This window comes from Bacillus rossius, chromosome 18, assembly GCF_032445375.1.
Source record: "Bacillus rossius redtenbacheri isolate Brsri chromosome 18, Brsri_v3, whole genome shotgun sequence".
Classification (NCBI taxonomy): domain Eukaryota; kingdom Metazoa; phylum Arthropoda; class Insecta; order Phasmatodea; family Bacillidae; genus Bacillus; species Bacillus rossius.
The window spans coordinates 11,725,371-12,878,803 of record NC_086345.1 but is presented as its reverse complement, the minus strand read 5'-3'; the positions used below and the strand labels follow the sequence as shown (position 1 = coordinate 12,878,803).

Below are 1,153,433 nucleotides of genomic sequence, written 5' to 3'. Positions count from 1 at the left end.
ACAGTTTCAGAGAGATTTTTAACTTTAATATCACTGTACCAAATTCTTCTATGGCAGAAAAGTAACATTGCATTGAATTTTCTGAACATTATGAACAATTAAAACTAGATATCTTAATGTATGTGGAAAACGCAGTAAAAATATAAAATTTGTTTTATTAACATTTACGTACACACAGAAATTGTTTGAATAAAATATATTTCTAAAATATTGTGTGGCCCAAACTTACCAGTTTAATTGTTGGTTATAATTTGGTAATAATTATAATACTTGTTACCTAGTCGTTGGAAATTAGAATGGCAACAAGAGCTTAAGGAAACACAGAGCAATGTATAACACATATTTAGTACGGCATGTACAGAGATTTATTCACACATTATATAAACACATATAATCCTCTTACATTAATATAAATTTTCTTATTATGTTGGCTGTTACACATTACTGCTACAATTCATGTTCCAGCGATTACCAACAAAACACCTGAAATAAATTTATACAAAATTACGTACCATTCACTACTTTTTAAACATTTTCTCATAACCACACGAATTATTCCTCAATAAATAATTCTAACTGGACCCTTTTCTTTTAGTTATAATTACAAATTCCTTTTTTAATACAAAATACTTAAACCTTCACTTACAGATCAAAATTAGACATTGTTTTAACAGTACCAGAGACTTAGGAACGAGATATTTCTAACACAATTTACATTTCAACACTTCTCCCCAAATAAAATTGTCTAAAATCTTCAGTGTCGTTTAAGTGATAGCGGCGAGTGTTTTTTTTTATTTCCATTGATCCTTGACCTGATCACCCCAGTCGGACCGGAAACATCGACGGAGCGAATGTCTTTATTCTACCTCTGCCGCCGTGCTGATTCCCTGATACTTGCACATTTTCGCCGGCTCTTAATTCACACTATTTGGTAATAAAACGAACACTATACTAGTGCAGAGAATTGGAGACAAATCACCTAACATGCTGTTGCTTGAAATTATTTTAAAACAGTTTGTCATTAAAAATTTACCTCCTTGTTTATGTTCATAAGTAGTCTTAAACGCCACGACTGATAGTCCCGCTAATGCCACTGCACTACGCCCTTAACGTTTTAATCAAGTAGTAGCACCTTTTATTTTCACCGTATTAATAGAACGAGAAAATATATTTTTTTCTTTTAAAGTATTGCTGAGCAGAACTCTGTTATGCTCCTAGTCGCAAACCACTTCATGACCCTCGGCGGAATTTTCTATGTTCCCCTTGGTCATTTTACTGCAAAGTCCGACACATACTTTTTACTTCCGAAGTCCCGTGCCAACTTGCAAATTGTTACTGGGCTACCACTGAATTATTACCAAGTCCGTAACTGACTTGTATAATTTGCGGCCTCTCTTACCGCCCTTTTCGGCATCCGTGCGCAGCTTGAAGACCTCAGCGGGCAGCCTTTCGGCGTCGATGATCGAAGGTGCGGGTCGTGGTCACCGCATTATTCACGCAGCCGGTTGAGAGAAGACTCTGTGGAACTCGTGCTAGCAGCCTGCTTATATACTTGCTGCGCTCCATACTAAAACAGCGAGGAATATTCTGGACATCCTGAATCGGAAACGCGGCTCGGAAACTTCCGACCACGTCCACGTGCTCCGATCAAAGGCGATTCGGCACGAGTGGACCCGAGGATCTGCTATCCAACGCGCATCAATTGAAATTCGCGCGCCGAGTCCGTGCAGTGTATGGCGGGTGGTATCCCACTAGCCCACAGGGGCGAGTTTCCTTGTTACGCAGTACCAACCTGCGTAACATACTAACAATTAAATACTTTATAGAATCCGACTATGTATTAAAAACAATATTTTTTTCATTACCTTTAAGTTTGAGTGGGAGTTTCGTCACTTTTTTCAAATACAAAATGTAAACTGCCATTTTTAAAAGTAATTTTGATTTATTTTACAATATATTGTACACTCTTATAATATTAGAGCTTTCCATCTTTGGTGGTGGAAATGTTTTTAAAAGTAGTGTACATATATTTTTCACTTACAGTTGTAGTAAATGTCATTTCCTTAGTTACAATTTAAAAACAAATTGTTGCGTGAAAAAAAGTATATATTTTAATCATGTAATAACAGAAAGTTATTTTTTTTATTAAAAATATTCTATTTTTGAAGGACCATTTCTTTAGTGAAATGTTTTTTTTTAAACATAGATAGTCCTTCTTTATGGGGTATAAATACAAAATATAACCATCATTATTTCTTTATAATATTGTTACGAACGTGAGCAAGGCCACGTCACGCGCAGGTGCAAAGCTAGCTGGGCTGACATCACATGCCGCCGTAACATGAGACATGCCGTGCGCACCTGGGTCGCCGCTTCCCCTCCCTCCAGCCCTCCGCTCCCCGTGCGGCGCTGATACACACCTGACACCTGACAGCTGCGGAGTTACGCGAGCCGCCGACACGTGTTTCGAGAGATTTCTGCCGTCGGGTCGGCGCGGAATGACGCGACTGGCCCCAGCCGCGCTCGTGATTTCTGGAAAGCGTCTGGACTGATATTTAAGACGAGGACGCCGGCCTCAGACTCAGTCAGAGAGTTCAGGCGGGATATTTCCCGCGGCGGAGTTTCCGGGGCGATAGTTCCGCGGGTGCGGCAGAGCGTCGAAGTCCTTGGACGCAGGTTCCAGGGCAGGAGTGTAGTGGAGTCGGGAGTTTTCCCGCGGTGGAGTTTCCGGGCGATATAGCGGCGAAGTCCCTGGACGAAAGTTCCAGGGCGAAGATTTAAGTTCCGGGCGATAGTGTCGCGGGCGCGGCGGAGTTCCGAGCGAGGCGTCGAGTAGGATCTCGGCGAAGGGGAAGTGCGACGGCGGCGGCGGAGTGCAGCGACGGAGGACCACGAGGGGTGCTGCGGCGAGAGTTGCGCCAGAGGTGCGGCCCAGCGAGGTGTGCGGTGTGTGGATACAAGTGACTGTGGAGGCAACATTTTTTTAAAGTGCAATTGATTATTTGCCATTTTAGAAGATTAATTGTGACAGAAGTAGTGGCCATCAATAAAACTGTGTAGTGTAATAAAATATTTAATTGGGCTATCATTTTACGAACTCCGCGATTCGTAACAATATTTATTCATCTCTTAAGGCTGATGTTGCAGTACCCATTCCAATAACGGCGTATTTTTTTGCTTTAATTAAGAATCTTAGTTCCAAGCAGTTTTTTTTAATATAAGGTTTATACAAATGTAGTTTATTATGTATTCCCATATTACTTCGATTTACTTGTAACCTACTGACCACCAAGACTGCTAATTTTTTACAGACCCCGTGAGTAGCAAAGGAGGACTAAAAAATGTGTGAGATAATTTATTTTATCTTGACTAATTAAAAGTAACGGGAAAAGGCGATAAAATGCATAAAACTGATTCATTCAATAACATTAACTTATTTACAAAAATAGTATGTTGCAGGTTAAAGTTTGAGGTGTTGAAGTGTCAGCCACCATCTTGGTGTCGAAATTTCCACAAAAATCCCCAAAAACAATTAAAAATCCTCAAAATGAATAAAATGTCCTAATTATTGGGAAATATTTATATTTTGTGGGAAAATTTACCTGTTTTATTTCTCAAAAAATTTCAGAAACTGAAATATCTCAGAAGTTGCTTAATTTCACCCCCCTCCCAAGATTTTTATAAATATTAACTTTAAGCCACTTGGTTGAACCATTGACTCTCATGAACGCGTGGAATTTTACACCATAATTCCAATTTTGATTGAAAAAAAATTTAAAAGTATAAAACATGTACATTTAAATTAAAAATAATTACGTCATAGATTTTAGAGTTCTGGGTTCGATTACCGATGTCAAATAAAAATATTTAACAGTAGGTATTTACCAATATTCACCAGACAACTGACCTCCACTATCACTAAAAAGGCTTGCACAGACAGGTCAAAAGATATAATTACAGATCCATAATTATTTCAAAAATTTTCGAAAATTCTCGGAAATTGTTATTTGTAAATATCACAAATTAATATGTTATACTATTTAAATTTTTTTAAGTAGCCAAATTCAAATATAAAATCTTTAACGTAATATTTAGTAACAATTTAGCAAAACAGGAAATAAAATACGGCTAGGATTAAGAGTGCGCTTGACCTCCGGGATAGTTCGCTCGCTTCCCGCTAGATCACGGGCCAAGCCAGCGCTCCGCCCATAGTTGAGGTCGCTGGTCACAGATGGCGCGCGGGCTCGTAGTTCCATCGGCGCGCCACAGGTGGCAGCACGAAGTTCGTTTGTGCTGCCAGTTGCACACGCTCTCCATACATCAACACAAATGGGAAGCCTTCATTTCACAGACGAGAGAGCCACACCCGAATTTCCCCGAAGTTCATGCTCGCTTTTTTTTCCCCCGTTCTATATCATTGTATAAACCGGTGTGACATTAAATTTTGCGGTCGATTAGAATAGGTTAGCTACATTATAAATACTTTAAAACACTGTGGATGGTTGGTTGTATTAGGTAAGTATAGCTACATTAAAAATACTGTAATATAATTTTATGGTTGCTTAGCAAATGACTTTTTAATATGTTGCTATCCAGCGCTAGGAAACCGTTTACATGATTTCACAGTATCTTTAATGTAGCTATCCTAACCAAATCAACCGTCCACAATTTTTTTAAAGTATTTTTAATGTAGCTAACCTAACCTTTTACAATTAAAAAAAAATTGAAGATGCTCGATCGGGCGTTTTGGCTTTCTCGTCTGTGAAAAGAAGGGTTACCTACACAAATACTACTGTCCTTAGCTCAGGCATGACAAAACAAGCTGTTTGGCATGAACGTCAACCATACTTATATATATATATTTTTTGTGTTTTATCAATTAATTTTGTCTCATCTCGGAAACAGTATTAATGGACCTAAAATAATTTACTGCATCTGAGGTTTATGCTTGTAGACTGTCCGCCATATGTCACATGCGTAAACATTAAATTATTGCAAACATATGGAATCTAATCTTCCTTCACAATTCGCTATCTTTACAACGTAGATTTCATTCAAAAAAAGCTTAGGTTGAAACAATTAACTAAGGATAAATATAACAGTTTGTTAAACCACTTATCAATATAAAATACATAATAGTTGATCGTAGAAAGGGCTGAAAATTATAAGGTGGGCTGGAAATATGTGTTTATCTTTATAAAAAAGAGACTTGGTCTGTTCAGTAAAATATATATATGCACTCACAACTATGTAAGTAAAAATTTGTAGGTGCACTGCATCCATATTAACACTTTATATCTCTAACATTTTAGAAGAATATCTCCATGTCTTTCTAGTAGAGAAAAAATTGCATTTCAAGTATCAACCTGTTCATTATATCGCTATCAAATTCTAACTGTGAAATATGCATGTGTTTTTAAAAGGCTCTTTTCGTTATGAATGTCTGATAGTATGATGTAACACTCATAGATTAGATGTTATTTTCTAAGGAATTATGTAGATCAATTTTTTTTAAGTCCGAAATTTAAAATACTTTAGTTTTCTTTAAAATGATTTGTGCTGTTTTTCGATGATGTATTTACCGAAATAAGACTAGTTCATGTTACAAATATTTACCTTTTTTCGTCACATGTGCACTAAACTTTTAACCATAAAATAAAAATCACAGTTTATTACATTGACATGTTAGAAGTTGTAATACTGTGAAGCTGATTCGATGTTCACTTACACCATGCTGATAAATAGGCAGTAGAGTTACTGTTAACGACATACAGATTCTTGCTAGTTAACATCACGGATAGTAGCTACATTTTAGACATCACCCTATGCACGACTATGATTTTATTAAGTTTTAAACTAAGAAGTTTCTTACAAAAACAAAGCTGATAATTTAACGTGTTAAAAATTTGGTTATATAACAACAGTTAAGAAAAATTCCTTAGTTTTAATCATCTCGAGCACATGATGGTTAATTGAAAAAACAAAAGAAAAAAATCTATTTTTTACATGTTTACAAAATTAACTAAAATTTTTTTTTTGTCCAGGCATTAAGTTAAGATAAGATAACGAACCAGACAACTAATCTTCTATGTCTAAGCATTTTCATTACCTTAAAAAATCTGTTAAGTGATCCAGTGACAATTATTCGCTGTCACCCGATACCACTAGGATTTACCAATAGAATAATTTGTATAGGCAACGCAGTACGCAAATTACAAGGGAAATTACAAGCAAATAAGCATAAAAAAGTTTCAGGTCTATCGCTGAACCATTAATGGTTTATGGTAATATATGATTCAAGTGTCTCCGAAGTACATGGCGTACTATGCAAAATGACCTGACAAGCTCAATACAAGCATAGGATCTTACATTCTCCAAACTAATATGCCTTCGGCGGCCATAATAGTATTCCTTACGCCACAATTGATTGTATTGACCCCAGCTTCACCAAACTGCCAGAAGATCTTTGTCAATACTTGGTATAGCTTGCACCTTACTATGTCCGGATCAACCATCATAAGCATATATGACAAGAGTCTATGGAATAATTGAATGTACTTAAAAATACTTCTAGGTGTATATAAAAATATCACGTAAATTCTAGGAATCAAACGGCGAGTAATGCATAAATAGTTATAAATATTCACTAATTATAAAACGAACAAAGTGTTTTACAGAGATCATAAACGCTGTCCGCTTGCTACAGGACTGAGTTCCATAGTCAGAGTAATGAAGTAAGCGTAAAACTTGTTGGCTGTGATTGCTGAAGAACATGATTAGTGTATAATCATAATATTGTCTTCAGTGATGGTCCTGTGATTCGTAATATTTGCCCAAAAAGCTTTTAATACATCTTAAATTTACTTAAGTACACCACGGTTTGCCCATACTGTAGGCCTAGCAGTTCAGACACTCTCTTCCTGCATGCTTCTTATTGGTCCTTACTTGGTTGTAAGCCATACCAAGCACATAGAAATAAGGGGTTGCAGTTCGGAGACGCTATGCTCATATGCGACATAATACATACTAATATGTCCACGTAGTCACGGGGAAAAAAATATTATAACAACACAGACGAACACAGCTGGCTAACGACGAAGAGACAGATTAAATGCAGGCAGACAACAAACCTGGACAACGCAGCAAACATACAAACACAGCGATGAAGATAAACAAGTACTGTGAACAAACACAACGACGATAGCACTGACGATCACAGAAGGTTTTCAGTGACAACAGTTGCGACGTTTCGGGAACTGACATTTGTTCCCGTCAACAGGCACAGATTGATACTGGACACTAGAAAACCATGGGTTTATATAAACACAACGATGACAAATGTGGACAAAGACTTGATGTAAGCTTTTGGACATACGCCATTGCTAAGCACATGCACGTATGTAGAAGAAAACTACAAAAAAACCAAAAGACAAAAAACACAAATTAAGCAAAAATTGCTGTTGTAAACAGGATATATACACCAAATAATATTCCATAACAGGAATATGGTCAACAAACAAAGGAAAACAAAGAAAAATGGACTAAGAGAACGAAAAAAACTCCCACAAATGATGAATTTAACCCCAAAAAAATTCAGCACAACAGTTGAAACGAGACAAATACACAACAAAACGAAAAGACGAAACAAACAAAATAGTTATCCAAAACAGAAACAAGCCAGCACAGAAGTTGAAACGAGACAAAAACACAACAAAACGAAAAGACGAAACAAACACAATAGTCTTTCAAAGATAAATGTGGACAAAAAAACGACAATAGCACTGACGAACACAGAAGATTTCCAGTGACAACAGTACAAAAATGCTATGGCGTATGTCCAAAAAAACTACATTAAATCAAAATTCCCCATTGCATGACTCATTTAAAGAACGTATTCCACCCCCCCTTTTTTTTCTCGCTCTCAGCAACGCAATATGCGACACCGAAGCTTATTTCTGACGAGCAGTAACAGAGGAACGTTGCTAATATATTTTTTTTACCCCCATCCATCCCCCCCTCACGCACACGACCTTCGTCGCGTCTCGCAAGCCAATCAGAGCTATTCGGGGGAAGGTGATCGATAGCTGATCTGGAATTGTAATCCGACGGGCCGCGGCGATCAAATAACGCGTCGTGACTCGTGGCACGTGCTCCGCCGCTCGCCAGAATCGATTACTCGAACTCTTCGACTGCCCGGCGAGTCGCGTCCGGATGTTGGTGTTCCGGTGAAAATGTTCGCTGAAGACCGATTCAGAACAGCTTCATGATTGTCTTCGCCCCAGTCTAATATACGTGCAGTATTAACATTGTGTTTGTCAAATAAACACGGTAAAAATCATAATGATAAAAAAAAATTGGTTGTCTGTAAAGTCGGTTTACGGACGATAGTTTAACGTGACAACATCATAACAAAACATTGATGAAATGATAGTTTAGTTAAAGTACTAAATTTAAAAGCTACTTTTGAAAAGCCCGCCTTAACCTATCTAATATATAAAATTCTCGTGTCACAGTTTTCGTTGCCATACTCCTCCGAAACGGCTTGACCGATTTTTATCAAATTTTGTATGCATATTCAGTAGGTCTGAGAATCGGCTATTATCTATTTTTCATACCCCTAAGTGATAAGGGGTGTCCACCCCTAACATTTGTTTTTTAATTTTTGGACAAATTTATATATTTTTTTATTTTTATAATGCAGCATTAAAAAATACATACAATCCTAAATTTTCACCCTTCTATCACCAACCCCTAATTTTTAATAGAATTTTATATTTTTCAACTCCGATCGATAGCTGATCAATTAACACTTGATCAACTTTCCCCGCCTACGGCGAGCTCATTACCTGGATTAACACATAGACCACATATTAATATGAAATTCCATCCCTAAGGAAGTGAAAAAGTGATAATTTCATTTTATAACAGAAAAAATCATAGGTCATAGTCATACAAATAGTGAGTGAGTGTCATTTCTCTATGTCTGCCACACGATCATACACATAGTAACGTCTTGCAAATTCATATTTTTCTCTTTGGTGAGACCAGCCCGCTTAGTGGAGCTCGCAGCGGCTAGCAAAATAAAGGCGCTCATAACAGTTTTGTTCTTAACTTCGTCAATAGATAGAGTTAGTTGCCTATAATTTTAAACGCACCATAGTTTGATGCGTTTGTCATGTCTTTAATTTTCGTTTGTTTGTGCCGTATGCGTTCCTATACCATTCATCCGATTGCGATGAAATTTTGGTGAGTTGTTGCATGCCCGTGAAGGTTTCTGAGACGGTATAACTATTTTGCAATCGTTGGAGCACAAATCGTTTCAAAAAATGTGTTTATTTCATATTATATAGCGGCACTTCGTCTGTTTTTGTTGTATAAGTGCGCACGCATGACACAATTTATTTAAATATAAAAGAGAGACAGAGATAGAGTGATATATATATAGAGTGAGGTAGAGAGAGACAGAAAGATAAGTTGAGATAGAGCGAGGTATAGAGAATGAAATGGGTTAGTTAAAGAGATATATAGATGTATAGAGCTATAAAGAGATTTATATATAGAAGAGATAGAGATAGTGGGAGTTATATATGTAGGTAAAGAGATAAATAGAGATAGAGAGATACAAACATAGATATATATAGATGTAGATAGAGATAAATATATATTTAGAGAGATGGATAGATGATTTGTATATGTGTAACTACTTCAAACATATTAAAAAACAAAACTGAATGAGGCATTGCAATGCATGCCGAGCATTAGCTAGATAATGGAATCTTTTTAATATTAGTAATCTCTTATTTTTAAGCTTTTTTCTATAGTGCTTTATAGAGTCTAGACTACATACAGACCACCAATTTTTATATGTATACAGGTAAATAACTATACACTGGCAGAACAACGTCTGTCGGGATCTGAAAGTGATATAAATTATTTTGCACACTTGACATTCAAAATAAGAAGACAATTACTAACTACGTCTGATTTAGAAAAAGGTCACCTTCACCCTGTGTTCAGCCCGGGCAACGCCGGGTACTGCAGCTAGTTAAATATAATAGTAGATTCATTGGCCAATCCAGTGGAAATGAGATAGATGCGGCGCAAGCGTACAATGAGCGTAACGGGACACAGCGTAACGGGACAATGTGCGTAACTGAACACTTTTTCGTGCATGCAGCCAGCGTTCACCGATTTATTAGACGTTGTCACGTCAAATATTATTTTCCTTTACCTAAAGCTTTTTAATCTCTTGAAAATTACTGTATCAAGTGTTATGCCCCCCTAGAGTCTTAAGAGTCTTGTCAGATACTGCGCTAGGAACGACTCGAGGAAATAGCTGAACAAAGATTAAGTGTGAGGGCACAGTGAGCGGAGCAAGTTTAAATTCAAGCTGTAAAATCACTATTAAGATGATAGTTCAACATATAAGTTTAAAACTGTGCCGAAAAATCATTATTGGCGCTACACACGTGGTGTCGCGACAAGGGCTTCGCCAGGAATAGGTGGGGGGTAAGGGGGGGGGGGGTCAGTTCCTTAGAGCCCTAGAAATTCAAAAAAAGTGTAGCCAAATGCAAAAAAAAAAACATACTTTTCCCACAACTTATCCCCCCCCCCCCAGGCCATCGGCTGGCGACGCCCTTGTGTCGCGACGTGTCTTGTGTGGCTGAGGTTCCCAATCGTTCCACGGCGAAGTGACTCATGGAGCTGTGGCGTATAAGGCCCGTTCCACAATGGTCACGCAAGCGGAGGCGTATAACGTAAACGGAGACGGATCACTTAAACGGAGACGGATCACGTAAGCGGATAAGGATCACGTAAGTGGAGACGGATCACGTAAGCGGAGACGGATCACGTGAGCGGATACGAATCACGTGAGCGGAGACGGATCACGTGAGCGGAGACGGATCACGTGAGCGGAGACGGATCACGTAAGTGGAGACGGATCACGTAAGTGGAGACGGACCTCACGGAACATTTCACCATTGGCCTCTACTGGTCCACAAGGTACGGTAGCGTAACAAATGGCAACCAATGAGATTTAGTTTCCAGGTTACGAAATATTTATTTAATTAAAAAAAAAAACTATTTCTCAAAAATATAACACGGTCAGAATTTACACATATAATAAAAATAAACGATGAAGTAGTAATTGAGCACTGGATACTATTGTACTTAAAACCAATTTTTGGATATTTAGAACAGAAACAAAAATTGCGGTATTCCAAGGCAGCGAATAAGGTTTTGTCTTGTTGGGATACAATCCTTAACATAACTCACGGGCCGTATTCCAGAACGTGTTGCTAACTGAATCCCAGTGAGGAATCAGATCGGCAGCCATTTTAATAAACGAGGTTATAAACTGGTTCCAAACAGAGATTAGAGAAGGTTACAGATGGAGTATAAACACAGTTTGTAGGTATCTCTGCTGAAGCCAGGGGACGTAAGGGGGAAGCAGGTCGCCGCCATATTGTTCCGTGAAGAAAATTGCATTTTCTCATAAGTGATGGTGGTGGAAAAGTGCATTAATATTAAACAAATAAAGACTGTTGACTCGAGAAAAATGATTGTGTACAAGAGTATGTAGTAAACTGCATTTATATATACTATATAAACAAATGGCCGCCATCTTCTTGCGTGAACAAACTGGCTACAGTGCTCAGAGCTTATGCTCCATCTGTAACTTTCCCTAATATCTGGTTCCTAAGCATTCTAGTGGACGCTCGGCAACCGTCGATCCAATTGTTACGGAAAAAAAATCCTACAGATAGCAACACTATCGCACGAATTAAATGGTGTTATTCTAACTTTCTCAAGTACTTTATAGGTGGCGATTATTTCTTGTTGTGACCATTAAAGTAAACATAATGTATTCCATAAATAGCTACCATAAAGTTTCATTTGACACACCAACACGCTTGGTATGCCCCTCAATGCCCACGAGATTTAAATATTTACGAACTAATGGCGCCAGACGAGGGTCCGCCCCCCGGATAAAATCAACGAAAAAAAAAAATGAGCTGTGTGTATGCGCGGTAATTGGGCCGCAGACAGGTCACGGATAGGACACCGAAATCCGTTCCCTAAAAATAAGGCCGTGTCCTATCGTTAGGGACTGGAAAAATTCGCGGATTCAATGACCTCCAGGATAGACTTCGCGATCCTGTGCATACTCGGGCAAACTTCACCTGTTCATTGGCTACTGACTTGTGAGGCGTCTCAATTGGGGGACTCGTGATTCGATATTGCTTTGACTGGAGGGTCTATAATTGGCCCACAGTCCTCCATGTTAACAGTGAACCAATAGGAGAAGTTGCATAAAAATATATTTATTTGCATTTTAGCATATCGCGAAATGAATCCGCGAATTTTTCCGGTCTCTACTTCACACTTTGCGCCGAAAAAAACACATGATTTTCGTGCTGATTGGTGACGGATGCATTTGTGTTGTTAACCAGTGGGATTTGGTCGTGTAGCATAGCAACTAAGAAAGAACAATTAAGAAAGCTGAGGATATTATTAGAAATGGATTCAATACATACAAAGATTATTATGCGGGGAAAAAAATTACACATTAGCAAGTTTTGGGAGGAAAATGAAGTATTTCTTGTAAGCAAATAATATATTTAAATAAATTTATATATTTCATGACTAATCCAATTGTATCTTAAACACTCATCTTTAGGTAATCCATGTATATTTTCAGAACATTGTTCATGTAGTAAGAGAAAATTGATATAGAATTATAAATATTTCAATAAACTATGTTTTAGTTAAAAAAAGTTTAAAGACGCGGAGAAAAATATTTTGTTGTCTTGTATTAGTTCTTAAATACAAATAAATTATAGTTGTGTGTTAAATTAATTTTTGAAGTTCCTTTACTTTGATATTTAAATGTATAAATAAGAATTAAAAATAACATAAAATGTAAGTAAATATTTATTTTGCAAAATATATTTTTATTTCATGTTAGACATTAATGTGTAGGGATGGTTTTACAATTAAAATAAATAAATCGTTATCAGCTTAAAAAATATTAATGTTTTCTGTTCATAAAAAAGCTTATTCACGAAATGCTTGAAATCATAAAATAAAGAATGTCGTGATAATATCTCAAAAAAATAAAAATAAAATAATGATCCATGGTTTTTATAAAAACTTATAACATATAACAGTTACTAACATTTTCTATAGCTAGTGTGGTATATGCTTAGAATATTATTTACTTATTAACAATTCATAATGGTCTACCTAATACTAATATTTTTAAAAAAGCTATCAAACCCGAAGAAGATAAACTACATCATATAAAAAACTTAAAATTTCTATCATCATTGATTTTACTAATCTTACCAGTGCTTATCATAGTTTGTGTATAGAAGAAGCAGACAAACAAATAAAAGGTAACTTAATAATTGTTAAGGGAATATTCCGACAAAAAATATAAAATACATTTAAATACATATTATATAATTAAAACACTATTATAGAAAATTGTTTATCTAAACAAGAACATGAAAAAGGTTAAGTATATAATAAATAATTAATTAATACACGATTTTCACATATACTACTTGCAGTGCAATAAAACTTATAGTTTGTTACAACTATGATTTTTTCTTACATACGCAGATAAAAAAATGATATATTTAGATAAAACGTTTAAAGCTGAAGAAAATCGCATAAATTGCACACAGTTCTGAATGAAATGGTGTTAATCAAATGAGGTAGTACACACACACACACACACACATATATATATATGCACTGGTAAGATTAGTAAAATCAATGATGATAGAAATTTGAAGTTTTTTATATGATGTAGTTTGTCTTCTTCAGATTTGATAGCTTTTTTAAAAATATTAGTATTAGGTATACCATTATGAATTGTTAATAAGTAAATAATATATATATATATATATGTATATATATATTGATTTTCACAGTAGTAAACTAAAAGTTTTATACTGACTTCAGCACTGTAGACCAAATTAATCCCTTCTTTTGGGGCATTATTTGCCAATTTTTCTACAAACTATATAAATATAATAACATGTAATGCGTAAATATTATTGGAAGTAACTCGTACAGTTTTCTTGCAGAAATCTTTTAAAAGATTAAGAGTTAAAAGGTTAAGAGTTTCGATGTTTTTTTTAATGGTTCATTTGAAGACACATAAACCACCATTAAGATAAACTTAAAAACTGACATATCATTAATGGCGAAAACAATTATGTCAGTAACCAATTTTAGTGTTAAATTATTACTTTCCGTATGTAAAATTGAAAAAAATAATAATTTAAACATTTGTTTGTTAAAGTAATTTAGGAATTTTTTTTTTGTGTAAAATTTTAAATCATTCATTTTAAAAATCAGAATCAAAATCTACGCTCCTCTGAAGAAAGAAAAAAAAAATACCGAGACCTCCCTTTCGTTCTCTTTCGTAAAGGAGATCACGTTAAATATTAACATGGGAAATCTCGGTGAGTTGTAGGGGAAAAAAAAGGGAAAGAGAGAGAAAAGTTAAGGCTTCTCTCAGGGAGTTTGTGTGAGCACGTGAACTTGCCACGACCCAGAACTACTTCTGCTGTAGCGGCTGCAGACTCTACGAACGTGGTTCAAAGTATGACGGGCGAAAAAACATAAATAAATAAATAAATGTGATATTTTTATCCGAGCAGAGATAAATATGTTTTACTGCAGAAGAAAACAGCAATGCACTGCCTGATATCACTGCAAGGCCGATACTTATGCATGTTAAATCGTAAATGCGCTTGCAGTTCTTCACTATGATGGTTGATCCGTTACTGAGATAAGATAAAAAATGACCTAAATACTAAAGAAAGAAGAAAATGTTATTTTTAACCATGCTAAAATATTGTAATGTTTAAAATTCTGAGACATTATAAGTTTTCATTTTACGACGACTTACATATTATTATTTTTTAGTGCTTATGAAGCTATCTATGCATTCTTTTACATAATATTCTAGTTATATAGCATAATATTTCAGTTTGTATGGATTAATGAGCGAGAGTGAGTGAGTGAGTGATTGAGAGTGTCGCTTGTGGGGCTGTATTATGTATTTTCATGGTTGATTAATTTTATTTTATAACTTAAACAGTATAAAACTGGAGAAATTAATTTTGGAAAGCCCATTTGCACATAAAACTGCCCTAAGTGTGTCAAATTAGATTATTCTACCTCCCAAATAAGTATGGAAAAATAATTTATTTATATGTCTTTTATTGATATTTTCATGCACATCACATAACTATCATTGCCCCTGATTGTAAATGAGTGTTTTGAGTGTGACGTATCAAAGTATTTCGTTCGAAATTTTTAGTTTTTGGCGAAAATGGTGGGGTTTAGGGTTTAGGGTAGTACAACAAGGTGACCATTTCCGTTACTTTTGACCTTCGGATTAATAACCAGCATTTAAAAAAAATATGGGAAATAAGGGTGTTACATTAAAATATTTCCTTTAAATAATTTTACTTTAGAAACAAGATTTGCAGTATTTAAGAAGTTTGTTCAATTACACATAACCAAGCGCTTGGCTTTTATAATAAATAATTTCTTGATTATCTTCAAAAAAAAAGTACCGGTTCAAATGCAATATCAAAGGCGTATACCATTCTTGGGGAGCACTATCGTAAATATGTTTTGAATTCATTTTTATGTCATGAACTTACAACAAAATTTAGTCGGCCGAGTTCAGGCTCATATTTTGTAGTAACTTCCATCGGATTAAATACTTTTCATATTAAGTGTGTTAAGTATAAACTGTTTTTTTTACTTCCCTTTTCTTTCCTTCCTCTTCGATTTGGCCAATTCATTGACTATAAATATATTTACTATATTCATAGTTCTTATATCAGTCTGGAAGTAATTCGTGAAATGTAACGACACCAATCGTGTTTTATTTAAGTGGTGTATGAATAATAAATTCTCGTTTGACTCTGTTTTTTAAGCCTTCAGACCACGAAAAAAAATGATTAGGTAGAAATTTTTTGGAAGTCGTACCCTGGAAACGACTGCAATAGTCATCCTTCATTAAAATCTACCAAAAAAAATTTACCTTCTATCGAAACTTTATTTTAAATTTGAGTTTGATTTACTGGTATCCCAACTCTTTAATGTGTTGTGTTATTTCAAAAATCAAACCACAAACTTATTACAGATCTGTACTACTCCGCTTAAAACAATAAGACTGCAGTTCTGAAATGACCCACAATCACAACCAATAAAATAAGCTGTACATTTATGTTTGTGGATAAAATACTTATCTGTATGAAATACGATTTGACAGAATGTTATAGGAACAAAAAAAAACATATTTCTTTCATACAGATTTTAGGCTACAAAATGTTTATATCGTTGATTTTAAAAATCTGGCTTCTTCAATGGATTTTAGTAAAATACATGAAGTTTAACGTGACAGGCTGTTAGAATTGTTGACCTCCCTGAAGTCATTGTCTTGAAGTATTGAATTTATTTCGACGTGAAAACGTCTATTCTCTCGTTAAAAGGATAGTCGGTGCACTGAGAAAAAGGTTTGTTTGAATCAAACAAATATTTGTTTATATATGGCGAAACAAATATTTACTTGGTGGAACAAAATATGTTCTTAGCTTAACCAAACTCGGTAAGAAACAAAAATTATTTGTTACACCTAACCAAATATACATTTGAGTTAACAACATCATTTTGTTGGGTCGACAGAATCTTACCTACTACAAAATATTTGTTTCAATTAACAAAATATATTTATTTCGCCACATACAAACACATATTTTGTTGAGGCAAACAAAACTTTCTCTCAGTGTGGAACTTTCTTGCGTGAGGAAATACCCATCAGATTTGAAACCTACGACACTGACCCTAACTACGCCTTAATTTATGGGAATGATAACAACTGTAAACTTAATACTGTAATTAAACTTTACTGGTGGTCTTTGAAAATATCTTGATGTGTGATGCAAAAAAAAAAAAACAACTGAATTTTCACGTCAACCAACTTAAACTGGAAGATCGTTGTTAATGAATTAAACTCCCTGGCCGGAATGCTTGATCCTTTTGGTGCAATTTTTACTCATTTGCAGCTTTCCTTTCTTGATAAAGATTTAAGGGTTGGGTGTTAAGACATCCCACGCCCTTCGCCGGGTTTTTGCTGTGGGGGGGGGGGGGGGGGGGAGGTAGCAGCACAGAGACAGCGGAGGACAGATTGCTGCAAACAAGTACAAACGGCTCCATTAACGTGAGTGTAAAAGCCCTTGTGTAGCTACTTCCCAGACCTCTAGGCTCAGTCTCAACTACCATGTTGAATTTTTCATTTTTATTTTGCTTCATTGCCATTATTAGTTAAGGACTATTTGTGTACATTTAACACGATGCCTCTTTTGTATTTGTTTTGCCTGTCCGAAACATTAAAAAAAATATATATATTTACCAAGTGTAACATAATTGATGTCAAAAGTCGACCCTATTTTATTACACTCATTGAAAATCTTCCCTAGAAAAGCGACTTTTTTCTTTTTCTTTTTCGACCATACCCATCGTAATTTTTTTTTGTCAAACGAAACAGAAATATTCATGTAAAATTGCACATTTACATAAAAACCACTCTATCGCTACAAAATATTGCTCGCAGTAATATTGTGTTCAGATTCTCGCCCGGGCCTTTATGCTTTTTGTTGTCCCAGTCAAGAGTTAAAGTTATTTGCAAACCGTTCCATTAATAGCTTTCCAGTATTAATAGAGCTTTTATTAAGCGTGATACTACAAAATATAGGAACATTATTTAAAATGCGATTCTTTTTTTTTAATGATTTAAAAATATTTGCCTGAAAGTAACATAAAAAATATAAAATTACGCTATAATTTTTGTACGAAACACTCTGTATTATCTTGAAAAACTTTTTTCATTCATACAAAAATAACCATAGCTACGTGTCTGTACAAATTTACAATATCTTTCTTGTAGTGTTAAAAACAATTTCTTGGCAACTGGTTTCCAAAAGGAATCTTTCGTGAAAGTATAGATATTTTATTTTCTTTGCACCCTTTCACCGTGCATGCAACACTACACGACCTCTGCTTGTGGCCGCTTCGTGACCGGCCGATGTTTGTGGGACGCCCGAAACACTGGACTAAGTGCGTTGTGGAAAAAAAATCGTTTTGAAAGGACTGTATTTTAGTGCAGGAACTGGGTTAGCTACAGATTACTTTTTTTTTGACGTGACGTCTAATAAATTGATGAACGCCGGCTGCACGAACAAAAAAGTGTCCCGTTACTCACATTGTCCCGTCACACCGTGTCCCGTTACGCACATTGTACGCTTGCGCCGCATCTATCTCTCTTTCATTCGATTGGAACAACCATCGATTTGACTTTTTCGAGGCACATTAAACTTGAAGCACTCACATTCGTTTCCTACTTTTCCTATCATCGTCCTATCCTTAACAGAATAACACAGATTGGAAGCAGTTAAATAGCAAACATGTTTAAAAGTTATAGTTAAAATAATCTCTTCGTTAAAGTAATAAACATATTTGAATTAATGAGTGCAAATAAAAGTAAATATATCAATTAAATTGTAGATTTCATTTCACTCCTTCTTTGTATCCATACAAAAGAGTGATAATTCAATAAAAATGATTCAATTTTATTCATAAAAGTATGCAATCATTTCATTAATGTTTTGTTGTGACGTTGTCACGTTAAACTATCGTCCGTAAACCGACTTTACAGACAACCAAATTCTTTTTTTTTTTTTTTACGGACATACTGTACTGCAGACAAGAAGTTGAAATAACCAGCTCGGCACATGAAGAGACAGAGCTTGGGTTCTCAAAACGTAGTCGCGAGGTTTACGGCGGGGATCGGCGGTCGAATGGTCCGTTGTTCTTCGAAAACACGGGCGCTTTTAACATCCTCGGCGTAAAGCGCGCGCGACTCGAGACGCTAATGGCGGACATCGGGCGAGACTCTAAAGCCTTGACCCAGGTGTACTGAGGCTGGCCGTCCAATGACCAAGCACATTTCCCCACCCGCTCACCATCCTCTTTCTACTACCCCATTATACCCCACCCATGAGAGCACAGAAGCCGTTACCACTGTCCATTCGACCCCGGTCAGTACCCGAACACATACCTTACCATGTTGTCGACTCCCTTTCTGCAACTTGGCTGTCAGGGGAAAAAAAAAATGCGAGCGGGGCTTTCAGTAAGAAGCCTAAGATGTACATCAAGTTCTGTCCCTGCCCGAACACGCCCGAATATTAACCTCGGCCAACCTCGGATATTTGTTTTATTTTTGCGCAGGAAAAATGAATTCAAATATTAAAAGTGGTCGGTTAGGTTAGCTACATTAAAACACTTTAGAACACTATGGACGGCTAGTTAGGTTAGTATAGCTGCATTAAAATAAACATAGAAATATAAATATACTTATATAAATAAACCCGAGGTCGGTCGAAGGTGAATATTCGGGCGTGTTTGGGCAGGTACAGAACTTGATGTACATCTTAGGCTTCCCGCTTTCAGAACTCTCGCCAGATATGTTTAAACCTCGAACCACGGTAAAAGAGAAAAAAAATTCACGTGTTCTCGTGTGCCAAATACACTTCCAATACGAAAATCGGACACACGAAATTTTAACGTAGAATATTTGAAAACGATGGAAAGTGTTTTCAATTGATTGCACTTCTGGACGCGAATCACACGTAGTTTCCGCACCCGCCGCTAGAAACCGCTGCCGGAGCAGCTACGTCGACTATCGAATCATTCCACTTGCAGTCCAGTTGCAGTTGCAGACCTATATAATGAAACTGCTCCGATAAAATCGAAAAAGGAATTTGAAAATTTTTTTTTTTCTCGTTTTGAAAATATACTTCAAAGCGAAACTTTGACACGAAATTTAACGTAGGATTTTTAAAAATAATAAAAAAAAATTACCTCAACTCTTTCGTTCACGTCGCTCCATGCAACCATTAGAATCCGATCACTTGGATGCGGTGGTAGCCATAATTATTCATGTTTAAAAATTTATGAAAAATTATTACAAGTACAAGCATATCTAGTGTTCTATTTTTTACTTTCGATATATTTTATTTACACGTAAATACTAACCGTATTATGTACTTGGAGCTCCAAAAAAAATGTTTTAAAATTATTTTAATATATATTAACCGTGAAATTCATTCACACTGGTTCCCATTCGTTACGTTCTTACGTGAACCGTCTCCGTTTCCGTGTCATGATGGAAAGGGCCTTACACATACATGTGTTTTTTTTACAAAGAACAGACATTGTTTAGTAATTATTGTTTATAGACAAAATTTGCAATTAAACATATTATTAAAGGAAATTATAGTAAATCACTCATAAAATCGTCCTTAATCGAAACAAATGATACGGTAAGCCTAATCATTCAAGAATAGTTACGTTCTGTGTACAGGTAACACAAAACTTGAGACTGAACATCATTGATAACTTTCACAAAATGATTTGATATTAAATCATGGTATGCGAATGTTTCCTAAAATATTACTGAGGCATTTAACTGTGTAACTTTAAAATCACTTTTTATACTTTAACTGCTAGGTAACCGAAGGTTTGCGTCCTCTATTTCGATAGCACGATTTCCAAACAAACGTACGGAAAGCCCATTCGTTGCAACGCGAGATGGTGTTCCGTTTTAGCCAACTCCTACGCCTGCACAGCTTTAGACTTTCCCATGCATATCTAGTCTCGAACTTGAAAGTTCTAAAAAAAAAAAAGGGGGGGGGGGGGTTGTCTGTAAAGTCGGTTTACAGACAATAATTTTACGTGATAACGTCATAAAAAAACATGATGAAAAATTGCATACTTTTTTAATTTTCAAATATTATTTACAGTTTTTGCAAATTTAATTTAAATATAATCACGAACAATTAGTTAAAAAGCCCGCCTTAACCTGTTTGATATTATAGAAGATTTTCTCGCACGGTGGTTGGCCGGTTCTTCCACGCTCTGCTCAGGTGGAACGTGACAATTTTTCGTGCGTGCAGCCGGCGTTCATCGATTTATAAGACGTTATCACTTCAAAAAGTAGTGCCAGAAGCGCCCATTTAACAACTGCCGCTTGCGAGGCGACACATAACGTTTGTTCACGAACACGTGAAGCTGTCAACAATCTCTGTACACTCAACAGCAGTGGCGGAACAACTAACGTGTTTGAGCCAAGCTATCGGATACTGATTAATATATCAATCCTGGTTCCTGTTGCAGACAATTAGTCAAACGAGGTCATTAAGGTGTGTACGCCGAGTGTGAGCACAAGATCCAGACATCTAAGGGAAAGTTTCAGAGAGGTTCTGTGAAAAATTCCTGGTAAGCAATAACGTACGAATTTGGCTTTGGGGGTTAAGAAATTCCCACATTTATGTTCGCTTGTAAGTAACTCAAAACTTAAAGTAACATTTAATATGTTTCACTTAATAATATTTAACCCACTGAAGGAATGTTTTTAATATAATTTATTTCAAAGTGATGGAATCAATAATTAATTTTAAAACAATTACGCATATATATGCATATATACATACATAAATAAGTGGAGCAAAAACTTTGTACCCCTTTTTAAGCAAATTGCGCGCATTGAGGAATGTGAGTTTTTTCATAGTTAAATTTCATAAGGAGCAGAAGTGCAGAAAGATAAAATTAATGTATATTTTTTGTTACAAATACATTTAATTAAATAATACAAATACATGTATTTATTTGCACTGTGGCTGCTTTAGTCGTATCCATGGAAACCGACATATTTTTATTTTTTATTTTTCACATAGTCGTGTTAATCCAGTTTATCTATTTATCTATGGAATTTCATTGTTTACATTGCATGTCAGTCACACTGTTGATTTTTTTTAAATATGGTTGCTTTATATATTAGAGGAATATAGCTTGCTCAATAAAAATATATTGTAAAAAAGAAAAGAAAATATGTAGAAAAATGGGTACCATAAATGTTAATTCATTCTCGCCTATTCATTATTTCATTAAATATGAAATGCAGCTTGATCACTACTCATATGTTGTATAGCAGCAATGCGAATTGACTATCGCTTTTTTAAGTAAATAAAGTACATTACTAAGTAATTCTAATAATTTTAATGACCTTTCTACACGTTTTTTATTAATTTATTTTTTCGCATCTACTTACATTATGCCTCGACATAGGATATTGACGGGTCTGAGTAAAATAAAAAGAAGAAGGGAGACATCTATATATTAATACGTGAAGCAAAAACTTTGTATCCTTTTTTTAAGCAAAGCGAAATTTCAACTGGAACCGCGCGCAATAAGATAATTTTTATACCACGTATAAATTTAGCATGTACCGGTACTATTATACCATTTAACTTTCGAAGAACTCAATTCCCAATTATACCTTCATTTGCGATGACAATAAATACATCTGAAAGACAAAAATTCGAAAAAAATTAGAATTTTTTTGAGGCAGCCAGTTTTCACACATGGGCAGTTGTACGTCGCAGCAAGTAGAGTTCAATCTTTCGATGGTTTGAGATTTTATATTTCTGAATATAACGGTCAAGGGCATTAAAAAAACGATGAAAGAGGTTTTTACAAAAAAAATCGTCTACATAGAAATTTTTAATCATTAAATTCCTTTTCAAACTAGTTTAAGTTCATTGGACAACATTTACTTACGTCCATTTTATATATTTATCTAATGAATTTAAACATATTTCATTATTTACACTGCATGTCTGTAGTCAAAAGTCACACTGTTTTTTACATTGTAATATTTGTAAAAAAAATTTATTTGTGTATATATCAGTGAAATACAGTTTGCTCTAAATAAAAATGTTTTTAAAAATATATTTCTGGTCGAATTTCGACCATTGGACGATCTATAGTAACTATTTAATACGTAATGAATATAAATAAATAATACAAAACCTGTAGCTTTATTTTACATAACTATTTGTTATGTTTTAACATATAAACCCATAAAATGAGTAGATAATTTTCAGTCGTAAGGAAGCGTCAATTTTTATTGTTGATTTTGGTTACGATTTAGTCCAACGCTATTAATGAATATGGCAATTATAAACAAGTCTTATTTCAGATGTTATATTTAATAAAATCTACTTTAATTCGTGATCCATGATATAAATTGTAAATAATATGCACCTAATGTAAGTTGTTGTTATACTAGTCACAATTTGCTTCGAGTGAGGGGAATAGGTTTTCCCTTTTCAGGAACTGTGACTCGTACAAAACAAATAGATGTGGGGAAACGAACAATGTTTTTTTCTACGTCGTCTTCTGTTTCGCCATTGGTCGAGCGATAAATCCTCCTGAAACCAAATAGTGCAGGGAAAGGGACGAGTAAAGAAGGATTAAGTAGTTTTATGGTCGTGTGATCTATCAAACGGAGGTGATATCGGGCTCGTAAATCGTACTGTTTGGTTAGGGGAAGGGGAAGAAAGAAACCATGCAGCTTTTAAACAACCGCGTCATTAGATGCGCAAGCCTGGATAAAAATCGGCCATTTCTGTGGCAGTTTGTTTTCGTACTTGTCAACTCCCATGTTATCTTATGGGGAAAAAAGTACGCGATATATATAGGTGCGTTAGAAGTTATAATGCTCTTTGATTAAAGACACGGAACTATTTTGAAAATGATTGTAACAAAAATATAAAAATTAAATAAAAATTTCAGTAGCCAATATTAATATAAACACGAGTATAACATTTATTATTAAATTTAGAAAAAAATATCGAGATATATTTTAATTAATAATTTACAATGCAAATAAATTATACATGCGGAAACATAACCTCACTTACATAAATAAACTTGAAAAAGTTACAAACACAATTGTTATCACAAATATTCACAATAAATAAATATATTTTTTTAATTATATGGATTAGTGTTAAATAAAAATTACAAAATTTATGAACGCGACTCACATTTAGTTCCGCATCCTCCGCTAGAATTCGCTGCCGGAGCAGCTACGTCGACTATCTAATCATTCGATTTGCAGAGCGAAAGTTTAAACTTTATAATGAAACGTCTCCATTAAAAACAAAACAAGACTTGAAAAAAATACTAAACCCCAGCTTCGACCAATTTCATGACAGGGAATTTTAGTAAAATATTGCCCACCTTGTCAAAATTCACTAAAACGTTAATACTTTAAAGATTTTGCACACGTTAGATGACACTAAATTAATTAATATAAAAGGATAGATGTACAATAATAAAGTTTTAATTTTATTAACTAAGCGAATCGATGGAAATTCATTTAATAAATAAGTGGAGTTACATCCCACAAAATTGAAAAAAAATATTTTCTTGGCAATCTCATAAAACAATATTTAGTTTGGTGAAAGTATTAAAAACATTATATTTTTAATGATCCTGTTGTATAAAGAATTTTTAATTATATCCTTGGTGGTAAAACAACAAAGCATAATTCATTAAATGTTCTGAAACTTAAACATTTGCTATATGTAAAAATACAGTTGTTTAGTTAAGAATGTTATCGGTTCTAGAACTTTTGGTAATTAGTAAGATTTTATAGCCCTGATGAAAAGGAGGTTATATTAGACTTGATGTAAGTTTTTGGACGTACGCCATTGCTAGGAAGTATTGGCGTACGTCCAAAAACTTACATCAAGTCATGCACTCCCATTGCACAAATCTTTTAAAGATAACAGGTTATATTAGCTTCAGGTATACAGCTTATCATACAGTAAGAAGATGATTTATTTTGGATTATAGCAAGAACTTATTGTATACTTTTTAAGGAGGTATTTAAATCCATACTTCGTATAAAGTAACATATATATATATATAAATAACTTCAAGAATCTACTAAAGAGACGTAATAATATCTCGAAACGTACGGCGAGCTGATGATGAAGATTAGTTACGTGACCTACATATTCTAAGTGTGTTCCGTTTCTACATGGACTGCATTCGCCGATACAACTGGTTTCTGAAATGACATTCTCTTTGTGTGTTCTGATCCTGCATGAAGGGAAGCCTTCATTTCACAGACGAGAGAACCACACCCGAAGTTCCCCGAAGTTCATGCTCGCTTTTTTTCTTCCGTTCTATCTCATTGTATAAACCTGTGTGGCATTAAATTTTGCGGTCGATTAGGATAGGTTAGCTACATTATAAATACTGTAAAACATTGTGGATGGTTGGTTATATTAAGTAAGTATAGCTACATTAAAAATACTGTGAAATCTTTTATGGTTGCTTAGCAAATAACTTTTTAATATGTAGCTATCCAGGGATAGGAAACCGTTTACATGATTTCACAGTATCTTTAATGTAGCTATCCGAACCAAATCAACCGTCCACAATGTTTTAAAGTATTTATAATGTAGCTAACCTAACCTAATTGACCATTAGTTATAATGAGTTACAATGAACAAAAAAAAAAAACCGAAGATGCACGATCGGGAGTTTGGCTCTCTCGTCTGTGAAAAGAAGGCTTCCCCTGCATGAACTGTTGCTGAAGAAAGCTGACTACAAAACATCGGTTTACACGTGTGTTCCGACACTACGTGACCTACTACTTTCGACGAGAAACCACTTCATAGACTTTATGCCGTTCGGCGCGGCTATAGAGTTCTACAAGCATCGTAGAGACCATTCTACAATTATTTATTGGTGTAGAACTGAGGTTCCATAATATTTATTTTTAAATAGTTAATGAGGATAAGCACCTGGACTAACGTGGATTGTAACGTAGATTGAAGGTATTGTGTAATTGCGTTTGTAAATTGTTCTTATTTGCATTATCATTACAATTAAAAATTGCCATAGCCTACATAATTTTTCTAAACGTAACTTATTTCTTAAAATTCATTATTCATTGCATATTATTTACGAAAGACTACAATATTTGTTTCTGTGTGTATCAATACACCTATTAGAGTAACAATTGGAGATAAGTATTTCATACACTGTTCTGCTGCAAACTAGCCAACTTAGTTTGTTTTTGCATATTAGTAATAAATAATATTTAAATTAATAATTTATGTGAGATTCAATGGTTGCCTTAGATAAAAAATTAAAATACTGTAATTAGATTGGAATGGTAATGTCATTAGCTGAAAATTCTAAACTCCTTATTACGTTAGTGAGATAAACATTGTATTCTTTTTTGAGGGAAACTTCCATAATTATCGATGTCGCACCCATACAATGTAAATGACCATTTTTTTTTAGCACAATACAGGCTATTGACTTGCTTCCGCGTGAATAACTATTTCTTTTCAGTTTAATTCTCGGAGAAAATTTGAAGATTGCAGGTAAACACGTTAGAATCTCATATTGACACCCTAGTTTGTTTTTATTATTAACTGGAATTATAGTTTTTAGTAAACCATGCGGGAAATGTTAAATAGAAAACCTCTTTAATAAAGTTATTAATTTTATATTACCTTAAGTAAAAATAGAGGCATAGAGGCCTACCTAGTATGAAATTATTAAAAATGGACAGAGCTATGCATTAAATGATATAGCATTACGATAAACAAAATGAGTTCATACACATATTCTTAAAGCAAAATCTAGTAAACTGTAATTTTTCTTAAAAAAAATGTAAAGTTTTCCCATGACGAGTTTTGATCCGCGTTTCTTTAACTTATTAAACGAGCACTATAATCACTGTGCTAATAAGCCTGAGAGATGGGTGTTAGAAAATATGTGTTATAATTGTTGTAAAACTAGTAGGTATTATTAGGTTTTTTTAAAACTTTAAATTACACTTTACTATGACTTTTTTAGTTCATCAAATATATTCCAGGGTTGTTCCACTATAATAAAGTTTCATTTGGCACACTACTACGTTAGCTATGTCTCCTAATTTTTTGTGACAGTGACTAATTGTAATTATGGATTTATGTTCATACACGTGGGTCAACCATCATCCTGTGAAAATTTCGTTACGTTGTGCGTGCGCATCAAAAATTCCACTCTCATTACTTTTCTATTATGCACCTAAGTAAGTATAATTTCAAAAACCTCAAGGAAATAAACAAAAAAAAACTAAACGTGTTGATTTTCACTATACTCTGGATGCGCGTCATCCAACTCTGCAAATATCATTATGTATCTTTACAGCACAGGCTGAGTTTGAAACCGACAGACAAATTTCGGTTGCAGTTTCGTAAAGAAAATAACAATTTGAATAAAAAATTTACTACTTATGGCGAAAATTGTTTGCCTTTTAAGTTTGGAGATTCTAGACAGGTTTATTTAAGATGATGGAGTACTTACTTGGTTAACCATGCGTCTGGATATTGACGAGATGAATCAAGTTCTACAACCACTTTCAAAACTTATCTTTGTCGCAAATTGATTTCATTGAAATCCTTATTCCCGTGACGTGGATACTTCTAAGGCGTATATAAGTCGTGGTAAGCACGTTTATACCAATTCTTTTATTATGTTTTTGTAATGATGAATTTCCAGCCGAATTTCTTGTTTCACCACGAGGACAGATAAAAGATTTATTTTTTCTTCCACGAAAAATGCCTTGAAAATCAGTTGCCAAGGAAGATATTGTAATTCTACAAGAAACATTTTGTAATTTTCTACAACACATGGCGATAGTTAGTTTTGCTTGTACGAAATTCTTTTTCGAGACAACACAAAAATATTTATTAGGAAAATTTGCGTACAATTTTAGATTATAATTGATAATTCATTTAAGAATACCTAATGTATTTTTTTTAACAAAGAGAGAAGATAATCTAATGTTTAATAACTGGAATTTATTTTTGTTTTATTATGATTACTAGCTGCAGTACCCGGCGTTGCCCGGGCTGAACACTGGGTGAAGGGGACCTTTTTCGAAATCAGATGTAGTTAGTAATTGTCTTCTTAATTTGAATGTCAAGTGTGCAAAATAATTCATATCACTTTCAGATCCCGACAGACGTTGTTTTGCCAATGTATAGTTATTTACCTGTATATATTTACCAACAAGTAGTCTGTATGTAATCTACACTCTATAAAGCACCATAGAAAAAAGCTGAAAAATAAGAGATTACTAACATTTAAAAGATTTCATTATCTAGCTAATGCTCGGCATGCATTGCAATGCCTCATTGTTTTGTTTTGTAATATGTTTGAAGTAGTTGCACATATACAAATCATCTATCCATCTCTCTAAATATATATTTATCTCTATCTACATCAATATATATCTATGTATCTCTCTATCTCTATTTATATATTTATCTCTTTATATCTACATATATACTTCCCACTAGCTATATATAAATCTCTATATAGCTCTATACATCTATATATATATATATCTTTTTCTAACCCATTTCATTCTCTATACCTCGCTCTATCTCAACTTATCTCTCTGTCTCTCTCTATCTCACTCTCAATATATATCACTCTATATCTGTCTCTTTTTTATATTTAAATAAATTGTGTCATGCGTGCGCACTTATACAACAAAAACAGACGATGTGCCGCTATATAATATGAAATAAACATATTTTTTAAACGATTCGTGCTCCAACTATTGCAAAATAGTTATACAAGTTATATCTTCACGGGCATGCGCATAACTCCTCACCAAAATTTCATCGCAATCGGATGAATGGTATAGGAACGCATACGGCACAAACAAATGAAAATTAAAGATATGACGAACGCATCAAACGACGGTGCGTTTAAAATTCAAGGCAACTCTATCTATTGACGAAGTTAAGAATAAAACTGTTATTAGCGCCTTTATTCTGCTAGCCACTGCGAGCTCCACTAAGCGGGCTGGTCTCACCAAGGAGAAAAATATGAATTTGCCAGACCTTACTATGTTTATGATCGTGTGGCAGACATAGGGCAATGACACTCACTCACTATTTGTAAGTCTATGACCTATGATTTTTCTGCTATAAAATGAAATGATCACTTTTTCACTCCCTTAGGGATGGAATTTCATATTTATATGTGTATATGTGTTAATCCAGGTTATGAGCTCGCTGTAGGTCAAAAGTCATCCAGATCCGTTCAGCCGTTCTGACGTGATTGAGTAACAAACATCCATCCATCCAAACTTTCGCATTTATAATATTAGTGGAATAACGTTAGTCAACACTGGAAAGCTGTTCAGGGATAAGGCTTAAAAATAACTTCAACTACTGAAGGTACTGGGACAACAACACAAATTATAAATGCCCGGGTAAGAATCCTAACCCAGTATCACTGCAAGCACTATTTTTGTAGTGACATCCATTGTTTTCGTGCGAATGTACAAATAACTGTATTTTAGAAAAAAAAAAAAAACAATTTGTTCCATTTAAAAAAAAAAAAGGGGTGTGGCTGTGTCATGGACACGGCCGTGTGTTGTACGTGAATACGTGTACGTAACAGCTAATATTTTCTATACGAAATATAATATACGTTTTTTTTTATATTTTAACACCATATATATTCACTGTAACTATTTTACACTAATGTTTTATAAATGCAATCGATAGATTTTGACGAGAGCTGACGATTGAAACTGAAAACGAACGTTGTAGCTTCTCCGAGTCAAAAGTTACACCAAATTGAAATCTCGAAACGCAGCCGAAATGACCTCAAGATGGCGGTGCTTCCCCCTCCACCGTGCGCGATGCTTCACAGTCCTCACTTAGCGTGACGAATTATTTGATCCTTTAGCTACCCAGTGGTGTAATTAATTTTTGGACGGAGATGATAGATATGTAGCTGCAACAGCAAACTGTATCCCCCCGATTTTATCATTTTTTTTTTGACTTGACAACGTCTAATAAATCGATTAATGCCTGCTGCACGCACGAAAAAGTGACCCGTTACGCACATTGTCCCGTTACGCTCATTGTACGCTTGCGCCGCATCTATCTCTCTTCCACTCGATTGGAACAACCATCGATTTGACTTTTTCGAGGCACATTAAACTTGAAACAATCCCATTCGTTTCCTACTTTTCCTATCACCATCCTATCCTTAACAGAATAACACAGATTGGAAGAAGTTAAATAGCAAACATGTATAAAAGTTATAGGTAGTTAAAATAATCTGTGCGTTAAAGTAATAAACATATTTGAATTATTGAGTGCAAATAAAAGTAAATTTATTAATTAAATTGTAGATTTAATTTCACTCCTTCTTTGTATCCATACAAAATAGTGATAATTCGATGAAAATGATTCAATTTTATTCATAAAAGTATGCAATCATTTCATCAATGTTGTGTTATGACGTTGTCACGTTAAACTATCGTCCGTAAACCGACTTTACAGACAACCAAATTTTTTTTAATTGCCTCCCACTATGGAAGCAATTATAAAGACGTGTTCAGGACAATAAACAGAGATGTGAGCAGGCCCTGACTGGCTCTAAGTGACTCGGATTGACACGTCAGACCCGCTAATGAGAGAAGCGATCTCCCGAGACAGCGCGGCACACGGCGCCTCTAATGATTGTAATCGAGACCCTTTGGAGTGTGTCAGCCTGGCTGTACCACCCCTCCTTCCCCCTTCCCCCTCCCCAACAAACCCAGTACACCCGATCAGCTTATTAGCACGTTCGGTTCCCGTAGCGCGCGTTCCGAAACGCTAATTAACGCGCGCTTGTTTGGCGCGACCGGGATAATAGCAAACCTACGGCAGACGTAAACAATAGTAAGCAACTCTGGAACAATACCGCTACATATTGCTATCAACAAAGCGACAACACATACGAGCGGCGACACGTGATACTATCGTTGAATTCACCCATGCCAACCTATATATTACAAAGGAACAGTGGAGAATAATTGTTTGTTCGTTTCAAAAAAAAAAAAAGTCCACTTTTTAGTTTAAAAACACGTCTACAGTTTGCAAGAACAAGTATTAAGAGTAAGACCGAATATGACATCTTCGGCTGCAAGATCACCATAAATAAAAAATGTTGAAAATGCATACATGTTGTATGATATAAAATGTATCCAAATGCTGAAAATACGCATGGAAACTACTGGAGACAAACAGCTTGGTTATAATAAATAATGTAAAATGAATTTTAAAAAGAACAAAAATTTTATATAAAAATAACATATCAAAAACCATTCTTGTTTTTGTTTTTACATGAAAATATAAAAAATCAATAAAGTATTCAATGAAATTTTAAAAATTATAAATGAAACAGAAATATTCATGTAAAATCACAGATATTAGTTAATTTGTACATTTACGTGACCACTACTGTATTCTTACAAAAACAATTCTTCGCAGTAATACTGAGTTCGGATCTTAACCGGGAATTTTTGCTTTGTGTTGTCCCAGTATCTCCAGTAGTTAAAGTTATAGTTTCCTGCACACATTATTAAGCATAGTGAAACAAAACGAAGTGAAATTATTAAATAACCGTTCAATCGTTTCCATGGTTAAAAAAAATAATTATTTTTGATCGATACACAAATTGAAGTATAAAATTATGCGTCAATTTTCGTAATAAATACTGAGAATTTTTTCGAAAAAACGTATTTCATATGTGCAAAAATTACCATGCAAATTAAAAGAAATATTTCTCGTAGTATTAAAAAATATTTCTAGGCGACGAGTTTCTTTTGTAACAATACAGAAAATTGTTATCTGTGTACAGAAAAATAACTTAAATTTTCCAGATCAATAATACTCCTGTAACACATTTTTTATTGGCTCAGAGTCCTCCGTGTGTTAACAGTTAGGAAATATTTGAAGTGGCTCATTACAAAAGAATGGCTTGAATTTCTCTTTTTTCGTCAAATGATACCAAAATTATTTGGGCCTGTGTCTATAGGTATAGGTCTTGTATTTTTTTGGAAAATTTTTGGCTGCTTGTAACATTTTTACACGCTATACCAATGCTGGGAACAACTTTATTTTTAAAATTCTTTCTTGTAGTATAACAAACAATTTTTGGCAACTGGTTTTTCAAAGGAATCAATTGTAAAAGTACAGAGAATTTTTTTTTATGCGTGCGTGACATGGGGATCAAATCGTGATTTGCGGTGAATTTTGTCGGATTACTAGAGACTTCATATGTCTCTCTCTGTCTGCCTCTCTCTCTCTCTCTCTCTCTCTCTCTCTCTCTCTCTTCTAAGTGGATTCAGGTAGGACGATCCTGAAAAGTGTTAGTCAGCAGTGCGCTGACACATCACACACTTGTGTGGATATGTGTGTTAGCTGTGACGCAAATTATCATCACCGTCGGCCAAAAGAATAGATAACACTTCGTGACAGCTGAATACAATTTATCGTTCCTGACTCCAGCAGATATGAAATGTAGCTGAGACCAAGTGGTTACTACAGTCAGCAGTTTAGGTTTTCTAATTTTTTTTCCTCCGGCTGTTCTTCCTTCAACAGCATAAATGTTTATAATTGTTTCTTTGCAAATTACATAAGTGAATATTTCAGATTTTCCATAATTTTTCATGACACTGTTTTTATCATAAAAGTGAATTATTGGTACATAAAGCTTTTTTGGCTTGTACACACTTTTACTTACAAATAAAAAATATCATTGGCTACATTACAATAACAAAGATAAAAAAAGTCCAGAAATTAAGATTACATGTTCTATACAAATGTAATTTAATAATTTTTAGACAATGTTTTTAATAAGTGTTGCATGATTAACTTGTTCGAAAAAAAAACTTAATTTTATGTACGCATAAAAGCTACTTAATGTGTTCTCGAAAAGTTTTGACACTTGAACGGTTAGCACTCAAACAGTTAGACAGTAAAACAGCCGTTTCTTAAACAGTTCGAAATTCAAACAGTTGGGTTTTTTTTGAACATTTTTACACTATAAAAGTGTTTGTACAATCAAACAGTTGAATTCTTGACCAGTTGGATATTCAAAACAAGTGGGTTCGAGAATAATCACTTGAAGAGCTTTGATACTCGAAACAGTTGGGTTTTCGAACAATTGGGTTCTCGAAAAATTTGACATTTAACTGTTACGTTCTTTGAAAATTAGATCATAGACTTAATACAGAGTTTTTTTTGGATATACACCATTGTCCAAAAAAAACTCAATTAAATCAAAATTCCCCATTGCATGAAACATTTAAAGATCGTAGATCATGGATAGAGACCGGAAAAATTCGCGGGTTCAATGACCTTTGGGATAGACTCCAATATCCTTTACACACTCGGGAAAATGCCAACTGTTTTTTAGCTGCTGACTTATGAGTTGTCTCGACTGGGTGGCCTGTGATTCGACACTTCTATGAGTGAGGGTCTCTAATTGGCCCTCAGTCCTCCAGATTAACAGTGGACCAATGGCAGAAGCAGCACTAAGGTATAATTATTTGAATTTTAGCATAGCACGTAATGAACCCGCGAATTTTTTAGGTCTCTAATCATGGGGCTTTAGGAAGTGGTCCCTGATTACTAACCAATGGAGGAGTGAAAATGAGGGATTTATAAGTGTTGCAGGCACTGAAACATGTCCCTACGCACTCGACAATATTCACAGTAGCGTACTTCCAGCTGCGTCGGGACATAAGAGACTGAGTTAGAAAGAAGGAGGGTGAGGGATAATGTCGTATGCTGTGCACTGATGATGTTCCGTCTCGGGTTTCGGTATTACGCAGGAATGCCCGACGCAGCGACACGTCCGAAGAGCGGCGTCTGTGGACAATGGAGAGAACATACTTTCCCCTCCCTCTACCACCACCTCCCCCCACCACCCCCCCAAACTTCTGTTCGCGAGGAAGAATACAAACGAAGGCAGTTGCTGCACAAGCCCGCCAGCTCGGAGCCGCAGCGCAAGAATCTGGCAGACCTCTCCGTAGTAACGACTAGGCGAGGCCGACTGAATCTCCAACTGTTCAAGAAACAACCGTTCTGCTGTCCAGTTCTTTGAGTGCCACACAAAGTGTCAAACTATCATCATCATTATTAGAGACATGCAAAATTCGCGGATTTATTTCGCGATAGGCTATAGCATCAAAACTAACTATACCTTCGTACCGCTTCTGAGATTGGCACACACATTTTATCCGGGGAACTGTGAGCCGATGGGAAACACTAAACCAAGGAAGTGCCGAATTACGGACAGCCTAGTTGAGACGTCTCACGCGTCAGTAGCCAATGAACAGGTGTCATTTCCGCGAGTATTTAAATGACTGTGGAGTCTATCCTAGAGGTCAATGAATCCACGAATTTTGCAGGTCTCTAATCATTATTAACTGACTTATTTTAAGTGGTGAAGTTAAGGCGCACCATCTTGTCTTACACTTAAAACACACGCATCTTTGAAGTAGCTTGGCTTCTAGGTTGATAGCCGTGTGTCCTTGGCGAATAATTCACCGAGTTTTCGGTTGACATTGCCGTCGCCTGTCATCAGGGAGCAAGTTGCCTAGTTACCAGTTACCGGTAGGTAACTTTTCCCCCGATGATGGCGACTGCATTGTCGACCAAAACGTCGGTGAATTATTCGCCAAGGACACGGCTATCAACCCAGAAGCCAAGCTACTTCAGACAATGGCCGTGAAAGCCTGCGAACATCACATACATCTTTACTAACTAGGTACATGCAAAATAAACCTGATTGTCACAAATACATTGAAATAAAAACTGAATTAACACATCAGTGCAAATATGAAAATAACAAAAAAAGGCATATAAGACACACATGACCTACCTAAAGTATAATATATTAAAGGCATATTTATAAAAAAAACTTTTTTTTTTTCAAAATCTATCTAATGCTAAAGCTATAAAGGTTTAAAGATATTTAATGACTTAAACTGTTCGAGAACGCAACCATTTTAGTCTCCAACTAATTATTTCCTCGTTATTTGATTATTAGACGAATTTTTGATTCTTACTGATGAATCGAACCACTGATCGAGTGTCCAAAATTTTATTTTTCTGTGGTAAAAAATAAGTCAAAGCCTTAGAAAAGCAATCATTCTCACTCCCTCATTGCACTAAATTTGTAAATATCTCAATTCCATCTAAACTCTCTGCCAGTTAAAAAAATGAGATGGAAAGTAATTCAAGCCAAAGATCGACTAGAACATTTTTGACATTCGTACTGTCATAGATGGGGCAAAGCAAAATTTGAACAACCCGCGCCCGTAGCGAATTCCTTAAGGCGTTCTTGGACAAGGCAAAACCATTTAACAAGTCACAAATTATGATTCCTTCTTGTACAGAAACGATAATGTACGTCTATATTTCAGTCATACTCCCATTCGATTAAACATTTATATCAAAAGTAATCCAAGGAGATGTTAGTTGATACATTGGTTTTCTTTTTCAAAATTGAAGACAATCTGGTTGTATTTAATGGTAAGCAAAACAAACGGAAACTACAGAATTGTAAAAAAAATATATCGCATCGTTAATTAACACAAATATATTAAACACACATCAAACAGGATATATATTTAAAAATATATTAATAACCAAACATATTTGACGTTTTCCAGATGACTTTAATTGTAATTCCTAACTATTATACCTGCATGCAGCAATCACTGTAAGTGAAATTAATTCTGGATTAGGAAGGAATATATGCCTACATCATGTTACAAAAGAAGTACCAACTGTTACTTGAAAGTCAACAACACGATATGTTTGTTTACGAGCACTAACAACAACATGAAAATCTTTAAGAAATTTTTTAACGAAAAAAACAGTGCCCGAAGGATACTTATAATACTGTTAATACGAAAATTTCGGCATTCGAACAGTTTAACACTAATATTTTTCGTTAATGAATAGTTGAGCTCCAGAAAAGTGGGATGTACTGAATGTTTGTCACTCAAACATTTGGGTTCTAAAACAGTTGGCCACTTAAAATTTGGAGTCTATAACAGTTGGAGACCCAAACTTTATGATTCTCGAACAGTTTTACGCTGCAAATTTTCTTTCTCTAACAGTTGGGCACTCAAATGTTTGAATTCTTGAAAATTGGGGCGCTTAAAAATTTAGTTCTTTGAACAGTTTATACCCTGAATCACTGGGTTTCTCGAACAGTTGGGCACTTCAAAACTTAGATTCTCGAATAGTTGGACCCTCAAACATGACACTCAGACATTTGTGTTTTTTTGGAACACTGGTAGTTTTTGCACGAGACTTCATCAAGCTGAAACAGTATTAATGTTTATAATTATAAAGATTTCTCATTAATAGGTTTTTCCATAAATGCGTATTATGTATACCTATACATTGTGTAAGTATTTGCAATTGGTAAGAGAATGATTTTTTGCATAAAGAGACACACATATATACATTTCTCTAGAAGCTACATAATTAAAACATGCATTTTTAGTTTAAGGTTCTAGGAAAAAAAAACCATATGTAAGTGTACTCATTTAATGTGATATTACTGATACCATTAAATTGTATAAATCTCAACTTTCTCTTAGTGCGCATTAAAGGAGAAAAATAGATTTACTGAAAGAACATAACACACCTATGACTAAAATAAATAAAATACCACTGTTTTTAAAATCACAGTTTTTAAATTACATCATTTCTTCTGAATTATCTTATTTTAACCTGCTTTAGATAAAAAAAAAACTCAAATTGTATTAGTATAAAGCTAAATTTTTGAAGTAAAAAAAATGTGTTTTCAAAGTACCTAATGAAAATTATTTTATGCTAAGAGAGATTGTGAGAGAAATAGAGAGATAGTGTGTATGTTTACAGGTGTGAACCACTCAAAAAAATTACCACAATAAGCGTTACTTTTTTCCTCCGTAATTTAAACAAAATATAAAAATGTTAAAAAAAATTACTTTTACACACTTGTGTCTATGGACTATACAAAAACATTAATAGGGGCTTTATACTTACAGAAAATGCAGGTACTTTACCTTATTGATATCCTGAGCAGTTATTTTGAACATTTATTTTTATTTATACTTGTTTTTTTCCCCATCATGTTTGGGCTTCTCTGATAAGTGATAACCAGAGTTTCAAGCCGTAGACGAAAGCGATATTTTTTTGTGATTTGCGTGTTTTTTTAATAAACTGACGTGGGTTTCCTTGCGTTTTTGTTGCGTCTCGAGTCCTTGCTAAGTTTATAAACCAAACTATAACATATGTTCGTGAAATTCCTCGCGAAGTTAGTTTTCGACGTGACAACGTGTAATAAATCGATGAACGCCGGCTGCACGCACGAAAAAGTGTCCCGTCACGCACATCGTCCCGTTAAGCTTTGTCCCGTTACGCTCATTGCACGCTTGCGCCGCATCTATCTCTCATCCACTCGATTGGTACAACCATATATTTGACTTTTTCGAGGCACATTAAACTTGAAACACTCCCATTCGTTTCCTACTTTTCCTATCATCGTCCTATCCTTAACAGAATAACACAGATTGGAAGAAGTTAAATAGCAAACATGTATAAAAGTTATAGTTAAAATAATCTCTTCGTTAAAGTAATAAACATATTTGAATTAATGAATTATTTTAATTTATCAATTAAATTGTAGATTTAATTTCACTCCTTTGTATCCATACAAAATAGTGACGATTCGATAGAAATGATTCAATTTTATTCATGAAAGTATTCAATCATTTCATCAATTGTTTTTTTTATGACGTTGTCACGTTAAACTATCGTCCGTAAACCGACTTTACAGACAACCAATTTTTTTCTTCTTCTCCCCTGGCACGGAGTGCTGGCGCGCGGACTACGCCACGTGGGAGATGAAGATGGGCGTGTCCCATCGACGTGAGTGGTCGGGACGTGAAGTGTGTGCCTAAGGGGAGGGGGGGGGGGAAGCTCGCGTTACGCTCTCCTTCACGCCGCCGCGCGGCGACACCGGACACCTCCAGTGCGGCAGAAACACCCGACGGAAACTACTCATCCCACCCGAAAAAAAAATTATCGTGTGTTTAATCATCCACGCGAGTTAAAATTTGTACTTCCTCGGCCTAATACAAAAAAAAACAATTTTCATATACTAATAATAATTAATATAAATAATACCAATACTGTCGGTAAAGTAGAAATTCAATCCCAATTTTTTTTTTAAATTAATTTCTCAGTATTCAGCATTAATATTAACACGTATATAAACTTAATATTTAATTTGGTAAAATATTCATTATATATTAAAATTATAATGAATATCAAATAAATTTGGTGATGTTTATTCTATAACTTTTAATGAAAATAAATAGTACATACGGAAACACTGTCTGAGGTAATCCAATACACCTAAAATTACAGTTGGTAAATTTTATAAACAGAATTTCCATTATACATAGTCACAATAAAAAAATGTTTTAATGTTATGGACCAGTATTCAATATCAGTAACTTAAGTACCTATATGATTAAAAGCACATATATAAATTTTATTTCAAGGTATCCTTTTTTCAGGCTATATATATATATATCGTTTTTCATCCTGTAAAATTTCTTTTTTTATGCTGCGCGCAAATTGTAAAAAAATTCACTCCTATAGTTTTTCCATAACGCGCCTTAAGGAGTATTACTTCAAAAATTCTGTTCCTTAAAAAATGATTCCTTTGTATATCAGTTACCAAGTAATATTTTGTAACACCACTATAAATATACATATATTGTAACTTTGTACAATACATAGCTGTGGTTATTTTTGCACGTATGAAATACTGAAAATTTCTACGGAAATCGGAATTTTTTTTTAATATTTGAACTGATTGTTCATTCAAGCATAGTTTTTATTAAACCATGGAAATGATAATCAAAATTCAATAATTGAATTTTTATTTCGTTTTAGTGTGGTTATTTATGTGTGCAGTTAATACTGGATAGGTATTTAGGAAACGGTTTACCAATACCTTTAACTATCGAAGGCACTGGGACAACACAAAGCATACATGCCCGGGTAAGAATCCGAACTCAGTATTACTGCGAACATTATTTTGTAGTGATAAATTTGTTTTCATATATATAAACATAATTTAGAAATATATATAGGCCTATGTAATTTGACCAGAATATTTCTGTTTCATTTACAAACAAAATTTACTGTGTGGAGGTTGAAGTCCAAGGAGTAGATGTAGGTTTTTATGTTGAAGCCACTCCGGTAGACAACTAGTTAGTAAAACCAACCGTAGCTGTTTAAAAGCTAATATGTTAGACGTATGTTTGAAATTTGAAAGAAGAATCGTTACCAAAAAAGGTCATCATGAATGAAGTATTTTCATACAACAGGTGTAAACAACACATCCGAAAGGAATTAGCGCTATGATTCATAAAACAAAAAGAAATAAAATAATTGTTTTGCTTTCCACACGGGAAAGAGTATTTAGGGTTAACTTTCTTCGTGATTTTGTTATTTCAGTGGCAAAGATAGTTCACACCGACTCCTTGATTTCTTACATCCAAGTGAGCGAGAATAACAGATACCAATGTACATTCTTTCAACATTTTTTTTCCTGAAAAAATTAATTTATGTTGAATTTTTTTTGTCATTGTTTGAAATCTGCGATATGCGCATGATTATTTGTAAAGAGGCTGGAATACATAGCATTCTTACACTCGAACTGATTTCTCATTGGACCATGGGTAACTTTCACATGCCCCGAAGAAAGAGAAGCCAGTAACATTATCACAACATTCAAACGAACCAACCACAAGCGATTCGGCAGGAAGGTGGAATGCGGCAGTAGCCAATGGTGATGTAGGCACTAGCTCATTGAGTTATGTGGAGTTCATCATGCGCAACACACACACAAAAAAATTAAAATTTTAAAATACCCTATTGAATTAATGAATACATGATTAAGGCGTTACCATCGTGTTGAACGTGGGGTGTTTCGAGTCTGCTAATTAAAAATGAGATGAGAACGGTGCAGTGACATTGCAAACGGGAGCACCAGGAGAAAAATCAAGACCTTTATAGTGGAAAGATCCGCGTGTTCCACCTGCGAGGAATATAAGTACTTTTGATACCAGCCGGCGATTCGAGCCCGTAGACTGGTGCTACGATCGCTTGGAGCAGGCTCCAAGGGTTCCCTAGCCCGATGCAGAGTCGACGTGGTGAGCGACGACATACCTCCTGTTACTAGCCTGGACGGCTAGGCCTCCACCGGACCACGGGTTCACTGGGTCCCAGTGTGATGTAGGCGCCAGCAGTGCTGAGAAAGACTTAGGGCTCAGGACACAGTCAACTGTCCGGTCAGCTAAGTGAGGTGGGGGGTTAAGGCGATGACTATGCTGGGTTCCCTAGTCTCCTCTTGCCGAGGCTCTTAACAACTTCCTGATCAAAAGGGGGGGAGCAATCCCTTGACAGCTATGTCTTAATTGTACTTGCTCTGGGATGTTTAACTTATCTGTAAGCCGACCACCAATCTATAGAGACCGGAAAAATTCGCGAATCCTTTTCGCGATAGGCTAAAATACAAATCGTTATACCTCTGTGCTGCCTCTGCTATTGGTTCACAACTCACCTGCCTGACTCTGGGCCAATGAGAAACATCCAACCAAAGAATTATCGAATCACAGGCTGCTACGCTGGAACGTCTCACAAGACAGCAGCCAATTAGTGGGTGGCATTTGACCGAGTGTACGTAGAACTATGGAGTTCCTCCTACAGGTCATTGAACCCGCGAATTTTTCCGGTCCCTACCAATATACCCTTAAAGTGCGCATATTTGGGAGGACAGGTTGAGGGCGCCGAACTTCAGGTTGGAACACAGATACGCCGGCAATATTCCAGCTCGTCGACTGATCTGACCAATCAGACACAGTGACTGCTATTCCAGGCAATCTTCAACCTGTTGTGGATCGACTACTGACAGTCGCTCCTAGCCAACTACCGCTCAGAGTTGTAACCTGACAGGTAGGCCGTCCTACAGGAAAACATACAAGAACATGTGATCTCACTTTTTAATTAATATATTCATACACGAATAAAACAATTGTTAGTATTCGTTTTAGGCAAAAACGTTGCAATATTTCATTTTGAAAGCACTAAGTTTTCTTTTCGAAATTTGTCGTAATTACTTCCTAATCATACCAAAAATTACTTTTTTTAATCTACCAGCCATATCCATCATTTTGTTGTTTTTTTCAACAATGTCAAATGGCCAAATAAAGAGCTACTGAAAACCGTTTATCACTTTAGTTCATTATGTATGTATAACCATTAAAAGATAAAAAACTTTGAAGAAATTTATGTTTTATTTTTAATTTTAATCAAATAATATATTCACAGAAACATAAGGATAATATTTTTGTTCAAAAATTTAATTTTGCTATCGTTACTTTTTGTTGAATTTGGATGGGGAAATTATACATAAATTCAACACCATACTTCGTAATTTTTTTTTTTTTTTTTTTTTTTTAGCTAGATGCGGTCTTGAAAACACACAAACAAATTTATATATAAAATTAGAAAATCGAAAAAAATTATATATGTAGTTATATTTATTTTAATAAACATTTTGGGAGCAGGGAGTTTTTACACTTTATATTAGCTTCACCTGTATGTTTGTTTGTATGTTTGTAACCGACTCCTTCGGGTGCGATTTTGACCCACTTTAAACGGTCAGACTTCATTCAAACTTTGTAGATTTATCGAGGACCAATGACAATACACTAATTTGATAAGATTATTCCATTATTCAATTTGCCAAATAATATTTTTGTCAGTTTATGTTATTTCACAATTTTAGGTAGGCTTTGTTTATATCGCGCCAAAGACAAACTGAAATAAAAGAGTTCGCACATTGTAAAGAAAACCATTTCGCTCATGTACGAACTCTTTTCTTTCAGTTTGTCTTTGGCGCGATATAAACAAAGCCTACTAAATATTGTGGCATTTAATTAAATGATAAGTGAGAGTGGGTTATGATTATTTTTGTATTTTTTTTACATTATAAAATATCATTGTTTGAGTTTTTTTTTCAAACAGTTAAAAGTTGTGTATTTTCCAATGTTAGTAACACCAAAGGAAGTAAATAAACGAAGCCGGGACCGAGAATTTGTTGTTTGTTTGTTTTCACGGTCCTGAGAACACCATAAAGTGAAAAAAAACCGCGTGATGTTTACTCTGACACGAACCCTCCGGCTGACTGAACGCCACGGAGGTTAAACGGAGGCAGATTGGAAAAAACGTTGCCACAGAGAGAAAAAAAGAAGATCGTTTTAGCTGTTCGGTAACGCAGAGGGATGGGGAAGCTGAAGCAGCACTCTTCAAACATTTGGGTTTTATTCAAGGCTTGTATTCTTCCTGGACCCGGCGAGGAGAATTCATCGTTTCCGAAGCTATTACAAAAATTACAATCGTTGTACATAGAAAAAAATTCTGTACAAAATATTCTTTTGGAAACAAATTGCCAAGAAATAGTTTGTAATACTACGAGAAATATATTGTTACTTTTTACAACACGCGACAATGGTTATTTTTGCACACACGAAAAAAAAATTATTACAAAAATTGGCATTTTATTTAACATTTTTATTAATGTTTCATTACGCATTATTTTTTTTAAACCATGGGAAATAAAATCGAACATTCAATAACTGTACTTTATAATTCTGTGCTTGTTGCGTAAAAGGGGTTAAGTCCAAAATCATAGGTTTGAGAAAATCGCGATTGGAAATTATCAGGTTTCTTGAAGTCAGTTTATTTTTCTTCATTAACTGCTTTAGACCTTTGGAAACTCATTAATTTTTTTTAAAATAATGTCTCTAATCTTCCTTATCAATTTCGCAAACTTGCCTGTGATAATAACTCGTTTTTAACAATTTGTGACTTAACCCCCTTTACGCAACAAGCATAGAATAGTTTTATTATGCTTATCCATGTACTCAGTTAATACTGGAAAATTATTCAGGGAAAGGTTTACGAATAACTTTAACTATTTGAGGTACTGGTATATCAAAAATAAATTCCCTGATAAGAATCCGAACTCAATATACTGCGATCACTACGTATTTTGTCGTGATACTTTTTTTCATGTTAATAATGTAAACATTTACCAATATATGTCATTTTACATAAATGTTTCTGTTCCATTTACAAAACAAATTACAGATTTATGATATGTTAATTAATATTATATTTGAAAACAGGCCAAATTCTGATAATTATTTAGAGAGAGGTCTATCATTATGCAATTTGGCTTGTGCTGAAGTTCACAAACTGAACAAAGTTGTTTTCTTAATTTTTTTTAATTTTCAAATATAATATTTTAGTACTATGAAAATATCATGTTCCCTATTAATATTTTTTAAGGCTCACCAACTTCCTACATAATGCATTTTTTCGTTAGGTCTCTAATTGCTGAAATCCACGAAGAAATATTTCGAAAGAAAAACTAAATAACTAATTGCGTACGTGCGCAAATCCAAGGAAAAAAAACTTCCAGCTAAAGTCCCAATACATTTGGTTCAGGAAAACATTTTAATTATAATTATTTTTTGTTCGACTTTCATGAAAGGAATAATACAGTAAGACTACATACAGTGACCAAATACGCTACAGAAATCAAAATCGAATGCTTGTATAGTGGAAAATCCAGAGAAACTGTACTACACAAGAAACACAAATTGAGTTATAAGAATAAATAAGCTTGTATAAGAATATATGCAAGTGTGAGAGTGAGCAAAGTATGCGAATGTGTAATATGCACGTGTTCTTCAATAAAATGATGCCATTCAGCACTCCTTCCTAAAGATTTCTCACCTTCTCTGTCATCGATCACCCCACTCCTGATCATTGAGATTTTTTTTTGCCCTCTAATCGATACACTTCCTACGTTCTAACGAACTCATCGCCTCCGCATACCTTATAGCGTAAAGCAAGAGCGTACGTAGAATTTCAATTTGGTGGGGCTAGAAAAAATTTCAAATTCTTTTCCCGTGTTGGGAATAACTATAATTTTTTTAGGATAGGGGATGGGGATTTTCTCACAACCCCCCCCCCTCCCCCTTCCCGAGTTAGCCACTGGTATGAAGATGGACTTAACCCCCACTGGGGGCCAGGTCGAGGGATAACCTACACTGCACAGGGAAGAAAGACATAAGTTTCCCGAAGTTTGCCGAGGTAAAAGGTAAGGTAAGGTTAGGTTAGGTTAGGTACGTCCAGTATAATAAATAATGGGTTTTTCTATTTTTTTTTTCGGGAGGGTAGCTTAGGTTATGTTGGGTTATCGTAACTAAAATGAAAGTTTGGTTATGTAGGGTTAGCGTCATTTAAAACTCTGTACGACCACAAGATATATAAATCCTTGAAATTTAATTTTTCTCTCGATAAAATTAAAAAAAAATAATTGGTTGTCTGTAAAGTCGGTTTACCGACGATAGTTTAACGTGACGTCATAACAAAACATTGATGAAATGATTGCATACTTTTATGAATAAAATTGAATCAATTTTATTGAATTATAACTATTTTCTATGGATACAAAGAAGGAGTGAAATGAAATCCAGAATTTAAATGATAAATTTACTTTTATTTGCACTCATTAATTCAAATATATTTATTACTTTAACAAACAGATTATTTTAACTATAACTTTTATACATGTTTGCTATCTAACTTCTTCCAATCTGTGTTATTCTGTTAAGGATAGGACGATGATAGGAAAAGTTGGAAACGAATGGGAGTGTTTCAAGTTTAATGTGTCTCGAAAAAGTGAAATCGATGGTTGTTCCAATCGAGTGGAAGAGAGATAGATGCGGCGCAAGCGTACAATGAGCGTAACGGGACACTGCGTAATGGGACAATGTGCGTTACGGGACACTTTTTCGTGGCGTGCAGCTGGCGTTCATCGATTTATTAGACGTTGTCACGTCAAAAAATGGGGAGAACTTCGGGGGTGTTCGGGGTGTGGTTTTCTTGCCTTTGAGCCGTGGGGCATCCCAAAAGGTTCAGGGAGAAAGACGGTGAGCGTGGAAGTTCCTGCAAACGACGTGCGAGCGTGAAGAGGAGAAGATAAAGAAGATAAAGAAAAGAAAGAAAAGAAAAAGAGCAGCACATGTGAGGGTTGTTAAGGGGCGAAGAAGTGTGGGTGTGTCCTGTTGACGTCTTGGTTGTCGCAGGGGGGGGGGGGGGGGGGGAAGAAAAACCACTCCAATCAGTCTACGCGCATCGATGGTTGTGCGAGGCGAGATGTCTTCGCGAGAAATAAGGGCCGCTTGCGGAGTCAGGTGAGTCAAGTCCGGAAAAAAAACTTGGCAGGTTAATCAAATGGATGAATACTACGCTTAGTCTCAAGTTAACGACTGTGCAAGCCGGCCTAATTGTCGAGTTCCTACAGCCCCCCCTATAGTGTTTGTGGGATGTCGAGGCGCTGACAGCACTATCGTTCACTTTTGCCGCAAAGTTTTGACTTCAGAAACGTTAAAATAAAAATTCTAAACTGAGAGGGATTCGATTATGCCATACAACATTTAAGCCAAGTTCCTGAGATTTTTAAAAAAAATGTATACTATAATATAATTCTAGTTTGTCTGATTGTTTATTCGAGAATGAAGCACAAGCTACTGGACTGATGATAAAACCTTTTCGTGTTTGAAAGTAAATGATTTTACTTAAAAAACCGACGTGTGTTTTATCTCGCTACGATGACGGGGACCGGACACATAAAAATAAAAACAGCAATTTATTAATTTTTTTTTCACAAACAAAGTGCAACCAAAATAAGGTGAGCCCCCATTCCAAAGTTCATTCATATTAAAGGGGAGGGGGTCAGGTTTGAGTGACTCTTGCACTGCATGCCAGGTGGGCGGGGCTGATTAGCAAAATTATTTGATGAAATTTCGCCATTTCTTTGATGATGCTTTCTTCGTGTAAATTGCAACGGCCTTCTGCAACGACAGCTGACACACCTACAAGGAAGGGCATGTATAACGAACAGTTCGAGTGTGTCTGCCTGCAGACTGCCATAGCGAAGCGCGGGGACTACGGATGTCCACAAAAAGAAAGTCCTAGTTTCATTGGTGTATCATAACAGTTAAATTCTGACTAAGTTAAACAAATAAATCATCAAATCGAAGGTAGCCTAACCTAGTTTATCCTTCAAAATGTCCAATATGTTATAATGTAGTTGTATACGAAACACAGCCAAACGAAAGTCCGGATTCTTCCCACACTTTTGATTAACACTTCCGTAGCAATGGAAAGTCAATGTGTCTCCAACTCTGGCAAGTCATTAGGTAGACACGATCTTTTCTGACTTATTTTGGTAGATTAATTATCGGTGGTTGACAACTAGTTGTAATCAGTTGAAACTGATTATTGAGCAGAAACTACCGGTTGTAACCAGTTCAAGCTGATTATTCTGAGGAGACAACCAGTTGTAACCAGTTCAAGCTGATTCTTCAGAGGAGTTGCCGGTGGGTGACAACTAGTTGATTACAGTTCTAACTGATTATTCAGAGGGGGACAACCGATTATAACCAGTTCTTCAGAGAAGTTGTCGGTGGGTGACAAATAGGTAGTTGTAACCATCAGTTCAAGCTGATTATTCAGAGGAAATTACCGGTTGTAACCAGTTCAAGATTGATTCTTCAGAGGTGTTGTCGGTAGGTGACAGATAGTTGTAACCATCAGTTCAAGCTGATTATTCAGAGGAAATTACCGGTTGTAACCAGTTCAAGATTGATTCTTCAGAGGTGTTGTCGGTAGGTGACAGATAGTTGTAACCATCAGTTCAAGCTGATTATTCAGAGGAAATTACCGGTTGTAACCAGTTCAAGATTGATTCTTCAGAGGTGTTGTCGGTAGGTGACAAATAGTTGTAACCAGTTCAAGCTGATTATTCAGAGGAAATTACCGGTTGTAACCGGTTCAGTTTGTTTCTTCAGAGGTGTTGTCGGTAGGTGACAGATAGTTGTAACCAGTTCAAGCTGATTATTCAGAGGAAATTACCGGTTGTAACCAGTTCAAGATTGATTCTTCAGAGGTGTTGTCGGTAGGTGACAAATAGTTGTAACCATCAGTTCAAGCTGATTATTCAGAGGAAATTACCGGTTGTAACCAGTTCAAGATTGATTCTTCAGAGGTGTTGTCGGTAGGTGACAGATAGTTGTAACCATCAGTTCAAGCTGATTATTCAGAGGAAATTACCGGTTGTAACCAGTTCAAGATTGATTCTTCAGAGGTGTTGTCGGTAGGTGACAAATAGTTGTAACCAGTTCAAGCTGATTATTCAGAGGAAATTACCGGTTGTAACCGGTTCAGTTTGTTTCTTCAGAGGTGTTGTCGGTAGGTGACAGATAGTTGTAACCAGTTCAAGCTGATTATTCAGAGGAAATTACCGGTTGTAACCAGTTCAAGATTGATTCTTCAGAGGTGTTGTCGGTAGGTGACAAATAGTTGTAACCATCAGTTCAAGCTGATTATTCAGAGGAAATTACCGGTTGTAACCAGTTCAAGATTGATTCTTCAGAGGTGTTGTCGGTAGGTGACAGATAGTTGTAACCATCAGTTCAAGCTGATTATTCAGAGGAAATTACCGGTTGTAACCAGTTCAAGATTGATTCTTCAGAGGTGTTGTCGGTAGGTGACAAATAGTTGTAACCAGTTCAAGCTGTTTATTCAGAGGAAATTACCGGTTGTAACCGGTTCAGTTTGTTTCTTCAGAGGTGTCGTGCCGGACGGGGGAGGCAGGTGTCGGTAGACTCGGACGCAAGGAGGGGGGACGTCGCGGCTGCCAGAGTTCCGCCGGGAGACGCAGGGGCGAAGGACGCGTCCACGAGGCGTCGCCGTCGACGCAAAAAAAAAAAGAAAATAAAAGAGGCCCGAGCTACCGCAACGGTTGCATCGCGGTCCTTGGCGGTGCTCCAGCGACAAGACGTGACGACCAGGGCCCCCCGCGCATGTGGGTCGAGTCGCGCGTCGTCGTCGCATGATCGCTGCACGACAAGCGACTCCGTCGTCGACACCGCGCGAACAGGCGCGAACAGGCGCGAACAGGCGCGAACAGGCGCGAACAGGCGCGCACGGGGACGCACCACAACGCCGAACGTACAATAACGCCGAAAACCATAACGCCGAATGCCAAATTGACTACAACGCCGACAGCTAGAAAACTGCTGTGTACCACAACGCCGAACTACCACAACGCCGAAATACATTAACGCCGAAAAATGTCATTTTGCAGGACTGCCACAAATGTTAGGTTAGGCGAGGTTAGCACACAAATTCATTCAGTTGTTTTTCATTCAGCTCCTGTGGCCCCCCCCCCCCTCCCCCCAGGCAACATTTTTCGGCGTTACTGTATTTCGGCGTTGTGGCACACAGCAGTTTTCTAGCTGTCGGCGTTGCGGTCAATTTGGCATTCGGCGTTATGGTATTCGGCGTTATTGTACGTTCGGCGTTGTGGTAACGACGACATTGTGCGCACGACCGCCCTACGAAGTCTGGGAGGGTCACACCTATCTCCTTTTCTGCAGTGTACATAAAGGCTGAGTCGTAATTCGACTGAAAAAAACTTCCCGTCTGCATGTTCACTGTGACAAATTTAAAGTTGAACACATCTACATGACCTACAAGTGCTTCTAAAAAATTGGTATATGTTTTCATTTTTGGAGCTGAAAAAAAAAACAGTTTTATCGTAAATATTAGAGAAAGCATTTGGGATGGAATACTGAGCCTCTGAATTAAGTTTAATTTATTAAAAGTTCTACAACCACCACGTATTTGGTCGCGGTAGAATAGAAATTAAGTATTTAATATATATTTATATATTTTAATTTTTAGAGGAGTGTTAAGCTGGTTTTGTTTTACAACTTATTCAGATAATTTAAATGATAATATCTTCATTAGAAAAATTATTTTTTGGTCCTGTAAAACACAAGAAATATAAATGACCAAATTTTTGTTCTTGATAGAACGGAATCATACTTTTCATTTAAAAATACATTATTTATTTATAGGGACCGGAAAAATTAGCGGATTCAATGGCCTGCAGGATGAATTCCACAGTTATACGTACACTCGGTCAAATGTAACCCACTCATTGGCTGCTGTATTGTGAGACGTCCCAACGTAGCAGCAGCCTGTGATTCGATAAAGCTTTCGTTGGGTGTTTCTCATTGGCCCAGAGTCATCCAGGTGAGTTGTGAGCCAATAGTAGAGGCAGGACTGAGGTATAACTAGGGATAGGAAAAATTCGCGGGTTCAATGAGCTGCAGGTTGAACTCCATAGTTCTACGTACACTCGGTAAAATGCCACCCACCCATTGGCTGCCGTCTTGTGAGACGTCGGAACGTAGCAGCCTGTGATTCGATAAAGCTTTGGTCAGGCGTTTCTAATTGGCCCAGAGTCATCCAGGTGAGTTGTGTACCAATAGCAGAGGCAGCACTGAGGTGTAACTAAATGTATTTTAGCCTGTCGCGAATTGAACCCGCGAATTTTTCCTATCCCGAGGTATAACTATTTGTTTTTTTAGCCTATCGCGAAATGAATTCGCAAATTTTTCCGGTCTCTATTTATTTATTTTTCTAGGTTTAAACCATTGTTGTTTTAATCAGCCCAACCCTGTTGAATTACTTACTTCTTCTCGGGTTACGGGTACTGGCCACTTACGTGCAAACGTTGGCGAGCCGCGAAGTGTTGGGCAGCCTGATTGCAACCTCCTTCAAGGGCGACGAACAACTGAAGGCCAGGTGCCGGCACACATTGTTTACGTAGGGCCTTTCACAATCAAGCTGTGATTGGTCGCCGTGGCTAACAAACAGCCGAGGCCGCTGTACGCACCTAGCACACTCACGCTGATTGATCGGACTCTCCTCCAATCACGACCGCTCACAATTACCAATCGCAGGTCGGCTGTGAATGGCCAGCAACTTAGCCCGAGGGGTAGGGGAAGATCTGTCGGTTCCGGACGCCTCTATTCCAAGATTTAAAAAAAAAATAGTCAAGACAATAGCAACCTAGCTACATATGGTTACAGAGATATTATTTTGGAAGGATTTTTTGACGTGACAACGTCTAATAAATCGATGAACGCCGGCTGCACGCACTAAAAAGTGTCCCGTTACGCACATTGTCCCCGTTACGCTCATTGTACGCTTGCGCCGCATCTATCTCTCTTCCACTCGATTGGAACAACCATCGATTTGACTTTTTGGAGGAACATTAGACTTGAAACACTCCCATTCGTTTCCTACTTTTCCTATCATCGTCCTATCCTAAACATATTTGAATTAATGAGTGCAAATAAAAGTAAATTTATCAATTAAATTGTAGATTTCATTTCACTCATCCTTTGTATCCATACAAAATAGTGATAATTCAATAAAAATGATTCAATTTTATTCATAAAAGTATGCAATCATTTCATCAATGTTTTGTTATGACGTTGTCACGTTAAACTATCGTCCGTAAACTGACATTACAGACAAACAATTTTTTTTGTAACTCCTTAGTGGATTACAATAAAGTATATCCACCCCCATTATATAGGTACTGGCATGCCTCGCACCCACGAAAGCTGTATGGAGTGTGCTTCCAAGTAGACTGTATTTAACTAGGAGGTTGTCAGACGCCCAAGGCACCCGTTGAAAAATGATAAATATAAACAAACACTAATATTTAATAGAAACTAAATTTTTAATAAAAAATCAATTTATTTTAATATTTTGCACACGAAAATTATTTCTGTTATATGTATATGAAATGATATAAAATTATTTGACTATATATATATATATATATATATATATTAAGTGCATTTGTGCTATTTATGTATAATTTTAGCAGCAAGAAATAAGTGACCACAAAAAAAGAAATCATATAAAAATTCGAAAGGACGTAAAAAAATCTTCCCAAATAAACATTTGGGCATACAAACATACATTGGATCCAAAAAATACAAAAATAACAACTGGAAATTAATAAAATTATAATCCAATGATATGAGCACATTAAAAAAATTAAAACAAAGATTTTCGAAAAGGCACAAGTACAAAATTAAAAATATTATCAAAGGATTCATAGCTACGCAAACTTAGATTTCCATAAAGGAAAACACTTTCTGAGATATAAGCCTTTATTTTGTTTTTACATTCATAGTTATTCGTAAGGCGCCTCAGACACCAATTGAAAAATGATGAATATAACAAAAAATAATAATTTAATTATTAAGGCGCGTTCCAGTCATGTAGCGGTATTTCAAATGTTACTCTATTGTTACACTTCCATTTTATATTTTATACACATCTCTATGGAGTAGGCTAATAGTTATGCTTCACGATACGCTGTCTCCAAGGTATACATCTCTCTTGGGCGTTATAGAGTCAGTGATGAGTGTAAATTTTATGGGAAGGAAAGAACGTTCAAACATCCAATTCCTTAAATCATTTAAACTCAGAACCCCATAAGGAAAGATCATTAAAGAAAAGAGCGACATAAGGGAATAAAATGGGCATAAATAAGGTAAGATCAAAAGCATCTAATCCTCGAAAAATACTGTGTGGCTATGAACATTTTTATGTTAAATAATTCACTTCGTTCTCAAAATTATAATAAACATTTTTATATTCATTCTGAAAATTGTTCTACTAATATTTTTAAATAAATTCTACACACTTAGCAATTCGTAGTTCGTGACATTTTAGGATACATATGCTTCAAAATTATTACAAAAGTAATTATTTTTTCATTTAAATTTTAACACTTGATTAACCACTCTATTTAATCGATTAATTTTCCTTGTTTACTATTGACTATAATTTTCTTTTTCACACAGCCCCATTTAAAACTATACCGTGATTCTAGATCCAAACTAAATAATAATAATAGAAAAACAACATTATCATTACCTAAATGCCTTTTTACTAACAGGCTACTTTAAAGAAAAGTCGAGAAACGAAAGCATCTAATGGAATATACTATAAATAAACGAAAAGCTTTATTCACTCCAGCGGCAAGATAAAATCTGGGAAAACATTTTTTAAAAGAGGTTGGTGAGAAAAAAAATTTTGACAGGCACTATGTATACGACCATTAAAAATATTTAGATAAAAAATATTTAGAAAGAAAACTAGATGGTTGGCAACACTGAATAAGTGGTTTGATTCCTTAAAGCTATGAAAAAACCAGTGAAGCCGTTGAAATAAATACTATTTAGAAGACATTGGATGGAATAAGGAAAGTTTTCTTCCAAACAGACGCTTAATTATAAAATAAAAAAAAATAATTAGCTGTTTCCATATATATTTTTAATTCAGAGAAACTTCGTGATTAAAAATGCTAAAAAAAATTAGGACACGTTTCACCATCGTTTCTTTAACTCATAATGCTCATAATTATAAAATAATCTAACTTTGGGGAAATTTTTGAATGATTATATCAACGTTTATTATATTAAAATAAATAGTAAATTTCTCTGAAAATTGTAAACTTTGTTTGGTATAATAGTCAATTACTTTCTAATAATTATCTTAAAATAATAATTATTATTTTTGTTTACTTGAGTGCAATATCATATAAAACATTTTGTTGGGATATTTTTTTCAAATTGGTTGCTTACTTTTTGTACAAGATATTTAAGCATTAATTATAATGCAGAAGAATACATATGTGTCTTATTTTTCCATAATGAAGAGTGATTCAAAATCACAGAATTCAGACAAATATGAACTAATATATGTTATGCTTGTAAATTCGTCTTGTATGTAGTAGGTCTGGTGCATGTAAGTATGACTTCTTAAGGCCTAATGGTTCAAAAATATAGAAAATAAAAAGGTGCTCGTAAATAAAATTTAACGTATAAATGTATAAAAATAGAAAATTTACCAATGGTTTTTTAATTATGCCTTAGTCTTTACATCGATTATTAATTTTAATAAAGTTGAAATTATTTGGTGATAAAGACTTAAATATTTGTTTTGTGCAGTTTTTATATTGTGTGCTGGAAAATAAAGTATTGTGTGAGTTAAATGTATCAAAAAATTTAGAAGTGTCTTATAGAAATAGAGCGAAATACATATAAATGCTAAATAAATCGAAAATATATGCACGATATTCTTATTTCTTGGAATCGTTTCAGACATAAAGCATGTAAAATAATTAAGTTAAGTTTCATTAAATATGAATATTCCGGAACAAATAAAACGAGGGGTGGAACATTTAATGTGAATAATAAACATGTAAAAATAAAAACTAATTTTAACCGTTTTCTCAAATGATTTCTAAGCAGAGAGTGTAACAAAAATAATAGATTTATAAATAATAGTTTGTGTTTGTTTTTAATTAAAATTTACATTTTTTTCTAAGTACGATAGAATTGCACACTTGACGTCTATAAAATAAGATGAATAAAAGTGACAACATTTAATTAGGAAAAAACTACTTCCTGACCGTGCATTTTACAGCGTAAATCCTGGGCCGGCGCACAGGGTTCTTCAGCGAGTATGGTATATATATTGACATCCCCAAATTTTTTGAAGTGAAACTTCTTTGTGCGCGATGAAAGTAAAATTTCAAGGCCGAATCTTAATGTTACGTTTTCGTGAAACATTGTGATTTTCCCCCCCCCTAACCTAACTAATAACTAAGTGTATTTGGGAGGGGTATGGGTTAGGGATAGACTCTAAATGCGTCTTAGGTCGAAGACCTATACGCTCTAATCATGCAGGTTATTAGCCATGCAGGAGGGGTAGCATGCTAAATGGACAGAGAATGGTTGCGGACGGTGCAGAGAACTGGGCGGGCCGCAGGCTCCACGTGGCGGAGTGCGGCTCAGGTTGAACCCCGCCATGCTGCAGGGATACGCGGGTCTGCGCCTGACTTGCTGGCGTCTAGTAAGGCAGTATTTGGACAGAGGGCAACACAACGGGGTTTGAGCTTATTGTTGTGCACCTTGCCACGGGTCATTTTCGCAAGAAAATGGTAGGCCTATTATTTCAAGTACGTATTATTTTAATTACTTGTGTGAATCAGTATTATTAAACAGTGTTGTATGAGTATATATATATATTTTTTTAGCTGTGTAACTAAATATTTTTTGAAGTAAAACACCTTTGGGCACGATGAGAGTAAAATTTTAATGACAGTGCCAAGGCCGAATTTTTAATGCAAAGTTTCCGTGCAACATTGTTCAGAAACGTTTATGACGCTGAATATCTATAAAGAGAGTAGAGGTTTGAATTGCCAAAGTAGTTTCACTTCTATCACGTGTACTAAGTTATGCGCTCTCTCTCTCTCTTTCTGTACATTTTTTTTTTTCTATATTTGTAAAATAGGTTTACGTTGATAATCTCTTCCACTAAAGTTTATACACATTGAAGACGCCAAGGAGACGCGCATTATCTTAGACGCGACGCTTTTCAAGATCCAGGGAGTTTTGCAGTTTCCGTAGCGGTGCCAATTTTCCGAGAGGTGGAAAAAAAAAAAAAAAAAAAAAGAACGCCGCGTGCTGCATGCCGGGGGCGGATGTGAAGCAGGGCGGAGTGAAGTGGAGTGAAGTGGAGTGAAGGGGAGTGAAGGGGAGTGAAGTGGAGTGAAGTGGAGTGACGAGGTGCTCGCGTCTCTCTTCGCCAGTGCGGTGCGTCGCTTTGCTGCGTCGCGTCGGCGGAGTTGTAACGTCGTTACCGCTGCGACGCGGCGCGGGGCCCAGCGCTGCCAACCGCGAGCGAGCATTCGGCAGACCAGTGGCGGACAGAGCTTTCAGTTACAGGGAGGGTTTTTATTTTATTTTTTGGCGGTGTGGAATATGTGACGCCCGGTCAAAGGGAAAGGTCGGCAAGCAATTTCTAAAAAAAAAAAAATAAATAATAATAACACTTTTTTTATTATTAAGCTTCAAAAAATTTCAGACCTCTTGATAACTCATGACTAGAGACCTGTAAAATTCGCGATTTCAAATCCCTAAAGGATAGACTCCATGATCCTCTATGTACTCGTGCAAATTACATCTGCTGATTGGTTACCGACTCGTAACTGGAATGATCGTGATTCGCTAATTCTTCTGTTAAAGATTTTTCATTGAATCAGAGTCCTTCCGATAAACTGTGGCCCAATCACTGAAGAAAAATAATGTCAAAAGTATTTGGACTCTATCCTATCGTGAAATGAATCCGCGAATTTTACAGGTCTCTACTCATGAAAAAAAAAACTATGGTTTCATCTGAGTTTTAAGATTACTTTAGTTAAAATATTTACATACAGTAGAGCACCACTGAAAACTGTAAAAATAATACGCATATTGTGTTTTCCAAACTACATTTCCGGACGCGAATCACACGTATTTTCCACATCCGCCGCTAGAATATGTTACCTGAGCAATTGTTCGACTATTGGCTCCGATGAAAGAGAAAAAGACATGAAAAATAAATATAGTTTAAAAAACTAAAGAAACATGCTTTTAAAGATTATCAAACTAAAAAGGAAAAAATAATTTTAAAATTTAATTTATGACAATAGTATATAAGCAATACTAGTATAAATGAGAAAAAAGCTTGAGGCGCTTTGTGCCATATTTTTTGTATATTAAGCGCCCCATGCTTTTTTCTCATTTATACTAGTATTGCTTATATACTATTGTCATAAATTAAATTTTAAAATTATTTTTTCCTTTTTAGTTTGATAATCTTTAAAAGCATGTTTCTTTAGTTTTTTAAACTATATTTATTTTTAACTTTTTAGTTTGATATTCTTTAAAAGCATGTTTTTTTTAGTTTTTTAAACTATATTTATTTTTAACTTTTTAGTTTGATATTCTTTAAAAGCATGGTTTTTTTTAGTTTTTTAAACTATATTTATGTATAATTATCATAGGGAAATGAGTTACCGACACTACCTATTACCATCTGAGATAACTATTTGGAGTTGCAACGTCACAAAGAAATAGTAAAGTCTCTCCGAAACATTTACAGTTAGATGTATGGATATAATCTTAGAATTTACCGAAAAAAAAAAAAATCTTTTTTTTTTTTTCGGCGTGGCCGGGAGTAGAGCCCACGATCACTGAATCCGAAAGCTGACTCCACAGAAATCGCGCGCCTTGGACCACTCTGCTAACGAACGTAATGAAATTGGTGGGACACTTTACAGTGATGGGCCACTCACTCTTAGTCGAAAGAGTTACAGACGGACAGACAAACAACATACAGGTGAAGCTAATATAAAGCATGTAACATGTAACATGTAAAAATAGTTAAGCAAGCTGAAAGGCTAGCACAGAGGAAGGAACAATTGAAACTGGTAAAAGTATGTGCTTTGCAAGAAAAGAAAACTTAGTCGAAAGAGTTACAGACGGACAGACAAACATACAGGTGAAGCTAATATAAAGCATGTAAAAACGACTAAAACCCGGCTTTGGGTCTGATTAAAAAAAAGATATTTTATTAAACTACTGCACATCTTGTTTAAATTCATCAAACAGTTTACTCTTTAACGTTCAATGTACATGTAATGACCACGTACCTATAAACACCAAACACGCAATGGTCACTCCAAACACACTATTACAGACACTGGGCACGCAATGTAAACGCAATCACACACTCTGGACACACAATGTACACACATTAACACGTAATACACACACCGAACACGCCGTGTATACACAGGACACACATTTAACGAAAAGGACGCACATTCGGACGAAAATTCTACAAAAAGGAAGCACATTCAACGAATAGGACGTATATGTGCAAACATTCAAATCAGTAGGATACAACAGTCATCGACTCAAACTGCAATTTTGGCTCCAACGGTCTTAGGCTCCAAAAGTCAATTTGACTCCTGAAGTCGTTGTCTCCATCAGTCATTGGATCTAGCAGTCTTTTGGCTCCAATAGTCATTGGCTGCAATAGCCATTGGCTCCAATAGCCATTGGCTTCAACAGGCATAGGCTCAAACAGTCATTGGTTCCATCAGTAACTGTCTCCAACAGTCATTGACTCCAGTGGTCATTGGCTCCAATATTCATTGGCTCGAACGGTAATTGGCTCCAACGGTCATTTGATCCATCAGTCATTGGCTCCATCAGTCTTTAGGTGTGTTTATGACGCAATACAAAACTTAAGATTACGGAAACAACCATACATTTTACGAATATTCATTTACGTGAAATTATGAATAACTATCTGTGTACTTGAGCTACTTTCTTCGTTGACGAATCCGTAAATTTACTGTGCTTTCTAAACAGCGTGTAGAGTTTCGTTCTTCGTTTGACCATTGTTGATCAGTGACTTCAGTACAGCCCTTTAGTCCGTCAACCAGAGCGGTAGGTAGCATTATTCGGAGCCGCGTGACCCGCCCACTAAACGACAACCACGGAAGATTCACCCCTCGGACCAACGGGAAGCCTAAATGCCCGTCTACAATAGCAATGTCCTAAACTGTGTCCGAAAGACACTCGTCGCTGATTGGTCCACGTGACCCTCTGACGTCATGCGTCAAGTGGGCGAAGGTCCGAACCTACCTGGTCCGAAGACATTAGTCGATTTGAACTTTTTTGTCCCAACCTGTGTACTTCGGACACAGAAAAAGAACAGAACACTCACGATATTTGAATTTCCGGTTCCCGTTTGAAAACGTGGTGTTTGTTTTTGTTATTGAAGTCAATGGAAGGTGTTGTTAGTCACTTATAACTTACATAACTTTCATAAGTTCAATCTCAAACTACAAATCATCAAAACAATAAACAAAAAACATTTGGTTTGGCACATTTACTGGGCTCTGGTGACAACTTTAGAAATCAATACATTCGGACATCGGACATCGCAATTATGGACAGGGCAGTTTTCCGTGTGACAATGTGACGTCACTCACATTCGGATAAGGACACGGACCACGCACAGGTTCGGACTATTGTAGACGGGCTCTAAGATGTAGGTACATCAAGCTCTGTCCCTGCCCGAACACGCCCGAATATTCACCTTCGGCCAACCTCGGGTTTATTTATATATATTTTTTTATTTCTCTGTTTATTTTAATGTAGCTGTACTAACCTAACTAACCGTCCACAGTGTTTTAAAGTGTTTTAATGTAGCTAACCTAACCGACCACTTTTAGTATTTGAATTCATTTTTCCTGCGCAAAAAAAATAAAACAAATCCCGAGGTTGGCCGAAAATGAATATTCGGACGTGTTCGGGCAGGGACAGAACTTGATGTACCTACATCTTGGGCTTCTCCTCGGACCAACACGGAACCCGAGGTCGCGTGACACCTGGAAACGTGACGACACGAATCGAAATGGGTCGGGCCACGATCGATCGAGTCCGCACCTGTCGAGTGTCCTGTGCTTGATGATTAAAAAAAAGCTCTTGCATACGTCAGTGTTTCATCAATTTTTAAAGTAGCGTTCCGTGGGGCCGGCACCTCTGCCGAAGCCAGCACGGTATATTTTTTTGACGTGAATACGTCTTTAAAACTGCTTCCGTAGTGGGAGGCAATTAAAAAAAAAAAAACAACGAATGATAACAAAATCGAGGGGATACAGTTTGGTGTTGCAGCTACATGTCTATCATCCCCATCCGAAATTTAATTACACCACTGGATAACTGAAGGATAAAAGAATTTGTTACGCTAAGTGAGGACTGTGACGCATCGCGCGCGGTGGAGGGGGAAGCGCCGCCATCTTGAGGTCATTTTGCTGCGTTTCCAGATTTCCATTTAGTATAACTTTTGACTCGGAGAAGCTACGACGTTCTTTTAATTTTCAATGGTCAGCTCTGGTAAAAACATATCGATTACATATGTAAAACATTAGTGTAAAATAGTTACAGTGAATATACATGGGTTTAAAATAAAAAAATAGCGTATTTTATATTTTGTATATAAAATATTACCTGTTACGTACACGTATTCACGTACAACACACGGCCGTGTCCATGACACAGCCACACCCCATTTATTTTTTGTAAATTGAACATGGTTTTTGCTTTGTGTTGTCCCCAGAACCTCCAATAGTTAAAATTTATTTGTAAACCGTTCTATGAATAGTTTTTCAGCATTAACAAATATTAATAAGATAAATAATGGCCAATAATTAAATACTAGATTTTATTTCCCATGGTTTAAAAAAAATTATGCTTGAATGAAACATAAATTAAATTTAAAAATTATGCATTAAATTACGTTAGAAATACTCAGTATTACTTCAAAAAACCTATTTCTACTTCAAAAAAACTTATTTCATATATGCAAAAATAACCGTAGCAATGTGTTGTACAAAGCTACAATATATTTCTTGTAGTATTACAAACTATTTCTTGGCAACTGGTTTCCAGATTAATCTTGCGATACTTGGATATTTTGATACTTATCAGCACCAACCAAAGTGGAACATGAAATATAGTGTTATATAATGTAAAATAACTGGTTCATAGTGTAATGTTTAGTTTAAGTAATTCTATCTTGTAATACAACAAGAAACCAAAAAAAATTGATCTAAGCTCACAAAACTATTATGAAAGTTTTTAAAATTTTTTTCTTTCAGTGTTAATACAAAAACTAAAGTGTAAATATGTGTGTAGTCCATGAATCAAAACAAATTACGGGAAAAAGAGCACAGAGTGCTGGTGTGCCGAGATAACATGTATAAAACCTGTAAAGAGTGCAAATAGGTACAGTAAAGACCCGTGTGACTGACAGTACAAGACAACACTGACACCAGAATCACGGCGCTAACACGTGATATTGTTAAAGTGGTGTTTCACGACTGAACTGCTTCCATTTGAATCACCGTTTTGGGATCGTGTCCCAAGGGTTTCTGATATATTTATTTTAAAAGCCATCACATAATTTGGTCGATTGCCAACACAGTCACTCGAGAACGGCCTTTCTTGTTTTGTTGCCGGTTTAATGTATTTGAATCTTTTCCTTGTACAGGCGTGATCCTGTTTTTCTCGCCACGAAGGGAGGAATAAAAAAAAAACATGTCACTGCGTGTAGCTAAGAACACGCTAATAATAATGCCTCAAGAGTTCTTGTTCTGATACTCGGCGACAAACGGGTCTTTGCCTCGAAGCGAAATTCGGGCGCCACCGTGAAACTCACGTTAATTACCTCTCCAGCCCCAACTTCCTTATTGGCTAATACTGACCTCCTTTATGTCCTGATTAAAACGGAGAAACTAATTTCGCGGCGCTTTGCACCAGATACTCACGCCGATAACGTTACGATAACGTAAACTTTATCCTGGAACGCTGTACAGCGCTGGACAGAAACACGTTGCACCCGAGTACAGCCCCGTAAAGAATTGCTCTTTTTTTTTTTTTTTTTTTTTTAAACGGGGATTCTGTTTCAACTGTGCGCGCATCGTGACGTCGATCCAATGCAATAAAAGAAATTACAGAAAATTAACGGGATTTTTTAACGAAGTATTTAACACGAATAAAGAAAGAGTTCTTCGTAATTTGAAATAACTGAATCTTCGTAAAAAAAAAAACGCCGTATTTCGATTTCCGGGTTGCTGTGAACAAAGTTAAACACACATTTGGACAAAAGAAGTGTTCTTGTTGTAAACTTAACCATTTTTTTAAATGTTTTGTTGTATATACCAAGAATATTATTTTGGATCAATGTACAATGTTAGTGAACTCAATGTCCGTAATTTTCCGAAGATAACAGTAAATTAAGAAGATCCTTGGATAACTTGAAACCGTCGTACTTCGTAAATTTAAGGTGAAATGTTTTTACAATGCCGAGAGACAACCAATGAACTGACCGCTGCCCAAACACGTTGATATTTTGGAAATAAAATTTGTCTAAATATTAATTTTAAAAACTTGGCTTCGTTTAAGCTTAGGCCTAATATTTAAGTAAGAAGATAGCCTGAATTTAAAATTTACTGGCTGCTATAATTTTCTTTATGGAATCATAAGCGATTAGTATTGAATTAATTTTTTAAAAATAACTACAACTGAAATAAATGAATTGTCATTACCATTGAAAATTTCTTAAAATGTGATATATGTCTCAATTAAATCATATTTTCAAAACAAAAACGTATACAATTGTTATGCCAATAATTTTTTTTGAAACCATAATGGTTTCTTCCATTTTCTCTCTCTCCTCATGTTAATACGCATGCGTTTTGTTAATTATTATTAACAAAAACCATCACGAATTTAATATTTATGGAACCCAAAATTGTCCATTGTGTTCACTCAATACTTAAGAATATAATTAAACAATTACACATGATACCAGAGCATCACAACATTGATAAAAAAAAGTCAAATGATAAAAAGAAAATTTGGTATATATTACTTATGGAACTACTGGATTACATCCACTTTCGTTTCTTACGTTTATACTTTTTTTAATGTTTATATCTTGCAACGAGATTAAACCAATTTATTGAGAGTACGTTTTTTGTAACAGTTTCATACATTATTAAATTTTTTATTTCGATTTTACGAAATAAAGTTATATTTTACTAAACAAATTTAAATATTTCTAATTTACAATAACAATAATTAAAATAGGTTAGAATCGAGGATAATGGCACTCTATCCAATACAAAAATATTTCATATAAACAACAACAGAAATAGTGCTTGAACGTCTATGTTAAAAGTTTCCCTCTGAACAAAAATAAATTAAGGCAGTTTTTTTTTGGTTGTCGCTTTGGACATGATAATTAAAACAAACAGTTTTTGTAACAATTATGAAATAACATAATTTACTTGTAAAATTGTAAGGATCAGCAAAATAATTTCTATCCTCTACCTTTAGTTTTGTAAAGGCATACTGCCTAGTTACAGGCTGAATGAAATTAAATGTTATTATTCTTGAAACATTTGGAATATTTATTAATGCAGATTCAGACAATATAAAGTCCAAGCAAAGTGGCGGTATTAAAGTAAAGTTTCTAGTGGCAAATAGTTAAAATTTAGTTTTTAAAAAGTTTTTTATATGATAAAAGCAAATAATTAAATATAAATCGATAGGTTTAAAAACACTTTGAACGAAACAGTTCACTTTTCTTAAAAATCACATTTTACGAAGGCTAAAAAAATTCAATTAAAAATCATAACGATAATTGTACAATAAATATAAAGCTTTAAATTTATTCAGCAGTAGACGAAAAAGGACTAATTAAAAAAATTAAATTTAACGTAAGTTCTTTTAAAATCACTCTTTCCTTCTAAATTCATCCACCAGAGGGCCGATGTGAACGGAGATAATGAAGTGTATGTTATATTCAGTACGCTGTGAGTGATGAATGCCCATGATTGATCAAAGCGTGGCTGTAATCTGATAACGTCCCGCGTGTCATTTTAAGCGGCTAATCATTAGTCATTTTGATGGTCAAATGATCACCGACCACAAGTGCTGAGAGATTATTCTGTTCTGCGGTTCGTAAAAGAAATCTTGATTTTACCACGAAAATTAGGATTCCATGTTTACTAACCGTATGTGTTTATAATTTTTTTTTTTAAATTTCACAAATTTGAAGAAAAAAACTTTGGAGAGCTTGTGAAGTAAAAAAAAAAGTAATATTTTGTGGTAAACATTTCGCTTTGAATGTATTTTTGTAAAATGACTCCTCTGACGTAAGGTATTTTACCTGAGAAAGAACGCAAGAGTTTTTAGGTACTGGTTACATGCTAAAAAAAAAAAACTTACACGCCATATCCTTAGTTAAAAAAAATATTATTTTAAATAAATAACTATACGTAATATGCTGGCTCCATTGAAAACGGCGCTACCGATTTCGTTCGAATTTACAAAATATCTGCAACAATGGTCCATCTTATAAAAAAAATGTTTCAGATAGAAGTTTAAGATTAAAATTACTATAAGATTTACAGACAGGTTGAGTGGAAGGGAATTATGATTTTTTTTTTAGTCTGATCAAAAATTATTTCAGACAAAAGTTTTAGATAAAAGTTGATAAGATGAATACAAAATTTTCACGAATTTGACGTTGTTTACTATGAAGAGAGTTATAATTTTTTTTTGTCCTCCAACCCTTGTTTTTTCTAACCCTTGAAGTTATGGCTGCTTATACTTATCAGAAACTTATTCGGACAAATGATTTTGGTAGGTATTACTCATACGAGTTATAGTACGTTAAAACTGATGTGATATTTTACATATTATCGGAGTTCAATGATTTTTCTGTTTTATTTTTTTTTCCAAATAAAACCTAACCCATTTCTATCCCTTTGGTTGGATATTGCCCATTTACAAAACTCGGTCGAGATTTTCCAGTACTGGATTTTATGTTTCAGCACGGTTTGTTACCATGGTAACTAGACAACAAGAATCCCCAAGAGTTAACAAAACTGATGCGTCAGCAACACCAGATGCTGAAAATTATACGAGGTTGTACGTCAAAGATATGACTCCCTGTGTAAGGCGCAACAACTTAGGACGAGGACAAACGTAATAGCTCTTTTTCAGCTCCCCGTCATATGGCGACTGTGATAACTTAAAGGCTTAGTAGTTGTGAAAGACACCTTAGGGTAAAAGATCCGTAATAGACCTGCAGGCAGGCGCCTGTTATGGCCCGTCTACAAGAGCAATGTCCTAAACTGTGTCCGAAGGACACTCATCGCTGATTGGTCCACTTGACCCACTGACGTCATGCGTCAAATGGGCGAAGGTCCAAACCTACCTGGTCCGAAGACATCCGTCAATTTGAACTTTTTGTCCCAACCTGTGTACTTCGGACACAGAAAAAGAACAGAACACTCACGATATTTGAATTTCCGGTTCCCGTTTGAAAACATTATGTTTGTTTTTGTTAAATATATGAATAAATATATAATATAGAACTCCCACAACTTTCATAAGTTCAATCTCAAACTACAAAGCATCAAAACAATAAACAAAACATTTGGTTTCGCACATTTACTGCACTCTGGTGACAACTTTAGAAATCAATACATTCGGACATCGGACATCGCAATTGTGGAAAGGGAAGTTTTCGGTGAGACAATGTGACGTCACTCACATTCGGATGTCACGGACCACGCACAGGTTCGGACTATTGTAGACGGGCTCTAAGAGGGTTGTCCGAAAAGTTTCGGATCTCAACATGAAGACGGCAGCACTCGTCAACAGAAATTGGGGAATGTGTTTGCGCATGCTTTGGAATCTACTCTCTTGGAATTCCAGCCACTTTCGAAGCGTTTTTTTTTAACAATCGTTTTCCTGAGTCTTTGCAAAATAGTTGTTTAAGAAAGTGATGACATCATTCGACACAAATCTATGTCCTCGGAGCGTAACATTTAGTCTACGGAACAAAAATAAAAAAAAAGTCAGTTGGGTTTAGATCTGGTGAGTAAGAAGGGTGATGATCAAGCAGTTCAAACCGAAATTCGAATATTTTCGTCAAGGCAACCGCTGAGGTGTGAGCTGGTGCATTGTTTTTTTGGTGAAACAAAAATTTTTGTCTCTGCAAATGTGACCTTTTCAGCTTGTCAAGTAATGATGCGTAGTGTGCTAATTTCATGTATTTTTTATTTTATTTTCAAGTCACCACCACTTACCCGGCCAATTCAACAGTATTTGCCTTTTTTGGAGCTGGTTCCATCTTCTCAGTTTGTGGTGTCGCTAAGGTTTATCGTCACCCAAGCTGGTACGGATATGTTTGGATTCAGGTGCCCAAATATCACTGTGGTAAATGATAGTGCAGAGTCACAGCACACAGTGTTCAACTAGTCTTTAATTTGTATGGGCGCATTGCCTTTCAAAAAAATAATTCAATGACAGCTCGATACCCAATATTTCATTTACACAAAAACATGCGCATCGACTTACTCAAACGATTGTTAAAAAAAAAGAACATAAAAATGGCTGAAATCTCAGAAAGTACACTCCAAAGCATGAGCAAAAACATTCCCCATTTTTTGTTGACGAGTGCGGCCATCTTCATGTTGAGGTCGGAAACATTTCAGACAACCCTCGTGGGAAATGAATTTTTTTTGTCATTGTAACAGAAATATAATTTTTTGGTAAAATTACAGATATTTGTAAATCTAAACATTTACATGAAAACAACTGTATCACTACCAAATAGTGTTCCCAGTAATAGTACTGGGTTCAGATTCTAACCCGGTAATTTATTATTTGTGTTTTCCTAGTACAATGAATATTTAAAGTTTATTTGTTGACTGTTTCCTTAATATCTCTCCATTATGAACTGCCCATATTAATAAGCACAGTAAAACAAAATAAATTACAATGTTTAAAAACTTGATAATATTTCACGTGGTTTTTATAAATATAAGCTTGAATGAAACACCAAATTTAAAAAAAAAAACATTTTTCGCCCGTTTTTGTACAAAAAAAAATACTCAAGAGTTATCTCGAAAAAATCTTATGCAAAAATAACCATAGCCGTGTGTTGTGCAAAGTTAAAATATATTATTTGTAGGATTATAAACTGTTTCTAAGCCATTGGTTTCACAAGGAATCTTAGGTAAAAGTTAAGAAAATTTTTTTTATGTGTGGGCCCACGTGCACAGAAAGCGCGATGTCGCTTAGGCCGACGATGACTCGCGTTTCACACGCCAATTCGCCTCTACGTTTGTACGCGCCAGGCACCGAACTGGCACGCAGTTTTCTCGTCGGTAACGCACTCACGTGTGACTTGAAGTGGTGACTCTTTCATGTAATTGTGCAATGCTGAAGATAAGCGCTACCCGCACGTGTCGATCCCGATTACAACAATGTTTACGAAATGGTTTATACCTAAAAAAAAAATACCAATGAAAAACAACCATATAAGCGATCTTCGTTTAACAACAACAAAAAAAGTGTTTTTAAAACGAAACCATGAACAGAAACTAACAAATAAGAAAGCAAGGGCCGTTAAAGATTATAATTCCTGTCTAAAACATTTTGAGCAGTTGTAAATTGTTGTACACATCCGAAGATCTGGGCGCCGTATAGGCAACCTATCCATATGCGGCCAAGCTTTAAAGGAGCGCTTAAATGGGTAGAGTAATCGGGATAGCGACTAGGGCATGTAATCTGTTTGAATAAACGGGTAGAGTAAACGTAATAAAACTAGGGAAAGTAATATGTTTGATTACATGGGTAGAGTAAACGTGAAAGCAACTAGGGCAATTAACATGATCGATAATATGGGTGGAGTAAATGAGATAGAAACTATGGCAATTAACATGAACGATAATATGGGTGGAGTAAATGAGATAGAAACTAGGGCAAGTAATATGATAGATAATATGGATAGAGAAAACGGGATAGCAATTAGGGCAAGTATCATGATCGATAATATGGGTAGAAAAAACAGGATAGCAAGTAGCAGTATCATGATAGATAATATGGGTAGAGTAAACAGGATAGCAACTAGCAGTATCATGCTAGATAATATGGGTAGAGTAAACAGGATAGCAACTAGCAGTATCATGATCGATAATATGGGTAGAGTAAACAGGATAGCAGCTAGCAGTATCATGATCGATAATATGGGTAGAGTAAACAGGATAGCAGCTAGCAGTATCATGATCGATAATATGGGTAGAGTAAACAGGATAGCAGCTAGCAGTATCATGATCGATAATATAGGTAGAGTAAACAGGATAGCAGCTAGCAGTATCATGATCGATAATATGGGTAGAGTAAACAGGATAGCAACTAGCAGTATCATGATCGATAATATGGGTAGAGTAAACAGGATAGCAGCTAGCAGTATCATGATCGATAATATGGGTAGAGTAAACAGGATAGCAGCTAGCAGTATCATGATCGATAATATGGGCAGAGTAAACAGGTTAGCAACTAGCAGTATCATGATAGATAATATGGGTAGAGTAAACAGGATAGCAACTAGCAGTTTCATGATCGATAATATGGGTAGAGTAAACAGGATAGCAACTAGCAGTATCATGATCGATAATATGGGTAGAGTAAACAGGATAGCAGCTAGCAGTATCATGATCGATAATATGGGTAGAGTAAACAGGATAGCAACTAGCAGTATCATGATAGATAATATGGGTAGAGTAAACAGGATAGCAACTAGCAGTATCATGATCGATAATATGGGTAGAGTAAACAGGATAGCAGCTAGCAGTATCATGATCGATAATATGGGTAGAGTAAACAGGATAGCAGCTAGCAGTATCATGATCGATAATATGGGCAGAGTAAACAGGATAGCAACTAGCAGTATCATGATAGATAATATGGGTAGAGTAAACAGGATAGCAACTAGCAGTATCATGATCGATAATATGGGCAGAGTAAACAGGATAGCAACTAGCAGTATCATGATAGATAATATGGGTAGAGTAAACAGGATAGCAACTAGCAGTATCATGATCGATAATATGGGTAGAGTAAACAGGATAGCAGCTAGCAGTATCATGATCGATAATATGGGTAGAGTAAACAGGATAGCAGCTAGCAGTATCATGATAGATAATATGGGTAGAGTAAACAGGATAGCAGCTAGCAGTATCATGATAGATACTATGGGTAGAGTAAACCGCATAGCAGCTAGCAGTATCATGATAGATAATATGGGCAGAGTAAACAGGATAGCAGCTAGCAGTATCATGATCGATAATATGGGTAGAGTAAACAGGATAGCAGCTAGCAGTATCATGATCGATAATATGGGCAGAGTAAACAGGATAGCAGCTAGCAGTATCATGATCGATAATATGGGCAGAGTAAACAGGATAGCAACTTGCAGTATCATGATAGATAATATGGGTAGAGTAAACAGGATAGCAACTAGCAGTATCATGATCGATAATATGGGTAGAGTAAACAGGATAGCAGCTAGCAGTATCATGATCGATAATATGGGCAGAGTAAACAGGATAGCAGCTAGCAGTATCATGATAGATACTATGGTTAGAGTAAACCGCATAGCAGCTAGCAGTATCATGATAGATAATATGGGTAGAGTAAACAGGATAGCAGCTAGCAGTATCATGATAGATAATATGGGTAGAGTAAACAGGATAGCAGCTAGCAGTATCATGATCGATAATATGGGCAGAGTAAACAGGATAGCAACTAGCAGTATCATGATAGATAATATGGGTAGAGTAAACAGGATAGCAGCTAGCAGTATCATGATAGATAATATGGGTAGAGTAAACAGGATAGCAGTTAGCAGTATCATGATCGATAATATGGGCAGAGTAAACAGGATAGCAACTAGCAGTATCATGATCGATAATATGGGTAGAGTAAATGGGATAGCAACTAGGGCAAGTTACATGGTCGATTATACGGGTAGATTAAATGGGATAGCAACAAGGATGCGATCCTGTTTACTTTACTCATGTAATCGATCCTGTTACTTTTCCTAGTTGCTATCCAATTTACCCTGGCTTTGTCTCAAAACGCCATGCTTATTCTTTAATTTTTTTTCCGACTACACTTTTATTCAAGGGCTATTTATACAATTCTAAACTCGATGCATCGCTTTCATTTGTGGTTTCTAATTTTTAACAGACATTCACCTATCTCGTTTGTAAAAAGTCGCGCCGTTTTTACACCCGTTGTATTAAACCGAGTGAAATTTTTTGTTGAAAATATTAAGTGACAGATAGTAAAATGCAAGCGAGGTATCGAGTTAAAATTTTATAAATAGTCACTGAGTTGAAGTTATTACGGGAATTGCACGTGAGAGCGAGACTTAAGAGCCGTGCTGCTGGGGAGGAAAAGAAGGAACTCTTGCTTCCCCTCCTTTCCCGTGCCTCTGCTCTCCTCCTCCGCGTTTCATCCCCTCCCTCCCTCTCTCACTTCCTCCCCCCCTCCTCGCCCTGCTGTCAGTCGGGGCACACGTGGGTCCCCGCCGGTAGTCCGTTCAGTGCTGCGCGACACCCCGTCGCGACCGGCGCTACTCGGGTCGCGGGTCGCGGTAGCGCGTGTGCGGCGCTGGGTAGTAGCTCCGCGACACGTGGTTCGGCGACCAGACCTCTCCTTTCCACCCCCCTCTCTCCTACCTCCGACCAACCGTCGCGAGAGACAACACAGTGTCATGCAAGGTAAGATGCGGCTACGCGCTCTCAAGGCTGTGTCACACACCCCGGAGCTAGTTATAGTAATTTTGTTCGTCACTACCATCAATTAGCGGGTGATTTTTTTTCTTTCTTCCCTGTAAAATCCATCCACCATGGCGCTCACGGATTTTTAGTCGGGAAGGAAAATTTATTTCTAAACAGTGAAAATAAAAACGTTTATTTTTTGTATTTTTTTTTTGAGCACTTGATAACAATCAACAAACAACTTCAATGGTTTGCCTGCTGTTAAGACAACATTTTGTGATTATATTTTCATGAAATTTGAGATGAACTATCGTGAAAGCACCTAAATGGTGGTAATGACAAGAAAATGAAGAAAAAAAAAAACCAACATGCCAAGTTATTTTGCTAATTTTAATATTTTTTTTTAATAAAATTAGGTAAATATGTGCTAACCAGTTACGTAAAAACACCCTTAATGAGTGACCATGACGAAATTAATCAAGCAATAAAAATATTGTTATGAATATTTTTCCAGACTTTTTTTTTTTTACAAATAGCAGATAGGATGTGGCGCATATCTTGGCAACAAATATTTGCTGAAAAACATAATATGAAATTCTTGTAGCTAGATAAAAATTAATTTCTAGAAACGAAAGTAACCTATCATGGGATGAGACATACCGAGCCTTAACTCTTTAACATGTTACTTTAATCAAAATAATGTGTTTATCCAAATATTTAAACAAAAATAATGGTTCTACATATGAAAATGTGGATTAAACATTTTGGTGCCAATTTTGTTAATATTGCATCGTATCCATGGACTCGTAACATATTCTTGCAGAATAATTACCCAGATGTGTAAAAATTTTTAAGACAGCCGAAGAATCTGCATGACCCACTGGGCATAACAATGTTTTGTTTATTGTCTCATCAACTTCGGTGGACCAACAAATGTACCAGCAAACTTTGAGTGTTTCAGAGAGGTTCTGCTGTTTAAAATTCAGAATGTAGCGTGTTAAGGTTTGGGCATTAGCAGCATTGCGCAGTTTGCTTTTGGCTATCGGCACTTTGAATGCAGCAGTTAAATTGCGTTCACAATTTTGCAGCCATTTGTAGATAGTTTTTTTAATAAACCTAAAAAAATACCTTTAAAAATGACACCCTTTTTTTAAATTAAAATTTTTATTTGTGTAAAAATTATTGTGTTGAGTAGTTACATAATCACCAAACCTATTTTTTTTTAGCATTTTTTGAATTGGTTTGTTAAATTTTTTTTCACCGAAAAATGTTACAAAATTATAATCTGGTTATATGTTGCTGTCAATAAAGTTAATTTTTTTTTCTGTTAAACTCCCGTTTCAACATACCAAAAATATATGTCATTTTATATATTAGGAGGTTAAAAGGTGCCTAAGGCACCCGTTGGAAAATGATGAGTATAACGAACCGTTTAATTTAATATAACAGAATTTTTTTTATTAAAAATACAATTTCTTTTCATATTATGCAAATCAAAAACATTTTCTCATATTTTAAATGATAAAAAAATATTTGAAATTATCTTTACTTACATAATGTGCATCTGTACTATCTACATATCATTATAACAGCAAGAAATTAAGTGACCACAAAATAAGAAAATAATGTAAAAATTCAAAAGGGCTTAGCTACAAAAAAAATTGTAAAAAAAAACTTTAGGGCATACAAACATATATTATATACATAAAAACAAATAATACCAACGGTTTTTAATAAAAAATATAATCTTAAAAAATATAAGCATATTAAAAAATGAAAGGTTTTTCGAAAGGCCATAAGTACAAATTTTAAAATATCATCAAAAGATGCCCAGTGACGCACACTTAGATTTTCAAAAATGGAAAATTTCTAACCATTTTTTCTTAAGAGCTAAACTTTCTGAGATATAAGGGTTTTTAGTAATTATAAGCATAGTTGGTTGTAAGGTACCTAAGACGGTGTTATATATATATATATATATTACATTTAGATTTAATAACTAAGGCGTGTTCCACTTATGTAGCTGTATTTCATATGTTACTCTACTGTTATTCATTCATTTTATATTTTAAACACATCTCTATGGAGTAGGCTTATACTTTTTCTTCATGATACGCTTGTCTCCAAGGTATACATATATCTTTGGCGTTACGCGATCATTAAGTCAGTGATGAGAGTACCTATGTGTAGGAAGATTACACCACCTGGTGTCCAGAAAACTGCCTGTTTAATATATTCCGGAAGTGGGCAGTCGTAAAATCGCAGATTACTTCTGCCTGTTGCTGTTACGGAATATCTCCTTAAAGGACCGTCAAACCTGAAGTTTTTTTTAAAAAAAGTTCATTATAAACGATGTCAGCCATTGTCGACGTTCCGAATTGTTAAAAGGATCCTTACTGAATTACCGATGCAGTATTTTGTTAAAGGACGAAAAGGAGCTCGTCTTTTCGTTTATTCTTATAGCCTTTGAGTGGTTTGTGGTGCTATCTATTCATTAGAAATGTAACTGTAAATTTTGTTTGGCCCGACACTTGCTGTCTTAACCTTAAAATCTTTATGAATTTAGATCAAATTATTAACTTGAAAGGCAAAAAAAAATAATTGAAAATTTGCACTAAAAAGTGAGTGTAAAAATATTTACACATACAACGTATCAATAGGAGAAAAGGAGTTAATTTGTTGACATGTTTTTTGAGCACCAAAAGATTTCGAATATCCTTTACCTAGCTTTGAAATAAAATTTGAACCTTGGTGCAGTCAGAAACTCCATCCCCCGAATGCTCGGACTCGGATTGACAACTGCCAAAGGCCGACTGCCAAAGGCTGACTGCCAAAGGCCGACTGCGCAATCTGCATGCATCCTTATGTGCATGAAGTGATGCTTTCTCCATTGTGTAGTGTTCTTTAAGCAGTTTTAAAAATCACCCACAGAAACATAAAAAACTACATTATGCAAAACCTTTAACGTAGGATTAAGTTTGCTCTATAACATATTTGAATACCTTCAGTTTCATTTCAAAACAGAATTTCTTTAACATAAAATATTTTGAATGTATAATTCAGTTTGATGATATAACACAGATTGAGTGAAATGCAATGGTTTTAAATAAAGTTTGTTGAGAGTTAAATAATGAAACCACATGTGTGTAGTGACATGAATTTATATATTTAAAAACATCATGAATAAAATATAAAAATATAAACGTAATACATAATGACAATTAAGATATTATTTAATAAAGTACGTGTAGGCTTAACTAATGATTTGTGTTAGGTGCTAGACGTTAAGGTATAACACTCGATATAAAATAATTTTTAAGAACTATTAGCGTGGCTATACTTATTTTACATATACTTTTAGTCAAAATTATGTATAATTAACTGACAAAAACGTCAAAATCAAGAATTTATTTACAAGCGTGGCACACCCTGAAATAATAGATAATATTTAAAAAAAATGAGCTAAAGTTTGGTTATTGTTCTTCAAATAGCGTTCAGTATTATAAATTGCACTAACATACCATCAGTCTGCACTATTTTACTTTTTATTTACCTAAAACACTTTTAATACAATTTTATAAATTTTTTAATGTTGCTAACCTTAACCAAAATTTTGCACTATTTTGCGATAATTTTAATGTAGCTAACCAAAACAACAATTTACACGATTTAACGTTATTTAAAATTAAACCAACCTTACTCAATTAACAGTTTAAACTATAAAGTATCGGTATATTCCTTGAAATATTGCTGTGACCTTTCGCAGGAGGATTATAAATTATCACAAGGTAATAAAGAAATTAGATTGTTTTAATTTACTTTCATTTTTTTTCAGTGTGCTCTACTAGTAATAAATTACCAAATAATGCAACAATAATCATCTCAATGACATAGCAAGTAGAAAACACGACAGAGCAGACGTTAAAAAAAGGAAAACATCTGAATTTATTGTAACCTCATGAGAACAAGATGGTGTTAAAATGTTTCAAAGAATCTGCATGTTGCATCTTCAGTTTAGCGATGCAATCGATGAAGCCCAAGAAATAATTTAGACCACAATTATTTTTTAATGATCATGTTTAAAGAGAAGGTATGATGAACGGTTAAAGCGTTCATGCTGAATATATGATTGAGTTCAAACCCCTTTTGTAGCAGTGAAGACAGCTGTGTGTATTATTGACTGACGTTCGGTTGACGTGGATGGATTTCCGATAACGCAAAGCAGAGTATTTTACATTTTCCTTTACATCTTTGTCGGCCAGCTACGTTACCATAGCAACCGTGGTCGGCGTCATCAGGAATTAGACTATGGAAACGGTATTTGTTATTAAGAGGCCACTCCAGTGTTTCAGGGGCACTACGCAACCCGCGTTAACCTCATAAGATTCAATGCTATTTTCATTTTGCTTATAACTAATTAACTAATATAGATTTCGAAATTATGCTTGCTTGATATGTAAGACGATGCTCTTATCAAAGCCCCTTTCTTAAAAAACGTGCATTAATTATGGTTTTATTCTAATGTTTACTAATATGCATAAGTGTATTGTCTAGGTTTAAACCATAATTTATGCACGTTTTTGAAGAAAGGGGCTTTGATAAGAGCATGGTTGTCTTACATATCAAGCAAGCATCATTTCAAAATCTATATTAGTTAATAAGTTATGAGCAAAATGAAAATAGCATTGAATCTTATGAGGTTAACGCAGGTTGCGTAGTGCCCCTGAAACACTGGAGTGGCCTCTTAAGTTGAAATCACGCTACTTAGCTATTAATTAGCAAGTACATCGCTGTATAAAGGCTATTGCTAAAACATTTTTGACGTGATAACGTCTCATAAATCGATGAACGCCGGCTGCACGCACGAAAAAGCATGACTCATTGTCACGTTCCGCCTGAGCCGATCGTGCAAGCGAGAGCGCGGAACAAGCGATAGAGAGGCATGATCGGCCTAAGCGTTCGGCTTGTGACGCATCTGTCTCTCTTCCACTCACGTTATCACGTAAAATTATCGTCCGTAAACCGAATTTACAGACAACCCTCTATTTTTAATAGCTTGTAAAAAAATTGCTACGAGGTATCGTAAAAATGCTATCATCTTAAAAAAATTCGAGTTCTTTACCGTTTACTTCAAAATTCTTTTTAAATGATAATGGTTAAGGATAGTTTACGATTGAGTAATAAGAATTAACAGCAAGTCTCATGCATGTTCTTTAAATAAAGCTCTGTTTACGCAAGTTTAATGGTGGTATTTTTGCCGTCACAAAACTCACAGACCATTTACACTCGTAATCATAGTAATTTTAAGGACATAACTGAATCTTATTGATAATTTGTATGTAGTTATTCTTAAAATAGCTTTTAGTTGCAAGGAATATTTAAAGATGTTCACAGAATTTTTATCTGCATGATCGGCTAAAATCACACACCAGGTATATTTAATATTGCAAGCCTGTGTAGAGACAAAATAAATTATGGCAAGAGTAAAACTATTTAAGAAATTATATCAGATATATTTTTGATTCCGTTTGGAAAAAAAGTCAGCGTCAAAACTTTTACAATTTGTGTAACATTTAAATTTTTTATTTATTTACATCCTAATATATAAATCAACGTAGATACATACCAACTATTATCCATGAAAAAAAAAATTATTGCTACGAAACCCAAATGCAGATATGAGTTACAAATTTGAGTATAAATTTGTTATATTTACATTACCAGGTGTCTCAAACCTATGATGGCAATTAACAACAGATTATAACAAAAATTACTACAATAACTAAAAAAAAAAAGAATGGTAAAGGTTTATTTGTGGGAAATGTTTGTTTATAAGTTTTAACACATTGAGAATGATAATGTTCGCAGGTTTTCACGGCCATTGTCTGAAGTAGCTTGGCTTCTGGGTTGTAGCCGTAGGTAACTGCTCCCTGATGATGGCGTTTGCAATGTCGACTGAAACGTCAGTGAATTATTTGCTACAACCCTGAAGCCAAGCTACTTCACATTGAGAATGGTAAATAAAAACAATCAAAAATATGATCCAACATTCAGTAAATACTCCGGCAGTAATTCTAAGCTTTAAAAAACCTTCGATTGAGAGAAGGGCAGGGCCGCTTTAAATTCAATAAAGTGTGACGCGGGCTGCGATTGACACAAATTTCGTGGTTTACTTTTTAACTGCAGACATGACGCGCGTAAATAAAATAAACGTGAAGCTTTTCAAAAACTTAATTACAATGGTGAAATTAAAACTCGCTTCAACAGTCACAGAGGTAAATTATAAACGGTTAAAACGCGTGGAATTCACTTTTCTGATCCGAACTGATTTCCAATAAACAATGACATTTTAAAAGAAACAACTTTTCAACAACACTCTTTCCGAAAACTATGCAAATGTTCGTATTTTCAGTCTGTCATCACAAAGTTAGTATTTTTTTTTATTTTTTTTTTTGGAGAATTACAAACGTGAAAGCCATGAATGTTTTTTTTTTTCCATTTGATATTGTGCCGAAATATAAAACATGAAAGTGACCTAAATAATCCGTCAAAATAGGGTTTTATTAAAACAAAACACTGTAGATTTTTCGAAACACAGTCTAAATATAATGAAACAAACCACTCAAGAGATATGAGATATAAGATCGGGCAATATTATACAGCAGTTTAGTAATTTTTTAATAGGATTCGTATGGTTTTAAAACATATTTAATAATTCTTAATTTCGGATATGAAAATGCAAGAGCTCTTGAAAGCGCCTTTTCTACTGAAGTAGAAAGTAGTTTCTACGTTTATTTTCCACTAAGGTCCTCAAAGTCTTTAACTTTTATTAACATTCGCTTTTAAGAAGAGAATGGTGGCTTGTTGCCAAAGTACTTAAAACAATAGAAGGCACATTTCGAGACAAACATTGCTGTATCAGAACCATAATATAGAGTACTTCATTAAAACAAATTATGATTTTCAATAAACATTGGGTTGTTCATCAGCATAATGCGATTATACAGGCAATTGTAGAATATATTCACCAGTTGCGTAAAATAAAATAAAATTAATGAACTCTTATGCAAGAGCGAAAAGGAAATCCAATATTTTCAGTGTTCAGTGATGTTTTTAATAGTCTTACAATTATCATAAGGCACACCGGCTTCCTTTTACAATTTCTAAAACGTTGTCTTTTCCTTCGTTGTCGACATAATGCAAAGCTGGAAGGAGAAAAAGTAATACATTACAAAATCTAGAATAATTCAAGGCATCATTAAGAAAATTTGACTCTAAACATTTAAAATTTAAGCATTCCTTTTTGCATAATCATATATTATTACCTGGGGATGAAAACCTGTGATTTATTTTTTTTCCCTTTGTAAATTTCTAATTTCTTTTAACCGTAACTAGTAAATTTTGCTTGTTTCCATTTCAAAAAAGTATTTGACCCTTTAATGCATCATATTATCAAGATAAACCTTAAACGTATAATAAAAAAAAATACATTTTTTTCTGTCCAATATTTTATTTATGTTTTCGTTATTTTAGGTTTGCCCGCATAAAATAAACGCCCACGTATGACAAATTTAAACATAAGACAGACATATGTAAACAATATTTTGTTTAACAAAGGATAGCCTTCATGTGAAATTGTAAGGCAGCAGCTAATATCACTGCACCTCTTGGAGAAAAGAGTCACCAATCTACATGCCCACAAAACATGATGGGAGGGATAAAAGGAAGTCAGCCCTTTTAATCGTACAGTCTGTTTAACATAACACGTGCTTCAGTAAATATTAAAGGTTTTCCAGTTGAATATTTTGACGTAATAAACCAAGCATATAATGCTTTATGTAGCATAAAACAAGCTTACCATGTATGTTTATTATTATTTTTTATTTAGTATCAATCTAACGTCTGAATTGTCGTTTGAGCTCATGTCAATTAAGTAATAAGTTTTTTTTTTAATTTGAGCGTGTATGAAAGTATAGGAATGGAAAACTAAAGCACTATATTGGTTTTAAAAGTTTTCTAAACGATGAAAATTATTCAAACAGTAATATAAATGTCGCCACATGTTACTTGCAGGTAAATAATATTTAGTTCTTTTAAATTTAATATAAATTTTTTTATTTGTTCAAGGCACATTTAAGAGATTTTTCAAGGACAACAACGTAATATTTGGCAGTCTTATTACAGTTGTAGTCGTTCCCAAATAATAATGCAACTTTAAATATTAATCACTTTACAGAAGAAACAAATGCTGTATTTGGATCTACCTCCTTAGAGTACCATTCCGCCTAAAGGAGGCTCGAGTATTGAGTCTTAAAATATGTCAGATATTTTTGTTAACCTTCTGAATAGTTACAAGGATCGTTGCTGAATCGCTTATGGAGCCTTTTGTGAAAGAAACTAGCAGTTCCCAACCTTCCATGCATCATTTTGGCCTTCAAGTGTCATGCGGTTATAACTTTTATTTCAAATTGTTATTATAGTCATTTTCTCATGGCCAGCTCTTCGATCTGCGATTCAATGATCACAGCCCAATAATTGTCTGATCATCATCCCTTTAAACTTTGCACCAACACACACTGAGACTACACGATCTTCATTCCTGTGAAATACATACAGCTCACACATTTACAATTCGCGACAACAGGCGGCAGCAGTGTCGCAGAAATATTCGGTGCATTTCTTTTGGCGGACTGTATCGATATGAAGTCACTACAATCAATTGTGACTCGGCGAGAAAATAGTTTATGTGATTGTTACTATATAGCATTATAGTTGGAGTCTTGTCTTTTTTTTAATCTTAATAACAACTGGAAACACATATCTTTTTTGTATTAGTACATAACGAAGGCGTCTACAATATGAATAGGTTTTGACTGCAAAAACAAAAACGCTTCTATTTAATATGTAAAGTAATCATTACAAAAAAATTAAAATAACAAGCGTTTTTAACAATTAAAATATTGGTGTTTTTCGCAAGAAGTGAATATATCACCAGAATAAGTAAACTATGTGATCTGAAGTTTGGGAATAATATTCTAATGTTTACGTCGTGCAGTGTCAAATCCGAGATCATTGTTATGAACCGATCCAAGGGGCAGTTCACTTCGAAGTTCCCCATGATATTCGTTCAGCGCTCACAAAACAATGGTGCAACGCAAATTGTAGTCGAACGATGATCACACCAGTTTATGACTCGAGATCACACATGGACTCTAATGGCGTACCTTGTAATTAGACACGTAACTGCAGTCCACACCCTTTTAAGATCATCTAATGATCTAAAATTATTTAAATTAACGTAAGAAAATTTAAATTAGTCTGAAAATAGGATACGAAAAATTATCACACATAAAAAAAAATGTCTGACGAATATGTAAGTCCATGTTAATTAACTAGGTTGTTTTAGCGTCGAAATAATTCGTATGCACTTTTACAGCTGGTTTATCCTTGAATGCAGCCTTGAAAAAAAATCCTTTCGTTACGGCTGCGTGGAAAAAGAAAACGTTACTACTTTTGTTAAACAGCGCTTATTGCTGCAGCTAGCCGCTATTAACGTCCGGTATAATATTATATTATATTACTTTCTGTGATTCAACGAAAATAAAGGACTCTTATTTGTCGTAGTATTAAACAGTTAAAACCAAGATGGCGTATTTTAGTTCCTACCTTTCTCCCTTGAATACTTTTGATTTTTGCCGGAAAAAAGCATGTAAAACGTTGAATTCTTTAGATTAGAACTGAATGTCGGACATCATAAAAATATATTAAAAAAGGAAAATTTCACAAAAGAGTTTTTTTTCTCTCGCTAAAATTGTAATTGAAAAAGAGTGCCGCTAAGTGAAAATTAAATTTCATTTTACGGGCCTATTAAAGCTTATACTTTTAGAACTCCGAGCTGCCGTATGTTAAGAGACAAAGCTTTTAACATAACTTAATTTCTTACTTATTGCCTGCTTTCTTCCTAAGAGTTCGATTTTTTTCACGTCAAATATTCGCGACAAATTAATTACATAAGATAATGCTTCCTCACATAATTTTTTCTTCTTCAAAATTTCAGCTACATATATTTTTTTTAATATTTAAATAACACAAAAATATTTAACGGAAAATTTTCCGAACGGATCCACAGAATAAAATTACAACATTTTAAATTATTTTTTTCAAAAGGTAAAGTCCCCACAGCAAGGTTAATACCAGAACTTACAAAAAAAAAATCCATAAGTACATGTAATATTCAAAAAAGGAATTTAATTTTATGTTTTTTTTTTCTGTGTAAAAGCAGTTTGAGCACTGCAATCATGTGTAATTTATAGTTCGCTTACGCCAAAGTAATATAAAAGCGGAAGATATTCTAAATTTTATTTATTTTTGCATAAAAAATCCTTAGGAATGTTATGACCACAGAGTCAAGCACTCACAAATATGTTGAATGCATATTATACCCAGTGCAACATAATATTTTGTGATATAAAATTTCGTTTGATTTGAAGTATTTCACGAATACTTATACTAAAATTTCTTAGAGTTATTGAATGGTTGACCACTTATATTAATCATAACATTTTCAGAACAAACATGGAATATGGACACTTGCAAGAGTCGTGTAATTTTCTGTTATTATACTTAAGTTAATTGCTTGCTGCCACATTTAAACTTCTGTTCGGATTGGATCTGGCTTACGTGAAATGCGAGCTTGTTTTTCTTACTGAGTTATTGTTCTTCATAGGGTGTTAAACTTCCGTGTTTCCATTAAAAATTACACTTCAATGTAAAATAGCACGCTTAGTGGCCTGTCTTCAGTGGCCATTCCAGGTTTTGTTGTCTGTCTGCATTTACTGCTGTTGTTGAGACTGTCTCGTTGTTGTTAGCTAACTGTGTTCGTGTATGCTGTTATTATTTTTTTGATAACTTAATTCCTTCCACGTAATTATTGTGCTGCCTGATATTTAAATCTGAATGTGTTCATCTGTGCTGTCGTATTCTTGTTATCTATTATATCTGTTTGAGATAAGCCGATTTAGGCTTGTTTTCTGTTGGTTTTTGTTCGCAATTTTTACTTCTTATTTTGCGTTTATGAACTCTTCCCGTGACAAACAGTGCAAAACTGCAATGGCGTGTGTCCAAGAAACTGTATTAAATCAATGAATGTTTATTAACGCATGAATTTATTTTAAAGCAAACGCCTGGCCTCGTGAACCCCTGCGGTAAAGGCAACCCGCATGCCTCCGCCGCTCAACCGAAACCCAGACCGCAGTGCGAGGCGAGCTTTAGCCCGAGCCAGCCTCGTACTTTACCAAACGCGAGCCGGATCCATTCGCTTTATGATTCATGACCACCTGTCAAAGAGGTTTCGGAACTTAAAACTCTTTGAAATTTATTCGCCAACTGAATTTGGACATTTCATATCTTAAATAGCTAATGCCCGGCCTGCGTTTCAATGCCTCATTCGTTTTGTAATCTGTTTGATGTAGGTACATACATACGACGCATTTCTCTATCTCTCGCCCATCCTCTATCTCTCTATCACTCTATATACGTATAGCTCTCTATATAACTCTATATATCTCCAAATACATCTTTAAAAATTTTTATCTCTATATTTTCATCTCTATTCATCGCTTTCTATCCCTCTAGATATCTATCTATCTCTATATCTCCCACTGTTTATATCTTTCTCCTCTATATAACTTTAACTAAGTATATATATCAAAATACATCCCTACATACCTATACATATTTTTATGTACTCAATCTCATTCTCTATATATCTCTCTGACTCCCTATAGCTCTAAATATCTATTAATCTCACTCTTTCCCTCTATATAACTTTATATCTCTCTAGTTATCTCTATCTCTTGATCGTATATAATTAAATTCTATTCTGTCATGCGTGCGCACTCATACACCGAAAACACGCGATAATTAGAGCTAAAGATTATTGCAAAATAAAAATTATAGTTTAGTCACAATAAAAAAAATGTCTTATGGAAATGAAAAAGTTTGACTGAAGGCCAGACACATCATATTAGATTATTTTAACATACCTTCACACATGCCCATTACTTTTTCACATATTGACATTAGATTTATTGCGTGAACTTTCATTTACTAATAAAATGTAACCAATATGGATACATGTCACTGAAATCGTTACAAAACTAAATAAAATAATTTTTAATAATTTTATTCACGTTCCTATCAAAATGTTTTCTTGTGTGTGAAAATATTGTATTTTAAGGTGACATAATACATTTATGAATATTGTTTCTTATAACCATTTATAAGTTATGTTAAAATAAATTTATTAAAATTTTTAATGCAAGTTTTTCTAGTGGCAAACATAAAATTTTAATGTAAACTTAGAAACATCTATCATTACTGTGGCAATATTTAAAACTGCTTGAAGGCTTAGCGTGTTTTATAAAATATCATAAAATATATTTATTAACACTTCTTTATTTTGTGTGCTGTGTACTAGCCGAAATGCTAATTTGTAATTTAGAGATATAAGTCCTTTATTTCCATAGGTATATGTAGTATTAATCTACGAAATTCTTTTTACCGCAATCAATATATGTATATTATTTATAATTAAAAAAATTGTGACGTTATTTTATTTGAGATGTTTTTATAACGACATAAAAATGATTCTTATCACCTAAAACAATAATGGAATTGCTTACCAATGTAGGTTTTATGTATAGTTATGGATATGAGTATATACGTATACATTGGTAGCACACTAGAATATATAAGTTTCGATATGTGTTTTCAGGAATATATATGAGTAAATATTGATTTCTTTGAACATTCCCAAAAAAACATACATGTGTATTTTAATAGATATCCCACTACCACAATTTATTCTATGCACTTTATTGCTAAAAGTAAAATTGTAGCCTTACCACTGCGCTTAAATAAATTAGTTTCAGTCTTCCTTAAACCACCAGCATCCTCCAAGTTAAGTTAATTTTCGAGATAGGAAGTGCTATAAACATAATCACGATCAATACAAGGATAATTATTCGTATCATGCAGCACACACTACCTTAGTGTGGTGGCTTTATCGATGTCCTCTATCTCGTAAGTGGGCTTGGCTTTACAAGTTCTGCCGTGTATTTTTAAGCTATAAATTCGTGTAAACAACCTCCATCAGAACAGAAAAACTGAGATCGAGGTTGTGACGTCATCCAATATGGCTGATTCCAGCAGACGACAACAAGCTGGCGGACATTACATCAGAATCGAAAAAAACCGACTGTGTTGTCAGATCCAAGATGATGGCCTTGTCATTAGAATTCAATATAGAGATCGTAACGAAAAATGCAAATTTTGGGATTGGGATGCTTGATGTTAATATGGTGGCCGTGCAACGTAGCTACAGGGAGAGGGACGTTCAATATCAGGATGGTTTGATTCAAGATGGCGACTGAGGTCTAAGTTCAAGGTCATGGTCAAGGTCAATTTCAAAATTACAGGTCAAGGTCAAAGGTGTAGGTAAAGGTCATTCAGTATGGCCGCCGTGACTTCAGAATCCAAAACAGCGTTTGACTACTCTGGCTCCTTTCCGGAGACTCAGGGCCAGATCCGGCTATTATATTCAACTGGCTTAATCCTGTTTCCAAATAAAGTTTACAGGTTCAGCCTCTACTAACTGGGGAAAGAGCATATTCTTTGACGCAGCAAGTTATAAAACAACGACGCTATTATCTAAAACTGTTCGAGTTACTCTTTTGTGCCGGAAATTAGGAATTTCGACACGTTTTTTTTAAATTGTTATTATAATTTTAAATTATTTTTTGAAATTTTATTTTTCTTCATAATTCGGTAACAAAATGATGATTTACTCTTTGTTAGGCTGGTGTACTCTACGTAGTTAAACTTTGCGCCAGTGGACCGAGGCACCTTTTCTCAACGATCAATCTGATATTTTGCTAGTCTAATGTGGACGTTAGCAGCCCGTATGACATTTCTCTCGCCTGCAGTCACGCCCGGGGTTTGTAATATTATTTCCCTACATGACCAAAACTGCATACAGCAGCTCTGGACGAGTCGTTACCACTTCTCAGAGACGAGCTTACCGTAGCCTTTCCCGTCACGAATACGTCTTAGGTTCACTCCTCGAAAGTCACGTCATGAACGCTCGTTCCCAACCTGGTTGCGTTTTCTCCCCCCCCCCCTTACTCCACCTACACCCCCCCCCCTTGATTCTAAGAATTTAGCCCAAGATCATTGCCCTGACGTGAACCCCGCCAAGGCAGTGGCCTACTCCAAGGACATTCTCCCTTGCCCTACAGAGCCCTCCACGACACCTAGTGACAGAAAAAGTAACTTTGGCCCTGGTTGCTGCTCGTGACACCTGGTCAGTTCACCGCCTCCATTAGTTCCCCTTTACGCCGCTAGAGAGCAGCTCCGCGGCGCCATATGCCGCTATGCTTTCAAATCGCGACCTGTAGAAGTCGATTGTTTGTTGCTTTCTGTGCCCGCCGGTAAAGAGAGCGGCAGTCGCTCTTCAGCACAAGCAACTGAAGTCGTGCTTACGACCGCTCGGTCACCTCCGGATGTCTTCGGCCTAGAACCGAACCTTAACCCTCTTTTTCCCTAGGGCCGACCGCCCGTTTTAGTTAGGAGCTTTGTCCGCCACCGCGGCACTCAGTACTCTGACTTCGGCTACTTACCGCGCCATCTCGGCGTCCTCTGTGTTAAGAGGCTATTCGCGGCAACGGCGAAATCGTGTGAATAAGATATGTAGTCAGCTGTCTTAAGGGATGTGATCCCAGCTAAAAATTCAGTAGCCAGTCAGTAGTGACAATTAGAAAATAAGTCATGTCGTAGTTTAAATTTTATTAATTGTTTTTTTTTTCTTTTCCCTTTTTCTAAATGACGATTTCGGTCGCGTCATCCGCGCTATTCTCGGTCCGCGCCATTTGGATGTCGGCGCGAGACATCCCCTGAGCCCTGGAGCTACACCCTGTTTGGTGAGTCACTTCGATCTTTTTCCTCCCCGAATTCCCGTTTGTTGGCCTTCGCGCCGACTGTGTTCGACTCTGGAAGCAGGTCTAATTCGTTTGGAATTTGGCTTGTGTTTCAGACAGGGTCCAACAGTTGGGTGCCGAAATTACACCCATCATGTTGTGCAGGACCTCCAGCTGCTTTTCCCCCTAAGAAGAGCTTTCCCCCCGGCCAGATGTCCAACTTCAAGTCCCGGGTGATATTTAAAATATAACTTCTCCCTGCCGCCAACGAAACAAATTATATACCAGCGAGCAGTGACATAAATAACTTAACCAATAAGAATATATGAAGTTGTAATAATAACTATAATATGCCAGGAGAGATACTTCAAATTTCTGTTTCTGTGATTTTTTTTTGTTTTCAAAAGTATTGTATAACTTATTTTAATAATATCGGGCCGGCCCCCTTTAATAACTTTAATGTATTGTGTATACCATGTTATTGTTAAACCAAAACAAAAGATTCATTTAATTCTTTTTAAATAAAACAGGGAACCTATAGACCAAGCTACTTATGTAGTGTTTATTTATTTATCATATACCTTATTCTATTTCAACGATCCATTAGCTCCCAAGTTGCTTGTGTGCAGGGAGTATAAATTTGTCTTGTTCACCACCTCGTGTCCCCTCTGGTAATACTTGTATTTTTCTTTATTATTTTGCTCAGCTGTTTCCTAGGCCTTTTTTTTATTAAATCTAAATAATATAATTTTAGGGAACGAGGGGCGTATCACTTTAATCGTGACCTTGAAACAACGCTTCAATGCTTATAAATATTAGTATTAAATTTTACAACTGTGATATTCTTTTATAGACATACTGTACTTTTTCATCCACCGCTGTTACTCACTTAAAAATTACTGGCTTCAAAAAAATAATATACACTGATCTGCTCTCTTTAAATAGTGAACATTGCACATATGAAAAAAAAGTGAGATTTAGCTTTACTTAAATTGAGTTTACAATGTGTGCAACTTAGTAGAAATGACTTGTTTCTAGTAACCTCACGCGCAAATATCCATTGGGCCACGGAATTCCCTTCCTCCTTCTCTCACCCTGTCGTCTTGAATAATCCATTTTCACGCTCCTGCACCCTATAGTGTATGTGCCACTAATTCGGAAACATCCTCAACGAACAGGCTTGCGTGCGAGCCACGCTTCGTGATTGGCGGTCCATAGGCACGAGTGTGGCAAGACCGTAGTTCAAGGTTCGAGACTCCTAGATCATTGGATGAGGATTCTCGCGTCGCACTACTTCATGCACGCGAAATAAAAGCAAATATATATCTTCGTTTGTACGTGTGTATATTTGCATGTTAGTAAGTTTGAATGTAACTTTTTCTAACGATGACTTTGGACCAGTTGATTGTATTTCATGAAAATTTTCTGTAGAATTTTTTGTATTTTTTGAGCGAAAACGGCGTAGGTATTCTTGAGATATTTAATTAATACACACGTAAGTTTCAAAACCAAAGACTTTCATTTATTTTATCGGGCTTGGAACCCAAAATGGAATGTGTCCATACAGATCATGATTCTGCATGTCTTGAAATGAACTAAAGAAAATAACAAGCATTTCTGTAAAACGTTATTCGTTGCGTTAAATTTTAAAGAAAAAATTGGCCCGTTTTATAAGTTTAGTATTATTTATTGTGAGTTGGTCGATGAAATCGCCAATATGAGATATTAGATACAGGATTAAAATTTACGAAGTCACTAATGATGAACCATTGTAAGGTATCACTTCGGCGCCAACTACTAGTTATTATAACAGTTTTATTTCCTCTCGATGTTTACAGGCTGGAGTCTGTTAGTAAGGTACAAAATCTTGTGATAATATTATTTCATCATGCCAAAATTTTGCGTGAATAACTGGAAACGTAATCCAAGCAAAACAATTGAAAACTCCAAGATGGTTGCGAATGATTTACAAACCCCTCCCCCCCGTGAACAAGCAAAGCCTTTGTACGATTGCCACCATATGGATAAAGTCCATGAGGTAATAAAATTTTTGTTTTTCATTTCCTACAGTAGAATGTATTTCATTTTATTTTTACTAAATAATTTATATACATTTAGGCCTAAATAAATGAATGAAAATATACAAAATTAACTATATGAATGAAATTTTATACATGAAGTCCCCTAATAATTTACGATTTGAGTATATTTGAGTTTAATGAAGCCATAAAAAATAGGAAAACCCTGGTTTGGACATATCTAATTAATTTAATTAAGATATGAATAAATAAAGTATTAAAACTAAAACACTCTTCGGTTTCATTAAAACATTTTAAAGTAATAAAGATATTTTTATAATATAAAAATCAATATGAATTAAAGTAACATCAATATTTTCATTAATGAATTTAAAATTATATCATTTTAATAATTTTTAAAAAGCTTTCTCTGGTGAAAATAATAAGACAAAATATAGTAAGTTCAATTGTTGTTTCTCATCTCATATTTTGCTTGTCAGTGGTGTCTTAAAATGGTTTCATACATAACAATTTTATTTCAGAAGAAATTGGGTCAGTATAATCCGATCTCCTTTATGATGAGTTCGCAAGACGTTATGGTTCCAAGTGGACATTTGATTTCAAGAGGAATATTATTTCATGTGTGCTTTTGTAGCTGCATTTCTCAAATAGTGTCCATATATACGTGAACCTTTATTATTCGTCGCGAAAGGATTTTACGTCCGAAAATTATTTGAAGCATAATAAAAACGGTGAGAAGAGAAACGTTATGTTTGCTCTGCATCATTTGGACGTTGTTATTCACTGTCATAGAATACGTAATATATTTCCCAAAAAGATACCTGCAGTCTTTTATTCATCATTCGGTTTTGTAGCAGTGAGCTGCGACTGGTTGGGGTAGTAAGGTTGGAGCATTTCAATATATGCGCTACGCAATAAAACGAGAACTTAATTCAGTTGGAGATATTATTTATAACTTAAACGAATTCTAAACGAATCAGGATAACATTTTTTTTATTATGGTTCATTTACCATTGACATTTGAGGGAAGAGTAATATGAAATGCGAAGAATAGACGATAAAAGTAAACTTATTAACATAAGTGTGCAATGTATTTCAGTTTTATATTTCAGTTACGAGAAGCAGTTACAGTAGCATGCATTACACAATAAACATTTTTTAGTTATATATATGTGTAGAAAAAAAGTTGAATTATTTAGCGATAGGTTAGAATCCAAACTTGTTTACCTTCACGTAGCTTCAGCTCACAAGCATTTCACTTATCAGGTTTCGCAAGTCAGTAACTAAAGGGCAGATGTAATTGGCCCAAATACAAAGAGGATCGTTTAGTCTAAGTCTATCCTAGGAGGACATTCAAGTCACGAATATTCCCAGTCTCTAGTTATCTATACTAATAATAAAACTGATCGATGCAAAAAGTCTGTACATTGGATGAAATGACGAAAAGCTTTTTGCGAATAACTATTTACATTATAGAGAACTCAAAAATATAGTTTTTAAATTTGTTGTCTGTTTATCTGTTTGTTCGAACATCAATCGAAAACTACTGGACGGATTTGATATTTTTTTATTAGAAAGCTTTTGGCTAACCTAAAAACGAGGCTATATATAATTACAGAAATCCACCGCTAAAGAGTAAAAATGTGTATATATAATTTTAAGATAATTAATTATATCTTTAAAACTAATACACCATAGTAAAATATAGTAAGTACTAATAATAAAAATAGGAAGTATACCCAATAACATTTTTTCTATTTTGCGAAATTCAACCCCTAAGAGGTGAAAAAGGGGTAGTATATTATTAAGATTAATAATTATATTTCCGAATTTAGTTAAGCGTAATAAAATATTTTGGGTATAAATAAACACAGGAAAACATTTAACCAACATTTTATATTTTGCGAAATTTAACCTGTAGGGTAAAACAAGGGAAAATAGCTTTAAAGATTAATAATTATATCTCCGAATTTAATGAATGGTTTTGGGTACCAATAATAAAAATACGAGAAAATACCCACCATTTTTTAATTTGGCGAAATGCAACCCCTAATGGGTGAAAAGGGGTAAGTATGGTTTTAAGATAAATAATTGTATCTCTGAATTAAATTTAGCACAGAAAACTACCAACCACAATTTCACTATGTTGAAAAATTTCAGTCCTAAGTGGTGAAAAAGAAGTTAAAATTCTGTGAATTGTTTTTATGTCGTGCATTTCTACCCCTGACTTGCATTAGTTAATAATTAATTTTCCTTATGGTTAAAATTATTGTTATTTTATGTGACGGTGATTTAGATGTACTAGTTTTATACCAAACTTAATTCTTTAGTGTTTCATAAGCAGTTTATGGTAATAATAACACTTTTAAGTAGGTAATTATAGTTCGTTCTGGGACAGTCGCTGGTGGCAGGGGATCCGGGGATCCGCGGCGGCCATCTTGGAATACGTCACTTCCGGCGGCCATATTGTATTACGTCACGTCCTGTGGCCATCTTGGATTCCGCCATTTTGTTTTCTAGAAAATTCTGCCATTTTGTTTTCTAGAGCATTCCAACAAATAATGACGTCACATCCACCATCTTGAAAATCCTCAATTATTAACTTAGAAAATAGGAAAAAAAAATTATAAAAATATTTAAAAAAATTTAATTTAAAAACTTGATGACTTCATAGAGCTCCTCACTCCTGTGCGTTGCACTTTTCGTTACGATGCCATCATCATCAAGCTTCCCACTCCTACCCATGCATTACAGTCTGCTGGAGGCAGCCATCTTGTTTAGTGGAGACCGCCATCTTGATTTCATTAATATTTTTTATAAATGTTTTTCCCGATTTTCTAAGTTTGTATTTGAGGATTTTCAAGATGGTGGATGTGATGTCATAAGTCGGTGGAATGTTCTAAAAAACAAAATGGCAGAATTTTCTAGGAAACAAAATGGCGGAATCCAAGATGGCCGCCGGAAGTGACGTATTCCAAGATGGCCGCCGCGCATCCCCGGATCCCCCGCCACCAACCACTGTCCCAGTACGAACTATAATTACCTACTCTTTTATTTTTTAATTAATTTTACACTAAATGATAATGATTTTTACCATATCTATTCAAATACATACGTCAATTAATACAATAATAAATGAATTTTATATTCTTTGCACCGTAGACGTGTAAATGTGGCTTTTATCAATGAAACCTTACGGTTGTTAGGTCGAGTTATGGTTCGGTAAAATGGTTCAACATAGTTAGTTTGTAAGTTGTTTCCTGGAAAGGCTAGTTTCATTAGGTTAAAACACTAAGGGGAGAAAAAGTAAGAAAATGGTGCAACCTAGTTAGATTATTAGCCCTAAGAAGTTTATTTATTTTAAAGAATTTTCTTGAATGGGTACATCTGTAACAGTAATGTCAATATTTTTTAAACAGTATCTGATACCACGTATAACTGAACACTTAATAGAAAACTGTGCTTAACAAATATTTCGCGTGAAATTTATTTGGTGGCAATTTAACTATACGGATATCTGTAGCTAGTAAGGATGATAAACACAATGTAGTTCGATTATCTTTTCCGTGGTTAAACAATTATCCTTGAATGAAACACAAATTAAAATATAATATTATGCGCATTTTTTGTATGAAATACAGAAACACTCAGTATTATTTCGGAAAACGTATATAATGTATGCAAAAATAACCATAGGAATGTGTTGTACAAACTTACAAACAGTCTGTTGACAAATGGGTTTCCAAAGCAGTCTATTGTAATAGTACAGGTAAAGTTTTATCATATACAATTTTACACCCGTTATATAATATGCTTCACCTGTATGTTTGTTTGTATGTTTGTAACTGACTCCTTTGCACTCGATTTTGACCCACTTTAAACGGAAAGATTTAATCTAAACTTCGTACACTTATCGAGGACCGGTTACAATACATTAATTTAATAAGTTTATCTCATTATCCTGATTAGGATCGACAGGATTAAATAATTTCCTCACCCAGCCTCTGTGTGAGGGCAAGTGAGACAATCGTGCAGTAGGCGCATGCGTACCGTCTACCTACTTTCCAGCTCGAGCACTCGCGGTATTAGTATTATTACAATACATCCTCGACAGTTGATATGTTGTCCGAGCGGATTAGGCGCGGGTCTTCGATGACGTTAACCCACAGATTCACCGGTCCTGGGTTCTAATCCTGTCCACCGCTGAAAACAATTATTTCATCACATACCAGCGTGGTATCTAACCATATTTATCTCCCCCTCGTACCTAACTTAATCTAAAGTGTAATATATTCAAGATGGGTCCGGATAAATGGGTCCGGATAAAGGAGAGACCTAAGTGCGTCTCAGGACTAAGCCTAGTGGCCTCATCATTTTTGGTACACTGTTAGAAAATACAGTAAATCAACGAATAACTTACTTGAAATAAACGTAGAGTTATTCAATATTTCAAATATCTGAATCTTCAAAATATCTACCTCAGATTCCGAATTCCGAGTTATGTGTTTATTTGTTAACATGACAATTAGAAAGGAAGAGTGTTCTTGCTGTTAATTTAACGAATTTTTGACGTGACAACGTCTAATAAATCGATGAACGCAGGCTTCACGCACGAAAAAGTGTCCCGTTACGGACATTGTCCCGTTACGCTGTGTCACGTTACGCTTATTGTACACATGCGCCGCATATATCGCTCTTCCACTCGATTGGAACAACCATCGATTTGACTTTTTCGAGGCACATTAAACTTGAAACACTCCCATTCGTTTCCTACTTTTCCTATCATCGTCCTATCCTTAACAGAATAACACAGATTGGAAGAAGTTATATAGCAAACATGTATAAAAGTTATAGTTAAAATAATCTCTTCGTTAAAGTAATAAACATATTTCAATTAATGAGTGCAAATAAAAGACAATTTATCAATTAAATTGTAGATTTCATTTCACTCCTTCTTTGTATCCATACAAAATAGTGATAATTCAATAAAAATGATTCAATTTTATTCATAAAAGTATGCAATCATTTCATGAATGTTTTGTTATGACGTTGTCACGTTAAACTATCGTCCGTAAACCGACTTTACAGACAACCAATTTTTTAATTATTATTTTGGTATACTAATTAAAGTCTTGTGGCCTCATACTCAATGTTAGTGAAAAAGGTACCCGTTGTTTTACGAAGATAACCGTAAATGGACGAAAATCCGTGCATTATTTTTAATCAGCGCTTTTCGTTAAGGTGAACATTTTTAGCAGTTTATCAACCACGGTGGAAGGGTCGCATTCATACAACCGAGTGCTTTTTTTTTTTAGCGATTAGCCAAAGATAGCCACTGTTAATATTTTCAACATAATTTTTCAAATAACGCAGGTTACAAATTACCTAGAGATCTTCGTTAACTTAAGGTTATTTTCGTAAATTTATGGGATAGTGATTTCACTTACATCGACTCACGAAGTCATAGACAAAAAACATCAAATATATAATAACCGAACCTTATTCTGTTTGATTATGCTAATTAATGTGCGTCATTAATACTGGTAAACTATTCAAGTAACGGTTTAAAAATAACTATTGTAGGTTCTGGGCAACACAAATGCCAGATTTACTGAAAACACTATTTTGCAGCAATACAGTTGTTTTCACGTAAATGTTCAAAATTTTACAAATATCTGTAATTTAACATGAATATTTTTGTTCCAATTTTCTAAAAGAAAAAAAAAATATTACAGGGTGGTCTCTCAGCACAATTGTGATACCAGCTTCGTTCGGTGTCCTGTAATGTCGCAGGGTTTCAGAGACCACGCGAACTAATTAATATTCTCCCAAAACAAACATCTTCCGAGATAGAGAAGGAGGGTAGGGTTAATTAAAATGGAAAGGGTCTAGAGATCCCAAGGTGCTATAATCCCCCCCCCCTCAAAAAAAAAAGCCAGCAAGGATTTCGTCAGTTTTAACCCTTGAACAAATAGTTGTTTTAATTAAAATTACTATGAAATATTTAGTTAATTTTTTTTGTGTGTTTATTTTTTTTAAAATAACACAATGCGAAAATTCTTAGTGTAGCTGATGAAACTTAAATAAATACGCGTTTATTAATGTTCGGCATATTTACGTGCAAATATTGCGTATTGTTCAGTTTGAAATAAGGTATAGTATAATATTCCAAGGGGACTCCGTAAAGAAAAGGCTTCTTCACCTGTGATATTTAACACTGGAAGTTGGATAAAAATGTAGCACGGATGAAGTACCGTACATTGGCAGACCTTTGCCACGCCAAAAACTTGCGTGGTTTTTGCCTATACGGTTGAAATCATATTGTTTTCCATTGTATGTGGGGAATAAACGTAATATTCACTGAACTTCGATCAATCCCGAACATATCCGAAGATGCAACCCACTCTTGCAACATCGCTGTAAAGTAAATATATAAAAAAAAATATTTGCAATATTTTTTGACGTGACGTCTAATAAATTGATAAACGCCAGCTGTACGCACGAAAAAGTGTCCCGTTACGCACATAGTTCCGTTACGATGTGTCCCGTTACGCTCATTGTTCCGTTAAGATGTGTCCCGTTACGTTCAGTGTTCCGTTACGCTGTGTTCCGTTACGCTGTCGGCGAGTGCAGTAATAATAGGATATGTTACAATTGACTAAAAAATTATGGGGATTCGTATAATTGATGATAGATATTTGATTATAGTTTATTTATGTGAAAACCTGTTCATAATTATATTTAAACTTTATAGCTAAACGTCAGTTTTTAAAATTAATTACATGTCATCTACACGTGAACTGTTTTGTCAACTGTTTATAAAGTGAAGTGAAAAGTTAATGTGGTTTTCATTGCTTATTACAACAACAGTTTCTGCAATAAAGATTAAATATTCTTGAATTTTAAAAATCTTATTAATAGTATAATTTCAAGTATTTATTCTTATATTATTAAAATAAAAATGATTCAATTTTATTCATAAAAGTATGCAATCATTTCACCAATGTTTTGTTATGACGTTGTCACGTTAAACTATCGTCCGTAAACCGACTTTACAGACAATAATTTTTTTTTTACGTTTTCACGATATAAATTTTTTTTTAATGTCGTCGAGTCAACCAAACCAAATGTTTATTTAGCGTAAGGTCACCAAGACGCGCGAGGAACCGGCCTTAACATTGTAATTTTAATACTTAAACAAAGATTCAACGTATTATTTATGCAACTCACCTAACATATGTCACAGACATAGATAACATACCTTTTATGATATAAAAATATTAAATAAATATTATTCTGGCGTCGGACTTAACGTTAGTAAATAATAGTTATTTTTGGGGTGAGAATCGCCGAGTATAGCACCAGATTCTTAAGTTAGACCTTTAGTGTGTTTATTTATGCACTATTTTTTTTTATCTGGATCAGTGATGAACAGCTTATGCACTTAAAAGAAAAAAAACAAGCGTGGTGAGACATGAACATAGGGAAGGCAGGACATGAACAGAGGGAAGGGAGGACATGAACAGAGGGAATGGAGGACATAAAACAGAGGGAAGGGAGGACATGAACAGAGGGAAGGCAGGACATGAACAGAGGGAAGGGAGGACATGAACAGAGGGAAGGCAGGACATGAACAGAGGGAAGGGAGGACATGAACAGAGGGAAGGGAGGACATGAACAGAGGGAAGGGAGGACATGAACAGAGGGAAGGCAGGACATGAACAGAGGGAAGGGAGGACATGAACAGAGGGAAGGCAGGACATGAACAGAGGGAAGGCAGGACATGAACAGAGGGAAGGGAGGACATGAACAGAGGGAAGGGAGGACATGAACAGAGGGAAGGCAGGACATGAACAGAGGGAAGGGAGGACATGAACAGAGGGAAGGCAGGACATGAACAGAGGGAAGGCAGGACATGAACAGAGGGAAGGCAGGACATGAACAGAGGGAAGGGAGGACATGAACAGAGGCAAGGGAGGACATGAACAGAGGGAAGGCAGGACATGAACAGAGGGAAGGCAGGACATGAACAGAGGGAAGGGAGGACATGAACAGAGGGAAGGGAGGACATAAACAGAGGGAAGGGAGGACATGAACACAGGGAAGGGAGGACATGAACAGAGGGAAGGGAGGACATGAACAGAGGGAATGGAGGACATAAAACAGAGGGAAGGGAGGACATGAACAGAGGGAAGGCAGGACATGAACAGAGGGAAGGCAGGACATGAAGAGAGGGAAGGGAGGACATGAACAGAGAGAAGGGAGGATATGTCCGGGAGGTGGGGTATCATCTGAACCCCCCCCCCCCCCCCCGGCTAGGACTTTCTTATTCCTCATTTTTAATATTATACCAAGAATATTATTACAGTTTCTTTCATTACCAAAGTATACCAATAAAAGTTTTCTATCTCCGAAAAATTTTCACCGATTGCTTTATAATTTTAACACAAGTTGCATTCGCATACGCACTTCTTTTGCATACCTATGTCACACATGCGACAGTTAAAAAGATAGATCGAAATATAAATATTTGAATATTTATGTGTGTTTGTGTGATCGTCTTCTCTTTTGTAAAGATATAGGTATATATAGACATAGCGAAATAGTGAGAGCTATAGAGAGGTATAGAGAGATACTTAGAGAGAGTGAGATGTATAGATGTATATAGAGATATATAAAGATATAGCGATGGATATGTAGATATAGAGAGATGTATAGAGCCTTGAATAGGGAGATAGATTGAGATATAGATATAAACATAGATACGTAGATATATAGACAATGATATGGAGAAATGAAAAAAAAAAAACAATCTCCCTATAAACATATAGATGCATAGAGATTTATGTGTGCGTTCTCTTTTTTTTTCTTTTCCATTTAACCAAACTGCCCTAGCAACGCGTGGCCTCAACAGCTAGTAAATAATAATAAAAAAAAACAAGCGCCAATGACTTCATAAAGTAAAAGTTTGGAAGAAGCAAATATTTCACAATTAAAATCCATTAAATTACATATTATATGGTATAGCCACGCTAAATTTTAAATATTTATAAAGAAAATATTTTTATAGCTTTAAAAATTTTGAAACCATGATGATGTCTTTCAGTTCCTGTTTCTCATCTTTAAAAAAACTTATTTTTTTATATTTTCTATTTTTATGTATAACATATTTGTCTCGGTATACGGCATTTAGTAGGAATAATTACATGAATAGAACCGGAATCGAAACAACGGAAATGTGTAACCACGGTGCTGCCATCTGTAGTGAATGGCGGGAACCAAAGTTCACAAAGCCAAAGAGAAACTTTACATCATTAACGGTTTAGAGAATTCTAAAATGAAAGACATTATTTTAATAAAATGCCCTGTCAAAAATCAGCTCAAAAAACAGGGTTCAGTATTTTTTTTTCACGAGCCGTTCCACCATAAAGTTTAAAACTTTGGTCTGCAAACGGAATGATTTACAAGTCGACGTAGGTGCTCCGGTGGTGAATTCTAGCGGCGGCTGCGGAAACTACGAGCGATTCGCGTCCAGAATTGCAGTTGAAAACACAATATTATACGTGTATAGGCCTATTCATCACGCTCGGCCATATTTTAAAGAATCGACGTTAAATTTCTGGTCCGAGTTAAGTGTATTTGCAACGCAAGAACACGTGAATTGTTTCGTTACCGTGGTCACTGGTAAGTACTGAATTAATCACTTTTTGACGTGACAACGTCTAATAAATCGATGAAAGCCGGCTGCAAGCACGAAAAAGTGTTCCGTAACGCACATTGTCCCGTTACGATGTGTCCCGTTACGCTCATTGTACGCTTGTGCCGCATCTATCTCTCTTCCACTCGATTGGAACAACCATCGATTTGACTTTTTCGAGGCACATTAAACTTTAAACACTCCCTTTCGTTTCCTACTTATCCTATCATTGTCCTATGCTTAACAGAATAACACAGATTGGAAGAAGTTAAATAGCAAACATGTATAAAAGTTATAGTTAAAATAACCTCTTCGTTAAAGTAATAAACATATTTGAATTAATGAGTGCAAATAAAATTAAATTTATCAATTAAATTGTAGATTTCATTTCACTCCTTCTTTGTATCCATACAAAATAGTGATAATTCAATAAAAATGATTCAATTTTATTCATAAAAGTATGTAATCATTTCATAAATGTTTTGTTATGACGTTGTCACGTTAGACTATCGTCCGTAAACCGACTTTACAGACAACCAATTATTTTTTTTTTTGTAATATCGGCTATTGTCATTTCGTCAAGTTTTTATGCTTCTTGTGACATGGAAATCCATTCTTGTCTTGAAGAAGGTCGCCTACTGCGTCCACTCCATCGCTGTTACCGATCTGTGCGCCGGCAACTCCCATGATGCTTGCCCTGGCCGTAAACCATTCCCATCCATGGCCGTCATCTGAAGTTTACGACGAGCGGTAGCGCTCACAGTCATTTATACGTCGATACGCGATATATACGTGCCCAGTGACGCCAAGCCGTTCTTTTTTTTTTTCCTCCAGGTCACTGGAAATTTATCGAGGAAATGTTATCCCCCCCCCCCCTCCCGCCCTCACTTTTTTCGGGCTGATAAGCTTCATGCCGTTTCAAGGGCGGTGTTTAAACTTTCGTCGATGGCGCCTTACATTATTTGACTTGGGATTGTTTCCGCGTAGGTTAGCGATTTTTTTTCTCTCTCTCTCTCGCAAGTCTTTAAAACTTGGAAATGTAAATATATAAATCCATTTCATCTGTTTACAATATAATACCCAACTTGCTGACCAAACCGGCCCAAAAATACCAGGAGCTTACGCCGAATTTTATTTCGTGGTCGGGAGAGGGGTTTGATAGAATCACTTTGCCATCTGTTTGCTTTTAAATTACTTCCTTTTTTTATGGAGAATATAAATTTGTATTTTTTAAGGATTTTTTTTTGGGGGGGGGGGGAGGGTTTTGTATATATTCCCAACCCCCTGCCTTCGCCCCTGATTATAACCTACCTGAAAAACTGAGAGGCGAAAAAAGACAAAATACCTGAAAACAATAGACCACACGAAAAAAACCTTAAAATGTTTCACTGTTAAATATAAAATTCTGATCCAAAGATTCTTCGTCAAAACTTCCAGGTTGGTAAACACCTAAAGGTTGATTGGGTGCGAAGTTACTTGACGAGAAAAGATTTATGTTGTTAGTAACACACTAGCTAATTAGCTTATGGCTTCATTTAAATTATTTAAATTAGCCTTCGCAAATAAAACCACAGGAACACAACATTAACATGTTTTTTTTTTCAATTATCTAGGGCTTGGCTTCATTTTGAAAACATTTAAATCTAGTTTACATGATGAGGGGTCGTTGAAATGACTCTTGATCAGTGACGAAGTCAATGAGTTTGGGGGAAGAAAAACAACATTGATAAAACTTACCCGCTCACAGAAATTTCTGTAACGTTTCCCACTTGTGGAAAATCCTGACTGTGATCCCCACCGGAGACATAGCATAAACTAGAGAGCTACTTCTTAAAAAAAACTGCGGGATACTTAATCAAATTCGTCAGTACATATGCATTGGCAAATTCTGTAGACTTACAGAAAGACTGCTCGCCAGTATTACCGTCTTGCACATGAAGGCGATACTTCATTGGAATCAACATGAAAAGTCGCCTTTATCTCTCTTCCTTACACCCACAGAGGCAGATATACACAGGCACACAAAAAACACTCAAGTGCAGATATTTAAAAATAAAGATCCCAGTGTACCGAAGGTTTATTGTCTGGAATGTCGAAGAAACAACTTTAGGTTAAAGTGAATGTCATTAAAATTACATATGTTTTTATTGAACTTTGGAAAGTTAACTATAGGTCTAGTGGCTCTCAGCCAACTGGCGTTTGCAATAGTTAAAAACATTTCCTAGCATAATATGTTTTCGTATGTGTTCATTAAACATACTGTTATTCAAACGACTATCTGTTTAATTATATTAAGGCTAAAAGACGTTCGGCAAAACACTTATGACTAGAGACCCGGAAAATTCGCGGGTTCATTTCGTGTTATGGTAAATTTAAAATAATTATACTTTAGTGCTGCTTCTTTCATTGGTTCACTGTTAAATCAGGAGGACTGGGGGCCAATTAGAGACCCTCACTCATAGAAGTGTCGAATCACAGGCCACCCAGTCGAGACGACTCACAAGTCAGCAGCCAATGAACAGTTGGCATTTGCCCGAGTGTGTAGAGGATATTGGAGTCCATCCTGGTGGTCATTGAACCCACGAATTTTCCGGGTCTCTACTTATGACCTACTGCCTGTCAGTAAAATGACTTTCGGCCAACTGCCTGTCAAACGACTTTTGGTCTCCTGCATGTCTGTTAAGCGATTTCCGGTCTACTGCCTTGCCCACACATATTTATTACATACGCACATGCAAATAAACAAATGATCCTTTTCCATCCAGCGGAAGTTTTTAACATGTTCAAATTCTAGTACACTTATTTTTTTTTTGTAAATGGAAAATAAATATTTAGTGAAAACACAAATATTTCTAAATGTTTCCCCTTCCTTTTTAAACAACTGTATCAATACAAAACAGTGTTTGCAGTAATACTGGGTTCAGACTTTAAGCCCAAGCATTCATGCTTTATGTTGTACCAATACCTTCAATAGTCAAAGTTATATGTAATCCGTTGCCTGAATAGCTTTACAGTATTATCTGTGCAAATAATTGTGCATGATTAAAAACATAAATTCAAATTGTACAACAGTCGATATTTTTTGCCATGGTCTAAAAAAAATATGTTTGAATGAATCATCAATTTAAATCTATATTTATGGGCAAATTTAGAAATAATACTCAGAATTATCTCAAAAAAGGTATATCATATACGCAAAAGAAACCATAGCCATGTTTTGTAGAATATTACAATATATTTCTTGCAGTATTACAAACTATTTCTTGGCAACTGGTTTCCAAAGGATTTTTTTTCTATGACTTAGGGAAATTATTTTTGAAGACGACTCGGTTGGGAAGCTATCTTTTCAAAAAAGAAAGTTGCAAGGGGACAAAGCATCTCTGAGTCCATCGAACGCAAATAGAACATCGGAAATTAACTGCCGTGGCTGACACGTGGTATATACGTTTCCTTTCCTGACGCCGGGAATAGATTCAACCTCAGGATAAAGTAAGTAATATATTTTTTTTCTTGTTCTCCTGCGCCTTTGTGGTCCGGAACTACTTTCTTACTCATCTCTCCTTCTTCTTTTTCCGAACTTAAAGCACATGTCCTTCGCCGATGCTGCTTCATAAAAAAAATTAAATTTAGTACTAAGGTTGTATTCGGTGAGAAAAATAAAGCCATAAAATTATGTCTGAATTAATTAGACGGTAAAAAAATTAAATCTTTTTCAGCAGGTATTTATTTGCATTTTTTTAAATGATTAAGAATCAATTTTCATCAAATTGTCTATTTTTACTCATTTAATATATATTTATTAGACAGTTACAGATTAACACAATAGGATGTAGACAGCATATGGCTGGCTCGGCATCAGGCCATAATTACGTGTTTGTTAAATGTGGCGCCACAAACTATTGGAAGACCACATGGACTCATGCAGAGACCAGCGCTAATACTCCTTTTTACGAAAACCAACATCGGCGATTCTATAAATACCTTTGCATTTATTTGGAAGGTTACCAAAAAAAAGGCTGAGAACATTTCAGGTGTATAGTTCAAGGATTCTCAGGGATAAATGGTACCTTAAGATGAATTAGGCTCCGCCATCTTGGATTTTTCCATCGTTACGCTATAATTGTAATTCTCAACTATCATCCTATATTTTGACATGTCAAGACCTAAATTACATCTCCCATACTATCTATACCTTGTTTCAACCACGTATCTACTAACAGGCTCTAGTCTGTATGCGCAGCGAGGAAATATACTTATTATTTCTCGCGGGCGAAAACAACTATCGTGTAAATCACACCCGTTCACAAGTGTCGACTTTGACAATTAGCCAGTGCTAAGTCCTATGCCATGTGAAACCAAAAACGTTAGCATTGCAGCTTTATTGGAAGCGGTATCAAATTTTTGGTAATAGCTAACGACCGGCATGCGTTGCAATGCGTCAATCCATTTTTTTTGTAATTATTTTAAATTAGTTAAACATATACGAAGCATCTTCCTAACTCTCTTTATATCTCACTATTTATATCTCTATATCTCCCTAAATCTCTATCTACGTATTTGTTTAACTTTATCTCTCTTTTTCTCTCTATATATAGCTATATATTTCCCTCTATATCTTCTTTCTCTATATATATACTTATATCATTATATATCTATATATGTCACTCTACAGCACTGAAAGTATAATCATCTATATTTTTAACTATATATATTTTAATTTTTTTTATGTGTCATTGGTGTAACATATGTATATAAAAACACGTGCATGCAACGTTGTGTCAACATTTCAAAGCAATCGGTGAAGAACTTTCGGAGATGTGAGATTTAGAACGGAACGGACATTTACGTTTTTTTTATTTTTTATAGATTTGCAAAATGTGGGAGGCGTTATCCCCCTTAGGGACGTATTCGGATAGAGCCATTTGAGTTTCGCGGTGTAAACATGGGCACATGGGCACATGGGAAAAAACAGTTCACTGCTACTGAATCATGGGTAATGAGCGGTCAGGTCACTTGCCCCCCCCCCCCAAACTGAGGCTGTTCGGGTTCGATTCCCGGCGGGGTTAAACCTGGATCATTTGCACGTGAGGAACGTGGAATAAGTTGCTGTGAGCGGATTGGCTTTCTAGAGGAGCTCCCCCCTTTTCCACACAATCCGTCATCAACGCTCTTTTATTATCTCATTAGATACCACAGCATCTGATGAATTATGTTTTTAAAAAACTTTAAGCTTTAATTATTCTTGCCTACATTAAATATGTGGGATTGAAGAATTTCTTAGAAATGAAATCATATACTAGATAAAATATTTTTTGAACTAGATAATGCCCGGCATAAGTTGAAATACCTTAATAAGTTTTTTTTTGTAATTTATTTTAAATAGGTACACTTTTAAAAAGCATCTCTCTATCTCTCTAAGTATATCTATATCTCTTTCTCTCTATATCTGCATATGCATCCACCTCTCTCTACCTTTGGTTATCTGTCTATCTCCCTAAATAAATATATAACTTTTATATGTGTCACTCTATAGCAATGAAAATATTAAAAACGCAATGTTTTATTCTATCTTTAATTTTAATCTAGTTTTTTATCTTTCACAAATGCGACATAACGGATATAAAAACACGCGCGTATATGAATGCATAGTTGTGTAAGTCGGTAGAGAAATTTTGAAGTTTGATTTATAACGAATGGATATTCAAATTTTTATTTACTAAGATAACTTTTAGCTAACGGTTAGTAACTAAAAAAAATAAACTACCCAGAGAGAACGAACTGTGTTGCGAAATATTTTAATTTATATCTAAAAAATACATATCAAAACTCAAAAGTTTCACTAAGTTTACTTTTGAATCGAATGGCTTTTTCTTATGTTTTAACCAAATTAAATCATACCCATCCCATTTTTTAAAATATATGAATTACAAATTTTTTATAAAAACTAATATTTAAATTGAAATTAAATTTATTTTGCCAATAATTATTTTGTGAATTCCATATATTTTTTAAAAAATAATATAAATTTTTAAAAAATCTTAATATATTTCGGAGAGCGTTGAATAAGAGAAGGTAGTTTAGGGTATCTTAATTAATAATTGGAAAAATCTTAAATTAAGATTGAATTGATCTGAAGTAATTATTTAATTTTTTAAAACCACATTCACAATTTTTCATCTCTTAAGAAGTAGAATTTCAAGAAGTAGTGTAAATTGGTTGGTCAATTATGCATATTTATAACTCATGCCGCGTAGCTTACATCCCGCTTTATTAACTTCAAATATCTTTATTTTATAATAAAACCAAAATAACACTTTATTCGCCCCTTTTACGGTTGAATGTAGAAAAATGATAAAGGTAAGACACATGCTGTGAAATTATATAATAAACGATATTCTGCCTAGTTTCATAACCCCAACCTAATTAACATCGTTATATGTATATTTTATTATTATAAAAACTAAAGTATCCCCGTTTCACTGCAATTGGGGTCGAATTTGAAAAATGGTAAAAGCACTTTAGGTATGTAATTATTAATTTAAAATTTTCATGTTAATTTCCCAACATCCAGCTTTATTTGTCATGGAGATGTGATGATTTATGATAAAACAAAATTTACCAATTTTTCAACCCCTTAAAATTCAAATTCCAGAAAATTAAAATAAATTCGTAATCTATAAATCATTATTTTTGTTAATGACTAATCTCTTACCCTTATATATGGTAAATTCAAAAGAATGCATATTTTCTTAAATTAAACTTACCCCTTTTCCACCCCTTAGGATCGTAACCTCATAAATTAATAAAATGTATTGTTTGTATTTTATTATTATAATGATAAAATGACCATCTTACTTAATTCGTTTTCGAAATTTTTTTTTGTATAATATCAAAACCCACTGCATTTACACATTTTTAAAAGACGGATTTCAATAAATTATAAATTATATATATATATAATATAACTCTACTAACCCTTCTACCCCCCTCAGGGATTTAATTTCATAATTGGTAAAATTGTGGTTGGGAGTATTCGTTGGTTTATTATTGGCGCCTAGTGTTATGCATGATTAGATAAGGACACATAATGATTTATTAAAAAAATATATTATCACGTTTTCTTATCTTATAAATGGAATGTTGTTATTGTACGAAAGCTATTATTTAAGTAAGCCAAAAAACTTACTTATGAAACAATTTATACAAAACCAATCAAGCAGTTATCAATTGATGCTGGAACAAAGAGACAAAGGAACAAACACACAAATAGCCAAAATTAAAAAATATATATATTTTTTGTTCCTAATAATTTAAATTAAAGGTAAATTTATGAAGTTCAATGGATAATTTCTGACATAAGTTCTTCGTAAATTGGAGGTGAAATTATTTTTACAGTGTGATTGCCCCTCGCCACCACCTACACTGTTAAAACTTTTCACCTTCGATTTTCTACGAACGCTTGTTACTAATTTCCCATGGATATTCGTACATTTACGGCCTTTTTTCGTAAATTTACGGACACTACGATCACTTACTTTAAAACAAATCCAAAAAAAATATCATTGTAATACAAGGAACATTAAAAAAAAATGGTTAAGTGCATTTAGAACACGCTTATTTAGTCAAAGAGTGTGTTTACCTTTGTATAGAACGAATCATACAACTCGGAAGTCGATATAAAGCATGGTTTATACGAAGATTCAGTTATTTGAAATTACGAAAAAAACTCTTCGTTTATTCAAGCTATTCACAGGAATGAGAGCCACATCCGAACAGTCCCGAAGTTCTCCGAAGTTAGCCGATCGCTCGTGATTTAAATAAAAAAAGTATTAAGGAATGATATATATATATATTAATGTCATGGAGTGTTTGAAATAACGCTTACTTAACTTAACCAACGTATTGTTCGAGTTAAAAATAAATTACAGATATTGAAGTTATACTTCTAATGCGACTTCCAACAAGGTTGCGTTAAACGTTTAAAGCTACCATGGAGAATAACGCTACCATGGAGAATTATTTGCATGCAATTAAAAACTATTTTTTTTAATGATGCCAAAGAAGTATAACTTCTCACGCGCGTACCTAAGTACACGCACCCATTTTTTTTTTATTACGCTTGTTTAACCAAACATAACCTTTAAAATTTTGCTTCGGTGAAGTTCGGAACTGTTCGGGTTGTGGTGTCGAGGCTTTCGTCGCTGTGGACCGTAGGGGGCTGTCTCCGGCGATAGCAGGCTACTCTCGGCTGTGGTTGGTGGACTTCAGGCGGAGCGAAGCCACCATTCCACGAGACCAGGAAGGGGGGGGGGGGGGTGGCGGGGTAACTAAGTCCTTCACGGCCAATGTGTGCCGAGGGGATATCCACTTTCTGATCGTCCTTTAATTAACTGCGGGGAGAGCGATGCTTCCCCCCCGGGAAAGGGGGGGGGGGTAGGGATGGTCGCGTTTGGAAAGGCAGGAGATTGAGAAGGTGGTGGTGGGGGGGAAGGGTGAGTTTTACGAGTTCGGCCGGCACAAGTTTGATTCATTACCGTCACTGGACCTCCTTCATCAGCCGCTACAAACCTGGCATTAATTCTCTCTCCCTTTCTCCTTTCCCCCCTCCCAAACCCCATCGACCGCAAAAAAGACCTCCCCTGTCACAAAACCCATCGTCCGAGCCTCCCAGTCTGACCTACATCCCGAGTTGCCGAAGGAATCATCAACATGAAGCCGTTTGACTGATACACCGTAATATAGCTGTGGAGGAGATGATGGATTAGAGAGGGAATTAAAGGCCTATTCATCTTGAAGTAAAGGTGTTTTGGTTAACCTTTCATCCGGGCTATTTTTATGAGGTCTTTGATGAGCCGACCTTCTTTTATGAATGCCGGGTCACAAGCTCAAGGGTGCTTGGTTCGAGTCCCGGTTAAGGTAACGGGTGACAAAAAAAAAATTGTTTCAGCGTCAAAACAAAAAGTTGAAACTGACAAAATCAAACAACGAGATAGACATGCAAATACGCGTGAGATGATGGCGACTGCAATGTCGACCCGAAAAAGTCGGTGATATATTCGCCGTTGACGCGGCTGCATCCCGGAAGCCAAGCAACTTCCTGTAAAGATAGATTTTAAATGTAATATTTCGTATTATCTTTGAAAGATTTGTGCAATGGGAGTGCATGACTTTATGTAAGCTTTTGGACATACGCCATTGCTAAAGCACATGTATGTCTGTAGAAGAAAACTACAAAAAACACAAAAGACAAAAACACAAATTAAGCAAACAATTGCTGTTGTCAACATGATATAAACACCACATAATATTCCATAACAAGAATATGGTCAAACAACAAAGAAAAATGGACTAACAGAACGAAAAAAAAACCCACAAATGACGACAGAACAAAAATATTGAACCCAAAAAAATTCAGCACAACAGTTGAAACGAGACAAAAACACAGCAAAACGAAAAGACGAAACAAACACAATAGTTTTCCAAAAAACAGAATAGAACGAAAAAAACCCACAAATGATGACAGCACAAAAATATTGAACCCAAAAAAATTTAGCACAACAGTCGAAACGAGACAAAAACACGACAAAACGAAAATAAGAAACAAACACAATAGTTTTCAAAAACATATTCCTGTTATGGAATATTATGTGATTTTTATATCCTGTTGACAACAGCAATGTTTTGCTTAATTTGTTTTTTTTTTTTGTAGTTTTCTTCTACAGACATACATGTGCTTTAGCAATGGCGAATGTCAAAAAGCTTACATCAAGCCGTAATATTTCGTCTTTATATGAGCATATTTTTTTTAAAGTGAAATTTCTTTTCAGCCGGTAGCGCTAGTCGACATCAGAGTGTAACGAAAACTAAAAATGCAATGCTCTGGAGTGGGTCGGTGGATAAGTGACATGTCAGAGAGGGATGGGAACATCAATAAATGAGAGATTCAAGACTAATAAAAACATTTTTTGCAGCTTTTTTCAAGGTCACGTTCTCGTCACAATTGTGAATCTCCGGTGTAAATCGTAACTGTTCAGATACTTACTTATATTGAAGGCTAATTCACCATCACATACTTGCCGAAAACTCAAATTGCAGCAGCAGCGTTTGAGTGCATCGTTTCACTACAGCACACTTGCATGCCGTTGCTTTTTCTTTCACTTGCAAATTTTGTGCACTTGAGCCTTTGCATACGTGCGCGCTATTATACTTGCGCAATTTTTATACACTCATGTATTCGTAAAATCACATGTACGCTTGTGTCCTTCCTTACATGCTGTACGCTTGTTTGAAATATCCCAGCCTTCTGTCTGGTAGCTTTCGCTTCTAAAGAGTTTGTTGGCCACACCAGCTATCGTCATTTATGATAAAAATATATAAAATTTTCAAATCAACTGTAGTAATAATACGTTTAAATATATGGCAGCGTAAACAAAAACAGAAAAACACGTGTAATAGGTAAAGGATATAAATATACTAAAATATCACTAAGCAAACATTATTATACAAGTGCATATGCAGGAATCCTTGTTGGAATATAAATATGAAATATGTATTTCACTTTTTTTTTTACAGATTAGATAATGCGAACAATGTTTTTCTAAAGTAGCACGAGGTAGCTTCAGAAATTTTAATTTTAAAATCGGTTTTGACGTCAAGAGTTTATTCTGAGGTGAAATTTTACTATGTGTAACATCTTATCTCTCGGTAAACAGCACTTTATGGGAGTAATTTCGTGAATGGAACGGAAGTCGCACGGAACGGAAATGTGTAATCACGGTGCGGCCATACGTGGCAGATGGCGAGAGCTAAAGTTCATCAGCCGAATGGAAACTTTACAGTATTAACTATTCAGTAATTCTAACAAGACGGGTAGTATTAAAAAAATTTTTATTTTTAGGGAATATCAGTTCATAATTTTTGAAAATTCTCATTCGCTTGTATCGGAGCCGTTTTGATTTTATTGTTAACAATTTTCGCTCTGGAAATCGAATGACTCAGTAATCGACGTAGCTGCTCAAGCAGCGAATTCTAGCGGCTGTCACGGAAACTACGTGTGATTCGCGTCCAGAAATGTAGAAAAAAACATAATAATCATGTATATACATACATACATATATATCACTCGACATTATTCCAAAGAACTTTACGTTGAATTTCCGTGTCCGTGTTTTCGTATCACAAGTGGTGCTATTTACTGCGATGATAATACGTTTTAATCGCTCGTCACCGAGAAATGGACGTCAGCACATTATCCGGCGAGCGCTGAAACACCCGCTGGTATTTCTCGTCACCCAGATCCCCTCTCGAGCTCAGGTCAGCTCGGTATTAGAGGCGGGAAAAACAAAAAACACGCGCCTTTCATCATAATTTTTTTTGGTCTTTCTTTTGTTTTGTTATTTTCGAATGTTTTCGATCTCTGTTCGGAGAAGATGTGGCCCTGAAAACCCCCGAAAGGGAAAGCTAGCTGGTGCTTCTGCTCCCGGGAGCGGGAGAGAGTGGGTGGCTTTGCTTTGCGCCCTTCGTGGGCGTCGGTCGCCATTGTTCAGCGGAGAAGCCACTCACTCCCACGGGAACGACTCACGTCGTCGCCCGAGATTTAAGTGACGGTCCGCCTACGAGTCGGGCACAGGGAACCGGGTTTAAGGGTGTTCCGCACCCACGCATCAGCCAAACGTTCTTTGATACCGAGTTCACGAAAAATTTTTTTTTCCAGCACTTGAAGTTGAGCAGATTTCAGGCAGACAGAAATAGACCGCTAACAATTTTTTTTTGAAGTGAAACTTCTAAAGCTGGGTTTACGATTGATTTCCTTAAGAATTACAACTTAAGATCGAGCACAAGATTAAGTCAAAACTACATTTTCCAGTTTACGATTGACACAGAAGTCGTCAATTCTAACCAACCACAGCACAAAAACACATGGTCGGCCATTGTTCGAAACGGAGAAGCAGGTTTGAAATAGGTTATTGACGAATGGGATATCTATTTTTCGAAATGGATGGTGATTACAAATGACAATTATACGAATTCTAACCCAAAATACTGCCTCGCTCGGTCCAATAATAAGACATAAACTTCCGGTTGAAAGGTTCCGCCGGTTTGTTGTGATTGGTCGCTTCCCTTAAGTCTTAACGAAAAATATAAAATATAACCATTTCTGTTAAGTCTTAAGTCATCATATGGTTCGCACACGACCCGTCAAAATTCACACACGACAATCATAAACCATTCCACTAGTTTACATAGAGTCATATGGTAAGTACACGACTAAGTCTTAAGTCTTAATTCTTAATTTTCAATCGTAAACCCACCTTAATGCGACTTGCAACAAGGTTGCGTTAAACGTTTAACGCTACCATGGAGAAAGCACTGTTGCGTTAAACGTTCAACGCTCCTGGGGAGGGGGAATAGAAAGAGACAGAGCGAGAGTGAATGCGTGGCACACGAACGCATGCGCGTAGTATACCTTTTACAGGCCAGCGCGAGCGTTAGCAACGAGTAGCGTCCAATATTCCAACGCAAGAGGGAGAGAGAGAAAGAAAGATACACAGAGGTAGAAAGTAGGATAGAGAGAAAGAGTGTGAGTCGGTAGATTCCAAGCACATGCGCGCGGTATTCTTGCTATGCAGCGAAGTAAACAGTGAAGTTTCACTTCTTCCGCGCGGATGGACTCCACGCACTATTTTTTTTTACATATACCAACCATTAAAAATGAAAGTGTACCACGTGAATTCCTGTGCAAACCACCTGTGACCGACAGTTAAAGACAATATTAACATTCCAAGACGCCAAATAGCACATCTCTGTACGAACCCAACCAAAACGAAGCCAGAAATTGGATGTCGTATTTATGACGCAGGGAGAATGCGTAACTGAGAGAGAGGAGATTTTTTTTTGTAAAGAGTATTAAAAATATGTGTGAACAATGATTTACTAATGGACATTATTTTCGTGAAAAATTATTTTTGGCTTATTAATAATGCAGGACATGAAATTATTTTTGTTGCAAACAACTTTTTTTGTCTTAAAATTGTAAATAAGTATTATTGTGGCATACAAAAAAAAACTAAACGTATTATAAAAATTAAAACACTTTGGGCGTATATTGAGATTCTACAGACGAGTGGGTTATCTATATTAATAATAAAACTGTTCAAAATAAAATGTTAATTACATTGGATAAAATAAAACACTATTGTAGGCCTTAATGGCCACTTACAATGTTAAAAATCAGATATACATATTTTATAGAAATTTTGTCTTTCTTTTTGTTTATTTTCTTGTTTGTCTCTCTGTTCCGGCTTCACTAGAAAACTACTCGACGGATTTTGGTGAATATTTTTATTAGTAATGCCTTTGGCTAACTTAAACACTAGGCTTTGTATATTTGAAGAATTCCAGTCATAAAGAGGTGAAAAAAAGTTAAATATGGTTCTAAGATAATTCATTAGTAGTATGTTTTGGGGGCTCCGGGCACAGGCGCCAGGTGGTGGTGGTGGTGTTTTCCACCATCTTGGATTGTGACGTCACGGCGGCCATCTTGGATGACCGTGACCTTGACCTTGACATTTGACCTTCAAAATTTGCGAAAAGTTGCCCAAATTCATCAAAATTCGCCAAAATTTCCATTTTTTTTTAATATTATGGAGCTTAAAAGAAGCACGTAAATATGGCTTAAAGACTATTATTTATATTTCCGAAGCTAACCAAGCAAAATAAAATTAATTGGATACTAATAATAAACGTACACAAACAATCAAAACACAATATTACAATTTGCGAAATTTAACCCTAAGGTATGACAAAGAAGAAAATTAGTTTTTTAAATAAATAATTTTATCTCCGTATCTAATCACATAAGAAAATATATTGAGAACCAATTATAAACATACTAAAAAAATAAACAACAATTTTACTACTTTTCGAATTTAAACAACTAGGAGGGTGACAAAAGGGATGAATAATGTTTTCAGATAAATTCTTTTTTGAAACACAATTTAAGTTATTAAATGCCAATAATGAATATAAAAACTACCAACCACAAGATCATAATTTTAAAACTAAAAATTAACACTTCTGATTCAATTAAAACTAGAGGTTATAAACTAAGACAGAACAACTTGCATGTCGAGTTAAGTATTGTAAGTTTTTTCATTTATCGAAATTCGTTTTTTAAGTTGGTGAAAACGGTTACGTTTTGTTTTATTTTTAGAAATTATAGCTCCATGAATTTAGTAAGTCATTATTTGGTACGAATAGTAAAAATCATAAACTACAATTTTTTTTTTTTTTGGCATTTTGCAAGATAACGTCTCTAAGATTGTAAAAAGGCAAGTTAAGAAAAAATTCCTACATCTAGTAGATTTGCTAGATCTAAGAGTACGAATTTATGAAATAGCAACAATCATATAGAGTTACGTTTTATATATATATAATTTTTCAGGAATTCGTAATTTAAGGGTTGAAATTGAAGTAACTTTTGATTTATCATAATAATTATCTCTATTGTAAATAAATCTGCATGTAAGAAACTCTTGGGGGTAAGTGGACACTTAAAATACACTGCCAATAGTAACTTCATTAAAACATTTTGACCTGCCTCAGAATTATTTGTTATAATTTAATTAGTTGCTTGGTAACCTAAGTTACGTAAATATTTTTTTTCTGTTACATTGAGACATCAATACAAACCTTGTTGCAAAAATTGATGTACCTATGCCTAATCGAAACTGGTGTTAAATGACCGAAATAATTTCCGGTTAACAGATTTAAAATTTTACCTACGTAATGATGTTTTTAAAATAATCCGAGGAAAGAGATCCGTACATGACTAATTGTATTTTTTTTTTTGCTGAGTGATATTGCTTTTGGTTCCCAAGTTGCTGAAATGTACATCTGTCTAATATTAAATGACTATGTGAAATGAGTTATCGTGAGTGAGCACGCTCAAAACAACCAACTCACTTCTCTCTCTATCTTCAAGCACTCGTGATTCAACCAAATAATCTATATTCTTTCTCTTTCTCTCTCTCTCTCTCTCTCTCTCTCTCTCTCTCTCCCCACCCTTCTTCTTGCCATTCGCTCACAGTCTTCTGCACCCCGCACAAACAAAACATAATCTACTTTCAAAGCACTCGCTTTTCCCCGAGCGAGGTTTAATACCCGAGCTACCCACAGAAGGTATATTGAACGTTGTGCAAAATACGTACTACGGCCTGGGTTTCATTTCCACTTAAAGCTACTCAACAACGTCGCTTGATTTACCGTACAACGTAATATTATTTCTCAGCCAGCGGTATATCGGATAAAAAATCATGCGTTGCTCATTTTGTTAAAGTAATATTTTGATATTAACTACAAGGCACTATTCATCCGTTGGAAAAAAAAATAACACTGTTACTTAAGGAGTTTCCATTCAATTACATCCGTAGCAATAACGCAAGGTGACACACGCCATAAAAATTTTTATGAATTGGTTGTAGCCTCCTAAGTTAAGAGTTTCAAGAAACAGTTCGTTTGCTTTATTGTAAAGTTTCAAATGCTTGTAAAAATTTACATATGTATATGCTTTTTAGTATTCAGGACACAATGAGTGCGGTCAAAATGTTTTGCGTACCGGGCACCGTGTTTCAATGGGAACGCATAGCCAAAATGTTGAGGGAGCTGTTGAAAGAATTCGAAGTAGTGCCTCACTTATTTACTCAAGTATTTTCTACCCAAAAATAGGCGAAATTTTGACATATCTTAGAACTCAATATTATGCGCCAATAGAAGTTACGTCAAACGGTGGTCGAGTTTATGGTTAAATATGCATTTTGCCAAAAAGTGGACCTAGAGTCTTGTGTCTCCGAGGTAAAGATATATATATATATATATATATATATATATATTTCAGTCGCACCTGTGTTTCCGTACCATGTGCGTCTCTGCCTGAGGACGGGAGCAGATAGCAGTTCCCGAAACGTCGCTTGTTTCTGTTTTAGAAAACTGTTGTGTTTGTTTCGTCTTTTCGTTTGGTCGTGTTTTTGTCTCGTTTTGACTGTTGTGCTGAATTTTTTTGGGTTCAATATTTTTCTGTTGGCATCATTTGTGTTTTTTTTTGTTTCTCTTTTTTTTTTGTTTTTGGAAAACTATTGTGTTTGTTTCGTCTTTTCGTTTTGCTGTTTTTTTGTCTCGTTTCAACTGTTGTGCTGAATTTTTCGGGTTCCGTATTTTTGTGCTGTCATCATTCGTGTTTTTTTTTTTCGTTATGTTAGTCCATTTTTCTTTTTTTTTCTTTGTTTGTTGACCATATTCCTGTTGTGGAGTATTGTGTGGCGTTAAATCCTGACTACAGCCATTTTTTGCTTAATTTGTGTTTTTGTCTTTTAAGTTTTTTTGTAGTTTTCTTCTACAGACATACATGTGCTAAGCAATGGCGTGTGTCCAAAAGCTTACATAAAGTTATAATTTTTTGTGGCCTAATGGATTTATACTAAACCATTATACATCCAATCTCTACACTTCTGAGACACAAGCCAAGAACCCCCTTCGCCTCGAAATTCACCTCACATCAACTGCTTTACGGAGAAAAGACATGACATCCCAAGCAACTCAATTCAACCATCTGGCACGGATACTGATGAGACATTGACTGATGTCGATGAAGGATATTGGGCGGCGGGGGAAGGGGGGGGGGTTGTGGAGAAGGGATGTGAAATCAGGGAGTGAAAAGACTTCAAAAATAAGTTACATTTGACAAGAGTAGTTGCGAACTCCCTTCTGCTTTTCCTTAGCGAAAAAAAGAAGGCAAGAGAAAATTAAGAAACGAAGACGGATCGGGGATCAAAAAAGAAGCCAATCTGCAACGTTATTAAATATAACACGGAATGAAATCCGTCAATGTCTGCCGGATACACCGTTAATCAAGTAAAGCTAGGTGACATTGAACTTTCTACTGATTTATGATCCTAATTAGGTACTTATTTTTTATCACGAAGTAATGTACAAGACTCACTGTTAATTTTGTTTATTATTTGAGTTTTGAAATTATACTTCCTTGGGCGTGTTAGGAACAAAATGAGAATGAATTACTGATCGAGCGCACCATGCAAAGAAATTTTCACAAGGAAAAAAAGCTATAAACAAATAAAATATATACGTGTGATTTTAAATCTTTTACTTTTGTGATTTATACTGAATACTGGTCCTTATCATTAAAAAATATTTAATTATTGTTAACATGAGTGATATGAATGGTATTTTTAAACATTGTCAATTGTATTTACATAAGTGAGTTTACGTTCACGTATGTATAATTTATTTACATTATAATTTTTTATATTTTTTTTATAAATCAATAAAATATAAATTTAAAATGAACACTCCGCATTGATTTTCATTAATGAATAAAATAAATCTTGATTATTTTAATGAAATAATTAAAATTTACACATGATTTTATTACATTAAATACTAAGTATTTATTAATTTTTTCTTTTAATTAAAGTTATACTTTACTGACCATTATTATACTATCACGCCAGTCCTTTTATTAATTTATTTCTATTAATTATTTTCATGCAAAGTTCTTTAAACAGTAAGAACCCATTTGCTTAAGCTATTCGTCGTAATAATTACTTTGTTTAAAACTAAATACATCGATATCCTTGAAATAGCTCCTCACACATATTCTACTGTCTTAAATGTATTTTTATTCAAGTTTCAAAAAAATAGTTTCATCATTATTTCAAAATATCAGGTTACATTCAACACTCAAAAAGGAAACTCTAATATCCATTAAGCCAACTGCCACAAGAAAACTTGATAAACAAACACTTAGCTCAAATAAAACTACTATTCAAGTTAAACTCAAATAAACGATTAAAAAGCAACAGAAAAGCGTAGTTATCCGAAAAATTATGAAAAAAAAAGTTATTAGCTTAATAGTAGTCCCAGTTCATTAAAACCACTTAGTTACGAAAAACTAAACGACAAATCAAATAATTTGGTGAACACATACTCTTGACTCCAGTTTCAAGGACGAAACTAGCATTCGATTTCGTATTAAAAAATTAAATCAGCAGGCTTAATGTTAACAAGTTAATTGACTTAAAAACTAAGTCAGTCACAACTAGTCAGTCAGCATAGCAAGTTAATATTTCAGGTATCACCTCTGGGATACAGTGAATAACAGTAAAGAAGTTAACGTTAAGATATGATTTCAAATATTTTTTTAAAAATTTACGTAAAGATTTCATTCGAAGGCGCAATCATCAAAGTTAAACTGACTATTAATCCGAAAAATAGAATGCTAGTTACATAATATCATCTAACACGACATTTACCCTGAGAAAAATTGGTTGTCTGTAAAGTCGGTTTACGGACGATAGTTTAACGTGACAACGTCATAACAAAACATTGATGAAATGATTGCATACTTTTATGAATAAAATTGAATCATTTTTATTTTAATAATAAAAGAATAAATACTTGAAATTATACTAGTAATCAGATTTTTAAAATGCAAAAATAATTAACCTTTATTGCCAAAATTGTTATTGCAATAAGCAATGAAAACCACATTAACTATTCACTTCACTTTATAACCAGTCGACGAAACAGTTCACGTGTAGATGTAAGTTGTGTGCTGCCGCTGTCTTTCTTCTCCTCGGACGCATAGGCCAATCGAGTGGAAGAGAGATAGATGCGGCGCAAGCGTACAATGAGCGTAACGGGACACAGCGTAACGGAACAATTTGCGTAACGGGACACTTTTTCGTGCGTGCAGCCGGCGTTCATCGATTTATTAGACGTTGTCTCGTCAAAAATGACAAGTTTTAAATACCATGGACCATACTTTATTATGCCACAAAACAATGGGAGTTTGGTGGAGAGTTAAACTGTCGGAACTAGTTACGACCTGCTGAATCGCGGTAGCGGTGGATGTTCAACGAGGCGTGCTCACAAAGCTGAAGGTGATGTGGAGCGGTGATTCGCTGCAGTCACCCAGACATCTCTCGAAGGAACCGTCGAAGAATCCATAACACTCGGATGGATCGTTCGTGGTCTTCCTTTTTTGAAGTCACAACGTCTAATAAATCGATGAACGCCGGCTGCACGCACGAAAAAGTGTCCCGTTACGCACATTGTCCCGTTACGCTGTGTCCCGTTACGCTCCTTGTACGCTTGCGCCCCATCTATCTCTCTTCCACTCGATTGGAACAACCATCGATTTGACTTTTTCGATGCACATTAAACTTGAAACACTCCCATTCGTTTCCTTCTTTTCCTATCATCGTCCTATCCTTAACAGAATAACACAGATTTGAAGAAGTTAAATAGCAAACATGTATAAAAGTTATAGTTAAAATAATCTGTTCGTTAAAGTAAAAAACATATTTGAATTAATGAGTGCAAATAAAAGTAAATTTATTAATAAATTGTAGATTTCATTTCACTCCTTTGTATTCATACAAAATAGTGATAATTCAATAAAAATGATTCAATTTTATTTATAAAAGTATGCATTCATTTCATCAATGTTTTGTTATGACGTTGTCACGTTAAACTATCGTCCGTAAACCGATTTTACAGACAACCAATTTTCCCCCCAAAATATCGTAATTCAAGGGTAGCTTGACAACGTAACTCTTTGACTGGATTATCCACATGCCACGTAACAACAGATTGATGGAGTCTATAAATTGACTAAATCTAAAACTCAGTATCGGCCAACCTCACTCGAGAATTGGGTATACCAATAATGACAGTTCTTCTTAAAGTGAATCTTCGTGCTGCTTATTTGTAATTGCTCGCACAAACCATTTGCATAAATATTTAAACTCTTTATGAATAAAATAATAAGTAGTTACTACTTTTTCAACCAGAAGTAAGTATTACCACTCAAAAATTCCTAATAGAGATGTTTCCTAGCATACAGTTTTTTTTAAGTAAAATAATTAAAGGTGAAATTTAACAAGACAAAATGGTAAAGGGGCCAATAAATTTCAATATAACGAGCAATGTTAAATACTGTTTCCACAGAGAAATTATATATATATATATATATATATATATATATTTCCAATTGAAATACATTTTAACGGGATACAAATTTGGTGTCAGTTTGAAAAATCCTACTTTGATGTCATAATTAAAATATAAATTTGAATTTTTAGGGGTTCCAGGCAACAATGCTATCAATTTATTTATTTTTTTCCAATTATATGTATTTATATTTTGAAATAGATAATTGTATGGTTGGAAATTTAAATAACTATGCTTTTAAAATATAAAACCATATAAAATAATAGTCACTATTCAGCTAAAGTGAAAATAAAAACTGGATTTTTCCTTAAACATAGACGGCCTGTACAAATAATATATAAAAAATTATTTACCTTTTGTTTTATCTGCTAACAAAATTGTTTAAAACACAGGGAAACATTTATTTAAAATAAATTACATGAATTATCAAACGTTTTATTAAAAATGCTGTTTATAACTGTGAAAATTTAAGAATCATTTATAAAAATATAAAATATTTTGAATTATTGTTTTTATTACGTTTCGGCAGTGGTTCATGATGTTAGTTGAACTTCCGTCAACACTATAGATTTGAGTTTTTTTTTAAATGAAAAAATATATATAAAGAACGTGAGTCATGAATCAACAGAGCTAACTAAATTATAACACTTTGCCGCGGATTCAAAACTGAATTGGTGAACCGCGGAAAGAGGTAAGCGTTTGCAAATGTCGCAGAACACCTACTACAAAGTTGTATTTCTCACACTGAAATTTCGAGCCTGAAATTTTTGTTATTGATTAGTGCTTATTTAGGTAAATATAGTTTTAAGAAAACAGAATTTTTGCTACATTAAATAAAATCTTACACATATGTATCAAACTTGTTGTAAAGTAAGACCATTTGGAGATGTAAATTATCGGGAATCGTTTCTGCGTCACGATAAAGTGCTGAATTTGTGTGTGGTATACGGCCAAATTTTCATATTTTTGCTATGTCAGTAAAAGAAGGTATAATATTTTTTAAAAGATGCAAATTATTGTCTCCAGTTGGCCATCAACTATGGAAAAAATAAATAAATTGCGAGAATCGTTTGTGTGACAGGAATGAAGGATAATCTGTCCTTGAATAGAAAAATTTCCTTTTGACGTGACGTCCAATAAATCGATAAACGCCGGCAGCACGCACAAATAATTGTCTCGTTACGCTCTTTGTACGCTTGCGCCGCATCTATCTCTCTTCCACTAGATTGGATAACCATCGATTTGACTTTTTCGAGGCACATTAAACTTAAAAAAACACTCCCATTCGTTTCCTACTTGTCCTATCATCGTCCTATCCTTAACAGAACAACACAGATTGGAAATGTATAAAAATTATAGTTAAAATAACCTCTTCGTTAAAGTAATAAACATATTTGAATTAATGAGTACAAATAAAAGTAAATTTGTCAATTATATTGTAGATTTCATTTCACTCCTTCTTTGTATCCATACAAAATAGTGATAATTCAATAAAAATGATTCAATTTTATTCATAAAAGTATGAAATCATTTCATCAATGTTTTGTTATGACGTTTTCACTTTAAACTATCGTCCGTAAACTGACTTTACAGACAACCATTTTTTTTATTAGAATTTTATCTGTGAATACAGACCAAGAGTATATGAGTTCCAACATTTCATTATTTTAGCCCCACATTGAAGTTTATTAGAATTTTTAAAAGTGAGTGAATGAGAAAGTGTTTCGTACATAGGATTGTTATAGTTATATTCTTTTACTTACCTAAATTGCTTGGTAAACCCACACGAGGCTTCGACGCACACTATAGTGGTATGCAAAATGCGCTCCAGAGCCGAGCAGAGAAATAAAAAAGGACGTGAAGAGACGGAGAGGGTGTCCTTCTTTAATTAGCGCCGGGACACAAAAGAACCACCCCCCCCCCCCCCCCCCCGTCCGTATGAGAGCCCGTCTACTAGAGGCATGTGCTTGAGACGTGAGGCGTCTCGCTATGTGCATCCCCTCCACACACCCTCCCTCAACACTTCGTTAACTCGCTTCTGCGTCTGAGCCCTGGAGGACGTTCTGCAGTTTCCAAACAAGTCCCAAAATAAACAACCGAGAAACGCATATCGTCGCCAGGGCCTTGCTCCAGTACCTGCGTCCCTACGAAGCTGATGATGACGATGGTGAATGGTTTAAAATATTAAATAAAATTGGTTGTCTGTAAAGTCGGTTTACGGACGATGGTTTAACGTGACGTCATAAAATATTGATGAAATTATTGCATACTTTTATGAATAAAATTGAATCATTTTTATTGAAATATCACTTTTTTTTGTATGGATACAAAGGAGTGAAATGAAATCTACAATTTAATTGATAAATTTACTTTTATTTGCACTCATTAATTCAAATAAGTTTATTACTTTAACGAAGAGATTATTTTAACTATAACTTTTATACATGTTTGGTATTTAACTTCTTCCAATCTGTGTTATTATGTTAAGGATAGGACGATGATAGGAAATATAGGAAACGAATGGGAGTGTTTCAAGTTTAATGTGCCTCGAAAAAGTCAAATCGATGGTTTTTCCAATCGAGTGGAAGAGAGATAGATGCGGCGCAAGCGTACAATGAGCGAAACGTCACACAGCGTAACGGGACAATGTGCGTAACGTGCGTGCAGCCGGCGTTCATCGATTTATTAGACGTCACGTCAAAAAAAAAGATGATGTGCAGCTGAAGATGATTAATTTATGTACTATGATAGGCATATCCACTTGAAATAAAATATTTTTCAATCGATTTTGTTATGAAAACAATCTTTAATGCTCCTGAAAAATTTATTGTAAATTTTTTTTTTTAGTAAAAAAAGGTTGGAATTAATAACATACATTTCTTTCAATGGTAAGATTTCAGCTACTGTGAAACTGCATGAGTGAACCTGCGGTTTTTTTAAACTATATATATATATATATATATATATATATATATATATATATATATATATATATATTCATTCACACGGTACCGTCATCCATGCGAGATTTCTAAAACTTCCACAGATGGCAGACACATGTGTTTACACATTTCCGTTTCAATCGACTGTTCCGTTCCTTTTAGAAAATTACTCCTACCAAAATGCAATGCCGTATAGCGAGAGCTAGATTGTTGCACATAAAATTATGACACAATAACGTGTAATCGATCGTTACATCACAACTCTTTGTAGTTGTAAATGAGAGTTTGATGTGACTGGCATACGATAGTCTGAGTTGCGTGTAGTGTACATATTGTTCTATCACAATCAAAATTATATATCCTGAAGAGAAAATGAAAGGGAAGTCCGAGATTGTTTGTTGATACTGGAAAAACCATATGAGATAAAATAATTTTTTGAGGAAGTTGACATTTTAAACAGTACCACAAAAGTAGCGTCCTTCAGACATTCCCAGCCTAGCAAACCTGAATATCTACTTGGCTGGAAGTCCAGATCAGACGTTTCTGTAAGCGTACGTCAAAGAAACATTCAGCGTTCTTTTAAGTACGCGGTGGACGCCATTTAAAAAGTAACTGAAAGTTAAACGTAGTCGTAACATGAGCGGTTACATGAAGAAGCTTTTTTTTTCTTTCCTTCCTCGCCAGAAGAAATTAGATTATAACATTTGTTTCTATTTGATACTTTTTAACAAAAAAAAAGTATTTTTTTTTTCTTTTCGTTCACTGAGTTCAGCGGCCGGAAATTAAGTTCGCAAAAGTTCTACGAGACTCTGATTCAATTTATGAAGAGAGAAACCGGGTGACTTTTGTTTTTTTCAAATCTAATTTTCCCCGTTGTGCGGGGGAAATACACTAGCGGTTCTTTGTGGCACGCATTTATCTTCCGGTTCCTGTTCGTTACAAACTGTTTACCAGAGCTTTGAGTCCTATCGGGTGCGACATGCGTTGCCACGCATGCAGTTCGACATAGACACTGTGAGAAGCCATTTTTTTGAAGTGAAAACTTCTATAGGAAGGTTTGGATAGGGAGTAAATTCATGTAAGTCGTCAATCGACATGGTCACGTGACGTGCTAATTTTTTTATATTTGAAGGATAAAACCTAACTTATTCTATTTTTAAAAGTACAAGTTTTTAATTTTTTCTTTATTTTCCAAGGAAATTTTAACGTTATTGCGTGGTACATATTCCGAGTATTGGATATTTTTTTAGTAGGTAGTTAAGTTGAGGTTATTTAAGGACGAGGTTTAACTGTACTTGCATCAGGAGCTGGTATTTAAGGACGAGGTTTATCTGTACCTGCATCAGGAGGTGGTATTTAAGGACGAGGTATATCTGTACTTGCATCAGGAGGTTGTATTTAAGGACGAGGTTTATCTGTACTTGCATCAGGAGCTGGTATTTAAGGACGAGGTTTATCTTTACTTGCATCAGGATGTGGTATTTAAGGACGAGGTTTATCTGTACTTTCATCAGGAGGTGGTATTAAGGACGAGGTTTATCTTTACTTGCATCAGGATGTGGTATTTAAGGACGAGGTTTAACTGTACTTTCACCAGCCAAGTGGTGGTGCCGAGGCATCTTCGAGGTTGCGCCTGTGTGTGACCCGTGTTCAGCCGCGGAAACTCTGGTTTCCTACTTGCTGACCGTCACCAGGCACAGTCCAGCACCGTTTCCAAACTGTTTTTTGAGTGTGGAAACAACATGGCGGCGGGCGTTTGTAAGAAGTGACTTCAACCACGTTGCAGTGCGCTGTCTCCTGACGATTCCCCAAACTTCTCTCGCCAAAGGAGTGGAGGGGGGGGTGTGTGTTGAAGTCTAACCTGGCGAAGAGACGAAAAATATGTCGTACGGGAGAAACTTTCTACTGTCTCAAGAGCTTTTTTTTTTACTACGAAAGGGGAGGAGGGGGAGAAACAGAAAAATCCCGAAAAAATGCCTTGGTTTTTCGGGGTCACCACCTCGATTGTCTTCCTAACTTTCCTTTCATCCCGTTGTTTGCCAAATTCTTCCACTCGACGACAAAATATAAATATCTCACAGCTCCCTCGAGATAGAGACTGAAAAGGAGAGCAAGTGGCCCTCTTTTTTTTTCCGCCCCAAACCTACGCCCCCTCCCCAACCATTAAAACACTACCGTTGCAGCAGCAGTCTTCTTTCCCCCGTTTATTCCCTACGGCCTCGACGCTTTTCATCGCTCTTCGTTTTCTCCCCGGGAACATCCCGTTGAAGCAAAGACAGGCGAAAGGTGAGATTGACTACTTTCTCTGTTTTGTAATTCTACTCGAGGACTGCACCTACTAACTGTGATATAACGCGATGCATTATCTTCTGTAAATTGAGTGTCTTTTCCCCTCCCAATATAACTGTCAAGAGATCCACTGATGTAAGATGTTTGCAAATGAACGCCAGCCGATAAGAACTCTTGAAAAGGCTACGAATAATCAAATAATGTTTTAGTGAAACAAAATTGAAACTGTATCATAAAGTTGCTAGTACTGTTGCCTTCAGTTTCAAAAAATTATAAGTTTTGTACATAATATTTTCTACTTATCGCTATTGTACGGATGTGTTAAATATAACTTTGGCATATAATTTTGCTTATATAAAAATGTATTTTACTATTATGAAAACAAGCCCACGCAAAGATTCTTTATCAATAACAGTGTTCAATGAATATAAAATATGGACCTGGGATTGAAAAGTACTCCCAAAAATACATACACAACATGTTTAAAAAAATGTTTTCGATGTAACCAAAAATAAATAAATAACAGGGTTTGAAGTTTCAAAAAAATAAAACATCTTAATGTGACTTTAAACATTTGTCCAAAATAATTTTAATACGAACACGTATTAGTGCAAGGGTTGAACAATAGATTTTGAAAATAAAAAAAATAACTGCATAAACTACCTTAGTAGGCATAATATGAAATTCGTTAAGACATTCAATGCTGCATGCATTAAGTTAAAAACGTTCAAAATATTTTCGCTGTACGGAATATGAGAAAATGTTAAATCGATCTTTTCTGGATATTGGCAAACATATATGATGTTATGTAGGCCACATTAAGTTCTTAAAACGTTCCAGGAGTCTTTAGAAGTTACCAGAATATTCTCAATAAGATATAGGTACTTCGAAATCTACCCACGCTTGTAGGCTGTGCCGAAAGGGATTTTTTGGATTTTAATTTCCTCCTGCATTTAGTGTTTCTACTTTAAAAGTCAATACGAAATCAAAATGAAAGTAATTTGGCAAAGGTGATTGCTCTTTCTTAGAGTTTACCACGTACACTGGTATTATAGGAACTGGTAAAAGTTTTATACCCGAATAGTATTGTTGTTTTGAATATTTCAGTACTGTATACTTGCATTAAATTTTGCTTCTACATACAACATTGTTAAAATATAAATAAACTTTCAAAGGATCACAAAATATTGCTCAATAATACAAAAATATTAAGATTCATTTTTTAAAATGTAATATTCTCTGTATTAAATATTTTATTTTTCTATTAATATATACCAATTAGAAACAAGTAGTTTTAAAGTTTATAGTTATTAACACACTACTTTGTAGTTAACTGATCTTAATGGCTCTCGTAAATCCACTTGGTACACTAATAAATCTCATCACGTTTTGACATTATCATAAAATTTGTTAAAAAAAATAATAAAAATAATAAATACTTTAAATGGTAACTTTAACAACGGTTAACTGATATGAAATAACCTCGAAAATGATAAATAACATACAAACAGTATTACAGATGCATCGAGTCATTTCAAGTGTTCTAAAAAGAAAAAAGAAAAAAACTTTTCTGGTTTTTAAATGATTAATTTTAGTTGCATCACATGAAATATCACACTGTTTTTTTCCGTTGAATTTTACTTGTCTGTGAATTTTTATGACGTGACATGGAATATTTCACTGCCACTGAAATTAAAAAAATCATGGCAGACAGTCCGATAAATATTTTTTTTACAAACCAGTGTTAGAAGATTTTCAGTATAAATTCACCAGAATTAACCCCAGATGATCATATATCTGACTGTTTTGATTTTCTGCTACTTATCTCTCGTGTTATAATTCTTATTTGTTGATTTTGATGTACGCGTACAGCAACAAATTTCGATTTCCTAAAAAAAAAAATCGATTACCCAGTCAGGGGTAGTTCCCCTCAACCCCCCCCCCTCCCCTCTCACGAGAGAAGCACACGCCCGTATTTCTCATGTCTTCTGTTTTCTTTTCCCAGCCTTTTTCCGTTTTCACGCGGTGCGGCCAGCGCTCAGACGTCACAAGCCAAACGGTAAAGTTCAGAAAGGGGCAGTGCGAGGGAAGAAGCGGACGAAACAAGGGAAACCTTCTTTTCACAGACGAGAGAGCCAAACGCCCGATCGTGCATCTTCGGTTTTTTTTGTTCATTGTAAATGGGTTGATAAAAGGATACTAATGGTCAGTTAGGTTAGGTTAGCTACATTATAAATACTTGAAAACATTGTGGACGGTTGATTTGGTTAGGATAGCTACATTGAAGATAAGGGGGAAAAAAAAAGCGAGCATTAACTTCGGGCAACTTCGGGTTTTGGCTCTCTCGTATGTGAAAAGAAGGCTTCCCACGAAACAAGCGTCGCGAAACGATTGCTCCTCCAGCCTCAGGAAGGAAGGAGGGAGGGGGGGGGGGTGAAAGGGGGGGGGGTTGGGGTGAAATGGTGAAGGGGAAAAAAAGGGGGAAGGTGGGATTCTTTATCACGTTACGGGCCGTCGCACGCGGTGGGCGTGGTTATCGGGTCAACAACAAGGGGCGTAAATCTCGCGGAGCAGCGCAGGTGGCGTGCCACTTCCTTCCCGCCCGGGATCAGCCGGAGAAATGGCGCCCAACGCTGGGGCATCCGCACACTGAGAAGAAAAAAAAAAACACTTCATGACAAGAGGTAAGTTTATATGGTGAATAGCGGTAAAAACAGTAACGACAGAGAAACTGAAGTCAATACACCGCCGAACACAGAAATGCAGCGAACGTACCTCATTTCGTCTATTAAAATATAGAATTAATTAAATAATTAATTGAAATTTATTAATTAACGGGTTATTTATTAATAATTATTAAATTTATAAATTAATTAATTTTTTGGTCCTAATTTAAAAACTTAAAATATTAACTACTATTTAAATAATATATATTTAGTCCTAATGTATAGTTTTTATGAAGTAAAATCCCAGTCCATATCTACATAAATGGCTGAAGTCACTGGAAAGTGAATAATTATAATGATTTTGAGTTTTTAACTTTGCACATAGATTTTTAATGTACACTAATTGTACACTAAGCATAAACACAAAAGAATATTGAATGTTATAGTTGCAGTCTTTTCGTTGTTATTAATCTTATCGATATATGAAATATTGTTTTGTGTACACATTTTAAGTGTCTTACAACGAATTGTTAGACCAGATCAAATTTATTGTTCTTGATATGTACTAAGTTTAAAATGTGATTTAAATTTTAGTGACGATACAGACGAAATCCTCAATATTTTAATGACTAAACTTGCTTTTTTACAACACCATAAAATCTTGACTAATCATGGTATCAATAACCAATTTTTTCCCCCCAACCAAATAGGAAGTAAAATAAACTACAATACGCTATCTTGGATTCCACGGATTTAAAATCATAATGATATTTATTGTTGAATTGTCAAAATTGACCTTCGTTGGAATAATAATAAAAAAATTAACTTCCCGACCATGTACCCTACCGAATACATCTTTTTTTTATGTTTATAAATATTGGCTAACACTACTGTTAATTTTTTTTATCTAAACAACCATCAATGCATCAAGGTCTGAAAGTAAAAAATAAAGATAATTAATTTTTAAAAATAGTATTACTGTCAAATTTTTTTTAAATTTATTCTATGAACACTAAACTTTATCTAAACTTTGGCTGAAACAGTGAAATTAAAACAAAATTCAAAAATCTTAGCATCATCTCGTCTGAGTTTATTTTAAACCTTCTTAATATTATCTTAAATCCTGGTACAAATACATTTTTATACGACCATGTTATTAGTGCAAGGGATGAAAATAGTATTTGAAGGTCAAAAGATTAAATAACTACCCTAGTTGGCATATATTATGAAATTCGTTCTAAGCTATTCAATGCTGCGTTGTAAAATACTTAATGCCGTATACATTGAGTTAAAAATATTCGTAATAAATCCACTTGTATGGAAAATGGGCAAATATTTAAAAATAATTTTGAAATATTGGATAACATAAATAACTTATGTACATCGAGTTCTTAAAATGATCCAGAAAGAAATTTCAAAAATATTTCCATAATAATAAGGTACTTGTAAATATAACAACGCCTGTAGGATGTGCCACAAATTATTTTTAAAATTCCACCCCGTATTTTTTGAACCCCTTGCCACAATGGTTCGTTTAATCAAAAATTGTTTCAGACAAAATTTGTGGTAAAAAATTATAAGTTTAATACATAATTTGTACAAATTCGATGTTATGCCTACGAACAGATTCATGATTTGTTTTTGTCCACCAACCCTTGTTTTTTCAACCCTTTGCAGTTACGGTTGGTCGTATCAAACAATTATTCAGGAAAATATTTTTGTATTGTAAAACGCTTAAACAAACGGATGTGATACTCGTATTTTCCATATTACGGGAGTTAGAACGAATTTTTTGTTTTTAAAAAACCCTACCCTTTTTGTTGGATATTGCTCATTAACGAAATCGACCGAGATTTTCGACTACTAGGTTTCGTGTATCAGTCAAGAAGTGATTTGAGAAAAATAGCGACAATTTACATGTCCACAATATTTTGTTATGACGATGGTTTTGGGGTCAGTGGGTCATGAAACGAAAAACTGTATAATTTTTTTTCCAGAAGTGGCACCATGGTAACGGCTAAAAAAAGTATTTATCTGAAATTTACCTAAAAGTTTGAGCCCTAAGGTGTACTCATAAGGCAAAGAAATGTACCACCAGTGTATTAAAAAAAGCTTTATCTTTTGAAATATTATCTGCAATTCATTCAAATCACGACCTTCCGAATTTGAAACGCAATGGTGCTGCTTTTTATTTTATTTTCTCTGTCTTCCTCCATAAATTGGGCATTTAAACCCGTATTTACCCTTTGTGAAGCCGGCTGGCATGCTTCGACGTCGACCAGGGTGAAAAAGTTCCGCGACTTTAAAAGACTAATTAATTTATGTGTGCGCCCGCGGGGGTGGGGTGAGGTATCGATCTCTATCGAGTATACCTTAATTGTCTGCTGCGCTCGCATTTCACCACCCGTTCGCTTCGGAAAGCCTAAGATGTACAAGCTCTGTCCCTGCCCGAACACGCCCGAATATTCACCTTCGGCCAACCTCGGGTTTTATTTATACATATATTTATAGTTCTCTGTTCATTTTAATGTAGCTGCACTAACCTAACTAACCGTCCATTGTGTTTTAAAGCGTTTTAATGTAGCTAACCTAACCGACCACTTTTTAATGTTTGAATTCAATTTTTCCTGCGCAAAAAATAAAACAAATCCCGAGGTTGGCCGAAGGTGAATGTTCGGACGTGTTCGGGCAGGGGCAGAACTTGATGTACATCTTAGGGCTTCTCGTTCGCCTTCCTCCTGCCGGGGAACCGATAGCTTGGAGCAGACTCCAAGGGTTCTCTAGCCCGATGCGGCCGTATACGGCCACTGCACGCTCCTTGTTCGTCCGTATACGGCCGAAGACGGCTTGCTCAAGCCCCGACCCAATGGAGTTGGGATTTTTTGGACCCATTAGGCCGAACAGTACAACTATGCTTAGGGACCGGAAAAATTCGCGGGCTCAATGACCTGTAGGAAGAACTCCATAGTTAGAGATGTGCAAAACTCGCGGATTCAATGACCTCTAGGATAGACTCCACAGTCCTTTAAATACTCGCGGAAATGGCACCTGTTCATTGGCTACTGACGCGTGAGACGTCTCAACTAGGCTGTCCGTAATTCGGCACTTTCTCGGTTTAGTGTTTCCCATTGGCTCACAGTTCCAACGGATAAAATGTGGGCCAATCGCAGAAGCGGTACGAAGGTATAGTTGTTTTGATGCTAGCCTATCGCGAAATGAACCCGCGAATTTTGCATGTCTCTATCCATAGTTCTACGTACACTCGGTCAAATGCCACCCACTCATTGGCTGCTGTCTTGTGAGACGTTCCAGCGTAGCAGCCTATGATTCGATTCAATAAAGCTTTGGTTGGGTGTTTCTCATTGGCCCAGAGTCATCCAGGTGAATTGTGAACCAATAGCAGAGTCAGCACTGAGGTATAACGATTTGTATTTCAGCCTATCGTGAAATGAATTCGCAAATTTTTCCGGTCTCTAACTATGCTTCAATACTCAATTATTTATAGTCATCTAGAGAGACCGGAAAAATTCGCGGATTCATTTCGTGATAGGCTAAAATTCAAACTTGTGAACAATACTGCTGGTTCTACTATTGGCTCGCAGTTTAACTGGAGCTCTCTGGGCCATTGGCAGACTATTTACCAAAGAAGCGTCGAATCACAAGCCACCCAGTGGAGACGCCTCACAAGTCAGCACCCAATGAACACGCGTGTTTGCTTGAGAAATGCAGAGGATAATGGAAGCTATACTAGAGGTCATTGAATCCGCGAATTTTTCAGGCCTATTAGTCATCTAACATGTGCGGAAACTATACGGCTTTAATTTATAAATGCATTTTAAAAAAAGGATTTTAAATGAAATTATGTTTAGTATTTTTTAAAGTCTTATTCGCTTTTATCGCAGACGTTTCAATATATAGTTTAATCTTTCGCTCTGCAAATCGAATGATTCTATAGTCGACGTAGCTGTTTCGGCAGCGAATTCTAACGGAGGATGCGGAACTACGCGTGAGTCGCGTCCAGAAATTTAGTGAATGACACTAAATACTGGTCCATATAATTAAAAACGTTCAATTATTGTCAATATAAATTATATAAATGTATTTATAAACATTTTAAAATTTATATAATCCCTACTAATATTACGAATGTGAATGTAAGTTTGTTTGTTACGCTTTCACGCGAAAACTATTTAACCGATCATCATGTAACTTTGTACACATTTTCTTGGAGGTATAAGAAGTAACATAGGATACTTTTTATTGAAAAAAAAAAAACCATTTTTTTTCCGAAGGGCAAAAAAAATTTATATTTGTATGTATGATCGTATGACTGCGAGTTTGAGTACTTTGAATGACATTTAACGCCATCTGGTGTTTCGATAAGTAAATTAAATAATTCGCTAATTTAATAATATAATACCAGCGGTCAATTTACTATTCAATTTTATTTTTCTGTCACCGCCAAGCAATACTAAAACATTTTAAATTTTTGAGGTTAGGTGTCTATTTTATTCTGTTATTGTTTTTTGGACATTGATGCTGAAGGTTATATTTTACTTTCAAGAGAATTTTGTAATTTAGTGAAAATGATGTGGATCTAATTACTCAAGCTTTCCCGGACTTGCAGCAAAATTTGAATAGTGATCGGTGGTTGTACGCAAGAGCAATATTGGCGCCAAAAAATTTATATCATTAATAAAATCTACACTTATATTTTAAAAGAGGTGCAAGGGGAAATGGAGTATTTGTCAATAGATACAATCATGGATTCAGAACAAAGCACTTCATATCCTTCGGAGTTTTAAATTCACTTTAACTTTTGGGTGTACCCTCACATAAACTTCAAGTGAAACTAAATGAAGGCCTACAAGTTACGCTTATACGAAATCTAGATGCTCCTCGACTATGTAATGGAACGAGGCTTCGGATCACACAATTGGGGCAAAATATTAATTAATTTATTTTTTATTCTACGTTGATTCTTTGAACTTTTTAAAATGTTAGGATTAAAAATTATTTTTTTTTTTAATAGTGAAACATATTTCGATAAAGCATGTTTTCAGTTTTTTAAGCTAATTCAGATGTTAGAATTTTTAAATACTGATGATTCCGGTCACGCATTAAAAAAAATCAATTACCATATTATTTAATTTTCTTTGCAAAGATCTTTGATACTTAAGGACATAACGCGAGCGAAGCCTCAGGTAAAAGCTAGTGAAGTTATATTCCTTATGTATACATTTGTGCATTATTAATAATTAATTATTATATTGTTATTTAATAAATAAAATTAATACATTTTAGTCAATAATTAGGGTATTTATTGATTTTCATGTTGATTATAATTTATCTCAAATATCTTTATAAATTAAATAATTTGTTTTATATAAATGTTTTTATAAATATTTATTATTATTTTTTCCTGTATATTTCAAATTCGTTTATAGTCTTAAATCTTTCAAATAAAAAAAAGACGTATAACTTATAACGCACGTACTTAAGAACTCACACTTTTTTTTTTAAATATGTTTTAACCTAGTCAGTGGCACGAATATACACAACTGGCAACTGACGGCTGAACATTGTATTGGCAGCAGTGGTTGCTCGTTCGGCTTCTCTGCCGGTCTCCTGTTTGTTCGGTCTGGAGCACGGCCGGAGCCTTCATGGTTCCAGTGGACGGCCGTCCTAAAGGTTATTGTGAAAGGTTATTGCCGTTGTGAGGATTTTGACATTACAAAGTTACGCGTGCGATAAAATGTTGTTACCGCGAATTTGAAATGAATTTTTGACGTGACAAAGTCTAATAAATCGATGAACGCCGGCTGCACGCACGAAAAAGTGTCCCGTTACGCTCATTGTCCCGTTACGCTGTGTCCCGTTACGCTCATTGTACACTTGCGCCGCATCTATCTCTCTTCCGCTCGATTGGTACAACGATAGATTTGACTTTTTCGAGGCACATTAAACTTGAAACACTCCCATTCGTTTCCTACTTTTACTATCATCGTCCTATCCTTAACAGAATAACACAGATTCAAAGAAGTTAAATAGCAAACATGTATAAACGTTATAGTTAAAATAATCTCTTCGTTAAAGTAATTAACATATTTGAATAAATGAGTGCAAAATAAAAGTAAATTTATCAATTAAATGGTAGATTACGTTTCACTCCTTTGTATTCATACAAAATAGTGATAATTCAATAAAAATGATTTAATTTTATTCATAAAAGTATGCAGAGGTAGATTTTATCATACAAAAGATAGAAAAAATTAAAAAAAATTCTTCCTCATAGAATATAATATTTTTAATGCCTAAATGGTTTGGTTGCAAAAACCTATTACGGCTCAGTCTCAGGCCGAATATATTTCCTTTTCTTCTGGATCAATCATTTCATAAATTTTTTGTTATGACGTTGTCACGTTAAACTATCGTCCGTAAACTGACTTTACATACACCTGTTTGAAATTATATTTCGACATCACGGTGTCAGGTACAAGGTTTACAGTGTTTGCGTAAATAATTTTTTTATTTTTCTCGCAAAAAAATAAATCATTACCAGAAATAAATCACATAAAATATAATATAATCATCTGGTGCGATTGTGGGTTCATTAATGAAGAGATATTGCGTGGAATAAAAAAAAAATCTTACATGTGTTCGAAGGACTTCGTAAATGATGATTAAAAACGAAGCTGAATTATTAAAAACTGGAGCTGAAATACGTCTGAAAATTGGAATTCGAAAACCTGCAGAAACTTTGGAAAGTTTTGCACCGAGCAGACAGAGTTTAAAAAAAGGGGGGATAATTGTATGTTATATCGTTATTAATTCCAAAGATTATTTAAAAACTGAAGAAACACGCCATTTTAGGCAAAGCATTTCAAATCTTGTTTAAAAAATCGTTTGTTTGAAATTTTAAGGAAAGTAATAAACATTTTTTTGCCTAAAAAAGGACAATTTTATGTTTTTAAGATAAGAAAGAACTCAAAAATTAAATTTAAAAACAAATAAAACAAACCAAAAACCTACTTCTTAATTTCAGATCCGCGTGCACAAAATTATTTCGATTTAATTTTTTCATTTAGTCAAATTGGCTTCTTCATTAAAGCTTTGCAAATATTTGTTACGTCACTGAAAAAAAAATGAATTTTCAAGTATAAATAGAACAATGTTTTCAGTCACAGCCTGTTAACTCCTGTACTCAGGAGGAAATTTTCCACAAGTTAAGAACTCCCTACTCTGCAGGGAATCGAACACGTGATAGCCTGTTCACAATACAAGAGCTAGAATCACTGATAAAAACTGTCGTAAAATGCAAATCAAATATGTTAACATTTGATTAACAGTACTTCATCACAATTTTATTTACTAAATCTATCTAAATAAAAATGCAAATGTTCGTTCAAAATCTTAAAACTCCGAAAGTTCTTCACTGATTTTTCCCCCCTCAAAATTTGGGCACAACTTTGCATTCGAACACGCTCGTGATTTTTTATATACCTACTAGCTTCAGTTCTGGTATTTCCCGGGCTGAACACAGGGTGAAGGGGACCTTTTTTTCGAAATCAGATGTAAACAGTGTCTTCTTAATTTGAATGTCAAGTGTGCAGAATAGTTTCTATCACTGGCAGAACAGTTTTTTTTTTAATTCAAAAGAAAATTAACGATATTTAACACACACATGTATACTGATTATGGAAAATACTTGGTTGTCTGTAAAGTCGGTTTACAGACGATAGTTTAACGTGACGTCATAACAAAACATTGATGAAATGATTGCATAGTTTTATGAATAAATTTGAATCATTTTTATTGAATTATCACTATTTTGTATTGATACAAAGAAGAAGTGAAATAAAATCTACTATTTAATTGATAAATTTACTTTTATTTGCACTCATTAATTCAAATATATTTACTACTTTAACGAAGATATTATTTTAACTATAACTTTTATACATGTTTGCTATTTAACTTCTTCCAATCTGTGTTATTCTGTTAAGTTATAGGACGATGATAGGAAAAGTAGGAAACGAATGGGAGTGTTTCAAGTTTAATGTGCCTCGAAACAGTCAAATCGATGGTTGTTCCAATCGAGTGGATGAGAGATAGATGTGGCGCAAGCGTACAATGAGCGAAACGGGACACAGCGTAACGGGACAATGTGCGTAACGGGACAATGTGCGTAACGGGAAACTTTTTCGTGCGTGCAGCCGGCGTTCATCGATGTATTAGACGTCACGTCAAAAACAAGTGTTAAACAGTTTTTACGGCACCACGACCCAGTGAAACTAGCAGGGCTGCTATGGCAACGGGGCCCATGGGTCTAGGGGGCCTGCGAAGGAAAGAAAAAAAAACTTAAAACAAAAAAAGTAGACAATTTTAAATAAATCATAGAAAACAATGAAACAGTAAGGCCTAAATTTAGTTACCGATTAAATATTACACCAGAGTAATATTATTCGGAATATGCTGTGCGTACAGAACGTGTCTGAATCTACCAACTGTGAGTAACAAAAACCACCACTAATTGACGTGACAACCATGTTGAAAGTGCAGAACACTTACACTCATTTATTTGACATTATTCAAAATTCATTTACGTTGACAATCGAAACACTGACTTAAAACTAGTATTAATGAGTTTTAAAAATAATTGTGCAAAGGTTAAAAAAAATTATATAACTAAAACAATATACATAAAGAAAAAAAAACATTTTTTTATCTCTGTTAAAAAAAGGGGAGGGGAGCATCATGACTTCTAGCAACGGGGCCCACAGAATGATGTGGGGGGGGGGGGGGGGTGTCTGGAAACGAGAGTCGAGTTAGCAGCCGCATGATCGAGTACTACGTACCGAGGCGAAGGCGCTGCTAGCCGCCTGCCTCAATCTGATTGGCTGGAAGCCATCAGCGCCTCAAAGCGCGGCCTGTTTCGAATCTCAATTCTTCTGAAGACGGGCGCGCTCCTTGTACAGATAGTTACTGGCACAGAGTGAGGTGCGTCTACCAAGAAGTCAGAGAGACCGGTGGAGTAAACCTTACGGGAATATTGCTCCAAAGCCAAGACAAAATAAATACTAGAAAAAAACCCAGCAGACGTTGCCTTGCCATGGTTCATTTATTTACTTCTGTACATATCAAATGGATGGCTTGTTTGTAATCTAGAATCTATGTAGCGTTTGAAAATGATACTCCATTTTAAACTTTCTCACCGAAACACGATCACTTTTTTTTGTGGTTATTGGTAGATACCGGAAAAATTCGTGGTTTCGATGACCTCTAGGATAGACTCCACGATCCACTATGTACGCGGGAAAATTACACCAGCTCATTGGTTACTGACTGGTGACACCTGCTAACTGGGATGCTTGTGATTCGATACTTCTTACGTTCAGGGTCATTCATTGGCTCACAGTCCTTCAGGCAAACTGTGTTCCAATCACTGAAGCGGCAAAAAGTTACACGCACTTGGATTCTAGCCTATCGCGAAATGAAACCGCGAATTTTTCCGGTCCCTACCTACGGATTAAGGATAGTGAAAATCACAATACACCAACATCCATAGCTGTAGTACCCGGCGTTTCCCGGGCTGAACAAAAGGTGATATATTGTCCGCGAGTTAAAGCAAAACGGACAGAGCTATAAGACGAGTGTGGTAAAGATGAGGAAAAAGACACACAATCGCTGTTTGTATGTCTGTGACCTATGATTTGTTCTTTTTACCCATGCTGATCGGTTGAACGGTTTAGTAGTTGATGCGTTGCAGCGCCATCTAGCGGCGAGTTGCAACAAAATGGATATCGCAAAAAAAAAATTCTCCGTGTTCAAATATCTATGATCACCAGTTTTCACGTCGATTGGTTAAACGGTTTAGAAGTTGTTGCGCTGCAGCGCCATCTAGTGGAGAGTTGCAAAAAAAATTGGATAGCATGAAAACCTCCATGAAAATCACTTCAATGTGCACACATTCATAGAAATATGCCAAACGGTGTCGGAGTTTCACAGCGTTATACATACACACCAAATTCCTATTTTATATGTATAAATTATATTGTTTGAATTCCCCTAAACTATTTCAGAATAATACCTTATACTGCGCCACTCTTTGAGGGGTGGTTGTTTTGAACTAGCAGCATCTGTATAATTTTTATTTTGGCCGCGAGTTGGGTGGGCAAGTTGGCATAGGGCCATCTGCTCATTATATTTGGAAGCCGCCGGTATGGAAACGCAGGGCGATGATGATCTATAAATGCTTAAATTAAAGTTTGATTGGTCACATAAAGGCCGGAGAAATTTCTGGGAATGTTTGTGGATGGTGAGCCTTTGCCCTACCCATGGGAGTGGGTGTCATGCATAGAAAAGACTTTATTAGTGGACAATATTTATATAATCCCTAAGTGAAGGAAAGGGAAGCTCGATGAGATAGTAAATTATTTTACTGAAGTTGAAAAAATACGCGTTTTGCAGCTTTTTCACAATGATGTTTGGATTACTGAATTGTTTGGTGGGAAAATACGAATGCTTAGCGCGTTCGACTGTGGTACAATGTATTTTAAAAAAAAGTAAACTGGGGTGAAACTAAGGAAAGGCTTTAGACAGCGGGGAACTACAACCAGGAAGCTGTGAAGATGTGTATATCACACCTGCTAGCACTGAAACACTAACAGGTGTGGCCACAATATAACACTGAATTTTTTTCCATGCAACCTTTAGTTTGAAAAAAATAATTATAAGATAGCTAGTGTTCGCAATATAAACCGTAACCAAAAATAAATCAATTATTTTCGACTCCATTGTTTTTCCAACACCATTTCCTTGTCCTATAAATTATAAGTACTTTTAAATTTACTATAATATATTTTTTTATTAGTAATGATTAAAAATTTTGTATTCCAGGATAGTTTCTGCTTTCATAAAGTTTCATTTAGTTCACCAATACGTAGGGGCATGTGTTTTTCGCGAAATAATCTGGTAACTCGTTAGACTGCAACAAGGTATGCCATTTCCCCCTTGTGATTGGCTGCCATTTGCGAGAGAAGCCATCGCTCTGTCTGGCCGGGCCATTCAGAACGTGTTTGCTTCCGCACTGGACGGCTGTGATTGGTGCGCGAACAGTAGACATGCACCTGGAATAAACCCAGCCAACCACGAGACACAGACAGTGCTACAGAGTTTTAACACACAGCTGGTCTGGAAATTTTTTTTCGCGAAAACTACATGGCCCTACCAATTCGTTTATATTCACGGAAGCTAATATATAAGGGTGCATGATGCCACACGCAGGTGTATCATCGTGACGTCTATACGGCTCGTTGGTGCAGTGGTAACGCGCATACTTACTGGTCCTCAACCTGTTAATCTCTGTTGCTTGGTGCGCGCTCATTTCGTTGCGTACTAAAACATAACCTTAAAACGCCGTCTAAACAATGGCTGCATCCGAATACTGGCCTAATGGATCCCTTAGCTAAGGGATCCACTAAAAGTGCCTTGTGGTAGACGCGGCCATCTTTGTGCTGTTGAATCCGAACTATCACAAGGGATGCCGATGCATCCCTTCACGCATCCACTAATTCTAGATTTCTAGGGATGCAACACTCGCATCCACTAACGCGTCCCTACATCCATTAGCTTCGGAATCGGGTTTTATTTTGTTTGTGTATAATATTACGTCAGATTTTCAGCATAAGATTTGTTTAAAACATTATAAGCGAAAGTGATAACTTAAACAGAGACAAATGAAGACGTTAATAAATATAATCAAAATACGAACTTAAACTTAAAGGATAATTCAAAACTCATAAGTATTTTTAAAGTTTACAATTTATAAAATGTATTTTATTTGGATCGTTAACATGTACAACATACAAGTTACATTATTTTTTAATTGGTAGGTATGTATTATTTGCGTTTTGCTGAATATTCGTAGATATCCCTACACAAAATGGCTGCGTGAACATTAGTACGACTGACAGTCAACAGGTGATACTAGCAGTAAAAGTATTCGGATACTATCCATCCATTAGAAATGCGTCCTTGCCACCATTATGCATAGATAGCAGCATCGCTCTGATTAAAAGATTGAAATAAAACTACCTAACACCGTCTTTGGACCTGAATTTTGACAAATAATTTTATTAAAATACTGCATATCTTGTTAAAAAAAAACACTAAACTCTTAATACTTTAAAGTTTCCGCTCACGTTTAAAGTTATACTTCAAATGGCATTAATAAAATGTTAAATTGAAATATTTTTAAAAACATATTTAGCACTCAGTATATAATTGTATATTTGTTTTTTCTGGGACGTCTGTAAATACTTCCTTTAAAGAAACATTAAACTTATTGAGTTTATTTAACATTATTATATAATAATATTATTAAAAAAGTTAAAAAAAAATGACGATATTCAAACCACGCCCCTTAATTTTTCCAGGTGCGTTCTTTCCCCGTTGTGCTACTAGGGCTCTTGGGGATTTTGAAACAATGTTTTTTTAATCCTTGTCATTCCATTTTCATTAGGTATTTTGAAACTTGCATTTACTTTTTACCATTACTATTTTAGCTCACCAAATATATTCCATGGTAGTTTCACTACCATGCAGTTTCATTTGGCACATGAATACAAAGTAATTAAAGCAAAAAATACGTTGGTGTGACAATTCTAATAAGACTTTAAAGGACGACAATTAAGTCCGTGCTAAAATTAACGGGTTGGAAGCGGTAAGGAAGTGTAATGAACAACTGGAGAGACATGTGTGACTCTTCGCCAATGTACGGCTTCTGCCCTCCTCTACTTGATGTTTCATTCCAGTCCCAAGGGAGGAAAGCACGCGACGTATGTGAGTTACCTCAGCAGGAAACAAAGTGCTTTTGGGGAAGCCTAATTTTACAGACGAGAGAGCCAAACGCCCGATCGTGCATCTTCGGTTTTTTTTGTTCATTGTAAATAAATATGGCGGTGTTGATAAAAGGATACTAATGGTCAATTAGGTTAGGTTAGCTACATTATAAATACTTTAAAACATTGTGGACGGTTGATTTGGTTAGGATGGCTACATTAAAGATACGGGAAAAAAGCATGAACTTCGGGGAACGGCGGGTTTTGGCTCTCTCGTCTGTGAAAAGAAGGCTTCCCGTGCTTTTGACGTGTAACATCTTAGCTCTCGGCATACGGCATTAGATAGGAGTACTTTCGTGAATGGAACAGAAATGTGAAAATACATTGCTGCCATCTGTGGCGGATAGTTCAAAAAGCCAACGGTAAACTTTAAAGTAATAAATGGTTAATGATTTTTTTTAAAAAAAAAAGGGCAGTATTTTAATAAAATTCGTAGTAGGAAATCAGTACAATTTGGTGATAGTATTTATTTAAAGTCTTTTTCGCTTTTATCGGAGATATTTAATTATATAATAAAAAATGTCTGTCTGCTTATTTAACTATTCAATCTACGACGTAGCTGCTCCGGCAGCGAATTCTAGCGGCGGGTGCGGAAACTACGTGTTATTCGCGTCAAGAAATGCGGTTGAAAACACATTCTGCTTGAATTGGTCAAGTTTGGCTTCATTTACCGAGGTAAGATGTTACACATCTTTGGCAAGTACTGAAATAATTGCTACCATTTATTTTGTATAGGTACCGGGTAACGAGCGATATTCGTTTCAACAGTCAGTGCTAGCATTTGTGGTATTTTTAATTCTGACCAAACTATTATGCAGTTACCAAATCCTTCCTTAAAGGACTCTCTAGCCTCATGGATCCTTGAAAATCTCTTTTTTAAAAGGATGTGAGCCATTTTGGTTGTCCTTCCGATTAGTTGCCAGGATCCTTAAGTAAATCGCCAAACGAGACTTCGGTGAAAGGATAAGTCCCTTGTGTCATTTTGTACATACTCGTTGTCATTGAGAGAGATGTTTACGGCGCTATATTTTATTGAAAACTAGCAGACCCGGCCACGCGTTGCTGTAACTGAGTGATTTAGAAAGGATTTAAAAGACAAAATTTAACACAGATTAACATAACGTTTTCAATTCTATTTTATTATTAAATACTCTGATTACCTTTACTTATAATAAATCACAGTTAATTTTATTAATAAATACTCTGATTAGTTCTAACTATAATATAAGATAGATATAAATAATTGTAACACGTGAGAATAAAATCAAAAATAATACAAAAAAGCGAGGTTACGTAGTACATTGATCAACGAAAATGTGTACAACATGTAGAAAAATAAAATTTGAATTGAAACGTAGCGCCATCTATGAGATATTTACGTCAGACAGTCTGTAAAAAAACTGATTTAAGGCGCTATCTGTTTGAGACTTATGAAACTTACGATTAATAACACCAATCAACATTTATAATCAGTTTATTATTAATTATAAATTATTAAGACCATTTCCTAAGATATCAACAAATGTATTACTATAAAATCGTTTTAGAAGTAATACTGGGTTCGGAGTTTTAACCGGGCTTTTATGCTATGTGTTGTCCCAGTGACTCAAGTAATTAAAGTTATTTGTAAACCGTTCACTGAATATAGCTTTCCAGTATTAACTTCGCACATTAGTAGGCATAATGAAACAAAATCTGCGTGCAGTCAAAAAATAATAATTCTTGACTAAAAACTGCTGAATTCAAGATGTCCCCACATTTTCGTGAAACAAAATTTTACCTTTTCCCTGAATATATTTCAACATAGTTAATAGAACGGCATTAATTATTTAAGGATATGTTACGAGTCTCTTCACCCAAAGCCAACCACTCTTTAAACTTGGCAAGAAGTAGGTAGCCTAGCTCTTGATGTCTTGCATGTTTTCAAGACACATTTACATAAGAGGATTGTCTTCATCTGGGGCTTAGCGTCTGGAGCTTAACGAAAGTTCTCGAACTCGAACTCCTGCACCTTCAACAAATACCCTTAATGAGCTGTGAGCGATCTCGCGACGGCAGTGCGTGATGTCCATGAACCATTTAATGTCAGGTGGGATTACGGCATGGGGATACAAACAGCAGCGCCCTCAACGTGATTGATGGAACAACTTGTCTCAAGCCACCAGTGGCGCACCCAGGGGGGGGGGGGAGTTTAAACCCCCTCCGAAAATGTGAAGAAAAAATCTAGAATGGAAAAAAAGTAAAAACATTCCCAGTCCCAGCAAAATAGGCACGTTGGTCTATGGGCAGCGCTCAATCTACCAAACTTTGTGAGATGTTTTCACGTCAGTGTATACATTATGGTGTTAGTATTACATTTGTAATCTGTTACCGTGAATAACTTTAACTTTTTTACAAATTAGATTGTGTTATATAAAAGCTAAGAATTGTTTGTGCACTACGTTTATCTCAATTTTTGCATAATTTTGGACTGTATTTCTGCAGTTTTAACTAGACATTATATGTGTGAATTTTATACCCTTTGCTTTTACTCGTAGAGTGAACTTAATTTGTGTGTGTGAATGTAGAAAAAAGCAAACCATCATTGTCAGTGATTTAAGTTGCACAAAATGTGGACTTTAATGCATACTATGATTCTCATGGTGTTAAAATAATACTGATTTTGAGCGGACGAGACCCTGGGTTTGATAATGGTATCTTTGTTTGATTCTTGTCTAAAACAAAATTTAGTACCGTACTAAAAATTATTCTTTTTTCTACCAGCAGTATATTCAATAATTAGATACAAAAACTTCTTAAATAGCACAAATTTTCACCTAGAAATCCAAATTTTCCCGGGAGAGGACCCCCAGACCCCCCTCTTTATTTTTGAAACCGGTGTTCCTTCATAAAAAAAACAAACTTCAACCCCCCTCCCCCCAAAAAAAAAAATTAAAATTCCTGGGTGCGCCTCTGCAAGCCAGACATAAAAAGCTTTGCAAAACCACGAGGGTCAATCAAATATAAACTGGAATTTGGTGCAATTTGACTCAAGTAGTGGCGTGACGCGGTATTAAGTAAATACAAATAAATGATTTAACTCTCCAAGTTTGCACGCGTGTTCAGTGCAGTTCGACGGAGCCTCCAATTGTTGCCCTACACACATCGGAGCGATATTCTACTTCTTACAACACACGGTTAAGGACGTCTGGTGTAAGCAGAAGTGAATAACGTCTGTGATTCTCCGTTTTAAATTAACGATGTCGCTGATACGTTCACTGTACGCATGTTGCTTCACATGACCCCACAGGTGAAGGTCTAATGGCGTCAGGTCCGGAGATCTTGGTGACCATTATGCCTTGACAGCACCATTGCATATCCACCGCTGGGGGAACTTTGCATCCAGAAACTCACTAACAATGTTGTCGTAGTGTGGATGAGCACCTTCTGGAAGTTGTGGCACTGCAGACAATCACAACATGTCAATGAAGCTGTTTGACGTCGCGGTCTGCTCTAAAAAGGAAAATGGATATATACCACACGTTTACCTTGGAGGCGTTACGTTCGTATTTGGACACGTTATGGAGACGAACTCGTCCGCAGACATGGAATGTGGCCTCATCGCCAAACACAAATCTTCCTTCAGAAACCGTTTATCCTGGTCGATCTCATAAAAGCATATCTGTGCGGGTCTATCCACCGGTTCGATAGCGTGCAACGAATGGACATCGTAACCCATAAAAATGGAGACATTTCTTTGAAACCTCATGAATTGTAGTCCGGGTCAGGCCTGATCCTCGCGCACACGTGAGAAGCTACCTGAGGCCAAGAAAATGTAGAAGTATTTAGGCACTTCCTAGTTATTGTGTTGTTTATCGCAGTTTCTGATCGCGTGTGACGTCTTATTTAGTACACTTGACTACGGGCAGTACAGCAACGCGTTGTTCACACTGCAGACCTCCGGAGTGATGGACTGCGGTCACTCTCACGTGGCCTTGGGGGAAACCTTCATTTCACAGACAAGAGAGCGACACCCGAAGTTCCCCGAAGTTCATGCTAGGAAACCGTTTACATGATTTCACAGTATCGTTAATGTAGCTATCCTAACCAGATCAACCGTCCACAATGTTTTAAAGTATTTATAATGTAGCTAACCTAACCTAATTGACCATTTGTTATCATTAGAGACCTGAAAAACTCGCGGATTCATTTCAAATAAGTATAGATAACGTAGTGCTGCTTCTGCCATTGGTTCCCTGTTAATATGGAGGACTGAGGGCCAATTAGAGACACATCACTCATAGCAGCGTCGAATCACAGGCCACCACAATCGAGACGACTCGCAAGTCAGCAGCCAATGAACAGTTGGCATTTGCCCGAGTGTGTAAATGATATTGGAGTCTATCCTGGAGGTCATTGAACCCGCGATTTTTTCCGGTCTCTAGTTATCATGAGTTAGGTACAATGAACAAAAAAAAAAAAAACCGAAGATGCACGATCGGGCATTTGGCTCTCTCGTCTGTGAAAAGAAGGCTTCCCCTGGCCTTGATGCTGTCTGGTAGCTCTCCCGTGTAGCCTCTGCGCATTCGTCCACGTGCAGATGAACTACCGGAACGGGTGCTTGTCCGACGAACTGCCGGTGTCCTTTGAGCAGCTTATCCCGAAGAGTTGATGTTTCTCCCATGTGGTGGCTCTTCGTTTGCACGCAAGCGACGACATTTGCGCTTGAACTTCGGCCCGCGGATTCGAATCCGGCGAGCCACAGGACGCTCTGGACCTTTTTGACGTGACAACGTCTAATAAATCGATGAACGCCGGCTGCACGCACGAAAAAGGATGACTCATTGTCCCGTTACGCTCGTTGTACGCTTGCGTCGCATCTATCTCTCTTCCACTCGAGTGGAACAACCATCGATTTGACTTTTTTTCGAGGCAAATTAAACTTGAAACACTCCCATTCGTTTCCTACTTTTCCTATCATCGTCCTATCCTTAACAGAATAACACAGATTGGAAGAAGTTAAATAGCAAACATGTATAAAAGTTATAGTTAAAATAATCTGTTCGTTGAAGTAATAAACATATTTGAATTAATGAGTGCAAATAAAAGTAAATTTATCAATTAAATTGTAGATTTCATTTCACTCCTTTATTGTATCCATTAAAAAAATAGTGATAATTCAATAAAAATGATTCAATTTTATTCATAAAAGTATGCAATCATTTCATGAATGTTTTGTTATGACGTTGTCACATTAAACTATCGCCAGTAAACCGACTTTACAGATAACCAATTTTTTTTTCCCTCCGCGCCTTTTCCACATCTCGGCCGACGTGGCCCGATCATCCGCTGTTGCCACGTCGTCATCGCGCGGTGTTGTTCGCGGTGTTGCGTCATCACCTGCGCGCGCGAGCATGCACATTCGCATGTCACACTGCGCAAACTCTTTGCCATACTGTCCAACGAAGCGCCGGGTTTCAAGCTTTCGTCTCGTTCCTGTGGGCCATACCAATGACGGATCCAAAGGGGGGGGGGGGGGGACGACACCAGGGGCAAGTGCCCCCCCCCCCCCCCCCGAAAAACCATGTCTGCTACATTAATATTGCCGACAAAAATGATTGTTTCTGAAACCAATAAAATATTTTAATATAATTAATGAATTTCTTGTAGAATCATACAATCTGGTGGTTGGATGTTATGTGTAGTGTAAGTAGATTAAATACAAATTTAGTTTTTTTAAGACATTTTTTTCTCTGGCTATACTGAAATCCTAGAGTGCCCCCTCCGAGGTGAACCTCTGGATCCGCCACTGGGCCCACAACAAGCGTGATATAGAGAGATGGAACGAGTTATACGTAAAGATGTTAAGATAAATTAGGGAAAAATATTGAGAAATAAAGAGAAACATAGATACATAGAGAGATATAGAGAGATAGAGATATATAGAGATTTATATATGGAGAGAAATACAGTGTGATTTATAGAGGGTCATATATATATATATATAGAGAAAGAGAGAGAGAAAGAGAGAGAGAGTTAGAGAGATAGAGAGATATACTTTCTATATGTGTACATACTTAAGACAAATTGAAAGAGATATAAAACGCAATCCAAAGATTAGTTAGCATTAAGTGACCTTACGGACACATAGTTTTTTTTTGTTGTAACGATGCGAGACAAAACTTTAAATATAAAAGAGCTACTTTAACGAATTGACAGGAAATTATAGAAATGATGATATATTGAAAATAACTTTATTTGCAATTCAGACCGAGCTTTTTAACACTTAGCTACAAAGGTAAACTCAAAAAAAGAATTAATGGTAAACTACGCTTGGAAAAAAACTATTCGTTTGAGAACACTTGCTTTTTCATGTCTGGGCGTTTCTCAACCCTCTTTTATTTTTTATTTTTTTAAATTCAAATCACTTTTGCTATTTGATAAATGCAGAATATCATACCGCACTAAAGCTGCAAAACAGGTGCGTTTCTGAAAAACAGTGAAATCATATTAGAATATAAAATACAAGAATAATTTTAAAATTATCTTGATATCAAGATGTACGCGAATTCGACTACAAAAGTTTTAAAAATAAATTGTAATTTTTTTAAACATTATTTCAAAAGCGAAGCCATTTTTTCGGTACTCAATTTTGGGATTCCCCACGTGTGCTCTGGAAAATAATGAGTGATTAAAGTTAATTGTTTACTTTGCTTAAGAGGCTTAGTTGCAGCGCGGCGGAAGGTTATAGGAGTTTCTGGAAGTTTCTGGAAGTTTCTGGAAGTTTCTAGAGGCCGCGGAGAGAAATACGGAGCAGCCCAGAGGGAAGGAAAATAAACGAAACGGCGCTATACGCTCCAAATACTCTAACCCAAATACACAAGTAAAAAACGAACCTTTTAACATGTTAAAATTCGTAACATTTTATTTTCCTTAATTATTTCTGAGAACGTTTTAAATACGTTTTATTTTTAAAACCCTAACATAAACGGTTTTGACTCTATGTCTTTCTATTAATGTCTATGTATGGTAAACTACGCTTGAAAAAAAAAACTATTAGTTTGAGAACCCTTGCTTTTCATGTCTGGACGTTTCTCAACCCTCTTTTATTTTTTTTAAATTAAAATCACTTTTGCTATTTGATTAATGCAGAATATCATACGGCACTAAAGCTGCAAAAAAGGCATGTATGTTGTCTTCAAAAGTACACAGTACACAAGGTTTAGAAGTATGTCAAGTATTATATGCATGAAATAACTTTTAGTCTGGAAGTCTCACTGAATCTTTGTGATGATAAGTTTTAATGAAAATAAAATATGAAGACGTACGGAAAATAATTTGGGTACGTGTAGAGAAAGCAGTTAGTAAGCCCGGAGGTAAATTACTGGAGAATACAGTTGACCATAGTCTAAGAGTTAACGTTTGGTGGTAAGTTTCGGGATGTGGGTTACAGAGTCGTATGTAGCTTATCAAGGGGAATACGAAGCTTGCATTGGTGTGTGTGTGTGTGTGTGTGGGGGGGGGGGTGTTTATGAGAGTCGGCATATGGCAATGAGGGACGGGCAAGAATAATGAGGGAAATGTCGAGTGAAAAAAAAATGGAAATTTTTGGGGGACATTCCAGAGAAATGAGTTAAATTTACAAGAAATTAGGGAAAAGTAGGGGAATTTCATAACGTCTGAGGTCAAAGGTCACAAACCCGAATACGATGCCATCAGCTACTTACTGTCCCAGAATAGGCCATATCATACTACTTTATTAGTCAATCAGACATGGCAGCTTACACAGCGTCGAGGGTGGGAAAGCGGCGAGATAGTGGCCCATGACGACTTTGTTTGGACTTACCAGGTCACGTGGCCTGTATAAATATTAAAATCAAAAATTCGACACAAAAAATACACCCCTATAAATTAATAAAATTATGTTATTTTTAATACTTCCAAGTAATTAAGGATAATTAAATAATACTAATCCAAATATAAATAAATTATTTAAATATTTAATAACTAGAATCACAAGTTCTCTAATGTTCTTATTTGAAATTTCAAAAGTATATATATTGTTTGTATTTTACATGATTTTATTTTAGATCTTAATCACTTTCAACGTATTTCCACGCGAAAACGTACTTTCAATTTTTATTAGATATTTTTTTATACGAAAGTTAAATAAAAGTAACACAAAAATCATCTTCGTTATTAAAACGAATTAATCAGTTGGCTGACCATGAATAAAAAGGTACTATGAACAGTCTTCCAATAACTGCAACCTTATTAAAGCTTAAATTTTTCTTTACAAGATTTATGTAAGGAAGTCACTGTTGTTAAAAGTGCAAAGAATATTAAATTTTTTACACAGTATGTTGTCTACAAAAGTACACAGTTCACAAGGTTTGGAAGTATGTTAAGTATTATGCATGTAATAACTTTTAGTCTGGAAGTCTCACTGAATCTTTGTGATGATATGTTTTAGTGAAAATAAAATATGAATGTTCTCTTTCAGATGCCAACTCAAGCCTTCTACAGGAAAGAAAATAAACGCACTGAGAAAGAAGAAACATGCTTTAGCCCGAAAATGAAACTTTTGAAGAGACATGAACTGCGTTGTGACACTACGAATTTGATAGTTGTATAAAAATATTAAAAAAAGTTTTTTCACGGCCTGTTTTTTTAACATAAGAGAATAGATTATTTTTACTACTCCACTTTTCAGAAACAAGTAGACGTAACGAAGAATACAAAATTATATTTTTTTAAATGTTGCTCTTATAGAAATTTTTTACGCTGCATTTTATTCAGTCTTTACCGATGACCAAAAAATAATAATTCTGTGCCGGATGATACCTCTTTAATAATTCATATAGTGGTTTGTATCATTCTGTAGGATATTTTTCAACCTTGCTGGTACAAGTGATTTTTTTCCTTCTTCCTGAACGCAGTGTTTGAAGACGACCTAGTCCCTGGAATTTCCGGGTGATAAAGACAGTTATTTGAACCGCAACAGCAGAAAGGAACAAGGTATAGTGCACCTGGAGTCTCTGTGTGTGTGTGTTTGTGGACGGATTCGGTGTTTTATTTTGGTGTTGTGCTTCGGTGTCGGTAACTCGCCGCGTAGGGCAAAAGGTGTGCCAACATAACATAACCAAACCTTCACCCCCGGTGTACACTTTATTGGCATTAGACGCTAGTTCGTGTCGCGTCGCTAAGTTGGCAGTCTTGCCGTGAGCGTTGCGTGCCTATTTCCTCATTCCTCTTCGAGATTAATTTTTTTCTCCCTGTGTTGTACAGAAACAAAAATACATATTTACACACATATAGACTTCTTCTGTCTGTTATGGTGTCTGCCTGTGCCCAGCTGAATTTTAGAGCTCGAAACATGTGTAAGTAGACGTGCATTTTTTTGTGAAAGATATAATTTTTTGTGACTGATCTGATAGTTCTTTCACGGCATGACTGTGCATGGCTTAGCTGTGTCTTAGAAGTAGTTAAATTGGTGTAAGCTGACAGCACAATTTTTTAGTTAATTAAGAATTTTGCTCTCTTGGAAATGAATAAGTTCTAATGTTGGTACATATTTCACCTCTGCTATAGACTAAGCTGTGAAACTATATCTCATAATCGCTCGATTAAAATTTGATTTATGAAACAAGGTTTTATAAAAGATTTAAAATTTCACACAGACGTATTTGTATGATCTGATCTTTTTTCTGTGAAAATAAAGCAAATGGTATTAAAACACAAAGAATTGGTCGATTGAAACTTAAAGGGTAAAAGTATTCTCCAGTGTAATATGAGGTATAGTTGATATGTAGTCTTTTTCCATTTTTTTTAATTCTGAGAAGGTAAATATATATATATATTTTTTGGCGTGACAACGTCCAATAAATAGATGAACGCCGGCAACACGCACGAAAAAGGATGACACGTTGTCCCGTTACGCACATTGTCCCGTTACGCTTTGTCCTGTTACGCTCATTGTACACTTACGCCGCATCTATCTCTCTTCCACTCGATTGTAACAACCATCGATTTTACTTTTTCGAGGCACATTAAACTTCAAACACTCCCATTCGTTTCCTACTTTTCCTATCATCGTCCTATCCTTAACAGAAGAAAACAGATTGGAAGAAGTTAAATAGCAAACATGTATAAAAGTTATAGTTAAAATAATCTCTTCGTTAAAGTAATAAACATATTTGAATTAGAGTGCAAATAAAAGTAAATTTATCAATTAAATTGTAGATTTAATTTCACTGCTTCTTTGTATCCATACAAAATAGTGATAATTCAATAAAAATGATTCAATTTTATTCATAAAAGTATGCAATCATTTCATCAATGTTTTGTTATGACGTTGTCACGTTAAATTATCGTCCGTAAACCAACTTTACAGACAACCAATTTTTTTTTAATATCTGGAGCATTGTTGTTTACACGTCTCAAGCTTAGTTGGCTTTCAAATGAACTCGTGAATTTCTGTGAGTTAATATGCACGGGGGTGAAAAAAAAATTGTTTTATTTCCTTGTTTCCTACGTGAAGGATGGTGGGAGGTGTGCATGATGCGTATTTAATTAAAATGTTTATGCATGCCCGTGTACGAGTGTGTTCGAACCGTAACGGTCGCGCCGCCCTGGTGCCAAACGGAACGGACTACAGCGAGGAATAAATTAGCACGCCGACCGCACACGCGTGTCCAGACAAAATTTCTATATCGTTGATTATACTGCCCGACCATGGCCGTCGCGTCCCGCGGCGTTCCACACAAACGTGCTCCCGCGAGAGCGCGGCTCATACGGTGCTTCGTAACTCTTAAGGCCGGTCCTCACGCAACGTTTCTGCGCAGGTTACATCGTTGTAGACAAGACGTAGCGTGCAGACAGGAAAACTGCGCAGTTTTGTGAACTGCGCGGTGACGGAACACGGAGAAGGAAAACTGTGGGCCAAGGGCATTTATTGTCCGCGCAGTTTAGTCGACCTGCACAGACTTGTCGCAGCGTGTGGACACTTCATCCGTCTTCTCCGCACACGGGGCTCAGTTCTCCCTCAGTATTTGTGCCGGAACAGTGTATGTAATATGTTCAACGATGACCGATTTGCGACAGTGTTCACGTGAATTTCTAACAGAGTTCATTGGTCTGTACAAGTCCTTTCCGTGTTTGCGGCGGGTCAAATCAAAAGAATATAGCAATATGGACAAAAAGAGTCAAGCGTATGAAGCACTTGTGCAAAAATACAAAGAGGTTGACATCGCGGCTAACAGAGATAAAATCACAACAGAAAAAAAACAAACAATAATTCTTTGAGGTCGGTATACCGGAAAGAATTGGCCAAAGTAAGGAATTCTCGCAACCGATAGGTTGAGACCGGAAAAATTCGCGGATTCATTTCGCGATATGCTAAAATGCAAATAATTATACTTTTATGCAATTTCTGCTATTGGTTCACTGTTAATATGGAGGGCTGTGGGCAAATTATAGACCCTTAGTCAAATCAATATAGAATCACGAGTCCCCCAATTGAGACGCCTCACGAGTCAGTAGCCAATGAACAGGTGAAGTTTGCCCGAGTATGCACAGGATCGTGTAGTCTATCCTGGAGGTCATTAATTCCGCGAATTTTTCCAGTCCCTATACTGATAGGATAAAACTTGGCTGCAAACTGTGTTGTGTGGACACGGCTTTACTGCAACCTTTTGTTTGCACAGTTTTGCCTGCGCAGTCAAAACTGTGTACAAAACGTTGCGTGTGGACCGGCCTTTACACACGGCGCGAACAGCACACCGTTATTGCACCCCCCCTCCCCCCCCCCGGTCCACCTGGACACACGTAGCATATGCAGAGCTTCGGGGGGGGGGAGGGGGGGGGGAGGAAGAAGGGGTGTGGCTGTGTCATGGATTCGGCCGTGTGTTGTACGTGAATACGTGTACGTAACAGGTAATATTTTCTAAACAAAACAAAACATAAAATACGCTATTTTATGTATGTTATTATCATGTTTGAACACTAAAAACCGCGTATAGACCGACATTATAATATTTTTGATTATATATTTTTTTTTTAATTATAACATCATATATATTCACTGTAGCTATTTTACAAGAATGTTTTATACATGCAATCGATAGATTTTGACGAGAGCTGACGATCGAAACTGAAACGAACGTCGTAGCTTCTCCGAGTCAAAGGTTATACTGAATGGAAATATCGAAACTCAGCAAAATGACCTCAAAATGGCGGCGCTTCCCCCTCCCACAGGCGCGCGATTCGTCACAGTCCTCGCTTAGCTTAACGAGTTCTTTTATCCTTTAGCTATCCAGTGGTGTAATTAAATTTTGGATGGAGATGATAGATATGTAGCTGCAACACCAAACTGTATCCCCCGATTTTGCTATCATTCGTTTTTTGAATCGCCTCCCACTATGGAAGAAATTTGAAAGAAGTCTTCATGTCAAAAAAGAAAAACCATGCGGGAGAGTTATTCGGTATTCGCCAGAGGGCCTGTAACGCAGGTAAAAAGCCAATTAATTTTTTTTCTCAGGTGCACATACACTTAATAGTACGAAACTCGGGCAGGGGAAGTTAACGTGGAATTCTTTTTAAATGATGCCATTCCTTATATATAAGGACCGGAAAAATTCGCGGGTTCAATGACCTGTAGGATGAACTCCATAGTTCTGCGTACACTCGGTCAAATGCCACCCACTCATTGGCTGCTGTCTTGTGAGACGCCCCAACGTAGCAGCCTGTGATTCGATAAAGCTTTGGTCGGGCGTTTCTCATTGGCCCAGAGTCTTCTAGGTGAGTCTTGAGCCAATGGCGTAGGCAGCACTGATGTATAACTATTTGTATTTTAGCCTATCGCGAAATAAATTCGCGAATTTTTCCGGTCTCTACTTATAAATATACGGATACTAGCTGCAGTACCCGGCTTTGCCCGGGCTGAACACCGGGTGATATATTGCCCGCGAGTTACAGCAAAATGGATAGCGATATGTCCAGTGTGGTGGACATTAAGAAATGACACATAATTACTGTTTGTGTATCTGTGACCTATGGTTATCTGTTTACCCATGGCGATCGGTTGAAAGGTTTAGAAGTTGTTGCGCTACAGCGCCATCTAGCGGCGAGTTACAAAAAAAATGGATAGCATAAAAACCTTCTCCATGATAAAAACACTTCGCTGTGCCAACTTTCATGGCGATCGGTCAAACAGTGTAAGAGTTTATAGAAGTCATACATACAAACTTCCAAATATATATATTCTTATATTTCGAAATTTTGGGGCTTTCACTTTTGCGGAAAGTGGATGTTCAGGACCTCGAATGGTTTGGAACACTCCATCTCGAATGAATAGATATTTTAAGTTCCTGAAATTGTCGAAATTTTGAGATTTGTTCCCAGAGGGGGGCGAGAGGTTCGAATACCCTGAATGACTCGAAAACACTTAAAATGGAAAGAGATAAATTTTTAAAAAATGTTAAACTTTCGAAATTTTGGGGCTTTAACCACCTGGGGACCCCGAATGGCTCGGAAACACTCCAAATCGAAAGAGATATAAAGGATTTTAAGAATGTAGGCATTTACTGTATACTCCTATCTACCATAATAACAATATTGACAAAAAGAAAGCTTATTACCTAACTATGAATAATTATCTAAATAAATTAATAAATAACTGTATGTTTAAGAATTTACGTACGTACATAATATTAAACTTCAAACTACACACACTAAAAAAAACTAAGGATGTTTGTGAAACTATTTTTTATTTGTCATAATGTTTAAAACATTTGTAGGATTTGTTTATATGTAAAACTGTGGTGGCAATAATTATTCCGCTTATCCAAAGGAGTATAGAAACTAATAGAGATATCACTCCCTGTACACACCACAAATCTTTGAATTAAGTAATAAAAAAAACATAGTCCAAAATGAAACAAAAAGTATAAATAACAACTTATTTGACAAAAAAAAAATATACAACTGGAATGACAATGTTAACATCCGCCTGAAATTTAATAGAAGTAGTTAGGTAAGAATTATATAAGAAATTAAATGAAATTAAAACATACATAAATAAAATTATCTCACACTCAACCAAACATAATGTTTAATATGAAATAAAGGAAGATGGCAATTACACGTAACTATTCTAATTAATAAAAAAATCAACTTTCCTGAAATAGTAAAATTCAAATTTTTCAACAATATATTACATAATTGATAAATATTTCTGGTCTTCTGTTTCAGTAGCCCTAAGACTCTTGACGCTCAGCAAATAAATTAAAAACACTAAACCAAACTCCTTGCAAATAAGTAGGTACTGTAAAAAAATAACAATATTAACAAATAAAAAATATTATTAGGCCCTACAAACCTATGTTAAATTTCGAAGAAATTTATACGTAAGTTTAAGAATTTATGTAGGGTACCAGCATAATATTAAACTTGAAACTATCTACACAATAAAAACCTAAGAATGTTAGTGAAACTAATTTTTTTTTTAATCATAATACCTAAAATACGTATGTTTCCAAAATGAAACAAAGTATAAATAATGACCAATTTGACAAAAAAAATGGTACAACTCGAATGACATGGAAAACATAAACGTGAAACTTAAAAGAATTATGAGTGCCCTAGGTAGGGAGAAAAAATATATATAGAAGAAATTAAATAAAAGAATGGGTGCGTGTACTTAGGTACGCGCATGAGAAGTTATATTTCTTTGGCATCAAAAAAAAAATAGTTTTTAATTGCATGCAAAAATATTGCGTGGAGTCCCTCCGCGTGGAAGAAGTGAAACTTCGTAATGTGGAAATGAAAATAGGAAGGGGTAGAAATTCATTTTTAGTGAAATCATATTGTATCAAATCAAACTTAAAAATTAAAGGAAATAAATTTGTAACGATTCATAGATTGATCTTCAGAGAGAGACAGAGAGACACCTATTGAATGTCTATAAAACTAACTTTTTTATGAGAGCAGATTTTCATGAAATAAATCATGAAATCATTCAACGATAAAAGCTGTTTATTTAATCAAGCGGACGGGTTCGCCCCAAGGAGAAAATTGACGCGGCGAGACCTCGTGGACATAGAGAAATGACACACACTCACTATTTGTGTGTTTATGAAACATGATTTTTTTCTGCAATTTAAATTGTAATATACAAAAACTGTATTTAAAATTGAAACAAATATGGCGACACTACAAACTGTCAAGATCTTTATTTTTTTCTTACTCTCTTCTTAGTTCCTTACAATACAAAACGTAACGTAATGGCTTGAAAGCTATTGCTCGGCAGACATAGAGGAATGACACTAACAGTTTGTATATCTATGACACACATTACATAAAATTAAGATATATTTTTTTAACCTGTTTAAAATTTATTTTTTTAGACAAAAGATAGCCTATGTCCATCCCCAGGATATAATCTATCTCCTTGCCAAATTTCATTACGATCCGTTCAGCCGTTCAGCCGGGAAAAGGTAACAAACAAACAAACACACAAACAGACAGACAGACAGACAGACAGACAGACAGAGTTACTTTCGCATTTATAATATTAGTAAGGATTGTGCTTTAATCGACATTTCTGGACGTGAACCAATCTTAGTTTCCGCACCCGCCGCTAGAATTCGCTGCTGGAGCAACTACTACGTCGTCTTTATAATCATTTGATTAGCAAAATGATATATTTTTAAAACTATTCAACGAACCGGCTTCAACAAAAAAGAAGAAGACCAAAAAAAACAACACAGGCTTTGGACCGGATTTTGCTAAGGAATTTTACTAAAATACTGCCTGTCTTTGAAAATTCATTAAAACAATTATTAATTTAAAGTTTCTTTTTGGCCGCAGATGGCAGCACCGTTGTTTTACATTTCCGTTCCATTCGACTTTCCTTACATTCACGAAATTACTCCTACAAAATTCCTTTTACTCAGGGCTAAGATGTTAGACATCAAAAACACAAGTTTTAAAAATTGATCAAGATATCCAAGTGGGGTTTATATCTGAAAAACATTTAATAATACGCTGAGGATGGTTGAGTATAGTTCTGTTTTCATAATTATTCGTTTTAAAATTGTATTTTTAGTAGAGAGAGAATGTTGCGTTTTCAGATTTATTGACGTGACAACGTCTAATAAATCGATGAACGCCGGCTGCACGCACGAAAAAGTGTCCCGTTACGCACGTTGTCCCGTTACATTGTGTCCCGTTACGCTCATTGTACGCTTGGGCCGCATCTATCTATCTTCCACTCGATTGGAACGACCATCGATTTGACTTTTTGAGGCACATTAAACTTGAAACACTCCCATTAGTTTCCTACTTTTCCTATCATCGTCCTATCCGTAACAGAATAACACAGATTGGAAGAAGTTAAATAGCAAACATGTATAAAAGTTATAGTTAAAATAATCTCTTCGTTGAAGTAATAAACATATTTGAATTAGTGAGTGCAAATAAAAGTAAATTTATCAATTAAATTGTAGATTTCATTTCACTCCTTCTTTGTATCCATACAAAAGAGTGATAATTCAATAAAAATGATTCATTTTTATTCATAAAAGTATGCAATCATGTAATCAATGTTTTGTTATGACGTTGTCACGTTAAACTATCGTCCTTAAACCGACTTTACAGACAACCAATTTTTTTTTTTTTTTTTAAGGTTTTTCGGTATTCTTGAAAGCACTCAAGAGACTTTTGTTCAGAACGCCGCTAAAATCTCCCTGTTGCCTACGTACGACGAGAATATTGCGCACCAGTTCTCAGCCGTGTGTTTAGAGGCGATACCGTGCTAGATACATCAAAGAACGTCGCACTTATCATCCCGCCTCACCAACACAAATACACCCCTATTGTGTGCAGAACTCCGGAAGAACAGAAGGGATTTAAAGAAAATTGTTTTAGGATATCCGACTGTTCTCAGTTCCCGTATAGCATTTAACAATATGTTGAGGTTGGAGTGGTAGTACTGTTTCCGCGTTTAGATTTTGAAGGTTTTATTTGGAGAATGATGATGGTTCAAAATAATATTTAGGTTTAAAACTCTTGCTAGAGATTATTTATCTTCTTTTCTTCAAGTGTGCTAGTGTCACTTAGAGTATGTTGCCGCTATATCAGTTAAATTATTAGCATCTTCAGTGCTGTAGTATTCCGTAGCAACCGCCATATTTTCGGCCATCTTGACCGCCATCTTAAAATTCTGTAATTTTTAAAATTCTAAATTAAGAATAATTTCTAAAAAACATCTAAGCATCAATTGTTAAAATAATGTGTAATTAGATTGATTACTGACCTCACTTCAATTCTTTACTGTTGCGAAAGAGATAATTTAATTAGAAATACCAGAAATACAAAGAGGTTAAAAAAAAACTTACAAAATTCTACAGGTAGGAAAAAAATGCAAATTACATGCGTTTCTCGATGTCTACATTTTTTTTAAAGCCAAAGCGAGTCCTAGAATATATTTTCAGGCCACTTCTACACGACAGTCGGTTTAACCAGACACGTAAAATCAGCGGCCAGCATAATCAGTCGGTGATCAACCACGTCCTGTTAGTTGACCTGTAATGTCCACGTTCAATCAGTTTGTAGCCAGGCGCATCCAGTAGGAAAGCCTAATATGAACATAAAGTTCTGCCATTTCCGATCACAACCGAACAATTCACCTTCGGCCAACTTCGGGTTTATTTATACATATTTATATTTCTCTGTTTATTTTAATGTAGCTATGCTAACCTAACTAACCGTCCATAGTGTTTTAAAGTGTTTTAAAGTGTTTTAATGTAGCTAACCTAACCGACCACTTTTAATATTTGAATTCATTTTTCCTGCTCAATCATAAAACAAATCCCGAAGTTGGCAGAAGGTGAATTGTTTGGGTGTAATCGGGAAATGGCAGAACTTTATGTGCATCTTAGGTCTCCCCATCCAGTAGGTGGTCAGGCACATCCAGTCAGTAGCCAAGACGTGTTATTCGACCATGTTTTAAACAGGTACCTAATGTACAATTTTGAATATTCGATTATTTTTTCCATGGTCAAAAAAAATATGGTTTAATGAAACAAGAATTAAAATATAATATAATGTGCCAATTTCCGTAAGAAATACTCAATATTATCTCTAATAAGCAAAAAATAACCGTGGCGTTCTGTAAAAATTTACAATATCTTCTTTGTGATGTTACAAACCATTTCTTGGCAACTGGTTTTCATAGGGAAATTTTTTTTTGTAAAGGTACGTGTGTGTGATGCTTCGCAAGCGACGGTCGGGAAATGGTGGGACGCAACTGGGACCACTGTCGAGAACTGTCCAATCCTAGACGGGTTGAATGGCGCGGACTGCGCGTGTGGAGAGTTTTCGCCATCGCATCGGCCACTGGAGATCGGCCTTTCAGATCGTCTGGCCGAACACGCAGTGTCAGCTCGCGATATGGAAGAACTGTCACTCCCAGGCAACTTCACCGCCCCCCCTCCCCCCTGGCGCGATCGATTCCCACCCTTCTTCCGGGTGTGAAAATATTATTATTTTTTTTATTTGAAAAAACTTCTTTGCTGAGGTGGCTACAATTTTCGACGAGCGTCACAGAAATTCCGATCGCATTAAGGGGAAATATTACGTGGTGGAGGAACCGATTAGAGAAGGAGCGGGCAGGGGGAGAAGTAGAAATGTCGCAGCATACTTGCACACTTGCACACTTGCACGCTTGCACACTTGCACACTTGCACACTTGCACACTTGCACACTTGCATACTTGCATACTTGCATACCTACTTGAATACTTGCATACTTGAACACTTGCATACTTGAATACTTGCATACTTGCACACTTGCACTCTTGCATTCTTGTGGAATATCATAATTTAGTCCTGGCATACTTGCATATAGTATAAGTTTTTTTTATCTACGACCTCGGCCAAACAGAATTATGTTTCCTATACCTAACCATGTAATAAGCAAGGAGTTTCACGTATGTCGCTCGTGGACTCCATGCACACACTTTTTAAATTTTTTATTTTTTCTTCATTTTCGTAATGCGTTTCCATTACTACGAAATAATGTCACTTGCAAAGAGCACGAACTTAGTTTTTTTTTAAGCTATTGAACTTATTATTATAGTCTGGCCTGAACACAGATGTTGTGTGAAGGATGTTTTAATTATTAAAGCTTCGCTTAGTCCAGTCTTAAACGACGTCGTATAACTAATTGCGATTGCTGGGTAGCAGTCACTGTCTAAAATAATTTGACCAAAAAATGTTTAGTGTAAAAATATTCACTTGAAAATCAGCCGCCGATCTAAAACCAAGACTTTGAACACGTGTTTTAAATCATCTAGCCTTAAATAATGAGCTTAAACCACTCCAACCTTATTTTTCACTGAAACGGTTAATCTTGAGAAATAAACCAAATCATGTATCCACTTGAAATATTAATTTCAATATCGATAACAATTTTGCTATCGTGTATTCTTGATTAAAAAAATGGCATATTTCGTTTTACAAAAAACTACTAATAGCCTATACTAGAATATAAATGTGGAGCTATTTTTTGTTCCTTACTCAATCACGTCTCTACTGGTGAACTCATTTCTAACAAATTTTGAAACAGAGAAAGCCTGTAAATTTTATGTATATAAGCATATCCTACATACACAATTTTATTTTTTTCCCCTTTTTTTTTCAAATCCCTCACGGAAAAAATTTCCTGCGTCCGCTACTATACACTAACGTAAAGCATTAAGGTGGTTAAGAAGGGGTAAATTAGTTTTTTTTTTAAATTAGGGATGTGAGATATAATAAAGTTACTTTTCAGTATGTTCACCAAGCAAAATATGTGACCATGAAGGTAGCCACTGTCGCTCAGAAAGCATGCAATATGGTCCTTATAACTACAAGAGTTTGGATTCCCAAACGATTACTTGATGAAATAGGGTGACATAAAAATTTTTACCTTAGAAGGACTATACGAATAATGATTATTGAATTTTGTTTTCAATTCACGTACAGTCCAATGGCAAATCTACAATGTAAGATAGTCGACAGATTGTATCATCGTAATGGTCTAAAAACCTTTTTAAACAGAGTATATTAACTTTTCTCTCTGAAGCTAATCGAGTGTTTAGTAAGATATTGTTAGAGACCGGAAAAATTCGCGGGTTCAATGACCTCCAGGATATACTCCAATATCCTCTACACACTCGGGCAAATGCCAACTGTTCATTGGCTGTTGACTTGTGAGTCGTCTCGACTGGGTGGCCTGTGATTCGACAATTCTACGAGTGAGGGTCTCTAATTGGCCCTCAGTCCTCCAGATTAACAGTGGACCAATGACAGAAGAAGCACTAAGGTATAATTATTTGAATTTTAGCATAACACGTAATGAACCCGCGAATTTTTCAGGTCTCTAGATATTGTATAAACTGGATTAACACGTCCTACTACAATGTTGAAGATTAAATGCCTGAATTTTTGTTACAGCCATTCACGTCTTTACGTATTTATCAATATTAAAAACTTTTGTTAACAGCAACAGCGCATACGTTTTTTTATTAAACATAGGGTATTTACATTACGTAAAATGCGTAATTCATAAGGGAAAATGTGTTAAAATAAATTTACTGAGATAATGTGTTGTGACAAGGTCCGTAATAGCGATAGCAGTAGGAAAATATTATCCTAAAACTGGTGTTGAAAATATCAGGAAACAAATATGTTGTGTTTATTTTTGACGTAACAACATCTAATAAATCGATAAACGCCGGTTGCACGCACGAAAAAGGATGACTCACTGTCCCGTTACGCACATTGTCCCGTTACGCTCATTGTAGGCTTGCGCCGCATCTATCTCTCTTCCACTCGATTGGAACACCATCGATTTGACTTTTTCGAGGCACATTAAACTTGAAATACTCCCATTCGTTCCCTACTCTTCCTATCATCGTCCTATCCTTAACAGAATAACACAGATTGGAAGAAGTTAAATAGCAAACATGTATAAAAGTTATAGTTTAGATAATCTGTTCGTTAAAGTAATAAACATATTTGAATTAATGAGTGCAAATAAAAGTAAATTTATCAATTAAATTGTAGATTTAATTTCACTCCTTCTTTGTATCCATACAAAATAGTGATAATTCAATAAAAATGATTCAATTTTATTCATAAAAGTATGCAATCATTTCATCAATGTTTTGTTATGACGTTGTCACGATAAACTATCGTCCGTAAACCGACTTTACAGACGACCAATTTTTTTGTTTTAAATTAATAATAATACATAAAAAAATTAAAACAAACTTTCGTATCGTCGACATACATAATGATGGTACTGCAATTATCACTTCTTATTCATAGCGGTATATGTTAATACGGAACTTGTTGTTGTAGCATGAAGGTACTGCGATGAAACAAACAAATATAACCCGTAAACAAAGAAAGACACAGCTAGTAAGAAAATCCAGCAATCAAATAATAAATTAAATTGGAAGTGCAAGTCAGTGATTTTAAAAATATTACTTATTTAATGTTTATCCACTTAGAAAATTAAATACCTCAACCAAACATAACGAAAAAAAATCTCCTCTCTGTCTGTACGAAAACTCTACCTTAATTTCACTATTTAATAATTTATTATTGATTTTGTTGTAATATATATATAAAATTAAAAAAAAAAAACATTGTAATAATTATCTAACAAAATTGGTCTCCATAAACATTGCAATGCAGGGTTATAAATTAACGGGATATAATTTATTTATATGCCTAGTTTTTGTTAATAAACGCATGTAATTTTAACATTTACTTTCATAAGAAACATACTATTATGTTACACAATAAACTACGGAAAAAAAAATTACATTATACATTTCTGTAGCAAATACGAAATCATAATTTCGTGACTGGATATATTTTGCTAGGTGGACATTAAGTAAGTACGTTTGTTTGGAAATTTCATGTATTGGGTCATAGTGGATTATTTTAGTAGTTCGTATGGAAATAAAATTATCTCAGTGTTTTCTGACCTGTTTGAGATATTCTGCGCTCAGCTGGTGGGTGCTATTTTGAGTTACTCCGTTTTCGGTTTTCGGCTGCCACGTGAAAGTTTGTTAATTTTGAGAGGGGAAAATCTGTTTCCCCGACTCCGATCGTGCGACTTGTGCATCTGGCCATGTCAGGTGAGGGAGGGTGAGGGAGGGTGAGGGAGGGTGAGGGAGGGTGAGGGAGGGTGAGGGAGGGTGAGGGAGGGTGAGGGAGGGTGAGGGAGGGGGAGGGAGGGTGAGGGATGGTGAGGGAGGGTGAGGGAGGGTGAGGGAGGGTGAGGGAGGGGGAGGGAGGGTGAGGGAGGGTGAGGGAGGGTGAGGGAGGGTGAGGGAGGGTGAGGGAGGGTGAGGGAGGGTGAGGGAGGGGGAGGGAGGGGGAGGGAGGGTGAGGGAGGGTGAGGGAGGGTGAGGGAGGGTGAGGGAGGGTGAGGGAGGGTGAGGGAGGGTGAGGGAGGGTGAGGGAGGGTGAGGGAGGGTGAGGGAGGGGGAGGGAGGGTGAGGGAGGGGGAGGGAGGGGGAGGGAGGGTGAGGGAGGGTGAGGGAGGGGGAGGGTGAGGGAGGTTGAGGGAGGGTGAGGGAGGGTGAGGGAGGGTGAGGGAGGGTGAGGGAGGGTGAGGGAGGGTGAGGGAGGGGGAGGGAGGGGGAGGGAGGGTGAGGGAGGGTGAGGGAGGGTGAGGGAGGGTGAGGGAGGGTGAGGGAGGGTGAGGGAGGGTGAGGGAGGGTGAGGGAGGGGGAGGGAGGGTGAGGGAGGGTGAGGGAGGGTGAGGGAGGGTGAGGGAGGGTGAGGGAGGGTGAGGGAGGGTGAGGGAGGGGGAAGGAAGGTTGAGGGAGGGGGAGGGAGGGTGAGGGAGGGTGAGGGAGGGGGAAGGAGGGGTAGGGAGGGGTAGGGAGGGGGAGGGAGGGGGAGGGAGGAGGAGGAAGGGGGAGGGAGGGGGAGGGAGGGTGAGGGAGGGTGAGGGAGGGTGAGGGAGGGTGAGGGAGGGTGAGTGAGGGTGAGTGAGGGTGAGGGAGGGTGAGTGAGGGTGAGGGAGGGTGAGGGAGGGTGAGGGAGGGGGAGGGAGGGGGAGGGAGGGGGAGGGAGGGGGAGGGAGGGTGAGGGAGGGTGAGGGAGGGTGAGGGAGGGTGAGGGAGGGTGAGGGAGGGTGAGGGAGGGTGAGGGAGGGTGAGGGAGGGTGAGGGAGGGTGAGGGAGGGTGAGGGTGGGTGAGGGAGGGTGAGGGAGGGTGAGGGTGGGTGAGGGAGGGACCGGCTTCGGAGAGAAATTTCCCTCCCCCTTTACGCCCCGAAAATAACCGCGGGGCAGGGGGGAAATTTCCGGGATCAGAAATGAAACATTAACGTGGGCCCCGTGGTATCGGCATTGTTGGGGGAAAACTTTCACCATTCTGCTACATGATGCACGACACTGAATGGCTGCCGAACAAAGTCATGCTCCGATCAGTTTGGCTTTTTTTTTATCTTGGCAGGTCTAAATTATAATTCATACGTTATCTAACCTTGTTTTAATTTGATGCGAGCAAAAGAAAAAAAAAACAATTCTGTAAAGCTAACAATTTTTGCATGTACGACATTTAAGGGCGTTTTAGTTTAAGGATACAAATACCTGTAATTTTTTTTTCACGCATGTTTGGAACTTAAAAAAACTCTAAAACTATTCAGAACTTGGACACACCTTCGGTCATGTTAAAAATTTTTTTTTAAATCTTCTAAATTTTAAGAGCAATTTAAAAACCTGCAATCACAAATGGATTTCAACATACGGATTTGAGTGCAAAAATAAAACCCACTAAAACGTTGCCTACGAGATTATTATACGAATGCATGTGCATCAACGAACAACGAACTAGAGGAGTTCCTTACGTCACCGTTAGAAGCACGCATATACTCTTTGAAATAAATTTGCGTCTAATGGAAAAGTCAATAAAAGTTTTAATTTGGTTAAATTCCCAATGTATTTTACTGTTCAAATACGTGAGTTGTAATAATCTTGTGAATTCATTGCCTATATAAATAACATATTCTCTAAACTAAACAAGTTTTATACTGCTTACCAAAACCTTTTTTTGAGCAATTGCTTTTATAATTTTTACAACATAATACACAGTGATTTCTAGAAGAAATATTTATAAACATATATTAACAATGAAGTATTTTTTACACTTCACTTATGAGATTTTTTCTACACATTGAATGGAATTTTCTTATTATCTCGACTTGGCAAAGTAAGAAAAATTTAATTTCTTTAATATATTGAACCTGTTTACTTAAATAACTTTTCAAAGTCTTAGAACGTGCCTTTTTTCGAAAGGAGTTCATTTATTTTTACTAAGTTGCATATTATTTTGCTAAAATATGCTGATTCAAAACATACAGGATAATTATTTCTTGAAATATTTTCTGTATATTTTAAAAATAAATTTATTTAAAAAATTTGAACTCTGAAATACAAAGCTTTGTTAAGCGAAATTCAAGAGAAGAAACCCTTCAAATTTTAGGTAGGCATTTAATCTGTAAAATAATTTACGCAATAAAGTTAAAAATTCTAAAAAATAATTTTTAAATGTATTTGAAAGTGTCTAGTTGAAAATAGTTATGTATAAATCTTACGTTATTGTAACTAATGTTAAATTGTATTAATAGTTACTAGTCATTCCAACTTCATAGGGTTGCAAAGCAACTCTCATTTGTTATATCAGGTGCGGATTGTAAAAAAGTGAAAGCAGCAAATAATGATGTTTCATTTAAATTATCATTTTCAATGACGATCAACAAATAACATGGTCGAACATTCACCGTTGCGCGTTTAAACCTGATCATCGTCAGCTATACGTAGCCCTTTCTCGTGTCACTACAAAAATTAAATTTATTCGTATTGTGTAAAGATAAGTAAGCTATTAACATTACATATAAATGCATTCTATAATAACTGGCAGTAACTATAACATTTATTCTGGTCTGGAAGAAGTAAAAAGGGAGACAGAAAGAAACAGACAGCGACTTTTTTTAATACTATATAGAGACTAGAGAAGAGATTTTCATTTGTGACATACTTATAACCATTTAAATAAATAAATTATTAAATATTATACGTTTCTTCCCAATAAATATTTGTCTCATTTTTTTTTATTAGTGCGAAGCCAGGGTAGGTCACTAGTAAATTTTAACAAAAGCATATAGTTTCACTATTATAAAGTTTAGTTTGGCACACCTATACGCTTAATAAATCCCCCCCCCCCTCCCCGAGAACTCAAGGTCGTCGACGAGCTATCGACCTGGTAAAAGTCGATACCGCGTCACTAAGTACTTACTTCTCGTGGAACTTCGGGTTTTGTGGCATGGCCTTTTGTTGTGGCTGTACCTTCGGGTGTGTGTGATCGGGAGTTGTTCTTCACGACCATTATCGGGTACCTTAAGTTTTCTTATCCAGCCAGAAGACTTGACTGCGTCTCAGACCGAAGCATGTGACGCCTTTGCCGTGCAGGAAAAGTAGCATGCGTCATGTGATTTTAATCGGGGATTGGTGCTATGACTACCTCCCCTGAACTCTAGACCGTAACTAGTCAAGGTGGGCCCCGGGAAAAACCGCTTGATAAATCACGAAAGTTAATATTACACGGCTGGATCACGTGGGACCGCCATCATTTTAGAGATTTCTGAGGATTCCACAGGGGGATCAGCACCGTTTTCAGGACACATTTCCTTTCCAGTCGACTTCAGTTCCATTCACGAAATCACTCCTACCAAATGCCGTATACCGAGAGCTAAAATGTTTACACATAAAAAAAAAAAAATTGTTGTCTGTAAAGTCGGTTTACGGACGATAGTTTAACGTGACAGCGTCATAACAAAACATTGATGAAATTATTGCATACTTTTATGAATAAAATTGAATAATTTTTATTTTAATAATAAAAGAATAAATACTTGAAATTATACTAGTAATCTAGTAATCAGATTTTTAAAAATGCAAGAATAATTAACCTTTATTGCCGAAATTGTTGTTGTAATAAGCAATGAAAACCACATTAACTTTTCACTTCACTTTATAAACAGTCGACGAAACAGTTCACGTGTAGATGACTTGTAATTGATTTTAAAAACTGGCGTTTATATATAAAGTTTAAATATAATTATGAACAATTTTTCATATAAATAAACTGTAATCAAATATCTATCATCAATTATATGAATCACCATAATTTTTTAGTCAATTGTAACATAACCTATTATTACTGCACTCGCCGAAGGCGTAACGGGACACAGCGTAACGGAACAATGAGCGTAACTGGACACAGCGTAACGGAACAATGTGCGTAACGGGACACTTTTTCGTCCGTGCAGCCGGCGTTCATCGATTTATTAGACGTTGTCACGTCAATAACTATTTATAAAGAATACAAACAGATTTAATGGAAACCTAATACATCCAAATAGTTAAGTGCACGTGAACAGATGTGGTCAAGCTTAGACAGCTTAGAAAAGACTGACATTGATAAACTTTTCGGTCGAGATTTGAAGACATCACTATTTCAGAAGTGCAGATGTGAGGGATAGGTTTTTGCTGTAAGTTTGGTATTGGTTTAATACAATTTCTTGGACATACGCCATTGCAGTTTGGTACTGTTAGACATGTAAACAATTCATGAACGCAAATAAAAAAAAACACAACCTCAAAGAGAACAAACAAGCCTAAATCAGCTATGTCAAAACAGATAAACCCAACGATGTACCTGTTGTATGTTTGTTCTCTGAAAGTTTATGTTTCATTTTTAATTTTTTTTTTTAATTTGCGTTCTTGTATGTTTTCCATGACAAAACGGTACAAAACTTCAATGCAGTACGTCCAAGAAGCGGTATTAATTCAAAATTCCCCATTTCTAGAGACCAGCAAAATTAGCTGTTTCGATGGCCTTCAGGATAGACTGCACATACCCCCTGTACACTCGGGCAAATAACGCAAGTTCATTGGCTGCCGACTTGTAAGTCGTCTCAGCTGGTTTGTCTGTGATTCGATCCTTCTTTGGTTGAGGGTTTATAACTGGTTGAGATTCGTCCAGATGAACAGTAAGCCAATAGCAAAATTATCTAAGAGGTATATGTGTTTGAATTCAAGCCTATCACCGAATGAATCCGCGAATTTTGCAGGTCTCTACCCATTGCATGAATCCTTTAAGGGGCCCGCCTCGTCAGGGGTGTATGTGTGTCGGCGAGGCGGGATGATAAGCGCGACGCTCGCTGGTGCTTCTAGCGCGGTGTCTCCTCTGGACTGGCGCGCAGTCTTCTCGTCGTGCACATGAGCGGCGACCGTGACATTACATGGCGGAGAAATGAAGATAAAGGTGTAATGCAAGTCCCTTAAGTGCTTTAAAGAATCTGTACCGGTTGTTTTACGCCTAAAAATTACTCTGAAAACATGCGTTTAAGCAATTTTAACTCTTCTAGAAATACAGTTTAAAAACTTAATCCAAAATCAAAAGTACTTTTCGGCCCTCAGCGAACCCTTAAATTCTTTTCGTAAGCAGACCCCCACTCGGATATCATGAGTAGTTTTGAAATCGCGTTGTTTTTCCTGAAGCTCTGCGCACCGTGTGTGTGTCCGGGTAGGCGGGGCCCGTAAGGAACGGAAGGTCGGTACTGCGCTGGTCAATGTTTTATTCCACCGCCTCTGTTCTCCCAGTGTTTCGCTCAGCTATGCAGGTCAGAGAGGTGTTGCCAAGCGGTTTGCCAGCTGTTCGCGGAAGTCCTTGAAACACTACAGGATCGATATTTGCCAATCGATTTCAGACGCGTGCGAGAAACTCAGGCGATGACTGGCTGCGAACGGCACGCCAACGCTCTATCGCCGCAGGAAATATTTATGAGGGGAAAACTATTGTGTTTGGTTCGTCTTTTCGTTTCGCTGTGGTTTTTGTCTCGTTTCAACTGTTGTGCTGAATTTTTTGGGTTCCGTATTTTTGTGCTGTCATCATTTGTGTTTTTTTTTATTCTGTTAGTCCATTTTTCTTTGTTTTTCTTTGTTTGTTGACCATATTCCTATTGTGGAGTATTGTGTGGTGTTTATATCCTGACAACAGCAATTTTTTGCTTAATTTGTGTTTTTGTCATTTGTGCTTTTTGTAGTTTTCTTCTACAGACATACATGAGCATAGCAATGGCGTATGTCCAAAAGTTTACATCAAGTCAGGCTCATTTAAAGTTATTTTTTTAATTTTTGCAATATATTTATTACCTAATTGATGTACCAGTAGTTCTAATATCTTTTCTTAGTGCTGCTATATGAACTTCCATATACCAATATTCTTACGGTATCTGTCTATGTCGTTTGTATTTGCGGTTACATTTTAATGAGTGAATGGGGATTCAAATTTTTTTTTGTAATCCTATATAATGAGGTTTGGAGCCATATTTTCGTTAGAAACGTATTCTTTTGTAAACATGTTTTTAAACAGAATTTTCATGAAAGAATTCGTTTATCAATTTTTCCCAAACAATTTTGAAAATGAGAGATAGCAGTGTTTCGGCCTCAGTAGAAACTTTAAATAAATAAATAAATATATATATATATATATATATATATATAGCTACTGTATACAGTATATATATTCAAAGGTAGAAATAAAAAAACATATATAAAAAAACAGTTATATGTTGAATAAAGAAAAAAATTATTTGTTAGTGCAACTCGAGAACCTAAGGTGAATACATTTACAAATATTCCAGCTCTATATATTTTTTAGTTTAAAAATAAGATAAATGGGAATACGTGTTGTAGACTTGGATCCGTTTGACAAAATTCAAAAGTAGAACTTTTAAACTTCTTTTTTAGTGCAACTCTAGGGCACAAGTTGAACCCATGCACTAAATTTTAACACTGCGATTCTTTTGAATGTGTAGATTTCGAGGTCCGCCATTGAGTGGAATATGGTTATTTAGAAAACAATAGGTACATTGTTTTATACACGATAAGCATAAAGGTAGTTTTCAAGATAGTTGAATAGTTAACTGTTGTTTAGTGTAGAATTATTATTGTTATTCTTTGAATAGTTTGACTGACCAGCTCGTCGACAGCGGGTGATTAGAGAAGAACTTATGCAACAAAACCAATGCGCGGAAATCAGGGAAGATATACACTTGCAGCGAATGCGGGAAAAGCACGTAAAAATCGGGATCAAGTTGACTGGACTGGAATTTGAATCTGAGACTTGATATATAAAATATGATCAGTGCACAAAATCTCTTGGTGTCACGTTTATGAAAACCAGTAGTTCATTAACAATTTTGATAAATCTTGATACCTATTAACTTTAACACATAACGTAAATTAATAGCTTTTTTCGTGAAATGCATTAATTTCTTTTACAAATCAAATTGAAAATTCATAAATATCACATTATTCCAATATGCCAATATTATTCATCTATCTTTCAGACTACTTAATATTAGTAACCTGTATTTAAACATATAAAATTTTACGTATGTAATAGGATAGTGATTAACAAAACTGTAATATTAACCGATTTTTTTCTTTTGAAAACATGATCTGTATTATTTGCTTCGTCGGTTCAGAAAGTCCGTAATGGTTTTAAGAAATTTCTAAAACTACGGATAACATTATTCTTGCTTCCTGCCCCCCCCTCTCCCCCCCCCCCAAAAAAAAGGTTTATTTGCATTGATTACTTTACAATAAAATTGAAATACTGGCACGAGAGGAGAAACTCTAGCAGAGGAAAATCGACAGGTTTCATGATCTATCATTTTATTCAAGGTGGTGAATTTATTTTCATGGCAATTATTTGATATGAACGAAATGGCAGAAGCGATGGTGCAGAACAGGGATTCTTTCGGCAAGGCGAGTGCTAGAGAGTGTTTGACGGATAATAAAGGGTATAGCGCTCGTGACAACGTGACTATAGCAGCCACGTGTGAAACTGATGCGTTGGACTGGAACATCCTGATAAGGAAGTTCGTTAAAAAAATATATGTATCAAGTTATTTGTAATATAAAAAATTCAGCTACATTTCGATTGTTACATTCAAAAATAATACATTTTTCGTTGTTTTTTTTTGTTGCAAAATACGCATAATTCTACAAATTATAATATTTTACCACGCACCTTTGATTGATTATATTACCATTGTCGTAAACATTTTTCTTTATTTCCTGTCATTTTTATCGAGAAAATCTTATTCCTTTGCAAACTCAGAATAAACAAAACTGCCTCATAAAATTCAAGTGAAAACAAATGACAGAAATACTAGAATGATTACAGAAATTCATAATTACTGAAGTTATAATTTATTCCACTCTCCCAGATAAATTTATTAAAATAATGGGTAGGCTGCTAAATAATTCGAATAATTTCGTTGAAACAACTGCACTAGTTATGGAAATAATAATCACAAGAAAATTAAAAACCCCTTCCAAAAAAATATAAATTTCGTCGTCTCCAAACAATAAAACCAATAGTAAAATAGGTAATAGACATTTTGAGCGTAAAAATGATACTCTCGATAAAATGTTACAATGTATTTGAATTGCTGTACGATATTTTCCAACACTGACCGTTCTATGATATGCTTAGACAAAAAATAATAATTTCCCTTATTAAATAGAAAAAAATTAACATAAGTTAATATTTGATGCACAAACATCGTAAAAAGCACGGTTAAAGACGTATGTTTCCAACCCAGTGATCCGAGCCGTGATGTTTCGAACCACAGCGCTTCAAATGTATTTTGTATAAAACATTAAATTTCATTCATGTCTATAAGGACCATTACTTTGGCATGTAATGGAACATCGACCTTATATGCATGAGACAGAGCGATGCTGGCGCTCTCTAGGAAAAAAAAAACACCAAAGACAAAGATGATGGAATCCAAGATGGCGACCTCAAGAAAAATAGGAAAAAAAAAAAATATGACTGCCATGACATCATCGAAGATAGCAACCTTTAGTAGACAAAAAAAAGATGCCGGACATGAAGTCGGAATCGATAAAAAAAAAAATGGTTGTGATGTCAGATTCAAGGTAGCGGACTTGACATTAGGAATCAAGATGTTGACCGTAACGAAAAATGCAACGTTCTAGAATACAATGTGGCGACCGTAACGAAAAAAGCAACGATGACTTCAGACAGATCAAAGATGGAGGGTGTAACGAAAAGACCAACATTAGTGAGTGGGGCGCTCGATTTAAAGATGGTGGAATCCAAGATGGCGGCCGGGGTTAAGGTCAAATGTCAAGGTAAATGTTAAGGTAAATGGTCAAGATAAAATTTTCAAGGTCTTCCATGATGGCCGCCGTGACGTCACAATTCAAGATGGTTGACACCGCCGCCACCACCACACGCAGAAACCAGGGCCAGTACTTACATAAATTTACATACATACCACGTACGGCCAAATTTATTTGATGGAGAAAAATTGGAAGCGATTTTCCGTCCGATGCTACCCTTCCAACTCTATATTGTAAAATATATGAAGTTATGCAGAGACAAAGTGTGGCAGAGCCTTAATGGCACCAATGCCATTCAGGTTCAACATTGCTGATGCTAAAGTGAGCTAGGTCTTTCACGCATGAACGAAGAACGTGTTTTTGCGTTTTCAGTTCGGAGGATTAACGACCTGTGCAAAATACTCGCGAGTGTATCACTCCAGTGAGAAGGGGGGGGGGGGGAGAGAGAGCTTTCAGGGCTTCGACATTCTGTATCGCCTCGTCGCAGGTTCGATGAGATTGGGAAAAGAAGGCAAGTTAGGCCGCACAAACACAAACACAAGCTCAGACGCAATTGTTCCGCTATTTCCTGAATTCGCGGCGCGGAAGATTTTATTGCCTCCTCGAGTACGAAGGAATATAACAAAGCCGCAACTGAGGGAGAATGAAAGACATATGAAACGTCTTCAAGGGCTTTTTAGAAAAACTTCACTTCTCAACAAAGCAGCCGCCAAATTACGTCATAAGAAAGGTTTTCTTTTTTCTTTTTAGCCAAGTTAACATTTTTTAAACTTGATTGTTTTAGATTTTAAACAAAATTGTAGGGATCTAATGTTAATTAAAACTTCAATTGTAATATATTTAATTTAAAATATTACAAAACATCTTATATAACTGATACAAAAACGCAAAAGAGATTTGTGGCCCTGAAAGAATTTGTATTTTAAGGAATCATCATAAAGACTCCATGAGTGTTTTTCGTTCTATAAATTATTAATTTTAAGAAACAAAATACCCGAATAGGACACAAATTTTATGGACACAGAAAAAGTATTACGCAAATTTAAGACAATAAGAAAATCGTAATTTTCCAAAGAAACAAGTAAACTTATGACTTTTTATAATAATAGTTTTTATTTAGGTACTTTATATTTATTTGGGATAGTACTACAAATAGGTAAGTACAGATAAAATGTTTAGAGAAAAATGCAAAATTAAGTTTTGTCATGATTTGATGGAGTGTAAGGACTTATGTATTTTTTACAAGCATTTCTGAGTTTTAAGTGATTAGAGTTATTGATGTCGTATTTAGAACTAAATACCCAAAATAAATTTAAAAAAAAATTGTGAGATTTTGGGAAAATTCTTACAAAATCCCAGTTAGATTTTATTACACAATGAGTATTTCCGAAATTGAGCATGCAGTGTGTAGATGGCCAATGATGAAAGCTCATAGCTCTGATTTGTCAACAATTTACAACTTCAGCTTTAGGCAGAATTTTTTTATTTATTTTTATTTTATTGAGAAAATAAATGAAAAAGTTTTGCCATTTTAAAAACAAAGTCCACTAGATAAAAAATAAATTACATTAAAAATTCGATGAAAATTATGTCATGTTTTTGACGTGTTCTCGGTATACGGCATTTGGAAGGAGTAATTTCCTGAAATTTCATTGAACTCAAATATGACACAAAGATGGCGGAACCACGTGGAGGAACATGAACAGGTATATAGTCACTTTCGTAAACATTAGGGTACATACCAAAAGTATTGGTGTGCCAAATGAAACTTCATGGTAGCGAAACAATCCTGGGATACTTTTTGTACACTTTATAGATCACAAGAAGAAATAATCGCAACTTAAAAAGTACTTGAGAAAATTAGAAAGGCGGTTCGAATTTTTTTTTTTCAGATGGTGCTGCTTACTTTAGGATTTTTGCATTGACAATTGTATCAGTGGTTGCGAAAATGTCCGTAGGAATGCGTTGGAACTAGATGCTAGCCTCGCGCAGGGCACCTTTTATGAAAACTACTGTCGATCTGTTGCCTTACAGGGATTCGGTTTGGACAAGTTTTGGAATACGGGCCCGCAAGTGAGGTTACGGTCGTATCCCGACAAGGCAGTGCTTATTCGCTACCTCACCCCTGAACGTCTTGGAATACCGCCCTGGAACACGAAGACAAAGGCCCCTCTCACCAAAAGCTGAGTGCTTCCAAATATGCACCACGCAGACAGGCACCCGTGATCCGAATACAGAAATGTTAATTGAAGCCTATGAATTTTTGGCCCATTTAAAGACATTTATAACTAAATAAGTGTTCTTTAATAGAAACGAATTACAAACGATTAAATGCATGACTTGTAACGAAATAAATAAAAGGAAAGGTCTGAAATTGTGGAAATCTTATCTATTTGAACATAATAATGTGAAATAACCAAAATATTCTTAAACGATTTAAATGGAACTGAAATAAATCTACATAGGAACTACAGGTCCAACCAAAATTTTAATACAATTAGAAGATAAACTTAATAATATTTTTTTTAAAATAATTAACTGGTATAAATTACTAATTTATTTTAATACTTTTATAATATATAAATAAAAAATAATCATTTTAATCGTAAATATTTAAATTTAAATTTAAATAAAACTTTTTAATCGGGAGATGATTTCTACAAACCAAATGTAACACTTATTTGAAAGATTTAACACGGAAAAAAAAGGAAAAACGGATTTTGATTTTTTGTATGTAAATTTCTATAAAAACTCTTTGTCTAGTAATAAAAAAAAATACATTTTGCAACAAAACTTCGATTGGTTTTGAAACTAGTTTTTATTGAAAACATTTGTGTTAAACGAATTGCAGTTAAAGAAAAAAAAATATTGTATTAATTTTAAATATTTTCATAATTTTCTCGCTGTACGTTAACTTCCATTGCATAGTATTATTTTTAAGTTTTTTTTTTCAATTAAAGATGTTTTTTTCTTGAATATTTTCATCTTCGATATACTTTGGCGAGACGTGTGGACTGTGTTGACGTAAAGAGCAGCCTATGTTTCTGGGGAAGCCTTCTTTTCACAGACGAGAGAGCCAAACTCCCGATCGTGCATCTTCGGTTTTTTTTGTTCATTGTAAAAGGTTAAGTTAGCTACATTATAAATACTTTAAAACATTGTGGACGGTTGATTTGGTTAGGATAGCTACATTAAAGATACTGTGAAATCATGTAAACGGTTTCCTAGCGCTGGATAGCAACCGTAAAATGATTTTACAGTATTTTTAATGTAGCTATACTTACCTAATATAACCAACCATCCACAGTGTTTTGAAGTATTGATAATGTAGCTAACCTATCCTAATCGACCGCAAAATTTAATGCCACACCGGTTTATACAACGAGATAGAACGGCAAAAAAAAAGCGAGCGTGAACTTCAGGGAACTTCGGGTGTGGCTCTCTCGTATCTGTGAATTGAAGGCTTCCCTATTAGCCCAGGAAACAAAGGTTTCAACCTGTGAAAAATTTATCCAAAGCTGAATTTTTGCACAGTGGTAGAGTCGACTATGCTTAATAACATACCGAAAGTTTACCGCTGTAGACCTTGTGCGTATCACTGAAAATTTGCAGTTAAGTCCTGGATGACAGCGACTTGCAGCAGTTCATTAAAATGCTTCCCATTTTCGCACTTTTTACCGCAGACTCTTGATAGCTATATGAAAATAATCTTAAAGCACTACTACTCACATTTATAATGAATAAAGTTCTAAAAGTTAATATTAAAGGTATGAAAAAAATGTTAAATTAATGAAATAGGTTTTTTACATCAGTCAAGGCAATAAAAAGACAATTCACTTAGAAATAAAGGGTCTTACGCAAATATTTCTTTTACAAATGTTGTTGTATAGTTCTTAAGCTTTACAGGGACATATCTCTCAAAAGTCTAGCTTAATTTATAGGATCACTAGAGTCTCCCGAGCTTATCAATGTCGTCTACGCACTGCGACAGAGCCACAGCCGCAAGCGCTGTGGCCACTCTCACTCCCACGAAATCGAAGATTTTTAATCTTTGTAAAATTTGCTCCAAACTGAAATTTAAAACAGTGGTAACGTTAAAGTTTTCTAGCAACATTTGAAATGTTTACCTCCGCAAACCTTGCGCGGAACACCGAAAAAGGAGAAGTTAAGTCCTAAATAATACTTTATTGACCACTCAACAATATGGCACTATAACGTAATTACTACAGTATACTTTCAGAATTGCAAATCAAAACTTACTCAAAAATTTTCTCAATGATGAAATTTAAAAATCTTTCACTACGTTTGACTAAATATGATATTTATTCAATAATATTAGAAGAGAGGTGTTCTGAAAAAAAGAAAAGGCACAAATGAAAATACGTATTACAAAAACACGTAGAGCCCGATGTGAAAACATTAAATAAAAGTAGTTGCAAAGTTCTTAAACTTTAAATTAGTTTATTTGTTGAGAGCTTGGTACAATGTGTCTGACCGCTAAAGCGATCCGAGCCGCGTAGTGTATACTACTGCGAGGTTGTCGAAGTAGGCTCGGGTCGGGACGAATTTCGCTGTAAAGAAACAAAGGTTTTTAATACATGGAAAATTATCCCAAAGAAAAAACTTTGTACAATTGCAGAATGAACGTTTCTTAAAAACATATCAAAAGTTTACCGATGCAAACCTTGTGCGTCACACCAAAAACGAGCAGTTAAGCCCAAAATGTCAATTTTTTAAACGATCCACAATAATGGATATTGAAAATGCAGTTTATGGAGTAGACTGACAGTATGGAACCCACAATAATCTAGAAACATTGCCCTATCTGAGGATAGTGATAAAAAGTACCAAAATTAAACATCTTTCTATAAAATAGACAATTTAAATCATTAAAGTTAACGAATTCACTTTCATTCAATTTTTAGGAAATATAAATACATTTTACATAAACTTAAAGAGCCCAACATGGAAATCGCTTAGAGTAAACGTTGTTGCATATTTATTCATCTTTAAATTGTTATATTTTTTAAGTGTCTCATACAATTAGTCTGACCGCTGAAGCGATCCGAGCCGCGTAGTGTATACTACTGCGAGGTTGTCGAAGTAGGCTCGGGTCGGGACGAATTTCGCTGTAAAGAAACAAAGGTTTTTAATACATGGAAAATTATCCCAAAGAAGAAACTTTGTACAGTTGTAGAGTGAACGTTTCTTAGTAACATATCAAAAGTTTACCGATGCAAACCTTGTGCGTTACGCCCAAAACGAGCAGCTAAGCCCAAAATGTCAATTTTTTGCAACGATCCACAATAATGGATATTGCAAATGCAGTTTATGGAGTAGACTGACAGTATGGAACCCAAATAATCTAGAAACATTGTCCTATCTGAGGATAGTAATAAAAAATACACAGTTTTAACATCTTTATATAAAATAGACAATTTAAATCATTAAAGATGAGAAATTAATTTTTATTCAAATTTACGGAAAAGTTAATACATCTTACATAAATATAAAGAGCCCTACGTGAAAATCGCTTTCAATAAACGTTGTTGCATATTTATTCTTCTTTAAATGAGTATATTTGTTAAGGGTCTCATACAATTTGTTTAATCCCTGAAGCTATCCGAGCCGTGTAGTGTGTACTACTATGAGGTAGCCGAAGTCGGCTTGGAGTTGGGACGAATTTCGTTGTTAAGAAACATGGAAAATTATCCCAAAGCAGAAACTTTGTACAGTTGTAGAATAAACGTTTCTTAGTAACATGTCAAAAGTTTACCGATGATCCCTTGTGATCACACCAATAACGAGCAGTTAAGTCCTAAATGATAATTTCCCAAACGATCCACAAAATTGTGTTTCGTAAATAATTTAATAACTCTATAAATACTTTTTTTAAGTAGGCTCCCAGTATACAGCAAACTTGGTTTGTCCTCAAACGCCATACTACTACGGTAATATGAATATGAAATCACTACAGACAAGATTTTGTTCCGTTTACTATGGTGAAACCAGAGCTAACCGAGAAATGACCGAACGTCCCGGAAAGTTGTGATATTTGACGATATTGCGCGAGTAGCACACCCGTACGTGACTGCAGAGAATGGATAGTTTCCTTAACCGTTAGGATTTCTGGTACGAACACCCTCTCACAGCTAGGGTCATAAAATACGGTCAAACTCTTGCAAAAACATCCACCACCGCTCTTTGCCACTAGCAATCCAACGACGTCAGCTAGGCGCAGCACTCAAATACATTAACTTATTAAAAAAAAAAACTGAATATGTAATGCTACCTATACGTTTTACAACACAACTCGTGTTTTATTTATTTTCTGGAAAAAACCCCTATTATTATAGGAATTATGTTGTAAAAGTGAAAAAAAAAACTCAGAGTACATTTACGATCTATCGTTTTATTCAATTTTTATGTAGTAAACTGATATTAAAAAAGTAAATATATAATTTTTCATTTTGTCGAATACAGGCTACATTAAAATTTTGCATTGTTCTGATCAAAAATAAAAAGATGTATCAGAAATAAAAAAAAATTTGTTGCTAAAAAAATAATTTTTAATAATAAAATTTTTGAAACAGAATAAATCCATGCAGATATAAAACCAGAGGTCCTCTAGAGTTTTTCATTTACAAGTTCCAAGCAGAAATCGTTTATTGTTAATTTTATTGTATCAAAAACATTCATATAAGAAAAAAAAAATGCATATCTCATTACATGTAACATACGCCCTCTCATATGAATTAGATATGTTTTAAGTAATCCCTAAATAAGATCCAGTTGAATGAGTGTCGCAGTACGCAGTGTGTCGCAGTGCCGCGCTGGAACGGCGGTGGCCGTGAGAGATCAGTACGGCCGCAGTACACTGCAACGCTCGGGCCGCTTTAATGAGCCAACTAATTACGTTAGACTCTTTATAAATATACTGTCTTAAAGCTAAAGGTATAACCAAAAACATTTATTTGGACATTTTTCGCATTGGACTCTTCAAATTGGTGTAAATAGTATTTTTATCTGAGTGACAAAGATAAAAATAATATGTCATGAATTAATCGCTTAATATCAAATCTTTAATATTAACAATTTATGCTTTTTACAACATTAATGGCTGTATTAGAGTCTCAAGATTATTTTGGTGGTTTTATGGACAGTCTAAATTAAAAACTGTACAAATGGGTAGCATTTTAATGGACTGATGTAAGTCGCTGTCATCTAGGACTTAAATGCAAATTTTCGGTGATACGCACAAGGTCTACAGCGGTAAACTTTCGGTATGTTATTAAGCATAGTCAAATCTACAACTGTGCAAAAATTCAGCTTTGGACAAATTTTTCACAGGTTTGTGCCTTTTTAAGTCTTGGTTTCCTGGACTATATGTTTCTGTAGTGCCGCCTCCAGAATATATCAGGTAAAGATGTCCTCGGAGGAGGGGAATGTCCTTTGTGAGCGTCGCCGGAGGTCCTTCACAGAAGGAGCGCTAATAATAACCCCCTCGGGCTGGGAATCCCTTTCCAGTTCTCCGCATCTTCTCTACAGCGACGCAATCAGGCGGGAGTGAAACTGCCTTCAGGATATACCGAGCGAGAGATTGTCTGAAGAAGGGTGTTTTCTAAACGGGTCTTCCACCGCGCGCGCGTCTCTGAGATTTGGATTTCCAGCACACCCCTACTCTAGGTCCTGGGCAGCGAACATGGGAAGCCTTCTTTTCACAGACGAGAGAGCCAAACGCCCGATCGTGCATCTTCGATTCTTTATTTTTATTTTGGACAACTCATGATAACTAATGGTCAATTAGGTTAGGTTAGCTACATTATAAATACTTTAAAACATTGTGGACGGTTGATTTGGTTAGAATAGCTACATTAAAGGTACTGTGAAATCATGTAAACGGTTTCCTAGCCCTGGATAGCTACATATTAAAAAAGTTATTTGCTAAGCAACCTTCGGGGAACTTCGGGTGTGGCTCTCTCGTCTGTGGAATGATGGCTTTCCAGCGAACATAGTCCGTTCACGTTTTTTCCCCCTCTGCTTTTGAATTCTCAGCTAATTTTCTTTTAGAAGTGAAAACCTCTATAGGAAAGTTTGGATAGGGAGTAAATTCATGTAAGTCGTCATCGACATGATCACGTGACGTGTTAAATTTTTTTTTACATTTCAAGGATGAAACTCAATTTGTTCTATTTTTAAAGATACAAGGTTTTTAATTTCATCTTTATTTTCCAAGGAAATTTTAACGTTATTGTGTGTGTACATATTGCGAGTATTGGATATTTTTTAGAAGGTAGTTAAGTTGAGGTTATGTTTTTTTTCTTTTGTTTATTTATTTACTATGTGAATTTCTTCAAATGTCAGGTTATTGATTTATTAAAGATAATTTTTATTATTTGTAGATTTAAGTTAATAATTTTTTATTCTTTCAATGAAAAAACTACATTTCTTCTAGTTTTAAAGTTATTTTTGGTGGGGGAAAAACTTATGGGTTCGCGTCACCGACATGCTAGTGACGTGTTGCGCCAGACTGACGACGCGCAGCGGTCTGTGTACATGTATACGCATATATACACTCATACATTGCATGTACTCGAATGTATCATGTGCGTGTTGGGTGAAATCTTGTGAGTTCGCGTCACCGACATGCTGTAGTAGCAGTAAGCAAAGTTAAATTGACCGCGTGAAAAAGTTTGATTTATCTATACTGGACATTGCCCTGTGAACACGTGACCTAGGTCTGACATCACTGGTAAGTCATGGCTAGATAATTAATTTTTAAGTAATTTTGACATACCAATGACATCTGTTGTGACTAAAAAATGATGTAAGGATAAATTATATCGTGCTGACATACTGATATAATACCAAAATCATTTTCTTACGTACACTGACGTAGAAATGTTGTAATATTACACAATTAAAAAAACAAAACAAAGTTTTAAGTTCTCACATCTGTCGACAGTCCCCATGACTGCATTATTATTATATTTTTTTTGGCCCAGTACTTGGATCGTGGGAGGTGTTTGAGTTGGCATTGTTTTCTGCGTGGAATAAAATAGGTAAATATATATATATATATATATTTATATATGTGTGTGTTTTAAATTTTGTTCAGTAGTTTGTTAAGACCATCCACCGAATGTCGAGAACGTCACTTTTATTGTTTAGGAAAGGCAAGGAAAGTTGCAGTAACCACGTTACTGAGTACGTGCAAGTCTCAGACATCTGGAAAATATGGCGTATGTACCCCCGTGATTCAGTCGTGTGAGTTAAAAATAGCGGAATTATAGTAAGCACGTACGTTTTAACGCAAGAAAAATGACGAGTTAGTAAGAAATAATTAATAAATACACGCAAGTTATTGTCAGAGTTTAAAATAAAAATAAAAAAAATTTACTCGGGACAAAAATAGAATAAAGGAGGATAAGTTTGAATCCAGTTACCTAGTAAACATTGATAATATACACAAAAACAGCATCGTTGGTAAAACCACACGAGATAAAACCACTCATCACGAAATAAATAATTAATCGCGACACATGAAAACAATAAACACGCATGATTCCAATAGTGTGGGGATATACACACACACAAACACATGAATTAATCACACAGGTCCGCCATCTTTTCCAGGTGTCTGAGACTTCCTCTTTGACACAGCACCATGGTAACTGCAACGGTCCTTGTCTTTCCTAAACAAGAACAGTGACGTCCCTGGCATTCTGTGGACGGTCTTAACAAACTACTGACAAAAATTAGAAAAAAAATTATTTGCTTATTTTATTCCGCGCAGAAAAAAAAATGCCGACCCAAGCACCTCCCACGGGCCAATTAAAAAAGGATTAGCAGAGAATTCAAAAGCAGGGGAAAAAGCATGAACGGACTATGTTCACTACCCAACACCTTAAGTAGGGGTGCGCTTAAAATACACATAATTTACGAAGGCATATTTAACTGTCTTTAAAAAAACTTACAATCGTTTACAAATGACCTGATAAGCTATCTGGATGTAAAGAATTTTCGCGCAAACTTGTACTACTTATTAAAAATACGATGTATATAGATAAAAATATACAGTAAAATATACAGTCCATCAAAAAATATATACCCTACCCACCCACCCCCTGTTCCCAATTAAAATACATCCAATGGCTATCATAAACTTTATCACTGCGCAGTGTATAACCTAACCAGAATCATACTACAAAACCAAATGTCTTTAAAGTTTATATTAGCCTTCAGAGGGGAAGCCCGTCGTTTTGACTTAAATCAACAGCCAGACATTCTAATCAAAATTTTAGTGAGAACAAGACATAGAAGCTATAATTTGTAAGAATTTCTTGATGATTAATATTAAGTATTAGATATATATTTTTGTATGAATAGTTCATTGAAAACAGCTTTGTATTGATGTGTAAATATCCTTAGCTCTAGGTAAAAAAAAAGGGGGGGGGGTTGTCTGTAAAGTCGGTTTACGAACGATAATTTTACGTGATAACGTCATAAGAAAACATTGATGAAAAATTTCATACTTTTTAATTTTCAAATATCATTTGCAGTTTTTTGCAAATTTAATTTAAATAATTTGTTTAAATATAATCACGAACAATTAGTTAAAAAGCCTGCTTTAACCTGTTTGATATTATTGAAGATTTTCTCGCACGGTGGTTGGCCGGTTCTTGCACGCTCGGCTATGGCGGAACGTGACAATTTTTCGTGCGTGAAGCCGGCGTTCATCGATTTATAAGACGTTATCACGTAAAAAAAAAAGAAGCTTTTCTATGACCGAATTGCGACACTTCCTAAGGATCGTGACATGGTACTTGGAAGGCAGGAGGAACCATGACTATGCTCATAGAGTAGAATGTCTGCAGCACGACAAGGACACACACTGCGAAAAGAGTTAAATGGGCGCAGAAGCGCGTAGCACTTGGGCGCAACGTTCTTCTGACACGTATTTTTTTTCTCACTACAAACGTATTGGATAATATTCACATCCCAACAAAAATCGCGTGGTATAGCTTTCACCAAATCACTAGTGACTGGAAAAATTCGCGGTTTCAATGACCTCTAGGATAGACTCCACGATCCCATACATACTCGGGCAAATACCACACGCTCATTGGCTACTGGCTTGTGAGACTTGATGCTTCCCATTCGATACTCCTTGGTTGAAGGTTTTTCATTGGCTAAAATTCCTTTATGTAAAATCTGAGCCAATAACAGTATCAATAGGGAAGTATATGTGTTTGGATTCTAGCACAACACGAAATGAATCCGCGAATTTTTCCGGTCTCTACAAATCACGCCTTCAAATAAAACGCGATTAAGAACAAATCTCCGGTAACATAAATCATAATCCATCATGTTATCGTATAAACTTTATTGCCGGCTGTATTTCACGGGGCCTGTCCAAAAAAAATAATAGAGCCGTTCATTACCAGAGAGTTATCTGAACACCAAATCAAGGTAAAACAATAATATACGTAAATAAACTAAATCAGCTAAGTATTCTATATATATATTTTTTTTTTTTTCTGTCAGAACCACTCGTACGCATGACAAGGTTAAATTCAAGCACAGTTGTGATCGTTGTGGCCAGTGTCAGGTCTTAACTGGTAAATGGCGTTGCATCTCGTTATCGTTACCTTGTGCTGCGTTATTAGGGGCCTCCGCTGTGCTGCCCAGCGCACCGCTCGTGACGTCATGCCTCGTCTTCCGCCAATCACAGCCCGGTTGTGTCTATCTTATCTCTGTGTCGAGTCACCGCAGCACAGTTGCGTGTGACGTCACTAACCTTGGCTGTGGCGCTCCCAAGTGGCAGTTGCACGCAACGACGGACGTAAGGAAGTAAAATATATTTAAAAAAAAATACGTTAACAAAATAATTAAAGACGGGATAAGCTTTTGCAAATCTGACTACCAAAAATAATTTTCTCACAAAATGGCCGCATGGCATCATTACGCATATACGTTCATTTTACTTTCCATTCTAAATGATACCTGTTAATTTTTTTTTTTTTTTTTACCGAAAGCTAAGTTTATTTACACATCAATACAAATCTGTTGTCAATGAACTATTATTCCAAAAATATATATCTAATACTTAATATTAATCATCAAGAAATTCTTACAAATTATAGCTTCTATGTTTTGTTCTCACTAAACTTTTGAATAGAATGTCTAGCTGTTTATTTAAGTCAAAACGACGGGATCATTCTCTGAAGGCTAATCGCAAACTCCTCCTTGAAAACAGCAATTAGTCGCCGATATGGTGAGAGTGTACACTCGCTGGCCAATCACAGCCCTAGGTACTTACTATAATTATCCTAAGGCAATGCAAAACCAAAATAACGCTTTTTTAACATATCGTAACAGAAATAAAATGTTTTGTAATCAAACTGGTACTATTGTGAAGGTTGACTTGCGAAAAACTGTCCATATTTTATAAAATTCTTCATTTATGTTTTTATGCTCAAAAGAAACGAGACTTCCTATTGGTCTCCTAGTGAAACCGCCAATTCTTTATAAGCAAAGAGAAACCTGAAGTTAAAATAAGTTATACCAAGCGTAAAAAGTAGGTGAATCAGAAATGACAAACCATTTAAAGTTAATAAAATGCTTCAAAGATAAAACAAACCTATTAATTTGTTAAAATAAATAAAGTTTCTGTGATACAGCTATTTTTATAATTTACAGTACATAGGATGAAAAGAGATTTCTCACTAAATAAACTGTTACGAACGCAGACAGGACCGCGACGCGCGCCAGGTTCGGATCTGGCTGGCGGCTCTGCAAGGCAACTGACGTCACGCGCCGTCCACTGACGTAAGGCATGCCACACGTACCTTTCCAAATTACAAGGGTATAGCTAACCCCCTCCCTCCTCCGCGACCTACCCATCGTCCTGCCTCGGCACCGTTATCTATCGCTGAGCGGCCTTGGGAATTCCGCGAGCCGGCGCTCGGAGTGGCGTGAACAAGCGACGCTATTCTTGATGTTTCGGGCGTCGGGTCGGCCCCTTGATGATGCGACACTCGTCACTGCTGCTCTCGTGGGTTCTGGAAAGACGACCGACTAGCACTAAAGCAGCGACTCCGGCCTCCGTGGGAGTTCCGAGAGTTCGGAGAGTTCCGCGAGTGTGTAGGGAAGTGAGACATCGGCGGAGAGAGTGAGAGACCTTCCCCTCCAACCCCCTCGAGAGTGGCGTGACGTGGAGTTCCGACTGGATCGCGAGAGTGCGGCGACTTGAGCGGGGTGAGTCTCCTGTAAAGTTGTCAAAAGTGACTAAGGCTCATTTAGGGTTTGACTTGGAGAGTTTTTAACGCGAGTTCCCCCTACCTACGCTGCGTGTAGATTTGTGAATCCACCTTCACTTCGATCTCGAGGAGGAAGGTTTAAAAGAGTACAAGAAGACTGGAGAAAATGGGAGATAGAGACGAAGAGAGAGGGGATTATGGTCCTTGGCATCTTCGTGCGTGCCACGGCGGAAGAAAAAAAAAATGGGAGAGAACAAATTACCGACGAACAGCTCCCAAGCAGACGAGCTGCGGAGTTAAGGAAGTAATGATCTCTACAGACCCGCTTTCCGAAAGAAGAAGGAAAAAATTTCGTTTCTGACACGACACGCTTTAACAATGTGATTAAAGGGGGTGGTTTCCAAATGTCATCGTAAAATTATATATAAGTTCAGCTTTAATCTGTTAAAGTGGAAAATTATTCCATTGCATGGCTTTTTTTATTAATACCTTCTTTTATCCACAAATTCCTTCATAAGTTTTATATTTTGCGAGATATTATACTCATTAAAAATTACTGATAGCTAACGTGCCTTGCTTTTGTAGAAAAGAAGGTTCTACTTTATTAGAATGGTAGTAAAATAATAGTAGCAATAATCAAACCATGGCGGTAGGAAAGATGTAGATGTGCAATCTTTGCTATGTTAGTAATGGTGTTCTAAATGAGTACCTACCATTCCCAGTAATCCTTTTCCAACAGGTTATCAAAACTTTTGTTTGATATCATACATTTTACGGGTATTTCCCTTGGTGATTATTAGTTTATGTGTATACTTTTAATAAACAAATTTCATTTCATGACGAGGTTTTAACGATACTCCTTAACGAATTTATTCCAAGTGATTTAAATTTATAACATTAGCCTTTATACAAACGCGTTTTTTTTACGCTAACCAATTGCTAGCCAGACTTTCAAAAACTTCATATAATAGAAGGGATTTTTTTAAAAGTTCTATAAAATTTGGAAAAAAACAAAGAAACAATGAAAACTAATGATTTATTTTTGATAGCTTTCAGCGATAAATAATGCATAAAAATGGAATTTTCAGTGGCTTTGCATTTGTATAATGTTATGGTGCGAAAACAAATTTGTATTAATAATTTGAGTAATATTTTTATTGGATTTCTGTCTTGTAAACGTAAAATCGTATGTCTGTTCTAAAAATATATACTTTGGAAATCATGCTTTAATTTAAAAAAATTGGTTGTCTGTAAAGTCGGTTTACGGACGATAGTTTAACGTGACGTCATAACATAACATTGATGAAATGATTGCATACTTTTATGAATAAAATTGAATCATTTTTATTTTAATAATAAAAGAATAAATACTTGAAATTATACTATTCTCCGTTCACTCTTAACTGAGTTCTGAAATAAACAAAACACCGCCGTATCACTGCTACGCGTCAGCAAGTGATAGGCTGAATTCATCTTGCGCTCCAAGCACTAGTTGCAACACACACACTTCAGTACAGTCGGTGCTAATAAAATAACGGAGACGTAATATAACAGGAAGCACCGTAGCACTTTGTTCAGCGTAGGTGGTTCCTTTGCGAAGAAAAAACTATGCACTTTACGCCTAATAACCGTCTTCACAAAATCATCAAAAGTTTTTAAAACAGGATACTCAAGTTTCCTTTTCTTCCCGGAAGATGTTAATGTCCCGGTGTCCTGTAATTCTTTCCTTGCACGAAGCACACTGCTCTGCGAAATACCCGTTTATACCGCAGTTAAACTCGCGATATCGTGCATACAACAATCCGGATATGTGTCTGAAAATGTTTTAAAAACATTCAACACAATAGTTTTCTGTGCACTTTTCAAAGGCTTTCCCGTTCACATAATTGTAAGTAAATACTTGCTGCCACATTAAACTGTATTGGAAATTAATGGTGAAACGCTATAATGCTATATATAAACAATTTTTATAAAAAAAGGCATTGTAAAAATACTTACAAATGGAACTATTTCTTGCGCACAAATAATGTGCGCGGCGGCCGGAAGCCAATGAGAATGTTTGTTTACAAGAGGCTTTGTTTATTCCAAAACTCAGGTAAGAGCGAACGGAGAATAGTAATCATATTTTTAAAATGCAAGAATAATTAACCTATATTGCCGAAATTGTTGTTGTAATAAGCAATGAAGACCACATTAACTTTTCACTTCCCTTTATAAACAGTCGAGTGGAAGAGAGATAGATGCGGCGCAAGCGTACAATGAGCGTAACGGAACAACGGAACAATGTGCGTAACGGGACACTTTTTCGTGCGTGCAGCCGGAGTTTATCGATTTATTAGACGTTGTTTCTCAAGGCTAGAGACAGAGGCTGCCCGGGCGAGATATGTCTAAGGGCACCTGCAAATGAACAGTCACCCCTAGCAAGAAACTTGCAGGCATGCAGAAGAAGTGTAGGGTGGCGTTCCAGTTGCTAGCTCGAGAATGTGGACGCAATGCTGTCCTGCCATCTCGCTAACAGTAAAAAATAGTTGTTTAAATCATAACCAAGTAAGTAGAGAGGGGTAAAAGTGCGCGGCGGGTAAAAGTACGCAGTGCTAGTATATTTGTTCCCACTAATATTATATTGGCAAACCTGAGTTGGTGTTAAAGGTGTCATGGTGGAGCATCGTTACACGTAAGAATGGCTGGCGTGAATGAACGGCATCAAAACCATGAGGTAAACATTGTATTTCATGATACTGATGTAATATTTAGATTTCTTGGAACTAGTTTATCATGAAAGGAGTTAGTGCACGAAAATAATACGCTAAGCTGTTTGATAAAGTGGTTTACCCCGAGTATCGTAAAGTATCAGATAGTTCGCATTGCATACCACAGATAGCAGCACTTCCTGGAACTGGAAGAGAAGTATTGTGGGGGCAAAAGTACGCAAGTATGTTCCAGTTGCTAGTTCGAGAAACGGAATGCAATGCTGTTCTGCCATCTCGCTAACAGTAAAAAAATAGTTGTTGAAATCATAATGTACATGAAAGGTACTTGTTGGAATGTCTTCAAAGTACGAAAAACGGAACGAAGAGTAGAACGCTAGCTTACCAAAGTAACATTTTCGCCATGAAAATATTTTTGTAGTGCATATACGAGAGTCAAACCCTGACCATATGCCACAAAAGAAAAGACATCGTCACGAATTAAGATTTTTTTTTTCAAATCAAGATCAGTGAATCACAAAAAGAATACAAATCAACTTCCTTCAGCTTGTGAACTTCTCCTTTGTTAAGACAAGGAAAGAGTTCTAGCGCAAGCCAGAATTATTTTTCGGGGTTTCCTGATCTTGATTTTTCAAAACTATTGTTGGATTCCTCCATGTGATTCTGATTATTCCTGCCAATATTTTGATGTTTCTTTTCTCCGTTTGCTTCTGTTTATTCCTGTCAATATTTTGTTGGTTTTCTCCGTGTGCTCCTGATTATTCGTAGCAAGACTTCTGTTGGTTTACTCCATGTGTTCCTGGTTATTCCTGGCGAGATTTTTGTGAGTGTTTCTGGTTATTCCTGAGAAAACAGTCTCTATTTTTCGTAATGAGGCAAGCAATTTTATTTAGAGTTTCACTTACTTATTGCATTTCTGTTACTAAATAAGCACTTACAATATTTTAATAAGGTAAAATTCATTACTTAGTCGAATACTATGTCTTAAAACATCTGAGAAACACTATCATGCAAGAGAAACGTCTAGTGAAGCGCTCCTTCTTTTGAGATCGTTGGTGAGCATCCCACATTCCTAACGAAAAATAAATAATATTTACCTCCACGCAACATGTGGCAACATGTGGCAACATTTGTTGTTGAAAAGCAGTACTAATTGGTTATGGGTCTTCCAAAACTATAAATTAACTCTAGCTGATGGATTACGGAAATTCCTATTTAAGTATCTGTTTCACAAACTCAGTGTGTATCTGGTATTAGTCTCAGAATTAACATGGATCCTGGTTCGTTGCCTGCAGCTGTATTGGAATGTGACCACTGTAGATAATGCAGCAAGGAATTTGTCCGGAGAAAGAATGCTAGACAAAACGAGAAGAATGACTGTGTTAAAAATCCACTACGTAAAATGATAAGTTGTAGCAAGTCGTTTACGCGAAGAGATAGATTAAAAATACATGGCAGAACTTGTAAAGTTTAGCTCACTTAAAGATAGAAGACAAAGATTGAGCTACTATTCTAAAGAAGAGTGTGTTGAATGATGTCAATAATTTTCCTTGTCTTGAATTTGATTATGAACATGGCTCTCCTAAACTCGGCCAAGAACTTAAATTGAAGGAAGTTGATGATTTAAGAATTTCACTAACATGAAAAGTGAGAATACGTTTAAGCCGAATTCAAACAGATATACCCAACTTTATAAAAATGATGGACACTTAAAAAGGAAGCTTGAAGATGACGAAGATGCTTTGACATCAACGATTTCGAATTCTTACTGTAATCTGGGTAAAGACGCTGATTTATACGATGATGGCGACAGAGTTTTTGAGGCTGACGATAAAACAGAAAACTTCAAATAACCAAAAGAATATAAATAATAAACGTTTTGGGAAGATAATGGCAGCATAAGAGATTGATTACACATTATGGAACAATCCTTATATTGGTTGATCGCCTGTGACTGCTACTGACATAAATTAGCGAAAAGACTCGGAAAAAATTTTAAACTCCGGCTTTGGATCGGATTTCCGACAAGAAATTTTATAAAAATTTGTAAAAATCTTGTAAAAATGCATTGAACCGTTAATACTTTAAAGTTTGGTTATGGCTTTGTGAGATTTTTCTCGCGCCATTCGCCACAGGTGGCAGCACCGTGGTTACACATTTCCGTTCCATGCCACTTCCGTTCCATTCACGAAATTACGTAAATGCCGTACACCGAGCGCTGAGATGTTACACATAAAGAAAATGAGACGAACATAAAAACACTTTAAATTACAATGGATATTGAGCGGAAAAGCAGTAAAAATTTAAATAAAACTAAAAAAATAAAATACATGATAACGCATTTGTTTCAACATTATGGGTAAAGTTGAGCATTTAGCCCTGTAGACAGATGGTCTTGTCATTTTTGCTAAAGCGTTTTGAGGCTTGATTCATTAGAGGGTGTTTTCAACCCTGATTGCAGTCCGTCCTGCCACACAAATCATTGAGGGGCCTACGTGATGAATGGTACTGGTGTCGTGTGGTTTTCAAAACACCATGATTAAGAGCTTCCCCTTTAGACCGAGCATATCTGCGTTTTTGATATCTGATATTTTTGATATTAACTTTAAACACTGTTCCTCTACATTTTTGTCATATCTACCGTATTACACTTTAATGACTTAAATTCAATATGGAATGTAAATATTATATCTAACGGAAAAAATAATATCATTTAAAATTGTAGTATTCTTAAATTTTTTTTCGCTTCCATAATTTTTGAATCACGCACGACAGTTTACACGTGGTTCAATAAATTACAAACTCGTTTATTGAAATATTTCTTTAACATATATGACGACATATATTTTAATCCAAATATAAATTGACAGCATGATATCTTATGGTCCTTCAGTTACAAATAAACCGTAGTATCTTTTGTCGTAAAACGACTTGAAAAATATTATTCATCTTATATAGGAATGGAATTTCCTTAAACCATGAAAATTTGAGTTCATTAAGGAAATAACATTATCGATTAAAAAAATAATATAATGTAAGTACAAACTTTACAACAAAAAGCTTCATATAACGAATCCTTAAAATTTATGTACTACATAGTTTATGTTTTTTGTTCATTGTAGGTTCCTCAATACCATTCGGTAAAAACTTATTAAATTTTTAAATGATTTAAAACCTACAAATGTGTTATTTTATGTATTTTTAAAATATATTAAACCAAAATACAAAATTGATTAGTTAAAATAATTAAGATCACCACCCCCTGCGGTTGGATTTGGAATCACGTCTTTAAAACGAATTTAAATATCCAGTTAGGGCAGTACAATGAGCTATGTTAACTATTTTTCTCATAACAAAACTGACTGACGTTGCGTTAACAATCAGAACTTTTTTTCTGCAGATAAGATATTTACTCTATATAGTCTACGTATTCTATTCTATAGTCTATATATTCTATGTATTTTGTTGATATTTTTTGTTGAAACTCATGAGTATTCGATAATGAAAACATCTCTCCTCCGAACCACAAGGTAATCGAAGACGATGCGAAGCCAATTCATTGTGGTCTGGATACCTTTACATACGACGAGATGTGAACATATAATCGCCACAGACTGCTGGTGGCTTGTACGTTCGAGCAATGTCTTCTTGTTTCCCCACGCGAAATGAGAAAAACTGCACTGACTGCGTCTTGCCATTAAATGCAAGCGGCACCACAGACTCAATTGGAAGCGTTAGAAGCCACTATAAAAGCATATACCGTGGTTACTAGGGACTTAGAACCACTTCAATGGGACTTAAAATTACTTCAATGGAAGTATGTTCATCTAAACAACCGCTTTCGTGTATTCAAAACATCTTGCAACCGGAATTATATTCAATTCAATTTTAACCACGTTTTCTGAGAACTTTAGATCGATGCATCTCCCATGCTTTCTGGTGATTGATTGGTTAAAAATTCAACCAACCACATATAACAAAATGGCTGATCACGGGTCGTCCAGCAGAATAAAATTAAACAGGTAAATAAAATACATAAACTAAATCTTTTAAAGAAAGAGAATAGCAAAACACAATATTTTTGTTGTGATATAACTTTGAGTTGGATATGAAAGACCAATCTTAAAGCACCGAAACATAAAATGCGAACTGTAAACATTCGATTTCTGTGTAACCTGACAAACGATTTTTTTTTCAATGAAGTGAATATTTTGAAAAGTGACAAATTTAAAAATTCGTTTGAACCTGTTTAGCTGTACTGTGAATTCACGCTCTAAATTTCACGAACTTTTACGAACGTAAATTCTTGATTCGAGGGTCAAACAAATTTTAATTATAAAAAAATTTGTGCGTTAGTCCTGCACTTCAAAAAACCGACTATTTTTTTTGTAGTTTACAAAATATTTTAAATGGTGAAACATTTTACAACTATTTTCAATTAAAGTTCAAGAAAAATCATTCAACAGAAATTTGTGCAACCAACCTACACGTTAATTCCAGGCTCCCAAAGTTTCCAGATCAGGAATTTCTTCGCAGAGCATGCCAGTCATCTGAAAGAAGCATTTTATACTTTTCGGAATTTTTTTTTTTGATTACCGCATTGCAGTTATTTTTCCCCCGTAACTTTGTTTTTTTTTTTTCGGCCGAAACGGTCTGCCGCAGCATGTTGCATGCTTTAAACCGCAAGGCAATCATTACGTTCTGACGATGCAGCAAGGGCAACTTTATCAACTTTGTCGTACTACGTACCTCCGCTCAAATCACGCGGGCATACTAACTAATTAACGTATAAAAGTCAGACACGGGAACAACAACTTAGTCTCACTGCCAATCGATAAAACATGCACCCCGCAGACTGTACGACCCAAATACATGAAAGCCACCAGTTCGTCATATAATATATAAAATACAATCCAGCACCATTATCTTAATCTTTTTCTTAATATAGATAAATCCAGTGTCCTGATGTTTGTTTCCAGTGAACTCTTCACCAAGTCAACCGATTTCGATGAAAATTGGCATTTGTGTGTAATGTTTTCCAACTTGAGAGATAGGATAGTTTTTATTTCGATTAATGGTCTTAATAATTTATAATTAATAATAAACTGATTATCAATGTCGATTGGTGTTTAAGCCCGGGAAACAATGGGTACTTCGTCTCCATGACAACGTTGCGTGCTCGAGAGTCGGGAAACCATCGGTGCTATTCGTTTTTTCTTCGGTACATTACAAAGCATTGTATTAAGTTTTTGTCAAAATTAATTAATTTTCATTTTATTTCATTTATTATAACTGTAAATAAGAGAGTTGGTCTCATTTTTTTCCCCATTAATACAACCGTGCGAAGCCGGGTCGGGCAGCTGGTGTTATTATAAACTCACTGTTGTAAGCGGCTTCGCATGGGTAGATAAATAGTCTTAACAGAGCAAATAATTACTATAACGTAATTAATTATAGATGATTGCATGAATTTTTTTCGTCTGTAAACTTAAAAATAAATAAAAAAATAATTTAACCCAGGTATTACATTTCACAGCAAAGAAAATTACAGAAAGACTGGCTAAATGTCGGAACTTACGAGGTACATTTTAAGTTATTATAACACAGCACAACATGATGACGAAATGTCGAAAAACATGCCTGCCATGACGTCTCACTTGTTGTAGTAATAGTTGCATTTGATGTTGTAGTGGGGGTCATTCTGCTTTATTTTTTTTTTTTTTACGGCATCGAGGAACGATGTGTTGACTAGTTTTGCAAGCAAGCAAACTTGGGTGGCTTTTTGCAAGTGATATTTTGAGGTTCGGGTACCACCGGTGCACCAATATCGAGCGAGGCCAAATATCAAACACAAGTTACGTGCATGGACCAAGAGCGTTTTGTTCACTTGTTCACTGCGGGAAAGCCAATTTAAACTTGTCCATTCCCCCGTCGCGAGTCGGTCACCTGCGTGGACTAACGACGAACGACGGGCCAGTAGACTAGACCGCTAGCTTCAGTCGAGCGCGGTAAATCAGGCACTCGCCGGCCAAACAAATTAATTCCCCCCCCCCCTTTTCCACCCCCACGGGAGAGTGAATAAGCGTATGTTCACTGCAGACTGCGTCAAACAACTACAACGTCGCTCCGTCCATTGTGAAGTGGAGGCGGTGTCCGAGCCACTGAATAGACGTAACTTTGCGAGGTCTAATTTCGGGGTCAATCACTAGTTTAAAATGCCATAAACGCAAGCAGAATTAATACGGGTAGGCTCTGTTTTGGAATACAGCCGCCAGGGGATTTTCGTCGCACTGAACGAGAATTTTTTGTGTATTAGATAAATAAAACAAATTTAAAAAAAAAATGACGTTGCTTTTATTTTTTGACATGAATTCGATGAACGTCTTGACGGGCAACGCCGAACCGCGACAAACCCGGTCCATGGTTCACGACCACCGGCTCAGCCGACTCCACGCCAGCATCAGAACCACCAGAGAGCACATCCGCGTCCATCACCAGACACGTGTCTGCATTCCCCGTCGCTTCTCGCGAGTAGACGGCTGAGGCTCGCTTGAATCTCGTTCGGGGGCTCGTTTTGCCCCTATTGACTCATTTATCTCGGCTACTTCTTGCCTCATTCGATACCTTCCACACTTCTCTGCATTTTTGATTGCTTCTTCTCGGGGCGATTTCGCTTGTTTTCTTTCTTTTCCTCTGACATAACGTGTTTTCGCTTAGGCATTTTGCGATTAATGGCTCCAAAACCAAAGTTAGTCACTTTATAGTTATTCCACTCAACCAGCACCACTCAGTGCTCACTCGCGAGAAACTCAAAGTTCAAATCACGCACATCGGTCCATTACTCTCGCAGTCACAGCTCTCGCTGACTTCGGTTCGACGCTCCCCCACCAACGCTCATTGCGTCATCGCTGCAAAATGTTAACCGGGTGTGAGTCGTACGTAACGACCACCAGCGAAGTCTGCTCTGCGAAGATGTATTTGCTTCAGTTCGGTAGCTTTCACAGTTCACGAGTTTCTCGAGAGGAGTCGAATCCCACAGCTGAAGCGACTCCCGACCCGAGATAATAATAATAATAATAATAATAATAATAATTATTATTATTATTATTTCCGGTCAACATTGCTGTCGCCATCATCAGGGAGCAGTTACCTTTTAAGTTTCTGAACAATTATCCTGCCTCTATATACTCTCGCCTAAGAGGAAGGTGCTTCCTGATTGGCTGCAGCTGTGAGCCAATCAGAGCCTTCCTTTCTTCTGGTTGGCTGGGCTGTTCTGCCGATCAGGGGCGATCCTCAAAACATATTATCTTTGAAAGATTTTGGGTTCGATATTTTTGTGCTGTCATCATTTTTGGTTTTTTTTTTTCGTTCTCTTCTGTTTTGGAAAACTATTTTGTTTGTTTCGTCTTTTCGTTTTGTCGTGTTTTTGTCTCGTTTCAACTGTTGTGCTGAATTTATTTTTTGGGTTCAATATTTTTGTGCTGTCATCATTTGTGAGGGTTTTTTCGTTCTGTTAGTCCACTTTTCTTTGTTTTTCTTTGTTTGTTGACCATATTCCTGTTGTGGAATATTATGTAGTGTTTATATCCTGTTGACAACAGCAATTTTTTGCTTGATTTGTGTTTTTGTCTTTTTGGTTTCTTGTAGTTTTCTTCTACAGGCATACATGTGCTTAGCAATGGCGTATGTCCAAAAGCTTACATCAACCTCAAAACATAGCTCCACATCCAACTTCAGACAGATCGCCCCTTAGTTTCCGTGCCCGCCGCTAGAATTCGCTGCCGAAGCAGCTACGTCGACTATCGGATCATTCGATTTTCAGAACAAAAGTTCAAACTATATAATGAAACTGCAACGATAAAAGTGAAAAATAATTAAAATAAACTTATAGTTGAAAAAAATGCTTTTATTGTTGAATGAAATAAAATTTAAAATAAATGTTTAACTTAAGTTTTTTGTCCAACGACCAAAAAGTGCACCATAACTCTGTATAACTGAAAGCGTGGAGTACTATTCTTTTATTTTCGTAATGACTATATCCTAAAAATTTTGTAATGACTTTATCCTTAAAAATTAGTGATATAAAATTTAAGATAAACTATCAAGCACCCCATGAATATTTTTAAGTTCTATTATTATTAATTTAATATATCCATTTTCGTTATGAATACATCCTAAAAATAGTGGTAGAAAATTGAAGACAAATGAAATTTAACACCCCAGCCTTTTGTTATACAGAGCTGTAGTTCATCCAACGATAAAAGCGTTTTTTTTTAGTATTTCAAACCAACCGTTTATTTTATTCTTTTTAGTCTCAATTTGTTTTTATTCTGATAAGATGTGTTTTCAGTAACAAATCACAATAACTGTAATTGAAGTAAAAATAAAAAAAACTTTCGGCACAGCCTACAGGAGTAGCTATATTTCGAAGCACCCATTTCTTTGGCAATATTTTGGAAACTTCTAAAAACGCCTGGAACATTTTGAAGTGTGCAGTGACCTCCTATCAGCGTTATATATAGCAAATAAAAAAAGTTAAATAATTAGTTCTAATTGCAGAGCAGAACTGTAATGCCCCGTAATGATACGGGATTAAGCCAGATTAGTGTGTCCACAAATAAAATTATGATGCAAAAATTCTAAAAGATACATTAATGATTTTCTCAAACAAGAAATAAGCAGATAATATCTAATATCCAAGCATCACATTAACTTTTAATTTCAATAGTAATTATTCTCATTTGCGAGGTACAGCAAAATTAATATAATATACACAACCCTGGGATTATAATTGAACTACACAACATTAATATTTAAATATGTTTAAACTCTTTAGAGAAAAATACTGAAACGATTTAAACGTTAATTTTAAAGAAAAACGTCAGGGACAACAAACAACCTCAAAAGCACGAGTTGTTAATCGCGCAATAAATATCCATGAAGCACGATTCACAAGAATACAAATCTCACGACTCAAAAAAAAAAATTGCTTGAATGTAAAGTCGGTTTACAGACGATAGTTTAAAGTAACAACGTCATAACAAAACATTGATGAAATGATTGCATACTTTTATGAATAAAATTGAATCATTTTTATTGCATTATCACTATTTTGTATGGATACAAAGAAAGATTGAAATGAAATATACAATTTAATTGATAAATTTACTTTTATTTGCACTCATTAATTCAAATATGTTTATTACTTTAACGAACAGATTATTAAAACCATAACGTTTTTACATGTTTGCTATTTAACTTCTTCAAATCTGTGTTATTCTGTTAAGGATAGGACGATGATAGGAAAAGTAGGAAACGAATGGGAGTGTCTCAAGTTTAATGTGCCTCGAAAAAGTCAAATCCACGTTTGTTCCAATTGAGTGATAGAGAGATAGATGCGGCGCAAGCGTACAATTAGCGTAACGGGACACATCGTAACGGGACAATGTGCGTAACGGGACACTTTTTCGTGCGTGCAGCCGGCGTTCGTTGATTTATTAAACGTTGTCACGTCAAAAAAGAATACATATTTACATGTTACAAAAATAATTAAGCCCAAAAATAAATACGCAGGAATACCTATCACAAACCATTTTTGAGGAGAGTTCGGAAACACGGACTGCGATCCCTATGATACAAAATGAAAATAGTAACCAGAATAACATTACTGGACACGTTCGCATCCTCCTACAATACAACATCATTTTCCTTCCCAGAGTACGTGAATACCTGTGGCGATGATAATCACCCCCCCCCCCCCCAAAAAATTTACTTAATCCTGCCGAGTTTAAAGTAGAAACAGCTCGTACTCTACACGAGAGTACCAGTAGAACTTATTTTAACAATCGATCAATCTTATGAGAGGTAATGCAAATAATTTATTTATTTATCAATTATTATTATTTGAGTGCCTACCAACAGTCAAAGCCTTTAAAAGATGGGCACTTAACAAATATTACATAAAAAATAACAATAACATGCACAAAACACAATGAAAAACACAACAATAAAAATGGGACAACACAAACATAAACACAAGACAAAAGTCACTTAAAATATTATAATAACTAAATTGTCAATTTTAAATTAATTCGTATCAATGAAATAACAATAATACATTATTTACATATAAGAATAATAAATATTAATAATAAGTAATTTAAGTAAGTAATTTAAACGAGCAACGTGAAAGAAAAAGATAACAAGCTAGCTCACGTCAGACGGGACGGCATGGCGTGTACCACCAAAGCAAGTCGAGCAAACAAACAGGGCAAGATAAACTAAGACCAAGAAGTGTAAGTTACAGTGGCTAAGCGCGCCAAAACCTTAATGTAGCAAAAAAAAAAAAAAAAAAAAAAAAAAAAAAAAAAAAAAAAAAAAAAAAGACAGAACCAAATCACAGTTATACATACCTGTGCATGCCTCGTCGATTGTTCATGTAGCACATTTAAATAGCTAAAGGTACATACATGATCGTCCGACCACCGCAAATAAACATTAGCATTACGAGAAGGCGAAAGACTGGGTGAAACTAAAATAGGTGGTCAGGTGCTACCACATAATCAAACGATGCTCTAACGAGAAGGTTCAAGCCCTCTGCAATGGCATTTAGAAGCAGAGAAGGAGCACAAAGCGCATGCGCAAAGGGGAAAAGAGGGGAAGCCAAGAGACATAGGAGTGGAGGGACCAGACGCTAAAGGGAGTGGGAAAGAGATTTGGAAATGGGGGGAGGGGAAGGAGGAGGTCCGTGATGCGCCAATACAAAACGCCGTTACGGCGAACTTGTTCAACTCCCCTGCCCTTATCTGTCCGTACCTGCCAGTGGAAGGTTAATGGTCCGCAAACATTCAGGCCCAAACAAGAAGAAAGTTTTACAGTCCCTAGCCCCCTGAAGAAACACACCGAACAACCACAGAAAAATACGTTGATTTAGCCAATTTCCCAGCGCTGGAAATAGTAAGGTTATACATAGGGGCATGCAGATTTCGCGAAATTATTTCGAGACTAGATGAGAGTTAAAACACTATAGCATCGTCTGTGTTTCGTGATTGGGTGAGTTTCTCCCAGGTACATATCGATTGAAACAACACCAATCACAGTGATTCGGTGTGGAAGTAAACGCGTCCTGAGCGGCTCGGTCAAATAAGGCAACGACTTCTCTCTCGCAGACGGCCGCCAATCACAAGGAAGAAACCACAGGTGCAGGTATACCTTGTTGCAGTCTAATAGGCGTTCAGACGTTTTCGCGAAAAATGCCTGCCCCTAGTTTTACAACAAAAAAAATATATCTTCACAGGCAGGCAGACGGCAGGCAGAAGAAAGAACAGCCGTTCGCTGGTCATTTCGCGTCTGCCACAGGCCGTTGCGTCCGCCACGGTGTTAGACCGTGTTACACGACGCAAGATCTCAAAGCAGGGCAATGCAAGTCATAGATCCAACAGGGGACCAAAAATAAAATACCGAGAGCGTGTAACTAAGTACACGTGATAGATTTGAAACTTCTGCGGCAATTCAAACCCCGACTCGTAATTACATCTTATGGTTTATAACTGCAGAGAGGGAGAGAGAGAGAGAGAGAGAGAGAAAGGGTGAGTGAAAGAAGACAATTTTCTAAAAAAACACATGAATTAACAAAATTATTACTCACTTTAAATTCAACTGAGCAGCATATAAATAATTATTGATCAATCAATAATGATTTACAAACAATAAAAATTACGCACTAATAAATAAACCACACCACACAGACAAACTGTGCGTGTTACTGTTTCTTCAAACAATTCTGCTATTTGTAACAAGCAAAATCTTGTGAATGAAGTATGAAATTCGTAACAGGTAGCGCTATCTAAGCCGCAGAAAATGCAGGGAATTTCTCAACAACGCACTCTACGCTGCTGGTTGAACAAGGAGGAATGCGAGCGCGTTGGTAGTAAAATATAAAATTCAAGGCACTCACAGCTGACTGTATAGAATACCTATATATATTTTCTGAAACAAGCACATGCGCACACTCTCTGTCTTTATCCTTCCATTATTCTATCTCTCTCTAGGTTCTATTTTTTTTTTGGCGGGGAAGGAATCATTGCACAACGAGGAGAACGAAAACAAGCTCAGCAATGTTTATAGCATAGTTATTTCTTTATACCTATTGCAAAATAAGAAATAATAATATGAAAGCTTAACCCACAGAAAAAAATGGTTGTCTGTAAAGTCGGTTTACGGACGATAGTTTAACGTGACAACGTCATAACAAAACATTGATGAAATGATTGCATACTTTTATGAATAAAATTGAATCATTTTTATTGAATTATCACTATTTTGTATGGATACAAAGAAGGAGTGAAATTAAATCTAAAATTTAATTGATATTTTTACTTTTATTTGCACTCATTAATTCAAATATGTTTATTACTTTAACTATAACTTTTATACATGTTTGCTATTTAACTTCTTCCAATCTGTGTTATTCTGTTAAGGATAGGACGATGATAGGAAAAGTAGGAAGCGAATGGGAGTGTTTCAAGTTTAATGTGCCTTGAAAAAGTCAAATCGATGGTTATTCCAATCGAGCGTAAGAGAGATAGATGCGGCGCAAGCGTACAATGAGCGTTACGGGACACCTCGTAACGGGACAATGTGCGTTACGGGACTCTTTTTCGTGCGTGCAGCCGGCGTTCATCTATTTATTAGACGTTGCCGCGTCAAAAAAAAAAACAGCTAGATAAACCCAACGTGAACCTAAACCAGTATTATGGATAACACAACGACGACAGCATGGACGAAAACATTAAAACTTAAATATCAGACACCAAGCGCAAGAAGATTCACTGAACTCGAGTCTCCCGGGTCGGTTGCGTGTTCGATTAACTCTTCAATTCAGATTATTTTTAACGTCTCGAGAAGAATCTTAATCGGTTTCATTGCGTGCCTTTATTTATGAAAGTGTTTAAGCTAAGCCAAATAATGAGCAAAGTAAAAAAAAATTATTATTACGTTCGAACATTCCAAATTAATTATATTTTTCTCGAGGAAACATACAATTAATAAAACGCGTCCGGCTCATTTATTTACCAAGTTATAAAAAAATTGATGAAATATCTAAACAAAATAATGTTATTTCTTCTCAGATGATTTTAATTGTAATGTAAAATGATTAAAAAACAAATCAATTTAATAACAGTGTTTCTCAATTTTGGGTAAAAGACCGAATAAAGAAAATTGGTTGTCTGTAAAGTCGGTTTACGGACGATAGTTTAACGTGACAACGTCATAACAAAACATTGATGAAATGATTGCATACTTTTATGAATAAAATTGAATCATTTTTATTGAATTATCACTATTTTGTATGGATACAAAGAAGGAGTGAATGAAATGTAGGTACAAATTAATTGATAAATTTACTTTTATTTGCACTCATTAATTCAAATATGTTTATTACTTTAACTATAACTTTTATACATGCTTGCTATTTAACTTCTTCCAATCTGTGTTATTATGTTAAGGATAGGACGATGATAGGAAAAGTAGGAAACGAATGGGAGTGTTTCAAGTTTAATGTGCCTCAAAAAGTCAAATCGATGGTCGTTCCAATCGAGTGGAAGATAGATAGATGCGGCGCAAGCGTACAATGAGCGTAACGGGACAATGTGCGTAACGGGACAATGTGCGTAACGTGCGTGCAGCCGGCGTTCATCGATTTATTAGACGTTGTCACGTCAAAAAAACACGTTATAAAACAAATTCTTGGGATTCATAGCTGCAAAAAAAAAAAGCTGGCGTTTGCAAATCTTGCACCGTAAGGGCATTTGCCAAACCCTTTCCTTGTCAAATGACTTTCGGTTATCCTGGATATTGAAGGGCGAAGGGTGTTGAAGATGCGCACGCTTCATGAACTCCTGTGGGACCCGGTGGTGCTTCGTTACCGACTAACGATGTTTGCCTGCCTGATGGAAGTGGCAACTCCTTCCCTGTACTTCCAGCCCCCTCCCCTCGTACACTCACTCTCTCTCTCAGACTCTCTCTATCTCTCGCATAACACATGTCCTATTGCCACCCCGTCTTTGAGATACGTATATCGGTATTTCAATAATTAAGGATTATTTTTTCCAAACTGTAAAACGATTGTGCCATATATTATTGGCGGAGACCTGAAAAATTCGCGGGTTTATTACGTGATATGCTAAAATTCAAATAATTATACCTTAGTGCTGCTTCTGCCATTGGTCCACTGTCAATCTGGAGGACTGAGGGCCAATTAGAGACCATCACTCCTAGAAGTGTCGAATCACAGGCCACCCAGTCGTGACGACTCACAAGTCAGCAGCCAATGAACAGTGTGCGTATATTTTTTATGGTTTCGTTTGTATATTTTTTAAAAATATATTCTTATTCATTTGTAACTAACATAATATTACATTCGTAAATTGAATTTGGTGTAGATATATTTTTTAAAGCGAAAAGTTATTTTGTGACTTTCCTATTGCTAAATAGCCAAGTTTTGAATTTGACAGTGAATAAATAAATACAATAAATGTTGCTAAAGGCCATAGTTTTCAAAACGTACATCAATTATCAGGATTTTATGTTTGAGAATTCGTTATGCACTAATAAACTTTTCCGAAAAAAATAAATGAAATTAGTTAAATGAAAATTTAATAGTCCTGACATCCTTTTTACAAATATGTTGTTACTGTTAAAAATAATTTCTGTAGATTAGCGATATATATCACCCCACATTTAAGATATTTCTTAAGAACGAAATATCACACCGATATCTATATGGCTTCCGCCTTCTCTGTTTTTAAGATCTCTATCTCTCTGTCTCTTTCTGTCTCTATCTCTCTGAATTTCTCTCTGATCTCTACTTTATACCCTACTCTCTTCTCCCTAGGAAAATATATCCTTTTCCGACTCATGTACTCTGATCATCATTAATTTGCCTTGTGTAGAAAAATGTAACCTTATCTCTTCCAAGCAAGATAATTTTACATATAATTACGCACATAGTTATACCCATTTTAATTTACAATACAGGATGACCGTAAAAGAATTTCCCAGTTTCAATGGTATATTAAAACAGTTTGTTCAGAGTGTTGTGTCATATTGAAGGACACCATATTTTAATGCGTAACGTCACCCACGCTATCTCTGATTACCTAAATCGTTGACATTGCGCTTCAAAACATTATCATAATATTCTAAATTTGTCCCAAATGTAAATCAAAGTTATTATATATGAAGGAAAAAATTCTCACCTAGAAAAAAATATTTCCTACAAAATATTTTTAAAATATCAAAATTATTCGAAATTCCTAATTCTTTAAAGATATTGAGTTTCCTTATCGCACTTTAGTTGTACTTCAGGTAAATTAATTTTCTCATCACTAGTCACAAACGTTATCTGGGTCACCATTTAAAATTTAAATATTTATAAAAAATACAAATAATTAAAAAAATTAAAAATTATCGCGGTAACCACTGTTATAACCCAACAAGGTAAATTTAATTACAAATTATTTAAAAAATTCTCAAAAATTTCAAAAGTTTTTAGTATTCCATGAAAATTATAAAATATAGTAAAAGAAAACCTCCTTTTGCCACTGTGTTCGTAGTTCCCAGTTAAAATCTGCCGAGGTCACTGTAAGAAGATATTAAGTTTGATTCTGTCTCAATGACGGTTTCAAAATTTGATTTTTTTTTTAATATGTTTTTTACCTGGGTATTGCGAACTCAATATTGCAAATTAATTGTTGCTACTTTTTTTGTTGTAATTTTACAGAATTATTTAGTTGATTTTCCGAATATCGGTATATTTTAAATTAAAAAGCTTTTGTTGGTTTTGCATCGGGGATTTTATAAAATTAGTGTATTATTTTCATTAATGCATATTATCTTAAATATATAAACGGGGAGAGACGGGAAATTAAAAACGTCATCTTTATCACAACTGTTTTTTGTTTTGCCATTATAATTTCCCCTATTTCTATTTTTGTTATTTGGCTTTTTTAAAGCATACAAAAATTGTATGGAATGTATGTGGTTAATAATTTCCTGCTGATACAAATAGTTCCCTTTATAAAGTCATGGGGATGATCGAAAACTGTAAAAATTCTGTCAGTGGACACTATTTTTTTTTTTTTGTGATTGTAAGTCTATACTAAGTTACAGTTACCACCGCCTTAATGATTTTAAATATTGAATAATATTGTAACAAATATTGTTGTTTGCTTTAAATAAAAGTGAAATGCTAAGTGAATATCTAATTCATACCACACACAGAAAAAAAATTCTGTATTTTACCAAATATTTATTTGGAAATCAGTTGCCAAGAAATAGTTTGTAATTCTACAAGAAATTCCACAAGGAAATTTATACAACGCATGGCTATCGTTATTTCTGGAGACATGATAGTTTTTTTGAGATAATACCGAGTATTTATTACGAAAATTGGAACATTATTTTATATTTTATTAGATATTTCATTCCTGCACATTTTTTTTTGCAAACCATGGAAAAGATAATTGAAAATTAACTATTGGACTGTATTTTATTATGCTTATTAATGTGCTCAGTTATTTCTGGAAAGATTTTCAGGGAACGGTTTACAAAAAACTTTAACTACTGGATGTACTGGGACAACACAAAGCATAAAGGCCCGGCTGATAATTCGAACCCAGTATTACTGCGAACAATATTTTGTAGTGATGCAGCCTTTTTTTAAATGTAAATAAAACAATACAAAAAAAATACAAAAAATATTTTTTGTTCAATTTACAAAAAATTATAGGATAACTAGGTCATTGTTCGTTAGTCGCTTCTTCCTCCTCAAAGGAAATTACTTGACGCATCATCCAGAGCTGATTGGATTTTCCGAAAGAGAGAATAAAAGGCGCGGACACAGCGCAGCTCCCAGAGGAAATGTCACAGCAGAGATCAACTCCCGTGAAATATCGCGGACCGCTCGAATGGTCCGAGCTGGCCGAGTCAAGGAACGGGCTCGGGCGTATAGTAAGTAGTATATATTGGCCGGTCCGGGGACAGGCTTCTGGCTGAGGATTGAGGGTGGGGTCAATGACCGACCAACTCTGAATCGCGGCAGCCATCTTGGATGACCTTGACCATTGACTTGGACCTTTTCAATTTTGCCCGAAATTCGCCGAAATCTGCTATAATTTCCAGTTTTTTTGGAAAAACATTCCACCAAATATTTTCAAAAATCTGAAATATTAAAAAATTCCCTATATTTAGGTAAATATCCCCGTTTATGGGGAATTTTTTTTTCGTTTTATTCCTAAAAATTAAAAAATTCGAAATTCCAAAAAAAATGAAAAGTCTTTTTCCTTATAAAGAACCAGATCCGCATCCACCCGCCGCCATAATCCACCTAGAGCATGAACTTGACCTTAACCAAATTTAAAAAATCTTAATTTTTGACCAAAAAATTCTAAACAAATATATAAAAAATTGCTTTCTTCAAATGTTTGGTCACATTATCGATTTAGCTCCTTAGTTTGATTCCCGGCGTGAGTAAACATGTCATTTGGTTATAAAAATTAAAATAATCCTAATTACAATATTCAAAAATTAATAAAATTGCATAAGTCACATCCGCCATCTTGAATTCTAAAAACGTTTCACTTTTCATTACGCAGGCCATCTTGAAAATCCGTACTTATTATACAAGAAAATTGGGATGAAAATGTATGAATTAAAACTATAGTTAATTAAAAAAATAATAACATGCCGCCATCTTGGATTATGACGTCAAAACCGCCATATAGAAAAATTTAAAATATCGTAAAAATTGGGACAAATTTTTTAATTTATAAAAAATATTTAATATAATTTTAATAAAATATAAATTTTAAACGCAATTACGCCATGGAGTCTCCGGTTCAAACCCAGCGAGAGGGAAAAAATTGGCGCTGGATACTTACTCCACTGAAGCCACCAATAGACTGAACAAAAACTCCCACCACTAATGCCAAGGAAGATGTTACCAGCTAGTATGACTTCACGTCCGCCATATTTTTTTCGTCTGATGGAGGCTGCCATATTGTTTTCGTCTGCTACGGTGCGCTACCGACATATTAGATTAATTTTCAGCCGCTAGAGTGCTGTAATCATTTATTACTGAAGCGCCCCGCCATCTTGTCAGCCGTCTCGGCCACCATCTTGGAAATCTGTATTTATTAAGCTAGAAATTCGAAGTGATTTTCAAAAATTAATTTAAAAAAGTCTGCAATCATAATATTGACTGATTAGATCAGTTACTGTCCTTGGTAAGATACGTTATTGATGCAAAAAAAATTAATTATATGTAAATATTTTAATTCAACAAAAGCAGCTAAGGTTCCTAGTCTACCAGCCTCCAGTAAACCGATAATGACATATTGACACTCTTCTTTAGAATAGTTGCTCCATCGTTGTCCTCTATCTTGTAAACAGGTTTGGCGTTACTAGTTCTGTTGTATCTTCTTAAGCTCTTTCTTCGCGCAAGTGACTAGCTGCAATAAACGCAACTTATAATTTTGCGTAGCGGATTTCTAACACACATTCATTCTTCTCATGTTGCCTACCATTCTTTCGCAAGATAAATTCCTTGCTGCAGAACTTACACCTGTGTCCTTTCGATACCGCTGACGACATCGAACATGTATCCATATTAGTTATTGAGACTGATTTTAGATTTTTACTGAGAGTTTTAAATTGGAACCATTACTTAAATAGATTTTTTTTTAATATTTCGTCAGTGAGAGTTAATTTATCTCATGCAAGAATCTTGCATGACGTGACGTCATGCTAACAGGCATTAGTGGTGGGAGTTCAGTCTATCGGTGGCTTCCGTGGAGAAAGGATCCGTCGCCATTTTTTTTTTTTTGCTCTTGCTGGGTTCTAACAGAAGACTCGAAAACATAAGTTTTTAGTTAAAATGTTATTAAAATTATGTTAAATATATTTAAATTAAAAAATTCCAATTTTTATTATACTTACAACATTTTAATGTGGCAGTCGTGACGTTAGAATCCAAGATGGCGGAATTTTATTAATTTTTTTTTCTATCTGTCCCGATTTTTTTTAGTAAAATATGGATTTTCAAGACGGTGGACAAAAAGAAAAGAGCTAAGTTTCTAAAATAAAAGATGGTGTGTGTGACGTAAACTATTTTATTAATTTTTAAAAACTGTACTTAATTTTTTTTAAGTTTTAATCATAAATTACATGTTTAACCTTGACGGCAATCGAACCTAGGACTGAAATCGACTATGTAACTAAAAAATTTAATAAAGCATATTTTTTTTCTATTTTTTGGCACTTTTGGTCAAAACTAAAGATTTCTAAGTTTATGGTCAAGGTCATGACCTCAGCGGCTTATGGCTGCAGATATATGCGGACTTTAAGCCGTTTTGTGGACTTTTGGTTCTTTCTAATGCAAAACTCTTTCGAGGTTTCTTGAATTTATATATTTTTTTTAATTTTTGAGGAATAAAAAGAGAAAACTTCCCCTAAAAACGGGAATTTTTACCTCAAAATAGGGGAATTTTTTTAAAAAGATTTTTTGAGTTATTTGGAGGAATTTCTTCCAAAACAAACTGGAAATTATGGTGGAATTTTGGTTAATTTTGGGCAAATTTTTGAGCAATTTTGAGCAGTTTTTGGCAAATCTTAAAGGTTAGAGTCAAAGGTCAAGATGGCCGCCGAGAATCCTCAGCCAGAAGCCAGTCCCCGGATCGGCCACTATATACTACTTCGGGCGGTAAGAATGTTTCAAGTGAAGAACGACGGGCGCGTGAAACACTGGAACAGAAACGAACTTTCGTTCGTATCAGAGAAAGATCTTTGGGAAAGTTACAAGACAGGAATTTTAAGCGTTTCGTTAATCTCTTGAAGTCGTTCCTCGCCTCGCATTTGCGCGTTCCTCCGTTCCTCTTTGACTGTTAATTTCCTGGTGGGGGTAAAGTACAAAAGGCGATGAAAGTCTAATAAATTTTAATTAAGTTTTTAATCCACTTTACTTCTCAGAATTACCCACAGTATAATATAACCCTGAAATAACTTAAATGAAATCTATATTTAAGCAATGCTAATAGGTCACGTCTACAACGCTGGGAACAGACAGGTGTCATTTCTCAAAGATGTGATGATATCGCATTCATTGAAGGCTTTTAAATGTTTTGCTTACCATGCCAAATTACAACACAACTAAGAGCTCATAATAATTTAAGAATTGAATTCATTTTCAATTTATTTTCAATTTATTTTCAAGCCATGCTACACAGTTTTCTTGTAAATGTTCCAAACCTAATCATTAATATATTTACGCTTTCATTAAAAAAATGTAATAAAAAATTTAAATATTTAAATTGAATATTAATATATTAACGCTTTCATTCAAAAATTTAAATTGAACTTAAAATACAATTTGGGATGTATCATATACATTTGTTTTAGTATTTAACACTTGGTTATTTACCAAAATGAAATCAGTTATATCAATGTAATATTTTGTTAGTTTTTTAGTAATAATTCATATAGTTTTTTTAAAATAAAAAATACGCAAAAACACCATCCTTGTATTATTTCAGAATATACATATCTAATTTTTTTTATATAAAAAATTAAAGAATAAAAATAATACCAACTTAATTTAACACAGACAAAATTTCAGATTGTAACTAAATGTTATTACGAAAATGCGCGTTTAACTCAGTACATGAGATAGAAGTGAAACTTCCTTGACAAATCAAACCTCAACTCGAAAGTATATCGTAAGGGGTTAAACCGTAGTGTGAGAGAGAGGGAAAAAGAAAGAAGAAAAATTTCTAAACAAACATGAATTAACAAAATTAACTCTCTTAAATACAACTATTATTGATATCAATAAATATTGTTCAATTAATAATGATCAGTTAATAATAAACTCTACTTACTGTTGAAAAAAATCACACCATAAAATGTTATATTATCAGTACCCCTTACTGTAGCGTGAAAACAATTCTAAAAAAAAATTATACACGTTTTAAAAAGTAAATAAACTTCGATAAATTTTATTCTCAACCACATTTATAATATTCCTTAGTATTTCTCAGCAAAACCAATTATACATTTTAATAACAAGATAAAACATAGTGGGTTTTTTCGGCTTTCATTTTTTCCCCAGTATTTAAGAATTCTAACTTTTTTGTATTTATTAGAAATTTGACTAAAATAAAAATAAATAAATTAACTAACAATTACTTACTCACTCGGAAATAACAGCTCAGGATATCAATAATTATTGATCATTCAGCATTGATCTATTAACAATAAATATTACTCTGTTGAAATACTCACACCATAAAACAAATTTGTTTAGTAAATATAAAGCTAGTACTAAGTAAACAAGTTTTTAATTTAATTTTATAATATGTATAGGTTAGATGTGATCGAGTATTCCAATAGACTGATCTTGTAGTTCTTCAAATATCACCTCACCGAGTTATAGTGCAACAGATTCTTCCAATAGGCTACATATACATACTGCAAGGCATTCAATTTTGAAGAGCGACAGCTCAGACAAGATAAGAAAAAGAAAACAAAATTCTTTCAATCTGAGAAGCAGAAGGAATATCAATGACAAGATTTTCACAATGGCCGAAAGATGATATGGAAGAATTTTAACATGGCGAGCATCAATGTCGGAACAAGCATTCAACTCGTGAGAATTGTCATTGAATGTAGAATGAGGACAACCACAATGAATAGAAAGAGAGAGAGAGAGAGAGAGAGAGAGAGAGAGAGGAGACCCATAGAAGGAAAAATCCCAGCGATGACAGCTGATGGTGATAGAGCAGTTTGCTTCTCAGGACTTCAACTTGCGAACAGCCGAAAAGATGAGCGATCTTCAAAACAGGCAGGATCTTCTGAACGGCGTTGGTTACGTCTAGGTAGCCTCGGGGGCGTGGCGAACAGCATTCAAGGACAAGCCCTTCTACCGCGAGGAGGGGATGAATAGGGGCAGGCATTTTTCGCGAAAATATCTGCACACCTATTAGACTGCAACAAGGTATACCCGCACCTGCGGTTTCTTCCTTGTGATCGGCGTCCGTCTGCCGAGAGAAGTCGTTGCCTTATTTGGCCGAGCCATTCAAGACGCGTTTGCTTCCGCACTGAATTACTGCGATTGGTGTTGTTACAGTCGACATGTACCTTGGAAGAAACTCACCCAATCACGAAACACAAGACGATGCTACAGTTTTTTAACTTTCAGCTGGTCTCAAAATCTTTTCGCGAAATCTGCACGGCCCTAGGGAATGAACCTTTCCCCGCACTGGAGGCTAACGGCGATGCCCAAAAACTTCGAAGCTTGTGCGAGACGGGATTTTCTCAACATCCCGTGGAGCACAGACGCGCAGTTGTATGGGGTGTCTCAAACGAAGAGCGTGACAGAGGTGTCGCTCTGGTGGAACCCCGAAGATTCAAGCAGCAGTAGCTACTGTCAGGAGCCTCTTCTGTTCTTCCTGGTGTTGTTCTGTCCTGTGCGCGCCAGAGCGTCCCTCTTTATCACTCGTCGGCGAAGGGCGGTCGTGCCGTAGAGCGTCTCGACCAATCAGAAATGCGGATTTGAAAATGCCCTCATTGTAGATATTTGCGAGCGGGCTGCCTGCTCCATCGGGGATGCGTTGTTAACTCACACACTGCTCCAAGTAGGCCAAAACCAGCAGGGAAGTAATCACGCAAGTTATTCAGGCGCCTGTATTCGGGCAAGGGGAAATTCCTCTCGTGTGACACGCACTAAATTACAATTTCATTAAGGCCATGTCGCACTGTCGAAAGATTCGCTTCCAACTCCTCCCAATATGTTGTGTCAAATATAGTTGGAGGGTCATGGCGTCACCGAAAACGTCACTAGGGTGGCCATGTTTGTTTTACAAGTTTCCATCAAATATTTTACACATAAGGACAGGTTTGAAAATATGTTGGATTTGGAGGCAATCAGCCAATCAAAATCGTGCCCACCGAAAACGGAAATACGTTCATTTCCGTCTAAACTAATCTTCGAAATAGCGAAAAACACATAAGCAATTAAAATTTAATTAATGTGAAATCTCTTAAGTATTATTAATATGATTGTCGTTTACAAAATAATTTTTATATTTAATTAGAAAATTATGTTTCTATAAATTCAAAAAAAAATGACTGATAATTATTTTACGAAATAGGGATTATTGTGGGTTAAGTTTATGGATATTTAAAAAATTTTTAAATCCTCAATACAAATAACAGGTTAAATAATTTCATCCAGCACTGTGATGAATTTAATTAATCTCAAAATTACATCAAATTTTCAAAAGTTTTGTGACATTATTCAAAACGTAATTTATTCGATGTAGAATTATGGAAAGCTTTTTTTTCCCGTCCAAATACTAACCCTCTTAATTTCTGTGGTCGAAAATTTTTTTCAATACAAATGTTTGACGGTGTGGAAGGGCCTTAAGGGATCCAAGGCCGCCTGAACTTCGTGTCTCCCTGGCCTTTTTGTTGCCGAGAGAAAGTCGCAAAAGGGGAAAAAAAACGGTAGGAGCGTCGCGTCGCTTGGTAATTCCTGTGTCTTCGCGCACGCCAATAGGGAACTACGTCAGAGCCGCTCTCTGACGGGCCGTGGTTCCCAGCCGTCTTATTGGCGTCTGCCCGAACCCCCCCCCCCCCCCCCCCCCTCCGGCTGTCTTGATGAGAACTCGCGAAGTCTCTCGCCTCGACAGAAGTCCTAGCGGTAACCATCTCAGCGCTACCCTAGGACTTGCGCTCCTTCTCTCGCTGCGTCTGGAGAAACTTCATTATCGAGGATCTCTCAAAATCTTCACTTAACTCCTCGGCGTTTCCCCTCCTCCTCCCTCTTTTCTTTCTCCATCTCTCTCTCTACACACACACACACACACACACACTATCAACTCTCTCAAGAGTGGCCCCCACGGATACCACCATTTGTCTCCCCTCACGACCCACTTCAGAACCCCAGCAACTCAAGCACGACTTTTCAGTTCCATGCCTTTTTGGGCGAGTGCCAGATGTGCTTTTACTTGTCTGAAACTCTTTTTGAGCCACCGTGAAGTATGTATGTCTCGGAATAAAATACAACAAAATTTAATACCATAGAAGGGATATAAAAATAACGGCGGCTAGTTAGTCAAAATCTTATTTCGTTAAGGGGTACAGGGATAAGAAAGTTACTAACAGAAGCGTGTTCGTTCTTAAAATTATTCATATAATGGAGAATTTTGATTAAATACAATCTCTTGGACATATGCCATCACAATTTTGCACTGTTTGTAATGGGGAAAATTCATAAAAGCAAAATAAAAATTAAAAATGAAAACAAGCCTAAACGGGCTGATGTCAAACAGATAAACTGAAGGATGAACATAAACCTGTATCATGGAAAAAAACAACGATGACAGTAGAGACGAACATATTCAATCTTAAATACCAGACAGCACAAGAATTGCGTGGAAGGAATTATGTCATGAAAAATTTAATAACAACACAGACGAACAAAATGGGCCAACAACGACGAGACATTTTGCAACAATAACAGTAGAAGCAGACAGACAACAAAAACTTGAACAAAGCAGATAATGGGGTCGTTACCACAACGCCGAAATACCATAACGCCGAATGTCAAAATTGACCACAACGCCGACAGCTGTGTACCACAACGCCGAAATAACAACTGAATGAATTTGTGTGTGTTTCTTAAATGTACCTTAACGCCGAAATGCCACAATCAAACCTAACCTAACCTAGCGTAATATAACCAAAGCTAACTTAACCTAGTCTAACCTAACCTAACCTTTGTGGCAGTCCTGCAATGACATTTTTCGGCGTTAGTGTATTTCGGCGTTGTGGTAATTCGGCGTTGTGGTACACAGCAGTTTTCTAGCTGTCGGCGTTGTGGTCAATTTGGCATTTCGGCGTTGTGGTATTTCGGCGTTGTGGTGCGTCCCCCAGAAAATGTAGTAAACACAACTATGAAGATTAACAGATACAAATGGACAATACAACGACGACAACACCAACGTACACAGCAGGTTTCCTATGACAAAACAGTTGCTAAGTTTTTTAATTGGCATCTGACGCCGTCATCGACACAAATTCGGACACGGAATTCTTGTGTTGTCTGATATTTAAGTTTGAATGTTTTCATTTGTGCTGTTGTCATTGTGTTGACAATAATAAATGTTTAGGTTCGTTGTTGGGTTTATATGTGAGTTATCACATTTGATTTTGGCTTGTTTTCTGGGGGTTTATGTTTTCATTTTCATTTATTATTATTTTTTCATGCGAAAACAGTGCAAAACTACAATGGCGTATGTCCAATAGATTGTATTAATAAATAACAGAAGCAGGTTGTCTAAAATTAGACAATATTTTAAATTAAATTAAAAATATTTTTTGTTTGTTTCAGAAACATCTTTAAAGGATATTTAGTGCACTTCCTGATTTCTCCTGAATACAAAACCTTCATTTTTACAAAACCTAAGGTTTCAGTAACTAGACTTTCAAACTCTTTCCAATAACACTACAATTTTATATAATGCTGGATTTTCGCTTTATAAATGAGATAATGTTAATTTACCCAAAATACTTTGCAAAAACTAGATTTGAGTATGAGAATGACTTTCAAGTAAAGTATTCTTCCATTTAATGTTTAAGTTTGATTTCCAATGGAGCAATGTCCTGAGTCTATGCAATATAATACCAATTTATATCAAAATGCAGAGAGAAGGGTTAGTTAAAATGAAGTTCCTGCTTGCTGGCCAAACGTATATTGAGGTTTATGGAAAAAGACAGGATCATTGCATGAGCAGTTATGTATTCTGTGAAGTTTCAAAATTGTGACTTAGGCTCGTTTGGTTTATGGGAACGGATGGTTTATGGCTACAGATGTTGTGTGGGTACAGATGTTTTATGGGTGCAGGTATTTTTTTGTGACGATGGTTAATGGTTACAAATGGTTTATGGAAAAGATAGGATCATTGCTTGAGCATTTTTATTTATTCTCCTGTGAAGTTACAAAATTGTGACTTAGGGTAAAGATGGTTAATTGGTTCAGATGGTTTATGGCTACAGATGGTTTATGGGTACAGATTGTTTATGAGTACAGATAATAGGTCAAAGTTTGGGCCTTATACCATCTACTCGAATGCCAACTCTGCGAATAGGGTGGCCGGCTTTTTTTGTTTAAGCTTCACACCTTCGATAGCTCGTAACTTGAAACGCGACGATTCACTTTGCAGATTGGTACATCGTTTGACAGCGATCGATATTGTGTCTCTCTTTCACTCCTACAAATCGTTTAGTTAAAAAGATTTTTGCGCAAATATTCCCTGCAAACATCCGTTCTGACTGATTGTACCGACGCTTTATTCAAGAAAATGAGGTAACGTTACAATTTTTCAATAATGTGTTTGAATATTTTATATTGCACGTGCCTTGCATGCTTTGGGTTTTGCATGGGAATGATTAAAATAGCTTAGTATGTTTTGTGTGATGATAAAGTTACGTTCTATGTTATAGAGCTTCAAAAATGTTTGCTTGTTTGCACGCTTTTTACTCTCATATAATATTCTATTAGAAAGATAATGACATCCTGAAATAAGAAGTGAATTTCGTTAATCAGCGTTCTGCATGATCATTACCTTAAGTAAGTCTAAATATTACTTCTTACTTATCAGGATATCATAAATGTAGAATGCTAGATAGTTTTACTGGTTTTAATTACTGAAGATACCGTCTGCATCGTATATGCCATAATATTTTAAAAGTATAACATACAAGACCTCGACCATTAAGAGTTAAACGGAAAAATTTGAATATATTTTTCTCACAATAATATTTAAAATACATTATTGATTATTAAAAATAAAATACCATATCTCATTGATAAATAATCTAACGGCTGAATTGGAAAGAATGCATTCTTTATAAATGGATGAATAAAGTGGCGAAAATTGGCTCCACGTATAATTTTCTTAATTTATTGAACTCTTGTTTGAGGACCTTAACATTTCTAAAAAAATCAAATTTCCTAAGAGGTAGTTTGTTTAATTTTTTAGTTTCTTTATTCTTAGATAAATGTTATATGTTTTATACACACAGTTACATATTAACACTATTTTAGCTGTTAAAATAATTTAAAAAAAAATTAAGAACATTCTTATTGTAAAAGTCGTTGTAAACAATGTAATTTTCCAAACGTGATAGGTGTGTTGTACCCAGCACGGGCTTAACAAAACTTTAATCATACAAATGACCTAATGAAATAAGATGAATCATAATAGAAATGTGCGTCTTACTATGTTTGAAAATGTAAAAAGTTGACATCAGAGGGTGTTTCAGATCTAGGCTAAAAATGCCACGTGAATTTTTCAAACAAACAGTTAAACATTGACTCAATGCTAGTAGCATCATTCAGGTACAACAGTTTTAAATCCCACGGTAAATACAGCCATGTAGAATACGCAAGCAGCCTTACATTCAGTTATGTAGACGTCATAAAATACAACAAAACTACCATCTAAGCAAACAGAATTTAAAAAGATATATATTATTAAATACGTTAACAAGTAGAGAATGTCAACGCGTATGTCAACTATGATTACAATTACAGTGCGGTGAATACAACCAACTGCCATACCTAATAAATAGTTTAGTGTGCACAGGGAAAAGCAGGTATGAAGACGGTGCATGTTATATTTGCATTTATTTTAATGAATTTAATCTGTTTTCCGCATCTGGATTGAAAAATAAATATATATTTTATTAATTAGTGATTAGTTTTTAAACGCTTGATCCTTGCGAATGTGTTGAAATCATCTTCGTTATACAATACTTTTCTGGAGATGACATTTTTACAACAATTCGTAGCGTGTTACTTTTCAGCTTTCAGACAGACTTCTAGGTGTCCAGATGGACCTGAGCTCGTGAAAAGAGAACCCCTGCATGGAATGAAACCTCAGTGGTAGCGAGTGTTGTGATGGGCCACCAGGAGGAGAACGCAAGTCCCGGCAGGCGCGTGCGAGCCGACGGTATCTCCGGCACAAACGCGCGGTGGAGTGGGAGCGCCAGGGACTCACGGGTCGTTACCACGACGCCGAAACACCATAACGCCGAATGTCAAAATTGACCACAATGCCGACTATACCACAACGCCGAATTACCACAACGCCGAAATACCATAACGCCGAATGTCAAAATTGACCATAACACCGACAGCTAGAAAACTGCCGTGTACCACAACGCCGAGATAACAACTGAATGAATTTGTGTGTGTTTCTTAAATGTACCTTAACACCGAAATACCACAATCAAACCTAACCTTACCTAACCTAGCACAAACTAGCATAATAAAACCTAACTTAACCTAGCCTATCCTAGACTAGCCTTGTCTAACCTAACCTAACCTTTGTGGCAGTCCTGCAATGAAATTTTTCGGCATTAGTGTATTTCGGCGTTGTGGTAATTCGCCGTTGTGGTACACAGAAGTTTTCTAGCTGCCGGCGTTGTGGTCAATTTGGCATTTCAGCGTTGTGGCATTTCGGCGTTGTGGTGCGTCCCCGGGTATCACCAGCTCGTTGGGGAGGGAGGGGTGGTGATTGCCCGTGTGCCCGCAGGATGTCCGTGTTCTTCTTCCGGCTGCACAACCTGCGGCGCGAGGAGGAGTCCAAGCGGCGCCGGCGCCGCGGAGGACTGGCCATGCGGCGCGGCGGCCGCTACTCGAACGCGCTCACGCTCGCGCCCAGCCGGCTGTTCGAGAAGCCGCCCTTGCAGCCGTCCGACAGCCTGGACGAGATCGCGCTGCAGATACCCAGGTGAACCCCCTCCCCCCCACCCCCCGCAGCGCTCGCTCGGGACATCCTGGCACACCTGGGGACTCCCTGGCCTGTCCGCAGACCTGGTACGCCCAAGGGCATTCTGGTATACCCAGGGATCTCTTGGCATGTCCAGATATATCCTGATACGCCCAGGGACCACTTGGCATGTTCAGGGATCTCTCGACAGGTGCACAGACATCATGGTACGCCCAAGGATGTTCCGGTATATCCAGGGATCTCTTGGCATCTCTAGAGACATCCTGGTACACACACAAGGACATCCTGGGATGTCCAGGAATCTCTTAGCATGTGTAGAGTTGTACTAGTACGCCCAGGGACCTTTGGTGATTCCAGGGATATCTTGGCATGTTCAGAGACATACTGGTACACCCAGACCTGGTATGTCCAGGGAGTTCTTGGCACATCCAGAGACATGCGGCCAGGGACCAAATGGTAAGTCCAGGGACCTCTTCGCATGTTCACAACCATCCTGGTATGCCTATAAACCTCCTGGTAAAACCAGGGACTTCTCGGCATGTTCAGAGGCATATTGGTATATTAAGGGATATCTTCGTAAGTCCAATGACCAGAGACATCCTGTTACGGTGAACATCCTCCGCGCTTGTACATACACATCCTTGTAGTTGCAGGGATCTTCTGGTGTGTAATTCCGGAAAGCTTATGCCATGATGTAACGTTAGACAGTCATCTGTGAAGTCTTGCAACGCCATGGAAATTGCTTCATTACTAGAGTCTGGTTTAAAAGTGTTTGCTTTGTCACCCTAAAGTGACCAATGTGCAAATCATGTCGAAGAATGTGAAGAGGCTCCAATTTTTAATTGTTTCCACTAAAAGACGACATTGTAACCTGTCAATAAACATGTCTTACCAAAAATAAAACCACATGTTGCAGTCCCCTACAAACTGAACGGATATTGTATGAATATTTTTTGGATGATTTATTAAACAATACTTTGTGTAGATTTTGTAGAAATATCATTTATTCTAGTTAAAATTTGTTTGGACTTTTATATAATTTTTTTCAATTTTCCAATTTGCAGCTAAAACTTTTAATCATATATCGATGTATCTATCATTGTATATAAATAAAATAATAAACAGTCGCTATCCATGTCTGTCTGTTTGTTCGCTTACTTCTTCTTAACTACACAATGGAGTTTGATGCAGTTTTAAACATCATATAGAGAATTTCTTCCGGAAGGATTGTGTGTGTAAAACATACATATTAATTTAAAGATAAAAGAGAAATTTTGATGTTTTGTAATCAATTCCAAAAAAAAATTATTTTCAACACTTACATTTCTTACGTGTTCAAAAGGGCTACAGAAAATTCCGCAATACCATATGTCCATCTTTTAAGAATGACCCACAGTTAAAATGTTATCTTTTAAAATTTTGTGAAAAATTATGAGTTATTTGCGAAGTTATTTCAACTATATTCCTTATCCAATAAAATGTTTTTGTTACTTTATGCTCTTTGGATAAAAATTGATATTTTCACACCATATAATTTAAATGATTTCATTATAATATAAAATATTAACGGATCACTTGCCTTTGAGACTTGCAAAGCTGTTTGGTAGATACAGTATTAATTTTTATCCACTTAAACATATTAGTTACATCAGGAAATAAGTTATATAAAATTTTTCTGTACGCCATATAATTGAAATTAATATATAAGAAGATATCAAAATATCTAAATGATGATATGTATTACAAAGTTGATTTGCCAAAATAATCTGTGAGATTTTGTAAGCTGTATATTCTGTAATGAATAGTATATCTATCTTTGCTCTTACTTAATACTAATTTCTTTTTCTTTATTCCATAAGATATTAAATTCTTGATGAAACTAGTTTTCTAGCTAGAAAACAGTTGAAGCAAAATCGAAACAGCAAAACGATTACGTTTAGGAAACAAATTATTATCACAGTTGTACTATCAATAATTCTGTAATTTCAACAAATAATGTAACTTGTTGTTTCACTGAACATATCAAGTATAGACATTATCATTAAAACATTCGTCAAACATTTGTGTGCGATAGTTAAAATGGTATTTTCGAAAGTATATGTTATATTCACAAACGATAATAGCATCCAGCTTAAAAGTGGAAATCATCCATTCTTAACAGACATTTAACTTGAGGCAAGAAAAAAATATTTAAAGTAGCTATTCGTTCCATACCGCCCAATTGAAAACTCTCATCTGAAACAGCTATCCTCTGGGATAATTATAAATAATAGTTACAATAGACGTTGCAGATTTAAAATTGGTAACATTAATTTAATAAAGATAAGTTCAACGGAAGTTAATTTTATTATATGCCTAGGAACACCTGTATTTTGCGATTTCATTTCATGTCAAGGTATTTCACAAAACACTGTAGCTTTTTCTAAGAGTCATGGCAAATTGTGAGGGTGCAGCAGTACGGTGACCACATTCTCATTGGCCCCGTCAAGAGCCGGACGACACCTCTCACCGACCTCAGCCAATAACCACAGGAGAAAAGCTACAGTATTTTGGTGAAATACCTTGACACGAAATGTATTCGCGAAATACAGGTGACCCTAAATATATCATATCAAGTATCTGAGCGGGGTACCTGAAAGTGGATGCTAATATTCTGTACGCAACGCAAAAAAAGTTTTTACGAGTTAACTTCTCTACAGACCAGCCGTTGTATTAGCATCAGTTCTCATACCGCGAGGTAACACAGCGGGAGTCCATTCCAAAAAAATTATCTGTTTGGGAGGCGAGGATCCTTCTAAAGTTAATTCCACTCAGCTGCACATTGTAGACGTCACTGATTTCCATGAAACAGAAGGCGCCGATGATCACAGGATGTCTCAAATTACTCCGCACCACTTGAGACTATAACAGGTTAAACAGTTTAGCCATCTCGAGCATTTACGCAAATATGGAGCAAGGTGCTGTGGTTAGAATTTTTGCAGTTAACTAATCGTCACAAATTTTTATTTAAAAAAATATGTTTTTGAAACTGTTTATTTCTGTATGACACCACTGACCCTCCTCCCCAAAACATAGTTGAATTCCGAAAACATTTTTTTTTTTTCATTTTCAATTCTGAGCTGGATGCACTATTAGATATTGGGTAAGGCATGGTCCATGACCTTATAAAAGGTAACATCACATCAAATTCTTAATTTTATTTAGGGGAGACATTGTAATATCGATAATCAAGTAGACAGGAACAGAATTCAAATCAGGGTCCAGCTGTTTTAACCACTGAGCCAACATGCTCCATATCTGGTTCCTCTTGAAGTGGACGAATTTCTCAATAAATCCTACCAAGGATGAGACGACTCGCTGTCATGTGACTAGTTGTCATTGGTTTTTCTTGGCCGCCAGAAACGGCAGTGAAGAAAATGTCATATTTCAACCTATCAGATAACAAAACAAAAATCACCCGAAAAGTCAAATAACACGTTTCCCTTCCCTAATTCTCTTTGTCATTGCCTTTTCTCGGACTAAAATGCCTCTTCTTGCTGGAAAATAAAACTAATGATATTAAATATAAGGTTTATTTTTGGGTACAATGTTACATTTGTTCAAGAAAGTTTCCCCGTATATTTCACGAAAAAACATTTAAGCGAACCCCCCCCCCCCTTTTTTTTTTCGTGACTAATTTGGCCTACAGACGCAGGTTGTTATATAATTAATATTTTATTTATGGCCAATCCGAAAAGTTCTGAAAAATAAATATTTTTAATATTCTGTATTAATTAAAACATAAATTTTCTTTAATAATTCAAAAATCGATCAAACATTTCGCATATTCAATGCATCAGAAATAGGCCTATTTGTATAAATTACGTATGAAATTCTGTCCCAATTAATACCATTAAAATAATTAATTATACAAATTAAACTCTATGTTAAATTCAATAAAAATAACACTACGCAGAATGCAATAGTAACGCATCATTTGGAAAAATAAAATTATAAGCAAATACTGATGCAAATAAAATCATGTTTTGAGGTATCAATAAAATATTTTGACATAAATATACTAACAAATATTTGTGTAAGCAATAAAATGGCAACATAAAATAGTTACGTGTATTATGGTATTAGCAATAAAATATTTTGTTGATGTTATAATTTTATTTTGCAGACACAACATATTTTTAAAGTATCTTTATTCAGGAAAAAAAACTTGCAGCCGTCAAAATATATATTTATATCTTTTAGTGTATTCTTTTTCGACATGCTTCAAGATTTTTTTTTTTTTTTGGATTGGCGAAGTAGTTTGTCTCCCTCGGGAAAAAAAAAAATACTTCGATGCGTTGTCATTCAAATATTCTAAAAGACATCGAAATTTCCGGAGGAAAAAAAAAAGGGATGCCAGATAATTCACGTGTTCACGGGGTCTTTGTTGGACGAAGCCTTTGTGTTTCCCGTCCGCCAACTCATGCAAGAACAACTCTACTTCGGCATCGGGGCGGACTGAACTTCTGAAAGTCGCTTACATATTTCAGTGCAAGCTATCCCTGGCAGGCATGACTCACCACTCGCGCGCTAACTCGCGTGACCATAGAGTAGATAAATAAAGCGGCACAGAGCATAGAGTGGACAGTGGACACTGAACTTCGCATTTGCTTGGTAGAAGTCGCTGTACAAAGTGGGAAAAAAAAAAAAACGAACATAACATTGCCATGTTTATTTTCTCGTACATTTAATACGTTTTTTTTTTCAACAGTGCTGATTATTTCTTGTCGCGCTTACAAAAACTTACGCACAATTTTAAATTTAGTTTAATTTTTTTTATACAAGCATGCATTTTCAGAAGAAAGAAAAAAATTTTTTTTGCAGTTTGCCACCTGCGCTTGTCTCAGCCAAAAGGGAGAGTAGTAATTATCCAGGCAGGCGGAAACCGTTCAATCTTGACTGTCTGAGCGCGCAGTCTGCATTGTCGTCGACTGTCGAGTGTTCCGCGAATCTGCGCCCGGCGGTACATTTGAGGAGGTTGCTGCAGTAAAGGCCCATGCTCCAAAACAATGTCCTGAGACATCAAGGTGCAAAGTTTCCTTGGTGGCACACATGAAGTCGGAGCACAGTTACTCCAATCAACACAAACGTAATAAGTTACTGAATAATATTCTGTAACTTACTAAATAAATGTTTTCCTAATCTTTCACAAATTAATACACAAACACATAAAAATAGTAGGTGATCTATTTATCTGATAAACTTTCAACCATTAAAATGGTTCTCTTCAAAAAGGGCTCAAAACATCATCACTAGGGGCAGGCATTTTTCGCGAGAAAATCTGAACGCCTATTAGACTGCAAAAAGGTGTACCCGCACCAGAGGTTTCTTCCTTGCGATTGGCGGCCGTCTGCGAGTGAAGTGGTTGCCTTAGTTGGCCGCATTTGCTTCCGCACTGAGTTACTGTGATTGGTGTTGTAACAACCGAAATTGTCCTGAAAGAAACTCACCCAATCACGAAACACAGAAGAGGCTACAGTGTTTTTAGCTCTCAGCTAATCTCGGAATCTTTTCGCGAAATATGCATGCCCCTAATAATCACACAAAACATTTCATACCAACAAAACAAATTAAAATTACTGGATAATATTTGGTGACCACAGGGATTAATATATGCAGAATTCATTCTTGTATTCTCCCCAAAAAGGACCCATGGTCTCATAGGCCCTTATTGCAGCAAACTCTTCATTTGTCTCCGGTGTGTTGCCACACCTGGAGTCCCACTCACGCAAGCCTCTTATTGGGTGTCGCTGAATAATCACAGCCATTACCTCCTCGTTTGTTAATTTCCCAGTCATATTTCCATTGCACAGCAGTTTTTGATGTGTAACATCTCAGCGCTTGGTGTACGGAATTCGATGGGAGAAATTGTGTGAATGGAGCGGAAGTCGCATGGAACGGAAATGTGTAACCATGGTGATTCCCTCTGTGGCGGAAGGCGCGAACCACAAGTTCACAAAGTCAAAGGAAAAATTTAAAGTATTAACAGCTTAATAATAATTTAAAAAAAAGAGCAATATTTTAATAATATTTTTCGTCAAAAATCAGTTTCGAAACCAGGATTTAGTCATTTTTAAAGTCTTTTTCTCCGTTTTTATAGGAGCCGTTTCATTAAATAGTTTCAAATTTCAGTCTACTAAATACATGATCCGGTAGTCGATGTAGCTGTTGTGTAAGATAGACATGTTACGTATTACAAAAATGAACTTAGTTAACTGATGTTTAAAGAATATACATATAACTAAATTAGATTTATGTGTACTTCAATTCTTTTGCAAAACGAAAATTAATATAAATCCACATAAAAAAAAACACACTTTAACTTGGTCTTGATGTTCTTTTGCCCTTTAAAGATTCTGTACCTAGGTTACTTTCCTTTGGTGCTTGGAGTAATAACTGGAGTCATATATGACCAGCATCGAAAGTTTTACATTACGGTTTAAAAAAAATTAAAGAACTATTAAATTGTAAATCCACCATAAACGGAGAGCATTAATTCATGTAATTCAAAATTAGTAGACTGATGTAATAGGTAGATTTTTTTTAAATTTTACATATAAGTCTTTAAATGTCGGTTTACCAAACACCTAAAAAAATAGTTTATACACATAATTTTGGCGAAACATAAGTTTCAACATTTATACACGAATACCTTAAAACAATTTTAACTACAAAGCAATTATACAAACGGTCAAATAAGTTAAAAATAGAAAAGCAGATAAACGTTGTTACGATGGATGGAGTAACGCCCTGGCAGCTCTTCAATCTGGGGAAATCCCCCTGCGACCCAGGTAAAGACCGTACCTCTCACTTACCCTCTAACAGCGCTTTCACAAATAGTTTTGACACCTTAACTGTCTCATCTGGTACTTTATGCGCGTACCGGAGAGCACCTTCACCGTAATTGGCGTAACTAGGACGCGATTGTTCTGGGAGCTTCGGGCGTCAGGTCGATCCTGTCCGAGGCGACCCTTTTAAAAGGCTGCTATAAAATTCCAGAATGGGGGCTGAGGGGTGTGGAAACTGTGACGCAAGCCTCCAAGAGAGAGAGAGAAGTCAAGCGAAGAAGGACTAATCTCTGGCCGACCGATAATCGGACGTAAATCGACTGGCCTCGTGTGCGGGGACTGGTGCATCGGGACTGTTCTGTGTGGCACAGTGTGTCTGGACAGAGGTGAGAAGTAGAGAGACGAGCAGTAGGGAAAGCTCCATTGGAAAGCTCTATAGTCGAGCTCTATTGGAGAGAGTAAACTGTGGAATAAATGAAAAACTGATTAATTTGTGGACATACTTTTTTTTTTTTTTAAATTTAGTAATGTAATAAATAGTATAAACTGTAGTCAAAAATTAATTGGACTATCCTTTTCGACTTTTTTTTCCCCTGTAGTGAAAATATTTGTATGAATCCAGTTAATGCCAGGATTGAAGTATTTATCATGTATATATATTTAAATTTTAGGGAAAATTTCTTATAAAATTAATAAAATAATTTATTTACGTTAGCAGATAGTTGAATAAATTAAATTTTGTTTGTGAATCATGAGCCGAACACAGAAAATCGAAAGCCAAATAATAAAGGGTATTCCACCCTTAACATGTTGGTTGTAATTTATAGAGTTTTTATTCTCTTTTCCCTGACCGCTAGGTCTCTGCGAAAAAATTTTTTTTTTTTGTTTTGGTTTTGCGCGTTTGCTGTTCACGAGTTGGGATGGGGTTTTAATTACGTCACCAATCTCCGCCCTCCACGCTGATGATAGACGTCTCTGGTGTCAGCGATGTCACGATTCTCCCCCTCCCCCCCCCCCTCCAAACAAAATAAATCCATCCACGTCGTGGCCCCTAAGAGCATGTCACCACCGCCACAGGCTGTGGCGCGACAACGGCGCAGTCGTTCCGAAATTAGCCCCGGGTTCAGCCCCTAATGCAGGAATCGCCGGTCGTACGTAAACACTACGCACCCAGAATTAAAGCTAATTAAAAAAAACACGTATTTAAATTGTAAGTCCTAATCTTATTTGAACAATTTTATCTTGCTTATAACTTTATGTTACTTTCATAATTTTTTTTGCGTCAAATACCAGCTGACACAACTGTAAGGTCATTTTTTGTATTATTCTGAACTTAATGTATGCATACAGACACTGTCGTAAATCTTTTTCCACGGTTTTTATTAATAATATAAAAATTCATTTTACCAAAACCCCTAAAAATATTTAAATGTTTTGGCTGTTTGAAATAAAAATACGTTTTTATTTATTTACAAAATATAAAGAGTTTCAAAATAAATATTGACTACAAACTATATAGTAAATTCATTTTAATACACTATTCCGTGCTAAATTTTTATGCTTAGATTTTTAATGTAGGCCTATATTGGTAAATATTTTTTTTTTTTTGGAACCACAAAATTGTTGTTTATTTACTTGATGAATCCTTTTACAAGCGAAAACTCATTATTTTATTTTCAATTTAATTAAAATAAGAAAAAAATAAGTTTGTAAACCATATGTTATGTCAATATTTAATAAATAATTTTGAAAGCGTGCTTTTACAAAAATATGTTATTTTACATTAATTTAAAGAATAAATCACTGATAGGGGAGACGTAAAATTTATTTTACTTTTATTAAAAGTTACATTGTAGTTTTTTAAACTTTTTTTTCGTAACTTAAAACTGTTGACTTGAGCAGCAAAGAAAGTATTCAGCCACCTGGTTCGACATAAACGTGTGAAGTGGCGAATAGAGGAAGCCACCCCGAGCGGTGGAGGGAAAAATAAATGAAGTTGGAAGAAAGAAAATTGTTTTAATTTCCACGTAATTTTCTGGAGAGTGGGCAGCAACAGTATTTCGGTTTGCCAGCCACGGTGTGGGTGTTGGGGGAAAAAAATAGAGAGGGAGAGTGGGAAAATTAGGTCCGGCGCCATCTTGCTAATGAGTGCGGCTACGTCATCAGTCACGAAGGGGCGTGGCTTGTGGCGCCGGAAGTGGGTGACTGCGCTTTTGTTTCCAAGTTCCGAGTAAAAAAAGTTCTTCCGGTTCAGGATTCCGCGCGGTAGTTTCTACGACCGAAAGGATCTGTGTTGATTCCTAGCTTTGCGTCCGAAACTTCATGTCAGCCGTGATTTCGAGAAATCTATGCTATGCAAATTTATTTAGTCATTTATTTAATCATATAAATATTTTTTTGCCAATTTTATTATAAATTATAAAACATATATTGTGTTAATTTCTTAAAATATTATCCTTTCGGTTAAATATTTCACGTGTGAACTTAAAGTTAATGGGTTTCATAAATATATTACTTCCGTCGAACTAATGATGCAGAACAATCAGTAGTTTTTAAAATCTGTTTACAATACATAATTAAATCTTCTTAAGAAAATCCGCTTAAAATTCAATGACATATTTTAATGGCTTATTCGATTTAATATTCCCTTAAAAAAATTCCAATAATGAAAATATATATACCCGATTTGCATGTTTTTATTTTGAAACATTCAACACTGACAACAATTTTAATAATTTTAAAACTTAGGGAGTAGTGTCAATATTTAATAATCAATGTTGAAAGTGTGCTTTTACAAAAATATATTAGTTTACATTAATTTAAAGAATAAATTACTGATGGGGGGGACGTAAAATTGATTCTACTTTTATTAAAAGTTACTTTCAAAACATATTTCTGTAAAACAATAAACTTTTTAAGGTATAAAATGCTTAAATCTTTGATTAAATGATAGATAAAAAATAATTGTACGTCATAAAGCCAATTATTAAAAAAAATTGGTTTCACTTCTAGTAGAATTTTATCAGTTTTTAAGGCTGTTGTTTGAATTAATACATATCTTGCATAATGTAAAGTGGTGTGTGCTATTGTAAATTGTATTTAGATTAATTATTAAAGTTAAACGTAATAAAACTTTTCTGTAAACAACATAAAAAATAATCTAGTATAAACAATTTTGTAACCTACTTCCTTTTTCAGAAAACACACTTATATAATATGTTCGTAATAAGCAAACGCAAAAAATTAATGGACCAAGTTCAAAAATTTTTCACTGTTTCGAAGGTACATTATTCCAGGTGAACATAGGCTATGTGTATCTAAAAAATATATTTTAAATAATAACAATAGCTTTTAATCAACAAATGTTGATTTAAAAATGAACAAAATTGACTGCCTATTTAAATGCAGGGAAACACGTGTTGCGATAGAGATAAATAAGAAACAGTCTAGGACCTATGTTTAAAGTAGTAATTAGTATTTCATTTGCATTATTTTATAACCAAAATATTATTGTAAAAGGTATAAATCTTGTACGTTTTGTTTTTTCCGAACTATGTTAGCGATGGTATTATCAAACTAAGTTATTTAGCTGTGACTTCGATGAATACAGAGCTGAGTTAATTACAATTCCTTGAGACAAAACATAAATCTAAGCTGTGAACGCATAATACCACATATTGTTTCTTTACATATTAAGTAAAAACTTTGGCTCTTTCAACAGTAACGTGTTTTAGTACTCAAAGAATCATCATTGTTGTTAAAATAGATTTTTCTATTGTTTCTAGTGTTATGACTCAGTGGTCAGTAAAACTTAAGACACAGCAAAATTAGTTTAAGGCAAATATATTTTACAAATCATATAAACGTTATTTATATAAATGAGATAGTTGAAAGATTATTTCAATGGTGAAGATCGTTTTAACGTTATATAATTGGCATTCGTCATTTTTTGTTTCCACCGGTTGTCACCGAATAACTTCATAAATTGACAACAAACATGAATGCATTAACATACAAAGAGTAAGCCAATATCAGAACACATCAGTTGTATGCTTCGAGAGCAAAGAGAATTTATTCAGAGAAAACGACAGCATAAACGGTCAGAATATGCTGACAACGAGAAGACAGTTTAACAACAACATTAAATACAGAAGAAAAACTCCGGATTAAAGTGACGCACAGGAGTTTTTTTCTCTGTATTTACTCTTAGTAAATAAATAAGTTACTTACGCAGAAGTCTGTTTTTTTTTTAAAGAATAAATCATTTGACTTCAGCAGATATTGGCTTTTCCTGATGGTTTTTTTCTATGACATCCATCGTAAAACATCAATGGCCAACATCTTATGTATTTTCTATACAAATAAAAATGTAAATATTAGTTTGTTCAAAATCTTAAATCTCCAAAAGTTTCATCACAAATTGCTTGAAATTTTGAGACAAATTTTCTTCGGAATATACGTGTTTTTTTTATATACCTATGTCATACCTGATACAGGTAAGAAGACAGCTGAAATTATAAATATGTAAAAATATAATTTTAATATTTTCATTACTATAGAGTGATATATATATACATAGTGATATGTATAGATATTAGTATATACACAAAAAATATAAATATATAAAGTATATATATACATAGAGTTATAGATATGGTGTGAGAGAATCAGAGAGAGAGAGAGAGAGAGACAGAGAGAGAGAGAGAGAGATGTTTTGTATGTGTGTACCAACTTCAAACAAATTACATTTTTAAAAAAAATGTTTGAGGCATTACAATTCATGCCGGGAATTGTTTTGTGTCAAATAACTTTACATAAATTTTTACGAAAGAAATGTGCCCTTTGTAATGTTACAGTTTGGTAACCTGACAAGGGTTTGTGTCCCCGCGTTGGAATATATATTGTTGTAAGAAAATTCTTTTTTCTCAAGCAGAGTGTAGCCTGCACTAGAGGCGAGGGAAAAACTCATTAATTCTCGTCCATGCCTTCAGCGCCCACTCGCGGCGCTGCCTGCTTCAGGGGAGAGCCCTTAACGACGCTTCGTTGGCAACACTGCGACGTTGTGTCGTATTCTCATGGTCGTGTAGGTAAATGGAATAGCTATAATTTGTTTTAAAATTAGCTCATAAAAATTTTTTCTTAAAGGCCGCAACGCGATTTAGAAACGAAACTTTACACTTCCGTCACCAACTTGACAGATAAAAACCAGATTTTCATTTATTCAATTAAAGTATAAAAATTAACAATAAATTACAAAAATAGAGATTCACACTCTCTCTCTCACAAACCATTGAGCGCCCCATTCCTGGGCGTTGCCTTTTAGTCATGCTGTGACGACTCATCGCTAGGGACTGGAAAAATTCGCGGATTCAGTGACCTCCAGGATAGACTCCACGATCCTGTGCATACTCGGGCAAACTTCACCTGTTCATTGGCTACTGACTTGTGAGGCGTCTCAATTGGGGGACTCGTGATTCGATATTGCTTTGACTGAGGGTCTATAATTGGCCCACAGTCCTCCATATTAACAGTGAACAAATAGCATAAGTTGCATAAAAATATAATTATTTGCATTTTAGCATATCGCGAAATTAATACGCGAATTTTTCCGGTCTCTAGTTCCTTCCCATTTTGTGATTGGTTCTAAGTGGCCCCAACTCTCTATATTCTTCAAGGCAGTAAAAACTTACGTCTCTATTAATAGCCGTTCGATGTTGTTACACACGTATGTCAAAATATATATATAAAAAATTGATATTATATTTGAAATATGTATGCCAAATACACTTGATATGTTGATATTGTATACAAAAATTCTATGTTAAGTCCGAGCTTCGTATTATAAGCGTATTTTCAAAATGAGATAACACGAATTTATTCGTTACCGAGGTTATGTGTTTCACATCTCTGGCGAGAACTGAAAAACTCGCTCACATTTTTTTTGACGTGACAACGTCTAATAAATCGATTAACGCCAGCTGCACGCACGAAAGTGTCCCGTTACGCACATTGACCCGTTACGCGGTGTCCCGTTACGCTCATTGTACCCTTGCGCCGCATCTATCTATCTTCCGCTCGATTGGAACAGCCATCGATTTGACTTTTTCGAGGCACATTAAACTTGAAACACTCGCATTCGTTTCCTACTTTTCCTATCATCGTCCTATCCTTAACAGAATAACACAGATTGGAAGAAGTTAAATAGCAAACATGTATAAAAGTTATAGTTTAAATAATCTCTTCGTTAAAGTAATAAACATATTTGAATTAATGAGTGCAAATAAAAGTACATTGTAGATTTAATTTCACTCGTTCTTTGTATCCATACAAAATAGTGATAACTCAATAAAAATTATCCAGTTTTATTCATAAAAGTATGCAATAATTTCATCAATGTTTTGTTATGACGTTGTCACGTTAAACTATCGTCCGTAAACCGACTTTACAGACAACCAATATTTTATCGCGGTATGAGTCTCCGAAAATAAACCAGCATTTCGAGCTGTACATGAACTGCGTTTTTTTTTTTTTTTTTTTCATTTTAAAATGTGTTCCAAAAATTTTTACTTCTATCAGAGACCTCTGACAATCATCGAGATAATTGCAATCGCTTTGCGTGCGGGATTGAACAAGGGAACAAACGTTGAGCGAAGAACATTTGAAATAATGGCAAATTTCACATCAGGAGTCGTTCAATAATCTGCCTCAAGAAATCATATTTCCATTTCATTACAGCCAAGCGAGTGGTGGTCATTTTATGCAAGCGTCCATTACTGCAGAACACTTCATTAAACATTTAATTGGATATGTCAACCGCTCTCTTTAAAACTGCGAGGAATAATTAAATTTTCAATTAGAGGTGTTGCTCTTTCATGTTGCTGGACTTGTAGAGTACGCAAATTAAGTTCCGTGATTCTGAGCTAGCGGTGTGCTTTTGTTATTCAGGGAGCGAAGTCATCAACGCGTGCTTTTAAATTTATTTTTTTCTACCTCAAACAAAATTGTGCTTACTTTTACATAGACTGACGTTTTTGAAAGTGAAATTCATCAAAACAGCGCAATTCTGTTTGTAAAGTAGGATAATAAATTATGTTAATGAACAAATTAAAAAATTATATATATTATGATAATTTTATTGGAACCAAATTACGACAGTTCATTTTCGCGAGTTTAGGAAATTAATATTTTTTATATTCCAATTATTTAAAAATTGATTTCGTTGAAGCAGAATCGGTGTATAATAATGTGGAATGCCGTAGGTGTTTCGTGACTTGCTGCTACTAAATGTTTCTTCTGTAGAGTTATTGTTATTAATAATTAATTCATTGTGGGTAGTGACTATCACTGTAATAATACCTACTGTCCAAACCTGTATTGTCGGCTTAAAAATCAATTCATTTTCAAACGTTGTCCTAATGAGCCAAATTTTTACTCCTACCTAATTAAATATTATGGCATCAAACTGTTGAAACCAATCTGGCGTAACTTGACAGGTATCCCTCTCCCTCAAAGAGATGCACGCAGCTTAACCAGTAAGCAAAATAAAAATATAAGTTAATTAATTAACCAGTAAAATAAAAAATTATTAAAACATATATTTGTCTTTCTGCTCCCCATATCGCTATCATTCTTTCCCAGTTTATGCCTTTATTTTATATTTTTTTTTGTTATAATATCTAAGATTTTCCTAGATCCCAGTCTACATTTTAAATTTTTCACGTGGTTATACATTCCATTAATTATTTCCTTTAAAATATTGTAGAATTTTCTTATCTGTGAAATACTTCTTACTTACCTTTCTAATGTTTGTGAGCATGATTTAAGACTTTTGCCCAAATTATTTTTCACCTCTTTACGAAAAACGAAAGTTTTACTTCAACACAAAGATAGGAATAATAATCAACTGTATAATAAGGTCTGTCCCTGGTTCAGAGGATGTAATCAAATTATGATTATATAATGAAAGCCCGAACTCTTTTCGAGAATGAGGTAATTAGGGAAGTTAGCACTCAATAACTTAGTACAAGAATACTTTCAAAGAAATAGGCCATTGGCTTATTCATTATGAAACTATTCCAGTGTTTTCCTGGAGTGAATACAGTGAAACCATTGAAAACCGAAATCAGTGCTTGATTGTAAGTCTGGCGACTCTACTCTGCCAGATTGCTCTTTTGCTGAGAAATGTATTTGGTAAAAGATACTTAGGATTGGTTGGGGACGGATTTGTATAAGGTGAGTATATGATATAATTGGTGAAGTAACTATACTTAAAAATAGGCTAGCAAAACAAATATTAACAACAATAGAAATAATGCTAAAAATTAGTTTAAAAGCTTGAAAGGTACTGTTTGGTAATAATCGTAAAAATTACATAAAATATAGCCAGTGCTGTAAAAAAAAATATGTCAACAAGAAATAAGCTCGTAATTAGCGTTAAGATCCATTATGCAACATAAAGAGGTGGAGGTATTCATATTTTAACATCAAATTATAACTTTTAAATAAACATAATTATTATTAATAATTTTTTTGATGTCTAAACATGTTTTAAATAGTTTTTAAAATATTTTGATATAATTGACTGATAAATAGTAAATTTAAGAAAGCATTGATTAAATATAACATGTAACAAACTAATGGGACAGTTTAAACTTTTGCCTCAAATTTCTCTTTTTTGCTAAGTAAAGATTCTACGTAACATAAAGAAATAACGCTCACACCTATACCCCTTACTTTGATTGGTGAACAGTAAGCAGTTACATTTACTACATCCAGACCTATTTTGTGGTCTATTAAAAAAATATATAAATGTGAAATTTAAAAAAAAATCCCTTTCGGCACAGCCTACAGGTGTAGGTATATTTCGAAGTATTTCTTCTGGATATATTTTGGAAACTTCTATAAACTTATGGAACATTTTAAGAACTGAACGTAGCTTATATATAATATATGTTTACCAATATTCAAAAATGAAATATTTAACATTTTCTCATATTCCATGCAACGAAAATATGTAAACTATTTTTAATTTAATGCATCCAGCATTGAAAATCTTAAAGAATTTCATATGCCTACTAAGGTAGTTATACAATCATTATTGACCACCAAACCCTAGTTTTCATTCCTTGTATTAATACGTGGTCGCTAAATTTTTTTTAGACAAAGGTTTAAGGTAATATTAAGATCGTCATTAATAAATTCTGACGAATTTGATACTAAGAAAGTTGTAATTTTTATATTTTACGGTAATACTTCGTTTCATTAAAAGTTATTTCCGTCAAATGTTTTAAATACAGTTAAGGAGTTTAGTAATGAAATGAATTATGATGTATTTGATAGTAAATATATTTAAAAAGTAATGACATTTTATCTTTCTACACTTGTTACTTCCACCCCTTATATCAATAATTTGTGATATAAAATTCACTTTTATAAAGTTTTCAAAAATTTTTAAAAAGTTAAACCCAATTGAAAATTAATTCGATAGGGATAATAGTATGGGAGTTTTTTTATTTTCTTATTTCAAACCTAGGTTTTCTCAACGCTTGTAGTAAAAGTTTGTATTGAAAAAAATTGTTTCAGACAAAAGTTTTAGGAAATAATTATAATATTTACAAGCAATTCTGATGAATTTTATGTTGGCCTACGAAAGGAGATATGTTTTTTTTTTTTTGTCATTCAATCTCTGTTTATTCCACCCCCTGCAGTAATACTACCTATTGTAGATGTTACCATGTTACGACTTTCGGAAAGTTTTATATTTTTTTTTGTTTCATGGTATATATATATATATATATATATATATATATATCATAATATTGTGGACACGCTAACCGTCGCAAATTTTTACTAATCATTTTTAAACTGATACATAAAATAAAGTATTGGAAAATCTTGTTCGAGTTCGTTAATGGGCAATATCCGACCAAAGGGGTAGAAATGGAGAAGTTTTTTTTTAAAGAGAAATATCGCTGCAGTAATGGTTCGTCGTGTAAAAAAATTATTTTAGGCGAATATTATTTGCTACCAGCACGCTCCCATTCCTCCTTGTTCAACCAGCAGCGTAGATAGCGCTGTTGAGACAGTCCCTGAATTTCCCGGCATAGATATCGCTACTTTACATGAATAATTTTGTCAGTTCATGTTTATTAATTTATTTATACTTTAATCAAATATTTTATACAATCAAAAAAGGCTAGGATTCTTAAATACTTGCTGTAACTCCCACAATATGGAAAATACTTTACTCCTGAACAGTTACTTTAAAGTAAGTAATAATTCCAGGAATTCACAACTAATTGTTTAAGATACCTGTATCTATTTTCTGAAAAAGTTCATGAGCACACTCTCTGACATGTTCTTTCTTTCATGTATCTCTCTCGGTGCACAAAGATGAGAACGAAAATGAGCCCGGCAACGTATATAGCATAGTGCTCTATTTATATCTCTTTGTCAAACTCCTTATTTAATCTCTTTCCTTATTATTTTTTTACGTCAAAAACTTTTCACAACAATGCTTCACGAGTACGTTGCATTGAAATCCGGCCTTGAAATTTTTACTCTCATCGCGCTCAAAGAAGTTTCACTTCAAAGATTTTTTGAAAAAAACAACTGCAAGATCTGTTTCCTGAAATTTATGACAGTTTAAATACTATCACCCAATCCATAACTTGTTACCTCCATACGTTGTGGGAAGCGGGATAGGTTTGCCCAATTTGACACGCCGCGTCATTGGCGGAGCGAAACTGCGATTGGCGGGTGACGCAGCGCCGAACCCCATTTGACTGGGCACTAATGAGCTCGCAGGGGTGGGCGCCGTAGACTGGTGGGGGGTGGGGGGTGGGGTGGGGGCTGATTGGCACCCAAAGGGGGGCGAACAAAGAAGACCGCGTTCGGAATAGGTCGATTGCATCGATCTGCGCGACAAGTCAGGAAGGCTTTGGAGCGCGTGTGACGTCATTCATCCGCACAGCTGGGCGAAAGTTCAGACACAGCGGAATAATTCTTAGGGCTTTCCAGTGTTTAGAACACATTGATTTTTTCCGGGACATCAAAAATTAATATAGTTATTCTGGTGTCCAAGAAAGGACGAAAATATTAATTTTATTGTTAAATTTACACTTTCTTCCTTAGATATTTATCCTTTTATTATCTATTTGTCATTAAACTTTTCTTACATTTGACAGTTCTTAAAGCAGAACAAATTGTCCAAGTATCCTATGCCACTGTTGTTCTTTTTACACTGTTTGTAAAAATCGCCATGTGTTTGTCGGTGTTCGTGAAGAAACACCAAGTGATGCTTTGTAAGTGACAGTAGGTAAGTGTGTTAACTACTGGCACTAATTTGAGAACCGTCAAATTCGAGAGAAGCTACGTGGCATAGACACTTTTATCGTGCTTTCTCATACTGTCACGCTTTAGTTTTTTTTATTCTGTATAAATATAACAGAAATATTCATGGTAACTTACAGATGTTTTTACATTTGTACTTTCACATTAAAAAAACTGTATATCATTACTATTTCGTAGTAATACTGGTTTCAGATTCTTACCCTGGCATTCGTGCTTTGTGTTGTCCCAGTACCTCCAATATTTAAAGTTTTTTGCTAACCATTCCCTGAATAGCTTTCAAGTATTTATTTCCCAATTTATTTAAGCATAAAAAAGTCTAAATATTGAATACTCCATTATTTTTTCCCATTTTTTAAACAGCAATTTTCTTGAATGAAACATCAAAAATATAAACTCAAGCACCAATTTTCGTACGAAATACCAAGTATTTTTCGAAAAACATATTTCATATTTGCAAAATTTACCTTAGACATTCAATATCTTTCTTGTATCAAATTTAGGTGTCCATAAAAGTATCCCAGATTCAATGGTACATATATTAAAACAGTTTAATTTAGACTATTGACAACAAACCACGCATAAAATTAAATGTAAACTAACTTAATTTTTCTTACAAATGTTCAATATGTGCACCTTTACTTATACGGCACTCATCCAATATAAAGTCCAATTCATCCGACACTTTGGTTAATACTCCTTGAGTGATGGAAGCAAAAGTATCTTTAATTCTGTGTCTCAACTCTGGCAAATCATTAGGTAGTGGCGGAACGTAGACACTATCTTTAATGAACCCCAAAAGGAAAAAAAAATCACATGGCGTGATGTCAGGTGAACGTGGAGGCCAGTGAAAAAGAGCACTGTCGTCTCGACCATTACGACCAATCCAACGGTCAGGGACTTCGAAGTTCAGTCACTCTCATACAAGGAGATTCCCATGGGGAGAGATGATATTACAGATTCACTCTTAGCAAATTGCAGAACACAAAACGCCATTTTGCGTAGGTGGCGCTGCAAGCGGGAAAACAATAAAGTAGTACTCGCACATGCGCTTATCTAAAATTCTTTTATTTACCTACTCTTCAATATTCTAAAAATAACACATCGTGTGGTCTTTTGGATTTCAATTACTTTTGCAAGTATTTAAGGATCCTAGCCTTTTTTTGTGTTAATGAAACATTTAATAAAATAAAAACAATTTATTAAACGTGAATTAACAAAATTATTACTTACTTAAAAATAACTGTTCAGGATCTCAATGGTTATTAATCAATCAAAAATGAATAATTAACCACATATATTGCTCACCATTGAAAAAAAAAATTGTGCGTGTTACCTTTTCTTCAAACAATTCTGCCATTTGGAACACGCCAAATATTTGGACGAAACATAATGTTCAACGAAAGGTACCGCTATCTACGTTGAACAAAAAAACTTTACAATGATTATAGTTGATACTATTAAAAATTTTTAACTGCACATTTATTATGGACGTACTGTATTTCTTGGCAACTTCGCTGCCTGAGTATTGGAGTGTTCTATGTCCACTTTTTAGGTTTTTTATGCTATGCACACGAAATTAATATTAGTATTCATTTGTACTATATCCACACACGTATACGCACATAAAAATGTTTGTTCTTAGTTTAAGACCAACATTATTTTGTTCTATGTCATGATATTCATAGTTGTTTGAACTTTCAAATGCTTATATCTCAGTTCCGACTTCAATGGACATAGAACACTCCAATTCTCAGGTGACGACTTGTTTCCAGTAGAAAATTTTTCTCAAAGAACAGAAAATTAATTTTCTGTGTGGAATCAAAACATTAAACCCGTAGAGGGGTTTCATCTCAGGTCGCGTCGCCAGCGCTATCCCCTTAATTCCAACCCCGAACCCCTGAGACCAAACAGGCTGAAGCTGCGCCCCTTCCCCCCCCCCCCCCTTCTCCTGCTGTTTGCTGTCAGGGAGTCACCCCACAGGTCACAGTGCCCCTTAATTGCAAGCTTGTCGGGATTCAGGGAGGGGGTTGATGAAGGGGGGGGGGGGTGGCAGCAGAGGGAAGGACGCCTCGCGTCTCTCGGCGTCCCGGCGCCTGCCGGGGCACAGACGCGGGGGGGGGGGGGGGGGTGAGTTGCGACGCACCCCTTTCAACCCCTATGTATACACCCCGACCCTCCTTTGCCGTCTCGCGGCTACAGCTATTGAACCAGAGAAATGGCCTTTCCCTTCAATATGCACGCACTGGGGCGTGTTTCCCTCTTTGGGATTTTCGAGAAGTAGGACGTAACTTTCATGTAAACATATTTCAGGTCAGTTCTATGACACCTGGGCGGAGACAACTCACTAAAGGTAACAGTTTTCCGTAATAAAAAAATATATCCACCCGTCTTATAAGTAGGGGGAGAGAGAGAGTTCTGTGACAACGTCTACTACAGTGAGGGGGGAGCGGGGTAAAGATCAGCGTTGATAAACATTGCCCACAGAAGAGGGGGAACTCGTGTACTTCGTACTTAACGAGAATCGGCCTAATTTAGCTTCACCTATCATAGATTTTATTTGTTTACAGCTTTATTAAGAACTCGAACGGCCAATTTCGGCTGTGGTTTTATCACGAAAATTATCTCGTTCATAATTGAGGTTTTTTTCCGCGACATCTAATATACACCAGCAAATGACAAACCCAGGAATGTAATTCAATACATGTCACTTGTCACAAAATTAACTCGCATTTAAATAAAGGTAGCAATGGACATGTTTTGGATTTGTTTATCGTCAAACATGATTCAGAATTTCTAAATTTTGCCAAATATGTCAAGCTCTGAGTACTGTTAATCAACTGCAACTTTTTCTGAAGCTAATGACTTCGAAATTTGGAAACACCTTTCGCTACTTGGTCGAATGTGGAAAGTGTGAAAAATTGATAACTGTAGTACCTGGTAGTTAGTGCCTCATATTCTTGAATTTCGTAGATGATCAAAGTATTGAATTCAAATACTCGAAAAATTGAGGGCCATTCAAGATACATTGAATGCTACAGTTTCACACTTGGCAACGAAAACAGATCTTGTCACCATTTATGTTTTCTGGATTAAAGTGCTTCTAAATGATTGTACATGCCTTTGAAGTTGGGGCTGAACAATGTTTTTGAGTTGAAAATATCGAGAAAATGTTCAAGATGGAGTATTCAGCATTTAGATAAAATAATTGTATATAGATATACAACTACCGCAAGGCTTGTCTCGAAAAAACGAATTGAATAAAGTAATTGGACGCAACATCTTTAGTTGCCATACTTTTGTCTGACTTATTGTTATCCTCCCATTAACTCAAACAAATAATTATTTCACAAACATTGTTTTTGTTGCGGAAATTGTTTCAGTCAAATATCATCTAGATGTTTATTGTTTCATCTCACACTTTCTCTATTGTTTCTAATTAATCAGTTTTTCAGCTCCAGTTGCAAAGGTGTATATATATAACAGCCTAGGATAGCACTTTAGACAGTAATTAATAATTTGGTTTTATTTTTTTATTTTCATTAATCTACAGCAGGTATTTGTCACCCAAATTCAATTCTGCCCCAGAAGTGTTTACTAACGTCCCTTTTCTTTCTCACGTCAATATAAGTCTGCTCTTCCATTATAATGGTGAGAGAAATTTTAGAGTTACTCATCAGAAAATGGGATACCTATGATTTTACTAATTAAAAAAAAATTAAAAAAACCCATTTTGTACAGAATATCTTGCATTTTTTCTGGCGCTTTATGGCTTGGTCTCATACAACATTTTTTTATGAATAACATAAACTAAGGTTTAAGGACAATTCCCGTAGATTTTGCCTGAGTTAAGTCACAAATTTTGTAACAAAATGTTTAATAAAATGTGATGCAAGTGTTCATTATTATGAACATTCTACCATTATTTTAGAGCAATTTATAAATATCTAGTGAAAAAAATGGTATAATAATAAATAAAATGATCAATTAACATAAGTAACATTTAAATAATAGCCATGGCAAGAAAATAAATTGACAAACATGGTGGGTCAAATAGAAACCTTTACAATATTAAAATAACATTACTATTGGTTTCTGGTTGTTGCTGTGCCATTGTGTATAACTGTCTCTAATGAAATCGCTTTCGATGATAAGTTGGAATAGCTGCCTGGCTGGCCCACCAAATGGACATTCCCAATCACTTATGGTTTTCTTACAGGTGTCTAATAACTAGGGACAAGATTATACTTATGGCGAATTGTGATAAAACCTAAATAACACCGAAAAGGATATCAATACACATAACAATAAAATGTAACTGATATCATGAAATTAATCAGTATTTATAATCAGAGCATTATTCTTATCACAATAATCTAATATTCTAACAAATATAAATAAATGACTGTAATTTATTCAGCATTTAGTTGGTACCGAAATATATGTACTAAACATATTGTGAAATAAGTTTCCCTTTTTTTATGTTGTAAAGGTTATTTGTAACCCAACTTTCGTTATTACTTTGGTATATGTTTTAAACACACAATAATGTAAATTAATACTTATTATTCGAAGTAGTTCTGTCCAAGATATTCTTATAACAAATTATTATATTGTTCAAGTGCATTGTATGTTATTAAACATGACACTGTACTGGTTAAATAAGTATTATGGAACATTTAAGTGTACTATTTTGTTATATAATATGCTATATTTTTAAACAAACAGACTTTATAAAAGTTAAAAATAATAACATCGAAAGCTCCTGTTTTTTTTTTAAAAAAAACTAAATTTGTTTAAAATAGATAAAATCTTATCCCTTCTAATAAAAAATAGCAACTAAGAGCCACTGAAACTCCCAAATATGTTTGTTGGTTTGTTGGTTTGATGGTTTGTATTTTAGTATGTATTTTTGAATAGTAGAAAAATATATAACCGATTTTTCAAGAACATATTTTTCGGTATTAAAATTTTATAATCCAGAAATGCCTTAATCTTTATTATTTCACCCCATTATGACATTGTCACTGCTACAAGAATCATAGACGCATCTTACTGTCCAGAGGACTGCACACCAGTTTTGTGCCTGGTGTGTGATACATGAGCCATTGCCGCCCTTAAGCACCCAGCCAAGCGACAGACAATTATTTACAACCAGCTAAGGTAACCAGCCCGGCTAAACACATCATAATATATGAAACATCATTACCGAGTTTCAAGTCTTTAGGACATACACTTGAGAAATGGGAAATTTTGATTTTAAAGTTCCATTGATCGGTACTGGAACTCCAATCTTCAGCTCCATTTCGTTGGAAGGCACGTAACCCCTAGGCAAGATGTGATGGATTCATCAAACGATAGCGCTTTACGAATTCAAGGCAACACCAACTATTGACGAAGTTCTAAACACAACTGCTATTAGAGCCTTTAGTTTGCTAGCAGCAGCGAGCTTCACTAAGCTGATGGGTTTGCCAGAACTTATTATGTGACCATGAGATGAAATTATAGTCATAATCATTTCTAGCCAAAGTCACTCACCGGTTCATAGTCTTATCTATATGCAAAAAAAAATTATGTCGAACCATTGCTCTGTTTCTGCGTGAAATAAGGACACACAAACACACTTCTATTTTTTATAATATTAGTAGGGATAATGTACTTAATCGCATGGCAAATGAGTAGAGACCTGCAAAATTCGCGGATTCATCCGGTGATAGGCTAGAATTCAAACACATATACCTCTTATATAATTTTTCTATTGGCTTACTGTTCATCTGGACGAATCCCAACCAGTTATAAACCCTCAACCAGAGGAGGATCGAATCACAGACAAACCAGCTGAGACGACTTACAAGTCGGCAGCCAATGAACTTGCATGTTATTTGCCCGAGTGTAGGGTACAGGGGTATGTGCAGTCTATCCTGAAGGCCGTCGAAACCGCGAATTTCGCAGGTCTCTACAAATGAGTTCCAAGACCTTCTTCAGATCGAAGATGACATGGCCGTAGCACCCAACAGGTCAAAGTCCTTCGAGGGGCATCGACTGACTTGCATCGTTACCGCGAAAAAGAACGACGGGGGGCGGGAGCATCCGCAACTCAGGAGCTTCAGGAAATGGAGGGGGGGGTGATGGTGAGAGTTGAGTGATCGTGAGGGACGGTATCCGTGTAATTGCCTGTCAGGTGGGCGAGCTCCCCCCGGGTCACCCAAAGTGAGTGATCGCGGTCGAGGCTCATTAGGCTCATAAGACACGTCAAGAGGCTATCATTAGATAGGGTTTACATCATGCTTATCGTACACTAAAGTATTCGTCTGTATTTACATGAGAACGTCATTTACATTAGCAGCTAAATTTAAGTATTTTTTAATAATGTGAAATTGTGAACAAACTTTTAATGTTATTTCTAATATTATCTTGACTTGAACAACATGTTAATGATGACAAAACTATTTAACTGTTTTTGTTATGTCATCAATGTTTACATAGCGTTCGCCAGAGATTGTTGTATTTTGCACATGCATGACTCCTGTATTAAAAATAATAATAGGATGCATAACATTAGTACGTATTGGCTGGTACTGGCGCAGGAGTTGGAGTGAGTTGCTGATGCTGTTGTGGTAGGGTCAATGGTCGAAAGACCCTCTGATATCATGGTGGCCATCTTGGATGAACTTGACCTTGACTCTGGTGGGCATTTGGATCTGCCATTTTGTTTTCCACCTTTCAGTTTTCATCATTTTGTTATCCATTTTGTTTTATCACTATCTAACTCCCCACACGCTAATGTTGAACTTTTCGTTATGGCTGCCATCTTGAGTATGTGTAATTATTATCCGATTTTAATGAGAAAAAAAATTTAAATTACTAAAAAAATATTAATACAATTTTAATAAAAAGCACTTCCGCTGTGTTGAAAATCTCCCGCCATTTTTTAATTCCTTCTTTTTAAGCTAAAAATTCAGGAAAAGTTTTTAAATTCATAAAAAATTCATTTGATAAAATTTTAATGAAAAATGCACTTTCACCATGAAGTCCTCGAGGCGAGGTCAATCGATTAAAAATGGCAACAGATCGTTCCTCTATGGAAGCCAGGCCGACTGACCTCCCACCACTAATGCCAAGGCATTCGGTATGACATCATGGTGGCCAAGATGCTTGTGACTGCTTAAGGTCACTGCCGACACATTGTTTTCGTCTGCTAGAAGATGCTGCCACCATTTTAATTTAATTTTTACCCACGAGAATGCAGAAGTATGCCATGGCATCCATAATATCATCTGCTTTCTTGGCAGCCATCTTGCAAATCTGTAACTTTTAAGCTAGAAATTCGGAAAAATTTCTAAAATTCATCAAAATTAATCATTATTGATTCGATCACCTTGTTCTGATCTCTGACCGATGAAAAAATGTTAACTCGATGAAAATTATCAAAACATGATTCATTCGAGAAATAAAACAAAATTACAAATAAAAAAAATATTACATAATTTCTACTCTACTACAGGAAATCTAAGGGGAAAAAAACAATCTAATAAACATTTAGTTCTGTATTGGCTTTAACTGACTGATTCTCAGCTCCAATCAGTTTACTGAAGACAGAATCAAGCCATATCCTTTACTGACATTGTCTTCCTCTTCCTGACAAAGTTTCTCGATGCCATGTTTAACAGACTTCTTTTCATCGTCAAACGTGTAAATTGTAGCAGCCAATGTTTTGAAAGAGCATTTCTTCTCTCGATCGGATATGGTTTACCATATAAACAGTTCAGCCAAAAGTTATATTTTAAAGGTCTGTACATTGCTACTTCATCAGCAAGCTAATTGATAATGTTGAGCTTGATATCGTCAAGAAAAGTACCAATGTCTTTCAACTTACTAAGTGTATTTTTATAATAGTGGTCTTCCAATATTCTACGAAATGCAAATTTCGCCAAGAGGAATCCATTATCATTCATCTGTAATACATCAAGTACTGTATTGGGTTTAGTTTCATGTCCAGGTATCATTGCAATCGGTTGCTGCCCATCTGCTTGTGTGCTTTCATTCATCCGAGTATCGAACCGAAACTGAGAAATTGCAAATGTCTGCAAGTAGTTCCACAGGAGGCACGTGGCCTTCACCTTTACAGTTTTTTACGCGTAGTCCCAAATTGTCAATATGAGTAAACCAAACATGGCAGTTATCGCAACGAAACTTCATAAATGATGGGTAGAGACCTGTAAAATTCTCGGATTCATTTCGCGATAGGATAGAGTCCAAATACTTTTGACATTGTTTTGCTTCAGTGATTGGGCCACAGTTTATCTGAAGGACTCTGGTCCAATGAAAAAATCTTTAACATAAGAATTAGCGAATAACGATCATTCCAGTCAACAGGTGTTACGAGTCGGTAACCAATCAGCAGATGTAATTTGCTCTAGTGCATAGAGGATCATGGAGTCTATCCTTTAGGGATTTGAAATCGCGAATTTTACAGGTCTCTAATGATGGGTTCTTCATACAATTACTTCTCCCACATCTTCTTGCACCATGGACAAATGCAAACGACATATATCGCAATAGCCGCAATGATGTCTGATCGACGATGGCGAACATTTTAGACCTGCATCCAGATACTGATGTTGCTGCAGTTATACCAATTCCCAGTTTACTGTTATGGACATCGATGCATCGTTGTTGCGGCGAGACATTTACTTCCTGCCGAACAGCAGCACCTTTGAATATCATCAATTATCTTTTCAACTCATCTTTTCTTGTATATTTCTTGCGACACTTTTTAAAGATAAACATTATGCGTGAAAGATTATTATCACATTCTCTCTTCTCATGTCGACGAGAATTACTGTTGTTCGAGAAAATATTGTCACAGTAACGGCATCGATGATTGGAAGTTGCTGATGCACCTTCAGTGTTCATAATATATGCAACTGGTACTGCAGTCATTGAAGCAGGTATCCATCGACGACATAATGCCATTCATCGAGATTTCCTCTTCTGCAGCCAACACTGCAGGAATTAAAGTCTCTTCCGCGGCGGTCACCACAGACACGGTTTCAAGCCTGCAGCTCTGATGGTGGACCGCTGTTTTGTGCAGTTTTTTTTGGTATGTGAGTAATTAATTAACATTTTCCTTCTAATCAGCGGTGTTCCGTCATTTTAATCTATTTTCGTCTTGTTTCTCACCATTCAATAACGCAGCACGTACTGCCCTCTAGCGCTTAATCGGTTGTATTCAAACAATTTTTGTGTGGTGTGTTTTACTTTTCTAGTTGTGTTCTATTACATCCTGACGTATTTTGAAACCATCCTGTAGTAGTTTAATGTAGTGGTTAAAAGTTTTGCTGTTGTAGTACAGTATGTCCACAGAAAAATGTCACAGTTTCAATGGTATATTATAAACATTTAATTTAAACTATTTACAACAAATCATACATCAAACTAAAGGGAAAATAACCTAGTTTTACTTACAAATGTTCAATTTGTGCATCTTTAACTATACGGCACACATCCAACCTAAAGTTCAATTCTTAACCAAATTTTGGTTAACACGTCCGGAGTAATGGAAGCAATGGCCTCTTCAATTCCGTGTCTCAACTCTGGCAAATCATTAGATAGCGGCGAAATGTAGACACGTTATTTTATAAAGCCCCAACGCATGGTGTTATGTCTGGTTAACTTGGAGGCCAGCAGTAAAGAGCACTAGCATCGCGACCATCGGCGGATGTGTTTGCCAAATGGGGGATCACCAGTAAACTTTGAACGAAACCCACGTTGAACTGAAATTACCGATCAACTCTTAAAAAATCGCATAACACAATAAGCTTCTACGCTCAACAGTCGCCGTTTTGCGTGATATTCGCTGCCAGCGAGAAAACAACAAATAGTACACGCGCATGCTCTTATCTAAAACTGTTTTGAGTTATTCTTTAGTTGTGACCGTGAGACCAATAATCTATAACTTTTATAATTGATACTATTAAATTTTAAAACTTGGACGTTATTATATGGATATATAGGTACATTATAATAAAACTGGAAGAAAGGAAAGGTAACAACTTTTTTTTTCTGACACCATTCGTGATGGTGATTTTAAGACGGCGATGAAGTTACGAAACTTTTCTTTTACGTAAACAGAATTTACCCTTTTATCATTCCTGGCCGTATTTGGATGAAGACTAACTAGTGCCTCATTACTCTTAAAATTCTCTGGGGCTCTTCAATAGCTAGGCAAACAACGGAAATACAAACCCCTCCCAAATTGCTTTAACCGTTAGGTTGATTTTTTTTTAATTAAAAAGTTTGCGGAAGCTGTTTTAAGTCATCAGTTCTGACCCGGCGCCGCTCGGGTTCGGCAAATATGTGACCTGGCCAATTAGCGTCGAGTGCTAAGAGTTACGCAAGAGAGCGCGTTTGACTAATAAAATCTAAAAATTACTGCAGCTGAACGAGCCCATTTCACTCCATTATATTACCGCGAACCGCGTGAACTTAGGTGTTCTTCCTCCTAGCCTTAAAGAGGAGAGGTATAAAGAGAATGACGATTTTATTTAGGCAAAGGTAATACTTTGATATATTTTAGAATACCATACCATTGAGTCCACTGACAGTGTGGCTACTGTTTCAGTCTTTCCTAAAATTGAATTTTAATACTTACGAGTGTACGTCACGTTCCAAATCGTTATTTTATTTTTTTCGTTTAACACGGTTAAACTTGTAGACATTTCGAGTGGCTGAACTTTAACGAAAGGAAATATATATTTATATATGTATACATATAAGGAGCTTCTTTTCTGTATAATTATCTGGCAAGGTTAAAAGATAAACATTTTTTGACGTGACAACGTCTAATAAATCGATGAACGCGCGGCTGCACGCACGAAAAAAAAGTCCCGTTAAGCACATTGTCCCGTTACGTTGTGTCCCGTTACGCTCATTGTACGCTCGCGCCGCATCTATCTCTCTTCCGCTCGTTTGGAAAACTCATCGATTTGACTTTTTCGAGGCACATTAAACTTGAAACACTCCCATTCGTTTCCTACTTTTCCTATCATCGTCCTATCCTTAACAGAATAACACAGATTGGAAGAAGTTATGTATAAAAGTTATAGTTAAAATAATCTCTTCGTTTGAGTAATAAACATATTTGAATTAATGAGTGCAAATAAAAGTAAATTTATCAATTAAATTGTAGATTTAATTTCACTCCTTCTTTGTATCCATACAAAATAGTGATAATTCAATAAAAATGATTCAATTTTATTCATAAACGTATGCAATCATTTCATCAATGTTTTGTTATGACGTTGTCACGTTAAATTATCGTCCGTGAACCGTCTTTACAGACAACCAGTTTTTTTTGGTGAAGTATGGAAAATGCGATACAAATGGAATAAGTAACTGAAACATTTTTGGGTTTAAATACAAACTCTGAAGACATAAAAAGGCTGTCATTTTAATTTATTTTTAAAATAAAATAAACCATTATTCTTATTAGCCAGTAAAATTGACTTTAAGGCTAAAATTTACAGTTTTTTTTCCATTTTATTCTTCATATCCATACTGTACGAAAACGGTAAACATGCACCTTTACCAGTTAATAATGCAAAATGTATGTTATATATAATTCATTTTTTGAATGTTCAGCGAATTAAAAAGTCAGAAGTTTTAACCGTGTGCGGCGTGAATATAAAACAATGATCTGAAATGGGACACACAAAGATTAAAAATCAAAAGATAAAACATTGTTATGGCCTAAAAACTGTTGAACTCAAGATCGCGTCTTCTGGTACCTGTCCCTTCCCAGCAAGGCTTGTCCTCAACTATAATGTCGGAAAAAAAAAAAACTTAGTTTGTTTCAGTTGAATGTCCCTGGTCCAAGTGTTTTGTAATTCAACCTCCGGTGCCCGACGGTGTACGGCGAGTTGTTGCTGTGTTGTTGCTGTGTTGTTCGGTGTCCCGAAGCCGCGATGCGCTCCCTGTGGGGCCACGAGAGCCCTTGAAGCGCAGTCAAGAACTCGCTTGCTTCAAGCCTCGTGTTGCCAGGCGGAGGCCCGTGACGTATTACGTCGTAGCAGGCGCTCCTACAATTTGCCGCTTCACGCTGTCTGCCCTCCCGGAAGGGTGGAGTTGGGGGGGGGGGTGAGTAGGAGGGGGTGAGGGTTGGCACCCCCGCAACATCGCCAAACGAGCCCCCAAGGCACGTTCGCCAGCAACTAGAAGCGGTGAGAGGAGGGGGGGAAGGGGCCGTCGCCGAAAGGTCAAGGGTCGTGGATGCTCTTGCAGAAGGGACGGAGGGGGGGTAGGAGGGTAGAAGGGTAGCGATCCAGTAGCCCGGCGCCGCCACGCCGGTTTGAGAGCGGACACGTCTGATTGGCTACCCGCAGCGAACGCGGCTTTTCAGCCCAGGCTTGTGATAAACAAGGCTTCCTTTTCTCTCTGCGACGCCGACGCCTCGCGTAAAAGGAGAGACGCAGTTTCTTCAACGGCACGCATAGACGGGAGACGGACCCCCGTAGGTACGGATTAGCTCGGCGATGATTAACCTCCTCTGTTTACGTCGCTCCGTGCGATCAATAGAAGATTGCGATTGTTCGGACTTTTGTGACTTTACGTCCTTGTTGTGTGAAGTGATACTCGTGCCCCTTTTTGCGTGTCGTATAAACAGCTCGGGAAAGATGGCGGGCCGCGTGCATACTGTTCGTTTGGTTTGTACATGGCTATCGTATCGTTGTCATAGTTGTATTCACTAAATCAGACTCTCGTATCGTTGTCATAGTTGTATTCACTAAATCAGATTCTCGTATCGTTGTCATAGTTGTATTCACTAAATCGGACTCTCGTATCGTTGTCATATTTGTATTCACTAAATCAGACTCTCGTATCGTTGTCATATTTGTATTCACTAAATCAGATTCTCGTATCGTTGTCATAGTTGTATTCACTAAATCAGACTCTTATTATATTTATGGTCCTCCGGAAGAAATTAGTTGAAACAAAGAACAGCGATGGGAGCCATGTTTGTCTATGTTATAAACATATTTAAAAAAAAATTTCAAGTACAAGAATATCTAGTGTTTTGATATTACTTTATCGTTCATCCCCGATTATATATATATATATATATATATATATATATATATATATATAATTTGATGTTGGATGCTGGTATGTGTGTATGTATGTATGACGTAGATAAACTCTTGACACCGTTTGACCGATAGACATGTAAGTTAGCACACGTAAGATATTTTTTTTTCATGGAGAAGGTTGTTATGCTATCATTTTTTTGTAACCCACCGCTAGATGTCGCTGAAATTCTTTAATTTCTTAACCGTTCGACCGATCGTCATGGGTAAACAGAAAATCATATGTCATAGACTTGCAAACAGCAATTGTGTGTCATTTCTCTATGTTCACCACACTGTCATATAGAGCTATCCATTTTACTTTAACTTGCGGACAATATATCAACCTATGTTCAGCCCGGGCAACGCCAGATACTGCAACTTGTAATAATATAAATGCGGAAGTGTGTTTGTCTGTTTGTCCTTTCACGCAGCTACGGAACAACGGATGGACATGATTTTTTGTATATGGATAGTTCATGGGCCAGATAGTGACATAGACGAAATATAATTATGAAATTCCATCCATAAAAGTAAATTAAGTTTTATAATGGAAAATAATAGGAGGTAGGTTACAGAGTCACAAACAGTGATTTTGTGTCATTTCTCTATGTCCGCCACACGGTCATATAGTAAGGTCTGGCCACTTCCTATCCTTCTTGGAGAAACCCATTCGCTTAGTGAAGCTCGCGGCTGCTAGCGAAATCAAGGTGCTAGTAAAATTTATGTTTAGAACTACATCAATAGATAGATTTGCCTTGAATTTGTAATGTGATATATTTTGGTGCGTCCATCACGTCTTGCCTAGGGGATTACCTGACTTCCCTCAAAATAAAAGCTGAATACTGGAGTCCCAGTTTTGCTGATGCGTAGTCTTGATGCACCGAGATTGTGCAATGAATAGGACTTTAAATAAACATATCTGCGTTCTTCAAGAGTATGTCGTACATACTTTAAACTCGGTAGCGATGTTCCTCATGTAATGATGTGTTTAGTCCGGCAAACACCAGGCACTTCAGCTAGTAATATTATACTTTAAACTAAATCTAGCTCGTAAAATTTAAGTCACTTTTTTTTTGCTTCTGGGTTGAGGTTTATGTCTTTGGAAATGTGGGTTGCCCGACTTTTTGGGATACTTTGCTGCAGCCATCCTTGAAAGCGATAAAAAAAAAAAGACTGTCTTTCTGACGCAGTGTTTCTATTATTAAATTCACAACTAAACTGTGATTGATCCTTGAGGGCCGTCGTGATTGGAGGAGAGTCTACACAATCCAGGTGTTGTAGGTGCAGCGACACTAGCTCTGGCTCACACGTCTGCAAACTGAAATTTTTTCGGTATGCAAAACACTTTTTCGGTTGGCACAACACTTTTTCGGTATCCACGACACTTTTTAGGTTGGAACAAAACCCTTTATCGGTTGAAACAACACTTTTTCGGCTGGAACAACACTTTTTCGGCTGGAACAACACTTTTTCGGCAGGCACGACACTTTTTAGGTGGGCATTAGTTTTCCGATAGGCACGCTAAAAATAAAAGTTAGTGTCTTAGAAGACGATAACGGTGGTTGCATCCGCTGCCTTTGTGAACGGCTTCATTAACTACAAAATGTTCGGAGTTGGCCCTTCCCGTACATTGGCAACTTCGAGGCAAACAGTAACGAAGGAGAAAGATAAGTCCCAGTCCAAAAATTTTTAAGAACAGCCCTGAGGATCGGTAAAAAAAAATACATATTTAGTTTAAATAACCATTGCACACTTATGCAGTACACAGAAAAAAGTGTCTGTACTTTTACAAAACATTCCTTTTGGAAACCAGTTGCCAAGAAATATTTTGTAACACAAGAAAGCTATTGTAACTTTCTACAACTCATGGCTATGGTTCTTTTTTTGTACGTATGAAATACGTTTTACGAGATGATACTTAGTATTTATTAAAAAAAATTTCAAATTATTTTATATGTGAAGTGATTTTTCGTTCAAGCAAAGTTTTTTTTTAAAACATGGAAAATATAACTAAATATTCAATAATTGGACTTTATTTTCTTTTATTAGGCTTATTATGTGCGCAGTTAACACTGGAAAGATACTAACTGATAAGCTTACAAATAACTTGATCTACTGGAAGTACTGGGACAGGTAAGAATCTGAACCAAGTGTTACTGCGAACACTAGTTAGTGGTCATTTTGTTGTTTTCATGTAAATGTACAAATTCACAATTACCTGTATTTTTGCATGAATATTTTTGTTCAATGTACAAAAAGAAATTTACAGTGTAGAAACAACTGAATTTTGGAGCCTTTGTACCTGCCTGACCCTAGGTAATCTGATAAAGACAATTTTGTGAGGAATAGCAATTTTACGCACGTAAGCCAAAACAGGTGTCAACGACCACAAAACATAACAAAAAAAATTATTTTGTGAAATAATAAAAAATATATAAACACCGTTAGAACACACAAAGGTGTCCTTTTTTTACGTGGTTATTGACTGGCAATATACAGTTCGTAAACGTTAGCTAGTATTTTTTTTTAAATGCCAGTGGTGGTGAAAATGCCGGCGGGTTTTTCTTTTCCGAAATCGCGCCTAACTACTGACAGGGCTGGAACCTACGACTTTTTGGTACTATTCGTGGAGGTACGACTTCAAAATATTAGCAGGCGCAAAAAGATTTAATTACTTAAAAATAACAGTCACAAAATTTAATTTTGTTTTTGTGACGCCACATATTTAGTACTTGACTCCACAATCAAGTGTCGGTCTCACACTACCCTCTCCCCCTCCCCCGCCACAATGATGGCTATTCTTTTTCTCGTCATTTAAATTTTTCAAGGGCTATTCCAGTAAAATTATTACGATAACGCCCCTGCGTATTTTCTCAAGAGAAATTTACCATATTTAAAAAAAAAAATTGCGGGGAAAAGTAATTCTTCTGTTGGTAGTGATGATCGCAAGTTTTTATAATATGCGTTTTATTTGGTTTTTGTCATTAAAATTAAAAATACTTTAGACGAACTATTGCAGCAAGGGGTTGGAAAAATAATGGTTAAAATTAAAAATATATATATAACTTACTTAGTAGATACACAGTCAAATTTGTTTACATTGTTTGTAAATCTTATAATTTTTACCTAAAAATTTTGTCTATAACAATTTTTGATAAGATAAACCATTGTTACAGGGGGTTGAAATAATAAAGGGTAGAATGAAAAAAAAATCATAATTTACATTCCATGTACAATTTTAAATCCATTCTGTATTAATGTAAAACCTTAAATTATTAACTACAACTTTTTTGTGAATATTTTTATACGACCAACCATAACTGCAAGGTATTTAAAAACAAGGATTAGCGGACAAAAAAAATATTTCTCTTGGTAGGCAAAAAATATAAATCGTACAAATTGTTTATTAATCTTAAAACTTTTATTTAATTTTTTTTATCTGAAACAATTTTTGATTAGACGAATTATTGCAGCAAGGGAACCAAAAAATAGGGGCAAAATTTTAAAAAATCTTAACTCCCTCATAGGTACGCAATTAAATCCGTTCAAACAACAGGGGTTAAAATTAAAAAAAAACTTTTTAATATCAAATTCATCGGAATTTTTTAATATTTATATTGATATTTCCTTAAACCTTTGTCCAAAAAAATTGTACGACCACGAACCAGTGATAGGGATGAAAAATTGGTTTTGAAGATAAAAAATAATTGCATGACTACCTTACTAGGCACATTATGAAATTCGTTGACAATCAATGCTGGATGCATTAAGTTTAAAAAATATTAAAAATATTTTAACTGCATGGAATATAAGAAAATTGTATGTAATGTCGGCTACATTAAGTTCATAAAAGGTACCAAGAGTTTATAGAAGTTTCCAAAATATTTTCAAAGAAATTGCTACTTCGAAATCTACCTACTCCTGTAGGCTGTGCCGTAAGGGATTTTTTTTGTAAAGCTTTAAAAAAATGTAATAAATTATTTGTGTAATATTTAACATTATTTTTTTTGTGTCGTATTATAACACATATTGCCAATATATGTATATTTTAAAGTGTGATTTTTTTATGTTGTATATGTTATATTTTTTTTTTCATTCTGTAATGACCTTTATAAAACCAAACTAAATCTATAAATACAATTTACAGGTAGAAAATAACTTCAAGCAGATATACAGTGGAAAAAATAATTGTTATTCAATTTAAAAGAATTATCGCAAGAAGATCTACTGTATTAACTTAACAGGAAATTTCCACAATTAATACTAACGAATTAGAAAATGAGATAACAGAAATTGTCCCGAGAGACCCAACCTTGTGATGTGAACGACCGTATTAAAATTCGCGTGATGTGGAATTGGACCAATAGACATTCAACCCTGCGTCAGAAAGAGCCAGGAGGGGGGGGGGGGGAATAAAAAATTCGTTTTTCTTCAGGGGTGGATCCCCTAGGGTTTCAGGCCTTTCAGCGCCTGTCTGCAAGGGCGAGGATAAAAAATAAAAGATTTCTTGAACGACGTGAATAAATGGCGCAGTAAGGGCTTCTTCCACGTGGGGAAAAGACCGTTTCTCGTCCGACTCACCCCCCCCCCCCCCCCCTCAACCCAACCGCTCCTCCAGCAGTTTTTTTTTTATTCTTGCCGGAATGAAATCGTTAAAATGGATCCAGGTCTTCGGGGGATTGCCCATAGAGGCGTCTCGACTGGGCGTGAGCTGGTTTGCATGCTCCTTATGGGTCGGCTACGAGCGTCTGCTTGGGGGAAAGAAAGAAAGAAGAAAAAGAAAAAAAAAGAAAAAAAACTATAATTATTTCCACGGGTGTGAAGTTCAAGGTGAACGCGCGCTCCAAGTGTTTTGTGCCATACGTAACAATAATTATAGGCTGACGGGAGAAACGATCACAGGTAAAATTTTCACTCGTACTCTTTTTCCCCATGCAGATTTGAGAAATCAAAATTTGTTTAATATAAAACTAGGAATGGGCCAATCAAAAACCTCAAATACCGTCCAATACTTAGTATTCGAAGGATAAGATATTCCAGGAAAAATATTCTAAAAAAATAATAATGAAAATAATAAATTAAAAACAAAAAAAAGTATGTAAAATTACACAAACAGATTCTGTAAGCTTGTGAACTTCTCCGTTGTTTAGCAACGATAGAGTTCTAGAACATGCCAGAATTTTTTGTAATGTTTCATTCATTTTTTTATTATTATTATTTTCTGTGATTTTCTGATATTAAGGATAACGTGCGTCAGTTTTCTCCGTGTGCTCCTGATAATTCCTGTGGATTCTCAAAGTGTTTCTGGTCATACCTGTAGTTTCTCCACGTGCTTCTAGTTATTTCTGAGGAATCGATATCTGCGTGAAAATTTTTTTACTTAATGCTTCACGCAATTTTATTTTGAGTTACATTAAAATTATGAATTTCTGCTTCCAAATATTCACTCGTACTCTTTTTTTCCCCACGTGGACTTGAGAAATCAAAATTTATTTAATAAAAACTAGGAATGGGTGAATCAAAAACCTCTAATACCGTCCAATACTTAGTATTCGAAGGATAAAATATTCCAGGAAAAAGATTCGAATAAAATATTGGAGGAGATAAAGTAAACTAAATATTTCAACACTTATAAAATCTCCGAAATTCTCTAGGTCAATTTTTTTTATACATACCTGTCCTGTTTGCATTCTCCCGATATATTATACTTGTAACATTTAATAGTACTAATATTATAAATGCGAAAGATTGTATGGTTTTTACTCTATGACGCTCGAACCGCTAAACGGATTTGGATGAGGTTTGACACAGCTAGCTCGTAACACATGGGCCACACAATTACTATGAAATTCCATCACTAATGGAGTGAAAAAGAGGTGAATTAAGTTTTATAACAGAAAATAATAGATCATAGACATACAAACAGTGAGTGTGTGTCATTTCTCTATGTCCGCCACACGGTCATATAGTAAGGACTGGCAACTTACTATCCTTCTCCTTGGCGAGACCCGTCCGCTTAGTGGAGCTCGCGGATACTTACTTCCTGTAACTTTTTACGTCCGTAACTACACTCTAAACTTTTTTTTGTAACTGGAACAGAAATAATCATGTAAAATTACAGATCTTTGTAAATTTTTACATTTAAAAGGAAAAAAAACTGTTTATCTACAAAATTGTGTTCGCAGTAATACTGGGTACGGATTCATACCTGGGCATTAATGCCTCTAATAGCTGAATAGCTTTTCAGTATTAACTGCGCACACACAGCATAATAAAATCAAATAATGTACAATTTTTGAATCTTCATTTAAATTTTCTATGGTTTGAAAAAAAAAAGTCCGCTACAATGAAACATCAATTTAAATAGAAAATTATTGCGCACAGTTTTCGAAATAAATACGCAAAAGTAAGCATAGCCATATGTATTACAAAATTATGATAGCTTTGCTGTAGTTTTAAAAAAATTTTTCTTGGCAAACTATTTTCCAAATGAATCTTTTGTAATAGTGCAGAATTTTTTTGACGTGACAACGTCTAATAAATCGACGAACGCCGGCTGCACGGACGAAAAGTGTCCCGTTACGCATATTGTCCCGTTACGCTGTGTCCCGTTACGCTCATTGTACGCTTGCGCCGCATCTATCTCTCTTCCACTCGATTGTAACAACTACTTTTCCTATCATCGTCCTATCCTTAAAAGAATAACACAGATTGGATGAAGTTAAATAGCAAACATGTATAAAAGTTATAGTTGAAATAATCTCTTCGTTAAAGTAATTAACCATATTTGAATTAATGAGTGCAAATAAAAGTAAATTTATCAATTAAATTGTAGATTTCATTTCACTCCTCCTTTGTATCCATACAAAATAGTGATAATTCAATAAAACTGGTTCAATTTTATTCATAACAGTATGCAATCATTTCATCAATATTTTGTTATGACGTTGTTACGTTAAACTATCGTACGTAAACCGACTTTACAGACAACCAATTTTTTTTTCTGTGTATCTAAGTCTGTGTGTTTTTTTTTTTGTTCTTTTACTTAAGAGGTGCTTTCGTCACATATATGTACACACGTTTTTCGAGTGCTCTAGACAGCGTGGTAGCTCATCACTGCGTCACTCTCGACCTTGCTGCCACTTTCACTCTGATTCACAGCATGGACGAAAAATGTTGCTATGCGCCGTTTGATTTACGAGTTTGATAAATGACCAGCATCTCCTGGCAGCATCGTTCTTTGCTCGCTACGGAGAGAGGGGGAAAAAAAAAAAAAGAAATACGAAGGGCAGGAAAAGGCTTTGCACTGAACACCCATTTTACTAAAAAGGGTTTCCAAACCATTTGCTCCAACAACTAAAACGACACATTTGTTTCGAAGTTTCATTGGCAAATAAGTTTTTTCACTGTCGATTAAAATCTTTTCTACTGAACATAATTGCACGACCGGTCTGTGTATCCATACATTATTAGTCCATGCCTTTAAACATAAAACAAATTCAGTCTTTTATTTGAAGGGGAAAAAAACTTTCCTTTTCCGTCTCGTTGACAGCGAATTTATTTTTTATTTATATGTATTTTTTAAATTTAAATTGTCACCGTACTTGGGTGGTACCAAAGATTAAACCACGTGTTAGATGATGACTTTTTTTTTAAAGACGTGATGTAATGGTTTGAAGGGAATTTTATTTTTTAAGTGTTTATAGACTCCCAAAAAATTAAAACCCTCAGGTCACCCGATTATTCTCCTCCATATATATATATATATATATATATATATATATATATATATATATATATATATAACTCAATGGCTTAGTTGGCCACCCGTGTATCGATTTCAGCGCCTCGGACACATGGCCACCTCGGTCTTGTAGGCGAAGTCAAGAGAGCGAAATTGAGAGAATGCCCACTCGGCCAATCGCCGACTCTCACTCTGTGATTTCCCATGAGGCAACGCGCGCGGATGGTGAACGTACAGTCGGTGTCTATCTTGCGGGGTTTTTTTTGGACTGCTTTTCCCCATGCTACCATGCATATTTTGTCGTGGACTGCAGAAAGAGAGACAATGACCATATGGTATTGCAGAAAGTGTGTGGAAAAGAGTTTTTTGTTTGTATATATCGTTGTGTTTCTCGGCTTCACCGCCATGTGTTATATCTTTCATTAATAAACGAATTTATGAAAACAAAACAGTGTCTCTGTCCGAGCAACACGGTCAAAAACCCGAAACATTTGAAAACACTGCAGTAAAAAAAAAATAATGGGTGACTCCGAGTCGGCTGCCCATTGTAAAAAAAATATTTAAAATAAATAAAAATATTACAGTCATGAGACGAGATAACGTCATCCGAGCGTAACAAAAATCAAAGGCATCAATTTTCTTCACGCAAACACAGAAGGCAGCAACTTAATGAGCCAAATCGACTACGAGAATAATTAGATTTTCAGGCAATTGCAACAAGGGAACTTATTGATTCATGATTTTTTACAAAGATTTTAATGAAAAAAACTCTCAATCTTGGTAAATCGCTACCATGAGATTTTACATCAAGATTAAACTGGCATAAATTAATGTAAAACATACAATCGATCACGAAATAGCGAAATATTTAACTTAACGCAATACTCGAAAAAATAAACAAAAAAAAAACATGGTTATATTAAAAAAAGTTAAAATTTTAGGTTTTTTTATCTTCTTTATCGAGAACTATGATGCAGGGAAAAACACGAGATATTTTATTTAGTTTAAGCTTTCAAGAAAGGTATAGTATATTTATTTGCCTTTTGAGCACATTATTAAGGAGTAAAGTTTTCACTTTACCACGCGGGGCAGCCATGCACATATTTGCTATAAAAAATATAAAAATTAAATTAAATTTTTTGAAGTTTATCTGGTAATCGGGGTGTCCAATTTCACTAAAGGTTTAAAATTTCATTAGAGGTGTAGTATTTCGAGATGCAAGTCAAGTTTTAGGTCACCTAAATACAAGATGGCGGTCGGTATCTCACACAGATTTTAGGAAAGGATACAAATGGAGCATTAGCCATCAGACGTGAAGCCGGATTTGTTACCCCTCTGTCAAGTAAGAAGTTCATAGAATTCACGTCAAATTTGTTTAATTATTTTATTTATTTCATACACAAAATTCCCGTGGAGCGCGATGGAAATTCGTAAAAAACACTCCAGGCGGCTGTAGTCCAAAATACAGCCAACACAGGAATTTTTTTTCGTATCACGGGTGAGGATTTGCCCGGATCCTATTAGTAGAGACCGGAAAAAATCGCGCGTTCAATGACATTCAGGATAGACTCCAATATCGTCTACACACTCTGGCAAATGCCAACTGTTCATTGGCTGCTGACTTGTGAGTCGTCTCGATTGTGTGGCCTGTGATTCGACGCTTCTATGAGTAAACAGGACCACTCCGAGAAAACACCCCCGGCTAACGGAAACTTCTGTCGCGTTCCAGTTTCTCTTAAAAAAATTGGGTGTGGCTGTGTTATGGACACGGTCGTGTGTTTTACGTGAATACGTGTACGTAACAGGTAATATTTTCTATAAAAAATATAAAATACGCTATTTTATTATTTTAACACCACATATAATCACTGTAACTATTTTACACTAATGTTTGTATAAGCAATCGATAGTTTTTCACGAGAGCTGACGATTGAAAGGTAAACGAACGTCGTAGCTTCTCCGAGTCAAAAGTTATACTAAATGGAAATCTCGAAACGCAGCAAAATGACCTCAAAATTGCGGCGCTTCCCCCTCCACCGCGCGCGATGCGTCACAGTCCTCACTTAGCGTAACGAATTCTTTGATCCTTTAGCTATCCAGTGGTGTAATTAAATTTTTGGATGGAGATGATAGATATGTAGCTGCAACACCAAACTGTATCCACCGATTTTGTTATCATTTGTTTTTTTGAATTGTCTCCTACTATGGAAGCAATTTTAAAGACGTATTCACGTCAAAAAAATCTCCCTCCCTGTCTACGACTGATAAAAAGCATTTTTATAACTTATAAAAAATTATTTACGTTTAAAGTTTTTTTGATTTTTGATGGATACGCACAGTCTCAAATACATGTGACCTAAAATATTATAGTAAGATATAAACCACATTATTTCCTTCTTAGTAACTACAGTCGTGGGAGTTTTAGTATTTGTAGTGTGTGTATCTGTTATTAAGTTTAGCAAAACTAATTAAAGCTATGTCAAATCTAATACATGAATTTCATTAAAAATTCTTGAAAGTAATTCGTTAGGATGAACACCGCAAAAGCTAACATGAAGGAGTCCGTGATCTCAACAAATAATTATGTTAACACAGCAAGGGAATCAGGTTTAACATCAAGATAGCAAACAGATGTTTTGCTTCCTGGATGGTAGAGATTTAAGGGTGGGTTCGTTCTCATTATGACATTTTGATTATTAAAATGACAAAAGTTTGCTCATACCGCCTCACTGACTTCTTGCCACCATAGACACACGGGAGTGACGTTATAGCAACTTCTGTCACGGAAAATTCTTAATTTAAAGGATAACAAAAAATAATTTTATCTATTACCAGGAAAATATTTAGAGAATTGTTTTCATTTATCTCAAGGATGAAGTGGATTATGAAGGTAATTTATCAAATAAAATATAATAAATCGTAAAATATTAAAAATCGTAAAATTATTTTCGAAAAGGCTGAGGAGACAAAATTAAATCTTTAAGAAAGGAAGTATTTTCTGGTTATTTACATCACTTGTACTTACCATGATAAGTTGAATGTCAGTGAACAAATTCTGGAGTACATGAAAGTTTCATTAATTATGTATGCCCTATATTTTACTTTCCCCCCGCCCCCCAGATATCAGGGTTCGATACCCAGTAGAATCATAACTGGAGTTTTTACAACTGGGTAGCGTTGCGGACGTTGCCATGAGCAGTGGATTTTCTCTGGATACTTCCGTCTCATTCCACCTTTCATTCCACAGTTTCTCCATTACAACTTCGTAAGGACACGTCAGAATCATCCAAGAAGCAACCACCAGCTACTGTTGCCTCCTGTCCTAGGATTGGATACGAGATTTTTCGTTATAGACGTAACTTTCGCGATAGTCCCCGTCGAACTGTGTGTGTCGAGCACTCCACAAAGTCGATATACATTCAATTTCCTCCCCCCCCCCCCCCCCCGCCGCTGACTGTCACTTGTTGCTGACTCCAATAACTTTTCTCGACAGTAAACGTATACAGACTTCGTGACGACCTCAGATATCTGTCTATAACATGATGTTTGGCATCCCTGCTAAACCATAACTTTCAAATAGTTTTCCAGAGGAACGGGTGATTTATTGTTCCAGAAAGAAATACATATTTTTTTTCGAAATATCATTCCTATCTATAGTGGCACGAGATAATCTCTAGAAAACGGGATACGAATTGTTTTCAGCGGAATAATTTTTGAAGGCTTCGCATGAAAAAAAAATTTTTTTTTTGAACATTAACCAGAACAAATTATTAGTGTTATAATTATTTTTTTCGTTTGCGATAAGCCTATTTTTTTTTAAACGCTAAGCTGTAATAGCTTAAAAATGATGAATATCATACCACGAAAAAAAATTTTAAACCTGAAAATAACTTCACCAAAATAAACTTATTTTAAGGTATTTTTTTTGGTGAATCGCAAGTCATGATAAGTTATCTATGTCATTGGTTAAAATACAAATTTCAGTTTTAATGCTTCGTAAATATGTTATTGATTTCAATGTTTTTCATAAAAATAAATAAGAGTTTAAAAAAACTAAAAAAACACGCTTTTATAGAAAATCCAACTAAAAAATAGAAAATAAATTTTAATAAATTTAATTTAAAAATAGTGTGAAATAAAAAATGTATTTTATTTAAAAAAACCATGGGGTGCATGGTGTCAATAGTTATAATTATTTTACTGACAGATATGAGTAGAAGGATTATCATTTTGATAATATCTTAAAAAGCACCCCACGCTTTATTTTAAATAACATACATTTTTTATTTTACACTATTTTAAAATTTAATTTATTAAAATTTATTTTCTATTTTTTAGTTGGATTTTCTATAAAAGAGTGTTTTTTTTAGTTTTTTAAACTCTTATTTATTTTTTATTTTTTAGTTTTGTTTATTTATAAAAACGTTATTTTTTTAAAAAATTTAAACTGTTATTTTTTCTAATCTACTATTAATTCCGTGATAACTAAAAGTAACTGTAATTATTTTACAAATTATTAATGTGTACAGCTGTATTGATAGTCAAATTTCTATTTTAGAAGCCATTCAAACATTTTAACGTTATCAATATATACAGTGAGACTTAATGGTATAAGGTTATTGACGAACAAATGATATCGACCAGTCTTACATACTGTACGAAATTAATGCTGTGAAGCAGGAAAGGATGGGATTTACGGATTAATTATTACGTGAAGCGTTCCACATATACGTAACAGGAATTTTGGGAAGGATAAGGATTGAGAAAGGATGAGGAAAGGACCTGCTCAATGAGAGTGTATACAATATGTGAGAAAAATTCGGATAGACCGGACTGGGATTCGAACCCAGAGCCTTCCGATGACATGTCGGCTGCTCTACCATCGGGCGATCGATGTACGATAAATATTATACGAAGCGCCTCACGCTTTTTTTCACAATAATACTAGTATTTTTCATTCATTATTGTTTTAAGCTTATTTTAAAAATTATTTCCTCAATTTCTTCCAGATAAAAATCCTTAAACTGTAAGTTTTGCTCTCTATCCAAATATGTTTTTGATATATCATCTGTCAAACTTATCAATATTTTCCGTGTTTGATTTCTTTTATTTAATGAGTTACTGACCTTGGCATAGTTTGGAGTATTTGTAACTGCTTGGTGTAGATTTGCAGGTTGGTGTTCGAGTGGAATTTCAAAAATCTGCCCATCAGGTGTAGCTATTGAGGTTATGCATATGGTGTTTGATTTCCCATCTGCTGTTGGTTTCACAGCAAAATCAAACTTCAATTTTTCCATGTTTCGTGAAATATTTGCATAAAATGTTTTTTTTATAACAATGTTTCACTCTTGGTTAATTGGTAAAATGAAACAAAGACGTAGTTGTGTTTCTCTATTTAACGAAAGAAACAACATTTAAAGCCCTATTTCAGGTTTTTCTTCAAATTTTTACAAATATAGATAATATTCTCTTCAAAAAAGTATATTGTTCACAATAATCATAACCCACTCTCACTTTTCATTTAATTAAATGTCACAATATTTAGTAGGCTTAGTTTATATCGCGCCAAAGACAAACTGAAAGAAAAGAGTTCGCACATGAGCGAAATGGTTTTCTTTACATATATATCTTTGTTTCATTTTACCAATAAATTGACAAAAATCTTATTTTGCAAATTGATTAATGGAATAATCTTATCAAATTAGTGTATTGTCATCGGTCCTCGATAAATCTACAAAGTTTGAATGAAATCTGGCCGTTTAAAGTGGGTAAAAATCGCACCCAAAGGAGTCGGTTACAAACATACATACATACAAACAAACATACAGGTGAAGCTAATATAAAGCGTGTAATAAACCATTTACAAATAATTTTAACGTATTCGATAGTGTGCTTACTATGGGAGTTTTGATTCTTTTGTCCTCCAAACCTTGTTTGTTCCGCTCCTTGCAGTTTTGGTTGGTCGTATCAAAAATGTATTTGGACAAAAGTTTTTGTTACTACCCTTACAAGTTATAACGCGTTCAAACGGATGTGATATTTTCCATATTATGAAAGTAACAGCGATATTTCTATTTTCACAAAACCTCAATTTCTACGCCTTTGATCGGATATTGCCCATTAACGACCTCGACCTAGATTTTCTTTGATTTTATTTTATGTATCAGTTTGGAAGTTATTTGTGAAAAATTATGGCTGTTATCGTGTTCCAAAAAATGCTGTATATATTCATGCGCGCATCCACGCTGATTACTTTTCCTCCGTACGTGTATGCGCCGATGGTAATGAAATTTATTTTATTTTATCGGTTGGTTGGTTATTGGCTTCCGTCCACAACTTGCACTAAACGTCCTTTTACTTAGTCGAAGACTTTTATTATAATATCGTCAATCGAATATCAGTACGCAGATTGACAAGCATGCCTTATCCGGGACTCGAACCCGGAACCCCTCGCACCGTAAGCCGGTGTGCATCCGACTGGGGATGCACCACAAAGCCGAAATACACTAACGCCGAAAAACGTCATTGCAGGACTGCCACAAAGGTTAGGTTAGGTTAGACTAGGTTAGGTTAGACTAGGTTAGGTTAGAGTAGGTTAGGTTAGGCTAGGTTAGGTTAGAGTAGGTTAGGTTAGGCTAGGTTAGGTTAGGTTAAGCTAGGCTAGGATAGGCTAGGTTAGGTTAAGTTAGGTAAGGTTATATTACGCTAGGTTAGGTTAGGTAAGGTTAGGTTTGATTGTGGTATTTCGGCGTTAAGGTACATTTAAGAAACACACACAAATTCATTCATTTGTTATTTCGGCTTGATTTGATGTAAGTTTTTGGACATACGCCATTGCTAAGAATTTCGGCGTTGTGGTACACAGCAGTTTTCTAGCTGTCGGAGTTGCGGTCAATTTTGACATTCGGCGTTATGGTATTTCGGCGTCGTGTTAACGACCCCATCCGACTACGCCACGGAGGTCTGCCGACGGTAATGAATTCTCTCTTTTCCCTTCCCGGGAAGCCTAAGATGTACATCAAGTTCTGTCCCTGCCCGAACACGCCCGAATATTCACCTTCAGCCAACCTCGGGTTTATTTATATATATATATATTTCTCTGTTTATTTTAATGTAGCTATACTAACCTAACTAACCGTCCATAGTGTTTTAAAGTGTTTTAATGCAGCTAACCTAACCGACCACTTTAAATATTTGAATTCATTTTCTTGCGTAAAAATAAAACAAATCCCGAGGTTGGCCGAAGGTGAATACTCGGGCGTGTTCGGGCAGGGTAAGAACTTGATGGACATCTTAGGCTTCTCTCCCTTCCCTCCATCAGCCAGAAGACAACTTCGGTCGGTGCGGGCGAACGAAACGCGCGCTATCTGGACGGCAGCTGTCACAAACCCGTCGACACGTTAGTTCCGCGTCTTTCCGCAGCGCGGCGCACCGGACGCTTGATCGCCCGCTTTCGTTCGATCGCTCCGCCTCGGGGCTGCGGACCACACTGGCGCGGCAAACGCGACGTGACTGCAAAATATCGCGTTGTTTTCGATCACGCGGTCCTTAACCGCAGAAAAAATTGAAATAATCAACTAGATATAATTTTTTTTTTGACGTGACAACGTCTAATAAATCGATGAACGCCGGTTGCACGCACGAAAAAGTGTCCCGTTACGCACATTCTTCCGTTACGCTGTGTCCCGTTACGCTCATTGTACGCTTGCGCCGCATCTATCTCTCTTCCACTCGACTGTTTATAAAGTGAAGTGAAACGTTAATGTGGTTTTCATTGCTTATTACAACAACAATTTCGGCAATAAAGGTTAATTATTCTTGCATTTTAAAAATCTGATTACTAGTATAATTTCAAGTATTTATTCTTTTATTATTAAAATAAAAATGATTCAATTCTATTCATAAAAGTATGCAATCATTTCATCAATGTTTTGTTATGACGTTGTCACGTTAAACTATCGTCCGTAAACCGACTTTACAGGCAAACAATTTTTTTCTTGCCATTTAAACAGGCACTCTTATACGAGAGCCATCAATGAAGGATCTGTTCGAGAAATAGTTGTTTTTCTAATCCAATTTGGAAAAATATCTGTATTAATTAAAAACAAATACAATGATCGAAGTTGTAGTTAAAATATTAAAGTGAAACTAACGTTAACAAAAAAAAAACTTTTTTTTGGCACCAATTTTTTATATTTTTCGTTCACGCGACTTGTAAGATTCGAAAAGCTTTATAATCTCGAAGTCCGTCGTGTCCGCCATTTCGGACGCACTGGCGTCAGAGGTGCGTCTTGCCCGTTCTGCAACGTCACGAATCTCACGGAACATCTCAGCAAAGCGTCTGATGCTTGCACAGCGCACGTTTACGTAACAAATGGCATCCGACGAGATCGCCTTTTAAGGTTACGAAATATTAATTTTAATTAAAAACGGTATGCTTTGAAATCATTGCACGGACGGAATTTACATATACATACATAGAGGCTGGAAAAATTCGCGAATTAATTTCGCGATAGGCTAAAATACAAATAGTTATACCTCAGTGCTGCCTCTGCCATTGGCTCACAACTCACCTGGATGACTTTGGGCCAATGGGAAACACCCAAACAAATCGTTATCGAATCACAGGCTGCCACGTTGGGACGTCTCACAAGACAACAGCCAATGAGTGGGTGGCATTTGACCGAGTGTACGTAGAACTATGGATTTCGTCCTAGAGGTCATTGAACCCGCGAATTTTTCCTGTCCCTTCATATAAGTACAATAAAAATTAACTACAGAGTAATAATTGAACACTAGATATTCTTAGATATTCTTGAATTTGAAACAATTGTTAACGTATTTAGAAAGTGAACAAACATGGATTCCACCGCAGCCAAGTACTCGGCTTCTATTGGTCGCACGGATATACGTAAACGGAAGAGCTGAGCACTGCCGAGCTAATCCGTACGGGTCCGTCTTCGTCTGTGTGTTCTTTAGAAACTATGTTCCCAGAGATCCGTTATCTTTTACGTAGGGACTGGAAAAATTCGCGGATTCAATGACCTCCAGGATAAACTCCACGATCCTGTGCATACTCGGGCAAACTTCACCTGTTCATTGGCTGCTGACTTGTGAGGCGTCTCAATTTGGGGACTCGTGATTCGATATTGCTTTGACTGAGGGTCTATAATTGGCCCACAGTCCTCCATATTAACAGTGAACCAATAGCAGAAGTTGCATAAAAGTATAATTATTTGCATTTTAGCATATCGCGAAATGAATCCACGAATTTTTCCGGTCTCTACTTTTACGTGATCCGTATCCGTTTCCGTGTCATTATAGAAAGGGCTTAAACTTGATTAATTGAAAAAATAACTTATTTATTCGCATTTCGTTATGTGCCTCGCGCGGCTCACCCTATTGTGAGTCTTTCCAAAGCTGGAGAACGTGTCTAGGTTTTAAAGCGTGACTCATAAACATTGTTTGAGTAAGGTTTCAGAGGGGAAGTTATGTTTTCGTTGTGCCGAGCTTATAGTAAATAAATCTTGGTCTAACATGTTCGTAAATTTAGTTGATACATTTACTTATTTGGCAGGTAAAACCAGTACATTTGTAAAACTAATATGTTCAGTAATATAATAATAAATGCCATACTACTTCGATTTTCAAACACTTGAATAGAATGCATTGCAAATTAGACATGTTTAATTTAATCTAGTTATGAAGTAGTACTTTTTGTGTGGTTTCGATTAATAGTATTCTTAATACAATAGTAAATTTCATAGAAGTGTTTGTTAAAGAGACATCGATACTCTTGAGTGTTATGTTTGTGCCTATACTGTAACTATTTGTATTGACATATCTGTAGCAGCACATAAAGTGTATTTTTAACCATCTCCTCTATCTTATATAATTTTGCTTATTTCCCCTTCTTGTATCATTAATTCTGGATATTTTTTACAATTTTGAATCGATTATCAAGCACGCCGTGCAAAACTGTATTATCTCCACACAGAATCTGTACGTGTATAAATATTAAAACTTGCACACGTTTTTAACACTTTAATGCTCAGACATAATCAACATAAATAATCCAATATTACATTTACAAGTGATTCTCTTGTGACATGACATTTTCTTCCGCAATGTGGCAGTCCTGAACCGGAAATGAAATGATCCCACAATCAAAAAATCACAATTGAGCATCGAACTAGCGTACTTTACTTAATTGTGTGCTAATAATTATGTTGAGCATTTTAGTATTTTTTTTTGTTAAAATTAATATTTAAAAAAAATCGCCAACCGAAACTTACAACATTTGGCCAAATGAAACATACCATCTTCGAATATAAATAAGCATTTAAAACTTATAATAGCTTTAATAAAAGACTGAAATTGCAAAATATTGTATAAAGTATTTAATGTTATAATATTTTTATATCAATTAAAATCTCGTTAAACAAGGAAATAATTTATCAAATCATCCCGTTAAGTAGCGAGCAATATTTTCGTCGGTAAAAATAATTTATAGTTCTCTCAATAGGGTCCTGGTAATGTTGCCATGTGATATTACAGAAAAAGATGCGTAAAAACCAAATCAAATTTTCACAATTTTTTTCTTATTAATAAACGGATTTAAGCCTTTTTACACTGGCCAAATAATAATAATAATAAACGAAACTTTTGTAGATTGACATCACGGCACGTAAACTTTAACCTGTCATGTGCTGTTAGAAAGTGCAGTGAATTTACGTATGTTTAATGATCAATCGATTTAAAATAAACGAAGGGTACTTTGACTGCTACACACAACTGCAATTTCGTAGGAACTATGCCTAATTTGTAGGGGTAGGCATTTTTCGCGAATAAATCTTAACACCTATTAGACTGCAACAAGGTATACCCGCACGAGCGGTTTCTTCCTTGTGATTGGCGGCCGTCTGCGAGAGAAGTCGTTGCCTTTCTTGACCGAGCCACTCAGGATGCGTTTGCTTTCGCACTGAATTATCTGATTGGTGTTGTATTAATCAACATGCTGGCTTAAGGGTCTTGTGCCCCATGGGTAGAGACCCGGAAAATTCGCGGGTTCATTTCGTGTTATGCTAAAATTCAAATAATTATACCTTAGTGCTGCTTCTGTCATTGGTTCACTGTTAATCTGGAGTAATGAGGGCCAATTAGAGACCCTCACTCATAGAAGTGTCGAATCACAGGCCGCACCCAGTCGAGACGACTCACAAGTCGGCAGCCAATGAACAGTTGGCATTTGCCCGAGTGTGTAGAGAATATTGGAGTCTATCCTGGAGGTGATTGAACCCGCGAATTTTCCGGGTCTCTACCCATGGGTTACCCGTCAACCTTGTGGGATGAAGAGCGGACCAATGAAGTGTCGGAGTTGTAGTCGGCTCTAGTATCTGAGTGAAGCTCTCTGCAAGACCCAAAAAGGGCGTGTGATGCGAATATATAGCCTCTCCCGCTTACGGCAACCCATAGCCTTCTCGTGGCGCCAGTGTTTAAACAAATATGGGCGATGCCGGGGGTGCCCACTCCTCAGACTTCCTCGGTATGCCGGAACGGGAATTCTGGTGGATTAGTAAGATGGGGGTAGGTGACTACGACTTGCCTCTGCAGAAGGTCCACTGGGGGGTTTTGGACCCCCAAACCCTAGGTGGTGTCTCAAAGCATCGGATTCAAAGTGAAGAATCCAGTATGCATATGGAACAGCGAAGGGCGGCAGCGTGGCGGGGTTTCGCTCCCTGTCCGGGCACCCGGGCTCTGGCAAAGCTGTAACCTTCGAGCGGGGGATATGCTGATATTGAAGTACCCAAGGACATCCAAGTCCGGATTAGGGGGTGCTCTCCCGCTATGAGGCTGCCTGGGAAAGCACTATTCCTGAAGATGAAGGGTGCCGTGGGACTGATCCTTTACTGTGATAGTTCCCTGCTGAGATTTCCTCTAATGGCTCAGGATCAGGATTGGAGTAGGAAAACGTGGTGGTAATGGTCCTCCTATGCTTGGAGAACACTCCGAGGGGTCCCCGTCCTGCTTACGAGTGGAAGTGTTGATCTACTTAAGCTCGGGTACTAGCCTGCTGAGCTAGTAGAGGTTGGATAGGCCTCAGCTGGACCACGAGTAACTGGGTGACCGAGGGGTCCCAGGGATGTGAGAGGTATGGTTCCGTGTCGTTGCTGCTCAGATCCCTCAGAGGGGGCTGGCTCTGTTGGTGGTCAGGGGGTGGACGGCGGAGCTGGGGGTGTTTCGGTGGGGCCGAAGTTGGAAATGGGTCTCCTCAACCTCTCGACCTAGCTGGGCACTCCCCAGTAACATGCCGCGATCGAAAATGGCGTATCTATTTCTCGGTTCTAGGAACCCATGTCAGACTCTGGAAACAGTGTCTGGCATGTAAAATATCCATCTTTCTCCTAACCGGGATCAAGCCCTAACGGGATTATCTGCCTGGGGGAGTTATGATGCAATTTTGAGATGTGAATCTTTGAATCTGTATTAATCAACATGTACCTGAAAGAAATTCACCCAATCACGAACACAGACGGTGATACAGTGTTTTAACTTATAACTAGTCTCTGAATCTTTTCGCGAAATATGCATGGCCCTACTAATTTGAAATTCAGAGTGTTTATTTGTAAACAATGTTAAGACGCACATTTAAGGTATGAGTATGTTCGTTCTGCAGACTTAACAATATTTTTTAAGTGTATGTTAAAACTAAAAATTATTTTTCGGTTTTTAACTATATAGTTACCTAAATTAAGTTACCGTAAATTTACAAAAATATTTTGAAAAACACAAAGGTACTGAGATAATTTGTTATAAGTGGTGTTTGTTAAATAAAATTTGAAAACATGTATGAATAAAACTTTTAATTTTATCACTCACTTACATTTTGACCAAGGACCGGTTTTCAAAAAATACGTGAGACACTTATATTTTAAAAAAAAATTATAAAAATAAAAATAATTTTAAAAGTAATATTGAAAATCTTAAACAAATTGTGGAAGGGAACAGATGTCAGTTCCCGAAACATCGCAACTGTTCTCATTGGAAACCTTCCGTGTTCATCAGTGCTATCGTCGTTGTGTTGTTCACAGTACTTGTTTATATTCATCGTTGTGTTTATATGTTTGATGCGTTGCCAGGTTTGTTGTCTGCATGAATTTAATCTGTCTCGTAATTGTTGGACCACTGTGTTCGTCTGTGTTGCTACATTATTTTTCATGACTAAGTTCCTTCAACGGAATTATTGTGCTGTCTGGTATTTTTCTGCCCTTGCTGTCGTCGCGTCGTTGTGTTTTCCATAATACTTGTTTGATTTCATCGTTGGTTCAGTTTGTTCACTATCAGCTGATTCAGTCTTGTTTTTGGTTAATTTTTAATCTTCATATTTTTTATTTTAGGAATTTTTCTATGACGAACAGTGCAAAACTGAAAAAACAAAAACTGCATTAAATGCATCAAAATGGTTAGCTTTGTTTAAATTTACATGGCACTTCTGGAACAATATTCTTAATGGAATATTTCTAAGACTTAAATTTTGTCAAGTCATCTCACCGTTTGCTGGCTTCGTGCGTAAAAGTATTTTATGAAGAAAAAAAAGTACTTCTATGTGTTCAGGTGACAATCTAATAGTTTCACAAATCTCTTAAATCCCTGAGGATTCTCAAGTACTTCTATGTGTTCAGGTGTCAATATATTAGTTTCACAAATCTCTTAAATCCCTGAGGATTCTCTAGCCATTTAGCAGGGAAGCCTTCGTGGGTGAATATAAGAGTCGTAGGGAATCTGCTAGATTTTCAGGTGTCTTAAGTAGATTTTACTTTCATGTGTGTGTTTTAGGACCCTTGTTGGGAGTGATCGCTGACATAGGCAGCTCACGTGACAAGCATCACATCTTTGGTTGCAGATCTCCACCATCACTCAAAAATACGAGCGCCGAAGTTGATAGGAAGTTTGGACCCTTAATAATATTCGGAGAATTCTGTCCTATAAGGCTTCACGTAAAAAAATCTTTAAATTATTTCAAGTAATTATTTTAAAATTTCTCAGCCTGTCCTCGCTACGAAACAACAAAAAAACAAGTATAAGCCGGTCTAGACTGCAGCCCTTACGCAGAGCGTACAACCCCTATTAGGGGTTGGCCAACACTCCAATAGTGTAGAATTATTGAAATTCTAAGTGCAATTATATCTGCCCAATTATATATGTTATGGTTTTTTTAAGCATAGGCAGCCAACACTTTTCCATCTACACTTCTTTCTACCTAACTTAATGCCCTTGTGGTGAACATATGTAAAGAAATTACATCTTTTATATATACGTATATAAGAAAATATGTATTATTGACAAATTAAAGTGTTTAAAATTGTGTTTAAATGTTTACGTTAATTTTAATTAGCATTAGAATTGCAAACTTTTTAAAATAATATGTTTATGCATTCTTATTTGTCCATGGAATCTATGTGGTTTTTACCTTAAGCAGTCAATATTTAATGTTCTTGTTTGGTTCATTTTTACTAAAGTAGTTACCGGCGTTTCCACTGAAATTCCTGAACTCTTTGTATCATGAGCTGCTCCGCAATTTCCCAGAGGCACTTCAGTTCCCGAAAAACAGGAACAAAGGGGGGAAATTCACGTTCTGTCCGCGACAGAATTTCGCCTTTTTTTAATCCCGCCCCGAAAACGGATTTTTTTTTTTGTTTGCTGTGACGTTTGGCAAATAAAAAAAAATAGGACGAGAGATATTTCTTTGAAGTTGTGCCCCGGCGAAAGAAGGGTAAATATTGGCTCAAAATATAAACATGAAGTGTGTGTGTGTGTGTGCGCGTATTTCGATATATGTGTAGTATATTTCACTGAATATTTTTCGGCCAAACAGTCACACGCCCCCTACCCAGTAACTCAGGGATTTTTTTAAATTTTTTTTTTTCGCAGCGGAATTTCCATCAGTTGTGCGTGCGCACGTGAGAACATATTATGCAGTCATTTTTCCCATATTTTTTTTTTTTTTTGTTTTTCTATCGCTACCGAGCCGTTTGTGTTTCCAGAAGTGCTCTCGGCCGACAGGGAAGCCCAAGATGCACATAAAGTTCTGCCATTCCCGATTACACCCGAACAGTTCACCTTCGGCCAACCTCTGGTTTATATATATATATTTATATTACTCTGTTTATTTTAATGTAGCTATACTAACCGAACTAACCGTCCATAGTGTTTTAGTGTTTCAATGTAGCTAACCTAACCAACCACTTTTAATATTTGAATTCATTTTTTCCTGCGCAAAAATTAAACAGATCCCGAAGTTGGCCGAAGGTGAATTGTTCGGGTGTAATCGGGAATGGCATGAACTTTATGTGCATCTTAGGTCTCCCCTCGGCCGACAGGGAAGAGCGTGTTGATTATTTACTAGTCTGGGTCAGGCGGTCGGCGGCGAGAAGAATCCACAAATACCAGCGCTCACGCTGTCGGCCAGTGTGTGCGTGTGTGTGTGTGTGTGTGTGTGTGTGTTTGTGAACCATGGAGTGTGACAGGGGAGGGGGGGGGAGGAAGTGGGAAATGGGGAAGTGGGAAGGGTGAAACGTGCAAACCACGGGCCCAGGTTACGAATTCACGAGCTCTGTACGTTGCAGGGCTTTCTAGAAGGGCACTAAGATTCTATCTATCTATCTGTCTCTCTCTTGACACATACCTACCCCTCCCCCCCCCCAACTCAAAACCCTTCCTTGAGTGCCGCACCAAATCGCAGCATTTGCAAACCTTTCATCAGGGCTATTTTGATGAGGGCAAGCTAAGATACGTGTTTGTTGCAAGGACTTTCAAAATTTCACTTGAATGACAAAAGAGAGTGAGAGAAACATCTGCGACAAATATCCCAGTTTACGGACGATAGTTTAACGTGACAACGTCGTAACAAAACATTAATGAAATGATTGCATACTTTTGTGAATAAATTTGAATCATTTTAATTTTAATAATAAAAGAATAAATACTTGAAATTATACTAGTAGGTAATCAGATTTTCAAAATGCAAGAATAATTAACCTTTATTGCCGAAATTGTTGTTGTAATAAGCAATGAAAACCACATTAACTTTTCACTTCACTTTATAAACAGTCGACAAAACAGTTCACGTGTCGTGGATAGATAGCGCGATTCGTTCGGTTCGCGTCCGTCACCGCAGATTGTAGCACTGTAGGGGAATATAATTATTTATGTTTTTATAATACGATTTTATAACAAATACGCATCCCAAATACACCAAACTTATTTATAATGTGTTACAATTTTTATTAAAACATTGTGCAAAAGATCCCGGGTTTAATTTGAATTATTATGTGTAACTGTAAAACACCATTGTTTGTTAAAAACGTATTTGAATATTCAACATTTCTTTTAAATAACCGTACCGATTGTGCTGAAAATCGGTGGACGATCGTTAAATTACATAATATTAATAATTCAAACGACGAAAATATGATTGAAAAGTCAAATCGATGGTTGTTCCAATCGAGTGGAAGAGAGATGCCACGCAGGCGTACAATGAGCATAACAGGACACATCCGTAGTGGGACATCCGTAATGGGACAATGTGTGTTACGGGACACTTTTTCGTGCGTGCAGCCGGCGTTCATCGATTTGTTAGACGTTGTCACGTCAAAAACTTTCCCCTGTACAAATGCGATCACTTGTTTATTTTTCATTGGAAGGATTGACACTTTCACTTTACATTATAATGCCGAAAAGAAATTTATATATTATTGACTTCATCAAAAAAAGGGCAAGCATATCAATGGGACGTTTAAATTTAGTTAACTTCCCGCTATTGGTTGGATACAAAGTAATGTGCACTCAAGAACTACATATACAAAGGAATCCTTAAGAAAGCTACATATTTTATAATAAGGGAGTAATAATAAATTTATTACGTTTTTATGAAAGTTTTAAATTTTTTAAAGATTTTGTCTTGTTTCGCTTATAAATAAACTGAACAAATATTTTTCATTTCTATATTTTATTAATTGGTCTCAAAATCACTTGTGTAAAATTATGGCTGTTACCGATTGCAAAAATAAAACAATTGTGTCAAGGTTCATAAACACTTTTGGGTTTACGCAGGTTATGGATTATAGGGATCATCAAACGAAATCAGGGTAAATATTTTCCGGAAGTAACATGATGTTAAGAACTTCACAACTAATTTTCTTTTTCAGAGCTTCTGAGAAAACTTATCGTAAGTATAAATGGTTCCAGTGTATGTTAAATAATTTTAATCTCATCTACCATCGCAAAACACTTAAGGAATGTTGTGTCTACAAGCCCTATTCAAGGCTTAAAATTATTCTGTTTACTGAAGGTTTACCACAAAAGCGAGCCACAGTATTACTGATTCATCTCTTAAATTTTGCGACAGCTCAAATGTATTAATGTGACCCGGGTGAAAAAAGAAACCTCTCTTTGTGCATACTTGAGGAATGTGCATATGTAGCAACGTCATTGGTATGGCACTGTGAGCAGGTGTTCATTAGGTATTCAGGAGCGATGCTGTGTTTCTGCTGACTCGTCCGCTACATCGGTTGAAAGTGAACGCTGTCAAAAAAAAACATCCCTGAAAATACTGAGTTCCGGTATCACGCACATAAAAAAAATTGGTTGTCTGTAAAGTCGGTTTACGGACGATAGTTTAACGTGACGTCATAACAAAACATTGATGAAATGATTGCATATTTTTATAAATAAAATTTAATCATTTTTATTGAATTATCACTATTGTGTATGTATAGGAGTGAAATGAAATTTTAAAATTTAATTGATAAATTTACTTTTATTTGCACTCATTAATTCAAATATATTTATTACTTTAATGAAGATATTATTTTAACTATAACTTTAATACATGTTTGCTATTTAACGTCTTCCAATCTGTGTTATTTTGTTAAGGATAGGACGATAATAGGAAAAGTAGGAAACGAATGGGAGTGTTTCATGTTTAATGTGCCTTGAAAAAGTCAAATCGATGGTTGTTCCAATCGAGTGGAAGAGAGATAGATGCGGCGCAAGCGTACAATGAGCGCAACAGGACACAGCGTAACGGGACAATGTGCGTAACGGGACACTTTTTCGTGCGTTTTTCGATTTATTAGACGTCACGTCAAAAACATATCCTGTAATTTTATGAACGATTTCTTTTTGAAACCAGTTACCAAGAAATAGTTCCTAACACTACAATAAAGATATTAAAATTTTTTTTTCAAGACTATGACTGTGGTTATTTTTGCACATTTGGAATACTTCTTCGAGATAATATTGATAATTTCTTACGAAAATTGGCGCGTAATTTTCTATTTTAATTGATGTTTCATTCAAGCATAATATTTTCAAACAAAATTTTACAGTGTTTATTAATATGCGCAGTTAACACTTTAAATATATTCATAGAAGAGTTTACAAAAAAAAACTTTAGAAGGTACATACTGGACATTAAAAAGCACAAAATCCCGGGTAAGAATCCGAACCACGTATAACTGCGAACACTATTTTGTAGTGATACAGTTTTTTTTCGTGAAAATATAAAAATTTACGTATATCCGTAATTTTCCATGAATATTTCAGATTAATTTACTAAACAAAATATATACAACTTGTTAGGACACGTTACGCTTGATCGCACAGTGCTAGACGCAACCAACAACTCTTGCAGTAGTTCCATGGGATTTCTTATTTGTAGTAAAACCACGATAAAGCAATATATTATTTTTAAAAAAAACTGCATAATAGTATGTTTATCAGAAGTACTCCTTTCATACTGAATAATTTTTTTGATGTTATGAACTCTTCAGTTCGGTTAAGAAATACCTATTACCTTGGTTTCGTTTCCATATTTTGTTTTGTGGCTCATTTCTCTGTTCCTTAAACTGCAGCCAGAAAAATCTAGCCCTTGTTTTGAGTACTGTTTGAAAAAATTACGCAGAGAAAATAATGATTGGGAAGAAGAGAGCCTGACAAGTGTGGGCGTCTTGTTCATTAAAGGTGTTGCATGGGCTGGTAGTGTGGTTACTGCTAACCAACTTTCTCAACACAGACACTAGCTATCTGGTTACTTTGCTTCACTCTCTCATTATTTCTTCGTGGAATTTGTATCATTGTTACAAACAAATTTCGTGACATCAACCCAGAAGCTAAACAAAATTGGTTGTCTGTAAAGTCTGTTTAAGGACGATACTTTAACGTGACAACGTCATAACAAAACATTGATGAAATGATTGCATACTTTAGTAGTATATGATAGCCGGTCCGGAAACAGGCTGCAGGCTGTGGATTGATGATTGTCGGTCCGCCATATTGGATTGTGATGTCACGGCGGCCATCATGGATGCAGCGTAACGGAACATAACGTAACGGGACATAAAATAATGGGACACAGCGTAACGGGACACATCGTAACGGGACAAGAAGATCACGGCAGCCATCTTGGATCCGCCATCTTGGATCCACCATTTTGGATGACGCCATTTTGTTTTCTAGAAAATTCCGGCATTGTGTTGTCCGCCATATTGGATGATGACGTCACCATTGCAATTATCGTTATGGTCGCCATCTTGAAATTTAGATGCCATCTTGAAAATCCGCAATTTTTATGTTAGAAAATCGGGAAAAAATTTAAAAATCATTAAAAAAATTATTTAATCAAATAAATAATAATAATCTTAAAAACCACTGTTGCAGTTATCGTTACGGTCGCCATCTTCGATTATATAAATGTTGCATATTTCGTTACACCCGCCATCTTGGTTGAGTACTATACCATCGTTACACTTTATGTTACGACCACCATATTGGATCCTATTAATGTTGCAATTATCGTTATGGTCGCCATCTTGAAATTTAGACGCCATCTTGAAAATCCGTAATTTTAATGCTAGAGATTCGGGAAAAAATTTAAAAATCATTAAAAAAATTAACTAATCGAATTAAATAATAAAAAACCCTTAAAACCACCGTTGCACTTTTTCGTGACGGCCGCCATCTTGAAATCACCCGATGGAGGTCACCATCTCGTTTTCGTCCGCTAGAGTGTGCTGATACCATGTTGGTATAATTATCTGGTCACCATACCTTTTTCCTCAACTGTTGACAATGAACTTTGACCTTGACCTTGAACTTTACCTTGACCTTGAACTTTGACCTTGACCTTGACCTTGAACTTTGACCTTGACCTTGACCTTGAAATTTGACCTTGACTTTGAAATTTGACCTTGACTTTGAAATTTGACCTTGACCTTGAAATATTACCTTGACCTTGAAATTTGACCTTGACCTTGAAATTTTACTTTGTCCTTGAAATTTGACTTTGTCCTTGTCGGCCATCATGGATCCGACATTTTATGTTCAGTACATGCTACCAGGAGATACCACCTGCTGGAGTACACCATCTTGTGTGTGTATTCGTATTATAGAGTACATTTCCATCTGGATGATTTTATTCTAACCCGCTACAGTGCAGTAATCATTTATTACCGAGGTGCCCCCGCCATCTTGAAATTCGACCGCCATATTTTAATCATGTAATAATGTAGCTAGAAAAGCGGGAAAAAATCCAAAATTCATTAAATAAATCACTCATTAACTTACATTTTGATTCGATTCGCTCCAGTCCTTGGTTCGATCCCTGAATGATGCATAACATTTAATTTTATATAAAAAATAATGATTTCAATAATCCATGTTCAAAATTCTTAAACAGACTTTAAATCCTCTACTACCATCATCCTATCAGACATCAAGACCACCATATTGGAAATTCGTAATTGTAATGCTAGAGATTCGGGAAAAAGTTCAAAATTCATTAAATAAATTTGTAATCTATATACTGATTGATTATATCGACTAAGGTCCTAGGTTCGATCCCTGGCCGATACAAAACAACTTTAATTTTAAAAAAGTACCAGAAAAGTGTAAGGTTCGAGAAATAAAACACATCAAAGTCTTTTACAAACATAATATTTATTACACAATTTCTATCCTACTACAGAATCACTTGCGAAAGCCAGCAATCTTATAAACATTTAGCCTTGCATAGACGTGCAACGACTACTTCTTAGCTCCAAATGGCTCCAAATGCTCCAAACGGCCTTCAAATGGCTCCAACAGCTCCAACAACCTCCAAATGCTTGACAGCTCCAAATGCTTAACACAGCTCCAAAAGGCTCCAAATGCTTAACACAGCTCCAATGGCTCCAAATGCTCCAAACGGGCTCCAAATGGCTCCAACTGCCTCCAAATGCTTAACACAGCTCCAAATGGCTCCAAATGCTCCAAACGGCCTCCAAATGCTTGACAGCCTCCAAATGCTTGACAGCTCCAAATGGCTCCTAATGCTCCAAACGGCTCCAAATGATCCAAATGTCTCAAAATGGCTCCAAATGCTCCAAACGGCTCCAAATGCTCCAAATGTCTCCAAAAGGCTCCAAATGCTTTATAAGGCTCCAAATGCTCCAACAGCTCCAAAAAAGGCTCCAAATGCTTGACAGCTCCAAATGGCTCCAAATGCTCCAAACGGCTCCAAATGCTCCAAATGTCTCCAAAAGTCTCCAAAAGGCTCCAAATGCTTCAAAAGGCTCCAAATGCTCCAAACGGCCTCCAAATGGCTCCAAATGCTCCAAACGGCCTCCAAATGGCTCCAACAGCCTCCAAATGCTTAACACAGCTCCAAATGGCTCCAAATGCTCCAAATGGCTCCAACAGCTCCAAAAGGCTCGAAATTCTTCAAAAGGCTCCAATTGTTCCAATAGCTCCATCTTCAATTGGTTCCAACTGATTCCAATTACTTTTCTTATCGAACTTGGCATGATTACTAACATGTCTTTATTAGTATACATTTTGACTGGCAGTGGTAACGTATTTTGCACCTTTAAGTTATAAGTTTTATTTAGAAATCAGATTTCGATAAATGGTAGATACCATTTGGAAAGAAAATATATTAATTTATCTTCAAGTTTATACACATACATTTAATTTAAGCCATTATTGTATGTAGCCAGCTTCCCTCAGTTCTTTGAGTATGAAAGATATTTCTTTAATGTTCGAATAGTTTCCTGCACAAAGCGATCCATGTAGTAGTCGTAGCCTGTCAACCAATATGTTAGGATCTTCCCATGAGGTATAATCAATCTCTTCTGCTGCGTTCATCATCCTTGCATGTTTATAATAAATATTATTATTTTTGGTGTCTTTCGTTTTAACACCAACCTCAAGGTCACTTTCGTCATCGTGCCAGTGATTATCACAAGCTTGATCAGGATAATTTATTTTATTACGACGTTTCCATCGTTTTGGTCTCAAACCACCATCACAGTCTTCGCTCTTGCATGCTTTTGGTGCTTCAGCACAGTACTCAATCATGTCAGCCTTAGATGTGTCAGCACAGTCTTCGTTCATGCCAGCTTCTGATGTGTCACCACAGTCTTCAATCATGTCAGCACCACAAACTTGATCAGGATAATTTATTTTATTACGTCGTTTCCATCGTTTCGGTCTCAGACCGCCATCACAATCTTCGATCTTGCCTGCTTTAGGTGCTTCAGTACAGTACTCAATCATGTCAGCCTCAGATGTGTCACCACAATCTTCAATCATGCCCGCTTCAGATGATTCATCAAAGTCTTCGACCTTGTAAGCTTCAGATGGTTCTCCATCTTTCTCATTTTCATGGAGACGACTAGATATTGGAGTAAATATATTTTCATTTCTAATGTGGTTACAACTTCCTTCGTTTGTTTTAAATTTTAAATTATTATCTTGATCTAGATCAGTAATTTTAGAATTAGCTTTTTTCGCCTTCGTTCCGCTTCCGCGATGTTGTAGCCCAGTCTTCGTTATCTTTATTCATCTTAATTGTACAGGTCTTGTAATGTCTATCCAAGTAATATCTTCTACCAAAGGATTTCTGACACTGACTGCAATGAAATGGTTTTTGACAAGGACCCAAATTACACTCGCTTCTCTCATGTCGTTTAGCATTCTTTCTCAAGGTAAACACCTTGCTACAGTATCTACCGTGATGACGTTTCGATACAGCAACAAATCCCGTTTCAGGATTCATATTAGTTACTGAGACTAATGTCAGATACAAACTAAGAGTTTTAAATTAGATATATTACTTAAATAGAATTTTTTAATTATTTCATCAGCGAGAATTAATTTATCTCATTCAAAGGTACTTGTTGCAAGTAGTTCTGCTTTTTAACAACAGATGTCGCCACATGTTACTTGCAGATAAATAATATTTAGTTCTTTTATGCGGGATGCGGGATGCTCACTAACGATCGCAATAGAACGATGGCTTCGCTAGACTCCAAGGAGAAGGAAGTTCGTCCATCCTGTTAGTGCTTCTTAGATTTCTCAGAGATAATTTGACTGAGTAATGATATATATTTTTTTTAAATTTCCACCTGATAAAAATATTACAAGTGTTGATTAAGTAGCAGAATTCACTAATTATATGCAACCTTGAATAAAAAATGACATGCTTCATTAAGTAAAAAAATCCTTCATGCAGAGATAAATTGCTCATCAGTAACCAGAAGCACTCGGAGAAAACCATCAGATGTCTAGTCAGGAATAATCAGAAGCACCCAGAGAAAACCATCAAAATATTGTCAAGAATAATCAGAAGCACACGGAGAAAACCGCCATAATATTGACAAGAATAATCGGAAGCACACGGAGAAAACCGCCACAAGTTTTCTTTGATATCATAAAATTTCAGGAAAAAATAATAATAAAAAATAAAAATAAATTAATAAAAAATTTAAAAAATAAAATAAAATAATATATAAACAGATTCTGCTAGCTTGTAAACTTCTCATTGTTGGAGCTGTAGGAGCCATTTGGAGCATTTGGAGCCATTTGGAGCTGTGTTAAGCATTTGGAGGCTGTTGGTGCAATTTGGAGGCCGTTTGGAGCATTTGGAGCCATTTGGAGCTGTGTTAAGCATTTGGAGCCTTTTTTTGGAGCTGTTGTAGCATTTGGAGCCATTTGGAGCATTTGGAGCCATTTGTAGACATTTGGAGCATTTGGAGCCGTTTGGAGCATTTGGAGCCATTTTGAGCTGTCAAGCATTTGGAACCTTTTTTTGGAACTGTTGGAGCATTTGGAGCCTTATGAAGCATTTGGAGCCTTTTGGAGACATTTGGAGCATTTGGAGCCGTTTGGAGCATTTGGAGCCATTTGGAGACATTTGGATCATTTGGAGCCGTTTGGAGCATTTGGAGCCATTTGGAGCTGTGTTAAGCATTTGGAGGCAGTTGGAGCCATTAGGAGGCAGTTTGGAGCATTTCGAGCCATTTGGAGCTGTGTTAAGCATTTGGAGGCTGTTGGAGCCATTTGTAGGCCGTTTGGAGCATTTGGAGCCATTTGGAGCTGTGTTAAGCATTAGGAGCCTTTTTTTGGAGCTGTTGTAGCATTTGGAGCCTTTTGAAGCATTTGGAGCCTTTTGGAGACATTTGGAGCATTTGGAGCCGTTTGGAGCAATTGAAGCCATTTGGAGACATTTGGAGCATTTGGAGCCGTTTGGAGCATTTGGAGCCATTTGGAGCTGTCAAGCATTTGGAGCCTTTTTTGGAGCTGTTGGAGCATTTGGAACCTTATGAAGCATTTGGAGCCTTTTGAAGACATTTGGAGCATTTAGAGCCATTTGGAGCCGTTTGGAGCATTTGGAGATATTTGGAGACATTTGGATCATTTGGAGCCGTTTGGAGCATTTGGAGCCATTTGGAGCTGTGTTAAGCATTTGAAGGCAGTTGGAGCCATTTGGAGCCCGTTTGGAGCATTTGGAGCCATTTGGAGCATTTAGAGCCATTTGGAGCTGTGTTAAGCATTTGGAGCTGTCAAGCATTTGGAGGTTGTTGGAGCTGTTGGAGCCATTTGAAGGCCGTTTGGAGCATTTGGAGCCATTTGGAGCTAAGAAGTAGTCGTTGCACGTCTATGCAGGGCTAAATGTTTATAAGATTGCTGGCTTTCGCAAGTGATTCTGTAGTAGGATAGAAATTGTGTAATAAATATTATGTTTGTAAAAGACTTTGATGTGTTTTATTTCTCGAACCTTACAATTTTCTGGTACTTTTTTAAAATTAAAATTGTTTTGTATCGGCCAGGGATCGAACCAAGGACCTTAGTCGATCTAATCAATCAGTATATAGATTACAAATTTATTTAATGAATTTTGAACTTTTTCCCGAATCTCTAGCATTACAATTACGAATTTCCAATATGGTGGTCTTGATGTCTGATAGGATGATTGTAGTAGAGGATTTAAAGTCTGTTTAAGATTTTGAACATGAATTATTGAAATTATTATTTTTTATATAAAATTAAATGTTATGCATCATTCAGGGATCGCACCAAGGACTGGAGCGAATCGAATCAATATGTTAAATAATGAGTGATTTATTTAATGAATTTTGGATTTTTCCCCGCTTTTCTAGCTACATTATTACATGATTTCAAGATGGCAGTCGAATTTCAAGATGGCGGGGGCACCTCGGTAATAAATGATTACTGCACTGTAGCGGGTTAGAATAAAATCATCCAGATGGAAATGTACTCTATAATACGAGTACACACACAAGATGGTGTACTCCAGCAGGTGGTATATCCTGGTAGCATGTACTGAACATAAAATGTCGGATCCATGATGGTCGACAAGGACAAAGTCAAATTTCAAGGACAAAGTAAAATTTCAATGTCAAGGTCAAATTTCAAGGTCAAGGTCAAATTTCAAGGTCAAGGTCAAAGTTCAAGGTCAAGGTCAAATTTCAAGGTCAAGGTCAAAGTTCAAGGTCAAGGTCAAAGTTCAAGTACAAGGTCAACGTTCAATGTCAACAGTTGAGGACAAAGGTATGGTGACCAGATAATTATACCAACATGGTATCAGCACACTCTAGCGGACGAACACGAGATGGTGACCTCCATCGGGTGATTTCAAGATGGCGGCCGTCACGAAAAAGTGCAACGGTGGCTTTAAGGATTTTTTATTATTTAATTAGATAAGTTAATTTTTTTATGATTTTTAAATTTTTTCCCGAATCTCTAGCATTAAAATTACGGATTTTCAAGATGGCGTCTAAATTTTAAGATGGCGACCATAACGATAATTGCAACATTAATAGGATCCAATATGGTGGTCGTAACATAAAGTGTAACGATGGTATAGTACTCAACCAAGATGGCGGGTGTAACGAAATATGCAACATTTATATAATTCAAGATGGCGACCGTAACGAAAACTGCAACAGTGGTTTTTAAGATTATTATTATTTATTCGATTAAATAAATTTTTAAATGATTTTTAAAATTTTTCCCGATTTTCTAACATAAAAATTGCGGATTTTCAAGATGGCGTCTAAATTTCAAGATGGCGACCATAACGATAATTGCAATGGTGACGTCATCATCCAATATGGCGGACAACACAATGCCGGAATTATCTAGAAAACATAATGACGTCATCCAAAATGGTGGATCCAAGATGGCGGATCCAAGATGGCTGCCGTGATCTACTTGTCCCGTTACGCTATGTCCCGTTACGCTATGTCCCGTTACGCTGCATCCAAGATGGCCGCCGTGACATCACAATCCAATATGGCGGACCGACAATCATCAATCCACAGCCTGCAGCCTGTTTCCGGACCGGCTATCATATACTACTTACTTTTATGAATAAAATTTTATCATTTTTATTGAATTATTACTATTTTGTATGGATACAAAGAAGGAGTGAAATGAAATCTACATTTTAATTGATAATTTTACTTTTATTTGCACTCAATAATTCAAATATGTTTATTACTTTAACGAACAGATTATTTTAACTATAACTTTTATACATGTTTGCTATTTAACTTCTTCCAATCTGTGTTATTCTGTTAAGGATAGGACGATGATAGGAACATTAGGAAACGAATGGGAGTGTTTCAAGTTTAATGTGCCTCGAAAAAGTCAAATCGATGGTTGTTCCAATCGAGTGGAAGAGAGATAGATGCGGCGCAAGCGTACAATGAGCGTAACGGGACATTGTGCGTTACGGGCAATGAGTCATCCTTTTTCGTGCGTGCAGCCGGCGTTCATCGATTTATTAGATGTCACGTCAAAAACCTTTTTTAACTTGGTGTGACTTGGACAATCTAATTTTAACCTGACAATATGCTCCAAGAATGCATCGAAAACATTGCTACTTGGTTTGTCCTGAAAGTATTTGGATTGATACTGGCGAATACGATTTTTATACAGACATGACTGACATTTGAAAAAAAATCTTCGAAGTTGGACCCTTGTGAAGTGACACAGCGTGGCCAAAGTTATTCCCATTACCTGTACGCATCTGTCCTGAGACTGCAGACAGCTGGATCTTCCACCATGACAACTTGTCGAGCCACACCGCTTTGTCGACCATAGAGTATCTGTGCAAAGAACAAACATTCCAACCTTTCCACAGCCTGCGTACAGCCCAGACTTGTCTCCATTAGACGTCCTTCTGTTCCCCCGGCTGAAGAGGGTCATAAAAGGACGTCGTTTTCAGACCACTCCAATCATTCAAGATGCCACGACGAGGTACCTTCACAGCATCCCAAGAGAACTGTATTCCAAGAGGATGTGCGAGCAGCGGAAACAAAATTGGCCATGCTGTGTGTCTTCAAAATTTTCCGATTTTGAAGATTTTTTAAATGTAACTCGTGTTATCTGTAACCAAATTGTCTTTGCCAGTATCAATACCATTACTTTCAGGACAAACCCCGTAGTATATTGTATACTATAGTTACTGCAATTTAACTTACTTCTCCCAGACACTAGCTTTTTTTATTCCTTTGCTTCTTTTTTATTTTTTTATTTTCAGAAATTAGTATATTTTTATGAAACAAAACTCTGTGGTCTCAATGTGGTTATGATAGGCTTAACAAGTTTTCACCTTAAAGCCAGGTTGTGTTAGTATATTCTGGTTCAGAGAGCGCATCACAAATATTGGTGGAGGCGCCGGGTAAAATTCGAGAAAATCCTCGCCTGCCTCCGGCGCCAGATCCAGTGTGCGGGCAGAGAGCATTCTAAAAGAGAGAGAAAATGAGTGTGTGTGTGTGTGGGTGGGGGGAATAAGGGAGTGTTTCGTGTGTGTGTATGTGTGTGACTTGTTGCTAGGAGCGCGCGCTTCGGGTAATGTGGTTACCGCTTACTTACCCCTCTTCATCCATGCTTCAGCTTTCTGATTCCCCATCCCTCCCCTCTGCAAAAACCCTTTCTTTCTCTGTACCAGTTTCGTTGCCAAAAACGATTTCAGGCTTGGGGAGGGAAAAAAATACACACTGCGGTAACTGGGAGGGCTTCTCGCAGTTCGATATTCACAGAAAAAGCTCAGGAAAAGCTCTGCAGCATGGGTGACTGCCAGGAATGCATTATTTCAAAGAATTAAACCAACTGGCAAAAAAGTTGTTTGAAAAAAATCTGTTGGGTCACTGACGTTAGGAAAACATTACCTGAAATATGAACCTTTTTTTGTCACTGTTTGAAACGAACCAACGTTATCCTGTGTAATTTAAAATAAAACTCATTAATGTCTTTATTCGGAAGGAAAAATTTATAAATAATAAAAATAAAATATTAATGATTGTAACAGCTCTTTACTTAAAAAATAAAACAATTTATATTTTTAAACTGAGTATTTAACATAGTTTAATGAAAAATTTGGTAAGGATACTGTTACATAATAATGGTATTTTTTTATCTGTGCGATGGTTCCATGCCATAGTAGGATAAACGTTTCTCATTTTTGTACAAAAAACTTAAGAAATTGTGATTCACAAGACTGTAGTTGGCTCCCAGCCATTTGCATTCAGCAGAGCTGCTCGCTGGTGATGTATGCCAGGAGTTGGTTTTTAGCCAAAGGCCATTATGCTGGAATCACAAAAGCACAATGGAGGCGATGTAAATAAAATAATTTCCTAGTCACTCATGTTCTATTGATTGGTGACATCAGAGCAAAAACAAAATTCGCGGGTGCGACAGATTTTCCGAATAAAAAGATAAATTTTTTTATGCCCATCTCATGACTCTCACCACGTAACTGAAATGAACGATGGTATTTAGTTTTCGATAAATGGTTTGACTTGTGCGATGCTAATTTATCATTAGTTTTTTTTTAATTATTTGTTTACTAAATTATCTTTGAAATCATAACGTTATATGAAATACGGAATAACTATATTTGTCTAAAACAAATAGATTAATTATATTTTATCTTCGATGGGAATGTATGTGTGGTTTACTTATATTTAATAGCAATGAACATATTATTCAGAATTTTGTTTTTGTTCAGCGCGGGTGAAAACCGTTATGTTCACAATAACGTGATATTTTGCAGTTGCATATCGTTTTTTTCTCATCGCTTCTGTCGTGCTATTGTATTTCTAGCAGATGTCACAGCAAAGTTTCTGGCTCAATTAAGCCTGTCAAATGTAGTCTACGCTAGCAGAAGCAATCATAACATGAGTGATTCTTTACTTATTCACAGCTTTCTTGTTAATTCATAAATAAGATAAAAAAGACTAGATTATGTTTTTAGATATTTAATAAGTAAAAGGTTTCTTTTAAAAATATATAATTACTAACATTTAAAATAATTGAGTTTAAAAGCTGAGAGGACACAGTTATACCATTAGTTTGATAATTTTAACCTGACGGTATGCTCCAAGAATGTAGCAAGACGTATAGCAAGACGGCTTGCCACAGAAATCACACGACATGGTATGTATAAGTTTTTCAAATCTCAATTTACAGTGTGAAAATGAAAATTGGTTCTATAGTTCTGAGGTTATTCATTAAAAATTTGTTTTAGTAGTACGATAAGAAATCATACTTACATAAACTATATTATAAAAGGAAGTTATGTGAAAACTCTCCTTGAAAAAAACAAATGTTGCATCATGGTTTAACGATGGAAAATGTTAACCACGCCACTATCTGCTGCATTTTTCACTCGCAAGTTATTTTCACGCCAATTTTCTGCTCAGAACGAGCCGTTTCTGTTAAAATGTTTCTTTAAAAACCAATAAACAATCTTCATAGTTATAACACAAGATTTATCTCTGGAAATAAAACGTTAAAACAAACTAACGAACGAATTGTTGCAAAATGCGTTTGCCATCTCTCGTCAAACAAAAATATTCGATTTTATTTTTTTATTTGCAAAAATCATTCAATTACCTAGGCAATTAATACCTAATTCAATCAGTGAAAGATAAGTCGTTCACTAACGGGCAGGCAAAATATAAAGTTTTCCAAAAATATATACTATCCAACCATTTTCTTATTTACTGTTTGTAAATAACACATTTTTAAAGTAAAAAAAACACATTAGTTTTCCGTAGTTTTGTTTCTAACACAAATAACATTTTATTCGCCTGTGCAATCTCCAACAACGGGAAAGTTCCTCGCTAAGTTGACGGTAAAGTCAAAGAGAGGGTAACATTATTGTAGCTTAGCAACGGAGCACGCCTCAAACTACGCAGCCAAGTCGTTCAAGGCTGAGCTCAACTCACAATGTTGGCTTCCTGCATTTACATTCCATTTTTTTTTCTTAAGAGACAATTTATGCTAAAGCGTTTTGAGTTTTGTTGGAAATTTTGGCCAGTTTGGTACTACGCGATTCAAGCTGTTTCTAAAAAAGTCAGGCAAAAATTCGTGAATTTTTGCTTTAAATAGTTGTGCTGTGGTCACTGCCCGGAAGTCAAATAAATATTTACTACAGCTGGGAAAAGCCAGCAAAATTTACTTCCATAGCACCAGTGTCGAAAGAAAAAAAAATGTGTTCATAAAAATTTGGGACTGTCAAATAATACGATGGTGGGTGAGGCAGAGACCTAATATTTCATCTTGTTTGAACTTGATGATGGGAGTCACAATTGCGCGTCAGGCGCGATTCCAAGGACTAGAAGCGACAGAAAAAATATCGTGTTGTTTGGATCACGGGGTTGTCTCCTGCGATAAAATCAAAATTAAACTCTCATTTACAAAATGTTTTCTAATAATACATACGCAAATAACATTTTCCAGCCACAATTGTTTTATTTTAATTTTTTCCAACCGAAAAGCCACAATGACAAATGTTAAACACAAGTTAATAATATTTACTTCAAAAAATAATTTCTAGTGAAAGAAAAGACATTTTAAATAAATAACTATAAAAAGCCCAAAAAAAAATTACACAGAAAATAAATGTAATACCAATACACCAGTACAAAAGTCTTAAGAGAAAAAATAATTCTAATGCTCGTTTCAGTATAGCCTTGACCACAACGCGATGAAAATAAAGAAAAACCCGTTCTTAAATGAAATTCTAATGCGTTCGCCATTTCTGTCGCCGACGTTACAGATTTGTGGATCATGATTGGTTACAGAGAAAAAATTGAGCGTGTGTTTTAGTACTGTTCAGTGATTTGTAAAAATCTAACCTCAGGAACAAACAAATTAATGTGTTCTTATGTTGAAAATAAACTTATAATACGAAACTCGGACACGGAATTTAATGTAGAATTCTTAAAAAAATTATCCCTATATTATCTATAATTTATTAGCCACGAAAATCGTGTTAAAACGAGAATGGTGTCCAAATATAAGTTGTAGTATAATAAATATGTTAAAACTTTAATCAACAAAACTTATTAAAAACACATATTATAACACTAAGTATGATGTATGTAAACATTTTTTTTACTCAAACGACCTTATTAAGTTTGTAAATATTTCCTACAAATGAACCTTAACAATATTGTGCTTATTCAACATTTAATATTTAACCGTAAGTATTTAATTATCATATTCTTTTATTCAACATGGCGTCAAATGAGTATGTAGGCAAAAAACTTGTTATGTCTTACAGTATAATGATTGCTGTGGTATCTATAGATTTGAATGTTAACTAAGGGTTGTTAAAATTAAAATTCCAGAATTTTAAATATTTTTTATTTGTCATTATTTACTTTATTACTATAAATAACTAAACATGAAGTATTAAAGGATAGTTGTGTTATTATAATGTTTAATTTTTAATACCCATGCCAGATTTGCAGAAGTAAAATATTAGGATGAATCACGTCATCAATCAATCATCAATCTTTCAGAAATGTCTGTGCCATGCGCCACATATGGCAGCACCGCGTATTTCGTAATTCCGTTCCAATCGTCTTCCGATCCATTCGCGAAAAATTACTCCCACAAAATGCCGGATACCGTGAGTTTAAATGTTTCACACGTAAAAAAAAAAAAGAATTATTCGCGTCGAGTTCATCGCATAGGTAGCGCCCGTCTCGCTATTACATCATCTATGGAAAATCTTGCGTTTGTATATTTGGAGAGGAGCCAGACTTTTCGTCGCGGTCGTAGATGTAAAATGGAAGTTGTCAAGAAAATGAAATATATAAGTACGTATATGTATGTATGTATATATCATAATAGCGTCGCGGCTCGTACGAGGTCAAGGCCGGAACAGGAAACAAAGGAACCACGGTGGATGTTGAACTGCGGATTTCGTTTGTAATTCCCTTCCTCGCTTTGAATGCCTCAAGTGTTCGCGGGAATAACAGCCACACCCGGAACATTTCCGAAAGTTCTCCGAAGTTGGCCGATCGCACGTTAGCTAAACACCATATTGCGTAGGATTAATTTATTTCAGAGTCACAGCGTATTTTTAATACCACTTGCAATACCTAACGAAACTTCCTATTTAGTTACGATCACCCAAACTTTACCTAACCTCCCAGAAAAAATTATACATACACACACACACACACACACACACACACATATATATATATATATATATATATATATATATATATATATATATATATATATATATATATATATATATATATATATATATGAGCTAGTCTTTCATTACTCGGCAGAGACGTGTAACATGTAACTTCAGTAGCGAAAAATTTTAATGTTTTCTCATGTTGTAACTACACTGACAATACTAAACTCGGGACAGGAAATTTAACTTAGAATTCTTCAAAATAATGCGTGATAAAAATAAGAAAACTGTGTGTTCAGCTACATTTCTTGACGCCAATCACACGCAAGAATTCACTGCCGGAGCAGCTAACGTCGAATATAGAATCATTCGAATTGCAGAGCGAAAAATTTAAATTATATAATGAAATAGCTCCGATGAAAGTGAAAAAAAAAAAATAAAAAAATTGAAAAATACTGCCAAAGAGGTTAAAAAAAATCATGAAACAGTGGATACTAACAGGTTCGGAGCTGGCTGGCGGCCAAGCTCGGCCACTGACGTCACGCGCCGTCTATTGGCTTAAGGCATGCCACGCGTGCCTGGCCGGATAACAAGGGTCCTCGCTTACCCCCTCCGCCCCTGCTCCTCCAGCAATGACCCATCTCAAGCTATTATCACCTTTAGCGGCCTGGGAATTCCGGACACTCATAGGTCGCTGCGTGGAATGGCGTGAATAAGTTTCACCATTCTTGATGTTTCGGGAGTCGGGTCGGCCCGGGATGACATGACTCGTCACTGCTGCTCTCGTCGGTTCGAGAAGGGCGCCACATGTACTTAAGCAGCGACTATAGTCTCCGTGGTTGTTCCGAGAGAGTTCCGCGAGTTCTGAGAGTTCCCGCGAGTGAAGGGAAGTGGGACATCGGCGAAGAGGGTGAGAGACCCCCTCGAGAGTGGCGCGACGCAGATGCGACGGGACCGAGAGAGTGCGACTGAGTGGCGCGAGACTGTGTGTGTGTGGACAGGCGCGAGGTGAGGGGGCGAACCACTGTCGAGCCTAGCTCCAGTGAGGAGTGCGAACTGCGGAACTTGACAGACATTTAGAGACTTGCAAATTAACATTTTTAAGACCAGTTATTGGAAAGCGGACATTAAGTACAATTATTCATTAGTAATGTAAATATTATTTATTAATAAAACGGTAATAAAACTTAATTAGGATATCCCTAATGAACCCAGTTCTCCCCACATACGTCGTAACAATACTATAAAGTTTAACTTTTGCTTCGTGAACTTTGATTCGCACCATCCGCCACGGTTGGCAGCAACTTGGTTACACATTTCCGTTCCGTGCGACTTCCGTTACAATCGCAAAATGTAGTATAGCGAATAGCTAATACGGTGCACATCAAAAACTGTTTGAAAAAAAAAAATGAGCCGTGTGTGCAATCTCTCAGTTGGGTTGGTCGTTCATTTTACTCTTCCAATCATGATTCAGGTATGCTGACGGATGAACAACCAAGCCAGTCTTGCGCACTGAAGAAGGAATCTCGCAATTTTTATTAATCGTATAAAAATTTCTTGACCTTTCAAAGCCGGCCCTGAACATTGGGGGGGGGGGGGGGATTTCGTCCTGAGCGTGCGTAACCCACAGTTTCGGGACGGCTTCATAACGGGCCCCATTTAACCCCGCACACGAGTCCTTTGCCCGGCGCCAACACTGGGGAGGGTGTGAGGGGGGGGGGGGGCGGGGTAGGTACTCGCGTGCAGCGCGTAAACTTGGTTATTGCGGTTTTCGCCGGAACTTTCGGTCGCGGGGGAAATGAGGCGTAAGCACTTCCCCCGCCCCCCTCTCACTCTCTCTCTCTCTTTCCCCCCTCCCCCCCGGTTCAAATGAGTAATCTCGCCGCGCGCGGACGTTGAAAGAGAATTTCTGATGACGACATCGACGATGCTGCGGGGAGGAATTAGCCTTCCTCCGCCCCTCCCCCCCCACCCACCCACCACTGGGACAGAGAGTCACACAGGACTGCTAGCGCCAGCCACAAAGCCCAACGTAGGGATAAGCTCCATTCGGCCAGCGCGCTTCGCCCTTTCCATTTCCCCGAGCTTCAACCAATCACGTTTGGTCGTCTGTAAACGTGGTTCGGTCAACGGAGCGTTTTTTGGTGATTTTACCCAACGTTGTGTGGCCAATCCCGTTGGTTATTTATTTATTTATTTATTTTTAGCGAAATCCGAACACGACTGGTGATTTTTGACCACGTGTAAAAATTTTCTAAACATTTTTGGTTGACCAAGCGTTTTTTGTTCACGTTCGAACGTATCCAGTAAAAAGAAGATGTTCGGTCATTTCCGAGCGTGTCTGGTCATTTCCGATAATTTTTGGTAATTTATAAATGTTTTTGGTTCACCAAGCATTATTGATAATTTCTGGTCCTAGGCGTGTTTGATCTTTTCCACAAGTGGTGGGTAATTTATAAAGGTGTTTGGTTCACCAAGAATTATTGATGATTACTAAACGTGTTTTGGCAAACGAGCGGGTTTGGTCTTCTCCGAAAGTGTTTGGTAATTTGTAAAGATGTTTGGTTCACCAAACATTATTGATGATTTTTTAACGTGTTTTGGCAAACTAGTGTGTTTGTTCTTCTCCAAAAGTGTTTGGTTAGTTCCGATAGAATCATCAAGCGTTTTTGAAGTAGTTTTATTCTAACAATAATGGCTTCACTCGTGCAAATTTCAGGGTATTTCTGATATCTCACCATTGAAAGTCAAGTATGTGATTATATCAAACGTTTTACTAAAGTAATAGACACAATAAATTGGCAGGTATGTTAAAGATTTAATTCATAACAAAAACGTTTGATAATGATATTTTGTAAAGTGGCTATACATAGGCGTTTTCCATTTTTTAGTATGGATAAATTATCTAATTTTATAACGCCTACTTTAATGTGTTCGAGGATGTATTTCACCTTGATGGAATCCCAATTACCTCCTTTTAATGTCATGATTTAAAAACATCAAAAAATAATGAACACGTGCTTATTTCAATTATATCATTAGATTTATGCCATAGGATATGAAAGCTGGACAATATTAAATAATACTATGTAAATTAAATCAAGTTCAATTTAAGAATTAAGAATTACTTTCAACTTAATTGTTTTACTTTCAGGAGAAAGCACAAACAAAATGGAATCACAAATCCAGAACATGCTGAAAATCGAGATCATGGCCAAAACAGCTTTTTCTCAACTCAGCTAACTATTTTGGGTCAGTTTGAACTTGAAATTTATTTATTTTCTTTGAATATATATATATATATATATTACCTGGAAATTATATCTTTATTGTCTAAAATGAGTATTTTTCTTTATGTGATGGAATCATTCACATGCATGATAGTTCTCCATTCGCACATCCATAAAAATGAAATTTGTGCTATATTTATTTTGTAATCCGGAAACCCTATCGTTATTTAATTAAACATGTAAAGGTGCCTTTGAGTATATAAGAAAAACCATAGGACGGTACTCGAATTTTGAAATTTTAACTTAGATGAGCAAAATTATAACTCTGGGTTGTAAAGCTTTGCGGAAGTAAAATTTAGGTAAATAACAATGAACATAATACTTGAGGCGTTCAAGATATCACAAAAGAATATTAACCTTATTAATTCTTTTTAAAAAAGTATTTGAATTTTATTTAATAGCATCAAAATATTTTTTGTTTAACTATTTCCTACAGACAAACAGACCAAAAATTAAAGTAATATTTGTTTATATGTATCAAATCTCCTAACATGAAAAATAACTAGTGTGTATTAATTCAAAAGTCACAGAGAAAACCATTTTATATATTTGTCTTGATTTGCGGGCAATGTTTATTTACCTAAGCAGTTTTATATCTTTATATATATATTTCTTGTGTGCGTGTGTATGTCACTGAACTCCTCCTAGACGGCTGGACCGATTTTAATGAAATTTTTTGTGTGAGTTCACGGGGATTCGAGGATGGTTTAGATTCACAATTGGATATTTTATCTCGATTTTGAGTTAAGAAAAAAACTAAAAAAAAAAACACGCTTTAAGAGCAAAAAAACTAAAAATTGTTGATAATTAGCCTCCATGGCAACGGGCTTTTGCATTGTTGTTGCCTTCTGCGTAACCATGGGAAAGGTTTTTGGTAACGGCAGTGGCGTGCCCAAGAGGAGGGGTTTGTATAATGAGAAGATACAAAATGTCCAGCGTAGAAATACTTACCGCCATATCCATATCTCACAAATAGTACATTTGGCAGGACAATGTCTGTCGGGTCCGCTAGAAAGATATATAGAGATATATATGTAGAAAGATATATAGAGAGATAGAGATATAAATAGAAAGATAGAGAGAGTTATAGAAATATACATAGAGAGATAGAGAATTAGAGAGATAAAGAGAGATGCTTAGTATGAGTTTAAAAAAATTACAAAAAAAAATTGATTGAGGCATTGCAACGCATGCCGGGCATTATCATATATATATATATATATATATATATATATATATAATTTCTCCAACTCTTTAACGTTCAGAAAATGTTTGGATGAGTGGCGTCAGATTTTAACATACTAGATTCACGTTGCATTTTGAGCATGTTTGCGCATTTAATTATTTCAGGTCGAATTTTTGTTTTTTGGTATTTTCGTGACATAAACTTGAATTTACTGTTGTGGCAGTTTTCAGTTTAAGAATAAAATTAAGTATAATTAACATGGACTATAATTTGAACGAAAATCATTTGCCGGCGCAATGTTTTTTTTATCTGCATTTTTTTTTTTCCCCGAATGATTAGCTTCCGCAATTTCACTCGTCCACCGGATATCCGGAAGGACGCTCCTGAAATTACATCGAGTAGTAGAACGCTGTTTTGATAATTTCCATCTGTCATACGAGGCAACCGTAGTGTGAGAGAGAACACTACCCTAAAAGTTACATGTGGCCAAAAAAAATATCACCAACTCATGCACAGTAGAAAGAGAGATTAAAATAGAAAGTTTAGTGTGTCCTTCAAAAATAGTTGTATTCTAAAAATATATAAATTTATATTTAATACAATTTATTAAACATAACTGCATTTCAGTTTTGCACTGTTCGTCATTGAAAAAAATTCAAGAATTGAAACTGAGAAACAAAATTGTAAACATGAACCCACAGAGAACAAAGCCTGAATCAGATGGTGTCGAACAGATGGATCCAACGATGAAAATAAACAGGTATAAATGGCAACACAACGACGACAGCATAGGCAAACACAATCAAACTTTTAATATCACACAGCACAAGAAATTCCGCTGAATGCATTCTGCCATTAAAAATAAACAGCATAGGCTTAGACAGTGGACTAACAACGACCAAACAGTTTCAGCGAGAATTTTAAGTGAAGACAGACAACAAACCTGGACATCGTAGCAAACATACACAACGATGATAATAAACTGGTAATAAGGACAACACAATGACTGCAGCAACGATGAACACAGTAAGTTTCTTATGACAAAACAGTTTCAACAATTCGCGGAATTTTTTGCGAAGGGGAGGGGGGGTTGTTCTGTATATATATGTAGGGGGTTTCCATTCTTGAATTTTTTCCATGACAAACAGTGAGAAACTGCACTGCCTTATGTATAAAAAATTTGTATTAATTAAAAAAAACTTATTTTATGAATCATTTATAGTAACTAAATTTAGACTAACTGTGGATTTATCTAACAAGTAAACAAAAATTCAATAACAGCTAGGCGTTACACGCTAATTAGGCTTATAAATTGTTTGTCAATAATAATAATTAAGACATTTTATTTCTTTAATTTAGACAAATGATACTCTCGAATTTTGGTTGTTTGACAAATTTTCTTTCTGGACAATCATGGACAACACATTTTGTGTCTTTTTATCGATATAAGATCATATTTAGCAATAATATCTGTTAAGGAATTTTAAGGACAAACTTTAAATGTAAGTGCGCTAACGTTATACATTTAGAGGATATGTATTTAAATAATTGTAAATATAAAATTATTTATTTAAAGCGTGGTGTAATACCAAGTCTTAATGGAATTCCTATATATTGCATGAAAATTTACTATATGAATGCAATTATTTGTTACCAAAAAAAGAGTGATGCCGTGTATTCTTGGGAAATATAATTGTATTTTTGAAACGAAAATAAATTGTTGTAGTCAATCTCCGAAAGGTTTTGTCAATACGCAATTTATTTTAGTGTTGCTTAATTGCTTATACATATTGGCTCTTCTGTCCTACACTTATCACTTACGGAAATCTCTCTTATTGCCATGAATATTTCTTATCATACACACTAGTAACCAATACCATAACGCTCTACACTATTATCAAATACACTAGTAACAAATACTAGACCGCTCTACACTATTATCAAATGCATTAGCAACCAATAACAGACCGCTCTAGTCACCAATACCAAATTGCTCTACGCGATTATCAAATACACTAGTAACCAATACACGACCGCTCTACACGATTATTAAATACACTTAAAACCAATACCAAACCGCTATCATCAAAGATGAACGCGCGACAAACAACCTAGTGAAATAGTGTGATACTAGAAAATTTTCTTTATTATTTATTTTTTCCTATTGAATTTTATATTATGGCATCAAATATTTTTCTTTCAAATGTACCATTTAAAGCACTAAAAGTTCATTTTTACAAAAAAAATTGCATAACGACAAATAAGAAATTTTTCTAACAGAGAAGAATTTTTTTACTAGGATAATCATAATTATTTTAAAGCAATGTCATGTTAATACTGCACATAATATAATCTTGCCATATATTAGACTCGTCTGACAAAGACAGTTGATTCATAACTCAAAAATAATGAAATTTTCCCCTATTGGCATCAAGTGTGTTTTTTAAATTTTTAGTGAACTTTTAATCCTCTTAAAAGTTATTTTTCTTCATCATTACATTTCTTGAAACAGAACGCAATGTTTCAATTTCTTGAATCTTCACGATCCTTTCCTCTTGCTAACAAGGCTGCTGGTTATATGAATTTCCCTGAGGTTCTGTGCTTCAGACCAAGACTGAGAATTTGGTTAGTTGGAGAAGTTTTTTTTACTAACTGCTGTATTATATACACGGTTCTCTACCATAATCATAAACTTATAATTTATTACTTAGCTTTATACCTAAGTCAAATGTAACGTATATGAGGAGATAAGGCCTATAAGGTTTAACTGTGTCAAAGTCTAATAAGATTGTATGTTGCATTTCGGTCGAATTTTGCAGTAACCTTCTTCAGTATGAGTAGTTCTTGTCTGCATGCAGCCATGCTTGAAAAGGTGATTGGGTAGAGCTTTAAGTCAAATAAAGGCCACTTTTCTCCTTAACTGACGGGGTGGTTTGGCCAATTAGAGGCACACGATCGCTTTCATTAAATGGGTGATCTGACCAACCATGAACGAGTTTTAGATCAGTTAAAGCTGTTGAAAAAAAGATTGTGCTATTCTTCGGTTTGGCTGAGTGTTCTGTTCAAAACGAGAAATTATTTTTAAGGGTGGTGGCATTTATTGATTAAATTTGTATCTGTCTTCTCTGTTAGTGTTCCACGGATTTATGAAGTTTTATGTTGCACTATCTGGGGAATCCACGCTTTGCTACGGCGGTCTACAGACAGAAGATACTCACGCAGCCCATTATACACGTCCCTCCTCTTGGGTACGCCACTGTCGCTGCCAAAACCCTTGGCATGGACACCCAGAAGCCATCAACAATGCAATTGCCCGCAGCCAAGGAAACGAAGAAAGCATCATCGATTAAACGGAGAAATTTCGTGAAATCTTGCTAATCCTTTTTATGGCATGTTGCAGTTCCGTCTTCGTGGCATCCGGTGCAAAGGCCACTCAAAATGAACTACCCTTATGTTGGTTGCACTTGGTTTGCGAAATACTGTGGTATTGTTTTTATGTATCTCCGGACCCCCGTCATCGTAAGGATATAAAATATACATTAAGATTTTTACATATAATCTTAATGTACAAAACACACAATTTTTAATCAAAAGCAGTCTAGTTGAATTTGCAAGTTGCTCAAACTAACCAGCAAACAAACAAACAAACATTCCGTGGTTTTATTGGTATATATTTCCGACTCACGTCATATTAGGGATATATATATGTATATATATATACCGGGTTTTAAGTCAGATCATAAGCTTCTAAACAAGAAATGTTTCATAAAAATCGGTCCAGTGGTTTTTTGTATCAACCTCAAAAAATAAAGGCTTATAATGGCATATGAATGTATAGGCCTAAATTTCAACAGATGAACGGAAATCATCTCGACCTGTCCCCGCCTGTCCACACAGTGATCACATATGGCCATCTCACTGGTTTCCCATTTTCTGTGCAAGCTGGGAACTTGGTGAAGTGGCCGTCAACCAATGGGGTAGAGACCTGCAAAATTCGCTATTTCAAATCCCTAAAGGATAGACTCCATGATCCTCTACGCACTCGTGCCAAATTACATCTGCTGATCGGTTGCCCACTCGTAACACCTGTTGACTGGAATGATCGTGATTCGCTAATTCTTCTGTTAAAAATTTTTAATTGGCCCAGAGTCCTTCAGATAAACTGTGGCCCAATCACTGAAGCAAAATAACGTGAAAAGTATTTGGACTCTGTCCAATCGCGAAATGAATCCGCGAATTTTACAGGTCTCTTACCAACGGGTTTTCTCGGGACATTCACGTTTACCTCAACCTGTGCGTTTCCTCAATGCCACGTTCTCATCCAATCAACAGCGCCGCCTCCAATATCATCGCTGTAGACAAATTTTTTTTTTGCTCTTAACTCTACGATCTATATCTGTACAAATAACATTGTAAATTTTCCTTCAAAAACATTATATCACCGAAAGTTCTTCACAGATTTTTACTGATATTTGACACAGCGTTGCATTCGAATACGAGCGTGTTTTTATATGCCTGTGTCACACCTGTGACAGGTAAAAACATAAAAATAAATATATAGATAGGTAAATTATAGATATATTTTCCTTGCTATAGAGTGACAAATATAAGGATATAGAGAGATACATAGGTGTATAGAGGAGAGTGATAAACATATAGAGGGAGAACATATATTGAGATATATAGAGAGATAGAGACTGATAAAAAGAGCTAGAGAGAGTTCTTATATATATATATATATATATATATATATATATGTAGATAGATATATAGAGAGGACAAAATAGTTATAGATTTATACATAGATGGAGAGATAGATAACTAGAGAGGAGAGATTGAAAACTAGAGAGAAAGAGAGATGGTTTGTATATGTTTATAAACATATACAAACCATCTCTCTTTCTCTCTAGTTTTCAATCTCTATAAACTATAAACAAATTACAAAAAAAAAAAATTGAGACATTGCAACACCTGCTGGACATTAGTTAGTTTATATTATAAAGCGATGATGTAACTTATATTGTTTGCAAAAAGCAAACACTAAAACTACTGTAGATATTTAAAAAATATTTATATTTGCATTTTTATGAAGTTACGTTATTCGGATGGACATAAGCTATGTTTCATTTTTAAAACATATTTTTATTTCCGTAAGATGTAGCAATATATTTGTAACTAAAACAACTGAATAAAAATCAAATTTAACTATGTAATAAATTACAAGTTTCGTAAGTGTAATAATTCTCCAAAGCAACGTACGCCACGTCTCCCCATCCCAGCTGCGTGCAATACCGGTTTATATCCAGACTGTCCAATGGCAGCGGCCTGTATCACATTGCTAAGAGCAGCGATACATACCGTGGATACGCGAACCATCTAGCCGAGTCTTGACTGGCCGAAAAAACTAGACATTCATCAAGACATCGGTTTTATTGTTAATTCTCAAAATAAATCTTGCTGTATCATTTCTTTTTTATCTGCCTGTGCTTAACTAATGCAACAGCAAGCCTAAAAATTTAGTGTAGATCACAAAATGTCGATGCAAAAAAAAAACCTCGGCTACATTAAAATAATCAAGGTTCATAATTCGGGAAAAGATTTCCTTTTTTTTTTTTGTTGTTTTTTTTTTCCTTTGCCTCCTAACCAATATTCCTCCTCTCCTCATGCTTCGTAAATTATTCATGAAGTCGCTCTCTCCCAAACACGGTGTCCCCGCCGATGTTTTTAGAGATGGTAACGACCAATTTACTGCGGCGCGGTTCGAAAAAAAAAAAAACACCTTCACAGCACTTACGTTCGTCAACGTTCAGGACCGCACGGTTCTGAAAAGATACATCCTTGAAAGAGAGTTAATTAAATAGCGAATCCCTGTCGTGATATCACAAATGCAAAAAAAGTATGCTTGTCTGCTTGTCCTTTCTCGCAGCAACGGAGCCACGGATAGTCATGATTGTTTTGTGTTTTTGCACATAGATCGTTCATGGGCCGGAAAGTGACACAGACTACTGCACAGTTTTAAGAACAATGTGACTTGTCCCGGGCTTCTGAGAGGGGCACAGGGAGGAGCGGGAGCGGTCCCCGAGCAGGGGTCGCTGCCCAAGAGCAGGGAGTGGTAGGAGCGGTCCCCCAGAGAGGTCGCTGCCTACCAGAGAAGGAAGGAAGGAGGAGGAGCGGTCCTGCAGAGAGGTCGCTGCCTACCAGAGAAGGAAGGAAGGAGGAGGAGCGGTCCTGCAGAGAGGTCGCTGCCTACCAGAGAAGGAAGGAAGGAAGGAGGAGGAGCGGTCCTGCAGAGAGGTTGCTGCCTACCAGAGGAAGGAAGGGGGAGGAGCGGTCCTGCAGAGAGGTCGCTGCCTACCAGAGAAGGAAGGAAGGAGGAGGAGCGGTCCTGCAGAGAGGTCGCTGCCTACCAGAGAAGGAAGGAAGGAAGGAGGAGGAGCGGTCCTGCAGAGAGGTCGCTGCCTACCAGAGGAGGAAGGAAGGAAGGAGGAGGAGCGGTCCTGCAGAGAGGTCGCTGCCTACCAGAGGAAGGAAGGGGGAGGAGCGGTCCTGCAGAGAGGTCGCTGCCTACCAGAGAAGGAAGGAAGGAGGAGGAGCGGTCCTGCAGAGAGGTCGCTGCCTACCAGAGAAGGAAGGAAGGAAGGAGGAGGAGCGGTCCTGCAGAGAGGTCGCTGCCTACCAGAGAAGGAAGGAAGGAGGAGGAGCGGTCCTGCAGAGAGGTCGCTGCCTACCAGAGAAGGAAGGAAGGAAGGAGGAGGAGCGGTCCTGCAGAGAGGTCGCTGCCTACCAGAGGAGGGGGGAAGGAGGAGGAGCGGTCCTGCAGAGAGGTCGCTGCCTACCAGAGAAGGAAGGAAGGAGGAGGAGCGGTCCTGCAGAGAGGTCGCTGCCTACCAGAGAAGGAAGGAAGGAAGGAGGAGGAGCGGTCCTGCAGAGAGGTCGCTGCCTACCAGAGGAAGGAAGGGGGAGGAGCGGTCCTGCAGAGAGGTCGCTGCCTACCAGAGAAGGAAGGAAGGAAGGAGGAGGAGCGGTCCTGCAGAGAGGTCGCTGCCTACCAGAGGAGGGGGGAAGGAGGAGGAGCGGTCCTGCAGAGAGGTCGCTGCCTACCAGAGGAGGGGGGAAGGAGGAGGAGCGGTCCTGCAGAGAGGTCGCTGCCTACCAGAGAAGGAAGGAAGGAGGAGGAGCGGTCCTGCAGAGAGGTCGCTGCCTACCAGAGAAGGAAGGAAGGAGGAGGAGCGGTCCTGCAGAGAGGTCGCTGCCTACCAGAGAAGGAAGGAAGGAAGGAGGAGGAGCGGTCCTGCAGAGAGGTCGCTGCCTACCAGAGGAAGGAAGGGGGAGGAGCGGTCCTGCAGAGAGGTCGCTGCCTACCAGAGAAGGAAGGAAGGAAGGAGGAGGAGCGGTCCTGCAGAGAGGTCGCTGCCTACCAGAGGAGGGGGGAAGGAGGAGGAGCGGTCCTGCAGAGAGGTCGCTGCCTACCAGAGGAGGGGGGAAGGAGGAGGAGCGGTCCTGCAGAGAGGTCGCTGCCTACCAGAGAAGGAAGGAAGGAGGAGGAGCGGTCCTGCAGAGAGGTTGCTGCCTACCAGAGGAGGGAAGGGGGAGGAGCGGTCCTCCAGAGAGGTCGCTGCCTGAAACAATACTGCTCAAGTATTCAGTCACTTTTATTGGCCCAGAAATACTAGGAAGAGCTTTCTGCCTGGCTTAGCTCAGCCAGGGTAAATATACAAAATATGTACATATTCAGTAGGGAGGGCACATCTGTACCCTTCCTGTGCATACATATTCGACTTACAAAACTCTTTACATTCACTTGTATCATTAACAGTTTCTTGTCACAACACCATATATTTACATATTTGCCCTGAGTTTAGACGGGGCAGGTAGACAAAGTCACCTTACTTTACATTCCCCTTTGTCTGCCATCTAGGGGCGGGTGGCGAACTAAATGTCCTGCCCATAGAGTGTGTAGGAGGGGTGGCGCACCTGGGGCTTGTGCTATTATACCAGCCGAGGCCAAAATGGTGGACATGACAATTCGCCCCCCTCCCTCTGTGGCCTTGACTGGGATCGTTGCACATGCCAGGAGTCAGCACGCTGGGCTTCAGTCCCAGGCTGGCTCCTCTACACTGGCCACTACACTTCGCGGAGGTTAGACGGTAGCGGGCTGGTCTGCCCAGCTGTTCCCATGGTCGTAGGGTCCTGGAGGTAGTTGTCCTGGTGAAGAGGGTCTAGTAGGTTCCTGGGGTTCGGGGTTTTTGGACAGATCTGTTTTCCGTCTCCATGGCTGCAGGTGAATCCTGTTCTGGGGAAACCATATTCCTCGGTCTGGAAAAGGCTCTTTCTTCCAGTGGCATCTTGCCTTTGAGAGGGCGCCGCTCAGCGGCTGTCTCCATGACTGCATGGTCGATTTCCCCTTTGGGGTTCCCCCTTTCTGGCACCACTGAAAACCACTGCCCGAGTTATTTTGGCTTAGCTTGGTGGTGGCAGAGCGAAGGGAAGGAGTTTCTTGAAGTCTCTGGTCCCCTTGCGTCAACACAACCATAGGTTGGTCTCTGTGTTGTTCAGTGCAGATTCTAGGATTAGGGTTACCACCACTTTGATTAGGGGCATTCAGGTCACCCATTCCTTTGGTGCCCCAGTCAAGAGTCCGGCGGGACGTTCGTCCGAAGTGTATAGTCTGATCTTCAAAGTCAAATATCGCCTGCTGCTGCGTGAGCCAATCTTGGCCCAGCACAAGTTCTTCTCGAAGGTCCTTTGCGACTAAACATGGGATCTCCATCTCCATATCGGCTATGCAGCATTGTACCACAGCATTGCCCAGTAAGGTCATGGTGGATCCCTGGGTGGCAAGCTGTGCCCTTTGGGGTTGGGAATTAATAGGGGTCCCTATTATCTGCACCACACTCTCGCGCACATAATTAGTGGTGGCGGCTGAGTCGATAAGAGCCTGAATGGGCTGTGAGTCCAGTTGCACCTTGACTCTTGGCAGTTATTGTTGTGGGTGGTGCTGTACGCACATAAGGCTCGGGGTCGGTCTACCTTCGAGCCGAGCTTGGGAGTTGAGGTCTTCTACCTTCGGTGTAGGGGTAGGGCTCGTTGGCACCACTCTTTCCCTCCAGGGGTCTACTGTGTTGAGGCTGTTCCTTTCAGACTGTTTGCAGCGGAGCACTGGGCAGTCTTGGTGAAAGTGTTGTTCAGGGCAGTGCCAACACTTCGGCAACCTTTTGTTGGGGGTAGCATATTCTTGTACCAGGGTTGGTGGTGAACAAGGTTTACTTGTTACAGTGCCCCTAGTTTTGAGACAGTCTCGCTGCACGGCAGTGGCTCGAACTATAAGTTCGGATAAATTCTTGGGAGGCGGATGCCGTAGAAATGGCCGTAGGTTGGGCCGCACCAGCTCCAACAAGGTAGGAAGAAATTCATTTGGGTCTCTCCCTGGGTGTAGCCTCTTATAAAGTTTCCTTTTCTGTAGTAAGAAACTTTCGACATCCTCTCCTTCCTTTTGTTTGGTACCATATAATTGGGCAGTAAGCGTTGCCAGTCTTGATTGGCTTCCAAACTGGTTCAGGAAGCCCCCTGTGAACTCTTCCCAGGTGTCATACAGTCCTTCATGGTTATTCCACCATCTAGAGGCTTCCTCAAGTAGTAATGGACCTATCTGGTCCACCCATTCGGTGGGGTGGATTGCATGTGCCCGTAGGGCTTGCTCCCATTGGTGGACAGATTGCACAGGGTCCTCATGATCCTGCCCTCTAAAGGGCCGAGGTACACTTGCAGATCCTGTACTTGAAGGTAAAGTGGGACTCACTCTACACTGGGCGCAGGTAAACGACATCCCAGCAAGGTCCAGTGGTGTATCTTCCCAGCCTAGACAGGCGAGATGGTAGTCGCGATGGCAGGCCTGGCAGGTGACGAGGACTATGGCTGTCGCAGGGCAGTTTGGCGCGAAGCAGCGCCGGGGAGCTGGAACTGTTGGCTTCTTCTCTACCAGAAGTTGTCTGCAGGGCTGGCATATGTGGATATATGCCTGTTCACTGACTTGTTCCACGATACCAAGGCATTGTAGGTGAAACTGGGCATTGCAGCATACACAGGGAATGCTGGGTCCATCCGGTGCACTGCAGCGAGGTGCGGCACAGGATCCAGAAGACATCCTTCAGTTGGGTTGGGCGCCACCAGGTGTTTTCTGCACTCCTGGAAGTGGATGTGGCTCTGGCCGTGCTGATAGCTCTCGTAGAGGCAGGGCGTGGTCCTCAGGTTATCCAAGCTGACTGGCCCCACGTTGGGCGCCAAATTGACTTGTCCCGGGCTTCTGAGAGGGGCACAGGGAGGAGCGGGAGCGGTCCCCGAGCAGGGGTCGCTGCCCAAGAGCAGGGAGTGGTAGGAGCGGTCCCCCAGAGAGGTCGCTGCCTACCAGAGGAGGGGGGAAGGAGGAGGAGCGGTCCTGCAGAGAGGTCGCTGCCTACCAGAGAAGGAAGGAAGGAGGAGGAGCGGTCCTGCAGAGAGGTCGCTGCCTACCAGAGAAGGAAGGAAGGAGGAGGAGCGGTCCTGCAGAGAGGTCGCTGCCTACCAGGGGAAGGAAGGGGGAGGAGCGGTCCTCCAGAGAGGTCGCTGCCTAAAACAATACTGCTCAAGTATTCAGTCACTATTATTGGCCCAGAAATACTAGGAAGAGCTTTCTGCCTGGCTTAGCTCAGCCAGGGTAAATATACAAAATATGTACATATTCAGTAGGGAGGGCACATCTGTACCCTTCCTGTGCATACATATTCGACTTACAAAACTCTTTACATTCACTTGTATCATTAACAGTTTCTTGTCACAACACCATATATTTACATATTTGCCCTGAGTTTAGACGGGGCAGGTAGACAAAGTCACCTTACTTTACATTCCCCTTTGTCTGCCATCTAGGGGCGGGTGGCGAACTAAATGTCCTGCCCATAGAGTGTGTAGGAGGGGTGGCGCACCTGGGGCTTGTGCTATTATACCAGCCGAGGCCAAAATGGTGGACATGACAAATGATATGTGATTTGAATGGGAAGCCTACGATGTACAATCTGTATTGCACAGACCCAAACAAGCCCGAATATCTACCTTCGGCCAACTACGGGATAATTTTTTTCTGTAGACTCAAAATATTAACACGAGGAGGATTCAAGGTTGAAGGCATAGTTTGAATTTATGGATACGTAAACAAACTGATTATTGAGGTTGAATGGGTAATTATCTCGACTAGTCCCTCTTCCTTAAAAAAAAAAGAAAAAAAAATCGGCAATACTTGTATTTCGTGCTACAAAATGTCCTCTATTTAACAAATTTTGTGGAGAAAGAGGTTAATTAGGTTAGTATAGCTACATTAAAAAAATTGGGAGATTGTGTGAATGGTATGTTAGGTCACGATAGCTACATATTAAATTATAAATTCCTAAACAACCATTAAAATGATTTGACAGTATTTTTGATGTAGCTATACTAACCGAACATAACCAATCATCCATAGTTTTGTAAAGTAGCCTAATAAACAGAAAAAAATTACGAAGTTGGCCGAAGGTAGATATTCGGGCTTGTTCGGGTCTGTGCAATACAGAATGTACATCGTAGGCTTCCCGATTTTAATTAGCTTTGTCCATAGAGTAATATCATTTCCATCGACAAAATTTATGTTATTCCATGACTATATGCTTTCTCTATGATTTTATGTTAATAATTTCACAACACTAATTTGTCTTGACTTGAATTCGTTTTAAGAAGTGAAATAATTATTATTTATAAAAAAATTGTAATTTGTTAAAATATATACATATTTTGTTTCATTTTAAGAAGATTTTCAGTACGCTTTCTACCATCATCTGAAACAGATGTGATTATTTAATCTTCTATTATTTATAGTAGAAATATCGTCGATAGCACCCATTAAATGAGGAATGATTATTTATACCAATGTCTTGAGTTTTGATTTTAAATAATTATTGTGCAGATGAACGTCGAAGTGAAAGATTACTATCAGAGTGCTGTGCTGGAGGATCCTTCGTATTGAAATTATTTTCAATTTACCGACGGACTTGAACTGGTTTAAATTAAGATATCGATCAATGCTTTATCGACAAGAACTATTTTCTAAATATAGTGTTTTATACATGTATACATATACATTACCAATTATATCAAGAGCCACTAAAAACACTACGTGAATTTAGTTGTGTTGTGGAATACAGGTAGAATATTTTTGATTATTGTACTACGCCTTTTCGTCACGTCGGCTCTGAAAACTACGCCTACACCAACTACTGCGTTTATGGAACCATCTTACAGAGAACAATTGCAAGTCAAGTTCACATTTGTATGGGAAACAGATGAACACGGACTACTAAAGGTTTATGTAGGTTTAATACACCACGATCCATAAACAAAATACTATGTAAAAAATAATTCATTTATGATAATTTGCATATATTTGTCAATTATTAGCATCCTGACTTCAAATTCTTATAGTAAATGTGATAATTGTGATTATTACATTTGATTTATATTTTTCCACTATTTTACACACAACTTTGAGCTACAATCTCAGTATACACCTAGGGGATACCATAGTAGATAGGAGCCTAATTATTTTGTTTTCTATTCGATCTGACCAACCTGAGATATTTGTGACCTTACTGACTCCAGAAAATTCATGTGTTGTAAATATTGTGCTATAATCAATAATATATAATTATATAGTAAAGACAGGTACAAAAGAAATTAATATGTTTGAACTGCTTTTGTTAGTAAACTTATATATCATTGCAAAGGATATTGTCATTTTGTTTTGAATTGGACCAAGTTAGTTGTTGTGTATAGTGTTATTTTCTATGTTCCCAATTGTTAATCGTAATTTACAGGTAATTACAGGATTTCAAAATGGTTTAGTTTAGGCAATAGTTTATTTCAAAATTTAAATAATTTTTACTCCGCTCTATCAAAATACTCCGATTTTAAAACTGGCACCAGCGAATATTATTAAAGAACTTAATACGTGTCTTTTTGAGTTAGTTAATGAAGTTTAGAAATTATAATAATTTAATAATTAATTTCATAATTATTTATATTGTTACGATTTACCGCGGGTTCGTAAAGGATAGCCCAATTAAAGATTTTTATATCACACACAGTTTTATTTATTACCACTACTTGTCACTTACGAATAATCTTATAAATTGGCAGATAATTAATTACACGTAAAGAAATGTCTATTCTCCAGTCACTCGTTCCACACACCTCGCTGGGCCGCACCTCTGGCGCAACTCTGACCGCAGCACCCCTCGTGGGTCTCCGCCGCAGGACTCCGTCGCCGTACTCCGCCGCCGCCGTCACACCCTTCGCCGAGATCCCACACGACGCCTCACTCGGAACTTCACTGACTCCGCCGCGCCCGCGACTCTATCGCCCGGAAACTCCGCCGCGGGAAAACTCCCGACTCCACTGAACTCACTCACTCCCTGCCCTGGAACCTTCGTCCAAGAACTTCGCCACTCTGCCGCACCCGCGGCACTATCGCCCCGGATCTCCGCCGCGGGAGAACTCCCGACTGAACACTCCGAACTCACTCAGTCTCAGACTCTGATTCTGACTGACTCCTCTCACGACGTCCTCGGGCATATATATAGGCCCCGGCGCAATTCCAGAACTCACGAGAGCGGCCAGGGCTGTCGCGTCATCGCGAGCCGTCCCGACGGCAGAAATCTCTCGAAAACACTTGTCGGCGGCTCGCGCAACTCCCAGCTGTCCAGTGTCAGCTACGTATCAAAGGCAGGGCGCCGCGCGGGGAGCGGTTGGGAAGGAGGGGGGGGGGAAAGTGACAATCCTTGTAATCTTCCAGGCGCGCGCGGCGCATATCATGTTGCGGCAGTCGCCAGCCAAATCTGCACCTGCACGTGTCCCGGCCAATGTCACGTTCGTAACAATATGATGTTAGAACAAGGTCTCATTACATTATTCATACTACATATAATTATGTAGCTCCATCCCTAAGGGAGTGAAAAAAATGGGGTGAATTCAGTTTTTTAATAGGAAATCATAGGAGGCAGGTCATAGACACACAAACAGTGAGTTTGAATAATTTCTCTATGTCCGCCACATGATCATATAGTTTCTCCTTGGCGCAACCCATCCGCTTAGTGAAGTTCGCGACAACTAGTGAACTGAAGGCGCTAATAACAGTTCAGTTTAGAACTTCGTCAACAGATGGCGTTGACTTGAATTTGTAACCCGCTATCGTTTGGTGTGTCTGTCACGTCTTGCCTAGGGGTAACCTGCCTTCCCACAAAATGAAATTCGGTAGTGATTTTCCTAATATGATGATTCCAGTAAGAGTTCTTGTCGATATCACAATTGAAACCAATTCAAGGCCGTCGGTAAATTGATAATTGATTTTGAAGATTAATAACAGGTCTCAGTGTGTGTGTGTCTAGGTTTGAGTTCAAGAGTGTACCGAAATAACTGTAGAATGATTTTTCTTGTATTTACTCGATAAAAGTTTTTACGATGACAAAAATAAATTATACTTATGACAAAATAATTTACAGGTATAAAAAAAAGTCCAAATTACATCTTTTGTCGGCAATCAAACACGAAACATTAACAAAAAATGTGTTTTTTCCTTATATAATTTCGCATGGAAAGTTTTGAATGTGTTTGTAAACCAATGTTTACAAAATTTCGTATTTTATTAATAGAAACAATTTTGAAAAATAAAATAAAATTTCCTAAAGTAATTTATAACTGCCACCGAACGGGCTGAATGCAAACTTTTCCGTGCCCGCACGAGAAGTGAGATAACGCTGATTATGCATTCTCTCCCTTCCCGAAAAGCTCGTAATCAATTCATCATATAAATTCTGCTTTTGACGCCCACGTTCCAAAACGATTTTAGACCGTCAAACGAATGGAAGAGAGGGGAATAATTATTTTCCCCCTTATCACATTCTTCACTGGGCTCTTAATCATTGTACGAAAATTTATTCTTCATCCGAAGACGCCCACATTATTTTTGGCCTCAAAAACCTTCAGCACCTTACGTTTAGTAATTTATTTTAACTATCAAGGCAAGTATTACTAGCATTTGTTTTCCGTTTTTACATCGTGACAGTTAAAGGGAGAAGATATACGTTTGAGTTCCAGTTAAACTTAAATTCGTCCTGAATATCGACAGTTTTTCAAAGTATTCAGTAAACTGTCAAAGTGCAAAATGTATATCAAAGAGTGAGACGTTTTTGAAGTAAAATCTTCTTGCAGTAGTGTAAGTTGAGTGAGAACGTCATAAAAAGGGCAACAGATGTGAGTAGATAACGGAATTAACTGAGATCACTCGATAGAGCATGGTATTAATATTGGAAAAGTAAAAGTAAAAATAAATTATAACGAATTAGTGTATAGAGCAAGTCAAATGTAAAATTTTTGCATGACTTTCTTCATGATTTTCGTGCATTTATAGTTTCTATTTTCAAGTGAATAATTGAATATTTTGAAGTGAAACTTCTTTAAAGCCTGTCAAACAGATTCAAATATTTGTATGGATTAAAGTTGCTACAGGGCCGGCGCGTCCATATAGGCGAACTAGGCAACCGCCTAGGGCAGGGGTCGGCAACCTTTTGAGTCGAAAGAGCCAAAAATTACAATTTACAAAATTTCAAAGTTTTTTAAGAGCCACAAAAATTTTTCTTGCCAACAATAAATAGTACTTGCATAATAAAGATTTTCGATAAAAAAATAATCTATTTTTTTATTCATAAGAAAAATATATTCATATATATAAGAAGTGTTTTTTCACAAAAAAATTGATAATATAAATGGTCTTATTAGATAATCACTTATTATATTAGTAAAAAATTAAAACAATTAAACACTTACACCACAGCCCGTAAGTACTAGTAAAACGAAAACCTCGGGCGGATGGATAGCTTTAAATGGATAATTTAACTGGTTGTTGACATATTGTTTAGTAAAATATAACAAGCGTGGAAAAAAAACCAGACTTACTACTGGTTTGTAATAAAAAAGTATTTTCCGTATAAATGACCTGGTGATGCAGTATTTCTGGTACGGAACTAAAGAGCCGCAGCTTCACATCCAAAGAGCCGCGTGTGGCTCGCGAGCCGCAGGTTGCCGACCCCTGTACTAGGGTGCCAAGTAGCTGGGGGCGGCTCAGCACGACACATAACAGCTGATGCAATATGTTTAACGATTATTGAAACTATATGAAAATATATTTTTGTAACAGTTTGGAATGTTTATGTTGGTATAAGTAACTATTTAAAGTCCACGGTGACCTGTTTATGATTTGTAATAAGTAAAAAGAAAAAAAACACAAGCCTGCTTACATTTGATTGTTGACAAAATCTTAGGCTTACGTGATGTATTTTGAGGCAAGGGAAAATTTTTTTGGGGTGTCCAGCCCGGGGGGGGGGGGGGGCATTAAAGTTTTTCGCCTAGGGTGCCAATTTACCCTGCACCGGCACTGAGTAGCTAGACAAAATGTTTTATGTGTATACAACTTAGCTATCGGTAAACGACATTTAAAATGATTAATTTCGTGAAAATGGAACAAAATTCGATGAACGTAAATGTGACACAAAGATGGTGTACCCACTTGTAACAACAGAAAACCCGCATACAGTAACTTTCGTAAACACTAGGAAACATAAAATGTATTGATGAGCCAAATGAAACTTTATGAATGTGAAAGTACCCCAAAATATATTTGGTAAACTAAAAGAGTCATATTAAAATTAATCCCAAGTTTTAAAATACATAATAAATATGGTTTTACAATATGTAATTATAATACATATTCTGCTTGCAATATGTCAGCCTACTTGATATCCCAGCGTTAGAGCGCGCGATGTTGATCTCAAGGGACGTAGTTTGAATCTCCTCACTATAATCTATTTTTAATTTCTTAATAACAATACAATATACTATCACAATATTAAAATATCGAATTAAATCAATAAGGTTAAGGTTTTTTTCTTGTTATTATTTACAGACTGGTTTCAGTTGTTTTAGCAAAAACAAATATACAAACATATACTAAATGTTATAATATGTTTTAAAAATTTTCAGGTTAATATATTTTTTTAAAATTCCGCGGAAGTATAACTTTATACATTGTATACACTGTGAATCAACTGTTTTATTAATTTTAGATAAATAAACCAAACATTAATTAAAAATTCATTTTCGAAAATCAGGCCCAAATACAGGGTTTAGGATTTTTTTTTTGAAAGGAAGGGCGGGTGGGTTCGCTTTTATCTGAGCTGTTTCTAATAGTCAAATATTTTCTTTCTTTTCATGCTGCCATCTGCGGGTGATGGTGACAAGCAAAGTTTAAGATTCAGGCAGCGAATTCTGGCGGCGCGCACAAAAATTGTGTGGTTCGCGTCTAAACATTTGGTATGTCCTTGAAAAGCGAACATTTTATTGATCAGTATATATTTATCATGCTGAGAATTATTTTTAAGAATCCAACTTGAATTTAGTGTCCAATTTTGGCATTGTTTAGTTTATTTGCAACACGTAGAACAAGAAAAACACGTGAATTTGCTGTCTCCCTAAAATGTTATCCGGGATTTATTTCCGGATTTTTTTTACAAGAGCAAAAAATGTCGGAAGGTACGCGAGCCGGTAGGTTTTCTCCGGACTATCCCTCTCCCCCGCCCCCCCCCCCCAAAAAAAACACTATTTTCATTTAGAAGGGTCACAGCACAACTATCCGTGTCGTGAGCCGTGGGTACTGATTTTTTAAACATTATTATTCTGCCTCCGTCAAAACTGGGATTCAATACGCGATATTCATATTTTTAATGGATTATCTCGATTAGAATAGATATAATAAACTAAGTTTGTAACTAAATTATTTAATGTTCTATAAAACTTATATATTAAATTTCAACTATAATTAACCCGTTATTGCGTCTCTAAGAATAAACATTAGTAAATAAAGGTATATTTTTAACACATCATTACATGTGTTTCAATTTTTGTGTTACTGAATGCAAGAAATCAATAATATATATATATATATATTTAATTTTAATCAATATTATTTTTACTGCCACATATATATAAGTCAATTTAGTGGTGCAAATTTATTTTATTATATTTACTTGCAAGGCACGTGTGGATAGCATTTCCGAGAGAATATGAATGTGTTGTTTAGAAAGTAACCTGCGACTCCAGCCGCATTCGATAACAATGTTACAAACATGATTTAAGTTTTTTTTTTTGGACATGCGCCAGTCCTAATTACAATGTATGTCACAATAAAACTAAATAACGGACAAAAATACGAATGTACACACACAGCTAAAATCAGCCGATGTAAAAAAGTTAAAGAAACATAGCAAAGAAAAATCCGTGAAAATAATTGTAAAAATAATTGTTGTCTGTAAAGTCGGTTTACGGACGATAATTAAACGTGACAACGTCATAACAAAACATTGATGAAATGATTGCATACTTTTATGAATAAAATTGAATCATTTTTATTGAATTATCACTATTTGTATGGATACAAAGAAGGAGTGAAATGAAATCTACAATTTATTTGATAAATTTACTTTTATTTGCACTCATTAATTCAAATATGTTTATTACTTTAACGAACAGATTATTTTAACAATAACTTTTATACATGTTTGCTATTTAACTTCTTCGAATCTGTGTTATTCTGTTAAGAAGGATAGGGACGATGATAGGAAAAGTAGGAAACGAATGGGAGTGTTTCAAGTTTAATGTGACTCGAAAAAGTCAAATCGATGGTTGTTCCAATCGAGTGGAAGAGAGATAGATGCGGCGCAAGCCGTACAATGACCGTGACGGGACATAGCGTAACGGGATATGTGCGTAACGGGACACTTTTTTTCGTGCGTGCAGCCGGCGTTCATCGATTTATTAGACGTTTTCACGTCAAGAATTACAGCACACACGGGCGCAGTGGGCTAACAACGAAGTTACCACAAGAACATTAAATAAAAACAAAAAGATACTTTGGACAAATTGACGAAATAAACGATAATGCTAAACAGATATTATGGACAAGACAACGACGAAAACACAGAATAACACAACAGACTTTCTAAGAAAACGGTGGCGACGTTTCGAGAAATTATATCTGTACCCGACCTCAGACACAATTAATTGTCCCCAATCAAGAACCACTCGGAAAACATTTCAGTGCATAATATAAATACTGTGTAATGTATTATCCCTCCTATTCCTGTTGATAAATTACTTCTTTGATGTGAATCTGGGACGTCGAGGCTTAGTTGCAACGGGCCAAAAACTAGTTCACTACGTCCGTGTTCAGAAGATTAATCAAAATTTATCTCCGTGGCTGTGAACGACAAAGAAAAAAGAAGTTTCCTTTTAAAAAAAACCCATTGGCTCTATTGAGGCACAATCGAGGTTAACACACAGTTCTTAATTGCATAGCCTTTGCGAAATGGTTCAATGAGAACTTAATTTTCATTGCAGCTGTAAGCAAAGGTTTTTATCCATTTAACAGTCATCGGTTTTTATCTCAAAACTCTTTTCTAAACGACGAGATAAGTTTTCAATGTCCTTCAAATAATCGTTCAAGTGGCATACGACCGAAAGTAACATTTAATTAGCAAGTAATCAAGAAAATTGAATTTTTATTTGTTCCGTTCTATACACCCCATGTGTAGCCGAATAATACAGGATAAAGAACACGTAACATTTTTACAATATTGATTACACAATAAAGGCGGTATAGTGTACACAGTTTCGGAGCTCAATGGCTATGGAAGTAGAGAGGACATGGAAATCCTGCCATCCAGATCCTGGCTTAGTGCATCTCATCAGTGGTGCGTTTAAAAATGTCAAGTGGTATTTGTCCTGTCACGATGTCATTTGGGCTGGAATCAGTGCGTTATGATTACAGCGCTTAGTACGATAGACCAGCCTGCAGAAAAATAAAAAAAATACACACAACTCATAAAAACCAATTATCACAATTATTTACATAACCAAAAATACAATGTATGAATAAATGAAAAAAAAAATCAACAAAACGGTACATAGAACCTATTACTGAATACATTGTTTCTTACAATAGTATTGTTAAGTATGCAGTATGTATTAATGTATGCATTAATTATCGTACAAATTTTCTTAGAAACATTTTAAACTATATGTAATACATTTGAAATGATTACTTTAGATTCCTAGTAATGTAGATTTTTATACAGTTATACTTCTCCTTACGGTTTAAGATTGAAGAATTCATTCAGAATTGTAGAGAATCTGGTACAAAGAGTGGGTTGGAATTTTTGACAATACTTTCTTTTAAAGTAATTTTTATTTTAAATATACCGCTTACAGTTGTCATGTTATGTATACACGACTAGTTCAACAAGCCTACCTCCTGCATCATAGTACACACGCTTAAACCATGTCTTTTTTTTGTGTCAAGAAGTGTAGCTTAAGACCACACTCTCATTATCTTTCGCAAGACTGTACCATAAAACAGGCTGTCGAAAGTGACATAAACGGGGAGATTAAAACAGTATATTATACTAGTGATGTGAACATCAAGTTAGAGTAAAAGCAATTTATATAAATACAGGGTAAGCCTGAATTCGGTAAACAAACTTGGGATACAGGTTATGCACGACAAAAGTAACTTAAAAACCTCTATCAACTTTTGGTCTAAAGTGATTCACGAGACTGTTATACGTCTTTGAAGTTAGGGCTGAAATGATTTTTATTTTATATATATATATAATTATTTTTATCTTAAGTATATATGTGTATATATATATATATATGTCTGATTCTTTGTTCGTTGGTCCTGTGTGCGTTTCTAACCTATTCAACCGATTGAATTGAGACTTTGTACACTTAACCTTCAAAACACGGGGAAAGTCACTGTCTATATGAGATTCGAAAAACCACATTATACCCGTTCCCACGCCTTAAACCAGAATTTCAGCACAACTTAATGAGATTTTTTTTGCAATCAAAATAAAGATAAAAATACGGTTTATAGTTGATTTCTAAAAAAAAAGAGGGGGGGGGGGGTCACCGTTTAAATTACATTTGGAAAAAAAATCATTATTTATCTTCTCTCACCCAATAAAACAAAGAATTTAATACTTTTTTTTAATGAAATTCTTCACATATTACGTTTAAATTATCGTGGAAATAACTGCCTATGTTCGATTTAAATAAGATTTTCCCATCCCGCTTTCTAGATGAGATTTCGAAAAACCAACCATAATTTTATGGTAGGCTATTTCTTCATAAAATTTTGCAAACTCGACGTTCAAGTAAATGTAAAACTAATTGTCTACAGTTAATTAAAATTTACCACCATTAAATTATCTATATGAAATTTCAAAAAACCACATGTCTACCTTTTACACTACTTAAAGCTCTGTACTGATATAACTTGGTAATATAATTGCACACTTCATGTTAAAAAGAGAAGGAAAAATAACGTCAATTTTTTTTCGTAAAAATAAGTTTATTGACTAAATGATATTTCTAAATAAAATACACCATCCCCCTTTCCAAACCCATTTTGGAGAATATTATGAAATTTTGCACACTTGTGTTAAAAATAAAAAATTAAGCTGTGAAACTTATCCTTTTTTTCTGACTACATAAATTATATGAATAACTACCCCCGTTCCAGTTTCTACCATTTTAAACTTAATTGTTTGCATTTATCATTGGCATTTATTTAAAACATTTCATCTTCAAATCCAATTGTAAAAAAATAAGTTAACTGGAAACTTGATGTCACGAAAATAAACCCCCATTTCTCTTTGCTACTACTTAAAGCAGTATTTTGGCACCCCTAGTATAATTATTTGCAGACTTGACGTTAAAAATAAGAACAGTACATACTATCTACATAATTTTTTTCGCAAAACTTAAATTAAATACAAGAGATTTAAAAAAAAACTGAGTTCATTCAGCTGTCCCTTCCCCCCCCCCCCCCTTTTTGGGCTAATCGCCCTTTTATACCCCTCAAATCATAATGTGGGTCACTAAGTGAAAGTGAAATTTTGCTCACTCGGCGTTAAAATGAAAAAGACAATTGCTGTTTACAACCAATTTTGAGGGAAAAATAATCTTCTTAAGCCAGTGTTCAACCCGGAAACGATGGGCTTTTTCAGTTAAAATGTATGGTTAACATATATTTTCTTAAACATGCCATTGAGACCAAGGATAAATATTATTATTTTTTGCTTATAATCGAGTTTACATACTCTAATGGTTTAGAATATATGTTCTACAAATTGTGGGAGAAAAATTTTTTTTAAACTATTATTTTGTTTTTGTTTTGTTTATTATTTTGTTTTTATAGGGGAAAAACGTCGACCTTAAAAAATTTATTGGCATGAATTTTCAAAAAAAAAAATTGAATTTGAAATATCGATAACTCGGACATATCTATACATCGCAGACAGCCCTACGTGCTCCAAGCTTTGGCGTACGACCCGCTGCTGTAGTCGGCAGGTGAACGAGGAGCGGAGCGGGTTGCATACCACCGACCAGATACAAGGGTGTCGTGCGGGAGGCGGGTCTGTCAGGCGCCAGGCGGGCAACCGTGTGTTTTAAGGAAGAAGCAGCCTTGTTTCCACGCGGCGTGTCAGTCAACGCCGGGTCTTAAGGTCACCGTGCATAGCGCTGAAGTGTACAGTTCATATTCGAACGATACACAAGAGTTTGAGATATTGTGTGCTTGATAGTCGTCACCATAATTTAAGGTTGAGAGAAAAATTAGACTTTTTTAAAAAAATTGCATTATTAAAATGTTATTATTGTTAAATTGTAGAAATATTTTAAAAATAGTGTATTTAAATAAAAAAAATTATTAAATTGTTAGTTTAGAAATCGACTAATTGTTACTGAAAGTATTATTACTGGTAATTGCACGAGAATTATCGGGCGTACGAGATTTTTCCCCCCCCGAAAGGTCGGTGAATACTTGCACTCGGAACGCTTGTGATATCGACAGATGAAAAGGCTCGGCGTATCTTTACTCTAACGGCGCGACGCGTGGCTTTGAAAAAAAATCCTTCGAAGAGTCGACGCACAAGCCTTTTCGGTGCCCCAATTCTTCAGCGACATCGCGGGGGGGAAGTGTAGAGTCAGCCCGATCCACCTCGAGCAGCAAAGAGCATTTTCTAATAGGCAAACTACAGAAATCAGTCTGTAAGTACTTCATACAAACCAAACATTGCTTTATGAAGATGATTTAAAATTTGAAAGTCAAAATTTCATTAAGAAATATTTTTTTTTCATGGTGTCAAATATATGTAGTCTAACAGTTTTTTTTGTGTCCCTACAATATTTTTTTTTTCATTTAAATGTAAACTAAGGTTTCTCAAAATTCTAACTTATTTTTTTAAGTTGTAATTATTTATTTTTATGTCCATTTGCTAATACCTAATATTCGCAGGCTTTCACGGCCATTGTCCGAAGTAGCTTGGCTTCTGGGTTGTAGCCGCGTCCTTGGCGAACAAATTCACCCGACGTTTCGGTCGACATTGCAGTCGCCATCATCAGGAAGCAGTTCACCTACAGTTGCCTACTGGGTAGTTATGCTCCCTGACGATGGCGACTGGCAATGTCGACCGAAAACGTCGGGTGAATTATTCGCCAAGGACACGGCCACAACTCAGAAGCCAAGCTACTTCAAGGAGTATTTTGCGTTACCCAGGATCGCCAAGCCACGTGCCGTGGGTACAAGGCTCAACATTCTAGTCCTCGATTCACTGGCAGTCCCGCCGTTTCACCGATGGAAAGTTTTGACGTGACAACTTCTAATAAATCTATGAACGCCGGCTGCCTGCCCGAACACGCCCGAATATTCACCTTCGGCCAACCTCGGGTTTATTTATATATATTTAAATTTCTCTGTTTATTTTAATGTAGCTATAGATACTAACCTAACTATCCGTCCATAGTGTTTTAAAGCGTTTTAATGTAGCTAAACTAACAGACCATTTTTTATATTTAAATTCATTTTACCTGCGCAAAAATAAAACAAATCCCGAGGTTGTTCCGAAGGTGAATATTCGGGCGTGTTCGGGCAGGGACAGAGCTTGATGTAGGGGCCTACATCTTAGGCTTCTCAAATTGACATCCTCAACGCTTCTGAAAGAAGAACGACGTGAAGAAGCTACTACTCGTGACGGGGAGTGAAGCCGACCTCGAACTTGCCTGGAATGCATCTCATGTCGCTATCCGCGGGCAACCGGCGAGACCGACAATGCCCGGTGAATGCGGTGGAGTCAGTGGATGAGAAAGCAGCATTTCACCCGCTGATCGGAAAAGACAAAGAGTTCCCATTTCCTTCTTTTCCCCAATCGTACTTCCCGCCGACTTACCCTCGGAGCTTCCTGTTTCCATTCTTTCCCTTCTCTATCTCTCTCTATCTCTCTCTCCCACACCGCCAATTCCCTCTTCCTTTCTGCGCGCAGTTTTCAACGTCGTGTGAAAGTTTAGAGTGGTTTGATCGAAGAAATGCTTTTCGGCCTTCTATTGTTAACCATTTTAAAAACTGTCATATCCTGTCACTGTCCCCCGATGGGAAAACAGACAGTGACCGTCCCCACGTCTTACGAGGAGCAGTCTTATTTATCCGCGGAGGCTCAAACGTCATAAAAGAGAGTCATCAAAAAATATATTCTCAACTCAACTCCGCACATATATACACTGCCACCCATAATTTAAGATCGTGAGCCTCAAACAACAGAAGCAGCAAATTTAAGAAGGACCTAGCAATAATACCTAATAGCTGAAATGACACAAATAAAAATGTTAAAAGTATGATTCATTGCTGCGTTTGCGTTTTTTTCGCTTCGGCATACAAAAAGAAAATACCGCCTAACATGGGCATTCAAGTTCTCAACCTATCTGTATTAATAAATACAACATTTGAAATTACAAGCAATTGCTTGACGGCCCACAGACATCGTGGTCATTAGAGACTATGTATGTATGCGTTAGGATAACGGGAGTACCCTGAGAAAACCACTCCGTCTCACGGCAGCTCCCGCTGTGTCAACTCTGCTGGGAATCGAAAGCCCAGCGAGGCGATTCACTCCGCCATACTCGGCTCGTTCATCGCATCACTCGGTGACGCGAAATACCGTGCACACGTCACATGAGGCACGACACGACTCTTGCGTGACCTTTTGCCTGATAAACCAGTTTACTTCCGCAGGATCGGACGCGGTACGACGCCGCAAAATTTACCGCGATCAGACTCGAGGCGACAACGTCGAATGACTGCTCCAAATTCGTTTCGAGCAGACTGTCTGTTGGCTTCAGCGTTCTGCGCATGCGCTGGGTATGCAAATGCGCTCAAAAAAGGCCTGTCTTAAAGTGTTTACAGCTGACTATGTTTGAAGACTATATTAACACTTCGTTCAAAATCTTAAATCTCCAAAAAAAATTTCTCCACCGATTGCTTTAAAATATCGACGTAACGTTTCATTCGAATGCGCGTGTGTGTTTCTACACACCTATGTCAAACATGTGACAGATAAAAAGATATAAAAATATACAGATAGGTAAAAACATTGATTTTTAAAATTTTCATTCCTTACCCTAGGGCCAATCGTTATAATTGTGAGGTTTAGATCTAGACAGGAATTTCTTCTCAAATGTACAATTTAATGTTACGTGTTCTAGAGTGGGCAAACCAGACAATCTATATAGCTATCTACAAAGACAATTTTCCTACAAAAAAAAAATTCTGTGTACCTAAAATAGTTGTGAAACTAAACATACTATAAATGTGCTTTCTCTTTTCTTTCTTTTTTCTATTTAACCAGAATGATTCCAGCTACGCTTGGCTGGATAAAGCTAGTGTCAAATATTTTAATAAATATTGTCTTCAGTATGGTACCGTATTATTATATTAGTATGTTTTGTACAGGAAATACCTAATTTTTTAATCCATGTTTGAAGGAATGTCACAAATAGAACTTTTTTTTTAAATGTGGGAAGAAATAACTTAACGAAAATTAAGTGTTAAGCTGTCGCAAGACATCGTTTAGTGTCGCGTCTTGCCTGATTCTGTGTGCGTCCCGCCTCATGCCATTATTTTCTTACGGGATGGATGTTTCAATTAGTTATAGTTTACCCTCAAAGCACATTCCCGGATAGATCTGTCCCCTTGAAAGCTTCATCGCTGCCATGACGTCAATGTTGCCGCTGTCCCAGTCCAGCCTTCGACCAGTAAGAACTCATCACGTCTCTTCTCGGTCCCAAAACATCCCCCACCCCCCAAATCATCAACCCCCTTTTTTTAATGCATTTCAACAAAAACATTTAACGTGGCTAGACATTAAGGCACGGAAAGTCAATTATTTTTATGTCATTTCTTTGCTTTAAGGCTTTCTGCTATATTTGTTCTGTCACAAAAATTTTCAAAGTATTTTCATTACGTAATAAAATCGGTTCCAAACTCGTGTGCAAATGTTCGTAAATATTATCATTTGCGTGACGATTTACACACATTATATTACAACCATTTAATATCTGTTGAAAAATATTTATGACAGAACGCCAGATAAAAAAGAGAGGTATTATGTTCAAAGTTTATAAATTACCGTTGAGTAATTTAATGACAAGAAGAGAAAAATTAACAAGGCGTGTGAGATTGAACCTTGAGCACATGCTAAAATTAATTAGTGTTTTAATAGCAAAAATTGGATATAGAATATTTTTGACTCATTTTAGGGCGTTGTAAATGACTTAACAAGAATTATCTAAGTTCATAAATATGTTAATAACTAACTTAGTTTTTTAAAGATAATATTATAAGCGAAGAAAACAAATGCGGGTTTTTTGCTATAACTATTTTCGAAACATCATGAATAGACAAAATCAAAACCGAATGGACATGGGTATACATTAAAATATGCTCATTTTAAAACAAAGACGTCTTAAAACAGTTGCCCCATTTTACAGGCTCCGTAGCAAACTGACAAAATGTTATGATTTCACTGGAAAATTAAAACTTTTCGTGACAACCACACAGTACGTTGTAATTATTCTTCCTCATGTTTTGAGGATATTAAGTTTTATTTTTTATTTTTGGTTACATGAAGTAAATTATTGTTTAATAATATTTTTGACGTGATAACGTCTTATAAATCGATGAGCGCCGGCCGCACGCACGAAAAAGCATGACTCATTGTCACGTTCCGCCTGAGCCAAGCGTGCAAGAACCAGCCAATCACCGTGTGAGAAAATCTTCTATAATATCAAACAGGTTAAGGCGGGCTTTTTAAAAGCAGCAATTTAATTTTTTTAATTTATTTGTCCAATTTGGTATTTAAAATTAACAAGTTATTGACATTGGTTTGATTTCAGTTGATTTCTATTACTAATTGTTCGTGATTATATTTAAACTAATTATTTCAATTAAATTTTTGCAAAAACTGTAAACAATGTTTGAAAACTAAAAAGTATTTAATTTTTCATCAATTTTTCTTATGACGTTATCACGTTAAATTATCGTCCGTAAACCGACTTTACAGACAACGCCCTTTTTTTTATTAACTTACAGTCTAATTGAATTCTTAAAAGATTAATAAATTGGTACCTGACAAACATTTGTATTTATAACAATAAAAGAGATATTTTTTTTTTTTTTTTTTTTTTTACCTCCCGGACACGACTTCATCCTTAAATGCCTCCCACCAGTTCTGATGAAATGGTGTATCATACGAGTTATAAATTCTATTTTTTTTTATTTTGAATTTTTCCAAGAACATTCCTTTGTGGTGGTACTTTGGTCATTTTCTACGAAGTATTCGCGTGGTAATATAAAAAAAAAAGGGGGGCAAAACAAAACGTTGAGGCAGAGGGATAGCTGTGTATAGTTGCGTGGGGTGGGATAAAAAAATAAAAAAATAAGGGTGGGTGTATCATAATAGCTTGATATCGACGTGAAAACGGCGCTGGATGAGTTGCGTGCGGTCTACCTTCGCAGGGGCATCGGCGACCGCCGCGTCAAGGAGGGAAGGAAGGACGGGAGGGGGGGAAGGAAGGAAGGGGAGGAAGCCGGGTCGGCAGGGGAGGGGGTAGGATAGCGGAGCGGAGGGAGGGGGCACGCTTCGCCGCGGCGTGTAGCACGCTGCCGCCCAGTCGGAACTGGCGCCTGCGAGCGCCGCAACACGCAACGCACGCCGCTCCGAGTGTACGGGTTACGCACACTCTTAAACACGAACTGGAACTGCATCCGGGCGCGCAAGACCACCACAGCTTCTCAACACGTTTGTTTTTCGTGGCAAAGACCGGGAACTCTGGAACGGACAGCAAACCGAACCTTGAAGATAACATTTCTGATTCTTTAAAAAAAGTTTATATTGGTCAATTGCTTTTTTTTTTGCATTTAATCGCTGTAGTTGCAACCATAAAAAAAAAATTTTCAGCAGATTTAGGTCGAGTCAAAGCAAGCGTGCCGACACATTGTTTTTTTTACCACCGCTGTGTTTGTGTCGTGCGTGTGTGTGTGTTCCGATATGTGACTGTGACACCATGGGAAGTTCGAGTCGCTACAGTTCCTACAACTGTCTCACCAGCTGGGACAGCTATGACCGCATACCGAGGTAACAACGTTCTTCACGTAGAGTAATGGGAACAGTAGAACAGTATTTTAAATAACAATATGAACTCCAATTTTTACACTGAAATTCAATCATGTTGGGATTTATAATAAGAAATGTTTTTGAAAAACTGCTTGAACTTAAATTTATATTTGATAACATAAAAAAACACATAAATTCTCTAACTTTTTCGCAAAACAAATTCTAGTTTACATAACGGTACTTATTTTACAGTTGTTGTTGAACATGTATCGTCTAAAATGATAAATAATCATGTATATTTTTACGAATGGAAAACATATATGTAACGTATTGTATACAGGTTTGAATTAGATTGCAGTCATAACAAATTGGTAAAACGACATTCATTCCGTAGAAAGAGAAATAAATCACTTCAACTAAATTTTAAATACAAATAGTATTTTGTTCTTTAATAATTTCCCCTATAACCATACTTATCAAATAGTTTGTCGATTTTCTTCTTGAATGTTATTAAATATTAGCAAATGCCCAGACGTTTCCTGCTAGAATAAATGGCGCTGTAATTTTTTTTTAGCATCATTCATTTTTTTTTTTCATTGGCTGCCATATTCGATAAAAAAAGACATTCGAGTCTTCGACGACCTGAATGTTATACGACCAAGCTGTTCGTTATTTATTGGTTTATACTTTCTCGCGGCGTGAAAAAAAAAATACAAATAAAACCATTAGAAGGCGTCAAAGAAACATACGAGTCTTCTGAGTTCCACTTGTCTTTCAATGAAACAGTGGAATTTCAGGTTCTCTAAGTATTAACTACGACATTAATTTTCAAAATGAGATACCTATACGTATAAATGCTTTAAGATCTTAAATAAAAAAAAAACAATTGCCATATTTTATGTAAAAATGAATATGATATGCTTCGTCAAAATAAAGTACTTAAAATTAGTAAATATTTATATTTCTTAGTAATATAAACAAATTATTAATGTCTTCAGTTTTAAATATATTTTTTTATATTACAATTTTTTGAAGAATAATCCGATTAACTGAAAATATTTTTTTTTATGATTTATTTGTTTTTGGTAATTCATGTAGGCCAACCTTAAATACAATTTAAAATAATATTTTTTGATTAAATATTCAAAATTAATTCGAAATTTTTAGATCCGTTTTAGTATATTTATGTGTCATAAGTAGCTATGTACTACACCTTGAGTAACACAATTTTAGACAAATCTAAATTTCTTTAAACGGTTTTCTTTTTACATTCCAAGCGATACGTTGTACTGTATCACGTCAACCGTATACGAGAACACCTCATATGTCCACACATCGAGCGCGAGTGGCAAGGGCCCTGGGTTCGACCCCAAAGCACGGGCGTGACTCAAGCATTTCGAGTTCGGAGTCCACTCCGTATGACAGGATTGGCTGAAAGGAAATAATATGCGTCGAAGCGCGAAAGTATGGACACGTTTCCTCCTATAGTGTTTACTTTAGCTGGAGAACCCGGAGTTTCCCGGTCCAAAAACAACCATAGGGAGCTGATTTACGGAGAAACCCCGTTCTCAGTTGGTAATATGCTATGTATGGAACATCGCTTGGAATGAAAAAAAAAATCACAGTATGTACAAAATCACATTTGTCTAAAATTGTGTGACTTGACATGTAGTGCGTACTTGACTCAACAAAATATTAAAACAGATCTAAATTTAGAATTAATTTTGAATATTTAATCAAAAAATAAAATTTTAAATTGTATTTAAAGTTGTCCTACATGAATTACCAAAAACAAATAAATCATAAAAATTAATAAATATTTTGAGTGATTCGGATTTTCCTTAAAAAATATTTTATCATAAATATTTTTTTTTTCAAATCTGAGACATTAATATTTGGTTTAATTACTTAAAAATCTAAATATATACTAATTTTAAGTTGATTATTTTGACGAAGCATATATTATTCTTTTTCACATAAAATATGTTCTTTTTTATTTAGTATATATTCATTTAGTATATATATATATGTGTGTGTGTGTGTGTGTGTGTGCGTGTGCGTGTGTGTGTGCGTGTGTGTGTGTGTGTATTCAAGTTTGCGGGAAAATTATTTGGAAAAAGGGAAATTTTCATCCTTAATGGTGGCGCGGAATTTTAAAGGAGAAGAAGAATGCATCAACAACGTAATAGCCGTTGCCATGGAGACGAAGGAAGCATCAACAATGCAATATTTGTTGCTATGGGGATTTTCAAACAAAAACAAAAAAAGTTTTATCACTAACGACCCCTCCCCCCAAAAAATATGAACTTTCAAAAATATTGCAGTACGTGTTATTTTTTTTTAAATATACATTTCATGATCGTAACTGAAAGAAAAAAAATCTTCATAAAAACTTTACTACACCTTTTCGCCCCTTTTGGGATAGAATTTAAAAAAAACCGCTATTTATTGCACCCCTAGGGGTACTCATGGAAAATTTTCTCCTATTTTAAAACTCTAGGTCCACCCGTTTAGGCTTTGCGTTGTCTATCAGTCATTCAGAAACGGTACTGTTTTAAAGGTATACACAAACAACGTAATACATTTTATAATCGTTTGACATCTTCTGAATGCGCATGGCACGAAATATTCTTACCAAATAAAGAGCTTATTTTTTAATTGTAACCTTAAATTCTAAGATTAGCACGTAGTAGTTTAAAAGGTTTAGTTTATGGCCTAATGAAGTTGTGTAAACCAACACACGAATTCATTTTAATTTTAAATTTATTTCACTTTACTTAACATAAATAAGCTTTACAAACTACAGCGTGTCAAGCGCAGTGTTGAATTTTAAGTTATAATTAGAGACCCGTGAATTTCGCGGATTCATTTCGTGTTATGCTAAAATTCAAATAATTATACCTTAGTGCTGCTTCTGTCATTGGGTCTTTGTTAATCTGGAGGACTGAGGGCCAATTAGAGACCCTCACTCATAGAAGTGTCGAATCACAGGCCACCCTGTCGAGACGACTCGCAAGTCAACAGCCAATGAACAGTTGGCATTTGCCCGAGTGTGTAGAAGATATTGGAGTCTATCCTGGAGGTCATTGAATCTGCGAAATTCACGGGTCTCTAGTTATAATATAACCTAAGTTATAACATAATGTTTAAATGTAACCAAATTTTTACTCAATCGGGAATGAAAAGAAAATAACTCTATCTTCTGCATATCCGGATGTTCTTTAAGCCTATAAATAAATAAGCTAACTTATAACTCCACGCTTTTGACTAAAGAACTCAGTACAGTTAGCACAAATGTACTGTGATAACTGCCATTAGTTTTGTAATAATAAACCCTATCTCACGTCTTAGCTCGTGCTTAAATCTTCCAGTAATTTATATAACATTATTAATTCAGTCATAATATAACTTCCCGTGTTTTTAGGAACACATGGAAAGGTTATTCAAGCGGTGTACCACGCGCCAAATTAAATAAAAACGATGGAAATATTTTGTTATAATAAGAGAAACGGTTTCACCATAATGTAATTAAAACTCTTCTGTTTCATTATAACTGAAGATAATGCTGAAACCCCTTCCAAAATAAACTTCATTACTGTGATATTGACGCAGGTTATTAAATTTTTTTTTAAATTTTTTCTTAATAAACCAGATACTCAGGATTTTCCTCGCACAAATATTTTTTTTTAACTTACTGTAATGAACTTGCGGATAACGCAATTTTAAGAATTTTTTTTTATCTTTACAAGTTTAACTCTTGAATAGGCTTACAGAAAATAATTAATTTTTTTGTGTATGTTTGGGAATCATGATAAAATTTGCAAAGACAAAAGATTGACACCTACAAAATTCGCTTTATTTTATTTTCGAAGTCATACCAGACTCCACATATGTATGCGTAGTCAATAAGATGCCACATTTCACTTTTTCTCCAAATTGCAGGTGATTTTCGGTGAAATGTTATGTATTTGTCATTGTCCTAATACCATTCAGGTCGTGCCAAAGAACCCGTGTTATAATTAAGAGGGTCATGGTAATGTAAACACATTTGTAATATTGACTTTCACCAACAATAATACGAAATATGAAGGTTCCCAGCATTGAGGAACAAAAAATAATATTAAAAAAAAATTATTGGAATAAAAACAAATTTCTCGTGCTAAAGTATTAAAATGGAATGTTTTACAACTTTTAGAAATATGTTTACATTAAAAATAATAGTGATAATTATGGCCTAGATGTATTAGAAAGTTTATATAATGTTATTTTGACCAGTTAAATAACATTTATGTGTCAAAGTATAAATTCTTTATGTGTTTATGGTAGCAGTTTGACTATGTTAGCACCTGTAAAGAGACTACATTTGAAGTTTATTTTTCATCTGCACAGATAACAATACAATAATGGGCCGTCATTTCCGTAGCAAAACCTAGTGGTCATAATTTAAATTACAACACCGAACATACTTCAAATCTGACAGTGCATTTTATAAGTGGTTCAGATTAAATTACATACAGAGGTTCTTACTCTTGAAACAGCATTATTGTATACTGTTTTCAACTAATAAAAATATATTTTAATAGAAATACGCTAACAGAACAATTAAATTTCGTAAAACCTATCAATAAGACTTACAAGTTTTGAAGTAGTATATAAATTGCATTGCCTATTCCAAAAATATGTTTATTTTACTATATTAAGACGTTATGAAACTATTTTACGTGGATTTTTTTTAAAAAAATAATGAAACATTTTTAAAATTTTATTCTGGAATAGAAATGAATAATACCGAGATTTCCAAAACAAACAGCGATTATATTTATTAAAAATAGTAAGGTACAGTTACCAGTAGTATTTATATCTAAATTTATAAATCCGATAGCATACCGATATCTAAAATCGTACCTATGGTTGGTGGTCTTTACAGCTAAAGTTGGAATAATTGGGAAATATTATGCCTCACATGCAGTGTCTAGCGTCTTTGACCTTTGAACCGATAATGGTTGAATCGCTGGAATTGCCGGAGAGCACAAACTCAATTAAACCATTCTCTTTGAACACTAATATGGGTGCATGGAATCTAATGTCAGGTGTGTTCGAGCTTCAGGTGGCTGCAAAACGCCACAGAACCAAACATTGGCCGCCAACATCCATTTCCTCCAAGTGCCACAGTAGTAAGTAACTGCCTTTAACTCAGGTTTACAATGTAGTAAATATTTTCAGTGTTAGTTTATGCAGCACAAATGTCGTATCGGGACTGGGCCAGTGACTTACTTGATGGTGCGCCGGGCGGTGCATCGACGATCGACGCAGTAGCTCGTAAAAACTGCGTCCCGCAGACTTTACTGGAAGGCGTGCCAAAGGTTCAGCCTTACCTGAAACATGCAAGTACGTGTATGGTAGCTGAAGTGCAGAGCCGACGGGTTGACGACGCACAGATCCAGAAAAAACAACCGAATTGCGAAACACCGAATCCCTCATTATTATATTTTTGACGTGACAACGTCTAATAAATCGATGAACGCCGGGTGCACGCACGAAAAAGTGTTCCGTTACGCACATTGTTCCGTTACGATGTGTCCCGTTACGCTCATTGTTCCGTTACGCTGTCGGCGAGTGCAGTAATAATAGGTTATGTTACAATTGACTAAAAAGTTATGGTGATTAATATAATTGATGATAGATATTTGATTACAGTTTATTTTTATGAAAACTTGTTCATATTTATATTTAAACTTTATAGTTAAACGCCAGTTTTTAAAATAAATTACAAGTCATCTACACGTGAACTGTTTCGTCGACTGTTTATAAAGTGAAGTGAAAAGTTAATGTGGTATTCATTGCTTATTACAACAACAATTTAGGCAATAAAGGTTAATTATTCTTGCATTTTAAAAATATGATTACTAGTATAATTTCAAGTATTTATTCTTTAATTATTAAAATAAAAATGATTTAATTTTATTCATAAAAGTATGCAATCATTTCATCAATGTTTTGTTATGACGTTGTCACGTTAAGGGGACTGGGAATTATGAAAATGTTTAAAAAAAATCATTTTTTATGTTTTTGTTTATTATTCTTCTCAGAATGTAAGCTTTAAAATGATTTATTACACTAAGGGTAAATACTAATATAATTTAGTTAAAAATAATAATTTAAAAGTTGTGATTTTAAGGGAAAAAAACTTCAAAGTACGAAAACAATTCCAAAATTCAATGTTCAATAACTTTTTATTTTAAAATGCTATTATATTGGGACTTTTATTGTTAGAGAGATATTTTTTCTCTCTTTCGATGTTGGTATTGGAAACCAGGTTGAGGCTGTTGTTTGTTTGTTCATAGCAGCTAATACACACTAGTGTTTTCAAGTAAAATTTTGAACTGTTTTAGGTGTTTTTACACTTTGTATATTTTCAGAGTCCTTCTTTAGGGTTTAAAATGACTTAAAGTAAGAAACTCTTCAAAAAGAGGACAAATGTAGGCAAACCAAAGCCTATAGTAGTGTGTGTGCCACATGGTGTTGAGGTTATGAATGAACCAGTTGAGGTTAGTTCGAACAATGAAGTGCTTCAGTGTTCATCTGAGAAGAAACAACACATTTGAAAATAACTGTGACTCAAATGAAATTATTAATTTATCTGTTTTACAAGAAGCTATTCAGAAGCTGGTTGTCTGTAAAAGTTGCAGTGGCATTGTTTCTCTATGTTCAAAGAGAGGTGTTGGTCTTGCTTGTGAAATGGTTTTGCATTGTAGTTTGTGTGAGGAGAAACTAGAGTTTTCTAATAGTAAGAAATATCATTATTCTACAGAAAATAAACAAGTAAGTTATGATGAAATTAATTTGAGACTGGTTTATGGGTTACGTACTCTGTCCTAAGGGTTCAGAAAGTTGGTGTAAATATCAGCGTGCAAAGAGTAAAGGAGAATGTTATAAACATGCTGATCACTTTCACCTTCCTCGTGTCGTGTTTGAAGAAATGAGACCCATATTTAGAGACCTAAGTGAGCCCGAGTTGCTGAAGAAATGTTTACATGGAAGGACACAAAATCCAAATGAGAGTGTAAACAGTGTTATCTGGAACAGACTTCCCAAAACTACATTTGTTAGTTTCCGTACCTTGCATTTTGGAGTGTGGGATGCTGTTGCATCATTCAATGATGGAAATTTGGTGGTGTGTCATGTGTATCAAAGATTGGGTTTCCCTCCTGGTAAAAATTGTGTGGAAGCAATGAAGAGACTAGACACCTACAGAATAGACGAAGCAAAGCGTGTGGTGAAAAATATTGAAATGAAAGCCAGGCAGAAGAGGAATGCAGCAAAACGGAAGTTAGAGGATCTGTATGAGCAGCAAGAAGACCCGGATGAGCCATCATATGGAGCTGGAATGTATTAGAATGTTAATTGATATATATTGTATACAGTATTTACTTTAAATGCATTTTTCTCAAAATAAAGATTTTCTCTACAAATACCCCTTTTTCTCAGGAACTATTCGAGATAGAATAATGAAACTTGGAACATAAATTGCTAGTATGATTATGCAACTTTTAACACAAGATTATTTTTCTAAATTAATTAAGAAAAATGTCATTGCAAAAAATTTTGATAAAATTTTGTAAAAAATTTTTAAAATGCTAAATATTCCCCCCCCCCCCCCCCACCAAATTATACCACAACACAGTACAATTTCCTTATGTCTATTCCATAATTAAGGCTTCATGAATACGTAAAAAAAATTTCAACATGCTGTGACAAAAGGTTCCTGAGAAAATGGGACATTAATATGCTAATGTTAACACTGTCAAGATAGGGCATTTCCGGTCCCCTAAAACTATCGTCCGTAAACCGACTTTACAGACAACCATTTTTTTTAAATTAGCACCCGATCGTCACACCTCTCGTGCATCCCTGAAATTTTCTTTGGATTCTTGACGTGCAGCACTTTCGGACACTTAAAAAAAAAAAAAAAAAAAACATGCTCAGCTCTTCCGCGCCCGGTGAAAATCACACCTAGCTCCAATCCGCCCGGCGACTCAATAACGTCTCGACTCACGGTTCAGCCGCCACACAGCGCTGTATTCGTGCGCGGCAGAAAGTAGTCACCGTCTTGCATTCTCCAACCACACACCCGCGTGTTATCAGGCATGCCCATTAAGTATGTTTTACGTTGCTCATTAAAAAAATAAATAAATAAATAAGTTTGTTGTAAAATCGGTTTACGGACGATAGTTTAACGTGACAACGTCATAACAAAACATTGATGAAATTATTGCATACTTTTATAAATAAAATTGAATCACTTTTACTGAATTATTAATCACTTTTTTGTATGGATACAAAGAAGTAGTGAAATGAAATCTACAATTTAATTGATAAATTTACTTTTATTTGCACTTATTAATTCAAATATGTTTATTACTTTAACGAATATATTATTGTAACTGTAACTTTTATACGTGTTTGCTATTTAACTTCTTCCAATCTGTGTTATTCTGTTAAGGATAGGACGATGATAGGAAAAGTAGGAAACGAATGGGAGTGTTTCAAGTTTAATGTGCCTCGAAAAAGTCAAATCGATGGTTGTTCCAAATCGAGTGGAAGAGAGATAGATGCGGCGCAAGCGTTCAATAAGCGTAACGGGACACAGTGCAACGGGGCAATGTGCGTAACGGGACACTTTTTCGTGCGTGCAGCTGGTGTTCATCGATTTATTAGACGTTGTCATGTCAAAAATACCTAAAAATAACACAATAAAAAAACTTAAAATGATTTGAAATTATAAATTTGCTTTCTCACAGTCTTGAGAATGATCTGGTAATTTTTTTTAAGATCACAATATTTGGCATCGAATTAGTTATTGTTTTTTTTTTTCATAATTTTTGTAAATTTTGGAATTGCTTTGTACATATTGTGTATAGGACCCACATTTAAATGAGAGTTTTTGCTCCAAGTTGTGTAAGGTAAAACCCCTATGAGTTACAGCCTTGGTCTTTTCTCAGGAATCACACTATTTATACACATACACACACCTACACACATATATATTTGCAAGCACTTCTTCATGGAAAGGCTACTTCCGTTTGTTATCCATCATTGCCTAAACCTAGCTGTTAATGATATCGGTATGTTACGCGCCACTTGCGTTAGAAGTGATACTTTGGACTTCATTAGTCCACTCGAACAATAAAATTAAACAATATAGTATCCAAAGGACTAAAACATCTTGATTGTTATCAAAAAATATATATTTCAAGAGAGGAGACACTCTGTTAGCAATAACATCTAAACCACTTAGAAATTACGTTGTCAGATTTGAAATATAATTCTGTGTTGTACTTTATACAATGTCCACTAGGTTTTTACATTCAATATGACGCCCCATTATTGTATTGTTTCCTCTGCAGATTCCCATTTGCAATCTAGACTTTCATACAAATAATAAAGTGAATTTTTAAGGTTCCCATCATTGGACACAAAATAATATATGTATATACATTTCAAAAATATTTGCAAAGAATTTAGATGGGAAGTTTTACAAATATATCACCTATTTTAACAATTACAATAATAGTCATTATTTCTAGCCTTTAGTTTTTAGAAAGTTTAAATGAGGCTATTTTGACCAGCTAAAACATATTTATTTGCCAAAATATTTATTCTTTTTGTGTTTACGGCAGCGAAGTTTAACAACCATGTCGGCACCTGTAAAGAGACCAGATTTTAAGTTTCTTTTTCATTCTGCAACCTCCAACTTTTCACCATCGAAAGCCCCACTCCCGATTGTCTTTTTTTTTTAAGGCTCTAAGGTGTCATGGGGCTCGATTTACCCCACCGGCTGTTAAGGAAGTTGCGCTTCAAAAAAAAAATTCCTCTTTGGCACGTGACTAATTAAAAAGATCACAATATCACTGGAGTGCCGTCTAATTAGTTTTGCCTGCTTGAGAACCTCTACACGTCCACACTTCTCCATAGGAAGTCTCTGGCAACAAAAATGGCGTCCCTCTTACTGAAAACGCCGTGGATTTTTAATTACGCGTACGGAACATTATTTTATTTTAACCTTAAACGCGGTTAAACGTGTAGACTTTTTTTTTTTTGCGGCAGAGCTCAAAAAGTTTATGTTTTCACACTTATATTTTTGCATCATGGATAGGGAGAACAAAATTGAATAGATATCTGAAAACTGTTGGGTATAAAGAAAATTCTTGTGGTTACACCATGGTGTAACTAAAAATTATTTTATTTAGACTTTTTAAATCTAAAAAATTATGATGATTTTTAAAGACCAGGTATTTTTCAAAAAAAAATGTTTTACTGAAAGAAATCAAACCATGTCTATAACTCAGCAAAAAGTAAAATTAAATTCAAACATACAGAGTTACAGTTTTATAGTCCATTGCATTTTCCTTGTCCATACTTTATAAAAAACGTTTAAAATGCAAAATTGTCAGCTAATTATGCAACAAGTTGGCCACATTTTTTTTTTAATTCGCCATCTCAAAATTTCTGCTTAAACGTGTGGAACGTAAATATAAAATAATGACGAACGGGACATAAGCCCTTAAGCTTTCACTCGTGACTCACTTAGCTGAATAACGTAAAGATAAGCTAAGGATTTCAGGGTATTTTACCATATTAGCAACAGTCAAATATATATATATATATATATATATTAATGGGAGGGTAAAAACTGGTAGTTAAGGGAGAAAATTAATGACCGAAGGATTCAGTGTTTGTTTCAAAATTTCACTGGCCAAAACAATTTTTGTTGTTCGTTATTGACAATCAGCCATCATGAGGTCTGATCTAACGTTTTATGAAAATTTTGAAGACTATAACATATAACGTTTGACAGTTTTATAAACATGATATCAATACTTAAAAACAATGACTCAAAGCAGCTTACTCAAGTCATTCCATTTAATTATATACTAAGCTTTAAAGAAGTAATATTTCCAAAATCAAATAACTAAAAAAATTTTCTAGACGTGAAACGGACATGAGAGTTGGTATTTATTCCCCTCAGTTTAGTAAAAACCATAAACAAGTTTATTTTTATTTGCAGTAAACAAAGTTTAAATATTTGTAGTTTGAATTGCAGTTTGTGCTTCCTTATTTCAGAAATCAGTTGTCCCTTTTCGCCTCTCCGTCGAACACTTGTACAAACATTTTGAAGCTGGTACTCAAAATGGTTAACACAAATGAACGTGATTTACAGGGTGGCCCATAATTATGTATATGATGTTTGACTGACTGTGGTATTTGTGATTCTGTGCAAAAAGGTCTCGCCGTGGCAACACTGCCTAGCCTGATAGTGGGGATGACGGTCACTGGACCTGGAACCGTTAGTGTATGGCAGAAAAGATGGCGGAGTGGTTTCCTCTTTTGAACAGCGTCTGCGTTGTGTGCGTTTATGTCCTGCAACAAAAAAAAATTAAGCGCGAGGTGAGACGGAATATGGCATTAAGAGTTCGGAGGAAATTGCCCCTCTGTGTTAACAATCCCAGGAATAAAAATCAAATTTGACGCTACTAGTTTGGCATGCGAAGGGAGCGGATAGGCCCCGAAGTAGGAATAATACCGATGATAACAGAGCTCGTTCCCTGGAAAGTCGATATGTACGTAGAGTCGAACATATCATTTCACAACACTGCAGAGAACAATGAAGGATCTGAAATTAAAGCCATATCATCCTCGTTTTTTTATAAACGATCTCAACGACTGCGATCCGCATGGACGCTTGGAGTTTGCAGGAAAAAATGGCCGGGAATGCTGAAGGAAGATCTCCAGATTTGGAAATAAATTGGTTGTCTGTAAAGTCGGTTTACGGACTATAGTTTAACGTATAACGTCATAACAAAACATTGATGAAATTATTGCATACTTTTATGAATAAAATTGAATCATTTTTATTGAATTATCACTATTTTGTATGGATACAAAGAAGGAGTGAAATGAAATCTGCAATTTAATTGATAAATTTACTTTTATTTGGACTCATTAATTCAAATATGTTTATTACTTTAACGAAGAGATTATTTTAACTTTAACTTATATACATGTTTGCTATTTAACTTCTTTCAATCTGTGTTATTCTGTTAAGGATAGGACGATGATGGGAAAAGTAGGAAACGAATGGGAGTGTTTCAAGTTTAATGTGCCTCGAAAAAGTCAAATCGATGGTTTTTCCAATCGAGTGGAAGAGAGATAGATGCGGCGCAAGCGTACAATGAGCGTAACGGGACACCGCGTAAGGGGACAATGTGCGTAACGGGACACTTTTTCGTGCGTGCAGGCGGCGTTCATCGATTTATTAGACGTTGTCACGTCAAAAAACAGGCCAAAATCTCGTGTTTCGTGAAGTGCTGACCGACACAATCGTGTTGTACCTGGAGGGAAGATGACCCTAACGTAAACATCAGCATGCGTGACAAGAAGTCTTGGTGTCATGGTTACGGGGTGGTAATTAATTCTTATGATGGGTTGATTGGCCCATTTCGTTTTTTTTTCTATGATAACGTTACTGGAAGACGTTACCTTAAATCTCTTACAGCCACTGTGTATACTTTAATGTCTGAACGACCGGACATTCATGACCTGTGATGGTGGCCTCAAGATGGAGCAAAGTCGTGCTATGCCATACCAGTGCGAGAGTGGCTGAAAGAAACATTCCCGAACATCTGAACGGTCTAAGTGGGTCTGTGGAGTGGCCAGCTCGATAACCCTATTTGACACCACTTGAAATTTTCTTATGTGGTGTATTGTCACACTACCCTCCCCTCCTCCTCCGGCCATAACCACCCCCCAATTATCATTATTAACTTATTCCAATGAAGTTTCACTTTAAAAAAACAAATTGTTGTAGTTTTTACTATAGTTATGAGTTTTTTTAGTTATCAAACTAATCTCGTGAGTTTTAATAAAATCAACTAATTTTCCTTCAGTCGATAGTATACGAAGAATTAGTTAAAGTCCGCTGGTGTGAAAAAATTTATTTAAACGTTTAACTTTGTGTTAGACATACAAAATTCTCTGATGTGTTGCGGTGCAATATGAATAAATTTTTATTTCTTTCATACTTTAATGCTCGTACTTGTAGTAAAACAATTGTAATCGTTACACTGAAGATTATAAAAGAAAATTATTTCTCAGGAAAGTTAAAAATGACGCTGAGTGGTATTTAAAGTGCCAGTTTTGATTCAAACGGAATTTTGTGACGTATAAAAATATGCATCTCTAGTTAAACCGTTAAAAACATTAATTATTCTGCAATTCATTGATTTGAATATTCTGTGCCTGAAATTCAATGTATAAAATACTTCAAAAATTTATATTTGTAAATAAATGTATTTCAGGCAGTCAATTCGTTTTACCACTACTTGGATTAAATCTTACAATTATGCTAAGTAAACTTAAGAGGTATATCAGTTATACATTTCCAAGTCTTTAGAGAGGTTTCAGTTGAAATATACTTTATTTTTATATGTTTTCAAATGTTATATTACTTTGAATAATACAATAATGGCTTACTGTTAATATAGCCACGGTATATTTCCTTTTCATTTGATGCTAGTAATTATATCGAAACTCCCTTTACATTTCAAAGCGTCTCGACTTCTGCATGGAAAAGTCACAAAGGAACTTTTCAGTAGTATCGACTGGTATACCTCATGCATAAAGATAGAGGGGCCTGCAAACTTGCGCGCGTGATGTTAATGGAGTTCCGGCAGAAGTGCGATGAATTAATTATTTCAAATTAGATGAAGTTGGTGCACTGGAGTTAACAGCCCACCATTAATTCAATACCCAGTTGTTAGTGGTTGTTCGTCAGTCCAGTTATTTAACTTGTCTGAAATGTCTAGATTATTTTTTTTACAACACGTGTAATTTAGAACACCGCATTTTAGGTTGACTTAAAGATTGATATTTATAGGTTTTCTTTGAGTAAATAGTACTTCGTCAAAATTTTTTTTTTTTAATTCTAAAGGTGGTTTAGGTTCAGACGCTTTCTACCAAATTTATATAAAAAAATTTAACCATTCTGTAATGCTTCTTTAACATTTATTCATTTAACTAGAAGAATGCCTAGAAACTATTCTCTGAACAAGATTTGTATACTAGAATATCTCGAAAAATGTTTCTGAAATACTAAAAACACCAGACCAAATTACAAAAAAAAAAAATTGGTAGGCTGTGTTTTGGACTACAGCTACCAGGTGTTTGTTTTGTAAATTCCCAACGCACTGAACTGGAATGTTGTGTATAAAATAAATAAAAATAACTGAAGTTGCTTATTTGTTTACGTGAATTCGAAGAACGTCTTACTTGATGTTCGCACGGCCACGCCAGAAAAATCGAGACACCAAAAACATGTCCTTTGCAGAGGCTATAATTCAAAAACTATAAACTGTAGGCAAATAAATAAAATTGTATTATATAAATTATTAGGTCTTCTAATAATAAATATGCACTTATATTATTGACATAAATAAATAATAATTTACGTTTGCCAGACATTTGAAGTTTTATTTTATGCCTTTTGAATGTTACTTCAGTTATCATTGACCTTATTCATAAGTTATTAATAGGGGCAGGCATTTTTTCGCGAAAAGATATGAACACTTATTAGACTGCAACAAGGTATACCCGCACCTGTGGTTTCTTCCTTGTGATTGGCGGCCGTCTGCGAGAAAAGTCGTTGCCTTGTTTGACCGAGCCATTCAAGGACGCGTTTACTTCCGCAAATGAATCACTGTGATTGGTGTTGTTCCAATCGATGTGTACCTGGGAGAAACTCACCCAATCACGGAACACAGACGGTGCAGCGGTGTTTTAAACTTTCATCTAGTCTCGAAATCTTTTCGCGAAATCTGCATGCCCCTAGTTATAAATATGCAATATATAGAGACCGGAAAAATTCGCGGATTCGTTTTGCGATATGCTAAAATGCAAATAATTGTATTTTCGTGCAACTACTGCCATTGGTTCACTGTTAACCTGGAGGACTGCGGGCCAATTATAGACCCTCAGTCAAAGCAGTATCGAATCACGAGTCTCCCAATTGAGACGCCTCACAAGTCAGCAGCCAATGAACAGGCGACGTTTGCCCGAGTATGCACAGAATCGTGGAGTCTATCCTGGAGGTCATTGAATACGCGAATTTTTCCAGTCCCTAGCAATATACAAAATAAGATAAGTTTTTAGATAATTGTTTTATTTATTTCAGAAACAGAAAAAAATAAAAAATTCATGTCAGAAAATTGCGACACCGAACCGTGACAATCCCGGCCCATGGTTCACGGCCACCGGCTCAGCTGACTCCACGCCAACATCAGAACCACCAGAGAGCACATCCGCGTCCATCACCAGACACGTGTCTGCATTCCCCGTCGCTTCTCGCGAGTAGACTGAGGCTCGCTCCAGCGACAATACCGCGCCTCGTTCGAGGGTGCCTTACTCCCACTGGCTCATTTCTCTCCGCTACTTTCTGCCCCATTCGATACCTACCACACTTCCCTGCACTTTTAATTGCTTCTGCTGGGGCGATTTCGCTTGCTTTCTTTATTTTCTCCAACATAACCCGTTTTCGCTTGGACATTATACGATTAATGGCTTCAAAACCAAATATACTATGTATAGGGCCTGGAAAAATTCGCGTATCCAATTACCTCCAGGATAGACTCCACGATTCTGTGCAAACTCGGGAAAATGTCGCCTGATCATTGGCTGCTGACTTGTGAGGCGTCTCAATTGGGGGGACTCGTGATTCGATACTGCTTTGACTGAGGGTCTATAATTGGCCCACAGTCCTCCATATAAACAGTGAACCAATAGCAGAAGTTGCATAAAATACAATTATTTCCATTTTAACATGTCGTTAAATGAATCCACGAATTTTTCCGGTCTCTAACTATGTAACTTTATAGTTATTCAACTCAACTAGCATCACTCAGTGCTCACTCACGAGCAACTCAAAGTTTAAATCGCACGCAAATCAGTTTATTACTCTCTAAGTCACAGCTCTCACTGACTTCAGTTCGACGCTCCCTATCAACGCTCATTGCGTCATCACTGCAAATGTTAACCGGGCGAAAATACGTAACGACCACGAGCAAAGTCTTCTCTACTAAGATATATTTACTTAAACTCTGTAGCTATCATAGATCACGAGTTTTAAGCTGTGTCGTATCCTCAGCCGAATTTACACCCAACCCAAGATTAAAAACATTCGTATTAATGTCGAAAATTCAAGTAAAAAATTGGTTGTCTGTAAAGTCGGTTAACGGACGATAGTTTTACGTGACAACGTCAAAACAAAACATTGATGAAATTATTGCTTACATTTATGAATAAAATTGAATACTTTTTATTGAATTATCAATATTTTGTATGGATACAAAGGAGTGAAACTAAATCTACAATTTAATTGATAACTTTACTATTATTTACACTCATTAATTAAAATATGTTTATAACTTTGAGGAACAGATTATTTTAACAATAACGTTCATACATGTTTGCTTTTTAACATTTCCTCCAATCTGTGTTATTCTGTTAAGGATAGGACGATGATAGGAAAAGTAGGAAACGAATGGGAGTGTTTCAAATTTAATGTGCCTCGAAAAAGTCAAATCGATGGTTGTTCCAATCGAGTGGAAGAGAGATAAATGCGGCGCAAGCGTACAATGAGCGTAACGGGACAAAGCGTAACGGGACAATGTGCGTAACGGGACAATGAGTTATGCTTTTTCGTGTGTGCAGCCGGCGTTCATCGATTCATTAGACGTTGTCACGTCAAAAATATTCAAAATAAAATTGCGTTGCAACATGGTTTTACGACACTAGATCTCGTTCCTAACTTGGCGTAAAATAGTTTTAAAATATGTTAAGTGCTACGAACCCTTTTAAGACGTACCCCCAAAGACTTTAAAATTAAATAATACGCAGATTTCAATCTCTATTATTTCCATAATATAATATATTTCCATATTCCATTGAGAAAAAAGAAACATGAATTATATTTGAAAAAGTGTTATGCTCTAAAAGTGGGTCATCTGTAAAAAAATTAAATAAAAGAACCACTTGAAATTTAAATTAAAGTTTTGAATGGATAGTATTAAAATCAAATTTTCAGAATGTAAATTACAACTCTTTGAAATAAAGAGACTGTAATTTTAACTTATTCACATTGAAGTGTATAGAGATAAAAGAGGCAGGAAACATTTTTTTGCTTTAAATTATAGCTCTGAATGGTGTTGGGTGTCCACCAATTGTAACAGAACTCGTAAATCAATTTATAAAAAAATTACTCTACTACACATTTATCTACTATTTATATTATTCACTTGAACGTTTATTGTGTCAAACCATTTCAATATGTTCGAAAAGTAATATATTTTTGTTATAATTAGTGCAATTTATTATTTTTGTATAACCTAAATACATTATATTAAATAATTTCAGGGTTCTTCTGAAGATAATCAGACTTTAATTTTGTTCGGTGTAAACAATGTTAAATAAAATGTAGATAAAACGGTTTTCGAATCCGTGGGTTCTCAAAACTATGACGTTTACCGTCAAGTAAGAAAAATTCACAATATGCTACGCAATAATTTTTTGATATTGAGGTTATTAGACAAACATGTACAGGACCGTTTGCACAATAAGGTGCACCTTGCAGAATAATCATATGAAGGAATACTTCTTTGTCTTAAGTCACGACGTACCAGCTGTGGATAATCTGTGTCATGTTATTTGTCTCCGATTTGACGCTTCTCTACAGTACAGTTTCTCAAAAAAAAAGTCCCAGTTATCATATTTAATAACTAGAGACCTGTAAAATTCGCGATTTCAAATCCCTAAAGGATAGACTCCATGATCCTCTACGCACTCGTGCAAATTACATCTGCTGATTGGTTACCGACTCGTAACACCTGTTGGCTGGAATGATCGTGATTCGCTAATTCTTCTGTTAAAGATTTTTCATTGGCCCAGAGTCCTTCAGATAAACTGTGGCCCAATCACTGAAGCAAAATAATGTCAAAAGTATTTGGACTCTATCCTATAGCGAAATTAATCCGCGAATTGTACAGGTTCTATTAATAACATCAACTATAAGGGTTATAGAGTTTAGGTTAAATGTCACAATTAAAGAGGAACTTAAACAGTTTTACATAAGCGTGTAACCCCTGCGGTGAGTAGAAACAAGTAAAAAAATATGCAGAATAGCAAAAATCAGAAATATTAAAAAATATATATATTCTGAAAACACTGCTGGGGTTACGTTTGAAAAGGTAATAGGGAGCGACGTTAATTAGGCTTTCATAAATGAGTACCGTGGCTTCGTTCTGTTTCCACATCACACAGAATTACATTTGGCAAAGCGCAGCAGTAGTGAAACGAAATTCTCGAGTTAAATGCGCGCAGCATAAATGCAAATGGCTCAGACTTAAAATAAATGTCTGGAGTTGTGTAAACGTATGTTCACTTTGTTTGGGCTGTGGGGAGTAACATAAGAGTCTTAATGAAATAATTATTGTGCCTCGCGAACTCGTCGCAAATTAACCGAAGTTGAGCGTTGCAGAGCAAGCGCAGCATTATACAAAACACGTCCGGGGCTCCTATCCTCTACTGGAGATTTTCTGGGCATTGACAGCAAATGGCATAGTTCCCCCGCAGTTTAAGAAAATTAAGTGAATGTCCGTCATTTGGAAACTACACATAATTTAGATACTCACAACTTAGAGCAGTCATAACTTAGAAACCTCGAAAAAAAATACGCGTAACTTAGAACTGCCATAAGTTAGAACGATCAGAACTTAGAAACACGTAACTAAGAATACGCAACGCAGAATCACACAACTTAGAAACGTCGTAACTTAGAAAGTCATAACTTAGAACAGGCATAGATTAGAAGATACTATCTTTTGTGTTTCTAAATTATGTGTTTCTAAGTTGTGGGTTTCTAAGTTGTGTGTTTCTAAGTTGAAAGTAGCACCCCCGTCATGTGCAGGAGCGTAAAAAAATTGAATTGTTTCAAATTTACGGTCAATGTTAAGGTCATAATCTCAGCGGCTTAGGGTGTCATGCTTTTAGGACTTTTAAGCCGCTTTTAAGAATTTGGGTTCTTTTAAAGGCAAACGTCTTTTGAGGCATTCCGAATTTTGAATTTTTTAATTATTTGAGAAGAAAAATGAAAAAATTTTCCCTGAAAACAGGAAATTATTCGTGCGAAGTGCACTCGCGTATGAGCGTAAGTCTGTGGAAATGACGACTGCAAATTTTAACGGTTATTTTCTGACGTCACAAACCAAAAATTTCACGTCCCCAGCTAAGCGTGTCGGCCGAGTCCCAGTTACACTAGCAATGCTTCGAGAGGCGCTATTACACTGCGCGAGTACACTGGTTAAAAGTCCATACGAGACGTCATGAATTTCACAAACGATAGCCCGTCTCACCAGCAGTTGGCAAGGTTTTTGCCTCAAAAGTTAAAAAAAAAAAATTGTTTGTCTGTAAAGTCGGTTTACGGACGATAGTTTAACGTGACAACGTCATAACAAAACATTGATGAAATTATTGCATACTTTTATGGATAAAATTGAATCATTTTTAATGAATTATCACTATTCTGTATGGATACAAAGAAGGAGTAAAATTAAATCTACAATTTAATTCATAAATTTACTTTTATTTGCACTCATTAAATAAAATATGTTTATTACTTTAAATAAGAGATTATTTTAACTATAACTCTTATACATGTTGGCTATTTAACTTCTTCCAATCTGTGTTATTCTGTTAAGGATAGGACGATGATAGGAAAAGTAGGAAACGAATGGGAATGTTTCAAGTTTAATGTGCCTCGAAAAGGTCAAATCGATGGTTGTTCCAATCGAGTGGAAGAGAGATATATGCGGCGCAAGCGTACAATGAGCGTAACGTGACAAAGCGTAACGGGACAATGTTCGTAACAGGACAATGAGTAATTCTTTTTCGTGCTTGCAGCGGGCGTTCATCGATTTATTAGACGTTGTCACGTCAAAAGAAGTTGAATTAATGTAGTCACTGCGAACAGTAGAGAAAATAAATAACGAACAAAGTCTTCACGCTGAAGTGTCTGTTCACTGGACCAAAAATTGAAGGAGTGTTACGTTTACGTAGCTTTTCTGTGGCGAACTATAAGGTCCTCCCTGCGGGCAAACTCGCATAAAGTTCACAGACGTAAGAATTACGTCGGCGCCGGCCAACACACCGCAATTGTCGCATTAGTTCCAAAGTTGTGGAACAACTGTCGCCAAAGTTAAGGTAGTCTCCCCAACCATCAAACCACAAAATTATGGTACTCCCCTGGTACGTGAACATTAAATAAAACTTACATACATAAATACTTGAATGTTAACACATTATACACACACAAACTGAACCAGCGCTAAATAAGATAAGTAAAAAAAATATGCTAAATGAAAACTATAAAATACTAAAGTGTAGAATTAACTTAATATATAAATTCAAGCCACTCTTCCACTATCGCATAGTGTATATGAACAATAGCAGTGCACCAAAAATAATTAATTATGTAAGCTAAAAACTGTCTCGAGGCGGAGCACGCCTCAAGCACATTCTGAGAACCACTTCTGGAATTTTCTCGCTTGCAGCACGTAAAAAATGGCTCTTTCCCCAATTAGTAGAGGGTGAACCTGTAAAATTTATTTGACAATAGTACGGAAGTAGTGTAGGTTGGCCGGTCCGGCGCCAGGCGCAGGCGCGTGGGGGTGGTGGGGTCAATGACCGACCGACCTCTGACGTCACGGCGGCCATTTTGGAATCAAAAATTCCTCAAAAATGACTCAAAATGACTCAAAAATTCCTGTTTTGAGGAAATATTTCTCATTTTATTCTTCATAAATTCAAAAATTAGGATTTCGAAAAACCTGAAAATACTTTTGCCTTAGAAAGAACACTATGTCCATATAGAGGCCTAAGCATACATGTCTACAGCCTCCGATAAGCCTCTGACGTCTTCATGGATAATGTCATCACGGCATATGACGTCACCGTTGCAATTTCCGTTATGACCGCCATCTTGAAAATCTTTAAAAATCCAACTTTAATGAGAAAAAATTTAAAATTTATAAAAAATTCAATTAATAAAATTTTAATAAATATATTTAAAAACATACATTTACAACATGGAGCTCAAAGTCCTCCGTTCAAACCCGGTGAGGGCAAAAAAAATGGCAACCAAACCTTCCTCCAAGGAAGCCGCTGGTAGACTGACTCCCCCCACCACTTATGTTAAAGTATAATGTATATATCGTCACCTAGTATGACGTAATATCCGCTATCTTGAAAATCCGTAATTTTAATGCTAGAAAATCGGGAATTTTTTTAAAAACATATTTAAAAAATTATTTAAAATCTAATAAATAATATTTAAAACTATCGTTGCACTTTTCGTTACGTCTGCCATCTTGGAAAATCGTAATTATTTAGCTAGAAATTCGGGAAAAAATCCAAAATTCATCAAAAAATTCACTCATTAAAGTAATGATTGGTTATATCGATTCCTGTTCTTGGTTAGATCCCTGGACCATGCAAAAAAAATTTAATTATATTACAGTATTATAGTAAAGGTTTCTTGATTTGACTAGCGTATTATTCTATCGGGTACATGTATATAAGCATGTCCTTGACAGCAGGGCGCTCAGTTTGTTACTGTCGTTGACGGTGTAAGGATCACCTAGTTTGTTTCTTCTGGTGCATAAGTCGCGAAATTACCGGTTCTTGTGAACTCGATGGCATCTTTAACGTCTATAACGGCGAACTTGATGGACGTTGTACCATCATCTACGGGAACCCTGACATCAGCGGCGACGAAGAAGGAGCAGATCCCGTTGGCAACGACGACGTCAACATTGGAGGAGACTTCAACAGTCGCGGTACCACCAGCAGAAGAGACTTTAATGTCGGTAGTGCTGGCTGCACAGGAAAACTCGGCGAATTTCGTTTCGCCCTCGATGGAGACTTCAATGTGTGGTGATTCGACAACTAACGAACAACGGTGCCGTAACTGCGACAAGATTTTCTCAAACAACAGCAATGCTCGTCGACACGAGAAGATAGAATGTGCCAAGAATCTTTATCGAAAAATGTTTGGCTGTAAGAAATGTCGCAAGCAATTTACAAGAAATGCTAATTTGCAGCAACACTTGGAGACATGCAAAGGACCTGTTGCGCGGCAGAAAGTAAAGGTTTCTATACAACAGCGAATGATTGATGTGCATAAGAGTATGCCTGGAAATGGTACAACTGCGGAAACGTCAGTATCTGAATCGGGTCTGAAAGGCTCGTCTTCATCACCCCGGTATCCTTGCAGCTACTGCGATATGAAGTTTGCATTTGCTCATGATGTACGGAGACATTAGAGGAGTAAATGTACGAAGAATCCTTCTCGTATGAAGTTTCGCTGTGATGAGTGCCTTAAATGGTTTACTCGAACTGATAATTTGCGACGACATGCGAAAAACTGTAAAGGTGAAGTCCATGCGCCTACTGCTGAGCTATCTGCAGAAATTTCGACTCCTCGCTTTAGATTGGAGACTCGAAAGCGTACAAGCAAAAAAACAGATTTGCAGCAACCGATTGCTATGGCATCTGGACATGGAACTAAACCTAAGACTGTGATCGATGCTCTATAGGTGAATGATAATGGCTTCTACTAGGCGCAGTCTGCATTTCGAGGAACATTGAAAGACTACTATTATCTAAATACGCTTAGTGAGACGAAAGACATTTGTAATTTTCTTGATGATATCAGACAGAACATAATCAATCAGCTTACTGATGACGTAGCAACAAACGTACCTTTGAAATATAACTTGTGGTTGGACTGTATATAAGGAAAGCCATATCCGTTCGATGACAAAGTGAAGAAGTGTGCATTAAAGACATCGGATGCAGTAATTTACAGTTCTGACGATGTGAAGAAAACTGTTAAACACGGTATCCAGAAACTCTGTCAAGAAGAGGAGGACTATGTCAGTAAAGGTTATGGTTGGTCTCTGTCTAGTATAAACCGATTGGAGCTAAGAATTAGTCATTTCATGTCCATGCAGGGCTAAATGTTCATAATTTTGCTGGCTTTCGCAAGTGATCCTGTAGTAGAATAGAAATTATGTAATAAATATTCTGCTTGTAAAAGAACTTGCGGTGTTTTATTCCTCGAACCTGACACTTTTCTGGTATTTAAATTAAATCTATTTTTAGCTTCGTCCATATATCGAACCAAGTATCGATTCAATTAGTAAAGTAATGTGTGATTTTGTCGGTGAATTTTGGAATTTTTCTCGAATTTATAATTAGAGTCATTTTGAGGAATTTTGAGGAATTTTAATTCCAAGATGGCCGCCAAGACGTCATATGTCGGTCGGTCATTGACCCTACCACCACCACGCGCCTGCGCCTGGCGCCGGACCCACCAAACTACACTTCTTACGGAGCCCCTCCCCATTGGAATCTCTTTGTACGAGAGTGGTTGAACGTCGAAGTCCCTGACCGTTGGATTGGTCGTAATGGTCGAGACGACAGAGCTCTTTTTCGCTGGCATCCACGTTCACCTGAAAAAACGCCATGCCATTTTTGACGTAATAACGTCTTATAAATCGTTGAACGCTGGCTTCACGCACGAAAAATTGTCACGTTCCGCCTGAGCCGAGTGTGCAAGAACCTGCCAACCACCGTGCGAGAAAATCATCTATAATATCAAACAGGTTAACGCGGGCTTTTGAACTAATTGTTAGTGATTATATTTAAACAAATTATTTAAATTAAATTTGCGAAAACTGTAAATAATATTTGAAAATTAAAAAGTTTGCAATTTTTCATCAATGTTTTCTTATGGCGTTATCACGTAAAATTATCGGCCGTAAACCGACTTTACAGACAACCCCCTTTATTTTATTTTGGGACTTCATAAATGATCGTGTCTACGTTCCGCCGCTGCCTAATGATTTTCCGGAGGTGAGATACAGAATTGAAGAAGCTATTTCTTCCATAACTCCGGACTTGTTAACCAAAGTGTGGGAAGAATTGGACTTTAGGTTGGACGTGTGCACAAATTGAACATTTGTAAAAAAAAACTAGGTTGGTTTATGATTTGTTGTAAATAGTGTAAATTAAACTGTTACAATATACCATTGAATCTGGGACTTTTCGTTCATGAACAACCTGCATTACGAATGGTCACTTTGCGATCAACACATGATTATTTACGAACCCTGACAATAGCTCGCAGTTGTTCACAAAAAAAAAATGCATCGGCGGAATTCCGTTTGGATCATCAAAATTCGAGGCAAGTTTACGTGTGGCTGGCTGTGTTTCGAGCGCGAATCTTCGCCCGGGCAAAGGACAAAGTCATTGCCACCCGTCTTGGTTATAGGGAGGAACAGTGTTGACGGATCTCGTGAGATGTTTTCACGATCCAAGAGCTTGCAGTTCGCCTCTCTTCGTTCCTCTCCCTCTCGTGTCTCGGGCTCCATTGTTCGTTGGTCCTTCGCCGGCTGAAGTGTCACAAAGAGAGAGAGAGAATGAGAGACAGGCTTTGGGAAGGGGGGGGGGGGAGGTAGTTGGAGAGATCTCATCCCCACGAAGGGCGATTGTTATTTTTAGAAGCACTCCTCGTCTGCTGCGCGACTAGCGGAGGATAACACGTCACCGACACACGCCTGGGAGATTTCGCCGAGCGAGATTCGAGTTGGTGTGCGGTGACGAACGAAGGAGGTCGGAAGGGAGTGTGAGAGGTAATTGAAGTGGAATGAGCGCGCCACAGAGGTTGGGAGCATTGGGAAGCACGAAAGGGCGACGACACTGTTTAACGGAGCGAGACAGGAAATGAAAGACACCATATTGGATTCAACCGTCTCCGAATCATCATTTATTTTTATATTTATTGTTTATAATTTATCGAAGTGACTAAAAACTTAATTTAACTTGCTGTAAAAAACAGTTTCACCTGCATAGTTATTGGAATTTTGTTTTGAATTTATTTGCGGGAGTGACAAAAACCATAAAACTACTGTCATTTGCCTGTGAAAATCTGTGTGTGTAATATTTGACACAACAGAGGTGAATTTCAATTATCACAACGTACAAATTTGTTAAAATCATAAATCATAATGGTATATTTTGGTTTGGTATAACTCTTAAGAGTATTCTCTTGTCTCATACTGAGCTTGCTAACACATGTTTTTATTCTTATTTTAATTCCTTGGTCATTTTGCATGTATTATAGCGAAATTTCTGCAAAGAAAAATCCATCTTTTTTTTCTTTTTACTAAAATGATGCTCAACGTTTATTTTAGTTAGATGGAAAATAAATATTTGAGAAATAAAATCTTAAATTAGTACGCAAGTTTTATAAACAAAAAACATGTCAAAAACAGTTTTGATTACGGAAAAGATTATTTGTTTTCAGTCCACAGAATATATTGGTATGGTTTGTAAGGGGGGGAAATACGATTTAGGCTCAGAGCACCTTGAACTTGAAACCTATTACCATCTCCGTTTCTGGGCCAGTATTAATAATTAATAAATTAATGTTAAACACTGTTAAACTTACAGTGGTTTTAATTTCACAAAATTAAAATGTATATATATTTGTTGGATACCTTTCGCATGAATAACTGCCAAAATATTTTTAACTCAGTTTGAGGTATGCTGATAAGGAGAATACCCTAGATTTAATATTGAATTTTAACAGTCTAAAGTAAATTTTATTATTTAATGCATGATATAATTGTAATTTATTTCCGGTAAAATTACTATTTTACTTGGTTTTTCAAAAGCGTCACAAATTTGGTGATACACCAAGGTAAAATCTAATATTTATTTTAATGATTCTAAACCGATATCTTGAATTTTCCAGCGCCATTACCTTCAGACCTAAAATGTTTTTGTTCTAGTGCATTTTATTATTATTATTATTATTATTATTATTATAGGAATGTATGTCCGGGTGGAGGTGGAGGTGGGGTCAGTTACCGATCGCTCTGAATTCACGGTGGCCATCTTGGATTACCTTGACATTCAAAATTCCTCAAACATGACTCGAAATTCCTCCAAATTACTAGAAATTTCTCTATTTCGGGAGGAAAATTCCTGTTTTCAGGAAAAATTTCTCATTTTTTCTCTCAAATAATTCAAAAATTCAAAATTCGGAATGCCTCAAAAGACGTTTGCCTTTAAAAGAACCCAAATTCCTAAAAGCGGCTTAAGAGTCCTAAAAGCAAGACACCCTAAGCCACTGAGATTATGACCTTAACATTGACCGTAAACTTAAAACATTTCAATTATTTTTCCAAAAAGAAAATTCCAAACAAATAGGTATTAAAGAAGTCATAATTCAAAACCATCGCAAGCGGTGGAGGGGGAAGTGCAGCCATTTTGAGGTCATTTTGCTGCGTTTCGAGATTTCCATTTAGCATAACTTTTGACTCGGAGAAGCTACGACGTTCGTTTGAGTTTCAGCCTTCAGATCTCGTCAAAATACATATATCGATTGCATACATAAAACATTAGTGTAAAATAGTTACAATGAATATATATATAGGACTTCTTAGTGTTCAAACATGATTATAACATACATAAAAAAGCGTATTTAATATTTTGTATATAAAATATTACCTGTTACGTACACGTATTCACGTACAACACACGGCCGTGTCCATGACACAGCCACGCCTCATTTTTTTTTGACGTGACAACGTCTAATAAATCGATGAACGCCGGCTGCACGCACGAAAAAGTGTCCCGTTACGCACATTGTTCCATTACGCTGTATCCCGTTACGCTTATTGTTCAGTTACGCTGTATCCCGTTACGTTCATTGTCCCGTTACACTCATTGTTCCGTTACGCTGTCGGCGAGTGCAGTAATAATAGGTTATGTTACAATTGACTAAAAAATTATGGTGATTAATATAATTGATGATAGATATTTGATTACAGTTTATTTATATGAAAGCTTGTTCATATTTATATTTAAACTTTATAGCTAAACGCCAGTTTTTAAAATTAATTACAAGTCATCTACACGTGAACTGTTTCGTCGACTGTTTATAAAGTGAAGTGAAAAGTTAATGTGGGTTTCACTGCTTATTACAACAACAATTTCGGCAATAAAGGTTAATTATTCTTGCATTTTAAAAATATGATTAGTAGTATAATTTCAAGTATTTATTCTTTTATTTTTAAAATAAAAATGATTCTATTTTATTCATAAAAGTATGCAATCTTTTCATCAATGTTTTGTTATGACGTTGTCACGTTAAACTATCGTCCGTAAATCGACTTTACAGACAACCAATTTTTTTTTTAATTTCTGAATCAAAAAACGTTTGGATAATCTCGGTGACAGACACCAGGAAAAACGTTAAAATTCTTCCGGGTTACGTTGGAAAGCACGAGGAAAAGGCAGTGCGCATGGTGAATAAACAATGAGAGCAGAATCGAGGGTAGTTTATTTAAGGCCCGTGATCGATTGCGGACGGAAGTTTCTCGGGCTTTCAAATCAAGCCTTCTAGCGTCATCGGCGTACACCATCGTCTGTTCCAAGTCGATTACTATGTTTAACTCGCCATACCGTGATGAAAGATCCGTATCAAACAAAACAGTACAAGCGCGACAGAAGTGGAACATCTTGCTCATTATGTTATTAGGTACAGAAAAAGATCATTCTCCTTGACTGAAGTCGCATATAAAAAAACACATATGCAAGCATAAGAGCGCTAAATTAAGCTATTGCGCAAGAATGAAATTGCGGAAGGTATGCAAGTGTGCAAGTGTACAAGAGTAAAATTTGCTAGTGTGCAAGTATGCTGCGTCATTTCTACCTCTCCCCTGTCGTACCTAACGATTCCCCTCATGCGATCGGAATTTTCGTAACGATCGGAAATTGTCGCCCCCTCAGCCAAATAAGTTTCACTTAAAAAAACTTCCCCTTTCAGCTCAGTCTTACTACCGCATATAGATTTCGAAGTTCATATTTGTTTTGAAACTTTCAGGAAACTTTATATACAAAGCACCACATATGTTCACTTATATTACAAACGGATCGATTAAACATTTTTTTGCCCATTTCACGTAACCTAAATGTTAAGAAATTTTTTAATATATTTTTTACACTCAGCATTTTCGTAGTGATTCTAGTATATTCTCGAAAGATGGTTAAAGTTATCTGTAAATCTTTCGTGAATGGCTTCCCAGTGTTAACTGAGCTCATTAATAAGCATGACAAATTAAATTAAGTAAATTTATGAAATATTAAATTATATATTTTAATTGTTTAAAATATTATGCTTTATGAAACACTCAATTGAAAAATAAAATTATGCGCCAATTTTTGTAACAAATACTCAGAAATATCTCAAAAAAAAATTAATATACGCAAAATAACCATAGTCATTCTTCTTGTAAAATTAAACACTAATTTAATGACAATTGGTTTCCAAAGAAATCTTTTGTAAAAGTACAGAAATGTTTTTTTTTAATGTAGGTTCTTTGCTCTATTGCTGGTGATCTCTCCAATAAAAATAAATATATATTCACTCCAACGGTTAAACGCTAAACCATTTCATATCCTTGTTACACTTAACTATATAGTTATCAAAAAAAGTTTTTGCAATATTTATTTGATATAAATTCATTTCCAACGTACACCTATATTGTATCAGCTGAGGGAATAATGAATTTTTTTCTGTGATCTAATTTTTTTTTTTTCCTTTTTGCACTTATGATTGGTTAAATCAGAAATTATTTGAGACAAAAGTTTAAGACATTGTTTAGAAGGTAACTTGGAACAGATTCGATATTGTGTTTAACATGGTAGTCTATAAATAGAGACAGGAAAAATTCGCGGGTTCATTTCGTGATATGCTAAAATTCAAATAATTATACCGTTGCGCTGCTTCTGCCATTGGTTCGTTGTTAATATGTCGGACTCTTGGCCAATTAGAGACCATCAGTCAAAAAAGTATCCAATCACAAGTTACCCACATGAGACGCCCACAAAATTCAGCACCCAATGAACAGGCGCCGTTTGCCCAAGTAGGCAGAGGATCGTGGAGTCTATCCTGGAGGTCATTGAACACGCGAATTTTTCCAGTCTCTATCTATAAATTATCTTCTTTAATTGCAGTTTAATCTTTTTCCTATTGTTGGATCACGCAGTAGATTATTTGCTAATATTCTAAAATATCAGACCAAGTTTTCGTTACAACCTTGTGATGTGTTCGTAAGAAGTACATTTCTGCGGTGTTGCGAATTTGTGGATCCAGCGACATTGATCGAATCACTCAATTAAATGGGATGATATATTAACGAAGGATCATCGGTCTTGCGTGACGTCAAGTACATACTTGAACCATTTTTGGCAGAGTTTATTCTATTCCTGTCTGTGCCATTTGAACAGGTCGTTGCCTTCGTCTCCTAGTTTCGTCTTCCTTAATCAGCTTCATCATTATTTGTATCGTAACGCCTGGCTTTGCTGCATTTTTTATGTTGCTGGGTGGGATACAGAAACAAAATTACTTTTTTGCTTTAAAAATTTTCCTGTTTCATTGGAAATAAAAGTCTTAACGTTTTATTTCAAAAGAGGGACTAAATTTCCAAACATAATTTCATAATGTATTCATTATTTTACTCCAAATACTAAGAATTTTATGAAACTTTATATTATATTTAATAATACAGTAATGTTTCCCAAGATTTATTAAAAAAAATTGTAAATTGAAAAAAAAAATGTTTGATCTATTTACACGAGATCAATAATTTTTTTTTTTTTTTTTTTTACGTCAGGTAGGCATTTGTGTACGCTTGGATCTGAACCAGTGCCATTAATTTTGACAAATATGAATCCTTTTTTACTTGATATAGTGATCTGGTTTTAAACATTACGTGAAGTATTTATTTTATCTAAACAAAAATTAATATAGTTTCCAGAATATATGATGAGAAATCTTCACTTTCCAAAATTTTTCTTTTAACGAAAAATAATTTTAATTATTCGTTAAGGTGGCCGACAAGCTGGTTGCTAATGTATCAAAATTGTAATAGTTGTGTCAAGGAGCGAAACAAGGCAACAACAATGTTATGAAAGTCACCAGGAAAGATTTAATGCGTCAACAATTTAATAAATGTTTGCCAGGTGAGGAATAAGGCATTAACAATATACTAGCTGTTGCCAGGAGAGGATTACACATAAAAAATATTTTTAAAAGCTGTTAACAGGGTAGGAATACAAACATGTAATAGCTCTTGCCAGCGGAGGAATAAGTCATCAACAATGTAATAGATGTTGCCAGAAGAGTAATTTAACAACAATATAATAGCTCTTGCCAGGGGAGGAATATAAAAACAATGTAGTAGCTCTTGCCAGAGGAGGAATAAGTAGAGACCTGCAAAATTCGCGGTTTTGATGGCCTTCAGGATAGACTGCACATACCCATGTACACTCGGGCAAATAACGCAAGTTCATTGGCTGCCGACTTGTAAGTCGTCTCAGCTGGTTTGTCTGCGATTCGATCCTCCTTTGGTTGGGGTTTTATAACTGGTTGAGATTCGTCCAGATGGACAGTAAGCCAATAGCAAAATTATCTAAGAGGTATGTGTGTTTTAATTCTATCCTATCACCGAATGAATCCGCGAATTTTGCAGGTCTCTAGGAATAAGTCATCAATATGTCATAGCTGCTCCAGTATAGAGAAATAGGGCATCAAGAAAGGGATTTTTGTTAATTAACATATCCTATCTTATAAAACTTACGGGAACTTATTTTACTTACTTTGTTTATGAGCTCACGAGAGCTAACATAATCTAAAACGAGCTAAGTATACCAGAAAAAAAAATACACGTCTTCGTTCCGTGTGTAGCCTGTTCATAGTGGAGAACATAACTAGTAAGTTAGAAACGAGTGGATAAATATTCTGTAAATAATATACTGTATAATTTTGAACAGCTAGACGTTAAATGGCAATGATGATTTTTTTTTTACTTATAGAAACATTCAAATTAAAGTTTAACAATTCCTTGGATGAATCATAAAATGTAAATAAACTACAAGACAAGATAATTTTTAACAAAAATGCACATTGCAACACAAAAACAATGACAAATATATATCTAAATTATAAATTCGGGGTCAAACATCCATCAAAGATATAGTTTTTTAAATGGTTTTGAAGGTTTTAGCCACGTTTGTCGCCCTACGATTCATAATTTTTTTCTTGCTGGCAATTAAAAAAACGTAATTTCAATGCATATTTCAGATGAATTAATGCCCGTGTCACGCCACTTCACCGGGCATGCATGCCTGGCAGGCCAGAGCATCGTAAATTCTTTCTCCCAGACACAGCAAGCTTTCCGCCAATACGACAACACAGAAAAAAATAATATTCCAATGGCGTAAAAGCCAGGGAATTTGAAAGGTAAGGCAGCAGGTGGTAGTTTCAAGCTTCACGCGTTGCTAACCTAACGTCGATAGCAAGGCTGGTGGCCATACGTCACACATAAATGTATTTACAGTTGTCACGCGAAGGACAGTATAAAAACTCCCCCGTCTTATTTATGGCAATCTGGGTTTTATGTTTACTATGCCCCTCTAGAACTAATAAAAAACTTAATTTAAATCAAATTTCATAAAAACGTTTTACACAATTAAATTATTTGTAGTGAATTATATCCCATAAAATAAAAAAATTATGTAAATAATTTATTTTTTATTAAATAAAATAATCTAACATCAAACAATAGTTATATTTTTAATACTTTGATAATTTTGCTTTTTTTCCGCGTTAGTAAAACTTAAAAATATTGTTTTTGTGTGTAGTATTACATAAATACCGTTGAAGGAAGCATTTTGCACAAAGTTTAAATTTTTTAACTAATTTTTTTAATATTGAATATTTTTACTGTGATAAAATACACATTTAAGAACTCTGTTGCTTCACAGTACAGAAGAAATATTTTTTGTAATCAATCAGAAACATATTTATGGTCACTACCAATAAATTTGCTACTTCACATTAAACATATGTTGCTTGATAGATACTGATAGATTTTAAAACTTAAAAATATGATTTCATTCTTTTACAGGCACGCTTTTAAACCTCGTTCGAGTGCCAAAATGCTTATTTCAATTTATTTTTATTTCTATTATGTCAGGTCTTTTTCTGTAAATTTATCTTGCTAGCATTTTTCATTTTACGTTTTGTGTCAAATTTCCTTAACAAATATATACTCCACATTATATAATCGTGCTATAAATTTAACAGAATTATTTACGATTGTGATTACTAGAGACCGAAAAAATTCGCGAATTCATTTCGCGATAGGCTAAAATACAAATAGTTATACCTCAGTGCTGCCTCTGCTATTGGCTCACAACTCATCTGGATGACTCTGGGCCAATGAGGAACACCCGACCAAAGCTTTATCGAATCACAGGCTGCTACGTTGGGACGTCTCACAAGACAGCAGCCAATGAGTATGTGACATTTGACCGAGTGTACGTAGAACTATGAAGTTCATCCTGCAGGTCATTGAACAACCCGCGAATTTTTCCGGTTCCTAGTGATTACTGGCGTGACATTTTACAGCTCGTAAACAAAGTTTATTAGATAAATATCTGGCAAATAAAAAATATTTGACCGACAAACCAAATTAAGAGATCTTTTAAAATAAATTTACAGAAACGTTTCTAGATTCATAGTAATGAAAACGAAACAACAAAATTGGTAGAGACCGGAAAAATTCGCAGGGTTTATTTCACGACAGGCTAGACTCCAAACTCGTACACATTTATGCTGAGTCAGCGTTTGGACCACCGTTTATCTGAAGGACTCCAAAGCCAATGAAAAAACCTTCAACAAAAGACGTATCAAATCACAAGCATCCCAGTTGACGCGTGTCACGAGTCAGTATCCGATGAGTAGAGACCTGCAAAATTCGCGGATACATTCGGTGATAGGCTAGAATTCAATCACATATACCTCTTAGATAATTTTGCTATTGGCTCACTGTTCATCTGGACGAATCCCAACGAGTTATAAACCCCTCAACCGAAGAAGGATCGAATCACAGACAAACCAGCTGAGACGACTTACAAGTCGGCAGCCGATGAACTTGCGTTATTTTCCCGAGCGAACAGGGGTATGTGCAGTCCTACCCTGAAGACCATCGAAACCACGAATTTTGGCAGGTCTCTACCGATGAGCAGGTTCAATTTGTCCCAGTACATAGAGAATCGTGGAGTCTATCCTAGAGGTCTCTAAAAATTGGCAGAGACCGGAAAAATTCGCGGGTTCAATGACCTCCAGGATGGACTCCACTATCCTCTACACACTCTGGGGCAAATGCAAACTGTTCATTGGCCGTTGACTTGTGAGTCGTTTCGACTGGGCAGGCTGTGATTCGACACTTCTATGAGTGAGGGTCTCTAATTAATTGGCCCTCATTACTCCAGATTAACAGTGAACCAACGGCAGAAGCAGCACTGAGGTATAATTATTTGAATTGTAGCATTTCGCGGAATTGAAACCCGCGAATTTTTTCAGGTCTCTAAAAAAAATTGGGGGGGGGGGGGTTCGAGACCTGCTGTTGTAGGGGAAGCAGAGGAGAGGGGAGTAGTTCATGCTTCGACCCAGCGCGCGGGTACACGTGGCATGTCCACGTGCAAAGGAGTCTCGGCTGCTATTTTTAGCCGCGCGACCGCCCGAAATAGCACCCGGTCGCGTCACGTGACTTTGCGTGAGAGCTGCAGGTACACGTGGAGCGGTCTCTGCGTGACGCCGTGGCGCAGTTGGTGACGCACTGCCCTGACGTCACTGCGTCCTGACCCTCCCTGCTTCCCCCACCACTCTCCTCCACTCAGGAGGTCGACGAACTCTTGGGTGCTGCAACCGAAATTTTCTCTTCCCCCCCCCTCCCTTTCTTACAAATTTTCAACCGCAGTCACCGAGACACGTGCGCCGCAGGTAAGCCATCCTTCGGCTGTTAAAAAAAAAAGTGGTTTGTCTGTAAAAGTCGGTTTACGGACGATGGTTTAACGTGACAACGTCATAACAAAACATTGATGGAAATGATTTGCATACTCTCATGAATAAAATTGAATCATTTTTTATTGAACTATCACTATTCTGTATGGATACAAAGAAGGAGTGAATTGGAATCTACAATTTAATTGATAAATTTACTTTCATTTGCACTCATTAATTCAAATATGTTTATTACTTTAAAGAAGAGATTATTTTAACTACAACTTTTATACATGTTTGCTATTTAACTTCTTCCAATCTGTGTTGTTCTGTTAAGAATAGGACGATGATAGGAAAAGTAGGAAAGGAATAGGAGTGTTTCAATTTTAATGTGCCTCAAAAATGTCAAATCGATGGTTGTTCCAATCGAGTGGGAGAGAGATAGATGCGGTGCAAGCGTACAATGAGCGTAACGGGACAATGTGCGTAACGGGACAATGAGTCATCCTTTTTTTTGCGTGCAGCCGGCATTCATCGATTTATTAGACGTTTTCACGTCAAAAACCTTATTTAAATTTCAATATTTTCCACGATAATATGACGTCTCAATTTTTTAAGTGAAAACTTCTATAGGAAGTTTTGGATAGGGAGTAAATTCATGTAAGTCGTCATCGACATGTTCACGTGACATGTTAACGATAACACTATATCTGTTCCTATTAGTATAACTTATAGAAGTAACTATTAATAATACAATTAAGAAAATGCAAATATAATTTGAATAAGAGATACTAACTTTGTAAAATATAATTGTGTAACATAAGATAATATTTTTTTTATAAAAATTAGAGACTTTTTTGCAATTTTTACAAAAAAATATTATCACATAAGAAATTTGTTTTTATCACGTTAGTAAAATAACTCCTAAATTAATATAAAAAAACGCATTGCATAGTAATTGTAGGTATTAAAAAAATTATTTTCTTAGTTTTTAGGTTATATTGCTACAAAGACTCCGTTTTCTTCGTTATTCAAACTATATATCTATAAGTGAATATTAATATATTTTATACTCACTTTTTACTGCACAGTAATCGTATACTTAAGGTTTAAAAGCGCAATAAGTTATACTAATAGGAACAGATATAGTGTTATCGTTAACATGTCACGTGAACATGTCGATGACGACTTACATGAATTTACTCCCTATCCAAACAATCTCATGGAAGTATTCACTTCAAAAAATCTTTTATAAATTTAAACTATTTTTAATTGATGATATATGTATGTGTGACCTTGACACGATTTCACCATAAAACATACAGTTAACAACAAAAATAATTTCTTGTGGATACTGAAAATTAAAAATTATTTTTTGGGAGCGTTATATATAGCTTGTCTCCTACGAGAAAAAAGAAGTTATTTTAAGGCACCGGATTATACTTCCAAAATTTTTGCGTAATTATGTGAGATCCAGGTTTATATTTGTTGCTTGCTGTTATATGTAGTTCACTTTCTCTCCGATCGCACTTGATGTGATAAAGCGATTTCGTGTTGGTTCGAATCAAATTACTTCAAATTGCACCAAAATAAGCTGTTGTAAAATCAAAAAGAGCCAATCTTGAGAAAAAAAAATTCGATTCTCGACAGTTACCATTTAATAACTCCAAATTGGGAAGTCACTTTAATTATTTCAATTTTTGGAATTTAAAACCGCAATTGATCAGAGTTTCCTGCCATCCAAAAAATACAACACACGATGCGAGAATATCTTGGTTTCGTTTGAATTTATTCTCAAAGCCTGATCTCACACCCATTTTTCTTATTTAATTTTCTGTTCACCTCTATCAATTTGTGGATTATTCTGTGAATCCATTCTTATAGATCTCTTGCATTGTAACGTTACATTAAAGCTGTTAAAACGTTACATTAATGCTGTTAAAGTTCACGTAAGTGATTACAAGCATGAATACATGCATGATTTTTTTTTATCTATGAAAGAATATCTCAGTTATAAAATTTAACAGTATACCAACTGTAGGCGTTGTAGAGTGTCAGTTAAAGATCAATATTGAAATGTAACTCAATCACTTTTAGATAAGCTCATACGCGATTACTGCCTTGTAGTTTTCTCGCTTGCAGCGCGAAAGAAAGGCTATTTCCCCAATTAGTAGAGGGTGGACATGTAGACTTTATTTGGAAACAGGATAGAATCCCTCCCCATTGGAATCTCTTTGCACGAGAGTGGTCGAACGTTGGGGTTTCTGACCTTTGGATTGGTCATAATGGTCGAGACGACAGAGCTCTTTTTCGCTGGCCTCCACGTTCACCTGACCTAACGCCATGCGATTATTTTTCCTTCGGAGCTTTATAAAAAATCGCGTCTACGTTCCGCCGCTACCTAATGTTTTGCCAGAGTTGAGACACAAAACTGAAGAGGCTATTGCTTCCATTACTCCGGACTTGTTAACCAAAGTGTGGGAAGAATTGGACTTCAGGTTTGATGTGTGCCGTATAACTAAAGGTGCACATATTGAACATATGTAAAAAAAAATGAAAGTTTAGTTGAACTCCTATTTGATGTTTATATATTGTATTTAAATGTATTAATTATATTGTTATAATATTTATATTGAAAATTTAACATTCTTCTATGGACACACTTTACCTATTCTCACTTCTTCTAACTTGTAATGGCGTAATCACTCAACTTAACCTTATCGGCTGTAAAGAAAATTTAATTTACAAAAATATTAACTTATTTTTACAACAGTTTTATTTGTGTAAAACACCATTACATAAGAAACAAACCTTCAAGCAGCATTCGTGTTCAGTTGTTAAGTGAATGTGCTTATTTTATTTGAAAATTACGGTATGATCTACGTTCATTGAATGTGACGCCACTAGGCAGGTTTCTAAGCAAGTATGGGATTTATTTATTCTGTTTAGTGAGAGTTATTTAAGACTGAATTATTTTTTATCATTTCTTAATTGGTAATGGAAATTATTGTTTAATGCTTTCATTTATTTTATATTGTACAGTGGTTACATAGTAAGATAAGTCAATTTTTTCTAGTTGTAACTAAGTTTTTATTTTTTTTATTTCCGTTTATTTAGGAGGTAGCTTTTCGGAACTATTTTTGTTCTTAGACTAACCTACATAACTTTTGTATTTTTGCTTTTATAAACGTATGACATAAAACAATAGTTTCACTTTCAAAAAATTATTGTAATGCCTTATTTCTGTAATACCATCTTATGTAACATTAACAATAATATATTTTTATTTACTCTATTATTAAATTTAAGCTAATTATTATGTTAGCAAACTTGTAATGTATTTCCTTACAATCATGTCATATTTTTTGTGAATTTTTCTAGATAATTATAAAATAACAAAGTTGAAAAAATAACTCTAAATTTTCTTTGTAAAGAAGATTAAATCTTTTTTAAGCTTAAAGTGTTAACAATTTGGTTTGGTGGACCTTTAAAAAAATAAAAGTTAGTTAAAACCAAATTGATCGGTTATACAGACGTGAAAATACTAGAAAATCTTGCAAACAAGTGTAATAAATAAAATCTCAAATAAACGCAATTAAATACTCTCTAATCAGAACAAGAGTATGGCCTTCATTCGACATAAAAGTCCCTTAAGATTTTAGAAACTTCGTGCCAGTTACGCTAAGAAATAAAATAAAAAAAAATTATAATCTAAAAGACTTTCACAAAGACTTGAAAATTTTGTCGCGCTGACGTCACACGTGTGGCGAACACGATTTGCGTCGTAGCCGTAGCGCTGTAGTACAAAGGTTGAACTTGGAAACTTTATAGAACAAGATGGAGGAACAAAATTAATGTGTTATATTTTATAATTTCACTTCAGTGTACGTGTCTTTCTTTCTCTATGAACCATAAGTTAATAATTTTTCAGGTATATATTTTAGTATTAAACTTATTTGCTCAAGTAATTATATATTTTGTTAAACCAATAAGAATTGTATTTTCAAGTTTCATGCTTAACATTATATAACTAAATTTTGTAAAACACTCTGGTATTGGACGAAGACGGTAGAACAAAAACTATTGCTAGAAAATAAAAGTTTTGTTTGGAATTTTGACGGAGAAAACGAAAACGGGAATGGATATTCGAACCTTTGTAGAAGCACGGCGTTTAATTGCATTACAGAAGAAATGGAAATTTATGGCATTTTAATTATTTAGAAGAATTGCATAAAATAATGGGAGAAATTTATACTACTGATAATTTGGAAATATTTATTAATTTGAAGATAAATGACAACTTATACGAAGAATTTCAAGAAATATTGAGGCGTTCCCAGGACGAAGAAATAGAAATCTACTGAATAATCTTCAGTTCGAGTCCATCCAGAACCACCGAGAGGAGTTCCCAGGACGAAGACGCGGAACTGCTGTGCTGGTGTTTCAAGGATGAAGATGCGGATTATTCGATGATGAGTTCCAGTATTAAGAAGTCAGAAACCGTATTATATAGTTATATTACACTGAACTATTACTACAGGTCGGTCGTATCTTCCTTAAGGAATCTCGCATAATTTACTAACTTTGCAGAACTAACACTCCGGAATATTTAAAATCCTTAAAATCAGTTTAAATACAATTTTTTACTAGTACCAGAATGTTTACGTCTATCATAACTTGGGTTACTATTTAAATGTTGTTATTTCATATAATCTAGAAATCTAGCGAACATCACCACGACATACCCTGGACTACCTACTGAACAGTTAGGATAATGGAAATTACTTCATTCTGTATATAATACATTCAATAATTGAAGACATGCAATAAAATAGGTTCAATGAGCTTGACGATATTTTACTGGTATAAAGCAAACCATGTATATCAGGTGGTATTAATTGAACCACACTGAAAAGTAATAACCTTTGTTTTCAGTTCACGATACTAATATTGTGGCATTCATATTTAAGTCAACTCATTCACACACTTTTATTGTTTAATTCTAATTCATATAAATATTCATTTCTTTGAAGTTGTTGGTGCCCATAAATTAACATTAATTGATTCGTTCTTTTGCTTTTATTTTATAAATTCATTAGAATGGGTCTAAGTATACACGAGTTATTTGAAGTCAAATCACTTTATAGTAATCGATAAATATTTTGACGGAGGTAACCAGTTTAGTAGCGATTCAAGCAACACAGCGTTGCTGCGGCCGCAATGCAGCCTTTACCCTCGCCGCAACAGGACAAGGAGTGTATGCAGACCCGCCAAACACAACTGCATTGCAGGAACTCTAGCCTCTCAAAGAAAATAAAAATAGAACTGAGAGTACTGGGGGAAAAAATAATTGTGATTATTTCGGCTAAATTTCCAATATAATTTCTCTCTCTCTCTCTCTCTCTCGCTCTCTCTCTCTCTCCCCCTCTCAATCAGGTTTTTTAGAAAAATCATATAAGTTTCGGAAAAATTCACTTTGGAGCAATAGTGATAGTTTATTTTACGTCTTACTGAAATTATAAACACCCACTTTTGCGCTTTAGCAACCACGGAATTTTTTACGGCAATTTTTTCACCGTTTTCATCTATGATTGTAAATATATATTTTCAAGTATCGATTATAATTTGGTGCTATGCAATATAGCTCAGTTGGTAATATTTACTTTTTAGCTAGTAATTTCGTTAAAAGTAACCTATTATTTACTTTTTAAAATCTTTCCACGAAAATAAAAGTTAAAACTCATTTGTTAGTCGCAATTACTAAGACAAATTGAATGTCAACTTATGTAAATAGTTTTTTTTTAATTGTAGCCATATTTATATGTAACAGTTTATGATAAGTAACCGAATGTGTTTAGGTGCCCTGCCATATGTTATAGTTAAATAAGTAATTTTCATTTCATGGGTAGTATACAATATTTAAAATATTCTTTCTAGAGTTAGTTCTAAAGTCAGCTGTATCTTTTAAAGACTTCTCAACTTAAATGTTAAAAACTTCACTTAAAACAATTATGAATTTTAATGAATTACTAGGGACCGGAAAAATTCGCGGATTCAATGACCTCTAGGATAGCCTCCATTATCCTCTGCACATCTCAAGTAAACACGCGTGTTCATTGGGTACTAAATTGTGAGGCGTCTCCACTGGGTAGCTTGTGATTCGACGCTTCTTTGGTCGATAGTCTCTCATTGGCCCAGAGAGCTCCAGTTAAACTGCGAGCATAACCAGCAGAATTGTACACATGTTTCAATTTCAGCCTATCACGAAATGAATCCGCGAATTTTTCCGGTCTCTATGTATTACTAATTTTAGACTTATAAAACAGAAGAGTATTAAAATAACAATTCAGATGACATTTTGTATGCGATTCTCAGTTACAAGAATAAATTTTATAACCTTAAAGAGAAATTCAGGCAAACATTTTAACTTTATATATCCTCTTTATTTATTTTTACAATAAGCATTTAGACTAAAACAATATATTTTGAGTGAAAAAACTTTGCTACAAAAAAAAATAAAAGCCGTCTTTTTTTCTCCTTTTTTTTTGTTCAGTAGAACGTACGTATAAATTGCCGTATGTAAAATAAAACGGGGGTGTAAAATGAAAGAACCCAAACATGTCAGGCGAATACGAAACTTTAAAAACATTCTGAATAGAGATAACGCTTCCGAAGCTTTTATCTATGAAACTAACCCTAATAGAATGGATATTAACCAATGGCCGATGTGCAATGAACCAGAGGGAGGTGCTACTGAAAGACAATTGCTCAAAACTTTGTGCGCTCAACATGACACTTGATGTTTCCAGGAAATGCTCTGAAAACTAAAAATAAAATAAAAAATCAAAGTATTTACTTTTATTATTTTTAATGCTACCACAGTGCACAGATAATAAATAGTTTTATGAGTCACGCCGTTGATTACATGACATTAATTTTCTTTTAAGGAACAAATGCAAGGGGCTGAAGAGAGAGACGGTTGTACTGTTGATTATGAGTAGATGTATATAGTTCATATGAGGACACCGGTGGGTGGTGGGGGATCCGGGGATCCGATCCAGACACCTTACGGCTTTGCTACATCACCCATGTTGGATTACGTCACTTCCGCCGGCCATACACGCACGAAAAAGGGTCCCGTTACGTTCATCAGCCATGTACGCACGAAAAAATGTCCCGTTACAGTAGTTGGAAATAGGGGGTTCAAGAACAGGCGGAGGAGCCAGGAGCCGGCCATCTTGGATGACGTCATCGGCGGCCATCTTGGATGACGTCATCGGCGGCCATCTTGGATGACGTCATCATGACCTTTGACCTTGACCTTTGACCTTGCTCATCTATGCTAATCTATGCCAATCTATGCCAATCTACGCTAATCTATGCTAATCTATGCCAATCTATGCCAATCTATGCCAATCCGTATGCTAATCTATGCCAATCTATGCTAATCTATGCCAATATATGCTAATCTGTATGCTAATCCATGCTAATCTGTACGCCAATCCATCCGCCATTTTGTATTTCTAGAAATTTCCACCAACTTCGAATCGTGACGTCACCGTTGCACTTTGTGTCACGGCCGCCATCTTGGATTTGAATTTTTTTTATCTTGGATTTGAATTTTTTTTTCGAACTTTGAAATTCGATGTAAACATCAACCGCCATCTTGTTTTCGTCTGCTGGTGGCCGCCATCTTGTTTTCGTCTGCTGGTGGCCGCCATCTTGTTTCGTCTGCTGCAGGCCGCCATCTTGTTTCCGTCTGCTGGAGGCAGCCATCTTGCGACGTCATATAGTTCTGTTGGTCGCCACCAGTTAGCAGCAGGGATTATTTTATTTTTTTTCTTTAACTAAAATAATTTCAGTGCCGAGGCTGGGATTCGATCCATGGGACGTGAAAACGTCCAGGATGTCGTGGTTACGAGGCGGACACCTTGACCACTAGACCACGAGACCAATTGGGATATGGTGGAATAAATAATCTATATATGCCACGTACTGACGTCAAGATTTATGATAAAAGGGAGGAGGGTGTCTTTGCCTTCCCAAATGCATGAAATTCAAATTATTATTATACCATCGCCATCTTTAATTCCAGCACAGACTACCAGATGGCGCCAAATTCAAATATTAGTTAGGGAGTCGGCAGGCAGGTGTCGCATGCCGCCATATTGGTTCTCAAGTTGGCTGGTAGATGTCGCTAGTATCGCGCGCCAAATTCAAAAATTAGTTGCCAGAGGCGCCGCCATCTTGGTTCTCAAGTTGGCTGGTAGATGTCGCTAGTATCGCGCGCCAAATTCAAAAATTAGTTGCCAGAGGCGCCGCCATCTTGGTTCTCAAGTTGGCTGGTAGATGGCACCACCGTCGCCATATTTTAGTTAATATAATCGAAACCAGATGACACAACCGTCGCCATCTTTAGTTCCTAGTGTTGCTACCAGAGTGTGCCACCGTCGCCATCTTTAATTCTTAAAGTTACCGCCGGAGCGCGCCACCGTCGGCATCTTTAATTCATAAAGTCGCTACCGGATGGCACCACTGTCGGCCATCTTTAATTCAAGGTATTGTCGCCGGATGGTGCCATGTTTGAATTTAAAAACCTACAAGTGTTATGCAATTTGTAACCAGTCGAGATAAGTTTGGAACCTGTAGCCATATTATTATTATTATTATTATTTATTAATGTATGTTTATTAAATATGATAGAGTATTTATAAAATATTGGTGTTGTGTAGAGTCTCTCTCTCTCTTCTTCTCGTAGTGGCAGACAGTTGTAGCAATTGTAGTCAGTTTGGAACCACTATACTACATCTCGACACTACTTAGAAATTATGCCTCCACTATTTTACCCGGACTTGGCACCGGGCAAGCATGGAACCAGAAGAGTAATGCAAGGGAATGGCTTTTCATTTGTTTGTAACAAACAAACCATCCATCCGATTACATTATCCCAAGTGCCATGCCTGGATGTGTTACCCCCCCCCCCCCCCCCCGAAGCTGAAAAATGAAAACAATTCCCATAAGAACACAAGGGGAGGGTAAATATGTGCAAACATTGAGGGAAAAATAACCATCGCTGAAACATACTTCCCAGCATTAATTACAACAACAAAAGATGACAGCAAAGAGGTTGGAAGGAAGATAATAATTACTCCTCCACTTCAAAATCTCTCGTCATCCGTTCATCGTCTATCTCCGCAAACAAATTTTGCAAATAAGCACCCCACTCATCTTCCGTATAATTATCCATGTCTACATAATCACCTTCATCATCATCATCAAAATCTTCGTCATCATCGCCATCATCGCCATCATCATCATCTTGATCATCATTGTCATCATCATCATAATCATCATCATCATCATCATCATCACTACCACTGCTGAGTAGCAGAATGGCAGTTCGAGCGGCATCATTTTCAGCCTCTCTGTCCAGGGAAGAAAGTGTCCTTCGATGCAGAGGGCTGCGGGATCGCTCCCTACTATCATCCATTTCGCTGTCGCTGGATGAAGCCATGATGATGAGAGCGTGGTTAGAAGCAGACTACCACGTTAGCGGAGCGATGCTGTGAGGCCCCAGAACTCGCTCGAAATATCCTGCACAACACATTCCAAAAACATGACGTAGCCTATGGTTGACGGCACAAACACCCTGAGTGGCTCTGCGTGTTTCATCCTGCCCGAACACGCGCTGCTGTGAAAGCCTCTTCCCAAGCACAGACGTCACTCCCGCAGCAGACAAAACAGGCGTATGCTACAGGAGCTAGAACAATTGAATAACCAAATATATTTAGACTACCCAACTTCATAAATGACATGAGACAATTCCTGTGCGATAATCATACTTTAAATGTTGTAATGTATGGAAATAAATACTCTCCACTCATTTTTCAAAAATCGACACTTAATTCGACATTCATATTCAAAATCAACACTCAATTAAACACTCATTCTCCATCTGCACCCGATACAGAACTAAGTTACAAAAATTAAGATACACCTCTTAATATCAACTGTTTAAATTTTATTAAATCATAAAATACAATTTATAAATATTCTTCATCCAACTAAACATTATTTTATTCTATATAACATCTACATCTTAGAGCATTAAGTATACTGTACATGTTTCTTTGATAACAGACAAATATTTAATTTAATGATTGCATTTAATTTTTACAGTTAAATAATTTTTTGAAAATTAAATGTTGACAAATTAATAACATGTCCAGCGGCCATATTGAAATTTTGTACTGTGATATAAATTTGAGGACAACGATCCTGAAGAAGCTAGTTGAATCATAGATCTCATCCAGTACCCGTGTACTGTGGTCAAAATGTATTTTATATTTTATTTTCCATTACCTTTCGTGGAATTTATTAATCATTCACTCTACGAAAAACAACTCAAGACAATATACCTGACCATCGAATTAAATACAGTACCGCTATGCCTTACATGAAAGTCTAATTATTCGGTAATCTGAATAACCTATAAATCGTTCATGTACAAAGCCACACATAGACGTGATAACGTCTATAAATCGATGAACGCCGGCTGCACGCACTAATAAGTGTCCCGTTACGCACATTGTTCCGTTACGCTGTGTCCCGTTACGCACATTGTTCCGTTACGCCGTGTCCCGTTACGCTCATTGTACGCTTGCACCGCATCTTCCACTCGACTGTTTATAAAGTGAAGTGAAATGTTAATATGGTTTTCATTGCTTATTACAACAACAATTTCGGCAATAAAGGTTAATTATTCTTGCATTTTAAATATCTGATTACTAGTATAATTTCAAGTATTTATTCTTTTATTATTAAAATAAAAATGATTCAATTTTATTCATAAAGTATGCAATCATTTCATCAATTGTTTTGTTATGACGTTGTCACGTTAAACTATCGTCCGTAAACCAACTTTACAAACAGCCAATTTTTTTAAATATAATTATACGGGTTATTCGCGTCAAGAGATGCAGTTAAAAACGCAATTCGCGAATATTCATCAGACTCGGCATTATTCAAAACAATTACACGTTGAATTTTCGTGTACGAGTTTCGTATTATACATGTGTTTTCTTTGCAGCACGAGAACACGTGAATTTTGTTCGTTACAATGGTCAGATTTTGCACATCACTGGCGAGTGGTGGAAGACTCGCTTCCTTCCTTTTTTAGATTTTTTGGTTCTAAAAATAAAACTGTTGACGGTCTTGAGCCACGTGGCAGGCAGAGGAAATAAAATAAGAAAACCGTCCGCTCCACTTACGGTCTCTTAGTGGCATTTTCACGAGCGCGGTTTCTGCTCTCTGATAGGGTGCGAGAGAGTTAACCCTGGGAAGGGGTGTGGGGGGGGGATTTAAGGGTGGTTCCAACAACCGGAAACAACCCCCTTGCCAAACACGCACGGTACCCTTGCATTCCAACCCGCAAGAACCCTCCATTCACAGAACCCGACTCAGGCGCCAGAACTGCCAGCGTCCACGCATTTTCAGAACTAATTTTGTTGATTGCAGACTTTAAAGCGTCATTAGGTTTTGCGTGCTGTATAATTTAAACTCTCGCGAAATATCGTTATTTAAATATTTTTTCCCTCCGGGAGGGCAGGTGATAGTAACGAAATGAAAAAAATGTTGTTTAAGTAAAGTCAGTGATGTTTAAAGCCCTCTTTTATGACGAAAATTTACTAAATAAATCAAAATAATGTTCGTTTTTTGAAGTTATACTTAATAAGGCGCGTTATGAAAAAAAAACATAGATTGAATTTTTACGATGCGCACACGCCATGCAACGAAATTTTCACAGGAAGATGGCGGATCTATGTGTATTAAAAAAAGCCATATATAGTAACTTTCATAAAAGTTTAGGAGACATACCAAATATATGATTGTGCCAAATGAAACTCAATGATAGTGAAACTACCCTGGCATTTATATGGTCAACTAAAATAGTGGTAGCAAAAAGTAATTTCAAATTATATAAAACCTTAGGATTCTGATATTATAACTCTCCTTATACTCTTCTGTCAGATATCTTAGCGTAGTAGTTATAGTGCGTCGTTAGTAAGCTAAATGACTGTTGTACAAAACTCAGTAATATAATTTTTTAACTATAGATTACTGGTATTGCTACATTATTATTAAACTACATAGCTCATTCACTTGGATAGATTACTTCCAACTACGTAGACCTTTATCGTATTTTTTATTTTATTTTAATCGGGAAGCTTAAACGTGTGAGTTGTGATCTTGTACCGAGACTGATCGTAGGTTAGTGAATCTTAAACTTACAAATTCACCCTTCTTCCTCCACCCCCTCGCTGGCTTCCTGCTAACCCTAGTAACCACCCCACCACGGGCCTTACTAAGGACGTGAATGCGGGGACTGTGCGTGGCGATATCTTGACTAAAAATACCTGCGGCTGATAGCACCACTCAACGCAAAGCAAAAAAAAAAAAAATACAATATGAAAATTGACAGTTAATCGACTTATTTACATTTTAATGCGGTCGTAACATCCTGAAAAATCATTAAATAATTTTTTGTACTTTTAAAAATTGTATCAATATTTTCAACTTACTTTACTGAATAAAGTTAAATTTGAAACATAAAAATAAAAACTAATTTTTGTATACTGTAAAGAAGGAAAAATTTAATTATTCACAATATGAGACCCAAGAGAGTGAAATTAATAATGTCAAGAAATTTTGTTTTTGAAATAAAAAACTATATAACTATATTTAATATGAAAACCGAGGGGGGAAAATGATTTTTTTTTACGTTATTATCGTTTACGTTAAGTGAATATTGTAACGAATAAAATATTAATATTTCGAAGTGATTGTAAAATGGTAAAGTTTGTACACAAGTGTTTGTTTACTAATCGATAGCTTATTCGACTGGTGGTGTGAGCACAACGCTATAAGGCCTGGCACACACGGTTTAAGGCACGACACATGTCAGAACGCGACATTTTGTCTGATAGTGATTGACCTCCATGTATTAATCGAACGACTGCTTCAACTCCGTCACGAGAAGACCGTCTTGATGGCTGCAGCGTTCTGCGCATGCGCGAGATTTAAAAAAAAAAATTGTCAAAAAAAGGCGTGATATAGTGTGTTAAAAACTGACTAGTTTAATACTGTTTTTTTGTCGTTACTTTAATTTGATTTAAACATTCACTTATAAAGTATTGGAAATAGATGCAGGTCGATCAGTGCAACAAGTGCAAGAAAAAACTGTTCCTTCTTAATACTATAAATGCAAACGCGTGTTTGACTGTTTGTCCTTTCACTCAGCAACGAATCAACGGATCTACATTATTATTTTTGCTTACATGTGTGTCGTTTATGAGTCGGAGAGTGACGTCAACTACACATAATTATGAAATTACATCCACAAGGGAGTGAAAAAGGATTAAATTCAGTTTTGAAATAGAAAATCGCAAGAGTAAGGTCATAGATACACAAACAGTGAGACTGTGTCAATTTTCTATGTTCGCCACACGGTCATATAGTAAGGTCTGGCAAATTACCATCCTTCGCCTTGACGGAGACCATCCGCTCAGTGAAGTGCGTGGCTGCTAGCGAACTCGCTAACAACAGTTTGATTTGTAACCTCATCAATAGATGACGTTGCCTAGAATTCGTAACGCGCTTTCGTTTGGTGCGTCCGTCGCGTCTTGCCTAGAGGATTACCTGCCTTCCCACAAAATGTTCTTTATATTGTTACGTGTTTAGCCCAGGGTTACGCTGGGAACGTCAGCTAGATATCATTTTAATTTTTGAAGGATTATCGCAGCATCGCAGCAAAAGTTAAAATTTTCAAGAACGCCAGTTGATAAACGAGGAAACGGAAATGCATGTTTTAAACCGTCGCGAAAAGACAATGTTGCGTTTGTCGTGCGTTGGTCGTGCGTTGGTCGTGCGTTGGTCGTGCGGTGCCGTGCGTTGTCGCATCACGTCCCGTCTGGTTCCGTCTGGTTCCGTCTGGTTGCGTCTGGTTGCGTCTGGTTCCATCTGGTTCCGTCTGGTTCCGTCTTTTGGTTCCGTCTTTTGGTTCCGTCTGGTTCCATATTCTGGTTCCGTCTGGTTCCGTCTGGTTCCGTCTTCTGGTTCCGTCTTCTGGTTCCGTCTTCTGGTTCCGTCTTCTGGTTCCGTCTTCTGGTTCCGTCTTCTGGTTCCGTCTTCTGGTTCCGTCTTCTGGTTCCGTCTTCTGGTTCCGTCTTCTGGTTCCGTCTTCTGGTTCCGTCTGGATCCGTCTGGTTCCGTCTGGTTCCGTCTGGTTCCGTCTGGATCCGTCTGGATCCGTCTGGTTCCGTCTGGTTCCGTCTGGATCCGTCTGGATCCGTCTGGTTCCGTCTGGTTCCGTCTGGTTCCGTCTGGTTCCGTCTGGTTCCGTCTGGTTCCGTCTGATTGCGTCTGGTTGCGTCTGGTTCCGTCCGGTTCCGTGCGCGCGAACCCAGCCTGGCCTCGCTCGATGGAGGCCGCGGGTCGTCTGAGCGGCGACGCGCGCAGGTCGCCGGTGGCGCCGCCACGCGGGAGAAGGTGAAAACACGCCACCGCGAGCGACACGGCGCCCGTCCAGCGCCGCTGAATCATTCAGCGGGTGCGGCGGCGGAAGGGGGAATGGGAAGGCAGGTTCGAACCTGCGCGTGCGCTGTGACCCCCTTTCCCCCTTCGACCGTCAGCATCGACGACAGACCCTCGCCGTTACGTTTCGAATGTTATTTTGCTTGTTTAAACTCTTAATACGACGTTCAGTTATGCACAGAAACTTTTAAAACAATAAACCTTCAAAACTACTGAAAAATTATGAAACTTTACTCGTAATCCGTCAAAAATCCTCCGAAAAAAAATTGAAATGGGTTAATTTCATAGTTTTTTTCATTCACAGTACTTGTCAGAATTTCGTTTCTTAAGTGTCCTTAAGTTTGTATACAATCGCGTGTGTAAACATTCACATCAAGCTACATAAGTTTTTATTGACAATTCAATTGGGAAAACCGGAGTCAATGATGTTACCTCCTGCAGAACAAAAAAAAAACTTAAATGTAATACAGTTTTTTGGACATACGTCATTTCAGTTTTGCACGGTTTGTCATGGAAATATTCCGAAAATCCAAAAATAAATAACAATTATGAAGATATTTTTTTCTCGTAATTTTCGCTTCTGCCAATTGCAGCTGAGCTATTATCGTCAATCTTACTTTTTCCTTGAAACACAAAAATATAAATTTTTTTGCCCAGACCACGTGCGACAAAAGAGACACTTTCTGTACATCTCTATGTATATTGCTCTTTAAAATAATGAAGAATTCAATGTAGATACAGATAACTAGATCTTCAGAGAAACCACAGCGTAGTTTTGATTTTCGAGCTCTTTGATCTGTCTCAAACGGTAATGTAGTTTTAAAAATATTTTAAAGTGTTTTTAGTACCTGTAAATGATGTGTGTGAATTAATTAGTGAGTTACCTCGGTATTTTTTAAAGTAACGACGATATCCGAAACTAGAAGATTATCTTTGGATAATTTGTTACCAGTGGTTTTTTATAAATTTAAGGGTGATTAACAAATTATGGCCATTCGTAGCCGGGTTGTAATTGATCCATTTGGCAGCCTTGATTGCAGGAGGTTTTTGGCTAATCAGAGAGCTTAGTATTATCTCGAAAATCGTATTTAATACATGCACAAATAACTTTAGCTGATGTGTTATACAAATTGACCATTAACATTTTTTTTTTTTCAGCATTGCAACCTATTTCTGAGCAACTGGTTTCCAAAGGTATATTTTGTGAAGACAGTACTTTCTCTCTCTCTATCTCTGACTCTCTCTCTCTCTCTGTCTCTCTCTCTCTGTAGGGGAAAGGTTACTTTGGAATATGTGCTGGTGCCGGCAAAATCCTTTTCGGACAGGAGAGAAAATCCTGATTGCGAACGAAAGGGAGGTGGGGCAGGAAAGGGAAAACACCATTAAATTTCGATGTGCGCTGGTCCATAGATAGCATCGCCCTGGCTAATGAGGTTATCAGCGTTTACCATCCGCCTCCCCTTTCGCAGTTCGCTAATTCGGATTGTCAACGCGCGCCCGGATCGGAGCGGCCAGAATTATCGCTCGAACACAGACTACATTCGAACAGTAACACCAATGGGTGGATCCATTGGTTCGTTGTCTTCAAACACAGTTCAAGAGCACGCCAACTCTAAATTTTTACGTTACAATAAAACGTGTCTTTACTTACCGACAGTCATTCATTTTTCGAAAGTTTCGTATGAAAATTATTAGTAGGGACCGGAAAAATTCGCGGGTTCAATGACCTGTCAGTATGAACTCCATAGTTCTACGTACACTCGGTCAAATGCCACCCACTCATTGGCTGCTGTCTTGTGAGACGTCCCAACGTAGCAGCCTGTGATTCGATAAAGCTTTGGTTGGGTGTTTCTCATTGGCCCAGTGATCCAGGTGAGTTGTGAGCCAATAGCAGAGGCAGCACTGAGGTATAACTATTTGTATTTTAGCCTATCGCGAAATTAATTCGCGAAATTTACCGGTCTCTATTAGTAATTTTTTTTATGAACGATAGATAACTTAGTTACCAAAACGAATAAATAAATGTTTTTTATCTGTTTTATACAAAGGATTTTAATCAGATATTTTTTTGACCCAATAGAAAAGTGAGGATATCGAACCATCCAAATTTTCTCAAGCAACAGGAATATACCTATTTAGGGACTCTTCTTTACATCAATCGAGTTCTATAGCAGTCGATTTATGATTCTACGATTTGACGATAAACGTTGTTTGAAATTTTGGGAACAACCAAACGAAAAGGATTATTATGTGAAAACGGGATGAGCAGAATAAAACCAAATACTTAATCTCCTTAACCATAAGTTCTTTTTTTTCTTCAAAAAAAACTGTTGTCCGTATAAAATTTTTGTTCCAATTTTATAAATCTTTTGTTGTTTATATCGGAGCTTGTAATTTTTTTTTCCCCATTGTTATGAGTAACTTACACCACTGTGTATTATACGACTTCCGCCCGTCAGCTGACTTGCAGGATTGGAACGGGCGACTGTCAGCTGTCTCGCGGCGAGTGAGCGCGCGACACGACAAAGCTCTCACGGGCCAACAGACACGTCTGTCGTCTGTCAATTCCGGGAAGCCTTCTTTTCACAGACGAGAGAGCCAAACGCCCGATCGTGCATCTTCGGTTTTTTTTTTCCGTTCATTGTAAAAGGTTACGTAAGCTACATTATAAATACTTTAAAACATTGTATACGGTTGATTAGGTTAGGATAGCTACATTAAAGATACTGTGAAATCAATGTAAACGGTTTCCTAGCCCTGGATAAGCTACATATTTAAAAAAGTTATTTGCTGAGCAACCATTAAAATGATTTTACAGTTTTTTTTAATGAAGCTATACTTACCTAATATAACCAACCATCCACAATGTTTTGAAGTACTTATAATGTAGCTAACCTATCCTAATCGACCGCAGAATTTAATGCCACACCGGTTTATACAATGAGATAGAACGGGGGGGAAAAAAAGCGAGCATGAACTTCGGGGAACTTCGGGTTTTGGCTCTCTCTCGTCTGTGAAAAGAAGGCTGCCCAATCGGTAGACCTGTGAGGAGACGCCTTCAATTCACTGACACGGGAGCACGTGTCAAAATAATCCTCGTGCGTACATCTTGGGACATAGTTTTTTTTTATGTTTTAAAAATAAAAGATTGATTAGGTTAGGTGTGTCACATAATTTAAATTTTTATAAATAATCAGTTTTCAATGAAGTTTTATCATTTTGGGCGCATTCAAGATGAAACTTTAGCAAGCAGCGGAAATTTAACTTACTGCAGCCGCACCATGATAAAGTATCATACGAATGCGTGTAGTCTGGAAGCTGGGTATTGAACCGGAAAATCATCAAGAGTTTTGAGAAAATAAAAATTTTTATGTCATGAGAAGAGTAATTTTTATTGGAGACTGATGATATCTCAAATACTTAATTTTTTTAAAACTGTTACAATTAAATCTTACAAATTATTTAATCGCAAAATATTATACATTTTTCTTCGTTCAAAATTAGTTTATTATTAAATAAAATGCCTGGAATTTAATTGTGTTGGTTACAAATATTTCCCCATGAATATTTTTTTTTTCGGAGCTGACTACAACTGGTATGATACTGTCAATTGACAACATGTAATGGTTTTTGAAATATTTTTATTGTGTTATCTGTGACTTAACGATGGAAAAATGTTCAATACTAAACGATTAAACCTTGGTATGACTAGAGACCGGAAAAATTCGCGGGTACAATGGCCTCCAGGATAGAGTCCAATATCCTCTACACACTCGGGCAAATGCCAACTGTTCATTGGCTGCTGACTTGTGAGTCGTCTCGACTGGGTGGCCTGTGATTCGACACTTCTATGAGTGAGGGTCTCTAATTGGCCCCTCAGTCCTCCAGATTAACAGTGAACCAATGACAGAAGCAGCACTAAGGTATAATTATTTGAATTTTAGCATAACACGAAATGAACCCGCGAATTTTTCAGGTCCCTAGGTATGACCTACACATTCGTTCAAGACATGATGGCGGCTTTCAGTCCCCGGCTATCCCCATCAGTGGCGGTGGCGGAGTATTGGAGTAAAGTTCTTCGGCGTACGTCGAACTCATTAAACTCTCTCTCGCCCTTCGTAGCGGACCATAAGCACATTAATCACCATCTGAGCACCGCTGGAAGGGTCGGACCTTTGCACCTCCCTCAGCCAATCACCGACGAGGATACAAGCTAATATCTCCAGCCGTGCGGGGAGGATGGGCTGGCATGGCAACGCCGATCCATCATATTGCCATCCGGGGCAATAAGCGTGGGCGAGGCCAGAAACCGAAGTTTCTATAACTCGCTGAGTGCATAGTAATTCAGGTGCACCCCACACTGGTGAAGAATCATTTGAATTGACGGCGGGGGTAGCATGTCTTGCGGGATAGGTCTGGCACACACGGGCCTGTGTGTGCGCTGGTAGGTTGTGTAATGCTAGAAAAGTTACGTGTACCTAATTCGGCGGGGGAGAGAAGCTCCCCACCAGTTAGATCGGCTAACTGGCGTGATGTAGTGTCGTGTTGGTGGGCATGGCAACGAATTCCGAAGCTCAGCTAATGAGAAAAGGTGGTGCTGCGAAGCAAATGTATATTTTTTGACGTGATTACGTCTTTAAAATTGCGTCCATAGTGGGAGGCAATTAAAAAAAACTAATGAAAACAAAATCGGGGGATACAGTTTGGTGTTACAGCTACAACCCTATATATCATCTCCATCCAAAATTTAATTACACCACTGGGTAGCTAAAGGTTCAAATAATTCGTTACGCTAAGTGAGGACTGTGACGCATTGCGCGCAGTGAAGGGTCATTTTGCTGCGTTTCGAGATTTCCATTTAGTATAACTGTTGACTCGGAGAAGCTACGACGTTCGTTTGGGTTTCAAATCGTTAGCTCTCGTCAAAATCTATTGATTGCATACATAAAAAATTAGTGCGAAATAGTTACAGTGAGTATATATGGTGGACTTCTTAGTGTTCAAACATGATCATAACAAACTTAAAATAGCGTATTTTATATTTTGTATAAAAAATATTACCTGTTACGTACACGTAATCACGTACAACACACAGCCGTTTCCATGACACAGCCACACCCTATTTTTTTTATTGGAACAGAAAATTTTATATAAAATTTTAGTTATCTGTAAATTTTTACATTTACTTGAAAAAAAACTGTATTACTACAGAATTTTGTTTTCAGTGATACCTACTGGTTTCGGATTCTTACCCAGGCATGTATGCTTTGTGTTGTCCCAGTACCTAAATAAAATAGTTAAAAGTTATTTGGAAACCGGTTCCTGAATAGCTTCCCAGTATTAACTGCGATAATTAATAAGCTTGATAAAACCAAAATAAAGTCTAATTATTATTAAATAAATTATCATTTCCCTGGTTTTAAAAAGTTAGGGCTTGAATATAACATAAATTTAAATGTAAAATTATACGCCAATTTTCGTAAGAAATACTCAGTAGTATGTCGAAAAACGTATTTCATATATGCAAAAATAACTATATGTGTAGGAACTGGAAAAATTCTAGGATTCAATGACCTCCAGGATAGACTCCACGATCCTGTGCATACTCGGGCAAACTACACATGTTCATTGGCTACTGACTTGTGAGGCGTCTCAATTTGGGGGACTCGTGATTCGATATTGCTTTCGACTGAGGGTCTATAATTGGCCTACAGTCCTCCCTATTAACAGTGAACCAATAGCAGAAGTTGCATGAAAGTATAATTATTTTCATTTTAGCACATCGCGAAATGAATCCGCGAATTTTTTTTCCGGTCTCTAGGCATTACAAACTATTTCTTGGCCACTGGTTTCCGAAGGAATGTTATTATGTAAGTATGGAAAATTTTTCTTTACTGTGCCTAGCGCTTGAGCGAATCCCTTGTTCCAACCAAGATCCGTAAATTCTGTTTCCCCGCGGCTTCCCTGAGGCTATCCGGTCGAGTTCTATTGTAGTCCTCGCTGTACGACATGACCGACACCTTCCCCGTCTCATATTACCTCTTCTCGCTTCAGACGTAACGCCAAATATCCTTCTGCCTACTCCTGTCAGAATTTTCAGCAAATATTACTGGCTTCCCATCGAAGAGTTCACCTGTAGTAGTTCCCGTTAACTGAACATCGAGACACGACAGAGCTCTTTTTGACGTGACAACGCCCAATAAAAAACGATGAACGCCGGCTGCACGCACGAAAAAGTGTCCCGTTACGCACATTGTCCCGTTACGCACATTGTCCCGTTACGCTCATTGTACGCTTGCGCCGCATCTATCTCTCTTCCACTCGATTGGAACAACCATCGATTCGACTTTTTCGAGGCACATTAAACTTGAAACACTCCCATTCGTTTCCTACTTTTCCTATCATCGTCCTATCCTTAACAGAATAACACAGATTAGAAGACGTTAAATAGCAAACATGTATGAAAGTTATAGTTAAAATAATCTGTTCCTTAAAATAATAAAAATATTTGAATTAATGACTGCAAATAAAAGTTAATTTATCAATTAAATTGTATATTCAATTTCACTCCTTCTTTGTATCCATACAAAATAGTGATAATTCAATAAAAATGATTCAATTTTATTCATAAAACTATGCAATCAGTTCATCAATGTTTTGTTATGACGTTGTCACGTTAAACTATCGTCCGTAAACCGACTTTACAGACAACCAATTTTTTTCCTTTGGGGCTTTATAAAAGATTGTGTGCACGTTCCGCCGGTACCTAAAAATTTGCCACAGTTCAGACACACAATTGATGAGGCTTTCATTTGGACTTTAGGTTGTATGTGTTGGCGTACAACTAAATGTGCACATATTGGACACATTTGTAAGAGGAAAACAAGTTTAATTTATAATCAATTTTATGTACGTTTGTTGTAAATAGCCTTGATTAAAAACTGCTGTAATATACATACCATTGGAACTGGGACATTCTTTCATGCGCACCCTGTATCCTTGCGCACCGAGTAGTGTTTGTGTTCCGCAGGCTTCCCGAGAGAGAGAGAAAGCGACTTGGCGAGAGATAGAGGGGCGGCGAGAAGATAAACGGGTTACTCAACCGCCCCATGCTGCTCCCCAGACCGCAGGCTTAGACGCGAGGTTTGTCTCCCCGGCCTCGCGCGACGGGGGTCTGACGTGGGGGCGCACCTCCCTCCCCGCAGACAGCAGCGGCGCGAGGCGAGCAATTACGCCCGCCGTCTCTCGTCCTCTCGTCTCCCGCACGCTGAGGCCGCAGCGAGTCTGGCGGCCTGGCGCGGAGAAGGGAGATGTTTCCCGCGTGGCGAAATCAGCGTGGCGGAAATCGATCAGCATCCTCCCCCCCCCCCCCCCACATCGGTTAAAACTTCTCTCTCTCTCTCAATCCGTCTATCTCAATACATCTATATCAATCTATCTCAAACTCTCTCTCAATCTCTCTCAATCTCCCTCACAATATCTCTCTCACAATATCTCTCTCACAATATCTCTCTCACAATATCTCTCACAATATCTCTCTCAAAATCACTCTCTCAAAATCTCTCTCTCACAATCTCTCTCTCAAAATCTCTCTCTCAAAATCTCTCTCTCAAAATCTCTCTCACAATCTCTCTCTCACAATCTCTCTTTCACAATCTCTCTCTCAAAAACTCTCTCTCAAAATCTCTCTCACAATCTCTCTCACAATCTCTCAAAATCTCTCACACAATCATTATCTCAAAATCTATCTCTCTCGATCTCGCTCACCCTCACAGCCTTCCGGCTGGGCCGGCAAACCGCGGAGGTAAAAAGTAAGGGAGGAGTTCGTCCAAGCTTCGGCATGCTGATAATTTAAGTCAGAACAATAACAACCAATCATCGTCCTTTCCTATCTGGATACCACAAGATTTCTTTGTTTTGTTATAATTAATTTGCATCTATAACTGCTTTTCTTTGTTTGATTATATGCATATTAGACTTTATACAGCTACAGTCTGTTTAGCTTATCGGACACCCACTCCAGTGTGTTAATGTGATATTTACCATCTGCTTCAAATATTATTAAAAGTGTCTAATTACAAATTACACTTAACAGCAATTGCACTCACCATAATTCCTTTGTTTTACACATAGACTATTTTTACATCGAAAAATAAATTATTAAACCAATGTTTTCATGGTCTTCTTTAGGTATGATGCATTTGGTAACATATTTCTGTAAGTAGGATTGGTACGTACTGGTGTTGAGACTTCATATTGCGTGGCATATCTTAGTTCAAAACAGTCTTTATATGCGTTAGTAGATATGAATACATTTTCCACATTAGTTCCTGTTCCCTTCTCTATTGTTTGAATACAGTGGAGTGTTAATGACTTTTCCATTTTACTTTAATAACTTTAAAACCATTAGGTACTTTGATTGAATTCTGCAATTGTCCGACGTAATTTTCCTAATCACCTGCTTTCATAAATTACTGTCATGAATACATTTACTGAATTATTTTTTCATATGTTCTTCATTATTATCTTTCTACCGTATCGTCAAATTAAGGGGCGTTGTTTAGTTATCACAATTAAGACTAGAGTGTGAATAAAAAACTTTTTTTATATTTAACTTGTGACAATATATCTAACAGTAAACTTATTTCAAAATTTTATTACTTCATAAACTTATTTTTTCTTAACTTATTTTAGATAATATCTGGGGTGGCGGATGTTAGAAAATAGTTTTAACAATATTTAAATATGGAAGTCTAAACAAGCAGTTGCTGTTTCACAATTCAAAATTGGTTTATAAATGTTTAAGCATTGAATTCCGCAAATATTTTTTATGAACAACGTACTAGATGATATACATTATGTTTGATCTTAAAAGTTGAATTATAATTTAAAGGTTGCTCTCGTTTAATTAATGTAATTACACTATATATTATATTTACTATATTAAACACTTAACACTCTTATTTATAAAAAACTTGAATTAATTTGATTTTGTTATAAATTACAGTAAATAACGGAGGGTTGATTTTTTAATGTTGTCAGCTCACTATCACACAGTCATTAGTTTAGTTATGTTAGTATTATGAATTAAACTTGTTGTAAAACTGTAACTATTTATATTTATGTTTAGATATACGTTTTTATGAAATAATCTTTGGTTTCAGGAATAACAATATTCTGATGTACATAATAGTTGATATTCTAGTAAACGCTAAGCATGATTTTCAGGTTATAATGTTGGTAAATATATTTTTATATAGTCTATAACATATTTTGTTATGTTTTATTAATAAATATTTTATATTACACTGTCAATTATTTTTAAACCTAGTTTTTTTTTATGTTGGGATACTGCAATTTTATACAAATATTGTCCCCTCTATCATTTGCTTAGTAATATATTTTTACTATATAAGCATTGCGGTTTGGAATTTGAAGCAAGTGTTTTGACCAGATATGTGCTACACATTTTTTTTTTTGTGAAAAGTCTAGAATATATGCATATTTAACAACTTTTGTCTGACGATTGCAGTTTGGAATTTGAAGCAAATTTTGTGACCATAAATGTTCTACACATTAAAATATTTTTGTGACAAGTCTAGAATATATGCATATTTAACAACTTTTGTCTGACAATTGCGTCGAAGTCACTCATTATAAGTATTTTTCAAGTGTTTTGGAAAATGCCTAAAATTTTAATTCTGTGATTTTACTGTCGAAAATTTTCCGCAAAACAATTGGTTATTGGTCAGAAACTAAAAAAAAACATGATGGTGAGTATTACGGAGTTATTAACCAAGATTTCACATTTCCCGTATTTATACAAAAGTTCTGAATCATCAAATGCTTTTTTTATGTTTTGGCCTGCCCGAGATTTACTGGTTTTATATTTTGACCAATTAATTTTTTTAATTTTAAGGACTTGGTTATTATTTTTATTTTATTTATATTTTAATAATGTAAACTATGAATTTTTTTTATTTTTTTCGACTCAAGTACGGAATTTGCTTAAACGTTTTCCATATATATGTTTACTTAGCGCCTGTACTTAGGCTACACGCATGGCGCATTCAAAATCCATTATGCCTATAGTTAAGGCGTCGGGTTTTATTTCCAAGACGGTGAACTCAGGTCCAAGAGGGGTTGAAGAAACTGGTGCAGCGTTAAGAAAAGTGTTCAAAACTGAGCGGTGTCTATGTAAAAATGTGAAGTAGATATGTTGTAAACCAAAACTGTCAATAAAACCATTTTTCTCGCGAGATTATATATATACACATTTTTTGACGTGACAACGTCTAATAAATCTATGAACGCCGGCTGACGCACGAAAAAGTGTCCCGTTACGCACATTTTTCCGTTACGCTGTGTCCCGTTACGCTCATTGTACGCTTGCGCCGCATCTATCTCTCTTCCACTCGACTGTTTATAAAGTGAAGTGAAAAGTTAATTGGTTTTCATTGCTTATTACAACATCAATTTCGGCAATAAAGGTTAATTAATCTTGCATTTTAAAAATCTGATTACTTGTATAATTTCAAGTATTTATTCTTTTATTATTAAAATAAAAATGATTCAATTTTATTCATAAAAGTATGCAATCATTTTATCAATGTTTTGTTATGACGTTGTCACTTTAAACTATCGTCCGTAAACCGACTTTACAGACAACCAATTTTTTTTAATGACCAAACGGAGCTTACTTTAAGAATATACCTAGCGACACAGTTTCATGCTTGCTCATCCGCATCCTTTCACACACTCTTCATAATTATTGTTATGCTCGTGTCTATGAAGTTTCACGTGTAACTAACTGGCTCGGTGGCGACTCCCCGTGTGTTGTTTCCTGGTGCTGCCGTGTGCGGGAAAACTACGATTCACTCGTCCTTCAGGACATACCCGAATACTCACGTTCGTGCAACTTCGTGATGAGTGGGAAGCCTTTATTTTTACAGACGAGAGAGCCAAACGCCATTATAACTAATGGTAAATTAGGTTAGGTTAGCTACATTATATACTTTAAAACATTGTAGACGGTTGATTTGGTTAGGACAGCTACATTAAAGATACTGTGAAATCATGTAAACGGTTTCCTAGCGCTGGATAGCTACATATTAAAAAGTTATTTGCTAAGCAACCATCCACAATAATTTAAAGTATTTATAATGTAGCTAACCTATCCTAATCGAACGCAAAATTTAATGCCACACCGGTTTATACAATGAGATAGAACAGCGTATGACGTATGAGTAAGCTACATCCCAAATAAATACACCTGTTGTGGTACGGAAAAAAATAAACCGAACTTCGGGGAACTTCGGGTGTGGCTCTCTCGTCTGTGAAATGAAGGCTTCCCATTCGGGTATGTCCAGAAGGACGAGTGAATCGTAGGCTTCCCACCGTGTGCTGCCTTGCCGCGCGCAATGCGCCTTCGCGAATATTCTCATCTTCCTTGACATTCGCATCCGCAAAAAAAAAAAATCATGCGAATATTTTGCGAATATGAATATCAAGAAAAAAAAATCATATATTTTTAAATTAGAAAATTATATTAAATGAGACCCAAACAAAAAGAAGGAAATTCTTAGCATTTTTATTAGAAAAATATGTTTCTTATTCCTTGTTTTTTTTAAAAACATAACTGAATGGTATTTTTTTTCTCACTAAGGTGCCGTAACAATTATGTTTTTTTTATCAGCCTTTAATTAACATTAGGTAATAGGTAAAAAAAAAAGTTTGTAATAACTGGTGTTTGTCACGTGACCAGCAACACGCTACGCCACGCAGCTCGATTGTGTGCGCAGGGCGTAACGGAACAGAGTGTCACGCAATGACGTGCGGTCCGTGCAGCCTGTGTGTGTGAGTGTGTGTGTGTGTGTGTGTGTGACGACAGACTGCGGGAATGCCAAAGGTTCCCCGGGTCTCGAGATGACGTATTCCTCCGCAAATACCAAAGCTTTTTAATTCACGTGGGCCCAACCTTTTGCAAACTTCAGCCGACGGCGGACTCCATCCGTCATTGCAAAGAAACGGGAAAACATAGCTGTCAGGACATTTTGAAAAAAAGAATGAACGCACACGAATCTATAAATGCTCCGTTATACGCCTTACGTCAATAGAATGGCCGACGGTCTACTTCTCCGAATGACGTCTTCAGAATGAACTTTTGAATTACCATCACCACGACCCTGAACTTTTTTTTCTTCTTTATTTCTGGCTATTTTGACTCGTGTTCCAGAAAATACGCCCGTAGAGGTTTCCGGTGACGCCAGTACTTTTCTAAAGAAATAGTCCCTTTCGGTTTCCTTGTTTGAGGTAAATTTAGATGTTTACCTTATTTTACACTGATTGTAAGGCCAGGCAGTATGTGCTTAGGTGCAAAACCTAAAATACCTTAATTTCACATTATACCGTTCAAAAAAAATTACGCCATACACAGAAAAGAGACGCAAACACCACCCAAACTTAACTTCTTGCGTTGCGGCTTGCGATTCAAAATTCTATATTTTGAGTGAAGTGTTTCCTGAAAGTTTTAATGATGCGGACTTCATTGGTTTTTTTAAAAAATTCGTCAGACTAATGTTTTACTTTTATTCCGTGCATAAGTTTTTCAACATGTCAAACTTTGCGTAGTGAAATTTAGTAACTTTTTGAAAGAAATATTTTTATAACTTTACTTATTTCTATAATAAATATTAATTACTCAAAGAATTATAGCGGGGAAAATATTTTTTTTTTCTGTTTCAAAATTTTTGTTTTGTTGTTTTGGCAACGTATTGTTACTATCTTTAAAAGATTTGTGCAATGGGAGTGCATGACTTGGCTGAGCAAGATGTAGCCCTTTCTCTGATAAATACCCTCATTTTCCAGCCCCTTCTCAGTCGCACCTGTGTTTCCGTACCATGTGCGTCTCTGCCTGAGGACGGGAGCAGATAGCAGTTCCCGAAACGTCGCTTGTTTCTGTTTAGGTAAAACTATTGTATTTGTTTGTCTTTTCGTTTTGTCATGTTTTTTGTCTCGCATCAACTGTTGTGCTGAATTATTTTGGGTTTCAATATTTTTGTGTTGTCATCATTTGTGAGGATTTTTTCGTTCTCTTAGTACATTTTTCTTTGTTTTTCTTTGTTTGCTGACCATATTCCTGTTTCGGAATATTTTGTGGTGTTCATATCCTTGTTGACAACAGCAATTGTTTGCTTAGTTTTGTGTGTTTTTTGTCTTTTTTTGAGTATTTTTATTTATTTATTTTATTTATTAGTTTTTCTTCAACAGAAAAAGTTCTTAGCAATGGCGTATGTCCAAAAACTTACATCAAGTATTGTTACTACTTTCTTCTTGTTATTATAAACGACCGTTTCTTTTGTTAGTTGCTGTTTTCTCCCTTCTCTCTCGCGCGTGTTTTGCGGAGTTTATAAACCTTGCCTATCAGCGGTTCACATTAATGCTGGAATCGCAATAGCGTTATAAACGTGACGTGAGAGACAAGACGCGACACTAAATATCGCATTAATATCGTTACTGCGCTGCGTGACACACAGAAATAAACAATTATCAATAACCTGTTTTATTTCCATTACACACTTAAACCACACACAAATACCAAAATTATTGTACAAGTCTGTTTGCACTGAATTGTTCATTACAAGATTCATTGCAATATATGTTCTTTATGATTTTTTTAAAAAAAATAAAACTTAAAAATACAGAAATATTTTTTTTTTGTAAAAATACTTCAGTTAAACAAAAGTCAACAATTAAATTCTCATCTGTATTTCAGTATCACCGCACCCGTGAAGCAATGGAAGTAGAAAAACGTTCTAATTAGGAAGTCGATCAATTTAGCCATTTTTGTCATCCTAGCGTCACAAGTGTGTCGAACTATATTGATTTGAAAGAAAAAAATAATTTTATTTACTGTTTGTCTTTCGCAGTACATCCATTTCGCATTTGTCATTCCAGCATAAAAAGGCAACAGTAATGTCAGGTTCAATACTGCAGTGTATATTCCGTCATCTCATATATTTTGAAGACTAAAAACTTCCAAAGCATAGTGTTTTTCATGCACTACTACTTCATCTTAAGGTTTTTTTTACTATATATTTTTATTTGAATACAATTCTCAATCATCTGGAAATGTTGGCAAAATTTCTGATAGGAAAATTAATTTTCTTTAAAATTTTGTTTGTTAATGTATTACGCTAGTGTGTTTAATAACATTAGTTTAAACACAATTATTAAATAAGAAATATCTCTGAAAAATAAAGCACAGAAAGGATGACACAACAATTATGTGACACTTCTGTAAGGTAGCTGCAAAAACAAACTATATTATTATATATACGGTCAGCCTGAATCGGACTGAAGAAATTCGACTATAGATGTATAGTGTGATCGGTAACAACCTTCTAAGTTCACGTTAAAAAAAATTAGTTTACTGTAAATAATGAAGTATTTTATGTGGAACGTTGAGCACGTGAATTATTGTTTTTTTAATCAATAAATTTGTACAAACGACACAAAATTGATCGCTGTCGTTCAGTGATTTCAATGAATAAGTTGGGGTTGACATCCTTATTTACCATAATTATTGTGGCCTGCAAACTAAAAGGATATAATGACTGGACTGTAAAATGAAGTTAAATCAAAAATATAGTATATATGTTTCCAAAATTTTTGCAACTATTCCAGTTGCTGTAGAAAAGACCTGTGATTTTAATGTTAAATTCCTTTTGTTGATTGTACGATATAAACATAAATCAGTTGGTTTGTAACAGTATAATAACTAAATTTTGGCTTCTGGGTTTGAGGCTACGTTTGTGTAACCAATGGTTTGCCCGATAGTTTCAGCCTACTTTGTTGCAAATAAACGCCTGACTTTCTAAAGCATTAATTAAATGGAGCAATTTACAGCTGAGATGTCGTATGAAATATAAACAAAAAAATTTAAAATATATTTTATAATTTTAACACACAGTGACTGGTTAAGTATTTTTGAAGTGAAAACTTCTTTAGCCGCGTTGAGCGATTTTTGGTAAGGGCAAAAGTTGTGTGTTCTCGTCACCGCCATGCCATAGTGACGTATTGCGCCAGACTGGCGATTCGCAGCGGCCTGTGTACATGTACACGCATATGTACACCAATGCATTGTATATACTCGACTGTATCATGTGCGTGTTGGACTCTTTTTTGAACGGGTAAAATCTTGTGACATGCTGTAGTAGCAGTAAGTGAAGTTAGATAATTTGACCACGTGAATACATGACCTAGGTCTGACATTACTGGTACGTAATTTTTTACATACCACTGACATCTGTTGTGACTAAAAAACGATGTAAGGATAAATGATATCATGCTGAAATCGTACTGATATAATACCAAAATCATTTTCTTACGTACATTTGACGTAGAAATGATGTTATTACACATTTAAAAAACAATGTTTTAAGTTTTCACTTCTGTTGGCAGTCCCCATAACTGCCTATTTTTTATAATTCTTTTAAAGGTCAATATCGAATAAGCCTGCTTTACGTGACCAGCGTATGCTTTCTTGCTGGTCAGACCTCACGTAGCACTTAATGGCCCGGATGGCAGAGTGATGGATAGGACCAAGCAGTAAGTTGTTAACTGCCCTTGACGATGCTTCTGAAAACGCGCGCTGAAACGTAGGGTCAACAATCGATTATTATCGATTATACGGTCTTAGCCTCGGCTCAGAAGCCAGAGAAGTAGTAAGTGACTGGTCACGAAAACTCGTGATCTGCACTCAGTAAAACTATATTATATTTGGAATTCTGCATCCACACAGAAAAAAAAAACCTTCTGCACGTTTAAAAAAGATTATTTTGGAAAACAGTAGTCATGAAATAGTTTATAATACCAAAATAAATATACTGTAACTTTGAACAATACATGGCTATGGTTATTTTTGCAAATATGAAATACGTTCTTAGAGATATCATTGACAATTTCTCACGAAAACGGGTGCGTAATTTTATATTTTAATTGATGTTTCATTAAAGGATAATTTTTTTTAACAATGGAAAAGTTAATGTAATACTCCATAATTTGACTATATTTAGTTTTATTATCTTATATCTTTAAACGAGCAATTATTGTGTGTGTGTTGGTATATATATATATATATATATATATATATATATATATATTTATAATATCTGAATCTCGGAAACTGCTCCAAAGATTTTCATGAAATTTAGTACGCAGGGGGTTTCGGGGGCGATAAATCGATCCAGCTAGGATTCATTTTTAGAAAATGTCGTTTTATCCGTGTTTTAAATAATCAACTTTATCGATAATAAATTTAAACATAAATGATTCTTCCTGACATCTATTGGCGAGTAGTAATACTATTTTCTTTTAATTGGGAGCTACTAACTTCATTAACGACACAACAACACTAGAGCTACTCCAGTAGGTGGCGTTGTTAAGCAAGACTATGCCAATGAGTGTTTGGTTTGAGGTTATACCAAGAAAATAAATTGTTTACTAATATTATGTGTCTTTTTAACTCATGTGTTCACTTAAAAATTCCTAAATGATCTTTAAAAAAACGCTTATTATTATGTCGGTAAGATCGAAAAATATTATTCATATTTCATCATTTCAACAGTATGTAATTCGTATTTAAATATAATTTTTAAGAAACACAATTTACAAAAAAAAACGAGCAAAGCTCTGTCATCCAGGTAAGTACTGCTTATTAATGTGCGCTATTAATTAATACTGAAAAGCCATTCAAGAAACGTTATTCAAATAAATTAAACTATTGGAGGTATTGGGCCAACACAACGCATAAATTTCCGTGTAAGAATCAAAACTCAGTATTACTGCGAACACTATTTTGTTGTGATACAGTTCTTTTATCGTGTAAATGTACATATTTACACATATCTGTTATTTAACATGAATTTTTCAGTTCCATTTACAAAAAAAAAAATACAGTGAATGTTTAAGCTGACGAGTGTCTGATTAAAGAAAGTAATTCATTGGAAAATATGTGAAAAAATTATTATTAATTATTAATTTAGTCATACCACCAATTGTATTTATTCACTGATTTATGTGGAGCAGTTGAAGCAAATTTGCTGTAATATTTCAACGATTAGGAGAAGATTAAACTACTTAAGAGTGTAGACTTTAAGTAATTATTATAAATGTATCGTCTTTTTAACGGGAATGCAACTCATATACGCGAAGGTTTTATCGCAGTTTCAGTCGAATGGGTCTTCGTAGAAACTACACTGGATGAAGACTTCCAACTGTTTTTTCCGTTACCAACAGGATAAACACGCACGCAGTAAGAAGAGTGTGTTTCGTGTAGTTATATAAATAGTTTAAGTTTTCCATGGTTTTGTCTATACTTCAAATTTATTCTAGACATATTATATTAAATGTATTAGTAAAATAATAACATCTTTAATTTAAATAAGTATAAGGTGAAAACTTATAATAGTATTATTTAATTATTTTTTAATAAAAAATGCTGTAAAATTAAAATGTATTTTTTTTATTCCCAAAATATCGTGAAAAAGGTTAATTAGCTTTGTATATGACGTATATAATATTGATAAGCTTTACTTTATGATTTTTGTCGCTGCTATTGAAATTTTTTCCTGAACCTGGTCCATGCCATCGACGTTATTGTGAAGCCAAGGAGACGCGAGAACTCGAATGGAACACTCGCCCCTCCGACAAGCGCAGCGACCTGCGAGCGGTCGATCGATACGAAAGAACGAGATATCGAATTACCCACTCGTTGAGATGTCGGGGAATCAACTTTGTGGGTCCGGGCCCTTCTTCCCCTTCGTCGATGTAGTCACGCGACTGTCGGACTTGTTTGCGTTTCGCTGCGACCATTTTCCTCGTCGAAGCTTCTTACTCCTTCCTTCGCTTGGATCCTCTCACTCCCTCTATTTCTTTCTCTCTCTCTCTCTCTCTTTCTTTCTCTCGCTGAGATTTCGAAGCCGTAATCAGTAGCAAAAAATATAGGAGCGCGTGTAACTTAGTACACGTTATAACCGTGAAACGTATTTGGCAATTCAAACATCGATTCGTAAGTGCTCTCTTTGTGTGTGTGTGTATATATATATAGTTTCACGAAAACGTTGCATCATTGTGTAGCAGAGAACACTTAAATATAACACTTAAATATAAATATATATATAATGTTCGTTTGTACAAAATAGCTAATCGCCGAATGTACTTCACAGATTGCTTTGAAATTTTAACACAATGTTGTATTCGCATACGCGTGCGTTTTTAAATTATTTTAAAACTACTAAAATAATAATTTAAAAATTATTTTAAAATAAATGAGCGCATGTAACTCCGTACACGTGATAGAAGAGAAACTTATTTGGCAATTACAAAAAAAATTGTGCTTTCTCTTTTTTTTTCAATTCAAACAAACTGAGCCACAGAAACGCGTGGCTTGTACAGCTAGTATGTGTGTGTATATATGTGTGTGTATATATGTGTGTATATATATATGTATATATATAAACTTCTTCACGTTGGTTATAAGACCACAATGCTCTAGAACCTGACCTTGATGACCTTGAACCAGATACAAACAACTATACGAATGGCCATCCAATCATGCGTGGCCAGATAAAATATAAGACCTTATTATTGACCAACGAGAGCACTCTTAAAAAAAAACCTCGATAATGTGCACTCAATATTGGTTTGTCCTTTGTTTGAAAATAAACTCTTGATAGTAGTGGCTTCAGACATGGGCTGGGGCCACATTTTTTAACTTTATTTCGGGATGCGTGTGATAGGGCCATTTAAAATTTGTAAAATTATTGGTTTCCTGTCGTACTTAAGGGAGTGCCAATACTACCTGTGGTCTGAGCGACATCCCAGGTCAAGTGTTTAAATGTATACATTACAAATTTTATCTAAAAACAAACGTTAATATTAAAGATCTGTATAATAAATGTGAGTACATTTACAAAATATTTTGGTGGTGTCCACAAATTTTTGACGTGACAACGTCTAATAAATCGATTAACGCCGGCTGCACGCACGAAAAAGTGTCCCGTTAAGCACATTGTCCCGTTTCGCTGTGTCCTGTTACGCTCATTTAATATTGCTCTTTGCTAACCTGAACCTCCTAGCATTGCGACCGAGTCCATGGCGTAGTTCTGTTTTCATGCATTCCAATATAACATTTTCATTGCTCTTTGCTAACCCGTTCCTCCTATAATTGCTGCAGAGTCCGTGGCACAAATATATTATTTTTGACTGCATATTGGTGTTGGGTAAGCCATTTTCCTTCACATCATCCTTGAAACACTCCCATTCGTTTCCTACTTTTCCTATCATCGTCCTATCCTTAACAAAATAACACAGATTGGAACTAGTTTAATAGCAAACATGTATAAAAGTTATAGTTAAAATAATCTCTTCGTTAAAGTAATAAACATATTTGAAATAATGAGTGCAAATAAAAGTAAATTCATCAATTAAATTGTAGATTTCATTTCACTCCTTCTTTGTATCCATACAAATTCAATAAAAATGATTTAATTTTATTCGTAAAAGTATGCAATCATTTCATCAATGTGGTGTTATGACTTTGTCGCGTTAAACTATCGTCCGTAAACCGACTTTACAGACAACCAATTTTTTAAATTGTTTTTTATTAGGTATTATTTTGCTGAACTATCTGTGGTGACGAACAATGAACACGTTAACCTGTAGTAGCTTGGCTTCTGGAGGTTAACTGCTCCCTGATGATGGTGACTGCGATGTCGACCGAAACGTTCGTGAATTACCTATTCGCCAAGGACGCGGCTACAACCCAGAAGCCAAGCTACTTCAGACAATGGGCCGTGAAAAGCCTGCGAACATCATTAACGTTGACCTGTGGTGAAATATTTTCAAATGCCTGCGTTATAAATTCTCTCCTTTCTTTTCACGTGTCGTTAGATTTCAAAAAACTTGTTTTTCATGCGATGCCTGTATGTTCCAGGGTTCGAGTGGAATACTATGTCAACGAGAACACGTTCAAAGAAAGACTGCAACTGTACTTCATCAAGAACCAGCGGTCCAGTGAGTATTGAATTTGCCTTCTATTTCTAAATAATTAATATAAGAAAACGATTAAACCACAAAACAATTAAAACGTTCACAATTATTCCATCAAAATATTCCAAGCACTATAGCAGTATAAAGTAGCCCGGTCTTAAACCTGGAGTCGGAGTGTGGATTGTGGATTTTGTCCGCCATCTTGGGTTGTGACGTCACGGCGGCCATCTTGGATGAACATAACCTTGACATTGACTCCGGCGGCCATGTTTTATCCGGCAAATTTGTTTATTCCACCATTTTGAATTCTAGAATTTTCGACCACCTTGTATTCAATCATTTTTAATTATGACATAATCGTTGCACTTTTCGTTATGGCCGCCATCTTGAAATTCCGTAATTAAAATCCCACTTTGATAGAAAAAACATATTACATTTATAAATAAATTAACGAAATTTTAATAAAACCTTTTCGGCATCTTGAAATCGAATCACAACTCCCTAAATTTGTAATTTTCGTTACGATTGCCATCTTGAAAATCCGTAATTTTAATCCAAAAAATTAGGTAAAATTTATAAAAACTATTTACTTAATAAAAGCTTTTACGTCAAGGTGCTCGGAGTCCTCGGTCCAAACCAGGTGACAGCAAAATAAAAACCGTTACGGAACATTCCACCACGGAAGCCACCGGCAGACTGACCTCCCATTACTGATACCAATGTAAATATTACGGCAGATAGTATGACGTCATGGCGGTCATATTGTTTACGTCTGCTGGAGGCCGCCATCTTGGATCCAACATGTTGTTTTCATCTGCTAGAGTGCACCACCATTATATAAGTTTAATTTTTCTCGCTATAGTGCAGTAATCATTTAATGCCAGGAATCCCACCATCTTGAAATCTGTCTGCCATTTTGTAAATCTGTACTTTTTAAGCTAGAATTACGGGAAAAATTACAAAAATCATAAAAAATTTAGCTTGTTATAAAAATTATTGATTCGATCACTTGAGTTGGATTCTCGCCCAGTGATAAGAGTAACAAAAGCTTAAAATTAAATTAAATTATGTTTCCCATTACATTTCATGGAGTTTATTAATCATTCTATCTACGAAAAAGACTCTATACAATATATCTGTCCGACGAAATAAATATGCTGTCGCTGTGCCTACCACGGAAGTATAATTGTTCGATACATGGAATACCTTCGAACCAGTTCATGTACAATGCTACACTACAGGCCAAGCGTCTCCGCATCACGAGGCCTATCATGACCTGACTACAGTCTTGACTACGTAAATTTAACGAAACGACACCAATTCAACAAAAGAAAAGAACACACGATACACACACAGAATATGCAATACACACACATGTCACACAGTGAACATGCGATTCACACAAATGACACCCATACACTGAATACAAAATGTACACACATTGGACATACATTCACGAAATTTTTTTGGACTCCCAATTCACACAGTGAAACCGTTCTCGTAGATAGATGTCTTTCTGCTTGGAGATTCACACAATGTCACCGACGTTAGCTTTTAGTCTTTCGTAGATATTTTCTTCTTCGTGTTGGAAAACACTTTCGAAGGAATTTATCAACCTTCACATCTTCAGGCTTCATTATCGTGGTAGGATGCACCGTGGAATTGTATTCGCTTATTAGTGCACCCATTCCTGAATCTCTGGCTTGGGGATTGAACACTCTAAACGCACGCGTAGACCACCCACCAGCTGTTATATATTCCCATTTTTTACTTCATTAGTGGTTGACGGTTGTGAGAAGAGAAAAAATTTTTTTTTTCCCCTTTCACCTTTCAGAACACTCGTTTGCATAGCTGAAGTGTAAAACAAACAAAAAAAAACAATGAAAAATATTCGGTAGCAGAGGCGAAAGACCTTTTTTTTTCTACCCTCTTTCATTATTCATCGCAACGTTCGGTCGACTAGAGAATGTAGGCCTTCTCCACCAAACATTTTTTTTTTTCATACGCTTAAAATTCTTCAAAAATCTCCACGCACTGTAAATTTTCCCCCATTGTCTGAGAAGAAGAAGCTCTGCAAATTTTCGTATTTGTTTGTTTCATATATATGTATATATTTTAAATATATATATTTCTTTTGATGGACTGCGTGTGACCTAGTTCTACACAATGCTGGTTGTTGGAATGTTATTGCAGACATTTTCCAGGGGTTCAACGTCTTTGTGTATGCTAGAATTTTGCAGTCATGTTTCGGCTTGTATTTTTCCTAACCGGAATGTACATGCACATATATTATTCATGAAATGAATTATTACCGTAAAAATTTAAAAATATATTTATTTCCTTACTATAAAATGCGTTCGAATTTATTTTAAAATATCTTATTATTATCTTTAATTTAGGTGTAAAGCAAATATTTAAGGTCAAAAATTATGTAATACTTACCTTTTTTGGCATAATATGTAATTCGTTCTAAGCAATTCTATGCTGGAGGCATTTATTTTAAAACATTTATAATATTTTCGTTGCAAGGAAAATAAGAAAATATTTTATCCATAATTTTGTAATATTGGAGAACGTTAATACGTTATTAAAATTATTTAGTATATTATAAAAGTTTCCAAAAGATTTCGAGAAGAATATTTCCTATGTCTGTAGGCTGTGCCGAAAGGTATTTATTTATTTTACGGTAGTGATACCAAGAGCCATGTATTTTTGCGAAAATATTTCAAGACTATCTGAGAGTCAAAACACTGCAGCAGCATCTGTGCTTCGTGATTGGTAGAGACCGGAAAAATTGCGGGTTCAACGACCTCCAGGATAGACTCCACTATACTCTACACACTCGGGCAAATGTTAACTGCTCAATTGGCTGTTGACTTGTGAGTCGTCTCGACTGGGCGGCCTGTGATTTGACACTTCTACGAGTGAGGGTCTCTAATTGGCCCTCAGTCCTCCAGATTAACAGTGAACCAACGGCAGAAGCAGCACTCAGGTATAATTATTTGAAGTGTAGCCTTTCACGAAATGAATCCGCGAATTTTTCAGGTCTCTAGTGATTGGTCGAGTTTTTTTTTCAGGTACCTGTCGAAACTGTCAGCACACAAATTCACAATAATTCCTCGCGGAAGCAAACGCGTCCTGAATGGCCCGATGAAACAAGGCAACGGCTTCTCTCGCATACACGGCAGCCAATCACAAGGAAGAGACCGCATTACGCGGGCTTGCCACATTGCAGAATAATGAGCTTTGATGGTTTTTTTTTTTTTCGCGAAAACATATTACCTGCTTGCCATTTTCTATCCTTTAGGTTAAAAAAAATTAATTACCAAAAAAAGTAGCTGGCTTCTGGGTCCTTGGCGAATAACTCACCGACGTTTCGGTCGACATTGCAGTTGCCATCATCAGGGAGCTGTTACCTACCAGTTACCAGTATAGGTAACTGCTCCCTGATGATGGCGACTGCAATATCGACCGAAAAGTCGGTGAAATATTCTCCAAGGACGCGGCTACAACCCAGAAGCTAAGCTACTTCAGACCATGGGCCGTGAAAGCCTGCGAACAGAATTACCAAAAAGCCAATCATTTTTGTAACACAAAATAAAGTGGTCAGATAAGTCACATCCTGTCCAGGCGATGCGTGTTGCATACGAGGAGAAGGTAAACTTTAATTTTTTTGTAGTTGGGAAACGTGGCGTATGTTACCAAACCCGGTGAGGTTTATCCGAGAGATCTTCCTTATCCGAGCGCATTCACTCCGTCAACATCCATCGTCTCTAGTGAAATGGGCGTTGAAGAGATGTTCCGCCACATCTTTTTTTCATTTTTCCAGTTCATATTCTTCCACGCAGTCAACAAAAAAAAAAATCTTTTTTATTTTATTTCAGTGATCTCTGGTTATACTTTTGAAATTTCATAAATCCTTTCAATATGAACACCAGGAACCACCCTTCATTACATCCAAGCAAATTGCTACGACTTTTACCACGAAAAGTTCCTAGTATCACCGATTCGTTTTTATTTTTTAATGCTTTATTACTTATCTGTGTGCGTTCATCTCTGAAGACCTCGCTGTCAAACGAGACGTACTCTTAAATAAACTTGGAACAGTGGAAAAGTATACCAATCACGGTAGTATGGTACAAGCAGTGATATATTCAGTGTTTTTTTTTTTTTTAAGTTTGCTTCCAAAATGTTTTGATCACGCGTGCTTTAAAGCTGGGTACATAGCGGGCCTTGCACATGACTGTACAAGAGACCTGCGCGAATTCACTTCACAGTTGAAATCGTACCGTTAATTTTTGGTCAGCGAAATTTCGCGATGTACGCGACATCGGTTGGCAGTTTTGAGCATTATTTATATACATATATATATATATATATATATATTAAAAGCAGGGATCACCTGAGCGTTGTAATTTAATAACTTGACAATAGTTGACACAATATAATTTATAATTTATTAATACTAGGGACTGGAAAAATTCGCGGATTCAATGACCTCCAGGATAGACTCCACGATCCTGTGCATACTCGGGCAAACTTCACCTGTTCATTGGCTACTGACTTGTGAGGCGTCTCAATTGGGTGACTCGTTATTCGATATTTCTTTGACTGAGGGTCTATAATTGGCCCACAGTCCTCCATATTAACAGTGAACCAATAGCAGAAGTTGCATAAAAAGTATATAATATTTGCATTTTAGCATATCGCGAAATGAATTCGCGAATTTTTCCGGTCTCTAATTATTACAAACAGTTTTTTGGTCCCGTTAAAATTGCTTCCTACTCTACACTCATTGGTCGTCGCGCCATGCGTCCGTAACCAAAAAAGATCTCTCTCCCATGAACAACATCGATTTTTTTTTTTTTTGCGATATTGTGAATGAGTAGGTTCGAAAAAAGCGTGGTGGTCAAATATTGTGAACACGACCTACTGTTTACTGTTACCGTTGTTTTTTTTTTTTTCTTCTTTAATCCGAGCACCCAGCTTAACGCACAACAATGCAACCCGCATATCACTTGTTTCAACCCATCCCCCGAGGGGATAGAGAATGGAATCTCCTGTTTCACACATAAACCGTCACCTACATTCCGGGATCGATATGACTGATCCCCTTCCCCCCCCCCCCCCCTTCCACTACTCTCGGCCCTTCGGAGACCACTTTACCCGGCAGGTCGATGACAAACAAGCAAGTAAGCACAGTCAGACCTGCAGAAATCCGCGCGAACCCAGACCTACCGCGCTGGGGAAAAGAAACAAACGAACACACACTTTCTTCTTGACGTGAACACGTCTTTCAAATTGCTTCCATAATGGGAGAAAGTTAAAAAAAAAAGAATGATAACAAAAAAATCGGGGGGATACAGTTCGGTGTTGCAGCTACACATCTATCATCTCCGTCCGAAATTTAATCACACCACTGGATAGCTTAAGGATCAAAGAAATTCGTTACGCCAAGTGAGGACTGTGACGCATCGCGCGCGGTGGAGGGGGAAAAGCCGCCATTTTGAGGTCATTTTGGCTGCGTTTCGAGATTTACATTTAGTATAACTTTTGACTCGGAGAAGCTACGACGTTCGTTTGGGTTTCAATCGTCAGCTCTCGTTAAAATCTATCGATTACAAATATAAAACGTTAACCTTAAAAAAGTTACCGAAAAATATATATAGTGTTATAATAAAATAAAAAAAAACATTATTATAACATAAATAAAATAGCGTAGTTTATATTTTGTACAGAAAATATTACCTGTTACGTACACGTATTCACGTACAACACACGGCCGTGTCCATGACACAGCCACATGCCATTTTTTTTGGTTGAGAGAAACAAAAGGAAAAACCATAGTTGTGTTGCCGCCACTAGCGTTTCAGGTGAAACTTCACTCACTGGTGTTGAAGCGTGGCGTTAGCTTCACTAACGGCACCGTTCCTACAGTTTGTGTTTTCAGCAGGCAACTTGCTAACTGCTTTCCGGAGGGGGGAAAATAAACGGAATCTTTTTTATCATGATGGGAATATTTTCCTTGCTTTAAGGTTATTTTGGGGTTTAAATTGAGGACTTGCAACTCAGTTTTGAGGACTTTTGAGGATTTTCGATGGTTGAGGACAGGGAAATTGGAGAATATCGAGCTCAAATCATTGACATGTAACGCGCGCCACAACTGCCGCACTAACCTACAGTGTAAACATTTTTTTTGTAATAAGAACAATAAAGATATTTATTTAAAATTTGTACATTTGCTTGAAAGGAACTGTACAACTATAAAATTGGTTATCTGTAAAGTCGGTTTAGGGACGATAGTTTAACGTGACAACGTCATAACAAAACATTGATGAAATGATTGCATACTTTTATGAATAAAATTGAATCATTTTTATTGATTTATCACTATTTTGTATGGATACAAAGAAGGAGTGAAATGAAATCTACAATTTAATTGATAAATTTACTTTTATTTGCACTCATTAATTCAAATATGTTTATTACTTTAACTAAGATATTACTTTATACATGTTTGCTATTTAACTTCTTACAATCTGTGTTATTCTGTTAACGATAGGACGATGATAGGTAAAAGTAGGAAACGAATGGGAGTGTATCAAGTTTAATGTGCCTCGAAAAAAAGTCAAATCGATTGTTGTTCCAATCGAGTGGAAGAGAGATAGATGCGGCGCAAGCGTACAACGAGCGTAAAGAGACACAGCGTAACGGGACAATGTGTGTAATGGGACACTTTTTCGTGCGTGCAGCCGGCGTTCATCTATTTATTAGATGTTGTCATGTTAAAAAAATCGCAGTAATATTGTGTTCGGATTCTTACCGGTGCTTGTACGCATTGGGTTGTCCCAGGATCTGCATTAGTTAAGTTATTTGTAAACCGTTCCCTCAATAACATTCTAGTATTAACAGCACACATCAGTGAGCATAGTAACGCAAAAAAAAAATCCTTTTCGGCACAGCCTACAGGCGTGTGTATATTTTGAATAACCTATTTCTTCTAAAAAATATTTTGGAACCTCTATAAAATTCAGGAACATTTTTAGTACATTTTTATGTTCTCCAATATAATAAAATGAGCGATCAAAAATATTTTTTCACTTTCCATGCAACAAAAATATTATGAGTTTTTTTAACTCGTGCATCCTGCATTGATTAGCTAAGAACGAATTACATATTATGCCAACCAAGGTAATTATTCAAATTTTTTAATTTAAAAAATTATTCTTAATCACTCGTATTAATAACATGGTCGTATAAAAATTTGCTACGAACCAACGTTTAAGATAGTAATAACATATTTTAAAATACATTTGAGCTGATTTGATATTAATAGAGACCGGAAAAAATCGCGGGTTCAATGACCTCCAGGATAGACTCCAATATCCTCTACACACTCGGGCAAATGCCAACTGTTCATTGGCTGCTGACTTGCGAGTCGTCTCGATTGTGTGGCCTGTGATTCGACGCTTCTATGAGTGATGGGTCTCTAATTGGCCCTCAGTCCTCCAGATTAACAGTGAACCAATGGCAGAAGCAGCACTAAAGTATAATTATTTGAATTTTAGCATAACCCGAAATGAATCCGCGAATTTTTCAGGTCTCTAGATATTAAGGAAGTTTTGAATTTTTTAAAATATTAAACCCTATTTTTATGGTAATAATTAGTTTCATGAAAAAAATTTTAAGCAAAATTTTAGATAAAGTTCAAGATTTATACAATACATTATAACGGATTTGATAGTATACTATCAAACCTTTGTTATTTCCACCCCTTACTGTAATGGTCGGTTATATAAATTATATAAAAATTTATTTGAAAAAGTTTTATACAATATTTAAAAAGTTAAATAAAAATAAGAATGGATTTGATAGCGTACACTGTAGTAAAGTTTTGGTTATTTTCTTATTCCGACCCCAGGTTTTTTAATCCCTGGCAATAATTATTTGTTGTATCAAAATTGTTTCAGACAAAAGTCTTATATAAAATTAATGAGATTTTCAATCAATTTGAATGAATTTGATGGTGTGTTTACTAAGGGAGGTTTGAATTTATTTTCGTATTTTAAACCCTTTTTATTCACCCTTTGCAGTGGCTGTTTGTACCAGAAAATGTTTCAGACATGTTCTAGGTAATATGTGTAGGGTATTCAGACAATTTGAGAGGATTTTATCATGTAAAAAAAAGAAGTTATTAATTTAATTTTCTCCTTCAACCACTGTTATTTTCCACCCCTTGCAGTAGTAGTTGGTAGTATAACGAAAGTTGTAAATAATAATTTATTGTTTTACAATAAATTAGAATTTATTTAATAGTGTACATGGTACGGAATTTATAAATCTCTTTAAAATCCTTCCCTTGTTTTTTTATTCAAGTTTTTACGCATTTCACACTTTAAAAATATTATTTTTAAATGGTTTTGCTCTAAATTAAATAGTTTATACGCCTGATAGTTTATTTTTTGTCTATTTCTTTAGTCACAATTTTTTTCGAAATAATTACATATTTTTTCTAAAAACGGAGTAATATCAGCAATACCCTGAAATTGTACGAGCCAAACCACTGGGTTTACATATTTTTGATTTGACGATGGTTTTTGGGTCGAGGTACCGTGAAACGAAAAACTAGTACGAAATATATGTTATGGATAGAGACCTGCAAAATTCGCGGTTTCGATGGCCTTCAGGATAGACTGTACATACTCCTGTACACTCGGGCAAATAACGCAAGTTCATTGGCTGCCGACTTGTAAGTCATCTCACCTGGTTTGTCTGTGATTCGATCCTTCTTTGGTTAAGGGTTTACAACTGGTTGAGATTCGTCCAGATGAACAGTAAGCCAATATAAAAAATTATCTAAGAGGTAGGTATGTGGGTTTGAATTCTAGCCTATCACCGAATGAATCCGTGAATTTTGCAGGTCTCTAGTTATGGAGTAACGACTGCAAAGGGTAATTTTTTTTTTCCGTCGAAATATACTTCAAACCTGTTGAAGGGTTGCGTAAATCAGATGAGATATGATTTTCTGTGTTTCGACTGTAAGGTTATTTTCATCCATCTCGAGTTCACTAGGGTTTCACTTAGTTACCCCCCCCCCCTTCATAACCACACCACCACAAAGCCGCCTAGAGGCTTTGGCCAATCACAACAGGATCAGCCAGCCGTAAGAACATAAAGTGCATAGCGCTTACCCACCCCACTGCGTTATGTGGGGTTCGCCGCGTCTACGGCATTCTCGTAAAGACTCCCTCATAACCGAGGTAATTTACGAGAACCTTAAGGCCCCGTCATACACGCCATGTTGGACATTCCATTTTTTTATTGTCATCACAAATGTTTAAGGCCTATTGCTGCACTTTATCTCGTCACCTCCCTTTATTTAACGTTCTGTATAAAATTTTTCTCAACGTGTACTTACTATGTGTTATCTAAACTGCAGTTGAAGGATCACGCAAATGGTTGCGGTTAAAAACACATGCATCGCATTATACAGTTCCAAACTTATGTATTGTAAACATCTGACGGAATAAATTAACATAATAGTAATACATGATGCTAATATAAATAATGTCCAAGTTTCAACAACAATTATAACAGATAGATTCAGACTATTAACAAAAAAAATCATACATCGAATCTAAGGTAAGCATACCTACTTAATTCTCACAAATGTTCAATATGCGCACCTTTAGTTATGCGGAACATGTCCAACCTAAAGTCACACGTCCGGAGTAATGGAAGCAATAGCCTCTAATTCTGTGTTTCAACTTTGGCAAATAATTACGTAGTGACAGAACGTAGACATGATCTTCTATACATAGAGACCGGAAAAATTCGCGGATTCATTTCGTGATAGGCTGAAATTCAAACTTGTGTACATTTCTGCTGGTTCTGCTATTGGCTCGCAGTTTAACTGGAACTCTCTGGGCCAATGACAGACTATCGACCAAAGAAGCGTCGAATCACAAGCCACCCAGTGGAGACGCCTCACAATGTAGTACCCAATGAACACGCGTGTTTACTTGAGAAATGCAGAGGATAATGGAGGCTATCCTAGAGGTCATTGAATCCGCGAATTTTTTCCGGTACCTATCTATAAAGCCCCAAATGCAATAAATCGCATGTCGTTATGTCTGGTGAACGCGGAGGCCAGCGAAAAATAGCTCTATCGTATCGACCATTACGGCCAATCCAACGGTCAGGTGACTTCGACGTTCAACCACTCTCGTCCAAAGAGATTCCAATGGGGGATCACAATCAAACTTCAAACGAAACGAACGTTGAACTGAAATTACAGATTCACTCTTAGCAAATTGCTGAACACGAATAGCTTTGTGTTAAGGAGTCGCCCTTTTGCGTAGGTGGGGCTGCAAGCGAGAAAACAACAAAGCAGTACTAGGGCATGCGCTTGTCTAAAACTGTTGGAGTTACTCTTTAATTATGTTGACCTTGCCGAAAACCTACAACGCATAGTCCTACAGTTGATACTGTTAGAATTTGTACCTGGAACATTATTTTATGGACATTTTTTTTGACGTGACAACGTCTAATAAATCGATGAACGCCGGCTGCACGCACCAAAAAGTGTCCCGTTGCGCACATTGTTCCGTTACGCTGTGTCCCGTTACGATCATTGTACACTTGCGCCACGTCTATCTCTCTTCCACTCGACCGTTTATAAAGTGAAGTGAAAAGTTAATGTGGTTTTCATTGCTTATTACAACAACTATTTCGGCAATAAAGGTTAATTATTCTTGCATTTTAAAAATCTTATTACTAGTATAATTTCAAGTATTTATTCTTTTATTATTCAAATAAAAATGATTCAATTTCATTCATAAAGTATGCAATCATTTCATCAATGTTTTGCTATGACGTCACGTTGAACTATCGTCCGTAAACCGACTTTACAGACAACCAATATTTTTTATTTATTTTACATGGCGTAGTTTTTTAAGGGACCTAGTATGTGTTTACTCATTAGTCTTGTTAAGTACGAAAAAAATTCTGGTAAGAGCGAATAAGAAAAGACACGTTGCCTACTTGGACTTACTGTATGGAACCCGATGAAACAGTCACATTTTCCCACGGTTAATCAGCATATCTCTCAATAGCTTAAAATGGCAGGTGAGACCTAGCCTTAAGGAGGCAATCAGAGGTTGAGAAATAGCAATCCTCCTGCCATTCTGTCGAAACCGCCAGTGTAGCAGCAACGAACGGATTGCAGAACTTCAGGTGTAAAAGCGCCATCTACAAAAGGCTCAAAATTTCTTGAAAATTTCCCGGTAAATTGTAGCGTTTGGAATACTTTGCACTTGCCCGTATAAGTATTAGTTTAATTTTTTCGTCTTAAAATGGATTTTGTATGGACATTGATAATGGCTTAAAAAAAAAAAAAAAAGTGATTTCACGTTAATACTAGATACTAACAAAATTTTAACACAGTATTACAAGTGATACAGTAAAATGACAGCGTCAACGATATTTGTACATTTTGAACACTTCGAACATAACTGTAGCACTACAAAACAATGTTCGCAGTGATACTGGCTTCGGATTCTTACACGGACATTTTGTGCTGTTTTTATTTTTTCCAGTACCTACGATAGTTAAAGTTATTTTCAAACCGTTCCCTGAAATTAATTCTAGTATTAACTGCGCACAGTAAGATACAAGTTATATATATATATATATATATATATATATAATGATTGAATGAAACATTAATTGAAATATAAAATTTATGCGCCAATTTTCGTAAGAAATACTCTGTATTACCTCGAAAAAGTAATTAATGTAAGAGAAAATAACCATAGCCATGCAAAGATACAATTTTTGTGTAGTATTAGAACCTATTAATTGGCTAATAGTTTCCAAATGAATTTTTGAAGTGAAAACTTCTATAGGAAGGTTTGGACAGGGAGTAAATTCATGTAAGTCGTCATCGACATGGTCACGTGACGTCAGCTGTGAATGCATGTGTATATATATATATATATATATATATATATATATATATATATATATATATACACACTCAGTGGTGCGCGCGCAGCCAGTACACATAACACAGGTTGACAAGTAATGCACACGACATATACCAATACATATCTTATTAATATGCTTCAGTCCCTGTAAATCAGTGCTGTGCATATGTGAATCGAATGTGTGTATGCAGTAAAAAGTGAGTATCAAATATATTTATATTCTCATATAGATACATAGTTTGAATAACGACGAAAACGGAGTCTTTGTAGCAATATAACCTGAAAATTAAGAACATCATTATTTATTTTTTTAATACCTACAATTACTATGCAATGCATATTTTATAGTAATTTAGGAGTTATTTTACTAACGTGATAAAACGAATTTGTTGTGTGATAATATTTTTTTCGTAAAAATTGCGAAAAGGTCTATCATTTTTATCAAAAATTAATTTGGATATCCAAAAATGACAATGGGAGTGACTTACGTCAAGTTATTTTCACATTGTTTCGATCTTGGCGGATGTTACGTTGTGCTGTTGGATATTTAAGGCACTCCCGTTTTTTTTTATTTCCTTAACCAAGAATTCAATCCCGTCTTAATTTTAAATCAGCATGCCATGCAACTTTCGTGCAAACTTTCAGGCGGAATGTCATAGCCTTAGTTTAAGAAGCACGTCTAGTTCTATAGATATGTATTACAAGAGGGGGCGCATATTTTGTTTTGCTTAATTCTCTGCAATAGGTACCATTCCAAATGTTCCTTCCCCTTATTGGCAATCTACTGCACAAAAAAAACCGGGCAATTCAGGTCGCGTTTCCCTCCACGTGGAATTGCAAAGATTTTCGTGCTCACGGAATATTCGTACCCAAGAGAAACTCAACCAATAACAAAAAAAAAATTGGTTGTCTGTAAAGTCTGTTTACGGACGATAGTTTAACGTGACAACGTCATAACAAAACATTGATTAAATTATTGCATACTTTTATGAATTAAATTAAATCATTTTTATTGAATTATCACTATTTTGTATGGATACAAAGAAGGAGTGAAATGAAATCTACTATTTAATTGATAAATTTACTTTTATTTGCACTCATTAATTCAAATATGTTTATTACTTTAACGAAGAGATTATTTTAACTATAACTTTTATACATGTTTGCTATTTAACTTCTTCCAATCTGTGTTATTCTGTTAAGGATAGGACGATGATAGGAAAAGTATGAAATGAATGGGAGTGTTTCAAGTTTAATGTGCCAAGAAAAAGTCAAATCGATGGTTGTTCCAATCGAGTGGAAGAGAGATAGATGCGGCGCAAGCGTACAATGAGCGTAACGGGACACGGCGTAATGGTACAATGTGCGTTACGGGACACTTTTTCATGCGTGAAGCCGGCATTCATCTATTTATTAGACGTTGTCAAGTCAAAAAAAATAATGCTTTAACAAACGGCTAGTTTCGAAATATTTTCGCAAAAAAAAATGCATACCTTATACACCCAATATACAGCCAATAATACAAGGCCATGGATTCACCCTTCCTCTCCTCATTGATTCAATAACTTTGATTGGCTCATCAGGTGACCCACATTCACTCGTGGCTAATCATCACAGAATAAATAATTATATACCCGCTTTGCTGACTTCAGCAGACACGCGTTGATTTTAAAACAGTAACTGAAAACGTGGAAACAAAATCTCATCTTTTGTTCCTCTTTCATAATTTGGCGGTAATTACCAGCTGCCGAAACAATTTCAACTTCATCCTGGCGCCGAGGTTTTTTTGCGGCCGGCGTATTTACGGAAACATCAAAAACTGCATCGGCAACCTTTCAAAGTTAATTAGTTTGCTTGCGAAGCCTAGAGCGGAATGATTAATTTAGTTGATATTGGATACTTTTGTGTTTAAATTTGGAGAACAAAGTTTTTAAAAGAGGTAGTGTAATTCGAACTGGAAAAAGTCTGTAACACAAGCGATAACGTTAATCTTAAAAAAAAAAAAAAAAATGTTTAGACAACCCATCTTTGAGTTACGTTGTGTTAAAACAGCTTCATCTTTGATGTTTCTCCAAACAGGGATATTTATTTTATTTTTTTAGTTGTACGCCTATATAAGCAGTGTAGATATTGTTTATAAATATGTTTTATAACTAAACTTATTCATTCTTACAAAACGATTTTTGTACATGATTAAATAGAGAGTTTTAGTCTGTCAATGGGCACATTTACGTAAACACTAGGAAATTTCCCGTTTTAATCATTAGAAAGGCTCTCTCACATATTTTATTTGTAAGAACGTCTTCACGGGAACACGGGTAGTTTAGACACTGCATATATGAAAGGAAACCACAAATATGATAACAAAAGTCCACAAATTCCGACCTTGTACAATCGAAATAAAAGGTTTTAACTTCTTCGTTTGTAAGTATATCCAGAATTTCAGCAGCTGTACTCGACACCGCTGAAGCCAGGTCTTAAACTCACACACGTTGTCACGATGTTACGAAAAAAAAATCTTCTCGCAGGTCGGACGACAACTGAATGCACGTACTGTTCCACACTTCCGTACGTTCAGGAACCACGCAGGTCCAGACAAGTCTCGAAAACAGTTGAACTCCGCGTCGTACCACTCTCGCTTGGTTTGGGGGGGGGAAGGGTGCTCTCACCCTTTTCGCCGATGTCGCACTTACCTTCACTCGCGGAAGTCTCGGAACTCCGGAACAGTCGCGGGACTCCCGCAGGGGCCGGCGTCACTGCTTAAATACCTGTGGCGCCCTTCTCGAACCGACGAGAGCGGCCGTGACGAGTCTCGTCATCCCGGGCCAACCCCTCGACGCCCGAAACATCAAGAAAGGCGGTGTTCATTCGCGCCACTCCGCGCGGCGGTCCCTAGATTCCCCAAAGGCCTCTCAGCGATAGATAACAGTGCCGAGTAAGGATGATGCGCGAGGAGCAGAGGGAGGAGGGTGTAGCGACGACCCTTGTAATCCGGCCAGGCACGCGTGACTTGCCTGACGTCTGTGGATGGCACGTGACATGACACGTGACATCAGTGGCCGTGCAGGGCCGCCAGCCAGCTCCGAACCAGGCATCGCGGTCTGGTCTCTCGCGTTCGTATCAATACCATTGAAACTAGGAAATTCGTTTATGTACATCCCGTAACACTTCAGATATCTCCATCTCTACTCAACAACATTAAGCACATGTTAAACAATACGTAAATAAATACTAAAATACACACAGAAATAACTGCTGCAAGTTAAGGCGTATTCCGTTCGTATGTATATGTATTCAAATCTTTACCCTATTGTTACGGATTATTAAAACGAATAAAATAATCTTCGTGCGAAAACTACTTGGTTCGTAAATAGAAAGCCCAATTAAATATTTCACTACACAGATTTATTGATTGCCAATATTTACATCACTAACAAATAAGCTTCTAAAAATGCTTAATAATGAATTACACTTAAAAATGTTTATTCCCCAGTCACTCGGTTCTTACACACCGCACACCACGCTTGGCCGCACCTCTGGCACAACTCTCGCCGCAGCACCCTTCGTGGACCTCCGTCGTTGCACTCCACCGCCGCCGTCGCACTTCCCTTCGCCGAGGATTCACTCGACGCCTCGCTCGGAACTTCGCTCGGGACTCTCGCCGCACCCGCGGCACTTTCACCCAAACTGTCGCACCGGAACTACTGGATTCTCGGAGGCAGGCGTCCTGGCTTATATAGGCCCAGGCGCCACTTCTAGAAGTTGCGAGAGCGGCCGGGGCCAGTCGCGTCATTCCGCGCCAACCCGGCGTCAGAATCATCGAGAAAGGCGTCGGCAGCTCGCGTGGCGACCCGAGGAACTCTCCAGCTGCCAGGTGTCAGATAACGGCGCCGAGACAGAGCGCCGCGCGGGGATTTGAGGGGGGGGGGGAATGCGACGACCCTTGTAATCCACCAGGCGCGCGCGGCACGTCTCACGTTGCGGCGACCACGTGACGTCAGTGGCTGTGCGGGGCCGCCAGCCAGCTCCGAACCTGCGCGCGCCGCGGCCCTGCTCACGTTCGTAACACTATTATAGTTAACGTGAAACCCGCCATATATCCACAATTTTCTCATCTATGATAAACAAATTTCAGGAGATTAATATCTGTACTTCCTGAACATACGTGTCATTATGAAATATATATATATATATATTTGGTGTAATTATTTACTTCTGTTTTGGGACATAGCTTGATGAAGTTATCGCGCTTGTGAACAGTTATTTTGCAAATTTAAAATAAATCGTCAGAGCCACATTAGAGAAGCCAACACGCAGAATAATTGCAGCAATTCCCTAAAGTAGGCGCTCATAAATATAAATTCAAAAATAACGATTTTGAATACCGAAAAAAGATATTAACAATGTTTTATGTAGCTTGCCTAACCTAACCAAGTGTTCAAACAGTAAACTAGCAATAAAGAATTTTGAAAAATCGCAATTTCGCTGTAGAGAATCATCAAATGTAGTGAGAGTAAATCCAACATATCAGTTTCAGAATATCATGTTAAATTTTTTTTTCAGATGAGCCCCTGCTCGAGAAAATTACTGAATGGCTCGTTTAATAGTTAAAAAATAACGTGGTATCAGCCTTGGTGCTAGAAGATAATACGTATTTTGGCCAATATCTCCATCACATAGCAGATGGCAATGTGTCCCTGGCTGACGCGCCGTGGTTCGTCGCTCCCAGCTCACGGTCAAATGGGCCAAGCAGATCAATCATGCCAGGCAGAAATAACACGTGCTCATAACCCGGCGCGTTTCCGGCTATTCGTTCCCGTGATCCATAGCGTGGTGCTCACGCAATTAATAACAAAAAAAAATTAATGTTTGGAATGATTTATGCCTACTTTTAAGTCTTCGAGGAATGTCAAGCTTTCATGAAAAACAAAAATTCATTTTAAACACGGTTTTGGTTCAAGAATATCGAAACATATTATTTTTTTTTAAATCCAATATTGCAGTTATGTCTGCTCAATACATTTTTAATTATTTTTTTGGTTATTACTGATATTCTTTACGTGTTACTCTTTTATTATTAGTGAATTCAGGTTATTTTGCTGGGTTTTTTCTATCCATATTTGTAGCTTTAATTACATTATTTAAAGTATCACAGCTCAAACTTACTGGATAAAAACTTAAAAATTAAAAAAAAAAATACTTATTTAAAACATGTTTATTAAAATACGTCTATAGTCGCAGTTCTTACTGTTATTGGCTTGATAAAGGGCAAACATATAAAACAGCAATTAAAATTGATAAAACATTATACTTTCATATTTCGTCTAGATAAAACGTTTTAGCTAACATTAAAAAACAGCGTATTTACTCTCTTATATAATATCCCCCTTGTAAATTTTTTTTTTATATTATGTCAGACACAAATTTTATTCAATCTTTTCTCTTACAAATTTATGAAGCGACGTAGATTTTTTTTCGCTAGTTTACTTTAAAGATAGTAATTTAAAAATACGAGACATTTTCTCTTCAAGTTTAAATATATTTTATAGGTTTGTATTTAGCTTGCAACGAAATATTTTTAAACATTGTCCAGCCATATATAAAATAATTTGTCGAATGGTCAACTAATGAGTAAATTAAACGATGATAAAATATCATTGTTTGGGTAAAACTTTTGTTTGCTTCCTAGCCGAAATAAAGAGGGAAAACTGGGTATCATTTTAACATACGCACTTAATGATACAACTGTTGTTAAATTCCAATACTGCAGAAAAACAATTTTTATACATATATTTTTTTGTATTGATGTTCAGTGAGATGAAAACTACAGCGCTTTACATATATGTGTGTTTTGCAGCAGTCGTCCAATAGTTTTTAATAATTTTGGCCTACTCTGTACTTCTGTGTAATTTTTAAGAGACACAACACCCCCCCCCCCTCCCTAATTTTTTACGGCAGTTGTTAGGAATCAAAAGCTATAAGTGAAGTTCAAGCTTAAAATGCTCTCAGGACGTCGCTAGCCAAAAATGCCTGCTTTGCTTCACAAGAGAGTGGTTTCGGTGGAGAGTGGAAACGAAGGGTTGTAAAGGGTTAGATTAATATTCTCGGCCACTTAGAGGTCACAAAACACCGCAGTAGTGCCCATAAACTGACTCGGTCGCTTTATGGCGACTAAAGCAAACAACCCCTCTTGATATCGTGACCCACTTGAAAATAAGTCGTCGCTACACTGTTGAAAAATGTTACTTTGAAATCTTTAACAACACTGAACACAATGAACCCAATGATCTTCGTAATTTCACAGAAGCTCAGTTCACTTGGTTTTAAATAGAAGTAACAATAATCGCCTTGTAGTATTAAAATATCTTAAAAGATTGTGACCTACATTCGGACAAAACAAAATGTCGGACATGAAATAAGAATCGGAGAAAAGTATAGTTGTAACGTCAGAATCGAATATGGCAGCCATGGTGTCAGAATCCAAAAGTATTTAAGGTCCTGCCGGAAACGAAAACGATAATGTATGCGAGTGGGACACTCGATTACAAGACAGGTGGTCGGGCGTGATGTAATAATTCAAGATGGCGGAATTCCAAAATGGCGGAAGAGATCAAAGTCATAGGGCAATGTCAAAGGTCAATGCAAAACGTAAAAAATAAAGATCATAGGCCAGGTTCAAAGTCAACGGTAGAGTTCAAAGTCATCCAAGATGGCGGCCGTGACGTCACAATCCAAGATGGTGACCAACTCCACGCCACACACTCTTACACCTGCGTTCGGAGCCCCTGTACTATACTGCTGTCTAATAACACCCGCCAAACTACATGACAACTCATTAAAACATCGGTATAGAATTTTAGAGCCAATAATTCCAATGCGCATTTGACAGGACACCCCCATGCGAAACCACAAATTTTTCTTTTCCGTAAGAACAGAAGAAAAACCACATAAACGCTAGACATTTCGCGTCTTGTAAACAATAATTCGAGACCCCCTTAATAAAGCCGTAAATGAGAACTATTCACACTCCTTTAAATTTATAACTTCCGAATTATTACAGTCTAGAGATTTTTATCCAAGCAGTCTGAACAATGATACGTCAACTAAGAAGGATTACTTGTTTCATTATTCCTTTAAGTACGCGCCTCTTAGTTTAGTTTTCAATTGAGGAAAACTATCAAACAGCACTGTAAGAATATTAGACTGTAAATGATGTGACACAACAGTTTTGTAGTAAGTTTGCAAGGAAACAGGCACCAAATTTCGTTACCAGCAACAAAATGGTTGTAATTATAACTCATACACTTCATCACATTTAAGACTTTTTTCCCTACTAATTGTTTTTTTTAGAGGTTAAAGAAGCTTGTTCAGCATTTATCTCCACCACTGAAGAAGCACCGCACTACAGCTACGTTACGCGACCTACTTTCTTTCCAATCATAACAGTAAAATACATAACCTGCTGTGGTTTTCATTAGATTTTTTAAACAAAATAGTTTAACCATTTAAACAATGATCAATCAACAGAAAGTTCTATGTCACTGTTCACAACAGTTTCATGAGTTTCGGAAACAGTTACGTGATGGTACTCTTTTACCCAGCTTATTGCTGTCTCTGTGTTAAGTACTACTTACCATACAACCATTACCATAAGTTTACAACGTTGTTAAAATTTTCCCATTGAAACTCAATGCGTGCGGATGGTACATAAACAGTATCCCACGTAATTTCTATTGCCTTCCTGCAGACAACAGAACACCAGGTAGACACACAGAATGCCTCCAGTATCTGGGGCGCATGTCTGCTCCAAATCGCGAAGATTTTTTTTTTTCCAGTCACGCTCAAAAACACTGACAGCCCGTGACGTGATGTCACGTCTGCTTTCTAGAGATAGTGTTGCTTTCCAAGGGAAATGTCGTCTGTCGCGGTGACCTACTTGCGGAACGGCTACACTGAAAATTTATTTTTGTGAATTGAACTTAAAAATTCATGAAAATAAAAAGGTGTTTGTAAGTTTGTACATAAGCATAAACTTTCTCACTACAAAATAATATTTGCAGTAATATTGAGTTCAAATTTTTAACTATGCTTTGTGTTGTTCCAGTACTTCCAATAGTTTTTTCAACGGAGCGAAAATTGTTTGTAAACCGTTCCCAGAATAACTTCCCAGTATTAAAAGCGAGCAATGATAAGCATAATAAAACCGAATAAAGTTCAATTGTTGAATATTTGAATATCTCTTCCATGGTTTAAAAAGGTATGCTTGAATAAATATATAAACTTACGTGCCAATTTTCGTAAGAAATACTCAGTAATGTCTCGAAAAATGTATCTCATATATAATGAAGGAATAACCAGTCATGTCTTATACCTACACAATTAAAATATGTTTAATAAAGTACTTAAAACTATTTCTTTGCACTTTTATGAAGCACAGAAAATTATTTTCTGTGCACGAATAGAATAAAATTGCGAATCACGACTGGAAGTGACAAAAAATTTATACCTACATGTACACCTGTGATGAGGCATGGTTAAATTTTTGGGGCCTTAGCATGTCGTCAGAAAGATATCAAAGATATAAATTTGCAAAGCTAAAAGTGTTCTATGATTTTACAACTTTATTTAAACACTAGCTGCAGTACCCGGCGTTGCCCGGGCTGAACACTGGGTGAAGGGGACCTTTTTCGAAAGCAGATGTAGTTAGTAATTGTCTTCTTAATTTGAATGTCAAGTGTGCAAAATAATTTACATTACTTTCAGATCCCGACAGACGTTGTTCTGCAAGTGTATAGTTATTTACCTGTATACATCTAAAAATTGGTGGTCTGTATGTAATCTAGACTCTATAAAGCACTATAGAAAAAAAGCTGAAAAATAAGGGATTACTAATATTGAAAATATTCCATTATCTAGCTAATGCTCGGCATGCATTGCAATGCCTCATTCAGTTTTGTTTTGTAATATATTTGAAGTAGTGACACATATACAAATCATCTATCCATCTCTCTAAATATATATTTATCTCTATATACATATATATACATATATGTATCTCTCTAGCTCTATTTATCTCTTTGTACATATATACAAAAATACTTCCCACTATCTCAATCTCTTCTATATATAAATCTCTATATAGCTCTATACATCTATATATCTCTTTATCTAACCAATTTCATTCTCTATACCTCACTCTATCTCAACTTATCTCTCTGTCTCACTCTATCTCACTATATATATATATATATCACTCTTATCTATATCTCTCTTTTATATTTAAATAAATTGTGTCATGCGTGCGCACTTATACAACAAAAACAGACGAAGTGCCACTATATAATATGAAATAAACACATTTTTGAAACAATTCGTGCTTCAACTATTGCAAAATAATTATACCGTCTCAGAAACCTTCACGGGCATGCGCATAACATCTCACCATAATCGAATGAATGGTATAGGAACGCATACGGCACAAACAAACGAAAATTAAAGACATGACAAACGCATCAAATGATGGTGCGTTTAAAATTCAAGGCAACTCTATCTACTGACGAAGTTAAGAACAAAACTGTTATTAGCGCCTTTATTTTGCTAGCCACTGCGAGCTCCACTAAGCGGACTGGTCTCACCAAGGAGAAAAATATTAATTTGCCAGACCTTACTATGTGTATGATCGTGTGTCAGACATTGAGAATTGACACTCACTCACTATTGGCATGTCTGTAACCTATGATTTTTTCTGTTATAAAATTAAATTATCACTTTTTCACTCCCTTAGGGATGGACTTTTATATTAATATGTGGTTTATGTGTTAATCCAGGTTATGAGCTCGCTGTAGGCCAAATTTCATCCAGATCCGTTCAGCCGTTCTGGCGTGATTGAGTTACAAACATCCATCCATCCATCCATCCATCCAAACTTTCACATTTATAATATTAGTGGTATTTCCATAGCACTTCAGGTTCTATCTTGAATACTTACTCTTTTATTCGCAATAATCGAGTTAATAAGTACTTTTTTTCGCGATGAGCCTGCGCCAACGTTTTTTGACGTGACAACGTCTAATAAATAGATGAACTCCGGCTGCACGCACGAAAAAGTGTCCCGTTACGCTGTGTCATGTTACACTCATTGTACGCTTGCGCCGCATCTATCTCTCTTCCACTCGATTGGAACAACCATCGATTTTACTTTTTAGAGGCACATTAAACTTGAAACACTCCCATTCGTTTACTACTTTCCCTATCATCTTCCTATCCTTAAAAGAATAACAGAGATTGGAAGAAGTTAAATAGCAAACATGTATAAAAGTTATAGTTAAAATATTCTCTCCGTTAAAGTAATAAACATATTTGAATTAATGAGTGCAAATAAAAGTAAATTTATCAATTAAATTGTAAATTTAATTTCACTCCTTCTTTGTATCCATACAAAATAGTGATAATTCAATAAAAATGATTCAATTTTATTCATAAAAGTATGCAATAATTTCACCAATGTTTTGTTATGACGTTGTCACGTTAAACTATCGTCCGTAAACCGACTTTACAGACAACCAATTTTTTGGTAGAATTCAGGCTCATACTAAAGTAGCACTTCAATCTCCCTTCTCTTCTCTCACTTCTCCATACGATCTGGTGAAGCTTGAAGCATTGTTACGCAAACTAAACCTAGCCGTGTCTCACGTCACGAGTGAAAAACAAGAAGGTTGTGACGTTCCGACCACCGCAGGACTCTAAATGTCCTGATATTCTCTGACGAGGAGCAGCTACTGGGTTGTGTTTACGTGGTAGCCTTGGAGAGGAAAAAAAACATAAGCTGAGATATAAACCACTTGTCCCTGGAACCAGGAGTAGCGATAAGTAGGGACCGGAAAAATTCGTGGTTTGAATAGCCTTCAGGATAGACTGCACATTCCCCTGTACACTTGGGCAAATAACGCCAGTTCATTGGCTTCTGACTTGTGAGTCGTCTCAGCTGGTTTGTCTGTGATTCGATCCTTCTTTGGTCGAGAGTTCATAATTGGTTGAGATTCGTACAGATGAACAGTAAGCCAATAGCAAAATCATCTAAGAGGTATATGTATTTGACTTCTAGCTTATCGCCGAATGAATCCGCGAATTTTTCCGGTCTCTAGCGATAAGGTAGGCTTACTTGAAACACAGCTCTAAAGCAGATTTTATAAACTAAGGCAAGAAAATAAAAAAATAAAAATAGTTGCTAATGCCATTTTATTTTTTTAAATAACATGGAAATCTACATTTTTAAATGCATTTAGTAGCACTAAGATTCTAAATATTTGGCTCTTTTAAAAACTAAAAGTAATTTAACAACATTATATAAATATATATATATTTAATTAGTACGAGAAATTCATCAAAAGCATAACAAATATAAACAGCGTAGCATTTGATTACTGCTAGGCCTTATGGTATTATAAACATTTAAAAAATGGTCATCATCATCATCATACACAAAACTGAAATGATTGTCTGCCTTATGTTTAACTTCTGTAGTAGGCTGCTACATTCAAATAATGTTTTGTCAGCGTTCTATTCAACAGCTAATTTTTCACTGCATACATGAGCATATCATACGTTAGTGTGAATTTAAATTTAATGTTTTCTTCATTAAATATATTAAACATTGTTACTCAAAGTTGTGTACAATTGAGGCGAACCAAAAATTAAAATTTAAAAAAATATATAGGTATATTCAAATTTAAAAATTTTCATGTATGTTGTTATCAAGATTTAGCAAGTTTATGTAATGACCTCGCTGTTAGAATATTAAGCCAAATTTAAAACTTGTTCTTAAGCCACTTTTTCATTGGGCGTGTTTGTTTGTTGGTGTTTGATTTAACTCACAGTAACACAATGGTACGGGAAATTAAAATGACAGCCTCTTACAAGAGGTTTGGCGGGAGGTTATGTATAGTTTATACCCTCTAATCACATTTTTTATTTGTTTATTTTGTGAAAAGTATTTTTTATTTTAATTATTATGAAATGGACAAAATTCTTAAAAAAAATTACCATCCATTATGGTTTTTCGAGACTTCAAAGACCAATGAAAAACATTAAAAAACACAACAATATCAGGCGAGCAGCAAGAAATGTAGGCCAGCCTTGAACTTTTTCCGCCGTAGCGAGCGGAAAGAATGCGACAGTAGTGTACAAATGCATTTCCTGTGGCAGGAGTAGGAGGAAGTATCTAGAACCGGTGTCCACCATCTTGGATTCCGATTTCACGGTCGCCATCTTGGATGACCTTCAACTTTAAAATTCGCCAAAATTTACTCAAAAATCACCTAAATTGGCCTGAATTCGTTGAAGTGACTCAAAATGATTTACCTTTAAAAAAACTAAATTTCTCCAGAACGACTAAATTTCTCATTTATCAGCCATCGGTATAGGGGCATTAGACCATTTCTCCGGCCGCCATATTGGACTCCGCAATTTTTAATTATGGCGTTATAGCCCTCGTATTTGTTTTTAGAACGTTTCGCCATCTTAGATTATAGAACTTTGCACCAGTTTTGATTCCCACATTTTTAATTATTACATCATACCCGCCATATTGGTAATCCATAATTATTATCCAACAAAATCAGAAAATATTTTGAACGTTGTAAAAAATTAAGTAATTACAATTATAAAAAGTAATAAAAAATGATTATGTTTAGGACCTTAGAGTCCTCGTTTCAAACCCGGTATTGGCAAAAAGAGTGACAGGTCCTTCCTCCACGAAGGATACCAGTAGACTGGCCCCCAAAAAAATAGTACCCAGGAATATATATGACTCCAACCAGTATCCTATATGACTTAATGATCACGTACGTAGGATATATAATTTTTATTGCTTTTTACTATATATTGCTGTTGGGTAAGCCATTTTCCTGCACATCATTGGTGAGTTAAGTATCTTAAATGTATGATTGTGTGTGCTAGTTTATTTGTATAATTCTGTGTGTGAATGATTATGTGTCTGACCATTATCTTTCCATTTAAATTACCATTATCATTCCATACGTATACCCATTATCTTCCCCTATGTCGTTCTTTTTTGAATGAATAATGTCATAAGATAGTTGAATGGTCTTTCATTTTTTGTTGGTATCACTTTTATATAAAATTAAATATGAAATACATATTTTTATTGTAAAATACATCTTCACACTACCAACTGTGAGAGGCTTTGTCACGATCAAGAGTTGCAAGTCAAGTGAAAGTGTATATTGTATCACTAAAGCAAGGAAGATTACTGAATCACTATAGATAGAGACAGGAAAAATCCGCGAATTCATTTCGCGATAGGCTAAAATACAAATAGTTATGCCTCAGTGTTGCCTCTGCCATTGGCTCAAAATTCACCTGGATGACTCTGGGCCAATGAGAAACGCCCGACCAAAGCTTTATAAAATCACAGGCTGCTACGTTGGGACGTCTCGCAAGACAGCAGCCAATGAGTGGGTGGCATTTGACCGAGAGTACGTAGAACTATGGAGTTCATCCTGCAGGTCATTGAACCCGCGAATTTTTCCGGTCCCTAACTATAGACACTTAATGCGCTTGCAGAATTTTAAAATAAATTTAATTTTAATAAATAATTCGTGTGTGTTTGAGAAATTCATTATTTTTAAACGGTTGCCTGAAGCACCCTACAGATAACTAAATTTACTTAAGTAATTAAATATTAAATTTATAATTTAATGAAAGGTTTTTTTTTTAAAAAAAATGAATGAAATTTAATTTTTATGATGAACGTGCAGCATGCAAAAAAAAAAATTGACAGTGTGTAAACAGCCTATATACAAATAATACATGAGTGTGGTTGTGTTATACTTCTTTAGGCATGTTATGACAAAGTAATAACAGTGAATTTATACGATGCGCGCGCGGCATGCAATGAATAATTGATAAGATGAAAAAAGGCTACATACAAATATAATATATGTGCTTTTGAATTATATGCCTATTTTAGTGAATGATATTGAATACTGCTTCATATAATTAAACACATTTATTTATTCTAAATATTAGTGATAGAAATTGTGTTTATAAATTTTTTCAAGTAGATTTTCCAGTGTTTTATATATTCCCGTAAGAATTATTTATTAGCATTACAAATTATATATTAGTATATTATTATTTAATTTCAGTGTGTTTATTAATTTTCATTAGTAATTAAAATGTAGCTCTATAATTTAACTGAATTTAATAATTAATTTTATAAACGGATTCACATTAAAATTTAATACGGTGTATTTAATTATATTTTTTATTTGATTAAATTTAAACTTTATCGACCATATTTATATCACTCCAGTTCTGTTTATTATTTTATTTCAATTAAATATTTTCATGTAGAATTGAAGTTTGTATTTTATTATTACTTATTCGGAGCGTACAAGCGATGAATAGGGACTGGAAAAATTCGCGGATTCAATGACCTTCAGGATAGACTCCACGATCCTGTGTATACTCGGGCAAACTTCACCTGTTCATTGGCTACTAACTTGTGAGGCGTCTCAATTGGGGGACTCGTGATTCGATATTGCTTTGACTGAGGGTCTATAATTGGCCCACAGTCCTTCATATTAACAGTGAACCAATAGCAGAAGTTGCATAAAAGTATAATTTTTTTCATTTTAAGATACTGCGAAATGAATCCGCGACTTTTTCCAGTCTCTAGCGATGAAGCATGGAAGGGCGTAACCACAAGAAAGGAAAGTGACGTGCCCACGAGGAAGGGCAGTGGCTTAACCAAGAGGAAAATAGGCGTACTTAAGTAGTGTGGCAGTCACTCACTAAATTATCAAACACAGAGATTTATAATAAACATTCTGAATGTCATTTTATTTTCATTATGAATTAAAAATTGTTCTCAATTATTTTACTCTACTAAATAATTAATTTTATACACTTATTTATATTAATCCTATACACAGTTACGCTCATTGCTCACTCACTGACTTGTATATGTATACCTTGACATATGTATACCTTGGAGACAAGCGTATCATAAAGCAAAAATATTGGCCTACTCCGTAGAGAAGTGTATAAAATAAAAAAATGGAAGAGAAATAATAGAGTAACATTTGACATACAGCTATATAAGTGGAACACCCCTTAGTTATTAAATTAAAGTGACGCCTTACGAATAACTATGCTTATAATTAATAATAAGTGTTATATCTGTGAAAGTTAAGCTTTAAACGAAAAACGGTAAAAAAAATTCCCTTGTTTGAAATCCTAGTTTGCGACACTGGCAATCTTTTGATAATATTTTGAATTTTGAAGTTATTCTCTTCCAAAATATTTGTTCTTATTTTTTAAATTTGCTTATATCTTTCAAGTTTATAATTTTATTAAAAATCTGTCTTTATATATTAATTTTTGTTACAACATTCTTTTAATTTTTTGTATGTGTATAAGAAATAGTTTTCAATTGTACAATATAAAAATACATTTGATATTTAATAAACATTTCGTGTGTATTAAATCACAGTGTTTGTAATATTAATCATATTTCAACGGGCGCCTTACAACTTCCTAGTGATGTTAAAACGGCCATTTTGGATCTAACTTTTGGTTTTCATTTGTTAGAGTCCATTGCCACCATATTGCATTTTTTGTTTTGTTTTATCCACTAAAGTTCAGTAGTGCCAATCACTGGATCGTCAGCTGTCGTAGAATCCACCATCTTGTTAGTCATCTTGGCCGCCATATTGATAATCTGTAATTATTTGCTTAGAAATTCGAGAAAAAAAATGTTCAAAAATTTTCATTAAAATTACCAATTAATATATTGAAATTATTCGGTAGATTCATATCCTCGGCTTGATTCTTGGCCGGGAGCCAAAACCTATAAAATATTTATGTAAAATACTTTTCTTTCATTAAATTTGACAAAATGTTCCCTAAGCGGTTTAAATTCCCCATCTCCAGCTACCAGTAAACCAGTGAGGTAATTAATTTTATTCGTCATTTTTAAAAGCTTTAAATGAAACCTAAAAGTTTTAAAGAATATCTAAAAAAAAAAATTAAAAATTACTTCACTTTTTTTTTTGCCGTGACAACGTCTAATAAATCGATGAACGCCGGCTGAACCCACGAAAAAGTGTCCCGTAACGCACATTGTCCCACTACGGATATCCCACAAGGATGTGTCCTGTTATGCTCATTGTACGCATGCGTGGCATCTCTCTTCCACTCGATTGGAATAACCATCGATTTGACTTTTCAATCATATTTTCGTAGTTTGAATTATTAATATTATTTAATTAAACGATCGTCCACCGATTTTCAGCACAATCGGTACGGCTATTAATTTCACGCCTACCACTGTAATAAATAAACATGGCGGAATGCATACGTTTTTAAAACTTCCACAACACAAAACAAAATTTTTATAAATATATACATAACATCTGAAACATTAATTTCCAATTTGGCCTCATGGCCGTGTGGTTAGCATCGCTGACTGAGTGCTGGTATGTCAACTCAACTGTATTTGTAAATAACTTGAAAAGACAAAATAAAGAGACTTTGAAATTGAATTGAATTGAATTGACTACCAATCCAAAGGTAGACGGATCGAATCACGGCCGCTACAATATTTTCATTTTTGTACTTGTAAAATTAAATACGGCGCGCGCGACACTACAAGATTAATAAATGTATTTTAATTAATGAATGCAAATAAAAGTAAATTTATCAATTAAATTGTAGATTTCATTTCACTCCTTCTTTGTATCTATACAAAATAGTGATAATTCAATAAAAATGATTAAATTTTATTCATAAAGTTATGCAGAGGTAGATTTTATCATACAAAAGATACAAAAATTTAAGAAAAAAATTTCTTCCTCAAAGAATATAATATTTTTAATGCCTAAATGGTTCGGTTGCAAAAACCTATTACGGCTCAGTCTCAGGCCGAATATGATATTTCATTTTCTTCTGGATCAATCATTTCATCAATGTTATGTTATGACGTCACGTTAAACTATCGTCCGTAAACCGACTTTACAGACAACCAGTTTTTTTAATTCTATCGATTTCCGCGCTTGTTTCGATCCTTTGTCAGTGCTAAGAGTATTTAAAAATTAAATTAAATATTTTCATTATGTTTCCCGTTTTCTTCCTGACTAAAGCCTCGACTACGCACATTTAACAAAAAGAACGCATATTTCGTAAAAACATAACTCATTAAGGATAAAATCTCATCGGTGAGGACCCTTGTAATCCGGCCAGGCACGCGTGGCATGCCTCACGTCAGTGGACGGCGCGTGACGTCAGTGGCAGTGCTGGGCCGCCAGCCAGCTCCGAACCTGGCACGCGTCGCAGTCCTGTCTGCGTTCGTAACAATACGTTACAAATATAGAGATGACTTGATGTTAGCTTTTGGACATACTCCATTGCTCAGCACATGTGTATGTCTGTAGAAGAAAACTACACAAAATACAAAAACACAAATTAAGCAAAAAATTGCTGTTGTCAACAGGATATAAACACCACATAATATTCCATAACAGGAATATGGTCATCAAACAAAGAAAAAAACAAAGAGAAATGGACTAACAGAACGAAAAAAAAAACACAAATGATGTCAGCACAAAAATATTAAAACAAAAAAAAATCAGCACAACAGTTGGAACGAGACAAAAAAACACGATAAGACGAAAAGACGAAACAAACACTATAGTTTTCCAAAAACAAAAGAGAACGAAAAAAAACACAAATGATGATAGCACAAAAATATTGAACCCAAAAAAATTCAGCACAACAGTTGAAACGAGACAAAAAAAACGACAAAACGAAAGGACGAAACAAACACAATAGTTTTCTAATACAAATATAGATGCTTAAATAAAACAAATCCAACCAAATAAAAATTACCATTATAAAAATATCATAAATATAATATTGTCTTTCCATTGATATATTTAATAGCTAACCAGTTGACTTCACCTTCCCACGCCATAGACTAATGCCTTCATGGTTGTGCACTACAAGGCGCCGTGTTGTTGTTGTTATTGTTGTTATTGTGGTTGTTGTTGTTGTTGTTGTTGCAGGCCTGCGCATCCGCATCGCAAACCTCGTGTTCAAGCTGGTCACGTGTCTGCTGTACGTGGCGCGCGTCGTGGCCGACAACGATCCCATCAACGCCGCTTGGTGAGTGCCTCACTTGCTGACGCGTGTTAAGGCCCCCCCGCCTCGTCAGGGGCGTATCTGTGTCGGCGAGGCGGGATGATAAGCGCGACGCTCGCTGGTGCTTCTAGCGCGGTGTCTCCTCTGGACTGGCGCGCAGTCTTCTCGTCGTGCACATGAGCGGTGACCGTAACATTACACGGCGGAGAAATGAAGATAAAGGTGTAATGCAAGTCCCTTAAATGCTTTCAAGAATCTGTACTCGTTGTTTTAAGCCTAAAAATTTCTCTGAAAAAAAAAAGTTTTTTTTTTTTTTTTTTAGCCATTTTGACTCTTCTAAAAATACAGCTTAAAAACTTAATACGAAATCGAAAGTTACTTTTCAAACCCTCAGCGAACTCTTGAATGCTTTTTCGTAAGAAGACCCCCACTCGGATATCTCAAGTAGTTTTTAAATCGCGTTGTTTTTTTTTTCTTCCTGGAGCTCTGCGTACCGTGTGTGTGCCCGGGTAGGCGGGGGGGCCTTAAGGGGGCCGCCTCGTCAGGGGTGTATGTGTGTTAGTGTGGCGGGGTGATAAGCGCGACGCTCGCTGGTGCTTCTAGCGCGGTATAGCCTCTAAGCGCAAGGCTCTAAACTGGCGCGCATTCGTCTCGTCGTCACAGGATAACTGTGAAATTTGAGTGGTGACCGTAACATTATATGGAGGAGAAATGAAGATAAGGGTGTTATGCAAGCTTCTAAAGTGCTTTCAAGAATCTGTACTGATTGTTTTATGCCTAAAAATTACTCTGAAAACACGCGTTTTAGGCATTTTAACGCTTCTAAAAATATAGTTTAAAAACTTAATCCGTAATTAAAAGTACTTTTCAGTCCTCACCGAACTCTTAAATGCTATTCGTAAATAGGCCCCACTCAGATATCTTGAGTAGTTTTGAAATCGCGTTGTTTTTCCTGAAGCTCTGCACACCGTATGTGTGCCTAGGTAGGCGGGCCCCTTAACACCTCAGCACTCAGCGCGCGGTATTCCGGCGGGGGATTGGTTCCGCGCACGCGACGGAAGTCACGAAACGGAAACGTGTGACAATCGCGAACGATGCCACCTGCGGCGGACGGCGGAAAAACAAAAAAAGTTCACAAACACTAAGAAAAAAAAAACTTTACAGTTTCAACTTTTCGATGAATTTTAACCAAAATGAAAAGCTGTATTTTAATTTAAAAAAAAAATCCCTTGTCGAAAATCAGGTCCATAGCCGGGTTTTAGTTTTTTTTAAAAAAAGGTTTCGCTTTAATCGAAGCTAATATTTCGGTCGGAAAATCGAATGATTCGATAGTCGACGTAGCTGCTCCAGCAGCGAATTCTAGCGGCGGATGCGGAAACTACGTGCGATTCGCGTCCAGAAATGTAGTTGAAAACACAATTTTCGAATATTTATCACGCTCGGCATTATTTTAATTATGTTGTGCGTTTAATTTCATGTCCGAGCTTTTTTTTATTATAAGTGTATTTGCAACATGAGAACACGTGTATTTTCTCGTTACCGAGGTTATATCTCACTCATCTCTGACGACTACTGCAAGACTAGCTCATCTTTTTAACGTGACAACGTCTAATAAATCGATGAACGCCGGCTGCACGCACGAAAAAGTGTCCAGTGAAGCACATTGTCCCGTTACGCTGTGTCCCGTTACACTCATTGTACGCTTGCGCCGCATCTATCTCTCTTCCACTCGATTGGAACAACCATCCATTTGACTTTTTCGAGGCACATTAAACTTGAATCACTCCCATTCGTTTCCTACTTTTCCTATCATCGTCCTATCCTTAACAGAATAACACAGATTGGAAGAAGTTAAATAGCAAACATGTATAAATGTTGCAGTTAAAATAATCTCTTCGTTAAAGTAATAAACATATTTGAATTAATGAGTGCAAATATAAGTAAATTTATCAATTAAATTGTAGATTTCTATCCACTCCTCCTTTGTATCCATACAAAATAGTGTTAATTCAATAAAAATTGTTCAATTTTATTCATAAAAGTATGCAATCATTTCATCGATGTTTTGTTATGACGTAATCACGTTAAACTATCGTCCGTAAACCGACTTTATAGACAACCAATTTTTTTCACCGTTTTAGGTTATCGATATAGAATTAGTCTGTATTCTACCGGCAAATTTCAGCTTCGTGTTTATTATGACAAAATAAGTTGATATCCTTTTTACCACTTATGATCCAAAGTGCCTACCCACCCTTATTATCCGAATATTTTTTGTGGCATGTTAATACCCCTAATCATTTGAATGAAATAAATTTATTTTAGTGATAAATTTCGGGTTGGCTGTAAAACTTCGTTCAGTTAAAAATAATCCAGAGGCTGGGCGTTCAATTTTAAATCCTTTCTCTGTTATTTACAATATAATGTATTATTTACATTTAAATCAGCTTCATCTCCCCAGACTTAGGATGCAATTCAGACCATAAGCCATAAAGATATTTTCAAATTATTTTGTCATGATAAACACTCAGCCAATATTTGTCGGTCGAATTCAGACTCACTCTATGTATCTTGCACGAAGAAAAGTCTCGCAAAAATTTGGTCTCTATTTTTCTTTATGAGGATTCATTTTCACAATTCTAGGTAATCGTAACTAAATTAAAGCATCTTTTCGCTAGGTTAACTACATTAGAATCATTACTCTAAACTCATAGCCATACAAGGTGAGACTAAATTCAATTTAAAATCTTTGGCTGCAAGTTTATCACGACAAAATAAGTTGAAAAACATTTTATGGCATGATCTAAAGTGATTTCTAATACTTGTTTACGTATTTGAAGCTGTGCCTGAACCACAATTTTATTGTAACTTACATAATAGAAAAAGTATTTCAAATAGAACATTGAGCGTTTGTTTATGTTTATTTGCATGAAGTTCTACCACATCCGAGAATTTTGTTGTTGTGGAAAAATTATTTCATAGGAATAATTGAGGATAGTAACACAAAAATATGTGGAAAATAAAGGTGGGAAGCACGTTAGACTATAAATCGTAATTTTTTTTATTATTATTATTTATTTTGTCGTGATGAGCACGCAGATAAAGTTTGTCGTTCGTATTCAGATTCGTCATGTATAATAATATATTTACTTTCGAAAAATTGTGTTTATTTTTCTGACCGTGGAATTTTCAATTCCCCATAGGAGAGGATAAAGTTTAGATTTAAAATTGCTTTTTTTTCCCCAACAGAATTGTAAATACAAAAAGTGCATTGGCGTACGGCTAGCGGTTGTTGCATTGACGAGATAAAAAAAATTGTGTCATTCCGTACTTCCAATTTATCTTCATGTCACCGCCATCTAATGTTAACGGTAGTTGCTCCACGCAAAACAGGCCGCATGGAAAAAAAATATTTTCTGTAATTTTACAAAAGATTACTTTGGAAACCAGTTTCCCAAACATTAGTTCGTAATACTACAATAATGACAGTGTAACTTTGTACAACACATGGCTATGGTTATTTCTTGATATACAAAGTACACTTTTTGAGCTAATACCGAGTAGGTACTTCTTACGGAAATTGGCTCATAATTTTATATGTTAATTTATTTTTTTACTCCATCCAAAATTTTAACTCAACAAAGCTTTATATTTTATTAGAAGTTCATGTAAATATGTTGTGGGTCAGATAACTTCTTAACATAAACAACTTTTTTTTTCGGAAGTTGTACTTTATAAGGCACGTTATAAAAAAATTCTCTTCAGTTTTTGGAAAACTATTGTGTTTGTTTCGTCTTTTCGTTTTGCTGTGTTTTTGTCTCATTTCAACTGTTGTGCTGAATTCTTTGGGTTAGGTATTTTTGTGCTGTCATTATTTGTGCGTTTTTTTCGTTGTTAGTGCATTTTTCTTTGTTTTTTCTTTGTGTGTTGACCGTATTCATGTTGTGGAGTATTGTGTGGTGTTTATATCCTAACAACAGCAATTGTTTGCTTAATTTGTGTTTTTGTCTTTTGTGTTTTTTGTAGTTTTCTTCTACAAACATACATGTGCTTAGCAATGGCGTATGTCCAAAAGCTTTCATCAAGTCATAAAAAAAATGTTCACAGTGAATTTTTACGATGCGCGCGCAAAGTGAAACGAAGTTTTCACAGGATTAAAAAAAAAGGCTACATGAAAAGTACTGCGTACAAATGAAGATTATGTATGTGCTCTTACATTTCATACTTTAGTGATTGATAATGAACTCTCGGTCCACATAAGTAAAAAAATAATAATTAATTGTAAAAATTAGTAATATAAATTATGTTTATAAACTTTTACACACGTATTTTTAAGTATATTTATATAAGTAGGTATATATAACGATGTCAGGTTGCTTGTAAGCTTCCATCGTTCCTGGCAAGTAGTGTCTGTGGAAGGTTTAGTAGTGTCCCGGCCGTTTTCATGGGAGTGTTTGTGAGGTTACGTTCCCATATGTTTAATTTATTTGCACTATAAATTACATCATAATTATTAAAAAATAATACAAATGAAAAATAAGTTGAACATTCGGGATACTTAATGAATTTTGATATTAAATAAAATTATTGCTGTTATTTTACTAAATTAAATACGTAATTAAATCTATACACGGTTTCATATCGATATTGGTTACTGATTATTAATTTTTTTCATCTTATTTAATTCATACTTTGGCACCTAAGCCAGCTGACAAGATGTTGGACGCCATGGTAATAAATACTACCGCACACTACCGAGCAAAAATCAAACTAATATGGCGACAGCGCCTTCTAGCAGACGCAGACTTCAACAAGATGACGGACCTAAGACGGATGCCATGAGGTCATACTGGCTGGCCTAATATCTGACTTAGCATTAGTGGTGGGTAATCAGTATGCCGGTGGCTTCCGTGGAGGAAGGATCTGTCGCCATTTTTAATCGAATGGTTTCTTCGGATTAGAAGCGAGGACTCCATGGCATAGGTACTTTTTTTATATTAAAATTTTATTAATTATTTTTAATTGATTAAATTTTTAATAATTATTCTAATTAATTAAATTTCTAATAATTATTTTAATTAATTAAAATTTAAATAATTATTTTTAATTCTTTAAAAATTTAATAATTATTTTTAATTCATTAAAATTGTAATAATTATTTTTAATTCATTAAAATTTTAATAATTCTTTAATTAATAAAAAATTTAAATGAGTATTTTAATTAATTAAAATTTAAATTACTTTTAATTAATAAAAAATTTAATAATTTTTAATTTAATTAAAATTTTAATAATTATTTTTAATTGATTAAAATTTTAATAATTATTTTTAATTTAATTAAAATTGTAATAATTATTTTTAATTGATTAAAATTTTCTATTATAAATCTCATAATAATTACAGAATTTCAAGAATGCGGGCGTAACGAAAATCGCAACTATGGTGATCGAAGGTCAAAGTCCTCATCTCTGGGGCTTAGGTCAATTCGTTGACATTTTTTTCAGGAATAAAATGGGAAATTTTCCTAGGAGTAGGGAATTTTCTAAAAAAATTGAAAATTTTCAAAGTTCAAGGTCATCCAAGATTGCCGCCGTTACGTCATAAATCAAGATGGCGAACCCCATCCACATCCACACCCTGAATTCAGTCGCAGTACCAGTTTTCATACTACTGTAGTGTGCCTTCAACTGTTTATTTTCATTTTTAATATTTATTTTTTTAATTTTAGCATAGCTAAGACTGTCCCTCATCAAAATATCTAAAGCTTGTTTCCTTGTATCTAAAATAAACCTTAATCTCGCTGCGTACAATGGACGACTAAATGTTGTATTGGTATGTAGGTACTTCAATTGTCCGCGGGAAATAAAACAAGCTTACACCATTTCGGCGCTTTCTATACTGCATTTTATGAAACGCTTTTGGCTTTGGGAAGACTTTAAAGACAGCCATTATTGAATCGGCACATGCTAAAAGGGCCTCAGTCCAAGCAACCCAGTTTTGAGATAAACGAATAAATCTGTCTCCAAGCAACCCTTTAAGCGTACGTTAAGGATTTCCCCAGCAAATATTAGCTAACTTGTGCGTGTGACTCAATCCCTTTTAGCATAGGTAGTTGAAGCTATCCTATAACATGCGATTTTCATGCTTAAATCACTTTGCAATTTTTTGTGACTAAGGCCCTTTTAGCATGTGCCGATTCAATTACTGCTAGTCGTGATAATTTCGTCGTGGTATTATGACCCGAAGCTGTTAGCTCTGTCGTGCTGGAAAGCTGTACGACGCCCAAAGGTTGTTGTGTCGTGTTGTCGCGACATTGTGACTCCAGTTTATCGCGCAGGGCATCCACGCCCCAATTGTATTTTTTTTGTAGTGAAAAAACCAGCAAAAGAATATGGATTGTTAGATTCTGACTCAGCCTACAGCCTGACAGTAAAGTACGGTAAACTCCCCATTCACCTACCAATGTCTGTTGATTGATTTCATACTTTAAAAAAATTATTGAGAGAATTTGATTTTGGATGTACGTATTCGTCAGGGTTACATCCACAATATATTAAAACAGTTATTGAGTTATTAAAATTTAAATCAAAACTTTATAAAAAAATTAAAGCATACATATTTACTAACATCACTTCAATGAAAAGTAAATTATCACAACAACAAAAATTATCAAGATTATTAAATAATTAAATTCATGAGATAAAAAAATTTTTGATGTACAAATTGTCCATAAAAAAAGGTCCCAGTTGCAATTGTATATTAAAACATTTTAATTTAGACAATTTACAACAAATCATACATCAACTTGAAGGTAAACTAACCTAGTTTTTCTTACAAATGTTCTATATGTGGACCTTTAGTTATATTTTGGTGACCAAGTCCGTAGTAATGGAAGCAATAGTCTCTTCAGTTTTGTGTCTCAACTCCGGCAAATCATTAGGTAGCGGCGGAACGTAGACTCGATCTTTTATAAAGCTCCAAAGGAAAACAAATCGCATGGCGTTAAGTCAGGTGAACGCGGAGGCCAGCGAAACAAATAGTTCTGTCGTTTCTACCATTACGACCAATTCAGCAGTTAGGGACTTCCACAGTTCAACTTTAAAACAAAAACACACGTTTAACTGAAATAACAGATTCACTCTCGGCAAATAATAGCAGAGAACAAAGCGCTCTACGCTCAGGAGACGCCATTTTGTGTTTGTGGCATTGCAAGCGAGAAAAAAACGCAGCACTTTTTAGTTGTGACCTTGAACCAAAACTCTAAAACATTTACAGTTGACACCATTAAAATTTATATCTGGAAAATTATTTCATGGACATAGGCCTACTATAATTTAAAACATACATTTTTATAGTGTTTTACATTCAAGTCAGTGCATTGGTTGTATCTGTCTTGTCCTAGATTTCTTACACGTGTCTCAGGTACAACACGCTATACAACCGCTGCTCATAGTAAAGATGATAATTTGTGTCCTTTTTTTTTTTTGTAAGCTTTACACGTTTACGGCTCACGGCCAAGAAGTTTTTTTCCAAAATCCAAGCACGGAAGAAAATAAAAGAAAACATAAATATGCCAGCAGCAACTCGTAGCGACAGTTGAATCCTACCCGCCAGCAAGTATGCCGCGCGACTTAATTTTACTTGTTTCAGGGACCGCCTGTCCGATGAAACACAAACAGAATGCATAAGAACCAATGTCCACCAATCACAGGGCTAAGCCCTACATCAATACAAAAAAAATTGGTTGTCTGTAAAGTCGGTTTACGGACGATAGTTTAACGTGATAACGTCATAACAAAACATTGATGAAATGATTGCATACTTTTATGAATAAAATTGAATCATTTTTATTTAATTATCACTATTTTGTATGGATACAAACAAGGAGTGAAATGAATTCTACAATTTAATTGATAAATTTACTTTTATTTGCACTCATTAATTCAAATATGTTTATTAATTTAACGAAGAGATTATTTTAACTATAACTTTTATACATGTTTGCTATTTAACTTCTTCCAATCTGTGTTTTTCTGTTAAGGATAGGACGATGATAGGAAAAGTAGGAAACGAATGGGAGTGTTTCAAGTTTAATGTGCCTCGGAAAAGTAAAATCGATGGTGGTTCCAATCGAGCGGGAGAGAGATAGATGCGGCACAAGCTTACAATGAGCGTAACGGGACAATGTGCGTAACGGGACAATGTGCGTAACGGGACACTTTTTCGTGCGTGCAGCCGGCGTTCATCGATTTATTAGACGTTGTCACGTCAAAAGTTCGACAATATTCCTATATATAGTTTCGCTCGTCACTGACTCACTTATTCTGTAACGCTAAAGAGATAAAAATGCCTAGGAGACAGGTTTATCATGAAGCACAAATACAAGCCTACTTCGTAGAGAAGCGTATAAAATAGAAAATAAAATTTTAACATTTGAAATACAGTTACATTAGTGGTACACGCCTTGATTATTAAATTTAAATGTTTTTATATTCAACATTTTTCAATAGGCGCCTTAGGCGCGTTACGAATAAATATCCTTATAATAATTTAAAAAGACTTACATCTCAAAAAGTTTAGCTCTAAACGAAAAATGGTAAAAAAAAAAAATTCCCGTTTGGGAAATCCAAGTTTGCGTCTCTGGGAAACTTTTGTTGATAGTTTGTACTTATAGCCATACAAAAATATTGATTTATATTTTTTATTATGCTTATATCTTTGAAGTTTATAAATTTATTAAAAAAAGGTTGGTATCTTTAGTCTTTTATTTATATATGTTTGTATGCCCAAGATGTTTGTGAAGTTTCCCTTATACGTAGTATTACCTAACATTTTGGCTGTAAGAGGTAAGAATTGATAGAATGTGAATGTGCAACCTATACCCCTGAATAAAGTTAAATAAATAAACCTTCCTTCCTTCTTCAGACACTTCTCGATAGGAAAACAATCTTAGGTATGATTAAGAATTAGTAATTCATAAAATTTTATTTATATTTTCATGTTTTTCTTAAGATAATCATTGCATTTTTGAATTGTTATATTCTTCCTAGCATAGTAATTCCAAGCTGTTGAACAGAATTTTAGCATTAGCAGCTACGATTTATATTTAATCATACGCTCAATCCAATTATTAATTACTCAAACATAATGAAAGATTTATTTTATTTTATCAAAATTGTTCAGAAAATTAAATGTTATGTACTTGTGTTATGCACTTGTGTTGGTATGTATTTGTGTAGGTATGTATTTGTGTTGGTATGTATTTGTGTAGGTATGTATTTGTGTAGGTATGTATTTGTGTTGGTATGTATTTGGTTGGTATGTTCTTGTGTTGGTATGTTCTTGCGTTGGTATGTTCTTGTGTTGGTATGTTCTTGTGTTGGTATGTTCTTGTGTTGGTATGTTCTTGTGTTGGTATGTTCTTGTGTTGGTATGTTCTTGTGTTGGTATGTTCTTGTGTTGGTATGTTCTTGTGTTGGTATGTTCTTGTGTTGGTATGTTCTTGTGTTGGTATGTTCTTGAGTTGGTATGTTCTTGAGTTGGTATGTTATTGTGTTGGTATGTTCTTGTGTTGGTATGTTCTTGTGTTGGTATGTTCTTGAGTTGGTATGTTCTTGTGTTGGTATGTTCTTGTGTTGGTATGTTCTTGTGTTGGTATGTTCTTGTGTTGGTATGTTCTTGTGTTGGTATGTTCTTGTGTTGGTATGTTCTTGTGTTGGTATGTTCTTGTGTTGGTATGTTCTTGTGTTGGTATGTTCTTGTGTTGGTATGTTCTTGTGTTGGTATGTTCTTGTGTTGGTATGTTCTTGTGTTGGTATGTTCTTGTGTTGATATGTTCTTGTGTTTGTATGTTCTTGTGTTTGTATGTTCTTGTGTTGGTATGTTCTTGTGTTATGTGCTTGTGTTACGTGCTTGTGTTACAGCTACGGGTGCAAGCCGGGCAACAAGAGCGAGTTCTTTAACTCGAGCAAGATGACGGAGGAGGAGTTCCAGGACACGCCCATCATCAACTGGGATGCTATCCTGTGGGTGGACCGCCACATCGTGCTGTGGGCCGTGCAGCTGGTGCTAGCCGTCGTCAGCCTCACCGAGGCGCTGCTGCTCGCCTACCTCGGCTACAAGGTCAGTGCCCGCGGCTACAAGTGCACTTCCTACCCTTCCTTGTCACGTGCCGCTTGCCGAGTGCCTTCCGTGGCTACAAGGTCACTGCCTGCCCTTCCTTGTCACGTGCCGCTTGCCGAGTGCCTTCCGTGGTGGCTACAAGGTCACTGCCTGCCCTTCCTTGTGACGTGCCACTTGCCGAGTGCCTTCCGTGGTGGCTACAAGGTCACTGCCTGCCCTTCCTTGTGACGTGCCGCTTGCCGAGTGCCTTCCGTGGTGGCTACAAGGTCACTGCCTGCCCTTCCTTGTGACGTGCCGCTTGCCGAGTGCCTTCCGTGGTGGCTACAAGGTCACTGCTGCCCTTCCTTGTGACGTGCCGCTTGCCGAGTGCCTTCCGTGGTGGCTACAAGGTCACTGCCTGCCCTTCCTTGTGACGTGCCACTTGCCGAGTGCCTTCCGTGGTGGCTACAAGGTCACTGCCTGCCCTTCCTTGTGACGTGCCACTTGCCGAGTGCCTTCCGTGGTGGCTACAAGGTCACTGCTTGCCCTACCTTGTCACGTGCCGCTTGCCGAGTGCCTTCCGTGGTGGCTACAAGGTCACTGTCTGCCCTTCCTTGTCACGTGCCGCTTGCCGAGTGCCTTCCGTGGTGGCTACAAGGTCACTGCTGCCCTTCCTTGTGACGTGCCGCTTGCCGAGTGCCTTCCGTGGTGGCTACAAGGTCACTGCCTGCCCTTCCTTGTGACGTGCCACTTGCCGAGTGCCTTCCGTGGTGGCTACAAGGTCACTGCCTGCCCTTCCTTGTCACGTGCCGCTTGCCGAGTGCCTTCCGTGGTGGCTACAAGGTCAATGCCTGCCCTTCCTTGTCACGTGCCGCTTGCCGAGTGCCTTCCGTGGTGGCTACAAGGTCACTGCCTGCCCTTCCATGTCACGTGCCGCTTGCCGAGTGCCTTCCGTGGTGGCTACAAGGTCACTGCCTGCCCTTCCATGTCACATGCCGCTTGCCGAGTGCCTTCCGTGGTGGCTACAAGGTCACTGCCTGCCCTTCCTGCCTGCCCTACCTTGTCACGTGCCACTTGCCACATACTATATCGACATCGTGATTAACATTTAGTAAATAGCAATGAAAATAAAGTGGATCGACCATGGTGGCGTGTGAGGCCGATGCTTGAAGCACCTGGTTGCAGCGAGATGGAGACACATTGCGTGCTCCGCCTCGCTGACTCGGGAAAACACCCTCGCTGCGCTGTTGACACGACTCTCGCCTTAATTAAACTCCCCCGCCCCCTGTTTGCCGTCTCCGGCGTCTGCGGGCGTCCGCGGGCGTCCACGGCGGACAGGCCCGCGCCGCTGCGACGCCATTGGCTGGAATCGTGTTCCCGGTGCCGCAGCTGATGCTACAGACGGCAGTGGCGTGCGTTTTATTTCCCTGGGGTAGGGGCGCATACTCGGATAGGGTGTCAACCATGGAGGTATCTCTCGGTCTGTCTACACTTGAAGTCACTGTAGTCAGCTACAAATTAGCAAAACATACTGTAGCTTTGTAAAGGCTAACGCTGGAATTTTTTTTTAGCTTCAAATGAAATCATATAAATACCATCAATCAGATGCTAAGAACACATCAGCCTGGAATTAACGTTAAAATTCATTTCACCACAAAAGGAAAGGTTTGCTATCAAAAAAGGTAAAGTTAATATTTATATTTAAGTTATTTTGAACGTGACAAGGATTGCACACAACAACTCCCTGACTTCTTGCCTCCGTGGTGGTAACACCTACGTCGCCATCATCAGGGAGCAGTTACCCAACTAGTTACCTAGCTGTTGGGTAACTGCTCCCTGATGATGGCGACTGCAATTTTGACCGAAACGTCGGTGAATTATTCCCGAAGGACGCGGCTACAACCCATAAGCCAAGTTACTTCACCATTAAGGAAATGGTGATCGGCCACATGCATAATCTTTAATTGTTTATGAAGTTTCAATTTAAATTTTATTTGATACTCCTACAGTAAACAACGAAAACAGAACTACGGGGCCAGTAATTCTACAATGAACTAATACAACAATTGCAAAATTTTTATGGTCATACTGTTTTTAATCTATCTAATCTATCCTTCTGTTATAAAGAGAGAGTTATAAATTTGTCCTGTAAGAAATAATTTTGAAAACTAGTTCAAAATAAAAATTTATTTGACTCTTTTAAATCTGCATTATTCCAAATAGACATGAACTAAGTCTCCTCTAATTTTTTTTTAAAGTGAAATAGTATTTCATAATTTATAGCAAAATTTGTTATTAAAACCAGAGAAAAACGACCTTCTTTCTGAGATATAATGCTGAGTTAAAAGTTCTAGATAAAAATATATAAAATTTAAACTATAGGTGCCCTTCTTATATTTAAAAACATAATTTAAAACTTCTTGATGACCTAAGTAACTGTGGGCTATAACTTAAGTAGGTACCTAATTATAATATAAACATACTACATTTTTATTTGTCCCTGCAAAGCTGGCTACTGGCTCTAGTTTTATAAAAACAATACATTGTTGAATTTTTTGGTAAATTTTCAACTTTGAATTTTAACTATTAATAAAATTAAACGAACCTCTTAAAAATTTGTAATTCCTGCTCTGTACTACCGTTGGCAGCAAAATACAACTTAAAATTTGTAAACTTGCCGAAAAGGAATTTTTTTTTGGGTTGGGGGGGGGGGGGGGTGTTTGTTTCTCGTTCTGTTCTCCAAAACTTCGCACCGGGCTGAGGGTAAGTGAACCGAACAAAGCCCCGTGCATTCCAATGAGGGGAAACTCGCCCCGCGAAAGTTCTGTAATCACATATTCTTCCAGAATGAAAACCGAGGGAAATAAACTTCTGCTGTTTCTCCGGCGGAGAAAAAAAAATAAAAAAACAACGATGTTGAAATCCGCCAGGACTTTAAATTATAAATGTGAACTTTGTTTTGGTCCAGAGTACCTAACCAAGCTCGAGTAATTCTTTTAGCAAACATTACTCACTACCTGAGTAACTCATTTTGAGGACTTGGGTGCATCATACCTACTTTTTTTTTTATGTCTAACATCCAAGCTTTCGGTATACGGCGTTTGGTAAGAGTAATTACGTGGATGGAACGAAAATCGCATGGAATGGAAATGTGCAACCACAGTTGGGGCATCTGTAGTCAACGGCCCAAACCAAAGTTCACAAATACGAAGTATTTAATGTTGACTGAATTTCTAGCCACTTGGGAAATATTTGAATAAAATAATTACATGTTGAAAATCAGGCCCAAATCCCGGGTTTAGTATTTTTTCAAGGCTTTTATTTTCTCTTTTATCGAAGCCGTTTCGTCATATAGTTTAAACTTTCGCTGTGCAAATCGAATGATTCTATAGATTAAGAAGCTGCTCCGGCAACGAATCCTAGCGGCGGGTGCGGAAACTACGTGTGATTCGCGTCGATAAATGTAGTTGAAAACACAAGTTTCATATATTTGTCACGCTCGACTTTTTTTTACATAATTGTACGTTAAATTTGGTGTCCGAGTTTCGTATTATAAGTCTATTTTCTAAAGTAATAACAAGATTCTAAATATCAACATAATTAGGCAGTTAAAGAAAAGACAACATTTGAGAGCTGTACCTATATTATATCATGAATATTTTAAATAAAATTTAAAAAATATATATTGCTGAACAATACACAAATTTGTTAATGCAGATATTCGAATATAGATTTTTATCTCAATGCAAGGCCTAAAATTAAATGTGACTAGCTACAATATATATTTTTTTTCATCTGCGAGCTCATTGGAATTTAGTACTTAATTATTTTTTTATACTATATTGTAGCCTTTGTGAATATTTAAATATAAATTTAATCTGTAACCCTTTTAATCTGTAAACCTCACTAAAAAAAATAACCTGAAAAAAATTATAATTGCACACATAAATCTATAATATTGACAAAAAATTCCGAAATTAAATATGTTCAGCCTTGCGTAGATAATTTTCAGTGTGAATCATCTAAAGTGATTATTATTATTTATCAAGAACAGTCAGCTTGATTCCAAAAGTATAAATAGTGCCATTATCACCATACAAGGGTCGTGATTTGGCATTTCGTTCAATCAAAACCGACAATGCTCGTCGACATGAGAAAGGCAACTGTCTGTACAAAGAGATATTTGCAGAAAATGTTAAGCTGTTGCAAGTGTAGCACTGAGTTAGGACAAAGTGAAAAAAAAAAAAAAAACACATCAAGACATATGTAGTAACACATTTTTTTTTTTCGTTTTCTGAGAAAAATTAAGTGATTGGGCCGAATGTTTGTGGAATTAAAAACTTCATCAAACTTGGACATCTGCAACGCATACATTGAGAATCAATGAGATTCCCTCATTTAAGAAATAGAATTAAGATATCGTACTACAGGAAGCAAATGTGGACATGTTTTCTAAGATGGGACATGGACAGGTGCACAGAAAATGAGAAATATATATATATATATATATATATATATATATATATATATATATATATATACATATATATATAAGTAGAAGAATTTTAAGCTGGCAAGAAAGAGTATTGTTATGATGCCCTGAGAACAAAGTGTGGAAACGAAGTGATAAAATAATTGGCAATGACAGTGCTCATGGTAATGCAGATGATAATTGCTGGGATGTTGACATTGACTATGAGACTGGTGATATAGATAAATACTCTCTAATAATTGAAGAAATATTTGTAACAAACTTGAAAGAATGATAGCAGTAGTAGAACAGATTGTTTGCACGTCGTGAAAAGATCCAATCATATTTGTTGAAAGGTTGAGACTTCTACTTTGTTCGAAAAATGAATAAACTTTTATCCAACAACAAACACACATTGAGTAGACTTCATGAACTAAGAAGTGCGAGGTTTATGAAATAAAAATTGTTAATCTTATGTATATTTTTTTAGAAAAAAGCATTATAAAACAATTTAAAATTAAATATATAAATAATATATATTTAATAACATTCGTCCATACCTACCTATATTAAAGCTTTTTTGTTGCCTAAAGTGACCGTGGATGAATGAAACACTAACATACATTGAACAACGAGGAAAAAAATATATTTCGTAGTTTAAACATGGTTTTGTAAAAAGTCTTTGTTGAAAAAAAAAAGAAGTGTTGTGTATGTTATTAGATAGTAGTCCTGCTTAAAATAGATGTGATTTAAAAAGTTTAAGATTTTGAGCATTTTATGAAATATCGTTATGACTATATTTGTATATTAGATACTCTGTTTGAATGAGATTAGTGGAATACAATATTGTAGAAAAATTGTCGTGATAAACTGCTGGGTTTGTGAACAGTAGGATACTTCAAGAAAAGATCATATGATTACATTGCTTGGTTAAATTCGACAGGATACATCGAAAAATGTAACAGTGCGATATTCTTCTTCGTTGGGTTCGGTTGGATATGTCAAGAGAAAATCAGAAGACAACACTGCCAGGTTAAGTTCAAAAGGATACATAAAAATTGGTTGTCTGTAAAGTCAGTTATCGGACGATAGTTTAACGTGACAACGTCATAACAAAACATTGATGAAATGATTGCATACTTTTATGAATAAAATTGAATGATTTTTATTGAATTATCACTATTTTGTATGGATACAAAGAAGGAGTGAAATGAAATCTACAATTTAATTCTAAAATTTACTTTTATTTGCACTCATTAATTCAAATATGTTTATTACTTTAACGAAGAGATTATTTTAACTATAACTTTTATACATGTTTGCTATTTAACTTCAAGATCGTCGAGAATGTTTTACGCTTTATCGCAATTACACATTTAACGACGAAGTTTGTTCGTCGTGAAATTAAACGTAGAATTTAATAAAAATGCCCTTGCAGTTAATAAAATAAATATTAGTAAGATTAAGAAAGAATTTTGGCTTTAATCTCCAACCCAGACGCTCGTGGTGTGCTGGGGCCGAGATTAAAATTCGTCGAGAATATTTTACGTTTTTATGTCTTCCAGTGCTCAAAATGATATGCAATTGTGGCCCCGGGCACGAAATTTTATTTATAATTCATTAATAATAACGCCCCTCGCGATAAGCAAAGGAAAATATGTATTAACGAGTGCCTGGTTGTCGCGGAAGCGGGTAGATAGCACGGTTCGTTCTGTTCGCGTCCGTCACCGTAGAAGACAGCACCGTAGGGGAATAATATTATTTCGTTTTTATAATACGATTTTAGAACAAATACGCATCCCAAATACACCAAACTTATTTATAATGTGTTACAATATTTTTTAAAACATTGTGCAAAAGATCCCGGGTGTAATTTGAATTATTATGTGTAACTGTAAAACACCATTGTTCGTACAAAAATGTATTTGAAAATTCAACATTACTTTTAAATAACCATATCGGTGGACGATCGTTAAATTACATAATAAAATAATATTAATAATTCAAACGACGAAAACATGATTGAAAAGTCAAATCGATGGTTTTTCCAATCGAGTGGAAGAGAAATAGATGCGGCGCAAGCGTACAATGAGCGTAACAGGACACATCGTAGTGGGACAATATGTGTTACGGGACACTTTTTCGTGCTTGCAGCCGGCGTTCATCGATTTATTAGACGTTGTCACGTCAAAAATATAACCGTGGCATCGTCTTGATGCATCAAGAAAAGTAAGACTGAGATATTCTGCTTCGTAGAAATCAGTAAGTAGGATACAATGATAGAATGATCGGTATGATACGGTAGGATACGAATGGCAGGATAAAATCGATAAGATACGATCGCTAGGACACAACATGCAGGATGCGGCAGAATAGGAAAAATTCGCAGGATTGTGTTGGATAACATAGGAAATTAATGGCAGGATAAGCTAGGATTGTGTTGGCAGGATTGTACAGGATGCGATTAGCAGAATACGATTGTTGGGTACGATGAAAGAATCAATGGTACCTATTTCGAATTATGCTAAGTAGACAGCCTGTAAACCTCAGTGGTTCGTGGCTTGTATTAGGTTTTGAATAGGTGCCATATTATTCATAAGCATTATGAGTATGGTCACTATATAATTCTTTGCTTACATATTATTGGTAAAAAAAAATATATTTTTTTCTATGGTTGTTGGTGAAATGCTTCCAATATACCGTATAGTAATAGTCAAGAACATCAGGTGATGCCCATTGTTGTGGTCGTTCTTCATCACTCGAGTGAACTAATGCAGTATCGAATCGCAAGCGTCCCAGTTGACATGTGACACGAGTCAGTAGCCAATGAGCAGGTGGCATTTGCCCGAGTATGTAGAGGATGGTGGAGTCTATCATGGAGGTCATCCAAAGTGCTAATTTTTCCAGTCTCTAAAGATAACGGTAAGTTTGCAGCACTGCTCTAACGAGCAGTATGAGCGTGCTCTGACTGTTGACTCCCGTAGCGAAACTTGGCCGCATCTGCCGAGTCAGACGCATAATGAGCTTCAAGTCCATGCTCCGCTGCCGGATGGATCCGCGGAAAAGTGTTAACGCCTCCGTCCACCCGCTCCCCTCTTCACTCCTGCATAAGTTGGAGGGGGTGCTCCCAAGTGCCGCCCTGATTGGCTGGTTCGCCAGAGCGGCGGTCGCTAATTGGATGCTTCCGGGAACAGCTCGATAGTGCCCTCCACCGCTTGCCGGCAAAGCGTGTGCTTTTTTTTTTTTTGTTTCGACCATCGGCGAGGCCGCTCCGTAACTTCCTGAACAAACAACTTTATTGTTTAAAAAAAACCATAAGTGTGTTATAACTAGAGACCCGAAAAATTCGCGGCTTCAGTGACCTCCAGGATAAACTCCAATATCCTCTACACACTCGGGCAAATGCCAACTGTTCATTGGCTGCTGACTTGTAAATCGTCTCGACAGGGTGGCCTGTGATTCGACACTTCCATGAGTGAGGGTCTCTAAATGGCCCTCAGTCCTCCAGATTAACAGTGAACCAATAACAGAAGCAGCACTAAGGTATAATTCTTTGAATTTTAGAGTAAAACGAAATGAACCAGCGAATTTTCCGGGTCTCTAGTTATAACTAGGGACTGGAAAAATTCGCGGATTCAATGACCTCCAGGATAGACTCCACGATCCTGTGCATACTCGGGCAAACTTCACCTGTTCATTGGCTACTGACTTGTGAGGCGTCTCAATTGGGGGGACTCGTGATTCGATATTGCTTTGACTGAGGGTCGACAATTGGCCAACAGTCCTCCATATTAACAGTGAACCAATAGCAGAAGTTACATAAAAGTATAATTATTTGCATTTTAGCATATCCCGAAATGAATCCGCGAATTTTTCCGGTCTCTAGTTATAACTACAGCACTTCAGTTCTAGTTTTAAAATTTTACTTCAAATTATAAATTTATTTATTATGTAATGGGCTTCACAAAGAGGACAAATCCCATATTTTCGTAGTAGTTTTCACAAGACATCTTCTGAATTTTTTGCAGCAATGGCACCGCTGTATATAATTTAAGAGATTTTTTTTTCTTTTATCGTGGCGTTACTGGGAAATGTTTGTCAACATTTAGACAAAATTTTGGTTTGCCACAATTATATAGTATCTGAAACATCCATTATAAATGTGCTTTGCACTTTATGACTTCTTCTGGACAGAGGAAACCGGCCTTTTGACTTTATTTATAAAAAAATAACATTTTAGATACAGGAATTATTAAATTCTCCCAATCACCCACTATGTCTCAAACCGATTGAATTTTATGACTATATATTTGTACTATTTATTCGGAGAAATATTAAATATTATTTCAAATAAAATAGTTTTGATCACGTTTATTCAAGTGTCAAAAGGACCAAAACGTTTCTGTTGCTCTTTGTGTACCTGTTTTTTGATACAAGAACTATCCTATCTTCACGGCGTAGTTGATTAAAAAGCCAAATTCGGTGGTACAGTTACTGTGTTTGTAACTTGAGTTCTTAACTGTAAGATTAGTTTAAGTTTAGTTTGTATGCCACACCTTGATTAGTTTAATAGAATACGAGCAAGTCGTTTTGAAGGTTAGTTAAACACATAAACCGTGCAATAAAAATATCTGCACTGTATCATTATTATTTATTTAAAATTAAATTAAGGCACATTTGTACCTATGAAGTTTATTTTAATAGTTTATTGTAATTTTTTTTACATGTGTTGAAGTAAAATCTTTGACCACCTAGTCTCGCTCATAAACACATGACAGTGTAATAAATTACTTAAGGTTATAAAAACATTTCTTTAAAATACAATACTGTTACGAACGTAAGAGACCAGACCGCGATGCCAGGTTCGCAGCTGGCTGGCGGCCCTGCACGGCTACTGACGTCACGCGCTGTGTTACGTTACGTAAGGCATACCACACGCACCCGGCCGGATTACAAGGGTCGTCGCTGCCCTCTCCTTCCTCCGCTCCCCGCGCATCGTTCTTCTTCGGCACTTTTATCTATCGCTGAGCGGCCTTGAGAATTCCGCGGGGCCGCCGCGCGGAGTGGCGTGTACAAGCGACGCTATTCTCGATGTTTCGGGCTTCGGGTCGGCCCTGGGATGACGCGATTCATCCCAGCTTCTCTCGTCAGTTCGAGGAAGGACGCCACAGACTATACTTAAAGCAGCGGCGCCGGCCTCTGTGGTAGTTTTTTATTTGGTGACAAAAGAGTTTCGTGGGGGGTGTGCCGCGTGAGTTCCGTGGTGAGTTCCGCGACGGGGGTGCGGCGAGAGTTGCGCGGAGTGCGGCCCGAGTGTCGAGTTCCGAGCGAGTTACGAGCGAAGAGAAGTGCGACATCGGTGACTGAGTGGCGCGAGACTGTGTGTGTGTGGACAGTCGTGAGGTGAGGGGGCGAACCACTGTCGAGCCCAGCTCCAGCGAGGAGTGCGAACTGCGAGAACTTGCCATCTGCATAGTGTCACACAAGAAGCTGACAAATAATTAAAAAATTTTTTTTTTTGGCAAAGATTTAAAATATATGTTTTTGTAGATATTCGTCAACGTGGCGCATGTAAATGTTCACCTTCAATTCACGAAGAAAAATGGATATAAAGTGTCCATATTTGCCTTAAATTTCACATATATCTAGGTACGTAAATTCCTGGATGTTGAATTATCTTAAATTTAAAATTAATTCGCAAGAACCATTTTCAAGTATAAAAAACTAAAAAAAAAAAATAATTATTGTAACTTATTCGGCAAACACACACTTTCCAAGTGGAATTTTACCCTGTGTGCAGGGAACATGGAACTGGAAAGTCAGAATAAGGAGTAAGTATATTATATAAAGAAACAATCATCTGGAACTATTAATAACGTTTCGTTGGTACAAGGTGCATTCGCCATTAAAAGTTCCATTCAATTACAGTGTGGTTTATAATTGGAAGATTAATTACAGAGCAAATATAATTTCCAAGCAGGCTGTATTATTCACGACCGCGTTAACTAATTACCTTAAGCGCTCTTTTCTTTAGCTTTGAAACAGTTCTACTGACAAGTGGCTTGCCTTGCAGCGCAAACACCAGGTTGTTTGTGTTTCTGCGTCAACACCGCGCTAACGCTTAATTAGCGTTTGCCAGCGTAACGGGATAAATTCGCAGTAAAGGAGGTTTAAGTGAGACGTTTGTTAGTGTTGTCTAGACCAACTTTCTCTCTACAAACCAGTTTTTCTTTGCTTGAAATGTTACATTATGAAGATGTTACGTTTTTTTTTAATAATGCTTTAAATTTCAATTATGCTGTAGAAATATTTTGCGGTTCACAAAACTTATATTTAAATGTCCTGAGAGACGCTTCATTGAGAACAACTGTTTTTATGGTATAAAAATTTCCAAACAAAGTTGGATGTCACAAATGTTAAAATTTTCAAAGACTGTGATATATAGTCTATCTACGTTATTACGTATGACAGTCGTGAATACGAGTAAAAAATGAATACAATTCTAAATACGGTAAGCAATTTGTAGCAAATAGCTTCTTTCAACATCAGGCAATTCACTTTATTGTTATAATGATTGAGTAAATAAAAATTTGAAAATCAAAAGATAAGAAACTGCTCTGAAGTAAAAATATATATATATATGTGTGTGTTCATACAAAGCTGTCGTTTTTCATTCTTTACATCTCCGTCTAATCTGAAGACTGAAAATCGCGGAAACTGATTTAGCCATTGATAGAGACCGGAAAAATTCGCGGGTTCAATGACCTCCAGGATAGACTCTAATATCCTCTACACACTCGGGCAAATGCCAACTGTGCATTGGCTGCTGACTTGTGAGTCGTCTCGACTGGGTGGCCTGTGATTCGACACTTCTATGAGTGAGGGTCTCTAATTGGCCCTCAGTCCTCCAGATTAACAGTGAACCAATGGCAGAAGCAGCACTAAGGTATAATCATTTGAATTTTAGCATAACACGAAATGAACCCGCGAATTATTCAGGTATCTAGCCATTGAGTAAGAATATGCAGCCTTCTGACCCCATGTTCCAAAATTTGACTTTTAAATTTCGGGGAAATAACTTTGTTGTTGTTGTTGTTGTTGATGTCGACTTCCATCCCGGGCCAGTGATTATGGTCTTTGTTTTAAGCGGCTTCCCTAAATCACTCTAGAGAAATGTTGGGTTGTTTTAACATATTTACTTGTGTTATATTAGCACCCAAATTTCTCAAATCACAAAGAGTACCTCGAATACACCACTCCAGTCCAAATCTTGGTCTCAAGTGTCAAAAATAAATTAAAAACGTATAGAAATATAAATAAACCATGGTGACAAAATATTCAGTCCTTCAAATGTTCGTTTAATAACTTACTTCACTGAATCACTATATAACGTTCTTGTACTTACATAATTACATGTCAAATGTATAATATTTTGTGAAATAGTGGTACGATATGTACGAAAGAAAAGCCCAAATTGATTTCTTAAACTTGACATGACATGTTGAATTTTTTTAATATACATTCAAGCCAAAATATATTTTTTAATATCTTTCCTCCTATCTCAAATCTTCATCTTCTAGTTATTCTATCTAATTAGAGCGTTCGTGGATTCGACCAGTAGTTCATTCATATTAAATCTTTGCTTTATACATTTTACACCGTTTCGATAGCAACATTTAAAAAATAATTTTAAAACCTAATGAAAGTTTCAAAATTATTATTTAGGCCTCTTTGTTATTTTTACATTAAACTATACGTTTGCCGTTGTTTTATAATATTTTCGGAGAAATAATAACAAAAAAATAAATATTATTATTACACTTATCCTGTAATTAAAAAATATATTTTCTTTGCATTTAATTACATTGCGGTATTTCAAAATTCTTCATTTCACGTGAGTAATATTCGATCCTTTGTTTGTTTATCTGAGCTGTTAACACGGTATCACGGCTATCCTTTATTGCAGAATTCAAGCTCTGGCTACTCCACTCGAACACAAAGAGATAAGACAAGAAATGAAAAAATGCCTGCGTTTTGAATAGCTACGTGGTATTTTATTACTGAGTGTTCTGTAAATATTTATTCATCTTTTGAGTAAAAAATAATAATTTACACAAATAGGTGTGGTATGTGTTTAGAAGAAGCTTCACAATATTTTATGTTGTTTATTTCTGGTTCTCTTTGTGTTGATCCGTTTGTTTTCCAACACCAGTAAAAAAATAAAATTTCAATACTAAATATTATGAAGAAAGTGTTATGTTACACCATTTTGTGATCAATCTGCTTAAATACTGGTCAGAAATTTTAATATTGTAATATTTCAATGCATAATATTAAAGTTGTGCCTATACATAAAGTTTATAATTTATTTTTTCTTTCCTGTAACAAAAAAAATATGTGATTTAAGAGTAAAAGGTATTTATTTTAGCTAAAAACATAAGCTGAAGTTTTATTTACGTTATGAAGGCGATGAATTTTAACTTGCCGTTTTTTTCTGTCAGTTTGTGTATTAATTTTATTTAGTGAAAAAATTTTACAATCTTAGCCAGTTTGATTTGCTTTCCTCGACTTTATATTATGATCATGTGTTTCCAATTTTTAACGAGAGAGATCTTCAAATTAAGTTCCGTGAATATTCTTTTTATATATGTCGCTAGTATTTAATATCACATGCCTAATTCGTGGATGATAAACTTATTATGTTTCTCTAGTATTTTAGTATTATACGGTAGTAATAAACTCGTGTTTCTCCGTGCCTTAAAAATCCATGGAAGTTTGAATATGTTATTAAAAATATTGCTTTACCTATTAACATTGCATTAATAATTTCTATAATAGAATCATTATGTATTACCAATTATTATTCTAATGTTTTCAAATTCCTTTATTGAAGTTAATTTTCAATATAATATGAGCAAATATTAATAATCATAATAAAAAATATCTAATATTTTAATATATTTTTAAAAATGGTATTCTATGAAAGGTTAGTGAAAAAATTAATAACTTTAAAAACACGATATTATTATTTTTCTTATTTTTTGAAAATATCGATAGAATTTTTTTATTGATCCATATTGCATTTTATATATTAGTTCATTTTCTATATTTACATAAAATAAATATTTTTACAGTTAATGTAGCACCAGGAAAAGTAATACACTTTTAACTGAAATCGTATAAATATTAACTGTGTCCTGTATCCTGTACAGTGTTTACTGTGTGTGTCCATTGCTTGTCCTGTATGTGTACTTTGTATCCATTGTGTGTCCTGTGTGTGTATTGCATGTTCGTTGCGTGTTCATTGCATGTCATTTGTGTGTATTGTGTGTCAATTGCGTGCCCTTTTCTTTTGTCGATTGTGATTCCAATCGTGTTTCCTTTTCGTTGATTCTGCTTCCGATTGTGCTTCCATTTCGTTTATTGTGCTTCTGATTGTGTTTCATTTTTTTTTAACGTGCTTACTATTAATTTGTCGAATGTGTTTTCTTTTTTGATTGTGCTTCCAAATGTCCTTCCTTTTATTTTGGACCGTTCAGTCTGTACTCAGGACATGATTGTTATTGTGGTTCGGAGATACCAGGTCTAAACGTCTGGCAATGGATATGGCCTGTTTAAAATATTCGTCGAGTATCTTAAAAAATACCTCTTAGATCGGAGACGCTTGGTCTATAGCCTAACATTGTGCAATACCAGGTTGGAAGGCGCTTAAAGTATCAAAAAAATAGTCTTCAACGGTAGGAATAGCGACAACGTATTTATTTCGACGGAGAAGTATCTTGTATAGAGTTATTTTTCGTAGAAAGAATGTTTGTATCCTCCACGAAAGGTAATGAGAAGCAGAATTTATATTTTATTTTAAGGTTTATTTACACTTATCATTGTCCGAGAATCAGACCAAGAACGGAAATCTAATGAGACAATCTTACATTAATAGAAGATATTTTTAATGATTTTTTAGAATTTTTCTGAATTTTTATGTTAATAATTACGTATTTTCAAGATGGTGGCCATATAGGCTTGCTGGAGGCTGGTAAGCTAGGAACCTAAGCTGATTTTTTTTTTCACCTTAAATTATTATTTCTGCATAGTCCAGGTATAAAAACGAGGATAGGAATCGATTGGGTCAATCATGATTTTAATAAGTGATTTTTTTGATGATTTTTTAATTTCTAGCTAAATAATTACAGAATTTCAACCTCGGGGCCAAGACAGGCGACATGAGGCGGGCACCCTTGGCAATAAATTATCCCTGCACTCTAGCGGACAAAAATTAAACTAATATGGCTTCAACAAACTTTAGCAGATGGCATGTGTTGAACTATGTGACACAGAAAAAAAAAACACCGATAATATTCTTTTGGATTCGTGTCCGAAGTAAAGTGAACTCAAAAGTGTCCGCAAAACTCACGAAAGATCCCTGGAAAATTTGTAAACCAGCAGGTCTTCGAAGGTGGAATGTGTTTTTTTTTATATGTATTTTTTTTACGGTTTTGACAGGGTCTTAACTTCAGCAGGTGTCAAAAATAAAATTTAAAAAAAAATTTAACGCCCTCTGGTGGTTCTCTCTCTCTCTCTCTCTCTCTCTCTCTCTCTCTCTCTCTCTCTCTCTCTCTCCCGTCTGTTTCCATTTCGTCGCGAATGACGCGTCCCTCGCAGCCGTGAAGAGTAAACTCCGTCCCATCCTGTTCTCGGGAAGGACGACCGGGCCCTGACGCTTCACGTAAACGTCCTCGGGAATTGAGGGTCCTGTCCCCCGGGAAGGACTCGTATCGCCCGAAGGACGCGGAGGCTGTAAAGATGCGACGCAACCACCCGAAGGTCCCTAGAGGGTCGCGCGCGCGCACCAATGATGGAGCACAGAGACCTCCGCCCAGTAGCAGTCGACGGGGACGAGCCACAACGCCGAAATGCCATAACGCCGAAATGCCAAATTGACCACAACGCCGACAGTTAGAAAACTGCTGTGTACCACAACGCTGAATTACCACAATGCCGAAAAATGTCATTGCAGGACTGCCACAAAGGTTAGGTTAGGTTAGACTAGGTTAGGTTAGACTAAGTTAGACTAGGTTAGGTGAGACTAGGTTAGGTTAGGCTAGGATAGGATAGGCGAGGTTAAGTTAGGTTAGGTTATATTACGCTAGGTTAGGTTAGGTTAGGTAAGGTTAGGTTTGATTGTGGTATTTCGGCGTTAAGGAACATTTAAGAAAAACACACAAATTCATGCAGTTGTTATTTCGGCGTTGTGGTACAACAGCAGTTTTCCAGCCGTCGGCGTTGTGGTCAATTTTGACATTCGGCGTTATGGTATTTCGGCGTTGTGGTAACGACCCGCAGTCGACCATCGCACAGCCGAAAGCCGTCTAGAAAAGGGGGGGAGGGGAATCCGCCGTCTAGGGGGGGGGGGGGGGTGGATCCCTCCAGTCCGCTACCAGGGGAAGAGAAGGATATTCCGTTGAGTTTTGAGATTATTATTTTGCAGCCCGTGTTTACCCTGATAGAGGATGAAAATTACAATATTTCAATAATAAAATCATTGGAAAAAAAAGGGGGGGTTGTCTGTAAAGTCGATTTACGGACGATAATTTTTACGTGATAACGTCATAAGAAAACATTGATGCATATTTTTTAATTTTCAAATAAATTTTTACGGTTAGATGCGTCACAAGCCGAACGCTTAGGCCGATCGTGCCTCTCTCTATCGCCTTGTTCCGCGCTCTATCTTTGCACGCTCGGATCAGGCGGACGAAGCAGTTTGAAATCAGTTTTAAATTTTAAATTAAATTTTCCAAGATGGCAAATTCTTCCCCGCAGACAACTTTATTGCGTCTTGTATCGTGTAGTTAATTTTACAAAAATGACACACTTTTTTTCAAGGTACAGTTTTTCATAACGTATGTGTACTACTAATTCTTTTTCGTTTATCGTGTTTCTTCTACACACAAATATCCGAGGTATACCATTATGTGTTGCAATGTTTGCGTAAATGTTAATGCTATTTTTTTGAAGCTATACTTATTTAGGAGCGTTATGATTAAAATGATTAGAGTGAATTTTCACGATGCGCGGGCACAATGTAAAGAAATTTTCACAACGGTAAAAAAGGCTACGTACAAAAATCGAGGGTAAACACAAATAAAAATTATATATGTGCTTTTAAATCTTATACTTTAGTAATTAATATTGATTACTGGTCCGTATGATTAAAAACATTTATTTTTGTTAATATTAGTCATATAAACTGTGTTCATATTTTTTTCAAGTGTATTAATAACGTGAGTTTGTGTTCTCGTATGTACAATTAATTTGAATTATAATATATTACATTATTATTTAATAAATAATTTAAAAAAATTATATTAAATATTCAGCATATTTATTTATTTACATAATTAAGTAATAGTTTATCTCGTTTATTTTACTGAATTAAATAATAAATACTCTACGAATGTTTATATTAGTACCTGAATATATAATGAGTATTTATTTAAAGTTTTTAATTGGTTAACAACCAAAATTATAACATCACACCAGTGCTTTAATTTTTTTTATATCCATTAATTATTTGCATGCAAAATTTAAGATAGTTTGTTTATTACTCCAAGTAAGTATAACTTCTATAGAGTGCATATAAGTTCACGCGCCTTTTTATTTTTAATATAAGTGTCTCGTGTTGGTAGGCATTGCAGATGTCGGTCGCAAGTATTTAGCACTCCAACTCATGTATCTACGTAGACGTAGTAGCCCTGAGAACGTACTTTCGCGAAATGATGAGGGTCATGCAAATTTCGCGAAAAGATTCCGAGACTAGCTGGAAGTTAAAACACTGTAGCATCTTCCGCGTTTCGTGATTATTAGAGACCTGCAAAATTCGCGGTTTCGATGGCCTTCAGGATAGACTGCACATACCCCTGTACACTCGGGCAAATAACGCAAGTTCATTGGCTGCCGACTTGTAAGTCGTCTCAGCTGGTTTTTCTGTGATTCGATCCTTCTTTGGTTGAGGGTTTATAACTGGTTGAGATTCGTCCAGATGAACAGTAAGCCAATAGCAAAATTATCTGAGGTACATGTGTTTGAATTCTAGCCTATCACCGAATGAATCCGAGAATTTTGCAAGTCTCTATAGTGATTAGGTGATTTTTCTTTCAGGTACATGTCGGTTGTCACAACACCAATCACAGTAATTCATTGCGGAAGCAAACTCGTCCTAAGTGGCTCGGTCAAACAAGGCAACGACTTATCTCGCAGACGGCCGCCAATGACGAGGAAGAAACCGCTGTTGCGGGTATACCTTGTTGCAGTCTAACAGGCGTTCAGATTTTCTCGCGTAAAATGCCTGCCCCTATAGATGTGTCTCGCGTGGTTCGGCGTTAGGAATTTTTCCGCCTATAGAAGGCTACAAATAAGGCTGGGTTTCCCCAGCCATGTGTGTTTTTTGATTTTTCTCCCGATTTTCATAAAAACATAAACATACATTTCAAAAATTGAAACTATAAAACCTTTTTCTGGTATATGTATGTAACCCTGATCGTAAGTCCCAAAACATTTGACTTCTTCTGAGTGGCATTTTACACTGATAATCACGTATACACTACAGTTGTGAATATTGTCTTAACTTTAACAAACAACTGGTGACGCGAAGCCTGTATCTGGTGACAAAACTTGCAACAAAACACTTAAATCAATGCTATTGTGGTGAAACTTCAATCTTTATTGTCTTTCAGAAAAAAAAATTGGTTGTCTGTAAAGTCGGTTTAAGGACGATAGTTTAACGTGACAAAGTCATAACAAAACATTGATGAAATGATTGCATAATTTTATGAATAAAATTGAATTATTTTTTATTTTAATAATAAAATAATAAATACTTGAAATTATACTAATAATCAGATTTAAAATGCAAGAATTATTAATCTTTATTGCCTAAATTGTCGTTGTAATAAGCAATGAAAACCACATTAACTTTTCACTTCACTTTATAAACAGTCGAGTGGGAGAGAGATAGATGCGGCGCAAGCGTACAATGAGCGTAACGGAACCATGTGCGTAACGGGACACTTTTTTCGTGCGTGCAGCCGGCGTTCAAATTTATTAGACGTTGTCACGTCAAAATTGTAGCATGTAATGGCATTTACACAGCGTGCAGTAAAAGGGGAAGCGTGTTGTAAAGCTGCTATTTAGGCACCCCATCACGCGTCTTGTCAAGAATAGCGTTCATACATACAGGCAATGTTATAAGGTGAATAGTGATAATAGCGAAATAACAGGTAAACTGAAGTAAAAACACCGCCAATCACCGAAATGGATGTCCATACATCACATAGCACCGAAATACTATGATAAACACATAATGACGCGAAATTCGCCTCAGTGACCTCGTTGTTTCATTAAATAAAGAATGTTTTTGCATATATCTAGAGTTTAGGTTTTTATTTGAAACCCTAAAATAATATTTTCTAAGTAAAAATATGTATTAGTTTCGAAATGTCGTATTTAAAAGTGAATAATAACAGTCTAAAGCTGATATTATACAAATATGGCTAAAGGCCTATAGAGAAACATTGCAAGTACCTAAACGTTTAATTATAAAGATATTAGGATTTGAACATTGCATAATGATTTTTGTTTTCAATATTGAAAAAACCTTAAGACGGTGCAGTTAAAAATATGTTTAGGTGATCTTAATTTTTTTTAATTTTTAACGTTTTTGTGAATTAAGGAAATATTGAATGGTTCAGTTGCAGCTTTTTGTTCAACATTCATCAATATATGTAGAACTCTTTCATGTACACAATTTAAGCATCTTAAATGTTGAAGCAGTTGTTAATAGTAATTGTGCTCGATATATACTTATAATTAGCCTTCATGTGTTTTAACTTTTAATGCCAATACAGGCGAAATTCGTTTATTTTAATGACAAATTTCACTTTTTTACAACACCATAAATTCTTGGCTCTACTTATATATCATTTCTAATGACAAATTAAAATATGAATAACTTTTTACAGTGGCGTACTTTACTAGCATTTACGATATGTCAAAATTTCACATAGTTTGGGTATAAAATAGTTGGTTTATAAGTTAGATACTATATAAAATTATTTAAACTGCTGTCTTGAAAAATACTGTTTTCGTGACATAATTTCATATGCCCCAGGTACAGATAAGTTAATAAGATTTGCTGTGTAACAACATCAATTCGTTTTTTTTTTTTCATAGAGCCTTTGTTTTACGGATTTTATTGTTCGTCACAAATAAATAATGTAGAGTTGTCATATAGAAAATTTATTTTCAGAAAACCGAACGCTGTTTCTCTACTCTTCAGAAGGTATTCTATTTTTTGTTCTAGTGGAAAAGCGCGATATTCTTACATAATATATTTTTATTTGTTCTGCTGTGTCTGTGTAACAATATATAGGTATAGCTTAACAAATCAATATTAATATAATTTATTTTTATGTTATTGTTTCAGGGTAACATCTGGCAGACGTTGCTGTCATTCCACTTTATCCTGGAGCTGGTAAACACCATTCCGTTCATTACCACGGTAAGTCAGAGAGTATAACATAATTTTTCATCGGGGTAAATATAAATTTGAGTATTCGTGGATGTGTTTCCATCATTTCTTCCTTAAGGGGCCCGCCTCGTCAGGGGTGTATGTGTGTTAGTGAGGCGGGGTGATAAGCGCGACGCTCGCTGGTGCTTCCAGCGCGGTATAGCCTCTAAGCGCAAGGCTCTGAACTGGCGCGCATTCGTCTCGTCGTCACAGGATAACTGTGAAATTTGAGCGGTGACCGTAACATTATATGGAGGAGAAATGAAGATAAAGGTGTTATGCAAGCCCCTTAAGTGCTTTCAAGAATCTGTACTGATTGTTTTATGCCTAAAAATTACTCTGAAAACACGCGTTTTAGGCATTTTAACGCTTCTAAAAATACAGTTTAAAAACATGATCCAAAATTAAAAGTACTTTTCGGGCCTCAGCGAACTCTTAAATGCTATTCGTAAATAGGCCCCACTCGGATATCTTGAGTAGTTTTGAAATCGCGTTGTTTTTCCTGAAGCTCTGCGCACCGTGTGTGTGCCCAGGTAGGCGGGCCCCTTAATAGGGTCTAATATACAGTATGTTCATAAAATAGTAGTATTGACTGTAAACGCTGTAGAGTGTTGGTTCAATGTTACGATTCAAGAGAAACTTAAACAGTTCTAGACAAGCGCATGCGCGAATACTAATTCGTTGTTTCCTCGCTTGCAGCATGAAAGTATGTCTCTTTCCCCAATTACTAGAGGGTTAAACTGTAAAACTTTATTTGTAAAAAGGATGGAGCCCCTCCCCATTGGAATCTTTTTTGCACGAGAGTGGTTGAACGTCGAAGTCCCTGACCGTTGGATTGGTCGTAATGGTCGAGACGACAGAGCTCTTTTTCGCTGGCCTCCACGTTCACTTGACATAGTTATAGAAGCAACAGCCTATTAAATTCTGTGTCCCAACTCTGGCAAATCATTAGGTAGCGGCGAAACGTAGACACGATCTTTTATAAAGCCGCAAAGTAAAAAAAAAATTGGTTTGTCTGTAAAGTTGGTTTACGAACGATAGTTTAACGTGACGTCATAACAAAAAATTGATGAAATGATTGCATAGTTTTATGAATAAAATTGAATCATTTTTATTGAATTATAACTATTTTGTATGGATACAAAAAAGGAGTTAAATTAAATCTACAATTTAATTCATATATTTACTTTTATTTGCACTCATTAATTTAAATTCCTTTGTTTATTACTTTAACGAAGAGATTATTTTAACTATAACATTTATACATGTTTGCTATTTAACTTCTTCCAATCTGTGTTATTCTGTTAAGGATAGGACGATGATAGGAAAAGTAGGAAACGAATGGGAGTGTTTCAAGTTTAATGTGCCTCGAAAAAGTCAAATCGATGTTTGTTCCAATCGAGTGGAAGAGAGATAGATGCAGCGCAAGCGTATAATGAGCGTAACGGGACACAGCGTAACGGGACAATGTGCGTAACGGGACAATGTGCGTAACGGGACAATGTGCGTAACGGGACAATGTGCGTAACGGGATACTTTTTCGTGCGTGCAGCCGGCGTTCATCGATTTATTATAATTTGTCACGTCAAAAAAAATTTCACATGGCGAACGTGCCATCATAAGGTCTGGGACTTAATCGTTCAACCACTCTCGCACAAAAAGATTCCAATGGGAAGGCCTGAAATTACAGACTCACTCCAAGCAAACTGCATAACCAAAAAACGCTTTACGTCTAGGAGTCGCCATTTTGCGCAGGTCACGCTACAAAGAGAGAAGAAGACGGCAAAGCAGTACTCTCGCATGCGCTCATCCAAAACTTCTTGAGTCACTCTTTCAATTGTGGCCTTGAACCGAAACTCTAAAACGCTTATGGTTAATACTATTCAAAATTTTGTAACTGGGACGTTCTTTTGTAGGCGTACTGTACTACTGGAGACTTGTCTGTTCGTTGCAGGGACGTCGGAACAGGGGGGGGGGGGGGGCAGCAGGGGCGAGTCGCCCCCGTGCTGTTATGCATGGGGGGGGGGGGGGCGAGTGTAGCATTTATACCCTCTCCTTTTCCCAGAATAAATGTTTGGTCCTAGCAGCATTTTTCTCAACCAGTAGTTACAAAAGTTGCATTGGTGATCACAATGATTAGAAAATCAAATTTATGATTGTCATCATACTGTAAAATGATTGCAAATTCGTAGATGGTATTTTATTTGAATTGTACATCTACTGTCAAAGTATCAAGCCATTCTATCTGTTGACATTAAATTCCAAGACCAAAGCTAAGGGGTAGATCACATGGGTTAGGTTATTTGTCACCCACTACCCACGATATTTTAATCCTTATTTAATACATACTACGTCATCAAATTCTTGGAATGGTATATTTAATATTTTGGTTCGGAAACTCATTAAATAGCACAATTTTTCATCTAAAATTCCAAATTTTTCCGGGGGAGAGCCCCCGGGCCCCCCGCTCTAAGACTGAGGTAAGTGTGATACATTTTTTCGCCCCCCCCCCCCCCCCCCCAACGAAAAGAAAACGTTCCGACGTCCCTGGTTCATTGGTTCGCACACCTCACGTATAATGTGCGTGGCGCTGTTTCAGCTGCTGTGGCCTCCTCTGAGGAACCTGTTCATCCCTGTGTTCCTGAACTGCTGGCTGGCCAAGCACTCGCTCGAGAACATGTTCGTAAGTAGGCCTACTGTTCGCGAAGCTTTCACGAGCGAAAATTCCTCGCTAAAGGAGCGGCTGCAATTTTCGAGCGTTGCGAAAAATATTCAGATCGCACGAGAGGAATTAGTTAGGTACGGGTTGGGGGGGGGGGGGGGGCCGCCAGAACAGGAGACGGCAGGGAAGAGGTAGAAAAAAACGCAGCATATTGGCACACTTGCATACTTGCACACTTGCATACTTACACACTTGCATACTTGCACACTTGCATACGTGCATGCTTGCATATTTACACACTTGCATACGTACATGCTTGCATACTTTCTCACTTGCATACGTGCATGCTTGCATACTTACACACTTGCATACTTACACACTTGCATACTTACACACTTGCATACTTACACACTTGCATACTTACACACTTGCATACTTACACACTTTCATACTTACACACTTTCATACTTACACACTTTCATACTTACACACTTGCATACTTACACACTAGCATATGTGCATGCTTGCATACTTTCACACTGGCACATTTCCACACTTACATACTTGCATACTTGCATAATAGCTTATATAGCGCTCGCCTACTTGCATTTTTTTTATCTGTGACTTTAACCAAAGAGAATTACGTATCCTATAACTACGGACTGGAAAAATTCGCGGATTCAATGACCTCCAGGATAGACTCCACGATCCTGTGCATACTCGGGCAAACTTCACCTGTTCATTGGCTACTGACTTGTGAGGCGTCTCAATTGGGGGACTCGTGATTCGATATTGCTTTGACCGAGGGTCTATAATTGGCCCACAGTCCTCCATACTAACAGTGAACCAATAGAATAAGTTGCATAAAAGGTATAATTATTTGCATTTTAGCATATCGCGAAATGAATCCGCGAATTTTTCCGGTCTCTACCTATAACTAATAATATAATAAGCATGGAGTTTCAATTCTGTCGCGCGCAGACTCCACGCACACACATATTTTTGTTTTCAAGTTAAAGAAAATACTAGAACAGATATTATACAAGATGCTATTGAATGTTCGTGCTATTATTTTTATTTAATCAGTGTAAAATAGACGCTTTCATTACCACAACTAATATGTAGTTTGTAACGACAAACATAAAATATTTTTATAAGCCTCTTTCAAAATTAGGTTATAATGTAATTTTTTGTTTGTTGAAATGAAACTTCTTTGCTGAGAAGGTAACAATAAAGTATAGAAGTATAAATAAAAATTTTAATTTTCGTTCGTTCAAAATCTTAAATTTAATTTTCTTAATCGATTATTTTGTATTTTTGACGCGAAATCGCATTCGAATACGTGCGTATTTAAATATACCTATGTCGTACCTGTTTCAGGTAAAAAGATAGATAAACATATAGTTAGGTAAAAAGGTATATGTGAATTAATGTTTGTGTGTTCGTCTTCCGTTTTTTAAAGATGAAGATAGGAAGATAAAGATAAGGAGATAGAGATATACAGAGAGAGCTATACAGAGGTACAGAGAGAGACAGATAGGGTGAAATATACATATATATATATATATAAATACATATATATATATAGAATTGTAGAGAGAGAGCGAGGGATAAATATATATAAAGAGCAATGTATATATATGTATGTGTATATATATACATATATATAGGAAAATGTATTGAGATATAGATAGAAAAATATACATAAAGAGACAGAAAGTGATATGGAAATATATGTATATATATATGCAGAAAGATATAGATAAATAGAGATGTATAGATACATTTATATAGAGATATAATTGAAGTGATATTTATAGAGCGACATATATAGACACAGATATATAGAGATACTTTGTATGTTTAACTACTTAAAACAAATTACAAAAAAAAAAATTAAAGTGGCACAGCAATGCATCACGGGCATTAGCCTGGTTTTTAATAAATGAAAACTTGCTATCAATAAAAAAGTAAAACATTTTTCCATTGATGAAATGTTTTTAAAATGTTTGTTACTCGCCAAACCATTATAATCTCATAAAATACACTGAATAAATCAAGATTTTTTTCTCTAGCAATATTGCTATTCTTTTTTTTTTGTCTTTTTATACATCTGAATAAAAGTTGTTTAAATATATTTTACTTTGTTGCAGATAAATTAATTGTCAAGCATAACAGCTATATAATTTAACAAATTTCTAGAATATGAAAACGATTTTAAATATTACTATCATATATTTAACAAATTAACAAAGCATTGCATTAGTAATTGTAATCGATTGAGGCCATTCTATAGTAGGTATAGTTCAATTAGAGAATATTTCTTGTCGAATTGTAAAGTTATATTTAAAATTTAAAAAAACGTTTCTTTATTTTATTCTAAAAAGAAAAATCAAATGTCTTCGGTTATTAGGTTTTCTCTCTCAAACTATATTTTAATCGTGATGCAGTTATGTGGCTATGAATCTGTAAAAAAATTCCTCGTTTTAACAAATGGTTTTTAAATTTAAACGTTTATATATTTGCAATTCTCTAGCAAAAAATTGCAAGTATTTTTACATTTGCAATTATTCGTTTTAAAAATTCCTTGGTAGCAATATAGCACCAAACATCCAATTTTACTGACGTGAAGGCCTGATTGTTTCAGTAACTTTCCCCCTCATTAGGCCAAATAAAAAAATAGGAATAAAGTTTATGCAAGCTTTTATTCTGAAGTGGATTTTATTGGCACTACATTAGGTTTTTGAGAATATACCTTAAACATGTTCCTGGTTATATGTTAATAATGTTTAACTTCATATTGTGTTATATATTCTGCCGATTTGATTTGCGATATTTTGTATTTCATAAGTAAATTTTCTGTGATTTATTAGAGACTTCATAGTAAATGTGTGTGTTTTTTTTCTGTTATTTACAGAACGATTTACACCGAGCCATGCAAAAGTCCCAATCAGCGTTGTCTCAGCAGCTTATGATCCTTTCTGCCACCTTACTGTGCCTAGTATTCACAAGGTAAGACTTAATTGTTTTCTATGGCTTATTCTAACTGCATGCAAAGATTTTCTCTTAACCCTTTACCTTATTATGGGTCTTATAGCATTGGTAAACCAAACCCCGTTAACAACATTTCTTTTCCATGGAGGTAAGAATTTAGGTAGCTGGTAAGTGCATACTTTTCCATAATAATGTAGCCAGTAAAGATATCATTTTGAATTGCAAAATATGGAGTAAAGTTGCATTTTTTGATACGGTCTGTATACACGCCCTCTTGAAATAAAGAAAACAAGGTTTTGACCTTCACTCACGTGTGCGTTTTCAGCCAACTTGAAAAAAAAACTGCTCATTAAAGCTTTTTTTCAGTTTTTCCTTAATAACTCGCTCCCAGTGCATTTTAATCAGAAATTAATTTTTAAAGCACATTCAATAATTTACTGAAAGTTTCATGCTTAACATGTTAGAAAATTCTGAACATGTGCACAGATACAGAACAGTGAAAATCTGCAAAAAAAAAAAATACAACTTGTCAACGATATCTTTGGTTTTATATAAACAACGTTTTATTTCGTGTTCTTGAGTGCAAAATGCATAGTTACCAATCCTGTAGAAAATTGTATTTTCTACAAGATTCCAAAAAACGTTATGTTAATACTCTCAAAAGATGCCGAGGAACGTAAAACTAATCACATTCGTGAAATTAGTATGGATACTGCAAATTCCTTTCAGTATTTAAATTGCAATTCATGAATGTAATATATTTTATTTAATATGTATGTAATATAAACGTGATTTCATATATGAACTACATAAACGTGCATGTAATACATGAGATTAAATGCAAAATTGGGTAAATATTTTTTTTTTGTTATGAGAAACTGAAATACCTATATTTACACATTATTTAGTTTTGAAAAACATCAAAAATTTAATTTGAAAAAATACAAAATATAAGTTAAAATCTATCTTTTTTGGTTTTGATATAGGTTTTGTTAATATATATAGTTCATCACTAAGGCGAATAAGCAGTAGATCGTCTAACTCGTTTTATTCTGGTTCATTACCGCATGACTTAAATACAAAATGAATACACACGGGGACCATTCGTAAATAAAGCTCCATTTGATAATTTTTTTTTTGAAATTAGCTCGTAAAAAAAGTTTTCATTGGCAGTTGTAGTTTACTACATATCTACTTCGCATTTGTACCTTCCATACTTTTGGTGGCGGTAGTGTAGCTGGGTAGAAACTGAAAAGGTACCCTTTCCGATTTCTTAAAATGCATATTATTTTCTGCTTTAAAATCGTGAAAGGTATCCCCTCTAACCTAACCTAACATAACCTAACCTAACCTAACTTTTCCGAGGGGATACCTTTCCAGTCCATATTTGTATCAAAACCGAAACATTTTAAGAAATCGGAAAAAATACCTTTCCAGTTTCTACCCAGCTGCACTACCGCCACCAAAAGTATGAAAGGTACCCTTTACACAATATTGGCGTAGCTGTGTTCATAAAGTTGGGGGGGACAAATAATGATTTTGATGTCATGTAAACCCATTCCCCTCTTACTAAGACGGGGGGTCCGGGGGTCTTCCACCGGAAAATTTTGATTTTAAATGTGCAAAATAGCGCTTTTTAAGCAGTTTTTGTATCTAACCATAGGATACATCGATGTTAAAATTATTATTGTTTCCTTAGGATAAAATTTGAGAGTGAAGAAATTACAAATAAAGTTGGGCAGAATAATATTATAAAATAAAAATATCACGGTCTAGAAAGTTGGGGGGAACAGTCCCCTCCACCCAAAACGTTCAGGGGGACACGACCCCCCTGTCCCCTCCGGCTCCTACGCCCCTGCCTTTACAAGGGGATACAATTCAGTCCCCCCCCCCCAACCCTACGGTGTTATCAGGGCCGCAACTAGGGGGGGGGGGGCAAGCGGGGCATACGCCCCGGGCGCAAAGCTGTGGGGGCGCCGAAATCGCTTGCATTGTAATTCCTACTACAACTGGTAACTAGTAAAACGTTTTTTAACTTGCATGCCAGGAATGTCTAATCTTATTTACAATATAACGTGTCAACATATTTAATGAACAAGTCTAGTGATTATACGGACTACTTTATGGACATAGTGGGTTCATGCATGGAAGTTACAGTAGCACAGAAACTGTTACATGTAGGTATGGAAAATGCTTAAATAGCACCATTTTTCCGTGGGAGGGCCCCCGGACCCCCCCCCCCCCGCTTTATTGGTGTGGTATGTGCAAAAAAAAAGGGGGGGGGGGCGCACGAATCCATTCATGCCCCGGGTCCCAGAGACTCTAGTTGCGGCCCTGGGTGTTATGCATGGCGCCGTTAGAGGTGAGGTCTAACGCGACATGCAGACAGTAGGTACTGTGGCCAGGCTTGTTCTGCCCCGGAGCTGACAACTGGTCGACGCCTGTTCTACGACTTCTTCTCCCCACACCCCACCCCCCCCCCCTCCTAAAAGGTCGCCACGTCACGCTCCACGAACCGTCCGCGAGACACGCACGCCCCATTTGCCAAATGAGAGCGTAGGGCGTGTCGCCGGGCCGGGCGCGAGATAGCGCGTTCGCTTCAACCCGGGGCACCGGCCATAGAACAATGGAGACAGACGTGGAGGTGAGACTCTCGCGAAGGAAACTGAAACCATACTTTTAAGCGACTGTGACGCTATCTTTTGGGTGGGCCCGTAACTACCAGCCAAAAAGAAAAATACTCTGAAGGTTAAAAAAAAAAAAAAATCCAGAGTGTTAGGATTTAAAGTAAGTAAGTAAGTAACTAAGTAGTTCATTGGCACAGAAAATATACATTAAACGGCGCCTAGTATGTGATGCTACCGTTAATACAATGCGAATCATTACGTTCTCCAGCCACGTAGGCTATTTCATGTTACTTATTCTGAAAGTAATCAGGAAAAAAATTAGGTTTAAAATGTAAATTTAACTACTCGACGGCTAATTGGTTAGTGACAGAGATTTAAACTGTACGCGAAACACTTAATGTTCTATATGAATTAGTAACAGATGCTGGATTTCTGGTGTGCCCCACCACAAAATACATGGCTACTTGAAATAAAGAGTGTTTTTATTTTTACTGGTTTGTTAGCCTGGTAATAGCTGATGCATTACTTCTCACAATCAATATGGTTGCGTTAGTGATACATTATGAAAGCTACCATCTAGCGGGTGGGGCAAAAACTACTTCAAAAACTAGGTCGCAGTCCCGGTGATTAGAGTTCCTCCCCCGACCACGGGGTTGTCGTGCCAGCTCATTAATGCATTCAGAGTATACGTCGTGAATGTATCGGACTTTTGCACGCGTCGCACCACAACGCCTACAACTAGAAAACTGCTGTGTACCACAACGCCGAATTACCACAACGCCGAAATACACTAACGCCGAAAAATGTAATTGCAAGACTCCCACGAAGGTTAGGTTATACTAGGTTAGGTTAGACTAGGTTAGGTTAGATTAGGTTAGGTTAGGCTAGGTTAGGTTAGGTTAGGTTAGGCTAGGATAGGCGAGGTTGAGTTAGGTTAGGTTATATTACGCTAGGTTAAGTTAGGTAAGGTTAGGTTTGATTGTGGTATTTCGGCGTTAAGGTACATTTAAGAAACGCACACAAATGCATTCAGTTGTTATTTCGGCGTTGTGGTACACAGCAGTTTTCTAGCTGTCGGCGTTGTGGTCAATTTTGACATTCGGCGTTATGGTATTTCGGCGTTGTGGTAACGACCCCGCGTAGTGAATACTCGCGACGTAGTGTGCGCAGACAGTCCTGAAAAATAATTCTTTTCTCCATGACACGTTTTTGCGCACCTTCAGCTTTCTTAATGAATAGCAGTGAATGTGCGTACTTTTCAAACGAACAATCCACCCGAAGTGAACGAAGGGTTTGTCGTGCTTCCATGCAAAGAGATAGGATATCTAGAAACCGCCCTGATTCAGACTTCCAAATTCTTTGTTCCGTTGTAAACCGGGAACTAGCAAAGAGGAAAAAAATATATTGTTTTGTTGCAGATTGAACATGCTCTAAAAAAATTTGGTTGTCTGTAAAGTCGGTTTACGGACGATAGTTTAACGTGACAACGTCATAACAAAACATTGATGAAAAGATTGCATACTTTTATGAATAAAATTGAAACATTTTTATTGAATTATCACTATTTTGTATGGATACAAAGAAGGAGTGAAATGAAATCTACATTTAATTGATAAATTTACTTTTATTTGCACTCATTAATTCAAATATCTTTATTACTTTAACGAAGATATTATTTTAACTATAACTTTTATACATGTTTGCTATTTAAATTCTTCCAATCAGGTAATTCTTTTGAAGATAGGACGATGAAAGTAAAAGTAGGAAACGAATGGGAGTGTTTCAAGTTTAATGTGCCTCGAAAAAGTCAAATCGATGGTTGTTCCAATCGAGTGGAAGAGAGATAAATGCGGCGCAAGCGTACAATGAGCGTAACGGGACAATGTGCGTAACGAGACACTTTTTCGTGCGTGCAGCCGGCGTTCATCCATTTATAAGACGTTGTCACGTCAAAAAATTTCGTTTACACTTCAAGATGGTTGTGATGACGATGATGATTCTGAGACGAACACGATGCATGATAAAACCGAAAGTGTAATTTTTAAATATTCAGTTGTTTAAAAAAATATGCTTGAATGAATGATAAATTAACATATAAAATTATGGTCCCATTATCGTAAAAAAAAAAATTACTCAGTATTATCTCGAAAAAACGTATTTCATATAGGTCTATGCAAAAAAATGACCATAGACATGTGTTGCACAAAGTTACATTGATTTTCTTGGCAAATGGTTTCCAAATGAATCTTTTTTAAAAATACGGAATACTAGATAATGCCCGGCATGCGTTGCAATGCCTCAATCAATTTTTTAAACGTATACTAAGCATCTCTCTTTATCTCTCTAATTCTCTATATCTCTATGTATATCTCTATAACTCTCTCTATCTTTCTATTTATATCTCTATCTCTATATATCTTTCTACATATATATCTCTATATATCTTTCTAGCGGACCCGACAGACATTGTCCTGCCCAAATGTACATATGGAGGTAAGTATTTCTACGCTGGACATTTTGTATCTTCTCATTATACATACCCCTCCTCTTGGGCACGCCACTGCCGTTACCAAAAACCTTTCCCATGTTTACGCAGAAGGCAACAACAATGCAAAAGCCCGTTGCCATGCAGGCTAATTATCAACAATGCTTGGTTTTTTTTTTTGCTTTTAAAGCGTGTTTTTTTAGTTTTTTCTTAACTCAGAATCGAGATAAAATATCAAATTGTGAATCTAAACCATTCTCAAATCCCCGTGAACTCACACAAAAAATTTCATCAAAATCGGTCCAGCCGTCTAGGAGGAGTTCAGTGACATACACACGCACACAAGAAATATATATATAAAGATTTGTTTCTTGCTGTTGGTTCAACGGCCACGTCATCTCCTCCTCTACCAGTTCCATCCACCACTCCCCTCAAGCGATCGGAGTTTTCGTAACGCTCGAAAATCGTAGCCTTCTCAGCAAAGAAGTTTCACTTCAAAAATTAAGGTTTAGGTAATTTGTTTTACTTGTTAGTAGATAAGTTTCAAGTGTATTCTGCTGAGTAACTTCCTGAATCGGCTTCCTGGCGCCATTAGATAACTCCCCGCGCCAAGAATCCGTTGGTGAATCTGGCCACGAAAGGCTAAGAAGATATGCTAGTGAGTTGGAGCAGCGGTTTCCAACCGGTGGGTCGCCACCCACTAGTGGGTCGTGGAAGGGTTTTACAGGTGGGTCGCGACTCTATCCTAAAACTATCAGAAACCATCGAATAAACCATCAGGAAAGATAAGAAAAATCGAAACAAATAGAATTGTGTGCAAACACACACATATATATTGTTGAATAAATAACAGTTTTGCTACAAAGTGCTTGTATTTCGTCAACCATTTTCAAATCAGAACATAAATTGTTTATCGATAATCAATCGGTATCTTTAAAAAAAGCATATATATGTGTAATATTTGATGGTAAATTATACATACTTAAGGAAGGGATACGATACAAATAAGTTTTTTTTTACTCCACCATGGACCGTTAGACCGTGGAGGTATTCCTTTAAGGAAAGGTGGGTCGCCAGCTGAAAAAGTTTGGGAACCACTGATTAAAGGGGCCCGCCTCGTCAGGGGTGTATGTGTGTTAGTGAGGCGGGATGATAAGCGCGACGCTCGCTGGTGCTTCCAGCGCGGTATAGCCTCTAAGCGCAAGTCTCTGAACTGGCGCGCATTCGTCTCGTCGTCACAGGATAACTGTGAAATTTGAGCGGTGACCGTAACATTATATGGTGGAGAAATGAAGACAAAGGTGTTATGCAAGCCCCTCAAGTGCTTTCAAGAATCTGTACTGATTGTTTTATGCCTGAAAATTACTCTGAAAACACGCGTTTTAGGCATTTTAACGCTTCTAAAAATACAGTTTAAAAACTTTATCCGAAATTAAAAGTACTTTTCGACCCTCAGCGAACTCTTAAATGCTATTCGTAAACAGGCCCCACTCGGATATCTTGAGTAGTTTTGTAATCACGTTGTTTTTCCTGAAGCTCTGCGCACCGTATGTGTGCCCAGGTAGGCGGGTCCCTTAAGAGGATTCGTTGTCAGTACAGAGGCGAGACCTGGTACTGGGGTGGACTAGGCGAGGTGATCCCGCGGTGTTTCACCCCTGCCTCGTGTAGTGCAGGTGAAGGGACAGCAGAACACGGTGCTGGTCCGGGGGAAATATGTTTTCCCGAAAGAGAAAGATCCCCTCACTCCGCCGAGATTCCAACCCGGCTCCTATAATTCACCAGCGCCTGCGAGAATCTACAGCCGTTGAACCAACAGCGAGAAACAAATAATATTCTGTACTTTTACAAAAGATTCCTTTGGAAACCAGTTGCCAAGAAACTCAATGTAACTTTGTACAACACATGTCTATTGTCATTTTTCGCATACATGAAATACGTTTTTTATCGAGATAATACTGAATAATTTTTACGAAAATGGGAGCAGGATTTTATAAGTTAATTTTTACTTTCATTCAAGCATATTTTTTTTAAACAATTGAATATTAAGTAATTACACTTAATTTGGGTTTTATTATTCTCATAAAAGTTTCCAGTTAATTCTGGAAAATTGCAACGTTTAAGTAATAATTCAAAATGGCGGCCATGGTACACTTCTGCGGCCAATGGCGGCCTGTCCGTGGGGAATTTAAGCCACTTTGTGAACATTTTGCTTTTTCTCAGGCAAAGGTCTTTTTAAGGTTTTTCGAATTCAAAATATTGGAAATTTTTCTGAGTTTTTTCTCTTGAAAATGTTATATATTTTTTTTAAATTTTTGTTGGTATTTAAAAACTGGATTTTTTTGGCGGATTTTGGGCAAATTTTGCAAATTTTGAAGGTCAAAGTTCAAGGTAAAGTTTATCCAAGTTGGCCACCGCGATATCATAATCCAAGATGGCGGACTCCGATGCCGCCTCCACTCTTCCACTCCAGGGCTCGAACCGGCCAACATATAGGCCTACTACTCGTGTTCTTGGTAACTATCCCAAACATTATTTAGCATTCTGTTACTGAAGACGATTCAAAGGGGGCACAAGCTGGCACGGAATTCGGCACATCCTCAACATTTTTTAAGGTGCGGGAAAGCTACGCAGGTCACACTTTTGTCGGGATACATCTGAAGCTAGCCTTGGTAAATAATATCTAAACATTTCACATTATCTTCGCCAGGGGCGTAGTCAGGGGGGGGGGTGTTTAGGGGTTCTAACCCCCACCCCCTTAGCCATTATTTTTTTTTCTTATCCGAAAGCAGGTTAGCTAAAAGCCTGGGTGTCTTACTGCTATCACCGGCCACTGCACTGGAGGGGAAGAGTAAGCGAGCCCTACCGATTCTCCTTCTCTTCCCCTACCCCTGTCGCGAGCAGAAGCTATAAGGTTATGACGCCGTGACGAGTCCCAAGCTTTCAAACATCTTACACCTACTGTATTTAACCAGCGCGGTAATTATAAGCAGGTGGTGACTGGGTAACTCTTCAAGCTAAAGCTAATTGTTTCCAGGAATAGGCCAGTTCTGCCGAAACCCAACCATTTTTATATCTTTTTTTTTTGTATTGTCGATCTTCGAGCATGATTAATGATTTTGAGTGGGACGTGGACCAGGCACTTGGATTGAATAAAATATCTTTTATTAATTTCTTACTTCATCACTCAAACAATTTTTTATTAAAAAATGAATAATATTTTTTACCATTACAATATTTAAAGTCAAGTACCGAAAACTGCTCAAATAGCACTATTTTACACCTTAAAATCCGCTTTAATAGGGGGGGACCATGCTTCTTAACCCCCCCAATTCACAAATCCTGGCTACGCTACTGGTCTTCGCCCAAGACGCTCCTCGACTCTGGTATCGGACAGAGGTAGAAGAGCCCATTCTCTCTCTCTCTCTTTCTCTCTTTCTCTCTCTCTTCTTCCTTTCAGACCCCACCAACACTTCCTCTACAAACTCCGATAAGCTGGTGTTATGTCGTGGCACTCGGATTTCCTATCTCGTCTGGCACAATTCTTGAGTTTCCTTTTTTCTCTACTGGGATTTTCTCCTATGGTAAGAGGAGAAGACGGAACTTGGGTGAAGAAAGAAGTGGGAAGTACGCTGCCAATAAAACCACAAAGAAATACAAGAATAGTTCCTTTGTTTTTCTTCTAAAAATTTGATGCATTAGGATTTCAGAGACGAGAGACGGGTCACGAATTTTTTTTTTTTATCGTTTAATGTAATTTTTACGTTTAAGGCACAGACTACACATTAAGGGGGTGCCTCCCATTTCAGGTCAAAATTTTATATTTACAGTAATTACAGATAAACTTGTAGACCTTTTCAATTGTTTAACAATCACGAAATGAAAAATATATATAGCATATACTTTTTGCATAATTAGCTGCCAAAATTACATTATTGACGTTTTTGGGTTGTACAAATAAGGAGAATTTAATTTATTTCAGAACTGAAACTTTTTAGGTTTAACTGCAATGCCACTGGCTACCTCATGATCTGGTTTGCATTTATATTACAAAAACTCATTTCATGTTTCTTGGCTGTCAAAATAGTAACAGATTTTAAGAATTTTGAAATGCCAGGTAAAATTAATTAATATTATCTGAAATAATTTCAAACCATTTCTTGAAGTAGCCAGTTGAACCTAAAAAGTTTCAGTTCTGCATTAAATTAATCTCCCCTTATCTGTACAACCCAAAAACGTTAAAAATGTAACTTTGGCAGCTAATTATGCAAAAAGTATGCGCTGTATATAATGTTTCATTTCGTGAAAGTTAAACAATTGCAAAGTCTACAAGTTTATATGTAACTATTGTAAATATAATAGGCTACTTGACCTGTAATGGGAGGCACCCTCTTAAAAAAAATTTTAAATGCCATAACATTGCATCTTTTGACAATATTATTTCAATCATTGTTATACTCAATTATGAGTTAAATTTTTAAACCCAATGACCTCACATGTTAATTATGTATAGCAGCAGATCACACACAACATAGGACGTTTTTATTTCATTATAAACTAATCTTTAAGAAGCCTAATTAAAAAAAAACATTAAATATTGGAAATTAATAACGGCATTAAACCGTCTATTTTCTCTATTAAAGGTCTGTATCATAAATTATTTCGCGTCTTGCATTTCGTGTTTTTTAGACATTATTATTAATAATTTCTTAACATTAAGACATAATAATTCATAAGAGCCTTTTTCTGCTGAACTCCGCCTTATTTATAAACTATAGAAACCTGATATTTGTAGGGTTTTGTAAGAAAACAATTTTTTATTTATATCCATATCTGTATGCTACATGATTTCATGGTTTTAGTGCTTGCTCTGACTAATATAAACATTGCTTTTAAATTCACAAAACTATAATAATGATTTGTTACGTAGAAAAAAAACTTTTATACTTAGTTAAATATGATATGACGAATTCATTTAAAATCATATGCAAGTATAGGAAACATTAGAAGCAAAATAATAATTATTGGACACTACAGTGCCTAGCAAAAGCTTGAGATAGAAACTTATTTCTGATCAAATTAATTAGTTGGTAATTTTTTTTTAGTTATCATTTATTGAATATTTTGTGAACAGAGTAATCTTAATTTAAAAAAAATTAATACATTTAGATTTCAAGATACTTTTTAAAATGTATATGCTCTATATAAAATCATACCTTTTTAATTACCAAATATTTTGAAAAAATTAAACCATATGATTGATTTCAGTATCGATTTTTTTTCAGCATTGTGATACTTGTAAAATTATTTTTAAAAAATAAGAACATTAAAATTTTGTTTACAATTTGTTTTTTGCATTTAAAAAAATCATTTTTCAAGTATCACAATACTGAGAAAAAAATGGATACTGAAATCAACCATATGGTTTATTTTTTTCAAAATGTTTGGTAATTGAAAAGGTAGGTATTTTATAATAAGCAACTTAAATTTACTATTTTATCTTGAAATCTAAATTTCGTATCGAATTTAGTTTCTTTTCTTTTCTTTAGATATATTTATCATGGTCTCCACTGTTAACAAAATATTCATGAAATGATAACTAAATACAATCGAAAACTAGGTAATATTATATTAAATAAGTTGTGGTCTTAAACTTTTGCTAGGCGTTGAACGCCTCTTCGATATCTAGATCATTGAAAATCAACGATGGGCGATGATATGAGAAAGGAGCATTGATGGAATTCATTGGCCCGGAAAACGGGAGCACCCGGAGAAAACCAACTGGTTCACGGCAACACCTCGTCACGTGTTCTCGCCCTGATTGATCTCTAAGAGCCTATTGGTGGGAGTAAAACTAAGTTGCCAATCGACCACGTTGCCCCAGAAAACACTAAATTATTTTTGCGGCAATTTTTCGCAGTCCAAATGGTTGAAAAAAAAAAAAAAACTATTTTTAATCCGTTATTTGTTGACGTGACAACGACTAATAAATCGATGAACGCCGGCTGCACGCACGAAAATGTGTCCCGTTATGCACATTGTTCCGTTACGCTGTGTCCCGTTACACACATTGTTCCGTTACGCTGTGTTCCGTTACGCTCATTGTACGCTTGCACCGCAACTATCTCTCTTCCACTCGACTGTTTATAAAGTGAAGTGAAAAGTTAATGGGGTTTTCATTACTTATTACAAAAACAATTTCGGCAATAAAGGTTAATTATTCTTGCATTTAAAAAATCTGATTACTAGTATAATTTCGAGTATTTATTATTTTATTACTAAAATAAAGTGATTCAATTTTATTCATAAAGTATGCAATTATGTCATCAAAGTTTTGTTATGACGTCACGTTAAACAATCGTGCGTAAACCTACTTTACAAACAACCAATATTATTTTCCTAACATTTCTGTATTTCGGGAAAAATATAACGATTACCGCTTTTACCCAGAAATTCTCATTCCAATGGCACCTGAGAGGTTTACGTTAATACGTACTATCATAAGAAATTTTTATCCAATAATATGTAGTTTTTTTCCTTGTAGAACTGGTTACTTAAACACAATGGATCTTTTAAAAACGTATATTTGTTAACTTTAAACGCCTAGTTTCCAAACTTTGTAGAAATATTTTAATGTGTAAATCCTTCAGATCTCTTAAAAATATAATGTCTCGTCAAGAAAGGTGCATTTAATGGAAAAAATTATTTGATGAATGTATTTTTTTTTTTTAATTAAAGCGTATTTATGTTTGCATCCCTCCCCTTTTAAAAAAACGGAAAAGAATTCATTCCGTTCGTTTGTAAAAAAAAAAATATTATTCGATTACTAACCACAAACTCTTTGATAAAAAAAATGGAAAATTCCGTTGAAGCGTTCGTCATAACTTACCAAAGATTCGCTGGTAAAATGTTGTAGGTTCTTTCCGTAAATTCCTCGGATTCTTTTTTTTTTTTCCAACAGTGTTCGTGGAAGGACAGGGAGACAGAGAGGAGTCAAATGCGAGAGCACAATGGGAGGATCATGGGTTTAATATTGACATTCGAGTGCTTTTGTTAAGTGAAGAGGGGGTTAGAGGAGGGTGAACAATGAAGGACAAACGTTTTAGCAGGTTGTCGTCCCTGGTATTAAATATCTCACCAAGCCAAGCAAACAGCGAGGAGTATAAGAGAAAATTTCACCCCAGGGGAATTTTTTTTTGTGCGAATGTAAATAAAGGGAAACGAGAAAGATATATATTTTTTTTATTTCCACCCTAAGTTCTTGCGATGAAAATGAAATGAAGCCATTTGAAACTGGATATAGGGTGTGCATTACAGCGAATTATATTTCTGGAAACATATTTTTTTTTTAATGGTTGTCTATCGCAAGGCTACTCGCAATGCATACGACGGCGATGCGTTTGCCAGCGATAATTTTTTCTTACATATAAACAATGTTTGAAATTTGAGCTCATATGATTGATAGCGCCATATTGGTACTTCGCAAGTTCAAAATAGTACCATTAACTCATTAATTCATGTTTTAATAGTGAACTCTCAATTCGTGTTTCACATAAATGGGTGATTATAAATTCCACCGACATATTTTGGTTTCAGGTTCATCATAAAATTATTATTTTTTTGATAACGTATCCACGACTTATGGTCTATTTTGGTTTCGTAGTATACCACACGGCTTTTTAAATTGAGCTTATAGACTGGATTATTTTAAATAATAGAGGAGATATACATAGGATGAAACACGTAAAGTCTGGATAATGTTTAACTTACCGAAGTTTTACAATCACCACAAAAACTGGTCATTGTAACATTATTTCATTCAAATAAATTGGCATTATGAAACGTCAGAAAACAGTCTGATAAACTGCTAAATAATAAGATAGCCTCAAGGAAATAAATAAAATAAAACTATTTCTTGACAATCTAAAGAATAATATAATAAACAGAAACAAAACCAAAAAATTAAAACAATTAAAACATTACTTAAACTAATAAACAATAAACAAAAAATCAATGAAATTATTTAATAAGAAAAACATAACAAAATAATATTAAATGCCACTATAAAAATAAGATTACATAAAGTTAAAATATAAATTAAATAAAACTAATAATAAATGAACCAATCCCAAAAATCTATAATAATAAATATTATTATTGTGATAAATTATGTAGTATAAAATGAATCATATTATTGGTGCTATATGGGGAATTAAAATGTATATTGATATATTTTAATGATATAATTATATATTATGTAATAGACACATGACAAAGCATCCATCAGACGCCTTTGTGACTGGACCAGACGGCGGACGCATCAAGAAGGAGAGAGTATTGATTTCCGCCAACTCGAGCTGTCTGTCCTATCGCTCTTAATTAACTTCAGTGGAACCACTAATTACACGTGGGCCCTGCAGGCTAGGAGTGGTTGTGCATAGGATAGACGGGGAATAATGAAATTAGAAACGTGATTATAAACTGTTGTCAAAACAATAATTTATTCTCATGAAATTCATCTTGGCTATTAATGACACAGTATTAATTTTTTTTGGCTGAAATTTATAAAACAGAAGAAAAAACATTTTTATGTGTATACGGCATTCGGTGGAAGTAATTTTGTGAATGAAACGGAAGTGGCATGGAATGGACATGTGAAACAACGGTGCTGCCATCTGTGCCAGAAGGTGCGAACCGAAGTTCACAAAACTAAAGGGAATATTTAAAGTATTGACTGTTTAATAAATATTTTTTAAAAAAATGATAAGCAGTATTTTTCATACAATTTATGGTCGAAAATCACGTCAAAATCCATAGTGAAGAATTTTTCTTAAGTCTTTTTCGCTTTTATCGGAGCCGGCTTCATTACATAGTTAAAATTATCGGTCTGCTAATGAATTATTCAATAGTCGACGTAGCTGCTCCAGCAGTGAATTCTAGCGGCGGGTGCGGAAACTACGTGTGATTCGCGTCTATAAATGTAGTTCAGAACTCAGTTTGCGCATACATTTATCACGCTGGGCATTATTTTAAGGAATTACACGTCCAATTCCGTGTCCGAATTATGAATTATAATTGTATTTGCAACATGAGAAAGTATGAATTTTCCTTTATCGAACGACGACAAGCCAGGAGCTGTCTGGCAGGTAACACGGAGTAAGCTGACAGTAAAACAGTTGCACCTCCCCTAAACAGGAAAAAAAAATTGGTTGTCTGTGAAGTCGGTTTACGGACGATAGTTTAACGTGACGTCATAACAAAACATTGATGAAAAAATTATTACATACTCTTATGAATAAAATTGAATCATTTTTATTTTAATAATAAAAGAATAAATACATGAAATTATACTAGTAATAAGATTTTTAAAATGAAAGAATAATTAACCTTTATTGCCGAAATTGTTGTTGTAATAAGCAATTAAAACCACATTAACGTTTCACTTCACTTTATAAACAGTCGACGAAACAGTTCACGTGTAGATGACTTGTAATTAATTTTAAAAACTGGCGTTTAGCAATAAAGGTTAAATATAATTATGAAAAAGTTTTCATATAAATAAACTGTAATCAAATATCTATCATCAATTATATGAATCACCATAATTTTTATTCAATTGTAACATAACCTATTATTAGGCCTACTGTACGCGCCGACAGCGTAACGGAACACAGCGTAACGGAACAATGAGCGTAACGGGACACAGCGTAACGAAACAATGTGCGTAACGGGACACAGCGTAACGGAGCAATGTGCGTAACGGGACACTTTTTCGTGCGTGCAGCCGGCGTTCATCGATTTAATAGACGTTGTCACGTCAAAAAAAATTTTACTTTTACAATATATTTCTTTGGAAAACAGTTGCCAAGAAATAGTACGGAGTTCTACATGGTAAATGTTGTAATTTTGAACAACACGTGGTTATGTTTATTTTTCGCTCATATCAAAATGTTTTTTTTTTTCAAAATAATACTAAATAATACTTACAAAAATTAGACGCATAATTCAATATTAGAATTGATATTTCATTCAATAATTTATATAATTTTTATATCATTGAAATAATAATAGAATATTCAACCTTACGACTTTTGATTATGTCTAACCAGATTTCAATATGAATTACTAAATGATATGATGTAGAAGCATATGCATGTATAAACCTTTATTTCATCCTGTGAAAAATTTCGGTTATTTGTACTCGCGCATCGTCAAAAAAACACTAATCGCAATTTTAATTTAATTTTTATGCAACGTGCCTGCAGAAGTATAACTTCGAAATGTGTAGATATTTCTTGGCAATTGGCGAATGCAACAGGTGGTGCCGGAAAATCGCTTGGCTCATTGCATGCCTGTGCTCTCTCTCGGTCGCTGGGACCATTTCGACGGAGGTATCGCGTGTCAGACCCAGAGACCTCAAAACACCCCCCCCCCCCCCTCTTAGACTACGGCCCAACCAATACCAACCGCTCCATCACGAACCCCCGTCGTGTGTGCGGGAACACACGTCAGTTGGGTCGACCACGCCTCTTACCCAGTACAAAGTGCTCGCCCTTAAGGGGCTGCCTCCCATTTAAGGTCAAGATTTTATATTTAAAGTAATTACTAGAGACCTGTAAAATTCGCGGATTCATTTCGCGATAGGACAGAGTCCAAATACTTTTGACATTTTTTTTTGCTTCAGTGATTGTGGCCACAGTTTATCTGAAGGACTCTGGGCCAATGAAAAAATCTTTGACAGAAGAATAAGCGAATCACGATCATTCCAGTCAACAGGTGTTACGAGTCGGTAACCAATCAGCAGATGTAATTTGCACGAGTGCATAGAGGATCATGGAGTCTAACCTTTAGGGATTTGAAATCGCGAATTTTACAGGTATCTAGTAATTACAGATACACTTGTAGACTTCTTCAATTGTTTAACCTTCACGAAATGGAAAATATATACAGCGCCTACTTGTTGCATTATTAGCTGCCAAAGTTACATTTTTGACGTTTTAAAGCTTGTACAAATAAGGAGAATTTTAATTTATTGCAGAACTGTAATTTTTTAGGTTTAACTGAAATGCCACCTGCTACTTCCAACAAAAGGTTTGAATTTCTTTTCAGAAAATATTAATTAATTGTACCTGGCATTTCAAATTTCTCAAAATTTGTTACGATTTTGACAGCCAAGAAACATGAAATGAGTTTTTGTGAAATCATAAAATAGCCAAAGGGAATTGTAGTTAAACCTAAAAAGTTTCAGTTCTGCAATAAAATTAAATTCTCCTTATTTGTACGACCAAAAAACGTTTAAAATGTAGGGTAGAGTGGGGGAATTCCGATCACTTAAGCAAGATTGTCCATATTATGACAATTTAAGACGGAATGGAGGTGTAAAACAGAATATATATTCTCCTATATTATGACTTGACTTGTATGTATTAGAAATAAAGAAATTGTTATTGGTTTGGGAAAAAAAATTTTTTTAATAAGTTATATGTTTGGTCGGAATTACCCCGACATTCGGGTAATTCCGATCATTTATATTCACCAATATATTTAAATTATTTTGGACATATGGCTGTCACTTAACTAACACTAAAAGCACAAATAAATGCATATCACACTACAAGCAAATGAATTAAAATATTTTGGTGAAAAACAAATTTTTGAGACAAAATAAAAATTATGTAAATCATAGCTGATAAAATCAACTCTTAAATGATTGGTATTTATGACTGACTATAGTCACAAATATAATTGTCTGGTGTATCAAAACCAGTGCACTCTGCATGAGCCCACTCTGAACACGAAGTGCACCTATACCAAAGTTCATTGTCATGTCTATCTCTACAAAGAATGCAAAAGTCTTTGTCATTGCTTATTGTTGGTTCTATGTCATCACAAGGATCAGCAACTGCATCATCTTCTGAGGAACTAACTGGAAGTATCTTTTTATGACTGTTTCTTTTTTGACCGGGAATCTGGGCTTAATTCTCCATGAAGTTCTTTCTTCTTTCTTATTTGAACTTCTTCTTTTTTTTTTTTTTTTCAACAGCCCTTTTTACCCTAGCATCTTCAAGACATTTCTTTTGCGGAGTTGAAGTTAGGATCTGAGAATGCAATTTTTTCTTCTAGGCCTTGTCTTTGACTCTATTGTGACCCGAGAAATTATTTTTGGCACTGGAGCCACATCCTGGAAAGAACACGAAGGACCAGCATAACTGGAATGTGTAAAATCCATATTGGGCGAGACAATTCTGTTCCCAGTAGTTGAACTTGAAATAAAAGGAGAAGTGACAGTGGTAACATTTTCAATTCCTCCTTCTATGATAGACCTATCCACCTCTTGCAGGTAACTGGGAAAGAATTCCTCTTCAGAAAAATATCTGCATCTAGAGGGCAAATTTCAGTTTTCCGAAAACCATTGACTGCCTTCTTAATTGTTGCTACCTTCATAAACGCAATGTTAAAGAGTCCTGAAAGTTCATCTGGACTGAGTTTTTCGTGGGCATGATTTACCATCCATCTTCTGCATGCTTCGTGATAGGCCTTCTTCAGCGGTGCATAGAAAGCAACATCCAAAGGCTGCATTCTATGGGATGTGTGTGGAGGCAGAGACAGCATGATTATTCCATTGTGACGACAAAATTCATATGACTCGTGAGATATGTGGCTGGAATGGTTGTCCAGAACAAGCAATACTGGATTGTTAGGATCTAGTTTACAAAAGGCACTGAAATGTTTTAGCCATGCTAAAAATAGTTCCTCATTTATCCAGCCTGACTTCGAACACTGATACATAGAACCTGGGGGACCATCTGTCTTCATAATCTTCAGCATTCCATGATGCTTTTTGTGTTGTTCGTACTCTATGTCGAGGCATCCGTGAACAGTGTATTACGTAATTGTTATTAAAATATTTTATATTATTAAAATTTATTGATTAAAATGCTATTTGGGGTAATTCCGATCATTCGGGGGAATTCCGATCAGCACTGATCGGAATTACCCCAAATTACCATGTGTAAACAAACTCGCATCTTCTGTAACTTACGGTAAGTTAAAACAATTTGTAAGTTCATTATTATTCATATTAATCATATTTACTTGTGTACAAATAATTGCAGATTTTACTTATGGCTACTTTATTACCTACCTTACATAATATGATCCAAATTTCTTACACGAATTATTGATGAAATAAACAAAATACTCTTGCGGCTGTCTCTACGCAGGCAGAATCGCGCCAACTATATGAACGTGCTTCATTTATCCTCCGGAAGAGCATAGCATCGTACAAACGACTCAAATAAATCGGTATTTCAGAGATCGATAGTGGTCGGAATTACCCCGATGATCGGAATTCCCCCACTCTACCCTAACTTTGGCAGCTAATTATTAAAAACGTATGCGCTGTATATATTTTTCATTTCGTGAAAGTTAAACAATTGAAAAAGTCTAAAAGTTGATCAGTGATTAATATAAATATAAAATCATGAACTGAAACGGTTTCCTCATCCGGCGAGACACGCTTCCACAACGGTGAAGTCTCTCACTTCGCAACCAGTCTGTACCGATCGGAAATTTTTGACGTGACAACGTCTAATAAATCGATGAACGCCGACTGCACGCAAGAAAAAGTATCCCGTTACGCACATTGTTCCGTTCCGCTGTGTCCCGTTACGCTGTCGGCGAGTGCAGTAATAATAGGTTAAGATACAATTGACTAAAAAATTATGGTGATTCATATAATTGATGATAGATATTTGATTACAGTTTATTTATACGAAAAACCTTGTTCATAATTATATTTAAACTTTATAGCTAAACACCAGTTTTTTAAAATTAATTACAAGTCATCTACACGCGAACTGTTTCGTCGCCTGTTTATAAAGTGAAGTGAAAAGTTAATGTAGTTTTCATTGCTTATTACAACAAAAATTTCGGCAAAGGTTAATTATTCTTGCATTTTAAAAATCTGATTACTAGTATAATTAAAGTAGATATTATTTTATTATTAAGATAAGAATGATTCAATTTTATTCATAAAAGTATGCAATCATTTCAGCAATGTTTTGTTATGATGTTGCCACGTTAAATTATCGTCCGTAAACCGACTTTACAAACAACCATTTATTTTTAATTTTTAAAACGGAACTGTCACGTCCATGCCGATTTATTTCCCGTGTAACCCTCGCTCATTTTCATTGACAACTCAAGAGCTTGCAAAACTGAATCACAAAATACATAAATTTTTTATGGGTAAAACATCTTAGCTCTCTGTAGACGGCGTTCGATGGTTGGTAAACAAACTATTTCAATTCGTGGTCGAAACTGTTTTCACAAAATCAATAACGCAGATAAAATATATTGAGACACATAAATAATTGCAACACGATAAAATATCAGTAATGACAAAATACTTAACTATAGCAAAATTTAGCATTAGACATTATGTATTGTCTTTGCTATAAGGATTTTTTTCCTTTAAACAATTTATAATGCAAATAAATTATACATACAGGAACATAACCTCACTTTTATTATTACACTAGAAAGTACACTTGAAAAAGTTCATAAACACAATTTTTATCACTAAAATTCACAACATAAAAATATGTTTTAACCATGCCAATATAAAACACTACATTTTTTAACACGACCTACACGTAGTTCTGCATCCGCCGCTAGAATTCACTGACGGAGCAGCTACGTCGACTATCATATCATTCGATTTGCACAGCGAAAGGTTAAACCATATCTGTAATGAAATGTCTCCGATAAATATTTAAAAAAATATATATCCCTTTGGCACAGCCTACATGCGTAGGTAGATATCGAAGTACCTATTTTCCCTGGAAATATTTTGGAAACTTCTATAAACTTCTGGAACATTCTAATAACCTAATGTACATAACATTTTTAGGTTATCCAATATTACAAAATGATCGATTAAAAATTTGCTGATTTTTCATGGCGTGAAAATATTAAGAATATTTCTAACTCAATGTATCCAGCATAGAATAATGCAGCATTGAATAGCTTAGAACGAATTTAATATTTTATGCCAACTAAGTTATTTATTTAATTTTTTTGACCTTCAAAAACTATTCATCTTCCCTTTCAAAATAACGTGGTCGTATAAAAATATTCTTTGCACCAAAGTTTAAGATAATATTAAGAATATTTAAAATAAATTCAAATGAATTTGACACATGAAACGTTTTTTTTTTTTTTTTTTTAATTTTCAGACATGTGTTTACGGTAGTAATTCTTCATAAAAAAATTGTTTCAGACCAAGTTTTAGATGAAATTTAGGATTCATACAAGAAATTGTAACGGATATAATATTATATATATTTAAAAAAGTAATGATTTTTTTTTTTTACTTTCAAACCTTGTTAGTTCCACCCCTTGCATTAATGGTTGGGTAAACATATTTATTTTAACAATAATTTTAGTCTTGCTCATGAAACGTTGAAATTCTTCAAATTCTTTTGTTTTCAGATAAAATTCATGGACCCATTCCTTTTAACGTTCACGTACTGTGAGAGCCAGCAGAATATTACCATCGTCGGAATCATCACTCGAATCCAACATCCGGCATCGCGAACCAGACTGATCCGTCTGGCCACCTGGCATAGCGAACATTGCGAACATTGCGATCATAGCGAATATAGCGATCACAGCGAACATAGCGTGGCGTTGTGTGTGTCCTCGGCTTTTAAAGTCAGAACTTCCCAATAATCCGCCTTCGTGAATCTTCGGATGCTGTGAAAGAATAAAGTAGATTAGGTTATGTTTGTTACATGAATAAATCTTTATATATATATATATATATTTCTTGTGTGCGTGTGTATGTCACTGAACTCCTCCTAGACGGCTGGACCGATTTTGATGAAATTTTTTGTGTGAGTTCACGGGGATTCGAGGATGGTTTAGATTCACAATTGGATATTTTATCTCAATTCTAAATTAAGAAAAAACTAAAAAAAAACACGCTTTAAAAGCAAAAAACTAAGCATTGTTGATAATTAGCCTCCATGGCAACGGGCTTTTGCATTGTTGTTGCCTTCTGCGTAAACATGGGAAAGGTTTTTGGTAACGGCAGTGGCGTGCCCAAGAGGAGGGGTATGTATAATGAGAAGATACAAAATGTCCAGCGTAGAAATACTTACCGCCATATGTACATTTGGGCAGGACAATGTCTATCGGGTCCGCTAGAAAGATATATAGAGATATATATGTAGAAAGATATAGAGAGATAGAGATATAAATAGAAATATAAAGAGAGTTATAGAGATATACATAGAGAGATAGAGAATTAGAGAGATAAAGAGAGATGCTTAGTATACGCATTGATTGAGGCATTGCAACGCATGCCGGGCATTATCTAGTCTCTATATAATTTTCTTCCCTCGCATGGTACGTTCACACACATCTATATATGATAGTTACAAAATCGAAACTTAATTTTGGTTAGGAAAGCGACGACGTTTGAAATTACAATGCAAGCGAGTGTTTCAGTGCTCGCCAGTTAATGTTTAACATCCAAGCTCGGTAACGAGCACATTCATGTGTTATAATGTCGCAAATACACCTTATAATACGAAACTCGGGCGCCAAATTTAACGTAGAAGTACGTATTTGAAATAATGCCGAGCGGGATAAATATACGCTAATTGTGTTTAAAACTACATTTCTGGACGCGAATCACGTGTAGTTCACGCACCCGCCGCTAGAATTCGCTGCCGGAGCAGCCACGTCGACTATCGAATCATTCGATTTGCCGACCGTAATTTCAAACTAAATATTGGAACAGCTCAGATTAGGCACGTTTAACGGGGACGCACCACAACGCCGAAATACCACAACGCCGAACGTACAATAACGCCGAACGTACAATAACGCCGAACGTACAATAACGCCGAATGTCAAAATTGACCACAACGCCGACAGCTAGAAAACTGCTGTGTACCACAACGCCGAATTACCACAACGCCGAAATACATTAACGCCGAAAAATGTAATTGCAGGACTGCCACAAAGTTTACGTTAGGTAAGGTTAGCACACAAATTCATTCAGTTGTTTTTCATTTTGCTCCTGTGGCCCCCCCTTCCCCGCAAAATAATTTTTCGGCGTTATGGTAATTCGGCGTTGTGGTACACAGCAGTTTTCTAGCTGTTGTCGTTGTGGTCAATTTTGACATTCGGCGTTATGGTATTCGGCGTTATTGTACGTTCGGCGTTGTGGTATTTCGGCGTTGTGGTAACGTCCCACGTTTTACAATGGCACTTAAATATAAAGACGGATCATCCGGACCATTTCACTATCGCGTATTTGCTGCTCCAACAATGCACAAAAACGTGACAAATGGCAACCAACGGGATTGCATTCTCAGGTTACGAAATATAAATTTCATTATAAAATAGATATTATGGTTCTAGATCACAGCGCAGGCAGAATTTACGTATAAAATAAAAATAAATGACGAAGCAAACAGAAGAACACTGGTTATGCTAGAATTTGAAACTTTTTTTTTTTCAACGTATTTAGAACATGAGCGAACATGGCTACCTTCGCAGCCGAGTAATCGGCTTGTATTGGTCGCACGGAGAAACGTGAACGGAAGAGTTCAGCATGGCCGAGCTGATACGTACCGGTCCGTCTACGTCTGCGTGCTATTGCACAAACTCTGTTCCGTTAGAGCCCTCTGCATTTACGTATCATTGTAGACGGGCCTAAAAGCGAAAAGATTTGGAAAAAAAAAAAACTTAACCCCAGATTTGGACCTGATTTCTGGCAAGGAATTTTAATAAAATACTGTCCATCAGGTTAAAATTCATCAAACCGTTATCATCGTTATTCATCCGCCTAGAGGATAGAATGAAATTTCACTATCGCCAGAAGTTATCTCTTAACAAAATTATGTGTGATATCCCAAACATATATTGTTTTAATGTGGTTCACCATCAATTGCATGTTGTGTGTCATTAAAACCTGTAAGCTTCGTTGGATGACCAAAAATGAATGTAATTGTTCTGCGTGTAAATAATCACTCCGAAAATCTTTTTTTACTATATACTAGCTGCCCGACCCGGCTTCGCACGGTTGTATTAATGGGGGAGGAAATGAGACCAAATCTCTTATTTACAGTTATAATAAATGAAATAAAATGAAAATTAATTAATTTTGACAAAAACTTAATACAATGCTTTGTAATGTACCGAAGAAAAAACGAATAGCACCGATGGTTTCCCGACTCTCGAGCACGCAACGTTGTCATGGAGACGAAGTACCCATTGTTTCCCGGGCTTAAACACCAATCGACATGGATAATCAGTTTATTATTAATTATAAATTATTAAGACCATTAATCGAAATAAAAACTATCCTATCTCTCAAGTTGGATCGAACTGCACATGGTGTGCGAGTTTTATTATAATCGGTTAAGTGGTTTAGGAGTCCATTGAGGACAAACATTGTGACACGAGATTTATATATATTAAGATAAGATTGTTATGTTATGGTTATGTGAAGAATCGCCAGTTTCGTAACGAATAAACGAAATTCCAGAAATGAAAAATGTAAAGTTTTCGTCGTTGACTTCTAGATTAAAAAAATGGCGTGGATATTTTTTTTCCCCTATTTGTTTCCATGCAAGGATTTCGAAGTTTTTTTTTATCCATTTTTGGTTTGCATCATCCGCCGCAGATGGCAGCACCGTTGTTACACATTTACGTTCCGCGCGACTTTCGTTCCATGTCGCACGTCAGTAGTCTTGAAGATAGCGGAAATGTGTGAATTCTGTGAATTGCAAGAGTGAGGATGGGTTGATAGGAGAGGGGGCGGGTGGGAACCAGGGTGTCCACAGTTAGTACTTTCATACTAGATCTAGTACTTTTATAATTTTTTTAGTGGTCTAGTACATTTACGCTCAGATCTAGTACTTTTTTTCTTTAATATAATAATATTACAGTAACTCCAATGTGTTTTATTACTAAGCGTAATTATTTTTTTTAAAAAACTATGGAATGTATGTGTGTGTGTGGTGTGATATTTAAGTTAGAGCATTGTAATTTCATTATAACTTCCTAAATTGTTAAAACCGTAACAAATTATAAATTAGTACTTTTTTTTTTCAAATCTAGTACTTTTTTCTCGCCTAAGTTGGTACGAAATATTTTTCCCTTGTGGACACCCTGGAGGGAACTGACCGGGGGCAAGTGAATCACGCGTGTTTTTTCTCGGTGGCATAGGGGGTAGGGGAGGGAGACAGACTGCAGCGCCGCGGCGCGGTGCCGTCGGTAACTAAACGACCCGTGACGCGCGAGCACTCGGCTTTGACGTCGCGGACACAGACACTCCTACCCCCTCCCCCCTGCCATCGTCATCCACTCCTTTCCCCATTTTCTGGGCCGGTGGCGCCTGCCAACTTTGACCTTTGACACGACAGCTTCCCGGCGCAGTGGCCGAGGGTTTGAAAAGGCAGAGGGGGGAAATTTTGATGGTGGGAGGGCGAGAAGGGGGGGGGGGGATGGTTTCATGAGAGGAGTACCATTACTGCAAGCTATTTCCGGACGGATTGACCCGGAAGGCTGTTGAAACCTCGTACACGAACCCCACGTCACATACCCCGTCCGCTAGAGAGAGAGAGAGTAAGAGAGAGAGAGAGAGAGAGAGAGAGAGAGAGAGAGAGAGAGAGAGAGAGAGAGAGAGAGAGAGAGAGAGAGAGAGAGAGGACTCTAGCTGCGTTCCGTTACACACACACCAAAGGCACTGGGAGAGCACAGACGAACAATTGATTCAAGTCTCAGACGTCTCGTTGAAAACCGCTGGGTCAACAACACAGACGATGGGAATGTGGCGAGAACACATTGATTGAATGAGAAACATCTGCCACGTTTCCAACAACTTGCAAAAGAAACCCACGGGTTTAGACCCACAGGGAATTAATTGTTTTTTTTTTTTTATTAATTAAATTTTTTACGTGACAACGTCTAATAAATCGATGAACGCCGGCTGCACGCACGAAAAAGTGTCCAGTTACGCACATTGTTCCGTTACGCTGTGTCCCGTTACGCTCATTGTACGCTTGCGCCGCACCGAGAGAAGTGAAAACTTAAAACTTTGTTTATAAATGTGTAATATGAAATAATGTCTACGTCAAATATACGTAAGAAAGTGGATCTGATTACGAGTATAATATCAAGTATTTATTCTTTTATTATTAAAATAAAAATGATTCACTTTTATTCACAAAAGTATGCAATCATTTCATCAATGTTTTGTTATGACGTCACGTTAAACTATCGTCCGTAAACCGTCTTTACAGACAACCAATTTTTTAATTAAACCCCTTCTAGTTTTGAGGTTATTTATAAAATCAACTACCCATTTCTCACACCATTATTTGACTTTTTGATGTGTGAACATCTCAGCTCTCGGTATTCAGCATTCGGTACGAGTAACTTCGTGAAAATGGAACGGAGGAAGTTGGGGAACGGAAATGTGTGACCACGGTGCTGCCATCTGCGGAAGTCTCAGAAATCTTGAAGAGATGGTGGATTTACGTGATTCGTCCGTATACATTAACTTTCGCGAACATCGGAGAATTTACTAAGCGTATCGGTGCACCAAAGTAAACCTTATAATATTACAACTATCCTCTAAACTTAATAATATAACTTTTAGTCTTTAAAAGAAATACTGTCAATTTAAATATTTATAGATTTTTTAACACATTCATTGATCTACTTGTTCCAAGTAACTACGAATATGTGATTCAAAGCAGTAAAATGTGATTAACTATAAAAATCCTGTTGACGAGATGTTGGTTACTGGTAATCCAGTGAAACAGTTTCTTATTTCGGGCTTTCGATATAAGATTTTGCTGCGAAATCAGTAAAAAAACAAAAAAATAAATAAAAAAAATTTTACCACCAAACGAAATCTGTAAGAGTTTCATACATCCACGTACCAACTCTTGCACCTTTGACTAAAAATGCCGGTCCATCCATCTTGAATTCGGTTTTCCAGTTTTTAGTTTCCAGATATTACTCAACGCAAATACATCAGGCTGAATACGAACACATGCTTTACGTCAAACGATACATGTGGATGACAGCAAAAAAAAAAAAAAAATACAAGGCTACGTGAGAATGAACACATCACTTTTCGTTAAACTCCGACAATTTATTTCTTTATTTCGGAAAGTACCATAGCGTTTGAGTAAGAACACACATTTCATTCAGTCGGTATTTTTCGCAGCAGTGAATTGTATATATAAAATGTTAGCAATATAATTTAACGGTAATAATTACCAAATCGTTTGTTTGTAATTTAAGTAGCACGATTTCTTATCATATCTGTGTGTGTTGGTAAGCTAGAAGTATGAAAAATTAAGTATAACATAAAACCTCATTGAAGGTTTGGAACTGATGTTAATAATTGTTTCATTTTGTAAATCCATAGTTCAATTTCCGTCTTGGAAATGCACAAGTCTGTAAAAAATAACGACACTAAATTTTTTCAATACAGTTGTGAAATAATCACGAAAAAAATTCACACAAAAAAATTTAATTACTCGAGACATCAAAATACAATAATAAAAAATAAGTAATTAGTTATCAGTAAAACAAAACAGTAATGTTAAAAAAAATGGGGTGTGTCTGTGTCATGGACACGGCCGTGTGTTGTACGTGAATACGTGTACATAACAGGCAATATTTTCTATACAAAATATAAAATACGAAATTTTTTTATTTCAACACCATATATATTCACTGTAACTATTTTACACTAATGTTTTATATATGCAATCGATAGATTTTGTAGAGAGCTGACGATTGAAACCCAAACGAACGTCGTAGCTTCTTCGAGTTAAAAAGTTATACTATATGGAAATCTAGAAACGCAGCAAAATCACGTCAAAATGGCGGCGCTTCCCCCTACACCGCGCGTGATGCGTCACAGTCCTCACTTAGCGTAACGAATTCTTTGATCCTTTATCTATCCAGTGGTGTAATTAAATTTTGAATAGAGATGGTGGATATGTAGCTGCAACACCAGAATGTATCCACCCGATTTTGTTATCATTCTTTTTTTTTTTAAATTGCATCCCACTACGGAAGCAATTTTAAATACGTATTCACGTCAAAAAAAAACAAATAGTTTACTGGTTGTTTTTTTGGCGTTATTTTTTTTTCACACGGTGGCTCACAAGACCCTCCAATTATACCGACACACAATCTTCATGTCGGTTCATAATGATCTAATGCGATTCGTGTTTGTTTCGGCAGAGCGCGGAGAACACCGCGTATCTCCGCGATTGTTTGCAATCAGCCTTTAAATTTGTCGTGGTCGGTACAGTCTTCAATCTCCCTGCAGAGTGTCGGATGTGTGTATCTTCCTCTCGTGACTTAAGAACCCTGGCAACATTTTAAAACGAGAATCCAGCTGGAAAAAAAATTATGCCGGAGGTTATACATGTTTTTAAATAACTTGCCAACTTAGCATAGTATACTATTTTACAGAATAAATCTTCAATAATACTTTTTTTTTAGCACAAGTCGTACGAATATTTTTTTTCTCGATAATCTTGCATGTTTGACATTATTTAATTCTTATCAAAAGTATGAGGATTAGGTTTAAAAATTGGAATATTATAATGACGATATTTGTAGTCACGATGTCTAATAATATCTGCATCCTAATACTGACCTAATGGACTCCTTAGCTAAGGGATCCTGCAAGTGCAGTGGCCATCTTTGCTTGCTTCCGAATTCTCCCAATGGATTCAACGGCATCCCTACATGCGTCCAGTAAAATCTAGATTTATATGGATGCGACACTCGCATCCACAGATGCGTCTCTAGATCCATTTGCTTTGGAATCGTGTCGTATTTTGTTTGGATACAACATTACTTTAGATTTTTGCCATAAGACCTGTTTAAAACGTTATAAGAATATGTTATAACTCAAATAGAGACAAAAAAACATGTTAATAAAAACTACCGAAATGCAAACAAACTTACAGGGGCCTTTATTGCTAATTATAAGTGTTTTAAATACTTTCATATTCATAGCAACATTGTTAATTTAATCGCTGACATTTATAACATGCAAGGTACATTAACTTTTTTTTAATTGGTCGTGTTTATTTACATTTTGCTGAATATTCGTACATGGCTACGTACACGCTAGTACGACCAACTGTCGACAGGTGGTGCTAGCAGTAAAAGTATTCGGATACTATCCGTCCATTAGAAATGCGTCCTCTATATTGTGACTGCATTTCTAAGGGATTTAGGGATGTGTGTACTGTGGACGCAACCATATGTATTCGGATACAGCTAATACTGTTTAGAACAGATATATGAAAAATATTTGTTAAGAATACCTCAAAATCTACGAAGTTTTAATTCATAACGTAATTAGGAGCCTTGGGCGAAGTTTCGACTAAACGAATCAAACGAATCTCTTTTTAATATTCTATTTTACATCACCACGAAATTTGCTATTCGTTTTTTAGAAACTTCGGTTGTGATGCTTCGCGTCTGACGTGAAGCTTCGCATTTTTTTGCAAAGCTTTAACATTGGAAGACGAAGATTTTCTCAAGGAAGTATTTTGTGTGTGTGTGTTGTATATGTTTTGCTTGAACAAAGTTGGTTACTGAAGAAAAAAAATAGGCACACTGTTTGCTTTTATGATCGCTCAATATTATTAATATGCTCGTTTATTTTATCAATTTTTTCGAATGATTTTATTCATATAGGGCCCAATGGTTAGTCAATTAATCAGTTCAAACATTACAAATTTAAACGATTAGGTTGTTTTTTTTTTACTTTAACCATGTATTTAATAAAATAAGTGCAATGCAGCTTTTCTGAGAACAACATTCGCAATTCGATTCGACTTCGCGAATGTTTTAAAAAAACGTTTTGATATTCGTTTCGCATGAAAAAAAATATTATTGTTTGCACAGTGTTAGTAATTAGTTAGTAATTAGTTGGTTCTTGACTTTACGTTCAATTTTGGGACCCTCTATATACGGCCTTGTGTTCAGCGTCTTATGGCCAGTTGCACCATTCTGCTAATCGATTTGCGATCCAATAATCTTAAGACCAAGAATGATCTAAAGATCATTCTTCTAAATCTAAACGTTGCGCCAACAGATCTAAGCTTGCGTGATCTATCATTCATAAATTTTCAATCTAAGAGAACAGCAGAGTCAAAGAAATGTTAGATGCATTTCTATTGGCGGGTTGGAACTGCATGAGTCGCTGTAATCTATTGTCCCCTCGGCGAACAAATGGTTGATGCGATTGCCACAAGACAGCAGCACATACAGTCTCTGCCTTTTATCTGCTGAATTTTAATAACCATTGAAAACAACACATGCTGGTATGTAAAAGTTGATTACAAAACGAAACCCGTGAATATGAAAAAGGTTTTTGACTTTAAAAGAATTATTTTGTTTAATATGGAAAGCATTGCATCCACATTCAATTACGGGCCCTGGACCCCCCCCCCCTTAACCCTCCCCCCCCTGGTTCACCCCAATTTTACAGTCACGTGCTACATTATAATTGCATGGTTATTTCTTACCTACACTCTTTTTAGAATGTTGTCAAACCTGAAAATACGGGATAAAATTATGGTTACTATTTTATAAGTCCAAACTAATCTTTATTTTACTTGAAAATAACCACAGCGAGAATGTATATTTATTTCACACACTGAGATGTAAATAAACAGGGGTGGGCCCAGGCCCTGGACCTAGGGGTACACCCAGCCCCCACCCTTGTAGGGCCCATGCTGGAAAGTAATCACGACGAATTAAAAAAATATATTAAAATATTAAACTAAAATAACAAGCATTTTGTACATTGAAAATATGGGTGTTACTTGTGAGAAGAGTTTGCGCCACTACATGAAAATGGGGACGCACCACAACGCCGAACGTACAATAACGCCGAACGTACAATAACGCCGAAAACCAAATTGACTATAACGCCGACAGCTAGAAAACTGCTGTGTACCACAACGCCGAATTACCACAACGCCGAAATACATTAACGCCGAAAAATGTCATTGCAGGACTGTCACAAAGGTTAGGTAAGGTAATGTTAGGTTAGGCTAGGTTAGGCTAGCCAAGGTTAGGTTAGGTACACAAATTCATTCAGTTGTTTTTCATTTTGGTCCTGTGGCCCCCCCTCCCCGCAGCAACATTTTTCGGGGTTACTGTATTTCGGCGTTATGGTACACAGCAGTTTTCTAGCTGTCGGCGTTGCGGTCAATTTGGTATTCGGCGTTATTGTACGTTCGGCGTTGTGGTATTTCGGCGTTGTTGTAACGACCTTATGAAAATCCACGTGCAGTTTCCCGCCTGTAGCAGGATTCACACGGGTGGATTGGGGCTGACACAGGAGCCAGCCCGAGGGATCGATAATACACCTGTCGTTCCGACCATAGCCTGGAGAGTGCGCGTGAGGTGAGATGAGATAGGGGGTGTGTGGAGCAGCGACGGAATTAATTACTGGTGGGAAACGGGAGCACCCCGAGAAAATCCACAGGCCACGTCAACGTCCGCCACGTTTCCCACTTGAAAATCAGGGTTTGACCCTCAGCGGTATTCTCGAAAACTCTTGGTGGCAGGCGAGTGTTCCAAACCACTCCTCGGTTGCACCCCTACAACAAGTAAAAAAAAAAATATTTTTGATACACGTGTTGTGCATCATATGCTTATTAAATTTTCACGCATAAAAGTTCGTGACTTCTGGCGCAGTGTCGATCCGAGATCATTGCAATGAAACCGACCTGAGAATTCAGGTTCACGTCGCAATTCCCCGTGATCTCAGTTCAGCGCTCACGACAAAAAAGGCACCATAGAGAGTGTGGTCGAAATGACGATCGAACCAGCAAGATGTCTCGAGATCAACGGTGTGGTGCAACCTGGGAAAGCCTACAACTCAAGTACTTTCGGTTCCCTGCAAGAATTTCCGAAGATTTCCGGAGTTTTTCGTTTTGGTATTAACGCCACTTCAGCCGCTAAATCAGAAGTTTCCAATGAAAACAAGCATGTTGTGACTGACCTAACCTAACCTAACCCTTCGATTTTTTTTTTTTTAAATTTCAATTTTTGAGAGAAATCCGAAGTTGCACGAACGTGGTAGGAAACCGAAACTACGTGAGTTGTAGGCTACCGGTGAAACCTGGCTGCTCCACGTGTGTGTCTCACTGGAGCTAACTGTGCACGGGCGTGTGTGTGTGTGCTCCCTCGCAGCGTGTGCGGGTTCCAGCACTTCCAGCGAGCCGGCCACCGCCACCTCAACCTGTTCCAGTCCACATACTACGTGGTGGTCACCTTCTCCACCGTCGGCTACGGCGACATCGTGCCCGACATCTGGCCGTCGCAGCTCTACATGGTCATCATGATCTGCGTCGCGCTCATCGTGCTGCCCACGCAGGTGAGGAACTAACTCATCCAGTCCCTCCCCAACCTCTCCCAGCAAACTCTTCCAAACCCTAGGTCGATTCACCTTCCTGTAGCCGTGTCACGACGACACACGATCCCGATACTATCCGACACACTGCACTGCCCGATGTTATGCTAAGACACACGATTGTTCAACTGCTCGATACATGATATTACCTGGCAAAATACACGATATCATCCGATACTATACTCGATATTACCATTTTCCGATACACGAGATACGGCGACATCGAGCCCGACATCTGGCCGTCGCAGCTCTACATGGTCATCATGATCTGCGTCGCGCTCATCGTGCTGCCCACGCAGGTGAGGAAATAACTACTTCACCCCATCCCCAATCCCTCCCCTCCCACTCTTCCAAACCCTAGGTCGATACACCTTCCTGTAGCCATGTCGCGACGACACACGATCCCGATACTCTCCGGCACACTATACTGACCTATGGTATGCTACGATACACGATTGTTCAACTACTCGATACATATTACCTAGCACAACGCATGATATCATCCGATACGATACGCGATATTACCATTTTCCGATTCACGAGATATGGCGACATCGTGCCCGACATCTGGCCATCGCAGCTCTACATGGTCATCATGATCTCCGTCGCGCTCCTCGTGCTGCCCACGCAGGTGAGGAACTAACTCCTTCACCCCCTCCCCAACCCCTCCCAATCCACTCTTCCAAACCCTAGGTCGATACACCTTCCTGTAGATGTGTCGCGACGACACACGATCCCGATACTATCCGACACACTATATTTCCCGATGTTATGCTACGATACACGACTCACCAACTACCCGATACATGATATTACCTGGCAAAATACATGATATCATCCGATCCGATACGCGATATTACCATTCTCCGATACACGAGATACGGCGACATCGTGCCCAACATCTGGCCGTCGCAGCTCTACATGGTCATCATGATCTGTGTCGCGCTCATCGTGCTGCCCACGCAGGTGAGGAACTAACTCCTTCACACCCTCCCCAATCACTCCCATCCCACTCTTCCAAACCCTAGGTCGATACACCTTCCTGTAGACGTGTCGCGATGACACACGATCCCGATACTATACGGCATACTATACTGTCCGATGTTATGTTACGTTACACGATTGTTAAACTACCCGCTACATGATATTACCTGGCAAAACGCACGATATCATCCGATACGATACGCGATAAATTACCATTGAGATTATATAACGCGACTATCCAATCTAATACACGATTTTATCCCATCACATACATCTAATCTGGCCAGTTGCACAGACAATTGACAACACCGCGTTTATCCCGCTGACTTAACAAAAGGACTGCACTCGTACCTATACTATCCTATACACGATATTACCCGATATCCGGTACACGGCATTATCCTTCTTGTTGCGCGATACTTATTCGCCCGATACAATTGTTGGTACACAAAATGGATCGGTCTCGCATATTAAGTGCCACCTCCGTGTTCATCCCACTGGATTAAGGTTAATACACTCGGGCCGATACTATCCGATACTATCGATAACATTTAATCAGTCAAAGGATGGTCAAGTGGAGGGGCTAAGTACCCGCTGACTAACCATTTGCCTACCATAGCTCTGGGGAGACACAGAAGCACCGCGAGCTGATACCCTGTCTCTTTGCTGCCACTGACGAGCCACGTGCAACAAGCACATAACTGTGCGAACACTAATAACGGCTAGCCATCATTTCCCTGAGTCACCGTCAGTTTAACTAGGATTTATTTCTCGGTGAAAAATAATATCAAAATACTTTATCAAAAGAAACATCTTTGCTGAGGAAGCTACAATTTTCGAGCGTTATCAAAATTTCCGATCGCACGAAGGACATAGGTACGTAATGGGGGAACCGGGAGAGGAGGGGAATAGTTAGGGACATGGTGGGGGAACCGGGAGAGGAGGGGAATAGTTAGCTATGTGATGGAGGGAACCGGCTGAGGAGGGGAATAGTTATGTACGTGATTGGGGAACCGGCTGAGGAGGGGAATAGTTAGGTACGTGGTGGGGGAACCGGGAGAGGAGGGGAATCGTTAGTTATGTGATGGAGGGAACCGGGAGAGGAAGGGAATAGTTAGGTACATAGTGGATAACCGGGAGAGGAGGAGCCTGCAGGGGAGAGGCAGAAATGACGCAGCATACTTGCACACTTAAGCAATATCATAATTTTGGATTCGCATACTCGCATTATTTATGTGAGACCTCAGCCAAAGAGAAATATCTCTCCTATAACTAGTAATATAATAAGCAAGAAGTTTCACTTCTGTCGCGCTTGAACTCCACGCACACATTGTTATAGTTCGTAACACATACACGCACACACACACGCACGCACACACGCACACACACACACACATATATATACATATATAGTCAAAATTATCTATATTTGTAACAAAACTATATATATATTTAAGTAGAATAAATTTATCGTCATGTTTTCAAAAACTCTTTTTTTTTATGTAAAGTAGACATTTTTAATTACTTCATAACTTTCAACATATATTATTTATGAAACTTGTTTTAGTAACGTGAATAATGCATATAAAAATCGTAGCATTCAAACTTCATTATATTTTTTTAATTTTTAATTTTGTTTGGAGCTTTTGAATCTCGACTATAGTAATGCTATCACGTTTATTTTTTATGCAAAATGAAATAATATTTTAATGTAATCGGTTCTGTAATGAAGGTCCGTATTACAGGAGTGAATTATAGTTTAAATATGTGATTGGTATTCGCAAATTTCAAACAAAAATTAGTCAATAATAAATAAATAATTATACATCGTCACTAATACCCCGGCTTGATAAAAGAATTGACAAGAGACCACTAGGGATACCGTTTGTTTCGTTCTGTTGCCAAATGAAACGCGCGATAGGTATCGCACTGATAAAGGTCGCACGAAAATAAAAAAAAATTGCATGTCAATTTATTCTCTGGGAGAAAAAAAAAAGAGGCACCCTATCGTCACTGTTATGCTGACGGATCGCCTCTGCGCCAATAGCGCTTGTTCCGTGACGCACGAGTGCATGTGACGTGTCTGATATCCCGCGGGGACACGTGGCAACGTTGCATCAACGTCGACGGAACGTCGCTACGGGAATGTAAAAAAAAAAAATGTAAGCGAGTATTTCAGTTCTCACCAGTGTCATGTACACATCTAACCTCGGTAACGAACTGATTCACGTGTTCTCGTGTTGGAAATACGCTCAATATGCGAAATTTGGTCACGAAATTTAACGTAGAATTCTTTAAAATAATACCGTGCGTGATTAACATACGCTAATTGTGTTCAAAACTACATTTCTGGACGCGGATCACACGTAGTTCGTGCACCCGCCGCTAGAATTCGCTGCCGGAGCAGCCACGTCGACTATCGAGACATTCAATTAGCATAGATACATTTAAAACTATATTATTAAACGGTTCCGATAAAAGCGAAAAAGACTTAAAGAAATACTTAACCCCAGCTTGGAATTCATTTTCGACAGTGAATTTTTTTTTTTTAAGTGCTGCCTATCTTGTTAAAATTCACTAAACAGCTAAGCCTATATAGTTTATTCATGTGTTTGTGAAATATGGTTGGTGTCATCCGCCACAGATGGCAGCACCGCGGTTGTTACACATTTCCGTTCCATGACTTCCGTCGCATTACTAAATGCCGACCGAGAGCTAAGATGTTACAAATTTAAAATTCACAGTTGAAAATGTGTGTGGCACATTTAGTACAAATATCCGCCACATCTATGTAATTATTGTGCATGCTCAATAGAAAATATTTCGCTAGTTTAGTGGATTTTATATCTAACCCATACAAATAATGTTCACAAATAATTTGTTAAGATTTATTTTCAAAAATGTTCAGGTAGCGTAAACGCACTATGTACTCTAAAATAAGAATTTGAGCAAGATAAAATAGTTGCACCATTTCCGAAAACAGACTATGTGCAAGCCTAAAACGGTAGCGTGGGTTTGTATTTACGAAAACTCTCAAATATGTAACCCCTCTTAAAAGATAGTTTGTGTCTCGTTTCAACTGTTGTGATGAATTTTTTTGGGTTCGGAATTTTTGTGCTGTCATCATTTTTGTTTTTTTTTTTTCGTTTTGTTAGTCCATTTTTCTTGGTTTTTCTTTTTCTGTTGACCATATTCCTGTTGTGGAGTATTGTGTGGTGTTTATATCCTGACAACAGCAATTTTTTGCTTAATTTGTGTTTTTGTCATTTGTGTTTGGCGTATGTCCAAAAGCTTACATCAAGTCATGCACTCCCATTGCACAAATCTTTCAAAGATAATAAGAAATGAACGTGACAAAAAGAGAAAAAAAAAAAGACTTTTTACTAGAACAGCACTGCAAACACCTCAAAACCACCTCTGGTAGTAGCGACACTCGCCCGACATCGTAGAGGCATTTATTCCACCTCATTAGCATCTCTAGACACACAACCGTGGCTTAGCAGACATTATTCCTGAAAAAGAGCCCAAAACCTGATTTAATATAAGGTTTCCCTTTGTTTTCCTTTATCAAAGGACTTTACTTGGGGCAAAACATTCCATTTTAGAGCTGCTATGCAACAGCGAATTACGTCGATAGATAAATTGAGTTCTTTGTTTACAACAATTTCCGTACGATCCATCCTTAAAACGCAAGGGCATCTATGAGCTTTCCAAAAGCATCCTTTGAAGAATTCTTAGTGCATACTGACTCATAAAGCAGTAAGCAAATGTAATGACTACAGTTTATAAACAATCCATTTGAAACTTTCTTCAATGAGAATTTATCACATACTGCTATAACAGGCTGTATGCAAAAGTGATGAACAAGTGTACGGCAAGTTATAAACAGTCAATAAATATTCCTTTAATGATGCCTTAGCGCATATTGTTACAGAATGCAGTAAGACATTGTGATAGACTAGCAGACGGTATAGTACAGTATACATTTCAAAAAAAAGATCTTCAATACTACCACAAGCATACAAAATATTACAAACAATCCATTAAAAATCCTTCAATGAGTTTAACGTGCATGCTGCTACAAAAAAAGTAAACAATAACAATGGACAAGCATGCGGTTGGTAATAAACAGTCCATAAAAATAAGAGTCCATAAATTATATTTTTATGAAGCCATAGTGCAAACTGAAAATTGAGGCAGAAAAAATTGGTTATGAGCAAGCATACAGCAGGTTAACAAATAGTCCATAAACATCACTTTATGAAGCCATACTAGGTACCAAAACAACATGGTTTGGCAAGTATCTAATGAGGAGCAATGACAGGTGTTACAGTTCGAGCTTCTGGCGCTCGTACCAAAACAACGTGGTTTGGCAAGCATTTGATGAGGAGCAATGACAGGTGTTATAGTTCGAGCTTCTGGCGCTCGTACCAAAACAACATGGTTTGGCAAGTATCTAATGAGGAGCAATGACTGGTGTACTGGCGTGTTGCAGTTCGAGCAACTGGCGTTCACGTGGATGGAGCGCCAGAAGCTGGGAGGCTCCTACTCGTCGCACCGCGCGCAGTCGGAGAAGCACGTGGTCGTGTGCAGCACCACGCTCCATGCCGACACAATCATGGACTTCCTCAACGAGTTCTACGCGCACCCGCTACTACAGGTGAGCTGCCACCCGCCCTCCCTTACCCTACCTTCCTCTCAGCGTGTCCACACACGTCACAACATTGCAGTCGGTGAAGTACGTGGGGGTGTGCAGCAACACATGGACATTCTCAATGAGCAAAATGTTCAACATCTCCTGTAAGTTGTAAGTGAGCTACCATCTTCAATCACTTACTCTGCTCCCTCTCAGCCTGGCCATACACTACACACACTCGCAGTCGGAAAAAAAACACATGGTAAAGTCAATCACCCCACCACATGTCAGTACCATCATGGACTTCCATCAAGGATTTTAATGTGAAACCTGCTCTTGCAAATCAACTACCATCTTTACCCTTCTCTGAACCTACTCCCTCTCATTCTGTCCATAAACATCACATTCTAGAAATCGGAGAAGCATGCCATGGTGTTCTTCGCAATGATACATGCTGATGGGACATACATATTAGACTTCTTCAACGAGTTCTAGATGCACCTGCTCCTGCAGTAATAAGACTTCATCGTCAGTTCGTCTTCATCCGGAAGATGTTGGGTCCAAACGACCGGGTGACGATCCTGGTCAAATCCTGCCACGTGTACCTTGTTTGCCCCCGGCAGGACTACTACGTGGTGCTCCTGTCGCCCATGGAGCTGGACACCACGATGCGGATGATCCTGCAGGTGCCCATCTGGGCGCAGAGGGTCATCTACATCCAGGGGTCGTGCCTCAAGGACGGCGACCTGGCGCGCGCGCGCATGAACGAGGCGGAGGCGTGCTTCGTGCTGGCAGCCAGGAACTACGCCGACAAGACGGCCGCCGTGAGTGCCGTCTGACTGGACGGATTGATGTTTTGACTGAACGGATTGATGTTTTTGACTGAACGGATTGGTGTTTCGACTGAACGGATTGGTGTTTCGACTGAACGGATTGGTGTTTCGACTGAACGGATTGGTGTTTCGACTGAACGGATTGGTGTTTCGACTGAACGGATTGGTGTTTCGACTGAACGGATTGGTGTTTCGACTGAACGGATTGATGTTTCGACTGAACAGATTGATGTTTCGACTGAACGGATTTATGTTTCGACTGAACGGATTTATGTTTCGACTGAACGGATTGATGCTTTGACTGAATGGATTGATGCTTTGACTGAACGGATTGATGTTTCGACTGAACGGATTGATGGATGATCCACAGATGTAAATAAAATGAATGATCATCTAATAGAGGGTGTACGAATGTGAGAATACGTGAATGTCAAATGGATGGTGAGTGGATGGATCAACCGATGAATGAATTGATGGATTTTAAATTGATGGATGAATGAATATATTACTGAATCAATAACTTACATAAATGTATGAGTTGTTGAAGGATTAAACAATTAGTGGATGGATGGATCTTTGTCTTTGTCGCTGCGCTGCCCCACAGCACAAAAAAAAGCCTAACAAAGTCAAACGGCGCAATCACAACGCATGTCCTCAACCTACCAATGCACTCACCCAGTTTCTTTTTTTATTTTAATAATTAGTTAATTAAGATAATTATTTATTTTTGTTTTATCGGTAGAGCTCCAGTAATGAATACCATTTTGTTTTACATTTACGTGATATTTTCCTGAGTGTCCTTTTTTTAAGACTATGTTGAAACTGTAAATAAATTATTTTGTTTTTTCCTTGTTTTTTATTGCCTTGGAATTTCATTAATGTACAGAAAAAATCATGTTGCGGCTCACTAAAAAAATTGGAGAATCTATTTACTTAACATTTGGCTCATTTCGGTCGAAATTCTGCCGAGCCCTAGTCTTGGTGATAAATCGAATGATTAGCAAGAAGGTTATTGAAGTGATACTTCTTTGCTGATGAGCGCTACAATCTTTGAGCGTTGCGAAAATTCCGACCGCATGAGGGGAATAGTTAGGTAAGTGGTGGGGGAAACCGGAAGAGGAGAAGGAGACGGCAAGGGAGGGGTAAAAATTGCATGCGTGCATATTTTCTCATTTGAATACTTGTACACTTTACATTTACACACTTGCATACTTGCGCAATAGCACAATTTAGCGCTCTCATACTTGCATAATTTTTTTTTAATCGTCAACCTCAGCCAAAGATAATTAACTCTGTTTCCTATTCCTAATAATATAATAAAGCAAGTAGTTTCACTTCTGTCGCGCGTGGACCGCACGCACTCATTTCTTTTCCACACCATCAGTATATAATAATCTATGGCGCACAGAGCCACGCGTACGGGAAGCCTACAACTCACGTAGTTTCGGTTCCCTACCACGTTCGTGCAACTTCGGATTTCTCTTAAAAATTGAAATTTGAAAAAAAAATCGAAGGGTTAGGTTAGGTTAGGCCAGTCACAACATGCTTGGTTTCATTGGAAACTTCTGATTTAGCGGCTGAAGTACACTAGGCGCAATATAACTCCGAGCTTGAGCTACGTCACACATGAGTGTTGACTGCAACACGTGTGGGGGGTCGGGTGGATGAGGAGGGGGTATAAGCAGATACGGCGACCTTGCACAGCAGGTAGAGAAAAGCAGAAAACATTGACCACTTACCACTGACGTTCCAAGCACTACCTCAGTTCTTCATCGCCACTGACTGTTCCATCCGAAGAGTCTGATGTGTAAACGTCACTGCTGTCACTGTTTGCATCACCTAACTGAACAATCGCTTTATCAATTTCAATGTCAAAACGCACATCCTTATCCCAGTATTCGTTCTCGAGTGTCTTGACGTGATTGCAAATCGGTATCCAATCTTCTGGACCCATTCGGTTAAATATTTCCTCGCAAAGTTTTTTTACATTTGCCAAATTGCAAGTAACATTTTTTGAAGCGACTTCTCCTTTAACTTTAGCCCATATGCTTTCTATCGGATTCAAATCCGGATGATAAGGGGGCAGACGAAGTAATGTGTGGCCACTATTTACCAATAGTCTGTCTGCCGAGTACTGCACTTGCGAAGGTTTGTGCTTCTTTATGAGGTTATACAAGTTTGGTTTGAGCATGTCGCTAGTAAAGGAAATCTTCTCCTTAATTAACCACTGCTGCATTTCCAATTTTGTCGAGCTGGAGGTAGGCGTTTTATTTATTTTTACATTGTGATAGGGAGCATTATCTATCACAACAACACTGTTTGGTGGAAGATTTTGTATTAATTGTTCGGTGAGCCATTTTTCATATTGTTTGTACAGTCGTGCGAGACACACCCGTCTCATTAGCTGTTCTCAGCTGTGCTTTCTCTAGTGAAATGGAGGGTTCCTGCAATCGCGCTTAATTTTTCATAAACTGCAGAACGTTATAGACGATTTCCCGCGCCTGCGAGTGCAGTTTTTTACTCTTAACTTTTGACAACACTGGAGGCATTTTTGTATAAAGTTGTACTTTACTGAAGTACTGCACTACATATGTAACACTGGCTCTGAACAAAAGTGATACACTACATGCATACAAACCTCAGATCCAAACTGTAAACGAAAACGTTTAGTAAGTACCAACGTATTTGTCGGATTTCACCGAAGGACTAAGTTTTCACTCTGTGCAGTAGCGTGTAGCCCCTGTTATCAAGGTACGCATTATCTCTCACTGCCGCGCCACGTCTGCTTTCTCCAGTGTCGGGACTCACATACACACGATTTTCTAACCGTCACCCAGGCTCGGAGTTATGTTGCGTCTAGTGTAGCATTAGTACCAAAAAGCAAAACTTCGGAAATCTTCGGAAACTCTTGGGGATCGACCATTAATCACGTGAGGTTCGAAAAGGGGGGGGGGGGGGGTCGGGAAAAATCACGAAATATCACAAGGGGGGAGGGGGGGTGTAGAGAGATATCACGTGTATTTATTTTTTCGCGCGATTTCTACTAAACCGAAAAGGGATGCGTGACCTTGACTCGCCGTAGCCAGGCAACAATATCCCCGCCCGCCGCAACATGAACCACCCGGCTCGGCTTGCCAGTCGCCAGTAAGACTGTGATTTTGGCGCCGAATACATGCGTATATCACATATAAGCCTTTCCTTTATTATTTTTATGCCAGTGAGAATAAACCTGCAATCTTAATGTGTGTCTGGACATTTTTATCACTGTGCTTAATTTTCCAGAATTAAATTAGATTATACCTATATTTAAAGATAATATTCTGAAATTTTTAAAAATATTTTGTACCTAAAAGATACATGTGATTTATTGGGGGGGGGGGGGGGGGGGGTAGTCTGAAACCTCACCACAAATCACTAGGGGGAAGGAGGGTTAAAAATTTGCTAAAAAAACATCACGTGATTAATGGACGACCCCTTGCAGGGAACCGAAACTACGTGGGTTGTAGGCTTCCCCACGCCGTACAGCTGGTGGATCCTACCAACACGTCTGCAGGGTTGGTAGGCCTGGTCTGTTCGCAGGACGAGCACACGATCCTGCGCTCGTGGGCGGTGAAGGACTTCGCCCCCGGCGTGCCCCAGTACGTGCAGATCTTCCGGCCGGAGAACAAGCTGCACGTGAAGTTCGCCGAGTACGTGGTGTGCGAGGACGAGTTCAAGTACGCGCTGCTCGCCAACAACTGCACGTGCCCGGGCACGTCCACGCTCGTCACCTTGCTGCTGCACACCTCCCGCGGACAGTGAGTGCCCATAGAGGAGCCGACACTGCATAGAGCAGCGGTTACGTAGACGCGAGCTCCGTGCACGAGTACATAAGTTAACTGCGGGCATTTTGCGCAGACTAATGATTACATAGACGTGATTTCCCATAGAGAAGGTAATACTGTATCTCTCAATGCATAGACTAATGGTTACGTGCAGTGGCGTAGCCAGGATTTGTGTATGGGGAGTGTTAAGAAGCATGCCCTCCCCCCACCCACCCACCCCGTATTAAAGCGGTTGGTCCGGGGGTCCTCCCCTGGGAAAATTTGGATTTTAAGGTGTAAAATGGTGCTATTTTAGCAGTTTTCGGTACTTAAATTTAAATATTGTAATGGTAAAATTTTTATTCATTTTAATATGAAATTTGTTTGAGTGATGAATAAAAAATTAATTAAAGATTTAGTGCTAAGGGGGGGGGGGGGGGGGTTTGAACCCCTAAAAAAAACCTGGCTCCGCCCCTGGTTACGTAGACACTAGCTCCATGCAGAAGTAAGTTAACTGCGGGCATTTGGCGTAGACTAATGATTACATAGACCTGAGTTTCCATATAGAGAATATAATACTGTAGCTATCACTGCATGGACCAGTGGTTAAATTGTCATGATTAAATTAACTGCGGGCAAAGAATATATACTGATTAGTACATAGACCTGAGTTCCCATAGAGAAGCTAATACTGTAGCTCTCATTGCATAGACTAATGGTTACGTAGACACGAGCTCCATGCAGAAGAAAGTTAACTGCGGGTATTTTGCGTAGACTAATGAATACAAAGACCTGAGTACCCATTAAGAATATAATACTGAAGCTGTCACTGCATAGACTAGTGGTTACGTAGACATGAGCTCCATGCAGAAGTTAATTAACTACTGGCATTTTGCATAGACTAATGATTACATAGACCTGAGTTCCCATAGGTAAGCTAATACTGTATCTGTCATTGCATAGACTAGTGGTTACGTAGACACGAGCTCCATGCAGGAGTAAATTAAACACGGGCATCTTGCATAGACTAAAGATTTCATAGACCTGGGTTCCCATAGAGAAGAAAATACTGAAGCTAACACTGCATATACTAGTGGTAACGTAGACACGAGCTCCATGCAGAAGTAAGTAAACTGCGGGTATTTTGCGTAGACTAATGAATACATAGACCTGAGTTCCCATAGAAAGCTAATACTGTAGCTGTCACTAAATTCACTAATGGTTACGTAGACACGAGCTCCATGCAGAAGTAAGTTAACCGCGGGAATTTTGCACAGACTAATGATTACATATACGTGATTTCCCATAGAGAAGCTATTACTGAAGCTTTCACTGCATAGACTAGTGGTTACGTAGACACGAGCTCCATGCACAACAAGTAAGTTAACTGCGGACATTTGGCGTAGACTAATGATTACATAGACATGAGTTTCCATAGAGAAGATAATACTGTAGCTATCACTGCATGGACCAGTGGTTACGTAGACACGAGCTCCATGCAGAAGTAAGTTAACTGCGGGTATTTTGCGTAGACTAATGAATACATAGAATTGAGTTACCATTAAGAATATAATACTGAAGCTGTCACTGCATAGACTAGTAGTTACGTAGACACGAGCTCCATGCAGAAGTTAATTAACTACTGGCATTTTGCATAGACTAATTATTACATAGACCTGAGTTCCCATAGAGAAGCTAATACTGTATATCTCGTTGCATAGACTAATGGTTACATAGACACGAGCTCCATGCAGAAGTAAGTTAACTGCGGGTATTTTGCGAAGAGTAATGAATTCATAGAATTGAGTTACCATTAAGAATATAATACGGAAGCTGTCACTGCATAGACTAGTAGTTACGTAGACACGAGCTCCATGCAGAAGTTAATTAACTACTGGCATTTTGCATAGACTAATGATTACATAGACCTGAGTTCCCATAGAGAAGCTAATACTGTATATCTCGTTGCATAGACTAATGGTTACATAGACACGAGCTCCATGCACAACAAGTAAGTTAACTGCGGACATTTGGCGTAGACTAATGATTACATAGACCTGAGTTCCCATAGAGAAGCTAATACTGTATATCTCGTTGCATAGACTAATGGTTACATAGACACGAGCTCCATGCAGAAGTAAGTTAACTGCGGGTATTTTGCGTAGAGTAATGAATTCATAGGCCTGAGTTACCATGGAGAATATAATACTGAAGCTGTCACTGCATAGACTAGGATTCTTAAATTCTCTCTCTCTCTCTCTCTCTCTCTCTCTCTCTCTCTCTCTCTCTCTCTCTCTCTCTGGTTTTATCCCTTACGATATACTTACGAGACGAGGTTTGAATTACTTAAGACGTTTCACTTCTATCACGTACTTTGTTATGTGCGCTCTTTTTTCGTAAAGAAATACGCTCTTAAGCTCTTTTGCATTTTTCCTTCCTTATCATTCATTGTAGATAATACAATATCACTCGTTACCCACTAACGCGTGGCTAACACTGCAATGAACCAAATCGGCCGGACTGCCTCTCGTTACTGATTGCGCGGAAATCGACCCCTCCCCTTCTACCTCGCCCTGCTGTGCGCGCGCCTATGCTTGTTCATCTGTGTCAATAGACGACTTGGGGTACCCGCCCTCTGACGTCACGGTGTGACGTGACACACGAGGAGAAGGGGAGTAACTGTGGGAAACGAAGCAGTGGCTTCGCTGCCTAAAGCTGCGTACGGCCGCAAGGAAGCATTTAATACTTTTTTTTTTCGTTCGAGAGTTTAAATAATGGTGAGTGATATACAAATGGGCATCCGTCGCCTGGCTTCAGGCTGAGGTACGAGGTTTCTATCGCCATCTAGGATTGTGATGTCACTGAAGCCATCTTGGACTCAAACTTCCTCAAAAATTATTCAAAATTATTAGAAATTGTCCTTGTTTTGAGGGAAAATATTACCGTTTTAAAGGAAAATTTCTCGTTTTATTCCTCAAAAATTCGAAAATGTGAAATTTGAAAAACCTCAAAATACTTTTTCTTAGAAGGAACCAAAATTCCTAAAAACTGCTTAAGAGTCCTAAGATCAAGCCACCCTAAGCCACTTATGACCTCTTATATGACCTTGACATTGAACATAAATTCAAAGAAGTTCACAAGCTGGCACTGTGAGTCCTATGTGTGTCTAGTTGTGTCCAGTGTGTGTACTGTGAGTACACTGTGTTCATTGCGTGTTCTGTGTGTCTAATGTGTGTCTAATGTGTGTCTAATGTGTGTCTAATGTGTGTCTAATGTGTGTCTAATGTGTGTCTAATGCGTGTCTAATGTGTGTCTAATGCGTGTCTAATGTGTGTCCAGTGCCTGTATTGTGTGTCCAATTTGTGTCCAGTGTGTGTATTGTTTGTTCATTGTGTGTCCTGTGTGTGTCCTACTGTGCCTTGCATGCACTGTGTGTACTGTGTGGGTACTGTGTGGGTGCTGTATGTGTACTGAGCGTGTGTACTTTAAGTCCATTGTGTGTACTGTATGTCCAGTGTGTGTATTGTGTATTATTTTCTTTTGTTGAATGTGTGTCGTTTCGTTAAATGTGCGTAGTCAAATCTATAGTAGCTCTGAATATATACTGGCTCGAATCCTCTTGGTCTTGATAAAACATTTTTCAGGGATTCTTGGTCCTTTATTAAGCGTAAAACATGTTCCGTTGGTCTAATTGCTTGTAATTGATTTCATCGATACTTAAGGTCCAACAGTTTGAATATTTGGTCTTGACTGGTTGAAATATGTTATATTAGCTATCGCCAAAGAAGGACTTGTGGTTCGGAAATGTCTAGCCTATTCATCTGACATTGTTAATGCCCTGGTCTCGTGGTCCGAAGACTGTTGGTGTATACGCATAGAATTGTACATGAACTGGTTGGAATGCATTTCATGCATCGAAAAAATGAACTTCAGGTATAGGCAGTGCGTCAACAAATTTAATTCGTCGGACAGGTATCTTACCCAGAGTGGTTTTTGGTAGAGTTAATAATTAATAAACTCCACGAAAGGTAATGAGAAACAGAATATTAAATTTATGTTATGCTTTAGTTACACTTATCACTGGCCGAGAATCAAACCAAGGACGAAAATCTATCGCGACAATCATTATTTTAATAAGTGATCTTTTTTTTATGAATTTTGATTTTTTTTTTTTAATTTCTAGGTCAATAAATACAAATTTTTAAGACTGCGATCATATCGGCTTAATGGATGCTGGCATATGAGGAACTTAAACATTTTTAGCAATTTGAACATGATTTATTAAATAAGTATTTTTTGTCTACAATAATTTTTTGCATTGATCAAGTATCGAAGTAAGAACAGGAAACCATCAATTCAATCAGTAAATTATTAATGATTTATTTGATGAATTCAGGAATTTTTTCCGAATTTATGGCTAGATAATTACGATTTTCCAAGATGGCGTCCAAATTTCAAGATGACTGGTACTACAGTAATAATAAAGTTACTACACACTAACAGGTGAAATTTAAACTAACATAGTGGTACCACACTCTAGCAGACGAAAACAAGATGGCGGACGAGACGTCATACTATCTGGCGATATGTATACCTTGGCATTAGTGGTGGGAGGTCAGTCCGCCGGTGGCTTCCGTGGAGAAAGGACTTGTTGCCATTTTTAATGGAATGACCTCGAACCGACAACTCCATGAAATGCGTTTTTTAAAAGAATATTTATTAAAATATTATTAATAAATTTTTTATAATTTTTATTTTTTTTCTGAATTTTTTGAGAATAATGATCGATTTTCAAGATGGCGGGTGAAACCAAAATTGCAACAATCTAGAATCCATGATGGTGGCCGTAACTTAACATGCAACACTGACATCATACACATCCAAGATGGTGGACGCAGAGAAGAGTGCAAAGTTTCTAGAATCGAAGATGGCGACCGTAACGAAATGTGTAACAATGTTTTTTTATAATATTTTTTTTTTCAAAATTGATTTAATTAAATTTTTTTATGAATTTCTAGCATATAAATTATGATTTTCAAGATCGCTTTCGTAACGATAATTGCAGTGATTACGTCATAATTAAAGATGGCAGGTGTGACAAAATACATTTTTATAATTTTTTAAAATTTTTAATGAGAATTTTTTATTAATAAATTACATTTTTACTCTCGCTGGGAATCGAACCATGGACCAAATTGGATTAAGTAACTAAGCATTTGAAGTAGGCAATTGTTTTTCAATTTTATTTTTTTCGGAATTTTTTGGTTAAAAATTTAACGAATTCGAACTTCTGGACAATATCAAGGTCATCCCAGATGGTCGTCAGTGGCTTACGGTGGCTTACTCTTAGAACTCTTAAGCTTTTTTTTTTAGGAATTTTGGTTCTTTCTAAGGCAAACGTTTTTTGAGGTTTACTGAATTTCGAATTTTTGATGAATAAAACGGGAATTTTTCCCTCGAAAAAGGGACATTTCTATGAATTTTGAGTCATTTTGAAGGAATTTTGAGTCCTAGATGGCTGCCGTGACGTCACAATCCAATATGACCATTTTGTATACTACTATGTGGTGCTATATTGTTTCGTCCCTTCATTGTAAGATTTCGTGTTTTACGCCTGAAATGGCATTTCACACCTATCGAAAAACAAAACTTTTAAATAATGAAAATTAATGTTTTACGGGACGATCGATCAAGTATAATCTTCAGCGCACGTGCGGTGTGTTGTAAACACTTCTTCTCTGCAGATTGATTGCAGCGTTAAATTTTTAAATAATAAACAAAGTAATTTTTTGGAATTCTATTCACCTATTTTGACCATTTGCGAATTTTGCAATAATTTGAATTTCCCATAATTCAGTCTGTACTGTGATGGATAGAGCACAAAAAAATAAACAAACTCTTTGTCTATTTTTAAGCGTCTGGAAAAGAGGGGGGGGGGGTGATACGTACCGCCTACCCCCACCCTCTAAATCCACCTACGAGACTAGGTAATTATTGTGTAGACATGAGTTTCATAGAGAAGTTAATTTACTAACGGTATTTTACGTGGACTAGTGATTATTTAGACGTCAGGTCCATAGAGAAGTTTATTTCCTGCGGGATTTATGGATTTACTAATAATTATATAGAGTAAGTTCTGTAGAGAAGTTATTTTGCTGCGGGATTTATGCATTTGTTTCATGATTACATAGACGCGTGTGCTATGCAACTGTCCTTGTGTTTGTAAAAAAAAAAATAACAGTGACGTCACCGACACTCTGTGTGGACGGTCTTGACAGATTGGCAAAACGTAAAAACAACTTGATTAGTTTCTCTAACCCCCCCCCCCCCCCCCCCCCCCCGGGCCAAGCACTATCCAAGTACCGGGCAGAATACTAATAAAAGCAGAGAACTTACAAGCAGAGTACTGCGCGAACGTGCTAAGTTGACTGAACCAGGCATTAAGTAGAGGAATGCTAAACTGGCAAAACAAGTTGCTGATTAAAAATATATATATTTATATATACCACCATCAACCAGCTTTACAAAGTTTTACAATCGACGTGAGCAGTTCCCTGGATATCGCAGTAAAGCTTGTCAGCAAACATTATCCCGGTTAATAAACATCCTGAATACGTGAAAATAAACTATATCACGCAAAAAAATCTATACTCGAATAATTTCCTTAAAATATAACAATAAAACTTAAATTTCTAAGGTTAATCCTATCACTACGCAGTGCATACACGGTAGCGTGCTAAACTGTCTTCAAAGTTTATATTGGGAGGAGATATTTTAGTTTTCATAATTTTTGTTGGCGTCAGTTGCAACGACAATGTCCGTAGAAAACAAGCTGTCCACAGCACAGCCACAGCGCCGACCCAGAACGAGAGTCAAATGGGGCGCCCGCTCACGCAACTAGACTCAGCGCATTACCGAGACGTTAGCGCGTAAAACACAAATACGTTCCAGGACGCTTCACGTGCAAAAAAAAAAAAAGCTTTCAAAACTATAAACATGGTCTTCAGACCAAAAATTCGTGCTTGCAAAGTGCCTTGAAACATTTTTTTTAATTTCATTTGCTTGCAGGGTGAATGAAATTGCACCGGTCTTTTTTTTTCCCCTGACAAATGTACGTAAGCTTGGCGTGCCAGGCGCAGTTTGGACGAAAATAACACGAAAATAACGTGAATTACGTGATGCGAGCGATCGTTATGCACAAAAAGGTTCCTTTTTGCGTTAACGTGCCTCGTACACTTTATATATATTCACACACACAGCTTGGTACAAAAAGAAATATCGCACCCTGAGTACAAGACTATCGTAACTCAAAAATCAGTGCAATACTACTATCACAACTCAGATGCCATAGTATTGCACACATTCTTATATAATGTTTTCCAGAGTGCAACAGTACATTATTTGCCATAAGTCCCGTAAAAGTAAATATAATATTGCGATAGTCTTGCAGTGCCTGGATAATGATATTTTCCTGCTTATGGTAAAAATATCTCATAAACTCAATTTTTTGAGTTACGATAGTCTTGTACTCAGGGTGCGATATGTGCATTACCTTGCGCTGCGTAGTCGGAAGCCCCTCGCGTTGCCAGCCAGCCAGCCAGCCCTCTGCACCGCCAGGTGACGACTTGTAGCTCAGAGCTGAGAGGGCAGGTGTTGCACGTGCGACTGCCGACTGTCACGCCACAGTTCTCCCTCCTCCCCCCCTCCACCCTCTTTGACATACCCGACGCAAGACACGGGAAGCCTACGATTCACTCATCCTTCTGGACATACCCGAATACTCACGTTGGCAAGCCTTCTTTTTCAACAGACGAGAGAGACAAACCTCCGATCGTGCATCTACGGTTTTTTTTTTTTTTTTTTTTTTTTAAATCATGATAACTAATGGTAAATTAGGTTAGATTAGCTACATTATAAATACTTTAAAACATTGTGGACGGTTGACTTGGTTAGGATAGCTACATTAAAGATACTGTGAAATCATGTAAACGGTTACTAGCCCTGGATAGCTACATATTAAAAAAGTTATTTGCTAAGCAACCATAAAATGATTTTACAGTATTTTTTAATGTAGCTATACTTACTTACCTAATATACCCAACCATCAAGAATGTTTTTAAAGTATTTATAATGTAGCTAACCTATCCTAATCGACCGCAAAATTTTAATGTCACCACCGGTTTTATACAATGAGATAGAACGGGGAAAAGAAAAGCGAGCATGAACTTCGGGGGACTTCGTGTGTGTGGCTTTCTCGTCTGTGAAATGAAGGCTTCCCTACTTCGACATGCCTAAAAAAGAGTAAAAAAAGTGAAAGACTGGAACTATTTTCTTCGGCGCTTGGCGGCGGATAAGCCGCGGACAGGTGGTGAAGAAGTCACTCTTGGCTCGGGCGGTAGCGTAGCAAGAGCTCGCGTCAAAAAACGTCATGCAAAATATTAACGACGTGACGTGTGTAAGTCCGTGCGTACCATGCGTTTAACCGGGGCGTTTAACGTAAGGATGGTGCATATCAGGGCCGTAGCCAGGATATCTTTTCGGGGGGGTGTTTACTTACACCCTGCCCCCGTACTAGGGAGGAGGGTCCGGTAGCCCTCCCCCGGAAAAAAAAATTTGATTTTAATGTGCAATTTGGTGCTATTTAAGCACATTCGTAGTTAAAATATTGGAATTAAATAACATGAATTTGTGTCCCGAATTTTCGATTTTTTTAACGAGACACTGTTGAAAACTCATTGCTGAATATTAAAGGTTATCGGCTCAACTGGTTCTTTCTTAGTTTCATCTAAGTGCATTTGCAACAGCTGGACAAGTGTAAATTTTGTCATAAGTACATATATATATATTTTTTTTTAATATTTCGGGGGGTGTTTGGACACCCAAAACACCTTCTCTGGCTACGCCCCTGGTGCTTATTGAAAAGTGTCGCTGTGAAACATTTAAAGACGTGATATATTTTTGTCGGTGGGGTGTGTCACTCTCATCTGTGGAATGAAGGCTTCCCTGCGATATCTGTTAGTGTGTGTGTGTTTGTGTTTGTTTTTGTTTGTTTTTCTTTGTCCCGAAGGGAGGGCCAGACGTCGCAGGAGGAGTGGCACCGGCTGTACGGCAAGTGCTCGGGCAACGAGATCTACCACATCGTGCTGGGGGACAGCCGCTTCTTCGGCGAGTACGACGGCAAGAGCTTCACGTACGCCAGCTTCCACTCGCACAGGAAGTGAGTCAATCTCCCCTGGACTTGATGTCAGTTTTTTTTGGACATACGCCATTGCTATGCACATGTATGTCTGTAGAAGATAACTACAAAAAAAACACAAATGACAAATACACAAATTAAACAAAAAATTTGCAGTTTTCAAACAGGATATAAACACAACAAAATATTCCGTAACAGGAATATGGTCAACAAACAAAGAAAAACAAAGAAATAAACACACAAATGATGACGACACAAAAATATTGAACCAAAAAAATACAGCACAACGGATGAAACGAGACAAAAACACGACAAAACGAAAAGACAAAACAAACACAATAGTTTGCCAAAACAGAATATAACGATAAAAAAAAAACACAAATTATGACAGCACAAAATATTGAACCCAAAAAAATTCAGCTCAACAGATGAAACGAGACAAAAACACGACAAAACGAGAAGACGAAACAAACACGATGGTTTAATTAATGCAATGGCGTGTCCAAATACTTACATCAAGTCATGCACTCCCATTGCACAAATCTTTCAACGATGAGTCTCCCCTTTTACACAACAACAGTTCTTTTCATCGAAAAAAAAAAGGGGGGTTGTCTGCAGGGGCGCAACAACAGGGGGGGGGAAGGGTATTTTGCCCCCCCCCCTCCTTCTGAAACCTGGAAGTAGGGGCAAACAGGGGCAAAGAAAGTGCTGTGTAATCAATTTTTAGATAATAAAACTGTTTAAATAGCACCATTTTCCACCTTGAAATACAAATTTTCCCGGGGGAGGACCCCTGGACCCCCCGCTTCAATAGCGGGGGATCGATGATTCTTTATAAAAAGGTATATTGCCCCCCCCCCCCCCCCCCCCTTTTGGAAATTTAGTTGTTGTGCCCCTGGTTATCTGTAAAGTCGGTTTACGGCAAATGCGGCTCCAGAAGGGGGGCGGTGGGGGCGTAAAGCCCCTCCCGAGACCAATTTTATTGATTAGTGTATATTTATGTTTACTTAAATATTTAATTTCGCATGTTAAACTTTTACCTCATCAAAAGTTACATGGAGATACTAAGGTTCTGTATTTGAAACCTGTAATTTGTAAAATAATATTCCAAGGCCAATATCTGACCACCTTCATTTTTGGCAACTACGACCTTTCCTTGTGCGAAAGCCCCTCCTGAAAAGTTATAAAGTCATCCTGTAGCCGTCATTGGTTTACGGACGATAATTTTACGTGATAACGTCATAAGAAAACATTGATGAAAAAATTGCATACTTTTTTTTTTAATTTTCAAATAATTGTTTACAGTTGTTGCAAATTTAATTTAAATAATTTGTTTTAAATATAATCACGAACAATTAATTAAAAAGCCCGCCTTAACCTGTTTGATATTATAGAATATTTTCTCTCAAGGTGGTTGACCGGTTCTTGCACGCTCGGCTCAGGCGGAACGTGACAATTTTTCGTGCGTGCAGCCGGCGTTCGTCGATTTATAAGACGTTATCACGTCAAAAATAGTTTGAGCCAAAGTGTTTAGATAAAATTTATGAGTTTTACAATAAATTGAAATGGATTTTATAGTATATGTATGTATATATTAAAAGTAGTGACTTTTTTTTGTCTTTCTACCACCACTTGCGGCAATTATTTGTTTCAAAAATGTACTTCAGATAGAAGTTTTCAAAAATATTTAAAAAGTAAAAAAAAAAAACATTAATTCGATAGAGTAAATTGTAGAGACGTTTTATTTCGTTTTTTATATCAAGACCAGGTTTTTTCAACCCCTTGCAGTAATGTTTTGTATTAAAAAAATGTTTTATACAAAAGATTACGATGAAAGTCAATTTACAAACCAAACGGATTTTATAGAGTACCTACTAAGGGAGTCACTTCCCCGTTCACAATATCGTAGTGTTTGATACGTCGGCCATGAAAGATAGTCGAAATTTGGATGCTGACGGAATAAAAAATAAGGTCGAGACTGAGTGGACCTTGGCCTAGCCAAGGACGTTGGTGAGTCGATGTTTTTGGTTAAGTGTGACGCGTCGTGGTTTTTACGCATTTCCACTCAATTTCTTTCGTCGCATCCACGAAATTATTCCAAACAAATTGCCGTATACCGAGAGCTAACATGTTACACATCGAAATATATATATTTTGTAACGTTAAATATAAAAGGAAGTTATTGCCCTATGCCATAGTATATATGGTTGATCCCCAGAGATTCTATGTTAACCCTGATAAATTTGTTCATATAAATGTCAACAAACATAGAAAATTTACCAATTTCATTGTAAATTCCCTACAATTGTATAAACAATTATATACAATACAATTGTGTAAACGACTTCTTGGCTTAAGGGGGATGGAAAGGTAAAATATCTTGGGAATGCTGGAATCGAATATCAAGGATAAAATCTTAACTACTCATCATATTTCTTTGCGGTTTGTTTTGCCAACTAGATAATTTAATTACAGAGGGTTGTGTGTACAGAATTGGCCACAATAATGCATAGTTTTTTAGAAAAAAAATTAAATAACTTTATGCAGAAATAAGGGGTATTAGCCACAAAATTATAAATTATACCAAAATATAATTTTTGAATGGTGTAATACAATATTATCTAGAGCTCTATAATACAGAATTTTACGTAATTGCTCAACAAGCGTGTCCTTCCTTACCTAAATGTTGCATGGCAGGTTTTAATTAGTTAAAATTCCTTTAAAATTCAGCGATCAAGTTTTTTTCACTTTTATTATAATAGAGTTCTAGATAATATTATATTACACAATATAAAAATTACATTTTGGTATAATTTTTAATTTTGTGGATAATACCCCTTATTTCTGCATAAAGTTATTTAATTTTTTTTCTAAAAAACTATGCATTATTGTGGCCACTGCTGTACACACAACCCTCCGTAATTAAATTATCTAGTTGGCAAAACAAACCGCAAAGAAATATGATGAGTAGTTCAGATTTTATCCTTGATCTTCGATTCCAGGATTCCCAAAATATTGTACCTTTCCATTCCCCTTAAGGGCTGAGGCCACTTTTTGTTTGCGTGCCCAGAAGTATTATTTTTTGACTGGCCACAAAAGAATACAATCTAAAAGAGTAACTGTTAATAGCATCGATTATAATTGTAATAACATTACGAAATGTGGTTAAAACATTAGCAAGTTATATAATAATAGTAGTTCTAGTGCTGAGGTACCGGCTATATATATTATGACGTCACGTCGGCCATACTGTATCACCTTCACCGTGAGGACTTTCAAAATTCACCTAAATTAATCCAAAATTCGCTACAGCGCCCAACAAATTTTCAGTTTTTTTTTTTTAATTCCTACCAAAATATTTCCCACCAAAAAATTTAAAAAAAAAAGTCAAAACTCGAAAATTCCCTTTTACCAGGGGGAAATTCTCTTTTCATAGAAACATTTTCCATTTTTTGCCTTAAAAATTCCAGAAAGACCAATTTTCCTCAGACCGGCTTAACTTAAATTCCTGGAAATGGAAAAAAAAAACTCTAGCCTCTGGGTTAAGACCTTGATCTTGACTGTAAATTCAAAATGTTGAAATTGTAACTAAAAGATTCCGAAAAGATTCCAAAAATTATATATATATATATATATAGTTTCCAATACTTAATTACCTACTTAATCAAAACCGGTCCTCGGTTTAATTCCCCTTCGGGTGCAACATAAATGTCAACCGGGGTCATTGTCAAGGTCAAGATAATCCAGGAGGGCCACCGTGATGTCACAAATGAAGATAAAGGCGTAATGTGAGTCCAAAGTGCTTTCAAGAATCTGTAACGGCTGTTTTATGCCTTAAAATCATTCTGAAAACCAGAGTTTCAAACCCTTGTCCTCTCTTCCAAAAAATACAGTTTAAAAATTGGAAAATGGAAACAAAAGTACTCATCCGCCATCAGCGTTATCACTAAAAGCTTGCCGTAAATAGACCCCACTCGGATATCTTGAGCTGTTTCTCTGATCGCGTTGTGTTTCTTGAAGCTCTACCGTGTGTGTTCAGGTCGACCGGTGTAGGGTCCACATGCCCCATCAGAGTATCAGTAAATGCTTACTCAGGACGCGTAAATGCGTACTCAGGACGACCGGTGTAGGGTCCTCATCCCCCATCAGAGTATCAGTAAATCAGTAAATGCCCTCCGCAAACAGACCCCACTCGGATGTCCCGAGCAGTTTCTCAGATCGCATTGTCTTTCTTGAGGCTCTGCTGCGGTAGGACGGTGCAGGGTGCTCCAAGGAGGGTTGACGGCGCAGGTACGGCGTGGCGCTGGTCGGCGTACGCCCCGCCGAGCTGCCCGAGTTCTACGAGGACACCATCCTGCTGAACCCGGGGCCCAGGCACATCATGAAGAAGAGCGACACCTGCTACTACATGAGCATCTCCAAGGAGGAGAACTCGGCCTTCGTGCTGGGCAACCAGCAGGCGGTGGCCCCGGGCGAGTCGGCCACCACCATCACAGCTGCCACCGCTCTCACGACCGCCTCCGACGGCGACTCCAAGCCCCCCGCCGCCGCCGCCGCCGCGCTGAACAAACCCGATGGTATCGAGTTCTCTGTGACCATCCCTAGCTCTGTGTGCGCAAGTGAGTGTTCGCCGAAAGTGGGCATGGCTTGGACCGCTCGGGACCTTCCCCCCCCCCTCCCCACTCCTCGCTGGCGGATCTCCCCCACTCCTCGCTGGTGGCCCCCTTTCCACTCCTCGCTGACGGATCCCCCACTCTCCTTGCTGGTGGGGGTCCCCCTCCACTCCTCGCTGATGGATCCCCCACTCTCCTCGCTGGTGGGGGTCCCCCCCACTCTTCGCTGGCGGATCTCCCCACTTCTCGCTGATGGATCCCCCCACTCTCCTCGCTGGCGGATTCCCCACTCCTCGCTGACGGATCCCCACTCTTGGCTGGCATATCCCCCCCACTCCTCGCTGGCGGATCCCCCACTCATCGCTGGCGGATCCAACCCAAGGGGCGGCTCCAGAAGAACCTCGCCTTTAGGGGTGGACTCTCACACAATCGGAGATCATGACGTTTAAAGTCAAAACTTGGTGGTTTGAATAGTCCCGAAATGTATGGTCTCAAATACTCAACTTTAGTACTTTCATAAAAAAATTTGATACAAGTAAAGTTTAACACATGGAATAAAAGTATTACAGTTAACATAAATATACCTTTCGAAATGAAATTTTGGGATCGAGAGGGGCTATCGCCCTTTTTCCCCCTCCCCTTTTCCCAACAAACTGGAGCCGTTGCTTGGTCCAACCAACGGGTTTCCTTCACTGGACTGTTTCTCACATAACTGGAGTATGCTGACGAAACCATTTAGGTACATGTTCATGGAGGTGGGGTGTCTGTTCTGACAGTGAAGGATCTCTTGTTGCACTCTGCGCCCAATACAGAACAGTTCCTTGGTTGCACCATGCCTACACTTCTCCAGCCAAGATGGTAGAGGAACTGGATCCCATATTTGGGGGAGCACCACTAGCACTCTCTAGCAGATGACGCTGGCACTAAAGATGGCCAAAACTGGCTCTCTCTGGTAGCCTGTGCTGGAATATGAGATGGTCGACAGGGGTGCTATCTATCACAAGCAATAAATTTCGCGTTAAACTCAATTTAAAACTAAAAGAAAAAGTATTTGCTATAAATATTGGAAAAAGATGATCTCATTTTGACTTCAGTTATTAACATTGAAAAAAGAGCACACTGGCAACTCCTAATTTCTTACCTCCATGGATGAAACGTGTATCCTTCAACCTCACCCAGATTTATATGGTGTATTTGCCCTAGTGTTATGACATCCTTGGTCATATCCTATGGATAACAATTCCTTTAGGTGTAAACACTGTGGGGTGAATACTAGGTAAAATTTAAAGTAGTTAATGAACACAAGCCTCTCCGGCTCTTAATTTTTTCGAAATTTTAATAGTTGTTGGATCCGCCAATCCACTCATTTATACTGTAAGCCAGTGGTGTACTCAGAAATTAAATCTGTAGATGAATTTAAAGTCAAAAATTGTTTCCTTTACAGTGGCATATATTTTTTAACTCAGTTTAAATTATCATAAAGTAACGCTTGTAATAATTTAAAAAATTACGTTTACAAGCTATGCATATTTACAAAACATTTTCCTTATTAAATATAATTAATTTCAATGCAGAGACATAATAAATCTTTTTGTCTTAATAATTTGTCTTTCAAATTTTAATGTTAGCATCAATATCGTAATTACAGTTAAAAGTAATAGTTTGTAAATTAAATCATTCAGATATAATCATAAACATAGTTGTAGCTCAATATGTTTTTTTACAATTTACTTTTACTTACAGAATAACCTCTGTCTATGTAGCTTATATTTATACTGCACACAATGTTTCAGACAAAATACAATATGTAACATAGGAACTAGCACATTCCTGTAGTGTTCCAGAATAATTACAAAATTTAAATAATTTAGCAATAAATTTCGAAATACTGGTTTTGCTATGGATTTAATTGTGTAAATACTATTGCAATAATATTCCTTGATGTTGGTTGATTCAGTACACACTTTCATCTTGACTTGCAACACTTGGTCGTGACAAAGCCACATACAGTTGGTCGTTTGAAGTTATATTGAACAATAAAATATGTATTTCATATTTAATTGCATATAAAGGTGATACCAACAAAAAAAGAAAGACCATTCATCTAACTAATGACATTATTTTTTAAAAACACAGAACTACGTAAGGGGAAGATAATGGTCATATATATTGGAAGGTAATGGTCAAAGACACAATCATTCACACACAGTTATACAAATCAACTAACACACAGAATCATACATTTAAGTTACTTACCTCACTGATGATGTGCCGGAAAATTACTTACCCTACACCAAGATGTAGTCAAAATATTCTCTTTGCGCCATGGACTCGGCAGCAATGCTAGGAGGAACAGGTTAGCAAAGAGCAATGAAAATTATATAGCCTACAACTTTACGCGATCATTTAGTCAGTGATGAGCATAACTATATATGTGATTATATGTCCTCGGATATTTACCAATGATTATTTATATGAAAATATGTCAGTGCATATGATTAACGCATTATTGCATTGCTGAATGTTCTTGAATAATTTAGTTTTATTATTTAACCGGTTAAAACCAGAAGCCTTTTTTTTCTGAGTGCACCATGAGTTTAAGTATGTTTGCTCGTTTATTGCATTCATCTTCCTCGTTGCTCTGTCTAATTTTTATCTATGTTTTGTAGAACTATGCATGTTTTGCTTTACTAGTCCATAATTTAGGATTACCATTAAAATGTAAACTTTTGCCTAGTTTTTCAGTCAGACTTAAAATCTGGAAGTCTGGCCCGATATTAACTATTATATACCACATCTAATATATAAATGTAGTCCACAACTTTCACACAAACTGTTGTCAAAGGCCCACAATTTAATTACAACATATTCAGTATGGTATATTATCTTAACCGACAAACATATTTTCTTGCTTATGAGGCGTTTAAACATGCTTAATTTCAATGGAATGTTAAAAATTAAATTTTAAATACAGGCAGATGTTGACATTAAAATGTAAATATTAAAATTGAGAAGACGTCGTATGTGCGTGAATGTCATAAGCACACTAGCAGCAGTGGTTGCGATAAAATTGTGTCAAGCATAATCGAATAAATGAATTTGAAAGGGTAAGCAGTCTTTTTGGCAACGAGATTATTGGTAACCTAACTGTTGAATCTTTGTTATTTATTTAATACTGGAATACCCACCAACTTGCTGTAACATCTGCCACATTATTTTCCCTTAATTATCGCAAAACAAAACTATGTTTGACTCTGCTGGTAATTAAATCCAAACATCTGGTTTGGGATGCGATTGGTACGCTATTTTAACCACATGCTTGTGAATGGTCAAAGCATGTTCCCTATAATCATAACCATTTGGCACCAGATGGAATCTTAATGTTCATATTCCAAGCACTTGATTATTTGAAATTGTAAAGCTTTAGATAAAACATACTTAACCTTCAACTACTTATTATATAACAGTGATCCTATGAACTATTTTATTTTACGTCCATGTTAAATATAACTTACGTGAGTTAGGTGGTTATTTTTTTCCTAGATAATTATATAAAATAATTTTATTGTGTATTGTGTAATTGGTTTTTCAAGTAATATTTAGCACACTTTGCGTTTTGGTTCTTGATAGATGTACTTGCTAATAGAATGTTGTAACAATATTTTATTTATATCATACAGTGTTGTTGCAACATTTCAAAATTCGAATGAAATCATGCCATATTACCGTGACAAAAATTATTTTATGTATCGATTTTGGTGTTACGCATCATGTAAGATATTACTGGCGCACATGGGCGCAAATCTGTAGGATTTCCAGGGGGGGCCCGTGAATTCTGTGGTTTAAGAATTTTGCGCTAGAGGTCAACCGAAACAAGTCTTCTCTGGATGATAAGCTCGTATGTTATACACTTTATTCTTACGTAAGTGATATTAGCAATAAAGCAGAGCAACATATGTTTTAGTAATTATTAATTAATGACTATAAAAAGTGATCTCTCAAACATGTTTGAAAAATTTGATAACCTAAATACATAAAATATCCATGAAAAAATCTATAAAAATAATATACGTGAATGTAATGCAAATACCATTTTCCAAATGTGTTCATTCTAATTTCAATTTAAAAATAAATGATTAAATTAAAATAAAACAAATATTTAAGGGGGGCTCCCATACAACAAACGTGAAAACAGAATAAAATTTCACAAATGATGTATTTTTGTTGCCGCTGTAACAAGAAATACTAAAACAGAATAAAATAAATATTTAAGTGGGGCTCCCATACAACAGACATGATTTTTTTTTTTGCCGTTTTTATAGATAATGGTACGGAACCCTTCGTGCGCGAGTTCGACTCGCACTGTGTCGGGTTTTTTTATGCCACGTCACATAATTACTGCGATTCAAATGCTGTTCGTGAAATTTTTTGTTCACAGTTTTTGATGCACCCCAAAAACGCAAAGCGCCAAAGCTAATAAACGGATCAACATCAAATGAACGATCTAATCATATAAAAACCCTTAAAGACTATTTTATTTAGTAAGTGCATCAACCAGGTAAAAAAGAAAAAAAAAATAATGACACAAATGAAAAATCTCGGAGATAGAACTATGAAATTTATCCTACAGCTAATTGAACCACATACATTTCTCGGCTTATATTTAGTATAATCAGTATTTTGGCAGTGAATTATTTAGTTAAAATATGCCGCTTGATTAGTTATTAAAGAGACGCGTTTGCTTCCTTATTAACTTAAATACGGATGTGTAACGTTTAAATACTTCTTTCTCACTCTTACTTCTGTTTACTCGTGCAGTGTTGCAGTTATCAAATAACAAATGTTATAAAGTGATTATCGGCCATGAATTGTGAAAATTATCGTTTGATAATAAAAGGGGAGTGATTTTAAATTCCATATTGACGAGGAAAAAAAAATTATTCCCTATATATTCACATGTAACGTACAGAGCAGCTAGCCTTACAGAATGGAGATGAGCTAAAAAATTCCAGAAAATGGTATATAAGTTCAGTTCGTAAATAAACTAAATTCTGCTATAATTACTGTTAAAGTATTAAGTTGTTTATTTACTGGAAAAAATAACGTTACATAATCACTTAAATAAAATATATTACCTAAATAATAGTCACTACTTATAAAACAATCAAGCTTACCAGGTGAGAATCAGATTCTGTTTTCCGTGTCTTCCGCGTCACGAACTTATCCATGTTGATGTTTGCCAAGAAAGCAGAAGACTGGCGCACACGAGAGCAAAACCACTTTAAAAACAGACTACCTGAAACCTATAATACTGTCGTTTCAGAGGACAAGGTAGTGTGGGTAACAATGGGGAGGAAATGCTAACGGAACCCTACCCTAGCTTCGTCCTTTGGAATTAACGGTTTTTAGGAATTAAGGGTTTCAAAGTTCTCACTGGAAAACTCCATACCATGACTTTCGCAGAAGGGGTAAGGGAAAATAACTACGGAACTCGAAGGTAGGAATGTAAAGCATGTCAAAGTGTCTGTCGTCGTTGTAAATAATAATCTGATATATATATATATGTTGTGTACATCATTAACTTTAAAATCACGAAGTGGGCCCCCCTAGCCCCCCCCGGGATCTACGCCCATGCTGGCGCATATGAGTTAATTAAACTTAACATTTTTTAAACAAATTTAATAGTTATTAAAGTTATTTTAATACATATTTAAAAAAGATTAATAGTTTAGGTTTCAAAAAATTTTGTTTGTTTATGTGTTATTCATACTGTACATCTCGTTGAAAACGAAACTACTAGAGACTAACCTTTACACTAAGCACAATTTATAAAATCAGGAATATATTGGCTGTCGGTTTCTAGGAGCCATCTTGGCAGTTGGCCTGGAATGTTGTTAAAGAAGGAAAAACACTGACAAAGATTCCGTATCACACTCGCTCGAATACGATACAAACGTTTTCAATGCCATATCAATGACACAAAATAAAAATTTAATAATTTTTTTTTTTTAAAAGAAGCTCAACATTTTTTTTTATAGTTACCAACAAAAAGTAGTAAATCCCATTGCAGTTTTAAGTATGGAGGTCGATGCTGTGTCAGGTGGGGGTTTTCTCGGTGTTGCCTTTTCTTTTGACCCATGAATCCCGCCACTGCCCGTTCTCATTATGGATGGCAACGATAAATCGATATATCGGAAAAATCTATAATTCGTGTTCAAAATATCGATCATTTGTATCGATATTTTTATCAGGTATTTTTATATCGATATTTTGTTCTGTTGGTAATTAATTTGAATAAAATAATTTCTTTCCCGTGTAAAAAACTATTATTTCAAAACTTTAGTAAATAAATTTGGCAAAAAAAATAGTAAAAGAATAAAAACTTGGATAACTGAAAATTATATGCTTTCTAGTTTGAAAAAAAATAAAGGATACTTTTATGTTGGTTTCAGTTAATTATAGTTAAAATACCTTTAGAAGATTTTTGCTCTAACCAGTAAAATAAAATACAACTAAGTTAAATTTCAATTTTCATTGCATTATTCTCTTTTCTACATGTTTAAAGGCTTCTTTTTCGCTTTAAACCTTCAGAAGTCAATAACAGTAACAATCGATAAAATTAATCCAAAAATAAAGACAGTTGGAGAAATAACTATTAAAACATTAAGAGAAAGTATTATTTAATAACACAGAGATATAAAAATATATATAAATATTTGTATGCACTTTTGCTAAAATGAGCTAAACTTATATTACGAAATTCCTTCATTAAACTTAGATGTATCAAATAACTCAATAAAACATATACCGGTACTTAAATCATATTTTAATAAGTAAAGTATGATTAAAAGTTTGTATATAACATTAACCCGATATATTGATAATATTCATATTTTATCGGTATCGCTCAAATACAAGCGATAGGTACATCGTAAGATCGATATATTGATATGTTGCTAGTTCTTTCCATTCATAAATCTCATCGTTTACAGTTGATCTCAAAGTCAACGAAACGTGGAGAACATTAATTTAATTTTCATAGCTGTTTCGTTAATATAATGACTTTTAAGTATTCTTAGCGGCATAGAGTAAGTCCAGAAAATAATATATCTGTTATAAATTGTAATAGTTTCAAATTTTAGCTTTGTGCAGTATTGTTTCAAGGTCACTATTAAACTGTAACTCAAACAGTTTTAGATAAGCGTAAGCGCGAGTAAGGCTTTGTTTTTTTCTCGCTTGCAGCGCCACCTACGCCAAATTGCGACTCCTGAGCGTAAAGTGTTTTGTGTGCTGCAATTTTTCTTTGAGTGAATCGCTAATTTCGGCCTTCCCCGTTGGAATCTCTTTGTACGAGAGTGGTTGAACGTCCAAGATTAAATTGGTCACAATGGTCGAAATAGTCAAACGACAGTGCTTTTTCGTTGGCCTCCACGTTCACCTGACATAACGCCATGCAATTTTTTTTTGACGTGACAACGTCTAATAAATCGATGAACGCCGGCTGCACGCACGAAAAAGGGTGACTCATTGTCCCGTTACGCACATTGTCCCGTTACGCTCATTGTACGCTTGCGCCGCATCTATCTTTCTTCCACTAGATTGGAACAACCATCGAATTGACTTTTTCGAGGCACATTAAATTTGAAACACTCCCCTTCGTTTCCTACTTTTCCTATCATCGTCCTATCCTTAACAGAATAACACAGATTGGAAGAAGTTAAATAGCAAACATATATAAAAGTTATAGTTAAAATATTCTGTTCGTTAAAGTAATAAACATATTTGAATTAATAATTGCAAATAAAAGTAAATTTATCAATTAAATTGTAGATTTCATTTCACTCCTTCTTTGTATCCATACAAAATAGTGATAACTCAATAAAAATTATTCCAATTTATTCATAAAACTATGCAATCATTTCATCAATGTTTTGTTATGACGTCACGTTAAACTATCGTCCGTAAACCGACTTTACAGACAACCAATTTTTCCTCTGAGACTTTATAAAAGATCGTGTCTACGTTCCGCCGCTACCTTATGATTTGCCAGAGTTGAGACACAGAATTGTAGAGGCCATTGCTTCCATTACTCCGGACGTGTTAGCCAAAGTGTGGGTAGAATTGGACTTTTAGGTTGAGTGTGTGCAGTGTAACTAAAGGTGCACATATTGAAAATTTGTAGGAAAAATTAGGTTAGTTTACCTTCAATTTTATGTATGATTTTTTGTAAACATTTTAAATTAAACTATTATAATACCATTGAAAATGGGACATTCTTTTATGGATACCCGTTATATCTGTGAGACTAAGAGCCCGTCTAGAATAGTCCGAACCTGTGCGTGGTCCGTGTCCTTATCCGAATGTGAGTGACGTCACATTGTCTCACCGAAAACTGCCCTGTCCACAATTGCGATGTCCGATGTCCGAATGTATTGATTTCTAAAGTTGTCACCAGAGCGCAGTAAATGTGCCAAACCAAATGTTTTTGTTTATTGTGTTGATGCTTTGTAGTTTGAGATTGAACTTATGAAAGTTATGTAAGTTATAAGTGACTAACAACACCTTCCATTTCCTTCAATAACAAAAACAAACACCACGTTTTCAAACGGGAACCGCAAATTCAAATATCGTGAGTGTTCTTTTCTTTTTCTGTGTCCGAAGTACACAGGTTGAGACAAAAAGTTCAAATTGACGAATGTCTTCGGACCGGGTAGGTTCGGACCTTCGCCCACTTGACGCATGACGTCAGAGGGTCACGTGGACCAATCAGCGACGAGTGTCCTTCGGACACAGTTTAGGACATTGCTTTTGTAGACGGGCCTTATGAGATGCAATAAATTAGCTTTGTCAGTGTTTTATTTTATTTATTTTACAAGGGACAGAATAATCTAATAGGCTTTGATTACACCTATCTCTGCCTAACTCTACCAAGTGCAGCTAAAGCAATCGACCGTAGCACGCCATTTTTCTTGTGACACAGAGACAACGACGATGGCACGTATGAACGCAGTGGGTTTTCTGTGACAAATGTCTTGTTTTACAGTGCTTAATGTGTTCGTGCTATCGTCGCTGTGTCTTTCATCTCTGCGTTCGTCTGTTGCTTTATTGTCCGGAGTTGTTATATATATATATAGTTTTAATTTATTTATATATATGTGTATCTCGTCGTTGTTAGCATACTGTTTCCACCTGTCCTGCCATTTTTTTCCTTACTAATCCCTTAAACGGAATGCTTTGTGTTGTCTGAGCATGAAATATTTGACATGAGCTAATATTGGCTTGTTTTCCTTGTATGTATTTGTGAATTCATATTGGTTGTCCGGGGTATGTTCATATTAGTAGGGAAAGCAAAGGCTTCCTACCCAATTTTATGGTACATACTATAATGGTGGTATGTAATATCACAATTATGGTAAATAGGTAGATATTATCGTTATCTGCATTTTGACATGCGAATAATTATGGTACACACTCCTGGAAAACCACACCCTCCCCTTCCCCTTTTTTATGCAGTTATCTGCTGCTACCATCTAAAGTCAACAACCAGGTTGTAGATGATGTTATGGCCGCCATATTGATTCCAAAGTGCATGCGAGTGTTAGCTGCAGCAATCGGCCATGATGGATTATGCCACAGATGGTTCTAGGTTCCACTGTTAGGAAGCGCTAGTGTAGCTATGTTATACGATACGTATTGAAACTTTATGAAATCACCTTTGAATATATATACTGTATAGAAGTCGCGAGTGGATAGGATTTACTCTACGTTTTTCAGGAGCGTATGATGAGCAGCTTGGGAACTTCAACGCTGCAGTGCGCTGCCGTAACGCCCTGTATCGTCTTAGGTTGTTATTTGCACGTTAGAGCGCAGCACTGTCGCCCACTGTCATTCCCACGCACCTTCCCCCCCCCCCTAACCAATCATTCACTGCAGCTCAAGGTCGTTCAACGGGAGTTTGTGCGTCACAAAACTGTAGGGATGAGAGGTGGGGCAGAGGGTGGGTGGAGGACAACGCATGTTTGAGAGAGGGTGGGGAAGGGGTGTTTGAAGAGTTCGACACTTGGCCGCTAGGGACCACCACAAGTCGATGCCCTAGAGATGGTGGCGATTGCGGCGGTGAATTAACCAACTACCTCAAACCGTATTAGAAATTTTAACCTGGGCTGGCGACTTCTATACAGTATATATATCCAAAGAAATCACGGAGATGTTGGGTTTTGATCGTTGAATCAATGTTCGCCATTGCAAGAACCTTCCGAAGAAAGGAAGATATCGGGTTTCGCAGCATGCGGATGACTGGGAACTGTGTCGCCGCAAGGGGACCGGTGATATGGATCGATGTGTCTCGATGACGGTGGTGATGGTGGTGGTGGTGTCCGGCAGCCTCGCCGATCGACCCCGGCTACGCGGAGTCCAACAAGGCGCAGCTGAAGGAAGCCGCTGCGGGCCTGCTGACGCCCGACGTCGCCATCACGGGCAACCACCTGGACGTGCCCAAGGCGGGCGACAACCCCAACCTGCTGAGCCCGGAGATGCTCAGTCAGCGCAGAGGTCAGTCACCCCTCCAGCGCAGAGATCAGTCACCCCTCCAGCTTAGAGGTCAGTCACCCCTCCAGCGCAGAGGTCAGTCACCCCTCCAGCGCAGAGGTCAGTCACCCCTCTCGGTCGAGTAGGAGCCAGCTTGGCAATTGGCCTGGAATGTTGTTGAAGAAGGAAAAAACACTGACAAAGATTCCGTATCACACTCGCTCGAATACGATTCAAAACGTTTTTCAACGCCATATCAATGACACAAAATAAAAATTTAATAATTTTATTTTTTTTAAAGTAGCTCAACTTTTTTTTAGTTACCAACAAAAAGTAGTAAATCCCATTGCAGTTTAAAGTAGAGAGGTCTATGCTGTGTCAGGTGGGGGCTTTTCTTGGTATACGGACGCCTGGACTCGCCTGTTTAACTCAAGGGTGTCCCACAAACTCTAGGTCTAGCTCAGAACTGTCGAAAGGCTAGTTAATGGCGGTTCTGAGTGTCTTAGTTTTTCGAGATAGAAGCTTTTTTTTTTAAATTCTCATCTTGCACTAAATTGATTATATTAGTAATCTGTATCATCACGTTATGAAATTAGTTAATGGCGGTTATGAGTGTCTAGGTTTTCGAGATAGAAACTTTTTTTAAATTATTACCTTGCATTAAATTGATTATATTAGTAATCATTACTGTCTCATGAGCAAATAACACGTGTTACCATGTTAAAAAATACACTTATAATACGTAACTCGGATACGAAATAGAACGTAGAATAGTTTTAAATAATTCCGAGCATTATAAACATACGCAAATTGCGTTTTCAACTGCATTTGTGAAGTTTGAATCACACGTACTTTCCGCATAATCGCTGCTGTAACTCGATGCCGTGACAGCTTTGTGGACTTTGACTCGAGCCAAATACCATGAATAGCTGCACCGTCTTTTACACATGTTCGTTCCTTTACTTCCCTCGCATTCACGAAATTACTCCGTATGCAGAGAGCTAAGATAATGCACATAAAATAGTCACGCAAGTTTTTATAATAACTGAAGAACTTCATTGTTGGAACTAACCTCAACTGGTTCATTCATAAACTGAACACCATGTGGCTCACACACTACTAGAGGCTTTGGTTTGCCTACATTTGTCCTCTTTTTGAAGAGCGGTAAAGGTCTTGGGAATGGTGGCGCTAAGCGTCACAGGAAGGTGCTGCGTGACAACATCCAGGGCATCACCAAGCCGGCCATTCGTAGGCTGGCCAGGCGCGGTTGAGTAAAGCGCATCTCGGGCCTCATCAACGAGGAGACACGAGGAGGGCTCAAAGTGTTCCTGGAAAATGTGATCCGCGATGCGGTCACCTACACAGAGCACGCCAAGAGAAAGACCGTCACCGCAATGGACGTCGTGTATGCCTTGAAGAGGCAGGGCTGCACTCTGTACGTCTTCGGAGGGTAGGCCAGCTGTGCCACACTTTAAGTCGAAGTGTGTTGTCGCTGCTTGCAGGCAGCCGGCGACCCAGCATCCTGCCCGTGCCCGACATGTTCACCAACAGCTCGCTGAACATCGCGTCGGAGCCGCAGGACGAGGACGATGACAACGAGAGCGAGGACGAGATGGATGACGACGTGCCGTGGAGGTCGCCCAGCGAGAAGATCGCGTGAGTACCATACCAGCATCACATCACGAGCACTCGGTCTCATCACGAACACTCGGTCTCATCACGAACACTCGGTCTCATCACGAACACTCGGTCTCATCACGAACACTCGGTCTCATCACGAACACTCGGTCTCATCAATAACACTCGGTCTCATCGCGAACACTCGGTCTCATCGCGAACACTCGGTCTCATTGCGAACACTCGGTCTCATTGCGAACACTCGGTCTCATCGCGAAAACTCGGTCTCATCGCGAAAACTCGGTCTCATCGCGAAAACTCGGTCTCATCACGAACACTCGGTCTCATCACGAACACTCGGTCTCATCACGAACACTCGGTCTCATCACGAACACTCGGTCTCATCACGAACACTCGGTCTCATCACGAACACTCGGTCTCATCACGAACACTCGGTCTCATCACGAACACTCGGTCTCATCACGAACACTCGGTCTCATCACGAACACTCGGTCTCATCACGAACACTCGGTCTCATCACGAACACTCGGTCTCATCACGAACACTCGGTCTCATCACGAACACTCGGTCTCATCACGAACACTCGGTCTCATCTCGAACACTCGGTCTCATCACGAACACTCGGTCTCATCACGAACACTCGGTCTCATCACGAACATTCGGTCTCATCGCGAAAACTCGGTCTCTTCACGAACAGTCGGTCTCATCACGAACAGTCGGTCTCATCACGAACACTCGGTCTCATCACGAACACTCGGTCTCATCACGAACACTCGGTCTCATCGCGAAAACTCGGTCTCTTCACGAACAGTCGGTTTCATCACGAATAGTCGGTCTCATCACGAACACTCGGTCTCATCACGAACACTCGGTCTCATCACGAACACTCGGTCTCATCGCGAAAACTCGGTCTCTTCACGAACAGTCAGTCTCATCACGAACAGTTGGTCTCATCACGAACAGTTAGTCTCATCACGAACACTCGGTCTCATCACGAACACTAGTTATCACGAACACTCGGTCTCATCGCGAACACTAGGACTCATCACGAGCATTTTGGGCTGATCACGAACACTCGGTCTCATCACGAACACTCGGTCTCATCGCGAAAACTCGGTCTCTTCACAAACAGTCGGTCTCATCACGAACAGTCGGTCTCATCACGAACACTCGGTCTCATCACGAACACTCGGTTTCATCACGAACACTCGGTCTCATCACGAACACTCGGTCTCATCACGAACACTCGGTCTCATCACGAACACTCGGTCTCATCACGAACACTCGGTCTCATCACGAACACTCGGTCTCATCGCGAAAACGCGGTCTCTTCACGAACAGTCGGTCTCATCACGAACAGTTGGTATCATCACGAATAGTCAGTCTCATCACGAACACTATGTCAAATCACGAACACTCGGTCTCATCACGAACACTAGTTATCACGAACACTCGGTCTCATCGCGAACACTAGGTCTCATCACGAGTATTTTGGGCTGATCACGAACACTCGGTATGGTCACGAACATTCGGATTTTAAAACGAACACTTTGTATGCGCACAAACACTGCATATAGTCACAGCAATATTTCCCCCCCCTTTCAAACATGACTGAATATTTTCACTGATAACTATGTCACATATTTCAAAAATTTTGACTTTCTTGTGTCTATCATTTTAAGTCTTAGCTTATTTGTTTGTGACGCCATTGTTGCTAAACGTGTGCATTGCCAAAGCGAACATGACACCATAGATTTACAAAATTAAAAACATTGCAGTTACAGTTTCCATCCTCAAATATGGTTTATATTAAACATAAATTATGGTGAGTTTGGTTTCCTAATCGTGCTATTGAAATTTCACTGAATTCAAAGATTGTTATAGTTGAAATACATCAGTAACATTTTATGAATGAGCTTCAACTCATTTTGATATAAGCTTGGAATATAATGTAGCGACGGTGCGATGAGTACCACCTGAAATGTGAGTTCATACTCAAAAGTACATAGCAACGATTTATACCGTCACGTTATCATTAGTCGAGGTTTAATGAAAACTGTTCCAGTCGTACTCGTATACTTTTTGGGGGGGGGGGGGGGGGAAATCTCCACAGTTTTTGTTTACTGTTTACATTGCTTTAGATCGCAAAACGGGTGTTATATTTTAGATTAATTTGCCACTTTATTATCATAAAATAGTTTGTTGTAATTTTATAAATTTACTTTACAAATATCGATATTCGTTTACAAAAGTTTTTATGAATAAAATAGTTATTTTTATTTATTGGATTTGAGAATCCTTGAATCCCAATATATATATATATATATAATATATATATATAATATATAATATATATATATATATAATTGATAGCATGTTATCACATGGTTTAAAATTTTGAGTTAATCGTGGTAATAAAACCTTTGTCATTTTAGTTTTCTTTTTATTAATAAAAAATGTTTTATAAACTAAAATATATATTTTTTTTCAGAAAAACGTAATTTATATTTAGGTATGATAGAACCAGTAAAAACAAAGAATTTACGACCAACGCTATAAACGAACGGTTAATTCGAAACTTGTACACCACATGAATACAAATTTTTATTAGTGTTAGGGATGAAATTTAATTGACCTTTGTGGTTCTTTAAAACATCAAAAAAAATATTAAGACGATAATAATACTTAAATAAACAATTATGAATTATTTTAAAATCAAGAACAAAAAGTCAAAAATCATTTCTGCAAAATAACTAAGGATACTGCACCCTTAAGATGTCGGTACCTACATGATTATAGTGGAGGCTGACTCGGTGCTCTTAAGAAGTTGCTTGACTTCTGGATTGCAGCAACGTCAAAGGCAGTGATTTCACAGACTTTTCGCTTGACGTTGCAGTCACCATCGTAATCTCGCCTGCAGAAGGGACTATTGCAGGATTGGCTGCAACTAACCCTCCCAGCAGGCGAGAGCATTTCAAGGTAGAACCTCGCCGGGCCGCTGCTAACCTGAAGATGGCGACCGCGAGGCCGACCGAAACGTCATTCGCGGTTACTGCCCAGAAGCCAAGAAACTCCAGACAATTGCTGTGGGAATCCGGCGATCCTTATTCCCTATTCGACTCATATTTTCTGGGACCGAACTCATGAATTCCCACATGAGCGTGATATACGTTTGCGAACTCGGCGACCGTGGACCTTGTTCAAACAGATGAACTTTCTAACGGAGCCAGCGTACAGTGATGGAACATGGAAATTTTTCCGGTGGAAGGACAATGGTAGGGAAGAGGTAACAAATCTGTGAATAAGTAAAAAGAAAAACTATGGAAATTTTGGGCTTTTAAATATAGCGCACCAATGCTCTTGCAATGCTTTCCAGTTTCGTAAGCTTTGCAATTCTTCGCCGTGCTAGACTACTCAGACTTGTTTTTAACATCCTGCATTTCATGTATAGTGTGAACTGACCAGGCGAGACACGCAGTAGAAAATGAATATGCAGAAGCATTGAATTGAATTATTTTTGTCGTTTTATTCACTGTAGTGCATGATGGTAGTTTTCAGAAAAAAAAATTTTATACAGACACCACTCACATTTTATGTGCAATCGTTTTCCTTTTTTCACGTTTGCCTTATTCTATCGTCGATTTATTGTTTATATTATTGTTAACTAATTTTAGTAGTAATTTTCATCTCATAGTTTACTATACCTTGTAAATAATACCTAAAAAAAATCGTACATAGTATGGTGATAAAAGATAAACTTTAATTAAATAGAGTAAATAAGGGTTTTAAAATAATCATGTATAACAGTTTTAAAAAACATATTTCTCTCATAGAGACAGACACTTAAACACTTTTTTTTTAGAACATGGTAAGAATTGTCATGTGACATGTCTTTTTGTATAAATAAATAATTTTTTAATTAATATTTTAGCAAATGTGTTTTACTTATTCGTGTAGGAGGCATTTATTTCATTTGTATTGCATTATTTGCTTCATATTTTAAAGTATATTTTGCTATTTTTGGCGTGCATTTTTGTGAATGAAGTATGGTAGTTCAGAGGAATGTGTGTAATAAGTAATGACAGGATGTGCTAAGTGTTAAATATTATTATAACTAGTATATTTGTGTGAATATTTAGGTATTCTAATAAGAGCTTTTGGTAGTACAGGATTAAAATTTTAAAATAATATGTTTGGATTTTTTCATCAGTAATGTAGGGCATTTAATATTATTAATTTAAGATTTATATGTGTCTTCAATTTGGATGCTGCATTCTCTTCACTGTGTTATAAATTTGTCTATATGTTTTTTTAAATTAGTTTTCCATTAGTTTTATAGCAATTTGCGTCCCTAAATTGGAAGTAAATTTTGTTTTGTATAATAGAAATTGATTATTGTTGTTCTGTCATAATGTTATGTTTTTATCCCACCTTCTTCTACATTTTCCATAATTGTACTATGTGATCTCTGAATACAATTCTATGAAACTTGTTAGTGACTTGTGTACCTAAGACTGGTTAATATAAAATGATTGAAGCAGTTAACATAGTTAGTTTCAGTTAGCTATTTTATGTCTCAAGAGTATTTCTTAAAAGAGTTGTAGACATCCAATCAGATACACACAAACACGTCACAAACACACTACTTGACAAAATTTCTGAGTGATGGACTGTTGCATTATTTAAATGCCTGTTTCTTTGCCTTTTTAATATATGACTATTATTTTGCATTTACAAACTCGCTTCCAGTATTTTTCATCCAGGTAATAACTCACATTACAATTTACAAAAAAAAATCATAATCTTTATTTTATTTTTATCAAACGTATCTTCAGTATTAACATGGGGATCTTAAAATATTGAAATATATCAAGCTGATTCAGAGATCACGTTTTCTTCACTCTTTGAAGTGAGAATGCAACTGCACTTTCCTCAGATTGCATTTGTGTACCCTATGCACAGTTGCATTAACCTCTGCTTTCACCATTGTACCCGCGTATCTTAGTTCAAGATCTTTCTATTTTTCTGTCTTTTTTTGTGCCGTGATATGTCGAAACGCTTGTAATGATTTGTCCAAAGTGATAAATTATACTTGAATGACAAGTATAAACATTACTATAGTTTCTGTGCGGAGCAGTCCTTAAATTATTCATTTAAATAAATGAAAAATTTTCTTGTACTGGGTTTACAGAATTAGTTCATCAAATAGTAATAATATTACATTTTTGAGACTTTGAAAATTTTTGTGCCCTTTTTTAAGTTATGCCTGTTTTGTCTTAAAAATACTTCTTAATAATTGTATTATTTATAATTTCCTGGATTACCTATTTGCCAACCTGCGAAGAGGAAAAAAAATAGTTCAATGCTTGTAACAGAGAAATTTTAATTTGAATTATATAGTGAAACCTTTTCAGTATTGTTATGTTTTCGCTATGTTGAAGGCCTTTTCAATATCTTAAATTATTTAGTATTTTTAAATAAAAAGTATTTTTCAAAAACATTTTAATTTTGATCTTTAGGGTATTCACATTATATAAAAATGTTTTTGAAAGTGTTCAGAAATAAAAAAAATTACATATTTAACTTTATGCCAATATGAATATGTGCCTTCAAAGATATTTCTAAAAATAGTATGGCAGTTCTCTTTAAAAAAAATCTATATAAGTTATTGTTCCATATAAATGTAGTTTTATTATTAAGATATTAATAGCTAAATGTATTTAAGAAAATGGAAACGTGTTTGCTCTTTACTAGTTAAGATAGTTGAATGGTAGTCCCAAAGGAATTTATTTGATGGAATGGAACATATAAAATAAATAATATTTTACAACTACTGTGAATATTTTAGTTTAGGTTGGGCATATTACAAGGCAAGAAAAATCTCTCATAAATACGTATATGCTTATTTAGTTCAACATAAAGACCACCTTCAGTAAGTTCTTTTTTTTTTTATGTGGACTGTTACTAAACTTGTGTACATTTGTGTTACATTTATCCTTCAATTCTGTGTTGTCCACTTCCAACTGAGATTTTCAATATCTTTACCAATGACAATATTGACAAAATCTGTTGTTGTTTTTTTTTTTTGTCCATAAGGTTTCTCAAAAATCAGCTTAATGGAACATATAAAAACACTAAAATTTAAATTTTAACGACTGCCAAAACTTACAATGATACTCATTTCCATTTTCCCCACAAGTTTAAGATTTCTTTTTCTTTTATGCACTGTGTTACGGCTCTTTGAGCAGCATATTTTATGAAACAAAATGTAGGCCACTCATTTTCTTTGGACACAGTTTTGGTATTCATCCTGTATAAAAACAAGCATTGAAAATTCAATATATGAAATGGAATTTTTTTTTTAAAACAAATAGGTATTTAAAAAAAAATATTTTGGAAAGCCCCTAGTCTTTTTTTTATCCCATTGGTCCTTATATTTCTATGAAATTTACAAATAGTTTTTTTAGATATTTTAATATTCATAAGTTACATATTTTGGTAATTTATTTTATTCGTACACTGTTGGAATGTATGTTATTTCATCTTACAAAAGCTGTAGCCCTAAACTTTATTGTGTATATTTTAAACTTGAGTGTTGGCACTGAATCACTTTGGACTTACCATTACTATCACCTGCTAGCTCTGCAACCCGCTTTTTTCCCACCTCTCGTCCACAGTCAGGTTTTGGCCAACATTCCCTCGTGTTCTGATGCTTCACTTTCATTCAGCTTTCAATTACCTGTCAGGCTGAATCCGGGATAAACTTGCAAAGGAAAAGACCGATTTAAAAAAAATGATTGGCATACACTATTTTCCAGTTCACATTGCATGTCATAGTTAAACGTCAGTAACGGACAACAAAATCATTTAACATTTGACATTAGCTCATTTTTAACTTGGAGACTTTTGGCATAGTGTTTTTTTTCTTACGGCTTGAAGGCTTTATGGCTTGTTGGATTGCCAATGGTTAGGATTCGGTCATTTTCGCCCGTTTACGTCGCTGGATGCTTGTTGTCAGAACCTCCGCGGCCAATTTTTTACGACACCACATCCGCCATCTTTGATCCACAATTTTTGAGAATCTGTAATTATTTATCTAGAAAATAGGAAAAATTTTCCAAAAATCATTTAAAAAATTTGGTTATTAAAATAATTATTGATTCGATCGATTTCAGTCCTCAGATTTCTATAAGAATTAATCATGTAATTCATTAATTTAATCATTTAAAAATTCTTAATTACAATTTAAATAAAAATTATTGTAAAATATTTGCTTTTTCCATGGCATAAGTACTTATTAAATTAAAATTTTATTAAATAATTTTTTATAAATTTTAAAAAATGTTCCGTTAAACTTAGATAATAATTACAGATTTCCAAGTTAGAGGGCGTAACAAAAAAGTTCAATGGTGACGTCTTGATTCAAGATGGTGGGTGTGATGTAAGCAAAAATTTTATTAATATTTTATTTAAAATGTAATTAAGAATTTTGTAAATTTTTTTATTAATAAATTACATGTTTACTCCCGCCAGGAATCGAACCAAGGACTTAAATCGGTTGAATAATAATTATTATAATAAATTAATTATTTAATGATTTTTTGAATGTTTTCTTAATTCTAGGCAAATAATTACAGATTTTTAATAATTGTGGATCAAAGATGGCGGATGGGGAGTCGTCACAAAATGGCCACCTAGGTCCTGATAATAAGCATCCAGCGACGGAAACGGGCGAACATGACCGAATACTCACGATTGGCAAGCCATCAAGCCTTCAAGCCGTGGTCCCATAAGAAATGCATTAGGCCAGAAGTCTCCAAATCAAACTACTGTTGCTCGTTCATAATGTTTTCCTATGTCTTAGCTATGGTGTGAACCCGCAATAGCGTTTGTGCATAGCCATTTTTAAAATAAATCCGTAGTAAAACACAAGCTGGACACGTGGTGGAAATTGTTGTGAGTGACTGGGTTTTCTCAGGGTACTCCCATTTTGCACTCATCAGTCTCTAATGCCCTAGACGACGAGATAATAGACTAAAAATTTATTGATTTGTTTTTAAATATTTATTTTATTTGTTACTCAACTGATTTTACGACCAGAAAACGACTGCCACTCCTCTTTTCTGGACGTAATCCACGTCATTTTAATTCATACCTCAACCCAGTGGTTATTGTTTGGAAAAGGAGGGGGGCATATATTTTATCGCCATACCCCTCATTCCATAAACCTCTTTAATCTTTAAAAAAAAATAACTAGAGAAATAGCAAAAAAATCATCTTCTCCCATCATCACTTGAACTTTTGAAGTCGGTAAAAAAATTTTTTATCGGTTACTTATTTCTTGTTTTTTTTATTGCTTTTGTAATGTGTAAAGTAATTTTTATTTTAAATGATCTTTAAAATATATATATAACTACAGTTTAGATAATGACTTCCAGACTTTAAATAGGCGTTAAAATAGTCCATTGAAGGGTTATTATTTCCCAGTATTTCAGACTCCTCATTTGACTAAGAGGTTTTCATGCCACCCGAAACTCACTCATCAACCCCTTCACCCCCACCCACACTCCTTCCCCTTCACCCCCACCCCCACTCCATCCCCTTCACCCCCCACTCCTTCCCCTTCACCCCCACCCTCACTCCTTCCCCTTGACCCCACCCCCACTCCTTCCCCTTAACCCCCACCCCCACTCCTGCCCCTTCACCCCACCCCCACTCCTGCCCTTCACCCTACCCCCACTCCTTCCCCTCCCCTTTCTTCAAAGAATTCGAAGCTGTGTCCGCACTCTCTCGCTCCCCCTACATTCTTCAGAAGCGAAGGGCGAAGCAACGTTGCTGCATCGGACTTGGGTTCTAATCCCAGTCCAACCATTCCGTGACTATACGTAATCTTTGTCGTGTTAATAACTGAAATCGAACGGGAACCAGTCGGGAAGCCTAAGATGTAAGTACATCAAGTTCTGTCCCTGCCCGAACACGCCCGAATATTCACCCTCGGTCAACCTCGGGTTTATATATATATATATATATATATATATATATATATATATATATATATATTTCTCTGTTTATTTTAATGTGGCTATACTAACTTAACTAACCGTCCATAGTGTTTTAAAGTGTTTTAATGTAGCTAATCTAACCGACCACTTTTAATATTTGAATTCATTTTTCCTACGCAATAATAAAATAAATCTCGAGGTTTGCCGAAGTTGAATATTCGGGCGTGTTCGGGCAGGGACAGAACTTGATGTACATCTTAGGCTTTTAGAACCAGTCTCCCTTTCCCGTCCGGTTGGCGAAAAAAAATTGTGTGTAAACGTCTTAGCTCTATGTGTACGGCATTTGGTGGGAGTGATTTCGTGAATGGAAAACGGAAGTTGAAAGAACGGAAAAATGTAACCACGGTTGCCAAAGTCATCAAAATGGCGGACCCACGTTCAGCGAAAAAAAAAACAAAAATCGTATATAGTCACTTTCGTAAGCATTAGGGTGTATATATATATATATATATATATATTGGTGGGGCAAATTAAAATTTATGATAGTGAAACTACCCTGAAATACAGTTGCTGAACTAAAAATGTTCAAATAAATAGTAATTACAAGTTTTAAAACACGTAAGGAAATTGGCATTAAAATGATTGTAATGCACATTCTCCTTTAGAAATCACAATAGTCTCGGTAGCACATCGTTAGAGCGCACGATTGTTAATCTCGAGGGCGAATTTTCGACCTTATTCACACCTCATCACTGTTTTTTATGTACATTTTTAATAACATAATAATAATTTAATATTATGTAATAAAATTGGTAAATAAGCTCAATTAGATCAAGTTTTGTTTGTAGGAAATATTTACTGACTGATTTCAGTCGTTTGAACGTAAAAAAAATATACCAACTTATTTCTGGTTTTGTAATATGTGTTTGATGTAAATTTTTTAGTAACTTCATAGAAGTATAACTACTAACATGTGCGGAAACTTTATAGTATTAGCACCTGTTTAGTGAGTTTCAACAAGATGGGCAGCATTTTAATAAAAGCTCCTGATTAACATTCTGTTCCGAAGTCGGGGTCTAGTATTCATTCAAGTACTTTTAGTTTTGCCATCGGAGACGTTTCTAATAGTTTAAAATTTCCCTGTGTTTCGTGCTGATATCTGCGCGTAATGTTGGCAAAGCAACGTTTACGATTCAGACAGCGCATTCTAGCGGCGGGTGCAGAACTACGTGTGTGATTCGCATCCAGAAATTACTCTTTACTGTGATTATTTTAGTTTACCAAATACGTTCCAAGGTTAGTTTCACTATCATAAAGTTTCATTTGACAAACCAAAACTTTTGGTATGTTACCTAATTTTTATGAAAGTGACTATCTATGGGTTTTAATTAACATGGGTCCGCCATCTTCTTGTGAAAATTTCGTTGCATGGAGCGCGCAACGTAAAAATTAACTGTCATAATTTTTTTTCATAACGCGCCCAAAGAAACTATAACTTCAAAAAAATTGGTTGTCTGTGATAGTCAGCGATGCTAACCTCACGGCCACGAGGCCATATTGGAAACAATTGTTTCAGATGTTATATATCTATTTATAAAAATTTTGTTTTGTGTTGTGGAAGTTTTAAAAACCTTATGTAGTCTGCCATGTTTATTTCTTATAGTGGTAGGCGGGAAATTAATAACCGTACCGATTGTGTTGAAAATCGGTGGACGATCGTTAAATTACATAATATTAATAATTCAAACGACGAAAATATGATTGAAAAGTCAAATCGATGGTTGTTCCAATCGAGTGGAAGAGAGATGCCACGCATGCGTACAATGAGCATAACAGGACACATCTTTAGTGGGACATCCGTAGTGGGACAATGTGCGTTACGGGACACTTTTTCGTGCGTGCAGCCGGCGTTCATCGATTTATTAGACGTTGTCACGTCAAAAATTTCAGTGAGTCTTCCAGTACTCGCCAGTGATGTGTAACATCTAACCTCTGTAACGAGCAAATTCGCGTGTTCTCGTGTAGCGAATACACCTGTAATGCGAAACGTGGGCACGAAATATAAAGTATGATTCTTTAAATATAATTCCGATACGCAGATTGTGTTTCCAAATTCATTTCTGGACGCGAATCACTTGTAGTTCCCGCGCCCGCCGCTAGAGTTCAGTGCCGGAGCAGCTACGTCGACTGTCCAATCATCAGATTAAGAGACATAAATTTTAAACTATATGTAAAAAAAAAAAAGCGGTTCCGATAAAAGCGAAAAAAAAAGACCTGATTTTCCACGAGGAGTAGTTTCATTAAAATAATACTGACAATCTTGTTTTAAAAAAAATCCATTAAATATTTAATACAATAAAATTTCCTTCTGTCTTCGCGAATTTTGGTTCGTGCCGTCCGCCACAGGTGGCAGCACATTGTGGTTGTTACACATTTCCCGTTCCCCTGACTTCCGTTGCATTCACGAATTCACTCCCGCGCCGAATGCCGTGTGTACCAGAGATCTAAGATGTTGCTCATCAAAAAATTGAACGGAAGAGTAACATGGAAGTACCTACACCGTCGTTTGTTTGGGAAGCCTTCATTTCACAGACGAGAGAGCCACGCCCGAAGTTCCCCGCAGTTCATGATCGCTTCCCCCCCCCCCCCCCCCCCCCGTTCTATATCATTGTATAAACCGGTGTGGCATTAAATTTTGCGGTCGATTAGGATAGGTTAGCTACATTATAAATACTTTAAAACATTGTCGATGGTTGGTTATATTAGGTAAGTATAGCTACATTAAAAAATTATGTAAAATCATTTTATGGTTCCTTAGCAAATAACTTTTTAATATGTAGCTATCCAGGGCTAGGAAACAGTTTACATGATTTCACAGTATCGTTAATGTAGCTATATCCTAACCAAATCAACTGTCCACAATGTTTTAAAGTATTTATAATGTATCTAACCTAACCTACAAAAAAAAAAACCCGAAGATGCACCATCGGGCGTTTGGCTCTCTCGTCTGTGAAAACTAAGGCTTCCCCGTTTGTTTAGTGTGGACGTACGCACGCGCTGGGTTCGTGTTGGCCAATAGCCTCTCTCGTATCCCCCCCACCCCTCCCCCCCCCCCCACATGCACGCCCTGTGTCACCGCGCGAATGTACGTCACTCTGTCACGCCCGTTTGCTGTGTCTCCAGATGTGAAGATGGGAACAGTCCCGATGGACGTGCTAAATCTGCATGGCACATTGAGTACGCACGGTAAGCTTGCCTGGAACTCAACACTCCAACACACTCATTACCACCAGCATCGTGTAACACTGCCCGCAACACCGCAGGCGACTCTCTCGTCAGTACTTCACGTTAACTATCCGAACAAACCTTTTCATTTGAAATCCGTATCACGACAAGTAAATCTACACTTCTCAAAAAAAAAATTCATCATGTCGGATTTGAAGCAGCGGCATGGTACTGACACTTTGTAGATGCAGTAGGATTATTTCTTCACATCTCAATTTAATGATGAGGTAATTATTTACTTAATATACAAGTACATTTAACGTACAATTAAAAAGACTGAATTAAATCAGAGTAAATAATAAATTTCAACAATCACAATAGCAAAAATTACTCTCTAAAATTAAAAATTGAATCTCTATACGATACCTCTGTGAAAATAATTTCAATCACGTTGTATGTAGAACACAAAAATAAATATAAACTACAGTATACACAAAATAAACTAAAACTGGCTTATGTATTTGAAGCATTTAAAAATATGGTATATAAGAGCATGATTGCGTTTTTTTTAAATATAATTTTCACTGAGATCATGTGGAAATATTTTTAATTGTTTTGATGCTCAGGATTTTATTGAGTTTCTTTAAAAAAAAGAATTTTATGCTCAATATATATTAATAATAATTACATTATTACCAATGAATTAAAAATTCTATATTTGAATCTTATTCACTACGCCAGTATGAGCAAAATATGTTTTTATATTTAACCATATGGAAATATAAACATATGCATTTAACATACATATATAAAAACTTAAATATTTTATGTTTTTAAATTTTCTTTGCATTTTTCATTTAATTAGTTTGAAGTATTATGTTTCCTGATCAATTGCATATGAGTGTTTTGAAAGTATTAAATTTTTATTTTGGTTGCTCAAGAAATCGAAATCAACGCTTAAATGGAAAAACAAAATTCCATTTTTTTATTTTGTAAAAATAAATAAAACACATGCCACCCTAAATGAACCTGGACTTTTTTAAGTAAGTATGTTTCAATAAAGTCTCTCATTGCATATCTATTGCAATTAATATCTTAGAAAGGACAGCTGATGTCTCTTTAAATATGTGTTTTACTAAAGAACTTTGAATTTTGAAGAAATCGTTACTAATATATTTTCGTAAGGACCTCTTCTTATAATACAGTAAATAAAGCAAAAAAAAAAATATCTATTTTAAGTCACAAATGTATTTCGTTATTTTATGCTGCCTTCACACCTCGTATTCAAAAATTTTTTACCCCGTACAACGTAATTATTATTTGTTAAACAACATAATGCATTACAATAACTTTTTTTTTGTTCAGAAGGCAGTGTGCTATTAGTAGAGACCGGAAAAATTCGCGGATTCATTTCACGATATGATAGGATCCAAACAACTGTACCTTTATGTTGCTTCTCTGATTGGCTCACAGTTTATCTGAAGGACTTTGAGCCAATGAAAAACCTTTAACCAAAAAAGTATCGAATCGCAAGCGTCCCAGTTGACACGTGTCACGAGTCAGTAGCCAATGAGCAGGTGGCATTTGCCCGAGTATGTAGGGGATTGTGGGGTCTATCCTGGAGGTCATCCAAAGCGCGAATTTTTCCAGTCTCTAGCTATTAGCAATGCTGCAAGTGTATTTAGGTTGGTAACGCCGAATGTACTAAACGTGTGTTTCTGTTGTGGCAGCATTGTGAAGGGTTTCCCGCCCGTGTCGCCCTACATCGGGGTTAGCCCTACCCTCTGCTACCTGCTGAAGGAAAAGAAGCCCATGTGTTGCCTTCAACTCGCTCAGGTAAGCACACCCGCCGTCTAGAGACAGTTGAAATTGAACCGACGTTGAAAAATGACTGTGGGGTGGGATTAAGACGGGGACGCACCACAACGCCGAACGTACAATAACTCCCTAATGCCAAATTGACCACAACGCTGACAGCTAGAAAACTGCTGTGTACCACAACGCCGAAATAACAACTGAATGAATTCGTGTGTGTTTCTTAAATGTACCTTAACGCCGAAATACCACAATCAAAACTTACCTTACCTAACCTAACATAACCTAGCGTAATATAACCTAACCTAACTTAACCTAGCCTAACCTAGCCTAGCCTAACCTTACCTAGTCTAACCTAACCTAGTCTAACCTAACCTAATATTTGTGGCAGTCCTGCAATGACATTTTTCGGCGTTAGTGTATTTCAGCGTTGTGGTAATTCGGCGATTGACGAGTACTTTTAATATTAAATAATAAACATGCTATAAAAATTTTAGAATGCCTAATGTGTATTTTCAGCTATCCGACTATAACCACAGTAACGAGCCAATTCGTGCGTTCTCCTGTTGCAAATTACACTTGTAGTTCGAAACTCGGACACAGAATTCAACGTAGAATTCGTTAGAATAACGACTAGTGTGATAAATTGTGTTCTCAATTACAATTCTTGACGCGAATCACTCGTAGTTTCCGCGCCCGCCGCTAGAATTCGCTGACGGAGCAGCTACGACGAGTATCGAACCATTCGATATACAGACCGAAAATTTAAACTGTAGCTATAATGAAACTGCTCTGACAAAAGCGAAAGCGAAAAAGACTTAAACAAAATGGTACTTGTAACCCCCTCCCCCCTTTTTGCTCTCCTCTATATAGGCCTATATATTTTGCATATTATGTATGTTTGTTGAAGCTTGTTTTTGATTACATGTTCATTGTAATAGTACATATTTTTTTTTCCTGTCTGATAATTCGATGAGACAACTAAAACTTTTATATCAAACAATGAAGGGAAAAAAGGAACAAATCTGGAAAAATCTTCTGAAGATTTTTTTATTGACGAACTCGATCAAAATATCAAAGAGGTCGGAATTTCTATGCGTGTAGAGTGTTTCTAAGTCACGAAAGAAAGTATATTGATGTGTAACATCTTAACTCACGGTATACGGCATTTGGTAGGAGTAGTTTTTCGAACAGAACGGAAGTCCCATGGAACGGAAATGTGTAACCTCGATGCTGCCATCTGCGGCGGATGACGTGAACCAAAAAAAAAACCAAATGGTGTTTTAACAAAGTGTGCAGTATTTTAATGAAATTTTTTGTCAAAAAAAATCAGGTCTTAAAGACGGCGTCAAGTATTTTTTTTAATGCATTTTCGCTTTTATCGTACCCCAATCATTATATAGTTTTAAATTTTCACTTTTTAAATCAAATGATTCTATATTCGACTCAGCTGCTCCGGCAACGAATTCGCGTCGAGAAATGTAATCGAATTCTACGTTAAACTTCGTGTCCGAGTATCGTATTGTATGTGCATTTACAACGTGAGAACACGTGTGAATTTCATTCGTTACCGAGGTTAGGAGTCGCACACTTCTGGCGAGCGATAAAACACTCATTGAAGATTTTTTTGAAGTGAAAACTTCTTTAGCCGCGTTGGGCGATTTTCGGTAGGGGCAAAACTTATGGGTTCGCGTCACCGACATGCTAGTGACGTGTTGCGCCAGACTGGCGAATCGCACCGGCCTGTGTACATGTATACATATATACACACTAATACATTGTATATACTCGACTGTATCATGTGTTGGACTCTTTTTGGATGGGTAAAATCTTGTGAGTTCGCATCACCGACATGGCTGTAGTAGCAGTAAGTGAAGTTCAATTGACTCACGTGAATGCATGACCTAGGTCTGATATCACTGGTAGTCATAGCTGGGTAATGAATTTTTACGTAATTTTGACATACCACAGACATCTGGTTTGACTAAAAAATTATGTAAGGATAAATGATAGCATGCTGACATCGTACTGATATAACACCAAAATCATTTTTTATGTACATTTGACGTAGAAACGATGTCATATTACACATTTAAAAACAAAGTTTTAAGTTTTCACCTCTGTTGACAGTCCCCATGACTGGCTTTTGTGACGTGACAACGTCTAAAAAATCAATGAACGCCGGCTGCACGCATGAAAAAGAGTCCCGTTACGCACATTGTCCCGTTACGCGCATTGTCCCGTTACTCAAATTGTCCCGTTGCGCTGTATCCCGTTACGCTCATTGTACGCTTGCGCCGCATCTATCTCTCTTCCACTCGATTGGAAATACCATCGATTTGACTTTTTCGAGGCACATTAAACTTGAAACACTCCCATTCGTTTCCTACTTTTCCTATCATCGTCCTATCCTTTACAGAATAACACAGATTGGAAGAAGTTAAATAGCAAACATGTATAAAAGTTATAGTTAAAATAATAATCTCTTCGTTCAAGTAATAAACAGATTTGAATTAATGAGTGCAATTAAAGTAAATTTATCAATTAAATTGTAGACTTCATTTCACTCCTTCTTTGTATCCATACAAAATAGTGATAATTCAATAAAAATGATTCAATTTTATTCATAAAAGTATGCAATCATTTCATCAATGTTTTGTTATGACGTTGTCACGTTAAACTATCGTCCGTGAACCGACTTTACAGACAACCAAATTTTTTTTTCTCCCCCGGAACAGATCTGTGACCACTGCAGCTACCGGAACGCCAAGGAGTACAACTGGCAGAACAAGACCATCATCCTGGCGGCCGACTACGCCTCGAACGGCATCTACAACTTCATAATCCCGCTGAGGGCGCACTTCCGCTCCAAGACGTCGCTCAACCCCATCATCCTGCTGCTGGAGAAGAGGCCGGACTTCGCCTTCCTCGACTCCATATCCTACTTCCCGCTCATCTACTGGATGCAGGGCTCCATAGACTGGTAAATCCATCTACCGCCGAGTCTGCGTGTCAGGTCACGAGACGCTCCCTTTATTTTTTTTTATATTTTTTAACAAGGGCGTCGCCAGCCGATGGACAGCCGATGGCCTAGGGATGGGGGGCAAGTTGTGGGAAAAGTATGTATTTTTTTGAATTTGGCTACACTGTTTTGAATCTCTAGGGCTCTAGGGGGAAGGGGCACCTGCCCCCCTAACCCCCTCCTCTGGTGACGCCCTTGTTTTTGAAGTGAAAACTTCTATAGGAAGGTTTCTCCCATCAAGCTGATCCTCATGTCCAGTCTGGCACACTTGCACATCCTGGCCTGTGGATGTGGATGGTCCTTGGGTTGGAAGGTCACATCCACACTGGGATAGTGTGGCAAGGGACCACGCAGGTGCATCGGGTGATGATGCCCCATCGCAGCTCTCCTCTGGAGAGACCACCCAGCTCGGACACTGACGTCGGTGAAGGAGGCGGTCGGCGGGTCCAAAGTTCCAACATTTGCGTCAGCGGTCCCGATCAGAGAGAGAGACGACGTCGAAGGTGATGCTGTCTGTAGCACCGCCAGCGGAATCTGTGGTCTTGCCGCAGCAGTGGAGAATTATTGTGGGTTTGCAGCAAAAATTGCACGCTAATCCAAGATTCGGCAAAATAAAAAAGGTGTTGGAGATCACACTCCCAAAAGGTTGCTTACTAGTCCCCTTTAAGGGTGAGAGCGTTCTTTACCGGGACTTTGCCCAAATGTCTCCTTACAAGTCCAACGACGGCGTCTGCACTTCTCTATTTCCGACCAGTTTTGGAGATAGGTTTCTTCACTTATTGACCCTCCTCTCCGCTTGAAATGTTGAATGTAGTTATGGGTGTCTCTGGTAATTTTAATAATCTTCAATGCTGTGAATTCGACTGAATATACACCTTCACTTGACTTGCAACTCTTTATCGTGACAAAACCACATACAGTCGTGGTGTAAATTTTTAGAATGAGACTCGTCAGCAGCCAAAACATGGGAAACTAAGTCACAGCTCACTACTTTATCATTGAAAAATGCTGAAACTATCGGCCTAGTCTAAATGGCGCCACGGATTCAGCAGCAATGCTAGGAGAAAGAGGTTTGCAAAAAGCAATGAAAATGTTACACTGTAAGCGCACGAAAACAGAATTCATACAGCATTACAGATTCAGTCATTGAGTCAGTGATGAGCGTATTGCTATTATATAGTATCTATGCTCATAAAAGAATGTCCAAGTTAAAAATTTTAATAGGGTCAAATGTAAGTTTTGTAGAGTGTTTGTTCAAAGTCACAATTAAGGAGTAACTCAAAATTTTTAAATAATCGTAGGCGCAAGTACTGCGTTGTTGTTTTTTCTCGCTTGCAGCGCCACCTACCCAAAATGGTGACTCCTGAGCGTAAAGAGTTTTGTGTTCTGCAATTTGCTAAGAGTGAATCTGTGATTTCAGTTTAATGTGTGGTCCCCATTGGAACCTCTTTGTACGAAAGTGGTTGAACGTCGAAGTCCGTGACAGTTGAATAGGTGGTAATGGTTAAGACGACAGAGCTCTTTTTTCTTTGGTAGCCTTTGCGTTCACCTGCCCGACATAACGCCATGCGATTTTTTTCCCCCTTTGGAACTTTATAAAAATTTGTGTATTTTTTCCCCCGCTACCTAAAGAGTTGACAGAGTTGAGACACAGACTTGTTGAATTGAAGATTTTCAGAATTGAATAATTGAACTCTGGCCGACTGCTTCAATTACTCAGGCCGTGTTAACCAAATTTTGGTAAAAAAAGTAACACTTTTGGTTGGTTGAGTGCCTTATAGCTAAAGGTGCACATATTGAACTTTGTAAGAAAAAAATTAGGTTCGTTTACCTTCAATCTGATGTAAGTTTTGTTTTAAACAGTCTAAAATAAAATAACTTTTCTAATATGACATCGAAACTGGGACATTATTTTTTATGGACACACTCTGTTATCACCTAGGTATCCATCTTCCATCGTCCATCACCATCCGTAGTCTAAAATAAACCTTTTTTAAATATGCCATTGAAACTGGGACAATATTTCATGGACATACTCTGTTATCCATTATTAGAGACTGGAAAAATTCGCGGATACATTTCGCGAAATGCTAAAATGCAAATAATTATACTTTTATGCAACTTCTGATATTGGTTCACTGTTAATATGGAGGACTGTGGGCCAGTTATAGACCCTCAGTCAAAGCAATATCGAATCACGAGTCCCCCAATTGAGACGCCTCACAAGTCAGCAGCCAATGAACAGGTGAAAGTTTGCCCGAGTATGGACAGGATCGTGGAGTCTATCCTGGAGGTCAATGAATCCGCGAATTTTTCCAGTCCCTATCCATTATCCATCTTCCTTCGTCCGTCATCCGTCTGCATCGTCATCGATGGGCAGTGCGCCAGAATGTGGAGCAGGTCGGGAGTCGCAGCTGAGGTGGGTTCTTTGTCGCCGCTGCGACGCGACGGCGCGACCCTAAAGCGCGACCACGCTCTGCCCCGCAGCTTGGACAACCTGCTGCGCGCGGGCATCACGCTCGCAGAGAACGTGGTGGTAGTCAACAAGGAGATGTCCAACTCGGCGGAGGAGGACACCCTGGCCGACTGCAACACCATCGTGGCCGTGCAGACCATGTTCAAGTGAGTCCGCCACGAGTGGAAATCGAGTGATCTCGAATAAAGGTCGCACCTTTTTTTTTTTGACGTGACAACGTCTAATAAATCTATGAACGCCGGCTGCACGCACGAAAAAAGTGTCCCGTTACGCACATTGTCCCGTTATGCTCATTGTAAGCTTGCGCCGCATCTATCTCTCTCCCGCTCGATTTGGAACCACCATCGATTTTACTTTTTCGAGGCACATCAAACTTGAAACACTCCCATTCGTTTCCTACTTTTTCCTATCATCGTCCTATCCTTAACAGAATAACACATATTTGGAAGAAGTTAAATAGCAAACATGTATAAAAGTTATGGTTAAAATAATAATCTCTTCGTTCAAGTAATAAACATATTTGAATTAATGAGTGCAAATAAAAGTAAATTAATCAATTAAATTGTAGATTTCAATGCACTCCTTCTTTGTATCCATACAAAATAGTGATAGTTCAATAAAAATTATTCAATTTTATTCATAAAAGTATGCAATCATTTCATCAATGTTTTGTCATGACCTTGTCACGTTAAACTATCGTCCGTAAACCGACTCTACAGACAACCAATTAATTTTTTTTGCCTCTTACGGTCGATTGAACCTATTCTCTTGACTTAAAAATTGATAATATAATGAAATAATAATATTTTTTAAATTTAAAATACTATAGCTGCAAAAAATATATACATGCATCCGTTGGTATCAATAAAACAATTAAAATTACGAGAGTGCTTTTAAAGCGTACTGGGTACGAGTGATGGTTTACGCGTGTAAATCACACAGGGAAAGTTGAGATGTTCAGCAACAATTTTTTATCGAAAGGGTGACAAATGATGCACACGTTAACACTTGAACAGCGTCACAGGCACTTTGATAAACGCGGGGCATAATCAGGGAATTAATTCAGTTTGATTCGCCTTTAGATTATTTTTTTTTTTAATTTTCCTATTTTTTTACACATTGATCACAATTCACTAAGTTAAACAAAAAAATTCGTAACTATTGTCTAAAAAATAAATATGACTCAATAAATAATGCATAAGTATTAATAAAATTTAAACTTAAAAAGAGCAATTAAATAAAATAAAAAGTATAACACTGTATCAATAAATTATATACCTATATAAAAGACAAAAAAGTTAAGTAGAAGTTCACAAATTAATACAGTATATAAAACCTTACTTAAGTATTACATAAATCTCTTCATCAGTTAAATTATTCAGCCAAATATTGACATATTTATTAATTTGAAAATAATTTTTTGTTTTAAAAATTTCAGAAAAAATAATTACAATTTTTGGAAGCAAAAGCTCTAAAAAATCTCTGTGTTATTGTTTTATGAAGTAGATGAATTGGTAAATTTATGTTCTGTCTATGGCGTGTAGGGTAATTATGATCTACATAATGTAACTTATTTTCCCTTTGATACATACTATAGAGCATCCCACTCTTAGATTGCAGTGTGGAAGTAAATGCGCGCATTCTCTCTCTCTCTCTAACACACGCCGATTGCCGTTAGCGCTGTCCTTGTTTCTTCGTGAGTTGTTGCCAAATATCAAACGAAATTAAAATTTTAATTTTTGGACCAAGATTTTTTTCATATTGTATAGAATCGAAATACGCATCAGTCAATGCTTATTTTGAATACTTAACAATATTTTAAGTGTCCGAAAAAATTAAAAAACATAACTTATTCACTGCGAACTGTTTTGAAGTATTCCGAGATGTTTCACATAAAAAAATAACCTATATGTGTATATCATTCAGATTTTATATTAATAAATTAATGCCTTAGGACGCCACCGAACAAATTTTAAGACAAAAACTATACAGGTTTCACTTAAATAATTTTTTTTAATATATTGAAATGCATTTTCTCACAAACTGACACATAAAAAGTTGACCAGCGGAAAACTTTTTTTCTATTAAAGATAGATGGGGGACAAAAGCGTGAAAAATGTTGACAATGAATTGAATTTGTTTTTAAAAGCAGCTCCATCTCAATTGCTTCTACAGTTTCCGTGGAAATAGCTGTTGAAGATGTGTCTTATCAGTACAAGAGCGCGCTGCAATAGAGGTTTCTCTCACAAGCTGCCGTCGTAAGAGGAAACAGGGTCGTGTGTTTCGATAAGTGGGGTTCTGTCCTGCAAGCAATTTCAAATACATGGCTTCCTTAGTCAATCATGTATTTCCTTAGACACGCATTTCTGAAAACCAGCCTGCCAGTTAGTATCGCGTCTCGCGACGAAGCAACGCGTTGTGTCCGGTGACTCCTTACAGTTATAATTTTGACAAACAAATGATATATTAACATACGTGATTTTATTTTCTACATTTATTTTTATTACGTACATATAAAATATGGAAGTTAGAACACCGAAAAGAAATTATATCGGTAGGCTACACGGGAGGGAGCGCAAGATTGTGTTGAATGTATTTGAGTTTTTTTTCAAAAAATATGAATGTGTGCAATGCAATTAAGGTAGCTTACCATTCTTATGGTCAGCTCTGTGCTACTCTTATGGAAGGGGTATCAACATTGGTCAGCGGTAGCGATAGTGATTAAAAGGTATTGATGTTATTAATTTCTTAATCAAGTTAACGTTACATTTATCGTATAAATTCCTATGAATGAAATGTGTGTGAACAGATTCTTTTTGTAAGTTAAAGTTTAAAAAAATTCCTTATCGGCACAACCTAAAGGCGCAGGAAGATTTTGAAGATTATATTTCTTTACATTAGAACAAAAAGGGATTTTTATATCCTTAAACCCATATTTTTTTCTTCCCCTTGCAGTAATGGTTGTTACAAAATATATTTTAATCGAATCTTGAACATAATATGTAAAATGTATCAAATAAATACGAAGGAATTTAATAGCGATGATGGTACAAAATTTTGAATTAATTTTTCTATCCTTCTCAACACCAAGCATCTTATCAAACATTGTTTTTGACAAAGTTTTGGAAAATAATTATGATATTTACAAACAATTTAAACAGATTTGATAAGGTGTCTACTAAGGCAGTCACGTTTTTTTTGTCCGGTGAAAATATTTTTCGAACCCATGCAGTTATGGCTGGTCGTATCAAAAATTTATTTAGAAAACATTTTTTGGCTTTAGGTACTCCGAGTTATCATACGTTAAAACGCATGCGATATTATTCATATTATGGGAGTTGTTGCGATTTTTTCTGTTTTTCAAAAAATCTTCCCCATTTAGACCCAATTGTTCGGATTTTTCCCATAACTACTCGACCGAGAATTTCCATTACCGTATTTTATTTATCATTTTAGACATGACTTGTCCAAAAATACGGCATTTATCGGGCCCATGAAAATGTGATTAGGCCTATATATATATGGGATTTTTAGAACATAAAAGAAATCTATAAGAAATTTTCGACTGCAATAGGTAGTTTTTATTTGAAATTTACATAAAAGTGGCATTATTACAAATTTATATGTGTAATAGTATAAAATCTTATAAATTACGATGATTTCTTAAAATGCTTCTTATTCGATCTGAATTACAAAGACACACATCTCCTGAAATTCGTAATGTGTTAGAGATTTGGCAACAGCGCGCGCCATAAGCCGTGTACTGCAATCTAAGAGTGGGACGGGCTATAGTTATTTGCAGCTCTATTATACAATCTTTTAATATCAAAGACTATTACAAGTTCCAAAACTCCCTTGGATGTGTATGTATGTATTTTTTTTAATTACACGTAGAATACGTTTACTAATTGTAATAAGTGGTTTGATTGACGTTTTGCTCATTCCTCACCAGGCCAAAATGCCATACTGGAGACAGACTGAAAAATAGAAAAATAACCCATTCTAATTCCTTCAAGAGATAATATAGATCTTAGATCAACAAATTTGAACACCATTTTTCGAATTTTGTTTGAAAGATATGAAGTATATTTGTCCCATTTAAGATAAGAGTCAGCACTATACCTAATATTTTATGTTATGTACTCTTTCTGTGACTCTACAATTTTCGCAGTTAACCCTTATTTCATTACATACATGAATTTTAAGTTCATATTCGGTAGGCAGACCAGAAATGTTGGCAGAGAAAGTAATATATTTGGTTTTATTTATATTTAGAGAAATAAAACTAGCATCTGTTACATCTTTAATTTTTTTAACCGTTTCAAATACAGAACACCAATTTTCAGAAGAAAATAAAATTTCAGTATCATCTACAAAAGAAACTGTCTGCCCCCTCTATGTCGATGTTACATAAATCATTTACATATATCATAAACAAAATTGGCCCTAGAATACTGCCCTGTGGGACCCCTATATTTATATTTAGAGAGTTGCCTAATTTCCTACTCTCCAAATAACTTTTAAACCAAGTGTTTGCCAAACCTCTCATTCCTATTTTATCCAATTTATCTAGAAGAACTTTATGTGATACTGTATTAAACGCCTCAGCAAGATCCAACATTACACAAACACATTTTTTTTATCTTTATCTACAGCTTTATGAACAAAATTTATTGCTATGCTTAAATCATCATTTGCACTTAAACTTTTTCTAAACCCATATTGATTTAAAGACAGTATTTCGTTACTTTCTAAAAATGCCATTAATGGTTTTTTTAACACATTTTTTTCCCTGGAATTTTCGAAATGTTATTTTATATCGAGATTGGTGCTAACATTCTAAGATTACGCTTCCTTTCAGCCGTTCAGGAAATTCACCCAAAGTAAGCCTAAATTTGCTGAACGAACTATAGGTTTTGCACAAATTGTGTTTGTGTTCTTCCAGTAGGTTCACACTGGTCTTGTCAGGATGCGATGCAGTTGGAGGGAAGCCTACGATACACTCGTCCTTCTGGACATACCCGAATACTCACGTTTGCAAGCCTTATTTTCACAGACGAGAGAGCCAAACGCCCGATCGTGCATCTTCGGTATTTTTTTGTTCATTGTAAATAAATATACAACTCATGATAACTAATGGTCAATTAGGTTAGGTTAGCAATACTTTAAAACTTTGTGGACGGTTGATTTGGTTAGGATAGCTACATTAAAAATACTGTGAAATCATCTAAACGGTTTTCCCCCAAATATAAACACCTGTTGTGGTACGGAAAAAAAGCGAGCATGAACTTCGGGGAACTTCGGGTTTGGTATCTCTCGTCTGTTGAAAAAGAAGGCTTGCCAACGTGAGTATTTAGGCATGTCCAGAAGGACGAGTGAATCGTAGGCTTCCCGCAGTTGGAGGGGAAGCCTAAGATGTACATCAAGTTATGTCCCTGCCCGAACACGGCCGAATATTCACCTTAGGCCAACCGCGGGATTTGTTTATATATATTTATATTTCTCTGTTTATTTTTAATGTAGCTATACTAGCCTAACAAACCGTTCGTAGTGTTTTAAAGTGTTTTAATATGTAGCTAACCTTACCGACCACTTTTAATATTTGAATTCATTTTTTTCTGCGCAAAAAATAAAACAAATCCCGAGGTTCGCCGAAGGTGAATATTCGGGCGTGTTCAGGCAGGGACAGAACTTGATGTACATCTTAGGCTTCTCATCACAGTACGCTCAATGCGCAGTGCGTGCTCCTTGCAAAGATTGAAGACTCCGATTACGAAAGGCGTGGAAAGAGAACACCGATACCTTTTTTTCGACTACGAAGAATGTAGAATGAGAAAACTGATACCTTTTTACGACTACGAAGAATGTAGAATTAGAAAACTGATATCTTTTTACGAAGAACGTGGAAAGAGAAAACTGATACCTTTTTTACACTGGTGATGACGGCACGGATGATGTGTAACCTGTAACGAGAATGCTGACACCTTGTTGCTTCCTGGGACCGCTACTGCTCTAGCTGATACAGAAGTATCAGCTACTTGTAACCAGTAAGTACATTACTGTATCAGTAACAGGTTGGAACAGATACCGAAAATTGCTGTGACAACCCACCTCTAGTTGAAAGAAGGCTTTCCAACGTGAGTATTCGGGTATGTCCAGAAGGACGAGTGAATCGTAGGTTTCCCGCAGTTGGAGGCCGCACGGACGTGCGCGAGACCGCTGTGACCGCTGTGACCGCTGTGACCGCTGTGACCGCTGTGACCGCTGTGACCGCTGTGACCGCTGTGACCGCTGTGACCGCTGTGACCGCTGTGACCGCTGTGACCGCTGTGACCGCTGTGACCGCTGTGACCGCTGTGACCGCTGTGACCGCTGTGACCGCTGTGACCGCTGTGACCGCTGTGACCGCTGTGACCGCTGTGACCGCTGTGACCGCTGTGACCGCTGTGACCGCTGTGACCGCTGTGACCGCTGTGACCGCTGTGACCGCTGTGACCGCTGTGACCGCTGTGACCGCTGTGACCGCTGTGACCGCTGTGACCGCTGTGACCGCTGTGACCGCTGTGACCGCTGTGACCGCTGTGACCGCTGTGACCGCTGTGACCGCTGTGACCGCTGTGACCGCTGTGACCGCTGTGAACGCTGTGACCGCTGTGACCGCTGTGACCGCTGTGACCGCTGTGACCGCTGTGACCGCTGTGACCGCTGTGACCGCTGTGACCGCTGTGACCGCTGTGACCGCTGTGACCGCTGTGACCGCTGTGACCGCTGTGACCGCTGTGACCGCTGTGACCGCTGTGACCGCTGTGACCGCTGTGACCGCTGTGACCGCTGTGACCGCTGTGACTGCTGTGACTACTGTGACCGCTGTGACCACTGTGACCTGTTGCAGGTTCTTCCCGAGCATAAAGAGCATCACGGAGCTCTCGCAGTCGTCCAACATGCGCTTCATGCAGTTCCGGGCGCACGACAAATACGCCCTCCACCTCTCCAAGATGGAAAAGGTACTGGGCTTAGCCTCCCAGATGCTCACAGCTGACCTTCCCAGGGACCATAGGGGGGACTTGCTGGTAACCCTCTTGACTTCTCCCGCTCGGCTAGCTCGCTTTTAAGTAGAAACCACTAGCGTGTCACCCTGTGTAGTTCCGTCAGTTACTGGCAAGTAGGGACACCTGTATTTCGCGAACACGTTTCGCGACAAGGTATCTCACAAAAATACTGCAGCTTTTCCTCCTGTGGTTATTGGCTGAGGTCGGTGAGAGGTGTCGTCCCGCTCTTGACGGGGCCAATGAGAATGTGGCCACCGTACTGCTGCACCCTCACAATTTTCCATGACTCTTAGAAAAAGCTACAGTGGTTTGTGAAATACCTTGACATGAAATTAAATCGCGAAATACAGGTGTCCCTACTAACAAGACTTAAAACAGCATAGCGATTCACCACTTCGCCTGAGAAATACTATATTGGTCCGATTACAAGCCCTTAAAAAATTAAAATGAGAAATTCATGATCAAAAATAAGTCAAATTCGTATATAAGACGACCTAAATCTTCCTTGGAAGTAAAAAAATTTTTTTTTTCCTGAAAATAAGTCAACTTACAATATAGGCTGACCTACATGTATATCCTCTTAAAATAAAATAAGCACGAAAATAAGTCGAATTCGATAGGTCCGAAGCATATCTCGAATGTAAGTCGACCTTAATTTTCATCAACTCAAAACTTTGGCAATATTTTTCAAATATGAAATATTATTTATTTTATTAAGTAATATTAGGTGTGACAAGAACAATTTTAAAACACCTTTTGTTTACAGAAATATTTTAACATTATCTTGTACATGGTAACACCACTTTGATTCTTCAAAGTAATGTCCAACAAGCAATAAAATACTCATGATGTAGATATTTTGAAGTTAATTGGTTTATTTTTGGGAGGGTGGAGTAAAAACCCAAAAAATATGCTAATATTTTTGGGCTTAAAGTGGACCAATATAGTAATATTCTGGTAATAAACATTAAGACTTCTTGGTATTTACGGTGTAACTATATCACGTATTAGTATTTATAGCATATCAGACGTTTGAAAGCCTGAAAGTAAGAATATAAGAGTACGTAAGTGTTGGAATTTGAAATAAAAATTTTTGTTGGAGGGGCAGGGATTGTAACCGACTGCCGGAAACTGCTCTATCCTGAAAAATAATTAGAAACCAGAAATATTGATAACAATGACCAAGTGTTTTCCTTTGGTGCTCAGAATCACAGATATTTGGCACGTTGTGTAATAGTATTTCACCAGTATCTGAGAGCAAGTACAGTATGCTGTTTTATTTCTTCCATATGTGTGTATTAATGCGCGTTAATGCTTTTTTTGGTACCTCTTGTGCAATATTATAATAAGTAGTGATGCACTGATATGACTTTAACGATTACCGATTCGATTACCGATTCGATTACCGATTTTAAAACCTATTACTGGCGATTACCATTTCGATTTCCGACTGTCGCAACCCATTTTCTATAATTAATAAAGAAACAGGTGTCTCCACTAGAAATAATTTTTACATACTTTACCATAAATAATTTAACTAAAAAAATATCAGTTATATTCTAATTTATGACTAAGAAAAAAAAATGTTTTAATAACGTTGCTATTCAGAGACAGAAGCTTTTGCCAATTTTCAGTGAACATTCTATGTATGCATTTATGAATAAATACGTAAAAATGTTCTTGCAAAATTGATCAATTTAGCTGATAATGCGGGGTGTCTGTAGCTTATAAATAAATATATATTTGTGTGTGTGTAATTTTAAATGAGACTGGCATACTTAGGCTGTAGGTACATCACAATAAAAGGATTTGAAAACACCTTGTACTACGTGTGGTCTAAACGTCTCTGAAGTTGGAGCTATACAGCAATTTAATTGCAAATAATAGAGAAAGTATTTAATACAGGACACTGGCTGAAGAAAAATTATTTCATTGAAATAATTGGGAGCAACATCTTTATTTTTTACATAATTTTTGTGAAATGTAACTACACATAATTATTCCAATGAATTACTTTTCTTACAGCCACAAAATCCGTGCAGATTGTGTAAATTCGTTCAATTAAACTTCATCCAGACGCCTAGGGCTCCATCTTAAATATTATCTCTATCGTTTATAACAAAAAAGGGGGTTGTCTGTAAAGTCGGTTTACGGACGATAATTTTACGTGATAACGTCATATCAATTTTTTTTTAAATTGTTGCCTTTAAAAAGCCCGCCTTAACCTGTTTGATATTATAGAAGATTTTCTCGCACGTTGGTTGGCCGGTTCTTGCACGCTCGGCTCAGGGCGGAACGTGACAATGAGTCATGCTTTTTCGTGCGTGCAGCCGGCGTTCGTCGATTTATAAGACGTTATCACGTCAAAAATGCTTTTTCAGCTTCAACTTCAAACACAAAGCACACTTGGAAAGCACTTAAGAGGATAAGAAGTATAGATGTTTTCAACGGGTCGTTACCACAACGCCGAAATACCATAACGCCGAATGTCAAAATTGACCACAAAGCCGACAGCTATAAAACTGCTGTGTACCACAACGCCGAAATAACAACTGCATGAATTTGTGTGTGTTTCTTAAATGTACTTTAACGCCGAAATACCACAATCAAACCTATTCTTACCTAACCTAACATAACCTAGCGTAATATAACCTAACCTAACTTAACCTAGCCTATCCTAGCCTAGCCTAACCTAGCCTAACCTAACCTAGTCTAACCAAACCTAATCTAACCAAACCTAGTCTAACCTAACCTAGTCTAACCTAACCTAGTCTAACCTATTCTAACCTAACCTATTCTAACCTAACCTAACCTATTCTAACCTAACCTAACCTAACCTTTGTGGCAGTCCTGCAATGACATTTTTCGGCGTTAGTGTATTTCGGCGTTGTGGTAATTCGGCGTTGTGGTACACAGCAGTTTTCTAGCTGTCGGCGTTGTGGTCAATTTTGCATTTCGGCGTTGTGGTATTTCAGCGTTGTGGCGCGTCCCCGTTTTCAACTTATTTGGTCGTTAAAGTTTGAGCTGAAGTTCCTCGGACGTCTTTGTCAGCGGGTCGCTGTTGGTGTGGTGGATTGAAATGGAAGCGAGACATAGACTACCTACGCAACAGGACTTCTAACACAAACAGACCCTGAATGGTGCTCTATCTACTCGACATCTAACCTCGCTATCGAGCAAATTCATGTGTTCTTGTGTTTAAACGAAAAACACCATACGAAACTCAGACACCAAATTTAAATTAGAATTCTTTAAAATAATGCCGATTTTGATAAATTTTGTTTTCAACTGCATTTATTGACGCGAATCACACGTAGTTTCCGCACCCGCCGTTAGAATTCGCTGCCGGAGCAGCTACGTCGACTGTCGAATCATTTGATTTGCAGAGCGAAATGTTAAATTACGTAATGAAACGGCTGTGATAAAAGCGAAAAAAAAAATCTAATATCAAATCCTGGCTTGGACTTGATATTCGAAACTCAATGTTTTATTAAAATACTGTCCAGCTTGTTAAAATTCATTAAACAGTTAATACTATAAAATTCCTCTTTGTCCTTGTGAACCGAGAGCTAAGATGCTACACATCAAAACGCTGAGGAAGTTTTGGCCTCATAGTGTGGCACTGCGTTACGTAGGGACTGGAAACATTCGCGGATTCAATGACCTCCAGGATAGGCTCCACGATCCTGTGCATACTCGGGCAAAACTTCACCTGTTCATTGGCTGCTGACTTGTGAGGCGTCTCAATTGGGGGACTCGTGATTCGATATTGCTTTGACTGAGGGTCTATAATTGGCCCACACTCAGTGAACCAATAGCAGAAGTTTCATAAAGGTACATCTATTTGCATTTCAGCATATCGCGAAATGAATCCGCAAATTTTTCCGTTCTCTATAAAGTTGCGTAGCGTCTGGCAGTAAACAACTGCGGCTTAAAGCTGCTTAAGCGACGCCGTTTGTAGACAGCGCCATTTCCCAACATAAAATCTATTTAACTAAATATTTCACAGCCTTTGTATGTAAGGAGTCTGGTGAGAATTATATATATTTTTTATTATTGAAATCGTAATCGGTACTAATCGTTGAAATAATCGTCAGTTTTGCTTTTAATCACCGATAATTTTATTGGTTGTGTGTATCAGCGCACCATTAATTGTAATCCTATACCTCTTTTTTTAAATCTAGTAGCCTATGTTAGCATCTTCTTTTGCTGACTCCTAACATGTGTTTAGATGCACGATTTTGATGTAGGCCCACAATTTTTTTAGGAGTGGATTATCACACTGGTAGATATTAAATAGATTTCTTAGATTTCACTCTTATCCTAGAGAAAGTAATTTTTAGCATCACTATTTTTTTGTTTCCTAGAGTAATGTATTTTAGAGTATTCCATTGTGTTCACAACGGAAAATTTAATAGCATGAATTTTTTTATGTGTTTATTACAAGTTTATGCTGTTTTCTGTAGTAATTTTTCAAAATAAGCTGTTTTGAATTTAAATTAATACTTACACTCAAAAAAAGCAAATGTGCAAAAAATGGACCATGTTAAATCATTTACGAAATAAATTATGACTTTCTTGAGGCTAATTTAAACTTAAGGTTGCAAGTAAAGATAAGAGCTCCATTATTCCTTTAAAAAAATATATATTTATCATGCAAAACGTGTTCTGCAAATGTTTGCTAGTAAGTATGCGGTCATGGTTAACTCTCAGCATAATTGAAGGTTTTCCACAGAGTGAGGGGGGGGGGGGGGAAACTGTTAAACATTGAAGACTCCGAGAAATGGAAAAGTGCCTAAAAACGGGAACACAAAGAAAAAAAAAAGGACAATATCTCAGTTACTAGACAGTGTTAACTAGATTTCAATCCATGTATCAGCTGCCATGATTTATTGAAACCGATATGTTATTTTATCACAAACTCGCTTACCTTTAATAAACCGATATGTTTTAATAACAAAAAAATTAATTTGATGTATACAAGTAACTGCGTTCTTTGAATGGCTCATGCAACTATAATAGCTCAGACCGGCACAGTGGGTTCACAACGACGAAAAAGTTGTGACAAGAACATTGAGTACAAAGAAACAACGACTTCGGATAACACAGTGACATGAAGAGGAATCCAAAGATGTTTTAAAACAGATTACATGCACAGAACGTGTGAACCCAACGATGAAATCAAACAAATATTAGGCTACGACATCACCATGAAGACTAAACTTAAGAACAAAGTAGGCTTCTTGTGATACAACAGTTGCGACGTTTCGGAAACTGGAATCAGTTCACCAAAAAAAAAACAGTTTGTGCCTGAGGACGTGAACAGATCTCAGTTCCCTACTGTCGTGTCCTAAGAATCCTACTTTGTTCGTCTTTGTTTTTTTTTCTTTGTTGTGTCATTACATTTGTTCGCATGTCCGTCGCTGTTTTGTCGTTGTGCTGACCATAGTATCTGTTTTAAGTAATCGTTGGGTTCCTCTGTTTGTCGCCGTGTCGTCCAGAGTTGTTGTTTGTTTTTTATTCGCTGTTCTTGTCACGAGATGTATCGTCGTTGTCAGTCTAATGTCGATCTGTGCTGTTATAAATTTTTGGTTAATTCCTTTCGTGTATTTTTCTATGCCATCTATTTTTTTTTTGAGAACGGCGGAGTTTGGGTTGTTTTCTGTGTGTTTGCAAGTTCGTCTACTTTGTCCGTGATTAAGGATTTTTTTTATGTACCTACAGTGTCACCAGCAATAGCCTATGTCCAAAAAAAATTCTTAAATACAAATAAATATTTCCTGATTTCAAGCGCAATCAAATAATATCTAAATAGTTTTGCCTAATCACGATCAATAATTATTTATCGTTTACACTTTTAATCAAACAAATATGTACATTCATATACGTTTGTTATTTCAGAACGGCAGTGTTTGTTTCGAATTGACGATGAAAATCGTGCTAAAAAAAATTTTTGTTGTCAATTCTGCATTTTAAACATGTGTGTTGAAATTTGTTTTTTTATAGTAATTTTTATTGTATTGTATTGCATCTGTTATCTTGCTGTTTAGACCTATGAAACAGAGGGAAAAAATTGAAGGCGTGACACAAAATATCTCCAAGGAAACGTCTGAATAAAGGCTGCAAGAACGCTGTAAATGTTTGTAAAAAAAACTTATTATTGTATTTCCAGCCATTGAAAACTTTTTCAGCTTCATTTACGCAAATGTTGTCACGCAAGACGTATTTTCAGGCAAAGAAGCAGTGTAAATCAACTATAGGCAGATTCGACGTAAGAATAATCAGGGCATTTGTTGGTTTTTTTTCTAATTAATGCATTGATTTTTAAAAGGCAAATATTTAACTCTTTTTTCACTCCATCTCCCTACCCTGTACTTTATTAATTTTTCTTACCCAGTGAACAAACAATTTCATGTCCCATAACGTGACACATTAAACACTGAATTCAACACCTCTCAGTCTGTCAGAGATCGCATCAAGGTCTACCACGCCTTTGTTCGTCATTTAGTACCGTTCCTGCTCACACATGATTCACCGCACAGCTTACTTACGTTTACATAACGTTCGTGTGAACTGGAACATAGTTTCTTGTGAATGTCCACTTTGTGTTCCGCGTTTGCATTGAACAAATATTTGATGAATGACTCGGTTTTTTTCCCCCCTGGTTTTCTATTTTAGCGCAACTTTTATGAACACGTGTTCTTCGAAAGAGGTTTATCATGGCCACGAGGTTAAAAAAAATTGGTTGTCTGTAAAGTCGGTTTACGGACGATAGTTTAACGTGACAACGTCATAACAAAACATTGATGAAATGATTGCATACTTTTTATGAATTAAATTAAATCATTTTTATTTTAATAATAAAAGAAAAAATTCTTGAAATTATACTAATAATCAGATTTTTAAAATGCAAGAATAATTAACCTTATTGCCGAAATTGTTGTTGTAACAAGCAATGAAAACCACATTTTTTCACTTCACTTTATAAACAGTCGACGAAACAGTTCCCGTGTAGAAGACTTGTAAATTAATTTTAAAAACTGGCCTTTATCTATAATGTTTAAATATAATTATGAACAAGTTGTCATATAAATAAGTTGTAATCAATATCTATCATCAATTATATGAATCACCATAATTTTTTAGTCAATTGTAACATAACCTATTATTACTGCACTCGCCGACAGATGCTACTTTTTTTTAATAATAAAAGAATAAATACTTGAAATTATACTAGTAATCAGATTTTTAAAATGCAAGAATAATTAACCCTTATTGCCGAAATTGTTGTTGTAATAAGCAATGAAAACCACATTAACTTTTCACTTCACTTTATAACAAGTCGACGAAACAGTTCACGTGTAGATGTAAGTTGTGTGCTGCCGCTGTCTTTCTTCCCCTCGGACGCATAGGCCAATCGAGTGGAAGAGAGATAGATGCGGCGCAAGCGTACAATGAGCGTAACGGGACAATGAGCGTAACGGTACAATGAGTCATCCTTTTTCGTGTGTGCAGCCGGCTTTCGTCGATTTATTAGACGTTGTCACGTCAAAAACAAAAATCCAATACTCTGTTCCAAGGATCACGCACTCTCGAGATGTCGCCTGATGCTGCTCGGCTTTTGGGCTCCAGCCGCGTCAAGGGTGGATCAGGATGTCCTCAATAACTTGTCAGAAATTTACAATGAATAAAAAAACTGTTTGACGAAATTTTTCATTTATTAAATCAACCTATTTTGCAAGTTTGTAAAAGAAATAACTGACCCTCAGGCTCCACCATTCTCATAGCTGATCTAGCCTTCTCTCTATCTATCTATCTCTCTCTCTCTTTCTCTTTCTCCGCTTTATTTATTTTTATATTTAACTTTTTATTTATCAAACCAATAACTAAAAATGTATCATAAAAAATAGTAAAGATATCTACCATCTACCACGTATTTATTTCGAACAGGATTTACAAAAACTCATTCATTAAATAATTTATCGCATTAGTCTGTTAAGAAAGAATATTAAGAAACTCAATATTAATAACAATTTTTTTTTCCTTTAAATAACTCTCACTAAGGATTTCCCCTGAATGATTTCCCCCCCCCCCCCCCCCTAGTATTTCAATTCTTTTTCCCTGACTTCCCTGGACAATTCCAATTTCCCTATGGCTTTTCAGATCGTGCGCAGTGTTTCACCACGACGCTTCCGTCAAAACTGCGGGAGGCTGCTACCCTGAAGATTGTTGTTCTTCTTGTTGTTTTTGTTGTTGTCGACCCGAGCGCCCGACCAATTCCAATTTCCCAGACTGTTCAGAAGGTACGAGGTGTCTGAGCGACACTGCCTGGGAGATGGTGGTGGTTGTTGTTGTTGTTGTTGTTGTTGGCACCTTAACAATTACATGTTCCCTGACTGTTCAGAAGGTACGACGCTGCCCGGGAGATGGTGGTTGTGGTTGTTGTTGTTGTTGTTGTTGTTGTTGTTGGCACCTTAACAATTACATGTTCCCTGACTGTTCAGAAGGTGCGACACTGCCCGGGAGATGGTGGTTGTGGTTGTTGTTGTTGTTGTTGTTCTTGGCACCTCACCAATTACATTTTCCCTGACTGTTCAGAAGGCACGACGCTGCCCGGGAGATGGTGGTGGTTGTTGTTGTTGTTCTTGAAGGTGCGAGGTGTCTGAGCGACACTGCCCGGGAGACGGTGGTGGTGGTTGTTGTTGTTGTTGTTGTTGTTGTTGTGGTTGTCGGGCCTGGCACGGCGCCGTGCTCTGCGCAGAGGGAGAAGGAGCGCGGCTCGCACATCTCCTACATGTTCCGGCTGCCGTTCGCCGCCGGCAGCGTGTTCAGCGCCAGCATGTTGGACACCCTGCTGTACCAGGCCTTCGTCAAGGACTACGTCATCACCTTCGTGCGCCTCTTGCTGGGCATCGACCAGGCGCCCGGCTCCGGCTTCCTCACGTCGGTGCGTGCACATCCCCTACTCCCACTCCCCCATTCCTCCCCCCATAGCAACTTAGGATAGTCATAACTAGAGACCTGCAAAATTCGCGGATTCATTGACCTCTAGGATAGACTCCAAATTCCTTTAAATACTCGCGGAAATGACACCTGTTCATTGGCTACTGACGCGTGAGACGTCTCAACTAGGCTGTCCCGTAATTAGGCACTTTCTTGGTTTAGTGTTTCCCATTGGCTCACAGTTCCCCGGATAAAATGTGGCCCAATCGCAGAAGCGGTACGAAGGTATAGTTGTTTTGATGCTAGCCTATCGCGAAATGATACGCGAATTTTGCATGTCTCTAGTCATAACTTAGGAACCTCGAAAAAAAATCCACGTAACTTGGTCCATCCAGGTTTTACCTGGGCCTAACTTTACTAGTAGTAGTGTAGAGTTTAACATAGGTGAGTTAGTCATGGCATCAATTGCTGCAATGGCTGGTTAATCCCCCAAACATTTAGCATGATGCATGCTACCCTTTCTGCGTGGCTGAAACCCGGCAAGATTAGACGTAAAGACTTCGTCTTGGTACGCACCTAGAGTCTTCCCTAACTAGAACTATAGAAGGATCATAACTTAGAAACATGTAACTTAGAAACACGCAACGCAGAATCACAAAACTTAGAAACGTCATAACTTAGAACTATCATGACTTAGAACTGTCATAACTTAGAAACACGTAACTTAGAAACTCGCAATGAAGAATCACTCAACTTAGAAACACCATAACTTTTAAAGTCATAACTTAGGACTATCACAACTTAGAAAATCACAACTTATAACTGTCATAACTTAGAAACACGTAACTTGGAAACACACAACGCCGAACCACGTAACCTAGAACTATCGTGATTTAGAAACACGCAACTTAAAACAGGCATAACTTAGAAGATTCTATCTTGTGTGTTCCTACGTTATGTGTTTCTATCTTGTGACAGCACCCCATCCCGAGCTATGCCCTGTCGGGAGACGACCCTGGCCATAACCCTAACGGAACGCGTCCAAAAACGAATCCCAGCAAGGTAAACAGATCGGCAAACATTTTTTTTTTTAATAAACAGTTCCCTGCACGAGGCTAGAAACTGGGTCCAGCGCAATCTAGCAGACGTTTTGCAACCATAGACGCAATTGTTACGGTGATCAAATGGCCACATGAAACTTTATGGAGGCGAAACTATCCTGGAACGCATTATAGTAAACTTTAAAAGTCATAGCAAGAAATAATCGGAAAATAAAATGGTACTTGAGAAAAATAGACGTGACATTTTTGTTGTCGCTGTTTTTGTCCCAATCCTTCCACGGAATTTTCTTTGCGAATTTTGTTGACGTGAATACGTCTTTAAAATTGCTTCCACAGTGGGAGGCAATTCTAAAAAACGAATGATAACAAAATCGAGGGGATACAGTTTGGTGTTGCAGCTACATATCTATCATCTCCATCCAAAATTTAATTACACCACTGGATAGCTAAAGGATCAAAGAATTCGTTACGCCAAGTGAGGACTGTGACGCATCGCGCGCGGTGGAGGGGGAAGCGCCGCCATTTTGAGGTCATTTTGCATGTGTTTCGAGATTTCCATTTAGCATAACTTTTGACTCTGAGAAGCTACGACGTTCGTTTGGGTTTCAATCGTCAGCTCTCGTCTTAATCTATCGATTACACATATAAAACATTAGTGAAAAAATAGTTACGGTGAATATATATGGTGTTAAATATAAAAAAATTTGCTTATTTTATATTTTGCATAGAGAATATCACCTGTTACGTACACGTTTTCACACACAACACACGGCCGTGTCCATGACACAGCCACACCCAATTTTTTTTTATTGAGATTTATTTTCTGTGTGTTGTCATATCCACCTCACTAGCAATGGCGCACAGTGGCGGATCCAGGATTTTGGTTTGGGAGGGGCATGACCCAGCTGAGGCTGGGCTTTATCAAGGCAAACACTAAAACAATAGTGGACTCAGATGCTTTTGGAGGGGGCTTGAGCCCCTTAGCCCCCCCCCCCTAGATCCGCTACCGATGGCGCATGAGAGAAACAGGATGACTCGGTGCGGTGTGTTCCCCCGCGCAGATGAAGATCACCAAGGACGACATGTGGATCCGCACGTACGGCCGGCTGTACCAGAAGCTATGCTCCACCACGTGCGAGATCCCCATCGGCATCTACCGCACGCAGGACACGTCGCTGTCGGACAGCTCGCACGTGAGTAGCAGCCCGCGCCCCCGCGCCCGCTGGACAGAGTGCGTGCGTGTGCAATCGCAGGTGAGTTGGGCACTTCCCGCCACGCCGGCGGTTCCCCCGACACAGGCAGTTCCCGTAACACAGGCAGTTCCCGTAACACTGTCCACACTGCGGTTCCCGTAACACCGGCCGCACCGGTGGTTCCCCCAACACCGGCCGCACTGCGGTTCCCCCGACACAGGCAGTTCCACTAACACAGGCAGTTCCCGTAACACTGTCCACACTGCGGTTCCCGTAACACCGGCCGCACCGGTGGTTCCCCCAACACCGGCCGCACTGCGGTTCCCCCGACACAGGCAGTTCCACTAACACAGGCAGTTCCCGTAACACTGTCCACACTGCGGTTCCCGTAACACCGGCCGCACCGGCGGTTCCCCCAACACCGGCCGCACTGCGGTTCCCCCAACACCGGCAGTTCCCGTAACACCAGCAGTTCCCCTAATGCATTTCCCGTAACACCGGCGGTTCCCCTAACGCAGTTCCCGTAACACTGACAGTTCCCCTAATACCGGCAGTTCCCCTAACACCAGCAGTTCTCCTAACACAGTTCCCGTAACAACAGCGGTTCCCCTAACGCAGCTCCCGTAACACTGACAGTTACCCTAATACCGGCAGTTCCCCTAACACCAGCGGTTCTCCTAACGCAGTTCCCGTAACTACGGCGGTTCTCCTAACGCAGTTCCCGTAACAACGGTGGTTCCCCTAACGCAGCTCCCGTAACACAGACAGTTCCTGTAACACTAGAAGTTCCCATAACACCGATAGTTCCCGTAACACCGTCATTTCCCGTAACATAACGCAGTTCCCATAACGCAGTTCCCGTAACACTGGCAGTTCCCGTAACACCGGCAGTTCCCGTAACAAGGACAGTTCCCGTAACTGGTGGTTCCTGTAACACCGGCGGTTCCCATAACGCAGTTCCCATAACGCAGTTCCCGTAACACTGGCAGTTCCCGTAACACCGGCAGTTCCCGTAACACCGGCAGTTCCCGTAACACCGGCAGTTCCCGTAACATCGGCAGTTCCCGTAACACTGGCAGTTCTCATAACACCGATGCTACAATAGCTGACGATCTGGTGATTGACAATAGTGTGCTTTAACGTGTAAAAAAATCCAACCAGTATAGCAGTACCACACTTTAGCAGACGATAATAGAATTCATCATGGTGGAGTCCAAGATGGTGTAAATAATATCTTTTTTGTATTTGTAGTGGGGTGAGCCGCCAGGTAAATAGTTTGGAGTAAACGTTAGAATTTTTGTAATTGTCTTCTCTAGGACTTAGAATTATAATTAAAATTTTATTAAATTTCTCTCTGCGAGTTCAAACCTAGAATTTCGAACTCATTAACGCATGTTTGTTTATTAAATTCATTTTTTTATTTTTTTTATAATGTTTAAATTAATTTTTTTAGTAAACATTTGAGTTTTTAGGTAAATATGGAATCGAGGTACCAAGTTACATTCGGAATATCATATTTCAGTAGTGGTAAAAGTTAAAAGTTGTTCAATATGGCCGCCGTGACGTCACAAGTCCAAAATAGTGACCAGTCATTGAACCCACACCTTAACCGCCACCATTGCACCAGAACATACTAATCCCTACTACTACGAGTCAGTACAACATTTAACACTGGAAAGTCCCACATGTAAGTTAAAACATTGTTTGTCACCAAATTATAGTTAATCATTTGAATAATTAATTACTCAAATACAAATGTACTTATAGCATTTAATAAAGTCCTTTAATTTCCGAAATTTGATAGGGTAATTATTTAAGGAATTATTTATACGTATATAATTAATTGCATTGTAAATATATAGTACACTCTTTGTTGGAAAATATATTTAATTATATTATTTAAAAACTGATTCTGGTACATTTTCGAAAAAAGTTGATTTTTTTTGTTGCGAATGGCGTTACTTCATAAATTTACATTGTAAATTGTTTAATTTTTAAAATACTACTACATATGAAGCAAATAAAATTACACAGTTACTGCGAAATATAGAATCGCATAATGTTTGGAACTAATTATTATTTGTACAAACAACAATAAATTGAATATATAACGAATAACACTGAAAGCTTCTTAAAACCGAAACTGAGATAAAAGTAAAACTTAAAAATTATCACTTTTAATTCATTTCCAGATACTGATATCTCCTTCTGACCACTGTTATTGGTATTTCTATATAATGTATTTTTAGTTTTCACTTTAATCATATATGACTTCAAAACATTCCAAAAAAAAATTGCATGTTGTTTTAAACTGCTGTAAGCGATAAAAATTTTGGTAATTTTAAATTTTTTTTTAGTATAAATGCAGTTGCATGGAATTTTCTTAACATTTTCTTACATTCTTTACTGCACTATTAAAAGCATAATTTATTAATTAAAAATATTTTTTGCTTAACTCCTGGCAAACACAATCACACTTAAATTTTGACAACAAATAAATTAGCATAAATTATTTTCAGCAAAAAACTTACATCAGATTGCACACGCTTCGCATAGCTGGACTGGTGTTTTGTGTTGTCATCGATAACTTGAGTGTCTACTGCCTGATGTCATGTGAATAACTTTATACTTTGATTGTTTCCTGCAGAAATTCATTTGTGACAAATGATTATTATTGTGTGTTATAAAAAATTAGTGTTAAATAAACAAACTATTTATTTTCCCCTTTAAATTATATTTTATTTAAGTATTTAATTTTAATTCATGAATTTTATTCTCAAAATACTAAACTCACATTTAAATTAAAAAGTAATGTTAAAATTATTTTAATCCTTCCATGTGAGATTTTTTCTTTATTGTCTTCTTGGTAACGATTTACGAAATACAATTTTTTTATTGTGACTGACATACAATTTTCATATATATCATCAATATATCTTAATATAGTGAAACCCCATTTAGTTGAAAATTTTCGATAACGTTTATTAAGACAGGGTGGTAATTGTCAGGAATTTGTGTCCAGTGGTACCCAAAAATGTTTATAATAGATTAACACGTTGACTATATCATTATATTTTTGCTCTTAGGCATGGAAATTCTATCCATAATCAATCCATTAAGCCATGCAACAATTATGCTGAAGTCTGAGACAATGATAAAAGGCCACCATAAGAAACCCTAAACTTCCCAAGAGTCAAGGAATGTTCAAGAATAAACATACATTTTACATTTAAATTTCTAAATTAAATCAAAATTTTGGTTTATTATTTCTTTCTTTTTTCAAAATGATAAAGGATATCTGTTTCTCACGTGATATCGGTCAGTATATTCTGCTATCAGAATGGTGTACTTTTTCTCTGGTAGTGTAGGCTACTGTTATGACTTTCAATATTTCTTGCTTTGCATTTATCTTACTTCTTAACCTTAATTCTGTGCATGCCTAGTTATTTTTACGCTTTCTAAAAGTTCCTTACACTCGATGTAAACTTAAAATGAACAGGAGTTAAAAATGTTTTTAAGTATTTATATTCTACCTAAAATTCAAAACCAGCATTATTGGTCGAAGTCATTTTTTAAATAATTTTAATTGTTTAATTTATGACAGAATATATAGTTAAGTAATTTATCATTTGTAATTAAAACCCAAATTTATAATTTAATACTAGAGTTGAGCAAATTGATATTTAAGAATGTTAAATATATATATTTTTTATTTTGGTAGTATATATTTTTTTTCAGTGAATGTTAATTAATGATTTTTTTCTCAAAGAAAACATAGGTACTTTTCAAACGACCAATTCCAATTTCTAAACGTTAAGTATCATCACCATCCTATATATGGACCTCAAATATAAGGATGACTACAAAAACAAGGTGATCACAAACATGACAGCCTCAACCATAAGGTGACATTTAATATAATATATCCTGAAATATAAGAAGACCTGCAATTCAAATTCAACGTTAAATGAAAAATAAGCTTGGATTTAAGAGAGCTTCAAATGTAAAGGAGATTTTAATTACAGTATGTCCATTGAAGAATATCCCAGTTATAAATTTTAATATTATCAACTGAAAGCGTTTTAGAGTGTTGTTCAAGATCACAATTAATTAGCAAACTTGATGTAAAGAAATGATTTACTTCTTGGACACTTATTAAAATAGTACCTGAATATATTTAAGAAATTATTACACCTTTTTTTATTGTGTTTTGTGATAAAATGTGTAGTTTTACTGACAATGTTTGTGTTTTTATTCCAGTGTCATGTCTTTTTTTTGTCAAACTTTCATAGAAAAGTGCAAATCACTCTGCATTTCCTTAGGTATCGTATTCTCATCAAGATTTTGAGAGCTTGGATTTCATCACAGTATGTTTCTTACACTTTTATTCTAATGTCTTAGCGAATAAAGTGCTTAAAAACTGTGCTGTAGATAATTATATGTAAGTAGCTTGCAATATTGTCATTAAATGGGCAAATCGTTCATCACACACTATGCACAAACACTATGGCCAAAAAGTGCTAAAATAAAATCTGTGCTCAGAGTTCAATTAAGCCCAAGTTTAGGTGACAAAACTGGAAATGTTTTAATTAAGTAACATACGTCTTACGTAACTTCTCAAATTGCGCACTGTTGTACGTGTTGACACGTATCTCGTTAGCATCTATGTTAATACACGTAGCGAATTGCAGCTATATAGTTCTATAGGATTTCCCTTTTTTTTTTGCATTTTCTATTACGTACCGGCACTGGTTAAGATGCGAATTACAAGAGACTGCATCTGTCTGTAAAAATTAATTCATTTAATTAGTATAACATACGTATCTTATAGTAAAAGTAAGCATAGACAAGTATATGATGGTGCTTGCGAGGTATGCTAACGTAAGGCCCGTTCGTGGTCGTGTTTTTGACGATATTGATTTCAAAATCTTCATTTCTATTAAGAATAAGCACAACTATATTAAGTGAATATTATTAATAAATTAATTACATTTTAATATTATGCTTGATACATATTTTTTAACTTATTATACCGATGTAAAGTTATATAATAACATCATTTTACTTTAATTAAATATTTTAAAAAAACATTTCAACCGTAATCCTTGCAGGCCTTATAAATATTTTTAACCACAGAAAATAAACATGTATATCAAAATATACTTAGTAAATAATATGCGTTTTTTTAAATATAGTTTGCAATAATTTTTCAAAATTTATATTATTTTCAACTTAAAAGTTATTTTTAATACTTTTCAGATATGAATTTTTATATGTAATCTGAATAGATCATTCAACAGATAACCAATACTTTCAACTATTGCCAAAAGTTATTGCTTTAGGTGTTTTAAAGTTAAAAGTATTTCCAGTTCTGTCTGCTGCTTGTGTAAACTATCAGCATGCATTTTGCATACATTTAGGAAGCTTCCTGCTTTTTTACATAGTTACAAACAAAGCAAAACAAATATAAGTAACCATTAAAAACAATTAACCTTTTTTTTCAAAGGGGGCAATTATTTTAAAAAAAATTAAATACAATTATTAACGAGAGACCTTTGTTTTAACGAACTATCTTATATTCCGTCAATTTATCACTTTAAAAAGTAGTTTTACTGTTATGAACAGTATAGGTATCTAGTATTCTTGAGTATTTGATTGTTATGAAAAACGTTGGTATCATCAAACAATTATTTGGAAAGATTTATTTTTAGAACTCACTTTCATGGTACATAAAATAAGCCATTTTTCACTTCAAACATCCTTTATTCCGCCATTAAAATATTTACGTTTTTTGCAAAAAAAAAAATTTCACGAAAATACACGCATTCAAAATAAGCCAGAAATATAAATGGACACAAAAATTAATTAATCAATAAAACAGCCACCATGTTATTTATTGAATACACCTGTATTAAACCTATTCTACAGAGCTAGTTTTGAAATTAAATTATTTAGTCTTAGCAGACATTGCATGTTTCGAAATGAATCCAAGCGAACCAAACAGTATTCAAACAATTAAAGATACCGGTATTGCATAAGACATTGCATGAGAAATTCCAGGACATTTTCCCTCCAATATAAATCCTTGTAAGAGAATGTCTTAAATCCTTAACTAGGAGGATGTACATAAGGCGCCTAAGGCACCCATTGAGAAATAATGAATACAACAAACACTTTAATCTGTGCAATGAACCAATAATTTTATCAGCAAAAAATTGAGTGCAAAAAAATAATATAAATGTTCAAAAGGGCGTTACTTCATAAAGCAAATCTGACAAACAAACTTTTTTTTTTGCATACAACCATAAATATACATAAAAGACAAAGATGTCAACGTTTTTTAAATAAAATTATGAACTTCAAAGATGTAAAACTATTTAAAAAGTAAAAACAAAGATTTTCGGAAAGGCATAAGTACAAAATCCAAAATTTCATCAAAAGATTCCCAGTGACACAAACTTTTATTTCCAGAAAGGGAAAAAAATTTCACCGTTTTTAGTTCAGAACTAAACTCTCTCAGATATAAGACTTTTAATTAATTATAAGCATAGTTATTCGTAAGGCGCTAAGGCAACCATTGAAAAATGATGACTATAACAAACACTTTAATTTAATAACTAAGGCGTGTTCCATTTATGTAATTATATTTCAAATGTAATTATATTGTTACAACAGTGTTATTTTATACACATCTCTATGGAGTAGTCTAATGCTTCGTGATACTCTTGTCTCCAAGTTATGTACATATCTTTGGCTATACAGAGTCAGTAAGTGATGAGCGAAACTATATATAGGATTATTTTGCAAAGCAGTGAAAGTTGCATGGTTCAGGCAGCTTGACTGGCCTTCTCGAACTGGACGTATGAACTGAAATTTCTTAAAACTAGATATTAGTCAAATATAATTTTAATAAAAAAGGCAGTTTGCAACTGAAAATGTACCTGTGGGAGAATTTTTTACTTTACATGTGATTGTAAAAACTGGCTGCAATTTTTTTTTTAAATCTGATTTATTTAATTTTTTTGTGAAAACACCATAAAATATATTTAAAAAGTCTCTCATATTTATTTTCAACATTCGGTTATGTTTCAAATTACAATAAAATACAATTTAACATAATTATGTAATAAATTTATTATATTATATGGTAACTTTGTATAAAATTTGAAATAAAATACTAAAGAGATATCTTGATAATTGAGCTTATATAATCATTATTTAAAAAAAAATTATAGCATTGCACTATATTAGGCAAAAAATATATATATAATGCACATGTCAGTGAAAAAAATGTTTTCATTAAATTTTCTTATTCTTTCTTAACCTTGCATTTCTTACTGCTATTGCTATGCCACATTTTTCTGTATACAGTTTTCTATTTTGCATCTTTGCATGATAACTTGTATATTTGATGTATTGCATGAGCTCTTTAGAAAAAAAATACTTACATATAGTTTAAAGATGAACCAGTTCATTTGCTACACGCATGTTAACATACTGGATATTGACTGTTATAATTTCTTAGCCCTAATCAAACATGCCACACATTGCAATGAGTAGGTGGTGCAATTTCCACTACTTTATACTCATATTAGTTCGTTAGTGCATTATTCCTTTTTTAAATTAAATCTGAAAATCAGTAACCTTTGGTGTTAATTTTTGTAACACTTTGAAACACTTTTTTATAACCTTTTGTGTTGAATACGGCTTAAAACATACTATTAGTGTTTAGTATTAAAATGCATGAAGCATGTTGTCACTGTAAAAAAATATATGTATTACAATTCTGTGTTTTTAGTTTGGACGAGAAAACCTTTTAAAGAAGAAATTATACGGATAATTTTTTTTTGGTGAATAGGTACTAGAACAATTTTTTTTCCATGTTTAGCGCAATTAAATTCAAATATAAAGCTTCTTTCTTAACCTCAATTTCACTCTAGGTTTTAAAAAAAGATTTACTTTTCAACTTTTAGTAAGTACATTTATAGTTCTATTTCGGAATATTTTAAGGGTACTGCGTTGTAGCAAATCAATAATGTAATGAGGCTTCCAAAGTTAATTTGCAGACATACTGTTAGGGATGAACTCGGCTTGAAGCAAGCTTATCAAAGGTGCTTCTGTAGAAACATTTCAGAGAAATTCATGCGCACATTTTTTTTTCTTGTAAAGTCATAAGAGAGGATTTCATAAAAGAAAGTCGATATCGCCTACTTTTATAACTCCATATTGCGTATGCATTCTTGAAAAAACGTACCACAACCTGCAGTACTTCAGCAGTATTATGATTTCCTGTTACTATTGATGGGTCAGATACCAATTTTCTCAGATTCAGAAACTCATAAACGAACTACAATAAACCACTAATGTATCTATCGAATCCTAATCTATGACGTAAAGCTCAGTATCACTCGCCATGTAGGAAATTTTTTTCAGTTTATCTTTATTGCTATTAATTAAAGGCTTATTTCTGAAACTTTAACACGACACCTCCCGTGAATTTCTTGTTCTGGCAATAATATTTCAAAATGATATTCACTAAGGGTAATTTAAAGGGTGTGAAAATTCACGTGAGTGTCTGTAATAAATTATTGTCGTTAACGCGAGTTTTAATTTTTTTGAAAATAATAGTTACAGAACAATAAATTCAAGGGAAGTATAGACTCAAATTTCATAAATATCCCTTAAATATTATAAATGACGAGAAAATAAAAAAATATATAAAAAAATCAACAATACTTGTGGTACCGAGCATTAAAACTCGAAAATAATATTTTGTTTTAGCTTTGGTTTTAAAATATTCTATACAAATATTAGACCCTTTAAACGGTTTTGTCATGATCTATGTTTACTAAATACTTAATAATCTTAATTATGCTTACTGAAAAACAGATTTAAAATACAATATCTTGAGAAATAGTAGTAGAATATGTACACAAAAAACTAAATTGCAGTTAGTAAACTTCAGGGTTAACAGTTATATATATTTTTTTTCTAATTAAACCTTTCCACCAATATTTTTATAACGTATGGATCCACCTTTAGAAAATTGTTGGAATTTACTACAGAACATTTTTGCATTAGGAATCATCGCAAGACGAAATCCTGCATTATACATTAAAAAATGTTGATGTGCAAACACAAATATTACATATAATCAAGGGCATAAACTGCTATTAAACAGCCAGCTAACGTGTAATCTTAAATATGTCTGAGTAAATGTTATAATAAATGCAAGAAAACTAGTTTTTTTTAAATTAAGATATGTATTATTGTAGGCACGATTATTTCACGTAATCTTTTGGTATGTTCTGAAGGTACTTTGGGATACTTATTGGCTGATATCTAGAGGTCCAATGGATTTAAATCCCGTGGATTAAGTCACGCCATAGTTCCCTGTTTATTACTGGCTCACAGTCATCTAGGAAGTATCAGGAGAACTGGTTTATCGCATCGTGTTCACTCAATAGCAATAGCTTTCTGAGTTGCTAAAGCTGAGTAACCCACGAAAATCTACATCTTTAGTTTCATTTTCGAAATTCATTTTCATCTAACTTTGGAATCACATCAAAAAATAATCAACAATAATCAAAAAAAATGTGAGATGTATGTGGATGTCACACCACAAATTTAATTTGTAAATTATTCGCTGTAATTTTGATTTCGATATATTTTCCTCAACTAACTGCATGCCTTGGCATATTTGCTTCCAATTGTTAGCATCACAGGCCTTAGCTTGTGACTTTCAGGAGAAAGTGTCACTTGGGAGACTACAGTTGGCGTATACTAATATATATTTTTTGGTTGTGCCAAATAAAAAAATGTAATATAGGTGAATCCCGATTTTATTTTTGGATGAGAGTCCTAAATACAGTGAAGATTTGTAAATTTTAGTCCTTAAATTTATTTGGTTCCGTTTATTATTATTTTTCTATGCATTTCCGGGGTCTTCCAAGGTATTTCAATTTTTACTAAAAAAAAATTACCATGTTCCCTCTAAATGTAAACAATCCTAGCTGACCACTTGTAGACATGTAACTCAGATTATTAGTGTGACGAATTTTTTTAAGTAAAACAAATTCCTGATAAACTTGTAGGTTATAAAATTTCAACACATTCACTTGTAGCTTGTAGGATTCTAGATTTATTAAATAGGGCCCGGGCTACAAATGTTGTCTTCAACAAGGATCCAAACCCTTGTCTCGTGGTCTGTCATTCTGTATAGTTAAATTTGAACTTCAAGCAGTAGCCAATTAAAAAAAATCGAATACATCGGGTACTTAGAGAAAGATTTGCATACGTGTATCAAATATGCTTTCCTACTGAATGAATACCTAAAATGGTCGTGCCTTAATGTATAATATTTTAAAGTAATATTACGTGTCTAGTTGTATTCTTAGTTGTAGTGCATTTTAAATATGTTGTGGTTATTGTTAGTCATGGTGTGCAACTAAAGAATGTTATTATTTATTGTATCCTGCAACTAACCTGACCATTTACAACTTTTTTTTTCTATAATCTTACCTGTTATTTGAAACATTGATTTTGAATGCTGGGAGTGTTGTGAATCAGATAGATCTGCATTCTCCACAAAAAAGTGCTCAATAATTAAAAAAATGCATATTTGAAAATGCTAAATATAACTTATACTTTAATTTTATTATTTATTATTGTTTACTTTTTTTAATTACAAATATAGTTTTCATTTAGCTTTCATACCAGTAGTATAGGAAAGTATTTTCTGCGGCAGGATGCAGGATGTGGATTGATGATTGTCGGTCCGCCATCTTGGATTGTGACGTCACGGCGGCCATCTTTGACTCAAAATTCCACAAAATTCCTCAAAATTCCTCAAAATTGACTCAAAATGACTCAAAATTTCCCGTTTTCGAGGGAAAAATTCCCGTTTTCGAGGGAAAAATTCCCGTTTTCGAGGGAAAAATTCCCGTTTCGAGGAAAAATTAGGATTTCGAAAAACCACAAATACCTTTTGCCTTAGAAAGAACACAAATTCCTGATATAGGCTTAAGCATCCTTAACTACAGCCTCCGATAAGCCTCTTTTAATATTATGACGTCACCGTTGCAATTTTCGTTACGCCCGCCATATTGAAAAACTGCAATTTTTATGTTAAAAAATCGAGAAAAATTTTAAAAATCATTAAAAAAATTATTTGATCGAATTAAATAAAAATCTTAAAAACCACTGTTGAGGTTATCGTTACGGTCGCCATCTTGGATTATAAAAAGGTTGCATATTTCGTTACACCCGCCATCTTGGTTGAGTACCATGTCATTCTTACACTTTATGTTACGACCACCATATTGGATCCTATTAATGTTGCAATTATCGTTATGGTCGCCATCTTGAAATTTAGACGCCATCTTGGAAATCAGTATTTTTTATGTTAGAGATTCGGGAAAAAATTTAAAAATCATAAAAAAATTAACTTAATAGAATTCTGATTGATTATATGGATTCCCGTCCTTGGTTCGAAACCGGTGAGGGCAAAAAATAAAAAAAATCAGATCCTTCCTCCACAGAAGCCAACCAAAAGACTGACATACCACCACCAATAACAAGGTATTTACCATCAGCTGGTATGACGTCATGTCCACCATCTTAACTTTGTACGCAGAAGACAGCCATCTTGTTGTAGTCTGCTAGAGTGTGCTGGCGACATGTTAGTATAATGTTCTGTTCACCATACCTTTAACCTCGTCTATTGACATTGAACTTTGTCATTGACCTTGAACCTTGACCTTGACCGTGAAATTTGACCTTGACCTTGAAATTTGACCTTGACCTTGAAATTTGACCTTGAAATTTGACCTTGACCTTGAAATTTGACCTTGACCTTGAAATTTGACCTTGACCTTGAACTTTGACCTTGACCTTGAAATTTGACCTTGACCTTGAAATTTGACCTTGAAATTGAAATTTGACCTTGACATTGAAATTTGACTTTGTCCTTGAAATTTGACTTTGTCCTTGTCGACCATCATGGATCCGACATTTTATGTTCAGTACATGCTACCAGGAGCTACCACCTGCCGGAGTACACCATCTTGTGTGTGTACTTGTATTATAGAGTACATTTCCATCTGGATAATTTTATTCTAACCCGATACAGTGCAGTAATCATTTATTACTGAGGTGCCCACCATCTTGGAAATTCGTAATAACTATCACATAAATTCGGAAAAAATTCCAAAAGTCTCCGAAAAAATCAATTATTAATTTACAAATTGATTCGATCCGCTCCAGTCCTTGGTTCGATTCCTGAATGATGCAAAACATTTAATTTTATATAAAAAATAATAATTTCAATAAACCATGTTCAAAATTCTTAGAGACTTTAAATCCTCTACTACCATCATCCTATCAGACATCAAGACCACCATATTGGAAATTCGTAATTGTAATGCTAGAGATTCGGGAAAAAGTTCAAAATTCATTAAATAAATTTGTAATCTATATACTGATTGATTAGATCGACTAAGTTCATTGGTTCAATCCCTGGCCGATACAAAACAGCTTTAATTTTAAAAAAGTACCAGAAAAGTGTAAGGTTCGAGAAATAAAACACCTCAAAGTCTTTTACAAACATAATATTTATTACACAATTTATATCCTACTACAGAATCACTTGCGAAAGCCAGCAATCTTATAAACATTTAGCCCTGCATAGACGTGCAACGACTAGATCTTAGCTCCAAATGGCTACAAATGCTCCAAACGATCTCCAAATGGCTCCAACAGCCTCCAAATGCTTGACAGCTCCAAATGGCTCCAAATGCTCCAAACGGCTCCAAATGCTCCAAATGTCTCCAAAAGGCTCCAAATGCTTAACACAGCTCCAAATGGCTCCAAATGCTCCAAATGGCTCCAAATGGTCCAAATGTCTCCAAAAGGCTCCAAATGCTTTAAAAGGCTCCAAATGCTCCAACAGCCTCCAAATGCTTAACACAGCTCCAAATTGCTCCAAATGCTCCAAACGGTCTCCAAATGGCTCCAACAGCCTCCAAATGCTTAACACAGCTCCAAATGGCTCCAAATGCTCCAAACGGCCTCCAAATGCTTGACAGCTCCAAATGTCTCCAGCAGCTCCAAATGCTTGACAACTACAAATGCTTCAAAAGGCTCCAAATGCTCCAAATGGCTCCAAACGGCTCCAAATGCTCCAAATGCTTCAAAAGGCTCCAAATGCTCCAAAAAAAGGCTCCAAATGCTCCAACAGCCTCCAAATGCTTAACACAGCTCCAAATGGCTCCAAATGGTCTCCAAATGGCTCCAACAGCCTCCAAATGCTCCAAAGGCTCCAAATGGCTCCAACAGCTCCAAAAGGCTCCAAATGCTTCAAAAGGCTCCAAATGCTCCAACAGCTCCATCTTCAATTGGTTACAACTGATTCCAATTACTTTTCTTATCGAACTTGGCATGATTACTGACATGACTTTATTAGTATACATTTTGACTGGCAGTGGTAACGTTTTTTTACACCTTTAAGTTATAAGTTTTATTTAGAAATCAGATTTCGATAAATGGTAGCTACCATCTGGAAAGAAAATATATTAATTTATCTTCAAGTTTATACACATACATTTAATTTAAGCCATTATTGTATGTAGCCAGCTTCCCTCAGTTCTTTGAGTATGAAGGATATTTCTTTAATGTTCGAATAGTTTCCTGCACAAAGCGATCCATGTAGTAGTCGTAGCCTGTCAACCAATATGTTAGGATCTTCCCATGAGGTATAATCAATCTCTTCTGCTGCAATCATCATCCTTGCATGTTTATAATAAATATTATTATCTCTGGTGTCTATCGTTTTAACAGCAACCACAAGCAGTGGCGTAGCGTGGGTGGGGCGGAGGGGGCGGCCCCCCCCGGGCGGCAGCCCGCGGGGGCGGGTCGCCGGTGAAGCGGGTTGAGATCTGATCTATGATTCATTCATTACATGTGTCAGACACACTATAATGGTCCATTTTTATCTAAAATTTTGCGCACCAACTATTTTTTAATATTTATTTAAAAGAAAAACTGCGAAATCACTGACAGAGCTCTTTATAATGTTTGTTTGTTTACATACGAACGGCAACATCGTATCTCGCCGCGCCGCCCGGCGCGCGCGAGCGAGTTGAGCGGCACTCCTTATTATGTTCATTACTCATACAAAATCTTTTGTTTCACGCGTCGGCCCGTGTCAATGCCTCTCTTTCGTACTCATTGAATTTAGTACTACGCATTGTACTGTAAAGTTTTACATTATCAAAGGTAGCAGCTGTAGCACACATGCTACAGTACTGATCTTTGTTTGTTTTAGTGCATCGTGAAGTACCGCTACGCAATCACGCTTTACTCGTATGTTTGTTTCGCGAGAGTTTCGGATACGGAACGAAAGTCATTTTGATTATGTTTCGATCTTTTAAATACTGTTGAATCTTCTAAAACTAAACATTTAGAACTTTACCCAATCTTTGAACTAGTTTTTGAAAATGAAAAGGAGTCAAAGAAAGCGGTGCGGAATTCCGCAAAAAAAAGGCTAAGAAAGAAGCAGATGCGAAGAAGTCTCAAGGTGCATTATTGAAATATTTTAGTTCCAGTTCTGGTTCGAAAGCCACGTTAACGTCTTCGGTGGCATCCTGCAGCAGCGGAAGTGATTCCAGTGTAAGTAGGTATATGATTCCTCCATCTAGAATCATGCATGGCCTAGAATTACTCCATTTATTTATTATTATTATTTATTTATTGTTTACAAAAGTTACAATATTTCTTACATTAGTCTCGCAAAACCTATTCACCTAGGTTTGTCTGTGAGTACGGAGTCACACTCGTTCATTAAATCTTATTTTATAATACACTTAAAATTGCTCTAATAGCTGTTTGAACATTGATTATTGTTTAAAAAGTATGGAGTATATTAACATAAATTACATTGAGTTAAGGTACATCTTTTTAAGTTTACGACTGAATTTTGTCCTGCTACTTGAATTTAAAACTTCAATAGGGGATGTTTTGTAAATCTAGTAGTAGTCTAGGAATTTTCGTTTTGTTTTTGGATAACATTATTATTTATGGTACCTGTCACAAAGAAAACATAATTTTTCATTTAGCTCAAAAATGTCGCCAACGATTTTTCTCAAATTTCTCGTCATTTTATCTTTTAATAACATCTATAACATGGCTTACTCAGTCAGTTTTTACCGGGAAACTCTAAAAAAGGTAGCTGCCATACAAAATCAATTTTGTTTGTAAATTTTCCTATAAGCCCGGCAAACCGCGCCGTCACCAAAACCACTTTTGCTTTGTGATAGATAAAAAACTTATTTGAAATTCTAACGTGTCCTCCGGCCAATATTCATGGGAATACATAACTTATTTTACAGGTACAAGAAGAAGACGTACCTGCCGTCGCAGTTGGAAGTAGTTCTGGTCCCACCACAGAGCAGGGTCAAGACGAAGTCGACTCATCAAAAGTACCTCAAGCATCTAGTCATAAGCCTGCATAAAAAGTGAATGTTGCCAAAGAAGACATAATTGAAATCGTGCCTTCTGCTCCTGCCGAAATCAAAGATGTGAATCTCGACGATGTAGGTTGCTGGCCTTCTCCTATGACCGACGAAGTAAGAACGCTTCTAGTACGTCGCGGATCTGACTCAGTACAGCACATCGATTCCAAATTTGCCGATGTTGTTCGCTCAGGGACTTCAAAGAAAGGCGGTACCCGAAAACTAACCAAAGAGTGGTTCTACAAACCATTATCTAACGGCGAAAAGGTTCTCCGAACATGGATGGTGTACTCACCTTTGAAGCAATCCTTGTATTGTTTTTCTTGCAAGCTGTTTGGCAATTCCGGCTCTAACTTCGCATCTGAAGAAGGATTCAACAAATGGTGGAAGCTAAATCCAAGAATAGGAGACCATGAAAATAGCCTGGGCCATGAACAGAGCTTTTTGAAATGGAAGGAGTTGGAAGTTCGCCTGAACTGTAAAGCAACCATCGATCAGAAACAACAAGAAGTTTCGAAAGTGAGGAGAAGAAGTGGAGGGATGTACTGTACAGGTTGCTGAATATTATCCAGTTCTTAGCCAAACAGAATCTGGCCTTCAGAGGACATCGAGAAGACATTCGAGGAGATGATAGTGGCAATCGCGGGAACTTTCTGGAGTTAGTGCACCTCCTAGCTAAATACGACCCTCTTCTAATGGAACACCTGGCAAAGATAAAGCTGGGAGCAAGAGTCTCAGTTTCGTATCTATCTCCAGAAACCCAGAATGAATTTATAAACTTACTGGGACAGCAAGTTCGATCCACCATCATCCGTCGTATTCAAGAAGCTAAATATTATTGCGTAATCTTCGACAGTACACCAGACATCTCCCACAATGACCAGATGAGCCAAGTTCTGCGATATGTACATATCGAAGGAGAAAAAGTCGCCGTGGTAGAATCTTTCATTGACTTCTTCGAACCAAAAGGAAAAAATGCAGAAGATCTCAGGAACGATATAATCGCGAAGATAACATCAGACGGACTGGACATACAGAATCTGAGAGGACAGGCTTATGACAATACTGCCACAATGTCAGGGATCCACAATGGAGTTCAAGCCCGGACTAAAGCACTGAATCCGAAAACTATATTCGTTGCATGCACAAACCACTCACTAAACTTGGCTGGGGTACACACTTCTTCTGAATCAGTGGATTCCGTGACGTTTTTTGTAACTCTGGAGAAGCTGTTTTCCTTCTTTTCCGCATCAACTGTTCGATGGAACGCTTTGGTTGCCGTCACAGTTCAAGCAGTAAAACGAGTCACTGAAACGCGCTGGAGCGCTAGACATGTAGCTGTCAAGATGCTTAAAAATAAGTTTGAGGTAGTTCTTGAGGTACTGGAAAAATTAACAGATTCATCTGAAACTTCCGAAACAAGATCGGTAGCCAGTCTTCTCCTGACAGCCATGCAGTCATTTAACTTCCTAACTTTTCTTGGCTTTTGGGCTGCAGTGCTACCTGAAGTAGATGACGCACAGATTTACCTGCAGCAACGAGGACTAAGTGTGGATAAGTGTGCTCAGAAACTCTGCGCTTTGAAAACCCTCTTAGTGGAAAGTTGAGACCGTTTCGTGCAAGAAGCAATTGACTTTGCTAAGACTCTCTGCGAAAAACTCGGAATCGAACTCAAAACGAGAAGAATTCGCAGGAAAAAACGCATGCATTGCGATGAATCTTCTGAAGATTCAGCTTTGTCTCACGAACAGGAAATCCGTCGAGAGATTATCGCATCATTCGACAAGATCATTCAAGAAATGACGACTCGATTCCAGCAAATTCAAGAAATATCGGACAAGTTCAGATTTTTGATGCCAGCGAAACTTTTGGACAGCAAGTTCGAGTGTGATCTTTCCTCCCATGTATTAGAAGACATCGACAAGGACGAGTTTCAGATGGAGCGGAAGCGTCTTCAGCAGTTTGTTGTTGTTGCCTGTTCTGAATCAGAGGAAGATATAAGTGGTAAAGGACCACTGGAGCTCCTCCAGTTCATTCAAAAACTGAATCTCGGAATTTCGGTTCCAAATATAGTCATCTTGATTCGTATATATTTGACTTTGGCGATTAGTGTTGCAAGTTGTGAGAGAAGTTTTTCGAAGTTGAAGCTAATAAAAAATTACCTCAGATCTACTATGAGCTCCGCTAGACTATCAAACTTGGCTATATTGTCGATTGAACAAGAATTGGCTGCTAATATTGATTTTGACAAAGTTATTTCTGACTTCGCTGCTCATAAGGCCCGTAGAATCCGCTTGTAAAACCGCTCATCCTATTTTAACTTCAATAAAAGGTACCTCATTGCATGTGAAATTTAATTTTAACTAAGCACCTATAGAATGGGGGCGGCAAAATTGGTCTCCCGCCCCAGGCGCCGAGATGGCACGCTACGCCACTGACCACAAGGTCGCTTTCTTCATCTTGCCAGTGATTATCACAAGCTTGATCAGGATAATTTATTTTATTACGACGTTTCCATCGTTTTGGTCTCAAGCCACCATCACAGTTTTCGCTCTTGCTTGCTTTCGGTGCTTCAGCACAGTACTCAATCATGTCACCCTTAGATGTGTCAGCACAGTCTTCGTTCATGCCAGCTTCTGATGTGTCACCACAGTCTTCAATCATGTCAGCATCACAAACTTGATCAGGATAATTTATTTTATTACGTCGTTTCCATCGTTTTGGTCTCAGACCGCCATCACAGTCTTCGATCTTGCCTGCTTTAGGTGCTTCAGTACAGTACTCAATCATGTCAGCCTCAGATGTGTCACCACAATCTTCAATTATGCCCGCTTCAGATGATTCATCGAAGTCTTCGACCTTGTAAGCTTCAGATGGTTCTCCATCTTTCTCATTTTCATGGAGACGACTAGATATTGGAGTAAATATATTTTCATTTCTAATGTGGTTATAACTTCCTTCGTTTGTTTTAAATTTTAAATTATTATCCTGATCCAGATCAGTAATTTTAGCATTAGCTTTTTCGCCTTCGTTCCTCTTCCGCGATGTTGTAGCCCAGTCTTCGTTATCTTTATTCATCTTAATTGTACAGGTCTTGTAATGTCTATCCAAGTAGTATCTTCTACCAAAGGATTTCTGACACTGACTGCAATGAAATGTTTTTTGAAAAGGACCCAAATTACACTCGCTTCTCTCATGTCGTTTAGCATTCTTTCTGAAGGTAAACACCTTGCTACAGTATCTACAGTGATGACGTTTTGATACAGAAACAAATCCCGTTTCAGGATTCATATTAGTTATTGAGACTAATGCCAGATGCAAACTAAGAGTTTTAAATTAGATATATTACTTAAATAGAATTTTTTAATTATTTCATCAGCGAGAATTAATTTATCTCATTCAAAGGTACTTTTTGCAAGTAGTTCTGCTTTTCAACAACAGATGTCGACACATGTTACTTGCAGGTAAATATTATTTAGTTCTTTTATGCGGGATGCGGGATGCTCACTAACGATCGCAAAAGAAGGATGGCTTCGCTAGACTCCAAGGAGAAGGAAGTTCGTCCATCCTGTTAGTGCTTCTTAGTTTTCTCAGAGATTATTTGACTGAGAAATGATATATTTTTTTTAAATTTCCACCTGATAAAAATATTACAAGTGCTGATTTATTGGTACAATTTCAATAATTAAATGCAACCTTGAATAAAAAATGACATAACTCATTAAGTAAAAAATGCTTCATGCAGAGATCAATTCCTCATCCGTAACCAGAAGCACTCGGAGAAAACCATCAGATGTCTAGTCAGGAATAATCAGAAGCACCCAGAGAAAACCATCAAAATATTGTCAAGAATAATCAGGAGCACACGGAGAAAACTACCATAATATTGTCAAGAATAATCAGGAGCACACGGAGAAATCCACCATAATGCTGTCAAGAATAAACGGGAGCACACGGAGAAAACCACCATAATATTGACAAGAATAATCAGGAGCACACGGAGAAAACCGCCAAAGTTTTCTTTGATATCATAAAATTTCAGGAAAAAATAATAATAAAAATAAATTAATTACAAATTTAAAAAAAATACATAAATATATTCTGCTAGCTTGGGAACTTCTCATTGTTGAACAAAGATAGAGTTCTAGTTCAGTAATCTTTTGGTAGAAGATATTACTTGGATAGACATTACAAGACCTGTACAATTAAGATGAATAAAGATAACGAAGACTGGGCTACAACATCGCGGAAGAGGAACGAAGGCGAAAAAGCTAATGCTAAAATTACTGATCTGGATCAGGATAATAATTTAAAATTTAAAACAAACGAAGGAAGTTGTAACCACATTAGAAATGAAAATATATTTACTCCAATATCTAGTCGTCTCCATGAAAATGAGAAAGATGGAGAACCATCTGAAGCTTACAAGGTCGAAGACTTTGATGAATCATCTGAAGCGGGCATAATTGAAGATTGTGGTGACACATCTGAGGCTGACATGATTGAGTACTGTACTGAAGCACCTAAAGCAGGCAAGATCGAAGACTGTGATGGCGGTCTGAGACCAAAACGATGGAAACGACGTAATAAAATAAATTATCCTGATCAAGTTTGTGATGCTGACATGATTGAAGACTGTGGTGACACATCAGAAGCTGGCATGAACGAAGACTGTGCTGACACATCTAAGGGTGACATGATTGAGTACTGTGCTGAAGCACCGAAAGCAAGCAAGAGCGAAAACTGTGATGGTGGCTTGAGACCAAAACGATGGAAACGTCGTAATAAAATAAATTATCCTGATCAAGCTTGTGATAATCACTGGCAAGATGAAGAAAGCGACCTTGTGGTTGCTGTTAAAACGATAGACACCAGAGATAATAATATTTATTATAAACATGCAAGGATGATGATTGCAGCAGAAGAGATTGATTATACATCATGGGAAGATCCTAACATATTGGTTGACAGGCTACGACTACTACATGGATCGCTTTGTGCAGGAAACTATTCGAACATTAAAGAAATATCCTTCATACTCAAAGAACTGAGGGAAGCTGGCTACATACAATAATAGCTTAAATTAAATGTATGTGTATAAACTTGAAGATAAATTAATATATTTTCTTTTCAGATGGTAGCTACCATTTATCGAAATCTGATTTCTAAATAAAACTTATAACTTAAAGGTGTAAAAAAACGTTACCACTGCCAGTCAAAATGTATACTAATAAAGTCATGTCAGTAATCATGCCAAGTTCGATAAGAAAAGTAATTGGAATCAGTTGTAACCAATTGAAGATGGAGCTGTTGGAGCATTTGGAGCCTTTTTTGGAGCTGTTGGAGCATTTGGAGCCTTTTGAAGCATTTGGAGCCGTTTGGAGCATTTGGAGCCATTTGGAGCATTTGGAGCCTTTTGAAGCATTTGTAGCTGTCAAGCATTTGGAGCTGCTGGAGACATTTGGAGCTGTCAAGCATTTGGAGGCCGTTTGGAGCATTTGGAGCCATTTGGAGCTGTGTTAAGCATTTGGAGGCTGTTGGAGCCATTTGGAGACCGTTTGGAGCATTTGGAGGAATTTGGAGCTGTGTTAAGCATTTGGAGGCTGTTGGAGCATTTGGAGCCTTTTAAAGCATTTGGAGCCTTTTGGAGACATTTGGAGCATTTGGAGCCATTTGGAGCATTTGGAGCCATTTGGAGCTGTGTTAAGCATTTGGAGCCTTTTGGAGACATTTGGAGCATTTGGAGCATTTGGAGCCATTTGGAGCTGTCAAGCATTTGGAGGCTGTTGGAGCCATTTGGAGACCGTTTGGAGTATTTGGAGCCATTTGGAGCTAAGATGTAGTCGTTGCACGTCTATGCAGGGCTAAATGTTTATAAGATTGCTGGCTTTCGCAAGTGATTCTGTAGTAGGATATAAATTGTGTAATAAATATTATGTTTGTAAAAGACTTTGAGGTGTTTTATTTCTCGAACCTTACACTTTTCTGGTACTTTTTTAAAATTAGAGCTGTTTTGTATCGGCCAGGGATTGAACCAAGGAACTTAGTCGATCTAATCAATCAGTATATAGATTACAAATTTATTTAATGAATTTTGAACTTTTTCCCGAATCTCTAGCATTACAATTACGAATTTCCAATATGGTGGTCTTGATGTCTGATAGGATGATGGTAGTAGAGGATTTAAAGTCTCTAAGAATTTTGAACATGGTTTATTGAAATTATTATTTTTTATATAAAATTAAATGTTTTGCATCATTCAGGAATCGAACCAAGGACTGGAGCGGATCGAATCAATTTGTAAATTAATAATTGATTTTTTCGGAGACTTTTGGAATTTTTTCCGAATTTATGTGATATTATTACGAATTTCCAAGATGGTGGGCACCTCAGTAATAAATGATTACTGCACTGTATCGGGTTAGAATAAAATTATCCAGATGGAAATGTACTCTATAATACAAGTACACACACAAGATGGTGTACTCCGGCAGGTGGTAGCTCCTGGTAGCATGTACTGAACATAAAATGTCGGATCCATGATGGTCTACAAGGACATAGTCAAATTTCAAGGACATAGTCAAATTTCAATGTCAAGGTCAAATTTCAATTTCAAGGTCAATTTTCAAGGTCAAGGTAAAATTTCAAGGTCATGGTCAAATTTCAAGGTCAAGGTCAAAGTTCAAGGTCAAGGTCAAGGTCAAATTTCAAGGTCAAGGTCAAATTTCAAGGTCAAGGTCAAATTTCAAGGTCAAATTTCATGGTCAAGGTTCAAGGTCAAGGTCAATGACAAAGTTCAATGTCAATAGACAAGGTTAAAGGTATGGTGAACAGAACATTATACTAACATGTCGCCAGCACACTCTAGCAGACTACAACAAGATGGCTGTCTTCTGCGTACAAATTCAAGATGGTGGACATGACGTCATACCAGCTGATGGTAAATACCTTGTTATTGGTGGTGGTATGTCAGTCTTTTGGTTGGCTTCTGTGGAGGAAGGATCTGATGTTTTTTTTTTATTTTATGCCCTCACCGGTTTCGAACCAAGGACGGGAATCCATATAATCAATCAGAATTCTATTAAATTAATTTTTTTATGATTTTTAAATTTTTTCCCGAATCTCTAACATAAAAAATACTGATTTCCAAGATGGCGTCTAAATTTCAAGTTGGCGACCATAACGATAATTGCAACATTAATAGGATCCAATATGGTGGTCGTAACATAAAGTGTAAGAATGACATGGTACTCAACCAAGATGGCGGGTGTAACGAAATATGCAACCTTTTTATAATCCAAGATGGCGACCGTAACGATAACTGCAACAGTGGTTTTAAAGATTTTTATTTAATTCGATCAAATAATTTTTTATTGATTTTTAAAATTTTTCTCGATTTTCTAACATAAAAATTGCGGATTTTCAATATGGCGGGCGTAACGAAAATTGCAACGGTGACGTCATAATATTAAAAGAGGCTATCGGAGGCTGTAGTTAAGGATGCTTAAGCCTATATCAGGAATTTGTGTTCTTTCTAAGGCAAAAGACATTTGTGGTTTTTCGAAATCCTAATTTTTCCTCGAAATGGGAATTTTTCCCTCGAAAAAGGGAAATTTTTCCTCGAAAACGGGAAATTTTGAGTCATTTTGAGTCAATTTTGAGGAATTTTGAGGAATTTTGAGTCAAAGATGGCCGCCGTGACGTCACAATCCAAGATGGCGGACCGACAATCATCAATCCACATCCTGCATCCTGCCGCAGAAAATACTTTCCTATACTACTCATACCTGCACCTCGTGATTCGATTGAAAAGCGTGCACTGTGAAAGCAGATGGCTGTTTTCAACGCTCGTAATTAAGACAGTAACACTAATCTCTCAGCCCTCAGGCATTTTATTATTTGGTAACAAACCATCTATAAAAAAAATGGAGTATGGCTACCAATCCTGCTTGAATTGTGTACTGGCCAGAGAAAATTTTTACATTCTTAGGTAAAATTTAAACACTTGTGTTAATTATTTCCGCGGGTGTGATTGTTAAAACACCCAGCTGCTGAGAGCAAAACTCCAACATTTAAGTATTTAATAAATATCCAAATCATTATTTTTTAAATTTAATTTTACATAATAAAAGCATGTTTTCATGTTCAAATTTATGAACGATCTCTTTTCCTGTCAAATGTGTCCTCGTGTGTGCCAAACAAACATCTCCAGATCATTGTAGCTGGTGTCAGATGCAATCTGCAGATAAATAACGTAGTGTGCATGTCGACTGCACATAAGATTAGAGTCGACTACACGTGTGCTAATGTTCGATTTTCTTGATTTCTCTTCTATATATATATATATATATATATATATATATATATATATATATACCTTCTGATTATTTTACCTCGAGTAACAAACCTGTCGAATTCCAAGGACTTAAATGGCATCTGAGGATTTTATTGGCCCCTTTACTAGGGGGGAGAAAATCTGTAGTATTTTTCAAGGGGGGGGGGTGGGCCGCGGAATTTTCCTGCAAAAGGGGGGGAGGGGGTAAACCAACACATTATCTCTTGATACGTTGCTTGCGTGTTGCATGGTGCCTTTATTTCGGCCTGCAATATATGCGACGAGCAAGTAGTTTTTTTACAGCAAACCCGTTTCACGGACACGCGTTTTGCGAATGCAGCAGGCTTTCCCCCCCCCCCCCTCAGTAATTCCAGGAAAAACCCGGCCCCTCTCCTCAGTAATTCCAGGAAAAGCCCGGCTCCCTCCTCAGTAATTCCAGGAAAAGCCCGCCCCCTCCTCAGTAATTCCAGGAAAAGCCCGCCCACTCCTCAGTAATTCCAGGAAAAGCCCCCCCCTCAGTAATTCCAGGAAAAACCCGGCCCCTCTCCTCAGTAATTCCAGGAAAAGCCCGGCTCCCTCCTCAGTAATTCCAGGAAAAGCCCGCCCCCTCCTCAGTAATTCCAGGAAAAGCCCGCCCACTCCTCAGTAATTCCAGGAAAAGCCCGCCCCCTCCTCAGTAATTCCAGGAAAAGCCCGCCCCCTCAGTAATTCCAGGAAAAGCCCGCCGCCTCCTCAGTAATTCTAGGAAAAGCCCGCCCCCTTCATCAGTAATTCCAGGAAAAGTCCCACCCCCTCAGTAATTCCAGAAAAAGCCCCTCCCCCCTCAGTAATACCAGGAAAAGCCCGCCCCCCTCCTCAGTAATTCCAGGAAAGGCCTCGGCCCCCCTCCCACCCAAAAAAAACACCGGGATCTATTGCCCATGCCCATCACTAAACCTTATCTGTTGTGTGTTGACCTGGTGTTGTGTGAGTCCGTCTAGCATAGCTGCATGCCCTGTCGAGTGGCGACGTGTGTTTCTCTCACCCGCCCCTTGTTGCCTTCAAGCTTGACGAGGACACGGACGCCGAGCCGGGGGTGGGGGTCACGTACAGACCAAAGTCTCAGATCTCGAACTGTCTGGGCTGCGTTCAGACCAAGCCGTCCATGGTGAGTAGTCGCGGGCGCCCGGGCAACTCTGCGCATGCGCGGGCAGACTCGTGACGTGTGCACGGGCTTCACCCCGCCTCTCTGTGTATAGTGCCGGCCAAAAGTCTTCTTGATTCAAACAGTGCCTGGTTACACATCAACCGTTCCAAAAACTAAAAAAAAAAATGATGTCATCGAAATGACCCCGGAGCTTGTATCTACGTATCGGTCACCACACGGTCAACATATTTTGAACTGTCACAGCACACACCTTGGCCAAGCTCAAAGACGCTGATAATTTTTTTTTCCCCGACCTCCCTGGCGTCTACTTACTTACACGCAGTCACTACCCTCTACTTCCCCTTCCCATCCCACTCACCCCTCAAGCGCCTCGTCTCCGAGCCGGTGGTTCGCCAGACTTTTGGCCCGCACTATACACAATTTCACGCAATCACTTTGTCTCGCCACGTTAAAATCTCTCTATCTCGTGTTTTGGGTTTCAAACAACAAGATGAACCAGCTTTGTTCAGATTAAAAGCAATTTTTAAGAGCTATAATTCATTTGGCTTGGATTTTTTTTTATAACATCTCTACGTTTTTGCATGATTGGTAATTTTTTTGTTGTGCATTTTTATTTCATTATATGTTGTGCATTCAATTGCAACTCGTACATTTTAGCATGCATAACATTATTATATCACCATGTACATATACAAATACATGCGCGACTGTCACTGATAGATTGTAAATCTGCCTTAACACATGTAGCATGTGTAGATTATTCAAACCCAGAACTTCAAAACAACCACTCTCCAGTTTTTATCCCATTTTTGTTTGGGGGAAGTGTAATTTAGGGCCTTGTCCAATATTCTGAGATACCTGATGGCTAAGCATAAGACAAGAAGGCTGAACGAAACTCTACTAGGATTGTTGAAATTTAAAGAAAGCTAAAAATAGTTTCCACGAATCTCTGACAGTAAATTCTGGCAAACATGCGGAAATTGTTATTTACATTACTTTAACTATTAAAATTACGAATTTGTATTGCGTGTGAACTATGTATGCGTCTCCAAAATCCTCGCGTGACTATTTTTAGAAGAGTTAAAATGGCTAAAATGCATTTTTTCAGGGTAATTTTTGGGCGTGAAACAACCGGTACAGATTCTTGAAAGCACTTAAGGGACTTGCGGTACAGCTTTATCTTCATTTCTCCACCGTGTAATGTTACGGTCACCGCTCATGTGCACGACGAGAAGACTGCGCGCCAGTCCAGAGGAGACACCGCGCTAGAAGCACCAGCGAGCGTCGCGCTTATCATCCCGCCTCGCTAGCACAGATACACCCCTGACGAGGCGGGCCCCTTTAACGACTACTGCAGCCGATGTGGGAGGTGACGTCAGCGCGGGAAACAGAGAGACGGTCCGGGCACACTGCGCGAACGAGAGCGCGCGGTGATCAACAAACGACTCGAATCAAAAAAAAAAAAAAAAACGGGAAGCCTTCTTTTTACAAACGAGAAAGCCAAATCCCGAAGTTCCCCGAAGTTCATGCTCGCTTTTTTTTTCCCCCGTATCTTTAATGTAGCTATCCTAACCAAATCAACCGTCCACAATGTTTTAAAGTACGTATTTATAATGTAGCTAACCTAACCTAATTGACCATTAGTATCCTTTTATCAACACATTTGCAATGAACAAAAAAAAAGAAGATGCATAATCGGGCGTTTGGCTCTCTCGTCTGTGAAAAGAAGGCTTCCCCAAAAAACGCCCTGACGCCACAAAAAAAAAATGTTGCAAATATCAACAATGAATAAATGGACAAATAGGTCTCACATCTGGCGGATCGATACACAGGCGGATGCACTGCACACAACAGTGCCACGTGATATCCGCGCGGGAGGCTATCACTACATCGGCCGCGGGGCCGTTCTATAGAAAATGGGGAGGGGGGATCACAGCCCCGGAGGAAAAGCCATGTGCGAGCCGGGTGAGCGTGACGGTTATCGTCAGTATAAAAAAATTCAAAATATAAAATCAATGGCGGCTCCAGAAAGACCTCTCGTGCAGGGCTCTCACACTCAGGAGGATGCAGTTAACAATCATGACATTGCCTTTGGGATATTCACTAAATATATGGTCTCAAATACTGACATTTAGTATTTACGTACAAATTTTGATTGAAAGAAGAGTTTAGCACTTCAACGAAAGTATTTAAGTTAACATTAATATTCCCTACAAAGAAATAAGAAGTAAAATTTGGGCTCGGAAGGGGCTATCGCCCCCTGCGCCCTTCCTCTGGAGCCGCGCTTGATATAAATATAAAAAAAAATACAAAAACTACAGTTACAACCATGCTTAAAAAATCAATACATCTGCAACATTATATGAGGATTACTTTCTTGTGACAATAAAGTAAGGTTTAATCTCATTTTGCTTGAATTGGATCAGGGTCCAAAATACTAACCTTCTCTCTCTCTCTCTCTCTCTATATATATATATATATATATATATATATATATATATATATACATACACATATATATATATATAATATATTTCGAAATTTATTTTGCTACTTGGGTGCTTGAAAGTTGTGCGTACACAACTCTGGCAAAAAAAAAATGGAATGTCTGTGGACTGAACATGTCGAACACACTCATTGGAAAACACGTGCGCTTGTGTGCCAGGCAATGGCAGATAACTGCTCAAACTTTTGCAGAAAACACATGTTAAGTATAGCAACCAATCATTTAAGTAATCGGCACCAACTTCGTGGGAGAGACCCTTGAGAAAAAATATATCGATTAAGTACGTGCATGCGTACTACAAAGTACCCAACATAGTTATCACATATTTGAGTGGCTACAAACCTTACCCCCCCCCCCGGCTTATGGCAACGTCCGCCACGTTTTCCACTTGCGATAAATACGATAAATCGTATTGATATTCCGATTAATTACGTACGTTTCTCCATACGTGCGTAAATTTCTTCGTACGTATTTTAGAGTATTTTGAACTCGTAACTTTTTTCTCAATTGATATATTTTGTGTGTTACGTACATGTATTCCTTATTCAAATAAATTGAAATTTTTCGGGCTTCTGGGTTTGGATAACAGTGCTTGCTTTAATTTCTACTTGAATTTTAAACAAAATTCTAAGTTAGAAGCCATTTGCTTTGCATGAGTCAAACGATCAAGATCCACCGCCATTGTTTTGCTAAATGTTAACACTTCGGCTTTGTTAGCTTTTTGTGCGTATCTCGGAAGTGCCCAACCTAGTGACATTTGTTATAGAAACTTACTATGTGATATGTTGGGTCAGTGCTCCTAGAGATCGTAAATTATGACTTCATAAGTTATTGAACAAAATCACCCCATGTATTTAGTTAATAATAATCCATTATAACTTTCAATTACTTAATGTTATTATTTTAATACTGAAAACTAATCAGTATATAGCCGGATCATCCAGATTACACCATTAAGATATCTAGAAATCTATTTCGCAAGGGCGTATACTCATAAATTAGTTTACAAAAGTATTTTATATTAGTAATTGTGCAGCCAGTTTATTTTTTTATGTGTAACATCTTAGCTCTAGCTAGATATACGGCATTTGGTGGGAGTGTCACTGTTCCCTGGTGATAGTGTCACTGTCCTCTGGTGATAGTATCACTGATCCCTGGTGATAGTGTCACTGATCCCTGGTGATAGTGTCACTGTTCCCTGGTGATAGTGTCACTGTTCCCTGGTGATAGTGTCACTGTTCCCTGGTGATAGTGTCACCATCCCCTGGTGGGAGTGTCACTGTCCCCTGGTGATAGTGTCACTGTTCCCTGGTGATAGTGTCACTGTTCCCTGGTGATAGTGTCACTGTTCCCTGGTGATAGTGTCACTGATCCCTGGTGATAGTGTCACTGTCCCCTGGTGATAGTGTCACTGTTCCCTGGTGATAGTGTCACTGTTCCCTGGTGATAGTGTCACTGTTCCCTGGTGATAGTGTCACTGATCCCTGGTGATAGTGTCACTGATCCCTGGTGATAGTGTCACTGTCCCCTGGTGATAGTGTCACTGTCCCCTGGTGATAGTGTCACCCGTTCCTGGTGGGAGTTTCACCATTCCCTGGTAGGAGTGTCACTGATCCCTGGTGATAGTGTCACTGTCCCCTGGTGATAGTGTCACCGTTCCCTGGTGATAGTGTCACTTTCCCCTGGTGGGAGTGTCACTGTTCCCTGGTGATAGTGTCACCGTCCCCTGGTGGGAGTGTCACCGTCCCCTGGTGATAGTGTCACTGTTCCCTGGTGATAGTGTCACTGTTCCATGGTAATAGTGTCACTGATCCCTGGTAATAGTGTCACTGATCCCTGGTGATAGTTCAATGTTCCCTGGTGGGAGTGTCACCGTTACCTGTTGGGAGTGTCACTTTTCCCTGGTGATAGTGTCACTTTTCACTGGTGGGAGTGTAACTGTTCCCTGGTGATAGTGTCACTGTCCCCTGGTGGGAGTGTCACCATTCCCTGGTGGGAGTGTCACTGTTCCCTGGTGATAGTGTCACTGTCCCCTGGTGGGAGTGTCACTGCCCCCGTTTGGACAACAGACAGTGACAGTCCCCACATCTTACCAAGAGCAGTCTTATTTATCCGCGGAGGCTCAAACATCATAACAGAAATTCATCAAAAAAATGTTCAACTCAACTCTGCAAATATCTGGAACGCTACCCATATAAGATCGTGAGCCTCAAACAACAGCAGCAGCTAATTTAAGAAGGACCTAGCAATAGTAATACTAATAGATTATTCCGACCTACGGCCTGTATTATCAAGTTCCCCTCATATGCGCCCTAATAGGGTAGGATGGGAGTAACATTCCAGTTCGTTTTAGATTGATTCCAGAGCTTAATATATAAAACAGAACTCCCTGTTGTTTGATCGGGAGGGTGTTAGGGCTTCGGCAATGACCAGCGGCTGGGGCCACCAACCCAGCATATTCACCGCCTCAGCCCCTTTACCGCACTCAGCTGACCAGACAGTTGGCTGTGTCCTGAGCCCTGAGACTTTGTAATAGTAATAGCTGAAATAACACAAATAAAACGTTTAAGTATAATTTTTTGGTGATTTTACTTTTTGCTAGCTTCGGCATACAAGAAAATACCACCGAACATAAGTATTAAAGTTTTCAACTTGCATACATTAATATTGAAAACATGTGAAATTACAAAAAAAAAAAATTAAAAAAATTAAACCCAATTTTTTATTTTAAAAGAATATATTTTTTTACAATAATTATGTTTGACGTCGTTTTCCTACTACTCCTTTAAAACGTTCCGACTTAGTCTCGTTGGGGCAGCCTACATAACAAAAAAAAAATTAAACGCAACTTTAAAAAAAAAATTGTAACTTGCAAAAAATTTATATACAGTATGTTCCACAGAAGTTTGCAGCGAGGACTTCTCGTTTCCGAATGTAGTGACGCACCGGTCATCGTTAAATCACGTGCAACACGTAATGTTATTTCTTGAAATCACCGTCACTAAAGTGCTACCAGCTGGTTACTTACAGGCAAGTCGCTGTCCGCCGCGCCGGTGATGCGTGAGGGCGTATAATTGCGACACGCAATTTTACCACTGCAGGCTCCAAGCACCCGGTTGCCTGGCAGCTACGGAGAAGTTCCTCGTAGCAGCAGAAACACCTACTGGCTTGACGTGTCACGAGAACTTGGTGCTACAATCCACGAACTGCAGCCCCGCTCACGAATTCAGCGTAAATTTACACACCACTTGCAATTTTGCCGCGCGGTGCATTTTACCGACAAATATAGGTATTACGTCTTTAAAAGTTTCACGGCGACACTTTTTCAATAAGCACCAGCCTTACGTTAAATACCCGGTCAAACGTATAGCACACCCGGACTTACACACGTCATGTCGTTAATATTTTGCATGACGTTTTTTTACGCGAGCTCTTGCTTCGCTACCGCCCGAGCCAAGAGTGACTTCTTCACCACCTGTCCGCGGCTTAGCCGGCGCCGCCGCCAAGCGCCGAAGAAAATAGTTCCAGTCTTTCAATTTCTCACACTTCTTTAAGCTGGGTTTACGATTGATTTCCTTAAGAATTATAACTTAACATCGAGCACACGATCAAGTCAAAACTACATTTTCCAGTTTATGATTGACATAGAAGTCGTTAATTCTAACCAATCACAGCACAAAACACATGGTCGGCCATTGTTCGAAACGGAGAAGCAGGTTTGAAATAGGTTATTGACAAATGGGATATCTATTTTTCGAAATGGATGATTATTACAAATGACAAATATACGAATTCTAACCCAAAATACTGCCTCGCTCGGTCCAATAATAAGACATAAACTTCCGGTTGAAAGGTTCCGGTTTGTTGTGATTGGTCGCTTCCCTTAAGTCTTAACGAAAAATATAAAATATAACCATTTCTGTTAAGTCTTAAGTCATCATATGGTTCGCACACGACCCGTCAAAATTCACACACGACAATCATAAACTATTCCACTAGTTTACATAGAGTCATATGGTAAGTACACGACTAAGTCTTAAGTCTTAATTCTTAATTTTCAATCGTAAACCCACCTTTAGGCATGTCCAAGTATGTATGTCTATATCTGTGCTTTTTGCGTAAAAGGGGTTGGGAAGCCTTCTATTCACAGACGAGAGAGCCAAACGCCCGATCGTGCATCTTCGGATTTTTTTTGTTCATTGTAAATAAATATCGCGGGATGATAAAAGGATACTAATGGTCAATTAGGTTAGGTTAGCGACATTATAAGTATTGTGGACGGTTGATTTGGTTAGGATAGCTACATTAAAGATACGGAAAAAAAGCATGAACTTCAGGGAACTTCGGGTTTTGGCTCTCTCGTCTGTGAAAATAAGGCTTCCCAAAAGGGGTTAAGTCCAAAATCATAGTTTTGAGAAAATCGTGATTGAAAATTATCAGGTTTCTTAAAGTCCGTTTTTTTTTTTTAGCTTTATTAACTGCTTTAGAACTTTGGAAACTCATTAATTGTTTTAAAATAATGTCTCTATAATGTCCCTTATCAATTATAACAGAAAATAATTCAGTATCACTATGTAGACCTGAACAGTTGATTTTTATTCGCGTGATCAGAGGCACTGCTCACAGGAGTAATTTCGTGTGAATGCGACGGAAATTTGCAACAGGAATTTGCTGATGACGTTTCTGTTATCTATGGCAGATGGCGCAAACCAAAGTTCACAATGACAAAGGGAAACGTTATCGTATTAACTGTTTAGTTAATTTTAAAAAGCTGGGCTATTATTTCAAGTCTTTTTCGCTTTAATCGGAGCCGATTTTTTTTTTTTTTTTTTTTTTTTTACAAATTGCAAATCAAACATGACATGTATCTGGAGACAAAATCAAAATATGCCACGAAACAATAAGAATGCTGATATAGAAGAGCTTCCGTAGAATTTGTTTTGGATGAAAATTAATTGCATAATTACGAAATAATCTAACGCAACAGGTGAAGCAGGAAATTATTAATTTTAGTAATTTTGATCTTAATCTATAATACAACTTTATTTATCCCGCTATAATTTTTTTTTTCCCCTTATAACATGTCTAAACTATTGAGAGTTCCATGAGAAACGTTTTAACGGGGTTTGGCTGCATTTCATTTTATTCCTCAATTCAGAGGAGTAAAGCTCTATTACCCTGATTTCCTCAACTTAGCTAAGCCCCTTTATTTAACACCAATCATTGGCCACCTAAGCATTTGTCGAGAGAATACTTGGAGCCTAGGGTCCACTGCACCTGTGAAAGTATTTTTTTTTTAAATGATGGTAATCAAGTAGTACCGATCTATGTTTGAATTAAAAATGTATGGTAGTTGTTTTGTGTGAGCTGCTTTCCGCTCAACTGAGTTGAATTTGGTCGTGGTTTGAGAAACGTGAAGTATTTGTAGTAGACCGTTGCTTATAGCTTACTGGTTTCAAAGGTAAACTAGTGCGAATGCTCTTTGGTAGTGAACGGTAAGGTGGAATGATGCCGTGACGAAGGAGCTGAGTTGACGTTCGTGAATGCACACATCAGCACATCAGCACAACATTGCTGAAGAAATATGTTGGAGATGCGTTTAGATTTTTGACGTGACCTCTAATAAATCGATGAACGCCGGCTGCACGCACGAAAAAGTGTCCCGTTACGCACATTGTCCCGTTACGTTGTGTCCCGTTACGCTCATTGTACGCTTGCGCCACATCTATCTCTCTTCCACTCGATTGGAAATACCATCGATTTGACTTTTTCGAGGCACATTAAACTTGAAACACTCCCATTCGTTTCCTACTTTTCCTATCATCGTCCTATCCTTAACAGAATAACACAGATTGGAAGAAGTTAAATAGCAAACATGTATAAAAGTTATAGTTAAAATAATCTCTTCGTTGAAGTAATAAACATATTTGAATTAATGAGTGCAAATAAGAGTAAATTTATCAATTAAATTGTAGATTTTATTTCACTCCTTCTTTGTATACATACAAAATAGTGATAATTCAATAAAAATGATTCAATTTTATTCATAAAAGTATGCAATCATTTCATCAATGTTTTGTTATGACTTTGTCACGTTAAACTATCGTCCGTAAACCGACTTTACAGACAACCACTTTTTTGGTTCTCTAGCCGCTCTGCTGTTCAGCAAGAACGGGATTCGTGGACTAATATAATAGTAACAATGAATGATTTTCAAACTTTTACGCATTATTCCATCATAACTTACGATCTGTCGGTAAAACTGCTTAAGTCATCTACTGCATTGAATTTACTGGAACTTAAGACCCAAGTTTTTGGTTATTTTTTTATTACTCTGAAAATGATTAACACCTTTTTAATCAACAATATCCTTCTTTTGCGGAAATAACTCGGTCAGGCCACAACATACACTTTTGTTGTAGGTTTTTTTTTAATGAAAAGCATCTAAATCATATTGTTTTTATGTTAAGAAACTAAGGACTGAAAGGTCTTGAAACGATGGAATCTTAGATTTGATTACACACTACAGTAATAATCGACACTTGTATTTGGTATTCCGACGGGCATATGATCTGGTCAATGTCATTAAAATTACAGAACATTTTATGGCATGGATATTTTAAGAAACTACCAAATACTTACTGCATTGAAACTTGGAACCCAAAAAAAAAAAAAAAAAAAAAAGAGGAGAAAAGGTAATATTCGGGCAGTGTGGGTATTCTCAAGACACGTGGATATTAGAGTTAAACTGGCAAACGTGACGCCAGTGTTAGGTCAGTAAGTTATCTCACGATTGTATGATTCACCCCAGCGCGATGATGTAGTACGGTTACCAGATCCACTGTTTTACCCTAATATATCTTTTTTAACCTCGTTAACATCCCGGGAAGATTTGCTAGGAATTAGCAGCAAAAGTCTTCGTTTTTCGAAGAAAACAATGTGTGTTAACAAAAGGTCTGAAACCAACTTTGTGAGATATATTTACTGTTTTAGCTTATTTTGTAGGTATTAACTTAAAGTTATTTCTTAATTTTTATTTAATATGTATACATACTTAAATGCAAATTCCTGCATTGTAAACACAGAATTAATACTAGTGCTATGATTATTATTTATCATTTTGCTAATATGTGCACATCAGAGGTGAAAACTTCAGTTGATGGTTGTTAGTTTTTGGGTCATTTCACTAAATATTCTAATGACAGTGTTTGCAGCTGCCATCTATATTTTCGGCAAGTAACTTCATGGTAAAATGTGGTGGCGGCAGCGGTCGATGACTTGTTTGTTTTATTGCACACTTGCATGGTTACCCACTGGCATACCTCAGCGCTCACATTCCTTCTCACTTGCAGACTTATGCACTTCTATAGCTGTACGCTCAACCGCATGCTTGTATACTCTAACGCTTTTGAACTTTTTTTTTCTTCTTCTCATATTGGTGTTCCCTGCAAATGTCCTGTCTCTCTGTCTGTGAAGTTTCACTTCTAACGGGAATGGTGGCAACGCACACATTTTTTTGATGTGTAAAATCTCAGCTCTCGGTATGTGGCGGGAAGCCTACAACTCACGTAGTTTCGGTTCCCTGCAAGAATTTCCGAAGATTTCCGAAGTTTTGCGTTTTGGTATTAACGCCACTTCAGCCGCTGAATCGGAAGTTTCCAATGAAAACAAGCATGTTGTGACTGACCTGACCTAACCTAACCTAACCCTTCGATTTTTTTAATTTCAATTTTTGAGAGAAATCCGAAGTTGCACGAACGTGGTAGGGAACCGAAACTACGTGAGTTGTAGGCTACCAGTATGTGGCAGTTAGCGGAAGTAATTCCGTGAATGAGACGGAAGTCACGTGGAACGGAAATGTGTAACAACCACGGTGCTGCCAACTGTGGCGGATGGCACCAGCCAAGGTTCACAAAAACATGAATAAACTTTAAAGTATTAAATGTTTAGTGAATTTTAACAAGATGGGCAGTCTTACAAAAATATTACTTGTCAGTAATCAGGTCCAAATCTGAGGTCTAGAATTTTTTCAAAAGATTTTTTTCGCTTTTATTAGAGTTATTTCATTATATATTTTAAAAAAATTTGTCAGCTAATCAAAAAATTCAGTAGTCGACGTAGCTGCTCCGAAAACTAATTCTAGCTTGGGGGTGAGTAAACCACGTGTTACGCATCAATAAATGTATGTATCTGAAAACACAATTGCCGTGTGTTCAACACGCTCGGCATTAATAATAAAGAAATCTGCGTTGAATTTCGTGTCCGATTCTTCTCATTTAAGTATATTTGCAAAATGATAACACGGGGAATTTTGCTACCTACCGAGGTTAGATGTTACACATAGGTATCTGAAGAGTACTGAATGATTCACTCACATATTTTTTTAATGCTATTTTTGTTTACACTCTGACGACGTCAACCTTTCGGTTGTGAAGTAAGTTTCACTTTAAAAATAGTTCTCTGTATTAATTTTAGCTTTCAGTTTCTTTTAAGTGTGATTTAAAGCAGTTGTTTGGGACATACGCCATTGCAGTTTTGCACTGTTTGTCACGGAAAAATTCCGGGGAAAAAAATTAATAAAAAAATATGAAGATAAAAAGTTTATAGGAAACAAGACTGAATCAGCTGATGTCAAACAAACGGAACCAACGATGAAACTAAACTAGTACTATTATGGACCAAGGGGGGGGGGGGAAGGGCAAGTTGTGGGAAAAGTATGTTTTTTTTTGCATTTGGCTACATTTTTTTTAATCTCTATGGCTCTAGGGGGGGGGGACAACTGCCCCCCCCCCCCCCCCCTGGCGACGCCCTTGCTATGGACCACACGACAGCCCATACAAAAAATGTTCAACCTCTACATATCGGATAGCACAAGAATACCCATGAAAAATAATACAACACAGGCGAACACATTGGGCTAACAACAAACCAGACCTATTAAATGAAGGCAGACAACAATCAACAAACCTCAACGCTGCAAACACACAAACACAACGATGAAGACGAACAAGCATTGTGGACGACGCGATGACAACAGCGTCTGACAGCGTCTCCGATGACAACAGTCGCGACTTTTCGGGAACTGACGTGTGGAAACAAACAGAACCCAAATTTTTATTTTGCCCCCCGTGTGCTGTCGTCATTTGTGTTGCGTTGTCCATGATACCTGTTTAGTTTTCACCGCTGTTTCGGTTTGTCCGACCATCAGCTGATACGGCCTTGTTTTCCGTCTTTTTTTTTAATTCGGAATTTTTCCATGACGGACAGTGCAAAGCTGCGATGGCGTGTGTCCAGTAAAAAAGAAACTGCATTAAATCCAAAATTCACCATGGCGTGGATCAAAGCAGGGGCGCAACAACTAAATTTCCAAAAGGAGGGGAGGGGGACAATATACCTATTTATAAAGAATCATCGATCCCCCCTATTGAAGCGGGGGGGGCCCGGGGGACCTCCCCCGGGAAAAATTTGTATTTCAAGGTGGAAAATGGTGCTATTTAAGCAGTTTTACTATCTAAAAATTTGATTAAACAGCACTTTCTTTGCCCCCCCGTTTGCCCCCATTTCAAGGTTTCAGAAGGGGGGGAGGGGGCAAAATACCCTCCCCCCCTGTTGTTGCGCCCCTGGATCAAAGAACGGGGTTTCGAGCATGTTTGACGCTCGCCCGGTGACGGCGTGTGGCACCTCCCCACCGCCCATCTCCGTGGACGTGTGTGGCTCACCCTGGGTCAGTGTGTGGTGGACGGGCCGCAGTACTCCATCAACGTGGCGGACGAGGCCCGCGACAACCACACGCAGATGATCGAGCGCGCGGAGATCGCGAACCTGGTGCGCTCGCGCATGGAGAGCCTCAACCTGCCGGGTGCGGACTACGACGACGTCAGCGAGAAGCGCAGCAGCCTGTCGTACGTCATCATCAACCCCAGCTGCGACCTGAAGCTGGAGGAAGGCGACATCATGTGAGTTGCCCGGCCGCCTTCCTCCTACCCTGGGGGAGCGCGTTGTTGGCCCTCGAAGACTGGGTCTCAACACTCCGCGTTGGTTTTGGATTCTTCTCAGGGGACATTCCTGCAAAATTTGTCACATTGGCTCTCTTGCATTTCATTTGACAAGACCAAATTTTGTAACGAGGTACCTACTTACTGTTTGGCACAGTTTACAGCTCGCAAAGTTTATAAAATAGCTGGCAAAAAAAAAAATTTCTTTTGACCGTGCAGCAAAAGCAAGGAGGAGCTATCGTGAATGAATTTACTGGAAAATGCTTCTTTTTTTTTTTAAATAGTTATAACTGTGAAAATACTGTGGTACTTTTCGTACACTCCACAACTACAACGTGTTGCAACCATTCCCAACGTTGATACTGACGCAAGCACGACGATCACACCAACCTTTGATCAGTTCCACAACACCTTACGTCCAGTAACATTACCAACCTTTAGTCAAGTGCACAACATGCAACCCTTTGCAAGATTGCTCCCGAAATTACTAACATACAAAAAAAAATTGAAATTTACTGGTGCTACAAGATCAAGGACACTACACTGCAGCATTACAATCGACAAATCTTCGCCCCTTCAAGTTAAATAGTCTTTCAACCTCTCTTGCTGCTGTCTCACCATGTCAGGTTCATGTTGATACAAGAAAATGCCCGCTTTGCTTGCCAAGTTACACTGTCGAGCTTCTCGAATCCCCTGGAAATGTTTGAGCATGCTTCATCGGCATCCTCAGCAAACCCTCGGTGATCTACATATTACTGGCGCCTGCTGCTTGCAGCTGCTGGTGGATACGTCACCAATAAAATGACATGCAACCAGCACTTTGAAGTGTAGGCCTGGTGGCCCCAGTAAAACTTGTCTAGCACTACCCCGATCAGAACTTATGTCTTCGTGTAGACTGCACACTGACTGTACATGTTAGTTCATCCCTCGTGGAAGGTCTCGAGATGCACTTATCTCTTTGTTGGATCAGTCCACGTAACATATTTAGGTCTGCTCGATGTTATCTGTAACCCTCTGCTTTAATTTCCATTGTTAGTCCATTTTCGTTCCCACTGTAGCATTAAACCACACTATCCCATCAACTTGGAACTGCCTGCTGACATTCGCTGGTGGTGTTTGTACTGCATTCCTATCCCCACTCTAACCCCCTGCTGGTCAAACATGGTCCGCTGCTATTCTCAGTCGATGTCTAATCAGTAATTATTCTGGTGTCTTCTTTCTGACTGTTATGGTGTGAAGTGCAAATAATATCCTGTCCAGTCCTGTCTGTCAGTCGCTATAACCTAGCTCCCTTGACTTTGCCTAGTCAGTCTGGATGATTTACTCTGATTGAACTGTGGCTTATGTCATTATTTATTGCAAAAGTCTTTAATTTCAAGAACTCTTAAGATAGAACCATTATCTGAAAATCCATCAATAAAGAAAGACTACATATTCTGATGAAACTGATGGCTCGATTCTCCATCTAGCCATGTTAACTGAGTACCTATCAACTGACATCTGAAAAACCTTGCCTTGAATAGGTTCGAAGAAATGGATGTAGACCCTGGCCCATGGTTTCATTTCTGGTTCCCAGTCTACTCCCTTATTTTCATGTTGGTTAGAAAATATATGTTGACACCATTTTCACTGACCTACAAAATCTTCAATGTCTTTATCCAGCTTAGTCAACCTCAAGAAGTGTTTGATTTCATCACTTCATCATGAGCTAAATACAGTATTTGCAGCTTGTGCTTAAATACTTTACACTTATAATATCTTCATAAGTCATAATTTTCCATTAAAAACTTAAAAAACAGATATATGTATAAAACCTGCTGGAACCAATTTTTGGACAACAGTTTATTGTAATGGACTTTTAAGTTACAAGTAAGTTTTTGATTACGAATATGATTTGGATGTCAATTGGTTCATATATTACAGCTGTTTCTTCATTTAGTTTCAATAGTTATATATTCTCTAACATACACTTTAATTAAATACTAGGTTATAATTGTTCATACGATGTACTAATATTTGACGAATAATATTTATGCAGAGCATAAAACACTTGATATTTAATTAAACTATCAGAAAATGTTTTTTTCTTCTTCTTTCCTGTCAGTTACACTTTAAAGTATCCTCTTTTTTTGTATGCTTCTCACCTAGTGAACCTACCTATGAGATTATTTAACAATGGTATTCTGGCAGGACATTTTACTTTTACGGAAGATTTTTGCAGAGGCATAAAATAAAATTCAATGACTTGAACTGTTGAGTGTCGAAGAGTGACATCATTTAATGACTAGTTGATGTGACGATTCCTCAGCTACCTCATCAGGCCGAGCCCCTTCTCGGCGCAGAAGACCTTCGAGCGGCACAACAGCCGCCGCAAGTCCAACATCAGCTTCTGCTCCCAGCAGCTGATCCAGCAGATGGCTGCATCGGGCGCAGGCAGCCGGCGGGGCTCGGGCCTGGGGCTGTCCGGGTACACGGCCCCGCGGCCGCCGCCGCTCGTCACCACCAAGGCCAACTCCCTGTCGCTGCCCGACAGCCCGACGGTGATAGGCGCGCCGACGTGCGGCTACCGCAGCCGCTCCAACTCCCTGCGCGTGGTCGACGACATCCTCCTCCGGCGGTCCAACTCGCTGCGGCAGGGCATGGTCGGCGGGCGCAGGAAGAGCAGCCTGGAGGACATCGGCGTGTCGCTGGCGTCGCACCCCGCCAACTACGCCAACCCCATCAAGATCGCGCTCAACGGCAGCATTGGGCTGGAGGTGACGCCTCCTGAGGAGGGAGCCTCCCCCCCGCCCGCGGAGACCATCGGCATCCCTGTGTCGCCGTCTCGGCCGCGGACGCCCGAGCCCAGGGACCTGCCTGAGGAACGTGACTGCGAGCAGCAGCAGCAGCAGTCGTCGATGGCTCAGGCGACGCCCCTGGCCGACCCCCAGCACCTGCAGGGGACGCTCGTATGATATCACCTGATGTGGGGGAGGAGGCTCAGCAGCGTTGTGCGCAACAAGTGGCTGTGAAGTGCCTCCTCTCTTACAACAAGGGTGCGGCATGAGACTTTGGGGTCTAGCGTGTGAAGTGGCTCCCCACTCGCGCTTTTCTCCCACAGGGAACACTCCTAAGATGTCACCTGATGTGGGGGAGGAGGCCCAGCAGTGTTATATGCAACATATGTCTGTGAAGTGCCACCTCTCTTACAACAAGGGTGTGGCATGAGACTTTGGGGTCTAGCGTGTGAAGTGGCTCCCCACTCGCACTTTTCTCCCACAGGGAACACTCCTAAGATGTCACCTGATGTGGGGGAGGAGGCCCAGCAGTGTTATATGCAACATATGTCTGTGAAGTGCCACCTCTCTTACAACAAGGGTGTGGCATGAGACTTTGGGGTCTAGCGTGTGAAGTGGCTCCCCACTCGCACTTTTCTCCCACAGGGAACACTCCTATGATGTCACCTATGTGGGGGAGGAGGCCCAGCAGTGTTATATGCAACATATGTCTGTGAAGTGCCACCTCTCTTACAACAAGGGTGTGGCATGAGACTTTGGGGTCTAGCGTGTGAAGTGGCTCCCCACTCGCGCTTTTCTCCCACAGGGAACACTCCTATGATGTCACCTGATGTGGGGGAGGAGGCCCAGCAGTGTTATATGCAACAAGTGGCTGTGAAGTGCCTCCTCTCTTACAACAAGGCATAAGACTTTGGGGTCTAGCGTGTGAAGTGGCTCCCCACTCGCGCTTGTTTTCTCCCACAGGGCTCTCTCTTCTACCAAGCAAGTGGCAGGAGACTTTGGGATCTGGCACGTGAAGTGGCTCCCCACTCGTGCCTGCACTCTCGCGCTTGTTTGCTCCTATGGGAGACACTCCTATGATGTCACCTATGTGGGGAAGGAGGCCCAGCAGTGTTATATGCAACATGTGGCTGTGAAGTGCCTCCTCTCTTCCACCAAGCGCGTGGCAGGAGACGGTGCATTATGGCGTATGAAGTGGCTCCCAACTCGCACCTTTAATCTCGCTTATGCTAAATCCTGCAAGGGCTGTTGGCATGTAACTAGCAGCCCGGGACTTTCGTTGGTTCTGTTATGCAGGATGGACTAAATAGTGATCATATAGAGTGAGAAATAACTCCTAGTTAAATAGGAAGTCCTAAAGTGTTAAAAAATAATTGGCACTTGAAATGAGATTAACACATTTTTGATGTTTAGAAAAATCATCATGAAAACCAATGAGGATAAGGATTTTGTCTTCACAGCTTTTTTGAGTTCTAGGGGGTTATGGGGTGGGGTCTCTATCGCCACCATTACCTCTCCCATTGGACTAGAACTGATGTTCACTCAGACTTTCTTCACCGACTTACATCCTGGTAACGAGCGACCTTATTCTTAAGAAGATTGAGTGTGATTCGTCCATTCGGATGTCTTGAGATAATTTCATCATCACAGAAAACGTTTGGTTGTGTCTTATAAAACTGTTTCCCGATTACTGAAACCTAAAAGACAATGAAGGATTTTAATGTTAGCACTGTTTAAATGTATCTGAAAAACATTTCCAGGTCTGTACATAGGGTAAGATTGGGTACATTTAAAATTAAATTATCAAGAATATTTGTCTCACCTTTATGTTAGTTCGATTTAATAAAATTTTACAAAATGTTCCCAAATATAAATAGAGGAAACATTTTTAAATTTAACTAAGTGATATTTAAGATTGTAAAAACATTTTTTTTTTAAATTTAACTTCAAAACTACACTACCGCGGATGTACCCCATCTTACCCCATCTCAAAGCAGTGGAACGAGACAATGTCATCTCGTGCACCACAAGCAGCTACGCCACATCTCACGCGACATCGCATACACTTGCGCGTCGTATTCAAGCCCGGAACCCCTGCAAGTTATGTCTTCTCTTTGGACCAATAGGCACGAAGGGCAGCAGCATGGAAGATTATAAATAATCTCGGTCACATGATGTTTTACTCTGTTCACGACGTATAGCCTATGTTTCAAACACCCTAGAAAGTGCACACAATTATATATTTAACTTTCTGGAATAACTGGAGAGGTCAAAGGAAAAGACCAACAAAAGTAGATTAAATATTGTACATTTAAAGAAAATATATTACTCTGCTAACTATCCTGTGTAGAATATATTTATATGCAAAATCATGTGAAGTAATTTAAATCAAAAAAAAATTTAATATAGTGTGGTTCCTAACATTTAGGAGCAAGTATTTTTCACAACATATTTCACTATGGAAGTTGCTATTTTATTGAAAGTATGCATTTTTTATAATCTCGTCACAGTAATAGGAACCAATGTCATCACGCAATGTTGTCAGAAACATAAATTGGGTCATTTTCGCTTTAAAATGACATTTAATAAATAATATTTTTAAATCACGCTTAAAGCTTTGTAAGGATGTAGTGCAATATTAACTTTCGTTCTCTACACTATGATAAATTGTATGCTTAGCCATTAAGTGATACTAGATGATTACTTTACTTTTCAGTGAAACTTGTGTTAAGTTCCAAATATTTGTATTATCTAATGAACGGGAACAACGTAGGCCCTACTAAATAATAATATTATAAGTTATTTGTATCAGCGGTGTATTCTCATAAAACGTGTTACGAATTTTAATAAATATTGGTTGCCAAATATATTTACTTGAATTATAGATGCTGTAGATTTTAAGACACTTCCCACATGTTATACGTAGTTGCTCTTAAAAAACGTTTGTCTACAATAATATACTTCACTTCAATTTAAGTGACCTAAGCAAGTTTTATTTGCACAGGCTTTATTGGATTTTTTTTTTGTTTTCAAAAATTATTTTATTGCGGAAAGAGATTACACATGGTGGGAAGCCATGAAACACAGTAATACATCAACGTACAATAAACAATTTACACACACTAGCTGCAATACCAGATGGTCAATGTCTCTTTCTGCAGTACAAGACACTAATAAAATACAAAGGGATCCCATAGCATACCTACATGACAAACAATACACGACAAAAATTCAGAGTAGCATGGGGAAAAGTAGTCCAAAAAACCTTTACTGGTTGACCTTTCATTGATTTGGCTATTCCTATGTTAAAAAAATGGTTATTCTTTGACATTTTAAGTGCTCGTTGTCGTATTTGAATACACAAGAGTCTTGCTTACACATTTAAGTTTCCTTAGTTATTAACATTTAATTTAAAAAATGAAAGTTAACTAGCTAACCGTGCATATTGTGTCACATCTTGAACTAACATGTTACTTAATAATCACTCGTTTCATACTATTTAAGAATGCTGATAGGTTTGCCTAAGAATGTCGAAAATCATTTATATTTTAAGCTGCACAAAATTTTCCCGCTCTTAAAAATTTTCATATCTTATAATAATATAAAATATAAGAATATTTTATTCAGTAGACTGTTACACATAACCCATATTTTGAGATTAAAAAGTTTTCAATGAATCTGTGTTTCTTCTGCAGGGTTCAAAGTAGAGTTACGCTTATGTTTTCAGTACAGCAATGTTTCTGTGTTAAAATAAGTGGCAGAAAGTATGCTAAAATTAAATTTAAAGATACTCCAAAAAATTTTTCTTATCTTTTTTTAGAAACTATAAACGGTGTGATTATCTTAATTTTATTAAGTTTGAAAGTAAAAGAATGTTAAATTAATGAAATACACATTAACATGAAATAATATATTTGTGTCTCAAACCACAATAATACCAGGATAGGAAATTTATATACTGTTTAATATGGATGTATTTGTATAATCTGTTCACTCAGATACCTATATATTCATATACAGGTTCTTTCGAGACTAATCCAAAATTTTCTGTATGCGATCACTTGAGCAAATTTAAATAAAGTTTATTTAAGCTACTTACGGCCCAACTAAAATGCCAATTAGATTTTCAATCTGTATTTTACAAAATATTGAAAAACTAGATTCAATTAGTGTTTTATGATACAGAGTTTTTCACTGTAGGAAATATATTTTTAATAATAGCCTCTACGTTCTTCCATCAAGATAATAGCAGGTGGCAATCTCTAATTGCATACCATTTTTTTTTGCCTACCGATTTTGAAGACAGCTATATGAGGCAGTTTTACTTATATCATTGACCTAATATACAAAAACTGTCTTGGATGTCTCGCAAGCCACACATGCAAAGTTTTCAGCGACAACGATACGCCAGGAAGTAGGCAAGCCCCCTATTCACTGTAAGGGAAAAAAAGCACACCCCATCGTCGCTAGGAACTGAAGGAAAGCTTATTTAATGAACATTAAGGGTCGCAATATTCTGGTACTTTTATTGGTGCTCTTAGCGAGCTCTCTGAAAAATGCATCTTCGCGGAGTTAAAATTTTCCACGGTTAAAAGGAACTTACGATATTACCTTCAGAGAAAAAAATTAAATAAAAATTAGCTAATTAATAAGCTACTGTGGCTCCTGCATTTTTTTATCCTAATCGAATGAAAACTATTCACGAATATTGAATACTTCTGAAATTGAATATAAAAATATAGTAGTGAAGTTTCATAAAAACTCGCAGGAATAGCGTGTTTCACGTCATATTAAGTAGCATGTTAATAAATTTGGTTTTGTAAGAAGTTTTTGCTCTTGCGTGAAACTTTGGACATGGCTAACATAAACGTAAAATAACACAAAATATTTTATATGACTTTTAAATAGAGAAGGTCAATGTATTACTTTATAAAGCATTATGTTACATGAAAATCTGAGATTCAGGTGCAATATTAAGAACAGCTGTGACAGCTAATTAATTTTAACTTTCCATACTTATTATAACACCTATCGGTTTTGAGAAGAAAAAAAAATATAATATTCAAAATTTTAAGTAGTATATATTATTATTTAATTCAAGTTCTTAACTTTTGAACACTCGCATATCCCTACTAACTTTACTATACATAGATAGAAAAATTCTTAATCAAACAAACTAAACCTTTTTATCACTCCTCAAAAAATATTTAGCAGCTATACCATCTGGATACACTTTACATACAATGCCTAGAATATGCCACTGAAAAGTATATTATTGTCAAAATTTACCAGAGCCACCATTTATTTCGGTGTGACATTTATGCTACGTAAGTAACAGCAAGTCAGCTCACCTACATATAGAAAGACATTTTTTTTTTTTAGGTTTAAACATTTCCCATGTTAGAAGATTTTTACATTAAAATTTGGAATCTTTAATATTACTGTCATGACTTATTACTTATAAAAGTGACCTGAAGTATTTATAAAGTGAAAAGTAAAGTAGTTCATGAACGATACTTTCAAAATTATGTTGTAATTATTGTTGCTCTTACCCTAGTGACTGTGTACACATTTTGATGTTCACCTAAACATGATATGCGGATGACTTGGTTAGTGTGGGTGACTTTGGTAATGTGCTTCGAGGAATGGTGTCCATTTTATACTGTGTGTCCGAGTGAACCCAATTTGCAAAAATGACGTCTTAGAAACATTTTTACTTGGTATTTAGATTTTGTAACAACATGCAAGGTTGTTGTTGTACTCTGAGGGGGAAGAAAAGATAGTACTTTGTATGAATGTTGTACTTTATGATGGCACTGTATTACACAAAACAAAGGTTTAAAAAAAAGAGAGATGAACTATAGCATTAATGTTTAGAAATAACTATACATACTTGTACCTATAACTTAAAAAAAAAAAAACACTGCATGTTAAAAGTAGGTTTTAATTTTTTGTTAAATTGTTCTCTTATGTTTATGATAACAGTTAACATATTAAAGTCATATCTTAAAAGTACTTGGCTATCAAGCCAAATTTTCGGTCACAGGGTGCGAATATCACAGCATTGCAGTACCACTTTACAAAATACAGTAATAAATCATGTGTAATTCTTTTATAATCCACATAGCAGTAAAAGAAAATACAAAGCTAGTTATGACCAATGAAATGTTTAATCTTTTTATTGTGGAGTTACAGATAGAGCATACGGCACATGCTTACAGCATATCCATAGACATAACCGACAAAAAAATAACATGCGTTTATAAATAGTATTTAAACCTTAGGCTATCCATGTAAAAAAAAAATTGTCAGCATTATTTTGTAGCTATATTTTAGTGGCATTGTTACCCTGAAATTATTTTATGCAATATTAATTGTTCACAGAAATTAATTTTTGGGCCTAAATAATCATGCACAATGAAAAGTGTTTCTCTATATAATTACTCAGTCTTCACTTCTGTGATCTGGTTTGTGCAGTCTTAAAATATTCTGAAATTTAAGGTATTAATGATGACAAAAGAAACAAATCACTTTAAATCGTTTAATACTTAGGTTCAGTTATGTACACATCTATGAGTCTCATTAAAAATAATTATTTACACATAAAAACTGTAAACAATATTTTTAGACTTGCAACAACTCCATACATTTATGAAGAATGAGTTTGAATTAGAAAAATGCTTTTAAAATTCACTAGATGACTTTTGTAGCAAATATGGTTTATTTGACACAATGTTTCCTTTTAAATTCAAGCCTAACAGAATTTTCAAATAAAAAGTAAAAAATATTGTGACATTTACTTTTAGAACTCATTATATGATAATTTAACTATGCAATTATTTTGTATTCACGAACATTACCACTTTATTATTACTCATTCCAACGTTTTCTCAGTTTTTATTATTTGGTCATATTTTTCGTGATGTTTTGTACGCAGCTAGCTATAAGTGATGTCTTGACCGCAGTCAATAAAGTAGATATTTTATTTACACGCGTGTAGGTTCTTTAAACTTCTTGATTTTGCCTAAAAGATATTGCATTTTAAATAACATATACTATTTTTTTTTTTTCGCTTATGAGATGCCAATGATTCTAAGATGCGCCCTTTTTTTGTCCTTAGTTTCTGTTCAAAGATGCCGAGTGCGACAGACTTCTGTGTAAAATGTGAAAATCAATGTGGGAGCATTAGTGTAGCCAAGTGGGGAGAACAGAACTCAGTTGTATCCGCCGACTTTTCACTTACTTAGTGACTTCAACCTTAAGTGAAAGAGAGTTGTTCTTTAACACTTAAAGTGCCAAGTGTCTTTCTCAAGATCATTGATGGCAGCCATGTCTTTACATCACAGTTGACTAATTTGCCAGTTTCTTGTCACCATCCCATATGACCCACTCTATTTAAACTTTTATTTTATCAAAAGTTAATGTGGTTACCTACATCAATTTTAAGTCGCACCCAATTTTCAGATTTAATACAAATACCTTGGACATACGCCATTGCATATTTTGCACTGTTTGTCATGGGAGAAATTCATAAATGCAAAATAAGAAACAAAAAATGAAAACTTAAACTCATAGAAAACAAGTTTAAATCAGCTGATGTCAAACAGATAAACCCAACGTTGGACCTAAACAGGTGTTGTGGACAACACAAAAATGACAGCACAGGCGAAACACATTCAAACTTAAATATCAGACAGCACAAGAATTCCGTGGAAGGAATTGAGTAATGAAAAAATAACAGCAGCACAGGAGAACACAGCGGACTGACGACGAGACAGTTTCAACAATAACAGTAAATGCAGACAGATAATTGAAACCTGGAAAATGCAGCAAAGAGACGAACACAACGATGAAGGTAAACAGATATTATGGACTGCGCAACGAAAACACCGATGAACACATTAGATTTCCTATGACAAAACAGTGCCAATTTTCAGAGTTAAGAAGCCTTAACAAAGGTGCGTATTAAAATCAAGAAGATTTGGTGAATGTAGGACACTACTGATGTTTAGGCCTATACACAACTGAGTCTCAGAGCTCCAAAAAAAAAATGGTGCAACTTAGAAAAAAATAAAGTCTGTACCTTCTGATGCCATAGTTGATCAAGTATTAATTCTTAAGTGTCCCCAAGTTGTGTTTTTTTTTTAAATTCGATTCTAAGGCATGATTTATATTGCAAACTATTTATACTTAGATTTTAAATATATCTATAGTAAACAATCTATATATATAAAAATTTAGCTTCCGTATGTATTTGGCCGCAAAACTCGTAAAGTATACGATGGTTTGGATTGAAATTTTTACAGAACATTGCATCTTAACAGAAGAGTGTTTATATGAAATAAAAGTTTGGGAAAATCCACCGGAAAAGTCGGAAAAAAAAGTTTCTATAACTAAATATCATGGTCACCCAACTTAGTTGTGACCACGCTCGACGATGCTGTACCATATTGTCGAAGTTCAAGCACATCAGGCTACTCGACCATTGTGCCTTGACGACTATAATTTACACAAATATGTATGTATATATATATATATATATATATATATATATATATATATATATATATATATATATATATATATATATATATATATATATATATATATATATATATATATATATTTCAAGAAAGAATAAAAAACTTTATTTAATTTGAAAGTATATTCTTTCGACTCTATTGATAAAAATACGTTTAAATTAAAAAATATTCAAATTTTTGGAGCACAGTAAAAAAAATGCATTTAACCACGAATATGAGAGTTAAACTTCAGAACGATCCAACAGCAGTCATATTTTCAAGACAATTAATTGAAGTTGGTAACGGCACTGTACCTACAAATCCAGAAACAGGAAAAATCAGCTTATCATCTGATTTATGCAACATCGTAGATTCAAAAGAGGAATTAGTAGACAAGGTATTCCAAAACATCGAAACAAAATTCAAAAATCATGCATGGTTGAGCGAAAGAGCCATTCTAGCGGCTAAAAATGTTGACGTACACGATATGAACAATAGTATTATAAACAGAATCGAAGGTGAAACAATGACATACAAATCTATTGATTCAGTAGTGCACCAAAATGAAGCAGTGAACTTTCCAACGGAATTTCTCAATTCACTCGATGTTCCAGGATTACCACCACATATTTTGAATTTGAAAATTGGTGTGCCAATTATATTGCTTCGAAATATCTGTCAGCCTAAATTATAAAATGGTACACGATTAGTAGTTAAAAAATTAATGGATAATCTTATTGAAGCAACAATTTTGATTGGACTTCATAAAGGTGAAGACGTATTACTTCCACGAATGCCACTTATTCCGACAGATATGGCGTTCGAGTTCAAACTACTTCAATTTCCAATACGCCTTGCGTTCGCTATGACCATCAATAAAGCACAAGGACAATCTTTGCAAGTGTGCGGTTTGAATTTAGAAAATGAATGCTTCTCTCATGGACAGTTATATGTCGGGTGCTCCAGAGTCGGTAAACCATCTGATCTATATGTTTATGCAAAAAATGGGAAAACAAGGAATGTAGTCCTTCCATTAGCTTTACAATAAAAATATTTAAGCTAAACACATTTTTATTTCTTCTATTACATTCCACAGCCATGCACAATAAAATATTAAATTAAACAATGAATTAATATTAAACTGTGCCACAGCAAAGCGTGGCCGGGTTTAGCTAGTAATTGATATAGGGTGAAATTAGTGCAATGAAATAGTGAACTTTTTTCGCTATGGCATCAGACTCCCCAAGTAACAATGCTGTGAAACATTTATATTGAAGCTCTTTCACATTATTTTTTGCTGAGCAATTTTCCTCGTGCCAGTTTGTTGGTAAAAAAAAAAACTATGCTACTACTACTTTATCATGTTTGTACTTGTGGCATCCACGAATGTATATATTTATGTATGTATATCACATTTGTAAACTATTCATGTTTTCATACGCTATTAACATAATTAGTAATGTTAATTTCAAAACTTGAACTGCTGAGATTTTGTGATATGTTGCCTGTTTGTGATGTAAATATTTGTATATACTATATATACTTAGATGTCATTCCAAGAATAAGGACAGACTGAATTCCCACACAATAACTTGTGTACACTTATGTTCTTTAAAGCTCATATTTACTAAATGCAGCCACAAAGATGATTACACAATACTTTTGAATTATGCAGTAGCAAGTGATAAAACAATTTTAAATATTTTGCGTGAAACAAAAATAGCACATAGAATTTAGTAGTACATATTTTTATATTGCTATGCTTCATGTCATCTTACTCTATTTATTTCATATGAAAATATATAGTATCTACTACATTATCTACTGCATGATGATGTCTCATTTTGGATGTCAAATGTGGTAAAATTGTAAATGGAAAAGTCTTTGATAAATACTTCAACTTATCAAAAATGTTGGTTAAAAAAAAAGAGTACTAACATTGCCACCAATCTTCAGTGAGGAATGAAAAGAGTTAATGGTTTTCAATGTAAATGTCAAAAAAAAAAAATTGGAAAGGTTTACAGGCGCATGCATTTTTAATTTTATGTTTAGGCATCACTAAAGTTATTAAATGAGAAATAAAACAAAATATGTTTAAACAATTTTCATGTTGCTTCATTTAGATTTCAATTCGATAAGCTTCTGTCATTCAATATGTATAAAAAAAATGGGACCATTATCATTAAAAGTAAAAAAAAAATTACTATTTCAGAAGTGCTTCTAAATTCGTATTTTCCTACCATTTGTAACATCCTTGCAATGCAAACAAAGTCAAGATTTGCAAAATGGTAAATAATTTGTTTACCTAATTAATTGGGATTAAAGAAAAACTGCGCTAAATACTATGAAGTAACTTTTTTTCTAAATACAGTTCACAGTAATTTGTTCATATCCTGTCCCTGCAAGATAGTTTTTGATACGCTATGCACCTCAGCACATCAGAATACTTAGTTATAAAAATTAAATCTGATCTCTCAAAGATAAGACACTACAGCTCATATCATTAGTTACGTACCTATATGTAGATAGAAATTGTTTAGCTGAATTTATAATACTTAACACAAATTCAAATTATTTCTCGCGCTTCAGGAAGTGTCGAAACGATTAAGATAGGTGGGATTCGATTTGTGGAATGGTGTCAAACAAGAAATGAAAGCCTCACGATGTTATTTTATTTCACTCAATCCTTACGCTCATGTCTGAAGAAAATAATTCTGGGTAAACTTTGTTTCGAACAACTACAACCACCAGGGGTTTGTTTCATGAATTTCCACATTACGCTGAATGGGAATTTTATTTATGAAATAAATAAAATATTTTAATAAAATTGATGTTGCTTTATTTTTTTACGTGAATTCGATGAACGTCTCACTTCACGGTCTAGCGGCCACACCAAAAAACTTGCAACAAACCGCGACAAACTCAACTGACTCTTTGCCAACATTAGAATCATCAGAGAGCACAGCGACGTCCATTACCAAACGATTTCCTGCATTCCCCGTCGCTTCTCGCGAGGCAGACGGCTGAGGCTCACCCCAGCGCAAATTTTGCGTCTCGTTCGGGGGTACCTTCCTCCCCACTGGCTCATTTCTCTCTGCTACTTTTTGCCCGATTCGATACCTACCACACTTTTCGGTATTTTTATTTGCTTCTGTTTGGGCAGTTTCAATTTTTTCATTCTTTTCTCCAACATAACCTGTTTTTACTTAGGCATTATACTATTAATGGATCCTACACCAAAGTTAGTAAATTTATAGTTATTCCACTCAACTAGCACCACTCAGTGCTCACTCACGAGCAAATTTAAAAAGTTTAAATCACGCAAATCAGTTTATTACTCTCTCAGTCACAGCTCTCACTGACTTCAAATATAAACCGGGTGAATCATGCGTAATGACCACAAGCAAAGTCTGCTCTACAAAGATATATTTACTTTCTCTTTGTATCTTTCACAGTTTACTAGTTTTAAGCTGTGTCGAATCCTCAGCCGAAGTAACACCCGACCCGAGATTAAAGACATTCATATTCCAGTATGAAATACATGTCAAAAAATAAATAAATTCCATCTTTGAGACTGGGATCAAACCAAATGAACCAGTTGTCAAAGAGCAACAATGCTAAAATATCTGACGGTATGCTTTTTTTTTTATTTTTTAAATTAAATTAGGGTGGCCTATGGTGGTGCACCAACAGCCAGAGGGTAATTTGTTCTTATCCGAAATCTTATTATATCGTCAGCAATCTATTCTCTGCATGGAAATTAACACCCATGCCTTACCCGGGACTCGAACCCAGGACCCCTCGCACCGTAAGCCGGTGTCCATCCGACTACGCCACGGAGGTCGGCTAACTGATAACTGCATGCATGTACCTGTGACATGTGATATACATGGTTGACGTTAGGCTGAGGTGACTGGAGTGGCTGGGGAAGTCTCATTCTTATAATTTGCAGTATGCACTTTAATGGGCATTCATCTTTCTTTCCCGTGCACAATTCTTGCATTAAGCGCTGTCTCTGTTCCGCCATGCTCTGTTGCCAGATATACGCACTAGAGCACTAAAGTCTTAGACACAACTTCAAAAAATTTCATTAACTACATTATAAAGTAACAGAAATATTCTATTTAAATAAAAACTTAAAATTATAATTTCAGCAATACATTTTTCTTTTGTACTACATGAAAAATATTATCTAATATATTCAGTATTTACTTCTGAAAGACGCCATCTTGATTTCAAGTATTTTTGTCGACAAATTTTGTTGCGTCTTTTAGAATTGTAAATTTTGGTCCTCTTTGAGCATAGCATACAATTTTATCGAATTTCTTGTTATTATAAGTGACATTACCACAAATGTTTCTCCTGTGAAATACACAATAGTGTTTTTTACAAATGAAATACTTTTCATAATTTTTACAGCTATCATAACTGTCAATATACACTATTTAATGGTCTTAGAAAAATCAAAAAATTAATGTAAAATTTTAAAAAAATATATAACTTATAATAAAAGAAGATTGTATAAATATATATATATATATTATTACTGTTAACAAGCCGGGTAGTACAATTTAGAAACAGCATGCACTATTTACTCTGGACTGTAGCGTAGAAAAGGTGTGCTTGCCCCCGGCAAACGGCAAGGTGGCGAATGTCCTCGCGGTCATGACGTCACCAGTGGCGGAGGCAGGCGAGCGCCGCAGGACGCTGTCGGCTACATGGGAATGGGAAACGCGAGATGGTCCGCGCCTAGCTCGAACACTCCGAGCCTCGTGGTCTCTAGGTTGAGAGTTGCGAAAAGCCCCAACTGTGTCGACCTCTCGCGGCCGCCTCGACTGCTCGTCGATCCTTTCTCGTGCCGCGCGTACACGGGGTGCGTTTCCTCCGACTTGCCCTACCCCCGCGTCCCACTCGCACCAGCGCCGAACATGGGTGCCCGGGACACAATAGCCCGTCGCATCCATTCGTCCGTCAACCATCAAGCAATTCACAACTCTTCGTTCTTCCGTCATAATATATTTTTTTTTTCTTTATACATGCTGACAACTAATTTTGGAGGGGGAAAAATATTTTGTATAATTAGATTAGTTCGTCAGTCATGTGAGCTATGCATTCTGTTTATTTATTAATTTCATATTTTTAATTTTCATATTAACCATGAGTAATTAATTTTACTTACACTTTGTTTCGAACTTCTAATTTTTTTATTTTGTTTATTCCAAACCTAACTAAAAACTAAGTGTGTCTGGGAGGGGTCTGGTAGAAAATAACACTAATTATTTAAGCATCTGAAGATTTAAACAAACTTTAAAAACTTCTAATAGCCATTTGGAGAATATAACCTGTATCCAAATACATGGAGTTGCATTTGTACCACACACATCCTTACGTCCCTTAGCAAATGCAGCCACAATGGACTACGCGATTCTAATGGACGGATAGTATCCTGATACTTTTACTGCTAGCACCACCTGTCGACAGTTCATAGTGCTAATGTGCACGTAGCCATTTTCAGTTGTGATATATACGAATATTCAGCAAAACGTAAATAATGACCAATTAAATAATTAAATGTAGCCAGGGGCGCAACCACAAGGGGGGGGGGGGGCAAGGGTATTTCTCCCCCCCCCCCCCCTTCTGAAACCTTGAAGTGGGGGCAAACGGGGGCAAAGAAAGTGCTGTGTAATCAATTTTTAGATAATAAAACTGCTTAAATAGCACCATTTTCCACCTTGAAATACAAATTTTCCTGGGGGAGGACCCCCGGACCCCCCGCTTCAAAAGGGGGGGATCGATGATTCCTTATAAAAAGGTATATTGCACCCCCCCCCCCCCCTTTTGAAAATTTAGTTGTTGTGCCCCTAAATGTAGCTTGACTGTTATAAATATCAACTATCAAAATAAAATTTTGATTTGAATCTCAAAATATTAAAAATAATTAGAATTAAATACCCCTGTGAATTTAAGTTCACGCCTGGTAATTTTTATTAAGGTTTTTTTTGTCTCTAATAGAGATATCATTTATGCTTAAAACATTATAAACTAATCTTATGCCAAAAATCTGAAGTAATGTTATATAAAAACAGAATACAATACGAATCCGTAGCTATTCCCTACAAACCTCGGGTTTAGTGGACGCATGTAAATATGCCGAAACATCCCTTGTGAGAATTCAGAAGCAAAGAAAAGATGGCCACGACCACTACGATGCACTTCTAATGGATCCCTTAGCTGAGGGATCCATTAGGCTAGTATTTGGACGCAACTATAATATTATCCGCCCGAGCATCCGTCAAAAGTATGAAGTTACCAAGCTTTTGATGGACGGACGGACAGACGTAATTTTTCGGGCCATATGATTGGCCGATTTACGTGATCAACGGAAGGATGATAAACGGGCGGAGCGACGGACTATTGTAATTCCGGCCGCAGCGGACCCTGTCACACTGTCCAACAACTCCCAATATGTTATGTCAGTCAATTCTGGAGGTTTATGACGTCACCGAAACCACCACTAGCGCAGCCGTGTTTGTTTGACAAGTTGGATGACTATTTCGCATACAGGGCAGGTTCTAAAATATGTTGGATGCAATCAACCAATAACAATCGTGCCTAGCGAAAATGGAAAAGACCTCCGTTTCCGTCACAACGATTCTTTAAAATGGCGAAGAACATATGGGTCATTAAAGAGGTTATAAGAATGAAATAATGAAAATAATATTTTTATGAATGTCGTATGCATAAACATTTTATGTTTTAAAATGAAATTTATATTTCTATAACTTAAAAATAAATCACTGAACATTTATGTCATTATTTTAACGAATATTAATATTATTTAAATTAATACATTTTCAAAAATTCGGAAAAAAAAATTAATATAATAAATTAAGTTCCATCCAGCACTGTTATACATTATTTAATTATAAAACTGAGTTTAAAATTGAAATGTTTGAGATAGCTCAGACCAAAAAAATTAAAAAGTTATGAATGAAATGATTTAAAACATAGGTATTGGAGTTTATCTGTCCAAATTAACTTTATGGAGAAAATTGGAAGCTAGTTTCCGTCAAATACAACTCCTTCCAACTATACTGGCAAATATATCCGAGACAAATATGTGACATGGCCTCAAGCAGAAGCACATGACAAAAAGGAATTATCTTTTCAACTGCCCATTTAACATGTCACATTTCCTTCCAAGAACTTTGTCCTCCTATACAGTTCTTACTTTCCATATTTTTGTTTTGTTTTATCTTCCACAACTGACGAGATCAAACCTGTATTGTCTTAACAATAAGGCCCATTCAGTCATGTTCTTTTCATCAAACGTCACTGCTTTTATGTCAGACACTTCTGTTTATATCCAAAAACATTACTAATACTTTCACTTTTCTCACCTATCGGGGCCAGTTGTTAGAACACTCCATCTTGTTTTGTTTTTTTTGCATGCATGATCAGGGGGTGGCCAATACAGAAAAGACAGGAAGCTCCAATTAATTTTGAGTTCTGGAAAAATCAGGACACAGGGAAATATATTTGATAAGGGAATTCAAATTGATTGGTAATCTAAAGACTCTGCATGTATCACAAAACCAATTTTACATTAACTGTCCAATGAATATTGTATTTGGTTTCATCCTTTTTTTATTGACATGCTGGTGTGCCGATGTTTATTTTTTTTTTTTTGGAACATGAGGTTGAATTCCATCTATGATGATGCAGTTTCAGAATTGTTGTTTCTGCGTAAAACAGTTTTATCGTGGCATTGAAGACTCCGTAAGTGACAATGGTTCAGTGAATTTGATTGATTGCTATAAAAATATTACATGTTTTGGCCACTGAAATTTTACAAAACACCAAGAGAAGTCAGGTTTGCTAATTTTGCTAGACACTCAGTTAATGTTTTGGTTTTTTTTTTTTTTTGTATTTGTATGTTACCAAGTTATTCACAGCAGAAACACTGTTTTAGATGGGACTCATTTTAACTTCAAACATCCTTTGCTTTGTTGTTATACAGCTAAAAATTTTCGGCTGACATTCACAACATTCAATAATCCAAGATAGCTTGATATTACTTCTCATTGCTGTATTGCCATACAAAATGCTCACAGCCTAGAAAACATCAGATGTATCATCATCCTGTTACTTCTTGTCACCTCAAGCACCATATGAAATCTTGACTGGGTGTCATGTCTTTTGATAACTTTACTGCATAAGGCACAGAAAAACTCAGCAGTATCTTCATCTGTTAATTCATCTTCATCACCATCAGCACCATACGAGTTCCGAATTGGGTGTCAAGTTTTTTCTTGGTCTTTATATTTCGTAAGGCAGAGCAAACCTCAGAAGTATCTTCATCCTGTACATTCAACTTCATCACCATATAGATTCAAGACTGGGTTTCGTACTGTGTGAGGCACAGCAATCCTCAGCAGTATTTCATCACGTACATTCATCTTCTTCGTCTTCATCACCATATGAATTCAAAGTTGCAAGAAGTAACTAAATCATTACTGGAGTGATTAGCAGAAACCTTTCCAATTTTCTTTTTTTTTTTTTTGCAAGCACACATTCACTTTGTAATGAATTAATAAGTATCAAAAAAATCCCACAATGTAGTGGAAAATGCACTTTTTTCTATTCAAATAGTGGTGCCTAAATAGATACATCAAAATTTCATAAAAAGTCATCTGTCAAACATATCTCACTTAGAAAAATAATGTGTGTTTCAGAACTGCAACTATTATTTGCTGAAAGAAACTGCTGAGGAAATTAACACGCTAAACACGAGAGTTAATGAGATTCCTCGCATCAGCAAGTGTGGGCTAAATTGTATTGGAAGTGACCTTAATTCTGCCCTACCACTCTCTGTTTAAGGCGGTAAGGATAAGGTGTGGATGCGTTTATTGTGGCTTCTTTCATGCCAGAGTATTTATATTATAGAATTAGTTGAGTCAATTACTGTACCAATAGTGTAATGAAACTTGTAACCTAATAAAATATATATTTTCCACAAATCTACTCAAATCGTATTTTCTTTTTTTTTAAATTTATGAACACACGTGGGCAAAATATTTTTCCCTAATCCTACCAATGTGGACTTTGAATTTGCTGCAAGCATCACAAATATTTATAAATAGTGTTATGTCCTCGACAACCAGGGCAATCAAGAGAAAATGTAGTGCCCGGTGCAAATAATTTGGAAGCCCTTCTCCCAATTACTAATGCACAAATTTTTCCAACCCCTTTGAACTGAAAGACATTAATTACTGTAAAAATCTGAGTTATTACATTTCTCTGTAAAAAAGAAAACCTATGAAAATTTTAACAAATTTTAAGAACATTTTAGACATTTCAGTAAAAAAAAAAGTAATTTTCATTTAATTTTATTATTTTACTCAAATGCAAAAGAAATTTAACAATCATTTGTTTTTGTTTGTTTGAATACAAAACAATTAATATAAAAACATTTATGTATGTTTGCACATTTAGGTCAACTGATATCATGTAAAATATCATCAAAATTCAACGCCCCTGAAAGTCTTGATTAACGATTATTGTTCCTAGACCACTACGTGTCTGTTGACTCAATGTTGATTTCAAGCAGCAGTTTATCCAGCTAAGCGGACTAAAAAAAATTTTTCTGCTTAAGCAAAAGAACAGAGACTGTGCAGAATAAGAACCATTCATCAAATACATTGAGAAATAGATCAGTAATTTTAAATTATGTAAATTTTTTAAAGCAGATTTATGTGGTTGCGGAATAGATTTAGAAATGTTTCTCTCGTGAATCACTTTTAGATAAGTGACTTTTCTGTTAAGTCTGTGCTGGCATTATTGTTGTTTTCTTGGACAAACATGTCTGGCTGGCCTCAAGCAGTTCCAGATATTTCCAAAGAAAGAAAATATATCATTAAGAATTTCCAGTCATAAAAATTTTGAAGTCACAATTCCTAAATGCACATTAATTATTTACTTATTTCAATGTTTTAATTTGTACACTATCTTCGGGACCTATTGTTGACTGTATATAAGTTACATGGGGCTTCATCATGAAAAATACTTTGCTTCAACATTTTTAGCTTCTAAAATTGTTTTTTTCTGAGTTGTTGCATAGCTTAAAAAAATTGCTAACCACTTTTGATGTTTTCATTCACACAAGACACAAATCCACAGACTGCATTTACTGTCTTCTGTAATTAAGAAGAATTAAAAACTTATCTGAAGTTATGGATACAACCATTCAGCAAAATGTTAACAGATGTTCTAATAACAACTACTATCGAAACTTTTGTCGCAGCAATAATGTTATATAATATATGTTATGTTGCAATATAAGTTAAATAATTATTTGAATGTCAAACGATACACATCACTGTTTCCTTCAGTGAGGTTTTTGGATAATTATACTTACAGGTCATAAAATGAATGCAGTATTCCAAGCATACTAGATACAACTGGATAAAAGATAGTAAATAACTTTAATTTTGCAAGCAAATAATTAATAAAAATAAAAAATAAAAATGAGTGGAGTGGTATTATAAATATGGTTGGTAAAGAATATTCAATCAATAAAAAATTTCAATAAATACTCAGTATTCAACATTAATATAAACAAATGTATAAAATTAATTATTTATTTTGTAAAATAATGAAGAAAATTTTTAATAATAATGAAAGTTAATAAATAGGCTAAATGTTTTAATAATTTTACTGATTTAAAATTTATAATGCAAATAAATTATACATACGGGAGCATAATCCCACTAATATAATTACGTTTGAAAAAAGGTTTATAAACACAAATTAGTAGTATATAAATGGGGCTCTTGCATCAGGCTTCAGGCCGATGAGCCATCAGTCGACCGCCATCTTGGATTGTGACATGGTGGCCATCTTGAATGACCTTGACCTTCAAAATTTGCCAAAAATGACCCAACATTCACCAAAATGTTTTTAGAAAAAAATTCAGACAGAAAATCTAAAAAAAAATTTGAAAAATATAAAAAATTTCCCTAAGGTTCATATACATTTAATTCTATTATTTTTCTTTTTATAAATGTATATTTTTGAAGTGAAACTTCTTTGGGCACGGTGGGAGTAAAATGTCAAAGCCAAATTTTAATTAAACGTTTTCGTGAAACGTTTCAATATTTTAAGTGGTTTCCCAATAATTAATAGTTTAATGTTTTGGTTAGGTTAGTTTAGCTACGTTGAAAATATTGTAAACAACTTGTGAATGGTTTCTTATGTACATTTCATATTTTAGAATCCATAAAGCATAATAACAATTGTAAATATCAAGGAAATAAATTCAAAAATTTAACCAATATTTTTTTCATTTTGATCCTTTAAATACTTTCCTTAAATCCTAATAATACTATAAGTTTTTTTAATAGAAAATTGTCTTCTTTTTCTCTATCTGCCGTTTTATCCCTTACTATATACTTACTGTTCGGGGTTTTAATTGCCAATGAAGTTTCACTTCTGCCACATGTACTAAGTTACGTGCACTTTTTTCTTCTTCTTATATTGTCTATTTGTACGTATTTTCTCTCTTTGTGTTTGTTTCTGTTCTTGTTTTTGTTATTGAACTTTTAAAGGGCCTGTATTTATTTTTAACATTTGTCTGTTAGCTAACACTAAAAATTAATATATAAATTATACTTCAGAGCTTTTCAAGTAAATTTATTTCAATAGCGCGCAATAATTTAATGTTTTGAATCAAATTTTCTTAACAGGTATTTACTAGATTAATGCACAGCTGTAAAAAGTCAGGCATGTTCATAATTATCATCAACTGCATACCCTTTTACAGTTATAAAAGAGTTTGGTGTATATGTGATGAGAAAATCCCTTAACAGTAATTACAAGAAAATTAAATAACAAAATCTGCATGCAAGAAAGAGTCTTAATGAACGTAAAAGTGTAGATTGTTCACTTTTTCAAATGGTTAGCCGATAACAAAAATGTCACTACAAATCCAATGCAACCAGTACTCTTCCATTGCAAATTGAAAGATATTTATGAAAAGCTTACATTAGCAGAAGAAACATTTTTTTTGATATATCTACTCACATATCTCACTACATTTGCACCTCGAAGTGGCGATGTCAATAAATTACGGCATGATTTGAAGTAGCGCCGTTTTCTTTTACGCAAACTTTTTTTTTTTTTTTAAAGTGAATGAAATACAAAAAATTAATGTGGAATCAACAAACAATATTTTGTTCTCCAGCCACTGAAATCCGTTTGTTTACTATTCCTTATATGAAATTTATTTCGTTTAAATGTACGTATTTACATACTGTTAACACATCTAAATACAATTTAAGAAAAATATAAATGTATAAATTGCATTTAAAGTTCAAAAAACCTAAAATAATACTATATTTAAATCATATGCGGCATAATTGAACTGTACATAGCCTACTAACCTCATATTTCCTTACGAAGCATGTGCATTCATCACATTTTTTAGTTAAAAATAATAGTATTTTTAACATATAAGCTCTGTTTGAATGTTTAAGAATAGAGAAGAATAAATTTACGTAACACAGGATAAAGTATGTAGTACTTATTAGGTTTAGTAATTAGTTTATATTGAAATTGATTGTAAAAAAAGAGTAACTTTGTGTACGCACGACTAGGAGTCAGCGCAGCCTGTCATGCAAGATGTGAACTTGCCTCGAAAGCTTCCGGCATTTCCCACTAGAGCTGCTACTGAGTTGCAAGACGGCGTAGTATGTATAAACATTAGCTGAGCACACACGTAGGCGTCGGAAAATGTATTTACGAAATATTATATACTGTGCAATTTTAATTAGGCTTTAAAAATATGCGATGGAAGCGAATAACTATTACATAAAAAGGTAATAGTATCTTTTTTGATTTGTCATGATGTTTATGTTACACAAGTGCTGTCTTATTTTTAATTTGTTGCATTTTGTTTGTTACATTGTGCACGTATGAAAATAAAATAAATTATGTGGACGAGAAAGAGCGCTACTTCGAATATATGACCGCGCTACTTCAAATCATGCCCTAATTAATAGGCATTGTTACTTCAAAACAGCGCTAATCGAACAGCGTTACTTCAAGGGGCTGGTGTACTTAAATTTTCAAACAAATTTTTATCGTTTTCCCTGGAAATGTTGATTCATCAGTATTGAAACTTGCACCATACTTTCAAATCACAAGAATTCAATAAATGTACTGTCCCAACAAATTGTCTCAGAATCAAAAGAATTTTATGAACATACAAAGTTATGGATTGTAAGACTAAGCACAAAAAAATTTTAGAATCAAGTAAATATGATAATTGCAAAATTATCACATTGACATAAAACGACATTAAGTGACCTAAAGGATTAGATTTTAGAGACAAGTGCCAAACAAAATCAAGCCAGAAACATAACACAACAGTATCGAAATTCACATAAACGTTTCAAATTTCATAAGCTAATCGCTACAATCTACGGCTGTATAAATAAAAAAATCTTGAAAATATGATCAATCTTTTGTAATTTTATTCACTGGCATTGCTTTCATGGTTCACTGTTGACAAAGATGGAAGAAAACATGTTAATGAGATTTTCACAAAGAAAATTTTTGTTTTAAGTTGAAGGAGGAAGTTTTGGTGCACAGTTTATCAAAACTCAATAACTGTACCTGAAGTGCACATAGTTCCAAGCACACAAAAAAAATTATGGCTTCTACAACGCTACTACAAATCTGTGCTATTCGTCCAAAGAATAAGAATTAAAAAAAAAAAAGGGTCAGAACCAATAAGCACCTACTTCTAAAATGTTCGCTTACTGCTTTTAATACATACAAAACTAGGGTACACTTCAACACACATTCATTCTGCTTGACTACAAACACTATCCTCTGGCACAGTCGACTGACAATATTCTTACCCTATCAACAATCTTCAAAAGTTGAGATTTCTCTGTACGTTTTTTTTTTTTATACCATGAATGCATTTTGGGAAAGCACGATTCTGTCACTAGACACTAGCCACTATGCACCTCGCAGACTCTTTCGTCATCAGAACCAATCTCATAGGCACATGTAGGAAAAATAAGGTTAATCTCGCAACCAGCCCACCGTCCATAGCGTCCATCAATGGACTCTTGCACCTACTCAAAGTCACTCAGACACTGGAACGCAAACACAAGATATCGCTTTGAACATCAAAAAACCACTCAATAATGACAAGATATCAAACTGATATTTAAAAAAAAAAACCTGCACATATATTAAATCATCTATGCTATGTATTTGATCTGTTATGAGCAACCAAATATGTTTCCACGTCACACATGCTGAGCTGTATAAGTTTTTATAATATAGATAGCTGAAGAATTACTGTAAACAATGATAGCCAACTGTCATATTATAACATTCTTCCCCCCCCCCCCCCCCCCAATTCTGGAGTTACTTGTAAAAATAATCCACACAATTCAATAAGATATGAAAACTAAATGTAACTATTGCTTCAGAGCTTACCACATTACAAGTATGGTGACAAAGTCACCATATATTTTGTACAAATATTCAATCAATCTTCCATTAACAAAAAAAAATTAACACACAAATTTCATAATCTAGGCAAATAAAATAGCATCTAGATTATTTTCAATGGCGTGTGCATGGAATAAAACTATGTTTAAAAAGAGTTCAGTTACGATGCAGAAAACTGTGTAATGAAACATGTACAGAGGGAAAAAAATTCTCATGTGGACCAAACAATTACAAAATTATATAGCGTGAAAAAAAATTGTAACAGCAAAAATCACTATGCGGACAAAATCTACATATATGTATTCATACATACTCCAGCGAGACACACTGAATCATGAGACTGATGATCACAATTTTGTTCCGACTTCAATTCGATCACACTTCACTTGCCACAGTTCATTTCAAGCCCGTTCAAGCTAGGAATCGCACGGGAGGTACCAGAACGTAAAAAAAAAAAAAAAAGAAAGTAAACTGAGTCAACTCGTAAAACTTTGATTACCTTCAGGAATCCACTCTCCAATCCACCATGTCTGGTAGAGAAGCTTAGTTCCTTCGCCGGATTACAACTGGACCCCCGTGTACGTTAAGTCGAGTTATTGCTTTTCTGCCAGCATCCACTTTTTAAAACCTAGAACATTATAAAGTTCCAATGTACGGAACGATAAAAAAGTTGACTCTACCGCAGCAGCACACGCACTCTGGAAAAAGGTACAGGAAAGAACGGATAACTTCGCAACACCCATCCGACCACAGGGACCGGGAACGGTGCTTCAGTCGGTGTACACGATGAACTGCTGGCTGTCGGCATCGGAGACCTCTACCTGCACGTACTGCTGGGCCTGCAAGGGCTCGGCGTGGATGGTCGGCACGGACCGGGCTCCCCCCGTCGCGCCGCGCGACTTCGCCTTGGCGTGCGTCAGGATGTGCGACTTGAGGTTGGTGGACTGCGCGAACTTCTTGTTGCAGCCGTCGAAGGGGCAGACGTAGGGGCGGTCGCCCGTGTGGATGCGCACGTGCGTGCGCAGGTTGAAGTCGAGCGAGAAGCGCTTGCCGCAGCCCTCGAAGGTGCACTGGAAGGGCTTCTCGCCCGTGTGCACTAGCTGGTGGCGCTTCAGCTTGGAGCTCTCGACGAACGCCTTGCCGCACTCGGCGCACACGTGGACGCGGGGCCCGTGCGTGTGCAGGTGCTTGCGCATCGCCGAGTTGTCGCGGAACATCTTGGCGCAGCCCTTGTGCGGGCAGGCAATGGTGCGGTCCGCCCCGTCCCCGAACTGCTTCCTCACCTTCATCTTGTGGCCCGGCCGGGCGAACTCGGCCAGCTGCTTGGGGTCGCTGAGGTCCAGGCCCGGGATCCCGTCGGGGGGCAGCCTCCCGGACATGTACTCCTCGTAGTCCGGGTCCTGGTCGGGGTTGCTGCCCTCGTCGTCGTCCGTCCCCGACGCCCACATCGTCACGGAGAACTCCCCCTCCAGCGTCTTTATCTGCACCTGCTTCTGCTCCCACTTGCGGCCGCGGGACTCGTGGGCGTCTCCCCCCGCCAGCAGGTGCTCGCTGCCCCGGACCCTCACCCCGCGCCGGCCCTTGCGGGCGCCCTTCCGCGACGGGCCGGGGCTGCCGTAGGCCTCGCCGTCCGACGGCACGGGCACCTGGTCGTAGGCGCACAGCGGGTCCCCGGAACCCACCACCTCCTCCTGCGTCTGCAGGATGATCTCCTCCGCGCCGGGCTCGGGCAGCGCGTGCAGCGACATCATGGCCCGGCCGTCGTCGTCGCAGTCGTCGTCGTCGTCGTCTCCCAGCGTCGTCTCCACCGTCTCGCACGGGATCTCCACCGGGATGGCCTCCACCTCCACCTCCTGGATGTCCGGGTGCATGTCCACGTCCGAGATCATGCTCGCCATGCTTCCGCGTCAGTCCGCCTTCCTCCTGCTGGGCATTCCCCCCTTCAGGTCACCTGCAACCACCAACTTTTAAACTACTTGTCGATTCCAAGGTCATTTGATCAAGGTCATTTGCTACAAGAGACAACTCACACAGAACAGTGATATTGAGGAAATGATTCAATACAAAATTTTTTGGACGCACACCATTGCAGTTTTGCCATGCTTGTCATGGAAAAAATTCAAAATCGCAAATTAAGAAATAAAAAAAGAAAACAAAAACCCACAGAGAAAAAGCCTAAACCGGCTATGTCGGAACAGATAAATACAACTATATACCTGAACAGGTTATTATGATCAACACATGACTACAGCAAAGACAAACACATTCGAACTTAAAACATAAGACAGCACAAGAATTCTGTGGAAGAAATTTTATTCACGAAATAAAAAAAAAATCGTAATGCACATACGAACATAGTGGGCTAACAACGACAAGATAGTTTCAACAATTACAGTAAATGTACACAAGACAACAAAACCTGGACAGCCCACTGTGTTCGCCTGTCCTTTAAAATTATTTTTTCATTGCTAAATTCCTTCCACGGAATTCTTGTGCTGTCTGCGATATTTAAGTTCGAATGTGTTTGTCTTTGCTGTCGTCGTCATTGTCGCGTCGTCCATAATACCTGTTTAGGTCCATCGATGGTTCCATCTGTTTGACATAGCTGAATTAGGCTTGTTCTCTAAGGGTTTTCATATTTTATTTCTTAATTTTCATTCGCGAATTTTTTCCCACAACAAAAGTGTATAATTGCAAAGTACCTACGTCCGAATATGTCAAGATGTGCTATATTTAAAAAAAATTTGCAAACATTAAAAACATTTCATTACTGAAAGAAAAAAAATGCTGAAATAAACAGTATGCTTAAAAAGAGCAACATATTCAGAATTTTCGTAGAAACGCAATGTAGATTATCGTTTGTAAAAATTACGGGAAAACCGTAAACGTTGGCAGACATGCTTATGCATATTACATTATGCAAGTTCTCATAAATGGCTTAGTATGTGAGTACTTAAAAAAAAAAATATTTGTTACCTCAGAGTAATTAAAAATGAATTAATTTTAACAAAAAATTGTGTTTTAAAATTGCCCGCTCTCATCTCATGCCACTGCTTCATGCCTCATATCTCATGAAACCATTTTGATCCCAAAATAATTAATAGTTGAAATAAGAATGGTACAAACAATTGTGGAGAATTTGTTCATTTTTTAAAATAGTAATATCTGAGAAAACCAAATCTAAAATATTCCATCACACTTTTTGGTATTTTTAGCCAAGCAACCACTATCAAGTTGTATGTTACATGGAATCTCATTTAAAAAAAGCTTTCAAATGGGACTATTTTGCGCTTTCTAACACCAACCGTTCTGAGAGCAGCATTGCTTTTGTCAAATCAGAACCATGCAAAAATAAAGATTTTTTAAAAGATTTGCAAAGTAATTTTTAAAAAAATTAACTTAAAATTTCTAAAAAAATTAATTCTTAATTAAATTCATGTATGCAAGATGTAAACAAAAAATCATTCAAATCTAAGTGGATAAGATAGAATGTGTGTGATGATTTGATACAGAATGACTCTTCCATTGAAAACAACCAATATAAACTTTTGCACTACTTACCAACACTGTCATAGTCACAACATATGTAAGGAATATTTTACTTATGTCATAAAAATAATTTTTAAACAAAACCAAAATCGAAAACCATGAAAAAAGTGATTGCCTTACATCACACTGCAAGCCATTAATAGAACTCAGCCCCATGTGAAAAAAAAAAAAATCTATGCTCAAAAATACTTAACATTGCAACGAAGACAATATACGTAACAGATGGGTTCATCTAAGCAGTTCATTGAAATTCCCTTTTGTTAACGTGGACATTTGTTTATTTTTAGTTACACTGAATGAAATACTTCCAGTAGCCACAGCTGTTGCAAATGTCTTCAAGCATATACATGAGTGTTTGTTGGTTCGACTTTGTAACAATTTCAATAAACATTTAGTGTGTTTCTCACAACACTGTTTTAGTGTTTGCTATACCCAACCCTTCATCTTGTTTTCCCTCTGGGGGGGGGGGGGAGGGGAAACCAACATTCCATACATCCTTAATACTGACTGCCCTATGGGGCTTTCAAGAACCTGCAAAGAGAGTTTCACACCTAAAAATCAATATTAAAACACCTGCTTTATTCAACGTAAGATGTGCAAAGCTTATTTTGAATAGGGGATCACTATAACTGTAGCAACATCAATAATGTATATTGAATGTAGTTCACATTTAACTAAAAATGAGATTGGATGCTTCTGTAATGTACATAGAAAACACACATTATTTCTCTATAGTACTGTAACTGCATAAGCTACGCATGCTGAAAAGGCAACAAACGTTTCTATTCCAAACCATACCAACACTAAAATCCTTCAAGCATTTGAATGTGTATGTAAATTTGAATATATTTAATAATATAACTTTGTAAAATTTGTGATCGGGGCTAAAAATAAAAGCTCAAATTACCCCTGGATCGCCAAACAGTAAATCCTACCTCAAAAGACTCCTCCTTTATGGCTAGGATCTATGCATTTCATCTGCATGCTACCAACACATGTTTTTTTTTTCGTGATCAGCTGAAAATACAGGTACTAATGAGAATAATCATTGCCAATATTCCATTGAAGTGGATCCTGATGGTGTTGTAGCAGGAGTCCTCTTCAATATTTTATTCAACCTATAACACCACAATACAATCCTTATTGCAACACTGTCATGAACTTTTGGGCTACTTAATACAAACATTAACAAACCTAAAACAGGTGGAAAAAAAAGAAACCAAACACAAATAAAATCAGTTACGAATTCATGACTAATTGAAATCAAAATTAAGAAGACAATAATATCAGATATACTGAAAAATATTGATTTCCATCACACAATTCAAGATAAAATATTTATTTACCCTTAATTTTTAGGTTACATTTTCAGTAGGTAACACAACGAATATACAGATAAATTCGGCAATAATACTGTTTCTTCTTAAAGCAAATAAATAACCAAATTATAACGCTTTTATTTAAAAATTGTGTTCATTTCAGAAATTTATGCTGTACTGATATATATGATAAAATATTAACACTATTTTGTTCCAAATTTGGTCACTCAATTCACAATAAATGGCATATTTGCAAAATCAAAACATTTATAATATAACTGTCAAGAAAATTTTAACTTCTTAACTAAATTTTTTTTAAGTATGTACCCAAATCAGTCAATAATAAAGAAAATAAAATCAATTTGAAGATATAATTAATTTATAAATCCCACTACAGTCATACATTTAATAGATACAAACTAGTAAATGCTACAATAATGTTATGCCTTCTATTAAGGACGGTGAAAAACCAAAGTTCAGTCATCTGAGTAAAGTTTTTATCAAGTTATATTATATTTCATTAATTAACTTGCATTTTGGTGTTAAGGGTTCTATTGACTCACATCTTGTTTTTATTGTAATTCGCCATAACATTTTGTCCCAAGAAATAAAATCCTGATTAGTATCATATTGTTAAGTTTTATTCCCATAAAAAAAAAAGTGGCGATTCTCTCAAAACTTTAGATGTTAAGTACCAGCACCAATAATAAATTTTATTCCGAAATTGTTTTGCATTAACCACCATTAATAAAAGCTACCAAGACATACAACAATTATAGATGTCATGTACAACTTAAACTTGGCAATTTTCAATTTTTACCTTTCTACAGATTATAAGGTAGTGCTGCATCAAATATGTATGATTAACCATGTTAATATGATAAATTATAATAAACATAAAGTCCATTAATGTTTCATAGTACTGAGTGAAAACTGACTTTTTAAATCTTTGATCTTCCCAGACAGAAACAGGCAAATTTCTAGGCTCATTCAATTTCTATTAGAACTACAAAAAATTAGAATCGACCTCAAATTTGTAAACTTTTTCAAACAAACTCATGAGGAATGGTCTCTAGGAAAGTGCAAGTTTTTACGTTATAAAGCAAAAATATTTTCAAAGATAATTTCAGTATGATTTAAGTAGGAACAGTCTTCAACTATTTATATTTAAGATATAACTATGAACTACAGTTAGGAAAAATCTGCTTCAAATTGAAGTTTCAAAACTTTCAGCACCATTAAGTACTGTAAATTTTTGGTTTTCAGGACTTTCGAAAAATTCATTAAATTTCGTTGCTTCTCAATGACATTTGTGATCAGCAGACAACTATCATACATGTACTAACAAAATTATCCTGAAAGTGTTTCACTTACAGTAACACACTGCAATGTTGAGTATCGGTTAGCACATCAGCATAACAAACCAAAAATGGTAAGATCAAGAAGTGGATTTGGTAATTGTTAACGTTAATATTCTCAATGTTATTAGCTGAGATAATAAATAACTTGATATAGTGATTTTATCTTAGTTCTTTTACACTTTATAAGATGGCACTCTGGCATTGTGATGTAGCAGGTCATGTCTGAATCATTTAAAGTTTCTCACCAGTTTATAATATTTTCCTTCATTTTCTCAGTTTCAGTTTCGATAGTACCTGAAAAAAACTGGAAGAAAGAGACTTAGTGGGGCTCAGTATTGATCATTGGTCAAAGAAAAAACCAAAAGAGAAGAAGCATTGAAAAAAGTTCCACGCCTTGAAGTGTTTATGAAATCGACCTCAAACAGTGGAGGACAAAGAGCCTTCCCCAAGCGAAGCTGTTGAAGTCCAGAGGGAAACAACCCCCCCCCCCCCCTCAAAAAAAAATCTAAATCTAAAGATAAAAAACAAAGTGAAGATGGAACATCCATTATTGTTGACCAACTCTTCACATTCAGTGCTGATCCTATTGTTTGGGAAGACCTGATAAAACACGGGACTATATTGCAATGAACGTGATAAAACAAAATAAAGAAAGTGACTCTTCTAAATCAAAACGTCAGTTTAAACACAATACCGCAAGACGCTGTACTAATGCATTTTTGTTTTAGAGAAAAGCTGGCAAACAATGAAATTATTGATAGAGATTACTGAGTATATTCTAGAAGTCAGGAAACATCATTTTGTACACCATGTACTCTGTCTGGGGGAACATCATTTCGTGTACCATGTACTCTGCCTGGGGAACATCAGACTTCGGCAGGACCTCGCGGTTTGTCGAACTGGAAACATTCAGAGCTAACTGCGGCCCATGAAAACAGTTCTAGGCTCCGAGACTGTGTTCTTAGTTTTAAAAACGGAAGTTCTGTTTTGACCAGGACAGACGGAAAAAATTATTCACACAATTAGAAAATGAAGTGCAATAATGGCACATAGCGTGTTGCAAAGAGTTGTTGCTGTTGTGAAGAAACTTTCTTCTCGAGGACTACCTTTCCATGGCGATGATGAAGTACTTGGAAGTGTTCGTAATGGTAACCTTATAATGTGCATGGAACTTATTGCCAAATTTTATCCATTTCTCACTAGCCACGCGTCACGATGTAAGGATACTGGAAGGGGAAGAACTTCATACCTGTCTTTTGCTACGTATGAACAAATAATCAAAATCACGGGGAAGAGAGTAGTTGAAGAATTAGCAACAAAAGTTAGTGCGGCTAAATACTAATCCATCGTTGTTGACTCAAGCCCTGATATTACACACAATGACCAGTTAAGTTGTGTCTTGCTTTATGTCAACAAAGGAGAAGGAGGGGGGGGGGGGGGGCTAGCAGAAGAGCGGTTTGTTGAATTAGTATCTGATCCAGGACATGGTGATCAGGACCTGGAAGATGCAGTAATACACTTTCTTGAGAGACATGGATTGGACCAGGCAACTGCAGAGGACAGAATTATGACACTGGACACTGCACCAAATGTGACAGGTATTTATTCAGACTTGCAAGCTAGAATCAGAGTTGCCTCTCATTACGCTTACTATATTCCTTGTTCAACACACACTTCGAATTTGGTGGGTACAAGCGCACGCAGCATGCAGTGATCAAGCAACCTTTTTTTTTTTAATGGTCTGCAAGAAATATTTAATTTTTACAGTGTTTCTAGTCATTACAAACTTAAACACATTTTTCAGTAAAGAGAACTTGAGTGTCAAATTCCCTCTGTACAACCCACTGGTTGCAGAAGCTTGAACAATGATGGTGAGGCAATCGCCAGAGCACTGTAGTCAATCATAGGGAATTCAAATTAGAAGTCTTTTGGTGAAATCTCAAACTAAAGGCAAAATGAAAAATTTGTGTAGTCACCAGACATCTTTCATGACTGTAGTGTGGGATTCCATTCTTGAAAGATTCGATGTTGTAAGTAAGCAATTATGAAGCAACAGACGTGGACATAGCCACTGTTTATAATTTGTACAGTTCTTTAGTTAGTTTCTTGGAAGAAATGAGAACAGGAAATGACGTTTTTAATAATTTTGGGTCTGAAGAACTCTTTGTAATATTGAACAGGATAAGAGAAATGCATTTAGAAAAATAAAATTATTTGATGAATCTGATTCAGACACTGGAGAAACTGATGAATTAGATGATATACAGATATCATCCTTTCGATTTTGTATAAATTGATTGAAGAATCGAACTAGAGAGTTTCTTTCTACAAGGACTTCAGTGAACCATTTATGTTTTAGATAAATCCGAAGATACTTAGTCCACTTGAAATACAGGAAGCGATCATCCAGACTTCAGCAAGTATACAGTTCGGATCTTGAAGTCTCAGCATTTGTACTTGGACTGCTTACACTTCAAAAGCTACATATCTGACATAAAGAATGAAAATGCATCATATTCTTTTCCACAACTCTGCGAGATAATAAAAAGGTAACTGCCTAGAGAGTGCTTACCCAAACTTACACATAGCTCCACAAATATACTTGAGTACTCCAGATTCCAACTGCTCAACAGGGAGACAAATAAATAATTATTTAAGAACATCACAAATAAAGGATCATCTTAGTCATCTGACTTAACAGTGAAACTGTACTATTAAGAAATAATAAACTTGTTTGTAAATGTCAGTGCAAGACTTATAGCCACTTGCTATTTAAATAATTGGGGTTCTGTCCTCTGATCTAAAATTTAATGTAAGTTCTTTGTATTAAGATGTTTCTGTTCGAATTACCATAAACACTCATTTATAGTGTTTGCCGCTCATTTTAAGTACACATACAAGTAAAGAAACATTCCCACAAGTTATTTCAAGTCTGGGGTAGCAAAGGTTTCTTTTCTCACAGGCATCAGAGTTCTAAATACGGGCCTGCCTGTCATACCTACAGTTTTTTTTTTACTCTCTCTCTCATGGTATGTATAACAAGATAAGATATAAATAACATGAAAATTAAAGATGCATATAATCATAATATAACATGCAAAATTTACTATAAAATGTCTTCCTGCAACTAATCATCATTTACATCATCACTACATAACCAACTCAGCCAGGATTATGAACATGTAGAAGACCGCAGATATTTACTGTAGTTCAAATTAATACATTTTTGATTGTATCCCTTGCATTTAATTAATGTTTGTAAAAATCAGAAACAGATTATTAAGATTTTAAGATACAAAACAGTATGAAAAATTATTGACTCTGTTTCGTAAAATAAACATTATCAATTTTCCCTGAGTTTTCCAGGTTTGCAGGACATATTTCTAATTCACTGCATTTTCCTAGGTTTCCAGATTTTCCCTGTCTGCAGAAACCCTGTGAATTATACTGGAAATTTTCCATTATTGAGTCTGTAGTATAGAATATAATAACAGAAAGTTAGTTTACTAAAGAAACACATTTTGTGCAAAACAAGCACGTGAATGCTCCCCACCCCAAAAACCCCCATATTCCCATGCTTGTCCCATAAGAACGTAGGGGTGTTAAATTACATCAGCGCCACCATGTTGGAGACATCATCAATATTATGGTACCCAAGTAAAGTAAAAATCAATACAAATCTAAGTGTCAATTTCTGTGTTGTATACTTGCATACATAATATTATAAATGGGAAAGTGTGTGTGTGTGTGTGTGTCTGTTTGTCCTTTCATGCAGCAACGGAGCAATGGATTGACATATTTTGCATGTAGATAGTTTATGGGCTGGAGAGTGACATAAGACTACATACAACTATTAAATTCCATCCCCAGTAGAGTGAAAAAGGGATTAATTCAGTTTCAAAATAGAAAATCATAGGAAGTAGGTCATAGACACACAAACAGAGAGTTTGTGTCAAATACCTATCCTTCTGCTTGGCGAAACCCATCCACTTATTGAAGCTTGCTGCTGCTAGCGAACTAAAGGCAGTGATGACAGTTTAGTTTAGAACTTCGTCAATAGATGGTGTTGCCTTGAATTTGTAATGCGCTATCGATTGGTGCGTACGTCATGTCTTGCTTAGGGGTTACCTGCCTTCCCGCAAAATGAAGCTGAGGATTGGGGTCCCGGTTTTGCTGATGCGTGGCCTTGATGCACAGAGATAGTAATTGGACTTCCAAATCAAAATTTCCCGTTTTTCAAGTGTGTGTCCTACAGACTTGAAACTCGGATGTCCCTTATATAAATAATAATGCGTTTAGCCCGGGCAACGCTGGGTACTTCAGCTAGTAGTGTATAAATGGACACTCTGAGTTATGTGAATTTCAAAAGATTTCACACAACGTTGTTCAAGCAAGTGAATGAATGGGTATAAGATGTACTGATTTGTTTGCAATCAAGCCAAGTAACACTGGCAGATTATTCTCCCCCCTCTAGTGTGCCATGGGTTCAGTTCCTGACCGGGTCACGACTGAGTTTCTTCACAAGTGGGAGACGTGGCGTCCATTGCCGTGAGCTTGTGAGTTTTCTCAGGGTGTTCCTATTTCCCCCAACCATTCATTCCATAACTGCCCCAAAAACACAAGATTTTCATAATTTTTTTTTCTCTTTATAAGCTAGGCTTATACAACATGATGGAAAACTGAAGCAAAATAAAATATAGTTACACAATTCCACTAACATTACTGATAATTTTGCATAGTTAAGGGCTCGGTTCACTCCCATGCTAGCCGATTGGCGGGATAGGGTTAAACTTAAATGCACCCGATTCCGTCAGTATTGTAATAGAAAACTAAAACAAACACCAAATTGTAGATATTATAAGCATATAGGTTGCTATGAAAACAATTTTAATTTAATTTAATTTTTTTAATTTGATATTGTAAAATTAAGTTTTAATTTTGTCACAATTATCAGTCAGTATGTTCCACCCCCTAAATCATCTCGTAACAACGTTGGTCATATCTCAATCTCACGAAAAGTCCTTGGCGATGGCAATGTATCTGGTTAAATGTACAAGCAACACCAAATTTTTTAAATGTATATTGTGGCAGCGCCTGATGTATAGGCTGCAATGCACGCTGGTAATATTATGTGCTCCGCCGGCGACGCACAAGCGATAACGGCCGCGTGGAATGAGAGAAGGAACGGCCTAGTTGCCACTTCGCCTATCTCCCCCTCATTCACCCCTTATCTTCAGCTGTCACGCCACAGGTCATGAAACAGTAAACCCGCACTTCAAGTGATTTTGCCCCTCGGTTCAATTCTCCAGTTGCTACACTACAGCCATTGGAAGAAATTGGCGCAAGTGTTTCAAGATCTCACCACCTTTATCTCACCGTAGAAAGTCCATGAAAAATCAAATCAAGCTTCTGCTAGCATCTAAACACCAAAGTAAATGGTATGTGTTTATGATGTAAAACAATTATTTTAAGAAAATTCAATTATAATCTTTTTACAGCTGGTAAAGTAAGATGAGGCGATGTTGTAATCTGCATAACAAAAGCGTATCGCTTGCAGGGTAACTATCAGCAGTGTCGTACTCGAAGGAGGATAGGGGAACGGGGCTCAGGAGTGATGTGCTCAATGAAATTTTTTGCATTATAGCACACTCGCTTAATTGAATACTTGCGCATTTGTCTACTTTCTCACTTGCATACTTGCACACAATTCACACATTCGTAGACATTATTATTCCCCTATCCTTACATATATTGATATATCACTTCTAACGCGCATAGGGGCCACTCGTCCAAATGATTTTTAAGGGTTTTACGGCTAGAGTATGCTTTTGAAAGCAACAAAGTCAGTACAGTATATAATTATGTAGTGAACAACCGGCTTAGGGCTAAAGATTTCCAGCGGGAAATCAATATATATTTCATTTGTAAAATGTTTTTATTGGCCTTATAGGTTATGTATGGTACATGCAGCCTTACGAGAAATACAATACACATTTTAAAGTTTTATTATTTTGCCTGCCTATAAATTCAGCAAGCCTTTTTAAAAGATTGCAAGCAATAGAGTTTAAATGTGCAACATGAAATGACCACTCTATGCGATATTCCCCAGTATTATTTCAGGTGACCGTAGCTGAAGTCGCTATGTACCTTTGGAAGGAATTTGGATCAGAATTCCGGGTGTGCCATGAATTTAGTTAAAATTGTATATTTTTTTTTTATATAATTTCTTTGTCCATCCGCCCCGGACTGGCTGACGTAAAAATCGAGCGTTGAAAAGCAACAATTTCACAATAAACTATATTTATAAGCTTAATTATTGCATAAAAATGCGATGAAACTATCTATCAAAAAAAATTATGACAAAAATCAAAATATACAAGGATTTTATAATCAATAATATACAGATAAATTTTACAAATTCCGTGCATAAGATTTTGATTTAGATATCGTAATGCAATGTAACGTAGATATTAACTTGTAAAAGGAATTATTACGTTTGATACAACTATTTTAAAATTACATTTCATTGTCTGGTATTTAAAAAAGTGGTTAATATTTTTCCAACGCAATAATGTATCAAATGTTAAAATTTTATAATCTAAAATGAAAATATATTTTTTTTTGGCTAAACTGCACCACGTTTTGTGGAAGTTTTATTTCTTATAGTGGTAGGCAGGAAATTAATAACCGTACCGACTGTGCTGAAAATCGGTGAACAAATGTTAAATTACATAATATTAATAATTCAAACGACGAAAATATGATTGAAAAGTCAAATCGATGATTGTTCCAATCCAGTGGAAGAAAGATGCCACGCATGCCTACAAAGAGCATAAAAGGACACATCCGTAGTGGGACAATGTGCATTACGGGACACTTTTTCGTGCGTTCATAGATTTATTAGACGTCACATCAAAACCTATGGACTTCTAACTATGGATCAGAGATTTTGAAATAAATTTTAGGCATTAGTAATAAAGATTCCGCCTGCTTTCGTGGCCATTGTCTTACATTTATTGGCCAATAAATTTAGGCATTAGTGTTCCTAAGATTAGGTACTTGATACGCCGAGCCCTAACAAACCCGCCGGCACACGGGAACCTGTAAAATAAAATAAAGTATCAATGTTTTTAAAACTAGTCAGTGCTGAAATTAATGGAGTTGAAATATTGGATGTTTTAAAATGAAGATTACTAAGTAGGATATTAATACATTGTTATCAGTTAAACAATTTCTTACTTACAAGAGAATGTAATACTATCAACATGCCAATGACTAAAATTATAATACGCACAATGTTATTATGGAGCTCTTTTTATAACATGGTTGAATTTGATTCTAACAACAGGAAAAAATTATTTTTCTTTACAAACTATATTTACGAAATTGAGGTAATTCGACAGGCCCTTGAAAATAATTTTGATATGGTAGCCAGAGATTAGGCCTACGTTGAACAAAGTTAATTGTAAGTTAATTTAGATGGCTCATGAGGCTGGAATATATTGTTACGAGCGCGCTTGGCTGCAGTGCTTGGCGCCGCCGCGCTCGTTCGGCCTGTCTGCGCCCCCTTCCACCCGCATCCTCTCCCTGGTATCTCGTGTCATACTATCTCGCGACATCCTGACCGTCGCAGCGCGCACCTGCCTCAGATCGAGTTACTTAAAAGAGGCCGCACTGCTGCATAAAAGGACTCAGACATGTTTATCGGCGCGGTTTGTGGGAACCCGATGCTTGTTGCGTTTATCTGCGTTCTTTGAGCAGCCGCCGCGTCCTTCGAGGACTCACGACGCGTTTCTGGGAATTTCGACGGCGAAGGTCGCGCGATATCTCGGAGACATGCCCGATTGTTCTGGACGGGAACCCAAGGGCTATATAAGGAGGTTGGGCCGACCTTCGAGGAGTTCAGTGGGGAGTTCTCCCGCGGCGGAGTTTCCGGGCGATAGTGCCGCAGGTGCGGCAGAGTGGCAAAGTCCTTGGACGAGGGTTCCAGGGCAGGGAGTGAGAGAGTTCAGTGGAGTCGGGAGTTTTCCCGCGGTGGAGTTTCCGGGCGATAGAGTCGCGGGCGCGGCGGAGTCCCGAGTGAAGTTGCGAGCGAGTCGTCGTGTGGGATCTCGGCGAAGGGTGTGACGGCGGCGGCGGAGTGCGGCGACGGAGTACCGCGGCGGAGACCCACGAGGGGTGCTGCGGTCAGAGTTGCGCCGGAAGTGCGGCCCAGCGAGGTGTGTGAAACGAGTGACTGGGAAAATGACATTTCTTTAAGTGTAGTTAATTATTTGCCATCTTAGAAGATTATTTGTAAGTGACAAGTAGTGGTAATAAATAAAACTGTGTGTGTGAAATAAAATCTATTGATTGGGCTATCCTTTACGAACCCCCGCAGGTAAATCGTAACAATATATATAAAAGTTACACTTAGGTTTATGTAGTGAAGTGGTCACTTAGTAACTGCAATTACGTTTATTTTCTCCCATAATCTTCAGTATAATTTGCGCCAAAATTCTTAGCGGGAAAATTTTTCGCAATGTTGTGCATTACCACATCAAAGAACTTCTGACTCAATGTCCAGTCGTTATCTTGGTAATAGTCTGCTTACAGCCAAGCTGTTAGCAATTTTAGCTACGGTGAACAGTGCTTTTCTGAGGACCATTGAGTGAGCAACTAGATGGATGAGTCGTTGTGGTGACATTGCTTAGACAGTTATTAGTAGCAGCAATTTTTTTTACCTCTTAATTTATGAATATATATATATATATATTCATTCAAAATACTGAACATTTAAACGACATGCAAAGCAAGACAAATTGTAAAACTCATTTAATATTGTAAATAGATAGGTAAACTGAATATTTCCATCTTTTATTTCAGACTGTTAAATAAAATAATGAATGTTGTTTATTACATCCACAGCGCACGCTGTTCACCATATATTTGAAAAAGATAAACATGAGCGAACTATTTAACTGATCAAATTATTTTATGAACATTTTATAATGTGCATGAGCATTTAAAATCCAAATGTATTCTAAATTTTATTATTCAGGTCAGATCAGTGCAAATAACGATTTCCCCCAAAAAAGAACATATATTCAAGCTGGCGCATACAAAATACAAATGCAATACGTATTAGAGCTGAAAGAGTTGAAGAAATTAGCTAAAAAGCTAAAAATAGAATTAAATAGAGCTGGAAAAAGGTGTGAATTAAGAATTTGTGTGAAGCTATTTCCTTTTTATCTGGGAACCACAACTTCTTAATTATTTTTTTCTACACAGTAAAAAAAACACTACAAAATAGCTACTTTTATTTTTACGAAGCAGAGAAATGTTCGTTATAGCTGTATGTTTTAACTGCGATTTGTAAGGTCTTGTGTGTTTCGGCATAGTAGTGGGAAAACTACGACAGAAAAGTAATGATATAAAAATATTATAAACGTAAAAATTTGCTAATGTTTTAAACATTTCAAACCTAATAAAAATTTTTACAACCAAAAAAATAACAAAAAAATCTGGCTAAATCATAAGTTGCACTACCTAGGTGTGGGATCAACAAAAATTATTATGACACAAATTGTTGTTTATGTTTCCAATAGAATAGTTTTTATTTTGTGAGATGTCGGATAATACAAAATGTTGGATAAGAAAAGGTTGGATGAACGTGACACTACAGTATTTGATTATTTGTGTATAATTCAGTCATATTCATTTAGTAAGAAAATGAAAGTAGGTAATGAAAATAAATCATAACATTGTGTGGTTAAGTTTATATCAATCATTTATTGGAATTCAATAAAACCTGCATGTGTAGTTCCGATGCGAGTGGTAAAGTCTCTGTTTTCAATGAGTAGAATTGGTGATTTTCCCGAGGTTCAAAGTACAGGACGTGCTTTTGGGCGTTATTTATTTAATACCTAAATTATTTCGATAAATACTAAATTGTTTACATGGAACTATGTTAATATAAAGCATTTTTTACGTTTATAGTAGTTGAATGTCAAGTTTCCTTTTGAATAACTGTGAAAAACGGGGAGGTTCATCGCAGCAATGAAGGAAATATTTTTGTGTCTAATATAAGTTATAAGCCGAGGCTCCAGATTGTAAGGATCTCAAGGCAATCGCGGGCTACATATATCTTGGGTGAAAATATTGGGTCAAGTAAGGTATTGCATTAAATGTTCTGGGCATTTATAACCCGGAACCACGAGATGAAAATAAACTGTAGAAAAAATGCTAAAATGTCATTTATTTATTATTAATTCTGCTTGCGTTTTGTAACATATTATCCCAGCCTAATCAAAACGCGAGTCAATAGGCCTCAAAGATATAAATTTTTTATTGGTAATAAAGTATTAGCCTGGATTAGTATATATTGCACTGAAGAATTTCTATTTGTCACACAACATATTCTTTTCAATCCAGTGTTAGCCTAATAATGTACAATTTCAAATTTATATAAATATAGAAATATTTGAAACAAACAAACGGTACTTATTTTGATGAATGTATCAAATATTTATTGTAAAACTGATCGGAAGATGATATCAGGATACTAAAAAAAAAGTTACGTTAACTTATCAAAATATTGTATGCCAAACTCGAAGCCATTGAAATAAATATTTGTCCTTTATGGGAATAACTTTAAACTGAGCATACACAAAAAAATAATTCTGTTTTAATTATTAGGATTTTGCCCTTAGTTTTGTTGGTTTTTTTTTCATTTGAATATAATTTTGTAGGTAATATTCTATTTAACTTTTCCTTAATCGTACCAGACTGCCTTTCCCACCAGCCGGCCAAATGGTCCACGGACTGCTATTCAATATATCCATGGTTAAACCAGCAAGCAAATAGCACTTGCAGAAGCAGAAGGCACTGCCTAGCTGCCCTCGGATAGCTAGCAGAGCGACCGCGGAACCGCCTGTCTTCGGTAGCCCATAGCCCTTGGTGCGAGCGTCACGTGTCAGATAACGCATGGCAACACCGCGTTGTCATTATCGTGACCCCCCCCCCCCCCCCCCCCCCGCTTCTACCCGGATGACAGCGGCGCCCGGGAAGAATATATGTCTGTGATAACGAGTGTTCAACTAATCGCGACTACTAGCGCTCTCCAGCGGGACAGAATCACAACCGTGACCTTGAACCGAGCCCTTAATGGTGTTCCTCTACAAGTTTTTGTAAAATACAAAAAAAAAAAACCTAGTCCTTTAACACGGAACTACGTGACATGCCTACATTGTAAATGAGCAAATTTATTTTGTAGAAATTTTATTTACTATAATCATTCACTGATATATTTTTTTTTGTAATTTGATGAAATAACTTAACAATTTTTATTTTTAATTTAGTACAATTGGTATGCTCTGTGCTGATCCTTACCAAATCAGAGTTAACCACGTCTGACGGAGCGACAATGCCCTGCCAACCTGCAGTTGCGCGAAGGGCCTCCCAAACAACAAGCCACATCACAACAGTTAGCACTAAAGACCATCTCTTAATTGTACCTACCAGGGCCTTGAAACCATTCATGAAAAAAAAAAATTAGTCAAAGCTCTATCAGGGCCTACCTAAATTATAAGTTACCAGCGCAAATAACACGAGGATCAGTGCATAGGTTACCCACTCAGAGCGTAATTCACAAAGGCATGATGTGTCGCAGCACTATGAGCTTCAACGTATCATGAAGCTTTGACGCATGTGACTGCCTCGAGAGTTGAATGAACTTCAGATGTTGAGTTCGTTGCAAATCGCATGCGACACAGAGGTATGAATAGTTAGGTTAGCTATCTAATGCATTCAAATAGCATGTAATCACATCACTCTATTGTGAATTGTGAAGCAGCTTAAAAAAAATGCTGCTGATTGCCAATATCAAGCAGGGTAATTATCTAGATTAGCTGCTTTTACGTAAAAAAAAACATTGAAATATACATATTACATTTCAGTTCTATGTAATAACACTATTATATTGGTTCTGTTGCAACCGGAGTGGAAGACTGAGATTTTAATTACCTGCAAAGGGTACAGTATTCACATACGTATAATTCAGGAGTCATGTTAACACATACTTATAATTAATGAGTCATGTTTAACTCTGTGGGTTTATTTTGGTAGTAGATGTGTCAAGTGTGGTAGGTGAAGTTATTAATTCCGGAAACTGTTTTACACTATTTGTACAGTTATGTCAGTTACTGCAAATATAACAATAGCTTACATTTGAATAAATTTTAAAATTCTAGAATTATATGCATTATCGCAGATTTAAGCTATTTGTACATTTTAAAAAGTTTTTCAACTCATGTAAAGGGATGGAGGCAAGAGAATCAAATTGAATTTGTTGTTCGCACATAATTTTATGTATTGATTATTAAGCGAAAAAATCAATTAGCTGGCAGCAGAAATTTATGGTAGTTTGTAGAGTATTCACCAGGTTTGTACAGTTATACTTCTGATGTAAGCATGACTCAAGTTTCTAGGTGTGTGGCATGATGAGGCAGAATTTTTGTCGTTATGGATGAAGAATTTCTCAATACGTTAGGTGCCTTGTGGAATTCCTGTTTTGGCTAATGTTCTAGATAATTTTGAAGGCCTCTATTTTCTGCTTACAGCAAACAACATGTACAAGTTTTCAACATAGATGATTGTATACTGATTGTTCCACATTTGTAGTTAAATGTAATACCCAGATCCTGAGAATTAGATACTGAATGCATGATCCTGTAAAGATACATTGATCTTTTTAAAAATTATTATTGCAGTTTTAATTCAAAGTCCATCGAAAATCGGTGAAAGCACATTTTATCCAATACCGTATTTCAATTGGGTAAAAATAACGTCATTTTCGTAGGGCAAAGAGGTTCAATAATAGTATTGGAACAGAGCATGGAAGTGAAGGTTTTAGTACCAGAGATAAGTGTTTTGATGTTTGTGTGTTCATTTGTTTGTGATTTAGCACGGATGAGGTATAAGGAGTGTGACGTAATAAGGATATAACAGTTGTATTGAGTATATAAATAAGCAGGTCTACACAATGAGTATTAAGTATATTATAAGAATGGTAGTGAATATGTATGCTAATAAGAGTGCTTATATCTAGAGAAGAGGAAGGTGGTGTTTATTTGTACTTACTTTATTATAAAGGTGCGGCGGAGAGAAATAAATGTGTGGATTGAGATTGTATTAGTAATTGGACGAACGCCGGTTAGCATTTCGCGAGATAGGAAAATGAATTGGAGAAACAGCAATTGAATTTAGAGTGAATGATGGCAACTGTAAGAGAAAAATTGATAGTACAGAATCACTGCAGTAAAAACCAGAAAGGTATATGGAGTTGAGGGGATGAGAAGGTTTTTGTGATGTGTGGTAGTTTTATGTGTATGTATGTCTGTTATATGTTAGGTCACAGTTGCGTATTTCATTTAGGTAAAATATTGCTTTAGGCGATCATAAAGTAGATTTAATTTCCAGCTAGGTTTTTAGGGATACTGGTATTTAATGTGGTGAAAGAAAGACACTTTTCAATAAATTTTTTGCGGTATCGTGAAGAAGACTAAAGTCCCACCCATAGTAAGTAGTACAATTTGCAATACTAGTAAATAAATTAAGGAAAGTAATTAATATTATAAGAAAAACTTCATTATGTCATGAAGTAGATTTCAGTGTAATTTGCAATACAAGTACCTATTTCATTAATTAGAATTAAGAAGTTTCAAGTTGATATTTCATGCGTATCATGAAGTAAAATACAGTCCCACGTGGTATAGTCTATTATTCGATACTGTTAATTAAATTTTTACAAGTAATCATTAAAAAAAATTCCCAGGTATAAAGAAGTAGAATGCAGTCCCACCCTGTCTATTGTATGTGCTAAATTATTAAAAGTAAGAGTTTTATATGAAAAAGAATCATGATATTGTGAAGTAGACTATAGTCCCACCCGTTGTAGTGTATTTTGAGATACCAGTTTTAATTCTTTATAATTCACGTCTCCTGCAACTTTATTTTTCCGAATCATCAAGTTCTACATTACTTAATTAGGCACACTGCTATAATTCAGGATACCAAACTTTTTTATATCATGCATAGAAATAGAATATTTGATAATGAAATTTCTGTACCGCAATACAGACTAGAGCGGGGATTATAGTTGAGTTTACGATACCGATAACACATAATATTCAAAAACTGCAATATGAGAGAAATAGTATGTTACTAGTTCCCCACCCAAAACTCCCAAACTGCCTTGCTTGTCCCCTAAGAATGTAGGAGATGGTAATGACGTAAGCGACGCCATCTTGGTAACATCATTAGTATTGTTATAGAATCATAAAATGCACTAGTCCCCTTGTTTTTAATGGTTTTTACACCAAAATCTCCCTAAACATCATGGCCCTACACACTTGTGAGTTCCTCAAATTTCAGTAGGAAAATGAAACCACTGTCTTCGTGGAAAATAGTGAAAAGTATTTAGTGATAAAAAATATAATTTTCGAAAAAGCTGCCGATCTGCTATATAATCTCAAGTGCATCACTGGGAAAGACGAAGTATTCCATTTATTAAAAAAAGGGGAAAGCACAAAATCAAACTATGAAGGAAATCAGTATACCTACCCTCCAAGTAAGGTGATATGACAAATACAAATAACAGACCCATAGGCTACATAAATATAATCCCTTTGCAAACCTATGAAATGCCCAAGAGTATTTGGATGTGTAATGTGCACAAAATAAATCTAAAAAAGGAACAGATCCGTTTGTAGTTTAATATTCATTAACCCAGAAATATTTCTGCCCACAGCATCATAAATTACCAAAGAGTTTTTAAAAGAGTTTCTGTGGGTTAAAATAATTAATCTTAATGTGGAAACAATAATACACAAGCTAAAGCTAGGCAAACATTATCAAAATCGCTATGTACTTAAGCTACCGAAAATATAAAATGTTTTAATGGTCATTTATTAATTTCAAGCTCCAGTGAATCATGTAAACTGAGGCTAACATCTGGCAAATTTTCTATTAAACAATTGTTCGTAAACAGGATGTGCTTTGAAGCCATTAAAACATTCACTGGTACGTGCCATATTGGAAAACTATGAAATCATACAATATGGCTACCAAGCGAAGATAACAGGAAAGCAGGCGTCCATATTTGTTTCGTAAATTGTCAATAAGAGGCACATGAGAAAACTAAAACAAGATTGAGACTTAATACCTTCAATAATAAATGATGCATTCTATGCATATAGAATACTAACGTGGCACACACAACACCAGTTACCGACGTTAACTTTGTTGTACGAACTTCTATAGAAAACTTGTTAATATTTGTAGTTGCAGCGGCTGATAGCAAAATTTTCGTTTCCCTACTTCAAATTTTGAAACGATGTCAGTACACAACATTTAACATTAAACATCAATAAATTATCACTGAAAATAATTACTAAAAGAAAATAATACGTGAATTACGTCCTTAACAGCTTTTTTAAACTAAATAATAATAAAGTGGATTATCAGCCCAGTTGACATGGCACAGTGCTACCATTTCATAGCTCGAAAATCCCACTAGACTTTAGATGCTGGAAGTTTAAAGATGTCTGTGCGTAGTGAAGGTTGTATTGTGCGGGTGTGAATAAAAATACTCAATAATGTGGGACGAATATGTTAAGCGTGTAATTATATTACACAGCCAGATATTTGATGTACATATTATTTTCACATCATGTTCTCAAAAATCGTCGCGTAATTTTTGTTTTCTATCCAAACAATATTGATTACATTAGAATTATTTCCGCGTATTACGTTACCAAACACGAGTGGGTTGCAAAATTTAAAGCGTTTGGTAACCTTACAATCCTACTCCTAAAGAATGTCGACATGAGTGAAACGAAAATAGTAAGCTCTTCATTGGTAATTCGCAGTGAGGTGCAAGCTGTTGACTGTGATAATTCTGCTGGTGCCTGAGAAATTTTATGTATGTTAACCTTTTAGTATCGTGTAATCTTTACTAACTGCAAGGGAAAGCAGAGTCAATAAGCCTTTCTTTTAGTATTAGAGGACGCATTATATCATCTTCATTTTTAAACCAAATTGGGTGATGGGTTTTGACATTTCAGCTTCCATCTGGAGTTGACAAGTACCATTTTACTTTAACCTGTTTTTTTATATTTATACAGCCATTAGAAACGTGTATGTATATTTGGTGTTTAAACTTACTTAGGTTACATTTTGCACTTCAGTGAAGAACAGAACACCTACATCTAAAACTATTTTACCTCATGCATTCACTTTGTATGTGTCATAAGTTTACATTCATCATAGGTGTCCGAATTCGTGTGCACTTATGTATTTGTGACTGAATATGTAATTCTGAAGGAGAGACTTTTCCGTAAATATTATAATAAAAATTCCAAAAATCATGTATTTTACTTCCTGGCATATTTTCCAATTATTATCTAAGATTGTAATAGTTCATGTAGTTTACCATTAACTGGCCATTTCAAACATTAGTCCTGTTATGTAGGTATATTAAGAATATCATCAAAACAATAAATAAAACTGATATTAAAGATCCCTGTCATTTTTGAAAACAGCCTCGGCTATGCTGTATTCCTAAGGATCTCTGGAACAACCATATCAAATTGCACCTAGTATCAAGTTAACTGTAGGATGATGACAACAATCAGGCCAATCTCTTGTAGAAAACAGTCTTTTCCATGCTTATAAAGCACCTTATGGTGAAAGTCGCATCACGTTACAGGCTACTTATTGTAACCTACAAATAGTAATTTGTCAGAAACCTGTAGCAACTTGGGAAATGCTGTTCTCAGGGTAAATAGTAATTTGGAATTTTATAATTTAATTTATGAGAAAACGGTGACCCTGACAATTAACCAGTTAAAATATATACCTAATTAGTATGGACGGTGACCTCACCGCTTGTTGAAAATGGAAACTAATTATTAACTACTCGAAGTATTACAACACCCTCTTGAATGATTGTAAAACATGTCAGGATGTTTTAAAAAGCATTTTGGGAATGTTTTTATAATGTTTATGGAAAAGTATTTGGGTCTCCTTCACAACCACCCCCATGATGTATGCACTAGAGCAATTCAGTGTCATTTATAATTTTTAACCTTAATAAATGCTATTAGCTAACAAAACAGATAGTTAAAATTGATTATTTTTTTTCCTTGCAATTTTCTATTAGTAAGTTCTCTTCTGAAAAATTTAAAAACAATTCAGTTTCTTTCATATTTCATTAATCTGTAACACAGCATTATGATGTTTCAAGTAGTTTACCAGTAGTTCACCATTTTGTGCAGTAGGTTAGCATGTACCTAACCAAATAAAATTATAATGGTACCTCTATTTAGAATGTTGCAGTGATAGTGAGAAAACACATCAGGAAGTAGGCAAATGAGTACTCGACATGTAGTTTCTCATCCATGGACATGGATGGAATGGGGCGGACGCTCGTAGGAACCGGCTACCCTACCAGAGGGACAGACCTGTTTCGTGAGGCGAGTTGAGGTATGGAACAGCGACGGAATGAATTGACTGGGGGAACAGGAATATCCAGAGAAAACCCACAGACCTCTGCAAAGTCCACTACGATTCTCACTTGCTATGCCGAGAATTTAAAAATTCGGATTTTGACCATGCTGGGAATTGAACCCGGATCGCCCTTCGTGTTGTGGGTGGTGGTGAAAGTTGTGACCACTCCCCCGCGCCTCTGAGTAGGTAAATGCATGTTCATAATATTTTAAGGGGAAAGTTACTCAACTCCAGAATCACCCATAGCTTGGTTATGTTAGTTACGTTAATAATATGTTAAAAAATTTATAATTACGATGAGATCATTATTATTGTTGCTGACAAGACTAACCAACCTTTCAATTACTTATCAATTGCCTTGCTTCCTAGAAACCGCAACATTAGTTTATGGATACCTATCTACTTAAGTTTCTATTTGTATTTCGTAATTCACGCACTTCTTGTAGGCATGTATTTTTTGAAACATCGGTAAAAAATCCTTTTTAAATATTACCATATTTAATATCTTGATTCCAGTCTGATATGAAGTGAAAATGTATGTATTGGTCATTAAGTAAATTAGTCAAGTATTGTATCATGTACCACTTACAAAATGACTTTCAGTCAGCATCGTCGTGTTTCTTTTCCTGCAAGTACGTAAGAAGTACGCTGTTTGTTCACTTGCGCACTTCACTTCCTTCCAGTAAGACAAGATCCAAGCAGTTGCTTGGATATATTTTGCAATACTAAGATTTTCATTATCAAAGGCACTATTTCTGTACATGATATAAATTATATTGGTATTGTGAATTATAACAACATTATTAGAGAACTTTCATAATTCGGAAAATAAAAGTTGCGGAAGACGTGACTTATAAATAACTAAACCGGTATCACAAAATACACAAGACCAGTTGGGACTGTCTGCTTTGTGATACCGTGATCATATGTATAGGTATATTATTTTTTACTTTCAATATATTAATTTTCAGTATCGCAAAATACACTATACAGGGTGGGACTGTAGTCTACTTCACGATACCGCAATTATGCCTGTAGTAAAACGACACTGATTTGAATTCTTTAATAACGAAGATGTATGGAAACACTAAACAGTGAAATGTCTTAAATCTAGCACTAGTTGAGCTATTGCAACTTCAAATTTTTTTTTTAAATTTTGACTGTAGACCTTAGCAGGGATGTTATATTACTGCTCTGCTGGCATTTTTAGTTTGCTTAGATTTTACCTTCACTGTCTGTTTTCATGGTAAGTACAATGTTTCCTTTTTTCTAGCGGGTCACATATCACTTTTTTACATTTTTGCATTTGTTTATGTGTTGAAACTACATTGGCATTTGATAATCTGGCATGGCTGTTATACCAGATGTGCCGGATCTAAGACATTTCACTGTATTATGTCCATTACTGGCACTCATGTTGGTAGTATAAATATTGCTTGATCTTTGGCTAATCTTTATGGTAAAGGGCCTGTTTTTTTTTCTGTGTCATATCTATCTGTTAGCATTGCTGGTATCTTAATTTTTATGACCTTCTAATATTTCTTGCTTGTCTATAAATGCCTTGTAATTGCAAAAAAAATTAATAAATAAACATGTTTAAATTCTTTGTAAGATGCTTTATTTGAACTTGTTCTCTTCTGCTGTCACATGGTGTGAATGCATCTTCTACTGGAATCTTATAAAAGACTTGTACTAACTACTGTTTCCAAGAAAATGCTTCTGCTAACCACGGCTGCTGCTTCTTCTAGAAACTTCAGACTGCTTGTGAGGCAGTTGATACATATATATACTGCACAGCGTATTCAACTAGGCACTCCCGAAAGAAAGGATGTCTGATTATTGTTACAAAAAGATATTGTTTCTTTGTTTTATTATTTATGTATGCTGTTAAACTATGAAGATGAGAATGTTTTACTGTTCGCAAAGAGAGTGCTTTAGCAGATTGGTATAACTTGGAACGTGATTACACAGCACAGTTAAACTAATTTAAGTGAATAAGTTAAGGTAGCCAGCCATATTTCAAAACAATTAATTGAGAAAAAAGTGCTTATCAGGTTATGCTGGAATTTATTATTTACAACCATTTTGATGACAATTTTTTGTTTTGTTTTTGTGTTTGTTAGGATTGGGTCTTAAATTGCATACTTGAAGCTATTATAAGAATTACACAATTATTCTGTAATGCTAATCACTCAAACAAAACAACTCATGTCATATAGTTTATTTACCAGGCGCTGGACTGCCTTCCTACCCTTCGATGTCCCTTTTGATGTCAGCGAGAGGTTAAACAGGGGGTCCGCTCTCTGGGAAATCAGGGAAATTGGAATTGGTCAGGGAAAGTCGGGGAACTTTCTTGAGATCCTGGAAATGTCTTGGAAATTCCCCAGTTAATGGTAATTTGAAGGGAAAATGGCATGCTCCAGTTTGCATTTACCCAGACTGTGAAGTTTAGTTTTTTTTTTTTTTTTCAGTTAGTGTATTAGTGCATTGTCTTAAAACACTATAAAATGGCGTTAAGCCAGCTGTGGCAATGGTGGAGGCTGGATTTATATATATATATTTCAGAAAGGTGCAAAATAGGTAAAATTATGTTAAAAAATTAATCCTTCCAATTTTTGAGTCACTGAAATTTTATTAGAGATCTTTGTGGACACCCTGTTGAACCTTCATTCATTCATTCATTCATTCATTCATTCATTACTAGGGGCAGGTATTTTACATGAAAAGAAATGAGACAAGCTTCGTGATTGGTTTGGTTTCTCTGACACCTCCACTGTTGGCACCCGAATCATAGCAATTTTGTACAGAAAGCAAAAGCGTTCCAAACTGCCTGGCCAAATAAAGAAATGACTTCTTTTGCAAATTACTGCCAGTTTCAGAACAGAAACTGCTGGTGTGGTGTAATGAGCCATGATTTTTTTTTTATTTGACTTTATATGATCTGCTTCTTATTTATTAATCTACTTAAGGTCAGTTCATCTGAAAATTTTCATGGTATTTTCATAGTCATCTATAATTTACACTCTCTTAATAATTTGCTGTACTGAATGTTATTAAAAGAATATTAAGTGCATGATGCTTCAAATTATTTAACAATGTCCACTCTCTTCTTTGGAAATCATCTCTAATAACATATTTGACCTGCACGTGGAAAAGCAGTGCTGAGAAAAATAACAGGTGTTTCTACATCAGTGAAAAACACATGGGATTTTTTTTTACATATATGTATAAATGTTTCAAATTTCTTCACCGCTCATCTTTTAGCCAGACTTGTTCTAAACTGTGCTAATTTTTTGAATGAAATATGAACTTGAACATACAGGTGCATTTTTCACAAAATATGTTACAAGTATAAAGACAGGCCTCATGCATGTTTTTATTTGCAGGACATAGCTGTACCCTATTACACTTTTTAATTTGCAGCACATACCTGTGAATTTACCCCATTTACACTGCATTGACTCTTGATGATGCAATTATTTTCAGGCATACAGCCAGATCAAAGAGAATTGAATCTTTTCCAGGATAGCAAAAATCTTGGTTAGCTGGAGAATTAAAATAATAAATTCAGTGTAAGACAATATATCCACAGAAAATATCCTTTATTTTGTACAAAAAAAGTTCGGTAAAGATTTTTTTTCCGGGTCTTTATCACTATTACAATCTCGGCAAACTTGAACTTGCTCTACAGTACTGTTAAAATTGGACACGCCAAACTAAAGCGATAAAATAACTCTTAGCTCCTTTGTTTTTTTTGTTGACTTGGAGCATGCCTTGGTGCTCCCCAGAGAAATTTAGGAAAGACTTTATCACGGTCAAACGTTAAGTAACTACGCCAGTTGGGCCAAGTTTTAACATAACATACCGCAACACTCCGATCGTAGATAAATTCGAACTGCGAGTTCACCTTGGCATCTAGTGGACTTTGGGAGTTTGTAGAGACAGAGGCTGCAATTCTCAACTAATTGGTCAACTTTGATACAGCTTGTAATAAGTCTGCTAGACACCGTTCACCCCACAAGAATAATGTCTAGTGGTAATTGGAGACATTTCAGACAAAAATGCACTAAAAAAAACCACCTTACAAAACTAAGATGTCAAAATAACAACTGGGAATGTTTCCAGAAACTTATTTTTGGGATGATTAATTTATTTAGACTTGTTCTCTTGTATATGCTTCATGCTAAATATACTTCCAAAATAAAATTGAAAAATGAGTTGGTGCTGCTATGTACTATCGAGTTATCGTGTATTCAGAATTTTGTCAACAGTTGTTTACAAAATGTAAGCTAACAGCTGTAAAAATTCACGGAAGTGTTAAATATCATCATTACTCGTGTAACGTTTTACAGCATACAAATGTACCTAAAAACAAAACTTTCTAATGTATGCAAGAGTTCTTATCATAAATTTAAAGAAATGGCATTTAAGCAGAGTTTTGTCTTAAAAATGAAATCATCGACACGCATTGTGAAACTGGGGCTTGGAAACTCAAATAAATTGTTTGCGACATTGCAGATTCTAACACACGAAGGTTGAAACTAAACGTGCATCACGAAATATCATTACTGCTTATGTTCTGTTGTTTGTTTGGGCAGGCTTCAGCCTTTGTTTTCAAGGTGATGTGAAACCCACAGAGTTGATCCGTGAATTCAGGCACTCCTTCAAGCAATCAAATAAATACAATTCACACATTTTACAAGTTACAGTTTCAAGTGATACAGGGTGTATGCAGATATCATTTCTTTGTGGGGGGGGGGGGGGGTGGTGGAGTAGGCGGGGATAGGTTCACTTTGTCTGTTGTTTGTTTTCAAATTCTTTTATTTTTTAGTTTTTTTTTTAGGATTTTGGAATGTAGCGGAGTGATCAAATACCCTCTTTCCCCCCCCCCCCTACCCCCCCCCCCATCTATTTTCTTGTTTTATGTTCTGGCGATTAAAACGTAAAGCAATTATTGTTAGCAACAGCTGTACTTGGAAAGCAATGAATCAAGTAGCGCATGGGTATGGGTTTTTTTATATAGTTTGATTTTCAAAGTTAAATAATACCATGAATAGAGTATTCATTTTTCTCGGCACCTTCTTGCAAGGCACCCTTTTAGCCTAGAGAATCCTTGAAAAGTGCATCTTGAAGGACGTCCAGTCATTTTTGTTGACTTTCTGAACAGTAGCGAGCGACCTTGCAGAATCGCCCTTCCATCCTTTCGTGAAAGGACAAGTCTCTCATGTCCTTTCATCCATCGTCATGGGCTCTGAGGGTGTTGTAATGCTCCCTTCAGTAGAAATGTAACCACAGTCTGTTTCTTAACATGCTGTCTACACCCTTCTCTGTTCATTTTTTTTTTTTTTTTTTTTTACTGTCAAATGTATAAATGGAACATGTTTATAAATTCAAAATTTCTTGAAAACAGAATGTGAAATAATTGTAAATGAAAACAAATGACTGTCCAAATAGTATTTCTTTGTTGCTGTGCCATGTTGTGTTAGAATCGAAACAATTAGGATTTAATACCATTTCTTCGACATACGCCATTTCAGTTTTTCACTGTTTGTCATGAGAAAAATTCATAAATGCAAAATAAAAACTGAAAACATAAACCCACAGAGAACACGCCTAAATCAGCTGATGTCAAACGGATAAACCCAACAATGAACCTAAACAGGTATTAGGGACAATAAAATGATGACAACACAGGCAGACACATTCAAACTTGTCCATAATACCTTTTTTATGTTCCTCTTTGGGTTTATCTGTTTGTTACATCAGCTGATTTAGGCCTGTTTTTTTGTGGGTTTATGTTTTCATTTTTTATTTCTTATTTTGTGTTCATTAATTTTTTTTCGTGACAAACAGAGGAAAACTACATTGGCGTATGTCCAAGAAATTGTATTTAATCAAAATTCCTTATTTCATGAATCATTTTAAGAACATAATAATTAGGATGTTCTTTCGTGGGTTGTGTTTCACTGAATGCAGCATTTAAATTAAAGGATCCTCTTTAAGGATGCATTGGTAGATACAGCCTCACTATTCGGAAACAACATTTATGATAATATTAGTTGTAAAATTTCAAACACATTACAAGAAGTGCTAGGTGGTTTCCTTAAAAGATATATAATTATTTTTTTAATTATTATGTTTATTTAATGGTATATTTATTTTTGTTTTATTTTTTTTTATTTTAGATAGAAAGGAGGTGTAACACTAACTACATGCAGTTATGAAGATGAGAAAAATTATGATAACAAGTAAGTATAATGACAACACAGGTAACACTTCAGTGCTCTTCCAGACAGGGAAAATCTGGAGAAGTGAAGAAACTCAGGGAATCAAAAAGGTTTCATCCAAACCTTGGAAAAAAAAAGTGGGGAAATTAAAAATTATAGTAAGGTAAATGCACCAGTCTTTGACACTGTAAGAGTAAAATTAGTTCTAATAAAATATTTACATATGAAAAAATAATAGATATTATGAAAAGCAACAGCCAAAATAATGCTCAGAGTTTATTCTTTTTAATGCCATTCTCAGAATACAACACAAATTACTATTGAATTTAAAAAATATATATTTAGTTTTAGGTTAAAACTGAACCAGTGTTTGACATTGCAGAAAAGACTATGCCCTAGTATTTGACACCCAATCTTTGACACCCTTGATTTTCATAAAATAAAACTGAAATGGAAGTATAAACATTCTTAATGAAAAATCTTTTAAATTTATATTGTAACTCTAAGAATAATGCACAAAAAAAGTAAAAATTTAGGACAAAAACTGAAGTGCTACCAAAAATTATCCACACATATTACATACACTCAATAACATCCACTGGCTGCATGAATTCATATTTAATTCTGTCTCCTGTCAAATGCAAAGTGTAGGGTGAGGAAGCAATCCTAAAATTGCCTCTCTAGATATACAAATGAAACATCACTTTCCACCATTTTGAAAACTTTCTTGCTTTTACTTAGACATTTTAAACTCATGTACCTCTTTCTTCCAATAAACCTTAAGAGGACGAAAAACAGATACGTCCATTGGTTGCATTAAGTGGGTGGAGTTTGGATACAATGCTATTAAATGTATTCCATTTTCTGAACAAAACTCAGACAAGTGCAGAGTCATATGTGAAGGCATGACCATCACAAAAATATACGATGGGGCGCTGAATCTTCATTTCAGTCAACCATGGGTTGATAACATTAGTAATGTATTCGTAAAATGTTGATCCACACATCCAACCTGACTCAGATTTACCTATGCCAAAATGTTCAGGAACTTTTTCAGTTATTGAACTAGGAATCCGTTCATAGGCATAAATCACTAAAGGTGGAGCAAACTGTCCAGCTGCATTGGCTGTTATCAAAACTGTAATGTTTTCCTTTTTATCACTGTAACCAACAGAATATACATTTTTATCGCCTTTTCTTGTAAGAACTTTGTCACCTTTGGGAAGAAGATAAAAAGCACTCTCATCCCCATCAAACACTCTTTTTGGTTCATTGAAAATTTTTAATAGATCAATTGAAACTTAAGTATTTCAATATTTCTTCAAACCATGACCTAATCTGTTGTTCGCTCACATTACTTCTCAAAGTTGTCAAGTTCTTTGCTACTCTTTCAGTGACCTCTGCGTGTCTTCTTAAAAATGCTTCGTACCACTTTCTTCCTGGTCTTCCATCAGAAAATGGATACTCTCTCTCGGCATTTTTAGGGTGATTCATTATTTTCTGGACACTGTCAAGCAACTGTTCTTTTGTTACTGGAAATTGTTTTGAAGCCAATGACAATATCCAGTCAACAAGTAATTGTTCCTCTGTAGCAGACAGTACAGACGGTGGTCCCATTTTGCATTGTTTAGGGCTCTTGCCCGAAGTTTTGTAGAGAAGGGTAACTCTTGGAACAGAATATTTTCTGGCACCAGCAGCAACTGGACAGCCACGTTGCACTTCAACAATGGCATTGGCTATTTCCTCTGGAGTATATTTTCGTTTCTCCAACATAATAAATACCTGAAACATATGAGTACCAGTCTTTGACAGTTTGATGCTCTAGTAGTTGACACTCCTGTCAAACACTGGACACACATCATTATATTAATCATTTCCAAGTTTATTCTCAAAATTGAGACTTGTTTGTTAATATTAGCCTAATTTATGATTGATTCATTAATAAAATTCATTGCACCAGTCTTTGACATCAGTGTCAATAACTAGTCATGAATGAATTTAATGAACCAGTAATTGACATGTCATATTATTCATGTTCTAAAAATTTTGAGGTTAGATTTCACTAAGTACAGTGTACTAGAGTAGGCCTATATAATGTCTCAAACTTAAAAATTCATGTCAAATGTACACATGCAGTCAATAAGAAAAATAACACAAATTCTTACCTTAGTGTTTTCATTAAGATGAAGTGGAAAAATGGTGGAATTCTAACATTGTAAACTTGTGTTGCTCTGTAAAATAAAACAATTGAAGTAACAACAAATCTATATGTGACAGTTCATCCAAAATGAATAAAATTAATTTTCTCACCAGTAATAAAACCTTAAAAAATTATATTTTCCTTGTTATAACTAATAATAATACTACCTGTCAAACACTGGTACACTGTCAATATATGGTACATTTACCTTAGTCACAAAACAGCATCACTAATTTTTCATTCCATGTAATATCTTCATATCGTAAAACTGGTTAGTTTGTGAATTTTAATCGCAAATTCGTGTGTCATTAATAATCAGTATTTTAACTATCCAAACATTAATTAAATGTAAGGGATGGAAAGTATTGTTTTTTAATATCAAGCCAATTTAACTTAATATATATAGTCCTACTCCTGATCACATTCAGTGTATTGTTTTAAAATTTAAAAATGTTTATTCAGACTGGCAGAACTAGTTATTGTAGTGTTGATGAAAATGATAACGGTGTTGACTGCAGTATGTGTCGAAAAACATTTTGTAGGCAATTCAGCATGTTATGTATGTCTGTTGAAATTTGTTTTAATAATATGTGATTGTAACACCGGCTGTCCATGAAAGAATGCCCCAGTTTCAATGATATATTATAACAGTTTAATTTAGACTATTTATAACAAACCTTACATCAAATTGAAGGTAAACTAATGTAGTTTTTTTAAAAATGTCTAATGTGTGCACCTTTTGTTGTACGCCACACATCCAACTTGAAGTTCAATTGTTCCCACACTTTAGTTTAACAAGTCCGGAGTAATAGCCTCTTCAATGCTGTCTCTCAACCCTGCCAAATCATTAGGTAGCGGAGTAACGTAGAAACAATCATTTATAAAGCCCCAAAGAAAAAAAATTGTATGGCGTTAAGTCAGGTGAACGTGGAGGTCAGCGATGAAGAGCTCTGTCTCGATCATTACGACCAGTCCAACGTCAGGGACTTATGACGATCGACCACTCTCACACAAAGAGGTTCCAATGGGGAGGGACTCCATTCTGTTGCCAAGTAAAGTTTTTGATTTGTTCCAAAATTTGGAGATACACTGACAAGGAGAATTTAATGAGTCACAAACACACTTTTTAGTTTTGAAGGCAGTTAGCTACTGGCTTCTTCACAATATGGTTTGTTGATTATAATTTCGTTAAGGGACTTTATGTACAGTTTCTTTAGCTTTTCTAAATTCAATTTTTTTTTAAAGTTATTTTTGCATAGCTTTTATGGAAATAATAATATTATTGCTAATAGGAGGGGCTAAATAAAATATTATTTTAGATAAATACCAGGTAATCAGTCAATTATAATTTAATAAACTCTTTCATATACTCTAAGATAATAATATAAACTTTTTTTTTAACAAGTGGAATGAAATTTAATTATAACCTAATACAGAGTTATAAATTATTCTATGGAAAAAAAATTTTTTAAAAGCTGAGAATGAATACTAGTAATGTTTTGCAATTAATTTAGCGTTTAAGCTACTAATTTATGTTTTGTAATTGTTTTAGCATTTAAGCTACTAATTTATGTAACCAAATTCAATCTAAAGTATTTAGTATAATGATACATAAGGAAACATGACAAATAGTTACTTTTAAAATACATTTTATTTTAATAAAATTTTTAAAGTGCCTATAGTATATTAAATAAATGAGGCAAAAACATATTTCTGTACCAAATTGTACGACATGATTATTTTGTCATTTATTTATTTATTAAACAGTTTACTAAGTAATTGCAATGAATACACATTTTGTCTAATGACTAAAAATAATTTCAAATTATGTATATACCATATTTGGAATGTAGTCTCACAAGAATACAAAATAAAATATTTTGAGAAACAACAAAAATGACAGTACCAAGCGTAATAGACACTAATGTACACATATAGATAAACACACTACTTTACAACATATTCTCTAATAAGTTTTATTGGAAGAATAAAGCAAGATTTTTTCGTCCATCTACCAATCACAGTCTCGTTTACAAATATACCTTACAATACGTTTCTATAATACAGTTCTTTGGAATGGAAGCTGTCAGTCACATTTGTTCAATCGACCCGTAAACATAACGTTATTTTGGTGCAGTTAAGTGTATGATACAAGCAGCACAAATAATAATAATAATACTGTACATTTGGAACCGTGCTTGCGTCCTGAGTGCTTACGGATAAATATTGTGTAAAGAAACTTCAGCTTGTGTTTTTGCCATTCTGTCCGATTGGTTGAGATTGGCGGAAAGATCAACATTAGTGGCAGTTCAAAACTTTAACACCATTTTGACAGTTCGTAACATTGACGGCTGCAATACCTCCCGTGTTCCATCCATGTAATACTCTGGCTAGTCCTATGCCAGCGATGAAATTATACCAACCCTTTCCAGGCTCTGGAATAATTTAAGACTCGGGTTCATTAGCCATGTTTCCCCTCGTCCTGTACATTTATGAAAAAAATCATAATTTTTGAAAATGTGACTTTATGATTGAATCCAACAGTGGAAACCTGGAAGTTGAACTGTTAGAAAGTAACTATAAGTTTTTATGTAAGTCAGTTTAAAAAAAAAAAATCAAAAACAACAAAACAAGATATCAATAAGTCAATCGATGAACAGACAACAGACCATTTATATTTTGGATAAAGCTCTGACTTGTCAGATTTTCCGTTAACAGATTAACTTATCTAGATCTAGTTTTCTGTGTCCAAGTCTTTTTTTTTTCCAAAGTGACTTACATAGTTGTAATGTTAAACTGTCCCAATTAGCTTAACCAAAAGTGTTCATCCTGAACACTTTCTCAACTATTTACAAATAGTAGCTTGTAGTATTTGGTGAATAAATTAGTGAAAAAACTTGACATACAATGCTGACAATGTGAAAATCTCTAAAGATTTTTCTCTTAAAGAAACTTAATTACATGAAAAATTGCAAATATCAACTTGTGTATAGTGAACGTATAATATTAATTTTCAAATGCTTGTCGAAAACCGTGGTAAACAAAAAGGTTTCCTAGATGATTTAATCTTAAACATGAACTTACGTATACTAATAAATAAATTGCAAGATCTACAGCGGAATCTTAAAAAATAAAAATAAATAAAAAAGCTATCTGGGATTTGAATGTATTTTGGGTCATAACCATGTGTTTTTTTTTTTTTTTTTTTTTTTTTTTTTTTTTTTTTTTTTTAGTTTTTTCAAGATTGACTTGGTTACGGATAGCATATAATATATTGGAATGCATAAGTTAATATTGATGGGTTTCAATTGATGTCTTTCCTCTGTCAAAACATTGGTGTTCAGTATTGAATTCATTTTCACAATGACTACAGCTATAATAATACTATACCTATTCACTTTTTGAGACTCAGAAAATCTATCTGATATTCCAATAATTAATGGTCAAAAATTTTAGTGACCTAAACACTGTTTAATCTATGATAGCAAACATTTTCCTTCCAACCTTTTTTTAACATTTCATCATTTTTCTGGGATTTAAGGCTCTCTCACACACCACGTAGTTTTATCGTATTGCTATTTTAAGGGTGGTAAATACATCATGAAAGCTCCCTTTCATTTGTTTTTTGATCACAAATTGTGTCACCAAATATTTATTAAATGTTTTTTCAAACTGTAAAATGCCAGGCAAGTGACCATAATGGTGAATAACTGTGTGAATTTTTACTGCTTTTTGGTAACACTTTGCAATTATCTGGCGATGCAATTTGTGAGGAAATGTGGTTATCGTGATCAATTTTCAGGAATAGCCCTTGAATAATAGTACAGTAGAACCCTGTTACAATGTTCCTGCTTATGTTTTCTCTGTGTATAACATCATATTTTTTAAATCCCAACATTTCCCCCATAAGAAAAATGTATCTATTTTCTGTTTATAATGTTTAGTTTATTAAATTCAATAAGTGCAAAAAAAAAATTTTTAAAAACCATTCCTATTCAAACACTCATACCATCTGTGAAGTATGACATGTGAAACAGATACTTTACAAATTACATATGTTTTTGTTTACAATCATTGCTATACCGTGAATGTAGATTGTTCAAATAGGACTGTATGCTAAAACAAAAATGTAAGTGTGCCAGAACACAAACGCTACATGTTAGTGCTGGCTAAACGCTGTGTATTCCATATATTGAAGGTATGTAACGTTCGCAGTTACGTGTCCGTTGGCACCCTTGTCTTGAAAAAAAAAATTCTTTCTTTCCTTGCCATTCTGGTGTTTTTTTCAGTTTGCCAACTATTCCACGTAAAATAAAGCGTTTTCTATTGCTTATAAAGTTGATTTAATTTAAAGTAGCTAAGAAAACCCCCCACCCCCCCCCCCCTCCCAAAAAAAAACATGTTCAAGTGGCGAAGGAATTGGACGTGTGTATTTCCACACTTAAACGTCATTGTCACGAGTCGTGAGACTATTTTATATAAATGTGTTGACAGTGTGTCTGCAAAGACAAATAAAATAGAAGCATGATGAATTTTAAAAAAAACATTATTGGCTGGTTAAGCAAAATTCGATCATCAAATGTACTCGTCAGTTGTTTTAATTTTACATTTATTTGCATAGCTTGATGAGTCCATTGGCAAAAGTTTCAAACAATGTCAAGTGCTAAGTTGATATTTCCTGCTTACAATGTTTTCCTGCTTATAATGTGTTTTATTCCTTTTTGCCCCCTTGAAAAACATCGCAAAAGAGTTCCACTGTAACGCTACGAAAATTAAAACAACTAACGTGATGTGTCAGAACGAGCCTTAAGGCAGCGAGACCTCCAAGGTCGCTAGAGGGCTCCGAACCACTCGGAGCAACCTCAATGCTCATAAATGTTGAGTCATGCTGGGGGTCGGGATGAAACACTTGACTCTTGCCACATGAGTGCAACTCATTAGCGAATATGAGCCGTGAGGGCTCAATTGGAATGTGTAGAATTCGTCTTTTTAGAAAGTAATGAAGCAAATAATTGTATTGGTAACAACTAGAGACAAGATTTTTATGTTTTTTTTTTCATGTTAATTTTTTTTTTAAAAAAAAAACAAGAGATTTCTATGTTCTTTTAATTTATTTTTGTGAAATCTGTTTATTAAAAAAGATAGCATATTACTGAACTAATACGATATTTAATGCTCCATGATACAACTTTCTAAAAATAAAAAAAAGTGTAATTTTTACTGAAAAATGTTGCACTTTTTTCAATATATGATGATTTGAAATAAGCATTTATAACTTATCGGAACAAATAAAATAAATCTGTGAAGTAGTTCTGTGTTTGAAAAAATGTTCTAAGGTCGTGATGAAAATAAAAATGAGTAACTACATAACAGTTGCAAGATTAAATCGGTAAAACGTTTTTTCCAATCTTTCTTCATTAAATTTTGGTTCAAACGTTGAGCTAAATAAATTACTTTCATTGAATTTAATATTTACTAGATTAGGTACTTGTCATTAGAGTTGAGTTTTTATCGAAAAAGTTGATTAGTTTCATGGTTTCAATGGCATGTTTGTTTTTGGTGTTATATGGTGTTGTTGACATTCTTTTCAGTGTTATTTTGGTTTTATCAGCGTTAAGTTTTGATCGAAAATGTTGATTAGTTTCATGATTTCAATTGCATGTCAGTTTTTGGTGTTTTATTTGGTGTATTGACATTCTTTTTCGGTGTTATTTTGGTTTTATCGAAAATCACCATATAATCTTGTCCCTAGTAATGAAGCATTTAAAAAAGATGGAAGCTTTAACGGGCTGAAGTTTTTTTACAATTTTTTTTTACTCTACTTCTACTAAAGAATAAATAAGACATCTTACCATGCCTACAAAAATGCGCTTGCTGAACCTTTGATTGCGTGTATAGGCACATTTTTATGTACATAATTTAAAATACAAGTGAAAATATACATGGACTCTTAGTCTGAGCTGTTTCAATTTGCGCGACTGCAGATGTTTCTCGAGTATCGGAGCCGGCGGCCGTCAGCGGGGGCGCGGGACGTTGGCGGCGAACTGGCCGATCATGTTCCCGCGCGGGTTGTAGTTGGCGACGACGAGCGTGCGGCCGTTCTTGCCCTTGGCCATGCCCATGCCCAGCTCCTCGCTGCCCTTCCATATCATCTGCGTGAAGTGGCCTGGGGACAGAGAGACAGAACCCACCCGCTGCTAGGCGAGCCTTCTTCGGATCTCCTTCCCTCCCGCGCGGCGAGCCGGGAGTCGGTCTTGCACGAGCAGCAACGTCGTACAGTGCCCGATCCAGAATTTTGGTTTGGGAGGGGCTTGGCCCAGCTGAGGCTAGGCTTTATCAAGGCAAACACTAAAACAATAGTGGACCCAGATGCTTTTGGAGGGGGCTTGAGCCCCTTAGCAAACACCCCCCCCCCCCCCCCCCCCCCCCCACTTCTGGATCCGCTACTGACGTTGTAGTAACTCCGGAATTTATTTTGATCGCGCGTTTGGTAACCTAATCATGTCCCAGCTTTTTTTTTTTAAATTGCTGTCCAAGCAATACTATGTCCCTTGCATTTTCATGTAATTATTATTTTTTTTTTAAACTTTGATTACAGGGTGTCCATAAAAGAATGTCTCAGTTTCAACGTTTTATTGTAACAGTTTAATTTAGACTATTTACAACAAATCTTACATCAAACTGAAGGTAAACCAACCTAGTTTCTGTTACAAATGTTCAATATGGGCACCTTTAGTTATACGGCACACATCCGACCTTAAGTCCAATTGTTCCCACACTTTGGTTAACACGTCCGTAGTAATGTAAGCAATAGCCTCTTCAGTTCTGTGTCTCAGCTCTGGCAAATCATTAGGTAGTGGCGGAACATAGACACAATCTTTTATAAAGCCCCAAAGGAAAAGTTGCATGGCGTTATGTCAGGTGAATGTTGGAGGCACATCCAACTCGGCGGACATGCTATCACGGACGATCGCCATGCCACCTATTTCTCAACCAGACCCACAACTTCCGCCGAACAGCCCTTCAACCACCTACCTCCCACTGCAACCTGCAGCACCTCTCCCCCCACACAACCTTAATCCTCCACCATCACAGAATATACACCACACACCTGTGCAAAATGTACACCACACACCAGCTGCCTAACGACATGAATCCCACTTCTACAGTAAGATTGCCCACCCAGCAGAAAGGTTACTAACAACGGATCGGGCCGGAAAAAAACTGACTAATTTTTTTGTCTCAATTGGTCAGATTACACCAAAAATGCAACCTACCTGATGAAGAGCTATTCGAGATAGTATTCCCCCTTACCCAACCACCTCTGAGCGAACTAAACTCGTTGGCCGTAGAGAATAATTTAACCTTCGATCAGTTATCATGCTGATGTATTGAGTTTTTTTATTCCTGCTCGTATGCTCACAAACCTGACACTAGATTGGTACAACAGGCTCCAGCAGAAAAACGAATCATCATGTAAATACATTTTTGACATTAAGGAGGCTGCTCAAGTCCTTCGTTTGGTGTCTCAAAAATCCTTGATGGTATTAGTCCTGCTGAGCGATTGCGAGCAGTATTCCAGACTCGACCACAAAATTTTGCAGAGCTGGTCCGATTGTGCATCTATGCCACAAATGTAGAATTTGCCGACTACCAAAGGAACCAATACCCAATGTTCCATGATAGGCACCCTATTCTTTCAGACCCACAACAACACAGAAAGGAAACCATGAACATCAATGTCAAATAAAAACTGTATGATCACAGCAACCACCAGAGTGGGTATAGCAATCACCAGGAACAGATGCCATTTTGCAAATTTCTTAAAAGACCTGGGCATGTGATTGAACAATGTCGCACAAAAAACAGACAGCAAAATTATTATTTCAACAATAAACAAAAAAAAACCTGTAAGGAGGTGGTCAGAAAAGTGGTTTCTCTGCGCCACCTAATCAACCACCATATTCGAATAACTTAGTCAGTACGATCACTACTTCACGTTAATTTGTAATATCATCAAATATCACTAATCCCGAAGCCATAACACAACACCGGGTTTTGCATGCCCTGGAATTTGTACCAATACAAGGTAGTTCCTTTTGGCCTAGCCACAGGTGCACAGGTATTAACTCCCCTACTTGTGCAAATTTTTGGTGACTTCAAATTCAGATTTGTGTTTAACTACCTTGATGATGTAGTAGTTTATTCAGAATCTTTTGAAGAACATATAGCTCATTTATCTGAAGTCCTCACCCAACTGCATAAAGCAGAGCTAACTGTCAATAGTACTAAAAAGGTTAAGTTTGCAGTCTCTGAAAAAAATTTTCTGGCACATATAATTTCCAGTACAGGAGTAACAATTGATCCCGACCGCACACAGGCCATAGCAGATTTCCAACCACCGAAAGACTCAAAAGGCATTTAAAGGTTTATTGGCATGGCAAATTTTTATTCAAAATTTATTCCTAACTTTGCTGAACATGCAGCCCCACTAAGTGCCCTTCGAAAGAGAAAAATATTCATTTGGGGTCCAGAACAAGACAAAGCCTTTAATTACCCTCTTTTAGCGCATAATTGTCGCACTCGCGTAATATTCGCACCCATATTTCAGGCCGTCAAAATTGGGATAAAAATAACTTCTCGCGTAAACTCGCATGATGTTTTTGGTCCTGCTAGTAATTGCCGAGCGCTTTGTGTAGGTATCTTTTCCGTATAAAACAATGTATTTTAAAGTAGAAATCTAATATTTATTCGGTCATTACCACTTACTTATTTAATTAACGGAAAAATACTAAGTTGTCTGACGTGTAAATTTTCTTTTAAAGACTTTTTAAACGTTATTTCCTTTATGAGATTGTCTGCGTCGCCACGGTGTACCGATGTAGGTATCTTTTCCGTATAAAACTATGTAGTTATTTTAAAGTTGAAATATAAAATTGAATTCTGTCATTACCACTTATTTGTTTAATTAACGGAAATACGAAGTTGTCTGACGTGTAAATTTTCTTTTTAAGATGTTTTTAAACGTTATTTCTTTTGTCTGATTGTCTGCGTTGCCGCGGCGTACCGCTTATAAAAATGTAGCCAATGCTTCATTCATGTTTGGTTATGTTGTTTCCCGTATAGAGCGCGCGCACGTAGTCTAATATCGATATCTCGCCGATTGGATGCAACGCGCGCTCTCTGTCAGGTGCCGAGTTAACTACATTTGATAGCCCGCTTTATTTCGTGGCAAGTGTGTACTACGACACGTTAGTTCACGTCAGATTCAAGTGGCTTGCGTTCGCGTTAGTTTTGGTTATTCTATTTAAAGATGACGAAAGGTTTTTGTTTAATGAATTATTAATATAAATTGTTTGGCGTGCTCTTGTATACTCCACCTGTTTTTAAATAAACATACTTTCCATGAACTGGTTTTGTTTTTATGAATAACTTTACCTAACAAAAATATTTTTTTTTCGCATAATCGTCGCACCCCTACTTTTCAAACTTGGTTTTAGAATAAAATGTGCGACGATTATGCTAGAAAACACGGTATCTCAAACAAGCTATTGCCAGCCCACCTGTTCTTCGTATGGCGGACTTCACTAAACCATTTATCCCACAGACTGACGCCTCAAGTGTCGCCATTGGTGCGGTTCTGTCGCAAGAGTTCGACAGGCAACCAATAGCTGTTGTCTCTCGAACTCTAACTCATCAAGAGAGAAAATTGACCTTTGTTTACGAACTCGAGTGCCTTGCAGTTGTTTTTGGAATAGACAAATTTCGGCATTATCTGGAACACAGGGAGTTTTTATCAGAGACAGACAATCAGGCCCTTGCTTGGCTTTTAGCCCACCCCAAGCAACTAGGAAAACTTGGCAGAAAAATCGCAAAAATCTCATCCCTTAAGTTTACAATTCAGCATATCCGTGGTTCGCAGAACATCGTGGCAGATGCTCTTTCTCGAATGCTCAAGAACCCCTCCAACTCTAATCTTCAGGAGGAATCTCTCATTTCGTGCCACGCCGTAGTCACAGATTTTCCTTTAGCTTTTTCAGACCCTTATATTTCAGATGTTATCCAGCAAATAAAATCAGGTTCATCGCCAAGATATTGTAAGCTTTCAAAAGGACTCCTGTATAGAAAAACACAACAATGTAAAACTTTCAGAATAGACCTTCCTCAAAATCTTAGAGATTACTCACCCTAGCCAGTAAGGTAAGTCAAAGCGATGAAGACATCAGGGCGTAGGAAAGGAGAAGTGTAGAGCTCGGAGCATTACGGACAGTGTTAACAATCAGGAAGAGCGTGGTGTAACCTCGTTGATATTTGGCGCCATGTTTGCTCCACCTGTGCTGCTGTGACAACACTGAGCAGTTTTGTGTGGTGAGGTCTTGTAGCTGGGATACATCATTCTAAAGCCTCATAACACTACTAGAAACTAAATATTCAAGTTTATATCAATTTGTATACACAGAATTCACACTGTAATTGTACTGTACCAGCATTAGCACCGAAGTTCCTCTAACCGCAAGTTACCTATCATACTTAAGCTATCAAGTTAATTATCAACAAACACAGATGGTGGTGGCAGCAGCTGAGCCATTAGTGAGCTGACCTAGAACTGCAACCAGTCTGTAACACTCTTTGGCAGTGATGCATTCATAAGTATTTTTATGACTTGCGTGACATTCCACAGCTTCCAAATACAAATTTTATGCTAGAAAGCTATCGAGCGTCTACTGGAATAGCACTTGATCCAGTGTTATGCCGTAATAATTAAATAACCGGTGTGAAGTGTGAGGCTTGCCCTTTGGAATGAATTTCCTAAAGGATGATTCAATGGGTTTTTTGTTTGTTGCAGGCATGGCTGTGATCAACTGCTACCGCAAGAAGCGGTGCCTGCTCCTTCTGACGATCTTGTGGGGGGCCGCGATTCTGTCGCTGTTCCACGCGTACAGCCAGCACATGGAGGAGGAGAGCAAGTCCTTCGGCTACTACATCAAGAGCCGGCTGCTGCTGCAGAAGCTGATCGACAGCCACACGCCGGTGCCCGACGCCAAAGTGACCAACGCGTCGCCCCTGGAGGAGCTGCTGACGCTCGAGCCCAGGGTGGACAGGTCGGCGCCGATGAGCGAGGAACAGGTGGTCGAGGAGATACAGCGCAAGCTCCCGAGCCTGCCCATCGCCTACTGGAACCGCAACAAGAACAAGGCCATGCACTACAAGAACAGCAGCTGCGCGCGCCTGCCGAGTGTCTTCGAGCTGGAGTACAACAACGTCTACTGGCAGACCCTGCGCACGTCCAACGGCACGTTCCAGCTGTTCGGGGCGTACTACGACGTGCGCAGGCTCAGCCGGATCGGCCCCGCGCTGCGCATCCTCGGCATGATCGACCGCATCGAGCCGGCCGTCAAGACCTACTGCCAGATCTGGTTCGACAACGTCAAAGAGCCGGCGCTCGTCAAGACGATGGAGTACAAGTACATCTGGCACAAGAAGTGGGGGAACTACAAGCAGGGCATATACCAGCCGTACCTGATAGCGTGCCAGATACCCGCGAAGTACCACAAGCTGGTCCCCAAGACGGTGTCCGTCGTCGAGAAGCCGTGCGACATCGCGACGAACAACCTCCGGGTGATATACGACCGCCCGAGCGAAAAGAAGGACTTCGCGGTCTGCGTGAAGGGCCTTGACTTCCTCCACGAAGACATCTCCGTCCGCCTGGTGGAGTGGATCGAGCTCCTGGGAGTCCTGGGCGCCGACAAGATCTTCTTCTACCAGCTGCAGGTCCACCCGAACGTCAGCAAGGTGCTGTCGTACTACGAGGAGCGCGGCCGGGTCAAGGTGACGCCCCTGACACTTCCCGGCGGCCAGCCCAACCTGCCCAACTTCCAGCACATATTCCTCATCAAGAAGGTGAACCACAAGCGGCAGAACGAGCTCATCCCGTACAACGACTGCCTGTACAAGAACCTGTACAGCTACAAGTTCATCGCGCTGCTGGACACGGACGAGGTCATCATGCCGCTGAAGACGTCCTCGTGGCGGGAGCTGATGAACGACGTCCTGCCCAAGGCGCTCGCCGTGCGGAACGACACCAGCGCGTCGTACAACGTGCGGAACGTGTACTTCCTGGACGACCTCCTGCACGAGCACGGCTGGTTCAAGAACATCCCGCGCTACCTGCACATGCTGCAGCACGTGTACCGGAGCAAGAACTTCACCAAGCCCAACCAGTACGTCAAGTGCTTCCACAACCCGGAGCGCGCCCTCACCTTGCACAACCACTTCCCGCTGGCCTGCCTCGCGTCGGGCTGCACCTCCTACGCCGTCGACACGGCCGACGCCCAGCTCCAGCACTACCGCGCCGACTGCGTGCGCACCTTGAAGAAGACGTGCGTGGAGTACCGCAAGAACAGCGTCATCGACACAACCGTGTGGAAGTTCAAGGACAGCCTCATCGCCAGGACCGCCAAGAGCCTCAAAGAGCTGGGGTTCTTCGGCTCGTAATCCGCGCGAGCGGCGGGTTGCAGAAGGGCTGGCGATCGTTAGTGAAAGCACAACCATCTAAATTTTGTGAAAATCAAGACGAAAACAAAAATTCTTCATCAAGGTTCACTTCTCAGTCAAAATTTTTTTTTCTAATTTCTAAAATGTGTCTTGTTCTTTTAGAGTTAAAACGGAAGGTAATACTTATTTAAGTTATACTTTTTATGTTATGCGTTTTAAATAGTAATTAATGTTTAAGAAAATTACGTGCCTCAATTCTGATTCTTAGAGAAAAAGGAAGTTTGCATATGAACTGAGGAAAAAAAAATATTATTTTCTGGCTCTCAAAAATTAATTCTTCTATGCCACTTTAACTGACAGCGGTTCATATCGAGATAAAAGGTTTTTTGTGTTTTGATTTTCACAATAATGAATAACGATGCTGAAAATTTGCGCAACCCAGTGGAGCATCAGCACGGGACTGCTTCGTGTTCTGACAGGTTGAAGGAGTTCTGGCTGAAGATAAGGCGGTGTCTCCCTCACTTCTGGTGCGCTGAGCTACCCGTTGCGAACTGCCGAGAGTACGGTAGGTGGTTTCTCAAACAATCAACTCATGCTCAAGTAATTTTAAAAGTCAAATTATTTCCTCGTCCTTTTGTGATGGGTAAAAAGTCGTAGCCAAAGGTTCCAAATGGAAATTACTTAATTCTGCATGAGGGTTCATGCGCTTTACATCCTCTTGCAATTTTGTGACTTAAAAAAGACTTTGTACTGACTTTGTATTACTGTTGGTTGTAAAGTTTATATACTTATATATATATATATATATTTTATAGTGGTTTTTATATACTCCAGTTTACAGTAAGATTCAAGGTAAGTGTAGTTTGATGTCCTTTTAGACCTCACAAGATCTGATTGAAGGCTGTTACCAAACTCTAAAACTGTAAATCACTGTTTTCACTGGATTGTAATTAGCAATCACATTTAACATCACTACCAGAGATAAAACTGCCACTGGTTTTAGTAGTCTGTTTCTCAAAGTTAGTTTCCCCTACTGTCATTTGCGTTTGCCACTAAAGGAATAATGGGACCAAATAATTGACATATTGCCAATAAAACGTAGTAAAGGCATCACAACAATCTTACTGTGCACAGGAAATGACTTAGTAAGCCAAATATGATATATTGTTAAAAAATAATGTGTGTAGGGAACATTTGAAAATGTATCAGTTGATGTAATGAATGTGTTAGATTGGTAGCCTTGCTTTTCCGGTGTCCTTTTTTTTTTTTTTTTACGAAGGCGGAGGTAAAACACAGGCAACTAATTAGTACTTTGGCCTCTTTTTTATTTCACCAAGGTGATGAATCTCGTTGGCTTTAAGAAATCTCGTACGAAAACAACCTCACGATTTGTTTGAATAAAAAAGAAGCAGCAGACTGAAAAACAAATCACGCAGGGTCTAAGTTACAAATATCAGTAAAATGGCAAAAAGCCTGAAGGCTACAAACTAATTTTGTTATTCTGTCGCAGTCTTTGCTTAGCGCCTGGTATGAAATGGTTGATCACCCTTCACCTCTCAATTACTACAAAGCGTGTTTTTTTTTTTTTTTTTTTTTTTTGTTTTCTCGGCCATAAGGGTGCATAACATCTGTAAAGATTTTAAAATATTATCCCACATGTGGGTGGGAAAAGATGTGTATTTCCTATCAACCGGTAATGTTCAATAAACTATCTTGGCTTTCACAGTTGAGCTGTCTCTGCAGTGGCGGTGTGTATTGATATTTCTCTCCCAGTTCTCAGTGGAGTCTGAATCCTGAAGATGCTTGCAGCAACGCACTACCGCTGTGACGTGGCTCGGTTTCGAAAGCCAATCAATTTTGCAAGACGACTGCGAAAGCCTGCAGTTTATTTCTCTGTATCTTCCTGCTGTCGAATGGTTTGAAAAAAATCCACTCCCCCCTTGTCATCCATGGAATGTACATTCTAGTAGTTGTTGAACTTTGCAAACTGTGATAATAACCAAGATATATATTTTTAATACACATTTATTTTTGCTGCATTGAATTACAATGCATGGCTCTGTATTTGTGAAATACGCATTCATTCTACAGTTTTTTTTTCTGTCTCTTCTAAAAATATGTTGTAAATAACAACATTTGCTCAGTTCTTAAAATGTACATCACTTTCTTTTGTTTTTGTTGCTTAAAATGTACTTATTTTTTTCAACTGTGTGTTTTTTTGTTTATACTTTGCCATTGATACAATAAACATTTCATTGCTACTGAAAGTATCGGTAACCAGAAGCTAAATAGACCAATGTGACATGAATCCAGCAACTTGGAGGAATCTTTCTATAGTTATGTGATAAGACGTGGTTGTTACAGAGACACAAGAAAAGTTAATACATGTCGAGAATTTTAATCTCAAGGTTTAATTTACAAATGAGTGCTGGTAACTATATTGAACAATTCCGAGAACAAATATTACTTATTAATTCATTATATATGTTTTTTTTTGTTTTGCTTCATAAGTACGGATATTTTGAATCTGATACTGCAATTTTGCTAGTCTCCGCCCCTTCCCTTCTGTTGCACGTCACCTATCAACATGTTTAATGTATCTATTATGCTTGTAAATGGTTTATGTGTATCATAAGTTTTTTGTTGCTCATATACGGCAGCTATATGTCTGATCTCAGCAACACATTTACTATGTAGATATTTTTTTTGTTACATCTTTTTTTGTAAGGTGCATCTAGAAAGTAAGAACATTTAGGGTGTTGAGATAACACATTAAAAAAAAATTATTTTGTTGGCGGGAGTATTATTAAATACTGTTGAAACAATTTACTATTAAGGTTATTCACCATCCACTTTGTGACTTTCCTTGCCGCTAATTTGAAGATAGCCTATTTGTACAATTCCATCGCCATTTCGTGAGCAGACTGATTAGTCTTGTTATCACTGCCACACTTATGTATGGTTACCACCGGGAAGTTTTGTGAGATCTAGAAACACTGAAACCACTCATTGGCGAGTCTGGACTTGGAAAAACACACTAAATTGCTTCCAGAAAAATGTTGCATGATTTGTGACTTGTGGATGTTGGTTGTCAATGGTGAAACTTAGTTTTGTATTGTGCAAAGTAAACTTTTCCTTGAGTTTGAGATTAAATATCTGCGGTGAGAATTGTATCTTGTGGCATGAATTCAACCAACAGTTGCAACCAACATTCCAAAAAAAAATATGAACATGATTTTTTTTTAAAAAAGAGTTGTATTAATTTCTAGGTTTTCATTATGCTGCCTTGCAGAAATTTATTGCATTATGGTGACAAATTTGTTTTATTACCATTCAAAATGTAATCTTTAAATTTTTTTTTTTAAATACGTATTGCTGCTTTTGTACCATGTTAATTGTAAATGTTTGTTGAAATTTTTGGCACAAATCTCAAAAATTTTAATTTAATTTGAAACTTAAATGTTCATTATCAGTTTCATGTATGTAACATATGTTTAGAAATCTCAGGCGATTATAAGAGACGGACTATAAATTTGAGAATGTAATACTGATCATAAATCAGCTGTATGAATTTATTTTCCATTTAATACTGTAGAACACTGCAGGTTATGAACTGTTTCCATTCTCTCATTATAGACATCCTAAAGCACTTCCTAATCAACCCTTACAATATCGGTGAATTTTGCCAAATTAATGGTTAGCTACTTCTGTCTAACAAATTTAGGTTTCTAAGATTTATTACATAGTGTATTTCACAACCAGTAAGCCAATCTATTGTTTCAAACTCGTTGACTGGCAACGTGAACAAAACAGCGGGACTACTTCGCGAATTTGACGTAGCCCTTCTGCTCTGGTGATGTGTGCTGACGTTACTTACTTTTTGGATGTGCCTAGTACTGTCACTCAAATGTTCTGTGGCCATGTCTCAGTTCGCTGAGACACTGTGTGTGTGTGTGTGTGTGTGGTGCTCTTGTGTTTGTGTTAGACTCACGTTAAAGACTGCACGCTCACCAAGTAACTCATATGTGTGCAAAATGTTGCAAAAGATGTATTTACTCGCAAGCACTTAGGTTTATTTTCAATACGAATTGCGTTTGGTTGTCTTTTTCTCATGGAGGTTGTAATCTTTATTTTAGTTGACCTTACGTGAAGCATAAACAAGCAAAGATTATATAACTGTCTCTGGAAACATTTCAAGTGTTTCAGCGTGAAAGATAAGTTTAAGTGAGCACAAAATGGTCCTCTTGAGAAATTATGCATTGAGCGTTCTCTTTGGATAGTGTTCTTGAAATTTGAGACATGTCCCAAGTTTTCTGTTCCAAGTCGACTTCAGTTGTGTGTGCTTTTTTTTTTGTGTTGTATGTTGTTCTATATGTTTTACTCGGGCTTCCTGTTATTGCTTTTTTAAAAAAGGTGTTTTAGCAGGTGCTATTGGCTTTGTTTGAGATGGTGTGACTACTAAGAAATCAACTCTGTTGGTGCGTTTGGTGTTAAATAAATGCAGCTGCAATTGTGCCTTTAATGCATTAACAGTACTCAAATACCGTCCATTTCCAGAACAGTTTCTCAGCATGCTTTTTGTGCTTGGGAATTTGAGTGAGATGTTCATTTGTATTTGCAGGTTTATTTTGCAGTAAACATTACAAAAACATTTTATTAAAATTTTAAGATAATTTTCTTTCATTTGTCACTTCTTGAAAAATGTTTTGTGGTGCTTAACATAGTCTCTTTATAAGTTAAATATATATATGTATATATATATTAATGAATTATTACAACTTATGTGTGTTTCTGGAATCATCTTTATAAATAGCAACAATTTTTTAGGTTGTGTATAATAAAGTTTTATTGGTTATTATATCAAACTTGAGTTATATTTGATGTCTAGTTATTGTTGTGTTTAATTGACTGAAAACATTTTAGTGCTCACTCTTAAATATTTACAAATGTTCTATTTTGTGCTATTTTTATAGAACGCAGTAATTTTAAGAGGGTTGTTTTCTTTTTGTTTTTATTTATAAAAAAAGCCTTGACGCATCAAATTAAGTTAAGTGTAACGTTTAGGGATTGTTGTTTCATCCAACTGTCTTGGTGCCATTTTCAAACTTTTTCCATGGTATTTCTATTGCGATGTCCAAAAATTTGAAAGGCTTTCAAGTAACGTTACTTCATTGCGAAGTTATTGTTTGAATTCTTGTATAGAATTTTTTTATGCATGAGATATCCATACATCTTTTTTATCAGAAAATAATCTGAATTGCCAGCATAACTTTTTTTTTATTCTAATCAATTTAATTTTTTTTGTTGGTATAAAATATCATTTATTTTGTGTGTTCAAACCAGAAATATGATGTAGGTGTACTTAAAGTAAATGGATTCTAATTTGTATAGAAGCTAGGATAGATCGGTCAGCTGTGAGAATTACATTCCTCTCGGAAGTTCTTATTTCTTTTATACAGGTTTCAGTTATTTTGTAAATCAGTTCTTAAGAGTTGAGACTGTTAAAAATTTCTTCAGCAGATGAGGAAGAAAAAATATTCAAAATACTGTATCCTCACCTGCCATGACTACGACTGATGTTGACATTGTCACACTGTCAAATTTTGAAAGATATTAGTGCACGCTTTTGAATGTAAAATCTGTTATATTCTTAGGCAAAAAATCACCATATCAAGGTTAAAGAATTAATTTTATTAACATTGAGTAAAAGTGAAATTGATGTAACTAAAGGTTTTGAGTGTATATCGCCTAGCAAATAGGCCTGTGTGATGTTCAAAGTTTAAGCTGAAGTCTTATTTGAAAACAAATATTCAGATATTCTTGAATATGAAAATGAAATTTAAAGAGAGAGAATTAAGAGGAAAATTTAATACATACTATTATATCATGTTCTACAATTACTTCTACTTGATATTGTGCTAACTTAACGTTAAAGGTTTAAAATACAAAAACACAAGTATAACAAATAATTATTTTGTAAATTTGTTAGCAGTGTTTTAAAAATGTGTTATGTTTGCTTATCTTCAAATAGTTAAAAAAAAATTCCAGGTAGCAGATTTTCCGACTATTTTAACTTGAGCATTTCTAGTGTTCATTGTGCACTTGTTGAATTAAAGAATGGCCTACTATATATGGCACATTAATATACTGTCTACAGGTTATGGAAGTCACCATATAGTCTCAAATTAAACATTGATGAAACTGGTGGTCATTAAACTTTAAATTTCAAGCTACCTTTTGCTAAATTGCATTGCCTCTCTTCAGTTTACATACAGTCTCACTTAAACAATTAATATTGGGAAACCGTCCAATGAAATTATGTGGAATCATTCATTCAAAAATCTGTACATTCCTACAAATGGTAGATTGGTTTTGTATTACACTCGCTCATGTTTAATTTTGCTTTTTCATATAACAACATAAAAGTACCCTGTAACATTAAAAAAGTAGTCAGAAATTTTTTGTTGAAAATTCTTAAAAATTTTTCATCAGGTATTTGTAGCACCTGGAAAAACAAAATACTCTCTGCAATGCCAATAATTCTTGGAAGCATTTAACAAATGAATTTACAGTAAAAACCCTGTTAAGAAGTTTCACAAGGTGCTTAAAAATTAAGCTGTCTTTAACAGGGAAGAATTTTTCTGAAGTGGAATTTTCTTGTTAAGGTTTTATAATATTTAGATTTTAGTTGTTGAGGTTATTGACTCATTTAGTTGTTTTTCTTTATTTTTTTTTTGCATCTGCTGAAGTTATTTTTTTTTTCTGGAACATAATGGTTCATTTCAGTGTCTTCCACTAGTGGTGTGTACTTTAATAGAAACTATTATTTTTAAATGGTTGTAAGTCTATGTGTTATGTAATTTTGGTTTTTTATGTATCAGGTTTACTCATCATTTCATTGTTGCTTCATTGCCTTAACCATATGTTTGACTGTCTTAAGTAGCATATGCTACTTGTTATGAATGCATGTTGAAGTTTTATTTGTATTGGTACTAGAATATTGTTCCTTATGTAAATCACATCATGTCTACACTGTCTGCTGTAAGACGACCAGTTAGTATGTTCTATGATTTGTATTTGTAAATTGGTTCAACTGTTAGTATACCAGAGTATAATAAAGGTATAAACATGATCATTGAAGTTGTACTTAATAAGTCTTAAAAAAAAGTAAATATATACATTTCAAGACCTACAGCCAAACTAACATGTGGGATGAGTAAATTATATTTTGTTAACTATTAATTTTGTTAACTGTTAATTATATTTGGTCCCACCTAGTATCCACCAAACACCATTTAATTTGCAAGATTCTCAACTGAATTTCTTGTATTACTAAGGTGTCCAACATCAGGGAATACTCGGTGAAATATTTGTTTGGTCAAGGAATTTAAATGAAATGGTTAAACACATGCTAATTCTAAAACTATTTACTGCCTCATGCATATAAATTTTTTCGTCCAGTCTTTGTGGCAATGCTGGTGACAATAAGTTTTTCCGTAGATTCCAGGATTATTGAACGTATTCCTGCAAAAGCGCTTATCTGCTACTACACACACATCGCTTCTAATCTCCATCCTTGCTCCTCCCCCCCCCCCCCCACCCCCCTTCATTTCCCGAATTCAAATGCATACATTGTTTTTATCATATAAATGTATGTTGGTACATGTGCACGAAGTTTATAAACTCGCTGACACCATTTGACCGATCACTGGTGAAAGCTGGTACATTTGAGTGTTTTCTCATGGAGGTTTTTATGCTATAATTTTTTTTGTAACTATCCAATAGATGGATCTGCAGCGCATCAACGTCTACACCATTCGACCAATAGCCATGGAAATTGGTATATATAGGTACTCGAGCACACAGAATATTTTCACACTATCCATTTTGCTATAACTAGCCACTAGATGGCACTGCAGTGCATCCATTTATATTCCGTTCATCCCATCCCCATGAAAATCGGTACATTGTGATTTTTACTGTCCTTTATATACAATAACAACAAATAGTGATCGTGACTGTGAGTAGTAACTGGTGGGCGAGATTAAAATGGAATACCATTTCAAACGCTTTATAGATTCTAGATTACATACAAATTGTCCGTTATAGATAGATGTAATAGAGGTAATTAAATAAACACTGGCAGTACAATGTCTGCCGTGATCTGCCAGCGATGGAAATTATTTTGTGCACTTGACGTTCAAATTAGAAGACAAATTACTGTCTACATCTGATTTTGGGGAAGAAAAAAAACTTCCCTTCACCGTGTGTTCAGCCCGGGCAACATCGGGTACCTACTGCAGATAGTATTACACATTTTACATGTTTTATTTGAATATTCTATTTTATTATATTTATTTATTACGTATTTTCCATGTGCCAAACACACTGAATTAAAAAAAAACACTAAACTTTTTAAAAATATTTTAAAGCATAATACATAATTTTTAGTAACAAAAAATAGAATCTTTTTTTGTTATTAAAAGTTAAATGGTTTTCAATTGTAGATCACTGCCACAGAGAATTAGTACAAAACCTTTTATTCAGAGAGAAGGACAATTATGGTTTTATCACGAGAGAACTTATTTCGTTATAAATACTTAAAGCTCTACTCTGATTTAAAAAAGGTAAACTTTTAATTTATAAAATTCAATGAATTTAAGTTATTTAGCATGAAATTAGTATTATCAAAATGTATAAACTAAAAAGATTGTAAATTTTTTTTCTTTTAATATTACAACTGTTATAAGTAACTAATTTTTTCATAGCAACATTGGTACATTATTGAAACGTGCTAATGCTTGTGATTTATTTGTATTGTTCCCGATATGATGTGCTTACTACAAATTATTAAATTGTAAAGTACTTTGTGTATCAGTCAAAATGACACTTTTGGTAAGTTTCGTATTTGCTGGAAATGGTACTATCATTATGAATAAACAGAGTTCATAAAATCTAAAAAAAAAAAAAAAAAAACACAGAAATCTCCTGTTTTAAAAATTGGCCTAAAAATGAAACATTTATATCTTTTCTCTAATTAAGGCAAATACTTTTTTTTTTTTCATACAATAAAGTTTTAGCAAAATTTTCTCTGATATCATGAACTTTGGTTAAAATTTCAATATTTTAATTTGTCAATTTCTTTCTCTGTGCATGTGTGCGTGGAAGTCCACGCGCAACAGAACTACTCACCTTGTATATTGTTAGGTACAGGAAACATAATTCTCTGTGGCTGAGGTACGCAGATCAAAAAAAAAAAAAATTGTATATACACAAGTATGCGAGCGCTAAATTATACCAGTATTATGCAAGTGCGAAAATAAGTAAGTTTGAAAGTACGCAAGTGTGCAAGCATGTCGCATCATTTCTGCCGTTTTCTCCTCTTCCGGTTCCTCCACCACGTACTTGACTATACCCCTCGAGAGATCTGAATTGAAAATTGTAACGCCCCCGTCTCTGCAAAGAAGGTTTCACTTAAGAAATTACAACAAGGAAATCTTCAAGCGAGCAAGTCGGTGAGAACGCGAAACCCGCCGCGGAGGGGGTCGGCCCCCCGACTCACCCGACTTGAGGCTGCGCGGCTCCGCCCCGAACTGGTGGTCCTTGATCTCGCTGTACCAGCTGTCGCAGGCGTCCTTGGCCGTCACCTTGGCCGACGGGTCCGAGCTCCAGCTGCAGAAGATGTTCTCGCCGTACTTGGAGTCGGTGCGGTGGCCGAACCGGTCCTCGCGGGCCAGCGTCCGTGCCCACTCGGCCGCGTAGCCGCACATCTGCCGGGCACACGAGACGCTTCAAACAACAGTAGCAACCTGTCACATGCCCGGACATGCCGGCACACAAGACGCTTCAAACAACAGTAGCAACCTGTCACATCCCGGACATGCCGGCACACGAGACGCTTCAAACAACTTTGGTTTTGCATGCAAGCAACCTGTCACATCCCGGACATGTCAGCACACGAGACGCTTCAAACAACTTTGGTTTTGCATGCAAGCAACCTGTCACATCCCGGACATGTCAGCACACGAGACGCTTCAAAAAACTTTGGTTTTGCATGCAAGCAACCTGTCACATCCCGGACATGACAGCACACGAGACGCTTCAAACAACTTTGGTATTGCATGCAAATAATTACAGTAGCAACCTGTCACAACCTGGACATGACAGCACACGAGACACTTCAAACAACTTTGGTTTGCATGCAAATAACTACAGTAGCAACCTGTCACATCCTGGACATGCCAGCACATGAGACGCTTCAAACAACTTTGGTTTTGCATGCAAATAATTACAGTAGCAACCTGTCACATCCCGGACATATCACCAAACTAATTTTTCAAATTTTGGTTAGAGAAATTTTGTGTGCGAGATAGTGTGCCCGATTGGTGGCTTTTGGATGGAAGCAACAAACAAGCAGTTTGTGCCACAAGTTGGAAAACATTTAGCGAAAGATAATTTGCGAAGAAAAGTGCAGTGTTGGTACTAAACAATGCACCCTTACACCCGTGTGACACAGGACTAATATTGAAACAAAGAATTGGATGACAAAAATTCTCAGCATCCCAGCTGAGATGCTGCAGAGATCGGTAGGGGGAACCTGAACACCAGATTAAAGAATGTATGCGTAGACAAGGACGCCAACTGCCGGAGGTAATTTTTTCATTGTCATGATTGATGATTTAGATTGTTGTTCCTTAAAAGGAAATTTATTTGTTATTTTCCTTCACCCACGCCCTCCCCATGCTTAAACCACTTGCACTTTTAGCATTTTGTTACACTCCAACTGTTTCTGATTCTGTTTAACTATGCCAAATGAAACCTAATAGTAATATTCTGATTAGTGCCGGCCCATACTTTAAATGTTATTAATTCATTTGTCAACCTATACGTTAAATACTTACAATTTTAATAGCTTTGGCAATACACATATGTAAATTAAGTTACTTTTTTTAAACCTGCTTGTTGAAATCATGTTTTGTTAATTTATGTTTACTTAATAGTATCAATAAATATAGAGGCACTTACATATAGACAAATATCTTTGGTTATTCTTTCACATTTGAAACTAAAAGATCCACCAGTCTCCCAAAGTTATGTTAAGGGGACATTTACGTTACAACAATGAAGAAGAGAAGTGTGTAGCAACCACTTGCACTTTTTTGATTTTCGTTACGATTCAACTGTAAAGCAGTCTCACTTGAAAAAGTAAAGGGCGATGAAAAGTGGAGTTAATGCTAATCAGGGCCAATGAATAGTTTCAGTCGGCATTCTGATGAAATACCCGCCCTTGGTTTAGTCAATAAGTAGAGACTGGAAAAAATCGCGAATTCATTTCGCGGTAGGCTAAAATACAAATAGTTATACCTCGGTGCTGCCTCTGCTATTGGCTCACAACTCACCTAGATGACTCTGGGTTAATTAGAAACACCCGGCCAAAGCTGTATCGAATATCACAGGCTGCTACGTTCGGACGTCTCAAAAACACTAGCAGCCAATGAGTGGGTGGTGTTTGACCAGAGCGTGCGTGGAACTACGGAGTTTGTCCTACAGGTCGTTGAACCCGCGAATTTTTCCCGGTCCCTACCAATGAGTAGAAGAGACCTGCAAAATTCGCGGATTCAGTGACCTCCAGGACAGACACTACTACACTCTACACACTCGGGCAAATGCCACCTGTTCATCGGCTGCTGACTTGCGAGTCGTCTCGACCGGGTGGCCTGTGATTCGACACTTCTTTGAGCGAGGGGTCTCTCCAATTGGCCCTCGTTACTCCAGATTAACAGTGAACCAATTTGCAGAAGCAGCGCTAAGGTATAGTTATTTGAATTGTAGCGTATCACGAAATGAACCCGCGATTTTTTTTGCAGGTCCCCACCGATGAGAGGGGTCCTTACGGATGTGTTCATCTTCAGGTCGGGCACGCCGTGCTTCCTGCGGTACTCGTTGTGCACGCGCAGGCCTTCCTCCTCGAAGCTCTCCTCCGCCGCGCTGGCCTGCATCGCGCCGGGCGTCTGTCTGGGCTTCGTGCACAGCTGTCCCATGGGCTGCGGCACGGCGTCCGTGCTGCCGGGCAAATACACATAGTCTCCCGTGACCGCACGGCCGAGGTCCACACGTCGCAGGCAGGGCCGCAACTAGAGTCTCTTGGCACCCGGGGCACGGGATGGATTCATGCGCACCCCCTCGCCCCTCCTCTTTTTTTGCAAATACCACACCGATAAAGCCGGGGGGTGGGACCGGGGGCCCTCCCACGGAAAAATTGGTGCTATTTTAAGCATTTTCCATACCTACATGTTAACAGTTTCTCTGTGCTGCTGTACCTTCCATGCACGAACCTGCTGTGTCCATAAAGTAGTCCGTATAATCACTAGACTTGTTCATTTAATATATGTTGAGACGTTACACTGTAAATCGGATTAGACATTCCTGTCATGCAAGTTAAAAAAAATTTTTTTACCAGTTACCAGTTGTAGTAGGAATTACAATGCAAGCAATTTCGGCGCCCCCACAGCTTTGCGCCCGGGGCGTATGCCCCGCTTGACCCCCCCCCCCCCCTCTCTAGTTGCGGCCCTGGTCGCAGGAACCACCGGGCTCAACGCCGCAGGACTCAGATGCCTCGTCAACGTGGACGACAAAGGCGGGACGAGCAGTGCGATACCACATGGTGAATTGCGACAATGCCGAAATATCACCGAAAACTGTGTCAGTGCACCATACCACACCAAAATGCAAGTTATTACACCATAAAGCACCAAATTGCAACAAAAAAAATCACTAACATATTAAATTCAAAGCATGGAATTAGTACCAAAATGAAAACTTTGAAAAAAAAAATTTTTTATATTGCAAATGATATTAGTAAACAAAATTTTTACAATATAGTGTAATCTCATTACAATATACCTGAAAAAATTCTCCTTTTTAATACTTTATACTGAACTGTTACGAATTGTTGTTCCCAGTAGTTAGAAACGCTTATTAAAAAATTGTTATAATGAAAAAGTGCATCATTTATCAGACAGGATGACATTGTTTTGGTGAAGTAGGGATCATTGAAAAAGTAAATGTCGTATTTTTTTTTTAACTGTGCTATCTTTATGAATTAACAGTGTTCATAAAAAAAACAAAAATGATAATCTCTTTTTTTAAGAAACCAATTTGGCCTGAAAATAAAACTATAAATTTTTGTCTCTAGTAATGAGATGGGAGCAGAGCATTGAAGCAATGCTACTGGTAGAGGAAACTAGAGGAACACCCCGTGAAAGCTCCGTCAATTCGCAGCAATGTTCGCCACATTTTCCTTTCGAGAAAATAATATAGTTCGACCCTTGCTGGGAATTACGTACAGACATTGGCGAAAGTAACTCAACTGAATTTTGACACAGAAAATAATGTGTGGTTTGTAACAATAAGTAGAGACGAGATTATATGGTAAAACCGAAATTACACAGAAAAACATGAATGTAAGTTAATGCACCATATAGCATAGATGATCCTGAAAACGCCAGATCGAAGACCATTTAATGTACTGTGCGAAGAGCGGATGTGCAATTTCCGTATACTCGAGCCATCGTTGGTAAATCTGAAATTTTTGCGGATTCAATTAAACGACAGGTCTGCAACCGAGCATGTACCTACGTGCTTCTGCGATGTCTTCAGTCTGGCCGCGGTTGTTTCAACGCAACCCTGAGATGTTATCCTGAACCAATGACCGACCAGCAGCAACTTAACGGTCAAATCACATTCAGGTATTTCTACATACAATTACTTGAATTCTAGAGAAGATATTGTAACAAGGGGTTTATTTTTTTTTTTTCAATATTAAAAACTATTATTCTTTAATCAAACAATCTAAGATAAAAAAAATCCTAATAGCATTCAAATTCGGGAATGATTTCCAGTTAACTGGAAAATAACTCTTCTAAACTAAAACCAAAGTAGATTCGTCCATAGTTTTCTGAACAAAACCGTGTCAAAAATGGGTAAAGTCTAGCATCGAATATGGTTCATTTTTTTAATTTTTTTTTTTAGAAAAGAGTTGGTAAGTTTCGCACTGGACTCCGCCGCACCGATACAGCACTATTTTTTTTTACGTCTTGCTTACGAAACTACTTTCACCTCGAGCTCCAAAGAACAAAGAAACTCGGACGTCTTCTCTGGAGGCCGGCGTCAGGCTGGGCAAGATACTGTGTCGTCAAGGGCAGGGGCGCAACAACAAGGTTTGCCCCACCTCTGAAACCTTGAAGTGGGGGCAAACGGGGGCAAAGGAAGTGCTGTGTAATCAATTTTTAGATAATAAAACTGCTTAAATAGCACCATTTTCCACCTTGAAATACAAATTTTTCCGGGGGAGGATCCCCCCCCCCACCACCCACTTCAATAGGGGGAGGATCGATAATTCTTTATAAAAAGGTATATTCCCCCCCCCCCCCCCCTTTTGGAAATTTAGGTGTTGCGCCCCTGGTCAAGGGGGAACGGTTCGACGGCCGAACGTGAAGCTTCGCACTGACCCGACGGGGGGCAGTACGTTCTCGGAGAAGCTGCCGATGAAGTTGCCGGGGGGAGAGTAGTTGGCCACGACGAAGATGTGCCCGTTGCGGCTCTTGGCGACGGCCACCCCCAGCTCCTTGCTGGCCCTCCACACCACCTGGCTGAAGTGTCCTGCAACAAGCGCGGCAGCGAGGAGGGGTCAGCACGCTCGCGGGCCGACAAGCGCGGCACGTCCGTGAAGGAACGTCCCAGTTGGTCACGGCAGCCTTGCGTGCAACTGCAACTTCACATGACAGTTGTTTGGTACTTACGTATTAACGCCACCGCAGCTACCTTTAAACACTGCGGACGGTTTGTTGGGTTAGTATAGCCACATATTAAATTGGTAATTCCTCAGCAACCATAATAAATATTTTATAGATTTTTTGACGTGACACATAATAAATGGATAAACGCCTGCTGCACGCACGAAAAAGTGTCCCGTAACGCACATTGTCCCGTTGCGCTGTGTCCCGTTGCGCTCATTGTACTCTTGCGCTGCATCTATCTCTCTTCCACTCGTTTGGAACCATCGATTTGACTTTTTGGAGGCACATTAAACTTGAAACACTCCCATTTGTTTCCTACTTTTCCTATCATCGTCCTATCCTTAACAGAATAACACAGATTGGAAGAAGTTAAATAGCAAACATGTTTAAAAGTAATACGTTGTTAAAATAATCTTTTCGTTAAAGTAATAAACATATTTGAATTAATGAGTGCAAATAAAAGTAAATTTATTAATTAAATTGTAGATTTCATTTCACTCCTTCTTTGTATCCATACAAAATAGTGATAATTCAATAAAAATAATACAATTTTATTCATAAAAGTATGCTATCATTTCATCATTGTTTTGTTATGACGTCACGTTAAACTATCGTTCGTACACCGACTTTACAGACAACCAATTTTTTTTTAATGTAGCTATACTAACCCAACCAACCATCCACAATATTTAAAGGTAGCTGCGGTGGCGTTATTACGCAAGTACCGGTTATTTTGATTTCACTGTACAGAACTTCCCAATAAAATAATCATTGTAACACAGCAAGTAAGAATGGATAAATAAAAAAAATTATTAAAATCTGAAAACACCAACCAGAAGATTAAAAAATTGGTGATTCATGAAAGGTTTATTTCTAATATATATATTTCTTTCCTGTGTTTTTAAAACTATGAAAAATAAATGGTAAGCAACAAAAAAATAAGTTATAATGCAGCTAAGTGCAATCTCCATCCTTAGGAAGGCGAATATTTTACAATTCACAGAAAAAAAAAGAAATAAAACAGTTTATTTTTCTTCCCAACACCATATTTTAAAGTGGTTTAATGATGCATATTTATAAGATACATAAAATATTTATATATTTTAATCCTTTTGTGGTTTTGTGGCTTAAGTTATTATCTACATCTGACACATGCTACCACGTTATGAAGTATTTTAAAGTGAATAACATTAATATGATGTGCATATATGTTCATAGAGAAAAAAAAAAATTATATTTATTGAGTTAACACCAAATTACAGTACCTTTCACTTTTCCTTTACTTGGGAATAATTTTAAGCAAAAAAAATAAGAATGACCTGATTTCACATAAACAAATTTTTTAACAATGGTTATATGAGAAACAAAACACAGCACAAATTACATCAAAGTTATTTAAACTAAAATTGCTTCTCCATAACAAAAAAAAATAGATGTGCACCTACATATTCTTATTTCTTTCCTTATATGTACATATTTAAGGTTTAAAGTCTTTAGAGGCATTTTAATGTCCTGCTTCACTTTTTTCTAATATTTTTTCATTGACCACCTTTGAAATTAAATTACAAATTAAGGTATTTGACATTGGTTATACCATCCAAAGGAAAAAAAACAATTTCAGCAACATCTTGAGAAACTACGTGAGTGTTTCCATGATTCCTGGTTCAAAATTCAGTATCTGTTTGGTAGCTTGACAGAAACTGGTAAGCCCAAAAAAAAAACCAGATCCATTACATTTTGGATGACCAGAGACCTATTACTGACATTTATATTCTGACATTATAGACACAGCTAAATAAATAATATGTCAAAGATTTGGTGATACTGGAAGTCTCTAATTCATCGCTCTATTCAATTTCAAACAGTTTTAGATCTATTCAGAATCATTTCCTGAAAATATTTTATGGACAGTTCTTTGATTCTGCTAGACTGAGAAACGAAGCTTTCCATGAAGTGTTCAACATAATTTCACAAAAACAGTGTGGTTGAGTTACATTAACATTTGTACACGAATGATTTGCACGAAACTCTTCCAGAAGCACTGAAACTTCTCTGTTTTGTACTGACAGTTCCGTAACTCTGAAGGGCAATGGCAGGTCTCGGCATTGTCTTTATTATTAATTCTTAAAAAAAATTGCAGGACATGACTGAAACATAACGATTTTTCGACGATGAGATGAACACATCTGCAAAGAAGAGCAGTCGAATTGATGTTAAACACACTGACAAAGTTTGATGCTTTAATAACAAAAAAAAACACTGGTACACAGGTTTCGTGATACCTAGTAACCACCAGTGTGAGTTTACGTCTACCAGACATGGGATTTACCTTCATTTGTGATAAATTGTTAAAGTAATATCATGTTGTAAACATTTATTTAAGTAAGTAAAAGTCTAAAATGGTGTATGGCAGTAGTAAGTATAGTAAGTGATTTTCAGCAACTTTAGTAACGATTGGTTTTGTTCATAGCTTAAACACGCACTGAACCCACACTATGCCACTGCTAAAAAAAAGTATAATTATAAATTTAAAAAAAAAAAAATTGTTGACTTTGTAGGACAGTAAGTATAACCATTCTGGGTTTTGGTTTTAGGGTGATATTGAGAAGTAAGGGGGGGGAATTGTTTACATCGCCTCTCCAGTAGTTGTCGTAGACCGGGTGGGTCCGTACCTGACTTGAGGTCCCGCGGCTCGCGACCGAATGGGTGGTCCTTGATCTCGCTGTACCAGTTGTCGACGGGCTCGCCGCCCGTCACCTTGTAGCTGGGGCTCGAAGACCAGCTGCAGAAGATGTTCTCCCCGTACTCGGAGTTCTGGCGGTGCTCCATGACGCCCCGCGACGCCAGCCGCTTGGCCCACTCCTCGCTGTGCTTGCACAGCTGCCGGCCAACCACAGACAGTCACACCGGCGGTCACCGACTGCCCACCGAAACATCAACCAAATCAGGGGCGCAACAACTAAATTTCCAAAGGAAGGGGAAGCAATATACCTTTTTATAAAGAATCATCGATCCCCTCCCTATTGAAGCGATGGGGGGTCCGGGATTATGTATTTTCAAGTTGGAAAATGGTGCTATTTAAGCAGTTTTATCATCTAAAAATTGATTTCACAGCACATTCATTTGCCCCCGTTTGCCCCCACTTCAAGGTTTCAGAGGGGGGGGGGGGGTAAAATACCCTTGCCCCCTCCCCCCCCCCCCCTGTTGTTGCGCCCCTGAACCAAATCTAATTATTTGCTAGGGCTCCGTCTCACACAACACTTTCATTGTTCCATTTTCTTATCGTCACATAAAAAAATTTTTTTTTTGGCTTACTTTCTCATAGTCGATTTTGACGTGATAAATGTCTTATAAATCGACGAACGCCGGCTGCACGCACGGAAAAATTTTCACGTTCCGCCTTGAGCCGGGCGTGCAAGAACCGGCCAACCACCGTGCAAGAAAATCTTCTATAATATCAAACAGGTTTAAGTCGGGGTTTTTAAACTAATTGTTCGTAATTATATTTAAACAAATTAATTTAATTAAATTTGCAAAAAACTGTAAATTATATTTGAAAATTAAAAAGTATGCGATTTTTAATCAATGTTTTTTTATGACGTTATCACGTAAAATTATTGTCCGTAAACCGACTTTACAGACAACCCCCTTTTTTCTGGATACTTAAATCGTTATTTTCAAGTTACAATAGTTCATGCAAGTGATCAAAGTCATCAACTATTGTGTGATGTTTCACCACTATTAAACAATATTTAACATTTAGTAAATATTTGTTCAAAAAATTTTGTAATCAAACATCTAATGCGAGAGATCTGTTGGAATGAATTTTACATGAAAAGCTCTCGAATAAAGTAACCAACATGGTGTGTAAGGTGGAGCCTTTAGTTTCATAACTGTTCGCATAACTCGATTTTATGGTTTTTATTTTTAGTCCGTTTTCATTTTTTAGACAGTGTTATCATTTTTTATTTTTAAAAATACATTATTGTAATTTTTACTCCACCAATATAGTGGTAAAATTTATATGTTGTACGAGTATGATAAAATAATTTGTAATAAATTGGTCTGAAACAGATACATTTAGAACAATAAAATTAATTAGCGAGCATTGTGATTTGAAAGTGATTCAATAAGGTTTTTTTCCTTCATTCGCTTTGGTGCAATTTTTTTTTGTCCAGAAATAACGACATTGAATTCCAAAGATCAAAAGTTTACTTTTTTTTTATCGTTTAGATTAAGTTTTGGTTAAATGCTGCTAAATTCCATTATATTACTTTGCATTTCAGTGCTATATGGTGCATCAATTAGCATTTTGGTGTTATGCAGTGTTTTTTGACATGCTTTTTGTTTTTATTTTAGGTTTTTGTTGCAAATTACCATATAACCTTGTCCCTAGTTCAGTGGCGTAGCCAGGATTTGTGTATGGGGGGAGTTAAGAAGCATGCCCCCTCCCCTCCCCCCCCCCCCCCGTATTAAAGGGAGGGTCCGGGGGTCTTCCTTTGGGAAAATTTGGATTTTAAGGTGTAAAATAGTGCTATTTTAGCAATTTTCGGTACTTAAATTTAAATATTTTAACGGTAAAAATTTTATTAATTTTAATATTAAATTTGTTTGAGTGATGAATAAGAAATTAATTAAAGATTTGGTGCTAAGAGGGGGTGGGGGGTTTCAACCCCTAACCCCCCCCCCCCTGGCTCCGCCCCTGCCCTATTCAAAACTTAGTCAAAATTGTAAAAGGGGAGTAAAAATATATTGGCGATTTTAGCAACGCAGATCTCGGAGCAACCAGCGAAAGAGGAAGGTCTAGCGGAGGTCGGTGATTGGTAGGTACAAGATTATATGGTTAATTGCAACAACACTAAAAATGCAAGTTAATGCACCATATAGAACCAAAATGCAATGTTATATCATGGAATTAAGTAGCATTTAACCAAAACTTAATTCAAATCATGACAAAATTAATCGAGGAATGTCCTTTCGAGACAAATAATTGTACAGAAAAATTAATATAAAATGTTCTATGTTCATCTCTTATTGAATCACTTTGAAAACATTTTTATTATACTCAATGTATTTTTATTTTGGACCAATTTATCACAAATTAATTTATCACAAAAATGCAGCATATTATTTATTTAACACAAAACAGCTTTTGTAAAAAATAATAACAATAGCACCAAAATCTTCTGATTTAAAAACTAAATCTGACTAAAAATAGAACCATAAAATGTTGTCTAGTGATTATGGCCAGTAGATGAGGACAGGGGACGAGACCAGCGGAGGCGGTTCGCCGGTTAAAGATCCGCATAGGCGGTCCGGGACACAACCTTGTGAATCTTATGAAAAATATTTTATATATAGGTAGTTCACTGGCGGGTTCATGATGGCGAGGAGCTGCAACGACCGTCCAGAGCGCCAGCTCCTGGTTCTTATACAAACACAAATAAACACACACAAACACAATACACACAAACATACACACACACATTACTAGCTGGAGTTCTCGGCGTTGCCCAGGCTAAAACCACCCTTGGGAGTTTATTTTCACAGTAACAAAACGAAACAATGTCAAAATGGAGTAGGAACGTTAACTATTCGGCAAATCCAACCAGAACGTCAAGCGACCAATGCAACGGCCATTGCCATGGAGACGAAGAAAATATCAACAATGCAAGCCCATTAATTGCCATGGATGCTTGGCATGAGGAGATAATCACAGAATTACTCTACAGATGTGTCCCTCAGGAAATGCATTTATCCAGGATCAAAAGTAGCCTACGTCACTCTCCGGTCCATAAACTAAGTGCATGCAAAAAAAATAAACCTGTCGATCCGTTGCTCCGTTGCCGTGTGAAAGAAGGACAAATTGACAAACAAACTTTCGCATTCAGACCCATTTGCATTTGTGCGTACCAACATTGTCGTTACACGGGACTGATTCAAAGGAGTCGATTCGATCAACCGAATCGTTCTGCCCATCGCTCATGAGTCCTTACTAAAGAATTTGAAGACCAGTGTTGCTAGCCATAGCACACACAAACAATTCTGGTACGGCACCCCTCTACATTCGGGTACAAGAAAATCTCAGTTCGGGTGTCATTCTGGTACATACACAAAAAAAGTATTAAAACAAAATATTGCCGTACATTTATCACAAACACTGTTCTGTTAAATCTCATAATAGCGTGTAAATATAAAATTTTATAGTTTAAATGCAGAACTGGCTCTACTGATATGGCTCGTGCAGAGGATATTAAGATGAATCCGGGGGAGGGGGGATAATGGTACATGGAATTCTATTATTCCAGTCACATGCGAAAAATAGTATTTTTAGGGTAAAGCTTGGTGTAAAATTATTGTAAATATACTTGTGATATAAGTCTGGTGACTCAAATTTGTGTTGTGCTTTAATAGTGTAGCAGAGACTGATTTCAATTACAGATATCCCTGATACCGTTTTCGCCTCCCTACTGTTTACTTGATACTAGCTGCAACATGATCCTGTAGTTCTCCACCCTTAATTGGTTTTCCATGCCACAAGTATTTTGTTCAATATTTTTTGACTATTTTTTTTTCTTTTTCCTGAATTCGGGTACATTCGCGTACCCGAGCGGACATTCTCGGGTTCCGGGTACAGACATAGTAATCTGGGCATGTGTATCCGAATTCAGGTTTTGTCTGGCAAAACTGTACGAAGACCCGTAGGTCTGACAACACTGTACAAAGACCCAAATTTGGTTACGTCTGGCAAACACTGTACGAAGACCCGAATTCGGGAACGTCTGGCAACACTGTACGAAGACCCGAATTCGGTTACGTCTGGCAACAATGTACGAAGACCCGAATTCGGGTACGTCTGGCAACACTGTACGAAGACCCGAATGCGGTTACGTCTGGCAACAATGTACGAAGACCCGAATGCGGGTACTTCTGGCTACAATGTACGAAGACCCGAATGAAGTACTTCTGGCAACAATGTACGAAGACCCGATTTAGGGTACGTCTGGCAACACTGTACGAAGACCCGAATTCGGTTACGTCTGGCAACAATGTGCGTAGACCCGAATGCGGGTACTTCTGGCAACAATGTACAAATACCCGAATTCGGGTACGTCTGGCAACGATGTACGAAGACCCGTATTCGGGTACTTCTGGCAACACTGTGCGAAGACCCCAATTAGGGTACGCCTGGCAACACTGTGCGAAGACCCCAATTAGGTTACGCCTGGCAACACTGTACAAGGACCCGAATTCGGTTACGTCTGGCAACAATGTACGAAGGCCCGAATTAGGGTACGTAGTAGTATAGTAATTTTATTGTCCAAGTCGACAACAAAAACATAAAATTATATTGTACATGTAGTATAGGACTCGTCAAGAATATTAAACATTATGAATACACATTTAAGTAGGTATAACCATATACACATAAACAAAAATAATATTAAAAAACAAATAATGTACATCATATCATAATAATAATAATAATAATAATAATACATTTTTAGCAGAGTTTTGCTTCCATAAAATCATTAATAGAATAACAACTGAATTCCAACAGCAAATCTTTCAGTTTTTTTTTTAAATGCACAAAGTTGGTTTTCTAATTTCTAGAGACCTGCAAAATTCGCGGATTCATTTCGTGATATGCTACAATTCAAATAATTATACCTTAGCGCTGCTTCTACCACTGGTTCACTGTTAATCTGGAGTAATGAGGGCCAATTAGAGACCCTCGCTCAAATAAGTGTCGAATCACAGACACTCAGTCGAGACGACTCACAAGTCAGCAGCCAATGAACAGGTGGCATTTGCCCGAGTGTGTAGAGTGTAGTAGAGTCCATCCTGGAGGTCACTGAATCCGCGAATTTTGCAGGTCTCTACTAATTTCAAATGTCTGGCACCAATGTACGAGGGTACGTCTGGCAACAATGTACGAGGGTACGTCTGGCAACAATGTGCGAGGGTACGTCTGGCAAAAATGTGCGAGGGTACGTCCGGCAACAATGTGCGAGGGTACGTCTGGCAACAATGTACGAGGGTACGTCCGGCAACAATGTGCGAGGGTACGTCTGGCAACAATGTACGAGGGTACGTCCGGCAACAATGTGCGAGGGTACGTCTGGCAACAATGTGCGAGGGTACGTCTGGCGCACAATGTGCGAGGGTACGTCTGGCAACAATGTGCGAGGGTACGTCTGGCAACAATGTACGAGGGTACGTCCGGCAACAATGTACGAAGGTACGTCTGGCAACACCGCGCCGCACCTTCTTGTTGAGCTTGAGCGGCTCGACGCCGTGGCGGCGCCGGTACTCGTTGTGCGCGCGCAGGCAGTCCGCGACGAAGTCCCCCTCCGAGCCCGGGGACTCCCCGTCCGCGCGCCCCTTGGGCCGGAACAGGCCTGCCAACTTGCCCTCAGGTTTCTGGGAAAAAAAAAACACTGAACAAAAACTGTACTCAGTAATATTACCTAATTTATACACTTGGGTTCATGAATCCAATACTAAGTTCTAAGGCCGAAACCAGTTAAATACGCAACGTAGAAGGGGGGGGGGGAGGGGCATTTTTCTGAAAAATTGTGCCACACGCTAAAAGGAAAAACATAATTACTAAAAGAAAGGTTGTTTATATAATAGTTTGTGAGGATTAGTAACTTTTTTTTTTTAATTACAGCCAATAGCTCACTTGTTTTCACCCCTCCCTTCACATTTCAAAATTTCGGAAGGAAGGCAGTTGCAGTTGCCCCTCATTCTCCCCTCCCTATCCCATATTTTTTTTGCTCTATGCTCCTGTTATTCGGATTCGAGTTTCCCCCCCCCCCCCAACACGACTCGCCCAGATGTCGGGGCAGGTAGCAAGGGGGTGTGTGGGAAGGGGAAGCCTTCTTTTCACAGATGAGAGAGCCAAAACCCGAAGTTCCACGAAGTTTATGTTTTTTTCCCGTATATGTAATGTAGCTATCCTAACCAAATCAACCGTCCACAATGTTTTAAAGTATTTATAATGTAGCTAACCTAACCTAATTGACCATTAGTATCCTTTTAACAACACCGCCATATTTATTTACAATGAACAAATAAAAACGAAGATGCACGATCGGGCGTTTGGCTCTCTCGTCTGTGAAAAGAAGGCTTCCCGTGTGGGAAGAACTGAACCTTTGAATATATATACTGTATAGAAGTCGCCAGCCCAGTTTAAAATTTCTAATACGGTTTTGAGGTAGTTGGTTAATTCACCGCCGCAATCGCCACCATCTCTAGGGCATCGACTTGTGGTGGTCCCTAGCTGACAAGTGTCGAACTCTTCAAACACCCCTTCCCCCTCCCGTTGAACGACCTTGAGCTGCAGTGAATGATGGGGTGGGGGGTGTGGGGGAATGACAGCGGGCGACAGTGCTGCGCTCTAACGTGTAAATAACAACCTAAGACGATACAGGGCGTTACGGCAGCGCCCCTGCAGCGGTGAAGTTCCCAAGCTGCTCGTCATGCGCTCCTGGAAAACGTAGAGTAAATCCTATCCACTCGCGACTTCTATACAGTATAGGTATATACTCAAAGGCTGAACTGACTGACCTGTCTCACCGGGATGCTCCGCTCGGGGGACAGACTGGGAGACCTGGTGTTCCTCGACGGGACGCCGTTCCTCGGTGTTCCTGCGCACAGACAGGTCACAGGTCACAGGTCACAGCAGCAGGGCAACAGTTTAAAATCTTAATCCGAAATAAAAAGTACTTTTCGGCCCTCAGCGAACTCTTAAATGCTTTCCGTAAGCATACCCCAGTCGGGTATCTTGAGTAGTTTTGAAATCGCGTTGTTTTCCCTGAAGCTCTGCGCACCGTATGTGTGTGCCCGGGTAGACTGAGCCCGGCGTGATTCCTATTTCAAGTAAAGATTTTATATTTACAGTAATTATAGATAAACTTGTAGACTTTTTCAATTGTTTAACTTTCACGAAATATGAGCGTATTTTTTGCATTATTAGCTGCCCAAGTTACATATTTTAAGGTTTTTCGGTTGTACAAATAAGGTGAATTTAATTTAATGCAGAACTGAAACTTTTTAGGTTTAACTGCAATGCCACTGGCTACTTCATGATATGGTTTGCATTTCTTATCACAAAAACTCATTTCATGTTTCTTGGCTGTCAATATCGTAAAAAATTTGAGAATTTTGAAATGCCAGGTAAAATTAATTAATATTGTCTGGACGAAATTCAAACCATTTCTTGAAGTATCCAGTGGTACTGCAGTTAAACCTAAAAATTTTCATTTTTTTTTCTCAGTAAATTCAATACTCCTTATTTGTACAACCCAAAAAACGTTTAAAAAATTTAACTTTGGCAGCTAATTACCCAAAAAAGTATGCGCTGTAAATATTTTTTTTTCCTTTCGTGGCAAGTTAAACAATTGAAATAGTCTTCAAGTTTATCTGAAATTACTGAAAAATATAAAATCTTGACCTGAAATGGGAGGCACCCCCTTAAGGCCTTCGCCTACCCGGACACACATACGGTGTACAGAGCTTCAAGAAAAACAACGCGATTTCAAAACTACTCAGGATATCATAAAGGGGTCTCCTTACTGAAAGCATTTAAGAGTTAGCTGAGGGCCGAAAAGTACTTTTTATTTCGGATTAAGTTTTTACATTGTATTTTTAGAAGAGTTAAAATGCCTAAAACGCGTGTTTTCAGAGTAATTTTTAGGCGTAAAAAAACCGGTACAGATTCTTGAAAGCACTTAAGGGACTTGCGGTACAGCTTTATCTTCGTTTCTCCGCCATGTAATGTTACGGTCACCGCTCATGTGCACGACGAGAAGACTGCGCGCCAGTCCAGAGGAGACACCGCGCTAGAAGCACCAGCGAGCGTCGCGCTTATCATCCCGCCTCGCCGACACAGATACACCCCTGACGAGGCGGGTATTTGACCTTCAAAAACTGACTGCGAAAGGCTTGTGCCACTGAAGTGGGTTAAATAATGCATGCATAAGGGTAATGCTGACATCGGAAACTAGCGCAACCATTTTTGTTACGTATACACCACAACTTGTATAACAAAGTTTTACTTGTCTGGTGACTGAAGTTTTCCTCAAATATTTTCTATCTAGGATTGGTTCTAAAATATTATTGGAAGTTTAACGTAACAAGTCGATCAGAATCGCCCGCCAACGAAGAATGGAAATAGCTTGCGTTTCCAACGGGTTAAATATCACGTGGCCTGTTTATGACTGATATTACACACTTAAAAATAAAATTAAAAATAAAACAAACATTATTTTATTACATACCTGTGGTCAGACTCATTGCCCAGGAAAAGGACTGTTAGAAAGCATAATAATCCCCCTTAAGAGGCCACTCCAGTGTTTCAGGGGCACTACGCAACCCGCGTTAACCTCATAAGATTCAATGTTATTTTCATTTTGCTTATAACTTATTAACTAATATAGATTTCGAAATGATGCTTGCTTGATATGTAAGACAACGATGCTCTTATCAAAGCCCCTTTCTCCAAAAATGTGCATAAATTATGGTTCAAACCTAGACAATACACTTATGCATATTAGTAAAGATTAGTATAAAACCATAATTTATACACGTTTTTGAAGAAAGGGGCTTGGGTAAGAGCATCGTTGTCTTACATATCAAGCAAGCATCATTTCGAAATCTATATTAGTTAATAAGTTATAAGCAAAATGAAAATAGCATTGAATGTTATGAGGTTGACGCGGGTTGCGTAGTGCCCCTGAAACACTGGAGTGGCCTCTTAAGATAGGGTTTCAGGGTACATCTGGCATTCGAACAACGCGGCCGACACAGATACGCCCCTGACGAGGCGCTGGCGGGCGCTGGGAGACTCACCGTTGAGGCTGACCTCGGCCAGGCTGGAGGTCAGGTCTTCAGGGAGGTTCCTCAGCACGTCTCTCTTCTCGGAGGTGGTGACCCGCTCGGTGCGGTTGCCCCTGAACGTCTCCACCGTCTCGCGGGTCACCGTCTCGAACTTCGGCTCCTGCGACAGCCACAATCCACCTTCCACCTTCAGGAACCTTCAGGCATCTGGAGACAATCTGCTACACCTTGTCGACGACCCCCAGGTTACCGCTCTCCCCCACACTTGATTAATGATAGCGTAGAGACATGCAAAATTCACGGATTCATTTCGCGATAGTCTGAAATGAAAACAATTGTGCGTTTATGCAACTTCTGCTATTGGTTCGCTGTTGGCCTGGAGGACTGTGGGCCAATTATAGACCCTCAGTCAAAAGCAATATCGAATCACGAGTCCCCCCAATTGAGACGCCTCACAAGTCAGTAGCCAATGAACAGGTGAAGTTTGCCTGAGTATGCACAGGATCTTGGAGTCTATCCTAAAGGTCATTGATTCCGCGAATTTTTCCAGTCCCTAATGATAGGTAGGGGCAGGCATTTTTCGAGAATAAATCTGAACGCCTATTAGACTGCAACAAGTTATACTCACACCAGCGGTTTCTTCCTTGTGATTGGCGGACATCTGCGAGGGAAGTCGTTGCCTTATTTGACCTGAGCCACTCAGGACGTGTTTGCTTCCGCAATGACTCACTGTGATTGGTGTTGAAACAATCGATACTGACCTGAAAGAAACTCCCCCAATCACGAGACTCAGACGATGCTGCAGTGTTTTGACTTTCAGCTAGTCCCTGAATCTTTTCGCGTAATATGCATGCCCCTAATGATAGGGACTGGAAAAATTCGCGGATTCAATGACCTCCAGGATAGACTCCACGATCCTGTGCATACTCGGGAAAACTTAACCTGTTCATTGGCTGCTGACTTGTGAGGCGTCTCAATTGGGGGGACTCGTGATTCGATATTGCTTTGACTGAGGGTCTATAATTGACCCACAGTCCTCCATATTAACAGTCAGTGAACCAATAGCAGAAGTTGCATAAAAGTATAATTATTTGCATTTTAGGTAATGAATCCTCGAATGTTTCCAGTCTCTAATTAATGATCTATCACGTTGTATGATCACATTCGGTAATAACGATGGGATTTATTTTTGATGTCATTTTTTCGCGTGTGTCATGTGATTTATGATCATGATTTACAATTTTCCTGACGATTTTCTCGCTTTGTTGTGTACTGGCTCAAGTAGCCTATCCGGCGTTGGCCGGGCTATGCGCATACGAGTTTCAAGTCTATAGCACTTGAAAAACGGGATTTTTTTTTAAAAAAAAGTCCCATTGATTGCACAATCTCGGTGCATCAAGGCTACGCATCAGCAAAACCGGGACACAAATCTTCATCTTCATTTTGTGGGAAGGCAGGTAACTCTCTGGGCAAGACGTGACGGACGCACCAAAAACGATAGCGCGATACAAATTCAAGGCAACGCCATCTATTGACGAAGTTATAAACGAAGGTGTTATTAGGGCATTTTAGTTCGCTAGCAGCAGCGAGCTTCACTAACCGGGTGGGTTTCGCCAAGGGAGAAGGATGGGAAGTCGCCAGACTTTACTATATGACCGTGTGGCGCATTATTTTGAACATGTCTGTTTGAAATGTTCCCCGAGTATCGACGAAAAATACCTTTGGCCAATGACTGGACGTGGCTGTCCACCTACAGGATATACCTGGTTTATCGTCTGCCATGTAGATCTTCCCTGAAAACACATGTCATGGCTAGAGACGTGCAAAATTCGCGGTTTCGATGGCCTTCAGGATAGACTGCACATACCCCTGTACACTCGGGCAAATAACGCAAGTTCATTGGCTGCCGACTTGTAAGTCGTCTCAGCTGGTTTGTCTGTGATTCGATCCTTCTTTGGTTGAGGGTTTATAACTGGTTGAGATTCGTCCAGATGAACAGTAAGCCAATTGCAAAATTATCTAAGAGATATATGTGTTTGAATTCTAGCCTATCACAGAATGAATCCGCGAATTTTGCAGGTCTCTAGTCATGGCATGAAAAGAACTCCCTTCACTTTTAAGAAGACTGTAGAAATCGTGAAATATTAGTATTTAGTTTTAGTTCCTGTAGTTCCTGTAGAGTAGAAACTGTGCAATTTTTTTGTATTGTACTTTATTGATTTATTTCGTTGCTTTTCTAGTATTTTAATTAAATTAACTTTTTCGTATTAATAAAGGATTGAAACGAGGGCTGATATCGTTTGAATCAGTCAGTTAATTAACAAGGGATTTTTGTGATGATTTTTGAAATTTTTTTCCGAATTTATAGCTTCATAATTAGAGAAATTCAAGATGGCGGCCAATATGGCTGGCAAGTTGGCGGACTCCACGGTAATAAATGACTCCTGCATTCCAGCGGTTAAAATTTAAACTACTTTTTCGGTAGTGCACTCTAGCAGACGAAAACAATAAGTCGGATCCAAGATGGCATCCTCCAGCAGGTGAAAAAAAAAGATAACTGTCATGATTTTCTACTGTTTGGCATAATATTTACCTTGGAATTAGTGGTAGCAGGGCAATCTGTGGGGTGACTTTTGTGGAAGAAGGATTCATCGCCATTTTTAATTTGTCCTCACCGGGTTCGAACCGAGGACTCCACGCCGTAAGTGCGTTGTTTAAATAAAATTGTATTAAGTAAATTTTTTATTCATTTTATTTTTTTCCTATTAAAATCGGTTAATAGTTACGGATTTACAGGATGGAGGCCGTAGCGAAAATTGCAACGTAATAGAATCCAATATGGTGGTCGTAACGATAAGCGCAACCGTGAAAACCAAGGTCATGATGGCGGAAGTTTTATTTTAAATTTTATTAATTAAATTTTTTATGAATTCTATAGTTTTTCCCCAACTTTATAGCATAAAAATTACGGATTTTCAAGATGACGGACATAACGAAAAGTGCAACGATTTTAGAATCCAAGATGGCAGGTGTGATGTACCTAAGCAATATTTTATTAAAATTTTATTGAAACTGTAACTAAGATTTTTTTATTATGTATTAATAAATTACATATTTACTCTCGCTGGAAATCGAACCGAGTAAGAAATCGATTAAGTAACTAAAAATATTAAGAAATAGATTGTTTTAATATTTTTGGGAATTTCCTTAGAATTGTTTTGGCGAAAAATCAAAGAATTACAAGTTTACGGTCAAGATCAAGTTCATGGCCTCGGCGGTTTAGGGCGACTTGTCTATGGGGAATTTAAGTTGTTTCAAAGGCAAAAGTCTTTTGAGTCATTCCTCCGAATTTAGAGTTTTTTGTAATTTTGTGGAATTAAATTTAATTTTCCTTCAAAACAAGAATTTTCCCCTCGAAATTAGGGAAATTTCTAAGAATTTTCAGTCATTTTTGAGGAATTTTGAGGAATTTTTATGGCCGCCGTTATGCCACAGGTCGGTCGTTGACCCGCTCCTATTACTGCGCCAGTATCTCCCAAATTATACTACTTAGTACGAACGTGTTTTTATCTACACTAAGTTTCCACCAACCTTACGAAATTCACGTATCTGTTCCAGATAGCACTATATTGAAACAGCAAATTCAGGCTTTTCCACTCAAAACCGTTCTCCTCGATTTGACTTTTTTTTTTTTCAGCATAACTTTTGCACAAATTTCTCAAGTATTATATGCTGCAGTACAAGTCGTCGCCTTCTTACAAAGCATTACTTAAATTCTTAAATGTTGGGATCGATTCTTGTAAAGAATAAAACTCGTGGCTTCTTGTCTACTTCAATTATTTTCCTGTGCCCGGTTTTCTTACCCGAGATTGTCAAAAATGTGTTAAAACTGGTTTGGCTCGTTTGTAAAGTCATTGGTGTATAGAACTTAGCTCATTCTTGGAAATTGCAACCAACTGTAATAATACTCTCAATACACATAATTTAATGCTTTTTTTTTAAATCTCTTAACATGATATACACTCTTTAACGAAGATAAATTTTCAAAACCAAACGATTAAATATTGTTATGGCATAAAAACAGCTGAAATCAATATGGCGTATTTCTCCTTTAAGACTAGTGTTTTTAAGTGGCGCCAGTCAGTGAACAGAAACAAAACCCCTTTTCCCGAAGTCTAACTTTAACAAAAAAAAGGACAGAACAATATAAGTGTGAAGAAGATCACGAGAATAATGGATTCATTGCACCATTAGATAGCTATGAAGAATGGAGATGATATGATGTTGGATGCTGGAAGAATTTTTCACAAAATATAACCAGACTGAAGAAGATAATAACAGAAGCAAAAGAAGAAGGATCATTCAAGAGAAGAAGGTCAAGAAGATATAGTCTGCATCAAGATATAAGCATACTGAAGCAAATAAGGTTATTGATAAAAAATACAATACCTATCCATTATGAATAACGTGAATAATAAAATGAATAATTCGAAGGTACTAATAACAGAGGAAACACCCCATCGTAAATGAAATGAAATAAAACGGAAAATATATAACCCTGGAGGGTTTCTTGGTGGTTATGGTCTCATAAGGCTACTTTCACACTATCCGTTTTTGACGTGACAACGTCTAATAAATCGATGAACGCCGGCTGCACGCACGAAAAAGTGTCCCGTTACGCACATTGTTCCGTTAATATCCTCAGGATGTAATCGAACCGTTCTAACAGACAGGTAATTCTAATTTTTAGATGATTACCTAGAGTATGAGCAATGTTATAAATTGCAATAAATTAACGGACTTTACAACTAATAGTTAACCTAAAAAAAGAATAGTTCTTTGTCATTTTAGATAACTGGATCTTAGAAAAAATTACAATGGATTCAGACTACTGAGTTCTGTGTTTATTTGTAAACAAGGTAAACATTCAGGCAGAAGAAAAAAGAAGGTTTTCACTCTAGACTCAACACGTTTTTAAATGTAATTTTCATATAATATGATGATTTTTGTTGATTTAAATTTGAAGTATGTTAACTCAGCGTTCTTCGTCAATTTTATATGAACATTTTTAACAGTGTAAGGACCTTCTCAATGTGATGGCCTTTAAGCACATTTGGTGTAACTCCACTTTTTGTTTTCTTTTTTAGTTAGCGACAGGATATTGTTAAGAAAAAAATCGTTCTGTTAACTGCACAAACGGTGTTGAGTTTTAGTTCACCTACCAACCGCACAACTAGCAGCACAAGTTTCTGCAGTCAATGGCTCCACCGTATAACAATTATAATAAAAACATAAATATCTCCAAACAAAGATAATGTGAGTTGTGTTTATAACTAGAAGCAATAAACTAATGGGTTATAATAGCCAACAATGATGTTGGATGAGTGGTCTAACTTGCCTTGCTGCTTTAATCATTTACACCAAAGGGTTACGATTATTTTCTTTGCCATACCTTTCTTTGTGTTTGTTGGGAAGGGGGGTTGAGAGAGTTGCAGAAACGCCGGTACTGTTGCTTGCTGCACGTCTAGCGACTAACCGTAAAGCGAAGAAGCCACCGTGACGAGAGACTAGCAGGATCAGCTCACCGTGAACAGGAGGATGTCTTTTGCAGCCCGAGCATAAACCCCGTGGGAATACAGTGCCGGTGTTCCGTGAAGCTGCCAGTCGCCGGTTCTGCTTGAGTGGAGTCCGGGAACGCCTGGGACCACCTGGGACCGCCTGAGACCGGCTGGGACCGGCTGGGACCACCTATGACTGCCTGGGACCAGCTGAGACCAGATGTAACTGGCTGGGACCACCTATGACTGCCTGGGATCGGCTGGGACCGGATGGGACCAGCTATGACTGCCTGGGACCAGCTGAGACCAGCTGAAACCGGCTGGGACCACCTATGAGTGCCTGGGACCAGCTGAGACCAAATGTAACCGACTGGGACCACCTATGACTGCCTGGGACCAGCTGAGACCAGATGTAACCGGCTGGGACCACCTATGACTGCCTGTGACCGGCTGGGACCACCTATGACTGCCTGGGACCAGCTGAGACCAGCTGGAAGGCGGCTGGGACCACCTATGACTGCCTGGGACCAGCTGAGACCAGATGTAACCGGCTGGGACCACCTATGACTGCCTGGGACCAGCTGAGACCAGATGTAACCGGCTGGGACCACCTATGACTGCCTGTGACCGGCTGGGACCACCTATGACTGCCTGGGACCAGCTGAGACCAGATGTAACCGGCTAGGACCACCTATGACTGCCTGGGACCAGCTGAGACCAGCTGGAAGGCGGCTGGGACCACCTATGACTGCCTGGGACCAGCTGAGACCAGCTGGAAGCGGCTGGGACCACCTATGACTGCCTGGGACCAGCTGAGACCAGCGGGAACCGGCTGGGACCACCTATGACTGCCTGGGACCAGCTGAGACCAGCTGGAACCGGCTGGGACCACCTATGACTGCCTGGGACCAGCTGAGACCAGCTGGAAGCGGCTGGGACCACCTATGACTGCCTGGGACCAGCTGAGACCAGCGGGAACCGGCTGGGACCACCTATGACAGTCTGGGACCAGCTGAGACCAGATGTAACCGCCTGGGACCGGCTGGGACACCCTCTGTGGCGAGAGAGCCGTCCATTGCGAGCTTCTCCGCCCGGCGACCTAAAACCAGTCCTCCGCCTGAAAAACTCCGCCTTCGTGGATCTTAATATTTTTTTTTTAAGTGAAATTTTTTTTTTACAGCCATTAGAGATGGCAGCAGCCAGCGCATTTCTACCATGTACTTTTTTGTTTTGTTTTATATAGTTGGTATAGAGCACTGCGTTAATTATAAACAGCAAAAATATGCATGTCATATTTTGGTCTGAGGCAAAGAACCCCTATGTTGACGTCACTCAAACTTGCTCTCCTGCAAATAACAATTTTGTGACCTGTCAGAAAATTGTCCACCACCGGTCCGGTGGTTTCCAAATTTTCGACGCTTGCACTTGTTGCAGTGCTTGAAAAAGCAGATGGAAACAATGCGTGATATGTTTTCGTATGCTTTCCAATACTTTATTACTGTAAACATTAGCGTACTTTCTCATACTTTTGCATAATCTATGTTTGCATACTTTCATATGTGTTGGGGATGCTGGCACTAGGTTCTGGGCGAGGAGCTGGAGCCAGTGACCGCCATATTGGATTACGACGTCATGGTGGCCATCTTGGATTGCGACATCATGGTGGCCATCTTGGATTGCGATGTATGACGGCCATCTTGGATTACGACATCATGGTGGCCATCTTGGATTGTGACGTCATGGCGGCCATCTTGTATTACGACGTCATGGTGGCCATCTTGGATTGCGACGTCATGGTGGCCATCTTGTATTATGACGTCGTGGTGGCCATCTTGGATTGCGACGTAATGGCGGCCATCTTGTATTACGACGTCATGGTGGCCATCTTGGATTGCGACATCATGGCGGCCATCTTTGATGACCTTGACAGGCGCCCCCATTATAAACTACCATATATTTTAGCTAAATTTTCCAATCCTTCTTATCTGTGAAGTTTTACTTCTAACGCCCGTGGCAGACGCAAAACATCCCCCCCCCCCCCCACACAACCTTTTTTTTTAGTGAAACTTATTAACAGCCGCGGTTGCGTAAGTCTGTTTCTAAAGTGGTGTAAATCGGTTTCTATTACGGGTGTAAAGTGTGCCTACTATCGCCATACACTGTGCATAAAGCACACCAAGTCCCTGTAGTTAGGATATTCTTTAACTATGTATGCTTGCAGCCGGTCCTGCAGTACCCATGCATAAGGCTTACTGAGCATGGTTAGTGCACAATTAATGGTTTATGGGTCACTGGGAGTAAAACGATGACTGATTGCAATGGGTTCCTTGTATACAGCACTTGATTGTAATGAGTGAGATCAGTCTACTCGACAGTGTAAGAATATATTGCCTTTCCATTTTAGTTTCCTTGAACGAGAATTAAACTTAGGAGCAAGACTCTAACTATGTAAGTATATTCTCGCTAAACGAATCAAATTTTGGTTCATTTCATTATTTATTTTATTTTAAATTTTATTAGCAGTTCTAATGACTAATTACTAAATAAGCATTCATTGAAAAAAATTTTGTCGACACTATTTTACAACTTTGTCCAAGACATAACCTACCAAAAATTGTGTTTTAATATATAATTAAGTCTGTAGTTTCGACAAAATCTTATTTTTAATGACAAAGTTAATATTTCTGTCACAAATAAACCACTTAGTGGATACTACAAATTATTTTTTGATAATATAAAATATTTTGTAGGGAATATAAAAACAAAATTATCTTTTGGTGACCAGAAAAAAACTAATTATTTACAGTATATTTTCTGTAAATTCTGTCTACATACATTCTACATGCTATAAGCCAATGTTTTTCAACCTGGGGGTCGTAAAGCCTTACACGAGGGGTCGCGGGCAAAAGAAAAAGGTAAATGTATGTAGGTCCTACTCTATAATTGATTTAAAAAACGTACAATTTCAGTGAGAAGGCTTTGCCTGTTTACTTTTTTTAATAATTTTTCGAAACGTAGTTCTATTTTTGAGACGCAAATAACTTAATCACTTTCTAATTTAAGCCTATTTCTCTTTTTAGTTATTATGTACACCATTGTACAGAACGTTGATTCACATAGGTAAGAAGGGGCGAATGTCAAACATAATTTTGAAGCGTCCCTTGCCAGTTCTGAATATTCTTGTTTTCTCTTCATCCAGAAGACGTCAATATATTGAGAAAGAAATTAAATTTTAAGCATGCTGTCAGCAGCTAAATCTATAAGATTTTCTTTCATCTTTGGTGTTAGATCCAAGAAAGGATTTAGTATCCATCTATGCCCATTGTCAGCTTCAGAGTCCAGTTCTGGAAAGTAGGTAAGTTAATAGTTTCTCTCTGTATCATGCAAGAAATGTGTGAAATTACTTCCAACGATTGGTCCATTGCCGTTTCTTCGACAATCTTCTGAACACAAGGGGAAGACTCGTATATATATATTTTTTGCAGTCGTTGACCACAAACCAAGTTTAGCGAGGAATACTTTGAATTTATCCTTAGCTTTTAGAATGTTTTCTTTTCTTCCTTGGAGGTTCGTGTTAAAAAATATTCAGGTGGCTAAAAAAGATCAGCAAGAAATGCTAATTTTAGGAGCCAAATCTAGGTCACGTAATTAATTTTCATATTCATATTTAGCATCTTGTAAAAACATCAACAATTCAGCTTTCAGTTCTATAACTATAGACAGGAAAAATTCGCGGATTCATTTCGCGAATATGCTAAAATGCAAATAATTATACTTTTATGCAAATTCTGCTATTGGTTCACTGTTAATATGGAGGACTGTAGGCCAATTATAGACCCTCAGTCAAAAGCAATATCGAATCACGAGTCCCCCAATTGAGACGCCTCACAAGTCAGTAGCCAATGAACAGGTGAAGTTTGCCCGAGTATGCACAGGATCGTGGAGTCTATCCTGGAGGTCACTGAATCCGCGAATTTTTCCAGTCCCTATCTATAACTCTTATCAATACCTTCCTTTGGATAGCCACCTGACCTCTGTATGATAAAGGAGATTTTGATGGAACGAACCCATGTCTTCAAAAATGATTCTGAACAGTCGAGTTTGCAAGGCTTTACCTTTAATAGAGTTCACAATTTTGGTCACCTCTTTAAACACGTAATTTAAATCGGAATTTAAAACCTTGGCTGCCAGAGCTTGTCAATGAAGAAAGCAGCGTGTTCACGAGACATTTGGCATTATTGATTTTAATTTCGCAACGAGTCCGTTTTTTTTGTCCCGTCGTAGCTTTAGCGCCATCGCTACAAATGGCGACACATTTTGTCCAATCAATCTCGTAGTTGCGATTGATTTCTAACATGTCGTACAAACAAACACAACATCTGGAGTGTTTGCAGGAAATGCTCTGCAAAATAAAATGACTTCTGTGACACTTTCGTCTGCTTCAAAAACGCAAAAATACCACAAACTGCGCACAATCTGAAACTACAGTAGATTCGTCAAACTGCAAAGCAAAATGTAGGATCTTCTTTAATTTCTCGACTATACTCGTTCTCGAATGTCACTGGCCATATAGTTTATTCTACGTACATTAGTATTGTCAGAAAGTGGTATGTTTGTTATATTGCTTGCCTCCTGCTTACCAAACATAATTTCAACCAATTCTAGGGCTGCTGGCAAAATCAATTTTCGGCAACTGTATGCTGCTTCCCTGCTTTAGCCACTCGATATGCAACTCTTTTGCTAGCTAACAATGCTTTTTCGTTGAAACTGGATACCTAATAAAAACAGACAAAAATTCAGCAAAATAAATAAATAATTGCAATAAAAAAATATTGTTTATGATCACCAAATAACAATACCATTTATTAAAAAATATTGGCGCGTAATTTTATATTTTAAGTGATGATTCGTTAAAGCATAATTTTTTAAAACCACGGAAATAATTGAATATTTAATAGTTGAACTATATTTTGTTTTATCATGCTTAATATTGCACGCATTTTATAATAGGAAGCTATTCAGGGAACGGTTTACAAATAACTTTACCGAATGGAGGTACTGTGACAACAAAAAGCATAAATGCCCAGTATTAATGTGAACATATTTATTTTTGTAGTGATACAGTTGTTTTCATGTAAATGTACAAAATTAAAAATATATGCAATTTTACATGAATATTTTATATTCCATTTACAAAAAAAATTACAGTGTATGAATAAAATTTTCCCTCGATATTCAGTCACTTCCCTAACATACACTAGACTTCATCCAAATTGTTTGGGTGTCACGGTGCAGAGAATCAGTTATACGAAAAGTCATGCAGACCTTGCCACTCATGCGACATAGATAGTCACGTTCTCTAAGCATAGTACGTGCCAACGAGATAAAATAACCACGTATTTTCAAATAATGTTTTTTTCTGTCGACCGCAACTCTTACACGATTTCTGGTGTTTTTTGTTTTTGTTCGTAAACCCACCCCTTCAAAAAAAATTTGGTTTGATTAGTTTTGCTAGCTGTTCCTTTTTGAAAGTCACGTCAGTCACGAATGCTTCCGATGGTTATTTCTGAGAAAATTTTGTTAGTGTTTTTGAAGTGAAAACTTCTTAAGCCGCGTTGAGCGATTTTTGGTAGGGGCAAAACTGATGGGTTCGCGTCACCGACATGCTAGTGAAGTGTTGCGCCAGACTGGCGAATCGCAGCGGCCTGTGTACATGTACACGCATATACACACTAATACGTTGTATATACTCGACTATATCATGTGCGTGTTGGAGTCTTTTTCGGATGGGTAAAATATTGTGAGTTCGCATCACCGACATGTCTGTAGTAGCAGTAAGTGAAGTTAATTTGACCACGTGAATACACGACCTAGGTCTGACATCACTGGTAAGTCATAGCTGGGTAGTGAATTTTTTTACGTAATTTTTTACATACCACTGACATCTGTTGTGACTAAAAAATGATGTAAGGATAAAAATGATATCATGCGGACATCGTGCTGATATAATACCAAAATCGTTTTCTTACGTACATTTGACGTAGAAATGATGTCATATTACACATTTAAAAACAAAGATTTAAGTTTTCACTTCTGTTGACAGTCCCCGTGGCTGGCTATTTTTGTTAACGTTCTCAGTTCGTGAGAAATCCAAGGACACGGAAATATGGATTCATACAGAGACACGAAGCAGTTGTGCATGTTGTATTCGTAACGTAAAAACTTTCCTTTCTTGAACATTGGTTGGTTATCTCGTTGCTTTGGCTTGCTTCTGACGATACTATGTTGTGAAATCAAAAAACTACATAATTTCGAAGCGAAACTTCTTCACGGCCGGCAGTGTAAGGCGATGGCATCAATCAGAGCATAACGAAAGCGTAACGCTCAGAGGGAAAAGAAAATTGCAACTATCAGTAACGGATAGCTTGATGGCATATTCGCATAATAGCACGCTCGCACGCATTCGCACTCGCATATCTTCACCCTCGCCTACTTGTGCACTCAAGTAACTGCGATCTCGCATACTTTCTCAGTCAAATATACTTGCTCGCCTTGTTATACATTCTCATACCTCCATGAGTGAAGTTTCACTTCTAAAGGCGCGTTGCAGCAAGTAGTTTGACAAAATATTAGTTTTTGGAAACTGGTTGCCAATAATTAGTCTGCAATACTACAAAAAAAATTGTATTTTTGTACAACACATGGCTATGATTATATTTGCATACATTAAATACGTTTTTTCGAGATATTAGTGGAGTATTTATATGAGACGTTTGCGCATAATTTTATATTTTAATTGATAGTTCATTTTAAGCATACTTATTTTTTTTCAAACCATGGAAAATATAATCTAATATTCAACAATTTGATTTTATTTCGTTTTATCATGAATATTATGTGCGTAGTTAATACTGGGAAGCTATTCAGGGAACGGTTTACAAAAATGCATAAATGCCCGGATGAGAATATGAACCCAGCAAAAGTAAAAACAATTTTTTGTAGTTATACATTCGTATTCATGTAATTGTAGAAATTAAAAATATATCTGCAATTTTTCATGAATATTTGAATATTTCTGTTACATATACAAATAAAAATTACAGTACATGTGTTTTATTTGTAATGTTTTATTTCTTAAAAGTGGAAAAGGGGTGAGAAATTATGTATGGATGCGCATAAACATTAAGACACGATATAATACTTTAAGGAAGATTAGCACCTGTAAACTTACTTCTTGTTATTTCAAGCCACATTTTGTGTACTCTGAAATTAGGCCATAACAATTTTAGAATTTGGATTTTCAAAATTTTGCTTTGTGAAAGCATAGTAGTACTTTATTTAATGCCTGAAGTTAAAAGTAAGTGGTTACTACAAATATTTTACCCTGTGACATAATTAGCATTTGTTAATCTAATCTAATTTTTGGAATGACTAACACTGTAATAATATCTGCTATTAGGTAACACAAACCATGTTATGTTATTTGCAGATATATTTATGTGTTAGCTCTGCTTTCACGAACGCAAGAAAATTTTCAATATTAAACGTTAGAAGATTATTAAATCATAAAAAACTGTTGAAATTAATATAACGTCTTTCTATGCATATCCTTTCCTCTTATAAGTAGGAGACACTGGGAAAGATTATACATGGTTTAAATACATTCCAGAGTCGTGAAATAGTTTTTTATCACCAGTAGGGCACAGTTTCGTCTCAGTGAATATAATTGTGTTATCAGGTTAGGTCCTGCCACAATCAACATAGTACCAACACGTGAAAAGTTGTAGATATAAGCACTTAACTCATCACAATACTAACACAGCGGCCTGGCTACAACGATTATAAATTTAACCCCATTCCTTTGTTTATTTTGGTTGTTTAAGACTTCGAAAAAATATTAATGATGCTGTAGTCGGTAATGTGTAATTGTAAGGAAAAAAAAAAGTATTGTTACGAGTATGATGTGTGTGAACAGGGTTCATAAGGGATAGACCAATTATGTTTTATTATGGGTTTATTAATTACTAATAGTTACATTTTCTGTTATTAAGGAAAACTTGCGTTAGTTTTCTCTGTGTGCTCCTGGTTATTCTTGGCTAGACATCTGCTGATGATCTCCGAGTGCTTCTGGTGATTTCTGAGAAATCAAAGGCAGGATAGGCTTCCTTGCCCTTCGGGCCCTCGGTCGCGATAGTCTATCACTAGAGACCCGGAAAATTCGCGGGTTCATTTTGTGTTATGCTAAAATTCAAATAATTATACCTTAGTGCTGCTTCTGTCATTGGTTCACTGTTAATCTGGAGGACTGAGGGCCAATTAGAGACCCTTACTCATAGAAGTGTTGAATCACAGGCCACCCAGTCGAGACGACTTACAAGTCAGCAGCCAATGAACAGTTGGCATTTGTCCAAGTGTATAGAGGATATTGGAGTCCATCATGGAGGTCATTGAACCCGCGAATTTTCCGGGTCTCTATCTATCACTCACAGGCAACAGGTTTCCTCCAGTGCACTCGCTGGTTTACTGTTGCCTACCCCAGAGGCTGCCGTGGTGCTAAGTACGCACCCCTGCAGGCTTGACCGCGCCAGACGCATGTCGCAAACTTGCTTCCCCCCCTCCCACCCAGGAGGGTGAAGAGAGCAATGGCAGTTAATACATTTTTATCAAATTAAGCGTATAGGTCCCACCTGACACGCATCACTTCCCTCAGTCAAATCATTCCCATTTGGTAGAGACCTGTAAAATTCGCGGATTCATTTCGCGATAGGATAGAGTCCAAATACTTTTGACATTATTTTGCTTCAGTGATTGGGCCACAGTTTATCTGAAGGACTCTGGGCCAACGACAAATCTTTAACAGAACAATTAGCGAATCACGGTCATTCCAGTCAACAGGTGTTACGAGTCGGTAACCAATCAGCAGACGTAATTTGCACGAGTGCATAGAGGATCATCGAGTCTATCCTTTAGGGATTAGAAATCGCGAATTTTACAGGTCTCTACCATTTGGTTAGCAGGGCTCACAAACACTTCGGCCGTGTGAGACTTTCAGCGTGGAGGGGCTGTAGTCTTTAATAAAAAAAAAATAAAAAAACTGGTAAGAATCTCAGTAAATAAATGCCCCCTGATGATGGCGACTGCAATGTCGACCGAAACGTCGGGTGAATTATTCGCCAAGGACACGGCTACAACCCAGAAGCCGAGCTACTCCATGCAATGGTCGTGAAAAGCCTGCGAACATTATTGAAGTAAAATATAGTTGAAATAAAATTAAATGCCTGCATCATGCAACGGGACTTGTACTCTGTGGTGGTTGGTTGGTCTCCCTGCTGCCACGTTCGCTTGTGGGGTCTCGTCGGAGGTTTTGGTCTGTCCAGAGCCGGGTCGTGACCTTTGCGAGTTAAACGTTCATGAAGGGTCGCCCGGAAGAATAAAACGACCCGGGCTCAGAAGCGCCGTGTGGGTGTGTGTGTGGCTAGACACGAGACAACGCGCGCAGGCCCTGGACTGGTGGCGCTGCGTAGTTTCCAACTTGCGAACTACTTGCAGGACAGACTCCGCATGGGACACGTGTTTCATCTGTAACGTTTTTTTTTTTTTGACGTGACAACGTCTAATAAATCGATGAACGCTGGCTGCACGCACGAAAAAGTTTCCCGTAACGCACATTGTCCCACCACGATGTGTCCCGTTACGCTCATTGTACGCTTGCGCCGCATCTCTCTTCCACTCGATTGGAACAACCATCGATTTGACTTTTCAATCATGTTTTCGTCGTTTGAATTAATATTAATATTATGTAATTTAACGATCGTCCACCGATTTTCAGCATAATCGGTACGGTTATTTCAAAGTTATGTTGAATTTTCAAAAAACGTTTTTTTTACGAACAATGGTGTTTTACAGTTACACATAATAATACAAATTACACCCGGTATCTTTTGCACAATGTTTTAAAAATTATTGTAACACATTATAAATAAGTTTGGTGTATTTGGGATGCGTATTTGTTATAAAATCGTATTATAAAAACGAAATAATATTATTCCCCTACGGTGCTGCCATCTACGGTGACGGACGCGAACCTAACAATTCGCTCTATCTAACCGCTTCCGCGGAAACCAGGCACTCGTTAATACATATTTTCCTTTGTTTATCGCGAGGGGCGTTATTATTAATGAATTATAAATAAAATTTCGTGCCCGGGGCCACAATTGCATATCATTTTGAGCACTGGAAGACATAAAAACGTAAAATATTCTCGACGAATTTTAATCTCGGCCCCAGCGCACCACGAACGTCAGAGTTGGAGATTAAAGCCGAAATTCTTTCTTAAACTTACTAATACTTATTTTATTAACTGCAAGGGCATTTTTTTAAATTCTACGTTTAATTTCACGACGAACAATCTTCGTCGTTAAATGTGTACTTGCGAAAAAGCGAAAAACATTCTCGACGATCTTGAATTTTCAGAGCAAACAGGTATAAAAGTTATAGTTAAAATAATCTCTTCGTTAAAGTAATAAACATATTTGAATTAAGGAGTGCAAATAAATGTAAATTTATCAATTAAATTGTAGATTTCATTTCACTCCTTCTTTGTATCCATACAAAATAGTGATAATTCAATAAAAATGATTCAATTTTATTAATAAAAGTATGCAATCATTTCATCAATGTTTTGTTATGACGTTCTCGCGTTAAACTATCGTCCGTAAACCGACTTTACAGGCAACCAATTTTTTATTTACGATATGAATTTTTTCAAATGTCAGGTTATTGATTTATTAGAGATAATGTTGATTATTTGTAGATTTAAGTTAATAATTTTCTATTCTTTCAAATGGAAAAAACTTCATATCTTCTAGTTTTAAAGTTATTATTGGTAGGGGCAAAACTTACGGGTTCGCGTCACCGACATGCTAGTGATATAATGATATAATACCGAAATCATTTTCTTGCTTATATTTGACGTAGAAATTATTTCATATTACTCATTTAAAAACCAAATTTTAAGTTTTCACTTCTGTCGACAGTCCCCATGACTGACTTTTAATTATTTTTTTTATATATATTTTGGAGCTCGCGCGTACACCCCTGGTTGCAGTTTCCGTCAGCTAGCTCGCGACAAAATGCAACGCTCCCCAGCAAACGCAGCTGCTGACGTCAGTGGATATGCAACGAGGCCAAAGTCTCAGGTCGGCGACCCTGCTCATTATCATGGGACCACAATGGTGCGAACCGCGCGCCACTATTCAAAACAAACCATTGTATACAAAACCTTTTTTTGACGTGAATAGGTCTTTAAAATTGCTTCCATAGTGGGAGGCAATTAAAAAAAACGAATGATAAAATCTGGGGGATACAGTTTGGTGTTGCAGCTACACATCTATCATATCCATCCGAAATTTAATTACACCAATGGATAGGTAAAGGATCAAAGAATTCGTCACGCCAAGTGAGGACTGTGACACATCGCGCGCGGTGAAGGGGGAAGCGCCGCCATTTTGAGGTCATTTTGAATGCGTTTCGAGATTTCCATTTAGTTTAACTTTTGACTCGGAGAAGCTACGACGTTCGTTTGGGTTTCAATCGTCAGCTCTCGTCAAAAACTATCGATTAAATGTATAAAACATTAGTGTAAAATAGTTACATTGAATATATATATATTTATATGGGTTTAAAATATAAAAAAATAGCGTATTTTATAGTTTGTATATAAAATATTACCTGTTACGTACACGTATTCACGTACAACACACGGCCGTGTTCATGACACAGCCAAACCCCAAGTTTTTTTTTTTGCCATTATATAGGCACCAAACGTACGACAGCATCAATATTTTTTTTTATTTTTTTTTAATGTGTGACATCCTAGCCCTTCGGTAAACGGCATTTGGTTGGAGTAATTTCGTGAATGGAACGGAAATCGCACGGAACGGAAATGTGTAACCACGGTGCTGCCATCTGTGGCGAATAGCGCGAACCGAAGTTCACAAAAAAAAACACAGGAAAACTTTGTGGTATTAACTGTTTAGTGAAATTTTAACAAGACGGGCAGTATTTTAATAAAATCCTTTTATCGAAAATCAAGTCCGAAGCCGGGGTTTTGGTTTTTTAATCAAGTCGTTATCTCTTTTAACGGAGCCGTTTGATTACACAGTTTAAACTTTCGCATCTGCAGATGGAGTGATTCGATAGTCGAAAGAGAATTCTAGCTGCGGGTGAATTCGCGCCAAAGAAATGTAGTTGAAAACACAATTTGCATTGTATTTAACTTTCTCGGCATCATTTTCAAGAATTCGTCGTTAAATTTCGTGTCCGGGGCCAGAGTGTATTTGCAACTTTAGAACGCGTGAATTTGCTCCCGTTACCGAGGTCAGATGTTATACATCTCTGACAAGTACTGAAAGACTCGATTATATATATATATTTATTTATTTATTAATATAACATTCGTTAAGAAATATCACTGCGCGTGAACACATTTCAAACTTTCAACGTACAAATTTAGTTTAAAAAATGCCTATAACAAGCACACTAATAATAATAATATTAGATAGAGACCTGCAAAATTCGCGGTTTCGGTGGCCTTCAGGATAGACTGCACATTCCCCTGTACACTCGGGAAAATAACGCAAGTTCATTGGCTGCCGACTTGTAAGTCGTCTCAGCTGGTTTGTCTTCTGTGATTCGATCCTTCTTTGGTTGAGGGTTTATAACTGGTTTAAATTCTCACAGATAAATAGTAAACCAATAGCAAAATTATCTAAGAGGTATATGTGTTTGAATTTTAGCCTATCACCGAATGAATCCGCCAATTTTGCAGGTCTCTAATAATAGATAATACTAGTGCACCAGTCTAACCATATTTTATTTGGTGGGCATGATAGATTCAGAGGCGTCGAGCAGTGTTCATGTAAGAAATGCATATGTAGCTACCCCGCACTGTAATTTTCACTTGTAAATGAATCCGAAATATTCGTGTATTACAATAACCACGAAAACTACTGTATCACTACAAAATAGTGTTCTCAGTTTTGTCTGGTTCGGATTCTCACCCGGACATATTTATACTTTGCGTTGTCCCAGGGCAGGGGTCGGCAACCTGCGGCTCGCGAGCCACACGCGGCTCTTTGGATGTGAAGCTGCGGCTCTTTAGTTCCGTACCAGAAATACTGCATCACCAGGTCATTTATACGGAAAATACTTTTTTTTATTACAAACCAGTAGTAAGTCTGGTTTTTTTTCCACGCTTGTTATATTTTACTAAACAAAATGTCATCAAGCAGTTAAATTATCCATTTAAAGCTATCCATCCACCCGAGTACTTACGGGCCCACCCAACAGATAGGCTTATATATGAATAAATTTTTCTTATGAATAAATAGATTAGTTTTTTATCAAAAAACTTTATTTATGCAAGTAGGTACTATTTATTGTAGGCAATAAAAAAATTTGTGGCTCTTTAAAAAACATTGAAATTTTGTAAATTTTAATTTTTGGCTCTTCCGACTCAAAAGGTTGCCGACCCCTGTCCCAGGGGAAGCCTAAGATGTACATCAAGTTCTGTCCCTGCCCGCGAACACGCCCGAATATTCACCTTCGGCCAACCTCGGGGTTTATTTATACATATGTGAAGCGCGCGGAATAATTTTTGTTGAAAGAAAAGGATGTTTTGTTGTCTGCGTGGTTGTGACGGTGTTGATTGTTCGGTGACAGCTGGTGATAGGCTGCAGCCACGCAGTTCCTCGGCGGGAGAGGTCAACTCCTTCACGCTCTGTCGCCGGAGCGCAGATCCGGAAACAAACTGTCCGTCAGCGCGCGTGCGCGCTCGTTCTCCTCTCTCTCTCTCTCTCTCTCTCTCTCTCTCTCTCTCCCTCCCTCCCTCCTGTCACCTGACTTCCGGCCCTTCTTTCCTCGTCCCCTATCCCTCCCCTGGCGCCTCTTCCCCGTCATCACGTGGTCACCATCCTGCAGGGGCCGAGAGGAACTCTGAGGGGGGGAACGCACCACAACGCCGAAATACACTAACGCCGAAAAATGTCATTGCAGGACTGCCACACAGGTTAGGTTAGACTGGGTTAGGTTAGGATAGGCTAGGTTATGTTAGGTTAGGTCAGGGGCGCAACAACAGGGGGGAAGGGTATTTTGCCGCCCCCCCCCCCTTCTGAAACCTTGAAGTGGGGGCAAACGGGGGCAAAGAATGTGCTGTGTAATCAATTTTTAGATAATAAAACTGCTTAAATAGCACCATTTTCCACCTTGAAATACAAATTTTCCCGGGGGAGGACCCCCGGACCACCCGCTTCAATAGGGGGATCGATGATTCTTTATAAAAAGGTATATTCCACCCCTTTGGAAATTTAGTTGTTGCGCCCCTGGGTTAGGTTATATTACGCTAGGTTAGGTTAGGTAAGGTTAGGTTTTGATTGTGGTATTTCGGCGTTAAGGTAGATACATTTAAGAAACACACACAAATTCATTCAGTTGTTATTTCGTCGTTGTGGTACACAGCAGTTTTCTAGCTGTCGGCGTTGTGGTCAATTTTGACATTCGGCGTTACGATGTTTCGGCGTTGTGGTAACGACCCGGAACCGAGGACTTTCAATGAATGTACGTGAGTTAACGGTGTTTTAATCCCGAAGTTAATATTGTTACGACCTATTGTTATGGAGAACTCACTACAGTTTTATTAATTACTAATATTTGACATTACTAATGAATAATTGTACTTAAATAACGTCCAATCACCGATCACTGGCACTTAAAAAAATGTTAGTTCGCAAGTCACTCAATGTCTGGTCAAGTTCCCGGAGTTCGCACTCCTCACTGGAGCCGGGCTCGACAGTGGTTCGCCCCTCACCGCGCGCCACTCTCCGAACTCGCTCGGAACTCCCCAGGAGGCCGGCGTCGCTGCCTAAGTACCTGTGGTGCCCTTCTCGAACCGACGAGAGCGGCTGTGACGAGTCGCGTCATCTGGGCCGACCCGACGCCCGAAACATCGAGAAAGGAGGTGTTGATTCGCGCCACTCCGCGCGGCGGCCTCTGTAAGCCCGGAATTCCCAGGCCGCTAAAGGTGATAATAGCCCGAGGTGGGACGGAGCTCTGGAGTGAAGAGGGGGAGGGGCGGTAGTGAGGACCCTTGTAATCAGGCCAGGCATGCGTGGACAGCGCGTGACGTCAGTGGCCGTGCAGGGCCGCCAGCCAGCTCCGAACCTGGCGCGCGTCGCAGTCCTGTCTGCGTTCGTAACAATATATACACACATACGTATGTGCGTATATTCCGGGGAAGGCTAGGGGAGGTCTGGACACCCCTGCAATGAAGAAACTTCCTCAATGACGGGGCCCACTTATGCTTGCACAAGTCACTGGCGGGACTTTGAAAGCGGTTGGATAAACATACAGGTAAAAACTATGTTCTATGGAAAACTTTTCGATATATTATCAGTGTTGTCTGCATGTGGCGTGCATTTAGGCCAGAATATGGGCAGTATACAACATACAAGCACCGATCCAGCAATGAATTGTGTCGGCAAAAAACCACGTTTTTTTTTTACACAACCCCTGAGAATCCTACGGATTGTCGCGCGCGCGCGAAAATGTTTCGTGGAAATATTTTTAAGACTCAGCGCAACTAAGCATACAGTGGCAATATTTAATTAATTAAAATGTGGCACCAGAATCACAGCTTTGCACTGCCGGAGCCATCGGACACTGAATTTCGTCTGAGTCGTACCTAATTCCGAAGAAAATAAGAGCGTCGGTTACAGAATTGAGTGGCGACTGTTTTATCTTCCATGCTTTGTGTTCAGAGTGTGTGCCTGTGTGCGTGCACTCTGCTGCGTTGCCAGTTCGTACCGTTGGGATCGTGGCGTGAATAATGACGTCACGGGTGGTAGCTCCTCACGTAAACAAGCTCGGAGGTGAATCCGCCGGTACGTCACACTGATGATTGCGCCTTGCTGTAGTACTCGAACTTTCCGCCTCTCACGTCAGCGATACACGTGATAATACCACGCATTATTCTTTTTTTTTTCCACTGGACCGAAAAAAAGGAGAGTTACAGGCGATTTGCCTAAAGGCGATTTGCCTAACGGCATTTTCCCTAACGAAGTTCTGCCTGACGGCGATTTTCCTAACGGCGTTTTACCTAACTCCGATTTGCCAAACGGCATTTTGCCTAACGGCGATTTGCCTAACGGCGTTTTGCCTAAAATGTTACCATGATGACAAAACCTCGTTTTGCCTAACAACGTTTTTCCTAACGGCGAATTTCCTAACGGCGTTTTGTCTAATGGCGAATTGCCTGACGGCGTAACGGCGTTTTGCTAAACGGCGTTTTGTCTAAAATTAGGCAAAACGCCTTTAGGCAAAACGACACATGCCCAAAAAAGGGGGATGTCTGTTAAGTCAGTTTACGGACGATAATTTTACGTGATAACGTTATAAGAAAACATTGATAAAAATTGTATACCTTTTTTAATTTTCAAATATTATTTACAGTTTTTTGCCACATTGAATTTAAATAGTTTGTTTAAATATAATCACGAACAATTACATAGATAAAAAGTCCGCCTTAACATTTTTGATATCATAGAAGATTTTTCTCGCACGGTGGTTGGCCGGTTCTTGCACGCTCGGTTCAGGCGGAATTGACAATTTTTCGTGCGTCAGCCGGCGTTCATCGATTTATAAAACGTTATCACGTCAAAAATTATTTACTTTTATAAAATACTTCCTCTGGAAACCAGTTTGCCAAGGAATATTTTGTAATACTACAAGTAAGATGTTGTAACTAGGGACTGGAAAAATTCGCGGATTAAATGATCTCCAGGATAGACTCCACGATCATGTGCATACTCGGGCAAACTTCAACTGTTCATTGGCTACTTACTGACTTGTGAGGCGTCTCAATTGGGGGACTCGTGATTCGATATTGCTTTGGCTGAGGGTTTATAACTGGCCCACTGTCCTCCATATTAACTGTGAACCAATAGCAGAACTTGCATAAAAGTATAATTATTTGCATTTTAGCATATCGCGAAATAAATCCGGAAATTGTTCCGGTCTCTACCCATCCCTAAAATGAATGACAAAATAATGAAATCACCAACTCGACGTGTGAAAACCGAGTCCTAACGTACTTCCTGTATTTTTGTTTTTACAGTGGACGCGTGGGCCAACGTGGGAAAAACAATCCGTCTCCAACTGTCAGCCTTCGGCCAGCAAGCAAACAGCTTTCTCCGAGCTGCACTCCGCTATTTGAAGAATGTGACAAGGCAGGCGGCTGCAAAAAAAATAATGGTTGGCGGTTCACTTGTTTCTTGTCGGGCCCGAGATAGAAAGTCAAGCAGAGTGAGTGTTTGTTCCAGAGTGTCCGATCGCCGTTTAAATAAACCCTCCGACAAAATCACTGCCCATAAATGCACGAAATCAACAATATATATTTTTTTTTCTTATGCGTGCACAATGCAGCAAGCCAAACATAATCGCGAGTCGGATGAACTACCTACATACACAATTCGCTACACTGTATTTTTTGTAAATGGTACAGGTAAATTAATGTAAAATTACAGGTATTTAGAAATTTCTAAATATTCATGAAACGATCTGGATCACTACGAAATTGTGTTCGCAGTAATACAGGGTTCGGATTCTTACCCGGGCATTTATGCTTTTCTTGTCATAGTATATACCTACAATTGTGAAAATTATTGGTAGACTAACTCCCTGATAACGTTTCAGCGTAACTGCGCACATAATAAACACAATAAAGTACAATTATCTTTGAATATATATACTGTATAGAAGTCGCCAGCCCAGGTTAAAATTTCTAATACGGGTTTTGAGGTAGTTGGTTAATTCAACGCCGCAATCGCCACCATTTCTAGGGCATCGACTTGTGGTGGTCCCTAGCGGACATGTGTCGAACTCTTCAAACACCCCTTCCCCCTCCCGTTGAACGACCTTGAGCTGCAGTGAATGACGCGTGCGGGGTGCGGGGAATGACAGCGGGCGACAGTGCTGCGCTCTAACGTGTAAATAACTAAGACGATACAGGGCGTTACGGCAGCGCCCTGCAGCGGTGAAGTTCCCAAAATGCTCAAAGCTGCTCATCATACGCTCCTGAAAAACGTAGAGTAAATCCTATCCACTCGCGACTTCTATACAGTATATATATTCAAAGCAATTATTTAATATTCGTATATCTTTTCCGGTGGTTTCAAAAAAATATATATAGCTACCTCAGTCTCAACGGAATCTCAATTAAAACATAAAATGTATGTGTCAATTTTCGTAATAAATACTCAGTATTATATCGAAAGAAGTTTTTCATACGTGCAACAAATAACCATAGCCATGTGTCGTACAACGTCACAACAAGTTGGCAACTGGTTTTCGAAAGGAATCTTTTGTAAAAGTACCTACAGAAACAACGAGGCCACGTGGTATGGGACATGGCAGTAACATAACCTTGAACTTCCCGCACACTGAAATTTAGGAAGATATCTTGGGGACAATTTTTGCCAACCCGTCTTCTTTGTTAATTAAAGCTTTAAAGTTTTAAAAGTGCGCAGTTTCTCATAGAAAATCCCACCTCCGGTCGACCTCGAACCATTTTTCTTTTATTTTCCTTCTACTGGTCATCTAAACGTCTCGCACAGTTTCAGATATTTCTTCTCGGAAAGGTGCGAAATCCCGAAACACCAGCCTAGACATCGGAGGGATTAATTTTTTTTTTTGACGTCTTTAAAATTGCTTCCATAGTGGGAGACAATCCAGAAAACGAATGATAAAATCAGGGGGATACAGTTTGGTGTTGCAGCTACATATCTATAATCTCCATCCAAAATGTAATCACACCACTGTATAGCTAAAGTATCAAAGAATTCGTTACGCTAAGTGAGGACTGTGACGCATCGCGCGCGATGGAGGGGGGAAGCGCCGCCATTTTGAGGTAATTTTGCTGCGTTTCGAGATTACCATTCAGTATATATTTTGACTCGGAGAAGCTACGACGTTCGTTTGAGTTTCAATCGTCAGCGCTCGTCAAAATCTATCGATTGCATGTATAAAACAGAGGTGCCCACCCCCCCAAACACTATGACTCACCCCCCACCCCTAAACTAATGATGCGCCCCCTCCCCCCCCCCCCCGAATTTTTTTATGCCATTTTCTAAATGATTTACTCATTTTATAATATTATACTTTTTTAGTATTATATTTTATCACATTTTGCATTAATTAAAACTGATTTTCTAATAATAATTTTGGTCATATCAGGTAATATTTCCATCCTGAACCGACAGATGCCAAACTGCTTTTTACATTAGAAGCTATAATTATGTAAATAATATATACATTTTTCTCGTCTTTTAACCCCCCCCCCCCTGAAATTTTAATGACGCAGTCTGCGTCGTTAGCCCCCTTGTGGGCACCCCTGTATAAAATATTGGTGTAAAATAGTTACAGTAAATATATATGTGGTTAAAATAAAATAAAAATAACGTATTTTATATTCTGTATAGAAAATATTACCTGTTACGTACACGTATTCACGTACAACACACGGCCGTGTCCATGACACAGCCACACCCAGCTGAAGGCTCTGATCTCGTGGAAGCGAGTCACGTCGGGGTGCTGGCATCGAAACCTGCGACTCTCGCCCCAAAAAAACGAGACGCCGTCCAACGGAGACCCTCTCCTTTTTATTACAGTGCTCGTTAGTGGCCACTGGAAAAAAATATTCGTGAATTAAATTTCGCGACGCGCTAAATCCAAACGCTGTCATTGTATTTGGCGTCCCGTTTTATTTAACCCGCTGGCAAACAACCAGGTCAGAGCGCTCGTTTTCTAGAGAGGAGTCAAAATTCGATTCCCGTCCGCATGGTCAGAATCGATTATTTCTCGAGCCGCGATTGTTCCGCGGATTCGATTCGCGTGGAAAAGCACACGTACATCTTCTTCACGTCGACGATGGCTAGAGACCGGAAAAATTCGCGGATTCATTTCGCGATATTCTAAAATGCAAATAATTCTACTTTTATGCAACTTCTGCTAATGGTTCACTGTTAATAGGGAGGACTGTAGGCCAATTATAGACCCTCAGTCAAAGCAATATCGAATCACGAGTCCCCCAATTGAGACGCCTCACAAGTCAGTAGCCAATGAACAGGTGAAGTTTGCCCGAGTATACACAGGATCGTGGAGTCTATCCTGGAGGTCATTGAATACGCGAATTTTTCCCAGTCCCTAACGATTGCCTGTACTTTAAAGAGAGACCCGGGAAACTTCGGTCGTTCGTCTGGCCTCTCAGAGTAGAACTAAGAAATCAGCCCATGTTCGCTCCCCCAACGGTTTATTTCTTTGAGAGGACTTTTTTTATTCTCTTCGTTAATTGTCAATGCCTGATTTCGCTTGCTTCTCTCCTAGCTGGGTCAAGGTTCACAGAGGAGGGCTTGCCCAAAGAACTATGGTCCGAACACGTGAACATTGCACTCTAAACTTGCGACTTGTTGAACGCGCGCAATTTCCGTGTCACAAACTATGCTGCTCCTCTGACATGCTTTTTGGTGACCCCCGATCCAGCCACAGACCAGGAGGAGAAGTGGTTTTTCCATTCGCACGCCACCCACCAAATTTTTTTGACGTAACAACGTCTAATAAATCGATGAACGCCGGCTGCACGCACAAAAAAGTGTCCATTTACGCACATTGTCCCGTTACGCTGTGTCCCGTTACGGTCATTGTAAGCTTGCGCCGCATCTATCTCTCTTCCACACGACTGTTTATAAAGTGAAGTGAAATTTTCATTGCTTATTACAACAACAATTTCGGCAATAAAAGTTTATTATTTTTGCATTTTAAAAATCTGATTACTAGTATAATTTCAAGTATTTATTATTTTATTATTAAAATAAAAATGATTTAATTTTATTCATAAAGTATGCAATCATTTCATCAATGTTTTGTTATGACGTCACGTTAAACTATCGTCCGTAAACCGACTTTACAGGCAATCAATTTTTTTTCCTTATGTAGAATCGATCTTGCATCAGCTCTGCAATGCAATATAAGCTTGATGAAGGCCATAACTATGCACGTGTGAAGGTCAGTCTCTCTCAACGGAACATAGCGGCCCGGCCTAACAGGTCGTGCTCCATCGCTAACGAGGCGAATGTTAGGAGCGGGAGCGCCCCAACTGCACACAATGATACGTCGACGGGGCAGAATACGTGACCGGCCAGATTAACACCATCGAAATGAGTGCACGCGTTCACAATCAACGGGCTGCTGTCCGGACACTTGGGGAATTTCCTCGTAGACCGTGTGGTACGTGCAGTAGGTGTAATTTTTTTTTCCCCCTTTTCCGTTACATCACCCGTCGAAAGAGTCGAACAAGCTTAGAGAAGTAAGGGGGATAAATAGAGGCCGGAAAAATTCGCCGATTCCTTTCGCGATATGCTAAAATGTAAATAATTATACTTTCATGCAACTTCTGCAATTGGTCCACTGTTAATATGGAGGACTGTAGGCCAATTATAGACCCTCAGTCAAAGCAATATCGAATCACGAGTCCCCCAATTGAGACGCCTCACAAATCAGTAGCCAATGAACAGGTGAAGTTTGCCCGAGTATGAACAGGATCGTGGAGTCTATCCTGGAGGTCATTGAATACGCGAATTTTTCCAGTCCCTAGGGCTAAATCAGCCTTAAGCAACAGCCACGGATTGCTTGCTGTTTCTTCTCGCTGCAGGCTAGACTCGAATGTTCTATACACAACGAAGCTTGTGTGCTCGTTGATCGACTGGTGCAACAACTTTTATTTTCAACTGATTTTTTTGTCGTTGGTACCACACCAATTTAGTTCAATGAAATAATTTTGCTGCAGCGACAATTTTTTTGCGGTGCGGTTGTAGAAGTTCATTTTATTAAACATAGTGGCAGGTATTTTTCGCGAGAAATACTGAACGCCTTTTAGACTGCAACAAGGTATACCCGCAGCAGAGGGTATTTTTTCCTTGTGATTGGCGGCCGTCAACGAGAGAAGTCGTCGCCTTATTTGGCGGAGCCACTCAGGACGAGTTTGCTTCCGAAATGAATTACTGTGATTGGTGTAACAATCGACACATACCTGAAAGAAAATCACCTGATCACGAAACGCAGAAGAGGCTACAGTTTTTTTTAACTTTTAGCTGTTCTCGGAATCTTTTCGCGAAATATGCGTGCCCCTAATTAAACATAATCCAGACTCTCAGTGGCAAAGTTGCATTTTTTTAAATTTTTTGTGCAGTATGGATAAGGAGAACCAAATGGAATAAATAACGGAAAATTTTTGGGTTTAAAGGCAATGCAGTTGGCTCCTGCGTGGAATGGTTTAATTGTTTTCAGAAAGAAACATTTTTTTTTAGCCAATTAAAATTATAAAATTTCTGAGTATTTTAAAAGGGTAAGTAAAATAAAACTTTTTTTTTAAGAAATACAAACCATATCACATAGAAGCCAGTAAAATTAATTTAAACCTTAAATGTTACAGGATTATATTTCAGTTCATTCTCTTGATACACACTGCACAAAAACGTTAAAAATGCAACTTCGCCTGCTAGTTACGCAAAAGGTATGCGAAAGATATATATTTTTATTTTGTCAAAGTTTAACAGTGTGGAACGTAAATAGAAAAAAAAACCTGCAACGAGACATACACATAGAGGTGCTGATGCAATTTAATAAAAATAATTTGCTCATAAGAAACTATTGCTAGAGACTGGAAAAATTCGCGAGTTCAATAACCATCAGGATAGACTTCACGATCCTCTGCCTAGTTGGGCAAACGGCGCCTGTTCATTGGGTGCTGAATTTTGAGATGTCTGAAGTCGGTAGCTTGTGATTGGATACTTCTCTGATTGATGGTCTCTGATTGGCCGAGAGTCCTACATATTAACAGTGAACCAATAGCAGAAGAAGCACAACTATATGATTATTTGAATTTTACCATATCACGAAACTATATGATTATTTGAATTTTACCATATCACGAAATAAATCCGCGAATTTTTCCTGTCTCTTAACTATTGCTGACGAAATGATAGATCATTCTTTAAATCAAATTACTATTTGTTTAATATTAATTGGAAAAAATTAAATCACGATTCATATTTCAGTTTTAGCACATAATTCATAAATCAATAGAAAATTATGCTCTCCTAAAACCATGCAATAAAACCGAATTTTAAGGATTTTTGAGAAAATGATTTTTTTTCCAAAAGTGCATTTTAAAATTTTACGTGCTTTTTATCCACGTCTTTAAATTATGTTTCCTAGAGCACTTACTTAATATTATCAAATTTATAACATAATTTATAAACAATATAATAGAGACATGCGAAATTCGCGATATTTTTTTTTTTTAATGAGCCTGGAATGCATTACATTTTACTATCAAAGATTTTACTATCTCATTGGACCAGAGGTAATTGTGACACACTCCGGAGAAACACGAAACCAATGACCACATTACTAAACAATACTGACCAAATCACACGCAATCCAGTAGGAAGGTAATAATAAAAAAAGCTGTAGCAGCCAATGGACACTAGACACCGACTTATTTGTAGAGAACTGCAAATTCGCGGATTCATTAGGTGAAAGGCTAGAATTCAAACACATATACCTCTTAGATAATTTTGCTATTGGCTTACTGTTCATCTGGACGAATCTCAACCAGTTATATAAACCCTCAACCAAAGAAGGATCGAATCACAGACAAACCAGCTGAGACGACTTACAAGTCGGCAGCCAATGAACTTGCGTTATTTGCCCGAGTGTACAGGGGTATGTGCAGTCTATCCTGAAGGCCATCTAAACCGCGAATTTTGCAGGTCTCTACTTATTTGTAAATGTTAGAAATTACATTAAATTTAACGGATTTTTTTAATACACCAAGCGTTCTTCAGAATTTTCAAATAACTGGATCGCCGTAGAAAGTACGGCGGTTTTCCTATTCCGTGGTTTTTGCGTTGCCTCGTAAACAAAGTTAACACATACGTGGAATAAAGAGGAGTGCCCTTGCCGACGACTTTTAACAGTTTAAAAAAAAACCTTCCGTTAACATTTTTTTCTAAAGGAGTTTTAGAGACCTGCCAAATTCGCGATTTCGATGGCCTTCAGGATAGACTGCACATACCCCTGTACACTCGGGCAAATAACGCAAGTTCATTGGCTGCCGACTTGTAAGTCGTCTCAGCTGGTTTGTCTGTGATTGGCTCCTTCTTTGCTTGAGGGTTTATATTGTTTAATATTCGCCAAGATGAACAGTAAGCCAATAGCAAAATTATCTAAGAGGCATATGTGTTTGAATTCTAGCCTATCACCGAATGAATCCACGAATTTTGCAGGTCTCTACGCATTATATTGAATTTTAATAAATTGCTCTTTTTAACTTTCATCTTTATAAAACTAACGTAAGGTTTCTTAGGTTATTTTTTTATATATATTTATTTCTCACTTATTATACATTTACAAATGTTTACAAACGTCAAAATACCGCATGTAATTTGAAGTGACTAGATGCACTCACACACAATCTTGCTTTCGTGAGTGCTAAAGTGTAAAAAAAATGGGGAAAATTATTATTATTATTATTATTAAATAAGACGACTTCTCTCGCAGACGGCCGCTAATCACAAGGAAGATAACCACTGGTGTAGGTATAGGTGCATTTATTTTCAGTCTAAATAGGCGTTCAGATGTATTTTTCGTGGAAAAATCCCTGCCTCTAACGTGTCCGCTACTTGGTCCAGTGAAGTGTATATGACAGGTGGGCCGAGGGGGTGCTGTCACAACTTATAAAAAACAACTTAGAAACACAACTTAGAAACACACAAGAAAGAATCTTCTAGGTTATACCTGTTCTAAGTTGTGTGTGTCTACGTTATGTGGTTCGGCGTCGAGTGTTTCTAAGTTACGTGTTTCTAAGTTATGACAGTTCTAAGTTATGACTTTCTACGTTACGACGTTTCTATGTTGGGAGGCTCCGCGTTGCGTGTTGCTAAGTTACGTGTCTCTAGGTTATGTCAGTTCTAGGTTGTGGCAGTTCTAAGTTACGACGTTTCTAAGTTGTGTGATTCTGCGTTGCGTGTTTTCGAAGTTACAAGTTGGTGTAGGTATGGGTAGGGACTGGAAAAATTCCTCTAGGATAGACTCCACGATCCTCTATGTACTTGTGCAGATTACACCTGCTGAATTGGCTACTAATCCGTGACATCTGTCAACTGGAATGCTTGTGATTCGCTGTTTCTTTTGTTGAGGATTTTTCATTGGCTTAGAGTCATTAAGGTAATCTGTGGTCCAATCACTGAAGCAGCAAGAAGTTTAACTAGTTTGGATTCTAGCCTATCGCGAAATGAATCCGCGAATTTTTCCGGTCTCTAGGTATGGGTACCTTATTGTTAAAGACCGGAAAAATTCGCGGGTTCAATTAACTTAAGGATAGATTCCAATATCGTCTACACACTCGGGCAAATGCCAACTGTACATTGGCTGCTAACTTGTGAGACGTCTCGACTGGGGAACCTGTGATTCGACACTTCCACGAGTGAGGGTCTCTAATTGGCCCTCAGTCCTCCAGATTAACAGTGAACCAATGACAGGAGCAGCACTATGGTATAATTATTTGAATATTAGCATAACATGAAATGAATCTGTGAATTTTTCAGGTGTCTACTATTAGGCGTTTATCCTGTCGCTGGGAAGGAGACGAGACTGTGGCAGAGGACATGTGGAACAGTGAAGGAGGGCAGAAGGACTCACCTCCTCGCCGGAGCGCGACGCGAAGGTCCTCTGCTCCGTCTTGCGCACCATGACGACGCGGCTGGCGTTGGCGTGGCAGGACTCGTGCGCCGGCCCGGGGATCCTGCTGAGGTCCATGAGGGCAGCTCCGCCGGCGGGCCGCGGGCTCCTGCGGGCAGGGGGCAGGCCGCCATTCAGCGGGCGAGGTCTCGTCGCGGACAGCATGGCCGGGAGGGGCTACCAGTGTCCTCTCCTGCCGCGCGCTACTCAGACACGGTGCGACAGTCCCGCCGGCTTGGATGGACTCCCGAGGACGCCTTCTTCACCGCCTAGCCCCTGGACAAGCTCTTCGGCGGCCGCTTAAACGTGGTCCAGGTGTCTTCCCGACTTCCCGCGCGCTGTTCAGACGAGGTGGGACCAATCCGCGAGCTGGGATGGACTCCCGAGGACGCCCTCTTCGCCTCAAAGCCCCTGGACAAGCTCTTTGACGGCCGCCTGACGTGGTCCAGGTGTCTTCCCGACTTCCCGCGCGCTACTCAGACGAGGTGCGACGATTCCGCGAGCTGGTACGGACTCCCGAGGACGCCCTCTTCGCCTCAAAGCCCCTGGACAAGCTCTTCGACGGCCGCCTAACGTGGTCCAGGTGTCTTCCCGACTTCCCGCGCGCTGTTCAGACGAGGTGGGACCAATCCGCGAGCTGGGATGGACTCCCGAGGACGCCTTCTTCGCCTCAAATCCCCTGGACAAGCTCTTCGAAAGACCGCCTCGCGCGTGCCGCTCGGGCGATGTGTGACAATCCCGTCGACGACGGGGGGAAAAAAATACACCCCGGACAGAAGCTCCCCTCCCGACCGACCGGGTGTCGGCGAGGCACGGCCGTCGGTCACGTCGACGGCCGCGGGGCAGAAACAACAACGTTCTTCATCCCCCCCCCCTTCCCCCGGCTCCTCGACGACGTGACTATCGCGCGGTGCGATGAAACGTCCGGTTCTCCCCGCCGCGTCCAAGGTCGCGCTGGTCCGTCGACGAGAACACCTCCCGACAATGTCCGCGGCCGTGCGCTACCGCGGAGCGACTGAACAGTGGAATTGCCCGCTTCCCCCTCCCCCGGTGGAGAAGGGGCGGACGTAGCGCCCGTTCGACGCGACGCGACCCCAGCCTCCCCCCCCCACCCTCCTTCTATCAACAACCTCCCCTCCCTCTCCCACCCAGTACAAAACAAATGTATTCGGGCAGTTACAGACGCCCCAGTGTATTGTGCTGTAGCAGCCTTGCATCGTGAAACGAAGTCGGAAACCTTACAAGACTTCTACATCAGAACTACACAAACTTTTTACGATAAATGCGCAAATAGTTTAAATCCACATATTTCTACATTAGGAAATTATGATCCAGACATTAATGAGAAATATAAACGCCCAAAATCTATCCTGTCACACCGCCCGCCGTAGACGCGGACGTGGCGGAACTGCTCTCTGATTGGCCGGCAGCCACGGACCAATCAGCGCGCCCCCTCCCCCTGCTCCGAGCGCGAGAACACGCGCGCGGAGCGTACGCACACAAGCTGGCAGCTCACGTACATTAAGTTAATATTAAGTTAAGTTAATATTAGGTCCCAATTATATATAAGCACACATCATCCCACTACACACTGCACAACACAAACTATCAGGCGAATCAAATAGTCGTGCTTTGGCCCAGCGGGGCCCTAATGGAATAAGTAAATTATCCTTCGAAGATTAACAGCGTAGATGCTAGGCTAGAGTCTTTCAATGACAGAAGGTGACAATTTCTCTAACTGACCGACTGCCTTTTGCTGGCAACAGGTCGACCTGAAGCTATGTCACCATTCTGGAGTCTGGCTCGATGCTCTGCTCGCGACCGCAGCTCACACAGCGTAGTACTGCAGCTAGGACTTTTCAATGACAGATGGTGGCAATTTCTCTAACTGACCGACAGCCTTTTACTGGCGACAGGTCGACCTGAAGCTATGTCACCACTCTGGAGTCTAGTCCGACGCCACAGTTCGCGACCGCTCCACTTACACGATCATATTACACAGCCACAATGAGTGCTAACTGGCAGCACGACGGGAAACGGCATAAGCCGCCCCCAAAATGACCAGACCTGACCAAACCAATGCGGACTAAAAGTCCAAGTGCCCCACCCTTGCATAGTAGAACTTCTACCACGCCCCACTCTTCTTCCAGGACCATCCTTCTATTCCTGTAATCCACCTGCTTGTAATAATGCATGACCTTTGCATCCCGCATGTATGTGCCCAGGCTTTTCCCTCTGTCTATGGAGGTTTTACCTGGGCCCAACTTATCTAGTTTTAGTCTAGAATTAAGAGTGAGGGGAGTTAGTCATGGCGAAAACGTCTGCCATGGCTGGCCAATCCCCTCCTAGCACATGATGCACGTGACCTTTTCTGCATGGTTAAAAACCCGCATGTTTAGAGCGTATAGGGCTTGCCCTGAGACGCACTTAGAGTCTTCCCTACCTAGACCCCTCCCTTACACACTTAGTTTTAACTTAGGTTAGGAAAAAAAAAAGAAAAAAAAAACACCTCGGAGGCATAAGATGCTGTGTCCACTTTCGGGCGAAATGCACTTTCAGCCATAAACAAAGACCACCGTTTGACGTTATTTCTAGTGGCACGCAACACTAAGATCTACGACATGCCAAAAAGTTTTGATAGAAAATATTAGTTTGAGCAAATAAGTGAGGCACCGTTTAATTTTCTTTAAACTGATCTCTCGAAACTTTCCAAGTTTTATGTTTCTTTTAAGTTACGTCGTTTTCAATTCACGAGATTTCTAGATCTGACAAATGATAAGTTGCGTGTCCGCCCACTTGGTCCAGTGAAGCATATCTGACATGTGGGTAGAGGGGGGTGCTGTCACAACTTGGAAACACACAACTTAGAAACACAACTTAGAAACACACAAGAAAGAATATTCTACATTATACCTGTTCTAAGTTGTGAGTTTCTACGTTATGTGGTTCGGCGTTGCGTATTTCTAAGTTATGTGTTTCTAAGTTATGACAGTTCTAGGTTGTGATAGTTCTAAGTTATGACTTTCTACGTTAAGACGTTTCTAAGTTGTGTGGTACTGCGTTATGTGTTTCTAAGTTGCGTGTTTCTAAGTTATGACAGCTCTAAGTTGTGAGTTTCTAAGTTGTGACAATTCTAATATATACCTTTCTAAGTTACGACGTTTCTGAGTTTTGTGATTCTATGTTGCGTGTTTATAAGTAACGTGTTTCTAGGTTAAGACCGTTCTACATTGTGATAGTTATAAGTTATTACTTTTTAAGTTACAATGTTTCTAAGTTGTAAGATTCTGCGTTGCGTTATTCTGTGTTAAAATGTCTAAGTTATGAGCGTTATAACTTATGACAGTTCTAGTTACGTGGATATTTTCGAAGTTTCTAAGTTATGACTGCTTAAGTTGTGTGTTTCTTAGTTGTGTGTTTCTAAACCTTCTACGTGAAAAAAAAAACTTCCATGTGCCAACTTTCATGGCGATCGGTCAAACGGTTCCGACTCCGTATATATATGACAATTCTAAGTTGTAAGCCTCGGCATTCTTTTTTTCTAACTGATGTGTTTCTATATCATTGAAAGTTGTGTGTTCCCAAGTTATGATTTTATAGCTCTTGATGTTGCTAATTTGTGATGATTGAAGTAATGATGCCTCTTACTTGCATTTTTATAAAATATGCTAGGTCCACGTTATGACTTTTGTTAGATGTGACAATGGACCCCCCCCCCCCTTTTTTTTTATTCCCCTCTAAACCCTGTGCGCGCGTTGGGAAAGGGATTGTAGTCACACACACACAAGAAAACAAACTTTATTTTACACAAACATTAAGTGCTGGCAAAGTCAGGCCTGGTTAGTTAAGTGTATTATCCCACGCACTCATGTACGTGTTTTACGAACTTGGCGCATAAGTTATAAAAAAAATTATTGACAATATTTCTTATGATATGGAATATATAACTTTTCTAGGTGCATTTATACTACGTGAGTATACAAATATATATATATATTTTTTTAATTTATGCATTAGTTTGTAAATTTACACAGACTACGAAATCGCAATTCTGTACTTGAAAAAAAAATTGTTATGTTTATGTTGAGTCTCGGTCTCATACGCAATATTTGCAATTTAAATATCTCTTTTCGCAATTTTTTCTAAGGTCTATTCTTTGTGAGTTCGTCACGAAAGCTTTCTCACATTCGTAAGATGATGTAATTTTTTGTAAGATTTGTAGAGACCGGAAAAATTCGCGAATTCATTTCGCGATATGCTAAAATGCAAATAATTATACTTTTATGCAACTTCTGCTATTGGTTCACTGTTAATATGGAGGACTGTGGGCCAATTATAGACACCCTCAGTCAAAAGCAATATCGAATCACAATCAGTGATCAGTCCCCCCAATTGAGACGCCTCACGAGTCAGCAGCCAATGAACAGGTGAAGTTTGCCCGAGTATGCGCAGGATCGTGGAGTCTATCCTGGAGGTCATTGAATCCGCGAATTTTTTTTCCAGTCCCTGAATATTTGTCAAGTTTCAACTCTGTGGCGGCACCGGCGTTGTGCAGTCGGTCGAGTCAGCAGAGGTGCCCCCACCCCCTCCCCCAAACACTATGACTCATCCCCCCCCCCCCCCCGAAATTTTTTATGCCATTTTCTCATTGATTTACTCAATTTTTTTATAATAGGTATTATACTTTTTTTGTATTATATTTTATTACATTTTGCATTAATTAAAACTGATTTTCTAATAATAATTTTGGTCATATCAGGTGATATTTCCATCCTGAACCGACAGATGCCAAACTGCTTTTGTTGAGGAAAGTGCGGGGTTGCCAATTTGATTTACAAGATCCCTTTCAATTATCAAAGCACCAGAAACGTATTTTCACATTAGAAGCTATAAAATTATGTAAATAATATATACATTTTTCTCGTCTTTTAACCAACCAACCACCCCCCCCCCCCTGAAATTTTAATGACGCAGTCTGCGTCGTTACCCCACCCTCCCTTGTGGGCACCCCTGGAGTCAGCAAGTCTGTCCTCGCGCGTTGACGCTTCGTCGCCCTAGAGTTTGCGTTTGTTCCGTGGGACGTCATGAACTCATGTTGTAGACACGCTGGCAAGCCACGTGTCGACGAGACGAGAGATAGAAGTCGGTTCATAGAGTGCGTTATCCGTAGAGACAGGAAAAAAAAAATTCGCGTATTGATTTCGTGATATGCTAAAATTCAAATAATCATATCGTTGCGCTTCTTCTGCTATTGGTTCACTGTTAATATTATGTAGGACTCTTGGCCAATCAGAGACCATCAATCAAAAGAAGTATCCAATCGCTAGCTACCGACTTGGGACGTCCCAAAATTCAGCACCCAACGAACATGCGCCGTTTGCCCAAGTAGGCAGAGGATCGTGGAGTCCATCCTGAAGGTCATTGAACACGCGAATTTTTCCAGTCCCTAGTTATCCGAGGACACGTGATGGTTCGGGTATACAGACAGCCGACGTTAAGACCAACGCAATCTAGATATTGGGTTGCAGTTAATCTACTCTGGACAAAAATATTAAAATTGAACAGTTTTCTTGTTTCACGATAAAATAAAATTTTTTACTAATTTTATTAAGAGAGCGTGAGTTAGTTTTTTTGTAAAAAGCAAACACGAAAATTATTGAACCGATTTCAAGGCTACATTATTCCAGATGAACAACAGGTACGTTTCATTTTAAAACAATCGTGTTAAGGTAGCAAAATTTTCAACGTAAAACAGGAGAAAAAAAATACCTCATATCATAGACAATGTTCTTTGCTAAAGCTGATCAAACCATCACATATATAACAAAATAACAAAAGTGTACCCTGCATGTGGCGCCCACGTGCGCTCCAAATACGCTACATTATATACATATATATACATCTTATACATCTTATACATACACATATAAGTATATATATCTTAGCGCATCTTACAAGTGCGCCTAACGCCATCCCGTCTTGCTGGCATCTAGTGAGGGAGTGTTGGGCATAGGGCAAAACATATAAATATATATATATCCCCCGCCGTTTTACCCCTTACGTTATACTTGAGGTTTGAATTGCCAAAAAAGTTTGACTTCTATCACGTCTACTGAGTTACACGCGCTATTTTTTTTTTCCATATATGTAGAGACCGGAAAAATTCGCGGGTTTATTGACCTTCAGATTAGATTCCAATATCCTCTGCACACTCGGGCAAATGCCAACTTGGCTGCTGACTTGTGAGTCGTCTCGACTGGGTGGCCTGTGATTCGACACTTCTATGAGTGAGGGTCTCTATTTGGCCCTCAGTCCTCCAGATTAACAGTGAACCAATGACAGAAGCAGCATTAAGGTATAATTATTTGAATTTTAGCATAACACGAAATGAATCCGCGAATTTTTCAGGATTCTGCATATATGTAATAATAACCATGTGTTGTACGATGTTATAATATCTATCTTGTGGTATTACAAACTATTTCTTGGTAACTGGTTCCCAAAGGAATATTTTGTAAAAGTATAGAATGTTTTATATGTGTATACCTGTGTGAAATACAGCCTGGTGATAAAATAAAAAAAGACGCGTATCCCTCACTTTTCCTTGACTTTCGCCTGGCGCGCGGCTGACGTAGCATGTGGAGCGTACACGCTTACCTTCGCTACGCACGAGTGCCGCTACGACACAGCAGCAGTTGGTGACTGCTACGACCCGCTTACCGGCACGGTGGTAGCCTTGCACCTCTCGGCAATGGTGGGCACAGAGTTATGGTTAGAGACCGGAAAAATTCGCGGATTCATTTCGCGATATGCTAAAATGCAAATAATTATACTTTTGTGCAACTTCTGCTATTGGTTCACTGTTAATATGGAGGACTTGGGCTAGTTATAGACCCTCAGTGAAAGCAATATCGAATCACGGGTCCCCCAATTGAGACGCCTCACAAGCCAGTAGCCAATGAACAGGTGAAGTTTGCCCGAGTAGGTACAGGATCGTGTAGTCTATCCTGTAAGTCATTAAATCCGCGAATTTTTCCAGTCCCTATTAATGAGTAGAGACCCGGAAAATTCGCGGGTTCATTTCGTTTTATGCTAAAATTCAAATAATTATACCTTAGTGCTGCTTCTGTCATTGGTTCACTGTTAATCTGGAGGACTGAGGGCCAATTAGAGACCCTTACTCATAGAAATGTCAAATCACAGGCCACCCAGTCGAGACGACTCACATGTCAGCAGCAAATGAACAGTTGGCATTTGCCCGAGTGTGTAGAGGATATTGGAGTCTATCCTGGAGGTGTTTGAACCCGCGAATTTTCCGGGTCTCTATTAATGAGTAGGTATTATTTGCCTGAGTACGTATAGGACCGTGAAGTCTATTCCCTACCTACAGGTTTTCAACCCTTGGCTTCAACTGCATTCTCCTTGGACAACTTGGATTATCGACACTCGCCTAAAGACGAGACGATAATAAAAAAAAGTTAGAAAATTAAAATGGCCCAATCATAGTAGTCCGGCTGATAGACCAACTGGCATCAGACGCAGACTTATCTCTGTACAAGTGTTGTGGAGTTCGGTACTATTGTACAACTGTCACTTGTAAATCCAAATGTGAATTTTTGTTACGAACACCGACAGTTACATGAAGTTGTCTGTGACAGATAAACAGTTGCAGAAGGATACGTAAACTATTGACACTGCGCATTTTAAACAACTGTCAAATTTAAAACACTTTACACAACAAATACTATGACTAACTTTGTAATCTTGAAAGTTGTTCCACTTTTTGACTTGACAACGTCTAATAAATCGATGAACGCCGGCTGCACGCACGAAAAAGGATGGCTCATTGTCCCGTTACGCACATTGTCCCGTTACGCTCATTGTACGCTTGCGCCGCATCTATATCTCTTCCACTCGATTGGAACAACCATCGATTTGACTTTTTTCGAGGCACATTAAACTTGAAACACTCCCATTCGTTTCCTACTTTTCCTATCATCGTCCTATCCTTAACAAAATAACATAGATTGGAAGAAGTTAAATAGCAAACATGTATAAAAGTTATAGTTAAATGATCTTTTCGTTAAAGTAATAAACATATTTTTATTAATGAGTGCAAATGAAAGTAAATTTATCAATTAAATTGTAGATTTCATTTCACTCCTTCTTTGTATCCATACAAAATAGTGATAATTCAATAAAAATGATTCAATTTTATTCATAAAAGTATGCAATCATTTCATCAATGTTTTGTTATGACGTTGTCACGTTAAACTATCGTCCGTAAACCGACTTTACAGACAACCAATTTTTTTAAGGTGAATTCAATCTTTGTTTGATGTGTAACATCTTAGATCTGTGTATACGGTATTCGAAAGGAGTAATTTTGTGAATGGAACGGAAAATATTTATCCACGGCGCTGCCATCTGTAGCGAATGGCGCGAACCAAAGTTCACAAAGCCAAAGAGAAACTATATACTTAATATACAAATTGTTATGTGAATTTTAACAATTTGGGCAGTTTTTTAATTAAAATTCGTTATCGAATATCAGGTCTAAAGCCAGGGTTAAGTAATTTTAAAAGTCTTTTTTCGTTTCTATAAGAGCCGTTTCATTATATAGTTTAACCTTTCGCTCTAAAAATCAAATGATTCAATAGGTGACGTACCTGCTGTGGCAGCGAATTCTAGCGGCGGGTGCGGAAACTACGTGTGATTCGCGTCCCGAAATGCATTTGAAAACACTATTTTCGTATATTTATTCAGGCTTGGCATATTTTAAAAGAATTCTACGTTGGATTTAGTGTCAGAGTTTTCAAGTTATAAGTTTATTTGCAACACGAGAAAACACGAACTGGCTCGTTAACGAGTTTAGATGTTACACGTCTCCGACGAGTACTGAAAGACTCACTCATATTCTTAAAATTTATAATTTCTGACAGTAAATATTTCAAAAATATTTTTTTTTTTGGCGTGACAACGTCTAATAAATCTATGAACACCGGGTGCACGCACGAAAAAGTGTCCCGTTACGCACATTATCCCGTTACGCACATTGTCCCGTTACGTGGTGTCCCGTTACGCTCATTGTACGCTTGCTCCGCATCTATCTCTCTTCCACTCGATTGGAACAACCATCGAATTGACTTTTTCGAGGCACATTAAACTTGAAACACTCCCATTCGTTTCCTACATTTCTTATCATCGTCCTATCCTTAACAGAATAACACAGATTGGAAGAAGTTAAATAGCAAACATGTATAAAAGTTATAGTTAAAATAATCTCTTCGTTAAAGTAATAAACTAATTTGAATTAATGAGTGAAAATAAAAGTAAATTTATCAATTAAATTGTAGATTTCATTTCACTCCTTCTTTGTATCCCTACAAAATAGTGATAATTCAATAAAAATTATTCAATTTTATTCATAAAAGTATGCAATCATTTCATCAATGTTTTGTTATGACGTTATCAGGGTAAACTATCGTCCGTAAACCGACTTTACAGACAACCATTTTTTTTTTGTTGTAACGCAACATTGCAGTAGTTCATGTTCAAATATATTTTCATGCCCCTGGCGTAACAGGACGTTATTTCTTGTGGCAGGGAGAGAGGTTTTTTTTGTGCCGCATTCAGATTTTTCTATGATCGGTACAAAGTGGAAGCTTTGCGAAACTACTTTCACACGCCAGCCGAATTCCTTGGCGATGTAAAACTGGAACACAAAGAAACTGCCGAACAGCAGGAAAGCAGACACAGCTGAAGCAACTGTCGTAACTTGTTCCAGCAAGCATCCAGTCCGACTGACGAGTTGTTTTCAGGAAAACGCGTGTCCGAGTACACTACAACGTAAAACTTAACAGTAAAAATCATTCATAAACACAATAAACCCCAAAAAAAAAAATGTAGAGTTGCCTCTTGAAATAACACTTCCGTGAAAATGTAATACTTCGATACGAACGAGCAATTCTTATTTGTATATATGTACTGGCTTACTCCAAAACTTCTCGAAAATTTTCAATTTATTCTACTGAATAGGAGTTTTCTGAGCAAGAAATCTATCTAGCCATCCTATAAACAGCAGGAAAAATAATTCTAACGCAAATATTCATTTTAAATATACATAAAGTTAATCATAGAAAACATTAACACGACAGATATATCACTACACTAAATATATTATACAGACATTTAAATTATATATATATATAGTTTTTAGTTTACCTTGTAACGAATGATTGTTAATTTTACAGACGGGAAAAATTCACGGATTTATTCACTAATACGCTAAAATGCAAACATGTTTACTTTTGTATCGCCTTTGCGATTGACACAACTTTTAACCGGAAAACTGTGAGCCAATGAGAACACACTGAACCAAGAAAGTGCCGAATTACGGAAAATTCTGTAGAGACGTCTCACAAGTCAGCAGCCAATGAACAGGTGACATTTAGCCAGAGTATGTAGAGGACTGTGAAGTCTATCCTGGAGGCCAAATAATCAGTGAATTTTTCCGGTCCGTAACTATAGACACCGGCTTATTTCTGAAAACTTATGTTGAGTTTATCCTGGTGCCAGAAAATAAGGCGAATTCGGCAGGTCTTTTGCAATAACTCTATTAATTTTATTTTGACGTGACAACGTCTAATACATCGATAAACACCGGCTGCACGCACGAAAAAGTGTCCCGTTACGCACATTATTCCGTTACACTGTGTCCCGTTACACACATTGTTCCGTTAGGCTGTGTCCCGTTACGCCCATTGTACGCTTGCGCCGCATCTATCTCTCTTCCACTCGACTGTTTATAAAGTGAAGTGAAAAGTTAATGTGGTTTTCATTGCTTATTACTACAACAATTTCGGCAAAGGTTAATTATTCTTGCATTTTAAAAATCTGATTACTAGTGTAATTTCAAGTATTTATTCTTTTATTATTAAAATAAAATTGATTCAATTTTATTCATAAAGTATGCAATCATTTCATCAATGTTTTGTTATGACGTTGACACGTTAAACTATCGTCCATTAACCGAATTTACAGACAACCAATTTTTTACGGCACGAAACAAACCTGTTGAAGATACGTTTTACAGAAGTATGTTATTTTTTTTAATGATTTCCGGCATACATTTTGTTTATTTTTTTATTATAATAACCACACTTTATACGCAAATATATGATAATTACATACAGTAACCCATACACCTATTTGTGATTTCCGATTCGTAATAACTAATTCACTTTTTTTTTTACGGCATCGAGCGACCCTGTCGTGAGGTAATGTTTCACGACTGTCTGTTGTTTTTGTTTCCCCCCTTCCTTGAAGCGCGAGTTCCGACAGGTTGACAACGACATGTAAATAGGTCGCCCGCTACTCTTTTGTTCGTCGACGGCCGCGCGACCGCCCGTCGCGTCGCTCTTAAGGTACGATTCCTAAGGCGCGACTCACGCGATTCTAGCCGCGCGGCAGAGCGTCACAAGCATCTGCGCATGCGCAGCATGATGTAGTTTGGCCGCGCGCGGCTGCGCAGCGCGACGCGACCCGACTGGTGGCGGGACCAGTCCAGTCGCTTCCGTCGCGCGCCGCGGACCGAGCTGCTGATCATACAAATTGCATTTTCAAGTACAGAAGACGTAGTGCTTGCTGAGTTAGTTGGCCAGCATCCATGCTTGCATGATTTAAAGCATCCACAGTATAAGGATCAAAATGTACGGGGAAATGTGTGGGCTGATCTAATGAAAGAGAGGAGATCCTGAAAGCTCTTAATCGAAGTAAAATAACGGAACGTGAAAATGATGCAACTGATGTGTTCTTCAGAAGTATGTCGCTAACAGTGAAACAGCTACCACCCTCTCTACGTGCACAATCTAAGATGCGCATCTGCAGTGTTGTGTCAGAATTAGAAATAAGAGCACTTGAGATGGCACAGCACACAAACCTGTCTCCTTTAGGAGCTCCTGTACGATCTTCATCCACTTTGTCGGACACTTCATGTCCTAGTCATTCGGCGAGTGATTACTATGATGATGTTACAAATAGTGACGAAACACACCAATCGCAGTCATTGTTACAAGGTTCCTTCCAATACAACAATCCTATTATCAGTGAAACAAACGAAACGTATATGTTAAATATGTCATAACATACAAAACTTATCAATTCGTGTCATCTCCACAGTTGTATTGACCGCGTGCTTTGTCTTTATTTTTCTCTCATACTACTTTATGCAAAATAATTGTACTTTAAGCAATTTTATTCGCTCTACTTAATATGGCAATTGAAAGTTACAATTCCTGATACTTATATTTATTTTAGAAATTAAATTTTATAACTAAAATTAATATTGACATGAGTGCTTTTGTTATATTTAATTTATAATTAAGTTCAACAGTTTATCTTAATGTTATGGCCCGTTTCTCTGCAGGTGTTATTGGTTCTCTTACTTTGTTGCACAACTTACATTTGACGTCATATTCCACTAGTCCCAAAATATAATTGAACTGCCTTACATTTAAACGGAAAAACTCCCTCGTCGTCTTTCATTAAGTGTCTGTTAATAAGGATTGTGTAGAATCCCTCTTCTCGTCTTGCTTTAAACATCACATGTGCATCAATGTTTTTGATGTTGTGACTCAGTAACAACGTCATCAGTTCTTCTTCATCTTCTTCTTCGTCCAGCAGTAACCATTTAACAACGTTACGTTAATCCATTGCTACAAACAACTGGAACTGCTCTGTGGTCGCGCCGCATGAAGTATAGTTTTCAGCCGCTTCTTAGGAATGGGGCAACCTCACGAGCCGCGCGACTCTAGCCGCGCGACGATAACCGCGCGGCTAGAGTCGCGCCTTAGGAATCGTACCTTTAGCCGCGACAATCGTCGCTGTCGCGTCGCGTCGCGTCGACTCGGCGATGACAAACCACCACGGGGAGAAACTGTAATTATTGTCGAGACTGAGACCTAGATTTTGACGTGACAACGTCTAATAAATCGATGAACGCCGGCTGCACGTACGAAATGGTGTCCCGTTACGCACATTTTTCCGTTACGCTGTGTCCCGTTAAGCATATTGTTCCGTTAAGCTGTGTCCCGTTACGCTCATTGTTCCGTTACGCTGTGTTCCGTTACGCTGTCGGCGAGTGCAGTAATAATAGGTTATGTTACAATTGACTTAAAAAATTATGGTGATTCATATAATTGATGATAGATATTTGATTACAGTTCATTTATATGAAAACTTGTTCATAATTATATTTAAACTTTATAGCTAAACGCCAGTTTTTAAAATTAATTACAAGTCATCTACACGTCAACTGTTTCGTCGACTGTTTGTTAAGTGAAGTGAAAAGTTAATGTGGTTTTCATTGCTTATTACAACAACAATTCCGGCAATAAAGGTTAATTATTCTTACATTTTAAAAATCTGATTACTAGTATAATTTAAAGTATTTATTCTTTTATTATTAAAATTAAAATGATACAATTTTATTCATAAAAGTATGCAATCATTTCATCAATGTTTTGTTATGACTTTGTCACGTTAAACTATCTTCCATAAACCGACTTTACAGACAACCAATTTTTTTGAAGTAGTTATGGGCCCGCCCGCTAGATAGTAGTTTTCATAATACATTGCCAACACTGTTACATTGATTGTGAGAAGTAATGCATAAGCAATTATCAGAGTCCCGGAAATTTCGCGGATTCCTCTGGCCTCAGGATAGAATTCAAAGTTATAGGTGTGCTCGACCCATGTTTACTTTCCCATTGGTTTATTTCTTAGCGAGAACATTTTTATCCTTGTTATTTGGCACTACCTGATTCGCTTACTTCTCTCCTAGCTGGACATCGTTGGCTCACGGTCGTAGAGGGGCGTGTCCAGATAACTGCGGACCAATCATGAACACAGTGCGACAGTGTGGAGGTTTGCATTCTAGCTTGCGACTAAATGAATCCGCGAAATTTCCGTGGCTCTAGCTATTATCAAGCAAACAAATCAGATGATAGATATGTAGCTGCAACACCAAACTGTACCCCCCGATTTTGTTATCATTCGTTTATTTTAATTGCCTCCCACTATGGAAGCAATTTTAAAGACGTATTCACGTAAAAACACACTTATTCCTTCAGCGTGTGCGAGGAAAAATAAACATAATTTGGAAATATACGTACGGCGTAATTTCTATGAAGATCAAGTTATCTGAAATTAAGAAAAACCCTGCGTTCGTTTCAGACGAATTCATCGTCGAAAAGTCCCGTGAATTTGCCGTTGTTTGCCAACAATATTAACTGAGCGTTCGAATCACAATCAGACCGCCTTCCGGACATGAGTTAACGCAATTAAACTTACGGTGAGTATTAATTGACATTCGCTAAACGCCGTCTTCCTTCCCACAGTCTTAAGCCGCAGTTCGAGAGGTTGAGTCGCTCACCGCCAGTGGTACCAACCCAGACGCGCTCAAACACCAAGGCCCAAGCTCCCGACCCCAGAAGTGTTGAAACTTTCAGCCCCTGACAAACTCTTATTCTTGGACCATCCTTCTTGCCCTGCAATAACCTTGTATTCTTAGTGCTTGCAATCAGGGGCGCAACAACTAAATTTCCAAAGGGGTGGAATATACCTTTTTATAAAGAATCATCGATCCCCCTATTGAAGCGGGGGGTCCGGGGGTCCTCCCCCGGGAAAATTTGTATTTCAAGGTGGAAAATGGTGCTATTTAAGCAGTTTTATTATCTAAAAATTGATGACACAGCACTTTCTTTGCCCCCGTTTGCCCCCACTTCAAGGTTTCAGGAGGGGGGGGGGGGCAAATTACCCTTGCCCCCCCCCTTGTTGTTGTGCCCCTGCTTGCAATGCTCCATGTCCTGTATTAACCTTGCATGCTTAGTGCTTGCAATGATCAATAACCTGGCATGAAAGCCCAGGGTTTTCCCTGTGTCCATGCAGGTTTTACCAGGGCCCAACTTTACTAATTGAAGTCTTAAGAGTTTGAGCTATGCTAGCCAATGAACAGAAATTACAGACTTATTTGTCTACAAGTGCGTGGAGTTGATCCCGGTGCCAGAAATAAACGAAATTTATTTAATTATGACAAAATGTGTGTTAATTGCCTGTTAATTGCCTACATTAGTTTATTTTCTGTATAAATATATACACACAGATATATATATGTGTGTGTGTAGGTGTGTAGGTGTGTAGGTGTGTAGGTGTGTAGGTGTGTAGGTGTGTAGGTGTGTAGGTGTGTAGATGTGTAGGTGTGTAGGTGTGTAGGTGTGTAGGTGTGTAGGTGTGTGTGTGTGCGCGCGCACGCGCGCGTGTAAATGGAACAGAAATGTTCATGTTAAATTACAGACATTTACATTAAAACAACTGTGTAACTACAAAACAGTGTTCACAGTAACACTGGGTTCGGATTCTTACCCCCAGGCATTAATGCTGTTGTAATGTCCCAGGTACCTCCGAGAATTAAAAATTATTTGTAAACCTTTCTCTGAAATAGCTTTCCAGTATTAACTGAGCACATACTAAGCATCATACAACAAGATTAAGTCTTAGTGTTGAATATTCGATCATCTTTCCTGTATTCTTTTTATTTTTTAATGCCTGAATGAAAACATATATTGAAATATGAAATTATGCACCAATTTTCAGTATTATATCTGGAAGGGGAAAAAAGTATTTAATACAAGCAAAAAAAAAACATACAAAAGTGTAGTACAAAGCTACAATATCTATTTCTTGTGAAAGAAAGTTTTATTTCTGCTCTTTCGCGCTGTCTGTTTATGCGCTCTTGTCGCGCCTATTTAGCGCGTTTCCTGTCTCCACTGATCCGAAGACCCGGTCAGCCGAGGAGACACGAATAACGGGATCCACGGTCAATTGAACGCTTTTGGAAAAACATTGTTCACGTTCCTCCTCCAACCCCCACCGACCCACCTTTTCCTTTTTTTCCCGGCCCACTGAGCATCAGAGACCTACTACTACTGACTTCACCCTGCGACTTTCACTCGACCAATATTCAAAGTTAGCTTCTCCGCTGATTTTTTTAAAAAAAAGAAAAAACATTCCGTTATGTCTTATCGTCAGAGACCGGAAAAATTCGCGGATTCATTTCGCGATATGCTAAAATGCAAATAATTATACTTTTATGCAACTTCTGCTATTGGTTCACTGTTAATATGGAGGACTGTGGGCCAATTATAGACCCTCAGTCAAAGCAATATCGAATCACGAGTCCCCCAATTGAGACGCCTCACAAGTCAGTAGCCAATGAACAGGTGAAGTTTGCCCGAGTATGCACAGGATCGTGGAGTCTATCCTGGAGGTCATTGAATCAGCAAATTTTTCCAGTCCCTACCTATCGTTAAGAGCTAGCGAAATTTGCGACATTCTTCACTGAAAAAAGTCCATCATCATTATTACACTGCTAGATAATACAGTAAAATTACGGACCTTTAAATGAAGAACTAACCTCAAATTAACAAAGAGTTCAACTTCCGGTATCTGTGTTACTTTGTAAAAAAATGTAATCACTAGAGACCGGAAAAATTCGCGAATTCATTTCGCGATAGGCTAAAATACAAATAGTTATACTTCAGTGCTGCCTCTGCTATTGGCTCGCAACTCACCTGGATGACTCTGGGCCAATGAGAAACACCCAACCAAAACTTTATCGAATCACAGGCTGCTACGTTGGGACGTCTCACAAGACAGCAGCCAATGAGTGGGTGGCATTTCACAGAGTGTACGTAGAACTATGGAGTTCATCCTACAGGTCATTTAACCCGCGAATTTTTCCGGTCCCTAGTAATCACACATGCGAAAGGAAAAAGAAGAAGGTTTTTGCTAGACTCAAAAAGTTTCTCAGTGTTTTGTTAGTATAAAAAGACTATTATCTTTGGTTAATGTTCAAAATGAGTGAACTCAACACCCGTAAACTTACGAAGATAACCGTAAATTTAACGAAGGCCCTGGATAATTTATAACCAGCGTTCTTCGTGAAATTTAGGTGAAAATTTCTAACAGTGTGGATGATGTAAATTATGCTTTTTTATCTGGTGCTAGAATTAACTCCGCACCATCGTACACTAATAAATCGGTGTATGTCAGGGACCGGAAAAAAACCACGAATAATTGGCCTCACAGTCCTCATAATACTCGGGTAAATGTCACCTCATTGGCTGCGGACTTGTCAGTACGGATTGCAATATGGCACCAATTTCCATCCGGTCGGATCAAGCCGGATCTGTCACATTACAACGGTTTTTTTTTCCGTTCTAAAATCAATTGTATAAAAGACGTTTGAGTGTATCAAAAAGCTTATAAGAAAGACCGTTTATTTCTTAGGAATTAAATTTATCTACTCTGTTAAAATACTTATAATTAAGCATTAATTATGAATAAAATCAAAAAAAAAAGGTATGATCTATTGTTTCTATTTGCAATTATATAAGTAACTAGCTGATACCCGCCCGATTGCTGGGCATGCAATAAAATTTTATTGTGTAACCTAGACGAAAAATATAAAAAAAATGATTAATTTCAAAAAGATAATCAATATAAATTTTGAATTAGAGAAAAGTGAGTGTTTGTAATTACTGGTGTTAGTGAGTATTAAATATATGAGAAATATAATTAATTATTAATAATCATTTTAATCAATAACTTTTAACTATTGGAGATACTGGGACAACACAAAGCATGAAATCCCGGGTGAGAATCCGCCCCCAGTATTGCTGAGCACGGTATTTTGTAGTGATACAGTTAGTTGTTTTCGTGTAATTGTTTAGATTTACAAATACATATATCTCTTCAAATTTACAAATATCTGTAATTTTACTTGAATATTTCTTATCCATCTGTATATTTAAAAAAAAAATTGTTAATGTTCTTTCGTTAAAAAATCTTGAATCTCCGAAAGTTCTTCACCGATTGCTTTGACATTTTTGAAACAACTTTGCATTCGAATGCACGCTTGTCTTTATACACACATTTCTTGCCTAGTAACAAGTAAAAATATGGATAAACGTCCAGTGTATGGATTTCGATTTCTACACCCAGCATGCCACGCATATTTTACAAAATATGGGGGGGGGGGGGGGAGATAGGATTCAAAATACGCCACATTGATTTCAGTAATTTTTTATGAGATAACGATTTTTTAAAGTTTTAAATTAAAAATTTCCTTATTTTTTTTTTAAAAAAAAAGGCGAGAATTTCGAATACAGAGAACTATTTGTAGCATACAGTCACTAGTAACTTCGGCACAATAAGAAATGATGTATATTACTAGCCGTGTGGCCAATGGGAAAATCATTTGATTTTTAGTATATTTATTGCTATAGAAATACATATAGAGAGATAGGTATACAGCGAGGTAAAGTGGGATATATATATATATATATATATATATATAGAGAGAGAGAGAGAGAGAGAGAGAGAGAGAGAGAGAGAGAGCTAAAGAGAGATAGAGAGGCGAAGATACAGGTATAGAGATTATGTAGGTAGGGAATTAGAGAGGGAGAGATACAGAGATACCTACTTCAAACAAATTGGAAACATAAATTGATTAAGGCATTGCGATGCATGCCGGGCAATAGATAGTTTGCAAACTAACTGCCGAGTGTAGTGTCATGTCGTGTAGTGCCGTGTAGTGTAGTGTGATGTCGTGTAGTGTGGTGTAGTGTCGTGTGGTGTCGTGTAGTGAGGTGTAGTGTAAAACCGTTTAGTGTAGTGCCGTGTAGTGTAGTTTGGTGTCGTGTAGTGTCGTGTTTGTTGTAGTGTCGTGTAGTGTGGTGTAATGTCGTGTAGTGTAGTGCCGTTTAGTGTAGTGCCATGTAGTGTGGTGTCGTGTAATGTGGTGTAGTGTGGTGTCGTGTAGTGAGGTGTAGTGTGGTGTCGTGTAGTGTGGTGTCATGTAGTGAGGTGTAGGGCCGTGTAGTGTAGTGCAGTGTCGTGTTGTGTTGTGTGGTGCAGTGTAGTGAAGTGCAATGCAGTGAAGTTCAGTGTAGTGCAGTGCAGTTTAGTGTAGTGCAGTGCAGTGCAGAGAAGTGCAGTGCAGTGTGTAGTGTAGTGTGGTGTAGTGTAGTACAGTGCAGTGTCGTGTAGTGTGGTGTGGTGTAGTGTAGTGTAGTGTAGTGCAGTGTGGTGTAGTGTAGTTAAGTGTAGTGCAGTGTAGTGCAGTTAGTGCAGTGTAGTGCAGTGTAGTGCAGTGCAGTGCTGTGCAGTTAGTGCAGTGTAGTGTAGTGCAGTGCAGTGTAGTGTATAACAGTGCAGTGCAGTGTAGTGCAGTGCAGTGTAGTGCAGTGCAGTGTGGTGTAGTGCAGTTTAGTGCAGTGTAGTGCAGTGCAGTGTGGTGTAGTGCAGTTTAGTGCAGTGTAGTGCAGTGCAGTGCAGTGCAGTGCAATGTAGTGAAGTGCAGTGTGGTGTAGTGCCGTGCAGTGCAATGTAGTGAAGTGCAGTGTGGTGTAGTGCAGTGCAGTGCAGAGCAGTGTAGTGAAGTGCAGTGCAGTGCAGTGCAGTGCAGTGCAGTGCAGTGCAGTGTGGTGTAGTGAAGTGCAGTGTGGTGTAGTGCAGTGCAGTGCAGTGCAGAGCAGTGTAGTGCAGTGCAGAGCAGTGTAGTGAAGTGCAGTGCAGTGTAGTGCAGTGCAGTGTAGTGCAGTGTAGTGCAGTTTAGTGCAGTGTAGTGCAGTGCAATGTAGTGAAGTGCAGTGTGGTGTAGTGCAGTGCAGTGCAGTGTAGTGTAGTGCAGTGTAGTGCAGTGCAGTGCAGTGCAGTGTAGTGCAGTGTAGTGCAGTGTAGTGCAGTGTAGTGCAGTGCAGTGTGGTGTAGTGCAGTGCAGTGCAGTGCAGTGCAGTGCAGTGCAGTGCAGTGAAGTGCAGTGCAGTGCAGTGCAGTGCAGTGTAGTGTAGTGCAGTGCAGTGTAGGGTAGTGCAGTGCAGTGCAGTGCAGTGCAGTGCAGTGCAGTGCAGTGTAGTGTAGTGCAGTGCAGTGCAGTGCAGTGCAGTGTAGTGTAGTGTAGTGCAGTGTAGTGTAGGGTAGTGCAGTGCAGTGAAGTGCAGTGTGGTGTAGTGCAGTGCAGTGTAGTGTAGTGCAGTGCAGTGCAGTGTAGTGCAGTGCAGTGTAGTGTAGGGTAGTGCAGTGCAGTGCAGTGCAGAGCAGTGTAGTGAAGTGCAGTGCAGTGCAGTGCAGAGCAGTGTAGTGAAGTGCAGTGCAGTGTAGTGCAGTGCAGTGCAGTGCAGTGCAGAGCAGTGTAGTGAAGTGCAGTGCAGTGCAGTGCAGTGCAGTGCAGTGCAGTGCAGTGCAGTGTAGTGTAGTGCAGTGCAGTGTAGTGTAGGGTAGTGCAGTGCAGTGCAGTGCAGTGTAGTGCAGTGCAGTGCAGTGCAGTGCAGTGTAGCATAGTGTAGTGTAGTGCAGTGCAGTGTAGTGCAGTGCAGTGCAGTGCAGTGCAGTGCAGTGCAATGTAGTGCAGTGCAGTGTAGTGCAGGGTAGTGCAGTGCAGTGAAGTGCAGTGTGGTGTAGTGCAGTGCAGTGCAGTGTAGTGTAGTGCAGTGCAGAGCAGTGTAGTGAAGTGCAGTGCAGTGTAGTGCAGTGCAGTGTAGTGCAGTGTAGTGCAGTGTAGTGCAGTTTAGTGCAGTGTAGTGCAGTGCAATGTAGTGAAGTGCAGTGTGGTGCAGTGCAGTGCAGTGTAGTGTAGTGCAGTGTAGTGCAGTGCAGTGCAGTGCAGTGCAGTGCAGTGTAGTGCAGTGTAGTGCAGTGTAGTGCAGTGCAGTGTGGTGTAGTGCAGTGCAGTGCAGTGCAGTGCAGTGCAGTGTAGTGTAGTGCAGTGCAGTGTAGTGTAGTGCAGTGCAGTGCAGTGCAGTGCAGTGTAGTGCAGTGCAGTGTAGGGTAGTGCAGTGCAGTGCAGTGCAGTGCAGTGTAGTGTAGTGCAGTGCAGTGTAGTGCAGTGCAGTGTCGCGGTGGCCGTGTCGGTGGCGAGGTGTCGCCGCGGACAGCCCAGGTGCCTGGACGCGAGCCGGGTGCCGGATGAGCGACCTCGGCGGTCTGCGACACAGATACCGCGCCACTGTCGCTTTCGGCGCGCGGCCTTCTTATCGCCCGGAGCGGACCCCGTGACCCTTATCTCCAGGAGGGGAGGGGGGGAAGGTTGCCAGTCGAAAACAACGACCCCTCCCACCGCAGCGTTTACCGATCGTTTGTTATGATCAGTAGAGACCTGCGAAATTCGCGGTTTCGATGGACTTCAGGATAGACTGCACATACCCCTGTACACTCGGGCAAATAACGCAAGTTCATTGGTTGTCGACTTGTAAGTCGTCTCAGCTGCTTTGTCTGTGATTTGATCCTTCTTTGGTTGAGGGTTTATAACTAGAGACCTGTAAAATTCGCGATTTCAAATCCTTAAAGGATAGACTCCATGATCCTCTACGCACTCGTGCAATTTACATCTGCTGATTGGTTACCGACTCGTAACACCTGTTGACTGGAATGATCGTGATTCGCTAATTCTTCTGTTAAAGTTTTTTCATTGGCCCAGAGTCCTTCAGATAAACTGTGGCCCAATCACTGAAGCAAAATAATGTCAAAAGTATTTGGACTCTATCCTATCGCGAAATGAATCCGCGAATTTTACAGGTCTCTATTTATAACTGGTTGAGATTCGTCCAGATGAACAGTGAGCCAATAGCAAAATTATCTAAGAGATATATGTGTTTGAATTCTAGCCTATCACCGAATGAATCCGCAAATTTTGCAGGTCTCTAATGATCAGTTGTCAACACCAATCACGTCACGTCGCCATTAGGAGCGAGTCTCTCGCTGCGAGGTGAGCAGCGCGTTGAAACATTCGCGTGTTTATAAAGTGGCCAACTTCACTCTTCCACAGGGCAAGATTTTATTTTCGAAACTAATGCGACGGCCATAACACGCAGTTGGTAATGGATTTTTAAAACTTTTTCGAGGGAGTATATTCCTCCTCGTCACGGTCACAGCTATGCTACTGAACAACGCGCACGCGTTATACATCAATTTTATTTTTAAATTTTTGACTTATAAAAAGTTGGAAAAAAAGTTAAGGTGGGGGTGGGGAAGGGGGGGGGGGGGTTTATTGTGGTAACGATTTCACCAACTATAAAACTCAAAACTGTAAAACAGTATTAATTTAATTTTTTTCCCCTGGGCTTATTTTGTTAATTCAGGTATATCACGAAAAAAAAATGAAATTTTCAATAATTTGATTTGAAAGGGGTTTTTCGTTCACGATGCGAAAGTTTTAAAAGTGAAAGTTTCTTGTATATAATTAAAAAAAAAAAAACATCGAGCCATTCTATTCACTTTACGTACTGCTGCTTTAAATTTTTTTTTCTGTCCACTCCATTTCAGATTTTCTTGTAACGCGGAAAAGGAAGCCGAAACGTAAAAAATAAAGTTGACATTTGGGCAATACTTGCGAAAGGTTTTTGCGTTCCCACGGTAGAGAGCAGATGTGTAGGCCGGTGCTCCTTGGGATGCCAAGAAGACGGTTAAGTCGAACAAATGTTTTCAACTTTTTTTTTTGACGTGACAACGTCTAATAAATCGATGAACGCCGGCTGCACGCACGAAAGTGTCCCGTTACGCACATTTTACCGTTACGCTGTGTTCCGTTACGCAGTCGGCGAGTGCAGTAATAATAGGTTATGTAACAATTGACAAAAAAAATTATGGTGATTCATATAATTGATGAAAGATATTTGATTACACTTTATTTGTATGAAAACTTGTTCATAATACACGTGAACTGTTTCGTCGACTGTTTACAAAGTGAAGTGAAAAGTTAATGTGGTTTTCATTGTTATTACAAGAACAATTTCGGCAATAAAGGTTAATTATTCTTTCATTTTAAAATTTTTATTACTAGTATAATTTCAAGTATTTATTCTTTTATTATTAAAATAAAAATGATTCAATTTTATTCATAAAAGTATGCTATCATTTCATCAATGTTTTGTTATGACGTTGTCACGTTAAACTATCGTCCGTAAACCGACTTTACAGACAACCAATTTTTTTCTTCATGAATCTTCAGCCGAGATAGGTCGGTGGAATATTAACTCAACCTTTGTCAACACTACAGGATTGTTGTAGTGTTGCAAAATTGTGTATCCTATAGCTAAGGGCCGGATTCATTGGCATCTAGGAACAGACCCTACAGTCCTCTACATACCCGGGTAAAATACCACCTGTTCATTGGCTGTTGACTTGTGAGACGTCACTACAGAATTGCCCGCAATTCGGTACCTTTTTGGTTCACAGTTACCCAGACACAAAGGTAAACATAATTTGCTTTTTCAGCCTAACGAGAAACGAATGAATAATACTATTTCTTGAACACACACCATTGCAGTTTTACCTACACTGTTTCTCATTGGGGGAAAAAAATAAAAAATAAAAAATTGGTTGTCTGTAAAATCGGTTTACGGACGATACTTTTAATGTGACAACGTCATAACAAAAATTGATTTAAAGATTGCATACTTTTATGAATAAAATTGAATCATTTTCATTGAATTATCACTATTTTGTATGGATACAAAGAAGGAGTGAAATGAAATCTACAATTTAATTGATAATTATTTTTATTTGCACTCACTAATTCAAATATGTTTATTACTTTAACAAAGAGATTATTTTAACTATAACTTTTATACATGTTTGCTATTTAACTTCTTCTAATCTGTGTTATTCTGTTGAGGATAGGACGATGATAGGAAAAGTAGGAAACGAATGGGAGTGTTTCAAGTTTAATGTGCCTCGAAAAAGTCAAATCGATGGATGTTCCAATCGAGTGGAAGAGAGATAGATGCGGCGCAAGAGTACAATGAGCGTAACGGGACACAACGTAACGGGTCAATGTGCGTAACGGGACACTTTTTCGTGCGTGCAGCCGGCGTTCATCGATTTATTAGACGTTGTCACGTCAAAAAACCCATAGAGAACAAGCCTAAATCAACCATGTCGAACAGATAAACACGACGATGTGCCTAAACACGTATTACGAAAAACACAACGACGATAGCACTTTACGAGCCCATTGATACTTAAATATCATACGGCACAAGAATTCAGCGGATGGAATTTTGACATGAAAAAAATAAAATAAAATAATAACAACAGCAAATACGAATACAATGGGATTATTTCGCGTTCTTAATCATTTTTCTTTTTCCAAGACAAAACAGTGAAAAACTGCAATATCTTATGTCCGAGAAATTGTATTTAAACATAAATTCCTCGTTGTGTGAATCATTAATCCGCTAAATGTTTTCCTGTTTCTACCTGTAAAATATTTTTTTGAAGTGAAAATTTCTATAGGAAAGTTTGGATAGGAAGGGACATGGTCACGTGAAGTGTTAATTTTTTTTCTATTTCAAGGATAAAACTTAATATATCCTTTTTTAAAGATACAAGTTTTTAATTTTATGTTTAATTTCCAAGGAAATTTTAACGCTATTGTGTGGTACATATTGCAAGTGTTGGATATTTTTGACGTGACCACGTCTAATAAATCGATGAACGCCGGCTGCACGCACGAAAGTGTCCCGTAACGCACATTTTCCCACTACGGATGTCCCGTTATGCTCAATGTACGCATAGGACGCATCTATCTCTCTTCCACTCGATTGGAACAACCATCGATTTGACTTTTCAATCATGTTTTCGTCGTTTGAATTATTAATATTATGTAATTTAACGATCGTCCACCGATTTTCAGCACAATAAGTACGGTTATTTAAAAGTAATGTTGAATTTTCAACTACGTTTTTGTACGAACAATGGTGTTTTACAGTTACACATAATAATTCAAATTACACCCGGGATCTTTTGCACAATGTTTTAAAAAATATTGTAATACATTATAAAAAAGTTTGGTGTATTTGGGATGCGTATTTGTTTTAAAATCGTATAATAAAAACGAAATAATATAATTCCCCTACGGTGCTGTCATATACCGTGACGGACGCGAATTTAACGAATCGCGCTATCTATCCGCTTCCGCGGCAACCAGGCACTAGTTAAAAACTATTTTTCTTCAAATGAAAAAACTTAATTTCTTCTAGTTTCAAAGTTATTATTGGCAGGGGCAAAACTTATGGGTTCGCGTCACCGACATGCTAGTGATATAATAACAAAATCATTTGCTTGCGTACATTTGACGTAGAAATGATTTCATATTACACATTTAAAAACAAAATTTTAAGTTTTCACTTCTGACGACAGTCCTTATGACTGACTTTTATTTCCCCCCTCTTCAGCGCAAGGTAGTTTTCTCCAGGTGGTTCGGGTGCAGGGTCGGAGAAAGCAACACAAGGAACATCGCCCAGGTAACCTGCCCGCCGTCCGGTCGAAGGGAGACGTCGGAAGGTAAGTAACAGCGGTAAACTGGCCCGGAACGAGTAGCCATGTAGTCAGTCGCCCAGGCGCAGCTGTGAAGCCGTGCGGCAACAGCAAACAACCGACCCCTGCAGAGCCAACACTGTTTTCTCCCGCGCCTCCTCCTTCCAGGGAACAACAGCAATCAGCACTCCCTCTCTCTCTCTCTCTCTCTCTCTCTCTCTCTCTCTCTCACTCTCTCCCTCCCCTCCAACGCCTGCGATATCTACAGTGAACAACACACGCTCGAGAAACTACGCCGCCTGACCCGGGTACACGTCACAGTGTTGCAAAGCTTCAGTCTGTAAAGTCGGTTAACGGACGATAATTTGACGTGATAACGTCATAACAAACCATTGATGAAAAAATTGCATGCCTTTCCATTTTCAAATATCATTTACAGGTTTTGCAAATTTAATTTAAATAAGTTGTTTTGATATAATCACGAACAATTAGTTAAAAAGCCCGCCTTAACCTGTTTGATATTATAGAAGATTTTCTTGCACGGTGGTTGGCCGGTTCTTGCACGCTCGGCTCAGGCGGAACGTGACAATTAGTCATGCTCTTTCGTGCGTGCAGCCGGCTTTCATCGATTTATAAAACGTTATCACGTCAAAAAAACAAAAAAAAACAACGCGATTTGAAAACTACTCAAGACATCCAAGTGAGGTCTGTTCACGAAAAGCATTCAAGAGTTCGCTGAGGGCCGAAACGTAGTTTAGTTTCCGGTTTACGTTTTTAAACTGTGTGTGTTTTCAGAAAACTTTTAAGGTACAGATATTTGAAAGCACTTTATGGACTTGCATTACACCTTTATCTACATTTCTCAGCCATGTAATGTTACGGTCACCGCTCATGTGCACGACGAGAAGACTGCACGCCAGTCCAGAGGAGACACCGCGCTAGAAGCACCAGCGAGCGTCGCGCTTATCATCCCGCCTCGCTAGCACAGATACGCCCCTGACTAAGAGATAGGTACCGAAACACTCTCGGTTTTAAAAGTTTTATTTTAAGTCATAAAAATAATGTTTTATGTAATTTTTAAAACTTTGACTTCCTAAAGCTTAATATAATATAATAAGTGGAATGTCCCAAGGTCATAGTACTGCTGCTACAAATAGTAGGTAACTACCTATTGATATTTTTTTTTTGGAAACGACTGTCAATACACACTAAGAGGTGAGACACAAAAAGGACTGATTTTTTTCCCCGCAAAAAATCTCCAATCGTCGGTTTCTAGCATCTAGTGAAATTATTTACGACGAAACTTGCATCGGTATACAAGCCATAAACAAGCTACCGCAAACCTTTTTGTAACGCAAGAAGAAAGACCACTAGTATAAACTTTAAGTATATAAAAACAGTATTTCCCGTAGTAATTGATCATATGTTCTCGGTTTGTAGCCGAGTTCTGGGACATGGTGTGTCTACGACTTTATGTCTAAAGTGCTTCATCCTTATTAGATTGCAGCGTGCATTCAGACTGGCAATTTACTCTCTCTTTCCATTGCACAATTCCTACCACTAGCGCTGTCCTTGTTTCCATATGCTGTGTTGCCAGATCCACACCATAGAATACAAAATAATTAGGCACAACTTTGTAATGTAATAAAAAAAAATTAAAATTTGTCTGAAATATTGTTTTTGTAACGTAAATTTTGAATGATAAATTTGTAAATACATATTATTGTTGTATTTCATTGCGAGTAATATCTGATAGTTTTAATTATTTTTTTCTAAGGAGTACTAATTGGAGGACGACATAGTGTTTTCAACTTTTTTTCCCAACCATTTTTATATCTTTTAAAATTAATATTTTTTTTTGCTCTTTTGAAGAAAGCGCACAATTTTATGAAATTTCTTGTTTTATTTATCGTGACGGATTGCTACAAATAGTTTCCCCAGATAAATAATAGTTGGTGTTTAGCAATGAAGTATTATTTTTTTGTCAGAATGACTACAATTGTGGTAATACCGTCAATAGACACTAATCTACAGACTTAAAAAAACAGTAAACTTAAAAAAATATCAAAACGTATAATTTAAGACGGTATACAAAATGAATTTATTAATGTTAGCATGTCGGGTAGTATGAATGTGGCAACTTCGGTCGCCATTTCCTCGGTACTGCAAACTAGGCGTAAGGTAGACTGTAACGCAACCACATATAATTTTTTTTTAAGGGGATTGGTGCACCAGCATCGTATTAAAAAAAACAATATATTTGTTGATGATTCAGCTGCTAGAGAAGATTTGAACCATTCTGGTGTAAAATTTATTTTTTTATTTTTTTATTTTAATTAAGTTATTGCTGATTTTCGGGAATTTTTTAAATTCAAGCTTTATTAATAAACTATAAAGAATTCAGTGGTAAAACTTTCGCAGATAAATTTTCAGACACGGGAGATATAACTGTGACCATTATTTTATCTGTAATCATTATTAATTTAACGTATTTACAATTTGAATTTTAATAAATGAGCTGCTACGAAATTGCGTGATATTCATTTGCGAATTTAATAACATTCGCGTTTTCATTTGTAATTCAAACGCCAACATATCTGTCGGCTGAATGATTGACTTTATTTTAGTCTTTAGCTTATTGCAGTCGGACCTAAAGTAAAAATGTAGCTGTAGAAGTTTGAGCAGCGTGCAAGCTCGGATACGAGAAATTATGGAGCGCGCTGGACAGTAGTGACACCTTGCGACAGTTTCCCCAACTGTTTGCAGCCAGTGTTTTCTCTCGTTCCCACCCAGCCACAGCTGTCTGCTGTTTACGAAGGGGAGACGGGATTTCGCACGAAACTGATATGAAGGTCAACGTATTCATTTTCAGTAGATAAGAGAACGTGTTTGGTCTATCTCGGCGTATAATTGAATGGTTATTCCCTGTTATTATTTAGCACAGTGATTTAGCCAGATGTTTTTTGTTGTAAGCGTGAGATTTATTCAGGAATAAAATGCCGAAGAAACCTCCACCAAGCAGAGTACACAAAAGAACAAAACTATCGAAAGCCATTATAGCGCTTAGAAATAAGAATAAAGAAAGATAAGAGATTATTTTATTATAGCTTTTTTAACATACATTTATTTTTCAGAGTTGCGTATGTACAACGCGATGGACGCGATGCGACAACAAAAAGATGTGTAAAATTGTAAACATGCTTTTTTTTTTTCCAGTAATGCGTGAACCATTCATAAACTATACTCAACATGTATCCGTATAATTACGTTTGAATTTTTTTTTATGACAGGCATCAATGTTAAAAAGTTTATTAAGTAGCAGAAAACACTCAACCTAGTCTCACACAAAATCAGTTTAAGTACATGAATGCAGTTTTAAGAAGTAAGCTACGTAAATAATAAACATTTTTTAATATCTGCTGGTAACGTTTCCAAAGTATCAGCTTCGCCTTCATTCACGAACAATATTCGTGGCCTTATTTATTTATTTTGCTGGCGTTTCGTTGGTGACTGTTAGGACTGCAAAATTAGTAAACATTTTTCACCCTATCCTGAGTTAAATCTAAGTGTGCGCGGTTAGATGAGGACCTAGATGTGTCTCATGCTTACGCCTTTACACTCTACTCATGCGGGTATTAACCATGCGCGTAAGGGCGCGTTGCCAATGACCTGTACGATAGTCTCAATAATCCTCTACGGACTCGAAAAATGTCACCTGCTCATTGGCTACTTGACTTGTGACAACTGTTTGTTGTAATGCCTGTGATTCATCGTTGATTTTGTTGAGGAGTTTTCAGTGATTCAGATCCTCCCATTTAACTGTAGCCGAATTGAAGAAGCAGTAGAAATGTTACATGCTTGAATTCATAGCGAATGGAAACCACAAATATTTACTGATGTAGTGGTTGGTAAAAAAAAATATTATTCGTATCGCGTCCATCGCTTCGCGCCATGTTGGCTCCTATATTATTATGGATTTACAAAATATAACGATTCATTTACGACACTTAAGATAAGGTGTGTAGGATTTTAAGAATTCACTTGAATTGATATTTAAGAACATATTTCAGGATAACTTGTGAAGACGCTCGTACAGACGGCACCGGTTGTGATGAGTCATTGTTACCAGAGCAGGTGTACACGAAGTGGCATGTGAAACCTCAACACAACTCGAAAATCAGTACCGTAAACCGGGGTAACTTTGGGACTGGGGGTGTAAATTTGGGACAGTGAGTAATTTCTGGCTTTAGGATTTCCTGTCAAGGCAATGTATTTAGAAGTGGTACGCAATCACCGCTTCTATATTCGCTGGTATGTGCTACTATCTCATGGCATTTATTTGAAGCTGTAGTTGCACTGGTGGGATAGAGGCAGTGGATTTGTTTTCAACCACATGTTTATATTTTTGTTTTTGTGTAAACTTTTGTACGCACTTTAAAAACGGCAAATACTTCACGAAATACAGGCATGTATTTGAAGAAGTACAAGCCTTGACATCCATTTAATGTGATGCTAATGTTTTTGATACTTGCATTTTATTTTATAACCTCAAAATAGTAAATTTTCATCACTTGGTGGGGTAACTTTGGGACTGTCCCAAAGTTGCCCCAAAGTTGGCGTAATATGTTTTACTGCATTTTTTCTTCATATTTTTCAGAATAAAGCGACCAACCATGCCAATAAATCCCGAATGTGCTCTTGGTACACGGCCATATAAAAATTACACAGAGGAAAACTTGAATGAAGCTTTGCAAGCTGTACGGAACAAAACATTGTCGATTCGCAAAGCTTCAACAAAATATGGTATTCCAAAAAACACTTTGCACCTAAAAAACCAGGAAAAGCATTTTAAAGCTGTCGACCGAGCTCCTGTTTTCACAAATGAAGAGTAGTTGCAATTTGTAAGTCACATTGTAGCCGTGTCTAACTATGGATTTCCTGTGGATATCCTGCTCAGACTGTTTGCTTATCAGACAACACTGCGACACAGTGTGCCGCAAACTGTATTGTCATCATAGCAGTTGCGGGCCTCGTGGTCCGTATGCCAGAACAAAGCATCGAACCAAGGGCCCGCGAAGAGTTCCAGGCCGCGGATTGCCGCCCACTACCTCTTGTTTTAAAATAGAGTTTATGTGTGGATGTCTGTGAAAATATGATGCTGAGTTACTTCTATAGTGTTGTTTAACTTGTATCCTTTGGTGGGGGCGGTCGGGGCTTTAAAAACCTACCCCCTGCTGAGGGCTATTTGTGGATAAGAAAGTGGGGAGGGAGGGAGAAAAAAAAAAGGAATGAGCTTTAGAAACGGGTTCGAGTCACAATGTGAGCAGTTTCAGTCATACTGCCTGCCCGGTGCTCTAGTTGCCAGAGTTAACAGTTCCTGTGGATATGTTTGACCTTCAATGTGTTGTCAAGTCCTACCTGGACCGCTGTGGAAGAAAGGAGCTACGATTTTAAAACAATTTACCAGGAAATGATTGGGCGGAAGGGTTCATGCGACGGCACAAAGCAATATTAACTCAGAGAACAGCAAAAAAATTTCTTACTCTAGAGCAGCAACAGAAGAAAAGGTTGTGAATAAGTTTTTTGATAATTTGTAAAAGGAGCTGATAGGAATTCCAAAAGTGAATATTTGGAATTACGACGAAACAAATCTTGTAGACAATTCTGGAACCAGAAAAATCATCACGAAGAGGGGAATTAAGTACCCTGAGAGCAGGGGTGCAACAATTAAATTTCCAAAGGAGGGGGCAATATAACTTTTTATAAAGAATCATCGATCCCCCGTATTGAAGCGGGGGGTCCAGGGGTCCTCCCCCGGGAAAATTTGTATTTCAAGGTGGAAAATGGTGCTATTTAAGCAGTTTTATTATCTAAAAATTGATTACACAGCACTTTCTTTGCCCCCGTTTGCCCCCATTTCAAGGTTTCAGAGGGGGGGCAAAATACCCTTGCCTCCCCCTGTTGTTGCGCTCCTGCCTGAGAGGATACAAAATTTGTCTAAAGCGTGCACATCTATAATTGTTTGTGGAAATGCAGCAGGGGATGTAGCACCACCTTATGTAAACTATAAGGCGGAGAAGATTTGGACAACTTGGACTGAAAACGGACCCTCGGGTACTCGATACAATAGAACTAAATCTGGTTGGTTTGATGGGCATGCTTTTGAAGACTGGTTTACATCTTTAATGTTGCCTGTTCTAAACTACCAGGAAGGTATGGTAATTCCAGACTGAATTTTACTCTGAAATAATAAAAGTTTCCTAACTACAAGTGATTTTTGCTGCAAACGTAGATCAAAATCTTCCAGGATGCGATTTGCTTAGGTAAAAATGTTAGTATGATCGACTCTTTAATTTCTAAATTATAAATAAATAACAACAATAGAACTTCCCAGAAAGTTGTGATAAACTGACGATATTGCGCGAGTAGCAGACCCGTACGTGACTACAGAGAAAGGCTATTTTCCTTGACCGTTAAGGTTTCTGGGACGAACACCCTCTCACAGCTAGGGTCATAAAATACGGTCAAACTCTTGCAAAAACATCCACCACCGCTCTTTGCCACTAGCAATTTAACGAAGTCAGCTAGGCGCAGCACTCCAATAAATTAACTTAGAAAAAAAAAATACTAAATATGTAATTCTATCAATACATTTTACAACACAACTTATGTTTTATTTATTTTCTGAAAAAAAAATTATATTATCATACGAATTATGTTATAAAAGTGACAAAACTCAATAAGTAAATTTACGGTGTATCGTTTTTTTCAATTGTTATGTAGTAAACTAATTTTATACAATTAAATATATATTTTTTATAATATAGGCTACATTAAATTTTTGCATAGTTCTGATCGAAAATAATATAATGTATTAGAAATAAAAAATAATTATATTTTTTGGTATTAAAATAATTTTTAATAATAAAATTCGAACACACATATATAAAACTAGAGGTCCTCTAGAATTTTTATTTACAAGTTCCAAGCAGAAATTGTTTAGCTATTGTTAATTTTATTGTATCAAAAATCATTCATATAAGAAAAAAGAATATGTATATCTCAATAGATGTAACATGAATACACCCTATCATATGCATTAAATATATTTTAAGTAATCCTTAAATAAGACCAAGTTTATTGAGTGTCGCAGTACGCAGCGTGTTTCAAAGCACGCCGGCCGTGAAAGATCAGTACGGCCGCAGTACACTGCAACGCTCGGGCAGCTTTAATGAGGCAACTAATTATGCTAGACTCTTTATAAATATACTATCTTAAAGCTAAAAGTATAATTATAAACATTTATTTAGACATTTTATCGCATTGGGCTCTTCAAATCGGTGTAAATCGTATTTTTATCTGGGTGGCAAAGATTAAAAAAAATATGTCGTGAATTAATCTCTTTATATCATATCTTAAATATTAAAAATTTAATTTTTTCTTACATTAATGGGTGAATTACAGTTTCTCGATTATTTTGGTAAGTTTACGGACAGTCAAAATTAAAAACTGTATAAATGGGTAGCATTTTAATGTTTTTAATTTGCTGTCACCTAGGACTTGAATGCAAATTCTCGGTTATAACGCACTAGGTCTACAGCGGTAAACTTTCGGTATGTTATTAAGCACAGTCAACTCTACCAGAGTACAAAAATCTGGAGTAAAACGAAAGTCTACACGGGGAAGGGCGGCTACCTGATCCGAGAATGAAGGATAGGGCGAGATGGGAAGCGAAGATAAGAGCTGGTTATCGCGGTTCGCTTTCCTTCCGTGTTGCAGAGAGAGAAAGGCGATATTGTGGAAGACCTTCGAAAGATTCCCGCTAGATGGCAGGCCTCAGAGCTGCAACATTCGACAACCTCCCCTCACAGAAGCTCTCTCGCCACTAACTTGCCAAATCTCACCCGCTAGCTTATATACGTGCTGGCTGGCCTTACAGTAGTAATAAACAAGCATTTATGAAATACTTAAGCTCATTTCCAACAAATTCTGACGAATGACTGTTTTTTGTCCTGCACCAATCCCCTTAAACACAAAGGAAACAGGATGGTGGTTCGAGGTTACGGCCACCCCCATAATTCTTCCCCTATCTACATCGAGACCTTCGACACTGCGTCCGCGATGGGAAACTTGATAGCGACGAGGTGGTTTCCTAGGTCGTGTGTCAAGAGTCGGCGACGCTAAAAAGAATAAGTTAAGGAGCCCGCCTCGTCAGGGGTGTATCTGTGTCTGCGAGGCGGGATGATAAGCGCGACGCTCGCTGGTGCTTCTAGCGCGGTGTCTCCTCTGGACTGGCGCGCAGTCTTCTCGTCGTGCACATGAGCGGTGACCGTAACATTACACGGTGGAGAAATGAAGATAAAGGTGTAATTAAAGTCCCTTAAGTGCTTTCAAGAATCTGTACCGGTTGTTTCACGCCTAAAAATTACTCTGAAAACATGCGTTTTTAGAGATTTTAACTCTTCTAAAAATACGGTTTGAAAACTTAATCGGAAATCAAAGGTACTTTTCGGCCCTAAGAGAATTCTTAAATGCTTTTCGTGAGCAGACCGCCAGTCGGATGTTTTGAGTAGTTTTGAAATCGCGTTGTTTTTCTCCTGAAGCTCTGCGCACCGTGTGTGTGCCCGGGTAGGCAAGCCCGTGGCTCACAATCCAACGCTGGGCAACTCTGATTATCAGCCTGCACGCAACCAGACAGGAAGCCAACAAACTAAACGAATAATGATTGTGGTATTGTTGGAGGAGGAGGGGGGGGGGGTTAGTGAGTAGGAAAAGAGGGTTAATGAGAGCTTCGAGAGCAACAGCGCCATTGTTACTCGGGACGACACAAAGCTTATTTAAATAAATGTGGCGCGAGGCGAACGGAAATCGTCAGACAATTCGGCTTCCTGCCCAGTCACGAGTTGACGGGTAGACCAAGGGTTATACAAGCGATAAGACCTTACACTCCAGAGTTAAAAAAGATTCCTTTTTTTCCCCCTCTCGGAAACAGGTTATCAACAATACTGACGCTACCAACCTCACAGCAAAGAATATTTAATTTTGTCCCGATTGACAACAGGATCTAGGTCTCTTTCAGAATTGCTCCGGTTGAAGATCTAGATCTTATCAATACATCTATATGTTTTTAATAAATATACATTTTATTAAAATGCCGTATAATTTGTATTTCCGTGTCTTGATATTCATGAGAAAAATATATTTTTAAGGATTTTTCGTCAGATTTTATTATCAGACTAAATGTATTGTTCGTTGATGATCTAAAAGAATGTTTGGTTAAATTGTTTGTTCCACAATTCATAACCATTTTTGGCTAATTTACCTAAATGCTCATTTAACACATTGACTTTATTTAAAGGGGTAGCTATAAATACTGCAAATACACAAATAGAGATGTACCATTGACTAGAGCCTTCAAGAATCAACTTGCCCCTATCTATTATACACATACGTTGTTACATACACACACGCACTAACATATTCGAGCACATTATTTCATTCGTATGGCCTCGAATATTTCTCGCTGGCTTTGTTGGTAACCCTCAACTCGATGTCTAGAAACTTACGAAATTTCGCGGTTTTTATCTGGCGACCAAATGCAATCCAAGCTCAAAAAAAAAAAAAAAAAAGGAATTTTTTTTTGTAATCGAACTAATCTCATTAAATCAAAATTAAGTTTCTTTCAAAGTGTTCAATTACCAGCAACCTATTCTGAAAGTCGTTGGTATTAAATTTTCATTTAATTATTTTCACACTTTAAAATATTGGGGATGTTACCCTTGGATACGCTCTTATGGGTGAAACTATGAATCGCAACGGTTTTTTTTACAATTAAATGACCATCATAAGTTTTTTTGAAGATCCTGAAGGACCACCAAGCCAACAACGACAAACGCCTGAACATGAAATCAGCTCACTGAAGCACGTGCCGCCTAGAGATCGGGTGAAACTGACAGCAGCAATGAATGGACTCAGCAATATTTCCCCGGTTATTTAACCGTTAGTCTCACTCGCCTCTCAACTGCGGACCGTTCTCTGTATTTGTTTTTTTTGTAAATGTAACAGAAATAACCATGTTAAGTTACAGATATTTGTAAATATGTACATTTAACACGAAAAAAAAAACTGCATCGCCACAAAATAAAATACCGTTCCCAGTAATACTGGGTTCGGATTCTTACCCGGCTATTCAGGCTTTGTGCCATCCCAGTACCGCCAATAGTTTTAAAAAAAAGTTATTTGCTAAACAGTTCTCTGAATAACTTCCCAGTGTTTAACTGCGCGTATAATAAGAACGGTCGAATTGTTGAATATTCTATTAACATTTTTTTATTCCATGCTTTGAAAATAATTATGCTTGAATAAAACTTAGAGTGCCAAATTTTCGTTGTGAAATGCTTGGTGTTCTCTCTAAAATCGTATTTCATATTCGTAGGGGCAGGCATTTTTCGCGAGAAAATCTGAACACCTATATAAGACTGCAACAAGGTATACCCGCACCTGTGGTTTCTTCCTTGCGATTGGCGGCCGTCTGCGAGAGAAGTGGTTGGCTTATTTGGCCGAGCCACTCAGGACGCGCTTGCTTCAGCAATGAACCACTGTGATTGGTGTTGTAAAAAATCGACATGTACCAGGAGGAAAAATCACCCAATCACGAAACGAAGAAGATGCTACGGTGTTTTAAACTTTCAGCTAGTCTCGGAAATGTATTCGCAAAAATATTCCTAGACTAGCTGGAAGTTAAAACTTCTGCGTCTCGTGATTGGATGAGTTACTTTGAGGTGCATGTCGATTGTTACAACACCAATCACAGTAATTAATTGCGGAAGCAAACTCGTCCTGAATGGCTCGGTCAAACAAGGCAACGACTTGTCTCGCAGACGGCCGCCAATCACAAGGAAGAAACCACTGCTGCGGGTATACTTTGTTGCAGTCTAATAGGCGTTCAGATTTATTTCGCGAAAAATGCCTGCCCTTAGCCATGTGTCGTGGAACGTTTTTGGCGACTGGTTCCCAATAGGTAGAGACCGGAAAAATTCGCGGATTAATTTCACGATATGCTAAAATGCAAAAATAATTATACTTTTATGCAAGTTCTGCTATTGGTTCACTGTAAATATGGAGGACTGTGGGTCAATTATAGACCCTCAGTCAAAGCAATATCGAATCACGAGTCCCCCAATTGAGACGCCTCACAAGTCAGTAGCCAATGAACAGGTGAAGTTTGCCCGAGTATGCGCAGGATCGTGGAGTCTATCCTGGAGGTCTTTGAATTCGAGAATTTTTCCAGTCCCTACCAATAGGAATATTTTGTTGAAGTACAGAGAAATTGTTTTCCTCTTGAGTGTGATGAGTAGAGACCGGAAAAAATTCGCGGGTTCAATGACCTTTAGGATGGACTCCAATATCCTTTACACACTCGGGCAAATGCCAACTGCTCATTGGCTGCTGACTTGTGAGTCGTCACGACTGGGTGGCCTGTGATTCGACACTTCTATGAGTGAGGGTCTCTAATTGGTAGAGACATGCAAAATTCGCGGATTCATTTCGCGATAGGCTAGCATCAAAACAACTATACATTCGTACCGCTTCTGCAATTGGCCCACATTTTATCCGGGGAACTGTGAGCCAATGGGAAACACTAATCCAAGAAAGTGTCGAATTACGGACAGCCTAGTTGATATGTCTCACGCGTCAGTAGCCAATGAACAGGTGTCATTTCCGCGAGTATTTAAAGGAGTGTGGAGTCTATCCTAGAGGTCAATGAATCCGCGAATTTTGCATGTCTCTACTAATTGGCCATCAGTCCTCCAGATTAACAGTGGACCAATTGGCAGAAGCAGCACTAAGGTATAAATTATTTGAATTTTAGCATAGCACGTAATGAACACGCGAATTTTTTTCAGGTCTCTAGTGATGAGGGTTGGGGCTCACCGGGGTAGGGTGTAGTAGCACCGCTACAGCTGGGTCGCTATCCGGGCGAAGACCTCCGAGGACGTAGTAAGCGCCGTCGACGGCTCCTGAATGCCTTCTGGGAGGTCACCTCAAGCGGTCGTGGACGGGAAACAACCCCCCCCCCCCCTACCCCCCACAGCGCCAACCATCGCCCAGCCCTGCGCCCGTAGATAAGGCCCGCTGATAAGCATAGAGACTCCCCTCCCACCAGCCTTCTTATCACGTGCCCACGGCGGCTTGCGCGCACTTGGCGTGCGTGCGCGCGGACGATAAGGTCCAAGTCGCCGGGAAGCAACGTGTTCGCCGGTCGCCCCTACGACCCATGGCTGGCGTGCAAAGCTATTTTTTTTTCGGCAATGCGACGTCGTGGGACGTTTATCGGCAGAAAAAAGGGGAAATTTTTGCAGCATTTCTGCGCATTGGCCTACTTACAAACTCCGCCCGTGTAATTTTTTTTTTTTTTGGTTGGTTGGCCCGGTTTTAGTGTCACGAAGACGCCACGTGTTTCGGCTGCACGTGTCTAACAGTTAAAACAAGAAAACTGAAGAAAATTGCTAAGGAGTTGTCATTGTTATAGGGGCTGGAAAAATTCGCGGATTCAACGACCTCCAGGATAGACTCCACGATCCTGTGCATACTCGGGCAAACTTCACCTGTTCATTTGGCTACTGACTTGTGAGGCGTCTCAATTGGGGGACTCGTGTTTCGATATTGCTTTGACTGAGGGTCTATAATTGGCCCACAGTCCTCCATATTAACAGTGAACCAATAGCATAAGTTGCATAAAAGAATAATTATTTGCATTTTAGCATATCGCGAAATGAATCCGCGAATTTGTCCGGTCTCTAGTCATCGTTTTTTCACTGTATTTTTTTTTTTTTAATAATTTTCAATGATAGTCCTTGTGGAAACTGATTTGCCAACGATAACACAGAGTTTGGTAAAATTAACAAATGGTACGAAGCTCTGCCTTGCAAAATGAGTTTTCAAATATTTTCCTTGTAAAAAAATACAAAAAAAAATTTTTTTTCACGGTGTTCTAAAAGTGATTTTCCGTAGCCTGTCCTGAAACAGTTTGTCCTGGAATTAGAACATAACAATTGTAGGACAAAATACATGATGAAAAATTTAATGAGGACAATGAATTAAATTTAGATGGTGGGGGGGGGGGGGGCAACGTTTTCGGCTAACAAAAGTTGCAGACGATGGTAAAAAAAACTTACAGGTGCTTTCAGGTTCAACCTGTGAGTTCTTGAAGCCTTTAAACATCGGCCGTTGTGATTAAAATGGAGGGGGGGGGGGGGGAATTATTTACGCGACAGTGTAAATTGAAAAGGTAATTTAATTGTAGACGGACTAAAAATTATTTATTTTATTGTCTTGAGAGAAAATTGGGTTAAAGAAATCTATCAAATTTTCGAACAAATTAATTTTTTTTTCAATTCTAAATCATTATTTTTACATCTTACAGGTTTTTTTTTTTAGTGCGATTTTCGTTCTATGTGACGTTGTTCTTCCGTAAACTTGGCTTGTTATGCTGAGAATATTGAAGAACGAGATTCGCGAAACACCGCCACAAAATAACTCTCCTAGAATTCTTTTGAGGAATCAAGATTTGTTACGTGCTGAAGAGTTTAAACTTGCCTTGAAAACCCGATAAGCTTCTCAGAGCGTACTTTATCTTGGCATCGCTTCGGCATGAGAAATTTATTATTGTCAAACTTGGCCCGGAATTATAAAGTTAATCCTGGCAGATAAGATTTCCACGTATATTGTAAGGCAAAGGAATGCGTCTTTAATTCTATTTATCCACCAGACATATCCGTGGCTATTTATACTCATGACAGGCGTTGATAAAAAAAAACATGCGGTAAAGTTATTCGTGAAAATAGAAAAATTCTATTGAAAATAAATGGATAAGTTCTGCCAAAAAAACTATATATATATTACTTTATACATTTAAATACATACCCGCCAGGAAAATATTTCGTTCCAGTAATCATAAACTCAGGATGCCATATAAATGAAAATAAACATCTTTGGTTTAAACATTTAATCTTTTAAATGAGGATCAATTGTAAATTCAATGTAGTAAAGGGTTTAAAATTTATATAGATCTTTGATGCAGCTGATTTATTTCTTTGTAGCAAAAAAAAAAAAACGAATTGTCTATTATAAACCAGTTATTCCAGATGCTACGGGGTGTACAGACATAGCGCTTATTCCAATTCTTGTGTTGTGTTTACACTGAAACGTAGGCTTTTTTACGTGAAACGTTCAAATCACTCGCCTAGTGTAAGTGACACTCAGTGTAAGTCGTCCCAGGTATCGGAAGTAGGCTGGGCTGCAGCAGCAATCAGCAAAGAAGCATCTGACGGCATCGCAGCTGACGGTTATATAAACCCGACAGTTGCCATTCTCAGTCAGACCCACGAGTGGGCAGAAGCACCAGGAGAAAACCATCAGCTACAAGGAACGTGTGAACGGAGGCTTTGCTCGACCGAGGGCTGATACAAATTGCTACTCGCCAAGCGAGTCCTAACTAGTGAGCGGAGGCTAGGCCCCTACCAAGGGCTTATACGGCTTGCTAAGCTGATACAACTTGCTACTCGTTGGACGAATCTGAACGAGCGAGCTTGCGCTTTGTCCGACCGAGAGCTGATTCTGCTTGCTACTCGTTGGACGAGTCTGAACAAGCGAGCAGAGGCTTTGCCCAACCAAGGGCTGACTCTGCTTGCTACTCGCTGGGCGAGTCGGAGCGAGCGAGTGGAGACTTTTCCCAACCAAGGGCTGACTCTGCTTGCTACTCGCTGGGCGAGTCGGAGCGAGCGAGTGGAGACTTTGCCCAACCAAGGGCTGATTCTGCTTGCTACTCGCCGGGCGAGTCGGAGCGAGCGAGTGGAGGCTTTGCCCGACCAAGGGCTGATTCTGCTTGCTACTCGCCGGGCGAGTCGGAGCGAGCGAGTGGAGGCTTTGCCCGACCAAGGGCTGATTCTGCTTGCTACTCGCCGGGTGAGTCGGAGCGAGCGAGTGGAGGCTTTGCCCGACCAAGGGCTGATTCTGCTTGCTACTCGCCGGGCGAGTCGGAGCGAGCGAGTGGAGGCTTTGCCCGACCAAGGGCTGATTCTGCTTGCTACTCGCCGGGCGAGTCGGAGCGAGCGAGTGGAGGCTTTGCCCGACCAAGGGCTGATTCTGCTTGCTACTCGCCGGGTGAGTCGGAGCGAGCGAGCGGAGACTTTGTCCGACCGAGGGCCGATCCAGCTTGCTACTCGCCGGGCGAGTCCGAACGAACTAGTGGAGGCTCGCGAGCCCTATTATTCCAAACCGAATGCCAGTTAAGGAAACAAACCGGCAACCGCTTTAATAAACGGTGCCCTGCGCGAGGCTAGAAACTGGCTTCAACGCATTCTAGCGGTCGTCTCGCAACCATCGATACAACAGTCACAAAAAAATATATAGCCTACTTCGCAAAAAAAAAAAATATATATATATAACGGACTTCCTAATATTCGCAAATACTTTTTGAGTTGCGATTATTTTTTTTGTTATGACTATTAAAGTAAACAAAAAGTATTGCAGGATAGTTTCGCTATCACAAGGTTTCATTTGGCACAACAATACGCTAGGTACATCTCCCGAAGTTCACGCAATTGAATATATCCGAGCTATTGGCGTCAGACGCGTGTCCGCCATCTTGACGAAATCAATGGAAAAAGTGAGCTTTGCGCATGCGTGGAATAAAAAAAAAAATGGGACTGGCCGTGTCCTTTCGTGCAATAGGAATGCCGTTATGGTACAGATGTAGCATACTCAACACCTTAACCCCTATATTTGTGTCTTATGATACCGGCATCGGTCATTGCGTGCTGGATGGGAGCACGCCGAACATTTCCGAAGTTCTCCGAAGTTCCCCGACGTTTGCCGATTCACGAGGACGCGTAAGTGGGTCTGTACGACCGGAGCTGGGATATTTGGACTTTGGAGGTCTGACAGATCGGACATCTGTTGTCATTAAAATTATTCGCCAATGAGTAGGGGCAGGCATTTTTCGCGAATAAATCTGAACGTCGATTAGACTGCAACAAGGTGTACCCGCACCAGAGGTTTCTTCCTTGCGATTGGCGGACGTCTGCGAGTGAAGTGGTTGCCTTGGCCGCATTTGCTTCCGCACTGAGTTACTGTGATTGGTGTTGTAACAACCGACATTGTCCTGAAAGAAACTCACCCAATGACGAAACACAGAAGAGGCTACAGTGTTTTTAGCTCTCAGCTAGTCTCAGAATCTTTTCGCGAAATATGCATGCCCCTACCAATAAGATGCGTGATGAGTACACACGAACGGAAAAAAATGTTTCCTGAACAAAAATTTTAATATCCATGGTTTTTTTTTTTTTTTTTTTTTTTTCATTTCGTCTAGATCACAGTTTTGCTGTGTTTGCGTTAGTTTTCCGTTAAGTTACTTTCAAACGTTAAATGAACTAACCTACCTGGAATATCAAAATTTATTTTCAAATATAAAATCGTAAGCCATTTACACAGTTTCGTTACTATTCACGTTACATAAATCAACGAGGAAGGCCACGATAATATATATTTGGCGATCTACCAGACGTATCGTACAAGTGAATAATGTTGCACGCTGCTAATGAAGATTTACCAGACAGCATCCTTCTGACGGTACGGTCAGACAGATCAGAACAAATTGTCTCTTTGCAATTACGGCAGGGCTGTGATTGGTCCGCGGAGAAGCTTGGTGTGTGTGTGTGTGTGTGTGTGTGTGTGTGTGTGAGAGAGAGATGGTTGGTGGGGACGTGTAGAGGGAGGGAGGGAGGGAGGGACGTTTTCAAAGTTCTGCATTCGGCACACCTCGGTAGGAGGAGAATACAAAAGGGAAAAAAAAACACCCCTCTCGACCGAGGGTAGGCAACCCGCAATGCAGTGTTGCTCCCCCTCCTACATCTGGTGACATCCCCTTCTCAGGCTTCTCACCCCTAACTCCGTTCCCCCCTCCCCCAGTCTTTTAGCGGGACACTGCAGATATAACGTTCCGTGAAACTCATGAGGGTAATTCCCTCCGGTATTTAGCTTCTATAAAGATGTGTTCTTACACAAAATTTCAATTTAATTCCTGCAAATCAACAAAGTTGTGAACGTAAATAAACTGCTTGATCCAACCAATAAGTAGAGACCTGCAAAATTCGCGGATCCATTCGGTGATAGGCTAGAATTCAAAACACATATACCTCATAGATAATTTTGCTATTGGCTTACTGTTCATCTGGACGAATCTCAACCAGTTATAAACCCTCAACCAAAGAAGGATCGAATCACAGACAAACCAGCTGAGACGACTTACAAGTCGGCAGCCAATCCACTTGCGTTGTTTGCCCGAGTGTGCAGGGGTATATGTGCAGTCTATCCTGAAGGCCATCGAATCAGCGAATATCGCAGGTCTCTACCAATAAGTGTTCATTCAATAGTTTTATGAACGTTAAATGCCAAAATAAAGTTTCAATCATAAGACAAACTAAAAAAAACGTAATCTGGTTTACAGTTTTGAATTAACTGTCCTCTACAGCCTTTTACGATAAAATTATAAATACGTGTACGGAAATTATGATTTCCCGAATTCCTGAACAACTTAGGTTTCCAGAAACTTCGGACGGACGAAAACTACCAACATTACCACTAGTATGCTCGAAGGACTTACTGTTATCACCAGCCATAAATCGCTGCTAAAACTTCTCTAAGCGCGTTATGGAAAAATTATGAGAGTGAATTTTTTTTTTCGATGCGCGCGCTCCATTCAACGAAATTTTCACAGGAAGAATGCGTGTCCACGTGTATGAATATAAAACCCACGTATAGTAACTGTCATAAAAAATCAGGGGACATAAAAAAACGTATTGGTGTGCCAAATGAAACTTTGTGATGGTGAAACTACCCTGGAATATATTTGGTGAAATAAAATAGTCATAGTAAGGAGTGGTTTCAAGTTTTAAAAAAACCTAAGGATTCTGACATTACAATATATATTTATATATACATTTTACTTGTTTGTCGTATTGTTATAATATTATTTTTACACGTGTTTATATTAATGTCGAATACTGAATACTTATTTAATTGAATTTCGTTACAATGAATATCAAAATAGTTTAGTTTCGTGTTATGTAAGTATACACCTCTTTATATATATATATATATATTTATATATATATATAAAACTATTATGGCGTTTGCTGATCCGGCATGCCGGATCAAAGAACGTTTCAACGAATTTGATGATGCGTGGATCCGATCGGTCCATCACTTTTCTTCCGCGCGCACAGGAAGCGGTACGTGCCAGGGCAAGGTGGGAACCACACATAACTTAGAAACACAACTTAGAACTGTCATAACTTAGAAACCTCGGAAAAATCCACGTAACTTAGAACTGTAATAAGTTATAACGCTCATAACTTAGAAACACGTAACTTAGAAACATACAACGCAGAACCACACAACTTAGAAACGTAACGTAGAAAGTCATAACTTAGAACTATCACAACATATAAACTCACAACTTATAACTGTCATAACTTAGAAACACGTAACTCAGAAACACGCAACGCAGAACCACACAACTTAGAAACGTCGTAACGTATAAAGTCATAACTTTGAACTATCACAACTTATAAACACGTAACTTAGAACTATCATAACTTAGAAACACAAAACTTAGAACAGGCATACTTAGAAGATTCTAAGTTATGTGTTTCTAAGTTGTGACAGCACCCCGGGCAAGGTTATTCGCGAGGGGAGAGCGATGAAGTGTGTGTATGTGGTGGAGGGGGGGGGGGGGCAGGGGAGGTTGAGCGGCGCGGGTGGAAGGGGGTAGCCACCCCCGTCGCTATGGCAAAGACTCTCTCCCCTTGGGGAGACACCCCCATGCAGCAACCCCCCAAGAGTCTGTCCGGGGATGTCACAACAGCTGGTTCGAGACGATATTCCTCGTACCCCCGGGCAGAACACAATTACAAAGTTATTTTTAATTATCAATAATGTTCGCAGGCTTTCACGGTCGCTGTCTGAAGTAGCTTGGCTTCTGGGTTGCAGACGCGTCCTTGGCGGATAATTCACCCGACATTTCGGTCGAACATTGCAGTCGCCATCATCAGGCAGCAGTTGCCTACTGAACTGTACTGTAACTTCTCCCTGATGATGGTGACTGCAATGTCAACCGAAACGTCGGTGAATTATCCGCCAAGAAAACGGCTAAAACACAGAAGCCAAGCTACTATTTTTAATTATTATTATTATTATTATTTTTAGAAACACGGCCGCAAACGATTCCGACACTACACATGAAAAAAATATTTCCTGTGCCATTACACACTTCGAAAAAAAAAAAACAGTTTCTGATAACTACAAGAAAGATATCGTAGCTTTCCATTTTTTTTTTGCATTTATTAAATACATTTTTTCACGAGAGAGAAAACTGAGTACTTCCTATACAAAAATATTGGCGCATTATTTTATGTTTTTGATTGATGTTTCATTCAAGCGTAAGTTTTTTTTTCAAACCATGGAAATTATAATCGATAGTTGGACTTTATTTTGTTTTTTATAATTATTATGTGCGCAGTTAATACTGGAAAGCTATTCAGGGAACGGTTTACAAATAGCTTTAACTACTGGAGGCACTGGGACAACACAACGTATAAATGCCCGGGTAAGAATCCAAACCCAGTATTTCTGCGAATACTATTTTGTAGTGATATATATTTTTTTAAATTTAAATAAACAAATTTCAAAATATCTGAAATTTTACATAAACATTACTCTTCCATTTACCTAGAAAAATTTACAGTGTATTTAACCAATGATCTATGTCAGGTTATAGAATTCCTTGGGCTCACGATCTAGGTCTATTTTATTAAAAATTATAGTATATATTATATTATATGTTCTCATGTTGCAAACACACTTACAATACGAAACATTAACACAAGATTTAACGTTTATTTCTTAAAAATAATATCGGGCGTGATAAATACGCACAAATCGTGTTTTCAACTAAATTTATTGACGCGAATCACACATAGTTTACGCACCCGCCGCTAGAATTCGTTGCCGAAGCAGCTACGTCGACTATCGAATCATTTCATTTGAAGAACGAAAATTTGAATTATGTAGTGAAACGGCTCGGATAAAAGCGAAAAATGCTTGGAAAAAAAAAATACCAAACACAGCTTTGGCCATATCTTTCTATATTAAAAATCCATTAACTAGTTAATGAAATAAGGTCGCCCTTTGGCTTTGTAAATTTTTGGTGCGCGCTATCCACCACAGATGGCAGCAGCGTGTTTGTTACACATTTTCGTTAATTGACTTTCGTCGTATTTACAAAATTATTCTAACCAAATTCCGTATACTGAGAGCAAAGATGTACCACATTAAAAAAAAAAAAGCTACTAAGGAAACATTAAAAGAAAATGTTTAAATAATTAGTGAGTATAGTCTGTTTCATGTAACGTGTCTCTTATTTGAAGGTTCTCAAAAGTAGTACTAATTGTCTTCGTATCCTTCTGCCACTGAAGTCCTGTCAAAAATGTTCTTAACAACTTGATGTGTTTGTCGGCTTTCGTAAACAAACATAATGTGTTGCTTTGCAAGGCAGTTGGGAAAACTTACCCAGAGTATTTTTTTTTTTTGTAAATGGAAAATAAATATTAATGTAAAATTACAGATGTTTGTACATTTGTACATTTACATGAAAACAACTGTCTCGCTAATAAATTGTGTTCGTAGTAATTCTGGGATCGGTTTATTACCCGGACATTTATTTAAACTTTCTGTTGCCCCAGAGCCTACAACAGTAAAGAGTTATTTGTAAACCGTTCCCTGAATAGCTTTCCGGTATCAACTGCGCACATAATAAAACAAAATAAAATAAAATTGTTTAATATTCGATTATATTTTCCATGGTTAAAATATATATATTTTTGGATGAAACATCAGTTAAAAAATAAAATTATGCGTCAATTATCGTAAGATAAACTCAGTGTTATCTCGAAAAATATATTACGTATATGCAAAAATAACTATAGCCATGTGTTGCAAAATGTTACAATATCTTTATTATTACAAACTATTTCTTGACGACTGGTTTACAAAGGAATAGAAAATTTGTTTTCGAAACAGCTGGTGCTACTTTCGAGTGCAAGTTACACAGGGCCGTAGCCAGGATTTTGCGAAGGACATTGTGTCCAGTGTTACCATTAATACCTTTATTTTATGAGTGTGTAAAAAATTATCACACTACAATGCCTGAGAACAATAGACATTAAGAAGTCCAACGTTTACACATAGATATTTACCTAAGTAATGATTTTGCTTGACAAAAGTAAACTGAACATTTTATATTTTGGTTTGTATAAAATAGTTTCAATTGCTTTATTTCTCTTGGGTCAAATGTTTGATGGTTCGTTAAAAACAAGCCATGGTGTTATTTAATGCACGAAACACACATGTCCAAGTTTGAATGAAAGTCATGCGTACAACTAACACGTGTGCAAACCGGCATTGAAACCAGACCTTGCGAACACACAATTACCGTGCAAGAGGGATGTTGGGCTAAATGTGGGAGGAGACGAATTTATTGCGGCCCTAACATAAGGATTGCAGTAATCAACCTTGTGTAGTCTAAGTTGCTTGTAATATTCTAATTCTGTCTTCACGTAGTTTTCTTTTTATTTAGATCCTGGAAGGGAGGGGTCCAGGAAAACACGGGCCTACACCAATGCGTCCAAAAGGAAAAAAATATTTCGTACCAACGTATGCGAGAAAAAAGTACTAGATTTGAAAAAAAAAATGTAGTAAATAATAATTTGTTATGGTTTTAACAATTTAGAAAGTTATTATGACATTGAAATGCTTGAACTTAAAACATCACACCACAAACACATACATTCCATAGTTTTTAAAAATAATTACGCTCAGGAGCGTAGCCAGGGGGGGGGGGGGTTAGGGGTTCAAACGCCCCCCCCCCCCCAGCACCAAATCTTAAATTAATTTCTTATTCATCACTCAAACAAATTTCATATTAAAATTAATAAAATTTTTACCATTACAATATTTAAATTAAAGAACCAAAAACTGCTAAAATAGCACTATTTTACACCTCAAAATCCAAATTTTCCCGGGGGAGGATCCCCCGACCACCGGCTTTAATACGGGGGGGGGGGCATGCTTCTTAACACCCCCCATACGCAAATCCTGGCTACGCCACTGATTACGCTTAATAAAAACATATTGGAGTTGCTGTAATATTATTATATTAAAGAAATAAAAGTACTAGATCTGAGCTTAAATGTACTGGACCACTAAAAAAAATTATGAAAGTACTATATCTAGTACGAAAGTACTAACTGCGGACACCCTAGGCTACACATCCTTACTGCGTCACAAAATAGTTACGCGCGCGAAGGGGGAACGAGGCGTGACTACGCGTGCTCAGGGGCCGGCCGGCCCGGGAGCGAGCCCAGGGGCCCGGGAACGAGCCCTGGCCCGGGCCCTGGAGCGAGCGTGAGCACCCCGGGGGACTCACCTCGCGGCGGACACAGTGGACGCCATGGCGCGGCGCGTAGGTGCTGCCGCGACGGCGGGCGCTGAAGCTCTGACGAGGCGGCGGCAGCAGGACATGGCTCCACGGTCTTTCCCTTCCCCCCTCCACTACCACACACCCCTTCCACCCCTACCGTAAACCTCCCCTTCCAATCCTCCTCGCTGGACTTATCGATCACAACCCTCTCCCGTCGTCGCGTCGGTGCTGGCCATGGGATCCCGCAATATCTTCTCGGAGGAAACAAAACAAGTGTTCTTCACACAGGGGCGTTCGTGCTCCTGTGTTAACCGTTACCTTAACAGCGTTCCAATGTAACTGCGAGCATTAATAACATACCACAATATAACGTCCAACGATTGATTAGTTCTTTTATTTTATTTTTGACGTGACAACGTCTAATAAATCGATGAACTCCGGCTGCACGCACGAAAAAGAGTCCCGTTACGCACATTGCTCCGTTACGCTGTTTCCCGTTACGCTCATTGTACGCTTGCGCCGCATCTATCTCTCTTCCACTCGACTGTTTATAAAGTGAAGTGAAAAGTTAATGCGGTTTTCATTGCTTATTACATCAACAATTTCGGCAATGAAGGTTAATTATTCTTGCATTTTAAAAAATCTGATTACTAGTATAATTTGAAGTATTTAATCTTTTATTATTAAAATAAAAATGATTCAATTTTATTCATAAAAGTATGCAATCATTTCATCAATGTTTTGTTATGACTTTGTCACGTTAAATTATCGTCCTTAAACCGACATTACAGACAACCAATTTATTTTAATGTTTTAATACTTATGCTGAAATTAAACATCAAATTAAATATATAATTATGCGTCAATTTTCGCAATAAATGATCCGTATGATCTCGAAAAAAGGTGTACATTGCTTGACGTATTACAATTTTTTTTTTTTTTGCAATTGGTTTCCAAACGATTATATTTTTATAGTACAGAAAACTTTTTTTTGTCTGTGGTGTTTAGACCGTGACTTTATTTTGAATGTATGATATTATTAGATCAACTAGGTCATCGAACTTGTGAAACAAACATTGCGGTGACAGTGTTGTTTTAAGTCTCCAACTATATTTGATCATTCGATAGTAAAGGCTCCAATAAAATTGGTGGAATAATATTTGAGTGTTAAACCGACACTAGAGCATCCATGTTTGTTTGACGAGTTGGATGAATTGAGTTTCCATGAAATATTTTTTTTAGTAGGCTGACTTTAAAGTATGTCAGATGTTTTAGGGTAATTGTCCAATCAGAACATAGCCCTTCGAAAAAGGAAATTGCTCTTTTTTCCGGTTTAATGAATTTTCAAATTGGTTAAGAACACTCATGAGATTCAAGATGTTTTTAGTTAAAATAACTTAAATAATTTTAGTATTAATAGATACTTAAATCTAAATCTTTATGGTCTTCAATAAGCAGTTTTATTGTCTATAAATGTTTTACATCGCAAATCATTTATTTTTAATTTGCAATAGTTATTAATATGATTTAAAACCCACATACAATGAAAATTAATAAATGCATAAAAATATAACAAGAAATGCATATTTAAATTTAAAAATTATGTTTAACACTGACACGTTTGAGCGAGCTCAGTAGAAAATAATATTTTGCTACTGTGACAGGATTTAAAACATGTTCGAGTTTATCAGTCCAAAATTCTTTTTTTGAGGGAACTGTAAGTAAGCTGTATTTATTCGTCCACTACCATCAAACTTGGTTCTAAAATATAAGTTGGAAACGAATGTATGACAGTGTGACAGTGCTGATGTATAAAAGTTTGTCAATGTGACAGTTGTGTCCGAAAAAGAAGACGCAACTGCACCAGAAACCAGAGAATTGTAGGTCGGTTGTTAGGTTCGATCGGAAGTGAGGAAATCCTCCGGCATGAAGAAGGTGAAAATGGGGGAAATGGGAGAGGGGGGAAGACTGTAAATTAGAGAGAGAGAGAGACAGACAGACAGAAGGGAATTAGCTGTCACGACTGTCTCCTTGCGTCTTGCGAAGCTCTTTTGTTGGTTTGAGAAACAATGACACGTGGACAAAAGACCAGAGAACTCGTGAAGTGCAGACCAGCGACTATAAGGTCCGTTGCACAATTCGAGAATTTTAAGACTCGTCACTATACACTGTTAAAAAATGTTCACCCTTAATTTACGGAATTGTCCAGGGGGATCTTCGTAAGTTTACAGACACTTGCGTTCACTTACTTTTGACCAGAATCCAAAAGAATATTTTCGGTACATTAGCAAAAATATTAAGAAACTGGTTAAGTAAGAACACCCTTCTTTTGTCCACTTGTGTGTTAACCTTTGATTAGAACGAAATAGACAACGGGGAAGTCTAAATACTATTCGATCATCTGAGTTAAATGATTCGTTTAAAAAAAAATCCGTAAATTTACTGTAATTTTCCAACGGTGTACAGTGTGACTATATACAGTATGACCTTTTCCCATCTTTCTTTCCGAATAGTCCAGTTCTTTAAGGTTTAATCCCCCCCCCTTTTTTTTCCCCCACCCGCCATTTATAATTCTGGCGAGCAGTCTGGCGGATCCAAAAAAAAAGAAAGAAAAAAATAACAAATTTGCCAATGAGAATTTCGCGTCGCTGCAGTTCCCACGCTCAGTGCCTTGCTTGCTCCCAGGTCGCCTCTTGCTCGGTTCTGCACCAGTTCATCCATGAGCAGGCGTGGTGGATTCCTCCCGCGAATCCTTAATTACTGCTTACTGACATTACTGATGTTGCTGGTCGTCGGCTTACTTCCGAACCTCGTAACTCCATTTCAGTCAATTTTACAGGAGAACTTGTGAGCTTTTGGAGCACGGTTTCGACTGAAAAAAGATACGATGTTTTATAATTTGTGAATAGAAAAGAGACTAAGTAGAGTTGACTTAACGAAGTTTTATCAGCATATGCACTATGAAAAAATACACCAAACACATCCAGAACATAAAACTGGGAAAATCTGGACTTACGAGGTTTTAGAATTAAGCCGACGTGGTGTTACTGGTGTTAATGATGTTACTGATGTTAATGATATTAATGATATTAATGATTACTGATATTAATGATGTTAATGATGATATTACAGATTATTGATATTAGTAATTATATTACTGATTACTGATGTTACTGGTGTTACTGATGTTCCTGATGATATTACTGATTATTAATATTAGTAATGATATTACTGATTACTGATGTTACTGATGATATTACAGATTATTGATATTAGTAATGATATTACTGATTACTGGTATTACTGATGTTTCTGATATTATTGATGTTACTGATTACTGATGTTACTAGTGTTACTGATGTTCCTGATGATATTACTGATTACTGATATTACTGATGTTACTGGTGTCACTGATATTACTTACATTACTGATTACTGATATTATTGTTATTACTGATACAGGATCAATCTATTCTTGAATAAAAATTTCACTCAAAATAATTTCCCTACACTGTAATTATTTTGTTTTGTAAATGGAAAAGAAATACTAATGTAAAATTACAGACATTTGTACATTTACATGAAAACAACTGTATCACTAAAATAAATAGTATTCGCATTAATACTGGGTTCGGATTCTTACCCGGGCATTTGTACTTTGTGTTGTCCCAGTACCTTCAATAGTTAAAGTTATTTGTAAACCGTTCCCTGAATAACTTTCAAGTATTAACTGCGCACATAATTAACATCATATAAACAAAAAAAGTTCAAATTGTTTAATATTCGAATATGGTTTCCGTTGTTTAAGAATGTTATGCTTGAATAAAACATGTATTAAAACATAAAATTATGTGCAAATTTTCGAAAAAAAATTTCATGTATGCAAAAATAACTATATCAATGAGTTGTGAAAAGTTTCAATAAATTGCTTGTAGTATTACAAACAATCATTTCTTGGCAATTGTATTCCAAAAGAATTTTTGTAAAAAAGTACAGATTTTTTTTGTAGTAAACAGATGTTACTCCCCCAGTTTAATTTTCTGTTCAAGAAAATTTTATACCTTTTTGGACACGCTCTTGGAAGAAACATTAATATTTATACAGCTATATTTTTGAATAAACAAAATGATATTTATTATTTTAAATAAACAACGTTATGTGTTTGCTATGTTTATTACCGAAGCACTATTCGGCTGTCTAAACCTGAATGATCCTTGCGTCACTTATTAAAAATGTTTTGCCTTTATCTTGAAGAGAATTTTATTGTTTCGGTTTGGGCCCAATTTTCCTACTCTCAAACTTCTTCCTTTCCACCGAATACCTACTTTCTTAACATCATTCACCAATATATGAATCGATTATCAGCCTCGTATGAACGATATTGCAAAATTAATGCATGCATTTAAATTTCGTGGTATTAAAAACATGGCACAAAAAAAATATAAAAAAAAATTTTTGGTTCTCGGATTAAGATATTCTTAATTCGATTTCCCTGTAGAGGGTCGATTAAATAATCAATTATTCACACAATTCGATTTGTAAAGCGATTCGCGCCCGAAGATTTCCTGAAATACTCGCACACTTTCTCTGGTCCGGGGCGACAAAATGGGGTTGGATGACTTCGCACTGACTTCTAGCACCGCCGCGTTGCTGTTGAACAAAACACTGTTCACAATGAAAAGTAAGTAGGGGGGGGGGGGAGGGTTTGGGAAACCAACTGCGAACCGAAACCACGTCAAACACCACGACACGGTCCGAACACGCGCGAGGAACTACCCTCGACAAGGAACGACAGGTCAAAACGATTTAGTATTATGGTACGAGACATCGGAAATAATCGCACAGTGGCAAAAATTTACGGCACGTTTCTCTGAGAAAAAAAAAATTATAATTTTTCTGTTTATAAAAGTTAAAAGAATAGTAACATTAACTATTTTTAAAATAAGACTTTACATATGAATAGAAAAAAAAAATTATGTATCTTTACAAAAAAAATTCCTTTGGAAACCAGTTGCTAAGAAATATATTGTTAATTTATAAAATAGCTAAGGTTATTTTTGCATAAATTAAACAGGTTTTTTTTCGAAAAAAAAAATACTGATTATTTCTTAAGAACATTGGCGCATAATTTTATATTTTGATTCATGTTTCATTCAAGCATTTTTAATTTTTAACCATAGAAAGGATAGTCGGATATTCAACTATTTTATTTTAGTTTGTTGTATCATGTTTATTACGTGCGAAGTTAATACTGGAAAGTTATTCAGGGAACGGTTTACAAATAACTATTAACTATTGGAGGTACTGGGACAACACAAAACATAAATTCCCGGGTAAGAATCCGAACTTTGTATTACTGGGAACAATATATTGTTCTGATATAGTTGTTTTTATGTAAATGTAGACATTTACAAATATCTGAAATTTTCCACTAATATTTCTGTTCCATTTATAATAAATAATAATACAGTGAACTAAACCAAATTATAAAATGTACGAAGCAAGGTAGGATCTTTCATTTCGAATTACACCTAGCTAGAGACCTGCAAAATTCGCGGATTCATTGACCTCTAGGATAGACTCCACCGTCCTTTAAATACTCGCGGAAATGACACCTGTTCAATGGCTACTGAAGCGTGAGACGTCTCAACAAGGCTGTCCGTAATTCGGCACTTTCTTGGTTTAGTATTTCCCATTGGCTCACAGTTCCCCGGATAAAATGTGGGCTAATCGCAGAAGCGGTACGAAGGTATAGTTGTTTTGATGCTAGCCTATCGCGTAATGAATCCGCGAAATTTGCATGTCTCTACCCCTAGTTCATGATTTCCGTTTCCGATGTATCCCGACACACGCCAGGAAAACAAAATAACACATACTTATTCCTCCAACATCTCTGATCTGAAACGATAAGCAATAAAGCAGACTTCCGATAGTCCGGAATCCAATGGTCAGGAAAGTCTGATGGTCCGGCACCACCTGTGAAGATAGATTTGTCGATGACTAGATTAAAATGTAGGTAATAATAGCACAGCAAATAAAATAACCAAATACATAGTGTGTGACCGGTCCTTTAAATAAGCTCCTGTATCGTATCTGCGCACACACTGCTGTAGTCGGATGAGAGCTACGGCACGCGCGCCACAGTTTACGGCAAGCGTACCACAGTTACGGCACGAACGCCACAGTTTACGGTACACGTACCATAGTTACGGCACGAACGCCACGGTTACGGCACACGCACCATAGTTACGGCACGCGTACCACGGCCTGTCGGCGCGAACAAAGGAACGTCGCCGGCTGGCGGCCGCGTGGCGCGCACGCGCGCTTGACGCAGCGGTTCCGGGCCAGAAGGGCTTAAATGCGCCGCGCATCGCGAGCCGTTATGGATTTCCGAACCCCGCCAGACAAGTCGGCTCCTGTTCGCTTCAAGGCCGCGGGGAAACCCATCCGCCGAGCTCATTAACTACGCAAGGAACGCAAGAACGCAAAGACGCAACACGTAAGCCGTCACCTGACCCCGCAACTTGGAATTGTAAAACAGCAGACTCTTCGACATTTTTCTCTTCGGCAAATGTTTCTCTTTTTTTTTTTAAGTAATGCTTCTTTAGGCGCTTTATAAAAAAAATGAGGATGAATTTTTACGATGCGCAGCATGCAAACAAAACTGACAGGATGGAATAAGGCTACGTACAAATAAATATATGTGTGCTTTTAAATCATATACTTAAGCTTAAGATATTGAATACTGGTCCATATAATTAAAAACGTTTATTTATTGTCAATATTTGTGATATAAAATTGTGTTTATAAACTTTTTCAAGTTGTTTTATGTAAGTGAGGTTATGTTCCCGTACGCAAAACGATGTCAGGTTGCTTGTAATTATCCTTCGTCGCCGGCAGGGAGTGTCCTGCCCGTTTCCCAGGGTGCGTTTGTGTGTTTATGTTCCTGTATGTATAATTTATTTCAAATTTAAATTATTAAATCACTATTTATAAAATAGTAATAAATGTTCAGCATATTTTTGATTTTATTATTATTTAACATTTATCTCAATATTTAACTTAATTAAATAATTAATATAATTTATTTCGAATTTAAATTATTAAATCACTATTTTATAAAAAGTAATAAACGTTCAGCCTATTTTTGATTTTATTATTATTTAACATTTATCTCGATATTTTACTTAATTAAATAATTAATTCATACATGTATTAATAAAAAATATTGAATTATGAGTATTTATTCAAATGTTTTAATTTGATACATCTCACACAATACCAACGGTATTGATTATATCACTAAAGTCCTTTAAATATTTTATTTCTATTAACTATTTGCATGCAATATTAAAGTTTTTTTTTATTACAACAAATACGTAAAACTTCTAATGCGCAATATTCTTAATAGTTTGTTTTAAACTCGTAGTTTCCTTTAACTGTGCTATAATAAATATTTGAAAACGTGAAACGTTTGATAAAATGAAAATCGAAACCTTTTAGGAACATTACATCTGCAACTTTAAAAGTTTCTGAACACTTAGTTTCAAACATGGAAGACGCAAAGTTTACCGTTGCTTTTATTTTGTTTTAGCGCATTGCGCACTTCATTGAAAGGTGTTTGAAAGCGTAGTTTTTTGATACGTAAACATCTTAACTCTTGGCATGCCGCATTTGGTAGGAATAATTTCGTGAATGGGAAGGAAATTTGTAAACATGGCACTGCCATTTGTGGCGCATGAGGCAAACCGAAGTTCACAAAGCCAAATGTAAACTCTATAGTTTCAACTGTTAAGTGGATTTTTACAAGATAGGCCAGTATTTTAATAAAATAACTTGAGAAGTTTCATTATCTAGTTTGAAATTTCAGTCTGCAAATTGAATGAATCGATAGTCGACGCAGCTGCTCCGGCAGCGCATTCTAGCGGCGGGTGCAGAAACTACGCGTGATTCGCGTCCAGAAATGTAGTTGAAAACACACTTAACGTGTATTTCTTTTCTTTCGTACTTTTCGTATTTATTTCACCCAGGATTATTTCAAAGAACTCCACATTAAATTTCGTGTTCGATTATCGAATTGTTTGCAAGATGAGAACATTTATGAAATTTGCCAGTTACTGAAGTAAGATATTTACACATAATTGGCGACTACTGAAAGACTTGTCCACTTTTATTATTCACTTCGTGAATTTTTTTGCGTAGTTCATATATAGTTGGTCTAAACGCAAGGAAAATTCTGTATTCACAAATAAAAAAAAAAACTAAGCGAGCGCATAGCAGGCCAGCTACACAACTATGCACTCCACCTGTAATAAATCGGTCCACTGTCGAATTCATACGCGTTCATTTTTAGCCAATTTAATTTCACGATGAATCTAACATGAGTAAGTAGTGTAAAAATAAAAGTATTGTTACGAATAATGTAGCGAAAACTGGGTTCGTAAGGGATAGTCCAATTAAGTTTTATTACAATTTTATTAATAACTATTATCTACATAACTAATAAATAGAGACCCGGAAATTTCGCGGATTCATTTAGTCGCAAGCTATAATGCAAACCTTCACACTCTCGCACTGTGTTCATGATTGGCCCGCAGTTGCTTGGACACGCCCCTCTATGACCGTGAGCCAATGATGCCCAGCTAGGAGAGAAGTAAGCGAATCAGGTAGTGCCAAATAACAAGGATAAAAATGTTCTCGCTAAGAAATCAACCAATGGGAAAGTAAACATTGGTCGAGCACACCTATAACTTTGAATTCTATCCTGAGGCCAGAAGAATCCGCGAAATTTCCGGGTCTCTACTAATAAATAATTTTGCTTTAAAAATGTCTGATAACCAATCACTTGCAATTAAAACAATATTATTCTCAAGTAGCTCAATGTCAAGTTCCCGCAGTTCGCACTCCTCACTGTAGCTAGGCTCGACAGTGGTTCGCCCCTTACCTCACGCCTGTCCACACACACACACAGTCTCGCGCCACTCAGTCGCACTCTCATGGTCCCGCCGCACCGCGTCGCGCCACTCTCGAGGGGGTCTCTCACCCTCTTCGCTTATGTCGCACTTCCCTTCACTCGCGGGAACTCTCCGAACTCTCGGAACTCCCGGCGGAGGCCGGCGTCGTCGCTTATATACCCGTGGCGGTCCTTCTCGAAGGGACGAGAGCGGCCGTGACGAGTCGCGTCACCTTGGGCCGACCCGAAAACCCGAAAAGTCCAGAAAGGCGGCGTTTATTCGCGCCACTCCGCGCGGCGGCCTCGGAGGAACCCGCAGAATTTCCAGGCCTCTTAAAGTGTCAGTTACAGTAGTCCGTGACGGGAGGGTGAGCGGGGATTGGAGGGGGATGGGTAGCGAGGACCCTTGTAATCCGGCCAGGCATACGTGGCATGCGTGACGTCATCGCCCGTGCGAGGCCGCTGGCCAGACTCGCTGGAAGGCCCGCTCAGGTACTTGCCTTGCCTCCTAGCACGCATTTAACAGTACTTTAAAACTGATTCATCAGCGACAGCTGACAAACTGACTTGTGAAACCTCGGTCACATTGGACTGGCCCCACCAGCCACTGTTTGCTAGGGACTGGAAAAATTCGAGGATTCAATGACCTCCAGGATAGACTCCACGATCCTGTGCATACTCGGGCAAACTTTCACCTGTTCATTGGCTGCTGACTCGTGAGGCGTCTCAATTGGGGACTCGTGATTCGATATTGCTTTGACTGAGGGTCTATAATTGGGCCCACAGTCCTTCAGGTTAACAGTGAACCAATAGCAGAAGTTGCATAAAAGTATAATTATTTGCATTTTAGCATATCGCGGAATGAATCCGCGAATTTTTCCGGTCTCTACTGTTTACTGTAGCTGTGAGCAGCATATCCACACCACAGTCGGCAGCAGTAGCTAGCCGGGTTCAGAAGTGCCCAAAGTGGTGTGGAAAATGACGCCGCCTGCCCGGGCACACGCACAAACTGCGCGGAGCTTCCGGAAAACAAATGTGATTTGAAAACTAATCAATAGATCCACGGAATTTTCGCGCATTCATTTAGTATCAAGCTAGAATGCAAACCTCCAAACTGTCGCACTGTGTTCGTGATTGGACCGCAGTTATCTGGACACGCCCCTCTACGACCGTGAGCTAACGATGTCCAGCTAGGAGAGAAGTAAGCGAATCAGGTAGTGCCAAATAACAAGGGTAAAAATGTTCTCGCTAAGAAATCAACCAATGGGAAAGTAAACATGGGTCGAGCACAACTATAACTTTGAATTCTATCCTGAGGCCAGAGGAATCCGCGAAATTTCCGGGACTCTACTAATCAAGATGCCCGAGTAGGGTCTGTTTACGAAAAAAAATTTAAAGTTCGCTGAGGGCCGATAAGAAGTTTGGTTTTCCGGATTAAGTTTTGAAACTGTATTCATAGAAGAGTTTAAATGGCTAAAAAGGTGTGTTTTCAGATAAGTTTTCAGACATAAAACAACCAGTTGCAACAGATTCTTGAAAGCACTTAAGGGACTTGCATTACACCTTTATCTTCGTTTCTCCGCCATGTAATGTTACGGTCACCGCTCATGTGCACGACGAGAAGACTGCGCGCCAGTCCAGAGGAGACGCCGCGCTAGAAGCACCAGCGAGCGTCGAGCTTATCATCCCGCCTCACTAAAGCCCGCCGCACACGGTACAATATTCCTTACAATATTGTAAGCTAGGAGTCGTACTGGCTCTACTACAAGTTTCTTCACTCGAATTCCAACTGGATACTAGTAGCTGTACGAGCTGGGCTAATGGTTTTGCGTAATAGACTGCGTCCTATTTTCGTTGCTTGGTGTGTTCCAATATTTAAGGAGTGGCCAATCAGAACTCATGAAAACAGCATGAGGGGTTGTTTACACTTTTAAGTGCGTATGTAGTGATAAACATGGACGGAAAGAAGTGGAATAGTGACCAACTCCTCGTTTTAATAAATGCATACAAAGAAGAGCCATGTTTGTATGTAGTAAAAAAATGTGAATTATCATAATAAAAATTTGTTGTGGAGAATATTCTCTTAACAAAACTAGTAAGGCAGCTAGAATCGTGTGCAGCAGAAACTTGTAGCGCACCTAGTGTTTCAGCTTGTAGCCTACACAGTACAGAAACCAGTAAGAATTCTATTAAGGAAACTAGTAGAAAATATTGTACCGTGTGCGGTGGGCTTAACACACATACACCCCTGACGAGGCGGGCCCCTTATGAACCACAACGAGAAATCGAAATGTATCTCGAACGCTATTTATTTATTTTTCAAAGGTCCCAGAGAAACATTTTAATTCCGCTGATTTGTCCATCGTCTTCTTGAAATTTGAGTCAACGTTCCTTTTAATATATATCTCACACATACTATAAGGAGGCGTCTATAAATTACGTGAGGAGTTTGGGGGGAGGGGGTCTAGCCGAATCTCACCCAATATCACGTGGTCGAAGGGGAAGGGTCTCTGCAAATATCACGTAATTTCTTTCCCCCGCAAGAAACAGTGTAAAATTTGCGAGAAAACTTGATTAAATTAAGTAAAACACTATTTTCCACTAAAACATGGCTAAATCCTACACATGAATATTTATCGCGGGTACGCGAACGCCACAAAGCCACTCTCGAGACCACACACGATTCCCCGTGAACTGAATTAGAAATGAAAATAATTTTACGAAATTTAATTAATCCGATTTAAGTACCTATTATATTATTCGATTTTTTTCACTGTGATTCAAGACTACGTTCTGTCTTAAACACTAGCCTTAACTAGTATTAAATAAAAATTATGAATCATTTTTTTTTAAATAAATCCAATGCAATCATGTAAAGCATTTTGTAAATTATCACGTTTGCCTGGGGGGGGGGGGGGGGGAGCAGTTCGAGCCAAATCTCACGACAACTCATCATGGGGGGAGGGGTGGTCTAAAATTGCCAAAATGGCCTCACGTAATTAAAGGATGCCTAATATTCATTAAAAAAAAACTGCTATAAATCGACTTTCAGACCACTTTATCACCGTCATCAAAAAATGAAACAATGTGCCATGTGTTTTCAGTACGCACTACAAATCCGAAAGTGTTCTGCACTAAAATAACAGATTCCTTTGGAAACCAGTTAATGAGAAATAGTTTGTAATATTATAAAAACAAATTAGCAACATTGTACATCAAATGGCTATGATTATTTTTGCAATATTAAATAAGATTTTTCGAGATAATAATGAGTATTTCTTTCAAACATTGGCGCTTAAATTTATATTTTATTGGACGTTTCATAACCGTTTCACTAAACTGACTTTGTTTCGTTTTAGTACATGCTTATTTACGTATGGGTGCAGTTGATACTGTAAAGCTATTCAGGGAACGGTTTTCAAACAATTTGAACTTTTGAAGGTACCGGGACCACACAAAGCATAAATGCCTGGGTAAGAATACGAAATCCGTTTTACTGCGAACCTATTTTGTAATGATACAGTTCTTTTCATGCAAATTTTCTATTTAACAAAATATCTGTAATTTTACATGAATTTTTCTTTTCCGTTTACAAAAATTAAAATGGGGTGTGTCTGTGTTATGGACACGGCCGTGTGTTGTACGTGAATACGTGTACGTAACAGGTAATACTTTCTATACAAAATATAAAATACGCTTTTTATTTTAACACCATATCATATTCACTGTACATCTTTTACACTAATGTTTCATATATTCAATCGATAGATTTTGACGAGCGCTGACGTTTGAAACTCAAACTAACGTCGTAGCTTCTCAGAGTCCAAAGTTATACCTAGAGACCGGAAAAATTCGCGGATTCAATGACCTCTAGGATAGACTCCAATATCCTCTACACACTCGGGCAAATGCCAACTGTTCATTGGCTGTTGACTTGTGAGTCGTCTCGACTGGGCGGCCTGTGATTCGACACTTCTATGAGTGAGGGTCTCTAATTGGCCCTCAGTTACAGAAGCAGCACTAAGGTATAATTATTTGAATTTTAGCATAACACGAATTGAACCCGCGAATTTTTCAGGTCTCTAGTTATACCAAATAGAAATCTCTAAACGCAGCAAAATGATTTCAAAATGGCGGCGCTTCCCCCTCCACCGCGCCCGATGCATCACAGTCCTCACTTAGCGTAACGAATTCTTTGATCCTTTAGCTATCCAGTGGTGTGATTAAATTTTGGATGGAGGTGATAGATACCAAACTGTACCCCCCGATTTTGTTATCATTCGTTTTTTTTAATTGCCTCCCACTATGGAAGCAATTTCAAAGACGTATTCACGTCGAAAAAAAAAATGAAATGACGGTGAGGATTGGAAATAGCCGTTGCTCCCCTGATGGAACGCGGGTGTGACTAGTGGTGCCAGGTTCTCCCCCCACCCCACCACCCTGTGTAACCCACCAACCCCCAGAGGCCGCCAGCTCTGCCGGCTTAACGGCCTCTGGTCACGACACGTCCGCCCTTCCGCACGCAAGGTCGAAGGTCAAGATCGAGGTCACCGCCTAAACCCTGCCTCTATTGGCCAGAGCTTGGCTAGGTCGCGATTACCCGCACTTTGGGCAACCCTTCCTTCTCCGCGGAGAACCACGGAGACAGCGGTCACAGCCCGAGGGAACTGAATTGTTGCCCCTTGGAAGGGCAGCCCTTCAGGCTTTTCTGACAGTAGTGTTTTTGAAAGATTGTCTGAATAGTTGCCCCTTGGATGGGCAGCACTTCTGGATTTTTCTGACAGTGGTTAGTGCCCATCCAAGGGGCAACAATTCAGACAATCTTTCAAAAACACTACTGTCAGAAAAATCCTGACGGACTGCCCTTCCAAGAGGCAACATTTCAGAAAACCTTTCAAAAACACCACTGTCAGAACAATCCTGATGGGCTGCCCTTCCAAGGGGCAAGTTTTCCGGATTATTTAAACACTTAAAGAAACATGTTTTCATAAATTGGATGGGCTGCCCTTCCAGTCGCTGTACAAACAACCCATTGCCAGAAAAATCCTGAAGGGCTGCCCTTCCAAGGGGCAACAATTTCAGTAGCCCCCACAGCCCAGCGCCTGCCTCTCTGTCATCAGACAAGACTTGTCGCGACTTGTCGTGACACGTCGCGACACCACACGGGCGCCTCGCGACAGCTTTCACACCGTTATTTTGGCCACGCTATTGCTTCCCCAAACTTTTTTTTGGAATAACACTTCACTTCGAGATACTCTTTCAAAGATGGATCATGTAAAAATAGATCTTTCTCCCGCTGTCAACATTACTAATCGATTCGCATCCAGTTTCACATAGAGAGGAAAAAAAATTGGTTGTCTGTAAAGTCTGTAAAGTTTAACGTGACAACGTCATAACAAAACATTGATGAAATGATTGCATACTTTTATGAATAAAATTGAATCATTTTTATTGAATTATCACTATTTTGTATGGACACAAAGAAGGAGTGAAATGAAATCTACAATTAATTTATAAATTTAATTTAATTTGCACTCATTAAATCAAATATGTTTATTACTTTAATGAAGAGATTATTTTAACTATATCTTTTATACATGTTTGCTATTTAACTTCTTCCAATCTGTGTTATTCTGTTAAGGATAGGACGATGATAGGAAAAGTAGGAAAGGAATGGGAGTGTTTCAAGTTTAATGTGCCTCGAAAAAGTCAAATCGATGGTTGTTCCAATCGAGTGGAAGAGAGATAGATGTGGCGCAAGCGTACAATTAGCGTAACGGGACACAGTGTAACGGGACAATGTGCGTTACGGGACAGTTTTTCGTGCATGCAGCCGACGTTCATCGATTTATTAGTCATTGCCACGTCAGTAATTCTTACATGTCAAAGGAAGAAACTCCTATAAACATGGATCGTGAACTCCCGAGTTACAAAGTGAAGCCACAAATTTACGTACTTTGTGAAGTCTGAACATTGCCTTTTATCAATCGAATTATAGCTAGAGAACGAAATTTTTTTAATGTGGGGTTTTCTGGGCCAAAGACAGACCAACAGTGTGTTTGGTCGTAGACAGCCTGTTAAGAGCTCTTGGAAGTCTGCAGCCAATGAACAGGCGGCATCTGGCTAAATGTGCAGATAACTGTGAAGTCTATTCCGCAGGTCACAGACCCCGCTAATTATTCCATCGCTTTTGATAGTTATTAAAATTAACTAACATGCGGTCACCCATTGGTTTATTAATGGCATCATTATATATCTTAGTTTAAAAAATAGTATGAAATCTACTCTTAATTAAGTGACAGTTAATGATAAACAAATAAAATTACCGATTATTAAGTGTATTCAATCTTTAAAATAAATTGCAGCAATTAATAGATTAAGAGCATCAGGGAGCAGTAGGTAACTGTTCCCTGATGATGGCGACTGCAATGTCGACCGGAACGTCGGTGAATTATTCGCCAAGGACGCGGCTACAACCCAGAAGCCAAGCTACTTCAGACAATGGCCGTGAAAGCCTGCGAACGAAAATCAGTAATATCCATAGTTTTCAAAAATAATCAAAATATAAAATTAGACGCCAATTTTCATAAATATTCAGATACATATAATTTCAACCATTCCTTAATTTTCACTGATTATAAAAAAATTTAAAAAATTAAACCTGTTTTTGTGTTGAATACTTTACATTAACAACATTTTCAGCTTCTTTCAGAACGTTTTGATCGAAAACATTGCTCTGATATATGCAGAATCTAAGGCATGGAAGTCTACAAACACCTGTTGAACAATAGTTTTAAGATTTTTTAATTTTTGTTCAAAATTTAACAGCAATTTTTTTATATCCACAATGATATTACTCATTAAAAACGAAAGAAAATTAAAAAAAGCAAGTATAATACGAAATAGACGTAGGTACTATTTGCAGGAACGATCAAATTTTTAAGTTACAAATAATTCTACGCATTATAGAAGCGAATCAAATCCAACTATTCTAGAAAAAAGAATTCCATATATGCAAAATGTGTGTACAAATGTGTTGTACAAAGTAGCATCACAGACTATTTTCAAAAGGAATCTTTAGTGAAGGTACGGAATTCCACCCCCCAGGGACATCCATTTTGGCTGTCACGTCCCGTAGACACACGCCTGTAAACATAATGACTATAGTCGCGCCGACATGGCTGCGCCCACATCCGCGGCTGGCGGAAGTACCGATAGCGAGCCCGACCGGAAGTTTATCGCGATAGCCCCCCCCCCTCCCCCTCACGGCCGGCGGGGTAATGGGCCACCACTTGTGGAGGAGGGGGGGGAGAACAGTTAGCAGTGCGCACCAGTTGCGCGTTTCCCGTTCGGATCGTTAACGTTATTTCGCTCACAGTTTTTTTAACTTATAATTAGGGACCGGAAATAATTTCCCGGATATTTTTCGTGATATAGGCTATAATTAAAAAAAAAATAAATAAAGAAGTCTACCTTCATTAAGTTGGAGTCACAATGCCACGACGTGTATACGACACGACAAACCCGACAAACCGTCGTACGCGTTTTTTTTTTTTTTTTTTTTTTTTTTAAGCACGACAGCTTTAATAGCATATGGTCACCATCATAGCCTCAACTTTCGATTTTGGGTAGGGACTGGAAAACTTCGCGGATTCAATGACCTCCAGGATAGATTCCACAATCCTGTGCATACTCGGGCAAACTTCACCTGTTCATTGGCTACTGACTTGTGAGGTGTCTCAATTGGGGGACTCGTGATTCGATATTGCTTTTGACTGAGGGTCTATAATTGGCCTACAGTCCTCCATATTAACAGTGAACCAATAGCAGAAGTTGCATAAAAGTATATAAATATTTGCATTTTAGCATAACGCGAAATGAATCCGCGAATTTTTTCCGGGCTCTAGTTATTGTTTTTTATTTCTTCCCTCCACTTCGGAAGAGGCACAACTGCCACTGGACCCGTCAGAGGACCGGCCGGCTGGTTGGTTAGGCATGCAGAGCGCTCTCGCGGTCATGGCTTGCAATAGAAGATGACGGCTAGGCGCTGGTGGGGCATCCACAACGCTTACGAAGCGTTACGTCATATGTCAGGGCGACGGACGACGCGAGCATACGAACAAACGCAAGACGTTGCTGTCGTGTAACGCGAGTCCCTGGATTTAAGGGGGCGCCTCCCATTTCAGGTCAACATTTTATACTTACAGTAATTACTAGAGACCGTAAAAATTCGCGGGTTCATTTCGCGATATGCTAAAATGCAAATAATTATACTTTTATGCAACTTCTGCTATTGGTTCATTGTTAATATGGAGGACTGTGGGCCAATTATAGACCCTCAGTCAAAGCAATATCGAATCACGAGTCCCCCAATTGAGACGCCTCACAAGTCAGTAGCCAATGAACAGGTGAAGTTTGCCCGAGTATGCACAGGATCGTGGAGTCTATCCTGGAGGTCATTGAATCCGCGAATTTTTCCAGTCCCTAGTAATTACAGATACACGTGTAGACTTTTCCAATTGTTTAACTTTCACGAAACGAAAAATATATAGGCCTACAGTGCATACTTTTTGCACAGTTAGGTGCCGAAGTTACATTTTTAACGTTTTTTGGGGTTGTACAAATAAAGGAGAATTTAATTTATTGCAGATCTGAAACTTTTTTTTTAGGTTTAACTGCAATGCCACTGGCTACTTCAAGAAATGGTTTGAATTTCTTTCAGAAAATATTAATTAAATTTACCTGGCCTTTCAAAAATTCTCAAATTTGTTACGATTTTGACAGCCAGGAAACATGAAATGGTTTCTTGTGATAGAAATGCAAGCCATATCATGAAGTAGCCAGTGGCATTGCAGTTAAACCTAAAAAAGTTTCAGTTCTGCAATACGTTAAATTCTCCTTATTTGTACAACCCAAACACGTCAGACATGTCACTTTGGCGGCTAATTATGCAAAAAGTCTGCTTTACGTATATTTTTCATTTCGTGAAAGTTAAACAATTGGAAAAGTCTAGAAGTTGATCAGTGATTAATATAAATTAAAAATCATGACCTGAAACGGGAAGCACCCCCTTAAAAATGCCAACGAACCCAGTTAAGGACATAACGTAACGGCTCCTCCCTCGAACTGAATGAGCTCAGCCCTCTCTCCTTGGAAGATAGAGTCGCAACCTAATGCTATAACTAACTCTCTTCATTTTTTTTGACGTGATAACGTCTTATAAATCGATGAACGCCGGCTGCACGCACGAAAAATTGTCACGTTCCACCTGAGCCGACCGTGCAAGAAACCGGCCAACCATCGTGCGAGAAAATCTTCTATAATATCAAACGGGTTAAGGCGGGCTTTTTTTAAATAATTGTTCGTGATTATATTTAAAACCAATTTTTTAAATTAAAATTTGCAAAAACAGTAAATAATATTTGAAAATAAAAAAAGTATGCAATGCTTCATCAATGTTTTCTTATGACGTTATCACTTAAAATTATCGTCCGTAAACAGACTTTGCTGAAACCCCCCCCCTTTTTATTTAAATCAACGAATTATGTGGTATTTATGGGCAACCTAACAACCTAAAAGTAGTTAATTTTTCGAAAGAAAATGTTGGCTACATTGACTATTTTTTTGGTCGTTCGTAGCTGGGAATATTCACCGTGAATGTTTCGTATCATCCATTTTTCCAATATGAAACAACCAGAAACTCTGTTAAAAGTGCTTCATCGTGTGTTTAAAAACTTAAAGACGGCATAGCTGCAAAGTACAAGTGTTGAAAATTGTAACTTCAGTTTCAATTGCAAAATACACGTGAGCACACGTACGCACATGTGCACATGGCAGCCATGCTTATATCATTGCTACCAAGATAATTCAACACCGCCAGAAGTATAATTGTTTGCAATTATACTCAATACGCCACTCCGTTAAAATTCCATTCCATTAATTCTGAACCAACAATGTCTGTAAAATTACTTTTTTTTTATTTAAGTAATTGAGTTTAAGAAATTTCTATGGTTTTTTTTATGTTGGCATTTCACAACCGCACGAAATGTTTAGTGGCCCTATTCCGCCTATTCAGTTGCGCCCCTCTACCTGGTGCCGTTTCACGAGTGCGGACATGTCTGTAGTGGCCAATTGCCGTGACTTCTGTGGAACAATGAGCGCCAGTGGCCTTCACCCACAATGACCTCCTCCTCCTCCTCTCCTCCTCTCTTCCTTTTCTCCTTCTCTCTACTCTCCTACTCTCCTACTCTCCTACTCTCCTCCTCGCCTCCTCTCTCCTCCTCCTTTCCTCCTTCTCTCCACAAATCCTCTCCTTATCCTCTCCTCATACTCCTCTCCTTATCCTCTCCTCCTTCTCTCCCAATACTCCTCTCCTCTTCCTCTCCACCTTCTCTCCTTATCCTCTCCTCATACTCCTCTCCTTATTCTCTCCTCATAATCCTCTCCTTATCCTCTCCTCATACTCCTCTCCTTATCCTCTCCTCATACTCCTCTCCTCCTCCTCCTCTCCTCATACTCCTCTCCTTATCCTCTCCTCATACTCCTCTCCTCCTCCTCTCCTCCTCCTCTCCTCATACTCCTCTCCTTATCCTCTCCACCACCAACGAGTGTACAAGGTAGGGGACTTCCCTGTCGCTCTCCGCGCAGCCGCGAACACGTGACGAAGTCCCTCGTCCCACTGACCCCCGATCAGTCCCGAACACACCCGAAGTTCGACGATCGCATTGCAACTTCGTGCTCGAGATGAAATATATTTATTTATTTATTTTTTCACAACTGTATAGCATTTTAAATTTCGCTTACCGTAACCTAGCCAAACTATTGTTTTAAGTTACCATCAGGGTATTCGGAACCGTAACCGATTTTCAGAACCGGGACTGGTCTTTAACGAAACCGAGAATTCCGAGTACTTTTCTCGAAACTATAAATGGTTTCGACTACACAATAATTTTTGGTTCACCATAAAATATTTGGAAGTATCTGAGTCGGCTATAATGATGAAAATCTGTTTTGAATAACATAAAACTTTTTCTCCTCTGTCTAATGGTCTGATGAAGTAGTAATAAATAAGTTACTTCTACTTTGTAAAATTATTATTTTATTGTTTATTTTCATCAGTGCATGCAAAATTTAGAAGTTAGTAATTTTGTTATCCTCCCCTACTCTACAATATCTTAGTAATTCACTTTCCCAATACATCGGCGATGCGTGGGAATCATATCGATACCGATGATATCTTAAGAAATATCGTAAAATGTTGATGGCGATACTACGATAGTATCGATAGCGCACGTGACGTCATCCAAAATGCGGCTTATCATAAATCGAATCAGCAGCAAAAAATATTTCTACTTTGGAAATATGGTTTTCACCATCATTACTGTTGTAGAGCTGCCCTATAAAAACACAGGTGATTTGTGCAAGCATCACATACTAAAATGTAGAGAGTAAAATAAGCTAATCATTAAATCAGTAAAATTACTCATTTTTCAACGATGAATGTGCCTCAGTTCAACTAAGGGTTCTTAGATGTTCCAGATAAATAGATACTCCTAGACACTACCCAATATTCAAACCAACGAGTACACTGTATTATTATTTTTTCGACGTGACGTCAAATAAATCGATGAACGCCGGCTGCACGCACGAAAAAGTGTCCCGTTACGCTCATTGTACGCTTGCAAGGCATCTATCTCTCTTCCACTCGATTGGAACAACCATCGATTTGACTTTTTCGAGGCACATTAGACTTGAAACACTCCCATTCGTTTCCTACTTTTCCTATCATCATCCTATCCTTAACAGAATAACACCAATTGGAAGAAGTTAAATAGCAAACACGTATAAAAGTTATAGTTAAAATAATCTCTTCGTTAAAGTAATAAACATATTTGAATTAATGAGTGCAAATAAAAGTGAATTAATCAATTAAATTGTAGATTTAATTTCACTTCTTCTTTGTATCCATACAAAATAGTGATAATTCAATAAAAACGATTCAATTTTATTCATAAAAGTATGCAATCATTTCATCAATGTTTTGTTATGACGTTGTCACGTTAAAATATTGTCCGTAAACCGACTTTAGACACCAATTTTATTTTTTTTTTGCAAATGGAAGAGAAATATTCATTAAATATTACAAATATGTTTGTACTTTTACATGAAAACAACTATAAAACAATACAAATAGTGTTAGCAGTGATACAGGGTTCGTATTATTGTACAGACATTTATGCTTTCTGTTGTCCCAGTACCTCCAATATAGTCATGTAAACAATTTCCCGGATACCTTTCAGTCTAAACTGTGCAAATTAATAAGTTTGATAAAAACAAAATTAATCCAATTATTGAATATTCGATTATCTTTTATATGGTTCAAAAATATTATGCTTGAGTAAAACATCAACTAAAATATCAAATTGTGAACCAATTTTCGTAGGAAATACTCAGTATCATCTCGAAAAACGTATTTCATACACGCAAAAATAACCATAGTCATGTGTTGTACAAAAATACAATACGTTTCTTGTAGTATTCCAAACTAATTTTGGACAACTGTTTTCCAAAGGAATCTTTTGTAAAAGTACAGAACATTTTTTCTTTCTTTCTGTGTCCTGGGTTCCGTTGTAAACAGATAAACCATGCACGTCTGTCTTGTTTATGCTGTAGACTTCACTAGAGACCGGAAAAATTCGTGGGTTCAATGACCTTTAGGATAGACTCCAATATCCTTTACACACTCGGGCAAATGCCAACTGTTCATTGGCTGCTGACTTGTGAGTCGTCACGACTGGGTGGCCTGTGATTCGACACTTCTATGAGTGAGGGTCTCTAATTGGCCCTCAGTCCTCCAGATTAACAGTGGACCAATGGCAGAAGCAGCACAACGATATGATTATTTGAATTTTAGCATATCACGAAATGAATCCGCGAAATTTTCCTGTCACTACTTACCACGTTTTAAAGGTTCTGTCTATACTCCAGCTCGATTATTGTGAGTTCACGTTCAAAGCGAGCAGAGTCAAACACCCGTAAATTTGATAAGATCTCTGGCAACCAATGTTATTCCAAAAAATTTACATTTAAAATCTTTAACAGTGTTGCACATCGTGGGATTATTGGAACATACCCTATATGGTAAGTAAATTTCAGAATTCCGGTGTTTTGTAACAAAGAAGGCCGAGGAAATAATGGGTTTCCTCCATCATACAAAAAGGTCATGAAGTGCAAAAAAATATTTTTTACGCATATTAAATCGATGAAAATTTTTTTTGCAAGTATAATTTTTTCTAATCATTGACAGAAAAAATTTTTTACTTGTATCTGTTTTGTGTTAAGTTACAAAGATTTTTGCAAAAAAAAAAAACACACACGAGTTACATCGTAACACGATGTATCGGTACCTCGCATTAAGTGTCTGTATTATTTACGATATCACGCGTGTTAGTTACCAAGATTTAGCGACAACAAAAAATTACACGAAAAATATAGTAACACGATGTATCAATACATCGCACTACGTACATCATCTACGATATCACACTCGTAATAATTGTTATAAAAAAAATTGGTTGTCTGTAAAGTCGGTTTACGGACGATAGTTTAACGTGACAACTTCATAACAAAACATTGATGAAATGATTGCATACTTTTATGAATAAAATTGAATCATTTTTATTTTAATAATAAAAGAATAAATACCTGAAATTATACTAGTAATCAGATTTTTAAAATGCAAGAATAATTAACATTTATTGTCGAAATTGTTGTTGTAATAAGCAATGAAAACCACATTAACATTTCACTTCACTTCATAAACAGTCGACAAAACAGTTCACGTGTAGATGACTTGTAATTAATTTTAAAAACTGGCGTTTAGCTATAAAGTTTAAATATAATTATGAACACGTTTTCATATAAATAAACTCTGTAATCAAATATCTATCATCAATTACATGAATCACCATAATTTTTTAGTCAATTGTAGCATAACATATTATTACTGCACTCGCCGACAGCGTAACGGAACAATGAACGTAACGGGATACGGCGTAACGGAACAATGTGAGTAACGGAACACTTTTTCGTGCGTGCAGCCGGCGTTCATCGATTTATTAGACGTTGTCACGTCAAAACATTCGTCGAATCGTGATCTATGGTTCGATTCATCGATACAACGATACATCGATACATCGTAGCGTTGCCCCTACCTTGTGAGCGACGGTATCCTCGTGGCTTGGACGAAGTGTGTCCTGTGGAAACGGGAGCTCTCCGCACTAGACATGTTGTGGAACTACAACAGTTGTACTACGTTAGCGGAGCTGTAGACATGCGAGACCTCCGCGCAATGAAACTGATAAGCAAGCTCCCCCCCTCTCGAGATTACTCAAAGAAACAAGGGGGGGAGGGAGAGGAAGAGAGATGAGATAAACAACCGAGAAGTTAGTTCACATGCTCGTTTACGCTTACGCTGTGATTTTTTTGACGTGACAACGTCTAATAAATCGATGAACGCCGGCTGCACGCACGAAAAAGTGTCCCGTTACGCACATTGTCCCATTACGCTGTGTCCCGTTACGCTCATTGTACGCTTTCGCCGCATATATCTCTCTTCCACTCGATTTGGAACAACCATCGATTTGACTTTATTCGAGGCACATTAAACTTGAAACACTCCCATTCGTTTCCTATTTTTCCTATCATCGTCCTATCCTTAACAGAATAACACAGATTGGAAGAAGTTAAATAGCAAACATGGATAAAAGTTATAGTTAAAAAAATAATCTCTTCGTTAAAGTAATAAACATATTTGAAATTAAGGAGTGCAAATAAAAGTAAATTTATGAATTAAATTGTAAATTTCATTTCACTCCTTCTTTGTATCCATACAAAATAGTGATAATTCAATAAAAATTATTCAATTTTATTCATAAAATGATGCAATCTTTTCATCAATGTTTTGTTATGACGTTGTCACGTTAAACTATCGTCCGTAAACCGACTTTACAGACAACAGATTTTTTGTGTAATAATTTTTCTACATTTTACACACACAAAAAAAAAACTGTATCACCAAGAATTATAGAGTCCGGATTCTCACCCGGGCATTCATGCTTTGTGTTGTCCCATTACATCCAATAGTTAAAAGTCATTTGTAAACCGTTTCCTGGATAGCTTTCCAGTATTGACTGCGCTCACAATAAGCTTCATATAACAAAATAAAGTCAAAATTATTATATTTTTCCATTGTTAAAAAAAAATTTAAAATACAAAATTTCGCGCAAATTTTCGCGAAAGAAATACTCAGTATTTTCTCGAGGAAAAAAAAAGTATTTCATACATGCAAAAAAAAATACATTGTCATGTGTTGTACAAATTTACAATATTGTTACTGTAGTATTTCAGAACTATTTCCTGACAACTGGTTTACAAGGGGAATTTTTTGTAAAAGTAAGTTAAAGAAAAATATTTCTGCGTAGTCACGTGAGAGCGTAGATTTTTTTTACTGTAACCGCAAACATGTGACAGAAGCGATGCGTTGGGCATGAATATATAAATAAATAAATAAATAAATAAATATATATATATATATATATATATATATATATATAAACCAATCACGTTCGACATGTCTGTGATACCAGCGTGACGAAATCCGCGGGGCTGAGACAGACTTCCCGATAAAAAAAAATAGTTCGAGGAGCCTCGTGTCGCCACAAAAAAAATCGTTCAGTAAAGGAATGAGAAACTAGAGAAATATAATTAGGGTTTCTAAAAAAAAATAGTCGGTCAACGTGATTGAAAGAAAGAGTTAAACGAACTTGAACAGTATACAGACACATGCACATTGAAATTGTAATGACTTAAGACAAGAGGCGAAGACCGTGTTGCAGTAATACGTGAGATCGCTAAGGCTGTTGGCATAGTCGTGATGGGCGATAAGGATGTAAGCCTAGGCCGATAACTTGCACAATTGTTCTCCCGACAAACGAGAGATCAGCGGTTAACAGAAATTTAAAGAAAACAAGACGTCATTGGCCTCAGAAGTGAATTCAAGATTTCCTGCAAGTACAAATTTTTTACAAACGAACAACTCACGCACCAAAGAAAATCTCTTCTCTGGGAAACAAAAAAGAAAAAGAAAATTGGCAAGAGAGAACACATTCAAGTTTGTGTGGAAACGCGAAGCGAGGGGGGAAACCAGCCACAAGAACCAGATGCTTCTATGAATAATCATTAAATTTGGTGCACTTAATATGCCACGCATGTTTTTATATTCTCAAGTGTAGACATTGAAAAGACCCAGAAGAAACAAGATTTGCTATCAAAGGTTTTTATTTTTTTATTTCTAGAATAGTGTTCAATAACATTTTTGATCGAGAGGGTTTTATTGTTATGGTAGTTATTGGCCACCAAATATCTTGATTTAATTCCTTTTTAATTAGATCTTGAAAAAATTGGTGCCTTCAAGAGTGTCTTCGTTAAATCTGTAAGTAAAAAAAAAAACATTTTATGGAGGAATTATCAAAATCATTAGATGCAGACATTTTTTACATTTTTACATATGGGACTTTCCTGACTGTTCTAAATTAGATAAAACATATACTGACGAAGTTTTGGTGTCCTGCATTTAAATATTAGGGGTATAAGCAAAAAAAACATTGGTTGTCTGTAAAGTCGGTTTACGGACGATAGTTTAACGTGACGTCATAACAAAACATTGATGAAATGATAGTTTAGTTAAAGTACTAAATTTAAAAGCTACTTTTGAAAAGCCCGCCTTAACCTATTTAATATAATAGATTCATAGGCCAATCGAGTGGAAGAGAGATAGATACGGCGCAAGCGTACAACGAGCGTAACGGGACACAGCGTAACGGGGCAATGTGCGTAACGGGACACTTTTTTCGTGCGTGCAGCCGGCGTTCATCGATTTATTAGACGTTGCACGTCAAAAAAATCAAACCTTTCTTGGTCTTGTCAGACGCTAGAGTAAAATTTGATATTGTAGCTCGTAGTGGAACCTGGCTGAGCGGACAGAGTTCGCTGTGCTCCGTTGCGGACTAAAGCGCTTACTTCAGCAGAACAACGGTTCATGGAAGTGACAGGAGCAGAGGAGTTTGTCAGTAGCGAGCAGTCTGCTGACGCAGTAGAGGAGGTTGTCCTCTCGTTAGCAGTCAAGTCTGCTTGCGTGTCGGTGGGGGCGACTGAAATGCTGCCCCTTGGAAGGGCAGCCCTTCAGGATTTTTGTGACAGTGGTTAGTTTGAAAAGTGACCTAACATAACCTAACCTAACCTTACCTAACCTAACCTAACCACTGTCAAAAAAATCCTGAAGGGCTGCCCATCCAAGGGGCAACAATTCAGACAACCTTTAAAAAAACTACTGTCAGAAAAATCCTGAAGAGCTGCCCTTCCAAGGGGCAACAATTCAGACAACCTTTCAAAAACACTACTGTCAGAAAAATCCTGAAAAGCTGCCCTTCCAAGGGGCAACAATTCAGACAACCATTCAAAAACACCACTGTCAGAAAAATCTTGATGGGCTGCCCTTCCAAAGGGCAACAATTCAGGATTATAAAATTAAGAAAATAGACACATTTCAAGATACTGGAAGGGCTGCCCTTCCAGTCGCTTTACAAACTAACCACTGTCAGAAAAATCCTGAAGGGCTGCCCTTCCAAGGGGCAAAAATTCATCTCCCCCTGTCGGTGTTGCCCTCAGCATCAGTGACGCCGCTGTTTCAAACCACGCTTCACCTTCAGCTGTCTACATACCTCCTCTTCTGGATGCTTCGACAACTTCCTGCATTCATTAGAGAGAGCGTTGGCAGTTCATAGCACCACACGGTTAATGCTAGTTGGAGACATCAATGTAAACATATGTACGACCGTTTACGATAAGAAAAATAATTGAATATTCTTACTAAGAATGGCTTGACATCTTGACATATTGTATAAACAAATATACTTTTTTCTCGCAAATCTGTATAGACCATGTGTTTTCAAAAAAAAAATACAAATGATGTTTATGCTGCAGCTAATACTACGGATTATTTAGCTACTGTTATTAGCCACAATATAATGTGTCAAAAGGTTTCTTGCTAAAAAAAAAAACACTATACGTACAAAACCTGCAGCTCTACCTTCGCTAAATGGCGACTCCTAAGCGAGGAGCGTTTTGTTCTCTGTAATTTGCTAAGAGTGATTCGGTAATTCCAGTTCTACGTGAGTTTCGTTTAAAGTTTAATTGCCGAAGTCCCGGGCCGATGTATTGGTCGTAATGGTCGAGACGACAGAGCTCTTTTTCGCTGGCCTCCACGTTCACCTGACATAACGCCATGCGATTTTATTTCCTTTGGGACTTCATAATAGATCGTGTCTATGTTCCGCCACTACCTAACGACATGCCAGAGTTGAGACACAGAATTGAAGAGGCTATTTCTTCCATTACTCCGGACGTGTTAACCAAAGTGTAGGAAGAATTGGACTTTGAGTTGGATGAGTGCCGTATAACTAGGGACAGGAAAAATTCTCTGGTTAAATGACTTCTAGGATGAACTCCATAGTTCTACGTACACTCGGTCAAATGCAACCCACTCATTAGCTGCTGTCTTGTGAGGCGTCCCAACGTAGCAGCCTGTGATTCGATAAAGCTTTGGTTGGGTGTTTCTCATTGGCCCAGAGTCATCCGGGTGAGTTGTGAGCCAATAGCAGAGGCATCACTGAGGTATAACTATTTGTATTTTAGCCTGTCGCGAAATGAATTCGCGAATTTTTCCTGTCTCTACATATAACTAAAGGTGCACATACTGAACATTTGTATAAAAATCTAGGTTAGTTTACCTTCAATTTTATGTGTTATTGGTTGTAAATAGTCTAAATTAATTGTTATAATGTACCACTGAAACTGGGGCATTCTTTTGTGGGCATCCTGCAGAAATGTGGGAGCAACTGACAAATGTACATTCCAAAGGTGAATGTTAGTAGCGGGGAATGTGCCACTGAGTTATCATAACCTAAAATACAACTCGATTAGGGCTATAAGACTTTCGACCACTGCCATGTTGGAATGCTGTTACTACAGAGCAATCAATCTTTTTTTTTGAAACACCTCTAGCTGTCAGTGTCAACGTTATCTGTTAATGTTTTTCGGATAACACGGCATCTTCCTTAATCAACTTTTATAAAGTCCCTGACGTGCCTATCACAATCATGTACCTAATATTTATTTAGAGTTTTACGTCTTGTCAACAGCAAGGTCATTATATATCGGTTACATAATTGGAAAACCATTTCGGGGAAATTTGAGGAAATCGGTTACGACCTTGGATAACCACGCAGAAAAAAAAAATTTCGTACTTTTACAAAAGATTATTTTAGAAACCGGTTACCAAAAAATAATAGTTTGTAATATTACCAGAAAGCTATTGTAATTTTGTACAACACATGGCTATGGTTATTTTTGCATACATGAAATAAGTTTACGAGATGATACTGAGTATTTATTTAAAAAACTGGGGCATAATTTTATATTTTAATTAAAGTTTCACTCAAGAATATTTTTTCAACATTGAGAAGATTATTTAATATTCAATTATTAGACTATTTTGTTTTATTATGCTTATTAATGTGCGCATTTAATATTTGATTGCTATTCAGAGAACGGATTACAAATAAATTTAACTATTGGAGGTACTGGGACAACACAATGCATAATTGCCCGGGTAAGATTACGTACCCAGTATTACTACGAACAATACTATTTGGTAGGTACCTACTTATGTAGTTGTTGCCATATAAATGTACAAATTTACAAATATTCTTGATTTCACATGAATATTTCTGTTTCATTTACGAAAAAAAAAATACTTTGCTCGACCTTGGGAACTTACCCACAGGAAAACCGTAGTCAATTGGTGGACCGGGCTTCGAACTCTGTCTCTCCCTGAAGCGAAATAGCGAGGTATCGACGCCATTGCCACATCTCCAGAAGTTTTGAGTCAAATGTTGTTTTTTACCCCTTGCAGTAATGGTTGGTGACATAAAAAACTAATTTCTGACGAAAGTTGTAGATAATATTTTTAGGGATTACAATAAAAAGGGATGGATTCAACAGTGCAAAAGGTGCGGATTTTATGATTTTTTTTTAATTTCCACCCCTTTTTTTAAAGCCTCTTACATCAATGGTTTGTCTTATCAAAAATTGTTTCAAACAAAATTTGTAGAAAAAATTATAGCATTTGCAAACAATTTGAACGGATTTGAAAGTGTACCTACTAAAGGAGTTATACCCTTCATTTTGTTCAACCCCTTGCAGCAATGGTTCCTCTAATCAAAAAATGTTTCAGACGAAAGTTTTAGAAAAAAAGTTATAACTTTAATACAAAATTTTTACGAATTCGATGCTGTGCCTATGAAGGAAGTTATGATTTTTTTCCGTCCTCCAACCCTTGTTTTTTCAACCCATTGCAGTTATGGTTAGTCGTATCAAAAACTTTTTCAGACAATAGATTTTGGTTACTCCTACGAGTTATAATACGTTCAAACGGATGTGATATTTCCCATATTGCGGGCGTTAAAGCGATTTTTTTCTGTTTTTCAAAAAAATCCTTCCTAATTTCTACCCATTTTGGTCAGATATTGCCCATTAACAAACTCGACCTAGATTCTCTACTACTAGTTGTTATGTATCAGTTTGTGATTAGTGAAAAATGGAGAAATTTATCGTGTCCACAAAATTGTGGTTTATATAATATAGGTATATATTTTTTTGGAAGTCGCACCACGGGAACGGCTACAATAGGTAGTATTTCTTTTAAATCTACCTAAAAGAGTGAGTGTAACTCAGTTTACGTGAAAGAAGTGGAACTCGTTTGGCCATTAAAACCTTGATACGTAAGAGAATATTGGAAGGGGTAACGGCAAGATGAAAGAGAGAAATAAAACTATTTTCTAAAAAAAAAAAAAAGGTTAATAGTTTTTAAAGCAAGTATTTAAGTATAAAAATTAAAATATCATAGCCAAAATATCAGTTTTTTTTTTCATTTATTTACTCGATATTTACACTAATGTTGATGTTAAAGCTTTATGGTAACTAAAACATGAAACGTACGTAAGCAACAGTTCACACGTATTTTTTACAATATTTCAAAAGTAGCTAGCCTAACCTAAACGAGCGTTTACACAAACTTTACGCACATTTTAAATGTCGCCGAACATAAAGAAATCATTTAAATGTATTTATTGGCAAACTACTTAAAAATATTGAAAAGCCATTTTTAACACAATCATTTAAAACAAGTACTTGTTCGCTGTCCTTTTCGCGTCAGAAACGTTTCACATCATTTTTTTTATGAAAAAGTTGCATTAAAATTCGGACTTGAAAATTTACTCCACATCGCGTCCAAAGAAGTTTCACTTCAAAAACGAAATCTCTTTCTATTATTTCTGAATAATGAATATTATTATTTTTTCCCCTGTTAGCAAGTTAGTTTTTTTATATATATATTAAATCAGGGGCGCAACAACAGGGGGGGAGGGTATTTTGCCCCCCCCCCCTCTGAAACCTTGAAGTGGGGGCAAACGGGGCAAAGAAAGTGCTGTGTCATCAATTTTTAGATAATCAAACTGCTTAAATAGCACCATTTTCAACCTTGAAATACAAATTTTCCAGGGGGAGGACCCCCGGACCCCCCACTTCAATAGGGGGGATCGATGATTCTTTATAAAAAGGTATATTGTCCCCCCTTTGGAAATTTAGTTGTTGCGCCCCTGTATTAAATGATTAAATTGATTTATTATACTCACTCGAACGAAGTTAGGGCGAAGCAAGAAATACAAACTGTTAGGGGAAATCGTCGTGTGTGTTTGCAAACGAAGCCAGTGCGTGATTCAAGCCCTGCCACGGGGCGGGTTCTTCATTAGCAAGCGTGCGACGTAATCCATTAGCGGTGGGGCATCCATCGCAATCAAGGACGCGCGCGCGAGACCGAAACTTGGCAGGTGCGTCAGTGTGTCAGGAGCACCACGAGGTTGACTGTTCCCCCACCCTTTACCGCCACGCACCGTGTTTGTGTTCCTTCATCGCTCCTGCCCACTCCTCCTCCTTCACCGAAACTACCAGTCTCCACGTATAGTGCAGGCCAGAATTCTTATGTCTCTATGTGTAGTGCGGGCCAGAAGTCTTGTCTCTATGTGTAGCGAGGGCAAGAAGTCTTAACTCTATGTATAGTGCGGGTCAGAAGTCTTTATCTATGTATGGTGCGGGCCAGAAGTCTTGTGTGTTTTGAGTGCGGGCCAGAAGTCTTATCTCTCTATGTATAGTGCGGGCCAGAAGTCTTGTCTCTATGTATAGTAAGGTCCAGAAGTCGTCGTGTCTCTTTGTATAATGCCGGCCAGTAGTATTGTCTCTACTTATATTGCGGGCCAGAATTCTTATCTCTCCATGTGTAGTGCGGGCCAGAAGTCTTGTCTCTCTATGTGTAGTGCGGGCCAGAAGTCTTGTCTGTGTTTAGTGCGAGCCAGAAGTCTTGTGTGTTTTTAGTGCGGAACAGAAGTCTTGTGTGTTTTTAGTGCGGAACAGAAGTCTTGTGTGTTTTTAGTGCGGAACAGAAGTCTTATCTCTCTGTGTATAGTGCGGGCCAGAAGTCTTGTCTGTGTTTAGTGCGAGCCAGAAGTCTTGTGTGTTTTTAGTGCGGAACAGAAGTCTTGTGTGTTTTTAGTGCGGAACAGAAGTCTTATCTCTCTGTGTATAGTGCGGGCCAGAAGTCTTGTATCTATGTATAGCAAGGGCAAGAAATCTTGAATGCGTATTGTCGTCGTGTCTCTATGTATAATGTGGGCCAGAAGTCTTGTATCTATGTATAGCGGGGGCAAGAAGTCTTGTATGCGTATTTTCGTCGTGTCTCTATGTATAATGCGGGCCAGAAGTCTTGTATCTATGTATGGTGCGGGCCAGAAGTCTTGTCTGTATGTGTAGCGAGGTCCAGAAGTCGTCGTGTCTCTTTGTGTAATGCGGGCCAGTAGTATTGTCTCTATGTATAGCGAGGGCCAGAAATCTTGCGATATGCCAGAAAGGGGATGAAGAGCTTGAAGGATGCGAGGGAAGGAAAGGCAAGTAGTGTGCAATCCGTTGAACGTGGCCAAGGAGGTTCAACAACTTCCTTGGGCGTGGCTTTTTTTCTTATCGAGTGCTATAGGCGTTTAAAATATGTTCACCATGTAGTCCTTTACGAGCTACATGTAGATTCAAGCACTACCAAAAAAAAAATTGTATACTTTTACAAAAGATTCCTTTGAAAACCAGTTGCCCAGAAATTGTTTGTAATACTACAAGAAAATTATTTTAACTGTATACAACACATCGCTATGTTTTTTTTCCCGCATATATGAAATATTTATTTTAAAAATAAATTTGAAGTTTCTTTCAATGATATTTTTTATCTTTGGAAAAAAATAGTAGTATAATTATTATTAATTGCTAGAGACCGGAAAAATTCGCGGTTTCAATGACCTCTAGGATAGACTCCATGATACTCTATGTACTGGGACAAATTGCACCTGCTCATTGGATACTGACTCGTGACACGCGTCAAACTGGGATGCCTGTGATTTGATACGTTTTTTGTTGAAGGTTTTTCATTGGCTTAGAGTCCTTCAGATAAACGGTGGTCCAATCGCTGACTCAGCATAAAGGTGTACGAGTTTGGAGTCTAGCCTATCGCGAAATGAACCCGCAAATTTTTCCGGTCTCTATTAATTGCACCTCATTTTATTATCCTGATTAACAATTTTATTAATACTGGAAAGCTACTAAGGAAACGGTTTACAAATAACTTTATTTATTGGATGTTCTGGGGCACACAAAGCATAAATGAGCGGGTAAATAATCTGAACGCAGTGTTACTGCAAACTCTATTTTGTAGTGATACATTTGCATTAATGTAAATGCACAAATTTACAGATAACAGATATTTTTCGCGAATATTTCTGTTCCACTCAAAAATGAAAATTACATAATATCATCATTACAAATATCAATGCTTTTAGTACAGTTTATGTTTACGTTCTTTAAATTATTCATGCAATGGGGAATTTTGATTTATTGCAGTTTTTTGGACGTACGCCATTGCAGTTTTGTACCGTTTGCCATTGAAAAATTCCGAAAATCAGAAAAATTTAATTAATAATAAAATCAGCTGATTACGTCTTATGTTCTGTGAATATTCATCTTTACATTTTTTTAATAACTTTTTTTCGGAATTTTTCTATTACAAACAGTGCAAAACTGCAATGGGGTATGTCCAAAAAAAAACTGCATCAAAATCAGTTCATGTGTAACCAGGCTGTGTCGAATTCCGTCGGTCCGTTCCTGACAAAGCGTTTACATCCAACCATGCGGCCCGGATCGTAAGACTTTTGGTTCCCACTATACGAAACCACTGCCAGCAGTGAGGGGCTTTCGTTCAACCCCGAGGGAAAAAAAAAAAAAAAGGCCTAATAACCACTGACACGGAGTCAGACGCCCGAACAGTTACGAACATATCTTAGGTTCGTCGCTCGCTCTTGCAACTTCGCGCTCGAAATTAAAAATAAATTCCCTTATGGCTCTGCCTACAGGCGTTGGTAGATTTCGAAGAACCTTTTTCTTATGGAAATATTTTGGAAGCATCTATACAATTCTGAAACATTTAATGACTTAATAGTAGTGTATAATAGATCCTCCTGGCCCAGGCTTTCACAGGAGGATTAGTGTTCCAGCTGTGGATTGTGACGTCACTGCAGCCACATTGAATGAAATTTTACCATATATTTCAACTTTGACCTTTCTCCTTTGAAATCAAACATTGACCTCTACCTTGACATGTGACCTTGAACTCTGACCTTGACTTTGACCTTGTAACCGCCATCTTGGATTCGCCATCTTTAAATCGAGCACCCTGCTCACTAATGCTGCACATTTCGTTACGCACGCCATCTTGTATGTGTGTGTCATACTTGCACTTTTCGTTACGGCCACCATCATCTTTGATTATATAACTCTTCAATTTCCGTTATGGTCGCCATATTGAATTCTAATAACATGTTCGCCATCTTGGATTTGATTTCACAGCCATTTTTTTATATTATGACATCATGTCAGCCATTTTGTATTCGTCTGCTGGAGACCACCATCTTGGATGACGCCAAGTCCGCTATCTTCCTTTTTTTTTGTTTCTGCTGTTTGTTCCTAGAGAGTGCCATGCGTCGCTTTGTCTCATTACATAAGGTCGATGTTCCATTACTAGAGACAAGCAAAATTCGCGGATTAATTTCGCGATAGGCTAGCATCAAAACAACTATACCTTCGTACCGCTTCTGCGATTGGCCCACATTTTATCAGAGGAACTGTGAGCCAATGGAAAAAAAACTAAACCAAGAAAGTGCCGAATTACCGGACAGCCTAGTTGAGACGTCTCACGCGTCAGTAGCCAATGAACAGGTGTCATCTCCGCGAGTATGTAAAGGACTGTGGAGTCCATCCTAGAGGTCGATGAATCCGCGAATTTTGCAGGTCTCTAGCCATTACATACCAAAGTGTTGAATCGACCTTGATGACGCGACACTTCTGAGGGCGGGAGTTCGCACGCATACAAGACGACGATCTCTGGCGAGATAGAGCGAGGCTGGTGAGAACAACGAAGTCTTGCCCGATGTCTGGTGTGAGCAAGAGTGCGTCAGCTTCCTCGCGAAAGTGGCAATTTCAGTTTTCCTTTAATCGGCGTTTAAATTAGCTTATCTATAAAGGGAGGTGTGTGGAGATGGAATCATTACTATAGGGACAGGCATTTTTCGCGAATAAATCTGAACGCCTATTAGACTGCAACAAGGTGTACCCGCACCAGAGGTTTCTTCCTTGCGATTGGCGGCCGTCTGCGAGAGAAGTCGTCGCCTTTTATTAACCGAGCCACTCAGGAAGCGTTTGATTCCCCACTGAATCACTGTGATTGGTGTTGTAACAATCGACATGCGCCTGAAAGAAACTCACCCAATCACGAAACACAGACGGTGCAACAATGTTTTAACTTATAACTAATCTCGGAATCTTTTCGCGAAATATGCATGGCCCTAAACATTACTAACCTGCTCGTAGTTGGCACACTAAAAACAATGTTTGGTAGTTTGTACGCCATATTCGGCGGCCATTTGCATCGTTAATAATTAATTTTGTTCTTCATCTCTTGGAAAACCTATCTCACTTTGTTTTTAAATTTAAACATCTATCTTACTCAAAACAATAAAACGATGTGTGTTTTAATTATTTATTGTGTGAACAAATGTGAGTGTGTATAAAACATCAAATAGTTGGTTAATTTAGTTTATTATTTATATGTCGACAGGTATGAAAGAATGTTATTTATTTTTGACGTGACAACGTCTAATAAATCGATGAACGCCTGCTGCACGCACGAAAAAGTGCCCCGTTACGCACATTGCTCCGTTACGCTGTGTCCCGTTACGCACATTGTACGCTTGCGCCGCATCTATCTCTCTTCCACTCGACTGTTTATAAAGTTCAGTGAAAAGTTAATGTGGTTTTCATTGCTTATTACAACAACAATTTCGGCAATAAAGGTAAATTATGCTTGCATTTTAAAAATCTGATTACTAGTATAATTTCAAGTATTTATTCTTTTTTTTATTAAAATAAAAATAATTCAATTTTATTCATAAAAGTATGCAATCATTTCATCAATGTTTTGTCATGACGTTTTCACGTTAAACTATCGTCCGTAAACCGACTTTACAGACAAACCAATTTTTTTTTTTTGTTGTGAAAGAGGGAAATTTTTGTAGTGGAACGGTCTGTTTTTATTATTATTTTCAGATACAAACTTACGAACGCTTACTCTTCCTGTGTGTGGAAGTGACCCGCTTGGCGAGCGATAGTGGTCAAACAGAGCGGGGCTGCGCGTGCGCATATCAGTGCCCAGCGGAGGTCAATGAACCCGCGAATTCTTCCGGTCTCTAACCATAGCCATGTGTTGTACAAGTTACAAATATCTTTACTGTATCACTTCACACTATTTCTTGGCAATGAATTCCAAATTAATCTTTTATAAAAGTACAGATTTTTTTTTTATATCTTTGTAGTGTTATCAGATCGAGAAACGACCCGACTCTCTCTAGATTATCGACGGGTGGAAAAAAGCTTTGATCATTTTTATATATATATAAAAAAAAATCTCGTTGCTGTGGGACATTTAACAGTTTTTTTTTTTAAGGAAATTTCCAAATTCATCTTGGGATTTCATTTCCATCATGGACATACTGGCAGATGGTGCCGGTGTGAGGTTTCTGGGATATGTGACGTCAAGGCCACATTTGTAATGAATTGACCTTCAAAATGTGAGAGTAGCGCGAAGCAGTGTGTTGGGACGAGAAGCCTTCTTTCCACAGACGAGAGAGCCAAACGCCCGATCGTGCATCTTGTGTTTTTTTTTTTTTTTTTTGTTCATTGTAAATAAATATGTCGGTGTTGATAAAAAAAAAGGATGCTAATGGTCAATTAGGTTAGGTTAGCTACATTATAAATACTTTAAAAACATTGAGGACGGTTGATTTGGTTTGGATGGCTACATTAAAGATACGGAAAAAAAGCATGAACTTCGGGGAACTTCAGGTTTTGGCTCTCTCGTCTGTGAAAAGAAGGCTTCCCGTGTTGGGACAGGTGAAGCGGTCATATACAAGCAGCAAGGAGGGCCACTGCCGAGACAATCTCTAGTGGGAACAGTAAAAAAAAATGAACATTTATATTGTTTTCAATTAAAGAAATAATGTAATTATTTTTTTTTTAAATCAACAAAACAAATATTTAATTATTTGAGCTATCCTTTCCGGACCTGTTTCCCCACTCTTAATACCATGAATGAGTAAAAAAAAAAAAAAAAAGACTGACATCTTACAATCTTTTTTTTTGTATTTAAGCTGGTTATGTTACAATAGGTATTTTTTTTAATAAATTTTAATTTCTTCATATTTTAGTAACTAAACAAACACTTAAACTGAACTGAGTGAACTACTGATTTAATTAAACTTTTGATTGTCAAAAAAAAAAACGTCTAGACCTCCTGACCGTCGTACTGATCTACAAATATCAAACTAATAGGAATAACGCGGCAGCGCGGGAAGCCTTCTTTTCACAGACGAGAGAGCCAAAACCCGAAGTTCCCCGAAGTTCATGCTTTTTTTTCCGTATCTTTAATGTAGCCATCCTAACCAAATCAACCGTCCACAATGTTTTAAAGTATTTATAATGTAGATAACCTAACCTAATTGACCATTGCTATCCTTTTATCAACACCGCCATCATATTTATTTACAATGAACAAAAAAAAAAAACCGAAGATGCACGATCGGGCGTTTGGCTCTCTCGTCTGTGAAAAAAAGGATTCCTCCCTGAGCGCGGACTTTGAATATATATATATATATATACTGTATAGAAGTCGCCAGCCCAGGTTAAAATTTCTAATACGGTTTTGAGGTAGTTGGTTAATTCACCGCCGCAATCGCCACCATCTCTAGGGCATCGACTTGTGGTGGTCCCTAGCGGACAAGTGTCGAACTCTTCAAACACCCCTTCCCCCTCCTGTTGAACGACGTTGAGCTGCAGTGAATGATGGATGAGGGGTGCGGGGTATGACAGCGGGCGACAGGGCTGCGCTCTAACGTGTAAATAACAACTAAGACGATACAGGGCGTCACGGCAGCGCACTGCAGCGGTGAAGTTCCCAAGCTGTTCATCATACGCTCCTGAAAAACGTAGAGTAAATCCTATCCACTCGCGACTTCTATACAGTATATATATTCAAAGGCGCGGACAAGGTACGGCGGACATAAACAGGGACGTGAAGGACGGATTGGACTGCTCTGAGCAGATAGTGGGAGAGGCCGTTATGTTTGTTGCTAACGAGTTTACTGAGGGACTCCAGTTGGACATAAATTATATTTTAAAAAAAATACCTATTAATTTATTGATTGATTCAAACGATAACTGTCCTTGATTCAAATTTTCACACTTGTCTCTTCAGTTAAAACAACAGCTCGAATCTTTGTAGGTGTAGAAACACAAACTGTTAAAAATTTTCATTTTCAATTTACGAAGAACAGTGGTTACAAGTTATCCAGAGATCTTCGTAAATGAACGGCTATCTTCGTACATCTACGGTCACTGAGTTCACATACATTGAACGTGAATCCAATAACAAAACATTCGAAAACTAGTTAAGTCTACAACCAAGAAAATTCTTATTTGTCGACGAGTGAATAATTGGCCTTTGTTTAGAACGAAACGTACCACGGGAGAGTTAAAAATACAGCCTAGATTTTTTTTTTTTTACGAAGATTCGGTTATTTGAAATTATGAAGAGGTCTTACTTTATTTTATTTAAATTCTTCGTTGAAAATTCCGTGAATTTACTGTCATTTCTAACATTACTCTAACATTCGAGTAAACATGCTGGCAAATACACTTGCTGTATTTGCCAGCATGTTTCCACGAATGTTAGAGAACTGTTAGAAAAATAAATTTACTATTCTAGTTCAAACAATTGATTTAAAAAAATAATTGGAATATAGGTTAGTGGATGATTTCGTGTGTATAGACTACATAAGAAAAAATTTTAGCAATTACTAGAATACAGGCAAATGTTATTACATGCAAATATTAATTCTCGCTGTGATATTCAGCTCACGTCAATTGTTAGGTCTCGGATCACACTGGTTTGAAGAGGTATGGGTCTTGTAGTAAAAATATCATTTTTCATTGAATTCTTTTAAATCTTTTGCTTGCAACAGATGGCAGAACTAAAAAACAAAGAAGCTAAAAATTTTTTTTTAGCAATGTTCCTTTGATAAATTAAAATGCTGGTTCTCCAACATTTAACTGCAAGCAATAAACTAAAGTCAATTTGTTTCTATCAAATAAAATAATTTTTTTTTTTTTTTTAGAAAGCACACAAACATAGCTCCGTAAATTTTCGTATCATCTTTTCAGAAAACATAGACCTCTTAAATTACATGATTTTATATATTGTATGAGTTACAGCGATTTTTCTGGTTTTTTAAAAAAACCTTCCCCATTTCTACCCCTTTCGTCGGATATTGCCCATTAACGAAATCGACCGAGATTTTCTATTATTAGCTTTTATGTATGAGTTCGCAAGTAATTTGTAAAAAAATAAAATTGCGACAGTTATTGGGTCCGCAACATTGTGATTCATACAGATGCATAAATATAAATAAAATTTTGTGTTTGACGATGGTTTTGAGGTCCATAGGGACCATGAAGCGAAAAACTATATAAAATTTTTCCTAAAGTCGTACCATGGTAACGGCTACACTAAGTAGTATTTATTTGAAATCTACCTCAAAGAGCCCATGTGAACATATTTCTCGAGATACTTACTAAAAAATTGTAGCTATATATATATATATATATATATATATATATATATATATATATATATATGCATTTATATATATTTATTTATGTATATTTATGTATACACATATTTATTTCGAATTTTACAATAGTATAATTTACTAGGTATATCAGTAGAAACAATGTTTAATCACCAGAGAACTGTAAAATTCGCGATTTCAAATCCCTAAAGGATAGACTCCATGATCCTCTATACTCTCGTGCAAATTACATCTGCTGATTGGTTACCGACTCGTAACACCTGTTGACTGGAATGATCGTGATTAGCTAATTCTTCTGTTAAAAGATTATTCATTGGCCCAGAGTCCTTCAGATAAACTGTGGCCCAATCACTGAAGCAAAATAACGTCAAAAGTATTATTTGGACTCTATCCTATCGCGAAATGAATCCGCGAATTTTACAGGTCTCTAATAATCACACGCGCTGTGGTAGGTGTCGGGCGAAACCGACGGTTCTCCGTCCGTTCGCCCGCTGCCCGGGGTCAAAGGTCGCCGTCTCTGGACTGACCATCGCGCCTCCCACGGTCCGGCGCGGCAGCTGCAGTTGAGGTTATGTGCGTTGTCCGCCACAAACGAGACACGCGTACAGTGCATTCCAGAACATCTGAGCAGTTTTTTATTTTCATTTCCTGCAGACGTGTTTTTTTTGACGTGATGTCTAATAAATCGATGAACGCCGGCAGCACGCACGAAAAAAGTGTCCCGTTATGCACACTGTCCCGTTACGCTCATTGTGCGCTTGCGCCGCATCTATCTCTCTTCCGCTCGAATGGAACAACCATCGATTTGACTTTTTCGAGGCACATCAAACTTGAAACACTCCCATTCGTTTCCTACTTTTCCTATCATCGTCCTATCCTTAACAGAATAACACAGATTGGAAGAAGTTAAATATAGCGAACATGCATAAAAGTTTTAGTTAAAATAATCTCTTCGTTAAAGTAATAAACATATTTGAATTAATGAGTGCAAATAAAAGTAAATTTATCAATTAAAGTGTAGATTTCATTTCACTCCTCCTTTGTATCCATACAGAATAGTGATAATTCAATAAAAATGATTCAATTTTATTCATAAAAGTATGCAATCATTTCATCAATGTTTTGTTATGTCATCATGTTAAACTATAGTCCGTAAACCGACTTTACAGACAACAATTTTTTTTTAAGTTAAGATACTTTAAGATGCCACACTAATATGTTTTATAGAACTTAAACTATATAATATTGTTAAGACCTATGTGGGGAGAACTGGGTTCGTAAGGGATATCTCAATTAGATTTTATCACAGTTTAATTGACTACTAATATTTACATTAATAATAAATAATTGTACTTAAAAATGTCCGAACACAAATCACTGGCACTTAAAAAATGTTTATTCTCAAGTCACTCAATGTCTGTCAAGTTCCACAGTTCGCACTCCTCACTGGAGCTAGGCTCGACAGTGGTTCGCCCCTCACCCCGCGCCTGACCACACACAGAGTCTCGGGCCACTCAGTCGCAGCTTTGAATATATATACTGTATAGAAGTCGCGAGTGGATAGGATTTACTCTACGTTTTTCAGAAGCGTATTATGAGCAGCTAGGGAACTTCACCGCTGCAGTGCGCTGCCGTAACGCCCTGTATCGTCTTAGTTGTTATTTACACGTTAGAGCGCAGCACTGTCGCCCGCTGTCATTCCCCGCACCCCCCTCCTATCATTCACTGCAGCTCAAGTTCGTTCAACGGGAGGGGGAAGGGGTGTTTGAAGAGTTCGACACTTGTCCGCTAGGGACCACCACAAGTCGATGCCCTAGAGATGGTGGCGATTGCGGCGGTGAATTAACCAACTACCTCAAAACCGTATTAGAAATTTTAACCTGAGCTGGCGACTTATATACAGTATATAAATTCAAAGGTCGCAGTCAAAAGTCCGCGTCGCGCCACTCTCATAAAGGAGGGGGGGGGGGTAGTAGGGTCTTTCACCTTCTTCGCCGATGTCGCACTCCCCCCTTCACTCGCGTAACTCTCCAAACTCTCGGAAAACTCGTTTGGAACTCCCGCGGAGGCTAGCGTAGCTGCTTTAAGTACTGGTGGGACGTCTTTCCAGAACCGACGAGAGCAGCTGTGACGAGTCGCACCGGGCCGAAACATCAAGAATAGCGTCGCTTGTTCACGCTACTTCACGCGGCGGCTCGCGGAATTTTCGAGGCCGCTCAGCGATGGATAAAAGCGCCTAGGGAGGAAGATGCCCGAGGAGTGGAGAGGGGGGAGGTAGTGAGGACCCTTTGTAATCCAGCCAGGCAACACACGTGACATGCCTTATGTCAGTGGACGGCGCGTGACGTCAGTGGCCATGCAGGGCCGCCAGCCAGCTCTGATGTTTATGGCGCGTTATTATTAGCTAGCTCTTTGCAGAAGTTGATATTTTTCTTTGTAAGAAGAATCTAAAAATCTAAACTTGAGTTAGTATGATGTTTCTTGATTTTAAAATGTTTGGAAAACATTTTTCTCCCCTTTTTTTGGATATTTTTTTTTTACTTTCAGGGTTTGTTTAAGAGCTCCGATGTCAGTGGTCATATTAAATATGCGTGTATTACTGTCTCACATTTTGCCTATATTTTTATTAACATATGCCCAGAAACTCATTGGACCGTAAACCTAAGGCACGCCCGAAAAACATGGAATAAGAAGACGATGGCAGCTGCTGTGAGAATGGTGCGAGAAAAGAAGATGGGAGTTAAAAAAAAAAAAAGGCATTGAAACATTACGGTGCCCCAAAAACAACTTTGAGAAAGCTTGCTTTTGAAATTATGAGTGATTCCGGAATTGTCGTAATGAAAAAAAATTGGGGAGAAAACAGGTGTTCCCTGAGAATATGGCAAAAGAGCTGTTACAGTTTGTACTGGAAATGTAATTCATACTCTTTGGTCTTACAAGAAAGGACGTGAGAAGAATGGCCTTCAAACTAGATGTACCCAACAATATACAGCATTCCTTTCATGTTGAGCATGCGGGAAGAGCATGATTCGATCATTTCCTTCATAGGCACAAGGAAATTTTGTCACTAAGGAAACCCACTAACACGTCATATGCTCGAGCAGAAGGGTTTACTTAAGATCAAGTGTCTTCATTCTTTGACTTGCTTGAAGATATTTACATTAAATAAGCCAGAGATATTCTTAGGATATTTACAGATTTGTTGTTAAAAGTTTCATACAAATTTTAATGGAAGAAATTTTCGATGTATGAATTCGAGGTTACAAGTTAACATCAATATACCCTAAAAAAAAGGGGTGGGGGGGGGGGTTGTCTGAAAAGTCGGTTTAAGGACGACAATTTTACTTGATAACGTCATAAGAAAACATTGATGAAAAATTGCATACTTTTTAAATTTCAAAAATATTATTTTACAGTTTTCGCAAATTTAATTTAAATAATTTGTTTAAATATAATCACGAACAATTAGTTAATAAGCCCGCCTTAACCTGTTTGATATTATAGAAGATTTTCTCGAACGGTGGTTGGCCGATTCTTGCACGCTCGGCTCAGGCGCAACGTTACAATGAGTCATGCTTTTTCGTGCGTGCAGCCGGCGTTCATCGTTTTATAAGACGTTATCACGTCAAAAAAAAATTGGTTGTCTGTAAAGTCGGTTTACGGACGATATTTTAACATGACGTCATAACAAAACATTGATGAAATGATTGCATACTTTTATGAATAAAATGGAATCATTTTTAATTTAGAAATAAAAGAATAAATACTTGAAATTATACTAGTAATCAGATTTTTAAAATGCAAAAATAATTACCCTTTATTGCCGAAATTGTTGATGTAATAAGCAATGAAAACCACATTAAGTTTTCACTTCACTTTATAAACATTCGACGAAACAGTTCTCGTGTAGATGTAGATAAGTTGTGTGCTGCCGCTGTCTTTCTTCTCCTCGGACGCATTGGCCAATCGAGTGGAAGAGAGATAGATGCGGCGCAAGCGTACAATGAGCGTAACGGGACACTTTTTCGTGCGTGCAGCCGGCGTTCATCGATTCATAAGACGTTATCACGTCAAAAAAAAATTGGGCTTGGGAGAGGCTACTGCTACTAACGCCTCGCGCCCTCCTTGCTGGAGCCGCGCCTGGTGGGGTCATGGTGAAATTTTATTTACTCTGATGATTCGGCGTCAAATTTTGTTCGGTGCAGCGTACCGCCACGTTATTCCGACTCATTACCAGCCCACGAGGAAAGAGCGCAAGCTCGGAGGGCAATTGTCTTCTCGATCCGGCAGATGACGCTTCGTTTGTGTATGTCTTCCGGTAGTTTTTAGTCAGCTGAAAGGGCACGTCCAACAACTGCTTAGTCATTAAATAAATACTGCAATTTACTTAATTCCCGGCTCCTCTTCGCTCTGTTAAATGTACCTACCTACACACCTCGACAAAATAGCTCCTTAAATCTCCTGTCTTTCTGAGTAAATGATCTTAGTTGTAAAAAAAAAGTTGGTTTTACTCTGTCGTAAATATTATACTCTGACTGAACCTGAATAAACAACTCAACTCGGCGGAAAACATTTTCAAAAAAATTACCAAGCATAAATAATTGCTTGCAAAGAAAACAATTCATCAATCTGCGGTTAAATATTGAACAAAATATAATACATTACAAGGGCAGTTAAAAAAAAGTATAGTAAAATCATAAAAATTAAAAAAAAATTTAAATAGTTTTAAATTAATCTCCTATACATTATAATCACTACTTCTAACAAAGTTTTGTTTAATATTATTAAATAGAAAATTCAAGTGTAAAGTAATCAAAGGAATGACAAAATTGTTTTAATGATATTCATATAAAACGCGATCCTGACGACGGAATATTTTTCAAACCAAAATTTGCATTGCTTACGACGTTCAGCTGCACTGTAAATTTGCTTTGTAAATATAAAATAAATATTCACGTAAAATTACAGATATTTGTACATTTGTACATTTACATGAAAACCACTGTATCACTACAAAATAATGTTCGTAGAAATAATGGGTTCAGAATCTTACACGGACATTTATGCTTTGTATTATCTTAGTTCTTCCAATAGTCAAAGTTATTTGTAAACCGTTCCTTGAATAGATATCCAGTATTTACTGCGCGCATAAGTAAGCATAATGAAAAAACCTATTATTATTTAACATTTAATTTAATTTTCCCTGGTTTAAATAATTATTTTTAAATGATAACTTTTGTAGCGACTAAGTGAACAGTTTAGTAATGTAGCCTTAGGTGAGTCTCTAGCAACTGTTTTATAAACAAAACGATTTCAGACTACATGAATCAAACCGCAACGTTTATTCTATATTCCGTAAAATGTAAAATTATGGTCAAATGTTCTTAAGAAATACTCAGTATAATCTCGAAAAACGCATTTCTTATATGCAAAACTAACCATAGCCATGTGTTGTACAAAGTTACAAATATCTTTACTGTATCATTTCACACTATATATTGGCAATGAATTCCAAAGTAATCTTTTATAAAAGTACAGATTTTTTTTATCTTTATAGTGTTATCAGATCGTGAAACGATCCGACTCTCTCTCTCTCTAGACTACCGACGGGTGGAAAATGCTTTGAACTTGATGTAACTTGATGTAAGCTTTTGGACATACGCCATTGCTAAGCACATGTATGTCTGTAGAAGCATTGAATATATATAATGTTATATATATATATATTCAATAGTAGAAGAAAACTACAAATAACCCAAAAAACAAAAACACAAATTAAGCAAAAAATTGCTGTTGTCAACAGGATATAAACACCACATAATATTCCATAACATGAATATGGTCAACAAACAAAGAAATCAAAGAAAAATGGACTAAGAGAACGAAAAAAAACTCCACAAATGATGAAAGCACAAAAATATTGAACAAAAAAATTCAGCACAACAGTTGAAAGGAGACAAAAACACGACAAAACGAAAACACGAAACAAACACAATAGTTTTCCAAAACAGAAGAGAACGAAAAAAACCCCGCAAATGATGACAGCACAAAAATATTGAACCCAAAAGAATTCAGAAAAGTTGAAACAAAATCTCACAATCACGTTGCTGTGGGACATTTAACAGTTTTTTTTAAGAAATTTCCCAATTCATCTTGGGATTTCATTTCCATCATGGACATACTGGCAGATGGTGCCGGTCTGAGGTTTCAGGGATCTGCGACGTCAAGGCCACATTTTTAATGAATTGACCTTCAAAATTTTCCTTTCATTTGCAAAATAGACACAAATTTCCTCAAAATTCCCCCCTCCCCCAAAAAATACGTCAAAGAAAGTACGCACGGCCTTGCTCCACTCTATGAGAGGACGCTTATTGGCCAAAAGATTTAGGTAAACGATACATTTTTATAGTTAATTACTGGATAACTGCCATAGTTAGGTAAATGACACAATCTAATATATATTTCGAGGGACTATGGTCACTATTTTTAAGTTGCAGCGACTCGTCAATATTAATTAATTAATAATTGACTTAGATTACAAATCTACTTGCTGCAGCCGATCGCTGTCCAACGTTTGATAGTCCATTTAATTACGAACTACCAGGTGACAATATAAAAGACTGAATATTATCTACCTAATAGAACTCTAAGACACCGAATGACTGACAGACAATAACAGCCTACAGTAAACCCGTTGGCCTACGCATTTGAAATTTCCAGGAAGTATTCCTGAGTACTACCTTACAGGTGCACAAAGGAGAATTTTTGTTGTTGTAATTCCATCCCTAAAGGGGTGGTAAAGTTTTGACGTGACAGCGTCTAATAAATCGATGAACGCCGGCTGCACGCACGAAAAAGTGTCATGTTAAGCACATTGTCCCGTTACGCTCATTGTACGCTTGCGCCGCATCTATCTCTCTTCCACTCGATAGGAACAACCATCGATTTGACTTTTTCGAGGCACATTAAACTTGAAACACAACCATTCGTTTCCTACTTTTCCTATCATCGTCCTATCCTTAACAGAATAACACAGATTGGAAGAAGTTAAATAGCAAACATGTATAAAAGTTATAGTTAAAATAATCTCTTCGTTAAAGTAATAAACATATTTAAATTAATGAGTGCAAATAAAAGTAAATTTATTAATTAAATTGTGGATTTCATTTCACTCCTTCTTTGTATCTATACAAAATAGTGATAATTCAATAAAAATGATTCAATTTTATTCATAAAAGTATGAAATCATTTCATCAATGTTTTGTTATGACGTCACGTTAAACTACCGTCCGTAAACCGACTTTACAGACAACCAATTTTTTGTTGTTGTAGTTCCATCCCTAAAGGGGTGGTAAGTTTTTAAGAAGTGAAATACCACTCAATGACACGCTCATTACGAATTATCAGGAACTAATAGACCCACAGACTTTTTAAGTTCCGCAAATGTGGTCCTTTTGTTGCGTATAAATCCGCCAAGAAAGGATTTTAAGAGTTTGGTTGTGGAGGCGTTGAAGATCGAATTTTCCCTTCTTCGAAGTAACATATATCCTATCTTAATTGATCGAAATCTGATTTATAACTTAAACAGAGTTCTCGCAATGCAGCTTCCAAAAATGCTTACCTACTTTGTCGAATGTTTTTTCAAATGTGCTTCTTTTTTTAATTTTCTTCCAAATGTGCTTCCTTTTTAAATGTGCTTCCAAATGTGCTCCCTTTTTTTCTTCCCCTGAAGCTCTTCACACTGTGTGCGGGCCCTTAAAGAACAAGTACACCGTGAAACCACCTTAACTGGGAACATCTTCCCCGCTCCTCTATCGGGCACAGATCTCCAGACACAGAAAAAAAAACACACTCACACGCACGCTTGCAAGCTTAGACGCCGACAGCCCAAACAAACACACCGTCTGTGACGGCCGCAAGCCGCCCGCCATTTAGCGCCGGTTAAAGAGGAGGGGTCATGGCTTCGCTCGAACTGTGGCGTGGGAAACTCCTCATCGGCGAACAAATACGTTAACTCCCGGGGCATTCCACCACCGCGTCTCTGCTGCTCCCATGGTGCAACTTAGAACTGCCATAACTTAGAAACACCTAACTTAGAAACACGAAACGCAGAACCACACAACTTAGAAACGCCATAACTTAGAACTATCACAACTTAGAACTGTCATAACTTAGAAACACGCAACGCAGAACCACACTACTTAGAAATGTCATAACTTAGAACGATCACAGCTTAGAAACACACAACTTAGAACTGTCATAAATTATAAAAACGCAACGCAGAACCACACAACTTAGAAACGTTATAACTTAGAAACACACAACATAGAACAGGCATAACTTAGAAGATTCTATCTTGTGTGTTTCTAAGTTGTGTGTTTCTAAGTTGTGACAGCACCCCGTGCACGGACACGACGAGTGACAACCTATCAGATTGCATTCCAAGGTTACGAAATATTAATTTGAATTTTAAAAAACAATTTGAAGCGTGTACTTACATACGCCCGTTACAAGTAATGGTAAAAAAAACTAACTTTAATTTGGTTTGAGAATAAGGGCTGGATTACAATTAAAAATTAAATATTTAAAAAAAATAAAAACCCAGTATTCAATATTGATACAAACACACGTAAATTTATTACTTAATTTCATAAATAATTTGAGATAAATTTTAATTAATAATGAAAAGACATAAACATGCTAAATATTTATTGCAAATTATTAATGTTATTATAATATGTTTATAATTTATGCATAATGAACATTGCCTCACTTATATAAATACACTTGTAAATTTCACTTGGAAAGATTTACAAGCACAATTTCTATCACTTATGTTCACAAAAATTTAATATATATATATTTTTAATTATATGGACCAGTATTCAACATCAAACACTAAAGTATGTAACTAAGTATGTAACTTAAACGTGTATAGGCCTATATATATAAATTTATATACACATATAAAAATTTGTATGTAGCCTCTTAATCCTGTCAGTATTTTTTGAAATGAAAACTTATATGGGAAAGTTTGGATAGGGAGTAAATACATAAAAGTCGTCATCGACATGGTCACGCAACGTGTTAACTATAACACTATATCTGTTCCTATTATTTTAACTTATGGCGCTTTTAAATCTTAAGTATACGATTACTCTGCAGTAAAAAGTGAGAATAAAATATTATAATATTCTCATATAGATATATAGTTTAAATAACGAAGAAAACGGAGTCTTTGTAGCAATATAACATAAAAATTAAGATCATTATTAATTTTTTTAATACCTACAATTACTATGCAATGCGTATTATATAGTAATTTAGGAGTTATTTTACTAACGCGATAAAACCAATTTGTTGTGTGGTAATATTTTTTCGTAAAAATTGCGAAAAAGTTTTCACTTCTGTCGGCAGTCCTCATGACTGCTTTGAAATTTTTTTTAATGTTTATATATGTGTTTTATATTTTTACGATAAAGTAAAAAATTCACTGTCATTTTTATACCACCTACCACACTTCTCTGCATTTTAAATTGCTTCTTCTCGGGTGATTTTGCTTGTTTTCTTTCTTTTCTACAACACAACCTGTTTTCGCGTAAACATTTTGTGATTAATGGCTCCAAAACCACAGTTAGTAACTTTATAGTTATCTCACTCAACTAGCATCACTCAGTGCTCACTCACGAACAACTCAAAGTTTAAATCGCGCACATCGGTCTATTACTCTCTCAGTCACAGCTCTCACTGACTTCAGTTCGACTCTCCCCCCCAACGCTCATTGCGCCATCACTGCAAAATGTTACCGGGTGAGTCATGCGTAACGACCACGAGCAAAGTCTGTTCTAATAAGATATATTTACTCCAACTCTCTAGCTTTCATAGTTCACGAGTTTTAAGCGGTGTCGAATCCTCAGCCGATGTGACACCCAACCCGAGATTAAATACAATCATATTCCAGCAGGGGCGAAGCCAGGGGGGGGGGGGGGGTTAATTAATTTCTTATCCATCACTCAAACAAATTTCATATTAAAATTAATAAAATTTTTAACATTACAATATTTAAATTTAAGTACCGAAAACTGCTAAAATAGCACTATTTTACACCTTAAAATCCTAATTTTCCCGGGGGAGGACACCCCCACCCCCCGCTTTAATACGGGAAGAGGGGGGGGGCGCATGCTTCTTAACACCCCCCATACACAAATCCTGGCTACGCCACCGTATTCGTCGGAAATACATGTCAAAAAAAAATTGTTGTATTATATAAGTACATACGAGTATTGCAGCATACTCTCCAATCATCTTAGTGTATTTTTTTTCACCCACGATGTCCCCCCCTCCTTTTTGACACCCCTTTTTATACCCCATACATAACGTTTTTCAAGAACTTATAGCTGAGATTTTGATGTGCTTGAATAAATAAATGATCTAATTTTCAGAAAATGTTTTTCGCTAAAAGGCGGACTTGCAAATAGCAAAAAAAAAAAAAAAGTTATATTTAAAGTTAAGTAAATATTCATTAACGTCATGTGTTGAAAAAGGGGCCCGCCTCGTCAGGTGTGTATGTGTGTTAGTGAGGCGGGATGATAATCGCGACGCTCGATGGTATTTCTAGCGCGGTATCGCCTCTAAGCGCAAGGCTCTGAACTGGCGCGCAGTCTTCTCGTCGTCACAGGATAACTGTGAAATTTGTGACAGTATTTTTATATTACGGGGAAATGAAGATAAAGGTGTAATGCAAGTCCCTTAAGTGCTTTCAAGAATCTGTACCACTTGTTTTACACCTAAAAATTACACCTAAAACATGCGTTTCAGCCATTTTAACTCTTCTAGAAAAACAGTTTAAAAACATGATCCAAAATTAAAAGTACTTTTTGGGCATCAGCGAACTCTTAAATGCTTTTCGTAAACATACCCCACTCGGATATCTCGAGTAGTTTTAAAATCGCGTTGTTTTTCCTGAAGCTCTGCACACCGTGTGTGTGACCAGGTAGGCGGGCCCCTTAAGTAGTGTTACTACTATACTATCAATGCTTATTGTTTTAAGATATATGAGTTTTTTTTCCCTTTCCCCTTTACAGTATACTCTGGTTGTTCTCATTGTCAGCTTACATGAAGAAAGTACTTAGGTAGAAAACCAGTCTACTAGCAAGAGGGGAAAAGAGAATTTTTGTTCTCCGTCGTCGCTGCCTTCGACGTTAATGCAAACATGGTAAATCATAGTTTTTGCTTACACTTACGCGTGGAAATGGTTTTTAAAGTTTTTAATTAAATTCAAATCTAAAGTTCCAAGCAATTTTGAATACAATCGCTAGCAATGTATTTTAGATTTCACACTTCCGCGCGCTGCCTGTGTGAGGATCTTGGATACACATTGCCCTGGGAAACAGCGCACACAGTCGCCATCTGTGAACACACGTCGGAACTACGTGGTCGCGCGGAGTTGGAACGCAACCAGCGCTCTCTATTCAAACACGCCGCTCGTTTATAACGGCTGAATCTATCAACACTAGAAGTTTAAAAGTAACGAAAAAAAGCGTACCCGTATGTATTCGTTACTATAACAATTAGTACTCGTTACTATCGTATCGTTACGTTACTCGTTACTTCTGATACCGCATAACATGCTATGTTATGTTGCAGCAACGAATCGAGTCGTATTGCGTACGCGTACAGTATGACGTCGCGTAAATAATAATAAATCGAATATAAAAAAAATTAACAATTGTTGATAATTAACAGTTTTTGTTAACCAAGAAACAATTAAATCTCATTAGAGCGGCTTTATTATATTATCTCATACGTGAAAATACGCGATAATAAAAAACAAAATCATACATATTTCTAATTTGTAAAAAATACTTTCTTACGTTGTTTATGTTCCAATCTCAAACTTTGTCTAAACACACAATACCTTTAATAAACCGTAAAAAACTTGGACGACGAATTTCCAAATTATACTTTACTTAATAAACAAACGTTTTTTGTAACGTAAATTCATTGAATATGGGCGCGCATGCGTAAAACATACGAAAAATGCGAGTAACGAAATGCAGCCATGTGTAACGTTTCGTTACTAGTTACTAGATGGCGCACCCGTTACTCAGTACCGAATACATACGGTTTGCTACAGCTCTAATTCAACACCGCATGCTTATCGCTTTCAGAGCTTGGCACAAAGGCCCATGTTTACAATTTGGTATCTCGGCTATGCAACTTCACTCTCCTACATAATTTTAAGGAAGGGAGGGGGTGGGGAATCACAGCAAGACAATGTGATGAAAGAAGTTGCAGGTTATCGTCGTTATATTTGACTAGATGTTAACTTACAAAAATTGGGTTAGCTTCTTCTATCCTACTTTATTATTTCGTTTTGAAACAGATGTTTAGTAATTAAGGCTCGGTCTAACACGCTACGTTATTTATTATATTTAAGTTATACTTATTTAGGCGGGTTATGAAATAATTACGATAGTACATTTTTACAATGTGCGCTTAACATTCATCGAAATTTTCACAGAATGAAAAAAAGCAAAAGCTACATAAAAATAATGGTTATATATATATATATATATATATATATATATATATACACACACATATAAGGCTACACACAAATAAAAATTATACATGTGTTTTTAAATCTCATACTTCAGTGATTGATATTAAATACTGATTGTAAAATTCTTCAAGTGTATTAATATAAGTGAGGTTATGTTATACTCTTTTAGGCATGTTATGAAAAATGACGAGAATGAATTTTTACGATGCGCGCGCAGCATAAAAAATATTATACACAATGAAGAAAGGCTTCATGCAAAAAAATCTTCGGCACAGCTTACAGTACCTATTTCTTCTAGAAATTTTTTGGTAACATCTCTAAGCTACTGGAACTTTTTTTTTTAAGAACTTAACGTAGCATAAACATCATTTATTTTCGCCAATATTTAAAAAAAAACGATTTAACAATTTACATATTCCATGCAGCAAAAATATTTCAATGTTTTTAACTTAATGCATCCAGCACTGAATGTATTAATGAATTTCATATTATGTCTACTAAGGTAAGTTATGCAATTATTTTTGATCTTCAAACACTATTTTTTATCCCTTGCACTAATACGTGGTCGTATAAATTTTTTGGACAGAGGTTTAAGGTAACATTAATATGATTATTAATAAATTCCAAACGAATTTAATACTAAGAATGTCAATATTTATTTTTAAATTTCAACCCCTGTTTTTTATGGTAATACTTCGTTTCATAAAAAATTGTTTTAGCCAAAGGATTTACATAAAGGTTAGGCGTTTAACAATAAATAATAATGGTTTTGAAAAAAAAAATGTCTCTACCCTTGTTTTGTCCACCCATTGCAGTAATGGTTTGTTATATCTAAAATTGTTTCAGACAAAAGTTAAAGGCAACAATTATAAGATTTACAAATAATTTGAATGGAATTGATAGTGTACATACTAAGAGAGTTATATATATTTTTTTTTTTAAATTCTACCCCTTAATTTTTTCAACCCCTTGTTGTAATGTTTCGTCTAATCAAAAATTGTTTGAGACACAAGTTTTAAATAAAAATGATAAGATTTACAAAATACCTGCACAAATTCGATGTTGTGCCTATGAAAGGAGTTATGATTTTTTCTTCTGTCCTCCAATCCTTGTTTTTTCAACCTCTTGCAGTTATGGTTGGTCATATCAAATACGTATTCAGACAACAAATTGTGGTATTACTCCTACGAGTAATAATAATACGTGGCATTTTCCATACTATGGAAGTTTCAGCAATTTTTCTGTTTTTCAAAAAACCTTCCCCATTTCTGCCCCTTTGGTTGAATATTGCCCATTAACGAACTCGACCGAGATTTTCTACTAATAGATTTTATGTATAAGTATGGAAGTGATTTGAAAAAAATTGAGATAGTTATCTCGTCCACAAAATTATGATATATATACATATATATAATATATTTAAAAACCTTTGAGCTGAGATGGTTATGGGGTCTATGGACCATGAAACGAAAAGGTATATAAAACTTTTCTGAAAATCGCACCATGGTAACGGCTACAATGTAGTATTTTTTTTTAAATTTACCCTAAATATATGTTTTTTTGAACCTCTTGCAGTTATGGTTGGTCATATCAAATACGTATTCAGACAACAAATTGTGGTATTACTCCTACGAGTAATAATAATACGTGGCATTTTCCATACTATGGAAGTTTCAGCAATTTTTCTGTTTTTCAAAAAACCTTCCCCATTTCTGCCCCTTTGGTTGAATATTGCCCATTAACGAACTCGACCGAGATTTTCTACTAATAGATTTTATGTATAAGTATGGAAGTGATTTGAAAAAAATTGAGATAGTTATCTCGTCCACAAAATTGTAATATATATATATATATACATATATTCATATATATAATATATTTATAAACCTTTGAGCTGAAATGGTTATGGGGTCTATGGACAATGAAACGAAAAGCTATATAAAACTTTTCTGAAAGTCGCACCATGGTAACGGCTACAATATGTAGTATTTTTTTAAAATTTACCCAAAATATATGTAAGTGCTTTTTAATCATATAATTTAGTAATTGCTATTAAATACAGGGACATATAAAATAATTTTTGTAATATTAGTAATATAAATTGAGTTTATAAAATTTTTCAAGTGTGTTTTCATGTGTATTCACCTATGTGAGGTTATGTTCCCGCATGTATAATTTATTTTCATTATAAATTATTACTGTATACTTTAATAAATAATTGAAATTTATAAATTAAAATGTTTCAATGATCAGTTTAAGACTAGTTTTTGTGTTCAGAATTCTTGAGTGCAGTAATTAAATTTATAGTGTAGACATTAGTAATAAATAAATAATAAAACTTTAACAAATAATTAATTGTACTATTCCTTAAGAACCTTTTTTCCCCTCACATTAAATTCATAACAACATAATAAGTTATATCTGGGGATCAAAAATGCATTGCCATACTAACAAATAACAAATTACAGTAATTTTTGATGAATCATCTACCAATTAAACATCCAATTAAACAACATAAACGATATAAAATATTGTTTAGAATATAAAAATATTAAAACATAATTGAATGTTTACCTAATATATATTTAACATTGTTTAAATATAATAAATTAAAATAAATTAAAATATCTTACTTCCTTGTCATTACTAAGTGTTTTTTCTCGAATTTTTCGTGGCAAACACATTATTTGTTCTTAGTCTCAAATTTTTTCAACATAATTGTTTACTAAGTATTTTTTATTTTTTGTGGTTCAGCAATCTTGATTTAGGAAATAAGGCGTTAGTTTTCTACGCTTGCTCCTGGTTATTTCTAGTGATATTTATGATTTTTTTTTCTCTATGCCTATTTTGTTTTATATAATTCTTCCCAGCTACTTCTTTTCTACCTGTTAAACAAACATCTCAGGTTTATTTCTGCCAGCCTATTGTTAACTGGAAAGACTTCAACTACGACACAGAATGTCTTCGCACTGGAAATTCCAAGTGGCACAAGAACTCGGACTTCAACTGTTGACGACGCTATGACTCACGCTGAAGTGACCTTTATCAACGAGCACGCGGCGACCTTGTAGGTGGGTCGTGTGTTTCACCGCTTGCCGGTACTTAGGTACTTTGAACTTGGAACTTCGACCACATTCCGTCTCTTAACGGCCCCCGCCTAACCGGGCACACACACGGTGCGCAGAGCTCCAGGAAAAACAACGCGATTTGATAACTTCTCGAGACATCCGAGTGGGGTCTGCTCACGAAAAGCATTTAAGAGTTCGATGTGGGCCAAAAATTACTTTTTGACGTGACAACGTCTAATAAATCGATGAACGCCGGCTGCACGCACGAAAAAGTGTCCCGTTACGCACATTGTCCCGTTACGCTTTGTCCCGTTACGCTTTGTCCCGTTACGCTCATTGTACGCTGATGCCGCATATATCTCTCTTCCACTCGATTGGAACAACCATCGATTTGACTTTTACGAGGCACATTAAACTTGAAACACTCCCATTCGTTTCCTACTTTTCCTATCATCGTCCCTATCCTTAACAGAATAACACAGATTGGAAGACGTTAAATAGCAAACATGTATAATAGTTATATTTAAAATAATCTTTTCGTTAAAGTAATAAACATTTTTGAATTAATGAGTGCAAATAAAAGTAAATTTATCAATTAAATTGTAGATTTCATTTCACTCCTTCTTTGTATCCATACAAACTAGTGATAATTCAATAAAAATGAATCAATTTTATTCATAAAAGTATGCAATCATTTCATCAATGTTTTGTTATGACGTTGTCACGTTAAACTATAGTCCGTAAACCGACTTTACAGACAACCATTTTTTTTTTTTTTTTTTTAATAAAGGGCGAAATTTTTCCCTCAGATAAAAGTGTTAGGCGCCTCACTGCACCGTACTCATGATTACGCCATGTTCATCATGAACGACTGTTTCATCCTAAACGATTTCTTCATCATTATTTTGCAATATGAAAAAAAATATACTCACTTAAAATCCGATAAAATACATTTAAATTCAAAAGGTTGATATTAAAAAATATTAATTGCATCTGTAAAAAATTATTTTTCAAAGTTTATAAAATAATTTTACGAAACATTTAAAAAAAAATATTTTCAAAAAATAATTCAACTAAAATAGTACATTTTAATTTGGACAGTCTAGTTTATGTTTTGGGGGAAAAACTTTTAACAAGTAAAATGAATTCGTATAAATTTGTCTTTAATGATTTTTAAATTTTATTATTTTGATAAATGAAACGAGCTTAGGTCAATAGACAGTGAGCAGTCACAAAGTTTCTGCGCAGATGTCTTCCTCGGACTAATACAGCATGTCCATAAAAGAAAGTCCCAGTTTTGAAATTTTAATAGTATCGACTTTAAGAGTTGTGCGAGTGTTGGTTCCAGGTCACAAATAAAGAGTAATTCAAACAGTTTTAGTAAAGGGCATGCGTGAGTACTGCTTTGTTGTTTCCTCGCTTGCAGCGCCACCTACGCAAAATGGCGAAACCTGAGTGAAAATAGTGGAGGGTGAACCTATAAACTTTATTTGGCAACATGATGGAGCCCCTCCCCATTGGAATCTCTTTGTACGAGAGTGGATGAAATTCTTAGTCCCTGACCGTTGGATTGGTCGTAATGGGTCGAGACGACAGAGCTCTTTTTCGCTGGCCTCCACGTTCACCTGACATAACGCCATGAGATTTTTGTTTTCCTTCGGGGCTTCATAAAAGATCGTGTCTACGTTCCGCCGTTATCTAATGATTTTCCAGATTTCAGACACAGAATTGAAGAGGCCATTGCTTCCATTAGTCTGGAAGTGTTAACTTTAAGTGTGGGAAGAATTTGACTTTTAGTTTGGATGTGTGCCGTATAACTAAAGGTGCAGATATTTGACATTTGTCAAATAAAACCGTGCCAGTTTACCTTCAAATTGATGTATGATTTGTTGTAAATAGTCTAAATCAAACTGTCATAATACAAAATTTGAAACTGGGACATTATTTTATGGACTACAGGCAGGGACGTCGGAACGTTTTCATGAGTGGGGGGGCGAAAAGATGTATCATACTTACCTCAGTCCTAGAGCGGGGGGTCTGGGGGCAAAATGCTACTCTCGCCCCCCCTCCCCCCCCCCCATGCATAACAGCACGGGGGCGACTCGCCCCTGCTGCCCCCCTGTTCCGACGTCCCTGACTACAGGTATAAAGGTGGGTTTACGATTGAAAATTAAGAATTAAGAATTAAGAATTAAGACTTAGTCGTGTACTTACCATATGACTCTATGTAAACTAGTGGAATGGTTTATTATTGTCGTGTCTGAATTTTGACGGGTCGTGTGCGAACCATATGATGACTTAAGACTTAACAGAAATGGTTATATTTTATATTTTTCGTTAAGACTTAAGGGAAGCGACCAATCACAACAAACCGGAACCTTTCAGCCGGAAGTTTATGTCTTGGTATTGGGCCGAGTGAGGCAGTATTTTTGGTTATAATTCGTATATTTGTAATTAAAAATTAATTCAGACATGAGTGAACATTCTTATGCAACATAATTTGACATTTCAGTAGAAGATGATGTAATGATGGAAGAAAAATAGATATCCCATTTGTCAAAAACCTATTTCAAACCTGCTTCTCCGTTTAGAACAATGGCCGACCATGTGTTTTGTGCTGTGATTGGTTGGAATTAACGACTTCTATGTCAATCGTAAACTGGAAAATGTAGTTTTGACTTAATCGTGAGCTCGATGTTAAGTTATAATTCATCAGGAAATCAATCGTAAACCCAGCTTAAGGCCGCCTGCAACCTCGTCCTTGGTAAGGTTGCAGCAAAAACAAAGCTCGGAAACACTTGTGGCCCGCGGACCGCACGGTTGGCACTACTAGGGCGGAGGAAGTGTGGAGTGTTTGTGTGAGATAACGGCTTGTACAGTTGGCAGCAGTGGCTGTGACTCAAACCCGCATGGCACGGAATAAAAGGTTGTTTAACTTCCTTGCCCGCTTGTGTTGCCGCCGGTAGCCTACAACTCACGTAGTTTCGGTTCCCTACCACGTTCGTGCAACTTCGGATTTCTGTCAAAAATTGAAATTAAAAAAATCGAAGGGTTAGGTTATGTTAGGTCAGTCACAACATGCTTGTTTTCTTGTTTTCATTGGAAACTTCTGATTAAGCGGCTGAAGTGGCGTTAATACCCAAACGCAAAACTTCGGAAATCTTCGGAAATTCTTGCAGGGAACCGAAACTACGTGAGTTGTAGGCTTCCCGTGTTGCCGCTGGTGTGTGTGCTTTTTTTCCCCGGAAAATGTAGCCTACACAGAACCCAATTTTTTCTACCTTTACAGGAGATCCATTTTTGAAACGAATGATTTCGTTAAGTTTTCCGTGAAACTTGTGAATTGTAGAATATGTGAGTGCAAGGTTAAAATGAAAGCTCTTGGCCGTCTTTAAAGTATATGTCCACAGATTTGAAACTCAGCAAGGATGTTCTTTATATTACATATATACCAACTGAGCTCGGGGTTTTCCTAAAATCAGTATCCAAGACGGGATTACGGGGAGCGTTAAAAATTTTGGGGCTTTAAGGGGCCCGCCTCGTCAGGGGTGTATGTGTGTTAGTGAGGCGGGATGATAAGCGCGACGCTCGCTGGTGCTTCTAGCGCGGTATAGCCTCTAAGCTCAAGTCTCTGAACTGGCGCGCATTCGTCTCGTCGTCACAGGATAACTGTGAAATTTGAGCGGTGACCGTAACATTATATGGCGGAGAAATGAAGATAAAGGGGTTATGCAAGCCCCTTAAGTGCTTTCAAGAATCTGTACTGATAGTTTTATGCCTAAAAATAACTCTGAAAACACGCGTTTTAAGCATTTTAACGCTTCTAAAAATACAGTTAAAAAACTTAATCCGAAATTAAAAGTACTTTTCGGCCCTCAGCGAACTCTTAAATGCTATTCGTAAATAGGCCCCACTCGGATATCTTGAGCAGTTTTGAAATCGCGTTGTTTTTCCTGAAGCTCTGCACACCGTATGTGTGTCCAGGTAGGTGGGCCCCTTAACCCCTCCCCTGGTACATTTTTCACCATAACCCGACCTACTGGATCGGAAACACACCAAAAAAAAAAAAATACATTTTTTAAAAATTTTCGAAATTTAAGGTCATTAATTTCCCCCCCCCCCCCCTTCCCCTTTTTTTCGAGTGGGAGAAAGTAAAAACCTCGGACACATTTTCCACCACAACCCGACCCCCGAAACACTCTTATTGGAAAATAATAAATATTTAAAAACTTTACACTGGCAGATTTTCCACCATAACACGGCCTATTGGATCGGAAAAACTCCAAATCGAAAAAAGCATTTTTTTTTTTTAATTTTCAAAATTTTGGGTTCTTAACAGCCCTCCCCCTTCTAGGGGCGTAGTTGACTCCGGGTCAAATTCCCGCCATGCCCCGATCTCATAGATACTCTAAAGGCATGGTTATTACCCATAGCTCGAAATTAGTGATTTTTCACCCTCTGTCCCTTCCCCCCACCACCAAAACTCTCCCTTAACACAAAGTTCTTAAATGATCAAAATATTGTATTGTCAGATGTTCTTTATATCTTTGCAAAATTTTCAACACATTGGACTTTGAAAAGTGTGTAAAAATTGAATGGAAGGATTTTATCACATAGTCAATTCATAGATACATACAGGTCAATCCAATAAAAGCGTTGTAAAATAAACAATTTTTAGTATGATGACACCAAAAATTTCACATACCAGTCAATATACTTTCTGATGACTATCGTGGCATGATCTACAGTTCAAAATAGTTGCACCATAAAAACAATTAGTGCAGTCGGAGTACTGGTGGAATGCTTCAAGAGCCCTTCTCAGAACTCAAGTTACCAGCCGGGTCGATAAAGTCCCAGTCGAGTTCCACGAAGCACTCTGAAGTCTTGACTGCCACACACGACCGCAATATAAGCTGAACTAATCGGCGTAGCAAGTTAGTTTTTACCATAACTTTATGCTTACCTTGAGATAATAAATAAAACTTTAAAGCCCCTGTGTTGAGAAGCAGCAACTGAATCGAGGTTTTACAATGTACCTGTTTCAGAAAAATTCAAATCCTGCCTAACATACATTTGCTTTTAAGAAGTAATATTCCTTTCTGTAGCAGAATTGGTGACCTCCGTGGAAGAAGAATCCATTACACCCCCCCCCCCCGTCCTCATCGGGTTTGAACCGGGGACTCCATTTCGAAAGAGCGATTTTTTATTTTATTAAAATTATATTTGATTTTATTTTTAATTTTAAAATTTTTAAAATTTTACAAATGTTCTACTTTAATAATGATGCATTTTCAAGATGGCGGATATGACCTCGTAATTAAAAATGGCGGACGTGATTTCATAATTTCGAAATGGCGGAATGTTCTACCGTAACGAAATGTACAACGTCTGAGGAATGGCGTGTTCGATGGTGATGTCAACGTAACGAAAAGTGCAGCGTACGGGAGGAGAGTGCTCGATTACAAACAAGGTGGCGGAATGCAAGATGGTGAAATTCAAGATGGTGGCCTGATTAAAAGGTCAAGTTTCAAGGTCTCTGAAGCCTCCCGATCTGTTGTGATGTTTTCCCTGGTAAAAATAGAGAGCCTACAGTTCACAGAGGTAAAGGCCATAACCACAACCCGAACAGTTCCGATGTTTACCGAAGTAAAAGTAAGGTTATGTTTGGTCAGTGTAATAAATAAAAGTTATACTTTATATCGCCGTAAAATATATAAATCCTTGCAATACGATGTTTTTTTTTTCACGAGCGACCGGGAAACTTCGGAGAACTTCGGAGAACTTCGGAACTGTTCGGGTGTGATTCTCATTCCTGTAAACTGTAGTGCTGACTGGCGGCGGAGTGAGTGGTCAGTGCAACCACTCACCACCAGGAGCGCTTGCGTCCCTGGTCACTAAATCCAGTACTGGAAAATTAGTAAAGCGTACCAAGAGTCCAAGTGCCCAACCCCCGCATGGTAGACTCTTTTCTACTCTGTCCAACACTTCATCCAGACCATCCTCTGTCTCCTGTAAATTCCTACACGTAATGCATGCCAATTTGCATCCCGCATGAATGTGCCCAGGGTTTTCCCTGTGTCTATGCAGGTTTTACCTGCGCCCAACCTATCTCTAGTTATAGTCTAGATTTAAGAGTGAGGGGAGTTAGTCATGGCGCCAATCGCTGCCATGGCTGGCCAATCCCCTCCTAGCACATGATGCATGTGACCATCTCCCTGCATGGCTGATCCCAGCATGACTAGGCGTATAGGCTTCGGCCTGAGACGCACCTAGGTCCCTCCCTAACCCGGACCCCTCCAAAATACACTTAGTTTTAGTTAGGTTAGGAAAAAAAAATCTTAAACTGTAGGCTTCCCTGTCAAAACATGGGATACTTCCATAGAAAATAATCAGTAGTAATTTTTGAAATACTTTCGCCATAGTCACAATGTTCTTAACGGTTATTTTTTTTTTTTTAAATATCGTGATAAAAACAGTTTACGCAGTGTAGATTTTCAGATAATTTTATAACTTTTGAAAGTTGTGTTTTTATGAAAAAAATTTTCTCTCTAAACACTGGGAGTAATAATTCTTTTTAAATATAATGTCGGAGGTGAAAGAATTTTAAACAAATTGTTTAAATAAAATAATTTTTAACTAGATATGTTACATATATAAATATGGTAACGATTATTTAAAAAATCTATATCAAATATATATATATATATGTACAATATAATTGCTTTTTTTTGCTCCAAGCGTAGAAGTCCTGGTGATAATACTCGTGTAGAACTTAGGAATTAGTAGGTGAGCTACTGCAGAACCTCGTTATCAATTCATGGGGTTTTGTATACCAACCTGAGGCTGAATTTATTGAATAGGATGTTGTACCACTACACATATGGCACCCATCGTAGATGCTGAGTTTGCGGTATTACAGAAGTAACACAAAGCTCGGATGACATACTCAAAATAAAGTTTCTCTCATTACACTCCTAGATAACAATATTGACGAAATCCAGTCTCGTGGGCCAAGAATCTATCACTACTCAAAAATATTTGGCACATCAGCATTGAAACAAAGACTGACTAAAAAAAAAAAAAAAAACAATCTTATATGTTGTAGGTTGGAGCTACAGTAAAAGCCTTTGTCCGACAATTTCCTTTAAAATCTCTGACCTAAACTATAGTTTCCTGATTATTCCATGATTTTTGAGAAATTTTACTCTCCCTGACTGTTCCATGTTTTCCCTGATGCTGGGCACATATTTTTTTAAATAGTACTGATCAATGAACTTACTATATTATTTATTTTGGGTTAACTTATTGTCAACAGACTGTGTAATTAACTTAATACAACTAGCACAAATTATTGATAACAATGAGCATTTAAATTTTTCGTAAATAATATTTACATCCTATATTTTCCATTCACTTGCATAGATTTGTATCTTCCAATGCATTTTTAAGACATTATAATTTTCATTTTATTTTAAGATGTTAGATAGTTGCTGAAATGTTTAATTTATGTTAAATTAATTAAATTTGCCCAATTTTTATTTATATGGCGAAAATATACGACTTTGTTCAAGCGAACATCGAGTACGAATTTAACATGTTCTGCAGGGTAAAATTTCCGCGCAGTTACAAACAAGAATAGGGAGAATGCACTGCATGTGGCAGCTGCTGTGAAGGTTAATTTATGCATGCGGGTGATATGCAGGTGTACAAGGTCACGTGAGGACTGTGGATAGGGGCTTATCAGACACGTCACGAGGCTGCCTGCAGTGCCTGAGTGTCGACAAATATCCGGTGAATCAATTCCAAGAGCTTTTTGACGTGACAACGTCTAATAAATCGATGAACGCCGGCTGCACGCACGAAAAAGTGTCCCGTTACACACATTGTCCCGTTACGCTGTGTCCCGTTACGCTCATTGTACGCTTGCGCCGCATCTATCTCTCTTCCACTCGATTGAAACAACCATCGATTTGACTTTTTCGAGGCACATTAAACTTGAAACACTCCCATTCGTTTCCTACTTTTCCTATCATCGTCCCTATCCTTAACAGAATAACACAGATTGGAAGAAGTTAAATAGCAAACATGTATAATAGTTATATTTAAAATAATCTTTTCGTTAAAGTAATAAACATTTTTGAATTAATGAGTGCAAATAAAAGTAAATTTATCAATTAAATTGTAGATTTCATTTCACTCCTTCTTTGTATCCATACAAAATAGTGATAATTCAATAAAAATGATTCAATTTTATTCATAAAAGTATGCAATCATTTCATCAATGTTTTGTTATGACGTTGTCACGTTAAACTATCGTCCGTAAACCGACTTTACAGATAACCCCCCCCCCCTTTTTTTTTTTTTTTAATATATACCTATATTTTCGGCCAGTGGCATGGTTTTGGCCTGTTTCCACGCCCACATGGGGGTTCGAACCCGCAGCCCCTCGGCCGTGGTCGGCAACTGCAATCCAAGATGGCCTCCTGCCTGCATGACGAAATAGCTACGCGCCGGGCCAAGATGCACTGTGCTTCGGTGATTCAGCTGCGTTTCACAACATCCGCCCTCCGACAAGACGTGAGTCATTAAGGCGACTGCACGCGTCTTAACTGCTTCTCCGCTACCGTGTAGTGCTGCTAACACAGCCCAGGGCATTAACACACGAGGGATGCATCCTGTAAATTACTACGCGTTTTTATGAACTCGCGGGTTTTTCGTCTACGATTTTTAAATATAATTCATAATCTAGCATTGCATATGTACATGTTTTGTTGGTTTCGTGGGCGTAGATCCCATGGGTTGGGTGGGAGAGGGAGTGCATAGATGGGGGGGGGGGGAGGGGGGGGTGTTTCTGAGCAACGTCTTTGTGACACATTGTTGTGAAATGTTTCTCACGCGAAAAAGACAGAGAATAGGTACTTGGCCAAATTTATACCGGGGAGCCAGAAAAATCTCCCGGCGATCGAGGCCTCCACACCACGGGAAAAACCTGGCGCTTGGACTCTGTGTATTCGCCTCGTGACAGGCATTCAGGACATTGAAAAATTTATACCGGGGAGCCAGAAAATTCTCCCGGCGATCGAGGCCTCCACACCCCGGTAAAAACCTGGCGCTCGGGCTATTTGTGTACCCATCGATACACTCATTTTGGGTTATATAGGGGGTAGTGGTGTCTCGGGAGGAATAAAAATATTTTAAATATCATATAAAGAGAGCACTATGCTATACATGTTGCTATGCTCGTTTTCGTTCTACTCTTTGTGCGATTATTCGTCCTCCGCCCAAAAATAAAAAGAACCAAGAGCTAGGGCCTATATGAACAAAAGAACAAGGCAGAGAGAGAGAGTGTGTGTGTGTGCGCATTAGCTTGTTTCAGAAAATAGATATAGGTATCTTATACAATTAGCTGTGAGTGCGTTGAATTTTTTTTTCTACCGACGCGCTCGCGTTCATCCTTGTTCAACCAGCAGCGTAGAGAGCGCTGTTGAGACAGTCCCTGCATTTCCTGGAATAGATAAAGCTACCTGTTAATAATGTCATATTCCGTTCAGAGATTTGGCGAGTTTCAAATGACAGAATTGTTTGAAGAAACAGTAACACGGACAGTTTCAATTTCCAATGCATTTCCACTTCTATCACATGTTCTGAGTTACACGCGCTCTTGTTTTTTTTTTTTTTTTTTTTTTTTTTTTTTTAACTTTTCGAATGAAATTAATTACAGGGCCCTTCCTGCCTACCACACATGTATGGATGTTGTTGGAAAACAACAGCGTCTTTGAAAGAGAAAGGTTTTTTACTCTCCTGTAAAGTCGCTCAGTTGTGACCTAGGGTAATTTCCTCCTGAGGAACAGAGTTAAGTGAAATTATAGTCTGTGTTATGAATCGTCAAACTCGCAACCATAAAAATGCACCTTTGTTTGGTCTGCACTGCCTCGCTGTTCGTATCTACTGCCACTGCCCGTGCGGTGGTGAAATGGCGCCAACCGATAAGAAAACGTTCGTAAGAGCCGCGTTCGTTTCGCCGATTCGGAGCGGAGCGACAGACGTTTTGTTACGTGTCTCGGGTGCGCTATAAAGCCTTCACACTTCACAATCCTCTAACTCGAGCGCCGAGTCAGCAGACAAAGAGCACACCTGCTGCTCGGGAAACTCAGGCCACGGGGGAGTCTAGAATTCATACCAGAGTTTTTGAAGTAATCATTTTGGTTGAGAAAACTTGGCATTTTATATTTTTGTTTATTTTTATTTGATTGTTTTATTACTTTATTTGTGTCAATTACGTTATTGTTGATAAATACGTGAAAAAAGCATGTCAAGTTTGTATTGAAAGACACACACATGTGCAAACGGGCATGCAATAAGAGATTGTACTTGAAAAATAAAATGCCTGTCGTTTCTGTGTATGAAAGCTGTGATATGGAGGAAATACACTATGTTTGCCCACTAAAGAATGCAATCATATTTACAAAATGATATCTTTTTAACCTTATGTAGCTAAATTGCTGTTATTTTCTCATTCTGTTTACGCATATGTATTTCCCCCATCCCCCCCCCCTCCCCAAATCCGTTTTAAATTCCAGAAGGCCACGCCTCTGTGACGCTGTCTCGTGTAACATGTATCAATTTGACAGTTGTCAAAAGTAGGAACAGTGGTCTCAGTTCGTACGTCTGCAAATGCTGTTCTGTCAGCAGTGTTAGTATACAACTCTACGTGACTGTCAGTGTTCTTAAATGACTGTCTTGTGTAGCTCTGCGGTTAACATTTGCTACTTTCGAGAACTAAAGTTCTCTGGGGAAAAGTGATATAAACGACAAAAAAAACTATTCAATAACTGAAGTTTATGGCGTCCCGTTCCATATAGGCTATATATATAGTATATAGTAGTATATAATTTATATATAGTATATAGTATATAGTATATATATAAGGTTGTTGTGGTTGGCAAATAATAATTAAACCAGAGTTTGTCGCATTAGTGATCGTTTCTCTAAAAAAATATTGCTTTTTTTTTTTTTTTTTTGCAATTACTGTAGATCGCTTTGCCTCGGAAATATTGAACTGTCAGCTCTGAGACGAGTTAGGAGACAGGGACCATATACACACGCGGATATGAAACGGGGCTGGTAAGAGAGAGTTCCGTATCACGTATCCAAGTTTATACTATGATCCTGACGGCACGATCCTACACACAGGGCCGCAACTAGGGGGGGGGGGGGGGAGCAAGCGGGGCATACGCCCCGGGCGCAAAGCTGTGGGGGCGCCGAAATAGCTTGCATTGTAATTCCTACTACAACTGGTAACTGGTAAAAAGTTTTTTAACTTGTATGCCAGGATTGTCCAATCTGATTTACAATATAACGTCTCAACATAGCACCATTTTCCCGTGGGAGGGCCCCCGGACCCCCCGCTTTATTGGTGTGGTATGTGCAAAAAAGAGGGGGGGGGGAGGAATGAATCCATTCATGCCCCGGGTGCCAGAGACTCTAGTTGCGGCCCTGATTACACACATTGATCCTGTGGTACATAATGCTTGCTGTTTTAATTTGTTACGTCGAAAGATATGGACACGACAAAAAATTGTGACATAACAAACAAATAAAATAGTAAAATACAGACAGATTAAAAATTTTTCACAAGACTTGACATAGTTTTTTTTATTGTAATATTCGAGTTTCGGTCATGTCCAGGATCTTTGGACGTTTTAAATTAAAACAGCAAGCATTATGTACCACAGGATCTATATACACATGTTACGGTCAATGCTAGAAGAAGTAAAACTTCGGTTTACCCGGGTTAACATAGCTTTATCCAAGGTAGGCGCGGGTAAAAACCGAATAATCACTCAAATTTGAATCTGGCTATCACCCATATACACCTGATGCTGGCTGGGCAATGTTAGGTGTTGCGTCATTTCTGAGCACAAAGGTTAGTTAATGTATTGAAGTAGCTTGGCTACTGGGTTGTAGCCGTGTCGCAGGCGAATAATTCACCGACGTTTCGGTCGACATTGCAATCGCCATCATCAGTGAGCAGTTATCTAAGTTACTGTTGGTAACTGCTCCCTGATGATGGCGACTGCAATGTCGACCGAAACTGTCGGTGAATTATTCGCCTAGGACACGGCTACAACCCAGAAGCCGAGCTACTTCAGACAATGGGCCGTGAAAGCCTGCCAACATTATTAGTTGATGTATTAATTTTAGTCAGCGTTGGGTGGACCTATAGGGTGTGCACGGGTGAACGCCGAATTCGAAATTTGTTTCAGTTATCATTCGAACTTGGCCCAGCCGTCTCGGATGATGCCGAGGTAACCCGGGTGGGCCTGTGTTTACTTCTTCTTCTGGCACGGGCGGTAGCACGCGTGGATGAGCACGCCACCAGGGAAGAATGGGGACGCACTACAACGCCGAAATACCACAACGCCGAACGTACAATAACGCCGAAAACCATAACGCCGAATCGCCAAATTTACTACAACGCCGACAGCTGGAAAACTGCTGTGTACCACAACGTCGAAATACATTAACGCCGAAAAATGTCATTCATTGCAGGACTGCCACAAAGGTTAGGTTAGGTTAGGTTAGGTTAGGCTAGCCTAGGTTAGGTTAGGTTAGGTTAGGTTAGGTTAGGCTAGCCTAGGTTAGGTTAGGTTGTGGTATTTCGGCGTTCAAGATACATTTAAGAAACACACACAAAAATCCATTCAGTTTTTTTTTTTTTTTTTTTTTCATTTTGCTCCCCGCAGCAAAATTTTTCCGGCGTTACTGTATTCCGGCGTTGTGATACGCAGCAGTTTTCTAGCTGTCGGTGTTGCGGTCAAATTTGGCATTCGGCGTTATTGTAGGTTCGGCGTTGTGGTAACGACCCGGGGACGGAATGACTCACGTGTCTCGAAGGCATTCGGCCGTGAAGACCTCGCTGACGGTGCCGGCCGGTCTGCAGCGGGCGTCTCCGGAGGACGTCTTCTCCGCCGTCCAGGGAGGCCCTGGGACCCCTGGGTCCCCCTCGGGCCCGGACTGGCAGCACCCCATGTCCGCGCGCACCCTTCTCGACTCACCCCCGCACACACACACCGCTCACGCACGAGTGAAGAGACGTTCTAGCACCCGCGCAGCTGATCGTCGCCCGAAGACAAGCCGCGCGCCGCCGGAGACGCCCGAGGTTTCCCGAAGCCGCCAGCCGGCGGCGCGCCAGGGGTGGGCAAAAGCGCGACGCGTCGCCGAATCTTTTGTGTGTGAACCTTTCCCCTCCCTTTTCACAAATACTTCTCAAACATATATATATATATATATTTTTATTTCACTCGAATACGTCTTTTTAAAAATTTTTGCTTCCGCCACCGGATGGCTGAAGGATCAAAGAACTCCGTCACGCGCGGTGGAGAGGGGGGGGGGGAAGCGCCGCCATTTTGAGGTCATTTCGGCTGCGTTCCGAGATTTCCATATTAGTGTAACTTTTGACTCGGAGAAGCTACGACGTTCTTTTAGGTTTCAATCGTCAGCTCTCGTCGAAATCTATCGATTGCGTGTATAAAACATTATTGTAAAATAGTTACAGTGATTAAATATACATATATACATCTGTCACGTACACGTATTCACGTACAACACACGGCCGTGTCCATGACACAGCCACACCCCATTTTTTTTTTATCTTAGTGGTGATTAAAACTGAATAAATAATATTAATGATATAAATGGTTCAGATGGTTTGAAAATAGTTTTATCACTTTAACAAGAGCCATATAATGGTTTTTAAATACAAAATGGTCAATCTCATGTGTCTGGGTTTTTTTAGCCTTTAAATTTCTTGCTCGGTGAGTATTATAATATATATATATATATATATATATATATATATATATATATATATATATATATATATATACTATATATAGTCAAAATTACCCTCAAATATTTTACCTTGTAATTCATGTGGTATTTTTGTTTTACATCAAGTGTTATTTAATTTAATTTTGAATTGTTTTCCTAAGCAGGGTTAGTCAGGATCTCGTAGCAGAAATCATAATCGTAGAGACAGAAATTTTGTGTAAGTAATTTCAAACATTTGGAAAAAAAATGTTTATAATATAAAAAATTAGGATCCTTTTTTTTAATTTATTTAATCCAGTCATTAACTGGCCTTTCAACTGATTTTGACATGAATTTGAGTTCTGGAACACAGTGTTTATATCTGACATAGGTATATATTAAAATAATACTATTATACTTATCTCTGTCGTTACATAAAGTATGGGATTAGCAGCAACTTAACAAATTAGTAGGACTTAAAACTACGTGTAATTAGTATGTAATTGGCTACACAATTCTTAATCATTAAATACCTTTGTCCGTTAACAATTTTATCTTTACACACATGTTATTTAAGTAAGCAAAAAATTACTTTCAGAACTAGATTTTTCCGAGATTTGGTATATATTGTTTGTTATCTTTCAATTAAAAAGCGTTAAAACTGTAGCCCCAAGGAAAACAAGATGAAGTTAATTACAATAAAAGGGAATATACTGGTGCATATACCTATCTCCTGTAAAAAGGAATTCATTTTTTTATTTGTTGCTGGACAAGAAAAACGATAAGAAACTTGTCAGTCAAGGTGATATTTCATGTTTTTGAGGAAGAGTGATAAAGGTGACCTCCAAGCTCATGACACTATGAACAATGGAGTGTCCAGGCAAGAGCTGTGGCAAAAAAAAAAAAAAAAAAAAAAGTGGGGCACTGTACAATTTTCCAAAGTAGTAAATAAAAAAAAGGGAGTTGTCTGTAAAGTCGGTTTACGGACGATAATTTTACGTGATAACGTCATAAAAAAAATAGATGAAAAATTGCATACTTTTTTTTTTATTTTCAAATATTATTAACAGTATTTGCAAATTCAATTTAAATAATTTGTTTTAATATAATCACGAACAATTAGTTAAAAAGCCCGCCTTAGCCTGTTAGATATTAAAGAAGATTTTCTCGCACGGTGGTTGGCCGGTTGGTTCTTGCACGCTCGGCATAGGCGGAAAGTGACAATTTTTCGTGCTTGCAGCCGGCGTTCATCGATTTATAAGACGTTATCACGTAAATAAAGATCAATTATTAGGAGTTTGGTTGTTGGTTTCAAAACACTTTGTCCTAGTAACGAAACTGAAACACTGCATTAGAGACATTAGCCGAAGAGGAATATGTAGCAATAACATCAAACGGGGTTGAATTATGAAAAATCTCTCCCCCTTACCCCTTTCGAACATTTTGAGTTATATGCGCCAATTGCTGTGACTGACATTCGCTGTGTTACAAGCCACACGCACAAGAACAATTCACGGTATAATTTTTAACTTAAAAAAAAATGGTTGTCTGTAAAGTCGGTTTACGGACGATAGTTTAACGTGACAACGTCATAACAAAAAATTGATGAAATGATTGCATAGTTTTATGAATAGAATGAAATCATTTTTATTGAATTACAACTATTTTGTATGGATATAAAGGAGTGAAATGAAATCTACAATTTAATTGATAAATTTACTTTTATTTGCACTCATTAATTCAAATATGTTTATTACTTTAACGAACAGATTATTTTAACTATGACTTTTATACAATAAGGAGTGAAATAAAATTTACAATTTAATTGAAAAATTTACTTTTATTTGCACTCATTAATTCAAATATGTTTATTAATTTATAGAACAGATTATTTCAACTATAACGTTTACACATGTTTGCTATTTAAATTCTTCCAATCTGTGTTATTCTGTTAAGGATAGGACGATGATAGGAAAAGTAGGAAACGAATGGGAGTGTTTCAAGTTTAATGTGCCTCGAAAAAGTCAAATCGATGGTTGTTCCAATCGAGTGGAAGAGAGATGGATGCGGCGCAAGCGTACAATGAGCGTAACCGGACAAAGCGTAACGGGACAATGTGCGTAACGGGACAATGAGTTATCCTTTTTCGTGCGTGCAGCCGGCATTCATCGATTTATTAGACGTTGTCACGTCAAAAAAATTACATGTATTCGTGAACAAAATTTTATCGCCAGCCTAAAGTTCATTTCGTGATAAGAACGAAATGAGCGCTTTAATCCAGATCCAATACTCTGACAGAAATAAAACAAATGAATTTACGGACTTCTCATTGTAGAAATCACCTCAAACAAACGAATTGCTCTTCGATATTTCAGAAACTACGTCTTAGTATAAATTTCACCGGATTCCGACTTTACAGTCATGTGTTTTATTGTATGAGAGTAATAACACACACTTGAAAGGAACAAGTTTTTCTGCTGTAGACTTAACACGTTTTATAATGTTTTGTTTTGTACAAGATCATGCTTGCGGGCTCATGCTGACGCAAAGTGAACTCAGCACATGTGAATATATACTCCACAGTGTCAGTCAAATTACGAATATCCCTAGATAATTTGTACAACATTTCGTGGGCTTAGTGGAAAAAGTTGGTAAGTCCACTTTTTTGTGAAAATGAGTTAACTTCACAGATGTAGTTGTAAGGGCAATATCTTCTCCAAGAAAACGTTTGGAAGTCCAAATAATGAGTGATTGTGGATGTTTTCTTCTATCTTTATTTTGGCAAGTTCATTATAACGCTATTCTAGGCAAGTAAAACTTGGTAAGTGAACTAACAGTCTTTTTTCCAGAAATTGCACTTACCGACTTTTTACACTAAGCCCACAATTTGTTCTTCGTGAAATTCAAGGTTACCATTTTTAGCAGTGCAACAAAGGCACACGTCCCGTTTCATGTCATTATTTGACATTTACGTTCCACGCAGTTAAAATTACTGACTTTTTGAGTGCCTGAAGTTACACGAATTTATATATATATATATATACATCGCATACGTGTTTTTCATAATTAGGTGACAAATTTTCACTTTTAAAGTTTTTGTGCAGTATGGATTAGAGAACGAAATTAAATATAGGTACAACTCGAACTTTTTAGATTTTAAGTCAATTTTAATGGATACTTACTTGTGTTATAGTTTAATTTATAAAAAAATATATATTTTAATTTACCTAGCATTTTTAAATCGTCAAAAATTTTATTTTATAAAAAAGTTAACAAAAAATTTTTTTCGAAATAATTACAACCATATCACAGAAAAGCCATCAGTATTTCTTCTTTAAAACCAAAATATTTTAATTAATTTTTTTTTCCATTTGGTTCCTTATTCATGCTGCACATAAATATTAAAAATTCATCTTTGCCAGCTAATTATGCAAAGAAATATGCACAATGTATACATATGTTTTATTTCGTTGAAGTTCGGCCACCCAACTGTGTTAAAAGTAAATATAAAATAATACCTGGACCGGGATACAACTTATAAACACAGGATACTACAAAAAAAGTGTGCAGTTTTATTTTATGTTATATGTAACTTGTCGGTATTATTTTGCATATTTGGTTTGGCCTGTAACGATTTTGACACATGATATGTCGAGAACGGCATTTAAAACATTTTCGTGTTATTTTTTCTTGTAATATATTTTTAAAACCTATGTCTTCAAATATTTCACAGACAGGCCTCATGTGAAAAATTATTTACTAAAATATCTGCTTAAATTTTTTTATGTAGGCCTACATGTTTTTTTATGAAAACAGTTTTCTATCGTTTGGTTTTCAACATTCACCTTTGTAAGAATTAAAATAATTGTTAAATGAAATGTAATGTCTTAAGTTTATAGTGACGTTTTACTATAATTAATTAACCCTTTGAAGTCACAGGCAAAAAATTTAATTAGTTTTATGGAATGACTAAAACTGTAATGATATTGTCACTTGATATTTTTTGTGGGCCTCCTAAAACTCTTGTGTGTGATATCTATATTAACAAAGACAAAGTTTTAATAACAAAATATAATACATTTTTATGGCATAAAATTTTATTTGAATCATAAATGATGTATTTCGTTTTATATATATATACCTATGCATAGATACCCAACATGTCAGCCTTAACTTGACATTGTGTCAGGTAGCAGACTCATGTGATTGCATTAGATTTCTTTTTTAAGAGGACAGAAAAAGTTTGCATCTCGTATGAGTGACGAGAATACAAAAACAATTAGAGAATTTGAACGACTACTCAGGAATCGATGGGGTTTCATTTGTCGGTTATATATGAGGCACGTGCATTTTTCGTATTAATTCGATGGCAAATCACACGATGTCCATTAAATAATTTCCCAGTTTCAAAGGTATATTATAACAGTTTAATTTAGACATTTTACAACAAATCGTACATCAATTTAAAGTTAAACTAGCAGAGTTTTATTTATCAAATGTTTAATATGTGCGTATTTAGTAATACCGCACACATCCGAACTAAACTCCAATTCTAACCATACTTTGGCTAACACGTCCGGCGTGATGTAAGCAATAGCCTCTTCAATTCTGTGTCTCAACTCTGGAAAATCATTAGGTAGCGGCGGAACGTAGACATGATCTTTTATACAGCCCCAATTAAATAAAATTAAAACGTGGAGGCCAGAGAAAAAGAACTCTGTCGTCTCGACCATTACAACAAATCAAACGGTCAGAAACTTCGATGTTCAACCACTTTTTTCGTATAAAAAGATTCAATGGATAAAGGCACCATCCTGTTGACAAAAAAAAAGTTTACAGTTCCCTCTCTACTAATTGGGGAAAGAGACCTTTTTACGTGCTGCAAGTGAAAAAAGGACAAAACAGTACTTGCACATGCGGTTATCGAACACTGTCTGAGTTACTCCTTAATTGTCACTTTGAACCAACACACCACAAAGCTTACAGTTGATGTTAAAATTTAAATCCAGGCGATTCTTTTATGGACTTTCTGTATCATGTAAAGGAATGTCAATGACACGGCGTGTGGACCGAGCGATAATGTGGTCGCCAGGCAGTGGCGTACACCCCTGGGCCAGAGCTCCCTCGCGTGGAAAAGTCCCTGAGCGATAACTGGCAACATGTGGCGAGGCGCGTTCGTAGAAGTTCCGGAGTCGCGCAATGGCCAAACAACTCCTTCCTCCCCCTTAGGAACTATCAGCACCACGTGACATCCCCATCACGACTATCAGACCAAGGGACATTCCCCTTAAGAACTGTCAGCACCACGTGACTTCCCCCTCAGGACTATCAGACCAAGGGACTTCCCCCTTAGGAACTATCAGCACCCGTGACTTCCCCCTCAGGACTATCAGACCACGTGAATTCCCCCTCAGGACATTCAGACCAAGGGACTTACCCCTTAGGAACTATTAGCCCTACGTAAAGTCCCCCTCAGGACTATCAGACCACGTGACTTCCCCCTCAGGACTATAGACCAAGGGACTTTCCCCTTAAGAACTATCAGCACCCGTGACTTCCCCCTCAGGACTATCAGACCACGTGAATTCCCCCTCAGGACATTCAGACCAAGGGACTTACCCCTTAGGAACTATTAGCCCTACGTAAAGTCCCCCTCAGGACTATCAGACCAAGGGACTTCCCCCTTAGGAACTATTAGCCCCACGTAACGTCCCCCTCAGAACTATCAGACCACGTGAATTCCCCCTCAGGACATTCAGACCAAGGGACTTACCCCTTAGGAACTATTAGCCCTACGTAAAGTCCCCCTCAGGACTATCAGACCAAGGGACTTCCCCCTTAGGAACTATTAGCCCCACGTAACGTCCCCCTCAGGACTATCAGACCACGTGACTTCCCCCTCAGGACTATCAGACCAAGGGACTTCCCCCTTAGGAACTATTAGCCCGACGTAAAGTCCCCCTCAGGACTATCAGACCAAGGGACTTCCCCCTTAGGAACTATTAGCCCCACGTAACGTCCCCCTCAGGACTATCAGACCACGTGACTTCCCCCTCAGGACTATCAGACCAAGGGACTTCCCCCTTAGGAACTATTAGCCCCACGTAAAGTCCCCCTCAGGACTATCAGACCAAGGGACTTCCCCCTTAGGAACTATTAGCCCCACGTAACGTCCCCCTCAGGACTATCAGACCACGTGACTTCCCCCTCAGGACTATCAGACCAAGGAACTTCCCCCTTAGGAACTATTAGCCCCACGTAACGTCCCCCTCAGGACTATCAGTCCAAGGGACTTTCCCCTTAGGAACTATTAGCCCCACGTAACGTCCCCCTCAGGACTATCAGACCACGTGACTTCCCCCTCATGACTATCAGACCAAGGGACTTCCCCCTTAGGAACTATTAGCCCCACGTAACGTCCCCCTCAGGACTATCAGACCACGTGACTTCCCCCTCAGGACTATCAGACCAAGGGACTTCCCCCTTAGGAACTATTAGCCCCACGTAAAGTCCCCCTCAGGACTATCAGACCAAGGGACTTCCCCCTTAGGAACTATTAGCCCCACGTAACGTCCCCCTCAGGACTATCAGACCACGTGACTTCCCCCTCAGGACTATCAGACCAAGGGACTTCCCCCTTAGGAACTATTAGCCCCACGTAAAGTCCCCCTCAGGACTATCAGACCAAGGGACTTCCCCCTTAGGAACTATTAGCCCCACGTAACGTCCCCCTCAGGACTATCAGACCACGTGACTTCCCCCTCAGGACTATCAGACCAAGGAACTTCCCCCTTAGGAACTATTAGCCCCACGTAACGTCCCCCTCAGGACTATCAGTCCAAGGGACTTTCCCCTTAGGAACTATTAGCCCCACGTAACGTCCCCCTCAGGACTATCAGACCACGTGACTTCCCCCTCATGACTATCAGACCAAGGGACTTCCCCCTTAGGAACTATTAGCCCCACGTAAAGTCCCCCTCAGGACTATCAGACCAAGGGACTTCCCCCTCAGGACTATCAGACCAAGGGACTTCCCCCTTAGGAACTATTAGCCCCACGTAAAGTCCCCCTCAGGACTATCAGACCAAGGGACTTTCCCCTTAGGGACTATTAGCCCCACGTAACGTCCCCCTCAGGACTATCAGACCAAGGGACTTCCCCCTTAGGAACTATTAGGCCCACGTAAAGTCCCCCTCAGGACTATCAGACCAAGGGACTTCCCCCTTAGGAACTATTAGCCCCACGTAACATCCCCCTCAGGACTATCAGACCACGTGACTTCCCCCTCAGGACTATCAGACCAAGGGACTTCCCCCTTAGGAACTATTAGCCCCAGGTAAAGTCCCCCTCAGGACTATCAGACCAAGGGACTTCCCCCTTAGGAACTATTAGCCCCACGTAACGTCTCCCTCAGGACTATCAGACCACGTGACTTCCCCCTCAGGACTATCAGACCAAGGAACTTCCCCCTTAGGAACTATTAGCCCCACGTAACGTCCCCCTCAGGACTATCAGTCCAAGGGACTTTCCCCTTAGGAACTATTAGCCCCACATAAAGTCCCCCTCAGGACTATCAGACCAAGGGACTTCCCCCTTAGGAACTATTAGCCCCACGTAATGTCCCCCTCAGGACTATCAGACCACGTGACTTCCCCCTCAGGACTATCAGACCACGTGACTTCCCCCTCAGGACTATCAGACCAAGGGACTTTCCCCTTAGGAACTATTAGCCCCACGTAACGTCCCCCTCAGGACTATCAGACCACGTGACTTCCCCCTCAGGACTATCAGACCAAGGGACTTTCCCCTTAGGAACTATTAGCTCCACGTATCGTCCCCCTCAGGACTATCAGACCACGTGACTTCCCCCTCAGGACTATCAGACCAAGGGACTTCCCCCTTAGGAACTATTAGCCCCACGTAAAGTCTCCCTCAGGACTATCTGACCAAGGGACTTCCCCATTAAGAACTATTAGCCCCACGTAAAGTCCCCCTCGAAATATCAGACCACGTGACTTCCCCCTCAGGACTATCAGAACAAGGGACTTTCCCCTTAGGAACTATTAGCCCCACGTAACGTCCCCCTCAGGACTATCAGACCACATTACTTCCTCCTCAGGACTATCAGACCAAGGGACTTCCCCCTTAGGAACTATTAGCCCCACGTAACGTCCCCCTCAGGACTATCAGACCACGTGACTTCCCCTTCAGGACTATCAGACCAAGGGACTTTCCCCTTCGGAACTATTAGCCCCACGTAACGTCCCCCTCAGGACTATCAGACCACATGACTTCCCCCTCAGGACTATCAGACCAAGGAACTTCCCCCTTAGGAACTATTATCCCCACGTAAAGTCCCCCTCAGGACTATCAGACCACGTGACTTCCCCCTCGGGACCATTAGACCAAGGGACTTCCCCCTTAGGAACTTTATAGCCCCACGTAAAGTCCCCCTCAGGACTATCAGACTACGTGACTTCCCCCTCGGTACCATTTGACCAAGGGACTTCCCACTTAGGAACTATTAGGCCCACTAAAATTCTCCCTCAGGACTATCAGACCAAGGGACTTCCCCCTTAGGATCTATTAGCCCCACGTAACGTCCCCCTCAGGACTATCAGACCAAGGGACTTCCCCCTTAGGATCTATTAGCCCCACGTAAAGTCCCCCTCAGGACTATCAGACCAAGGGACTTCCCCCTTAGGATCTATTAGCCCCACGTAAAGTCCCACTCAGAACTATCAGACCAAAGGACTTCCCCCTTAGGATCTATTAGCTTCACGTAAAGTCCACCTCAGGACTATCAGGCCAAGGGACTTCCCCCTTAGGAACTATTAGCCCCACGTAAAGTCCCCCTCAGGACTATCAAACCAAGGGACTTCCCCCTTAGGATCTATTAGCCCCACGTAAAGTCCTCCTCAGGACTATCAGACCATGGGACTTCCCCCTTAGGAACTATTAGCCCCACGTAAAGTCCCCCTCAGGACTATCAGACCAAGGGACTTCCCCCTTAGGATATATTAGCCCCATGTAAAGTCTCCCTCAGGACTATCAGACCAAGGGACTTCCCCCTTAGGAACTATTAGCCCCACGTAACATCCCCCTCAGGACTATCAGACCACGTGACTTCCCCCTCAGGACTATCAGACCAAGGGACTTCCCCCTTAGGAACTATTAGCCCCAGGTAAAGTCCCCCTCAGGACTATCAGACCAAGGGACTTCCCCCTTAGGAACTATTAGCCCCACGTAACGTCTCCCTCAGGACTATCAGACCACGTGACTTCCCCCTCAGGACTATCAGACCAAGGAACTTCCCCCTTAGGAACTATTAGCCCCACGTAACGTCCCCCTCAGGACTATCAGTCCAAGGGACTTCCCCCTTAGGAACTATTAGCCCCACGTAACGTCTCCCTCAGGACTATCAGACCACGTGACTTCCCCCTCAGGACTATCAGACCAAGGAACTTCCCCCTTAGGAACTATTAGCCCCACGTAACGTCCCCCTCAGGACTATCAGTCCAAGGGACTTCCCCCTTAGGAACTATTAGCCCCACGTAACGTCTCCCTCAGGACTATCAGACCACGTGACTTCCCCCTCAGGACTATCAGACCAAGGAACTTCCCCCTTAGGAACTATTAGCCCCAGGTAAAGTCCCCCTCAGGACTATCAGACCACGTGACTTCCCCCTTGGGACCATTAGACCAAGGGACTTCCCCCTTAGGAACTTTATAGCCCCACGTAAAGTCCCCCTCAGGACTATCAGACCACGTGACTTCCCCCTCGGTACCATTAGACCAAGGGACTTCCCCCTTAGGAACTATTAGGCCCACTAAAATTCTCCCTCAGGACTATCAGACCAAGGGACTTCCCCCTTAGGATCTATTAGCCCCACGTAACGTCCCCCTCAGGACTATCAGACCAAGGGACTTCCCCCTTAGGATCTATTAGCCCCACGTAAAGTCCCCCTCAGGACTATCAGACCAAGGGACTTCCCCCTTAGGATCTATTAGCCCCACGTAAAGTCCCCCTCAGAACTATCAGACCAAAGGACTTCCCCCTTAGGATCTATTAGTTTCACGTAAAGTCCACCTCAGGACTATCAGGCCAAGGGACTTCCCCCTTAGGAACTATTAGCCCCACGTAAAGTCCCCCTCAGGACTATCAAACCAAGGGACTTCCCTCTTAGGATCTATTAGCCCCACGTAAAGTCCTCCTCAGGACTATCAGACCATGGGACTTCCCCCTTAGGAACTATTAGCCCCACGTAAAGTCCCCCTCAGGACTATCAGACCAAGGGACTTCCCCCTTAGGATATATTAGCCCCATGTAAAGTCTCCCTCAGGACTATCAGACCAAGGGACTTCCCCCTTAGGATCTATTAGCCCCACATAAAGTCCCCCTCAGGACTATCAGGCCAAAGGGACTTCCCCTCCGGAACTATTAGCACCACGTGACTTCCCCTTCAGGACTATCAGACCAAGGGACTTCCCCTTAAGAACAATCAGCACCACGTGACTTCCCCTTAGAAACTATAAGCAACAATGACTCCACCCTTAGGAACTGTCAGCACCACGTGACTTCCCCCTCACGACTATTAGAACAAGGGACTTCCCCCTTAAGAACTATCAGTATTACTTTACTTCCTCTTGGGAACTATCAGCACCACGTGACTTTCCCCTTAGGAGTACGAACTGCGGAATTTGACAGTCATCGAGTGACTTGCGAATAAACATTTTTAAGTGAATTTTTAAGTACAATTATTTATTAGTTATGTTAGTATTAGTAATTAATAAAACTATAATAAAACTTGCTAACCTAGTATTTCACCCCACATAAAACGCAATATTATATAACCTGTCAACGATTCGTAAGTTCATCAAAAATTGCTGACATCTTTAATAAGATTCGATATTTTTAGGGATCGTTAAGGGTAAAAGGTTCTTCAAGGAAGTAACCATAAACATCAGTGGCATAGCATCAGTGTCTTATCGCCTAGAGTGTAGCCCAATACGGTTTTGTGGACCGCAAGACGTTTTGTGTAATTGAGCACTCATCCTTGAAAAACAATTCGATTCCTTTTGAACTGAAGTCGGGTGGGCTTCACACACTCGCCGCTCTCGTGTTCAGTTTTTAAGTCTAGGTTTATTCATTATAAATTCATTATTCCATGTGTACGATATGCAATATTGTGTATCTGGCAACTGGCGTGTGAAAAAGAAGCACTATCATACGTCAGTCTGTAGAAGACAAAAAAAATGCGATTGTGATTTATAGTAATTTCATTCCAAATAAAACGTTACCATGAAGTTTCCTTAAAGTCTTTGTATCAGTGTCTTTTACCTGGCTAGTAGGTTATCATCCCAACAAAATAAATAAAACAAGGAGCAAGGTTTTTCTAGTTAGGGAACATATGTTTTCTAATACACACAAACAATTGTTCTAAAAATTTGTTTCTCTAATAATGTTTTTTTTTTTTTTTTAACGCGCTCCCTTCTCTGATAAAAGCTGAATTTCGTAAAATGTCCCCCCCCCCCTCCTTTTTTTTTTTGCTCTAGGCGCAACTGGCGCTACGCTCTCTACAAGTTCTACACGTGACCTCGATTGCCAATTATTTGCCCGTTTATGTTTACTTTGTTTAGTGACTGCTGCAAATTTGTTTAGCTCATCTGATTGAGTACACTTTAGTTATATCATTAAATGTAGGACACATTTAAATAACTTTTCGCTTTTAAAGGGTTTTTATATACAAAGTTTCACATATATCAAAGTATAGCCGAAATTAATTAACAGGCCAGTAAACACGGCTCTGAATAAAAAAATATAAAAATTAAATAAGTCACAGTTTTCGAGTTAATGGCATGTTTCAAAAGATTTTATTCACCATCATACACCAAATTGTTTGTTACTATGACTAAAAATGTTTGATATGCTTTGATGAATATCCCAACTACTAATAACAATTCAAAATAAAATCAAACATGCTCTACTTTAAGGAAATAAAAATATTTGAAAAACTTATGCTGCAAAAATATTTTGATTGGGTAAATTTGACTGGTCATACGGTTAAAAAAAATCGCTTTGCTGACTTAGCGAGTTATTTAAAGACAGCGTGTTAAATTAAATTTTTGTATAAAAATAAATATCCAATTGATATTTTAAAACCAAGTTTAACATTTACGGGTAGACATTACGATTGAAAATTTGGATCAGATGCAAGATAAGATTTTTCTTTGCTACGCAGCCTAACTGAACACCAAAAGTTAACTATCATAATATTAAAGATTTTATAAAGTTTCAATTAATGTCGTATGAAAAGTAATCATCTGTGGAAAAGCTAATTACATGTCTATAACTTTTAAATACTGCTGAACATTCAATTTACCACGAATGAAGAGAGTGATAGAAAATTAATATGATTTTAGCTAACTTTTTTATAAGTTGTGAAATCCACAAAAATCGTGACAAGATCAAATTTTACATCCAGTACTTAAAGCAAAAATTTTAGTTTTTAAAAAGGATTAAAAGTGAAAAGTTTGAGTTAGCTCATCCAGTAATAATAATAAAAAATTGATATTGTAACCGGAATTAAAAATATGATCGAGGTTGAAGTAGCTTGGCTTCTGGGTTGTAGCCGTGTCCTTGGCAAATAATTCATCGACGTTTCGGTCGACATTGCAGTCACCATCATCAGGGAGCAGTAACCTACTGTAGGTAACGTAAGTTGCTGCTCCCTGATGATGGTGACTGCAATGTCGACCGAAACGTCGATGAATTATTTGCCAAGGACGCGGCTACAACCCAGAAGCCAAGCTACTTCAGACAATGGCCGTGAAAGCCTGCGAACATTATGATCGAGGTTATCCGTCCAGACTTTACTTGATGGAGAAATTGAAAGCCACATTTCGTACATTATCGTTTTTGACGTGACGTCTAATAAATCGATGAACGCCGGCTACATGCACGAAAAAATGTCCAGTAACGCACATACTCCCGATACGCTGTGTCACGTTACGCTCATTGTACTCTTGCGCCGCATCTATCTCTCTTCCACTCGATTGGAACCACCATCGATTTGACTTTTTCGAGGAACATTAAACTTGAAACACTCCCATTCGTTTCCTACTTTTCCTATCATCGTCCTATCCTTAACAGAATAACACAGATTGGAAGAAGTTAAATAGCAAACATGTATAAAAGTTATAGTTAAAATAATCTCTTCGTTAAAGTAATAAACGTATTTCAATTAATGAGTGCAAATAAAAGTAAATTGATCAATTAAATTGTAGATTTCATTTCACTTCTTCTTTGTAGCCATACAAAATAGTGATAATTCAATAAAAATGATTCAATTTAATTCATAAAAGTATGCAATCATTTCATCAATGTTTTGTTATGACGTTGTCACGTTAAATTATCGTCCGTAAACCGACTTTACAGTCAACCAATTTTATTTTTTTTAAATTTTGTTTGTGAAGAATAGTTGGAAAGGAAAACTTGACAGTGTGAAAAGGTCTTTATCGCTTACTCGTACTTTGTCTTGTCGCGGGCCAGCGAGGCGAACAGATAAATCTTTACTGCTACTGTCGTTACCGCTCGTTCTTACTTCCAACGAGGCAAGGCCTTATCAGTGACATTCCTGGCAGCCTCTTATGTGCGATGCTTTGAGGTCGCCGCCCAGTTAATCAACACAATCGAAATGGAAAAAAAAAACGATAATAATCGTTCACACCCACTTGAACGGTCATGCACTCTACAGTATGACTTTCGCAAGTTCCATTTCGACGGCTTTGTGAACAAGCTCCATATAGGAAAAAAAAAATTGGTTATCTGTAAAGTCAGTTTACGGACGATAGTTTAACGTGACAACGTCATAACAAAACATTGGTGAAATGAATGCATACTTTTACGAATAAAATTGAATAATTTTTATTGAATTATCACTATTTTGTATGGCTACAAAGGAGTGAAATGAAATCTACAATTTTATTGATAAATTTTACTTTTATTTGCACTCATTAATTCAAATATGTTTTTTACTTTAACGAACAGTTTATTTTAACTAATTATAACTTTTATACGTGTTTGCTATTTAACTTCTTCCAATCTGTGTTATTCTGTTATGGATTGGACGATGATAGGAAAAGTAGGAAACGAATGGGAGTGTTTCAAGTTTAACGTGTCTCGAAAAAGTCAAATCGATGGTTGTTCCAATCGAGTGGAAGAGAGATAGATGCGGCGCAAGCGTACAATGAGCGTAATGGGACACATCGTAGTGGGACAATGTGCGTTACGAGACACTTTTTCGTGCGTGCAGCCGGCGTTCATCGATTTATTAGACGTTGTCACGTCAAATAATTTTAGTGCTGAAATACTACAAAATTATAAAATATATTTTTTTACATAGTTTTTTTTTTCAATCATAACAAATTGGTACTGAAAATGTGAATTTATCGGCTCTTGGTTATTATGAAAATCTGATAAATTAATTAAACGAAATTAATACTGTCTGTAACATGTAATTTGTCTCGAGTTGGACAGTTCTCAAAAATTTGTGTTACTTATTTAAAAAATGTCACTTTCAAACCATCACTCGACGTTTTGAGGTCTGTTAAATTTGAAACGAGTTTCATAACAGACTATATATCTCCTTACGATGAGGACTGTTAACTATAACGTTACACTAAACTTCTAGAGATTTAAGCTAATTTATGATGTTAAACTTAAGTAAGCTGTCACACTTTTGAGATTTCAAGAATCATAGTTAGAGGTGGAAAATAGTGCGTGGAGTCCATCCGCGCTGAAGAAGTGAAACTTCGTAATGTGGAAATGAAAATAGGAAGGGGTAGAAATTGATTTTTAGTGAGATAATATTGTATCAAATCAAACTAAAATAAATCATGAAATCATTCAACGATAAAAGCTGTTCATTTAATTAAGCGGGCGGGTTCGCCCCAAGGAGAAAATTGACGCGGCGAGACCTCGTGGACATAGAGAAATGACACACACTCGTTCTGTCTCTTTCTATTCCACCTCCCCAGGAACGTTAAACGTTTAACTCAACCTTGTTGGAAGTCGCATTAGATGTTTCACTTCAAAAAATATTGTACTCACGGTTTCTACAGAGATAAATAACGCTGTAAGGAGCTGTACGAGCTAAGTTCACTTTGGCTAAGTGATGATGTTCACGACAGGAATTCTTTTCTGGGCTTCACGTGGCGATGACAAGGCAACAGTGTACACAGCTTCGCATGAGTCAAATTTATACACCTCGTGTCCAAGGTTAAGCTATCTTTGTTTCCACGTAAACTGCGAGATTACGTAATTATTTGTCCAGCTGGTGATAGCCCGAATTTGGCAAGTTTTTAATCTCACGAGCGATGAGACGCACGGAGTACTTGGAACGGTAAGATAAGAACATTGATCAAGCTAACAGATAAGATTTAATTTTTTTCGACGATTTATTTCTCTGAAAAACTATCACAATGTTGCCAAATCAGTAGTTTTCTTACTACTAAAATCAAGTGAATACATGTTTGGTTTGCTGTTTGTTTTTGCCAGATAGTCAGTTTTTTTAAACTGTCACACTGTCGTAACTTTCAAATTGACATATTAGAATATGAAAAACAATTTTTTTTACAGTATTCATGTAATGTGTGGTACCATCATTTTTTCTTTTGCTTTTTTCTACTATAACCTACTACCGGTGCAAAAATGAAACAGAAATATACATGTTTGTTTTCAATTATATTAAAGTCTTAAGTAGGTTTTGTAGAATAATAATGTCTTATCAATAGCTGAAAAGCTGTTTCTCGATTCTTCATAGCCGTTTCTCGATTCTTCATAGCCGTTTCTCAATTGTTTTCTTAGATGTTGGATCTGTCAATAAACTTAACTGGCCTGTCTACTTGCAAATTAAATGCTAGATGCTTTCGATGTTCAAATCCCAGTGCCAAAACATTCTTACTAAGAATGACATAAGTATTTCAATTTCAATATCTTGGCCGAAGCGTATTTACGATACAAATTTTTATATAAATTACACACAATTACAATATCGGGAAGAGATTAATGATTTTATTAAATATTTCTCACAGTTTTGAAATTCTGGTTTTTAGTGTATTTTTGACTGCAGTCTAATTCAGTTAAAATTTTCCACCTTAAGGGGCCCGCCTCGTCAGGGGTGTATGTGTGTTAGTGAGGCGGGATGATAAGCGCGACGCTCGCTGGTGCTTCCAGCGCGGCGTAGCCTCTAAGCGTAAGTCTCTGAACTGGCGCACATTCGTCTCGTCGTCACAGGATAACTGTGAAATTTGAGCGGTGACCGTAACATTATATGGCGGAGAATTGAAGATAAAGGTCATATGCAAGCCCTTTAAGTGCTTTCAAGAATCTGTACTGATTTTTTTATGCCTAAAAATTCTCTAAAAACACGCGTTTTAGCCATTTTAACGCTTCTAAAAATACAGTTTAAAAACTTAATCCGAAATTAAAAGTACTTTTAGTCCCTCAGCGAACTCTTAAATGCTATTTGTAAATAGGCCCCACTCGGATATCCTGAGTAGTTTTGAAATCGCGTTGATTTTCCTGAAGCTCTGCACACCGTATGTGTGCCCAGATAGGCGGGCCCCTTAAATGTTTGAAGAACACTGTTTAAAAACTACCCGAAAATCTTCTAATATTTTCGTAAATTTAAGTGGACTGGGCTTACTAAATGTGCAGATCTACTAACTGGCATTATCTTGGAGTGTTACAAATAAATCGAGACTTTCAGTACTAGCCAGAGATGTGTAAAAGCTAACCTCGCTGGCAAGTAAATTTCCATGCTCTCATGTTGCAAATTAACTTATTATACGAAACTCTGATACAAATTTAACGTAGAGTTCCTTGAAAATAATTTCGTGTGTGATAAATATACAGGCATTGAGTTTTTAAAAAAAAACATTTCTGCACGCAAATCCCACATAGTTTCCGCACCAGCCGCTAGATTTCGTTGCCGGAGCAGCTACGTCGATTATTTAATCATTTTATTAGCAGACATAAATTTTAAACATTTATAATGAAACGGCTCAGATAAAAGCACAGGAGACTTGAAAAATAAAAAAAATACCAAAACTCAGCTTTGGACCTGAATTACGGCAGTAAATTTAGTTTAAAAAAAAATCTGCCGATATTGTAAAAATTCGCTAAACAGATTCTCTTTTTGATTTGTGAACTTTGTTTCGCGCCATCCGCTACAGATGGCAGCACCGTGGTTACACATTTCCGTCCCATGCGACTTCCGTTCCACTCACGGAATTACTTTCACCAAACGCCGAGTACCGGAAGCTAACACGTAACACAACAAAACATTGTTAACTCTACTACAGAAATACACTTTTTTTCTTAAGTGGTTTTTTTTTACTCTGTTTAAAACTAAAAACCCATCGTTTATTTTAAAGTCCGTAGAAATGACTGTAGTATTTAATGGTCCATTGAGATATGAATGTCATGACTCGGCATCTCACTATGAAAGCCCTCGTCTGTTCGGACTTGAAAACTTTCCGCAAGAGTAGGCCAGCTTTCCGGAGGGAAAAAAATAAATAAGAAGAGATCCAACTAGTGTGAGTTACCCTAGATAGCTTCTTTTTTTTCTTCTTTTTTTTTTTAATCCCCAAGGCAAAGATGTGTTCCGAATGCATGGCCCCGTAAGGGGCCTGCTTGCTTCGCGCCGTCTGAGAGTCTGGCCGATATGTCTGGAGCAAGCGACCTTGTAACGTATGCGCCACCCAGACAGACACTCGGCATTCTCTTGACACGATGTAGGTTTCAGCTGAGAGCTCTATGAAAGTCTCCCTGCGTGAACAGTGCTGATTACTCCACCAGATACCACATGTTGAAAATGATCTTTTTTGACGTGACAACGTCTAATAAATCGATGAACGCAAGCTGCACGCACGAAAAAGTGTCCCGTTACGCACATTATCCCGTTACGCTGTGTCCCGTTACGCTCATTCTAAGCTTGCGCCGCATCTATCTCTCTTCCACTTGATTGGAACAACCATCGATTTGACTTTTTTGAGGTACATTAAACTTGAAACACTCCCATTCGTTTCCTGTTTTTTCCTATCATCGTCCTATCCTTAACAGAATAACACAGATTGGAAGAAGTTAAATAGCAAACATGTATAAAAGTTATAGTAAAAATAATCTGTTCGTTAAAGTAATAAACATATTTGAATTAATGAGTGCAAATAAAAATAAATTCATCAATAAAATTGTAGATTTCATTTCACTCCTTCTTTGTATCCATACAAAATAGTGATAAATCAATAAAAATGATTCAATTTTATTCATAAAAGAATGCAATCATTTCATCAATGTTTTGTTATGACTTTGTCACGTTAAACTATCGTCCGTAAACCGACTTTACAACCATTTTTTTTTTTTGGAAAAAATTATTGGCACGTATTCAAAATTAAAGACTAATATATTACAATTTGAAGCTAACTTCAACTTATTAAAAAACATTACACTGTGATAATTGTAAAAGAAAATCGTTTAAATATTTTCGTTCTAAAAATTTGTTTTTTACAGAGATATTTATTTTGTGAATTTAACCCCCTCAAGACCTCAGAGACATAAACGCACTCTATCCTATACTAATATACGGAAAATAACCTCAGTACCGTCGGCTTGGAATGACCACAACTTCATTTCACAGTAAAAAAAAAACACACGCTATTACAAAAAACGAGACAACCGCGAAATAACGCACCGTCTTTGTTCTTGTCCCCATTTGCCGGGAAGCCTACGATTCACTCGTCCTTCTGGACATACCCGAATACTCACGTTGGGCAAGCCTTCTTTTCACAGACGAGAGAGCCAAACCCGAAGTTCCCCGAAGTTCATGCTCGCTTTTTTTCTTCCGTACAGGTGTAGTTATTTGGGGGAAACCGTTTACATGATTTCACAGTATCTTTAATGTAGCTATCCTAACCAAATCAACCGTCCACAATGTTTTAAAGTATTTATAATGTAGCTAACCTAACCTAATTGACCATTAGTTATCATGAGTTGTATATTTATTTACAATGAACCAAAAAAAAAACCGAAGATGCACGATCGGACGTTTGTCTCTCTCGTCTGTTGAAAAAGAAGGCTTGCCAACGTGAGTATTCGGGTATGTCCAGAAGGACGAGTGAATCGTAAGCTTCCCCCATTTTCTGCCTGTGTCACATCAGAAAAAAAAATACCAAAAAAAATGAATAGCAAGCATTACCATGAGCGTGAAAACATTCTACGGTGGGTTTCCGCGAAAAAACAAAAGAAAACATTTTTGCCCCATTAAACTGGAAGTTACGGCCTCTGTTTCTCCGTTGTTTGGAAAGGAAAGCTATTAGACTCGGTAGATATTATTAGACTAGGTAGCAGTGGCGGATCCAGAGGATTTCAGAGTAGCCGGAGAAAAAATTTTTTAAATTACTAAATTTTTTATTTAATGTGCTCACACTACACATAACATCCAACCACCAGATTTTATGATTCTACAAGAAATTCATTAATTATATTAAAATATTTTATTGGTTTCAGAAACAATCATTTTTGTCGGCAATATTAATTTAGCAGACAACTGTTTTTTTTTTAGGGGGGGGGGGGGGCGGCACTTGCCCCTGGTGCCCCTCCTTGGATCCGCCACTGCTAGGTAGATACTCAACGGTCCAACTACTAAAGCAAAGCCGAATCATGGCTGGTTATTCAGGGATTCATAACTCTCCGCTTTCCCATTACCTTCTGTATAATTGTGTATTTAACGATTCTCAAAACATTGAAATTATTCTGGTCACAGGCTGACAATGCAACTCGCACTTTCGAATTTTTTTTTTGTAGTTAGGACCTACATCAAAACAAAAAAAAAATCCTCAACAAAATGAACTAAACACGTACATTACTTATTCAAAAGGTGTCATCTTTGCTGCTAATAAAAACAGCAGTAAGTGAACTAATGACATTGAAGCTGGTGCACTTAGCCCAAGTAAGTAAACTCACCAAATTTTCTAGCTTTTTTACTTACCTATTAAATATTAAGCAAAAATATCAGACATATGGTAATATTATAAGATAATTTAAAATAATTTCGTTTTAATAATCTTACCTGATTTTTATTTGCACAGTTTTAAAATTTCTGATAATCTCTCTTAAAATACAGGTTACGCTACTATACCCATGTTCTGAAACATAAGAAGTTTAAAATTACATTTAAAACAATTTCCTTACAGCGCCCCTAAAGCAAAGTTTGAGGTAATTTTTTTAATAAAATAATGTTATAAGTTTAATTTGAATATATTTAATTCATTAATTGTAACAATCAAAACTGAAACAAAAGTCTAAGCGCACAAATTGGTATAAAATACAGCATACTAAGTATAACTGATTTAAAAAAAATAACATAAAAAAATAAATAAAAAGAATAAATTACAAATAGTAGAAAACCTTTTAATAAAAAAGTACAAATTTCACATCATGTACATTTCACACGAAAATTAATAATATGCTTACGAATACACAGAGATACATTCAAACAATATACTATGCAACCAAATTACATATTGAAATATTCTGTCTTACTGTTAGTACCTACATGTATATTATATACAAATATTGGCAGTTATATATCATTTTACAACATGAGACCAGTCGTAATGTAATTGGAAAACAAATTAAAGTAAGCAAGCCATAAATTGAGCTTCTCGCGACAAGACATGTTCTATAAAAATAACACTACACTATCATTGATGATACAAAGTTTGTAATCAAGTCGTTTTGCTACCAATGATAAACAAGAGTTTCAAAGAGATAGGAAACCCAGTTTTTCCTACAAATGTTTGTATAAAACACACACGTGTCCTTGAAATCATTGAATTATTTATTCTTATTTTAAGAACCCTTTAAAATGGCAGTGCTTGAACCACGTGTTACAGTGACTGTTTTTAACTAAGCAGGATCCGGGTGGCTAAAAACTTGCAAATCTTAAAACTGCATGTGTCCCGACGTTTCGGCTTACCGTGTCGCAGCCATCTTCAAGGGAGATAGTCACAATGAAGACGCAGTGTTCACACAAGACCATTCTCAGCCCAGGTGTGACTGGTCGCGATTGGGGGGGGGGGGAGGCACTGGCCAATCAGAACAGTTTTCAGAGTGGTCGCGTCAGCCTCGACTGAATCACAGCTTGACTGTGTACTGATCCAACATAAAACACCGAGCCGGATCACCAGACCTTCACTTGTTAAATCACCCTTGAAGATGTCTCCAGCAAGGCACGCCGAAACGTCAAGCACACCAAAATTCCCACAGACGTCGCCTCAACACAGAAGTTTAAATATATTGAATTGATGTAAACTTTTGGACATACGCCATTGCTATGCACAGGTATGTCTGTGGAAGAAAACTACAAAAAACACAAACGACAAAAACACAAATTAAGAAAAAAATTGTTGTTGTCAGGATATAAACATCACACAATACTCCACAACAGGAATATGGTCAACAGACAAAGAAAAATAAAGAAAAATTGACTAACAAAACGAAAAAAAAACAACACAAACCCCACATGTGCATAGCAAAGGCGTATGTCCAAAAGTTTACATCAAGTCATGCACTGCCATTGCACAAATCTTTCAAAGATAATTTTAAATATATTATTAAGTACTATAATTCCATTTACTGTTTGATTAGCAAAACGTACGAGCTTTGTTTGAAAGTAGGGTTCGCTATGTAACGCAATAAGTCCCACCCAGACAGTGGGAAAGTACCCACAATGGACAGATGTATTAGCTTAAAATTTTCCAGTATTCTGCCTTCCGAATATCTCGAGTAACGTTGTACAATCTCCCAAATTTAACAGTTCACAAAATGATGATTTTTAAAACGACACAGGCAAAGTACTTACCACATGATATTTGTTTTAGAACAATGACAACCCCTTCATGTTGTTTACAAACACTGTAGATAGAACAACTGACAGAAGGATAGGTAGATCATTACTAAAACTTTTGAGAATTGTCAAATTTGAGATAAAACAAAATTGACAGTGAAAACGAGAAATCACATATTTAAATAAATTTGTTTATATATATATATTTTGTCAGTTCAAACGCAACTAAAATCTATCTTTGTTAGCCTGCTTATTCTCTACTTATTTCCCAAAATAATTTAATTTCCGAAGTGTACATGTTAAGATTTATTTGTGACGTACAATAGAAATTGGAAAAGACAGCTAAAGCATACAACACATTCGGAAAGAGTGAATTATATTCAACATAATCACAATATTCAATAACTATTTCATTGTTCTGACATTATTGAAAACTGGCCATTAAAAAATACTTAATCATAACTGATTTCAGAACACATTGTAGGTTCTCAGAGAACAATCTCAACAAAAAAAAGTAGCTACGTTAGCATTACACCATTACAAAAATTAAGACACTGCAAATTAATACTTACTTGTATAAGAACTAATAAATTATAAACATAAGAAAAGAAAAACAGATATTTATACTCGTAATAAAGTCAGAAAAAACAATGTTAAAATCATATCTCACGAATTTTTATTCTCTTATTACTCATGTGGGAGTATAATAGTCAACATATTGTCGAGCTTTTAAGTCAATCATAAAGAGACAAAAGAAACCTGGCTAGAATTACGAAAGTAAACAAACTTAACAATGTGTGCAATTAAATTTATCTCTGTAATACATGTTTAGGGGGAGAAATAGGGCTGATTGTAAAACTTAGACACAAATTAATGGTTTTTACAGTTTGTTTTTATTATTGACAGTGGTCGTTGAAAGTTTGCTTCCCAGCATTTGACCGGACCAATGAGTATGCAGCTACTTTTATTGGTGAACGTCCCTGGTAATCTTAAAAAAAAAATTTGTTGTCTGTGAAGTCGGTTTACGGACGATAGTTTAACGTGACAACGTCATAACAAAACATTGATGAAATGATTGCATACTTTTATGAATAAAATTGAATCATTTTTCTTTTAATAATAAAAGAACAAATACTTGAAATCATACTAGTAATCAGATTTTTAAAATGCAAGAATAATTAAACTTTTATTGCCGAAATTGTTATTGTAATAAGCAATGAAAACCACATTAACTTTTCACTTCAATTTATAAACAGTCGACGAAACAGTTCACGTGTAGATGTAAGTTGTGTGCTGCTGCTGTCTTTCTTCTCCTCGGACGCATAGGCCAATCGCGTGGAAGAGAGATAGATGCGGCGCAAGCGTACAATGAGCGTAACGGGACACAGTGTAACGGAACAATGTGCGTAACGGGACACTTTTTCGTGCGTGCAGCCGGCGTTCATCGATTTATTAGACGTTGTCACGTCAAAAAACTCGCGCGATGTGCTAGAATGTGCTAGAATGCGTTATCATTTTACACTTGAATGTGATTTTCTCATTCGACCACCGGCAGTTTTTTCACTTGCCCCGTGGCCTGTGTAACCCCTCACCACACAAAGATATTCAAAATCCAGCGACACGTGACAGCTGCCGAATAGACAACAGGCACGAGCGTTTTTGTGTACGTTTGTGTGGAATTAATCCTGCACAGAAAATATATCGTGGGCTTAGTGGAAAAAGTCGTTAAGTCCAATTTCGGAAAAAGACTGTTAGTTCACTTACCAAGTTTTGCTTGCCTAGAATAGCGTTATAATGGACTTGCCGAAATAAAGCTAGAAGATAACGTCCACAATAATTCATTATTTGGACTTCCAAACGTTTTCTTGGCGAAGATATTGCCCTTACAACTTCATCTGTGAAGTTAACTCATTTTCACAAAAAAGAGGACTTACCAACTTTTTCCACTAAGCCCACGATATATTTCCTGCACTTTTACAAAAGATTCCCTTGGAAACAAGTTTCCAAGTGTATTGTATTGTAACCTTTAAAGTTACAATAAACTTTAAAGTTACGTATAACTTGTAAAGTAACATGTAAAGTATCGTAACTGGTACAGCACGTGACTATGATTATTTTTGTGTGTACGAAATACGTTTTTCGAGATAATACTGACTGACTTTTTCTCCCGAAATTTGGCGCGTAATTTTATACTTTAACTAGCTGCCCGACCCGGCTTCGCACGGCTATAGGTACTAATGGAAAAAAATTAAGCCACATCTCCCATTTATAGTAATGGTAAATAATAAAAAAAATCAGTGAAAATTTATTACAATGCTGTATAATGTACCGGAGAGAAAATGAATAGCACCGATGGTTACCCGACTCGTGCACGCAACGTACAACTGATGTACCCGTACTTCGCTACGGCAGGCTACAGGCAGATCACTCTTGCGCCGCTCATAATACATGCCCCTCCTTGTGGGTACGCCACTGCCGCGCGATGCCCGTTGCCATGGAGACGCAGAAGGCATGAACAATGCAAAATACTGTTCTCATGCAGACAAAGTACCCACTGTTGCCTGGTTTTAACCACCCATTAGATCTAATTTTCGGAAAATGTCATCCTGCGTAACATAAGGAACATTAGGGGCAGGCATATTTCGCGAAAAAATCTGCTCGGCGTCGGCGGTCCCTCTCCCACCCTCCCCCTACCCCTGCCCACTACCGCCACACCTCCCCCTCCCACTCCCGCCACACCTCCCCTTCCCACTACCACCACACCTCCCCCTCCACCCCCCACTACCACCACACCTCCCCCTCCCACTCCCGCCACACCTCCCCTTCCCACTACCACCACACCTCCCCCTCCATCCTCCCACTACCACCACACCTCCCCCTCCCACTACCACTTGCAAAATTTCAACGGTGATGAGGACTGCACTAACAATGAAATAGCCGTTGCCATAGAGACGAATGAAGCATCAACAAAGCAACAGCCGTTGCCATGGTGATTTCCTACCAAAAACTGGAAATAAAAAAAAAATTTAGGGGTGGACTACCCCTAACATTTAGGGGGATGAAAAATAGATGTTGGCCGATTCTCATAGATACCGGATAAGCACAAAAAATTTCATCAAAATCGGTCAAGCCGTTTCGGAGGAGTATGGCAACGAAAACTGTGACACGAGAATTTTATATATAAGATTGATGAATCATTCAAGCACATTTATTTAAACCGCGGATAAAAGAATATTAAACAATATGACTTTATTTTTTTTCACCGTGCTTATTTATATGAGCTGCTAATACTGGGAAGCTTTTCAGGGAACTGTTTATAAATAACTTTAACTATTGGTGGTACTGGGAAAAAACAAAGAATAAACGCCCGGAAAAGAATCTGAACCCAGTATTACTGCAAACACAATTTTTTTAGTGATACAGTTGCTGTCATGTAAATGTACAAATTTTACAAATGTATGTAAGTTTACATGAATATTTCTGTTGAAATTATAAAAATAAAATTACAGTGTACATAATTGTGTGAATTTTTATTTTTTTATCCTGTTGGCAAAAAAATGCGTGAATGTTGCAAGTTTTAATTAGTTTATAAATACAAAAAAAAAAAAAACTAAAGTGTTTGATAACAGACTTCGCCTCATACTGATGTTCTCTCCCGCAGTGGAAGGCAAAGTACGGCCCGTCTTCAAACCAGGCAAGTCTTCAGACTAAGGGAAACCGATCCTTGACTAAGTTATGAGTTACAACTTGCAGTCACACATTATTTTACAATAAAAATTTTCTATTTTTTTTTTTTAAATAAATTTTTTTGGCCAGCCTGGGTGTTTGTTTTTTTTTTACCTGGCCGTATTTTACTAAATGAGGACTACCCATCACTGCAAGACTACTTATCACCTAATATACTAATAGAATAAATTTCCTATTTTACAATATTTTTTTGGTTACACAATTTAAGACTGTTAAGTGTTTAAAGTTCTTCACTTGCGCGTGAACGTAATTCCACACGGAATTTTTTATCGTCTTTCTCTCGCCTCTACCGCAACTTGCAATTTTTTTTGAAACCATATCCTACAAATGATTTTCATACCACATTAGGGCAATACAATAATTTACCTGCATTATTATTAGTTTACACGATTTGATTACTCACTCTGTAAAAAAACACTTTTTTTTTCACTTAAGGAATGGCAGTAATGTGCTTTTTAATAAATTTGTTTTCTTGTTGGATGCTAGGAAATTATCGTGTCCCAATAACTGCTTCTGCAATGACCTGAAACAATAATGACAGTTTGTTAGTAACATATTTTTAAAACAGTCTGTACTCTGTACACTAATTTTTTTTTTTATAGATTTTCAGTAGTTTAAATGATAAACATAAACAAGTGTTTTTTCACGTAAGTGCACACACCTACGGTGACCATGTCAATAACTTAAAGCTGAAATTGCATAGGAACCAAGTTTAAACTTTTCTATGGGAGACAGCTGAAAAGGACAAATGAAGAGTTAAACAAAAAAAAAAGGGACGAGGAAGGGGAAGAGGATAAGATGTACCTAATATATGACAGGAAGATGTGGAAGGAAATAATAAAAAAAAAGGACGCGTGAAAGAAACTTTGTGTTAACCCATTGCAAAAAAAAAAAATTATAAAATCCAACAAGTTTAGATATTACTGGGCATGCCATCACACTCACGTAGTTAATTCAGGCCATGTTTGTAATTTTTTATTTGGTACGTTTATATTTGAATGCAGTCAATATTAAGCATTGTGTCCCTCTTACAACAGCGAGAAACCTAAGATTCACTTAAAATGGATTAACACCACCGAATATTAATGTATTCGTGCACCTTCATTTTTTTTTTGCTTGTAAAAGTCATTGTCTGGGTAGGTTGTAGTTCAAGTTGTTGTAACAGCTGACAGTGTACCTATCACCCAAAATATGCACTCGGCCTTCACTGTTTTATTCAAATTTTGTTTGTAACTTCGGAAGGGGGGACATATATCACTCTTGCTTCCACCTCTGATTACCTGAGTGCCTATCCAAAGTGGAAAACTATTTTAACTATATTTATTACATAAATGAAGTCTGTCATATGATTTGTCTTGACTTAAATATGTTCATTTCGTTACAAGTGTAGTGTATAAGGAATTTCTATTAACTAGGAATGTTGTGTATGTTCTTATAAAACGTTTTTCGATGTGACCTCTAAATTTTGATATTTTAAACCGTTTCTATGCACCAACTCTACGAAAATATAAACTTCTAAGAAATTAACATTAGCGTACTGCAATAAAGTAGGCCTACAAATAATAAGTACTCCTACACAGACGGTACTGACATATTCTAGTCAACTCTACATAAATATACATATAATCAGATCTCACACGCACATCAATTATGTACAGGCTATAGAATAAACACCGTTCTATGGATCGATTGTAACATAGAATTGGTGCCCAACTTGGAGCTATAACGCACCAGCTGACTACTTGCACGAATGTAGTTAATTCTGTCCCCGCCAGAGTGCGCGCGTGCGCTGCAACGGCTATCGATATTTACCAACGCGCGCGCACTCTGTGGAGTAAAATTGGAACTATGTGATGACCGCACTCTGTGGAGTACAACTGGAAGTAGGTGAAGCCAGCTTTTAAAACATGACGTGATGCCGCCTCAAACTAAAGGAAACGCCAATACCATCACACAATTTATTATTGTTTTTAAAGATACACATAAAATGCATATTAACGATAAGTAATTAATTTATATCCTATAAATTTTTTTAAGAGAAATCATTATCCCTTAAACTTGTGTTTGGCGACATTTTTCTAACTGTTCAGCTGAAATCTCACGTTGTTGGTTGCAGTTGACACAATATGCATAGGCATGCCTACAGGGGAGGGGGGGGGATGAGGGGGAGGCAGGTGGGCCATGGCCCCCCCTAATATAAATCACTCAGATCGGCATTTTCTCAAATGCGTTCGTTAATATTCGTATATTCCTGCCACTGTGACACTCAAACTGTGTTTCAGTGTTGCAGCGTGCTAATTAACAATATTTTTAAACATTTTATCGTTCTGGAAATACAGCCGCCTTAGTTTATTTAAAATACGAGGTCCCTTATAATGGCCAAGCAAAAAACAAATTTAAGAGGTTTTCTAAAGTTCAGTTGTCTGAATTGCTGTGTTTGCATTCACTAAAAAGAAGTTCATTTCAAGGTAGATATGGACCAAGCTATTGGAAAATTCGAGAGGGAAAAATGTGTAAGTACCCTTTAAACATTGTCTATGGAAAAAAAACAACATATTTTCAAGTTTGTTAAAATGGTACGGATATAAATATTACTAGTAAACATATCTCGTTGATACTGCACAAACATATAAACACGGCAATGAGTGAATGTATTTAGGTTATTTAACATTCTAAATTCAGCTTCTGATTTAAAAATTTAGCAAGGCCCCCCCCCCCCCCCCCTAATGGAAATGTCTGGGCACACCTATGACAATATGTAGTTACATTTGTAGATGCACAGAGCTGTAAATTCAATAGGATGAAATGTAATTGATATTGCTACCGAGTCTTAAATGCGTAATTTACCTGCTATTTTTTTCCCAGGTAACGATCGGAAACGGAAGTCCCGAGGTCGGTTGTTGTGGTGAGGTGTTTCAGTTACGTTTCAAAACTTTTTAAAAAACGTGGATTCACCCCGATAGCACGACGAAAATCACAAGTCTGGAAGCTTCAAGTCATGCGAGAAGCTCGTATCACGTTTATAATCGCGGCCACGGTAACGTTTTTTACAAGCCTGGAAGAAAAATACGATAACAAAGACTACAGGGAGAGATAAAATATAATTATACATAAAATATTTTGTTTCATCTCAGATGAGTAGGTTTGGTCATGGACAAAAAAATCTGTACGATTTCCAACCCCCCCCCCCCCCCCCTCCGGGAGGGATAGCATTTATCATTCCCAATTCACAGTTACGATTTGGTCCCCTCAAAGAGGTGCATTTTCATTCCATGGGAGTACACTCCACTTGCCCTAAAGTCATGATGACCTAAAATATATTTTGGCTGAATGCCTGTTAGGTCGAATGACTTTTAGGGCAACTGACTTTTAGGCCAAGTGACTTTTAGGTCAAGTGACGTTTAGGAGATATGACTTATAGGGCAAATGACTTTTAGAACAAGTGACGTTTAGGAGATATGACTTTTAGGGCAAATGACTTTTAGGTCAAATTACTTTTAGGGCAACTGACTTTTAGGGCAACTGACTTTTAGGTAAAGTGACGTTTAGGAGATATGACTTTTAGGGCAAATGACGTTTAGGTTAAGTGACGTTTATGAGATATGACTTTTAGGTCTAGTGACGTTTAGGAGATATGACTTTTAGGGCAAATGACTTTTAGAACAAGTGACGTTTAGGAGATATGACTTTTAGGGCAAATGACTTTTAGAACAAGTGACGTTTAGGAGATATGACTTTTAGGGCAAATGACTTTTAGGTCTAGTGACGTTTAGGAGATATGACTTTTAGGGCAAATGACTTTTAGGTCAAATGACTTTTAGGGCAACTGACTTTTAGGGCAAGTGACTTTTAGGTCAAGTGACGTTTAGGAGATATGACTTTTAGGGCAAATGACTTTTAGAACAAGTGACGTTTAGGATATATGACTTTTAGGGGAAATGACTTTTAGGTCTAGTGATGTTTAGGAGATATGACTTTTAGGGCAAATGACTTTTAGGGCAACTGACTTTTAGGTCAAGTGACGTTTTGGAGATATGACTTTTAGGTCAAGTGACGTTTTGGAGATATGAATTTTAGGGCAACTGACTTTTAGGTCAAGGGACGTTTAGGATATATGACTTTTAGGGCAAATGACTTATGGCAACTGACTTTTAGGTCAAGTGACGTTTAGGAGATATGACTTTTAGGGCAAATGACGTTTAGGTCAAGTGACGTTTAGGAGATATGACTTTTAGGGCAAATGACTTTTAAGTCAAGTGACGTTTAGGAGATATGACTTTTAGGGAAAATGAATTTTAGGTCAAATGACTTTTAGGTCAAATGACTGAAGGATTATTTTAAATTTTAGGTCAAGTGACGTTTAGGAGATATGACTTTTAGGTCAAATGACGCGCACCGCATGGGAGCCCGGGGACCTTGGCCCCCTCCCCAATGTCTACGCCACTGGCTTGGTCATCACATGGCGGCGAAACGTTAAAAACCTGACAAAGCAATGAAAAAAAAACCTTTCGGATACGATAGGTGGTTGTTACTTGAGGGAGACGTTATTTCAAGACAACGAGCGGGACAGCTTTATCTGTTGCAGCCAGTAACTCAGATTTATTTACTGCTCCTCCTTTTATCTACCGCGTTCATTATGTTTTTAGCGTTTTGAAGTGGGCACAACAGCGGACGAAACTTAATCGTGTAATATAAAATAAATTGGTTGTCTGTAAAGTCGGTTTACGGACGATAGTTTAACGTGACGTCTTAACAAAATATTGATGAAATGATTGCACACTTTTGTGAATAAAATTGAATAATTTTTATTTTAATAATAAAAGAATAAATACTTGAAATTATACTAGTAATCAGATTTTTAAAATGCAAGAATATTTACCCTTTATTGCTGAAATTGTTGTTGTAATAAGCAATGAAAACCACATTGACTTTTCACTTCACTTTATAAACAGTCGACGAAACAGTTCACGTGTAGATGTAAGTTGTGTGCTGCCGCTGTCTTTCTTCTCCTCGGACGCAAAAGGCCAATCGAGCGGAAGAGAGATAGATGCGGCGCAAGCGTACAACGAGCGTAACGGGACACAGCGTAACGGAACAATGTGTGTAACGGGGCAACTTTTTCGTGCGTGCAGCTGGCGTTCATCGATTTATTAGGCGTTGTCACGTCAAAAAAAAAAAAAATTTGGTTCCAGAAGTATCCAGTTTAAAATTAAAAAAAAAAAAAAAACGATAATGCACGACCGGGCGTTTGGCTCTCTCGTCTGTGAAAAGATGGCTTCCCACTGCCAAATGTCCCGAGCCGGACATGACGAGGATCCTCAGAGGACGAGGTCACATCAAGTCCCCCACAAGGGTGGGGGCTGGGTGGATCCCTGGAAACCAGGGCACCGTACCCCATTTATTTACATCTCAGTGTGTGAAATAACTATACACACTCGCCGTGGTTATTTTCAAGTACAAATAATTTTTATAAATAAAGCTCAGTTTGGACTTATGAAATAGTAACCATAAATACACCCTGTGTTTGTGTTAGCTAAAATTGGGATAACAAAAAATATATATATATATTGTTCACGGTATAGCATTAAGAGATTGATATCGATCGTTACTGTCACTATCGTAATTTATTATTGATATACATATAATTTAAAATAATAAATTATAAAAATTGATTTTTGGTGCTTTGTTATTTTTATATTCCGTCATGGTTCACAGCACTCCATGCCTCTTTCACCACATCCTCATATACCGCACATCCTTACACACTTACAATATGTTAGTTTTTTTTTTCTACACTAGAAATTCCCTAGAAATAATTTATATAGCAAAACAAAGTTTGCCGGGTCAGCTAGTAACATTCTAAAAAGAGTGTAGGTAAGGAAATAAGCATGCAATTATAATGTAGCACGTGAACTGTGAAAATGGGAGAGGAGGAGGAGGGGGGAGGGGGGTTTGTCGTCTCCGATGCTCGTGATCGAACGTGGAGGGGGAAGCCTAAGATGCACATAAAGTTCTGTCCCTGCCCGATTACACCCGAACAATTCACCTTCGGCCAACCTCGGGTATATTTATATACATTTATATTTCTCTGTTTATTTTAATGTAGCTATACTAACCTAACTAACCGTCCATAGTGTTTTAAAGTGTTTTAATGTAGCTAACCTAACCGACCACTTTTAATATTTGAATTCATTTTTCCTGCGCAAAAAATAAAACAAATGCCGAAGTTGGCCGAAGATGAATTGTTCGGGTGTAATAGGGAATGGCAGTACTTTATGTGCATCTTTCATCCAGACCATCCTCTGTCTCCTGTAAATTTCTTCACGTAATGCATGCCAAATTGCATCCCGCATGAATGTGCCCAGGGTTTTCCCTGTGTGTGTGCAGGTTTTACCTGGGCCCAACCTATCTCTAGTTATAGTCTAGATTTAAGAGTGAGGGGAGTTAGTCATGGCGCTAATCGCTGCCATGGCTGGCCAATCCCCTCCTAGCACATGATGCATGTGACCATCTCCCTGCATGGCTGATCCCAGCATGACTAGGCGTATAGGCTTCGGCCTGAGACGCACCTAGGTCCCTCCCTAACCCGGACCCCTCCAAAATACACTTAGTTTTAGTTAGGTTAGGAAAAAAAAAAGTTGTGCATCTTAGGTCTCCCACGCGGAGGCCGCGAGTTTCACGGACACTCACACTGGTCCAGGCGCTCTTGGATGACGGACACCTGCTTGCACAGCGGCGAGATGCGCTGTATCGCGGGCTCCGAGCGTCTCCACAGCTCCAGCATCCGCCTCTGCTCATCTTGTTCCCGCACCTGCCACACAACATAACCTCCTCCAATCACGGAGCACTCGGGGCTATACCCAGGGCCGGTGCAAGGTCAATCGGCGCCCTAGGCGAAAAACCTTAATGCATCCCCCCCCCCCGGCCGGACACCCACAATAAAATTTTTCCTTGCCTCAAAATACATCACGTAAACCTAAGATTTTGTCAACAATCAAATGTAAGCAGGCTTGTGTTTTTTTTTTTTACTTTTTTACTTATTACAAATCATAAACTGTGGACTTTAAATAATTAAATACATCAATACAAACATTTCAAACTGTTACAAAAATCCGTTTTCATCTAGTTTCAATAATCGTTAAACATGTTATGTCAGCTGTTATGTGTCGTGCTGCGCCGCCCCCAGCTACTTGGCGCCCTGGGCGGTTGTCTAGTTCGCCTGTATGGACGCGCCGGCCCTGGCTATACCCAAGTCGACTTCCAACATAACCTAAAAATACCTACGTTCGAAATAAAGTAGCCATCCACCTTGTTGTGCACAGGCTTTCGCGGCCATTGTCTGAAGTAGCTTTGGCTTTTCTGGGTTGTGGCCGCGTCCTTGGCCGAATAATTCACCGCGACGTTTTTCGGTCAACATTGCAGTCGCCATCGTCAGGGAGTATTTACCTACTGTAGGTAACTGCTCCCTGATGATGGCGACTGCAATGTCGACCGAAACGTCGGTTAATTATTTCCCCAAGGACGCGGCTACAACCCAGAAGCCAAGCTACTTTGACCGACCACCAACCCAAACAAAAATCATCAAAACAAAAAAAGAAAAGTAACATAAAAAAACTATCAAAAAATATCAATACTAACTAATGTTATAAATAATATAAATACATAAATCCTAATTATAATAATGCATTTAAATCTGCCAAAGATCCGTCTCATCCGTCCGTCAGCCAATCAGATGGCCCAGGAAATTTCCATCCGTCCGTCCGTAAAAACACCTTGCCGAGCATTTATTTTCGACGGACGGACGTATGAAAATCATAACCTCACAAATGTCTGAAAAATATTTTCTTTATTTTAAAATATTTTTTTTTGGTTTGTTTATTTGCTTAGCTCCTTCAGTGTCATTTTTTTTTAACTTGCTTATGAACACGTTTTAAGTTTGATACTCGAGAAATCGAAAATTTCGTGAGACACAAAAGTAATAAATAATGCACGGTAACTCGAAATTGTATGTAAGTAAGTATTTTTTTGAGTTGTTTTAATAATATATATGTGCTCACAGCACATGAAAGTCGGACTGGTAAATCTTTACAAGATTAAGTTTTCTTTAAAAATTAAGCCTTAATAGTAAGTTGGCAGCATCCGAGTGGAAAAAAAATGGTTGTAGATCGCTCGGATTGTTGACATACGGACGGCTGACGGATGGACGCAACGGATAATTATGAGTCTAGCTTTACCGATGCTTTATCTTCCGAAGGCCGGACGGACGGATATTAGCAAGATACCTATTGCCGGCCAACTTTACTATCTTAAAAAGTTTTTTAAAGTTTTGTTTATATGATTAGTTGCTTAAATTTAAATGTTTTTAACTTGATTACAGACCCATTTTTAACATCTTAATATTTTTTATAAATATCATAGGGTAGTTAAATGATTTATTACGTGCTTATCTTTCACGATCGCCAGTCAAATGTACCTGTACAAGACAAATTTTACACCACTATTTAAGCCTTCTAGTCAGTTAGCAGCATCAAAATGGAAAAGTATTTGATTGACTTGAATCGCTCGGATTGTCGACGGATGCGACGGTTCTTTGAGAGTCCATAATTACAATAGCCCTTTCACTCCGTCAATCCGTCACCCGCCTGTCAATCATGTGACCTGCTGCCGCCAATCAGATGGCCCAGAAAATCCCATTCATCCGACCTTAAAATGTCTGGCAAACTCATATTTTTTTGACGAAAAATAAATATCTGGCGGAACCAAATATTCGGAATCCGAATACAATCATGTGGAGATTTTTGAAGTGAAACTTCTAATGCGACTTGCAACAAGGTTGCGTTAAACGTTTAACGCTACCATGAAAGCACTGTTGCGTTAAACGTTCAACGCTGCTGGGGAGGGGGAATAGAAAGAGACAGAGCGAGAGTGAATGCGTGGCACTCGAACGCATGCGCGTAGTATACCTGTTCCAGGCCAGCGCGAGCGTTAGCAACGAGTAGCGTCCAATATTCCAAGCACATGCGCGTGGTATTCTTGCTATGCAGCGAAGTAAACAGTGTGAGCGTCGTGAAATTAGCTGAAATACGTACTTGTTGTTCTATTTTATTGTTCTATTTAATTTATAGTATTCATTATTTCATTTACTTGTTTTTTTTTAGTTTGATTTGATACAATATGATGTCACTAAAATCAATTTCTACCCCTTCCTATTTTCATTTCCACATTACGAAGTTTCACTTCTTCCGCGCGGAGGGACTCCACGCACTATTTTTTTCTTGGTTCGTTCAACTGTTAAGTTTTTACATTTCGCATAATAATATAGCAGCTTTTCAAACTCACGCACAAACATTTTAATAATAACACTAGATTCTTCCGAGGGACTAAGGACATATAAACATATAAAAAAAAGCATACGCTGTTGGTTATACTGGTACGGAAAAATGTTTCGACATACGTTTGGAGTGTTAAAATTTGCTTGACGTAACGTATGTTGGCCAAGCCGTGACGGGATATTGTAATTCCAGTTTCAATTAATTAATTTTCATGAGATATATTTTTTAAATATTTTGTTCTACTAAAAAGCATGCATGTATTTGGAATATACGTCAACACTATAGGGATATACATGCCTACAGGAAGTATAGAGGGATCAGAAATGTGAGAAAATTTGTCCTGAAATGCATCTGTTATCTGTTAGAGCCGTTACCATGTACAATGGGATGTTACGTTAAATGTCATATTGCAAAGTACACAACAAATAAAACACTGTGTTCAACAAACTATTATTTTGAATAATACAAAAACATAACTAGAAATCTACTGAAAATATGTTTAATGCATGATTAACATTACGTTTGAGATATAAACACATATTATATATTTAATGAAATTAAGCATTACTTTAGAAAAACTCACAAATTCATAAATTTTATTAATATTTACGTAAAATTTTGAAATGATTTTCTCTCATGCACAGAAATAAATAAACTTTAACCTAATCTGCTTACAATACTGTTCAGTTGGTTCTTGAGAATCCGAACTCTGTCTGTGATCGTTTCTATCTTCTTGTGCAGTTCTGAGACTGTTTCGGACGATGTTTCTGTGTCTGTCTCCTGTAAACACAACACTTGCATTAACGCTTCATTTTAATAGTCTGCGTAAAAGAAGTAATTAAAACCGTTCAATTAAAGTAGGTAATTTTAAAAATAATTCTTTAGAATGTTTTTAATAGGTTGCCTTGAACTGTTTTGCATAATTTCTCTGATAAGCCGTTGGTAGAAAATATATATAACAAGAATCACAATTTATTTGTTTAAAATCGGTTATATCTTTTTCCACTGTACTTTTCTGAACCTAATTCTATATTTCTGTGTCTTTACCCTACACAGAATAGGTCTAAACACAAGACACGCCCTTTTTGAAGATTTTGACGGCATTAAAACCTAATGTCATTTTATTATCTCAACCATAAATATGCAACTAAACCTAATATACATGAACATGTAAAGCTACAAAGAATTGTAAAATGTTTGTAAATTTAAATATTATTATGATGAGAAAAGTAATTAAAGAAAAGTTACAAGTTCCCTTTTTTAATGCATTAATTTTATTATTTTTTCAAAAATGCAATAAAAATATTTTTTAAGTACATACATAAAACCGATAAATAACAAATGTCCATACATATTTCATCACTTACTATTTAAAACTGGACTTTAAATAAACATCAATTAGTGCTAAGGTGCTGAAAGAGTACGTGCCCTATATTTAAGGTCTGCTTATTTTCTAACAAATACGCTAAGCGGTACAGAAAACAAACTCAGCTAGCGCCAAAACCGAAAATATCTAATCCTACGAAATTAATAATTCAAAATAAGGTTTGTCTTAACACGCAGATAGCCCGGTTTATGAGCAATAATTGGGCTGTGGTAACTTGCACAAATTTAACAAATTTACTGCAATGAGACTAAAATTGGTTTCAATCACCAGAATGCTATCAGAGCGCTATTCAACCAACTTTGATGGTGCATCACTCCAGTATCAAATGAGTAACGTCTTGAATGTGTTTCTTCTGTTTACAACGCTTCGGTATTATGGTATGTGGCACACACGAGGCATATAGATGACACAGAGGAGGTATAGAGATAGTACAGTGGTGGTACAGAGAAGGCACTGAGGTGGCTCCTAGGTGGTACAGGTGTGGCCACAGAGGTTATGTCAAGTGAGGCACACACGAGGCATAGTGATGATGAAGAGTGCGGTTGCTATTAGCAGCCCACAAAGTAAGGTTTTTTTCCCCTTTACTGGATTTTTGTTTGCCCCTGGATGGTCGTCCTCCCGTGGAACATCTGCGTGTTGCGGTTGGCCTGTCCTCCCGGCAAGTCTTCTCGACAGTTTCGCGCGTTTTGGCTGACACAATGGAATGGTCGGGGTGGCAACGTTACTGGTCATGTGATAACCAACCCTCCTTTCTTCTCCGCGGAAGTAGGGGCAACTCTGACATTCTGGTTCGTTCGCGAACAAAGGGGAAGTGCACCAGAGGGTATATATACACCCCTGACTTCGGCAGATCAGGCAGAATTGGTAGTCAGCGATGCTAACCGCACGGCCAAGGAATGGGAGTACCACGTCTTCAGGAATTTCATCCTGCCGCCGCCCTGCCCACACCGCCTGAAGAACGTCACTATTCCCGACTACGCACTATCGCCAGTGTTGTACTTAGTCCCTGTGACTGGTAACAGGAACCTTAACTCTACTCTGGAATCGGACTTAGCCCTGTCGTCGACCAGGGATCCCGGAGTGTTGTTGCTGTTGAGACTGGCAAAGTGAAGAAGGTAACCGTCAGCGACTTGAAGTGCCAAATCGTGCTGCAGTTTTGGGCCCTGTGGGAGATGCCCCAGTAGCACCAGAAGTCGTAACAATGCTCGCCGTCGATGTGTCAAATTTTACTCGCTGAGCGAGTAGAAAGATTGAAGGGAAGTGCAGAGGGCATATGAGCTTGAGCGCGTGACGGGAAAAAAAATCAGTGGTGGTTTGTTTGAGGCGGGCTTTGATGCGGCAGTGTGTACGTGCGACCGACTGTTGACAGTTTTTCTTCCCGACTACTGAATTCAGACCTCCGAGCAGCCGTTGTGTTTCGCTGGTGCTTGGGTGCGAATACTACTGAACACTTGTTCACACTAATTGGACCGAGTGTGACTGGGGGCGGACATGCTGGTGGTTGATCAAGAGATCTGTGGCCTGTCTTTCACGTCGAACGGGTTTAACAGTGTACATGGTACGTACAATATGATTTTCTTTGACGTGACAACGTATAATCAATCGATTAACTCCGGCTGCACTCACGAAAAAGTGTCCCGTTACGCTGTGTCCCGTTACGCTCATTGTACGCTTGCACCGCATCTATCTCTCTTCCACTCGATTGGAACAACCATCGTTTTGACTTTTTCGAGGCACATTAAACTTGAAACACTCCCGTTCGTTTCCTACTTTTCCTATCATCGTCTATCCTTAACAGAATATAACAGATTGTAAGAAGTTAAATAGCAAACATGTATAAAAGTTATAGTTAAAATAATCTCTTCGTTAAAGTAATAAACATATTTGAATTAATGAGTGCAAATAAAAGTAAATTTATCAATTAAATAATTGTAGATTTCATTTCACTCCTTCTTTGTATCCATACAAAATAGTGATAATTCAATAAAAATAATTAAATTTTATTCATAAAAGTATGAAATTATTTCATCAATGTTTTGTTATGACGTTTTCACGTTAAACTATCGTCCGTAAACCGACTTTACAGACAAACATTTTTTTTTTTAAATTTTATATCTCTTTATTTTTTCAACTCCTTGCATCAATGGTTTGTCTAATCGAAAAAAATATTTTCCGACAAAGTTTTAGAATTCCCCTTAAAGGTGCATTCACAAACTGAAGTCGAGCGACAATAATCAAAAACGAAAGTTGGCAAAAGGCTTCTGGAAACTGAAGTTTGTAGACTTAACAAGCACCGTTTATGCGCAACCCCACAAAACAGTTAGTTTTTTCCGACCACAATTTGCTTGCTTGGTCAAGGGCAGGACTTGTTGGCCTGTGGTGTATAGGACTTTCGGTTTTCAGCTGCTTCGTGGTTTTTGGGCCTCTTGAACTTCAACTTGAGTCCACTGGAATCGGCGAGCTCGAAAGAAAGGAGGGGCTACGAACTTCGGGTCGCCGATTTTGTTGGCACACACGTGAAGACCAGAGTCTAAATTCCAGTGCGACACCCTAGGGTAGAATGTACAGGACACGTTTGAAAATTCAGTCAAATGAATTATTTCAATGTGGCTTCCAAAGAGATTATTGTTTATTTTATTTATATATGATCCATAATCATGCAAATGGCCAACACCTGCTTTTAGAACAATGGTAATGATAATTTAAAAATAACTGTAAGAAGAAAAGTATGCATTTGAATGAGAAAGTTTATTTTAAGCCCACGTTTGAAATTTCGTTTAATGATAGTGATAAATAAAGAAGTTCATCATGCAAGAACTACAGCAAACACTTATATTTACTATTAAAAATGAAAGTTTTTCATTAATAAATTAAAAATTTATCGACAGCTGGATATAAAAATTAAATACTTTCAATAATCTACAAATATATTTTTGTTATATTGTCAAGTATATATCAACTAGTGAAAGAATAGTGGATTTGAAGTGTCGCAGCACTTTTTCATTAACATAAACCCTATTAAATGCTACTCTTAATATACCATTATTTATATGTAATATAAAGTTTAAAAAAATTAAATACCTAAAAATCCCTTGCTGCTGCCATTGATAAAGTCAATTATCACAATTATTTGAACGAACAAATGTTTAATATGCTTGTGTATATACATTTGAGAGTTTTATTTTAATTTATTTAGTATTAGTTACCTGTTCAAGTTTCTGAACTCGTTTGGCCAAAATTTCCACTTCATTGAGATCTTTGGCTTCAGTTGCTATCCTGCCTGAAACCAGAATAATTATGTCTATAAGCCTAAATAATGATATACTATATTTTAAATGTCCTTTAGAAAATTATTAGCTATCCATTTTTAAATATGAAGTTGCTTATTCATTACTTAAATTTCTTTATAAAATCAAAAATTAAACAAATTAAAAAAAATTGAAAATTAAAAAAAAAAATTTTTTTTTAAACTTAACATAGAATCACACATACGAATAATTCACAGACATCTGTTTATAAGCAAGGTTATAGTTCGTAACATTAAGGCATAAGAATGTACCCCTGAATAAAAAATTAAAGTACACATTTTGGGCAATTCTTCTATAATTAATTCCTGGAAAATATAAGATGAGAAGGAAAAAAAAAAACTTTGTATATCACGTGTTTCCTGTTTAAAATTGATTGTCAAATAAAGCTGTACAAACTTCCACACACAAAAAAGATTGAATGGATTCAAGAACTACGTTAATGAAATCTAGATCATTCAGGCGCACAGTGTCATATCATATGTCACCTAATACTTCGAAAAAAGACTGCTTATTACATGCCACCTTAATCTGTCAGTCTTTGTCCTTCTCGTACGTCTGCCATTGTCGCACTACAATACTCCGCCTCTGTCCTTTGGGGTGGTACACATCCTTTGTACCCGAAGAAAAGATAACAGTCTTTGCTCCCAATATGGTGTGCAAAACTATTTAAATCCTAAAATTTAGTTTTTTTTTATATTTAAAAAACTATTAATCCTTAAAAAAATCTCTACAGAAAAGGAACAACTGTAAACTAAATAAAAACAGAGGTTGTGTTGGTGGCGTAGATTAAATTTGAGAGTGTGAGAAAAAAACTCTAAAAAGCTTAAAAAAACAATGGGAAATAAAAAAATTTCGTAGTTGCTGTTTTACAGTTCATACAAAAAGGTTAACACAAAATATACGTTACTTAAATTTACGTTACCTAACTTACGCGTGTCTTAAAACATGCATAATCAAGCCAAAAATAAATTAAAAAATATATATTATAATTATCAGAAAATTACAATAATAAAAAGTAGGTTAAATAGAAAACAATTATTAATAATTTACAGAATTAAATTTAGCTGGCTCTGTGAACTCTTGCTCCTCAAAACACCCAGTGAACCCGTGGTCCGGTGGAGGCCTATCCAAACCTCTGCCAGCTGTCCAGGCTAGTACCGGAGCTGTGTCGTCGCTCACCACGTCGACTCCGCATCGGACTAGAAGAACCCTTGGAGTCTGCTCCAAGCGATCGGAGCACCACCACCACCATGTACGAGTCGTACCTTTGAACATATATACTGTATAGAAGTCGCCAGCCCAGGTTAAAATTTCTAATACGATTTGAGGTAGTTGGTTAATTCACCGCCGCAATCGCCACCATCTCTAGGGCATCAACTTGTGGTGGTCCCTAGCGGACAAGTGTCGAACTCTTCAAACACCCCTTCCCCCTCCTGCTGAACGACGTTGAGCTGCAGTGAATGATGGATGAGGTGTGCGGGGGAATGACAGCGGGCGACAGTGCTGCGCTCTAACGTGTAAATAACAACTAAGACGATACAGGGCGTTAGGGCAGCGCACTGCAGCGGTGAAGTTCCCAAGCTGATCGTCATACGCTTCTGAAATACGTAGAGTAAATCCTATCCACTCGCGACTTCTATACACTATATATATTCAAAGGTCTTACCCAATCAGAATCCTGGGCCTTGGGAGGAAACCTCAGCGGGGAACCAATCACTTTCATGGATCGTTCCCGTACTACTACCACCAACTTGGCGTCTGCACGGCATGAGACCGTTCGCCAACAGGGAAACTTTCTTTTCACAGACGAGAGAGCCAAACGCCAGATCGTGCATCTTCGGGTTTTTTTTTGGTTCATTGTAAATGTGTTGATAAAAGGATAATAATGGTCAAATAAGGTTAGGTTAGCTACATTACAAATACTTTAAAACATTGTGGACGGTTGATTTGGTTAGGATAGCTACATTAAAGATAGAGGGGGAAAATAAAAGCGAGCATGAACTTCGGGGAACTTCGGGTTGTGGGTCTCTCGTCTGTGAAAAGAAGGCTTCCCTCGCCAACAAGCTAGCCGACCGCCACCAGGTTGTCCACAGTTAGTACTTTCGTACTAGATCTAGTACTTTCATAAGTTTTTTAGTGGTCAAGTACAGATATAGTACTTTTTTCTTTAATATAATATTATTACAGTAACTCCAATATGTTTTATTATTAATCGTAATTTTTTTTTAAAACTATGGAATGTATGTGTGTGTTTGGTGTGATAGGTATATTTAAGTTAGAGCATTGCAATATCATAATAACTTCCTAAATTGTTAAAACCATAACAAATTATAATTTAGTACTTTTTTTTTTTCAAATCTAGTACATTTTCTCGCCTAAGTTGGTACGAAATATTTTTTTCCTTGTGGACACCCTGGCCGCCACTCTTCAGAGTCACTCCACTGGATGTCCTCGTCTCCTCGGACTACCCTCCGGCAGGTTCACGGCCGGTTTGCTGGCGAACACAGGCGAGAGTCGCCCCTATCGCCCCGCCCCGCGCCGCGCGACACGCACCTTCGCTGCGACAGGACCGGCCGTCGGCCAGTAAGGTGAAGCCCTCCCTGCAGTGGCACTGGAAGCTGCCCGGGGTGTTGCTGCACTTCTGGTCGCACGGCTTGCTCTCGCACTCGTCGATGTCTGCACTCAGAAACACACTACTCAAACACATCACTTAGAAACACATAGGTAACTCAGAAACACATCACTTAGAAACACACTTCTCAGAAACACATAACTCAGGAACACACCACTCAGAAACACATCACTTAGAAACACACTACTCAGAAACACACTACTCAGAAACACATAACTCACAAACACACTACTCAGAAACACATCACTTAGAAACACACGACTCAGAAACACATGTCTCAGAAAAACACAACTCAGAAACACATCACTCAGAAACACACTACTCAGAAACACACTACTCAGAAACACATAACTCACAAACACACTACTCAGAAACACATCACTTAGAAACACACGACTCAGAAACACATGTCTCAGAAAAACACAACTCAGAAACACATCACTCATAAACACACTACTCAGAAACACACTACTCAGAAACACATAACTCACAAACACACTACTCAGAAACACATCACTTAGAAACACACGACTCAGAAACACATAACTCAGAAACACACTACTCAGAACACATCACTTAGAAACACAATGCTCAGAAACACATCACTTAGAAACACACTACTCAGAAACACATCACTTAGAAACACACTACTCAGAAACACATAACTCAGGAACACACCACTCCGAAACACATCACTTAGAAACACACTACTCAGAAACACACGTCTCAGAAACACACAACTCAGAAACACATCACTCAGAACAGGCACAACGTAGAAATCTCGACGAAAAAAAATCCACACAACTTAAAACTATCATAACTCAGAAACACGAACTTAGAAAATCATTAATCAGAACTATCACAACATTAGTATTTTCTCATTATGTTTATGATAGTTTGTTATAACTTTGTTGTGTTTCTGTTTTCATGTGTTCATGCTTACTACCAAAGGTTTTACTGCCATTCATAGGCATGTGGCGAAAGTTTTATAAATAAAATAAAATATTAACCTTAGAACTATCACAGCTTAGAAACACACTATTTAGAACTTAGAAAAATGTTACTTAGGAACACAAATTAGAATCACCGTAACTAAGAAACACACAAATTAGAACAGGCAGAACTTAGAATTATAGAAAAAATCCACATAACTGGCAACTGTCATAAGTTATAACGATAATAACTTAAAAGAACACAGCTTAATACTGTCATAACTCTGAAACACGAACTTAGAAAATCATAAATCAGATCTATATCAACTTAGAAACACACAACTTAGATACAACACAGCTTAGAAACACACTACTTAGAACTGTTATTAGAAACACACAGCTTAGAACAGACATAACTTAAAAAAAGTTTTATCTTACGTGTTTCTAAGTCGAGTGTTTCTGAGTTGAGTGTTTCTAAGTCATGACAGCGACCCTGCGGCAGGCACAGCGAAACAAGTAGGACCACTTCATCTCAGTTCAAACTGTTGTTGGGTTAAACCATCTTGGCTTCCAAGGATGAATCGCGTCGCATTGTACACGGTGTCCACAAAAGAAAGAAAAAAAGAGTGCGTGTTACTCAGTACACTTGATAGAAATGGAACTTCTTTGGCAATTCAAGCCTTGACTCAAAAGTACATCGTACTGAATAAATCGCCAGAGAGCGAGAAAGAGAGAAAAAAGATCATTTTCTAAAATAGCATAGTGCGTGTTTTTTATTTCATTTAATTTAAAGTATTTAAAAATCATAACCTTTTTTGTATTAATAGAAATTTGTTTGAAATAAAAATAATTTAATAAACACAAACTAACAAAATTATTACTCACGTCTAAATACCTACTCAGGTCTCAGGATATCAATAATTATTTATCAATCAATAATGATTAATAAACAATAAATATAACTAACTGTTGAAAACCTCACACCATAAAGAGTGAGTATTACCGTTCCTTTAAACAGTTTTTTTTTCCATTTGGAATACGCCAAATATCTGAACAAAATATGAAATTTATAACAGGTAGCGCTATCTATGCGGGAAATACTTGGACTATCTCAACATCGCTCTCTACACTGCTGGTTGAAAAAGGAGGAACGCGAGCGCGCTGATATAAAAAATAAAATTCAAGGCATTCACAGCTGACTGTAAAAGATGCCTATACAACAAATAAATAAATAAATAAATAAATGGTGTACCCATATTATACACATTTTGTATACAATTATACCGTCTGGCAGCCCTGCCTGATGAGAGCTGTCGAGACAGTTGCAGGACGTGTCTCACCTGTCTCACAGGAGGCGCCAGTGTATCCCGGCGGACAGGCACAGGTGTCTGGCTTGACGCATGATCCCCCATTACCGCATGTCACCGCGCAGACGGCTGCTGGAGACAAGGACGTTACACCTGACGTCCACAGACCTAAGGGGGGAGCTGAATTGTTGCCCCTTGGAAGGGCAGCCCTTCAGGATTTTTCTGACAGTGGTTAGTTTAGGTTAGGTTAGGTTAGGTTAGGTCACTTTACAAACTAACCACTGTCAGAAAAATCCTGATAGGCTGCCCTTCCAAGGAGCAACAATTCAGACAACCTTTCCAAAACACCACTGTTAATGATATTCTGATGGGCTGCCCTTACAAGGGGCAAGTTTTCAGGATTATAAAATTACGAAAATAGACAAATTTTAAGATACTTGAAGGGCTGCCCTTCCAGTCGCTTTACAAACTAACTACTGTCAGAAAAATACTAAAGGGCTTCCCATCCAAGGGGTAACAATTCAGACAACCTTTCAAAAACACTACTGTCAGAAAAATCCTGATGGGCTGCCTTTCCAATGGGCAAGTTTTCAGGATTATTTAAACACTTAAAGAAACATCTTTTCAGAAATTGGATGGGCTGCCCTTACAGTCGCTGTACAAACAAACCACTGTCAGAAAAATCCTGAAGGGCTGCCCTTCCAAGAGGCAGCATTTCAATTGCCCCGACCTAAGACCCCTTTTGTTCACGAGTTCACCCTGCCACTGCCATGTTAAAGTTTTGAAGTGAAAACTTCTTTAGCCGCGTTGAGGGATTTTTGGTAGGGGCAAAACTTATGGGTTCGCGTCACCGACATGCTAGTGACGTGTTGCGCCAGACTGGCGAATCGCAGCGGCCTTTATACTTGTATACGCATATATACACTAATTCATTGTATATACTCGACTGCATCATTTGCGTGTTGGACTCTTTTTTTGGATGGGTAAAAATTTTGTGAGTTCGCATCACCGACATGCTGTAGTAGCAGTAAGTGAAGTTAATTTGACCACCTGAATACATGACCTAGGTCTGACATCACTGGTAAGTCATAAGCTAGGTAATGAATTTTTTTTACGTAATTTTTACATACCACTGACATCTGTTGTGACTAAAAAATGATGTAAGGTTAAATTATATCATGCTGACATCGTACTGATATAATACCAAAATCATTTTCTTACGTACATTTGACGTAGAATTGATGTCATTTTACACATTTAAAAACAAAGATTTAAGTTTTCACTTGTGTTGACAGTCCCCATGACTGGCTATTTTATTTTTATTCCTAACCTAACTATAAATAAGTGTATTTGTTTGGGAGGGCCCTGGGTTAGTGAAGGCTATATGCTTCCCTGACTGAAGCCTTTACAGCTATGTTTGTTGTATCCCCGAGTGGAATGGATATCTCTTTTGCTGGTTGGGTATGTTGGAGTGTGAACATCAATTACCTAACTACTGCCCTCAGAAATATTCTTGCCATTATTTATTGTAAACTTCTCCCATAGCATACAGCTGGATACACTTTAACACAATGAAAAATGCAAGACTTAAGAATCCAAGATGGCAACCGTAACGGAAAGTGGAGCGATGACTTCATGAACATCCAAGATGGCGGCCGGGTTAATAGTATAGTTCAAAGGTCAAAATTAAAGGCCAAGTCAATTATCAATATCAAATGCCTAGGTCAATAATTGTCAAGGTCAAATGTAAAGATCAAGATAATCCAAGATGGCCGCCATGACGTCACAATCCAATATGGCGGACCCCAACGCCGCCTCAACACCCAGAACCAAGGCACAGGAGGAAAATGTATACACTACTACTATGGATTAAATTATAATCACGGACAGGAAAGAGTGTTAAAGAAAAGGGAAGTTCAAGCGAGTAATCCTCCCTTATCCACCTAAACACATAAGTACACGCAGTTCAAAGCTGAGCCACGTTATTCAATACAGGATGTGGGATTATACGAATGGTAGCAAAACTGAAATAACACCGAAATGGAAGTCGATGCACGGCATAACACTGAAATCCAAACTGAAACACGAAATTCAACAAGAGTCACCTACATAAATAAATTTAGGCTATTAGTTATTTCAACCCATACATCATTAAACTTTTTATAAAACATTGATATATATTTGATTTGAACGAAAATATTTAAACCCAAGTGAACGTTTTTAAGCAATAAAAACTAAAGTAAATAAAAGCTGTCTTTATATATACTACCATGCACCTACCGGAGGAACGTAAGCTCTCTAGCATTGCATAGCCTATTAAATATTTGGATTCATACTGAAAACAATGAGAGTTTAAATTTTCACAACAAAATCGGACAAAACTTAAAACTACAAAATCTATTGTTTTTTCTTTATGTATGTAAACAACTGAAGTTTATATTTAACATTAAAATTCACATCAAGCATACATAAATCATATATATTTACCTATATGTATATATGTATGATTTATGTATGCTTAATGTTAATGTTAATATTAATGTTAAATATAAAATTCAGTAATTTACATGCAGAAACTAAAAATAATAATAATAGATTTTGTAGTTTTAAGGTTTGTCCGATTTTGTTGTGAAAAATTTAAACTTTCATTGTTTTCAATATGAATCCAAAAATCAATAGGCTATATATATATTATGTTTCTAATGGCTAATACTTAGGGGCAGGCAATTTTCGCGAAAAGATCTGAACACTTATTAGACTGCAACAAGGTATACCCGCACCTGTGGTCTCTTCCTTGCGATTGGCGGCCTTTGCCTTATTTGGCCGAGCCACTCAGGACGCTTTTACTTCCGCACTGAATCACTGTGATTGGCGTTGTTACACTCGATATGTACCTGGGAGAAACTCACCCAATCACGAAACACAGACGATGCTATAGTGTTTTAACTTTGATCTAGTCTCGAAATCTTTTCGCGAAATTTGCATGCCCCTACTAATACTTAACCTAACAGGGGAATATTTTGTACCGTCTGTGCAGGGAAATGCACAGGAACTCGAGACTAGCTGAGTGTTAACACTGTGTTACGTGAGTTGGCCCAGTTTCCTTAAGACGCACGACCGCTGTCAGCCCACCAATCACAACAATTCTGCACGAAAACAAACGCGTCCTGAATGGCCCCTGCAGAATAGGGCTGTGCATTACCGGGTACCCGCCAGTAGGCCTAAAATAATTTGGCCTTAAATTAGGCTAAATAATTTTAGGCCATGTGACTTTATGCCAAACAATATTAGGTCAAATGACTTTAGATAAAATATCTTAATGCCAAATGACTTTAGGCGAAATAATTCTAGGTCAAATGACTTTAGGCCAAATAACTTTATGCCAAACGAATTTAGGTAAAACTAGTTTAGGTCAAATGACTTTAGGCAAAACAAATTTATGTCAAATGGTTTTAGGCCAAATATGTCTAGGCCAAACGTCTTTAGGCCAAATAATTTTAGGCCTAATGACTTTAGGTAAAAAAGTTTAGGCCAAGTGAATGTTCTGAAACAGTTTTAGTCCAAATATTTTAGGCCAAACGATGCGCTCCGGTATTACCTTGGAGACGTCCACCAATCACAATGAAGAAACCCCTGGTGCTTGGCATACCTTTTTGGTAGAGCCACGATTATTTTTTTTTGCTAATTTTTAATCACTCCAAGCTAGACTCGACTTGCCTACACAAAATATAGCATTATTTTTAGAACTCTCATTGGTTGATTACAATGTTACATCCTTTAGCAGGTATCCAAGTGATTTAATAACAAATTCTTGTATTTGTTTCTAATTGGTTAAGGGTCATGACAGGTGTGTCGAAATCACATTAATAGAATCATCAAAATGAAGCATCTGTGTTTCATGTCTGGTTAGATACACAGAAGAGAAAAAAAAATTCTGTACTTTTATAAAATATTCCTTCGTAAACAAATAGTCAAGAAATAGTTTGTGATACTACAAAAATGAATTTGTAACTTTGTACAACACATGGCCATTTTTTTGCATATATTAATTACTTTTTCGTACGAAATTTGTCGCATTTTTATTGACGCTTCATTCAAGCATATATTTTTTTAAAACCACGAAAAAGAAAAACGAATATTAATTAATTTAACTTTATTTTGTTTTATTATGTCTATGATAATCCAAATCTAGACTTACTGCGAACACAAGTTTTGTAGTGATAAGTACAGTTTTTTTTTCAAATGTAAATATACAAACTTACGCGAATATTTCTGTTCCATTTACAAAAAAAAAAATTGGTTGTCTGTAAAGTCGGTTTACGGACGATAGTTTAACGTGACAACGTCATAACAAAACATTGATGAAAAAATTGCATACTTTTATGAATAAAAATGAATAATTTTTATAGAATTATCACTATTTTGTATGGATACAAAGAACGAGTGAAATGAAATCTACAATTTAATTGATAAATTTACTTTTATTGCCACTCATTAATTCAAACGAAGAGATTATTTTAACTATAACTTTTATACATGTTTGCTACTTAACTTCTTCCAATCTGTGTTATTCTGTTAAAGATAGGACGATGATAGGAAGAGTAGGAAACGAATGGGAGTGTTTCATGTTTAATACGCCTCGAAAAAGAAAAATCGATGGTTGTTCCAATCGAGTGGAAGAGAGATAGATGCGGCGCAGCGTACAATGAGCGTAACGGGACACAGCGTAACGGGACAATGTGCGTAACGGGACATTTTTTCGTGCGTGCAGGCGGCGTTAATCGATTTATTAGACGTTGTCACGTCAAAAAAAATTACAGTGTAACAGAAGGTTCGGATGCGAGTGGTGCAGTGAAACCGTACCTATCATGCAGCCCGTGTTGAACTTGCTGAGCTGCGTCCAGCCGGGACAGCAGTGGTAGGACGTCTGTCGGGTCGGCTGCGTGTCGTACACAGTCCTGTACGCCGTGTGGTACACCGCCCTGCGAACACGGCGCACACGACACTGGCCCTTACTGCCTACCGCGCTGCATCCGACTGCACTCGACCGACTGGTGCAACCACGTCAATGGAATCAACAGGCAAGTTGGGTTCAGAATGACTACCGCCTGGAACGCTCTAATTCGCCATGATCATGAACGGCCACCGTACAAGAGCTAGTGAACGGCAGCACAGACCTGACTGCGTGGGGGCCGGTGAACGGCAGCACTGACCTGACTGCGTGGGGGCCGGTGAAAGGCAGCACCGACCTGACTGCGTGGGGGCCAGTGAACGGCAGCACTGACCTGACTGCGTGGGGGCCGGTGAACAGCAGCACCGACCTGACTGCGTGGTGGGCAGTGAACGGCAGCACTGACCTGACTGCGTGGGGGCCGGTGAACAGCAGCACCGACCTGACTGCGTGGTGGGCAGTGAACGGCAGCACTGACCTGACTGCGTGGGTACCAATGAACGGCAGCACTGACCTGACTGCGTGGGGGCCGGTGAACGGCAGCACCGACCTGACTTCGTGGGGGCCGGTGAACGGCAGCACCGACCTGACTGCGTGGGGGCCAGTGAACGGCAGCACCGACCTGACTGCGTGGTGGGCAGTGAACGGTAGCACTGACCTGACTGCGTGGGGGCCAGTGAACGGCAGCACTGACCTGACTGCGTGGGGGCCGGTGAACGGCAGCACTGACCTGACTGCGTGGGGGCCGGTGAACGGCAGCACCGACCTGACTGCGTGGGGGCCAGTGAACGGCAGAACTGACCTGACTGCGTGGGGGCCAGTGAACGGTAGCACCGACCTGACTGCGTGGGTACCAGTGAACGGCAGCACTGACCTGACTGCGTGGGGGCCAGTGAACGGCAGAACTGACCTGACTGCGTGGGGGCCAGTGAACGGTAGCACCGACCTGACTGCGTGGGTACCAGTGAACGGCAGCACTGACCTGACTGCGTGGGGGCCGGTGAACGGCAGCACCGACCTGACTGCGTGGGGGCCAGTGAACGGCAGCACCGACCTGACTGCGTGGTGGGCAGTGAACGGCAGCACAGACCTGACTGCGTGGGGGCCAGTGAACGGCAGCACTGACCTGACTGCGTGGGGGCCGGTGAAAGGCAGCACCGACCTGACTGCGTGGGGGCCAGTGAACGGCAGCACTGACCTGACTGCGTGGGGGCCGGTGAACAGCAGCACCGACCTGACTGCGTGGTGGGCAGTGAACGGCAGCACTGACCTGACTGCGTGGGGGCCGGTGAACAGCAGCACCGACCTGACTGCGTGGTGGGCAGTGAACGGCAGCACCGACCTGACTGCGTGGTGGGCAGTGAACGGCAGCACCGACCTGACTGCGTGGGGGCCAGTGAACGGCAGCACCGACCTGACTGCGTGGTGGGCAGTGAACGGCAGAACTGACCTGACTGCGTGGGGGCCGGTGAACGGCAGCACTGACCTGACTGCGTGGGGGCCAGTGAACGGCAGCACCGACCTGACTTCGTGGGGGCCGGTGAACGGCAGCACCGAAAGTGACTGCGTGGGGGCCAGTGAACGGCAGCACCGACCTGACTGCGTGGTGGGCAGTGAACGGTAGCACTGACCTGACTGCGTGGGGGCCAGTGAACGGCAGCACTGACCTGACTGCGTGGGGGCCGGTGAACGGCAGCACTCACCTGACTGCGTGGCACACTTGGTTGTTCTCACAGGGCTGCGTGTAGGTCTTGTAGGAGCGCTTGCTGTACGGCTGCCGCCTGGCCACAGTCTGGGAGACATCCTTGTGGTGCGAGCACACGTGTCTCCTGGAGAAATAAAATGGAACACGCTTCAGTGAGAACGCACCCTAAAGAGTTCGAACAGCTAAACTTTCCAGCATTTCTAATAAAAAAAAAGTTGTCCATAAAGTCGGTTTACGGACGATAGTTTAACGTGACGTCATAAAAAAACATTGATGAAATGATTGATCCAGAAGAAAAGGAAATATAATATTCGGCCTGAGACTGAGCCGTAATAGATTTTTGCAACCAAAAATATTAAATTGCATTAAAAATATTATATTTTTGAGGAAGAATTTTTTTTTTTAATTTTCTATCTTTTGTATGATAAAATCTACTTATGCATACTTTTATGAATAAAATTGAATCACTATTATTGAATTATCACTATTTTGTATGGATACAAAGAAGGTGTGAAATGAAATGTAAACTTTAATTAATAAATTAACTTTTATTTGCATTCATTAATTCAAATATATTTATTACTTTTGAATGTTGCGTGCGACGTATTTTTTTTACAAGTACAAAAAAAAATTTCGCAGCTGCCGGGATTCGAACCGACAACCTTAGAATTGGAAGGTAGCGATGCTAATCGCACGGCCACGAAACCACACTTGAAAAATATTAATTTCAGATGTTATAATATAATATTTATAAAAATTTTGTTCACGGTAGGGGAATAATATTATTTCGTTTTTATAACACGATTTTATAACAAATACGCATCCCAAATACACCAAACTTATTTATAATGTGTTACAATATTTTTTAAAACATTGTGCAAAAGATCCCGGGTATAATTTGAATTATTATGTGTAACTGTAAAACACCATTGTTGGTTCAAAACGTATTTGAATATTCAACATTACTTTTAAATAACAGTACCGATTGTGCTGAAAATCGGTGGACGATCGTTAAATTACATAATATTAATAATTCAAACGACGAAAATATGATTGAAAAGTCAAATCGCTGGTTGTTCCAATCGAGTGGAAGAAAGATGCCACGCATGCGTACAATGAGCAAACAGGACACATCCGTAGTGGGACATCCGTAGTGGGACACTTTTTCGTGCGTGCAGCCGGCTTTCGTCGATTTATTAGACGTTGTCACGTCAAAAAAAAATGTTGTGTGGAGTCCATGCGCAATAGAAGTGAAACTTATTGCGTGTTAGGTACAGATAGAGATAAATTATTAGCATTTTTTTATCGAACAAGAGATAATAATTGAGAATAGTAACGATGTGGGTATGATCTCAGTAGTATACGTTGGCCGGAGCTGGCCCTGGTTGAGAATGGGTTCAATGACCGACCGCCAGGATGTCACGACGTCCATCTTGAATGATGAAATCACAATTGCACTTTTAGTTATGGTTTCTACATTGGATGACATCATGGCGGCAATCTTGGATGACTTTGACCTTTGACCTCAGTCGCCATCTTGGAATCGGGCACCCCAATCCTCGAACTTTGCAATTTATAGTTAGGCCGTCATTTTGTATGTGTATGGTGGCACCGCTGCACTTTTCGTTACGGCCACCATCTTGAAATTCAGTATTTTTTAAGGTATAAACTCAAGGAAAATATTAATATTAATGAAAAAATTTAATAAAAAATCATTGCGACATTTTAAAATCTGTCTGCCATCTTGAAAATATATAATTATTAACATAAATATCTAAACATTAAAGAATCATACAAAAATTATTAATACAATTAAAATAACTGTACTCATGTCATTGAGTCCTCGGTTCAAACCAGGCGAGGTCATTCGATTATAAATGGCGAGGGATTCTTCTTCTATGGAAACCACCAGCAGACTGACCTCCCACCACTAATTTTAAGGCAGATATTAAATCGGCCAGTATGAAATCATGGCGGCCAAATTGCTTTCGGTAGTTGGAAGCCACCATTTGGGATTCGACATATTGTTTTCGTCTTATAGAGGTCGCTGTCACCATATTAGTTTAAATTTTGTCTGCTAGAGTGCAGCAATTATTTATTAACAGTCAACTGTCATGATATCCGCCATCTTGTCGGCCATTTAGGCAACCATCTTGAAATCTGTAATTCTTAAGTTAGAAATTTGAAAAAAATTCCCAAAAATCATTGAAAAAATCACTCATGAATATAATGCTTAATTCGATCGGATACAGTGCCTGGTTCAATACTTGATCAAAACAAAAAAGATAACGTAATTTCTGGCTAAATAATTACGTATTTACAAGATGGCATCCAAATTTCAATATGGCGGACACCACAGCAATAATAAAAACTACATTCTAGCGGACAACAATTAAACTAACATGATGGCAACGCACTCTAGCAAATGGCATGTGTACTACATGACACTAGTGCTCCTTGTATCGATTACTGAAAACAAGATGGCGACAGCGCTCTCTAGCAGAGGCCATGTTTGTTAACTAACGCTCCTGGTAGCAAATATTTAAAATAAATATGGCAGCTCGGTCTCGAATAGACGATGCTATTATTCCTTTAAATTAAAAAAAATTACAAGTACGAATATGTGTGTTATTTTTATATACCTCATTTAATTCCGAGTCTGGTAAATGTATCGATTGTCATGCGGTTAAAGGCATACGTTTTCCAACCTAGAGGCCAGAGCTTCGATGGTTCGAATCAATGAACTTCCAATGTATTTCATATAAAAAAAAATTAATTTAATATGTCGATAAGGGCCATAATAACTCTGGTAGGTAATGGAACGTCAACTTTATGTGATGAGACAGAGCGAGGAGTAAACAGCAGAAACAAAGACATTGGTATCCAAGATGGCGGCCTCCAGCAGACAAAAACAAAATGTCGGACATGATATCAGAATACAAAAAAAATGGCTTTGAAATCAAATCCAAAATTGCGGACATGTTACTAGAATTAAAAATGGCGACCACAAAGAAAATTGCAATGTTCTATAAACCAAGATGACGGCCCGAACGAAAAAGTGCAGCATTAGTGCGCGGGGCGCTCGATTTAAAGATGGTGGATCCAAAATGGCCGCCGTGACGTCGGGATCCACAGACCAAATCCCGGCATCGGAAAACCAGTGCCAGAAAATACATTTGTACACTACTTTAAATGAACTGCAATTATTAAACATTCCAATATCTTTTCCAAGACTTGAAAAAAAAAATTATGCGCCAAACTTCGTAAGAAATAACTCAGTATTTCATGTGTGCAAAAAGGAACCACAGCCACGTTTTGTACAAAGTTACAATAATATCTCATTCATCCATTTGAACACATCCTGTGTTTAGTTTACGTTGTCGTGTTTCCCCCGTATCTGTTCTCGGAGCCTATAAACTGTCGCTGGAATTATACAAGCGCCGTGGTGCCCGGAACCACGTGCCATATTTTCGCCCCACTTCTTTTCGGTTTTCTTTTTTTTTTTTGTATCTCTCCTCCGCCATCTCCGGAGAACGGAGAGCCGAGTGTTTGCGCATGCGCACGCAGTGTCAACAAACGGCCCCGCGACGAGACCAGGCAACAAGGTGAGCACTATGCCATCCTTCTCCTTCGTCCGTCTCTATCTCGACAAGCAGGTCTCGCGCCAACAGCCGACCATAGAGTCGTTATTATCAAGTGGCGTGACTGTTTACGCTTCCAGGCTGGACTAAAAAATTTTCGGCACGCACAGAACGTGTCGATGTTTCGAATGACAAACTTCATCTGTGGGCTCATCACTAGAGACCGGAAGAAAACAAACCGCGTATTTATTTGTCCACTGCCTCAACAACATAAACTCATTTAGCCGTAAACAAACACGAATTTTTTCTTTGCTAGGAAATATCCGTCAAAATTTTGTCAGTTCAACTTTTTTGTTTTGTTACGTGTTTTAACGGACAAACCTGACAAACTTGAGCTTTGGGTTCATCACTAGAGACCGGAAAAAAACCACGGTTTTATTTGTCCACTGCCTCAACAAAATATACTCATTTCGTCGTAAACAAACACGTACTTTTTAACTAGGAAATATTTTATTGATCCATCAAAATTTGGTAAATTCAACTTTTTTTTTGCTGTCACGTGTTTCTACTAACAAATCTGACAAACTTCAGCTTTGGGTTCATCACTAGAGACCGGAAAAAAACCGCGGTTTTATTTGTCCACTGCCTCAACAAAATATACCCATTTCGTCGTAAACAAACACGTACTTTTTAACTAGGAAATATTTTATTGATCCATCAAAATTTTGTCAATTCAACTTTATATTTTGTCACGTGTTTCAACTAACAAACATAACAAACTTCAGCTGTGGGCTGATCACTAGAGACCGGAAAAAACCCGCGGATTTATTCTTCCACTGCCTCAACACAATATACTCATTTCGCCGTAAACAAACACGTATTTTTTGCTAGGAAATATTTTTTATCCATCAAAATTATGCCAGATCAACCTTTTTATTTTGTCAGTTCAATCTTTTATTTTGTCACTTGTTTCAACTGACAAACTGACAAACTTGACAAACTTCAGCTGTGGGCTGATCACTAGAGACCGGAAAAAACCCGCGGATTTATTCTTCCACTGCCTCAACACAATATACTAATTTTGCCGTAAACAAATACGTATTTTTTTTGCTAGGAAATATTTTGTTGATCCATCAAAATTTTATCAATTCAACTTTTTTATTTTGTCACAAACAAATATATATATATTGCTACAGTGCAATTATGTTTACCTTTGCCTCGCTTCCGCGATAAGACATTTTATCTGATGTAATGTGAGCCAATAGGAAAACACTTAACCAAGAATGTGTCGAATTACGGACAACCCTGTCGAGACGTCTCACAAGCCAGCAGCCATAAAACAGGTGACATTTTCCCGAGTATTAGAGGATATTGGAGTCTGCCCTTGAGTCCAATGAAATCGCGAATTATTCCCATCCCTAACCATCACGAAAAAATTTAGTTTAAAACATATTAACGTCTAAAGTGCTTCCTAAGGCTTTTATACCACTTTGAATTTGGAGCCGAACAATAATTTTTATTGCAGTTAATAAATAAATAATTTAGGAAGAAACATTAAGCACCTTACAAACTTTTACAGCCCCCCTAAATACTTCATTGATATCAAGCGATGTAAAATCTTCATATCCCATAATTTTTTTCTCAAGTGAATATTACTGGCTATGCCTAAAGACCTGAAAAATTAGCATAATTTTTTTTGGTGCCAGTTTAGACAACACAAGCTGTACACAAATTCTCTTCGGGTAGGGCATGATTCGGACAGATGCTTTGCAAGTTATTTTTTATTTTGGTAGAGAATAATATTAGGCGGATACTATGTGCAGAAAACAAGGCTTGAAGCATATATACATCTGATTCACGTTAGAAAACAAGGCTTGAAGCATATAAACATCTGATTCACGTTGATGCTTGGATACCGAGTTCTTGTCACACTCTGAATGGACCTGAATCACTTATAAAAAAAAAGGGGAAGTAGTTACCCCAAATACACCACAGATAGCACAGGACAGCTCAAAAATTTTTGACGTGAAATCCCGATCTTGTTTTCACGTCAGTTAGATATATGGTAGACGGCATGCCCAATATGAACCATGGAGGTATTAGACTTACCTCCATGGAATGAACTATGAATTGGTTTCACGCATGTGGTACTGGCATTATGGCAACAGAAATAACTTTATTTTTTCTTAGGAAAAAAAACTTGTTGTAATCATTATAGGTACACAGAAAAATTATACGAGAAAATTAACCTCCATTGCTTGAAATTTCTTAAAAAAAGTTTATCATGTTTGACACCAGATAACATAATATTTAACAATTTATCTATAAAATATTTTCGTAGTCACCTCTTGCCAGTGAGCTATTTTTCACATTATCGTCTGTGTAGTTAATATACAGCTGTCCGGTATTAATCTTTATACAGTATTTGGTTGCTCCAATCGCTTTTACTTTGTCCTTTGGACGTGGCCTTGTTATCAACCAAAGAGCACTGCAAACTGATTAAATCTATCCATGTTGAGTCCAGCTTGAGTTTAAACGAATCTGCGCAGTAAAATTCCCTTTAGTTATATAAATCTACTTATCAAGTTACTTGCTTGAATGAGCCTACTTTTCTTTATAACTTGCTAAGTAAAAGTATGAATAGTAAAAGCTACCCGGTCAAAAATGTTTGCCGCATAAGCCTTGATAGCTTCCCCTCCCCCTCCAAAAAAAATATTTTCGTGTTTTATTTTAATTTTTAATTTTTTTTTTCAAACAGTTGATTTATAAAGAATTGCGTAGCAAAAATCTGTTGTCACATCAACTAATAATTTTCTGCAGAGCAGGGATTTTACCACTTTTGAAGGGAAAAAAAAGGCTATCGTCAACTGTTCTCAGCTTGAAGTTTAATTCTGGGACACTCTGTATAAGGTTCGGAGTGTCGAACACAATGACGGCACGTGACGATGTCAGTTAGGCAGAGCTGTTGTGTTAGAGAACGGCCACGTTTTTCCAGAGGATATCTAGTCAAATAAAGTCGGTTTACGGACGATAGTTTAACGTGACGTCATAACAAAACATTGATGAAATGATTGCATACTTTTATGAACAAAATGGAATAATTTTTTTTGAATTATAACTATTTTGTATGGATACAAAGAAGGAGTGAAATGAAATCTACAATTTAATTGAAAAATTTACTTTTATTTGCACTCATTAATTCAAATATGTTTATTACTTTAACGAACAGATTATTTTAACTATAACTTTTATACATGTTTGCTATTTAAGAAGGAAACGGATGGGAGTGTTTCAAGTTTAATGTGCCTCGAAAAAGTCAAATCGATGGTTGTTCCAATCGAGTGGAAGAGAGATAGATGCGGCGCAAGCATACAATGAGCGTAACGGGACAAAGCGTAACGGGGCAATGTGCGTAACGGGACAATGAGTCATCTTTTTTCGTGCGTGCAGCCGGCGTTCATCGAGTTATTAGACGTTGTCACGTCAAAAAACTTCCACTAACCATAATTTACAGAAGATATATACTGTTATCAGTTGCTTAATCGCAACCCAATCCGAAGGTGGGGCGAGCATTATATAATGTAGCTTTTTCTTTCTCGGCAACTGGTTCATTTTTGTTCTATGTTGAGAACTTAATATTACAGAAATGGATGGGCCATTACAAACTTATTTATAATTTATATATTAGGAAAGTAATTAAAATATTACAATTACATAAATTTATTTTTATTAAACATTATTTTAGTCATAGTAAGAGGCATGGCAAGTTTGTGGATACATTTGGCCAGCTAGCTAGAATGCAAACCTTCATGTTACCGCTTAGTTTTCGGTATACGGCATTTGGTAGGAGCGATTTTGTGAAAATGCATTGGAAGTAAACGAACTGAAATGTGCAACAAAGATGGCGGACCCACGGGTAGCAACGTAAACCCGTATATAGTCACTTTCGTAAACATTAGTGTACATACCAAACGTTGCGGTGTGATACCATTATGGAGTATATTTGGTAAATTAAACATTCACAGTCAAAATATATCTGGAGTTTTAAAATACCTTAGAAAACTGGCATTGCTTTTATTATAAGCATATTTATTATCATTGCAAAACGTGAACGAGCTCGCTTGTTAGCCTCGAGAGAAGTGGTTCGAATCTCATCAATGGAAATATTTCATTTTTTTTTAAATTACATTACAATATAATAATATTGAATAACCTCAACTAAGTTAAGGTTTGTCTGTAGTAATTGTTAACAGATTGATTTCAGTCGTTTACAAGCAAAAAACAAATATACAAATATACACTTAGTGTTATATTATGTGTTTAAATTTTTTTACGTATATATTTTAGTAATGCTCTTGAAGTATAACTTCTAACGGGTGAAGAAACTTTAGAGAATCAACTGTTTGATTATTTTAAAAAGATAAACAGCTATTTAAATATTAGTTACTGTCGAAATGTTTATTTGCAACACGAACAACATGAGAGCCAATGAATTTGCTCGATACCGATGTTAAATGTTTACACATCACTGGCGAATACTGAAAGACTGCCCAATTTTTTTAAAATGTTTTTTTTGAAAGGAACTTTCTAGGAATAGTCGTAAAAATTCCGTCATGAAGTGAGTGAGCATGGTTAAAAAAAAAAGTTAATATATCAACGAGGAAACACAGTAAAATTTTTTAATTAAAATTAAAAACGTTTTGCTATTCGTATAAAGAACGTGACAATGATTGCACACACCCAACCCATAAATTATCATCTCCATAATATACCGTACTTAACGAACCCTGCCTTTAACGATTACAAAAAAAGTAAAAAATTAAATTGTGAAGATGCACAAACGTGAATTATTCGAGTGTCTTAGTAGCATATTTTCTTTTTTTTTTTTCGCGAAAAGATTTAGAGACTTGCGGTGTCTTAAAGGAGGCTTCGTCAGGGGTGTGTATGTATGTCAGTGAAGCGGGATGATAAGCGCGACGCTCGCTGGTGCTTCTAGCGCGGTGTCTCCTCTGGACTGGCGCGCAGTCTTCTCGTCGTGCACATGAGCGGTTACTGTGACACTACACGGCGGAGAAATGAAGATAAAGGTGTAACGCAAGTCCCTTAAGTGCTTTCAAGAATCTGTACCGGTTGTTTTAGGCCTAAAAATTACTCTGAAAACACGCGTTTTAGCCATTTTTAACTCTTCCACAAATCCATTTTATAAACTTAATCCGAAATCAAAAGTACTTATCGGCACTCAGCGAACTCTTAAATGCTTTTCGTGAGCAGACCCCACTCGGATGTATTGAGTAGTTTTGTAATCGCTTTGTTTCTCCCGAAGCTCTGCGCACCGTGTGTGTGCCCGGGTAGACGGGGTCTTAAGAGGCCACTCCAGTGTTTCAGGGGCACTACGCAACCCGCGTTAACCTCATAACATTCAATGCTATTTTCATTTTGCTTATAACTTATTAACTGATATAGATTTCGAAATGATGCTTGCTTGATATGTAAGACAACGATGCTCTTATCAAAGCCCCTTTCTTCAAAAACGTGCATAAATTATGGTTTTATACTAATCTTTACTAATATGCATAAGTGTATTGTCAAGGTTTGAACCATAATTTATGCACATTTTTGAAGAAAGGGGCTTTGATAAGAGCATCGTTGTCTTACATATCAAGCAAGCATCATTTCGAAATCTATATTAGTTAATAAGTTATAAGCAGAATGAAAATAGCATTGAATATTATGAGGTTAACGCGGATTGCGTAGTGCTCCTGAAACACTAAAGTGGCCTCTTAAGCCATTGTCTGAGATTCGCTGTTGGTTGCATGTCTCTCGGACACACACAAACGCCGTCGAATTCCGGCGTGGAAGCGAACACATCCCGAAATGCCCGGCCAAATAAGGCAATGGCTTTTCCTTGCAGTTCGGCCACCAATTACGAAGGGGGGTAAAAAAAAAAAAACCTAACGAGCGTTGAGACATATAAATTTTTTCCCGCGAAAAAAAATGCCTGCTGTCAAACTATGTTTCACGGACTGGTCAAGACACCGCGGTACGGAGAGAAAGAAAAAAGAATGGAGGCGGCGGAAAACGTTCGAACAAGGGCAGACAATAATATTGTTTAAAAAATTTTAATATATATATATATTTTTTAAAAGCATCGCTAACACGATCAGGGACGAACAAAGCCCCCCTCCCACCCCCCACCCGTAGCACTCCCCGAATGTTTACGGTCACATAAATTACAGCGAGCCGCGGTTAGGGTTTGTTTTTTACGATCGGAGGCGCCACTGGGAAGAATGGGATTGCTTCTGCAAGCCGCCTTGCTTTTTATACCATCGCCTTTCTTTCTCTTACACATACACACCAACACACACACACATATATACGGAAACCCAGATACACAGACTTTGGTTTCCCAAAAACACGAAAGATTTAAAAATATCAACTCTCTCCCAAAAACTCTAAAGATTTAAAAATATCAACTCTCACCCCCACAAAACAAAAGGTTCCTTTTTACTAAAAATATATCTCCAACAAAATTTCCCCTAGTTTGCAAAATATTTAAATGTCCCTTAACGATCTTGAAAGATGTGGAAGTGCACAAAAAAAATTAATCTTTTTCTTCTGTACTTTTAGAAAAGATTCCATTGGCAACCAGTTGCCAAGAAACAGATTTTAATATCACAACAAAGAAATTGTAAATTTGTACAACACACGACTATGGTTAGTTGTGCATGTAAAACTAAGTGTTTGTTGCAAAAATTCGCGCATGATTTTATATTTTAAATTTTCTTTATTCAAGCATCATTTTCTCAAACAATGGAGAAAAAAACGAATTTCCCATAATTTGACTTCATTTTGGTTTATTTAGTTTATTATTGTGTGCAGTAAATACTGGAAAGATATACGAGGAACGGTTTACAAATAACTTTAAATATTGGAGGTACTGGAATGCACAAATGCACGGGTAAGAATTTGAACCCAATATTACTGCGAACACTGTTTTGTAGTGATAATTGTTTTGATGTAAATTAAAAAAAATTACAGATATCTGTAATCTAACATTACTATTTATGTTCCATTTACAAAAATAAATTTACAGTGTCGTAGGCTAATACTAAAATCCTACTAATATTATGATTGCGAAAGTTTGTGCGTGTTTGATTCCACTCATCTCCTTAACGACTGAACGGGTTTGCACAAAATGTATAATAAGTTACAGATACGGATACGGTTATTTTCATCCAGAATTTTTTTTCTGGTATATATATATATATATATATATATAATAAAGTAAATGAGGCGTAGAAATTGCGGTACCCATTTCCATGAAGATGAAGAAAGCATCAACAATGCAACGGCTGTTGTAATGGAGACAAATGGAAATAAGTGGTCCAAAATCAACATGTCGGGACAGCATTCGAACATGTGACATTATTACAAAACGCTTGGTCGGATGTATCGGTGAAGAACGCGTCGTTACTTTCCAGAAACAGCCGATCATCAAAATGTAAAACTAGCAGTATGGTTGTGACCGTTTTAATGAACAAAATGGCGTTTTTTGAACTAAGAGTCTTCATTCTATGAGTGCAAAAGTCTGGTGATAGGGTAACAATTAATTTTTTTAATTTTCAAAATGGGTTGCACTCCTGTGCTAAAATTGCGCCGGAAGTTGTTTGACACGCACTCACGAGAATAATTACATGAAAATAACTGTACCACCAAACAATAGTGCTTGCAGTAATACTGGGTTCGGATTCTTACACGGGTATTTACCATTTGTTAAAGTTATTTGTAAACATTTCCCTGAGTAGCTTCCCAGTATTAACTGAGCGCATTATTAAGCATAATAAAACAAAATATATTCCAATTATTCAATATTTTATTATTTCCTTGGTTTGAAAAAAATATGCTTTAATGAATTATCAATTAAAATATAAAATAATGTGCCAAATTTTGTAATAATACTCATAAATATCTCGAAAAACGTATTTCATACAAGCAAAAATAACCATTGTCATGTGCTGCACTAATTTACAGTATCTTTCTTACAGTATTACAAAATATTTCTTGGAAAACTGTTTCCGAAACAATCTTTTTGTAAAAATTCAGAAGTATTATTCAGTGTGGGGAAAGGAGGGTCCAAGCTGCCATACAAAATTTTGAACACGTTTGTGAGGAATATTTACAAATATTGAAATACAGGTCCTTGCTCCTTGTTTCAGAAAAAAAAAACTTTCACGCTCACCCCCCCACCCCTCATCAAGGATATGCCCCTATATTAACCATGCTTTACTGAAATTTACCACATTCTGTGATTACGAAACAACAGGCGGAGTGGTTCTGCGATAATACGTGAGCCACGGTATGAATAAATGACGTCAAAAAGCTGGCAACTAATGATTAGTGATAGTGTTGCTGGAAAAGCATTTTTTTTTTTTTCACTGAAAACTTTAATGTTGATTGCTGGAATTTTATTTTCTTGCTTTGCTGATATATTTCATTACTATGTAAATTAAAGTTGCAACACTGAATTTTGTGTCGTCAATGTTGATAAGTGAGTATATTGCTACATCAAACATGAAACCGTATATTGACATAAGAGAACTTCAACGGTGACAGTGTGACCTTCATTATTGTAATCTGGTGTAATAAGTTTGACTTCCTAACAAACTCAGCTATGTTGCAAGAAAATCTCGCTATTTAAGTTGCACACCATGTAATTATCGAGGAGAGAGACGCATAAAAAAAATTGCTCTTTTTTTTTTTACTTGTTGATATACTCTATCTTCCTGTAAAACGGCATTGCAATACTTTTAGTAGTTGGACATATTTACAGTTTAAATATTTTTTTAGATTAGCTAAATTATTTACATAATATATTTAATATTGATTGCATATTAAATACGTTTTATTAATTTAGTTGATCCAATCATAGTATACTATACTATAGAACCCAATACCGGACTTTCTCCTAACTTCATGGAAACCACTGCGTTTTGCGGTCGTAGCGAGAGTTATTTCGTTTTTAGGATTGGAGATTTGTTATGGTTATAAATCTCGGTAGATGTTGAAACAATTATAGTATATTTGTGCAAACGGATTTGAAACTATGTTTGCGACTCCAATGTGTCTAGTTAATACATCAATAATAATTGCATAATGAATATTAATGTGTGATAATTTAGCCTATTTTCGAAAGTGTGTGTTCTCCCAGCGTGTATCCTGATGCACAAAATGGCCATTTACGGCTGTGATAATTACCGATTGCAAAATAATGCGAAAACTGACCCACAATTTTATGCTTGTAAACCTATTTCACTCAATTAAATTTTCCCTGCAAAAGTAACAAAGAATTGAAACGCCTGTTGTGCAAATAAACATTAAATAGTTAATATAAGATTTGAAAAAAAAAAATTAGTTTATTGATCATGTATCACTGTTTACATTGGGAAGCCTTCTTTTCACAGACGAGAGAGCCAAACGTCCGATCGTGCATTTTCGTTTTTTTTTTTTGTTCACTGTAAAAGGCTAGGTTAGCTACATTATAAATACTTTAAAACATTGTGGACGGTTTATTTGGTTAGGATAGCTACATTAAAGATACTGTCAAATCATGTAAACGGTTTCCTAGCCCTGGATAGCTACGTATTAAAAAGTTATTTGCTAAGCAACCATAAAATGATTTTACAGTATTTTTAATGTAGCTATACTTACCTAATATAACCAACCATCCACAATGTTTTAAAGTATTTATAATGTAGCTAACCTTTCCTAATAGACCGCAAAATTTAATGCCACACCGGTTTATACAATGAGATAGAACGAAACAAAAAGCTATCATGAACTTCGGGCAACTTTGGGTGTGGCTCTCTCGCCTGTGAAATGAAAGCTTCCCGTTTACATTAGGCATTATGTCAAAGAGGTTATAAATAGTTTGGTTAAAAAAAAAATTAAAAGGAAATTTTTTTGTTACAATTACATAACACGCTTATGACAATAATATTTCTCCTAGTAATTAGTAATTACGGAATTTCTCTTCACTAGCCTAAAAAAAATCTTAAAAACTCTTGCAAGGAAGCGCCTGTGTCCATTATTTCCATGTTTCTACATGCTAAACAGGCCGAGTGTCTGGTATTGTGTTCTATAGTTAGAGACCGGAAAAATTCGCGGATTCATTTCTAGATATGCTAAAATGCAAATAATCATACTTTTATGCAACTTCTGCTATTGGTTCACTGTTAATATGGAGGACTGTGGGCCAATTATAGACCCTCAGTCAAAGCAATATCGAATCACGAGTCCCCCAATTGAGACGCCTCACAAGTCAGTAGCCAATGAACAGGTGAAGTTTGCCCGAGTATGCACAGGATCGTGGAGTCTATCCTGGAGGGCATTGAATCCGCGAATTTTTCCAGTCCCTATCTATAGTATTTGACGTAAGTCAACAAACTTTTGATGTAACATATTACCTCTTAGTATACAGCATTTGGTAAGAGTGATATCGTGAATGGAACGGAAGTCGCACGAAACGGAAATGTGTAATCACGGTGTTGACACATGTGGCGGATGGCGCGAACAAAAGTTCACAAAGCCAAAGGGGAAACTTAATTGAATTAACTTGTTTAATGTCTTTTCAACAAAAATGGGCAGTATTTTAATAAAATTTCTTGTCGAAAGTCAGGTACAAAGCCAAAATTTAGTACTTTTTCAATTTTTGTTTTATTTTATCGTAGCTGTTTCATTATATGGTTTAAAATTTCGGTCTTCAAATGGAATGATATAGCCTACGTAGACGTTATAGCGGCGGGTGCAGAATATGCGTGTGATTTGCGTCCAGAAATTTATTTTAAAACACAATTTGTGTATATTTATTAGCTAGGCATTATTTTAAAATTTATTTTCCGAGTTTCGTAGTATAATTTTATTTACATCAGAACACATGAATTTGCTCGTTATTTTTTATTTTTTTTTGGAAGAATCAGCAACACGTTTGAAATTATAACCTCACGAAAGTATATTTTGGGCATCTAAATATCACCAATACTACGAAATACGAAGAAACTCACCTTTGCAAGAACGTCTTTTAAGTATTCAACATGGCGTATCTTTCTATGTACTGTGAAATTATTCTGCCTCTCAGATGTTCTGTTTGTTGTACAGAGTGATTATCAAAAAAATGCCAGTAACTAAATAAATTCATTTTTGGATGATCTTTCCAACATTATATGCGCTCCACACCAAGATATGACACACGCGTGGAATATAACTAACATAACGTAGTATCGGTACTATAAATACCATTTGAAATGAGGGTTCATATTTAAAATTTTACTGTATATACTGTAACAACGTCATCAATACGAGTTAAGCTTGCGTTGTATCTCTCCACGAACTGCGTTCTTTACGGTGTCTTATGTTACAAAACAAGTGTTCAAAATCCACCCGTAAGCCTGTCCCGAAGGCTGTCCGCATTCCAAAGGTTCATCTAAAAAAACATCCATGGAAAGCGAAAACACGCCCTTAAAAGGAGGCACAACTCCGGAAAAAAAAAAAAAATTGCCAGTGGCGACTCGGGTTTTGTTTTAGGCGCAGCCTACGATTCATTGAATCCCGATCAGTTCCCAAACACGTCCTAAGTTCACTGCTCGCTCATGAAACTTCGGAGTCGAAAAAAGAGAAAAAAAGAGCCAATCTTTCAGTACTAGCCAAATACGCGAAACATCTCTAACCTCGGTAACGAGCAAAATTCATATGTTATAGTGTTGCAAATACTCTTATAACACGAAACATAACGTAGCATTCTTTAAAATAATGCCGAGGGATGATTATATAAGCCAATTTTTTTTAAACCTAATTTTGTGACACGAATTACACGTAGTTTCCGCACCTGCCGCTGGAATTCGTTGCAGTAGCAGCTACGTTGATAAAGTTCGAGGAAGCCGGACATGATTACCTATCAGGAGAAAGCGCAGTGTGTCCTGTGGTACCACGTGACACGATCACCAATAACAGTGCAGAGAAACTTCCAGGCCACATATGGAAACATTCCCCCTGATGTCAAGAGCATTAAGACTAGGTATGAGAAGTTCAAGACCACAGGATCGGTTGCTGACCTTCCGAAGTCTAGTCGACCATCAATCTCAGCTGAAAGGGTGGAAGCTGTGAGACAGTCATTTCTGCGAAGTCCGAAGAAATCTGTGCGAAGGGCCTCACGTGAATTACAGATGCCAAAAAGCTTTCTCCACGATATCTTACACAAACGTTTAATGTTTCGTGCATACAAAGTGTAAATTTTTCAGGCTCTGTTGCCCAAATAAAAGTCAGTACACGTCGATATGAATTTGCGGTCGAAATGTTATCACGTATGGAGGACGATAATGGCTATCTCCAACGAATTGCCTTTTCTGACGAGGCGACCTTTTTTTGTCAGTGGAGTAGTGAATCGCCATAACGTGCGCATTTGGGGTTCACAGCCCCCTGGCGAGGTGATGGAGTGTACCAGAGGAAGTCCAAAAGTGAATGTTTGGTGCGCGCTATTGCATGACAGAATTATCGGGTCATTATTCTTCGCTGAGGCAACCACCACATCTCCAGTGTAATTGGACATGTTACAAATTTATGCTGTTCCTCAGCTGCTTGAGTATCACTCCGATGTCATGTTTCAACAAGACGGTGCACCACCTCATTGGGGTTTGGAGTTCCGTGCCTATCTTGATATGACCTTTCCTGGACGATGGATCGGTCGTGATGGACCAACGGTTTGGCCTCCACGCGCTCCTGACATAACCCCATTAGACTTCTTTTTATGGGGTTATGTCAAGGACGAGGTCTACTGAACACACGTACCAGATATTGCAACCCTTCGGCAACGGATAACCAGAGTCATTGCATCGATGCCTCCAATGATGTTGGCTAATGCGTGGACGGAAATTAAATATCGACTAGATGTGCTACGTGCTACCAAAGGTGCTCCTGTGGAAGTGTACTGATGTTTGAAAAAAACTTGGATAGTTTCACAACATTTTTTGACCAGTTTCATGTTTTTATCTTACTTCTATCCGATGTTATTAATTTTTTTAATCAAGGAAATCTTTTCGGACAGCCTGTATAAGCCGCGGACGCCGGCCGCAGTCAGACAGAGAGGGAGTTCAGTCGGGAGTTCTCCCGCGGCGGAGTTTCCGGGGCGATAGTGCCGCGGGTGCGGCAGAGTGGCGAAGTCCTTGGACGAAGGTTCCAGGGCAGGGAGTGAGTGAGTTCAGTGGAGTCGGGAGCTTTCCCGCGGCTGAGTTTCCGGCCGATAGAGCGGCGAAGTCCCTGGACTAAGGTTCCAGGGCGGAGAGTTCAGTTCCGGGCGATAGTGCCGCGGGTGCGGCAGAGTGGCGAAGTCCTTGGACGAAGGTTCCAGGGCAGGGAGTGAGTGAGTTCAGTGGAGTCGGGAGCTTTCCCGCGGCTGAGTTTCCGGCCGATAGAGCGGCGAAGTCCCTGGACTAAGGTTCCAGGGCGGAGAGTTCAGTTCCGGGCGATAGTGTCGCGGGCGCGGCGGAGTTCTGAGCGAAGTTCCGAGCGAGGCGTCGAGTGGGATCTCGGCGAAGGGGAAGTGCGACGGCGGCTACGGAGTCCCGCGACGGAGACCCACGAGGGGTGCTGCGGCGAGAGTTGCGCCAGAGTTGCGGCCCAGCGAGGTGTGCGGTGTGTGGAAACTGAGTGACTGGGGGAGCAACATTTTTAAGTGCAATTGATTATTTGCCATTTTAGAAAAATTATTTGTAAGTGACATAAGTAGTTGGCCATCAATAAAATTGTGTAGTGATAAAAAATCTTTAATTGGGCTATCCTTTTACGAACCCCGCGATCGTAACAATATATACAATTCTTCACGAAAAAAACGTTGAATCGAAATTGCGCCTTGAAATATTACTCCCATCGCGCGCCCAAAGAAGTTTCACGTCGGTAGGTAATACGGAGACGCGAGAACTCTCGGAATTATTTTTCCCAGGAGTCTGACTCAGGATCAGTGAAGTGTGGGCTTCCGTGGTTTTCCCTCGACGAAGCCAGAGGTGCCCCCCCCCCCCCCCAAACACTATGACTCCCCCCGCCAACTTATGATGCGCCCCCCCCCCCATGAAATTTTTTATGCCATTTTCTCAATGATTTACTCAATTATTTTATAATATTAAACTTTTTTAGTATTATATTTTATCACATTTTGCAATAATTAAAACTGATTTTCTATAAATAATTTTGTTCATATCAGGTAATATTTCCATCCTGAACCGACAGATGCCAAACTGCTTTTGTTGAGGAAAGTGCGGGGTTGCCAATTTGATTTACAAGATCCCTTTCAATTATCAAAGCACCAGAAACGTATTTTCACATTATAAGCTATAATTATGTAAATAATATATACATTTTTCTCGTCTTTTAACCACCACCCCCCCCCCCTGAAATTTTAATGACGCAGTCTGCGTCGTTACCCCCCCCCCCCCTCCCCTTGTGGGCACCCCTGACGAAGCTGGCGTTCAGCCTCGCTTGCGATGACGCATGTGGCTGAACGCATTGCCATAACCGACCTCTCGTGATCTGTAGGCCATCACCCCCCTCTCTAACAAGGTGACACTCGAGGCTCTGTAGGGCCTGTTGAAGCCGTCGGGAAATGGCTGCAGACAGAAGATCGCCATAGGCCCCGTTCCCAAAGACGTGAGCGTCTGGAAGCAATTCTTGTCCTGATATAACCAAAGCTTGGTGTGTCTGCAAGGAGGGACCTAGTTCATTGGTTGACAGACTCTCGAGCGACACGAGCCGAATATTAAGATTATCTTTGAAAGATTTGTGCGATGGGAGTGCATGACTTGATGAAGGCTACTGGACATACGCCATTGCTAAGCACTTTTTTCTGTAGAAGAAAACTAAAAAAAAAAAAAAAAATACCCAAAAGACAAAAACACAAATTAAGCAAAAAAATTGCTGTTGCCAACAGGATATAAACACCTCATAATATTCCATAACAGGAATATGGTCAACAAACAAAGAAAAACAAAGAAAAATGGACTAACAGAACGAAAAAACCCCACCAATGATGACAGCACAAAAAAAATGGCACGGCAATGGCGTATGTCCAAAAGTCTACATCAAGCCAAATATTAAGGCCTTCTTCGTTGATGACAAATGTAACATTTTTCAAGCAGTCAAGACAAATTTTTCGAACTGTCGGACGAAAAGTATCGTTAAAATAAGACCAATGATTAATAATGTTCGCAGCCCAGCCAACCAGAAGAAAGGAAGGCTCTGATCGATCCCACAGCTGCAGCCAATCAGGAAGCACCTTCCCCTCAGGCGAGAGTATACAGGGTGTAAATGAAATGGCGTAAAATCTCGCGGATGCAGATAGCTAGAGCTACACCAAGAAGAATGGGTATAGGAACCACCCCTCTATTTCCAATAGTATGGGCGCAAAACCACTGTGAATGTGATGAGGAAACGGTAAAGCGAAGATAAATCAACAACCACAACTAATGAAACGCTGACCTTCCGGATTCAATTAAGATGCATGACAACACGTATGCAGGGAATAAAAGGTGACCACAATTCCATCGCGTACGTAGGAAACATGGCGTCGCCTCTGTTGTGTGCAACACGCCTAGTAGCGTCTTGCCAGCATGATAGCACATGCGGGCTGCGCGTGTTGCCTACCTGTCCGCATTGTCATAATGCTCTGACTTTGAGTGCCTGTATCTCAGAAACGGTTTGTCTGAGCGTGTTCAAGTACGAGGACCTTTTATGTTCCTTATGTCATTCCTGTTATTGTTTCACAACGATAGCTTAGAACATGCGTACAGGTACAGTAATACGTGCATAGTAATAGAGGCGACGCCATGTTTCCTACGTATGCGATGGAATTATGGTCACCTTTTATTCCCTGCATACGTGTTGTCATGCATATTAATGGAATCCGGAAGGTCAGCGTTTCATTAGTTGTGGTTGTTAATTTATCTTCGCTTTACCGTTTCCTCAACACTACATTCACAGTGGTTTTGCGCCCATACTATTGGCAACAGAGGGGTGGTTCCTATACCCATTCTTCTTGGTGTAGCTCTGGCTATCTGCATCCGCGATATTTTCCGCCATTTCATTTACACCCTGTATAAAGACAGGATAACTTGTAAGAACCTCAGTATGTAACTGCTCCCTGATGATGGCGACTGAAATGTCGCCTAGGACACGGCTACAACCCAGAAGCCAAGCTACTTCAATAAGACTAATGGACATGTTAACATTGTTAACCTCGAGCATCAATACAACCGACTGATTGCGTGTGCGTCTGGCGGGAGCATGTTTGAATAGAAGAAGGCTACAATTTTTATGGTTACCAAAATTCAAAATTTAAGTAGGTGGAGATTAATACACTACTGGGCCTATTTCTGTTAGCCAAATTTATGCTAATAACGCATCAGCTGTATATGGCATAAGAGGTTGTGTTTTATTACTGTACAAACCTCAATTTATGGTATGTAACGGCAAGATATGTTACCTGGAAATATTATTCCATTTTGGGTAATTGAATGTGAGTGAATTTTTTTCAATAGTGAAAATAACTGTAAGACAGTTTTGTCCATTATTGAAGATTCTATGAAGCTTTGAACTAATAATTAAATTAACTTAAAGACTGTAAAACATAATTTAAATATTGAATTATAAACTTATTGGTAGATTTCTACATACCTGATCATTTCCCCAATACTATCCTAGGATATTTTTATCAAAATAGCTGAAATTGACTATAAACTGATTTTCTGTCTACTTACAGCTACCCCTTATACTAAATGGAAGAGAGGACTTAGTTACTCTACAGTATATATTTTTTTCTAAATGGTAAAGAAATATTCATGTTCATTCACATGAAAACAACAGTATCGCTACAAAATAGTGTTTGCAGTAATACTGGGTTCGGATTATTACCCGGTTTGTGTTGTCCCAGTAACTCCAATAGTTAAATTTTTTTTGTAAACCGTTCCCTGAATAGCTTTCCAGTATTAGCTGCGAACATTATTAAGCATAACCACATCAAATTAAGTCAGATTATTCCATATTTGATTATTTTCCCCATGGTTTAAAAAAAATAATGCTTTGATTTAACATCAATTAAAATATAAAATTACGCGCTAATTTTTGTAAGAAATACTCAGTGTTATCTTAAAAAAATCGTTTTACGTATATACTATTACAAACTATTTATTGGAAACTGGTTTCCAAAGGAATATATATATATATATATATACACATATATATATATATACATATATATATACATATAATAGGATTTTGGTATGAATGTATGGCGTTGTTAAACTTCGACGCCATTTGACCGATCGCCATGAAAGTTAGCAAATAGCAGAGTTTTTTTTTTTCATGGAGAAGGTTTTTATGCTATACATTTTTGTTGTTGTAATTCACCGCTAGATGGGCTGCAGCGCATCAACTTATACACCGTTAAAACCGATCGCCATGGGTAAAAAGAAAAATCACAGGCCATAAACTAAATGCAAACAGCAATAAGTGTGTCATTTCCTTATGTCCACCACACACTTGTCACTTTAACTCGCGGGAAATATATGGGAAGCCTAAGATGTACATCAAGTTCTGTCCCTGCCCGAACACGCCCGAATATTCACCTTCGGCCAACCTCGGGTTTATTTATATATATATTTATATTTCTCTGTTTATTTTAATGTAGCTATACTAACCTAACTAACCGTCCATGGTGTTTTAAAGTGTTTTAATGTAGCTAACCTAACCGACCACAATATAATATTTGAATTCATGTTTCCTGCGCAAAAATAAAACAAATCCCGAGGTTGTTCCGAAGGTGAATATTCGGGCGTGTTCGGGCAGGGACAGAAACTTGATGTACATCTTATAGGCTCCCCGCAATATATCACCGTGTGTTCGGCCCGGACCACGCCGGGTTCTTGCAGGTAGTCTTTTTTTTCCCTTTTTTTTTTGCGAATGTAGAGACCCTATGTACCTCCCCCCCTCCACAACCCTTCCCGCAGATATCGGCCGCTCCGCTCTGCCCCTGGTAGGCGGAGCTTGTGCGCCGGCGACATAGCTTCGTGTCGAGTTTCCGGCGAGCAGCGCTTCACTTCCGCTCCGGTAACTTGTTGTCGGCCCGTGGCCATGTCTTGTCTTGTCTCGCGGCACACTCGCGCCGCGCTGATGGGGAATATTGTAATCGGCGTGTTAGCTCAACCAACCACTTACTGAACCCTCCTGAACTCAACACCGTGGATTTAGTTCGGCGAAAAAAAAAAAAAATTACGTGTCCGCCTCGCCACAACCCGTGTTAAAAGAGAAATTTCACAAAAAAAAAAAAACGAAAAAATTGATTATCTGTAAAGTCGGTTTACGGACGATATTTTAACGTGACAACGTCATAACAAAACATTGATGAAATGATTGCATACTTTTATGAATAAAATTTAATCATTTTTATTTAATTATCACTATTTCGTATGGATACAAAGAAGGAGTGAAATGAAATCTACAATTTAATTTATAAATTTACTTTTATTTGCACTCATTAATTCAAAATGTTTATTACTTTAACGAACAGATTATTTTAACTATAACTTTGATACATGTTTGCTATTTAACTTCTTCCAATCTGTGTTGTTCTGTTAATTATAGGACGATGATAGGAAAAGTAGGAAACGAATGGAAGTGTTTCAAAGTTGTGCCTCGAAAGAGTCAAATCGATGGTTGTTCCAATCGAGTGGAAGAGAGATAGATGCGGCGCAAGCGTACAATGAGCGTAACGGGACAATTTTCCGTGAGTGCAACCGGCGTTCATCGATTTATTAGACGTTGTCACGTCAAAAAAAAAAAAAAAAACAACGAGCGAGTCTTTCATTTACTCGCCAGACACGTGTAAACAACTTAACCTCCGGTAACGTGTTCTCACGTTGCAAATACAACACTTGTAATACGAAACTCGGGACACAAAATTTTAACGTAGTATCCTTTAAAAAAAATAATTTCGAGCGTGATAAATACGTGAAAATTTGCGTGTTTTCAATTATTGTATTTATTGACGCGAAGTCACACGTAGTTTCCGCACGCGCCGCTGGAATTCGCAGAGAATCGAATCATTTTTATTAGCAGATCAAAATTTCAAATTACATGATATAACGACACCTATATAAGCGAGAAAAAAAATACTAAACATCTGATTTGGACATGGTTTTCGACAAGGAAACATGTAAAATACTGCCCATCATGTTAAAATACTACAAAGCGTTGAAAAAACCTGGTGTTGAAGTAAGAAAATAAATAAAACTTCCTTACTATGTACTCTATAAAAGTAATGTTCATTTTTGTTTAACCTTTTAAACATTGCTGAAAACTTTTGCCTAAAATAAAATTATACATCACAAATAATTACTGCAAGGGGTGGAAATAAATCCATTATAATTTATTGTTTAGCTCCTAAACTTTTTTCTGAATCTTTTGGCTCAAATAATTTTTGATGAAACGAACTATTACCGAAAAACGGGGGTTTAAATTGTATATATATATATATATATATATATATATATATATATAACTTATTTCGTATCAAATTCGTCAAAATTTATTAAAGTTATTAACATCTTAATATTACCTTAAAATTTGTCTAAAAAAAATTATACGATAATGTATTAGAGTAAGAGATGAAAAATAGTATTAAGATGACAAAAATAATTGCATAATTACCTAAGTAAGCATAACATGAAATTCGTTAAGACATTCAATGTTGGATGCATTAAGTTAAAAACATTCAAAATATTTTCGCTGCGTAGAATATGATAAAATGTTAAATAGATCTTTTCTGAATATTGATAAACATATAGGTTGTAAAGTACATTAAGTTTCTAAAATGTTCCGGTATTTTTTAGAAGTTTCAAAAAACATTTTCAGAAGAACAATAGGTACTTCGAAATCTACCTACGCCTGTAGGCTGTTCCTAAAGGATTTTTTTTTTTTTTTTTTAAATTCTACCCCTCATTTTTCAATTTATTGCAGCAATGGTTCGTCTAATCAAAAATTGTTTCAGACAAAAGATTTAGATAAAAATTATATGATTTACAAACAATCGGAACGAATCTGATGGTGCGCCTACGAAGAGAGTTATGATATTTTTGTTCTCCAACCCTTGTTTATTCCACCCCTTGCAGGAAGGTTGGTCGTATAAAAATTTATCTCATAAGAAAGTTGTATATAATAAGTAAGTTTTCACAATAAAACAAACCCAGATTTATAGAGTACACGTTACGTAATATATGATTTTTTTTAACTAAAGACTATTTTTTCAACCCCTTGCAACAATGGCTCTTATATCAAAAATTGTTTCAAACAAAAGTCTTGGATTAAGATGATAATTTTACAACAATTAGAACGGATTTGATAGTGTTCTTACGAAGGGAGTATTTTTAAAATTTACCCCTCTTTTTTTCCAACACCTTGCTGCAGTGGTTCGTCTAATCGAAAAATGTTTTAGACCTAAATATTATATAAAATTTATAAGATCAAACAACAATTTGTATAGTTCGATGTTGTGCCAATGAAGGGAGTTATGATATTTTGTGTACTCCAACCCTTGTTTTTCAACCCCTTACAGCTATGGCTGGTCGCATTAAAAAATGATTCAGATAGATTTTGGCAACTCTCCTACGAGATATAATACGTTCAAACAGATTTTAGTATTTTCCATATTATGGGAGCTACGGCGATTTATCTGCTTTTTCGACAAACCTTCCCCATTTCTACCCCTTTGGTCGCATAATGCCCAATAACGAACTCGACCGAGATTTTCCACTATTAGATTTTACGTATCAGTTTGAAAGTACTTTGAGCAAAATTGCGGCAGTTAGGTATATGGACCATAAATGTGTGATATATATGAACTTTTATATAAAGTTTTTAAGATACTTATATATAAATATAATAATTTTTTGTAATAGATGTATAAATATTATATATAAATATATTATATATAAATATTTATTTATATACATTTTTACAAAGTTTATATATATAAACATTTGAGTTGACGATGGTTTTGGGTCTATGGACCATGAAACGAAAAAACTATATAAAAATTTTCCTTAAGTCACACCATGGTAATGGCTACAATAGGTAGTATTTATTTTAAATTTACCTAAAAAAAATTGTATCTTGTACGTATGTACGCGCGTTAGAAGTTCAAATAATGGCATGATAAAAATTTGATGTAATTAAAAAATTGGTTTGATAAAATAATTATTGGCGTTGTACAAAATTAATTATTTTATTTAGTAAAATAATAGTGATAAATTTTAGTTAAAAATAAAAACCAATAAATATACGGAATGTTTATTCGAATTATTTTTTTAAATAATTAGTTAATAATTTTTAATGAAAATAAATTATACATACGGGAACATAACTCCACAAGCACTCCCATGAAAACGGCCGGGACACTACTAAACCTTCCACAGACACTCCCTGCCAGGGACTATGGAAGTTTACAAGCAATCTTACATCATTATACATAAGGGAACATATACTTACTTATATAAATACATCACTTTAATGTTTCTAAACATAATTTATATAACTAACATTCACAATAAATAAATGTTTTAATAATATGGATCAGTATTCAATATCAATAACTAAAGTATAGGTACGTAAGATTTAGAAGCACATATATAATTTTTATTCATGCGTAGCCTTTTTTTTTTCATCCTGTTGAAAATTTCGTTGTATTTTGCGCGGGCATCGCTAAAATTAATTCTCATTATTTTTTTTGATAACGCACCTAAAGAAGTTGGTATAATCGAACCTCACTTATATAAATAAACTTAAAAAAAATAATTCAAAACACAATTTTTGTCACCAATATTCACATCAAATAAATGTTTTAAATAATATGGTCCAGTATTCAATATCAATCACTGAAGTATACGATTTAAAAGCACGCGTATTGTAGCTTTTTTTTTTCTCCATCCCGTTGAAAAAATTTCGTTGCATAGTGCGCACGCATCGCACACATTCACTCCAACGAGCCTAAATATGCATAACTCCAACAAGTTTGAATTACATTTACATCTACTTTTCCCATAAGTGATTGGCCCCCGGCTTCGGTTAAGTCAACACATCACAACTGGGTCTAGCCTGCGCCTGCGGCGGAAAAAGAAAACCGCTATGCAATCGCGTCTCTATGAACAAAGCATGACTTGCACTTGCGCGTTCTCAGTTATGCAAGCAAAGACGCAGGCGAAGGAGAAGGATGTGCAAAGAGAGAGAGAGAGAGAGAGAGAGAGAACGAGATAGAATTTTCTTTTCTTTTTCCTTCTTCACCGCGAGCCGAATTGCTACACAAACTTAGTAGGGAATCCTTCTTTTCACAGACGAGAGAGTCAAAACCCGAAGTTCCCCGAAGTTCATTGTTTTTTTTTTTTTCCCGTATCTTTTATGTAGCTATCCTAACCAAATCAACCGTCCAACAATGTTTTTTAAAGTATTTATAATGTAGCTAACCTAACCTAATTGACCATTAGTATCCTTTTATCAACACCGCCATATTTATCTACAATGAACAAACAAAAAACCAAAGATGCACGATCGGGCGTTTGGAATCTCTCGTCTGTGGAAAGAAGGATCTCCAACAGGGAGAGAGAGGAGTTTACGGAAGAGGCGTGACTGGCCTCGTGACTCAACGGACGCAACGCGGAACGAGGAACCACAGGGAAGGCCTTTGGCCTCTGGCCTCTGGTGACCAAAAACATCTTCTTGTCCCCTCTTCTTTTCCCCCCTTCTTCAGGCCTCGCCAAAAAAAGAAGACGTTGCAACGAGGCGAGGAGGCGGTTCAGCCGGTGCGTTGCAGAGACACGACTACACCGTCAGAACTTACAGCCATATTTGCGGACATTTCAACGAGGATTACGCCCCCCCCCCTCCCCCAGAAGAACATAGAGGTTCTTCGCAAATTCCAGATAACCGGATCTTCGCACACTGTCATAAATTTCAGCAAATTTACGGAAATTTTTGACGTGACAACGTCTAACAAATCGATGAACGCCGGCTGCACGCACGAAAAAAGTGTCCCGTTACGCGCATCGTCCCGTTACGCTCATTGTACGCTTTCGCCGCATCTATCTCTCTTCCACTCGATTGGCCTATGAATCTACTATTATACTAAATAGGTTAAGGCGGGCTTTTCAAATGTAGCTTTTAAATTTAGTACTTTAACTAAACTATCATTTCATCAATGCTTTGTTATGACGTTGTCACGTTAAACTATCGCCCTTAAACCGACTTTACAGACAACCATTTTTTTTTTAAATTAAGAATTTAACTCAAATGAACGGCAAGTTTTTCTAATTTCAAATAACTGAACCTTGTTATGTTTCGTTTCAAACAAAGGTGGACAGACACGTTGTTGTCAAATGAACCTTTTTAATACCGTAGACTTAACAAGTTTTTTTTTAATGTTCTGTAAATATATCAAGAATATTCTTTTGGACTCGTGCTCAAAGTAAGTTAACTCATTGTCCGTAAATGCTCGAAGAGATACGTAAATTTACGAAGATCCCTGGAAAATGTTCAACCAGGTTTCTTTGTTAATTGAAGGTGAAAATTTTTAACAGTGTAGAAACTACGGCGTATTTCAACTTTTAAATACTGTTTTTTCCGTACTAATAGGGTAAACACACTTGTGGAAGAAATAAGCGTGTTTCTGCATTGGTAATGGTATTTTTCAAATGTTTTTGACGTGACAACGTCTAATAAATCGATGAACGCCGGCTGCACGCAAAAAAAAAGTGTCCCATTACGCACATTGTCTCGTTACGCTGTGTCCCGTTACGCGCATTGTACGTTTGCGCCGCATTTATCTCTCTTCCACTCGATTGGAACAACCATCAATTTGACTTTTTCGAGGCACATTAAACTTGAAACACTCCCATTCGTTTCCTACTTTTCCTATCATCGTCCTATCCTTAACAAAATAACACAGATTGGAAGAAGTTAAATAGCAAACATGTAAATAAGTTATATTTAAAATAATCTCTTCGTTAAAGTAATAAACATATTTGATTTAATGAGTGCAAATAAAAGTAAATTTATCAATTAAATTGTAGATTTCATTTCACTCCTTCTTTCTATCCATACAAAATAGAGATAATTCAATAAATATGATTCAATTTTATTCATAAAATTATGCAATCATTTCATCAATGTTTTGTTATGACGTTGGCACGTTAAACTATCGTCCGTAAACCGACTTTACAGACAACCAATTTTTTTTCTTAAGTACTAATATTAGTCTTTTGGGTTCGTTTTCTAAGTAAGTGAACTTTGGACCCATTTATTTACAAAGATAACGATACATTTACAAATATCCCTGGATGATTTGTAACCAATTCTGTCTGTGAATTTAAGACAAAATCTGATAAAAGCGTAAAGTACACCATGTCACATGATTATAATTTTTCACAAGATATAATTTTGGATTTGTTAAAAAAAATTGAGGTTTCTTTGCTTGAACATTATTGTCTGTATTCTTTATTACAGAATAACACCATTTTAGATATTTTAACTTGGCCACCTCTATTTAATGACATATTGGACTCTGCGTCTTCTATCTCCAAGTGTACATAAATATCCAGGGATCTTCGTTAAGTTTACGAATACTCTCAGAATTTTAAAGTTTAAAACTTCATGTTTTATCTTAAAAGAATCATCTTCCATAATTAGCAAAATATATTAAAAATAATTTTTTTTTGTCTAGAGCAAAATCACTCTTTTTCCTTCCAGGGGAAATTTACCCCGTTTGCAGCGAAACATAGAAACTCGAAATTAGGATTATAAATTACAGAAACAATTTTTATTTTTTGTAATGTATTTAATCATTGGGAAGTGTGGATTCTGTGGATCGACACATTCCGTTATACAGCACCAATCGTATAAGCTATAAGTATTATTGGGCTTGGGAATATTGATTCACACACAAAACTATAGTAAGCAATTAAAAGACTCGTTCGTTAACAGTCCCCACATTGGATGCCACTCTGAGTTGGACCTCAGACTCATCTGTTTGCTTGTATCTATTTTGTGCTATACTGAAGATGAGACTGCAAGGTCGATCGAAAAAAAGGATTATTTGTTTTAACGTCGACGTGGTATCCGAAGTATTTCCTATGAACATCTTCATTTGTCTGGAACCACGGAAGAACTCTTCCTCGGTTGTAGAGGTGCATTGTTCGTTGTAAAGTCAGCCACTTAGCTGTTGTTCCTGACAGTGTACAGAAACTGACCGAGGCTTTCAATACGTCTCCAGACACGAGTTCCCGAGGACCGAATGCACGCACCACGAAAGCCGAGGTACTATGTGATGTCGGGATGAATAATGAATGCGGTGCATTCAAAGTGCGCCACATGCACTGCAGTGACGTGTTTTGCCGCGTCTGTCGCGCAATCATGGGTAGGGACTGGGAAAAATATTCGCGGATTCAACGACCTCCAGGATAGACTCCGCGATCCTGTGCATACTCGGGCAAACTTTCACCTGTTCATTGGCTACTGACTTGTGAGGCGTCTCAATTCGGGGGACTCGTGATTCAATATTGCTTTGACTGAACGAAATTAATCCGCGAATTTTTCAAGTCTATATTTATAACTGTTTGAGATTCGCCAAGATGAACAGTAAGCCAATAGCAAAATTATCTAAGAGGTATATGTGTTTGAATTCTAGCCTATCACCGAATGAATCCGCGAATTTTACAGGTCTCTACGACATGGGCTATGACGCGTGTAGTGAGAAAATTGTAATTTCATTGACCCAATCGTGTGCAATCCGGCCAGAAGTAGATATAAATGTGACACATTAAAATATTTTTTTTGTGTAAATGGAACTTAAATATTAATGTAGAAATAAAAATATTTGTACATTAATGAAAACAACAACTGTATCACTACAAACATTTTTCGCACTATTACTGGGCATTTATGCTTTGTGTTGTCCCAAAACCACCCATAACTAAAGTTATTTGTTAAACGTTCCCTGAATAGTTTTCCAGTATCAACTGCGCACACTAATAAGCATAATAAACCAAAATAAAGTCAAATAATTAAATATTCGATTATCATTTCATGGTTTGAAATAACCTTCACAATCTCGCATTGTTCTCTAGATTAGACCACAGTTTATTTTTGGACACGCCCCTCTACGACCGCGAGCCAACGATGGCCCAGCTAGGAGAGAAATAAGCGAATCAGGAAGTTTCAATGTCCTCGCTAGGAAATCAACCAAATGGGAAAAGCAAAACATGGGTTCATCCCACCTATGACTTTGAATTACACACCAAGGCCAGACGAACCCGCGAAATTCCCTGGTCTCTTACCCATGATTAGAGACCGGAAAAATTCGCGGATACATTTCGCAATACGCTAAAATGCAATTAATTATACTTTCATGCAACTTCTGCTATTGGTTCACTGTTAACATGGAGGACTGTGGGCCAGTTAGAGACCCTCACTCATAGAAGTATCGAATCACAGGCCACCCAGTCGTGACGACTCACAAGTCAGCAGCCAATGAACAGTTGGCATTTGCCCGAGTGTGTGAATGATATTGGAGTCTATCCTAAAAGTCATTGAACCCGCGAATTTTTCCGGTATCTAGTTATAAACCCTCAAGCAAAGAAGGATCGAATTACAGACAAACCAGCTGAGACGACTTACAAGTCGGCAGCCAATGAACTTGCGTTATTTGCCCGAGTGTACAGGGGTATGTGCAGTCTATCCTGAAGGCCATCGAAACCGCGAATTCTGCCGGTCTCTACCCATGTGATACAGTTTAAGTGGGCCGTGTGATACCACCTATTCCCTCCCTCAAACATAGAGATGTGTTTTATACGCTTTGGCAAGTTACCAACTCTTAACATTTCAAATCTTAAATTACCCACAAGTGAAATATTCACTGTTCATAACTAAACCAAAAAAATACTAGGCATAAGAAGACAAAACATTTCTGCTGCCTCAAACAGATCTAATATTGGGTGTTCAAAACCCCACTGCTCACTTAAAACGAAACAATTCATCACCAGGCCAGTAACAAATCGAAATTATAGTTGCTTTATCTTCAAACCTTTTTATGAAACATTCCCCAAAAACTGCAAACGACCAGAAAAAATATTTGCACGAAAACGGCCAGGCTTCAGTGGCGGTTGGCTAGAATATACAAAGAAAACTTATATCACGTCATACTTTAAAGACCCGGACTTTTCGTGGTTTATTTTCGCAACGAGATAAAATTACATAATAAACACACCTTTATGATGATCATGATTCTGGTAAAAAAAAAAAAATTTATTGAAGGGTTTAAAACCGATGAAGTAAAGAAAAGTCAAATTAAATGACAAAACTCTTTAAGGAAGTCACAGAAAATAGTAATCAGTGAACAGCATTGCAAAGAACTTTAAAAAATCTAGTGTACAGTTTAACGAACTCTGGATCCACTCAAGTTCCTTGGCACAACCACTTTCGTGACCTCAGACACGGAGGTTGCCTGAGCAGAGAGAGAGAGAGAGAGAGAGAGAGAAACCGGCCTTCCAAAAACTCTCCTCTCCTCATGGAACACTATACAGGGTGAGTACGAGTTCAACTGACCAACTTTGGCTGCGGGATCATCACAAATAAAAAGTTGAAAAACTTACTACTTACGTTCGAAAACTTATAGATGTCGTTAACTCATTTCATTCAAAAATAATTGGGTATTAAAAAAAGTCACATAAATTGCGGATCGAACAATTTTAGGCCATAATTCGTTACGAAAATATGTATTGGGCTGGGTTAACCAACAACACACAAAACTCAAGAAGCAAAAAAAGTTCAGTAAGAAAGTTTTTTCAAATAACGCACCGCAAGTATCTAGAAAATTTCAACTTCTTGCTTTTCGCTTGCATTTCAGGGTTTTATATTTGAAATGAAGTGTTCCAAAAACAATTTTTATATGCAGATGTCATGTTTATAGAACCGCTATCATCACGACTCTCTCTCTCCTCATGGAACACTATACAGGCTGAGTCCGAGTTCAACTGACCAACTTTGGCTGCGGGATCATCACAAATAAAAAGTTGAAAAAAAAATTGGTTGTCTGTAAAGTCGGTTTACGGACGATAGTTTAACGTGACAACCTCATAACAAAACATTGATGAGATGATTGCATACTTTTATGAATGAAATTGAATCATTTTTATTGAATTATCACTATTTTGTATGGATACAAAGAAGGAGTGAAATGAAATCTACAATTTAATTGATAAATTTACTTTTATTTGCACTCATTAATTCAAATATGTTTATTACTTTAACGAAGAGTTTATTTTAACTATAACTTTTATACATGTTTGCTATTTAACTTCTTCCAATCTATGTTATTCTGTTAATGATAGGATGATGGTAGGAAAGGTAGGAAACGAATGGGAGTGTTTCAAGGATGATATGAAGGAAAATGGCTTACCCAACACCAAGATGCAGTCAAAAATAATATATTTGCGCCACGGACTCTGCAGCAATGCTAGGAGGAACGGGTTAGCAAAGAGCAATGAATATGTTGCATTGAAATGCATGAAAACAGAATTACGCCACGGACTCGGTCGCAATGCTAAGAGGATCAGGTTAGCAAAGATCATTATAAAATGAGCGTAACGGGACACAGCGAAACGGGATAATGTGCGTAACGGGGCACTATTTCGTGCGTGCAGCCGGCGTTCATCGATTTATTTGACGTTGTCACGTCAAAAACTTACTACTTACGTTCGAAAATGCTACTCACGACTGCTATACACTTATGAAGTTGGAGCTGTAAAAACCAATTTATTGCAAACATCCTAGAAACTTATAGATGTCGTTAACTCATTTCATTAAAAAAATAATTGGGTATTAAAAAAAGTCACATAAATTTCGGATCGAACAATTTTAGGCCATAATTCGTTACGAAAATATGTATTTGGCTGGGTTAACAAACAACACACAAAACTCAAGAAGCAAAAAAAAAAAGTTCAGTAAGAAAGTTTTTTTTTCAAATACCAGTTTATTAATTACGCAAGACAAACAAAAATCGCAACGCAAGTATCTAGCAAATTTCAACTTCTTCCGTTTCGCTTGCATTTCAGGGTTTTATATTTGAAATGAAGTGTTCCAAAAACTTTTATATATGCAGATGTCATGTTTATAGAACCGTTATCATCACGACTAACGTTTTCACTTATTAAATTATTGCACATTGAAAGCTATTGTGACGCCTTTAAAGAAAACCATTAAGCTAATGCACATTTTCTACAAAAAATGTGTTTTCCCGTTATTTATATTAAGCTATTTCACGACAGCGAAAGGTTTTGTGGTTACGTAGAGCTTAGCATTAGTCTTAAATACTTTCTCTGATATTTTGAAAAAAACCAGACGTTTATGCCCCAAAATTCATATACCAGCCTTATGAATGGGGACATGAACAATTCGGGGATTCATTTATCGATGGAATGTAAATGTACCAACCTCGGGGATAAGTGCAAGTATTTACCAATTAATTTAATAGAAAACTGCAATAGAACATTAGCATTAGCAAGGTTCCTAATGTCTTCTTGCTGCCGGCACACAAATATGTTTACCTATTCCATCTCTTCCATTATTGCCCACATTTTACCTGTAGAAATGTGAGGCAACGAGAAAAACTGAACCTAGAAGGTTCCGAAATCACAGAGAACCACCTGGAAACGTCTCACAAGACAGCAGCTAATGAAAATATTACATTTTGCCGAGTATGTAAAGGTTCTGTGGAGTCTAGTCTAGATATAACAATGGATAGGGATCGGAAAAATTCGCGGGTTCAATGACCTCTGGGATGAACTTTATAGTTCTACGTACACTAGGTCAAATGTCACCCTATCATTGGCTGCTGTCTTGTGAAGGTGTCCCAATGTAGGTGGCCTGTGATTCGACACAGCTTCGTTTGAGAGTTTCTCACTGGGCCAGAGTCCTTCAGGTGAGTTGTGAGCCAATAGCAGAGGCAGCACTGAGGTATAACTATATGAATTTTAGGCTGTCGTGAAATTAATCCGCGAATTTTTCCGGTCTCTATCAATGGATACGAAGTTGTTTTCCCCCCGGTCGCTACTTATGTAGAACTTCAAACCAAAATTCGAAATGTTTCCAGTTTTTTCTCAGTGATGAAACTACAGCTGAAGTCTGTCGGTCGAATTCGAAGTCACCCTGTACGCCTTACCCCGGGGAACTAATTACAGCCGACGGGCACGATTAAATACTTTTAGACCATCTAGGGGGCCGACAGCGAGGTGAAAGTACCCTTCCTTTTTGAAGAGAGTACTCTCCCACGCTCGTAACACCGCGGAGATGGATGGATGGACCAATCCATCACAAACCCGTCCGAAACTCACCAAACAATTAGATGTACAGGCTGTTACTCAGTCGGACCGAACGATTTCGGGCTATAATTCGTTACGGGAAACATGTATTTTTCTGGGCTAGCGAACAACACACAAAACGCAAGATACAAAAAAAATCAGTTACAAAGTTTTTCAAATACAAGTTTGTTAATTACGCAAGACAAAAAAAAACGCAACTCAAGTACCTAGCAAATATCAACTTCGGCAGGGTTTTATATTTGAAATGAAATCTTCCAAAAAAAAATTAGATATGCTGATGTCGTGTTTATATAAGGCTGTCAACACGCATCACGTTTTCACTTATTAAATTATTGCACATTGAAAGCTACTCTGACGCCTTTAATTCAAACCATTAAGCTAGTAATGTTCGCAGGCTTTCGCGGCCATTGTCTGAAGTAGCTTGGCTTCTGGGTTGTAGCCGTGTCCTTGGCGAATAATTCACGAAGCTATGGTCAACAATGCATTCGCCATCATCAGGGAGCAGTTACCTTCCATTTCGTTCTATGTCACCACATATAATGACTCAAAGAGTAAAAAAAAAGAAGAAATATTTGGATGTACAATTTATATTGTGTAAAACATGTGAACCACTAACCACAGGAGCAATGCAGGGGCACAGCACATTAACCACGCCCCTAGTGTCAGACCCCCCCCCCCCCCTTTTACACAGTGCCCTATGATTGGCCGTCACTTGAAATTAAACATTAATGCCGCCACAGGCACTGAGCCAACCATCCTGCATATATAGGTATGTTGTGCGTCTTGATCTTACGCCGAACCACCTTGATACTCTGTACTCTGAGAAGGAAAACATAAATGTTTAACACTTTTATTAACTTGCCTCGCTGAGAAAACAAACAACAGAAACTTCTCACATGAATATTTACATTACAGTGTTTTAAAAATTACAAATGCATTGCATATTTTTTGCAATTACGTTTACAAAGCCAATGACACTTGATTTACGAATATATTGCTTTAAAGGAAAGGGCTGAGTAAATTCTTCAAATAGTAGAATTGTGTATTTACAATCTCCTATACAATGTGTGACCAGGACGGGAGTTCTCAGTAGTACTAATGACGAGATCGGAAGAAAGGTATTTTAGATTGTGGATAACGATCTATTTTCCTAAATTGGAGATCGAATCCGATCGAATTGGATTGGAAGGTTTGTATGGGGCCTTAGCAGAATGCGCGGAAACGTATAGAATGGCGGGTACAGAAACCGGCTGTATCAGTTTGTAGGCCGCCCCCCAACAGTTCATTATTTGTACGGGCATGCAATTTTTTTTTTTCGCGAAACAATCTGATCGCTCATTGGACTGCAAATAAGGATGTGCCCGCGCTAGCGATTGGCGGCCGTCTGCAAGAGAAAGCCACTGTCCTATTGACTGTCCTATATTGGATGGCTGTGATTGGTGGGCTCATATTAAACAGAGCCAAAGACGTTGATGTTGCTTTTAACACACAGCTGATCTGGAAATCTTTTTTGCGAAAAAAAAAGTATATATGGTCCTAGTCATTTGAATAGCGCCGAGACGCGGAGTTCTTTCGAAATGAAGCAGTAAATGTTGGCATGAACCATGACTAGAGACCTGCAAAATTCGCGGATTCATTCGGTGATAGGCTATAATTCAAACACATATACCTCTTAGATAATTTTGCAATTGGCTTACTGTTCATCTGGACGAATCTCAACCAGTTGTTATAAACCCTCAACCAAAGAAGGATCGAATCACAGACAAACCAGCTGAGACAACTTAAAAGTCGGCAGCCAATGAACTTGCTTTATTTGCCCCGAGTGTACAGGGGTATGTGCAGTCTATCCTGAAGGCCATCGAAACCGCGAATTTTGCAGGTCTCTAACCATGACTTTGACAAACAGCTTTTCATCATAGAAGTCAGACGTAAGCGCACTCGGACCAATGCAGCTAACGTAAGAGGCCACTCCAGTGTTTCAGGGGCACTACGCAACCCGCGTTAACCTCATAAGATTCAATGCTATTTTCATTTTTCTTATAACTAATTAACCAATATAGATTTCGAAATGATGCTTGCTTGATATGTAAGACAACGATGCTCTTATCAAAGCTCCTTTCTTCAAAAATGTGCATAAATTATGGTTTTATTCTAATCTTTACTAATATGCATAAGTGTATTGTCTAGGTTTGAACCATAATTTATGCGCGTTTTTGAAGAAAGGGGCTTTGATAAGAGCATCGTTGTCTTACATATCAAGCAAGCATCATTTCGAAATCTATATTAGTTAATTGGTTATAAGCAAAATGAAAATAGCATTGAATCTTATGAGGTTAACGCGGGTTGCGTAGTGCTCCTGAAACACTGGAGTGGCCTCCTAAAGTGCAGGTCGCAGATAGAGTCAGGGTAGTTCATGGACCGGGTCAGCATATTTGCGGTCGCGTGGGTTTAGACACGATCATGCCTTCCCCCATAATTCTTTTCTAGACAGTACTTTGGAGCTACTTTAGAGCAGGCACGAGTGATTTGCAGTGGTTAGAGGCACCTCTTAAGCGTTTATTTTTTCTTCCTCTTCACAACGCCCCCACGAGGTCACAACCTGCACTAGTGGTAATTCACTGCCACCTACCAGCCTCCAAAACTTCTTTTTACACCGTAAAAAAAACCCTCCAAATCACGAACTCAAAGGTTAATATATAGAGACCGGAAAATTCCGCGGGTTCAATGACCTCCAGGATAAACTCAAATATCCTTTACACACTCGGGCAAATGCCAACTGTTCATTGGCTGCTGACTTGTGAGTCGTCACGACTGGGTGGCCTGTGATTCGACACTTCTATGAGTGAGGGTCTCTAATTGGCCCTCAGTCCTCCAGATTAACAGTGGACCAATGGCAGAAGCAGCACTAAGGTTTAATTATTTGAATTGTAGCATAAAACGTAATGAACCCGCGAATTTTTCAGGTGTCTATTAATATATATATAGCTCTCTCTCTCTCTCTATATATATATATATACTTATATATATATATGTACATTTTTTCCATCTGATATAAAAGCCTAAGAAAAAAAATATATTTTTGAAAGCTTTACCAATTTCCCAGTTGCTGTTTTTGTAAATTTATTTAATAACTGGCAAATGCCTGGCATGCGCTGCGATGCCTCAAGTAAATATTTGTAATAGTTTGAAGTAGGTATACATGTACAAAGCATCTCTCTATCTCTCTATATTTATTTCTACATATATAACTATCTTTATCTCTCTATATTTATCCAACTATATATCCACTCTATATGCCATTATATATTATTAATGCTAATTGTCACAGGTGTGATATAGGTGTCAAGAAATACGCGTGTATTCGAATGAAACGCTGTGTCAAATTTTCAAAGCAATCGGTTTCAGAGATTTCAGATTACTAACGAATGACCATTAAATTTTTATTATTGCAGATAAAAAAAAAAATTAACTAGCAGTTTGCATTGACCTGGTCTCGAACCAGAGACCAGGTTTGGCAGACAACCAGGGCTATGTGAGGTTGGACAGCGAGGGTTGCAGTTGCAGTTGTCAGTTATCGAAACGTTTAAACTGTTTTGTCATCGAAAGCCTACTGCATACCTGCCAACCCTCCCGCTTTAGGCGGGAGACTCCCGATTTTATACCCTTTCTCCCGCCCTCCCGATTTGTCATTAAAATCTCCCGTTTTTTGGTTCTGTTTCTCTTGAAGTTTTTAATGCAATAAATTTATAGAATTAATATGTTTGTACCATTATTGCGTACAATTGTATAGTAACTACGGTTCGTACCATAACGTGTAGTTATTTTAATAGCCTAAATGCCCACAATTGTCGGCTAAAACTCTTGGTTAAGCGTACATCTAAAAAAGAAACGTAGTTATTTACGATAATTATGGGAGCTGTTTTGGTACACGTTCGTCATTGGTGTTTGTTAGCCAACCAGAAAAAGGTTTGTTTCCAAAATGGCGTGTTTTGTCAACATTGTAAACTGTGTTTTCGGTGGTGTTTTGAAATAAAGACGGACTGGATTAATAATGAGTTTATGATACCACTGTTTACATTTGTGCCCAAATTCGCTTCGGTTTGTTAGCCGGCTATGTGTGAATTGTTTGTTCGTCCCCGAACAAATTCGCCTTTGTTCGCGTCTGTGCTCACAGAATAAGTGTAGAGGTAGCATTATAGTAGTCTTCGAATTTATTCAACGGTGTATTCATAAAAATATTATTTTGTGGAAGCAGTTGCGTGATGAGTATTTTGTACGCGTTTAGTTGTAGGCCTACTCCGCAATAGGGATTTAATAGAAATGGCCTACAGTGAAGTATCTTGCTGTGTACAAGAAGACATTTAGTGACGAATTTCCGTGCATTTTGCAATCGAGGAAAGGTGAACATGCTGCATTTGGTTCTTTGTGTCGTGATTTTTCCGTCAGAATAAACAAAAATCACCCCCCCCCCCCCCCGTGCTTTATTGTGGGGGCAACAAGCATTGTTTACTTCACTAAAAAACCTCCCGCTTTTTGACTGGCCAAAGTTGGCAGGTATGCTACTGTGTTCATCTGTGGTGTCGTTGTTGTGTTGTGCACACTGTTTGTTTAGTTTCAAGTTTCGTTACTAGGTTCGTTCGTGCGTGCGTCGCTGTATTGCCCGTGTTTTTTTTTGTGTTTCTGCATTTACTATTGTTGCAACTGCATCTTCTGTGCTGTTATTTAATTCCGACGAAATTACTTCCACTTAATTATCTGTGCTCTCTCTGCAACTGATATTGGGTTATTCACTGTTTGCTTTAGTTGCCAATTCTTAGAGTTATTGCAAGAACATTATTATAAATTATTTTTAAAATATATATATATTATTTTGTGCACAAAAAACACCCATACGCACTAATATAAATCACTAAAAACCTTATTGGGAGGGGAAAAAAGCCCAAATCATTATAACAAATACACTATAAACTAAAACCGTACATCTCTATGCTAACAACAAAGGCGAAAGAGAGTGAGAAAAATAACACAGTGGCAATTTTTTTTATAGATAAATCGTTAAATTATACAACATCTTGTCTCAAAATAAAACTTCTTTTTAAGGAATTCGAATCACTGGAACTTTATTTACCCCCCGTAAATCTGTGCATTTTTTTTTAAAAAAAAAAGGGTTTTCAACAGAGAAGAAAATTATTTTCGTTCTCATAATGTTGGTACCATATAGTTTAAACAGCTATGTTGTTCATACTGAGCGTACCGTGTGCCATCTATCGGACTGATGACATAATGTAAGCTTTTGGACATACGCAATTGCTAAGCACTTTTTCTGTAGAAGAAAACTAAAAAAAAATACCCAAAAGACAAAAAACACAAATTAAGAAAATAATTGCTGTTGTCAATAGGATATAAACACCACATAATATTCCATAACAGGAATATGGTCAACAAACAAAGAAAAACAAAGAAAAATGGACTAAGAGAACGAAAAAACCCACAAATTATATATATATATAGTGCTGTCATCATTTGTGGTTTTTTTTCGTTCTCTTCTGTTTTGGATAACTATTGTGTTTGTTTCGTCTTTTCGTTTTGTCGTTTTTTTTGTCTCGTTTCCACTTTTTTGCTGAATTTTTTTTTGGGGTTCAATATGTTTGTGCTGTCATAATTTGTGGGTGTTTTTTCGTTCTCTTAGTCCATTTTTCTTTGTTTTTCTTTGTTTGTTGACCATATTCCTGTTATGGAATATTATGTGGTGTTTATATCCTGTTGACAACAGCAATTGTTTGCTTAATTTGTGTTTTTTGTCTTTTGGGTATTTTTTTAGTTTTCTTCTACAGAAAAAAGTGCTTAGAAATGGCGTAAGTCCAAAAGCTTACCTCAAGTCATGCACTCCCATCGCACAAATCTTTCAAAGAAAATATCGGACTGATTTTTCACACAAAAAAAAAATCTATATGTCAGGTGTCAGTCTCTGTTGTGTTCGATTATGATATCGTACTCGCCAGAACTCATAAATTATATTTTTTTTTACAGAGTAGCAGTGACTGTCCTCCCACACTCCTTGACCCGACCCCATCGTGAATCAGGTTCCTCCGGCTGCCTCCTGATGGCGCCTTTTTTCCCCCCTCCGACTGGCCACGCCCCAGGCACATCCCAGCCAATGAGCGCACACACTCGAGGGACCGCTATCTCCGACGCTGGCCCACCCAGGAACTGATCCCGAGAGAAATTACTCTTTCTTAGTTTGATCCCACACCGCAAGAAATCGAGCGATAACTTCACAGCAAAAAAAAAAAAAAAAAGGGGGTTGTCTGTGAAGTCGGTCTACGGACGATAATTTTACGTGATAACGTCATAAGTAGAGACCTGCAAAATTCGCGGATTCATTGACCTCTAGGATGGACTCCACAGTCCTTTTAAATACTCGCGGAAATGACACCTGTTCATTGGCTACTGACGCGTGAGACGTCTCAACTCTAGGCTGTCCGTAATTCGGCACTTTCTCGGTTTAGTTGTTTCCCGTTGGCTCGCAGTTCCCCGGATAAAATGTGGGCCAATCGCAGAAGCGGTACGAAGGTATAGTTGTTTTGACGCTAGCCTATCGCGAAATGAATCCGCGAATTTGGCATGTCTCTAGTCATAAGAAAACATTGATGAAAAATTGCATACTTTTTTTTAATTTTCAAATATTATTTACAGTTTTTTTGCAAATTTAATTTAAATAATTTGTTTAAATATAATCACGAACATTTAGTTAAATAGCCCGCCTTAACCTGTTTGATGTTATAGAAGATTTTCTCGCACGGTATGGTTGGCCGGTTCTTGCACGCTCGGCTCAGGGCGGAACGTGACAATTTTTCGTGCGTGCGGCCGGCGTTCGTCGATTTATAAGACGTTGTCACGTCCAAAAAAAAAAAGCTTGTTGATATGATGAGGATGAATCTGAAACAATATTACTTAAAATACTGTCCGCTCACTTTCAGTTTAGTTCAGCATAGCCTACGTATGCTCAGGATATTTCATAAAGAAAAAAAACACGGCCCTGGACTCATTTATTTCCATTTCATTGAGACTTGTAACCGGAAATATTTTGATTCTTATATTAAGCTTTGCCCTCTGATTATTATGATTTTTTTACATGCATACCTTTATTATTTATTTGAGTACCATTGCTTTGTACTTGACTACCAATAATTTTTACTCGAGTACCATTATTATTTATTTTAGTAACATTTACCTGTACTAGAATTCCATAATTTGTTCTTGATAACATTTTTTTTACTTCGGTACCGTTATTTTTACCTCAGAACCATAATTTATATTAGATTACAATTAGAAGGTACTTGAGCCACATTAGTTCGTACTCGAGAACTACGAGTATTATTTTGCAATTGAGTACGGTTATTTTATACCTGAGTGTCATTCTTCTATGGACATTAAAACGAAGAATGCTCCTCCAATAAACGAAGAGTTATCCTTAGTTACAAATAACTGGATATTCGTGAAAACTACGCTAAATTCCAACTTCCAAGTTATAAGTTCCGTTGTAGACATGCACACTTAAAGAAGAAGCATGGTTATTTTTTTTTCTGTAGACTTAACAAATTTTTTCAGAAGATTTGACTTAATACTTCAAGATGAGTATTTTCAAGATTATTTACGAAGTTAGTAAAGACAGAAAACATAGAATTTAGGAAGATTTCGTTGATTTACGAAAATCCCTTATGTAATTCCTAACTAGCATTTTCGTGAATTCAATGTGAGGATTTAAACGGCTTACAATTTAAGTTTTTAATATCGGCTTCACCCACCACTTAATTTTTTTTTTCGTCGTTTACACAATCACACGAATCCATTCAAAATCCCTATCATACCTAGCTAAAAAAGATAAGTTCCATCAAAATAAAGGTACTTGTTCTAAGAGCTATTTTTCTTTGTTAATTCATACGCGTCACTCTAGCACATGCGCCAAATAAATTTCTGTAGCTACACAGCAAGATTATAATACACTTGAAGAGCCGATAATGTAAGAAATTTCTCTAAAATCTTTATTAAAGTATGTTCTGAAATACATAATAATAAAAAATGGAACATAAGTGTGTTATAGGTATGATTCTTAAATTTATGCAACTATATGTGAGCATGTGTGCATTTATTTACATTAATAATTATGATAAATAAATTTGTAAATTGAAGGCCTTAATTATCATTAAATTATAACTTTTCTTCTCAGTTGTATATTTTTATTTTTAAATTTTTATTGATTCAGTGTTATCCAGTAAGAAATTATAAAATTATTATTTGTCGGCATGCTATCAAAAATGTTAGTTTTATTATTCATCAATAATAATTCAGTTGTTAAGTTACTTAAATGCCAGCTGTTCAGGTATTTACTTTGTGAGTAAAAAATAATGTTCTCGCGTATCATGACTGAACGCTCATGGTACATGGTACTCAAGGCAACTCTATAATGGCAAATACACTATACTTATGTTACACACCATTTTACGGTACATTACCATAATAATGATGCATTGGCCATGCTTATGGTACATGTACTATGTATACTAATGCGAAGGAAAAAAATTTCTCTACTTTTACAAAAGATTAGTTTGAAAACCAGCTGCTAATAGATAGCTTTAAATACTACAAGAAAGATACTGTTAATTTGTAAACAAAAAATGGCTACGGTTATTTTTGCATAAATTGAATACTTTTTTTTCTAAATAATACTGAGTATTTCCAAAAAAAAAAAAAAAATGGCGTATAATTTTGTATTTTAAATTAAGTTTTATTCTATTTTTTTTTATTTTCACACCATGGAAAACATAATCGAATATTCAACACCTGGACTTTAATTTGTTTTATCATGTTTATTATGCGTGCATTTAAGACTGCAAAGCTATTCCGAGAACGGTTTACAAATAACGTCAACTACTGTGAGGCATTGGGACAACACAAGAGCATAAATTTCTGGAAAAAAAAAAAAAAAAAGAATCCGAACCCAGCGATAAGAGTTGTTTTCACGTAACTGTACACAACTTTTACAAATATCTGTAATTTTACGTGCATATAACTGTTCCGTTTACAAAAAAAAAAAAATTCGGTGTGGTGCAAGGACCATTCTTATGGTACACGTGCCATACTTACGGTGCGTGGACAATTATTATGGCACGCGTGCCATACTTACGGTACGCCGAACAATCCCGGCGTGTTTGCACAGACATGTACGGGGGGAAAAGCGAACGCAAGATAAGACGAGTAACCTCCTCCGCCGCCTCCCAGCCGCTGATAACATTCCTCCGCGCAGGGCTGCGGTATGTGACCCGTGTACCTCCCGAGTTGTTTATCCAGTAGGTTCGTTAAGGCGTTGGGGGAGGGGGGGGGGGGGGTGAGGGGGAGAGACGTGGCCAAGTGTGACTCTTTCTGTTCCCCAGCGCACTGAGAGAAAGAATTGTTTGCCTCAACAAAATATTTGTTCGTACATATGGTGAAATAAATATAATTTGTTAATTCAAGCAAATATTTTGTTGTAGGAAAAATTCTGTTGACCCAACAAAAATGTTGTTTTCAACTCAACTGTATATTTGGTTAGTTGTAACAAAACAATTTTTTTTACTTAACCAAGTTTGGTTAAGCTAACAAAGTATTTTGTTACAGCAAGTCAATATTTGTTTCGCCATATATATATATAAACAATATTAGTTTGATTCAAACAAACCTTTTTTTTCTCTGTGCGCGCCTGCGATGATGACGCCTGCCAAGGGATCTCCGGATCTCCGGATCTCCGGATCTCCGGATCTCCGGATCTCGCCACGAGAGACTTGTGATCTATGTTGGTCCGGTAAACGGCGACGTGGAACTATTTTTATTTTTATTATTTTTCGATTCCGAAGACACAGCCGCCGTCTTGGACGAAATCACGACCGCCATATTGGTTCATTTGATCTGCTGGAGGCCGCCATCTTGGATAACACCATCTTAGTAAGTTTTTTTTTTCGTTTCAAGGCCATTGTTTAATATTCATGTTTAACAATGTTAAACTTGTAACCGGGCATTTTTGGAAGGGTTGAACTTTACCAAAGTAATTAATGAAAACATTCATACATCCATATATAATTTGCTGCTGAAGTGTTTGTTTTAGATTTTTTTTGGGGATGTGAAAATAAAATAATTTTTTTTTTTTAGAACTGAAATATTTCAAGTAAAAAAAAGTTATACTGGATATTTCATGTAATGTTGTGAATTTATTTCACAAAATAAAATTACTTGGTCAAAATCGTCGTAAATTAAACATTTTTAAAAGGGTATATAAAATTAAACATTTTATATGCTATACGAATTACCTGCAGAACTGTCTTCAAAACCTAAAAAAAACAATCAGTTAGATTATTTATTTTATTTTCCTTAAAAGTACTACATAAAAATGTAAAACCCGTAAATTTTTCCAGCAAAATGTGAAATAAATAAGATATATGTACACACATTTCTAATGAAAGAATATTGGCACTCTCGAAATGAGTTTAAAGATCAACGGTGTTCAACGTAAATATAAAATAACGCCCCGGAGCGGATATATTTCAAAGGGCAGGAGTCTCACGGGGGTGTTTTTATCGTCGCGATGACTTTTCAGGTAGTAAATTCCAGCGCAGGGCCTTAAAACAGCCGAGCGACACGCAGACTAGTTTTTATCTTTATTACGAAGTCATAAAGTCTTGGAGCCATTGCCGTAAGGACGAGTCCACATTGGGAAGACAGCGAACCGGCAGAATGCCTGCCACCAGCTGTTTTTGACGTGACAACGTCTAATAAATCGATGGACGCCGGCTGCACGCACGAAAAAGTGTCCCGTTACGCACATTGTTCCGTTACGCTGTCGGCGAGTGCAGTAATAATATGTTATGTTACAATTGACTAAAAAAAAATTATGGTGATTCATATAATTTATGATGGATATTTTATTACAGTTTATTTACATGAAAACTTGTTCATTATTATATTTAAACATTATAGCTAAATGCCAGTTTTTAAAATTAATTACAAGTCTTTTACACGTGAACTGTTTCGTCGACTGTCTATAAAGTGAAGTGAAAAGTTAACGTGGTTTTCATTGCTTATTACAACAACATTTCCGGCAATAAAAAATGTTAATTATTCTTGCATTTTAAAAATCTGACTACTAGTATAATTTCAAGTATTTATTCTTTTATTATTGAAATAAAAATGATTCAATTTTATTCATAAAAGTAAGCAATCATTTCATCAATGATTTGTTATGATGTTGTCACTTTAAACTATCGTCCGTAAACCGACTTTACAGACAACCTTTTTTTTTTTAATCTATGCCTTAGTAATGGTTAATTTTTATAAATATTTTGATAAATTTAGTAATTTTTTTTTTAGAGTGTTAAGAAAACTGAAAGGCAAATTCCCATTTACAATACTAGCATGAACAAGGGCCAATTCTTTTGTGTGATGAATGTTTGAAAATGTTGCACCTAGGAATTTTTACTAAACGTTACATGCGAGCGGTAAAATGTTACTCAAGAGAAAGTTATTATGAAAAACATTTGGTGACTTTTTTATCCCTAAAATGTTACTCTTCATATACAGACTTAAGTTTGTCTTATTTATGTGTAAAATGTACTATGTATTGTATAGTATTTGTACTAGAATTGTATGTATATTACACATATGTATACAAATGGACTATTTGTATATCCCGGAGCACTCAAATCCATTTAAGATCCACGGAACGAACAAAAATGTGAGCTAGTATTTCAGCACTCACTAGAGATGTGTAACGTCTAAGCTCAGTATTAGTAAATTGTGTTTTCATCTAAATTTCTGGACGCGAATCGCACGTAGTTTGCGCACCCGCCGCTGGAATTCGCTGCCGGAGCAGCTACGTCGACTATCGAAATTTTAAACTTTATAATGACACGGCTCCGATAAGATCTAAAAAGACTTGAAAAAAGAAACTAAACCCCGGCTTCGGCGCAGATTTTCGACACAGAATTTTTTTTCAAATACTGCCCATATTGTTTAAATTCATTAAACAGTTAATACTATAAAGTTTCCCTTTGTCTTTGTGAACTCAGGTTCACGCCATCCGCCACAGATGGCAGCACCATGGTTACACATTTCCGTTTCTTGGCCTTCCATCGCATTACGTGATTACTCCGACAAAATTCCATATACCGAGAGCTGAGATGTTACACATCTGGACTTATGTCCACGCATTAGAAGTTATACTTACTTGGCGTAATAAAAACCATTTTTAATTTTGCTTGCAAATAATTAATATAAATAAAATAATAAAAGGTCTGGAGTAATGTTATATATACGGTTGGCAAATTATAAATTAAATAAATTAAAAGTTAAATAAATACTTATTATTAAATAATTATATAAACACGTGTATAAAAATAATTATTTATTTTAGTAAAATAATCAAGATAAATTTAAATTAATAACGGAAATAATTAAATATTATGAATGTTTATTTTAATGAATTATTTTAATATTGATTAAAAAATGTTATAATATATAATGCAAAAAAATTATACATACGGAACGTAACATCACAAACACTCCCATGGCAAATGCCATGGTATTACTAAAACCTTCCACAGACACTCCCTGCCAACGACAATGAAAGCTTACAAGCAACCCGACATCGTTGTACATAAGAAAACATAACCTCACTTACTTAAATACACTTTAAAAAGTTTATAAAAACAATTTATTTTATTCAATATCACTCACTAAAATAAGTAGGCACGTGTGTAATTTTTGGTTGTACGTAGCCTTTTTCTTTTGTTGCGTGCTGCACGCTAGGGACTGGGAAAAATTCGCGGATTCAATGACCTCCAGGATAGACTCCACGATCCTGTGTATACTCGGGCAATCTTCACCCGTTCATTGGCTACTGACTTGTGAGGCGTCTCAATTGGGGGACTCGTGATTCGATATTGCTTTGACTGAGGGTCTATAATTGGCCCACAGTCCTCAATATTAACAGTGAATCAATAGCAGAAGTTGCATAAAAGTATAATTATTTTCATTTTAGCATATCGCGAAATGAATCCGCGAACTTTTTCGGTCTCTACTCATAACGAGCCCGAAGAAGTATAACTTAAAAAAACAACTGAATACGAGAATCAAATGGCGGAAGCAACGCAGACTGGGCTCCAAGGACGAGGCGGGTCAGCCCGCGCGCGCGAGAGCGAGCGAGAGTGACCTCTACGGTCAGCCGTGTCAGGGTGCGCATTGCCTCTTCGCGCCACTTGACTCAACGCCTCACGCCCCATCGTCGAGTGAGTGAGTCAGCCGAGCCGCACAACTGCCTCTGTCCCAGATAGGATGACGCGTGCGCGATTCACGTGCACACGAACCCAGGGTTGGAGGGGGTCTGAATCCTGCCGACTCACTTCAACCTTTGAATACATATACTGTATAGAAGTCGCGAGTGGATAGGATTTACTCTACGTTTTCCAGGAGCGTATGATGAGCAGCTTGGGAACTTCACCGCTGCAGTGCGCTGCCGTAACGCCCTGCATCGTCTTAGGTTGTTATTTGCACGTTAGAGCGCAGCACTGTCAACACGCTGTCATTACCCCGCACCCCCCAACCCAACATTCACTGCAGCTCAAGGTCGTCCAACGGGAGTTTGTGCGTTATAAAACTGTAGTGATGAGAGGTGGGGTAGAGGGTGGGTGGAGGACAACGCATGTTTGAGGGAGGGTGGGGAAGGGGTGTTTGAAGAGTTCGACACTTGTCCGCTAGGGACCACCACAAGTCGATGCCCTAGAGATGGTGGCGATTGCGGCGGTGAATTAACCAACTACCTCAAAACCGTATTAGAAATTTTAACCTGGGCTGGCGACTTCTATACAGTATATATATATATATTCAAAGCTTCAACTGTCGGCGAAGTAGATTGGCTTCTGGGTTGTAGCCGCGTCTTAAACCAACTACGAATAATTTTATAGGGACCTGCAAAATTCGCGGATTCATTTCGTGATATGCACCAATTCAAATAATTATACCTTAGCGTTGCTTCTGCAATTGGTTCACTGTTAATCTGGAGTAATGAGGGCCAATTATAGACCCTCGCTCAAAGAAGTGTCGAATCACAGACACTCGGTCGAGACGACTCACAAGTCAGCAGCCAATGAACAGGTGGCATTTGCCCGAGTGTGTAGAGTGTTGTAGAGTCTATCCTGGAGGTCATTGAATCCGTGAATTTTGCAGGTCTCTACGGGAATAAATTCTAATTAATAGAGACCTGAAAAATTCGCGGATTCATTTCGCGATAGGATAGAGTCCAAATACTTTTGACATTATTTTGCTTCAGTGATTGGGCCACAGTTTATCTGAAGGACTCTGGGCCAATGAAAAATCTTTAACAGAAGAATTAGCGAATCTCGATCATCTCAGTCAACAGGTGTTACGAGTCGGTAACCAATGAGTAGAGACCGGAAAAATTCGCGGGTTCAATTAACTTCAGGATGGACTCCAATATCCTCTACACACTCGGGAAAATGCCAACTATACATTGGCTGCTGACTTGTGAGTCGTCACGACTGGGTGGCCTGTGATTCGACACTTCTATGAGTGAGGGTCTCTAATTGGCTCTCAGTCCTCCAGATTAACAGTGAACCAATGGCAGAAGCCGCACTAAGGTATAATTATTTGAATTTTAGCATAACATGAAATGAACCCGCGAATTTTTCAGGTCTCTACCAATGAGCAGATTTAATTTGTACGAGAGCATAGAGGATCATAGAGTCTATCCTATAGGTATTTGAAATCGCGAATTTTCCCGGTCTCTACGAGTAATTAATAATGAAAATGTTCACGACAACTCTTTCATATAGTTTATTCTATTCGAGCAAAATGTAAAATGTTTATTGGCTGCTGACTCGTGAGACGTGAAGTGATTCGGCACCTTCTTGGTTTAGGGTATTATCATTGGCTCACAGTTCTCCAGTTTTAATATGAGCCCATCGCGGAAGCTATACAGAAGGTAAACATATTTTCATTTTAGTCATTCGAGAAATAAAGCGGCGAATTTTTCCGGTCTCTACGTGTCACGCAGACCTCTACAGTAATCAAAGACAGGAATGCGTAGCCATGTAGAGCAAGACGTTTGGTCAAGTGTGTGGGAGTAGACGGAAATATTTCTGAACTACAATGTCGTAAGCTTGTCACGCACAATTGTGATGCTCGATTTTAAACAATACGGTCGGATGATACATGACTGCGTATACCGATGAATGGTTTATTACATTGTAATAGTTGATTTTTTTCTAATTTTACGAATTTCTTAGTAAATATTTTGAATATGAACTAAATTTGATGACATATTTGGTCTAAAAATGGTTTAAGGGATAAGGCGGGAGCGAGTCGTTTGGCCTAAAATATTTGGCCTAAAACTGTTTCAGAACATTCACTTGGCATAAACGTTTTTTACCTAAAGTCATTAGGCCTAAAATTATTTGGCCTAAAGACGTTTGGCCTAAACATATTTGGCCTAAAACCATTTGACATAAATTTGTTTGGCCTAAAGTAATTTGACCTAAAATAGTTTTACCTAAATTCGTTTGTCATAAAGTTATTTGGCCTAAAGTCATTTGACATAAAATTGTTTGACATAGTCACTTGGCCTAATATAATTTTGTGACACTTATTTGACCTAAAATTATTTGGCCTAAAGACGTTTGGCCTAAACATATTTGGCCTAAAGTCATTTGACCTAAAATAGTGTTACCTAAATTCGTTTGTCATAAAGTTATTTGGCCTAAAGTCATTTGACCTAAAATTGTTTGACATAATGTCACTTGGCCTAATATAATTTTGTGACACTTATTTGACCTAAAATTATTTGGCCTAAAGACGTTTGGCCTAAACGTATTTGGCCTAAAGTCATTTGACCTAAACGTATTTGGCCTAAAGTCATTTGACCTTAAATTATTTCCTCTAAAGTCGTTTGGCATAAATAATTTAGCTTGAAGGTATTTGGCTTAAAACTGTTTTTAGAATAATTAACTCTGATCTTTTAACAGGTACTTCTAGCAAATAGTAGAATGTTTTAGTTACTTCCAGCTATGCTATATGTAGAGCTGTAGTGTTTATAGAGCAATAATTTACAACCCTTAATTTAGCCATACAAAAATTTCTAAAATGCACACATAATTGCAGTTACAAGATTATTATAGCTGTGAATTGCAAATTTGCTCACTAATATAAAACTTTTTTGCGTTTGTAAAAGAAAAAACAATGTAAGTGATAGCATATTGGTAGAGATGATGGAAAATAGCATTTATAAATCAGACTCATAGCATTATGTTTTGAATTAAAGAATATATGTAAAATACTATAATTTATTATACTAAACAATAAATTAAACAAATAACAATTTATTTAACAAACAGTTGAGTCAGTTTTTGGAAGGCCATTTTTTTGCACAAATTCTTTGTTATTTTTAAGTACTATACTACACTGTGTTTATTATTATTGTTTTGGTTACAAGAAAACACAAATTAATGTGAAATTACTATTGCGTGAATAAAATACATTTCCAATAAATCTAAAATAAATTATTTTCGAGATGCTTTGGATTAAATTATAGCTGGTAATGTTTGCAGTTAATTATTGTACTGTCATTTAGATGAGACTTTTATTACGCTTATCTGTTGTCTTTTATTCTTCCAATTATCGCTGTTACAGTGTGTGCACAACAGAACATTTGGATTACCGACATAAAGTAACAAGATCTATTTTCTGTGCCCTACAGTTGATAATGGCAACATGCATTTTAACAACCGCTACTGATGAAACCTATGTGTCGCTTAGAAAGTAGCGCCAGTTTGTTCTCCATGTCACAACTGGTTCCCATTTACGTGTTAAATAATAAGCAAATAGTGAATTCACTCAGTATTACGAAAAATTGAAATACACAAAAAAATACTAGATGAGTTAAAGTTTTTTTTTACAAGTTGGTGCATCTCACTTAAAAAAAAAAATGGCTACAATTACTGACTTTGTATGGGAAAATGTTTTTGATATCTACAAAAAAAAAATTGCAGCAAGTCATTTTTGTGTGGCAATCAAATTTTTCTGCTTTAAAGCCTGATTGGAGCATTTTATAGCTAATTAGTAGAACCCGGTAGATATGGTTCTGCCAGTGTAAGACAGAAGTTGATGCGCTGCTGCGCCATCTAGTTGATACGCTACTAAACTTGACAGGATCACCCGCTGGACCGAACCCGAGATCGCCAGATGGTAGACCAAAGATAGTTACCGTGTTGTTTATTGATGTTATGTTTACAGTTGGTTTTATGTATTCAGTTAGGTACTGGATACTGATACTGATATTGTTAGTTCTTTATTAGGGAAATTTACCTATCACCTAAGTAAAATATAGTTAAACAAGTCTTACTCGTGTTATTTATTAATTTATTCTGGTTCACTCAACTCGAACCACACAATTGTGATAGGTACAGTATGACAAGACACTCACATAAAATATGTGGTGCACATAATTGGACTTTTCCAGGGACGGGGTATTTATTAAACGAATTAACCAGAAAATAAAATAATCATTCACTCATTTCGCTTATTAAAATAACCGCCAGAGAAGCAATATGTAAATAACAAGCAAACAAAAAACTTGCGAACAGAAAAGTTCATCAGTGTTTAATCCGCTAAACTTATTTTAAGTTTTCTAGCCATGTTGAATGTTCGAAGTGTGTGGTAGATAGATAGAGAGAGCTAAATGTGCAAGCACTTCCTTTTGCCAGAAATAAAGTTACTTTCTACCAAATGACCAAAAATTGTTTGGCCTAAACATATTTGGCCTAAAGACGTTTGGCTTGAACATATTTGGCCTAAAGCCATTTGACATAAATTTGTTTGGCCTAAAGTCATTTGACCTAAAATTATTTCGCCTAAAGTCGTTTGGCATAAAGATATTTGACCTAAAGTCATTTTACCTAATATTGTTTGGCATAAAGTCACATGGCCTAAAAATATTTAGCCTAATTTTAGGCCAAATTACTTTAGGCCTACTGGCGGGTTCCCGATAAGACCTGTGAGTGATAGTATTTTTTTTTAATTTATTGTATAAACTCAACATCTCGCCTGCTGCTTCTGCTGCGAAACACGTTTCTTACAGATCTATTGGCAAAACAAGGCATTCTTCGTTTGAAAGCGACAATCCTCTTAACAAGACCGCATTCTTTCTTAGCGCCGGCATGCGCCTAGAGCTGCGACCGCATGAAAACATTCGCTTCCTCAGATGCTGGGTGAAGAAGCGGTGAAACATGGTATCGGGTGACCGGTTAGTTTTTTTTTTTCTTTTGGGTGAGGTGGGTTGGGGGGGGGGGGGTGTTTGTAAGAAGGAGGGGGAGGGAGTGAAGGAACATAAAACCTGTTCCTTTCAAACACGTGTTTCTTCCCCGACGTGTGGGACAAATACGAGGAGGAAGACCATCATCACTTGGGCCGCAAGGGACGCAAGGACGCTAATATTCCACACGCAACTAGCATAAGAAAATTAAAGTCTTTCGTAAAGCATGAAAGTAACAAGTTGTCACCTTACAACCCTGCAACTTGAAATAAAAAAACGTTGAAATAAATTCTTCCTCATTCTTCTTTTGATAATCCATGTCTAAAAAAAAAAAAAAAAAAAAAAAATGAAATCAATTTTTTGAAGCAGTTCTTCGAATTTAGTGAATAAAGTGTGAAGGAGCTTCTTGGGTCTAGCAGTGGCTTAGAATTTTCAAAGATTAAAGTAGGTATTTGCTTATAAATGGTGTGAATCAAGCCCAGAGTTAAGTGAAAGCTTGGGTGTTTTGAAAGTTTGGGGTAGGGCACCCTTCATTTCAAAGTTAGTAGGATCATGGCGATTTTAAGGGCGTATTTTCAGTTCCAGGTCTTTTTTTTTTTTTTTTTTTGCATTTACGTTCCACACGATTAAACATGCCAACTCTTCGAAAGACTAAATTTTATTCTGAAAATAAAAAAAAATAAAAAAAGAGGATACTTTTTGCATGATAAGTTGTTTTAGTTGGGTTTTTACCTTTTTTTGTAGTATGGATAAAGATTTATGAAATGAAATAAAGAACTAGAAATCTTTAGGTTTAAAGACAATTTTACTGGCTGCTAGTTGATGTGGTTTTATTTGTTTCAGGAAAAAAATTAATTTTACCTGGCCTTTTTAAATCATTACATTTTTTATGTTTTTAAAAGCCTAAATAAATTTCAACAAATTTTTCTAAAAGATTTTAAACCATACCACACAGTAGCTATCAGCATTGCCTTTGAACACAACATTTCAGTTATTTTTATATTCGGTTCTTCTTATGCATGCAGCACAAAAATTTTAAATATTAAACTTTGCCACCTAATCATGCAAAAAAAAATTCAATAAATATATATTTTTTTCATTTTGTTGAAGTTCGGCCACTCAAACGTCAACAAGTTTAACCGTGGTAAACGTAAAAAAAATGAATTAATGATTTTGAGCTGAACATACGCCCTTAACGAAACCTTCGCAGTGCTACAATGTACTGTGAGCGAAGTCTGTGAGAAACTGTAGGAAATCTTACTAGTGTACAGATGCATTTGACCAATGAACTCTTACCGACAAGTCACTAAACCTGAGGTGGTGCTACGTCACCACGACTCTTTGAGAGGAGAAGAATTATTTACAAGAGTAAAGAGGAGAACATAAATGGAAGATATATTGCCGATTCGGAAGAAAAAAAAAATACAAATGAAAAATAACACAAAGTACAGTAAACTCCATATTATTCGCGCATGCTACGAAAAAGTACAGTACATATGTAAATCTGTATTTTATTACAAGTGAGCAAATTTGAACTCTACTGACGAGTGTATTGTGTGCAGTATACAGTAACACGCCACAGACGAGCTCAGTGCGAAGGCCCAGATGACTCGCGAAGCTGCTTTGCAACACATCGTCGGACTGCTTCACTATTTAGAGGAACAAGACGACGATGTGTAGTTGGCTGAAAAACTTATGTTGCGGAAATTCAATCAAGAATTAAGAAAAGATGTTTCCAAAGCAAGAAACAAAAACAAGTGACTGATTTTTTCAAAAAGTTGTAAATTAAAAAAATTTGTGCTTTTTTAATGTCTAACAAAGTCTGAGTACGTACAAGTATGTACTGTATCCTTGTTACGAAGTAAGTATCGAGCACTTTCATGTTTACATCACTGAAATGTATTGTATGTTAATTATTCAGTAAAACACTAAAATTTTAGCATCATTTAATAATTTATACTGTTAATTGTAACTTTTACTGAACATGAATTTTTAGATTTTTAAGTGGAAATTAATGTTTCCTTTTTTGTTTCCCATTTTCGTCTCTTTTGCGGATTATCTGCGATTTTCACTATCCGCGGTGGCCTTGCCAATTAATTTCGCGGATAATCGGGAGTGTACTGCAGTAAACTTTACAACCATCCAACAAGTAAAGGTGTGTGATCGATAGCTTGCAAGTGAACTCTTGAACATCTGTGTGCTCGCAGGCGTGACAATGCACTGGCGCTCGTTGATGTTTGTCTTCGTACTTGAGGGCGACGCGACATTTTGTTCACATGCTCACACTCATGCATGTATACTCACTCGCATACAAGCAAGCACTCACAACCGCATTTCACAACCGCATGCGCGAATATACACATTCACACTGACTCATCATAACGATTTAACTTGCACGTAAAAACTGTTTTGAGTTTCTATTTATTTATTTGAATTTTTTTAAATTCATTTATTGTTTTCGATAAGAATGAATTAAAATAAAGATTTTATTTTGTTTTGAATTTTTAATTACAAATACGAAATTCAGCCGTAAAATCCTGTATCGCCTTTAGTCGTCTGTATTGAATTATAAACGAATTACTATTTTTTAATGTTCAATTTAAATCTGCTCTTTCCATTTGAATTTTCTTAGTAGTTATTTGCTGTAGTAGTACAATAACTGGAGTTGTAAGACCGTCAGATACTTTGTTTGGTCTGTTTCGTATTTTTTTTGGTAGTTCTTGCCTTTACGAATTGTTTTCTTCTTTGAAATATCGATGTTCTCATAGTCAAAATTTTTATCGTAAATCAAGCTTCCGTCAAAACGCTACCAAATATTTTAGAGTAAACTAGATTCTCTTTATTCTCATTTCTATTTAAAAATAAATAAATAAAACCTTCCTCCTAACTTTTCAGTTTAATGGCTTATATCCAGTGGCCTTAACATGAGTTTTTTTTAATTTTGTCTTAATTTTACTTAAAATTTTCAAAACTTGGAAACTATTTATTACGTTTGGGCTAGTAGCTTCTGCGTAATTTCTTTGATTTTTTTTTTTAACCCAGGCCTTTTCCCTTCTCCTTATCGATTGCAGGCAGATTTGATTTGCCAAGAACTACCGGGTTATTCACCAGCAATTTTTATATTAGAACCGTGGTGTAACGTTTCGTCATCAGACACTTCTTTATCGCTACGAGAGTTACGCGTATTTTCGAACGGTGATGACCTAACTTACTGACTGACCTGTGGTTGACTGACTCTTTGGGTCTTTCTTTTAGCTGTGTTGGCCACGGTTGCTGTCTGTCTGCATTTGATGTTCGTGTTGATACCGTCTCGTTTAATTTTTTTAAATTTCTTATCTTGAATTCTTGAATTTTTTTTTTCATTACAAAGAGTCCGAAATTGCAATAACACGTGTCCAAAGAATAGTATTAAAAACATACTTTAATTTTCGTGTGGGTTGAAGCTTTGAATATATATACTGTATAGAAGTCGCGAGTGGATAGGATTTACTCTACGTCTTTCAGAAGCGTATGATGAGCAGCTTGGGAACTTCACCGCTGCAGTGCGCTGCCGTAACGCCCTGTATCGTCTTAGTTGTTATTTACACGTTAGAGCGCAGCGCTGTCGCCTGCTGTCATTCCCCGCACCCCTCATCCATCATTCACTGCAGCTCAAGGTCGTTCAACAGGAGTGGGAAGGGGTGTTTGAAGAGTTCGACACTTGTCCGCTAGGGACCACCACAAGTCGATGCCCTAGAGATGGTGGCGATTGCGGCGGTGAATTAACCAACTACCTCAAAACCGTATTAGAAATTTTAACCTGGGCTGGCGACTTCTATACAGTATATATATTCAAAGGTTGAAGCCATCTGCGCCGGTATTCATAGTTTCTTTGAAACACGGGAGGTGATAAAACTGCCTGCACGTAGGAGGAACGACTGATAAAAGGTACTAAAAAGGAAGGGCATAGTTTGCTGAAAGAGAGAGAAAGAGAGAGAGGGCTTTGGTAAAGAACCCTGGGTGATCATTTCATCATGTTTGTCAAAAAAATATTTCCGAAATGTTTCGGGTGCTACAACACGGCGATGTGAAATAGAAAGTGACTTCATCAACGTCAGAGCATGACATGCGCTCACAATTATTAACTGCATGAATGGCATGCTTGTTTGCATCTGATTAGTGATGCTAGTACTACAAAAAAAAATCCCAAGTTTAATTGTAACAAGAAAGACTACTTATTGCACTCGTTACTGGAAAACTTGTTACTAATTTTTCGTTTCATGGTCTTTGAAACCCCAAAACCATCCCCAAAAACCATCGTCAACTCAAATTATAAATTTAAACATATCCAACTATTGACACAAAGTTCCGGGTTTTTCACAGATTACTTTCGGATTAATTCATAAAATATAGATACAGATAGCTGGGCCGAGTTTTTAAATGGGCCAAATCAGAACAAGGGGTTAGATATGTCCAAGGTTTTTTTTCGAAAAACTGTCAAAATTACTAAAACGATCATTAATATCTTAAAATGATAGCTGTTGCAAAAGTTTGGAGGTAAATATTCTCAGAGTAGCAAAAAATTTTGAAATTTAAATCAGCTGTATTACCATGTTTATCATTTTTGTGAAGCAGAGCAAAATTTGATAATTTGCTTGTTCAGTTAAAAGCTTAAATTTTACACATTCCAAGTTCCTAAGAATTTCTTTGCAAATTACAAAGGAAATAAAAACAATTTACGGTAGGCCCACATAAAGAAATACTCTTCTCCACACGAACAAGTACTCTCTGCTCGTGGTTAACTGTCAGTTCCACCAAGTGACGCCATGCGAACAGGCTGAAGTCTCATAGAAACATTAACTCCAGCACAGACGCTCGCGATGATATCGATAAGTTTCGCCTGCCCACAAGCTGGAGATAATTAGATAGTTACGGGCAGACGGACAGACAGACTGGATCATTCATCATCTGCTGCAGAGACGGGGCCGAAGGTTGAATAAATAGCATTTCAGGGACAGCGTTTTATTTGGCTTCCCGCGGTTCATCTAACTCGCATTACGGCCTTATTACTAGAGACATGCAAAATTTGCGGATTCATTTCGCGATAGACTAGCATTAAAACAACTATACCTTCGTACCGCTTCTGCGATTGGCCCACATTTTATCCGGGGAACTGTGAGTCAGTGGGAAACACTAAACCAAGAAAGTGCCGAATTACGGACAGCCTAGTTGAGACGTCTCACGCGTCAGTAGCCAATGAACAGGTGTCATTTCTGCGAGTATTTAAAGGACTGTGGAGTCTATCCTAAAGGTCAATGAATCCGCGAATTTTGTAGGTCTCTTCTTATTACTTTAGAGACAGGAAAAATTCGCGGGTTCAATGACCTTTAGGGATAGACTCCAATATCCTTTACACACTCGGGAAAATACCAACTGTTCATTGGCTGCTGACTTGTGAGTCGTCATGACTGGGTGGCCTGTGATTCGACACTTCTATGAGTGAGGGTCTCTAATTGGCCCTCAGATTAACAGTGGACCAATGGCAGAAGCAACACTAAGGTATAATTATTTGAATTTTAGCATAGCACGTAATGAACCCGCGAATTTTTCAGGTCTCTAATTATAAACCTTCAACCAAAGAAGGATGAATCACAGACGAACCAGCTGAGACGACTCACGAGTCGGCAGCCAATGAACTTGCGTTTTTTCCCAAGTGTACAGGGGAATGTGCAGTCTATCCTGAAGGCCATCGAAACCGCGAATTTTTCTGGCCCCTAGCAATGAATCACTGTTGATAGGTTTTGTAACAATCGACATGTACCTGAAATAAAATTCACCCAATCACGACGCGCAGAAGATGCTAGAGTGTTTTAACTTTCAACTAGTCTCGGAATCTTTTCGCGAAATATGCACGCCCCCCTACAGTCTTACAGAAAGTTAACTTTCCCTCGACCTGCTATCGACAAGACAGTAAGGGCACTTTCACACTCTCTGTCGCTGTGTCGCAGCTACTTGAAAGTCGCTCTTGATGGGACCAATGCTTCGTGACTGATCCATGCGCACACGAGCGACTTTTTTTTTTTGTCGCCGCGACTGGTTCCGTTTATGTCGCGGGTCGCCGCGACTGGTTCCGTTTTTGTCGCGGGTCGCCGCGACTGGTTCCGTTTATGTCGCGGGTCGCCGCGACTGGTTCCGTTTTTGTCGCGGGTCGCCGCGACTGGTTCCGTTTTTGTCGCGGGTCGCCGCGACTGGTTATGTTTATGTCGCGGGTCGCCGCGACAAGATGGTCTCCGAGCGACCGCCGTGGGTAATGGGACACGCGTGTTCAAACCTGTCCCTCCACACGGCGACACAAATGTAGCAGCGACTGTCGCGAGCCCGACACGCCAGAGTCTCGTGCCTCGTGGAGCAGCGACGCGGCACTCAACACTGGATGTGCAGCGCCGGAACTATTGATTCCAGAGGTATAAAAACCACCTGAACTCTATACCTAGGGCCATGCAGATTTCGCGAAAAGATTTTGAGACTAGCTGAAAGTTAAAACACTCTAGCATCGTCTGTGTTTCGTGGTTGGATGGGTTTCTCCCAGAAACATATCGATTGTGACAACATCACTCACAGTAATTCAGTGCGGAAGCAAACGCGTCTTGAATGGCTCGGTCAAACAAGGCAACGACTTCTCTCGCAGACGGCCGCCAATCACAAGGAAGAAACCACAGGTGCGGGTATACCTTGTGGCAGTCTAATAGGTGTGCAGATATTTTCACGAAAAATGCCTGCCCCTATCTATACCGTTCAAACTATCGCCATGGGTAAACAGAGCATCGTAGGCCATAGATAGAGACCGGGAAAAATTCGCGGATTCATTTCACGACAGCCTGAAATTCAAATAGTTATACCTCAGTGCTGCCTCTGCTATTGGCTCACAACTAACCTGGACGACTCTGGGCCAAAGAAAAACACTCAACCGAAGCTGTATCGAATCACAGGCCGCTACGTTGGGACACCTCCACAATACAGCAGCCAATGAGAGGGTGACATTTGACCTTAGTGTACGTAGAACTATAAAGTTAATCCTAGAGGTCATTGAACCCGCGAATTTTTCCGGTCCCTAGTCATTGAAATACAAACAGTAATTGTGTGTTATTTCTCTATGTCCACCACACTGTCATAAAGCGTTATCCATTATGCTTTAACTCGCGGGCAGTATGTCACCCTGTGTTCGGCCCGGGCAACACCGGGTACTGCAGCTAGTAATAATATATTCATGTTATTAAATACACGAAACACACATGTGAAGTTTGTATGTGAGCGATACTTACAGGTAACACGCGTGCAAAACCGGCATTAAATTTCAACCGCTTCTGTGTACGAGGCATGTCGAACTATTAATTGGGTGAAAATACGTTACTGTAGCCCAGTACGAAATACGATCATTCTTCAAAAATATTATCTATGTAAAATTATGCACATAGCTAAGTTGCTGTACTTTGTTTTTGTGACTGCAGTTCGCTCTGTACTGTCTGTAAACAAGCCCGGATAAACTGCGTAGATCTTGTGTTGTGCTCTGTAGGAAGACAACCTCTTTTTTTTTCCTTTGTGTCGTTTGGTCGGCGCGTTAAACTGGGTTGAGGGTGGATTGGGGGGGGGGGGGGGAGAGCATTACGTTAGACGTGACTGGGAAAAAAAATCTTCTCCTAGGAAAAATCCCTATTTAGGTATCCATTAGCGAATCACGTCTTTGGAATGTGTCCACATCCACAGTCCAATAAATGGCGTATCTGAACTCTGTTGAATAAAATAACATTTTATAAATAGGGACCGGAAAAATACGCGGGTTCAATGACCTCCAGGATAGACTCCACGATCCTGTGCATACTCGGGCAAACTTCACCTGTTCATTGGCTACTGACTTGTGAGGCGTCTCAATTGGGGGACTCGTGATTCGATATTGTTTTGACTGAGGGTCTATAATTGGCCCACAGTCCTCCATATTAACAGTGATCCAATAGCAGAAGTTGCATAAAATTATAATTACCTATTTGCATTTTAGCATATCGCGAAATGAATCCGCGAATTTTTCCGGTCTCTATTTATAAATTTAAAAAAAAAACCTCTGCTGTTTACTTGATTGGATGACCTGTCATCGACGGAAATAGTCTTAGAAACTTCATTCTACGTGAATATTAACTGTCTAAAAACTGTTCGGGTATGAACTGTGTTATAACTGGACGAGCAGCATGAAAGTGCAAATGTGTATTTAGTTGAGCAAGTTTCACTGGCTGTCAGGATGTCCCAAGGAACTGCCAAGTCGCAGCACAGAACAACTAACCGTGCAGAAGCGCTACTATAGCTCGATCCGACAGTTCACGAAAGTATGTATGGCAAGCGGGAACCATTTCCCCAAACACCACTGGCCGTGTGACACTTTTAATATTTGTTTACGAACTCTCTAACAAACCACGTGATGTTGTTTACAATAACCGTTCATATAAAACCAGTGGCAAAATACGTATACCGTTGGTAAGTTCTACTTTTTTAAGAATAGTTAAATTTAAGACAAGTTACGTGGCACAGACTTGAATATAAAACCAGCGACGCGCCACGGAAATACCTAAAGGCTACGTCACACACTATAACTATTTCTATGTAAATGGTTCACAAATATTGATGCAAAATTACAGATATTTGGAAATTTGTACATTTTACATGGAAAAACTATATCACTTAAAAAAAAAGGTGTTCGCAATAATACCGGGTTCGGATTTTTATCCGGTTATTTAAGCTTTGTGTTGACCTAGTAACTCCAATATTTAAAGTTATTTTCAAAATAGCTTTCCAGCATTCATCACGCACATCCCTGAGAAAAATTAAACACAAAGAAGTCAAATTATTTAATATTGTATTATCTTTTAAAAAAAAAAGAATTTACGCTTGAAAGAAACATCAATGAAAATATAAAATGTGCAAATGTTCGTAAGAAATGCTCAAGTATCGCTCGAAAATGAATTTCAGATGGGTAACAAAATAAACGTAGCCATGTGTGTGTGTGTTGCACAAAGTCACGGTATATTTATTGTATTGGAAATTGGTTTCGAAAGGAATGTTTTTTGACGTGACAACGTCTAATAAATCGATGAATGCCGGCTGCACGCACGAAAAGGATGACTCATTGTCCCGTCACACACATTGTCCCGTTACGCTCATTGTACGCTTGCGCCAAATCTATCTCTCTTCCATTTGATTGGAACAACCATCGATTGGACTTTTTCGAGGCACATTAAACTTGAAACACTCCCATTCGTTTCCTACTTTTCCTATCATCGTCCTATCCTTAACAGAATAACACAGATTGGAAGAAGTTAAATAGCAAACATGTATAAAAGTTATAGTTAAAATAATCTCTTCGTTAAAGTAATAAACAGTATTGAATTAATGAGTGCAAATAAAAGTAAATTTATCAACTAAATTGTAGATTTCATTTCACTCCTTCTTTGTATCCATTCAAAATAGTGATAATTAAATAAAAATGATTCAATTTTATTCATAAAAGTATGCAATCATTTCGTCAATGTTTTGTTATGACGTCACGTTAAACTATCGTCCGTAAACCGACTTTATAGACGACCAATTTTTTTTTTTTTTTTTTAAGTAACGAATTATATATTTTCTTTATGTGCCACGCCACGCCGTTAAGCTGTCGAGTCGAAGCGTCCTGCTGTGTGCTGTGACAGTCGCCTGTTCGGACGACACCGCAGCAGGATTTACTGCCGTTTGACTGCAGTGTCGCAGTCGATAGAGCCGATAGCCTGCCGACAGCATTGGCCTGGAGAATAGCGACTGTCCCAACACGCGATGGATTGCGCTGTGTTTGCATTAACCCCTTGGGTTTTCCCGTCTGGGGCAGGGTCGGCATGGATGGATGAGGACAGACACACTCACAGCAGCCGGCTACCTTTCTGGAGAGTGCGTGAGGAAAGTCGAGATGGGGTGTGAAGCATCCCGAGATAACCCACAGGCTAAGACGAAGATTCGGGATTCGAACCCTGGTCGCCTTTTTTATTTTGTAGGCGAGTGTTCGACCACCGCGCCTCTGCTGTTATCCCTACTAATAATATAATACTATAAATGAAAAAAAAACAAAGGGGGTGTGGCTGTGTCATGGAAACGGCCGTGTGTTGTACGTGAATACGTGAACATAACAGGTTAAATTTTCTATACAAAATATAATATCCACTATTTTTTATTTTAACACCACATATATTCTCTGTAACTATTTTACACTGATGTTTTTTTTTATAAGCAATCGATAGATTTTGACGATAGCTGACGATTGAAACCCAAACGAACGTCGTAGCTTCTCCGAGTCAAAAGTTACACTAACTGGAAATCTCAAAACGCAGCCAAAATGACCTCAAATGGCGGCGCTTCCCCCCTCCACCGCGCGCGATGGGTCACAGTACTCACTTGGCGTGACGAATTCTTTGATCCTTTAGCTATTCATCGGTGTGATTAAATTTTTGGGATGGAGATGATAAGATATTTAGCTGCAACACCAAACTGTATCCCCCAGATTTTTGTTAATCAAAACTTTTTTTTTTTAATTGCCTCCCACTACGGAAGCAAATTTAAAGACGTATTCACGCCAAAAAAAAAAAAAGTAAAGGTGTTTGCACTGGGCCAACTCGTTCCACACAGAATCCTGGCTTACGGGCCTTTGGCTGCAGCGCCGTGTGTCGAGAGGCAAAGCTACGTGGCACGAGCCATACACATCCTCCCTGCCCGGCCGCGGCGCGTTATTACGTTGCAGTCGCGCGCCGCGTCTGCATTCCTGGTGATGGGCCTCTTCGCGGTGGGAAGGAGGGTGGGAGGGAGGGAGGGAGGAGGTTAGTTGCAGTGACCTTGGCTGCAGGCACGCACGTCTAGCCACCGCCGTCTCGCAGCTGCGACCGATCGCATGATCCCATCAACCCGGTATAGCATGCAGAGGCCGGCGAAGGTTTGCGGGGTGCAGCGACCTCGTATGTACAGGAGCGTCTCTTGTCCCTTCCGACGACGTATCGTGATGTTACCGCAGAAAGAAGAGAGAGAAAAAAAAAACATATGGGTGCGTGTACTTAATGTACGCGCGCGTAGAAATTATACTTACTCGGCGTTCTAAAAAAAATAAACTAAATATTATTTTTGCACGCAAATATTTAAATAGAAATATATTATAATGAAAGGATTGGGGTGATATTAAATAAAATCGGTTGTCTGCAAAGTCGGTTTACGGACGATAGTTTAACGTGACAACGTCATGACGAAACATTGATGAAATGATTGCATTCATTTATGAATAAAATTGAATCATACTTGAAATTATACAAGTAATCAGATTTTTAAAATGCAAGAATAATTATCCTTTATTGCCGAAATTGTTGTTGTGATAAGCAATGAAAACCACATTAACTTTTCACTTCACTTTATAAACATTAGACGGAACAGTTCACGTGTAGATGACTTGTAATTAATTTTAAAAACTGGCGTTTAGCTATAAAGTTTAAATATAATTAAGAACAAGTTTTCATATAAATAAACTATAATCAAATATATATCATCAATTATATGAATCACCATAATTTTTTAGTCAATTGTAACATAACCTATTATTACTGCACTCGCCGACAGCGTAATGGAATACAGCGAAACGGAACAATGAGCGTAACGAGACACAGCGTAACGGAACAATGAGCGTAACGGGACACATTGAAACGGAATAATGTGCGTAACGGGACACTTTTTCGTGCGTGCAGTCGGCGTTCATCGATTTATTAGACGTCACGTCAAAAAAGGTTCGTAAAGTATGAATTCAATCAAATTAATATGGAATTTAAATAAGTATTCAGTAATAAATAATAATATACTAACCTTTTTTTAGTTTAGTAAAATAATCATGGCAATTTTTAATTAATAACGAAAATCAACATATACTACTGTGAATGTTTTTTGTAATTTATTAATTTATAAATAAAATGTACATACGGGAACATAATCTTAATTATATTGACCTAAATACCTTTTTTTAATGGTTCTTGCAATGCTAAGTATTGTTTTTTAGATTTTTTTAAGACTTACGCTAATGCTAATTACTCAGTAGATTTCAAGAAACCTCAATAGTACACAAAGATGATGAATATACAAAACAGATGAATGTGCAAGCAAAATCAGCCGATATCAAAAAATTAAAGAACATAGACAGTAAAGAAAATTCCTGAAAGGAACTTGTTAAATACAAATAAACACAGTGGGTGGTTAACGACAAGATAGTTGCAACAAGAACAGCTAATTCATACCAAAAAAAAACTAAAAAACAGATAGTATATAATACTCTCTCTTCTTGCGCGGCCAATGACAGACGAGCAGTCGTCTGATTGGCTGTGCACCTGATTGGCTGGATTCTTGCAGCGAGGGTAGTTGGTTATCTGTGAATTTTTGTGGTACATTAATCATAGTTTCGGTTGAAGGTATCCATGTTTATTTATTGGTTTTTTGACCCATTCCTTCCAGGAATAATCTGTGCTGTCTATGATCTTTCATTTTTTGACATCGGCTGATTTTGAATGGCTCTCCGCGTGTTTGCACATTCATCTGTTTCGTACATTCATCTTTTTGTCAGTTACTGAGTTTATAATGACGTACGGTGTAACCAACAGTGACACATGTCCACAAAAACGTCTTTTAAAAAATTTAGCCATGTTGTGACTACAGCGTAGTGGTTCTCTTAATCTCATTATTCAGCTATCACCAGTCCTAGAATTGGGAAAAGAGATATTTTATTTTTTTGTTGATTTCGAAGGAAGACCATCTCTTAGCGCAAAGGGCTCATAAATGTATCAAACAATTATCTTATGCGGGAGAATGAGACCACGTTATTTTCTGTCGAATTTTTTAATGGTGGCATGGCACAGAACACAGCTACCTGCGCCGGACCAATGTCAGTTCACTGCTATGCCACTCTTACAGACAATATTAAAAGAATTCAAAAAATACTGATTGCGTTGAATAAAAACATTTGAAACATATTTTCCGTACGGAATACGGAAACATGTTTGAACGATCCTTTTGGAATATGCGGGAACACACAGGAAGTTTTGTACACAAATTAACCAAAATTAACAGATTTTTTTATTAAGTTCTGGAAATTTTTAAAATAAAATTAGCATAATTAATGTGAACTGTGAAGTCTGCCTGCGTGCTTTTTACCACTATACATCATTTGGACGAAATGAAAGTAGCCTATAACCTCTGCAGGCGGTGGATTAGGGTTCAGTAGTGACATAGTGCGGTTTAAAAGTCTTGCGAGCTGGGCTCCTTTTTTCGATGGAAACACGTTTCTCAGAATGATGAATAAGTTGGCCGATCCGGTAACACATCAAAAAATAATCAAGCATAGCAATGGCACCTGTGCGTTTGAGTCTATCCTTGTATGGCTCTCCAAGCAATAAATGGTCAACGTGTAATAGCTCTTGAAAGAAAAATGCCACGCCGAAGGATAATTTACGACATCACTGATGCGTATTCCCTCTTCCTACTACTCCTTCCCATCCCAAGTTGACAGATCGCAAGACTTCTAGGTCGCACTATGCAATAACCACTGTAAGAGGTACGTCAAACAAGCTCTGCTTCGTGCGCGCACTATACAACAACTACGGCAAGAGGTACGTCAAACAAGCTCTGCTTCGAGCGCGCACTATACAATAACTCCGGCAAGAGGTACGTCAAACAACCTCTGCTTCGTGCGCACATTATACAATAACTCCGGCAAGAGGTACGTCAAACAACCTCTGCTTCGAGCGTGCACTATACAATAACCACGGCAAGAGGTACGTCAAACAACCTCTGCTTCGTGCGCGCACTATACAATAACCACGGCAAGAGGTACGTCAAACAACCTCTGCTTCGTGCGCGCACTATACAATAACCACGGCAAGAGGTACGTCAAACAACCTCTGCTATGTGCGCGCACTATACAATAACCACGGCAAGAGGTACGTCAAACAACCTCTGCTTCGAGCGTGCACTATACATTAACCACGACAAGAGGTACGTCAAACAACCTCTGCTTCGTGCGCGCACTATACAACAACTACGGCAAGAGTTACGTCAAACAACCTCTGCTTCGAGCGCGCACTATACAACAACTACGGCAAGAGGTACGTAAAACAACCTCTGCTTCGTGCGCGCACTATACAACAACTACGGCAAGAGGTACGTCAAACAACCTCTGCTTCGTGCGCGCACTATACAACAACTACGGCAAGAGGTACGTCAAACAAGCTCTGCTTCGTGCGCGCACTATACAATAACCACGGCAAGAGGTACGTCAAACAACCTCTGCTTCGTTCGCGCACTATACAACAACTACGGCAAGAGGTACGTCAAACAACCTCTGCTTCGTGCGCGCACTATACAATAACCACGGCAAGAGGTACGTCAAACAACCTCTGCTTCGTGCGCGCACTATACAATAACCACGGCAAGAGGTACGACAAACAACCTCTGCTTCGTGCGCGCACTATACAACAACTACGGCAAGAGGTACGACAAACAACCTCTGCTTCGAGCGCGCACTATACAACAACTACGGCAAGAGGTACGTAAAACAACCTCTGCTTCGTGCGCGCACTATACAACAACTACGGCAAGAGGTACGTAAAACAACCTCTGCTTCGAGCGCGCACTATACAACAACTACGGCAAGAGGTACGTAAAACAACCTCTGCTTCGTGCGCGCACTATACAATAACCACGGCAAGAGGTACGTCAAACAACCTCTGCTTCGTGCGCGCACTATACAATAACCACGGCAAGAGGTACGTCAAACAACCTCTGCTTCGTTCGCGCACTATACAACAACTACGGCAAGAGGTACGACAAACTACCTCTGCTTCGTGCGCGCACTATACAATAACCACGGCAAGAGGTACGTCAAACAACCTCTGCTTCGTTCACGCACTATACAACAACTACGGCAAGAGGTACGTCAAACAACCTCTGCTTCGTGCGCGCACTATACAATAACCACGGCAAGAGGTACGTCAAACAACCTCTGCTTCGTTCGCGCACTATACAACAACTACGGCAAGAGGTACGACAAACAACCTCTGCTTCGTGCGCGCACTATACAATAACCACGGCAAGAGGTACGTCAAACAACCTCTGCTTCGTGCGCGCTCTATACAATAACCACGGCAAGAGGTACGTCAAACAACCTCTGCTTCGTGCGCGCACTATACAACAACTACGGCAAGAGGTACGACAAACAACCTCTGCTTCGTGCGCGCACTATACAATAACCACGGCAAGAGGTACGTCAAACAACCTCTGCTTCGTGCGCGCACTATACAATAACCACGGCAAGAGGTACGTCAAACAACCTCTGCTTCGTTCGCGCACTATACAACAACTACGGCAAGAGGTACGACAAACAACCTCTGCTTCGTGCGCGCACTATACAATAACCACGGCAAGAGGTACGTCAAACAACCTCTGCTTCGTGCGCGCACTATACAATAACCACGGCAAGAGGTACGACAAACAACCTCTGCTTCGTGCGCGCACTATACAATAACCACGGCAAGAGGTACGACAAACAACCTCTGCTTCGTGCGCGCACTATACAATAACCACGGCAAGAGGTACGACAAACAACCTCTGCTTCGTGCGCGCACTATACAATAACCACGGCAAGAGGTACGACAAACAACCTCTGCTTCGTGCGCGCACTATACAATAACCACGGCAAGAGGTACGACAAACAACCTCTGCTTCGTGCGCGCACTATACAATAACCACGGCAAGAGGTACGTCAAACAACCTCTGCTTCGTGCGCGCACTATACAATAACCACGGCAAGAGGTACGTCAAACAACCTCTGCTTCGTTCGCGCACTATACAACAACTACGGCAAGAGGTACGACAAACAACTTCTGCTTCGTGCGCGCACTATACAATAACCACGGCAAGAGGTACGTCAAACAACCTCTGCTTCGTGCGCGCACTATACAATAACCACGGCAAGAGGTACGTCAAACAACCTCTACTTCGTTCGCGCACTATACAATAACCACGGCAAGAGGTACGACAAACAACCTCTGCTTCGTGCGCGCACTATACAATAACCACGGCAAGAGGTACGTCAATCAACCTCTGCTTCGTGCGCGCACTATACAATAACCACGGCAAGAGGTACGTCAAACAACCTCTGCTTCGTGCGCGCACTATACAATAACCACGGCAAGAGGTACGACAAACAACCTCTGCTTCGTGTGCGCACTATACAATAACCACGGCAAGAGGTACGTCAAACAACCTCTGCTTCGTGCGCGCACTATACAATAACCACGGCAAGAGGTACGTCAAACAACCTCTGCTTCGTGCGCGCACTATACAATAACCACGGCAAGAGGTACGTCAAACAACCTCTGCTTCGTGTCCGGTCGCCGCAGACTCCTGCAATTAGACAGACGATCAATCAAACCTGCTTATCGCGTCCCAAAGATGCCTAGTCTCTATCCTCCCCGACAGAGGCTCGATTATCTTAATTAATTCAATCAAGCTATTGGTCGCCGCGCCGTGACAGACAGCCCATCATCTCACGAGTCGCGGACCCAGCCAATAAGATCACTTCGCTCTGCGAATGAGTGGAACATTGAAATAAAAAAAAAGGGGGGGGGGGAGAGATTTAAATAGCAGTTACGTGATTGATCTCGAGGGTGGCTGCAAAAAAAAACCCTCATCCAACGTCAATTGTTACACGGGTCTTTCAAACCACTGCACCGAAGAATCTAAAGATATACAACTTAATTCTGACAAATAAAATATCATACTAAAGTATCAGTCAAGAGTAATCAATAAATTCAAAGTTTTCTGTCTGTACTTTGCGAATTTTTAAATGATAAAACTTTCATCCTGTTAGCAATTAGGTACCTTTAAAATAATTTTGGGGGTGGAGGGGGGTATTCCTGCCCATATCAAATGATTTAACTAAATGACCGTTAACGCAATAGATTTTTATTTAAACAAGTAGGTATTTAGAGAGTAACATCAAGGTTAATTCAGTCTTCATTTAACTGTTATAGCTCAAACAGTGTCAAAGATATAATGATAATATATACCAAAATCTTACACCAAGCATCATAATTATTTTATAATTGTTAAAAATATATAACAAATGACGATGCATTTGTAAGTTGATTTAATAACTTAATGCAAATAGATTTTTTAAAAAATACTACTGATTTGTAAGTTTGAAAAATGAAACCATATGGAATAACTTGAGTCAATGTAGATTTTCAATTTGATTTAAAATTATTTAAAATATTTTTTTTATTCATAAGTAAATAAAGTGACGATTATTGGGCCCTATTGTTTATAGTTGAATGTCACAATTGTATGTAACAAGCTTACAATTGGTGTTCAGAATAGTTCCCGACTACTTCCACATATAATATGCCCATAAAAGAATGAACAAGATATAAATTTCAATAGCATCGACTGTAAGCGTTCTTGAGTGTTGGTTTAAGGTAAGAATTAAGGAGTACCTCTAACAGTTTTAGATAGGCGCATGCGTGAATACTTCTTTGTTGTTTACACGTTTGCAGCGCGAAAGAATGGCTCTTTCCCCAATTGGCAGACAGTGAACCTTTAAAAGTTATTTGGCAACACGATGGATACCTCACCTTTGGAATCTCTTTGCACGAGATTGGTTGAACGTCGAAGTCACTGACCGTTGGATTGGTCGTAATGGTCGAGACGACGACAGCTCTTTTTCGCTGGCCTCCACGTTCACCTGACCTAACGCCATACGATTTTTTTTCCTTTGGTGCTTTATAAATTATCGTGTCTACGTTCCGCCGCTAACTAATGACATGCTAGAGTTGAGACACAGAATTGAAGAGACTATTGCTTCCATTACTCCGGACGTGTTAACCAAAGTGTGGGAAGAATTGGACTTTAGGTTGGATGAGTGCCGTATAACTAAAATTGCACATATTGAAAATTTGTGAGAAAAAACTAGGTTAGCTTCATTTTCAAGAGTCAGTCATTATTCCAAAGTATGGAGGATCTACTTGATATGGGCTTGAATGTATTCTCACTTTTCACAGTAATGATACTTCCATTGGTTTCAGTCTTCCTTAAACCGTCAGCATTCTTCAATTTAAGTTCTTTGTCGAGATCAAAAGTTCTATGAACGTTACCACGTTTAAGATAAGGACAATTATTCGTCATGCAGCACACTTTTCCTTAGTGTAGTGGCTTTACCGATGTCCTCTGTCTCGTAAGTGTCCTTGGCTTTACAAATTTGGTCATGTCTTTTTAAGGTATCAATTCGCGTAAACAACCTGCTACACCGATCACAACTTTACATTTTACGTAGTGGGTTTTTAACACAATCATTCTTCTTATGACGTCTAGAATTCCTCCTCGTAACAAATTTCTTGCTGCCAGTATACTTTCAATACAGAAATTCAGCTACAGGCAACGAACAAGGATCCATGCTAGCTTCTGCGATTAATGCCAGATGCAAATAGAGAGTTTCAAATTGGAACATTTTAATTAAATAGAACTGTTTGATATTTCATCAGCGAGAGTTAATTTTACGTTTTGAAAGACTCATGGCTAGAGACCTGCAAAATTCGCGGTTTCGATGGCCTTCAGGATAGACTGCACATTCTCCTGTACACTCGGGTAAATAACGCAAGTTCATTGGTTGTTGACTTGTAAGTCGTCTCAGCTGGTTTGTCTGTGATTCGATCCTTCTTTGCTTGAGGTTTTATAATTGGTTGAGATTTACCAAGATGAACAGTAAGCCAATAGCAAAATTATCTAAGAGGTATTGTTTAAATTCTAGCCTATCCCCGAATGAATCCGCGAATTTTGCAGGTCTCTACTCATGGCCAAGTAGTTCTGCTTTAGAATACATATGAAACTATTCCATAAGACATAGTTTTTTTGTGGACATAAAACCCGTTTCACAGGGTCAAACTTTTGCAAGTGCAGGCAGTCTTCCCTCAGCGAGGGGATTCTTGATTACAACACGTTCCCCCTTACCTCCCTTGTTCCATCCCCGGGGATCTTCGCCATTGCCGGGGATGCACCACAACGCCGAACGTACAATAACGCCGAAAACCATAACGCCGAAATGCCAAATTTACCACAACGCCAACAGCTAGAAAACTGCTATGTACCACAACGCCGAATTACCACAACGCCGAAATACCACAACGCCGAACGTACAATAACGCCGAAAACCATAACGCCGAAATTCCAAATTGACCACAATGCCGACAGCTAGAAAACTGCTGTGTACCACAACGCCGAATTACCACAACGCCGAAATACATTAACTCCGAAAAATGTCATTGCAGGACTGTTACAAAGGTTAGGTTAGGTAGAGGTTATCACAAAAATTCATTCAGTTGCTTTTTTCATTTTCGTCCTGTGGCAAACCCCCCCCCCCCCCCCACCAACACCCCCATGCAACAAAAACTTTTTTCGGCGTTACTGTATTTCGGCGTTGTGGTACACAGCAGTTTTCTAGCTGTCGGCGTTGCGGTCAATTTGGCATTCGGCGTTATTGTACGTTCGGCGTTGTGGTATTTCGGCGTTGCGGTAACGACCCGCCATTTGCCAACCGGCCAAGTGTAAACATTTCACTTGCATCGGGCCGGGGGGGGGGGGGGAGACACCTTGCTGCCGCGTATATTTTGCGTAAAATTATTACACAGTTAGTTTTTCTTTTGTTTGCGAAACTCGGCGGCTGATACGGACGGTCGCGGCGTGACTCAATCGTGATCACGTGTCGCCGAGACGTGACGGAGCGGAGGATGAAGACGTGATGTCACTGCTGAGTAGCACCTTTGAATATATATACTGTATAGAAGTCGCCAGCCCAGGTTAAAATTTCTAATACGGTTTTGAGGTAGTTGGTTAACTCACCGCTGCAATCGCCACCATCTCTAGGGCATCGACTCGTGGTGGTCCCTAGCGGACAAGTGTCGAACTCTTCAAACACCCCTTCCCACTCCTGTTGAACGACCTTGAGCTGCAGTGAATGATGGATGAGGGGGGTGCGGGGAAATGACAGCGGGCGACAGCGCTGCGCTCTAACGTGTAAATAACAACTAAGACGATACAGGGCGTTACGGCAGCGCACTGCAGCGGTGAAGTTCCCAAGCTGCTCGTCATGCGCTCCTGAAAAACGTGGAGTAAATCCTATCCACTCGCGACTTCTATACAGTGTATATATATATTCAAAGGTAGCACCTCCCCCCTCACTCCTAGACACGGCCTGGAGGATAACAGTTCCTTCAGCGACACGCCTTGCGGTCACGCCTGGAGCCCGCCGCGGTAGGTCTGAGCTTTCCGTCTACCGACCAGACACCAACCACACTGTCCAAAAAAATTTTTTTTTTTTTGACGCGACAACGTCTAATAAATCGATTGAACGCCGGCTGCACGCACGAAAAAGGGATGACTCGTCGTCCCGTTACGCTCATTGTACGCTTGCGCCGCATCTTATCTCTCTCATTCCACTCGATCGGAACAACCATCGATTTGACTTTTTTTCGAGGCACGTTAAACTTGGAACACTCCCATTCGTTTCCTACTTTTCCTATCGTCGTCCTATCCTTAACAGAAATAACACAGATCGGAAGAAGTTAAATAGCAAACATGTATAAATGTTATAGTTAAAATAATCTCTTCGTTAAAGTAATAAACATAATTGTATTAATGAGTGCAAATAAAAGTACATTTATATATTAAATTGTAGATTTCATTTAACTCCTTCTTTGTATCCATAAAAATTGTGATAATTCAATAAAAATGATTCAATTTTATTCATAAAAGTATGCAATCGTTTCATCAATGTTTTGTTATGACGTCACGTTAAACTATCGTCCGTAAACCGACTTTACAGACAAGCAATTGTTTGAAATGGAAAAATAAATAATTCAAATTACAGATTTTTGTAATTTTTTTTTACACGAAAAACAACCGCATCACTACAAAGCAGTGTTCGCAGTGATATGGGGTTCGGATTCTTACCCGGAAATTTATGCTTCGTGTTGCTTCCAGTAGCCTCAAAAATTAAAATTATTTGTAAACCATTCCACGAAGAGCTTTCCAGTATTAACTTCGCGCACTAACACGCAATATAAAACAAGATAAATTCAAATTATTGAGTTATTGAATTTCTTTCCATTGTTAAAAAATTATGCTTAAATAAAAAATAATAATATTATGCCCCAAATTTTTTAATGAAATAATTAGTATTATCTCGGAAAACGTATTGCATACGTGCAAAAATAACCATAGCCATGTGTTGTACAAATATGCAATATATTTTACTTGTAGTATTACAATTCATTTCTTGGTAACTGGTTTGCAAAGTCATCTTTTGTGGAATCCCGTTACGCACTATGACTGTTGCTGAACTTTATCACGGCTGTGATTCGCCTGAAAAGCTACGCCATGCATAAATTAATTCTTCTAGCCCCAGAGCGTGGGTATAAGAGAAGGCACAGTGTTTTTGCGACTACCAGAAGTACAAATTTTTATTAAAATTTTCCCCTATTTTCCAGCATAAAAAATTACGTATTTTCAAGATGGTGCCCTTAACTACAAGTGCAACGGTGACGTCATATTTTTAAAATGGCTGAATCGTTTTTAAATATTAAAATTTTATTAATTATATTTTTTAACTAGTTTTAAAAAAAATTTCCCGAATTTCTAGCTAAATAATTACGAACTTGAAGGATGGTGGGCGTAAAAAAAAATAGTGCAATGGTCTAGGAGTGGGGCATTCGATTACAAGAGAAAACAAATTGGCGGAATCCGAGATGGTGTAACCAAAATGGCCGCCGGAGTCAAGCTCAAGGTCGTGACATCATGACCTGCACCTCGCATTTCAGCCTGAAGCCTTTGCCCGAACCAGCTATTCCTAATTATTATGAAATTGTTTACAAAATAAGCATAATGTAAAGCAGAACTAAGCTTTAACTGTGTGTTCAAATATAAGGTGTAAACATTAACATGTAAAATCGAGTACAGGCATACACGTGCTGGAAAATTAATAACACTTGAAAAAATTTTTGGAGTTACCAAAACCAAGACAATTAAAATGAGTATTATTACATTAAAACCAGTCAGTCACTCGCTCATTCGCACACCGATTCACGCAGCAGGTAAGCCGTGAAGTGATCGTGGTAAGTAGGTGTTCCAAAAACTTTTCTTTTCTTTTCAGGCTATGTTTGAAAAAAAAAGAAAGTTTTTTTATCATTGCCTTGTCGCCTGGTCTGGTCGCGAAGACGTCAGCTCATTGCAGTCGGCGACAGACAGGACAACCGCAGGCAGAAGAACACTTCTCACGGGCGACGACGGTGCAGACGAAAGCGAAGGAGGAGAAGAAGCAGAGGAACTGGTTCTGGAATTCTTCTGGAACAAGAAGGGGGAAAAGGGGGAGAGGGGGGGGGGGGTGTTCCAGCCTAGAGAGACGCGTGCGATGACTTACGAGCGCTGTCCGACGAGAACATCAAGTGTGGCCGTTTAACCGCACACACAGCCCAGGCGCTAGTAGCTTGGACACGGATAATCCAGGTGTCGCGACGAGCCGACCGCGGTGTCATCTGCCGCGACGCTGACGCTCCACACAGTCTGTGGCCGCAGCACCCTGCCTCCCAGAAGCAGCACCCTGCCTCCCAGAAGCAGCACCCTGCCTCCCAGAAGAAGCACCCTGCCTCCCAGAAGCAGCACCATGTCTCCCAGAAGAAGCACCCTGCCTCCCAGAAGCAGCACCATGCCTCCCAGGAGCAGCACCCTGCGTCCCAGGAGCAGCACCCTACCTCCCAGAATCAGCACCATGCCTCCCAGAAGAAGCACCCTGCCTCCCAGAAGCAGCACCATTCCTCCCAGAAGCAGCACCATGCCTCCCAGAAGCAGCACCATGCCTCCCAGAAGCAGCACCCTGCCTCCCAGAAGCAGCACCATGCCTCCCAGAAGCAGCACCATGCCTCCCAGAAGCAGCACCCTGCCTCCCAGAAGAAGCACCCTGCCTCCCAGAAGCAGCACCATGCCTCCCAGAAGCAGCACCATGCCTCCCAGAAGCAGCACCATGCCTCCCAGAAGCAGCACCCTGCCTCCCAGAAGCAGCATAATGCCTCCCAGAAGCAGCACCATGCCTCCCAGAAGCAGCACCCTGCCTCCCAGAAGCAGCACCATGCCTCCCAGAAGCAGCACCATGCCTCCCAGAAGCAGCACCATGCCTCCCAGCGAAAGCACCCTGCCTCCCAGAAGCAGCACCATGCCTCCCAGAAGAAGCACCCTGCCTCTCAGAAGCAGCACCTGCCCTCCAGAAGCAGCACCATGCCTCCCAGAAGCAGCACCCTGCCTCCCAGAAGCAGCAGCCTGCCTCCCAGAAGCAGCCCCATGCCTCCCAGAAGAAGCACCATGCCTCCCAGAAGCAGCACCATGCCTCCCAGAAGCAGCACCCTGCCTCCCAGAAGAAGCACCATGCCTCCCAGAAGCAGCACCATGCCTCCCAGAAGAAGCACCCTGCCTCCCAGAAGCAGCACCATGCCTCCCAAAAGAAGCACCCTGCCTCTCAGAAGCAGCACCCTGCCTCCCAGAAGCAGCACCCTGCCTCCCAGAAGCAGCACCATGCCACCCAGAAGCAGCACCATGCCTCCCAGAAGCAGCACCATGCCTCCCAGAAGCAGCACCATGCCTCCCAGAAGCAGCACCATGCCTCCCAGAAGCAGCACCATGCCTCCCAGAAGCAGCACCATGCCTCCCAGAAGCAGCACCATGCCTCCCAGTAGCAGCACCATGCCTCCCAGAAGAAGCACCCTGCCTCCCAGAAGCAGCACCATGCCTCCCAGAAGCTGCACCATGCCTCCCAGAAGCAGCACCATGCCACCCAGAAGCAGCACCATGCCTCCCAGAAGCAGCACCATGCCTCCCAGAAGCAGCACCATGCCTCCCAGAAGCAGCACCATGCCTCCCAGAAGCAGCACCCTGCCTCCCAGAAGAAGCACCATGCCTCCCAGAAGCAGCACCATGCCTCCCAGAAGAAGCACCCTGCCTCCCAGAAGCAGCACCATGCCTCCCAGAAGCAGCACCCTGCCTCCCAGAAGAAGCACCATGCCTCCCAGAAGCAGCACCATGCCACCCAGAAGCAGCACCATGCCTCCCAGAAGCAGCACCATGCCACCCAGAAGCAGCACCATGCCTCCCAGAAGCAGCACCATGCCTCCCAGAAGCAGCACCATGCCTCCCAGAAGCAGCACCCTGCCTCCCAGAAGCAGCACCCTGCCTCCCAGAAGCAGCACCATGCCTCCCAGAAGCAGCACCATGCCTCCCAGAAGCAGCACCATGCCTCCCAGAAGCAGCACCCTGCCTCCCAGAAGCAGCAGCATGCCTCCCAGAAGCAGCACCCTGCCTCCCAGAAGCAGCACCATGCCTCCCAGAAGCAGCACCATGCCTCCCAGAAACAGCACCATGCCTCCCAGAAGCAGCACCCTGCCTCCCAGAAGAAGCACCATGCCTCCCAGAAGCAGCACCATGCCTCCCAGAAGCAGCACCCTGCCTCCCAGAAGCAGCACCCTGCCTCCCAGAAGCAGCACCCTGCCTCCCAGAAGAAGCACCCTGCCTCCCAGTATTTTATTCACTAGAATTGACATATTTTGATTCGGTGAAAATGCTCCCCTATTATTATTTCTACGTACCGGTTTTCTCAGATTTACACAAATACCACGAGAGTTAGTCATTAGTGTGAATCTGTGCTTCAAGAATACTTTGCCACCGAATGATTACGTGAAATACTCGTGCCTATAAAAAAAAATTAATTTACTGAATTCAAGGGAAGAAAGTGTCTCAGATAAAAGGTTTCTTCGCAGATTCAGATAACTGTATTTTTGTTTAAAACTACACTCCGTCAAGTATCGTTCCGTGTCCCGAGTAAACATTCTCGAGGAAGGAATACATGAATATTTTACCGTCGACTCAAATCGAATCTTGCTTCAAGTGAATTCATATTCAAAGTTAATGCACAGGAAAAAAAATTCTGTACAAGGAGATTCTTTTGGAAACCAGTTGCCAAGGAATAGTTTGTGATACTACAAGAACGATATTGTAACTTTGTTAAAAACAAAGCTATGGTTATTTTTGCATATACATGAAATAGGGTTTTTGGAAGCAATACTGACTATTTCTTACTAAAATAATTAAATGTTTTAATTGAGGTTTTATTCCAGCATATTTTTTAAGACATAGAAAAAATAATTGAATTTTCAATTATATGACTATTTTGTTTGATTATATTTGATACTGTGCGCAGTTGAAACAGGGAAGCTACTTAGGTAACGGTTTCAAATAACTTCAACTATCAGCGGTACTCGGACAACACAAAGTATAAATGTCCGGGTTAAGATTCCGAACCCAGTGGAACTGCGAACACTATTTTTTAGTGATGCGGTTGTTTTCATGTAACAGCACAAGGGTAAAAACATCTGCAATTATGAATGAATATTTCTGTTCCGTTAAAAAAAAAAAAAAAAAAAAAAACATCGTTAATTCACTGCCTGGAAATCCTTGAGGACTGCCGTAGATTTGCGAAGATAACTGCAGTTGGGAATTATATACATGTAAAACTCGCGCTATTTTTCACAAATACGTCAATTGGCTGCCGCCACATTCTACCTATCGTTCGAGTCGCACGTGATTTTTTTTTTTTTTTAATGTTATCCTGGCTTCTCTATGACAAAAACATTTGAAGAAAAAAAAGATTAATTTTTATGTGTAAAATGCCCTAACATTAGTTTGGTGGTGGGGGGGGGGGGGGAAACTGCCGTCACGAACACAAATATGAACAGTGTCTAATTTTTTTTTGCAGCGTATCAAGAAATCGTGAGGCAGGACGAAGATGGCCGAACGCACGAGACATTGGGGCGCGCGCTTGAGAGAGAGAGAGAGAGAGAGAGAGAGAGAGAGAGAGAGAGAAAACGGAGAGTAATAACGAGAGAGAAAGAAAGAGAGAGATCATACATAGGTCAGCGCTAATTTTTTTTTATTATTCAGCTACCGCTCGCGTGCGACGGAAGCTGATTTCGTCACGGGTCGGCAGTCTTTGTGTCGACGCTGCAGACGTCCGCAGAAGAAGAAGAAGAAGAAGAAGAAACGAGGCGTCCGAAATGCCCGCTGGCTCTTCGCTCGAGAAGGCGAGAGCACGTGAGGCATGCGCTGTTCCCGAGTGCAGTAAAAAAAAAAAAACTTTGAAACTGAACGTGTGGAGTCACAACCGTGCAGGTTTAGCGATTACGTCTTTCAGAAAATTAAAATGGCGGTCACAACCACCATCATGAACAAAATTGTAGAGGATTAAAAAAAATTAAGAATTAAAAAAAAATTGTATATAATTTTCAGTGTTGTTAAGTAACGAATTACAAGTAATCGGATTACTTGTACCGATTACTTTTGAAGTAATTTATACTTGTAACATATTACATTTAAAAAAATGTAATTCGTACTTGTAATCAGAATACATATCATTAATTGTAATCGATACATTAAGGTAGTCGATACTTTATATTTACTTGCCGTTACTTTTATTCTCGGAACGTATAATGAATACAATTAAGAACAAGAAGATCATACACTTTTGTATTAGTAAAGTTTATAATTTTACGCTTGTAGTGCTACGATCGTATGCACAACATCTATGATCAAAAATGAAGATCCATAGTGACTTGCAGTGTCTCCAACATTACCCTATCCTAAAATCTGCATTTTTAAAATTTAACACATCGCTACCGTCAAGTGCTCCCGTTGAGCGTCTTTTAGTGTTGGTAAAGATGTTTTTGCCATCAAGAGAGGTAATCTATCTGATGAGAACTTTCAAATGCAATTGTTTCGTAAGGTCAATTCCAAAATTTAAAGAGTGTTACTTTTATTACAGGTAGCTACTTGTATGAAGTCTTTTGATGTTATTCAAGCAAGTTTGTACTCAAATATTATTCATTTAATTAAAGATAACAAATTTAATCATTACATAAAATCATCTTTTTAACAAAACATATATGTATGTATGTTTATTAATGTAACAAAAGTGTAAAAAAAATTGAATCGTATGTCAGTTTTAAAATGGTAGCGGAAAGTAATTGCAGTTGTAATTTTACTGATTACTTCTATATAAAGTAATTTTTACTTGTAATTAGTTACATTATCACCACAGTAATTGTAATTGAGCCAAATTACTTTTTCCGAGTACTTTTAACAACACTGATAATTTTGGTCTACAAGGTTCATAACAACTGTGGTACGAAATATACTACACTAAACCTCAGATGTAAAAGGAAGAACAACACAGACGTACTTTAGGAACCGAACAACCAGAAAACAAAGATGGCGGCATCCACTAGATGAAATCAAGATGGTGGTCTCCAGCAGACGAAAACAATATGACGATGCCATCGTAAATAAAAGTAAAACGCACATGAGAGGGCAACCCCCCCCCCCCCCAACCTATTTTGGATACATAATTACATAAATAGTGGGAAATTCTGAAAAGCAAAATTGTGGATTTGATGTAATAATTCAAAATGGTAGAAGGATCTAGAAAACAAAATGGAGGAATGTTCTTGATGGCCGGCAGGATCTAAGTCCAAGGTCTAGGTAATCCATAATGGCCGCCGGAAAATAACGTAATTCAAGATAGGCGTTGCGACTCTCTATATCTAAGCCTGAATAAATTGGTTAAATTTTAGGTATAGTGATTTACATGTTAAACTAGCATTCTAAAAAAAAAGGACAACTGTCTATCGTTGAGGAAAATGGCCCCTCCCTGAGAAAAATGTAACCAACCCTAAGGAAAAAGACCTCTCTCTGGGAAGCTTCTACCTCCGGATATTTTTCAGGAGAAATAAAAGGGAGATATTTTTTCAAAATGGAGATTTTTACCTATAAAAAAGAAATTTCCCTTTGAAATAGGGACATTTTGGGGCATAATAAGTCCATTTCAGGTTTTTTGCCGCCGGATATGACGTTATACTCTATTGCCGCCGGACACAATTCAAGATGGCCGCCGTGAATAGCCGAAAGCCAGTGTGTGCCACGACGAATCAAACCTACTTACTTATCGGCCAAGATTGTCGATCAAACGGCAAACGCCTACATTAGCTGACGATCTGGTGAATAGTGTTCGCAGGTTGTAGGGGGGGTAAGAAATAAACAAACATTTCAGTTGCGCGCTCAAGCAGACAAGAGAATCTAACATGGCGGCCAGTAAGGCGTCACTTTCTTTAACCTCTTTAAATCGGCAAGGTGCTCTTCGCCATTTTGAAAGTATCGTCGAGACGGAACACGGATGCCATTCCCGTTTCTTATTGGCCGACCGCGTCCAACCATCCGACTTATTTTACAACCCAATGCAAAAATTATTCGATGGAATTTCAAGTCATCGCAAAACTTGTCAACCGAACATGGCGGAGCTGGTGACGTTATAACCATCCAACTTTATTTGACGCAACACATTGGAAGGTAGTGGCTTGGCTTCTGGGTCTACACTGATGATGGCGACTGAAATGTCGAACGAAACTTCGGTTATATATATGTATATATATCGGTTGTTTGAAGCCTGTAAAATTACTCTGAAAACATGCGTTTTTAGCCATTTTTACTCTTCTTAAAATACAGTTTTAAAACAAATTAATCCGAAATTACAAGTACTTTTCGACCGTCAGCGAATTCTTACATTCTTTTTCCGTAAGGAGACTCCACTCGGATATCTTGAGTAGTTTTTGAGATCGCGTTGTTTTTTTTTGTTTTTTTTCCTGAAGCTCTGCGCACCAGAGTGTGTGCCCGGGTAGACGGGGGGGCCTTAACCCTTGTGTTCCTCACGCACGTTCGCGGACGTGGGATGCCGTTGACGAGGGATGAAGGACTGGCGAGGTGTCCGGGGGCATCCGGGAGGGGATCGCTATCTTGACCCGTCATCCGCCTGGCAGCGTGAGAGCAGCGCGAGTCGGCTGGCGAGATCTTTATACTGGAAAGGTGTTTGGAAGTGATAATTTGACAGTGTCACAGTGGGCCTTGAGTCCGCACTGCCAGTTACGACTTCTTTGGTTTGGTGTTACCTTACCTACCCGGGCTTTGGCACAGTTGTAATCTTCGGGCGGGAGACATGCTGATATTGAAGTACCCAAGGTCATCCATGTCCTGATTCGGGGGGGCTCGGCCGCCGTGAGACTGCCCGGGAAAGCACTATTCCTGAAGATGAAGGGTGCCGTGGGACTGATCCTTTACTGTGATAGTTCCCTGCTGAGATTTCCTCTAATGGCTCAGGATCAGGATTGGGAGTAGGAAACGTGGTGGTAGTGGTCCTCCTATGCTTGGAGAACACTCTGAAGGGTCTCCGCCCTGCTGACGAGTGGAAGTGTTGAGCTACTTAAGCTCGGGTACTAGCCTGATGAGCTAGTAGAGGTTGGATAGGCCTCAGCTGGATCACGAGTAACTGGTTGACCGAGGGGTCCCAGGGATGTGAGAGGTATGGTTCCGTGACGGTTCTACTCATATCCCACAGAGGGGGCCAGCTCTGTAGGTGGACTGGGGGTTTAACGGCGGAGCTGGTGGGGGGGTCGGTGGGACCGAAGCTTGTGATGGGTCTCCCTCAACCTCTCGACCTATAGCCGTGCGCTCACCAGTAACATGCCGCAATTGGAAATGGATGAATCTATTTCCCGGTTCTCGGAACCCATGTCGGGCACTGGTAACAGTGTCGGGCGTGTAAAAGACCCATCTTTCTCATAACCTGGTCCACGCCCTGACGGGATCATTTGCCTGGGGGGGGGGAGTATTGGTGAATTTGAGGTGTGAACCTAAGTTACATGCCAGTTCTGAGTGAGTGTGTGTGTGAGGGGGTGGGGTTGTGGGAGGCCAGGAGGGCTCGAACAGACAGGACGGGGGACGTGTGGTGTGTTGAGAGGGGGGGGGGTGAGGGGATGAGGTGGGCTGATAGACGTCTGGGCTCGGCGCCAGCCGACTCGGGCGCCGACTCGAGCTGCTCTCACGCTGTCAAGCGGATGACGGGTCAAGATAGCGATCCCCTCCCGGATTTCCCGGTCACCTCGCCAGACCTCCGTCCCTCATCGACGGCATCCCACGTCCGCGAACGTGCGTGAGGAACACAAGGAAGGCCCCCCCGTCTACCCGGGCACACACTCTGGTGCGCAGAGCTTCAGGAAAAAAAAAAAAAAAAACAACGCGATCTCAAAAACTACTCAAGATATCCGAGTGGAGTCTTCTTACGGAAAAAGAATGTAAGAATTCGCTGACGGTCGAAAAGTACTTGTGATTCCGGATAATTTTTTTCAACTGTATTGTTAGTACAGTAATAATTGCTAAAACGCATGATTTCAGAGTAATTTTACAGGCGTAAAACAACCGGTACAGATTCTTGAAAGCACTTAAGGACCGTGCATTACGAATTTATCTTCATTTCTCCGTCATATTGTGTTACGGTCACCGCTCAAATTTCACACAGTTGTCCTGTGACGACGAGAAGACGCTAAGAAGCACCAACGAACGTAGTGCTTATCATTCCGCCTCACTGACACAGATACACCCCTGACGAGGTGGGTCCCTTAGTCTATGAATAAAACTTATATTAATATATGAAATTTTGTGCCAAGTATGGTAAATGTCGCAATGGCTATGCGATCAAAGGTGTGAGTGATCCAACCCAGAGGTCCGAGCTGTGATGATTTGAATCAAATCACTTCCAATGTAGTTTGTATAAAAAATTATATTCAATGTGTCTATAAGGATTATAACAACAATTGTAGTTAATGGAACATCGACAATAGTGCACGTGTCAGAGTGATGCTGGCTATATGGCGAACATTAAGTCTTCCAAGATGGTGACGTCCAACAGAACAAAATAAATATGGAGACTGTGACTTAACTCAAGATGGTGGATTGATGCCACAATTGAAAAAATAATGGCTGTGACATTATGCAAGATGGTGGCCTCCAGCAGACGGAAAGAAGATGGCCATTGTGACATCATCCAAGATGGCGGCTGTGATGTTAGAATGCACAAAGGCGGAAGGTTCTACGATCGTGAGTTTAACAGTCGATTTTCAATATGGCTGAATTCAAGATGGCGGAATCCAAAATTGTGTATGATGTCAAGGTCAAAAGTCAAGGTTAAGGTCAAGACCAAGGTCATCCAAGATGGCCGCAAAGACGTCAGCTTGTGGTCGGTATTTGACCCCATCCACCATGAACATCCTGGAACCTCTTCTCGGAGAAACCAAAATATACCACTGCCCCAAATTTCGTAATAAATACTCAGTATTTGCTCTATCTAAACAACGTATTTCATAAATGCAAACATAACCATAGCCATGTGTTGTACAAAGTTGCAGTATTATAAAATATTTATTGGCAGCTAGTGTCCGAAAGGAATCTTTTTGTAAAAGTACAGTCCATTTTTTTTTCTTCATTCCCTGTGTTCGGAAGGTCGGGTAAAACTGATTCCTTCGCACGGCGGGAAGAGATTTACGCGCGTCTCTCCGTATGGACGTTTCTAAATTTGGGCCTGGGCCCTGCGGGGAATGAGCCACGTTCACCTTGGCGGGGCCTGTTCTCTCGGACGGCCGAGAACGGCCAAAGGTGGCGAAGTGGCCAAGTACTTTGTCCTCGCACCGCAGACCACGGGGAATGAGCCAGACACTGTCTGCATTCCGTCGCGGAAGCACAAACCTTATGAATATATATACTGTATACAAGTCGCGAGTGGATAGGATTTACTCTACGTTTTTCAGAAGTGTATGATGAGCAGCTTGGGAACTTCACCGCTGCAGAGCGCTGCCGTAACTCCCTGTATCGTCTTAGTTGTTATTTACACGTTAGAGAGCAGCTCTGTCGCCCGCTGTCATTCCCCGCACCACCCACCCATCATTCACTGCAGCTCGAGGACGTTCAACGGGAGGGGGAAGGGGTGTATGAAGAGTTCGACACTTGTCCGCTAGGGACCACCACAAGTCGATGCCCTAGAGATGGTGGCGATTGCGGCGGTGAATTAACCAACTACCTCAAATCGTATTAGAAATTTCAACCTGGGCTGGCGACTTCTATACAGTATATATATTCAAAGCACAAACACAACTTTTGAGTCTCCGGTCTTTTCAGACGCATGATCCGTCGCTCCGTACCGCCCGTTGTTTTAATTTGGTTTTATAAACCATTTTATTAAGCGGATATAGAGCACAGATGGCATAAGCCAAGAGGTACAATAACTAGAGACCTGCAAAATTCGCGGGTTTCGATGGCCTTCAGGATGGACTGCACATTCTCCTGTACACTCGGGCAAACAACGCAAGTTCATTGGTTGTTGAATTGGAAGTCGTCTCAGCTGGTTTGTCTGTGATTCGATCCTTCTTTCCTTGAAGGTTTATAATTGGTTGAGCTTCGCCAAGATGAACAGTAAGCCAATAGCAAAATTATCTAAGAGGTTTATGTGTTTGACTTCTAGCCTATCACCGAATGAATCCGCGAATTTTGCAGGTCTCTAACAATAACATATAGAGCGAATAACTAAACAGTACACTTTTCTTTTGTAGAGATTTAGCCATTTTCCGCCCTTACTACAACAGCACGCAAATGTTCAATGTCACTTTTAAAAGAGATTTAAAAAAAACAACATGGACGTCAAGAATCAAAACTAAAATGGCGGCTCACAGCTCGCGCTCAGAGATGAATCACATGAGTCTGACGACACGTGCACATGCGTCACGATGCGTCACGGAGAAAGGGAAAATGCGCCGTGGAATTTGAAAGGAGAAAAGGAAAAAAATTAATAGCAAAAGGGAAAGCAGCTGAACGAGAAACCGTTCTCAAGCTCTTGCAGTGTTGCCAAACATACGACAATTTTAGGATTTTTTTATTCGTGTTCGTGTCGAAAATATGTTACGGTTACATTGCGACCGGATAATTGAGTACAGTAAATTACAGTTAGTTTTACTTTTTATTTATTTATTTTTATCTCACACCTCCCTTGAAATTCTTCTAGAAATCCCCCTCCCCACTCCTTCTCAAAGGTTGAGAACCGCTGATCTACAGTGTCGATTTTAAACACTAAATCTACTTGAGTACATAACGGGCTGTTTGAGTTGCCATACGCTGCTCGATACTGTCCACTCCGCATGCAGACAGGCATTTGGGGAGAAATTATCGTATGAGTAGGCTATGTGTACCAGAAATAAATTATGGCACGCCCTCCTAGCCACTATTTCCTTCCCTCACCCCTTCACCACTAACAGTTTCGTCTGCCGCGATCTACAGCTGTCAACGAGCATGTCGTATGACGTCACGACCACCATTTTGATTCAATTGTTTAGTTGCCAGGCGGCACTAGTGTCGACAGCAGATGGTTCTAGGCAGGGGGTGGCCATGTCTGCATTAATACACGGTTATGTGTGAGAAGCCGTTTCCCCCCCCCCCCCCCGGTCCAACTTATTGTTGCGTCATGTTGGCTGCAGCTTAGTATGGAAACAGCTTTTAAATTACTTTTTTTTTATTATAAAAGTGACGGTTTTTGATGGCAGAGATTCCAATTCATAATTACTAAAACATTATCAGACGTTATCAAACACCATTTCCACAATTTTTGTTTGGGCGGAACAATATGGCGGTGGTGAGGTTGAAAAGTGACTTCAACTACGTCACAACATGTCGCCTCTTGACATTTCCTAACTCCATGGTACTCGGTGACTCGGGATCAAAACCGGAGTGATCTTATAAACACACGAGAGACGAGATTTTTTTTTCAATTATGTGTTTCTAGCTTATGATAGTTCCAAGTTTAAGTGTTTCTAAGCTATGGCAGTTATACGTTCTGGTTTATATTACTACTAGCTGCAGTACCCGGCGTTGCCCGGGCTGAACACAGGGTGACACATTGTCCGCGAGTCAAAGCAAAAATGAATAGCGCTACACGACAGTGCGTTGGAAAAAGAGAAAAGACGCACCATTGCTGTTTGTATGTCCATGAGCTATGATTTTCTGTTTGCCCACGGCGATCGGTTGAACGATTTAAAAGTTGACGCGCTGCAGCGCCATCTAGTGGCAGTTATAGTAAAATGGATATCGCGAAAATATTCTCCGTGTTAAAAAATTATATGCATACCTACGTTCATGGTGATGGGTTGAACGGTATAGAATTTGATGCGCTGCAGGGACATCTAACGGTGACGTACAACTTTCATGGCGATCGGTCGAACGGTATGGAGTTTATGGACGTCATACATCCTATTATATATGTACTAACTAGCTGCACGACCCGGCTTCGCACGGCTATAGATACTAATGGGAAAAAATTAAGCCACATCTCACATTTGCAGTAATTGTAAATAAAAAAATTCAATGAAAATTTATTACAATGCTGTATAATGTACCGGAGAGAAAATGAATAGCACCAATGGTTTCCCGACTCGTGCACGCAACGTACAACTAATGTACCCGTACTTCGCTACGGCAGTCTACAGGCAGATCACTCTTGCGCCGCTCATTATACATGCCCCTCCTTGTGGGTACGCCACTGCCGCGCGATGCCCGTTGCCATGGAGACGCAGAAGGCATGAACAATTCAAAATCCTGTTCTCATGCAGACAAAGTACCCACTGTTGCCTGGTTTTAACCACCCATGGGATCTAATTTTCGGAAAATGTCATCCTGCGTAACATAAGGAACATTACTGTGAAGTTTCAAGTCTGTAAAATATATATACTTGAAAAAAAGAGCAATTTTTGATATCTAGAGTACCCGCAAAATTTCAATGGTGATGAGGACTGCATTATCAATGAAATAGTCGTTGCTATAGAGACGAATGAATCATCAACAAAGCAACAGCCGTTGCCATGGTGATTTCCTACCGGGATCGGATTTCCGCAGAATCCGTTCTTAGTGAGCGTCTACATCACAAAATGAGTAACTATGCTAAATTTCAAGTCAATCGGGTGTATAGTTTTAGAGATATCGTGATGAGTGAGTCAGTTAATGGTATTTTGCATATATATATATATATATATATATATATATATAAGTCCTTGTCAGAATTGTAACGGGAGAGGAAAATTATTGATGGTCCGAAAAATGAAAATTAATTAAAAATAAAAAAAATAAATCTAGTAAAAGAAAAAAAACAAATTAAACGCAGAGAGAGGAAAAAAAACAATAGGTTAGGTTTGCAATTTAACATGAGAAAAAGTATTTAAATACTAATTGAACTCTTATGAGGGTACTGATTGCTTCGTTGTTAAAATATCACACGGTGTTTTTTACTTGTATGGGAAAATTAAGAATGATAAGGCATCTAGTGCGTGGCAACAATGTTAATAGGCAATAGGAAATAAACTTCTAGCGCCTGCGGCATTGTCAACACACACTTCGTACGTGTACTGCATGTTGTATCTAACCCCCTCCAACGCATTTGATTCTAAATTGGACTTTTAGTAAGGATCCCTAATGTTATTGATAATATAATCTAGCCTACAGCCTTCCTCGATAAATGTACTATCCAACACTGAAAGAATTTTTCAAATCGGACCAGTGGTTCCTGAGATTAGCGCGTTCATACAAACAAACAAACTCTTCAACTTTATAATATTAGTATATATATATATATATATATATATATATATATATATATATATACATACATATATATATACATGGGTCTCTAAGCTATGGAAGTTCTAAGTTGCATGTTTATAAGTTGTTGGTCTAAATTACAATGTTTCTAAGTTTTAGTTGTCTTAAGTAGTGCTGGTTCGAACACTTGTGTGATTCTAAGTTTGTTCTTATTTATGATATTTATAATCCACGGAGATTTTTTTTCGAGCGTTTTAAGCTACGACGTTTATAAGTTGTGACTTTCTAAGTTAGTTCGGTGCTTCTTCCATCTCCCCTCCCCCCCTTTCTTTGCGCCATCAGACCTTACGCGCCAGACGGCCGGTGGAGGTCACGTTCAAGGTCAGACGCCTCACGTCGCCCGTGGCAGGAGACGTCTCGCAAATACACAACGATCGGTACACCGTCTCGTTGGGATTCGTTGCTCGGAGACAGGCGATTGGACGTTCTATAAGTAGGCTTGTTGTTTTTTTAAGCTTAGCCCAGTTTAGTTTCTAAATCAGGTCGTAAAAGCACTGTTGTTCTTAATATTTAAAAATTACAAATTTATCTATAAATATCGTGTAATTTTCAGCAAATATGACACGAAAATGGTTCTTTGAACTTACTTCACCAAGCTATTGTAGTTATGTAATATATGATAAAATTTTAATAATAATGTAATTGCCAATAAGCATGTACATATAAGGAAAAAATTCTTAGAACATATTTATTCAGGAAGCACCTATGTCTTTTAATATGTACCAAAGTTAGTAATGTAAAATGAGTTAATGGTTAATGCTAGATGAAATAATGTAAATAAATTTTTCCCCCCAATATTTTTGGACCATATACTAAGGTACGAAATTCTAGCGAATTAAATTAGTACATTGGATTAATATTTTTATTTAATTGGATCCAATATATAATTTTTGGAATTTGTTCAATTCTCGATAAAATTTTAATTCTGTACCTGGTTTAAGATGAATTCGGGTCAACATTGCAAGTACCTATAAGTAGCTACTCGCATGTCGGCAGTATGTGACACAACGAAATGTAAGATTCTTGACTCTTATCTAGAGTCTATGGGAGACAGTTTTCCCAGACGCTATATACACTATATCGGACGTTGAAAAAATTAATAAAACCGTGCAAGCCACTGTGTGTAACTTAGTTTTAGATGTTAAATTACAATATTAATTTATGTGCATGAAATTCTCGAATTATTATTGTTACATGTGGGGAAACAGGTCTAGGAAGGATAGCTAAATTAATTGCTTAGATTTTTATTTGTTTACTAATATTCCACCTTTTGTCTAATTCACAACAATCTGAACGACTGTCAGCAAATTAAAACTCACTTTCTGGAGTTTAATGTTTACTTTCCCCACTGGAGCTCGGCTCGACAACAGCTCTTACCACGCACAGTGTTGCCAACACACTGCTTCGCACTTACCACTCGTCCGCCGCACACACAACAAGGTCCCGAATGCTTGACTTTTCCGCACACGAAGCTCATCGCTCGTCGCCCACTATCGCTCGCCAAGAGGGTCACTCACACACTTCACTTCCTTCTCGTATCGCTCCGAGCATTCGCTGGTGTCGCCACCAGCATCTCTCTCGCCGCAGAAGAAAATGGGGATAGCCGAGAAGTAATGAAGAAATAGATTAAAACTGAAATAAGGCAAATACAAGAAGAGGTGAACAATATCACACGGAGAAATATTTTACGAAATGAAGAAGGGCCAAGAAAAGATGAAGAAGGCAAAAGAAGAAATTCTAAAAGAACAGAAGAAGTGCAGAGAGATACAGAATTAGTAGCTGTTCACAAATAAATGAAAAAGAAAATGGGAGAAAACCTTAATGAAGCTATAAAGAAAAGTGCAGTGCTCAGAAACAATATTTGACCCCGACAAGAACAGCTTCCATCTAAACGTGAGTTATTTAGACCAGCAGTTGGCCAAGTTGGAGCAGACCAACAAACAGCGCGTGGGAGTTGCGGCGTTACTCACCGGAAAGGTCTCGCAGCCTTCCGAAGTCGAAACTACAAGAACGATGGCGTCCCAGTTACGCCACTTCACGCGACGGTGCTCTAAGAACAAGCAGGAACGTTCCAGACAGGAAGGCGCTCCAGACTCCTGCGGGACGTTTGTGGTTCTCAGGGAGCAGCTCGCTAACGGGAGATCCTTGTGGTTGTAAAAGAAGAGGGGAAGGGGAGTTACGGGTGCTACCTGTGTGCAGGAAGAGGTGGGGTTATCCCTCGAAATCCCGCAGATCGTCTGGCCGTCCTCGTCTCTAGACGCCTCGTAACAATTTTAAAAAAAATTCTATTACATGTTGTACATGCTAATAATATTGACCAATCGAAGCAAACAAGGCTCGGTGATAGTGACAGGATAATTGCTGTAAGAAATCTTATCTAGTGGTCGGAATTTCAGTGAAATAAGAGCGAATACTATATTAGCTGTGTGTAATACCAAAAAGAAATAAGACCAATAAAAATTGAAATTCTTTTCTTGACTCTTTGGTAATTTTATTAGCTACATATAATGCAAATAAATACTAAAAAAATCCCACAGTTGCTACTTCGTATGCTGATGGTAAAAAAAAACATAAAGTTATTCCGTACAAATTTGACACACACTTAGAACATTCATCACTTACTTTAAATGAAGATTAGTTTTAAAACACATAATTTATTAATAACATAACATTTTTTTTCATGAAATAATCCTTTCAACTTATTTTAAAAGGTGAAAAAAAAGCTTTAGAGTGTCAAGTTTTCAATTTTTTTTTAAACAATTAAAACGGAATAAATATCAAAGATATAATAGTATTAAATGTCCACTCCGTACAAGGCATTTCTTACTCTCCGCTCAGAGTCTGCCAAGCAATGGCGCCTGGTTTGAATGCTGTACTTCCAGATTAAACTGGAGGTCACTTGTATCTTTGAATATATATATACTGTATAGAATTCGCCAGCCCAGGTTAAAATTTCTAATACGGTTTTGAGGTAGTTGGTTAATTCACCGCCGCAATCGCCACCATCTCTAGGGCATCGACTTGTGGTGGTCCCTAGCGGACAAGTGTCGAACTCTTCAGACACCCCTTCCCCCTCCCGCAGAACGAACTTGAGCTGCAGACAATGATTGGTGGGGGAGGGGGGTGCGTGCGGGGGAATGACAGCGGGCGACAGTGCAGCGCTCTAACGTGTAAATAACAACCCAAGGCCATACAGGGTGTTACGGCAGCGCCCCTGCAGCGGTGAAGTTCCCAAGCTGCTCATCATACGCTTCTGAAAAACGTAGAGTAAATCCTATCTACTCGCGACTTCTATACAGTATATATATTCAAAGCTTGTACACTCCCCCGGTGACGGCCGTGAAAATGGGGCACTTGTCTCGGAAGTCCCGCGCGCCGCGTGAGAGGAGCGATTGATCGGAGGTCGTTGACGGGGGAGGAGGGAGGTCTCTCCCCGCTGATTGGGTATTGAATATAGTTCCCCCGGGAGGATGGGCGTGGCCGGGGAAACTGTGCCGCTCCACGGGACCGCCGCGCCAACCGGAACAAAGCGCGCGCGTGGTCCTCTTAAGAGTTCAGTCCCCGCCAACGTGACTCGTCTTCGAAATTCTCTCGGTTTCTCGAAGTAGAGAACGGGAAAAAGTTCGCGGATTCATTTCGCGATATGATAAAATGCAAATAATTATACTTTCGTGCAGCTCCTGCTATTGTTACACTGGTAACATGGAGGACTGTGGGCCAATTATAGACCCTCAGTCAAAGCAATATCGAATCACGAGTCCCCCAATTGAGACGCCTCACAAGTCAGTAGCCAATGAACAGGTGAAGTTTGCCCCAGTATGCACAGGATCGTGGAGTCTGTCCTGGAGGTCATTGAATCCGCGAATTTTTCCAGTCCCTACCAATCCCTGCCATATCCACCGTTTTACGCATGGTAAGTGGTTTAAAGGTTGGTTTAGCAGAAGAGAAAAAAAAAAGATCGCGTGTAACTTAGTACACGGGGAAGCCTTCTTTTCACAGACGAGAGAGCCAAACGCCCGATCGTGCATTTTCGGTTTTTTTTGGTTCATTGTAAATGTGTTGATAAAAGGATACTAATGGTCAATTAGGTTAGGTTAGCTACATTATAAATACTTTAAAACATTGTGGACGTTTGATTTGGTTAGCATACCTACATCAAAGATACGGGGGGGGGGGGGGGGGGGGGGAAGCGAGCATGAACTTCGGGGAACTTCGGGTTTTGGCTCTCTCGTCTGTGAAATGAAGGCTTCCCTAGTACACGTGGTAGATGTGAATTCTTTGGCAATTAAAACCTCGACCCGTGAGTATATCGTAAGAGGTAAAACTGTAGAAATAGTTCTTTTAATACTACAAGAAAGATAACATTGTACAACACATGGCTATGGCTATTGTGTAAATGTGAAATACTTTTTTTGAGATAGTACATAGTATTTCATACGGTTACTTGGTGAATACTTTTAAAATTTATAGATGTTTAATTCAAGCAAAACATTTTTGAACTATTCAAACGATGATCGAAAATTCAACCATTTAACTTTATTTAACACTATCCAGAAAAAAACAACTTGAGAGGATTCGATGGTGTGCTTAAGGAGGAAGATAAGAATATTTTTGTCCTCCAAACCTTGTTTATTCCAATCCTTTCAGTCACGGTTGGTCGTATAAAAAAATTATTTTACTCAAAAGTTGTAAATAATGATGTATGGTTTTACAATAAATTCAAAACTAATTTTATAGTGTAGTTACATGGTACGAAAACAATACATATTATTCTTAATTCGACCCCTGGTTTTTTCAACCTCCTGCAGCAATGGCTAAAATTATGAAAATCTTTTTTAAAAACATTTTTTTAGAAAAATATAATAACATTAACAAGGATTCTGGACGGATTCGATGTTACGATTACTAAGGGAGCTATGATATATTTTTTTTTTGTCTTCCAACCCCTATTCATCCACCCCTTGCAGTTATTGTTGGTAGTATCAAAAACATATTTGGACAAAAGTTATTGGTTGTATCCTACGAGTTATAATACGTTCAAAAAGGATGCGATATTCGTCATATTATGTGAGCTATAGAGATAATTTCTGATTTTCTAAAAACCTTCCCCTTTTCTACCTCTGTGGTCGGATTTTGCCCAATACTTTATTTTTTGTATCAGTTTAGAAGTGATTTGTGAGAAATCACGGCAGTTAGCGTGTCCATAGAAATGCGATGTATATACACAAACATAAACTTTGTAGTTGAGGATGGTTTTGGGATCTATCGGTAGGGACCGGAAAAATTCGCGGGTTCAATGACCTGCAGGTTGAACTCCACAGTTCTACATAAACTCGGTCAAATGTCACCCAATCATTGGCTGCTGTCTTGTGAGGCGTCCCAACGTAGCAGCCTGTGATTTTATAAAGCTTTGGTCGGGTGTTTCTCATTGGCCCAGAGTCATCCAGGTGAGTTGTGAGCCAATAGCAGAGGCAGCACTGAGGTATAACTAATTGTATTTTAGCCTATCGCGAAATGAATTCGCGAATTTTTCCGGTCTCTATCTATCGGTAGGGACACCTGTATTTCGCGAATACATTTTGTGTCTAGGTACATCGCAAAACACCGTAGTTTTTTCCTTGTAGTTATTGGCTGTGGTCGGCGAGAGGTGTTTTCCCGCACTTGACGGGGCCAATGGGAATGTGGATACCGTACTGCTGCACGCACACGATTCGCCATTACTCTAAGAAAAAGCTACAGTGTTTTGTGACATACCTTGACACGAAATGTATTCACGAAATACAGGTGTCCCTATCTATCGGCCATGAAACTAAAAATAATATAAAAAATTTTCCAGTAGTCGCACCATGGTAACGGCTACAATAGGTAGAATTTCTTCTAAATCTACCTAAAATAGACGAGGAGGAAAAGGACATTATATTTCGTAATCCTTTTGACCTACTTCTCCGTGATGAGAAACAAGGCTCTTGGAATGCACGAGGAGAAGACTAATGGACGACAGTTTACGATCGAAGGCCTGGTCCCGACGGACACGGAAAAATTGACGACGAGTTTCATCCGGCTCACGACCCGATACGGGAACGACGAAATGCTTTTTGGGGTGAGGGGATTTCACTATTCCTTTCAGATGTGCCACCTAAAATACTCAGCGCGTTGGCCTTGCTATACCCTCACAAGTCAGAGCTAGCTATAGAGAGAGTTCTTCAAGTAGAGACCGAAAAAATTCGCGGGTTCAATGACCACCCAGGATAGACTCCACTATGCTCTACACACTCGAGCAAATGCCAACTGTTCATTGGCTGTTGACTTGTGAGTCGTCTCGACTGGGCAGCCTGTGATTCGACACTTCTATGAGTGAGGGTCTCTAATTGGCCCTCAGTCCTCCAGACCAATGTCAGAAGCACCACTAAGGTATAATCATTTGAATTATAGCATTTCACGAAATGAATCCGCGAATTTTTCAGGTCTTTACCTTCAAGCAATCTAGATGTGCTAAAGTGACCAACGATCCAAAGTTGCCGAGAGCACGTCAGGGAAAAATAGATAGGACTGACTTCTGTCCTGCATCATTCATAAAAGAAAAGGAAATTTAACGACGATCTCAAAGCACGCGAAATGTATAAAATATGCAAAGGCATTCACATTTGTCATTAACTACATAAGCTTATGCATTTTCTTGGCTTCTGGGTGTAGGCCGTGTATACTCTACCTGATGATGGCAGCTGCAATGACTGCCGAAACGTCTGACACGGCCTACACCAAAAAGTCAAGGAAATGCAGACAATGACCGTGAATGCCTGCGGTATTTATTACATAAGCATGGTTTAAATACTAAAACTAATGCCTGAACCGTTGCTATCGTCGTAAGGTGTACCATTGTCACTATTTCGTATAACATCATTGAAAGACTTAAACGCTAAAGTGTTTTTGAACATTCAAAGTTAGTTATGCAATAGATGAGCTTCATACTGTCACCTAAACAAGAACAGTGAAAAAAACCTGACAACTCAAAGTGTTCTAAAAGTCATTTTACAAGCAATGTGTTCATCGAAGGAGCAGGAACTATGTTCAAATGTTGCATTCGTGGGCCAACACCAACTAATGCAAGCTCACCGAATAGGGAAATGGCTCCTCTTGCAGACGGCCGCCAATTGCAAGGAAACAATCTCCAGCGCGGGCATACCTAACTACAGTCCAATAAGCGATCAGATTATTTCAAGAAGAAACCATGCCCCTACAAATTACAATACTTATCATCACCCAAGATATTGAAAGGGCTTGGTATGGGGCAGGCATTTTTCGCGAAAAGATCTGAACACTTATTAGACTGCAAAAAGGTATACCCGCACCTGTGGTGTCTTCCTTGTGATTGGCGGTCTTCTGCGAGAGAAGTCGTTGCCTTATTTGACCGAGCCACTCAGGACGCGTTTTATTCCGCACTGAACCACTGTGATTGCTGTTGTTACAATCGATGTGTACATGAGAGAAACTCTCCCAATCACAAAAAACAGACGATGCTACAGTGTTTTAACTTCCATTCTAGTCCCGAAATCTTTTTGCGAAATCTACATGCCCCAAGGTATTGGGTATGTGACATTTTCTATGGAACTATACCACCTACAAACTTGAAACTAGGCAGGAATTATTCTTATTCTACATGAACATTAACTAATAAGTACTGACTGAACATAACTAAATTTAAAAAAAGGGTCAACGTGGGTGTATTAGGGAAATTAAAAAATCATATTATATATACATGTTCGTATATCAATATTTTAACATTTTTACTCAAATATCAAATATTAAGAATAATGAAGAAAATTTGGCATCTGAAGACTTGAGGGTTCCATTGTCCCAACACTAGTGATTATGGACACATGTAAACCCCCCTTCAGCGAGAATTGTTGAAAACTCTGTCCAAACATGTCTACTGGTGTAATTATTTCTCACGTGTTACACCAGTATAGAGGAATCTGAAGCCAATCAAGGAAGAGCAGAATTTACGCGGGGTTTAATTCATCCGTAATGACGCGGAGTAATTGGGCAACTGCACACTGGTTTTAATTACGGCTCGGCCCCGAATGAGATTTGAGCCGGAGGTAGACCGGTGACAAATATGGTACCGGGGTCGCTTCCCGTTACCAAATTCGTGAAGCCCGCGCGTGTAGGTGAGAGTTACGGAACAAAATTAAAAAAAATCATTGTAAGTGCAGGGTACGCCACTCTTAACATGGGTCTGAGCACAAGCCTATCCTGAGCTAACGTCAGCGAGAATACACTGCAATGAGGTGTGCCCGTGCCAGCGATTGTAACCTACCAATTGGCGGCTGTCTGCGAGATGATCGGGCCATTCAGAACACGTTTCTGAAGGGCTGACTGTTTGGACTCGTGGTTTAGACTGGCGATACACACGGCAGTTCGGAATCAGGCCTCTCGAGCCCGAAGTCCGATATGATGACAAGCCATCAGTACGTCAGTCCACCAGTTCCGACTGATCAGTCCACCAGTTCCGACTGATCAGTCCACCGTCCTTGCTCACACGCGACAATTCCTGATGTTCAGTTTTAAGCAGGTTAGTCCGGATTGACAGTTCGGGCTGATAGTGTGTGTGGGATCTTTACTGTAATATCTAGAGACCGGAAAAATTCGCGTGTTCAATGACCTCCAGGGTAGACTCCACTATCCTCAACACTGCGCGGAACCCACTAATGTGTCAAACGGAAATTATTAATTATTTATTATCAATTTCCTAACATATGTTGTGTCCTGCCAGGATGAACGAATTGAATAGTGTAAATTAACCCTACGAGAATCCAAAATGAAAATATTTCTTAATGTAACTATTTTATCTGAGGTAAATAAAAGTATGTGATATCTGTAACAAATGGTAGTGCATTATCAAAGTGCTATTGTATCGTTGACATAACAATCATACAACATATTTGATTCACAGAATTAATAAGTCACACTATCGTATAAGTAAAATTATTTGCTAATCTAAGATAATTGGAATTCTTTCAGGGGTTTTAGTTACTCATCAATCCAAGTGCAAAGTAGTAATCAAGTTCCTAAAATTAATATTTAGGCAAAGATGTAAATCAGTTACTTCAGATCAAAAAAACTAAAAATTATCTCTCCTTTTAAGTTTAGTTCATGTTGAAAGTTACAATAAGCTAAAATCAATTATATATGAGTGTGTGCCGTTTAGTAATCAGACGGTGAGCATACCTCTGTGTTTCAGTGAAAACATACTACACCAGAATAAACATCCTACTCAATAGTTACTACTCCAAAATGAATTCCAATCATGTACTACGTCTAAAACTAATACTGGGATCCCGGTATAATATACGATAAATTAAATTAGCCAAGTTAGTACGTATGCAGAATAGGAGTTACAATTTTAGTTTAAACTTTCAATTCTTTATGTCTCTTTGAATGAATAATTGTCTATTAACGTGGATAGAAATCTTGAACGTAACGACGAAAGTTTATACAGCGACGGGATGGGACTGGGACAAACCAACCTCGGTTTCAGCAAACCACACCAGGGAAAATAGGCAATACTCGGTGACCACTGAACGGCGCGATCAACGGACAGCGACCTCCATCACTCTCGTTACTGGTAGAAACAGTCCTTCGAGCACTCCTCTCGAACGGTCTCCTGGGGCTGGTCGTCGGACTGGCTCACGGATCGTCCTTCTCTGGATACTCCATCGTCGAGTTGAAACGTTCTTCCACAGCTTCCTTCAGTCAGTCGTTGTTGGACAGGACAGAAGTAGACTCGGACATCAAACCTTCATTGGATTTGCCGGTTATTCTTTCGCAGGTCAATTTTAGATTATCCTCAAAGTTATATATTCCTGGTAAGTTATTTTCTACACGTCGATATCCGCAGCATATGGTTCAGGACTCGTTGATAATAACTGGTAATTCTTCGTAAATAATTTTATATGAATCCAATTAATTTCTTGCAAATATCAATAAATCTTCTCTAATTTTCAGCAATCCAGCTTGAAATATTTAATATCGTCATATTTCTTGTAGTAGATATTTGGAGAATCTAACTTAAAAACGTGCTTACTGACGAACATTCTAAAAGAACATTTTTCTCTATCTTGTTAATAACAACGCGATTCTCTAAATTTTGACAAAACATGAACTGTTTGTCCAGAAATTAAGTAATGCAAACTCCTATTCTTTACAAATGCAGAGAAAAAAAAGAATTAAAATAAAATTTAAGGTTTATGACCAAAGATAAAATAATAATCATAGACAAAGCAAAATACTTTTCAAATCACACACAATTGCATATAATAAGCGAACCATAATTTAAACTGATGAAAATGTTAAGCGTGAATAAAATAAACAAACCGATTTCTATAAAGTGTAGAAATTACCTTTATAACACACTCGAGCAAATGCCAACTGTTCATTGGCTGTTGACTTGTGAATCTTCTCCACTGGGCAGCCTGTGATTCGACACTTCTACGAGGGAGGGTCTCTAATTGGCCCTCATTACTCCAGATTAACAGTGAACCAATGGCAGAAGCAGCACTAAGGTATAATTATTTGAATTTTAGCATTTCACGAAATGAATCCACGACTTTTTCAGGTCTCTAGTAATATCATAGGCCCTCGTGGATGGAAGGGCGATGGTGTTTTTCGCTGCCAACTGAAGTCGTCGTGACCTAGCTCGCGAGACGATCCTTGGCCCGGGATCGCGGAGCATCGAGCGCCCCACTCGGCACTTGTTCCCCGCACCGAGTCCACTTACGTTCCTCTCCTCGCGTCCTCTCCCGCTGCCGGAACCTCCATGGCGGTCACGCGAAACCCAAATAAACATTGCGTCAAACCCCCAGTTGTGGTACACCTGAACACGATCACATTTGTCGAATACCGAGATCATTGCCACTGTTAACCAAGTAAAAAATCATGGTACGTCCAAACTATAACAAAGAGTATTGACAGAAAAATTAACTGTAGGTATAAAGAAATTATGTAAAAAAAACAAACTAAAAGAGCTTAGCAAAACTTTTTACAACAAAACAGTAAACGTAAATTAAAAAAATTAACCAACATTTATAAGGCTTTAAACAATTTTAACAAGAATTTAAGGAATCATTTTAAAACATAGAGTCGTAAAAAGAGAGAGAGAGAGCTGAAACCCCAACGCCTCAATTCTATAAAATTATGTGCAGTAATTTAATTTAGCCAAATAATTTACTTACATAAATGTTTCTTTAAAATCCGTCAAGTAGTTTTCGATTGCTGTCGGAACTGACAAACAAAACATAAAACAAACTTTTTTTTAATTCTTGATATTATTGATAGCCATCTCCAATAGTTTCATAATTTCATCCAATGCACAAATATTATATGTACCTCAAACTGTTTTATTTTGAGTATAGATCCCCGACTTCTAAGATTTGTATTTTGGATTCGAGGCACTATTTAAAGAATCGAATTTGAGAACATAGAAAATAATTTTCTGTACTTTTACCAGAGAATCCTTTGGAAACCAGTTGACCAAGAAATAGTTTGTAATACTACAAGAATTATGTTGTAACTTTGTACAACACATGGCTACAGTTATTTTTTGCGTATACGAAATAAGTTTTTTTCGCGATAATACTGAGTATCGACACATAAATTTATATATTTAATTGATGTTTCATAATTTTTTTTAAACCTATGAAAATATAATCGATAATCAAATTAGATTATTTTTATTATGATTGTTAATGTGTGTAATTAACATTGGAAAGCTATTCAGGGAACGGTGAACAAATAACTTGGAGCTACTGGGACAAAACAGAGCATAAATACCCAGTATATTAAATTTTGTAGCGATACTTTTTTTTTTGACTGAATGTGCACATTTACAAATATTCTGTACATTTTTTACGGGAAAGTACCTGTTTCATTTACAAAAAATAAATTAAATTACAGTGAAGAAATGCACTCGATACTGATAATCGTGTCGTTACCACAACGCCGAAGTACCATAACGCTGAATGTCAAAATTGACCACAACGCCGACAGCTAGAAAACTGCTGTGTGCCACAACGCCGAAATAACAACTGAATGAATTTGTGTGTGTTTCTTAAATGTACCTTAACGCCGAAATATTACAATCAAACCAAACCTTATCCAACCTAACCTAACCTAGCGTAATATAACCTAACCTAACTTAACATAGTCTATCCTAACCTATCCTAGCCTAACCTAACCTAGTCTAACCTAACCTAGCCCAACCTAACCTAGTCTAACCTAACCTTTGTGGCAGTCCTGCAATGACATTCTTCGGCGTTAGTGTATTTCGGCGTTGTGGTACACAGCAGTTTTCTAGCTGTCGGCGTTGTGGTCAATTTGGCATTTCGGCGTTGTGGTATTTCGGCGTTGTGGTGCGTCCCCCTGATAATCTGGCTTCTGGCAACGGTAAGGTACCCACTGCTGCCTCGAATGATCGCAGAACGATATCCGGTAGTTCAAGTGCCGCTGAACCGTAAAATTGGAGTCACGACCTCTGCGTCGCCCGAAGCTCGTAGGTGTTCCGACCTCAGGCATTCAGGCATTCAGGCATTCAGGCATTCAGGCATTCAGGCATTCAGGCATTCAGGCATTCAGGCATTCACCCCTGCGACCCATGTCTGCTCTCAGCGACGGGCAATGGATACCCCACAGGTGGTTGTTACTCACAGTTCTCTTAATTTTTTTTTGACGTGATAACGTCTTATAAATAGGGACTGGAAAAATTCTAGGATTCAATGACCTCCAGGATAGACTCCACGATCCTGTGCATACTCGGGCAAACTTCACCTGTTCATTGGCTACTGACTTGTGAGGCGTCTCAATTGGGGGACTCGTGATTCGATATTGCTTTGACTGAGGGTCTGTAATTGGCCCACAGTCCTCCATATTAACAGTCAGTGAACCAATAGCAGAAGTTGCATAAAAGTATAATTATTTGCATTTTAGCATATCGCGAAATTATCCGCGAATTTTTCCGGTCTCTACTTATAAATAGATGAACGCCGGCTGCACGCACGAAAAAGGATGACTCATTGTCACGTTCCGCCTGAGCCGAGCGTGCAAGAACCGGCCAACCACCGTGCGAGAAAATCTTCTATATCAAACAGATTAAGGCGGGCTTTTTTTAACTAATTTGTTCGTGATTATATTTAAACAAACTTATTTAAATTTAAATTTGCAAAAAAAAACCTGTAAAAATATTTGAAAATTAAAAAAAAAAAGTATGCAATTTTTTCATCAATGTTTTCTTATGACGTTGTCACGTTAAACTAACGTCCGTAAACCGACTTTACAGACAACCAATTTTTTTTTATAGAGGAGGGAGAATCTTTCAAAGACACCGCCTTGAGGGATGATACATGATGGTCGGTAATGTGGGATTTCCAGCCACTAAAAACCCTCCTCTCCACTTTGCCCGTAAATATTGCAGGGGAGACTGGGCCGAAACCGCATTAGCATTACTCCAACCCAGTCCGTTCCCGTTTCACTGGTCTCTCTCTCAGATGTTTTTGACGTGATAACGTCTTATAAATAGAGAACGGAAAAATTCGCGAAATCATTTCGCGATAGGCTAAAATACAAATAGTTCTACCTCTGTGCTGCCTCTGCTATTGGTTCACAACTCACCTGGATGACTCTGGGCCAATGAGAAACACCCAACCATAGGTTTATCGAATCACAGGCTGCTACGTTGGGACGTCTCACAAGACAGCAGCCAATGAGTGGGTGGCATTTGACCGAGTGTACGTCGAACTATGGAGTTCATCCTGCAGGTCATTGAACCCGCGAATTTTTCCGGTCCCTAATTATAAATAGATGAACGCCGGCTGCACGCACGAAAAAGCATGACTCATTGTCACGTTCCGCCTGAGCCGAGCGTGCAAGAACCGGCCAACCACCGTGCGAGAAAATCTTTAATATCAAACAGGTTAAGGTATACAATTTTTCATCAATGTTTTCTTATGACGTTATCACGTAAAATTATGGCCCGTAAACCGACTTTACAGACAACCCTTTTTTTTTTTTTTTTTTTTTTCTTGAGAGTGCACCGCACGTAGGCAGCGATTGCATTCCAGTTTTCTTCTCTTTGTTTCACAAGGTTCAATAGACTCGCAGCATTGAGAGTCTTGCCTATTGTCGCTTCGGTGTCGGCTCTGCGGTTCCTCCTTCGTTCGCACTCGAAAAAACGTGTGCTCAGAGAGGCCTTAAACTCAGTGTTTTTTTTTCTCATTTGGAAACCCCATGGGTCTTAAGGCGTACCGCCTCGTCAGGGGTGTATCTGTGCTAGCGAGGCGGGATGATAAGCGCGACGCTCGCTGGTGCTTCTAGCGCGGTGTCTCCTCTGGACTGGCGCGCAGTCTTCTCGTCGTGCACATGAGCGGTGACCGTAACATTATATGGCGGAGAAATGAAGATAAAGGTGCAATGCAAGTCCCTTAAGTGCTTTCAAGAATCTGTACTGGTTGTTTTACGCCTAAAAATTACTCTGAAAACATGCGTTTTAGCCCTTTTAACGCTTCTAAAAAATACAGTTTAAAAACGTAACCAGAAATCAGAAGTACTTTTCGGCCCTCAGCGAACTCTTGAATGTTTTTCGTAAGTAGACCCCACTCGGATATCTTGAGTAGTTGCGTTGTTTTTCCTGAAGCTTTGCACGCCCGTGTGTGTGCCCGGGTAGGCGGGGGCCTTAATATGCGACGCATCACCTGCACGACGGCAGTTGGCAACAATGTGTCTGGTTCGCACTCCCGGAAGCCGGAAGTCGTGAATCACGGCCGCGAGGCTGAAAGCACGCGTGTCTGTCTGTCCGTCTGTCTGCCTGTCTGCCCACGCGAAAGGGAAGAGAGACATAACAATTCGCCGAATGCAAAGCAGCACTTCTCGACCCATCCTCCTGCATCGACGCCGGACACAATAGTGCATTACGAACATGAGACGTGCGTACTGATGGGTCCTCCTTCCTCAACAACGCCTCGACTCCGAAATGTCATCACTAGAGACCCGGAAAATTCGCGGGTTCATTTCGTGTTATGCTAAAATTCAAATAATTATACCATAGTGCTGCTTCTGTCATTGGTTCACTGTTAATCTGAAAGACTGAGGGCCAATTTAGAGACCCTCACTCATAGAAGTGTCGAATCACAGGCCACCCAGTCGAGACGACTCACAAGTCAGCAGCCAATGAACAGTTGGCATTCGCCCGAGTGTGTAGAGGATAGTGGAGTCTATCCTGGAGGTCATTGAACCCTCGAATTTTCCGGGTCTCTAATCATTACAATCATCATCCCCACTCGTCACCAAACCCCCATTTAAACATCTCGTGCGACCGCCACATTATCTTTGAAAGATTTGTGCAATGGGAGGGAGTGGATGACTTGATGTAAGCTTTTGGGCATACGCCATTGCTGGAGACCCGGAAAATTCGCGGGTTCAATGACCTCCAGGATAGACTCCAATATCCTCTACACACTCGGGCAAATGCCAACTGTTCATTGGCTGCTGACTTGTGAGTTGTCTCGACTGGGTGGCCTGTGATTCGACACTTTTATGAGTGAGGGTCTCTAATTCGCCCTCAGTCCTCCAGATTAACAGTGAACCAATGACAGAAGCAGCACTAATGTATAATTATTTGAATTTTAGCATAATACGATATGAACCCGCGAATTTTCCGGGTCTCTAGCCATTGCTAAGAACATGTATGACCGTAGAAGAAAACTACAAAAAATACAAAAGACTAAAACACAAATTAAGCAAAAAATTGCTGTTGTCAACAGGATATAAACACCACATAATATTCCATAACAGGAATATGGTCAACAAACAAAGAAAAACAAAGAAAAATGTTAACAGCAATTTTTTGCTTACTTTGTGTTTTTTGTACATACATGTGCCTAGCAATGGCGTAGTATGGCCAAATGCTTACATCAAGTCATGGCCTCCACATTTGATTACGGGCCCTGGACCAAGAATCGGAGCCAACCCCCCCCCCCCCTCCCCCGCGTAATTTTACAGTTCACGTGCTACATTATAATTGCATGGTTGTTTCTTACATACACTGTTTTTAGAATGTCGTTTAACCTGAAAATACAGGGTATAATTATGGGTACTATTTTATTGGGTACTATTTTATAAGTCCAAACTAAGCTTTATTTATACTTTAAAATTACTACAGCGAGTATGTATATTAATTTCACACACTGAGATGTAAATAAACGGGGCTATGTCCGGGCCCTGGATCCAGGGGTCCATCCAGCCCCCACCCTTATGGGGGCCATGGTAACAACCACAATGAGTATAAGATATTTTCACAATGACTGTCATAAAAGCGTGCTAGGGCAGGCAACACAGCTGATTCTGTTCCAAAGAGATCCCACAGCCCGTGTTCCAGAATCTCAATCATCCATTTTCTCCCGACCAATGTTTTTAGAATGGCATTCAGCAACAGCGTTCGAGGCCCGACCGCAACCCGACCCGTTTACCCAGGTCAGCGCACCTAGGCCGGTGTTACAAGACCCAAAAAAAATAAAGGTTTGCGTGTAGAATGTGTTACACCTGTTTCTAAACCGCATTCCCACTGCACGATAGGACACGGACAGTACCTTTTGACGTGACAACGTCTAATAAATCGATGAACGCCCGCTGCACGCAAGAAAATGTGTCCCGTAACGCACATTGTCCCGTTACCCACATTGTCCCGTTGCGCTGTGTCCCGTTACGCTCATTGTACGCTTGCACCACATCTATCTCTCTTCCACTCGATTGGAACAACCATCGATTTGACTTTTTCGAGGCACGTTAAAATTGAAACACTCCCATTCGTTTCCTACTTTTCCTATCGTCGTCCTATCCTTAACAGAATAACACAGATTGGAAGAAGTTAAATAGCAAACATGTATGAAAGTTATAGTTGAAATAATATGTTCGTTAAAGTAATAAACATATTTGAATTAATGAGTGCAAATAAAAGTAAATTATGAATTAAATTCTAGATTTCATTTCGCTCCTTCTTTGTATCCGTACAAAATAGTGATAATTCAATAAAAAATGATTCAATTTTATTCATAAAAGTATGCAATCATTTCATCAATGTTTTGTAACGACGTTGTCACGTTAAACTATCGTCCGGAAACCGACTTTACAGACAACCAACTTTTTTTTTTTTTTTTTTTTTTTTTTTAGGCAACGGATTTCTGTGTCCCATCCGTGTCCTCTCTTGTGCCCAAACTTCCGCGCATGCGCAGACTTCACCTTTTCCTAGAGTTCGTCAAGATGGCGGACTCGCGTCATTAGCTCGTATGTATGGGATCGTCCATTAATCACGTGAGGCTCGAAAAGGGGGGGGGGGGGGGTGTCGGGAAAAATCACGAAATATCACAAGGGGGGAGGGGGGGTGTAGAGAGATGTCACGTGTATTTATTTTTTCGCGCGATTTCTACTAAACCGAAAAGGGACGCGTGACTTTGACTCGCCGTAGCCAGGCAACAATATCCCCGCCCGCCGCAACATGAACCACCCGGCTCGGCTTGCCAGTCGCCAGTAAGACTGTGATTTTGGCGCCGAATACATGCGTAAATCACATATAAGCCTTTCCTTTATTATTTTTATGCCAGTGAGAATAAACCTGCATCCTTAATGTGTGTCTGGACATTTTTATCACTGCTTAATTTTCCAGAATTAAATAAGATTATACCTATATTTAAAGATAATATTCTGAAATTTTTAAAAATATTTTGTACCAAAAAAATACACGTGATTTATTGGGGGGAGGGGGGGGGTAGTCTGAAACCTCACCACAAATCACTAGGGGGGAGGGGGGGTTAAAAATTTACTAAAAAAACTTTACGTGATTAATGGACGACCCCTATTCAACTTCGTGAACATCGGTGGGGACGTACCAAACGTATTGGCGTGCCAAATGAAACTTCATGGTAGCGAAACTATACTGGAATAGATTTCGTACTTTTGAATTTTCATAACAATAAATAGGGGCATGCAGATTTCGCGAAAAGATTCCGAGACTAAATGAAAGTTAAAACACTCTAGCACCGTTTGTGTATTCGTGATTGGGTGAGTTTCTCCCAGGTACACATCGATTGTAACAACACCAATCACAGTGATTCAGTGCGGAATCAAACGCGTCCTCCTGAGTGGCTCGGTCAAACAAGGCCGCCAATCACAAGGAAGAAACCACAGGTGCGGGTGTACGTTGTTGCAGTCTAATAAGTGTACAGATCTTTTCGCGAAAAACGCCTGACTCTAACAATAAATAATCGTAACTTGAAAGGTACTTGAGAAAATTATAACAACACCATTATTCGTGCGACGGTGCCGCTATCTCTAGGATTTTTTTTTTCAGAAACAATCGTTTCAATGCGTTGGAACCACTTTATAGCCTCAAGCAGGGCGCCGTTTATTAAAACGGTTTGATCTGTTACCTTACTGGGATTCGGTTTGGACGCTATCTGGATAACGGCCCGTGAGTTAATGTTACGGTTGTATTATCCCAATAAGGCTGTTGCTTATTCGCTACCTTTACCCTAACGGCTTCGGAACAACAACCTTGAACTTTGAAGTAGTTACCGCTTTCAAACCAATCGTTTCTGCATCTCGCACGCGCGGGAACCCATGGAAATCTATTCATCCCAAAATTATTAAATGCGGTACCTGGGACTCCTACACGGGCCTCGGGGTTCGATGCCCAGTTCGGGTGCTCTGCCCCTTGGGGACCGCTACTGGCGATGATGGTATCCCTGTTAGACAGTCGTGATGACTGCTTGGGATCGCTTCATTGAGCAATGATATTAAGCCCTCCACGAGACAGTGGTTCGATGCCCGGATGTAGCTGTCTAACGAGACTCGCAACTGCTCTGAAGACGACAGAGTTTGAGGCACACGTCTTGAGTAAAAAAAAAAAAAAAATTGGTTGTCTGTAAAGTCGGTTTACGGACGACAGTTTAACGTGACAACGTCATGACAAAACATTGATGAAATAATTGCATACTTTTATGAAAAAAATTTAATAATATTTATTGAATTATCACTATTTTGTATGGATACAAAGTAAGAGTGAAATGAAATATACAATTTAATTGATAAATTTACTTTTATTTGCACTCATTTATTCAAATATGTTTATTACTTTAACGAACAAATTATTTTAACTATAACTTTTATACATGTTTGCTATTTAACTTCTTCCAATCAGCGTTATTCTGTTAAGGATAGGACGATGATGGGAAAAGTAGGAAACGAATAAGAGTGTTTCAAGTTTAATGTGCCTCGAAAAAGTCAAATCGATGGTTGTTCCAAACGAGTGGAAGAGAGATAGATGCGGCGCAAGCGTACAATGAGCGTGACGGGACCAAGCGTAACGGGACAATGAGTCATACTTTTTCGTGCGTGCAGCCGGCGTTCATCGTCTTATGAGACGCTGTCACGTCAAAATGGACAGAGCTGGAGACTACCGAACACAACACGTGTGACGAGTACACCGGACAAAACAATTCCGCCCAAACCGGAATTTGCCACAATCCTTCACCTCCGTCTATCACGTGACCTGCAGCCAATCACGTGGCCCGAATGATTCCCGTCCGTCAAAATCTTGGTTTAACGTTCATACTTTCGACTGACTGGCGGAAAGGAATTTTAACCACCAAATGTTCTGCCTGGGTCATGCGTGTCGAATGTTACTACGTTTGAAGTTTTTTTTTAATTGTTAATATGCTTACATGATTATTTTTCTAATTAAGTTTGAACACATTTTAGCGTTAAGTGTTTTGAAACAAAAATCGTTCGATTCACATAAGAGTAATTTATTACGCATCATTAACTTTGATAACGTTGAAAAAAAATATACCAGAGTGAAAAAAAATGCTGAGTGGGCGCATAGCGACATCCCCCCAACCCAAATTCAATCCTAGTTCCTAATCCTAGTTTCCCAAACTTACAAAAGTATTATTTTATTGCAGTGCTGTAGATAATAGGTAGAGAACTGAAAAATTCGCGGGTTCATTACGTGCTATGCTAAAATTCAAATAATTATACCTCAGTGCTGCTTCTGCCATTGGTCCACTGTTAATCTGGAGGACTGAGGGCCAATTAGAGACCCTCACTCATAGAAGTGTCGAATCACAGGCCACCCAGTCGTGACGACTCACAAGTCAGCAGCCAATGAACAGTTGGCATTTGCCCGAGTGTGCAGAGGATATTGGAGTCTATCCTAAAGGTCATTGAACCCGCGAATTTTTCCGGTCTCTAATAATAGGACAATGTGTAAGGAAAGGCGTATCGCCTTAACTTCGCCACCAATAAAGTCGATGAACAAAATTAAAAAAAAAAATACTCGCCTCTGTGGCGCTCCTCTGTAGTGGTCCGTGTGCAGAGGGGCCGTAAAAAAACGTCCGAAACCAGGCCGGCACCAGGGTCTCCACAAGGAAAAAATATTTCGTACCAACTTAGGCGAGAAAAAAGTACTAGATTAGAAAAAAAGTACTAAATTATAATTTGTTATGGTTTTTAACAATTTAGGAAGTTATTATGACATTGCAATGCTCTAACTTAAACTTCACACCACACAAACGTACATTCCATAGTTTTTTTAAAATAATAACGCTTAATAATAAAACATATTGGAGTTACAATAATATTATTATATTAAAGAAAAATGTACTAGATCTGTACTAAACCACTAATAAAGTTATAAAAGTACTAGATCTAGTACGAAAGTACTAACTGTGGAGACCCTGGCCGGCACGACTGCGACAAGATGGCCTCCCAACTACCTCCGGCGGCGACGATACACGGGGCCGCGTCACGCGCATTCCAGGGCCCTGGCGGGAAGCCGTTTACCTGCTCGTGTGACGATTTGCTCGGGGAACCGGGTTGGAATAAAAGAAGGGGGGAAGCGAAGGGTACGCAAGGAAACAACAACCACCCTCCACCCCCCTTCGCCTTCCCGACACAATGACTCTTCCCAATAAAGATAACAATCTCGTAGTACAGGGAAGGAAACTAGCCGGGTCGGTTAGTTAGTAGGCAGATCGGACATTCCATCTTTGGATATTTTGTGCGGCCTTTCTCGTAAGCTACTCGAGGCATTTTTTTTTCTGGCTACCGGAATAAACTACACATTCTTTTACAGGGAATGAGTCGGCCAAAGAAATACGCAGGATTTAATTTGTGTGTAAATGTGATTGTTAGAGACTGGAAAAATTCGCGAGTTCAGTGGCCTTCAGGATAGACTTCACTATCCTCTGCCTACTTGGGCAAACTGCGCCTTGTTCATTGGGTGCGGAATTTTCAGGCGTTTTAAGTGGGTAACTTGTTGATTGGATACTTCTTTGACTGATGGTCTCTAATTGGCCAAGAGTCCTACATATTAACAGTGAACCAATTGCAGAAGCAGCACAACGGTATAATTATTTGAATTTTAGCATATCATAAAATGAACCCGTGAATTTTTCCTGTCTCTAGTGATTGTGTATGTGTCTGGTGACAGAAACACGAGTGTTTTTTTTTTTAATTTTTTTTTAAGTAAGTGCAGAAATGCTCTTGAACGTATGTAACCCCTGAATAATTACCAAAAATGCAGACACACGATTATTTGTGGACTCATTGGTAGAGACCCGGAAAATTCTCGGGTTCATTTCGTGTTATGCTAAAATTCAAATAATTATACCTTAGTGCTGCTTCTGTCATTGGTTCACTGTTAATCTGGAGGACTGAGAGCCAATTAGAGACCCTCACTCATTGAAGTGTCGAATCACAGGCCACCCAGTAGAGACGACTCAGAAGTCAGCAGCCAATGAACAGTTGGCATTTGCCCGAGTGTGTAGAGGATATTGGAGTCTATCCTGGAGGGTTCGGGTCTCTACTCATTGGGTACCAAAGTAGCAAGCAACTGCTTCGCGTTGATTATTGGACTACAGAGCTGACATTCCCTTGCAAACAAAACTTAAGTGGTTGCGTAATCACGTGTGAACCAACTAAATATCTGACTTTTTTTTATCGACCAATCAGCATTTTAAAATGGCTTTGTTGTGTACAGGCAAGTTGATTCTAATCTGTGGCGAAATGAAACCGGAAAATTATCGCGGCTCTACAAGAGTATTGTGTTGTTTACTACGATGATGGCACACTGTTCCTTTCAAATGTTACATGCCATGATTAAATTATGGAAATAAAAAGTTATCGAGAATACCAAGCCACATTAATATAAAATTACCCGAAGAAAAACCCGAACAAATTCCTTTATTCGCTTGATCAGTAGTAATTACTGCTCTCATACTACTTTTATTACATGTATTAGCAGGAGCAATCACTGTATTATTAACTGACCATAATATAAAAACATAATTTTTTTGATCCATCAGGAGGATGAGATCCAATTATTTATCAACATTTACTTGGATTTTTTTGGCCACCCAGAGGTATGTATTCTAATTATTCCTAGGTTTGGTAGAATATCACATATTATTTCACACGAAAGAGGTAAAAAAAAGGAACTTTTTGGTAGTTTTGGTCCTCAAATCTTCATAATAAATGGCGCGGTTTGAAAACTGCTCAAAATACCCGAGAGGTTTCTGGTTACGAAAAGCATTCAAGAATGCGCTGAGGGCGGCACAGCAATTCTGTTTACGTTTTTCGTTTTTTTTTTTTTTCAGGCGAGTGAAAACGGCTGAATATAGTGTTTACAGAATAATTTCAAGGCATGAGACTCCCGCTAAAGATTCTAGAAAACACTAAAAAAAAAACTAAAAAAAAATCGGTTGTCTGTAAAGTCGGTTTACGGACGATGGTTTAACGTGACAACGTCATAACAAAACATTGATGACATGATTGCATACTTTTATGAATAAAATTGAATAATTTTTATTGAATTATCACTATATTGTATGGATACAAAGAAGGAGTGAAATGAAATCTGCAATTTAATTGATAAATTTACTTTTATTTGCACTCATCAATTCAAATACGTTTATTACTTTAACGAACAGATTATTTTTACTATAACTTTTATACATGTTTGCTATTTAACTTCTTCCAATCTGTGTTAATCTGTTAAGGATAGGACGATGATAGGAATAAAGTAGGAAACGAATGGGAGTGTTTAAAGGTTAATGTGCCTCGAAAAAGTCAAATCGATGGTTGTTCCAATCGAGTGGAAGAGATATAGATGCGGCGCAAGCGTACAATGAGCGTAACGGGACAAAGCGTAACGGGACACATTTTCGTGCGTGCAGCCGGTTTTCATCGATTTATTAGACGTCACGTAAAAAAAAATGCAATACACCTTTATCTTTATTTCTCCGCAATATAATTTTTATGGTTTCCACTCGGATCTCACAGTTGCCGTATGTGCTTGACGAGAAGACAGCGCGCCAGTTCAGAGCCTTGCGCTTAGAGGCGATACCGCGCCAGAAGCACCAGCGAGCGAGGTCCTTATCGTCCCGTCTCACTGACACACAAAAAAACACCCTTTGACTGGGTGGACCTCTCAGGAGAACACTTCATGTCATATCTAGACGAAGGGAGAATAATCTCGAAGAGCTTGGGTAGAAAAAAAATTCTCCAGGTAGCAGTCAACCTGATCGTATATTTTAGAGGGATATCGTTTCAGAAACTTTCTTTTTTTTTCCGCCAGCTTCAAATCGGTTCTGTACAAGAAAAGGAAAATAGTTTCCCAAAAAAGAGGCAAACAAAAGAAAGGTTTCGTAAAGAGGAGAAAGAGAGAGAGAGAAAAAAAGTGAGAAAGAGAGAGAGACCTAACCAAGGACAGAAATCTCTCACGACAATCATTATTTTAAGGGGTGCCTCCCATTTCAGGACATGATTTTATATTTATATTAATCACTGATCAACTTTTAGACTTTTTCAATTGTTTAATTTTCACGAAATGAAAAATATAGGATACAGCGCATACTTTTTGCGTAATAAGCTGCCAAAGTTTTTTTTTTGGGTTCTACAAATAAGAAGAATTTAATGTATTGAAAAATTGAAACTTTTTAGGTCTAACTGCAGTGCCACTGGCTACTTCATGATATGGTTTGCATTTCTACCACAAAAACTCATTTCATGTTTTTTTGGCTGTCAAAATCGTAACAAATTTGAGAATTTTTGAAATTCCGGGTAAAAATGAATTAATATTTTCTGAAAAGATCTTCAAACCATTTCACGAAGTAGCCAGTGGCATTGCAGTTAAAACCTAAAAAAAAAAAAGTTTCAGTTCTGCATTAAATTAAATTCTCCTTATTTGTACAACCCAAAAACGTTTAAAAAATGTAACTTTGGCAGCTAATTATGCACAAAAAAAGTATGCGCTGTATATAAATTTTTAATTTCGTGAAAGTTGAACAATTGAAAAAGTCTACAAGTTTATCTGTAATTGCTAGAGACCTGCAAATTTCGCGGATTCATTCGGTGATAGGCTAGAATTCAAACACATATACCTCTTAGATAATTTTGCTATTGGCTTACTGTTCATCTGGACGAATCTCCACCAGTTATAAACCCTCAACCAAAGAAGGATCGAATCACAGACAAACCAGCTGAGACGCCTTACAAGTCGGCAGCCAATGAACTTGCGTTAGATGTTTGCCCGAGTGTACAGGGGCATCGTGCAGTCTATCCTGAAGGCCATCGAAACCGCGAATTTTGAAGGTCTCTAGTAATTGCTGTCAATGTAAAATGTTGACCTGTAATATGGATGAGGCTCTCCACTTGACGAGTGGATTGTTGCGTGTTCTAGCTCGACTCACCCGGGCTTCATCTTGCTGATGTACACCACCGCCCTGGCGTCGCTTGACGCCTCCGAGGAAGACGCTGAAGATGCCGCAACCGCCGCCGCTGAAGACTCCCCCGCCGCCGCCGCCGCCGAAGAAGAAGAAGACGTCACGACGCGGTAGCGGAAGCCTCTGTGGTGATGGCCGTGGTAGCGCTGTTGTTGTTGTTGTTGTTGTTGTTGTTGTTGTTGTTGTTGTTGTTGTTGTTGTTCTGGCTGGTGGTAGTGACCGCAGGCGACAGTCGCCACAGCGAGGAACACCAGAGTCTTGAAGCTCTTCATCGCCTGTCGACCAAACAGTTTCTTCATGTAGCAAATGTCGCATGGTACTGCCAAGGTGCGGGTACATTTTCCTTTAAAAAATAAAACAAACTGAACGCTAGTTAGACCTAACGCTGTTATTTTTTTTTGACGTGACAACGTCTAATAAATCGATGAACGCTGGCTGCACGCACGAAAAAATGTCCCGTTACGCACATGATCCCGTTACGCTCATTGTACGCTTGCGCCGAATCTATCTCTCTTCCACTCGATTGGAACAACCATCGATTTGACTTTTTCGAGGCACATTAAACTTGAAACACTCCCATTCGTTTCCTACTTTTCTATCATCGTCCTATCCTTAACAGAATAACACAGATCGGAAGAAATTAAATAGCAAACATGTATAAAAAAGTTATAGTTAAAATAATCTCTTCGTTGAAGTAATAAACAGATTTGAATTAATGAGTGCAAATAAAAGTAAATTTATCAATTAAATTGTAGATTTCATTTCACTCCTTCCTTGTATCCATACAAAATAGTGATAATACAATAAAAATTATTCAAATTTTATTCATAAAAGAATGCAATCATTTCATCAATGTTTTGTTATGACGTGTCACGTTAAACTATCGTCCGTAAACCGACGGTACATACAACCAATTTTTTTTTTTTAAATTGAACATAAATATTCATGTAATATTACAGATATTTGTGCATTTACATGAGAACTTTACAACTAACTACAAAATAGTGTTTTTATCCCAGGTACCTTCAACAGTAAAAGTTATTCGTAAAAATTTCTTAGAACAGCTTTCCAGTATTAATTGCGCACATTAACGAGCGTAATGAAAAAAAAAATTAAACATCAATGAAAATATAAAATTATGCAATGATTCTCGTAAGATATGCCTACTCAGTGATATCTCCAAAAAATTATTTAATATGTGTAAAAATATCTATAGCAAAGTTTTGTACAACATATACAACATAATTATTGTGGTATTATAAACTATTTCTTAGCAATGGTTTTCCAAAGGAATTTCTTGTAAAATTGTAGCAAATGTATTTTTTTTTCTGTTTACTATTTGTCCACGTCAAACATGTGTTAGCCGCTCGCACAGAATGGCTGTGAATCCTGTTACTACAGTAGACAGGTAGCTGAGATAATCTCAGTCGATTACGGAACACAGACGGCGCTACAATAATTGAACACAGAGCTAGCTCAGAACATTTTCTTAAAAAATAAATGGCCCTAATTTATGATATCAAGGCAGCTGAAATTTTCGCATTATATTCTCCAGAGAGGCTAGAATGCATGTCATCATACGCCTTAACTGCCTTCAAATTGGACCATAGGTAGCTTTGTTTGACACGACCCAGGGGCGCAACAACAGGGGGGGGCAAGGGTATTTTGCCCCCCCCCCCCCCTCTGAACCTAGAAGTGGGGGCAAACGGGGGCAAAGAAAGTGCTGTGTAATCAATTTTTAGATGATAAAACTGCTTAAATAGCACCATTTTCCACCTTGAAATACAAATAAAAAGGTATATTCCACCCCTTTGGAAATTTAGTTGTTGCGCCCCTGACACGACCTAAAGGACAAAAATAAAAACAAACATTAAACAACTCAGATGATCGAATCACATGCTATCCGGCCGTAAGGTAAAAAATGGCACACCAGCCGATGGACAACAGACAACTACTTAATTTTGTACAAGTGTATGAAATTAATTGTGGTGCTAAAAAATTTCTTAGATTTCGAAGGGTTATGGTGTATAAATATTATGTCTGTGTGCATGTGTGCATACGGTTGTAAAAGTTGCATTCAAACGTGAAGCGCATCACTTGTATTTTAATATACCGGTTTTAACTACCTTGCAACATCCTCATTATTATCTGGCGTTCAGGGTACACTGCAAATACCTGCGTTAGCTAAAGAATTTTATATATATTTTACAAAATGTAGTTTTATCTTTTTTTATGTCTGGCAGGATATAAGGGATACTATCCGTAACGATTTTATAAATTATGAATAGTTAAGATATTCCCGACGAATATATTTATTTTGAAGAAAGAAAAAATTAAATCCACGTGTTAATTGCCAATAAATGTCAAGGATAAAAATTTCCATTACATGTTTATAAAACGAACGTATTTTTCTTTAAGAGTAATTTACACTAAAGGTATCGAACCATGGTCTGTGAGGAAAAGTGAACAACAAACGTCGATAATTGTCCAAAAGAACAATGGTCTCCGGTTCGGTTATTACGAAAACTGTAGTGTGTACGGACCCGCCAACATTTGCATTATGTATTTTCTGGTTTCAGGCTGAGACGCGCGCACACCAGTCAAACCATTTCCTTTTTTTAAATTAACTAACGTCAGCAACATGTCATCATCTGTCCGGATGTCTTCAGGTTGGGTAATAATAGATTGGAGGTTTGTGAAACTACCCACGTAGTAACAAAAAACATTTGTCATTCTTCGACCTTACAGTGGTATGCAATCTGGCGCTTATCCTGTTGATAACGCGTATATTTGACATACTGTAAATTATTATATATATATTTTTTTTTGCAAATGGAACATAAACATTTTATATAAATTTGGTACATTTAAATGAAAACAACTTCGTCACTTCAAAATAGTGCTCGCAGCGAAACTTCTGTTCGGATTCTTTCCCGGGAATTCATGCTTTTTTTTTTTGCTGTCCCATCACATGCAAACTGTTCCCTGAATATCTTTCCGGTACTAACTGCGCTACACAATTAAACAAAATTAAATTAGAATTTTTGTCTATCAAATCATCCATTCAATTTAAATATCTTTTTTGGTAAATATGTAGTTGGGCGGTATTTGCGGAAAAAAAAAATGCTAAAAATCCGAAAATACTTTTATTCTATGCTCTTTCACTTCCTCTTTTCAAAACAATCGGCGGAGATAAGAAATTCCAAATACTTTAGGAGATATCGAATTTTTTAATTTTGCAATACAAGACCTGTGCAACCATTCGACCGGAGACATTTTTGTTATTTTGCCGTGTGTTCCTGATTGCGTAATTAATAAAGTGGTTGATTAGGTCAGGCCAGTTACGTTATTTATACTTTCAAACTAAGTCGAAATTAAAAATAATGTGAAATTATTTTAATGGCTGTTTAGTTTTAAAATATTTATAATGTAACTGACCTGACCAAACAAACCGGGACAGAGGATGAACAGTAAACTAAAATGGTCGATTATGTCAGGTCAGTTACATTATAAATACTTTCAAACTAAGGTGATATTAAAAATAATGTGAATTTATTTTAATTATTCTTTAGTTTTAAATTATTAACAATGTAACTGACCTGACCTAACCAACCGGGACAAAGGATGGACAGTAGGAACTCACGTAATTTTTTTTTACTTATTACTTGCGCAACAATATTCAAATAACAAATAAGACTTTAAAATTAGAAACGTTAAAAACTCACCTAACTTGGAGGCGGTAATTAAACACCTTTTTTTTTAAACAATAAATGAACTAAATGATCACGTATTGGTTCATTTGAATTCTGGCCTATCACGAACAATCACGTGACATCATTATCCAATAAAAAAAATAGATACTCGTAAACAACAAACAATGGTGAAAGCCACATGAATGCATTGGTATTGTGATGAAATTTAAAAATTCGTTATCCCCTTAAGTATTTGGAATTTCTTACCTCCGCCGCTTTTAATAAAAAGAGGAAGTTAAAGAGCATAGAATAAAAGTATTTTCGGATTTTTAACATTTTTTTTTCTCGCAAATACCGCCCAACTACATATTTACCATATACTTTTTTAAAATTATGCTTGAATGAAAAAAATCAATTAAAAATATATATATATATCTATATACATGCAAATTGCAACTGCAAACTGGTTCTCAAAGGATTTTTTTTGTATCTTACTGCGATTTTTTTTATCCCAGGCTCGGCGTCCGACGCGCCTTCTCTTGAAAAAAAAAATAAAAAATTGGCGGGAACCGACACCCGGGAGTGGAACACCACGCACTCGCACACACACTCGAACCGGCGCGGACAGCTGTTCTGGCTGTTCAGGAGAATCCGAGGTGTTCGTCCATGCCTCGTGCGTGTATTATCTATCCTCCCCCCTCCTCTACCCTCTTCAGGCCGTCACGAGAAAATGCGCGCCGCGGCTACCTGCGGCCGAGTCTGCCGGCGAACTGGCTCTTCTCTTCCGCAGCTGCGCGGGAAAATAAAGAACGTGGAAGAGAGAGGGAGGGTGGGAGAGAGAGTGAAAGACGGTTTGTTGAAGGAGGGGGAGAAGAGGATCTTCTTTCCCGCACGTGTGGCACACGTGTGTGTGTGTGTTCTGGCGTACGTGCGTGCGTGCGTGAGCATCTGCGAAGGGGATTCCACGGGTGTTAGCGCGCAGAGGAGGGGGGAAAATCTCTGGAAAATTGTGAGCTTCCAGGATCAACCGCAGCACGGCGCTGCTAGTCGCCACCGAACCGTACCACCAATGACACTGTATTCTTTTTTTTTTTATTCCGTACTGTAAAATTACAGATGTATTTGTAAAGATGTACATTTACCAAAAAAAAAAAAAAAAAAAAAAATCTCGTTCGCAGTAACACACTCGGGAATTTACGTTCTGCGTTGTCCCAGTACCTACAATAAAAAAAAACATTATATTGAATTTAAATAAATCGCTCTTTTTAACTTTCGTCTGTTTTTTCTGTACTGTAAAATTACAGATATGTTTGTAAAGTTGTACATATACAAAAAAAATATTGTTCGCGGTAACAAACTCGGGAATTTGCGCTCTGCATTGTCCCAGTATCTCAAATAAAATAAAAAATATATTGACTTTTATTAAATCGGCCTTTTTAACTTTCATCTGTTTTTTCTGTATTGTAAAATTACAGATATTTGTAAAGCTGTTCATTAAAAAAAATGTTGTTCGCAGTAAAACACTCGGGAATTTACGCTGTGCGTTGTCCCAGTACCTACAATAAAAAAAAAACAACATTTTATTGAATTTTAATAAATTACTCTTTTTAACTTTCATATTTATCAATTTAATGTAAGGTTTCTTAGGTTATATTTTATATATTTATTTATCAGTTATTATACATTTATAAAAGTTTACATTTGTCGAAATACCGTATGTAATTTGAAGTGACTAGATGCACTCGCATACAAGTTTGCTTCCGTGAGTGGTAAATTTCCTGGTTAATTAAGTGAATATTGTTAACAAAGTATAAAAAAGGGGTGAATAAATTATTATTTTTAAGTTATTTTCAACTGTTCCCTGAATAGCTTTAGCGGATGAACTGCGCACATTAATAAGCACAGCAATAAAAAAAAAAGTCCAACTATTGAATATTCGATTATCTTTCACCAATATAATATTACGCGCCAATTTTCGTGCGAAAAACTAAGTGTTGTCTCGGAAAACGTATTTCATATATGCAAAAAATCACCCTAGCCATGATTCTACAAAGTTACAAAATATTTATTGTAGTATTACAAACTATTTTTTTGGTAACTGGTTACCATTTGAATCTTTTGTTAAAGAACAGAATTTATTTTTCCTATACAGACACACATGAATGTAGTCCCGGATACACGCAATTGCTAAATATGTCACAAGAAACCTAAACAATATACAAGAGAGATTAATATGCAAACACACAGAAAACGAGCCAAAATCAGTCGATAAAAAAAAATTACAGCGCAGAAAATTCATTGGATGGAAATTAGTCAAACAATTAATGAAACACAAACGGACAGTATGGGCTAACAACGAAGAGACAGTAGAAAGAATACCAGTAAATATAGACAAAAAAACACCTGAAAACACAACGACCAAAAAAATGTTTCTTATGACATTAACGGCAATCAGCAATTGTGTGTGTTCAAAACTATGTCTTGAATCGATCTTCTCGACTGCATGAACCATTCAGAGAACAATAAATTTCTTACAATAAGTTTTTAATGTCAGATTATTTTTGCCAGTTCATATAAAACATGTCATCGAAATAAAAACCATACTCCTAAAAAAATTGAATCTAAGAATTATTGTCATCAAATAGCGTTCATAAATTTATATAAAAAATAGTTTCATTGTTTAAGTGAGAATATTAAGACTTGAGATCTCTGTCTCCTGACAACTGATTATTAGGGGCAGGCATTTTTCGCGAATAAATCTGAACGCCTATTAGACTGCAACAAGATATATCCGCACCAACAGTTTCTTCCTTGTGATTGCCGGTCGTCGCATTATTTGATCGAGCCTCTCAGGACGCGTTTGCTTCCGCACTGAATTACTGTGATTGGTGTTGTAACAATCGATATGTACCTGGAAGAAACTCACCCAATCACGGAATACAGACGATGCTACAGTGTTTTAACTTTCAGCTAGCCTTGGTTTCTTTTCGCGAAATATGCATGGCCCTACTTATTATGCATATGGAAACAAAATACTGGCTAGTACTGGCAAGAAAGTATACACGATATTATTTTTGTGTTGACATACACATGGAGGTAGTAGTCTTTGCCACGGGTGTCTGTTATAAAGTTGAAGTCGCTCTGGATCATCAGTTGGCGAAACAAAACCCGTAGCTTCGTTAGAAGGGCAATGTTAGAGGTTTGTGTAGTAGCTCAAAAGGAACGCGCTGCGAATACTCGTAAAAAAATGGGGAAGCCTAAGATGCACATAAAGTTCTGCCATTCCCGATTACACCCGAACAATTCACCTTCGGCCAACTCCGGGTTTATTTATATATATTTATATTTCTCTGTTTATTTAAATGTGGCTATACTAACCTAACTAACCGTCCATAGTGTTTTAAAGTGTTTTAATGTAGCTAACCTAACCGACCACTTTTAATATTTGAATTCATTTTTCCTGCGCAAAAATAAAACAAATCCCGAAGTTGGCCGAAGGTGATATTGTTCGGGTGTAATCGGGAATGGCAGAAATTTATGTGCATCTTAGGTCTCCAGTAAAAATGCCATCATAAAGTGATTGTTGTCAAAAAGATATTGTAACACATCAATAAGGAATTAGCGTTTAACATCTTTATATAAAAAAATAATTATTTTACTCTTCTAGTGAGAAAAAGCGGGATATTAGTTAATTTGAAGTCAATTATTATTAGATAACATTGACTTATATCCAGTTTCTCATACTATACGCAAGAGACTAACTTCGGTTCAGGATCTTCTGTCAGAACTGACAATTTCAGATGTTGTGAACACTTGCACGTGCGTTTGTATGCAAATAAAATAGTCAAACGGTTATTTTAAATAATATAATTAATGAGTTTTAAAGTTATGTCGTCACGGTCCGCAAAGCATGGCCGTCTAAAGCGATTTTCTCAAAAGGCGGTCGAGCAATCGATCTCGCTCGATGTCGAGTCGAGAGTCGGCTGGATTTGGAATCGATTCGGGTTTCGATTCCCGGAGTTCGTTTCTCGCGAGTTGGAAGAGCGGTGGAGTTAGGGTTCCGGTGGGGTTTCCTTCGGGAGCTCCCGTATTTTCCGCCATTACACTCTGCCGCTGATTCTACTCTCCGTTCCGATATTTCATACATCGAATCTCAATTCTTAATAGTCGGGAATGAAATAATGTACAAGAGAAAACAGAAATGTTTTATTTGTAACATTTCATTTTTTTTTTAAACGTTAAAATTGAAAAGGGAACCCAACCACACAAAATAGTACACACACACACACACTCACATTCACATTGAAAGAAAAAAAAAATGAAATCATAGTTTTTTTTATGTAGACTGAAAATAAAACGTGGCCATGCTCACTTGCACATTACTTTCTCACCAACAAAACCAGATTTCGGTTAAGTGATTCCCAAATCGAAAACAAACATACTTTTTTTAAGAACTTTTTATAACTTGAAATTTTAATTTTTTTAAAGTGAAATTATTGCGGGAATTTTAAAATTAACACAATATTTTTTTTAATTTGATGTTTTAAGTGGATGACATACTTTGATACAATTGGTTTTCAATATCTGTATGTTTTAAGCAGCCAGTTATTGTTTTACCTAATACAAGAAGAAAATTGTCACATTTTTAGACGTGGCATTAGAGGAATGTAACGAATGGTAAAATTGAACTAAAAGTATGTTCTTCTGAAACCAATAGCTGGACATGATGAATGAAATAATGCAAGGGATTTGCCACGTAGTGAGGTTAGCGGTGTTATTTTGAGTCACGGCAAGCAGAGCAATGTGTGTGTATCTTTCGCAAGCGATATGAAAACATTAAAGGGTATTCCGGATTCGAAGGGCGGATTATATGCAGCCTTACCGCCAGAGGAAAAAAACATTTAAACACCCGGAAATAGCCCAGCAGAGCACTTTATCACTCGCTGGTACCATATCATCACGTGGGAAAAAAAAAAAAAAAAGTCATCCTCTCACGTCTACAGACAACGATCATATGTAATTTGCGAGTCAGCGGTGCGCGCACGGCTGCATAACCACCCAGGCGTCGCCTTGACTTGCAAAATGGCTCGACCCACATTTCTTGCATTAATTCTACAGCCGAAAAGTAGGGAAGAAAAAAAAAGAATGAACTGCGATGCTATCTGCCTAATTCACTGTTATACTGCGTGGCGTTGCGATGGCACGATAGTTGCTGTACGAGGATGATTGAGGCTGCTAAACTTAACTGTTACACGAATGCTTGGCACGGGGTCAAATTTGCTTTCAAAATGTCCCGCCCTTTCTGCAGAGAAACAAAACAAGATACATCGTAAAAACAAATACACGTTGGCTAGCCTCTCAGCACTCGCCATAGATGTGCGACATCTAACCTCTGTAACGAGCAAATTCATGCGTTCTTGTGTTGCAAATACATTTGCAATACAAAATTCTGACACGTAATTTTATGTTGATTTTTGATGTGACAACGTCTAATAAATCGATGAACGCCGGCTGTACGCACGAAAAAGGATGACTCATTGTTTTGTTACGCACATTGTCCCGTTACGCTCATTGTACGCTTGCGCCGCATCTATCTCTCTTCATCTCGATTGGAACAACCATCGATTTGACTTTTTCTAGGCACATTAAACTTAAAACACTCCCATTCGTTTCCTACTATTCCTATCATCGTCCTATCCTTAACAGAATAACACAGATTGGAAGAAGTTAAATAGCAAACATGTAGATATAAGTTATAGTTAAAATAATCTGTTCGTTAAAGTAATAAACATATTTGAATTAATGAGTGCAAATAAAAGTAAATTTATCAATTAAATTGTAGATTTCATTACATCAATGTTTTGTTATGACGTTGTCACGTTAAACTATCGTCCGTAAACTGACTTTACAGACAATCAATTTTTTAACCTCGGGGGCGCAGACGAGAAAAAAAGATTCCTTGAGTATTTGCGGTACAACTTTTACATTTTCCAGCAGCAGAGACCCCGCTTCGCCCAAACGCAGCAGTTGCAGCAACACTGTTAAAAAAAATGTCCCCTTCAATTTACCAAGACCACTGGTTACAAATTATCCGAGGATCTTCGTGAATTTTCCGTACACTAAGTTCACTTACTTTCAACATAAATGTAAAATAATATTCTTGGTTTACTGACAGAACTTTTAAAAAAAAGCTTGGTTAAGTCTACAGTATGGTATGATGATCCATTATTATATGTTATTTAATTCAAGTACAAATTTTGATAGATATTACTTAAACGCACTCTTCAGACCAAAGCCCGTTATTATTTTCAACGGTCCTGTGAGGGTTCGTAAAGGAATTCACAATCACGACAACAACGCTGTCAAAATTTTAAATGTCGTATTTGCTGTCAGATATCGCAACGTCTAAAATTTCTCGATAGTAAAAAATACTTTTTTTATTCTCTGCCCTGTAATTATTCCAAAAACTATATATATCGAAGAGGAAGCCAAACTCATATCAAGGTTAATAAATTTAAAAAAAATTATGAACTATAAATCGTTAAACGTGTTATTTCAATGAATAAACCTTAAAAACTCAAAAGAACTGTGACTTTAAACTAAACAAGTTACAACAAAACGATGTCAAAATGCGATGCCAACTAATAAAAATGCGTAAAAGGATGAGAAGAAAAAAAGAAACACGCTTTTGATCCACTACAGTGAGAAATGTTGCTTCATACAAAAATAAAAAATAGAATAAAATTTCGTATGAAGATCATACTAAAAATATTAAAATGTTTCAACTTGGTGGTTTATGTAACTTTATTGAACCATAAAGAAGCAAAATATTCTACTATTCGATTAATGAATTTCTAATTCTAATTCTAAAAATACGCGTATGGAAGATGTCGGCCGAATTGTAATGTTATACACTTAATTTTGTATTATTATAGGAGACAAAATTTTCTTCACATTTGGGAGTAAAGAAAAAATTTTTTTTGCTTACCCTAATATGCAATTTTTATCATTTGTGTTGTAATGAATTAATGATATTGTAAAGTATTTCTGGAGGCGATGTCTAAAGCAATTCCACTGCAGTTGGTGAGATATTTGTGCGGGAGTAAAATGATTTCGGAACGTCACCTAAGAACGCCATGTTTGATGCTCAAGTAGTAGAAACAGTGGTGGGGAGGAAGAGCTGTCAGAAACGTCCAAATGTTTGAACTGATGGGGCGCTTGCGCAGGGCTTACGAGCAGACAACTTGTTTACTCAGTCCGTATCAAATAATGTTATTGGCTCGGAGCGACAAAAAAAAAAAAAGACGAAAATAAACATCTACCCGAAAAGTCAGTAATGGGCCCGTCTACCAACGAGATAAAGAAAGCGAGTGTAAATATTTCCCACATTTTTTTAAAATTTATTGTGAGACCCGTCTATTTACAATGAAATAATAAAAATACTAAAAAGGCTCGTGTGATGCATTATCACACGCTGTCGAGTCTTGTGTTTGCCTTTGAACTTTTTTGACCTCTCTCTCTCACCTCCCAACTCACGTGCGATGTGAACTCTGGGGTCAACGGATGAAGAAAGTTTCTGACCAAACAGCCAAACACTGCCTTTAAGTTTTATTTTATGGTATATGTAACTCACGTAAAGAAGATTTATACCGATATAAGCCACACGATTTTCATAAAGTACTTTAATGCAGCTATGGAAATCAATACTAACCGCTTACCTATCAAAAGTTGGTTGTTCGGACAGCAAATATCGCCGCCGCGACATGACTTTGTCATGACTGGAGCAGACTTTGAGGGATGATTCTTCAATGGTTTTTACGCTGCTTTCGCTGGTGTTGAGATCTGAAATTGATCCCAGGACATTTGCAACACCAGCCAGACACTTAAAACACTTGGCCAACGGTTTCGACCGGTTTACCATTTCAGACAGAACTACGAGTAAAATTTACTATTGATTTAACATTTTACGTGGGAAATACGCCATTGCTGATTTATGTTGGTTGTCATTGTACCTTCCGCATATCATGTTACATTTATTAAGTAAGTAATGAAGAATTTGCAGTATAAATAAAAAGCAAGAACTTCTACTGTCTATCAAACTACCATGGATGCGATAGTAGATAATCTACAAGGTTTATTTGGTAAAATATCATTTGTATTAATTAAAAAATTTTTACAGACTTTACGAAAATACTGTATGTTTTACAGAAAATAATAAAACTCATAAGAGCTATCTTGTATGTGGAAGCTACTACTCTATGTCTTCGTGCTGTATTTTCTTTAATATAGAAACCTTTCTGTAAAAACAAAAAAATAATATTATTTTATTATTTAAAACACGATTTTTAAGTAAATACAATTAATTGTAATGTAAGATAAAGTAGTAAATTGTTTTAAAGACTACTAATTTGAAAATTACAATTGCTAGAGTAACTTAACATCGAAGAATATCATAAGGGAGATGTAATCATAACTAAACTATCCAGCCATAGTTTTACCAGATTTTTGAAGTGAAACTTCTTTGTGTGCAATGGGAGTAAAATTTTAAGGCCGAATTTTAATCCAACGTTTTCGTGAAAATTGTTTTGAAAGGTTTCTACGCCAAAAATATATAAAGAGTTCACTTACGGATTGAGGTTTGAATTGCCAAATAAGTTTCACTTCTATCACATGTACTGAGTTACACGCACTCTTTTTTTTAATTGCATAATTTTTCAAAAATAGTAGCTAAAATGTTTGGAAACAAAAATTTTTAAGATTACTGTGACATTGTTTTTCGAAGCAGGATAAAAATGTGGTGAAAAATTTAAATGAATTTTACTCATATTAATAAAGGTTATTGATGCTATAATGTAAAATATTTGATCACATCACTATCACAGAAGTTTAAAAAGTCGGACACATTATCGTCTGGTGTTCCTAACGTACGTACGTAAACCACGTTTCCTGAACTTCCCTGCTTGTTTACTGTTTCTGGTAGGCGTGTGGTCGGCTAGTACACATAACAGGACCCTTCAGTAAAGTTTTATTGGGCTTTAATTTTGTGTACGGTGACTCTTTCCCCCTACCCACGCCCATTAATTTTTTTTTTGTTAGGGCGCCGGCCAGTGCATCGCTGCACTAGTCTCCAAAAAAAAAAAAAAGACTTTTTAATGTGATGCTCGTAATGAATTCCGTCGCGCGGACAACAATGGCCTGGCGCGGGGCGTGTGGGTTGTTGTTATTGTTGTTGTTTGTATTGTGTCGGTGTCCCCGCGTCTTGAGAACCACCTCCGGGACAGACACACGCCCCTCCGAGAAGAATAAACACACACGCTGCCGTGGTGGGGGAGCTGAATTGTTGCCCCTTGGAAGGGCAGCTCTTCAGGATTTTTCTGGCAATGGTTTGTTTGTACAGCGACTGGAAGGGCAGCCCATCCAATTTCAGAAAACATTTTTCTTTAAGCGTTTAAATAATCCTGAAAACTTGCCCCCTTGGAAGGGCAGCCCATCAGGATTGTTCTGACAGTGGTTAGTTTAGGTTAGGTTAGGTTAGGTTAGGTTAGGTTAGGTCACTTTACAAACTAACCACTGTCAGAAAAATCCTGAAGGGCTGCCCATCCAAGGGGAAACAATTCAGACAACCTTTCAAAAACACTACTGTCAGAAAAATCCTGAAGGGCTGCCCATCCAAGGGGAAACAATTCAGACAACCTTTCAAAAACACTACTGTCAGAAAAATCCTGAAGGGCTGCCCTTCCAAGGGGCAACAATTCAGACAACCTTTCAAAAACACTACTGTCAGAAAAATCCTGAAGGGCTGCCCATCCAAGGGGAAACAATTCAGACAACCTTTCAAAAACACTACTGTCAGAAAAATCCTGAAGGGCTGCCCATCCAAGGGGAAACAATTCAGACAACCTTTCAAAAACACTACTGTCAGAAAAATCCTGAAGGGCTGCCCATCCAAGGGGAAACAATTCAGACAACCTTTCAAAAACACTACTGTCAGAAAAATCCTGAAGGGCTGCCCTTCCAAGGGGCAACAATTCAGACAACCTTTGAAAAACACTACTGTCAGAAAAATCCTGAAGGGCTGCCCATCCAAGGGGAAACAATTCAGACAACCTTTCAAAAACACTACTGTCAGAAAAATCCTGAAGGGCTGCCCATCCAAGGGGAAACAATTCAGACAACCTTTCAAAAACACTACTGTCAGAAAAATCCTGAAGGGCTGCCCTTCCAAGGGGCAACAATTCAGTCGCCCAGCCGTGGTGACGCACAAATTGGGAAAGAATACAGACGGAGCTTCAGCCGCCAAACGTTGAAGTCGTCTTTAAAATTGCTTCCATAGTGGAAGGCAATTTAAAAAAAAAACGAATGACAACAAAATCGAGGGATAGAGTTTGGTGTTGCAGCTACATATCTATCATCTCCATAGAAAATTTAATCACACCACTGGATAGCTGAATGATCAAAGAATACCGTTACGCCAAGTTGAGCACCGTGACGCTTCGCGCGCGGTGTAGAGGGAAAGCGCCGCCATTTTGAGGTCATTTTTGCTGCGTTTCGAGATTTCCATTTAGTATAACTTTTGACACGGAGTAGCTACGACGTTCGTTTGGATTTCAATCGTCAGCTTTCGTCAAAATCTATCGATTTGAATATATAAAAAATTAGTGTAAACAGTGAATATATATGGTGTTAAAATAAAAAATGTTTAATGTCACCCTATACGCGACTTTAGTGTTCAAACATTATTATAACATACATAAAATAGCGTATTTTATATTTTGTATACAAAATATTACCTGTTACGTACACGTATTCACGTACAACACACGGCCATGTCCATGACACAGCCACAACCCATTTTTTTCTTCTGATTTTTCACTTACCAAAATGGTGAACGCTTGTTTATACATTTCAGCTGTTCTAGCTTATTTTTTTTTTTTTCGTACTCCCGTAGTTAAGCTGCTCGGAAGAAGATTATATTAAAAATAAATATTACTGGTTAATCCTTACTAATATTATAAGTGCGAAAGTAACTCTGTCTGTCTGTCTGTCTGTTTGTCTGTTTGTTTGTTACCTTTTCCCGGCTGAACGGCTGAACGGATCGTAATGAAATTTGGCAAGGAGATAGTTTATATCCTGGGGATGGACATAGGCTATCTTTTGTCTAAAAAAATAAATTTTAAACGTGTTAAAAAAATATATCTTAATTTTATGTAATGTGTGTCATAGATATACAAACTGTTAGTGTCATTCCTCTATGTCTGCCAAACAATAGCTTTCAAGCCATTACGTTACGTTTTGCTATTGTAAGGAACTAAGTAGAGAGTTAGAAAGAAATAAAGATCTTGACAGTTTGTAGTGTCGCCATATTTGTTTCAATTTTCAATACCGTTTTTTAAATTGCAGAAAAAAATCATGTTTCATAGACACATAAATAGTGAGTGTGTGTCATTTCTCTATGTCCACGAGGTCTCGCCGCGTCAATTTTCTCCTTGGGGCGAACCCGTCCGCTTGATTAAATAAACAGCTTTTATCGTTGAATGAATTCATGATTTATTTCATGAAAATCTGCTCTCATAAGAAAGTTAGTTTTATAGACATTCAATAGGTCTCTCTCTCTCTCTCTATCTCTCTCTCTCTCTCTCTCTCTCTGAAGATCAATCTATGAATCGTTACAAATTTATTTCCTTTATTTTTTTAGTTTGATTTTATACAATATGATTTCACTAAAAATCAATTTCTACCCCTTCCTATTTTCATTTCAACATTACGAAGTTTCACTTCTTCCGCGCGGAGGGACTCCACTCAATATGTTTGCATGCAATTAAAAACTATTTTTTAATGATGCCAAAGAAGTATAACTTCTCATGCGCGTACCTAAGTACACGCACCCATTTTTTTTATTTAATTTCTTTTATATATATTTTTTCTCCCTACCTAGGGCACTTATAATTCTTTTAAATTTCACGTGTATGTTTTCAATGTCATTCGAGTTGTACAATTTTTTTTTTGTCAAATTGGTCATTATTTATCCTTTGTTTCATTTTGGAAACATACGTATTTTAGATATTATGACAAATAGAAAAATTAGTTTCACTAACATTCTTAGGTTTTTATTGTGTTGATAGTTTCAAGTTTAATATTATGTAGGTACATTAATTCTTAAACTTATAAATTTCTTCGAAATTTATTCATAGGTTGGTAGGGCCTACTAATATTTTCTATTTGTCAATATTGTTATTTTTTTTACAGTACCTACTTATTTGCAAGGAGTTTGGTTTAGTGTTTATAATTTATCTGCTGAGCGTCAAGAGTCTTAGGGCTGCTGAGACCAAAGACCAGAAATATTTATCAATTATGCAATATATTGTTGAAAAATTTGAATTTTACTATTTCAGGAAAGTTGATTTTTTTATTAATTAGAATAGCTACGTGTAATTGCCATCTTCCTTTATTTCATATTAAACATTATTATGTTTGGTTGAGTGTGAGATAATTTTATTTATGTATGTTTTAATTTCATTTAATGTCTTATATATATATTCTTACCTACCTACTTCCATTAAATTACAGGCGGATGTTAACATTGTCATTCCAGTTGTATAAATTTTTTTGTCAAATTAGTTGTTATTTATACTTTTTGTTTCATTTTGGACTATGTTTGTTTTTACTTAATTCAAAGATTTGTGGTGTGTACAGGGAGTGATATCTCTATTAATTTCTATACTTCTTTGGATAAGCGGAATATTGCCACCACAGTTTTACATATAAACAAATCCTACAAATGTTTTAAACATTATGACAAATAAAAAATAGTTTCACAAACATCCTTAGTTTTTTTGGTGTGTATAGTTTGAAGTTTAATATTATGTATGTACGTAAATTCTTAAACATACAGTTATTTATTAATTTATTTAGATAATTATTCATAGGTAGGTAATAAGCTTTCTATTTGTCAATATTTTTATTATGGTAGATAGGAGTATACAGTAAATGCCTACATTCTTAAATTCCTTTATATCTCTTTCGATTTGGAGTGTTTCCGAGCCATTCGGGGTCCTCAACATAACCCCCCCCCCCCCCAGGTGCTTAAAGCCCCAAAATTTCGAAAGTTTAAAAATTTTTAAAAATCTATCTCTTTCGAGTTTAAGTGTTTTCGAGCCATTCAGGGTCCTCGAACCCCCCGCCCCCCTCTGGGAACAAAGCACCAAAATTTCGACAATTTCAGGAATTTAAAATATCTATTCTTTCGAGATGGAGTGTTCCAAACCATTCGAGGTCCTGAACATCCACTTTCCGCAAAAGTGAAAGCCCTAAAATTTCGAAATATAAGAATATATATAATTGGATGTTGGCATGCATGACGTCGATAAACTCTTACACCGTTTGACCGATCGCCATGAAAGTTGGCACATCGAAGTGTTTTTATCATGGAGAAGGTTTATATGCTAACCATTTTTTTGTAACTCGCCGCTAGATGGCGCTGTAGCGCATCAACTTCTAAACCTTTCAACCGATCGCCATGGGTAAACAGAAAACCATAGGTCACAGATACACAAATAGTAATTATGTGTCATTTCTTAATGTCCACCACACTGGACATATCGCTATCCATTTTGCTGTAACTCGTGGACAATATATCACCCGGTGTTCAGCCCGGGCAAAGCCGGGTACTGCAGCTAGTATGTTTATATATATTTTAGAAGTAGGAAAAAATCTTCATAACACATACCTATGTAATGATATGAGTTGCCTTTTTTCCCCTTACATTTTAACCTCCAATACAGTTAGAGCCAATACATTTTTTAAAAAAACAAACGGTCGCAATATTGGTACGTGTTGTTCACTGAAATCCCTCTTCACTTTTTGGCTTCACCTCCCCCCCCCCTCCCTCATCTAGAATCGGACACCCCACTCCGTCTCCGTTCACGTGTCATCATTTCAGGACGGGCCTTAGAGGCGACAACGCGCTGGAAGCACCGGCGAGCGTCGCACTTAACAACCCCGCCTCGCCGACGCAGATACGCCCCCTGACCAGGTGGCCGCGTGGCCGGGGCGACCCCGAAGAAGAGTCGTCGACGAGATGAAATAATAAAAAAAAGGGAAACGACTGGAAGCAACTTGACCCGGACCGTAGAGAAAACAAAAAAAAAAAAATCCCACCCGGTGAGAATAATTACCAAGGAAGTCACATTTGGGCGCGGCGCGCTGTAGAAAAAGGTGCGCCTTGGAAATGAATGGCCGTTCTCAGACCAAACTCCCACGTGTTCCGGTGCCTATTTTGTTTTATTAAAAAAAAAAAAAAAAGAACGCTGAGTTCCTTTTCCATATTGTATGTCTTTGCCCGGAACGGCCTATTGTTCATTCCACACATCTTTACACGCTATTGGTAGATGGAAGGTCCAATGAAACATCATTAAACATTATATGCTGCATTTCGAATAGAATTGTATCAGATTATGAGTGAGTTTGTTAGAATTTTGTGTCGTTAGGGTGGCTGTGAGTGTCAAATATTGTCAAAAATAATACAACTGTAAAAAAGTTCAAAATATCTTAATTTTCTTAATATGTTCTAATATATAAATCTGTAACGTCCGTCTGTTCGTTTGAGTAATTTTACCAATATGCGTGAAATAGTCATCTTATGACTCACTGTTCCCAATTCTGAGATTTTTAAAAATTTTGTCTGTTTGTCTGTGTGTATGTACCTACGCTTAAAACTCGAAAATGGCTTGACCGATCTTTCCGAAATATAGAATACAGTATGATCATGCGGTTGTGAAAATGATAGGCTATCTGTCATGCAAGATAAACATTTTCCAGTTTATCATAACTACATGACAGACGTGGAATTCCGTGACAGCGATTTGTTTTATACGATTGTAGTTTTATGATGAAATTCATAACCAACAAATTCTATTTATAACTGACATACGTAATTATCAGCATTGTCCAGGGATCGTACTGAGGAGAGGAACCGATCATATCAAAGAGTAAATTAATTAGTAATTTTTTTATTATTTTTTCCCTTAAATTTCTAGATAAAAATTTACAGGATTTTAAAATGGCGGCCAAGATGGCCGACAATATGGCGGATACCGTGGTATACTACTGCACACTAGCAGGTAAAAATTAAATCAATATGGTGGCAGCACAATCTAGCAGATGGGATTTGTACTATGTAACACTATCGCTCCTTTTATTGATTACTGAAAACAAGATGGCGGCGGCGCCCTCTAGCACCTCTAGCGCACCTGGTATCGAATCATGAAAATAAAGATGGCAGCAACGTCCTCTAGTGGATTATGCTATTATTCCTTCAAATTAAACACAAAATTTTCAAGTCCGAATATGTGTGTTATTTTTAAATACCTTATTTAATTCTCGGTCTGGTAAATGTCTCGACGGCCATGCGGATTAAGTTGTATGTTTCCCAACCCAGGAATCTGAACTGCATGGTTCGAATCACGACGGTTCCAATGTATTTTTTATAAACAAAAATTAAATGAAATATGCTGATAAGGACCATAATAACATTGGCAGGTAATGGAACATTGACCTTATGTGCTTGAGAAATAGCGATGCTGCGCTCTCTAGGAACAAACAGAAGAAAAAGATGGTGATATCCAAGATGGCGGCTTACATCGGAACAGAAAAATCTAAGAATGCAGTAATGACATCAAATAATATGGCGGTCTCCAGCAGACGTAAAAAAGATGACTAACATTACGTTATAATCGAAATAAGTGGTTGCGCAATCAGATCCAAGATGGCGGCCGTGACATTAGGTTTTTTTTTTTAAGATTGCGGGCATAAAGAAAATTGTAACGTTCGGGTAGTGGAGCGCTCAATTTAAATTTGGCGGAATTTAAGATGGCCACTGAGGTAATAGGTCAAGGTCAACGTTCATCCAAGATTTCCGGCGTGAACCAACCTTACACCTCACCCAGGACCCTGTCCTCGGAACCCCTTATTTATACTACTTATGTCACTGAAGTTTTCTTACGTCCTTTTTCAAACAATTTTCCTGGGTAAAAAATTGGGATGGTTTACTGTTACCAAAACACAGAGTTAGGCTTTCATTTTAATTATCAACAGTTTTCAGTTGTTTTATAAATTTGATGGTGTTGAATAAAGAATGTTAAATTCCTTGGTAATTTTTCTGATAAAGAAGTCACTCGATCTTTGATTTTTTTAAGAGAAGTATTGCAACGCTCTCCAAGGTATGCGGTGGCGTATTTCCTCTTTCTGTGTTTCGTCTGCAATTTCTCATTTCTCCTGAATAGTATTTAAAAATACATTAATAGATTCATAATGTTCGCAGGCTTTCACGATCATTGTATGAAGTAGCTTGGCCTCTGGGTTGTAGCCGTGTCCTTGGCGAATACTTCACCGACATTGCGGTCGACATTGCAGTCGCCATCATCAGGGAACAGATACCTACTGCAGTTACCTACTCAATAGGTAACTGCTCCCTGATGATGGCGACTGCAATGACGACCGAAACGTCAGTGAAGTATTCGCCAAGGACACGGCTACAACCAAGAAGCCAAGCTACATTAATAGATGCCACAATACAGTGCTGCCGGTGGCCATAGTTAGTACAGAGGTAGTACTTTCTTTTCTCCCGCTCTTTCATTCATTCCTGCTCCATCCCATTACATTCTGATCATCAAATTTTCAGGCTGGCCTGGACGATATGACTGTCCCTCGTTCATATTAACCGCCTGAACTCTACACCAACCTTCAATCATATATATTAACAAGGATATTTTCATGTCCATATACCCTAACTTACGAGGCCTACTAACAAGTAAAGATTGTCTTCACAGGAGCCCTCAAACCTGAAAGCTAACTTAATTACAATAGATTACTTTTAAATTGCATGTAGAAATATTAATATTGCTGCAGCGGGGTTAGTAATAACAATTGCAGTTCCACAAAACCAGAAACGAAACATAATAAATTATAATTAAATCCTGTGCATATATATACTATAAATATTTTTATTCAACAGTTTTAAACAGCTAAATCAAAGATATTTTGTAATGAATTTTTTTATTTTTAATCAGTTTTATGTTACGTAATCTATAAAGTTAGAATAAAGACCACAATGAGAGCTGATTCCGTGTAAAATTATTTTTGGCCTAAAAAAATATACTCGCACCGCACTTTTGCAACATTTATTTATAACGTACTTAATATTCAGCATAATTATTTCCTTCAAAGATATATATAAAGTTTTAATGTATTGATTGGTTTTAAAGAAGCTTGAATAGACGTATCGTTAGTAAAAAAAATTACTCTAAAAATACTGCATGGGACATGTTGCAACATAACTGGGGCAATGCACACATAAGTAAAATCTTATCTCTGCGAAACCATTTTCAAAACAAAAATAAATATCGCACCATGTTTATATACTTAAATAAATAAGCTTTCAGCAGGTTACTGATTTAACCTATATATTACAAACTTAATGGTTACACAAAATTATTTTTTTTTTTCAAAAAGTAAAAATTTACTTACCAGCACAAAAAAAAATTAACTTTCCGTGTCACGTAAAACACAAATTTCAACGTCCTCAAGGGAATCTAGCCAACTGGGGGCCTTCTAGTTCATTATTTCACCGCAATGTGCCGCCACTTGTCCTGATACACGCTCAGTAAAGTGAACTGTTGAAACCTCCCCCTGTTGAAATAAGCCCGTTTTCTCCCCTACCATAATTTACTCGGACAAGGTGGCTTTTGGGGAAGGTGGAGTGAACATACTATAATTTAGGGAATGGGGTACAATAATTATGCTACCGCGGGCTATGATTATCTGTTGTACTGGAAAAAGGAGTTTGAATTCCTAAAATTGAAACAAAGTAACCTATGTTTATGCCTCTGGTATTAAATGTGTTCGAAGCTATTCAAAAGGAAATATGTTCCCGATATCGCGGAACATAATGTCTTTAACTAGATAGTTGTGTCGGATGTGGCAATAACGTTTTTGTGCTCTGTAATTACATCAGTAATTATCTGTAATATCCTTAATTTCGTATGCCATTCTGTGTGCCAACGTCTAACGTACTTAAAACATGTGACACGTTTCCTTGACTACTAAAGACTTAATTAAAATGAAAACGCTGGAAAAAAAGTACTTTTTTTACGTGATATCGTCTTATAAAACGATGAACGCCGGCTGCAATCATGATAAAGCATGACTCATTGTCACGTTCCGCCTGAGCCGAGCATGCAAGAACCGGCCAACCACCGTGCGAGAAAATCTTTTATAATATCGAACAGGTTAATGCAATTATTCATCAATGTTTTCTTATGATGTTATCACGTAAAACTATCGTCCGTAAACCGACTTTACAGACAACCCCCTCTTTTTTATTTTAATGTTAATATAACCTTACCAACACTTCTTAAAATGTACGTTAAACCTACTTAAAAAATAAATTGATACATCACAAATAAAGTATTGCACAAAGATCAGACAAGTTGATTTAAATCATTTCTTGGCTATACGCTATTGCAGGATTGCAGTGGACGTCATAGGAAAACCTCAAGAATGGACAACAAAGATGAATATATAAACACACATCTAATAATCCAAAATAATTTTATGTCAAATTTTAAACCTTATATTTCCAATTGTACGAACCATTCTAAGAAACATTATACAAGTTCAGTATCACCCAGCACAAAAAGCACATTGTACAGAAAAAATTATGTTTTACTTCAGTATACACCTGTCCAATAATTTATCCAAATGTACGCGTATTACCAAAAAAAAAATTACTTTGAAATAGAAGCATTTCGTTTTATAATCATAATTTAATGAAATCAATTTAACATTAATAATATAAATGGATATTTCTATGGTATAAAAATGAGAAACCTACTTCAAACTGCACCACTGTGTGTGATGTATTACGTTTATTTATGCCTGGTAATAGTAATTTTGTAACACAATTTTTTTAAATCAAAATCTTTTAAATTTCCGTCACTGAAATGTTTATTAAAGAATATGTAAATTACGAATTACATCAAACTGTCACGCAAATACACACCAGCGTTAAACAGACTATTCATTATTTTGAAAAATTGCCTGAACTGTCACATTTTTATCAGATGAAATGTTAGGGAGGAGGTATGTGCCAAATTTTAACAACTTGCAGTTAAAATGAGAACGATCTCCCCCCCCCCCCCAATACCCTACCAGGGGAAGCAAATTGTTTGCTATGGTGAATTTTAACGCTATTAAGGTGCTTATTTGTTTAGCAATGCTCACGTCATTGAAGCTATTTTTACGATCCATCCTAGCGAGTTATTAGTAGAGATCGGAAAAATTCGCGGATTCATTTCGCAATATGCTAAAATGCAAATAATTATACTTTTATGCAACCTCTGATATTGGTTCAGTGTTAATATGGAGGACTGTGGGCCAATGATAGACCCTCAGTCAAAGCAATATCGAATCACGAGTCCCCCAATTGAGACGCCTCACAAGTCAGTAGCCAATGAACAGGTGAAGTTTGCCCGAGTATGCACAGGATCGTGGAGTCTATCCTGGAGGTCATTGAAAACTGCGGTTTTTTTCCAGTCCCTAGTTATTAGCCTACATGAATCCAGGGTCTGTTCGGCTGACCAACAGCTAAGGCTAGCCAGGTTGACTTCAGCTTCACAACAGATCCTACTCTACGTGGGGCAATAACACGGTGTGTGATAGCATCTGCGGTGAACGTCGGGGTAGAAGAGAGTAGTAGCCCGTGGTGGATGGAGCGCACAAATCAAAGCCAGAGCGCAGTCCAGGGAGTTAGGTTGTAGCCGGCACCTCGCTTATCAGATTCATTGTTCCATTGTTCCCGCCAAGCTTGCGCTTCGATTTCTTCCTACTCCCAATTTCCCCCTCCCCCTTTTCCTTTTAGTGATCATACCAAAACCACTATTAGCCCCCTCCCCCCTTCAAAATCGCCCCGAGCACCCAAGAAAGTCGTAACTGCAACAGTTGGCACGGAGCCAGACCAGACCACCAACGATGCTAATAAAAGGTTGCTGCATGTTCCATAATTAAAAAAATCTTTGAAGAGAGAGAGTCCGTGATTTGATCGACCGTTTTCATAATCAAAGTTGACGCGTGTCACAATTTTTTTCTTTTTCTATTAATGCACGTGCATAAAATCTTTGAATATATATACTGTATAGAAGTCGCGAGTGGATAGGATTTACTCTACGTTTTTCAGAAGCGTATGATGAGCAGCTTGGGAACTTCACCGCTGCAGTGCGCTGCCGTAACGCCCTGTATCGTCTTAGTTGTTATTTACACGTTAGAGCGCAGCGCTGTCGCCCGCTGTCATTTCCCCGCACCCCCCTCATCCATCATTCACTGCAGCTCAAGTTCGTTCAACGGGAGGGGGAAGGGGTGTTTGAAGAGTTCGACACTTGTCCGCTAGGGACCACCCCAAGTCGATGCCCTAGAGATGGTGGCGATTGCGGCGGTGAATTAACCAACTACCTCAAACCGTATTAGAAATTTTAACCTGGGCTGGCGACTTCTATACAGTATATATATTCAAAGATAAAATCGGTTTAATTATCAAGACTTGTAACTCTTTGAACGTCAATTTTTTTACAGGAGAGAGAGAGAGAGAGAGAGAGAAGAAAAAAACTGGAAATTCCATCCTTACTACTAGTTGTAACAAATATTAACTCTTAAGCTTTTACGTTTTACTGAGAATATTAATAATACTAGGGTGAAAAACACACAATTATGAAAGCTTACAGTGATATAATACTTACATCAGTCTTTGACATATGTAAAGAGGTTATTTTTGCTAAGATTGGAATTGCGTTTGATAAGAAAATTGATTTTTTTATAACTGCACAGTTTTTACCGTAGAGATTACATTAGCTTACAAAAAATAATAAGAAAATTTATGGAGTGATGAATAAAAATATTTCAGCAGACAGTGAAAGTTTATCATTTAAAATAACATATACATGTTATTGATATATTTTAAACGTTAATATTAGTTTTGACAGAAAAAAAATGTTTAAAAATTGCAATTACCCCTGATACTTGGAGAAGTATAACGTTATTAAAGATAATTTAATAAACCAAAGGGTTAGTTTAAATATAGCATTATAAAGTTGCATTTAATATATTTTATAAAGGAATTCAATAAAAAAATCACACGATTAAATCATTGAACACATTTTCATTTTGTTGAAAAAAAAAAAAGTTAAAGTATTGGAGTGTTGTTGCTAGTGCGAAGCAAGTGAAATAATGAATGCATTTCATTTGAAATCTACCAAATCGCCAGTTACAAAAATATACAAATTTACCTGTTTTTTTTATGTTTTAAGAATTTTTGCTTAGATTTGAAAGCATTTCACAAAAAACAAAAAATTCACCGCTTAAAGGGCCGTAGAAGTCCATTACCGAGAAAACGAAAGATCAGTTCCGTTTCTGGTGCGTAGAGATGAAGAGACGTGTGATACGCAAGGCATTGTCACCCTTAGTGCCTCCAACAACGGGATGGAAAAAACACATTTTGAGATATAAGACACAAAAAAAAAAAAAGGACATTTAAGTTACCGCACGAAGAAGCTACGTGAGAACGAACAAAAGTCAGACTATTAATTAAGTTTTGAAATTTTACAGACACACTTGGGATGTTATACACGTTGTCGATAGAAGAACATCACATTTTCAATGGTATATTGTAACAGCTTATTTTAGACTATTTACAAAAAAAAAATCATACATCAAATTGAAGGTGTATTAACGCGTTTTTTCACATATGTTTAATGTGTGAACCTTTAGTTATACGGCACACATATAACCTAAAGTCAAATTCTTCCTACACTTTATTTAACACGTCCGGAGAAATGGAAGCAGTAGCCTCTTCAATTCTGTGTCTCAACTCTGGAAAAATCATTAGGTAGTGGCGGAACTTAAACACTATCTTTTATAAAGCCTCTAAATGAAAAAAAATAATCGCAAGGCGTTATGTCAGGTGAACGTGGAGGTCAGCGAAAAAGAGCTCTTGTCGTCTCGACCATTACGACCAATCCAACGGTCAGGGACTTCGACGTTCGACCACTCTCGTGCAAAGAGATTCCAATGGGGAGGGGCTCCATCTTGTTGCCAAATAAAGTTTACAGGTTCACCCTCTACTAATTGGCGAAAGAACAATTCTTTCGCGCTGCAAGCGAGATAACAACAAAGCTGAGTTCGCGCATGCGCTTATACAAAACTGTTTGAGAAACTCTATAATTGTGACCTTGAAACAACACTTTTGAACGCTTACAGTTGATGCTATTAAATTTTATAACTTGGACATTCTTTTATAGAGAGATTGTATATACCACCGTTGCTAGGTTATTTCCATGTTTGTATCAACTGGTGTTAATAATAATATACAATGTAAGCGATGCAATTTATCCTTAAGTATTAAATAATGTCAGACACATATTTTTTAGTTTATTAGCAACCCAAATAATCTCAACTGAAGTTGCGCATAACCAATAATTATTGAGTGTGGATCTGTTATTGTAATGATTTTTTTTTAAATTTATGGTTTCGTTTTTGCTTTGAAATCCTCACATTTAGAAAAAGTAGCCACAAGCAAATTTTCGATAAAATTTTGTACGAAAAGAATACGAAACAATTAGTCAAAATTTAAAATGCATAAGAAAAGAAAGTAAAAAGCTAACAATAAATATGCGTGATATCAGTGCAAAAAGTAGTATGTTTTACTTATAAAATTGTCTATTCAACAAAAAAAACTGACTTTTGAGCCGACGTCATGACGTCATGAATTTATACCATGTCTCACTGGTCTCGTGGATTAAGATTATACATAAACACACTCCACATCATAAAGGTATAAGTCTGTACAAGGGAGTCTGTTATTAATTCACTCTAGTTAGCATTTGGTTAGCATAACAGAAAGAAAGCAGCACCATAAAAGTTAATGCTTGAAGTATGTTTAATAGCTGAAATGTAATTCTCCATGAACCGTAAAAAAACCTTCATTAAAAATTAAAAAAAGGGTTTTTAAATAAAGTTGTTTACAACATCAGCAAGAAATTAGCATTAAACTTCAACGTAATGAAAAACAATTTATATATAGATAGGAAAAGAGGCAGTATGTTGTTATAACTTCGACTTCAATCATTAACATAAAAAAAAGAATGCACACACAAATTCCCTTACTTATTTCATCCATGAATGTGTTTTTTTTCTAGTTTAGCTATTGTTTCATGTTTGCATGGCAATGCCTATTTATAAAATAGAACATAAAAAAAAGAATGCACACACAAATTCCCTTACTTATTTCATCCATGAATGTGTTTTTTTTTTAGTTTAGCTATTGTTTCATGTTTGCATGGCAATGCCTATTTATAAAATATAACAAAAAGTTTCTTACTTAACTATATAATTACCAAACATATCAGCTATAACTTGAAATGATTCAGATAGGAAAGTATAACAAAGTGAGGGTAACACCTCACCTCGGAAGCGAGCAGTCACGTGGTCTCATGTTGCCAATACACTTATAACACGAAACTTGCGGGCGACTGAAATGCTGTCCCTTGGAAGGGCAGTCCTTCAAGATTTTTCTGACAGTGGTTAGTTCGTAAAGTGATCTAACCTAACCTAACCTAACCTAACCTAACCTAACCTAACCTAACCTAACCTAAACTAACCACTGTCAGAAAAATCCTGAAGGGCTGCCCATCCAAGGGGAAACAATTCAGACAACCTTTCAAAAACATTACTGTCAGAAAAATCCTCAAGGGCTGCCCTTACAAAGGGCAACAATTCAGACAACCTTTCAAAAACACCACTGTTAAAGATAATATCTTTATCCTGATGGGCTGCCCTTCCAAGGGGCAACAATTCAGCTCCCCCGAAACTTGGACACGAAGTTTGACATTTATTTATTTAAAAATATATATGTAAAATATATGCAAATTTAAGTTTCGGCTGACTTGCGTCCACACGTAGTTTCCGCACCCGCCGCTAGAATTCGCTGCTGGAGCAGCTACGTCGACCATCGAAATATTGTCTTTGCAGACCGAAATTTTAAACTATTTAATGAAATGGCTCAGAAAAAAGAGAAAAGACTTGATAAAAAATAATGACATAACACCCGCTTTGCATCTGATTTTCAGACAAGGAAATTTTATTAAATAGCTGCCCATCTTTTTAAAATTTCATATAAAATTTAAAACTCTAATGTTTCCCTTTGGCTTTGTGAACTTCGGTTCGCAACATCCGCCACAGATAGCAGCACTGTTGTTCAAATTTCCGTTCCGAGCGACTTATGTTCAATTCACGAAATTACTTCTACCAAATTTCTCTGTACCTACAGCTGAGATGTTACACATCAACAATATTTTTTACAGTTTTCATTGAAGAAAGTTATGTACATCCGACAGAATAGGCTGTTCAACAAAAATTACTAATACCATCAGTTGATATTAACTATTTAGTGGTACCTTGCCCTCTGATGTTATAAATTCCAAAAATGGTTAACAAGTTCCATGGACTATAATAAGACTAATGGTGTCGTTCGTCTCATTCTGTTCGACGTTCCCATTCGTCTCATACGTTTCGTCATTAAACAGCTTTGAAGTGTGGACGAGTCGAAAGGGTTGAAAGTGATAGCCCTGTTAATTTTTAATTTTGCGTTCTGCTACTTTCTTATCAATTCCAAATGAAACGGAAATTTCCGTTAACATTTCACGTCTATGTATCTTGTTTTTTTTCATGAATGTACTGTACCTTATATCCCATAATGATATCCGGGCGCGTTGCATTTCAATGAACTTTCAGGCTTTTTCGTCACTCCACTACGTTATTTAATTCAAAACAATCACTTGAAACTGAGCACTACGCGATGTTCACGCACGGACTGAGAAAGTAGGACTGGGGAAGTTGCCGCGACGTGATTCGACAGGATCCAACACGTCCGGACGAGGAAAACCCCCATTCGATTTCGTCTTTGAAATCCGACCGCTGCTGTCGGGTTGGGTTCGTCGCAAACTCGTTCGTCACGTCCGGACCGGGGGAGACTTTCTATTCGATTTAGAGTCGAACGACTCGACTCGCTTTCGATTCGTCATAGCGTGGATGCGCCCTATGGCCAAAATAATCTTCGTCCCGCAATCCAATGATCTTAGCCCAAGAACGATATAATGATCATACCGCTAAACGTTGCGTCAACACATACTGGGACTGCACCATCTTCATTCGCGAGAAACTATAGTCCAAACGTTTCCAATCTGCGATAACAGGCAGCAGCATTGGCGAAGAAATGTCAGGTGCTTTTTTTTCCGTTGGCGGGCCGGATCGATATGAAGTCTCTACATTCGATTGTGACAAGGCGAGAAAATAATTTATGAGTTTTACACGTGTAGTTGTTGCCTTGTATTTGAAGTCTAATAACGACTAAAAAAAAAAAAAAAAAAAACATGCTGGTATTTAAAATTTTGTACAAAACGAAGCAGTCGGAAATATGAATAGGTTCTGACTAAAAATGCCGCTTCTAGTTAATGCTTAAAGTAATCATAATGAAATTAACTATTAAAACATTAAACAAAAAAAAAAAATTCAAAAACTTAAAATATTGGTATTTCGCGTGAGAAGAGATTGTAACACAAGAATAAGTAACACTGTTGATACATGAATTATATATAAGAAAATTTACAAATAATACTGTAATATTTAGTTCTGATTAATTTAACGTGAATAAGGTCCGTGGGAAATGCTGGCCATGTGTGCTCGCGCTGTGTCGATATGCGATCATTGCGATCGAAGTTCCCAGTTATCGGTGTTCAGCGCTCACAACACAGTGGCGCAACAGGAAATGTGGTTGAACGGTGATCACGCCTGGACTCTTTAACGCTGAACCTGGCCACTAGCGGAACTCGTGCTGGTCCAGAGTCATCGGCAGTGCGAGGGGAACAGGCTGCCGCCTGAATCTTCTAATTTATGCCTGTTCTAAGTTGTGTGTTTCTAAGTTATGACAGTTCCAAGTTATGTGGTTCGGCGTTGCGTATTTATAGGTCGACAGTTCTAAGTTATACCAGTTATAAGTTGTGAGTTTCTTGAGTTGTGATAGTTCTAAGTTATGACTTCTTAAGTTACGACGTTTCTAAGTTGTGTGGTTCTGCGTTGCGTTTTCTAAGTTATGACAGTTCTAAAGTTGTGTGTTTCTAAGCTGCGATAGTTCTAAGTTATGACTTTCTACGTTACGACGATTCTAAGTTGTGTGGTTCTGCGTTTCGTGTTTCTAAGTTACGTGTTTCTAAGTTATGTTCGTTCTAACTTATGACTTCTAAGTTACGTGTTTTTTTTTTTTTCGAGGTTTCCAAGTTATGACTGTTCTAAATTGTGTGTGGTTCCAAGGGCTTCGCCAGTTGGGGTGGGTGGGTAGTGGGGCAGTTGCCCCCCCCCCTTATAGCCCTAGAGATTCAAAAAAATGTAGCCAAATGCAAAAAAAAAATACATACTTTTCCTACAACTTGCCGCCCCCCTCCCCCCCCCCAGGCCATCGGCTGGCGACGCCCCTGTGTGGTTCCCCGGCATCACGAGTCGCTGCGGTGTCGCGGGGCGGGGGAGGGGACCATGTCTGCAAGAAGCAACTCGCGGTCGAAGTATGCTGACGCGGCCATCACGCGCGCGCCTGGCGGGGACTCGGCACACCACACAGCTGCTGACTGCTGACGCCTCCCGACCAGGAATTCCCCGTCCGCCGGCACCGGGTCGATGACCCCCGTCGTCGTACAGTCCGCTCGCATCGAAACACGCACATCCCGACACCAACCTTAAGGCCCCCCGCCCACCCGGGCACACACACACGGTGCGCAGAGCTTCAGGGGAAAAAAACAACGCGATTTCAAAACTACTCAGAGATATCCGAGTGGGGCCTTGCTTACAAAAATCATTTAAGAGTTCTTTGAGTTCCGAAAAGTGCCTTTGATTTCGTATTAAGTTTTTAAACTGTATTTTTAAGAAGATTTAAGATGGCTAAAAACGCATGTTTTCAGAGTAATTTTTTAGGCGTAAAACAACCGGTACAGATTCTTGAAAGCACTTTAAGGGACTTGCATTACACCTTTATCTTCGTTTCTCCGCCATGTAATGTTACGGTCACCGCTCATGTGCACGACGAGAAGACTGCGCGCCAGTCCAGAGGAGACACCGCGCTAAAAGCACCAGCGAGCGTCGCGCTTATCATCCCGCCTCACTGACACAGATACACCCCTGAAGAGGTGCCACATCTACAGGAGACGTAACCAACGGGGAAGTCCGTATTGTCCAGACCCCTCCCTTCCAGGATTTAAATATTAAACAAAGAAAACTCAGCGAAGGCAGAATAAGAAAATGACAGAATATTAACTACATAAAGTCACAGAGAGATTTATTTGGAAATAAATTTTGTAATCATTATATTGGGCTACAATAAATGCATTTCCTCCTACATCTAGCCCATCATGTCTGAAAACACAGAAGCTGCAGGAATTGTGTGTTCGCAAGGAGTCTACATTTAATGCCGGTTTGCACAACGTGCTTGTTGTAAGCATGTCTTTCATACAAACGTGATGTGTGTGTGAGTGTGTTTCATGTATAACATAACACTTATCACTAGTGCCAGGTAAATATCCACTTAAAAAAATGAAGGTTTCTTCGTATTTTCTGATTACGTAATCGCAGAAGCTACTTCAGGCTCTGTCTACCTAGCTCTTGTGTTGCGTTGTAAACCGTTCAGATATGTGAACGTAATGATGAAGAATTTTTCTTCTGTGGACTTAACAAGAGACAAGTATTTGGTTGTTTCTTTTTTTTTACAATTATATTCACTAATATTATCCTTGTGAACTGAAGCTAGAGGTAATTTAACTCACGGCCTGTAGATATACCTATCTCAGGTAGAGGCCTGGATAGTGTAAAACGGTCAAGTTGCTAAAAAGCTATATATATATATATATATATATATATATATATATATATATATATATATATATATATATATATTTCTATTTCTAACAATCGAAGTCCGACGCACGTTTTATTGGAAGTAGAGAAGAGACTACAGTGCAATTTATTCACATGTCAGTGTCGCCACTACAGATTTATGAATTTATGCTTGAATAGATTAAGATTGGCGGATAGTGTCAGCGAAAAACGTGAACCACAAGCTTTGTCAATGTTAACATTATCCGATACGTTAAAAATAAAAATAAAAGCATATATTACTAAGGGTAAAGGTTTGTGAAAATTCTATAATTTCAGTTGCAATATGATTTGAATTTTTTGCGACCAAACTTTAGAACATTTTTACAAAATTTAATTAGAATCATATACACATTAATTTTTTTTTGTGTGTTACAGAACCACCGAGCGTTCTCGGATCGACAAAAGTTTCTGTATTTGTCCGCTAGATGCCAGCGGTTACTTACTGTACATGGGTACTGGTCGATTTTGCTTTGAATCAGTTTCGTCGAAAATGTTTTCATGCAATGTAACATTCGTAAAAATGTAAGAATAATAATACAAAGTAATTTAATATTAAGTAATTTCAAAACAAAAGATTTCTTCAGTCAAAAATAAATCATTTTCAATAAATCGTCATAAAGTAATTCAGGTTAGAGTGAGAGTTTACTCGGAATTTAATTCGATAAAAAAAATTAATTATAACGAAAATATATTTACAACACATTCAAACTAAAGTAGAATGATAACTCAGACAAATGAAAGAATGTCCAATTATAAAATTTAATAGTGTCAACTTTAAGCATTGTAGAGAGTTAGTTCAAGGTTACGATTATAAAGTAGCTCAAATAATTTTAGGTAAGAGCATGCGCAAGTACTGCAACGCCACCTACGCAAAATGGCGACGCCTGAGCGTAATAAGTAGAGGGTGAACCTGTAAAATTTATTTGGCAACAGGATGGATCCCCTCCGCATTGGAATCTCTTTGTGCGAGAGTGGCTGAACTCTTAAGTACTTACTTTGAATATATATACTCTATAGAAGTCGCCAGCCCAGGTTAAAAATTCTAATACGGTTTTGAGGTAGTTGGTTAATTCACCGCCGCAATCGCCACCATCTCTAGGGCATCGACTTGTGGTGGTCCCTAGCGGACAAGTGTCGAACTCTTCAGACACCCCTTCCCCCTCCTGCTGAACGACATTGAGCTGCAGTGAATGAATGATGAGGGGTGCGGGGAATGACAGCGGGCGACAGCGCTGCGCTCTAACGTGTAAATAACAACTAAGACGATACAGGGCGTTAGGGCAGCGCACTGCAGCGGTGAAGTTCCCAAGCTGCTCGTCATACGCTTCTGAAAAACGTAGAGTAAATCCTATCCACTCGCGACTTCTATACAGTATATATATTCAAAGGTACTTACCTGAACGTGGGATTGTTTTTAATGGTCGAGACGACAGAGCTCTTCTTCGCTGGCCTCCACGTTCGCCTGACATAACGATTTTTGGGGCTTTATAAGTAGGGACCGGAAAAATTTGCGGATTCAATGACCTCTAGGATAGCCTCCATTATCCTCTGCATTTCTCAAGTAAACACGCGTGTTCATTGGGTACTAAATTGTGAGGCGTCTCCACTGGGTAGCTTGTGATTTGACGCTTCTTTGGTCGATAGTCTCTCATTGGCCCAGAGAGCTCCAGTTAATTAAACTGCGAGCCAATAGCAGAACCAGCAGAATTGTACACATGTTTGAATTTCAGCCTATCACGAAATGAATTCGCGAATTTTTCCGGTCTCTATTTATAAGGCCCGTTCCACAATGACACGGAAACGGAGACGGAACGCGGAAACGAATACGGATTTCACGGAACAGAGCTTCTGCAATAGCACGCAAACGGAGACGGACCCGTACGGACCTGCTCAGAAGTGCTGAAGTCTTCCGTTTACGTTACTCCGTTAGACCAATAGGAGCACATTATTTATTCACTGCAGTTGTCAAGCTACAGTTGCGCCTTTGAATATATATACTGTATAGAAGTCGCGAGTGGATAGGATTTACTCTACGTTTCTCAAGAGCGTAAAATGAGCAGCTTGGGAACTTCACCGCTGCAGTGCGCTGCCGTAACGCCCTGTATCGTCTTAGTTGTTGTGTACACGTTAGAATGCAGCACTGTCGCCCGCTGTCATTCCCCGCACCCCTCACCCATCATTCACTGCAGCTCGAGGTCGTTCAACTGGAGGGGGAAGGGGTGTTTGAAGAGTTCGGCACTTGTCCGCTAGGGACCACCACAAGTCGATGCCCTATAGATGGTGGCGATTGCGGCGGTGAATTAACCAACTACCTCAAAACCGTATTAGAAATTTTAACCTGGGCTGGCGACTTCTATACACTATATATATTCAAAGGTTGCGCGTTCATGTTAATTAAGATATTAGTTTTGACTAATGTTGGTTTCCGTATTTCTCGACTACTTTTTTTATGCGTGAACAACAAAACATGATTTGTTTTGAAATTTGAATTGTGCACGTAGGTTTCATCATGACGAATTTTGAAAAAAACTTTTAATCATCATGGTTAAAGATATACCTGCTATATATGAAAAGACGGAGGAGGACTACTTTACCACCGCCACACCGCAAAAAAAAATATAACAAATCGACTTACTACATTACCAAGTTAACAACCATACATTTCGATTCAACAGGTAGTTCACTTGATACTCGTAGTTTTCAGTTACGTCACGCTCGCTCTTTATTGGCCAAAATTTCTTACGTGTATTGTAGAACGAGAAAAATACGGACGGAACGGAACAATAATCCGTTTTCGTCTCCGTTTCCGTCTGTTCCGTTTAGGTGTCATTGTGGAACAGGCCTAAAAGATCATGTCTACGTTCCGCCGCTACCTAATGATTTGCCAGAGTTGAGACACAGAATCAAAGAGGCTATTTGCTTCCATTACTCCGAACCTGTTAACCAAACGTAGGAAGAATTGGAACCTAGGTTGTATGTGTGCAGTACAACTAAAGGTGCGCATATTGAACATTTGTAAGAAAAACTTTTTCAGTTTTCCTTTAATTTTATTTTTTGTAAATAGTACTTTTTTTATAACTTTTATAATTTAACATTGAAACTTGGACATTGATTTATGGATATACTGTATTTTATGGCCATGGAGCATTTTAAATAACGCTAACTTAAAAAACTTTCACTTAAGTTATGATAATCAAGCCCAAACTAAACTACCATCCCGAAAAAAAATATTTTTATTTTGACGTGACAACGTCTAATAAAACGATGAACGCCGGCCGCATGCACGAAAAAGTGTCCCGTAACGCAAGGGGTTACGCTGTGTCCCGTTACGCTGATTGTACGCTTGTGCCGCATCTATCTCTCTTCCACTCGATTGGAACAACCATAGATTTGACTTTTTCGAGGCACATTAAACTTGAAACACTCCCATTCGTTTCCCTCTTTTCCTACCATCTTCCTATCCTTAACAGAATAACACAGATTGGAAGAAGTTAAATAGCAAACACGTATAAAAGTTATAGTTAAAATAATCTCTTCGTTAAAGTAATAATCATATTTGAATTAATGTGTGCAAATAAAAGTAAATTTATCAATTAAATTGTAGATTTCATTTCACTCCTTTGTATCCATACAAAATAGTGATAATTCAATAAAAATGAATCAATTTTATTCATAAAAGTATGCAATCATTTCATCAATGTTTTGTTATGACGTTGTCACGTTAAACTATCGTCCGTAATCCGACTTTACAGACAACCAATTTTTTAAATTACACTGTGGAACTTCGGAACTGTTCAAGTTGTGGTAGTGGCTTTCATTCCTTGAACGGAAGGCTGTCTCAGAATTCGCTCTGAGGTATTTTGGGAAATCAGGGGTATGATAACGGACAAACTGATTCTTCAGGTAGGCCTGCGCGAGTCCATTTTCCTGCAACGTTATCAACCAACTCGCTCCATTGGTGGGCTGTGGCGACAGAAATGAATCCCGCCAGCACTATTCTGGAACGAAGTGGACTGGCATGCGGAAACATTCCGCGTTTTTCAAAGCCTGCGGAATTGAAATCGACAAAGTTCTGCAGGAAAGTCAGTGCGTTAAAGAGGTCGCATTTGAATCTCTGCGAATAGGCGCTGTGGCCGTTATTCGCTGTCCTTTTTTAACACTTTCCCATTTGAGAACTGCCAGCGCTTTCTAAAAGGCTCTTTCCTTTCCGGCGTAACTCCTCCTCGCCTTTAAAAGGTTTCGGGAATTCGAAAACTTCCTGATCCGAACGAAATTTCACGATTAGCTTAAAAAAAAAAAGTCTCTGAGATCGACCGAAAATCTTCGACTGCAGGCAAATGAAGTAACGAAAAAAAATAATTGGAAACATGAACATGGCTTACGGTCTAAAGTACATCCCATTTGAAGTTGAAGTTTTGAACCATCAGTTTTTTTGCAAATTGAACGAGGGAAATATTTAAGATGGAACACTAGTCCTTGAATAAATTTTAACTGAACAAAAATTATACACACACCACAGAACTAGTTGCTTTAATCAAATTGTATTATTGAAGAAAAAAAGTAGTCGTAACCCTTATTAATTTAAACGATTTTTGTTACTTTTACTGAATAATTTCCAATGATTTTATTTTACGACAAAGAAAAGTTTTCCGTTTGGATGGAATACTTTGTTGAATTTAATATTATCTAGAAAAATTATAATTTGTCTTCATACTTTCAGTTTATAAATATTTTTAAATTTAAAAGTGTTTCATTTCGTACTTCAAAAGCGTTCAGGGTACTAGCGGTAGCCTTGGGAAGTACTGTTATCAACATGAAAATTGCAACTTATTATTAAACCAAGAAATACATTGATAATTTTTATGGGTATTAAACTAATTTTTATTATGAAAATAATACGAAAGTAATTAAATTTGTTCGTTCTATACTGTTGGGATTATTACATTTATAATTATGTGTGTTTAACTGTGTGATATAAGCTGTATATTAACTTTTCTTAGTATTGTTACGAGCATGCTGAAGACGGGGCCACGAGGCAGGCCAGTAGACCTGATAGCGGGCAGGTGGCCCTTGCAGAATTAGCGGCCGTCCCCGATAACCCCCCTTCCCCGTTTAAACCCTTCCATGGCGCTTTGCCGTTGAGCCCTTGGTCCCTCTGGAGGGTTCTGCGGGTCCATATAGCCCCGCCCTTCGTGAAGTGGCGTGACTATGACGCCATTGTTCTGGGAGGTTCGTCTTGAAAATCTACCCTGACGACGTGAGACTTCAAATGGATGCGAGACCATTCCAGAAGGGAACCTTGAGGTGTATAAAACCAGCGATGTCAGCCCTTAAGATAGAGAGAGTTAAGTGCTAATGGTGAGTGATGACCTTGGTGAATGAAGGTGGGCGTGTATCCGAGATCCAGAGCGCTGATACTGATTCAGGCCTCACAGCAGTGCATGCACCGAGTTCACAGAAGAAAAAAATCCTAAATGTCCTTATAAATTTTATTTGCATAATATTGTACAGGTAAAAATCCATTTTACAGATACTATTACACACATAGGTAAAAAAAAAGTTATTTTAATCAATGTTTTAAACATTATATTTTTCATCAGTCCACGAATCAAATACTGGCTCCTGGAAAAGCCATCGGATAGAGGCCTCCCTACTCTTCCGTTTTTTCTACAATTTTTCGACTTGAAAAGTGTCTGGAAAACTAGTTTTTTTTTTTTTTTTTAATTTTCTCTTGGTAAAAACCACCTAATATTTATTCCCCCTTCCCGTCTTTCAGAAAATAACTCCGATGTTACGTTTTATTATTATTATAAAAACACAATATAATATTCGCCAATCCAGTTTCCTTTGTCGGGTCTGTGGAAAACGCACGAGTGAGAAGTGCGAGGCAGTGTGCTGGGATAAGCGAGGTGCGAAATACAGAGACACGCTGTAAGGAGAGCCACACTCGAATCGATCTCCAGATATTACGGTAAGCTGTGAACTGAATGAAAGAGTGATTAATTTGTTTATAGACATTTTAAATGTAATTTAATAACGTGTAACTACTAGTTAATATAATAAAATGTATTTAATTTTTTGGGCATTCATTTCTAACCCTTTTCCAACCCGTAAAATAATCATATTTTTTTTTTCAAAAAATTAAAAATATATATAATTCTGGATGATATTAAAAAAAAAATGCTACAAAATAAATTGTTTGAAGTTTTAAATGTTCAGTGAGTTTTAAAGGAACACGATGTTTTTTACGGTGTTTGTCAAAAACCAAAAAAAAGAGCGAAAACATGTTAACTGGCCAAATGGCATGTTCACAACCGCAGGGTACGAGTACAGAATTACTTTAAGTGGTGCTAACAACCTTAGCGCGCGTGTTCGAAACACTTTTTTTTTTTTTTTTTTTTTAAGAAAAATACAAAGTTTTCACCGAAGGCTGCAGAAAATTCGTGTAGTTGGGCACCTCAGAGATCATGATTGCGGTACGTAGCGTATCATTAGCTGGTTAAGTACTTATGGAAGCCTGTTGCGGTAATAACGGCTCTCGGAAAAGTGCAGCTTGTAAGAAGCTGGCAGTTTGCACGTAACGAAGTAAAAGATGAAAAGCACTTCGCGTCCGCTAAGCTGCCGGGAAGAAAGAAATTATAAAAAATTTACTTGCAACTCTGGCCGTATCTTTCAAAGCAACAACTTGGCAAAGCGGCACACAGTAGCTATACCTTTGAAATAAAACACACACACATTTAAAACGCAAAATCCGGACTTAACAACTGCTAATAGGTATTATCTTTGAAAGATTTGTGCAATGTGAGTGCATGACTTGATGTAATCTTTTGGACATACGCCATTGCTAAGCACTTTTTCTGTAGAATAAACTAAAAAATACCCAAAATACAAAAAAAAAATACAAATTAAGCAAAAAATTGCTGTTGTCAACAGGTTATAAACACCACATAATATTTCATAACAGGAATATGGTCAACAAACAATGAAAAACAAAGAAAAAATGGACTAAGAAAACAAAAAATCCCCACAAATGATGACAGCACAAAAATATTGAACCCAGAAAAAAATTCAGCACAACAGTTGAAACGAGACAAAAACACGACAAAACGAAAAGACAAAACAAACACAATAGTTATCCCAAACAGAAGAGAACGAAAAAAAAACCCACAAATGATGACAGCTGTTAATAGGCAATTAAAAACTGGTATGTAGCACGGATGGAAGTTAGCAAATGTTTAAAGCCCATGCGATGGAAGACTTCACATTGAGCTCAAACATTTATTTCCCATATTTAGTGTTTTTGAGAGACAAATTCCGTTCACAAAGCAATTTGTGGCAAAAAGTTTTACTAGTAGGTTAATTAAATATATAATTGGACTTAATAGAGATATTAAGTCAAAAATATAAAAAAATAGGGTGTGGCTGTGTCATGGACACGACCGTGTGTTGTACGTGCATACGTGTATGTAACAGGTAATATTTTCTATAGAAATCTTCAGAGGCGTGAATCAGTCTTTGGAACCACTTAATATCATCAGTATGATAATGTTTCATTTTTTAAATTATAACGATATGTACGGCATATAAGATAGCATGTTTCAAACTGGTGTTTGTACAAAATGCATGCACGTGCGGTTATTTTGTTAATATCCGTAACGGTTGGATCAGATTAAGCTAAGAAACCAGTTTGGTCGCTAACACTTTTTATTTTATCAAAGAAATTTTTTATCTCTTACGAAAAATATTTTTCTTATCTCCATTTACGATGATAAATGATTGTTCAAAACCGTCCAGTACCTGGTTTACGAGTTTTTTATTCTTAAAAACGGATAAAGAAACTACGCATTCTTCTTTATGATATAAGTCTGGAGTCTCTGGCAAACTTTTTTGGAGCTGCAAAAAAAAAAAGAATCTTTTTTTCTTCCTTTCCCCTTCGTTTCCAAACACACACACACACACACACCTCGAAGAGCGGCCAGATATTTTGCCTGCAGCAGTCCATATATCCCATGCCTTCGAGGGTAGCCTCTTTGGGAATGCTGGGAAATGTTTTCTACGGCCTTCCCGCTCAATCCTTACAACTTCCCCACTCCTGGTCGCCGATTCATAACATCGAACGGGAGGATGAAGATTATGTCGACGGCTATCGCGAGTAAGGGGGTTGAACGTGGAATAGGGAGTGCAAGTTCTGCAAATTCTTTCGGGCTCGCAAGCAAACTCGCGAATATCGTATATAACCTGCCAACGTTAACTCTGGGGGAAAAGAGTGGATCAAAGCACCATCAATATTCGGGGGCGCGTCGTTTTGCCTAAAATCGTTTTGCCTAATCGTGTTTCCCCACCTTCGTTTTGCCTAAAATTCGTTATGCCTAAAGTCTATTTGCCTAAAGTCTATTTGCCTAAAGTTGTTTGGCCTAAAGTCATTTTGCCTAAAGTCGTTTTGCCTAAAGTTAGTTTGCCTAAAGTCGTATTGCCTAAAATCGTATTGCCTAAAGTCGTTTTGCCAAAAGTCATTTTTCCTAAAATCGTTGTGCCTAAAGTAGTTTTGCCTAAAATTATAATCGCATGCTTAAGTTTCCCTAAAGTAGTTTTGCTTAAAATCGTACTGCCTAAAATTCGTTTTGCCTAAATTCGTTTTGCCTAATGTTATTTCGCCTAAAGTTGTTTTGCCTAAAGTTTCAGCACTTCGCTTTCTTTAACAGACAGTTAACATGCCGAGCAGTCGTTTTGCCTAAAATCGTTTTGCCTAAAGTCATTTTGTCTAAAGAACATTTTAGGCTAAATGACTTTAGGCAAAACGACGTGTACTACAATATTCGACCGAACGGTATTAAGTCGTTTATAGGTGTTCGCATGAAACGAGAGTTGTATTGCGAAAACATTTACCCATGCAATATGTGTCCTATTTAGCTAAGTCATTTTTAAATTTAATAATCTATAGATATGTTCTGTAATAAAAGTGTTTGTTAAGTACTATGTCCAAATGAAGTCGCAATCATTCTCATCAGACCTAACAATTAAACACAAATAGCGAATAAATCTCTTATACAATTGCATTTAACATGGTGGTGAAATTATTTACACTTGAAGATTACGCATAATTAAAACAAGAATATTACTTATCATTAGAACATTATTTTGGGTCTAATTAATTTTAACCTACATACAAAATATAAATGAATTAATACATGTTTTTTTCTGACACTTCGTTAGTGATAATGGACTTACATTTCTGCCAGTATGTGTTTTATCGTGTGCATTATCACCCACATAGCTTCTAAATACCTAAAAATTTTACTGGTAAAATTTATAATCAATCTATTTTGATATTTAAAATGTAAGGAATGCTTTTGTGAGTGCAATATAACATTTTATTTCCTGTATTAGTTAGTTGTCACTTATAAAACATTAAAAACAAATTCGCAGTAAACGTTGTTACGTAAATGGGCAATACTTGACAGTATTTTTATAAGGTATTTTACAGAGTTTGGGCATTTAAATGCTGTTTATAAAAACGCAATTAACTCATTCTAAAAACGGTAACATTCATCCTTTGATACTTACAAAGGTTTACTTAAGAGACATAAAATATGGTTTGGATCATCTATGGACAAGGTATAATTGATCATCATTTACTCCAACACTCCAACACTCCAACACTCCAACACTCCAACACTCCAACACTCCAACACACTAGCACGTCAACACTCAAAAACTCAAAAATCACTTCGAAATTTCAAAACTCCAACACTTCATCATTAACTTCAGAACTTAAACACTTCAACACTCCAACAGTTAACACATTAATACGGTTAAACATTCGGTCGCAAACAAGATTTCACTGTAACATGAAGGACTTGTTTACTATATATTTTTTAATCCTACAGTGACAGGTATATAAAATACTTTATGGTTGTTGTCGACTAACCGATAAAATGAGGAAATAAGACTTAAATTCGATTATTATCAACTTTGATTTTTACGTTAATTATTTTAAAAGTAGTTAAGAACCAATTTCAAAGCTCTTCTTCTCTCAATATGAGAATAACAATAATCACATTTATATATTGAAAATAACTGTTCGGGCAGTTACAAAATCTGTGGTTGAAAAAATTGAATAATACCAATGTACTGTTAACGTTAAGTCACTTACAAGATATTTTAATATATAATATCGAAGCGTAGTATTTATGTGTATCACTATAAAAAGGAATACAATTAAGAAAAATTAAACTGGTTAAAAGTTTGCAGCAGCCAGTAGTTGCTCGCGAAGCTTAATTTTATTAATTCAGTAAAAAAACTCAAAACACGGATGAAAATTTAACAAGACAGACATTGTTGTAAGAATAGCAGATTGGACATTCGCTGGTTTCCAGGTAAACGTGTGCTGAAGCGTCTTTCACCAGCCTGCAAAATTTGAAGTGGAAAACGGTTTCGCTACGCAAATTGAAAAAAAAAAAAACGCGGAAGAATGGCGGATATTATGGGTTTCATAAACAGGATGTTCAAGTCGGCGATTGAACGGGTGACCATGCATGGTAAGCGGCTTCTGCAAGCAACAACTAGTCAATGTTTCTGGAATGGGAACCTGTATGATCTACTATATAATATCATAAAATGGGGTGCAGTAAAAAGAAAAAGAGTTATTTTGGGAACATATTAACTTGTCCGTAAAAAAAATCCGAACAGCATGTTCTTACTTTCTGACATTTTTTTCCAAACATTCTGTAAAAGGGTGTTAGATAAAAGTTTACTATAGGGTCGCGAAATATAGCGGTATACACCAAAATATATATATTTATTCAGACCCTTATTTTGTTTCTATTCATTCTGTGTAGGTGCAATCAGATATTTCAAGAACTTCACACGTAATTAACGGTTTTACTTTGAGGCCGGGCCCCATCAGAGTCCCAACTCCCACTGCAAGCATCAACTCTTGTTACTTTCCACAAGGTAAACACTTGCCCAGATGGGGCCTAACCTGCATATTAAATTCAAACAAATGGATAAAACCTATGCTGAACGTGTAAGGTGGCAGAACATTGACCAAACACATAAAATTAGTTCCAACGTTTATTGCTAATCTTTAACATATCTCATAAATAACTTCCAGTACAAAAATTATTATATCTTTGATGACTAGTTAGTCCAAGCAAATATTATAATTTACACACAATAAATACTATATCTAAACTTTATACTTTGGTATAATCTCTAGGCTAGAAAAGCCAACATTTATAAGCTACATTTGAATTCTTAATAAATTTACCAATATTAAAACAATTACTAACCAGCTCATAAGGCAAGGTCTTTGGAGCGCTAAATCAAGTTATTGAAAACAATATGGCCGCCAAACAAGAAAATGCACAGGAGGTACAGAAAATGGAACAAGTGCCAAATCCACATTATGAGCACCTAAACAACAATTTGAGTTTAAACAGGTGCAACATATTGACAAAAAAAAAAACACAAGTCAAACAGATACTACACACACTATCAAGATTATTATCATCATCAAATATTCAAACTCTAGTGGCCATTCCATAATTATAACCCTACCAATACTTAGCTCTCCAAAACACCTTTCCTGCTGTCGATCTCTCTCTCTCTCTCTCTCTCTCTCTCTCTAATGCCTCATGATGTTTGTGGTAATGGTCATGCTGCTCCATGCCTAACTGGTCAAAACCCCGAGCTTATATACCCATTTTCTCTCCCCCCCTTCTCTCCAATTGCCCCTCCAATTCTCTGTTTTAATTTAATAATAGAGATGATTCCAGAATGTTCTAGAAGGATCATTACACCAGTTCACATAATCGACATATATATAACCGATTTTAGGGATTTATTCTTCTTCTGCCTAAATCCGGAGTTGGTAACACTGAATTCAATGTTATTTTGGAATGAAGTATCCACTTTTGTCTATGGTTTTTGTGTGAAAGTACACTGTTTTTGCCGCACACAGCCGTAGCCTATCTATGAGTCGTGATGTCACAAGATGTCAGTTTATTCCTACCCGCTAACATGAAAGGTAAGCTTCTTCATGTCCTTAAATGTTTGTGTGTAGAATCTTAAATTAACGTCTCGTGACCATACACGGTCTGAACTTTCGCCTGTGCAATAACGCGGGCAGCGACATGCAAATGTGCCGACTCTGCTTGCAAACTGCTTCGATTACTAGGCATTGTTATATTAGGTTAACCACATTAGGAATACAGAGAAATGGTCAAAACTGGGCAAGGTTAGGTACTGTTGCGGGACTCTAGCGACGATGCTGGCCCACCAAACCCACAGCCTGCCTTCGTGTGGGAACGTGGTCCATCAAAGTTACACGCCTAATCCGATTAGCAGGGTGCAATCGCTGCGACGCTCCATCAAGCACTTTATCATTCGGCCCGGAGAACTCTCTGTGGCTCTGGATAGTTCAGCAAGTTTCCATAGCCCTTCATGCGTGAAGTGGCGTAACTAGGACGCCATTTTTCTCACGCCTTCGAGTGAGAGGTCCGGGATTCTGATGACGATGACAGTTGTGAGAGCCACGACGTTCCCAGGGCAATGACTCGGCAGGTGTGTGATGACTATAGAGACCGGAAAAATTCGCGGATTCATTTCGCGATATGCTAAAATGCAAATAATTATACTATTATGCAACTTCTGCTATTGGTTCACTGTTAATATGGAGGACTGTGGGCCAATTATAGACACTCAGTCAAAGCAATATCGAATCACGGGTCCCCCAATTGAGACGCCTCACAAGTCAGTAGCCAATGAACAGGTGAAGTTTGCCCGAGTATGCACAGGATCGTGGAGTCTATCCTGGAGGTCATTGAATCCGCGAATTTTTTCCAATCCCTAATGATGACGTGATTGGGCTGGTAAGTTTATAAAACTGTGCTTGTTGCGTAAAGGAGGTTAAGTAAAAAATGGTTTTAAAAAAATGAGTTATTATCACATCAAGTTAGCGAAATTCAGAGCTTTAATTTTAAAACAATAAATGAGTTTCCAAATTTTCTAAAGCTAAAAAATATTAACTTCTAGAAACCTGATAATTATCAACCGCGATTTTTCTAAAAACTATACGATTTTGGACCTAACCCCTTTTTTTTACGCAAGAAGCACAGAAATATCTCCAGATTAATTTGTAACCAAGCGTGCGTTGTAAAATTTTAGTTGAAAACCTTTTAACGGTGCGAGGTCCCCTGCCTTTAGGCAGGGGCTAGGACAGGGGGGAGGGGGGCAGGGGTTAGGGGTTCAACCCCCCCCCCCCCTTTAGCACCAAATCTTTAATTAATTTCTTATTCATCACTCAAACAAATTTCATATTAAAATTAATAAAAAAAATTTACCATTACAATATTTAAATTTAAGTACCGAAAACTGTTAAAATAGCACTATTTTACACCTTAAAAATCCACGTTTTCCCGGGGGAGGACCCCCGGACCACCCGCTTTAATTCGGGGTGGGTGGGTCATGTTTCTTAACACCCTCCAATACACAAATCCTGGCTACGCCACTGCCTTTCAGGAGGTCCCGGACGGAACACGGACGAAGTCGACGCCGCCAGCGGCGAGAACTTCACCGTCGTCGGCGCCCGGCGAGACCTCGGCCGGGCCCTGAAGGTCCCCACTTGCCGGGCCCTACAGGTCCCCACTTGCGGCCCCCGAAGCGAGCCGTCGCCTCAACAGTCCCTGGATTCGACGGCGACTCGACAGCAGCTGACAGGCCAGTGAACCACGGTCACCAATTATTAAAAAAAAAAAAAATCGGTTGTCTGTAAAGTCGGCTTACGGACGATAGTTTAACGTGACGACGTCATAATAAAACATTGATGAAATGATTGCATACTTTTATGAATAAAATTTAATAATTTTTTTATTGAATTAACACTATTTTGTATGGATACAAAGAAGGAGTGAAATGAAATCTACAATTTAATTGATAAATTAATTTTTATTTGCACTCATTAGTTCAAATATTTTTATTACTTTAACGAAGAGATTATTTTAACTATAACTTTTATACATGTTTGCTATTTAACTTCTTCCGATCTGTGTTATTCTGTTAAGGATAGGACGATGATACGAAACGAATGGGAGTGTTTCAAGTTTCATGTGCCTCGAAAAAGTCAAATCGATGGTCGTTCCAATCGAGTGGAAGAGAGATAGATGCGGCGCAAGCGTACAATGAGCGTAACGGTACACAGCATAACAGGACAATGCGCATAATGGGGACACTTTTTCGTGCGTTTAGCCGGCGTTCATAGATTTATTAGACGTTGTCACGTCAAAAAAAAAAATTCAAAGCATTCATGAGGACTGCCGACAGAAAAGACAACTTTTTTCGCAAATGTTTACGATAAAAAAAGGGGGGGGGGGTTTGTCTGTAATGTCGGTTTACGGACGATAATTTTACGTGATAACTTCATAAGACAACATTGATGAAAAATTGCATACTTTTTTTTTAATTTTTAAATATTATTTAATTTAAATTAATTTGTTTAAATACAATCACGAACAATTAGTTATTTAAATAAACTGAAATCAAATCAATGTCAATAAATTGTTAATTTGAAATGACGAAATTGGACAAATAAATAAAAAAAAAATTTTTAATTGCTGCTTTTAAAAAGTCCGCCTTTACCTGTTTGAGATATTATAGAAGATTTTTTTCGCTCGGTGGTTGGCCGGTTACTGCACGCTCGGCTCAGGCGGAACGTGACAATGAGTCATGCTTTTTCGTGCGTGCTACCGGCGTTCATCGATTTATAAGACGTTATCACGTCAAAAAAAAATAGAATTAAATTAAAAATATCGTCTCAGTTTAAGAGTTATTGGCTTTTTGAAGTTTTAACTTCTTCTTTTACTGAGGGGGGCGTAACGAAAATTCCGAACGCACGAGGGGAATAGTCAGGTACGTGGTGGGGGAAACCGGCAGAGGAGGAGAGTGCGTCAGCGGCGACGCCACTCCAACGCATGCGCTAGCGGTCGAATGGGAAGACGTAGCGTAGCATGCTGTATGCTAGTTGTAGCGGCCAGAAGGGGAGACGGCAGGGGAGAGGTAGAAATGACGCAGCAGTGATCCTACGGAATTCTCGTAACGCCACTCCTTAGATTTCGTAACGGCTAACGATTGACGCTACCATATGTATATTTCATTTTAGTAACTACAGTTTATTTATGCTTTTGGAAAAGACTTTTTGATTTTTGAATTTAAATTACTACCACATCTACTAGGTCGGATACAACAACTAATGCTGTATTTTGTAGGAGTTTTTAACGAATTAAATCCCAAAACTTTGTGTCGTGTATGATCCCTCATGAACCAATTGTCACTATGATAGATACTGATAATTCAGCGGATAATGATTCATTAAAATGGAAAACCAATTATAATATATTATTCAAATTTTTGTCTTATTAGATAACGATATATTTATATTTTAAATATAATATTTAATTTTTTTTCAGTTTTATTTTCATAGGAGATCATATTCACATACTTACTATTTTATCTCTTACTAGCTGCAGTACCCAGCGTTGCCCGGGCTGAACACAAGGTGAAGGGGAACTGTTTAGAGATCAAATGTAGTTAGTAATTGTCTTCTTAATTTGAATGTCAAGTGTGCAAAATAATTTATACCACTTTCAGATCCCGACAGATATTGTTCTGCCAGTTTATAGTGATTTACCTGGTCTGTATGTAATCTAGACTCTATAAAGCAATATAGAAAAAAACTGAAAAAAATGGGATTACTAATATTGAAAAGATTCAATTATCTAGCTAATGCTCGGCATGCATTGCAATGCCTCATTCAGTTTTGTTTTGTAATATGTTTGAAGTAGTTACACATATACAAATAATCTATCCATGTCTCTAAATATATGTTTATCTCTATCTACATCTATAGTCCTATATATCTATGTATCTCTCTATCTGTATTTATCTCTTTATATCTACATATATACCTCACACTATCTCTATGTATTCTATATGAGGGTACTGATTGCTTCGTTGCGTTGTTAATATCACACGGGTGTTTTTTTACTTGTATGGGAAAATTAAGAATGATAAGGCATCTAGTGCGTGACAACAATGTTAATAGGCAATAGGAAATAAACTTCTAGCGCCTGCACTTCTAGCGCCTGCACTTCTAGCGCCTGCACTTCTAGCGCCTGCGGCATTGTCAACACACACTTCGTACGTGTACTGCATGTTGTATCTAACCCCCTCCAACGCATTTGATTCTAAATTGGACTTTTAGTACGGATAAATGTTATATCCAACACTGAAAGAATTTTTCAAATCGGACCAGTGTATCCTGAGATTAGCGCGTTCAAACAAACAACTAAACAAACAAACTCTTCAGCTTTATAATATTAGTATAGATTTGGGGATTTTAAAACTTTTGATAAAATGCATATAACTTTTAAGCATGTCACTTTTGGAATTTTAGTTTTTTGATTTAGATCAGCAATTGCCTTACTGCTGTAAATGTCTGCTCTATTATTTTTAATTAATATACTGCCTAAATTGTTAAGCTTCACTGAACAATTAATACTACAGATTCCCCTCACCTTTGTGAATTTTGGCTCCCGACATCCGCCACAGATGACAGCACCATTGTTGTTACACATTCCTCTTCTTCTAATGGTAGAAATTTCGCATTCACGAAAATACTGCCATCAAATGCAGCATACAAAAACCTAGATGTCAACATCATAAATGTTTGTGGTAAAATGCTTAAAGTAATGGATTGACATTTGTAATTTATGAACAACTAGTAAAAATGTATCTACCATAATATTTAGAAAATTACTATAATAAATTTACAAGTACCATAATAATGGCACACATACCATAATATTGCAACATGTACCATAATAATGGCACATATACCATAATATTGCAACATGTACTATAATAATGGAACACACGCCATAATATACTATAATAATGCAACATGTACCATACTAATGGTACATATACTATAATATAATAAAGATATGAGTACCATAATAATGGCACACATACCATAATATAAGGTAGTAATGACATGGGTACCATAATTATGGTACACTTTTCATAATATACTATAATAATGCGTCAAGTACCAATGCATGACTCCTGCGCGCCCACAACAGACGGCTCGGAGCTGGAGGAGGTGTGCCGCATCTGCCACGGGTCGCAGGGCCGACTGCGGTCCCTGTGCGGCTGCCGCGGCTCGGTGCGGCTCGTGCACGGGGACTGCCTGAAGAAGTGGCTGGACGTGTCGGGCAGCTCGTGCTGCGAGCTGTGCCGCCGCCGCTACCTGCTGAGCGTGGAGCCGCGCTACTGGCTGCTGCAGTCCGTGTGGGTCTGGCTGTCCACCGAGGTCAGCCCGTGGCAGGTACTCGACCGCTTCTCCTGCTCTGCCATTCCACTCGCTCACCCGCCATCTTCAAGTTCGTTATTTTAAATAATACAATTAACAAAACAAATATATAATAATCTAACAAATAATTCTCATGTTACGTTGTTCCAATTAGGGAGTTTTCAGTATGGAAAACTTAATATAATTTATAAAACAATTTAAATAGTATTTATAAAATTAGTATTAATAAGTCACCATATTAAAAGTACACTTGCATATTTAAAAAAAAATTAAATTAGTCAAAAAATATTCTGAAATTATTTATTTAAAAACTTTTTTAATAGTTATTGAATTGCAAGTGAATTTAAATGTTATACTACTTAAAGTTCCACAATTTTATTATGTTTTATTTTAATGAAGGCTTCGGTTTGGTCATGCCTACTCGGGTAACTGCTCCCTGATGGCGACTGCAATGTCGACCGAAAACGTCGGTGAATTATTCGCCAAGGACGCGGCTACAACCCAGAAGTAGAGACCTGAAAAATTCGCGGATTCATTTCGTGAAATGCTACAATTCAAATAATTATACCTTAGTGCTGCTCCTGCCATTGGTTCACTGTCAATCTGGAGTAATGAGGGCCAATTAGAGATCATCACTCGTAGAAGTGTCGAATCACAGGCTGCCCAGTGGAGAAGACTCACAAGCCAACAGCCAATGAACAGTTGGCGTTTGCCCGAGTGTGTAGAGGATAGTGAGGTCTACCCTGGAGGTCATTGAAACCGCGAATTTTTCCGGTCTCTACCCAGAAGCCAAGCTACTTTGGACAATGGCCCGCGAAAGCCTGAGAACTTTATTAACATGTTTAAAGTTGAGAATTTTTCCGGACTGTCTTGAATGAACGCGAGGAAGTGCACTGTGAGCAGAGGGGGCAGAGATAGACTTGCCTTGCAGATCGTGACGAGCCAGGCCAGCTGGCTGCTCGAGCTGTGCGCGTGCCACATTTTGGCCTGCTGGCTGGCCCGCGCCGTGCGGAAGGGCGAGAACCAACTCGTCGACCGACAAAACTGGTACGCGCCGGCCGTCGCCGGACTCCTGAGGCTCCTCGTGCGCGTCTACCAGCTGGAGCGCAGCGCCATGTTCCTGGAGGTGAGGTCCATCGGACCGAACTCGTCGTCGACATGTTCCAAGGCCGGTGCTCCAACACAACCACGAGTTCTCGCCCCCAAAATGAATCACGAGAACCACAATTGATGAACTGTTAAAGCCGGTGTCATTAGCGTAGCTAGGATTTGTCTATGGGGGGGGGGATAAGAAGTTTTGTCCCCCCCCTTTATTAAAGCGGGGGGTCCTTCCCCGGGAAAATTTGGATTTAAGGTGTAAAATAGTGCTTTTTGAACAGTTTTCGGTACTTAAATTTAATTATTGTAATGGTAAAAATATTATTAATTTTTTAATAAATTTTTTTTGAGTGATAGGGTAAGAAATTAACTAAACATATTTTATTCACTCCAAGTGCCTTGTCCACGTCCCACTCAAAATCATAAATCATGCTCGAAGCTCGACAGTACAAAAAAAAAAAAAGGAATAAAAATGGTTGGGTTTCGTCAGAACTGGCCTATTCCTGGAAACAATTAGCTTTAGCTTGAAGAGTTACCCAGTCACCACCTGTATAAAGGCAGTAGGTGTAAGATATTTGAAAGCTTGAGACCCGTCACGGCGTCACAACCTTATATAGCTTCTGCTCGTGACAGGGGTAGGGGAAGGGAAGGAGAATGGGTAGTGGCTCGCTTACTTTCTCTTCCCCTTCAGTGCAGTGGCCGGTGATAGCAGTAAGACATCCAGGCTTTTAGCTTACCTGCTTTCAGATAAGAAAAAAAATGGGGAAGGAGGGGGGTGGGGGTTAGAACCCCTAACCCCCCCCCCCTTCCCTGGCTACGCCTCTGGCCGGTGTAGTTATCCCTCGTCGTTGACATGTCCCAAGGCCGGTGCTCCAGGAAGCTTACTTAAAAAAACCACACCCTTTAGCCATTTTTAACTCTTCTTTAAAATACTGTTAAAAATCTTGAATCTGAAATCAAAAGTACTTTCCGGCCCTCAGCGAATTCTTGAAGCTCTGCGCTCCTAACGTGTGCCCGGGCATACGGCGCCCTTGAACCAAGCGGTTCAATTTATTTTTTTTTTGGCCAGATAACCCCATGATCGATTTTTTTTTTTACTTTTGCCGGAACCCCAGCTCCTTCGAAGGAGGTTATTATTTGACAATGTTTGTGCCCGCTTCACACGGCATTAGTGCTGACTCACACACGGAACCCCGTGTGAACATATGTGGGGCTGACAACGATGGTTACAGTTTGCAGCAAGAACAGTAATAAAGGCGCAAAAAAATTTTAGAAAACGTAGCGACGAACGGACGAACACAGACAAAACAGATGCCAGGTTTGTGGAACTTTAACATCTGCTCCCCGTCATCATCCAGGCACAGACAAGACAAATGGGCAGTCTCAACAACGCAATTTTCAAATGTTATAACCGCTTCATAGTTAACTAGCTAATAACCCGAGGTTTTACCCCCACAATTTATGAGAATTGCTTAAAATTCTGACCATTAGAAAAAGTTATTGGTCAATTCCAAACATTTTTTCTGAATTAATTGTTAGATACATATTTATTTCAAAACATAACTTCTTAAGAATGATAATTTTTTTAAGTAGTAATGTCTAGGCCCCTTTTTTTTAGTATACATTAACTACCTGATTTTATTACTTTTGTTTCAGAGCGTTCCAAGATATATATTTAACCTTGATGAAATCACACTTAACCTCCTTTTCAATTTCACGCGGTAGTCAATTTGAAAAAGAATTCTCCAACTGTGCTGTGACTTGAGAGGCCAGATCTTGGCTTCCACAGGATTGTTAAGCTGTCACCCCCCAGGTTCCGAGGAACATTATTTTTTTGGTAACCGCTGATTTTAACCAATACGGCGCGACGGTAAGGTGTTAAAAAAAATTTTAAAGCAGTCATGAGGACTGCCGACAAGTGAAAATATTTCGCAATTTTTACGAAAAAAAATATTATCACACAACAAATTTGTTATATCACGTTAGTAAAATAACTCCTAAATTACTATAAAATACGCATTGCATAGTAATTGTAGGTATTAAAAAAATAATGATGTACTTAATTTTTAGGTTTTATTGCTACAAAGACTCTGTTTTCTTCGTTATTCAAAGTATTATAATCTATATGAGAATATTAATATATTTTATGCTCAGTTTTTACTGCACAGTAATCGTTTACTTAAGATTTAAAAGTGGTGTCAAACTAACGGAATGAAATTAAATGTAAAGAAGATTAAAATAATATCATGTTCTAGGAAAACATATACGGAAAATTTTAACTATGTAATAAACAACAACATAATACAGAGAACTTATTGTATGCGTGATCTAGGTATTCTCTTAGATTCTAAATTTTACTTTCATCACCACGTGGATAATTTAATTTCAAGTGCAAATAAAATAATATGGCTTATTAAATATTTAACTTCTTTGGCTAGCTCTCTTGATTCAGTAATTAGTCTTTGTTTTACCTTAGTAGGATCGAGATTAGAGTATGGCTCTGTCATCTGGAAATCTATAACTACCACTGACTCAAATAGATTTGAAAATATACAAAATAAATTGTTTAGATACATTTTTAACAAACATTTAATGGATGATGATTCAGAGAATTTTAACTACGACTTAACCCTTGAAACCCTGAACACGCATACACTGCAGTTTAGAAGGAAAGTTTCTGATACTGTTTTTGTAATAAATTGATTTATAAATTTTTACCACAGCACTGAAATATTAAACAAAATTGGTCTTCAAGTTCCTTCATTCAATCATAGAACAAAGCAACCTTTTTGAACGTATCACATAAAAAATGAGCTATCAAAACGGTGTACTGATAATTGTAATGATATTTTGAAAGATTTAGACCCTTTCAAAAGGGCAAAAATCTCAATGAAAGACATTTTGAATTCTTAATTTTCTTGCAGTTAAGATCATTTCTGATGTAAATAATGTATTATTGTTATTTCATTGATAATGAATTAATTTAAAATTGACAAATTTTGTTATTATAATTTTTTTAAGTGTCTTTTGTCATGCGTTTATGTTTGTGTTGTCCCATTTTATTGTTATGTTATTATTGTTTTGTGTATGTTATTGTTATTTTTTTGTAATATTTGTTAAGTGCTCACCTGTTAAAGACTCTGACTGTTGGTAGGCACTCAAATAATAATAATAATAATAATAAATAAAAGCGCAATAAGTTACACTAATAGGAACAGATATATTGTTATCGTTAACACGTCACGTGACCATGTCGATGACGACTTGCATGAATTTGCTTCCTATCGAAACCTCCCCATAGAAGTTTTCACTTCAAAAATATTACGGCTTCGTGCAGTTCGCACGTGTGCCTCGGCGTGTGTGTGTGTGTGTGTGTGTCTGTCACGTGTCCACGCAGGCGGCTGCCTGGTTGGTCCACTCCTGGTATCTCTGGTGGCTTACCACGTTCGACGTCGGCGCCTGCGACCCTCTGGACTCCCCTCTGACCGCAGACGCGTCCTTCGAGGACATCGACTGAAGACCCGGAGCCTTCCAGCATGTCCTCGGTCCTTCGTCCTTCGCGCTCGGTCGCTTCTCTCGCCTCGAGCTTCATCCAGCGTCGCTTCCTCAACAGGGAGATAGATGTCAATAAAGTTTTGCTACCGACACGTGTGTGTACTTGACTTCCTTATCCACAAATCTGATCTCATATCAACGTATTTTTTTGACGTGACAACGTCTAATAAATCGATGAACGCCGGCTGCACGCATGAAAAAGGATGACTCATTGTCCCGTTACGCTCATTGTACGCTTGCGCCGCATCTATCTCTCTTCCACTCGATTAGAACAACCATCGGTTTCACTTTTTCGAGGCACATTAAACTTGAAACACTGCCTACTTTTCCTATCATCGTCCTATCCTTAACAGAATAACACAGATTGGAAGAAGTTAAATAGCTAACATGTAAAAAAATTATAGTTAAAATAATCTCTTCGTTAAAGTAATAAACATATTTGAATTAATGAGTGCAAATAAAAGTAAAATTTTCAATTAAATTGTAGATTTTATTTCACTCCTTCTTTGTATCCATACAAAATAGTGATAATTCAATAAAAATGATTAAATTTTATTCATAAAAGTATGCAATCATTTCATCAATGTTTTGTTATGACGTCACGTTAAACTATCGTCCGTAAACCGACTTTACAGACCAAATTCTTTTGTAAACGTAACTGATATGTTCATATAAATTTACAGATATGAGTAAATATGAACATTTTCATGAAAACAACATAATTTTCGCAGTAATACTGGGTTCAGATTCTTACCAGGGCATTTATACTAGGTCTCCTAAAAAAAACGAGTCCTTGCACATTATTACAAATATATAAAAAATAATATTAATTTTTTTCTGCGTGTTGATAACTAGAGATAACAATTAAATGATAAAAACGATCATGGAATGATCCAAGGATTACACGCTCGCGAATGACACGCGTATGCAAATAAGAAAAATTCACAACACTCTACAATGCTTACAGTTGATAGTATTATATTTTATAACTGGCATATTCTTTTATGGACATACTGTAGGTACTAGTGAAGACAATCCAGTGAAAACGCCTACCTACGTATGTAACCTGGACGACAGGAGTGCATTGCGGAATGCAGATAATCAAGAAGCCTGTCTGACCAACCGCACTAATGGAGTATTATATTTTATAACTGGCACATTCTTTTATGGACATAGTGTACTAGTGAAGACAATCCAGTGAAAACGCCTACATACGTATGTAACCTGGACGACAGGAGTGCATTGCGGAATGCAGATAATCAAGAATCCTGTCTGACCAACCGCACTAATGGAGTATTATATTTTATAACTGGCATATTATTTTATGGACATACTGTACTAGTGAAGACAATCTAGTGGAAACGCCTACATACGTCTGCAACCTGGGTGACAGGAGTGCATTGCGGAATGCAGATAATCAAGAAGCCTGTCCGACCAACCGCACTAATGGAATGCATGTAATCTCGAGCTGCTATGCGAAACTCTATGCCATTACCGAGTAGAGTATTCGACCGGCTACTGCGGTGACCTCAATGTGTCCTCACGCGTCTAGAGGCTGGGTAATTACTTCAACAACAGACCGTGCTGTACTGGAGCTTCTGCTTGCGATTTGGCGTGGAATTTAGGCCGTTTGAAAATCACCTCGAAAATTCTCTTATTGCCACATGTTGCGTTCGCTTTCAAACTGCCATCATAGGAGAAATTTCTATCTATTTTTTTTTTTACATTTCGTGGTACCCAGACAGCAAAAAGAAATCGTCAAATATTTTTATTTATATAATAAACATTTATGTACCTGATTATGTTAAAATGCGCACTAGAATTTCCGTAGTTTAGCACAAACACGTAACTAATGATACATTAAATAAAGAGAGTTTCTTTTTAGATCGTTAATGGGACAATTTGGAACGATTGGGTAAAAAAAAGCGGGTTTCCAATTTGAAATTAAATTATTCCAATAAATTACACGTAACTATAACTTTATATATAGCAAAATTAACTGACAATTATTTCCTGATAACACCAATAATCAGCTGAAGGAGTGGAAAAAGTAGTGATTAAAGGCCGAACAACTAATAAATATCTCAGTATGTAGGTATAATATCAAACCCAATATGAGATAATGTAAGCGTTATGAATAAAATCTTAAACCTTGTTTTCAGAATATTTTTAAAGGTTTCCATAACAGATTAGTTGCAATTGTGCAACGGGTTGGATATGTTAAAAATGTATTTTGAGCCTTTTCTAGCCAATTAAGAAAAATATTAACTGTTAAATCTACCTACAGCTTGGCCTTAAGAAAATGCTTTATTTTACCCTAATTTTATGAATATTTGTAAAATGGTACTTTTTAAACTAAATTTTATACAACACTTTTTTTGTGGAATTTCGAGAAGTTCTATATAAACTCTAAAATTCCGGTTAAGTACTTAAAATATTGCTAAATGGCAAAACATTACACTTGTATTTTTAAAACGGTGCCACAAATTGATAAATGTATGTACAGGACAACACTTATAGTTTGCTTAACAATCAAATTATACTTATCTTATTAAGTTTACTTCTGCGGAACGCAATTAGTATAGCCAAAGTTTGAAAATAGTAATTAGTGTGACATTTTGCAAAGCGTAAATGATATGTAGCACATGTACATTATACATTTTGTTACGAAAAGTTATAGAAAAATATTAGTTAAAAAATAACGAAACTAAAATTCAATATCTTAACATGGTGGGTGATTTTTCAGTCGGATCCCAGGTCTAATAGGGCCATTGGAAATGTTGGTGTGTTATTACTTTAGTGAAAACTATATTTAATTATTTGAGTAACGATTTATAATTTTCTTTATTTAATTAAATAATTCCTAGGTATGATTTAAATGAGCTAAGGCATGCGGGAAAAATTTATTTAAGGAATTGTTTTTAAGTATAATGAACTAGATGGCTAAGTGCAATAAGTACTACTTCTTATCATTTAATAAATGCTAGCTAGATCAGGACACATTTAATTTCTTTATTTTATTCCTATATTCACAATGAATGTATTATTTTGGGAATAGACATCGCACTTTAAAATGGAGGAAATATAGGATTTTATTTTTAGTTTTAATGAATTTTTAAGGTTTATTTGATACACTAAATGTTTTAAAAAATATTTTACAGCATATGTGCAATGTGTGTTTTGCTAATTATTATTTTTTTAAGTTGTGATAAAAAAAAACAATGATACTGGCAAACAATGCGAGCATTGACCACACTTGCTATTTTGACATTTAAAAACTATTATATCTGATTAATTGTAGCTGTAGACTGTGACGCATCGCGCGCGGTGGAGGGGGAAGCGCCACCATTTAGAAGTCATTTTGCATGCGTTCAGAGATTTCCATTTAGTATAACTTTTGACTCGGAGAAGCTACGACGTTCGTTTGAGTCTCAATCGTCAGCTCTCGTCAAAATCTATCGATTGCACGTATAAAACATTAGTGTAAAATAGTTACAGTGAATATATATGGTGTTAAAAAAAATAGCGTATTTCATATTTTGTGTTGAAAATATTACCTGTTACGTACACGTATTCACGTGCAACACACGGCCGTGTCCATGACACAGCCACACCCCATTTTTTTTTGGAATGACCTACAAAAATTTTAAATTGCAGTTGTAAGTACATTTTAATTGGGACGAAATAAAAAAATGTGGAAGTGATTTTTTTTTTGTGTTCGATTTTGCTAATTGTTTTATGGCTTAGCGGGTACCTGCGGGTCTATTTCCACGGTTGTACAACAAACATTTTTCGACCGCGATGTTGGTAGCCCTCGCTGGGATCACCCGGACGCAAGTAGAATGGGTTGGCAACGACTTCACTCCCTCGACACTTGACTCCGCCCCCTATCCCCCCCTCCCCCCCTCAACCCATCACGAGGACGACAAAGAAGGTGCTCTGATGGGAAGGATTATCCTTGATGCATCCTGGGATGTCTTGTCGTATAGCGAAACTGTTGGGGCGGGCGCATTTAGCCACGCGAAGAGGATGACGTGGCCTGGAGCAACAACCGAACAAGCGGAAATAAGTATTTTTTTTTTTTTTTTGTGATCTGGGAATGTTGGCTGCAGTAGGGTTGGCTAACTATGGGTAAAACTTTGGGGAATAAGCAAATGTGTAGCATTTCTGTGTCACGTAACACCTGTTTCGACTAATAAATTAATGAAATATTACAGAGAACATGAAAACAAGCAGAGATTAACAATTTGTTCCCGAAAATTTTATATATATACTAGGCGGCTTGTAGTTTTACTCGTTTTACTTAACAGAAAGAAAAGATATTTTTTTTGAATAATATAAGTAGACCAAAAAAATGTGTGATAGATAATAAATTATGACTGCTCATATAAATTTTCACTTCTTTGTCTGTGTTAGTAAATAAGTAGGTTTTTTTTCATGTTTTTTTTGTGCTGAGAACCGGCCAGCGCAATATCGGATATACTAAAATTGACTCACTTCACAGAGCAAAATTGCTGTTGTACTCCTTCAAAGTTAGTTTTTTTGACGTGACAACGTCTAATAAATCGATGAATGCCGGCTGCACGCACGAAAAAGGATAACTCATTGTCCCGTTACGCTCATTGACCCCTTACGCTCATTGTACGCTTGCGCCGCATCTATCTCTCTTCCACTCGATTGGAACAACCATCGATATGACTTTTTCGAGGCACACTAAACTTGAAATACTCCCATTCCTTTCCTACTTTTCCTATCATCGTCCTATCCTTAACAGAATAACACAGATTGGAAGAAGTTAAATAGCAAACATGTATAAAAGTTATAGTTAAAATAATCTGTTAGTTAAAGTAATAAACATATTTGAATGAGTTCAAATAAAAGTAAATTTATCAATTAAATTGTAGATTTCATTTCACTCCTTCTTTGTATCCATAAAAATTCGTGATAATTCAATAAAATAAAAATGATTCAATTTTATTCATAAAAGTATGCAACCATTTCATCAATATTTTGTTATGACACTGTCACGTTAAACTATCGTCCGTAAACCTTCTTTACAGACAACCAATTTTTTTTTAAATGTGTGTAACATCTTAGCTCTCGGTATACATCATTTGGCAGGAGTAATATCGTGAAAGGAACGGAAGTCGCATGGAACGGAAATGCTGAAGTAATCAAGATGGCGGACCCACGTGTAGCAACATAAACCCGGTTATAGTCACTTTCGTAAAAATTAAAGGACATCCCAAACGTATTGATGTGCCAAATGCAACTTTATAATAAGTAAACTACCCTGTAATATATATGTAACAAACTAAAAAAAATTGGTTGTCTGTAAAGTTGGTTTACGGACGATATTTTAACGTAAAAACGTCATAACAAAACATTGATGAAATGATTGCATACTTTTATGAATAAAATTGAATCATTTTTATTTTAATAATAAAAGAATAAATACTTGAAATTATACTAGTAATCAGATTTTTAAAATGCAAGAATAATGAACCTATATTGCCGAAATTGTTGTTGTAATAAGCAATGAAAACCACATTAACTTTACACTTCACTTCATGAACAATCGACGAAACAGTTCACGTGTAGATGACTTGTAATTAATTTTAAAAACTGACGTTTAGCTATAAAGTTAAAATATAATTATGAACAAGTTTTCATATAAATAAACTATAATCAAATATCTATCATCAATTATATGAATCACCATAATTTTTTTAGACAATTGTAACATAACCTATTATCACTGCACTCGCTAACAGCGTAACGGAACAATGTGCGTAACGGGACACTTTTAGTGCGTGCAGCCGGCGTTCATCGATTTATTAGACGTTGTCACGTCAATAATCATAGTTGAAGGTCATCACAAGATATTAATCTACGTAATAAACAGTCTTTACGTGTTTATAACACATATTCTCCTATAGCAACAATAGTTTCGGTAGCAAAGTGGTAGAGCGTGATTGTTTAAGCTCAAGAAAAAAAATTCTTGACTTAGTTCAAACATCACTTAAAAAAAAACTTTTTTAATAATAGATTACTGGACTAAAAAAAATTATTTTAAGAACATAAGTAATAACATTTTATTTGTTTTCTTGTGACTATATAATTTTTATATACGTAGCTAAGTCCATTCGATCGATTTTTTTCATACTTGGTAGGCTTATAACCCTAATTTTTTATTAAAAAATATATTTAATTATATGTTTAAAAAAAATTTAACAAAAATGTTAATTCTGTACTAAAACACATTGGGTCACTAAGAAGTGAATGTTCATGAATTATTAATAAATAAACTAACACTTTATAGAAACATCACACCTGTTAGCCTAAAAGAAAATGCGAGACGGGTTTCCTTCACATTAAATTAAAGTTGCACACTTTATTATAATTTTTACTAGTGTAGTATAGAAGATAAAATATAAAGAAATCTTCACCATATTGCATAGCTTTTAAAATAAACAGCAGCAATTTTCGTACATTTTCAGTATCTGGTTAAAAGGATATTAACATGTCTACCCAACCCTGGTATGCTTGCTTTAATCGGCAAATGCGTTGGCTTGTTTTGTGTTAGAATTCTAGGCATCTTGTGTTCAGAGTCACGAATTTTTTTCTTCTCTTCTGGTAAACAAAGTTCCATGCCTACTTTTATACCTATGGGTATAAAAGAATGTATAGTAAAAATTGGGCATTGTGTGGGATGGGATCAATTGTTTGATTAATTTGAACAATATGGGCAGTAGTTTAATAAAATCACTTGTCTAAATTCAGATCCAAACCGGAGCTTCGTAGTTGTTAATTTATTTTTTTTTCGCTTTTATCGGAGCTGTTTCTAATAATTTAAAATTTTCGTCATCTATTGAAATGTTTCGATGTTAAGTTCTGTTATCTGTACGTGAAGGTGACAAGCCGTTTTTGCAATTGAGGCAGTGAATTCTCGTTGCATGTTGTTGTATACTATGTACTGTAGCAGTTCCCATGGTGTGACTTCCGGGAAATTTTTACAGAGTTTTTCGTTTCATGGTCCACAGACCATAAAAACATCGTTAACTCAAAAGTTCATATATTGATATATCTATATAACAGGGTAATTATAAATTCCGTGAAACATTTCAGCGAAATGGAAAAGAATAACGTATCAAATTATATACGCGTGAAAGAACAACTCTCAAAGTTTTTTTTTTTATGTAGCGCCAAAAAGCTATTTTAAAAAACAACCGACAGGGACGCTAGTGCATGCAGTTGTTGAAAATGGCTGCGAACCAGGCAGAGAAAGCCTTTTGTGTGCTTGAATACGCCCGTAGCGAATCGGTAGTGAGTGTCCAAAGAGCTTTCCGTGGCTAGTTTAACAAAACACCACCAGTTTACAAGAGCATAATGAAGTGGTACAAGAAATTCGAGGAAGACGGCTGTTTGTGCGACGTAAAACGGTTGGGTCGCCCAGGCGTGTCACAACAGACAGTGTATTTTGTACGGGACGTGATGGTGCGGAGTCCCAAGAAGTCAACTTATCGGGCTAGTGCAGAATTGAACATCCCTCAGCCAACAGTGTGGAAAATTCTTCGTAAGTGATTAAGAGTGAAGCCGTACAATTTTGTGGAAACTATTACTGTCGCCATTTTTCTCAAATCACTTTCAAACTGATACATAAAATCTAGTTGTGGAGAATCTCGGTAAAAAATCGTTAATGAGCTAAATCCGACCAAAAATGAAATGAAATGGGAAAGGTTAAAAAAAACAACATAAAAATCATTCTAACTCCTATAATATGACAGATATATCATCTGTTTGAACGTTTTATAACTCGTAGGAGTAATGCCAAAATATTTTGTCGAAATAAGTTTTTAATACGCCCAACCATAACTGCAAGGAGTTGAAAAAACAAAGGGTGGTGAACTAAAAACATCATCTCTATGTTCGTAGGCAAAACATCGAATTCGTAGGGGTTGTGTATAAATCTTATAATATTTTTATCAAAATATTTTGTCGTAAACAATTTTTTTTATAAAACGAACAATTGTTGCAGGGGGTTGAAAAATTAAGGAGTAGAACTAAAAATAATATATAATTTTGTACCATAACACATGTTTAATCCATTCTGATTTAATTTAAAATCTTTAATTATTATCTACAACTTACGTCACACTAATTATTTATACGATAAACCAATACTGCAAGGGGTAGAATTAACAAGGGCAAAATAAAATCATAACTCCATTTGTAGGCACAACATCGAATTCGTACAAATTGTGTATTAAACTTATTATTTATCTAAAACATTTGTCTGAAACAATTTTTGGTTATACGAACCATTGCAGCAAGAAGTTAAAAATATAAGGGGAAAATTTTTAAAAACAAAATTCATAACTCCCTTTGTAGCTTTGTAGCTACACTATCAAATCCGTTCAAATTGTTAGTAAATTTTAAAATTTTTACCTAAGACTTTCGTGTGAAACAATTTTTGATGATTCAAACCCAAACTACAAGTAGTGGAAATAAGGGTAGAAAAACAAAATGACATTACTTTTTTTAATACATTTACTTTCATTTACTTTACTTTCATTTCCATTATAATCTATTGTAAAATTGGCTGGAACAATTTAGATTAAACGATAAATTACCGTAAACGCAAAGGTTAAAATTTAAAAAAAATTAAACGTTTTTAGTATTCAATTATTTTGAATTTAGTAATGACTATCTTAATACCTATTACCGTAAACCTTTGTCCAAAAAACTTTTTATACCATATTAGTGCAAGGGATTAAAAATAGTGTTTGAAGGTCAAAAATAATTGCATGACTACATTACTAGGCATATTAGGAAATTAGATAAGGCAATCAATGCAGGATGCATAAAGTTAAAAAAAAACATTCAATTTTTTTCATTTCATGGAAAATGAGATGTTTAAATCGATCTTTTTTTGAATATTGGCGAACATATAGGATGTAATGTCGGCAACATTCAGTTCTTAAAATGTTCCAGGGGTTTATTAAAGTTTCCAAAAAAAAATAGGTACTTATAAATCTACCTACGCCTGTAGGCTATGCCAAAGGGGAATTTTCTATTTAATTGATATCTTTAATATGTTACTTATATAATTAGTTATTCTGTTATTTAAACTACTGGTTAAGAAAATTTCCGTGGTGTTTTTATTTCAAAGTTGGCATAATATATAAAGGACGACCGAGAAAGGACTAGCCTAGTTGAGACGGAAAATAAAACTGTCAATTTAAATATTTAATGTTAGTTTATTTTAAGGACGTTGAATATTTTTATATTTTTTTGTTATATTTGTATTTTGGCGCAGAAATATTTATATATTTAGTAGTAAATACTGATGACAACGTTCCTTATCACTTATCCAGTTGTATTTTGTGAAACAAAATATTAAAATTATAAATGTGTTTGTGATGCAAAGCTGTATAGTTACCAAAATACATTTTATTTTGAAATATAGGTATGAAACTTTGAGGAACATTGTTTCCGTAAGCATTTGTCCTGTGTAACATAGCCCATTTTATTTATTTCACTGTAGTAAATTAAAATAAAGTAAGCTATTTAATGTGTTCGTGATTTGAAACTATAACAAACAGTCGAAATAATTGTGATTTATAAGATATGCATTATAAAGATTTGATGCAAACTGTTATAAGTGAACACGGTAGTTCACGGGAGCAAATGAATCGGCACGTGCTAAAAGGGCCTCAGTCACAAAAAAAAAATGGCAAAATGAGTTACGCATGAAAATCGCATGTTACAGGATAGCTTCAACAATATATGCTAAAAAGGGATTGACTCACACGCGCGAGTTAGCTAATACTAGCCAGGGAAATCCTTAACGTACGCTAAAAGGGTTTGCTTAGAGACAAATTTATTCGGTTTTTCTCAAAACTGAGTTGCTTGGACTGAGGCCCTTTCAACATGTGCCGTTTCAATTGTTCGTTTGACGTATCCAATTGTATCTGAACGTAACATATTAAAATGAAGTAAGCAGGTTTGTTTGTAGTACAGTTCTGTATGTGACGAAAAAAAAACATTACTATAAAAATATTTATATTTCATTGTGATAATATGAATTTGTTAAACTTTGATATAAACTGCGTACGCAATAAGGAACTATTGCCGATGGGAAGCCTTCTTTTCACAGACGAGAGAGACAAACGTCCGATAGTGCATCTTCGTTTTTTTTTGTTCATTGTAAATGTGTTGATAAAAGGATACAAATGGTCAATTAGGTTAGGTTATCTACTTTATAAATACTTTAAAACATTGTGGACGGTTGATTTGGTTAGGATACCTACATTAAAGATACGGGGGAAAAAAGCGAGCATGATCTTCGGGGAACTTCGGGTTTTGGCTCTCTCGTCTGTGAAAAGAAGGCTTCCCATTGCCGATACTGTGTAAACTTTTGATGGTCCGTCGGAACTACTTTCCGTGGCGGAGGTAGAGGTGTGACGTGAACAGACAGCGAGGCAGGGGATAATGAATTGAACGGCCGTTGGTGACAAGCAGTTTCATCCACCATTCTCATTCCCTACTTAAAGACACTACTCATGGAGGAATGGGGCTATGACGTGGCGAGGTCATGTACGCCAGCAAGGGATAACATGCGCAGAACTATATCTGGATGGCACCGTGGGGAAGCCTAAGATGTCCATCAAGTTCTGTCCCTGCCCGATTACACCCGAACAATATCACCTTCGGCCAACTTCGGGATTTGTTTTTTTTTTTTGCGCAGGAGAAATGAATTCAAATATTAAAAGTGGTCGGTTAGGTTAGCTACATTAAAACACTTTAGAACACTGTGGACGGTTAGTTAGGTTAGTATAGCTACATTAAAATAAACAGAGAAATATAAATATATATAAATAAACCCGAGGTTGGCCGAATGTGAATATTCGGGCGTGTTCGGGCAGGGACAGAACTTGATGGACATCTTAGGCTTACCGGCGCCGTGAGCGAAGACGATTACATTTGACCATCAGACCCGCGCTATTGAAAGTTTTATCTTTCCGCCTCCGGACTACACACGACGCACCCCCCCCCCCCCCCAAGCCCTCCAAAAAAAATTTACCAAAACTTGGCATTCAGGACCCGCCTACCTGCGGTTGTGACACCGTCCTGGTTGAAATCAATCTGTTCGAACGTCCAACTGTCCCGTCCGAACATAACCTATACCTACAGGCAATTAGGTTCTCTCGGTTTGAGTTCCACGGCCGTAATCTTGGAGATGCGAGCCTGGAAGTAGCGAGGGAAGCGAGGCTCAACCTTAGATGTGTATGTTCCCAGCTTTGTTGAACCTAAAAAGTTACAACCACGTTTACAAAATACCTGCCTTGTTGAAGAGTGAATTAAACATATTTACGAACATTTTAACAATTTTCTGACGTCGTTCAAGAATAAATTAAAACTACCATTGGGCTTTCAGACGTCTTGCGTACACGGTATACTCGTCAAAAAACGTTCGTATGAAACATACAAAGTTTTAAATATATACATAATTTATTAGCGTTTTATTTGCTTGGTTTTATAAAATGTATTAACTGCATGGTTGGACGAAGGCATTACAAAATCCCTCCAAGAGAAACTTAATTTTTCTTTCCCGTCAGCTGGAAAATTTTACTTCAGCATAAATGCGGTGGTAACGAGTATTTCCATAAATATGCAAATTCGTCAAAAATTAAAAAAAAAAAATAAATAAAAAGTACTTCATTGGTAATCTGCAAGCCAGATTTCAGAGCGAATATTTTTATTTCCTTTCAAAATTTACGTACCTGCGTTGGAGTTCGACCCAGTTTCAAAAGTTTTGTCAGGCTGAAAAAAATTCTGAACTTTTACATTCCACGGGAACAGACATGTGCAAGTTTCTAATCCGGTTGGATATTATCTTTCTCTTCACATGCGGTGCGTGCATTTCATAACAGGCCAAGAAGGCATTTTGTAACTTTATTTTAGTTCTTATGATTTGGAGTAAGTTCTCAGTCATAAATACGTGAGAACGGTATTTGAGTATCTTACCAACCATCTTGGATATTTCCATTTTTTTGCTATAATATTCTAATTTGAATTTTTATATCCCAATTTTTGGCATGCCAAGGTATAAATCATGTCTCCCAGAACTACTTTACCTTGTTGCAAACACGCATTTACTAACAGGCTCCGGTCTGTACGTAGGTGTCGCGAGGTGATTAAATCTATCATAATAATCACACCAGTTCACAAGTGTTGACTTCAACCAGTAGCCGAAACTAATTTCTATGCAATGTCGACCCAAAAAATTTAGAACGTAAGCTTTATTGCAAGCAGTATCAAAAAACACTTGAAATCGTAAGATGGAGTGAGAGACCTAATCCAAATTAGTTCATTATTTGATTACCAATAATAATACAATGAATCAAATCAAATTAATGCTCTATTTTAATTATACGGTAATAAAATTATAACTTTCATAGTATTATCAAAATTTACTACAATAAATCGAAAGACTAAGTGCAATAAATTTATAAATTATTTTACTGGAGTTTTTTTTGGAGCGTTATTAAATTATTATATTTTCATTTTACATGAATTATATTATGTTATTAAGACCACTTCATTAATAAATTATAATAGAATTTTAATCGTGAAAGGGTTGTGTGTTTGAGCCCACGACCTTCAAAAATCATAGCGACACTTCAGCGATAACTAGAGACCGGAAAAATTCGCGGATTCATTTCGCGATATGCTAAAATGCAAATAATTATACTTTTATGCAACTTCTGCTATTGGTTCACTGTTAACCTGGAGAACTGTGGGCCAATTATAGACCCTCAGTCAAAGCAATATCGAATCACGAGTCCCCCAATTGAGACGCCTCACAAGTCAGTAGCCAATGAACAGGTGAAGTTTGCCCGAGTATGCACAGGATCGTGGAGTCTGTCCTGGATGTCATTGAATCCGCGAATTTTTTCCAGTCCCTAGCGATAACTGTCCCAGGAAAGTCCCTTGGTCAGTTTCCATCAGTGCTTAGTGCACCCGGTGTGCCGAAAGTTCCTAGCATCCGCCACACCCTGGGGCCATTTCGAGCACAACCATGTTCCATTGGGGCGCTCTTTTGGATCCCAGGTCCTTTCGCGTGCACTGGATGAGATATTGAAAATGTTAAAGTTCAACTTTGTATTTAATTACGTGGATGATATTGTGGGAGGAACACTGAAAAAAACAGTATCACTGTGAATCCAGACAAAGTAATTTCAGGGAAATACCAGATCAAGTTCCTCAGGTATATTATTTCGAGGGGAAAATTGGAAATGGAATCCTGAGAAGGTGTTCCCGATGGTGAATTTCTCCGAGCCAAATAATGTCAAAGGAGTACAGACGTTGAAGGTACACTGGGGTATTATGCCCTTTTCATGGCTGATTTCTCCTGTATCGCCGAACCATTGAACAGGCGGGGACGCACCACAACGTCGAAATACCACAACGCCGAATGTATAATAACGCCGAATACCATAACGCCGAAATGCCAAATTGACCACAACGCCGACAGCTAGAAAACTGCTGTGTACCACAACGCCGAAATACATTAACCCCGAAAAATGTCATTGCAGGACTGCCACAAAGGTTAGGTTAGGTAAGGTTAGCACACAAATTCATTCAGTTGTTTTTCATTTTGCTCCTGTGACCCCCCTACCCGCAGCAACATTTTTCGGCGTTACTGTATTTCGGCGTTGTGGTACACAGCAGTTTTCTAGCTGTCGGCGTTGCGGTCAATTTGGCATTCAACGTTATGGTATTCGGCGTTATTGTACGTTCGGCGTTGTGGTAACGACCCTGAGCAGGCTGAAGCATTAAGGACACGTGTTCGAATGGGACGAGGAGCAGGAGGTAGCTTGTGCAGAAGAACAAACTGGCTACTCATCTTACCGGACTTGGACCAACGCTATCCAATTGGACGCGTCATCCATGGTCTTTGGAGCGGTGCTCGGGCATGTGGAGCAAAGGCAAGTTACGCCCTATCGCTAGGGACACCTGTATTTCGCGAATACATTTCGTGTCTAGGTATGTCACAAAACACTGTAGGTTTTTCTTAGAGTAATGGCGAATCGTGTGCGTGCAGCAGTACGGTATCCACATTCCCATTGGCCCCGTCAAGTGCGGGAAAACACCTCTCGCCGACCACAGCCAATAACTACAAGAAAAAAACTACGGTGTTTTGCGATGTACCTAGACACGAAATGTATTCGCGAAATACAGGTGACCCTACCTATCGCCTTCGCGAGCCGAAATCCTTATCGGCACACGAGCGCAAGCTAGTCGCTTAACGAGAAAGAGGCCTTGGCTTGCATTTTTTTTGGCGCGGAGAAGTTTCGCTCTTTCCTAGACTTTGCTGAGTTTCGTGTGCACACCGACAACCAGGCTCTCATCAATAGAGACCGGAAAAATTCACGGATTCATTTCGCGATATGCTACAATGCAAATAATTATACTTTTTTGCAACTTCTGCTATTGGTTCACTGTTAATATGGAGGTCTGTGGGCCAATTATAGACCCTCAGTCAAAGCAGTATCGAATCGCGAGTCCCCCAATTGAGACGCCTCACAAGTCAGTAGCCAATGAACAGGTGAAGTTTGTCCGAGTATGCACAGGATCGTGGAGTCTATCCTGGAGGTCATTGAATCCGCGAAGTTTTCCAGTCCCTACTAATCCGGATGTTAAACGATCCCCAAACAACTTGATAAATTAGACAGATGGGTGCTTCACTTGTCACGTTTTAGCTTTCAAATACTTCCATGTCAGGGGTGTGGAAAATGTCACCACGGACCCATTATTTCGCGCGCGCAATGCAGGCGAGTTTGACGTCACAGACGTCAAGGGAAGGGAAACGGCTGACGTGTCGACGTGTCGGCGGTGCGAGCGATGCCTGAGTCTTTCGCAAACTTAAAGGATAACACGTTTTGACGTGAAGACGTCTTGAAAATTGTTTCCATAGTGGAAGGCAATTAAAAAAAAACGAATGATAACAAAATCGGGGGATAAAGTTTTGGTGTTGCAGCTACATATCTATCATCTCCATCCAAAATTTAACTGCACCACTGGATAGCTAAAGGTTTAAAGAATTCGTTACGCCAAGTGAGGACTGTGACGCATCGCGCGCGGTGGAGGGGAGAAGCGCCACCATTTTGAGGTCATTTTGCTGCGTGTCGAGATTTCCATTTAGTATAACTTTTGACTCGGAAAAGCTACGAGGTTCGTTTGAGTTTCAATCGTCAGCTCTTGTCAAAATATATCCATTGCATGTATAAAACATTAGCGCAAAATAGTTAACAGTGAATATATATGGTGTTAAATTAAAAATAGCGTATTTTATATTTTGTATAAAAAAACATTAGCTTTTACGTACACGTATTTAAGTACAACACACGGCCGTGTCCATGACACAACCGCACCCCATTTTTTTTTTTTTTAAATTATGATTAAGGTAGTCTTCTCCTAGGGTCACGAGTTTATACTCTTGGTGCAGCGACTTTTTTAACTCTGAACATTGACATGACGAGCTCAGATGTCACGTTTTTTTCTGTGCACCAGATTTAGAAGACGTTCGATACTTTGTGTTACAAACACGCAGGGAGTTGGGGAAGACAGCGGCTCGTCACGAGAGAGTGGTTAAGGCGCCTTCGCCCTAATTCGTACGGATTCAAACTTTCTCAACATTCTTTACAATAAATACAACATATATTGCCTCAATAACATGCCATAACCTTTCCTTGCCCGGGCTTGGAACACACAGCCCAATGCACCAACAGCCGTCATAGATCAATATAGTTTTTTTTGTTTTATTTAAAATGATTTTAACTACATTTACAACAGTTGTGACTTATTTGGACGCTTGTAAATCTACACCAATTCCATAGTCAGCATTTTAAATTCGCAACAAGTGCATAACTGCACCACAACGAAGGTCATCATAAATGACATTTTCCTTAAAAAAATATTTTTTTTTTCCATCAGACATTAAAGAATACCAGCCATGTATGGCCAACTCGTGGCCACTGTAGTGTGTTTCACGTAATTTTTTATCATTTTGACAATCTAAAATGAAGTGGTCTAAATATCCTTATACCACTGGAATATCTCACCCTTAAGCGATATTACCCAAATTTTTTTAAATTCCATAACGTCTTGTTTTTGCTGGTTATTTAAAAAAATTCTTAATAGGTATAACTGCCGTTAGTTATTTATAAAATTTATCATAGAATAATAACTATTTACTGGTGTTTAGAAACTTAAAAAATAATTTATTGTAAACGCCAGCATTAACTATTAAAAATGATATCTTTGTATACTTTTTTTAATTAAATGTCTGTGTGTGTAGCCTTTGAATGTATTACGTAATATTTTTTACATCATTTAGTTATCAATTTTTCCCAATCCTGCAATCCTAAGTTTTGCAGGGTTTTGGGAAAGCCAAATTTTTATTTTATAGTAAAAGGTATTCTGAAAATTACGTTATACGTAGAGACCTGCAAAATTCGCGGATTCATTCGGTGATAGGCTAGAATTCAAACACGTATACCTCTTAGATAATTTTGCTATTGGCTTACTGTTCATCTGGACGAATCTCAACCAGTTATAAACCCTCAACCAAAGAAGGATCGAATCACAGACAAACCAGCTGAGACGACTTACAAGTCGGCAGCCAATGAACTTGCGTTGTTTGCCCGAGTGTACGGGGGTATGTGCAGTCTATCCTGAAGGCCATCGAAACCGCGAATTTTGCAGGTCTCTAGTTATACGTTATAAAGGTTACATAAAATAAATTGAATTTAAAAAATTTAATAACGGAAAACTTTTAAATAAACACGTATAAAGTTTTATTAAACACTTAATATGATTTAATGCCTTCATGCCTTTATATTAAATGTAGATTAATCGAACATTGTATATTTTTTAATACTTATTCTAAATATTAAATTCAAACTTTAGTGACAAATAAATTTGTATCACCCGTATGCCTTCTTTGAGTACTTAGTCACTCGTAGTTCATCCGGCGTTTGTATTATAATAGTTAAATAAAAATAAATTTAAAAATGAAAAAAAACCTTAATGTGTTTACCAGTGTTCGTCAACAAAAACATTATGTATTGAAGTAGCCATGCTTCTGGGTTGTAGCCGTGTCCTTGGCGAATAATTCACTGACGTTTCGGTTGACATTTCCGTCGCCATCGTCAGGGAGCAGTTACTTACTAACTCACCGACGTTACCTAGGTACTGCCAATAGGTAACTGCTGCCTGATGACGGCGACTGTAATGTCGACCGAAACGTCGGTGAATTATTCGCCGAGGACGCGGCTATACAACCCAGAAGCCAAGCTACTTCAGACAATGGCCGTGAAAGCCTGAGAACGTTATTGACATTATGTATTCATTTGAGATTCGGAGTTGGGAAATGTGTACTGTCGGTACTGTTCGAGAGATATCGCAAATTCGAGATGAGTTACACTGCACAGGTTATCCGTGGTTATTCCTCCTTGGCGCAGCTCAAGTGTGACTTGCGTCGCTATGCCGCCAGGCGGCAGGTCGGCAGTTTTGAAGCGACGAGGGTGCAGCGAGGTGTGAAAGCTGATAGCGGAAAAGGGCAAAACTCCTCCCTCCTACCCCCCCCCCCTCTCTTTTTCATCACCACCCAACTCCCGGTCCGAAACAGCGCCCTGGAACAATGGCTGGATGCAACTTCGCCCACAATCCTTCCAACCCGCTTCATATTTTTAATTCATTTCCTTTTTTCGTCTTCTTTTGTCTTAACATATCTGACCGCCATTAATTACAGTGATACTGACTGGTAGATATATTTTTTTTACTTTAGAAGCATTGTCTCCTTTGAATATATATTTTCAGAAATTTTTACATCTCATTAAATTTAATTTTTCTGCCTTAGAGAACATTTTCGTAGTTTTAAATCATTTTTTGAATTAATTTACGGGTAAAATTTTAACTGTGGTCGTTCTGCCCGTCGAAAATATAGCTTAAGAGGAAAGAAAAAACTAAACTCACCTAATTAGTTTAAAAAAAATTTATTTCAATTTTATTTTTGATATTGAAGTTCGGCCTCTTTTAATGCTTAAATGAAACGTAGATGAAACATACAGTGTCTACCGACAACACAATAGCATGCAATGACAGAAAAATATTTATCCTTAAAAGTGTTGGCACTAAGATAGCGTGTTTCCGTTTTATTAAACTTACGATCTTTACCGTGAAGTATGTTATTTTATTTCGTTGTAACTCTTGCATGTACGATTATTTGCACTCTAACAAAATCGTAATCTGTATGTTCGTAACCCTCTTATTGTTAATTAATGGTGGATAAGGACGCACCATTTCTCAGGGGATCTTCGTCAAAGATTAGTTTTTTTCAAGAAATAAAATGAAATGTGACACCGCTTCAAGTTACTGCATTGTGCTTGAATGCAACTTGGTACTGGAGGTTCTCTCTGATGTCACACTTAGCACTTTTTGGTGTCAAAGATTATTCTTTCTGGTGTCACCCTTAATGCTTTATGTTATTAACCTTATCAATTTCTGGTGTTGCCCTTAGAGCTTTTTTTTTTTGTAAAACTGTACCTACAATAAACTATTTGGCATTAAAATTCTGTAATTTAAAGAATTTTATAATAATATGGAGAATTGCTATTAACAATACTCAAAACTCACATAAATATTTTATTCTTGTTGGTTCTGCCATAACTAAATAAACTGCCTTTGATTTATCTCGATAACTACTGAACGGAATTGCATGGTGAAAAAAAAAAACATATTTTTAATTAAAGGTTTTCGGCTAACTTTAACACAAGACCATATATGTATACTTACTAAATGTCATCCCTAAAATAGTGAAAGTTTGTGTATATGGTTTTTAACAATATTTAGTCTTATTTTAGAAGCAAATCAAACTGAAAAATATTGATTATGACTAGTAAAAAACAAATTATTAGTAATTTTTACCATTTTGCAAATTACACCCGGAAAGATGTAAAAAGTGAGGGTTTAGTTTAAAAAAGAAATGTAAATATTTCCGAATCACTCAGATCGGTAGATAAGAAACTCAGCATAAACAATGTGCGTACTGAGCTACATACTGTAATTTCCTTCGAAAATGACCGTTAAGTTAGTGAAAATGTAGTAACACATGTTTCATTTATATATCTGAGAAGCCAATAAGCAATGGATAAGATATTACCTACGAGTACTAAAAAACCGAAAACTACCAACTAAGTTTTTTCCCCCTGGATTTTTACCTCTAAAAGGGTAAAATATGTGATAAAAAAATATGGTTTTAAAACAATAAAGCATATTTTCTCTGCGAGGTGAGCGTTTGGATGTTTGGGACAGAATTATTTGTCGTTGAAATATTGGAAGAACTGCAGTTTTTTTCCCCTTGTAAACATCTGCTTCTCACAAATTTGTATGTACAGTATGCATGACTGAGCAGATTCAGCTTGTAATATTTTTGTCTATAAATAAACAACACGCTTTTGCTGTTTTTACAGTTATTTGTTTAACATTGAAACCTTAAACACAATATATTATCTACAGAAACTCACAATATTCTCTATATAACATCACCATATTCTTTACATAACCTAACCACATTCTCTACATAACCTCATTTAAAGTTAGTTGTTTCAAACTATATGAAAGTGTACCTATTCTGAAAGTGTTAGAAAACTAAGTGCAAGTAATAATGTTTAAATAACATAATTTGAAACAATTTGGTTAAGTTTTATTATCATTACTAGACATAGTAATAAGGAACTTGACATTTTGTCTAATCATTGTTATGCAGGATAATGGTAAATTTATAACTGTTATTAACTTTTGTGTGAAAATTTAAAAATCCTTTATTACATTTGGTAGGCCAAGTCATATTTAAAAATTGGTTTGGCTTATAAAGGTTTGTTAAAAAATATTTTGAGATATTTTAAAATTTTAAGCACATTATGAAGTAACCAATCTGTACCCATCCTCAGTCTATAACATCCTGAAGTTTATCTGGGTTGTTCTCGTTTAAGGTTTTTCAGCAAATGACTTGTAAGAAGAAAAAAAATATTGAGAGGTTAGTCCCAACCACATGAAGTATAAAGATTAAAGATTGCAGCTAGACTCTAGGAGAAACTTATTAAAAGCATAAAAATCCTAAGACATAACTTGCAAGACTGGTCATAATAAAGATAAACTGCCGGGGCATGAAAAATAAGATTTTGTTTTAAATATGCCTATAATTAGGGACAGGAAAAATTCGCGGTTTCGATGGCCTTCAGGATAGACTGCACATTCCCCTGTACACTTAGGCAAACAACGCAAGTTCATTGGTTCACGACTTATGAGTCGTCTCATCTGGTTTGTCTGTGATTCGATCCTTCTTCAGTTGAGGGTTTATAATTGGTTGAGATTCGTCCAGATGAACAGTAAGCCAATAGCAAAATCATCTAAGAGGTATATGTATTTTAATTCTAGCTTATCGCCGAATGAATCCGCGAATTTTGGCAGGTCTCTACCTATTATTGATTAAGGGCTCACTCGAACTAAAACCAGAGACTTTACTAACAACATTTTTGCGGTAGCTAACAAAAAAAAAAGTAGTTAAGCGATTCATGCAATACGGAATTTTGGTTTAAAATACAATTGCATGGACATACGCCATTGCAGTTTTGCACATTTGCACGGGGAAAAAAAATATTAAATGCAAAATAAGAGATAAAAATGAAAACATAAACACACAGAAGACCAGCCTAAAACAATTGATGTCAAACAGATAAACACAACGATGAACCTAAACAGGTATTATGGACAAAGCAACAACGAGAGAACAGACGAACACATTCAGTCTTCAACATCAGACAGCACAACTGTTTTTATCATAGGAAACCTGCTGTGTTCGCCGGTGTTCTCATCCTTGTTTTGTCCACGACATCTGTCCATCTTATAGTTGTGTTCGCACATTTGCTGCGTGGTCCAGGTTTTGTCGTCCGTCTGCATTTACCGTTGCCGCTTAATCTGTCCAATCATTGTTAGCCCACTGTGGTTCGTCTGCGCTGTTATTATTTCAATCACGATTAATTTCTTTAACACGGAATTCCTGTAACATATATAAAATATTCACTACCGGAGATCGAGACAAGACTGGTGGTCTGTAAGGAAATGCTACTAGCTATGCTTCAGCAAACACGGCTTTAAGACGCTCCGCAGTAATTACTGCTTAAAGTTTCTTGTTTTCCGTGTGTGTTGGATGATTAAAAAAAAAAAATGGAAGTACCTGAAAAAAGAAAAAAAGAAAGAAACCTTTTTTTTTCCTTCGCCGTACCGGGGCTGCGCTTTTTTTTTTTTTACTTATTTTTTTTTTGTGCGAGTCTGGTCCGTGGAAGACGAATGAACTGCCTTCTCGAAAGCGACATTCGCTCGCGCCCATTTGCCCCGCGTGAGAGAAATCTCTCGACGCCACTGTTCCGGCACGGGAAAAGGACGGGGGGGGGGGGGGAAGGGGGGGTAGTTGTGGGAGGAGTTTCCATTGGACCGACGCGACGGGACGACGCACACTAGATCGTGGAGGAGGCCCCCACTGTGGAGGTAATCCTCTCCAACACGCCATTACGCCCTGGCCGCAGATTAAACAAGCGAAATGTCCGGGGTATTAGCTAAGAGAAGTTAGATCGACCCGGGCATTAATTCTCTCTCTCTCTCTCTCTCTCTCTATCCACCCCACCCCCAACCTCCACTTACTCTCACCCCATCTGACCACACTCGGATCGGACGGACGAGAAATACTCTTAGAAATTGCTCTCGAGACTAGAGAGTTAGTTCCCTTGGATTCTGAATTCACACTCGTCGGCGTGTCTATATATATTTTATTATCTTTGAAAAATTTGTGCAATGGGAGTGCATGACTTAATGAAAGCTTTTGGACATACGCCATTGCTAAGCACATGTATGTCTGTAGAAGAAAACTACAAAAAAAAAAACACAAATGACAAAACCACAAATAAAGCAAAAAAATTGCTGTTGTCAGGATATAAACACCACACAATACTCCACAACAGGAATATGGTCAACAAAACGAAGAAAAACAAAGAAAAATGGACTAAGGCCGCTTGCACACGCAACGGCAAAGCCGGTGCCGGTGCCTGCGCCGGCACCGGATGACTCACAAGTCAACAGTTATTTATGGAGTGTCGCACACACAGTCCGGGACGGCACGGAACCGGGGCTGGCTACCGGCATGCCGGTGTGCAGCCGGGGCTGACCTCGGCAAATCGGTGGCCGGCCAGATGTCCGGCTCGCTGGGACAATGCTAGCTTATACACCTCTTGCACACGAGCACGGGAATCCCACCCGGGGAATCCCACCCGGAAAACGTCCCAGCTCATCAAGACTGTGTAAACATTCCACGACCCGGTAGCAGTGTAGCACAGTTTGCAAGATGAACAAGTTTACTTATGATATCGTGACATTGATAGAGTTGGTGGAAAATAGGCCTTGCTTATGGGACAAGACAAGTGATACTTTCAAAGATCGTACTGAGAAACAAAAAGCATGGGTGGAAGTGTGCACTTTTTTAGAGCCTGGATTCAACGATCTGGAGAAAAAAGAACAGACTAGAATAGGTATGTATAACCTATAGTCCTAGTAGAAAGTACGATACGTTTTTATTTCGTTTTTCAGCTAATTTTTTGCCTTTCATTACTTTAAGTTTTGGCTTTATATGAAAGAGGAATTCCAGTATAATTTTGAAATCGGCGCCACTGTACTTAGTAGTATTTAGTGTGTGACAAGCCGGAATAATTAATTGCATGTATCCTCATTTTTAATGTAAGTCTGTTTCAAGAATGTAATGGGGTGATGTACATACCCTCGGAATGTTTACACTAATGTGATTGCGTGTATATATATATATATATATATATATATATATATATAATATTTATTTATTTACTTTTGTGTAAGTTTCGTTTAACTTACGACAGTATGATGGTAGGAGGTAGCTAGGAACGAACACATATTACAGTTTCGTACATTTAAAAACAGTTTTTATTGTAAATATTTTTTATTACTGAGTACGAATTAAAGTAAATATTTAAAGCACAAATCATACAAAGTTAGATATGAAATATACACTAGTGGCACCACAATACATTTTTGAAAGACAAAACAGTGTTTAATCTTTGCTCATATTTTGCTATTTTGCCATGGCAACGCTCCTTCCGGACTAACGAAATATTCTGCAAACCCGTCTCTAATGTCCTCGGTATTTTTCGTTGCTCTTGTCGACCTAGCCGCAACCACATCCAGTAGTCCATTCGTAGTAAAGAGGTCGTCATTCTGTGAGCCGTCTCTCTCTCGCACTAAATTATGTAAAATGACGCAAGCCTTCACAATGTCTTTAGCGAATTGTTTTGATACATTCAGGGGCCTGTGGAAAATTCTCCATTTATTGCTGAGGATCCCAAAGGCACATTCTACATATCGGCGAGCCCTACACAATCGATAATTGAATACCCTTTTTTTTTCGCTGAGGTTTCGTCCTCCATACGGACGCATAATGTTCTCCGAAAGAGAAAATGCCTCATCGCCAACCAGAAAAAATGGCATGTTGTAATGGCTATTTTCAGTTAACGGACACGGCGGTGGTAAATTCAATCGTCCAGTGAAAAGTAATTCATAAAATACAGTGTTTTTAAAAACAGAAGAGTCACAGTCTTTTCCATAAGCGCCTATGTCCACATACACAAATCTGTAATTTGAATCAACCACCGCCATCAAAACTATAGAAAAGAAGTGTTTGTAGTTCATGTTCATTGACCCACTCCCAGGGAATTTAAATATTCTCACATGTTTACCGTCAACCGCAGAAACACAGTGCGGAAAATGCGCTGATTTGTTGAAGCCATTGCTTATAGCCCGCCAACGCTCCTCTGTAGGTTTCGGCAACTGCTCTTCCGTGAGGCAGTCCCACAACGCACAACATACTTTTCTCACTATCTTCGCTATTGTACTTGTTCCGAGTCTGTAACTGTAGTGCAGATCTGTAAAAGTTGCTCCACTTGCGAGGTATCTGAAATATAAAGAATATATTTTTTTACAATTTTGCAATATTTTATTTATTTATTTATGCAAGTTTACGTGAATTTCTAAACACGTGCAGACAACATGCAACAACACAGTATTAATAATTATAAATTTTAAAATAAATGTATTGGGTATTATAGTGAATAAAGGAAGTGTTTTGTTTTCATTAATTACAGATAAACGAGAAATTATTCTTTTGCGTATTCCATTTCAGGTCAACTTGTGCAAGGAAAGTGGCACAACATCAGAGATTCCTTTGTAAAATCTCAAAAAAAAAAAAATCAGGTCAGGGTGCAACCAAAAAATACTTATATGCCACCTATCTTCACTTTCTATTGAAAGTCATCGAGAAAGACGACACCGAATCCAGTATTCCTGATCCAGAGACACAAGTGGAGGAGTTGCAAGTAAGCCACCAAGAGTCCAACGTAGAAGAAACAGGTTTCGATGATGATACTGAAGTCGTACACACAAGACATATAAATCAAGGCCGGGGCAAGAAACGCAAAACTACACAACTAGACATAGACAGAGAAATTTTGAAATCTTTGCAAAACACCAGACCTGATGAGGATGAAGCTTTCTTCATATCTATAACGCCAGCCGTGCAAAAAATGTCAGCAAATGACAAACTAGAATTTCGAATGGGTGTTCTGGGGTTGATAAGAGACATTAACAGAAAATCCACAAACTTTGAGTTTAATTCTTTGGCACACTCCTTTTCAAGCACATCCTCATCACCTTCTGCCAGTACATCCTCATCGCACACTCAAGGAGCTATTTTATATAATTCTTTGCATAGTGTTCCATCAAATGAATCCCATTTCCCTGCATACTCTTCTCAATTGCAAAACTATCCCAACGCAAATAGCCAGCAAGATTTTTCCGCAAATCATGCCACATAATTTTTTTTCTGTTAACATATGTGTTTTTCAATTATTTTTAAAAAGAAATGCCAACGTTTTACTGTATACAAGACTTGAAGTAATTATAATAAACATCACTAATTAAATCCATATTGCGTTTGATTTTTTTAAAAGTTATAATACAGCATCTTTGTTAAATTATTTATTAGAGTTATCCTTAATATGTGAATCAACTCTTATCTACTGCACTTGGAAGAAATGATATTTGCAAAGTGATTTATGGTTGAACTGCAATTATAATTGTAGGTATTGGGTTCATAATGAAACAAAGAATAAAATTTCACACAAACAACTTCAGAATTAAACTGACAACCAATTAGGATAATGATTAATCTAGTTTACAGGTCACTGAAATTTCGAATTTTCAAGTGTCTATAGCTCACGTACTAATACTGCAACAAAACGGCCAATATTACAACAATGTTTATCTCACCTGATTGTAACTGCTAGCATTTCTTTAGGAGGAATGCAGAGCCTCATCACGGTATCTTGTCCTTGTATGCAGCCAGAAATATGTGCAACAAGATAGTTGAATGTTGTTGTACTCATTCGAAAATAGTTAAAAAATTTTGTTTCGTCATTTTCTATCTTCTCAAAAAGAGTATAAAAACTTCCTTCTAAAGTTCTCACTCTTACTATAGGATGCAGCCAATACTTTCGTCGATATGATTTACTACGATATTTGCGGCGTAAATGGAGCAGATACAATAAAAACAACCTTCGGTTCCATACGGGACACATCTTCCTTCTATGATTTCCGTATCCACACTACTCAATAGGTGTGACTACGGCGCCGGTGCGGCGCCTTGCCGGTGTGTGCAAAGACCACTCCCGGCGCCGGCGCCGGCGCCGATGCCGGTGACGGCACCGGGGAAAAGCCGGTACGTGTGCAAGCGGCCTAACAGACCGAAAAAAACCTCACAAATGATGACAGCACAAAAATAAATTTTTTATAACCCTTTAAAATGCAATTAAGTATGCAATTAATATATTTATTGGTGCATATTTCGATGCTATAAAATATACCAAAAACTCCATGTAAAAAAAATACAGTTTTAACTTTGTACGATATGTGGCAACAGCGCGCTATCCGACAAGGACAGCGCTAACGGAAGCCGGCGTGTGCTAGAGAAAGAGAGAGCAACCATTTACTTCCACACTGCAATCTAAGGGTGGGATGCTCTATACCTAGAGACCGGAAAAATTCGCGGGTTCAATTACCTCCAGGATAGACTCTAATATCCTCTACACACTCGGGCAAATGCCAACTGTGCATTGGCTGCTGACTTGTGAGTCGTCTCGACTGGGTGGCCTGTGATTCGACACTTCTATGAGTGAGGGTCTCTAATTGGCCCTCAGTCCTCCAGATTAACATTGAACCAATGGCACAAGCAGCACTGTGGTATAATTATTTGAATTTGAGCATGACACGAGATGAATTCGCGAATTTTTCAGGTCTCTACCTATACCCCACCTCTCGCGGCACTTAGCGGAACTAGCAAGCTGGGTGATCATAATGTCTTCAAAGGGGGTTTTCAATTCTAACTTAATTTTGTGTTGCCAAAATAACAACATTTATATTGAAATAAGGCGAACCCTTTCGAATCGAATAAAAATTCGTATATTTAAAATATACCGTTACAAGCGACCAGCTCACAACAGTTAGGCCCCCACCCACCCGGGCACACACACGGTGCGCAGAGCTTCAGGAAAAACAACGTGATTTCAAAACTACTCAAGATATCCGAGTGGCGTCTGCTTACGAAAAGCATTTAAAATTTCGCTGAGGGCTGAAAAGTACTTTTGATTTCGGATTAAGTTTTTAAACTGTATTTTATAAGAGTTAAAATGGCTAAAACGCATGTTTTCAGAGTAATTTTCAGACGTAAAACAACCGGTACAGATTCTTGAAAGCACTTAAGGGACTTTAATTACACCTTTATCTTCATTTCTCCACCGTGTAATGTTACGGTCACCGCTCATGTGCACGACGAGAAGACTGCGCGCCAGTCCAGAGGAGACACCGCGCTAGAAGCACCAGCGAGCGTCGCGCTTATCATCCCGCCTCGCCGACACAGATACACCCCTGACGAGGCGGGCTCCTTAGTCAACTTAACGAAGTATAAATCTTGTGACTTGCAATAAAAGAAGAAAATTAACTAACTCGAATTCAACTATAAAGATTTATTATTTAAAAATTACATTAAAATTACATTTGAAATAAAATAACTTTCTTTCAAAGCTAGATATCATTTATGTCCATTGATCACTGATGACCCTCTCTCTATTTAGGGAATCTTTTTTTCACAGACGAGAGAGCCAAACGCCTGATCGTGTATCTTCGGTTTTTTATGTTCATTGTAAATAAATATGGCGGTGTTGATAAAAGGATACTAATGGTCAATTAGGTTAGGTTAGCTGCGTTATAAATACTTTCAAACATCGTGGACGGTTGATTTAGTTAGGATAGCTACATAAAAGATACGGAAAAAAAGCATGAACTTCGGGGAACTTCGGGTTTTGGCTCTCTCGTCTGTGAAAAGAAGGCTTCCCCTCTGTTTAGGTGAAGTCAAAGAAAAATTCACATTTCACGTGATGTTGCTTTCCCCCCGCCCAAGTTAGCTCTGTCAGTGCCCAGTCGACTGTGGCGATAGCGGCGGTGGAGTTGCCAACTACCCATTCTCCATGGAATACCGTCCTCGGCTAACGACATCTCTACATCGTTAGAAATTACAGTAAATTTACGTACTTACCAACGACGAACTAACCTCAAACAAATTAAATAGTATTTATAATTTTTTTTTTCTTCAAATAACTGATTTTTCTTAAAAAAACTATCCCTTATTTTGATTTCCGACAAAGATAAACTACCGCGTGGACCAAAGAAGGGTGTAATCAATAAGTTTTGGAAGGTTTGTTAATATACCAAGAATACTCTTTTTGAATTAACGTCCAAAGAAAGTGATCCCAGTGTCCGTAAATTTACGAAGATAGCCTTCAATTCACGAAGGAATCTGGATAATTGAAGTTATACTTCTAATGCGACTTCCAACAATGTTGCGTTAAACGTTTAACGCTCCTGGGGAGGGGGAATAGAAAGAGAGAGAGCGAGAGTGAATGCTATTGTAAGGAACTAAGTAGAGAGTAAGAAAAAAATAAAGATCCTGACAGTTTGTAGTGTCGCCATATTTGTTTCAATTTTCAATGCCCGTTTTGTATATATTACAATTTAAATTGCAGAAAAAAATCATGTTTCATAGACACATAAATAGTGAGTGTGTGTCATTTCTCTATGTCCACGAGGTCAGCCGCGTCAATTTTCTTCTTGGGGCGAACCCGTCCGCTTCATTAAATAAACAGCTTTTATCGTTGAATGATTTCATGATTTATTTCATGAAAATCTGCTCTCAAAAAAAAGTTATTTTTATAGACATTCAAAAGGTCTCTCTCTCTCTCTCTCTCTCTCTCTCTCTCTCTCTGAAAATCAATCTATGAATCGTTACAAATTTATTTCCTTTATTTTTTTAGTTTGATTTGTTACAATATGAGTTCACTAAAAATCAATTTCTACCCCTTCCTATTTTCATTTGCACACTAGCTGACCCGGCAGACTTCGTACTGCCTAATTAAATTGCAATAAAGTCCTGTCAAAATGATTTGTAATGTGACTTTTTTTGTTCCTACATATTTTATAGTCGGGGCAAAAAATTCTCCTGAACAGAACCGTCACCCTGGTGATAGGGTGTTGTGAATAAGAAATATAATTAAATAAAACATATAAATAAAAAGATAAATAAAAAAGTAATCCTTTATTGTTAATCATGTGAAACATAATAATTTTTATTTTCATTGTAGTGCATGATTAGATCGGTAATTAGCTTGGTTTGTAGCATTTCGGGTTCTTCTACCTAAATTGATTCGTCTAATAGGAGGCATATCTATATTATAGATTATATTGTCACATGCAATAATTAGCGATCATAGGTAAATAAACACTGCACAAAACACTATATAGGTAAGAATTTGTTTCGTGTATAAGTTGACAAAAGCAAACTCATTAGGGTAGGTAACCTAAAATCCAAGAAAAAAAAACACTGACATTGACAGTTTGTTGTTGTTTCAACTTTTTTTTAAATTTGATATGACTTGGAGTCAAATCCTTCAAGCCGTATTTAAAATAGGGAAATGAAATAATAAAAACTTAAACTTATGAAATACTTTTGGTAACGCTGGTTTTGTTTGACTGATGTAATGACTTGAAAACTGATGCATTTTAAAGTAAAACAAATGAAATAATATCGCGAAGCCGACCAAATTGAACTATTCGATTTCGGTTTATTTTTTTTTGTTTTTTTGTTTATCTGTGCTCCAACGCACACTGTTTTGATAGATATGATTGAACTTTGTACAGAGTTAATAAAGTGCAAATTGACTCTTTGACGTTAGGAACATACCTACATTGTTTAAACAACAATGAGTGCTCGTTTTAGTTAGAAAACGTTTGTATGGGAAAAAGAAAAGGGCTGGTTTTAGGGTTTTTCCGGCAATTATTCGAATTTTTCTCGCCGTAAAAACCATCTTTGATCTTCAACGAACATTTAAAAAAAATTGGCCAAATTGGTCCAGGCGTTGTTGAGTTTTGCGCTTACCAACACATTTTGCGATTCATTTTTATATTATAGATTACGAAGTTTCACTTCTTCCGCGCGGAGGGACTCCACGTATTATTTTTGCATGCAATTAAAAACTATTTTTTAATGATGCCAAAGAAGTATAACTTCTCACGCGCGTACCTAAGTACATGAACCCATTTTTTTTAACAGCGTTCTTCGTAAATTGAAGGCGAGATGTTTTTAACAGTGTACTTACATATATTTATACATAAGCACAAACGGAAAATTCTCCAGCGAGGAAGAGCTAGTAGTTTGTTATGAATTCATCTCCTGAAAAGGGGGGCCATTCAAGAGTGATTTAGTGTCGTGGGAATGAAGGAGTTTAAAGGGATGCGAATCGCGAGAGAATAGAAATACAGTAAAATCGGGGGGGGGGGGGGGGGGGTCGTTTGTTGGTTGGGCTGGTTTCAAGAGCTCAAGTTATGGCATAGTTCGCGTAGCTCGTATAAGCACAGGGCCGGAATGTAGAATTATGACTCAATAACCTTTTGAACGCACGGTGCTAAAGCCACAGTAGAAGGTTCTTTTTATAAGGCTGAGAGGTCTGGGTTTTCAATATTTATCGAATTACTTAGTTTTATTTAAGGGAGAAGAGATATGACTTCAAAGACGCCCTATTAGTTTTAACAATTTTTTTACGCCACTGTTAATATGTATCGTTAATTTATATACAAAGCTTCGTTGAAGAATTGTATAAAATGTATTATGATACTTGAAGTTATTGACTTAATGCTGCACATTATTAGTTTTTCCTGATAATTCATTGGCATTTATTATGAAATTTAATTTTGGGAATGATTTCAACTGCAATAATTTTATTAACATTTAGACATTATATATGTTACGGTATTTTGAATATTTTAAAAATATTTTTTCATAAAGACAGCAGAGTTTCAGTATTAACCAACCAAATTTTTATGGCATATATACTTTGTATTGTTTTTCTGCTTCTATCTCATCATTAACAGCAATATATTTCAGAAGGTTTTATTTTATTTTATTTACTTTTGAATGCTTGCCAAAAGCTGTAAACCAATCAGCGGCCTCTTAATTTTTGGCCAAACAATGTGGAATGTGCATCATTTATAAATTCAGAAACTACAACAGCGTTTTTTAGGGATAAAACTCAATTTTTATGATATATTTCGGCTCAAAGCGTCCAGCACTAATCAACATCACGACAGAAAACAATCTGGTATAGAAATAAAAATTTTTTGAAGTTATACTTCTCTAGTCGTGTTATGAAGAAACGATGAGAGTGAATTATTAAGATGCGCGCGCACGGTACAACGAATTTTTAAAAATGATAAAAAAAGATTACATAAAAATAAAAATTATATATGTGCTTTTAAATCTTATACTTTAGCGATTGATATTGAATATTGGTCCATATAATTTAAAAACATTTATTATTAGTGAATATTAATGTATAAACATTTTCAAGTGTATTTATGAAAGTGAAGTTATGTCCCAGTATGTAGCTATTATATTTTTGCATTATAAATTATAATTTATTTAATATTATTTAATAAATTAATATATTTATATATAAAAAAACATTGTTTTTAAAATCCATTATTAATTAAAATTTATCTCGATTACTTTACTAAATTATATAATTATATTTATATTGTATTTATAGTAATATTGAATATTATTTATTTAAATGTTTAATTTGATGGAATTAATATTTTACCAGTTGTAGTTAAAATATCACTCCAGGTTTTAATTATTTTATTTCTATTAACTATTTGTATGCGAAAATAACGTTAGTTTTTCACTACGCCATAATATTATATAACAGCCGCAGCTGGTACTGTGGAGTCGGAAGGAGGATTGAGGATTGAGGATTGAGGATTGAGGATAGGGTCAATGACCGACCACCCTGATGTCACGGCGGCCATTACGGATATCTTTGACCTTGACCTTCAAACTCAGTCGCCATGTTGGATTCTGCCATCTTGTCGTCGAGCGTCCAATCCCCAAAAATTGCAATTTTCGTTACGGTCGCCACCTTAATTTCTAATAACATATCCGCCATATTGAATCTTATGTCAACTACTTGTTTAGTTCCCGATGTCACAGCCACCATTTTGTTGTCGTCTGCAGGAGGCCGCCATCTTGGAAGATGTCACAGCCACCATTTTGTTTATTTTTTTCCTGTTCTGCTGGAGGCCGTCATCTAGGATTCCATCAATTATGTTTTTTGGTGTTTGTTCGTAGAGAGCGCCAGCATCGTGCTGTTTCGTGCACATAAGGTCAATGTTACAATGCCTGCTAGTGTTGTTGTGGTCATTATCGACACAATAAATTTAATTTTTTTTTAAATACATTTATTTTGTAAAAGCAGTTTTCTGCACTCTAAGGATTTATTTGCAAGTCATTTCAAACTACAAGCTTCACCCGGGACGCAAAGTTTGTGAACATCTTTTTACAAGATTTTTAGACATTTTTAGTAACCCTTAAGCGTAACTTTCCCGTGTGGCGAGAAACAAGTAATTTTTAATGAAATATGATATGCATGCCTCAAATGTGCAGAACTACTGCTATTAGTCTGCAAAGCCCAAACGTAAATAAAAAAAGTTTAAATTTGTTGTTAAAATGTTTCATTCTACGTAATAATTATGTGATGGGCATGTCAATACCTGTTATTTTTTTCGTGTCCATTTGTGTCACTTTAGTAATTTACCTGCATTAGTATTTAGTTTTATTTATATTAGTTTTAGTAAAGTTTATTATAAAGCAATTTTATTGTTCATTGTATCGTCAATCATTTTATATTTTTACGTTACCGTTAAAAATTAATTTCGTTACTTTAATTCGGCTCATCTGATTTCGCCCCTTCATCAACTTTGTTTTACCTTTTCTTTAACATCTTTGGTTTTTGGACATATGTTTAGTTGGAGTTAAGTGCGTGTTTGAGAATTATTTTTTATATTTTTTTAAGAAAGAGTTTGGACACGTAAACGCTACTCCCGGTGGGTTTTTCGAGTTTTTCGAGCAAACAGTAAACAAAAGCGGACGTGGAGAGCGAAGAAGATTTGCCACCATGCGGATAACTGTGGCCAAAAGCCCAAAGGGATGCCTATAATAAGTTTATGGAAACGATTTTTTTTATCTGGTGCGCGATCTGTTGCGTTGATTGATGATTGTCAATAACATGAAGCCACCGATGGAAGTGCTATATCCAGTATTTTGAGTTAACCTAGGAAACATCCGGGGTTGACAGCGCTACCTACCAACGTATTCTACGCACTTTCTCAAAAGTATTGACAGCGAAACTGTTGTACTCATCCCGTGGAGTTTATAAGAAATTATGGAAGAATTTCCGCTGGTGTATTTCCCTGCTGATAGATTTACACGCTGATATCTCTCCCCCCCCCCCCCCTTTTTTTTGAGAAGGCATGGTGGAATTCTACTTTTTACAGAATTGTACATTTTCGCGCGCCCCGTGGGCCTACTACAACGTGTAAAGACTTTGTAAATGTATGCCCGAAATTAAACCTTTATCGCGGTAAGAAAACAAATACACTGAATATTTACGCATCGGGCAATAGTAAATTACCACGATTTTTAGAAATTGTGAAAAAAATATTTCTTGAAAAAACTTATTTATAAATAAAATTTATTCAATTCTAATTAGGAATTGCATATAATTCCGTGTTCTACACCACAAGATACGTTCTTTGCAAACAGCTAATTTTTTTTTAATGTGAGAATCATAAACATTTTTATTTCCAAGGAAGTTATTTTCTCATTCAAGAGAAAACAGATTAAATTGTTAATAATTAGTCCGCTTCAGGCTAGCAGATGACGCACGGTCACCCAGTAGTTCTGCTGCTGGCCACACTGCGCCGCCACTCGCCAACCAAAGATCTAGGCGTGTGAAATGATTGTCCGGAGCTGACCTAGAGCTGACCACTGATGGCCTGGGGGTATCATGGGCGTGTCCAGTTATAGTCATGATACAGAAGTGTCCAGTAATGGTCTAGAAGTGTCTAGTGATGGTTTATAAGTGAGTGTCTAGTGATGGGCTAGGAATGTGCAGTTATTGTCTACGAGTGTCCCCTGGTGGTCTAGGAGTGTTCATTGTTGGTCTAGGAATGTCCAGTCCTTGTACAGAAGTGTCCAGTTCTTGTCTTTGGGTGTCCAGTTCTTTTCAAGCAGTGTCAGTGTTTGTCTAGGAGTGTCCAGTTCTTGTCTAACAGTGTCAGTGTTGGTCTAGGAATGTCCATTTCATGTCTAGTATTGTCCAGTTCTGGTCTAGGTGTGTCCAGTTCTTGTCTAGGAGTGTCGAGTTCTTGTCTTTGGGTGTCCAGTTCTTTTCAAGCAGTGTCAGTGTTGGTCTAGGAGTGTCCAGTTCTTGTCTAGCAGTGTCAGTGTTGGTCTAGGAGTGTCCAGTTCTTGTCTAGCAGTGTCATTGTTGGTCTAGGAATGTCCATTTCATGTCTAGTATTGTCCAGTTCTTGTCTAGGAGTGCCCAGTTCGTGTCAGTGTTGGTCTAGGAATGTCCAGTTCTTGTCTAGAACTGTAATTGTTGGTCTAGGAATGTCCATTTCATGTCTAGGATTGTCCAGTTCTGGTCTGGGTGTGTCCAGTTCTTGTCTAGGAGTGTCGAGTTCTTGTATAAGAGAGTCCAGATCTTGTCTATGAGTGTCCAGTTCGTCTCAGAGTTGGTCTAGAAAAGTCGAGTCGAGTTCTTGTCTATCAGTATCAGTGTTGTCTAGGAGTGTCCAGTTTTGGTCCAGGAGTTTCCTGAGGTTGTCTATATAAATGGTATTCGGGTGTTGGGTACGGAAGGGGGAAATTACAGAGAAGGATTCTAAGTAATATAAACCCAAAGTTTCCCAATCCACAGTACGTTAAGCAGATGTGCACCAAAATATTTGATCCTCCTGTCAAAACATGCACGGGGTAAGGATGACTAGCTGCCTTCTTTTTCTTAAGGATACTAGCTCCTCATTAGTTTATAGTTTAGTATTGAATTGATCCATGTAGAATGGTAGACTTTCAGAATTTTCCGCAAAGTAAAAAAAAAATCCGTTTCATATTTTAGATAGTTCTAAAGACTTTTAAATAAGATAATTAAATATATTAATATATCTAAGTTAAGTCTAAAAAATGTTTACCTATTTGTAAAAGATTATATTTCTCATTTGAAGAAAGCTAAAAGCTAACTGAAGTATGTGTGTTAATTTATTAAGTATGTGTGTTCGTGTATTAAGTAGGTGTGTTAATTTATTAAGTACTAGCTGCAATACCCGGCGTTGCCCGGGCTGAACACAGGGTGTAGTTAGTAATTGTCTTCTTAATTTGAATGTCAAGTGTGAAAATTAATTTACATCACTTTCAGATCCCGACAGACGTTGTTCTGCCAGTTTATAGTTATTTACCTGGTCTGTATGTAATTTAGACTTTATAAAGCAATATAGAAAAAAGCTGAAAAGTAATAGATTACTAATATTGAAAAGATTCCATTATCTAGTTAATGCTCGGCCTGCATTGCAATGCCTCATTCAGTTTTGTTTCGTAATATGTTTGAAGTAGTTCCACATATACAAATCATCTATCCATCTCTCTATATATATTTATCTCTATCTACATCTATATACATCTATGTATGTCTCTATCTCTATTTATCTCTTTATATCTACATATATACTTCCCACTATCTCTATATCTTCTATATATAAGTCTCTATATAGTTCTATACATCTATAGGTATATCTCTTAATCTAACCCATTTCATTATCTATACCTCGCTCTATCTCAACTTATCTCTCCGTCTCTATCTCACTCTATATATATATCACTCTATCTTTGTCTCTCTTTTATATTTAAATAAATTGTGTCATGCGTGCGCACTTATACAACAAAAACAGACGAAGTGCCGCTATATAAAATGAAATAAACACATTTTTTTTGACACGATTCGTGCTTCAACTATTGAAAATTAGGTATACCATCTCAGTAACCTTCATGGGCATGCGCATAACAAATCACCAAAATTTCATCGCAATCGGATGAATGGTATAGGAACGCATACGGCACAAACAAACGAAAATTAAAGACATGACAAACGCATCAAACGATAGTGCGTTTAAAATTCAAGGCAACTCTATCTATTGACGAAGTTAAGAACAAAACTGTTATTAGCGCCTTTATTTTGCTAGCCGCTGCAAGCTCCACTAAGCGGGCTGGTCTCACCAAGGAGAAAAATATTAATTTGCCAGACCTTACTATGTGTATGATCGTGTGGCAGAAATAGAGAAATGACACTCACTCACTATTTGTATGTCTATGACCTATGTTTTTTTCTGTTATAAAATGAAAATATCACTTTTTCACTCCCTTAGGGATGGAATTTAATATTAATATTGGGTCTATGTGTTAATCCAGGTTATAAGCTAGCTGTAGGCCAAAATTTCATTCAAATCCATTCAGTAGTTTTTACGTGAAAGAGTAACAAACATCCATACTTACAAACTTTCGCGTTTATAATATTAGTAATATATGTGTTAGTGTATTAAGTATGTGTGTTAGTGTATTAAGTATGAGTATTGTGTTAGTGTGTTAAGTATTGTGTTAGCGTATTAAGTATGTGTTAGTAATGCGTTTTCTTTTATATGAAAGAAAAGAAGCTCCAAGCCTACGGTGAAGAGACTATCCTATTTGCAGTTGAACTCGAGTTTTTTTGTGATGCTTCGCTCGGTAGGTAACCTGAAGATGATCGGATTTTGCGGAATGAAAAAAAAATAATTTGAATATTTTGCCTTGGGGCCTGAAATGGAGTTCTCTCTCAAACTTCTTCGGTGGCAGGTGTTCATTATCTTCTTGTAGCTGATGGTCCCGTGATCAACACGGAACACTCTTTCACTGCTCATTAGACATGGAGGGGGTGAAACATCATGTCTTACGTTTGTTGTGCAGTGACACGGAAATCTAACTACGCTTTAAGGCTGTGCCGAAAGGGAATTTTTTACATGGATTCCAATTTTTAAGCACATTTATATAGGAACCAATTGATCCACCAATTAATAAAAACTACAAGATACAATTGGAATTATTAGAAAGGAATATTTTCTGATCAGATGTTTGTATCCAATGTCTGGTCTCTTACGATCTTCTATTATAAAACTTTTTTTTCTTGTTTTCACTGCATTATAACTTAATTTCATATATATATATACATATGTAGCTAGATATGTGTAATTCGATATTGACGCTACGACTGCTTTAGATTTAGTCTAAATCCATCAATTACTAGAGTCGTTGTTGAGTAACAAACTTGTAAACATCCAAAAAATTACATTTGTAAAATAAAAATGTTTAATCAATAATGTCTAGATAATGTACCAAAATATTTCTTCCTTTTATTTTTTCGTTTCAATTACCAGTTTTCATTCGAAACCACTTAATTCACTATCAATAAAACAGTAAGTATTAAAAAAAATTAAAATGGTAACTGTTCATTATGTGCTAACCACATGCAAGTATTCTTATGAGTGCAAGGCAAGTTGCATGAATATTGTGGCAGAAAACTACAAAGATTATAAATTTTTCTGTGTTTCTAGAAGTGGGCAACCAAATGAGTGCTACCTTAAACAATGTCCACCATTTATTTCTAAGTTGATTCAGTCACCAAGCAAACATTTACCTATTTAGCCTAACATGACATTTGTTACTGCGAAGAAACGTTTTATTTAAACCGGCCAAAAGCCGAAAATAGAAAAAAAGAGAAAAAAGGTATCCTATGTTTTAACTCAATGTGAGGGGCAAAAAAATATATATATATTTTGCTTTATCACCTTAGTTTTGGTGTGGAACAACTTCTAACTATGTTGTTGCTATGGACCGGAGAATTTCGCGGGTTCAATGACCGGTAGGATGAACTCCATAGTTCTACTTACACTCAGTCAAATGTGACCCACTCATTGGCTGCTGTCTTATGAGACGTCCCAGCGTAGCAGCCTGTGATTCGATACAGCTTTGGTTGGGTGTTTCTCATTGGCCCAGAGTCATCTAGGTGATTTGTGAGCTTGTATTTTAGCCTATCGCAAAATGAACTCGCGAATGTTTCCGGTCTCTAGTTGTTGCTGGCCATTTTACCAAAACAATATCAATCCATTTCACTCTACTAGAATTATGATACGACCCTTTGGCCTACCCCAACCCCTCCTGCAGTGGTCGTCTACTGTAGTCGGCCATGTTTAATGACGTCATGGCTTCAACCGTGATACCAATGTTCGCCAGTAGGCAGTGCTAGTGTCGACTACAGGTGTCGACCATGTTGGATAACGTCTCCAATGGTTCCGCAGATCGCAGGTAGGAGCCGCTAGTGTAGCTCTGTGATTTACAAAATTATTATTTTAGGTAGATGCTACCTATTGTTGCCGTTACCATGGTGCGACATCCGAAAATTTTTTGACGTGACAACGTCTAATAAATCGATGAACGCCAGCTGCACGCACGAAAACGTGTCCCGTAATGCACATTGTCCCAATACGGATGTCCCACTACGGATGTGTCCTGTTATGCTCATTGTACGCATGCGTGGCATCTCTCTTCCACTCGATTGGAACAACCATCGATTCGACTTTTCAATCATATTTTCGTCGTGTGAATTATTAATATTATGTAATTTAACGATCGTCCACCGAATTTCAGCACAATCGGTACGGTTATTCATTTCCCGCCTACCACTATAAGAAATAAACATGGCGGACTACATACGTTTCTAAAACTTCCACAGCACAAAACAAAATTTTTATAAATATATATAGCCTATAACATCTGAAACAATGCCTCGTGGCCATGCGGTTAGTTTGAATTAATGAATGCAAATAAAAGTAAATTTATCAATTGAATTGTAGATTTCATTTCACTCCTTTGTATCCATACAAAATAGTGATAATTCAATAAAAATGATTCAATTTTATTCGTAAAAGTATGCAGAGGTAAATTTTATCATACAAAAGATAGAAAAATTAAAAAAAATATTCCTCAAAGAATATAATATTTTCAGTGCCTAAATGGTTTGGTTGCAAAAACGTATTACGGCTAAGTCTCAGGCCGAATATGATATTTCATTTTCTTCTGGATCAATCATTTCATCAATGTTTTGTTATGACGTTGTCACGTTAAACTATCGTCCGTAAACCGACTTTACAGACAACCAATTTTTTTATATAGATTATCGTTTCATGGTCCATAGACACCAAAACGATCAACTAAAAATTGCGTTCGAGAATCTTCTCCACCAAATACGTGTCGGGATGCGTCGCAGGTTGAAACTTCCCGCCACAGAAGACACCGCGAAAAGTGCACGTGTTCCATCATCTTCGATAAAGTAGGATCTGGGCTACAATGGGCAAACTTGGGTCACACGGAAAACATTTTTGGGACTGCAAACGAATTTCTGCTCAGAGATCCGCAGAATGTCTCTGACATTAGCGTTGAGCTATCAATTAGAGACCTGGCAAAATTCGCGGTTACGATGGCCTTCAGGATAGACTGCACATACCCCTGTAAACTCGGGCAAATAACGCAAGTTCATTGGCTGCCGACTTGTAAGTCGTCTCAGCTGGTTTGTCTGTGATTCGATCCTTCTTTGGTTGAGGGGTTTATAACTGGTTGAGATTCGTCCAGATGAACAGTAAGCCGATAGCAAAATTATCTAAGAGGTATATGTGTTTGAATTATAGCCTATCACCGAATGAATCCGCGAATTTTGCAGGTCTCTAGTTATCATGAATCTTTTTTTCTTCGTGTTGGGAAACTATTCGAAGCAGTCGATGGTCCCTCACATCTTTAGGCTTCGTTTTCGTGGTAGAATGCACCAGGGAATTGTATTCACGAATGTTTGGCAATACATCCACCCACTTGTACGTTCCGTTAGGCGTGAACTGACGCCACATCGGGAGTGGGGCACTCGATGATGAGTTGAGGATATACAGTTAGAAGGCCATTTTGCGAACATGAATATTCGAGACTAACTTCTTTTTCTTTTAATTCGTGAGTTTGAATTTTTTTTTAATTCGCGCTCGTAAACTTCTTTAAATATTGAATGCGTTAGAGAATTTTTAATTAATATAATTTTTGTCGGTTTTTCATGTTTGTTTTTGAAACTGTCTCATCGTTGTTAGCCAATTGTGTTCGTCTGTGCTGTTTATTTTTCATGACTGAATACCTTCCTTGGAATTCTTGTGATTGTTGATATGATATTTTAAGTTTTTATGTGTTAGTCTGTGCAGTCTTCATTGTGTTGTCCATAATACCTTTTAGTTTCATAGTTGGGTCCGTATGCTCGACATGGGTCGTTACCACAACGCCGAAATACCATAACGCCGAATGTCAAATTTGACCACAACGCCGACAACTATAAAACTGCTGTGTACCACAACGCCGAAATAACAACTGAATGAATTTGTGTGTGTTTCTTAAATGCCGAAATACCACAATCAAACCTAACCTTACCTAACCTAACCTAACTTAGCGTAATATAACCTAGCCTATCCTAGCTTAGCCTAACCTAACCTAGCCTAACCTAACCTAGCCTAACCTAACCTAGCCTAACCTAACCTAGTCTAACCTAACCTAGTCTAACCTAACCTAACCTTTGTGGCAGTCCTGCGTTAGTGTATTTCGGCGTTGTGGTAACTCGGCGTTGTGGTACACAGCAGTTTTCTAGCTATCGGCGTTGAGGTCAATTTGGCATTTCGGCGTTGTGGTGCGTCCCCATTCGACATCAGCTGACTTAGACTTGTTATCCGTGAATTGATATTTATTTTATTTCTTATATGGCATTCTTGAAATTTTTCCATAACGAAGAGTGTAAAACTGCTATGGCATATGCACAAAAATTTGTATTCAAAATCAAAGACTTTTGCATGTTTCTTCATTGTCATATATTTTTTTTTACAATGCTGTGTCATTTCATTGTTCAGTTTTATCGTTCAGGTGAATTATTGAATATTTCGTGTTATAGGTCAAATATATAATTAAAGTGTAATATTTCCCTTCTAATCCGCTTGAAGGCTACGCACCCTTTACTGTTTTTTCTTATTTTTGGTTTAGATTGTCTCATACTGTTTTACAATAATTTATTGACGACTTAGTGGCAATGTTATTTCTTTTTTATTTTCTAACAGAGGAGTCAAAACTTATTATACTGGGATTAAAAATGCATGTTATGTAATATAGTTGTTCCCATGCACGTGTCCGTGATATGACATCAGAAAAATTAGTATCTTTCACTTTATTGTCATACTTGTGGGACCCTGCCTACGAAATGTTAGTATGTTATATATATGTATATACATACATACATATACACACACGTTCCCATCGTGGGCAATAAATCATCATCCTTTTTGTTCCTTCTTTCCCACGATGAAAGAGAGGGGGAGAGAGAGAGAGAGAGAGAGAAATGGTATGTCTACATTCCGGATATTTTTTTTTACGACGTATCTGTGCAGTTTTACAATCGCCGCCCCTTCGCTGTCGAATCCCTGCAACCCGCAGTACATCTCCCCCCCCCCCCTCGTTCAAGCTCTCGGCCGTTGAGGGCATGTGGAATAACGCGAGGAATTCTGGGATGGGTCATGTATGGAAGATGGTGGGGGTTGGGGTTTGGAGGGGGGAGCAGTCACCCGCACTGCGGTTCGCCTAGGGTCACGACAACGGTTTTTTCCCTCCCTCAAAATCCCCCCTCCTCCTTCCAAAAACTCCTTTTCAACCCACACACAATTTTTTTTTTTTTGACCCCACGCCATGCCAACGCTCACAACCCCACGGTAATGCGAATTCCTCTCTGAGCTTCACGGCCGAAAATTGGGGGGTAACAAATTCATCGCACCAACAACGCATTTTGGCAGCCATTTTCCGAACATGAATATCCGAGACTAACGTCTTCTTTTTTTTTTTTAATTCGTGGCCGTAAACTTCGCCATTTTTCCTTCCCGTTCGAGTCGGACATTAGTATTTGCGATCCCGAGCAGAATATAAAGTGATCAGGAAAATGCGTATGCAAGATTACAATCCCATATTCTTAAATATAAAAATAAAAACCATGTAGACGATCAAAACAAAATTGCTATAAGTAGGGTTGGCAGATAAGTACCCAACCAGAAGGTTTTAGGTTCAAGGTTTTTTTCAATAAAACACAGCTGAAAAAAAAGTCTATTACTTACTTGGTTTTTTCAATATTAATATATGTTTTATTACAATTTAATCTCAATAAAACATAAAAATTACGTACCTATGTACAAAAAAAAGGCTGATATCAGCTTACTTTCTCGTATTTTTACCAAAGCCTGTAGCACAATTCGGATTTTAAACATTTCTGAAATCACAGAAACTGTACAAATTTATAAACATTACACCACAAAAATATAAATTTACTAAATTATTTTATATGTATGTTTACGAATATTTTAACAGTAGAGTTAACGAACCAACTCTGTTCTCTTTTATTAATTAATATTTTAAATCACGTGGCTTAAAATCGTAAGAAGCAAACGATAACAAATTTTTGAAGGCAGCTTTAGTTTAACTTTCAAAGCGAAACCTATTGCATATTATCGTTTAGCGTGAATGTTTGCTACCAACCGAATAATTTTACTAGAAAAATAATCTCTTTTGTCTCCTTGTTACCTTCGATCCGGAAATTTTTAGGAATATCACCCATAAAATACTTAGTAATTATATGAACGCCATGAATATGATATGAATAATGGTATGATTGTTTTATTTACAAAGATCATATGCATATATAAATCATTAACCCTTTTTTAATTACATTCCTCTTCCCCCTTCATTTTCCCAATCCTTGTATATTGGAGACAAATTAATATCTCATTTTTTTAAATACGATCAAGTTTAATTACAGAAAACTTGATCAGAAATATTTTTCTATTTGCCAGCACTAGTAAACTGTAACTGATATAAAGTTTAAATGTAAAATTATTCTATACTTTTTGGTTAATGGAAACTTTGCAAACAATCATGGTTGTAAATTAGTGAATCATTCGATGATTTTTTTGTTTAGTTCACTATTATTTTTTAATTATTTATAAGCAACCTTATTTATAAGCAATTATTTATAAGCATATAAATGTTGACTATAAAAATTTAAGTTAAATAATGAAACAATTAATTTAGTTAAACTTGCCTTTTAACCAATCAAAGACTCCTACCCATTTGATAACTAAGTACCTCTACAAACATGCAGGAAATATTTGCAATAAATAAAAGATTTCTCAAATAATTTTTAAGACTAAAAAACAACTTACAAATGAACAATCGTGGGATTTTAAAATGTTTGGAAGCAAAAAAATAATAGATTTAATTATTAAATGGTTTTTAAGACAAAAATTATTATTTTGTTTCACTATACATTTTTTCAACTGTAAAAATTTTAAAAACACGTATCCAATAATTTAGTTTTACATTATTTTTTAATATGTAGTTAAAATATTTGGCGGTAACCCAACACATGTGTTTAAAATTTTATATTACTTATTTCCAAAATTTATATATTACCTTCAGCTCAGTTATTATGTTTGGGCACAAAGTGAATTAGAGTAGGCCTATTTGAATTGTAACAAGAAATTTCAATTACAATTTGTATTAAATAATTAGAAATCCTATGAAGCAATACACTGTAGCATGATGTTTAACTTTTCGATCGTAATTGATAATGTGCATACTTTTCTATCACTTCAATTTTGGATTCCTTGTTTCTATAGTGCATATTTTTATATCACTTAGAACTCAAGAAAACCATGTTCACACGATGCGATCGCTAGCTTCGTAAAGGTTTTAAATGTTTACTAGTTAATTTTAAAATAGTTTCATCATATTTTTTGAAACACATTATTAGTTAATTACTGATTACAGGTTACATCAAATCATTCATTTGTTAAGAAACCAAAAGATTTAAAAAAACAACACATTGTGCAGCCTGTTTGTACTAAACATCACACAAGGTGGCGCCTAACAAGATTTGGGAGCATTTACATTTTTTACTTTTCCTGGCGGTCACACATGTATCAAAAAAAAAAATCCATCAACATTCGTCGGGAAAAGGGTTATTTTTTCGAGGTCTTCGTGTTATCCCCTGTCAACACATTCCGCCTCCAATGAAAGTGAGCTACGCCAAAACGTCAACCAATACGTCCGGAATTTAAAAAAACAAACAAATTGGTTGTCTGTAAAGTCGGTTTACGGACGATAGTTTAACGTGACGTCATAACAAAAACATTGATGAATTGATTGCATACTTTATGAATAAAATTGAATAATGTTTACTTTAATAATAAAAGAATAAATACTTGAAATTATAGTAGTAATCAGATTTTTAAAATGTAAGAATAATAAATTAACCTTTTATTGCCGAAATTGTTGTTGTAATAAGCAATGAAAACCACATTAACTTTTAACTTCACATTATAAACAGTCGAATGGAAGAGAGATAGATGCGGCGCAAGCGTACAATGAGCATAACGGGACAACGCGTAATGGAACAATGTGCGTAACGGGACACAGCGTAACGGGACACTTTTCCGTGCGTGCAGCCGGCGTTCATTGATTTATTAGACGTTGTCACGTCAAAAAAAAAAAAATCAAATTTCGAACTCGGCCTTGAATGGCAGGGATATGCCTGCAGGTTGCTCCACCCCCCCCTCCCCTGGTATACCATGACGGCACGTGGTGGAGTCCCGGGGGATTCCTGGGAAATAGGTCACTGGGTCACGAGGCAAGCCCTTGTGCAGGGTCGCTCCCTCCCTCCCCTCCCCCCCCTTCTCCCGCGCTCATTCATCCAATCCCGTGTTTCCCCCTGCACCCTCCCCACCACCCCCACCCAAGCAACGCCGGGGGTGGATTGGAGGGGGTAGCCGTGGTTCGCGCGCAGATCTCCTTGTTGCTTCGACCAGGTGACGCAAAACTGCGTGGGCGGAATACAACCACTTGGAAACTGTGCGGTTTGAGAACTGCCAACATCAGAAACCAATTAAGTTCCAAACACGAGGAAAACATAACATAGAAATCGCTTAAACACAATAACGTAAATATATATATATATATTTACGAACATTCTTAGTTCAGTATTTACGTAATTTTGTATCAACAGAGTGGAGCAATGATCATAAAGGCAAAAAAAAAAAAAAATCAGATAAAAAGACTGGCAACACAATGCTAATAACTTACGCACTTACTAAGAGAACTATACTGGATTTAGAGGCAACCTAACCACCTGAAAGTTATTAACTTTTCGAAAGTAACGTTGGCAAACGTGATCTTTTTTGTGTGGTGGTTTGTTGCTGGGAATATTAGTAACACGTATAAGATTATTTATTTTTCAACACAGATCAATATTGTAACTGAAAACATTGACTACTCACCTGACCCATTCACTGCTCTCTGGCAATGGAGCAATGCCTTCCATTTCGTCTCCTGAATAACCCGTATTACAGTCGTCATCACTACTATGACTGCCACTGTCACTGTCCACACCTCCTAGGTTGATGATAATGGGATCAGTTTCTATTTCGAAACGTGAATCCCGGTCGTTGTACTAGTTTTAAAGTTTTTTTTTTCACATGCTCACAGTACGGTCTCCAGTCGTCTGCCCCCCATACTATTAAATGTTTCTTATTTTTCACGTCTTGTAAATTACAGGTTACATTGTGCGATGCAACTTTGCCTTTCACTTTTGCCCTTATATTTTCGATGGGATTTAAGTCAGGGTGATATGGTGGCAAACGAAGTGTTGTATGCCCGTAACATTTAAAAAAAATTAATCTACTGAATAAATGGTTTGCTTCGGCTTGTGCTGCGTAAAGTGTTGGCTTGAGCATGTCATCTGCAAAAGGAATACCATGCTCTCGCAACCATTGTTGCATGTCGTGTTTAGTCGAGTTAGATGTTGGCGACTTATTTATCTTGACGTTGTGATACGGTGCATTGTCTAAAACAACAACAGTATTAGCAAGAATATTGGGTACAAGTTTTTTTTTTCTTTTACTCACTTTTCGTAGTTTTTTTTATTCATGTTGTGGTGGTACTCCTGTAGCCTGTTGAGATTTCCACATTACTAAGGCATTAGGGACAAAACCATTTTCACCGCTAGCATGAACCATTATTAGAGACCTGCAAAATTCGCGGATTCATTCTTTGATAGGCTAGAATTCAAACACATATACCTCTTAGATAATTTTGCTATTGGCTTACTGTTCATCTGGACGAATCTCAACCAGTTATAAACCCTCAACCAAAGAAGGATCGAATCACATACAAACCAGCTGAGACGACTTACAAGTCGGCAGCCAATGAACTTGCGTTATTTGCCCGAGTGTACAGGGGTATGTGCAGTCCATCCTGAAGGCCATCGAAACCGCGAATTTTGCAGGTCTCTAACCATTATTAGTAGAGACCGGAAAAATTCGCGAATTCATTTCGCGACAGGCTAAAATACAAATAGTTATACCTCAGTGCTGCCTCTGCTATTGGCTCACAACTCATCTGGATGACGCTGGGCCAATGAGAAACACCCATCCAAAGCTTTATCGAATCACAGGCTGCTACGTTGGGACGTCTCACAAGACAGCAGCCAATGAGTGAGTGGCATTTGATCGAGTGTACGTAGAACTATGGAGTTCATACTGGAGGTCATTGAACCCGCGAATTTTTCTGGTCTCTAATTATTATTCTTTGCCCTTTAGAGACAGAAGTCAACAGGCCGTGGGTGCAATCATCACTCCGGGATTTCTGTTTAACAATGGAAGACAATGCATAACACTCGTCCATGTACACAATAATACGATTTTCGTTTCGAAACTTCGTATATTTCTCAAATACTCGATTCGCTTCTGTCGTATATCAGACTTTTAAGTCAAAATGAGACGTTGTGACTTAGTTTATTGCCACCTAAAACCAAACGTCTTTAAAATTTTTCCGTAAATTGGCTTTGCAACCTTGGAAATTAATGTCCTGTTGCAGTTTTGTTCATTTTTGACGTGACAAGGTCTAATAAATCGATGAACGCCGGCTGCACGCACGAAAAAGTGTCCCGTTACGCTGTGTCCCGTTAGGCTGTGTCCTTTTACGCTCATGGTACGCTTGCGCCGCATCTATCTCTCTTCCACTTCATTGGAACAACCATCGATTTGACTTTTTCGAGGCACATTAAACTTGAAACACTCCCATTCGTTTCCTACTTTTCCTATCATCATCCTATCCTTAAAAGAATAACACAGATTGGAACAAGTTAAATAGCAAACATGTATAAAAGTTATTGTTAAAATAATCTCTTCGTTAAAGTAATAAACATATTTCAACTAATAAGTGCAAATAAAAGAAAATTTATAAATTAAATTGTAGATTTCATTTCACTCCTTCTTTGTATCCATACAAAATAGTGATAGTTCGGTAAAAATGATTTAATTTTATTCATAAAATTATGCAATCATTTCATCAATGTTTTGTTATGACGTTGTCACGTTAAACTATCGTCCGTAAACCGACTTTACAGACAACAATTTTTTTTCCCCCCCACTGTGGAGACACATTTTTCTGTTACATAAAACTTATATACAGTTTTGTGAAGTACTGCTTGGTCAAAATTATCTAGGTCGTTTATACAGGTCTTCTGTCTCTTCTTATCAGGTGTAACGAAAGAACGTCCTCCTCCAATGCTCAACTTTTTTGCTTCCACTTTTATTCTCTGCACTGGGCTACGAGACACGCCAGTAGCTGCAGCTGTCCTCAACTGTGCCTTTTCTTTTGGAATAGATTGTTCCACAGTGTTAGCTTCATTCCCCATAAATGACAATACATTATAAATTATTTCACGGGCTTGCGAATGCAGTTTATTGCCCTTCACCGTCGATGATATATAGGTGGCATCGTTATAACAAAACCCACAAAAAATGAATTAAATTAGGCACGCACTCGAAAGTGTTTCATAAAACACGTATTCACAAGACAAAATGAACACTAGCAACAAGACTTATATGACAACGTGTCCGGACCGATTACAGCAAAACCATGTTGAATATAAATTAATCGCAAAACCAAAAACATATAATGTAGCGAATTCAGATGACTCTAAGCGCAAACAAAATGTGACAGTCTAACCTGGCTGAATCCTGCACGTAAACCACAGAAAAAGGTTGATATTTTCTAACGGTCACTCAGGCTTATAGACGTAATGCGCTTATTTGTATTCGCGGAAACAGGGAGAGTGTTTTTCCCCCTTGCTACTTGCTTCATATTTAGAGAGTTAAATTTCTGTTTCGAAAAGGTTCGTCTTTTGCGTTCGCGGGTGTTTACTCCCGTCAACAAAATACCGTAAAATTCAGTGCTACCCACCGCGAATGGTAAGTGAGATTTTCCTTTTGTTTTGCTTTTTTTTTTTTCTTTTCGGTTCCAATTCTGCACTTTTTGAGCCTTATTTCGTTTTTACTCGCTACGCATGATCATTTTCTCTGCGTAGTGTGGGTCCAAATCCACCCTCTTTTGGCCTAACTCATCTGATGGGCCAGCTACCAAATTCTCCGTGCGAACTAGGTACCCTGTAGCGCTTGTTTTTCCGGCCCCCTTTCTCTTGTCCGCGCCTCCTGTCTTTTCGACTATGCATCACCATCTTCTCCACGTGGCTGGCTCTAGTGTGAGCGAACACAATGTTCCATAAGCCTAAATTATTGTTATTGAGAACATTTTATAGATAAGTTTAATTTAAACAGCTCTATTTATTTACCTCTATTATGCAATCTGATAATATAAATTTATTTTAAGGCTGTCCATTGCTTTTGCGATTTCAGTTTTCTACCTGATGAACTTCAGAGATTTTACTCACAAAACTAATTTTGAGGTTATATATTTTCTTGTTCAACTTCAAAATGGCATCGCCCACATAATAAATAATTCCAGACGAACTGAGATTTCTGTGTTCATGTATACTTGTTTACCTATGTCTCACTATTGAAATTCTTTTCAATCGCCTAGTCAACAATGCAATCGCCTAACCTTCTTGGCTGTAACGAATTATGTTCATCTTTTTTATTTATGGTTCATTTAGTCACCAAGAATGGTATCTACGGTCCACAGTAATTCTACAACAGTGGCTTGTAGAGTTTAAATTAAATTTACGTCACACGTCATATTTAATTAATAAATTTATTTTACCTTGTCATACCTATCAAAGAGGTGCTCAGAATCAAGTGTTACATTGAAAAAAGTCGTGATCAACCACTGCAAAATGAGGTTGCTGGTTTTCAAGATCTACAAGTGCATTGATTCGTGCCCTGTAATTAGAGACCCGGAAATTTCGCGGATTCATTTAGTCGCAAGCTAGAATGCAAACCTTCACACTCTCGCACTGTGTTCACGATTGGCACGCAGTTGTTTGGACACGCCCGTCTACGACTGTGAGCCAATGATGTCCAGCTAGGAGAGAAGTGAGCGAATCAGGTAGTGCCAAATAACAAGGATAAAAATGTTCTCGCTAAGAAATCAACCAATGGGAAAGTAAACATGGGTCGAGCACACCTTTAACTTTGAATTCTATCCTGAGGCCAGAGGAATCCGCGAAATTTACGGGTCTCTACCTGTAATATTGGGAGCTGTTTGTCTACGGGCACGCCCTGTGTTAGGCTTTTAGCACACCTGAATATGAAATCTACCATGACTTGCAAGTACATGTTGGCCCACCATATAAGCGTACGCCCCTGAGTAAACAGTACTTTTTCATGACCGCATGAGTGAGAGAAGAACACCGTTTTCACCTTGGATTCGTGAGACTGTTAATACCAATTAATAAACTCCCGCAAAACTAACATTTTAGTGTGTTTATTAATAAATCTCCGCCACCTCTTACCGGCCAGGTTTTTTTTTTTTGGAAAAATAATCTTTAAGCACACTCAAAGTGTTGAACTGACTTGACTAAGAGGCTTCATATTTTTGAGTCCGGGGTTTAAAGTTTAATGTTTGTAAAAAGGTAGCCGTAATTTTTATGAGGTTATTATAAATATTTGTTATTTCTTTTTTTACGTAATTTTATATTACATATTTAGTATTTTTCGTTTTTTAAAATATTTTTATTGGGTTAAGCCCTGTTATAGAGTTTTTTGCAAAACATCTCAAACCCATGCGTCCATTCCTCTTCAAGATATGTTTAATATCTTTCTGATTTATTGTAGTGAAACGTAAAAGTATAATTTTGGATTTTTTTTTTATGCTGCCGCCTATCCGTACTCCTATATTTCTCTGCTGAAATGTTTTCCAATTCCGTGGCTGTTTGGTGTTATTTTACTGGCTCCCTTTTAGACGCGAGTACTAACTGTTTGTTTACTGCGGCGCTTAAAAAATTTTCTTCATGTGTGCTCCGCAGGGTGATGGTTTATTTTTCACTGACTCAGAGCAAGGGCAGTGGTAACATTACTTTTAATTTATTTCTGCCCCTATATTAACAGTTTCTTTCCTACAACCATGTACTTTTCTCAGTCAAGAACATTGTAAAAAAATACTTTATATAGCTCACGATTTCTGCATTGTAATTTCTATCACATGTATTAGTTTAATTAATTGAAATTGTGGGCACAAAATTGAGAATTAAGATTTTTTTTATTTTTTAAATTTGCGTGCTATTAGTAGTTGATAAATCATTAAAGGCTCCACTCATTAACTCTTAATTTATTCACGCCCATTGGCAGCATTAAATACAATTTATTCTATGTCATTAAATATAAAAATAAAGTTCTTAATTTCGGTCAATATGGTAGATTAATATACAAATATTTTGGACGTTGTAAATTTTGAAGCTTACTTACGAAAAAGGTTTTTTTTTTTTTTTTACAGATTTTAAGATTGACGAATTAAATTTAAATTAAATTTAAATCTTTTAAAGTAGATCTAGCTATGAGCTTAAAAAAGTGGTTGATTAATGGATTTTTTTAAAATCCATTATCGCTTCTGCACGCAAAGTAATTCACAGACTTTAGGTCACCCTGATGGTTATGCGTCTCTAATGATCTTCGAGATCTTGTCCTGAAATTTACTGGCGTAGTTAAATTTTTCAGAAAAAAGAACCTTAACTTTTTTTTAAAGATTGTCGGTTTGAATTTACTTTCTATTAAAACTTCCGTTTTACCAAACACTATTTTTTAATCAAATAATAGTGTACACAAAACGAGAAAACCAAACTTAATCTTAGCGTACGAACGTGAGAAAATAAATTTAATTAATGAGTATTCTAACATTAACAAAAGAAACTGTTTAGTTTAGTAAATATTTTTTCTTAAATAACATTTATTTTCTGTGGAGCGTAAGAGCACGCCAGTCGGGACAGTTAAATGTGTGATAATTAACCATTACCACTTTTCTAACTAAGTTTCAATTAACTTTCAATCTGTAGATACTTCAATAAATTGTCCAGTGATAGTTATCACATCTTGATGTGAGCTTTTGGACATACGCCATTGCTAAGCACATGTATGTCTGTAAAAGAAAACTACAAAAAACACAAAAGACAAAAAACACAAATTAAGCAAAAAATTTCTGTTGTCAACAGGATATATACACCACATAATATTCCATAACAGGAATATGGTCAAAAAACAAAGAAAAACAAAGAAAAATGGACTAACAGATTGTTAGTCCATTTTTCTTTGTTTTTCTTTGTTTACTGTTAGTCCATTTTTCTTTGTTTTTCTTTGTTTTTTGACCATATTCCTGTTATGGAATATTATGTGGTGTATATATCCTGTTGACAACAGAAATTTTTTGCTTAATTTGTGTCTTTTGTCTTTTGTGTTTTTTGTAGTTTTCTTCTACAGACATACATGTTCTTAGCAATGACGTATGTCCAAAAGCTCACATCAAGTCATGCACTCCCATTGCACAAATCTTTCAAAGATAATATAGTTAGCACATGTTTAATACCTTGCGACGAAGATGAATAGATCCATTTGAAGACCTCAGCTTGCTGTGGTAAAGCAGTCTTATTTTTGGCAGTCCATGACGGCTACACTCTAACTTCGGCAAACCATTCAACCGATGAGAAGAAAAATAGTATCATGGTGAATCAGTTATTAAATGTAAAAATACAAACAATAGTACCTTGGTTATTAATATCATAAATTTTATTAGCCAATATCACGAATGACTTTGGATAAATTTTGTAGCGGAGGTAGTCCATAACCTGGATGAAAATATAGGCCACAAGTAATTAATATATTCCACCTCAAAAGCGTATTAAAATAGGGGGGGGGGGGGAGGGAATTTCGTTTGGAATATAAAACAGTTTTTAAAATAAGTAATACGCTTATCATCACAAAAATCGCACCTGTTAAAAATTTATATTCAAAGTTAGAAAGGTGATTAAATCAACTTTAAAAACTACATAATTGGTAGGTATCTATTTTCGTTTATTAGTGTTAGAAAAATTAATTGTGAAAAAATAACATTTTTTTCTGAGGCAAAATTTTACAATCAGAAACATACATTAGACAAAATATAGCAAAAACATTGATACTGTATTTTCTCTACAGTGTTGGAGTATCAAGCGAAGATTCTTCTCATGTTACAAGTACAAAACTTTGCGATATTCATATGATCTCAAGCTAAACTAGCATCACCTTTTGCACTACTAAGATAATTTATTAAACATTACGTTAGTTACAGCTGTTTGCCAGAACTGTTATAAATGAACCAAGGCAGAATGCGTGTGAAAAATTAATAGATATTGAGTATGAACAACAAACATTAACAATATCCACAATACCCACTCATTTTTTTTCGTATATGTAGTTAGTTTTATAAAAAATCTTACATCTGAAGCTATTGAATCAAACGTTAAGATATCAGGTAAATACACAAAAACTTTTTTTTTACATTATATGACAGACCACCTCTAAGGCAGTGAATGTGGATTAGCTTTATTTCTACAATGTATAAAGAAAATATTCATACTGTCAATTATAATATGGTTGATGTTAACAAACTAATCATGAAACACATACATACATTCTGACACAAAATTATATATTTATTATTCTTCAAACTGAACTGCAAGGGAGTGACTAGTGGTAATTATGATTTTATAATAATTAAACGTTCCTAGATAAACAAGAGGAGGTAAGATATTGCGTATAAATTACAATATCTAAAACTATTATTTGATTTTTATCACTTTTTAACATTCCATACGTAAGAAAGTTAGAGAGTGTTTCAAGTAAGTTACTTTCTTAATAAATAATCATATTTCCGAAACATATGGAATGAAAATTAAGATTTTTTTGTTTGAGCTGTTTTCGAAGGATCTGGTATTAATAGAGCCACTAAAACAACAAACGTCTCTTCACCATTTTAAAAATTATAAAGCCTACCTATGAACGTAAAAATTAGGTAGGTTTATTTTAAAAATAAGTATTTATATCACATCAACTCAAGGGGAACGTAAGTACTAAGCAACAATTATGTTACTAACAAGTTACGAACTCTTTTTTTTTAATTAAACTGCTGAAGTAGTGAAATGGAAATAAGATTTATAGTGAAAGTTTGGTTGTTTTGTTTCGAAGTTACGTTTTAACTACTACTAAGGCAAAACAGCAGCAGGAAACAGTTTTCTGATGATGGCGAATCCAGTGCCGACCGAAACGTTGCTGACCGAAACATTTTTTTACGCCGCTAAAACTCACAAGCCAAGTAAACTCACTTATCTTAATATATATAAATCCAGTGTCCTGATGTTTGTTTCCAGTGAACTCTTCACCAAGTCAACCAATTTCGATGAAAATTGGCATTTATGTGTAATTTTTTCCAACTTGAGAGATAGGATAGCTTTTATTTCGATTAATGGTCTTAATAATTTATAATTAATAATAAACTGATTATCCATGTCGATTGGTGTTTAAGCCCGGGAAACAATGGGTACTTCGTCTCCATGACAACGTTGCGTGCTCGAGAGTCGGGAAACCATCGGTGCTATTCGTTTTTTCTTCGGTACATTACAAAGCATTGTATTAAGTTTTTGTCAAAATTAATTAATTTTCATTTTATTTCATTTATTATAACTGTAAATAAGAGATTTGGTCTCATTTTTTTTCCGTGCGAAGCCGGGTCGGGCAGCTAGTGTATTTATAAAAAATTAACCATGATAATCGTGTGAATAGTTTTAAAAAAAAATGAAAGAAGTAAATTAATTAATTGCATCAACTGACGTCTTAACGAGAGATGGATGGTAGCACACATCGTGACACCGGCCAGTGGTCAGTGAAGAGTATATAAAAAAAAAAGCAGGAGGATTTAGATCGCCCCGCGCATTAACTGCAAGAGACATGCTTGGAACTGACGGGTACCGGATGTTTTTTTTTTATCCCTTTCTTACAATCATGCCCCGCCCAATCGCTTTATCTGCCCCCCTCCCTTTTCCCCCCACCCTGCTTGGCACGACCGGAACCTTCTTCACCCCCCTCCATCTTCAAATCCCTCAAGAGACTCCTGTCGCAAACACTCCATGGCCCATCTTCCCCATCTTCCCCATCTTCCCCATCTTCCCCATCTTCCCCGGCTATCCCCGGTAATTACCCGACATTGGCGGACTTATGGGAGGGGTAATGAGGCAGATCTACAAACCTACCCCCCCCCCCAAGTAAAGCCCTTCAAAAATAACAAAACTGGAGCTATGACAAATATTATGTATTCATTAGTTTTTTAAAATGATTTTTTCAAAGACGTAAAACCATGCATTACATTTAAACAATATGAATTGAATTATTTTTTTTCTTCAAAACTTTGTACTCCGCATTTAACTGGATGGTATTCCAAATCACCCAACTACAATTTACAATAATGATTATAATTGGCTCATTTAATTGGGTTATAATATTTAAAATAAAATTTGTATCACACAAAAGATTTTATTGAAGCTCTTGTTGAACCGCATATAAGAGTTCTTTGTTTATTATTTTAGTGAGATTTTATATAGAAAATACAACGTTAAATATTAAAAAAAAAATACAGCATCAGATTTGTATACAAATGTTGTGACATGTGACAACATTGTTTACACGATCTGCCAATGAGCAAGCGGCCTAAACTAAAACAAAGCACTAACTCTTTCAATGTCGAGAAATAAATGCTTTACGACTGTCACTCGAATCTACGACTAAGCTAATCATGAGAGAAATGCGTGAAGATAGTATTTTTTTTGTTTGTTTTAAAACCACTGCGACAAATTTCTTATAAATTAAAACACTAAGGTCTAAGTTAAAATATTTCTTGGAGGGAAGTTAATACGAAAAGGAGCCTAGTATCTCAGCATGGCACGACGCCTTTAACCACATGTCCACCACAGTGACCACGGGAAGAGATCAATTCAACTAGGAATGTTTCAACGTTTCAATCAAGCGATTAAGTAGTAGGAATTTATTTTTATTTGTGTGGTGAACCACTGCCAAAACTTTTCCCGTGCAGGAAAAAAAAAATGGTCCACGGGATACGGTTCCGCCACGACGAACTGGCCTGGAAAACGGTTCGGACGGAATCCATTTATTTTTCATGTGAAGATATCAACGTAAAAAAAATAAAATAAGGTTCAGTTAAAATTGATTCAGTTCGTGAGTATTGCCCAGTTTATTTTCAGCGCCGTCTGGCCACGAGTGTGTTTGAAGTGCGGCGAGGAGGGAAGCATGACGAATAGACAGTCCGTAAACGCCGATCTCTTAGGGTTTCAAGGGGTGAAGGGGCGATTGTGGCGCCCGTAAATGCGGATCCGTGCTTGCGGTTTACGGCCTTGGCCTTGCGTGGCGGAGGGGCGCGGGACTGTTCGTCGCAGCTGACGGGACATTTTCTCGGCTGTACGTTGTCGGGAAACCTCCCCCCATTCCCCTGTCCTAGCACCAGATACTGCCTGCAGTTGGCTGAGGTGGATTATTACCGCATCTGGGGCCTGCAGATGATGCCTCAGCAGCTCTAGATTTAGCGCCAAGTTCCTCAATGCTCACGGAAAGCGCACAAATTAGAATTTGATACCTGCTGGATAACCATTATTTTTTTTTTTACGTGACAACGTCTAATAAATCGATGAACGCCGGCTGCACACACGAAAAAGTGTCCCGTTACGCACATTGTCCCGTTACGCTGTGTCCCGTTACGCTCATTGTACACTTGCGCCGCGATTGGAACAACCATCGATTTGATTTTTTCGAGGCACATTAAACTTTAAACACTCGTATTCGTTTCCTACTTTCCCTATCATCATCCTATCCTTAACAGAATAACACAGATTGGAAGAAGTTAAATAGCAAACATGTATAAAAGTTATAGTAAAAATAATCTGTTCGTTAAAGTAATAAACGTATTTGAATTGATGAGTGCAAATAAAAGTAAATTTATCAATTAAATTGCAGATTTCATTTCACTCCTTCTTTGTATCCATACAAAATAGTGATAATTCAATAAAAATGATTCAATTTTATTCATAAAAGTATGCAATCATTTCATTGATGTTTTGTTATGACGTCACGTTAAACTATCGTCCGTAAACCGACATTATAGACAACCAATTTTTGACGTGATAACGTCTTATAAAACGATGAATGCCAGCTGCACGCTAGAGAAAAGCATGTCTCATTGTCACGTTCCGCCCTGAGCCGAGCGTGCAAGAACCGGCCAACCACCGTGCGAGAAAATCTTCTATAATATCAAACAGGTTAAGGCGGGCTTTTTAAAAGCAGCAATTTAAAAAAAATTGATTTATTTGGCCAATTTCGTAATTTCAAATTAACAATTTATTGGCATTGATATGATTTCAGTTTATTTCTATAACTAATTGTTCGTGATTATATTCAAACAAATTACTTAAATTAAATTTGCAAAAACTTTAAATAATATGTGAAAATTAAAAAGTATGCAAGTTTTCATCAATGTTTTCTTATGACGTTATCACTTAAAATTATCGTTCGTAAACCGACTTCACAAACAACCCCCCTTTTTTTATGGCAACATTGTGAACTCTAACTCTTTTTTTTTACATTGAAAACATTGACAAATAAATCTGCGTTCGTATATCTTGCGGTTTTTCGGAAGTGAAACTTCTTTGGACGCGATGAGAGTAAAATTACAAGGCCTAATTTTAATGCAATGTTTTGTTGCACACTGTCGTGAAACGTTTCTGAAGCAAAAAAGGACAGAGGATAGGTAGGGGAGACTGTTGTACCATGGAACACTTTTTTGATTCTACTTTTTTTAAATTTTTTATTACACTTTTTTGAACCGAAAAAATATGTATTATAACTATTGTAGATCCTTTAACAACTTTCTATTTGAGTTTATATGTTTCACGCCTTTGTTTAAGAACAAAAAAATTCTATATAATGTCATGCAAAGTGTTCCATGGTACAACATGGTCATGTACCACGGAACACACCCTCTTGTACCTTGAAACACAGGGTTAATAGTTTTAAAATATAAGTAAAAAATACAGTTTTAAGTTCTACAAATACAGTTGTGATTTTATATATATTACGCATTATTTACAATAATAGTAAGGTACATGCATATCATACACAAACTACATGGTTCAATTTGTAAAGTTATGCCATCGTCACTTATTTCTTTCGTGGAAAATAAAGTTTTTTTATCTTTTGCAAAAGTCACAAAGGTAGGTTTTCCACCCAAAGGTACCGGTATCAGCGCATAGTTCATGTGCCCATCGTTTGCAAGATGTGCATCGAATCCATTGTTCACCTGATGCATCCTCTTTAAAAGTTCCATTACAAAAAATGAAAGCCTCTTCTTCACTGCTATCAGTTTCAATGAAGGTGACAGCTTCGTCTTCTTCTTCAAATGATGAAGCCCGGGGTCCTAATAGATAGGTCACTGTGACGCTTCATGAATCCCCTCATCCATTCTTCTCCAGCTAGTTGCTGCTCATCCCAATTCTGAGGATATTTTATGTCATTCGCACAGGCAAACTTGTATGCTAACTCTCGCACACCCTTTTTTTTTTTTTTTTTTTTTTTTAGATAAACCATTGTTAATTTTTGCTAATTTTTAAATGTAATTTAGCAAAGCATTTTCTTCAGCATCAGAAAATATTTTTCTTATGTCAAGGTTAGTTTTGTAATGAAACATTTCACTCTCAGAATTACGAAATTGCGAAATTTGTCTTGACAAAGTAGCCAATTTAACATTGAATACTTTGCAGGCTTCTCTAACTGATATTTTCGTTTCAGGAGGTGCCAAAACAGCTTCTACAGCCTTTTTCATAGCAGCTGGATCAACTGGGGCCCTCTTAATGCCACACTTACTTCTTGGCATAGCGATCTGTAACAAATAAAGATAGCATAATGTACCTTGGAACATGTTCAAAGGTACAAGATGATGCGTGTGCCGAGGTACAAGAGGTAGCGAAAATTAACAAACATGGCGCCCTAAACCAGTGGTTAGATGAAAACTTTGATTACAACGTATGGCTCTACTCACCACAAGTTCAGCAAAATATTCTAGGTGATGATGATTTCAAACACATATTTGTTTCCGTTAAAAAATTAGAAGAACTACGCATGAAATATTTACTTTCGAAACTTCAAAAATTGTTTTATTACAACATCGCACAATTCCCAGTAAAACGAGACAGAACTGCCGTCAGAGACACCTAGCATCATTCTTCACAACCAAGTTATGTATTGAGCCCGCTAGGTGGTAGCACTTCCTCAAATCCACCAATGTTCCAAGGTACACTATGCTCAAGGTACAACAGTCTCCCCTACTTGGCCAAACATATGTGAATAGAGCACTATGCTGCATACGTTTCTGGGATTGTTTTCGTGCTCCTCTTTGTGCGATGAATCGTCCCCCGCCCCCTCCTTCATAAAATAGAACCGAAAGAGATATATGTAAGAAAGAATAAGACAGAGAGTGTTCACATGTGCTTGTTTCAGAAAATATATATACGTATCATATAAAGTCAGCTGTGAATGTTTGTATTTTATATTTTATATTATATATCAGAGCGCTCACGTTCCTCTGTGTTCAACCAGCAGTGTAGAGAGCGATGTTGAGACAGTCCCTGCATTTCCCGTATAGATAGCACTACCTGTTATGAATTTCATATTTCGTTCAGATATTCAGCGAGTTCCAAAAGACAGAATTGTTTGAAAAAGCAGAAGCACACGCATTTTTTTTAAATTGTCTTCTTTCTCTCACTCTCACTCTCACTCTCACTCTCACTCTCACTCTCACTCTCACTCTCACTCTCACTCTCACTCTCTCTCTCTCTCTCTCTCTCTCTCTCTCTCTCTCTGCCGTTTTATCCCTTATGATATACTTACGAGTCGATGTTTGAATTCCCAAAGAACTTTTACTTCTATCACGTGTACTGAATTACAAATACTCTTTTTTTTAAATGGTTTTCTGGTGTCCCGAAATCAAAATGGCCGGATTGATAGAAGAAGAAAAGCAGACGATGTGGGTTATTGTAATATATTAAAAATATTTTGAAGCGCAATACGCAATGGTGTTTGTAAAAGTTTTAGAAGAAAACACGAAGTTTAAAATAAGTACAATTCAATCGTGTGTCTCAAAATAATAAAAAAAACACACGTCGTGGATTTGTATACAAACCATACTGTATTTTAGGAAGTGTTTTCCACAATTATTGTCTAGCAATTGTGTAAATTGTTTGCAGATTTTATACATAAAATACAATATAATGTAATTGGTTTCTTGTTCTTGAGTTGTGTCAAAACATACTGAGGTGTTTTGAGTACCCAGTTCAAGTGCGTTACTGGTACGCATTTCAGCTTCTCCAAAAATAATGAAAATTCCGCAGATTCTGTTTCTTCATCCGAAACCCAACTTACGAGCTTAAAGCTTGTTCAAAAGTGTTCTCTAACTGAAGAAGAGTAATTATAAATAATAAATTAGGATTAAACTATTTTTTTAAACAAAGATGTTAATATTTCATGATGATCGTGTAAAGGCAATGATAATGACAAATGTGTATGCAATTAAATATAATTAGTAATGTAAATGTTGCTGTATGGGATTTTAGAGCATGATTATTTCTGACTGTATGTATTGCAGTTACATCTGGGGGCATAATGTGACGTCATTCGAAGCTGCAATGATGTTAGGTGGTTTAGGAGGCCCTTCTACTGATGGTTATCTTTAGCGGGTATATGTTTGCTGTGATGTGTATTTCTGGACCTCCGGACTTAAGTAGGGCCTATACAGGTGGCATGCACTTCTAGTCACCAAGTCGTGCTATAACTTTAATCGATAATTTGCGTCCGGCCCACATACTATGTATAAAATGTAATACTCAGGAGAATATAGATAAAATGTTGTTAGTTTAGGTTTTAATGGACTTAATTGGAATTATATTATTATATTTATTAGTTATTTTGTAAACTAATGAACATTAGTTTTACATTTTTTCTACTTTAGTTAGTTTCGATCGGCAAAGTAGGTTCAATGGCTCATAAAATTTTTTTTTTCCTTTTTTTATTATTGACTTTTAAATTCTGGGATTATTTGATTAGAAAAATTTGTGTATATATAAAATAATACAAAATTAGAATTTTGTTTTATTAAAAAAACACAAAAAGCCGCAAATATAACTCCTAGCGGTACTGCCCCACTGATATTGCATATTTTATTCCAGCTTTCGTCCAAACCAAAAATCTCTTTGACGGACAATAATTTCATTCTCTCGAATTAACCAAGCAAGAGTTATTAACTACGCGTACATGCTCTCATGTTTGCCCTCACCACCCGTAGTTATACTTGTCGTTTTATTATTCTATTTTTTTGAATAATTAACTATTGTAACAAAACTCTTCTTCAAATGCTGTAAGGAATAGGCCCAGTTATTGATGTTAACTCCGTGTAAATCAGCCTGTGGAGGAAAGCTCGTATAAAATACGATGAAGTTACAATAGTCAACTATCAACAAGGATCTCTCAAATGAAATTTAGAGAAGGGAAGAAAGTGGAAGTTGTGGAAAAAATTGCACTATAAATAGTAGGTACTATATCTGAAAGGGGCTGCGATAGAAAAAAGTGAACTGAATAATGAAGCAAAGCCAATCCGGAAGCATAAATTAATCGTTTGAAGGAGCTTTGAGGTAACTTTCATATGTTGACAGTAAAATTGCTCAAACATCCACCTGGAGTATTTACTTAAACATAAAAATTGCTTGTGCTGAAGTTCGTTATAATTTTAAATACCAAAATTTATACACTTCATTATTTCCGATGATGATTTAGATTGTTGCCTCAATAACAACTTTGATTTTGATTCTGGATCACTGGTTTACAAAATCTATGAAATAAAAATTAATTACAAATTTTTAAAAATAGGTGTCTAATAGCTGAGGAAGTTAGGTAAGGGTTTAAAAACATAACTAAATGAACTGCATTTTTTGTTTTAAAAAATCCTCTATTTGAATACTATGCTGTGGCTTAATTAGCATTTAATTGTGACTGGTCTGCATGAAAATATTTATGATATTTTTACACTTCACTCGAGATATTTCGATTGATATCCGAGCAAATGAAATTCTTATAACAATTACATAGGCCAATTTTTAAGAACTTTCGCCACATGGACTCCAAAAATGATAAAATTAAATAATTGATTGTAACTAAGTTTTAAATGGATAATTATATTTTCCATGGAAAGGCTAAAATGTGCAAAAATATTATTTCGGGTACCCTTAATTTTCGATATAGTTTACACTTATATAATAAAAGAATCAAAACATTTATAAATATATTTTAACATCAATAGTTGCAGTAAAAATTGCTTCCCAGTTCCTAGCCACAAAACTACTAGAATTTGAGAGAAAAATCACTGCAGCCTAAGAGCTTGCGTAATGCATCTGCACAAATATATGCGACTAAATCCTACATCGAAATTCTAGGCAAATAATTTGCGACATCCAGAATACGTTCGACAGTTCACCGAAATGACAGACGGGCTCCTGTGACAAGGTATTTCATTACAATGCTGCGACACCATAAGCGTACACGGTGGTAAAGAAATCACCACAAACATTATGCTGATTATTTCATTTTAATAACGCGAGAATAAATTAAAGTGAATACCTGTGAGGTATTTTAATAAACCTCTTGCATTTACTGCTGGGTCAGGAATTTCCTCACTTCTTACACTTTTGAATATCTTTTGAGAAAATTTAAGAAGAAAAAAATGGATAAATAGTGCTGAATAAAAGCAATGATAAAAGAATAAAGTAACCGAAAAGGCGTGTGATATCGTGTCTTACACTGTAATTATTATTTTTTTAAATGGAACAGAAATACTCATGTAAAATTACAGACATTTGTAAATTTGTTCATTTACATGAAAACAACTGTATCACTACAGAATAGTGTTCGTAGTAATACTGGGTTCAGATTGTTACGCGGACTTTTATTCTTTGTGTTGTCCCAGTACTATCAATAGTTAAAGTTATTTATAAACTGTTATTTTAAATAACTTTTAACTATTAACTGCGCACATTAATTAGCACAATAAAACAAAATAAAGTTCAATTGTTAAATATTCAATTATCTTTTCCATGGTTTAAAAAAAGTGATTAAATGAAAATATAATGAAAATATTAAATTATGCCTCAATGTTTGGAAGAAATACTTAATATTAATTACAAAATATGTTTCATATATGCAAAAATAAACAAACCCATTTGTTACAAATCTTTCTTGTAGTATTACAGACTATTTGCTGATAAATTGTATCCAAAGGAACTAACTGGTTATCGGACATTTTTTAAGTACAATTATTTATTAGTAACGTGAATATTAGTAACTAATAAAACTGTAATAAAACTTATTTGGCCTATCCTTTACGAAACCAGTTCCCCCACATCAAATGCCCTTTACACAAAAAAAAACCTGTACCTTATAAAAGGTATTTTTTTTTCGCAAGTCACTATATGTCTGTCAAGTTATACAGATAGCATTCCGAACTGGAGCTAGGCTCGACAGTGGTTCGCCCCTTACCTCGCGCCTGTCCACACACACAGTCTCGCGCCACTCAGTCGTCGCAATCTCACGATCCAGTCGAACTCCGCGTCGCGCCACTCTCGAGGGGGGGGGGGGTGGTCTCTCGCACTTCCCTTCAATCACGGAACTCTCCGAACTTTCGGAACTCGCTAGGAGCTACCGCAGAAGCCGGCGTCGCTGTTTAAATTACCCGTGGCACACCCTTCTCGAACCGACGAGAGCGGCTTGGCGAGTCGCGTCATCCTGGACCCGACTCCCGAAACATCGAGAAAGGCGGTGTTCATTCGCGCCACTCCGCGCGGCGGCCTCTGAAAGCTCAAGGCCGCTCAGCGATAGATGACAAGCGTCGAGGAAGGACGATGAACGGTGAGCGGAGTGGGGAGGGGTTAGCGACGACCCTTTGTAATCCGGCCAGACGCGCGTGGCATGGCTAACGTCAGTGGACGACACTTGACGTGCAGGGGCTCCGAACCTGGCATCGCTGGTCTGGTCTCTTCGCGTTCGTAACAATACGTTGTTCTCAGTTCCAGCGTGGCAGGTGGACTGGAGCCGTAAACGCGCGCCTCGTAGTTCCGAGAACCGATTCAGCTTCGTCCCACCCTTCCACGTAAACCAGGGACCGCACCGCTGCTCCCGCGAACAGCACGGCGGAACTACTTCCCGGAAATCAATACGCCCACGTCGCGCAGTGGCGATAAAGTGACGTTTTAATTTGTAGCGCCCAAGAGATAACACACTTCTATTTTACAATAAAAGGGCTGAAAAAAGTACTAAAACAATTTAAAAAAAAATTGTTCCATGGTTAGCTAGGCTTCGCTTTATTCCTGGAAATTTAATTGGAACAGTTAATTTCATGCTCCGATGTTTCACCACTGGGATTTAGGTGATTTCGGTGAACAGAAAATTTCTAAATAATTAATTTTCATTTTCTTTTTTGTTTCCACTGTTGCACATTAAACTGCTGCCGAAGTGATTCGTTTCTTTTAAAAGTTAAAAAATAATTTCTGCTTTGCACCTTTTATTTAAACATACAGAGTTTCCTAAGGGCAAATCAATTTTTTAAAGTTTTACACATAAATTTTTAGCTAGATGTTTAAGATTTTCAACAGTAGCTAGTATAAGTTTGAATAACTGCATAAATAATATCAAGCCTTGCAGACATGATATCGGTGGCTACTCCGGTCTCGATAATTTAGCCAGGCCGACGAAACAAGTGTGGGTCAAGAACTGTTAACGATTAATTTTATTTAAGCTCCTGATTTGAGTGACAGTGTTTTGAAACCTTCTTCACTATAAACAATGGTGCTTAACCGTATTTCTTATGGAAAATGCGGACAAAGTCTATCAGATTAACAACCAAAGTACTTTATTGTTTTACTTGAATCCTGAAAAAGTTATATTAAAGTGAAACTGTTAAGCTAAAATTGCTCATCTTAGGCCTGTGTGTGTTACGAAGATCTTCGTCTTCTCACACTCTAAAACCTGTGGAAACAACTGTAAATCAGCGGAATTTCAGTGGCTAAGTTTTAAAATTGCTCTAAACCGATTCTTAACTGAGCAGTTTAATTGTTGTAGGCAGAGTTCTGAAAAATATTTCCTATCGCAGTCGTTACCACGTTGATATTTTAGGAACCTAGTGTCAAGATTCGTGGTTCAAGAACCACAAAACCACCATTAACTAAAATTTACAGTTATACTGTGTCATTCGTGAATTATCTTCTAGCTTTGGAGCCTATACAGCTCAACAGAACCTTTTAAAGGAATTCATCATTCCTTACATGGTGTTTTATGGGAGATAACCCTTAGGATTTCTTAAAAACAATTTTACTCTAGGTAAAAATAATAACATTTATTACAAATATACAAAATTATTCTATTCATAAATCCGTATTTTTGTTACAAAAATTATTTAAAATTATTATTATGAAATTTATTAATTTTCTATTAAATTAACATTAAAATAAACTCCTAAGAAGTATCAAAATCTTTTCAGTCTTAACAATTTCCAGATGTTTAAAATTTCAACCAAATCCCAAGAATAAATTTATTGTTCTCTTATTTTAAGGAGTAAATCTCCTTAGTGTCTTTGAATTACATATTTCTTCTTGATCTGCTAACACCCTTGAATACCCAGCCCTCTTTGCCGTGCGAATCTGCATTGTGACGAGTTACTAAGGGTTCCTCCTGACCCGAGTGAACTTTAATGACGTTACATTTTTAATATTGAGCCCAGGCTACGAAACCTACAGACTCGTTTCCAGGGAGGTATAGCCAGGGTGGTATAGCCAGGGTGGTATAGCATGGGTGGTATAGCCAAGGTGGTATAGCTAGGGTGGTATAGCTAGGATGGTATAGTCAGGGTTGTATAGCCAGAGAGTTATAGCCATAGAGGTATAGCCAGGGAGGTATAGTCAGGGCTGTATAGCCAGGTACGTATAACTAGGATGGTATAACCAGGTGGAATAGCCAGGGAGGTATAGTCACGGTTGTATAGCCAGGTACGTATAACTAGGATGGTATAGCCAGGTGGTATAGCCAGGGAGGTATAGTTAGGGTTGTATAGCCATGTACGTATAACTAGGATGGTATAGCCAGGTGGTATAGCCAGGGAGGTATAGTCAGGGTTGTATAACTAGGATGGTATAGCCAGGTGGTATAGCCAGGGATGTATTGTCAGGGTTTTATAGCCCGGGAGGTATAGCCAGGAATGTATAACCCACCCAATGAGCCTCGCGTAACAGCTAACACATGGTTAAGAACCCTCTGTCAAAGATTCCAGAACCTTTCAACCGCGCCCTACCCCAATTTCTAAATCAGGTTCGGACTAGCTAAGTACTAGGTATTGGGAGTGTTCCTGTGTCCTGCGGGAGAAGGTGCCTGCCGATTGAAGTGTCGTGAGTTGTTGCCAGTTCTAATTACCCGAGACACAATCCAACATGATGACGGAAATGGATGCGAACATATAGCCTCTCCGCACCAAGGCAACTCACTACATCCCTGTGGTAACAGAAGTGTTTACCAAAGTGAGCTATGCAGAAGATACCTCGTACCTCGGCATCCTCAGATTTTGGAAAGAAGTATCTGGTGAAGTGGAGAATCTATCTCTGCAGGAAACATCAGATGGTTCGGAAACTTTACCCTGGAGGGGTTAGCATTACCGTCGGGTCCCAAAAGCCCTTGGCTCATTGTGAAGAAACTGTGACGTAATGGGAAACACCAATGTGGATACGGCATTCTGCTGTGGAAATGGAGACAACCGGGCGTGAAAGAACACTGTGAGCGCTGTGGCACCGGAGCCGGTGGAGTTATCAGAGGGCCGTGTTCCCGAGATATTCCCTGTGTCCCGGACCATGTTAGCTCCACTGGCTAGCAGACCGTGCAAGCCCGCAAGTCCACGGAAAGTCCAGGTAGTAACTTCTATTCATTTATGGTTTTATTTGGTCTACTTTTCCCCCATGGCTACTACGTATATTTTCTCGTGTATTGTTTGTCACGTATGCTATGGTAAAATCCCTTTTGTATTTTTTATAGTGTCATGTACTGCAGGAAGAGACACTGACCATCTGGTATTGCAGCTAGTGTGCGCTAAATAGTTTATTGCATGTCGTTTATTGTATTTCTTGACTTTACAGCCATGTGTAATCTATTGCCGCAATATAAAGAAATTATGAGAACGAGAATCAGGTTGTGGTGCGGGGCGACCCTTGTTGATGTTGGGACTCCCCGCTGAGGTGTCCTCCATCGGTCCAGGTCACGTGACAAGGACTCGCACCGGATGCTGGTGGCTCTCGATTGCTTGGAGCTCGTCCTGAAGAGCCCCCTCTCCGGCGAAGGGCGGATCTCACTGGCGGCGACACAGCTCCGGTGCTGGCCCGGACAGATATCAGAGGCTGAGTACACTTCGGCCAGATCACTGGATCTCCCGGGTTGTCCCGAGAGATGAGATGGACTTGGCCCGAGCACCTTCTGATACTCTTTTAAGATGGCGATTCCTCTGGATCGAGCATTATGTTGACTGAATGGTGGCAGTGGTGCTTGGGTGGGTTGCCCCAGTCTCTCGCTGAATGACGTATCCATTTCCCAAAATTGCTCGATGGAGCCCGTGTTGAGTCCTGCAACACTCAAGGGAGTAGTTATCGGCAAGCCCCCAGCACGTTGAACTCATCACGCAATTGTAGCCGAGTTATCCATCTGAGTAGTTCGTAGTTCAACTGCAATGATCTTTTTGGAATATTTGCCATAATTTTATGTAAATAATTATAAGTTTTTTTTAAAAAAAATAGTAGCGAAAATGACTAATAAGATGGCAGATGCTACGACAGCTGACGTCTTGGTGATTTAACACTACTGCAATCTAGCGGGTGTGAGTTTGACCAAGTTGGCGGCAGTGCGCTCTTACAGACAAAGTGTGCAATACACGACTCAAGGGCTACTAGTAGCAAGTTTTGAAAACAAAGTTGTCGGCAGCGCACTCTAGCAGACAGCATGTACAGTACGCGACAGTAGTGCTTCTAATAGCAGGCATTGAAAACAAAGTTTGTGGCTCAGCCTACAAACCAGTTCTACTATTATTCCTGAATAATAAAGTAATTTCCGGTCCTAAGTTATGTTATTTTATATATATGTACCTTATAAATTCTTAATCTTGTATAAGTCTCAATGGTCGAGAGGTTAAATGCGTATGTTTTTTCATCCTACCAGAGGTCTGACCTGTAAAGGTTCGAATCACCTCCACTGTAATTTGTATGAAAAATTAAAAGTAATAAGTCTATAAGGGTCAAACAAAACTGGTAGTTAATGGAACATCAACCTTATAATGTGAGATGGAGTGATGCTGGCACACTCTAGGAACAAACAGCAGAAACAAAGATGGCAAACATTACATCATCCAAGATTACGACCTTCAGCAAAAAAAATGCTGGAATTAAATAATCAAAGATGTTATCATCCATCAGAATAAAACAAGATGACGGACATGTCATAAACCTAACATGGCAAAAATATCTCGAAAATGTTTTTTTTTTTAGTATAAATACTATTAAAATTGTTTATATTACATGAGTATTATTATGACTAAAGTTCTCACGTTGCTTTATGTTTTAATTTTATTGAATATGTTAATTCCGATCGTATTTCCAAAACGTTTCAGTAACTTACTTCAAATGTCGGGAGAAATTTTAAACTGAACCACGACGTTTGCAAGTCAACTTTATAAACTTGCAATTGCAGGTACCGTTTTTACAATTTTTTTCTCACACAATTTCCCAAACAATGTCGTTAGTTTTATCTTTGAAAGATTTGTGCAATGGGAGTGCATGATTTATGTAAGTTTTTGGACATACGCCATTGCTAAGAACTTTTTCTGTTGTAGAAAAACTAAAAAAATATTAAAATAAAGAAATAAATAAATAAAACCCAAAAAAGACAATAAAACACTAAATTAAGCAAAAAAATTGCTGTTGTCAACAAGGATATAAACACCACAAAATATTCCGTAACAAGAATATGGTCAACAAAACAAAGAAAAACAAAGAAAAATGTACTAAGAGAACGAAAAAAAAAACCACAAATGATGACGACACAGAAATATTGAACCCAAAAAAAAATTCAGCACAACGGATGAAACGAAACAAAAAACATGACGAAACGAAAAGACGAAACAAACACAATAGTTTTCCAAAACAGAATAGAACGATAAAAAAACCCACAAATGATGACAGCACAAAAATATTGAACCCAAAATAATTCAGCACAACAATTGAAACGAGACAAAAACACGACAAAACGGAAAGACGAAACGAACACAATACCTAGTTTTACCAAAACAGAAACAAGTGACGTTTCGGGAACTGCTATCTGCTCCCGTCCTCAGGCAGAGACGCACATGGTTCGGAAACACAGGTGCGACTGAGTAGGGGCTGGAAATCCAGCAGAACCAGAACCAGAATCCAACAGAAAAAGTTCTTAGCAATGGCGTATGTCCAAAAACTTACATCAAGTCAATCTCGTTAGTTACCGTCCTACGCGGCGTGGAATCTGCAGACGGAGAGCGAAAAGTAAAATCTTCCGCTTCCTAATCAGTTTCCATTTTTGCGTTCCTGCATCATTGTGGAATGGGCCAAAAAAAAGTTGACCCTGTTTTAAACCGACGAATGACTGGTGCACGCCTGCAGTATGAAGCACCTTCGGCATGTAAATGACATAGTGCCAGCCAGCAAAGCGCTTTCTTCCAAGGTTTTCGCTGCCCACTTTAAAATACGTTTAATTTTCCTTTTCATCTTTTTTTTATGATATGAGGGGGGGGGGGGGGAGGCTGGAATTTGTTTTGCCTTATCCATCGCTCTTCTCTCTCTTGGGTTCATGAGAACAAAATTACCCCTGAGCGAAATCATTTCGCCTCCGAGTCAAAAAGTCTTTCGTGGCGGAATATGAGGTCAAGCGGGGATGAGAGCTATTGGCGGTGTTCTGCATGAAGGCTCTTGAGTAGTAGAATACAGGGAGTACGCGCACACTTGGCGGGAAGTTACAACTGTAAGTAGAGATTTCATCCGGGGAACTTTACACAAACGTTATACTGGTTCGTACCCAAGATAAATATAATTTACCAGCTTGTAAAATAAACATACAAATTTTTGTTTTACAAAAGCACTCGCATGCGAGTTAAAGATGCGAATTTTCACAAGTTTACTAGTAAGCTACTAAAAAAAACTTAGTTACAAAAATTGTAGCCTATAATAAACCTATTTTTTCCAACAAATATTCTACCTTGCTCTCATCTTCGGTAAGTTACTTTTACAAATTATTAATAATTATTCCAAAACATATGTTGTGGTCTAGTTATTCATAAACTCGGTACAAATGTTTGAAAAAAATTTAAAATCGTAAACATGTTTATGCTAAATTAAAAATTATGTTTCCATTACGTTAATGTTACCAAACCTAGTAACTTACATGTTAATATTTATCTAGTAATGTTGTTAAGTTAAATGTGGTATAATCTTTTCAGTTTACAAGTGTGATGATTTCATACTTGTTCTAAATAATTTGTTGTTACAAAAGCTTATTTTTTTCACTTTTCAATTACAAAAATTGAAATTTATGTAACTGATTTATCCTGTTTAGCATGGCAATTTAAAACTTTATTACTACACAAAAAAATTTTTAATGGGTTATTTTGAATAAAATTATAGCTCATGTAGCCGTCTATCGCCTACAATGTAAATTCGTGTTTTTTGGGTAACAGGTTTTCAAGAAATCAATTTTTAGCCTTAAGTGATTGGCACTGGGGCAGGTTCAACTGCACATGCAATTTGCAGGGAGTTTTAAATAATATTAGTTTATTAATTATTAAAACACGCTCATTTACGACAATGTGCCTTCGCTGAGGTATGCTGGTAACACTGAGCAAGTGGCTGATGGTTGTACAGTACACTCCCAATTATCCGCGAAATTAAGTGGCAGGGCCACCGTGGATAGTGAAAATCGCGGATAATGGATAATCCGCAAAAGAGCCGAAAATGGGTGGATTGGGGGGGGGGGGGGGAAGGAACATTAATTTCAACTTAAAATCTAAAAATTTATGAACAGTAAAAGTTACAATTAACAGTAAAAAAAATTAAAACGATGCTAAAATTTTAGTATTTTACTGAATAATTAACATACAATACATTTCAGTAATGTAAACATAATAGTGCTCAACCATACGACTAGACACAAAATGCGATAGATATAAAAATAGCAACGCATGCCAGCTTACTGCGTGAGTTCCGAGAAGGCCTGTGGCGTTTTACTGTATACTGCACACAATACACTCGACAGTAGAGTTCAAATTTGCTCACTTTAAATAAAAAAAATACAGATTTATTTATGTGCTGTATTTTTTTCGTAGCATGCGCCGATAATAGGGAGTTTACTGTAGTTAGGCACACTTGCTGAGCGGTTCACTGCAGAAGCAGAGTAGCTGTGTACAAACGAGTAACAATCCGTAGTGTGAACGATCTTGGAAGCTCTGGCCACAAGTGTTTGCGGAGTCCTCTCGACAGCTGAAAGGCTCGGGGAATTGAATTACCGTGGCTGTCCGGCGGTTCACGGGAAGGGTAAATACCACCGCACTGTTGAAGGAGCTCGGGGATGGGAATATAGGATGACCAAGAAAGGACAAGGGGGACGGTGAGGAGTGTTGTACTGGAGTGTGAATGAAGTCGACCATCGAAGCATGTCGTCCTTCGAGTGAACACTCGCAACTCATGAGTGCTGTTCTTCGTAGCATGAGGAACTTGGTTATTCTCAAAGCAAGCTTCCTTTTTCTGCCGAATTCTATCTTTGGAGATAAGTTAATGTCCGACTTACACTTATACTTCTTGCCTAGTCGGTGTCTGGTTGATGCCCCTTCCTGTTCCAGGTTGTTACATCCAGACAAATATTGTAATGGATTTACCTCCGATAGAACCAGATATATCAATGGGGTGATCCAGTCTTTTTAAAACGAGTTGTCTGGCTTATTCAGAAAATACTGCACCCGTGGTCTTCCAGTTAGGATAGGTTGACGAGTGAGGTTGTTGTAGGGGCCCAGCTTTGGATGGCAAATGGTATGTGCCATCCAAAATACCCTTTGCTGAGGTATCCTGGTAACACTGCTGCAGGTTGAGGGTGGTTTTAGTTAGGGACACTCGCTGAGTGGTTCGTTGCAGAAGCAGTTTCATCTTCAACTGGGATATACCTGTACAACTGATGTTGAGGTAGATACTGCTGGTGTTGCTGCTTCTGTGGCAACTGCTGCTTCTGTGGCAACTGCTGCTTTTACAGATGTTTTTGTGGTCGGTCCTGGTACTCCAGACAAGAGATAAGATGCCCTCATCGTAGACCTTTGACCTGGGAGGCCGCTGATCCTAGTCGGCTCTTCTGACTTTTGCAGCTCAATTGGTGGTTCTGTCTTCATCCTCACTGTCCATTCGCTGCCGCTTTTCCTCACCAGTTCTTCTGGCTTCCTTTCGATCCTTTGTTGTTATTCCGGAAATGTGGGATGTCCTGTTTTCTAGGCTTTGTGAACTTCCAGCTTGCTATGTTTACATTAGCCTTCCAGTTTTCTGTGTTGCTACGCTGCCACAGTTTGTACATTGAGCAAAGCTTGCGATGTTGTGGCCAGACATTTTTCATGCTGTGCAATCTTCAACAGCCACTCCAGGCGATAGAACGCGAGGACCTGTTCTCTGAATTCCGTGATGTTGGAGAACTGTCTGCCAGTCAGGTAACGGGCTGATTACCATTGCAACGCACTCCTCGTCACCCATCTCGAAATCTAGGAAGTGAGTTCTTTCAAACATCTGTGACAAGTGTGACTCTAGCAACTTATTCTTCCTTTTGTAGAATCGCCCTGCACGTAATATGGCACACAGATTGCCCTGGACTCTAACATATATATTTTTTCAGTCCTAGTAATATTATTTCTTTAAAAAAAAATGGTTTGGGATTTAAAAGAAAAGGTGGAATTAAATAGTATAAAACTAGCGTAATGGGGTGGGGGTAACGGGACCATCTTCGCGTGCTGGCGTGCCGGTCGCTGCAGACAGACCCAGCACAACACTGCGCTGCGGCCGCGGCAGGCACCGGGAGAGAGATGGCGGGCGATGACGTCATAGGCGTGGAAGTTTAGGTCCAGGGTTGTGTGTGCTGCGGAGCGAGGGCACGATGGTGGGGGGAAGTAGGCGGGACGGGGGGGCGGGAGGGCAGCTCCCGGGCCGCGGTCGGGTGACGTCACCGCGGCAACCCCTGCGCATGCGCGGATCCTTCAAGAGGGGAGGGGAGGGGAAGCTCGGCGGGCTGCCGGGATCGACAGGGGCGCGCTGCGAGGCCTTCGCTTCCCCCCTCCACCGGTACCCGGGCGAGCTGGGGATCGGAGGGAGAGAGCGGCGCCTCCTTAACCCCGCCGGTCCGGGCGGCAGTTGCGCACGGCCCTCGGTTCGAACCGCTCCGGTTTCCTGCGCGAGGGAGGCATGGACGCAGCTGGCTTGTTCCTCCGGGCAGCGGCGACCCGAGACCAGTAGCCGCAAGCTTGCAGCGAGGCGCCAGGGGCTCGGTCGCTTGTGCGATCCTCCAGGGCCCCCGGGAGCGTGCGCCGCAGAGGATTCCCGTCGCCTTCTGTGAGTACATACTCCTTCCCTCTTCCACCCCCTTATCCAGATCCTCACCGCCTGCAGGCGAGGTCATGGCACGCACAATCATCCACGTATCACTTCCCCCGGGAACAACACATTTAAGTTTTGTTCACACGTCAAAATTTTTATGCTAGTGAATTGCGCTACAGTTGTTATACCCAACTGTCCGTGCGAGAATATCTAAAATTGAGCAAACAAGTGTGATTAAATAATGCTCATTCCTTTTATTTGCATAGAGAAACATTTTTTTAAGCGTTAAAAAAAATGTGTGATACGATCATGAAATTAAAACGAATATCCTCAAAAACATTTTAATGCCTCACTGTGATAATTGGAGTGAAAATTATTATTTCAAATATGAACATCGTGTTTTTAAGTAACTGGAATGATTTAAATAGTTACAATATGCTCCCATATTATACACATTGGTAAATTGTTTTTATAAATGAAGTTAGACGATAAAAAAGAAATTTTTTTTCTTTTCATTTCGCAAAACCTTAATCAATCAGAACTGACACATATATAGTTGTCAAATTAAAATTGTAAAATAATTCCAAGTAGTATTACCCGAATTTAGCCCTATTAAAAAAAAGGTTAAGAGTTGTTCAATTGTATTGTTGGTGGTATGAATAAGAAATTCTCGCGTATTTTATTCTTATACGGCAGCCATTTCCTGCTTATTTATTGGTGAATAACGAAAGTATAAGCTTGCATGGGCCATCTAACAAAAGTACCTCAACGTAAATCAAATACAACTTTGCTAAAAGCTTCATTTGTTGCCAATGCAAACATTTTTTTATATAAAAATAGTTCATGATAGAATCTTATCTGGTTATAACTTAAGACATAAAGCTCACAATTTTCTCCGTAAAATATTCGTACTTCGTTACTTAATAAATCACGAATCGACAAATATATATACTTAAATGCTTTCTTAAATTTATAATTACATATTAACAATTTTTTCCATAGCATAAACAGCTATTGCAAGATACATAACCAAAGAAGGTCATTCTTAAATAATAATGATAAAGATTTAAAATTTTCCAATGACCTGAAAAATTTTTTTTTGCCCAGTTAATTTTAGTATACTTATATTACAATAATTATTTTTAAATACAGGAATTTTATGTGTTTCAATATTAAAATTATTATTTTTGCTTTTTGACATGACACATGGCATGAAAAATATATATTTTTTAATAAACACGTACTAACATAATTGGAACCAAACACATCTTGTGGTCCACCTAATTATGAACACTAGAATTCTTTACAAGGCTAATTACAAGAGCTCAAATAGTAGCTAATTACCCTTTTGATTTTAACTAAACGTCGTCTAACATGTGGTAGGAACATAATTCCCATAAAAAATTTTGTAGTTCTACTGTGATAAAAATAACGTATATGTACTCAAATAAATATATATTTATCTTTTAATACACAAATATTTTGGCTTTAAACACTTGTCCCTAATGTAGGTACTCATTATCAAACTAAGTGGAACTAATTTCCTTTACGAAGTTGTTTTGAATTATCACCAAATCTTATTCAAATATCCACTTCTCTGGTTTTCACTAAACGAGACTGTATTTAAATTTCAAAAAAAGCAAATATATTTTAACTATTATTTCGAACCTAAAATTACATTTTCAAGAAATTATGTATTTATACATTTTTACAAAAAAATAAGTTATTGATTTAACATTTTTTTCTTCAAGTTATTAACAACTACTTAGGTGAGATGTAGGCTGCATAATCTCAAAGAGGAAATTAGTAAGCCTATGGATCATAACCAAATGAAAATTTGAAGACATGTAACAAATAATCTTGTCAAGCTATGTGACATTGGTTGATATCTATCATCATAATCTTAACCACAAAATAATAGCACTCTCAGCAGTGTCTAAAAGATCACACATTTGGGGACTTGAAGCTAATTGTTTTACTACTGAAAACTATGCCAGATGTAGTTTGTTATCTATGAAAGTTCAATTAGTAATGAATTTTAATTTTCTTCTATGAATTACACGTACGGTGTAAATATTTTAAGTTGTTCTTTAAATGGGATCAGAGTCATGCAATTATAATGTAAAATGATTTTTTGGCATTATTTATACTAACAGAACGCTTTATTTATATGTAAATTTATCGATAAACTGATACTTTAATATTTAGGTTGATTTCCTTGATGCCATGCATTTTGATTGTGGACTGTAGTATTAGGTATCTTATAAAGATTTGTATTCAGAAGCTACGTAAATCTCCGGCTAAGGTAATTTAATGCTATATTCCCCGTTCACAGCTCCGTCCATGTTATTGTTGTTCGTACACTGTCTCCCATTTGAACCTAGTGTTTGAGGAAGTGTGTAAACATCCACTTAATTACCAAGCAAACACTCGTCGAAAGCATGCGGGAAGAAATGTGGGTAAATTTAACAATACACTGCAGACAATGATAAATTATCTCTGATAACTTGAATTTTTTTAATATTATATATGTATATATATATATATGTATATATATATATATATATATACACAACAGCAAATATATTTCCTAGCTTTCTTTCAGAAACAAAACTCAACCACAATAAATTTAGTATATACGAGTTGGTTATTTAAATGGGTAACTACAAATAAGTCAATGTGTTTAGTTATTCCACACACACTTTAAAATTACCACCGTTTATATTAAGTGGGCAAATAAAATTTTTGAACCAAACTACCTAGATAAGTGTTTTTTTAACATTTTCACTTTCGATCGGTTATAAATAAATATCACATTAAATACTGAACCTTGGTTAAATATCATGCCATTCACTATCTTCCATAGATCGCATCCCTCAGGAAGAATATTAGAAACAAAATACATATATTAACAGCTTATTATCATTGTAAAATTGATTGAAAACATCTTCATTGCATGAAATGTTTGTTCACACATTAAAAGTTCTATCCTAGTAATGATAATATAAATTTTAACTGTTCTTTTAACAAAATTTACTTGTAACAGTTTAAAGAAGACATTTTTTTTCTAACAGGGGTTTTAATGCTATACTAACAAACATGCTAACAAGTTATAAGTGTTAATAACGTTTTGAATAATTTCCATACGTAAACCACTCAAGCAATTACTAAAAACTCGTTTATTCTTTACATGCATGTAAAGAACTGTTTTGTATTACTTGCAACAAAAAAAAAAAATTGAACTAATAACAGTCACTCTTTGGTCAAACAAAAATTTATATATGAGCTACACAAAAAATTAGAATATAACTTATTACAAAATTGTACATAACATAATTTTTATTTATCCCATGTTTTAACTGTTTTTTTAACATGTAATGCATGGGAACAATTTAATTATAATTCTTAGGATAAAAGTTAAGGTCTTAGTGTAAAGTTTGAATCATTATTTTAAAAGAATGTTAGTTTGGGATTTTGAAGATTACATAAAATTTTATTTCTTATGTTTTTTAGAATAAACTCAATCTTAGAAATGAAAGAAAATTTATTTACTTGATCTGATATTGTTCGCACCTCTTTTAGGAATAAATTTGTGTGTGCATTTTGAAGAAATTTTTTACATAAAGTACCAAATAAAAATATTTCTTCAAAATGTGTTAGTTTTCAAACATATAGCTGTACATAAACCAACATATAAACTTAAAAAAAAATAAAAATTGGTGGTGAAAGGTTTAGGGAAAGCATTTAGTTTAACTTCATTATTTAATATTTACCTTAAAAATTATTAAACTTGTAGATATTTAGAGAGTCTGTATTTACTTTAAAAAGTTACACACATTAAAACTTTTGGCGTATTTAACTGCGAAAGATAAATATTAAAATAATTTGCAACAAAAAAATGGAGAAGTAATTGGAAAACAAAACTGAAACTTTCCCGTTTTAAAATAATGTAAAGGGCTACTTCTCGATAATTTTCATGGATTTCTTTCAGAAGATTTTTTATCCTCGTTTTCCAAACCTTTGAACCTCTAAAAAAAATTCGTTGTCAAAAGTTTCTATCATGTAATCCTTTAAAGTCTCCTCATTTATAATTCGCAAACTTTTAAAACTGTAACTTTGGCAGTAAATGATGAAAATTTGGGCAACATTTATATATATATATTTTTTAAAATTTTGTACAAGTTTAGCCAATAAGAATATTTATAAAATAGTTTTTCATTCGAATTAAAAAAAAACATGTCTACGAACCCGGACACGCCGCCTTATGTCATGGTTCGAAATAGTCAAATCAATGGTTGTTCCAATCTAGTGGAAGAGCGCAAGCGTACAATGAGCGTAAAGAGACAAAGCGTAACAGGTCAATGAGCGTAACGGGACAATGAGCGTAACGGGACAATGAGTCATTCTTTTTCGTGCGTGCAGCCGGCGTTCATCGATTTATTAGACATTGTCACGTCAAAAAAAATCCTCCCACTTTACATAGCTATCATCTAACATCTATGCCAAAGAAAATGTTTTTCGTGGCGTATGTGATAAGGCTAGGTTACACAGGGCGCTACGCTATGTTCGCTATGTTCACTGCGCCAGGTGCCAGACAGGATAGTCTGGTTCGTGATGTCGGAGAGACGCATGCCGTGGGATTCCAGTGGTGATTCCGACGATGATGATATTCTGATGGATCTCTCAGCATGTGAACGTAAAAAAGAAATGGGTTCATGAATTTAATATAAAAACAAAAGATTAAAAAAAATAGTGTTTGAAGTAGCTTCTAGTGAGGACGAAATCAACGTTATGGATTATTTGCGGACAAATTCAACTAAATTTGATAGGATCCATTTGGAATAAAATCCTAGGCATTGCCCTGCATGTCCTGCCTTCTATATTCTTCCATGGATGTGTTCTATAAACATGGATATTCTCGTAATCTTTCAATAAATTTTCCGTCGACTTGACTATTTTAAAGCACAGTATTGAGAGAAACTGAACTTCGTGAAAATCAAAGGCAGAAGTAGAGCACAAATCCGCGCGAAAAACGGATGTTTTTTGTTTATATGCGCTTGCGCGAAGCCAGCGACGTTTTTTTAGAAAAAAATTGCCGAGAACCAATCGCCCGGCAGCGTCGCCAACATAGCGAACATAGCGAGCATAGCGAACATATCTTTGTGTAGCCAGTAACACCTGACATGCATCTGGCTATATTTTACTCTCGTAGCGAACATCGTGATCATAGCGGGCATAGCGAGACCGTAGCTTTACATAACTTGTCTGAAATAATAATTTAAAAAAAATTGGTTGTCTGTAAGTCGGTTTACGGACGATAGTTTAACGTGACGTCATAACAAAACATTGATGTAATGATTGCATACTTTTATGAATAAAATTGAATCATTTTTAATTGAATTATCACTAATTTGTATGGATACAAAGGAGTGAAATGAAATCTACAATTTAATTGATAAATTTACTTTTATTTGCACTCATTAATTCAAATATATTTATTACTTTAACGAAGATATTATTTTAACTATAACTTTTACACTTGTTTGCTATTTAACTTCTTCCAATCTGTGTTATTCTGTTAAGGATAGGACGATGTAGGAAAAGTAGGAAACGAATGGGAATGTTTCAAGTTTAATGTGCCTCGAAAAAGTCAATTGATGGTTGTTCCAATCGAGTGGAAAAGAGATAGATGTGGCGCAAGCGTACAATGAGCGTAATGGGACACAGCGTAACGGGACGATGTGCGTTACGGAACACTTTTTAGTGCATGCAGCCGGCGTTCATCGATTTATTAGACGTTGTCACGTTAAAATCCCCAAAGGTTTTACCACGAAACAGTTAAACAAATACCACTGATTAAACAACAAAAATTATAGAAGGATATGTGGGTACAGTACATTTAAGAGCTGTCAAAGTGGAGACATGTTACAAGACACAGACGGTATGAACAATAGCGCTGTATGCGCAGCAAGTATCATTCCATTGCTGGAAACTTAATACCATTAACTTTAGGCTGAGGAAAGTTACCTCTCAGTGAGTAGTACTTTGCTTCCCTTGCAGACCAGATTGACATGTTAGCCGAGGCACCTACTTTTGCTACGGTGGTGAAAACCAATGCCCAAGTATAGTATGTCCATAAAATAATGTCCCAGATATAATATTAAAAAGTATAAACTGTAAGTGTTGTAGTGTGTTGGAACAAGGCCACTATTAAATAGTAACTCAAGCAGTTTTAGATAAATTAGCACATGCGCGACTACTGCTTTGCTGTTTTCTCGCTTGCAGCGGGAAAGAATGGCTCTTCCCCCAATTAGTAGAGGGTGAACCTGTAAACTTTATTTGGCAACAGGATGGGATCCCTTCCCTTTGGAATCTCTTTGTGCGAGAGTGGTTGAACGTCGAAGTCCCTGACCGTTTGAACTGATCGTAATGGTTTAAACGTCAGAGCTCTCTTTCTCTTGCCCCCGCGTTTACCTGACGTAAAATACTTTCTCCTTTGGGGCTTTATAAAAGATCGTGTCTACGTTCCCCCGCTACCAAATGATTAGCTAAGAGTTGAGACACGGAATTGAAGAGGCTTCCATTACTCCGGACGTGTTAACCAAAGTGTGGGAATAATTGGACTTCAGGTTGCATGTGTGCCTTACAGCTAAAGGTTGCGCATATTGAACATTTGTAAGAAAAACTAGGTTAGTTCACTTTAAATTTGATGTATGGTCTGTTGTAAATAATCTAAATTTGACGTCGACCCAAGTGTCGAACCAGCTCGCACACCCCGTTAAGCCACGCCAACGCCTTCTCCTGCCCTGTGTTGCGTGTCCGCCGATGTGCAGTGTGGCTAGGGCAGGGGGGAGATTCGCACGCTAGGGGAAGTTTAATGTAAACTGTTACAATGTACCATTGAAACTGGGACTTTTTTTATGGACTGACTGTACTTGGAGCTGCTGGGCTCAAGTGTTCCTTTTTTTACATTCCTGTGTGACGTCCTCAGCGCCTTATTGCGACTATGGAGAGGGGTTTGGGACTCTTCACAGGGAAGGAACATCCATGGGTTTCTCGCGTGGGAGAATCCCAGCCACCCTCTTCTGCACACCCTTCCGTCCCTTCACCAGACTCCTAGTCCTTGAAGCCCTCCCTGTCCAGAATAGGAGTACATCTGTGATGACCAGGCTGTCTGTCCCCTTGTCGCGCCCTGCCTGGTGAGGGTTTAACTCGTGTTCGGGGCTGTCGAAACTTTGCAGGAATCGGACGACCAGATGCTCGAGTATCAGAATGTTCACGTTTCGTCATGGTCCTTTTGTGACCTCGACTTCCCCTGGAACTTCCGCGCTTTGCAGACAAAGGCTCTTGACCTGAAGATAACATCGTTCGCGCAGATACCGGGAAAATTCCGAGTTATTTCCTGATGCCAGGACGAAATACGTTTACTTATACGCAAACGAATCGGGTTATTAATTCCATCGGTTGCTGTCAAATTTTTCCCTTACTGCCAGATCGCGTGTGATAGGGTTATTCGAATTTTGTAATGCTGTAATTTGGTTTCTTGTCATTCGGGGATGGCAAATGTACCTGTGATTCAATGGGAACGCAGTTCAGGGGTTTCATCAGGGAGACAATTTATAATTTAGAAACTGAAAAGTGTAGTTGGGAGGATCGTTTCATACTGCCAGATGGTGATTATTTTTGATAGGCCAGTGATAATAAATCTCATTTAGGAAAAGTCACTTAAGTGGCTAAATTAAGTTAAGCAAGTCATTTTTTGTGAGATTAATAGGTATTTCTGAATAATTATTTAATTTTGATTAAAAAAATGACTTTCATAAAATATTTCCAAATATATATATATAGTTCTTAAACTTTGACAACAAACACGTTTTGTAAACAAGTTGTTAGTGGAGTTTTAGGATTTGGGTCAAAATATTTTAATATATATTCTTGGTATTGTGAAAAATGTCATGTTAAGTTGGTAAAATAAACAGTTTGTACACTTGATGAAAATGCATGACTTACAGATAAAAAAAGTGAATTTAAACTCTGTTCAACAAATTTTTTGAGTATGCAGCAATGGTCACATTTTTGTAAATGTATTTTTACGACAACTTTTTTGCAGTGTAGTTTGTTTATTAAAGTCCTGGTCTTACACGCAATTTAAAACTACTGCTCTTTTAATGTAAAAAACTCTTGTGTTATTGTATTTCTTATCTTTCTGTCGATGTAATATGTTTAGGCGTGTTCTTTTAATGATTCGTGCAATGAGGGATTTAGATTTAATACAATTTCTTGGACATACACCATTGCAGTTTTGCACTGTTTGTCGGCCTGTTTGTGCCTGAAGACGGGAAAAAGATGCCAGTTCCCGAAACGTAACAACTGTTTTGTCATAGGAGAACTACTGTGTTCGACGGCGTTGTTGTCGTTGTGTTGTCAATTATAGCCTATTTCTTTATCTTCATCGTTGTGTTCGTATATTTGCTTCCTTGTTCTGGTAAAGCCAACCCAAGCAAACATTTCGGGATAGGATAAACATGTTGCTTTCCATTTTACCAAATATTAACAAAATATGAAAATTTCAGCTGTTTATTTTTTTAAATTATATCATTTGGTGAATGTTTTTTTGGTATTTTATATTCTATACTTCACATGCAAAAATTTTTTAAATAATTAGTATCCAAACAACAAATACAGAGCAATTGTGAAATTAAAGAGATCGAATTTTCATTGTTAGGTTAGTTTCAGTATCTAGAATTATACAATTTAAATGAATTAGAGGAATTTGAATTTGCTTTAATGTAATTTATTTATGATATTTTTATAATATTACATTAATTAGACAGATCATATAGCAAATTTACCGTTTATATTGTACTAATTTCTTTTATCGTAAAAATGCAACCGATTCACATATGTTATATGTGATAATTTTATATGTGATAACTTATTATACTACTTTGAAAAACTGTAACTAACGATTTTTTTTACCAAGTGTGACAAAGAAGCACGCAAATTTTAAGATAGTAGTAGTAGCAGCAATTCCCATAGAAAACTTAAATCCAAAGTGAAGGAAAAACATCTCAATTAAGCTAACAGGTGTGACGTTTCTATTAAGTATTAATTAATTCATTGATTATTTATGGTAATTCATTTTCTAATAAATGTAGGTGTTTTAGTTAGAGAATTAATGTTTTTGACGTGGTTTGAAAGAAGAACATTGAGATTATGTATTATCATAGTGGAATTCCAGTTTTCTTATAGTTTTTAAAACTGGTAATTACTTCTTTATTCGGCTATTTTAGTGTACCAAATATATTCCAGGATCATAAAGTTTCATTTAGCACACCAATGCGTTTGGTATGTCCCCAATGGTTTACGAAACTGATTTTTACACGGGTTTACATTGCTTCACGACTTCAGCTCGCGGGTGTGGGAAGAAAAAAACAACTCGTTCTAGTGCGGTTTTAGCTAAGACTTCTGGTGCGAAAAAGTGTGTACTCAGAGACGGGCCACTTGAAATTGTGCTGAAAATTTTACCTTCACGAGAACAGGCGCGCTAAGTTCTAGCCGCGTCCTTCGCGAATAATTCACCGACGTTTCGGTCGACATCGCAGTCGCCGTCATCAGGGAGTGCAGTTACATACCGAAACGTCGGTGAATTATTTGCCAAGGACGCGGCTACAACCCAGAAGCCAAGCTATTTCAGACAATGGCCGTGAAAGCCTGCGAACATTATCACCCAAAGCTAAGTATTATGCCATTTCAAACCAAAAAATAATTAGCACGGAAGATTTATTGCAAGCGGTGTCAAAACATTGGGGCTTGCGAAATGTTGAAGCCTAATCCCCCTTAAAGCTTTCAAGTTCAGCCGCAACGGGCGAATCCACACCATCACCACACAAGTATAAGCTGCGTCGGTGGTAAACTCAAGACGAGCCGTTAATGCTGCAATCGGCTTAAAAGGCACAAGCTGAAGTTTGGGGCACGTTGCTAGCACCAACATTTCCCACATCAAACACAAACTAGTTGGCTTTTTAAAGGACTTCATTCAAGAACCAAGGGGATACGTAGCTAATTCCCCGTAAATGAATTCAACTAAACCCTGTTCCTTTCTTGCATTCAGTCACGACCAGTTTTCTCAAGTTTGATCGTGAAATTAAATACCGTTAGAATGTTAGATTTTTTTTGCTGCTTCTGAATTTTTTTTTTTTTTACAATTGATTGAGCTTTTACAAAAGAATCCCTTGGGTTCACTTACCGTGAAAGGTAATCGAAAAAAATTTTTTTACGCTAACACACCTTTTTTATTAGCAAAAAAACACTCATTCTGCAGTCATTTGTTTGCATTTAAAAAAAATTTTCACAAACGTTTTTCGAGCCGTTTTCAAATTTAATAATTAAATAGCAATAAATTAACATAAAATGGCATGTACAAAAGTTGACTATCAACGAAACAGACTATTGTTAATGTGTAAACATCTTAGCTCTCGGCATACGGCATTTGGTGGGAGTAATATCGTGAATAGAACGGAAGTCGCAAGGAACGGAAATGTGTAACCTCGGTGCTGCCATCTCTGGTGGATGGCGTGAACCAAAGTTCACAAAGCCAAAGGAAAACATTATAGTATTACATGTTCAGTGATTTTTAACAAAACGGGCAGTAGAGTCTTAAATTTGTTGTTGAAAAACCTGACGTTGAAACATTGGTAAATGTGTTTGATAGGGCACACTTATGTTAAATACAACGTTGGGCTTTGACGACTAAAGCATCTTTGGATAACATATTTGCTAAATAAACGCTAGTCTCGAATGTCCTATGTGGATGTTAGTTTTTCTTCAAAAAAAATATAGCCTCTAACTGGCCATATAATCACAGAATATTAAAAAAGTTTGGTTTTAGAAGTTTTTTTTTATCTTACGTGTAAGAACACAGCCCTTTTTTAAACTTAATACGATACGACCCTCTTGAAGAATGATGCAATGGAAACGAGCGTTTGTAACCTTAATGCCCAATATTATTCTCAAGAGATATCGCATACGAGCTAAAGGTCTGACCGTGACAGTGGCAAAGGCTAAGATGCTCTTAAAGGGATAATTTTTCTAAATAATATTGCCACTTAATTATTTTTTTTATTTGCGTTCGTGATGTTTGCCAGATTAACGTACAGGGCATTCTGAAACATTAAACTTTACTGTTTGTCCATTTTATTTACCGTCGCGCCAATCTTGAGTGACAGTGCCAAGTAATGTGTTGTTTTCTTTTCGGATTACGCCCGTGCATCCGACCAAATTTTCATCCTAGTAGATGCAGAGGCCAGAGGTCAGGTGTAGGTCGGTCTATTGCTTTTATAAGCAGGCATAGCTTGTCAATCAAGAGCGCACAAAGTATTGAACATGTCAGGTGCGACCAAATCAACCCGTGGGTTTGCCAAAAAAAAAATTATAGGGCTGAATCTTGATGGAACACCGGAGAAAATCTTCAATTGTGAAGATTTCATTCTGTCATGACCCGATAAAAAAAACCCAGAGTAGTTGAGGCCATTGGTGGGAAAAAAAGCAAGCACAAAAAGAGTAAATATTGGCATGAAAATACACCAGCGCTTTTATGCTGTTGTGCGGCTAGACTAATGCTTCCACTACTACGTGTATTCAAAAATAAATATGTCATGTACAATTTGACTGATTATGGTGCTTCATCACAAATTTTAGTTTTAGCAATTTCATGGGGATGAACGAAACCACAAATTTTTTCAATTTGTTTAGTAAAGTGTTTTTTCTTCTTCTCCAAATAAAGGTTAAAAAAGGCCAGTACAGTTAATCTGTGATGGTCATACTACCCATATTTCAACTCAATTGATTGTCATTTTGCAATATAAACTTTATAAAAAAATCTTACAAACCAAGTTTATGTTCGCCCACTGAGGCGCACGCAAAACGGTAAATGAGATTCTAGCCCAACACAAAGTCACGTTTATCCAAACCAACACCAACTACAATCAGAACAACTGTACTCACAATTTCTCTCGTCGCTGCGGCAGAAACACTCGTAGCTAATCTCAAAAACAAGGCACCTAAATATCTTCGCGCCTTTGGATGAACATGCCCTGGCCCTTTCCCCGGAAGCCGAACAAACGTGCTCGAGGCTCATCGAGTGGAATTCAAATGTCTCGTGGAAAGTTCTGCACCGCGCCCGGGCGTGGCCTGTTCACTCCAACAGTCGCGGGCCCATTTGACTCCTGGCGCGCGCGAGGCGCTACGAGGTCTCGCCTCGGCTAGCAGCGGACTCTGCCCAACGCCTTTATTACAGGGCAGCCAACTGTCACTTCCTACTGCCAACTGTCACGTAAACTCTCTACACAAAGGAAACTGATTCCGCACTCCCACGCAACTCCCCAGCGATACAATATAATTAAAAACAAGAAATAAATAAATAGGCTAGGATAAATAACTTTTAATAAAAAAAGCTAAAATAAACTAACAATTAAATAGAACAATATTTTACTATTAAAAAAATTATTTTGAAAAATTAAATAATGATAAACTCTTTTATTTTATATAAAAACATGTTTCAAATGCAAAACCGTATTTTGGCCGGAGACCTAGCCGCAATCTATCTGGAAATATATTTACGTAGCAGATTATGGTGTGATAATTCAATACGTTATTTAATGATCATTGTGTTCTGGATAGTTTTATATATGACTAAATTTTGGGCGTTGTTATTTCTTGTCGTATCGTGTGTTTTTTACTCTTTGATATAAATAGTTCGATCATAGAAGTCTTTATCTGTTTTAACAAAAAATTGGTCTTTTGTCTTTTATTACGTTTTTTTTTTACCATTTGAGATATGATGTAAGTTAATCTAATCATATTAACCCTGTTATGTAGGTAAGGGACCTTATGGCGTGGACATCAACAAAGTTTGTTTTTGACAACACCCGTACTTTTCACAATATAATCATTATTTGTTTACCAAGTGGATACTAAAGCTATTTTTTCAGGTAAAACAGGTATAAAAACAGAGAGATTAATAATATAGCAATTACTGATTGTTAATTGATCTGATTTTTAATAAAATAATGTACATTTTATGACACTTAAACCTAATAGGCCTATAACATTTCAACACTAGCATAAACTGACAGCACAAAAGGGTTTGTGATACGAATTTAAACTATTTTTATGTAGCCTATGTTGAAAAATTCTTTATTTTTAGGACGCAATTCATAAATTTAATGTTTAACAGTTATTTGGAGAAAAATTTGATAGAAATATATGTTACATTCTAAAATTAAATAATTTGCGACAAAGGCCACATACAAAACGTTTCATTTAAACTGTTTACAATACAATAACAGCTCTTTTTTATGCTACATTTGGAATAAATATTGGCCTTGAATTGTTTTAAACACAATGAAAAAACATTTACAGACAATCACCCATTGTAAAATAATGTATTTATAAAAAATACGATGATATCACGAATAAAATTAAGCTGAATTTAAGAAATGTAAGCAATATATCAATCACCAAAGAACAGTATAATGAAACACCGTATAATGTAGTTGTTCTTCATGTATGTGGGAACTCTGGCAGTGAAGGAGTACTCCGGTGTTTCTGAACGCCTACGCAGAAATGCATTCGGTATGCTCTTGGGTGTATGCTGGTTGTATGTTAAAAGTCTGTAATTTAAATTCATAGTAAATTTAGAAATGATAATTTGTCCAGTTACGACAGGTATGAATCTGGATGTTCACTTTCCAAACTTTTGACTACTGAGACGGAGACCTATGTGTCATATTTAATAAATGGTGGATAAGTGAAATCCAGAGACGTCACTAAACTAACCCATGCAATATTAATTATTTAAATTTGAAGCAATAATAATAATAAAACCAGCAGTATTTTAAGGTAAAAGAGAGAAAATTGTAGACAGAAAATATATTAAAAATTATTTTATGACTTAACATTTTGTCACGTCTCACTTTCAGAGGGGGGGTTCAATTCTTCAAAAATGTAGCTCTGAACATAAGAAACTCAAAACATTAACTAGCCATAGAGCATCTCACTGAGGATTGAATCTTAGTAGGTGTATTCTTATACAAGAATAGAAAATCAGGATACTGAGAAAAAAATAAGAGTAACCTAAAAACAATAGAACAATCACATTTATTTATAACAATTAAATAAAGCTGACAAATAATGAGGCACCTTCCATGTCCGCTACCAGCCTTATAGATATTCCGACAGAAAAACAATAAACCATATATAAGATTTTCTTAGTAGTACTAACACATTAACATAATCGTAATAATTTCCTCCAGGCCACCCAGTGATACCAAGCTTCATTAGCTCTTCCACAACTTCATTTTTAAAATTTATTAAGAACATCCACTACCTTGAAACGGATTTTAGAAATTATTTAGTTTAAGTTTATAACGTCATCATTTACATGAAAAGACAAGGATCGTGATGCAAACAAATTACCGAGTTATACTTGAAAATAAAAAGGGAACGGTAGTGCTCAACGTATTACACGTTAAAACCACTAAGTTTCTAAGAACAAATTATTTATAAGAGCAAATAATACACCAAACGAGAATTTTTAAAGTTAACTACGAAGAAACACTGAAGGCTAAGAGTCCGGCATCACTCAGGCGCCATTTCCGATAGCACTCACCTAACCATTACCAAGTCGCCGCGCGGCCGGGCAGCATGACAGCCTTCCACAGGATTACCGCCCCGCGAAAACATTTTACATCTCTTTTAAGCTATTTTCTTGGCCGCAAAACCCCTACGGGGAAAACATCCTGACGGGAAGTTTTCCTGTGTTTTACAAACACGTAAAGTTATTACAACAAGCCGGCCGCGCGGTCGGCCGCGCCAGGTTGCCCACGTAGTCAGAAAACCGGCCGCTAGATTGCGACACTCGCCTGCGCACGGCGACTGCGCACAATCTGCGCTCTCAGCTGGCCTCAAAAAAAAACGACAAACAAGTCTGCGCCGCGTTTCTCTGGAACTGCAGCAAACAACGTGTCAGCTGGCCTGGCTGAAACGCGGTCACGCCTGCGTTCCCAGACAAAGACGTGCAAGACTCGCACTCTTCCAGCCCCCCCGCAAACCCAAATCCAACAAAGGTGTTACCCCATCTTAGCGTGAGGGAAACCAAGTCCCGAACTAGCGAAAAGAATTTAAAATTGTATTTTCAACAAATAAACTAATTAAATAAATTAATGATAATTTTGAGCTACGCGACATCACCCCGGGCGGCAGGAGCTTGTGCCCCACAAGCTTACAACAATGCTTGGGGAATATTTAAGTTTGCTTCAAAAAAAAAACCAATTGTCCCTATCATTTCTATGTGATCCAGTTACAAATTTAAATTAGTGATTACAGTGGTTGTTGTTTAGGTATAAATACCAACTCTAAGTTCTACTAGCACTTATTGACAATTTCCTCTCGGAGGACAAATGTGTTTTACAAAATTTCACATGTTAGCACTGCTTGGGACAGCAAGCAGCCAGGAGGGATACGGCGAAGAGATGCACCAACTCAGGGCAGAGACAGGAACAGCCAGCGGAACTGTGAGCTGCAGAATCACACCCCACTCCAACTTCTGCCTCTCCCAGCCGGTTCATCCCGACGTCGTTCATCCCAACTGCTCGTCATCCACGGTACACGACACCATTCCTACACAAAATACATGAGCAGCATCAGGAGTCATACAATTACAAACAACTAAAAAAAAAACTCTCAAACATCAAAATAATAGTGAACAAATCAAACAATTAAATTATCTTACTTAAGTTAATGACGTATTTTCATGTGTTTATCAAGAAGTATTCATGAGATCAACATAGATCAACACAACTAACCAAGGAGGGTCATACCAGGTATCAACACAAAAATAACTTTTAAAGATTCTTAAAACAAGTAACTATTCAAAAACTAAACTCGTAACTCATCTGCAATATTCAACATCTTGAAGAAAAGCCTACCCCCCACATTTCGTAGAGGAAGGATAAGGTAAGGTACCTAATAGGAAAATTTACAACAAAAACTTGACTGTGTCCACGTGTAGGTTGAAAGTTTATAACTACACTGGCCTTGTCTTGCTATACACTTTGTTTTGAACGTCAGGTCAGTAGTTTCAAACGATGGATAATTCTAGTCTTCTCGATAAATTTGTTGTTTGGGGGGCCACACCCTATCGCGATGCGTAATCACTGTCCTTGGACATGGCCACTCCCAAACCGCTGATACTCCTGGTAATCGTGCATCACCACACGATTCGACGATACGGGCACCAGCCCGCAGCAATGGGTAGAAGCAGGTCCTCTTCTCCCAACTGGCCCACGTGGTATCTGGCTGACCCTTAACGACGCGCCTTCTCCCAACTCGAGAAGGGACAAGAGTTCTGGATGGAGCTGCACCACAGCACTCCTTTCGAAATTGCCCTTAACAAGTCCGCCTCAAAAGTCATTCTCTTCGATTGACGAAAACTATCAATGTCACTTCTTGAATAATAAAAACACAAGGGGGGGGGGGTTATGGTGGAAAATGGGAATACGGAAAGGATCCCACCCACTTTCTCAATGATTAGTCCTGACGTCATAATTCCCCTTATTGAACCTGGTATTCTCCCTCCATCGTTATTTGGTTCTATAAAAATTATTTATGGGCGCATGCCCCTTCACATAAACATTAATCAAATTCTAATTTTTCTAATCGTAGGTAAAGCTTTACATTGAACAAAATTCATTCACTACTGATCATCACAAATGGAAATGGTTACTTTCAATTCCTCCCCAGTTTCACTGGATAACTTAGCTACACAACCATTATCTCTGGCTAGTATGTCTTTTAATTCTACCTTTCCACTGGTAGAAGGAACAGCATTTTCTACTGTAGTCGAGATTTCTACAGACATACTGAGGGGTTTCCGATTTCTCAGATATTTTAATAACAGAACTAAAAACATTCCAACTATTACCAATATAGTAATTACAGTTACACTTATTTCTATGCCAAGGGTAGTAACATTGTCCAAGGCGGATACTCTTGGTAGCGTTCCAATACCTACTAGATATGGATTTTTAATAATAATAAATAATAATACACTACTTACAATGGAAAGCGCAATACTCTGTAAGTTTTTCATTACAAATCTTGGTACGTTTTCTGGTTCTCTTAAATGAATCGGGTCTAAAGGGGTTTCAAACTTTGTCAAAGAAAAATTTAAATGTGGTATTAGAGTTGGCCAATTTTCATCTAAACAATCCATTAAGGATGGAAAAACTGTATGTGTTGACGTAGGATGAGGGAAAATTTTCAATTTACGTAACTTCGTCCAAGCAGCTGGTATTACATGTACCAATTGAAATTTAGATTTTGTTAACGCATCACATGGATACAACTCGTTAATTTTAAGTTCTTGGTTTAAATACAAACGACAATCACACGGTACTTCTATATCTACAGCTCCGAGGATGTCTCCACTTCCTAAAAATAAAGATTCATTGTTATGTTTCATGCATTGCAAGTCTAATTTTCCTGACGGGTTTGTTAGGAAGTACCGCTCTGGTCCAGCCTGGGTGATCATCAGTTGGTTTCCGGAATGGCATCGAAACGCACATGTGGTACTAAGATTTTCAACGGTAATCCCCTGAAAAAGAGCCTTTGGACACAAAGCACTACCTAGGGTATCTCCGGAGAACCTGGGAACAAAACACAATTTATCTTCAAATGGTCTACAATCTAATAAATTTCTACCCTGAATAGTGATTAGATGGTCTCCATCCACTGCCAGAAAATTCGGAGCATGATCCAAATGACAAGTTGAGTTCTTCCACTGAAATGGGACTGCGACGAACTGAAACAATCTCCAATTGGAATTTAGTTTAACAATTGGTACTTTAATTTGAAGGTATAAATTTTCCTTGTGGACTTGACATTTACAAATGGGTAAATTAAAATATTTCTGAACTTCTGATACACTTATGGACAACGCATAACCATCCCTATTAAGAATTTCATTTAGCATATTTAATTTCTCTTTCAATTGAGCTGGTGTAACTACAATGGCAGGTATTTTATTTGACCGGCACTGGTCCAGAATCTCTAGTCTTGTAAATGTATGCGCTTGTTTGGCTAATTGAGAGGCCAACAGTACCTGAAACTGGAATGAATGTCCTATGTCTTGAACCATTCCTGAAAACTTAGTCACCATAGTCTCTCGGAGGTCTTTTAAGTAATCAGACAAATTTGTGAATTTTGATTGTACTCTTTTTAGAATTCCGGTCATTCCCTCGTTTATAACAAAAATAGTGTTGCTCATATTTGCCAGTGCCTCATGAGTGTTTAAAATTTGTGATTCCATCTTGTTTATGTGTTCTGACATTTGTTGTTCATTTAGGAAAAGATTATTCAATTGACTATTGACGGCAATGTCACAACACCAATGAAAAAAACTCTCCAATGAAATTTAACCCTCGTCTTTCCCGAACTTGAGACTGAAAATCCAATACGTCATCCCCTGCTGCTTCGTTTACCTTATTAATTAGCATGTCAGTATAAATTAAGCTATGTTTTAATTCTTTGAAAATAACACACCATTCACTTGAACTATTGGAGGGACAAGAAGTGATTTCTTTGATACTATCCTGAATGTCATCTAATTGCATTGGCCAAGCAACCTTAAAATTTACTGGTACCGATGAAGTGTACAATGTTACCTGAGGTATCGGCTCGAAATGCGCTCCCGCAACCACCCCCACTGCTCCTTCAGGTAGCGGTCGATGTTGTCTGCTGCTTCCCAGCTGCAGGAGCACCAGGACGATGTGTAGCATCCTCATCGTCAGTACGGAAGATGATCACGCCTTAAGACTCTGTAAAAATTCTATACAAAACTAAATATTAGACACGCTCAATTTTTGTTTACAAGTGTTACAAAACTTTCGAATTATTTTTTTTTTCTCTCTCTCTTTGTTTTATTTAGTTATCCACAACCACAATAAAAAAATCTCTATTACATAACTTATCATAACTTATACACTGTAAAAATTTTTCATTCTCTCTACGTTTGTAACTTCGTAAACATCTCTGCCTCGACTCGTCTTCTTTAACCTGTACAGGTTATTAGACAATTTGTCCACCACAACATAAGGACCGAACCATTTATGCAATAGTTTCTCTGACAAACCCTTTTTTCGAACAGGTGTGTACACCATAACCTCCTGTCCTATCTTATAGGTCACCGCTCGTCGTCTGCGGTCATACCTTTTTTTATCGATACCCTGTTGTCTCTTTAAATTCTCTCTGGACTGTCGCAGGATCTCCTTCCAACGAGTACGCAGTCGAAGGCTGTCCTCATCTTCTACAGGCTGACTTAATTGAACATCTGAGGGTAATACAGGTTCTCTACCATACATGAGCACAAATGGGCTAAATTTTAATGTTTCCTGCCTCGCCGTGTTGTATGCCAAAGTGACCAAGGGTACATATTCATCCCAATTACGTTGTGAGGATGCCACATACTGAGATAGCATCATTGCTATTGTTCCATTTAATCTTTCACATAATCCATTTGTGTTTGGCCTGTATCCTGAGGTTTTCAAACTTTGTACATCCATTAACCTAAGTAATTCATTAACGACTTTGGAAGTAAAAACTTTTCCTCTATCTGTCAATATGGAACATGGTACAGAATGGCGACAAATTATGTTTTCTAGTAAAAACTTAGCTACGTCATTGGCGTTACTAGTGGGGGTGGCTTTAGTCTCCGCCCATCGAGTACCGTAATCAATAGCAACAAGAATGTATTTGTTTCCTGACACGGTTTTTGGAAAAGGGCCTAAAATATCGACACCAATACGTTCGAAAGGTTCACAGATAGGTAATGGTTCTAATAACCCTGCTTTCTTTTGAGGAACTCCCTTTTTCCCCTGACATCCCCTACAACTCCTTACATAGGCCTGAATCTCTTTTAGCATATTGGTCCAATAATAACGACGTATAATTTTGTCTGCGGTGCGAACTACTCCTAAGTGACCGCCAAAAGTGGGATTGTCGTGACTTTCCCTCAGAATTTCAGCCTTTAAGCTTTCTGGGACTACTAATAGCTTGTCTCTACCACTTGGGTTAGAGTTATTTTTGTACAAAACACCATTCAGCAAAGAAAAATTTTTCGCTTGTCGGCTTAACTTATTATCGATTCCTGACGGTTGAGTCAACTCAGAAATTAAAGGTCTTAGACTCACATCAGAATATTGCAGCTTAGCTAAATCCACATCATGCATCACAAAAACAGGTAACTCAAGGGATTTTTCTTCGTCAAGGGCTGTCCCTGTGTTGACAGCATTTCTACTCAAACTGTCTACATGTACATGAGTTTTTCCACTACTATAACATACAGTGTACTCATACTCCATCAATTTCAATGCCCACCTGGTTAACCTTCCTGCGCTATGAGCATTAAATTTCAAACGATTCAAATAACATAGGCTATGATGATCGGTTACAATTTTGAATGGCTTCAGGTAAATGTAAGGCCGAAACTGGTCTAAAGCATAAATCAAGGCTAAACATTCAAGGTGAGTTATAGGATATCTAGTCTCAGCTGACGTGAGAGTTCGACTGGCATAGGCAATAGGTTGTAATTTTCCATCAATTCTTTGTAACAATGTGGCTCCTATCCCTAAGGTACTAGCATCTGTATGTATTTCAATGGGCTGGTTTTCCTGGAAGTGAGCTAACACGGGGGAAGAAATCAGCTTTTCTTTCAAAATTTGGAATGCTTGTTCTTGCTTGTCGGTCCAGATAAACTTTTCATTTTTCTTTAGCAATGTCGACAAGGGTTTCGCAATCTGAGAGAAATTTGCTATAAACTTACGATAGAAAGAAGCTAGGCCTAAAAAGCTTCTCACCCCTCGTTGGTCCTTAGGTGTAGGAAATTGTTTCACTGCTACTACTTTATCGGGGTGGGGTCTAATCCCTTCATGGTTAACCAAATGTCCCAACACATCGGTTTCAAAATAACCGAAGGTACATTTTGACGGTTTCAAGGTTAAATTAGCATTTTGCATCCTTTTAAAAACTTGTTCTAATCGGTCAAGATGTTGATTAAACGTACTGCCCACTACTAGAATGTCATCCAAATAGACTAAGCATGAACCCCACTTTAACCCTGCCAAAGTCTTATCCATGTATCTCTGAAAAATTGACGGAGCGGTTTTCAAACCAAAAGGAAGGGTTTCAAAACAAAAAGTACCATCGGTGGTAACAAATGCAGTTTTTTCCTGATCCTGTTCAGCTACTCTCAATTGGTGGTATCCTGAATTCATATCCAAGTGAGTAAAATACTTAGCACCAGTCAAGTGACTTAAGAAATCATCTATTCGAGGAAGGGGGTATTTATTATCCTTAAGAATAGTGTTAAAACGACGGTAGTCCACACACATCCTATAATCGTTGTCTTTTTTTCTAACAAGAACAACTGGTGAACACCAACTCGTGTCACAGGGTCTCACAATCCCATTTTTAATGTGTTCTTGTACTATGTTATGAATAATTTCCCGTTCCCCAGGAGAAACTCGATAAGGTACAGATGATATGGGTGTGCTGTCCCCTGTATCCAGAAAAACTACTTCCTCTTTTGTTCTCCCTATCTGGCTGGGGTCCCAACTGAAAACATTTTGATATTTATACAACAACTCTACCAGTCTGTTTTTTTGTTCCTCTGGTAACTCTGGATTAATGTTTAATTTAGACACATCAAAATCGACATTATTTTTATCTCTAGCTTGTAATACCTTAGTTACTTCTTTGTTCTCGATACTGGGTGTTTCCTCAAACTCATTTAAATATCCTAATTTCATTCCCTTATGAAGAGTAACTGACTGGTTAGTAGTATTAGTAACCCAAATGTGAGTATGCTGTTTTCTGTTTACAATACTCCTAGGTACAAGTACAGAATATCTGTTGTAAATATCCTCCTTAGGCTCTATCAGCACCTCATCAGGTAAATTATTTCCTTCAAAATTAATTTCGATAAGATGATGCATCCTTGGCTCTACTCTAACATGATTGTGAACTGTCACACAACCTAACCTGAAAATATTTTCTG

General features: G+C 37.3%; 7 protein-coding genes across 17 annotated transcripts in view; 3 read left to right on the top strand and 4 right to left on the bottom strand.

Annotated features, from left to right (window-relative positions):
• The first annotated feature begins 317,430 nt into the window (after positions 1–317,430).
• Positions 317,431–601,844, top strand: LOC134541375 (potassium channel subfamily T member 2). Its single transcript, XM_063384799.1, is given in 24 exon segments — positions 317,431–317,501; positions 386,096–386,175; positions 416,225–416,324; positions 426,224–426,422; positions 446,351–446,425; positions 449,034–449,117; positions 452,014–452,108; positions 483,477–483,660; positions 489,176–489,340; positions 489,940–490,140; positions 493,729–493,946; positions 503,020–503,169; positions 507,439–507,767; positions 518,145–518,312; positions 519,791–519,944; positions 533,884–533,989; positions 536,707–536,951; positions 539,478–539,612; positions 546,359–546,470; positions 555,277–555,462; positions 557,581–557,772; positions 582,611–582,703; positions 594,960–595,165; positions 597,513–601,844. Coding segments are annotated over 24 exon segments (4,251 nt in total). The 3' UTR covers positions 598,216–601,844.
• Positions 601,845–620,013: 18,169 nt separating this feature from the next.
• On the bottom strand, positions 620,014–642,794 carry LOC134541190 (transcriptional repressor protein YY1-like). 4 transcript variants are annotated; one of them, XM_063384431.1, is made up of 3 exons: positions 642,464–642,793; positions 625,517–625,699; positions 620,014–622,983 (listed from the first exon to the last, which is right to left on the bottom strand). In XM_063384431.1, the coding sequence occupies exon 3, from the start codon at positions 622,928–622,930 to the stop codon at positions 621,803–621,805; it is 1,128 nt and encodes a 375-aa protein (XP_063240501.1). In that variant the 5' UTR covers positions 622,931–622,983; positions 625,517–625,699; positions 642,464–642,793; the 3' UTR covers positions 620,014–621,802. The 4 variants fall into 4 exon arrangements, with proteins under 4 accessions (XP_063240501.1, XP_063240502.1, XP_063240503.1 ...); XM_063384432.1 differs by having other exon boundaries at positions 642,507–642,793; XM_063384433.1 differs by lacking the exon at positions 642,464–642,793 and adding an exon at positions 627,507–627,528.
• Positions 642,776–667,355, top strand: LOC134541188 (uncharacterized). Of its 2 annotated transcripts, none has more exons than XM_063384425.1 (3): positions 642,776–643,143; positions 650,994–651,056; positions 664,082–667,355. In XM_063384425.1, exons 2-3 carry the CDS (start codon positions 651,029–651,031, stop codon positions 665,728–665,730), a joined length of 1,677 nt encoding a protein of 558 aa, XP_063240495.1. In that variant the 5' UTR covers positions 642,776–643,143; positions 650,994–651,028; the 3' UTR covers positions 665,731–667,355. The 2 variants fall into 2 exon arrangements, with proteins under 2 accessions (XP_063240495.1, XP_063240494.1); XM_063384424.1 differs by having other exon boundaries at positions 642,777–643,222.
• LOC134541189 (uncharacterized) lies at positions 658,275–839,856 on the bottom strand. Of its 4 annotated transcripts, none has more exons than XM_063384426.1 (10): positions 839,638–839,856; positions 723,743–723,890; positions 692,385–692,532; positions 690,102–690,181; positions 688,797–688,952; positions 683,201–683,408; positions 680,241–680,391; positions 677,625–677,793; positions 675,293–675,500; positions 658,275–659,401 (listed from the first exon to the last, which is right to left on the bottom strand). In XM_063384426.1, exons 1-10 carry the CDS (start codon positions 839,781–839,783, stop codon positions 659,250–659,252), a joined length of 1,566 nt encoding a protein of 521 aa, XP_063240496.1. In that variant the 5' UTR covers positions 839,784–839,856; the 3' UTR covers positions 658,275–659,249. The 4 variants fall into 4 exon arrangements, with proteins under 4 accessions (XP_063240496.1, XP_063240498.1, XP_063240497.1 ...); XM_063384428.1 differs by lacking the exon at positions 839,638–839,856 and adding an exon at positions 794,865–794,991; XM_063384427.1 differs by lacking the exon at positions 839,638–839,856 and adding an exon at positions 771,705–771,809.
• A 26,395-nt stretch (positions 839,857–866,251) lies between these two features.
• LOC134541322 (epidermal growth factor-like protein 7) lies at positions 866,252–1,053,054 on the bottom strand. Of its 3 annotated transcripts, XM_063384727.1 has the most exons (11): positions 1,053,001–1,053,054; positions 1,016,128–1,016,251; positions 1,004,685–1,004,992; positions 891,774–891,899; positions 889,983–890,101; positions 885,153–885,251; positions 882,802–882,924; positions 880,147–880,220; positions 876,229–876,333; positions 872,912–873,032; positions 866,252–866,744 (listed from the first exon to the last, which is right to left on the bottom strand). In XM_063384727.1, exons 3-11 carry the CDS (start codon positions 1,004,987–1,004,989, stop codon positions 866,704–866,706), a joined length of 1,113 nt encoding a protein of 370 aa, XP_063240797.1. In that variant the 5' UTR covers positions 1,004,990–1,004,992; positions 1,016,128–1,016,251; positions 1,053,001–1,053,054; the 3' UTR covers positions 866,252–866,703. The 3 variants fall into 3 exon arrangements, with proteins under 3 accessions (XP_063240797.1, XP_063240799.1, XP_063240796.1); XM_063384729.1 differs by lacking the exons at positions 1,016,128–1,016,251; positions 1,053,001–1,053,054 and adding an exon at positions 1,008,905–1,009,187 and having other exon boundaries at positions 885,153–885,248; XM_063384726.1 differs by lacking the exons at positions 1,016,128–1,016,251; positions 1,053,001–1,053,054 and adding an exon at positions 1,008,905–1,009,186.
• LOC134541323 (E3 ubiquitin-protein ligase MARCHF11-like) lies at positions 1,046,781–1,058,542 on the top strand. Of its 2 annotated transcripts, none has more exons than XM_063384730.1 (5): positions 1,046,781–1,046,967; positions 1,049,951–1,050,148; positions 1,053,568–1,053,812; positions 1,054,729–1,054,923; positions 1,058,293–1,058,542. In XM_063384730.1, exons 1-5 carry the CDS (start codon positions 1,046,901–1,046,903, stop codon positions 1,058,410–1,058,412), a joined length of 825 nt encoding a protein of 274 aa, XP_063240800.1. In that variant the 5' UTR covers positions 1,046,781–1,046,900; the 3' UTR covers positions 1,058,413–1,058,542. The 2 variants fall into 2 exon arrangements, with proteins under 2 accessions (XP_063240800.1, XP_063240801.1); XM_063384731.1 differs by having other exon boundaries at positions 1,046,794–1,046,967; positions 1,049,954–1,050,148.
• An 86,914-nt stretch (positions 1,058,543–1,145,456) lies between these two features.
• LOC134541319 (uncharacterized) overlaps positions 1,145,457–1,153,433 on the bottom strand; it is an 11,081-nt gene continuing 3,104 nt past the window's right edge. Inside the window, exon 2 of the mRNA XM_063384723.1 lies at positions 1,145,457–1,150,208. Within this exon, the coding sequence (XP_063240793.1) occupies positions 1,148,076–1,149,710 (1,635 nt within the window). The 5' untranslated portion in view covers positions 1,149,711–1,150,208 and the 3' untranslated portion in view covers positions 1,145,457–1,148,075. The remainder of the gene's footprint in view (positions 1,150,209–1,153,433) is intronic.

Bases quoted from the DNA above. Each gene is read 5' to 3' on its own strand.
- LOC134541190 (XM_063384434.1), bottom strand. From the start codon at position 622,930: ATGGCGAGCATGATCTCGGACGTGGACATGCACCCGGACATCCAGGAG.
- LOC134541188 (XM_063384425.1), top strand. From the start codon at position 651,029: ATGAAGATGAGAAAAATTATGATAACAA. The intron at 651,057-664,081 runs GTAAGTATAATG...TGTTTGTTGCAG, and splicing joins GAGAAAAATTATGATAACAA to GCATGGCTGTGATCAACTGC.
- LOC134541189 (XM_063384426.1), bottom strand. From the start codon at position 839,783: ATGGGGTGCTGCCAGTCCGGGCCCGAGGGGGACCCAGGGGTCCCAGGG. The intron at 692,533-723,742 runs GTGAGTCCTTCT...TGGCTGTCGCAG, and splicing joins CGTCGCGCTCCGGCGAGGAG to GAGCCGAAGTTCGAGACGGT. The intron at 690,182-692,384 runs GTGAGTCTCCCA...GTCTGTGCGCAG, and splicing joins GGCCGAGGTCAGCCTCAACG to GAACACCGAGGAACGGCGTC.
- LOC134541322 (XM_063384727.1), bottom strand. From the start codon at position 1,004,989: ATGAAGAGCTTCAAGACTCTGGTGTTCCTCGCTGTGGCGACTGTCGCC. The intron at 891,900-1,004,684 runs GTGAGTCGAGCT...TTATTTCTCCAG, and splicing joins ATCAGCAAGATGAAGCCCGG to GAGACACGTGTGCTCGCACC. The intron at 880,221-882,801 runs GTGCGTGTCGCG...TTCTGGTTTCAG, and splicing joins CCGGTCCTGTCGCAGCGAAG to GCAGGATAGCAACTGAAGCC.
- LOC134541323 (XM_063384730.1), top strand. From the start codon at position 1,046,901: ATGGCGGATATTATGGGTTTCATAAACAGGATGTTCAAGTCGGCGATT. The intron at 1,053,813-1,054,728 runs GTACTCGACCGC...CTTGCCTTGCAG, and splicing joins CCGAGGTCAGCCCGTGGCAG to ATCGTGACGAGCCAGGCCAG. The intron at 1,054,924-1,058,292 runs GTGAGGTCCATC...GTGTCCACGCAG, and splicing joins GCAGCGCCATGTTCCTGGAG to GCGGCTGCCTGGTTGGTCCA.